Source organism: Peromyscus californicus, unplaced genomic scaffold, assembly GCF_007827085.1.
Source record: "Peromyscus californicus insignis strain IS unplaced genomic scaffold, ASM782708v3 Scaffold_15__1_contigs__length_86483966, whole genome shotgun sequence".
Lineage (NCBI taxonomy): Eukaryota > Metazoa > Chordata > Mammalia > Rodentia > Cricetidae > Peromyscus > Peromyscus californicus.
The window spans coordinates 64634262-65787694 of record NW_026294447.1 but is presented as its reverse complement, the minus strand read 5'-3'; the positions used below and the strand labels follow the sequence as shown (position 1 = coordinate 65787694).

The following is a 1153433-nucleotide window of genomic DNA, read 5'->3' as shown; positions in this document are numbered from 1 at the left end:
TCCTGGCAGCACCAATGACTTCAAAGAGAATGATGGGCATCAAAGAAAGTTTGGAGTTTGCTTACAATGTGGAAAAGACTAGCCATTTGAGCAAGAAACTGCTCTTGCCTGGACTGCTTGACAGTATGTTGTATAAACTGGACATGCAGGACACATGGGAAAATGACCACTGAACTTTGCCAAAACAGGGAGAGATGGTCCTTCAGGTTCCTGCTTCACAGAAGAAACTGCCAGACACTCTGCAGGACACAGAGAAAAGCGACTGATGAACTTTGCTAATAGGCAGAACAGTCCTTCAAAATTCCTGCTTCACTGAAAAGTCTGCCAGAGACTCTAGGCCTGTAGGCTGAAGATGGATGCCCCAATGTTACAGAGGAACTTTGGGTGACTGTCCAGGCAGCTAGGTGTCTCTGTCATTTCTAGAATTATGGAAGTTGCTTGCAATGTACTTCCTTATAACACAGATAATATTATATCCTTCTGGGGTCTTTGATAGAATTAAAGACTAGATAGTTATAATTATAGTTTTCTTTATTCATGACAAAAGATAAATTAGATATAAAACTCTATACTCATAAAAATAGGATAGATAATAGAATATTTTCTTTAATTTTGTCAAATACAAATAGACTAGATATTGTAATTATAATTCTTGCTTGATAACTGTTTTGTTATATGTAATTTTACTATGTTAAAATAAAAACCTTCCTTTTTGATTAGACAGAAAAGGGGAAGTGCTGTGGGATGGTCTTTCTGTATGCTGAGAATGTGTGTGGCTACCATTGGTTAATAAAGAAGCTGCTCTGGCCTATGGTACGGCAGGATAAGAGCCAGGCAGGAAATCCAATCAGGGAGACAGGAATAAGGGCAGAGTTAGACCAGATGCCTTCCAGCTGCCCAAGGAACAAGTTGCCAACAGACCGGTAACACCTCGGCCATGTGGCAAAATATAGATTAATAGAAATGGGTTAATTTAAGATGAAAGAGCTAGCTAGCAAAAAGCCTAAGCCATAGACCAAACAGTTTGTAATTAATGTTAAGCCTCAGAGTGATTATTTTGGCCTGTGGGACTGTTTTACCGGGCAGGACAGAGAAAAGTGTCAGGCTACACCAAATAGTCCTTCTCTAAGTGGCTTTTATGAGGCATTTCATTACAGTAACAGGAAAAGTAACCAACACAGGTACTGTTCTGACTTTCCATCTGGGCACAGAGCAAAACAAAACCATGGAACAGATTTAAACGGCTATGGGAAAACAAAATAAAATTGTTGTTATGGTTCCCTCCCCGAGTCTCATGTCCCAGTTCTGTACAGATAGGGTATCACACCATGGACCAGAAAAGTTTAGGTAGAAGATGACAGGCTAATTAGGGGACAGTTGGCTATACCTTACTTAAAGCAAGTTCCTGTATGGCAATTTCCAAAGAATCCATTTTATCCCAGGAAAAGGTCTGGACAGATTGCACTGGGTGGTTAAGGCTCAGTTTTGTGTCTGTTTGCTCACTAGCCTGTCAGCTTCCCCTACCCACAGAAGTGACTGGCCTAACTGCTTAGTAGAAATGATTGTGTTATGATCCTTTTGGAGTTTCAGGCAGTTGAGGTGGCCAGGAACACTCACGTGTGGTCCTGGGAAGTGAGGTGTAGACCCTCAGGTTGACTTTTTGCTTCCACTCACTGTCTCCCAAATGCAGCCAACTGAGCTATAGAGGTCTGAATAAATTCCCAGAGACATGCCTGCTGGGCAGGACCACTCACGGCTTGTAGGAGGATAGAACCAGTGAGTGGCCATTTAAAAATTCATTCCTAAGTTTAAAATGTGAACAGCAGTAAATAAAATTGTCTCCTACGAGAGACTGGGCAGCAAGGTTTGTTATTTCAGAATATAATAAAAACCAGGTGATGTCTCCTAAGAGTGTGCTTACTTTACAGTCATTGGAAAACTCATGATGATCTTTAACAAAGGTAAAAACCAAGAGGGAATTTACAGTGGGGGCCATTCTATCCTGAAAGGATGGAGAGACAGGGGATGCAGGAAAAGGATGAATGACTCTGGGAAGTGGAGAGGTTTGAGCTGATTTTGAATGAGAAGTATTTTCAAAGAAGATATACAGAAAGAGGAGAAAGAAAGTTCCTTCCAAGTTCATGACACTTGCCACACCGCCTGCTTTACATTAGTGTTTTTCTCCACACTGAGCTAGGAGAAGTGAGGCTAGGAGAGGGTTCAGAGGGCAAAGGCGCTAGCCTTTCAAGCATTACAACCTGGATTTGATCCCTGGGAGCCAAGTAAAAGGCCGGGTGTGGTGACACACATCTGTAATCCCAGCACTTTTGCCTAGTGAAACATTTATCCTTTTTATTTAGACAAAAAGGGGAAATGCTTCAGGATATTTGATCATACAGTGACACTCCGAGACTGATAATAAAGTTAACTGTAGTTGATTTTTTTAACTCTTTGGAGGCCTACCACCCAGCTCCCAAAAAAATACAAGGAGATTTGTTCTTATTTAAGAATGCCTGGCCTTGCTTTGGCTTGTTTCTAGACAGCTTTTCTAACTTAACTTGTCCTGTTACTCTTTAACTACATTTTGCCTCTGGGCTTTTTACTTTTCTTTATTCTATACATCTTTCTTTCCGTCTTACTCTGTGGCTGGCTGTGTGGCTGGGTGGCTGGCCCTGGTGTCCTCTCCATCTCCTTTTCTCACTCCTCTCTTCACTAGATTTCTCCTCCTATTTATTCTCTCAGCCTGGCAGCCCCACCATCCCTCTCCTGCCTCACTATTGCCCGTTCAGCTCTTTATTAGACCATCAGGTGTTTTAGGCAGGCAGAGTAACACAGCTTGACAGTTAAACAAATGAAGCAGAAAAGAATGCAATGCATCTTTGCATCATTAGATAAATATTCCACAGCATAAATGAATGCAACACATCTTAAACTAATATTCCACTGAAGTGCGATCCTAATTAGTCTTAACAGTTAAAAACCCAGAGTCAGATATTAGGGTGAAAGCTGAAAGATCAGAGAAGCAGAGCAGCAGCCACTAGAAATGTCTTACCTCTACAAATCCTCAGACCAAATGGAGGGGCTGAGATGCTGTCTCCATCCACCTTATATTCCTGTCTCCACCTCCCAGTTGTGCTGGTATTAAAGGTGTGAGCTTCCCAAATTCTGGGACTAAAGGTGTGTGCCACCACCACCTGGCTTCTATGGTTAACTAGTGACTAGCTCCGCCTTCTGATCTCCAGGCAAGCTTTATTTATCAGAATACAAACAAAATATCATACAACATTCCACAGCAATAGTTAACTTTGAATCAGGGGGCAGAGTCAATGACTAGCTGACTAGAATTAGCCATAGAGATTTTGGAGAACTCTGGATAAGATACTATAGAGAGAGCCAAGTTGTGTTGGTGCACACCTTTAATCCCAGCACTCAGGAGGCAGAGAAAGGCGGATCTCTGTGAGTTTGAGGCCAGGATGGTCTACGGAGCGAGATCCAGGACAGGCACCAAAACGACACAGAGAAACCCTGTCCTGAAAAACAAAACAACAACAAAAAAAGATACTACAGAGAGTCACAGGAAGCAGTAGGGAGGGGCTTAGAAAGATTGTCAGATCTTTTTGATCAGGAAAACATGGAGATGGAGGGTCAGCTCATCATTCCTCTGCCGCTTACTTGACCTATCAGGCTTTTACCCCAATATCTGACTCCCAAGTTTTTATTAAAAATAGAACAATTTAGATAAATGCTTCACCTGGTGTCCAACACACAGCATGAGATTATGCTAGCCCATGGCGTCTTCTGCTGCCACTACCGGACACACCTTTCTGGCATGCTTCTGCAGCCTCAGAAGCCCAGCAGTCGCCAGCTGCTGATCACCCTCTGCCACCCACCTCAGCCCCAAATGCTGCAGTCACAGCTGTCACTGCTGCCTCTGTCCTTCAGATGGTCCTAAGCCCTCACACGTGGTACTGTAGCCTCCTGCCATGCGGGCTTCTCCTGCCTGTTCCCCTAAGTCTGCTTCTCGGGCAGCACGCTCCCCAGACCTGCAGGTTGCAGGCTGTACCAGCTCAGCCACCTCAACACCTACTGGCACCTTCCTGGTCTTCCACTGCCGCCGCCATCGCCACATGCCCACAGTCTGCACCCTCAGCCCCCGGCTGCATGTGAGCAGCTACAAGTGCCTCAGCCTGGCCCATGCAGCACAGCAGCACCACACTAGCCTGGCTGCCAGGACACCCCACTGAGCCACACACCCCTCCAGCTGAGTGTCATCACCACTGCAGCTCTGCAGTCCTCAGCATCACCACTGTGGACACACTGGAAAGTCAGCAGATCTGGTGGGATGCCTGGGAATTCTTAAGGAGGGCATTAGTTTTTATCCCACATTAAGACTAGAGAACATTATTATAATGAAGAGTTAGGGCTCTGTATAGTGCTACAATAGATGGCTTTGAAAATGGAAAAAAATAAATGAAGGGATAACCAATTTAGTTGGGGTTGACATAATGTCGATTATAATAATCAGTTTGGTAATTCATATTATGTCCTTGAAAGAGTGGTTTGATAACTGTGCCAAATATGAAAAATTGACTGATAAGATACAAGCCTGAGAAAGACCTACTAATGAAACTAAGAAAAATATTCACACAGAGACAGAAGAGTTTCGAGCAGAACCTACCCCAACAATGCATGATGAAACTGAAGAGGAGCAATGCAAGGTTATTAGAAAACCAACCTTTGTTTATCCAGTTACCATACAAGAATGACCACCAGATGCTAGGCACTCCCAGGGCTGTGCAGGAGTTAATTGGAATCCTGTAGAAATGTTAGATTTGAGAAGATTTAAGAAAGTGTTCATTTCACATGGTATGCATTCATTTATGTGAGGCAGATGTTAAATTCATGGGCAACTCAGAACAAAATTATCCCCCAAGACTGGAAGGGTTTAGCTATATCAATATTGGAAGCTGATCCTCAGTTACAATGGAGAACATGATGGAAGTTAGGGCCATAGAACAACAAAATAGGGCTAGAAGAATTGATATTTCCCAAGACCAATTTCTTGGTGAAGGCTAGTATGCTGATTTGCAAAGACAGTTTGGATTTGATGATCACACCTTGGTCCTATGTCATCTAGTGCTGTGGGATGTTCTGTATGGCAAATGTGTTGCTAATTAGTCAATAAATAAAACACTGATTGGCCATTGGCTAGGCAAGAAGTGTAGGCGGGACAAGGAGGAGAATAAAGCTGGGAAGTGAAAGGCTGAGTCAGAGAGACACTGCCAGTCGCCATGATGACAAACAGCATGTGAAGATGCCGGTAAGCCACGAGCCATGTGGCAAGGTATAGATTAATGGAAATGGATTAATTTAAGCTGTAAGAACAGTTAGCAAGAAGCCTGCCACGGCCATACAGTTTGTAACCAGTATAAGTCTCTGTGTTTACTTGGTTGGGTCTGAGCGGCTGTGGGACTGGCAGGTGAGAGAGATTTATCCTGACTGTGGGCCAGGCAGGAAAACTCTAGCAACAAATGGCGTCCAACGTGGTGGCAAGAGTTTCCACCTAAAAACTGAGAAAAAAGATTGTAAAACGGAGCTAAAAACTGCTTCCTAATTGTCTCTCTCAAATGAGCAGCAGCTGCTGGTTTGAGCTACTTGTGGGTTTCTGGTGTGTGTGCTCGACCTGCAGTATGGCGGGAATGAGGCCTCTGCAAGTGGCACATTAAGCTGCATGGTGGATTTAGACTTTGCTAGTACAAAACAAAAAAAAAAGAGGTTTCTGGGCTACACACTGCTTGGATAAAAGCATAAACCCACGATAGCTCCTAGAGCTGGTGGAAAGCATACCACCGGAAGCGTACCATGTTGGGAAGCTGAGGTGGGCGGAGCCAGCAGCCACAGTTGCTGCAGCTTAAAGCAATAGATTCACAATAAGACAGATTCAGATGTAATAGTTTACAATGTGTGTAAAAGATACGTAGGCTTGAAAGAGACAAAAAAGGTGATATATAGAGTTATAGAAACAAATACATAGTTTTAAAAAATAAAGTCTTTAAAGAGGCCCAAAAGAAGCTTTCACTGATTTTTTACAAAAGAGGCCCAAAAGAAGCTTTCACTGATTTTTTACAAAAAATTGACTTCAATTGTACATAGAATCATACCAGATCCTGAAATTAGACAAATATTAATTGAGTCTTTGACTTTTGAAAATGCTAATTCAGAATGCAAAAGGGTGATTAGGACTTTAAAGGCAAGATCGGCACCCATAGATGAATGGATTAGAAATACAGTTGATATTGGATCTCATGCTTATAATGATACTTGGATAGGAGAAGTGATTTCTAAAAATTTTAAGAAAAATCAAAAGGTTAGATGTTTTAATTGTGGTAAACAAGGTCATCCAAAAAGGGATTATAAGCAAGGCATTCCTAGAAACAATGTTTTTTCTAGAGATAATCCAAACAAAAGACCCCAGTCTTCTGGAGTATGCAGAAGGTGTGGCAAAGGCCAGCATTGAACTAATGAATGCAGATCAACAAGGGACAGGCAAGGTAACCCTTTGCCATCAGGAAACGCCTTAGGGGGACTTCTCACAGGTCCCAGTATCAAATTTGGTTCAATCATTCCCTATCAGCATTGGAGAAACTCATCCACAGAGCAATTAAAAGACTTAATGACTGTTGTTAAAAACCACACTGCTCTGAATGACAGAATAGCTTCAATAGATAAAACAAAATTTTCAGGAGAGGCCAGAAAACAGATATTTTGGCAAACTTCTATAAATGATCAAAGTCCAAAGCTAAAAATACAAGTAAATGGCACTGTAATTGAAGGTTTGGTTGACAAGGCATGGTTGTAACAATAATTTCACCCAAATCTCAGCATCTAGATTGGTCTCTTCAGGAGGTAAATATTCAGCTTCTAGGGATTGGAACTTTATCTTGGGTAAAACAAAGTACAAGGTGGATCAAGTGTTTAGGGACAGAAGGACAGGTAGGGAAATTAAAGCCATAGTTGGCTAATATAGCAATGAATTTATGGGGATGTGATTTGTTATAATAATGGAAAACACAGATTAACATTCCTCCAATCTCATAAACAAGCCATAAAATAAAGAATGCTTTTGAGAGAAATACTAACAGGTTTTATCAAGAACAGTCACAGAATGTTCAGTTGTACATAAGTAGGGCACAACAGCTGTTGATCTTTCAAAGGTACCAACAGGCCTACCTTTAAAATGGCTGACTGTGGGTAGATCAATAGCATTTGACATCAGAAAATTGCAGGCACTGAGATGGCTGGTACAGGAACAGCTAAATGCTGAAGAATCGAACAGTCCTTGGAATTCTCCTATATTTGTCATTAAAAAGAAATGTGGAAAATGAAGAATGATAACAGATCTGAGAGATGTAAATAAGGTAATCCAGCCAATGGGCTCTTTACAGCCTGGAATTCCTTTGTCTTCCTTATTACCCAAAGGATGGTCTATTATAGTGATTGATTTAAAAGACTGGTTTTTTTTTTTTTTTTTGGTTTGTTTGTTTTTTACTATACCTTTACAAGAACCTTTACAAGAGTAGAGAAAAAATTTGCCTTTACAATGCCCACTTATAATACTTCTCAACCTGTTAGACAATACCAGTGGACGGTCTTGCCCCAAGGAATGTTAAACAGCCCCACATTGGGCACCAGATTTATCTAAATTGTTCTATTTTTTAATAAAAACTCAGGAGTCAGATAATGGGGTAAAAACCTGATAGATGAAGAAAGTCGAGGAGGGCCAACCAGCTGACCCTCTCTCTCCACACGTCCCAGACTGAAAAGACCTGAGACTCTTTCTAAGCCCATCCCTACTCTTTCCTGTGACTCTCCATTGTATTGCATCCTGCGTTATCTAAAATCTCTACGGCTAATTCTGGTCAGTTAGTCCTTGACTGTGCTGACCACAAGGTTAACTTTATTAACAGTCTAGGAGTGTCACAGTACTATCAACTATCCTGCAACAGTCTAGGGAGGGAAGGAGAGAGAAGAGAATCAGCCAGAAGGTCACAAAGCCAGCCTGGAGACAGTACTGCAACAGCGGAAATAAGGGAGACCCTGTCTCAAAAAAGTGGAAGGTGAGAACTTGTTGTTGTCGTTTTACTTTTACCCTTTTTTCTCTTTACTCTTTGGGGCCTGCCACCCAGCTCCCAAATAAATCACCACGGAGTCTTATTCTTATTTATGAACACCGGCCTTAGTTTGGCTTATTTCTAGCCAGCTTTTCTTAACTTAAATTATCCTTTTGCCTCTGGGCTTTTATCTTTCTCTATTTCTGTATACCTTTCTTTACTTCTTTCTGCATGGCTTATTGTGTAGCTGGGTGGCTGGGTGGCTGGGTGGCTGGGTGGCTGCGTGGCTGGGTGGCTGCGTGGCTGCGTGGCTGGGTGGCTGGGTGGCTGGGTGGCTGGGTGGCTGGGTGGCTGGGTGGCTGGGTGGCTGGGTGGCTGGCCCCTGGAGTCTTCCTTTCTTCCTCTTTCCCTCACTCCTTGATCTCCTTTCTCCCTATTTCAGCTTCTATTTGTTCTCTCTGCCTGCCAGCCCCGCCTATCCTTTCTCCTGCCTCACGATTGGCCGTTCAGCTCTTTATTAGACCAATCAGGTGTTTTGACAGGCAAAGTAACACAGCTTCACAGAGTTAAGCAATGCAACATAAAAGAACGCAACACATCTTTGCATCATTAGACAAATGTTCCACAGCACAAACAACGTAACACACCTTAAATAACATTCCACGACAAGAACTGACTCCTGGAAGTTATCCTCTGACATGTACATGTACATCACAGCATAGCCCTGCACTTGTCTGCTTGTTGCCTGATACCCATGGAGCTGCATCGTAGTACATAACGGGACAGCATATGTATAGATATTGATTTGTAACTCTAAGAATGGCAGAAGAGCAGTGGAAACTTTAGAATACAACAGAAAGACAAGCACTTAACCAGGGAGTACACACATGCACATGTATGAGTGATGTGTGTGCATCCACAGGAACACACACACACACACACACACACACACACACACACACACACACACACACACTTAAATAAATAAATAAACTGAAAATTCTGATGAAATTTCTGAGGTCTGAGTCAGGTTGGTCACCAAATTCTCAAAGAGCTATATGACCAGGAAAAGTCTCAATCATAAGGCTAAGAGAAAAAAAAAAAAGACAGGTTAATATATAAAATTAGGTTGGTGTGAATGAAGGAGAGAGAGTTGGGTCTTTTTTGTCTGTGAATGCTGCAGACACAGACACAGTGTTTTCAGCATGAAACTCAGTGTCTGGTCTACGAAAGAAAGAATTCTTCCCGAATCAGAGCAGGGAGTAGGGAAAACAAACTACAGTAGTTTCTGGTCTTTGGCTTGGTCATTGCTCAATTGAGTTTTAAATTTTACTTTCTCATGGTGGAGGCAGGGCCCTATCCACAGTGGATATAGCAGGAGCCCATTGAAATTGTCTTCCCCTATCTTGGCTGCTCTCTGGATCTGCCAGAAGACATTTTGCTTTATTCAGAGGCAAGAATGACAAAAAAAGACTTCAGCTCCCACACACTCTATTTTTAGTGGCTGCCTGTAGTGCAAAGTATAGAAAGGTCCTAAGCCAAGGAAGTGTTTGCCTAGTCTGCTGGAAAGAGTTCTCTCCAAAAGCTTTGCACTAAAACACAAGTGTTCTCTACAGAGTTGCTCAGATTCCTATAAATAAGGATTGCAGGATTAGCACAACAAATTCCCCAAACAAGGTCCACCAATATCCAAAGGCAGAATCTCAGTGGCCTGGACAAAGAGGGTAGGAGAATGAGGACATACCCAGGAAGGCTCTGGAGGACCATGGCATACATCCAAAACAAAGGTGAGGCCCTACAAATTGGGAGGTAGAAAATTCTGGCCATTCCAGACCAGTTTTCCACAGAACAAAACTCAGTGAGAATACTCATAGGCCCTGCATGTGGGTAACTGCTCACAGTATGTGCTCTGTAATTTCTGGACATTACAATGACCTTGAAGCTTTTCAAAGCTCTCAGAGCGTGTTCCCCCTATACAAGTCAGCTCAGTATGTCTTAACCTGAGCTGTACATGGAAGCCATCTGGGAACTTTAGACAATCCCTGGATCTTCCCTCACCTACCCCTGGTTAGAGATGCAAACTTAATTGTTCTGGGTACAGCCAGAACTATGGCCCATCTCTATGGGTAATCCTAACATATAGTCAAGGTTGAGAACTGCTACTTAAAAAAAACTTGAGAAACAGATACTCTGACCTGGGATGTCTAGTGTTGAGACTCAGAGCTCTTAATTGAAACAGGCTTTCCTCCAGACCAGCCACTCTTTTTATGCAGAGGAACCACAACATGAATCTCACTATGCCAATTCAAGAGGCACAGTAATTCTGCATTTCTAGACTTGTACAACCATGACTCCAAGTTGGATTGGTTGACATTTCCCCTTTCAAGCAATCACTATGGTTGCTGTCTACACTATTAGTTTGTGTTTCTGGTTTAATTGACTGCTCTTCCTCATTTGGTGTCCATGATATCTTCATTTTATATCTAGTGGACCCATCACAATGCCTGGCACACACAGGTCCGTGAAATACCAAATGGAGTGAAACCATTAATTACCTTGAGGCCTTTAAAAACCCACCAAGCCACACCCTCAATTAAATAAACTAAAAACTTGAATGCAGTACAGGCATTAGATTATAAGTTGTGGATAAATGGACCTATTTTTTTAAGCCAAATTAAACAAGCAAGGATGTGTATGTGTGTATGTGTGTACAAAGATGTATAAGCTATACCTTGGTGATTCTATAGTATTAGTCTTTTCTCTTCAGGTCAGGAGGAAGAAGCACCTGTACCCGGTCTCCCTGCCCTTGCTAACCTCGTAGCACATAAATTGCCTCTGTGTATACTGTGCTTGGGAATTTTCTGCTCTCTGGAAAATATCCTCTTGAATGATCAATGGGTTCCTTAGGAGAAGACCCAGCTTCCCACCAACATGTCTAGAGCTTGGCTCAATGGCACTCTATGAAGACCAAAATAAAAATAACAAAAAACAAAACAAAACAAACAAACAAACAACAAAAACCCTAGTCAATCTAACATAGTTAGGAGGCAATGAGACCTAGCATACAGCATATCTGTATCAAATTTGGTCACCAGCAAGTGCTTCCTGGTCAGTTGTGGTCATGGGACACTACTGTTTGAGATGATTAGTCTCTACTTTGCCCTTCTGCCCAGAGTACTAGGGGAATTTATATCATAGCTCTGAGTTCCCAGGTACATTTATCCATGTGTCTTCTAGAACTTGTCCTCAAGTATGTTAATGAGAAAGCAAGATCTTACTCACTCACTGGAAACATTTTAGCCAGAAATTTGGTAATCGAAGGCTTTTTTATGTAAATCATATGTTTTGTTGGTTTTCCAGACATCTTATACACACACACACACACACACACACACACACACACACACACACACAAATAGATAGATAGATAGATAGATAGATAGATAGATAGATAGATAGATAGATAGATAGTCATTTGCATTTAGAACAATACTTCCCCATTCTGAGGAAGTACTGCCCACCCACAGTCTCTGTCTCTTTGCCTCTCTTCCCTCTGGCCGTGCAGACAGCAGGACCTGATACTAACATAGGAAATGCATCTGGACCATTAGGAAGAAACCATAAATTCCCCCATGCTTTCTCCAAACTGCTCTGTCCACCCTTTATCTTCCCTATGTTCTCATACATAAAAGAGTGATATGGCTCTCAGTGATCTGTCCCTAACACTTCACTCTAGGTCACATAGGCATTGTTTAGATTAAGAATGACTTGTCTTCCTGTCTACCTTGTCCTTTCATCCACACCTAGAGCCACCTGAATACCACCTCTGGTCCTTGAGAAAAGTCCCACCGACCAGAACAGGGTTTCTAAGACTGTTGCAGGATCCTAACAGCTCCTGATGTTGCTGGATCATAACAGCTCCCTTGGGGGAGGGGATGAGAAGGTGCAGTGTCAATGACACAGACACCAGGAGTCAGTTGAAGGCAGACAGCAACTCATTTATTCAATAATGGGAAAGGCCTTATATACCCTCCCCCCAGCACCCAAGCTGTGTCCCAATCTGGTGGCATTGTGTAGTTGTCCTTCATTGGTTGGGCATAATCAGGAACTCTGACAGCACCTGTTGCTAGGCCCTCAGGCAGACTCCAGGTTGGCTCATAAGGAAGTTCGTTATGTGCATGCCTTGGCAACTGGTTTGAGCCAATTTCCTCAACCCTATGGGCCTGTCCTACCACACAAGACTATGTCCACTGTGAGCTCAGCATTGGCTGTCACAGGCTCTGATTGATGTTCCAGCTTCAGAACACGTTTCTAAGGCTGAATGCTACAGTGTCCCTACCCAGATAGCTCCCAGAGCCCAAACATGGTCAGTGGATGTGCTGCCTAGGGATTGACTGAATCAGGTACATCAAGACCAGCAATATACCTGGAAGAGAATAGACTTTCTCAGGTCAGTGAGAGTTAGGACAGGGAGAAAGAATATGCATCTCAGTGAAGAAATGTGGAGAACAGGGAGGTAGGGAACAAGGGCCGGGGCCAGGCTCAGAGGCCAACACAGTGGGGCTCTGAGCAAGGTCTCAGAACAGAAACAGGATGCAGAAAGTACATTGCTCTGTGCAGCTGGCACAGTGGTGGGCACGTGCATACAGATTAAAGGAAGCTACCCTCAGTTATTGTAGATGAAGACCTAAGCCCCCTCGCCAGCTTCCTGAGAGAGCTATGCTTGGCCCTCGTCCCCAATAGAGTTCAGGTTCATCTCCTTCCTGTCAGCCAGATTTGTGCCACAGACATCCTGGACACAGCTGCCTGCCAGGGATCTCTACACGGTGCTCAGATAAGGTAACATTGGGAAGAGACCTGAGGAGGAGGCACTCGGTATGGATGTGTATGGGAAAGGCATCCCTGTGAAAGAAGAAAAAAACAAACCAGCACATTGTAAAAGCCCTGGGCAGGCATGCCTTTGGCATAAGGGAATCTGGAATACAATGATGTGCCGATTTGGGCTGGGGGTGGAGCAGCAGAAAGAGCAGTGAGGAGGCAGGGCCCAACAGGCCAGGTGAGGGTTCTGGATTTTACCCAAAGAAACAAACTAGATAATGTTTTCAAAAGTTCACAAAATTAAAGAGTGAAGGCCATAAGGGATGGGCAGAGAGAATGTGTGGCCGGAAGAACTGAGATGTGGTCCTGGCTCTGTTTGCACCCAGTGACACAGCACGCTGCAAAGTTCCCTTTCTCTCTTGTGATAGATCCTCTGTCCAGAAACTGACACCCCAGGCAGAGCCCCAGCTCTTCCCCCCTCTGTCCACTTGGCCCATGTACAACTGGTTCTATCTTGCCAGGTCTCCAGGTAGGTAAAGTGTCCAGGTCCCCTTTTCCTGGGCCTAAGGAAGGGGGGAAAGAGTACACAATGGCCCTGGTTGCTCATCCCTTTTACAACATGCCCATTGTGTGGACACCAGGAGGGGAGGGGACAGAAGGGGGAAAGCTGCTGCTGCTTTCAGATGGAGCACAACTAAGGACTGCCCTGAAGGACCACTTCCCTCCCTCCCCCGGAGCTCCTCCCCTACTCCTCCTCCTCCCACGTGTGCTCCAGGTGTCACTGTCCAGTTGTCAGTCAAGTGGCTCCGACTTTGCTCAGTGACAAGAATCCTGCTCGGATTCCACAGCCTGCACAGTGACCATGTCCACCCATTCTCCACTGTCCACCCTCGGTCCTGCAGTTCTCAGTGATCTAACCCTGAGACTTCATCTGGCTTCCAGGAGATCATGATAGTCTAATTACAGCTAATGCGATCCAAAGAATAATCTCAGTAGCAAATGTCTGTCCAGCACATCCAAAATAACTACAGTTAAAAGATTATAACTGTGTGTGAGGAGGGGAGGTGGGTGTGTGTGTGTGTGTGTGTGTGTGTGTGTGTGTGTGTGTAGGACCCTAAAAGCAAATAACATAAGGGATACATGTTACTGAAAACTTCAAATTTCCTAAGACTCAGAGAAATGTGTACTGAAAGCAGCCAGCTTTCAGTGGACAGAAGCCGTGCTATTTAGAAAATGGGGGGAACGGCTTCTGTTGGACGGATGATAATGTAAATCGCTGTGACCTTTCTGGAGGGGAAGCTAGCAGGAGGCCGCAAAACTTTCAAACAGTATGTACCACCAAACAAAGCCCTTTTCTCCCAAGAATAAGTTCCTGGGAAATTATCAGACAATGCCACAAGGACATATACACAGGGGTTTACAGGAAAGCAGGTCAAATCTGCCACAGGTCAAAGCTGGCTGCACACACTGTACTGCGTGCATGCCAAGGGACACTCTTTAGCCAGCAAAAGTGATGTAGTCATTGACGAGGAAACGGGCCCACTGCACAGGAAGTGAAAAAGCTGCATCACCAAAGTTTATGGCTTTGGATACAAGTTTCTGAGTATATTTCTTCGCAAATGAAGAAAAAAAATATGGAAAACCTGTGTGCTAAAAGCAAGTCACTCTAGGGTTACTCTGGATTAAGGTATTTTGTTTGATTTTTCTACTTCTCCGATTTTCCATAATCTCTGAATGTTAAGCATTGAACATTAGTGATTTTTGAAATCAGATAAAAGCAGCAATACTGAAGGGCTCTGAGAAGTGAAATGGAATGTGGTCTGCAGCCCGCAGTGGACAAGAGATCTCCTCTTCCCTCTTACCGCCATCTCCAGACAGGATTAGGCTCAGTCTCTCTGAGGCACATGAGCATCTATTCTGTTTTCAAAAGCTTCCAAAGAGGCTTTAACATTTCCCTTGACAGTTCATTCCTGGTTTTTATCAAATCCACCTGAGAAGGAAGTTTCTCCTATGTTTAATCTGAAACTCCAGTCCTGCAATTTGAACCACTGCTTTTCTCCTCCACCTAGTAAAACTCTGTACACCCTACAAATTAAACATACATGTGTGCACGTGCACATGCGTGTGCACACGCACAAATCAGGACATGCTAACCTGGCAAAATTTCATGATCAAATGCTAAAATCTGAACCTGAGACTCCAGGGGATGGAGCCCTTCAAAAACCCCTGCCCTGTGCTTGCCTGCTCAGAATTGCAGCCCAAGGTGACTTGACTTGTTCTTTCCAGTGATGGCACTTCCAGGAGCCTGCCTGGGCAGGAAGGAGGGCTGGAGACTTGCAGGAAGCTACCTTGGACTATTCCGGGTGAGTAGGGTGATTCACACCCCAGACCTTGACAGGAGGAAAGAGAACACAGTTGCTGATCCCCACAGCTAAGTGGAGGACACAGGCCGACAGGAGCCTCAGTTTGAACTTCCTTTTCTCTCTCTCCCTCTTTTGCTTTCTGTCCCTCCACCTTTGGATTCCTCCCCTCCATCCTTTCCTGCTAACTGTTGTCCTTAACCCCTTCTCAGCCGACTCTTTTTGTTCATTTCTTATATGCTAAGCACTGTCTTAGAAACACTGCAGGTACCCATTAAATTCTCATGACCATCCTGTGAGGTCAGTACTGCCATCCCTGCTGACGTGGTCTTGTGCAAGACTTTATGTCTCTCCTGGCTGAGCACCAGTGGCCTGCGAGTTCCACCCTGGAAATCAGGTGGGAAGCTGCACATTAGGGCTTTTTCTCTCTCACAAAGCTGGTTGTCTTACAGGCATCAACATGTAGGGGTTTGCTCTCAGTACTCACATAGCGTTGGCTATTTCCTCACCCTCTGGGAGCATGTGCTGGGCAGGTTCCTTATCATCTTGACATAAGCTAAGGGTATCTGCTAATAGAGAAAGAACCTCAGCTGTAAACAAAAAGCTTCTATCAGATTAGCCTGCATGGAAGTCCAGGTGTGTAGCTAGAGTTTTCCTGACTGGCCCACAGTCAGGACAAATCTCTGTCACCCACCAGTCCCACAGCCACTCAGACCCAACCAAGTAAACACAGAGACTTATATTGCTTACAAACTATATAACTGTGGCAGGCTTCTTGCTAACTGTTCTTATATCTTAAATTAATCCATTTCTATAAATCTATACCTTGCCACGTGGCTCATGGCTTACCAGCATCTTCACATGCTGCTTGTCATGGTGGCGGCTGGCAGTGCCTCCCCACTCCTTCCTGTTCTCTCAATTCTTCTCTCTGTTAGTCCTGCCTATACTTCCTGCCTGGCCACTGGCCAATCAGTGTTTTATTTATTGACCAATCAGAGCAATTTGACATACAAACCATCCCACAGCACAGGTGGGGCATCTTCTTGGTTAATGATTGATGTGGAAGGGCTCAACATACACTGCAGGGCCACCCATAGGCAGGTGGCCCTGACTTGTATAAAAAAAGCAATGGGAGCAACCTTTAAACAACACTCCTCCACAGCCTCTGTTTCAGTTTCTGCCTTTAGGTTCCTGTCTTGGGTTCTTGTCTTGATTTCTTGTCATTGTGGACTGTAATTGGGACATATAAACCAAATAAACCCTTTCCACCTCAAATCTTTGGTCATGGTGTTTTATCACAGCGACAGAAAGCAAATCACAGGCGTACCTTACAGATGTACTCCAATCTTTAAGGACATAGAGCATCTCCAAGCAGACAGGCTTTGCCTTCACTTTGGGAGAGTTCTCTTCCCTGGTATGTGCTGTTTTCCTTACATTGTTCTAGTTGCTTACATCTGTAAACGCTCTCGTCCTAAAACAAGTGCATAGGGAAGGCATTGCCTTTTACAAATGAGGAAACTGAGGCACAAGAGAACGGTCAGAGGCAGCAGAGCCCTTGAGCTCATTGGCCAGCCAGCCCAGACAATGAGTGATCTCCAGGCACAGTGAGAGACCCTGTTACAAAAGAACAATGCTGGAAGCAGCAGAGGAAGACAGCTAACGCCAACCTCCACCTCCAGACACACAGGCCGCCCACCTTTGCACATGCACCTGCAGACAGGATGAGAACACACAGACACACACACAGACACACATATATACCACAAGCACATTAAATAATGTTACACAAAATTTTTCTGAATATCCAAAAGCAGCTATGTTTGATAACCATGGTGTTACATTGGATTTTTTTTTTTTTTTTGCCATTTTTTTTTCCAATTTGTTGAACACTAGCTAGATGCTGGGTTTGGATGGTGATACAAGGATGGTGCTGAGGAGAAATGCTATTTGCTGTGCTTTCTGGTGGATGCTGCGGATCCGTTCAGGTGGTACTGTTTGAATGCTCAATGTGTGGCACACACATTCCAACCTAACCATACCTTCTGAGATAAGCACTTGTCATGTTGTGCCTGTCTCATGTTTGAAACACTAAAAACAGGGGAGTGTTGGGAGCCACACAGCTTGTCAAAGAACTCACAACCAAGTCTGCTTTGTCTATACTCTGTTAAAGGGTCGTGGTTAGGTTCTCTGAGGGTTTGTCTCTTGTCCCTTTCAGACCACAGCTAAGTTCCATCGATATTCTGATGCAATTCTGTGAGTTAATGTCAGCCTCGGGAGAGATTCGGTACTGTGAACTCAACATCCTTTATGAACCCAAATGCCGTGCTTTAGTAAATTAAAATTTAAAAAAAAAAAGGGACTCTCAAACACTTTTGTAAGAAATGCAACTCATTAACATTCTGAGGATGCCGCCAATGAGCATGGATGAGCTTGATTCTCATCAAGTTCAACATGCAGTGACAATGAGACAGGAATCTCATTATGTGCTCAGCAGGGAGCCCAGTGCTGAGGCAAGAACCTCTTCATCCAATATCAGAACTTCCCATGGGAGCATCTTGAGTGAGAATTATCAAAGTTAAGTTTGAAATTAACTCTCACTATCAGATGGCTGGCTAAGCCTTGAAACAAGTATGCAGAAGTTGTGCGTCTTTTATAAATTTACCTTCTTTTTTTTAACTTTTAAAATCTTTATTATTTTATGCATGTGAGTACTCTGCCTGCATGTGTGTGCACCACATGTGTGCAGTGTCTGAGAAGTGTCTGATCCTTTGGACCTGGAGTTATATAGATGGTTGTAAGCCACTATATGGATACTTGGAATTAAATGGGGTCCTTTGGGAGAGCAGCCAGTGCTCTTAAACACTAGCCCACCTCTCCAGCCACTGCTCTCATCTTTAAAGATGTTATTATAGAAGACTCTTTTCTCGTTCAACTACTAAAGGGGTTGCCATTTTCAAATGTTGACAGTTTGGTTGCGCCAGCAAGATGGCTCAGTGGATAAAGTTACTTGCTTGTAAGGCTGAAAACCCAAGGTCCATCGTGGATAAACACGGTGGAAGAAGAGAGCTGACTCCTGAGAGTTGTTCTCTGATCTCCACAGGCATTAAAAACTTAAAAATGAGTAAAAAGATATTGATAGGAACCCAGAGCTGTAGCTCAGTGGTAGATCACATGTTTAACATGTGTAAAGCTCTAGGTTTGATCCCCAGTACCCCTGAAAATGGACTAGTTTTGAAATAGTTTATGGCTTAGTCTGAAAACACACAGAAAAAGAAATTCACTGTGTGCTTGTGTGTACATGTAGGTGCACACAGGGGTGCTATTATTAGGAAGTCCATATTTCTGGTTCACTTCAATCAGCCACGTTACTAAGATGGTTTGGCTCCAAATGATTTCATGCTCTTTCAAAAAATAAAATTCACCTGCTATAAACATTGTCATCACCAAAGAGAGTCAAAATAACATGGCACAGGCTCAGCAGGGGGATTCCCAAAGAACAGTTCCCCAAATGGCTTGAGCCATTAACTAGAACACCCGAGATGCACACTTGAACAGTAAACATACTTGTGTGTATGATTTTTTTCCTCATGGACTTGTAGTCCACTGTTTCCACAGAGGTTTGAAGTAATCACCAATAATTTAAAGTCAGACACATTGGCTTATCATGGCATCTCATGTGACAAAAATCCTTATGAAATGAGCTTATTTTGCTCATATCTAAGGGAAAATACAAAGCTTTGTGAAGAGCAGGTAAAAATGCTATGTTTGGATTGAAAAACATAAAAGTACCTTTTCTATATGAGTTTAATATAATAAAAAGACATTAGAAGCAAAGGAGACAAAGAGAAATTGCTTTAAATTTTTGTAGAACAAAAGAAACACATGAAGGAATTGGAAAGAGCTTCCATGACTGGTGGGGACTTGGAGTGACTGTGGTAGTGAAAAACACCAAGGCTACTTGGGAAAATAGTTGGCTAAAAACTGAAGCGTAAAGTTGCCATATAACTCCGCAATCTCCTCTTCGGTGCTTTCTCAAGGGAAATAATATTATATGTCTGCATGAAGACTTGCACTTGAATGTTCAAAGGAGAATTACAGTAGCAATAATCAGAAGTGGAAACAACTCAATTCCACGTCTGTCGGTGAATGATCAGATTAAAAAAATGTGGCACAGTCATTAACAGGTTTTTATTTGGTACTAAAGATGGAATGAGGTTCTGAAACATACCCATAGAAATCTTGAAAATATACTAAAAAGAGCTGGCTGCAAAGATCACGTGTTATAGGAATCCATGTATATATACAATGTCCCAAATACAGAAGTCCAGAGTGTGAAAATGGCTCTGGGTCCACCTGAGGGGCTGAGCGGAAGTAGACAGTACATTGAATTGGGTAGAACTACACTGGGGATGGCAGTGGTGCTCTGAAGATTATTGTGAAGGCCGGTTATGGTGGTACATGCTGATAGGTTTTTGTTTTTTTTGTTTTTGTCACTCTTGGCTTTTTGGCTCCTTGTGGGGCCTGCCACCTAGCTCCTTAATAAATCACACACAGAGGCTTACTTTTAGTTATAAATGCCTGGTCTTAACTTGGCTTGTTTCTAGCCAGCTTTTCTTAACTTTGAATTATCCCTTCTACCTTTTGCCTCTGTAATCTTATTTTCACTCTTATTCAGAAGCTGGCTGTATAGCTGGGTGTCTGGCCCCTGATGTCCTCCTCCTTTTCTGGCTACTTCTCTCTCTCCTTCTATTTATTCTCTCTGCCTGCCAGCTCCACCTATCCTTTCTCCTGCTTCACTGTTGGCCATTCAGCTTTTTATTAGACCATCAGGTATTTTAGACTGGCAAAGTAACACAGCTTCACAGAGTTAAACAAGTGCAGCATAAAAGAATACAACACATCTTTGCATCATTAAACAAATGTTCCAGAGCATAAACAAATGTAACATGTCTTAAAATAATATTCTACAGGTACACACCTGCCAACCCAGGGCTATAATCTCAGACCATAAGAGGAAGGACTGTGAGTGTAAGGTTTGCTTTGGCTACACATAAGACCCTGTTTCAAAAACTAAACAGCAACCATGTATAGATTGCTGTCAGCTTTGTACAGATCTGTAAATCCACTAAAACTCATTAGACTTTATATATAAAATAATGAATGTATAGTATGTATGTGATACCTCAACAATGCTGCTAAAAGGACACAATGACTAGAATAGACAGAGTTCAAATAACTGATCTGGAGTCTTAATATAAATTACACATGATCGGTCGATAGCTCAGACTTGTTACTAGCTAATACTTATACTTAAATTAACCCATATTTCTTATCTATGCTTTGCCACCTGGCTTGGTACCTTTTCTCAATATGGCATGCCCATCTTGTAGCTAGAGTTTTCCTGCCTGGCCCATAGTCAGGACAGATCTCTCTCACCTGCCAGTCCCACAGCCACTCAGACCCGACCAAGTAAACACAGAGACTTATATTGGTTACTAACTGTATGGCCGTGGCAGGCTTCTTGCTAACTGTTCTTATATCTTAAATTAATCCATTTCTATAAATCTATACCTTGCCACATGGCTCATGGCTTACCGGCATCTTCACATGCTGTTTGTCATCGTGGCAGCTGGCAGTGTCTCTCTGACTCAGCCTTCCACTTCCCAGCTTTATTCTCCCCCTTGTCCCGCCTATACTTCCTGCCTGGCCACTGGCCAATCAGTGATTTATTTATTGACCAATCAGCAACACACTTGACATACAGACCATCCCACAGCACCATCTTGCTCTCTCTGTGTCTGTTGGTGACTGCTCTGACTCTACTCTTCTTCTTCCCAGCATCCTCAGTTTGATCACCCCACTTATACTTCCTGCCTGGCTACCAACCAATCAACGATTTATTAAACCAATTTGAGTGCAAATCTTTACAGCATACAAAAGGATTATTCCATAGCAGACTGGTTTCACTTTCTTCTTACTCTTCTGGTTCCAACTTGTAAACATTATAACAAAGATATTAACAAAGTTATATAGCTATAACCAAAATGTAGAGACTATTTATGCTGAAGCACAAAATAAGAGTAAAATGCACGAACTAGGGAGGCAGAGGCAGGTGTATCTCTGAGTCTGAGGCCAGCCTGGTCTACATAGAGAAACTTCGTCTCAAGAAACCAAAAGAAAAAAAAGAATACATTAGAAATGACATTTGTCATAAACAAAAAGTTTGCTTAAAATGAAGATTTTATATACATCTATAGGAAAGTGGCAGGCAGTTTCTATATAAGTGGGCAAAGGCCTGAGCAAACAAGTTCACTGTCCCCTTGAAAAATGAAATCAGAAGTATAGTCACTCTTGACCATCTGCTGGGGATGAGTCCCAGATGTCCCTTGGACACCAAATTAGCAGCTCCTTGTATAAAATGGCCTCAGATTTACATGTAATTTGCACACATGCTTCCATAGATTTCTGATCTCTGGGTGACTACTACTACTTAATACAACATAAGTGTTATGTAAACCATTGCTTTACATATTATTTCAAAGATGATGACAATAGGAAAAGTGGGTAAATGTATTCAAAACAAATGTAACTTTTTTGATCCACAGTTGATTTTACTGGGAATTCATTGACAAAAATCTGTACTTAAGAAGTTATAATTTTCATGTATTAAAATGTCAAAATTCTTAAACCTGACACTACATACTAACATGGATACGGTGAGAGAAGTCCTCTTTGTGATGTTGGATTAAATACAAAGAAGGACATCCCTTTAGGAGAACAACGGAGCATTTGTCCCAAAGCCTAATGATAACTTATGACAGCTAATCTTTATTGTCCACTTGACTGGATTTGGAATCACCACACCTCTGGGAATGTCTGGGAATGTGTTCCCAGAGGGAGACACATCTTGAATGTGAGTAGCACCCTCACAGGCTGAACACAGACAGAAAAGAAGATGCGAGCAGAGAACCAGTATTTGTGACTCTCTGCTTCCTGACTGAAGACACAGTGTGAGCAGCTGCCGCTCACGCCTGTTGCCAAGTCCTCTGGGAGGTGGACCGATCCTCCGCACTGTGAGTCAAAGGAAACCCTTCCTTGAGTTTCTTCGATCACACGTTTTGTCACAGCAATGAGAAAAGTAACTAACATAGACCTGTAATTGTTAATTAAATAATTCTGCTCTAATAATGACATACTACCTTAAGGCACTAATTTAATATATACAAACACAATACACAGAGGTGTTTACTTGAGTGGTATTTATATCTATAAATAGCAATAGGCTACTTAGCTGTCTAGCAAGAGAATGTAGCAAACTAGTTGCCTTAGTTTGGGGAGGAAAGGGTTTATATCATCTTACATCTTACAGTCCATCATCCTAGGATGTCAGGGAAGGACTTCAGGCACTCAAGGTCAGAATCTGGAGATAGAACCTGATGCAGAAGTCACAGGTGAGAGGGCTGGAGAGATAGCTCAGTGGTTAAGAGCACTGGCTGCTCTTCCAGAGGTCCTGAGTTCAGTTCCCAGCAACCACATGGTGGCTCACAACCCTCTATAATGAGATCTGGCGCCCTCTTCTGGTATGCAGGCAGAACACTGTATGAATAATAAATAATCTTAAAAAAGAGAGAGAGAGAAGTCACAGGTGAGTGCTTCTTACCAGCTTGCTCAGCCTGCTTTCTCTTACTATCCAGGACCACCAGCCATGGGTAGCTCCCACCCACAGTGAGTTGGGCCCTCTCACATCAATCATCAATCAAGAAAATCCACCACAGGCTTGTCTACAGGTCAGTCTGGTGGGACCATTCTCTTAATTGAGATTTACTCTTCCTAAATGACACTAGCTTGTGGAAAGTTGACATAAAACTAGCCAGCACACTGGTCCACATTCATCAGTGGAATACCAAAAGACCCATTAAGAACATCTATAAAAGTTAGGAGTGTCATAAGGGGACACTTGAGTTATCATTCCTAACGGGAGGGAGGATGTAACACAAACTACTAGGATGTAAACTGTTAAATGAGAAAAGTCACAAAGTGATCCAGTATCATCTCAAATAGTGAAATGTAAGAAGGAGCCTGGAGGAAATTATACATCCTACATAGCATATACATCAAACTACTGACCATCGCCACCTTGGTGCAGGAGGGATTTTCAAGTATTCCTTTCAATAGTACATATATAATCAGAAAACACAGTCTAGTGCTTTCTTAAAAGGCAACCTTCAAAACAAAGGACCACAGGTGGATATTCTAGACCAGCTCACTGTTCCAATCATCATAACCTTATCTATCAGAAGCTTGTACTAACTTGAAGGACACGATGATTTGGTATGACACATTAAAATTGTAACTCACTAACTAGAGTGCTATCCCCTACATAGTTCCTATGCTATTTAAACCAGTGAACTGCTAAATTGGCAGAAGTAAGGTATTTTGCAAGGAAAAGATTAGCAAGCCATCTACAAATGGGGCTGTCATTCTCATTCCTATTACCTGAGGATTATCTGTTGCATATGATCATGGCTCAACAGAGCAACTGTCTGCTATACATCACAAGAAACCAGACAATTAAGTCAGTTCAATTCCAAAGTCAGTCAATTCAATGAGACAAATAAATTATTTTTAAGTGTCGGTTGGCATGGCATGAAGTGAAATTGATTGATTGACTGGGCTCCTTGGCTTTCAACTGATTTGCATAGCATTCTGAACACTCCAACAAGCAGCTACTTTGCTTAAAAATGTGTCCTGTTTTCAGCTACATCATCTCATCAGAGACAATACAACTTTTTTGGATCCTCCTATAGTTATGAAGAGACCAGTGTTTATACGTCCACTGACAATCACCCAAGAGGCAGCCTCAGTGAGCTCCAGGAATGAATGGGATGGCAGACGGCCTCTAGCCTGGGACTAGACGAGAAATGCTCAGGAAAATGGCTCTCAATTTGACTTCTACAGCGGCATAAAAAGGGGCAACTCCTGACAAAGGCTACTGCGGACGTCAGCCAGAGTTCCCAGACCCATCGCCATGACACCTTTGCAGATGGCTGTCACTGCATCTGACAGGAACGGGTTGTTGTTGTGTAGTGGCCACTTTTCCTCACTCTGTCTTCTCTGTGTTAGAATGCTAAGTAGGACAGGAACAGCTGAGGCATTTCACCAGCCCAACATGGCAGTGAAGCCCTGCCCTGGCGGTGAGGGGTCCCGGGGTCCGATCTCAACAGTTTTATTTACGGGAACACATGAGCCACTCAGTCCTCTGGGCTTCCAGGCATGACTGTGGAAGGAGGAGTCCAGGACGCTCTCTATTCAGTAACGTGGCAGACCAGATCATCCAAGCTATTTCCCAAAATACAAAGGAAAATAAGTCATAACTGGATAAACACAGAGTTCAACTCCCCAGAAACTGTTCGGAGATCCTCTAAAGAAAAAATTAATAGTACAAATTATGAATTTTAAAAAGTGTTGAAGCCCAGAGCTTCCCTGGAGACATATGTCAGTAGTCAGAAAGACAAGTGATACCTTGGGCCCTTGAAAGGTAGAAGATCAAACACCAATACCCCTCTTGTACCCCAGCTCTGAAGAGACATTAGATCTCCCTCCACAGGGCTGCCTGTACCTCTAGGAAAGGACGAGTAGCCACAGCAAACCACCACACAAGCGGAGCCATGGCTCTGAAGATAAGGGGAAGCAGTTTCCCCCAAGAATCTGTAACTTGATTCGCTTGATTCTTTCACGATCCATCCATCCATCCACCACTATTGACTGAACCTACCACATACTAGGGTGTTCCCTGGACAGTGGAGTTAGAACAGTGGACATAGGACACGACCTCTTTCTTAAAAGACTTTGTGGTCTGGTATTGGAGGTCAGTCAAAAAACAAAACAAAAGCAAAATATCTCAGGCTAAGAATGAACGCTGTGGGGAGGGGCTAAACAAGGATAAAATGTCACTGCAGTAGGTGAAAGTTTATCTAAGTTAGTGAAGGACTATTGGATAATGCAGCATCTGAACAAGACATGAAGGAAGCTAGAGAGTGAGCTAGGGAGTGAAAAGAGAAAAATTCTGAAATCAGGGCTGTCTGGGAGGCAGGGAGGCACCTGGAGTGGTAAGGCAACGTGTGTAGAAGAGAGGATCTGAGAGACAGAGAGGGTCAGGCCTCTGAGGACCTCCAGGCCTTACTACGACTTAGCATTTAGCCTCAGGACTCAGGAAAGCACTAAGTCCACATTATAAAGCTCGACCAGTGCTGCTGAGGGAGCAGGAGGGAAGCTGAGCATCCGTCATGCACAGCTAAGCACCGGTGATGATGGCTGAGCACCTTGGGAGCCTGGGTGACTGCAAGAGAAAGAAAAGATCAAGGATGACGTCAAGATTGTGGCATGGTCACCTGGAAGAACCGAGTTAGTTTTTCTGAGAGGATGGGTAGGGGAGGGAGGAACAGAGTTTATATGTGGAGACCGTCATGTGGCAACATCCCAGACCTAGACAGAGATAGTAGATAGGAGAAAATGTAAAGCCTTAAAAGGTTCACTTTAGAGTACAGAACAAGCTACAAACAAGAGCTAAGCTCTCAACTTCAGTATTGTTGAGATGGCTCAGCAGTAAAGGTGCTTCAGCCACGCTTGACCTGAGATCCATCCCCAAGGCCTACAAAGTTAGACTAAGGAGAAAACTGACTCTCACAAGTTGTCTCCTGACCTCCACGAACAGCACACACACCATATATATATTTAAAACTAAAATAGGATCTAGAAAGATGGTACAGGGGGTAATAGCACGGGCTGTTCTCTCCTCCCCTGCTCCCCCATGCTCCAGCAGATCACAGATAGTGTGGATGTTGGGGTGGGCCAACACATAACCCTGGTTCTAGGCTTGGGTAGTTTACAGGGTTGGTCAGCCCGCCAGCTCTCCCTTGTCTTCACCACGGGGGAGGCGGGTGGTGAGCACTCCAGCATTGCCCTGGCTAGTTCACCCTTTGCATCCCATGAGCAAGGGGCGGGGCCAGTTCTCCTGCTTTCATGTCCTCAGGGTCGGTTCTCCCACACCTATACCTCCAGGGCCAGCTCTACAGTGTTGACCAGGCGAGGTGTAGGGGCCACTCTCCTTAGTGCTGCAGCTGGTGAGGAGCAGGGACAGCTCTTCCACTCTATGACCTCAGGGCCAGCTCTCCCACCTGCCACAGGCAGTGATGGGGGAGGGGGAGCACCTCTCCCCTGCCCATGCTGCAGGATGACAGATAAGTAATGGGGACAGCTCTGCCATGTGCGGCTCACCCACACCTCCGCCAACAGGGTCAGCTCTACTGTGCTGCCCAGCAGAGGTGCAGGGTCCACTTTTCAGCTGGTAAAGGGGAGGTTCAGCTCCTGGGCACCCACCACCGGTGGTAGGGTCAGGCTGGGGGAGGATATCTTTCCCTCGCCCTCACCACCACATGTTAGACGTCTGGTGTGTGGCAAGCTAGCCCACTCTTATACCCTCAGGGCTGTCTCATCTATGCCTCTGCCAACAGGGTCAGCTCTACTGTGCTGCCCAGGAGAGGAACAGGCTGGCCCCTATTCTTATAGCCTTACAAACTGATTTCACTCAGTAGCTTTGGGTCCTGTCTTCCCACAAATTAAGCATTGGTAAGTTCTAGCAAAGACTCAGTCAGGAATGTTTGGACTCATTTCTTAAGTGTATTAAAATGAGGCAAGAATTGTAGAAAAGGTAATAGAAAACTCTTATTCATGAACACAAATACAACAACCCTAAAACAAAATCACCCAGTATATAACCAAATTGACTAGCATATAAAATTAATGAGCTATAGCTGGAAAGATAACTCAACAATTAACACTTGGAGAAAGCAGGATTGTAAATCATGCAGGCTTATTTTCTTCAGCAGAAGGAAATGAATGATGCCTGATCACCTGGAATGCCACCAACCTGGTGATCCTTTGCTATTCTATTAGGAGCCAGCCTCCACCTGAACCCCACCCCAATGTCCTGAGCTTCCTCTCTCAACGGCTAGAACACATCCCTATAAAAGAGGCCGCAAGGATTGCTTGGCTCGGCCTGGGAGGAGGGGACTGGACCTACCTGGACTGAGTCTACCAGGTTGAACTCAGTCTGTGGGGAAGGCTTTGCCTTGGAGGAGATGGGAATGGGGGGGGGTGCTGGGGGGAAGGTGAGGGGGACGGGAGGGGGGAGAACAAGGGAATCCGTGGCTGATATGTAGAACTGAATTGTATTGCAAAATAAAAAAAAAAAAAAAAAAAAGGAAAAAAAAAAAAGAGGTCGGGTGTACTTTGCATCCTCCACCAACAGAAACAATAGAATCTATCCTTAGGCTTACCTCTGATCCTTCCTAACCCTGAGCTCTGTTTATCAGCCAATAGAATTCGTTCTTATTGTAAAGGTCACAGGTGTTTTGCTACTTTGCAAGGAAATTTCGATGTTGCCAGCCCTGAAGCTTTGTTATGAGAATCATCATGCAGAAACCCCTTCCTAGAGTTTTACTATACTTTAATGTGGAAGGAGAGTGAACCACAAGGTCAGTCCCTGGAGGGCATGACCCAGGGCCTGCAAAGATGGTACTGTCTCAAATTTTATTCTTCACCTCTCAGGAATCATCTCCTGCCAGCAGTGGGGCTTGGGGGGGGGGTTGGGGGGAGGAGTCCCTGACACCCAATTTCATTCCCTCCTCCTCTTCTGAGAACACTTCAGTGTTTGATATTGTTGATTTTGTTTTAGGGTCCAGTTCTATAGCCCACCCTGACCTGCAACTCTTAATTCTCCTGCCTCCATCTCCTGAGGGTGGGATCACAGGTGTGCATCAAATTGTGCGGTGCAGTTTTTTGTTTTTTAAATAAAGTGGGTGAACAAATGACCAAATCCTTCCTTGCATTTAAAATTCAGCCTGTGAGACCCTTCATTTCCCTCCACCTTTGGGAGAAATGATTTTCTCTCAGGATGTGATGAAGAGGAAGTGAGAAGGTACACGTGGACTGCCTCAGCTAGTGCCAGACATGTGCTGAGTACTCAGTAGACAGGACTGGATTGTTACCATCTACTCAGTAAACACGACTGGATTGCTACCATCTCTTTTCACTAACTCCAGCACTGTCCAGGAAACAACTTCAATTTCATGATCAAGTTCATTAAATTCTGAACAAAGAAGAAACATTGTTCACCGATCTTTGCGTTGGTGGACCTTTGTCTCCCTCTAAGACATTATCCGGGTATTTGAAAGCAAACCAAGCACCTCTCCCCCTTCATCCTGACCTGTGGCTTCACTAACTGAAACCAGGGCTGAGTCCCAAGGCTTCTCCTCAGTCACAATGAAGGTGCACCTCTCCAGCGTTGGCTCCACAGCCATATATCCTCCAGGAACACAGAGAAGGTGGTATTATGATGCTTAAAGAATGCGATTATCTCATCCGAATCTGTCTGCACAACCTGCCTCAGTTCTTCCTTGGGCATTAGAAAGACAATGACTCAGTATTCCTCATCTTCTGTTGATTGGCATTTTCCCATTCTCACCTGTCTTAGCTTTCATCACTGTGACAAAACACAATGATCAAAAGCAACTTGGGCAGGGAAGGGTTTATTTCATCTTACAGCTTGATGTGGTCCATCATCTAGGGAAGTCACAACAGGAACCTAAAGGTAGGAACTGATGCAGAGGCCAAGGAGGAGTGCTGCTTACTGACTTGCAGCTCATGGCTTGCTCAGTCTGTTTTGTTTGTTTGTTTGTTTGTTTGTTTTTATACCACCCAGGCCAAGGATAACACAACCCACAGTGAGCTGTGTCCTCCCACATAAAGCATCAATCAAGAAAACACCCCCCAGGCTTGCCAGTCTGGAGGGGGCATTTTCTCAGTTGAAGTTCCCTTTTCCCAAACAACTCTAGTGTGTGTCGAGCTAACACAAAACTAGCCAACACATCACTTACACAAAGGAGGAATTCTTGGTTCTCTAATTCTAGCCTCCACTTCACCTGGTCATTTTAGAGCCACATTCAGAGCATCCCTACTAGAAATCGAGCACTCTGCCAGCCTGCCCTCAGGGACTTAGCACCAGAAGCTGCATCACTACCTGCCACGATGGGACACATTTCCACTGTCACTATGAGATGTGTATTTTCCCTTTAAAATGTCCCTCTTCACATCATGGACCTCTCTTGTTCATTCTCTCTGTCTCCTAGTCTCTCTCTCTCTCTGTCTGTCTCTCTGTCTGTCTGTCTCTCTGTCTGCCTCTGACTCTCTATCTGCTTCTGTCTCTGTCTCTGATGCCCCTACCCCAAGATGGCCTTTTGCTCCCCCACTGACCTACTCAATAAACCTCGTGTGAGATCTGTTACGTGGTATGATCTCTGCTATGGCATTCCTTGGCCCAGATCTACCAAGGTACTTCAGTCACATAAACCCTAACATTGGTTCTGCTGCTAAATCCTAACAATCCCTAACATTGTAACTATCCCTACCATTGTAACTATCCCTAACACTGTAACGATTTCATAATCCCTAACATTGTAACTATCTCATCAAACATTAGCTTGTCCCATCATGTCTACTCTGTCTTCTGGAAAGCATGGATTAGAGAGTGTTACTTGGTTCCAGGTCCACTCTGGTGTTTCTATCAAGATGGTTTTGTTTACAAGTAATAGAAATTCCAAGTTAAATTGGCACAGATAATACAAAGTTGTCAATGGCACAATAATAAAATAAAAACTACAATGATATGACTTTCAGTGACAATACTTAACCAAAAGGGCATTTCTCCTCCTTTTCTTCTCTCTCCCTCCACCTCTTAATTGAACCAGGGACTCAGTATGTGCCAGGCAAGCACCCTATCACTGAGCAGCATCACCAGGTATATAGTTTTTCTTTTTTCCTTTTTTGGGTTTTTTGAGAGGTCCCTTTATGGAGACCAGGCTGGCTTCAAACTCACTGAGATCCACCTGCTTCTGCCTCCCGAGTACTAGGATTAAAGTTGTGCACCACCACATCTGGCTGCGAAGCATAGTTTTTCAGCTTCCCTTCTAGCTTACCTGTTTTATCCTAGAAATGGCTCCTTTTGTGTTTGAAAAACAGCCCTAGGGTCCTATGTATCCTTGTTTATGTTCCACAGGGAGGAAAAAAAATATTTTCTCAGAAGTTAGGTATCTTCCTCTTTACTCATTGGCTTGAATTGGGTCATGTGATGGAGCGCGGTGGGCTGGAATTATCAGAACTTGAGGCAGTGCCTTCTGAATGGGATCTCCCCATGCGGAACAAGCAGGCTGGTAGAAGAGGCTTGATGCTCTTGACTCACCTCTGCTCTCTTCTGTGTCCAAGGCCTTCTCTTTGGAGTGTATTACCTTTTTGCCCTTTCTCTCTGGCTTCTAGTTCATTTGGTCAGGGAACATCAGCAGGTGAAGGTGCCTTGTTATGGTTCTCACAGGGGCTGTATTATTCCACAGTTGCTGTTGGGTGGCTTCACACCCTTCCGAGTCTTGCCAGATTTCACTTGCCCCTTTCTCCACCTATCCTACCAGGTTAGGAAGCAATAACAGCTCCCTTTCCCCAGACCCTTTGCACACCATCACTCTTGCTGGGCCCTCACTGTGTTCTAAATGTTTGTGTCTCACCCCAAATTCAGATGTTAAATCTTCACTCCATGAAGGCGGTATTTGGAGAAAGGGCCTCTGGAGATGTTCAGGTCATGGAGGGCAAAGTCATCATGCATGATATTAATATTCTTATTTAAAAAGAAGGGGAGGGAGTGAAACCCCTTGCCTTTCTTCATAAAGTCAGAATGAGAAGCGAGCCATCTATGAAGAAGCAGGCCATCGCTAGAAACTGAATCTGCTGGTGCCTTGATCTTGGATGCCTAACCTCCGGAACAGTGAGAAAGAAAATCTTGTTGTTTGAATAAGTGTAGTTCCTAGCTACTCCCCCAGCTCCATGACCTCACATGCACTGTCCAGTAGCCAGGCAAGATGCTTAGTCATCCCAGGGCCTTACATCCTAAGTAATTTGTGAGCTGTGTGATCATATAATTTACATGCAGCATGATCAAGTAATCTATGTGCATGTGTGGCATAGCTATGTATATTCGCATGTGTGGGCAGAACCTATAAAAGCGGGTCCCACTTATCCCTTCATGCTTTTTCCTGCACGATCATTCCCATAGGCCTAAGCAGTCCCTTCTGTTCCCTTCCTTAATAAACTCTTACAGTGGGCTTTGTTGTACCTCTTGGTTTTTCTCACACGGTAAACAGCACCACTTAATGAATAACATTGCACTACTTAATAAATAACAATAAGTGGACAAGTCTATAACGTTTTGTTACAGTAGCCTAAATGGACTAAGTACCTCTCCCAGCCTCACCTCTGTAATAAACTCATTACTATTTATCACTGTACTTAACCTCTGTGCTGCTTCTGCCCGTGGACTCTTCCCTGGACCTTGACTTTACAATACCTGCCGTTGGGAAACTGTTATCAAGAGGAATGAAGAGTAGATATGAGGCATCCAAACTGGCCAGTGCCCATTTTCACCCACTGCTCTCTCTCCCTCCTCCTGCCTCACCCATGGAAAAGAAGACACACTTTCTAATAGACAGTTTCCCATGTAGCTTAGAATACCATGTAGTTTATATACATTAACTACACTTTTTAAAACATGCACATTAGGAGTCTTGTCTCTTACAGTAATTCCCCAAGACAGCAAAGGACTCCCATTTACTTCACCAGCTCATCTCAGGGGAACAGATGCCAAGTCTTGCAGATCTGCTACCAGTAAACACGGAACATGCCAATGATCAATTGGAAAATAGAAGATACAAAGTGGGCGAAAGTAAACAGATGGGATCTCAGAATAGATGGGAGCCAGAATGAGTTATCGTGCAAGAAATGTTAACCTCACATGCAAGTTTCCAGGTGATTTGAACAGATGTGGCTTCCACATAATCCCTCTTAGTAACAATGGAGAGCGGCAGGGGTGTTTTTGTTTTGTTTTCTTAAAAACACCCAAGGACAGGTTAAGCCAAATCAATTTTAAGGAAGAGAGATTTGTATGGGAAACAGGGCACACTTTATGGGTATCGGGGCTGCTGCACAAAATTCCTTCAGAGTTTACACATACAATTCAGGAGACTCTGCTGGGAGGTGTGAGGGGATAGGCTCAGGACTGGAGAAATTCCAAAACATCACTCCCTCCTACCCCTCAGGAAAGAGAGAGCCCTTGGGACTGGTTGAGCTGGTTGTCAACCAAGATGAATTGGAGAGGGAAAGCCATTGGATTTTGTCATGATAAATGTGTGTGTCTACAGCATGTGATAAAGAGAGAGGCCACAGCAGAGGGGGCAAATTCTTTCTCTTCTCATCAACTGTGCAACTGAAGCTTTCAGGGTGGACAATGAGCACACCACTCTCCACTAGCCCTGTCTGGGCAGCTGGGGAAGGATGTGTGCATCCACACAGGGGCTTGCAGCTGGCATTTGCCTCGCAGTGGCCCTTCTAACCATGGAAGAAGGGGGAGGGTCTTCTCCACCAGAACAAAAGGCCAAGGAGGCAGAGATATTTTTATCAAAGGGATTCAACTTCCTGGATGACCTCATTCCAAAGATCTGCAGAATCCAGATAAGCATTCCAGAGCTCTGGCAGAGGGCCTGCCAGGGAGAGGAAAGAGTCAGGAAGCTGCCTTTTCGTAAATATGCCGCTTCCTTAGGCGGAGGGACAGGACACCTGCAGGCAGCGGAAGTCATGATGTCCCAGGCAGGTTCCTGCCAATGCCATGCAAAAGTCAAAGGAAGGTCTCATCACCTCCAAACTACTTATCCCTTATGGACCCCATGTGGGGCGTGTCCTTCTGTGTCTCCACCACAGCCCTCCATATTCCCATTCAGATAGACTTACAGGTCATTCTTAAACTTTTTCTTTCTTTCAATTCTAAGGAAATGTAAGGATAGACAACAAACTGGTAGATCTCAGAATATGAATAGAAGATTAATAGCTAGAGTGAGCAATAAGGAAATTAAGGGAGGCCTCTAAGGATTTTTTCAGTTTGGGGCCCTTTCTAAATTAGAGAAAGTTCAAGCCCCAGAGTTCCTATCTTGGAAGAGCCCAGAGACTGAAGAAAATGATCCCATGGTAAGTGTTGTGATGTAGGTTTGCCCTTGGGAATCTTGCTGGTACCACAGTGAATATCAGTTGAAAGAAAAGATATCTCTCAAAACTTCATTTTACTATTTGAGTTTTGCCCCAGATTTTGTTAATGTACTTAATATTCTCTCACCCCAAATCTGTGTTCCCACAAAATTTTGAGCAATAATGGAAATCAGCCTGAGGGCTTGATTCCAGCGTGGCATTGCTCATTCCTCGGGGGTCACTTGTTCCACGAGGTTACCATGCACCTATCATGAAACAAGTGTGGCCGAGGAGTTGACTTTAAATATTGCTCCTTTCAGTTTGCCCCAACAGGCCCAGTGGCTGGTGGTCACCAGGAGCAAAAACGGTTTCAGACTTTAGGAGATGTGGCCGGACCTATCATCACTGGGAATTTAATAAACGAAGGTTAAAATTGTAATATACTCGTGGGAATTGTCAATCAGGCATTAAAGAAGACAATTTCTGCTGCCCACTGGACCCACTCAGCCTTGAACATCTGCAAGAAAGTGAGGCCCACAGCTGCAGCCCCAGAAGAGGTGGGAAGTGCAGCTGAAATCTAAGGGCCAGGGGAGGGGGCAGCTCACAACGCTGCTGAAGTGTCAGAAAGGGACATGTGCTCTAATAAATAAAACTTCCATGGAGATCAGGGGGAAAAGCCAGACACTGTATTAAACACAGAAGTCAGGCAGTGGTAGCACACGCTGCTTAACTGGCCAAAGCACACTGCGGCTCTTAGTGCACCTCACGGGCCTGCCTGAGACATCTAGACTCTGGAGTCACAGACCTGTTCGAACTGCAGTCTCACATTTCCAGGTGGACAGCCTCAGGGGAATCCCTTCCACAACCTCAGTTCCCTTCTTTATGGAGAGTGGTATATACCATGTCTACTATTATAAGAGGAATAAACCACACGTACAAAAGACTTACACACAGCCACCATTTTTTTTTTTTACTGTTTTCATCTTTTAAAAAAAATTGACTTTATTGAGGTGTGATTGTATAAAAAAAAAGTGTTGTATATTTAATACATGCAACTTGGTGAGTCTGGATGTAATGCATCTGTGGAGGCTTCACCAGAATCTCTGCCACAGATATATCCACCACCTCCAGAAGGCTTCTCCCCACTCCTTCTCTCTGTGTGTGAAAAAACAGCTAAAGAGTGAGCTACTCCTCAGAACCTTTTAAGTTACACCGCTGTACAGTAGATGTCTGAGGCTTGCTCATCTGGCATGAGGAAAGATTGTTAATATCTTTAGCTAATACTTCTTCATCCCCTCTCCCCCAGTCTCTCTCAACTAACACTGAGTTCTCTGTTCCTGGGTGACAATTTTAGATTCTTCAAATCTGTGAAAACATATGGTATTTGTCTCTCGGTGGCTGGCTTGTCTCACTCAGCATCAGGACCTCCGGGTTCATCCATGTTGTCAGAGACTGCAGGACCACCATCTTCATAGGGCTATGTAGTACTGTGCTCTGGATAGAGTGTGTTCTTTGTGCCTGTGGACGTGTTTGTGGGCACGTCTGTGTCCTGGCTATCATACATCATACTGTAGCATGGAAATGCATATATCTCTTGGACATAGTAATTTGATTTGCTTTAGATATACACCCGGAAGTGGATTTGCTAGATCATATGGCAGTTCTATTTTTAATTCTGAGAAACATACATGTTCTTTTCCATAACGGCTGTACTAATTTACATTCCTGCCACCATTGTACAAAGGTTCTCTTTTCTACATCGCTGTCTTTTGCTTTTCTGATAATATTCACTCTAATTGGTAGGAGATGTTATCTCCATCTGGTTTTAATTTGCATTTCCCTAGTTGGTGACATTGAGCACCTTCTCATAAACCTGTTAGTGATTTGTAGGTCTTCTTTGGAAAAATACCTATTTTGCTCCTTTGACCATTTAAAAATGAGATATATTTCTTTGCTATTAGCTGTAGGTGGATTTTCACTATAGGTTTTGGATATTAACCCTTTTTCAGACACACGGTTTGCAAATATTTCATACAATTATGTAAGTTGCGTTTTCATTTTTCTGACTACTTACTTCGCTGTGTAGCACTGTCTATTTTATCTAACCATCTTTCGTCAATTGTGCACTTGTGTGTGTGTGTGTTTGTATGCATATATGAGTCTGTATGTAGATAAGTGTGTACTGGGGCGTGTGTATGTACATGCAAGTAGAGGTCAGAGGTCAGAATTAGATGTCTTTCTCAGCCACTCTTCACTGAATCTTTCAGTGACAGAATCTTTCACTGGAGGTCACCAGTTTGGTTACATTTACTAGCCAGTGAGCCCCAGTGAATCTCCTGTTTCCATCTTCTCAGCTGCTGGGACCACAACATGTGTAATCATGCCTGGCTTTTATGTGCTGGGGACTGAACTCAGATCCTTACGTTTGCATGGCAAGAACATTACCAATGGAGCCATCCCCTTGCCACTTTAACTTATCTTTTAAGAGTCTGCACAGGAATTTCCTCTCCTCAGAAGCTGCCAAGCACCCCTCTTACCTTGCTGTCCTACACTCTTCTAATGCCATGCTTACTTCTCTCACAGCCAGTGAGACCCTTCGTCCTGCTCTTCCCAAAAACACCCACAATTTACGGTTGCAGTTTTTACCACCTGCCCCAGGTCTTTTCTTTTTCTATAGGATATCGTTGGTGATATGTGCACCAAAATAAGTAAGTTTGGTGGATGTTCACTTTGTGCTCCCTGCTTCTACTGTGGTCTGTTCTACAAGTGTAAGGAGCTATGGGCTATAAGGCTTTCAACTGAACACACAATTGCATCTGAAAAAGGCGGGGCAGTGGGCGGGGTGGGGTGGGGTGAGCAGCAATAACTAGCCTCTTCCTAAGTGTTTCTTAATGAAAACTGGAATGTATGGTAGACACCATCATGTTGCTGCTAATAATGAAGCTCATACATCCTCCTGACTTTGGAAGGTGGAAAGAGATAGATCCCACCCCACTGTTTCTGCTAGTCACTCCACTTGACAGACAGTTGCATCTTGGCAAGTGTAGTGGCCTTAAAGATGTACAAGCCCACCAAGGCAGAGTAGCCAGTATAGTCAGGAAATGAGTAGGTGGAAATGGGAGCCCGAACAGCCCTACAGTAACTCAGGTAATGAGCAGTCTGAATGCTCTGCTGCAGTTTCTCATCTAGAATGCGACACTGCCTATTGCACTACTATTTGGTATCTTTCTTTTGGCAATAAATGTTTCACCAGCAGCTGAATAACATAAAAACATATTAAGTGAACAGGGGCTGAGGAGATTGCTCACTGTCTAAGAGCAATGGCTGTTCTTACAGAGGACACAGTTTGAATCCCAATACTCACATGGAAGCTCACAACTATCAGTAACTCCAGTTGTAGGGGATCTTATGCCCTCTGCTATAGCTTCTGAAAGTACCAGGCATACAAGTGTTGCATAGGCACACATATCTTCACAACATCCATATATATAGTGATTAAGTGCTGGATTTCTATATATCAAGAAAGCTGAATACATAGCTTACACAACTATTTACAGTTTATCATGGAGGGGCCTGGTTACATCAATGGCCACATGAAAACCAGGTACACTTAAGATGCTTCAATGTCTACTGTAAACACATTAGGATAATTTTAGGAAGGTTTGTACCACAAAGAATTTCACATGAGCAATTGCTGAAGGTGAGTTCACACATCACACTGTGTGTCATGACTTCTCACTTAAATCATTAACCAGTTCTTCTAATTAATACTGTTCATTTTGTATCCAGATCTTCACATAGACAGAACGAAGGATAGTTACACCAGTGTGGTCTACACTAGCAAAAGAAGAACTGCCAAAGAGTTGCATGGGGCCCTTTTCATATTAGAGTCCTGTTCTAGTTTGCTTTCTGTTGCTGGGATAAAACTATGACCAAAAGTAACTTGAGGAAGTAAGGGCTTCTAATGGCTTACACTTCTGCTCTTAGAGGTATACTTCTCTGCCACAATTCATCCCTGAGGGCAAGGACCTGAAGGCAGGAGCGGAAGAGAGACCAAGAGGCAATGCAGCTCACTGGCTTGATCTCCACGGTTTGCTCAGGCTGTGTTCTTCCACACTCCATGACCACCTGCCCAGCTGACAGTGGGTTGGACCCTCCTACACCAAACATTAGTCAAGAAAACGACTTGCCCACAGGCCAATCCAATGAAAGCTGCTCCCCAGGGAACAGTCCCTCTTGTCAGGTGACTCTATTGTGTGTCAAATTGACAAAGCTAAGCATCACAAATCCTTAGATGATTGAAATAGAAAATTGGGTACTTACATTGACAGTTTGACATTTTTTCCATACAATTCATGCAGTCAAAATAATATTAAGGGGAATTTATTCTCAGAAAAAAAATAACGGTCTGATGTTGCTCAGAATATGGTCCTAAATTCACACAAAAGTTCAAAGCTGAAGATATGATACGCTTTGTGGTAATGATAGGTGCACAAATTGTGAGGGAAAGACAGATTTATGGAAAAATAGTGTTCTTACTAATTTAAGAAAGCTACCGGGCATAACGTACTTGGAAATGCTTGTCATGCACAGAGTTTGTGACTGTGCTCAAACCACTCAAGGAAACAGTAACTGTCACTGCAAAAAGTTTACAAATATGTCTAGACAAAAACAAAATAAACACAAAATTCTTGTGACAGATTTTATAGTAATTATACAATGTCACGCCTGAGAACAAAGTCAATAATCAAAAAACCCTCTCCTACACACACTCACACACTGACATATCCTGGAACACACTCGAATAATGTTGGAATAATCCCTTCAATGTTACTTGCATTTTGGTGAACATTAGTTGGAATATTTTAATTATTCAATAAGTAGACTACAAAAGATTCAGGCTTCGAAGGTTTTTATGAATTGCAATTATAACAAGCTTACAAAGGACATGTTAAAACTGCCTCTATCAAATCAAAAGAGGAAATGAATTAAACTGTGGGTGCTCAGAGATATGTAATGCCTTGATTTCAGGAAGAATCTGGGTAAAGTCCCTCTGTTTTAATTGGACTGATTTATATTCTGTGCTGAAATGCAGTGTAATTGAAACGGTCTGCAATCTTACACTAGACGTCAGTGAAGCAATCAAAATAGTCATCATAAATAGAAATCATCTCACAACTTGTGCATTATAAAATGTTTGTTGAGTAAAGACACAATGTGTGGGAACAAAAGACATACCTTGCAAAATTATTTGGAAGAAATAGTGACATAATTCAGTATGAAAGCGTGAGAATTAAGAATAGCCTTCAAGAGCCTGGAGAGATGGCTCAGTGCTTAAGAACACCAGCTGTTCTTGCAGAAGACCAAAGTGTGGTTTCCAGTACCCACAACCACCTGTAGTTCCAGTTCCAGAGGATCTAATGCCCTCTTTTGACTTCCATGGGCATTGCATGTAAGTGGTTCACATACAGATAAGGAGGCACACATACACATGAGTAAATTTAAGAAAAAATTAAAGAACAGCATCTAGTCAGATGGCCTTACTCTGCATTTATTAAATAATTCATCACATGGAAAGAGAGTATTTTCTCAATTTAAATGTTTTGGCTCATAGGAAAGTGTCAATTCCAAATGTATCAATCCTAAAACGTAACTGTAAATAGTATCAATCCTAAAATGTAATTGTAAATAGTATTATGACAGGGCAAGACTGTACAGAGGCACCTCTGTCTGGTATTCTTGCTGAGGTCACTTTAGGTTTAACTACAATTTGACCTCCCTAATGGGAAATCCCATGGAAAATTACCCCACTCTATTTTAGGAACCCAAAGTCAAGATGCCCCAGTTCATTTAGCTTGGCTTCTGTTAAACTGCCTGCTTGTGCAATCCTCTTCCAGCTAACTGCTTATGTTAGCTTCTCTTAAGCTGCTTGCTTGTGCAAAACCTCCCCCTGTAGCTGCAAGTTCATAGGATGTGGGTTTTGCCTTTGAAAGCACCTCGCTCTAAATACTCAGGGCTACACTTGGGTTCTGAATACCTGAGTGTAGTCCCAGCCAGCCACAATAAAGACTTTTAATTAGCTATATGTATGTGTACCATAGCCCACCAGGCCAGCCACAGCCCACCAGCCCAAGCCACAGCCCATCAAGCCAGCCACAGCCCCCCAGCCCAGCCACAGCCCCCCAGCCCAGCCACAGCCTCCCAGCCCAGTCACAGGCCCTCAACCCAGCCACAGCCCACCAGCCCAGCCACAGCCCCCCAGCCCAGCCGCAGCCCACTAGCCCAGCCACAGCCCACTAGCCCAGCCGCAGCCCCCCAGCCCAGCCACAGCCCACTAGCCCAGCCACAGTCCCCCAGCCCAGCCACAGCCCCCCAGCCCAGCCGCAGCCCCCAGCCCAGCCGCAGCCCCCCAGCCCAGCCGCAGCCCCCCAGCCCAGCCACAGCCCACCAGCCTGTGTCACCATTGTTCATGCTTTCTTTTTTCTCACAGGCTGGATTTTTCCTGAGAGCAAGGATTTGCTATTCCTGACTCTTGTATCCCTTTAATTGCATTTACTGTATGTGCCAGACATTGCTTAACTACCGCAATTCCCATTAACTTCTAATTACCTCATTTGCCAATGAGAAAACCGAGAGGGAGAAGAAGTTGAGTGATTTAAGGACAGTCCTGCGTTCTAGACTGCCTCGAGCTTGGATGTGAAGCCAGGCAGCCTGGCTGCAGAACTCTATGCTCCTAACCCCTTCCTTAGGGGACGCTTCCTTGGTGAATAAACCAAATGAAGGGATGAACTAACAGAAAGAAGGAATGGAGCTGAACCCAACCACGCAGGTGGAGAGATGGCAACAGAGAAAGTGGCTACCAAACCTTTCATCTTCACACACACACACACACACACACACACACACACACACACACACACGCGCGCGCGCAAGCACACACACACTCCTGGGTGAAAGGCTCTGGAGTTGGAGCCAGGATTTCCTAGGGACAAGTGACATAAGTCAACAGGCTTGTTTACACAGCACACAGCTGCTAATGCAAGGAGCAAGAAAACAAAGGTGTTTTCCACACCCTGATGATAAGGAAGCTTCACTGGGCCTGTTTACTCAGACACCAAATGGGATGCTTTCCCTGCGTGAGGTCAGGAAGCTGAGAGAAGGTCCTGTGGGTTCCAGTGGTGGCCTGGGAAGCAGCTGGTGCTTGAAGAACAGGAATCTTGAGGGCTCCCACCCAAACGGCTACGATGGCAATAGGGGATGTAGTAGTGCCTGAGTCCCCAGCAGGGGAACCGAGAAAGAGAGCTTGATCTGTGATGCCCCAGATCTTGAGAGAAAAATGTCCTCCAGTGAGGTCTGGGTTGGTCAAGTTTGTGAGATTTGGAAAGAGAGCTTTGCTGTGTTCTGAGCTGCATCCCGGGGAGGAGAACTCAGCAGCATTTCTGGGAGGGAAGTAGATTGTCGAAGGAACTGATTGTCCCCACGTGAAGAAAGGTGGGAAGAGCATATGTTGTGTGGAGAAGGAAAAACTGTGAGCACTATCTCACAGCAGCCCCAAGAGCTGGTGGCCCCTGCTTACTATATCCCATGGAGGTCTGACCTCCCTTGCTCCTATAGCTCTGCCTTTCCCAAAGCAGGCTCATTTTTTCTCAATGGGCTTCCTCACAACTGCGCTTCTCCTGTCTCTTCTACTAAGCCCACTTTTGATTCTGTTCCAATGTCTGCTCCTGGAAGGACCCGAATGGACACATCTTCCCTATCTCCAAAAGCAACATTGCTTTTTTAAAAGCCAGAAAGAGTCCAAGCATCCTGTTCTGTGATGTCTTCAGGAGTCCAGGACCCAAGGTGAATGGTTGACTGATACAACTATTCAGTCACACACTCATTTGCTTAACCTCTGATTTCCACAGGTATTAATTAAGCACATACTCACAACTTTGCCATCTAACAGTAAATTTTTTTAAAAAATGAGAGAAGTAAAAATCCCAGCTGAGCTGGAAGGAGTTGGAAGATGAAAGAGGAGCCAGTGGGGGAAAGGAATGCATCATAAGTCTCACAGTCCACACACAAAACTTCTATTACATTGCTGCAGTTGAACTCTCCTTCCATGCTGTTATACATCAGTGACTCGGAGAGGGGAAGCATCCCTCCATGGCAAGATATCAGTCCACCCCAATGGGTTGGCATTGGCTAGCCTGCTGTGGGATGTCCTTCTGTATGCTGTGAATATGTGTTGCTCTCATTGGTTGATAAGTAAAGCTGTTTGGCCAATGGCAAGGCAGAATAAGGTCAGGCGGTACATTCAAACTGAAGATGGAGATGAAGAAGGGCAGATGCCAGCCAGCTGCTGAGGAAGCAAGGCATGTAGAAAATGGGGTAATAAGCCACAAACCACATGGCAAAGCATAGATAAGAAATATGGATTAATTTAAATGTAAGAGCTAGCTAGTAATAAGCCTGAACCATCCGCCAAGCATCTATAATTAGTATAAGCCTCTGTGTGGTTATTTGGGAAGTGGCTGCTGGGTATTTGGGAGTTGCTGGTGAGACAGAGACTTTTGCTTACACTAGCCACTTCCTGGAGCAGAGTCTCTGGCCAACTTGAGAGGCTGAGTCTGCAAACTAACTCACAGGAGGTGCTGAGACCCTCTTTCCTAGTATCCTCACATCTCTACAATACAAGGAAGCCAGAAAGTAGCAGTTTGCCAGCAATCAGAGAAGCCTACTACAGAAGCAGGAGCCTGTGACACAATAAAACCCAGCTGATGGCCACGGGAAAAGCCTGGGTCTCTGGAGACAGGGTCCAATCCCAACTGTGCTCTACTCACCCTGTGACAGAGACAGCCTTATCATCTGTGGGCCTAAGTTTCCTCAGTAACCTAGAGGGGATGGCAACTGTACCTATTGTTAGGTCTCAGAAACCCAGAACAAAAGACTGAGGTTTCTATTAACATATCAAAGCAGAAGCTGGCCAGCTCTCCCAGCATCACTCAGAATCTGTGGCTCCTCCCAGCATCACTCGGTACCTGTGGCTCCTCCCAGCATCACTGGGCACCTGTGGCTCCTCCCAGCATCACTCATGCCTGTGGCTCCTCCCAGCATCACTCAGTACCTGTGGCTCCTCCCAGCATCACTGGGCACCTGTGGCTCCTCCCAGCATCACTCAGTACCTGTGGCTCCTCCCAGCATCACTCGGTACCTGTGGCTCCTCCCAGCATCACTCAGAACCTGTGGCTCCTCCCAGCATCACTCATACCTGTGGCTCCTCCCAGCCCTCCCAGCATCACTCAGTACCTGTGGCTCCTCCCAGCATCACTCGGTACCTGTGGCTCCTCCCAGCATCACTCAGTACCTGTGGTTCCTCCTAGCATCACTCAGTACCTGTGGCTCCTCCCAGCACTTCTCACCCCTCCCCTCCCCTTATCCTCTCTCTCCCAGGGGCTAGGCTTGTGCTCCCCACATAACTCAGCCATCTTGGCTATGCTGCTTTCTTGGCCTCTTGGCCCAGGCCACTTCTTGGTCAGGTTGGGGTCTCCTCTCTTACTCCCCCCCCCCCCCCCATGGTCCAGTTTGGTCTTCCGTCCATGCTCAGTTGGACTCTTCTCTCTGCCGGCCTCCTCTAATTGTTTTCGTTCCCCTATCCCATCCTCTGCTGTGCGCACAGCTGGGAAGGGCACAGTGAAGACTGGCAATGGCTGTCTTTGCTGCTGTGGTTCAATCATTGCCCTATCCGTGTGCACCAATTTTGCCTATTGAGGGGTGGGGATAAAATATGCAGTCTCTTCTACTTTTAGGAAGGTGCCTTTGGAAATCACACTCACCCATCCTGAGGATTGTCGGCAGCTGAACTCTACAGACACCAAGGAAGCCCACAGATAAAATATCCCATCAGCCCAGGAGGGCCCCAGGCCGAACAATAGGGTGGATTGTGCCTCTCACAAGAATTTTACTTGTGACTCTGAGTAACAGGTTTTGATCTCAGGCTTGCTGCCAGCTAGCAAGTGAAACCCTTCCAAACACTTGCTGTTTGTGGGTTCCCCCACTGGAGACTTGAGAATTTCACCTAGAAACCTGGTGCCGATGAGCAATGTTGTGTACACGGTATGTACCCATAAAAACTGACAGAAAAACCCACGGTTTTGAGCTGTTAGGTGGGAGCAGCAACACCGGCCACGCCCACTAAGCCAACAGTTGCACAGCCTGTCCTGTAAGGTGTGGATTTCCTGCTGGCCGACTGGACTGCTCATGTGGCACGAGGGAGCCACGATGACTGTGCTGGCCCGGCTTCTCGGAGGCCCATGGAGCTAAGGCAGGCAAGAGAAAGGGGCCCTTGTTTCCACTGACAGGTTCTTCTCAGGAGTCTAGATGGTGGGGCTAACTTCAGTTTGAGCCTATCTGGGCAGGGCTGAGGGAGCTTCTAAACCTTCCCATATTGTTTCAACTGCAGAGATCCCTCGTGGGTTCTGCAGATGGCAGCACGGGGTTTTCTTGGGAAAACAGCAGGGTTGAGTCATGCAAGGTCAAAAGCAAAAATCTTTCAGCAAGACTTCCATTGCTCCTCATTTGAAACCCCATTGTGTTGGGAACTTCAGGTCAGACCACTGATATCTGAACTCTTCAAACTGGGCCAACCCTTCCCTAATCTTGCCCAGTGGTGCTGTGTGAGGTGCTGGCAAGAGCCTGCGGGCAAAGGAAACTATAAATACTCCCCCACCCCCAGCTGGCATCTCTCAGGGCCTGCAGCTGAGGGGCAGGGAGGGAAGGGCCTGCATCTTCCAGAACACCTCCCAGTCCGAGGCTGGCTTCCGGCCCTCAGCCTTTGGATATTGCTTTGTGTGACATCTCCACCTCTGAGTGGTCCAGCCTCCCAGCTGCAAGTACAGGGCACCGGCTTCAGGCTGCCAAACCTGCCAACTCACGTGCCCAAGGACTAGGGAATGAAACAGCTCGGGGTAGAATGAGGGAGGATGGAGAGGAAGGGGCGTGGCATTTCACCAAATGGCTTACCTCTCCTCATTTCCCTTCTCTGGGGCTGCTCAGCAGTCAAGTTTCTTATCCCTTGGTGAGCTGGAAATGCTCATTGGTGTAGCTAGAGTTTTCCTGCCTGACCCACAGTCAGGACAAATCTCTGTCACCTGCCAGTCCCACAGCCGCTCAGACCCGACCAAGTAAACACAGAGACTTATATTGGTTACAAACTGTATGGCCGTGGCAGGCTTCTTGCTAACTGTTCTTACAGCTTAAATTAATCCATTTCTATAAATCTATACCTTGCCACGTGGCTTGTGGCTTACCGGCATCTTCACATGCTGCTTGTCATGGCGGTGGCTGGCAGTGTCTCCTCCCACCTTCCTGTTCTCTCAATTCTCCTCTATGTTAGTCCCGCCTATACTTCCTGCCTGGCCACTGGCCAATCAGTGTTTTATTTATTGGCCAATCAGAGCAACAGATTTGAGATACAGACCATCCCACAGCACACTGGAGGGTTTTTCAAAAATCAATCAATGAATCAGTAGTTCCTTTTCCTCCCTCCTTTGTTTTTATTCATGAAGTGTGGGCTGAGAGGTCCCTTGTGGGTGTTTTAAAACACAGAGGCAAGTCACAACCGCAGCTAATGGTCAGCTATGAATGGTTCTGCTGTGTGGCTGTCATTCAAATGAGGCATCATTTAAAAAGGAGGCTGCACGTGGGATGAAGAGGAATTTAAAGGCCCATTGGATGACAGCATTCACACTTCAGTGAGCCTGGGAGTTATCTAGAAGACTCCTGCCAGGCATGGCAGCTTACACCTCTAATCTTAGCTCTCTAGAAGCTAAGGGTCTATGAGAGAGTTCAGGGCCAGCCTGAGTTGCATTAGTGATCTCCAGGCTAGCCTGAGCTAGAGAGTGAAAGTATCTCCAAACAAACAAACAAACAACAAACAAACAAACGCCCCAACAGACCCAGAAGCCTGGTTCCTGCCTTCTGAGATCTGATCCCATAGCTATGGTCCAGGGTGAAGAACCTGGCCAGTAAGAGTCTATATTGTTAGCATTCAGGCATTTACACTAGCCTGCTCTCAGGGACCTTGCTGGACATGTCAGCAGCAGCAGCCAAGACATGGCACTGTAGCCACAGCAGCCACTGAGTAGAGCCCTCTCCCTGTGTGCACGTGTGCTGTATCCCCTTACAAAAGGCAAGCCCTTCCTGCCCCTCCCCCCTTTCCTTCTGCTCTCACTCAGAGGCTGCCTCTTCACCTCCCCCCAATAAACTTCCCATGTGACCTCTGTTGCATGGTGTGACTTGGCTCCAGCCAGCCAGGGTCACCTTCCTGATGCTAAGCTATTGCATTGGTGCTGAGACCTGACAGGCTCTCCTGGTGGCTTCTCCTGCCCACCGGCAGTCTGAGGCACACTGGGACCCTGGACCCAGTCCATCTCAACAGGCTCACTTTCCAACTGACCGATTGCTAAGCACTTCATCCAACACCAGCAATGATTGGTAAGTCCCCCTCCTCGCAGTCGGTGTAAATGCTTCCCTGGATCCATGGGAGTGACTGTTGGTCATCTGGCACCCCTCTGGTATTCTTGGAAGCAGAGGAACTCCCAGTCACGGTCTTTAAGGCTCAGTTGACACTTTTTGCTGACACTCATCTCAGGCCATTCCCCATGAGTTGTGGTGATATATCGTGTACCCTAATAAGATTTCCCTGAAGATCAGAAGACAGAACGAGCCACTAGATTAAACATAGAGGCCAGCAGATTTAGTATGACAAGAAGCTGTGGTCCCTGGACTTTGTATTTTAGATAATAAAATACCCCAGAAAAGCACATGACAGAGATTGCATCAACCCATTCTAAAGATGAAGTATGTCTTCCTGAGGAAAGGAACAAAGTGTATGTCATCCAAAGAGCACAGATGACAGTTTCAGGAATGATTGGGAACTTGGCCACATGCAAGAACCAAAGGGACTACCTACCTGCATTAAGGTAACACGGTGTTTGGTGGTGTGCAGCCATAGAGGTCACCTAGTTTAATTTATGGTAAAGTGACCAGAGGCCTTAAGGCACAGTGATGGATGTACCCAAATACTTTGCCAACCAGCCCTTCAGGTTCAGCCAAACCTTTGCTGATGGGCTACTCTGTCCTGAGGTGCATGACATCATCTGAGGCTCAGAAGCCCTTGTCACTATCTGCTCTTTACAGATGGGAACCAGCGGTGAGGGACACACGGGGCACTGGGTCAACATGGAACTGGCTGCAAGCAAATCTAGGACATCCATCCTGGTCTTTTGGCTCAGAATCTGGGGTTGTTCTCTGTCACAGCCATTTCCTTCCCAGCCACCGAGTCAGAACTTCCATTATCTGTTATACAGACGACCAAAGGAAAGCACACGGTGCTTAAGGACTGCATTGCTATAGATGACTCACTCAGCCGCTGGCATCAAGGGTGTTTTGGTGTCTGCCGTGTTAGGACTCAGACTGTCCAAATATCAAGAAATGAGCTCAACCTAGACTCTAGAAGGAATTCTGGTAGTTAGATAAAAGCTTTCATTCCTAAGGAATTTGTGAAACCAGTTTCCATCTGCCAAAAGGAGTAATTTCCTTTACCTCTGCCAGAGAGACATACGGCTCCACTGTCATATACCTGTGGCTTCATATCAGAAGCCATGCTGGCTTCCAGGGTCCCTCAGTGTCACAAGTACCTGTTATACATCTCAAAGCCTCCACCCTGGCATTCTGGCTTCTCACCTCCCCAGGATTCCCTCCTCCCAGATACCACCATTTATTCTCTTTATAAAGGCAAGTTTCCTCCCGGCCCTCTGCTATTCTCTCTCTCTCTCTCTCTCTCTCTCTCTCTCTCTCTCTCTCTCTCTCTCTCTCTCATATTAACTCTCTTATTCTCTCTCTCTCTCTCTCCCTCTCTCTCTCTCTCTCCCTCTCTCTCTCTCTCCTCTCTCTCTCCCTCTCTCTCTCTCTCTCTCCCTCTCTCTCTCTCTCTCTCCCTGGGCATTAGCTCTCTCTTATTCTCCCTCTCTCTCGCTCTCTCTCATTAACTCTCTTATTTTCCCTCTCTCTCTCTCTCTCTCTCTCTCTCTCTCTCTCTCTCTCTCTCTCTCTCTCTGGCATTAGCTCTCTCTTATTCTCCCTCTCTCTTGCTCTCTCTCATTAACTCTCTCATGCCCTGACTCTCTCACTGTGCTCTATTGTCTATCTCTTGCTAGCTCACTGTCTCTGCTAGTCTCTCCCACTCTCCTGCTTCTTTGCCCTGGCCATGTCCAGTCTACTTCTCTCTCTGCTCTGGACTCTTCCAGATGCCTCTGATTCTTCTCTCCCCATCTGGAATAAAAACCTCAACTATACAATGGACCTATCATGTCGGCAGTTCTTTTGTTGTGCCCATCACTACATGCTATTTTCTAGCTACCCATCCCAAGAGGAGGAACTTCCCTGCATAGGGACACATGGGCTTTTGTCATTTACCTAGGAGGCCTTTCTTACTTTTACCTGCGGCTCCACTCAGTCACTCATTCATTCAGACTGTCCATCATTTCATACTTTATCATAAGTGAGGCACATACCTCCTCAAGTGATTTTGGAAACCTATACATCTTCTTGACTGAAGAAAAGATTTAAATTTTCTCTTCCTGTGTTTAAATAGCATTTCTATCAGGTTGTAATACTGACAATTTAAAAATAAAAGTATTGATGCATTTTTTTATGAGTTCATTTTTTATATGAGTGACACCAGAGGTTGGTGTCAGGTGTCTTCCTCCGTTGTTTTCCACTTTGGTTTTTAGACACAGTCTCTCATTGAACCTGGAACCTGCTCTTTTGGCCAGACTGCCTGGAGAACGCCTAGCGCTTATAAGGCAGAAGGGAAATTCGGCGGAAAGCATAGCTGGCAGGCTGGTCCTCAAAAAGAAGGTCGGATTGACAAGAAAGAAGTAATTGACCTCTGGACATCGCTGGCCGCAGCTCTGTGAGATCTGTCTCCACTGAGGGGACCAACCCCGAGACCTTCTGCACCCCTTTGCTGAGAAGCAAAACTCGCCTCCCTTTCTCTGCCGCTTAAGGGCTCCCTGCAGCGCCCTCTACTGGCAGAGCCCAACACGGAGCCGCCACCAAAGGAGACACCCTCAGGCTTCAGGACCCAAAAGAACAAGAAAGGTGCAGCTAGGCACAAGGAGAGAAGCTGACACCGGGAACGCATGTCAAGAGAAAGTTAGTTAAAGGATTAAGGCGTGCAGAAAGACAAATTACTTTTACTCTGCCTTTTCTCCAAATGAGTACGTAGATGGGAGACTACACCGGGTCCCCTGTTAACTCCTTGGGACTCAGTGTGACCAAACTGAAGCTAAATGCTCCCCTGCACTGGGTCCTGGCTGCCTCCGCGGCTCCTGGGGCACCTGCTCAGGTGCTGAAGAAGCAGGAGGGACTCTGGAGGTGACAGTCGCTTCTTCCATTTGGTGCTAGTTGCTCATCCCGACACCAGTCCTTGGCGACAGATCATGCTTCCTTAGGTACCTGTTCACGAGGAGTGAGAAGTCGGGGGCTGGTGGGAGGAGCGAAGCATTCTGATTTTCATATTTCTTCTGTTTGGGTGTGCAGTGGAGGGCTCACGTGCCCCTCTGTCACTCCCCGGCAGTCTTCAGCACAGCAGTAAGAAGACACTGGATGGAGACATTTGTGTCACTGCCAACCAACTGTGACAGGATTATTTCAGAATCATCCTCTGTTGGCTTTCTCAAATGAAACTCTCTGCCCTGTTCTATAAAACACTCCATTACTCATCTCAGACAGGTTTGAAGGAGCCTCTGAATACGTGATGTGCAGACAGTGTCCCGGCCAGGAAGAGACAACTGAGTTGTATCCATCACCAACACTAAGCATGTGGGGAAAAAATCATTTGGTCGTCATCACTTCCTTCCCACATATTGCACACTCATAGTGCAGAGACCGTGGTTCCAGTCACCAGCCTCAAGGGGAAGTGTAAAATGCTCCGTCCACTGCTCAACACTGTGATGTGGACCAGACCACGGGAAATAGCTATTTGATCCTGTCTGCACAGCTCACCCCCACAGCTCTTCTCTAGCAATTTCGTTTACACTGCCTTTTAAAGCCAGTTTTTATTAGAGTATCAAATACAGCAAACATGCACACACTGGTCACTTGGTGTGTGCACATATGTGCAAGTGTGTGCACCTCTGCATGTCCTTGAGTAGGCCAGAGGTCCATGCCACGTCTTCCTCCAGCTCTCCCCACCTCATTTGAGCCAGGGATTCTCACGGAACCCAGAGCTCACTGTATGGCTGAACTATCTGGTCAGCAAGCCCCAGCGATAGACCTCCTTCTGCCTCGGTGCTGAGATTTCAGACCTGTGCTGTCATGTCTGGTTTTTGCATGAATGCTAGGAACCTTGGGTCCTCACCTTACCACTAAGTCATGTCCCATCTTACATAAATATATGCCTATGTACTTACTCTTGATCAAAACATAACATGTCAAATATACCCCCCAAACACCCCTGTGTTCTTTCTTAGTATCTTTCCATCCCTCTGACTTCTGTCATGATGGATTTGTCTGTTCATGTACTTCACATAGTGAAATCTTACAGCGTATGCTCTATTGCATCTGGCTTCTTTCCCTCAACACTGCCCACGAGATTCACCCCCCAGTAGCCCTGTCTTCTCCATTGCTTAGTAGTCTTCCACTGGCCATTTGGGTGGTTCCCAGTTTTGACTATTGGGATAGTTAATTTTGATTACCCACTTGACAAGATCTAGAATTATACCAGAGACAAACTTTAGGCACATCTGTGAGACACTTTAAGATTAGGTTAACCATGATGAAGAGACCCACCTTAAATGTGGGCCACACCATTCTGGGCTGGGGGACCTGTACTAAATACAAATGAGAAGTGAGCTAAGCATGAGCATTCCTCTTTCTCTGCTTCCTGACTGTCCTAGTTAGGGTTGCTGTTGCTCTGAATAAACACCATGACCAAAGCAATTTAGAGGGGACAGGGTTTTGGTTTGCATTCCCATAGCACTGTCCATCATCAAAGGAAGGCAGGATAGGAGCTCAGGGCAGGAGCTGATAAAGAGGCCATGGAGGATCACTGCTTACTGGCTTGCTCCTCATGGCTTGCTCAACCTGCTATCTTATAGGACCTAGGACCACCAGCCCAGGGATGGCCCCACCCACCATGGGGTGGACCCTCCCCATCAATCACTTACTAAGAAAATGCCTTACAGGCTTGCCTGCAGCCTGATCTTATGGAGGCATTTTCTCAGTCGAGGCTCCCTCCTCTCCAATGACTCTAGTGTGTCAAGTTGTCATAAAACTATCCAGATCAACTGACGCTGGATGTAATATGAGCAGCTGCCTCCAGCTCCTGCCACGATGGACTTGTACCCTGGAACTGAGCCAAGATAAACAACCCTTTCTCCCTTAAGTGGCTTTCTTCAGTTACATTGTCACATACAAGTGACAAAGACAGTGATTATATATGGAGCATCTATGAACACTCATGTGCACTTTTGGGGTATATATACTATACATAATACATATTATACATACACACACACACACACACACACACACACACACACACACACGCACACACTTCCCAACCTTGAGTATTGTATTAGCCCCAATATAAGAACAAAACTGCATCATAATTTGAGCAGAAAAAGTTCAAGGTGAAGAATGTTTATAACAGGAGAAATTTAAAAAAAAAACCAACTAGGAAGGAGTAAGGAGAAGTCTAAAGAATGCATACGGTGTATCAAACAAGGGCACACAAAGAGCAGTCACCCACCCAGGGGAGGAGAGAAGACCGTCTTCTATAGCCGCCTTGGGGCTGAGATACAGATCTTATTTGAAAGGGTATGGGCATGGCTCACAGAGGAACGGAGAAGTCACTATGGTGCTGTACTGGCAGAACCTTCTAGAAATCATCCTGCTTGAGAAAGTATCCTAGGACAGTGTCTTACTGGACAGACTCATCACAAAACTGAATATGGCGCTGAGCAGGCCCTGCAGAGGTGAAAACCGCAGAGGCTGCGTGCGCTGTGGGAGCTGGTCGTCGGCGCAGCTGCCCCTGTTGTAGGGGCTGCACGCTGGACAGGCATACTGCAAGGCTCTGGCTGGTGAGCACACAGTAACTGGGAACCAGGCCTCTTCCTTCAGAGTTGCATCAACCGTCTGTGCTGACCAAGCTTCAGGACCAGCTGGCAAGGGAAGAACATTTAAAGGGGCAATATTCATCCTCCCAGAGCAGTCAGAAAGAGTCGGCCTATTGCAGGGAGACATTAGTAGCCGGGGCAGGGGGGTACCTGGAGTGGCATCAGCGGTCACAGAGTGACCGCAGAGTTGGCCTTGGTGGATTTTCCAAAGGGTTGTCCCAATTAGCGAACGTGCACAGCAACACATGAGAACTCCAGATGCTTTGTCTGCTTGCCAACGCCAAATTGTCAGTTTTTCTCGTTTTAGACATTCCGGAAAATAGGATGCGTTGCTTTATTTGACATTTCCTGGATGAGCCAAGATGCTGATCATATTTTCATATGATTATTGGGCATTTGGATATTTCCTTTAGCAAAAAGTATGTTTCAGTCTGCCATTAATTTAAAAAAAACTATCATTTTTGTTATTTATCAGTAGTTGAATAGAAGGAAATATTTGCTCTCATACATCAGGTATACACATTGTAAATATATTTTCCCAAGTAGTATTGCCTAATTATTTAAAAAATATTTTTAGAGACAGAAAATTGCAATCCTGTTTTTCCCAAGACCACACCAGTCAAGGTGGAGTAGAGTAAATTAATCTTTTGAAATTGCCCTGTGCACCTTCTTAAGAAATGTCTCAGGGTCACTATTGCTGTGATGAAACACTGTGACCAAAGTATCCTGGGGAGGAGAGGGTTGTTGGCTCCTGCTTCCACGTCACTGTCCATCATCAAAGGAAGTCAGGACAGGCACTCAAACAGGACAGGGACCTGAAGGCAGAGACTGGGGCAGAGGCCATGGAGAGGTACTGCTGACTGGCTTTCCCCCCATGGCTCGTCAGCTTGTTTTCTTATAGAACCCAGGACCACCAGCCCAGGGACTGGCACCACCCACAACGGTCTGGGCCCTCCCACACCAACCACTAACAAAGAAAATGCCCTGTAGGTTTGCCTACAGCCTGATCTTTCAGAGGCAGTTTCTCAATTGGGGTTCCTTCCTCTCAGATGACACTAGCCGAGTCAAGTTGACACAAAACGAGCAAGCCTTGTGAGCATTGCTAAGAACCATCTGACCAATTAAAGCGTTTGTCCTTCTCTGCTCTCAGCTCAGCTACTGAAGTCTAGGTTTTTCTGAAGACAAGGAAAAGATGCAGTCTCCGGTTTGCTTATAGAAACTCCTCTTCGATGGAATCAGATTGTCACCTTCCATTCCCAGAAAGACAGCCTTAAAAATTGACAGGAAGATAATGGCACTTCTTAGCATAGAGATGGCACCTGTCCTTTCTTATCATGGTATTTTCTTTCCTAACAGCAACTAGTGTGCACAGTGTACCCAGTGAGTGTCCCTGAATTTATTTCTTGACTGAATCACAGTAATTATTTTAGTTTGAGAGTGACTTAATTAAAAAAAAAAAAAGTGTGTTGGGGAGATTTGTTTATGTTTGTTGGAGTTGATGTGGATAAGGGAAGAAAGTCCAATCCCCTGAGGCGTGAAGGCTATTTGTGAAATAGAAGTCCCAGCACCAAGCTTTGGAGGTGAGGACTGGCCAGACAGGGCATTGTCTGGCTTAACCAAGGAGGGTTCAGGGGGGCTGATAATGCAGAGCAATAATGATGAGTAATGATAAGCAGACAGGGAAAGTTGAGTGCAGGGTAACAGCCTGGTGCCCTTCAGCTGGCCAGCTCCAAAGGCATTGGACCTTATCCAAAACTCTCTCTCTCCTCTCTCTCTCTCTCTCTCTCTCTCTCTCTCTCTCTCTCTCTCTCTCTCTCTCTCTCTCTCTCTCACACACACACACACACACACACACACACACACACACACACACACACACCCCTATGTGTACAGGTGTCACTTCTGACTTGCTGACTCAGAATGGAGTGGGCCAGGCAGCTATGCTATATATTTTTTTTCTAAATATTTCTAAATACGCCAGGTGAGTTTGACAAGTCAGGCTGAGGGTTGGGAGGGCTGCTCTCCAGCTAACCCTGTGGTGTATGTGAAGAAAAGTCTGACTCACCTAAGTTCTCTTGGGGAATCAGAGGATTCACTGACAGAGGTCCTAAGTTTTTCCTGGGTTAGGCTCCTGTACTGAGAACTCTCTTCCACCGTAGACAGAAAATCAGCTGCAGGGAGTTCTGGTTTGAAGCAAGGATATAAATAAGGCATCAAGAAACAGAAAAGGTAACCAGCTTTAAGTAAAAAGCCACAAGCCAACAGAGTGCCTCTCTGCTACAGTCACGGCCATTAGTCACTACACCTGTCCTGTGCCCCATGACTACCACAATGAGATGTTGAGAGTGGAATGTTCACGTCAGAGGGTGACCCACTGGGCACCACCACACAGACTAGGGAATTCATTCCTGGAGTAGCTACTATCACTGGTTAATCCAGCCCAACTAGAAAATTTTCAAAATTGCATTGATATATGTGTACTGGGGGAGATGTGTACATGCCGCAACACACACAGGAAGATCAGAATCTGCTGTGGCTCTCTCCTTTTATTACATGGGTTTTATGGTTTTATGGCTCAGGTTATCAGGTCTGGTCATCTTGCTGGCCCCACCTCAACTCGGAAACTACATGCTTCCTTGATTTACACTATTTACAAAATATAAAAGGATAGTTAGTTTTGCAGTTCTCTGAAAATCTATCTTTCTGATGCCAATATGCCTGAGGAAGTCATGTGTTTCATGAGGCTTGGGTTGAGGGATATGGGAGACTTTTACACCCTGTAAACCTGAAGTTTATTTTAAAAAAAAATGCAGAGTTGATTTCAAGGCCCTCATCTGCACCGGACAATGACATGGTCTAAGAAGTAAACAGATGAGGTTAAAAGACATGTAGCTGCTGCTGTTGTCTTCCACCAACATTTTGGGGATCTGGGCTCCAAAGAAAGAGCTAGAGAAACCTGCTCTGCAGCCATTTCCCCCATAGCCATACTCATCCAGCCAGTTAGGGGCTCAGTTTGTAACATGTCTGGATGACATGTTCTGAGGGGTTGTTTGGAGAAGGCTTACTTCTAAGAACAGGAGACAACGAAATCTAACTGAAGACTAAAAGTTACATCGTCTTGGCAAGGGAGGTCTAAACTTACTCATCCAGTAAACATCTATCAGGTGACAGCTACATGCCAGGCCAGACTATCCATAGCTTAGAAGCCAAAACACTCTCTCTCTCTCTCTCTCTCTCTCTCTCTCTCTCTCTCTCTCTCTCTCTCTCTCTCTCTCACACACACACACACACACACACACAGAGAGAGAGAGCACACGATCCTGTCTTCATGGAGGACAGTCTTAGAAAGGTCTAAGTTAGGGTTCTAAACACACACACACACACACACACACACACACACACACACACACACACACACACACACACACACAGAGAGAGAGAGCACACGATCCTGTCTTCATGGAGGACAGTCTTAGAAACAAGGCCTAAGTTAGGGTTCTAAAACACAGCAGCAGAGAAATGAAAAAGATGTCACACAGGGGATCCCAACCTAGTGTTAGGGGCCAGAGAAAGTTGCAATTAAGGAATTTTTGCAACCCTGGATGTCCTGGAACTCACTTTGGAGACCAGGCTGGCATTGAACTCACAGAGATCCGCCTGCCTCTGCCTTCGGAGTGCTGGGATTAAAGGCGTGCGCCACCATCTCAGGCTCAATTAAGGAATTTTTAAGGAGATCTGGAGCCAAGGATAACCAGAAGCCATGCAGACTGGCAGGCAAGAAGCGATTGCATACACCTCTTCCCAACTCTGCATTCATTGGCTAGCTTGATAGCTTCATAGAGAAGCTGAAAATCAAGGCTTTCCCTTTGGGAGAGCCTGTGGTTATACATTTACTAGCATACTGCTGGGTAGATCCCAGCCAGCCAAAATGAAGGGAAAGCATTTCTGGGAACACCAGAAGCAGAGACACGGAGACTAGGAGAACAGTCCCCGAGGTAGACTGACTCAGACTTTAATAGTCTAGGAGTCTAGGTTATGAGGCAAACAACAGGGCTTGGGAAGGTGGACCCCATGGAGAAAAGTGGGTGCAGTGAAACAAGTTTGTAATCCCTGTGCTAACAGAGGCAGAGACAGGCACATCCCCAGGACTCCCTGCCATCCAGCCTAGCCTACTTGGACAGTTCCTTGTCTGTGGGGGACCAGCACCCACCTTTTCCTGGGTACTCTTGAGGAGTGAGGAATAAGAGATTTAGATAGAAGGATAGAGGGGAGAGAAAAAGACAGAAACACAGAATAGTCTCAGGAGGGCCTGGATCCTTATCCAACGGACCAGAACTTTATTCAAAAGGCTTTTATAACAGTGCCAAGGGGTAAGGCAAAAGAGCTCCCCCTTGCTAGATACAGCCACGTGTAGACCCTTCCAAACACCTGGTAAAGCAAGCTCAGATCTCAGTAGGAAACCTCTGTGGACTCCCACATTTATCAGCAAGAGATGCTGTACTCTTTATCTGATACTCAAAAAAATGTAGTGGGAGCCTTGAAAGATGGCTCAGCAGTTAGGAACATTAACTGCTCTTGCAGCAGACCAGAGTTTAGTTCCTAACATCCTCTTCCACTTTAAATGGCTCACTCACAACCACCTGTAACTCCAGCTCCAGGGGATCTGACTTCCACCAACACCCATTCCCCATACATATAAATACAAATAAAACAATGTTGTAGCACACTAGGTTTCCTAGTGGCTGTACCCAGCAGGACTGTATAAGAGGTTGACTGGACCATGGACCTGGGTACCAGGTGACTATAACTTAGCAAGGGGGAGGTCTATTGCTCCACCCCTTGGCATTGTTATAAATAGACATTTGGAATAAAGTTCTGGGCTGGTGGATAAGGATCCAGGCCCACCTGAGTCCATCCTGTGTGTTCTCTCTGTTTCTCTCCTTGTAGCAGGAATCTTAGAAGGTCTTATTAATAAAATCAAACCTGAGGCCAGTTATTAGGGTGAATGCTGGAAGATCAGAGAAGCAGAACAAGCCACAGCTACCTCACCTTGTCAATTCCTCAGCTGATCCTGTTTCCTCAGACTGGACGCTTCTCAGCCCTCATCCAGAATGAATCTCAGCTGAACTGCTGCTCGAAAGCCTGAAAGCTTAACTAGCCAAATGTTTCTAGTTCCTGGTCTTCATACCTTATATACCTTTCTGCTATCTGCCATCACTCCCTGGGATTAAAGGCTCACTTCTTGGGATTAAAGGTGTGTGTCACCATGCCTGGCTGTTTCCAATGTGGCCTTGAACTCAGAGACCCAGAGGGATTTCTGCCTCTGGAATGCTAGGATTAAAGGCATGTGGTACCACTGCCTAACCTCTATGTTTAATTTTGTGGTTGTTCTGTTCTCTGACCCCAGATAAGTTTATTAGGGTGCACAATATTTTGGGGAACACAATACCACCACATTTCCCTTTTTTTGTCTAAAATTAAAAGCTTATAACTAATACAAGAAAAACTATCCAGTAAGTATATATAATATATACATTCAAAAATTACATTAAGGATGTCTAGTCCATTAACATTTGACAGATTCAGATAAAAACTCCATTATATATATTAACAATGTCCAGTCCAGTAACATTTGATAAACTCAGACAAAAATAATTTCATTACTTATCCTATTTAAAACAAGTAGTTCCTTTTAAAAAGTAGATTTAATAATTGACCTTTTTATCTTATCATATTCATATTCTTTTTCTTTTTATAATAGATTCATTAATCTTCCTTTTTGTCATTTTTATATCTTCCCCTTTTTCTTTTTAGAGTAGATTCAGTGATTTACCCATTTATCCTATTATTTCTTTATCTTTTTTCTCAGAGTAGAGTCAATGTTCTACCTCATATCTATATTCTCTTCTTTCTTTTTTTTTTAAAACAAAACCTCTGAATCTAATCTCCTTGTTCAGCTTTTTTCCTGACCATTAACAATTAACAACCGTCATAAACAATGACAATATTCATAACTCATTAAACAACCAAAAACCTCCTATCCCACCTCTTGGGAATATGGGCGTCATTTTCTTAAAATTACTTCCTGCTTTCTAGGGGCAAAGACATCTTTAGGGAATCCTGAAAAGAAAATTTTGGGGGGTTAATTGTCAAGTCCTGTATCATTTGTCCAGTCACTGCATAATGAGAAAGTGCAGGGTTTGTCTCAAGTCTTTGTTCGAGTAGTCTGTCAGGCTTGATCATTTCAGCTAGCCATCTCGAAATTGTCCTGAGTAGTTCGTAGTCCAGAGTAGGTCTTTCCCTGGTGTTAATCAGCTTAATGGCTTTTCCATAGTCCATGTGGAATCATCATTGTGGGATCCTGTCATCTTTTTGAAGATTTCAAAGTCACTGTTAGGCGTGGTCATGGTTCCCTGCAGATTTTTTTTGTGTGTGTGCCTCCTCTGTGGTTTGGAGCAATCACAGTCTGATAAATGTCTGTCTCTCAGAACCATGAATGTTCTTCCCCAGAAGAGAATATCTTCACAGCAATTTCTCCCCACCATTTCTCTTGCCAAACTTTTCCAAACTGACCTTTGCCGATACTTTCTCGTAACATGATGGTCCTGGCAATTCTTCTCTGAATAAGCAGCAGTAAGCCTTTTGTCCCAGGTAGCAGCATCACTGCAGTCACCAACACGATGAGAAGGAGCCAGCAATTCGGAGCAGCAGCCGCTGCCTCCATGGTCCTGCTGCCACTGTTTATGGCTGGGTCCTGGCCAAAGCTTCTCCTTAGCAAGCCTCCTAGGCCGCCCTCAAACTCAGGATCCTCCTGCCTCTGCCTCCTTCAGCAAATCCAACCAATGTGCTTCACCACAACAGGCTGAGGGTAGCTTGGGTCTGAGCAGGGGCCCGCAAGGCCACAGGCAAGCAGCTTTTTCATGAATTCATACCACGAACGTTGGGCGCCAGATGTAGCAGGAATCTTAGAAGGTCTTATTAATAAAATCAAACCTGAGGCCAGTTATTGGGGTGAATGCTGGAAGATCAGAGAAGCAGAACAAGCCACAGCTACCTCACCATGTCAATTCCTCAGCTGATCCTGTTTCCTCAGACTGGAAGCCTCTGAGTCCTCATCCAGAATGAATCTCAGCTGAACTACTGCTAAAAGCCTGAAAGCTTAAACAGCCAAATGCTTCTAGTTCCTGGTCTTGACACCTTATATACCTTTCTGCTATCTGCCATCATTTCTTGGGATTAAAGGTGTGTGTCACAATGCCTGACTATTTCCAATGTGGCCTTGAACTCACAGAGACCCAGAGGGATCTCTGCCTCTGGAATGCTAGAATTAAAGGTGTGTACTACCACTGCCTAACCTCTATGTTTAATTTTGTGGTTGTTCTGTTCTCTGACCCCAGATAAGTTTATTAGGCACAATATTTTGGGGAACACAATACTACCACTTCTGCCCTCTATTTCTAACTAAGTCTCTTATCCCTAATTCCTCAAGAATTCCTGGGGTAAATAAGTGTGGGGACTGGTCCCCTACAAAATGAATATATCTTTAAAAAAACAAACAAGGTAAATGGCTTCTGAGGAATGATAGAAGATTGTCCTCTATCTTCCATAGGCACAGGCATGCACATACATGTGTGTGCACGAACAGACACATAAATGCATAACAGCAATGGAATAAAATATGAATGAATATTCAGCAAATGAATAAAAAAGCATAGCCAAGAAGTTAGCCATGGAGGGTGCTGTGTGTCATGCCATGCAATTTCAACGGCCATCCTGCAGGAGAAGCATAGGAAAAGTTAGGCGGAGACTCTGCTTTTGGAAATTACAGCCACTGAAGCTAGTCCTTGCTGTTTAACCCCCTGAGAACATCTCACACAACTGAAATTGAGACTGAAGAGAACTGGTTCCTACTATCACCACAAAGCTAACACTGAAGCAGAAAGCAGCAGAGTAGAGAAATCACATGTGAGGGGCTGTCTCTGAGCACCCCGTTCCTCCAGCCCCAGTTCCCGTCGGCTGAACCTGTTGTTTGCTCTGAAGCACACTCAGCAGTGTGGCAGATGAAACACTGTGGAACATCCCTCCACACAGCACCTTGCTTCCCGTCTACTGACTCTGCTGATGGGACTGCAGCTTGCAAGTTTTAGACTATTGCCCATTCATTTTGAGAACTTCTCTAATTTTGTGACTGGTAGAGTCAGAGAAAGTTGGGAACACCCGACAGGCCAGAAACAGTCACTGGATTTCTTTTGTGTGTTGAACACAGCTTCAAGTTTTCAGTTCAGATCTAAAGGAATCACTTCAAAACTTGACCCCGTTGTGTCAGCAAAGTGCCCCAGGTTCTGGTTAGGTGGCATGACAACGGACCTAAATAAAGAAGTCTTTTCACTTTTTCCTCTTATTATGAAAATGCCCATTTCAACAAAAATGGCAAAATGTGACAAAAAGTGCAAGTGACTTGTATGTGCCTTCTGGTTCTGAAGCTCTCCACACATTCCTGTCATTGAGGAATCGGGACAGGCTGTGTCACACTCCCCATGTTGGGCCCAATTCTTCATTTGCTGTCCTCTTTGAAGCCATGCCCTCTCTGTTCTTGAGCCCCGAACTCTACCCTTCCGTGCTCACTCATTCAAACGCAGCCCCACATCCTCAGGGAGCTCTTCTTTGCAACGCTCTTTTCATTTTGAGTTCATTTCTAGTGGTTTTGCTGTTTTGTTTTGTTTGCTTGCTTGTTTTTTTTTTTGTTGTTGTTGTTGTTTTTCTTGTTCTTTTTGATAGAATCTCACTGTGTCATCCTAACTGTTCTCAAAATTGTAACTCCCCTGCCTTTGCCTCCTGGATACAGTCCTGGGTAGGGTTTGTTTCCTTTTTTGTTTTTGTTTTTGTATTTCCCAATTTGACACAAGTTAGAATTATCTGGGAAGAGTAACCTCAGTTGAGAAAAATGCCTCCATCAGAATGACCGGCCTATAGGCAAGCCTGTGGGGCACGTTCTGAATTAGTGATTGATGGTGGGATGGACCAGTCCACTGTAGATGGTGCCACTTTTGAGCTGGTTGTCTTGGGTTGTATAAGAAGGCAGGTTGAACAAGCCATGGGGAGCAGGACAGTAGGCTGCACTCCTCCGGGCTTCAGTTCCTACCTCAGCTTCCCCTGTTGGACTATACCTAACCTGTAAGCCACAGAACACCCCACCCCACCCCCGCCAGCTGCTTTTGGTAGTGCTCTTTACCACAGCAACAGAGAACAAACTAAGGCAGGTGCTGGCTGGCTCCAGTGCTTTCAAATCTTCATCAAAGTGTATCATAGATGTATAATCAGGCCTGAGATTATATTGCCGAGAATTCCATCTAAACTACTCTCAAAAGCAGAAAGCAAATTAGAGAGAATAAATAAAAAGTCAGCACTCAGATTACCTACCAAGATAGCACAATTTTTGTCCAGGTAGTGGCCCGTGATGTTTTCTTGGGAAGTTTAATTTAACGAATTATTAGCTGTGAGAGAAGGATTATTGACCTAGAATAAAATCCTGCATAGCACTCTCAGGCTGGTGGTGAGCATTAGTTAGGAAGGGGCTCAGCCTCCAGACCAGAGAGATTTTCTGTGGAGCTTATCTGGAGCCACCTTCAAGAGTGCAGGCTGAGGGCAGCCTTGGCTGGTGGCATGAGCACACCGTGGGATCCCACTGGTGGGCAAGGGGATTAGGGGCTCTGGTCTTCATTAGGGACAGCTGCAGAGAGGTTACTGCCACCGTGAGGTTGTGAAGCCACGGAGGTTTTCCACCTACCTGGGCCACCAATCTCTGGGCCACCCAGGAGAAGCTGAAGAAAGAGTCCAGCCTCTTCCCCCGGCAGTGGCCCTCCAGTGCCCTCTACTGGAAAAAGATTATTACTTCTGCTCGCTTGTTTTTTGTTCAGTACTGTATGTATTCGCATATTATAAATAAAATACAATTTTTTTGAGAGAGAGAGAGACTCACCATGTAGCCCCAGTGGCCCTGAATCTTGCTGTGCGTGTATAACAAGTTGGCCTTGAATGTGTGGTAATTCTCCTGCCTATTCCTCCTGACTACCTGGATTATAAATGTGCATTACCACACCTGGCCAATACATTTTCTTGTTCATTTTAAAGAAGGAATCTTTAGAAGAACCCTGTTCTTTATCCAGACCGTATATAAAAAGTGCATCCGGACCTGGGAGGCAGCACATCCAGCTGTGAGGAAGTTCATAGGACTTCAAGGAACTGATCCCCACCCAAAGTAGGTGTCAACATGGGTGTTGGCTGTGCACTGTAGCTCTGAAGGTCATGTCAGTAGTTTCCTTGTGTTCTGTTCTGGTGATGATGGGGATTGAAGCTAGGGCCTCATGTATGCTTGACAAGCACCCCGCCTCTGCCCGCACTCACTGAGCCACAGCTGTAGCCCTCCAAAGCAGTCTTGAGAGGAGACTGCTCTGTCCCTGAGTGCACAGGTCTAGCCTTCGACTGGCCTTCCTAGCTTTGTCACTGTTCATTATTCTGAAGGTCTAGCCCACATGCTCTGCTTCCCACTGCAAGAGCAGCAGGATCTGCTGCGAGCTCTCTGCCACATGCCCTCCTGCAGGCTCCGTTATAGCCTATCTGTTATAGGTTCCCTCCCGCAGGCTCCTCTATAGCCCGTGATAGGCTCTCTGCTGCAGGAATGTTCTATTTTCTTGATGGTGCAAACAAGCAGTTATTGTGAGAGATCATAGTTAAGAGCATGGGTTCTCAAACTTGTAATAGTTAGTTAAATCCTGTGTTACAGGGACCTCAGTCTTTTTGGTTGTTAAATGGGGATTGCAATCACCTGCTCCTGGGACTATTAGAAGCACTAAATGAAATAATCTGTGTATAGTATTGGGCTGTACCCGATGCATGTTAAACATTTGGTAATAGTTACCATGATTATGCTATGTTGGTGGCCCAAGCTCAAACTCCCAAAGAAGCTGCCAGCTAAACTGTTGCCCTCTTCACAATACTAGCCTGTTCGGAGTTGTTTCAACTGCCATTTATCACCAACTTAAAGGAGAAATGAGTGTGGGTGGACTGGCTTTCACTCTTGCCTGGATTCACTCCTGGAGCAGAGAATTCATGAGAATTTGCCTATGATTTTTCTTTTTCCTTTTTAATTCAGTGGATGGTGGTGTTCATTATCCACTTGAGGTGGCATTAGAATAAATTAATATTAAAATATTTAAATGTAGAGCAATGTATCTGAAATGCTATTAGGAAGATTTATCACCTGCAACAAGAGCTCAGTGCTCCATTAGCTCCAGAACCTCCCCAGGAAGTTTGGAGACCCCAGCTCAGATTATTACCCTGGCCCCTCTTCCCCTTTCTGTCCCCAGACTGCTGTCTGGACATCTGTTCTTGGTCTTACTGAGGGCTTGCTATACTAACTCACGTGTTGGTTCAGACACCTGCATCCAGTTGTGTCCTCTTTAATACTATCAGCCAGTGAGCCACGCCGACAAACAGTACAGGTACTATGGCCTGAGTTGAACTGTGCCCCCCTCTAAACTCACATGATAACATCCAAACCCCCAGTACCACAGAGGCTGCTGCATTTGGACATAAAGACATGGAATCCAGGACCTAGACAGTGCCAGCTATGCTAAAAATTAACCCATTGCAGTGCACTCTAATCTCACCTTATAAGTATGGCCGGAATACTTACAAGAAGTGGAAACTGAGGTACACAGATATGGGTGTGTGGCCGATGAGCTGGAAAGAGGCAGCAAAATGACAGCCTTTGCAAGCCTGGCACGGACCCTTCCCTGGGGCCCTCTGAGGAAACAAAGCCTGCCTATATCTTGATCTTGAACTTCTGAAAGGAATCTGCTGTTTAAGCCTCCTAGCCTAGCATTTGTTATAGCCGTTAGCAAACGGATACTGTCTAGCAAAGCACAAATGTCAACACCTGGGTTATGGGAAATACATGACACATTCCAGAAACAAAGTAACTGAGGGCAGAGCCATGGAGGGATTCGACAGTGTGCTGGTTAGAGGTGCAGACTCTGGAGCCACACAGCCTGGCTCAGGCCCTGCCCTTGTAGGCAATGAGATCCTGAGCAACTTGCTTCAACCTTTATATGCTGCGATGTCCTGAGGTGGAACATGCTGGAACAGCACTTCCCTCACAGAATGGCTATAAGGACCATAAAAGCTAAGGTGAATGCAGGGGGAAGCTTCCAGGACCTGGGACATGATAAATGCGGTGGAAGATGTTGCGGTTACCTGATCTCTGAAAAGGACTTGAGATCTAATTACAGGTTCTTTCAATCAATTAAGCTCTTGCCTGCACTCCAGAACACTCCTTTAGTTCAGACTTGCCGCTCTGCCCATTTTATCCAAAAGAGTCATGGCCACTCTTAAGTAGAAAGCTCCAAGGAAGCAGCCATCATGAAAGGACAGTTCTCAGAAAACTCTCAAGGAATCTTCTGGGGAAAAAACATGTTTCTTAAGTCTACCTGAAGGCTGGCCAGCTCCAACAGAGCCTACTGAATCACAGGTCAGGAAGGGACATGGGAGCAGGAATAGACTGAGCATGGGTCTGGCATTAGATTCTGGCTGTGCTCTTTTTTTTTTTTATGTGTGTGTGTGTGTGTGTGTGTGTGTGTATGTGTGTGTGTGTAAATGATTGATGGGATCTCAGTCTTCTCATTTGTAAAATTGGGATAAATATGCACAGAGATCAGATGAACATGCACACACACATTCAATTTCAATATGAACTTTAATTAAAGCAGTACCTTACTGAAATGTATAGTCACTACTCACACAAAACCTTTGAATTCTTTCTACATCTTTTTCATGGGTATTCAAATGAATTCTGATCTTGGAATGAAGCTGAGGCCTGAAAACAAGTAACCCTAGAGCATCAGAGAAACGAAAGTTCTTCTATAAAAACATCTCACATCACAATTGGGACATCTGCATACTAGAGAGTATCTGAAATTCAAACAGCATGAACATCCTGCATTTTTTATTTTCTAAATTAAAAATTTAGAAAACAAAACTTTCATAGTTATAAGCTTGTTCCAAATATTGAGTGAAATGTGTTTGCAATGCAATTTTGTTAATATGAAATTCAAATTTAGCCCAGTATCCTATATTTTATTCAACCTATTCTGTCTGCTTTATACATATGGCCTCATTCCAACTTCACATAACTCAACAAGTAAGTACTGTCATTACCTCTCATTCATAGTGAGGAAACCAAGGGAAGGAAGCTAAGTAGTTTATTCACAACGCCGTCGGTATCAGGAGCTGGTGCAATGTGGAGCAGCTGGAGCACAGCTGGCTGGATGGGAAATTGCTATAACTGCTTTGGAAGAGGCTTTGGCGGCTTGTTAAAAAGGGAAACGTACACCCACCATTTGGTCCTATCTACTGCGTATCCCATGTCCTATGGAAGCTGGCAAACACTTTGGGAAGGTGCTTTGATTGGGCACCATGAGGCTAAAGACAGAGGGTTGCACATGAACACAGTTCTTAAGTTTATCAAGGCATGATTCTACAGACAGGCAGGTTAGGAGTTAACAATCATTTGTATACCATAGAGGAACAAGGAAGTGCACTTCTGAACCCATTCAGAAAGCTGGAGGAGGAAGTCACTCACGGAGAAAGGAGAAAGTCCGGAATGAACTCTCAGGTGCCGGGTTGGAGTCAGAGATAGCAATATCGACTCATGTTTTTATAAAAGATACACCTTCTCAGGGCTGAAGGGAGGGCTCAGCTGCGAGGAACACTTGCTTCTCTTTCGGAGGACTATTGTTCAGATCCCGGCATCTACTTTGGGCAGCTCACAACTGCTTGTAACTCCAACTCCAGGGAATCTGACACCTTTTAGTCTCTGTAGACTGTCTCACAGGTACACACACAAGGTACACACATACAGAAAAACTCAGTGGAAGCAGAGCTTCCCCTTTGTGTGAGTCACACACACACACACACACACACACACACACACACACACACACACACACACACAGAATATTAACCCTGGTATAATACTATGTAAAATTTGGATTTTATTTGCATCCCACTTCCCTGCTCCCAGATGCCTTCTGTTCCAGGATCCTGTGTTGTATTTAGTTGTCTTGGTTCCTCAGTTTCCTCTCATTGGTGACATGCCTCATTCTTTCCTTGTCTTAATGATGTGAGCATTTTTTGCACGTCTGATTGGTTACTTGTAGAACGGCCCTCAGGCTGGGTTTAACCAATGAATCCTCACTAGAATGAGGTTAGGGTGTTTGGGAAAGGCCCGATCTCAGGACAACCCCCTGGGACTTCATGGTTTCAGTGTGTACTGCTGGTGACGTTAACCTCAGATCACTTGGCAAAGAAAGGAGTTGCCAGATTCTCCAGTATAAACTTGCTGCTTCCCCTACAGTTATCAAACACCGAGTGAGAAGCTTGGAGACTTTGTTTCTGCTTAACCCCCTCTCGTTTTCTATGACTGCCTCTGGCTTCAGGCCATCGTCCCTGTGCTGTCCTGATGGTGACTTTCGCTTCCTTCATTTCTTCCACATTTTTCGCTGGAATTCTTGTCAACTCTCTTGTTTATTCAGTGTGCGTCAGTGTGGACTCACGGACACTTGTCCTATTCTTCTGATTGCAGTCTGTCTGATCACCTGTCTTGACACTCAAGCTGCTTCAGGTCGGGTAACACCTTCAGGTGGTCCCAGTGCCCCTTTGATGTGGCGCCATCTTTCCTTCTTAAATCACATCTTCACTTTCTGACACCACAGGTACTTCATGCTCAATTTGTAGTTTCTCTGTTCCAAACTTAGAACCAACCAGCTCTCTGAAGCCTTTCCTCCTCCTAATGAGAGGGCAGATAGAAGCTATGATCTGACCAGTACATGTCCTCACAGGCTGGAGTGACATGCTTCCACTCTCTCCTGGTGGGCAGAACTGGGTGGAGTGTGTGTGTGTGTGTGTGTGTGTGTGTGTGTGTGTGTGTGTGTGCACTTTTGGGGAATAGGTCTCTCACTGAACCCGGAGCTCACTGATTGGCTAGACTGGCTGGTGAGTGAGCCCCAGGAATCCTCCTGTCTTCTCTTCTCCAGCCTGAGGATGACAGCTTTTCAATGTGGGTTCTGGGGATCAGAACCCAGGTACTCATGCTCACACAGCAAGCATTTTACCAACTGAGCCGTCTATCCAGCCCTTAGTTTTCCTAACTATTCTATGGTCATTTAATATATTAACATAAGGGGAACAACTTCTGAGTCTAAAGTATCTGAAACTAGAATACTACCCCCCAAACCATCATTCCATCACCTAACCCTTTATTTCAGTAAAAGGGAAAAATGCTAAAGTGACAATTCTGGTCTGTAAGAACAGGGTCAGGATTTCACAGTTTGGATTAATACATGATTTCCCTGGCCTTCCTTTCATCTTAAGTCGGGTCAGGAATTCTGAAGAGCCCTGCTCACTCCAACCCTTCTTCAAATTCCTAAGTGAGGGTTTCCCTCGGAGTGTAGCTGGGCTTCTTGCTGCAATGACTACTGGGCTAGAGCCTGAGGGAGCCACTGGGGCAGCTGGGCTGTGCCCTACTCAGCACTGAACTTACCTTTTCTGCATTTGGTTCAGAGAAAATGGACTCCCAGAGGTACCGCCTGCTCTCAGAACATCTGCAGAGCCTTGTTGAACTCTCTGAGCAAGTTGCCGCCAAGGAATCTCACCCTGTGTGAGAGTCTCGAGGCCTGGCCTCACAGAGTCTCACTTACTTTATTGTTTGAGGAAATAACTGCCATCTCAGAATAGTGAACAAGAAAGTAAAATCCACCTTTCTTCCAAAGACGCTGCCAAACTAGCATTTCGTAGGGATGTATACTTTTTCCATCTTTCCACTAAGCAGAGTTTCTACTTAAAAATAAATCAACAGCGCCGGGCGGTGGTGGCGCACGCCTTTAATCCCAGCACTCGGGAGGCAGAGCCAGGCGGATCTCTGTGAGTTCGAGGCCAGCCTGGTCTCCAAAGCGAGTTCCAGGAAAGGCGCAAAGCTACACAGAGAAACCCTGTCTCGAAAAACCAAAAAAAAATAAATAAATAAATAAATAAATAAATCAACAGCAGCAATAACAAAACCAACAGAGCTGGAGCAATGGCTCCATGGTTAAGAACACTGGCTTCTCTTCCAGAGAACCTGGGTTCGATTCCCAGAACTCACATGGTGGTTTACAACCTCTTGTAACTCCAGTCTCAGGGGATCTGACACCCTCTTCTGGGCTCCAAAGGCACTGGGCATGCATGTGGTGCATACACACACACACACACACACACACACACACACACACACACACACACACACAAAATAAGGGATTTGAAAAACTTTAAAAAGATAAAAACATTTGTGTATGTGCATGTGCGTGTGTTTGTGTGTGCCTTTTGCACGTGTGGGTGCCTGTGTCACTGTCAATGTGGTGGTCAGAAGATAACCTCGAGTGTCACACCACCCTCACCTTCCATCTTGTTGTCACCCACTGTACACTCCAGACCAGCTGGCCCGTGAGCTTCAGTCACTTCTGACTCCACCACCCATCCCCCCATAGGAGCACCTCGATTAGAGACGCTCGCTGTCACGTCCAGCTGTGTGTGTGTCCAGGGATCTAAGCTCAGTCCTCAGATTTGCTTGACAGGAACTTAGCCATTGAGCCATCTCCTGAACCCGAGAGTTTCTTCTCTTCATCCTATCAACAGATATCATAACTCACATGTACTATTATGAGGAGTAGACTAGTTCCTGACTTTGTGTCCAATTGGAAACATTCAATCATTTATGATAATTACCATTTAGTTGTTATTGGCTTTTTGAGACAGGTTATAACCCTGAAGCCCAGGTTGGCCTTAAACTCACTATGTAGCCATGGTTGGTCTTTAACTCTCTCTTCTTGCCTCAGTCCTGGGCTGCTGGAAGGAGTCACCATGCCCAGCCAGAGAGAACTACCTTAAGAGAATGCCCTTCTAGATAATGGAATAAGCTCCCTACCAAAAAAGCATTACCACTGACATAAACCAGGTACTTAGGAAGACACCACCCAGGGGCAATCCCTTTAATAGATTTGAGGTGCATGAAAAACTGTGATTGGCAATTATGTACTGTCTGTGCAGGATGATGGTCTAACAAAGATTGAGAGTCAGTGCTTGGAAAGTTTATATCAACTTGATAGAGTGACCCAATGCTGAATCTAATTATAAAACCACCTTTATTTCCTGGGCAGACGGCTCAGTGGATACAGAACCCATTACACAAAGTGTGAGGAACAGAGGTCAGAATCCAAGTTAAAGCCGGACAGGTCTCGCACATCTATAATCCTAGTGCTAGGGGCAGAGACAGGCAGATTCCCCAGGGCTTGCTGCCAGGCAGTTTAGCCTGCTAGTGAGCTCTGAGTACAGTGGATAGACCCTGTCTCAAAAGATATAAGGTAGAAAATGATACCCAAAACAAATCTCTGGCCTCCATACGCATGTGCACACATGCCACATGTATGCCACATGTACCAGTACACAAATATGTCCATATACTACACACACACACACACACACACACACACACACACACACACACACACACACACACAAAATGATTAAAAAGAAACCCTTTTTCCTCTGCTTAAAGCTAGTGTCCCTTGACTTATTTTTATTGTTTTAAAAGTTATGTGTATGTAGGGTGTGTGTGTATGTGCTTAGGAGTCCAGAAGAGGGCATCAGATTCCATGGAGCTGGAATTATAGACAGTTGTTACTCACCTAGGTAAGTGCTGGGAACCAAACTCAAGTCCTCTGCACTTTATTTATTTTTTTTTTCAAGACAGGGTTTTCTCTGTGCAACCCTGGCTGTCCTGGATCTCACTCTGTAGATCAGGCTGGCCTCAAACTCACAGAGATCCACCTGCCTCTGCCTCCCAGAGTGTTGGGATTAAAGGCGTGTGCCACCACTGCCAGGCTGCACTATTTGCTTTTAACTGCTGAGCCATCTTTGGTTCCTGGTTCCTAACTTTTGTGTGCAATATTTGTGGCTTTGTCAGATGTCCTAGGGTGGGAGGAGTCCTCCTTCTCTCTCTACACACTCTTTCTCCTCTGCCTGGACATCTCTGCACCCAAAGGTTTTCCTACCAAAACAGTCATATGTGGCATCCCAACTTGACTTCCTCTTTCTCCTTTGTCAGGCTTTCCCAAGGCTCTGCAACAGATGGAAGGAGGCAACGAGGATGTTTCCTCATTCATAGAATGGAGGTGATGGGGATGAGCTACCCCAGAAGACGACAAGAAGAATACAGTGGCCTGGAGCAAATGAACTTCTGCACACTGCAGGTGGCCAGAGAGAAAGCAGAACCGTGAGAATGAGAGCGGAGCAGAGGAGGGGGAAAGGCAGGTGAGAAGACACAAGGCATAAGAGCAGGACACGCTCCATGAACACACTGGCACTTCCTCTGGAAGGTTTACAAAGAAGAGAACACACACACACACACACACACACACACACACACACACACACACACACACACACATACTTGGAGAAGTCTCCAGAGGGGAACGATGGTTCTGTCTGAGGGCTGTGTCCTCCAGCCCCCACCTGACCTTTCAGAAAGCCAGAGGCCATACCCCAAGTTTTACATTTCCTGTTAACCCGCATCCAGAAGGACCACAACTCAGAGGGGGAGAGAGGCCATCAAGGAAATCTGAGAAGCTGTGCAGGATGCGGGTGTAGTCTGTTAATTTCCAAAGCCACCTCTGCCTTCCAACACTCTGAGCAATGGGAACAAGAACATGGAATCTGCATCTTCCACACCACAGTCCTGCTGATACAGCTGTAAAACATCTGTGCAGGAGATAGCATTTTTTTTTTCCAGAACCTGAACTGCTGTTTGTTCACTGTCTGGATCCCAGCCCTACAGACGACCACTTAGGGGATGAAGCTCGAATTCTACAGTTTTAGGATGGTTTTGCTCCACAGACTGATGTGAAGCAAAATCAGAATACAGACCCGTGGCAAGGTTTCTGTATCACTCCAGTTTTTTTTTTTTTTTTTTTTTTTCTGGTGATATCCTACAGATCCCCCATGTCTACGCACACCTGTGTCCTGAGTTCTAGTCTGGAGTTATAATAGCTGTGACAGCAAATGAGCAATAGAGAGAAAACAGAGCCATGCTTCACTACTAAAAGCCCACCAAGGCCCTACTAGAAAGTATCCATGCCCAGAACCTACTCCAAAGGGAGAAGACAGGTGGATTAATGCATGGATTGCCAAAGAGCTTTAGCACTGGGCATGCCGACATTCACTGAATCCTCTGTTGGTGCAGGTCCAGCTCTATGTCTAGCATAGTGCCCAAGACTTTGAAGAGACCAACAAAAATACGTGTGTATAAAAGGTAAGAGATAGATGCAAACATGTAGACATAGAGCTATCTCTTTAATGGGTTTCCATGCACACATCTTAGCATATTTAAATATATGTGAGTATCCAGGGATCCATCAATAACCTCAGGCTTACATGCTGGAGATGACAATGTACCAAGGACCCTTTATTTCAATGAGTCACAGTCTTGGCTGTTCCCTAGAATCACAGGAGTTTAAAGACCAACACTTTGCCTGGTGCCCACTCATAGATATTCTGGTATTACTCCCTGAAGTATTGGTAAGACATTGTAAGGTACATCCCAGGCTGAAAATCAGTTTTATTTAGAGTCTAAAGGCTTCCAGTGTAGTCCTGTGGATTACTCTGGAAAACCAGCAAGACTCAGCTTCCTGTGTGGCCAGCAAGAGCAGCAACAAGGATTAACATGGTCTGTTGGCAGTTGACACAGGAAGAACTCTTGCACCAAGGTTCTCTTGCCCTGGTGTTTATCCAAGAGAGCTAAAACTGTTTTCTGTGCAGGGTAAGCTGTTTTTGAGCTTCTCTGGTGAGATTCCAGGGTAGGAAGTTTTGCTAACTAGCTCCATGGAGCTAACAAAGCTGCTGTAGATAGCTGCAAACTTTACATTGTTTGCAGTATCTGAGCATTCCTTTACTAGGCTGTAGAGCTCTGAATACCTCTGTCCCATGGCCTGCTCATTTCCCAGACAGGTAGTGTGTGAGTTTTTGCCCTAAAAGGATGACAGAGACTTTACAATTATAGACTAATATATGACTTCTCTAGGCCCATGTGCTCTGAGCAGGTACCTGGACATCTCTCTGTCGGGCAGTGAGTGCATGTTGGTGGATTCAACAACAGCTGCTGCCTTTCAGACAGCATGACTTACTAGTCACACTCGACTGGAGCAAAGATACAAGCTGTACACATTTCTGCATCGGCCCTGCTTCATTCCTGGGGCATGTTCCTGTGCCTGGCCTGGCTGATTGTATTCGGCCCTTGACTAGCTGAATCTTCACATCCCTTCAGGCAGCTGGTGAGAGAGACTCTTCCTCAAGCCTCTGTGTATTAGTTTTCCATTGCTATAAAATAAATGACCAGAAATGTAGTTATTCAAACAATGTCCGTTTATCTCAGTCTTTACAGAAGGAATCCAGACACAGCCCAGCTGGGTTGTCTGTGCAGGCTCTGTGAGGACATACCAAGGCCAGCTGGGCCATGATCTCACAGAGAGACTTGATAATGGAGGAATCTCCTTCCAAGCTTGCTCGAGATTGGCAGAATTTCTTTCCTAGTAACCGTGCCCAAGGACCCAGTTGGCACTCAGCTCCTGAGGTTATCCACAGGTCCCTGCCATAGGGTCCCCTTTATACATCACAGCTCATCTCCTCACTTCAACACAAGGATAACCTTCCTTCTCTTGCTAAATGACCCAATCAAGGGCATGACATCTACCTAATAGACAGAACAGTATCAGCAGCCTTTGTCCCATAATGCAACCCAACCAAGCGGGTGACATAGCAGTCCTTGTCATCCTCTGTTGGCGAGAGGCAGATCCAGGCTCCATGTGTCTCCAAAGGGAGGAGACTGTGAAGGGTGTGGCCATTGAGTGTCCAGGGCGTCACATCAGGGTGTGCCTGCCACACTCAGCAACTTCCTTTCTGTATTTGACACTGAACTCAGAATTTCCTCCTCACTGCTTCTGGTCAGGACTGGGCTAGCCCTAAACTTTTGTCGCTGATCCCAGATGGCTTCTTGCTATGCGTCCTGCTCTGCCCGCTGCAGATGACCTTGAATATGAACTTGTTGTCAGGCATGCAGCCTTGATAAGCACATACCCTCTAACATCCCAGGAAACAGATACTAAGAAAGGTGACATGTTTCATCCAGGTCTCAGATTCCGAGTCTGCTCAGCTCTCATTGCCCTGCTGATCGTCCTGCCCACCCATCAGACCAGCAGTAAAGCAGTCTGCGGAAAAGCACTTTGCAAATGGAGGGCTACTGTGTAAACATTAAGCATTTTGCTCGTTAAAATCACGGATTCTTAGTTTTCCAGCAAATATATCCTCACTTGCATTTGCCCTTTCAAAAGCCCACATTGAGGCAAAATCCTGTTTACATAGCTTTGTGACACATTACCAAGAGTTAAACCTTTAAAAATATTCTGTGTACAATCCAATGTGCAGCACGCCAAGCGTAAATGCAGGGAAAGTAATCAACGGGAAAAAAATCCTTAATCTCCCTTTGTTCTTTTCTGCTTTCTCTGCATGATTCCTGTTTAGACCTGTGATTTCCATGAACATGTCACTGACCTCAGAAGAAGCAGACCCCTTTAGTTTCTAAAAGCACAGGGCAAAGCAAGCTTCCTTCCCTCTTCACCCTAGCACACACACACCCCACTCCCCCACTCCACCCCACCCCCCTCAACCCTGCTCAGCACCCTCTCCAGCTTTTATTAAGAACATTGGGTAGCTCAGGCCACTGGAAATGACTGCAGGTGAAGGCAGAGGTTGCCAGGACTCAGGCTCCCACGAGTCCCCACTGTAGTAGCAGACAAGACCTGATCCTGCTCATGGGCAGTCTTCTGCTAGCTGAATAACTAGCACTATTCTCAGGACAGTGAACAGTTGCACCATTGTCGAGAAACCCGGGGTTTATCTCTGATTACTTAAGGCAATGAGAACAGAGATTCCCACACCTGTGGCACTGAGACTTGGGGCTCACAAAGCACTGATTCCCGCTCCTTCCCACAGCCTAGTACTTACAGATAAGCAGCCATTCCTCCAGTCACTAGACACTACCTCAGGGCTCTAATCACAATGTTCTCACAGGATGTTCTGCACCGTCACAGAAGCATGCACCTTCTCAAAGTGGAGCGCCATGATCTACTATGATCAGACCTGGACTGGAAGCCTAATTGGCTCCTGGTTAACCAGGTGGTTTGAATAGACCAAGCGGATGCCATAATGGGCTGCTTATTCTTCTCTCAGAGACCAGGCCTCAATTTCAGTTTCCTGAGACTTGAGCAAGCAGTTTCTATGAGGGCCATGAACAAAAGACAAGTCCTTGCAATGGCTTCCTTTCTGCACGTACTCTGACCGCTCAAGGTCCAGTCAATTATTTACTGTCTGGGACCCCTCACCAACTTAGAGCTACGTGCATGGGTCAATGTGAATGTGCAAGGCCAACCAGCCTCCATGGTAGCTCAAGGACAGAGCCTGGGACTTGTCCAGGCCTGTCCAAAAATGATAACTGTAACCCCCAGCCAGTAAACTCAAAGGTTACACACCCTCACCCAATCATATGATGTAAAGGCTTGTACCACCCTGCTTGTGGTTTTTCCCTTTAAAAACCCCTCATTCTGGGAGCTCAGGGCTGTCCTCCTCCACCCACTGTGTCGGAGTGCTAGAATACGAACTAAGCCTGAGCTTGTAATCAATAAACCCCTGTGTGTTTTGCATTGGATATTGGCTCTGTGGTGGTCTTGCTCAGGGGTCTCACAATGCGGGCACAACAGTTAATTTGGAACTTCCTGTGTTTGTCTGCCCCTCTCTAGAATGACAGCAATGTAACTACTTATCTCTTGTGCCTCCTGAAAATTAAATGAATGGATGCATGTAAACATTGCCACAGGACCTGGCCTAGACAGCACTGACCAGCAGGATGTCCCAGAGACATGGAGGTCCAGCTGCACTGTCCAGGGCAGCAGCGCCAACCACATGTGCCCATTAATCACTAAAACCTTGGGTCTTGATATTTGAATGTTTTCTCAGGCACAGAGGTGACGTGGTTTCGGGAACATGATCCTCACAGAGTGGGGGGGTCACCCTGCAAGGGCAGGGGAAGCTGTGGTAGAGAGCAAGTCCCTCAGCTCCAGAAGCCCCACCCAACTCCCCAGTGCACCCTGGGAATAGTAGAACTTCAGTGGAGAAGGCAGATCTCAGCGAGTCTACTCCTGGGATGGCTGCCAAGGCATCCGAAACCAAACTTCCCACCAGTGGGACGATTTGATTTGAAGAAAACAAAGAACTGTCTTTGCACACACCCAAGGGGAATAAGAATCATCGTGCTATATTATCACCACCACTCCCACTCAAAACGGAACTGCTTCAAGAGTGGGATGGAATTGTAAACCAGGGTGGGAGAGGGCAGATGAGAGACATGACTGGAGGTCACAGCAGCAGATGCTGGGTAGAAACAAAGGAATGAGTGGAGGAAAACAAAGCACTATGCTCATGCTAGAGAAGGATAGTCCAATTGAGAATTCTCTCTGCCTACCCTGAAGACAATCCCATTACGTGGATACAGGTTTACAGTGTGCAGCCTTGCTCATTAGTAACCCTTGAACTACAACAACTAATTCTTTCTGCTAGGTAAGTAGAAAGGAAGACAGATTTTATTCATTACATTATTATGCTTGTGGATAACCCCCCCATGGAGCAGGCAAGTAGGGGAAGCACTTGCTGGTTGGCCAATATTTTATATTTAACTTGCTGACACCAGGCTTCCCGGATCATCCATACACTGACTGTAAGTTTCTGGAGGGCCTGATGCATGAAGTTCTCAATTCAAAACTATCCTCTACAAGATAACAGCCACAAGCCTCATGAGGCTACTTAAATGTTCTGTTTAAAAATAATTAGAGTCGGTTAAAATTGGAAATTCTATCCCAAGTCACACTGGGCACTTGGGGCCAGCCATGTACCTGCAGAGGACATGTCTGTCACTATGGTACCTTTTTTCATACAGTGTTGCTCTGGACAAGAGTGTTAGTGTAGCATATCTAAGAAAGTGCTTTCTTTGAGCACCGTAAGTTGTACCTGAGGAACCAGAACCAAGTTCACTCCATTCCCAATCCTACAGAAACACGAATGTCACCGAATGTTCCGTATCACCCACAATTAAAAACGAAAAGTAGAGTCTTCCCATACACCCAGCCTTGATGTCTCTTTGGAAAGCTTTGAGTGTCCCTTCCCGGGGGCACTGGTGACATTCTCAGAGCTTAGTCACAGTCCAGAGCAGCAGTGTCTTTTGTATTCTGAGATTGGCCGTTGCCCGTGGGCGACAGAACTTGGGGATCTATGCTCAAGGTGGGGACTGGCGATGCCTTTTTGCCAAAATGGACTAAATTTAGGGAAATTACAGCTTGCTTCAGGGAGACTTGGTCTGCAGAAGGCAGTGAGGAGGAGGAGTCACAGTGAGGGTGCAGGTAATGGAGATGTTAAGCTGCTCACTCTATTGAAGGAAAGTGAACTTGGGGCTAAGCCGCCTGGGTAGAGTCTACACCGATGGATTATCCTGATAATGGGCTGCTGCTCCCCTTCATTTTCCCAGCAATGACATTCCTTTAGATGGCACAGGGAGGGGGTGCTGCTACATTTGAGCTTTGAGTATGATGCCGCCACCATGAGAAGCCATTATCCTCTTTAATAGGAGCCAGCTGCAGCATGCCCACACAGACTTCTAGAAGCTGCAGGACCAGAACAGAATCATTTAAGCTCTGCCTTAAAGACACAGGAGCTGCCACACGACAATGGGTGGAAGCAAACAGGAAGAAGGAAGGCCCTTGTTCCCATCCTGGCCTGGCCCAGGGCCAACTGCTTGTTCATAAGATGCAGCAAGTCCTTCACAGTGTGTTGCCTTTCTACATAAGGACAATTGTCCCTAAGGTTGCATTAATGATGGTTTCTAATTGTTAGGTGTTTCCTGACAGGCTTGCTGTTAAACACTTACTATGCCTCACACCGTGGAACAGGGCCACAGCCCCATAAAGGGGGTCACTACCATCCATCTCACAGCAATGTCAAAGCAAGGTGACATTACAAACTCATGCAGTGGTGGCCTGCTTTGAAGCAAGGTGATCCGAGTCTCCTGGCCCAGTGTTTTATCAATTCATGTGTTTATCTGCCTATCCCCTAGTCACTTCCTCAATCTCCCTGCTCTCCTAATATAGTAATGAAGGGCATGGGCTCCAACATACAAAGACCAGCTCTGCTGTTACCCGTGTGTCTATATAAAACCCTCCTATCTATTCTATGAACGAGGTTGTTTTGCTGTTTGGCACCCACTGAGAGCTATCAGAAATCAAGACCAGGGTCAGGTGGAATGGTGCACCCCTTTAATTCCAGCACTCAGGAGGCAGGAAAATCTCAGAGAGATTCTAGGCCAGGTTGATCTACATAGCAACTCCAGGACAGCCAGGACTACGTAGAGAGACCCTGTCTCAAAAACAACAACAACAATAACAATAATAATAATTAGAAGAAGAAGGAGGAGAGAGGGTGGAGGGGGAGAGGGGTGGAGAGAGTGAGAGAAAGAGAAAGAGACAGAGACAGAGAGACAGAGACAGAGACAGAGAGACAGAGACAGAGAGACAGAGAGAGAGGATCAGGCCCAACCATACAAAGATCTCAGGTTGATGAGCACTCCTATGCTGTAACATAGTACATCAGTGTTTGTCAGACGCCTGAGACTCCCATGTGGGTCTGTTTTTAAGGCCAGATTATACCACAAGCTGAGTTGCACTTGGAGGCTCTGCCATTAGCAGCACTAAGATGAACACGATGTGTAGAGCAAGAGAGTTGTGTTGCAAGACTAGGGAATGCTGGGAAATCGATGCTGTTCAGAACAAAGCAACATGCTTCCTGTGGTCCACAGGGCTAGGAAGAAGCGCTTCTTCTAAGTCACATGAAAGCTGTTGCCATGAGGTCCCCTCAAAGTCTGTTCACAGAAAAGCCTGTTCTGGGGAGACAAGGCACTGTGTTTCCTAATGTGAGGCCTCAAGTGACCCTCGGAGTTCTGCCTGCAGGTCCCTCATTAAGTAGCTTTTGAACAGAGAGTTTCTAGTCTACCAAACAGTCTCTCTCCTGCCACCACACCCCCTTTCTGAGGGTGCTCCCAATGTAGAGCTTGAGATAGGCATCTCATTCACATAACTCATTGCAGGTACGCTTTGGGAACAGGGGTACAAGTAGATTTGTGAGCCAAATCACAAGAGGTCTGGTTAAATTTAGATTTCAGAGAGCTGATGAATAATTTGGGGTGCAGGAATTATTTACCTCTCCCAAGGGATAAGCCTGGCTTTTGTATGAGCCATGATAGCACAGCACCACATAGTATGTGATGGGTGGAGCCAGAGGGCTAGCTAGTATCCCATGCTCTCATAGGCCAGTGTGCTCTAGATTAGGAGGAGGGGACTGCTCATAAGCAAGTGAGGTTGACCCCACTAGGCCAAAGGCAGCTCTCCAGAAGAAAGACTAGGGGGCGCTGCAAACAGCTACAATATCCCCTCCAAACACTTTCTCGCTGGCCAGTCTCCAGATGGCAAGAGGTCAGAGATGCTTCCATGGTGGTTTTGAACTGTGGAGCATCTCTGAACTGATTATCCCCGTTGATCTCATCTCACCAGGAATGATCCATGAGTAGGCTTTTAGAAACATAACCACGTCCACCTTGTGCATCAGCCGCCAGATCTGCCCTCAGCATACTGTCCTGTCAGCTCTAGTTCATTGCGAGCATCCCAGCAGCTCTGACAAGCTCTTTTCTTCCATGACGCTTTTGGGGACACTTTCACCAGGATGGGAAAGAGGGAGTGAGAGGTTCTAGCCCATGCCTCTGCCTTCCAGACAGTGAGGTCTTGGCAGTCTCCTCTGACTGGCTCAGGTGATGTCTCTATAGGACTATGAAATACCTACAGTGGTTTATAGATGAGTCACAGGTACAAATGGATTCCAGCGACAGGCTGTATCTGCACTTGCCTGTGCAAAGTCCAGCAGGGAACCAGAAATGGATGGAAGTCCTTGGGATTGCAGCCATCAGTCTTCACCACACCATCGTCACTCTGCATCACAATGACCCAATGCCTAGGACCAACAACCTCAAGGAAGGCTCACGGTTCCTGAGATTTCAGGCCACGGTCACCTGGAGCCATTGTCCGTGGGCTGTGATGAGACAGATTGTTATGGTAGAGAGCAAGGGGTAGCCGGGCAGCTCACTTCATGGTGGCCAGGAAGCAGAGAGTAAGGAGGTACCAGGGACATGGAGTATCCTTTCCAGGCATGCTGGCAATAAATAGCCCACTCCTTTCAAATAGCATCAGATTATGTATCTACCAGTTGATTAATCCATCAATTAGGTCAGAACCTACATGATCACTTGCTAAAAGCTTCACCTCTGAACACTGTTCTGCGCATGAAGCCTTCAAGACATGTATTTTAGGTAAACTTTTCATAGCTTAGCTCTTAAAACATCCTGCCCACAGGAAAAGGTGAGCAGTGCTCCTGTCTGGGCGATGGGGCAATATTGTCATATCTTAGAATCTGATGGCCCCTACTGCCATGGTTAACTGTCACCAGTTCCTTGCCAGCTTCAGCAAAAGTGCAAAACGTTGTGTGCTTGTCCATGCTCCTTGGTGGTAAGTATCTGGGCTTAAAGGGGTTTGAAAATGCTGCAGGCTGAAGCTATTTCTTTGGAGCCTTATAGGAGCTCCTCTACTATGAAGGTCCTGAGAAGTTCCACTGTGCAAAAAGTCAGCTTTTTTTTTTAGCAAATCTACTGGCTTGTGGAAACACCAGGAATTCTGTAAGAAGTGCTGAACAAGGCTCACCATGCAGAGGAGAGAGGTCAGGAAAGCAAGGAGCAATTCCTGGAGAGAAGGCTTCTCCAACATCTACACCAGCCTGCCCTCTTTGGTCCTTTTCAGTCCTTCATTACCAGTTTCTTCTAGATTAAAAACTTGAAAAGCAGTTGAAGGATAAACTGGAATCAGGAGGGGCGACCCTCACTCCTGTTCAATCACTCACCAATATACTGCTTACATCACACCCACCTTCTGCCTTAAAAAAAAAAAAAAAAAAAAGAGAGACCTAAAATAGCACCAGCTTATTCTGGAAGCGACTGACGTAGAATAAAGTAGGAAATACCAATTATTACACACAGGCTTGCTGATTTACTTAAAGCATGCTTGCACTGCACGACTTCACTTGCTATCTGAAACAGAATGACCTGGAGAAATAGCGGAAACAATGGGCTGTTGCCCTTAACAACCTGCTGACTGCCATGCGGCCTGCTGTAAAATCTTGCTTGCTGGCCTGCCCCACCTTGTGGTTTAGAGTATAAAATGAGAGTACAAACTGGACCGGGGATTGGAAGCTTTCAGGAGCTGCCCTGGCTCCTCTCTGCAGGTGATGTCTTTCCTCCACTTTCACTGGTGTCAGTGCCTCTTCCAGAAAGATTCCTGGAACATGGCCACCTCGGGGAACCCTTGATGACCAAAGAAAACAGGCCAAAGGGTCCTGGCAGAGTCAGGAGCTGGGAGACCAGGCTCCTGCCCTTCTAAGGAGAATTGTCAATCAATTCAATACCGTCCATGGAGAAGAGTCACAGGCAACCCTGTTCACTCTGGCATCTGGAGAAAAATCGTCTCACAGCCTGAAATCACTGGAGTTGTCTGTCCTGTGTCTGTGCATTTTTATTCTATGTGAGGATAAGGGGACACAGAACACATTCACTTCCTCCCCAGCCATCAGAGAAGGAAAGGGGTAGAAGCTACTCTTGGAGCATCATCTGAGGGGCTCTGAGTGAGTTCCTGTCCTAAACATATTTTTAACAGAATTAATGCCTCCATTACAACTCTAGAGAGCTGTACTTTCCCATCATGCTCTTAGCCCTAGCCTGGAGGTGATTCATCCACCAACCACTCTAGGGAGAAGATTGCCTTTCCGGGCCCCCGGAATTCTGATTCAGAAGGAATCTGACAGCTCCGCAGCTGAGTCTCAGAGCCACAGTTCCTGGCCTGGATGAGGCAGAGCCTTAGAGCAATGTGAGCATGGTCGCACATGTGCAACTGCTGTGTTTACTCGTTCTCAGACTGAGCATCACATTATGATAACCTGAGCAGTCCTAAGTCTCGAGGCTCAGTGTGTACCCCAAGCCAACCAATCAGAGCACAGTCCAGGAGAGGAGTATCTTGTCTCTGCTTTGGGAAGCTCAGGCAGTTCTGTGGACAGTCTGGTGTGGATGTAGATTAGAGAGGCACTCACTTCTGTTGAGAAGATGCTTCTATAAGATCCAGTGGCAGGCAAGCCTGTAGGGCATTTTCTTAATTGATGTAGGCGGGCCCAGCCCACTGTGGATGACACCACCCTGAACAGGTGGCCCTGGGTGCTGTAGGAAAGCAGGCTGAGCAAGCCATAGTGGGCAAGCCAGTAAGCAGCACCCCTCCATGGCCTTGCCATCAGCGCCTGCCTTGAGGTTTCTGCCCGGTTTGAGTTCCTGCCCTGACTTCCTTCAACGATGGACTACAATGTGCAAGTGTAAGCCAAATGAATCCTTCTCTCCCTAAGTTGTTTTGGTCATGGTGCTTATCACTGCACTAGAAACCCTGACTAAGATGCTCACCTACACGGAACATTCTAATTTCTAATGGCCACATAGGGAAACTAACTGGAAAGGAAGGATCTGTCATAATGTTGCCACTGCGGGTGTTCCCGTAGCTGGATGGCTGGAGTAGGCATGCTTGCTTGGCCTTGTGGGGTGTTCCTGTAGCTGGATGGCTGGAGTAATAAGCATGCCTGCTTGGCCTTGTAGGGTGCTCCTGTAGCTGGATGGCTGGAGTAAGCATGCTTGCTTGGCCTTGTGGGGTGCTTCTGTAGCTGGATGGCTGGAGTAAGCATGTTTGCTTGGCCTTGTGGGGTGTTCCTGTAGCTGGATGGCTGGAGTAAGCATGCTTGCTTGGCCTTGTGGGGTGCTTCTGTAGCTGGATGGCTGGAGTAAGCATGCTTGCTTGGCCTTGTGGGGTGCTTCTGCAGCTGGATAGCTGGAGTAGGTATGCTTGCTTGGCCTTGTGGGGTGCTCCTGCAGGTGGATGGCTGGAGTAGGCATGCTTGCTTGGTCTTGCAGCCGAGGGACAGGAACAGGAGAGTCACATGGTTGAAGAGGTGTGTCCCAAACCAGGCCCCATGAACCTTGCCCTTGCCTTGGTTCCACTTCTTTTGAGTTTATCTGGCCTGGTGGCAGCCTGTCACCTGTTCCAACCCTCTGGTAGTATAGGAACAAATAGTTCTCTGGTTCTCATTGTCTCTCACATTTTACAGCTCAAGCTTCCCCTCTGCGTCCCCCGTCCCCCCTCCCACACCCCCCCCACCCTCGCCGCCCTGTCCCAGGGGATGGCTTGCTACCTCTAGTGCTAGTCCTCAAGGGTGTTCACCCCCTCAATCTCTCAGGCATCCACTCACTTCTTTTCAACCCAGCACACTCCCTTGCTCAAGTCCTACACAGTTTTCATTTGGCCCTATTCTCCTACACTCGTGCCTCCTTTGCGCAATGATCATGTCCCCTCTGTCGAAGCAAGCAGTGGGTGCTCCCACCCCTCCTCATGCAGCTCCTTCGGGGGGCAGCACCATTTCTCTCTGGCCAGTGGTCATTTGTACTTCCTGAGTGGGTCCCTGTTTGCAGGCTCACACAGGATCCTCAGTGACAGAGAGCATCCTGCTTAGCTTTTTCCAGGGAGATGCTGGAAGGTTCTGTCCTCATCTCAAGAGCTGCTCTGTACAAAGGCTGGATGAGACTCACTCACCTATGTAGGCTTGTCTTTCTACACATGTGAGAATGAAAGGGGCCAAGGGTTGGAAAGTCTCCCAGATAATAAGAACTATCTGCTAATTGCCTGTTACTTGTTTCTCAGCCACATGGACTCAAACAGGAAGCATTATCCTGCTCCGAGGGACCTACATCTGAATTCACACAGAGAGCTTCCTAAGGTGTGTGCACAGTAACAGCGAGTCCAGCTTGATATGAGGGTCCTTTGAGTTACACGAATTTTGTTTGCAAATACTTAGAACGGCACAACTTGGCGCCCGTTTTGCTGGGCATTCATCACATAATATTCTTCAAAGGGGAAAAAAGTACATGTGAAACAAATATAAACCCGAGAGAACTATTAATAACAGTATCTGTGTGAGCAACTCATGTCCCAGGCCACCTCTTCCTGCGAGGACAGCGGCTAGCATTACTCTAACCTGTTCATGAGAACAGATCTGCTCCCAAGGGTCACCACAGATAAAAAAAAAATGGCTGTAGCTGCACATGCCTCAACTCACCACCGAAACAGGTGGCTGCTGCTGGCCCTGGCCTCTGCTTCCCTTCTGTCTGGCCCGTCCTCCACTCCCCACAGGTGCCGCCCTGTATGTTGACTTTTAAGGTCCTCACCCAGACTAGTACCATTTCCTCTTCTGGTCCCACCCATCCTTCCCCCAGCTGAGAGTAAGTTCTCAGATGTCCGGCGGGGCTGTTTGAGGGGGGAGAAAAAAAGAAGGGGCTTTATTATCTGAGCCATGACCTTTAAGGGTGTGACTCCCTCCCGTCTGTCAGTCCTCATGCCTCATGCCAGCAGGCTGTGTGGCAGGGACAGTGGGAACAGGGGCATTTGAATAACTGCACCCTCTCCCTGACCTTCTACTGCCACAGGGATGCCCTTCTTTGAAAAGGAGAGATTCAACTTGAAAAGCAGACTCAGTGGGGAATTCGGACCTTAGTCCTAGCGAAAGGAGATTAGAAACTGAAGTTCTTTGAAGGCCTGGCCACGACTTCACTGGAGATACATGTTATAGATGGTGGTTCCAACAGCGCCCCCCCCCCAGGAGGAGATCGGTGCAGACTGAAGCAACCCAGACACAGGGAAATGCAGACTTGAGCGGTATTTCGGCCCTGACCCTAAATTCCTAATCACAGGGTCCTTAGCAGTTGTCTCCTGAGCCAGCACACACTGGAAACGGTGGGAAGGTTGAGAAGGGACCCAGAGACAAGCCAAGACAGCCTCACATTTTGCAGTGGAAAAATTCCAAGTAGACAAAAGTTGAGTGAATGAAAGAGCAGTAGCCAAGTCTGGGCTCGGATGAAGTTTTTCAGCTTCTTTTGCCCGGGATGTCTTTGTTGGGCATGAAAAATTGGAGCAGGCAATAGCGACATCTGCTGTTCAGAACTACTTCAAACCAGACAAGGAGAAAGCAGAACTCCAGCTCCCGCCCTCAGGCTGTTTCCACAGAAACCGAATGCTGCATCCCTGATTGTCTTCCTAGGCGATATTGAGGGATTTTATTTTTAATACAGAACAAGCACATAAGACATTTTCTTAGCTACTCACATAAGCTGGTTAGTAATCACCATAGCATTCTTGGACCAGATGATACAGACTAGAGGGACCCACCTCTCCCTTGGGCGCAGGGACAGTATTTAAACTTTGTTTGAGTACCGGATATTGCTAAACCCTCTGCTAGCAATAGCCTTTAACCTCTGCTGCTAATTTTAATTTTTCCTTAAATAAGCTAAGGTTGGGTGCCAGGGACGTTCTGCTCCCTGGTTAACAGCTGTTAGACCCTTCCCTTTCGCTCCAGATGCCTTGAGTGAAAAGCTGCTTTGAAATCCAGTAACTGCTGTTTCGAACGCCTGCACCAGACATTTTGCCGTCACAAGCCTCTGTGTACTCTACGTGACTCTGCAGTCCTTTCTGCCCCCAGCCAGACACGGGGGGGGGGGGGGGGGGGGCTTTCCTCTGAGTGGCCCCAAAGAAGACCTGTGATTAGTTCAAATAGAGTCTTTCATTTGCATGAAGCACCAGGCCATGACTGGAGCAAACACCCTTGATTCTTCATCCCTAACTACCTAAGTGGGCTATTCAGCTCACTTTTGGAATTTCCGGGGAGATACCTCCTATGTCTCCCAGCTATTGCAATATTAGGCCCAATAAAAGGCTTCCACGGAGTGCCTTTCCAGCCTACCTTTTGTTATGAGAGCATGTTGATGTGACAGCAGCGGCAGCTGAGGGGCTGGAGAGATGGCTCAGTGGTTAAGAGCACTGACTGCTCCCCAAGAGGACCTGGGTTTAACACTCAGCACTCACAACTACCTATAACTCCACATGCAGGGGATCTGTCACCCTCTTCTGTGGTTCACAGGTACCAGACACACACATGATGCACAGACATACATGGAGTCAAATACATATGCACATAAAATAACAAAAAAAATTTAAAGAAGGCAGCTGAAGAATTTCAGAGAGCAGCCAGAACAGACATGATGGGAACAGGGTCTTCAGAGACAACACTGGCCTAAGGACTGGGCCACTAGCTACAAAGGAGCTGTAACACTTGCTGTAGGGCTCAGTACCAGCACCCAAGCCTGTTCTGGCGCTTCAGAGTCCTAGCAGGTGCCACTTTCTGCTGTTTGCTGCCTTGGCTCACGACAACTGCTACCAAGTGCTGAGGTCACTGGAGATTAGAGCCCAGAACAGCGGGTCCAGTCTGAGTACTCAGAGCTGTGTCTCTTGCTTCTAAGGCATGAAACAGTAGGGTCTGAGCTCTCAGCATCTGGAGTTATAATCCTCTGGATCTGCCAGTTTGGCTCACAGGACTTGGGCATTCACGGGCTCGGGGTAGCCAGTGTTGGAAGAACTTTTCATCTCCTACCCGTGACTTCTGTCTGGAATGAGCAAAAGGAACCCAGCCAGCTCTTAGTAGCTAGTTTTAGGAGGATACAATACAGCCAAAGTACACATGATGGTGCTAAACTGAATTGATTGTTCCTATACTAGGAAGGTGTCAGATCCTCAATAAACAGCTGCTATGCCTGAGTTTACAACACATTTATGTACTGAATTATATTTTCCTAGAAGTTAAAGTCCCAAGTCCCAGTATCTTTAATTGTGCTGTTACTGGGAAATAGGGTCTTTGCAAGTCACTAAGTCAATATGATGTCATTTGTGGGCCTTATGGAAAGGGGCAACTAGGATACACAGACAGGTGGCAGCACAGAACACCATGCAGACATGAAGACAGGGGCTGGGACAACGCATCAATAACCTGAACACTGGGAATCAATCTACCTCAAGACCAGCTATCCCACTCTTGGGCTTATACCCAAAGGATGCTCAGTCATTCCACAGTGACACATACTCAACTATGTTCCTAGCAGTTTTATTTGTAATAGACATTACGTGGCTTCCACTCAGCTGATTCCTCCGAGGAAAAGCCGATCATTCTGGAAGTCCCAGGTTGTGTTGCCATAATTATCTTGAAGGACTCATCTTGAAGGGAATAAAAGATAGTTTATTCTGCAGCCATTTTGAGAGGCCACGCTCCCAGAACAGAACAGATTTTATGTGCCTCAAATTCCATGCTCTACTTGTACAGCTTGAAGTGAGCCACAAGTGAGGACATTCCCGAGTTAGAAACCAGCAACCATCAGCCAGTGCTGTAGCTCAGGGCTTTAAAAATTTTTTTTAGCTGACTATTAAATACCTGAGACTAAATTTATTTTCATGGGAAAATGCATCTGAGATTTAGAATCTAATATGTGAACCCTAAAGTCTAGGAGTGACATTGATTTAAAACTTGGACTATACAGTAGGTATGGTTAATCCCAAGGATATAAGGAGAAAGACCACCGAGCCAAATCATCATGGCCAAGTTAATTAAAACAAGCAATTAATTAAACCAGGATTTTTAATTCATGTAGATGGGCTGCCTCTCCCTAAGGTGGGGTTCAATAGGTCATCATTGGACGTGCTCAAGATAAGGGTTTCCAAGTGAGGATTTGGCAGGCAAATAGGTGGAGTTACAAAAACAGAACATAACAAGGTGGTCATCACAAGGTAGTCATAGCAATAGATGATTATAATAAGTTTTTGAAACAAAGGTAGGGTTGCAAGATGGTCATAACAACTTTTTGAAACAAAGACATGGTTGCCATTTCCTGGAACAGGCAGTACAGAACCAGTTGTAGTTCAGGTTACAAGTGGGGCACAGCCCAATGCTTGAGAAACAGAGATCTAATCATAAATCATAAACTAGGAATGAACCCAGTTTGTCTTTACCATAAAATGGCTTTCAAGCCTAAGATGGAGGCAGGTTGGTTCATCAGTATATGACCTATAACTTCCTATTGCTGTTGTGACAAACAGTCACAAAGTGACTTAAAACCACTTAAATTGAGTTTCCAGATCTGGAGATCAGAAGTCTGAAAATGGATCTCATGGAGTTAAAGTCGAGGCTGGCAAGACAGTACCCCTTTTTGGGAACCCTGAAGGAAAGCATTTTCTTACCTCTGTCCCATCCACATTTCTTCTTTAGGACTTCCAATAGCATCAGCAATGGTTAGTGGGATCTAGTGAGAGCACACCGGTTCTCCTCCTTCCATCTGCTCTATTTAAAGGGACAGGGACTACCTGCATTTTCCAGGATAATCACCCTCAAGTCAGCTGACTAGGAACCATCCTTCCACAGCAACTGTTCTGCCCACCACAGCAACTTACAGTCAGAGTGAACCTCCCTGTGAAGGCTCAAGGGAATCAGAATGGTGGAATGAATGGACTGTGCAGGCTTTTCAGTCCCCTGAGTGTTCCCTAACATGTCCATACACCTCCATGATTAATCCTAAAACAACTGTTATGAATAAAATCTTTGAAGTACATATTGGGGATGGGCCAACTGCACAGGGCTCTTTGAGAAGCCGTGTGATGGAATGAGGGCCCTGGTTTCATGAAGAATAACTTAATTCTGGTGTGGTGGAGGCCAGGTGGCACTCCTTATCCTATCAATAGACACAATGTGGCCACAATCAGTGCAAACTACAGAGGCATGATGGTGGGTAATTGATTCGGGTGTTCTCCGAAGGGAAATCAGTGAGTAGACAACTAAAATGCAGTTTGGGGCTGGGTGGTGGTGGTGCACACCTTTAATTCCAGCACTTAGGAGGCAGAGTCAGGAGGATCTCTGTGAGTTCATAGGCCAGCCTGAGCTACAGAGTGAGTTCCAGGAAAGGCACAAAGCTACACAGAGAAACCCCGTCTCGAAAAACAAAAACAAAACAAAACAAAACAAAAAAACAAATAAAATGCAGTTTGGGTTATCTATGGAGGAAAAATTTATAAGTTTTAGGTGTAAACCCAAATCGAGTCATTGCAGGGCAATGCTTGACCTCTCACATAGAACCAGAGTCCTAGAATGACTTTGCAAGCAACCCTAGTGTATGAGAATTGTCTTCATGCTTCCCCAGAACTCATCATAAGAATGATGGGGGAAAGGGAAATATGAAAATCTCCCAGAGTTAGTTCCTGCCCTTAACTGACATGAACTGCCAGAGACACGACATGTCACTGCATGGAAGCTCGTGGAGGACTTGGATGGGCCGTTCTCCCCGGCCCACTCCCCCTCGCTGCAGTTGTTGCCCAAGCTCTGGATTTGTAGGTAAGCAAATCAACTCTGTAATCAGCAGAATGTTTACACTGGTCCTGGACTTGTGGGATAAAGCCTATCATGGTTGAAAGGGCCTTGTGGATTCTACTGGGACCAACACCTCTGTCAAAATGGTAAATCAAAAGTGATGTCACACCTCTGGGGCGTTGCCAAGATCAGTACCATCATCATGTCTTAGAAGATCCAGGGTTGGTGGTTGCCATTATGCCCTCATGGAAAATTTTCTTAGGGATGATGCAAAGTTTATAATGTATGTTGGGGAGGGTCCAGGTGTTGGTGTACATAGGCATGCATGGTGTGCTTGTGGAGGTCCGTAGACAACCATGGGTGTGATCATCGGGCCTCTTTCACCATTTATTGGTGACAAAATCTCTCATTTGTCTGGGACTTTTCTCCCTCCTTTCCTTTCTTCTTGTCAGGTCATCCTCTGCCTGGCCCCCTTTTTTCCTCCAAATCAGGCCATGTCCCTACTGCAGCTCTCTCAGCACAGAGTTGATGGGGAAAGCTGCTGTGGCCTTACAGCGCCCGACTCCATCCTCTGCTCCCAAGCTGCAAGCCCAGCCTCATCTCCATACCCAGACTAAAGACTGCCTTGAACTGCCTTGTGATTTATGGCATGGTAGGCAAGGTCACATGGTGTGGAACTCTCCCAAATACCTTGAGACCTATACAAGTATGGGATTCCCTTTGCTTCTCTGGAACTGGAAGGTCTGTATCTCCAGAACCCATGCCATGCTTTCAGTGGTGACAGTCTCTCCTAATGCAGCTCCTAGGTGTATCCATACACAGAATATTAGGAAGTACCATGATGGCCTAGGCAAAGGACTGAAGACCAGAGTGCAGCGGCATCTCACTTGATGGCAGGTGATTAAATAGGAAGTGCCTTGTTTCCCTGAGCTGTTACAGGTATGTTGTGTCATGCCCATTATGAAATCGGGGCAGACAGTTAGAATGTCTGGAAGCTAGTGAAAGTCAGGGAAAGCTGAGGTGGACACACATTGCTCAGGAAAGCAAAGACACTTTCAGGTGTGTTCTTCTGTGGCTTCTTTATAATCTAAATGTAACTCATCCATTGTTGGATCCCTTTTATCCATTCGATTCCTTCGGAGAGACTCCGTGGAAATCTCAGACTATGTGCTCCTTCTACCCAACCACTGTCCCTTCTCAACCCCTGTGGTCTGGAAGTCAGAGTTCCTGTCTCAGGCTCAGTGGGCAGCTAGAGTCTATCAGTCATGAGAGAGCAGTCCAGGCAGGCCATGTCCTTTGTCCTCAGGTCAAGAGAGGGTAATATCAGACCTTCATCCTATCTATGTCTAATGCCTGCTTCAGCCCTTACTCCAGGAGACCTTGCCTTTCTTAGGGGCTGTGAGGGACCAGAGAGTAGTTTAGCAAGCTTTGTTAATAGTCTAGCAAGTATTCCTCAGGCATCCTCATGGTGGGAACTAAAGCATTACTGACAAATTCAGGGAATGTTCTAGTACACGTCCCTATCTAACCCAAGGGAACTAAAGGAGCTGGTGATGGAATGTCTTCCTTTAAGTACTTAGTGCTTTTTTCCCTCTTCCTCAGAAAAAGTAAAGAAGCATTTTCAGAGCCTTGCCAAGCATGCATCCACTGCTCATCTTGGGGCCAATAGGCTTTGTGTTATCTCATAGCTCCAACTTCACCCCCTTTGCTGTCCTGGGTTATGCCGGAGCCTTGCTCTGTGAATGTTTCCTTGCCAGAAGGCACAGTCTTGAGCCTTGTCGGTAGAGGAGGTGGAGAACCCCAGAGGAGGAAGGGCTTCGGGATCTCCCGGAACGCTTTGTTTGCCGCTTTTCCTGGAGCTTCCAGCTTCGGCTGAAAACAACACAGGGAAGCAGTTGACACGAAGCTGCTCTCCACCAGTGTGTGATCAGGCGAGGTGGCCACACCTGCAATCCCCACACTGGGGAGGAAGAGGCGGGAAGGAAGGAGCAGAAAAGTTCAAGGCCATCCTTGGCTGCATAGGCTAGCCTGGGATACACGAAACCTTACTTTTTATTTATTTGTTTTTAAATTTTGTTGTTATTGTTGTTTGACCACCCTGGCTGGCCTGTATCTTGCTATGTAAACCAGGCTGGCTTGGAATTCATGGAGATTCACCTGCCTCTGCCTTCGAAGTGCTGGGAATAAAGGCATGCACCACCACACATGACTGAGACCCATTTTTTTTACAAGTTGTTAATTTTTTTTCATTTTTCTTTATTAAGAAAATTTCTACTCACTTCACATACCACCCACAGATCCCCCCTCCTCCCTCTCCCACCCACCCCCAACCCTCCCTCCCAAGCCAACCTGCATCCCTACATCCCCCAAATCAAGGTCTCCCATGGGGAGTCAGCAGAGCCTGGCACACTGAGGCTAGGCAGGTCCAAGCCCCTTCCCACTGCACCAAGGCTGTGCAAGGTGGCACACCACAGGCTTGGTTATTAAGATTATAAAGAAGCCAGAGTGCAGGGGCATCTCACTGTGCTAGAACGGTCACCAGAGTAGACCAGTCCAGGCACCCTCTGGACCACTGCCAGCACTCCCAGGTGGGGTCATCCTTGTGGATTCCTCAGAGCCTCCCCAGCACCCTGCCTCTTCCTATTCCCATGATGTCCTCATCTGTCATGGTATCTTCCTTCCTGCCCTCCCACTCTGTCCCTGTTCCAGCTCGACCCTCCCATTTCCCTATGTTCTCAACCCTCACTCCTTGACCTCTGCCACCCCCCACACCCAGTCCACTCATGTAGATCTCATCCACTTCTCCTTCACAGGGTCCTGCATGTGTCCCTCCTAGGGTCTTTTCCTCTTAGCTAGCCTCTCTGGAGCTGTGGGTTGCAGTCTGGCCATCCCTTCCCTCACATCTAGTATCCACTTATGAGTAAGTACATACTATGTTTGTCCTTCTGAGTCTGTGAGACCCATTTTTTAAAAAATTAAATCATGTATTAATCTAGATGCGGTGGTGCACAAATATAATTTCCAGCACCTGGGGTCTGGAGACTGAAGACCAGGGGTTCATGGCCAGCCTTGGCTAAACTACAAATTCCATACTAGCCTGGGCTATGTGAGACCCTGTCTCAAAAACAACAAAATACAGGAGCCAGAGCGATGGTTCAGCAGTTAAGAGCATTTCCTGTGCTTGCAGAGAGCTTGAGTTCTGTTCCCAGAACACATGGTGGGTCACACCCTCATTAATCCCAGTTCCAGGGGATCCAAAGTCCTCTTCTGACCTCTGTAAAACACTATAAAGAACGGCATAAAGCGGATTCTTCACAGCTTTGACAAAACTGCAGAGCTGTTCTCAGCTGGCCTCCTCCTTCCTCATAACAGTGGTACAGTTTATGGGAGGATGGGGCAGAAGCCAGGAAACCTGCATGTGTGGATTCAGCTGAGGGTCCCAGTGACTTGAGCTAGGAGATAAGTCATAAAAATCATAAATCCAGCCTTTGGATTCTTGTTGCATGGGAAAGGGTCCCAGAGAGGTGTCTCTGTCCTTGGCATATTTCCTGTATGGCTTTGGGACTGAAAAGGACAATTGTTTTGTCTAATTCCAATTTCTAGGGAGGCCATCACTATATCCCTTTTCCATCCATTACTCAGTGGGGATTTGGCATGCTGTTTTGTCTAGTTGGCCATCTACTGCAGATTTTGCATAGATTCCATCAAGGCCACGGAAAGCATATGTAAAAAGAGACAGATGCTTGCTGAGGAAAAACAGTCTAGACAAGGGGAGACAACATCAGAAGCTAACCTGTAGCTCCACCTAGTGGCAGGACATTGGCTTTTAAGCCAACGCCCTTAAGAACCCCCTTACCCAGCTGGGGAAAGGCTTGCCTAGTGGGTTTTGTTAGGTTGTCTGCCACTATGACAAATCACATGGCCGAACATCTTGAAAGGAGGAAGGATTTATTTTTGTCCATGATTTCAGAGGTTTCAGCCCACAGCTTGCAGCTGTGTTGATTCTGGGGCTGAAGTGAGGCACAACAGCTCAGTAGCTGGTGGACACAGACGCAGAGAGGAACCAGTTTTGAAATGTTTTGAAATGAGGATGAATAAAGCAATATGGCCCCTTATTGACTGCACAAGTGGTTCGAATTATTTAAAACGACTCTAAACAGTACATACAGCAGAGCCTGGTGACTTAGCAGCCTGATTCGTGTTCTGTTTATAGCATATTAAGAGGACCTTCAGAATAGACAGCATTGTATTAGGATCCTCAGGCTTTTAAAAGCTGTAGAGACCCATAGAGGTTTCCTAGTGAGAACTTACTCATGGTCTGAGAATCTGAGCTTGCTTTACCCAACAGGGCTGCATATGGAGATGATTTGAACATGGGTGTGTTTACCAGCTGTTTGGAAGGGTCTACACTTGGCTGTACACTATGCTTTGATCTGGGGAGGGGATCTTTTGCCTTGTCCCTTGGCATATTATAAAAAGCCTTTTGAGAAAACCTTTGAGGCCACTGGGTGTTGATCCAGGCGCTCCTGAAGCTGTCCTGTGTTTCTGTCTTTCTTCTCGTCAGCCAGGTCTCTCTATCTAATATTTTCTCTCGTATAAGAACCCTTCAAAAGGTGGGAGCTGGCTTCCCACAAAAAGAGTATAAAACCTATGTCAGTGGGACGTATCAAATATGATTACTACATGACAGCAGCTCCTTTAACGTCATTGTAAACCAAATATCACTGCAAAGGTTTTAAAGCAAATGGATGCTTAAATAGATATCAAGTCTCTTAAGATTTCATTCCCTAAAGCAAAACAAACTAACAACCAACCACACAAAAACCTAATGGGAAAATATCTCCATATATAAGAAGTTGTTCTACAAACTTAACTAAGAGCAGACCAACATTCTAAGGAAGGCTTGTTATATTAAAAATAAACAACTTGATTCTTGTTTTTTATCTACATATTAAAATTTTACCTTAAACCCTCTAAAAACAACTTCCTGGCTGTCTAATTACATATAAAATTTATTTTACTTAGGGTTTTTATTGCAGTGATAAAAATCACCATGGCCAAGAGCAACTTGGGGGAAGAAAGGGTTTATTTCATCTTATCGCTTGTAGTCCATTATCCAGAGAAGATGAGACAGGAACCTGGAGGCAGGAGCCGATGCAGAGGCCATGGAGGGGAGCTGCTTACTGGCTTGCTCCTCATGGCTTGTTCAGCCTGCTTTCTTATAGAACCCAGGACCATCAGTGCAGGGCTGGCATCAACCACAATGGCCTGGGCCCTCCCACATCGACCACTAATTTAACAAGGACAACACAGGCCAGTCAGGTGGGGGCATTTTCTCAACTGAGTTCCCTCTTTCCAGATGGTTCTAGCTTGTGCCTGTTGTCATCAACTTTTCAACATAAATCTTTTCATTTAATCTTTGATAAATCTCCTAAAATGGGTCAGAACGATAACTTACTTAGCTTCTTAATTACAACAAAATGTAATCCTTAAATTGTTATAAAACAATACCATTCTAGAAATCAAAAACCACATGTATACTATCAATACTTAAAATCATTTGTCACAGGGATGGAGAGAGAGCTGAGTGACAGAGTGCTTGCCCTGCAGAAGACTCACCCAATCCTCAGCACTATCAAAACAAACAAACAAATAAATAAATAAAATCTTTTTTTTCTCTTGGCCAACTTTAGGCTTAGGACAAAGAAAGGAAGACCAAACAAAATTATATTTCTTGAGTTTAAGAATTCTGATAAGAGGCTGGATAAATGGCTCAGTGGTTGAGCATATACTGTTCTTGCAGAGGGCTGAGTTTGATTCCTAGCACCCATGTTGGGCAGCTCACAACTGCCTGTAACTCCAACTCCAAGAAATCCAGCACCCTCTTCTGGATTCTGTGGGCATCTGTATTCACACATACACAAACACCACACACACACACACACACACACACGCACACGCACACGCACACGCACACGCACACACACTCACATAATTAAAAATAGAATAAATCTTTAAAAATGAATTCTGATAGTCATGCATACTAGTTAGTTACAAACTTTTTATAATTTAGTCTATGCTTACAGTTAGTATATAGTTTCACTTAAGGACTTCTAAATATTGATTAACTGGTTAATATTTACTTATGCTTACATCTGTGCTCCAGACAATTGTGCCATTACTGATGCAAACATGGCATGTTCATTAAAAACGTAACACCTACAGGGTGTGAAAAGCTCAAGATTTTTGTTTTTGAAATTTGCAAGTTTTTTGTACATTATGAAGATGATTGTTTTAGAGACTTTGTCTCTAATCTAAGAAAAGACTACCCAGGAAAACAGCAGCCACCTACCTGCTGCTGAGAGGTGAGCCCCTTATGGCAATCCTCTCTGGGCCCTATTGTCTATTGCTGTCAGGGAACACAAATGAACCTGCTTCATTAAGAGGCCAGTTGAGTTCAGTTATTAATTCTCCTTAGAATAGTTTAAAGCAGTCTTTACTAGTGGGCCTCTACATGAAAACAGGAAGAAATTTTTCTAAAATCGACTGCTACCTAAAATAGACGGTCGTATTTTACAACTTAAGTGCAAATGAGTTGCCCTTGCATAATTATTAAAGCTAGGGTAGTTAAGAACGGCAAACAAACATGACAGTTATTTTTAAACTGCATTGCTCTAGCTTATATTGGATGCAAGTGATCTTTAAATACAGCCTCTATTTCGAGAGATACATAATTCCTCTGGAATCTGGAATAGTTGTTTACTGTTACAAAGATCAGAGCTGTTTCTTGATATTATGTCACAATGTGTTTTGATAGCCTATGAAACACAGTAGACCTAAATGTATTATCATCTCATGGATTTTTAAGACACCAAAAGACTTGGGTACATACTTAACAAATGATGTTTTACTATTTTAACATATTTATAAATGACTCAGAGGTTTTACTTCTAATATATATGAATATCTATCACATCTTATATTTAATTTATTTTTGGCAGGTGTTAAGATATTCCTTTTATTTGCCAACAAATTTAAATTAACCCATTTGTCAGAGATTTTCTTAAGTTTAAATTTCAGTCATAAGACAAAGCAACATAGTAAAATTTTATGTACAATAACTTGGCTTAAAAATAAAACAAACAAAGCAAAACTCCACAACTTTTACCTTTTTTTCTAGTCCCAAACAGGCTGAGTTAATTCTTTGGATATTTTCATTCTAGCCAGGAATGGCTGAGTAACAGTTACCAAGTGACTGAACAACAGATTATTTTAGCAGAGAATAAAAACCAGATAGGGAGCCAAAACTTACAACCACCAAAACCAAAAACAAACACATATAAATTACATGTCAATATAGATAAGATACACTAAGTACATCTCATATTTATAAATAAATAAATCTGAGTGCACAGACCTAAAAAGGTGAATTCACCAGGGGGAAAAAAAGCTTAAGTTCAAAAAGTCAGAAACTTCTGTGGCTGCGGCAGCCAGACACTTCTGAGGCACAGTCAGTCTGTCACATAGGAGTACTCTCTCAGACACACAGCATGCTGCAGGGCTCATCATAATTTCTCTAGGGAGTTCCTTCTCATGCCAACCACAGGGCTCTCTAAACCCTCTGGGTCCCTGTTGGATGACTCAGTTTGGTGGGAACAGCACAGACCGTAAACAATCCAAACTTCCTTTCAGATAGTTCAAAGGGAACCCCAAATTGACCCAATAAATAATCCCCAATTTACCTCAAAGGAATCCTCAAATACAAACAGACATGCGTGCATGCACATATGCACACAGGCGTGTACACATGCATGCACACACAGGCACACATACACACACAACACACACACACACATGTGTGCATGCACACATATAGACGCGTGCATGCACTAGGACACACGCACAAGAGGGGACCTGACATGCCCACCCCTGAGAAGACACTCAGGAAACTGACTTTGGGCTTACAGTTTTCAAAACACTTACTTTTTCCTGTGGTACCACACACTGCAAAGGGCCATCCATGTTGGCACAGAAAGAAGGGATGCCCCCAAACCAAACTAGATTTCAAAGCTGCAGGGGCGACTTCCGTTCTCCCCTTTTGTTCAGGGTCAGTGAGCGAGTGAAAACCCTGTAGTTGTGTTGTCCCTCAATGTTTGACAAATTCTGTTACCTAAGTTCCTGCCCAAAGGGCCTGCTCCTGGGTCCAGTCATTCGGCCACATTAAGAGATATCAATGTAAAATACATAAAACAGAGAAAGGGCTTTGTTTAGAGTTTGGGTCAGAATGGGGGGTGTGGAGGGTGGAGAGTCACTTGTAGTCTGCCTCTGCCTTCCCCACAGCAGTGTCTACTGAAGGGATGGCCGGAAGCCAGGAGACCTGCCTCAGTAGATCCAGCTGGGTGTCCCAGTGGGCACTACTCTTGCCTCTTTGGATTCTTGTTGCTTCTTCCTGGCTTCGGGAATTTTAGGAAGGGCCGAGATCCTGTCTCTACTCCAAGTGTCTTGTTTCCTGTTGGAACCTGAAATGAAAACGAAAAAAAAAATTAATATCTCTTAATTTGGGGGGAACACTGCTGCACTGCTTAGGCCTGTGCGGGCCAGCAGCACGTGGAACCTCAGCCCGCAACCTCCGGCTGTATGCCTGCCTCAGCTTCTCATGCAGTTCCAACCGCAGCCCAGCAGACAGATGCTCCTGGCTGAAAGCACCAGCAGACATCAAAAGCTCCCCCCCCCCCACATCCCCCGTCATTTATTGGCCCTCCATTGCATCCTGTCCAACACAAGTCCCCGGCCAAGTTGCTTCCTTCCCTGAGGGAACTGTCTCCTTAAGTTGCACCCTAGTCTGCTGTTCCTTTATGAAGGCGGGTGGTGCTGGGAAACCGAGGGCCTGGTGCATGCGCTCTGCCACTGAGAGGCATCCCCCCCCCCTTCTGCTCTTTAGAGTCTTGTTAGTCCCTACCATTCCTCCCATTCAGTCTTTCCTATTTCAGATTGCTTTGTAGTTCCCGAAGGACATGTCCTGCACTAGCCACCTGGATGCTACAAGGAAGATTCTTCTTCTTTATGTTTTCTTTCTGTCATATCTGAAGGGCAGCAGCCAGCTAGAGCGTGTGGCTCGGGCAGGCCTCGCCCTGCTCCCCCGTTCCCTCTGCCTTGCTAAAAACCATTAGAGTACATCCCTAAAGCTAGCCACCGAGGTTTGCTCCCTTACTTGGCTACTTCCTCCTCCTGAAGCTGACGACCAAAGTCCAGGTATCAGAAGCCCCCTTAGGCTCACCAGATTAACATGCCCAATTAAAATAAACACCCCATCCTAACCCAGGGTTTCCCCTTCACCTTTATAAACCATCATCTGTCTATGTGTCACATTGCTCTCCTCTCTATACCCCTCTCCCCTCTCCATTGTCCCCTTCCCCCTCATCCTCTGTCTCCTCTACCACAGCATCCTAGCCCACTCTGACACAGACCTCCCCTTTTTCTCTCTTCTTAAGAATGACACCTACAAGGTCATTTGCTGCTGTTTTCTGCCTGAGTCAGAAAACAGCCATTTTAATTTTTCTTACCCACTTAATAAAGGATCTGTCTGTGAAAACAGGTGTTGGGGTGTGGTTTGTGTCTAATCCAGGGCCTGGGAGGGAGTCCTTCCTAGTTGCGCAGGAGTCCCCTTCAATTTAGATGCTTCTTTTTACTAGTGACAGTTGCATGGGTCAGAACAAAATTAACCCAAATGATGGAGATATATTTGTAGGACTGCCAAAACAACACCACAGACTAGGTGGAGTAAGCAACACTCATTTATTGCATGCAGTCTGGAGGCTAGAAGTCCAAAGTGAAGGACACCTTTCAGTAGCTGGTAGATGGCTGTCTTCATGTCCCCATGGCATCCTTTCTCTGTGCCTGTGCCCAACTTTCCTCTTCTCCCAAGGAAAAGTCATGTTGCATTGGGGCCCATTCTCTTGACCTCATTGCAAGTTAACCTCCCAATACAGATGCCTTTTGAGGTACTGATGATTGTGGTTTGGCTTATGAATACATGGGGATACAAATCACTCCATAAGGAAAGATGTCTAGAGAAAGGTGTTACTGTGCAGTATGCTCTCTGAAAACAGAGTCAGTTTGCCTGTTCTCCCCAGGAGACCTGAGCCTGCTGAGCAGGGTATGACAAAGGGGAGAATGAAGGAGGAGAGGAAGGAGAGGAGAGATCACGGAGCTTCTGTGCACTTCTAAGGATGATAGATATTTCTGATGATACCCAGACAGAGGACACTTACAAAACCCTGGAAGGTCATAGAATGGCTGGATACTGAGCAGGCTAATGAGGAACTGACCAGCTGTACCAGAAGGGACCTGCTAAGTGGCCTGACAGTGAAGCAGTGGGGTCTGAGTGTGGCAGTTTGAATGAGAATGGCCCCAGAGGCTCATATATTTGAATACCCAGTCTGCAGTTGGTGGAACTGCTTGGGAAGGATTTGGAGGTGTGGCCTTATTGGAGGAGGTGTGTCATTGGGTTGGACTTTGAGGTTTTTAAAGCCATTCTCAGTGTGCCTCTCTCTTTCAGCCTCTAGCTTGAAGATCAAGACATGAGCTCTTAGTTGTTCCTCTGTTCCACTCTCATGGACACTAGCCCTCTGAAACCATAAGCCACATTAAATGCTTTCTTTTGTAAGCACTGCTCTCCATTTCCATCTGACCCATTTGCTCTGGGCCAGTGTCTCCCACTAAACCTGAAGCTCACCAATTTAGCTGGGCTGGCTGGCCAGTGAGCCCGAGATCCTCCTGTCTCCACCTCCCTGGGACTAGACTACAGGCATGCCGGGGCTGCACACAGGCTTAAATGGGTGCTGGGGATTGAACTCAGGTACTCATGCTTGTGTGGCAAGCATGTTGCCAACTGACACCATGTCCCCAGCTGCACAGTCACACTTAAAAAATGAGATTATAGCTTGACTTCCCTGCCACACATGTTCTCTTCACTGGTGGAGTTCCTTCCTGATGCCACATATTTGCAAGCTGCTCATCTCTAGAGATGTGTTGATATCTAGAGTATATTATAAGGAGAGTCACAAGGATTAGCTAAGGCTAAGTTTTCAAAATTAATATTAGGTCTCAGTGTCATTATTGGGGAGCTGGAAGTCCCACAAAGGAAAGTCTGACTACATTTGAGAAAGCTTACTACAACCCCCAGCTGGACTTTGCTCTGTTAACATTCATATTGCCTTGGGCATTGCTTTCAAATGCTTCCTGTAACTGTGATTGGTGAATATATTAACTTTTTGAAGAACCTCCTTTGGTACTGTAGTCCTGCCAAGTTTTCTCTACTCATCATTTTACCTAAGTGAAGTGTGAGCTAGCAGCTTGAATGTGTAGTGCTTTCACAAGAGCGTCACCACTGGAAAAAAAATAATTTTTCATTAATAATGCATTAAATGTTCCAAAGATGTTTTCTAAAGATTATCACATAACAATCCACTAGATACATTAAAGCAATTTTCTTATGAAAAATTTATTAGTACAAATATTAACTTCTGTGAATATATGTAGAATATTCATCTGGGCTTAACCAAGGAATGGACCAATAGGAGAGGGGGAGAAAAGGATAGCTGTAGATCCATAAGACAGGATTGATTATGAGATTGTCTTACTCATATGGAGGCCAAGAGGTGTCATGGAACCGATATGTTGTCATGGAAACCAGTGGTGTGATTCCTCTGCACCTGGAGGTCTGAGAAGCTGTGGGGGGGTGGGGGTTGTTGGCTGAAGCCAAAGATCCAGGAGCCTGGTGCTCTGCCCTCTGAGATGGGAGAAGGTGGGAACCCCAGCTCCAGGGAGAAAGCTGGTTTCCCTTTCTTCCTCTGTTGTGTTCTACCCAGGCCAGGTACATGATGGTTGGAATGCTGCCAGAGGGCGGTGGAGGTGGGGTGACTGGCAAGAGTGGGGGTGACAGTTATGAGGACGGGGTGTTGGTGGTGTTGGTGGTGATGGTGATGGTGGTGATGGTGGTGAGGGTGGTGAGGTTGGTGATGGTGGTGATGGTGGTGATGGTGATGATGGTGGTGAGTGTGGTGATGGTGGTGATGATGGTGATGGTGGTGATGGTGATGGTGGTAATGGTGGTGAGGGTGGTGATGGTGATGGTGGTGATGGTGGTGATGGTGGTGGTGATGGTGGTGATGGTGGTGATGGTGGTGATGGTGGGGTGGCTATCCACTCTAGAAGCATCCTCACAGATGCAGAAACTGTGGGTGTGTTAGTTACTTTTGAAGTAGCCGTGGCAACAATACCCGACGTGAGTGAGCGACTTACAGGAGGGAGGTCTGTCGGGCGGGGCTCATGGTAGAGAGCACAGTCCATCATGGTGGAAGACACGGCGGTTGGAGCAGTCAGTCCGTGGCAGCAGCTTGGAGGGTTAGAAAGCACAGGAAATAGGAACCAAGAGCCGGAAATCACTTTGAGACCACCAAGACTGACCCACTTCTGTCTATTAGGCCACAGTCCCAAAGATTTCACAATCTCCCTAAACAGGACCATCAGCTGCAGAGCAGGTGCTTCAACAGATGCCTGGAGGGTACACTGCACATTCAAACACAACACCAGCTCCTGGGGATTCACTGGGTAGTCCAATTAACCATCATATAATTCAATGCAAAGTGGTAAAGATTCTAAGGTGAAACACTAAACTATTACACTACTTTGCCCTAGTTGTCAGAAATCTTTTTGTTTGTTTGACAGTGTCTGCATAGCCCTGGATGTCCTGGAATTTGCTGTGTAGATCAGGTTGGCCTGAAATTCACCAAAATCCACCTGCCTCTGCCTCCTAAGTATTGGGATTAAAGGCATGAGCCACCACGCCTGGCTGGAAATCTTTTTTAAGATTAGAAAACAGAAATGGAGAACTATTAGGAAAGGAAAGTATTTGGGTGTTTGAACATATTTTTTTGGAAAAGATACAAGGCATACCAGAGGAAAATGAAGACTTGAAAGGCTTGAGTGTGTCACCCATGGGCCTCCTCTGCCTCTGTTTGTAACACTGAAGAACAGTGGGGAATACAAGAACAGAAGAAATTACCATAAACTGAAGGGGCTTCAATCCCTGGAACAATCAACCCACTGCGGGGCACAACAGAGACTCTTGCTGAGGACTGAGCCCTCTGAAAACATTCAGCTTCCCCAAGACAAACACAGGAGACAGAGAGTCACACAGGAGACAGACAGACAGAGTCACACAGGACACAGACAGACACAGTCACACAGGAGACAGACAGACAGAGAGTCACACAGGAGACAGACAGACAGAGTCACACAGGACACAGACCTACAGTCACACAGGACACAGACAGACAGAGTCACACAGGACACAGACAGACAGAGAGTCACACAGGAGACAGACAGAGAGTCAGTCACACAGGAGACAGACAGACAGAGAGTCACACAGGACACAGACAGACAGAGAGTCACACAGGACACAGACAGACAGAGAGTCACACAGGACACAGACAGAGAGTCACACAGGGGACAGACAGACAGAGTCACTAGGACACAGACTGAGAGTCACTGTGTTAATCTTATGGAGACATTTCCCAGTTGAGGCTCCCTCCTCTCTGATGACTTTAGCTTGTGTCAAGTTAACATAAATCTCGCCGGCACCACTGACCCCTTGACACACACACATCAATTTTCATTTAGAGCCTTTCCTTTCTCATTTATCCCCAAGATGGAATATTAATATTGATATCAATATAAAACATAAATAACTTTAAAAGTCCTTACAAATTCAAACATATTAAATGCTCAGTCTCTTTAAAATATTCAAGTTCTTTAAAAATCCAAAATCTCTTTCAAAAGGTCAAAGTCTTTCAACTGTGGGCTCCTATAAAATAAAAATTATGATTGTGGTGGTATTTTACTTGTACTGAAATGTGATTTTAATTGTATGTTAATAAATAAAGTTGCCTGGGGGTCAGAGCTATTAGAGCCATAGCAAGTGCGTGGCGGCGGTGGCGCACGCCTTTAAGGACCTGGAGGGCGGTACATACAGGCAGTGACGAGGCAGTCACGTGTTTGGGTTTACAACCAATGAGAAGGCAGAACAGCTAGACTATATAAAGACATACACACAGGAAGTAGGTCCCTTTCGGAGAGCTCTCTTGACTGAAGAGGATCACTGAATCAGGAAGGGTGAGGCTCTTAGCTCTGACCTCTTGGCTTTCTTCTCTGAATTGGCTCTGTGTTTCTTATTTAATAAGACGGTTGGTTACATCTACATTTGGTGCCCAACGTGGGGCAAGAGTTTCCACCTAAAAACTGAGAAAAAGATTCTAGAATGGAGCTAAAAACAGTTCCTAATTGTCTCTCTCAAATGAGCAGCAGCTTCCGGTTTGAGCTACTGGCGGGTTCCTAGCATGCGCACTCGATCTGTATGGCGGGAATGAGGCCTCTGGAAGTGGCACATTAAGCTGTGTGGTGGATTTAGCCTTTGCTAGTACAAAACAAAAAAAAAAGAGGTTTCTAGGCTACATGCTGCTTTGATAGAAGCATAGACCCACTATTTCTGAGAGTTGATGGCTCCCAGAGCTGGCAGAAAATGTACCACCGCCATGTTGGGAAGCTGAAGTGGGCAGAGCCAGCAGCCACAGCACCAGCGCCGTTTCAGGCTTAGAAGGCTGCAGTTTAAAGCAATAGGCTCAAGCTAATATAAAAAATAAGCCACATAAAGATGGCTACCACACAGAGAATCTGGATTATGTTCTCTTTGATATTCATAACTGAAGAAAAACATTTGATTACAAAAGCTGTTAAGTTATGCCAAAATGTATATTTTAAAGGTACCTTGACTTCAAAATTTGGATGTAAGGATATGTTGCTTTGGAAAGGAGGCTCTGCTTTTGTTTCCACAAAAAGCTAGAGGCTATGGATTTGTTCCAGATTAAGATACATCAGGTTTGACCAGCCAAGACCCCCTGAAAGGTCTCCAATGACACCATGGCCCAGATGATCCAACATCCAGAATGGTTTCAAGGCAACTGGCTCAGACGATACAACCTCACAGACTACTCCATGATCCAAAAATTTCTTTGGGTCCCCATAAGATACAGCGCCCCCCTCCAGCAGGAAGTAGTAAGAGAAGCTACGCCCAAATTCCCAAATTATATGTAATTTTACTTTGTTAAGGTTAAAACCTTCCTTTTTGAAAAAAAAAAAGTGGTGGAAGTGCTATGGGATGGTCTGTATGTCAAGTGTGTTGCTGATTGGTCAATAAATAAAACACTGATTGACCAGTGGCTAGGCAGGAAGTATAGGCGGGACAAGGAGGAGAATAAAGCTGGCAAGTGGAAGGCTGAGTCAGGGAGTCACTGCCAGCTGCCACGATGAGAAACAGCATGTGAAGATGCCGGTAAGCCACGAGCCATGTGGCAAGGTATAGATTAATGGAAATGAATTAATTTAAGCTGTAAGAACAGTTAGCAAGAAGCCTGCCATGGCCATACAGTTTGTAACCAATATAAGTCTCTGTGTTTACTTAGTCAGGTCTGAGTGCCTGTGGGACTGGCAGGTGAGAGAGATTTGTCCTGACTGTGGGCCAGGCAGGAAAACTCTAGCTACAAATGATAAACACTTTCTTCAAGAGGGATGAACCAGGGCTCAGTCACAATCAGATCAAAGCAAAAGCAAACTCAGTGTAAATAACACAACGTCCAATTGCCTGGGATTCACTCACAGTCTTCTGGGCTCCTCCAAGGGCTTGGGTCATTTCTCCAGCTCTGCCCTCTGCAGCACACACAGCTCATCTTCTAGGCCCCGGCTGGCTCCACCCCACTGCTGCTGCTGTTCTTGACTGTCATCCCATGGTACTAGCATCTCCAAAACTCCACAATCTTGTCCCACAGCAGTTTTCTGATGCAACATTTTCAGCAGTCACAAGAGGGCACCGCAAGAAAAGATAACAGGACCACACAGATCATCTGCTTCTGAAATGCACACAAGCATGCTCACATGGATGTGTCTGTGCACACCAATACCTCTACTCACATGTGCATGCTCACACACAGAAACACATGCATGCACACACAGTTCACAAACATACTCACACAATCTTGCATGCACACACACACATACACTCACATGTGTGCTCACACAAAGGCACACACACACTTGTATTCTCATAATACACACATGCACATGAACATTCACACACATGCATACAGAAGGAAATTGTTTCGTCTCACTTTAATTATGCTCAGGTTACTGAGGTTAAAATTGCTGAGTGAGAGGATGACAGCCCTTATGCTGGCCCCTTGCAGTTTTCCTGAGCAGTGGGAGGTTTGCATCCAACACTCACTGCTCAGCATTAGAACCCTACAAGTGGTACCTCAAAGGAGCGCCAACGTCGGGGTCATTCTCCCACACTCGTGACAAATAGTGATTTGTGTTTTCCTGGTTAATAGAGAAAAGTAAAATCCATCGTTAATATGTCCAGCCCTTTCTAGCTAAAATAATCCTGTCACCCACTGAGCTCTGCTCCGTCCTGAACACACTGACAGGAGACTGACCAGTGTCCACAGAGCTGCTGAAGTCAGCCACTGACTTCAGAGACAGGGGTGGCATTTACCTTCCTGTGCCACAAAACCGATTTCAGCGTGGTTGAGGAAGTGCTTGGGAGCTGCCCTGATGGCTCAGGATCGTGCTCGCCTGAACTTTTCTCGATTCTGATTCTCCGGGGTGCAGTCAGCAGCCTGCAGAATGTGGCTGATGTGTGAGATGGGAGTCTCCATCTTCCTGATTTGTCTAGAGTGAGCCCGGTGTGTGCCACCTGCATCCCTGATTGCCTATAGATTGTGATGTATTGGAAATCAGGAAAAACTTGAGCTGTAGCATAAAATGAGAACCCCCAAAGAGTCCAACCAAAAGTCGTAGCCCCTCGTATGATGGTGCAATGACTCTACAAACCAGGAGTTAGGAGACATGAGGCAGACTCACAGCTCCTGCCTCTGCCCCACAGAGTCAGTAGCAACACAGGAAATGACAGCAGCAGGACTTCACCTTTGCTTTTCTATCAGTCTCTTTATGTGGCTCAGACTGGCCTTGAACTCTCAATCCTAGACGTGCTTTTCCAGTTTGGGGATTGCATGTGTGTGCACTATGACTAACTCCAGCCTTCAATTTTTAACTTAAATTACATTTTAAAAAAAACCACCTTTTTTAAATATAGGGTTTCATTATGTAGCCCTGACTGGCCTGAAACTTGCTATGTAGGCCAGGCTGGTCTCAAACTCAGAGATTTGCCTGCCTCTGCTTCCATGTGCTACCACACCTAGCCCCAGGTTTCTATTAAAATAACAACAACAAAATCTTAGAATATTTTAGAGAGAGAGAGAGAGAGAGAGAGAGAGAGAGAGAGAGAGAGTGTGTGTGTGTGTGTGTGTGTGTGTGTGTGTGTGTACGGTGGGCTGGTATACAAAGTGGGCATGTAGAGATCGGTGGATAACTGAGAGCTGGTTCTCTTCCACCAATCTGGTCTCAGGGAACAAACTCAGGTTATTTCTTGCTAGACCTGGAAGTAGCAACACAGGACAGTAGGACAGTAGCAGTGGACTCTCTGGCATCTTTCTGTGTAATTCCAGGAACAGGCTCAACACACACGGTGGTTGGTGTGGGACCAGGAAGGGTACAGCTAGTGGGAGTCTCACTTTCTCCTCTTTTTAGGTCCTCTTACACCCTGCTCCTTAATTTTTAGCTGCATTGATAAACACTTAGCTCTAAGCACTGTACACCTTGGAGAGCATAAATCCGAGACAGAGTCAAGGCTGGGATGATTTCACACAGTGGAGGCAGCAGTACTTAGACAGAGGTTGCTGGCATGCTGATTTGCATCTCTGTAGTTTAAACAGGGGTGTGTATCCATCCAGATGCTAACATCAGGGTCAGGCTGTGCCCTGCATAAGGAGACTTTCCTGTGGATACCTCACCTCTGGCAGCCTCTGGTATCTCTCTTCAGTGCTGGCTCTGTTTATCACAGTCAGTTTAGGTAGAGTTGGAGCTAATTAGGGTGCAGCTCAAATGTAAGATCATTAAACAAAACTGTAAAAAGTAAATTGCCATCATAAAATATGACACCCCCCCACCTTGGATCAAACAATAGTTGCTCTAAAAGAGATACTTTTGTTACCACTTTCAAGGACACACACTAATAATAAGAAAGCTTCAAATTTGATATGAATTGTAGTAATAAGACTGTGGAACTTGAGTCTAAAACATTACCAAAGGCTGATTCAATAAATAAAATACAGTATTGCCAAAGGAATGGGTATACACTTAACACAAGCCAGTTCTTTGAATTTTAGGAACCACTTACAAAGAGTCCAAATGGTAGATATGAGACAATATTGGAAGCCCAAGTTAAAAAAAAAAAGTAAGACTCTTCTTTGAATTGAAAGATCAAACTGGAATGGAGTCGCCGGTTGCAGCCAACACCGAGTGACAGCCCTGATGCTCCTTTGTCATACGCCATCTGTGGCCACTAATGAGGAAAATGGTTACCAACAATTTCAGAAGTTTCCAGAGGCCGTGGACTTCATCTCGTTCTGTGGGGGCCGATGGCGCAGATGCAGCCCGTTCTGTTGGCTGCTGTGACTCACACTGAGCTCCGTACGGCAAATTGGGAACTCTTAAGGGAAGAGCTTGAAAATTTCCTTTTCCACCATCTTTTTTAGTTGAAAACGCTTTTCTTTCAGTACAGAGGGAGTCTTTGGAGCAGGTATAAGAAACAAGCACTCAGGGAAGTGCCTCCTTTCCAGGTGTTAAGCCACACCACCCAGGATTTGGATGGCTGGCAGCCGTCACCAGAGTTAGACACTCACCCACAGGTGACCCGTGCTCATACATGGGTGTAGAGCCTGTGGCGAGGCCGGGAAGCACCCTTCGGATAGACACAGACCTTCTCACGGCACAATCACAGCAGACCTTTCCGCGGACTCTAAACCCATCCACCCGACCCACACAACAGAGCCTGCCCAGCAGCTGAGAATTTCGATGTTGCTTCAAGAACAGCAGCCTTGCCCTGCTCAGGTGTCCTACGAAGCCCCGAGCCCAGCAGCACAGGGAAGCAGCAATGTATGTATGCAGGGCACCAGAGGGAAGACTCCCAAGCAGAAGGTGCTGTGTAGGCCCCTGCCAGGGGCAGGCCACCGGTGCGGTGCTAGCGTGGGAGTAGGTCAAGCTGGCTCAGCAGGCCCAGGGAACCTGCCAGCTGCTCCATCGCTGGTAGAAGGTCTGGTGTGGGTGTACAGAGGTGGCTGGTCCTGGAGAGCAGTTCCTCCACTCCCTAGAGGCTGTGTAACGTGTCATGCCGAGCATGGACGCGTGCCTACAGGTGCCCTAGTTACATGAGCTTCAGGTCACACGTGCCATGACCCCAGAGTCACGGCCAAGGATTTGGGACAAAGTACAACCCTTCAGTGTACTTCTCCTCAAGAGAGCTGCTGGGGTGGGGACAATCCCTGAAGACAGAATTTTAAACCTGAGGTCTTTCAGGTCAAGCTGAGGCTGCTGGGAGGTGAGATTGGTGGGTGGGGTGGGGCAACAGGGGTCTGTGCACTGCAGGACCCCACCGCTGGTGCTGGTCACATCTGTAAACACAGAGCAATTACAGCGGATGATCTGCCCTGTGCTATTGGGGGCACTGAGTGACAAAGGACACTGGACCCGGCTTTTTGTTGTTGTTTTTGAGACAGGGTCTCTATATAGAGCTCTGGCTGTCCTAGAACTCACTATGTAGACAAGGCTGGATTTGAACTCACAGATAACTGCCTGCCTCTGCCTCCTGAGTACTGGGATTAAAGGCGTGAGCCACAAGGCCTGGCTGAATTTAGCTTTAGCCTACTCACGGATTAGACTGGGTTTTCCGAAGACAGTACATGAGAAAGGATTCTGACTCCATGCTCACACCTTGCTCCAGCCTTGAATAGCTGGTGTTAAGATATATAATATTGAAGCATGACCCTAATTAGTCTTAACAATAAAAACCTGGAGCCAGATATCAGGGTGAAAGCTGAAAGATCAGAGAAGCAGAGCCACCACTAGAGTTCTTACCTCTGCGAAATCTCAGATCGAATGCCCCCCCTACATCCCTAACCCATCCCACCCCTGCCTGAGATCCTTTCTCCACCCACTTTATAATCCTGCCTCCACCTCCCTAGTCTGGGATTAAAGGAATATAATACCACCAACACTAGGCTTTGTTTCTCTTTTAGACTGATTCAATCTTGTGTAGCCCAGGGTGGTCTTGAACTCCTGATCTTCCTGCTCCCTCCTCCCAAGTGCTGGGATTAAAGGTGTGTGTCACCACTGCCTGGCCTCTATGGTTAACTTGTGGCTAGCTCCGCCCTCTGATCTCCAGGCAAGCTTTATTTGTCAGAACACAAACAAAATAGCATACAACATAATATTGTATCTGGCTACTGGTCTATCTTAGCCAAACTTTTTACTGGAAGAAAGCCTCCAACCCAAACATGGCCACATTAGCTGTTCATAGATGTGTCCTTGCCAGTGATACCCTCTAGCTCACGGAGAGTGGGGAGTCTTCAGGATAACTCCTGCTCCCCATCTCCATCTGTGCTGCTGACAGCTGATCCAGAGCTACTCGATGGTCCCAAAGCGTAGTTTAGAATTAGGAGGTCAGTGCTGGGTTGTAGCTCAGCTGGTACATTGCCTGCCAAATATGCACAAGGCTCAGTGTTTGACTCCAGCATCACATAAAACAGGGTGTGGTGGTACATGCCTGCCATCCCAGTACTAGGGAGGAAGAAGGAAGATCAAAAGTTTAAGGCTGTGGGCTGGGTTTGCCACCCAAAGACATCTGAAAGCCATCCCCACATCAATACCTGCGAAGGATCTTTACAGCGCAGTCCAGTTCAGGTGAGACTATTCAGGGCCGGGGCCCCAGCATCCAGTGTCTGCTCTCCTTATAAGTCATCTGTGTGAAGTTGTGTGGAAGAAGAGGAGGAGGAGGAGGAGGAGGAGGAGGAGGAGGAGGAGGCTGTATGGAGACAGGAAGAAGCTGTGTAGAGAAGAGGAGCCAAATAGAGACATGGAGGAAGCCATGGAGACAAAGAAGAAAGAACCACATGGAGACAGGAGGAGGCACGTGGAGGCCTCACGGAGACAGAGGCCACATGGAAACAGAAGCAGACCGGAGTGGTCCCTCCATCAGCTAAAGACTCCAAGAGTCTCTGGCAACACCAGAAACTAGGAGAGGAGTGTGGGGGGTGGGGAGGGGCTCTCTTCAGAGCCTTCTTCCTGTTAGAGGTAGTGAGGGTATCTTGACTTCAGGTGTGAGGCTACCGGGGCTGGGTGTAGGATGGTCTTACACCACTCATTTTTGCTACAAGCTGCAAAAATATACAAAGTAGAATTTCAGCTGATTATGATAAAGCTAATACCTGTAAGAAGCCAAGGGCCTTCCAGAGGTCAAGCTAAGGCTTAAGGAGCCTTGGTGATATTTGGCTTTTGATTATCAGCCGTTGCTTGCTATGAGTTTCTTGTGTGCTATTGTAGCTTTTCCATCATTTATTGGGCACCATTTCCCCTCTACTAAAGGAATATTTAGATAACCTGCACTGACAGCTGTGCACAGCCAGAACCCCAGTTCAAGCCTCCCTGTAATTATCATCATTGGCAGCATCCGGTCAGGACAATCCCCAGAAGGAGGAAACTACCTTATCAGAGATACCTCTGTACTCTCTAGAACAGACTTAAGTGTCCAGACTATCCGTTTGAGAAGGCCTGGCGGATGTGACAATTAAGCTTAACTTCCTCCTTTCCCAAATCCTATCTCCAGTTCCAGATCTCCCTTTAACTATCACCAGAGGCATCTAGCTGTATACAGGTTGCCTAGCAACCGAGCACACTTTCCCCATGCACCCTGCAGAAAAATGGCAGATAGTTTGGACAGATAGGAGCCACAGGAAAAAAGAAGGCAGTTTTATTTTCTCCCATTGACCTAGCAACTTATAGATTCTTAACACTTTCTACTAATCACGTTTAAGATTATAGTTGAGCACATAAGATCCCTCTTCTTAGATATTACCTGAATTTAGCCTTTAGTAATTCATTAGTCACTTCCCTTTTGGGTTGCAAATGATAATTAACAATTATTGTCCCTCTATGTGATTCTTATCACCCCTCTGTTTGACCCTGGAAGCCTGGCTTTGCACTGCCAAGGGATTACTGCTTGTAAGTGTATATATACTGCGGCTCCCAGAGCACAGGCGGACAAAGATTTGAAAGAATAAATGACTGGACTAAGAGCTCTGTGTGCTGAGATTCTATTTCCTGAAAATAGTCCTCACCGTTTGTAGTTCTCTCCCCTGAGCCCCAGGGACGCATAACATTAAGGGTGGTCCTTCTAATATTGTATAAGACATTTTATCACGACATTTCAAGAACTAGACAGTCTCACCCACGGGCTGTACTGGTCACTGTCCAAGGTCTACCTTGCATCTCTGTGTGTTCTGACAATCTGACCCTCCCCCTCCTATTGATACCATCCGCCATTGACTGTGTGATGTGAGGGCCTGACAGACAGGTTGGGGTTGGGGCAGAATCACCCCCTTCATTGCCTGCAGCAAGTAGGAGCTGTTTCCTGGGAAGGGTGGATTCTCACTTCTTTAAATATGTGGTCCACCTCCCAGATTGGGTCTTAGTTCCTGCTTTTCCCTGGATGTTCTGTACTTCCACGGCAGCCATCTCTTTAAGAAAGCATCAGGTTGAAGAGGAAAGCCTGCATGAACAGGGAATATTGTGTCAGAGATCTGGGGGCCGAGGACAGACCTGGTTCCTGGAGCAACAAGTTTTGTGTCTACACGGTGGACCCTGCTGTCTGGCCGCATCTCCACATCCATCATACTCTCCTTGACAGACGCCCTGCCCGGTCACCGTTCCTTCTGGGCTCGGCTGTCATTTATCAGTGTTAATGTGACAAAGGGCAGCTCTTGAGGTCCTGCGACCCTCTCATGTGCATCGGGCTCTGAGTTAATGTCTTCCGGAGCGGCTGTGTGTGTCATTCCCCGTCCCTCCCAGCATCGCTTTTCTCGCTCAGTGTCCAGTGAAACTGACACAAGGATTTACCGGGAAGCTGTTGTGGAGCAGGAAACCAGGGGCGCACTGAGCCTTCCCAGCCTGCAGGGGGAGCCTCCTGCGAGCGTGTGGACCCCTGGAGCATTGTCTCTTGCTTGCTGTGGACTCTAGAGTTCAAGGAATGGGCTCTGCCCCAGAGCCAACTGCTGTCCCCAGCCAGGGAGCCGCCTGGCTCCAAGTAGAAACCGATGGCCCTTGTCCTCGGGCACAATCTATCCCTGTGGGTGTCATCTTTGACTCTGTTCTTGACAAACAGGCCACTGCAAGAAGGAAAAAAATAAGGGGTTGGGATTTATTCTCGGCTGAAATGATGCTGATGTCCCCGTATGTTTCCAGGTAGGAACACATGAGCACTCTTTCCCTAAGGGGCCATTTTTATGTTTTGTTTTGTTGAAACAAGTCTCAGGTAGCCCAGGCTCTCCTCTCCTGGGACCAGCTTGGGTATCCCAGAGGATAGGAATTTGAATTCCAGTCCCATCAGTGGGAAGTGGCTTGCTGGCTCCATGCTTCGGTGCATGGATGCAGTACTAACTTCTGGGACTTCCTGAGGGTCTATGGTATGTAAAGCTCCAGGTCCAGTCACCATTTTAGTACCTGGTACACTGGCCCAAAGGCAGTGCTGATTGGCCAGGAAGAAGGGTTTAGCCTTCAGCCGACTCTTGAATGGTGGAGCAGATAGGGAAGGGACTCTAGCCAGCCTGAGCATGGCAAACATGGCTCTGGCAGGCCTTGCCCTCTCCTGCATTCCCTCAGCCTTGCTAAAAACCATTAGATTATATTTCTAAAGCTAGCCACCAAGGACTATTCCTTTATTTGGCCACTTCTTCCCCCTGAAGCTGATCACCAGGGTCCAACTATCAAAGTATTGAAGTCCAGCAATCAAAAGTCCCCTTTGGCTCACCTAATTAATATGCCCAATTAACACCTCATCCTAACATGGAGTTTTCCCCTTTGCCTTTATAAATCACCACTTGTCTATTGGCTAGCTTTGTCTCCTCTCTATCCAGAATCAGTCCTTTGTCCCACTCTGGGACAAATACCCCGACCCCTCTCCCTTGTTCCCTTCCCCTTCTCCCTCGTCCTCTATCTCCAGTCTTTGTCTCTTTTTCCTTGCTCTTTGTCCCTCTGGGCCAAATCAATCTCCTTTGTGTTGAGAACTTGGTCTTGGTGTGTCCTGAGCCAATACTAATCCCTTCAGATAGCAGACATGGTGTGAGTGATATTGTGGGGTGCTAGGAAGTCCTAGAGAAGGCTGGGGACCATGAAGAGGGATTCCTCAAGGGATGTAAAGGTGAGTGGCACTCTGGTAGGGAAGGGTCTCACAACCAGCCTGTACAACATTGCTTGGGTAACTAATGGCTCCAGAGAAGTCTGGGCTTGACAGCACTATCTCGGATAGAATGAGTACCCCCTACTCCATGCCCTAGGCTGGGTAGATGGTGTTTGCTCACACCCAGGGCTGAATGGGTGCTTCATTCCTCTTTTGTATTATTATTATATATGATCCTTCACCCTTTGAAGCCCTGCTGTGGAGCATGCACAGGGGATGTCCTGGGATCTTTATAAACTCCCATGTGGTAGACAAAGTACAGCTTCCTTTCTGTGGACAATGCCTGAACTTCCCTGATGTCCTTCAGTTGGTCACTGTCAGGGCAGAGGCTGGTATGTTCCTTGCCTGTCCTTGGCTTCTTACACTGGCCCCAGCTTGCTTGGTTCTGAGGACGTGTGGATAGAGGGCAATTCTTTGGAAAATAAACACTCAAAGGCAGGGGCAGTCCCTTCCACCTGTCACCCCCCAATCCACTCTATTATGTCCTGAGCTGTCAGGAGAGAGGCAGCTGAAGACGGCTATACAATTTGTTCTCTAATCAAAACCATCACAATTCATGGCTCTGAGTCCTGATTGTCCCTGCTCACAAGCTCCCTGATTCTATCCCTTGTCCTTGAGATTTTGGGTTTAAAATTTTCCACTCTTATTTCTGATTTCTAGGTTATAGAGTTAGAAACATCCTTGCTCAATTGGAGCCAGCTGGGCTCCAGGAATATGGGTTGTGTGTGGGGGTCATTTTTCCTGGGGTGAGGGACACAGAGTTCTGTCTTTCAGAGGTTTGAGGTCCCCCTGGTTTCCCCCTCCCCTTGGTTCCCAGCCCCAGGGGAGAGTGTAAGGAGCAGGCTTTTCTTCTTGGCCCCTCTCTAACCTTACCCCCTGCAGAGCCAGGAGCCAAAGGTCATTTTCTCAGCTTCCCTGGCTGGAGAGAACTAAAGGCTGCCTTCCCCCTTTGTACACCCCTGAAAGCTCTCTGTGGGAAGGTCAGTGACCTGCTCGCTGTGTGCTTTGAGCTGACCGGCCTCGCGATTGGGTGGAAACAGTCTCTAGACTCACAGTGTCTGCCTGTCTTTCAGGAGAGACTGACCGGGTCACCTGCCCAGAGATGAAGGGCTTATCCCGTTCTGTGTCAGCGTTGAATTGGAAAGACAAGAAAGAGGAGAGAAAAGAGGTAAAAGGAGAAAGAAGGGAGGCATGATAAAGAACTGCTTTGGGTATTGGTCTCTCCTTGTGCCTCTGACGGGAAGACGTCCCATCACTTCCTTTAGCTCCGTGTCTTTTTGGGAAGAGGCAGCTGGGTGTTGCTGCCAGACCCTGTTCAGGGACAGTCAAGCGGCTTGTGCTCTGCTTCCTGAGGCCGCCTCCAGGGAAGAGGTGCCTGTCAGTGAGGCGCTCTCCCTGCTCTTCGCCCATGGTGACCACAGGGAAGGTCAGACAACTGAAGCTGACCTGTGCCCCGCTTCGACTTCTTCTGAAAACCCCATCTGAAGCTTTGCTCAGTCTCTGCCAACAGTGATGTTTTCTAGAACCTTCTAGTGGAGGCAGGTCCCTGAATTACAGCTCCTCCCACCTGCTCATTGCCCTCACTAAAGAACTGGAAAATACAGGTAGATTAAGGGTGTTCAAGAGCCACCAGTACCTGCCTGACCCAGGACGTCATTGAAGTTTCCTGGAGTCCCACCTGCTACCCTCACAACCCACACAGTTTTGGGGACATGTTTTATGACAGACAAAAGCTGAATCCTTATAGGCACATGTCTTTGCACCCTACCTTTCTGTGTGTGTGTGTGTGTGTGTGTGTGTGTGTGTGTGTGTGTGTGTGTGTGTGTTTCAGGCAATTAACCCCCTCTAAGAGTTTTATTGAGAGCTGGGAATTTAGTTTAGCTGTAATGTGTTTTCCCAGCAAGCTCAAGGCCACAAGTTAAATCCCTAGTACCCAAACAAATAAACAAAAAGCTATTTTTCTAGGTATAGGTAACATGGTGGCACACATCCGTCATCCTGGCACTTGGGAGTAGGAGATCGAACAATTAGGAGTTCAAGCATTCTTGGGTACATAGTGAATTTGAGGCCAGCCGATGCTACATGAGACCACATCTCAAAAAAACAAACCAAACAAATAAAAATCCCCCAACAGTTGGGCTGGAGAGATGGCTCAGCAACTAAGAGCACTTGCTGTTCTTGCAGAGGACCTGGGTTGGAATATTACCACCTACCTACACCGGGCAGCTCGAAACAACCTGTAACTCTGGCTTGGAGAGATCCAACACCCTCTTCTGGCCTCTGTGGATATCCATATGAATGTGAACATATGTATATATAGACACACACATGCATACACATAATTAAAAATAAAAACAAATTTAAAAAAACCCCTACAACAGCAAAAACATTGTTTAGGAACATAGACATGCTCCCTCCTGGCTAGTAAATCTTTGCCCAGAGGACATTAAAAGTAATATTTACTTTTATTTTTATGTGTGTATGTGTCTGTGTCTGCCAAGTGTTGGAGTGTACCTCCAGAAGCCAGAAGATGGCATCAGATTCATTGAAGCTGGAGTTCGGTGACAGTGAAGCACCCTACGTGGATGCTGGGCTCGTCTAGAAGAGCAGACAGTATCCTTAACCACGGAGCCATCTCTGCAGTCCCAGAGAGGATGTGACTGAGCACACCACGTCTTTTTTTTTTTTTTTTTTTTTTGGTTTTTTTGAGACAGGGTTTCTCCGTGTAGCTTTGGAGCCTTTCCTGGATCTCACTCTGTAGCCCAGGCTGGCCTCGAACTCACAGAGATCCGCCTGCCTCTGCCTCCCAAGTGCTGGGATTAAAGGCGTGCACCACCGCTGCCCAGCAGAGCACACCACGTCTTTTATAAGCACGCTGCTACGACATGAATCTGTTTTATGATTGGCCCACAGACACTGATGAGTGACATGTGCCCTGGTGGTTTCTCTTTAGCCCATAAGTAGAATGGCAATCGTCTTTGGGCACCAAATTCAGAAGGTAGAGAAATGAGCCCTGTGTATGGATGCATGTGGCCCGTGTGTGTGTGCAGCATGCATGTGTGAGGCCAAACATAGGGCTGCAACCTTAAGATCCAGGGGGACAGGTATGGCGGACTGCTTGGGTCCAGCCAGGGCTCACCTTGCCTCTGACCCCTGCTGTCATCACAGGAGGTCAACTAAGAATTCCTCCTGGAATTGAAGCTGGTGCCAGATATGGAGGCCTGTAGAGTTGGCCTGCTACAGCAGGAGGTCACAGCTGGGAATCAGGGAGCGATGGAATTTTGCACTTTCTGCCCTCTTACCTGTGTGGGAGCAGCCTGGAGACTGGCCCAGGGCAGTGTAAAGCAGCAGGGAGCAGTTTCTATTGTTACAATGTCTGATTTTAATAACGGTTAATGTCAAGGGAAAGCCGTGATGCCATGTGTTTGGCTGCCATGAACATCAGCCCTAGTTCTTGACTTCCGGCACATTCTCCTGCCCCACCTCACCTCCCTCCCTGTTTCAGATCCACACAGATCTGCTGCTGAGCACTGCCTGGAGGTCCCCTTTTGCACCCCAGTAGATGCTGCTTATGACCATGGAGCCCTCTGAGGGGAAGGCACACGCTGGAAGTAGCATGTGTCACCCATCATCCAATTAGTTTAAAAACACTAGTCTAGGCAAGGCGTGATGACTCGGCCAGTACAGGTATTTGCCGCAAAAGCCTGACTACCTGAATTCAAGCCCTGGAACCCTCATGGTGATAGGAGAGAACTGACACCCCATAGTTTCTCAGACCTCCACACAGGTGCTGTGGTATGCATGTGCCCCCCCCCATGAAATAATAAATAAAATAATTTAAAAGGCATTAGGCCCTAGTCAGTTCGATTGCTTTTCCTCTTATATGCAAATTTCAACACCACTGACTTCTAATAGTGCATTGTGGGCATGAGTGTGAGGTGCTGCGTGCTTCCGGTGCCTGTTTGTGAGCCAGAGGAGGGACGTGCCAGTGAGGACAGTGGCTGGGAGGGTTAGATCAGACAGCACACAGCAGATGAAGTATACATACACCTTACCTAAGGCAGGGCAATGACCTTGGAGGAGTTATGGCTGGAAGTGGCATAAAAGAACTCAGTAAAATACGCCGGGCGGTGGTGGCGCACGCCTTTAATCCCAGCACTCGGGAGGCAGAGCCAGGTGGATCTCTGTGAGTTCAAGGCCAGCCTGGTCTCCAAAGCAAGTACCAGGAAAGGCGCAAAGCTACACAGAGAAACCCTGTCTCGAAAAACCAAAAAAAAAAAAAAAAAAAAAAAAATGCATCTACGGGGGTGACAGTGACTCTTCCAGCCAGGCAGAAGGAAACGCATTGAGACCAGAACTTCACACCAAATTGTATCCCACTTAACTCACAGTGAAGCTAGTGCTTCCTGTCCCCGAGTTTGATAAAAAATGATCTTGATGGTTGCCAAGAGAAAGTTCCAAACATAGTAGAGAAAATTAACCCAGGAATTCAAGACAGTTTACTTTGAAAATTTAAAATATCCAGTTCTTCCCTTGGTAGCATATAAACCTGCTGTTTCTAGGGGCTGTCCAAAGTCACCACTTGGGCTGGGGTGGGAGCACATGTCTTTAATCCCAGGACTGGGCAGAGGCAGGTGGATCTCTGTTAAATTCATCAAAGCCATCCTTTTCTACAGAGCAAGTTCCAGGTCAGCCAGGGCTGAACAGTGAAACCTTCTTTCAAAAAGGAGGAGAAGGAAGAGAAGAAAGAGGAGAAGGAGGGAGAGGAAGAGGAGGAGGAGGCTTTAGTTCCTATTGAGCATGAATAAAACTTTCACTTCCTGGGCTGAATAGTAATGGGCTTTAGTGCCTGTGCCCATACCCCAGTCTGTCATGCACACCTGCCCCTTCTGGAACAATGGTTCCCCACTCACTACCATTCTTTTCTCTTTGTTTGTGATCATAGCCATGGTTTGGAGCAGTCACTAAGGAAGAAGAATACGGAAGCTTGTGGGTGGTTGGCAGGTCCTCGAGAGTCACCCCAACCACACCTACATAGCTGATGAGCTATTCTGTGGACAAGAGCCCATTCTTTGGGTGAGAATGTGAAATAGATCTCCAGGTTCCACAAGAAATACATAGAGGTCAACAACCACAAGAGCCAGGGAAGAGGATCTCTTTTTATGCAGCAGTTATATATTGCTAATAATAAAATAGCCAGTGGCAAAAAACATCGTAGAAACCAGGTCACATGGCAAAATTAACAGGCCAGTTCGCATGCAATTGGAACATGAAGAGAAACCACCCAAACATACACACACACACACACACTCATGTCTGAGAGACACCCATGATGTTGGAATTGGGCAGGAGGCTCACGGGAAAGGATGGAGATGGCTTGCTTCTCCGCTACCCAGGGCTGCCGCATCTTCTTACAAGTAGCTTTTGTCCCAGAGATATAACCCAGGCAAGAGATCACAAGCTTTGTGTCACCAAGCTTTACCAAGCCCGCCAGTGAGCAGTTGCACAGGAACAGCTTTTATAACTGTGTTTATTATTTTTGTGTGTGACTGGGGTATGGGTCCAGGAACTGAACTCAGGTCTTCAGCTTATACAGCTGGTGCTGGGTACTTTTACCTGCCAAGAACCCTCTTGCTGATCATGAACAGTTTTAAGTACCCAGTGTCCCTGGTTATCCTTGAATGTGTTAGAGTTCTCTCGGCCTAGGTGAGCTTGACAGGTTGCTGGCTAGGGCCTGTGCTCCTGCTTGCTTTGTGTTTTCCATTTTAGGGGAACACATATCATGACATTTTAAAACAGTGGATCTGTTTGGACTCCTGCCACAGACTTTTATCAAACCAGGTAGACAGCAAAGACACTGACTGGGCTGTGATGTTAGTGGCGCTCCTGAGCAGCCAGGGGCTGGTTCTTGGGGGCTTCAGAGGAGGCTTCAGCCAAGGACGCATTACAGGTATGGCCACCTGTCCACTCTTTGAGGCAAAGTGTCACCACACCCACAGGAGGAGTCATTGAATCATTTTAAATACAAGGGCACGGATCTCCTGTTCTCGGTTTGCTGATGTTCCTGATTACCTCCCCCTACAGTGGTCAGTAGTATTCCCATCTGTGTCTGTGCCTGGGGAGCTTTGAAGGGACCACAGGAACTCTGCAGAATGAGTGGTTCCAAAACTGACCTATTGCTGAAGGTACCTGTGGCAGTTTGAACAATTGGCCCCCATAAGCTCATAGGGAGTGGCACTATTAGGAGGTGTGGCTTTGTTGGAGTGGGTATGGTCTTGTTAGAGGAAGTGTGTCACTTTGGGGTGGGCTTTGAGCTCTCCTTCGCTCAAGCTTCACTCAACCTAACACTCAGACCACTTCCTGTTGCCTTTGGGTCAAGATGCACAACTCTCAGTTCCTTCTCCAGCACCATGTCTGCCTGCATGCCACCATGTCACACCATGATGATAATGAACTAAACCTCTGAAAATGTAAGCCACCCCAATTAAATGTTTTCCTTTATAAGAGTTGCCATGGTCATGATGTCTCTTCACAGCAATAGAAACCCTAACTAAGACAGTAGCTTTTCCATTTGACCTTAGGGTAGTGGTTCTCAACCTGTGGGTCATGACCCCATTGGAAGTTGAGTGATCCTTTCACAGGGGTTGCCCATCAGATATCTTACATGTCAGATATTTACATTATGATTCACAACAGTAGCAAAATTACAGTTATGAAGTAGCAAGGAAATAATTTTATGATTGGGGGTTACCACAACATGAGGAACTGTATTAAGGGTCACAGCACTAGGAAGTTGGAGAACCACTGCCTTAGGGAAACCAACATTTCAAACACAGGAAAATACCACCAGATGTTCAGATGAGATAGTTTTGACAATGTTGAGGGGAAGGGAGGAAACTCTCCTGCACTGGTCTCAGGCTGACTGGGAACACTATGCTAGCCAGAACCCCTCTTGGCTTTAGGGACACAGGGTGAGAAGGGATTGCAGGGCATCACAATTTTCTATTTGTACTGGATGCTTTCCCAGGTCCTGATAACCTTCAATTCAGCAGTTTGGCAGAGACCAGTGGGCTCCTAAGACATTCTCATCTTTGGCTGTAGAGGCAGTGCAAAGGCAGGATGGTGTTCACTCAGGATCTGGGCAGACACAGGGCAGACCAATGAGCCCTTTGTTCTAGATCAGGGCCACTTTCCCATGAGTCCCAGCAGCCAGCATGCTGCTCAGGAGGGCAGGTTGTCCCATGAAGACTTGGAATGTAAGGCATATTGGCTAGCAAAATGACATTCTCTTCACCTGGCATAGAGACCCTCACTGCTCTGCCTGTAGTTGACAAGTATCATCTGAACACCCTCAAGCTAACGGTGAGAGGGGTGCATGTGATGTTCGAGAGCTCTTAGCTTGTCTCAGCTGCTTGGAGGCCACTGTTGTTTTATGGGTGGTCAGAGGATTGTATGGATGGCTAGGTACTGTATATCTAGCCATGGTTCCATTAAGAAGTTGGGAACCATGTGGTGGCTGCTGTGACAAGGACCATTTCTAAAGGATGAAAAAAAAAAATGAAGCTTTCAAAAACAAGGCTTGGGAGCTAGAAAGATGGCTTAGCAGTTAAGAGCACTGGCTCTTCCTTCAGAAGACCTGAGTTTAAGTCCAAGCATCCACATGGCAAGGCTCACATTCTCTGACCAGGCGCTCACAGGCTTGAGGATTTCTGTACCTCTGGAGGTGACCTCCACATGGCTTTCCAGCTTTCAGTGGCTCTGGTAGTCATTTCCACACAGTTCATGGGTGTCAGTGGCTCTGATGGCGTCCTCCATATAGAACTTTCATGGTATTTTCTGAATTGCTTTGCAAATGTCCAGTGGCTCCTCCAGTATCCTCAACAGTTTCAAATATAGAAGAAACAATGTTCTCCTCATAGGCCCAAAGACCCCAAGATCAAGTGGTCAGCGTCAGGTGGGCTTTGTATTTGATAGTGAGGGGTCAAACGGCAGGTGTGTCTAGAGCACACTGTTACCAGTTGGTGACACTGATGTACCAAGTGAGGGCTGAGGGTTGCTGTTTACACACCATGCTCTCTTCAGAGCCCATGGACTTCCTTCACACTGGCAGCCAGGCACTCCTCAGAGTTATGTGATTCCGTTAACAACTGACAATGAGGTGGTCCCCCAGTGACCCTGTCTGTATACTGAGTTGATGGGCACCAGACAGTGTGGCAGCTGGCAAGGATCTTTACAAACACTACCGGCCTCCTACCTTAGCTAGAGTTTATGCAGCTCAAATTCACATGTTCTTCCTTCCAACCCCCTCCACCCCTTCCCCATTCTCCCTCCTTCTATGCCATCACCCCAGTTTCCTCAACCCCACCTCCACTTTCAGCCCCCATCTTCCTTTGTAACCCCTGTGAACTTTGCCATTCCATGTGAAGAGCCAGGAGCCACGCACCTCACCCCCCTCCCTCACCGCCCCCCACCCCTCCCCGTCCTCTCCCTGGTGGGCGGAGCAGCTCTGCCTCAGCTCCTGTTGCTATGACTCTGTTGCTAGGATCAGGCTGTCTCCATCCCCGGCAGGAAACATGTAATGAATTATGGATGGCTGATTCTCTCCGAGGCCTGATCTGTAATGCAGATGAGCTCAAAAAACCACCTTTTCTTCTGGTTTCTTAAGGAAAAAAAAATCAGTCTTAAATCTGAAGCAGAGCTGTCCAGGCCCCAGCTGCCCCCGGCAGTGGCTTCTTCTGAGGAGGGTGCTGATTCTCATGCAGAGGGTCTGGCCAGGCTCTGCTACTTGTCCTGGGGGCTGTGCAGGATTTTCTCTGGGCCTGTGACCCTGCGGGGGCATGCTCTCTCTTCTCTCTTTGTGCCGAGAGACAGAATGGAATATAAACACTAGACATGACATTTCTTAAGTGCGTGGCCTCCTCCTCTGGGCCACAGCCAGGCACTGGTCTCTTCCCCTCATTTATTGCCTTCTTTTCCAGCCTCCACCCCAGAAGGCCCAGGACTTCTGTGTGCACAGAAGCCTGCACAGGTGAAGTACTGCAGGTCGCTGTCAGCATGGTGGCCACGTGCTACCCCACTGCCCCGACGCCAGGGGTCAGAGGACAGAGGGGCTTTCCTCTACCTTCTTCCCCTTTCCAGCATCCAGTGACTATGTCAGTGAGAGCAGATGTCAGGAGGAAGTTCCAGCCCTGAGTGACAATTCCAGGTCTAGGTTCTAGCACAGGTAGCAGTGTTGCTGTGATAAAGGTTGCTTGGAACTATTGACAGGATATTTCACTGTGAAGAGGGAGTCAAGAGAATGTGAGGAAGTTTTTGGGTTGCTCTGGAGAGATGTTCAGTGGGCAAAATGCTCGCTGCACAACGTGTGTTCTTAAGTTCAGGTCCCTGGCACCTACACACAGATGCTGGGTGTGGCGCTGAGACAAATGCCAGTGCTGGGGTGGAAACAGGTGGATCCCAGGGGCTCGCTGGCCAGCCAGGGTACTGAGACAGTGAGCTCCAGGATCAGGGAGAGACCCCGTCTCCAAAGTAAGTCACTGAGGAAGACACTAAAGTCAACCTCTGGAATCTATGAGAGAGACAGAGAGGGGGGGGATAGAGAGGGAGAGAGAGACAGAGAGGGAGAGAGAGACAGAGAGGGAGAGAGAGGGAGAGGGAGAGAGAGAGAGACAGAGAGAGAGAGACAGAGAGAGAGAGAGACAGAGAGAGGGAGAGAGAGGGAGGGAGAGAGAGGGAGAGGGAGAGAGAGACAGAGAGAGAGAGAGAGGGAGGGAGGGAGAGAGACAGAGAGAAAGAGAGGGAGGGAGAGTGAGAGGGGGGGGGAGAACATAAACACTGAAAAGAGGAGCTGGAGGGATGGCTTAGCAGTTAGGAGCACTGGCTGCTCTTGCAGAGGACCTGCTCTTGGTTCCCAGCACCCACACAGCAGCTCCCAACTGTCTGTAACTCCAGTTCTAGGGGGATTCAGTGCCCACTTCTGCCCCCCCCCCCCACACACACAGGCGCTGGGCACTCACAGGTGGTGCACAGACAGATGTGCAGGTAAAACACCTGAACACTTACACATAAATTATTTATTAAACAAACCTTAAAAAAGAAAGCCTGTAGCAGGAATCTTAAAGAGTCTTATTAATAAAATCAAACCTGAGCCAGGTATTGGGGTGAATTGGAAGATCAGAGAACCAGAACAAGCTACAGCTAACCTCACCTGGCCGGATCCTCAGCTGGTCCTGTTTCCTCAGACTGGAAGCTTCTGTGTCCTCATATCTGAATGGCTCTCAGCTGAACTGCTGCTCAAAACCTAAAAGCTTAACCAGCCAAATGCTTCTAGTTCCTGGTCTTCACGCCTTATATACCTTTCTGCTTTCTACCATCACTCCCTGGGATTAAAGGCTCGCTTTCTGGGATTAAAGGTGTGAGTCACCATGCCTGGCTGTTTCCAGTGTGGCCATGAACTCACAGAGATCCAGAAGGATTTCTGTCTCTGGAATGCTAGGATTAAAGGCGTGAGTGCCAACGTTTTCTAGCCTAAGTATCTAGTGTCTTTTCTGTTATCTGACCCCAGATAAATTTATTAGGGTACACAATATTTTGAGGAACACAATACCACCACAAAAGCCTTTTCAATTATTCATGTGACCAAGCATTAAATATCCAGACTATATAGAGACCTTAAAAAAATTAAACACCAAATTTTCTTCTCCAAATTATCCAGTCAATAAGTGGGCAAATGAATTGAATAGATGATTCCCAAAATAAGTACAAATGGCCAATAAATATGTGAAAAAAACAAATGTTCACAGGACCGGTACCCCTGGGGAAACACAAGTGAACTGAACACAGTGACCAGGATGGTCATCACCACCACAGCAGCAAATGCTGGCAAGGATGGGAAGGACACCCTAATCCACAGCTGGTAGGAATGCAAAACCAAAGCCAGAACTTCGTATGATACAGCTGTACCGTTCATGAGACTATATACCAAAGGAATATATGTCAGCATAGACTAGAGATGCCTGTACGGTGATGCCCATACCTGCCAAGTCATGGGCTCAGTTTAGCTGTCCATCAGCAGATGAATGGATGAAGAAAATGTGGTCCTGGGGCTGGAGAGATTGCTCCACTGGTAAAATGTTCATGATGCAAGCATGAGGACCGAGCACAGATCTCAGCACCTACATACAAGGGGACTGTGGTGGAGTGTGTCTGTAAATCCAGATCTAGGGTAGACATAAGCAGATCCCTAATGCCCGTTGGCTGGCGAGCTTAGCAGAATCAATGAACTCCAGGGTGAGTGAGAAACCCTATTTCCAAAAAAAGTAGAGTGGCTGAGGAAGAAGCTCAGAGTCAACCTCTGCATGCACTCATACCCTACATGTATATGAGCACGTGCATATATAAAAGAAAATACAGTGAGAAGTTATATTCAACCATAAAGGATTGTATCATTTGCAAGAAAATGGGTAGGACTGGAGATTATCTTGCTAAACGGAAAGCCAGACTCAGAAAGACAAATATCACACTTTTTTCTCACACATGGGATCTAGATTTTACACACACACACACACACACACACACACACACACACACCATGGAGGTAGAAGGGGGACTGTAGATGTAACCAACCTTCTTATTAAATAAGAAACACAGAACCAATGCAAAGAAGAAAGCCAAGAGGTCAGAGCTAAGAGCTAAAACCTTACCCTTCCTCCTGCGGTGGTCCTACCTCTCAGAAAGAGAGCTACTTCCTGTGTTAAAGTCTTTATATAGAGTTTCTGTTCTGCCTTCTCATTGGTTGTAAACCCAACCACATGACCGCCTTGTCACGGCCTGTCTGTATAGACCTCCAGGTTTTCCATGATTGGTATTGAGATTAAAGGCATGTGTATCCAATAATGGCTGTATCCCTGAACACAGAGACTTACCTAGCTCTGCCTACCAAGTGCTGGGATTACAAGCGTACGCCACCACTGCCCTGCTTTCCTATGGCTTGCTAATAGCTCTGACCCTGGGCAACTTTATTTATTAACATACAAATAACATTTTAATACAAATAAAATATCACCATAGGGGACCATTCGGGTAGAGGAAGGGAACATGAGAAGGTCATAGGGTCAACATGTCAAAGAGCTTGATAGACTTGCCTAAGGATGTTATGTAGGAAAAGGAAATGTTATTCTGAAATCTGTGCTTTACACAGTGAGTTTACACCAGTGAAGAAAAGAACCACAGACGGGGTGAACACAGAGATTTGGGGACACTCAAGAGACTGAAAATAGCTCTTTCTGCAGCCCACTCCACTGAAGCTCAGAACAGGGGGGCCATGGATACAGGCCGTACTACACGCATCACCTCCAGGTCTCATCCTGGTGCCTAGGGAGCCAGGACAGCTGTGCTTGGGTCTGTAACTCAGAGCCTGACCAGAGCCTGGGAGATTCAGGCACAGACAGGCTCTGCCTTAGGAGGGAAGCAAGTGAGACTCACTGGCTTGGAGACCCGCAGAGCTTGAAAAACAACAAGCCAATTTGCTGGAAAGGTGCCGGGCCAGCACAGGCAGAGCCGGGGAGTGCTGGTTACTGCCTGCCTCACAGCAGGCCCTCTCAGCACCCCAGGCTCACAGCCATCAGGAGGAGGAAGCAGCGGAGAGAAAGAACTTTATTTCAGAGGCCGAGTCTTCATGCTAGAATGAAGAGAAAGCACTTGAGGTGAGAATTGCATTTGTTGCCCCCATCTGGGAGTGTTTATTGAACAGCAGCCGGGTCAGTGCACGGACCCGATGCAGGGTCCTAAGTAATGGATCAGTGGAACGGCCTCCCAGTCTCTCCCAGAATAGAATAGTGTACATTTGTTTGAAGTCCCCCCGCCCCGTCTCTGTCTCTATCTCTGTCTCTGTCTCTCCTTCTCTCTCTCTCTCTCTGTCTGTCTCTCTCTCTGTGTCTCTCTCTGTCTCTGTCTCTCTCTCTGTCTCTCTCTCTGTGTCTCTCTCTGTCTGTCTGTCTCTCTCTGTCTCTGTCTCTCTCTTTCTCTCTAACTGTCTCTCTCTCTGTCTCTCTCTGTCTGTCTGTCTCTCTCTCTCTGTCTGTCTCTCTGTCTCTGTCTCTCTCTGTGTCTCTCTCTCTGTGTCTGTCTCTCTCTCTCTCTGTCTCTCTCTTTCTGTCTGTCTGTCTGTCTCTCTCTCTGTCTCTGTCTCCCCCTCTCTCCTCTTTCTTGTCAGTGATATGGAGGTTTTGGTTTTAGATTTAGAGTATTGGGTCTTAGCTTACACTCAGGGTCCCATATGCCTTCCAATGTGAAAGACAACAAAACAGAGAGGGAGAGGCCCTGAGGGCCCGACCTTCTCTCTTGAGCTTGGGTCCAGAGAACTGAGTTTATTAGTCAGATGACCAGGGCCACATCCCTGGTACCCAAAGCATGGTGCTGCAGGGGACGGGGCTGCAGGGGGGATGGTGCTGTAGGGGATGGGGCTTCAGGGGGATGGGGCTGCAGGGGGATGGTGCTGCAGGGGGGATGCTTCTGCAGGGGGATGGGGCTGCAGGGGGCTGGGGCTACAGGGGGATGAGGCTGCAGGGGGATGGGGCTGCAGGGGGATGGGGCTGCAGGGGATGGGGCTGCAGGGGGGTGATTCCCCTTCCTGGGTAAGGATATGAGCCAGCTCCCTTCGTTCTTCTGGTATGTACACTCACACGGCTTCCCTATGCGTGACGGAGGCTGTGCAGTGGAAGACCCACCAGGCAGTGGGCAGCTCACATCCCAGCAGATAGACAGGCTGACAGTGCGAGGTGTTAGATTAACTTGCACGTGTTCTGTTCTGGAACATCTAACACCGACAGGGCCTGTAGGAAAATGATATTCTTTAAAAAAAAATGGTTTTATAGTTTCTTTTCATGAAAATGTTGAAGAAAATACACACACAAGCAGAAGCCACCAGGACCTGTACCAGCCTCCCTGGGAGGGTGAAGAACACTTGGCTGTAGTGGATATGTGCTGCTCGTGGTAAGATAAACAAAGCATCATTCAAGGGGCTGATTCTGTTATCAAAACGCAGCCTGTGGGGACCAGATCATCATGGTATTCAGACATTATTAGTTGTTGTGTGTGTCCACTCACCAGATGCTCTGGACAGTGGAGACATTGCTGAGAGTGGAGAGGGCTGTGGGCGCATCCTGTACTAGACGCAGGAAGGAAACTCAGGAGGGTGGGCGAAGGCCACTGCACTGGACAGTGCTTGTGTATGCATGGCCAAATCGACCATGTGCAGCTTGTACAGAGGCTAGAAAATAAGCTTTCCAAATGGGGAGCTGGGGTGGCTGCTGCGTCCCTGGCTTGGTGGACCGCGTTGGTGGCATTTATGAAGTGAGCATCGAGTGAAGGCAGAATTATTTTGCTGCAGGATACTCTTTCAGCATCTCTGAGCCACTGGACTCCTAGAGGGTGTGGGGAGTTGGTGGATTTGTTGTTCTGTAGCCCAGGCTATTCTGGAACTTGCAATCTTTATACCTCAGCCTCCCAAGTGCTGGGGTCACAGGTATGCCTCCTCACACCCAATGGGTGGACCATTTCACTGTCAAGGAAAGGCCCTACAGGAGTGCCCAAGCTGTGAAGCTACAGCAAGACCAGCCGGTGTTCTCTTGCAAGGGCTGTACTGCTTTTTTGTTTGATCTTACCGAGTTGGACTGGAGGGGTAATCTGGCCCTGCCCTTCCTGGTGCTGTGGCTTGCCCCAACACAGGTTGCACAAAACAACCTGTAGCCAGCTGTGAGTTAAATGCAGCACTTAGAACACTGTTCAACAGCCCAGAGCCATGTTTTCACTGCTGCTGACACTCTGCTCCTCCGTCTCAGTTTACCTGTCATGAAAATGAACAGTTAACAGATTACAGTACTCTTGCTTGAGGGGGAACAGTTTTCTCATAGTGAGGCTGCACTTCCCCCTGAACACGATGAACAGAACGGCCATGACGTCAGCATCCCTGAGGTCTCCTTGTAATCAACAGTGAGTAATCATGAAGCAGCTGTGACTTAGGGCCTTTCTCAGCATCTTCTTTACGGGTCCTTCTGTCTGCTCTTGGGGTTGTGAGCCGACCTGGATCCATGCTTAGGGAAACAGGTTCATGACATTGCAAATGGACCAGAGAACGTAGAACCGATCGCCATGAAGAATGGGACTCCTGAAATGTCTCCATGGCTGGGGACATCTCAGGGAAAAGAATAGGATGACACTTTCCTTTTCTCTCCTTAAGTCAAAGCATGGTGTGTGTGTGTGTGTGTGTGTGTGTGTGTGTCTATGTGTGTGTTGTAAGCATATGTGTGCAGGTGTGCTCACTTGGAGATCAGAGGTTTGTAGCTAGAGTTTTCCAGCCTGGCCCACAGTCAGGACAAATCTCTGTCACCCGCCAGTCCCTCAGCTGCTCAGACCCAACCAAGTAAACACAGAGACTTATATTGCTTATAAACTGTGTGGCCGTGGCAGGCTTCTTGCTAACTGTTCTTATATCTTAAATTAATCCATTTCTATAAATCTATACCTTGCCATGTGGCTCGTAGCTTACCGGTGTCTTCACATGCTGCTTGTCATGGCCGTGGCTGGCAGTGTCTCTCTCAGCCTTCCGCTTCCCGGAACTCTCCTCTCTCCTTGTCCCACCTATACTTCCTGCCTGGCCACTGGCCAATTAGTGTTTTATTTATACAGAATGATATCCACAGCAGAGGTTAACCAAGTATTTTCCTTTATCACTTTACACCTTGTATTTTGAGACTAACAGTCTCTCCCTTAACTCGGGGCTTGTTGTTTCAGCTAGAATGGCTCGTCAGTGAGTCCCCAGGATCCTGTTTCTCAGCACTGGGATTATAAGCATGTGCCACCTTGCTCTGCTTTTCTGTGGGGTCTGGGGATCTGAACCCAGATCCTCATGCTTACACAGCAGGTACCTTACCCACTGCACCAGTCTCCCCAGTCTTCCCTTCGTTTTTTGAGGCAGGGTCTCCATCTTAGTTACTTTTCTATTGCTAGGATAAAACACCTTGACCTTAGGGAGAAAGAATTTGTTTCATCTTACAGTTCGTGGCCCATTATCCAGGGACGTCAGGGAAGGAACTTGACGACGGAACCTGGAGGCGGGAATTGCAGGAGAGACCACAGAGGAGATCTGCTTACTGGCTTGTTCTTCATAGATAACTCAACCTGGTCTCCCCAGGGATGGCACCACCCTCAGTGAGTGGGGCCCTCTCACACCAATCACTAACTAAGAAAATGCCCTACGAGATGCCTGTCTCCAATCTTACGGAAACATTTTTTCAGCTGAGGTCCCTTCGTATTAGATGACTCTATCTGGTATCAAGTTGACAAAAAACTAGGCAGGACAGGCTCTTACTGAGCCCAGACTTTACTAGCTGGCTAGGCTGGCTGGCAAGCAAACCTTAAGAACCTTCCTACGCCGGGCGGTGGTGGCGCACGCCTTTAATCCCAGCACTCGGGAGGCAGAGCCAGGCGGATCTCTGTGAGTTCGAGGCCAGCCTGGACTACCAAGTGAGTTCCAGGAAAGGCGCAAAGCTACACAGAGAAACCGTCTCGAAAAACCAAAAAAAAGAACCTTCCTACATCTGCCCCAAGCACTGGGACAGCAGGTGTGTACAGCCCTGCCTGACCTTTTAAGTGGTGCTGAGGATCCTAACTTAGGTCCCCATGCCTGCCTAGCATCTCCCAACCCCCAAAGCATGTTTTAATTCCAGCCAACTCAGCATCATCTTCACGTGGCAGGGGAAAAAAAATCACTAAACTTGCAACAATCAAAAGATTCGATAAAATTCATGTTTAGAATCTCAATGACTATGTCCACAGATTGTCATTGTACCCAGTGAAGGTTTGAGTCTCTCTGAGAATTGGCCTCAGGCCACACAGGCACACTTGAGCACTGCCCAGCACTCTGCCATCCCTAGAACCTGGTATAGTTGTGACGTGCCAGGGCATGGTCACTAAAAAGGTAACCATCTCTGGCTGCATTCTACAAAAGCCCTGGGCCCATGGATGACTGGAAAATACTAAGCGGTAGAGAGTTTGAAAAGCGGAATGGATGCAGGCTTTTGTTCAGGATGCTCAGTGGGAGGAGGGAGTCTTTGGCAAGCACCGCATGCTCTCTGCTCTGGGGTCTGAGCTCTCTCACTGCAAGGACTCTTACAGTTCTGTCTTCCATGTTAACACCAAGGCCCCATAACCTCCCCAACCCTCTCCTGCTAGATTGTTGCCCACATGGGCCAGGCAGTGTGTGTGCCCTAATTACTTTCCCAGGGTCAGAATTCCACCTGGTCCTGGGCACCATGGACTGAGTTGTTCTTCAGAGTTACCCCAGTTCTGGACACGGGGACCACTTTCTAACTCCAAGTGCCTTGAGGACCTCTGTGGGGTGCCATGGACATCTGACATCTGCACTTGCTCCAGCTTCCCACAATGTTCCTGACAATTCAGCTTGTTGGGACAATCAGGAGACTCACAGGTTGGGGTTAGAGTGTCTACAGGGGCTTCACTGGTGACCTGAGAATCTGTGTGGTGGGTGCTGGGGTGCCACAGGGAAGCTGGTTAATGGAGGCCCAGGACTTGTCATACAGACCTGCACATGCCTTGGTGGCCTCTGTGTATAGGCTTATGAGACTGAAACCATCTGGAAAGTGAGAGCAGAGAGCACAGACATGGGTCTCTAGGGACCCACTCTGCCAGCTAACCTGCTTAAGTTTTCTTCGGCTGCTCAGATTTAATCCTGGGGTTTTTCTAGAAAATATGAGCTCTTTGCTGTTACATCTATGTGCACAAGGCAAAGTCTGGGTGCTTCCCAGGTGCTGTGCATCCCTTTATAAGAGAGTAGCTGCTTACTCCCCAGGAAAGATGCCTCAGGGACCCTTTCCTGATGCTCAGAGAAGCTGGTCACTTTCTGAGACCCTGGGATCGGTGGAAGGAGCCCTACATGGAAGAAGGGAGCTGGAATCCGAGCTATCTTTAGCAGGAGGCAAAGGGAATGTGACCTCCTGAGTCACTGAGGCACCGTGGAGATGCCTCGCTGGTAGAGCTGGTCCAGTGGCTTCTAGGAGACCATGGCAGAGGATGATGACGGCTCAGCTCACGGGGCCTGTGTATGGCAGCTCTGTCTGGACCACGTTGACCCTTTTCATCAGAGGCCTGAGGACACAGCTCACTGGCATGGGAGGACTGTCTCAGGCCCTGCCAGGGGAGAAGACCAAGGCGGGGCGGTGGAATCGATCTGCTGGCTAAGAAGAGCCATGCTCCCAGGAGCTTCCTCTCAGGCGCAGCTTCCCCATGAGAAGGAGCTTAGATTAGAATTTTATTGTGACAGAGAGGAAGCAAGAAGTCAAAATATTTACTTGGAGAAAGCACCAGCAGTTTGCCTAATTACACTGGGTGAAGGGGGTCATTAATAATCCCACCGCCGCAGAGGTCCTGTGAATTGTGAGTGAGCTGCTGTGTATCGCTAGAGAGCGAACTTGTCCTCCCGGCAGGGCAAAGGGGCTTGGCTTTGCTCACCTGCCTACCCCACATCTCTCTCCTGGAGACACTGGTTTTTCTCTTGCTCACCTGCAAACTTATTGCAAGTTTGCTCTCTGCCGGGAGACTAATCTGCGAGGAGCCTCTTCAGTGAGGTGCCGGCTGCTGCTCACCTGTGTTCCGTGACCCACAGTGCTCTGTGCTGGGGACACTGCATAGCACTGTGCGCCTCTCCCCAGTGTGTCTGCATTGTGTCCATCTCATGTTCTGTGCTCCCCAAAATCGAAACCAGGGTCAGTGATAGGCTGTCATTGCTGGGAGTACTGTGGCCAAGACACGAGGTATAATCGGTTTGCATAGTTCATCACATCTCAACATCTGTATTCCCTCTTCACAGATGAGGAAGCAGAGGCAGAGCCTGAAGTGCCCTGCCCAAGGTTGCAATGCTGAGCCATCCTTTTCCCGGTGACTTCAAGGAGAACAACAAGGGTATTTATTATACGTATTTGTACACACACGTTCATGTGTGCGCCTATGGGTGTGTGTGCATGTGTGCATATAAGTACTTTTATATATTCATGTGTGTACCTATGGATTTGTATGCATGTGTATAGGGAGGCCCAAGGTAGATGCTGAGTGTCTTCCTCAATTGCTCACTACCTTTTTATTTATTTATTATTTGTTTGTTTGTTATTATATTTACTCATTTTTATTTTATGTGTGACTGTTTTGCCTACATGTATGTATGTGTACTACTTGCATGCCTGGTGTCCACGGAGGTCAGAAGTGGGTATTGTATCCCCTGGAACTGGAGTTACAGATGGGTCCTCTGCAAGAGCAATCAGTATTCTTCTCAGCAGCTGAGCTATCTCTCCAGCTCCTCCACCTTATTTTTTGAGACAGGGTCTCTCACTGATCTAGAGCTCTCTGGTTGACGAGGCTGGCTGGCCAATGGGCTCCAGGGATCTGCTTGTCTCTCCCTTTCACGGTTGGGATTACAGGTGTGTGCAGCCATGCCCAACTTTTCTGATGTGGCAGGGATCAAACTCAGGTCTCCATGCCTCTGTGGCAAGCACTATACAGACTTAGCCTAATTATAGCTCTGTGCCAATGCCGGTTAATAATCTCACAGATATAAAAAAACAGCTGAGAATAATACATTGATGTAATAAAGGATGTACTAAATTTGCTTAGGAACTATGAAGTCACACAAAGAAGTTAGCTAGAGGAGTGCCCCTGGTTCTCTCATCGGGAAGAGGATCGTTCTGCGAGGCAGGAAGCACAGCCTTGGTTAACGGCTGCCTGGTAAAGTACCCTGTCTGTTCCCTGATAACTACCACACTATTCTCAAATCATAAATCTTCCAATTTGTCCAAGTAACCAAACCTTGACATTTCTGCCCCTATGAAACATTTTTAATGGCTTAAAATTGTAATCTGGGGCTGTGAAACTTTATACGCCAATGGAATTTCTGTTGGGGGCTGGTTCCCTGGTGCAGAGTCAGTCATGCGCTAGTATTAAAGAGTTTTTCCTTATTAATCTCTAAATGGTGGAGTGATTTCTAGCAGAGAAGACATGCTGTTTCTACACACCACTCCTGCTGTGGTCCTGTGCCCTTAGTTAGCGTTTTTGTCAACTTAACACAAGCTAGAGTCATTTGAGAGGAGGGAACCTCCATTGAGAAAATGCTCCCACTGGGTTGGCCTATGGGAAAGTCTGGAGGTCATTTTATTGATTAAAATTTGATAGGGGAGGGCCTATCCCACTGTGGGCATTATCACCCCTGAGCTGGTGGTCCTGGATGATGTAAGAAAGCAGACTGAGCAAGTGCTGGTCTGTGAGCAGTAATCGGAGCTCCTTCATGGCTTCTGCTTCAGTTCCTGCTTCCAGGTTCCTGCCTTGAGTTCCTGTTCTGACTTCTTTTGATGTTGGACTATGATGTGGAAGTGTAAGCAAAACACACCCTTTCCTCCCCAAGTTTTTTTTGATCACAGTGTTTTTTTCACAATAGGAACCCTGACTAATACATCCTGTGAATTCTGAGTAAATATCTGTATACCATTCTAGGGGGTAAACCTGTTCTTGTACTGGTCAAGCCAGGCAGTGGCCTCCCAGGCACAGCAAGGACATTTAGAGTGTGAACTGGAGCTGGAGAGATGACTCAGTACTTAAGAACATTGGCTGCTCTTCCTGAGCACCCACATTGTAGCTCACAACTGCCTGTAACTCCAGTCCTGGGGGATCTGACGCCCTTTTCTGACCTTTGTAGGCCCCAGGCACGCACGTGGTGAACATAGATGCCTACAGGCAAAATACTCATACACATAAGATAATAAATAAACCTGGAGTGTGAACTGGAGGTATATTTTCTGATATAAAAGAGAAAAAGAATTTGAAGTCTGAAAGTGTGACGGTAACAGTGTTTCTGTCCTGGGTGGTAGTGGCCAGCTTCCTCACCTAAGCCTGGGGATGATGATGTGACTGTTGAAAAGGCTCACATAAACAGCAGAGGGACACGCACGGCCATTCCCATCCAAGGAATCATCCTCCTGCAACTTCACCTCATGCTGACGGGAGCAGTTACCCAGGTGGCACCTCCCAAGGCCACTTCCTTACATGCACAGATCACCCTGCGTGCTGGCTAGTCTTATGTCAAATGACTCAAGGTGGAGTCATCTGAAAGGAGAAAACTTCAGTTGAGAAAATTGAAATCCATACGATCCAGCTGTAGGGCATTTTCATAATTAGTGGTTGACGGAGAAGGGCCCAGGCCTTTGTTGGTGATTCCATCCCTGGGATGGTGGTCCTGGGGTCTATCAGGAAGCAGGCTGAACAAGCCATGGGGAGCAAACCAGTAAGCAGCACTCCTCCATGACCTCTGCATCAGCTCCTGCCTCCAGGTGCCTGCCCTGTTTGAGTTCCTGCCCTGGCTTCTTTCAGTGATGGACTGTGGTGTGGAAGTGTGAGCCACATAAGCCCTTTGTTCCCCAAGTTGCTTGGGTCATGGTGTTTCATCACAGCAGTAGTAAACCTAACTAGGACACTTTGTAAGCACGATTCTAATGGGCTGCAGTGTGTGTAGCACTCTGTGAAACCTGACTCCTTATTTCACACACATGGGCTGTTGCCAGTGTTTAAATTTACACGAAGTTAGAGGCTTAAAGAACATGAATATTTTAAACCCTTGATATCAAAATTTTGTTTTTCTAGAATGTTATTAATTTATGCTTCCTCTGGCAGGGCTGTCAGCATCATATAAAAACAGATACACACCCGGGAAGCACTCTTCAGCCCTTGGCTAATTGGCAGGGAGAAAGTGGGACTTGACTGATGAGGGTTTGAGATTGTTGCTCTTTATTATTTTTTAAGTTACCATGCAAAGGGGGTTCATTACAGAATTGGTGTCATCATGCTTAGTCCTTAATCTGTCCCCTCCCCCACTGTCCTCTCACACTCCCCCTTCTGCCTTCACAGGTACTCCCTTACTCTCCTCTCTCCCCTCCCCCTCCCCCTTCCCCCCTCCCTCCTTCCCTCCCTCCCTCCCTCCCTCTCTCTCTCTCTCTCTCTCTCTCTCTCTCTCTCTCTCTCTCTCTCTCTCTCTCATTTTAGTCTAGATTCTACTTGAGAGAAAGCACGGCATTTGTCTGACTGATTCATTTCTCCTCACATAGCGATCTCCAATCCCATTCGTATTCCCGCAAATGCCATGACTTAGTTTTCTCTACAGCTGAATATAAGGTCCCCATATGAACATGTGCCACATTCTCTGTATCCATTCATGTGCTGATAGACATCTGGGCTGGTTTCACTTCCTGGCTCTTACGACTTGTGCAACCATAAACACAGATGTATAGGCGTCTCTGCACTGTGCGGACTTAAGAGTTCTTTGGTCTATCTGGGAGTGGCCCAGCTGGGTCATACAGTAGTTCTAGTTTGAGTTAATTTTTTTTAAGTCTTTTTTTTTTTTTTTAATTCATGGGTATAGGTGTTCTGCCTGCCTGTCTCAAAGCACCACATGCATGCAGTGCCTGCTGTGGCCAAAAGAGGGCGGTAGATCCCATACAGATGGCTCTGAGTCACCATGCGGGTTCTGGGAGCTGCTCTTAACTGCTGGGGTCCCCTGCTCTTAACTGCTAAGATGTCTCTCTAACCCCAATATTTTAGGGATTTTTGTTTGTTTGAGAAATCACCACACTGACTTCTGCAATGCGTGGCTGAACCAGCTTACACTCCTACCGCCTGTGCGTCAGGATTCAGCGTTCACATCCTTTCCAGTTGATTTTCTTGATGGCAGCCATTTGGACCATAGTGAGGCAGGCTCTCACAGCAGTTTTAATTTGCGTTTCTCTGTTAGCGAAGGGTGCTGAACACGTTGACCAGCATTCATTGTCCATTTGTTCTCTTACATCGAGAGCGGTATTCAGTTCATCCATTCATCCATTCAGGGTTTACTTATTTATTTATTATTGGTTAGTTTGGTTCTTGGTATTTCATTTTTTCATTAATTATTTGAAAATTCTATATATATACACAGTATATCAATTATATCCATCCTTACTCCCTCCCTTCAACTCCCCAGATGTATCTCCTTTCCATCTTCGTGTCTTCTCTCCTCTTTTGAATAACCCACTGAGTCCAACTAGTGCTGTCCATATGCTTATGGGTATGGGTTATCTACTGGGACGTGGGCATAGGAGGGTGCCAGGTCTCCTGGAACTGGAGTCACAGGTGGTTGTGGGCACCGTGTGGTGTTGGGAAAACCTGGGCCCTCTGCAGAAGCAGCAAGTGCTTTTAACTTCAGCGCCCTCCCTCCAGCCCTCAACCTTTCTTACTCTCCTGAAACACACCCTGACTGGGCCCAGTGAGTGGGCGTCAGACAGGACCTCTCTTACCCACTTCCTCCTCTATGTTTTCCGGTCCGTGGTTATAGGGACCTCAGCTGGTTGTAGTCAAGTGTCTAGTGGCTCAGCTGAGCCAGCCTGACCCGAACTGATTTTTCCACATATTTCTTCAGGTTAGGCAGCCTTTGTCTCAACGTGGGGTGGGTTAATACCCAGTTTCTCTGATCCCACAGTACTCATACTGATCCTATCCATCTCAGTGTTCCAAGCCCCATGAGCCAACCTGAGCCAGACTCTTCCATTGTTCATTTAAAATAATCTTTCCCAATTCCAGAAGCTCTGGTGCTGAACATTCCCTGATTATTGTAATTTTTTTTTTTTTTTTGCACCAGGCCATTGTTAAAGCCTCGACTGCATCTGAGTCATGTTTCCCTTCCTTTGTAGGACCTAAGGGGTTTCTTCTGTCAATTTCTCCTCACTCTGTCCTTCCTCACCTCCCAGCTTTTCCCATGGGACCCCAGTTTGGGGACTCTAGGAAGGCCTCTTCAGCACATAACAGAAAAAACTCCCATAAAATGACTAAACTGAAATGGCTTTGATCCCAGGAACAATCAACCCACCGCAGGGCACAGCAGAGACTATTGCTGAGGACTGAGCCCTCTGAAGACATTCAGCTTCCCCAAGACAAACACAGGAGACAGACAGAGAGTCACACAGGAGACAGACAGACAGAGTCACACAGGAGACAGACAGACAGAGTCACACAGGAGACAGACAGACTGAGAAGTGTACAGAAGACAGACAGACTGAAGTGTACAGGAGACAGATGAAGTCACAGGAGACAGATTGAGAGTCATAGACTATCACTCATCTTTCCCAACAATGAGAAAACACCCCTCTAGATTCTTGCTATTGTCCTGGACTCCCCATGCAATCCAGTTGACCTGCATCATAACTCTTTGTAGATGAATTTAAAACCAAAGTACAAGGATGAGCAAGAGACCAGCGGAGACATCGTGCATTCTTGGTAAATACAGCAAACAAATGATGGTGTGCATCATGGTAGGATCATACGCAGTGAATATATTTTAATTTGAAATGTAACTGTCTGGGCATGTAGCTCACAGTACTGTGCTTGCCTGGCATGTGCAAGACCTTGGATTGAGCTTCCAGCAACACACACACACACCACCACACACACATTGACACATCACACTCACATGAACACACACACACACACACACACACACACACACACACACACACACTACCACCATCACCACACACACACACACACACACACACACACACATTCACACACCACACTTACATGAACACACACACTACCACCATTACCACCACCACACTCACATGAACACACATACACACCACTACCACCATACACACACATTCACACACCACACTTACATGAATATACACACACACACCACCACCACCATACACTCTCACACACACATTCACATACCACACTCACTCACATGCATATACATACACACCACCACCACACACACACACATTCACACATCACACTCACATGCACACACACACCACCACCACTACCACTACATACTCACACACACTCTCACACCACTCTCACATGCACACACACAGTCTAAACAGTGCAGAGGAAGGACACATGTAAATAAAACATATCATGCTGCTTTTGTTGAGCACATGATGGGAATTCTCTGACTTCTGATCATATAACAGCTAAGCTTCAGGGAGTTACCCACAACTCTGCAATTCTTACAAGGTATGATATGTTCATGTGGCAGAAGCTATAGCACATATTGATGATAGAAATAGGTTTATACAGAATACAAACATCAACTCCAAATAATAGTGTGTTTTATTTAGGATACAAAACCCAGAACTGAAAAATAACAAGAAAACCACAGAGGATAAATTAGAGCAAGTCTCTGTCCCCACACATGGGAAAAATGTACCAAGACCCCAGTGGATGCCTGAGACCGAAGAGGATTGACTCCTGTGTACTGTTTTCCTCATGGACACATTTTGGATGAAGTTTAATTTATACACTAGTCTCCGAGGTTAACAATAATAACCAAGTACAATGTGCTGTAATGGAAATGTGGAAGTGTGAACATGCACCCTCTCCCAAAAACAAAATGGGGGCTGGGGAGCTGCTCTGTAGCTGAAAGCCGGGAGCTCCTCCAGAGGACCCAGGCTTGATTCCCAGCACCCATGTGGCAGCTCACAACCACCTGGAACTTCAGTTCGAGGGATCCAACACTTTCTTCTGGTCTCTGAGAGCACCAGGCATACATATGGGGCACAGACATGCATGCAGGCAAAACATCCCCACATGTAAAATTTAAAAAACAAATAATACAAATTTAAAAACTAGTAATGAAGATGGAATTGTTTACATTTGTAGAGGTTTTGTTGTTGTTGATATTTTCAGACCAGTGGGCTGTGGGCCCCTGGAACACTAATGGGGGTCTATTCTAGGTCACTGTGCATAGGACAAGAAAGGTCTAAAAATGCAGTTATCATGGCTACTGCTCCCTGTATAGCCCTGTAGAGGGGTGACAGCTGACATTCAGTTGTTTATTTCCTGTATGTGTACATGTAGGTGGAGTGGCTAGTTTACAGATGGAAATTATATATTTTCAGTCGGCCAACTGGGAAAACTGCATCTCAACAAATAGTGAGTGGGCCAGGAGCGTGTAAAGCTGGATATATGTGCAGGAAATGGTGACTTACAAAGGGAAGTCTTCTGGAGCATTCTGTGTGTCTTTAGGTGAGAATTAGCACAAATCCCTTTGACAGAGACTTTGAAATGACTGACTTCTACTGCTACATGAAATATAGGTGCACACTACAAAACTAGTCATTTCTCAGAGCAAGACTGACTTAAAGAAGCAAGATGGAATATGCATTCCAGAATTTGATGATTTTGTGGATATAGATTTTAGAACTTAAGACTTTTAGGGAAAAAAAAAAAACCTTCCTTTTTACTCTGTACCAATTTGGGCAACACATTAAATAAAAGGAACAATAGAAGATGAATGATACAGCAACAAACCCAATATGAATAATGTTCTGTGTGTGTGTGTGTGTGTGTGTGTGTGTGTGTGTGTGTGTGTGTATGTGCGTGTGTGTGCGTGCGTGTGTGTGCACAGTGCTCTCCTCAGCAGAGGCCAGAGGTGGACCTGGCGTGTCCTCCTTCCTCTACCCATCTCCACATCACTTTTGAGACAGTGTCTCTCACTGAATTTGCCATTTTGACATAACTGGCTAAGCAGGAAGGCGCTCTGTGTCTGCCGGTCTCTGTCCCTTAGTGACAGACACGCTGCCCCGCCTGCGATTCTCCTGCTGTGGTTGGCAGTGCAAACCCAGGTCCTCTTGCTCGCACAGCAGCACTTTACCCGCGCAGCGGCTTCCCGTTTGTGCTCGCCGCTCCTAAAGGACCAAGAGTTGAGAAATTCTCCGGGGAAAGCCCGTTGTGACTATCAAACACCCGCAGCCAACGTTCAACACACCGTGAATCCTGTGGCTCTTACACCATCCCCACAACGTGGGGCAGGTCAGTGAGGGGAAGAGGGTCTCCAGCCTGACCCTAAGCTGGATTCAAAACCAGCTGTTCTCCATCAGAGGCAGTACTTTCATTATTCAAAGAATTACAACACTGAAAGAAAAATCTCAGCCATGCCGGTTTTCTCCGTGGCATCTATAATTGGACATTTTAAAAGATAAACTGCTCCAGCTACATTTAAACATGAACTTACAGCTTACAAACACATTATGAGATGTGTTGCTGTTGGGTACTCATGTGTGAGGATAAGAGTCTTTCTTTTCCCTTTTCCTTTTTTTTTTTTCTGAGACAAGGTCTCACTGTCTCACTGGCTGGCTGGCCTGGAACTCCATATGTAGACCAGGCTGGCCTTGAAAGGTAGGCCTGCCTCTTCTTTCTGGGTGCTGGAATCAAAGGCATTCACCACGACAGCCAGCTAGAGAAACTAAACGCTTTAAAGTGCTTTCTAAATTCTGATGTGAGGAGCCAGGCATGGGTGTGCCGCAGGAAGCCAAGGCTGGAGGAGTGTGACCTTGAGACCAGCCTTGCTGCCCTTCCGCCTTGAGTAAGTTTTGGGGATCAAATTCAGGTAGTCAGGCTTGTGAGGCAAGGGTCTTTGCTGAAACATCTCACTGGCACAAGCCAGGGATGGATACTTTTTGAAGTGGGGTTTTGTGTTGTCTGGGCTGGCCTCAAACTTTGTGTGTGTGTGTGTGTGTGTGTGTGTGTGTGTGTGTGTGTGTGTGTGTGTGTGTGTGTGTGTGTACATGCATAGGTGCCTACAGGGTCAGGAGGGAGCATCAATCTCTTGGAGCTGGACCTGCAGGTGATGGAGCACTGACTAACATGGGTGCTGTGATTAGAAATCCATTCTTCTGCCAGAACAGTAAGTGCTCTTAACCTCCAAACCAGCTTTCCAGACACAAATTAAATGTTTTGGGAGAAACCCCCATATGTCCCCCATAGCTGAGTAACGATTGTTATTTCTACACTGAGAATCTAAATACTTCACAGAGAAAAGCAAAACTCTTCCCAGAGCGATTTCCTGATCCAACATTTTCAGCGGTCACAAGAGGGCGCCTCAACAAAAGATAACAGCACCACACAGATCATTTGCTTCTGAAATGCACACAAACATGCTCACATGTATGTGTCTGTGCACACCAATACCTCTACTCACATGTGCATGCTCACAAACACATGCATGCACATGCAGTTCACACACATGCTCACACAATCTTGCATGCACACACATGGGCACTTGCATGCACTTGCATACCTGTGCACACCATGCATGTGTGTACACATGCACCCACATATATGCTCACACAAAGGCAGACACACACTTGTATTCTCACAATACACACATGCACATGAACATTCGCACACATGCATACAGAAGGAAATTGTTTCGTCTTACTTTAATTATGCTCAGGTTACTGAGGTTAAAATTGCTGAGTGAGAGGATGGCAGCCCTTATGCTGGCCCCTTGCAGTTTTCCTGAGCAGTGGGAGGTTTGCATCCAACACTCACTACTCAGCATTAGAACCCTACAAATGGCACATCAAAGGAGCGCCAACGTCAGGGTCATTCTCCCACACTCGTGACAAATAGTGATTTGTGTTTTCCTGGTTAATAGAGAAAAGTAAAATCCATCGTTAATATGTCCAGCCCTTTCTAGCTAAAATAATCCTGTCACCCACTGAGCTCTGCTCCGTCCTGAACACACTGACAGGAGACTGACCAGTGTCCACAGAGCTGCTGGAGTCAGCCACTGACTTCAGGGACAGGGGTGGCATTTACTTTCCTGTGCCACAAAACCGATTTCAGCGTGGTTGAGGAAGTGCTTAGGAGCTGCCCTGATGGCTCAGGATCGTGCTCGCCTGAACTTTTCTCGATTCTGATTCTCCGGGGTGCAGTCAGCAGCCTGCGGAATGTGGCTGAGGAGGTGGCCGATGTCTCCATCTTCCTGGTCTTTCACCTTTCTGAGTTGTCCAGTGTGAGCCACAGACCTGCAGGGCTGTGAAGCTTCTTGGGGCCGTAACACTTGAAACATCTCTTGGCTAACATCTTACTACCAGAGCTCAAAAGTTTTTGTTTCATTTAAGCTATCACTTCCCTATCATGACTTATTTTTCCTTTTTAAAGTTGAATCAATAAATTTCTCCTGGGTTGAACATTCTTCACTCTCTACCCATTTCATCCTTGGAGAACAGTGGAGACAGGGGGATTGACAGTCTCACCCAACTGTTTCACTTACAGGAGCCCAAATGACTCAAAGGCAGCTGCGCCTGGGAAGGGCCCCACCCTAGCATGAGAGATGACTCACAAAAGCCACACAATTGGAGTCCCCTGAGAGATCTGCAGGAGGCTGGACAGCGGAAGCCCCTCTTCAAAGCAGCCATCACCGCCTATGTGGGGAGGGCGGGGCTTGTGACTTGTATGTTTCAGGAGCTTCCTGAGTTTTGGGCTTGTGACTTGTATATTTCAGGAGCTTCCTGAGTTTTCTGAGTCTTCAATTCTGAGTTTTGGTTATTTGCAGAAACTTAAGGAGCTTCTCTCCTGGGTGGAATGTTTAATTAAGAGGAATTGCTATATAACGTCTCCTTCGTTTGGTTTGTTCCTAGCCATTTTATTAGTAGTTTTTGAGGTTTTGTGAATGTAATGGGTGAGTTTGTTACTGGCTTATAGAAAAGCCACTTTTTTTTTTTTGCTTGTTGATTTTGTATCCTGCTACTTTGCTGAGCGTTTTTCAGATGTACAAGTTTTTGATGGAGTCCTTGGGGCTTAAGTACAGGATCACTTCTTCAACAAACGAGGCTAATTTGATGTTTCCCTTTCCTCTTTGTGACCTGTGTTGGTAGTGTAGTAGTGAGGGTAGCTGCCTTTCTTTTCTGTTTGTGTATCTCTTTAACTTTTTAAAAATGCTTGTGTATGGTATGAGTGTTTGCCTGCATTCATGCATGTGTACCACGTATGGGCCTGGTGTCTGTGGAGGTCAGAAGACAGACAGTTGTGAGCTACTACATGTGTGCTGGGAACACAGTTTGGGTCCTCTGTCGGGCAACCAGTGCTTTTAACCACTGAGCCATCTTTCCAGCCTTTCTATTTGGATCTTTTTTATTATTGAATTACTAAGAATTCAAGCAGTATCTAAAGGAAGTATGGAGAGAGCTGACACCCTGACCTGTGTCTGATCTTAAAAGAAATCCTTTCAGGTTTCCTCCACTGAGCATCTGGTTCTGGGTTTCCTGTGTGCAGCCTTTGTTTATGCGGAGGTGAGACTCTTCCAGCCCTAAGTCTCTTTGGGGCTCTTCATCAGCAAATGTTGCTGGATTCTGTCAGAGGCTTTTTCTGTATTTATAGAGATAATTGTGGTATTTTGATGCTATGTACAATGATTTGTCACATAAATTGATTGTGTATGTTGAGCCATCCTTGTACTGTTTGTGTTAACTATTTATTAGCACCATTTGTCCTTATGAAATGACCCACGAGAGATAGTTACTGACAACCACACAGATCAAGCCAATTAAAAGTTTTGAGTCCCTTATTAATGGTCAGACCAAGAACTGGTTCGAACTTCTGGCAAGTCCCTTGGTGCCTGGGGTATAGCATTTTAAAAGACAAAATCATAATTACATCAGTGCTCTAGGGGACCTTACATTAGTGACGGGTTGAGAGTTGCCTAGTAACATCTGCTCTCTTTATAAGACTCAGCAGTATCTTCCAGATACTACGTATCATGTTTGAACCATGGTCAAGGTCATGGACAGTCCCAGGATTGTCCCCAAGGTGAATGTGTCTGTTAGGGACGAAAGGCTGAGAAGTGACCAGGCCAGGGAGGAGGGTTGTGAGCCATGGTTTTGTTTTTTTTTGTTTTTTTTTTTTTTTTTTTGGTTTTTTCGAGACAGGGTTTCTCTGTGTAGCTTTGCGCTTTTCCTGGAACTCGCTTTGGAGACCAGGCTGGCCTCGAACTCACAGAGAAGAGCCATGGGTTTTAATCAAACATTTTACAGCACCAAAATTATTTGATTCATGCTTTTATTTACTTAAATTATCTTTAACATTTTGTAAAGTCTCTTTGATAATTCCTGATTTGTTAGCATAGAAATCACAAGCCTCTCCCAGTGTTACACAAAGTCCTTCCTGGGACATGAAACTAAGTCTAAACCTCTGGTGTTGGAGGACTACTTTTGTTAGAGACTCTACCCCAGCATGAGCATACCGAAGGAGAACTGAAGGTATCTAACGTCTGCATCTATCTGATGACTCCTCTGTCGCAGACCCATTTCTCCTCGGATCAGGGTTGTAGCACTCAGGCAGCGGTCCCTGCCACCCCCTTTCCTACCACCACTGGATGAGGAGAGGGCCAGCTCTCCTGTGCTGTGGGGCAGCCACAGGGGATCCCTGAACAACATGCTGGGAAGTACAAGCACAACCACAAATAAGGTCCTACAGCAGTTGACTGGTGGTCCAGGCAGACCAGGTTCCTGTGGGAATGGAACACACTTCTGAGTGAAGAGTAACTGTAAGACCAGTGTTACAAGAGGCGGAAGCAGGCGGTTCACAACCAAACACGATGCTTATCCGTGAGAGTCTTACTCTGAGTGGATCTGGTCCAGGTGAGACGGTTCATTTCTGGTCCTGGTCTGGAACAGGCTTGGCAGGGGAGTGATGAATCTGGGCAGAGATCCCATCAACCTTGACAGCAGTTGGCCATTTGCCCCTGTGAGGAGGGTTTCCGCAGTATAAGGAGCCTTTAAAGTCAGGTCCTGGCCAAGGGTGAGCCTGTCAGCTTCCTTTGCTAGAATAACTGTGGCAGCTACAGCCAGACACTTGGACAGATTGCAGCAGGCCTCTGCCAGGGTCCCAGGGTGAGGTTCCCCCCGACTGCACCCTGAGTCTTCACCCACAGGTTTAGGCTGCCCCATCATTTGGATAAGATAGTGGACCTGCCTTTCCTTAGTCCATAGGTCAAATGGTTAATAAGGCCTTACGTGTACCCTGGAAGCTCTGCTGAGCCTGCTGACCTCAGAGTTCTGGACAAATCAAACACGTGACTCAGACTATAAGTCCACCTTCTCTATATTAACTTTGGAAACTTATGAAAATTTACCTAACATTTTACCCCTGGCCCTTCTTAGGACAAGATTCACCCTCCTTTGAGAACAAGTTTGGAAGGCTATCCATTTGTTGCCCATTTAAGAGACCCCATCACTGAGGAAAGTACTCATCAGCCTCTTTTACAGCATCTCCAGTCTCTCCAACAGGTCCAGCCTGCAGCCCATCCTAGGGTTCGAGTTGCCCATCCAGTTCCCTCCTGGGTGCCCTCTCATTCATTCCAACCTGGGACCAAGTAAACATCAAGACGTTTCAGGAAGAAGGACAGACACCTGCCTCGAAAGGACCTCACACTGTGGGAGAGACATTCAGAGGCAGCCTGGGTGGGCATCTCTGGGAGATGCAGAATCTGGTACCCAGAAGAAAGTAACTCAGTCAACCTGGTGGCACACAGATGGGTAGTCTGGTGCAGCTGATGCACCAAGAGACATCTGAGGGCTTCGTGGAGGATAATTCTTGAGTCTGTCATTATTCACCATCCAGCTGCATCCGGTTTTACATCCCGGGAGGGGCCCTTTCTTCTTACTGGGAGTAGATGAGTTGAGGAGGGAGGTGGGCATCAGGAAAAGCAATGGGCAAGACAGGCACCTTTGCTGCCTGATGGATGCCAGGTCTGCCCTTCAGTCTCTTTGGGCTTCAGGTGTGTTGGTTGTTCGATGCCCTTTGCAATCTCCTCTGGGAGCCAGACTGCTTCAAGGAGAGCAATTGTCTTTGTTGCTCAACAATTTTTTTTCAGTCAATAGGCCTCTCCGGCAGGAGAGTGTCCTGGAGGCCTGGGTGGCTGGTCTGAGGTATGTCCAGCAGATTCTCACAGTCACGGAGGGGGCCCTCGGGGTCATCATCAGGTGTCAATGTCACAGGGTTGAGATTCTATAGCAGTAAAATTGAGAGGGCACTGATTGAGCAACAGACTGATATTGAGTGACACCATTTGCCCCTGTGAGGAGGGTTTCTGCAGTATAAGGAGCCTTTAAAGTCAGGTCCGGGCCAAGGGTGAGCCTGTCGGCTTCCTTTGCTAGAATAACTGTGGCAGCTACAGCCAGACGCTTGGACAGATTGCAGTAGGCCTCTGCCAGGGTCCCAGGGACTGAGTCCAAATGCCTTTTGCAATGCCCAAGTCCCATGGATGAAGAAGTGGACCTGCTTGGGGACATTTGGTAAAGCTGAAGCTGGGGCTCTGGTTAGGTAAGAGTCCACTTCAGTTCCCAGGAAGCTTTGCTGCTCTGCTTCAGTCCACTTCAAAGGCTGGTCTCCTGCAGAGGCAGAATAAAGGGGATGGGCTATTTCAGCAAATCCAGGAATCCAGAGCCTGCAAGCATTATCTCCCCACCCCCAGGTACCTGCTCTCTCTCTCTCTCTCTCTCTCTCTCTCTCTCTCCCCCCCGCTTTTTGGTTTGAGACAGGGTTTTTCTGAGTAGCTCTGGCTGTCCTTGAATTTGCTCTAGATCAGGCTGGCCTCAAAGGCAGATATCTGCCGCTTCTGCTTCCCAAGTGCTGGGATTAAAGGCATGCTCTGCCACCACCGCCCTGCTTCTTGATTTGGGGAGCAGAGATCTGGAAGGCTTCTTTCCCAGCACCTCTGAGAGTTCTCCGACCTGGAGTGAGCTTTTGTTTGGCAGAGCTGAACCTTTTTTATGGAGACATGATATCCCAATGCCTGGAGCAGTTGGAGCAAAAATCTTTGTGTCTTCTTAAGAGGTGTCGATGTCAGCTGCTGCCAATAGATATCTACACGCTGGAGCAGAGCTGAGTTAGGGCATGACACCCTGAATCCAGTTAAGTCTTTTATAATGCCTCCCCAAAGAGTCTAGGGGAATTTTTGAACACTTGGGGCGGTCATATCCACGTTAGCTGGCTTGGCTCAATCTCACTGGACATGGATCAGTTCATTTGAAGGTAACTATGAGCTGGCCAACAGCACCAGGAGAATGGAGGCAAAAGCATCCTTAAGATCCAGGGTTGTGTAGACCTGGTGGTCTGGTAGGAGAAGACTGAGCAAAGTGTACAGATTTAGAATATGGGAAGGTGTTTTTCAAGCTGATTGGCATGGGGTTGGGATGTTAGCTTCTCACAGCCTTTTAACAGGAGGAGCAATCTTTAGTCCAGCCTTTTGGCTCGTGGGATATTGCAAGACCCTTATCAGTGTGGCTTCCCACAGAGGCGTACCACAGCTGGAGGGCAAGCTGCCAGGCCCGGGTGATTTGCCTTAGTCGTACTTGTACTTTAGGAGACCGTGGTTGAAAATCCTGGAGTAGGGTCTCTGGATCTGGATTGGTTTCTGTTGTGAGCTCTGGGAGAGCCAGACAGAGGGGCAGCTAAGCTGAGCTGGTAGGCAGATGTAACGGAGATTTTAGTGTCTTGAGGAGTGAAGGTGATGGTGGTCCCTAATTTTCTAAGATCTCTGCCCAGATGGGGATGCCAGTCTGGGAAGAGAGAGCCAGCTGTTTGTGGCCCAGGCTGGCTGTTCTTTTAGGTTGAGGTGATGGTCCTTAATGGTGCCCGTGGCTCCCTGAACTGGCATCTTTTTATTGGTAACTGCCCCCCTTTTTTTGTCTGTCTGTTTTTGAGGATCTCTCCCTTGGACATGAACAGTAAGAGCGGTGGGGAGTTCAGACAGAGTGGCGGGCGGGCAGTCAGCACGACCTTGCCTGCCTGCCATGGCAGCTTGCCTCTGCCCTTCAGCGAGCCGGTCATTTTACACTTTTCGGGCCGCCTCCGTGAGCTGAGAGATATTTATCCCTGCAAAACCCTCTAGCTTTTGGAGTTTGGGGAGGGAGATATGTCTAGAGTTGATAAAGTGACAAAAAACAAATTTAATTGAGTAGTATTTTCTGGAGTCAGTGGATTAAATTCCAAAAGGTTTTTGTTTGTTTTTTGTAATAACTCAAGAAACACTTCCCCCTTCCTGAAAAACCTCAGTAGACTTAGACAAATTAGTGGGTTTTCAAGCTGCACCCTGAATTCCAGTTATAAAGTACACGTGAAAAGTGTCCGGGCCTGGGAACCTGCACATGTACTGTGCTGGGGTCCTGGTCAGGGCCTTTGGATGGAAAGCTGTCCCAAAGCCAGTAGCTTTTCCGCGTCCTCTCCAGCCTCTGCCTCACTAAGTTCCCTTTCCTTTGAAGCAAACAGAGCAGGGTGGGGGGACCGACGGATACCAGGAGGGCAGTTACGGCTTGGGGCTTACCAGAATAAAAGGGGGTGTCTGGGTTATCCAGTTATGCAGATCTGAAGTAGAAAAAGAAACATACATCAGGAGAGGGCAACACCCTTTCTCCGTATCGTTGCCGCTTGCCCTAGGAGGAGCGGTGTCTCCAGAGACTGGACTCCTGAGTTAGTGTGGGGCGTGGCGGGCCGGGTCGCTTCCAGCGAAAAGCAGTGGTGTCTTCCAGGGGGCAGGACAATGGGGGGAGGGCGGGGGTCAGAGCCCCTCTCAGAGTCCGCCCGGGCACCGGGGAGCGCAGACCTCAGGTCCCCGGTGCCCCTCCCCAGTCCCCCTCCTCCCAGCTCGCCCAGGCTCCCGAGGTGTTCGACAACGGCTGCCTGCCTAGGTTCCCGACCTTGCCCGGTGAAGCAGGCCCAGGCCGAAGTCGGAGGAACAAACCCCGACTGTGGAGCCCCCACTGTGGAATGGGGTGGGGTGGGGGCAGACAATGAGACAAACAGCTGACAACAACTTGCAGAGGGTGCCACCTCCTGGCAAAATCCGAAAACAAAAACAAAAAAACCCAGCAGAATTTCAATTAGTCAACTCCTTTTTACAGGGACTAGACAAAACGGAAACACCAGCAACAAAATCAAGAAATCAAATAACTCCCTGGGCCAAATTTGCCGGTCACACATTCTCAACTCCCCGGGCCAAACGCGCCCATCACACCTCCGATCATTTACACAGTCGGCTGGCAGGCCATTCATTCAAGCAAAACGGAAACCATATCCTTCAGGAGAGGAGGAGCCGGGATGCAGGGTCCTGGCTGTGGGTGTCTGAACCTCGTGTGGGAGGACGGGGAAGAGTTTCTGGTCAGCATTTTCTCTTTCCAAACCAGGAAGAGGGCTTTCAACATCTCTTTTATCCAGACACTTTGGGCCTAGTCTTATCCAGAACTGAATTCGGTGTGTACGGTAGGCTTACCTTCTAGGAGTGTCAGAAGGACGTGTTTGGGAAAAGGGCTGTCACGTCAGACCTCTCTGGACTCAGTGAGAGGAGCAGAGTCCTGGAACAGTTGTCAGGGTGAAACTCCCCCGCAACCCTCCCTGACTTGGAAGGCCAGAGCCAGGCTGAGCGTGGGAAATCTCGCTGGGGGCCTCCCCAGGAAATGATCCACGAGAGATAGTTACTGACAGCCACGCTGATCATGGCAGTTTAAAGTTTTGAATCCTTAATAGCCAGACCAAGAGCAGGCTTGCACCTCTGGGAAGTTTCTTGGTGCCCAAGCTCTGGGGTATAGCGTTTTAAAAAACAAAACCATAATTACACCCGTGCTGTGGGGTGTGTGTGTGTGTGTGTGTGTGTGTGTGTGTGTGTGTGTGTGTGACATTAGTGAGGGGTTTAGAGTTGCCTAGTAACATCTGCTCTCTTTACAAGGCTCATCGATAAATTCCAGACACTACATAACGTGTTTGGACCATGGTCAAGGTCATGGACCATCCTAGAAGGGTCCCCAAGGTGAATGTGGTGGCTGTTGGGAGTGGAAGGCTGAGAAGTGACCGGGCAGGCACAAAGTACTATTTTAAAACATACTTTAGACATTTTTTATGTGTATGAGTGTTTTGCTTGCATGGATGTATGTGTACCACATGCATGAAGTGCCCACAGAGGTCTTCCATCCCCTAGACTCTACGGAATCCGTCTACAGCCTAGAGGGATGTAGGCCTTGGATCCCCTAGAGCTGAAGATGGTCGTGAATTATGCGGGTGCTGGGAACCAAACCTGGGCTCTCCAGGAGAGAAGCTGACATTCTTAACCACCCAGAGCCATCTTTCCAGCCCGAGGTGCAAACAACCAACCAAACAACCCCCACCCATGGTCCTCATTTTAATCTATTTCAATTTTACTTTCTGTGTGAAATTTTACATTTTTAAACTTTTTGAGACAAGGTTTCTCTGTGTAGTCCTGACTGTCCTGGAACTCACTCTGTAGACTAGGCTGGCCTCAAACCCACAGAGATCCAATTGCCTCTGCCTCCCAAATGCTGGTGTTAAAGATGTGTGCCACCACCAACTGTCTGAAATTTTGCATTTTTATGAAGCAAAGTATCTTGGTCTTTTCCTTGGAATCTATGTCCATGGCCTTCATATGTGGAAAGTCCCCTGTTAATAGAAAAGGCAAATATTCACATACATTTTAATTAAATTTGAAATCTGTATTGGTTTAATTTTGGAAATGATGTGAAGTAAGGATTTTATTAATTGGGTGATTGAGATGGTCTTACTCTTATCCCAAGTTGGCCATAAACTTACAAGAATTCTCCTGCCTCAGCCTTCTAAGTGCTAGATGTATGTCCGAATTCAGTTGAGGTTCTAAATTCACTTATTTTTCAGATAATAGAATTTCTCTTCTTCTCCCCCTCTCTCTCCCCCCTTCTCTCTCTCTCTCTCTCTCTCTCTCTCTCTCTCTCTCTCTCTCTCTCTCTCTCTCTCTCTCTCTCTCGTTCATCTTGAGGCAGGTCTCTCTGTAGCACCATTTGTCTGGAACTTGCTATGTAGACCAGGCTGGTCTTGAACCTACAGAGACCCTTCTACTTCTGCCTCTTGGGTGCTAGGACTAAAGACGTGCACCACCAAACCAGCCTTGTAAGAACTAAATTTGAAGGAGGAGATAAAGAGTGAGCATTTAGTGGTGGTGCATGCCTTTAATTCCAGCACTCAAGAGGCAGAGGCAGGTGGATTACTGTGAGTTCGAGGCCAGCCTGGTCTAAGAGTGAGTGCCAGGACAGGCGGGACCACACAGAGAAACCCTGTCTCAAAAAACAAAACAAGACAAAACAAACAAACAGACAGACAAACAAAAAAAAAATTGAGCATTTAGGTTGAGCTCCACAGCTGGAGCAGGCTTTACCTACCTGAGAGATGGAGTCTCAAAGTCTGGCCGCACTGTCAGGGTGCAGGACCCAGCATCTGAGACCAGAATTTGAGAGAACTCAACCTCTATGCTTCAAACTTTTTTTTTTTTTTTGGAGCTAAGGAGGAAGGGGTCTCAGGGGCAGAATGGGGAAGTAAGCTGTTTTTCCTAGAGAAGCTGTTTGTGAACCTGCAGGGTCTCCTGTCTCCTTTTGCGACCTTCACACACATCTGGGTCTGCACCTGGGCCTGGGCCTGGTTTTTTTTTTTTCTTCTGTAGTCTCCAAATGGCTGGCATCCTGAAATTTTGAGCTCAATTTAAGATCTTTGCCTTGCTGTGAGTGGGGAAAATGGGGATTTTTAAAATTATTTCCTGCGCCCTTGTTGAACAGCCCACTACCCTTATCTCTTATGGGTCTGCATCCTCACATACCATCTGCTTGGCATTTCTTTTCTGTATCTGTCTCTGAGCATTCAACTTTGTGCGCTGGTGCTCAGCCTGGCAGGTATCTGAGTGAGGACAGAGTGGCTCAGTGAACTCTTGCCTTCAAATCCCGCACCAATCTGCCTGTCTGTGCACATCCGGCATGTGTCTGTGTGTACAGACCTGTGCTTCCATCTTGGTTTGTGTGTGTCCGTATTTCTAATACCCACCTGTGTGCTTGCAGGCCTGTGGGTCAATACCCCAGATCTCCTTGTAGACGTGGCGGCACTGTCCACTCTGGGGATGTCATGGTGAACAAGGGCACCAGTCTCCAGTCACAAAGGTAACACTGAGCCGTTCTCAGACCTGTGTGGCAGAGACCACATTAGTCTCCTATCACATGTTCCAGTTTAGTCTGCTACTGCAGGAGAAAGCCCTTTTCCAGGGCCTGTGCTGAGTGCTGTACCTGAGCCTGGCATGAGGCCCAGTGACATTGTTGGTGTCTGTCCCCTGCAGCCTGTGCCTGTGCCCCACCTCCTGGGTTTGCTGTTGTGGTCTTGCCTGGGACAGTCTCCCTGGGGGCTTCCTGTCTGTTGGCTGTCTCTTAGGAAGGAGTGACTTCCAGGTTAGACTTGGGAGCCCCAGGAACAGCAGGGCTGCATTAGTGCTGGGGGCTCCTTCCTCTACAGCCCACAGCAACTCCTTCTGAAGGTTTCCTCTGACTCTGACCATGGGGATTCCTCCACGGGGTTTCCCCTTCTGCCATTCTGACAGTCTTCCTGGCAGTCCGCCCCTCCCCCTCCTCTCACCCTTCTGAAGCACCCACCATAAGACTGGAATATAGAATCTCTGTGGTGTCCCCTGAAATGTTAACCACCAAGCAGAGTCCTGGCAGGGAGAAAGCCTGTGGGGGAGGGAGAGGGGGCTGCAGCTTCTCACACTACCTGCTCTCACCTGGAGACCAGATTATACTCAACTGCCTTAGCTGGTGCTCAGCTCACACCCCTGCACTGTGTCCACACCCTCCCTCTTCCCTCAATTCCCTGTTCACTCTAAATTCAAGGACAAAGGCCCTCTGCTTTCAGAGCCTCCAAGGAGTGTTGAGGAATAGTGTTATTTCATGAATACTGAGCAGGCCCAGGGCAAGCCCCAGTGGTTCTCAGCTGAGGCCATGTGAGATCTGGCCCTTCAAGCTTCCACTCAACGGTCTCAGTGGAAGGTCGAATTTCTGTCAGGCTGCCAATTAGGAGGTGAGTGTTACACCAGGCTGGGTTGGGGGTGGGGAGGGATTGAGGTGTTTTGTGCTCCTCTGCAGCAGGCAAGCTGTCTTCTGTGGAGGCTGTCCAGGGATATCCACGAGTCTGAGCAGCCAAGAGGGTGAGTCTGGACAACAGGACATGTGGTGATGTCTACCGACAGTTACGCTTTTATATCCTTGCTGCTTCTGACCATGCAGAACACCGAGTCCAGATGCATCAGAGTCGCTGGGAAGTGCAGGGAGAGCATGGTCAAACCCACAGGAGCCCAGAGAGGACTCCGAACCCAGCCACTGCCACTCATTATTCTCAGGGGCATGGACTTGAAGAAGGGGTGCAAAGCGGGGGTGGGGGGTGTGGGAGTGGGGCACATTGCCCTCCAAAGTCTACCAGGATCAGCTTCTGTATTGTTTGCACTCCAGAGTCTACCAGGGTCAGCTTCTGTACTGTTAGCCCTCCAGAGTCTACCAGGATCAGTTTCTGTATTGTTAGCCCTCCAGAGTCTACCAGGGTCAGCTTCTGTACTGTTTGCACTCCAGAGTCTACCAGGATCAGCTTCTGTACTGTTTGCACTCCAGAGTCTACCAGGATCAGCTTCTGTATTGTTTGCCCTCTAGAGTCTACCAGTGTCAGCTTCTGTATTGTTTACCCTCCAGAGTCTACCAGGGTCAGCTTCTGTATTGTTTGCCCTCCAGAGTCTACCAGGATCAGCTCTTGTATTGTTTGCTCTCCTTGTTGTTGTGACAAAATATGATAAAGAAAGGTTCCTTTCAGTTTGTCGTTTGAGGGTGCAGTTCATCACGGCCTGAAAGGCATGGCAGTATGAATGAGAGACAGCTGGCTGGTCACATGGCATCCACAGCCAGGAAGCAGAGAGAGATGCATGCTGGTGCTCAGCTCGCTTTCTCCTTTTTATTCAGTCTGGTGCCCCAGTCCACAAGATGGTGCTGCCCACATTCAGACTGAGTCTTCCTACACCAACTCAGTGTCGGGTTCCCCCTCACAGACATGCCCAAAGGTTTTCTTCTAGATGGTTCTAGATCCAGTCTGGCTTACTATCAAAATTAAGCATCATAGATTCCAGTGGGTTCACACATGCTGTGGCCACAGCACACTCTGTTTCTCTTCCAGGCAGGAAAGCCTGTCTGTGCCCAGCCCAGCTACTTCTGTAATCTGCCTTAGCCCCATCTGCAGAGTTACCCCATGCACAATGCTGTGGCAGTAACTGGACTAGGCGGTAGCATGTGACATAATGATTTCTCTTCCTGAATTCTGAACCCAGTAGGAGCGGTCTTCAGGAGAGGAGATTTTCACATCATTCTCAAATCTCCCACACTACAGTGGGGTGTACCAGTCCAGGCACTGGCCTTGACTGCAAGGGGTACCCCAAGTCCACAGCCCTCCCCTCCTCTCCTCTCTCTGGTTTCCTGTTTTGTTTGCCTTCTGTGGAACCCCAGCCTCCATGGCATGTAACTCACTGCATTCTCCCTGTGCTTCCTGGCCCCTGAGACTCTGTGAAGGGCCCAGCATCCAGATGCAAGGGGGGCTGTTGCTGCCTAGGAACGTGTTTCCCACAGCAGAGTCTGTAGTGCCTCTTACAGAGCACAGGGGGTGTGGTGGCTTGGCTCAAATATAAAATATCCATGATATCCACAGGCTCGTATATTTGAATACTTGGTGTCCAGATGAGAGCACTGTTTGTGAAGGCATGGAGGAGTTGGGAGCAGGAAGTTGAGAGCTTACATCTTGAAACACAAACAGGAAGCAGAAAGGACAAGCTCTAAGTAGGTAAGACTTGTTCATCTCAAAGCCTGCCCCCAGGGATGCGCTTCCTTCAGCAAGGCTGTACCCATAGGTGAAGGAAGTAGGTAAATCAATCACTCAAGTGATGCCCACTGGGGGACACAGCCAGCTTGGGAGGACACCCCACATCCCATAAGGCTAGAGGACCTTGGAACTGGTCAGAGTTGTCCACATGGTCCTAGCCTCTGAGCAGAGCTGAGGAAGCCATAGGGAGCACTCAGAGGGTACCCAAAGCCTGTATCTCAAGGGTGGGCATGTTCTCATGGTACAAACAGGTCACCCATTCCCCCAGGAACAGGCTGAAAAGGGGAAGAAGAGGGATGTGAGGCTGCACCAGTGTCTCTTAGAAGTTTCTAGAACTTGGGGCAACACTTCTGTTGCTATCTTTCCCCCTTTAATGCATGTGGGTGTACATGTGTGCACATGCACATACATTTGTGGGTGTGTATGTTCATAGGTATGAAGGTGCACATGTGTGTGTTATGGAGGCTGAAAGATAACCTTAGGTATCATCCTGAGGAATTCTGCCATCTCCTTTGAGACAGTGTCTCTTGTTGGCCTGGAGCTCACCAATTAGGCTTGACTGCCTGGCCAGGAAGTTATAGGGCTCCTCCTGTCTCTGCCTCCCCAGTACTGGGATTATAAACGTGCAATCACGCCTGGCATGGGTTCTGAGTCACACTGTTCTGACTTAGGTCCTTGAGTTTTCAAGACAGGAGCTTTGCTCATTGAATCGTCTCTTCTAGCCTTTCCAGCCTTCCCATTGCCATCTTCCGGCAGAAGAGCAATGTCTGTTCCAGGTAGCCCTGCACCAGCAAAACATGCTGAGCAGCCATTGGGACCTGATCCCATCATCACAACTTTTCCATTCTTCACCCTCTTCCTAGACTGTTGGCAGGCCAGGGTTCAGCTTTCATCTTGAACTGAGGTCCCCTGGGTGGGGCAAGGCCATGGAGGATATGAGAGCTTTTGGAGACAGAGCTGTGGCCTGGTGGGAGGAGTCTTGGAGGTTGCCTCCCAGCTCTCAGAAGCTGTCTGGGATGGTCGATGGTTACACAGGTCCTGGGCACAGCACAATTCTATTGCATCATGAGACTACTGACAGAAAGGTATTGCAGGTGCTAGAACAGGCTGGCAGTATCATCGGTGCAGGCAGAGGATGTATCTGCACCGCAGCCCATCCCGCCGCCCACTCTGGACCTGCCTTCACACATCCACACCATACAAACATCACCAGGGGTTACCAATGGCGTTGTTCACTCCTCACATCAGGAGTCTTTGAGGTGTGCACTGTGACAATGAGTGAATTCCTTTCACTTTCTCCTTTGTTTGGAGCACCTTGCTTTACTCAGGGAAGAACCGGAGAAGAAGCAGTTAGGTTTTGAATTGGCAGGTTTCCTAAGGGACAGCTATGGATGAAGGAAGCCATAAGCACGGGTCACTGCGGCAGGGATTCAGAGTCCAGCTATTTGTTCATAGGTAGGTCTATGTGTTGCTGGGCGAGTTTCCATCTATGACTGAAAAGTTTCGGCACCCCAATAAGCCTCTCCGCCAACGCAGCACTCTGAATCAGACCAAATCAGACTGAATTAAAAAAGCCCTGATTTAACGGGTAAAGTTTTCCCGGGTGATTCTCCGGCCCCCCAGAGAGGAGACAGGGACGAGAGACCTGAAAACCACGTGTCTGTTTCCTAGGGGGCAGTTTAATTACCCTGTGGGAGTGGTCTTGAGCATCTCTGGGGGAATAGCCATGTTTGGCAGGACTTTCTGAGGGGCAGGGTCTGTGCAGAGAGGTGGGGCTTCCACCAGAACATTCCAGACTCTTTGGGTATATGGATGCTAGGGTGCCAGGGGCCGAGGTGGATCTTCCACCAGAACATTCCAGACTCTTTGGGTATATGGATGCCAGGGTGCCAGGGGCTGAGGTGGGGCTTCCACCAGAACATTCCAGACTCTTTGGGTATATGGATGCTAGGGTGCCAGGGGCTGAGGTGGGGCTTCCACCAGAACATTCCAGACTCTTTGGGTATATGGATGCCAGGGTGCCAGGGGCTGAGGTGGGGTTTCCACCAGAACATTCCAGACTCTTTGGGTATATGGATGCCAGGGTGCCAGGGGCTGAGGTGGGGCTTCCACCAGAACAATGACCACTGGATTTTGATCATATTAAAAAGGGAAATGTACAGTATGATCACCTGATCCAGGTGGGCAGAAAAGATCTGTGGCTTGGACCAGTAGCGTGTGGGCATCAGGGCTCAGCAGGGAGTGGTGGAGTTTGGGTGGGGTAACACCTAGACAGCTCCTACCAGGCCAGCATCCACCACCCAGGTAGGTGACAGGAGGCAATGTGGGAGTCTGTGGCCTTGTGGAGAAGGGCTCCTCAGCATCTGTCCCCAGCGCAGTGTGACTTGGGTGGGATAAGATTGCAGGTACCCACAGGAGGTGAGATGACTCCTGTATTCCAGGTTTGAATCCATCAGACTCAGGAGAAAGCCTTTTGACAGTGTTCGATCAGGTGTGAAAAAACTCGGGGCAACAGTTCTCAGTGACCCAGGGCTGCCATGTGACCTTCAACACCTCAGGCTGCGAGTGCCCACTCATCCTTCCATAGTGTACATGTGCATGTACTCAAGCACAGTGGACACACACAGAGATGCATGGGCACACACTGCATGTAGCTACACACCCACATATACACCTCTCTCTCTCTCTCTCTCTCTCTCTCTCTCTCTCTCTCTCTCTCTCTCTCTCTCTCTCTCTCTCACACACACACACACACACACACACACTAGACAAAGTCATCTGGACACACATTGTATGCAGATACACGCAACTCAGACACACATACTACAAAGATGCACACAGACACAGACATACACACCACATAGACACACACGTGCACAACACAGGCATCTGTAAGGGGTTGGTTATAATTTGTAACAGGGTTGGGGATGAAACAATAAAGTTTAGATTCAAGAATCTCTGTTTAGACTCAGAAATCTCTTTAAAAAGGGGGGGGGGGTAGAGGATAGGATAATAAAGTAGATTATTGTATCTCCTTGTAAACTAATTCAGCAACTATCAGCTCTAGATAATTTGCATTAGTATGGATTCTTGTATAGTGATACAAATGTAAAATTATTTTTCTATTCCTGTTTAAGATAATTTGTATATTTGTCATTTTGTACATATGTTCCTACTCTTGTTTAAAATATTTTTGTACTTTGATACAAATGTAAAATTATATTTGTCATACTGTATGTTTGTCTACTTCTGTTTAAGGTATTTTGTATATTGATACAAATTAAGGATATTGCTGTCATATTGCACTATACATTTCTACCTCTGATTAAGATATTTTTGTATATTGTTACAAATATAAGGTCATTGTCTTTATACTGTACATCTGTCTACAGATTTTTTTTTATAATGTTAAACCTTAGTCTTTAAGCTATTTAGGTTAGTAAAAATTATAGGTTAATAGTCACCTGTAGCTAGAGTTTTTCTGCCTGGCCTACAGTCAGGACAAATCTCTGACACCCGCCAGTCCCACAGCCACTCAGACCCCACCAAATAAACACAGAGATTTATATTGGTTACAAACTGTATGGCCATGGCAGGCTTCTGCTAACTGTTCTTACAGCTTAAATTAATCCATTTCCATTAATCTACACCTTGCCACATGGCTCATGGTTTACCAGCATCTTCACATGCTGTTTCTCATCATGGCGGCTGGCAGTGTCTCTCTGACTCAGCCTTCCACTTCCCAGCTTTATTCTCCTCCTTGTCCCGCCTACACTTCCTGCCTAGCCAATGGCCAATCAGTGTTTTATTTATTGACCAATCAGAGCAACACATTTGCCATACAGAACATCCCACAGCATTTCCCCTTTTCTTTTCTTTTCTTTTTTTTTTTTTTTTTGTTTTTGTTTTTTGTTTTTCAAGACAGGGTTTCTCTGTGTAGCTTTGCGCCTTTCCTGGTACTCGCTTTGGAGACCAGGCTGGCCTCGAACTCACAGAGATCCGCCTGGCTCTGCCTCCCGAGTGCTGGGATTAAAGGCGTGTGCCACCACCGCCCGGCCCCTTTTCTTTTCTTAAACAGGAAGGTTTTAACCTTTACACATCTCCAAAGTCAGCTTGGTATATTTGGGAATTTGGGCATAGCTTCTCTTACTACTTCCTGCTGGAGGGGGGTGCTGTATCTTCTGGGGAAACAAAGAAAATTTTAGGATCATGGAGTAGTCCGTGAGGCTGTATCATCTGAGCCAGTTGCCTTGAAACCATTCTGGATGTTGGATCATCTGGGCCTTGGTGTCACCTTTCAGGGGGTCTTGGCTGGACAAACCTGATGTATCTTAATCTGGAACAAATCCATAGCCTCTGGCTTTCTGTGGAAACAAAAGCAGAGCCTCCTTTCCAAAGCAACATATCCTTACATCTAAATTTTGAAGTCAAGGTACCTTTAAAATATACATTTTGGCATAACTCAACAGCTTTTGTAATCAAATGTTTTTCTTTAGTTACGAATATCAAAGAGAACATAATCCAGATTCCCTGTGTGGTAGCCATCTTTACGTGGCTTATTTTTTATATTAGCTTGAGCCTATTGCTTTGAACTGCAGCATTTTAAGCCTGAAATGGCGTTGGCGCTGTTGGCTGCTGGCTCCGCCCACTTCAGCTTCCCAACATGGCGGTGATACGTTTTCCGCCAGCTCTGGGAGCCATCAACTCTCAGAAATAGTGGGTCTATGCTTCTATCAAGCAGTGTGTAGCCCAGAAACCTCTTTTTTTGTTTGTTTTGTTTTGTTTTGTTTTGTACTAGCAAAGGCTAAATCCACTACACAGCTTAATGTGCCACTTGCAGAGGCCTCATTCCCGCCATACTGCAGGTCGAGCATGCACGCACGCTAGGAACCCGCCAGTAGCTCAAACCGGCAGCTGCCGCTCATTTGAGAGAGACAATTAGGAAGCTGTTTTTAGCTCCATTTTAGAATCTTTTTTTTTCAGGTTTTAGGTGGAAACTCTTGCCCCACGTTGGGCGCCATTTGTAGCTAGAGTTTTCCTGCCTGGCCCACAGTCAGGACAAATCTCTGACACCCGCCAGTCCCACAGCCACTCAGACCCCACCAAATAAACACAGAGATTTATATTGGTTACAAACTGTATGGCCATGGCAGGCTTCTGCTAACTGTTCTTACAGCTTAAATTAATCCATTTCCATTAATCTACACCTTGCCACATGGCTCATGGTTTACCAGCATCTTCACATGCTGTTTCTCATCATGGTGGCTGGCAGTGTCTCTCTGACTCAGCCTTCCACTTCCCAGCCTTATTCTCCTCCTTGTCCCGCCTACACTTCCTGCCTAGCCAATGGCCAATCAGTGTTTTATTTATTGACCAATCAGCAACACATTTGCCATACAGAACATCCCACAGCAGTCACCCATGCTTGTCATACTTATAGTCATGTTAGTTAGCTTTCCTAGATATACAGGGATATATGTCGATGAATAGATAATCTTCAAACACTTCATAGACCTAGAGGATATGGCATTTAAAATGTTTTAATAACTTAGAATTCTGTTGACATGAGACACAATTGTTCCTGGCAGCACAGAACTACTCTCAAGAGGATGTTGGGCATCGAAGACATTCCTTATGATATTTGTCTTCTTGGCAAAAATGGCCTATTGGGCAAAGAACTACCCTTGCCTCAACTGCTGACATTAATCCAGACGAGCAGGACATAAGGAAAAGCAACTGCTGAACCTTGCCGAGACAAGGCAGGACAGTCTTTCAAAACATCCTGCTTCTGAGAATGGTCTGTCAGATACTCCAGGCCTGCAGCCAGTAGTGGATGACCCAGTGTTGCAGGGAAACACTGGGTGACTGTCCAGCAGTCAGCTGTTTCTGTCATACCTTGCACGTTTTGGAAGTTGCTTTCTTGCACTTCCCACTCACTCAGGTCTTTGACAGGGTTGAAGACTAGATAGTTACTGTTACGATACTCTTGTATTTTATTTTAACTAAGAGCATTTCAGGTACATGGTTTAGATTCATCAGGATATTGGAGTAATCTCCGTAATTTGCCAATTACCTTTGGCCTGGACATTTAATATATGCTCGATGTTGTTCTTGATGGTTGTAGTTCCATTTTTGTTTATGTTATTACCTTTTCTTTCTTCTAGACAATACTTGATAATTATTTTTATGGTATATAACTTTATATTAGGTTTAGAACCTTCTTATTTAGACAAAAAGGGAAGTGTTATGGGAATTTATTCTGCCAATGACCTTGGGTGTCTGGTATGATAGAGACTTTTTTTTTTTCTGGGTACTTACTGATTAAAACTGAGGAGTGGGCATGCACTTGCTCTCTCTTGGGGTGGTTGGAGACTGGACAGCTGGTTCCATTCACCCCTGGGCAAAACAGAGGACAACAGCTGTTTACTTTGTTCTGTATCCATGAGTGTCTTTCTCCCCACTTTACATCTTAATAAAACCTTGATACCCTTTAACAGACTCTCATTGTTTCACTTAACAGCTTTCCTTTTCTTGCAGTCTTGTCTTAACAAAGTCACACCCTCAGAAGTCTCCTCTGAGCCTCTAGAGTCTGGAGAGCTCATGCTACCTGGGGCTTTCCTGCTGTGGTGGTTCAGTTCTAGACACATGTTCTGGAAGTGTGAGGCTGTAGAGCTGCAGTCTTCATCAACACAGCCCCTTGCTTTGGCGTGCATAGACACTGCTTTTCTGACTCTAGTTCAAGGCTGCCATGGGGCAATAGTCTTGTTTGCTTCTTAGGATACCGATCTTCTTTTCAGCCTAAAGCTGGGTCTGATTTGAGCTCCAGTCTTGTGGCGTTATGAACTTACTTCTGTCACACAGAAGGTCTGGAGAGGGAAATAATAGTTTCCCAAGCTCACAGGCATTATGCTGTTTTCTTGTTCAGTGTTTTCCTGAATCATCTTTTGCATCTCGTTGCTTTCAATATTTAAAAAAATTATTTATTTGCTAATTATGTGTCTGTGTGTATATCTGTGTGTACATATGCTCATGTGAGTGCAGGTGTCTGTGGAGACCAGAAGAGGGAGCCAGATCCCCTGGAGTTGGAGTTACAGGTGATTATGATCCACCTGACATACGTGTTGTTAATCAAGCTTGGATCCTCTGCAAGAGCAGTAGGTACTCTTAACCACTGAGCCTTCTCTCTGGACCCTTTACTTTCAGTTTTAAAAGTACTTTTATTTTAGATGTGCTCTTATAAACTATCTTTTTTTTTTTAAATTAAAGTTTCATGTTGCTAGAGTTTTCCTGCCTGGCCCACAGTCAGGACAAATCTCTCTCACCCGCCAGTCCCAAGCCGCTCAAACCCGATCAAGTAAACACAGACACTTATATTGGTTTCAAACTGTATGGCTGTGGCAGGCTTCTTGTTAACTGTTCTTACAGCTTAAATTAATCCATTTCTATTAATCTATACCTTGCCACGTGGCTTGTGGCTTACCGGTACTTTACATCTTCCTTATCCTGATGGCGGCTGGCAGTGTCTCTCCCTCAGCCTTCCACTTCCCAGCTCTCTTCTCCTCCTTTTCCCGCCTATACTTCCTGCCTGGCCACGGGCCAATCAGTGATTTATTTATTGACCAATCAGCACATTTGACATACAGACCATCCCACAGCACTTCCCCTTTTCTTTTCTTAAAAAGGAAGGTTTTAACCTTTACATATCTCCAAAGTTAGCTTGGTATATTTGGGAATTTGGGCGTAGCTTCTCTTACTACTTTCTGCTGGAGGGGGGCGCTGTATTTCCTGGGGAAACAAAGAAAATTTTAGGATCATGGAGTAGTCCGTGAGGCTGTATCATCTGAGCCAGTTGCCTTGAAACGGTTCTGGATGTTGGATCATCTGGGCCATGGTGTCATCGGAGACCTTTTAGGTGGTCTTGGCTGGTCAAACCTGATGTGTCTTAATCTGGAACAAATCCATAGCCTCTGGCTTTCTGTGGGAACAAAAGCAGAATCTCCTTTCCAAAGCAACATATCCTTATATCCAAATTTTGAAGTCAAGGTACCTTTAAAATATACATTTTGGCATAACTCAACAGCTTTTGTAATCAAATGTTTTTCTTTAGTTACGAATATCAAAGAGAACATAATCCAGATTCTTTGTGTGGTAGCCATCTTTACGTGGCTTATTTTTTTATATTAGCTTGAGCCTATTGCTTTGAACTGCAGCCTTCTAAGCCTGAAACGGCACTGGTGCTGTGGCTGCTGGCTCCGCCCACCTCAGCTTCCAAACATGGCGTGGTACTTTACTGCCAGCTCTGGGAGCCATCGTGGGTCTGTGCTTTTATCCAAGCAGCGTGTAGCCCAGAAACCTCTTTTTTTGTTTTGTACTAGCGAAGGCTAAATCCACAATGTAGCTTGATGTGCCACTTGCAGAGGCCTCATTCCCGCCATACTGCGGCAGGTCGAGCGCGCACGCCAGCAACCCGCCAGTAGCTCAAACCGGCAGCTGCCGCTCATTTGAGAGAGACAATTAGGAAGCTGTTTTTAGCTCCGTTTTAGAATCTTTTTTGTCAGTTTTTAGGTGGAAACTCTTGCCACCACGTTGGACGCCATTTGTTGCTAGAGTTTTCCTGCCTGGCCCACAGTCAGGACAAATCTCTCTCACCCGCCAGTCCCAAGCCGCTCAAACCCGATCAAGTAAACACAGACACTTATATTGGTTTCAAACTGTATGGCTGTGGCAGGCTTCTTGTTAACTGTTCTTACAGCTTAAATTAATCCATTTCTATTAATCTATACCTTGCCACGTGGCTTGTGGCTTACCGGTACTTTACATCTTCCTTATCCTGATGGCGGCTGGCAGTGTCTCTCCCTCAGCCTTCCACTTCCCAGCTCTCTTCTCCTCCTTTTCCCGCCTATACTTCCTGCCTGGCCACGGGCCAATCAGTGATTTATTTATTGACCAATCAACACATTTGACATACAGACCATCCCACAGCAGTTTCAGATTAAGGCTCTAATTTACCTCCGCATTCAAAGTTTATCTTTTGCTTTTTGGAGGGACTATGTAGTCCAGGTTGGTTTCAAATTCTTGGGCTCCAGGCATCTTTCTGATCAGCTGGGATTATAAGTTCTGTTACATTAATTGTGGTATTGGGCAAGTGCATTTTTTCTGTATGATTGTATTTCTTGTGGTTTCTCATGTTTTCTTTCTTTGCTCCTTTTATTCACTCTATTATAGTAAGCTGTGGGATCAGCCCTCTGCTGAGTGTGCTAAGGCCTCGAGACAGGCACGTGCACCCATATCTTCGTCAGTTCTGTCTGAGATAATCCCATTTTGCTTACAAGCTTATTCTAGTCTGTCATGGTGGCTCATGTCTCTCATCCCTGCACTAGGGAAACTGAGACAGGAAGAGTATCTCAAGTTCAAGTCTATCCAGAGCTACCTAAAAAGATATTTCCTCAAAAACAAAAACAAACAAACAAACAAAAAACAAAACAAAACAAAAATAGGCCAAAGAACTAAACAGACACCTCACCACAGTTCTACAGATGGCAGCTAGGTGTGGTGCTGCATACTCAAGTTCCTAGCACTTGCTTATAGCCAGAGAGAAAGGCAGGAGAATCAGGAGTTCAAGGCCAGACTGGGCTACACAGGAGAACCCTGTTCCACAAAAACAAATGAAAAGCCCATTTCTAGTGATGACCAGTCCTCTCAGATTACAGTCCTTGCCGAAGGACTTCCTTCCTACTTCACTTCGAATTACCTCCATTTTAAGCTTTTGCATTCTTTTATTGTATTTTTAAAAAGCACAAACCTAAAGTTTCAAAAATGTGCAATCTGCAGCCCGTCACTGTCACCTGTGACCTCACAGAGCAGGCCACGCCCATCAGCCCTCATCCCTCACTGTCACCTGTGACCTCACAGAGCAGGCCACGCCCATCAGCTCTGATCCCTCACTGTCACCTGTGACCTCACAGAGCAGGCCACGCCCATCAGCTCTGATCCCTCACTGTCACCTGTGACCTCACAGCTCACCCTTAAGCTCTCATACCATAGCTGTTTCATTCTGTCTTTCTCTAATGTGTTGTTGAGTGTGTGTCTCTGTGTGATGTGAGTGAGCGTGCATGCTTACTGTTGTGGGTGTTCACTTTTTTGGACTTGGTCTCATTGTTTAAACCTGGATAGCCTGGAACTTAGTATGTAGACTAGGCTGGCCTTGAAGTCACAGAGATGGACCTGCCTTTGCCTCCTGAACATCGGGATTAAAGGTGTGCAACATCACACAGTGGTGCATTGGCTGTACTCTTTAGTGTTTAAGCTAAGAGTGAGATTCAGACAAAGTGACAGTCCTGACCACTTTGGTTGATCTCTCCTGAAGACAGCTTCCTCTGTAAACTGGTCAAAACAGAGTTTTAACATAGTTACAATACAACACACACCAAGATCTGCAGGCGACTTGATCGTTTCCTTCATGGCTCTTTGCAAAATCAAAGACAGGTTCCCTGTGTATAACCTTTATGGCTCTTCATTATTCTTCTTCTAGGTTGGGTCCCAAGCCTTTATGTTTCTGCCTCTTGTGACATTGACATTGAGAACAGGCCAAGGCAGCTCTTCTGCAGAGTGTCCTGTCAGCTTGTGTCTCTGACCTGGCTGTGTTCTGCCTTGTTTTTACCATGTGACCTTGTTCTCTGGGCCACATCACCAAGACCAGGGACTCTCAGCTGTCTCTTTCTTTCCGTCTTTCCCCTGTCAGTTTCTGTCTCGTTCTTTCTGTGTCTCTGTATCTCTGTGTCTCTGTCTGTCTCTGTCTCTCTCTCTCTCTGCTTTGTTGTGCCTGTCTGCCTCCCTTTCTTTGTCCGCTTTTATCTTTTACTGTCTCTCTCTTTCTTTTTCTCTTTTTCTCTCAGTCTCTCTATCTCTCCCTCCTCTCTTTCTTGACTTCTGGGAATGTCTCTCCCTGTCTCTGTCTCAGCAGAAGACCTGTAGAGAAGTCTGCTTACTTTACACACATTTGGCATTTGTCAGTGGACAGGCTTTCTAAACCTGTCTTTTACCACAGGACTTGAAGTGTAGATTTTAACTCAGGGTTCAAATCTTGCTCCTGTTGTTCCTATTGTGAATGGATGGAAGCTGAGACACCTGGGACTTGGTCTAAGCTGGGCTAGACCCATGGACAAACAAGCTATCTGACCCTGAAGTCAGCCTGGAGGCTCTGGGATGCCTCAAGTAAGAGCAATGACCTCAGGTGGAGGAGCTGAGTCCTTGTCTAAGTATCCACAGGGTGTCTAAGGAGCCAAAAGAAACCATGGCCACCCAAAGCAGCAAGCAGACTGCTAGAGGGTGTGGGGAGGAGTGGGATTTAGCTCAGAGTGTCCTGCTAGAGGGACACCCCTGTATTTCACCCTTGGCCCCCTGTCTACCTTGCTGATGCCTCTGTCCTGGCTCCCAGAAGTTCCATGCTCCAGCCTAGGACCAATAGAGAAGAAGCCAATGGTGCAAGTGCTCAGAACACTCCAGAGCCCAGGGCTACTTGCCTTCCAGCCCTGAAGCACTCCACTGTCACAGGGAGCCATGCGATGTCTGGCCCCTCCCCATCCGTGGCTTCGTGGATATGGTTTCCATGCACGGTGGGCATTCCTCCTGCTGCAGGACTCTTGGCCATGGCCTCTCACCAATTATGAGGACATTAATGGGACCACTTACCTCCTTTCCCACGTTAGAGTGTGAAACAGGAAAAGCTGCAGAGTCAGCAGTGGCAGAAGTTGGATGAAGTATGGATAGCTCTGCCAATGGGTGCCAGGGCACATGAACAGAGGGACCAGGAATCCCTCTAGTCCAGGCCATGGCCTGGTCCCCAGCAGCCCTCTCCCAGATGAGTAAATCAGGGGTAGGGGATGATGGATTAACACAGAAGAGATGGTGGAGGTAGCTGTAGCCCCTGTCCACTAATATAAACATAAACATAAACAACCGAGTCCAAAGTCATTAGAGGAAGTAGGGGTCCCACTAGAAGAAGGATGGTCCCACTAGAGGCTTCTGGATCTGAGTGGCACCTTCATGACCCTCCTGGTGGTTACCACTCTGAGGGCTCCCATTTTAGCACCACCGTCTACTGGGGCTGTCATCTGTCTTCAGTAGGAGGTGCTTGTCACAGGTGCTGGGGCCTGCTGACTCTGTCACACCTGGGTGTGTCCTCAGCTTGCTTTCACACTGTGCTTGCCTATCTGGGCTCACACTCCACTCAGCCTTTGAAGTCACACTGTGTCTTTCTCTCTTTGTTGAGTGAGAGGGGAAGGCAGGTGCTTTCTTTTTTTTTCCCTCTCTTCTGGAAAGAGTTTCCAACAGGCCAGTGGGGACCTTCATTGCTCCACCATCACTTCTAGCGCCCATTGCAACTAAGACAGCCATAAATTCTGTTCTGCTGTCCCTGGCCCTTTCTGGAGAGTGTCTTGCCTGAACCCTGTTTGGTACCCTGAACTAGGAAGGTAAAGGAGGCAGAACATGGTGGGAGTGGGTGGAACCAGACAACCTGCCAGTCAGGATCTGAGGACTCCTAATGTCCTCACTTAGAACAGTAGGAGGACAGCTGCCGTTGAAGAGCACAGGGTTGTGGGAAGTCTTGCAGGACCTGTCTGATGCAGGTCTAGAGTTGGGCACCTGGGAGCCATACACAGGCCAGGAAGCCTGCAGGACTGGCAGGGCTGGCACATTTATGGGGAAACTGCAGGGTTTTCTGTTTGCATGTCTGGTCCCCCGATACTTGGTGTTTTTTTAAAAATACATATTTATTTTATGTGTGCATGTGTATGTACATGTGTGGGCACACACATGCTATAGGACACTTGTGGAGGTCAGAGGGCAACTATTTGGAGTTGATGTTTCTTTTTCCATCCTGTGGGTCCTAAGAATCAAAAACAAGTTGTCAGGCTTGATATCAAGTGCCCATGCCCACTGAGCCATCTTGCCTGCCTGTATTTGTTCTTTTTTTTTTTTTTTTATTGCTTTTGAGACAGGGTCTTGCTGTGTAGCCCAGGTTAGCCTTGAACTTGCCATCCTCCTGCCTTGCCCTCCTGAGTGTTAGGAGTAGAGGCCTGTGTCACCATGCCCAACTTCACTTGTTTCATAATTAACCAAGCCCCCTGGCCATCAGCTCTTTAAAATGACTGTTGATGCTACAGAAGGCCTGGGTCTCAGGGCCGCGAGCTGAGGCTTGGTCAGAAGGAACACCTCTGAAGCAGGTGTGCATCTCCCATGTGGCTTTGCATCTTGACGGGGTGCAAAGTGGCAGGGAGATGTGCTTTCTCCCAGCATTCTCCCATGGATACAATGACTAGCTTAGAAAATGCAGCATGAAGTGTAATTAGCGAAAGTCACAATACCCTACCAAGCCTTGCAATCAAGCCACATTGCACTGTGCTCTCTGGGAAAAATCAAGAATGAGCTTTGTCCTTTTTTTTTTTTTCCCCCTTTGAGGTGATTATTCCATTTCTGAGTCACTCAGAAGCTGAGGGGAAACACAATGCCTTGGAGTGGGCCTGTGGTAAGTGACAGGGTCTTCTGGGGGAAGGCAGACCCAGTTACACATTTGTTTGGAGGTGTGTGAGCATGTGTGTTTGTGTGAGTGTGTATATGAGATTTTTTTCCAGATAAGCTTCTGTTCTTCTGCATTAAAATAATAGCCTAATTAATTTTCATATTCGCCTGACTGTGCATCTAAGCCTGTGTCACAGGAGGAAATTACTAATAGGGTTCGTGCCAATTTGCAGGGTGCATACTGCAGTCTGCAGCAGGAGGGTGGGAGCTTTGTGTGCCCCACAATGGAGGGAGTCAGCCGCGGAGGCTGATTACTTAGGCAGCCTCCAGACAGATCCCCCAGCCCATTGAAATTCCAATCATTTCCACGTAATATTCCCATCTAGATAATTGTCAACTGGCCCTTATCATTATTTATTATGCAAAATTGAATTTTTTTGAAGCGTGAAGAGTGAAGTAATTCCATATGCAAACAGCTCAGGCTCTCCTGTGTATTCTGATTACGTACATGTTGATAAATTCACTTATGATGAGTGACAGCGTGAGGTTTTGGGGTCAGATCGGTCAATCCGTGGAAGATGCTGATGAAAATGACTAACTAAATGCCAGCAGAGTCCCTCGCGCACCTCAGGATGAGCATGCAGAATGCCGGTGTCGAGCCTGCGTCTATTAATAACTAAGTATGATTGCATGTAACGAGCAGAGAGCTTCCTGGTGATTGAAGTGCGATAGTTTTGATCTTCCAGATGTCGCTGCTTAGAAATTCACATTGCTCTCTTACTGATAGATGTGGAGTGACCTTCTCAGACCTCTTGCTGTTGAAACCCCTATTGTTCCCAGCCCTGGAGTCAAGCTGGGGCGTGCGTCTCCCCTGGCCTTGGCTGGTGCTTTGTCCTCTGTCTCGTTTTACTCATGAAGTCCTTCACTATGAGGCCATGCGGGTGGATGGTGATGTTGGTGTGATGTACATCCTCACAGGTCATGTTCGCCTCTTCACCCTGGGACTGACAGCCTGGCCTAAGCACAGCGATGAGATCTTCAGGAGGGACAGGCTCAGGGTGTGTTGCCCTTGGTTTGAAGCCTTGGAAGAGGAAGGTGGGAAGGCCCAGCCTAGGGCCACCTTAGGGTTAGGCATTTAGCCTCATGGGAGCTCAAGGGTAGAGCTCAGAGTTCAGAGAAGGACTTGTCTTGATACCCCCAAGGAACCCATTCTCTGGGTATGGGGTTGTGACTAGGTTTTGAGGAAAATGGAGGTCCTTCAGCATCCGTGGTGAGCCTGCAGAGTCAGGAAAGCATCATGCGGTTTTGGACAGGGCATCGGTGGCATCATTATTTGTTTGCTCCGACCCTCCTGCTGCAGGCTGCAGTATGCACCCTGCAAATTGGCACATACCCTGTTTATTCGTTCCACAGAGAAACCATCAGAAAGGTTCCTGTCCCAGGCTGGGGAACATGAAGATGTGTCAGGTGCCATCCCACAGAAATGAGAGGCACAAAACAGGGCTCAAAGGGGAGGGAGGCTGCACATGAAAACAGTGGTTGGCAGTGGCAAGGGTTGGCTTAGAGGGACTCTGCTCATGCTGACTCAACCAGTCCAGTGTGTGTGTGTGTGTGTGTGTGTGTGTGTGTGTGTGTGTGTGTGTGTGTGTAAGAAGTGACAACACTGGCTTTGGACAGACTAGCAACGGGACTTCATTCTTACGAAATCCTTACAAAGCTACAAGTTCTTGCAAAAGAGCTTTTTATAGATGGATTTGGAATACTCAGTGTTTATGTGACCAAAGCTTTGGTGCAAACAAACAGATCCAAAGCTGACATCAGTTGATCAACACAGGACTGTGTGTCTGCAAGCCAGCATGAGCCTCAAGGGCAGGGATTCTCAACCTGTGGGTCTTGACCCCTTTGAGGACTGAATGACCTTTCACAGCAGTTGCATGTCAGGTACCCTGACTATCAGATATTTACATTAGGATTCAAAACAGTAGCAAAGTTACAGCTATGAAATAGCAACAAAAATGATTTTTATGGTTGGGAATCACTACAACATGAGGAACTATGTTAAAGGTCACAGCATTAGGAAGGTTGAGAACCATCATTGTTCAGGGGGATCTGGACCAGCCTGGCACAGCAGATAATTCCCTAAGGCTCTGTTTGAGCACAGTGACCTCACTCTACACCCAAGTCATTATTTGAGTCATCCTTTTAGAAATGCTTCCTTAGCCTAAGAAGGCAAAGTTCACGTGTAAGTATAGGTGTATGTGTTTCTGTGTGAGTGTTGTTCTCATAGAGACCAGAAGAGGGTGTCAGATTCCCTTGTAGTTACAGGCAGTTCTGAATCACCCATTGTGGCTGTTGGGAACTGAACTTGGGTATTCTGGAAGAGCCACAGGAGATCTTAAGTGGTAAGACATCTCTCTAGCCCCAAATGACTCCTGCCAGGTCAAGTCCCTGTGGCCTGCTGGGGGTTCCTGTGCCCTGAAAGCTGTGCTTAACCCTAAAATCTTAGGGCCTATGAATGTGGTATTTAGAAACATGGCCTTTACAGATAGGACAAAGGTAAGATGGGGTCATTAGGGTGAGCTCTGACATAATGACTGGGGTCTTTATTCAAAGGTCATGAGAAGGTATGGACATACAGACAGACACAGAAGTCATTGGGTGGAAACTGGGTTGTTGGATGTGAGTGTTACCGGAGTGACAGAGCCTCCCTGCCCTTGACTTCAGATGTCCTGCCTCCAGTGATTTGGGAGGAGATTTCTATCACACAAACCTCAAACCAACCACTTTGAATATTCTGGATCCATGTTAGCTCACGTACCTTCCAGAAAGAACCATCTTATCCATTTCTGCAAAGGTGCCACTCAGGATTTGAGCCTAGAGGGCACTGAAACTATACCTCTGCCCAGGAAGCATCGCCTCAAGGTGATGTCTCCACGCCTGTGAACATACTGCAGTGTCTCTGTTTAGATATTGAGTTCCTCTTGAGAAAGTGGTGTGATGTTCAGAGTCCAAGTTCTCCATTTCTATGAACCTTATTCCTAAGTATTTTATCCCTCTTTGTGCTATTGTGGATGTATTTGCTGTGTCTTTGGAGTGCTCCTTGCAAGTGTGTAGAGACACCATTGATTTGTGTGTATGGATCTCATGCCCTGTTCTCTTGCATTAGCTCACAGCAGCTCCCTGGCATCTTTTGTGTATGAGTTCTTACCATCTGCAGATTGACATGACTTTGTTTTCTTTTCCATTTCTTTACCTTTCTTTCTTACTTGCTAGATAGGGCTTCTGTTGAACTGACAGGTGACATAGGTACTCTGGTCTTCTTTCAGAAAGATGGGGAGTGCTCAGCCTTCATCAGTGTTAACTTGAGGCTTATCATAGATCTCTTTCAGCAGGTAGAGGAGGCAGAAGGGGTTCCCTCCTGTTAGAATTTTTTTTGAGATAAGGTTTCACTATGTAGCCCAGAGACACGCTGGATAGACCAAGATGGCCGTGAACTTGCAGCAATCCTCCTGTCTGTGCCTCTGAGTGCTGGGCCCACAGGTGTGCACCACCACACCTGGCTGTCGATCCATGTTTTCATCATGAAAAGATGATGTTGAGATCTTTCTGTGTGTACTGAAATGATGGTGTGAGTTTTGTGTGTACTCTGTTGATCTGACATGTGCGCCTGAACAAATTCTTCTTGGTTCTGATCACAATTCTTACTATACCTTGCTGGGTTCAGTCTGCTAGTGTGCTGCTGAGAAAATTTTGTCTTTGTCTTCACGAGAGGGATCGCTCTGCAGCTTTCTTTCTTCGCAATGTCTTTGTCTGCTTTGATCCTCAATGATACTGGACTCATAAAACGCTGCATATTCTCAACCAAACCAAAACAAAAGAAAACAAATCAAGACAAACCATCTGCACCCAAACTAACTTCCACTCTGTAAGTCGAGGAAATGCTTTAAAACTCTGCTAAGGATCAACATGTAGTTTGCTGATCTTGCAGTTTATGGAGTCTCCATCCAGAGGACCAGGGGCAGCAGATAAGTGGAGAAGGGCTGCTTCTGGGGGTTAACTCACTGGTCGACTCAGTGGTTAACTCAGCTCACAGTGGTGACATCTGTCAGCACTGACGCCTTAAACCTGGTACAGTTTCAGGTTTTTCTGGCTCCAAGGCTTGGCTTACTTTAGCTCAGGTTTGTCCAGCCCTTGAGGTAAGGCACCAGTCCTGTGCTAGTGTTGAAGACTATGTGTCAGCTCTCTCCCCTACTGGGATCAGACCTAGGGAGTCATGCTTCTAGATGTTTCTGCATCCCCTTTACGGGTGCCAAGCATCTCCCTGAAAAGAACATGGAGCTGGAGAAATGTCCATGGTCTGTGCTGCAGCCACATTGATATCCTTGGGCCATGCTGCCACTGGGGGTCATGTTGATATCCTTGGGCCATGCTGCCACTGGGGGTCATGTTGGTATCAGTAGTCCATGCTGCCACTGGGGGCCATGTTGGGGTCTGTGGTCCTGATACAGCCAGGGGACATGTCGATGTCCGTGACCTCTGTTACCATCAAAGGCCAAGAGGTTTTCCGAGGTCTGTGTTGCAACCTGAAACCATATTGATGTCTATGGGCCATGTAGCTGCTGGGGGCCATGCTGATGGTGCGTGGCCTGTGCTGCCACCTGAGGTCATGTTGATATCCTTGGCTTGTGCTACCACTAGGGGCCAAGGTGGTGCTGCAGCCGAGGGCCATGTTGATGTCTGTGGTCTGTACTGCCACTGGAGATCATGCTGAGGTCCGTGGCACACGATAACACTGGAGACTGTGTGGATGCCTGTGGTCTGTGCTGTTGCCAGAAACCATGTGGAAGTTCACGATCCATGCTCCTGCTGAGTGTAAAGGGCAAAGAAGCGACTTTTACAGTGGATGTTGATGACTACAGACTCACAGTTGAGAAAGGGGGACATAGAAGGCTTCTGTGACAACCGCTACGTCCCACCCCATCACACCCCCAAAAGGTAACAGCCCAGGCAGGAAACCATCTAAGAGAACTCTGAAAAACTGTGATAAGGATGCTGAAGTGTAGCTCTCCACAACCGATGGCTTCTGGTGGGGGTGCGAGTGGGGAAGGACTCAGCTTTCTTTAAGGAGTTGGCCGCTGGGAGTTTGACCATGCTCCAGGGAGAGTATATGGGCAACACAATTGGACTTGTGTTTTTTTTCCCCTCTTACTTTGTTGTGGGGGGAGGCCACAAAGGTGGGAGGGCGGACTTGGGAGGATGGGAACTGAGTGTAACCAGGTGCATGATGTGAAATTCCCAAATACCCAATAAAGAATATGTTGGGGGGAAAAAAAGATAAAGGAGCAAGAATCAAAGGGAAGGCGCTGAGAACAGGATGAGGGCAGGGTGAGGGCCAGCAGCAGGAGCAGGCCTGGCTTAGGGCTCTGGTCCTTATTCCCGTGTCATTGCAGACCACGGGGACCAGGCTGGAGAGAGAAGAGACAGGAGATAAGCATGGCTTGTATTTTTTTTTCCTCTAGTACAGATTCTGTGGAAAACAGTAGAAACTGGAAGAAAGGATTGGCAAGTGTGGGCTGAGAAAATGAAAATTTTTTCATGAAGCAGCAGTTCGGTTAAAAAAAAAATAAGCAACCACGGTTCATGAAAAATGTTTGTATTGTGTGTGTGTGTGTGTGTGTGTGTGTGTGTGTGTGTGTGCGCGTGCGCACCTATGCACTTATGCACACATTCCACAGTGCCTGTATGGAGGTCAGAGGATGCCGTGAAACAAGTGCCTCACCCCTTCAACCGTGTGTGTCCTGAGGAGGAAAGTCAGGTCTTGGGCTTGGGAGCAAGCGCCTCTGCTGGCTGAGCCATCCCTCCGGCAGTGCTGCAGGTTGTTGTTGTTTTTGTTTTTGAAAGAGGGAAACATTTATTTCAGCTCACAGGTGGATGATAACCTCTCTCACGGTTGGGAGCAGCGGTAGCCGTGGTGGCAGGAGTGAGTGTGTGCTTTGTATGTGATTTGAGTGTATTCTTCCACGGCTTCCAGTGTTGGAGGTATGGTCCCCAAGTGTGGTGTTATGAGAAGTAATGGAAGTCCTTAGGTCGTTGTTGGAGTATGTCCACATAAGGGATTAAGTTACTCTGTGGGACCCTGAGCTCTCACAGAGTGAGTCAAGGGAAGGCTGATCCTAACAATCTGTTCCTTGGCTTCCTGTGTAGGAGCACTGTCTTTCACTTCTACATGGGCTACTGTTGGGGCCAGGGTCACACAATAATGGGGGACAGACCACTGAAGTCTATTAAAACAGATGCAGACTTTATTCCAGGATAAAAAATTACCTCGAGCCACAAAAGCTTATCAGCCAGCTGAGACAGCAGCCTGTGTTCAGGATTCTGAGGCTGTGGCAATGGAGGTGAGTTCTGGCCCCCTTTTTATAGCTAAAATAAGTATCAGGCATGAGGTGCTTGCTAGGAGTCACATAGAAACATCAAGCATGGGACGCATGCTAGAAGTCACTTAGAAACATGGATTAAAAGTTAACTTTGGTCCAGGCAGTTGTTGGCTATAAGGGGCAAGGGGATTAAAAGTTAACCCCTGGCAGTTGACAGAGGAGCTGGCTGTAAGCAGACAGCCATTGTTAGCAGTTAACCTTTAGGGCTGATGCCTGTCAGCTTTTATTTTTTAGGTTTACAATTTTGTATTTCTATATTCCCAGACCCTTCACTACTGCACTAGAGGCCAGTCTTAGATGCCAGACTATGGATTGCACATACCTGTCTCCTTTGAAATGTTATCCTTTTACAGATATTTTCACCCGGTAACAGAAACGGACAAATACAAACAGACTGTTCTAGAGCAAGGCACCTCTATTTGTTACTTTTATGTGCTGGACTAAAACACCAAGACCAAAGCAAAAGGAGAAAAGTTTACTCTGGCTTAAGTTTCCAGAGGAACATGTTCCACGGGGAAAGCATGGAGGCGGGAGCAGGAAACTGGCTAATCACATTTCATCCGCACACAGGAAGCAGAGAAAGAAACTCAGGAACTGGAAGCAAAGCTATAAACCTCCAAAACCCCAAGGACTTCTCAAGGACAGAGCCTATGGAAAACAGTATAAACCAAGAAGGGAATGGCAAATATACACTGAGAAAATGACAATTTTAGCATGAAGCAGCTTTTTGTACCCACAGTGTTATCTTCTTTGAAATGTTATAATTACATTTTATTTATTTATTTATTTATTTGTGAGTATCCTCTAACAAGGCTCCACACCCTAAATGTTCCACAGCTTCCCCAAACAGTGCCACTAACTGTGGACCAAATGCATGAGCCTGTGGGTAACATTGCTGTGCTAGCATCTAATCTCAGCCACACAGGCTACCTCAGTACCTAGGTAGCATCCTCCCAGCCCAGTGAGGCCCTGTGTGATCTCATTGTTCTCTCTATCTGGAAGGCTCTCCTACCTGGTGGTGGCCCTGCTGGCTTCCTCCTCTGACAGCTTTCCCTGGCCCCTCTCTGGCCCCAGCCTCTCCATCCAGCTTTCTCTGGGGCCTTTGTTTCGATGGCTGTGTTTCCCAACCACAGTGTGATGCAGGCAGGCAGCATTTCCTTCAGCATGCTCACTGAATGGAGTGACGGTGCGGTGCCTGGAGTAGCAAAGCCTGGAAGGCCACTCTGAGCCCTTACCCCTCAGCTCTGCACTTGTGGCTGGACATGGCCTTCCCTTCATCTTTAAATGGTCAAAATGAGGCCAAGAGCTGCTCTGCTGCCCCCAGCTGCTAGGGGTTTTCTTTAAAAATTTACAGTCTTGGAGGCAGCAAGGACCATTTCAATTCTTTTCATCTGCTGCCCAGGGTGAGTCGCAGAGAAGTGACCTGAGTCACCCAGGGTCTCAGGCTCCTGAGGGTAGAAACTTCCTCAACCATCACCCAGTGGGCTGGCTTTTCTTAAAAAGCTACAGGAGTTGGAAGTGGAGATGGAATGCCTCTTTGAAAAGATGGTGCTAGGATTGACCACAGGCAGGGTGACAGGAAGACATAATCTAGATGAGTCCTTTCAGCAGCTCTTCTTCAAAGAATGGACCAGAATTGCCTGTCCCCCAGCTTTCTCTGGCCACGTACCCAGTAGATGCTCTGGCTTCTGTCTGACCCTGCTGGAATCAGGTCTGGGTTTCCTGAGCATGGTGAGGCCTTTAGTGTGGAAACTCTGAGTCTTCTGTCCCTGCACTTAGAACAGAATGAATATTTGTTGATGGAAAGAATGAATTTATAATTTTGAGCCTCTGGCTCTCCTAGCTAATGCAAGAATCCTGGGAAGTGAATCTGTGAAGTTTTGATCAAAGCTGCCTCAGATCCTTCTAGAACAAGGAGGGACATAAATAATAATACAAAGGTAGAATGCCTGTGCTGGTGAGGGAAGGGGGTGCTGGTCCCCATGTTCTGCCTGTTAGGATTCTGCCACTCCTCCAGCAGCATGACCATATATGCTCAGTTCAGTAGCTAAGTAAGGGGTCTTATGTCTTATGTCATCCGTGAGCTGCGTGATTATGTAATGTGAGCGGCATGGTCACACAATCTGCGCATGCATGCATGACCTAGCTCCGTAAGCCCACATGCACATGTGCAGGAAAATCCTTAAAAAGCCGGACACAGACCCCTCCCCTCTCTTCTGCTCCCCCCCCACATGTCTTCTACAGGCCTGGTCACTCTCTTCTGTCCCCTCCCCACCTCCTCCTAATAAAGCTCTGATACTGGGTTTTGTCGTGCCTCGTGACCTTTCTCACACAGTAACAGTGCCGCTTATTTAAGACCAACAATGCCACTTTACTGACTTTCAAGACTGAGAAGACATCAGGAGGCAGAAGCATATCATACCCTAGCATCTCTCATGGCAGAGTGGAGACTGGAAATGAGTCCTCAGGATACCAGACAGTGCTGCCAGAGATTTGCATGGTCATCTTGGTGATCTTGGTGCTTGTAACATGTTGGCCTCAAGGCTGAGGCTGCCACAGCTAAGTGTGAGCTAGTTCAGGTTTCCCTAGAACTAGCGAGAACTCGGCTGTCACCGGAATAGTCATGGAGAGTCCGGGTCTGTGGCTCCCAGTGGAGCTGGTGGGGGGATATATCCAATAAGAAGGTGGCTGGCTAGCCCTCACTCCTATCTCAGCAGCACAAGTTCAGGTGGGTTGAAGTGACATCAGACTGGTCTATGGAGGAGCTGGTGACTGTGGGTGGGGATTATGAATGGCAGAGAGTGAAGTGACTTCAGAAGATCAGGAGAAAGCCTCAGAATTCTCCCTAGTGTCCCTGATGAGGAGCATGGGTGGAGACAGGGACTCGGGAGTAAGGACAACCAGGACCCGAGGCTTGCAGAGTGGGAAGATGGGGAGCCACAGAGAGAAAGCTCAGGTATCCAAGGCAGGGTGTAGGCTTATGTCGAAGGAAAGGTTGGGAGGAGGAGGAGAGGCCCTGGGAAGGGGCCTGATGTGGGCGTCCAGGTAGATGAGTATAGCTCAGTCTGGAGGCACATTCTGGCAATGGTTCACATGTACTGGCCAGCAGCTGATGTGAGGAACAGGGTGCAGAGTGGTCCACTGAGGCAGGAAAGAGCAAGATCAAGGAAATACTCACGCAGTGCGAGGATCTCCGTCCACTCATTGATTTTCCCCCCATGCTTCCTTCTCTCTGCTCAACACCAGGTTACTGACTCACCTCCCATGCTGGACACCCTCTTTTCTGGGTCCTGCTGCTTATGGCACTGTGTGTGCGGTGCACTGCACTGCTCTAGTTTGAGGACATTCTGGAAACTTGCCTTGTGGCCCCTGAAATGACTTCCTGAGGGTGTGGGTTGTGGTGGTATTGTGTTCCCCAAAATATTGTGTACCTTAATAAACTTATCTGGGGTCAGAGAACAGAAAAGCCACAAGATACTTAGGCTAGAAAATGTTAGCACACGCCTTTAATCCTAGCATTCCAGAGACAGAAATCGCTCTGGATCTCTGTGAGTTCAAGGCCGCATTGGAAACAGCCAGGCATGGTGACTCATGCCTTTAATCCCAGAAAGCAGCCTTTAATCCCAGGGAGTGGTGGTAGAAAGCAGAAAGGTTTATAAGGCGTGAGGACCAGAAACTAGAAGCATTTGGCTGGTTAAGCATTTGGCCTGGTTAAGCATTTTGGCTGGTTGAGCATTCAGGCTTCTAGCAGCAGTTCAGCTGAGAGCCATTGGGATGAGGACACAGAAGCTTCCAGTCTGAGGAAACAGGATCAGCTGAGGAATTGGCAAGGTGAGATAGCTGTGGTTTGTTCTGGTACTCTGACCTTCCAGCATTCACCCTAATAACTGGCCTCGGGTTTGATCTTATTAATAAGAACTGTTAAGATTCATGCTACAGTGGGTGCTCACTAATCTGGCTGTAGTCTAACATGCTTTGCTTCCAGAGGCGTTTCAGTAGCTCATTAATAGGAGTCCAGCCTGTTGTCCTGAGAGCTTGGCTGTGTTGGAGGAGTTTCTGGGAGAAGTGAGAGGTACTGGGGGCAGGCGGGGAGACTTGGCTGGTTTAATAGGGCCTCTCCCATCTCTACCAGCACACACTGCTACCCTGAGGGATTTGAGACACATTCTGTCTGTGGCTCAAAGGGGTTTAGAGAATTGCTACACATACCTTTCCAGTGTTTAAAGAATTAAAATGTAGAGGAAACCTCATTTCCCAAAAGGAGGTGTCCTGTGTATTTCTCAAGGAGACAATGTCACCAGCTCTGTTCTGATCCCTAGACTGCCTTGGGACAGCCTTCAACAACAGAAAACAAAGTAGCCAAGGTACCAGCAACCAAACAAAAGAGAAGGCAGCAGTATAGACAAATTTAAAAGGTGAGGTATGTGGGCTCTTGTCTTTTTTTTTTATGTTTTTAAAATGCTTTAAATTGAAAATAGATTTTATTTTGCATATAATATATTCTGATTATGGTTTCCCCTCCCACAGCTAATCCCAGATCTTCCCTGCCCACCTAAGTTCACACACTTTCTTTATTTTTCTATCTCCTTAGAAAAAAAGCAGGCATCTAAAACAAACAAACAAAAAACAGAAAAAAAGAACCCAAGAAAAAGCACAAGAAACATATAAATGCAGAGACACACATGTTCACACACACAGAAATCCCATAAAAACACAAAACTGAAAACCATAACGTATAAGCAAAAGACCTGTAAAGGTTAAAAAAAATATTCCAAGCCGGGCGGTGGTGGCGCGCGCCTTTAATCCCAGCACTTGGGAGGCAGAGCCAGGCGGATCTCTGTGAGTTCGAGGCCAGCCTGGGCTACCAAGTGAGTTCCAGGAAAGGTGCAAAGCTACACAGAGAAACCCTGTCTTGAAAAACCAAAAAAAAAAAAAAAATTCCAGACAAAGGATTATTAGACAAACACCTCCAAAAACACCATTGAGTTTGTTTTGTGTTGGCCACCTACTGCCGGGCATGGCGCCTGTCCTGGAGTGTGGTTTGTGTCCCCAGTGAGACTCCATTGAAGAACACTAATCTTTCCTTTGAGAATGATTATCAACGGGAGATAACTTCTGGGTTAGGGATGCGGGCTTGTGTCCACTTCCCCTCTCAGGGCTGGGACCCCATGTGGCTTAGACCTGTGCAGGCCCTGTGTGTGCTGCCACAGCCTCTGTGAGATCACATGTGCATCAGTCCTGTTGTGCCTAAATAAAATAAATAAATAAATAAATAGGCTGGGGTTTTTTTTCTTTAAATTTATGTGTGTCTATCTGCATGAGTTTGTGTGCACCATGTACATTCAGGTACCCACAGGGCATCAGATAACCTAGAACTGGAGTACAGGTATTTGTGAGTCACCTGATGTGGATGTCAGAAACTGAACCTGGGTCCTTTGTAAGAGGAGTAAGTGCTGTTACCCACCAAGCCATTTCCACAGCCCCAGATGAAAACATTTTGAAACTGAAGGTCAAATAAGACTTTGGTCCTAAGGAATAATAAATTATGTGCCTGAGGTGGTAGGCCTTGTGGAGCCCAGATGCACCCAAAGCCCCTGCCAGTGTCTAGTTTAGTTGTAACTTGTGATGGATGGCATGGCTTTGTTTTGTAAATCATACTGTCAACTTTCTTGGACTTTTTAGCAACTGTAGAAGAACTTTTAAATGTGTAAGTCTTGGGAAAGGAAAAGTGGGGAGAGTGTAGTGTGACAGCAAGCTTCCTACAGCCCTGGGCTGAGGCAGGAGGCTGAGCAGGCCTGAACAGAGGTGCTGAAGCCTCCAGAGATGTATGCTTTCATCAGCTTGGCCCCGTCCTGGCCACAGAGGACCTGCTCTTCCCTCTTTTGGAATTTACTGGGACCACCTTGGTTCATCTCTGGGCATGAGAAAGTGAACGGAAGCCCTCAAGTCGTTCTTAGCTCTCTTCCTGGCTATAGAGTGAGGTGTGGATGAAATGCAGACCACCACAGTATATAGATATTTATGAGAAGTTAAAGGGATGGCTCCTCACAAACTGTATAAGCGTCAGAGTTCTCTGAGCCACATAGTTTGGGGATTTTCACAACCCTATTGTGTCTAAAAACCTACTCAAAAGCCTGGAGCTCTAGCAGCCCAGGATAAGGAGGGGGAGGGAGGGAGGAAAGCTGCAGGTGTTTTTCCTGGCTCATTCTCCACATTTGGCACCATCTGTGAGGGATCAAAAAGCCCTGAGGAAAGGAGAGGAGCCCAAAGCCTATGCGGGAGGCTGGTGCAGAGGTCTTCCGTTTGGAGGGCACTTGGCGTCTGAAAGTTGTTCTTCATAATTTTCCTTGTGAGCTGAAGTTTCCAGAATCAGAACTTCTGTGATTATTACTGGAGATTTTTTTTTGCGGGGGAGGGGGTCCCCATCTGGGTTACCACATGTTATCATGAAAATTGGGGTTCTTTCTCGAGGGTCTTAGTGCACTTAATAAAATAATTTAAGAACAGGTGCAGAAGAAAGCTTGAGGACAATTTTATCAGAGTTTAAAATAAAAACTGTGCGGCAGGTAAGCTGTATATTTCAGCAGTTGTCTAGAAGAGAGAGATGGAAAAGGGAAGAAAGAAGCAGAAGAAGAAGGAAAGCATTGTTGTTGGTGAGCAGTCACAGGATGGAAGAGGCTTGGGGAATGACTCAGAAAAAAAGTGAGAAAACCCAGAGTGTCTGGAAAAGCATGTCAACACTTTGCCCACTATCTGAGAGAAGGGGAAAAATGTATAAAAAGAAGGAAAAGAAAAAGTTGTGTTTCTCTAATTCAAAAAAGCCAACAAGCTTAACTGAATCACGCGTCTGTAACTCTGAAAGTGACTGCACTGAGGTGGGAATTCTGGGAAGGAAAAGTACGTCATTTCATTAAAGGGATAATTATTCCTCCCACTTCTTTAGTGCGGTTTTAGGTGAATCCACTTTTCTGAGGGGCTGTCCCTCAGCTAGGTGGCTGATTGGCCTAACTGGATTAACTCTTAGTTTTTGATAGTTTGGAATGTTAGCTCTCCACTCAGACCAGATAGAGTATTTTTGGACCATAAGGACATGACTTTCTCTTAATGGCCCTCCAATGCCACTGTAACATTCCTCCCTTCTGTTGAGGTAACTATAAAATCATTTAGGAAATGCGCTGAAATTGGGGAATCAATATAATTAATTTTTACCCTAAAAATCCAGAGGTCCAAGTCTAAAGGTGTTCTCTAGAGGGAATTAGTGTCTGGCTTAGAGTTTCAATGCAATCTTCAAGTGTAGGCATCAGGCATGGGGTTCTCATTTAGAAGATAAGAGCTCCCTTCTGGCCTTTCTGATTAGACAATAAAGACATCTCTAGGACTGCCATCTTTGTGGGAGGGACAGATCTTCCCTAAGTCTGTCTAGCCAGTTTTTAGCAATTGTGGAGAGTTGGAATGTTATAGCTCCACAGCCAAATTATCCTTGGTCATCTTCAGCTCTTCTACTAGCCATCTATTACCCATCTCTGTGTCTAACTTAACGTCTTTCCTTGTAACTATTTGGTTAAATCCTTTTAGGATGTGGTGGTGATTTGAATGAGAATGGCTCCAGGCCATAACATAAGTTACTGCAGTATAAAACGTAAGATAAACTGTGGTCCATTATCTGAGCCTTGAGATCACAGGGACAGAAGCCGGGCTCAGGGTCGCCCCATAGGGCTAGTGTGCTAGTTTTTTGTCAGCTTGACACAAACTAGAATCACCTGTGCAGAGGTAAACTCAGTTGAGGAATGGCTCCCACCAGATTGACTTGCGGGCATGCCTATCGACATTTTCTCGATTAACGATTGATGTAGGAGGGCCCAGACCATTGTGAGAGGTGCTACCTCAGGCAGGTGGTCCCGGGTCGTATAAGAAAGCAAGCTGGGCCGTCGAGGAGTGCAGGCCATAGGCAGTGTTCCTTCAAGGCATCAGTTCTTGCCTCCAGGTTCCTGTCTTGAGTTTCCACCCTGGCTTCCTTACGTGGTGGACTGTAACCTGTAAGCCAAATAAACACCTTCTTCCTCCAAGTTGTTTTGGCTGGTAAAGGACCCCCACCCCCAAAAAGCTAAGGCCTCAACTGAGCTCAAAGTTCCAGTGGGGCAGCTATTTGGGGATCACAGAGGGAAAGCAGCCAACCTGGCCACAGATACCCAGTGGTTGCAAAGAGACAACAGACGTAAGAGGTTCAAAAACAGCTTATCTAAGGAAAACCGCAGTGAGTCTTTCTCGGTCCCACCAGCCAGCTACCAAATCATGACATGGAGATATTATTAATTATGAAAGCTGGGCTGAAAGCTTAGGCTTGTTTTTTAGCTAGTTCTTATAACTTAAATTAACCCATTTCTACTCATCTATGTGCTGCCCTGAGGCTCATTTACCTCATCTACATACTGTCCAACCTACTCCCCCCCCCCCCCCTTCCTCCATGTCTGTCATGACTCTGCCTTCTTCTTTCCATCATCTTCCCTGTCCGGGAATCCTGCCTAGCTATTGGCCATTCAGCCTTTTATTAAACCAATCTGAGTGACACATCTTCACAGTGTACAAAAAAGATTACTCCACTACAGAAAACAGCTAACACCTCCGTTCTACCCCCAATGGAACCCCCTTTCCCTTTCTCTATACTTAGCTACAAAAACTACAGCTTGGAGCATTTAATCTGTATCTTCTGGGACTGTGGTGACTGTGTTGCTGGGTCTCATGCCTTGGTCATGGTGGCCAGATCTGGAGATGCCACCTCTCAGGTAGGTAGAGCTTGCTCTAGCTGCCGAGGTCGATCTAAGTGCTCTTTTTTTTCTTCCTACAAAGTTAATTCTCACAGCCAGTGTTTATCACAGCGACCAGGAAGGAAACTGACAGTCAGTGAAGGTGAAGGGAGGATGACTGTCACCCTCCCAGGTATTTTCTCCACACATGGAACAGGAATCACATGTCTCGTCTTTCAAGGTTGCTGGTGTCTGTCCCCGGGCATCACAGAGACACAGGAGAGCCCTTCAGGTCGCTGCGGCTCACTCACTTCCATCTTCCACCCTTCTTAGCAGTCCTGAGCATCGGGGACCTCGTCTCTTGGAGTCACTCCATACTATAGCCACCTACTTCATCTTAAATTTGATATCACAGGTGTTGAAAATCACCAAGCTCAACACCCTCATTTAAATACTTCTAACTTAGCCAAGACTGATCTTTGGCCCAGCATGGGGTCTGCCTTGCTGAACATGCCCTGGTTACTGCTGGGGTGTCCTGTGGTTGCTGGTTAGGTCAAATTGGCTGGTGGTGCAGTACAAATTGAGTGTGTCTTGCTGAGTTTTAACTTTGGAGAAGCTTCTTTGTCTGTACTGTTGGATGTCCTCACTAATATCTGTAAAGTTGCTTGCATCCATGTACCATTTCTCAGGTACCATTATATTCCTTCTCAGGTCTTTGATGGGATTGAAGACTATCAGTTATAGTTACAACTTAGTATAAATATCTTAGATAGACTATATTAATTATTAGATTCAGGTTCTTTAGGATAGGACACTTTTTGGAATGATCTTTATAACATGCCATCTACCTTTGCTCTAGACTTTTCTGGATTTTAGTATGTGTTTCTTGCTTGATATTGTTCGCATTGGTTGTAGTTCCACCTTATCTAGGTCATTATCCCTCATTATTCCTGGACAATATTTGATAACCATTCCTTTGTATATAGTCTTGTATTAGGTTAGAACCTTCTTATTTAGACAAAAGGGGGAGATGTAGTGGGTAGTCATTCCAACCTTGATCTGGAAGTTCCAACGCCATTTCGGCTTTGGTAACTGTCACGCCTACAAGGCGGGGCCAAGAGAGGGCCTTGAAGACCTGAGATCCGGATGCGCCGTCTCTCTTGTTTCCTGGACCCTGGACACTGGAGGTAGACAGAGCAGAGTTCTCCAGAGAACACCGCCGGACTGCACTACGTCTTTCCCAGACCCTGCAACCCTTCATTTGTAAGTTACGCCACTAAGTAAATCTCCCTTTTAACTATGTGGAGTGACCTTAATAATTTCACCAATGGCCGGGCGGTGGTGGCGCACGCCTTTAATCCCAGCACTCGGGAGGCAGAGCCAGGCGGATCTCTGTGAGTTCGAGGCCAGCCTGGTCTCCAAAGCGAGTTCCAGGAAAGGCGCAAAGCTACACAGAGAAACCCTGTCTCGAAAAAAACCAAAAAAAAAAAAAAATTCACCAATAAATGTCTACTGTACTCTTCATGTCAGTGTGCAAATCTCCCATCTCAGCCAGGCTACCCTGTCTCTCCTCTCTCCCCAGAGAACCTGCTCAGTTCATTGTCCAGCACACGTAAGAAGCCTCACGCTGCCCATGTCATCACCAAGAGTTTTATCTGTGTGTCTTAGGGTCTCTGTTGCTGCGAGGAAACACCGTGACCCAACAGCAAGTCGGGGAGGAAGGGGTTTATCTGGCTCACAGTTCCGCATTGCTGTTCACCACTGAAGGAAGTCAGGACAGGAACTCAAGCAAGGCAGGAACCTGGAGGCGAGAGCTGATGCAGAGGCCATGGAGGGGAGCTGCTTACTGGCTTGCTTCTCCTGGCTTGTTCAGCCTGCTTTCTTATAGAACCCAGGACTACCAGCCCAGGGATGGCATCACCCACCATGGGCTGAGCCCTCCCGCACTGATCACTGATTGAGAAAATGCCGTATAGCTGGATCTCATGGAGGCATTTCCTCAGCTGAGGCTCCTTCCTCTCTGATGACTCCAGCTTGTTTCACGTTGACACACAAAACCAGCCAGTACACCACGCAAAGAAGTGACAAATAGTTTTTAAATTAATCTGATTTATCACATGGTAGAGTTAAAAATTACTCAGTCTAAAAAAAGCTGGTGAATAAGGGCTTAATTTTAGCTAATGATTCTAAAACAAGTACTTATGAAAGGCAACTTTTAATTCCCAAACCGAAAGACGCTTTCACTCTGTCAGACAAGAAGGGAAGTGGCCTGTGAGTAACTGTTCTCTGAGACCACTGTCTCCCTGGAGTGGACAGTTGCTACATGGCCGGCCGCTGCCTCTTTCCTGGGGAGGTTGGCACCGTCTGCAGTGAGGAGTGGCACTGGCAGCCTGTGAACACCTTGGGCCCGGGGGTGGGGTGGGGTGGGGTGATGGCAGGGCACCTGGCACGTGGACTCCACTGTTGATGTGTCCTGGCCCATCCCATCAGAAAAGGGAGGAGACTGGAGACGTGAGGCACCTACCTGCTTGCTGGCGTAGTTTGTGGCCTGAAGCTGGTGGGGCTGGTCTGTAGAGGTGGCCCACTGGGCTCTTCACTCCAGGGTGTCTCTCCCATCTTTCGTCTGAGGAGTGACTGGTCCCAAGTGCCTTAACCCATAAGATGTGGAGGGAGCCACAGTGGAGTCTTCCAAGGCCTCAGCTAATGTGCAAATTCTGTTTTCTCCTGGAGTGCTCCATAACAGAGCCCAGTTGTATTAAACAGCCAGGCATGGGGCAGATACAGGAGGAGGGGGCACAGGGGAGGAGCCATAGCGGGAAAAAGCGGGGAGAGAATGAGCTTTTCTCTTTAGTATACACCTGCTTTGTCCAGCTATCACAGCACTGTTTAGCAGGTGACCCCCTGGGCTCTTGAGTTACTTGTATCTTTTTCCTTTCTTTCCCATACTTATTTTAAAAACTTTATATTTTTAATTAATTAAATTAAATTAAAAAATTTTAAACTAAATATTTTTTAAAATTCAAAAGTACTTTTTAAGAAGGCAGGTGAGGTTTTTTTCCTGTCCCAATTGACACAGATCTGGAGGTTTTCTTATCTGCAAAATTCTGAAACAGCAAGATTAGTATTCAGCTTCTATTTTGTCCTCAAAAGTTCAAGTGTTCTCAAGCACCTGGACTACATGGCAGCATTCTGTCTCAAAAAGCCTAAAAGGAAAAACAAACCTGGGAGATGCAGGTGAGATGTGAGCATGAGGACCGGAGCATGAGGACCGGAGCATGAGGACCGGAGCATGAGGACCGGAGCATGAGGACCGGAGCAGGTTCCAGCACCCGGGTGAGAAGCCCCCGGGTGAGAAGCGCCCGGGTGAGAAGCTGGGAGCAATGCAAAACTGGCAGCGGTGCACACCTGTAACTGCAGGGTGGGGGAGGCACCTGGGAGAGGTGCACACCTGTAACTGCAGGGTGGGGGAGGCACCTGGGAGCGGTGCACACCTGTAACTGCAGGGTGGGGGAGGCACCTGGGAGCGGTGCACATCTGTAACTGTAGGGTGGAGGGGGCACCTGGGAGAGGTGCACATCTGTAACTGCAGGGTGGAGGGGGCACCTGGGAGAGGTGCACACCTGTAACTGCAGGGTGGGGGAGGCACCTGGGAGAACCTCTTGGATCTCATTGGCCAGTTGACTGGTCAGTTAACACTGACCACTGGCACCCACACATAATGTGCGCACATGGACATAGATATACTCACCTCTCCTAAAAGTCCCTAAATTGGGGGCTAATAGTAAAGTGTAGAGACTAATAGTAAAACCTAAGGCAAAGCATGTAAAACTTTTTAATGATTTGTTATTGTTATTATTATTATTATTATTATTATTTACATCCCAGTCGAAGTTTCCCCTTCCTCCTCTCCTCCCAACCCCTCTGCACCTCCCCCTGCACCTCCCCCCATCCACTCCTCCCCCATTTCTATGCAGGAAGGCCCGGCCACCCATGGAAACCTCTTAAGTCACCTTGTGTAACTTCGTTCTTCCAGAGATCAGGGTTCGGACAGCATCCGGTCTATTTTCTGCTGGGCGTTACTCTCTCCTCATTCCGCCAGGGTTTGTCCACTGCAAGTGATGGGCCTCCCAAACTTTCTCAGCAGGTTGTCGTATTCACAGGCTGTGAGTGGTCATCCCGATCTTGGTTACACGCACAATTTTAGCAGTTGGCTTTTATATGAAATCTGAGGTTTTCACAGCTGCTGTCACTGTGGCAGCGGTTGGATTTTGTTGTTGTTGTCTGTTTTGTTTGGTTTTTCAAGACAGGCTTTCCCCTGTGTAACAGCTCTGGCTGTGCTGGAACTCACTCTGTAGACCAGGCTGGCCTCCAGAGATCCACCTGCCTCTGCCTCCCGAGTGCTGGGATTAAAGGTATGCATCACCACCCCCGGCTGTGATTGGACTCTTTTTTTTTTTTTTTTTTTTTTTTTGGTTTTTCGAGACAGGGTTTCTCTGTGTAGCTTTGCGCCTTTCCTGGAACTCACTCTGTAGCCCAGGCTGGCCTCGAACTCACAGAGATCCATCCGCCTGGCTCTGCCTCCCGAGTGCTGGGATTAAAGGCGTGCGCCACCACCGCCCGGCGTGATTGGACTCTTAAAGAATGGTAGCTTTTGTACCCAGGTACCTCGGAGAGTTTGAGAGTGAACAGTGAACAGTCAGTGGGTCAACTCAGATAGACTACGCTGAGGCTGTGTTATGTGCTCAGGTGGGCACTGGCCAGCAGATGGAGGGTTGCTGGTCATCCTTGTGTATGGGGCTATAGAGGCTGCTGTGTTTGGAAGACATCTTGTATCCTGATGGAATTGTGTGCAGATTTTTTGCTCATCCCTAAGGTGTGTGAAATTTATAGGAGTCATTGCATCAGCCTACTTGGACCTTTGGCATCAGATGGCTACTGGGGCATGTCTGACCTCACATTTCTCCTCCTGCTCTGTCTCCCAGTCAATTCCCGTCAGTCATCCACTATGATCTGTATCTTCCCACAGTGAGTCATGTCTCCCTGAGGTGTCCTGTGCATCCCTCCCTGTGGTGACCTGTGTCTCCTTGAGGTGACCTGTCTTTCCCTGAGGTGACCCGTGTCTCCCTGAGATCATATGCTGCCTACCTGAATGTCCCTAGCGTGGGGAGGACATATGGGTGAAGAGACAGGAGTGTGGCAGATGGTGAAAGGATTGCTTCCAACCACAGTTTAAGGCTTTGTGAGTTGGACTCACATCCAGATCAGAGGCAATGCCTTTGCTTTTCTATTTTTGCTAAATCCACGTTTAATAGTTTGACCTGTAAGCACACAGGGTTCTCATATTGAAATCAAAGTGTACTCAGCTGTGCTAAGGGTGCCCTAGTCATCGTGGGTCTTTGGTGCTGATACATTAGCTATCTGTTGCCATCAAGAAAGCTTCATTCTGCTTTATTTTGTATGAGAGCCCCATGGACATAACAATAATCACTGCCCATCTCACTGTACCTGGGATAAGAAGATCCAGGTACGACTTTAGGCATCCCTCAGGGCTGCATTCCCACGAAGGGCTCTGTGTTCTAGGCAGCTCTTCCTGACCTGTGCTTTCACAGGATTTGGGGTCTTGAATACCTCTCCTTCCCAGCTCTAGCTGTCAGTGAGTCTGCAGGAGGAGGCCTTCACTGTGCCCATTACTCAGTTGATATTCCTGCCCAGGAATATGAGCTGGCTGGCCAGCCCGGTTACTGTAAGGCAGCTGTCTCCAGAGTTGCCCGTCGACACAGGTTTTAATTCTAGCCAGATTTCTGGTGAAGGTGGAGGGATATGGAAGGATGGTGGACACTCAACCTGCCTCAAAGCAAGTGCTCTGTCCAGGCAGCTCAACTACCCAAAGGTGCCCGGTTCAAAGCGTAAGCCATAGACATTTATTGTCTCACAGTGTGAGTTGTGGAAGCATAAGGTCAAGTTGCCAGCTGGTGTCTGCTGGAAGTGTTTTGTCTTCTTGCCGCATCCTTATTCTTTCTCCTGTTATCCCTTTGTCGAGAGCAGGAAGAGATTGGCTCCCCAAGTCCCTGGTTACCAATGCTTCCTGTGGTGAAGTGTTTCTCCTTCCGGGTCCCTCCTCCCTCTATGAGAACTCTTCTCCAGGCCTCCTCACTTGTCCCCTACCCACGGTGACCTGTTACACTTAGCAGCAATCTTTAGTTACTCTTTCATCACTTGGAGGGATACCAGAGAGCAGGCACGGTAATCCAGAAATCACCAGTGCATTCCCTCCATCCTGTGGCTGGGCTTGAGCTCCAGCAGGACACCCGCTTCCAACCTTCTCAACCCCCATTTTACAGACTGGAAGTTTGGCAGGGGAGATGAACAAGTGGCAGACAGGGCTGAGTCCCAAGCAGGCAGGGAGAGTGGCCGGGAGTCACCAGACAATTGGTTCAGTGCAGGCACGGACGACGGGATGAGATTCTCCCACGCTTCCAGGCATGGATGGTGACTTCCGACTGTGATTTGGTGGGAGTAAAAAGAGAAAGAATTCCAACCGTTGGGTGGCGAGGTTTGTTAAACGGCAGTTTGGTGCAGATAAGCTTTGGTGGGAGCCACATCTGTTGAAGGAAAAGCTACTTCCAGCCTCTTGATGAACTAGCCACTTATTACTAAATAGCACTTGCAATGATCTCAGGAAATAAGCCAGGGATGGGAACCCATCCAGGAAGGAGATGATACTTGGAATTACAAATGGCGTGTTGCAAACTCTGCAGTTCCTTTCCTGAAGGGTGCCCTTGTGTGGAGCATGGCCTCATGCTCATAGCACGGGACTCTGGGAGCTGAATCCCTGAACAGCCACGGAGGGCACTCCGCTCATCTCACTGCGACTGGCTCTGAACACCTCTTTAATTTTTTTGGTTTTTTTGAGACAGGGTCTCACTGTAGAGTCCCGGATAGACTGGAACTCTCTATGTAGATCACGCGGGGCTCAAATCCAGAGAGATCTGCCTGCTAGAATTAAAGGTATGGCTTTTAAAAACATTTTTTAAAGATCTATTTTATTTTATGTGTATGAGTATTTTGTATGCATGTATGGATGTGTACCATGTGCGTATCTGGCTGGTGTCTGCAGAGGTCATGTTCTGAGAGGGGTACAGATCCCCTGGGACTGCAGTTATAGTTATGAGCCACCATATGGTGCTGGAAACCAAACCTAGGTCCTCTGTAAGAGCAACAAGTGCTCTTAACCACTGAGAAACCTCTCCAGCCCCTGGATGGCTCTTTCAAAATAATTTTAAAAATACGTTTGTGTGTGCATGTGTGCATGCATATGAGCATGTGTGTGCATGTGTGCACACTGCATACATGCATGTACCATAGTATATATGAGGAAGTCGGGAGCTGGTTTTCTTCTTCCAGGGGTCAAACTCAAATCATCAGGCTTGGCAGCCATCTTAACCCATAAAGCCCAAGGAGTTTTAGACTCCCATAATTTCTAAGTCAGGACTCAGGAGTTAGAAGTACACAGTGCACAGGAGAGCATCAGTCTTTGCAGTTTCAGTTACTACACGTGTGTACACATGTACACACTTGTATGGTCGGTCATATTCTCAGGGTGATATGGATGGATACACACATGTGAGCATGTGCACATGTGTGTTTGGGTTTGTGCGTGTACCTCCACATGCCTTTAGAGGCATGTGTGATACTACCTGGGGTTTGAAGGCTTCAGTTAGGTACACACCCACAACTCCCCAAAGAATCGCAAGGAGACTCCAGGGTCAGGATTCCCTCCCCAGGGTAAGCTGCCCAGCCAGCCGCAGCCAGACAGAAGACACACGGACTTTACACGCCCCCCACACCCTCTCTGTGGTGTTCACTCCTTTCTTGGGTATTTCATTCTCTCCTTTTCTTTGTCAGTGGAACTATGCAGTTATGCACAATAGGTCAAAGACTAAGGTTAAGGGGAGGATTGGCTCACGGGCAGACTTGGTTTTCCCAGTTCTTTGTACTACAGTCCCTCACACCTGTGTGTGGGTGTGGCCTTTCCTGAGAGTCCATATGTGCATTACCCTCCCAGCTTTTCTCACACGTGCCACCTGCTGCCTCATTCCTCACACTTTGTATCTGACGTGTGGCATCTTCCTTCCCCACCAAGCAGGGTCCTGATGTCTTCTTGATATAGTAGTTTTTGAATATTGCACATCTGCTTGTTTCATTGGCCATGACAGACCCAAGGATAAGGCTTCCCGTGGGCTTTGCGGCTTTATGGTCTTGGACAGGTTCCTCTGCCTCTCTGCCTACAGCTCTCCTTCCAGGCAAAGAGAGGGCCTTCCAGGTGCTGGGGCAATGAGAGGAGACAGTGGTAACTCAGCTGGAAAGCACAGGTCAGAGGCCCCTGAGGGGACATGGGACTTCAGAGATCTGGGCTTGAAGGGGGCCTGTGGGACTACTTTCCCCAGAGGCCACGTTGCTTTCCAAGAGGCCACCATTCTATTGATACAGGTGGAGAAGGGTGTGTGTGTGTGCACCAGGCAGTTGGTGAAGGGCCAGAAAGGGCATGTGGCATTCTGGAGTTTCAAGACACTCTCCTGAGAAGCTGGGCTTGAAGCAGAGACCATACATTGATCTCTGTGAGTGATCACGTCCAGGAACCCTTGCTATCCCCAGACTCCTAGATATGCCCTTTTCTGAACCACTACCTAATTGGCATGGTTCCCCTGACCCCTGGCACCCCATGTTCCACCAGTCTGCACGGGCCACCTTGAGAGAGCACAGCCTGTGTCTGTAGGCAAGAGCTGGTACTGAGAGGCTGTTGCTGTGGGCAGAGGAGGAGGAACACCAGGGAAGGAGTCTGGCTGAAGTCCCCTGTCAGCTGAGAGTTGAGAATCCCAGCAGGGAACAGTGTTTGTTCTGGAGTTGCCTGCACAGCGACAACATTCTTTTAGTGTAGAGAATGTTAAGATAGCAATGATCAGGGACTCAGGTCCAAGTGTGTAGGCCCTTCTCCTTCCAAGCTTAAACCTACAATTTTCTAGAATCTCACAAGAAGCCCCATAACAAAAGACACTTTCTAGCCCCGCCCAATGCTACCTTTGTGACCAAAGTTTCACCTTATCAGAGTGAGCTTCTCCAAGAAGATCTCCAGAACCACACTATAGCCTCATTAAAACAAAACAAACCCCTGGCAACCCTTGAGATGTAACTTTAGAGCTACCAAAATCGTGCATATGGATACAGTAAAGATGATACAGTGTCTCTCTCTTAAGAAGGCCACCCTCATGCTCATAGAGGTGTCTTATCTTTTCCATGGAGTCTTTTATATTTTAATCCCATGCAATCTCCTTTTCAGGAACTCCAGGTCTGCTTCATGCTGGCTCATCCTGAAGGTCTTTTCTGAGGTGAAGTCAATAACCCCAGCTTCACCCGACTGGAGTGAAGAGAACTCGGGCTGCTGCAGCTGGCTGTGTGGAGCTGTGTCTCTGGCCAGTGTGGTGGGAGAGCTGAGTGCTGTGAGGAGGGAGAAAGGAAGGGTTGGAGAAGGAGCAATGCCCCCCCCCCCCGCAACCCTCCCACACCACTGCAGGTTGTCGGGATGCTGTGGGCTGGTGGCTCAGGGCAGAAGTTGTGAGTGCTGTGACCGTGGGGAGTCATGGAAAATCACTGAGGTACTGAGTCAGGAGCCAGGTTCTCCTCCATATCCTGCCTTTCTTGAGGCCTCTGGAGCCACTCTGGGAGGTACTAGAACATTTCTAAGCTGGCCACAGTTCACAGGCATTCCACTTTCCCTTCCACTGGATTCCCCACCACCCTCCACGGTCAACTCACTGGAGAAACAGACTAGCTGGGGTTAAGGCTTCATGCTTCTCAGGCCAGGTTGTGGCAGGCTATGGGGACATGCACTCAGACCAATGGTAGGGGCAATGGAGAATGTGGTGGGAAGAGTCTGGATACAGTGCAGTCTTGGGGCCTCACCAACCCACAGGAAGCTCAGCACTGGACAGCTCTGCCAGGTGGCCCACAGGAGGACAGTAAGAAGGACCGGTACCCCATACATACCAATCATGGGTTCGGGCTGCCCCCAAGGGGTGTCACTTTGGATCAGAGGTACTAACTACCATGGCTAGTGACCAGAGGCTCAGCCACAGTGGTTTTTTTTTTTTTTTTTTTTTTTAAATTTTAAGGCCAATGCAGGAACCTGTGACTTCTGACTGCTGTTACATGCACCCAACTTTATCAAGGAACCCCCAATCCTGGGGAACCCTCAATCCTGGGGAACCTCCAATCCTGGGGAACACCCAATTCTGGGGCCAAACAAGTGGCAGGCAGGCTTTCAAACATTCTAAACCAAAACATTTTTGTTTTTTTGAGATAGGGTTTCACGTCCAGGTTGGCTTTGAATTCCTAATTGTACCTCTACATCCCAAGTGCTGGGACAGGAGGCATGGATCACCATGCCTGCAAACCACAGCAGCAAACCAGATGTTGCAAACAGCTCCCTTCAGTGTGAGACAGGGATGGCCTTGACATCTTACTAGGGGGTGGAAGTGGGAGACAGATGACGGTGGTGGGGTGGAGAGAAAGGGCAGAAACAGCAGGGTTTAAAGACTTCTGTTTAAAATGAAGCAGAAGAACTAGAGAGGTAGCATGGCCTGGCTGTGAAGGTCTATCAGGGAGATGGGAGTGATAGACAGCTTGCTCCTGCATTGTTTCCTTGGATCCTGGTTCCCACCCGCTGGGCTCTCTTTGAGGCCCAGCCTTTCCTCAGTGGCAGAAGCAATGGCCATTCTATCCTCTGAGGCTTCCACTTCCTTCCATACCCCAGTGCCTGTGATGGCTGCCTCCTAGGAGCAACCCTCCAGTAAATCTTCTGAGATTAGCTGTCAACCATCACTTCCCTAAACCAGCAGCTGCCACCGGCATTGACAACATGAGGAGTGCCTGGCTCAGCACCCAGGCCCCAGCACAGCTGAGACTGGAGAAAGGCGCAGAAGGTCTCCATCTCAGCCTGTCCCTTCACTCCAGGGAACACGTCCCTATGTGGACTTGAAAGGTGCATGTTCCTGGCCCATCCGTGGCCCAGCTGTGACAGGATTACGTGTCCCCAAGATCATCCCAGGAAGAGAGCAGAGGCCAGAATGTGGGGAAATTGCCACATGTCCAGAGAAACCTCTGTAGCATTTTTATCAACACATTCAACTAAAAACAAATGACACAAACCATCTGGTTTGTTTAATAAATGGAGCAGCATAAATAACTAAGACCAACCTCTAAACAAACACCAAGGTAATGAAAGCCAGTCATTGTTCAGGAGCAAAGGTGTAATCAAATTCTAATTTTCTATTCCAATAAACATCTTTGAATTAGTGCCTATTCCACTAATTATGAAGAGTTTTTTTTATTAGTGTTCTACTTGATTAATAAAGCACAAAACACAGATTACCTATAATATTACTCTCGGTTCCCATGGGGAGTATTGGGTGGCTTCTGCATGTGTTTAAATGCAAGAGAAGGCATGAGAACAAGAAGATGGGGGAGAGGGAGGGGAGCACAAGTCAGCTTTTTAAAATTTGAAAGAGAGCAAGGAGGAGGGTCTATGGAAGAGCTTGGAGAGTGGAAGGAAAGAGAAGGAGGAAATGGTGTGATTATTTGTAATCTCAAAAACAAAAGACATAGTAAAAAATTTTAAAAAGCATTAAATTTGTAAGACAAAAGCGAAGCCTCCTAGCACAGCGCCTCAGTGCCAAGGTGCTGTCTGGACAGAACATTTCCGGTCAGCTTAAGCCTTGAGTTTCAGGAGGGAACTCCCTAACCTATATCCTAGCAGTGGCTATATCCTAGCGACTTGCGGAGGGTTGAAGAAGAGTGTTGTGAACTGCAGCATTTGCTGACAATCTCCAGAAAGATGCTCTGCCCAGCAGCAGGGGCTTGTGCGAGCAACAGAAACTGGTTTAGGGAGGGCGGGGCCCCTAAAGCATCAGTTCTGAAATGTTCTTGATGGAGGCCAGAGCAGAGTTGTGTTTTCTGTCTCTGCCGGCTCCTAAGTGAGCACCTCCTTCTTTCCTGAGCTCCCACCTACGACTCTATAACAAGCCTCTCATTAAGACTCTCCCTCTGTTGTCCGTGAAGTCTTCGAATTTGAGAGACAAGAACTTGTAAGCCACTGGTTCAGAGTTTGGTTTGGTGGTTCCTGGGACCCTAGCTCCCTAAGAAAGTTTCTGCCTTTCTCAAAGACACCCCAATACTCTCATATCTTGAGCAACCAGGCCCCAGAGTCCTGATGTCATGGGGCAAACACAGGGAGAGACGGCTCTGCCTTCAGTGGGGCTGTAGCTGCTGCCCAGGCCTGGGAGTGGTATTGGGCATCCAGAGGTTGAAAAGCTTCTCCCAGGCAAGTTGCAGGGCTGAAAGTAAACCTGCCCAGTGTCAGTTTGCAGCTTCTGGTGTGGACGGAGCAGTGGGAGCAGAGTTAAGTGTGAGCCTGTAGGGGCCAGGTTCAGAGCTTACTGAACCACATTCACAAGGCTCAGAACGTGCAGGTCGACATCTTTTTTTTTTTTCCCCCCAAGACAGGGTTTCTCTGTGTAGTTTTGGTGCCTGTCCTGGATCTCGCTCAGAAAGAATCATTTAAGCCCTGCCTCTGCAGTGATGCTCCACATGTAATGTCATCAATAAGATGGTTGGCTTTTGCTCTTGTCCATCTGGAAAAACCAGAGCCCCAAGAATTAGGAGTAGGGCAGAGGTATTCCTCAGAGGGCAGCATAGGAGCTTCATTGTTAAGGAAGTTCATGTCTGGTGTCTCAGCCTTAACCCACCACAAGAACACCATTGCTAATTACTTTGGCTACTGACTGTCATTTTTGTAGCTAGCCATACTGTGCCCCATGGTGGAAAAGCCTCTCTCACCTTTCCTAACCCTGGGCTTCAAAAGGCCACAGAACATCATTTACATTGTATATCTGGTCACTAGGCCAGTAGACACCATGTATGGGACATGTTGCTTTTGTGTCGCTGATTGTCTAGACTACTATGTGTGGTAGAAAAGACATGTGGTATCTTTCCCAATGAACACATAAAGAAATTGAGGACCTGTGCTTTGGGTTGGAACTCATCCCTCATCATGATGAGTAGGCTTTGTTCAGATTGTGTCTTGCTGCCCACCTTGCCTCCTCGGTGCATAAACACTGAGCCTGTTTATGAGGGAGCTGTGCCTTACCCAGTTGCAGACAGCTGTCCAAGGACACAGAGCACCATAGTGACCAGGTGCTCATGTGGTGAACATCAGGAGCCCTCAGTGGGTATCTGTGGTGGTTTGAAGGAAAATTGTTCCCAAAGGGAGTGGCACTACTAGGAGCTATGACTTTGTTGGAGTGGGTATGACATTGTTGGAGGAAGTGTGTCACTGTGGGGGTAGGCTTTGGGGTTCCCCATGCTCAAGCTATGACCAGTGAGACAGTTCACTTCCTGCTGCTTGTAGATCAAGATGTAGGAATCTCACAGCCCCTTCTCCAGTGCTATGTCTGCCTGCATACTATCATGTCCTACCATGATGATAATGGGCTAAACCTCTAAACTGTAAGCCACTCCAATTAAATGTTTTCTTTAGAATAGTTGTCATGGTCATGATGTCTGTTCATAGCAATAGAAACCCTAACTAAGACAGAAGTTGGTACCAGGAACTAGGGTATTACTGTGATAGGCCTGACCATGGTTTTTTTTTTTTTTTTTTTTTTTTGAAGGAATATGGATCTTGGGCCTGTGGATTAGAAAAGCAGTTGAACACTTTAAGTGCTGCTTAATGGGCTATCATAGTAGGAACATGGAAGGCAGTGGTGCTGAGTGTGACTTGATGAACTGTGGGGCCCTGGCTCAAGAGGTTTCAGAGGAGAAGAATTTTATTATGTTGCCTAGAGATCATTCTTGTGATAGTTTGAAAAGTATGTGACTGCTTTTTGTCTTTGTCCAAAAAGTCTGCCTGTGGCTAAATTGAAGAGTTTCAGATTAATTCCACTGGCAGAAGAAATCTCAAAACAGTACTACTCTGTCATATGGTACTAATTCAAATGAAGATTTATAATGAAAAGAAGCAAGCTTAGTAAGGAAAAATATAAAATGTACAATTTGAGGAGAAAAGGAGCACCAGAAAGTAGAATGGAGCTAAGTCCTGTGTTCAGGGAGATAAAAAGATTACAAAATGGAATAAGGGGAATGGTGACCTCAGGGCAAGATCCCACCCAGCTAAGTTTCGAATTGTGAAAAGGAATTAAAGAAAAGCTTAGAGCCAGGTGTGGTGGTGTATTCCTTTAATCCCAGCACCCCAGAGGCAGAAGCCGGCAGATCTTTGAGTTTGAGGCCACTTGGTCCACAGAGCAAGTTCAAGGACAGTCAGGCTTAGTCAGAGAAGAAAACCATGGAAAACAGAAAGTTGGTGAAGATGTAACTGAATGAGGGGGCCATGTTCCAGACACAACAAGCAGTAGAACTTGGCAGCTTTGGCCACGTGCTTCTGACTTTAGAGTCAAAGAGTGACTAAGGAAAGCCACTGAGGACAGGCATGTGTCAGGGGTACCCCTGAATGGAGGCCTAGAGATGCTGTTGCATGAAGCTGTGAAGGTGAAGCCTGATTTCCTCAGAGATTCCAAGATATTGGAGATACCAGAGCCATGGGATACCTGCCAAGGAGAGCTGCTAACAGGGAGTGGAACTAGCCCAACAGAGGGAAGTGTTTTACAGACAACAAAGCTGAAAGAAGTTAGAGATCTGAAGAACATGTTTACATCAGACATGGAGATGCAGGGTTTGGAGTTTGCCCAGCTTGTTTTCAGTCTTGCTTTGGTCCAATATTTCCTCACTATGCTCCCTTCTCTATGTTTTGAATGGTAATATATATCCTGTGCCATTATATGTTGGAAGTATGTGATCTGCTTCTTGATTTTGATTTTGCAGGGGATTACAGTTAAGAGACTGCACAAATCTTGGAAGAGACTTTGAACTTTAGACTTTTAAAGTAAGCTTGAGACTGCTATAGATTAAGGGGACTTTTGAAGTTGGACTGAATGCATTTTTATTAAAAGACCTTTTTAATATTTGTACAACACCTGGCATCCAACTTTTGGGGCATGAGTTCATGAAAAAGCTGCTTGCCTGTGACTTAAGCTGGAGCTACAAGTGGCCAGAATCTCTACACCACCTGGGCTAGAGTACCCACCTTGCCAGTTAAGGATTTTTGCAGCCTCTCTGCAGCAAACTCCATAGGTTTTGGGGCTTCAAAAACTGCAGGAGCTAGCCACTTTTGCACATTTTCCCTGTGCAGATGGCTGGATCTTTCACTTCTTTCCTCTCCCAGTGGGTTTTGGCTTTCTCTGGGCCCCCTCCTTGGGCTGCCACAGACAACATCTGAATTGATGTTGTCAGCAAATTTGGTGAGTCAATTGGGATTTCTTAAAGGGAGGAATTAGTTAAAGGAAAGTTCTTTTCCTCACATTAAAGTTGAGAAACATTTTTACAATGGAGGGAGTTTGGTCTCTGTTTGATAACATGATTGATGGTCTAAAAGTGGAATGAGAGGATAATTAATGTAGATGGAATTTATGTAATATCAATTATAAATATTACTTGTTTGATCCTCTCTATTTTATCATTAAAAAATTTGGGTAACATGAGTGCCAAAATAAAAGTTTTAGAGAAATCTGTTAAAACAGATCATAGAGATATTTAGAGGAATTTAAAGGTGAACCAATCTCAGCATTGCATTATAAGGTTACAGAGAAACAACCTAGGGGTTTCAAACAGCCAACCTTAATCTATCCAGTAACCTACAGGAACTGCCAAATGATAGATATCCCCAACACTGTGTAAGAGCTGACTGGACTCCTGTGCAATTGCTAGATTTGTGGATATTCAAAGAAGCAATAGTCTCATATGGTCTCACACTCACCTTTCATGAAGCAGATGATAAACTCATGGTCAACTTGTAAAAGAATTATCCCTCAGGACTGGAGAGATTTGGTTACAGCAGATTTTGTTACAGCAGTCCTAGAGGCTGGTCCCGAATTACAATGGAGGACCTGGTGGAAGGATGAAGCTAAAACCATTGAACAATGACGTAGGGCTAGAGGTATTGAAATCTCCCAAAATCAAATTCTTAGAGAGGGAGATAATGCTAATATACAAAGACAACCTTTATATGATGACCATACCCTGGCTTTATGCCAAATGGCAGCCTTGAATGCTTGGAACAGAATTGAAGAAGTAAGAAATAAAATTGAGTCATTTACTAAAGTTATGCTGGGCCCAAAAGAAAACTTCACTGATTTCTTAAAGAGACTAACTTCAGCAGTAAATAGAATTATACCAAATTCAGAAGTTAGGCAGATATGAATTGAGACTCTGGCTTTTGAAAATGCTAATGCACAGGGGGTAATTACGCCATTAAAGGCAAGATCAGCACCCTTGGAGGAATGGATCTGAAATACAATTAATATTGAATCTCATGACCATGATGATGCTTGGATAGGAGAGGTGATTTCCAGAGGTTTGAAAAAAATAGTAATGCCAAATGTTTCAATTGTGGTAAACAAGGTCACCTAAAAATGGACTATAAGCAGGGCATTCCTAGAAACAATGTTTTTGCTAAAAAAAATAATCTCAATAGAAAACCCTTACGTTCTGGATTATGCAGAAGGTGCAGTAAGGCAGACATTGGACTAACAAATGTAGATCAACAAGGGACAGACAAGGTAATCCCTTGCCTTTGCTGTCAGGAAACTCCCTGAGGGGCCTCTTGCAGGCCCCCATGTCAAATTCCATTCAGTCCTTTCCTGTCATCATGGAAGAAACTCCTTCCAGAGCAATTGAAGAACCTAAGGCTTATTGTAAAAAAAACATACTGCTCTGGATGATAGAACAGCTTTAGAAAATAAAACAAAAATTTAAGGAGAAACCATTAATCAAAATTGATAAAGATTAGATTTGGAAACTCCCCAAAGTTAGGGTTGGGGAAGAGTTTTGTTTTTTTCTTTCAGGAGAATGAAAGCTAAGGAATCTGAAGAACACTGGACAAATTAGACATCTGAAGAAAAAGGACAAATCATCCAGAAAAAAATGTCCTATGAAAAAGATTTTGAAGTTCTAAAAAGATGATGGGACCCCACAATGATGATTCCATTGGAACAATGATAACACCATTAAGCTGACAAACACCACCCAAAGATCAGCTTTGGTCTACAAACTGCTCACGACAATATTGAGATGACTAGCTGAGATGATCCAGCCTCACAGACTACTCCAGTCAGGACTTGACCATAATCCTACATTTTCTTTGTGTCCCCATAAGACTACCAGAGCCCCCAGTCAGCAGGAAGTAGCCTAGAAAACTATAGCCACATTCCCCAAGAATGGATTATGGATGTTTGTCTTTGTTTAGGGGTTGGTTAAATATTGTTATTGGTCAGTCAATCTCTTTCAAAAAGAAGAAAGGGGGACATGATATAGAAATGAGTTATATAGAAATGATAGGATAAAAGAGTACATTATTGAATCTACCCTGAAAAGAAAAAGGAAGAATATAGATCTAAGATAAAAAGATAGATTACTGAATCTACTTTTAAAAAGCAACTACTAATTTTAAATATTTACATTGAATTAGATTTTTGTATACTGTATATAAATTGTTTATATTGATAAAAATTTGAGATTATTTTTGTTAGAATATATTGTACATATATTTCTACTCTTGTTCAAGGTATTGTACCTATACCGCTCATTTAACAATGTAATGTAAATTGCTAGTCCTTGAAAGTTATTATTACCAACTAATTAGGATACAAAGAACTGAAAGTTGGTAGTTAGTTATTATAATCAAACGTGTAGTCATATTAGGTATATTTCAAGGTCAAACAGAAAAGTATTTTAGGTAGACAGGTCATCTTCAAACATTTCAGAGTTCTGCAAAATATGGCATTTAAGATGTTTTAATAACATAGATTCTTTTTTTATGACTATGAGACATGTCTGCTCCTGGCAGCACCAATCTACTTCAGAGAAGATGATGGCCATTGAAGAAACTCCATATGAAGTTTGCTTTCTTTATGGCAAAAGTTTGCCACTCGGCAAGAAAGTACTCTTGCCTTGACTGCTGACAGTATGCTGTCCAAAATGGACAAGCAGGACACAAAAGAAAGGACTGCCGATCTTTGCCAAGACAAAGTAGGACAGCCCTTTGGAAAATCCTGCCTCACAGACGAGTCTGTCAGATGTGCCAGACCTGTAGGCCAAAGATGGATGCTGCAACATTGCAGAGAAATCTTGGGTGACTGTCCAGGCACTCAATTGTTTCTGCCATTTCTCACTTTTTTTTTTTTGGAAGTTGCTTGTTTGCACTTCCTGCTTACTTAGTTAATATTATTTCTTTCTCCAGTCTCTGAAGGAGTTGAAAACTAGATAGCTATAGTTTTTCTTGTTAACAAATTCAGAAAAGAAACTCACTAAAGAGGTGTAAAGTGTATAAGTTTGAAAGACATCAAAAGATAATTTCGGGTTGGTAATACAAGTGGTCATATAAGTAAGGATAGAAGGTGAATTAGGTGCAACATTTTGGACTCACCAAAACAGGATAGATAATGGAGTATTTTCTCTGAATTTGTCAAATGTTTATGGACTGGACATTGTTAATGTAATTATTGATTGTATATATTGTATATACTTATTGTATATAGTTTTTCTTATATTAGTTATAACCTTCTTTTGTTATTTCAGACAAAAAGAGGAAATGTGGTGATATATCGTGTACCCTAATAAAATTTTCCTGAAGGTCAGAGAACAAAACAAGCCTCTAGATTAAACACAGAGGCCAGGCAGGGGTGGCACACACCTTTAATCTCAGCACTCGGGAGGCAGAGCTCCATCTGGATCTCTGTGAGTTCAAAGTTACCCTGGACTACATGAGATTGACTCAGTCTAGGAGAGAAACAGAGCCAGGCAGTGGTAGCACACACCTTTAATCCTAGCACTAAGAAGGAAGTAATATGGCTGGGTGGAGAAAGGTATATAAGGCGTGAGGAGACAGGAACTAAAGCTTTTTTGGCTGGAGCCTTTTCAGGCTGTGGAGTCCTAGAGGTAAGATATGGCAATGGCTTGTTCCTTTGTCTCTCTGAATTTTCAGTATTTACCCCAATATCTGGTTCTGGGTTTTTTATTAAAAGACCATTTAGATTTTGTGTTAAATTTTTTTTTTTTTATTATGATATGGCTACAAGCCTTTAAGGGCCAGGGAGTAAAATGCTGTGGTTTGAAAGAAAATGACCCCCAAAGGAGTGCCACTATTAGGAGCTGCTGCTTTGTTGGAGTGGTTATGACATTGTTGGAGGAAGTGTGTCACTGTGGGGGTAGGCTTTTGTGGTCCCCTATGCTCAAGCTATGACCAGTAAAGCAGTTCACTTCCCATTGCCTTTCGATCAAGATATAGGAACCTCAGCTCCTTCTCCAGAACCATCTCTGCCTGCACATGACCTTGTCCTGTCACTGTGATAATGGACTAAACCCTGAACAGTAAGCCACCCCAATTAAATGTTTTCCTTTTTAAGAGTTGCTATGGTCGTGATGCCTCTTCACAGCAACAGATACCCTAAGAGTATCTGTGTTCGGCTTACTGCAAGCCAGCAGATGGCACAAGCTCTGTATGTTTCCAGAGCTGGCTATAAAATGCCCACGGGGACACTGTGCCTGAAGCTGTTTCCGTAACTCCTGAGCTTGGGTCCAGCTTGTGGGACTCAGTGCTGACACTGCTCCCACACGGGCTTGACTTCCTTCTGATGACTTCTTGCTTCCTGTGGAGGTTGGCTAATAATTAAACACTGTCCAGCTTTCCTCAATAGCCTCAGCAGGAGTGGAGTCTTGATAAGACATTTTGGTTTTCCTCACTGCCCTTCTCTGAAGCTAAAGCTTTGTTTAAGTTGCTACCCACCAGACGGCAGCCTCTGTGACAATGACCTGATTAACAATCTGTGGTGGTTTGATTGAGAATGGCCCCTATAGACTCATATGTTTGAATACTTTGTCTCTAATTGGTGGAACTGTTTGGAAAGGATTAGGAGGTGTGGCTTTGCTGGTGGAGGTATGTCACTGGAGGCAGCTTTGAGGTTTCAAAGGATTCCTGGTATACCTTCTCTGCCTCCTGCTTGTGGATAAAAATGTGAGCTCTCAGCTGTTCCTGCCACCATGCCATTGTGGTCTCTAATTCTTTGAGATCAAAAGTCCAATTAAATACTTTCTTTTATAAGTTGCCTTGGTCATGGTGTATAGCAGGTCTTTCTTTGGATGCCAGCTCCCAAATAATGATACAGAGACTTTCTATTAATTATAAAAGCTTGGCCTTAGCTTAGTCTTGTTCCCAACTAGCTCTTAAAACTTAAATTAACTTATTTATAGTCATCTATGTTCTGCCATGTGGCTTGTTACCTCTCTTCCATACTGTCTTTCCAACTTCCTCCGTGTCTGGCTAGTGAATCTCCTGCACCTCAGATTCTTCCCCAGAGTTCCTATTTCTACCTGGAAGTCCCACCTATCCTCTCCTGCCTAGCTATTGACTATTCAGCTCTTTATTAAACCAATTAGCAGGTATCTTAGGCAGGTGAGGAAGGACAGAAACATATCCACACAGTGTACAAAAAGATGATCCCAACAATGGTGTTTTGTCACAGCAATAGAAACATAACTAAGACACAGTTTATGATACTGTAAAAGCTGAACTGCTGGGATGTAGTGATGCAAAATCAGGGTGAGGAGTCCAAGAGGGACATGTGGACCAGAGTGGGCTGCAAGGCAGGTGCAATGGAGGCTTAAGAAATGAACACCAGGCTTCTTATGTTGGTGGGCTCTGTTCAGGGATGATCTGACTTTGACTGAACTAACTCATTTAACATTCATTTTTCCCTATTTTAGGCTAAAATAGTCATGAAATAGATGAAAAGAAACAGAGAATAAAGTGCCAAATTAAGAAAGAAGCTGCCTTCATGTGGCTTCGTGAAGAAGAGCATTCAACGTAAGAAAGAACAGACTCTATTCCAAAGAGTGAAAGAGCATGAGACTCACAAGATGTATAGAAAAAACAGGCAATGCATAAAAAGAAAAAGTGGCGTCCAGCTCTCCCCTCTTAGCAGAGGGAAGGACAGCAGAAACCTCATCCAGAAGAGCAGCAGTGGCCATGAGGAGAAGGGATTGGCAGTACCACCCTCAGGACAAGCATGGGAGTCTTGCAAACCTCAGATCCATGGTCTTGGTGAGACAACAATCCCTAGTAAGAAGGGCCAGTAGTGGAGAGGAGGAATTTTCATTCTCCTCAACTCAGAAAAAACCCTCCTTCAAAAATGTGTCATTCCAGAGGGCCTAAGAACAGGGAAGAGCTACTTCAGGGAGCCTGAAATCCACCTGACCCAACCCTAAGGTGAAAGACAGTTACAGGAGGCAGCTGTGGAGATCCAGGACCAAATGCTGGCACACCGAAAGACACAGGTGCAGGAGACGTGGCTGATGGAGTGAAGTGCACTCACAGGGAAAGCTTGCTCCATCCTTAGTGTCTGGAAGCAGATCTCATCAACAGAATAGGGCCGATAGCCCCAGGATTGAGAACAGCACTCTGGAGCCACTAGTGCATTCTGAGACTCATTGCCTTAGAAAGTGGGAACTCTGAAGCACCTGCAGGCTACTCTTTCTCTCTTAGCAGGCGTCCCTGGAAACCTCTCTCCTTCCACACCACCCCAACTAAAAAACCCACACTATGCTCCTCCCTGCTACTTCCTGTCAACTGATTGCTAACCCTGCCTCTCCGAGCCCAGGTTAATGTTATTAACACAAATGCAACACATCTTTACATAACTAAACAAATGCAGCATCAACAAATGTAACACATCTTTGCCTAGATATCCATGCCCTCATCCCTCTGCAGGGTGTGTAACACTAGCAGGGTATAAGAGGGTGGAGACAGCTCTCAGTGCTGTGGCTGCTTTCCCCTCTGAATTTCCCTGGGAGACACCCCTTAGCTTAGAACATTAGCCATCACAGGTGGTATGAACTGGGGAGTTTCAGGGGGGTGGTAAAACTTCCAAGTCCGCAGACTGAAAAGCTAAGTGTGGCCAGTAGGGGCCTCTGGTGTAAAAGAAGGGCAACAACTACTGTGAAGACAGCTGTGGCGTGTTGTGGAATATTTGTTTAACTAGGCAAAGATGTGTTACATTTGTTTATGCTGCATTTGTTTAGCTATGTAAAGATGTGTTGCATTTGTGTTAATAACATTAACCTGGGCTCGGAGAGGCAGGGTTAGCAATCAGTTGACAGGAAGTAGCAGGGAGGAGCACAGTGTGGGTTTTTTAGTTGGGGTGGTGTGGAAGGAGAGAGGCCCGCTAAGAGAGAAAGCTAGCCAGTTATTGCTCTAACTCCCTGAGCTCACAGGTTTTCACCCTAGCCTTTGAACCTCAAACTTTATTAGAACAATAGTGATAGCAATTTAGTTAAAGCTACCTTTAGGGGCAGCAATAGAGCCATTGTCTGGGGGAAACAGAATCCCCCACAGGCTACAGCCTTGGCCAGGCAGCTAGTAGTTAAAAGTGCAGCGCTGCGATGAAAGGGAAGACAGCGGCAGTGGGCACAGGACACTTGCTGGGGACAGCCTCAGCCCCGGCATAACTCCTAGGAAGCACAAGAGCCTACAAATCAACTGTCCTCTCTCCTGTATCTACCCAACATTCCAATTTTAAAGTCACAGGAAGAAGCTGTACCAACAATTCACCTTTCCTTTATTTTTTGAAAGTTGTTTCCCCCACTTTTTTCTTTTAAACTATACTTTAAAAAAATAAATTTATTTATTTATTTTATATCCCAGCCACAGTTTCCCCTCCCTTCTCTCAGTCCCTCTCTCCCATCCCCTCTCTGTTCCCACTCCCCCATCCACTCCTCCTCCATTAAACTATACTTTTAGTATTTTGACACACAAAACCTATAGTCAACATTATATGAATGTTGAAGTTTATATGAAGTAGGAAAAACTGAAAACACTTCTTTTAAAATCAGAAATTCACGGAGTGTCTCATCTTCTCTTCCTCAGCACAGTACTTAAAGTCTTAGCAAGAGCAATAAGACAAGAAATGAAAGGGACACACGAAAGTATAATTATATCCAGATGACAAGTTCCTATAGTTACAGGGTCCTGAACACTCCACCAGAAAACCCTTAGATATAATAATCATTCCCAGCAGAGTAGCAGATTTCAAAATTAATATACAAATCCTAGTAAATTTCCTATATAGTAATAACAAGTATGCCAAGAAAGAAATAAGGAAAAATTCAAATTCATATTGCTTCTAAAAAATCCCAAATATTCCTAGGGATAAACCTAACTAAGGACATGAAATACTTGCATAATCAAGACTTTAAAACATTTAAGAAATAAATTGAAGACATTAGAGGATGGAAAGATCTGTCTTGTTCGTGGATGAACAGAATATGTACTGTGATAATGGCTAAACTACTAAAAGCAACCTATAGATGCAACATAATCCCTGTAAAAGTACAACCTCCTTCACGGAACTCAAAAAACAACCCAAAAGTTCATGTGAAAGCACTCAACACCCGCAATAGCCAAAGCGACCCCCAGTAGAGCAACCTGGCAGATGCTTCTCAATGCCTGATGGAAATGATGCAGGGCTGGAGAGATGCCTCGGCAGTTAGGGATGCTTGCTGCTGCCCCAGAGGATCAGAGCTCAGTTCTCCGCACGCACACACACACACACACACACACACACACACACACACACACACACACACACACTTTCAAAAAGAAAATATACTGCAGAGCCATAGTAACACAAGCAGCATGGTTCTGGCACAAGAGCAGACATATAGACAGTGGAGCAGAGCAGAGGAGCTGGAGGTAAACTTACAGTCTACAGACACCCAATTGTTGACAAACGCCTTAAATATATACTGAATTCAAAAGATGTCACTGGGAAACTGGATTCCACAGGGAGAATGAAACTAGACCCAGAGTTCTCACCCTGCAGGAAATCAATTCTGAATGGACCAAAGACCTTAATACGAGCTTTCAACTTTGAGGCTTCTAGAGGAATACGGTTCAAGACACAACCATAGGCAAAGACTTTCTGAATAAGACTCCAGTGGCATGGGAAATAATCCCAATAATTTGAAAAATGGGATTGTGGGAAACAGCAAAGGAAACTCTTAGCAGAGTAAAGAGAGCCCACAGAAAGGAAGAAGACCTTTGCCAACTATATATCTTACAGGGGATTAATATCTAGAATCTATAATGACCTAAAAATTAAATACTCATAAATCTAAATTACCTAATAAATGGAAAAGTGAACAGAGAGTTCTCAAAAAACAAAAGGCAAATAGCCCATGAACATTTGAAAAATAGCCAAAATCTTTAGCTGTCAGGGAAATGCCTGTTAAAATGGCATGGTTTCTTCTCACCCAGTCAGAATGAGTCACCAGGAAAAGAAGTGGGCCCTGCAGAGATGGCTCAGGCGTTATAAGTGCTGCTGCTCTTGAGAGAACTGGGCTTCCATCACCAGCACCCACATGGTGGCTTGCAACTGCCTACAAATCCAGTTCCAAGGCATCTGATGCCATCTTTTGGCCTCCCTGGGCTCCTGCATGCATGTGGGACACAAACTCATGCAGGCAAAGGCACAAACATGTTAAATATGTCTTTTACAACAGAAAACAAATGCTGGCGGAGTTGCAGGCAGAGAAACCCTTAGATGCTGGTGGCGGGAGAATAAACTAGTGTTTGGCAAGCATGGGAATCTCCAAAAACTAAAAATAGAACCACCTTAATATCCAGCTACCTCACTCCTGGGGCACTTAACTCAAGGACTTTAGGTCAGTGTGACATAGAGATCCATGATTTTTGTTGCACATTTTACAACAGCTGGAATATGATTTATCCTGGAGGATCATCAATTGATAGAAATGTATTACATGAACTCAATGGCCTTTCATCCTGCCTTAACAAAATTACACAATTTTCAGGAAAATGAATAGAACAGGAGATTATGTTAAGCAAACAAGAGTCAGAAAGACAATACATTTTCTGTCATATGAGGAATTTAGTGTGTGTGTGTGTGTGTGTGCATGTGCACGCGCGCACATGCACGCACATGCATGTGTGTTCCCACATGAAATTGCCATGACGAAACTCATTTCATTATTTTGTACATTAACTAAAAAAGTTATTGAGAAAACGGCTTACTATTCTTAGGAAAGAAAAGGAAGCCAGGAAATCCTGTCCCAGCCAAGTCTGTCCCCATCACTGGAGCTTGAGCTGTGCTGGAGTGCTTTCCTATGATATGGGAGGCTGGCACAGCTAATGTGGAGGGGGGACAGAAGGACCAGTCTCGGTGAGGCAAAGCTTTGATGGGAGCTGGGGGTGACTTCGAGCAGAGCACCCAACCAGGGGAGGTCCGTAGCCCTTAGCGATTGCTCAGTAACTTTAAAAAAAAACTTTTATTGATTCTTTGTGGATTTCACACCACGCATTTCTATCCCACTTATCTCCCCATCCCCTTGCATCTGCCCTCTGCCCTGGCAACCTTCCCCCCAAAACAAAACCATATTTAAAAACAAAACCAAAAACCAAACAAAACAACAACAAAAAACCAAAACAAAGAAACAAACTGAGAGAGAGAGAGAGAGAGAGAGAGAGAGAGAGAGAGAGAGAGAGAGAGAGAAGAGAGAGAGAGAGAGAGAGAGAAGAATCTTGTGGAAGCTGTAGTGTGTCACATTGAATCACACAGTTTACGCTTTAGTTTATTCATCTTTACTTGCAAGTGTTCATTGCAGTGAGTCATTTTTCTGGCCTCTGGCTTCTGCGGCACCACTGAGAGTGGGCTTTCACTGGGGCTCCTTTTGGATATCTTGTTGTCGTCCTGTGTCATGGAGATCCTGCTGTTTTGGATTTGTAGGTTTGTCTTCTTCACATGCTCCAACAGTTCATAGATGAGGTGTTGGAGTGGGCCAACTCATAGCCCTGGTTCTAGGCCTGGGTGGTAACTGGGTTGGTCAGCCCACCAGCTTTCCCTTATCATGGCTATCCTGGAGAGCTCTACAACACTGCTTCACCTAGATCACCCAATGCAGCCTGCGGCAAGGGGCAGGGCCAGTTCTCCTGTTCTCAGGGCCTCAGATCCAGGTCACCCCACTCACAATGCCAGGGCCAGCTCCACTGGCAGGAGAGGGGCAGGACTTTCTTCTCTCCTGATTGCTGTAGTGTATCCAACGCAAGGGGTGGGGTTTAGCTCTCCTGCTGGCTAGCTCCCTCATGGCTAGCTCACCTGTGTCCCTGACAACAGGGTCAGCTCTGGTGTGCTGCCCAGATGGGGTGTAGAGCCCACTCTCGGTGCAGAGCTGCAGCCAGTGAGGGTCAGGGCTAGCTCTCCCGTTCTTGTGACCCCAGGGCCAGCTCTCTTACCTGCCGCAGGTGGTAATGGGGGAGGGGGGAGGGCATCTTTCTCTCATCCATGCCATCACATGGCAGATGACGGGGGGGGGGGGTGTGTTCAGCTCTCCTGCTCTCACGCCCTCAGGCTCACCTGTGTCCCCAACCACAGGGTTAGGTCTAGTGTGCTGCCCATGTGAGGTGCATGGGCCATGGACATCACCACAAACCCTAGCTGAAGTAGGACCATGGACCCAGACACGGCCCTTGGCAGCAGTTTGGCCTGGATGTCACCATGGCCCCAGTGGCAGTGTGGCCTTGGGCACCAACATGGTCTCAGGTGGCTGACCAGACCCTGGGCATCTGCAGAGTCCTTGGTGGTAACAGGAACCATAGACATCATCCCAGACCTGGCCGCTGTAGGGCCACAAACCCAGACACAGCCCTAGGCAGCAGCCCGGGCCTGGATGTCTTCATGGTCCCCTGTGGCAGCACTGGCCACTCAGATCAGTGTGGCCCCAGTGGCAGCATGGTCCTCAGACACGGACATGGTCTTAGGTGGCTGACCAGACCTACGTCATCCACACAGCCCTTGATGGTAACAGGAGCCATGGTCATCAACTCAGACCCTGGCTGCTGCAGGACCACAGACCCATGCATGTCCCTAGGCAGCAGCCTGGTCACTCAGATTGGCATGACCCCCATGGCAGCATGGCCCTCAGACATCAACATGCCCCAAGTGGTGGCCTAGACCTCTGGCTATGGACATCACACAGTTGCTCTTCAGGAAATGAAAGGCACCCATGGGACAAAAATGTTCTCACCTTCCCAAATAAAGACCATCCAAAATGAAATCAGAAGGTTTAATATGACACAATTAAATATATCTTTATATCACGCTGAGGATTTCCTTTAAACATAAGAAGTTACGATTAGGTATATGCTTCCTATATTCAGATAAATTCATTTCTATTGATTATTATTTAAATTCCAGGTAGGGGGAAATGACTTGGGAGAGAAGTATCGGAGATGTTAGGCAGGGATACAACACAATAGAGACATGACAGCACGGTGGCATCGTGTCCTGCTCGGCAGCCCACTTCCCCTGCCACGCTGCAACTTGAAATGTCAAGGCTGAGGGGGACGAAGTAGTGGGGACACAGGAGATGGGCGTCTTTCATACTCAACCCTACGAACTGGGGCTCACAGCAAGGTGCCCTACCTCTCTGGGCACTAGCGCCTGGCACTCTGGGCACTTGCACTTCCTGAAGTGGCTTCTTTCCTCTGTGTGGGGAGGCGGTAAGTACAATGTCCAAACGCTTTGGCAATTTGGATGATCCAGTGAACAGGCATTTCATTAAGTCATCTGGGAGGTGGGAGGAAACAGAGCCAAAGGGGCTTCCCAGCCTTCTTTCCAGGAGTAGGAGCATCAAAGACATTTTCTGATGCCTGTAACATTGGGGTGCTTCCTGGGTGAGGCAGGATGGGGAGCGTCTATTCCCGGGAACCCTCGGGGCTTGCTAAATACCATTCTCAATCTGGTTTTGTCACTTCGAGGAAAGCGTACCATGGGCACCTGTTCTTGTAATGCAGAAACAAGAATCTTAATATTAAAAATGCACTTCAGGGCTGGACTCTTCTATAACTGTGCAAGGGTGCAAGGGTGAGCTATCACCTGGGTCCCTGCTTTTGGAGCAGATACAGTGACCAAACTCCAGGAGGGAAAAGGTGTCTGCCCTTAGGATCCACATGGGGTGGACATGATCAATCACTGTGCTGGGGGTGCATCAGGAGGAATGGATAGAATGATGCAATGACACCCCTGCCACACGCCCCAGGGAGGCAGGACACTGATCTCTTTCTCAGAGAATTCTCCTGATGGTGAGATTGTCTTACAGGCAAATGTCAAGTGTGTTTCTCCACCCGGTGGTTCCCAATAGGTATCTTGCTGGCTGTGCTGGCCCATCCACCCCTTCTCCAGCCACTTACAGATGTAAGCGCACTCCCACAGAGGCCACGGTGGATTTCTAATGACTGTGTCATTGATACAACAATGTGAAAGTGTGCTTTAGGGAAAAGGAACTTTTGTCAAGACCTTGATACAAACGAGCCGAGTCTTTCCCTCCCTCTTAACTGGGTGTTTCCACACATCTGCTATTAAGTTAAACAAAAGTACACCTAACTAGCCACCTGCACCGACTATGGAGCCTGAAGGTCCCTGTTACTACCAGAAGCTGCAGAAACGACATCCGGTTGTGGTCCTAGAAGAACTCGTGGTGGGGTCCCGCCAGCTCCAGCTTCCGTGCCTACTGGGGAAGGGCCTTCAGGATGGCATTCACCTCCTCGGCCACAGCTGTCAGTGCAAACTCAAACTGCTCCTGAGGAATAGACAAGTGAGAAGGGTCGGTGAGTGAGAGAAGCTCTCTTCCCACCCCAGTGGAACCTGGAAGAAACTATTTAGGAAACAGTGGACAGAAGGAGGGTTCTTGGGTTGCTGACCTAGATTGTGACCCTTGGATTTGGGGACTGCAAAGGCTTGCTCCCATTGCTGGAAGGCACTTCCATAGCCACAGTGGGGACAGGAGTCACCTGTCTTTGCAATGTGTCACCACATCCAAGTGCCTCAGTAGATGGGGTGGGGGTGGATGCAGATGCCAGCTGGCCATGGCTGTTACTGCATCCACTACCACGGTGATGCTGAAGCAGGATGCAACTACTGCTTCTGAAATAAACAGGTCATCTCTGTCAGGTCCCTCCTGCCATCCATGGACCTCTTAGGACAGCGACTCCCACACCCTCTTGCAAATGGAAAGGGACATGGCCCCTATCTAGCTAGTGAGCATCCATGGGAACATCATGGTGAGGACTATTTTCTCTGCTAAGGGAGAGAGAGAGAAAGAGAGAGAGAGAGAGAGAGAGAGAGAGAGAGAGAGAGAGAGAGAGAGAGAGAGAGAACAAGCCTGTCTCCTTTCAAGTTCAGATGGAGATGGGTGGCCATCTTCTCCTTTCTCATCCTCTACAAAGCACTTGCAGACTCTGTGGCTCAAAGCCCTGGTGGCATCAGGCACTGGCTGATCACACTGCGGAGTCACAGACATCATAATTTGTGCATGCTGTTCCTTAGGTAACAGTCACAGATTGTGAGCAGCCCTGTATACACTTACAAACTTATTGCAGTGCCAGCACTGGTGTGCAGCTGGCACCAGCCCCTCCTCACCACCATATTACACATTTGGACCGTTAGTGGCCTGTGGCTAGGGCTGGTGCCAGCCCCTGCTCTACTATGGTGTTACCACACATAGATGGGGTTTCGCTTTGCAGCCCAGTTGACCTGTAACTGACCCTATTTCAGGCCAGTCTTGAACTTAAAATCTTCTTGAGTCTTGTCTCCCAAACACTGGACTCACTGATACATACCCACCACCCTTGGCTGTGCCCACAATTGGAGTGGCATCACCTGGCCCCAGGGGTTGGTAGAAAAGAAGTAGTACATTTGCAATAGGAATCTATATTCAGCAGACATTTAAAAACCAGTGGAAGCTGCATCCACAGAATAAAGCACATGATGGATGACTGAAGCTGTCAGGGCAGGAAGGACCACGTGTCTCCTGGTGCTGGCTGGACATGCGGCAGAAGGGCATTAGAAAGAACACTGGGTTATTCTGAGCAAAGGAGTAGTTTTTAAAGCAGCTAAAATTCTGTTTATAGAAAGCAGATCCACTGGTCTCTTCCAGTTTGCCCACACACCTGGAGAAGCTCAGGTTAGAGCAGGTGCTGTTGTATGTCGTTGCTGGGTAGGGAGAAATACCTCTCACCAGGCCAGCCTGTGACATGGAAGGACACTTGAGTGGGCCAGCTGAGCTGGTCAGGAAGGAGAGTCTGCCCTCAAGGAGTGGCCACACCCTTGAATACCACACATTTCCTGGGCTGTGGTGGTCTGGAGACTTCAGGGCAGGGGGATGGTTATTCAGTTGTAACTACGCTTACATTTGAACCCTTCTGCTTGGGTGGTTGCTATGAAAACTGTCATCCCTCATTCTAATGAGAGCTTCAGTGAAGTGTGATGCCAGTACCTACAACCCCGAGGTCTTCACACCTGACAGGAGGTGCTTCCCTAGGAGGTGCTGAAAGGGAACCTAAGACCCAGTGTCTCTCTGTGTCACTGATGCCCCTCTTCACGATGATAGACTAGCCTGTAGCTCGGAGGACAGAACCAGGAGAGGTGGGGGTGGCCATTGTGTGTATGAACGGGTGGGGTGAGGACTGAGTCAGACAGACAGAGAAATAGAATCATAGCAAGAAAGACAGACAGAACAATAAAGAGAGACAGAGAGATGGAGAAGAAAGAACAGGGATTCTGAGAAAGGGGGGAGCAGAGAGAGAGAGAGAGAGAGAGAGAGAGAGAGAGAGAGAGAGAGAGAGAGAGAGAGAGAGAGAAGGGAATGAGGGAGAGTGTAGCAGGAATCTTAGAAGGTCTTATTAATAAAATCAAACCTGAGGCCAGTTATTTGGATGACTCCTGGAAGATCAGAGAAGCAGAACAAGCCACAGCTACCTCACCTCACCAGTTCCTCAGCTGATTCTGTTTCCTCAGACTGGAAGCCTCTGAGTCCTCATATCCAAATGGATCTCAGTTGAACTGCTGCTAGAAGCCTAAAAGCTTAACCAGCCAAATGCTTCTAGTTTCTGGTCTTCACACCTTATATATCTTTCTACTTTCTACCATCACTCCCTGGGATTAAAGGCTCACTTTCTGGGATTAAAGGCGTGAGTCACCATGCCTGGCTGTTTCCAATGTGACCTTGAACTCACAGAGATCCAGAGGGATTTCTGCCTCTGGAATGCTAGAATTAAAGGTGTGTGCTACCACTGCCTACCCTCTATGTTTAATATTGTGGCTGTTCTGTCTCTGACCCCAGATAAGTTTATTAGGGTGTACAATATTTCAGGGAACACAATACCACCACAGGAGAGAGATAAAAAGGGTAGGCAGACAGACAGACATGGGGAGATGGAGACAGGGAACTGAAAAACTATAGTGTGGGATATGAGATAGTGGGTTGGGTCACTTCTGGGTATGACCCAGAACCCCCTGACTGAATCATCATCTCTTGGTCCAAGCTTAGCCTATCAGGAAAGGCAGAACACATTTGAGGCCAGTGTCCCTTTTCTAGAGACTTGGGATCTCCATTTGGTATCATTGATGAGAAGGTGGACAGGGTGTTGGAAGGGTGGACTTGTGGAGCAGAAGACAAAAGGGAATGATGTTAGAATGCAGGAATGAGAAGCTAAGGGTGAGTGGGCATTGAGCACCACATACATACACACATACATACACACATATTCATACACTCACATCACATTCACATCTTACACCCTTCAAGATACATTAACATATATTCACATATATTCACACCCATGCACACTCACACTTTCCCCACACACATTTCACAACCCACACACTCACATCTCCGACTCACACCCCACCAGACTCATTCACCCTCACACTCACTCATGCATACCTTACTAATTCACATACATTTGCACACACACATTCACTCATGCATCTCCGTGTATCCAAATGCAAACTTCATTCTCACACATGCCAACTGGAAAGTTCTCTGTGTACTCCTTACTTGCACACTGTCATGCATACCCTCAGGTGTGCCCATCTTGGTGAGCACAGCATGCTTACTTCTGGGTTTTAGAAGAGGAAATATCACAGGCTAGGGGCATGGTGGCACCTGCCTGCAATCCTAGAACTTAGGAGACTGAGGCAGGTGGATGATCATGAATTCAAGGACAGCCTGGGCTACATAGGGAAATCATGAGACCACTTATTAAATGAAATGAGCCAGTCTCACAGAAAGAAGTATTACATGCTTTTGTTCATAGTGGGAGGGGGAAAAAGGACATAAAAATGAAAAGGAAGTGATTAAGGCTGTGGAAGGAAAAGGACGAGAGTGGGGTGAACATGAGGGGGTACTTTACAGGAACACCCCAAGGAAACCTTTCCTCCACACAGCCTACATGAGTAACAAAAACCAAATTCAAACAAGCCCACGGGAATGAAAGGGTTAAAGCTTTTAGTTACTATGGCAACTCGTCCTGCCCTGGGGAAGGGACACAGCTGAGGTAAGGAGAAGCCTGAGCCGCCTGGATGCGACATGTGCAGCTCTCCCTGACACCTTGCCTCCCTTCTTCAAGGTCTGTGCCTTTTTCACCTGGCAGAATCAGGAGTGGCTGCCCTAGATGTGACTTCACGATCAGAGGGGGCACCTTACTGGAGCTCTTGTCTTAATCCTGGCTAAATCCTCAGAGGCGGCCAAGCCTCTGTGTGTCCTGGTGTCTCTTCTCTGTCCATGCTGCTCAGGCAGGCATCTGTTAGCTGTTTTCTGCATGAGTGACGGGCCTGGGTTCCAGGGAGAAAAGCTGCTACCCTTCGGCTCACTTTAGCAATGAGAATGTGCTGTCAGGAGTCTCCAGCCCATCCAGGCTCATGGTCAGCGCCAATCAGTGGTCCTTACCTTTCCTCAGGTCCAAATGATGGGCCCGACCAAGTACCTTCCTGTGAATTGAACGCCCATGACCTGCTTTCAGCTCGTGTGAGGGGTGTTAGCGTGGCTCCGTTTGTCCCCAGTAAGTTTTCTGCTTTTGTGAAATGAGAGTTCTGAGAGGAGCTCAGCGTCATAAAGTGAATCTGGGGAAGTGCCATAAATGTGGAAGGATGGTGACGTCTGTGTTGCCATGGACACAGGAGCAGGTCTCCATCTCTGAACATGCAGCCTGAGGGAGGGGACAAATCCTGTCACCATCCACCAGAGAGCAGGCTGCATGGGTCGACTTGGTCCCTTTGCCTTGTGTCACCCTGTGAGCCGGCTGCGGGGCTGGAGCATGTGGGCTTTAGAGCTATGTGTGTCAACACTGGGTGGAAGTGAATACACACTACACAGTAATAATCAGTATAATTATTAATAATATAATAATCAGTATAATAATCTCCATTGCCACAAAGCACTGAGGCTTGGGCTGGGGCAGGGGCCTGACTTGGACTACATCAAGCAGGCTTTGGCAACCAGATACTGATATCTGAGAGCTGGATGACTTTCTTCCTGTGATGGGTCGGGCATTTCCTCTACTTCTGGCACATACTTTCCCTTGGGATTAGTGCAGATCCCTCATAAAACCAGCTGACGTTCTGGGCACTCTGAGCTGTTTGGTGTGGAAAGAGATCTGTAAGGTTCACATTGGCACAGATGGAAGAGACTGCATTATATTTCCCGTAGACTCTCTGAAGCAGAATGTGGCTCCAGAGGCAGGATTCACTTTGTATTCCTGGGTCAAAGTGTCCCTGACTTTCCTACCATTACCAGCGGCTGCCTTGTTCTGAGCTGCCTGCTGCAGGGTGGTACCCAACATGGCCTCTCACAGGTAGGTGGCCCTCCTTTCCGAGGGCACAAAGCCTGTGGGTCACTTGTTACTAATAGCCACTGTCCTGTGCAATACCTGTCCTGGTAGCCTCACATCTCCAGATAGTGACAGGCATACACATGGCCCCAGGACACTGAGGTCTCTCCCACAGGACCCTGAGCAATTATGGAGGGGAAATGCTCCACAGTGGGGAGACCTGCAGACACACTTTAATAGTGGTAGACAGCTGGGGCTGTGTGCTCTGGGGAAGAAATCTACCTCCTGATGGCCCTGTCTGAAAACCAAGGGACATCTGATGAACTTGGCCCATAGGTAGTTTACGGATCACTAGCCTATCATAGACCAAAGGAGATGAAGGGAGGAGATGTTCCATGCCTGGCAATTCTGAATGACTGCTTCTACAAGAGGTTATGGGCAGGCACAGGTGTGGGTGTGGTCTGCTTAGTCTGTGGTCTAACGGTGACCTCTGGTTTTAACTACTGTATTGTGGTTATGCACGAGGTGTTAATATTGGTGGGAACTGAGGGGGGCGTGGTCTGGAGGTTATCTGCATTATTTCAGTAATTGCTTTAAAAAAGATTCAATTGGTTATGCATACATGTCTGTGTGAATGTATATGCACACACGTGTGGGTGTCCACAAAAGCCAGAAGAGGGAGTTGGATCCCCTTGAGCTGGAGTTACAGGCTGTAGTAAGCTGCCTGACATGGGTTTTGGGAATCAAACCTAGGTCCCCTGTAAGAGCGGAAAGTGTTCTTAATCACTGGGCTGTTTCCCCAGTCCCATTGTTTTTACAAGTCTAAACTAAGTTCAAACTTTAAGATAAATACCCAGGAAAGGACAAAATGTAGTTTACAAAATTCATTCACAATAATATCCTGCCTCACAGCAGAAAATAGTAAAGCCAGGCAGCAGAGAGCCTGCCCAGCGCAGAGTCCACATCCAGGGAGGAAGGACCTGGCAGGTGAGGCTTCCACTGGGAAGCTCCCAGGTCCCTTAAGGGACCTTGCTTTCCTGCTTACAACATCTCTGTGACCTCATAAGAGGGTCAGGTTGATCTTGCCTCGGTGCTCCGGTTAACACTGGCAATGAGACCCAGGCAGACAACTCAGGTAGGGATTTTAAGAAACATCAGTTACAACCTACTCAGTCCAATGTTGTCAGGCCCAGCACTTCTCCTGCAGAGACTATGGTGCCCAACTTCTCAGCATCTGAGCAAAAAGTGGGGGGCTTCGTAATTACCATGTGTTACAGAGGGATTAAGTACATCTGAATCATGAGCTAGGGACCCCCAGGTCGTAGCACCAGGGAGTGAGGCCTGGCCCAGAGTGTGCTGGCCAACCTGACCTCACAGGGGTGCCCATACGCAGAAAGAATTTTTCCTCCTGTGCTAAGGATGGAGCCCAAGAAAACCTTGGTAGGTAAGCACTGGGCCCTGGAGCATTGCTCTCCCAGCCCAAGTAAGAGTTTTAATTATTTGTTATTATTTTATGTACATTGGTATTTTGCTTGCATGTGAAGGTGTCAGATCCCCTAGAGTTTCAGATAGTTCTGAGCTGCCATATGGGTACTGGGAATTGAACCTGGGTCCTCTTGAAGAGCATCCAGTGCTTTCAACATCTGAGCCATCTCTCCAACTCCCACTCCCTGCAAGTAAGAGTTTTTATAATTTGAGGTACTCGAGTTGCTGAGGTAATTTCATAAGGGCATCTTCACATGTATGTGGATGTCAGTGGCCTCTGGGGTCAGGAACACAACACTGAGGAGGAGCTGTATCCTATGATATATATCCATCTTTGGGACAGTCAGTGAGGGCTTTGCCATTGGGGGCAGACAAGTTTGGAATGTCGAGAGAATGAGAGGTTGCATCAACCGCACAGCTCGTCCTGTGAGCTTGAGAACAAAGCTTTTGTTTTCAGTCACGCTGCGATAAATCTGTGCTATGTTTCAGACCCAGTTGGTCTGGTGCCCTCAATCCTGGTGATGGCTGCACGGCAGGATGGTGGTTGAGGATGCTGGGGATGAAGGCAGGCAGAGTGCTTGGAGGTGCTCCTCCGGGCAGGTTCTGGGATTGGTCACTTTTATAAAGATGTAGTTCTTGACCAGAGCTACAGCTCAGTGCCAGGATGCCTGTCTAGCATGTGAAGCCCTGAGTTCTATCCTTAGTCCATACACCTTCTGACTGCATGTCATGCAATGCTCTTCCCCCTCTGCTAAATCTGGTAGAGAGTAATAGATGGGGTTTCAACTGGTTGGGTCTAACTGAATCTTAGATGTTGAAAGCATTTGAGTGGCTCCTGGAATAGCAAGGAACCTCTTGGGAACAGCCCCTGTGCCTCTGCCTGCTGGGGACTGACTTGGATGATGCCCACCCAGACCAGAACCATTGTGTATGGCTTATGTAAGTCCGGCTTCATCCCCTTCTCTGCTCTCAGGAAAATCACGCGGAGAGGCACCTTTAATACATTTAAAGTCCCGGAGGATTGATTGACAGTACCTTTGTCTGGACCATGCCTGGTCTCTGGTCCCTCAAGTGCTCCAGGGTCGCTGCGATATCAATCTCTTTAGCACCTGCAACAAATCACAAATTGGGCTGAGCTCAGTGCACAAGATAATCCACACTGCATCTGCCAATCTCCTGCTATCGGGCTCCCTTTGGGCGAAGAGGCCAATTGAAAATTATTACACTCATCCTTCAGCAGCTTGGCAGGCAGCAGCAATTCCAGTGTTCATCTAGAAAAATAAGGCCAGGGCAGCTTTCATTAGCATTAATTCAAGAATACTGGGCTGAAAAACTGTTATAAGATGCCTGCATAGATACTCACTAGCAGCTAGAGTTTTATTGGTGTGTGTGTGTGTGTGTGTGTGTGTGTGTGTGTGTGTGTGTGTGTGTGTGTAAAGGATACACTAAATCATAAGGACACACACTTCAATCTTGATTGCCTAGGATTACTCTCTCTTTAAAATATGAAAGGTTAGACTGATCTTTTATGGCTGAATACTGGCTTTTCAATGTACAATTCCTTGCCTCCTAAAAATGAGAGCCCTAGATCTGAAGATAAGACAATAATGCACCCATGCTGTGTTCATGGTGGGTGGTTCCATGGAGAACCCTATCTTCTCTAGCCAGCACCCATCTAGGTGATGACGGCGCCCTTAAACAGGCTGTGAGGTGTGAATACAATCTTGTTAATTTAACGCATACTCTTGTCTTTCTATCTTGCTGTCCTTTATTACCGAGCTTCTCTTTTTAAAAACAGGTTTATATGTATATGAGCGCTGTGCCTACACATATGTGTATGTACCGTGTGTGTGCCTGGTGCTCATGGGTGCTGGAAGAGCACTTGGTCTTTTGGAACTAGATTATTTAGATGGGCGAGTCCCTGTGTGGGTGCTAGGCATGGGTGCTGTGGGCTGCTGAGTCATTTTTCCCACCCTCTAGTAGCCAGCTTCTCAAACTATGGGCCCCATGTGGGTTCACGTAACTCATTGTGGCTTGGGAAAAATTTGGCGATGATGAAAGGTTTCAGAATGTGCAACAACCAAAAGTTAATTCAAAATTAAATGTGTAAAGTATTGGAGGCGTTTCCGACTGTGGTTGCCTCAGCTACACTGTGTGTGTTCATGTGATTCTGAACATACAACATGTGTATACATGTGCTGCACATGTCCTGCCACACCACAGAGAACATCGGCTTGACTCATACTGGAGACGGTTCTGTGTCATGAATTACAATGTGTTCACTCTACATGCAAAGTTTTCTGCGCTTACTTAATAGTGGGTTAATTACGGAAAACAAAGATTTTAAAAATATTTCCCTACTGACATGCCTCAGCATGGAGGCATCAAATTAGTATATCTTTGGACTGAACTATGCTAGAATGTTTAATTTTTTTTTTAAAAAAAGGCTATTTGAGTTGCTGACTTGACTTTCAAATAAAACTGTTAAAGGAATTTTGGCTTGGAATTAGGATAGCATTTCCGATGATTCCTGATGTAATTCTAAACATACTTCTGCTCTTTTCTACTACGTATTTATGAGGAGCCATGTTCTTGGCCTCGACAATTATAAAATCAAAATATTGACCCACTCTGGAAACACTGAAGAAACTCCATGCCATGCAGTATCAAATATTCAGCCAAGAGTTATTTATTTATGTAAAAACAAACACTAGCATGCAAATTTGCTTTGGTCTTTAACAAATGATAAATTATACATCTACCAATGAATTGTTTTAAAATACATTTCTTTATGATTTATTTCCAGCAAAAAAATTGCTTGATTTGTATACCTTTCTCATGTGTCTATATGCCTGTGATTATGTAAAAATTCCTCGGGCATCAAGGAGTCATGGACAGAAAACTTCAAGATGCCTGCTGTAGTAGACAGCGCAGAGGCCTACCCGAGATCTTGCTGCAGGTTAGTGTGGGGAAGGAAGTGTCCACAGTAACCCAGAATGCTGTGGGAGTCGGAGGAGCAGGGACAGCCTCATGGTAGGTCAGGAACCACTAGCAGACCCCACATAGATCTAGCCCATAGGCGATCACATGGTTAGCAGAATATGGCAAAGTGGGTCAAGAACTGTCTCCTTCCTCATGGAAGAGGCAGGGAAGGAGGTCAGAGCCAGCAGCCTGTCCAAGGTTAGAGTGGTTGGTTACATTATGGCACCTGGACCCTGCTGAGTACAGGATGGGGAGGACTTTGGAGAGTCGCGACTGGGAAAACGTAGCATTTCCTGCCACAAGTTATTAGCTTGCCCACATGCCTCAGCCACCAAGTTAGAAGTGAGACTTAGAAACATCTGTCTCCATCTATTCTACCCTGTGCATGTGCAGCTGTCCTGGGCACCTGAGCTGCCAGTGGTGTTCCTGGGTAGCAGGCTATGACCTAGGCTGCCACAGGAAGATCACCAGCTCTGGTGAACACGGTCTCATCAGAATGGTCAAGACTACTAAAAATATGTCTTTTGAGGTACCTTTCTGAAACCAAGGAAGACCATGGGACCACAGACATTGTTCTGCGTCACGTCGTGAAGACGGTCCATGGGTTCCAATTCGAGGTCCCTGGCCTTCTTTCCTCGTCTCCCTACTTGTCTGTGATGGGGGTGAGCATGGGTCTATGGGCCAGCCCTCCTGTGTTACTCACAGGGTACAGCAGATGCTGGCTGCCATTTCACAATGAAACCCGTACAGAGAATGGAGTCTGGCAAACTGTCCTCTCTCTGGCTTCAGGTGAAGGGTGATGGCTTAGCTCTCACAGTGACCGCTCAGCTTCTGGCCCAGTAGCCTTGAAGTTGGGAGGCTTGGGGTCAGCATGAGCCATCTGCTTCTTGATCCTTCCTTGGTGTGATGAAGGGTTCACCTGGGACATGGGCTTACAAACGGCCTCCCTGAACCTGTCCTTTTAAACTAGCAGAATGAAGCAACCCCTCCTAGCAGCCCCAGTCTTGAAGGGCTGTCGTATGATAAACCAGGGTAGAGACCTTTAATGCTGCCAGGTGCTTCAGGAACACCTCCTTCCAGAAGTCTGGCTAGGATGTAGGGACCTCCCAGAGCCAGGCAAAGTGTCATCTGGGTGAAGTGGCTATCCTTCATAGACAGTAATTCACGGGGACCGTCACTGCTGATGAAAAGCCATCCTTGGTGAAATGCTTTGGTTACTCTAGGATGTCGTTTTGGACTACAAGTTCTGAATAGAGGGGATGGGAAGACACGTGAGCCTGCCCCTAGACAAAGCACTTAAAATACCAAACGGAACCTAGATGTCTCAGAACTCTACTCAGTCTGAAGTCAACCAAAACTGAACTGTGCGGGAGATTCAATGAATGCTGGGAAAGTTCAGAGCACTAAAATTAGCAAGTAATGGATTTATTAAGTGAGATCAGTGGTCTGATGTGGATGACTGAGGAATTCTGGAATGCCAGAATTAGGAGTAATTAGTAATTTGAAGTGTGTAGACACACTTTAGTAGGACTCTGAGCAGAATCTTTGTTGAGGAATAGGCAGGTGCCAGAAAGAGTTCAGAGCAGGCCAAGTCTCCCGTCCATGGCCTTTTGAGTACCAGTGGGACTAGAGTGACAGGCATGTCCACATCCATACATAGTTGCTGGGTGAGAAGGTGGGTGGTGCAGTGGTGGACGCTCATGCACAACATGTAAGCCTTGCTGAATAGAAAGGGATTTGCTTAAATCCCCACCACTAGGAAGCTCTCACTCTAGTGTGTTTATAATGGAACTTTCTCCTGCAAACCAAACAACAGAACCTTTTGGTGACATTGGGAAGGAGCTGGCATGTTATGGTGCAGAGGAGCAGACCTTCGACTATGGTGCTCAAGTTCAAAGGCATTGAACACTTGGAGAATTCCAATGCATGACAATGAAGTTCAAATGGAAGGAGACCTGAGCTACAACAATGGACAAGGACACAGTGGGGTCCTCAGGGAGGACTTATGAGCTTTAGCCCCAGATGGGGAACATAATGGGGTCCCCAGAAAGGCCTAGGCAATTTTTGTACAAAAGCATGGGGCTGTGTGACACTAGATATAGACTGAAGTCATTTTCTTGGTATTGATGGGATTTTATTGGAACTGTTGACTTGAGGGATTTTTAACAGACATGGAAGCAGGCCGGGCTGTGGGCTCTGGTGGGCCTTTGTCTTGACTCACATGTGTAGGTGGGTTTCCTTCTTGGATTCCCTTTCTACTCTACCCTAGCAAAGTCCATCCTCTTTCCTGCTGCTGGTAGACGAGAAAGCCTGACTAGCACAGGCCATGCATGATGGGTTAGTCCCTTCAGGGTCACTGGGGTGCCACTGAGGCATTACTCCATGAATACCAACCACTCTTACTTTCCTAATTCACAGAGGAGCCACTGGTTGAGAAGTTTACATATGAGCTAAGTACCTTTTAAGACAGCATAGTTTTTTTTTTTAGCTTTAGATAAAAATATCACCCACTAGACAATAAGCATTAAAAGAACATTAGTATTAAAGTATTAAAACTATTTTTTACAATGAAAGAATCAATTTGAAGTTAAAGCAACCTGGGTAAAAATGCCCCTGGTGTGTCTTTATAAGATTTGCTTTGATCCTCTTTGAGTTTGGTTATTGGAGGCTAGAGCCATGTGGCTCAGCTAATGTCATTAGCTCGTCTCATTCCGAGTGACCAGAGTGAAGGGGCTCCTGCAGTCATTCCTCAGATGCCCCAGCAGCATGCTTCACAGGGTAACTCAATAAGCATGGATGGGTTCCCCTGCACATGTTCTTACCCACAAGGCTCTGCGCACTGCTAAGACACAGTATATTCTTTTCTCCTTAAAATGAAAAAGACATCATGTATCAAGTGTCCAGGAGAGAAAGGACTTATTGCTGGAATAAAATATTTCCACTGGGGGCAGGAGAGATGTCTCAGTGGTTTAGAGCTCTACCTGCTCTTCTAGAGAACCTGGGTTCGATTCCTAGAACCGATACGACCTCTAATAACTTCCTGTAACTCTGGATCCTAGGGGATCTGACACAGGGAGTTCTGGACTCTGATGGCATTGCACACATGTGGTACACAGGCATATGTGCAGGCAAGACACTCATGAAGTAAAACTAAGATAAATCTTAAGCAATTTTGATGCTATTCTTAGAAGGAACTGAGACAATGGACTTTCCTAAAAAAATTCATTTTTTTATATTACAGTATAGTTACAATAGCTTTCCTTCCCCTGTCCTCCATCCCAACCTTCCCATACACCCCTCCTTGCTCTCTTTCAACTTCATGGCTTTTTAAAAAATCACATGAATATATATGTGTGTGTGTGTGTGTGTGTGTGTGTGTGTGTGTGTGTGTGTGTATGTTAATACACATATATTCCTAAATATACCCTGCTCAGTCTGTATAATGTTAAATACATTTTAAAGGAATGAAGTGACTGCTATGATACCAAAAGGCACAAAGAAGGAAAACATCTACATTCCAGGAGGTGAGCAGAGCTCCTCACAGGGTCCATCTAGATGTGTTCTCTTGGTGGTAAGCTCTCAGTTGGAAGAGCTGAATCAGACTGTTTCATCATGGAGCTAGTGGATGCAGGACGTAACTAGACCCCCTTCACATCCAGCAGCACAGGGCTTGGCTCAAAATCATGAGGTCCAGAGATACAGTGGATGTGTTAAGAGTGTCTGCTCTTCTTGTGGCTGGGCTGCCTATTGACACCAACTACATACTCCATGCATGTGTGTGTCACTTACATGGTTACTCATGCCTCCACATTCCATATTCACCACTATGTGCATGCACACCCATGTGCAATCACCTCATGAGCCCACATTGCATATATACTCCCCTCATGCGCACATGCATGCATGCATGCTCATGTGTATGTCAATCTCACACTTGGTATTTCACCTCTGCTTGCATGTGTGCCCATGTGCACAGCCATTCCACACCCGACACTGCCTTTCCCTCTCTCCTGGCCTCTGTGCTGGGCAGTTTTCACTTTATACATTTTATGACTCATTCTAACTGAGGACTTACCAAAAAAATACGAGCCAAAGAACTTCTCTTTCTGACCTAGATAACTTATAGTCTCCATTTTGTAAAATTTCTGGGGCTCTAAGGAGACAATTTTTCTCTATATTCATTTGAAAAAACAAAAATATCTGGACAGAATTCATGGACATTTTGCTTTTTCCTTTTGAACAAATTCCAAACCCCTGGTCTGGAGAAATTGAAATGTTTCTAGATCTTGACAATAAAGTACAATAAAATCTAGAGCTCCGAGAGCAACTGCTGCAGAATCGGGAGCCATGTGAAATACCTAGCAGGGTTCCAACGGTGTCTGAGCCTCTGACTATACTGCACAGATCCTTACTGCTTGGGATTCTCACACGTGATTCCGTGATGTGGAGGGAACTCAAGGAAGGGTCACAAAGTGATGGGGTGACCCTAACGGCAGCCCAGGGACAGAGCCGCTCTGACTCCCTAGGACTGCCCTTTCTTGACAGTGGCCCTAAATCCTACTCATACTGCGAGTCAGCTGCCACTGCCCAATAATCAAGGACACCCTGTCATCAAGCACGGAGGGCCTAGAATTGCTCCCTACAAGGATGTCACTCTGGTGGAGGAAGAGGACGTTGGCGTGAGGTATGGGCACCTGGGAGCCCATGGGGCTGAGGACAGAGTCTCCTGGGATCACTGTAGGGGAGGGGAAACCACAAATTTGGGCTAAATAACAGACCAACCTATGTTCTGAGGTGAGACGCAGCTGAAAGGGAACGGCCCTGCTTGGAGTAAGGGGTTTGGACCTCTGGAAGGGAATCCTGCTGTTCAGTGGCAATGCACAATCCCACAAGGATGTGGCTCCTTGACACTACACCTACAGGACAATAGGTGTAGTATCAATGTGGATGTGGTAGTCTCAGCCCTTCCCAGTAGATAAGCATTTTCTTGGTCTATCCTAAGGGCTGTGAGGCGACCGCCATGTACCCTTTTGCTGTCTGGTCTGGAGTATGTCTGGCTCCTAGCTTCCCAGGTACAGGTTCCAGTACAAGGTACAGTGATGTCCCCCCAATGCCTGGTCACCACCTCTGGTACACTAGGAGCTCGGAGGAAATGCTGAGAGAGTACACGGACAGCAGAGGACCCACACGGTGCCTGACACACACGGACAGCAGAGGACCCACACGGTGCCTGACACACACACGGTGCCTGACACACACACGGTGCCTGACACACACGGTGCCTGACACACACACAGTGCCTGACACACACGGTGCCTGACCCACACGGTGCCTGACACACACGGTGCCTGACACACACACGGTGCCTGACACACACGGTGCCTGACACACACGGTGCCTGACCCACACGGTGCACGACCCACACGGTGCCTGACACACACGGTGCCTGACACACACGGTGCACGACTGCCTGACCACTGCAGAGAAGAGGCGGGGCTCCTTCCACCTTGCCCCTCACTTCCGGCTTTTTCGGTCTGAAATCTTTTGAGCTGCGAGGCAAGCAAGCCATCTCCACTTTGAAGACAGGCTGTGACCATCTGTGCCTTTCTCTTCCTGCTGGTATTTGAAGCATTCCTGTTTCCCTGCAACCTGCCCCATCTACCTGTCCAAACCAGACTCGTCCACAGATGAGCTGGCCATGGGCACAGCCTTCCCTTTGTGCCAACCTCTCTGATGCTCTACCGGCTGGCGCTGGCTACTCCTGCAGCCTCCATGGCAAGTCTGATCTGCCTCTACTCCAGCTCTCATGCCTCTAGCTTTCTTGTCCCCGCAGCCACCAGTCCTGGCTCTGTGAACACCCACACAGGCTGTCTTCCCTCCTGTGATTCCAGGCGGCAAGAGTAAAACAAATTTGCTACCAGTCACTACTGCCCTAGGCCCTTCTTCCTCCATCGGGCTCATTAAAGCCCAGGGCAGTTCCCACTGACCTTCCCTTCCCTCCCTGACACACATCCAAGGCCACACGTCCACAGATCTTCCCTGGTAGGCTCTGGCCTCTTTTCAGGAAGAGCAGGTCTCTGCAGCTGACCTTGGCTAGTTGGAGGCCTTTGGGAAAGTCATCGAAGTTCTCAAGACCCGCTCTGCCGGCTTACAACGGAGTCGTCAGATCCTCTCCGGTGCTGTCGGTCTTCCCCGAGCTCTGTCACAGCTCTCCTCAGCACGTTCCACCACCTGACAACCGCAAACTGTAGCCAGCCCCTGATGTGCAAACACTGGGTGGGGATGCTGTGTTGGCTGATGTGGCGACACTGCGCCCCCACTGGGCCCATTGGCACGGCACCTCCATGTTTTAAGCTTGTGTCCTCTGAGAGCATGGGTGTCACTGTGATTATAACCAAGTGACCGTGAGTGACAATGAGCTCCATGAAGTGAGGGGGAGGGAAGTTACACCCGTGCCCCAGGACACATGGAAAGGTCCTGTGCGGGGCTGGAGAGGTGACTCAGTGGTCAGGAGCACTTGCTGCTCCTGCAAAGGACCTGCCTTTGATTCCCAGCACCCATATGGTGGCTCACAACCACCTGTCACTTTCATTCTGGGGGTCTGATGCCCTCGTCTGGCCTCTGTGCGTATCAGGCACACGTAGGGTGCACTTACATACACGCAGGTAAAATACTCACATACACAAAAATAAAAATAAATCTTAAAGAGACACTGAAAGAGCCAGGGAGGTCCCAGAGTTGGAGGCTGTGATGACGGTTGGAAGGCAAGGCAGGCATGTGAGGTCTTCTGACACTACACTTAGACACCATGGAGGCAGATCTGGAGAAGTGGAATGGGGCAGGGAGGCTAGCCCAGCAGCTATTACAGGGCAGGGGCTGGGCCTGGTGAGAGGAAGGGCTGTTTCTCCTTCCATCCTGCGGGCCCTGGGGATCAGACTCAGCTCATCAGGCCTAGTGACTTACCCACTGAGCCACCCCACCAGTCACGTTTTTAAGCTCTTGTGGGTATATGTGGTTACATATTGAACAGTGTCACTCTGGAGGGATGCCACCTTTAAGGACATTCAAGGAGCCAAAATGTTACTACTTGAGGAACATGTTCTGTCTCTGCCTGCAGGAGACAGTGCTGTGTTGTATAAGCCCACCACCCTTTGGGACTTTCTTTAGGTTGTGATTACTCTAAGCTCCCAAGGCAGACCTCCATCTGCTCAGGCCTGATGTTGAAAGTTAACTTCTCTTATAGGAAAATGAGGACTCTGGGTGACCTTGGGTCTAAACACACAGCAACAACAACAAAAAAGATTTTGGGGTGAACATTTAAAAAGATAACTTGGACATCAAATAGTTCTATGCAGCGAAGACCACCACTAAGACAGTGAGAAAAAAACTACTAAGTGGGAAACTATAAAGTGCCAGTCACACATCCGATACAGATTAATACTCAGAATATAGAAAACAAGCAACTCCAAGTCACAGACAGGCAAAGGACTGAACCACCATGTCCCCCAACATGATACATGAGTGGCGAGGAAGCCTGTGAGTTGCTAAACGCCACTAGTTAGGGGGGACACACAGGCCAAACCCACAATGAGATGGCGTCACACACACCAGTAGGGTTAACACCCCAAATAGAAAAAGAACAGACAGAATGACAGTCATTAAGAAATTAAGTACAAATGCTGGCCAGCAGCTGGGCACAGGGGACCCACAGGCACTGCATGAGAATGCAGTCAGCCCCTGTGGACGTCAGCACGGAGGTTTCTCCAAAATAACAGTCAGTCTTCCATATGATAAGCTAGCACCCCTCAGTACGTATGCAAAGGGCTCCAGGTCAACATGTCACTGAGATACTTGCACACCAGTGTGTATTTACTGCAGCAGCATTCACACTAGCTCAGCTATAGGACCAACCCAGGTGTCCACCAATAGAGGAACAGACAAAGACCATTAGTGCAGTCTTCACAATGGCACTTTTTGAGCCTTAATGAAGAAAGAAGTTTTGCTGTTCGCAGGAAAATGGATGTAACTGGAGATAGTATGAAGTAAAGGAAGCCAGGCTCAGAAAGATGACTCTGTGTTCTCTCATTGTGGTTCCCTGGTTTCACACACATGTGAAATCACACATGTATCTCATGGAAGTAGAGGTAAAGTGTCTAGGGGAACAGAAGGGACTAATGGGAGGGGGAGTAGACAGGAAAGAAGGCGGAAAGTGAGGGAGAATCTGCTCAGCATACAATATATAAATATAAATATAAAATTTTAAAGTAAATATATTGAAAAAATTAGAACCCAGCACAGCAATAGAGCACAGCACATGTGGGCAGAAGGGAACCGCATGCACCACTGTGGGGGTGCAGGATAGCACAGCCATGGTGGCACAGTATGGATCGGGCACCTGACCCAGCCAGCCCATCCCTAGAGGTATACTCAAAACAGTTCCAATTGGGGATTCCAGCAGACTGTGCAATCCAGGGAGCAGCTCAAAGTTGGAAACAGATCAGTGTCAACAGATGAGCCAAACATGGTCTACTCTAACTGATTATGCTGAGTCCTGGGATGACCAAGGTAAGTGACAGAGTAGGTGAACTTGAAGACACTGTTCTAAGGGAAGTCAGTCAGGTGCAGAAGGATGAATAACAGTCCAGCTTCCCTAGACATGAGGTACCCAGGCCAGTCACAGACTGCACATCCTACAAGAGAGGGCACCCTGGGGGTGGGTGGAGGACCAGGTTGGGTTGCTGAGGAGGAGTCTGGGGCTGCATACCTAGTATTCACACCCACTCTGACTGTGGGATCTCAGCACAGCAGCCCCGAGTGTGAACTCGCCTGAGTCTATTCTAATATGTATTGGTGCAGGGGATGGAAGTCAGAGATCCACACTGGAAGGGACGGTTCATAGCCAGTAGCTGACAAACCAGAAGCACCTGCCCCGCTCTGTGCACCTACTGGGGCCACAGGGAGACCAAGCTGCCGGCCTCTATTCAAAGCAGAATTGTGCCTCATCAGGAGGCCAAGAGACCCCCTCCTCTCCCAAACTCCTGCTAGGAATGCTGCCGAAACCTTGGAGTCGCGTGCCCTGTTTCTGTGCTGGCCCTGTCTGAGCAATCGATCGTTAATGCTACAGCACTGTGGATCCTGCTGCTGTGGTGACTCAGCCGTGGAAGCTTGGGCCACTCTCCACACCTTCCAAACATCAGAAAGAAATAGGAAGAAGCCCCAGGTAAGGGGTTGCTAGAGCTGAAACTTAGAAAGCACAAGTTTAGAAAGCAGCCGGGCTGGGAATGTACACCTGGCCAGATGAGAACCAAACCCTTCAGTAGGAGAGGCCATGCATCTCTTCAGAGTAGAAGGCACATTCACTGTGACACTATACAAATGCGATCTCCCAACCCTACTGCCTACGTGCAGCTCGGCCGTTCCAGGGCGGGGGTCCATTTACTTTGATTTCCAAGCGCATCATTGTCTACTTGCTAACAAACCAGACAGCGCAGAAAGAACTTAAATTATTCCAACTCCATTCTTCCAGCCCTTGTGTTAGGCCTGAGGGCCTTAATCCCTGAAAGGCTGTGTGAATGAGAGCTGCTGCTGGCTGCAGCTGGGCGCACAGGGCGGAGGACTCTGAGGACAGTGTGGCTGCACAGACCAGCTTTGCAAAGGCTTTCTTTGCCGTTTCTGCAATTCATTTCTTTTAAGAAAGGGAACCGGGAAGAAAGGCCGCATGTCCAGGTCTTTGGGCTTCTGAACATTTGATGAACACTGGGTCAGCAACATGGGCCTCCAGCTTCTCAGGCCAGACAAAGGCACCCCAGTCGCCCAGGACAAAACCCCAGCGGCTTCTTGGGGTGGTGGCCTGGGAAAGGCCCACCTCAGTCTGTGAGGAGCTGCCTGCCCTTTGATCTCTCTTGAGACCCCAGCTGGGCCCCAGGTCAGAGGATTTCACACTGCAGCCCCCCTGGGGAAGGGGAGCAGGTCAGGATTGGAAAGAGGGTGATGGATCCCAGAGAGCAGGGAGCCTGCTAGCCCTGACCAGTTCCACATGGATGGGCTTGTATTGTGAGTACCAAGCCCACACTTTAAATGGAATCTGACATTACATGGTAGAGTGGAGCTGGCGAATGGGAGACCTGGGTTGATGGAAGACAGTTAGCCCACCCCCTGGGCCCGACTGACTGGCCTCAGTTATTTCTCTAGGAAGTGAGTGAACAGAGTCACTGAAGACCCATGCCAAATCACACCAACCCAGTGGCCTCCACTAGGGCCCAACCCTGGCTGGTACCTTTAGCCCTCACCCTGCGCTGTTTGGTGTCTTTTCACATGAAATGAATGTTTGCCAAGGAGCTTTTTATAGCAGAGTGTTCGCAAAAAATAGCCATGAAAGAAAGCATCTAGCTAGAATAATCTGCCACTCTGAGGAATTTTGGTGTAACAAAAGGAAAATATTATGTTCACGAGAGCAAGTAGAGGACAGGCAATCAAGGAAGAAGTGTGAGTTCCACTGATTGCTACCAGCACCGATAACTTGTATTTGCTAAGAAAAAGAGGTTGAAAATCAGGCAGAGCAGCATTAATGGGTGAGAAGATTTTAAGAAAATGTTAGGTTGTGCTGTGCCCCGCCAGACAATGTTACTAAAGGCCATGACAGAGCATGTGTGTCCGCGTGGGCTTTGATCCCTGGGTCTTTCCACATGCAGCTAAGCAGGGGTGCTGGTGCTGGGCTTAAACCAGAGAACAGAGCCATTGCCCCAGAGCCAGCGGAGGAAGCCTGGAGCCTCAGCGTAGCTAAAGTGCTTGGCTCTAGCCAAAAGTCCCTGGCTACAAGTTCAGGTCACTCTCTGGGTGCTTCAGGCCTGTGTGAACCCTGGACCACTGCTTTATCACTTCATATCTGTTTGGGTGTAAGGACAGGCCATCCTCCCCCTCCTCTGTTTTCTTTTCTTCTGCTCTTTCTTCCTTCCCTCCTCCCCCTTTCTTCTTTCCCTCCTCCCTCTTTTCCCTTTCCCTCCTCCCCCTTTCCCTCCTCCCTCCTCCCCCTTTCCCTCCTCCCTCTTTCTTCTTTCCCTCCTCCCTCTTTCCCCTTTCCCTCCTCCCCCTTTCCCTCCTCCCTCCTCCCCCTTTCCCTCCTCCCTCTTTCCCCTTTCCCTCCTCCCTCTTTCTTCTTTCCCTCCTCCCCCTTTCCTTCCTCCCTCCTCCCTCTTTCCCCTTTTCTTCCTCCCTCCTCCCTCTGTCTCTCTTCCCTTCCCCACCTTTCCTTTTTCTTCTTGTCAGGGGAAACCAAGTCAGGAATGATAGCATTCTTGTGGAATGCACAGGAGCCCGTCTCTACCATCAGGATCTGTCACGGCGGCCAGGCACAGGATGGAGCATGGTGTGTGGAAGGTGCCTGACTCCATGCTCATGCACTCAGAACACCTTGTTCACAGCTGAGAGACTGTAAAGTGCCACCCAGCTCTGTGCTTCCGGGGCCCATGAGGTGAGTCAGTCAGGAGGGACAAGGTGAAGGCAGGCAGGTGGGCGCTGGGCCTTCCCAGCAGCTTTGCCTGGGGTTCTAAGGATGCCGAGCCTCAGGGGTGACAGAGCCCTCTCTTTAAGCTTTACCCCTGGCTTCTTTTCCTACACAGTCCTTGGTCATTATAGCTACAGAAAGTCTTATCTGGGCCAAAGACTCGGGTTGCACTGCTCAAACCCAGCACAGGAATGCCTGAGGTCCTCGTGAGGGACGGGCTTTACGTCTTGTCCTGGGCCCCACATCCCACGCCCACAACCCATTTTAAGTCTTAAGGAGGCATGCTTGAGGGTTTGTGTGGGGCCAGGGTGTGGCTCGGAAGCAGTATGCTTACCTAGTTTGTGTGAGGCTGGGTTCAGGCCCAACACACACACACACACACACACACACACACACACACACACACACACACACTCCTCTTAACCAAGTCTGCATGCTGATGGTATGAGAGCCTGTTTTCAGGTGAAGGAATTAGGAATCTGACTGAGTCACATCTTGCAAAAACAGTTAACAGCAACAGAAGGTTACACAAAGTACCCCAAGGATGCTCTGACCTGCGGCAGAATTTGAAGGTCCACGTTGCCCTCTGCCCCTCCTCAGACTGGCATCAAGCTGCACGGGACAGACTCTTACCATAGACCCACTATGTGTGCCGATTCCACCAAAAACAAAGGACGACCCTCACACGCAAACACACTTGCTGCAGACAGCCTCAACCCCAACACGACTTGACTCAGGAAAGGGACAACAATAGGCTAATTTTTTCCAAGCCTCCTGTGAACAGCGCTCCCCCGTGTTGCTATAGCAACACCATCCCGTCTCTCACCTTTGGCCATCTTATTGAGAACCATGTCAATCAGGACGTAGGTTCCACTCCTGCCCGCGCCGTCACTGTCAACAGAAGGAGAGAGAGTGAAAGGCTGCCTACCCTGAGTGAGCAGGCTCCACAAAGCCAGCTGCCAAGTCCTTCCTCATTCTCAAGTGGGGCTGGGAGAGGAAGGGAAACAGTGAGTTAGAGAGAGGGAGGGCAAAGGAGACACACACACACACACCACACACACATACACACACTACACACACACATACACACACAGGCATACACATACACACACACACACATACACACACTACACACACACATACACACACAGGCATACACATACACACACATACATACACACACATACACACACAGGCATACACATACACACACACATACACACACATACACACACACCACACACACATACACACACTACACACACACATACACACACAGGCATACACACACACATATACACACTACACACACACACCACACATACATATACACATACATATCACACACATACACATACACACACACACCACATACACACATCCACCACACACACATATACACATACACACACACACACACACACACACACACACACACACACACACGGGCCAGGAGGGGCCTCATTCTTGGGGTGCTCTCTCTCTAGAAATATTCCTCTCAGAATGCTGTTTCTGCCCATTCACCCTTTACCCAGAGATGTGGTCAATTTTGTCAGGGAAGAAAAAAGAATGAATAGAGGCTTGCTAGTGTCAGTTAGAGTGCCTTTACCTTCTACTGTCCCTGGCAGTATCCTGGGACTCCAGGCCAGCAGGAGGAGGCCAGGCTAGGCGGCCAGATGCAGGGCACTCACTCTGCTGCTGTCAAGGGCATGGCCTGTCCTTTTCCAGGCCTCATCCCCCGAGGAGAAGGCCCCTTCGTTCATTATTTGACCACATTCTTCAACAAGCACCCTCCCTTCCTGTCTCCCCCATCCCACCAGCTACAATAACTGGGATGCTGGCCACCAAGGCCAGAGTTGTGAAAATGTCCTCAATTGTGTCTCTACAGTAGCAAGTATGGGAATGGAAAGCATTCCTTTCCCGTGTGAACGGTGGCCCAAGTCATCTCTCACTAGGACCATGTGAGACCATCTCCTCCCCCACGTAGATGTCGCCACTGTGTCATGTGAGTTTTTAACATGCTTTTCCATCAAGTGGGGGTTTGTTCTCATACCCCTGGCATCTTTTAAAGGAAGGATGCTTCACGTGTAGATTTCTAGCAAATCCGCTGCGACTTTAAGGGAAGCATCCACTGAGGACTTCGGGCACCGCTCCAGGGGTGCTGGGTGGCCCCAGGCAGTTCTTTCAGGTGGACAGTCCTGCCTCTGCTTTCACAGCTTCCCCAAATGCTGTAGACAGGCCGGGCTGGGGGGAGGAACACTTCACACTGCACTTTAGTTCACATTTGGACATTGGGGACAAGGGACCACTGGTGACACCCTTGAGCCCAGTGTGGCCCACTTCTACACGTGGTACAGTTTCAGAACACTTAAGAAATCTTACAAAAATCTTCCAACAAACTATAACTTATCTCAGTACATTTATGGGTGAAAGATGCTTTGTTCTGCATTGTGAGACACACAACCACAGGCTATTTTTCACTCCCTGCAAAGGCAGAAACATTTGCACAGACATAGGCACATGCACACATGTGTATGCACACACACACTTGCACACATGCACACATGTGTATGCACACACACATTTGCACACATGCATACACACACACACACACTCACACACACATTTGACGCTTGACCTTTAGGGTCAGATCTTCTTTTCATTCCAGGCAGAAAGTAATGTTCTATGAGACAGTTCTAGAAAAACAGAGTGTGACTTCTTCACCATGGACAGTTGAGTATGGAGTCCAGTAGAGACAGAACCACTGGTCTGAATATGCTCTGAATTCTCACTGAAGTTTTGCAAGACTCAGCCACCGAGAGCAGAGTGGTGGCGGCTAATCCCTGTCTTTACAGACTGTTCCCAGTGTATCTTCCATATGCTTGACCCCTTTGCACAAGCTTGTTTCCTTTTTAACTTTTCACCTTGTGACTGGGATAAGCACATGTTTGAACCTGGGTCCTCAAGGTTCTGTGGCACCATGAGGGTTTAAGAAAAAAAATAAGGCAGGTGTATGTGAGCATTAGAAATAGGAGACAGATCATGGCACTATGTAGTCCGTGTGCAGTGGCAAAGACCCACAGCTTCCTCTAGCCAAACAGAATGGCAAATTAAGTTTATTCCTGTGGCTTCCCTTAGAGAGACAGCTATATTCATTCACCAGGCAGTCATAAAGCTCAGCCCACACTGTAATTGTATCTGTTACATTTTGAAACAGCAAAACTTAGTCCATGTTTAAAGTTATACTTGCCTGCAATGAACAATTATTGGACAAGAGCGGCCTCGGTAGCACTTGTTTACTTTTCTGAAATAAAAAGAGATAAAAGTTATAGTGTCAAGCCGAGATGCTGTCATCTGAACCACAAACAAGCCCAGCACAGAGTCCAGACATCTAAGAAATTTTTGTAATAGCCTGTTTGGACATAGAGGTGAGAGTTTACATATCTAATTCGATGACTTTTTCCTTATCAATGGCAACTTGGTAAACGAGCTTTAAAAACACATCTTACACATCCATAGTGAATGCTTTTTCTCCCCTCGAAAGGGCGAACTCCAGACTTGGGCCACAGGTACAGGAGCCAGGGTTCTGGCCTCACCACTTCAGGCCCCCTCTCTCCCCCCTGATGTGTCCCTAGGTGTGGCTCTGGTGACTGGACTCCTTCCTGTTGGGAAACTCTGAGTTTTGTACCATATGCTCAAAATCTCTCATAGTCTGTTCATCACACTGAACATAACATCATTACATCTAAAAACAGCATGCTCTGATGGTTGAGGTGAGGGTATGTAAATTATGGAGAACACTCCAGGGGGCTCAGGACAGTCTTTTCTATTTTTCTAAATCAAATTATTTTTTAGAAATAACTTCACTGTACAGGTTTAGATTGGCAGATATAAGCACTAGCAGTGAGATATTCGAGGTATTGTTAACCAAACCATATCTCAACCAGAGGGCTGGTTTCAATTCACAGTACAGGCTCCAAGATTTATTTATTTTTAATTCAGTGAAACAACTAAACAAGTTTTCAAGGCACATTAAAGTTGTCTGTAAAATATTCTTATTAAGGAAAGTAAAGACAGGTTCTGAGTTTGCTGGAAGGGGAAAAAAAGTGTGATGAGGGTGTGTTCTAAAACGTGCTGTGTGACCTCCTCCAATGAGACTCAAATTAAGGGGGAAAAAAATGACAATACAGGAAAAAATGTTTCCCCTTGAACCAGAGATGGGAATATGCCACGTTTCTTTGCCTCCAAAGCACTGTGATGGAGAGCGGAGAGCGGAAATCAGTCAGGTGTGGCTGCGGGCTTCCAAGCAGAGAGGCCAGGTGGAAGGGGCAGCAGCCTGCGTCCCAAGGCCTGTGCACTGAGTAGATAATTTAGTGTCAGGCAGCCGATAGCAGAAGGCTTTTCTTTTTTTTCCTTTTTTGACTTCCACTGCAGTGTTACTAGACTTAGGTACTTCTGATAGAAGTCTCAATCCCCCCCTCCCCCACAATGAGACCAGCAAAAATGGGAATTGAAGGGCAGATGCAGAGCCCGGATAAGATGCGCCCCCCTACAGACAGGTCATGTTCAAAGCTCTGTTCAGCGGCACTTGTTCTGTGGCTGCTTTCTAATCTGTAAAAACCTGCAGCATCTTAGAGCCTCGGGACCACCCACAGAGGCTCCTAAGAGGGGGAGCGCTCAGAACCATGAGGGTGAAACAAGTGAGCTCTCTCCTGGCCCTTCTGAGGGAGCCTTTTGTGGCCAGGGGTGTGAGGTGCACTGTGGGGCCTGGAGGAGGTCAAAGATTAGAAGCAAACTCCCTGAGCAACGGCACCCCCATGCCAGGGTGACCCCCACAGGCTTGGTCCTTGGAGAAGAACCATATTTGAAAGCAGACCCAGTGAGCCTCTCCTGCTGAAGTCCCCTGTTCCCTGCTGGGTTCCAGCTCTGACACACATGAGTATTAAAGCCAGAGCATGAGGCTGCTGGCTTGGTAGAACCTGTGCATAGGGCTGAGGTGTGGCTGCAATGGAACCCTAGCCTGGCAGGCACAAGCCCTGCAAACCCAGGGGCCAGGCCCACTGGGCGGCTTTCTTCTCAAAGCTTTTTCTCTTTATGCAGAGTTTCCCTGCTAACAGGAATGACCCCCCAGTCACACTGCATGCTTGGCTACTGTGGGTTGGGAAGGTGTCTGCATGCCCACAAGGTGGCCAGTCATCAGGTTTACTCTGCTCTGCTTTCCTGGTGGGGCTAAGCATAGAAGATGCACATGAAGAAACATCACAAGGAATCTGTAAGGCAGAGCACCGTTAACTGCTCAGCACCCATCCATAATCTCTCTAGGTAAGAGTGTGACCCAGGTTAAGTGGCTGCCACTCAGATCTCCACTCCCGTGGCCCCATCTTCCTCTACAGGATGCTTAAGGTATGTTTCCTTCAGATTGGTTGCCTCAGGAGGCCTTTGAGAGATTTCACTGTAATTTTCATACCCACACCAGACCCGCCCTGTGCCATATTTACATGCAACCCTGGGGCCAGGTAGGAGACATGGTGGAAATACTTGTGGCAGTATAGCTTAGAACTTTATTAACAAAGAATCATGGGTTATTACAGCGTGAAATACCACAAATAGAAAAGCAAAAAAAAAAAAAAAGAAAAAAGAAAAAAGTCACACATGGAGCCAATGTGTTCATCCGAGGACCTGAGATGCGGGTGCTGGTTATTCATGAAGATGAGCAATACACGGTTGTCTCATTTAGGTCTTAGACAGGTCATCAGTAAGCGAGGTCTCCAACACTGAGCGGAAATGGATACTATATGGACTTTGGCAGGAGGATTTCCCAGAGAAGGCACCGTTAGCAATACAAACCAACCCTTGGTCACTGAGTGAGAAGGAGTCGCCATGCAAACGGACAGCAAGCAAAGTCGGGTCGTTAGAGGCTCAGAGAGGGGCCCCGTGTCCCTGCAGCAGTCACAGTTTCCAATGATCACTTTTGTGACTATGCAACTGGGCTCATATTACTAGCTGCAACATCACAAAAATGACACTGGCCACCGCTAAGTAGCTGGCAAAGTAAGGGTTTGTCGGTTTGACAGTGAGCAGCGTTAGTGGATGCATGGAACACAGCAAGAAGTGCGGAAGGAGGGAGGAGGGAGGGGGAGGAGGGGGGAGGAGGGGGGAGGAGGAGAGAGAGAGAGAGAGGAGGCAGGAGAGAGAGAGGTTTGTAGAGCCAAGCCCTCACATGTGACTCTAATTATCTCTTAGCAGTTTCTCTTTAAAGTGTAAATGTGTGCCCCCTGGGCTCCAGAAACAGTTAATTACACATCCTGGGTACCTGACACACACCCCAAGCCTGCTGAGAATGCTAGGCTATTGTTACAGCACTAGAAACCCTCCCCTCAACAAGGTGGGGTCCGCAAAGGTGGCTTCCTCCTATCCTTCTAGCTGCTGGCACTGGCAACTCATTTCTAAGCCAGGGTAGCCCGGGAGAGTGTGGTCATTTGTGCCAATTACCCAGGGTGGTGTGAAAGGGTCCTCAGCTGGGCTACTGGGTCCTGCCCAAACTGACTTCAGTTAATGCTATCTACCTTAACGGAAGCCTTCAACACTGGGCTGAGAGTCTTGTTTTCTTTATAATGTAAACAAACCTTGGACCATGTCTGCTTAGATAGTTTCTGGAGATGGAGAGACCTGGGGATCCTGATTTCTCCAGGATGTGTCCTGAACCCCGAGGGCTGGATATGGGTATGTTCCATTCCATATATGAATACAGACATGGGCCCATACACATATATGTGCAAACCCCTTGGATGAGCTTGGAGACGGGTAGTGAGATGGGCAGCCATCTGCATAGCTGCATCCACTTTGCCAGTCATGAGCAAGAGATTCTATGTGTGTCTTAAGATTCTATGTGTACTGGGAGGGGTCTAGTGGCCAGGAAATTAGGGTGGGAGGGAAGGAGTGGTGGACAGTGGCTGATTTAGGATGTTCTTGGATTTCTGAATGCACCTATAGGGGAGGTAACAGCTGGGTTGGAGCCACTGGCCTTGATACCAAATCCCTGTCTTTCCTTAAACTCTGTCATGTAATTTCTTTCCAAAGAATGATTCAGGTAAAGAAGTTTTATTCCCAGCACGTGGAAGGCAGAGGCAGGCAGATCTCTCTGAGTTCGAGTCCAGCCTCGCTTACATAGTTCCAGAACAGACAGGGGCTACGTAGGGAAACCCTGTTTCCCCCAATTTTTTTAAAAGTGGTATCATAAAAAGCTTAAGCATTTGTAACATACACATTCAAGTGTACAGGTCAGTGTTAGCACCATTTTCTTCTCAATGCTCTCCTTTCCAACATCCCTGCAGTTAGAACTGTCTGTCTTATCATCTGATGGCACCACATTCTGTCAAACACTGGGCCCTAGCTCTCTAGTTCCCTGTCTGAGAACTTGTTGGGTGGGTGGGCTTACGGTTAGCTACATGTGGAGTACAGAACTTGGCACTGACACGGATAGACAGCTGTGCACTCACCACTTTGGGTGGCACTACCCTACCACCAGTGTGATGAGCAAACAGCACGCCTACCTCACATTTGGCTTTGTTTCACAACGTCAGTATCTTCCTGTAAGAAAGTCTAGCATTCATCTCAACAGCTCAATAAGGACATTTTGAAATGAGACAGTTTTTTTTCCCCCTTTGGCTGACTGACTAGAGCAACAAATGACAAAATAAGGTGCATTAAAAAGACTGTCAGTTTCAAAACTGTGTTCAACATATAAACACATTCATGGGCTGACTATATTTTTAGGCTTTTTAGTCAAGATTGCCCATTCTATAATCTGGCCTTTGCCTGATGAGATTTCCTGAGCCTGGCTGGCAGATGAGCAGCCAAATTAGAAATCTGACTTTATTACCAAAGCTTCACGGAATATAAATCTCGGGTGGGTTGCAGAATCTTGTCAAATTATGACCACACTTCCAGAGTTCTACGATGCCTGCCCCCTCACATCCAACAGCACTAGTGATGGAAAACGACTCATACTGACCTCAGGCACTGGCTACACCCTCTGCCCTCTCCCTTTCTCTTCCTGACCCATCGTTGCGCTGCAGCTAGCATGGTAAAAACCCTGAGACCTGGCCCCACCCACATGCCCTTGGCCTGTCCGGGCAAACTCCCGTCGCATTTGTTTGCCAGCACGCTCTTCGTTTTACCTGCGGAAGTCCAGGAGTGACCTCGTGGAGGAAGGAACTCCCTGGTCATACCAACTCAGGAAGTGGAATTGGGTCACCGTGCGTGTCTCATTGGTCTGCAGGTTCTTCAGGTAAAAGCTCCTCACCAGGAAGTCCTGGCACCAGATGTGCTCAGAAACCAGATTGACCTGGTGGGGACAAGATGGCAGAGCATGTGAGCCCAAGACTCACACAAACACAGTGGTGTGTTTGGGGACGTAGGGGAACAGGCTGAGGAGACAGACAGGTGACATCTGCTTTGCCCCAAGCTCTCCTCCCCTCCATTCTCAGTTTTAACTGGTATAGATCAGGGAGCACAAGACTCAGCGGACACTGAGGGGAGGGCCCTATCTCTCCCCAAGTTAAAAACCTATTGCCTGCTAGCCATATGTTGTTACGGCTTCTGTCAAGTTATTGCCTTCGCTGTAGTATGTGTAGGGAACCCAGGGAGAGAAATCCGCCCCTTACAAAAAGGTCAAATACTATAGACCCCATGGCTCAGGCAAGAAAAACTGCCAGCCACTCAGACATGGGCAGTGTTCTCTGTGAGAATGGACCTTGCTTGGGATGCTTATTATTTGGACCTGGGCCACCTTTGCATGATAGGCATTTTTTTCTCCCCACCAGCCTTTAGAATTACACAGCTGTGGTAAGGAATGCCCACATTCACTCCTGAGTTTATCCCTAACTGCGTAGCCGTGTTGGGCGTTGGGTCTTTATCAGCTGTACAATGCCTGACCCCCTCTGAAGTCAAATGTGCTAAAGCCTTCCCTGGGGATGTCCTAGCCCCACAGAGCAACTGGTGGGGTTGTTGATGAGGACTAGAAATCCGTGCTCTTGCCCAGGCCCCCGAGCAGGCGCCCCGTCCTGGTACCTCGTAGACGTGGTAGAGGTTGGAGCCTTCGTCAGGCCAGTAGTGGTGGCACTGCCGGACGCCATTCTCCGAGAGGGGTGTCAGCATGACAATGACTGCGCAACCGCTCTCCCACACCATCTGCAGATGACACAGAACTTGCCGTTACTACCCTTAGGGACAATTGTCCCACTCAGGGGGAACTCGTGTCTCTCTCCTAGGATCCTGCACCCGGCAGCTGCTTCACACCTCTGCACACACTAGCCCCGTCTTCTACAGGTTCCATGAGATATTAAAAAAAAAAACCCAAACCACTCAATGGGTTTCACCCTCAAACAACAGTCTCACTATGTGGCCCTGGCTGGCCTTGAACTCACAGAGATCCATCTGCCTATGCCTCCTGAGTGCTGGGATTAAAGGCCTGTGTCACCATGCCCAGCAACTTTTGGTCTACAAGAGAGACTTTCTAGAACACAACACAAAACTGGCTCAGACTGGACAACGTTTTGTGAGTAGACTAATGGTGGTTGTCACATGACTCCTGGGGAGCCGCCCTCCTATCAGAAGTGGGTTCTTAGGAAGAGTGTGACAGATCCTGCTCCCAAACACTGTGACACCATTCAGATGACAAGGATCCAAGCCTTAGTTAATAATTTACAGGAGCCACATAAAATTGATCTAAGCCACAACAAACACACAAATGCTTGTCATTCGAGGAAGCCCCCTCAGTCACCACTTTGCAAACAGAAGCCATCACTTTGAGATGCAAACCTTTGTGTTGAATGTTGCGGGTGATTTACGAGGTTGTTACCCAGGCATGGCTGGTACAGACCTTAGTCAGCACAGGACAGTATGCTCCCAGTGAAGAGGGCTCTGATTTCCCTGCTGTGCTCTGAGCTAACGTCACAGAAATATGTACAAGCAACCGTGTTTAGGTGTAAAATTGGTATCCAAGAGAGCTTTCGCTTCTTTTAAATGCAGATGTAAAAATCCGATTAAGGTCTTGTTATTTAAGGAACACACGAATCTCACACAGAAAATGCTTTCTCATCGCCATTCATGTTATTAAATTACTCCATTAAATTCCGTCTTAGAAGTCAGACGTGTGTGCAGTGTTTTCTCCTTCCACATTGATTTATATTCCTGTGGGACTGAAACAGTCAATACTCTGAAGGCATCTCACTGTGTATCATTTATATTGGAATTTAATGGAAACCTCCTGAAGTATTTACGAAAAAGCCCGCAAATAAGTATGAATCACACTTGAGCCCACACACCGCTTTTTGCCTTGGTGCCAGTCCGGTAAGATGAAAATTCTAAGCGTGTTTCATACTGTAAGCTTTCCAACCTGCTCCGCCAAAATCAGGGCTCCCATCACAGAACGATTTACTGTGCCTTTGGAAAGTGGAGGCGCTCATTGAAGCCATTACGAAAATGAGGAGAAACACAGATTTTATGAGTGTAATAAAAATACAATGATCTGGACCATAAACCATCTTCTAGCACTCTGCCTGTGCTGCCGGTGTGCAATGTTACCAAGCCCTTCATTTGCAGAGGGGTCCTCCAGGTTCCACGGGCGCTCTGATTGGTTCACACACACAGCGCTTCCTTCCAGGGCGCCTGCCTGGCTCTCTGAAGATTTGGTTAAGATTAAATCCAAATGAAACTTAATTTAAACAAACAATCTCAAAGGCACCCTGAGGGATAATATTTCTTTTTAGGTCAGTGTGTATAAAGGCAAAGAGGGAATTTACTAAATCAGATAGATTGTAGCCTGACTGGGCACTGATTTCACAAGCTGCTTGTGGGTCTGATGACATTTCCTTGTGTCCCTTCCTAGGCAGGAAACCTGGACCCTCACAGCCTGCCTCAAGTCTTGGTCTTCATCAACATTGTCTGCCAGGTGTAATCCTAGAATATGGTAAACGATTTTAATTCAGATTTTGGGTGGGAGTGCTGTAAGATTTCAACCAAGTCAATTTCAATTTCTCCATATTTCTTCATCTTGGCAGGTTTCTCTAAACCATAAATCAATATAATTTCTCATGTTTCTGGCACTTTTGTTTGAGCACCAGAGAATATAATATTTATGGCCTTCTTCTCATCTATCGAACACACTAATGTGAGGCGTTTGGGTGGAGACTTTAAACGTGGCAGGGAATTCCCAACACAGGTAGGGAAGGTGTTTTGGTTAAGTCAGATGTTTGCACTCCCACTGATGAATCCCTCTGCTTGCAGAGTCACAGTGTATTACAAATCCCAGGCAGTGAGCAGGACCTCCACCTGTAGATCCAAGCAAATCTGCTCGGATGGATTAGAAGGGAACCTTTGGTACTGGATCCCAGGTATAGACTTTAGGCTGTGGGCTGTGGTCCAGGGTCCAGGGAGAGAGTTTGAGGTGTCCCATCTCTGTGCACTTGTCCCAGATGCAGAGTGTCTCCCCTTGTAACCTGCCTTGAAGGCACAGGATGATTTGAGCTCTACTGTCCTGCGTGTCTGGGTATCAGGGGCACGGAGTCTCCCTTTATGACTTCTTTCTATGCCACAGACAAATGTCATCCAGTGGAACTGGGTAGGAGTAAAACCCATTAAACCTGATGCCAGTCTTGTAAGGCCACGGTCCTGTTCCACCCAGAGGTGACACGGATCAGAAACTCCCAATGACACTCAGTCTGGCTACTTTGCAGAGGGATCTTCTTTATGCTTGCTCAGTAACAAACAGAAAGAGTCAAAGGAAGTAATTTAGACCATTTATCTAGTCAACATTAAATGCATTCTTTGGCTGTTACTTAGCCAGCTGAATAAGTTTACTGACATGAAAACCCATTTTGATTTAAAACTCTATTAAAACATCATTGATTGAACTGTGTCTTTCCCAAAAGTCACATTAGAGTCTTGATCCCCTTGTACCTGAAACCCTTTGAGGAGAGCACTCTCTAATTCCCCAGGATAGCATCCCTATAGAAAGGGAGCAGCGGGTATGGTGACACAGACAGCCACGGGAAGGTGAGTGGGACTGGATGAACATAGCTACACGTCAAAGGATGCCAGGAGCCACATGCAGTTATACGCAGGATTCTCCCCATCCTCGGAGACCACAGCCCTGCCCACGTTTTGATACCCAATATTCCAGGTATCTAAACCAGTTCTGGCCTCTAGAACTGTGGGGGAGTGTTTTAGGCGTTTTAATCCAACCAGTTTGTGCCACTTTGTCATAGGAGTACAAGCAAGTGAGTGCATCCATGGGTGTGTCACCCCCCTCCCCGCCATCAAAATGATCCACAAATGTCAGTCCTGTTCAGATTTCATTTAGTCAACTAAAGCAGATAAAAAATAAATACTGTGTCTCCTCGAAGTCATTTTAAATTATTACACATTTAACTAGCAAATGAAAACCAACCCAACTGGAAATGGGCAAAGGGTCTGAACAGACTTCTTCTCTAAGAAGATGTGCAAAAGCCATCAGGTAAGGAAAGGTGCTTAACACCGCAGATTGTCAGGATGATGTGCATCAGAACCACAAGGAGAGCTGGTTAGATAGCTCAGTAAAGTGCCGATCTGAGTTTATTTCCAGTACTCACATACGAGCTGGGCATGGTGGTACATGTCTATAAACCCATTATCGGGAGGGCAGGGGCGGGTGCATCCCTGGAACTCATTGACTAGCTGACTTAGCTGAACTGGCAAGCTCCAGATTCAAGGAACAACCCTGTCTCAAAAAATAAGATGGGGATAAATAAACAGAGGAAAGCTCTTGGTGTTGACCTCAAGTTGCTATGTGTGCACATGCACTCCCCTACACACAGGTACACACACACACACACACACACACACACACACACACACACACACACACGAGGCACACACACTACCAGAAGATGTTGCCTAACTCCATTTGATGGCCGTCATTGAACAAATGAGACTGTGAGCATTGATGAGACACAGAAGAGGGGCTGTACAGCTGTGTGTGTTGGGAGTGGGGCATGAAGTGGCAGAGCTCTTACGAAAATCAGGGCATGAATTCCTCAAAATATAAAAATGGTACACCCTAAAATCAAGCCCTTCTGACTCTGGGCACAGATCCAAAGGAGATGAGATAAACAGGTTGGAAAATCTATATTCATTTCACAATGGCCAAGACATGGAATGGCAGCTACTCATAGTGAGTGGCTAAAGAAAACATGTAGACCCAGCACCATGGGACACTATCAGCCCCCAAAACACGGCATCATGGGGGAGGATATCTTGCTAAGTGAAACAGGCCTGGCAGAGAAGCACAAGCTCCCACAACCCCACTCACATGTGATGCTCAAGAATCAAACTCAAGAGTATCTACAGCACTGTTCTGGAGTCCAGTGTATGTACGCCTGTGAAGGGATGTTGGTCACTGGGTGTGAACCTTCAGCTATAATGAGTAAGTTCTGTAGATGGGGTGCTGAAAGCCCATAATTCTATACTGTGCTCTGGGCCCTGATGAGAGGGGTCCTGAGGCATTCCTAACTCAAAATGGGAACTGAATAGATGGACGTGTTTATTCATCTCATTTCAGTAGTCAACGAAAACACTGTGTGTGCCTTAAACACGTACAACCTAAGAGACACAACAAAACAAAAAACCACTCTGCCAAAGCCCCATGAGATCCAAGTAAAGGAATTAAACCTTTTCTCTAGACAGTATCCCTGGTCCCTTGTGCAGAAAACGACTCCTTCTACCCAGATTGCTTGTGATGGACACTTTCATCCTGCCATGGAGTTACCCATCCTCACACCTTTCTCCAGGTTGTCATCTCCTCCAGATGAGGTCCTAGTCTTATTGTCGCTTCAACTTTAGTACAGTCCATGCTTAATTAAAAACAATGCAGTTTTTAAACAGGACCACTGTGGGAGTGGAGAAATGGCTCAGTGGTTAAGAGCACTTGCTGCTCCTGCAGAGGACCCAGATTCAGTACCAAACACCCACACAACCATCTGCAACTCTGTTTCAGGGGATCTGCTGGCCTCTGCGGGCACTTGACACGCACATAGCACACACATATACATGCAGGCAAACAGTCATGCATATAAAATAAAAATAAGTAAATCTTATTTTAAAAAAGTCGAATACTGACAGCAGAGATTTGCCTCCAGTAAGCACTCTACTTTAAGAAACAGAAAGGACCCAGTGTGTTGATGTGAAAAGAGATAAAGGCATCACTATCAAGGGCTTTGGGAGTCCTCCCAGGGCCTGCTTGGGTGCACAGAAAACTAGTTTTTGATTTTTTTAAAGATAGGTATATTTGCATGTATGCTGGAGCTGTTTGCACTGGAAGACAGCTTTTTTTCCGGAAAAAAAATCAAGCACTTCCCAGTCATGACTGTGCAACTCATGTCTGCCATGAATCACTGCTCACAGGCTGAGCCCAGTAAGGAGATGCTGAGTGAATGATGAGAAGCCTAAGAACACTGATGACTCCTGAGGCTGAGTACTAAGTAGATCAAAGAGGGAAACAGTTTGCCTGTGACATCCCACTCATGGAGGACTCAGACCCCACATGTGTTCTCTCAGGCTCAGGCTAGCCTAAAAGTCATAAGCTTCCTGCCTCAGTCTCTTGAGTGCTGGAATTATAGGTATGTGCCACCATATCCGGACCTAATATAATCTTAAACTTTTTTATTAAATTAATTTATGTGACGTGTGTGTGTGTGTGTGTGTGTGTGTGTGTGTGTGTGTGTGTGTGTTGTGTGTGTATGTATGTGTAAATGCATGCAAATGCCATAGCCACTTGTGCGGATGTCAGAGGACAGGTTGTGGAAATCAGTTCTCATCTTCTACCATGTGGGTTCCCTGAGATTGAACTCAGGTTGCCAGGCTTGGCAGCAAGCACCCTCGTCCAGTGAACCATCTTGTAATCCCTCTGACATCTTCTTAGTCAACAAATATACATTAGTGTGGTATCTGCCCACTTAGAGCTGATACCTGAAAGTGATCTGATCTGGGGAAACAGTAGAAACATTGATCCAAAGTTGCAAACAGAAGGGATTTTTCTATGGCTAATGAGCAGACCCTGTGACACCAGCCACAGGGGTACAGTCTGACAGCTCAAGGGGAGTGAGTCCTCTGCCTGTACTTGCTTCTCCTGGTAATGTTTTGTCCAAGGAAAAGAGAAAGCACGAAAACAAGGAATCTTGTACTTTACTGGAACCACCTAAGAGTTCTCTTGGACAGACGTGACAGCCTGCTTGCTTGTCAAGCAGATTTCCTGTGGCTTGGGGTGACCACATTTCACTGGGAAGTGGGGGGGTCCTTGTACCACAGCAGTTCTCATAAACTCAAGTTCCTTCAATTCAGACATGTGCAACCATTTTAGGTGGATTTATTGCCAGCTGTTTACACATGCGTGAAGCTTCCCTGGGGGCCGCTTGGAATCCTGTGTCTCCAGCCTGCAGCCCAGCTCCAAGTGAATACATGTGGGGTCTCCTTAGAGAGAAGGGCCTCTGATGGGTGCCACCCTCTCCTTTATCTTCCTCCCCTTTTCTCTCTCTCTCTCTCTCTCTCTCTCTCTCTCTCTCTCTCTCTCTCTCTCTTTCTGTTTTCCTGAAACTGGGACCTGGCCAGGTTTGAAATGCAAGGAGGAGAGGGAGAGAAAGGGAAAAAAGAGGTCAGGGAGGAAGAGGGGGAGGAGGGGAAGGAGAAGAGGAAGAGAAGGAGGGAGCAGGAGGCAAAGGAGAGTGAAAAGGAACGGGTACTACACATGGGCCAGCCAGGGCATTTTCAGCCGTGTGTTGGTTAGTTTAGATTGCCACCTTGACACACTGTAGAATCAGCTGGAAAGGGGAAGGCTCTCAACGAGGTGCTGTCTGGATCAGATCGGCCTGTGAGCACATCTGTGAGGCATTTTCTTAATTGAGTTACTCCAAGTGGGAAGACCCACCCTGAATGTGGAGGTGCCACTTCACGGTTTGGGAGCTGAGCACTAGCACACGTTTGTGTGTTCATGCTCGTCACTCTTGACTGTAGGTGTAATGTGACCAGTCCTCTTAAGTTTTCCTCACTGTGACTTCCTGCTCTGGTGACTATAGTCTGGAAGTTAGCCAAATCAATCTTTTCTCCCTTAAATTGATCTTGCCAGGGCATGGATATATATATATATATTCACATCAGAAAAAAAAAAGACAAGCTGTGATCCATAAATACATGCTAAAAACAAACTCAGCCTAATTTAAATGTTTGCATGGCACAGGGAATGAATGTGCCATTTCTCACTGCAAGGCCACCAACCATGATCATGGACACATCTAGACAAAGCCCAGATTTAGATTAGGAAGTCTGTAGAGAGTTTTGTTGTTGTTTAGCTTTTTTCACCTTTAAAAGGTTGTAAATGTGTGCATCCAAAATCCAGGAGATGAAACACTTGAAATTCGACGTCCTGGAAAGATTATGTTTTCCCACTTAACTGTCCTCATTTCTGTCTGTGTTCCTCAGAAAACGAACTTTTCGGTGAGCCTTTCTGCCCTGTGTAGTTCCTCTGCTCACTTCCCCCACGCTGGTGGAATCAGAGGGTCCCTCTCCTCACCAACAGCCAAGAGTAGACAGGGATGGGTAACCATGGCTGCTTTGCCATGAGTGTCTGGAGCTAAAGGGCCCTGGGGGATGTGAGCCTTCCTGGAATCATGCCCTGTAAGTAACTGTATCCAAAGCTCAGCTCCAGACCAGGCTGGATGAGGACAAAGCTCACGCACACAGGTTTATCCTGGAGGCGTCGCTCCACTGGGATGAGTCTGAACGGCAATCAGCCGCTGAGACACCATCGGCCTTAACATCAGAGTTTGAAATGTTTTTAATTAGTTGGCAAGGGACCATCAGTGAGGCATGCTGGGATTGTGTCTGGAAAACTAAAGGTTTGACTCTTGGTGGCATTGGGGACAATGTGTAGACTGGCTGGAGAAGCCCGGCACAATGTGAAGGTGGTACTTCAGCTGATGGCCAGGCAGCACACACCAGCCTGGGCTGTGGGTGTCTTACACACTATGGCGGTCAGCATTCTGTCACACCACTGCAATCCCTACGTTTCCAGCTCACCCTGATGAGACCCTGAGCACATGGGAGGACACCCTCTCACTCTATTCATCCTCCATGGTTCTTTGCTTAGGTTTATCCTGTAACTGTAGCCTTCAGAGGCAGGCACTCAGGGTAGGCTGAGGACAATGACAAGGAACACCAAAAGCCAGTGGCCAGTGATGAGAACTGGCTGGATGCTTGCGTGGATCCTTGCCCCATCACCTACAGCCTTCCTCATGCGAGCATTAATGCGTATTTCTGTCCATGTATACTGTCCTGTACCTTTGTGGGCATCCAGCAGGTGTTGGGGACCCTCTGCCTGGGAGGATTGCTCCATTTTTGTGGAGACCCACATCCTCTACATCCTTTAACTCTTCTTAGACACATGAAGAATGTGCCTCTCCATGCCTATGCCACCGGACTAATCACTGTCTCTTTGATGCCAGAAGTCAGCACAACAGGGTCTCTGCCCTTCCAAGAACACCCATCCCACCCCTGGGGCCTCCATGCTTACAAAAAACATGGTAAAAACACATTTGGGACTGGGCGGTGATAGCGCACGCCTTTAATCCCAGCACTCGGGAGGCAGAGGCAGGTGGATCTCTGTGAGTTCTAGGCCAGCCTGGTCTCCAAAGAGAGTTCCAGGAAAGGCGCAAAGCTACACAGAGAAACCCTGTCTCAAAAAACAAAAACAAAAACAAAACAAAACAACAATAACAACAAACACTTGGGAGTCACCTGGATCTGGATTTAGAATGTGTCCTGTCCTAGCCAGCTTGTGGCCCTTGCAGGTCCTGCATGGCCTCAGAGCCTCTGTTTCTACTTCATAGAATCAGACTCATGAAACATGGTCCACATTCAAACTATAGTAAGACATGTGTGACGTACAATTTACGGTTTCTCAATGCTCAGCTCAGAGGCAGGACACATATTCATGCTGTCAGGAAGCCATCCCTACCACCCATCTCCATAACATTCCCATCCTCCCACGCTGAATCACTGTCCCCATTAAACACAGATTCTCCTCTCCCCATGCATGTGGCACCTATGGCCCTCTTCCTAAATGTGACTATAACCACCCTTGGTGTCCCAGGCAATGTTCCATGAGGCTTGTGCTACATCTCCATAGGGTAGTCAGTGTTCAAACGAGACCAGGTGCCTGTCCAGGGTCTCACACATGAGAAAGAACATTGAGTGTTACTTTCCTCTGTTTCTGTCCCCCTAACATGTGAACCTGCCTTCCACTCCACATGGCCCAGTATGGTAAGCAGAAGGCACTTTTCACACTGAAGTATCTTTTCTAGAGAAGATCCTGGGACCTTTATGTCCCAGGCACAGAGATCCAAGCACACAGGACAGCTGACCCTGTCTTTTCCTCCTTTTCAGACATTTACCCTCTCCAAAGAGCTGTCGGCACTTACCAGTGGGGGACCTGTGAGTATCACAGACAGAGGCACAAGGAATTATGCTGTCTTAACAATTATTTCAGAAGGCCTAAATAAAACAGTAAAACTTCACAAATCCAAATGAACACTTCCGCTTTAAAAATCCACTGGTGTGTGAAGAGCCCTTCCAAGCGAAGGAGCAGAGCCCCACATTAGACAGGCAGGCAGGTCGCCTGCCATAGTCCTCCAGGCCAAGCTTTCCGGGCACCAGCAGTGATGGTGTGACAAGTGAACAGAGCCCACGTATGGCACTGGCTGCTGAGGACCCCTTTCCCATCCTTCTCCTGGGTGGTTCCCCTTTCCTTCTGTGGCTTTAGAATGCTGTGCCATGCTGGCTGCTCCCATAAATTCCCTGGTATGCTCTGACACAGAATTCCAGACATGGTGTGAGCAACATGGAGGAGAGGGAAAAGCCTGATTATTCCCTGCTCGTGACAAAATGGCCCCCCTTCAAATGCTGGATGTTTTCCCTTTAAAATATTTTTATTTTCTTGCTGGGGAGTAGTGGTGTATGCCTTTAGTCCCAGCACTCAGGAGGCAGAGGCAGGTGGATCTCTGAGTTTGAGGCCAGCCTGGTCTACAAAGTGAGTTCCAGGACAGCCAAGGTTACACAAAGAAAACCTGTCGTGGAAAACCAAAAATAAATAAACAAATACTATGTTCTCATTTTTGAGAAACGGTCTCACTTTGTAGCCCAGGCTAGCCTTGATTGCCATTCTCAGGCCTTGGCCTCCCAAACACTGATACTACAGAGGGCTGTTGTTACAAATCTAAAGTCTGTCTAATCTCACCCAAGTGTGGTTTACTCTTTGAGAAAAATCCATTGCTGAACCCTTACTCTGTCTCCTGCCAAGGAAGCTAGTGGGAAAGGGTTAGCATGAGGCTCCTTAGTTCTCAGGCAGCAGTCCACTCTCTCTGCTGTGGGTTCTTCATTTCCAGACCTGACCAGCTGCAGAATGGAAATGTTTGACAAAACTTGTGCCTGTCCTGCAGACATACAGACTTCAATCTTTCCGTCATTGCCCCAAACAGCATAGTTTAACAAGTGTGTGCACAGCATGGAACAGAAGTAGGCAGGAGTGTGTGAGGTTGGAGCCAGTGGGCTGTTCAGAAAGTCTCAGAGGGTAGATGGTATCCTTGGAAACAGAACAGGTATGGTGACACATGCCTGTAATTCTAGCATTTGGGAGGTAGAGGCAAGAGGGACAAAGTCCCAAAGACAACACAATGCAGATTCTCTGTGTAATATCCATTTTTACGTGGCTTATTTTTTATACTACCTTTACTGTCTCTTTAAAGACTTTATTTTTTAAAACTATGTATTTGTTTCTATAACTCCATATATCATCTTTTTTGTCTCTTTCAAGCCTGTAGTTCAAGTTAAGATGAAGTCACAGTGGTCAGGATGGACTGTGAGGCCATCGCCTGGGGCTTGGATCAGGACAGGAATCTGAACAGGGATGGGGAAGGCCATGAAGTCATGGAGCTTCAGACAGATGCTGCAAACAGTTATGATGCCTACGCTGGAGAGGTCCAAGCAGAATTTCCCGCAGTGCAGCCACGAGGATTTAGTTCCTGTGGGCCTACGCCTGAGACTTCTGGCTATCTAGGCTGACGGTGACTCCTGCTGTCTTTGCCACTGGCTCACGGTGTGTAGCCACAACAGCTGCAGGGAAGGATTGCAGCCATGCTCCTTCCTTGGTTGTTGACCATGAGACTCCTTCACCCTGGCCTTTGACATGAAAGGTCACTGGTGCCTAACAAGGGCATTCTTTAAACCATGCCTTGCAGGTGTTTGGGTCAGCACCACCCCGGCAGCCAGCCGGGCTTTCTTGAAGACAAGCTTTATGTTGCAACATTCTGTAACAATGTCTCTAGTTCTTTGGTCAAAAACTTGATCCTGTTGAAGGCTAGGCTGACAACCTTGCAGAGGAGGAGAGATGACACCTTCAGCCTGTGATCCAATGCTGGTAGCCTGTGCTGCACATGGAATTTTATCCCTAAAAAATGTGCTCACATTTCTTTGAGCCAGGGGGCTTTCTGTCCTGAGAGAAGGTTTAGATGGTGGGCTTACTGTGTGCATGCTGCTTGGCCAGCAGCAAAATTAACTGTCCATTTGTGTTTTTATGAACTCATCTGGGACTGGAGTCCATTTTTATGGACTCAGTGAGAAGGAGCTATGCTGCATGGATGTGGGCACCTCAGACACACAGCATGGAGGCTGACCAGCTGGACCTGCAGGTTCTGGCAAGCTAGTGTACCCTCTCTGTGTCTGCTTTTTGTACGGCTCCTAGCTCCTCGCTATAATCCTCTAAAGTGGCATCCTTGACATGGATACATGTGAGAGTCTGTCTGCTTGCTGTGCAGGCATGGGACTCTCCTAGCTGTAACCCTGGCTGTATCCTTGATGTAGGTGCATGTGAGAACCAGGCATTCTGGTGGAAGGGCTGTGGTAAGACTCTTGTTTGCTTTGCTGTATAGCCGCTCTGAGGCTTCACCAAGCACAAGTGTGTAGACATCCTGAGGTGCAGAACCTGTGGGCCACAGACACCTCCGGTAGTGGAATGGCTGTTACCACACGGAAGATGCCCTGTCTCCCAGAACTGTATGCTAAATTCTGACTGAAGTGTGTCTCAGCTGACCCTGTGCTTCATCTCACTTTAAAATTTTTCCTTTGATGATTCCAATTAGAGATGTTTTCTCTAAAATGTCCCGTGGACAGTGCATAGTGATGAAAGGAGCCATCTCCAGCAATTACAACAGTCTGCAATGAGCAGGAGACAAGTCAAGCTCTCTGACTCACTAGCCATGAACTTGGCTAAGTGATATACCTCCTGGGTTCACAGACTGATGTGTAAAGCCTCACTTCTCAGTGAGCGGGAAGTAGGTGTGAGCAGCTGTACCAACCCCTCAGTGGGCCCGTGGCTCTGTTGGTTCGAGGACCCTCACATGTATGAAGTACTGCATTGGTGGGTGAAACATAAGCACAAGTAAAGGTGGAGGAGCCAGATGCCATTCCACACACTCACGTGGGTGGGAACCCAGTGGGGTCAGGATCCTATGGGCATTTTTTGTCCTGCCATCCAATTCAGAATGTTCTTTGTATTTCTTCCTGGGTATAGCTCTGAGCAGTTGGACAGACAAGTTACTTCAAGAAGACATAAGGAAGACTTCCACATGAAAAGTCTTCCCAAGATGATATGCCCAAGTTCCTTGTGACTGGATGGTTTTCTTTTGGTCTGGACAACTCTTGTGAGCTTCACATGTAGGGCATCTGAGTATTCTCTGAGCTGAGGGACCACTATGTGCTCAACACCAACCTTATAGCAAAGGTCACTAGTTTCGTGCCACCCTTAAGAGCATCTGCCAGGCAGCTCAGCGGTCCAGTTTCATTTGCTTTCCCAATGGCATGAGGAAGGCAGACAGAGGAGCAGGCAGTCACATGGACATGTTCCATACTCGGCCTTACCCCTCCTGGCTGGTGAGTCTTGCACCCACAAAGCAGGTGATGAAATTTGAGCCTCAGCTGCAGGAATTCGAATCTCTTCCTTCGCATTTCCTTTTCACATAGAGTTGGGAAAGGGGACGGCAAAAGTCTGGAAGGCCAGTTGATTTACTGACCTTTGGCACATTAGTCTATCTTTTGTGAATCAATAAACTATAAAACAGTATCAAGTGATCCAGGGTAACTTGGTCTCGGCTTAGCACACTGTTGCAGCTCCATTGCTCACACAGCGGTGTGTGGTGGCCCCCTGGGTCTCCTGCAGCACACCCAGCAGTGCCGCGCCACCCTGCCTATGTTCCGGGATCCCTGTGGGCTGACGCATGACCTGAGGGTACAGCCTGCTGCTAAAGGAGCCCAGCCCTAGATTCCAGTGGGTGATCCGCCATGCCACATCCCCAAACGCAATCTGTGACCCACCATGACCTGCCCAAACCTAGTCCTATTAATCCTGGCCAGGGAGGGGCACTCTCTTGGCCACCTAACTCTGTCTGCATCTGTACATGTTAGAACTGGTTCCCAAGTCCCAGCCTTGTCCTGGGCAATGCAGGATTGTGCTGGATGGAGAGACCAGGATGGCCTTTCAAGTATAAAATTAAAAATCCTCAAAGAGGATAAACTGTATTTTGGATACATTTTTCACCTTTGTAAAAATAAAACAACAGATAAAAGGCACATCTGAAGGAAATATCCTGTAAATGTATATTACTTTCACTTCTTTATCTTTTATACAGTTAGATCATAATATGGCTAAGGAGTAAACAAATCTTTAAAACATTAAACATCTCAGATGAGAAAATAAAGAACTCTATAACTTCTGTAATATCTGAAAAGCATTATAAACAGGGCTGAATTTGGTTTCACTGAATCCAAATGTGTTAATTTATGGACAACTCATTAAAATTTTGTCTTTAGAAAAGAAAATTAATGAAAAAGATTCACCTGCCAGAAGTCGGCCACGGTGGCGGGAAGTGGGCCCTGGGTGGCAATGTATGCGGGGTTTCGGGGGTCATGGTCCATCTGCAGGAAGAAGAGAGTGGGTACAAGCGTCAGTCACTCAGGCAGGAAGACTTTGGAACACAGGGCTGTTAACAAACAAGTCCTGCATGGCAAGACCCTCCACCCTCAGATGAAAACAAGTATACAAAAAGTCAGGGGCCTCTAATTGACCGAGTCCTTCAGCCTGGCTGTCACGTTCCAGAGCAGTTCACACAAAGGAAGACCAGGAGCTGAGCAGGACAGAGCCAGCACCTGGCTGTACAGGCAGTGCTGTTCAGCACACATTGAGACTCTCCTTGGGGCAGGGAGACAGCTCCACCCACTCCAGCATGTGTGGAAGCCTGCCAGCGCTGGACTTCAGTAAGAGTGGCTAGACCTGAGCCATGGGCCCATGCCCACATGCAGTGGACAAGTCTGTGGGTCTTGAAAGAGTGACCACATAAAGAGATGCCTGACTGAGGAGCTCATCATGTTGGGTGTTCTGCTCATCTTGAGAGGGGCACATGCAGCCAGCTACCTGGCCTGGGGATCTCTGGCCTCGTTTCAGTGTATGTGTGTCTGCCACATGTCTGCATGTGTGTGTTCAACTGTGTGTGTCTACAAATACATGAGTGACTGTGCATGCTTTTGTGTGTGTATAACCATGTGTCTATATGCCTATGTGTATGTGTCTGTCTGCACATTTGTGTCTAACGTGTCTGTGTGTCTTTGTGTGTGTGTGTCTATATGTATGTCTCTGTAGATGTATCTGTATGTGTGTATGTCTTCATGTCTGTGTCTGCGTCAGCATCTCTGTGTTTCTTGGTGTGTGCATTCCATCTGTGCCCATCTCCGTGTGTGTATTCACAGGCACTTCACAGACATGGGCCAGCCTTCTAGAAGTCCATTTCCATCTCATCTCTTCTCTGACTATGAGAGACCGAGAACAAAGAGTGTGACTGAGGCTACTTGGTTTGTCAGCATGTGCCTTGCTTGCTCCCACAGTGGAAGTCCGGCATAACAGCCCTTAGCCTCAGTGGTTGACTTGAAGACTGACTATTCGGGGAAAAAAGAAAATGGACACAAGAGCAAACATTTTGAGGTGAACAGGAAAGAAGCCAGATTGACGGGCTTCCTGCAGGGTCGTCCTTGGATACTGGTTATTGCTCTCCCCAAGCTACAGAGCAGTTCTTCCCCTTTCAAAAGGGACCCAGAGACCAGCCCTAGGGGAGAAGCCTGGGACACTGCATGGGGGTGGAATCTGGTCAAGACAGCCACTCAGTCAGACCCGCCCTGTCCTTGCCAAGTCCAAAGCTGGCATCCAACATGTGGACTTTTGTGTTTGATTAAAGATGTGGAATGTGGAATGAGAGCATAGCTCAGTGGTAGAGCACTTTCCTAGCATGTATAAGGCCCTGAATTTGAATAATCAGTACACACACATACACACACACACACACACACACACACACACACACACAGGAGTGGGGGGGCTGCATTTAAGAATAACTGTTGACAATTCATTTCTCAGCACAACCATAAAGGAAAGATGTTTTAACCATATGCTCAGTGTGGATGCTCGGGGAAGAGTCTCGAGCCCCCATGAGCCCATGCACTGCTTGTGAGCACTCACAGGGATGACGGCTGTCAGCACAGAAAGGTGCTGGATGCACCTTGTAATTATGTGAGCCATAAAAGAGGGCGAGAGCACAAAGCAGCTGGTGCAGGTTATTCCAACACAACAGCAATGCGATGCTGGCTGGGGTGGGGGCAGGGCAAAAGCTTTCTGTGCATCTAATTTCATGATTCGTAATTAAAACTGGACCTCGTTTTGAGATTCCCAGCATACACAATACAGGTAAAATTATGTTTCTCTCACTGAAAGCCCCAATTAAGATGTTTCAGCAGAAAAACGCTTAGCAGAAATGAGGAGTTTTGATTTTTCAAAATATGCATTTGCTGGGGGTGACAGCTATTTACAGAGACCCTGTCTCTCCTGCAAACAGGCAGGGGAAGTGAGTACCTCACTCCCTACTCGGATGCAATTTCTTTTGCCTAAAATTGTGACATGTTCAAACTACCAATTAAACTGTTTTCAGAATGAGAACTACAAGATTAAAAGGAAAAATATGGGCAGTGTTTGGGGAGGGCAAATGTGTCCACTTTTGTGATAGGTCTGAGTTGTCATTAAAGAAAAATTCTCTAACCCCATCACACTTGCTCAGACACCAGGCAGAAGTAAAGAAAGCCAAGGGTGGTACAGGAGGCATCCAGGAGAAGAGGTGGTGAGCAGCTGCAGACGCAGGGCAGGGAGATGATGCCCAGGCAATGCTGCCTTTCCAGGAGGTGACTGTACAGAACACTTGGTGCCCACCAGTGTGAGGCAGCAGGAAGCCTGCCCTGGTTCGGTTCAGTCTTTGAGTAAAAGTGAGGCAAATATTTAGCTAGACAGACAAAAGTTTTACCACATCTGAGTTTTCAAGGCAGGATAACTGTGTTTGGAAGAGGGTGATGAGTTTCTGTGAATGAGACTTTTCTTAATAGGGGAATCCGACAGACCTGCCACTCCAGCATCCTCTACCCTTCATGGCTGACGTTTCTCTCTTTTCTCCACATTGCTTCCCATTTCTCCTTACAGCTTCCATACACAAGCTGCCAGTTATACACAGTTCTATTGTGTATGATAGAGTGGGGGGTGTGGGTATGCTGGACACTCTGACTTCTAGGTACATGTTATCAAATGGAACTCCATGGACATGAGTACACGCACGTGTCCAAGCAGATATTCTGAGTGCATCAGTAAATACTTGCAGGGCACTGAGGTGGATACCATGCTCTAGGGCTGGCAGCTGTTGGGGACACACCCACACTTCCTTTGTGAAGTCTCCCCTCTGCTGCTGTGAGCATACCATTTAGCTTCCAGTGGTAAGATGACAGACTGGCAGAGCAGTGGTCTCATCAACACTGTCTTCCTAATGGGATCTTCCTCAGGGCCCCAGCCTGCTCAGAGAGATGAGTATAACAGATAATCCAAGGAGATTCATTCAAGTGACTTTAAGGAAACCAAGTCAGAAGGCACTAGGACCCAAGCACACTGAGTCTAAGAGTTCTGCTTGAACAGTATAATAAAAAGGAAAGCCATTCACCTGTGTTGAATCTAGCCTTTGCTGGGCTGATTCTCAGGGTGTTATCACAACATGGGGTGCAAGTCTGTGTATTTATACATGAACGACTTGAAGAACAAACTAGTGTCTTTCTGTTAAACATAGAGGGCAACTGTTAAATGTGTGAGTGACTGGCTTCTTCACACTGAAGCCCTCAGAAATGTCCCAAATAAAACTGACTTTAAAAACAGAGCATCCAGCATTCCAAGTCAGAAGCCCTTAAGAGTTTGGGAGGAGAGAGGAGGGAGGAGGGCGCACATCCCCACTGCAGATGTTAGTGAAGAAGTGTTTACTCCAAACGGGTCCTGTCCTCCCCAGGGTACCCCCCAAAATGGCCAGTTTAGGGAGAAACACAGGGTCCTGGGTGCTGCAGTTATTCAGAGTGACTGTATTTACTCTAGTTCTCCTGTGTCTCCTACAGCTCTCACATGAGCCAAGTTTCACAGACTTCTTCTTCTTCTTCTTCTTCTTCTTCTTCTTCTTCTTCTTCTTCTTCTTCTTCTTCTTCTTCTTCTTCTCCTTCTCCTTCTCCTTCTCCTTCTCCTTCTCCTTCTCCTTCTCCTTCTCCTTCTCCTTCTCCTTCTCCTTCTCCTTCTCCTTCTCCTTCTCCTTCTTCATCTTCTTTTTGATTTTTCAAGGCAGGGTTTCCCTATGCAGCCCTGGCTGTCTTGGAACTCTCTGTGTAGACCAGGAAAGCCTCAGACTCAGGGATCCTCCTGCCTCTGCCTCCAGAGTGCTGAGATTAAAGGCCCGTACCAACATGCATGGCCAGGATGCTTTCTTAAACTCCAACAGGACTAGACTCTTGTCCTGATGCCAAGTCTTCACATGGGGAGGTCCTTGGTACGAGAGCTTTGGAACCAAGAGACACTGCTTAAGGCACTTTCATACTCTGAGTAGAGATTTAACATTGGTGTATACCAAACTCATAGGCACAGATGTTTGCCTGAATATTTTCTGAGAGCCCACGAATTGTCCCCCGCACTTGGCCAATTTCTTAGGACATCTGTCATCCTTTTCTTAGGATCCACCCCGTCCTGACTTAAATTAGTTAAATGCATTCAGACTGAAACATTCCTTTTCCTCCTGCCACTGACACAGTAGGATGAACAACTGAGCTTGTGTCTTGGTGGTGTGAGGAATCTCAGGCTGGTTTCAGGTCACATGCTGGGCTCCTGTTTGCACCATGGCTGAGTGGGTGGCCTTACTCGGTCTCAAGGCCTCCAGAGTAGGCTAAGCTCAGTACTGAGAATGAGCCATGGTTTCTCTCTCACAAGCGCTACGTGGGACGGCAGAATCCCCATTTACTCTCATGACCCCGATTTAAAAGCAAAGACTGCTCTGGTATTTACTACTGGGTGACTTCCCTGAAATTTAAGGAGGACTAAGCACAGATGTAACTGTTGTAGTTTTACGTGGCACAGTTAGGACTGTCTGGGCTGTAATTGTGAGCTAGTTGCTCATTCAGTGGCTGCTAGGAAGGTCATTATCAGGGTTCCTCCAAGTTATCTCAGAGAGACGGCACAATGAGTTTCTTCTGGCTTATTCTTACAATCCAAATTTGAAGGAAAAAAGGAATTAAAACATGAAGTAAAGAGAAAATGAAAGTTACCAGAATATTGCCTTTTCAACTGAACCTTCTGACCTGCAGCTGTGGACAGCAAGGCCTGGGAAGTCACTCTGAACATCGCTCATGGGACCCTCCTGTCACCACCAAAGAATAAATACCCTGTGACCCTTGTGGACCTGTGGATGGTGCAGCTGTGAGCCATGTGAACCCACACTGAGGCAGGGCTTCAGCCTGAAGCCCACACCTAGCCGGGTGGCATGTACTCTTGACGTTCACACTTGGAAATGACTCCTGCTTCCGTTCTGACTTTCTCATCCAGTTCTTCTCAGGAAGGAGGGGTCAGGATAAGAAGAGAACTGCTTCAGCTGGTTTTGAGTGGCTGTCACCTGTCAGTCTTCATCATGAAGAGCCTGAGCCTGGGCACTTGCTCGGAAGTGAGTCAGCTAGCAAGGCTCAAACTAGAGCTTGAATTAGTCCTACAGAAAGACGAATTGAGCAACTCCAAACGAGAGCCACTGAGACAGCTGAGCCCAGGCTTCCAAGTCCACTCCTGCTGAGGGAAAGAAGCCATCCCTAGCGATGCACTGCAGCTAAGTCTGTGTCTGTATGTATACACATGAAACAGTCTGGGCTCAGGCAGTACAGACCAAACACCAGTTCTTCATTCAGTTCATGTCTCACAGAGGCTCACACTCACTGGGTGGACATGAGGTCAGGAAATGGAGTCAGCTACACATGCTGGAGTCTTAACCACAATTTTACCCAACGGGGACGGTAACATCTCATAACAGTCTGTCCAAAGCCCTTTCTTGCTAACACACTGGACATGCTCTCATAGATGGCATCCTATTAGAGGAGTGGAAAGAGCCTAGGACATGATGATCCAGGGTTGTGACCTGGAGATGACCTGTGCACTTTTGGTCCTTGGTGCTGTGGGGACCTCATCAGAAAACACTGCAGGCCCTGTGTGGTGAATGGGAACTTCAGAATGGAAGTGAGGTTCCTGATGCTTCCTGAGTCCAACTGAGTGAAACGCCCGATGTGGTAAATGCTACATCTGTCCCAGATCCACACGATGAAACCCTCTGCTTTGATTAGGATGCCTCTGACCATGGTTTGTGACTCGGCATGGCTTCTCTCCCAACTACAACATCCCAGCTCCACAGTGGAAGCCAGCCAAGCCTCCTCTGACACCCAACTTTCCAGTCCTTCTCCCCCCCCCCCCCACACCAATTTTCCCTCTCTTCTTCTCAGGCTGGAAACAGTGCATCCGTCCTATGCCTAAAGATGTGCCACTAAAGGAATGTGACATCACAAGGAGTGCAGAGAGACAGCCCTGTGTCCTCCCTCCCCAGTGACCATGTACTTACGATGGGGCTGGCATTGATGTAGTCTGAATTGCTATGGCTGTTCTGAGACTTCAGCAGGATCCTGGAGTGGTCATCTGCAAGCAAGCCAAGAACAGAGGGTTAAATTCTGTCTAGATCTCCAACTGTAGGAATGCTAACCACTGATTAGGGGGTGCCTGTGTGGGCTCCATGTGCCCTAAAACTCCTCTTCCAGCCCTTCTCCGCTCTGGTGCCCACCTTGCAATGTGGGCCTTTCCTTTCCACACTTCCTGTATGAATCTTTGGCATAAGGGACATGTACAGGGTGTGTGGGGAAAGGCACCGAGGGCCTCTCATTTAGAAGAATTTAGACACCTTGACAGTTTTCCTGTGTAGAGCTCAAATGCCAAGTTTATCTTCTGTGTAGTGTTAACCGAGCACTGGCCTTTTAGTGACGGACAACTCTGTCAACCAACAGTAAATAAACATAAGCTTGGATACTAACAGGAAGGCTGCCATCCGAAATGTGAGTTGTTGGCAAATCATTAAAACCTTCAGACTACTAGAATTTAGTTTCAAAAGGAAAGTAAGAGCCAAAGAAAATGTAGACACCAAGGGTACAAAGGAGAAACATGTTCACAGTTAAAATGAGTCCTCAAAAAGCAGAATCTGACTACTGTGGAAACTGGCCCCACAGTGGGATCAGTGGTACAACACCTCAGATATGGAACAAACTGCCTCCTACCTGCTGTGACCCTCTGTGCCTTCTCTCCAGGAATTTCCAAAGTGTGGCTTTAGCAGAAGGTACAGGGTACATGTGGTGTTGGGGCAGATGTGAAGACGGTACTGCCTAAGAGCACAGGCAAAAGATGTGAAGACGGTACTGGCTAAGATCCTGTAAAAACTCTGTTTTCCTCCTTGGGTGGCAAGTTCAGATGTTGCCACCACTTCTGATCACTGCTTCTCCCCACCAGGGATGTTTCTTTGGGGAGCACACAACATCATGTCTTTTCTTCTGGGGACACAGAGACATCTGTGCTTCCCCAGACAGCCACTTCCTGAAGAAGGTAGCTCTCGGGTGCCCTGTGTCTCAGTGAAGGCCTGAGGACTTTTCCCCTCTTGTGTTTCCTGTAATTTATTTTGAGACAGGGCCTCACTATGTAGCTTCGACCACTCTGGAACTTGCAATGTAGACCAGGCCGGCCTCAAACTCATAGAGATTGATCTACCTGCTTCTGCCTCCCCAGTGCTGGGGTTAAGGGCATGCACAACCATGCCTAGCTCTCTGGCTCTTTTGTTTCTCTTGAAGATTTTACTTAAATTTCAAAAAAGTGTGTCTATGTGTGGGTGTGCATGTGTTTGTGTGTGTGTGTGGTGGGGTGTGGGTGTGCATGTGTTTGTGTGTGTGTGTGTGGTGGGGTGTGGGTATGCATGTGTTTGTGTGTGTGTGTGGTGGGGTGTGGGTGTGCATGTGTTTGTGTGTGTGGTGGGGTGTGGGTGTGCATGTGTTTGTGTGTGTGGTGGGGTGTGGGTGTATATGTGTTTGTGTGTGTGTGGTGGGGTGTGGGTGTGCTTGTGCCATGGTACATGTGTGGGGTCAGAAGACAACATCATAGAGTTGGTTCTTTCCTTCTACCTTTAATGTAGGTGGGTTCTGGAACTGAACTCACGTTATCAAACTTGCATAGCAGACATTTTACCTACTGAGCCATCTTTCTGGACTTTAATAAGATTTTTTATTTGTTAAGTATGTGGGTTTATGTGTGGGTATGTGCACATGGGAGTACAGGTGCCCACAGAAGCCAGAGGTGTCCCATACCCCCATGGAGCTGGTCTTTATAGGTAGTTGTGAACTGCCCAAAGTGGGTGCTGAAAACTAAATTTGGATCCTCTGGAAGATCTCCCATAGCACACACTATCCTCTACTTCACTCTGTACTCAATGATGACCTTAAATATCATCCTTAAATATGACCTTCCACATCCCAGAACTAGGGTTACAGGCACTCCCCATCACAATGGATTTATGCAGTGCTAAGGATCAAACCCATGGCCTCATATATGCTAGGCAACCAGTCTATGAACTGAGCTGCATACACCCCGGCCATAATTAAAAATCACAATAACAACACGACACTAGGGGCTGGAGAGATGGCTCAGCGGTTTATCAGTGCATACTGCTCTTGCAGACAACCTCAGTTGGGTTCCTAGCAACCGTATTGGTGTACCACAACAGCCTGTAACTCCAGCTCCTGGGAATCTGATGCTCTCTTCTGGCCCCTGAGGGAATCTGCACTTGTGCACACACTCACACACAGACATACATGCATGCATGGAATTTAAAACAACCACCACCATGTTCTAGGGTTGGGGAAGTGAAGAGACTTCTATCAGGTTGAACTTGGGAAGCATGATCTCCTGGGGCTCTTGGCAACAAATGGCTGCGGGCCGGCAGGCAGTCTGTCAGAGTGTGATGGGACTGTTCCCAGTAGAGACAGGATTAGATGTGCAACTTCCAGAGACAGGAAGAAGGCTCACACATCTCACAGTATGAACATTCACCTACTCACCTATGTGCCTGTGGAAGGATGCAGAAGCATCATGAAGGCACTTAAGACAGAGGTTGTCAAACCATCTCTACAGTTTTTAACAGAGGTGTGGATGATAAAAAAAAAATCCCATGGTCTTGATGGCTCCTTCCTGCATAACAGTCCTTCTAAGTGCAAACTGACAGCATCGGGAAACTGAGGTATGCCTTCCTTTCTGACTCCAAGTTATCATCATAAGTTTTTGCTAAGGAATATTCTTAATTTATCCAGTATTCTATATTTTCACACATACTAGAAAAAAAAAGTTGGTGTGGTGGTCTGTTAAACCAACTCTATAATAGAGCTATGTTTCCAGCTGCTTCCAGAGTGTTCCAGAGGGGCACCTGGAAATCTGACTTATGTAAATGTTCTCAACACACCATCCTTAGGTCTGTGCTGCTCGCAGCTGGGGGCCTCTCCTGAGAAACATTTATAAACAGCTGGGGCTGGGGTGAGAGAGAACAAGGAAAAGAAAGATCCCAGCTCACGATTTCCTGGCTCCAGTGCTGCCTGTTCAGTAAGTAATGTTCTTAGTGCAGTTTCAGGTTGCACTAGGGAGGTCTGAGAGTGACTGTGGCTTCTTTCAAAGGGCCAGTGTGGCCCAGACAGGGTAGCGGTGTGCCTGGGCTTAGCAGGTGGCACAGCTGGACTTTCTTATCAGAAAGCCATGAAAATGTCCCCAACATCTGGAGGCTCAGGGAGAGAAAAGTGGGGTCCAGAAGCCTGAAGTCTGAATGTGAAGAGACTCTGTCATGGCTGCTGCCTGCTACTGTACAGCAGAGACAGCTCCACGGAGCTGCGGTGGATCCCTGTGCCAAGCACAGGCAGACTGCACATTTATCCTTTAGGCATTTTTGTAATAGCCTCGACTCAGGGAGAGGCCTTCCTGCCCTCAGACAGTATATTTGGTTTTGTACTGTAACATTTTGCTTTTCAACGTAAGCTATTTTGTTTTTAACCTTGGTCCACTTTGGGCCATGTATTTGGAAACCTGTGCAGTCACCCTGGAAGGGCTAGAGCACCATGGACAGCAGGCTCACGCGCAATGTTAAGTCAGTAGCAAATCTCCAACCTAATTTGTGGTTTTCTTTCCTTGTTCGTATTTTTTTTTTAAATTTATTTTAATTTATTTTGCAATACAATTCAGTTCTACATATCGGTCACGGATTCCCTTGTTCTCCCCCCTCCCATCCCCCTCACCTTCCCCCCAACGCCCCCCCCCCCCATTCCCATCTCCTCCAGGGCAAAGCCTTCCCCACAGACTGAGGTCAACCTGGTAGACTCAGTCCAGGTAGGTCTAGTCCCCTCCTCCCAGGCCGAGCCAAACAATCCTGCATAGGTCCCAGGTTTCAAACAGCCAACTCATGCAATGAGCACAAGATCTGGTCCCACTGCCTGGATGCCTCCCAAACAGATCAAGCCAATCAACTGTCTCACCCATTCGGAGGGCCTGATCCAGTGTGGACCACTCAGCCATTGGTTCATAGTTCATGTGTTTCCATTCATTTGGCTATTTGTCCCTGTGCTTTATCCAACCTTGGTCTCAACAATTCTCGCTCATATAAACCCTCCTCATTCTCGTTAATTGGACTCCCAGAGATCCACCCAGGGCCTAGTCATGGATCTCTGCATCCAGAAAGGCGAGGGTCGAGGGAAAGAGAGCTTGGGGGAGCGGGAGATCCCAGCTGGATCAACAACAGAGAGGGAGAACAAGGAATAGGAGACCATGGTAAATGAAGACCACATGAGAACAGGAAGAAGCAAAGTGCTAGAGAGGCCCACAGAAATCCACAAAGATACCCACACAACAGACTGCCGGCAATGGTCGAGAGACAGCCCGAACTGACCTACTCTGGTGATGGGATGGCCAAACACCCTAATTGTTGTGCTAGAAACCTTGTTCGTATTTTTAAAGTAATGCTACAGGAGCCAGCAAGAGGAAAGCATACAGTATTATGAGTGTCAAAGACAGGCTTTCCGAACTACAAGGTTTAGCGTGCCTGCCTGTCCTTCAGGATGCTAACGAGGGCAAAGGGGCCCACGAGATCAGTCTATACACGTGAGGCCAGCTGCAAGTTCCAGGGAAGCCAGGGTGGCTGTGAACAAGCAGCTGGTCTACCCCGGTCTCCGCCTTACGAAAGTTACTCCTCCCTGCTCCCAGGGCAACACGTGCGGCAGAATGGCCACACACACAGGCCCAGACGACGGCAGCCTGGAGCCATTTCAGTTAACAAGTGCGTGTGGTTTACAAAACCCAGTCTGAGAACTAAGAAGCCAGGAACATCTCACTTTCTGCATCTGGTTCTATAGTTGTTGGAGCTATTTTCTCTCAAGTGAGATCCACAATCTCATTACCTGGGAGGGACAGGAACATACATGGAGAACACTGTTGATCAAACCCACCACACACCATCCTCTTCTGACTCAGCCAGTCTCTGTCATACATGAGGACCTTGTTCAGGAATATCCCTAATTTCTACAATAATCCATATGTTTATATACATATCTTTGATTACCTGGAGCCCTGAACCACATATTAAACAGGGCTATATTCTTTCTTTCTTTCTTTCTTTCTTTCTTTCTTTCTTTCTTTCTTTCTTTCTTTCTTTCTTTCTTTCTTTCTTTCTTTTTTTAAGACAGGGTTTCTCTGTGTGGCTGTGGCTGTCCTGAAACTCCCTCTGTAGACCAGGCTGGCCTTGAACTCACAGAGATCTGCCTGCCTCTGCCTCCCGCCACCACCACCAGGCACCAGGACTATATTCTTATTTCAGATTGAAGAATTGGAGGCCCACAAAAATCAGACAGTGTTCTTGTCCAGTCTCAGGAGAAAACAGTTTCAAGGCTAAGCCCTGCCATTTGCTAGCCTGGAGTGTTTGGATAAATTACTCAACATTTCAGAGGATCGGACTGTCTTTCAAAATATAAGGTTTATTATCTAATTACAAGACTGTTGTAATAAATGGCATCTATTATTGGAACACAGTAAAGAGTTCAGGAATAGGTTTAAGACTACAGATGGACCTGCAGATGGAGTGGAAGTCCACTGAGTTAGCAAAATGCATGTAGAGACCACTGTCTTGTCAGTAAATACAAAATGACTTTCACAAATGCCAACATAAGAAACAAGTTCCAGAGTTGCAAGGGCATAAAGCCCGGGAGGATAGTCATCCTGGAACACTGTGCAGGGCTCTGAAGTTTCATCAGTAATGGATGTGGGATCTCAAATCTTGGTATGTTTAGAAGATTCATGGAAGCCATCTTTGGTTGGCATACCATCTTCTAGATTAGACCTCTTAGAATGGCAGTTTCTATGACTCCTGGGATTGCTACTCATATGGTCCAAACAAGCTGCAACACGTATCCAGCCATCTCCATCTCACTGCTACACACATTCCTCCAACTTGCTTGTCTCTTGATATTTCTTTTCTCTCCATGGTGCTCATCCTTCCACGCTCCCCAAGACTCCACGCTCCTCAATCTCACTGTTCGTCATCCCTCCCTGTGCTTACCCCTTCATGGTCATCAGATCTCCATGTGCTCATCTCAGCTCCTTGTGCCCCTCTAGGTTCCTCGTCCCTCCTTGTGTCTCAGACCTCCATGCTGTTCGTCCCTCTGTGCCACGCATTTGCCCGTGTTGCTCATATACCTGTGTTCCTCACTCCTCCTTGTACTTCAATCCAGTGACTGGCCTTCACTTCCTTAATTTCACAGGCCCATTGACAGTTGATAAACAGCAATTATGCAACTAGATATTACCTACTGCCCTCCATAAACCAGACATCAATGCTGCCCCCATGTTCCCAGTGAGGGATCACAAACACAGAGAGATGACCGTGTTCAGACCTGCTATAGTTAGGCAAAAGAACACACTGTTACATGTGTTTGCACCAATACTCTGAGAAGCCAGATGAATGTCTCTGAAGACCTAGGAACAGAAAGCAGTAATGTGACACGCTTTTCTTGTTGCTGTGACAAAGTACCAGAGGCAGCAACTTAAGAAGCAATTTAACTTCCTTCATGCTGGGGGAGACATGGTACCTTGTTACATTGTATCCACAGTCAGGAAGTAAAGATAACTGAGCACTGATGTTTGGCTCTCTTTTTCCTTTTATTTGGTTGAGTATACCAGTCCATGGGATGGTACCATCCACATTTTGGGTTGAATGTTTCCTCTTTAATTAAAGTTATTTTTTAAAATTTATGTATGTGGGTGCATCTATGTAATACCTACATGTGTGTATATATACATGCATCACATGCTTGCCTGGTGCCTGTTAGAGGGATCTTCTGGAACTGGAGTTCTGGGGAATCGTGAGCCACCATGCAAATGCTGGAAACCACTGAACCATTTCTCCAGTCCCTAGTTAAGGCTTTCTAAAATACTCTCAGACACACCCAGAAGTGTGTGTGATCCCAAATGTAGCCAAGTTGATAATTAAGATTAATATTCACAGGGGCTGGAGAGATGGCTCAGAGGTTAAGAGCACTAGCTGCTCTTTCAGAGGACCTCTGTTTGTTTCTCAGTGCCCATATGTGGCTATAACTGTCTGTAACTCCAGTTCCGGCAGAGCTAATGCCCTCTTCTGGCCTCTAAGGGCACCAGGCACACATATGGTGCACAGACATACATGTAGGCAAAACACCCATACACATATAATAAAAATAAATCTTGAAAATAAAAGATTAACTCTTAAAACTCAACGTCTTATCCCTCAAATATGTTGCTTTGCATCACAGCATTCCATGCTTGCCCTCTGAAGTCTCATGTCCACCCTTTGATGCAAAATACAGTTAGTCCGTATCTGCAAGTCCCCACAGCTTTGACAGTTCCAACGCCATTCAAAACTACAAAGCCTGACGTTTCTCCTGAGACCCCAGACAGTTTCAGCTAGCAGCCCAGGAAGATCAAAGTTGCACACTCCCAATATATAACGGCGCAGAATAAACACCCCTGTTCCAGAAGAGGGGGAGGCGATGATGGCAAGGGCAGGACGGAGCAGAACGGAAGCTGACAGAGAAGACCGAACCCTGCAGCCCCGTGTCTGGCATCTGTGGCAGCGACACCAGTCTGCAGTGACGTAAGCACCTGGACTCCAGCGGCCTTGGCTAGTTCCACCAGCGAGACCAGTCTGCAGCGCCATGTCTCCCTCAGGGTCGCCCTGCTCTGGGTCTTCAGCTTTCCTTAGTGGATAACCCACCATTCTGGCATTTTCAACCATGCAGCTTAGGCTTCGACTTCCCGACTCTGTCAGGGCCTTCTTTTTACAGAGCCCGACCCTGTCAGGCTTAGCCTGAGGAGCTTTCTGGAACCCTGCTGTAAACCTCCATGACCCTTTAGTCATTGTGTCCTTCATGCCTGCACATAGTACCATGTGGATGACAGTGTCGCCTGGAGTGTAGGTGGGCCCCTTGAACTGCAGTTCCGTCCTTCTCTTGCACTGATCCAGGGGAAGCACTGCCCTAGGGAGTTGTTTTTGAGCAGGGAACCCCTTTGTTGGTATTCTCAGTTCAAGCTCCCCCAGCCCTCCCCCCCCCCACGCCAATGAATTTACATTTTCACTAAATAGAGCCTTTGGTGGGTGGGGTCTTTTCCTTGAGGTACATTTCTGTCATCCCGGTATAGAAGTACACAGTTTCTCTTTAATGGTGCTAATCTAACAATTTCACTTGCTTTCTGGGCTGCCTAGTCAACAACTTTAAATTCATTTGTTTCCCTACCAAATGGTACATTTTTCATCTTTCCACTTTGCTTGTTGCCCTGCCCCTGCCCCCACCCCGTAGACCTGGATAAGAACCGTGAGCAGCAGTTATGCCAAAGCCTGAGTGCTATACTGTCTTGATAATTCTTCTGTCAGACAACTTAGGTCAAAACTCAGCCTCACTCAAATTTTTAGGACATGGGCAGAATGTAGACTCCACCAGACTGTGGATACCTCTGGGATTGGCCCTGTTTGTTCTGCTCAGGCCCAGTCATGTTGATGAGTTAAACTCCTACACCAATGTGGGTGGCAATACTGGGATGCAGGTAAAATCCCTTAAGTGTGGAAACCCAGCTATTCCGTCTGCTCTGCACTCTACCTATACCACCACTGATTGGCCCAAGGGGCTGCTCTGAGACATCCCTGCAGACCTTACAAGTGTGGTTTTTAAAGATGCGAGTTGTTGAACCACTTCAAGCTTATGCTCCCAAGAGGCCAGTGTGTTTTGCTAACTGTGAATCTTGTGTCCTTGTGCAGAGCTGAGTCACAACCCTCAGAGGACAGTGGGCAGAGGACCTGGTGGGAAGACCTCACAGATAGCATGGTCCTGGCTGGCTTGCCTCTATATACTTCTGTTAGGTCATTCAATGAATGTGTCACAAATGAAGGTGCTGAAACCCTCCCTGGTGAGCCCAAGTCATGAGTGCTTCCCCACCCTGTGCATCTAGGAGAGATCTGAACAGGTGCTCCTCACATTGGCACCAAGGTCCTGGTGGGAACACTCCTCTTCAAGCCCTCTTTGTGCCAAGTCAGTAGAGAGAGCCCCCATTCTGGCAGCTGATCTCACAGAACCCTGCCTGAAGATCTCTGTAATCTTACTGGTCTGTGCATTGTGTAGCTTGGGAAAAATAAGGCTTGTTTGGGGAACAGGAGAGCAGAGGGACCATCTTTGACAGATGTCATGATATTCAATGGGGACTGACAGATGTGTCCTCTGACCCCTAGAATGCTGTCTTAGGATCAGTAAGATGGTTCCAGGAAAACACAGGAAGAATATGCAGCTGGAATGATCCTATTTAACTCAGAGACTTCACCTGCAATGACCATTTGTGGAAGAATACCAAAGAACCCAAAAGGACCAGCCATCTCACAGTCAGAATGAGGACATCTTCAATAGAAGCAGAAGAGGGGTGTCTCAGGAAGGAGGCCATGGTCTCTGCTACTCAGGTGGAGGACCACAAGAGTGATCAAGAAGCCATGTCCAGGCCAAGCATGGTGGCATATGCCTTTAATCCAAACATCTGTGAGGATGTGTGCAGGGGCCGTGGCCCAGAATTTCCTACAGGAGTCCACCATCTAATGCTATCAGATGCAGATGTGCAAGGGAAAGAACTAGGCTCTTCCCTTAGTGACACCAAACTGAGGATGGACAAGGCTGCTTCTTAGTCGAGGAGGTGACACTAGTCACCTTTCCTCCATTTCCACCGGAAGACCAGCAGAACATGTTTCACAAACAGATATTTTTACCACCCATTCTTTGCTAGCTGCAACAGAGCTGCTTGCGGTAAGCATCCAGCCCCAAGGTGGGTCTCGGTGCACTCAGCCGGTTCATCTTCATCCTCGGTGTGTGTGAGCTGTCAGCACGGATGTGACAACGTTCCCAGCTGGGAGCGTTAGGTGACCAGAAGTGACAGCTCTCACTTCCAGAGATCAGGAAGCTCAAACAACTTCCCTGAAACCTGCAAACTGGCTGTACCTGACGGTCTTCACCTCCCACATCCGGCCTCTTTGTCTGCCTCACACTGGATCACAGGTAACATCATGGCCTCCCTGACTCAACCTGGAATGAGTCCTCCTCATCTGTAGCCCACTTAACTTTATCTCATGAAGACCTAGGACATAAACTCTAGAGTGTAATGCTGTTTTCTTGCCCCCCCTGAGCCAGATGACTAGGAGCACCCACCAGACATTTAGAAATCCGCTCTTTAACTCTCTGACCTGAGATTTCTGCTGTCTATGGGTCGTGGCTACTCAGGTGCATGTGTGGTCTTCAGTGGGACTCCAGATAGGGTTAGCCTGGTTCCTGACGAAAGGCTGCCATTAGCCAATCTTTGGAAGCCTCACTCTGCCGATGGTGTAAGAGCTATCGAGTCAATTAAGAATGAGTGGAATGGCGATGGAGACAGGAAGGTGAAGAGGAAGAATGTATGAGGACGGGAGGCTTCATGCACTGAGACTATGGAACACGCTGATCCCTGTAGCTCTGTGGAGGTGTGCTGGTCCAGACACAACTCTCAGGTTGGGGCGCCCTGGGAGAAGTCAAGTAAGCTTCCTGTGGACCTAAACAGCTCTCAGGCAGGCTCCTGTGTGGAAACCTCATGACTACCTGATAAGGGAGGTAGGTTCCTGGGAGAACTGCTTTACCTGGGGCATGAAGGGAAGAAAAGCAGGGCTGTTCTAAATTTAAATTTTGAGCCATGATGGTGTTCTGGTCAAGACAGAGTGAGACAAATGGCTGATGCACATGATGGGGATATCAAGGACCCTAGAGCATGGAGCCTGGCTCTAGACTGGGCCCTGTATCCTTGAACTTCATACAGTGAATTCCAGATACCTGCCTTCCAAAATCTGAGACCATGATTGACAGGATATTCACACAGGCCGTTAAGCAGTGGTAAGGTCATGGAGTTGGGTCCTGTTCCAGATGATAGTGTCCTTTAACAATGCTGCAGACTTGGACACTATGAGCTAAGGAGGGGCCTCAGCAGGAACTTGTCCTGCTGGCCCTCTCCTGGGGATGTTTAGGCCCCAGTTCTGGGAGAGAAAAGGCTGCTGCCATGTAAGTCACTCATCAGCTGCCATGGAGCCTGAGAGGGTCAATGAGGTCAGATGACATTAGTGATGTGACATCATTACTTAGTGATGTAACAACAGGGTTGCAACCATGGATAAGAACGTCCTTATTTTTAGATGTGGACTACTCTATTTTGATGTCATTATGCCTAAAATAGACTCATCATTTGGCCCAGAATAACGTTCCCAGGGAACCACACAGCTATGCCGAATGGGAGTGGCTGAGCCTAGAGCTAGTTTGTGGGTAACTGCCAAGTGATTTCAACAGGGGCTTTAAAGCGGTTTTGGGAAGTTTGGGAGCACCATGCCAAGCAGTGTAAGGAGAGTCCCTGGGAAACAGCATGTAAGTTATAATGGGCCAGTTCTGCAGCCAGACATCTGAGGATAAAAGCTAGCTTCCAACTTTGGGCGGGTTACATAGCCATTTTAGCTCAAGTTCTTCCACTTGCCGTGGGGACGGTACTGAGACTAGCACTGTTGTCGCAGGAAGGCACAAGGGAATACCTGGCCAGTGCTAGCTGTACACTGTCTCTACATACTTGAGCTTTGACAAGCTCAAGCTAGAGCTGTCAGGGTCTAGGATTGTATCCCACTGACAGACCGCAGTCGCAGACTCCACAACTGCACCTCTCCCAGAGGATGCCCCATGGATCCCAGCTAGCACCGAGGAAGGGAGGCGAACACAGTTGCCATGTTGACTCCCCTTCTACCAATGACTTGAAGATGTGAGAAATGATGTAAAAGAGTAGACAGTAAAGTTCGAGAGAGGAGGATGCGGTCAGCCAGGCAGGGGACAGAATCTCTGAGATTTAACAAGGTCCCCTCTGGTAGAGAGAAACAGTTCCTCTGCTATGATTCACTAACCATGGATGGTTGGGCAGGGCTGGCATCCTGGGGCTAACAACCACCTCTACGGAAACAACCTCAGATTCTGATGGCAACCTGGAAGTGAGCCAGCATGGCCATAGGAGTCCCACACAAATGTAGATGTGTACACTCTGAGTAAGAAAGCTAGGTCTGAGGAGTGAGCACCTGCCAAAAGCCAGGGGGAGGAGGGAACATGGGAGGATTTCCTCTCCTAGGGAGCAAGCTGGCTGCACATCATATCCACTCACTCCTGAGACAGCAGAAGTTGGTTCTCAACACTACCCAAGCATGAGACAGGAGGCCACTCTGTTCCAGGTCTTATCACACACCTGGGTCTCCAGCTCTTTGTTCTCTTTGGTTTTGTTCCAAGAAATATTCTTGCTTATGGATTCAGAACCACCATCTCCCTCTCTCTCTCTCTCTCTCTCTCTCTCTCTCTCTCTCTCTCTCTCTCTCTCTCTCTCTCTCTCTTTCTCACACACACACACACACACACACACACACACACACACATCATAATTCAGAGACAAAATTTTCTTTCTATTTATTTAAAATAGTATGCCAAAATAGCATTATATTTCTGCTGCTGATTTAAAAAAGCAGACCAGCAAACTACTGCATAATTCTTTGTAACCATGCACAAAACTGGCAAAAGCCTATGAAGTTCGTTAAAGTTCCAAGAGAATGCAACAAGACACAGCCACATGCGGGCCAGGTGCCTTATACGTGTGGGCTGCAGCTTCTTTGAGAATCTGATGGTGCTGGAGAGTCGGGGCTGTGGGGACCCCGTCATTCTGGCATTCCTGCTTGTGATTCTCCCGTACCCTTCACCACCTCACCGGCCCAGTGCTGGAATGACAGAACCACACCAGCAAAGGGGCAGTGGGTGGAAAGTGTGAGCGGGGCTCTTCCTGGGAGGGGGAGTAAGACAGTCTTGCAGAGCACTGGAGCACACAGCGCAGGGGGCTTCCAGGAATGACAGGAAGGCACAGGTAAAGGTGTGGCGCGGAAGGCTGCAGCCCGAGGGGAGCTGGACGGCCTGAATGAAGGTAAAAGATGGAGACCCGAGAGTGTCAGCAAGGAGACAAAGGCGTTCAGAGTGGCAGATGGCTCTGTTTTGCTCCGAGACACCAAAGGGCATCCCAACAGGAAGTACAGAGGACTGGGGAACCGAATCCTCACCCTGTCACTCACCCTCCTGTGGTGGGCTATCAGCAGGTACTCTCATAAACAGAGCAACGTGGGAGAAATGTTCCTCAGCATCCTTTGATGCTGTGGCAGGGCCAATTCTGTTAATAAGAGTAAAGAGAGCAAAGCAGGATGGAAGAGGAGCGGTTCCTCAGAATCTGGAACAGAGACCAGCAAGCCGAAGCTGGAGAGCTCTGCTTGGGAGGGAGGAGGGGAAATCAGAAGAGAGTAGAAAGACCAATCTCTAACAGAAATGCTCGTGTCTGGGGTCCCTGTAGCTGGAGAAACTCATTCCCCTAGTGACTCTGACCTCCTAGCAATGCACGCTTTTCACACCCGGTGCAGCTGAGATCTGGATGGCAGAGTCCCATTGGTTGGCGCCAGGAGGTGGCACTAGTCATGTTCCAGGCATGCCTGGAAGCATTTTCCTCTCTGTCTTATTCTAGTGTGGGCAGAAAGGGCTGAGCGTCTGTCTGTCACAGAGGCCCAAGGGCCCCGGTCCCCCCCACAGCTGACACAGCGGGGCCAACTGCTGGCCTGTATCAGATCCTTAGGGGAGGGCAGATCCTGAGGAGCAGACCTCAAATTTAAGCGTAGACAGATGCCTTTGTCCCAATCCCCCACACCATGCTCCACCTCCACCCCACCCAACCCCTGTCCCCATTTACTCTATCCATCCCAACTCCACTACAGGGACAGCAGCCTGGTACTCAGCCCTCCCAGCACCTGTCAACAATCTCTGACACAGCTGGTGTTTAACAAAACCTGCTTGTTGATTGGGTGTGCTTTATTTTTCTTTTCCTCTAAATAGAAAATCTGTAAGTTACAAGAGTTTCTGATCACAGCTGTCTAAAGGGGTACATGCCCTGACCCCAAGAAAGCAGAGGATGGAATGCCACTTTCTCTCTGACAAATGTTCACATGTAGGAGGGTGGTCTGCATTCTAAAAGCTTGCCATTCTGTATGAGTTTAGCACATAGCTCCTGGCTTTGAAGTTCAGGCCAAACTCCTCTATTTACTCAAAGGAGCAACCGAGGGATCCAGCTGAAGAGGATACGGTAGCATTCTGCTATCAGGATGAGAGTCCCTAGATGCCCCTAGGCAGGATGCTGCAAAGCCCCAGGTGAGGGCTCAGTGACAAGGTTTTCTCTGCCATCTTAGCATGGATCCTCATTCTGTGAGCTCTTTTGATGCTAATCTGAGACCAGCATGGCTTTGCTAGGCTCTGAAAACTGGGCTAGCAAAGTTAATTTTATCATTTCTGGACTAGGAACAAGTACCTCTTGTCTTGAGGTAGAAGAGCAGCTGAGTTATTCACATTCACTATTCATCATCAACAGACCAATGTTTATTGAGTGCCTATTTATATGGGAGACTTTGGTCACTGAGGGCTTCCTTGGGTAGACTCATATGTTAGTCAGAATCCAAACTTTCCCTAGGACCTGTGACTATCCACAGCCAGTGACGTGGAGGAGGGCCAGGCACTCCGAAGATGTACACATCTAATCCCTACATCAGGGGTTCTATGTCTCACACGGCCACCTAGTATATCTTTAGCCCACAGTAGGAAACTAAGCCCTTCTCCATTGGTGTGGCTTCAGGGCTGCAGTGACACCCAACTGGAGTGAAGCCATCAAGGCTTGTGGCAATGCTGTACCAGTGACACCAGTGACCGCTGTTAATGCTAAGCTGGGATACATAGCTCTGTGTTAATCAGCTTGTCTGTACCCACAGCCCCACGTGTTCACAGACCATAGAATCCCACGGGTTTCCTCGACTAGAGTACAGCCACAGTGCTAGTTTCCACGAGGGCTCCTGTGCCCGCAGCCGGCATTCTCAGGGCTCTACCACTGGATCAAAAGAAGGAGACAGGCTTTTGGGGATGGGACAGCTGCCAGGGGAACAAGGCACCAGTCTTCAAAAGGGGGTCAGGTCAGCAGACAGGGCAGAGCCAATGGGCTCGGAAGACCCTGATGGTGAGCAGAGTAAATCACAGCCAGGTGTCCCCACCTCCTCTCCCCCTGCTAGGTCACCGAGGCTAGGTACGTACAGGTCAGCACAGCCAGGGAACGGTTCTTGGATGCGTTCTCCTCTCTCTGGGCCACAAGTGAGGCGTTGGGCTCTGCTTGGTAGGCACACAGTGCCTCCCACTCCTTCTCCAGCCGGTTCTTGTTCTTCAAATGGTCTTCCATGTAGGCCTGAAAAGGAGGCACAGAGTCAGGGCCGTGGATCTAGGACTGGCCCGTGTCACTCGGGAAAGCGTGGTGCGCGGCAACTATTCCAGCTCTTGTTTTTGGCTCAAGATGTGTGTGATTTCTCTACCTGGGGACTGAGCCTCAGCACTGAGACCGAAATTGTGAAGTACACTTGAGCAAGGGCAATCAATCTGCCAGAGGAGACAGGCAGATTCCTGTCAGGCCACATTTATCCAGTCAGACAAAACTGGTGAGAAAAATGTGTCCAACTTGGAGACAGGGCCTGCTATAGGGCTGTAGTATTTACCTGGGATAGAAAGGACCAGACAGGACCCAGGGGCCAGGTCAGTGTGGTGGCTGTGCTGAGGAGCAAGGAGAGCTGGTACAAGGAGGAACAGGGGAAGGGGGATGTCCACAGACTGACAGTGGGAGCCATGGGAAGCCTATGAGCAGGGGCAGCTGGGGGTGTGCTTAGAAACCTCCCTGAGAACAGCACTCCTCACATCCAGGAAGGCAGACTCAAGCCAAAAGAAGTTACAGGGGAAAACAGCGATGCCTACCTAAAAAACAGGACTAAACCCAGGAAGCTGGGGGATGCCTCAGCACGTGACACCCTGCATGAAAAGTCTTTCATTTTCTCCTTTTCCTAGGAGGACCGTTGCTTCTTAAACCACTAACCTTTGAGGTCATCTACCTGAAAAACAGCAAGTGAGTTGCTTGAACACCACTTTGTATCCAGCCAAGGTCTTGCCGGAAAGCCTCTGGGTAGAGGCTGAACCAGAATCACATCCTTAACCAGGCCCTCTGGTGAGGAGGCAGAATGTTCCGCTTCCCAAGGGCTTAGGGAGAGAAAGACACCTCCTCTGCTGACCCCAGGGGTTGGGAGTGCCACTCAGTGCACACAGGTTCCTACTTAATGAGGAGCTATGGTGGTCTCAGATGGTGCTGTCAACCCACCAGGCCTAGACAGAACACACACAAGGCCTGGGAGACACGTGTACTGTCAGCATGCATACAAACGTGTGGACATGTGGGGTCAGGCGGCCATCTTGGGTCAGTCCAGAGCCAAGGAACTCAGATCCACTGCTTGTGGGCCTTCCTCTCTCCCATGGGGGTCTACACAGAAGCTGCTTTTCTTACATTGGAACTTTGCTGGACCATTTAGACCTGGAGCTGCTAAGATCTGTGATGAAATCTGAACATCGCCAGCATTAACCAAACATAAGCCAGAGGAAGCAGTTCGCCTCTGGGGTGTTCCAAGCTTAGTCCCAGCATTTGCCAGTGAGCATACATTGCTACTACTGGTAGCTGAGGACATAAAGGCCTCTGACCATTCCCTGCCACCGAGACACTGTGTGGCCTCCATAGCTTACTGATCTACTCACTCCAGAAATAGGGGACCTCCAGGAAGAGGTGCTAGAAGGACCAAACCCAGGTGATGAGTGACTTCTGCAGGATGTAGTGATCCCATCCTCCAGAGCATTGTCGGTAGCTCAGATTGGTATAGTTCAGCTTTCCTTTCCTCCTCTCTTCCCTTCCACTTTCTTTTCTTTCTTACTACGCAAGTGTTCTACCACTGAACTTTATCTTCAGCCCTGATCATGGGCTTTTGATCTGCTGTATGCCATATGCAGACATAGATTTTCAAGTGTGTCTACACAAAAAAGACATGCACATATGCGCATGCCTGCACACACATGGCCTCTTCGCATAAAGTAGCCAGCACCCAATAGCCAGCCAAGGGCTCACATTCTTCCTACGACTTCTACCCATTGCTCCTGCCTACATCTCCCTCTTGCTGACACTCCAGTGTTGAAGGAGCCAGGATGGTCCTCTCAGCCAATCCTTACTGCTAACACACACTCCAAGGACAGGTAGGTAGAGGGCAGAGGCAGGCACTTCTGTCCCTGGTGACTCAGGACAGAATGAACCTCACTCAGCTGTTCCTTGAAGCTTTGACAGGAGTGTACCAGGATCCTTCAAGACATTAGCTGTGCCCTGCTGGGCCACCTCCCTATGGTCTTGTGCCTTGGAAGTCAGTGAACACCAAAAAAATCTCTAGGAGTCTTGGAGATCCTCTGGGCCTAGCTGCAGGTGTGGGGGCCTGGTGGTGGTAGGGTACTGAGGCATTCTGCTTAGAAGGCCCTGTTGCAACTGTCTGCACCTTGAGCCTCAACAGACTACTCTACTAATCTGTCTATTCTCCCCACACCATGCTGGCCCTTAGGGCCCCCTAGCATGGAGCCAGAACCAATGAGATGGAGCAGTGAACAACTGGGCAAAGTTGGAAAGGCTCCATCTAGAGAATGGAGTCACAGTCACCTTCCTTGGAGACAATTGTGGTGGGATCTGGGGGGATGGCTCAGTCGGTAAAGAGTTTGCCATGCAAGCATGAAGGGCCTGAGTTTGATCCCAATATCCATATAAAAAGCAGCATGGTGGTGTGACCCTATGGTCTTAGTGCTGAGAAGGTGGAGGCAGACAGATCCTGGGGACTTGCTGGTCATATTTAGTCTAGTAAAACTGGCAAGTTCCATATTCAGTGAGAGACCTTGCCTCAAAATATAAGGTGGAAAGTGGTTGAAGAAGCCCAACATGGACCTCAGTATCCACACTCACATGTACACACATGCATGTATACAACACACACAATACATACATGAACACTTATATGTAAATGTGTCCATGTGTACAAATGCATGCTGCACACAAACAAATAAACATAATCATTGAGGAACATCAAGGGTATATTTTTGTACCCAAATTTTTTTCTTTAAAATTTATTGTTGTGTGTATTTTTGTGTGTGTGTGTGTGTGTGTGTGTGTGTGTGTGTGTGTGTGTGTGTGTGTGTGCATTCCTCAGTGTGTATGTGGAGGTCGGAGGAGTCGGCTCTCTCCTTCCATTGTGAGTTCTGGGGATTGAACTCAGGTCAGCAGGCTTGCATAGCAAGACCTCTGATCTGCTGAGCCATCCTGCCGGCCCTTCACATCAATTCTTTAAGACAGGGCGGCACAGTCTTAGCACAGTGTAACACTTCAGTGTTGTGAAATCCTGGCGGCGTCACTGAGTCCAGTCCTGGTGTAGGGACTGAGCAGCAGGACCAGTTAGGTGTGTAGCCTCAGAGTCTGAAATGCTTCCTTCGTACTAGAAGCAGGCAGTGACGGCTCTGGGCAGAGAGGCTGGCCCTGGCTGTCCTTTAGAGAACCCTTTCAGGAAAGCCATTACGAGCAGAGGCCCTTTCTGTGGCAGAACAGTGGGTTCTGTGACAGGCCCTGGCAGGATCACCTTGGCTCTGGGTACCATGTGTTGAAGTGTACCCTGTGAGCCCTGTTCATGTGAACCACAGCTCTTTATATTACACAATCAGCTTCACCATTGAGTTGCAGCAAGTTCACATAAACTTCTAGGTTCAGTGCAGCTGAGCTCTGGGCATCAGCTTGAGTGGTGGGATGGAAGGAAGAGGTGGATTTTGACACTGCCATTTTGCTCCTTAGAATTAAGCCACCTATCAATTAACTTGATTATAATGAAACTGATCCAAGGTTTTTATTCTCCCAGCATGCACTGCTCACCAGGCTGTGTCTGGTCCTGCACATCTCTATTTGATCAGCATGTCCTATTAATATTTATATGTAGTGTTGTTCATGAAATGAAAGTGATGATCACATCTCTCAGCCACATTCTAGGCTCTGGGATGGTTTAACCGTCGTGGTCACCTTGGCTGGATTTAGACTCACCTAGGAGGTAGGTATACCTCTGGGTGTGCCTATGTGAAGAGCAGACTGATCCTGAGCATGGATGGTCCCATCCATGGACAGGGTCCCAGACTGGGGACAAGGAGAAAGTGAACTAAGAGTTGGCACTTCTCTCTCTGTGATCCTGGTCCTCTGAGATGTGTGCAGGCAGCCCTACACTCTGCCACTCGAGCCACCATGCCTCCTCCACCCTGATGGACAACTTCCTCAAACCACCAGGCAAAACAAACTCGTCCTTCCTTCTGTCGCTTTCTGCCCATCGTTTTATTACAGCGATTAATATGAAATCTTCCTAGTTTGTGGTTTGTGGCAAGAGTCTGTGGGGAGGCTCAGCCTTCACAGTGAAATAACACATTTTAATCAGTAAAAGCAAAACCAAAAATTGCTACCCAAGTTCTGTCCTGTGGCCTGCTCTTACAGGAGGAGCAGTGAGACCAGAGTAGACTGGGCAGTACTCTCAGACCCGCCCGCTTCCGGCTGCCAGGCCAATGAACTTGCAATTTAACTGTATTCACACTTCCTCTGTAGAGGGCATTCAGTCAGCTGAGTCTTTTTAAATGGCCATTTAAACATCGTTATTTCATGTGTAAGTGCAGGTGTGAGGACTGGATGGTGGGAGACTTTTTGGTTTTGATGTGTGTACATGTTCACACATGAGTGTGTATGGGTGTGGAAGCTTAGGGGTCTATCTATGTCCAGTGTCTTCCTTAATTTCTGTCTACTTTATTTTTTTAGGCAGTCTCTCCTCACTGAATCTGGAGCTAATTCAGCCAGACTGGTTGGCCAGTGAGTGAGTTCCAGGGGTCCTTCTGACACTAGCACAGGGCTGACTGGCACATGCCACCATGCCTGGCTTTTCTCTCGGTGCTGGCGTTCACACTCAGGGGATGCTTGTGTGGCATGCAATCACCTACAGAACGATCTTCCTAATCCTAGTGGTTTTGTTTTTAAATTGTGACTTTCTGGTTCCGTGTAAACAACACATAAAGAAAGGAATAGAAAATAAGACAGAACGAAACAAAACACACAGATAACCAACACCAAGGAAGATGCAAATCGCTGACAAATCTTGGTCTTCCCGGTACCTGGGAGGGCTGGTTTTGTTTGTTTGTTTTGGTTGTTGTTGTTTGTTTTTGTTATCTTTAGTGCTGACTGTCGTAGTTTAGGCTTGGAACATTTGCAACATTATAGAACTTTACTTTTTAAAATAAAAAGATACCCATACCAGGTTTGATCTTACATATGGGAGACCAGATCCTAGAGAAGTTAAGCAGCTGACTGGGCATTTCCTCCAGTCCCCACAGCTGATGCCTTAGGGTCTCGGGACTCGCTGCTGACCTTGTCTTAGCAGTGGTGACCGCCTCCTCATGGACTTTGTGTCACACACCCACTCTTTAGTTGCTTATTCACAAACCAGTGTGTTTACCTGGTGGAGACACTTTCCAACACCTCGGTGGGTGTCTGAGTCTGAGTCTTGCAGGGCTTTCTATACAGTATGCGGTTTCTTATAACAATCCTGTACGATAGCTTTGTAAACAAAGCCAGTAAAAGCTTAACAGCAGCAACTTAGTAACAACGCAGAAACACTTAGTAACAACTCAAATCTGAGTAACCTGAACGCTTGACTTCTTTCTTTGAGAAATATTACTTTACTTTTTCCCTTAAAGGACACACATCCAGACTTTTTTTTTTGACACATTCAAGTTGGCAGCATATTTTTGTGCTTTGAGCTACTACTAAGCAGAATAGTGCTTACTTGAACATCATGGTACTGTGACAGTTGATTTGATATTAAGAAGGTGACTAGCAGGTGGGCAGCATGTCCACAGGGGATATACCAGACAAGAGTGTGATTCGCCTGGATGGAATGAGAAGGCTCGAGAGTCCATCACAGTACTCAGAAGGGCATGCATTTAAAATTCACCAGTGATTTAATTTTCTGTATAATGTTCTCAGACCACAAGCGACTGTAGGTAGCTGACACTTAAGAAACAAGAGAGGATCGAGGGTGTTTTTAATCCATTTCTAAAATCACCAAGGGTGGGCTAGCATTGTTTGTTGATGGACTTCCCCTTGGCTAGCTTGTTGGTTTCCGTCCCACAGGACTCCAGTTCCCACTGTCTTCCCTGTGATCAGCTGCTGTGCTTCTGCCGGAACAAATCCATCCAGAAATGGAGGGCCAGCCCAAAAACCAGCTCACCCTGTCCACACCACCCCATATGACCTTACTGTCTGTGCCGGCTGGTTTATGTCAACTTGATACAAGCTAGAATCATCAGAGGAGGGAGCCTCAAAAGTAAGATCAGGCCATAGGCAAGCCTGTAGGACATTTTCTTAATTAGTAATTGATGGGGAAGGACCCAGCCCATTTTTGGTGGTGCCATCCCTGGGCTGGTGGTCCTGGGTTCTATAAGACAGAAAGCTGAGCAAGCCATGTGGAATAAGTCAGTAAGCAGCACTCCCCCATGGCCTCCGCATCAGCTCTTTCCTCCAGGTTCCTGTCCTGTTTAAGTTCCTCCCCTGACTTCCCTCAGTGATGGACTATGACCTGGAAGTATAATCTGAAATAAAAACCTTTTCCTCTCAAGTTCCTTTGGTCATGGTGTTTCATCACAGCAATAGTAACCCTAACCAGGACACTGTCTTACGATGCTGGAAGTTATAATCACCTCCTATGACTATGTTATCCTATGGTCTGGGATCTTCGTGTACTGTGTTCTGAGTACTACCATTATCGCCCCATGACTTTCATGTCCTATGATCTGAGACTTGCTGATACCCCATGACCTTCTTGTCCCGTGATCCAGGACCTATCATCATCCCATGACTTTATTGTCCTATGATCTAGGCTCTGCCCTCATCCCTATGACCCCCATCTCATGACTCCACCCAGATACCAGTTTACTTAAAGAATGCCTACTCCTGCCAACATACACCCCCTGCTTGGTTCTTTCCATGCTCTCAGCTCTCACTCTTCGTGAAACCAACCTTTTCTCAGGGAGATTGGTATTTCTGCCACTGCGGAAAGAGTGTGTGCTGGTCACCTGGGGTTCCTGTGGCCCTGTTACAGATTAAAATTCTGTATTGATGATAGATGCCCTCTGAATCCTCTGAAACTTGAGAGTATTTTGAAAAAAAATCAATACAAGTTATTTTTGAATGTTTCACTATAAATCTTCCTTCTGACTCCTCCATTCAGACAGTGCAGGGAACATCTGTGAACCTGTAGCTCTTGCCCCAGCATTCTCCTATAGCCCCAGCTGAAGGTCGGCCCTGTAATCCAGAGAAGCCACCCCTAAAGTCTTTTTCCCTGACATGGTCTCCTCTTTTCAGAAATCCTCCACCGCTTGCCCTCTCTCGTTCCCTCTCCTGCGGTTGCTCCTGTGCCTCTTCCAGAGTCTCTCTTCTACTCTCGTCTGTTTTTAAAATCTGGATTCCATGTTTGAGAGAACACGCACAGCATCTTATTTTGCTTAGCATGATGGTCTCCAGTTCCATCTTTTCCCCTATAAATGACATGATTTCATTCATTCTTTATGGTTGAATGAGAGACTGTCGGTCTTAGCCCACTTTGTGTTCAGATTCCAGGCGGGCATTGTTTCTTCATGGACCTTCTCACCTAAAGTACACCACGGCTATCCTCAAGGCACGTGGCAGGCACCTTCCTTTGTGTGTACCACAGATGCCTTTCTCTGTACTTATGACAGGCGCCCTTCTGTGCACACATGGGCATCCTAGGCATACCATGGGAGGCTTCCTCTGTGCACACTATGAGGGTGGGGGATCATTTGAGATCCAACAAGCCCCGTGCTGAACTAAGGTCCCTGGTTTCTGGAGGCCATCTTAAACCAGCATTCACCAATGTACCTATCCCCAGGCTGGGTGCTCTGTTGGTATCTCCGTGTAGAAGTATCAGAAAGCACAGGGTAAGGGGAGAGGTACATAGGCTGAGATGGAGTCAGCCCTGGAGGTATGACCCCACCATGACCTTAAGGAGCTGGTGCTTGCAATTCTGAGGTTTTTGTCTGAGAAGCCTACCTGACTCTTAGGGGATGCTGGGTGGCACATCTTCATCTTTTAGTTATCTGCTGTGTTCTTGACAGAGATTTTGGGATCTGAAGGGCACACATCTAGAACCTAGTTCAGCATTTTCCTAATTTTGAGGTTCCCCTAAGAGACTCCGAGACCACTGATTCAGTTTTTGAGGGGGGAGGGGATGTCCATCCTCTTGCATGTTGATACTTTCTGAGGGTGAACTTGAGGGTTTTTTTCCTTACAGTTAAATATCATGTGGCTGCAGGCAACAAGTCAACCTTGGCAGTAGAACTGGGGCGTTTTACTTGACAGCAGAGAAGTTTCTGTTGCTCATAGAGGAAGACTGGAGCAGGAGCCAGGAGACCTTCAGAGGCCACACAAATCTAGACCCAGGTGGAAGAGTCCCTGGTGCTACTTCCTACATACGGCAGTCGCCTTGGCACCCCCGGAAACTCAGCATAGCAACAGGATGAGGCTAAGGGGATCAGCACGAGGCTGACCCACTAAAGGTCACAGACACTGTGTTATTTTGGTGACTCTTAGCCCTTACTGTGATAGAAGCAGATACTCCGAAAAGATTTATTAGCATCAAGTAGAATAATGAAAATAAATTCATTCCTTGCAACACAGACACTCAAGGACAGAGGAGCATTCAGAAATAAGCCCACTAGGACCCACCTGGTGCTATTTCACTAGTCAAGATACACAAAGAACATCGATGCCAGCCTTCAACAAGGCCCCTGGGATCACAGACAGGGAACACAGAGAAGCTTCCCCACAAAGCATCATTCTCACAGTGACTCTGCAGAAAGCAAGCATCTACCCACCTTGAGGGAGTGTTTTTAAAAGCTGAGTGTTGGAGGACTTGGTTTGGAGCAGTTAGCACAAGGGAAGCTCGGCCTCCAGCCCCTCCTGTTTTTACTCGGGAACCCATTACAGCACAATGCCCTTTAATTTACGGATATTACAGTCAAACCTTTTGTGGAAAATACGATCCATTTACATTTTCCGTGTGACAAGACTGGGAGGTTTGAGCTTTAGCATCACAAGTGAGACTAATGCTTTTGAAAAGGAGGAGTAAGACTCATCTGTGGCATTTTGGGGAAAACTGACGACCTTTGTTTCTTTAAAAATAAACACTGTCACCTGTCTTCATTAGTACATCGAAGGGAAACATCCATGTCAAGTGTCTGAACTGCAAAAGTAAGACATTTGAAGTTCAGCAAAAATGTAAACAGCTGCAGAACAAAGCATGTGCAGCCACTGGCCTTTGCCTGGCGCACATGGACACAAAGACGTGGGGGAGCACACATCTAAAGACCTGCAGCTGGTAGACCCTAAATACTGTTGGTTAGTATAATGTGGCAGGCACAGTATATATGCGAAATTAGGAATTCAAAACAGAAAACTCAATGAAGGACACAGTCAAGTGGTCAGAGGGGAAAGTTTCATTAGTTTTTAGCTTAGAAAATATGTGCTTGGAACAGGAGCCACAGGCCATAAAAACAAAAAAGCGGAGAGGCATCGGGGTACAGATGACCTCCTGGTCAGTCTTGTTCCTGGAATACCTACCCTGCCATGTGCTGTTTCTGACTTTTGACGAGATGGATTGTCTTGTAGTTTACTGGAACCTGTCCTTCTGTGGTTCCATCAGACAGGACACTTAAAGGGCCAGGCGGATATCTGTGAGTTCGAGGCCAGCCTGGGCTACCAAATGAGTTCCAGGAGAGGCGCAAAGCTACACAGAGAAACCCTGTCTCAAAAAACAAAAACAAACAAACAAAAAAAAAGTGCAAATATGTACCCATTACAACATGCAGATCCCAGTGAGACCTAAGAGTGTGAGGGCATGTCCTTGCCAGCACCCTGAGAATAAAAATAGACATACCATTCTGAAACTCAGTTTCTGGATTCTCCATGCAGATCCTGAGAAGGAGGAATAGGAAAAAAAAATGTGGAGAAGAGCGGAAGGCCCTTGCAGTTTAGAGATTGCTTTCGTGGAATGTTTTTAAGAATGAGGCATTCTGGCCGGCAACCACAGTAAAATCCTAGTGACCTAGGGTGAGGCAGAGCCGATGGAGCTGGCCAGCAGAAGCCTCCTGCATGGCTGAGAGCTGGCTTCACTGACAAGCCTGAACGAGGATGATTTTCAAGTTTGTCTTCTGAACGCTTTGCTTCTCAAGCTGACCAGTCCTGATCGGGGACCTTGAAAAGCTGTTTTCAATGTGCTTTTTCAAGTGGCTAAGAAATGTACTTTCCGTCCTCTTATTGAAACCAATCAAACTGTGAGGATAAAAAATCGTAAATCCTTAGTGCAGTAGAAATAGCTCAAAAAAGCAGTGCAGAGAAAGTCCCCAGCCGACACTCAGTTAAGGTGGGGGAAGCAGGCTTCATGAGCAAGCAAAGGGGAGGGAAAAGCACAGAGCAGAAATGGCAAGTTTGGTGTGCGGGGTTGGAGGCCACAGACATTGCTAAATTATCTCTTTCACTGAAAATCCTTTTCATGGATTGAGGTGTGGCGTGACAGGCCTCGTCATTCTTGCAAGAGTTTAAGGCTAGGCTGGGCTACAGAGAGAGTTCAAAGCCAGTCTGGTCTACATAGGGAGATCCTGACTCATCCATCCCCCAAGTCCTTTCTATAATGGAAAATGCATGAACTAAGAACTCCCTGGCCGCAAATGATGCTCAAGAGAATGATGTGCTTCTTCCCAAGTATCATGGGGAGTTGCTTCGGGGGTGAACCTGTTCCTTGCTTCAAAGGGGAACTGAAACAGCCACCTTTCACTTGCTTTGAAAGATGAAAGAAGAAAGGCTAACTGCGGAGTGGTGGGTCAAGACACAAACCCTGGCTAAATCTTGATTGCACAGAACTCAGTCTACCGGAAAAATGAACTATTAATAATACATTGCCATTATTCCATGATGTTGACTTTTGGTATTCTCAATCCAGATTGAAGTTGAGAATTACAAGTTCCACTGATAAAACAGTTCTCGATGCCCAGATGGCCTGAAGGGCTGATGTAGACTTTGGGTCATCTTCATTACTTGTATTTGAGATGCTAGAAATGGAGCCTGGGGCCGTGTGTACACTAGACCAGCACCTTAGCTCTGAGCCGCACCCCAGACCAACACACAGAGATCACCAAAGCTCTGAAAGATACCCTCAGTGTCCAAAGACACAAGGAGCCTATCGGTTTTCAGCTTCCACTGGACTTTATGGTGCAGATTTACAGAAAAACAAAACCACAGTTCTGTAGACTCAAAGCTAAAGTCAAGACAGAGAGCATCAATGAACACATTCTTCCCCAGATGTATTCTGATTAATAAACCTACAGAATTAATGGACTTTGTCCTTATTCCCTACTCACAACAAGTAGGGGAAGCCTTGTTCCTCCATACAGCTGAGTCTGTTTTATTCTGGGGTTTTTCAGCTTGGTATAACATATGGTGTGGCACAGGACAAGGTCAGAGATCTCGGTGTGAGGACTACAGGACATGGTGAGGATGACAATCCTTGCACGTTTATACGGCCAGGCTGTTGTTCTCAGAGGCACTCAAAGAATTCTAAATGAACACTTTTATGCATCTCATTATCTCATTTAACATCTTAAGAATTAAGGTTATATGAACATTGGCACAATACAATGATGAATAGAAATGGAAAATAATTAAAGGTATTATACCACTTCTTTCTGGAGTGCAAACCTATTACAGTCAGGGCAAGGTGGTTTGTCTGGCAAGCTGGGTCTGAAGCCTGGAGCTGCAACCAGCTAAAGCCGCTATTCTGACTCTTTCCGTCCTCCTGTTACAGGCTGGTAGCTAGTTTGATCAGCCTGTCCTATGAGTTTGAGCACTGCAGGTTCTGGGGCCCAACTACCAGGGTATCAAAGCTCAGTTCTGAGGGGTAGACTCCCTGGGCTGTAGAGTCCCCAGAACACTAATAAACATAATTAACAAGATGACTTCTGGTGATTGCCAAGGGACAAAGGTCCAAACTCAAAGATGTGAGGGTTGAGTTGGGGTAAGCACTAAGTTTGTGCTTTTGGAGGGGCTCTGAGTTAAACAGGAAGGATCCAGAAATGAGAAGTTTGGGGTGCTGCAGGGGCGGGACCTCAAAGCTCCTAGTCTGAGGTGAGAGTGGATCTAGAACCTTCTAGAGAGGAGTTGGTGGAAGGAAGAGGGAGACAAAGCGAAGTTGCCATCCTGGTCATTCAGAAGCTTGGCTATGGCAAGGAGCCAGGTGTTTATTTTAAGAGCAAGGGGAAGCCATTGGAGCATCTGCAGTAACAGAGGCATCCGGTGACAGTGCTTCTGAAAGGTCACTCTGCACAGGGCAGACTGATTACATAAGTTGGAACTCCTGCAGCCTCTGTATCCCTGTGCAGTGGCTGAGGTCTTCCTGACAGCAGAAGATAGTGATGGAGAGATGGGCATGTGTGCCATGTACCCCGGTGCAGAACAGACTAGATAGATGATCTGAGTCCCCTTAACCACCCATTCTGTGCTTCCTTACCTTCCCCATTTCCTTAAGTTTCTGCAAGCATTGGGTTACAAAATGCTTGAGTTATTTAAACTTGATCTCAGCAAGAAATAATTCTTATGATTTGATCTAACAAAGCCGCAATAGAATGAGGTCAAAAGTCTGAGAAAAAAAAATCAGAAAAATTCCACCAATGACCTTGATGTTTCCAAAACCCTTCAGGCTTTTGTTACAGAGACCAACATTTGGACATTTAGTTAATACCTCTATCTAGCTGCAGGCAACCTCACCGAAGGTAAGTAAACTCCAAGTAGCACCAAAAATTAACAGCCAGTAACTTAATCCAGGGGTTGGTATTCGAAGACAGGCTGAGTAACACAAAGCATTGGATATGCCTTTCCACAGAGAAGGTGTTCTTGGAGCACACAGGCTTGGCTCCAGCATATGCATCACAACCGATGACATGCCACCACGGTCACAGTCCCAGGAAGTGGACTAACCCCGGTGTGTGGGGACACAGTACTGCCCCTCAGACCATCTGGGTCCCAATACTGCCAGAGGACACAGAAGACGATTCATACATGGGAGGTTGAGGGGCTCCACCACTAAGATACATTCAGATTGAGATGAAGATGGTAACAGACTTGGGGAAGAGAGGAATTTTTAAGAAATGAAAACATCACAGAGCATGTCATACAGTGGCACCTACTATCCCCCCTGGACACCTAAGTGTGAGGTGACCTAGGACTTTATAAAGAACCTAGCAGAGCTCCAGGTCTGCCAACTCACCGTCTACTGGGTAAATCCACCATGTGTGGATTTGCCTGGGAGACTGGCCACGCCAGGCCTCCTGAGCTTCGGAAAGCTCAGCACCCCCTTTCCCTCTCACCTACAGGGCTCCACCCACACTGGCACAGCTGTGGTCCTTAGTCAGTACCACTGATCCAACAGACACAGAATAAAATGTTTAGGCTTCCCTATAAGCCAAGTCTCCTTCATGCCCTGCACAGGACCTAGCACTTCCTGGGTAACTGATAAATACTTGCTGAATAACAAAGGGACAGGCTCCTCCAGGTCCCTGGAGCAGGAGAGCTCCATGGTTTCTGCTTCAGTGTGGTCAAAGGTTAGTCACCTGGGTCAGGAACCTGTCTGAAGTCCTGCCCGGTCCACTGTGGAGATAGGTGGGAGAAGGCAGAGTGGCCCGTGCCGTGGGTCCAGACAACAGTTTTCCACTGGTATTTACTGTTTATTCTCTATGAGCCAATGAACCACGAGAGGGGGATGAAGGCAGATATCCGTGATATTAAACAATGAAATGTTCATTTCTTTTAAAATATTTTCACATCTGTTACTTTTTTTTTCAACCTCAGCCTTTTTCTCTGGCTGGCTTAGAGACTCACCCTAGCCAGGGTATGTGGGAATATTGCATAATCCATTCCCAGAATGCATGAGCAGATCTGTACCCCATAAAATATTCATTCACTCTCAAAAATATTTGCACCCTGCTGTCAAATGTAGACAAATTCACACAGAGTACCAGAAAATGGCCATTTTAATGGGGGAATGCTTTCCCCTAGTCTCTCTTCGCACTAAAACATATTCTCCAAAATTATTTTCATAAGAAAGATTAACAATTTCAACATTAACTGCTAATCCCTTTTCATTTAAAACTCTGCTGATAAAATTCTTTGCTTGTCATTCAAATGTAAGTAATAATTATAGATTGCAGGCCTCCGTCTCGGGCCTCATTAATGATAAATTGTATGGAAGTGTGAAGCCAAAGTCAGCTTTGATACATCTCAAAACTCAATTTCCACGGCTTCCCTTAGCTATGTACAATTAATTACACAGTTAATAAGGGAAATACGTTAATGAAAGGAGCATTATTTACCCAGACCGCCTGCCTTTACCAAATATCTTTTGTATGCTTCTCTCCTCGTAATTTTGGTATACAGTTTAAAAGGGGGGAAAAAATGCAATTGACAGAGTGGAGGCTTTTAATGCCTGTCTGCAGTTACTCTGATTAAAAACAAATTTAAAGGAATTTTAATCCAATTTTATATTTCTACTGACTTCTGCTTTTTGAAAGTCCTGAAATAGCCCTTTGTCAAATAAATAATTACCACTAAGCTACTGTACTGTACCAAAGATATAGTTATCTCTACAAATTGAAAACTCGGAAAATTTTAAAAGAAATTACGTGGAAGACAAAGAGAAAAATCTCAGTCATTCTGAGCAGACTGACAACCCCTTCCTTTGAGACCTCTCTTAGAATGATCAAATCCGCTCATTCTGTTTGGATAATCAAAGTTTGACCACAGATGGCCACACAGACACCAATACTAGCCTTTACAGAGAAGGACGCCACCTTCCCCGGCTTTGGCAAAGTCTAAAATCAGAAGAGAACTACAAAAGGCATGCTGGATAAAGCTGGGTTTGTTTGTTCTTTATAACACATGGGGAAGTATGAAAAGGTTCATTGCAAATCTTTGTTTTACAACATATTTGTGCTAATACAGACCAGTGAAGATTCTTTACTAAATAAGTAGCCCTTTGATTCCAATCTTCACCGTATCCCTTTGAGATAAACAATGTCCTTTAAGGTATGGGATCTTTTAAAATTCTATTAGTAAACCAACACTGTATTCCAAAGGGCTAAAGGTGGGGGGGGGACCATTTCCACAGCAAATAATACCAACTTCACCCTAAGTGCTTGGGCCCCGCGGAATACAGCCGTGGGGCCTGTCACCCACATGCACCCGGACATTTGGAGAGCCAGGCAGTGCTGGTGCCTTTAAGAGCCTCCTCCAGGACCCCTGCTGTGGAATATTTCTGTATGCTGAGTTACAGCAGATTCATTTGTTTAAACCAGCCCTCCACCCACCTCACCCCAACTGGATGGTCTCCTACAAAATTCAAACAGCTGCTTCCAAGTCACAAAAGACAGGAGCTGACATTCTCAAAGACCCAACGCCTTCCTAATACCCAACCCAGCACAAGAAGGCCCAGCGGACACATTCCTGCTCGGTGGAATGACGACAGTGGTTAGAGCAGGGAAACCTTTGGGAGGAGGGAAGAGGGGGGATGGTTGCTTAGCAACGCACAGCAGCCTCGCGGTTACAAAGCAGCAGGGCTTTTCTTAGCAGCAGCCTTTTATATTCTGTGCCAGTGATGTAGTCATTACGATTTTCTGATGAAGTTTTTAGGAAGAATAAAGAATTCCAGCAAGTGCAGAGAGGTTACCTAGGACAGTGATACGGGCAGGGGCTTTGTTGCACCAGCAGTTAGGACACTGGACCCTCTAACATGTTAGAGAATATTTGCAGAGATTTTGAACCTGTCTACTGCAAGTAGGGTGCTTTGATTTTTATCTCTCTAAAGCTAACAGGCTGTATGCTCGTGAGAATATAACACAGGACCAAAGAAACTGACCCTGTACCGGTAAGACATCACACAAGACCCAAACCCATGTGCTCAGTTCTTCACCAGCCAGAGGACAGGAGCTCAGGGGTCCAGTTGTCTCCTCAACATCCCCAGACCATCCTAGAAAAGCAAGAGGGCTAACATGTCGGTGAGGTGAAGGCAGAAGTTAGGGTGCGAGCTAGGAGGGACTCCCTCATCTCATCCAGTCATTCCGGACAAGGTAACTGAATGGGAGCAAATAGACCATCAGACAGCATGGATTTTCACATTTTAGAGTGAAAATTAGAGTGAAGACCGTCACGTATTCTTAATCTCTTCCTAGCTCAATGCCAGTCCTACTGTGGGGTGCCTGAGTCACATGACATATTTACCAGGCTTGACAGGTGAAGCAGGAGTGGACTACCAATGGCTTCCTGCGTATGCCACTGGAACATCCCCAGGCCAGTGTTTTGTGCAGCTGGGATTTCCCTCTGTTCTCACCTGCTGCCCAGACTGCTGTTCTTCCTCCTCCTCCTCCCCCCTCCTCCTCTTCTTAAATACAGAGTCTTCTATGTAGCCCTGGCTGACCTGGACTTCCCTATGTAGACCAGGCTGGCTTCCAGCTCACACAGATCATTGTGCCTATGTCTCCACGATGCTGGGATTAAAGGTGTGTGCCGCCTCACCTGGCACTGCCTGGCTTCTGTGAGGACAGCCACTGTAAGGTGACTGTCTGGGAACACAGCGTATGAGTGTGGGTTTTAGACACAGTTGTCAGTGTGATGCCAGAGTCCCTGCAGAACAGAATTCTCACTGCATCCTTTGTTTAATCTGCACAGAGTGTTTCTGGTAGCATGAAAAACAAGAGATCCTCAAGTGTCTTCCTCTATGAGACATCTTAACACCCTAAAGACACTGGACAAATGGCAACCACCTATTTACAAAACTAAGGTCCATGTCCAGGAATACAAAATGAAGAGGAAATCCATGCAGAGACAAGTCCTCTGAAGACGCCCAAATCCTAGAGAGAGAGGCAGAGCAAAGCAATTTCCTCCATCTAAAACTTGGGTCTATAGAGATGAAAAACAAAAAAACAAAAAATACCCACAGGAGACAGGAAGGGGACCTGCAACTCCATATAAACCAGAACCCTTTGAGGCCTGCCTGCTCTGTGAAGGGATGCACAGCACGTCTGTTCCTATGGAGACTGACAGTGCTGAGACATTTGAACCATGAGCCTCATCTATGATTAAAGCTCAAATCAACTACACATGGGCCATTTGGGACCCTGAAGTAAGCAACCAGTGAGAAGATGGCCCTGGTTTCATGACAGTCTGCAGTGTTTGACAAACACACTCTCTAAACCCCACAAAGCACAAGGCCACACAAAATCCTGAGATCCAGGCCCACTCCCCTGAGGAGCTAAGAGTCTGAACACAGCAAGACAACAGTTGCCCCAGGCACAGAAGCAAACCAGTCAGAGAGGAGAGCTAGATCTCGGGAGCTCAAGAAGAACAGTCACAGAATGTTTGCTTGCCACCTTCGGAAGTATGAAAAGTAAGAACCACCAACACTAGAGAACACACCAGGCAGCTGTGAAAATGAAGTGAACAGAGCGACCGCAAGTGAAAACGCACTCTCTGAAATTACAGACACAGTGGGTGGGTCAGAGAGCAGACACGGCTGAAGAGAGGACTTACACACTAGAAGTCAGAGTTGGGGAAGTTCCTGTGAACACAAGGCAAGGATAAAAAGTGAAGAGAAAGACTTAAGAGATGGGAACAAAAGTGCCCAATAGACTTTTAATAGAGGAGAGTATGACAGAGTCAATTTTGAAGTGTAAATGGTGGGATGTAGATATTAGCTCAGTGGCAGAGTACTTGTTTAGCATGCCTAGGATGCTGGATTCAATTGCCACTACAGAAAAACAAATTGTAAGCTGTTTGTAAGTTCTCAGAATCAACAGAAGACAAGAATTCTCAGATTCAGGGCTTAAGTCTGGAGAGAAAAAAATTCAAAAGTTCTAATAAACTGCCCTAAGTTATTACCCTTATACCCATAGATTATGCCAACCTCTCAACCCTCATCTGAGAGGCTTCCTTTTGCAGTAGATGGCAACTAACAGAGACCCATGGATAGTCAACAAACGAAGAATAAGAGGCCGTGATTGGAGGGGTAGATTTTATCATAACACATTATATGCATATATAAAAATTCAAACAAATAAGTAAGTTCTATCCTAAGACAGGGCAAAAGGAAATCTCCAAACAGGAAGTAGTGATGAGAATCAAAGGGGATATAAGACGAGCCACCAGAGCAGCTGCAGGTCACTCCGCAGCCCTGGTGACAGAGGGGGACAGGGGAAGGATGACAGGAAAGCAGCCAGAAGAGGATCCTTGCCCAGTATGAGGGTTAAGGCATTTTAGATAAAGACTAGGGCTCGGTCCCACTCAGTGATTGATATATTTTAGAAAAGAAGGAAATCTCACCCAGAATGAAGAAAGAAGAACACAGGAAAACCAAAGGGGGAGCAATGATGTTGTGTAGGGTCGATCTGAACGAGCCCTGTCCACAAAAATGAGCAGTGAAAGTGGATGGTCTAAAAACTCAAGGAAGGTGCCAAGCCCCAGGCCACAGGAACGTGAGTGCTAGAGTAACGTGACGAGTCCAGGTTCCAGGCTTGAGAAGAGGAAGGAGACATTCATTCCACTTGGTAGATTTGCTGCAGCTGATCATCACTGGGGTAGCTACTAAAATACAACTGTTGTCCTGGTTAGGGGTAAAGGAAGGAACAGAGAAAATCAATCACTTCAGAAGGAGGAAGGGGAGGATGCCTGAACCAAACAATAAGCGGATGACATGTGAGGGTTTGCAGAACATAAATAGGGTGGGATACCCCCCAGAAACTGGAACTAATTGGTCCTGTTAGAAGAGCTGACTTAATTACAGGGTCATGATCATCTTTTTCTGTGACATGTGTCTTTCAGAGGCTGTGCTTAGGGATGGAGGGTCACTGCAATGTGGGGCATGCTGGGAGAGTGCTCATGTGGTTCCCAGATATCCTGTGAGCATTCTCTAGGTCCTGCTTCATAGATGGGAAACACGGCGACCATGGTGTTTAATGTCACCCTACGACATAGTGACTCTGGCTCTGGGCCATCATCTTCTCTGTGCTGTCCTCTCTTGCACCAGGAGAGGACATCACCTGTGGACTGTGGCCAGGGTTCTCTCCCTCTCTGCTCTTTACTTCTGGCAAACAGACAGGATATCTGAGGGAGTGTTGACCTTTTGGTTCAATGAACCACAGTAATTCATGTGGATGGGGTCATAACCCATATATTGCCACTCAGTGGTTTGTTTATTCTGCAAATCTTCTAATTACAAATAGTCCTGAGGGTCCTGGTGAGGCTGAGTCATCCCTAGGGTCACTTCCTTGTCTCTTAGGGTTGCTGCTCAGGAACAAAGACCTGTGTCAACATACACAAAAGTCCCATGAAGGACAAGGTCTTCCAGTAAAGCTCACAGTATAGCATTTGACTCTATCTCACCCTTCTTTAGCTATTCGAGTGTAAGCTTCCCAAGAGCAAGGTATCTGTTATCTTTATTTAAAGCCATGCTGAGCACACAAAGGTAGGCAGACTGTAGGCAGTTATGCTCATCCATGATGTTTGTGGAGCTGTACAATTCAATGGAACTTTAATATTCATATTTTATATAAATCACATTACCTTTATTCTATGGATGTGAACAGCCAGGTGAGGCCATTGGAATAGTACAGCTATCTTTCAACTCGGCTGAGTGTGCCTATAAGCCATAGGTATGGGAGGCACTAAGTGGGTCCAGTGTATACCACTGGGCTTGGCTCACCCTGCCAGGTCTATCTAGGATGGCCCAGTCAGATGTAGGCATCTCTGTCACCAGAACTCAGAAAACACTGAGTGAGTGACACTTTTGAGTCCTGAGACACTTTTCCGACACCAGCTTCCCCTTGTGGATGTCATTCATGAGGCTGCCAGTTCCAGTCTTAGTGTTGATTTTTCAGCTTCACTCAGTGAATACTAATTGGATGTTTATTTCTTCTGTTTTACTCACTTCATCCATTACAGTGTTTATAAAGAATGGAAATAGTAGAAAATAAAATAATTTCTAAAACAAAGAAGGGCTCAAGGTCAGAGATACCAGATCCAAGAATTACTTCAGGTACCCGTCAAGACCCATCCCAGGAGACTGCATTCTTCTTGCTTACATGTCTCCCACGGACTCTTTGTGTGCCACCCACGATAAGGAGACAAAATTCTACCTTAGCAAGCATCTGGCATGAAATGCTCATAAGCCACAGCCACCTCAGGACCACTGGGGTCTGGTTGAGATTGGGCCATAGACATTTTTCCTTAAGTAGCTAGAGCCAAGACAGAAAAGATGACACCAGAGGGCAGAGAGGCAGAGTGCCAGCGGCTCTAACATTTTATGTAGCCAATCAGATGTTCAGATGTGTTTTTAATAATAAAAAGAATCCCTCCTTTACCCACCAAAACCACAAGATACAAAGTAAAGAAGAGCTCAATAATACTCCCAAACAATATTGCACCCACGCCATCCATGAAGAGCTGGCATCACAACCCAGCCATGAGAGGCCAGGAGGTTACCCTTTGGTGAGGTCCAAAGGTATTCTCTCTCACAGAAGCAGGAGGACTGCATCCTCCCATCCCCAAGGTGGCCCTTGGGAAGTGTGGGTGGTAGTACAGGATGGCTTTGCTAATGGGGCTCCTGCTGCTGTGAGGCCTGCATAATAGCCTGCAGAATCCTGTACACGCACACACACACACACACACACACACACACACACACACACACACACACACACACACGCACACTGGGTTCCCTGCTGCTCTGTGAGCAATGGCTAGCACTCACTACAAATTGAGCTTGGTCAGAAGCGAATTAGCTCTCTGAACTACCTCAGGACCTTAACGAATTCTGTGGACCCTCCTGTCCCGGGCAGTCAGCACCAGAACGATATGGGATGAGTGGCTCGGCTCTTCTTTGGAAAGCAGTGGGACCGAGACTCTTCATAGCTTATTCTGCAGCCAGAGAACCTCCTGTCACCATAACCTGTGGTAGGTGACAGGTGAAAGAGGGCTTAGGGCATGCTCAGCCTTGCCTACAGTGTTGGGAAGAAACAGAATCCCACAAAAGCTGTGAGTGGAAGAGCAGCTTCTCATTTGCTGCAGGCTGACAGACCACACTGGCTTTGAGTCGGCTCTGTCTTCGCAAATTCAAATGTTAGATCCCTACACCCCAGTTAGCTGTGACCTCATGGGAAGATGGAGCCCTTCAAGAGGAGATTAATTTAAAAGGACACCCAAAAGTCACCTGGCTGGACACCATGGATGCACCCACTTGCATGGAGGAAAGGCCATGTGAGGACATATCAAGATGGCCATCTTGAAACTGGGGAGAGACCTTGGGAGAAAGCAGCCTGTCGTGCCTCATTATGGTCTTCTGATCTTCAGGACCACAGGCCTTCCTTTCTATCTTAAGCCTCAATCCTAGAAGACTGGGATCTGAGGCCAAAGACCCAGCTCAGCCTCCCACACACATTCCAGAATGTTCTGCTCACTGATACCTGGGGAATAGGTGTCATGTGCCCAAGCAGCCCTGCCCTGACTCAATGCAATGCCACAGGTCTTGCACATAGGAGGTATGTGTGCCTGAGACACCTGGATGCTCACTTCCCTGTATAGCGGCTTGTGACATGATTCTGACCAGACTTTTTTTGGTTTTGTTTTTTTTGTCCTGAAACTTTTCCCTAGTGAATTGATCCCTGCGTCTTCTGGGGTGGTAGCACTGGCTGTCACATGCAGGTGAGTAACTGAACACTGAGAAGGAGACAGGAACAAACAAACTGAGTATTAATAAATATCCATTCTGTCCTGGCCCTGTGGTTGGGGTTGTACAGGTGTGGGTTTGAAGGCTTGTAGAGGCTGCCTGAGTGCCCTCCTTCCAGAGGAAGGGCGGGGGGCTCACGACACACTGGCCACAGGCACACAGTATGGGCTTATATGTGTTTCAGTGACTAACGGTCCAGCTACTGGTTCCCAGTCCACCTTCAGCACCCAGGGGTCATGAGCAGGAAGGAGCAGAGTGTTGTCTGTCAGTGACAATGGTTTGAAGCCAACAGGGTCAGGCTGAAGGAAGACTCCATACTCTGTACCTGGACCTACATCTCATGCTTAGCTCCATACCCCTTGGCTCTCAACAGACCCCTTTGCTCTGGTGACACTCAGGAGCTGTTGTCTGTTCGCTGTGATGAGAAGCTGCCGGTCCAGCCCTGAAATTTTTTGTGCTTTGTGATTTTACATTAGAACTCTTGCCTTCACTGTGTTCATCTGTGAAATGGGCCCAGCCTTGGTTCTTACTGCGTGGGTTTCTAGGGACAGTACTGTACAAAGGCTCCGAAGAGCTGGTCATTGTGCAGATTAAGGGGACCCAGGCCTCTGTCCTCGAGTGTAGAGTGTTCTTAAAATGTCTGCATTTAGGATGCTTTCCTTCACTCAGCCCTGTGGCTCTAACAGAGATGAATAGACCCACTTTGTTCTGCACATACCCATTCCCTGGAGGCTCCCAGCCAGTGACACTAAGCAAGTGAGCAAGCAATCGAGTGACATTTTCTAATGACTGCCCCCAATGCAGTGCTTGTCCCTCTGCATACGCATTCAGCACTCCCACTTTCCTGCTATAATGCTTGGCTGACTCACAAGTCATTAGTGAACCTTAGGATGCAGGAGGATTCTCAGCTCCTCACGCGGCCAGCCACGTGGGAACATCTCTCTGCAGAAGGCAGGCGCGATATGGGAATGGATCTTCTGGCAAGTAAACTCAAGCCCACATCTCTCTCTCTAGCAAGGGCTTCTCAGGAAGGTAGGTCCCCACACTCTTACAGTATGGGGCTTTATGACAGTCTTTAAAAGTCACTTTAGTGGCTGCCCTTGTTCTGCGAGGATTTTTTTTTTTTTTCAGAGCTCTGAACTCACTTGAACATCCCACATTGTGAATATTTCTTTAGAAGAGCATGAGATGTGCTGATGACAGTTTCCCAGTGTACTGGCTACGGGGGCTTGAGTGCCCTGCTAGCCTCTACTCCCCTTTTCCAACATGGCATCCCCTCCTCTGCCCCATACCTCACTTCTTACCAGGCAGCCCATCTTCCAGAACAGCTGGTGTGAGTGGTCTGGGGACCAGGACCATTAACCTGAGCTCCTCGAAACTAACTTGGATTCTTTCTTTGTTTTTTTTCCTTTCCTTTCCATTCCTTCCTTCTTTCCTTCCTTTCTTTTTCCTTCTTTCTTTTCTTTTTCTCTCTCTCTTGCTTTCACTCTCTCTTCCTCCCTCCCTCCCTCCCTCCCTCCCTCCCTCCCTCCTTCCCTCCCTCCCTCCCTTCCTTTTTTAATTTTGCTTTCTTAAGGCAGAGTCTTGCTGTCCAGCCCAGGTTGGTTTCAAACTTACAATTCTCCTGCCTCAGTCTGTGACTCCCAGGAGTCTGCGTATATGCCACCACCTAACTTTGCGTGAGTGTGGGGCAAGTGCAGGAGGCTCATACACCTGTGCAGGGTCAGGTGTCTGTCAGGAAGTCGGCAGGTGTCTCATCTGTCCCTCTCTGCACTGCCATTTTAGGTCAAGGTCTCTCACTGAGCCTGGAGGCCATGAAGCGCCAGGCATCCCGCTGCCTCTCCCAGGCATCCTCCTGCCTCCTCTGCGTGCTGGGGTTACAGGCGTGCTCACACCATGTCTGGCTTTTTTATGTTGGGGCTGGGATCTGAACTCAGGACTCATGCCTGTGCAGTGAACAGTCTAACCCACTGAACCAGCTGTACAGCCCTCAAAGCTGGAATCCTAAAACAAGGATTAGTGTTTATAATTATGAAGAGTTACAGGGTTCATTGCTAGCTATATCTATCATCTGTCTGTCTGTCTGTTCCTAAAGACTCTTGATCATATTCACACCAATTACCCTCTCTTATTCTCCTTTTCTTCTCACTAGACTTGTATTCTTCCCAATTAGTTCTCCTTCTACATGCATACTTACGTCTTTTCAAAAATCTAGGTTCTGCATATGAGAAGCGTGATTTTTGTCTTTCTGAGTGTGACTTGTTTTCCATGACATGACGATCTCCACTTCCTACAGATAGCATAATTCTTCTTTACAGCTGACTAAAACTCTATCCTGCATTTGTATCACTTTTTTTAAAAACCATTCACTTGTTAATGTGCATGTAGGCTGGCTCTGTAACTTGACTGTTCTGAACAGCCCAGTAATAAACATGGACGTGCAGGTGTCTCTTTGCATGCTGAGGTAGATTCCTTTGGATATATTCCCAAGACTGGTGGAGCTCTACTCTATGGTAGTTCTACTTTTAAAACGCTTTTTTAAAAATATATATATATATATATATATATATATATAAATATTAATTTATTTATTTAAGACAGGGTATCACTGTATAGCCCTGGAACCCCCTATATAGACCAGGATGCCTAAAATTCAGAGATCCTACTACCTCTGCCTCTGCCTCTTGAGTGCTAGGATTAAAGGTATCCATGCCCAGCAGCAACTTGCAAACTTCGTTACATTGTTACTTAGTTACTTACTTAGTGTGCATTGTACCTACGGGTGCATACATGCTTCAGCGCCCTGTGGAGGTCAGAGGGTCGGTGGCTGACTGCAGGGGTTGGTCTCACCTTCTGTGTGGGTCACAGGGATTGAACTTGGGTTGTCACACTTGATGGTAGGTATCTTTACACACTGAGCCACCTCACCGGCCCAAGAAACTTGGAATTTTTAAAAGTTGCTTTCTTCTGCATGAGAGAGAGCACACACACAGTGCTCGTATTTCTGTGTCTGGCTTATTTCACGCTGTGTGACGTCTTCCGGCTCCACCCACTCACCGTGGCTGGAGAGCCACTGGGTGTCAATATCATGCTTTCTCTGTCCCTGCACTGAGGCTGGTGACCAAAGGTTGGAGGAGGATGGATGAGGGAAGAATGGATTCGATCAACATGTGTTGTGTGAAATATCATGCTAAACCCCATGCATATGTACAATTAACATGTTGACCAAAATAAAATATTTTAGAGGGTACCTTCAAAGAAAATAAAGACAGAAGAACAATAATAGCGAAAACAGAGCATGGCCTTGGGTGACAAGCTTTGTGGCTTTCCTGTGACTGTAGGTAGGTGGTATCTCCAGGTACATCATGGGTGTGTCTCATAGGCCTGTCCCACCTTACACTCACAGGGACTGGGGGCAGGGTGCTGCTTTCCAGCCCATCATACAGATGATAAGACACAGGTGGTGGATGTGACATTAGATTCAGAACCAGCAGACAGCAAGTGAGGCAGTCTTCTGCGGCGTACCAGAATTCATATCCCTGCTCTCATCAGGACCCTGTGCTGCCGCACCCAGGAGAGCCCTGACAACGTGCCCAGTCCATCTCTCTGTGCCTTGAGGGCTCCATACATAAGCACCCAGCCTTTCTGGGCTACCTCTGACCCCTGCTCTACCTGCAAAGCCAGGGGTAACAGAGGTCTGCCCTGTGGCTGGTGGTGCTCGACTCTTCTGCTAGTGACCGTCGCTAGGGCTGGTCCACTGTGGGTGACACAGCCCAGTAATGTCTCAGCCTGTTACCTAGTGGAAACCTTCTCCTTCCGTGTGAGTCTCCCTGATACCTAAGTCCTTGACCTTCAAAGGGACAGTGATTCCAAGCAGTCTTGTATCTATAGTCTAGCAGAAAGTTACAGAGCATGGAGTGTCTGAGGCCAACCTGGATGGGAAGAGCCATGGGGGACAGTGGTCATGCTTGCTGAATCACCACTGAGTACCCCAGCATCACAGGGGAAATATCCAGTCAGTGATGTGTCCTGGTGGTCAGTTTGGGGTCAGCATGGCTTTATGCGGTATACCCATTGCCAACCTGGAGTTGAAACTCTTTTCTTTGTTTTTCCCCTTCAGTCTTAAAAAACAAAACAAAACACTATTATTTATTTTTATGTGTATGTGTGTTTCTCCTGTATGTATGGCTATGTGCCACATGTGTGCAGTGCCCATGGAGGCCAGAAGAGGGTGTCAGATTTCCAGAACTGGAGTTTACGGATGATTCTGAGCTGCGGTGTAGGTGCTGGGAATTGAACTCAGATCCTCTGGAAGCAAGGTCTCTCAGTCTTTTTCTTCAGTCTTTATGCTCAGACATCACATTTTGTCCCTGTGCTCCTCTGGAGCAACGTTGTGACTGAACACCCAGTGTCCTGGATTTATCTGATGGCCCACTCATCCTCACCATGTATTTTAGCATGTTTCTCTTGCCAGCAGGCCAATTAGCAAGCACTTTCCCACTGAGGGTCGGGGTGACTGATCATTGCAATTACCTTCCCTGTAGCTTTAATGAGCCAAGGTCAGTTGCAAAGGGCTGACATGCATGGCTTCCACAGTCTGTGCAGAGAGGGGCGGCACAGGGCTGGAGCATGAACTTGACCTGGGGTTGCTGGAAACATGCTGTCTTGGCCTCAACCCTGGGTCAGTCCCATTCTGCTAAAACTTGAGGGGAGTTTCACAGCCTGTGTACTAAGTGAGTGAGATCTGAAGAAAGAGCCTAGGGTTCTGGGCTTCTCAGGTTCTGTACCAGAGAAATTCCAAGGCAAGATGCTGTGTGACATGACCCCACCTGTAAAGGGAATCAGGACTACTGGGTGCAGAGAAAACAGAGATCTAAGACATGGCCCAGCCCTTCATGGATGCAGTGATTAGGTCATCCTGCCTCCTGGCCTGCAGCCTGGGAGAAGGTGTTGAGTCACATCTCCTGCCACAGAAGTAGAAGCAGTAATTCCTGGAAATGCCTGGATCCCCTGGGGCTTACAATCTCTGAATGTATTTCTACATCTAGTGCCGTAGGTGGGTGAAGCCATGACTACATTCAGGGAAACGCCTGTGCTGGACTCCAGTGGCACTGCTGACCTCTGCCTGGGCTGCCTTGCTTTAGAACAGCGAGGTCTTGGCTACTTGGAGGTTGGGTCCCTCCTGCTGACCTCAGAATTGCCACTCAGGTCCAAACACAGTTTCTCTTGAAAAATGTATATCATATACCACATAGACGCAAGGTATTACCAAATTGTGACCCAAAGTCATGAAATAAATACCAGATCACACGAGCTGAAAGGAGCCACTACTGACGAGCTCGTGTACTGACTCCTTCCTGCCAGCACCAACTCTCAGTGTCTCTGGACTCCTCGGTTCCTTTTCTTAAAGGGACGAATGTCAAAGTCCTTGAGAAGTCAGAACTAAGTTCAGTAATTGCTGTCCATCCAGAGGACATCTGTAAAAGACTGCAAGCACTGAACACCATGCATACGCACAGTTAATAGATTGATCAAGAATAAAATGGGAGCATGGCACTTCTGCTGAGCCAATGATTAGCTGTCTGCCCCAGGTGTGAGAGGCTCTCCCCTTAGTGCCTCTATCCCCAAACAGCATTTTGGGGTCCTATTTCAAGAAGAAACAGATGCAAGCAGGACAAGTCACACATAGCACAGAGAGGGGATGCCCTCCTGTGGCCATGTGTCCTCTGGGGAGTGGACTGCTGTATGCCTCAGCCTCCCTAAATGTCCACTGGAGTCTAGGCTAGCAAGATCCCTGATGCCCTGGCTTCGATATTCACAGGACGTTCTTGGTCAACATGGCTTTTGCTTGGCCTGCTGGCTCTGCCAGGAGACTTCTTAGCAATAGTTTTCCAGCTTCCTGTGGCCACCAGACCACATTGTGACTGGATAAATCAGCTAAGGAAGGTACCTCAAGGTAAGTGTATAAGGACCATGTACAGGGCTGCCTCAAGACAGGGTAACTAACTGTACAGAGTTGGTATTTCCCTGATCCGTCATCACAGTAGTTGCTTCTTTTTTGTTTGTCTGTTTTATTTTGTTTTTTGTTTTTGTTTTTTCGAGACACGGTTTCTCTGTGTAGTTTTGGTGCCTGTCCTGAATCTCACTCTGTAGACCAGGCTGGCCTCGAACTCACAGAGATCCACCTGGCTCTGCCTCCTGAGTGCTGGGATTAAAGGTATGCACCACCACTGCCCGGCTTGCAGTTGCTTCTTAAGCAGGGAACTGGACTGTGCCTCAGGCTGGCAGAGCCCCCATTCCCATGTGAAAAACAACATGGTCATATGCTGTGTTTTTATTTCACATTCCCACAACAGGAAGGTGCCCACTGCTAAGATGGACAAGGGACAGCCTGAAGAAACTCTGAGTTGCGAACATCTCTGCTAATGAAATTGGACATTAATGATATACCATGAGGCAACACAGCCACTTTGTCTTTCCCTGCTCCAAAGGAAATGTACCAGGGAAAGTCACAGCCCTGCAAAGAAGCCATGTGTGTCAGCAAACGGGCCTCCAAGAACTCTGGTGACGGGCTATAGATGGTTCATACCTCCTCCTGCCTCCCCTGCTTCAGTTTTGCATTGCCCATGAATGACATTTGTTGGTTTTTTTTTTTTTTCTACTCAGACAGCACTTGTTGGACTGGAAACAGTAAAGGAGGCAACAGCCACGTACTATTAGTCAAAAGCAAACAGAATGGCACTCACAGCTAGCACTAAAAGGCATGTATTTCCAGGACTCCATCTCAAGTGCAAGGGAGCAAGCCTGCATGTGCACATGTGTGCTCTAAGCAGGACAGAAAGAGTTCAGTGATAAACACACCTTTGGTTTATATCCAGGACACAGAGGGGGGTACCAGCAAGTTCCAAGGCTCAGAAGCAATTGACAGAGAGGCACAGGTAGAGCACACACACCCTGCCCCCACCTGTCATCTTCACAGAAGTCAGAAGCACCGTCGAGGATGCGAGCCTTACCAGGATCATGTGGCCAGTAGAGATGTCCATGTTAGACTGAACAGGCTCCTCAGACCAGGATGAAGTGCTGCTCCGAGCCGAAGGACTAGGCATTGGCCCATCACTGAACTGGGAAGAGACACTGTTGATGCGTGATGTGTGTGGTCCCTCCGGGCGATCCTGTGGCCGGACAGACATACGCTGGCGGCATAGCTCCTGCAAGACAGCCAGGGGCAGAGTCAGGGGTTAGCAGCCTTCACGGAAGCCTATTTAGTACTTCCACAGAACTGCAAGGCCAGTTCTACTCAGTCAAGGCTCACTCTAGTGAGAATTCATGTTCTTGGCTACTAGACAGCCCACAATGATTCAGCAAGCCCACTGGTGTGTTTTAAGGCACCATCCTTACACCCTCTGAGATCTACAAGACACTGAAGCAAGTTGGCTTTAAGGACAAGTGTGTGAGTACACACCTGTATACACACATCTATACCCAGGAGCAGACACAACCCCCATCACCACATAGAATTCTAAAGCAGTCTCCTTTGTCTTATTCTGGTCAAGAACAATGAAACAGATAGATGGAGTTGGAATCTTTCCTTTCTCATTAGAACATAGGTCACATGGGAGACAAGGAGTCTGCTACAAGGTAAGGACATCCTCAGTCTAGCATTTTCTTCTCCTCCCCAAACAACTCCCATTCTGACAGGTGAGGATCCTAGGATCTTGGCAGCACAATCCCTTGGCACTGACCTTGACCTTTGACCTTTGGCTTTACCCTACAGCTCCCATCTTCTGACTGACAAGAACCCGTTCTGGAAGCTTCCCAGAGTTAAGACACAATGAGCCCCTCTGCATGTGGAGAAGATGAAACTGTGACTTGAATCACCAAAATGAAATGTCATCAATAGGAGACTAGAAAGCACAGCTGAGCCCCACAGAACAGCAGGAAAAAGAATCATGCCCTCACCAGCAGCGGGAACCAAAGGCCTGTTTAGCTAGCCAGGGCAGTGGCAGGAAGTTGGAGACCACGACCATGTTCTCATCTCCTTCACCCTGGGTCGCTGTTACCTCTGGCTTCAGACAGAGGCCACCAGAAAGAGACTCTCTCCCATCTGCTCAGCTCTCTCCAGTAGACAGACACCCATGCCCTGGCTTCTCTCCACCAGAGGTCCATAAGACAGATCAACTCCCAAGCTACAGCAGGGGCCCTCTTCTGGGGCTGGTGGCCCACATAAGCCTTGAGACTTGAAAGCAACTGAGACAGTAAAGGTCATCCTGGGTACCCTGGACATGATGAGAAGATAAGGTGAACCCCAGAAAAGGAGACCTGCAGAGAGTGGGGAGGCCTCTCACGTAAGGGGCAACAGGGACCAACCTAGCCTTGACTCTCCTTGTTCTCTGTTATCTTTTTATACGCTTGCTGCCTCAGAGGGTTTTTTGTTTTGTTTTGTTTTTTGTGAGACAGGGTTTCTCTGTGCCTGTCCTGGATCTCGCTCTGTAGACCAGGCTTGGGAGTTTTTAAACAATGCGTTCTTCTTTAAAAAAGAGAAAGAAAGAAAGAAAGAAGGAAGGAAAAGAAAAGAAAGAAAAATCATGTAATTTTCTGAAAACCTCAAAAACAAAGCAGAAAAATCAACAAAGCCTCCTGTTCTCCACAAGGGCTCTTCTCAGGCTGAGGGTGCAGGCCACCAACCTAAGTGCATGCACACCTTGCTCATGTCATGCTTACAGAAGGATGCCACTGGATTCCTGGGGCTGCAGCTCTGGCTGAGGTTCAGTGTGCCCCAGGACCAGCCTGGGGGAAGGACACAGGAAGGCATGCTGGCCATGTACCTATGCCATGAGTCAAAGACAGAAGCGTGAAGGGAATAAGTGTCCCCCAAAGGATTCCAGTCTTGGATGGAATCTTGGCTGGGACACACATGCTCTATGTGAACTTGGGCAAGCCATTTAAAACTCCCAACCCTAGTTTCTTCCCTTCCAAACAGGAAGTGATAGCTATCATGAAAGATTAAAAGTCCGTGCATATAAAATGCTTAGTATGGTATGTACCACAGAGAAAGTCCTCTGACGTCAACCAGCAGAGCTGAACATACATGGCTGAAGTGAACGTTAAAATAGTCCTCTAGGGTTAGGTATGCATCTCAGTGGATGGAGTGCCTGCCAAGCATGCATGAAACACTGTGTCCCATGTTTAGCAACACATAGACCTGGCATGACATCCTACCCTGTAACCTCAGCACCAGGAAGGTGGAGGCAGGAAGATCATAAGGGAAAACACTGAACTTCCAGGAAAGAATGAGAGGGTGTAGCTGGTGAGTGGGTGGTAGGCTGAGGGTGATGGTGTGTATAGCCTTGGAGGGGAGTCAGGAGATGCATGGCGCCATGTCCTGGGGATCCAAGCAGCCACTGGCCTCCACTGGTGTATATGAAGGCAGCCATGGAGGCACCTGGTAGGGCTTTCCAGGGTTCATATTGTTTTCATGATTCTGTGGGTGAGCCAGAGAGGGTTAGCATTTCCACAGAGCTGCCCCGAGGATACAGAGACAATGAGGATATCTGAGATATCTCATGATGGATGGACAAACATCCAGAACAGAGCAGCTCCAGAATCTGTTGGTCTGTCCCCTTGACTTCTAGGATACACATCCATTTATCCGTTAATTCACAGAGCCTGGAGCTAGAGTGACGGACTTTGGAATCCTGGCTTCAGTCCTGTCTGTATGAATGTGAGCACATTGTCTTACCATGCTGTGCCTCAGTCTCCTCATTTGTGAAATGTGACAACAGTACCAACTCCACAGTCGTGGAGGGTTAAATAGTTGGGTGTGGTAGGACACTTCTAATCCCAGCACCGGGGAGGCCGAGGCAAAAGGCCATCAAGGCCCTACATAGCTAGCCACAGTGAGACTTTGTCTCAAAACACACAATAAAGTGTAGACTACCGAGGACTCTGGCACAGCCAGGTGCTCCCTGTCATTGTTTGCTCATCACTTGGAAGAGGATCCCAGATCTGACTTCCCTGAGCTCACAGTATGTTCAGAGCTGCGCACAGATGTAAAGAAATGCTGCTAAGAACGCACACTGGGCCTTCACAGGCAGCATGGTCACAGGGCCAGCAGGAGGGGCCCACCCCTGAACAGCTCCTGTGGAGGAGACACTAAGCGCAGGTCTCAAGCTGCGTTCTGGGAGAGGGTTTCCACGCTGAGCTGGTGCAGAATGGCAGCAGCAGAGGTGAAGGAGCGTGGCTCTCTGTTCTTCCCTGATGCTGCGGTGCTCACAGACACATTCTGAACCTTCACTTACGCAGCTCTGCTGTCTGCTGTACCCATCTCTTCATAGCTCACATACTCTTAGGAACAAGCTGCCCAGCTCCTCTACCTCTGTGGAAATCCTCATGTCTACCACACGGCCTCTCTTGCTTGTCAGGGTAGAAATGCCTCCAGGGGCTGACTGTGACCTCGTGAAAATACTTCTGCCTGGCTGGGGGAGGCCATTGTGCGTAAAGCCTTCCCTGGTTCCCGCAGGGACTTCGTGGTCCCAAACGGCACTGTAGACATGTTTCAGCAGGTGTCCGCCTTGACCATTCTCTTGGCTGCACACTGCCCACACCTGGCACTCCAGCCTGGCCCAGGACAAGGTAGCTTGGATCTGCTGTGCCCGGGCCATGGAGGTCTTCCTTCTTGCCTCATCTTCCCAGTCTTTCTGATCTGAGACCTGGGAACCTGTAGCAGTCAGCCCGAGAGACTGCAGTGCTGTAAGGACTGGGCACGTGGAGATGAAAACCTTATCCGTGGTGTAACAAACACATTCAGGGTGAAGCCTGGGCTACGGACACCCTGTGCAGGCCCTGGGATTATGAAGCAGCAAGCTGCAACTTCTGATGTTTACCTCCGTGGAATAATAGAAGCAATTCTCTCTCCATGGCTTTATTTGAGATGCTTCCCTCCCCAATGCTGACTCTCCCCCAACTCTCTGATGTACTTATGCTCGCTCTCTCTCTCTCTCTCTCTCTCTCTCTCTCTCTCTCTCTCTCTCTCTCTCTCTCTCTGTGTGTGTGTGTGTGTGTGTGTGTGTGTGTGTGTGTGTGTGTGTGTGTGAGTGTGTGTGTGTGTGTGAAGGTCTGAATGAATCTACCATTCAGCTGGTAGAGGGGTTCTGGGCATCTCGGTCACCAGGTGTCCCTTAGCAGCCTGTATAGACTGCATCCTACATGGCCCCTTCTGTAGACTACTGTGGACAGTGATGCCTTGATGTCTTGATTCCAGCAGGAGGAAGCCAGGGATTGGTCTAATGCTTTGTCCTTTGGGTTGGCCATGGTTTCTAAATTAACAGCACAAAGGCCATATTTTGCCTTTTCATCACAATTGAAACAATGTGGCCTGCTACTCACCTTGCGTATACATGTGTGACATATATATGTGCACATGTGTACTTTTATGTGAGTGTACACATGCCAGAGGTCATCAGTGTCTTACTCTCTTTCTCTCTCTAAGATAGGGTCTTACTAGGTATCCCTGGCTGGTCTGGAACTTGCAGAGATTCACCAACCTCTGCCTTCCAACTGCTAGAACTATCAGGATTGACTCCATCTAATTTTTTGAGATAGGGTCTCTCTCTAAAATTAGAGCTTGCTGATTTGGCAAAACTAGCTAGCCAGCCATTGAGCCCCAAGGATCCTCTTGCCCTGCCTCCTTTGTGCACGCATCACCAGTCCTGGCTTTTCACAGTTGCTAGAGAGCCAAACTCGTGTTCTCATGCTTATTTGGCAAGAACTTTGCCAACTGAGTCATCTCTGGCCTTGTTGTGGCTTTTAAAGTCCAGGTCTATGGGTCTGTAAAATGATCAAGATCCAAGTTTCTGATCTAGTTGGAGTGTAGAAACTTCCATGTTCCCTCCTAAAGCTGGAAAGCTGGCACATGCAGCCTCTCTGTGCTGCTGCATCTGTCCTTCTAAGAGCCCTGTCCACACCTGAGAGGGTGAGCATACATACAGAGTGACAGACGAGGGCAGAGCTTGCTCGATTGCAGGCAAGGATGAAAGGTGAGTGAGCACAAACATTTACACTGTAAGGATTTGAAGTCACAGCCTTCGTAGCCATCCTGTGGGCACTGCGTGTGACCAGTGTGCTCCCTTGGTTCATGTCACCTATACTTATCATGTGGTGGTGGCAGTGGTGGGACTATGCCATGCACACCGGAGGCACCTATGGGCAAATGACAGGCATGCCATGGATAGTACACACGTCCTACAGATTATGCTCCGAGAAGTGGGTCCAGGCAGAGCTGTGAGGGAGTGAGTTTTCCAGAGCAAAAGATAATTGGTGTTGCTAACCAAGCTGCGTGGGCATGCTTGAAGGAAGCCTGGAGACTGCCTGACTGTGTTTGGAAATTCTCATCAATAACCTTGGCAGCAAACCATCCCCTGAATAGAGAGTCCCAGGTTAATTCTATAAATGTCCTAAAGGAGAATGCAGGTACACAGGAATGTCCAAAGCATTAGTTAAGGAAGGCATGGGCCCAGAAAAACCATAGCATCCACCTCCTTGACAGCTCTGGGACTTCACCTGGGTCACAAGCCCTGCTGTATATACAGGAGGGTTTGGCAAACAGGTCTTCTCTTGGATGGATGGCAGGCTGGTATCTACCCACCTTAATTTGAAAGAAAACGACTCCTTAATATATGCAAATTCTGGATGAAGTCTAGTAATTACCAAAGATGCCATCTGTGAGCTGGGACATCGCTTCAGTGAAAATAGCCCAGGGCTGTCAGTACAGCCTGGAGTTCACCAAGAAGACAGAAGCTTCCTAGCAGCTTGTGACTCAGCAGCCAACAGGTGGCTGATTGCTCATGAGTGAGAGAAGCCCATTTAACAGGACACTCTGGGTATCAGATGCTGTTGTAGGGTCAAGAGCAGCCCACAGAATTCCTTTCAGATGTTCCTGCACACACTGAGAACAGGAACAGACAACTTGTGCTATACCTGCCCAGAAGGCTAGAGCTCAACAAGGCAGAGTGTGCCTGTGTCTGTCTGTCACCTTTTTCTATCCAAATTATTCTTCAACAACAAAGAAAAGCCACAGTACATAAACTAAAATACATTCCCAGTAGCAAAGGGGAACACTGTGTCACACGGCATTTTCAGGAAAGGGCTCTGTGTCTTTCTAGAATGAGCTCAGGTCCATCTGGAGCAGGCCCTGTGTCTCTACAACAGGATCCACATCTGGAGCAGGCCCTGTGTCTCTACAATGGATCCACATCTGGAGCAGGCTGCTTTCTCTGTGTCTTTCTAGAGAGGTTAGTTGGTTCAGGGCACCTGGGCCCCAGGTTTTTGGCCTCTCATGTGTTGAGAAAATGGTCAAGGATGTTAGGTGAAAGATGTGTCCAGCTCCTAACGGGAAGGGTATGAGGACAACCATGGAAGAAGAGTGTGACTTTGCAGGCGGTTCCCATGGTGACAACTGTCAGGGACTGTGACTTGCTTCTGCTCTTGGGAAGCAAACATCTCAGAGACTTCAGTGAGGGAGCAGGCGCGTGGTGGCTTAGGATGAGACTCTAGAGCCAAACTGCCCAGGTGTGAAGTCCCAGCTCTGCTGCTAACATCGGGGTGACAAAGCACAAATTCTCTAAATCCGTGTGAAGTGGATCAATAACAGGACTCCTCCGGCAGGTTTCTGGGAGGAATCTAAGTTAATGCCTGTGAGGTACAGAACACAGCTTGGTGCCTACTCAACATGCAGCTCTCACCACCAGCCGAGGGAACTGACTCTGGAGATCCTCATTGCAGGATACTGCAATCCCACAAGGGCTGCCCCTACTGGACTAAGGCCGCAGGGCCACCCACATCACACCTGTTTTGATATCTAACCTGCCGATTTACCAAGGTTATTACTCCCCTCTCCCCATTTCCAGGTAGAGCCATAACAATTAGGGTTTTTTTTTTTAAAAAAAAAAAAGATAATTGTTCCATAATTCTCGAGTCCACATAGAAAGACAGAGAAAGTTCCAGGTACGTGGGAAGAGGAGGGGTCTGGTTGTAGCGTCTCACCAGTTAATAAGTCAAGGCTTCCAGCGTGAGTAACATCTGCTGTGAGGGTAGCTCTTTTCCATAGAGCCAGTTTATGCTAACATAGTAACCAACTGTGCCTAAGGACAAGGTCAGTGTGACCTTCAAGTGTGGCTTTACTCCTTTCCTAGATAATTTTCTAGGAACTGGGGGAAAAAAAATCCCGTTTAAAGTAAAAGAAAAAAAAAATTTAACTTCTCTGTAACCCTGTGACCTAGTGTTTTACTGTTTCAGCGCATCCTACTCAAAGCAAAAGAATCACCCCATGATCTCATTTAGATCCCTTATCAGCCCTCAGAGATGTAACTCCAGAGGCTAGAGAGGCCGACGACCATGCTCTCAGATGTGCCTCACTGTCTTCTTGAGTGCCTTTCTCCTTATCCTCATGTGAAAATTCATGTTTAAAAAAATGTCTTTTACCGTAAGGGGCTGGAGAGAGTGTTTAAAACCGTTGCTACACTTGCCAAAGACCTAAGTTTGGTTCCCAGCATCCCCATGGAGGCTTGCTCCCACCTGTAACTCCTGCTCTAAGGGATCCAACTCCCTATTCTGGCCTCTGAGGGCACCCGGGTTGCACGTGGTACACATACAAAAATGTGGGCAAACACTCATACACATTAAAAAAAAATCTTAGAACTGGAAAAAAAAATCTTTTAATAAGCCCTAGTTCTGCTTCATACGGCGCATCCTGAAATTACTTTCTGTAGAAAAGCCAAGAATCTGGTTTTACATGAGTCAAGGTTCCTAAAAGATTAAGGGGACTACTCAGGCTGCTGCAGGTGATGGTGTGGAGCTGTGGCTCCAACCCTGACACTACTGGTACACCTCTTAGCTTTTAACGCTGTATCATTAAACCACAGCAGTGTGAGCTGCGCTATTTTAAGATAGCCATGTGGCATGTGGCTTGTTGAGAAAGGTAAGACACAGAGGGTCTGCAGCCGGCAGTCAGTCTCTCCTTCAAGCAGTCTTTGGGGTATAGTACTATTTTCATCATATTCAGAGCCCAGTGTGCAAGTCCAGGGCACTGGGCCCCAACGCTGCCACCTGTGCCCTGTTGGCCTATGCACGGGCTTGGAGACCTTGCAGCTGTATCTCTAGAACAGCATGTGCAGAGAGTCCCCACAGTCCCCATCAGCTCTGGACTGGGAAGTGTAGGCCACCCAGAGCAGGTCCTTGGGGCGTAAGGACACAGACTCAGTTTTCAGAGATGCACACAAGCCTTGTGAAACCATCATTGTCCCTTGCTGTGTGGCCGTTTGCTTCTGCTCCACGCTGAGCTCAGGCCCTGGGAGGCTTCCGCGGGGTCCTCCAAGCATTTTATACTTCTTTATAGCACAATTTGCAAAATAAGTTGAATAGGATTCTGGGGGCAGAAATTCATCCATACACACAATAAGCAAATGCCTCGTTTCTCAGCTTTGCGTCTGACGGGGAAAATTACAGAGCGGGAATCACTCCCAGAGAAAAGACCTGTCACTCTCAAATTCCGGCAAAAGACCAGGACTACAAAGGCTGGGGAACGCTCCCGCACCTTTCGAGGAACAATCGGCACAAAGCTGTGCCCGGCAGAGTGTGCACACAAAGGCCGCCTGGGATTTTTAGGGTTATTGGTGGAGCATAATTAGTAGTAACGAGACAAAAGTAAGGAAGAAACACACAAAGGCGCAGAGGGAAAATGGTTCATTATGATGTGCTGGGCGGGATAAAGGCCAATTACTCTGCAGGCTGGATACAGCCCTAGGAGGCCGCCCTGAACCCAGTGGTCCCGGGGCGGGGGGGGGGGGGGCTGCTCTCCTGAGCAAGGGCTAGGGAAGTGGGTACAACGTGTCCCCTGGTGGCTGCCAGACCCAAATGGTAGGGAAGCCTGTGCTCCCCCAATTCCATGGGGTGAGGGCATGTGACCGCAGGTTGTCCTGCCTAAGGAAAGAGAAGCCAGGCTGGCCTTTGACAAGTCCTAGGTGTCTCATTTGTGCTTCCCAATTCCAACATGCAATCGTTTTGTAATACAAATAACCAATAGAAGGCGTATTTAACATTAGTAATGTTCTACATTCAATGTGACGTTCACAAAGCATGCAAGGACAGGTCGGGAGGTATGGACTTTCAGGATGAGAAAGAACACTCATCCAGGGTTTCTTGTTTACTTACATCTCTTCATTCATAGTGTAATTTCATTTCACTGGCTTTTGTGCCATCCTGAACTAAAGGTTGCAGAAGAGAACTTTCGGTCCAAAGTGAGGTTGGCTACTTTATACAAACACTCCAAAAGAATCTCTCTGACGAGCAAGCCACCATAGCCTTCCCTACTCAAGGGCAAAGCAACTGCAGGCCCCAGAGTGTCATTTATTCCTCACTTGTGACACCCATTCTCATTCTAAATGGTTCTACCCAGCTACCTAGCAACTGCCTTCTAGGTGATGTGGTCCTAGCACCTCCAATGATCTCTTTTGTTCTTAGCTTCAAGGTGCCCAATATGTAAATGAGCTTTTATACTTCCACATGGGCACATGCTGGCATACCCACACATCAGGAAGACAGTCTTCCTCAGAGGCACTCCCAAGCTGGGCTCTGAGATCAGCAGGACAGCAGCTCAGAAGGCCTTGCTGCCAGGCTCTGGACTTCTGAGTGCCACCCACCCGGCCTCCTGGGATCCCCTGTGCTGTGAGACCTGAGCTCTGCAGCAGGATGCACACAGCTGTGTGATCTGAGGTGCTGTGCCTCACAGCTTTGTGACTAAGCAAAACAGTGCTAGGAGAGCAATGTTTATCGAACAGTACTGAGTAATGTTCCCCATCTTACAAGATGTTTTCTCAAAATAAAACCTAAAGCAGACACATTTTAACTGACATAAGAGAAAGATGGCTTTCCTTGCCTCTCTCAGTCTGGAACTGTCTCAGCAGCATCTGACACTAATAACAGAAAGACAAGATCCTTACTGCAGGCGCCCCAACAACCCCTGTGCTCTTCTGAGCGCGCATCACAGCTATCCATCGTAGAATCATGCCTATGCTGCTGTTCCAGTCCATCCCGCCTCCTGAACAAGGAGAGGGTCATTCCTGCCTGTCTTCTGTCCCCAGGGTGGAGGGGCCACAATCAGGGCTTCAAAAGATACATGCTTGTGGCACCCAGGTAGCACGCCAGCATACTTTGGGGGTCCTGGACACCCCGCACCAGGGACCAATGTGAGTCCTTAAAAGAGCCACCATTTGGAATGGGAGTCAAGCCCTACCAGCAGCAACCCCAGCTTCCTGTCTGATAAGTGAGAGATGCATGGCTCAGCTCTCCATGGCCATGAAAGAGAGCTGGGAATGCCGTCTCCTGCCCTACTTCAAAGTACCCAAGAGCATGCGTCTCCTCTGACCTGCAGGCAGCCCAGTGCCTAGAGATGAGGACTTGCAACCGAATCACTCTGCATGTTCAGCAGCTGCCTAAAGTTACTGACTGACATGCCCCAGAGCTCAACCACAGCCCTTCTCCTTCAAGAGTTCATCTGCATTTCTCCTGAGGAACAGACCAGTGAAATCATGGAGGAGTTGTAAAAATAAAAACATGCAGTGAAAACAATTTAACAAGCATATTCACTCTTATGTAACCCATGGCTAAGATGGGCTTCCCTAAGAAGTTGCAATGCTTCACCTGGAAGTGGAAACTTCAGATGGAGAACAGGGTACATCGAATGTGTCATGCTGAGACTCTTCCAGATGTTATGGGGGGGGGGGGGTGTGAGCAACACAGCTCACAGGACAGGAAAATAAAACCCCTGCCTCCAACATCTGAGGACTCCCCACACAAGGAAGTTTCAAATGCTCCCCGGAAAAAAAAAAAAAAAGCAAGTAGTGAATTCCAAGTTCACAGAGTCCTCATGATCTCAGCAAGTGAAGCCAGCCTTGGCAGCCTCCATGGGCATTCATGGCTCAGTTTCATATTCAGACAATTTGAAATAGCTGAGTCAGTAAGAAATCAAATCAATCATCTGTCTCTTGGGGCAGCCTGGGTGTGACACAGAGTGAGGCTGGGACAGACACTTTCCGCTAGAACTTCTCCTCATCTTCCCAGCAATTTTTTTTTTTTTTTAGTAAAAGGCAGCGGGGCAATCACTTGTCACCACTGTCATCCTCACCGACAACATCTGTAGAATACTTCTCACGCACTCACTCTTTCAGTCTCCAGGAATCAGGCATGGTGGTTTTCAAGGGTTGGAAATGGCCTCCCTGCACAGCGGCTCTTCGTGCATCAATATCTTGGTTCACTGTATTGACTGATGGCCATTGATCACCTGCAGGCCCCCTGCCAGGTGCTGCAGACTGTGCAGATGCCACCCTCTGGGAAACCAAGGCTGGCCTCAGCCCTGTGCTGGAGGGAGGGCAGGTCAGATAGGAAGAGTGCTAACCACACATGTGCATGACTGCAAATTGGAAGGGTGTGCATGGGGGAGAAAGCCACGGGGCTCAGCCTGGTGTTCAGATGGGGTCTGAGCACAGAGAGCTGACAGATGGGGATGGTGGGCACTGAGGAGAAGTAGGGCCTCCCTAGGGCGGGGGTCAGAACAAAGGCTTAGAGCAGAAGAGCACAGGAGTGGTTTGAGGCTGGGAGAAGAGGGGCCTAGGACACAAAAGGTATTCAGGCTTTCATTCTGCTGCTGCTTAATTAAGCCAAAGGGCAGGGCCATGGGTGTGTGTGTGTGTTGAAGCAGCTGCTCTGAGACCCTCACGTCACCCTGGGCCCATCACCCACCCTTCCCCCTCTTCTCCCTCCACCAATGCAGATATCAGGGAGCATGGGAGTGCTGGAGCTCAAGTGTCCTAGGGTTCAGGTGGCTGTGTGTAAGTCTCTGTCCAGGGTTTCACATCTATGACACTGCTGAGGGTCACTCTTGCTCCTCCGTGGCAGGGAAACTTGTGAGGGGGCAGGGGTCCACGTGTGCAGTGCGAGGGAATGGACCCACCAGGAGACCGGCCTAGGGAACTGCTGGGAAGCACATCTTCCCATTGCTGCACAGCAGTGCTGCCCTGGGAGTCCATTGGAGACGTGGAACTGCAGCCAGGAAGGCAATGGAAACAGGGAGCCCTGGGGCCCCCAGTGGAGCACCACCCCCTGGGGCCCCCAGTGGAGCACCACCTCAGGCCAAAGCAGCAGCTCCGGAAGCAGTGACAGGTTTTCTGCTTCTCAGTTTCTCCATGGGGAGGGAGTCACTTAGCTCTCAGTGTTTTTATTCCCCATTGAATCTGGTGGAGGAGAAGAGAGCCACAGGGATCTGAGAGGGGTGGGAATAACATGGAAATCTGCAAAGTAAGAATAATTTCCATCTCAATTAACTGTCTGGGTTTACTTATAAATCTCTATTTTATTTTCGCCTACTTAAAACCTTGCTGTCTTGGTGCAGGGCACTGGGCATGCTTGCCCAGTACTTTCCCACTGGACTACATCACTTGGCTTCAGGACACGTGATTTCTGGCTTCAGTATATTTTAAGAACATATACAATGATATTCTGTGGGCGCTTCTTCATGTAAATTTATTCTGCTTCACTGTCTTTGGGGAAAAAGGGGGCAAAAATGACAACAATCTCTAACTATATTAAAAAAAAGAAAAACAGACTTCTGGCTGTCCTCAACAGATTCCTGCCCCCTATACTTGGTGTCAATGTCACCTTACACACGTATTAGGAATAAACTTTTCTAATTGATCTGACATGAGATGTCGCAAAGTCACATTGTATTCTTCAAACACCACAGGCTCCTGGATTTTAGGATATTCACCTTTACTTGCTAATGTGATTATAATAAATTATAACAGTTAAATAACTGTATGCATAGATACATACAACCTTACATCCAGACACTTAATTTTGCTGGTTGCAATATTTCATGTGCCAAAACAGATCTTGTGGGCTGGGGATGTAGTTCAGTTGGTAGTTACTTGCTTGTATAGTGTCCTGGTTAATTTTTTTGTCAACTTGAACAAGCTAGCATTTACTTAGAAGAGAAACCTCAATTGAGAAAATGCCTCCATTGGTTTGGCCTGTAGAAACGTCTGTAGGTCATTTTCTTGATTTATGACTGATGTGGGAGGACCCAGCTCACTGCGGGTGGTGCTGTCCCTGGGCTGGTGGCCCTGGGTTCAATGAGAAAGTCAGCTGAGCAAGACAAGAGGAGCAGGCCAGTGAGCAGTGTCCTCCATGTCCTCTGCTTCAGTCCCTGCCTCCAGGTTCCTGCTTGGGTCTCTGCCCTGGCTTCCCTTCATGATGGACTGTGATGTTGAAGTGTAAGCCAAATAAACCCTTTCCTCCCCAGCTAGATTTTGGTTATAGTGTTTTACCATGGCCGTAAAGAGCAAACCAAGCCATTGAACATACACAAAGCCCTGGTTTCCATCTAGTACCACACAAACCAGCCACTGTGGTGCACACCTGAAATTGAACACATTTGGGAGGCAGACAGGGGAAGCAGAGTTCAAGGTCATTCTCAGCTATACAGATGAGTTTAAGGTGAGCCTGGGTTGTGTGATGCTGTCTAAAAGATATATATATGACTGCTGGTTCACACCCTGCTCTGCAGTGGGTTCTTTTGTATTTGTATAAACAACCCACCACAATTCCCTCCTTGACTGGCAGTGATTTTCCCCAGCAGAAACTGAACACTTGGGGCATCAGAGTAAAAACAGGATTGTCAGGAAGGAAGGAAGGAGGGAGAGAGGAAGGAAGGAAGGAAGGAAGGAAGGAAGGAAGGAAGGAAGGAAGGAAGGAAGGAAGGAAGGAAGGAAGAAGGGAGGGGAGGGGGTAGGAGAGAGGGAGGGGAGGGAGGGACCAAGCATGCAGAGTCATCCCCGGACTGGAGAAAAGACAGCCACATGCTTCTCCTGGCAGAGATCACTGTGCACCTGCCGCTCTCTGTCTTTCTCAAACTTCCGCCTTGTACCCCCAAGGAGACTCCTTTCTTGTGGCCTCCCCATTTCTCCTGGGACAACCCCAGGCTCTTATTTGCTCTGAGTCCTCACACACCTTGCCTGGCTACCCTGAGCTCCCTGGGTGTCATCCCTGTCAATCACCCCTACCAGGCGCACAGCACTGGTGTCCTTCCCAAATGGTCTGATGCCACTTCCATGAGAAACCGAGTTCAGCAAGTTTCTGTTGGTTTGGAAGCTTCTGCTGTTAGGGGAAATAAGCTTTCTGGTCTCATTCCAAACTCTGCAAACCCCAGGTCTTAAGGTTACCCAGGGCTCCTGAGGTATCTACTTCTCAGGGTATGGGGGCTGAGGACAGAACCCAGCACCCGGTGAAGCTACCACCCAGGGCTGGAGGGAGGAGAGCCCAGAGCAGAGGAGGAAAGGGCTCCTGTCTCAAGGGGTTCCCAGAGATCAGTGAGCCTGACAGGAGACTCCCAGCAGAGCCATTGCAGCACAAGTGTGTGTCCTCGGCAGGTCCCTCCCATGTCTGGTCCCTCTTCTGCCTCCCCAGTAGATTTCCTCATTCGGACCTGTGCAAGCCACTTTACCTCCTTAGTCTGAGAGTGCAACTGTTTTCCTCAAAGTGCTCTCTCTCTCTCTCTCTCTCTCTCTCTCTCTCTCTCTCTCTCTCTCTCTCTCTCTCTGTCTCTGTTTCTGTCTCTGTCTCTGTTTCTGTCTCTGTCTCTCTCTCTCTCCCTGTCTCTCTCTCTGTGTGGCTAGAAAGCTTTCTTCAGCCTCACTATGCCCCTTAACCTCCTCGTGGAGATGCGTTGAGAGCTGGGCTCACCCTTACTGAAAGGCCCATGGGTGATACCACTCACTGGGGCACATCGTCTCCTACCCTTACAGCCAGAGACTGAGAAGAAGTCTTGCTTCCCATGGAGCCTAGCACCAGGGTTTGCTCTGCAGCTCCATGGTCACCTGAGAAACCCCAGGACCCTACAGGAACATCACTCCTACACTAATGTGCTTTGTCCTGGGAAGGTACCGGGTTGGCTGACTATGGACTGGGGAGCCTCTTGCCCAGTCTAGGAGACTCTTCTGTCCTGGAGGGAGTCCAGCTGTGCTGTGTGCATCTATCGGCTTTCTGGTAGGATGCACACCCACACTCTCTTTACCTGCTTCCACCTCCTAGTGCCTTCCTTGAGATTTGTCGTCTCCACATTCCTGCTGTTCCCTTTTAAACCCGAGCTAAACCCACCTCTTGACTTCTGTCACTCCTTCAGAGTTACTCAATTTCTACCCCAGAGAACTGACAGCTGCTAACAACAGTGGGGCTCCTCTCACTTATATTTCCTACCCAGGCACCTTCACCTTGGTGTGACCTTGCCAAACACTGCAGGGTATTTCTCCACAGATCCTTAAGGCTGACCAGCACCCAGCACTATCTGAAGGCCCTAGACTCAGGGCAATCACATCTTAGCCTCCCTTCTCTGTGGAGGGTCTGGGTACCGGGTCTTCCCTGTTGTTCCTAGGATGAGCTTTCTTTGCAGATTGTACTTGTGAGTCTTGGTTTGAAAAGCACACCTCACGCTCTGACTCAGGGTCCAAGGCCAAAGGAATCCCAGTTATGGGAAAACGCATAACAAAATAGAGAGGTGTATGACAGGACTCCATGCAATTATGTGGGTCTATCACCCACCAGTACATACTTCATAAAGCCCCCAAATCACCTTTGGCTATGAGTTCAAGAATGAGAAAGAAAGACATTTACATTTATAAAATGCAGAAAGGGGGAAACCGAGGAAAGAACCTGGCAGTAAAGGAGACAGAGAATGTGATGAGAACCCCACAGACAGTCCTGCCCTTTCTACAGCTTGCAAGCACCCTCCTAGCACACAGTGGGCAGAAGCAGGAGTCTTCTCCACTGCACGAGCCTAAAGTGGACCCACCCCTGCCTTCCTGCCTAAGCTGCTTGACCTCAGGCATCTCAGGACACCATGAATACCTTGCCCACATTCTGCGTGACTGTTCTCTGCCCTTCTATGACCCCCTACATTGGTCATCTGGCCACAAGAGACCCTGTCTGCCAGAGGACTGAGCAGTCTTTCCTCTCAGTTCAATATCACACATATCCCATCTAGATGTTCAATGTGCCTAACTTCTCATCTCCAAACAGCAATAAGCCAAGAGGCGAGGGGTGCCCCTATTTGCTATCTCCTGGAGGACCTTCTACCATGGAAGGACTTTGGTGACAAGACAAGGCTGCCATGGATAGGGGTACCAGGTGAGTGCTGTGGTCAAAGTGTCTAGAAGCTGCTGTCCTAACATGGTCTATGAGCAGGCATCTCTGCCTCTGCTCATTGGGGAGGCAGAACAAGTCATCTGTCTTCTGGTGCCGAGTTTGCCCTCCTGTCAAACTGGGTGGCCAGAACCAGCATTAGTGATCCTGTGACTATCCTTTGCAGAGCTGGCTGAGGGAACAGAATTAGGGGCTGTGGGAAGGGAACTCCAGAAGAGCCTCCCTGGGTGAGCAGTGGCAAGCTGAGCAGCTCCCAACTTTACAAGAGGCGCTTTCTCTTGATTCTAGGAGTAACATTAACAAGGTAAGCTCAAAGCCTGGCCATGCTTCAGAGAGGACTCACACTTCCTAGCGATGCCACCTACCTGCCCTGCACCATCAGACAGCAGAAAGGAGCCCAGAAAAGCCACCTCAGGGATACTAAGGCTGAGTTAATGCCCGTCATTCTTTCCTATCCCTCACACAAAGTTTTCTAGGAACTGTTACTTAAGAAATATCCAGTTCTGCTAATAATCCACAAGAAATGAAATCAAACAGTATCATATTAACAAAAAGAAGACATCAACTCAGGCCTCAGGATGCCCATGAACCAGCCACTCCAATCCCTCTTGTTTCTGTGTCTCACTAAGTGGCTTGCTATTTTAAGTCACATCTGACTAAGGGGAGTGGCCTGCGGTCTACGACAGGTGGCATGCTGTACTTTGCTTACATATTTCTCTGGCCATCCTCCAGATTTTGGTACTCTCCAAGGATCTGTCTCATTTCAGGAGCTGTGACTGAGGAAGCATTTTCCACCCCACCCCCGCCCCCAGGCAGCTCTGCAGAACAGACGTATAGTCACTGATTGGGAACTGTATGCTTGGAAGTTTAGGGGTTTTGAGAAGAATGGACTTCAAATAGCTTCACTCTGGAAATGCTCAGACCTGAGCTTGCAGAAGCATTCTGATCAACGAAGTTCAGCACACAGGGAACAGACATGCCTCAGATACCAGGGACTGATGGGCAACTTTCCCTTTGGCACACTTCCTTGGATGGTCACATTCCAACCTCAAGACACATGCAATTCAGTACCAATTACACAGTCATTTAGCATCTGCTTAATTTATAGTAAGGCCCAGGAATGTTTCAGGACATTATAGGCTCTGGAAGAGCAGATGGAGACCCCTCTTGGAGGTGCAGACTTCACTTGCATAGGGAAAGGTGGTAAGAATTCTGTCCACACTCAGGAACTTTTGCAAAGATAAAACAGAAACACTCCAATTCTCAGGGTTGACTATTCAGTAAAGAGAACTGCCTCTAACATTACATGTTAGGATGTCTGTCTAATTTGGAAGCAGGAAAGATTTTGCTTCTGGGATATTTGAACAAAAATATTATTTCAACCTGAAAATTTACTCATAAACGCAGGACAGCCATCTCAAGACATATTGCCAAGTCAAATGGAAAAGGCTTCCCTGAATCCTGTGGTGGGATCAAGGGCATCTGGGGGAAACTCACTGTTTCTGACTTAATTAGGAGGCATCCGATCCTTTCCCCATTTGCATGACTAGTGATTACACCAATTATGGAAGATTGAACTCACCTAGACAAAGAAAAGTCTGCTAATTCATAGCAGGATGAACCAACGTGTAACCTGTCCTCTCCTATGGAACTCGGCTTCCCTCAGCAGAGGTGAGTGGGTCCATCAGCACAAGTGCACAAAGCTCCCCCAAAGAGCGGCAATCACATGGCTCTGCCGTTACTTTAATAATCAACGGCTAATGGGAGTCACAGCAACCAAGATGCACATTTAGTGACTCTCTGTTTGCAGGTGGTCCCATAGCCTGATGCATGCTTTCCTCTGGGTTTGGTTCCAAAGGCCTCCAAATACACAAGGAAACCTGCTGGGTTTTGTGAAATAAACCATCAAAAGAGAAGTTGCTGAACATTCTGCAGGAGTCTCTGCCCCTGTGTCGGGGAGGGAGAGTGGGCCAGCAGAATACTAAACTCACTGCTCAGAGATGATCAAAGCCTCAAAGAAATGGATGCAGCATTCAAAGGGAGAGAAAGGGGGAGAATGTCTTCTAATCATCCAACAACTTATTTTTGGCACAGTTTTTACCCAATCACCTTCCATAGAAGTAGGGCACCTGCATGAATAAGAGGTTAGAAGTACCATGGTGCTGACCATCATGATTTTGTGCCTGTCAAGGTGTGGGTATACACATCTATGTGTCCATACAGGCATATCAGCATGCACACATGCACACACACAGCATACAAAGCCAACTTGGAAAAAAAAAGCAGGAAACAGAGTGGGTTTTTTTTGTTTGTTTGTTTTGGTTAGTTTTTTGATATCATGAAGGACAGACTAACCCCAAGCATGTTTTTATGAATTTAGGAGGAAAACAACACTTATTGAAACAATGGGGAAAATTCTGTCAGAGTATACAGGGATCATTGAATGTGTATGTAAGCTGTCAGACCCAAAATTTAAAAGGCATGAACAAATTAAGCTTCACTGAATTATCTGATGTGACTGATACCCTGGAACAAGATCAAAAGTAAGAACCTGCCAAGAAGATTTGGTTTTCAGGAGGCTAAAAAGAGAGCTCAGGAGTAGAGAGAGCTCCCTGCTCTTCCAGGGGGTCAGAGTTTGGTTCCCAGCACCTATGCTGGGTGGTTCCCAGCACCTATAGCCCTAGCTCCTGCAAATCTGATACCTTCTTCTGGCCCCTGTGGGTTCCTGCACACACATGGTTCTCTCTCTCTCTCTCTCTCTCTCTCTCTCTCTCTCTCTCTCTCTCTCTCTCTCTCTCTCTCTCTGTCACACACACACACACACACACACACACACACACACACACACACGTAGAAAAAGTGAACGTGTTTAGAGATAGTCACACTCCAGGCTGTTTTGCTATTTCCAGATGGTCGTTCACAACTCTGGACACCAGGATAGGTCACAGCCTGTGGCCTCTATGGTTCTATGCATGGGTGGTGGTGGTGGTGGAGGACACAGCTTGCCCACCTGTGCTGCAGAAGGTGCTGCATAAAGGGCCAACCATAGGACCCAGATCCTCTTGTCAAGGTCCCTCCCACCACACTGACCTAGGTGCTATCTAAGGATGGACATGAGGATTCTCTTTTGGGGGCTTCGAGGAGAAAGGAAAGTTACAACCAGAGGCTGTGTATGCTGCCCACAGCACCTTACCTCTATGCCTCCCTTTTCCTCACTATCGGAATACCTGTGCTCTGTGCTGTGGGCTCCCCACATAAGCACTCAGCTCTTCCACTTCCAAGGTAACATCACATTCTGTCAGTGACCAAACTTAGTGTACTATCTTCTACCACAACCCCTGGGTACCTTTAACCTACTTACACAATAACCTTTTTACCCTTTATAAACTTAAAATAATGAACTATTTTCTATCACGTCCCCATGAAATAAAGAATGGTGGCAAACTGTCCAATTGTCCCTGTGATCAGTGAAGAAAAGTATGGCAAATTCTGTTCACAGTCTCAATTACATAAATAGCAAATATAGGAGAACCTCTCTTTCCAACATACACACACACACACACACACACACACACACACACACACACACACACACACTGGAATTGGCAATTATATCTATGCTAGGCAAGTGTTCTACCACTGAAGAGTACATTTCTAGACACACAAAGATTTACTAGTAGATATATTAATTCAAGAAGACCCTTTTCCTGAAATTTATAGTTACATGTTTATAGTTTTATTTCATTTATTTATCAAGGGGGCAAAGGGGGCTGTGTGTGTAGAGGTCAGAGGACAACTTGTGGGAGTTTGTTCTCACCTTTCACCACGTGGTGTTTGGGGATTGAACTCTAGTTGTCATGTTTGACACTTACACTAGCTGGGCCGTCTCATGGACTCTCAAGTTTTGCTTTAAAAAAAAAACTTTTTAAGAAGATTTTTCAAACATGAAGGTTGTCTCAATGACAGCTATGGAAAATCTAAAGCATTAAAGCCCCATTGATGGATTCACATCTGCTTCATATTTCCACACAGCTGTTCCTTGAGTAACCACAACTATGAGCCCTTAGTGCACCCAGCTAAACCTCAAACTGACAACCACATGATCCCCATGTGCTGAGGCTTGCCCTGCTGAAAACAAGCCAAAGCAATATGACTGCCCAGCACATGGTCCTTCCCAGGAGCCTGCTGCTTGGATGGGAGCAGACCTCATCTTACTGAGGCAGCTTGCTGAAAGGTACTTGGCCATGACTTCAGAAATCAGCCCAACAGAAGATTTTCCCAATCATTTCACTCCCAATGTTTTTCTAGATCATATTTTTGAAGGAAAGTTTCCTGTCTTTTCTTTTTATTAATCTGGATTGAAGAAAAGCACACATTTCATTTATTGTTGGGATTACAGATTCTTATTAAACAAACCCGAGCTCATTATAAAATCAATATCAACTTAGTCACCATGCCCCCAGGAGGAACACAAAAAAGGTCACTCTAAGAAATTCAAACAGTTTTCTTGCTGCAAGGACATGATTTTAATTACAGATACTATTAATTAGAGCTGCCACTGGGAAGAGGTTTTTTTTTGTTGTTGTTGTTAATTATCACAAACTCAGTCATAAGTATGCATTTTTTCTACCCACGTTTTTATAAAAATTAGTCATTTCTGCATGCAAGTCCACCCTTTCATTCTATCAATATTTTATATTTGAATTTCAAAGTATATCAAAGGATACCATGCTTTCTAGAAAACCTGCGTCCGTATGATCTCTGTCTCTCACACATGGAACTGACTAGTGTGATAATTTATTTATGCCCTGACACTAGCTTGGCCCTGAGGACCTGGCATACTGTATTGATGGTCTTGCTCAATAGAATTTCTGGGTAAATTCTTACTAGTTTATGTGACATTTTTTTTTCCAGGCTGCTTCTTCAAACATGGTTTTTCTTTGACTTTGAAGCAAAGCTGTATGCTATGTGCCTGAAATGCCATCTTCAATGCATTTGAAGTTGCCATTTCTTTATAAGAAAAAGATCATCCTGACCACGCTGGTGACCTGCTTCAGAAAACCAGAGGCTTTCTCCATTCACTGATGATGATAAGGATTTTGAAATGGGAGCGAAAGCTGTCTCCTTTAAGCACAAGGACTTTATAAATTCTTCTCAACTTGTCACATGGGGCAGAGGCAGAACAACCACAAAGCAAGGGACAGCAAAGCCAGCTCAGACCAGCTGAGGGTGGCTACTGGACAGTCAGGGCATTTCCTGGGAGAACCTGAGTGCTCACCAGGGTAATTTTGATAATGGGACAGACAGTGTTTGCTCTATATATTGTGACATGTGAGTTATTGACATCACACAGCACAGTCATGCATTAGAAAAGACAAACGGATTCAATAAATGAGAGAAAAACCTTACAAGTGCCTATTGACTCAGCTTAAAGTAGCCACCAAGTGAGTTATTTTATATTCCTAAGTCGGAAATATTTAGATTTAAATGATGCTTTATATTAAGAAAATCTAATTTCCATTCCATACATTCTAGGCTTGCATTGCTGCTAAAAGTGAAGTGATAGTTTCATTATAGAAGGTCATTAATATTATGAAACATATACTACAGGACTTTCAAAAATTATGGGATGCTGTTTATACCTCATATTCTGAACCTTGCCTCTCATACTTCTCCAGGCTTCTGGTCTGCCTCCAGGAATGTTGGATGCCTGTATTTCTAGCACACAGCTACCTCTGCTGACTCATGAAGACACATGCACTTTACTTTCCATCTATCAGCATTAGGTTTCACTTTATCCGAATAATAGCAGAGGGTGGCAACAGATAGGTCAAAAGATCCCTTCCTATAAGACCCCAAGGAAGTCGATGATTTAAGAGCCATCTTTAAACATCTACACGACCAATTCATCTTGCAACTGTGGCGTGCTTCATTAATAGTGGCCAAATTAAGATAACAGATAATGCATAATTCATGTATTATACTTTTTCCACATTTCTAATTAGCAACCCACTTTCATAGCTAACACAAGACTATCCAAGAACAGTGTAAGATTAATACAGAGCCATAAAATTGTAGTTGCAAGGTATTTATATGAATGCTAATGAGAAGTTTCAAATTGTCATCATAAAAGAACCCAAACTATGAATTAATGAAAGAGTGCAGAGAATGGGGGGGCAGATTGCCTGCCCCCTCCCCCCGCCCCCAAATCAAGTTTGGTAAATCCAATAGAGCACGTTGAAAAGTTTCTTTTTACCTGGTAGGCTTCAGTGGCATCTGCACTGGGGTCACCCCCTAGTCCGGACAACTTCTCCTTCAGCTTGTAGTGGGAGTTGTGGCGGAAGCAATAGGCAAGGCTGGAAGCCAGGAGAACTGCCAGGATGCAGGCGATGGAGAGGAAGGTGAGCACGATGAACTTGGTAGAGTCTTCCTGCTCTTCCTGATGAGGCAGGAGCTTGAGCTTGCCTTTCTGGAGGAGGAGGAGGAGGAGGAGGAGGAGGAGGAGGAGGAGGAGGAGGAGGAGGAGGACAGGTTAGTACTCAAGGAACCTCGCCCCCTGTAGGTCACCCCCTCCACACACAATTCCACACTATGGGGAGGGGGCTGTGCAGAGGCACACAGTGGAAGGAGATTCCAACACCATAGCACCTCCAAATTGAACTGCTGTCAAGCAGAAGGCAAGAGCTACCCGGGTGGTGGCTGTTTTTCAAACTTAATAATATAAAGTATTTGGTACCTAATTTGCTGCTTTAAGTAAAACAAAGTATACATCCTTTCTAATCAGATATAGAGTTTATCCAGAGCACGTAACACAGCACATGTTTGGCAGGAGGCAGATAAAGTGTTAACGGAATTAAATATTCCCCAGACCCAATACAGTGCACTGGCCTGACTCATCCGCAAGCCGACATTCCTCCTAAGAGCTCCGGGACATAGCCTCTTGCTCTAAAAGACATTCTGTGGGCTAGTTCACCAGTTCTAGTCACTTTTAATAGGGATCAATAGGCACAGACTCTAACTCCTGGTGGCTGAGTATTGTTCCTTTAAAGGGGACAAGGTCTTTGAGAACAGGCGATTGGGAAGTTCAGGTCTCATCTTAGGGGAATAGGTGAGAAAACCCTTTCCTGCATGTCACTCAACTCCAGGGCAGATAGCCAGACAGCGCCCCCCTCATTAGCTTCATTAGGAGGTGTATTAGCAACAATTAAACACGCCACAGGAAAATGGAAGGGCCGCAGGCAAATCACCCACGACTCTCGGCCAGCAACCCCCACAATTACTCGGGAAATGAATGGAAGAGCACGCCCCTGCGTCCATCCTGGTTGCTACAAGAGGAGAACAATTAGCAAACTCCTTTCTGCCACCTAATTTCGCGTGGTAACAAAATGGATTTTTCCCCATGAATGCCTGGCCGGCCTATTCATTATCTCTCTTCTATTAGTAATTTTCTGCTCCGCTTTCAGCCTCCCAACTCTTCGTTTCCTCCAGTCTCTGAGTGTACACAGTGTCTCTTATGTCAGGCTGGGCCCATTTTTATCTTGTAATCATAAAGGCCACCAAAGCAATTATCGCCGGTCTTGACTGGAAAAGCTGGTCATTAATTAGCCTGCTTTTGCCTTCGGTGCGCGGATTAGTGGGAGCCAGGACCGAGTTAATGGAAACGCGGGTTAAATGAGAAAAGACACCAGGATTTCCTGCCTAGATGCGCGGCTTGGTTCTGTTTGGCTCTGGACCCGGAGGTTCCTGGGCTGCCCTAATGGATGGAGCAGAGGACTGGAGGGTGCTCCAAGGCCTAGCAGAGAAGACCCTGGGGCGGGGACCAGGAGATCCGGAGCTTGGACCTGGACACTTCACCCAGGCCTGAGTGGTGAGTGGCCGGAACCAAGGCTGCTGCTGCGGGAGAGGAGCGCACAGGGTCCTGCTCTTGGAAAAGGCCGTGGGACTCCTCTTCTCCTGGCTTCCTCCCAGGTCCCTGCCCCCTTCCACTCCCACCGAGCCCACACAGGGGCTTCTAGAAAGAAGTGAGAGTCACCCGCCCCTCCCCCCAAGTCAGCGAAGTGAAGTCCCCTTCCCAGTTTCCAAGCTAGGCTTCTTTGCCCAGTGCGGGCAGGAGCCCAAACCACACAAATAACCCTTTCGGCCAGGGTCTCAGTGGCCTGCGAGGAGGCTGTCCTTCTCACATGACAAGCAGCGGGCTGCAGTTCACAAAGAGCAAAACCTTCCCTGTAAGTTCCGGGCCAGTGGGCCTCTCGGCACCACTTGCAAACCGAGGTGGTACACTCTCCAGGTTTCAGTGTGGTCCCAGGCATGCCTGGGCGGGAGATGGTCACCCCTGTCCCATCAGCGGCTGCTTTCCCGCCCTTGTCTGTCTCTCCTCTTCTCAGCAGACCACAACAAAGGCAGTGGCTGGATGACTGTGACAAGTGCACCTCACCCTGCCCCTGAGCTGTTGGAGGGGGTCCCTAAACAAGGACCTAGGCTTTGGGCCGATCTAAGCTATGTGGCACTGGAACTAGGACCTTCCTAACCTTCCTGCTTCAGGTACTCAGATAGCACAAAGTCACCAGTCATGCAGCGCCTTAGTATGTGGCAGACCATCAGTACGCCCTGCACTGGACACGTGGATCCGCGGAACCGGGAACCATCAGGACTCGGGGCACCAAGAGGGCAAAGACCCAGCCTAAGAGCACAAATGCTGCCAGAATGCCAGCAGTGCCAGGTGGGAGGTACTAGGCACATTGGAACCACAGGAAGAGGCAGGTGATGCAGAGACATCATTCTCCTCACTGGGACCTGTAAGTGGAGAGGGGAGCCAACCTCAACTCCACAGGAGTCCCATCAGATTACCCTAGTCTCCAATCTCCTCTGCCCTCACCTCCGGGGCACCTGAAAGTGGCTGGTGCCCAGAATTAGTGACAGCTGTACCCCTGACCCCCAGATTCCCTAGCCCACCTGAGAGGAGGCTCCTTGCACTAGCAGAGAGACTGTGAGGTGGGGAGTCTTTGGAGGCATCCAGATCTGAAGCTGTGTGGGCTTCAGGGCCTGAATGGGAAAGCACCCTGAAAAGTATGCAGAGAGCAGGTTAAAGGAAAGAGATCTCAGAGAGGGTCAGGTGGATGCTGGACCGAAGGACCCCATTCAAGTCAATATATGTCTAATATTGAGGTCTGGATTTGAACTGACTGATGGCTCTTCAAATGTGAAAAGTACCTCTTAGGGGTTCTCTTCCCGACAACAGTTCCAAATGCCCTGCCCTGGGGTGTTGAGATGGGAGGAACTGGTAGCAGTGGTCAGGCCTTAAGAATCCTGGAAGAATTGAAAATTTCTAGAAATTCTTGTTTTAAATGGCAGCTGAATGTCCTTTTCTAGGCACAGAGACAGAGTTAACATAATTTCATATTTCCTTTCTTTTTGTGGAGCTTAAAAAAAATCAAATTTAAAAATGCTTGTTAACCAGGAGTCTCAAGAGAAAGAAATGAACCTGCTGGAAGCATAAAAGCCAGTCTGCACCTGTGCTGACCCAGGCCCTCTCACAGTGGTGACTCCCCAAGGATGAGCAGCTTGGTGTGGACCACAGGCTGCTTTTCTGGGCCTCCCGGAAGACAGCCCCGACTAATTAGAGCCATCTTATCAGTCTTGACTTGAAATTGAAAGAAAATGATGTTTAAATATTTATAACTTTGACATTTACAGTCAGATGTCTTTTAAAAGCAGAACACCTTCTGCACAGTGGAAGCTCTTTCTGAAAGTTTGGAGCAGTGCTGAGGAGGGTGGTGGAGCGATGCCTTCTCAGAGGCAGACTGCTAGAGGTGCTGGGCAAATCTGTGCATCTAGGATACAGGAAGCACACTTACCAGCACTCTACTACCAAGTCCTCAGCAGCAGCAGCAGCAGCAGGACTAGGACAGACTTAAGCAAATAATCAGGAACAATCAGGTCCAGGCTGCATCAGTTCCAAGGCAGCTTGGAACTGTAACCTCCAGCATGTCTTGCTGCCATTGCCACTTGCAGCTCCTCAAATTAAGAATTTATGGTTTTGCAAAAGCCGTAAGGTGAAGTCGGTGTGGGAGCAGGAGGGCCGATTTATGGAGCTGCTCTCCAGACCATGCCCTGGTTGAGTTCACCATTCCCACCTCAGAAAGATGCATGGGGCTTTCAAGGACATGTCTTCTGAGACATCCATGACAAACACCCTTATAACTTTTGAAAATATTGTGCAGTAAGCTGAGGGGGTGTGGAGTTCTATACTCAGAGCCAATTGTGAGAACTACATCACACCAATACAGAACTTGATGGTGGACGTTTGTAGACATGGTGCCAAAACAAAATGTTTTCTCAAGGCTGTGTGACATAACCAATTCACAAGAACCTGTCTAAGTCTCTGACTTGCAGTTTAAAATCTGTTTGCTCTTAAAAAAAAAAAAGTTATGGGCATAAACATTCAGTTTTGTTAATACTAAATTTCTGCAGCTGTTGACAGACTCATTGGTGCCATTTCTAAGGAATTTGATTTGCAACCTAGCTCCAGCCTGTATTAGCAGCAGCACCACCACCCCAACACACTTTGGTTTGCAAAGGCCTTTACTAAAGATGAGATGAGAGGCATGTCCCCACCCTCTCCTTTGGGGACTCAGGTTATTATAACTGCAAAACCTTTCCCCCTGCGAAGCAGGAATTAGTCTCAGAGACTATTAATGAGTGGCTATAATAACTTGGTCTTTAGCTGGCGAGATGAGCATCTTAGAGAATTATTTGGAAATTTCTTTCTAAATTTACTAAGATATATTTATTAAAATATAGTTGCTATCACTTTAAAACTGACCACAGTTTTCAATGAAGCATTTTCAAAGCCAGAACAAGAGACCAAACTTAAAAAGAGGGAGGGGATAAGGTGTCTTGAAATATTTTAAAAGTATTTTTTAAAGCTGTTAACTGAACTATTTTTAATTTGGAATTTGCCACAGAATTCTAATAAATGAGAGAAGTCAAGCGGAAATAATCATGTATTAATTCTCTGCATTACAAAATCTTTTCAGAAGCTATTATCAGAGCAAGAGGCATTGCGGCCTGAATTCAGGGTGGGAGACGGCCTTTGTGCAGCTGAAAGCTATTGTTCCCCTCTACAGATGAAATTGTACTTGCAAATCTGCCATTCAAATAACCAAAAAAAAAAAAAAAAAGGCTTATATGGGCAAAAGAATCTCCAAGAAATAATTATTCTTAAACATAAACTTTAATGAAAATAAGTTATGTGCTGTTTTAAAAACAGGCTGTTTGTTGAATTTTTTAGGCATACACATAAGTGAATATACAAAAGATAATAACTTATTTGCTATCTTGAAGTACTCCTAAAATAGCTGTTCTAAAAAAAATGCTCTGTTTTAAGATAAGGGGAGATGTATGATATTGATGTTGAAAAGGAGAAAAGACAGTCTTGTGAACTCATTTTTAGCATTGTTTGTTAATCACAAATCATCCGGGGTGGAAGAGCCAGCCAGCCAGCGGAGAACAGGCCAAAATGGATCTGTCCAAAGAGGAATCCTGCCCCTTCGAATTTTTCCAATCCAGTGGCTGCGTTTTCATTACACCAGAACTCAAACTCGGCGGGCACCCTCAGCGCACTCACAGGCTGGTGCTTTGGCTTGTTTGGTGCTCGAGGCCTGGCGTGGTCTACATGCGCACTCACCGGCAGGAGTTTCCTAGGATAATGTCCTGCTATTGAAGGGGGACATTTGGCCTTACTGTTCAGTCCAGTCCCTATTCACCCCAACCCCAAGAATCAACTCCCTTCGAGACTGGATTATGTTTTTCACCTTCTCCCGCTCTCCACAGGCCAGAAAGCCCTTGGCTGAGGACTTGCCTAGCTGGTCAGGACCGGGTTGTGGAGAAGAGTCCGAGCACGGGTCTATGGAAGCTGATGGCCGCAGTCACCAGCCCCCTCCCCCACACCGGGAATCTGACCCACTCTGGCCTCAGCTTTCTCACCCCCGTTTCCCGGTCCCTTCCCCCTCTCGCTAATTCCCAAGATCCCTGCAGAGGTCGTGGAGATCAGACCATAGCGCGGGACACAAAAGGTCGAGGGTTCCTGGGAGCCTCGGGTATTCACAGCCCCGAGAGGGTCCTCTCAGGGACAATGAGGCGGCCCAGCCTCCCGGGCCACAAAGCGCGCCGGCCGGCCGGCCGAGAGAGAAGGATTAATGTCACCAACAACGCCAGTACCCATCCAAGAATACCCAGAGCTTAACAGCACCACCACTGCACACCTCTGCCTGCATTCCCCACCAGGGCCACGGGTGCTCTTGGGAGCCGAGTTGGGCATATAGGCTGGGAGTCGGTGGGCTTTTCCTCTTGTGTGGGTAGAGAGGAAACAGCTTCCACCTCCTCTCTCTGTTTTCTCACATTTTCTTGATTCCTAAAACCACTGAAACCACTAAGTCCTTTACTCCAGACTGGGAAGGCTCTTGGTTCCCTGTAGGGGCGCTCGGTGTCGGGTACCTAAGGGGACTCGAGGTCTGCTGATCAGGGCTGAGGAGCGCAGTGGGACCGGACCCAGGCGGGTAGAGGCACAGTGCTGCCGCTCGACAGGTGAACTGCAGCGCACAGCTAGGTCTACCATGCACTGGGGCCTGGCGACCCCGATACTGATTCCTTTTCTTTCAAGCAGTTCAGCCTGGAGCGTCGCGGACTCTGTGTAACGAAGACGCAAAAGGACCTTGGCTTTAAAAGTCAATGTCGCTGATCTGGGGTCTACCCAGCTGTGTGGGGACGCACATCAGGCGGGTTTTAGGAGCCAAACCGGTAGTCGGAAATGAAGGAAGTAAGCCCTTGTTCAAACAGCTCTGAGTCAGAAGTTTCTCTGGCGAGTGCGCGACCGCCCCACCTGGCGGGGTTGGGGGTGTCGAATAGAAAGGGGGTGGGAGAAAACGCGGGCTCCCTTTGGGGGAGGGGAGGGGAAGCTCGAAGCTGGAGGCGGGGGTCAGAGGACTCCGCACTCTCCTGGGCCACCCCACCTGCCTCTCTAACGCCCCGCCCCGGGCCCACTTGGTCCTCTTAACTCGTTACCAGCTGGGATGCCTGGATGGCACAGAGGCACACTCCGGAACCCCAGAGAGGAGAGCAAAGAGGTCCCCAAAATGCAGCCAGAAGAAAACGCCCCCACACACACACACGCTGGTCCCCTCCATGCTAGCTGCTCATCCGACCTCATCCATCCTTCCCTTTCCTCACCGTACCCATCTCCATCTCCGTGCCCGCACCACCTCTCATCCTCGAGGCAGTTTTCTCCAAGTTCTGAATTGCCAAAGGGCTAGCCTTATGACAACAAGCCGAGAGGAGTACTCGAGGGGAGAAGTCCTACAGACCACAGTTCTATTCTTCCCCGGGGAAGTCTCCTGGTGCAGGCCCAGGACCTGTCTCTCTTTTCTAGTCTGTGCGCTCAGAAAGGACCGCCACGGTGGGTTCTCCGCCTCAGACCCACCTGGAAAATTATTCCAAATGCAGGTCTTTCTGGTTGGTCAAACCTTTGACAGGTGTCCTGCGGCAAGTCAGTTATCCTCTGAACTGGGTCGTACATCTGGGCCCCTCAAGCACACCCTCAACCCGTAGAAGGTTCTGTTCCGCGCCCTGTCACCACCGCGCTTGGTGATGCCCTGGGGGTATCCACTCTTGATCCCTTCCTTACCACCCGACTCCTCTCTCCTCTGCCAAGGCCCACCAGACCGCCCCACTCAGTGCCCAGGACAGGGCTGGCAGTTCATGGTTACCTGCAGCTAGGCGGACGCTGGGTGCCCAAGAGAGCAGGAGGTGGGGGTGTGCGCCCGGCCAAGCGGCTTCGGGCACAGCTGCCGCGGACGCTGGCAACAGTAGCTCCATCATCACAGCCAACTGCTTCTCTGCATTGGAGCCACTGACGAGCCGGGCCATCCTGCTTCTGACCACAAAACTTCTCAGGCGGATGGTGGAGACAAAGGTGCCGCGCGTCTCAGCAGCGGCGGCGCGGTGGCTCCCGCTCCCAGCCCGCGGGTGCAGGCAGTTCTGCGAGGCCTCTCAGCACCGCCGGGCGTGCTCCGCGCCAGCCCGGCCCTTTGGCTAGGCGCACTGGGTCCCGACGCTGCGTGGGCGGGTGCGGGGCCCGGCTTGGGACGGTCCCCGCAGGGCGGCCGGCCGCGCGCGCAGCTCCAACCGGCGCGGCCGCCGCGCCCCGCCTTATATCCGGCCCCGCGCGCACCCGGCCGGCGGCGGCGGCGCGGCTCGCGGCCCAGCCACCGGTTGCTATAGCGATGTCGTCCCCCCCCCACCCCACATGTTGCTGACAGCAATTGGCTAAGGGGCCGTGGCTCTCCATACACCCTCATCCGCCCGAGACTATGAATGGACATAAGCTTTGTCAGTCATTGGTACAGCGCAGGGCCTTCGCTGGTTCTTTCTTTTAGTCTTTTCTTTCAATTCCTAAGTTGCACTTCATTCTGGACAAGTTCAGAGCAGCACTAAGGTGAGGGAGTGAGGCCTCGGCTGGAAAAGTCACCCCTCTTGGCCCTACTGCGACCTTTGCTTATGGAAGGGCAAGTGATGTGTAGAAACTCTCCAAGAAAAAAAAAATACGGTAAATCGGGCCTTTTCTCTCCTTTCCAAACAGAAGCATTTTAATAACTTAGGAGACACCCCCCCACACACACACCACACATACACACTGTACACGAGTCCCAGTTTCAAAGAACCAGCTGCTCATAGGAAGCAGTCTGTTGCATGCAGGTAATAATGAGACTTTGCCACCATTTGGTCCAGGCCAATTGCGGGCCACTAGCCCAACATGCTGGACGGAGCAGGAAAAAAAATTAGCAATTTCGCCTGTATCCCTACGCTCTTGTCCACATCCTAGACGACCTCCTGGTGGGAGGGAGGGAGGACACAAGGCTACCTTTCCAGACCCCAATTACTTCCCATTTACTTGACCGCCAGCGCAGACCTGAGGCGGGAGTAGAGCCGGCTGGTGCTAGCCAAGAGGTCTCCAGAGCCCTCCCCTGGGTTTGTACTCCACTACTGCATCGCGCTCCGGGGCTCTTCCTTCCTACACTCTTCCTCCTCAACCCTTGCTCGCCTCCGGGGCGCGGCCACAGGTTGGGCACCCTGGTGCGCTGCGCCCCCACAGAGCGGCCAGGAGCCGGAGAGCTGAAATCCAACATCTGTGCGTACAATGCGCTCTTCAAGGCCCACAGCTGCAGGAACAAGGGGAAGAAAGGAAAGTGTGGGGGAGCAGATCCTGTCATACGCAGATGACAGTCTGCGGAGGGTTCTTTAGTTCCTCTTTTTCTGGAAACCCCGACGCCCTCCCCCCCTCCCTTCTCCTGCCGCCTTCCCATTGTTCCCTGCACTTGGGACAGCTGGAGACGGTGGCCTGCACAACCCAACACCCCCACCCTACCCCACCCCTCCACACACCCGGAGGCCGCAGAGCCTACTCCTGGGTCCTCGGACAAAACCACTGCAGGCCAAGCGGGAAACGCTGAGAGAACCCTGCTTTTTTTATCCACCCAGGCGAAGGGAGGGAGCTCTGCTCCCCCAAAGAGGGCCCAGTGCTACCAAGTGACTGCCTCTGTCGGTGCTGCTTCCCAACGACGACTTCTTCTGGTCGGGGCTTAAACTCTTTTGTTTAGTTAGTTTTAATTTACAGGGGCTGACGGTGGGAGCCCCAGAGGCCTAGGGTGGCTACATAACCTGCCCTAATCTTGTGGGCCTGAGTAGGTTGCAAGACGCAGCTGGTGACTTCATGGGGAAGATGAGTTTGGAGGGTGGCAAAGAAGAGAATCCGAGCTTCTCCCGATAGTGACTCCTCCAAAGATACAGTAGGTGGGGAGAAGTCAATCACTTGGAGTGCCCCTATGCCAGAGGATAGGCCCTGCAGACACCCCTCAAAATTGGTTGCTCTCCAGGCTCTCCACCAGGCTCTCTGGAGAGAAGTGGTTCCAGGACTCAGCAGTGCACTGGAGGCCACAGGCCTATCAGGGCAAAGACCAGGATGGCTGCAGCGGTGGTTCTTCTCAAACCCTGCTACCATCCTCAGAGCTCAATCCACTGGAGTGCCTGGTGCCTCGAGTTCCTAATAAGCCACCAAAGCGACCCCTGGTTTAGCCTTGAGCTGAGGAGGGAGGAAGGGAAGGAGTGTCCCACGAGCTGGAGCTCTGGCGCAGAGTAGAAAGAACGCAAGACAGGGGACATGGAGTCTGAGCGAGGCCCGGGGGAGGGGACCTGCCGCCCTCAGCTTCTCAGGCAACCGGGTCTCTCCATAGCAACGGCCGGCATGTTAGCACTCCTCCTCCTCCTCTTCCTCCTCCCTCTCTCCTCTCTTTCTCCCTTCTTCTTTCTCTTTCTCCCTCCCCCCACAGGACTTGGAGAATGGATCACAGAATACTGCGGCAGGGAACACAGACTTCCTCTCTGTGATGAGAGGTTCAGCCTCCCAGGTGCCGCGTGTACCCTTAGGGATGGGGACCCTTCACTCAGCAGCAGTGCGAGGACACGCCATGTCCCACGCTCACCCTTTGAGATGCCAAGGTACCTGGCTTTCCTATTGCAGTCACAGCACCTTAAGGACATGGAGGCACAGCGGGGAACAGAGGGGTCTGGCAGCCCAGGGCAAGACGCCCGCCCGCACTAGGCGCCCTCGAGATCTGGGCGGGGCAGCGGAGTCGGCGGCGCGCGGCCCCGGCTGATAGGAACGCGCACAGCCACCGGGAGTTCGCGGCCCAGGGTGCTCTAGACCCAGAGCCAGCGTCGCGCGAACTCAGTGGGATGCGGTGCACTGAGAGGATCCCAAAGGCCACGAGGCGCCTGGCACATCCCAAGACGCGGCTCAGCGCCATCCTCCTGTCACATCCCACTTGCTTTTCTCGCTTTCGATGGTCCCGAGACTCAAGCAGGTGTGGGATACAGTCCCTCTGCTCCAAGTGGCACCCACCCCTTGGCGGTCAATTCGGAGTAAAGGCCGGCTGGCTGGAGAGGGCCAGGGCCCAGGTCAGATGCAAGCCAGAGCAGGATGCGCTGCCCCTGCAGGCAGCCAGCTTGGTTTTCCACAAGCATCAAGAGACGTGGAAATCTGTAAGTAGAGGCATTTGTTTTACTTTAGTTTCCCAGTGTCCCAAAGGGCTCCTGCCATGTCTGAGCACCACGCTTCGGATTTAATCGGAATCCAATGGCCGACCTGCCTTTCCCCGTGCTTTGAGGAAGGATGGATACAGGGGTGCAATATGTTGCATTTTAGTCATCTTTTCAATAATGAAATGGCCTTAAAGCCTCCGTGCGGTTATTTCTATCTAGAAAAGTGTATTTCCTCACTGGTGACCCTTACTGCTTCTCATGCCTCTGGCGGCTGTTGCCTCGGGTAGCCGGGCCCTGAAGTGGAGAGCCCCAGACCCACATTCTGGCTGCAGAGGACATGGAGCAGGTCCACTCTGAAAGCCAGACCAACATGCTGTCCCAGGGGTTAAGGGAAGAGTTTGGACTTCACGTGCTGACTCCTTTTGCCTAGAAACTGATAAACCAACCCAGAAGGTTCTTGTTTTTTCCCCTTCCTTTTAAATTTATTTTCTGGACAGGGAAAGACCCTTATAAAAGTTTCTCAACAGTGATAATTCAGCAATCCTCAAGAAGGATAGTGGTTTGTTTTTTTTTTTTTCAAAATCACAAAATCATTATATGTGATTTCAGAAACATTTCTAGAAAAATTTAAACGACACAAAATATGCATGAGACATATTGCTTGGAATCTTTTATAGACGACAAACGGGTATATTATTTATATAGAAGTTAGGAATGTTTGGCCGATGAATAAATAAAAAATGTAGTATATGTAAAACTCTCTGAACCTACAAAATTCCCAAGCAATACAGTTTAAAGTGATTTGTTGGTCTCTGCTAATTCTTCATTGCTTAAAGTGCATTTTACATTTGTCATGTGTGAGGCTAACTTGCTGTGATAAGAATCTCATTTTCAATTTAGGGACCAGAGTAGCCTTGAAGAGCACTCAGCTAAGTGATTACAGTCACTCTCCAGCACACGGACTTATTAAAGAAAATGTAGTTTTAAGCAAAATAGAGAAAGGCTGTTCTGGAAGACACACTTGTGGCAAGGCAAAACCCTGTCTCAGGAAGTTGAAATGGTGTGGTCAAAGTGGAGAATGATTTCAAAGTGCTCGATTTCAGGCAGCTAAACCAACTGGTTTTTTTTTTGTTTGTTTGTTTGTTTTTTGGTTTTTTGTTTGTTTGTTTTTTAAGCAAACACTAACTTATAATTATAGCTCACATGTAGTATTTAACATACCTTTGATTTGGGAATCTGTTTATAAAATGTTTAAATTATGAATTAAAAAGGAACCAGAGTTTTAATGATGATATTATTATCATTTTGGTAGCACTTTTCTCACCTCTACGAAAGAGATGTTTTTGGCAAGCAGAATGTCTGACTGGGTCAGGTTCCCAGGGAGCTAGGGTGCTTGGCATCCTCTCAGCTCAGCCTGGGGACTTCTACCTTCACCCCTTGTCAGTGAGGGTTTTTTGTTTGTTTGTTTGTCAAGGGCCATCAGCAGATCAGCATGGTGTCAGAGGGCCAGCCACCCAGCCTTGAAGACTGTGAGCAAACTTCACCGCACCCTCAGACTCAGCTCAAAAACAGGTGTTTCCTGGGAGTGGAGGGCTGAGGCTGCTCTGCTATCTGAGAAGCTGTCAGGTGCAGCTCTTCAGGCAGTGTCCTCACTTTAAAGTCAGGAGGAACTAAGACATCCTGAAATTAGTCACTTGAATTTAGGGGGAAACAAATAATTCTTTAATCAACACAGAAAAATGGAAATCATTTTTGGGGGCATGAGAAGGGGAAGAGAGTTGCCAACACAAGCTGGCTTTCATTATTAGTTCTAGCATTGGCTCATATTCTCATTGGTCTAAAGTTTTGTAAATGGAAAAAATAGGGATGACACTATGGAATAAGGCCTATGTTTCCTCCGCGGCTTAACATAGTTACGTGAAGCTGTGCCCTTAAAAATAAACAAGTACTGGCTGGAGAGATGGCTCCGTGGGTAAAGGCGTTTGCTGCCAAGTTTGGTGGAAGCGGGGAGCCATCTACAAGTTGTCCTCTGCAGTGGGCATGCATACACTCACGATTCAACACACGAGTGTCGAAATTATTTAAATAAAAAGTGTGCTTCAGCAGAAGTTTATGGTTGATAGATTGGTTAGCAAATACATGGTGATTTTGTAGACTTTTCTTTCCAGAAACTTTGAAATTATAATTCAAAGGACATGACAAGCCCCAGGCCTTTGTTATTGCTGTTATTAGTTTTGCCCATTAAAAGCCGTGTTCTAAAGGACATGTGCTCGTGGGGCAGTCATTTACAAACAGAATGGTGTCCCTGGAGGTTCATTTGGTTTTATTCTCAGATTCCAGAAAGTCTACAAGATGAATGACTGTCTCCCTCATTGGGAAGATCTAGCCATTTATTATTCACAAATAATACTGTAAATGCATATTTAATGGTTGGTATTCAGGATAGTGTGTCTATTGTATGTTTATGACTAGATTTTTATTCCTCACAAATTTGGGCTAAAATTTCTTTGACCGAGCCTTTGTAAGAAAGACTCATTACCACAGGAACAGAGACCTAACTTCTTTAAAAGTGGTTAAGTAGTACCATTGTGTTCCAGTGAATGGAAACAAGATGCCTCTGTAGAGAATTTCCAGGGTATCTCTATTTTTTTCTGTTAAGCTCTCTTTCATGGGTCTTGTCAGGTATGGACCACAGGTCCAGTACGATTGTTGAGAAACAGCTCCTTCCTGGAATTACTTTGGAATTAAAAGTAGAACAACCATTGAGGTAAACGTTTGTTTCACAATTATGTCATTTTGCAGTACACTGTTCATATATTCTTTAAGAGGAATCAATATGTGTGTTTTAATGTACGGAAATAGGCTCCAGTTGACTGAATGAACAGCCACAGTCCAGCAAGCTTGCCTTCCTGTGGGGAGTCTACAAAGGCGTCACTGTGAAGTGGCTGTTCTGATATTCTATTGCAGGTAAGTTTACGAATATTTAGATCAAATGAAAATAAAAATTCAGGTGTGGTGGTGGCTTCTCTGACAAAATGAGAAAGTCTCAGGCTTAGCTGTTACCTCAAAAAATTTAGTGACAGTAATTCAAAACTCCATAAAAATCCACAAAGTTACTTGGTATAATAGTGAACTGAATAATCTTTTTAAAACTCCATCAGCTTTCCTTTATGGTTACAATAGGACTTGATGGTGTTTCAGGAGGTATGGTTCTCATCAACACAGGGTCCCACGGGCACTTCAGAGTGCTGGGGACATCTTCACCACTGTCCACTATTATCTGTAGCAAGTTACACCCTTATTCAACATTGCTCAGTCCTTCTGAAATTCCTGTTTAGATTTACCCTCAGAAATCTAATTTAATATTTTAAAACTATTTTTTTTACTTCTGACTGCCCCAAATTCTATGGCCTAATCATCTGTTTCTCTGTCCTCATCTCCAGTGGCTTTTGAATATTTAAAAGATAAATCTTTAAGGAAAGATTGCTTCTTTCTTTAAAACAAGATTGCTATTATTTTAATAAGCCATTTCAAAAGATTCATGCCGAGTACGGCATGCCTAGCTTCATTAGAAAGTGACTCGCTCCTCTGGTGACAGCTGTCGAAGAAGACCCTCACCTGCTGTTCAAGCATGGTCACAGTTCTCTTTTGTCTTCTCCATGACCAAGTCCTGCTACTTTTTCAGGGCAGCACCCAGTCTGACCTTACTTCTTATCCCTTCTAAGTTGAAGATGTCAGCCCAGGCAGTCCGGATTAATCTCCACAGCCCTCTACCTAGTGGCATGCTCCATCCATTTGATGAGCTCGTGTCTCTCAATATGGCCTCTTCTATCGCTTCCTCGGACCTAGCAGTCTGGCTCCTTTCACCCAAGAACTAGGTGCACACAGGAGCTAACCCTGGAACCACCGTGTCAACTGCTCTTCCCCCGAGGCCTGCAGCCATCTTTCACCTACTTGGCATCTGGTGTGGAATCCCTTGGCTTCATAAAAATGATACAGACTTGTCATTTTACATACATGTGGCTGTGGTCTCACTTTCTGTGGTTTATTATCTACAATAAATTGTAGACCAGAAGTCTTAAATGGAAAATTCCAGAAATAAAAACAAGTCATAAGTTCAAAATTTCACATTGGGGAAATGCGATGAACTCATATGCCACCGGTACTGCCCTGGATATATTCAGTTGTCCAGTGTTTCCAAGCTGTATATGCTACACTCCATCAGGCACTTAGCTGTTCAGTTCATATCTAGCACTTTCATTCAAGTAAGCCTTATTTTACTTAGTAACGGCCCCAAAGCACAGTGCTGGCAATTTAGATAGATGTGCCAACGAAAAGCCATGCAATTCGTGCATTTCTATTCCAGTTATATGGCTGAGGAAACTGCTATGAAATAAATGAAAACTTGCAAATGGATCATCACTGGCTCCTTGGTAAACACACACTCTCCCCACACATTTACCAGGGAGGATCTCTGCTTTAGCCATACCCTCCAGGCAACACCAGGTGAACGGTGTGGAGCTCTGAGGAAGGTCATGGGCATCTTGGTCTCCATTGGGTCCTGCAAGCCTCTCCTCATTGTCACAATAACAAGTGTTACTTGGAAAATAACTCAGTAGCCACAGTTGTCTGGGAATAAGACAGCAACTTCCTTCCTAACCTTCTGTGTGATGTACGAGGCTCCTTGGATGCTCATGTTGACCCAAAGTATCAGCCGTCTGTGTCTTTCCTCAGCCTCATTACCACCGCCCCATCTTTCTGTGCTCTGTTCTGGAGCACACAGTGCAGATTTTGTCCTGTGCTGTGATGCAGGTTTTATGTGAGAAAGTTCTAGCTTCAGGTATGTTCACATAAGGAATGATGGCTTTGCCGGGAGATGATGGCATGTTTGAAAGGTGCTGCAGTGTGAGCCTTTTGTAGCAGAAAGGCCACATGGTGCATGTATGCCCACAGCATGTGATCTGTACGTCCTAAGTTGTTTGTTTTATCCATATGGGAAGCGAATGGCTGGTCCAATGTTGGTGAGAGATCAAGGTTGCTGTTCCCCCTCGGTTGCTGGCATGTGCTGGATAATAATATTTGATGGGAAAGGTAGGCACTCAGTCAGCTCACTATTTCTTTTCTTTTTTTTGATTCTCAATTATCTATGGTTTTGATTTTTGTTGAATTAATTCCACCACAAACACAAATAGAAACTCACAGGTGTACCACCCAGAATCCACTGAAACCAAATTGCCTCTCCATCTCTTGGTCCAGGAGGGTGGAGTGTCTAGGGATGTGGTACAGCTCTTAGGCCTCAAGTTGCCTGCCAACATGACCATTTCCAAGTTGTTGACATTTTGAGACATGCTGGTCTCAGGAGAAAGCTGAATACAGAACTTGTGGGAAACAATACTCTTTCTTTTTTGGGGGGTCAGGGGACAGGGTCTTGCTATGTATCTCAAGCTGGTCTTCAGCCTCCCAAAAGACATGCACAACTATACCCTTCATAGAAACCATAAGTTGGATTATAATTACATTATAGGAAGCCAAGAAGGTTGCATTAGGAAGTGTTACTAAGACCAGCCTGTGGCAAAGTCATCAGAACTTGACTGTCCTGAGATGTTACTGTGTGACAGCCAGTCCTCAACTCCAGGGGGAAGATTTTGGTAAGTATGGTTGAAGTCACTTTCAAGATGTGGTGACAAATCCCTTGCTGTCTTTCTAGCTGTGAGTAAAGCCAGCTGCCATGTATGGACTGCTGGAGAAAGGCCCATGGAGCCACATCTGGGGTCTACAACTTTCAGGGCTGAGGCTGTTGGTGTTATGGGCATGGGACAGATCCTCCACCCGATGAGCTCTGAGATGACACAGATAGCTGGAAGCCCTCGTGGTCTGTTTCCGATCCCTGGCCCACTGTGACTGTCAGATAAGAAGCAAAGGGTAACTATTAGAGCTAGGGGCAAACTTAAACAAGCTTTGTATCAGAACCACTTTAGGACCCTACAGAGAAGAACCTCATCCCAGATAATGAAAGTCCCTGTACAATGGAGGATGGGGGTCCAGACACTGTGCAGGACATTTCTGCGGAACTGCTACACCCACTCAAACCATGGTTCCCCAGCAGCACTTTGTTCTCTGCTTATACATCATACCTCTGTCCAATAGTACTCACCCCTGACCCCCATTCAGGTGGTGGGTTTCCGTTGGCCTTGTCTGCTTCCCTTGCAGCTTTTCTTTCTTTTAAAAAATATATATTGTTGTTGTTGTTGTTGTTGGTGGTGGTGGTGGTGGTGGTGGTGTGTGTGTGTGTGTGTGTGTGTAAAAATTAATACCAGATGAGGGCACTGGATCCCCTGGAGCTGGAGTTACATGTGGTTGTGAGCTACCAGATATGCATCTGGGAATGAGATTTGGGTCCTCTGGAAGAACAAGTGCTCTTAACACTGAGCCGTCTCTCCAGCCCCACAAATGGCCTTTCTTGAAGGCAAAAGTTTTTCTGAGACAGGGTCTTGTGTGTTACAGGCTGGCCTCAAACTTACTAAGCAGCTGAGGATGATCTTGAACTTTTGATCCTCCAAGATCTGGAATTGCAGGTGTGTGCCATCACCCTTTGTTTACATGGTTCTGAGGATCAAACCCAGGGTTTCATGCATGCTAGGCAAGTGCTCTTCTGACTGAGCTGTATCACCAGCCCCACAAATGAACTTTCTTTTTCTTCTTTTTAAAGATTTTTGTTACATTTTGTGTGCGTGTGTGCATCTATGGGTGTGTGTATGTGTGCGCATGCAGGATGTTAAAGAATACCTTGCAGAGTTCTTTACTTCCACCGTGCAGACCCAGGGGATTGAACTCAGTTGTCGTGTTTAGTGGAAAACGCCTTTACCACTCAGCCATTTTGCCTTCCCTGCCCTTTCTTTTTCTCTGTAATATTACTTGAATGCAGCAGGCATTCTAAACTCTCCTAAGAGAGTCAATTCTACCCTGTATGCACAATTCTAGCCTGTATGTTCTTAAATGCAGAAGCCACACTCTGTGCTCCTTGGTGGTCTTACCGCCCATCCACACTCATGACTTCAAGTCATTCTTCCTCCCTGTTCCCTGCTCTTTCCTGTAGCTTGTCATCACCAAGCCATGCCCCACCAATGGTACACACTGCTTTCTGTAGTCACTCACTGAGACTCCCTTCTTCTGGGTCCTCTGGGGCCTGAATTGTAGCCTCCCGCCAACCTTCTGCATGGCCTCTATGGTTGGCCAGAGGGTTGTAGGATGGACAGCTCGCTGTTCCTGCTACCACAGCCCGCAAAGATGCAGTAGATGGAGAGAGAAGCAGCTGCTTGGGCTGCGAGCCAAGAGGATATTAACCATCTCTGCACTCCCGTCTGAAATTGCCATCACTGGACATGCCTCGTGCATGCTTAAACTTTCGTAAAACCACGTAAAGCATCCCCAGAAGAAGTTCTAGGCCTGTACACATTTTAAAAGCAATTTACTGTTGCAAATTTAAGCTTCAGCTATGACGGTGCCACATGATTGATAATTCTTTCTGTGGGACTTACAGGTTCATAAACTAAAAAATGTTAACGTCATTACCTACAGGTGTGTGATTTCCTTATCCTTTATATGGACATAACATGGGTCATAGTCACAATTTAATAACAACCCAAGCAGGGCTCAATAAAAGTCACCATCAGGAGCTGGAAATGTTCTTCCATTTATTTCTCTGCTAGAGCTTGGCAACCAAACAGGGTTTAGATGGAGATTAATTGCCACCTGAGAACTGACACTCTTCCAGCATGATGTGGCAAGAAGCCACCTGGGGCTCCGTGCTAAGATCTGGCTACTACACAACAGAAGAGGGGTCCTGGGCTTCTATCCCATGAGAGGGCACCCTGGGGTCACCGATGGGGGCCACATATCACAAATGACAATGGTACCCAGTTCTGTCCAGAAATTCCTAATACATTGTCTGAAATGAACCACCCAATTTTATTTCTAAGAAAATTACCAAGATGAGCTTGACCTCTGAGAATCCTTTCAGGCCCTCTTCTCCACAAGCAACCAAGAGCACCTCGAACTGGATAGAAAGCTAAAGAGGGACTAGGATAATCATCGTCGGTGCCCATTTACAACCTGATTACTTCTGGGGGAGAAGGGACACAAGGCCAGGGCCTCTGTCCTCTCCAAGTGGGCATTCCTAGCACTCTCCTTGATGCCTGGCAGGCACCTCCGCTTCTTGAAGTGTCTTCCTCCACATGCTCTGTAGGCAGGACCACCCCAGCTCAGCAGACAAAGTCTAGGATTGATGTACTTGGTTCAGGGCTAAGATGTTCCTGGTTTCTTGGACACATGCCCTGAGTTTCAGGGGATCTAGAAGCCCTGGAGGATGGCAATGTCCCTAATTGTCTGGGATACACACCTGCAGGTTTGATATTCTGGGAAGCTAGACTCCTTGGATAGATAATGAAAACCAGGAAGGGAAAAGTCAACATAAATAACGAAGAAGTCTGGCAGGGTCCTTGGCCTCAGGCCAGGACTTTGCTTTAAAAAAGAAGTAGGGGTCCTAAATGGGAGTTTGCATTGTAGTTTACCAGATTCAGCCCTCAGTGAGGAACAAACTACACACTAGGGAGAGGAGTGTGTGCACATGGTAGTGCCAGAGTGCACCTTGTGCAAGGTGTGATGTCAAAGAGGGGTGTGCTCAAACTGTAGGTACCAAAATGCGGCATGCTTAATCTGTGGGGCCAGAGAGGCATTGCCAACTGTGGGTGCCAGAGAGAGGCTGAGGAATGTGTGGCATCCATCATGAAGGTCCAGGTAGCTCTGCTGTGGGGCAATATGTCCCTACCATTCAGAAGAAGGTGCATGGCCCAGATGTGGGGACAGAAGGGACAAGTGCAGCCTCCCAGCTGCTGAAAAGCCCATGGCACAAGCCACCTCAATACACTGGTGGGCTTATCAGACGAAGGTTAAAATGGATGGATGGAGAGTTCTAGGTTAGCCTGAGTTACATGGTGAGAATTCCCAAAAGATAAAAATTGAAGATGGAAACAGAGGAGTTTTTCACTATGGAACAAGTAGGTACTTCCAGGAGGACGTGTGGGCTAGCAGTTGCTCAGATTTCTGGACTCTTATTTAATGAAGAAAGTCAGATGTTTAGATTATTTTCATGACATTTTTCAATGCTGAAAAAAATCTCAGTGCATCTTTGTGTCTTTATGGCTTGCTGTAGCGCTAACTTACAGGCCTCAGAATAAGACCTGCTTGGAATCACGATCTTCAGAGATAGCCAAACCCACAGGGGTCACAAGGGTGGGCCCTTCCACAGCCTGTGCCCTTGTAACAGGGAATTCTGGACACAGAGACACACAGAGGTACTGGAAAAGCACAATGGAGGAAGTGGCATGAGACATGGCCTGGAGACATGTGGCCATGGTCAAAGAACCCTCGCTGGAAAAGGTAGGAAGAACCCTTCTCAAGAACTCTTAGGAAGCAAGGACCTGAGTACCTTGACTTCAGGACCTGTTGGTTAAGCTGCCAGATATATGGTTCTGTCTCAGAGGCCATATAAATTCACATACCACCCAACAGCACATGTCTGTGGGCTCGTCCTTCAGGCCATGTGCATTCCTGTATATCGGTGTGCTGGGTTCAGCCACCTCACCTGCTGGCTCGGCCCACCTCAGAGCCACCTCAGAGACACCTCACCTGCTGGGTCAGCCCACCTCAGAGACACCTCACCTGCTGGCTCGGCCCACCTCAGAGACACCTCATCTCCTGGGTCAGCCCAGCTCAGAGATACCTCACCTGCTGGTCAGCCCAGCTCAGAGACACCTCACCTGCTGGTCAGCCCAGCTCAGAGACACCTCACCTGCTGGTCAGCCCAGCTCAGAGACACCTCACCTCCTGGGTCAGCCCAGCTCAGAGACACCTCACCTGCTGGTCAGCCCAGCTCAGAGACACCTCACCTGCTGGTCAGCCCAGCTCAGAGACACCTCACCTCCTGGGTCAGCCCACCTCAGAGACACCTCACCTCCTGGGTCAGCCCACCTCAGAGACACCTCACCTCCTGGGTCAGCCCACCTTAGAGACACCTCACCTCCTGGGTCAGCCCACCTCAGAGACACCTCACCTGCTGGGTCAGCCCACCTCAGAGACACCTCACCTGCTGGTCAGCCCAGCTCAGAGACACCTCACCTGCTGGGTCAGCCCAGCTCAGAGACACCTCACCTGCTGGCTCACTTGGGCATTCCCTTCCTCCACTGTGAATAGGAGAGTCAACTTCTGCCATTACCTTAATGTCCCCTCCTCCTGGCCCATTACAGTAAGAAGTGAAATATGACGATCAGTCTTTACGTTCTCAACAAAATATGGAAGAGAATGAAATGGAGGAACAGCCCTATGGCATGCCCCTACAAATAGCTGCGGCGTACACTACCCTTCCTCATTAGTAAATTTCTTGATTAATACCAAGTGGGAATAGTCCACTTGGGTGGAAATTTGTCTAATGGTGTTATTACTCCAATTCTCAACCTTTTCTTTTGGATATTATAAAACAAGCAACCAAACCAACCAACCCAGAAAAGCCTCCATAAATTCCTTGAAGTTAACCGGCATCCATGATGTCAATGGCAGTTCCTTGACCCCTCAGCACACACCATCAGAAAGGTTGTGTGGTTTTACCAGGGGCTAAGCAGGGGCGCTTGCTTGTCGTCCCCAGAATACACCTTCTATCTCTTGCAAATATTTACCAAGTGCTGTCATTCTGACGTTTTTCCCAATTTTCCAGTCTCTGGGGTATTCTTGACATGAGTGTTGTGATCTGGTTATGCCGTGAGCTCTAAAATGCAATTTATCTGGACTGGCATTTCGGCCACAGAATACAATGAAGCGCCCATTTCGCAGCTCCATTGACCATGACAGGTGCATACATACTCGCTCTGCACAGTGAGTGTGCCATTCTCATGGAGTACAAAGAACACCTAAGTAACCATGTTCTGATTGCTGCCAAGATGGCTTATCTGCTTGTGTGGCCTGTGTGGTTTGCTTTCAAAGGAAGAAGTAGATAAGTGGTGGGACTCCACATTTTGAGGTACACAGCTACAGGCAGCCACCAGACTTTCTGCACAGTTCATCCTCCGTGATTGTAAAGTGATAAACATTCACCTAGGTGGGCTCAGATTGCCTGGCATTCTGAATTCTGCAGTTATTTCATGAATCACACTGTAATGCTTTGAAAAACAAAAATGCAGAACAAGTACTTTTTCAACCTGCAGTCATTACTGAGTTTGGTTGTCACTGTGCATGATGCTAGGGTCATTCATCTCACCCTATTACCACAGAGTCTGTTAGATGGCTATCCTTTGATCAATTATTGGCTCCAGGGTGGTGGCTGTGTATCCTGCCCGTTACAATACAGTGCTCCTTCCTCTTCCTCCAGGGCTGGGCATGTGACCTTGAGACCCCAGGAACTTAGTCCGTATGTCAAGTGAAGGACCCCTTCCAAGGTGACGAACACAGGTGATGGGCTCAAAGGTGGCTTCAATACAGAGAAAACTCAGGAGCTTAGAAAAAGAGTTTTCTAGAAATATAATTGCTCTGAACAAAATGTTCCAGCTACTTTTTTCTTTAGAAAGTCAATATCCTACAGGGCTAAGAAGCCCAATGTAGCAGGAATCTTAGAGAGTCTTATTAATAAAATCAAATCCGGGGCCAGTTATTGGGGTGAATGCTGGAAGGTCAGAGAGACAGAACAAGCCACAGCTAACCTCACCTGGCCAACCTCTCAGCTGGTCTTGTTTCCTCAGACTGGAAGCCTCTGTGTCCTCAAATCTGAATGGCTCTCAGCTGAACTGTGCTGCTAGAAGCCTGAAAGCTTAACCAGCCAAATGCTTCTAGTTTCTGGTCCTCACGCCTTATATGCCTTTCTGCTTTCTACCACCACTCCCTGGGATTAAAGGCTCGCTTTCTGGGATTAAAGGTGTGTGTCACCATGCCTGGCCGTTTCCAATGTGGCCTTGAACTCACAGAGATCCAGAGGGATTTCTACCTCTGGAATGCTAGGATTAAAGGTGTGAGTGCCACCATTTTCTAGCCTTTGTATCTAGTGGCTGTTCTGTCTCTGATAAGTTTATTAGGGTGCATAATACTTTGGGGAACACAATACCACCACAGCCCAGACCTTGTAGGATGAGTGGACTCAAATGCAGAGATGGGGAGTCTGCTCCATGGACACTTGTCAGCAGGCTACATGCTCCCTTGGGGAGACTCTAGCCTCCCATTGTCTCCTGTTGCCTTCACTGGGCAAATGCAGTTTTGCTCTGCTTAAGATAAGCTTTTCATCCTTCACACTGACAGAGGGGTGAAGAAGCTTGAATAGGGCAAGGTGTGGGTCATGCAGGGAGAGGTGGCACACTGAGTGTGCACAGTCCTCTTGGAAGCACCTGACACCGTCAAGGTGTCCGACACTGACTTTCCTCCTGTGGTGACAGCAAATGACAGAGAGAAGGAAGAAGATGAAGAGGAGGACAGGAAGCCACAGTCCTGGCAGTGCCACAGTCTGTGGCTGGCCAGGACACCTCCTCAGACACCCTGAGCACCACTGACAACTGAGTTCTGACCGTCTGCTAAGGTGGGACAGCATCACCCTGGACTACGGTGCTGTATCTCAGTCATCCCGATGGACGTCACTGTGGAAGTCAGTGGCCCACCACAGCAGACATGGCTGTTTGACAGGGCGAACTGGCCCGATCCAAGGTAGCTAAGAGATGGGCTCTGCTCCTCCCGCACAGCAGAGCAGGCCTGTGCCCTGACTTTGGAGAGCGCTTGCCTGTGCTGCAGCAGCTCCTGTGAAGCAGAGGAAGTAGGCAGTTCATAATTAAGGGCAGCGAGCTCCACTCTACACGAACCTGCCATGGGAATCCCAGAGTGCGCCAGAGAACAGCAACAGGGCCAGTGTCCAGCATCATGGGGGTAGAGTGCTCCAATACCAGTGATCCCTTCCCCAGCACAGGCTGAAAACCCTGCCTCACAGAGCACAGAGGGAATGTGAGGAAAGGAGGGTGCCGCTTGGGGCCTGCCTTCCCGATGGAGTCTGCAGACCGGGCTCGTATGTTGAGTGCTCCAGGGGGGAAATGCATGCCTTGAGCCTCCTGCTGAGAAACTTCAGTGGTAGAATGGACACCAGGGGCCATAGGAACTGCTACTGAGGCCCTGCTACTGAGATGGTGACCATTCATGATGTCCCTGCATCATCTTCAAGATGAATGCACGCCTACAGCAATGGCTGGTTGCTCCATTAGCAACACCTACTGAGTTCTGAGCTCCACTAGGGGAGGCAAGAGTCTGACCTCTGAGAGGTGACAGCTGGCAGGGTGGCAGCAGGTGCATGCTGAGTGCTGGCTCTACCATGGGGCATCAGCCTAGTCATGGCACCCTAAAGTTATCATCACAAACAGCCCGGCCTGGATCCACGGGCTCGGAGGAGTTAGGTGATTACTTAAGGCTATTTGCTCAGTAAGTATCCCAGGACGACTGGAACTTGACCCTTGGGTGAGAAGTAGGTGCTCTTCTCTCCCATAGTCTCCGAGAATTATCTACCTAGGAAGAAGGCTTTTCTTGAAGCCTCCACAGGGCCCTAAGCTTGCTCGCCAGAGGTCCCTTCATGCAGACAGATCACTGTATTCAACCACTGGCCTGGTTCGAAGTGGACCCAATTCATTCTGCAGCTATACCACTGGCTACTCCCTGCACAGGCCCGGGGTGACTGGAGCTCAGCGGTGACCGACTGCGTCTGTCTGCTCATGTTTTGCTCACTGTGGCATCTAACGCTAAATCTGCAAGAGCAAAGTGCAGATGCTCACCTGCACAAAGGGTGTGGGGCCCTGCCAGCAGAGGAACACCAATCGCTTCCACCCCTGGGTCACTTCACAACGTCAGTGTGGGGTTGTTCGTCAGCATCGCTCTAAGCAGCCTTGTTCCCAGGCTGATGAGCCACCGGGCCCTGGCCATCTTTCCCAGAAAACCACACTGCATCTCTAGGAGGGAAATGCTTTGTCCTTGATTTTTCTGTGGGTGGCCTTGCCATGGTGACGTCTCTTTTTTTAACCTGCTATAAATTCCTTTTGTAATCTCTCCTAAGCCATCATGTGGATGCTGGGGGGCTACTGAGAATAAATAAATCTGTAATAAGTGTGAGATTTGGGAAAGATGATAAAATCAGAATAATTTGAATGAACTTGGCAAATGAATTTACAGCTCTTGAACTATCCGCTAATTTGACAAACAATGGCTTAGAGAAGGACAGGTTATTTTTAAAGTAATTCATTTTCCCTGTTTTCATGTCGCCTCAGTCAAGGGCTTAGTTGCAAGGTATCTGCAGGCTAGACAGTCCTGGGCATGGGTGGGGCAGGCAGCCCAGGCCAGGTGCATAGGGAAATTGCCTGTTTCTTCCCATGGCCCTTCTCCTGACTTTGTTTAAATCCCCAGCAGGATACTATGCTCTGAGAAACACAAATATTCTGGCCATTTTGGTCCCCTCCCCCAGGTGCTCCAATTGGTCACTGTGATATGTACAATGCTCTGGAATCCTCAGACCCCCAGGTCTACATTAGTAGCTAAGCAGCTTCTCCCCCTAGCTGCCCATAGCTGGAACCGTAGAGTCCCTGCTGGGAGCCTAACCTGCCTCTGGCCAGCCTGCTTAGCTCTGCAATAGCACTTTAACTCCAGGCTGATTTTGATGAGCCTGTCTCATGAGAGCTGAACACATTTTGAGTCCCTTTAATATTTATCCCAGGTGCCACGTACTGCGCAGGCCGGGGAGCCACGGAACCTCCTAGCTCTTTCTGGCCACTGCTGGTTGAGGTGCCTGCAAAGCTGGCAAGGTGTTCAAGCCAGACTTCCCGTGGCTTGTCCCCACCCCTCCCTTCTAGCTCCACTAAGGATGAGGGTCATGGTGAAGAGCTTCCCTGGAGAGCCTCGGAAGCCCCTCTCTTGCCACGAGCACAGGAAAGCTCTCCCGTCTGCATGCATCCCCAGGACCAATCGCCTCTGTCCTCCACCCTCCCCTCTCCTCAGTGCTGGAGGTAGACAGCTGTTGGGTAGCTCTGACCACGTCCTCGACAAGTCTGGTCTGGGTGGGGCAGTCCTTCCTTTTCAGTGTGTGCGATCTTTGTCTCTGTTGTCTGGTCTGGATTCAGGAGCTTCAGCAACATGGTGGATGAGAAGACCATCACAACCACCCCAGGATGGATGAAAGAGAAGAGGGCTGGGCTCTTCAAAGGCCTGCCACAGATGACGGGCAGAGACGCTTTGAGGGGGTGAGAGGAACGCTCTTCTCTTCCATGGTATCTTTCCCCATGTTTTGCTTTCTAGAAATTCCCCAAAGGTCTCTTGAATATACGCTCCAGCTAGACCAAGAGATGTGTTTCAAGGAAGAGCACACATTAACGAATTAATTCGTTTAGCATCTGATCATCAAACATTTATTGGGTTCTTATTAAGCTCAAGGCACTGAAACAGCTACTGTAACAAGACACACTTTCTGTTTAGGAGGCTCTCACTGGTGAGGTGGATAGTCAGCAACACAAATGGCTGCCATGAGTTGGACGTGAGACAGGTGCTCTTAAATGACATGTCTGGTTCCTTGGGAATTTAAAGCATGGAACATTCATTGTGGCTGGGAGGGCCAGAGGCTCAGATGTAGGTATAGCTTCCTAACGGTCACATAGTCCTTATAGGTGGCCGTCCCTGAGGTGGCACTGAGCAAGCAGATAGGTCAGACCTGAGTGCTGCCTCTGGTGTTGCTGAGCCAGGTCCCGCTTGGCCCACACTGAGAACAACCAGAGGCCCCGTCCCGTCATCTCCCCTCCCACAGTGCACAGCACTCTTGGGTTAGGTTGCAGATTGGATTGTGGTCCCCTAAAAGGCAGGCAGAAGCCCAACTCCTGGACATCAGCTGTCAGCCTTTGCTGGCAGATGCTGCAGATTCATTTGATTAGGGGAAGCCATTCGGGATTCTGTAAGAGGTAGCCTGACCTAAGGTGCCTGGGATTCTACAAGAGGGCAGCTGGGAAGACACACAGGTCTCTGTTATGGCACATGGGACAATGATGCAGAGACTGGAGTGATTTATCTCAACCAAGGGACACCAAGGAGGGCTGCAAACCTCCAGAAGTTGATAGAGGCGGGAGTGGTCCTTGGTAGGCCTGGGCCCCACTTAGATTCTACTTCAGACTCCACACTTCCAGAGACAAAAACCTTCTGTGGCTTTAGGCTTCTGAGTTTGGGGAACTTGGTTACAGCCTCCATTGGAGGCTCACACAGTTAAAAAGGAAGCTAGTCTCTAGGATATGTCTACCTGCTGAGTAATTTGGAGAGGCAAATATTTGAAGTCAGCTGAAAATCCAGTGAGAGATAAATTCTTAAACTGAACAGTGTTGGAATTCTTGAATGAAAATGAGCCGTTTAGCTATCTAATATTTAAACTTTATTGTACGACTTCTATAAAGCTTCCCCGGCTTGAAAAGCCTACAGAAAAAGAGTAAGAAAAGAGAAAAAACTTGCAAAGTTCAGGGACTATTGTGTTGACTGTTCTTGCACAACCTTGACTTAGTTTTGTCCAATAAAGTCAGTCAAGGTTAGCGATGCTTCCTGGAAAAGGTAGCTCACCCCTCAACTGTCTTTTAAACTGATGGGTGTTTCTCAGGAGAGTCTTAGTTTAAAGGGGTGCCAGCCACCTCCCTGTTGAGGATGGCTGCCCAGAAGAAGCTGCCATCAGGGGGCTGGGGTGGTCCCTCTCCTCAGACTGGGTCATGGGCTAGAGGAAAGGTCACAGAGACAGAAGCACAGCAGCAAGTCTCAGCCTGGCTCCCCTGCTGCCCTCTGCTGTCCCCTGCCTCCTAACAGATGGATAGGGTCTGTCTGTGGCCACCCCCCCACCCCCCCACCCCCCCATGTCCCCACCTCTGTGTAAAAACCTCCTCCGGTGAATAGGATCCTGATGCAACAGAGAGCACTGTGGTTTCCCTAGCTAGTGAGTGTGCCCCTCGACATTGTTAACTTCCGGGCCTGGGGTTGGACATTAGTGGGACAAATATTCACGATTCTCCTCAAGGGTATAGTGATCCCCGGGCTTCTGTGACCACATGACTTCCTTAGGCAACTGAAGAAGGGATATGTGTGTTAGTCACTTCTCTCTCAAAGCCAGATTGAGAGTCCCTGTTTCCTTTTTCCTTGTCTTCAGTACCTGCTCCGGGTGGACGCCACGCCTCGAGGCAGGGTGAAGGAGTCTGACCTGCTCTCCCATAGTAACAGGCAAGCTCCCTAACTAACCTCTGTATGCCATAGTAACAGACTGACCTCTGCACCCCACAGTAACAGACCGACCTCTGTACCCCACAGTAACAGACCGACCTCTGCACCCCACAGTAACAGGCTGACCTCTGCACCCCACAGTAACAGACCAACCTCTGCACCCCATAGTAACTGACTGACCTCTATACCCCACAGTAACAGACTGACCTCTGCACCCCACAGTAACAGACTGACCTCTATACCCCATAGTAACAGACTGAGCTCTGCACCCCACAGTATCAGACTCTATACCTAATAGTAACAGACTAACCTCTGTACCCCATAGGAACAGACTGACCTTTATACTCCACAGTAACAGACTGACCTCTGTACCCCACAGTAACAGACTGACCTCTGTACTCCACAGTAACAGACTAAGCTCTGCACCCCACAGTAACAGGCTGACCTCTGCACCCCATAGTAACAGACTGACCTCTGCACCCCACAGTAACAGACTGACCTCTGCACCCCACAGTAACAACAGGCAAGCTCCCCGACTAACCTCTACACTCCATGAGTACTGGAGATTGTTGCCTGTAGAGAATGCAAGTCTTGTGAGGGGGCTCAGTTTGCCTGCCCCACCAGTGATGTGCATCATGTCCTTTTTCTCCTGACACGTCCTCAGCTGTTTCTATGTGGTCCTGTTTGTACTCAACCTGATGCCCCAAGGAGCATTACAGCCCCCACATGGGAGTGTTATGAGGTGTGGACCGTCTTAACCTGCCTGGGAGCTACTTGTAGTCTATCTGCTTTCTGGCACCGGTTCTCACCCAGCATTCTCTTCTTCCAGGGTTGGCCATGCCACGGCCATTCAAGGGCACCTCTCCTAGCCCAAACCAGCTTTGGCTGGGCCTTTTGATACCCACACTGCCACCAGTCCCATGGAAGTCCTCTGCCATGATCAGGACTACGCTGGGTTTCCACACTCAGCGATCCACTGCGAAGAACCTGATAGGAAGCGAGTAGCTGTGGCTGGTGATGTGACAATTCACCTCCACTCAGTCAAAATGACCCTTGCTTGAAAACTCTTGTTCCTGACGGACATTCAGGGTGGGCATTCCCAAACCAATTTCTAATGTATTAAGAACTTAGATGGCCAGAATCCGAAACATGTCTACTAACAAAGCTCACTTACAAATAGTAGCCTGACACATCTCATTTTATCTCTTCATTCATAAACAAAACTTGGCAGTTAAAGCATGAACTTTTTAAATTGAAAGGGGGAGGATATCAGTGGTGGATCACTATAGCATCTTTTGTTTATGAGAGGAGATGCAGTACCTAAAGTTCCATTTCCATTTTAATATGTGTTTAGTTCCCAAACTAAACATGATATATTATTGTTGAGTTTACTTTTCATGGATCACATTTTTTCTTACATAATTAATCTATAGTAAATTAAAAGGCATACATCACATTAAACCAAAAAGAGTCAATATTTGACTTTATATATTATCAATACTTTAAAGATCATGTTAAATGAATTTTATAATTAAAAAAGGGTGCTGATCTGAAATTCACTTAAATTTCACTTAAAAATGACCATTTCCCTCATATACTATATAAAAGTAAACTGACCTTAAAAATCTTGGATAAAGGGCATTCTCTTCAATAAATGGTGCTGGAAAAATGAGCTCCTCACTCAGAAAAACAATTCAGGCCTTTATCTAATGCTACATGCAAGAGCTAACTCCAAATAGAGCCACAATTGAGGGGAAGAGAGAAAACTATTGACTTGAGAGAAAACACAGAGGGAAGTCTTTCCTGCATCAGATCTGGTAATGATTTCCTTGATATAATACTGAAAACAGGCCAAGAAAGCAAAACTAGACAAATTTAGGTTCATCAAACTAAAAAAAAAGAACCTTTCTTGGACACTACCAAAGGCCTATTATCCACAGCATACAGGGGTTCAGGGGGCTCTACACACACACACACACACACACACACACACACACACACACACACACACACACACACTCACTCGTGTGCGCGCACACATGCATCTTGGTTTAAAGTGGGAAAATGACTTGAAAGACCTTTCTCCAGAAAAGATGCACAAATGCCAACAATCATACAAAGATGCCAGCACCTCTGACGCTGGAAACCAATCAGGCCGTGGTGAGCACCCACTTGTTGGGATGGTAACTGTAAAAATTAAAGCATAACCAGTGCTGGTGAGGAGGTGGGGAACTTGGAGCCTTGGATTCTGGTGGAAATGCAAATGGCACCACTACCCTGGGAGCCAGGGTCCTCAGGTCAACGTAGGATCACTAAAGGACCCAGTAGCTCCTCTTCTGGAACTAAAAACAGGGGCCCCAATAGATGTCAGTGCGCTTATACTCATAGCACTGTTCCCAACAGCCAAAGGGGGAGGCAACCCAAGGCTCCCTCCTAACACAGGTGGACAAGCAACATGTTCCATCTACGTTCTAGAGTGTTTTTGCCTTTATGGAAGGAGATTCTGGCACATTGAACAAGAAGAAACCCCCTGAAGATGTTATGTTCAGTAAAGGGGGCCAGTCACTAAAGGATGAATACTGTACAATCCCACTTTGAGGAAGTTCCTGGGACTATCAAAATTACAGAGGGGAAGAAAATGGTGGGCATCAGGGCTTGGAAGGGGCCTGGAGAATAACTGCTGAATGGGGACAGAATTTCAATCTGGGAAGACAAGAAAGTTCTAGAGACAGACAGTAGGGATGGCCATATAACATCACCTTCTTAATGTGGCTGATGGTGAATTTTGTGAATGACTGAGAAAAGGGCTTGATGAGGCATCACAGCGTATACCAGGAAGTGTGGTGCTGTGGGTTGGTAAGCAGACCCGCACACCTGGGGTCTTTGCTGTGGTAACTCTGCCATCCCCTTGCTCAGAGGCTCTTCCTCCTTCTCCACCAAGTGACAATGCACAGCCCAGCTCAGCCTAGTATCATCCTCTTAGCTACATGAACCTGTAGGCCCCAGCTCACCCTGTGGACCCTAGATGGGCCCTCTTGATCCCTGGAGGATCACATGCACCCACAGGCACCCTCTGAGCATCCTGTAGTGGCTCTGGAGCCCAGGGGGCTGGACGCAGCGGCGTAACAAGCCGGGAGATACACAGAAACCTCTCAAGTGATCTACTCGATACCACCCACTCGATCCCCAGGTGCTTGTGAATTGGGTTGCTCTGGGCAGGAAGACTTCTGTGGCTGGCAGGAGAAGCCAGGAGGCCATTGTTGAGAAGAGGCCAGCACCACAGCTCTGAAGCTGCAGGACAGTACTCCTAAGCATCTGTTCCTTTCAGGGTCAGGGCCAAGGACAGGGAGATGCTTGTACTTCCCAGGATGGGAGGCACATGGTGCCTTTTGGTTCAGAAGACGAAACAGCTTTAAAGTTCAAGACTCATTCAAATTGGATTTTAGAAACACAAAATCTCAAACATTTTTACCCAACTAAGGGATTATACTCTTATCCTCAGAAAAGCTTTTGAAGAGGTAGGAAAGAAAGGTAGCTCAAATTTTAAATTGGGTCCTCAAAACTTGCTTGTCTGAGACTCTTTGCTCGGCCTGTCTGCCTATTATCAAAAGGTAAAATGTCTCAGACTATTGAAAAAGGATTTACATAAATTGCTTTCACCTGCTTCTTATATGAGGTTAATGAAATTGGAACAAATAGGAATGAATTCCCCACCCAGGCCAGCCCTGCACACCCAGGAATAGGCCCTCACAGACCCACTGAGCTCAGGTTTGAGCCCCCCACCCCCCACTCCAGAGAGCTTCCTGCCTGCCAGGGATGCAGTGGGAGACTCAAGCGACAAAGTGTTGAGAAAAGGCTGCTGTCTGTAGACATGGGTTCCGATGTTCCCGGTCTTGTAAATCCAGACAATGACACTGGGACATGAGAGCAAATGGACAAGACCCAGGAAACACCAAAAGTCAGTAATGAGCCAACATGTCTTTAGAGAGAAGGTGTGTTGTGTGATACGGCTAATGCATGCTATCCCCTCTTCGAACTCTGTGTAAAGAAAGGAAAAAGCCAAGCCACAAAGGAAGGCGGTTGGTTAGGGATTAGGGGGCTGGGCTCTGCTCTGCAGATTGGAGGCTCAGTTAGACATCACAGCTGCCTGGACCCCTGGCCTCTAGGGGCTGTGCCTGCCACATGGCTCTGCCTTGAACTCATCCCTGTTTTTCTGGGTTGACTTTTCTTTAAGGAAGTTTCATCATCCAAACAGGTGGAGTTTGGGTAGTTCTGCCCCTTTGAAGACTCTGGGGTGGTTGGTGGGGACGTTTTGTCTTCTACCTGGCCCTTGGGCCCTGGGGGGAGGGAGGGAAATAGATGGAGGGCCTCCAGGACTCACAAGTTTAGAGGAGACTCCTGCGAGGGCCACAGGAGACCATTTCCTCTCCAAAGTGGAGGGTGATATGCAGTGAGTGGCAGTTGTCGCACTGTATGGACCACTGTCTGCCCTGTGTGTGTGTGTGGGGGGGTCAGGGGAACAGGTGAAGTATGGGGGAGGCCTGTGCCACAATCCTTAGCCAACTTGACTGAGCCATTAAACTTGAAAAGTTGGACACTTGATGGCTGTGGGTTCTGGGGAGTTTGGGCAGGTGTAAAGTGTAGGTAGGTGACGCTGGAGTTTGGTGGTGAGGTCACTGCTGCTGTAGATACAACAGAAGGTAAGTGTGGGGCCATTTCTCCTTCCACCTGCTGGGATGGCAAGACTGAGGTGTTAAAGATCCCTTACCTTCTCCAGGACCACTTAACTGTGTGACTGCTGGCCTGTGCAGAAGTTAGGAGGTCCCTGTTACTTAACAGAAGAAACTTCAGGCCTTTCAAACACTGTAGCTGTGGCCACATAGCTGGTATGCTCAGCTCTGTGGGTCATTCCCTTGGCACAGGGTGCTAGGCATCTCTCCACCTTAGGCTCTGGCTTTTGGTTGCATCCATCCCATGAAGTCCAGCTTCCCATGCGAAGCACAACCCTGTAGCCATGAGTGATGGCTAGCCACAAGAGGAGGCTCAGGTCTCAGGGAACCTGGCCCTGTGTGACTTTTTATTCACTCTCTCCAGGGCTGGCTCAACATTTTCCCACAGCTACAAACTCCCCCACCAAATTCCAGCCCCCTCATCATAGTAGGCAACCTCACGTCCTATTCCGAAGAGACTATTCCACAGGGTGGCTCCTCACCTAGCTGGCTTCTGTAAGGGGTCAGATCCCTCTATCTGGACCACTGGGTGTGCCTGCTCATATTCTCTCAATGGTCTGGAATCCTCCATTTAGCAGTTTTGGGCCACAATTAATGGTGGGTAACTGAGCACTGAGAATAAGAGATGGTGGGTAGATGGGACATCACTGAGAAGTGTACCTACAGTCAATGCCTGATGTTTCTAGGAAGACTGAGGTGTTCCCTGCACTGGGCTCTCAGCTGGACACAGGGCTGCTCAGGTCTCTAAAGCACTGGTTTCTGAAGAACGACGTCTGAACTTCCTGATCCAACCATAGATCCCTATTTCCTATATTCCAGTTTCCCTCTCTGTCACCTACTGCCCTGTGTCCTTCCCATCATGAGGATTCATGTTGCTTTGAGAGGGGATTTCCTTCTTTCTTGGGCGAGCATTGTCCTGGGACACCTTTGCTTTGGTTTACCCTTCTGTGAGCCACGTGTGATATCTCTGTGCTGTTACAGGCTAGCTATAGTTCCCTTGTTTGAAGTTAAGAACAGAATTCCCAAACTCACCTCCTGGTCTCTAGTCCTCTCTATTCCCAAGGTTTTGTTCCCCAAATGGCAGTGCTTATTTTTTTTTCCTGACATGCTTCTCCCTAGAGGCATGTCTAGTAGAATTTCCTAGCCATGGTGTCTTGGTGGTCCTATATCTAAGCCCTTTCCTGTCCATGTGAGACATCTCAGTTAACAGTCCCCTCAGTGTCTGGCACTATTTTATATCACTTGGCCATGGTCCATGCCTGGTCTCTGCAGTGTCTCTTGCCTGAAGCTCTGGTATACCTTGTCCTGTTGTCAAATATTTTCTTAGCATCATTCAAGACACTTCTCACAGGTCCCATGCTCTACCAAGCCTACCTCATGCTCCTCAGGAGGTTGAGGCTACTTCCTGTCCCTTGATGTCACACACAAAGCTCTGCTGTGATATGACTACCTTGCTGGATCTGCCATTTGGCAGGGGCTTGCAGACCAAGTACAGAGGGGTTCAGCCACGATTCACCGCGAAAAGAGTAAACAGCCAATGTGCTTTCCGTGGGGGCTCAGGACTCTTTCCCCACATAGGCATCTCCCATATGCCCCAACCACAGAAATGGGCATACAGCCATGCTCTATGAATGCTTGCCTCAGGAAAGCACAGCCCACCTTCTTAAACAAGAACAGCGCATAGCCTCGGCAGCAGGCATACTTTGTAAGCTTGTTTGTAAGAGACAGAAAGGGGAAGGCCAGCTTTCAACATCTCCCATCCCCAGAGATGTGCAAATATTTTAGCAACATCCCAATGACTAAACAGTGATTCAGCCAAGATGCCAGAATAAATAGAATTATCTATTCTTAACTATGCTCCCTTCTTACTAAGATATTACAGGCTATACTTACTCCTGGAATGATGCCCTTTCTCTGGGCTTTGGAATGATAATGTAAGCTGCCTCCATGGATGGAGTGCTAGCCCATGAGATCATACCTCCACGTCTCTGCCTAGATGAAAAACGAGGCCAGCAGGTCAGCCATTCAGAGGCCATCAAAACCAATGTTTGACTAAAAAAAACCCAGATTTGTTCATGTTCCCACCTTTCACGATGTGGATGTACACAAACCCTAGAGATTGTTCAACAATAGCCGTTTTGGGGCACCATGAAGGTGCCATCTCCCTAGAAGAGCAGCATCTATGATGCCACAGGCAGCTCAGTGTTCCTGATATACTAGGGCCCCCAGGGAACTTGGACCTGGCCTATTGAGTACCTATGAGTCCATGTGCATATGTTGCTTTGAAATGGCTCCAGGGGCCGCCATCTAGCTTTCCTCTGGCCCTACTCCGTGCACTGGCTGGTCTTGACTAAAGATGGGCCAAGCAACCCTTCACTGCCCTTGGCCACAAAGACCATTGCATTACACCTTGGAATTAAACTGGTAAATGTGACAGTCTTACCTATGCCTTGGAGCCAGCTGAATCTTACTGTGGGGCACACAGGCCACTGGAACCAAGGGATTAGCATGGTGTGATTATCCCAGTGTTCTGAACCATATCCAGACTCACACACAATCTCAGGAGTCTAACTTTACGAATAAGGTTTCGCCGGGCGGTGGTGGCGCACGCCTTTAATCCCAGCACTCGGGAGGCAGAGCCAGGAGGATCTCTGTGAGTTCGAGGCCAGCCTGGGCTACCAAGCAAGTTCCAGGAAAGGCGCAAAGCTACACAGGGAAACCCTGTCTCGAAAAAACCAAAAAAAAAAAAAAAAAAAAAAGAATAAGGTTTCAAATCTCCCCTCCCCCAGAAATGGCTAGGTTGCCCAAGATTAGGAGAGCACTTCAAAGCAATCAGCTGGAATAAAACTATATGGAAGTCTATTCTAAAGTGTGAGACATTGGATGGCTTTCACATACTTTCAACTGAAGACCTGATCTAACTCCTGGGCTAGATCCTGAACTCAGGGGTGTGCATGTTTTGTTACAGTCTCAGGAGATGTTTTTTTGTTTGTTTGTTTGTTTTTGTTTTAAATGGGAGATGTTCCGCATTGTTCAAAAAAGAATTTTGCTCAACTGCTCACCCTGCAAGTAACTGCACAGTGTTTTCTCAGTGACCAGCTGTTCTCGGGGAATCATGTGATAAGTCATATGATGGAGTCTCTTGTAGCATGGGAAGCGCCTGTGACACCATGAAGCTGTATCTGAGGAAGCATCTCTCTAGCCCCCTCTGAGCTGAAGGTGATGGTGCCGGTTTTCTAGCTTGTGGCTCACCCAATGGTTCTCCAAAGAGGAACTCAGGGTTCCATTGTGGGCACTCGAGTCCCGAGCCATGGGCATAGTGCTATGGGAAGGATCTGTAGGTTGCAGCTCTGCTGGGTGAGTCCTAACCATGCACCCCAGCATGTGCAAATGCTAAGTATTGCTGAGAGGTAACAGGTCACAGAATGGCATCCATCATGGAACACCTTTCTTGGTGAGTCTGAGATCCCTCCTTTCCTCCAACTGTTCAGAGGAAGGTGGTCCTCAGTGAGGTCTGAGAGTCCCAGCTAACCCTGAAAGGCCTCTGGGATCCACTCTGTTCTTGTGAAAACACCTAGTGGAAGTTATGGGTTAGATCACCCACTCCCACCGCCAATCCATATATTGAAGCCACAATACAAATGTATAAAGCCTTTAAAGGTTCCATGAGGGAAAGTATCAGCCCTGACCATATAATACTGATGTCTTCATAAAATATATGAGATACCAGTGATGGAGGAACACAGAAGGGACTGTGGGGACACAGCAAGGAGGTGGGGTCTACATACCAAGGCGAGAGGCCCCTGGAGAGTTGACTCTGTGACTCCTGAATCAGGGACTTCAGGCACAGAAGGTGTAAACATGAAGGTGTTGAGTCCCTTGTTTGAGGACATGCCACTATTTGGGTGACTTACAGGCTGTGTAAGACAGAGGTGACTTGGAATACAGCATCGATGGGGAAGATGACATGAATCTCAACCCGCGCTCCTGGGGCCTTGTTTATGCACAGGGTGCCGTGTACCCACTTTATACATGGTTCCATTCTTTCCAGGAGAAGACGATTAGAGCAGAACCTAATGGGCCAGGGCCAGCTGGAAGCATCCGTTTAGCAGCTAGGTAACAGTTTCCCTCTATAAACGTGTCCCCCCCCCCCCGTCCTGGCGTTATGACTTGACATTTATAAAGGGTAGAATAAGTTTGCTCCTGGCCAGTGCCCTTTGCATGATGATCCCAGGGCAGTTTGCAAGGGAAAAACCCTAGGAGGGTCACCCTAGCAGCATGGACAAATATGATCAACCAAGCTCCTGGGTCAGCTGTATTTATTTCATGTGCTTATTAAAAAGTTAATCTGCCAATTATCTTGTGAAGACTTTGTATACATTATGAGCTGCCCACCAACTTCACCTAAGTGTATCCATCTCTCTAAACAGTGCAACCGGATGCTCCTGTAGATGGGCCAAAAAGCCAGAGCTGTCTTTCTGTTCCCCTGTGGCTAGGCAATGGTATCACCTGAGCTGTCCCCAACACGGCCACATGTGTGTGAGTTATCATGCTTTCTGTGGCACCTCAGGCAGGCTTTATTTCAGTGCATGGTCAGGGAAACCGTATGTCCTTGGACCTGCTGGGCACACATGACAAGTGAACCATGCACACATGGGTTCCTTGGAGGACTACCTTGTATCCAGGTGGAACCTGGCTTTATGTCCTGTCCCAGAGATGTGGAGGGGCTAGCCTTGCTGCTAGTACCAGCTCCCTTATGTCTCCATGTCTGAGCTGAGATTAGGAACCACCTATAGAATGAACATAATAGTCAATAGTGGTTGTCAACTTGACAGGACCCAGAATCATACAGGAGACAAGGCTGTAGCACATCTGTGATGGATTATTTACATTAGGTTAATCAAGGTAGGAAGACACACCTTAATTGTGGGCAACACCATCCCACAGGTTGGGGTCCTGGACTGAATAAAAAGGAGAAAGAGAGCTGAGCATTGGCGTCCATCTCTTTCTGCTTCCTGACTGCCGATTCAATATGACCAGCCGCCCGGAGCTCCTGCTGCGTGACTTCCCCATGATGATGGACTTGAACTGTGAAGCAGAAGAAACCCTTCCTGCCTTTGTTAAGTTGCATTTATCTGACATAGTGTCACAGCAACAAGATAAGTGAGTAACACACACCCAGGTAGGAGTAATTTTCCCTTATCAGGGACTCTGCTTGGCAGCACAAGGACGGTGTCGGTCTTTAGAGACACTGGATCATCTCTGTTCTGGGTGGAAACAGGCACAGTTTCCAGAGCAAAAACATCAGAGCAACACAGCCCTTTTAGAATGTCTGCACAGAACCTGACTGTGCATGTAGGATGTCACATCCTAACCTGAAGATGCCGCACCCCCTGGAAAGAATGTATTTGAGGCAAGTGTGGGGATTGGCTATAAGCCCCTATGAAACACAGAGACACAGAACCCAGCTGCTGCAGCCCTTCCCTACCCTTCTTAGGTTCCCAAAGAGCCCTGATGTTCTGGTGACTGAAGCTTTTTTTAAACTTTTAAAGTTGTTATTTTATTATTTTGTGTGCATGGGTGTTATACCCGTATGTATGTCTGCATACCACATGCATGCTTGGTGCCTTCAGAGCTCTGAACAGCATGTTGGATCCTCTGGAGCTGGAGTTATAGACAGCTGTCGCAGTTGCTGGGGATCAGACTCTTCGGAAGACTAACCTGTGTCCTTACCCACTGAACCATCTCTCCAGCCCGGATTGATGTTCTTTCAAACTTTATTTCAGCACAAATGCTTTCACTTTTAAACACCATGGGGCTCCCTTGGTAGTATATCATTAAAAAAAAAATCTATTGGAACAAGGGCCTCACATCCCCTAGCTGAATTGACAGTCTGGTTGTGCCCAGCATGCTTCTTTCAGCCTTGGATGGTGCTTTGCTTCCTGAACTCCAGGAGGCCAACGTTTAGGTGGGTTGTACTTGAACACTACAGTTTTCTGACATCAGAGGAGACAATTGGGGTGAGGAGAGAAGGAGCTCCCAAAGGAACAGGGTCACTGTGGAGCTTTACAGCAGGATTTACAGGAAGTGGGGAGATGAGGAATGTGTGGCCTGGGGCTATACAGATGCTGTAATGCTTTCAGATTTGGGTTGGCAGCTCCTCTGGTCTATACTGAAACCCCAGGGCACAGGAAGAGCAGAAGGAATGCTTCCTGGCCCTGTCCCAGATTAGTTTGTGCCCTTTAATACTGGGCAGATAATGCTTGAGATGCCCACTTTTTAATACAGCCATTGGGTACCTGATGTCTGAGGCCTTGAATTGCCACACAAGTCCTTGAGGCAAAATGTAGAGCTCTGTGCTGCTTCAGATATAGCTTCCATGCTCCTGTGTGGCTCTGATCACATGATGCTGTGCATGCTCAGAAGTCAAGAGGAGACATAGGTAGCCATCCACATGGCCTGGAGACTCCAGGAGGATGGAAAGGAGTGGTGTTGGGAGATGCAGCTGAGGAAGGATACACCCTGGAACTGTGTTATCGCCAACCTTTGAATTAGGTGGGCTTTCTTGGCTCTGCAATGTGGATGGTGTCCTGACTAGGGTAGCATTGAGCACTCTCAAGAGCATTCATTTCCTGACCCCAAGTTCCTGGGAGATTCAAGTTTATTCTCATTGTTCAAACTGCTCTTGAGAGAGGAACCAAAGCCAAAGAGCCATAACACCCAGGTCAGTGTTGGGAAGAGTAGGGCCAGCTCCAGGCCTCTGGTCTCATCTGAATCTTCATTCCCCTGAATCCTAAACTACCCTTATCTGGGCATCAACTTGAAGAACAGTGGTTGTGGTGGGTCTGCCGTAGTGAACAGGATGCTCTATCCAGTGACTTCACATAGATCAGATCTGTTGCCTCATGCAGCCTGCTCATGGCTACCGGCAAGGGGATGTAGCTTTGCTTGGATTTAGAAGGTCCTGTTGAGGCTCCAGGAAGATCTAAGCTCAGGATGGCATGGACCATCACATTTATTACAGCTTTTGTTTAGTTTTGTCTTTTTCTTAAAATAACTTCTGCCTTGTTTAAATGCATTTTCTGTGCATTGCTGATTGCTAACTAGACCACAGGAGTGAGTGTGTCTCTGGCCATATGTTCTGCCACTGAAGCCACAAAGCTCACATTGCACTATTTGTTTTAAAAAGGCTAGACTACCTCTATTACTTATTTTTCTGTTGCTGTGATAAAATGCCATGACCAAGACAACTTATAGGAAAAAGAGTTTGTTTGTTAAAGGGATAAGAGTCCAGCGTGGTGGGGAGGCAGGTATGGTAGAAGGATCTGGAGGCTGAGAGCTCACATTTTTAAACACAAGCATGAAACAGAGAGATTGAACTGGTGTGAGATTTTTTAATCTCTACCCCCTCCCAGTGACACACTTTCTGCAGCAAGATCACAGCTCCAAACATCCCCCAAACAGTGTCACCAAATGGAAACCAAGTGTTCAAATGTTTGAGATGATGGGGAAAAGTTTCTCACTCATACCACCACACTGCCTTGATTCAGTTTCCTATAAGTAGGAGCATTTTAAGTTACACATACTTACTTTAGGTGTATTCCCCGGGACACCAGGATTTCACAGGGACAGCTATCAGGTCATTAGCTAGCAATTCAGTTGCAGAAAAGCCCTGATCCATTCATCTGTGGCCTCTCCAGCCTGTTACCTGGCCACCACAAACAGGATCCAAGCAGGATAAAAAGTAGAACTCAGCTACAGAGCTGTTGTCCTTCTCTTGCTGAGCTGGGCGTGGCTCAGGAGCCTGGTATATGGTGCCTTCTAATAAATGTAGTCTTTCTGAACAGTGTCCCAAGCCACCCTGTCAAAGGATTGCCACCCCACCCCCTGTCCCCAGGCTGCTGGGACCGCCAGAGGACTGCACACATGGGCTGCGTGGCTTTCTTTCGAGAGCAAACTTGGCTGGTTCTCAATGTACAGTGTGGAGATTTTCAGGAGAAGACTCAGATGGAAACATGACAGCTCAGGATGCCCAGGTGCAATCTGAGCGCCCCTCCCAACTCACTATTTTGAAAATGACTGTCCATACAGTGATCAAGGGGTCAAAATGTCACATGAAAACACACATTCCATCTTGCCATCTCCGTGACTGAGACAGAAACACAATTCTCCTCTTGCTGGAGAGGAAAAACAACCAAATAAACTAGCTTGCAGAAGGTGGATTCTGAAAGAAAGCCAAGGAGATGCCTGTAGCTTGGAAAGAGATGATAAAGTCCCCTGGCTTCTAACTCACATCTGGGCAGCAGCCACACTAGCCTTCAGGCGCAGGCTCTGTGGTGCTCAATCAGTCCTCGAGGCTTCCTAAGCAGAGCTCTGCTTGAATGCCTTTACTATGGCATGATCTCACTCAACAAGGACGAGCTGAAAATCACGGATGGAGAACAAGTACTCCCTGCATGTCTCAAAAAGAGGAGATCCAAAGACTCTCCTATTGTGGCTGGCTGTTTCTTGCCAGCATGGAAGGTAATCCTGAGACTCAGAGAAGGGCTAACCGTGTATGCACCACCCTCCACCGACACCTACAACCCAGAATCCACTTGCTGGAGCTAAGAGCTCCACCCTCTCTCTCGTGTCCTTGCTTGTTTCCTTCACAGAGTCAAGTAGGTGCAGTGGTCCAGGTGTTCTGGAGTATGGACACATTTAAGGGCCCACATAGAGACCTGATCTTCACGCATCAATGTTGGAATGGAAAAAACCTTTCAGGGGTGAAGTCTTGTAGGAGGAAACTGGCATCACACTCAGGAGGGATTAACATAGTTCTGACCACTCCTCAGTCTTTGACTTCCTACTGTGCCATGTGAATTGTTTTTAAAATGTGTGTCGGTGTTTTGCCTGTATGTATATGTGTACCATATGAGTGCTTGATGCTAGTGGAGGCCAGAAAAGGGCACCGGATCCCCTGGAACTGAAGTCACAGATGACTGTGAGTCACTGTGTGGGTGTTGGGAATTGAACAGGGATCTTCTGTAAGAACAGCCAGTGCTCTTAACCTCTGGGCCATCTGTGGTGATATTGTGTTCCCCAATATATCATGCACCCTAATAAATTTATCTGGGGTCAGAGAACAGAACAGCCACTAGACAGATATAGAGGCAAGAAAATGGTGGCATGCACACCTTTAATCCTAGCATTCCAGAGGCAGAGATCCACCTGGATCTCTGAGTTCAAGGCCACACTGGAAACAGCCAGGCATGGTGACACATGCCTTTAATCCCAGGAAGTGATGGCAGAAAGCAGAAAGGTATTTAAGGCTTGAGGACCAGGAACTAGAGCTGGTTAAGCTTTTAGGCTTTTGAGCAGCAGTTCAGCTGAGATTCATTGTGGATGAGGACTTAGAGGCTTTCAGTCTGAGGAAACAGAATCAGCTGAGGAATTGACGAGGTGAGGAAGCTGTGGCTTGTTCTGCTTCTCTGTACAAAACCTTCTACCTGCTCTACAAGAACTAGCCAAGGTTAGCAGAGCAGTTACCACGCCCCTGCATTTGCATACATGAAGGCGGAGCCAATGGAAGAACAGCCAGGTGGCTGGAAGGCCTTCTTAGGGATGGCCCAGGACCTGCCCCCTTGACTATTGGTGTTTGATGTGGCTCCTTCCTGGAGCCTGCCTCACTTGGTCTTGCACCCCTGAGGCACAGGCCCCCACTCTGGTGAAGCTTTCCTTGTGGGGCTAAAGCATATGTGGGAGACGCCTCTGGTCTCTGTGTTACTGAGTCCTGGATATGAGATGGCCACAGGGCTTACTCTTGCCAAAGGAGAGGGAACTGAGATTCTGATGTGGGATGGTACCATAGGGACCTAGCCTGGAATCTCATGAGAAAAATGAAAGGGCCAGAGAGAGTTGAGTATCCCAGGTTAGACTGACTAGCCTGTTGCCAGACCACTGGCTTTTGGTACCAACCAGAGGCATATTTATTCATGTGGCTGCCCAGGGTGACATTCACTCAGTCTGCTTGGTGAGAAATTTTTCTGTCCAACCTCCATCACTCAGAATCCAAACTTCACACTGACCATGTGGAGCAGTACCTAGGGCAGGCCACTGCAGAGGCAGGCAGAGACAATGGAGCATGCCCATAGCTCCCTTTCTCATCTGCCCCACTTCCTCAGAGCACTGGGACTGGAGAGTAGCCGAGGACCTGGGCATCAGAAGGTTGAGAGTACTTTGTTCCCTTTACAATGAGCTGCTCTAGGTGTGCTGAGATGTACAGCAGTGTGTGGACTCACGGGAGTCAGAGTCAGAGCTGCATCCAAGGCCCCACAGCCAGGAACAGCCCATTCCCAGTGAGGGCTCAATCCCCCAAATGTAGTCTATCTTATCTGGCATTTGTTGGCATGTCTCTGATTTATTTCCAAAGTACATTTTGGCCTTGGAAAGAAAGTTTGAATCTGAACATATTCTGACTCTCAGCTTATCCTTCCTGGCTCTTTCCTCTACTGCTATAACAAACTACCCGAAGCTGGTTAACTTGTAGTGTAAAGAGGTTTGTCTGGATCATAATATTCTGGCTGCAGGTGTTAGGACACAGTGCTGGCCCTGATGAAGGCTCCTGTCTCTGTGCTGCAACGCAGTGGAGAAATGAAAAGTGATTAGCTGGTGCAGAAGGAACCGGAGACCAGGGACAAACCAGGCTTGTTGCTTTATTATAACCCACCTCTGCAGGAACTTCTCACTCTTCTAGCAGCCTTAATTCCTTTCCAAGACATGGCCCTGTGACCTCATAACCCCCGGCAGGCTCTACCTCTGAAAGGTTCCATCCTTTAACACTACCCACAGGGGACCACATTTTGAGAGGCAGTCTCAAAACATTCTAGCAAGCCCAAATGGCTTACCCAGGAAACATGTTGATGGAGCAGGCTGTTGGCACCCTTCGTCTGCTTGAAGTAGCCAGAAGGAAGTGGTCTAGTGTACTCTGAGATATTTGCATTAAGCAGAGTTTAGGTTCGGATAGCACCATGTGCCGTGGCATGGGAAAAGATGCCTAGGATAGTGTCCGGCAGCAGTTTGAGGCTTTCCCTCAGGCGGGCATGTGTTCTGGGCCCCATCTTGTATCAGTGTGGAAAGAGTAACTGGACCACAGGCTCCTCAGCACACTCCCAGGCTTCTCCAGGTCACATCTCCCAGCTGTAGCTGGCTGGGGGGCTTGTATTTGACTGACGACGAGGTACTGAAGGGAGAAAGGCCTCCAAATGCCCACTAATAGGCTGAGGCTTCACGCGCAGCAGCAATACTGAAGAATTGATTTATTTCTCCATTACAAATTGCAAATGGAGACATCCTGACATGCAAAGGAAAGCCTAGGGATTGGGGTGCACCGAGCAATATCCAGACTAAAGAGATGGGCTAAATTCCAGTTTGTGTGAGCGGCACAAGGTGAGGATGGGGTCAGAGAGGCGGAGAAGGCAACAAGAGGAAAATCCATACAGTGACTACCCTGACGGCAGCAGCAGGTTTATTTTTGAATGAAAGCACCATGCATTTAAATTAAATGTCAGATATAATTTAGCATCCAGGCATCAGGAGGCTGAGGGTGTGCATGGAAAGCCGACAGCTCCTTGGAGTGGTTAATTGCCACCCTCTCTCCCCCAGTGCCCCACAGAAGGATCCCATTCAAGAGGGGAGCTTGCATCTCCCTTCATGGAAGGGTCTCCACCAAGGTGAAGACCAGAGCCAGCTGCTGGAAGACACAAGGTCGGTTCTTGGAAGCCCCCTTTGCCCCAGTGGCTGCTTAATTGAGGTTGCTCCCTGCTGATGAGTGGTAGAAGCTGACCTCACTTCGAGAACTTAATCAAGGTGCATGGAGCTGACTGCACAGACCCAGTGTTTCCCAGTCCTTTGTTCTGATGTTACCCAAGACAGAAGGCACATGGCCAAGGAATTGGTTCTAAAAGAGAAATGTGGGAGGAAAAAAAAGGAAGAAAGGAAAGATGGGGAAGAGTTGTGTACAAGCGTCTCTGCATTGAGGTGAATAGATACTCCTATAGTTGCAGGGTTCTGCAGTAAAGCAAGGCTTAGACTCACACTAGAAAGCCTGGGCTTGCACGATCTGCAATCCAAAGAGGCTGAGATGAACTCAGGTACACCCTGACTCTCAGGCTGCAGGCGCCTGCAAAGGTTGTCCTGCTCTTTTAGCAGTTCCCACAAGGCACGTTGGGTTGTTTTCTGTGACAGTGGCCATCACAAGCAAGAGGAAGAGGCCGGCTGCTCCTAACAGAGAGGTGCAGTGGTAGAGGGAGGCCCTGCGCTGTTCAGCTAAATGGAAATTCATCCAAATCTAACTGCAAGCAGAGGCCTACCCAGTCGCTGACCCACGTAGACCTCAGGAAGGCTGGACTCAGGACACTTGTTTGCTATGGCTTTGTATCCCATGGTTCCTGTACAGGATCCATTGCAGAGAAGCCAGGAGAGTTACCCTCTCCTTTGGTGTGTTTGTTTTTTGAAAAAGGGTCTTGCTGTATGGCCCAGGCTTGCCTGGAACTTATGATTCTTCTCGTTTAACTGTGGTTATAGACACATGACATGGTTTGTGGCCTCTGTGCTCTGGATCCAGCTTGCACATCCCTCTGCTCACCCTCCTGCTGATCCTTAACTGGCCTCCCCACCTAGACTTCCAGGTCCTGCCTTATTCAAATCTGTCCTCACTGCTCAGACCCTGCCTTCCTCTGATCCGGTACATGCATGTCTCACTTGTCTAGCTCCTTGTCTCCTGCCTGGAGCTTCTTCCTCCCACCTCAATGTAGCTGGGATCTATTGCTACCAAGTCTGAGATAAAGAACAGCCAGAGGTACTAGGTCAATGACACTATAATGTCTATCAGAGCTGGGACCAAAACAAGGTTGGTTAGAGGTGATATTCCTGTAAGTCGGTGGTAATGGCATCACTTAGGAACAGCGGCATCTTAATTCAGACCCTGTGACAAATAGCTCCTGTCACCCGTCAATCATCGGAGCCCAGGCGGCTGATGGAGGAATCATGTGTGGCTCCTGTTGTGGTTGACCAGGCTGATGGCAATCCTGACTATGTGGGTGGGTGGCCTGGCTGCTGGGTGGCTCTGTTCCCTGCACTGGTACAGGCTACCTAGGAAGACCACAGTCCACCATACGGGCCGCACCTGCAGACCTGTCTAGACACACCTTGGTCCTTCAATTCTCCCCAGTAGATGGGACCATTAAACCACTGCAAATCTTTTCTTTGTCGAAATACTAAGCTCTCTGTTGAAGTCGGTATTGTGTTGTCCCAGAGCAGGGTCAGGCACTAAGACAGTGCTCAGGTGCCAGTGTCCTTGCTGGGCTTTCACATGCTGAGCATCCTCAAGTCAGGAAGTGGGATGAATCAGCTCCTGAGCCTCAGGGGCCCCACAGACAGAGCACATGGTTGAGAGTGCTCTTGAAAGACCCTCAGGGCAGATATCTAACGATTTACGATATGGGATATTTAGCACATGTTAACTAACTTTTTTCCTCACAGGTTTTTCCTTGCCACTAGAACACAGCACTACATTTCTAAAATTCCATTATAAGTATGGATTTATAATCAGCACTGTGATTAGATTCATAATCTGGGACTGCAATCCAGTTACCCCAGAATTTCAGTGTCCCTGAAGGAGGCTTTTGTCTGCACCCTTTGCTGAGCAGCACTGTCCCCGAAGACACCACCTTTACAAGTGTCAGCACACTTTCTGCTGGGCAGGGTTGTGCCTCTGTTTACCCCAGCCTCCATGCTTTCTAAATCACGTACGTCCCCTGCGATCGCTGACATCATTGTTCATGTGGAGTCTTCCATCCTCGCTGCAACAAGGCTCACTCTGGAAGTCCTCGACCGGGATCACCGCTGGCTTCTCTACATTGTGTCCACTCTGCCCACTTCAGCCAATGTTCACTCTGGCTGAGCTACCCTCTCCTCCTGTGGCTGACTGAATCCTCCACCCCACTGCAGCACAGGAAGTAGGCTAGAGCTAGGGACTCAGAGTGCTGTGTCTGGAGTCCAGAAGCATCCAGGAAGGATGAGGAGTTGGGCTGGATGATGAGAAGAAACATGTGTTCTGGGCCACCTCCTCCAGGTACAAGGACACAGCCTGGGAGAGACTTTCCAAATGATTCTGTGGTGCATGACTCCTGAGCAAGCAGCACAAGCCTGGAAGCTGAGGTCAGAAAGCCTAGTCTTTCCACTCACTTCCCTTCCTAGGCACTACCATCTCATCAGGATGCTGTCATCATGCCAACGCTGCATCTGATATGTACCCACGTAGGGCTGCTCTGCCACCAGGCTGTGGAACCACAGCTTGTGGGTGTGTCACAGGGCTGGCGGGGAGGGTGACTCAAGCCACCACACTTTGGAGGGAAACCTGGGGATACCATGGAAGAGATCATCAATACTCATCCTTGCCATGGTTGTGAGGGTGGCCACGGTGAGACAGTTTTGACCAGTCCCCTCTCTGTGCTGGTCCTGCCCACAAAGCCCATTCCTCTGCCTTACAGAACCATCTATAGACTCAAAAGTGGGCACTGCCAATGTCCCCCAAGGGGGCTGAGGTGTGGGAAAACAGTAACTCAGGGTCTGAAGGCCCTGCTCAGGAGATCCATGTTCTGACTTGCGGAAGGCAATGCGGCCACAAGAGAACACAGAGAGCGTTGTTCTCTGCAAGTCCTGGGCGTGCTGTGTAGTGTCAGCTGTTTCAGGTGAAAATTAGAAAACCCAAATCTATTGTGGTGGTGTGAAGGGTGTGCAGAGAAGCCAGCAGCAAGTCAGTAAAGGCAATTTTAAAAAAACGTTGAAAAAATACAAGAATTGAGATTTTAGGGTATAGAATCTGGCAAAGACAAATTGCTCAGGAACCTGGGATGTTGCCAAAGGCCAAGGAAATGAAAGAAGCTGAGAATCAAGGTACTGCATTCTGATGGTGTGCGTCATTGGGTCATTGGAAGGTGTCACTTAGGACTCCCAAGAGTGTGACAGGGCACCTTCCTAAGTGTGACAGAGACTCTTCTTGAGTGTGACAGATCCATCTTAAGCGTGACAGTCTTCTTCAGTGTGACAGAGACTCTTCCTCGAGCATGACGGAGGTTCTTCTTTGTATGTGACAAATGCTTCCCTGAGTGTGACAGAGACACTTCTCCAGTGTGACACTCTTCTCCAGTGTGACAGAGACTCAAGTATCGTAGAGACTCTCCCTCAAGTGTGACGATACCTTCAGGTGTGAGAGAATGCCTTCTTCAGATATACCAGAGAGCCTTCCTCGAGTGTGCAGCCCCCCTCTGCCAGGGTGTGACAGAGAGCTTGAGTGTGTCAGCAGCCCTTTCTGGAGTGTGGCGGAGCGTTTTCCGTGGAGAAGAGCCTTGCCTGTGGAGCCTCGTGCTCACAGCGCTGTCTCCTGAGACGAGTTTGTGGAGCTGAATCGTCTGCTAGGCCTTGGTCACCAGCTTTGAAAGAATCTTGATTCCCAGTGTCTACTTTGTGGGCAACTGGTGCATGTGGAGCTGCGTCTTCCTCTCCACCTCTGTTGAAACTCCTCCCTGCAAACTCTACCTTTTATTCAGCTTAGACTCTCTCTTCTGACCCCCATACGGGTCCCTGTAAACTGTACCCTTTGCTTAGAAGCTTAGGTGCTGGGGTCCCAACACCCCCTGGGGAAGGTCTGGACCCTTACCTCCATCATGAATTGTTGTGACTGCAAATTAAATTATGCTTAAAATCCTAGTGGTTTTGTTTGGCCGAGTTCTCCTTCACTAGGAAGCAGTTTCTCACTTGGATGGGTGAATAGAGGAGACTCTTCTCACTGTGACATGGCAGAGGAGAGTCTCAGAGCAGGAAATGCCATATAGAGCCTACTGGGACACACTCAGTGGCCGAAGGGAGCCTACACAGCTTCTTCCTTGCGGTGCTGCTGTCTGGCAGCTGGTTCCCACCCTTGCACTGGGAGGAGGAGGGCATTCTGCCTCATAGAAGTCGAGGGCAGCATCAAGGGCACCAGAGCCCCCAGTCACACAGGAATGTGAGGGCGGTTAACCTCTAGGCCTGGTGTTACCCCCCTTTGCCTCCTCATGGCCTGTGGGAGTCTCACTTGTATGTAGCCCAGGGCTCTCCCTCCAGATGGACACACACTTGAAATGCATCAGTATACCTGCCCTTGTCAGAGAGGCCCAAGCATCCAGTGTCCAGACTGCTCTCTTCTGGTTCTGGTTCCCTCCCACTCACTTTCTTCATGACTCAGTGAGGTTTTCATCATGACCTCTTGAGATGGAGACATGTAGGTGCCTCCATGAAAGGACATGCACCCATCCAATGGGACAAACTGCTATTAAACCATCAGACATGCAAAGCATGGGTGAAGGTGTGCCAAATATGAGTCATCTTGGAAAACAGCTTGGAGGTCTCTCGAAAAATTAAATGTGGAATCACAACATATTTCCATATTTCTACATTTGGGTACTTCCAGAATGCTGAAAGCAGACACTCAGAGATAACTGCACACCCATATCATGACAATGCACACTCATACCATTTGCAAGAGCCGAGTAGCAAAGTAACCCAAGAACCTAGTGGCAGAGGAACAGAGGAGCCAGAACGGAATATCTCTCAGCCTTTGAAAGTGGGGTGATCCTGTGTCCATGGTTTGAATGTGAAATGTGAAAGGCATGAATAGGTTCATGTATTTGAATACTTAGCCCCCAGCTGGTGGCACTGTTTTGAAATGTTGCAAAACCTTTAGGAGGTGAGCTTTGCTGGAGGAGACAGGTTATTGAAGGAAGATCTTGAAGTTTGATAGCCTGGCTCCACTGCTCTCTGCTTCCTGACTGGGAATGCATTGTGATCAACTGCTTCATGATCCTGCTGTCACGCCGTCCCCAGCATGATGGGCTATAACCTTTAAGTTGCTTCCCATCGGTATTTGATCACAGAAATAATGAGAGCAACTAATACATCCTATTACGGGTACAATATGGGCAGATGTCATGCTTAGTGAAAAAAAGCCACTCCCATAAAGCATTATCTAGTCTGCTCTTTTTTCCCCGTAGAACACAGAAGTCTGGAGTCTAGCATAAGGATATCCTTGGAAGGGAAACAAGGTTACTCCAGTGTGCTATGTCAAGTCCTGTTCTCTGCAAATGAGGAATGGATCTTGGGTCTCCTCTGCTGTCCCTTACCTAGTGGGTTTATTACCAGCTGTGGGAAGAAGGATCCCAGCATGCATAAGTGTGGATACATTTCTCAGAGCTGCAGCCCTCACACAAGTCCCCAAAGCACCCAACCCAGGCCCCAGGTCCTTGTATCTTTCTATATCCCGAGTACCACTGGCTGAAGGTCTGGCCTGAGCAATCCTGCCCAGGTGCCTCAGAGTCATTGTCCTTTGTATTCAAGAAGCCCTAGTTGGAGCCCTGCATTCTCAGACTGTGGGTGGGGCTGGCCCTGGGACTCTGTTCTCCCATGTAGACAACACAGCCTTCTGCTCCTCTGTGGTCTGCCTATTCTCCCATGGCTTCCCCAGCTGCCTGCTCCTAAAAATGGCCTGGCTGAGGTGCAAACACATGTCCCAGGTGGTGACCAATTAAATAAGATGGGTTGGAGAGGGCTGAAAAGTATCCCAGAGTCCTTGGACAGCCCACAAAGTGCCAGCCAGAAGAGCGCAGCTCTGTGACATCAGCCACAACCATCTCTGGGTGCTAGCTCCATGGTCATCCGTGGCCATCTGTGGATCAGCCTACTATGTTGACCACTGGTAGGACAGAGGAAAGTCTTCCTGGGGCTGACAGCCAGCTGGAGGAGAAAGCACAGACAGTATCTGCCCCAGGGGCTTAGTCTGGACTGGGTGGGCCTGACAGGTGTGGGAGGCCATTCTCACCCTCCTTTCTAAAGGAAGAACCAAAGGCTCCATGGGTAAAGCAGTTGGTCAGGAGGTCAGGACACCAACATCACAAAAGTTCAAGGACTTCAGAGAGCCTTGTAGATGACCTTGCTGCTGGGTGGCACTGCTAGGACCTTCTGTGGGAACAGCAGACCAGGCTGGTTCGTCCATCTTTCCTTCCCTTGCTTCTGCCCCTACCTTTGATCCCATGGCTCCTGACCCCAGGGACCCTAATCCTGGGCTTGTGCTTGGATTTCCTGCATGAGCTCCAGGATGGTGGGATCTTATCTGATCACCCACTTGAAGGAGACGCCTGTCCTTGTGCTGGACACCATAGGTCCTCCCTGTACTATGAAGCATCCTCTGACAGTCAGCTCAGGTGCCGATGTTGTTATGACTCATTCTACTGGGTGTAAGTCAGCCTTTGGCATGCTGGGATTCAAATCCTGGCACCTCTGTGTAGACACGGGGCTCTGTGTGGTTTTCTGAGCTTCCGTATCACTGTGGGATGTGGGCCACAGTTCCACAGTATAGTGTCACATAGTATCCTAGTCACTGTCCCTGCTGCTGTAAGGTCTAGGCAAAGTGGCAACACCAGCTGACACAGGAATCCTCATCCACTGCCCCTGGTTTTTCATACACCCCTCCATGTCCATCCTTGGAGCCAGCAAGAACACAGAACTCAGAGCACTGAACAACAGCGAAGACTCTCTTTCTTCTGCCATTTCATTTTACACATTAGAGGGTCCATCTGCAGTATCTTTCTCACAGCTACCAATACCTCTCTGCCTCCACATTAGTTATGGCCTTCGTACCTCATCCAGGATACTTGCCAGTATACAAGTATATATGAGGCTGAAAAATCCTCATATCAACATCTGACATGACAGGTACTTGCTTAGAAGGAAATTGGGTCTCCATGAGGTAAGTGGGGTGGAGGTCAGATGCACTGTGTGAAAGGAGCAGGAAAGCCTTCTTTGCAGTAGTGATGTTCTGAGGTGGGCAGATAGGGTGTTGTGGGTTCAAGATTCTGCATTGTCTTTCCATCCTTGATAGGTGTGTGTGTGTGTGTGTGTGTGTGTGTGTGTGTGTGTGTTTTCATGTATGCACACACATGCATGTGTGCATACACACACACACACACACACACACACACACACACACACACACACACACACGTAGTGGGGGTAAGAAGTGGCCCCACAGCCTGGCTCAGGAAGGAATACAGCAGATTCTAGCCTGAGCAGTGAATTCCAGCTTTGCTCCTGGCCATTGGTTGTTTATTTGGGTCAAAAGGAAGGATGGAAGCTCCAGAGCTCAGCTGAGGGATGGCAAGGACTTGGGAATACAGGGTGGGGTGTACCACTTACACCTCCTGTTTACTGCAGAGGCTGAGCAGGAGAGAATTGCTACATGAACTGCAAACCGTGTGATGGACACACAGACGTTCTCCTTCCAAAGTAAGAAACCTAGAAAGACTAGTTCTCCCTGAATCCTGGCACTGTGCATGATCAGATGATTTAGTTGATGAGGCTACAGTCTTACTGACTGCCCTGTGTTTGTGGATCTCTAGGGTGACCCTACAATTCTTGAACCTCAAACACAGACCTCAGGAGACAGGGTCAGAGAAAATGGCCAGCAAGTTTCTGAAACAATAAATAAGCCACTGGCCGTACCTGTGAGTGTTTGTCTGCATTAACCTGTGTGACCAGGGTGTCCCTGCAGTGTAGCCCAACACACCATAAGAGCACTTGGTGTCAGAGTTCAGCAATGATCCCTGTGGTGACAGAACATGGCCTGGACACCTATGGCCCTGTCTCCTGCTTGAAGGTGTTCCTTATTGTTGAAGCCCTGTCTTTAGGAAGGCACAGGAGAGAGAGACAAACAGAGCTCTCAGAGAGGCATGAGCTGCTGACAGATGTGGCAACCTCTCCCGAGCCCTCTACCCTCACCCCGATGGTCCCTGGAGATAGAAAAGCAGTTAAAAAGTAACCTTAATCCATAATTCTGCAAGAAAAACACCCTGGCCCCTTTCACTCTGCAGGGGAGGGGACGTGGTGTCTGCTTCAATCGTGGCATCTATTCCGTGAGTACAAGAGGTGCCTGGAGTCAGCTTGGGCACGTGAGCTCTCTGCCACCTTCGAGGGAGGGTTTGAGCAGAGACAGGGAGTCTCTCTGGAAGGAGTCACTCGGTTAACTCGGCTGTGTGCCCGAGTCAGCTGCGTCTTCGCTTGTCTACCCCATCGATCAACACACAATTACCGTCACCGTCACGTGTGTCGCCGGGCATCAGGTTACATGTGCCAAGCAGCATAAAAAAATGGCTGTAATGTTGGCATAATTTTTCATTATCGTCTTCATTAACCACAGCGAGTGGGAGGAAGAGTTTACCCGCACCCCGCCATCTCCATGACAACGTTTCCAAAGCCTGTCTGCCCAGTGTCCACCCAAGAGCAGGGTTGAATGTCCTCATTATTCTGCCTCTTGCTGGCCCTGCCCTGCCAAGGGGGAGACCGACGTACGGCCGGTGATTTATCCCCCCCACACCCCATTCTTCCCGACAGCCTGGCATGGTGTTGGGGCGTGAGGCACTGGTCTGATTTCACAGTTTAATTACTGCTAATCTGAGGGGGGCAGAGCTAATGAGCTGCCAGCAATTCCTCAGCAGTAGCAACACTCCCTGTTCTTGTCCCCAAACGCCCTTCCCTGCAATCCCCTTCCTCTACAGCACTGAGCCTGGTTTAAGAAAGCTGCTAGTGTTGATTTTTCAGTGGAACAGGATGACTAAGCAAATACAGAAACTCAGGAGTTTATGAAATTGTATCAGGGCAGAATCAGGCGCAAAGAGAACCTCATATGTGTCTGGGAATCCTGCCAGCAAGCCCTGTGATGGCCGTACAATAAAGTTCCTGGTGGGTCGGTCTGTTCTGATCTTCAGTCTGTGCTTCATCCCTGGTCCCTTGAGGATGTGCACAGCACCTCCAAGGTGATGTATTTGCTAGGACATCTCAGCCAACACAGACACACATGCACTCAGCACCAAGCATGGCTCCAGACTCTGCCGTTTCCCATACGCTCCTACCTTTCCCCACCTGCACAGGGCCTGCTGATGCTATGCCCCAAGTGTCCATTCATCATTTCACCTGGCATCCTCTCTCTCCTTAGCTAACCTGTTCAGTACTGTTTGCACCTCCCTATCCAAGACCACCAGACTTGGAGTCCAGTTTGATGCACAGTGTCCCATGAAGCCTACCATAGTTCACCATGGAGACCACACTTGTGTCCTGACCATGTGTCTAGTTCCTGTGCTCAGCATCGATGTGAATTCCATGATACAGGGGTTTCCTTCTGACTCTGTGAGTGCCCTTCTGTGTTCTAACACTGCTCAGCTTCTTCTGCTGAGTCCCCACGCCCCATCTTTCTAGTGACCTTGGGAAGCTAAACTTCCCTTCTGTCTCAGAGAACAAGAAAATATGGTTCAAACTAAGGACAAGTGTCCTCATGAGACGCTAGAAAGGCTGTGTTCAGATGCTACCAGGAGTGTAGTGCATAGAGCAGAGGTCCAACGGTACTGTCTGCTGAGTGGCACAAAGCATGCCTTGTAATTCACTCATTAAACATCCAATAAGTTACTCTAGGCATGATTGGTGAATGCCAACATTCTTATATTTACCCATTTATCAATGTATCTGTTCCCAAGGTTAATTTATACCTCCTCGTATTATACAAAGGACATCTTCCAAACACTCCATCTGACAGACTGGAAAGGCATATAAATTAAGAAAAAACAAATCAGGTTCATGAAAAATATTGATAAGAATAAGAAAGAGAAAAGCCCCAGAGGAAGACTGATGGCAGATGGGTCCTCGATGGCTGCTGAGACAGAGCAGCTCGTGTGAACCTGAGCCTCCAGAGGCCAAAGCAGGAAAGAGAAGCAGGCCACCACATGACTCATAGCACCTCTAAGAAAAACACAATGGGTCTGATGCGATTCAGTGGACAGGTTGTTTATCGTGGCCTGCCACAGCTGTGGTCTTCAACACTAGCCAAAGAATGAGAACCTCACCACTGTGGTTTGCTATGATGATGAGTGACACAGAGAAACTTCCCCACTTTGGATATTTCTGGGAGCTATCTGCCTGCTGGGATCTAATACAGAGTGCGTACACAGCTGTGGTTTGGGGTCTCATTCTCTGATATGTTCTGTGGTGACTTAGAAAACCAAGCAAATTTTCAGTACTGCTACATGTGGCATGTGATTTACACATGAAAATTTGGTACCTTTGACTCATCTAGTGAATTTAATTTCAAAGGCATATCAGAGGCTTTCCTAGCTGTAAGCCCAGCTCACACAGACAGGACATACCAGGGTCTTTGTGGGTTTCATGCATTAGTCACAGGGGTATGTGTCACAGTAAGACGCTACTCATGAAGTACTCATAGCATGCACACACAGAGAAAGCCAGGTTTTCAGTCAGACGCTCTCTGTGTTGACAGTCTTGGCAGCTCCCTGTCCTCTTTCAAGTTCAGCTAAGCCCTCTGTTATTATCAGGCCTTGAATGGCCATAGAGCATGAAAGCTTGAAACCAATGTTTTCCATTTTCCCTCAGTGGCACCATGAACATTCCTAAAGGCACAGCCCTCCTCTCCTCTCAGGGACAACTTTTTGTGCAAGGACAGGAAGTATCTCCCAGTGTAAGGGGGAGGACACCCCATCCCCCACCTGCATCCATTCCCCACCTGCCCTGACCTTCTGACCCTGCATCTACCCATCTTGGCCTCCCTATAGCTCTGCCTCCTCGGGTCTCACCCCTGTGTCCCTGGCTCAGGGACAAGTGCCTAGTTGTTGGAGCCTGTGCATCGTATCGTGCTCTGGGCAGAAAGGTATCTGCGCGGTGGTGACTTCAATAACTGGATTTATCTGGGTTGGAGTTAACTGGTGAGCGAATCAATGGACTCATTCCCAGTGTGAGACACGTACTGGTCTGACTTCCCACTTACATCTCACCTTATTTCAGAAACATAACGAAAAGGAAGCTATCAATACGATTTAGCAAGTCAATTTATTTACTTATCTATTTTTTGCAGTACTGGGAGTGAACCGGGGATGACATGCATCACACTACTAAGCTACATCCCCAGCCCCACACATCTTAAAAAGAGGAGATAAAAATCAATCAGTTCAATTAGTATGAGAGTAAGTCAGAGCCCACAACAAACTTGTACACAAACTCCACAAAATCTCACATACTCACTACAAACAATACTATAACCCTCCTTGAAGGCACAGGGAGTCCAGCAGCAGGACTGACAATAATCAATCGAATGGGTAAAAAAAAAAAAGCTCATTCTTCTGAAAATCGTAGTTATTTGTACAATATAAGTTTGAATATTCCAGGATCTTCATGGAGATGCATTAGAACAGAATCCACAGAAAAGAAAAGAAAATGAATGCAAGGCGTTACTGGCTTTGTTTCAAGTTGTCTGGGGAGCTCTGAAGAGCTGGTGTGGCCTGGAAATGCATGGTCTCCTGGCTGGACATTGCAGGTCAGGGAGGGCTCAGAGGAAAACCGGAACCAACACTGCTTAACCTGATGCCCTCAGAATCCATCTGGTGTCTGAGGCAAGGCTAAGACCCTGACCCAAGGCAGTGTGAACGGAATCACGGCCTGGGCAGAGGGCCAGGGGTTGCACAGAAAGCTGTGGTTGTGGAGTTGGGGAAGGAGGTTGCCTTGGATGGCCCTCAAGACCTGATGTGATTGGGGGTATCAGCTGATGGACAGCATCTGCCAACATAGTCTGAGATGTGGAGACTCCCTCAGAGGGGTGGGAGGATAAGCTGGAGTCCTTGGAGAAGGCTGAGGGAATGATCTTTCTCTTGTAGGTTACAGAGCCCTGATGTGTTTACCATGAAGGCAAGCCAGGAGTGACTGAAGCTTTTTCCCACTTGGGCTGCTACCAGCCAAGCCTCATGGTCCTTGCTTCCAGAGAAACACAATCATGGAAATGTGAGGCTCCCAAGAGAGCTCACTTCTTTCCAGGCTCATTCAGTTGCTGACGCCATAGGATACATCGTCTGTAGAGCTTGGGGCTGGGGTCACCTATCTCTACCTTTCAGTCCCTGCTGCCACATGACAAGTATTCTGCAGAGGGAGAGGCAGAATTCCTACTTCCACCATGACTGAGAGAGGCCAGTGCCTGTGTACAGCTGGGCCCCCGGTGTAGGCCTCGGCATTTCTTCATTTCTTGCTCTGACATAATGGGGTCAGGGAAGGATTAGGAGACAGGATGTGGGACTCAGGGAGTGACCTGGGTGCACCCTTTCATTCTGACCTCCATTTTCTAGGACGGCTTGTGCTCTGGACCCAAGGGCTTCTTGTCAAGATGCTGTCCATTAGGTGTGTTGGAACTGAGGTGTGCAGAGACCTTCTTTGTGTGTGTCCAGCTACTAAGAAATACAGGGCTGGAACCACGGTCAGGCTACTAGCCTTAGCCATTAATCTGCTGCATCCTCAACACTGAGGAGCAGAGATGGAGAGAGGCCCAGAGCAATGACTAAAAGAGGTCATTTCCGGGCCATTATAAAGTACGGAACACTTCCAGCATTGACCTTGTGTTGTTAGCTGTGGAGGCCTCTGGGGGCATCTCCTCAGAAGGACAGTGGCGGAGCAAGGGCAGTGGTGCTATCGTCCATCCCGCTGGCTGCCTCCAGAGTGAGTCAGGGGTCTTGTTAGCAAAGAGGCCATTGGCTTCCATCCAGTAGGCCCCTTAAGCTATGATTCCTCAGCCAATCAGATCTCTGCTTTCTGATGAAACCCAGTCTTCTAACACACAATGAATCAGTTGCCTTTTATAGCCAATATGAAGAAATTAGATTAATCAATAGTTAACTCTAATTTCATGCTTACTAACAGTTGAAGTCAGCTAGGACAAGTAACACTTGGACTAAATCAACACTTTGAACAAGAATAAGATGAAATTTAGATTAGAAAGCAATGGAAATGCCTGCCTGGCCTGGGGCCTGCTTCTTCCCATCTTCCCAACCCTCTCCCTGTGCCATATGTGTTCAAGGGTTTGGGACTGAGGGGGTCTTTTATCTTCCACAGTTCCACCATCGAAGACTCATTCCTTTGAGTACTTCTCTGGCACTCCATGGTCCCTGACATGTTTAACACATGATGCCTGTGCTTTAGGCTGGAATGACTTTTGATACCCATTGAACAGGAGATCGATAAAATCCTGCATAAATAAGCCAGAAATAGGGTGAGTGGGTGGAGGATTTCCCATGCTGGAGAACCTGAACACTATGCATGTCTGGTCAGGACTGCTTTTCTGGTACAGAGGTGATGGGAAGCACCTCTGAGCTCTTTTTAGGAGAAAATCTCTCCAACTGCCTGTTTTCACATTCATAAAGGACTGTCATGGGAGGTAAAACGTATGTCTGGTGGAGTGCCCATGAGCCCATGATGGGAACTTGACTTCAGTGTGGGGTTATCCTCTTCCTCCTGGGGTCTGCACCATGACCACAGGGCATAGGGGTCACAGAGCTTCCGTCCTCAATATTGGCCTTTGACCCCTAACCTCCTTCTCACTCCATCGGCTTTACCTGGTCAGCCACCCAAACCTCTACACTTCTAGCCAGCATTGATGGGGGAAGAAAATACAGCTGATCTGCACTCCTGCCCTGAGTGCTTATAACATGGGCAAAGAAGAAGACAGGCACCACTGCATGCTGGTAAAGCCTGCTTCAGGTAGAAACTCAGGCTAGATAGGAGCCCAAGTATTCCTCACAAGTCTTGCGTGGACAAGGCCATAGGGGATGAGGGGAGAGAGTCCCCATGACACCCAGGGGGATGAATAAGAGGAGGTCCAAGCAGGATATTCCAATGTGCTCTGTGAACCCTGTGTTAGTTCTTAATAATTGCTGTGTTAAAACACCAGGACCAAAGTAACTAAGCATTTGATCAGGATTATGGTTCCAGAAGGTGCATGATGGTGAAGCTAAGGCCTAGTGGTGGGAACAGCTGAGAGCGTACATCTCCAACCTCAAGCAGGAGGCAGAGAGCACACTGAGATTAGTGTGAGTCTTTTGAAACCTCAAAGCCTGCCCTCAGTGGCACCCCTCCTCCAACAAGGCCACACCTCCTAATCTTTCCCAAATAGTCCACAAGTATTCAAACATATGAGCCTATGAGGCCATTGTCATTCAAGTTACCACAAGCCCCGAGGCTAGACAGTGGCAGGCTGGTCAAGAGGGAGGCACATCAGGGCTTACAGAGACAGGCTTTGGAGGTGTGGATAATAGTTCTTGCCTCTTGCCAACACAACCCTGGGGCAAATTGGAGGTGCAACATAGTACTTACAGAAAAGCAAGGGGTGCTAGGGCACGGATGTCATTTTCTTTCAGACCTGAGCAGCGGCTGCTCAAATAAACACAGTGATAGTTCCAAACAGCTATGCCCTTGAGTAAAAACAAGAGGACTTGAGGCTGCTTTGGGAGACATGAGGACCCCAGAGCAAGGCACCATGGAAAACTCATCCAGCAGAGACCTTTATGTGGGAGGGAGAGGATGTGTGGCTCCCCCGTGGAGATACAATCAGGACTAGCCAGGCAGAAACCTCTAAGGGCTCACCCCAATTCATCCCACTCTCTCCACCTCGCTCACACTGCTCTCAGGCACTTACCGACAGCTCCCAGCAGAAATTTAAATCACAGAAAACAACTCTATTTGACTAGAAGGTGTTTTTGTTTGAAATCTATTTCTGTTTATGAACCAGCAGTTACAGGAAAGCAGGTGTCTTGAAAACATGGGAGAATTCTCTTAGCAGACACTTGGAATTCTTATGAAGAAATCGAGACTTTCCTGGAGGAGGGCAGGTACCAATTCTTGTGTGTGTGTGTGTGTGTGTGTGTGTGTGTGTGTGTGTGTGTGTGTGTGTGTGTGCATGCAAGACAGAAGCTGACACTAGGTGTCTTTTTCAATAGCTTCCCATCTTATATTTTTGAGACAGAATCTCACTAAACCTGGAGGTTCATTTTGGCTAAGATGTCTGCCAGCAAGCTTCGGGATCCTCCTGTTTTCCCTCCCTAGCACTGGAATGGCAGGTGTGTGCTGTCGTGCCCAGCTCTTACACGAGCGCTGGAGATTGCACTCAGGTCCCTGTGTTCATTTAGCAAATATTTCACCAACTGAGCTGGCCGCCTCACCAGCATGATTGGTACCAAATCTTTACCATTTTGGCACCTAGTGTCAAGTATAGAGCAAGACAACAGCCCCTAATGAGGCTTCTCCACTCTTCCTGGGCAGCTCTCCCCTCTGGCTGGCTGCCAGCTCTAGGTCCGGATCTACCATGAAGATCCCTTTATCCCTGTCTTCTGTCTCTTCTCCCCCTGGCTGTTCACTCTAACTCCCCACCTCAGGATCCAGCCCTACTCCAACCTCCCTCTAGGCAGGAAGCCTCTGTCCCTGTGACCTGGATGTAAGAACAAGCCTTGGAGAGGTCATATCTATGGAGACGGATGTGACTGTTCATCTCCATCTCTCTTTTGGCTCCTTTCTCTGTGATTCCTTTGTAACCCCAACGTGGAAGCAGCTCTGACAGACATCTGAACACCATCTTTGCTTGCCTGGAGTCGGGTTCAGTGAACATGGCTGGGTGAATCAGCAGATACTTCCAGGGTTTACAGCTCTGGTTCTGAAGAAAAGGAACTGTGCTCAAGCACCTGCATAGGATGACACTCAGCCCCAGTCCCTGTGGGGAATTCAGCACTACACAAGCTGTACTGTGTGACTTGATGGGTTGGCTCTGTAAAAGGAGCGTCAAGGTGACTGACTTCTTGATAGAAAGAACCCCAAAGCACCAAGACTCAGAGAGAATGCGGACTCCGGTCATGGGTGGTTTAGTGTGATCCATTCCCCTGCTCTCAGCAGGGCATGGTTATGTGTAGAAACATTTAATATTCACTAAGCAAACAAACACAGCTCTAGAAGCTTCTGCCTGGAACAGCAGGGTCTATGGTACTGCTTGTGGGCTGTACATGCTTCAGGTAACTCTGTGTGTGTCGGGGATAATGTTGGTTTAATTGGAGCCTTCTCTTCTGACTTCTTGAGCATGTAGCCCTTTTTTCTGGTCTAGGTAGCATCAGTATCCTAGACTGTTAGTTTTGTTTTTGATAATACAGAAAGAATGGAAACTCAGGAATTAGCCATTCCAAAGGTGCAAGAATAAGAATAGGCAGCAGTGTAGGAACAGACCCCTGCTGTGCTCTGAGTGTTCAGAGGCCCAGGTGCTGGGAACCTGGTTCTCAGTACAACCATGTGTGTGTAGGTGAGAGCCCAGGGTGACTAGGCTCTTGTACTCTCAGGGCTGGTCCTTTACTCAGGGGCACTAAGAGGCTAGCTGACTCGAGGCAAGTTAGGACCCCTGTGTTCCCTGCTCTCCTGTGGTTGGCCATGGGATGATGCAGTGAGGCCCTTACTTGGGGGTCAGTGCCATGCTCTTGGGCTCGTCTACAGAACCATGCACAGGATAAACTTCTGCAGCTTTTAGAGGATAAAGGAAGCAGCTTCCTGTTACAGCAGCAGGAAGCACATTGAAGACAGACTGCTTTCTCCCCAACAGACTCCCCAGTTCTCCCATCTCTCCCCTTCAGCCCATGGAGGATAGGGCAGGAGGACCCTGTCCTGAGCTGAGGAGCAGTCACTGCTGCCTTTGTGAGAGGCTGACTCCATTATGTGAGTGTAATGCAGGGAATACAAAAGGCAGTCCCTTCTCTTCCTTGGGAGAAAAGAGGCCGAAAGGAGTTTAAGCTGGGGTGTTTGTGGGGGAGCAGCATCCCACATTCTTCCTTCTGTACACAGCTATCATTGCAGGCAATGTCCCTAAGAAGGGGTAGCCCCTCACTTGGGGTCTGTGGGGGAGCCACATGGAGGGAGGCACACACAGCAGATTCCTGTTGCCACCTTTAAGCAACGTCTAGTGTGTCAGGCCCTGGCAGGCCAGCCTCTGGGACCTCTGTTCTTGACAGGCCCTGTGTTGAGAAGGTGGCTGTGCTCACTGAGTATGGACCTCATATCTTTGTCTGGGAATGTGTGCACCCACAGCTGTGGCTGGCGGCTCTGCCCTCATGAGTTGCCCTGGCAACAGTCCTAAGTCTGGAGCAGAACTTCACGGTGGGGACGGTGCACAAGGCAGAGTGAAATTGTATGTCCACGTGTCCCTGTGTCACTGGGCTGGGACAGGGTTGCATCCCCACAGGTGGCCTGCCAGGCCCTTCTCTGCAGGCTGCTGCAGTTAACTTGGGCATATGTGAGAGTATCCAGAACCTTCGGATGTTGCCATCTGGGGCAGTGGCCAATCCTGCCTTGATTGGGCCTCAGCTTGTGCATTCTGCTAAGTTTTGATCATTTTCTGTTCTTCTGGGTAGTGAGGGGCAGCATAGAGGGGGGTCTGAGCTGCCCTGGGACCTGAGCTGCCCTGGGACCTGATAGCAACATTTGGGGGTTCCTAAACTAGAAATCAGCCTTGAACCAGCTCCATGTCCACTTTTCCATGTGTTGGTGACCAGCCAGCCTCCTGTCCCTACTGTTCAATGTGAGTTTTTGTGATGTAAGGAACATGCTTGTACTCTGCGACCTGCTCTGTCTGTGAAGTGTGTCAAACCCAGGTGAAACAAGTGTCACAAGCCAGGTCACCCTCTTCCATCCCTTCCTTCCTTGCCTTCTTCCTCCTCCTTCCTCTACCTCCCTGTCTGTGTCTCTCCTCTTTCACAGGTTCCCCCTCCTCCTTTTTCTCTGTTCTTTGTGTAGAATTTTTATTCTTAACACCTTCCTCTCACACAGTACAACTTTAGGAGATAACTATTTTGTTAAGGCTCAAACAGATCCACTGTTGTCATAAATCAGATGAATGAGGACAAGCAGGGCTGTGGTCTATGGTCAGGTGAAGGTGACTGGGCTCATGCATACTGCCCTCACGCTGTGTCACAACCCCAACTGAAGAACAGACTATGCAGACAGACTCCACACAGCCCAGGAGTCCTGCACTTCAGATGGCATTTGAAACTGGTGCCACTTTAGCAATGTGGGACCTCATTCTCCAATACTTGCATTGTCTAGCAACCAAATCTGGAATGATCTATGAGGCACACCACTAGCTTCTCCACCCTGGGCTATGGACATAAGGACTGAGTTTGTCAATGGACAACAGTGTTCAATGAATAGCAACACCTATGATCAGGTTATGAAATAGAAATGAAAATTTGCTGTTTTTTTTTTGCTTGTCTTTGATATTGGCATATCATGTAAAAGCACCCACAGACTAAAATATTCACCCAAAAGGCTGCCCCTTTGGGTTTGTGCCAGGGAGAAGCTCTATCAATGATACTGTCAACATACCGTGGGTTTCCTAGTATCGAAATGCACATCAAACAACTTAACATCTAGCAGAGAGGCTGGGCCAGAATATTAGAGCTCAACCAAATTGAGACAAGAGTTTTGGGGGAGAGCATTGTATCAGCACACCCAAATTACAGCCTGGAGATGCCACACACTTCAGTCCGTATGACCCTGAAGAAACAGGCAAGGGCCAGCAAGGCCCATAGTCTACTTGGGGGTTTCCAGTGATGGTGAAAACATGTCTGTGCATGCCAGTTGGTTGCCTATATGATAAGATAGTGTGACCTTTTCAAGCCACGGCCGTCCTCAGGGACTCTGCATGTAACAGAACACCGGAAGCTCCAGCTCCAGTTCCTAGTCCCATCTCGGGGAAGTCCCCAGTAACTTCTAATGTCACACTAGAAAGGGGCTGAATCTCTGGACAGAGCACCAGCACCTGCATTAGCAAATGTGTGCTCAGCAACCCTGCCTGCCTGCCTGCCTGGGAGGTGGGACATACCTTCTCCTGAGTAAATGCCACATAGAAGAAAAACATTGGCTTGTGGTCACTGAGATGCAACCTTAAATGTCACTCTGACTTCACACCAACACTACACTGAAAATATGCCTCCATGTGTCGAAGCCTAGCTTGGGGGCTGGAGGAAGGCCAAGGTGCATGACCTAGCGGCTAGTGGGGGAAGGACATACGTGAGTCATTGTTTCTGACAGAGGCTATTTCTCATTTGACCAGAGCAGAATGGACCACTTTTAGGGGCCTGTAGGTTCCTATGGTGATCCCCATAGGAACCTGCTGCCTCTCATCCACCTGGAGCATGGAACCACTCCAAACTCTCTTCCTGGACAAGCTGCTCATCTTATTCCCATCAGGTCCATGAGGGGAAGGATGTGGACATTTAAGGAGAGCATCTCTGCCTCAGGAGATCCTTCTGGTTCTGTGTACATGGTAGCCTGAACATCTTCCAGGCTGGACCACTCAAAGCACAAAAGAGCAGCCAGTGACACGCAGGACCTGCACCTTCATCGTCTGATCCACAGGCCTCCACACCCCCTTCTTCACCAGGTGACGACCCACCAACCCACTGCTGGCATTGTTCAATGTGAGCAGAATGCTTGCCAGTGGGACTTTGCTTCAGCCTTTCTCCAGCACAGCCCCGAGCTCTGTTCTAGGCCTCCCTACAAGCAGTGAGACACCCACTGAGCACAGATGGCTTCCGTGTCGAGCTTTCCCTGGTCATCATCCTGTCACACTCTTGTGTCCCACTCCCCACAGAGGAGCCCACCGTCCTCACTGCCAGCCCTCGGAAGACAGTTTTAGCACCTCTGCTATCCTTCAGCTGAACACTCTCAGCCCTGAGGCCTCTCATATGGCACCCCACGGGAGTACCTTCCCCAAGGCAGCCCCTCCCTCCCCACTGGAGTCCTTTTACTGCCTTTATAATAACCCTATGGAGAAGCTTCTCTTTCCGACACCTAGATTTTTTTATTTGATGCATCATGTAAATGTTAGTTTGACGATTACAGAGTCAAAGCACACTAGCAACTGAGTTACCGTCCTCACACGTCAAAGTTATTGATGTCACGTCTCTCTGAGTGACATCCTCTCAGAACAGTGCATATATCCTCCCTGATCTTAGAAGACAGCAGAGCAGTGGGATGGAGCACAGCTCTGTGCTGTGGTAGCCATGTTGCTATGTGGCAGCAGATGGGGCAGATTTGTTCTCACCTAACAACTTTCTGCTCTTTTTAAAGTGGCAGAGTCCTCCACCCTCTGGTCAGGGCACAGCCATGGCCGTCTAGGAGAGGTGGTAGCTGGGGTAGAGACACATCACTGACTCCCGCGGACCCTGTGGTCCCCTGCCTGGTGTCCCTGCCCCTGGCTAAATCTCTGGTTTTACTGTGTTTGTCAAGTCCTCTGACTCAATAGCACCAGAGTCTCTGGTGACTTCTGTCCCTGCTGTCTCCACATCACCTTCCTGTTACTGCTGCCGGTTGTCAGTGACTGTGGCTTTCTGAGCAGGAGGTAGACTCTGAAACCCACCGCGGGGGCCATGGAGCTGACAGCGAGCTCGGAAAGGCTGGCGGTCTTTCTTCAGTCAATCACCTTCCTCTGGGCTTGCCACCCATGGTGGTGGGTTTCTGGGTATGGAAAACAAACTGTCCTGTGTGACACTCATTTGCTCTATTCTGCCCAGAGCATAGGCTGAGAAGGCTGAGAAGCATAGAGTGGCCTTCTCTGCAACTCAGGGGAGTTTTCTCTGCTTATTCAGTTGTACTCCACAGAGGACACGAGAGCACTCTGGTGATGGGAAACCGAGGGAGAGCTGCAGCGTGAGCCATGGCCTGTAAGAACCAGACTCATGAGTTAAGGTCCCGTGCAAGGGTGCCATCAAGCTGAGTGATCTGTATGTTATGGCAGGGACGAAAGCGTGCGGGGGTGGGCATATGCTGTACTGGGGGAAATTGTTCCAGAAGGAGATTGCAGGGTGAGTTAGTATAATTTTAACAGAGCAAGGGAGGCAATCCAGAGGAGAAGCACTATAGTCCCCAAGAACCACAAACAGGGTCCAAGACTTCTAAGGGGCCACTCAGGTGGGAAAGCTGCTCAGGACTGGGGTCGGCTTGTGAAGGCAAGCTACGGTTCTGGTCTCTGTAGACTAAACAGACATAGCAGAAATGATCTTTAGTGAAAGAAAGCATCTAAAAACCCATCCCTGTGTAATACTCCATCCATTCTCACGGGTTCCCGAAGGAGCGTTTCAGGGAGACCACTTAGTGGAAGACTACCATGCTGTGGGATGGTCTGTATGTCAAGTGTGTTGCTGATTGGTCAATAAATAAATCACTGATTGGCCAGTGGCCAGGCAGGAAGTATAGGTGGGACAAGGAGGAGAATAAAGCTGGGAAGTGGAAGGCTGAGTCAGAGAGACATTGCCAGCCGCCATGATGAGAAACAGCATGTGAAGATGCCGGTAAGCCACAAGCCACATGGCAAGGTATAGATTAATGGAAATGGATTAATTTAAGATGTAAGAACAGTTAGCAAGAAGCCTGCCACGGCCATACAGTTTGTAACCAATATAAGTCTCTGCGTTTACTTGGTCGGGTCTGAGTGGCTGTGGGACTGGCAGGTGAGAGAGATTTGTCCTGACTGTGGGTCAGTCAAGAAAACTCTAGCTACACTACCAGGGATGGTTTGTCATAGCCCATCCACCTCCATTGGCACAAAGATGCCAAGCTCCGAGAGGAATCGGTGAAACTGACATGGGACAGGCTGTGCTTTCAATGGAGAGGAGATGCCTGCATAGTCATGTGCCCACAGCAGCACAGCAACAGCACAGGGTTGTGCTGTTTGCTCTGGTGTGTCACTGTGAAACACTGTAATGGGCTGGGCAGGGTGGCACATGGCTTTAATCCCAGTACTCGGGAGGTAGAGCCAGGCAGTTATCTGTGAGTTCAAGACCAGCCTGGTCTACAGAGCGAGTGCCAGGACAGGCACCAAAACTACACAGAGAAACCCTGCCTCAAAAGACAAAAAAAAAAAAATACTGTAATGGATGCTTCCCATGAGATAGGTGCACATGGTCTGGGGACATCGGTCCATCAGCACCAACAAGGGTCCATCCCACACATACTAGAGCATGATTATTGCCCCCTGGCTTGGTTTAAGAGGAGTTGACGGCCACAACCCTGAACATCATGTTGTGTTTGCTTAATCTAGTGTAAAACAATCTTATTACTAACCCTCCACTGCCTCAGAGCACCAGCACCCATTGAGCACACACTAAATTGACAGGAGCACCTGCAAAATACAAAGAACTCCGAGGTCCAAACCAAGATTCTAGGAACCAGAGATGAAACATAAAGACATCCTCTGAGGATGGCTGTGTACATTACATGGTGGAGCTGTAAAACAGCTTCCTGCACTTGTGTGTGCATGGTGTGGGGTGGCTGTCCACACTAGCATGCTTGTGGTGTGGTGTAGCTGTGTACATTCATGTGTCTGTGGTGTGGGATGCTGTGTACATTCGTGTGTCTGTGGTATGGGATGGCTGTGCACACTAACATGTCTGGTATAGAATGGTTGTGCACACTAGCATGTCTGGTATAGGATGGCTGTGCACACAAGTGTGTCTGTGGTGTAGGATGGCTGTGCACACTAGTGTGTCTGTGGTGTAGGATGGCTGTGCACACTAGCATGTCTGGTATAGGATGGCTGTGCACACAAGTGTGTCTGTGGTATGGGGTGGCTGTGCACACTAACATGTCTGGTATAGGATGGTTGTGCACACTAGCATGTCTGGTATAGGATAGCTGTGCACACAAGTGTGTCTGTGGTGTAGGATGGCTGTGCACACTAGTGTGTCTGGTATAGGATGGTTGTACACACTAGCGTGTCTGGTATAGGATGGCTGTGCACACAAGAGTGTCTGTGGTGTAGGATGGCTGTGCACACTAGTGTGTCTGGTATAGGATGGTTGTGCACACAAGTGTGTCTGTGGTGTAGAATGGCTGTGCACACGTGTGTCTGTGGTGTAGGATGGCTGTGCACACTAGCGTGTCTGGTATAGGATGGCTGTGCACACAAGTGTGTCTGTAGTGTAGGATGGCTATGCACACTAGTGTGTGTGTGTTGTGTAGGATGGCTGTGCACACTAGTGTGTGTGTGTTGTGTAGGATGGCTTCCCAAACATGCACTTCTGTGCTGTAGTAGCCTGTGATGTGAGATGGTCGCATGTATCTGTCAGTCTATGATCCAGGCTCTGGCCCTCCTCCCTCTAACTCTGAGGCAGGGACGCTTTCTCGCATGGATTTGGCACGACAAAGGACAGTGCTGTCTTGGCAGGGCTTCCCCACAAAGCTGTCTGCACTTTGTTCTTGCTCCAGGTCCTCTGTGTGGACAGTTGTTATTTACATAATGTAGCCAACTCATTCCCAGCATCAGCAAGGAGGCTGAGAAGCCTGTGAGACTGAAGTGTGTAGAGAGCAGAGGGTGCCTTGGCCCACTGGTACCCAGGACACTCCGTTTTGGCGGGGCCCAGTAAAATCCTTTCTCTGGAACTCACCCAGGGCATGTGTGTCATTAGCAACATTCTTGTCCTTGTACAACCTAACAGACTCCAGAGCGTGAGCTGAACACATTCCCTCCCTCCCACACTGGGTAGGTATGGCCTGCTTGCTAGAAAGTTAGGCAGAAGGCCCTGGGGAGAGCAGCTCAGCAGCCCTGGCTGAGTGTAGAGCGGAGCTGGTTCAGAGCGGAGCCCCTTGCTGAAAGCCAAGCATTAAGAATGCAGCTGGCCAGAGAGGACTGAGGGATGGGCAGCTAGAGCTGGGACCCTCCTTCCTGACTAGCAGTTGGCTCTCACAGAGTTGAAGGTAAATAGGCCTTTGACATTCACACAGGCTGGTCTGGCTCTCAGGATAAGAGCGAGGTTGGGAAAGAATAGGAGGCAGCTTCTTTGGCCAGCCTTGTGGGACATAATCCCAGGGAAGCCAGTTTTTAAATGCAAACTCCAGGCCCCTGAAACCTCCTGTGGGTAGAAGCATCACCAGTTCAGGGCAAGGCCTGGATGGAGCTGCTAATCACAGAGGCATGCTGGGATAGCACACCAACACAGCCAAGACCACTGTCCACAGCCAGACATCAGCCATGTTGAATGCTTCTTGGCTTTTATTTTTGCTGATTTGTCTCACTGATAGAATATGGGTTCTATATTATGTAAATAGTATGTGGTTGGAAAACTAACTTGTAAAGTTTAAGAATAAGGGTGAATTACCGAGCTCTGGGGATGGGTAGCAAGTTGGGCTGGGTTTTTGTTTGTTTTCCATTCACAGAGTTAGGAGGATGAAGTATGAGGGCAGTGATGAACAGGCAGGGAGGGCCCTGAGCAATCTGTGCACACCACACACTGTGAGTGGATCATCAACAGCTGAGAGCACAGAGTGGCTTTTCTCTGTGGGGCAGGTGATCAGAATGAGGGCCCTGGAGAGAAGAGATATCCAGAAAGGGTCATGGATGCCTCACATGCTACCCCAGAGGAGCATCTTCCTGCCAGACATCAAAGTCACCTCAGAAAAGAAAAGGGAACATTTGAGAATGCAGAATACACCTAGATCCCTCTCCTGGTAAAGGTTTTATTGGTTTTGATCCATGGTGGATGCTCAGCACAGGACAGATCAGTTAGTGGAGGCCATGTAGGATGCTCACAGCCCTTTAGTACGTGTTTTCCCTCTGAGACACGGTCTCAGCACAGGAGCATGGAACCACCACAGAGCTTCTCCCAAGGAGGTGGTGGAGGATAAAGGATAGGGTGTCTCTGCCTGCAGGGCACGGGGCCCCAGACCCTGACTGATGGAAATCAGGACAGGTACACCTGGCCTCTTGAGGGCAACATTTGAAAGCTTGATAGCTGTGGATAGCTGTGGAGACGGTCGATGCTAACAGATGTCATGACAGGAAACCACTAAGGGTAGTCTCTTGCCCTGACCCAAGCCCTGAAGAGCCTGATCCACTCTTTTCCTGTTTGCCACACTGTGCTGTTAACAGGAAGAGGGGCCGTGACCAAGGAGACCTGAGCTACCACCATCCACATATTAACGCAAAATCACACGGCATGTGCTATCTTGACAATGATTCGAATTTAAAACTCAAGTACGCTTTTTGCTGACTGCGATCACTTCTGCACTACTGTCCAATGGAAGACTCTACATGTGGAATCTGCAGGGGCAGGGAAGGCTCCCGTCCATCTCATCCTAAGGGTTTAGGCCGCTATGATAGGATAACTTATCTCTATATGGCTGTGTTTCTAGGACCCAGATTGGTTGAGCGTTACAGCCTCAGCATGAGCTCCACTAGCTTGAGTCCAGCAGGGAGGTGTTGGGGTGTTGGAAGCCAAGTTTCTTCTTTGTAGGTTCTATTCAGAAAGAGGCTGAAAAATAAGCCTCCCCAGAGTACAGCTTCAGCTGAAGATGCCTGAGTACCTTCCCCAGACAAGAGCAGCTGTCGTCTGTGAGAAACTGGCACAGCTTTGATTCAAGGCTCCTAAGTAAGGGGATGAGACCACAAGGCACTGGGTTCAAAGAACTTTTGGTTGTGAAGTCAGTCTACTGTGCATGGATGCATGGTTGTAATGGGTTTCCAATTAAAATCCTGGCAAGGTGGTGGTGGTGGTGGTATGTGTGTATGTGCGTGTGTGCAATGTGGTGTGTGCACATGCAGTGATGTATGTTGTGTGTGTGTCTGTAGTGGTATCTGTGTGATGTATGCACAGTGATGAATGTGTTGAGGGTGTGTGGTACAAAGTGATATGTGGTGTGTGTGGAGTGATATGTGTACACTTGCCATACGTAGAATAGCTGTGTGAAGTGCTTGTGCACTGGTATGTGTGTGATGTGTGTCTATGTAAGGTCATCTATGTGGTGTGAATGCACCAATGTGTATGATAGTGCGTGTGTAGTGCTGTATGCATATGGTAGTGAGTGGTGTATGTTAGATATGTATGGTGTGATACATGTGGAGTGTGTGGGCAGTGACGTGTGGAGTGTGTTTGTGTGTAGTAATACGTACGGTGTAGGGATACATGTGGTACAACATGCAGAAGTGTGGGTGTGTGAGTCTAGTTAAGTTGGTTTTAAAAATCATTTGGATTGAAGCCCTGAAAGAATCATTGTTCCAGAACACTCAAGAGTTTGGGGCAGTGGGAGCAAAGGGCAGCTGTTCCGAGCTGAAACACAGTGGATGGCACTCACTGGTGTCATGGACGCAGGATAAATGCTCCGGCCAGTCAGAAGAAACATGTAGTTGAAGAACGGAGCCTGCAGAGCCTAGGACATAGGATCCAGTGTGACAGAGCCGTGTGCAAATCAACTGCCCAACAAATGCAACTGGGAAAAGAGGCATCTTTTCAAAAGGCAGAATGGCAAAGCTGAAAAGTTTGAGAATACCTATTTCCCTATACTGCATATATGAATCGGCAGAGTCCTTCCAGAAGGTAATTTGGCAATAAAAATGCACATACTCTATGAGCAAAAAATCCCATTTCTAATTTACAAAAATTACGGCATAAGTGCACATATTTGTATGAGAATAATGGCAGTGTTGTCCGCAGTGCAGCAAGCAAACAAGGAGGAAACAATTTATCACGGGCACTGAAGTACCCCACAAAAGGACGAGGTGAGGCTGCACGTCTTTACAAGGAGAGCCACAGCCTGCTGTCAGCTATTATTTTAGCAAATTGTGGTTGGCGCATGACACCCAAATGGGACAAAACCCAATGGGAAATAGTGACTGCAAGCCACATGTCCACTGTGTGAGGTACACTTAGCCTCGGGTCAGTGAGAGCATCAGGGCTCTAGATACATGGATGTGTACTCACGGGCTGTTCTGGGGCTGGGGATTAGCTGTTTGAGACCCTCACCAATTCATGTGACATTCACAGTGTGACTGTGGGGTTTTGTTTCCTGTTTGTGCTTTCCTGTCTTTCCAATGGAGTAAAGGTTTATAGAAGGTGCGGACTGGCCCATCCAGGACAGTCAGTAGCCACAAGGGAACAGTGGCCGTGGCCTTGGGTAATGATTCATGTACCCTGAAAGCTGGCCCAGGTGATGGCTGTCCCAGAGTACAGGGCTGCTTCCTGCTCCACATCTCCACTCAGGGTGACAAGATCAAGTATAGAGAGTCCAGGGATTTCTTCATTTGTCCTGCAATAAACTTATAATCTACCGAGGGTTTCTTCTGGTCCAATGTTAACATGATGACTGAAAGAGCTTGAGACAGAGCCTGGGACATCAGTAGCTTTTCATCCACCATGCTCAGACTCAGGATTCTTCTGGCATTTTCTAATAGGGTTGCCTTCTCTAAGGACCCACTAGTGCCTTTTGGAAAGTTCTCATGGGAATGAATGAAAGATGATTTTCTACCAGCTATACCATACTGCGAGATCTCTGCCTGGGCTCAGCTCCCACCAAGGAGACCTAAAGCTTCGCAGTGATGGTATTTTTCAAGTGCTTGGCCACTTATTATTCATGGGTATCGTGTTTTAAAGCATAGGTGGTAATTTAAAGTGAATGATCCATGAACACTCCACTTTAACATCGAAGCATAGCTGGGGTGGATCAATCTGTCTCACGCTCTCCTGGCCGCAGATAGGACTCCTAAATTCCATCTCTTTTCTGAAAGTGGAGGCCAAGGACCTCGTTCTGGGATTAATCAGCAGTGATGAGTTTAAATAAACTAGATAAAATTTCTATGTATAATGTGAGGATCTTCCCCAAGCTGTGGAGCTCCTCTGAACCACCACATGGGCCGTGAAGACAGTTACCCTGTGCGGACATCGTTCCAGGAGGCTGCAGACCGCACTGTGTTCAGCTGGCATGCCAGCTGCAAGCCTTTGCCATCACATCTGCCCAGCAAATGTTTTTACCAAAATAATGTTACAGGTTTGTAAGAGCTAAACATTCCAAGAGGCCCATGAGCTCGATCCTTCTGGGTCCCATGCCTGTCAACATCTACCCCAAGGTCAAGGTAGGGAGCCTAAATCTAGGTTTCCATGTCTTGACCACAATTCTGCCACCGCTGCAGTCCTGTGACTCTAGAAGTTCATTAATCAACCACTGTCCAGATCATAAACAGAACCACAGAAATGCGGGCAGGAAATGATCTGATGGTGTCTGGGTGCTATGCTTTCATGTTGGGGTATCTGTGCTTCTCTGTCGGAGATCGCACGTGATCCCCACTTGCCCACCCCAGGCAACAGGATCCAGGGTGGGTTCCCTGAGTCTGCATATATCCTGTTAGTCCCACAGAGTCTCCAGCTCTCACTGCTGGGAGGATCTAACTGACCCCAGACTAGTCACCAGTGTGCCTCATTTATCCCTTTGCCTTCATGGGTAGTGCCAGCCTCACAGGAGAAAAGACAGCAGAACTGAGCTGTGTTGGGCTACTGCGGTTGAGAGCATGGTGTGGACAGGGCAGAGCTAGGCCTCTTGCACCCAGCTCTTCACAGGAGCAGGTAGGCCTCCAGTCTGAAACTCCATCTTCACCACACATGTCACATCTAGAAGTGACCACTGAAGGTCAGATGGGGACCTTCCCTAGCCTTGGCCCTGCTGTTGGCCTGAGCCTGGCAGTGTCCTAGTCTCTTGAGGGAAATCTGGATCTTCTCATGTTGGTCTCACCCTGAGACTCTGTGGGATTGTGGTCGGAGACATGGAGACCTAGATGCAGACTGGCTATCTCAACTTTGGGGTAGATGTATGGTAGTATGGTAGGCAAGGACCCAGAGATGGAGCACATTGTGGCTAGCCTCAAGTCATTTCTGGCTGTTTAACTTCTAGAAAATGCTGGGCCTTGGTTTTCTTATCTGTACAAGATTCATATTTTATAGTCCTGCTTACAGACCCACCTTCTTTGGTTCCTTCTCTGGGAGATGATTATCACAGTCAGGGGCAGGTAGGCTGCAGGGTCTCCAGCCCGATTCTCCCTGACAGGCCAATGGCTGGGATACAGGCTGGGGATGGGGCTGCTGCCTAGCTGCAGCTGGCTCTACTTATTCCCACTCACCGACTCCTACCTGCCCCTCTGCCTCCCTCCCTCAGCAGCCACATCCACCACAGCTCCCCAATCCCTGCCCAGCCACACGTTCTGGACCGAGGGACAGATTACGCAGTGAATACTAGTTTTGTGCCCCGATCACCCTAATCTTCAAAGCTTTGTTGTTGTGGGGGTCGGGGGCAATGTAAAAACAGACTTCTCTCTCTGAGAATCCAACCCAACTGCAAAGTAAGAGGGATGTAGGATGGCTGTGCAAGGCTCCAGGGAGCTCTGGTATGGAGGGCTCCTTTCTTTCTTTCTTTCTTTCTTTCTTTCTTTCTTTCTTTCTTTCTTTCTTTCTTTCTTTCTTTCTCTCTCTCTCTCTCTCTCTCTCTCTCTCTCTCTCTCTCTCTCTCTCCTTCCTTCCTTCCTTCCTTCCTTCTTTCTTTCTTTCTTTTTTTAATTAAGAAATTTTCTATTCATTTTACATACCAATCACAGATCCACCCCTCCTCCCTCTTCCCGCCCCCAGGGGTGGCGGTGGCTCCTTTCTTAAAACCTGCATGTAGTCCTATCAAACCACACAAAGCAAAAGTCGGAGCGCCGTGTGTCTTTTCACCTTTTAAACTGTGTAGCAGCTCAAGGAATCAGACAGCCAGAGTCCTACGTCACCCCTTTCCCAGAATCCTTTCTGCTGAACCCAGTAAAATACCACCACAGGAATTTAGGACAGAAAACACGGGCCTGATGAGGCAGGCCCCACCTGCTGTTTCTACAAAAAGGCCTGCTACATTGGCTCCTACATGGCTGTGGCTGATGCCAGTATTTCCACAGTTGTCAGTACATGGAGATAAGGTACCCCATCTTCCTCCAGGGTAAGGTCCTGGAATTGGGGATGGAGCCATCTACCTGTTGGTCTGCAGGCACTAGGAGCTGAGCTGTGCCCCGGCACTAGTTCTAAAGCAGCTTTGGTCTTCTCAGTAACACTCACGGGTGAGACTCACCCTGTCAAGGTTGGGCATGGCTGCACTTCACGTTTTCACTTAGGGACTTGCAATTCTACGTTCAGCAATCCGGAGCCTGCAAGAGTCCTTCTTATCCATTCCAGGCTTGCTCTGAAGATCACTCAAACTGACCTCACATTCTTCAGAAACCATGGCTCCAGATAACCATGCAAGCTGTTGATAACAGCAAAATTCTACTTGTTAGGAGATTCCTAACCTGGGCTAGTTTTCAGATAAGTATACTTACGGCAGATGCCATAGCCGCTGGGAGATCCAGAGCCAGTCTGCAGAGACATGGATGGAGTCAGTACCTGGCCAGTTCTTGGTGAGCACTCATCACCTCTGCAGTACCAGTTAGGAGACAGTATGACACACAAACAGTCTCTGTCCTGTGGGCTCAATGGACATGGAGGTCCTGTCTGAGGCTGTCTTGGGGAGTTCCAGTCTTGAGCATGGGTCTTTCAGAGAATATTGGTGTGTGCCATCTATATCCAGAAACACAGGAGTCCAGGGGCATCTTCAGGGTAGCAATACACTCATAGCCTTGTTGGCCACAGTAAAGGAGCTGGGGGGAAGGCCTGCCACTTGAGGCCTTCCCTTAAGTCCCAGTGCCCTGAGTCTGCCAACAAGGCTCCTGAGGTCCTGAGCCAACATGTGTCTGTGTCTCACACCTCCCTCTTCTACACTGGGAAGAGGACACGTGTGCCTATTCAGAGTCACCTAGCATCTGTGGGACACCAGATCCCCAGTTTGCTTCATTCATGAATCTCTGTTCACTGTCCACCTGATCCCCAAAGGAAGCAGAAAGTTCCCTCCTGTATGGCACTGCCTACTGACCTCCACTTTGATTTTGAGAGGTGCCCAGAGATAGGAATTATAGTTTTCAGGACACAGACACAAAACGAGTTGTGCTGGTATGTCCTGTGCTCGAGTGGAAGGTTCTAGACAGAGGGCACATGAGCTCTGAGTGGGGTAGGACGTGACAGGCTCATCATCAGTGTCACGGCTCTGTCTCTTAAGTAAATTCTGGGGACTCACGGCCTAGCAATTATGCAGAACTGATCATGGACCCACAGCACTCATCACAGGCCAGTGATCTCCCATATAGGAAGATGCACAGAACCCCTTGGGACTTGGCTGTCCTTCAGTGCTCACTGACATGGTTGGAGGGCTTTAATCTGCAGTGATACCATTTCTTAGGTACAAATTAATCTGAGAATAATCATGATAACTTCTGGCCTCATCTCTGATGTAGGGCTTCCAGGGATCCCTCTGAGGTCAGGCGGTAGCTATGGTCCTGACTGATCCAGTTTAGTTAACACACATACCAAACAACACAGGTACTTGATTGGTTCCCAGGAACCACAGGTACTAAGCCCTTCTCTTTTAGAGGTGGGTACCACATACTCTCTGAACACTGTCCACTTGAAATTTCATCATGCTTTCTATTTGTTTAAAAATTTTTAGTATATGAATGTCCAGTTGATAGCTTGCTCTTCCCAGAGATGTTTATGGAACATCAGAATACATCCTGCATTAGATGGGACAGGCAGAAGTTATTCCACATCAAAAATGGTGCTAAAGCCTGGTAGGCCACCAATGCCACCATGATTCCTCAAAGGAGAGTCTCCCAGTGCCTCTCAGGTACAGCAACACAGTGACAGGAGCATAGGCCACCAGAATGAGTACGAAGATGCAAAGGAGCTACTGTGTGCCCTGGCCAGGCACCGACCACTGTGGAGGCAATCCAGAGTTCTTCAGTTGTCTGAAGGGTATGCCCATGTCCCCTGGAGAAGGAGCACAGATTACCCGTAACACTGACTTTGGATAAAACAGAACATAGATTCCTATTCCTGACCCCTGGGCTAAGGAACCTGTGCATGACTGGGTATAATGGAAATACATATTTTTAACCAGCATATAATCAACGTTATCTTTGGGAAAACGAAGAGTAATTTTTCTTTTTTATGGGAGGAAGGATCCATCTGGCTTACAACTCCAGGTCACAGTCTGTCTTTGTAGGAAGTCAAGGCAGGAACTTGAAATAGCTGGCCACATCCACAGTCAAGAGCAAAGAGAGAAGGATGCACACACGTCTTCTGCCCAGCTCACCTCCATTACACTCTGGTGTAACTCAGTACCCCCAACCAAGAAATATACTCAAATACATATGATTATGTACATAAGTGTGTGTGAGTGTGTGTGTGTGTGTGTGTGTGTGTGTGTGTGTGAGAGAGAGAGAGAGAGAGAGAGAGAGAGAGAGAGAGAGAGAGAGAGAGAGAGAGAGAGAGAAGTGGAAGGGAAACTGTCTAGGGAAACAAGGGGTCGAATGAGCGCTGGAATGGAGGAGGGCAGAGTCAGAGATAGGTAGAGGAGAGGAGACACATACATACGTATGTGTATAAAACATCCTATTGATACAGCACCATAGACTATGGGAAAGTTTTAAAGAGGTAAGCTAAAATTTAATGCATGTACAGTGATGTCTTGTTTCAGTTGTCAACTTGACACAGCCTAACATCACCTGGGAAGAGGGTCTCAGTGAGGGATTGCTGGATATGTTGGCCTGTGGGCATGTCTGTGGGGGATGGTCTTGATTATGTTAACTGATGTGGGAAGGCCCAGCCTGAAAAGCGAAGGCTTTGAGTGAATGAAATACTTCTCTACAGCATGGGAAGTTTCATGAGCGTGGCATGGTTTATTGCCAGGCTATATATAAGGAAAGTTCACAGAAGTGGCTGCTGATACTTGGCTGACATGGTGATTTGAGGCTATGCAGAGCACAGAGGGAACCACCAACCTGAACCATGTAAGAGGGAGGGCTCAGTCCCTGGGCCTCATATGTCCTCTGCAGCAAGTGCGTGCGTGCGTGCGTGCGTGCGTGCGTGTGTGTGTGTGTGTGTGTGTGTGTGTGTGTGTGTGTGTGTGTGCGTGTGTGTGTGTGTTTCCATGTGGCTCTGTGCTGTCCACTCTTCATGCAGTTTGATCAACAGACCACCTCTGGCAGTAGTAAGGGATGATTCCCAGGAGAGAGAGCTGTTGATTCTCTTTCCTCTTGCATCATCTCTGGACCAAGCTCTCCCACCCACCTCTCACGCACTTCAAGTCTCAGTTCTGTTTTATCTCCCACGAGTATGCTGGACCACGTGGGACTTGTACTTGTGAGCCTGGCTCGGCCCACAGAAGCCACCCAGGTTCATTCATTGCAAACGATGTTTTTTATCTTTTTAAAGACCCCATTCATTTACTGATGGACACCAGCTGTTTATTGTCTTGGATATTTTAAGCAGTGTTGCAGGAACACGGGAGAGCAGGTGTCTCTTCCACACCCTGCGTTGGCTCACTTGGCCACAGACACAGAGGCTAACTGAGTCTCAGGGTCATCCCTTGTTCCATTCTTTTGAGGCACCTTCATGCCGCTTCCCATAATAGCTACACTCACTCACGGTTCCACCCTTTCTTCACAAGCTGCAGCCCTTTTGTTCTCTCGTGCTTCTTGTAACGGGCATTCTAACAGTTGTGCAAAGGTTTTGGTTTGCATTTCCCAGGCCATTAAAGATACTGAGGTGGTCTGAATGGGAAATGCCCTCATAGGCTAGCATATTTGAATACCCACTCCCCACTTAGCGGCACTGTCTGGTTATGGAGGTGTTAGGAGGCATAGCCTTGCTGGAGGAAGTAGGGCACTGTGGGCAGACTTTGAGTATGGCCTCACCCTACTTCCTGTTTTCTCTCTCTCTGCTTCCTGCCTGCAGATGAAAAACCAGCTTTCTACTCCTGCTGACAGACATGCCATGCCTTTCCCTTCATAATAGACTCTGTTCCCCTGGAACCTGAAGCCAAAACTAAGCTCTTTCCTCCTTAAGTTGCTTTTCATCATGGCGTTTTATTGCAATGACAGAGAAGTAACTAACAGACGCTGAGTGCACTTTAACACATCCCTTGGCTACTCATGTGCTTCTCTGGACAAAATGTCTGCCCACGTCCTTTGTCCTTCCCCCAGGCTGCTGGGTCTTCTGCTGCTCATTGGTAGGAGCACTTCCCATATTTCAGACGAGTGGGTGTTCACCTTTCCTCCTGCTCTGGAGGCCACGGTCTGAGTGTGTCTGTGGCCTCCTCTGCGGGGCCACGCTTGGGTTGACTGTCATCCTGTGTGTGTACCTTTGCTTCTGTAGCCTGTGCGTGTTATAGCTCGAGACTCCCTAGACTCAGGATGCTTTTCCTCTTTTTTTAGCAATTTCATGGCTTTGTGCCACACGCTTAGTCTGCTTGTGCAGACTTTTGTTTCAGGTGGGGGTCTGGACTCCTGCTTGTGTATGCCATTGCTTCAGCACCATCTGTGGACAATGCCACCCCTTACCGCCGTGTGTTCGTGGTGCCCTAGAGGAGACCTGGTGGCCTAGATTGTATTTGTTTCTGAGATTTCTGTTCCGCTCCCTTGGTCTGCACGTTTGCTTTGGTATCAGCCCTCTGCTACTTCAACCTGCTGTCCTGTGTGTGTGTGTGTGTGTGTGTGTGTGTGTGTGTGTGTGTGTGGTGTGTGTGCATGTGTGTGTGTGGTGTGTGTGTGTGTATGTGTGGGTGTGTTTGTGGTATGTGTGTGTGTGGTGTGTAGTGTGTGTGGTATGTGTGTATATGTGTGTGGTGTGTGTGTGGTGTGTGTGGTATGTGTGTGTATGTATGGTATGTGTGTGTGGTATGTGTGTGGTGTGTGTGGTGTGTGTGTGTGTGGTGTGTAGTGTGTGGTGTGTGGTATGTGTGTGTGGTGTGTGTATGTGTGGTGTGTGTATGTGTGGTATGTGTGTGGTGTGTGTGTTGTGTGTGTGTGTGTGTGTGTGTGGTGTGTATGTGTGGTGTGTGTGTGGTATGTGTGTGTGTGTGGTGTGCGTATGTGGTGTGTGTGTGTGTGTGGTGTGTAGTGTGTGTGTGTGTATGTGTGTGGTGTGTGTATGTGTGTGTGTGTGTGTGGTGTGTATGCGTGTGTGTGTGTGTGTGTGTGTGTGCATTTGTCAAAAAATAAAAAATAAAAAAAGACTACTGGTTGGTTTTTAACTGAGGCTCTTAGAAGTTTTCTTATAATATCAAAACACATCAATCTTCCTTTTTGGTGTAATTTCTTCATTGCAGACAATTTTTCCTTGGCAAAATAAACATTTTCCAAAAGTCCATTGACAGAAACTATTGGAAGAGAAGATAATGTTTATACTCCTTATACACTTACTAGTTAAATTAAAGCTTATTGTGGGAACTTCAGAAATCGCGTGGGTGGATTCCTTCAGAAACAGCATGGGCCATGCTTTCTCAGCACACAGCAAATGGCCCCAGGGAAGGCTGCTCATTTGGCTGTCCACAGTGCTGAACTTAGAACAGCCAAGATCAGTTTCCTAACCACAAAACAATTTGATGAGATTGGGAATGTTTCCCCCAGGGTTCCCATGGACTGCCTGCCTGACTTCGTTCTTCCCCTCTCCTCCTTTTCGACACTCATTTGTCTCGTGTCTGCCAAGTACCCAGCACACGTACAGTTGTGAACACAGGCTGAGCCTCTCCCGGAGAGCTCCCATATAGAGTTCAAAAATTATAAGCTGCATACTGGTGATGAGGCTGTGACACTATGCATAAGGGCCCATGTGCACAGGCACGCACACACTTTCTGGGGAGCACACACACCCAGTCCCCCATGTGTGTACATACACATATACACCCTTTCTGGGCACATACAAGTGGTCATTTGAACAGCCTCATACATTTGAATGCCTGGTCCCTAGTTAGTGGAACTTTTTGTCAAGTACTAAGAGATACAGCCTTGTTGGAGGAGATGTGTCACTGGGGGTGGGCTTTGAGGTTTCAAATGCTCACACCATTCCCAATCAGCTCTCTTTCTCCCCCTCTATCCCTCGTGCTTATGGATCAGATGCAAGCTCTCAGCTACTTCTACAGTGCCATGCCTGCCTGCTGCCATGCTATCCACCATGATGGTCATGGATTTTAGCCCTCTACAACTATGAACACAACTTAAAGTTTTTTTTTAAGTTGCCTTGGTCATAGTGTTTCGTCATGGCAACAGAAAAGTAACTAAGAAAAACACATCTAGCTCCCTTGTGTATACACATGTATAAACTTTCTGGGGAGCACACATTCCATTCCCCTCCATGTACATGAGCACACACTTTCTGGGGATCACACACATACAGCTCTCTTGTGTGCATGCATGTACACACTTGCTGGAGAGCAGGGATATCCAGGTTCCCTGTGTGCACACATGCACATACTTTCTAGGGTGCATAGATACCCACCCCCCCACCCTGTGTATACACAGGCACACACTTTTGGGGGAGCACACACATTCAGACCCCCTTCAGCTATGTTTGCCTTATCAGGTGCCAACTTGAAGGTGGTGCACAAAACAACACCCAAGCATCATTCAGCAGGATGTGACAAATTCTGACTCTCTCCAGCGGAGGTGTCTACAGATGCCCCCACACTACCTCCCTGCCCCCCAGTCCTTCACTCACTCTCAGGGCTAGGCCTTCCTCAGTAGCAAGGACTTGGTTTTCCCAGCTGTGTGTAGCAATGGTGTTCCATCTAGATATGAGATTGGGATTTATAACCCTGTCTTCACACTTGTTCCCATGTCTCCTGAGCCCCCAGTGGGATGGGTCACTGCCCAAACCCTACTGTAAATGACCACACAAGCCACGATGCAACCACTTGCTCCTTCATCCACAATATCAAAAAGATGGAATCCCGAGAGGCATTCATAACCCTTTCCTCTCCCCATAGCCTGCCTCCTGCCCTCCCCCACAGTCCTATTATGCAGCCCTTGGAGGGCTTTTGCAGCCTTGGTGTGTCTTTAAGAAGCGAAGAGAAAACACACACCAGCAAGTGAGATTTAGATGAAGGGAGAGAGCGTCAGCCGGTTGAGGCTGGAAGGAGGCTTATTCTCCAGCATCCTTGTTAAAAAGTTCAAAGCCCATTTTTCTTATAAATTAGGCAGGAGTAAAATGACGGGAAAGGAAGAAAAAGGATTTTACAACATGTGAAGAATTCAAATGAGCAACAGGGAAGAAAATCAGATGCGCGGAGCACACATCAGACATAAAACCCTGGCACTGAAAATGCCTTGAAGCTGCCCTGTGTCAGCTGATGGCTTCTAGGCCTTGCTGGTCATTTAGGAGTGGGAGCGGGGCAGGCTTGGGTTCCTATCTCAAGTAATTATCTCAGTGACATAACTGAGTGAAAAGATCCTCCATGGCAAAGCAGAACAGAACAGTCAAACAGGGAGCAAAACAGCAATAAGAGGCCCAGGGGACTCCATCTGAGGAACACCACAGGCCTCAGGGACCTAGCTGTGCTGGGCAGGGCAGGGCAGAGCAGGCAGCCCTGCCTTGCTGAAGCCTTGAACCAAAAGAGCCCGATGGCTCCAGAGCGTGGGAGCCAACAGTAGGGGACAGGCCCCAGGTGCGTCAGCCGGGAACATAACAGAGAGCAGGTGGCCTTGTACCAGGGCTGAGAGTGCTTGGGTGTGTGTGAAAAATGCTCTCCATGTGAAGAGGAGCCAAAAGATACACATGTGCTGGAAGGAAAGAGCCACAACATGGGTGTGCATGATTTACAGGATGTATGCCTGACTATGTATCTATGGATGTCTGCTGGGATATGACTGTGTGTATGTCCACATACAGTGTCTGTGTGTGCAGTTACATGTAGATGTATAGGTGAGGGTGTATGCATGTCTTTACATTTATGTATATGCATGTATATGTACACACACACACACACACACACACACACACACACACACACACACATATATATATATATATATATATATATATATATATATATATATATGAATGTATGGAAGTGTGAGAAATAAAATCTGATGGTTCTTTTTCAAAGTAAAAGTATCTTGAACCAGTTTAGGTCAGGTCATGTGGCTGATAAGCTTGGAAATAAACAGAACACAAAGAGATGATCCCACCTGCATTCTGGTGAGAAACAGACAAACGTAAGACTCTGAGGACAGAGACAATCTAGATGACGTGTAAGGTTGAGGCCTCCTGATTATTCAGCCTAAGAAGGAAGGGAGGAAGGGACCTGTGTTCAGGGCTGTAAAACTGTTCTGTGCTCAGTCAGTGTGCACACCACTCTGAGCTGATGCCTGGCTTTGTAAAGTTGGGAAATAAACCGCCTCACATCCATATTATGGTCTCCAACATTCTTACTTACTATGAAGTGAGAGTCTTTGTTCCTCACACACAAGTATTTTTGAATGAACAAATATATAACTGCATGTATGGCATGTGTTATAAGCTGAAATCCTGTTCCATCCCAAGTTGTTTTCAGTTATGGGATTTTATCACAACATAGAAATCTTAACTAAGAACACCCACTGGTGGACAGTGGTGCTGCATGCCTTCAATCCCAGCCCTCGGGAGACAGAGGCAGGCGGATCTCTGTGAGTTCAAGGCCAGCCTGGTCTACAGAGTGAGTTTCAGGACAGCCAGGGCTACACAGAGAAACCCTGTCCAAAAAGAAAGGAAGGAAGGAAGGAAGGAAGGAAGGAAGGAAGGAAGGAAGGAAGGAAGGAAGGAAGGAAGGAAGGAAGAAAGAAAAGGACACCTACCACCCACAGCAACACTGCCCCAGCCCATGGTGCTTCCTAAGCCTGGTCTGTAGACCACAGGTTCCACCAACCTCAACATTGCTTTGGGTGGAATGTAGATGACTTGCAAAATCATGTTTATTTTAATGCATGTTAGAAAAAACAAAGCAGGATTTGGGGAGTTCTATTGGTTAGGATGGGGGAAAAATTGCCAGCTGAGTTGATTTAAAGAGGAGCATGGGTAGAGGGTCAGCAGCCACAGTGACATGCATAGGTCTTTTTATGCTGGACACCTTGTCAACTATTTACATATGTGACATTACCTACCAGACCAACCAGCAAAGCAAACTAGCTTATCTTTAGACTAACATCTTTTTTAGTGGTTATAATAAGACACAGCTCGGCACCCGGAGGGCATGGTAGGTTCTGGATATCCTGCTCACAGTTTCCCCCAAACCAGTCAGCAGAGTCCAGGGATGAACACACAACAGCTTACACACACAGCACTCTCCTCCAGAACAACAGCCACACAAATCCATACTCTGGCTCCTTGGCAATCACGTGCTTTAGAGAAGGCGGAGGCTGGTCTGAGGGCAAAGGAGGTGCTGAGAGGTGGGTTTTGGTGCCAGGCCTGTCTACATTCTGCTCCTTCTGTGGAGACTACTCCAGAGCTTAAATATGGTTGTGACTAAGACAATAAAGGCTGAGAAGAGGGGGAAATGCACAGAGAAATGGAGAGTGGAGTGGTGAGCACCCAGAGCAAGCAAGGGCGTGATGTTCTTAAGGAGACAAGTCAGGAAATCCTAACAAGCCTTTACATTTTAAAACTCATTCCGCCGGGCGGTGGTGGCGCATGCCTTTAATCCCAGCACTCGGGAGGCAGAGCCAGGCGGATCTCTGTGAGTTCGAGGCCAGCCTGGACTACCAAGTGAGTTCCAGGAAAGGCGCAAAGCTACACAGAGAAACCCTATCTCGAAAAACCAAAAACAACAACAACAAAAAACTCATTCCATCCCTGGTGACCCATGAGGAGGAGGAGGAGGAAGAGAAGGAGGAGGAGAAGAAGGAGAGGAGGAGGAGGGAGGAAGGAAGGAAGGAAAGAAGGAAGGAAGGAAGGAGGGAGGGAGGGAGGGAGGGAGGGAGGGAGGGAGGGAGGGAGGGAGGGAGAGAAGGAGGAGGAAGTTGTTTACCCATGAAGGAAAAGGTCAGTTTGCTAACCCTCCTCTCTAGTAGGGGACTGTTGTCACCTTAAGGTAGCGTGTCCAGGGGACGTGCATGGCTTTCTTGCTGCCCTGCTGAGCTTTCCAAACACACTGTCTGTTGTCACAGTCATCGAAGCCTGGGGCTGGGGTGGACAGTGCTCTCCCAGCTGCCCTTATGCCTGTCTGAGTAGACCAGAGGCTGATCTGAGCAGGCTGAGGGTCTTACAGGATTCTGTAGGCAGATGAGTGACCCCAGTTCTGCAGCAGCACAGAAAATGGCTTTACTTGTTTAGAGGGAACTCTGCCGGCCTGGCACCCTGGGTGCTGGGTGTATGGCTTACAGCAGAGGCGGCGGTTGGTGCCCATGCCTGCCACGCAGCTCTGCCCCTTCTGAGGCCTCGGGCTCTCTGCCCTCAGCTGCCCTCTAGCAACACAACTCGACTCTTCCTTCTCTTCTCTGGCAGCGAGATGAGCGAAGATGAATGGAGCAAGTGCCAGGTGTGGACATTTGGAAACCGTACTGTCCTAGTTAGTGGGTCTCTGTAGCTGGCTGCAGACGAGTGCGAAGGAACTGGGAGTGAGACCCAACTGAGGCCCCCATGGCAGCAGTGGTCACCTCAGTGGTAGGGACCAGACATTGGAAAGCTGTGTGGGAGCAGCTCTGCCTCATGGTGGGGGCATAGAGTAGGTTACAGGACCCTTTTCCTTTTTTTAAGATTTATTTATTTATTATGTATGCAGTATTCTGCCTGCATGTGTCCTTGCAGGCCAGAAGAGGGCACCGGATCTCATTACAGGTGGTTATGAGCCACCATGTGGTTGCTGAGAATTGAACTCTGGAAGGGCAGTCAGTGCTCTTAACTGCTGAGCCATCTCTCCAGCCCAAGGACCCTTTTGAGTCCCACCCTCCCATTGGCCTGGGAGGCTGATCACGGGGGGGGGGGCAGGGGTAGGCTCTGTATTATCCTGTTGTTGAGTTGTGCTTGGCAATCTGAGCCATGAGACCCACATAGAGAAATATAGAAATGCCAGAATGAGGCCAGTGAGAGGATTGCCATGAGTTCAAGGTTAGTCTCCATGATATGGCAAGACCCCATGACTTTATTATAAACAAAAACAAACAAATGCCTACAAATGCTGATTGGAGAAAAAAAAAATGAAAAAAACTGTTGCCAATTTGTTAACAGTGATCTGGAAGCACAGTGGCTATTTCCTGCAGTTGGGTCTGTTTGAAACATCCAACATAGCCAGAGAATTCAATACAGAATTCCCCACCCTGGACCACAGGTGTCCCCTGCCCAGACAGGTCTCTCGGGACCAGAAGGTATCTATGAATGGGATGGGAGATTAGAAGGGCAGACAGACCTGTGAGAGAGGTTGGGGGGAAGGGCACCCCCATGGCCACCAAGGTCAGCTCTACCACAGGAACCTGTGGCCACCAAGGTCAGCTCTACCACAGGAACCTGTGGCCACCAAGGTCAGCTCTACCACAGGAACCTGTGGCCACCAAGGTCAGCTCTACCACAGGAACCTGGGGCCAACAAGGTCAGCCCTACCACAGGAACCTGGGGCCAACAAGGTCAGCCCTACCACAGGAACCTGGGGCCAACAAGGTCAGCTCTACCACAGGAACCTGGGGCCAACAAGGTCAGCCCTACCACAGGAACCTGGGGCCAACAAGGTCAGCTCTACCACAGGAACCTGGGGCCAACAAGGTCAGCCCTACCACAGGAACCTGGGGCCACCAAGGTCAGCCCTACCACAGGAACCTGTGGCCACCAAGATCAGCTCTACCACAGGAACCTGGGGCCACCAAGGTCAGCTCTACCACAGGAACCTGTGGCCACCAAGGTCAGCCCTACCACAGGAACCTGTGGCCACCAAGGTCAGCTCTACCACAGGAACCTGTGGCCACCAAGGTCAGCTCTACCACAGGAACCTGTGGCCACCAAGGTCAGCTCTACCACAGGAACCTGGGGCCAACAAGGTCAGCCCTACCACAGGAACCTGGGGCCAACAAGGTCAGCCCTACCACAGGAACCTGGGGCCAACAAGGTCAGCTCTACCACAGGAACCTGGGGCCAACAAGGTCAGCCCTACCACAGGAACCTGGGGCCAACAAGGTCAGCTCTACCACAGGAACCTGGGGCCAACAAGGTCAGCCCTACCACAGGAACCTGGGGCCACCAAGGTCAGCCCTACCACAGGAACCTGTGGCCACCAAGATCAGCTCTACCACAGGAACCTGGGGCCACCAAGGTCAGCTCTACCACAGGAACCTGTGGCCACCAAGGTCAGCCCTACCACAGGAACCTGTGGCCACCAAGGTCAGCTCTACCACAGGAACCTGTGGCCACCAAGGTCAGCTCTACCACAGGAACCTGTGGCCACCAAGGTCAGCTCTACCACAGGAACCTGTGGCCACCAAGATCAGCTCTACCACAGGAACCTGTGGCCACCAAGGTCAGCTCTACCACAGGAACCTGGGGCCACCAAGGTCAGCTCTACCACAGGAACCTGGGGCCACCGAGTGGCTCACCATAGGAACCCATGCTCACCAGGGCTGGCTCTGCTACAGAAACCTGCGGCCGATGAGAAGGCTGGCTCTCCCATGAGAACCTGGACGAACTGCTTTGCTTCACATCCCCCGCAATAAGCACCGGAGCTCCTACAGTACACACACGGCTCCCGAGACTGCCTCACTGGCTGATGCTCTGGGCTCTGGGGATGGGGACCCCTCAGACAGGAGAAGTTTCTGGCACTCACCTGTTCTACCGATGCTCTGGGCTCTGGGGATGGGGACCCCTCAGACAGGAGAAGTTTCTGGCACTCACCTGTTCTACCTACCACTGTGGTGACTCTTGTCCACAGCTTCTGAGCCCGACGCCTTTCCCTCCAAGTTCTTACAGTGCAGGATGGCCAGAGCCAGTCACTCCTGAGGAAACTACCACCCGACAGACTCACGAGGGACAGATCCCAACTCACCACGGCATACACAGTGACCTGGAAGCGCCAAGAGCGTGGTGACTAACTGGCCTCAGTGCAGTGAGCTGCAGTGATGGGAACGAGGCACTGACACACCAGGGGAAGGACAGGCTGAGACAAGACTTCTGCCAAACACCACTGAGCGTTGACGCCACTCCAGGATAAGCGGGATGGCACACCAGTGCCCCCTGACTGCCTCTGACTGAAGTGCCACTCCCATTTAAATGACAGGTCGCTTCACAAGCAAACAGCTGTTGATTAGAATTTCAGTCACCATGTTTCCCCCAGCTAAGTCTCACATGTAGACATGTGAACACACATCTTGGTTGCCAGAGCTTCTGAGTCCTGAGCTCAGGTCCAGGCTCTCCCGGTAGGACGGTAACGCCACTGCCATGCCATTGGAGCACGGAGAAACCCTGCTTGGCCTGTCACAACCACTGTTTATCGAAAGTGCTTCCTTAGACACACCATCATCGTTCCTGGAACTCTGACCTATGGTCAGACATGCTCATCTGGCCCCAAAGGTGACCAGCCTGATACACCTGCCATGTTCAGGGAACCAAACACATTGAGAGTCCTCTAACTAAAAGCGCCACCTTCTAGGTATGCCACTGACAACCCCTGGCAGAACTGCTTCCACACGGGTGTGGAGAACACGTGGTCTCCTAGTTCCTGGAGTCGAAGCCTGCCCTGACTCACAGTGCAGTTCCCAGGCTGTAGCCCACCTTTCCCTTCTGGAAGTACCTCTGTCAGCTTTGCTAACTGCAGATGTGTGTTCAGACGCCTATCGTAAAACAGCAACAACGAAACCAAACCATTGCTTTTGTGAGGAAAACTCAGCAAGGTGAGCAGCTGCAGCTGCTCTGGAAAGTGAGTGATGGTCTCCTCACAGTCCTCCTCAGAGTCCTCCTCAGAGTCCTCCTCGCAGTCCTCCTCACAGGTATCCTAGGCCGTGGGTGCTTGTGAGATGGCCCCAGTGTCTCTCTGGAGAAAGTCGCCATGAACAGACTGGCACAGCAGACAAAGGTCTGTCCCTTACTCCAGGAGTGGCAGCTTTGCATGGATGCTTCTGACAGTGGCAGAGCGACAGGCAGGCCCCTGTTGTCTCTGAGGTGAATAATGGTTCCTAGACAGGGGCTCAGGAGACATGGCTGCAGTTGCTAGTATTCCCCCCGCCCCCCGTGTTGATTCCCCACTTAGCATTCACTGATAGACTCTCAACTTTGCCTGGAACAACGATGTGGCAGCCCAGACCTTCACTCACAGTCCAAGCAAATAATGACATCACCTGACTTTCCGAACCTCCTGTGCAAGCCAGCCAGGTTGAGACAGATAGAACGGTCTTTACAGGGCTCCTGCAAAGCTCTTCCTGACTTGGAGAGGTCCATGACATGGAGCCATGTGGTCACTCTCCTGGCCACAGCAGCGGGTGGTAGGGAAGCCTAGAAGGTTCCACCTCGTTAGCTCTCTTTGGGGTAAGAGTGGGGATAAGCCTGCTGGGATGTGGGGGTGGCAGACGCAGAACCAAGGACGAGAGGACCTGTGGGGTACAGGACATGACAGGCAGCTGGACAGATAGGCCCTGCGAGGCTGGTGACACAGGTGCGACCCGCCGGACCACCGATGACACAGATGTGAGAGATCCACCTCCAGCGTGAGAGGACAGATCTCAGGGCTGTGCACCAGGCACCCTGTGCTGTTGCCGAGGCCCCGGCTGGTGAGGCAGCCTGGCTGGCTGATTGCTTCTCACATAGCTTCCTACACAGCTGCTTACCCATGACCTTCATGCCTGACCCTGGATCAGAATGTCTGGGGTCTGCTCAGACCCAGATTGAGCCTCAGCCGAGGCTGCAGATGCTTGTGGGTACCCATTTGGAGGACTGTACAAGCGTCAGTGCCGCTTCTGGTGAGACCATATCCATCCTGAGGAGATCACTTGAATGCTGTCTCTGGTGGAAACAGGGCCACAAGGAGCTCCCGCTCCACTGTGATTTACAAGTCCCCTTCCTAAACTCTGCCTCCACCCAACACAGGCAGGCAACAAAACCACCTCTAACACTTCCTATCCCCAATGTCTATTTTCTCCCAGATTCTTAAAATTCCCAGGTCTTTCAAGCAGATTGCTGTGGGTGAAGGAAACATGGCTATCCACCGGGCAGGCCCAGAGTGCACCGAGGTGCCCCAGATGGTGGTGGTTCCTACAGTCAAGAAAGAATGTGCATCAAGAATGCTGAGCACAAAGAGGGAAGTGGGGGTGGGTGTCCGAGAGGATACAGGAGCTGTGTTCTGCTCCCCTGATCATGCACAGGAGCTGTCTGAACACTCTGGCCCAGATGTGTTACCACCACCATGGGGACAAAGTCACAGAGTCCCCTCTAAGACTCCAGTGAGCATGTTGGAAGAGCCTACAAGATGCCCAGAGGCTGATACTGTTATTTGAAAATGAAAAATGTAAACTTTCTCCAATGCTCAGATTGGTGTTGCCTTGAGACCCCAGGGCAGCTCCTGCAGGGGTCTGTTTCAAAGCTGTCCCTTGCTTAGCAAGCAACAGATGAACACCTGTCCGAAAGGGACAGAAAGCAAATCTCACCTAGCCATAAATGTTTACTTCACTAGTGCTGAATGACCACATGTACACAGTGACATTTCCTCCTGGTTTCAGGAGATTTCAATGTTGACCTTTAGAAACTGGCCCCACAGCTGGGGCTCCCTGCTCAGCTCTGTTTATACTGCTTTATGCCCCCTGGGCTGATCCAGGAAGACAGGGCCAGATGCCTACAAAGAGCCTCACTTGGAGACAGCACATGTGTGTCATAAGGCATGTGCATATCCTAGAGCATGTGTGTTCAATGGGATACACATATGTCATGAGGCATGCTATGTCCAGGGATAAACAAATGGCATATGGGACATGGGGGACATGAAACACGTCTGTGTTGTGGAGCATGTATGTGTTACAAGGCATGTTTGTGCCTTGGAACACATGTGTGTTATGAGGTACACTAGGTCCTGAAATGTGTTTCATTTGGCACAGTTGAGTCATGAGACAAACTTGTGTGATGGAAACGTATAACATAAAGCATATGTATGTCACGAACATACGTGTGCAAGTGCAGCAGTCTAGCCGGCTCTGCTGAATGTCTGGATAGTTTCTCCGCTGTGCATGTCTCTGAGTATCAGGAGAGCCCCAGTGGCCATCTTCTGATGCTCGGACATTGTGTTCTCTCCACTCCAGGCCTCAAAATACACCCCTCTCACTCAGGCACACCCATGAACACAGACACTTGTGCATACACTCTTCTCCTGTGGAGCTACAAAAGCACAGTCACACTTGCCCACAACCCACTGTCAGCTGTGTACACATAAACACAGAACACAAACTACAGATATATGTGAGCACAGCCACACTCTTACACCTACAAATACGCACTGTCACTCCTGCACACTGTTGTCTGTGTACCCATGACTATGTGCTCCTCATGAACACACTTTTTCCTGTGCATATTAATTATTCCTCCATCTCTGCTCTTGCTGGCAGCGACAATCTGGAGGACATGGCAGAACACACACACACCCAGCCCCCAGGTCCATGGCCTAGCAGGCCTGCTTCTACCGCAGGATGGCTGCCATGTGGAAAGAATCTTCTACTCCCTCAAGCAGATAAGCGTCCGGTCAGGGCTGAGCAGAGGGTGTGCTCTGTGGCAGATGGTGTGGCCCGTGTAGGTACAGTTCCTGCCTCTCTGCACTGGATGGATGGGGAGCTTAGAGGTCGGAGCTGGCTGGATCTCTCAGTGGATGTGGACCACAGCTTTCCATTTCACCGCCCATCACCTGGCTTGGAGGAGCAGGAAGCAGCCTCCATGGAGAGCTGTGGTGGATTCACACACACCCCGAAGTACTACTACTCTCTGTCCTCCTCTTCACTCACCAACATCTGGTCCCACTTACAGCCTGTTGCTCTAGACTCAGGAGAATGTGCTGGGCTCTCAGAGCTCTCCATGGTAACCTGATGTCTAAGTATCTCAGAGGTCTCAGACTACCAGTGTGACTGGGGGACAAACTGTTGGCTTTCCCAAGGTCCCTTCAGTCCAGTTCCTGGTAGCTAAAGGAACATGTCTATGAGAAGTGTCCCTTGGTGGACAGTGTCCCAGGCCTAATGACTGCTCAAGAATCTATCCTAAAGCTCCGCCTGGGGCTTTCAGGACAGGAAGTTTCTTAGTCTCTGTGTCTCTACTCTGTCTTTGTCTGTCTCCCTGTCTCTGTCTTTGTCTGTCTCTCTGTCTCTCCCTCCCCCGCCCCCACCTCTCTCTCCATGTGGAGGCTAGAGGTCAACCTAGGGTGTTGTGTCCCAGGAGCTGTCCATCTTGTTTTCTGAGAAAGTGTCTCTTGCTGGGACCTGAGGCCTGCCAGTCAGGCTAAGCTGCCTTGCCAGAGAACTTCAGGGATGCTTCTATCTCTGCCTCCCCAGTACTAGGATTATAAGCACACACTGTCACTCCTGGCTTTTTATGTACCTCCTGGGGTTCAAACCTGGGACTTTATGTCCTTTCAGCAAGCACTTTACCAATGAGCAAACTCCCTACCTCCTGGATATATCTTATTAAAGATAAACATCAGTAATAAAGTACTTTTTCCCATCATATCCTCAAAATTCAGGGAAGCTGATGAGGCCACACAGACTGGATCATGAGGAGACAGAACCATGGCCTCCGGTTCATGTGGGCATGAGGAGGGTTGTCCATCCATCCAACTGTCCACCCATCCATCCATCCATCCACTCACCCACCCATCCATCCACCCACCCACCCATCCATCCATCCATCCATCCATTCATCCATCCATCCATCCATCCATCCATCCATCCATCCATCCATCTTTGTCTGTCTATCATCGTCTTTAAAAAAAACAGATAGAAAAACATCAGTAATAAAGTACTTTTTCCCGTCATATCCTCAAAATTCAGGGAAGCTGATGAGGCCACACAGACTGGATCATGAGGAGACAGAACCATGGCCTCCGGTTCATGTGGGCATGAGGAGGGTTGTTATTGAGGGAGCCTGGGTCATAGTTCTCAGCATTCTATAATCCATTCACATCGAATATTCTTCCTGTCTCTGGGGAGGGGAGGACCAAATATCTCATTTGCCTTCAGGGAAAAGGGGCAGGGGAGATGTAGCTCAGATTCCTTGTGGAAAAAGGAGAACTCAGCCCCAACAGACCAACACCTGTAGCTTCTGTGCAGGTCACAATGGGAGAGAGAACAGGAGGCAAGCCTTGGAGGCCCCCAAATTGGAGTATGTGAGTTGTGTGCATGTGTGTGCTGTATATGTGTCTGCTGTGAATATGTGTGTGCTGTGCACATGTATGCTGTGTATGTATATGCTGTATCTATGTCATCTGTGTATGTGTGTGCTGCATATGTGTATGTTGTATGTATGCGGTATGCACACACATGCTATGTATATGTGTTACAGGTGTGAATGCAGGTATTGCATATTTATGTCTTGTGTGCATGTGCATAGTACGTACACATATAGTGGATGTGTACTCAGTGTGATATGTGGTACATTCATGTATATATGCAGTATGTGCCTGTGCGTTATATGCATTTAAAAGTATGTGATGTGAACATAAACATATGTGTTAGGTGCGTTATGTTCCTATGTGTACATAAACCAATGTGTGATGCACACATACATGTGGTAATGTGTGTGATTTGTGCACATGTGCTTCTAGTTTTATTCAACGTGACACCCTTTTCCTGGAGACCTACTACCTGAGGTAGCCCAACCATGCCAGCAAGAGGATTCAGAGTTGAGTGTGCAGTCCAGTGCAGAGGAAACCAGGCACATTTTTACAGAACAATGGTAGACAGAAGAGGGTTCCATGTCCTTGGAGATGCAGCAGGATAAGAATTAATCTTGTGCAGACTCCTTCAGGGGTGCATGCCTGAGCGGAGTCTTCCACAGTGAGGAAGACAAAGGTGCCCAGGGCATGTCAGCAGAGGAACTGCTGTTTGTGTGTGCAGGAGACCAGAGACTAAGGCTCCCAAGTAGGTATCTAACGTGGCCTAGTGATGGGTGCTCACTGATGTTGGGGGTGAGTCACATGGGACACCGGTTTAACAAACACAGTGTGCGGCACTCAGTGAGTGCTATGTTCTAACTAACACCAGCGACTGCAGAACATTACAGCACCTCTCTCCGCTTAGCTGTGCTCTGAGACCCTGGGTCCTGGCACATGGCAATGCAGCATCTTTCTTCCATCCCAGACCAACAGGCCTAGCTCCCTGTCCTGTGAACCTCATGCTTCTTTCTTTGCTCATGCTAGGGGGCATGAGCAAAGAAAGTAGAGTCCACTGGGAACAGGGACATGAGTAGAGTCCACTGGGAACAGGGACATGGACGGCTTTTAGCCCATACTTCTTCCCTCTGGTCCTTCACGGGGAACAGTGGCTACAGAATCAGAAGTGACTTGTGACCCCTTTGAAGGATACTTCCGGGAGCTTGAACATTTGCACTCTACCCTAGGCAGAATCTGAAACTGGGTGATGGGCTAATAAATAAGGTTTGGGGCTCCACTCAACCATGCTCTTGTTGTTTCTTCTTCCTTACTTCCCTCCTCCCTTCCTTACTTGCTTCCTTCTGTTTTTATTTTTTCCCCCAAATAACCTTGTTATGCAGCTCAAGCTAAGCTAGCCCAGAATATAAGATCTCTTGCCTTGGCCTCCAGAGTGTTGTGATCACAGACAAGGCTACCACTACACATTTGGTCAAATCATATTCATCTATGGGAGTCTCAGCTGGCTCAGAGCCTTACTCCAGGCCTTTGTGAGAGGGGACAGCCAGGCCTGTCTTGAGGGTGGGCTGGTGTGATATAACACAGCTCCTGCTCCTCAGCCTGCCTACCAGTGCAAGAGTCACACACGTGTTAGACGTGTTAGATGGACAGAGGGCTGGAGTGTCTCTCTTTCTCTGTTGGTATCTTCTGGATTATTGGGCTACTGTCTGTGTGTTCACTGCCAACAACAACAACATACACACACAGATGGACACACACACACACCCCTGGAGGCACATGACACACAAAACATGCCCAAGCACTCACACATACTCAACAAGGAACCAAGACATGGAGGCTGAGGTGAGGTGTGGCCATGGCTGTTAGGGCACTGCCATTCCCAAGACCAGGAAGAGGATCATGGGATTGCTTATTTTTCTCTGTGGGATGCTGGGGAAGGTAATGGATTTAAGAGCCTGTACACAGGGAAGTAGCATTGGATTGAGGGTTTACTCCTATGCCCTCTGGAAAACAAGAGTTGATAAGTTGAATGGCCACAGAGCACCAGGAATGTGCCTGGTGGCCGGGCAAGGGGCAGGGGTTTCACCGCACTTTAGGGCAAGGCTAGGTGCAGCTGTTGCTACTTTGGCTGAGGTGACAGGCAGAAGGTACTTGCCTGAGGAGAAGGAGCATCACAGCAAGCATGCCGCAGACACCACTGCTCTGCTTTAGCCGTATCGGAAGTCTAGGTAAGTTTGAACATACCTAACCATACAGTGGAGAACACCACTTCTCAGAGTTACAGGGAGCATCAAGGCCCATGGAGAGAGCGTGAGAAAGCATCCCGAGGAGAGCCAGCGTTTGGAGCTTAGCGCGTGGCTGCCGCTGAGTTTAAGAAATGGCCGGAGAAGTAGGAGGCCAAAGTGAGCCCAGCACATTTGCACCAAGATGAAGGAACATTCTGACAAGTGCCAACTCGCCGGCCCTCAAATGTAGCTGGAGGCGGAGGCAACAGTCAGCGAGGAGAAGATCAAGTCGCCAGCTTGGCAATGAGAAACTCTGAGAGTGGAAGTACCCCGAGGAAAGCTGAAGTGGAACGATTGGCTGGAACCTGAGCACAGTAGACTGAGGGGACTAGAGAACTGAGGGATACCAAGACAGGAATAGAGGAACAAGGGGTCAAGCTACCTATTATTGTTGGGGTCACAGAGGATGGTGACAACGATTGTGGGGGAGACAACAGAATAAATCATAAAGGGGAGAGATCTGAGTTAGCAACCATCTATCCACTCATCCACATACCGCCAAACCCATCCACCCAATAGCCTATATCCTACACCCTGTCCACCCATCAACCCACTCATCCACCATCCCTAACCCATCTACACGACACTAACCATCCATCTATTCATTTATGCCTTCCTCCCTCTTGCCATCTATCTGCCGATACTTCAGGCCCCTTCTGTTTTCCTCCCTGTGGAAGACCCAGCTCAGGGTCTCCATTCTAAAAGAGTCTCCCCAGTGATCATTTTTATCCACCAACCCACTCATTCATCATCCTCTAATCCAGTGGTTCTCAACATCCCTAATGCTGTGACCCTTTAATACAGTTCCTCATGTTATGGTGACCCCAATCATAAAATTATTACTTCATAACTGTGACTTTGCTACTATTATCAATCATAATGTAAATATCGGATATGCAGGATATTTGATATATGATACCTGTGAAAGAGTCGTTTGACCCCCGAAGGGGTCATGACCCACAGGTTGAGAACTGCTGCCTTAATCTATCCACTCAATATCCATCATCTATCAATCCATTCACTCATCCATCTATCCAACTCCTAATCCACGAATCTACTACACCATCCATCATTATTACATCCATCTACTCACTCATTATCCATCCACTATCCATCACTCACCATCTACCTATGTTCCCATCACCCATATTCACTATGTAAAACCCATCTAACAACAATCCATCCATTCACCCATCCATTCACCCATCCATATCCTAATTCATCCATATAATGTTATCCACCAACTATCTATACATCCACATATGCATCTATGTTCTTTAGTCCATCCATCTACTATCATTCATCCATCCATCAATCCATCCTTCCATCCATCCACTAATCATTATTCATCCATCTGCTCATTGTCAATCATTCCTCCATCCTCTATCCTTCACCCCCACCTGGCTATCTATCACCCATTATCTATCCATTTGCTATCTGCCATCCTCTGATCTATCCACAGATAAATCAGCCCACCATTCATTCATGTATTCCATCATGTATAACAGCTTCTTTCTGGGTGCGGAGAGCCTATTTAGACCTGGATTCCTGGGGTCTCCCATGTCTTCCTCCTCTGGTTTTGGAGTTGGGGTGAGGCTGGGATTGAAGAACTAATAAGTTCATGTGACAGATGAGGGGTGACTGTTTTCAGTTTTACTCAATGGTCAGTGGTTCCTTAATTTTTCTGAAGCTTCATGTCTAGGACTGAGACCTTAACCATGGAAATTCTGAAACAATTTAAACACTCAAATTATCCCCATGCCTCTAAAGGAAGCTTGTAGCATGGGGTCCTAGGAACAGCAGCGGCTTTAGTCTGGCAGGAGAGAGAGCAGAATGGTGGGTTCTCTTCTTTTTCTCCACTCTCTTTATTGTGCAGGTGGACTGTGGAAAGCATACATGCTGGCTGCTCAGCTCTAGTGCATGATTTGTATGTTGCCTGCCAGGACTGATGTGAGGAGTAGACCAGGACAGGGATGGCCGGGTGCTGACTCACAGTCTGAGAAGAACTCCAGGGTACTTGGCCTTTGCACCCAGCACCGTCAGTGGATAGGATGCTGAAGACAGGGGCCTCCCTGTCCTGAGACAGAGCTTCCTGAGGCAGGTATGTCCTGTGCAAGTTCTCTGTGCCCACATCATGGGCAGCACCTGGTGGACCTCCAGGAGCTCCTTGGCAGGGGTGGAGGTGATTCCGCTACTTGGGTTCTGGGAGATACTGAGTCTCCAGCCACGGAAGAACATGGTGTGGCTGTTTTGGAGGGTGAGACAGAGTCTGCCTCAACAGGAAGCACTTGGGTTGGCTGAGCATCCCTGGCCCTAGCAAGCCTTCACCTGAGTGCTAGGGTAGACATCTGAAAATTCAGGGAGCCAGTGTCCTGTCCTGCCTCCTCCAGAGCAAAGGTGGCATGCTCTAGATGTGCTGAGGAGCCATGAGGAGAGAGGCAGGAAGCAATCCTGGTGGCCAGTCATGCCGGAGAAGATCATATACTGGGCTTGTGCCTTTAGATTGCAGCCCTCCTCAAAGCAGCTGGTCCAGAGAAACAAGGGACACTGGACACACCAGGCCCACGTGGCCTCTTATGGAACATGCTGCACACGCCACCACTGGTTTAGAGTCCTGTTCCCCAGCCTCTCTTGCAAGTGGACACGTGACGTTCTGAACAAAGTGGCATGAGCAAGGAAGCTGCATGCTGCTCCAGGAAGCATCTTGCAGGGCAGTCACATACTCTTCCTCACTGGATGGGTGGACTGTCAGTCATTCTGTGTCAGGAAGTCCTGGGCTGGGAGAACTGAGCAACAAAGGAGGAAGCTCTATGTTTCCAGGACCATGGGATGCCACATAGTTCTCGATTGCTTGTCTCCAGACTTCATCCCATTCCACGCCCACCCCACCCCGCCCAAGAAATGATAATACACTCCTAGCTTGTGAAAGCCACTATTATTTGGGGTTTTCTGTTACACTAATCCTGGTTAATACACATGCTCACAAGTGAATGGATTATCCTCTCAAGCATGTCAAAGTGCCAACTCAGTTCCTAAATAACAAGAAGGCTTCTATGTCAAGAAGACAAGTTGCATGTGTCACTAGTGACAGTGCCCTCTGCAATGATCCCATACCTCAGCTTCCACCTGGTATTGTCTGAAGACAGCCAAAGACATCCCATGGACTCCAGGAATGCTGCAAGCCCAATAAATCCTGCAGACACAGCAGCTCATCCCATATCAGGATCCCAGAAGGACAGCAGCTGACTACGGCTCCTTCTCATCCACCTGTGTGTTTCTGCCACCTCCAGATACTGGTCTAGGGACCTTAAGACTCTGAGACAAAAGAGATCCCCGTGGAAAACCTTCAGAAACCCAAGATAGTGTATGAGGCATAGAGTGGCTGAGACGTGGGATGACTGAGGTTTGGGGACATCTGAGGTGTGAAGTATCTGAAGCAGGTGTCTGAGGTGTGGAGTATCTAAGGAATGGAGGTGCCCGAAGCTTGGGAGTATTTGAGGCATGGGATGTCTTAGGTGCAAGAGTATCTCAGGCATGTGGAAAGTTCAGGCATGAGTGTAGTCAAGGTATAGTATTGCTGAGGCATGGAACACCTAAAGTAATGGGTGCCTGAGGCATGAGCTTATCTAAAGTATGGAGAAGGCCAAGGCATGGAGTGGTTGAGGCATAAGGGGGTATCAGAGGCTGTAAGATATTGCCACCAAGCATCCTAAAGGTAGCTTTGTTAAGTCAAGTCGATGGCTAGACACTTCCATTTCTAAATCTCATCAACCCCAGGACTCTGCCTGTGGCATACCTTGGAAGCACAGAGACATCTGCACAGGCCTCTGGTGGTAATACCATGACCATGTCCTAAAGCAGTCTCAGGGCCACCAAACCCTGAGTGCAGAGCCCTCTCTTCCCAGGTGTCAGGGTCGTCCTTGGTCTTCTGTTTTGTTGTTCATAGAGTTCTAGCTTCTCCCTTACTCTGTTGCCTCTTGCTGGGTCTATGATCTTTTGCCTTCCTGCCCTCCATACCTGAGGCTGATGTAGATAAGATGAGGTTCTGGCTTCTGCTCCCACTTACCAGTCATGAGCCACAGTGCGAGCCCCATATCTGTATATGTTGGGGCTGGGAGCTTGTGGTAATTGGCAGAGCCAGGGTCTCCTGGCCCACGTGTCTAGGAAGTCCTGCCCATCTTTCCTTCTCAGACAGTAATCAGACCACAGGCTGAAGGGCAGATATTCTCACAGCCTCAAAATGTCATCTCACAAGTTACTGGTTGGTCACCAAGGAAAGGAGCCTCTTCATCATGGAGGAAGACCATGACCCTTCAGCCCCAAGGGCCATCCTGAGAGGAACAAAGTCCCTTTTCTCCTTAGTGACAGCAGGAGTCATACAGCCCCCACTTCACCCCTCAGCATTTCCCCTCAATGTCTTGGGAGCCCCTTTTGGGCAGGAATCTGGTTGGTTTCTGCTGAACAGGAAGCTGTTGTCATGGGAAAGTGTGACACAATGCTCTTGTCTTTGAATATCTCATTTCCTTCCAGCAAACAGAGCACTGATGGGTCCTGGGGAACTCAGCTGGTTCAGTGGCAAAGTCATCGAAGCCATGCCCTCAGCTTTCCAGAGGGAGGTTATATGAGAACTACCTCTCCAGAAGGGCTGGGGTCACACACACTCACCGTGCACACATCACAGCATTCCTAGCACCCAGTCTTTGGGGGACAGTGTGGAGGACGACAGCTCTAAGTGTATTTCACTATGTGATATACAAGGATCTACTTTCAGGTTACAAAGCAGTGTTTTGTGTTTCTTCCTGTCGAAGCTCTCTCGTGTGGAGGTTCAGGAGGGACAAGTTGCTCACTTCTGTGCAACAGCACTGAGCTTCATGAGCAACTGGGGGCAGAGAGTGGGCAGAATGGACTTTGTGATGGTGTGTGGAACCATGCTTCAACTTAGTACTAAACAGGCTCTAGGGGCAGAGGTGGCCTTTTGCTGGGGCCTGTGGAATTTCTGTAGCATTTTGCATGTATCAGTTGGCTGGCAAGAGGCCCCTTCATCAGTCGGTCCACGTTTCCATGGGCAGCAGGCTCAGCACCATGCCAGCGACGAGGGTCCATTAGCTGCTTCACAAAGAATTGAGGGTAAATTGCATACCCTCATTCCTGCCTAGCTCTGAGACCACAGAACTAGGAAAGCATGTCCCCCATCAAAGTTGCTGGACCACAGAGAGCCCCATGTAACCTTCCATATTCGTTGTAGGGCCTGTCCTGTGACCGTGGCCCTTGCATCAACCTTGAGTTCACGGCTAACTTAAGAGCTTACACCCAGAACTCATAGATGAATCCCACCGCCTCTTGGTACCAAAATGCTTGGGGCTCATCTTCTGTGCCCACATTCTCCCCATCCTGTCCACAGTCAGCTCCTCCAGAGGGAGTAGGCAAGGGTGGAGCAGCACTCTGGAAGTTTTTGGAAGTTTCCAAGTTCCATGCAGAGGGAAGATGGCACTGGGTGCTGGCTTACAACGTGACACTGGGTCACTGGATTTTCCTGAATTTCACAGCTTAGAGTGCCGCAGAGGCAAAAGAGACTAGGCTTGTGTGTGTTCTCCAGGCTGGACCACGCAGAGTTCTGGAATAGATGCCATGTGGCAGTGACAGCGAGAACACGTATCTTCAGCGAACAAGGCTCATGGTATAAATTTCACTTTTCAATTCATGTGAATACAGGCGAGGCCACAGGAACAGGAAGCAGATCTGTGGTTGCTGGCTTCAAAGGGAGAGGGTCTGATGTGAGGAAGGCCACAGGCGCATTTTGGGATGACAAATGCCATCATCTATCTCCATCATGGTGCTTGCCAACCCAAATACAGTTGTCAAAAATATATCCAATAATGATGGGCAAGATGGGTTGGTGGGTGAGGCACCTGCTGCTAAGCCTGATGGCCCGAGTCCAATCCCTGGGACCTTTATGGTAGGAGATAATCAGCTCTGGCAAGTTGTCCTCTGACTTCCATTTTTTTTGTTTGTTTGTTTTTGTTTTTTCGAGACAGGGTTTCTCTGTGCAGCTTTGCGCCTTTCCTGGAACTCGCTTTGGAGACCAGGCTGGCCTCGAACTCACAGAGATCCACCTGGCTCTGCCTCCCGAGTGCTGGGATTAAAGGCATGCGCCACTACGCCCGGCTGACTTCCATTTTTATATCATGGCATGTATGTGACCCCCAAAACACACAGATTCTTACACACACACACACACACACACACACACACACACACACAGAGAGAGAGAGTCAGCTGAAAATATAATACATTTTAAGTGTATCTAATTGGCTATTTTATCACAAATAAGTTATACTTGAGTGAAGCTGTCTGTAACATACGTCAGAATCTGGGGATTGTCTCAGCTGAGAGCAGCAGCTATCTCTCTGCTCCCTGAGCCATGTGTCTAAAGAGAATCCTATTGACAGGGGAGATGACAGGGACCCGAAGGGAGTAACACATTTCTCATCTTGTGTCAGAATAAGAGGCTGTGTAGGGGCCTGATTTGAGTAAACAGGAAAGATTAAAAACCATCTATTGGATATCTGAGGAAACTTTAATGCAGGGAAGGCCACAGTATTCTATGCTTTGAAGCAACGGCCTTGTGAAAATGTTCACAAACATGACCAGAAAAGGTTAGCTGCCCATCCTAAAGAAGTGCAAGAACACAGAGTCAGTAAAACCGGAGCCAAGACACAGTGCAATGAAAAAAAAAAACCCAAAACAACAGCTTAATAAAAGCTAAGTTATCAAGTTATGGAGGCAAAGAGCAGGAACTGGGGGAGATGAAAAACGGGTAAGGAAATTAAAACTACAATAGCAGAGTTAAAATTCACACTGGAGGCGATGGAGCAGAACCAGTGGCCATATCAGCCAGACTCACTCAGCTCTTCTAGAATAATGAGGAAAAAGCCTGAAATAATGGAGGAAGGTGAATCAGGGCCATGTGGGGGGGCAGGGGATGCATGCCCAGAGTGATGGGGTCAGGAGGATGGGGTCAGTGGCAGGAGACCTGCCCACCCAGAATAGTTTCTATCTGAGAACACTTGATTTGCATATCCAGAGTTTGCAGAAGGATGATGCTGTACACATCAACCTGTAGAGCATTGTCTGAGCCAAAGCTAAAGAGTATCAACGTCACAAGTCGATGAGAAGGCAAGGCGTGACATCATAACTGATGTGATCTAAGTGCATCCCTCACATCACAGTATACTAAATAACAGCCCAGAGTGATCCATATAAACAAATGGGTTAGGTGGGAACACCTAATGTATAAAGGACTGGAAGGGTTAGCCACGCCCCATTCCACTGTGCAGAGAACCCCCGCTGAGGGCAGAGGTCTCCTTGCCCCTCAGAGCTTCAGCTTGGAAAGTGCTGCCAGGAGCAACACTGTGGCAGTGACCCATGACACTCAGGTCAGAAGATCATACATTTTTTCCATCTCTGAACACAGCTCCCTGGGAGAAGCCCCCATCACGGCCCCCTCTGGGAACCAGCAGTATTCCTTCTGATGAGGCATTGGACCAGGACTCTCTTGGAAGCAGCCAGGGCAAGCATCCGGGAAGCAGGTGGCTTGGTACACAGTTTCCAGGTCCTGCCTGGGCCTCCCTTGGTGGGTGACATGTGCATGTGAGGGTATGCTGTGGCTGACCTCACTAGCCAAGCCCACCCTAAGTGGAGGTCCTTCTCAGGTGCTACTAGGGAGCATCACAGGCACTATTGGCCACTGACGCTGACATGTGTGCCGGACAGGTGTGCAGGTGGTGGAGAGCTCCTGGGCAGTGGGACTCTGTGGATTCCTGGCATCTGCCTTCACCCCTTCCACGGGCCCACTGTGGAGCAGATGGTAAACAGCTGAAACTGCCCACCCGAGGGCTGGCTAGGACCTTAGGGCACCGCGCCGTGGCTGCCCACGCACGTCACCGGTTCTGTTCTTTCTCGGCAGTTTTAAGTTTTAACCTATAATGTTGTATTTGGACTTACATAAAGTATGGGTAAAGGTTCCTCCCCACCCCCACCCCCACCCCACACGATGACTCTGAAGAGCTCCCCTAAAGAAACCCTAAATTAGTCCTTAAAAAATACACAGACATGCACTGGGGCAGGGACAGTGGCCCTGAAGGAGCAGTAATTACTGAGGCTGAGGGGTGCCAGAGGCCCCGTGTGGCCTTTGTGCTCAGGGACTGACAGACTCAGGCTCATACATAATTCAGGAGCAGGGACAATGCAAAGAGCAGAATTTAGAAAGAGCCAGAGTGGCTAAACAGGGATGCCTGGAGTAAATAAAGGGAGCTTGGGAACCCTGGGATGGATTTTCCTGTGATTTACGAAAAAAATATAGTGCTGAGGTACTGGGGTATCCTCCTGGGGTATTGTGGGAGCACCCCAGCTTTGCACTTTCCGCACAGGCCTGCAGAAGAACATACAGTGCTGCAGAGACAGGGTCTCCCCGTCCTCCCTCCTCCCCTTCTCTGTGCCCCACAATGCAAAGCTTTGTTGAGCTAATACTTCAAGGATCAACATCGAAATTGGAACTTTCTCTTTCTATAGCCACATCCAATTAAAAGTATCTTAGACCTCCCAGCGGCTCCCCCTCCAGGGCGGCCTGGCTGTCAGAGCTCTGGAACTATACATCCATTTTAAATCAACCTGCAGGTCTCCAACCCATACACAATATTATAAACAGCATTATCGCAGCCCCTTTGTGTGCAACTGTGAATCTGGACTGCTGAATCACACGGGTAAACCCTGCCTCCACCCACGCATTCCCAGTTTATGGAGTCATTTCAGAGCAATCCAATTAGTCTCCTCCACCTGACCGTCTGTTGATTACAGATCCATTTGGATTTTTTTTCTTTGCAGGCGACTTGAGGGCTCACTCGGTGCCATGGGCAATACAGCTGCAGGTTCATGCTTCTCACTTTTTCCACCCCTGGGAGAATTCACTGTGTGAAATCCTGTGTGAATCATCCATAGGGAAAATAGTTGGTACAGAACCCTGTGTGTACCAACCTTAGGAGAATGCCCTGCACAAAGGCCTGTGTGTGCCAACCTTAGGAGAATCAGACACCTTAACAAGGCAAAGGAAGAAGGACCTGAGATAGACTCCTCAGAGGAAGGAGATGTGACATCTCCATCCAGGCCAGGAATGTGGAGCCATGGCTCTGGTCTCCACACGTTTCTCAGCTCATGCTCTGTGAACATTGCTGTGACAGTGAGAACCAAGATTTTTTTCCCCCATAAAATTAAATGTCACTCTTGATAGCATAAAATCTGAAACATCATCCTCCCAAGTCCACACCAATGCTTGCACAGAAAATTAAACCCTCTCTGTTTATTGAGAGGGTAATGTAGCCTTCAGATGTGTGAGAGAACCCCTGCTAAGTGAGAAATTAAAAAAGCACCACTGTAAGGTCTAATGGTATGTATGAAATAAGAAAGGTAACTTAATTGGTAATCAGAAGAAATCATAAAACTAATCATGCAATTAATGTCTTCAAAAGCAAGCGTATGAGGTGTGTATAATTACAAGGAAATAGCACAATGGTGGCCACAAGGGCCTTGCCTGGCTTCCTGGGCTGGTCTTTGGCACCTGCACATGGACTCCCTGGCTTGGTGCTCTGCCATCTTCTCTAGCACATGGGCCACACTGAGCTCTCCTCATGCAAGGGAATCACACTGAGCCTCTCTCTAGGCTCTGTTCTTCCTTTTCACTGGATATGAGAGCCTATATGGCAATCTGGGTTTCTCACTGGAGACAGCTACGGGAGCAATTGATGAACACATATTCATATCCATAATACTCTGGTTTCCTTTGGAATTCTACACTAGACAATAACAGTCTTTGTTTCACACACACAGTTTGAAATCTGTTTGGTTCTGGTTGTTCATGGATAGGAACTTAATGCAGGGGTGTGAGCTTGTTGATAAAGATGACCTGTGACAAAGGACCACTAGGCATTTTTTTTTCCAGGTGACTTTATCATATGTCTCTGAATCAGGGTTCTCCACACATGTCACCACAGTCAATCAAAGCAACAGTTCTTCATGGACAGGAAACTGCAGAGGAAGAAGCCAACTGTTGCTTGTCTTACCCTGACTTGGTTTTGACAAGACAAAGATCAAGGGGGAGTCACTGTGGCTGGTAGGTCCGCAGCCATATCCTGTTAAGGACATGGACCTACCTCTCTGCAGAACTGCATGAGGCTCCCTGGACCCAGCCTGCTACCATTACGTGGAAGGAAGGAAGGCCAGTGGGAGAACATCTGAGCTGGAATTAGAGGGAGAGATAAGATACCAGACAGAGGAATGGTGTGTGTAGAAGTCCCGTTGACAGCAGAGCGAGAAGTACCGAGTAGTCAAGGGAAGGACTGAGCACAGCATTGAGTGGAGCATCATGGGAGGAGCTTGGAATCCCATGGATGAAGAAGGCATGCTTTGTGAAGTGAACACATTATTGTTGCTTTTGACCCATTATGAGCGTGTTCTCACTTTTGAAGTTGGCCTGTGTGCCTGGGGACTTGCAGTTCATACCTTGCAGGGGTGCACTGTATATGTGGGGGGGTGTCTCACAGTGACAACCAGATTCTAGGTAGAAGCACACTGTCATGGCACATGGTTCACCAATAGATGCCTGAGAGCGGGTCATGGCTGTTCCTGGCCCCCTGGGGACGGCTTCAGCAATCTCCTTGGCATTGGTGTTGTGTTCAAGGACTTGTCAATGGTCCAGGAGGCAGTTGCATAAGGGCTCTGGACATACGATGGAGGGTTGTTCTGTGGGGACCCACCTGGCTGATGTCTTCTGGGGTGAAGTGGATTCTCCTGTACCCAGTGGGCCACTGTGAACAGCTGTGAGTGGAAACCTGAGCTGATATACTGTCCATACAGTATGAGAATTCATACTCTCCCATGTGTAAGGAAAATGGAAGGTCTGTAGACATACATCTCTTCAAGTGAAACTTTCAGCTCTTTCTCCTATTCCTGTTTCTCCAAAGCAGAGTGGGTTCTTGCAGGATAAGGTGACCACACCCAAGGGAGAGACCCAGCAGAGGGAGGAATGGTTGGAACAAGGCTGGAGACAGGACACTGTGGGGTGCACACTGCAGCTACCCAGCTGGCTCTGGGCCTTCTGCCTTAAGCTCCCTGTGTTTTCAACTCCTACCCTGCATCCAGCCCACTCCCACCCTTTTTTGTCTAATAAATATCTGTGGTAATTACCAATCCTTGCAAAGGGTTCTTTAACGAGGGTGCGTTTTATCATTCCCTTAATGAGGCTGTTTTGGGTTCCCGCCTCCTGCAGGGTGGTAGTTAATGCTTAATAAGCACATGCACTATTTAAATAATAAAAAGAATATCAGCCGAGAATCTAAATTATCCCCTAACTTCTCAAAATAATCATAACATGCATTTGAAAATTCACAAATACAGCTCATGAATAAAAATGTGCTTTCGTGTTTTGATACTAATGTATACTAACAGGAAGTCTCCGGTGCCCAGTCTGTGGACATCCATCCCTTGGTTTCCTGGCCACAGCAGCAGCTCTGCTGTTGCTGGGACTGCCCAAGGTGCTGTCTGTGCTGCAGCCAGACAGGCCTTTCTTTCCTTTGGTGAGAGAAGGTAGGCTATCCCTTGACAGCCATGGTGGGCTGTCTTGGAGAGGGGCTGTCTAGAGGTAAGGTAGGGGTGGTGCAGATCCCCTGGAGTGTGTGCGCCCTAGGCTTCCCAGGATTTCAGGGCTGGTGTCTACCACCTCCAGATGCTTCCAGACAGGCACCTTGAGGGTCTTCAGGATACAATCCAGCAAACCACACGTACAAACCACATGTATTGTACATGTAACCAGCCCCTCAGGAAATAGTGTAGCACGAATCTTAAAAGGTCTTATTAATAAAATCAAACCCAGAAGCCAGGTATTGCGGTGAATGCTGAAACATCAGAGAGACAGAACAAGCCACAGATAACCTCACCTTGCCAACTTCTCTGCTGATCTTGCTTCCTCAAACTGGAAGCCTCTGAGTCCTCATCCAAATGGATCTCAGCTGAACTGCTGCTCAAAAGCCTAAAAGCTTAAAAGCTTAAAAAGCTCTCTAGTTCCTGGTCCTCATGCCTTGAATGCTTTTCTGCTTCCTGCCATCACTTCCTGGGATTAAAGGCATGTGTCTTTCCCAAGCAAGACATGAGATTTCAAGTCCTGGGATTAAAGGTGTGTATGCCACCATACCTGGCTTCTGTGTCTATCTAGTGGCTGTTCTGTTCTCTGAACCCAGATAAGTTTATTGGGGCGCACAATATATCAACCACACAATAGTGTTCCTCCAAAGCTCTGTCTCTCATCTCAGGACTTCCTGTTTAAGGCGCTCCCCTCCTGCACAAAACCAATGCATTTTAATGTAAACCTGACAAAAGTTTCTCTTCTGAAAGTCCCAGCAGATATCCTACCCACTCCTTCACTTTCGACCTAAGCTCTCTGTATTGCAAGGAAAGCCTTCTGGGCCGAACTGTGTTCAAAACTGTCTCTTCGTGCTTATCAGACATAATCAATCTGCTTAAAATGGCACCTACTAATGGAGTCACAGTCAATAGCCCCGAGGAAAGCAGTGCTTTTCAGGAGTTATTCTGTAAGACAATTCTGTAATCGTGAAGCGAATGTTGCTCAGTCACACAATCTTTCACTGGCACGCGCGTGCGCACGCGCACACACACACACACACACACACACACACACACACACACACACACTTTGCAGAGTTAGTTTGTCTGTCTCTCTTGAAGACAGTTGTGAAGTCATAAGTAGTAAGTGCCCAGTGATTTTTAAAAAACAAAGCACATTCATGTTGAGATAAATAATGTTCCAAAGACGGGGCCAAGAAATTGGAAGTGTTGAATTATTAATTTAAAACTTTCTAAACAAAGTATCCTTTCCCTCAAAAAGATCAAGTTTTAAATAAAAAAATATTAATAAATTGATCACAAAAACAAATTCAGTGGGGGAAGGGTGTGTGTGTGTGTGTGTGTGTGTGTGTGTGTGTGTGTGTGTGTGAACAAATGTTTATATTTTTCAGGCTTGTTCCTGACCTCTCTTCTGCAACAGCTGTTCCCAGCCCACTCACATCACAGGGACTGGGTCAGGATTAGATTCAGCATATAAAATTCAAGCAAGCTCAGGGTCTCCCTCCAGACAGACTATAGCTACAGCATTCAGGGGTGGAGAGCACCCTCCCAGATCTTTCTTCTTAGTGGGTGAACTCTCCAGTGGTGAGGACTTCTAGGAGAGTCTTTTCCCTGTTTCTTCGAGGTCTGAGCTTGGCTGCCTGCTGATCCTCTGATGGAGATGATTGTGACTAGTGGGTACTGTGTAGCTGGGACAAAGCACTCTGGCTCTGGCAGAGGCGGGGGAAGGGATTTAAGTTGCTGATTGCAAGGATTTCACACTCCAGCACTTAAACAAAGGTCAGACACAAAGAATCCTGTGAATTGAGGTATTTGTGGGTAGAGAGGGAACCAAACAAAAGCAAACAGATTCTCTGGATTTAAACCCCGGTCCATGTTTGCTGGCTTTTCTCCTTTTCTCCTGATCTCAGGCGGCTCTGCCTTGATGGAGAGGGCTCGGAAGCCTTGCTCACTGACATCATCATGCTAATTTGAGTTGTATCTTGTTGTCCCTCATGAATAAATCACTACTCCAGTGGTGAGTATTGCAGCCCCCTCCAGTAATTAATTAGGGGTGGTTTTAATATTGTTATTCACAAGATAGTTGTTTTTCATTTATGAACAAGGGCAAGGCAGAAGGTCTTGGGGACAGAGGGGCTCCAGTTGCCCCTCTGGATACCTATGGATGGGGTGAGGGAAGAGTCAGACTTACCCTCTGGGTCTGTATCCTCCCTTGAAACCACTTAGTATGAACTACCGAGTATCCACAGTTTGAGTGGTTTTGGGGGTGCTAATGCTTAAGGGTGTGCTAAGTTCTACTCCTAACCCAGAACTTGTGATCACTGCAGGCTGAAAGACTGCTGCAGCCAGGACTGTTACCACTAGCCCCTTAGGCAGGCTGACACAGTCTGACTTGAGTCCTGATCTAAAAGGGTGAGCACATCTTAAGAAGGAATATGTCTGAGATGAATATAATAAACAGAATGCTGGCAGGGACCAAGGTCAGAACAGTTTGTATCAGACAGCTATGCTTAAGAACCAGTTTTTCATAACCTCTTAGCTTCTAGTAGAATGTCTATATCACTGACAATCAAAAATTTAAATGCCCCTCTCGCCACCAACCCACAGCTTTGCCACATGGCCTTCCGTGGAAGAAGAACAAACTTATGCACATGGGGTTCCTGGGTCCTCCCTCGTTCACTAAAAATCTTGTTAAAAATGTTAATTAATAACAACCTTTTAAGATTTATCAGATGAAAACAGAAATGCATTTAAATACAGAAAATAAATGGCTTCCATGCCAAGCTTTGTGTTCTTGCCATGACTGGATCAACACAATCGAAGTCCACATGCACTCAGGGTCTATGATCTCTGCAACGCTTCCTGGGACATTTTAGTTAAAGTAGTCACCTCATCAATGGTCATTTAAGGCACACACACAAACACACAGATCACATGGTTTATCTGAGAGAAGTCTGTAGTGAATGGAAGAAGCCCTGATGACTGAAGAAGCCCTGAGTGAATTTGTGTTGTTGACATGGGCACAGCCATAAAAACGACCCAGGCCTCAGATCCACGAGAAACTGGCAAAGCCTTTGCCCATGTGGGTCAGGCTTCCTCTGGTCCAAGTATGAACATTCATAGACCAGACCAGTGTACAGGAAAACTGCAGCTTCCTCTTCATGTATGTTTACAGCTGAGGCTGCAGGCCTACAGAGACCTCTGCTGCTCCTTGGATTTATCAGGTTTTTATCTCAATTTCTGACTCAAGAGTTTTTAATTAATACTAGTGCAATTTGGGTCAAACGTTACATCCGGCACCCAGTGCGGGGCATGTATTTCCACACAGGACCCGAGAAACCTTCAAAAAAGTTCCAAACACACAGACACAGAGCCTGATGCAGATCCTAGTCCTGCAGTCTCTCAGGCAGGCCATGGTATACAGAGACACAGCTCCCGGCCACTGCCTGCCTGCTTGAGCCAGCCAGCACCATGTGCAGAGCCACAAAGCGAGCTTAAGGCTTGGTTCACATGGTCAGAGAAGGCTCCAGGTGTGCAGTAAAGCAGTTAAGACTGAGAAAACCTTTAAACAGATACAAAAAATGGGTATAGACAGTCATAGTAAATATAGCTTAAAAATAATAAGGTAAAGCCTCTAAAGAGAGAGAGTAAAGTAATAAAAAAGAAAAAAAGCTGTGTAAAGATGGGAAATACACAGGGCATCTGGAACCTGTATGGTGTTGTATTGACTTTGAATTTTTTGAATGCTGGTGAGCAAACAGCAGCTGCTGAGAGACACTGGATTGTGGAAGGGACTGCTGAATTAAACCAGGCCACATACTTTAGAGAGGTCTTGGCTCCAGAATGGAAGTCGCGAAATGTGTTGTGTTGGGGGAGAGGTTATGCCTTTGTTTCTATAGGAAACAACAAGTTATGGTTCTCTTCAAAATTGATGAATATCAGATTTGATTGGGGGAGACCGCCTGAAAATCTTGGCTACAGACATGAAAAAAGAAACCAAGAAAGACTACAGGACAGGTGATGTATATACTGATCTCTCTACATGGGAACAGCTCTGAGACTGGATGAGACATGATAAATCTTGTTGGCTACAGAGTCCTCATGACTTATTATTACATGCCATCTTTCATATGGCATGGAAAGAGGTTTGGTTGTACAGTCCAAAAAACCTTATAAAGTTAATAGATGTCTTTTACCTGCTCAAACATAAAACAAACAAAAAATCATCTTTAATTGATTAATGCACACTGAACATTCCATACTTGTGTTAATGCATATATATGTGTGTGTGTGTGTGTGTGTGTGTGTGTGTGTGTGTGTGTGTGTGTGCGTGTGCTGCCTTTAAAAGATTATGTGTTTTCAGAAAAAAAAAAAAAGGATCAGACACCAATAAAGACAAGTAGCCCAGGTGATCCATCCTCTCAGAATGCCTCTGTTGCAGTTTCCTCAAAATTCTGCATCTAGAACTATTTCAAAGCTGCTAGATAAGATGGTCCAGCCTCACAGACTATCCATCCAAGACTTTAGATAAGCTCTATACTTTCCCATCACATAGAGACTAAACCAAAAAATTATACGGCTAGCTCTCCCAGGACTTGACCATTATCCGAATTTTCTCAGGATCCCCTAAAGATGCTAGTGCCCCAGAACAACAGGAAGCAGTCTAGAGAACATGCCTCCCACATTCCCAAGAGGTGGGGTGGGTGGTTTTTGGTTATTTGGTGGGTTATGGATGTTTGTCATTGTTTAGGGGGGTTGGTTGCAAGTTGTTATTGGTTATGGTCAGGAAAAAACCTGAACAAAGGAGATTAGATTCAGAGATCTCTTTCTGAAGGGTAAAAGGGGAATATACTATAGAAATGATGGGATAAAAGGGTGGATTGTTGAGTCTACTTTTGAGCAACCACTAGTCTCAAATATTTTACATTGGTATGGATTTTTTTATACTGTTACATACTTAAGGTTATTTTTGTTATACTGTATATATGTTTCTACTCTTGTTTAAGATATTGTACCTAGGCAACTCATTTAAGAATGTAATTTAAAGTTTTAGTCTTTGAAAGCTATTTAGGATATTAAAGACAGGTTAGTAGTTAGCCATCTATAACAATTAAACTTATAGTCTGTTGGTATATTTTCAAGGTCAAATAGAGAAGTATTTTAAATAGATGGATGGCCTTCAAACATTTCAAAGACCTTCAGAATGTGGCATTTAAAATGTTTTAATAACATAAAGCTTTTCATGACAGTGAGTCACATCTGTTCCTGGAAGCACCAATTTACTTAACAAAAGGATAGTGGGCATCAAAGAACCTCCATATGAGTTTGCCTTTTTATTGTGGCAAAGTTCGCCACTGGGCAAAGGAACTGCCCTTGCCTTGACAGTTGACAGTATGCTGTCCAAATTGGACAAACAGGATACAAAAAGGTGACTGCCAAACTTTCCCAAGACAAGACAGGACAGTCCTTCAAAATTCCTGCTTCACAGTCAGATATTGTAGGCCTGTAAGCTAAAGATAGATGTCCCAATGTTACAGAGGAACACTGGGTAACTGTCCAGGAAGCCAGCTGTTTTCTGTCATTTCTATAGTTTTGGAAGTTGTTTGCTCTACACTTCCTGTTTATTCAGGTAATATTATATCCTTCTCAGGTCTCTGATGGGGTTGAAGACTAGATAGTTATTGTTACAGTTTTCCTTGTTACCTAGTTCAGAAAAGAAAATAAGAGATGTAAATATTATGAAGCTAAGAAACATAAAAGCTCAAGTTGTTTATCTAAGAAGATGTTTTATGTTTAAAAAATATTTGTGATGGTATTACAAATTATGATAAAAATAGTTTAGGTATAAAATTTTGGACTCACTAAGATGGGATAGATAATACAGTACTTTCTCTGAACTTACCAAATACAAATGAACTGGACATTGTGAGTGTAATTCATACCTGATAATTGTTTTTATTGTATGTAGTTACACTATGTTAGAGTTAAAATCTTTCCTTTTTATTTAGACAAAAGGGGGAAAATGTTGTGGGGTATTTGTACACTGTGAGAAGATGTGTTGCTGTGATTTGTATAATAAAAAGCTGAACGGGGAAAAAGTGAGAGTGACTTTTCTCCACAAGACTCTACTGATGGGCAGCACACTGTCCTGCAACATGATCCTGAAGATGCCAAGTTGAGGGAGCAGAGTGGAGACACGGCAAGGGGGGGCTCTGCTCATCACTTCCAGTGAGCCAGCCCTTCTGAGGTTCTAGCTGCTGTGATGGGTTCTAGGTCTGGACTCTTTTCTTGGAGCCCTTAAGATTTATTGCCTCACAGGAGTTTGAGGGCAGCATCTAACCCATGCATCTTTAAAAATGGAATCCCTGGATCCAGCTAGGAGCCAGGCATTATTGTGCAAACAAGATTCCACACTTAATTTAGCACCGCACACTTGAAGATCCACATGTTCCATTTTAAAAAACCTGGACACAGTAAGGAGCCTTCATCTCTGTTTTCTGCAGCTGAATGTTTCAGAGCTGGACTGGTGTGTCTGATGGCTTGCAGTGTGCATGCATTTCCTCCTTGGGACTAAACACCACTCCATGCAGTTCTCATTTCTGCTCTTTAAGGATGCCTTTTAATAGCTAATCTTCTGTTTTAATATCTTGCTTGCTAAATGTGTTGAGATAATTAGGTGATAGACCTAGACAATTACTCTGTGGGCAGAGAGCAGACAGCTTCTCATATTTATATAAATACACATGGCTTAAATAAAACACCAACTGCCTGCGTTCAGGGCCCATATGAATCAGGCCACTTGGGAAGCTGCTGGTTTGCACTGGCTGTTTGGGCTTGTTTTGTGGTTCATTTGTTTGTTTGCTTTTCCACAGGACTGATCAGGCAATTCAGTCCTCAGTTGAAAAAACTGGAGTCCTGAATAGACTGGGCCAGCTGGAAGTCAGGCAGCAACTTAGTGTAGGTTGGAGGACACTGGCTTGTTTGGGGCTGCATGAATGGGGCTGACCTGATTCTCTTTGGGGAACCTGGCTGCTCACTGCATACTGGTATCAGCTGACCTGGGACAGGAGAAGTGCATACCCAGAGTGTCACACTGTTGCTCATGAAGGATATGTTGGCTTGGAGACGCACCCTGGTTGTACTTCACAGTTTGCTCACTCTGGAACACTGGCCTATGAGGCAGTGTTGGATTCTTATGCCTTATAGTAGGTGAAATTTACAAAATCAAGTGACTGCCTTGAAGACTTCGGCACAGTGTAGAATATGGGCAGAAATACTCTAACCCTGTATTTAGCCCTTCACTGTGGTCACTTCAGTGGCAATGACTTTACTGTTTTCTGGACAAGGTTCACTGCATTTGTGATCTCTTTAGGTGTCTTGACTTATGTCAACCCTTAGCTCTTGTGAGCTCTGCTTCTTACCCCCCGGGGCTCCAGCCTGGAGAGCTTATCATTGTCTGCCTCATTTCTGCCCTCTGAAGTATAACCTACACTGTGCTAGGAGGAGCTTCAGTAACGAAGAGCCACAGACCTCTCCAACATCAAGGGCTCTGTGGGCCACTCTCCCAGGAAACACAAGAATGCTTGCTCCTCCACCTCCCAGGATGGAGCTCCCTGAAGCCTAGGCACCAAGACACCACTGCCACTTTTGCCCTGAATCGACATACCACAACACACACATATATACACATATAAATATACATACATACAAAGACTTATATACACACATATACACACACAAACACACATATACACATTCAAATATACACACATACATACAAGCACACATACACACACAAATACACACATATATACAGACACATACACACATATACATACAAACACACACATATATACAGACACATACACACATATACATACAAATACACACATACAAATATACAAACATACATATACACACGTGCATACATATATACCATACATACACACATGTACAAATACACAAACATTATACACACAAATACATATACATATACATACACAAATATAAACGTTACACATACATATACATACACACATCCAAATATACAAACCTTACACACACAGATACACACACCATGCACAAACACATACATACATACAAATATGCACACATATCTACATACATACACATTTACACATATACACATCACACATATACACACATGTACATACATCTACATCCACATGTGGTGGTATTGTGTTCCCCAAAATATTGTGCACCCTAATAAACTTATCTGGGGTCAGAGACAGAACAACCACAATATTAAACATGAGGATAGGCAGTGGTAGCACACGCCTTTAATCCTAGCATTCCAGAGGCAGAAATCCATGTGTTCAAGGATATAGCCAAGCATGGTGACTCACGCCTTTAATCCCAGAAAGCAAGCCTTTAATCCCAGGGAGTGATGGTAGAAAGCAGAAAGACATATAAGGCATGAGGACGAGAAACTAGAAGCATTTGGCTGGTTAAGCTTTTATTTTATTTTATTTTATTTTATTTATTTTTTTGGTTTTTCGAGACAGGGTTTCTCTGTGTAGCTTTGCACCTTTCCTGGAACTCACTTGGTAGCCCAGGCTGGCTTCGAACTCATAGAGATCCGCCTGGCTCTGCCTCCCGAGTGCTGGGATTAAAGGCGTGCGCCACCACCGCCCGACCTGGTTAAGCTTTTAGGTTTTGAGCAGCAGTTCAGCTGAGAGCCATTCAGATGAGGACACAGAGGCTTACAGTCTGAGGAAACAAGATCAGCTGAGAAGTTGGCCAGGTGAGGTTAGCTGTGGCTTATTCTGTTTCTCTGATCTTCCAGCATTCACCCCAATACTTGGCTCAGGTTTGATTTTATTAATAAGACTCTAAGATTCATGCTACATCCACACATCACACACATATACACAACACATACATGACCTTTCAACTTTATACTGGCATCAAATGGTCAATAAAGACTTGCAGCCTCGCTTTTCTTGTTGGCTTTGCTTGGTGGGTCACATCCCCGTCACTATTCACTGAGTTGTGTCATGTTCCCAAGGTGAAACGCTTTTGGAGCAGACAAAGTTTCATACACACATGTTAGCCAAAATTTAATACTACATGGGGTGGGGATACAAAGGCCTCCTATGCAGAAGGAAATTTCCATGTAAAAGATGAAAAGGCTTGCTCATGTTCACTTCTTGGGTACATCTCTCAAAGAACAAGCTTTGGCATGTGCAAAAGGTTCACCCGGGCCGAGTTACTACGCACAGCTGTTCTCTTCCTTGTGCGATGATGGGGGGCGGCGTACGATCCTCAGCAGGGCAGTATGTCTGTGGTGATGTGTCACTCAAGGTGGACATGACCATCTGGAAGCAGGAACTCGGGCAGCTCCTCCTGCCACCCAGGAAGGGTGGGCCAGGCTTCATGTGGCCCAGGGATCTGGCTTCCTTCGGCCAGAAGTCTCCAGCTGTGTTTTGACAAATGCCCGGAAGAAGTGGTTCCTAAGGCCTCAAGGCTGGAGGAGGCTGCGCCATCTCCTGGGGATCTCTTGTACCACGTCTCCAACCCTGGCCACAAATGTCTCTTCCTCAGTCGCCTTTGGAACTGGTCCTCTTAGTCTGGACAGTGACTCCTATGGGTCCTCAAACTCCTGGTTATCTGTGACCAGCTTCGGGGTCTGAAGTGATGGCTAATACCAGACATCTGGCTGGCTAAATCCATGCCAGTCAGAGGCATTGTGCCCTAAGAGGCAGTTTTCAAAAGAAAAAGTAATTCAGAATTCTGGAGAAATAAGACACTCTTAAAGGCAACCATCGAGATCCTGCTGTAGACACATTTGTCCTTCAAGTTCATCTTGAAGCCCTGACCTAAAACACCTCAGAATGGGACCATATTTGGAAACAGTCTGTAAATTGATTTAGGTAAAATAAGGACATGCGGGTTGCTGGTCTGAAGGGTGTCTGTGTGAGAACAGGAACTCTGGACATAGAAGCAGACACTTACACAGGGCACAGTGGAGGGTGGTGTGACACTAAAGGTCTCCCAGCAGCCAGAGCGGCCCAGGGCAGAGTCGCCGTCTAGTGTCAGAAGGAAGCAACCAGTATACCCCAGTCAGGGCCTCCAGAGCTGTGAACCAGTCATGTGCACTGTGTGAGCCCACAGGGATGGTCCCGACTGGTTACTCTGGCCACAGTGATTTCACAGTCTCCATAGCTCACATGGTGTCTGTCAACTGGTAAGTTTCTGCTGACCTGGATAACTAGAAGGTTCTTTCTAAGACCATAGAGCAGTGGTTCTCAACAAATACTGCAACCCTTTCCAATAGTTCCTCATGTTGTGGTGACCCTCAACCATAAACTTATTTATATTGCTGCTACTGTTATGAATCATAATGTAAACATCGGTGTTTTCCATTGGTTTTAGGTGACCTCTGTGAAAGGATGATTTGACCCTCACAGGGGTCACGAACCCTCAGGTTGAGAACCACTTCAATAGAGCATCAATCCCAAAGTCCACAGGTCTTCAGAAATCTCTGCCCAGTAGGGATTATATGACCCCTCTTGTCTAGCCCAGGCCCAAGGCTATAACTGCCTCCTGAAGGAACACCTGACAGACAGCTGGCCTCATGAGATGGAAGTCTTCCATGAACATGAACATTGCTGGCTGCATGTGAGACACGGGAAGTTCTGATGAGCATGGGAGAAGCTAAAGGGTGGGAGTATCTCCTGGCAACTTCCTCTCTCCCTCTTTGAATTCTGGGTAACATTCGTGTTGCCTTGGTCCCCAGAAGCTGGCCACAGTAGGACTCAGTATGTGATTTGCCCATGAGATTCACAGAAAGGTGAGTCACATAGCTTCCCAGGAGGAAGCCACCTCCTGGCAAGTGATACAGCCAGAGTGCACACCCTGGCTGGATCCACAGTTCCTGTGCTGGGCTCTAGGCTTACGGGTGCCTATGCTGGGTCATGTGTTTACAATATAGGTTTTCTGTTTCTATGACAAAAACCCAAGGGAAAAAATCAACTCAAAGGAAGAAAGGCGTGTTTTGTTTTACAATTTCAAAGGTTCCAGCCCATGTACATGTGGTTCCATCGTTTCTGGGCTGTGATGAGGCCGAATGCCGTGCATGGTAGAAAGCTGCTCACATCATGGCACGTGGGAGACAGAGAATGAGAGGAAGGTGCCCCAAAATACCCACCATGATATTCACCCAACAATTCATTTCCACCAGGAGTCCTACTTCCTACAGGTCCCACCACCTTCCACAGTGTCATCAATCAGGGACCAAGGCTTTAGCAATGACCTTTTGGAGACATGTCTGGATCCTGTCTCTGAAGTCTAACCTGTGGTAACATAGGATATGCCCAAATCCAGGTGTCTCAGCCTTGACCTATAACTGGTGGGTGATTCCAGGGACCTGTGTGTATACAGCACATGGTAGCCAGGGAGGTGGACAGGAGCCATGTTCCTCTCTGAGTCCAGCCTACAAGAGTCTTTCTCACTTATCCCTCCTGGCATTGGCTACAGGCCTTGGTCCTGGGCAAGACAGGGGCTGGTATCTTTGAGCAGCCCTGGAATGCCCAGGTCAGGGTGCTGCCCATTTGGCTCACTCTCTGCACTGTGGGTGAACAGGGCCTGACATCTGAGCGATCATCTGAGTTTGGATCCATGTGTGCAGCTGGTCTTAATTCTCCCATCATTTGAGTTCACACCACAGTGACAACATTAGGTATTTGGGGACTCTTCCCCTAGACCATGGGAATATGCATCTTCAAGCCTGAAGGTCAGAGGCTGATGAAGGCTATGTCTTGTAAGGGGAGAGAACTACTTGAGATCCAGCCATCTCAGAGCAGTTGGTATAAGTGTTCTCAGTAGTTCAGATGAGACTAACCAGCAGAACGGGACCTGGACTCCTGTGGAAGACATTCAGCAGGCATCGGGGAGGCTCTCTCATCGTTCTAGTGCTCACGCTCTCCTGGCAGACGAGAGCCATTCATGCGGCCTCACCCACATCTGCTGATGGTCTCTGTGTGCAAGATTGGCCATGGGCTCTGGGTTCTATTGTCTGTAAGTCAGAACCATTGAACTAGACAGCTGGGGCTGCAGCCCTGGTCCCGCTGTCATCAGTGCAAGTCTGGCTACTATCACTATGTGTCCTCCACAAGCCTCAGGAACCTTTGGTGAGGAGCAGATGATGGGGTGTGGTGGGGAAGGCAGTTAACATAACAAAGGCCACCAGTGCGGAGTCCCCCGCCCCCTGTGAGTTTGGGACTGACAGATGCTCTTAGCTCTGGCCCTCTCTGACACCCGCCTCTGACAGCCCTTGACAGTGTTCTCAGACTTAGAGCAAGGTCCTTCTCTGTCTGCATGAATGCACTCAGAGCAGATGCTAGAAAATGGGAGTCAAATGCACCTTTTTGTTACTGCTTTTCCTTTTATGTGAGTACCGTGTGTGACGTAAGGGGTATAACTGCTGGGAAAGTGTTAATTGTGTTGAAGTCTGATGATGATAAGTTGAAGCTCGAACTCTACCCAGAGCCTGCTGCTCCTTTGTTTGAGAAAATTAAGAATTAGGGAACAGGAAATGACATAGTAACCACATGTGTGCACATACAGAACACACAGCTACACACTTACATAGACAGATGTGCAAATGTATGCACAACATACATAGTGCACAAGTACTATGCACAAACTCTCATCTGCATATCCACATGCATACCTACATGTGCACATACATTTACACACACATGTACATGGGCAGATATATGGACATAGTGCTTGTGACATGATTTCCACACCACACACATCAGTCTTCAAAATGACAGTGGCAAGGTCTTTGAGGACATGCATTTGATAGACATGGAACTGAAACACAAGTTCAGGCCTTCCCAGGGGCCCATCCAGGGAGGTGTGGAGGTTGGATCTACATCCTACTTGTTCTGTACCCTCTCAACTTTCTTTAGGAGTACCTGTGTCTGGAGACAGGTATTTTCCATTATCTGTGCTGCATGGAAATACCTGTGTGTCTTTGGAGGGATAGATGAATAAGCTATGACTTGGATTCAAATGGAAACATGATGCCAGAGGTAAAAAGAACATAAATTGACATGAATAAGTCTCAACAGCACACATCAGACAGGAAGATGGGGGGTGGGGGGCGTGTACTAGCATTTATGAGAACAGACCATTGCTCCTGTATAAGCCCAGCCTCACACATGGGCTGAGGAAGGCTTAGGGACATCTTTATTCTAGGCCCAAATCAAGGGGTTGGAAGAGTGTTGAGTTGTGCATTGACCTCAGAGTACCAAAGCCTAGAAAGCCAGAAAGAATAGAGTGCTATTGCCTCCCAAGATGTTTTATTAAATAGCAAGTAGCCATGAGCCAATCAGAAATTCATGGACATGAGTATAATGACCATGTGTTATCCAAGAAAGGTCAGATGAGTGCCTGAAATCCTGTGCTTATAAAGGCCAGAGGCCCATGTAGCACCCTGGAAAACACCATCCAAGTGGTCAAAGAATGCGGATTTACCTTCCTGATTCAGGTATGGCTACCTGAGTGTTTCCATGCATCAAGGTAGTTTAGAAGGTAGTCTGAAAACTGCATCTGAGACTCATTTATGTCTTGTGCAATGCTTCTCAACCTACCTCACGCTGTGACCTTTTAATATAGTTCCTCTTAGATGACCATTAGAAAGGGTGGTTCAACCCCCACAAAGGGGTCGTGATGCACTGGTTGAGAATCACTGGTCTAAGGTGAGTGGCATATTAGGGACCAGCTACTGGACTGTTTCCTATAGGCAGTCACAGGCCATGTAGATTTTCTTTTCATAGTTTGGTCCTCTACATGACAACTTGTGATATCATGTATAAAGCTATGACACTGAGTCTTTGCAGGGTAATTTTGGGAGATTCTAGATTATGGATGAGCATGTATCCCTTGAATTAAGTCCGCGTGAAGCTATAATTTCTGAGCTGCTGTTGCCATATTCTGTAGCCTCCACAGTTTAACTTAGGAAAGCTATCAACTTTAAGAACTATCTTAACTTTCAACGAGAAGAGAAATATGGGACACAAAGAAATACTTCATTCCTAGCTGCCTGGTAGAGTACCTCCCAGCCCTGAAGATCAAAGGAACAAAGAGTAAACACACATACTTATCCATCTATCCATTCATTGACATGTCTAGCTACCCATCCACACAACTACTCATTCTTCCATCTACTGTCTATTGCTTACTCATCCATTGACTTGCCAATCCATCTATCCTCCCTTCATCCATCTCTTCATCCACCCATCCATAAAACACATCAATCTACATATGCACTCAACCATGCATGGATCCATTCATCTGTTTACCACCTATCCAACAAAGATCAACTGAGAATGGATTAGGAGTACACACTGGGCTGCTACCCCTGGACAGACATGGCTCCTGTGTTTATGACTGTTCAACCTGAAGGGCTTACAAGATCACAACCCATTTTTATCCTGTCGCAGTTATAAAGAAACAGAGGTCAGCAGGAATCACATGATTAGTTTAGTGTTACCAGAGTATTAATGACAAAGCCAAGTGTTCCAGAACTTCCTCCATGACTCTTGCCTCTACACATCATATTCCATCTGTATTCCACATAGGATCAGATGAAGATTCACAGAAGTATGTGAGGTGAAGACTAATGGACTTCCCAACACTTCCCAAGCATTTGCTTCACGCCCCTGTGCTCTGAAGTTTCAATTCCCACAGTTTAAATTACCTACACTCAACCATAGTCCAAAAATATTAAATAAAATTCTAGAAATTAATTCATTAGTCTTAAATTGTGCCATGTTCTAAGACGTGTGATGGAATCTTGCCCTGCCCAGCTGTCCCACTTTGGGATGTGGCTGAGCATTTTGTCCAGCATACTCAGGCTGTATATGATACCTGCCCATCGGTCACCTAGCAACCATCTCCATTATCTGATCAACTGCTTCTGTACTCAGGGCTTATACTGAAGTCACCCCTCTCACACTTAATTGTGATCACAAAACACAGGGGCCACAGTGCTAGTGATCAAGATGGACCAAAGGGAAGCCAAATGCTTCTTTTAGGTGAAATGGAAAGAGTTTTTGATTGATAAAAGATTGTATGCTGAGGTTGGTAAGATCTATAGCTGGACAGAGTCTTCTGTGCATGGAACTATGAAGAAACACAAAGAAAATCAGGTTCAGTTTGCTGACATACTTCAGGCCAAAGGAATTCTATCTACAGTGTGCACTGTGTGCTTGGTTCCATGGCGAAGACAGGAAAGGACAAGTTGGTGCTGGTGGACATCCTTGGGACCCCCCAGTCTTGGAACACATACTCCCATGGGGAAAAGGTGGAGTCACTATCATTTGCTAAATTTTAAATCAAATTTAAGGGACTAAAACTTTAATTCCCCCCTCGGTGTCAAGGTGGTTCTTACTTTGTTTTCTGCGACAGAGTGTTATGTTGCCTTTATGCCTTTAGCTCCACAGTGCTGGGCTTTCAAGCATGAGACAGCATACTGGTTTATACCGTGATGCATTTCACACTCAAGGCTTTGTGCTTGCTAGGCAAACACTCTGCCAACTGAGCTACCTTTCCACCCCACCCCCAAAGATAGTTTTTATTGAGATATCAAGCTTTTCCTACAAATGTTTCTCAGTGCCTGTGCCTGGTGGGGCCCCAAGTGTGTGACTCAGTGACTGCAAGACCTCCCATCATGGCTCATGACACCCCGATTGTGTTCGGAGAGCTTGGAAATCCAACTAGGAGGACAGGGTCTCTGTGCTTGCAGACTGAAAACTGTGCCCTTGGCCTCTTTCACAAAGTAGATCCCCTGTGGCCTCATCGTTTGATGAGAGTTGTGCTGTTGACACCCAGATGAAAAGCACGACATAAGCGGGGATGGCTGTTCTCAGAAGACGACCTAAAGCTATTCAGGTTTCCTTCCAGGAGCCAGCAACCATCTCTGCCTGCACCGTGCCCTAGGAGACCTGCGGAGTTTCTCATGGTGGCATCAACCCTACACTATGTTCATTTGTGTCACGGAACACGGTGTGGCTAAGATCCTCATGGGACCCCAGACTGAGGTCTGAGACATTATAATGCCCCATTGGTTTCCAGTGATTATGGGGAAGGGCCTAAATGAAGTTGTACTGCAGTAGAGAGGCTTCATGGGAACATCACTGGTTACCCTTTGGGGGAAACTGCTTAGCATATGACCCAGTGAACTGCTGTGGACATTGTGCTCCCTTTTCAAGGCAGCAGCTTGACTACCACCTTGATGGCCCCTGTTGGAGACAGAGTATTAAGTGTCTACAAAAGGGTGGGAATGGCCCAAACAGAGCCCTCAGGGAGTCTTGGGGCAAGTTGGGGCAAGACAAGGAAAAGCACATCTGTTTATAGGTCTTAAGTGGGAACTAAGGACATCGTTGAGGGTTTCTTCTCACAGGCTTCTGTGTTTATAGCAGGAAATGGAAAACACACAGAGACCACTTTGATGACCTTGTTCAAGGTCCTGCATCCTCATTCTGATGTGATGTCGATGGAGAATTTCCATTCAGGCTCCAATATTAGAAAGTAAGTCGATGCTAACTCCTTTTCACCCAGGGTCTTAATTCTGGAAAGCAGGGCAACTCCAGACACAGATATTCGCAGAGCCTTCCAATTTGTCTGCTTTTCCATCTCTTCTTCACATCTGTTTTCCCTACCTTATCCTTTAAGTCCTGGTAAATTCCTGGCAACTCACAGAGGATTAAGTCACCCTAATTTCAGGCTCCTATCAAGTTCAGAAGAGATGTGTAAGTGTGACCCCTAGTGGCTGCAGCGGAGGCAGCAAGATGCACCACGGAGAGACTGAGATCATTGCAGAGCTGTGCCCAAAAAAAGCAGATCTTGCCATGGCCTCCCAGTGGATCTTTCTTTGACAGCCAGGACCAGGCCTGCAGTATGCTTCAAGTTATTCTGGCTGCTCCGCTATAGAAAAATCATCTGCTAACATTCTTTTGGACCAGGCTCAGGATGGGCAATCTCCCTGAAAAACCCTATAGTCCATTTTCATCCATTCTGGTCCTTCCTTCCTGCCTGTACAGGAAAATGTTTGGGAGTCTCAGAAAGTCCTTTTTAGACTCTACTATCATAAGAAAATGCCTGTTACTCAGGAGGCATCTTCTGTGTGAACCTGGGTGGAATTAGTGCCTGAAGACAAATGTAGCCTTTTGTTGGGGTTCAGTTTTTAGTGTTCAGAGGACAAATGCACATTGGAAATCCCAGGCATAGCTATCCCTAGAGAGATGGGTGTGGTGTGGTGTGGCTATGGCTAAATCACTAAGTCTGTTTATGGCTGTTGCAAATGAGCCATCTCATGGGCAAATGCGGGTGGATATTAGTACTATATTTGACCCCCATTGTTGAAAAGCTTCCTTACAGGCAAAGGACACAAATAGACATTCTCCAGAGGGAATACACAGTGCCTGGAAGATGTGCCCAGATGTATGGGAATCAGTATCAGCCACAGTCCCCTCTGGAAGGCCAGTAATGTGGGAGGATCAAGGCTGGGGTGGAGGGATGGATGCTCTGGGGTGGCATGGACTTCCTCCAACTTTTTGGAGCAGATAAGTTTTCTAGGAGGAAAGATAAAGGACAGCTGACTGGGACTGGTGCCAATGTGCCATGGGAGGGATAATGTCCTAGATGTGTGCTGGGAGCCACTGAAAACCAAGGAGAGTAGAGGCTGGCCTGAAGGTGCCAGAGATGTTAGGGAGGTAGATATTGAGGAGAATCTCCTTTGCCTTACCACTAAGTAAGGTAGTCCTTGGTAGTTCTCATCCCACACTGGACATGTTGCTATGGTGGTTAAAGACCTCAGGTCTGCATACTGTAAGCTTAGCTTTTCTAATAACTCCTCAGGTCTCCTCTCAGTAGGCCCACCCTTTATCCACAGGGGGACAAATGCTTCTGGACCCAACATCAGAACCAGCAGTTCAGTGGAGGGTAGTTCCAGCTGTGCTGGCAGGAAAGAGCTGGGCCTTTTCCTTCAGACGCTGGTAGCACATGTTACAAGACTGATGAGAAGCCTTTCATGCCACTTCCAGGCTTTCCTCGGCTCTTTGCAGCCTTCCTTCCCCAGCTCCAAAGAGCTGTGTGAGATTTCAGTATAAAAACTCCATCTGACTCTAGAAACCACAGCTTCAAACACGTTCTCCCAAACAGCCCAGATGTCCCATGATTTGCTCCACCCGGCCCAGGGGCGGGGAGACCAGTGGAGGGATAGTAAATTAGGAATAAACTTTCGAAATGTGTACTTACATCCACAGCCTGCCCTCTAATGAAGTTACAGTGACCTGTAGAAACCTGGTCAATGTCAGCGGAGGACAAATGTGATAAATGAGGCCACCTCCTGTGCCTCTGTGATTGATACCCTTCCATCCTACACTGGGTTCTTGGCTAGAGCTAAAGTAAGCCAATCCTATGAATTTGTCAGCAAAGCTAAGAGAGGTCAGGTCCTAACTCCAAAGGTTGTTCTCGGGGGCCTGTGGTCCGGGGAGACCTGAACCCTGGGGGATTTTATAGTGATGTGTCTGCTCAAAGCAGAAGGGCTAGAACTCCTGGCGGGACTAGGAGGATCAATGTGGGTCCTGTGTGTTAGTTAGGAACCCATGTTCCCTAACTGGGAAGTTGTTTACATGCTTCTTTCAAAAGCCTGTTGACAGGAAAAGGCATAGCCTCAAGCAAATATCATCAGCTTACACACGTGTTCCTACACACAGGCACTCATGCACACACACACACATGCACACAGGGTTATATCCAGCAGCCACTATCTTTCCTTTTCAAAATCATACATATTTCATTAAGCTTCATGCAGAGTGTCTTCTGATTTATGGTAATTGTCAACAAAAGCAAAAACACAGACAGTTTTAACCCTGCAATAGCGGGGAGTTAACTGGCATGGAATCATGCTCTTTTCTTTTCCTTTAAAGTGGGGAGGAAGCTCCCAGACACTCCACCAGACTAACCTCTGGGGGCTCCCATGCACAGAGAGGATTGTCACCCTAATTGTGGTGCAGTGTGGTGTGTGGTGGAGCCATATAGGATATCGTCCGGGCAGCCCGTGAGCTAAGGCCTGGAGGACTTTGGCTATGACTCATTTCCATATCAAACCCAATTTAGATGAAACGTCTTGGTTTAAAAAAAAAATACAGTGCATCAATAGCCCCTTGATTAGATTTTCATCTCTTGAGCAGACAAATATGAATATTTATTACCATGAATGCAGATTTTTCTCTTTCTATTGCTCTGATCTTGAATATTATCCATTACTAATTTTTATGAAAATTTGGTCAACATAATGTTTTCACATAAACTGACAGTTCTTGAGATAACCCAGTTATTGTCTGGTTGAAAGTGACAGCTTCCGCTCATTCATGTGTTAACGAGGGATTAAATATTGTTTTTCATTCCCATAATCTAGGATGGACTGGAAATTAAAAATTGAACATTGTATATTAGCAGGGCTTGAGGACCAGAATTTGTTTGCATTCACTTAGGGAAGATCTGGAAATTAGCAGCTTAACAATCAGTTCCTCTTATGCTGCTGCCAAAGGCGCCTCATAAAGCACTGCTGACATTTCTCAAATAAATTCATTTCTCTACCTGCAGCACCCTAATGAAAAGACTCCCACCAGCCAATAAACCACAGGGAACAAGACAACCCTTGGTCAAAAAAGTAAAATCACAAATAATTTTTACTGTCTTTATGTCAAGATTATCTCCCCCCCCCCGCCCCCGTTGTCTGCCAAGGACAAACTGACTTCTCCAGGGGATGATGGCCTAGTCCACGTCATGATCATCCTATCTGTGGGAGGCAGGAATACGGTCACACGTCTCCACTAGAAGTTGCCCAGGGAGGAGCCTGTTCACATACTGCTACCCGACCCTGCTCCTGGAAGGTGCTCTTTCCACCAGTACGATGTCACTAGCAGCCACACCTCAGCTGGTGGCATTGTGATGCAGTTTTTCTCTTATTGCTATGGCTGGATGGCCAAGATGGAAGTGTGGATTTGATGACATTTGGGATTTAAAAAAAAATCTCATTATGGTTTTAAAATACGTACTAAATTCCACTGATCCATCTACCAACTCACCCACATATCCACCCATCTACTTGTCCATCCTTTTACCTAGTCACGTATCTACTCACCTCTTGATCCATCCATCCATTTACCCATCTATCCACCAACTCACCTAATCACCTACCTACACCTATCTACCCACCTACCCATTCACCTACCTACTCACCCAACCACTCAAATACTCACTTGTTCATTCATAGGTTCACTGACCCATCTATCCATCAACCCATCTATCCACCTACCCACTCATCTATTCATCCACTCACTCACCAGCCACCCACCCACCTATCTGTTGGTCTACTCATTCATCCATCAATCCATCCACCCACCCACCCATCCATCCATCATCTCCTTGTCTATCTATCTACCCACTGAAACACCCATGTACCTACTCATCCACCTATCCATCTACCTACCCCAATCTACCTATCCATTCATCCACATACCCATCCATCCACTCACACCCAAATCATCTATCCATCTACTAGTTAATCCATCAATCTACCCACCCATCTATTTATCTATTCATCCATATGCCCACCTACCTACCCATCTAATCATCCACCCATCCATCCATCCATCCATCCACCCATCCATCCATCCACCCATCCACCCATCCACCCATCCACCCACCCATCCATCCATCCATCCATCCATCCATCCATCCATCCATCCATCCACTCACCTAGTCTTCCTGATTTCTCTGGTAATATTTCATGAGTTTTAATTTATTCTTTGATATGATAGAGGATGTAGCATAGATATATTTCTCAGAAGCTAACTTGCCCAAGTACTATCTTTTGGAAGTACTAGGAAAAAGACATTTCTAGGTTAGATGTGACCATGGTCAGTATGATGAATGAATTTTATTCCTCCAAAACTTGTATGTGAATCTCTGAGCTGAAGGTCTCTCAGAATGCGGCTGTATTTGGAGAGAAGGTTTTATATAGGGCACTAGGGGTGGGCTCTTATTAATAGAACTGGTGTCCTTATAAGAAGGACTTAGGACTCTGTTACATCTAAAGGGATGACTATTTGAGGACACAGGGGGAGGATGTCATCTATAAGCAAGGAGAGAGGCCTCAGGGGACCTGTGGGAACCTCTACACCTCAGTCTTAGATTTCAGCCTCCAGGGTTGGGCAAGGGTGAGTCTGCTGCTCAGGCCACTGTCAGTTACAGGGTCAAACTGTCACCACTTCCTCCTGCCCTCGGCAAGATGGATAAGAAAGGCACTAAGGCATTTCACCCATGGACCTCAATAGTTTCAGGTAAATTTGAGAAGCATATGATTTCAATTAGTTGTTGTAATTTTTCATCAGTTTACAAAGAACTGGATCTATGATGGAATCTTCGAACAGAATTTGTTTTTGTTGTTTCTTCCCCACCTCGTGTTTCTCTTCCTCCCTCGTGACTTCATACTTTTAAGGCTTCCTTTGTATTTTACCTTATTTTTTGTATATGTACACTGATGATTTTTAGGTTCAATGGGACAAATGGTTAGGTCTATAGCAGGTATGTTTGTTAGAGAATGACAAGTTGGAGAGATGAGATCCAACTTGGGTTTAAAGTCACTTAAGAAACAGAAGCACACTTTATTCCCAAGAGAGAAAGGTTCAGCTACAGGCCAACCAGTCACTGATACTGCCATTTCTAGACAGGACAGGGGCATCTCTGACTTCTGAGTACTATGGGTTGATTCATATCTTCCCCCCCCCCCAAAAAAAAATGCTTCAACCCTAGCTTTCAGTACCTAAATCTGTGTGGAAGTAAGACCTTGGCATATGTAGTCACATTACAATAAAGTCATACAAAGTAAGCTAGACCCTAAATCCAACATAGATTTTTCTTAATAAGAAGGGATCTGGGCAGTGGTGGTGCACACCTTTAATCCCAGCACTTGGGAGGCAGAGGCAGGTGGATATCTATGAGTTTGAGGCCAGCCTGGCCTACAGAGCAAGTTCCAGGACAGGCACCAAAGCTACACAGAGAAACCCTGCCTCAAAAAAACAAAAAAAGGGGGGAGGCATAGATACACAGATAACCACATAGCAATAAAGGCAGAAACTGGGGATGTGTACCCACAAGCTAAGGAGTGATGCATTAATTATTTTTCTCATAGCTGTTACATGATACTCGATGGAGACAACATAAAGAGAGGGAGGAGTTTCTTTCAGCTCAAGGTTTCTAGGCATTCAGATCATGGCTACTTGGCTCTGTGTCTAAGCCTGGAGTGAGACTGAGTATCAAAGTAGCAGGTGTATATAGCAAAAGCAGTTCTTCACTTAATGAAGTACAAGAAAGCGCCAGGTTATTCCTATTTCCTCTTAGCAGGCCCCACAATCCACAGTTCCATCTTATCTCAATACTCCATTCAAGGTTGACATTATGAGCAGATTGACCGACCATCCATTGATTAGGCCACAGCCCTCATGATCTAAGCTTCACCAACACCAGAGATGTTCTTTACAGGCAAGTCTGGGGTTTTGCCATGCAGTCTAGACTGTGCTCCTCTTGGCAGGCCACACCAGCTAGGTGAGAACTGATATGTGTTCATGTTTAATGAAGGGTCTACAGCTTTGCTATGGGCAGGGGTAGCAATGATACGTTAGACCCAGGTGCTACATGACTGCTGTGTTGTGTGCCCTTCCCTGCTGATAAGGTGCAAAAGTATATCAGTTGCAGCAGAGTATTTAGGTAGGCACACAGTTGCTTGTTTGTTGGAGAGCACTCACCCGTTTGCAGGTGGACCTCAAGTGGGCATGCCCCCATACCTTGTAGGGCAAGATGGTCTCTTTACTTGTGTGCAGTCAACACATGATTATTGGTGAAAGTATTAAGGCAACTCTATGTAGTTAAAAGGGAAGTTTATTTTGTGGGGTAACTTACAAGTAAAGGGATAGGTCACAGGGTCCGGGAAAGGTGTAGCGCAGTCCAGCGGTGTTCTCTGGAGAACTCTGCTCGGTCTACCTCCAGCATCCAGGATCCAGGAACCAAGAGAGCCAGCACATCTGGATCTAGGGTCTTAAGTGCTCCTGTCTTGGCTCCGCCTCATAGGCGTGACAGTTACCAGAAGCCTCAATGGGGGTAGTACTTCCAGGTTGAAGCTGGAACAGCTACCCACTACAGATGATATGAGCAGGCAGTGTGAGTGGGTGATGTGGGTCAGCATCTGTTCCGGTGATTTCCTTTCCTCTCTGTACGCAGCTCCAGGCTTCCCAGACAGAAGCATCACAGTAGGCTTTCCAGAATACTGTGGACTGAGTGCTTCCCATCCCTCCAGACCTCAGTTTGCTAAATGAAAACTAACTTCTGTACCCAAGCTCACAGGCTCCATGGACCCACAGGAGCCAGGAGCCGTCCTGCCCATGAAGATACTGGCCAGTTTGCCCCCTCTGCTTCTCCAGGGGAAAAGGGCAAAAGATGTCACTCCTGGGCCCAGCAGACAGTAAGTCATGCATGTCCCTGCAGTTGAAATACACATTATGCCTATTTTTATAAAATACATATGAAAACGTTAGGAAAGAACAAGGGGTGGGTGGGTAGCCACCATCAGATGTGACTTACTTCATTTTACGTGACTATTTACCTTGATATTGAATAAAAATTGAATTTGTTACTATGGCAACTGCTACATCATATGGTTGCTCTCTGCCTCTGAGTCACGGGGGAGCACGAAAGGCCCATGTGACACCAGGAGCTTGGTGTGCTCTGTGGTGGTTCAGGAGAGAAAGGTATTCACAATAAGCTCATATTTGCCCATACAGCAAGTGCAGTTAATTACATGAGGCACATTCTGGTGCGATTTCCTGTACCATATAGAACAGTGGGGGCTGGAGATGAGAAGCTGCTGCGGTCCTCTGGTCTGTCAAGTCAAAGCTGAACATCAGAACTGGGACTCAGCCCAGGGATGGGCTGCTGGGAACCTCAGCTTCTGTCTAGTCTGCTCACCACTCATGGGGGCTGTGAGGGGCTGAGCACGGAAAAGGGAGGTGGGGCCCTGATATCTAATGCAATTTCATGCAGATTTCCCTTTTCAAACACAAATTAGGAGTACTGACAAGTCAACAGTCTTTTCTCAGGCCTATGCACTTTTGCATTTAAGAGAAAAAAAATTGGCTTCCTTTGTCAGGAAATGCAGATTAGAATGAAATGAAGAGAATGTGTGTGGAATGGCGATGAGAATTCTGCAGGAGATGAACAAGCAGCACTCCTGATCCGACCCCCAGAGGGCAGCTCGGGCTCCTTCACTGTCCCCCATCCCTAGCCAGGGCCCAGTCTCTGCTCCTAAAGCCAGAAAAGGGGAACTCTCAGTGAGGAGCAGAAGGGGCTTCTGGTGGGACCTTATGCAACGCCCTGACGTCTGCTCTGTCTTGGGGAATGAGTGTGCAGCCTGTGGACTTCCCAGGTTCTCTGAGGGCCCGTGATTCCTCGAGTACAGCACTTTACCCTCTGATCATAGCAAGCTTGTTCATAGACTGCACATGAACATGGTAAGCCACGGGCTGTTGTAGCCATGAAGTAACCATACTTATTTCTCCATGGGGTCACCAGGAACCTGTGATCAGACATGCCCACAGCATCTTCTGGAGCCCAGTTCCTGATCTCCACTCAGACACTGGCCACTTGTGTGCTTGCCACACCCATTACACCCCATCCTTTCTTCACACTCTTGAACACGTGCTGCTCACTTGGTTCTTCTGAATACCTACAGGCCGGCTAAGGTACCCGATGTAGAGAAGGGAGTTCACTAGAGCTACAGTGAGGACGGCCACCCAAGGAGAAGCACCCACGCTATTGCTCAGAAACGGCACTCACTCACTCCACATTCCAGCTGAGAACTACAGTACACACTTCCCAATGACCAATGGCCATTTGTGACTCTAATGGCCACAACACACAAACAAGGAACCAAGAGGACTGACTGAAGGTCATATTCACTGGATCTGAGCCTGGAATCTAGGAAGGCCTGACCTGTGTCCTCATATATATCCACTAGGACCTAGGCTTGCAGAATCCCCTCCTTCTGTTTACAGGCTCACTGACCATTCTTATCCTCTCCATGCAACCCACTTCTGTGAAGGGCTTCCCTGAGCTCCCCCCAGCATCAGTATACCATAGCACCCTCCTCTCCTGTATTGCCTCTGCCAGTGGCACCCAATGCTTCTCCTCTTTGGCATCTAGGTGCATCCTTCTCTAAAGGCCAGGGTCAGTTTACATTGCTTATAGTGCTCTGCCTAGGAACGACATAACATACCCTGTGGGATTGTCACATAATGTGGCACTCCACAGAGGTCTGTTATTAATTTACTAAGGGGGTCCAATGGGGATACAGACTCACTAATACAGAACAAGGAAGACACCGCTGCTGATCCTGCTGGTCGAGCTGCTGCTGTCCCTGTCCTGCTGCCCCAGGCAGGAAGGGAACCAACTGCGAGCTGCTTGACACCGCTTGACCCGGTCCTGGCCACCCAAGAGAGAGAGAGAACGAGGACTCTCCCTCAGCTCTCAACGGATCATATAGGCAAACAAAGCCACGCCCTAGGGCTTGTACCTCAAAGCCATTGGCTGAATGGAACGAATTTCCACAACAGTCACAGACACATGGTGGCTAAAGACCCCAAAGTCACAATGTGTCAGATTCAGCGGTGACTTTTCTGACCCCACCCGTCCCCACGGCTGCCTATTCACATTGGTGTAGATGTGTGGTCATTTACATTTGTATGTCTTATTTTTTAAATGTAGATGGTACAACATGATACTAATGACTCAGAGATGTTCATATATGCCACACAGCATGAATCTCCTGGTTTTGATCATGTCCTACAATTACATACATGGATCCATGGGGGAGCCTACTGGGTGAGGGTTGTGTAGGGATTCTCTGATCCAGGCTGCAGCATCTTGAATCTATAGTTATTTCAAAGGAAGAGCCCAAAAGATACTGATGAACACACTTACAACCTTTACCCCCACCCCAGGATACCTGATCTGTTTGTACACCAATGTGTCTGCATATGCGTGGATGGCTACCTTAAAGGCAGATTTCTCTCAGAGATTTCAAGGAAATCACAGAATTCCACTCATTTATTACAGTATGGTCATTTGCCTTCTTACAGTTTTATATCTTAAGTCTCACACTCCTCCTTCAAACTCTTTCCTCTTTCATAAGGCTATTTATTCCTTTCATTTACCTGCTTGGTGAGTGGCCTCCTTAACATAAATGTTGCAAGTCCAAACCCTGAATCAAAAGATCAGGTTTTACGTTTTTTAGCACAGAGGTCCCTGATGCTTGATGGTTCTGCCAATTGGTTTGGCCCAAATAATCTTTCAGGATGCAAGCTCCTCCTAGCCATCTAGCGCCACTGGGCTGGGAATGTTTCTTTGTTTGCTGGTTTATTGTGTGGATGACTATACATTGCATGGGCACATGTATATGCACATGCCACAATACTTATATGGAGGTCTGGGGACAACTTATGGGCGTCAGCTCTCTCTCTTCCACCAGGTTAGACCCAGTGACTGAATTCAGCAAGTGCCTTTAGACACTGAGTCTTCTTGCCAGCCCTTGGCTGGGATTTTTGTGAAAGCAAATTAAAACTACAACACCTCCTTCAGCGGAGTGTGCCAAGGTGGAGAAAGTGAGCCTGTTGACTCTGTACCTCTGTCTTCCTCATACCTCAGGCTTTCCATTTGCTGTGATGAACCCCCACAATGCAGGGTCTCAATCAGGCTGCACTTCATGAGAGCCACACTAGTTCATGGGGCAGAGACACCATTAGCAGCTCATGGACTTCTAACGGATTTTGGAGATGGGCACATTTGTGCCATAAAATCTTCTTTCTTTGAGTAAAATTCTGCCCTGAAGCTAGGATTAGCAGAGGCAGAAAAACACAGAGCTGGTAGCAGCGGGTTGGATGGCTGTGAAGTACAGTTGTTGCAATTGTACAGGCAAACCTCCCCAACCCTTGGAGAAGACTGGAAACTCTTTGAGGGGGTTCCTGAAAACCCACATCTGACCTCTGCCACTCTAGTGGGTGGGAGGTCTCTCCCCAGCAGGGGGCACTAGGTTCCACCAGAGTAGCTCTTGCTCTGGTGCTCTGGGTCTCCTCCCTGCTGTGACCATTGAGGCCACCATGGTGATGCTGGGCCAGGTCTGTCTGCCTTAAAGGTTGGGCAGGTATGCCTTGAAGCTCTCTGTTCATGACCACTGGAAGCAGAGCTGGAAGCAGCCCCACTCCAAAATGAGTGGGACCCATGCCTGATGGAAATCATCTAGACTGGTTTCTTAACACATTCTGAGCTTTTCTTCAGGGCAATTATAATTGTCTTCTGAGGAAACGTGGCTTTATTAATGTGAGTAATATGAAAAGTTTCAAGGTATCAGAAATAAGATTTTGAAATACATCAAAATACCACCCATCTATTCGGGATGTGTGTGTACACCACAATCTCTTCATTTTTTTTTAATTTTGTTTTGAGATATTTCTATTTGGCTTAAAAGGTTTTAATTCTGCTATCTGTCATCACACATGTGAATTACAAGTGCCTGGAGCAGATCTGTAAATGCCGTTAGATTTCTAGCAATCACACTCCGCTTTACATTACAGAGTTGGGAATTAGAAGAATTAGAAATACACTCTTTAAAAAAAATCAAAATCAGGCTTACTGAGTGAGAGAATTAAAATTAGGAAAAAGATATGATTAGCTTTCTAAAACCTTTCTCAGCTTGAACCCTTTCTTCCCGTTTTGCTACTGTAAACGTTCTCTGCCCGTCAGAGCTGCTTCCAGCCTGGAGCTGGCAAGGGATATGCCAACGGAACATGTGGAGAGCTGGGCTCAAGGCCATGGCAGTGACGCCAGCCAACTCTACAGGTTCAAGAAGCACCAGCTTTCAAAGTGGCTGCTGGTTGAGGCAAAAGGATTATAGCACAGAGATCTGAAACAAGAGGCTATCTTCAGGGAGCACCATGGCAGCATGCCGTGCTCCTCTGAGGAGGTCCCTGCTGCGAGGAGTTGCCCAGGGAGAAGACATCTACAGTGAAGCACAGGGTTCCTCCCACAACACACGGTTGGGGCTGAGGCAGCAGGCGCAGGGTTAGAGAGATCAAAGCCAGGTCATGGCCAAGAGCTGAGGCCATGTTAGAGTTCTGGTGCCTCTACAGAGATGCGCGGGTGTAGGACCTAGGGTTTGGGATTTGGGGTTTCCATATTCATAGACAGCAACACGGCCTTGGAGGAGGTGGGAAAGCTGAGATTGGTAACCTTCACGAGCCACCTCACCTGAGAACAGAGAGCAGGCACCAGCCAGCCTCAGCTGTTCTAGGGAGTGGCAGAACTTCAAGGTGGGAAGCTAACGTAAAACAGGATCCACGGCATAGAGGGTCAGCGTAACACTCCTTACATAGAAACCTCACATAGAGGCAGGGACGGTAGCTCACACCTTGATGTCCACATGTGGGAGGCTGAGACAGGAAGACTGCTGAGTCTGTGGCTAGCCTGGGCTACAGAGTGAGACCCTCTTTTAAAAAACAAAGCAAACAAAACTGAAGATATATAAAACTGAAAAATAGAAACCAAGAAAGAAACTCATATTTAAAAAAAAATCAATACTTCCTTGCTGAAGATAAAGTCATCATTAAACAAACACACATATAAAAAGCAAAACAAAGCCAAAAGCCATGATAAACCACACAAGAAGAGTTAGCCACCATGAATGAGTCTGTAGGTGTGACAGGCAGTGGTATAGAAACAAGATTTGAAAAGATTAGGAGAATGCAGATAAAATTACAGAATAAATGGGCTTAAGATAACTAAAAATATGGATGGCACAAAGCCTGGAAAGAACGCAGGAGACAACAGGAAGGCTGCATAGATCAGTTTGAAGTAACACTAAGCAGTTCTGTTTTTCATCCTAAAAATGGGGGAAAGGTGTAACCTAAAGAAAATAGAGTCACCATTTGAGTGTCATAGCATGTTGGTGACAAAGAAAGAGGGGATTTGCAGGGTCACTTGAGAAGAGGCCTCACGGGTTGGCACTGGGAGCCCAAGCTGAGGTTAAATTGGAGAAGAATGGGAGATGGAGTAGAACCTATGCGCGTGAGGCACGCTCACAAAATGCCAACTGTGTCTAGTTTCTTTTCTGCACAAGATCTTCTGAGGTAGATAGTGACCAACCTTTGCTACAGTACAGGATACGGAGCCATGGGGTAGACACTGACTGCCTGTGTGACATCATAGCACACAGAGAGAGCCACAGGTGAGAAGAAAGACTACCCAGAGGCCATCACTGCAGAATGGAAGTGGATATTTAGGATGAGGAGCACACATGTAATAGCTGTAGTGGGTAGCCATTCCAGCTTTGATCTGGAAGTTTCCAACCCCCATTGAGACTTCGGCAACTGTCACGCCTACAAGGCGGGGCCAAGGGAGGCACCTGGGGACCCGAGATCTGGATCGGGGAGCACTCTCTCCGTTCCGGGACGCTGGATGGTGGAGGTGGGCCAAGCAGAGCTCCAGAGAACACCGCTGGACTGCGATACACCTTCCCCAGACCCCGCGACCTACCTATCCCTTAATTTGTAAGTTACACCATTAAATAAATCTCCTTCCTTTTAACTACGTGGAGTGGCCTTAACAATTTCACCAATAAATAGCGAAGAAAGCCTGGACTCCTTGGTATAAGGAAAGTGCTGGAGGTCAGAGGCGGTGGGGTAGAGTAAGGTGGGTCATTGGGAGGGTGAGGACACAGATTTCCAACCTGCCAGCTCCTCCACAAGCGGCCGCATGCTGAGCAGGCCACTGTAGAGCCTATCCTCAGGCTCAGGGTGGGGTATGTGAGTACGGGTCTTATGAAAGACACTAAGCAAAGCTTGGGAGGTGCCTGACAACCAGGCCTACCTTGGTCAATGGGATTGGCCCACCCCTACATTCTAGCTGTCCTGGAGCAGCTGGAGGCCACACTGCAATAGGAGATAGGGTATTCAGTACCCAAGTGCCTAAGTCACAACTGTCACCTCCCATGAACTGCTGGGTCTTATCACACACCTGAAGTCGACTTTCTTTTTTTTTTTTTTTTTTTTTTTTTTTTTTTTTTTTTTTTTTTTTTGGTTTTTCGAGACAGGGTTTCTCTGTGTAGCTTTGCGCCTTTCCCGGGACTCGCTTGGTAGCCCAGGCTGGCCTTGAACTCACAGAGATCCGCCTGGCTCTGCCTCCCGAGTGCTGGGATTAAAGGCGTGCGCCACCACCGCCCGGCTGAAGTCGACTTTCTAAGTGACTCACACACTCAATCCAGTTTCCAGGCTTTCTGAAACCGGGTCATACCAATGACTGTGGCCTAAGTCTGGGCTGCTGGCAATAGTTGGGTGCCACCATTGCTCCCTGAGGAAGAAATTGAACTGGAAGCATAGGCTAGCCCTATGTCACCACCTGCAGACAGGCAGTGACATCTAAGCACCCAGTGTCCAGCCTCCACACTGCACGTGTTCTCCATGACATGGCCATTGCCCTTCACTTAGATATAGATGATTCTGGAAGCACCAAGACTCTTGGCTTTTTTCTTCCTCTTCACTGGCTGCCAAAGAAACAGCAAACTGCCAGAGTGTCCTCAGCTGTCACCTGCTCTGCCAATCCAGGATGGGCCACCCTGGCCTCAAGAACACACTGAAAAGAGTGACATTTGTCAGGCCCTCAGAATGTCCTCTGACATTTCTATCAGCTATAGGCTATGACTCTCCTACACTCTGCTGTCAACAACTAAGACTCCCCAGGCACTCAAGCCCTCTTAAGAGCTACCTGGAAATCCAGGTCTCCGAAAACAGCCACCAATTAAGCAGCCACTGGCTCCAGGAGCCAAAGATCTGGTTGCGGAATCTGCGAGTCTCTAAGTAGCTCCGCAAGGACAAGCCAATGTATAGCAGGGGACACTTACGAACAGGCGCTCCTTAATACTTAATTAACTTTAATGGCAAGTGCTGTGAAATTTGAAATTTCAGACACGAGAGCACAGATTGGCTTTGGTCCATGCTGACTTAGGAGTGGCTACATGCAGCTCCCGGGAGGAACCTCAGCCACTGTGACATGCACAGTTCATTACGCTGTCACTCGGCCAAGAGAGCGGCCACCAGCAAGCACTGAGAAGACAGTGTCTGGTCCGGCAGCGATGAGGCAACTGCCGCACACCCAAGAGTTTGACAGCATTGAATCAGTTCGTGGGTACATTCATAGCTCCGTGCTTTTGTTCAAACACATGTTTAAACAACAACACTGAATTCCCAAGGAAACAATGATTTCCTGGAACTTACTCATTTTCAATAATTTAGGTAATATAAGACATCATCTTTTCTGGACACTCCCATTTTTGGTTAAGTGTAAAAGATTTTTCTTGGGGAGATACTGAACTATGATTTCAAAGGTAACATAACCAGTCACTTTTGCCTACACCACACCGTTCACCAGCATCTATAAACACTGGGAGGACTGATCTCCCACCAGCTGGGCCGACAAAATGCTACTTGGATTAACAACACAATGAACCAAACATACACTCCTGGATTTCACCAGTCAACCAGCACTGTGGCACCAGACATGGAGGCATCGCATGTGAGAATACCTCTCCAGCTAACTCACCGGCCCGATTCCGCTTTGAAGGATTGTCAATCCAGATGTCTTCTCCAGCTGGTCTTTGTTGTCAACTGTGAGGGGAAAAAAATCAAAAGAAGGTGGTCAGTATAGAGAGGACATTTGAGAGTATTCTATTCTACTGACAAATTCCCCCAAACAACTGCTTGGGCAGCTGACTTAACGGAGGTGCTCTGCTGAGCAACAGGTGGGTATTGGGGACCCAATGCTTCACTCAGTCACTGGTCTGTCTCAGCTAAACACCTCGTCACTTTCTTCTTCTTCTTTTTAAAGTTATTTATTTATTTATGTATTTATGTATTTATTTTAACCCCGGCTGCAGTTTCCTCTCCCTAGCCCCATCGCCCAAAGCCCCTCTGTTCCACCTCCAACCCACTCCCCCCGTTTCTGTTTAGGAAAGGGCAGGCCTCCTATGAGTGTCAGTCAACACGGCAGACCAAGTTGCAGCAAGACGAAGCACCTCCTCATGCTCAATCATACCACAAGGAAACTTGCCCACCTATGTTCATAGCAGCTGTTTTTTAACTTTGTCTTTATGTACTCTTTGTGTCTTTCACATCCTGCATCTTGATCCCATTCATTTCCTGTCCCTCCATGTCTACCCTCTGCCCTTGCAGCACCCCCTCCCAAATAAAATTTAAGAGAAAAAAAAAAGGGAAAAAAATCTCGTCATGGGAGTTGCAGTGTGACACAGTGAATCATGCAGTAACCGTTTTGTCCACATATCTTTACCTACAAGTGTTCGTTGCAAAGAGTCATTGATGCGGTTCGAGGCCTCTGGTTTCTGCTACACTATTGATCCTGGGTCCTCACTGGAACTCCACTAGGTTATCCTGATGTTACCCTCTGTTGTGGAAATCCTACAGCTTTGGGTCTGCAGAACTGGTCCCTTCATGTGCTCCAGCAGATCACAGATGGGGTTAATGTTGGGGTGGGCCACCCCAAACCCTAGTTTTGGGCCTGGGTAGTTGCAGGGTTGGTCAGCCAGCCAGCTCCCTTGTCCTCACCCCCAGGGTGAGCTCTCCAGCATTGCCCTGGCTAGTTCACCCCTTGCAGTCGATGAGCAAGGGGCGGGGCCAGTTCTTCTGCTTTCACATCCTTGGGGTCGGTTCTCCCACACCTACACCTTCAGGGCCAGCTCTACTGTGTTGCCCAGGCATGGTGTAGGGGCCACTCTCCTGAGTGCTGCAGCAGATAAGGAGCATGGCCAGCTCTCCCACCTGCCCCAGGCATTGATGGGCATGGGGGAGGGCATTTCTCTCCCACCCATGCTGCCACATGACAGGTGAGTAATGGGGACAGCTCTTCCATGCTCGCAATATCAGGGCTGGCTCACCCATACCTCCACCAATGGGTTGACTCCATTGTGTTGCCCAGATGAGGTGCAGGGCCTGCTCTCCCAAGTGTTGCAGCTGGTGGGGGCAGGGACAGCTCTCCTGCCCTTCTGACCTCAGGGTCAGCTTTCCCACCTGCCTCAGTCATTGAGGGGCAGAGGAGGGAGGGAGTCATCTCTCTCCTACCTATGCTTCCACATGACAGATGAGTAATGGGGACTGTTTTCTCATGCTCACAGCTTTGGGGCTGTCATACACTACACTTTCTATATCATCTTTGAAAGCATGTCATTCTAGGCAGTCACCAGTCACTGAAGATTTGATGGGAAATTATATGTAAACAGACTTTACAAACTGTAAAGTCTTATTTTAAAATGGTGTAATGCTATGTATATGTATATGCCCTTTGAGAAATAACTTAAAAAAAAACTAGTACTGTATACACTTAGAAAAAGCTGCCTGTGTGCTTACATCATAGGATCCATGAGTTATTTTACTCCCTTTTAATCCATGCCCCTATCAGAAACATCCTATGATAATTTTGTTCCAACAAAAGCCTACCCTCATCTGCTCCTGACTTCACATGAGGAAGACTTTCAGAGAACAAATTCTATTTGATATCATGCCAGAAGAAATGAGCTTGGGAAACAATTAGCAGATGCAAATGAAGTCTTAGCCGTTGTAATGCCAGGGCAGCAGCCTCAGCAGCCCCCACTTCCCAGAGAGGAAGCATGTCACCAGGCAATTGACCTTGGCTTATGATTCAGTAGAAATATTCTTTTGGATAAAGCTCATGTCATTTTGTAACTAAAAACCAGAAAAAAAAAAAAAAAAGAAAACTCAGATGTTCCTGAAAACCCTATCAGTGAAGAGGGCACTGCAGTTGTGATTAGTGCAGAACAAGACGGCAAGAAAAGAGCAGTCGCCCTCACCTCTTATTGTACTACACCTGCATGAAGCTTGGGTAATGAAATTACATCTTTTAGAGGGATACAAATGAGATCCCATTACAGCCTGCCTGCCCTCTCTACCTCCAGGGCCTTTCACTGCCTTATAGAAAAAAAAATCCCCTTTTAACAAACAGACACTATTTTTTACACATAGGTAATTACCGCTGTCCTGCAAGAGCAAGGTGGGCCTAAAGCGATCCAGGATAGGGCTGAGATATTTTAGGGTACCTTCAGATGGCGGGGAGATGTGGGGTGGAGGCAATGATGTATAGACTTAGAACTTGGGTGGCAAGAGATCATTCCTTGAGGTGTAAAGCGATCAGTAGTCTCTTGTACTGTCTGGTGGCTACTAGTGAGCTAACTGCAACTTTCTAAATCGACTGACCAAGGGCCTACAGATGGGATCTATAAACACTCCAGTTCTTGCTAGAGACCAGAGATTTCAGACTTAGAGAGTTTTTTAGAAAAAACAGCGAGCCAATACATAATTAAATTGAATAATCCAATCCAGTGTCAACAAGCTCTTCCTAGAAAAGCAGGAGAGTATCTTAGGCCTGGTGGGTAGCATTCCTGGGGCTCCTTGGTGTCGCACACAGCTATCTGGGTGGTTGTTCCAGTGAGAGCTTGGTTAGCAGCCCAGGCTGAGAAGGCAATTCCTCCAAACTCCTGAGAGGGCACTAGCTAACAGGCAACTTATTCCTTGGCAGCTGAACTTGCAGACCATAGGGATGCCCTGTATAGCTATAGGAAGTGGATCACCATCACCCCTGCAGCCTGGAGATGTTGTCCTGGGAAACCACAGATAAATGCTCTTGGGTGAGGGCTCTAGGTATGAAATCTCCTCAGGAATTCTTCAACTCGGCCAATTTGGAAATTTCCATTTGATGTATACACAAGAGTGGCTTTTGATAAATAAACCTGAACAAGTTCAGTCAACAATACAAACAACTACAAACAATTACAAAGCATTCGTTACAGCTTGATTGACAGCGTGGCCTTTCAGTGTCTCACCCACCACTGCTCAGCAAAGCATTTTCAGTATACGACCACATGTGCTTAGACTCTACAGGGCAAAGCCACACAACTCACCATGCCTTTTCCAGGGACAGACCACTGTGCTTTGGATATGTCTCCCACCCCCTGAATACAGTCTGGCCAGTTCAAGACTGTTGGTATGTGAGTGAGACGTCATCTGACTTTGCATGGTCTGGTCATGAAAGCATACATGAGATTTTTAAAAGTGCAGAGCCAAGCTGGGATGTAGTTCAGTTGGCAGAGTCCTTGTTGAGCATGCGGCAAACTCTGGGATGCAGCAAGAGGTTCACAGTCACCCTCTGCTACACACCAAACTTGAGGTTAGCCTGGGCTGCATGAGAACATGCACCCTCCCCCCCCAAAAAAAATAAAGAAAGAAGACAGACAGGAAGGACCTGGTTCATTCTCAAACTAACCTAAGACCTAACCTAAGACTAGTCTAAGTGTACACTGGAATCTAAATAACGAAGTAAATAAACAATAATAAAGCATCCACCGAACACTTGCTTTGGCTGAGCTCCAAGGCCGGCTCAGTTCACAGCTTCTCTTGCTGAATCCTGGTAGCCACCAGACTACAAGCTCCGATGTGTACTCCAGAAGTGGGACAAAGGATTCCCATCAAGAGTATTGCTGAGGAAAGAGGCTGTGTCTCTGAGCCCTGGAGCCCAAGCCACTGTCATCCATGGCCTTTATCCTTAGGGTCCGTGGCAATCCATAAGGAGCAATGCCCTCACAAGCCTACCGAAGCATTGATATTTTTCGAATGGGCCACTCTGAAAACCTGGGGGTTTGAGAGCTGGCCTGACAGTCTCAGTAAGACACAGTCCATTCTTAAAGTCTGCCATTGAAACCTGAAAGCAGTAGTAAGGGGTCACTCATCGAGATTTGGGGGGAAAGTGGGTAGCAGTTGAATAGTCAAAGCCTGGAGCAGCTATAGAACTATGTGGAGGGAGGCATCTGGAGGAGGGAGCAGACTATCAGGTGTGTGTGTGGGGGGCACACCGGACAGGACACCAGGTGGAAGGGATGGGGCCACAAAGTGTGAGGGGTGGGAGAACCAGGTAGGAGCGGTGGGACTACTGAGTGAAGGGGGTGGGGCTCCAGTGGGAGAGGTGAAGGTCCAGGTAGATGGGTCTAGGGACCCTTTCATCACCCAGCAATCTCTGTTTCTAATAAGTGCCCCGAGGTCACTTGAGAATGAGGCTCTGATCTATTTAGCAGATGGACACAGTTCAAAGCCTTGTGGACTGGAGCGATGGGCTGTCTCTGGATAGTGGCACGGCCCTCTGTCTCGCCAAGCCAGGTGAGCCCTATGGAATCCCATGTATCCTGCTGTCTTGACTCTCACATCTGAACTCCTCTTACCAACGATCAGTGGCCCAGTGTGTGGAACAGTTATGGTCACTAGGGCCTCTGATGTTTACTGATTTCCCTGCTGTGCTGACTTACCTCTTTCCACCCCCAGGACACAGGGCTGACCTAGAATTCTTTCCAGCACTTGGCATCTCTGGCAGAGCCTCCCCATCCTTCTACCAGCATCTTGCCCTTCATGCATTAAAGCCCTAGGTAAGGCTGTTCCCAAGACACTTTCCCTAAACTATGGAGTCAATCTCATTCATACTTTATGAAAAGTCCTCTATCCAGTCCCCATCAACCATGACTCAGCTCTCAGTACAGGGAGGGCCTCCCACCTTGTAACCTTTATAAGAAAAATTTAAAAATGGTCCACTTTCAAATGTACCTTGGGCCAGCTTTGGACCCGCTACAGATGAACAGAAAACACTGGACCCTGTTCACCTCTGTTAGTCGATACCTATACCCTAAGTAAAAGTTAAGAGCAGAAAATTACTAACAGCCAAGCTTTCCTAGAGACCTACAGAGATGACACAGTTATGTTCCTGATAAGCTTTAAAACAATCAAAATGTAAAATACAGAGATGAACCTACATAGGGTCTTCATTAAGAAATAGGGAAATGTCAAGTGTCAGAGGGAAAGGTTAAGTCCTAGATGACATGTAAGGTTGATCCTTCCTCATAACTCAGCTAAAGAGGAAAGGGAGGAAGGGACCTGGGTTGAAAAGCTGTTCTCTGTGTTCAGTCACAATGCCCACCATTCTGGGCTCATGTCTGGTTCTGCAAAGTCATAAAATAAAACAACCTTGTTCTCTGCTCTGAGTCTTCAGTGCTTTTATTATGAAGTGAGGGTCCAGGTTTCTAATACCTCGAATTTCTAATACCTGAGCATCAGTTTGTAGTCTCTAATAGGTTGCTTGGCCTACCATGCCTAGTCTCCCCAGGGCCAACTCCATGAATGGCTGTGAAGATTATGTAGGGACATAGGCTTGGCACACAGTAGATAACAATCTTCCTTCCCATGAGAGGACCATGCATTTCCCAGTCTATGTACAGCTGGGGAAGGATGCCTGTGTCTGGTCAACTGAACATTTCAATCTGAAGCATTCCTGGGTTCTTTACCTAGAATGCACCAAGATGGCTGCCTCCCACTGGGTAAGCCTTCTTTGTTTCCACATAAAAAGCCAACCAAGCAAACAGAAAGGTCAGGGCAGTAGATGCAGAACAGACCCATGGGAGGGGCCTGCCTCTGTCTTCCATGTTCCTGCTGTTCTTGGCTGTCATGGCTCTGGTCAGTGTCTCTCTCTGTCTATGTTCAAATGAGTCTTCTTTTCCTCCAGGGCATCAAGAGCAGCTATGTGTCTTGATTGGGTGATGGTAAACCTGGCTGTGGCATCCCCCCAGCCTTGGGTGGGAGAGGCTTCATTGAGAGCCCTGATGACCACAGAGGCCATGCCCACCCTCTGTCTGTTAAGGCATTCACACCAGGCGTCAGAGCCCAATCTCTAGCTCCTCAGGAAGCATCATTGTCATCAGGAAGCCTAGTGGTACCCAAAGAGGTGGCTGGAGAGCAGGACTTAAACAGCCATGTTCTAGGAGCTGTTTCCCTGCACTACTTCCCCCAGGGAAATCTCTTCTGCCTCCTGTCTGCTCTGTGGGTGGGTCCCAGCTCTGCCAAGGAGTGGTGGCCATGGTTCCCATGACCCGAGCTCTTTCCACGGCTCTGGCTTCCGTTCTCCAGCCCTGCCTGTTGCTCCTCACTTTGCGGCCTGTGCTGTGCTTGGAAGGCTCTCACTGGTGCAGGCACACGGGCTGGGCGAGTTCCCTTTTTCCTCGTCTGTGCTTGTGTTGCAGAATTTATCCTGAGCACCCCCGCCTTTCTGTTTGCTTATTTTTAAAATGTTTTTTTTCTTATTTAAAAACTTTATTACATTTATTTATATTTATTCATTTACTGTGGAGGCACTTCGCTGCCATAGTGTATAAGCAAAGGTCAGAGGACAACCTGTGAGAGTCATCAGATCTGACCTTCATTCCTACCGAGAACCCCCAGGGCAGCATAACCATTTTCTCACTCGGCTCAACTATTGGAAATGTCCTGTTCAGCCACATGTTCAGATTTCAGCTGAGTTCTTGCTTTAGTTGAGCCTTGGACTTGGAGCTGGCATGTATGAGAGCAGACCAGTAGGCCAGCACGGCTCGGGGTAGTGAAAGGAACTGCTTCACCCAAGGCAGACAGCAAAGCAGAAAGCCCGTCTTTATCTTCACTCGAGACAAAAAGGGTTTCCAAACACAAAAAAAGAAGTCCTTTAAAATTAAATTCACTAGATGAAGGATATGCAAATTACCTGAAGAAGCGGAACCCTGTAATGTTCTCAAAACTCTGCAATAGCCTATTTAATTAGTATTTTAATTTATCGGAATAATTCTTTGCACTTGACAATTTATGCAGCTTCCATATAATTAAGCACGCAGTGACAGTGGAGTCATTTTGCCTCTTCTCTTTATCCCTGATATTTTAACCTGAGAGACTGAGCAGAAGTCTCTTCTGTAATCTGAATCACAATGGGGACAACTTAATGGAGTCCCTCTGCTGGCAAGCTGAGCTGGGAAAGCTGCTAAGGTGAAGTGCTACCCCGGCAGCTGACTGCCCAGGCCAGTGGCCTTTGTGGAACGCTCCCTCGTTGGGGCTCCCCACCATCCATATCCTATACCTGGGCATCTCATCAGGGAGCATGGGCAGGTCCTCAATGATCTAGATCCCTGGTGGTTCCCATGCCCCTTCTCTAATAGTCAGCCTTTCTGACTAAGTCTTGGGCTCTCTATGCACTGCTGTGTGTGTGTGTGTGTGTGTGTGTGTGTGTGTGTGTGTGTGTACACCGTATGTATGTTATATATGGTGTACGGTGCATGAGTATGTAAATGGTATGTGTATACCATATTTGGGTGGTCTGTGTGGGGTATATGGTACATGTATGGTAGGTATATATATATACATATATATATATATATACATATGTATATGGCGTTTGGTATGTATGTTGTGTGTGTGTGTATGTTTTTGTGTGTGTTAGATATAGACATGTCATACACTTATGTACCGTGTGTGGTATATATGGTGTACAGTGCATAAGTGTATAAATGATATGTGTGTACTATATTTGGGTGGTCTGTGTGGAGTACGTGGTATATGGTGTATATGTGTATATCACACATATGTATATGGTGTTTGGTGTTTATGGTATGTGTATGTGTGTTATGAAGGCTGCTTAGCGGCTGGCTGTGTCTGTGGACACGTTGCCCCTGGTAAGGAGAAGCCAGTCATGGTTTGACGGCTGATTTACATTGGCTAGTAGAATTCCTGCTCTTCTTTCTACAGAAGGACCAAAGGGTCACAGAACAGCAGGGCTGGGTGTGGTCTCCAAGGAGAGGAGAGTGGGCCACACCTGTCCAGAGAGAGAAGCTGAGACAGCCTGGATGTGGGAGCTGCTGTGTGGTTTCTGTTTCCTCCTGGAGGATCACACTTCCTGCGAAGAGATTTTAAAAAGAAAGGAGCCCACAATGAATACTTCAGTTCACTCTCTGTCCTCTGCAGGCACTGTCTGTCTGGTCAGGAGTCTTGAGCCTCAGGTAACTCCTCTCAGTGTTGTTCAGAGCCTCCAGGTGGGCCCCAGATCTCCTCAGTCCAGAAGACAGGGTGCTCTGCCCTGCTCAAACTTCCTTAGCAGTGGCCAAAGACAGGGCAGTCACTAGGCAGCAGGCTGGCTCTCTCTCAGATCCACCCTGTTGCCACGCTTTAGGTAGCTGAGGTTAGACCTAAAACCCACTCAAAAGTAGTGTGGTGGCAGCTTCCAGAGTACTGTGTGCCTAGGCTGGAATAGGGCAGTGGGAGTCGGTATAGCTCAACTACCCTGTCCTTGCTGGGCCATGAGAACATCCTTTCACCTTCCTGGATGGACCTCAGAGGCCTCCTCTATGAGATGAACTGCTATAAGCCTGGAGATAAGGCATCTTCCAAGCTCAATATTTGACATTAGCTGCCTTGTTGGAAAGGTCTGAACTTGGATCCTGAGTATCCTTTTACGGCTTACCTCCTATACTACGCTTTCTCAGCCTCCTTCCCACAGAGTATGGGATACTCTGGGGTTTGGACTTCTGATGTCCCCTTTCCAGTTTCTGAGAACCATAGGAGCTTTAGCTGAGTTTAAAATAGCTTCTGTTTAAAAGAAACTGTTTCCTTCTACTCATCTACCGGTCTCCACTGCTATCTCTCCACTCTATTCAGTGGCTCAACCCAAACCCTAGACTGCACCTGCTTCTTTCTCCACATCTGTTTAATGACGTTCTCTGCTACTCATCTGCTCCCCACATCTGTCCAGTGACATTCTCTGCCACCATTCACTCATCTGCTCCCCACTTCTGTCCAGTGACATTCTCTGCTACCAGTCACTCATCTGCTCCCCACATCTGTCCTTCCCTGGTGTTTCTAGTTTCCAGTTGCTCAGCCTTAGAACTGTAGTTCCTTCTTTGGATTCCTTCCATCTAGCCTATTGGCCAGTCCTAATGTTCTACCAGCCATGTGTCAGGGGTCCAGCTGCATCTCTCCACCCCTGCACTCCCTCCCAGGCCCCACAGACTTTGATGGGGACCTGCAGTAGTGCTAACCACCTCCATACATCAGAGCCACCCTTTCCATTCATACTTGCTTCATCTGCCCTGAGGAACACACTGCCTAGGAAGCTGTCTGCATCAGGGTATGTGTATGCATGCGGGGAGCCTGGATACCACAAGCTCTCAGGTAGCAGAAGAGACCAGCGAATCGCCATGTCAAATCTCAACCCTCAGATCACAGGGAATCAAGAAATTTCTGCAGAACGTATCACTTCCATACCAGGCTGAGAGCCTGTTGTGTTCATTGCCTGTCAGTCCTGGTTCTGGAAGTGCTCGTGAGTGCAGGGCTCAGTGTCACCGTATGCATTTTGCAGGTCAGCTGCATGGTACCCTGTGAAACTCATAACCCTGGACAGGACAGGATCCCCTGTGTGTCGTGCTTCCTCTACACACATCTATGATGAACCGTAAAGGAAAGCAATGTGGGATTAACTGATCTTGGCAACAGGATCTTTTCCCTTTCTTACTGAACGATTCCACCGAGCACGTCATGGTAGTTCCTCTGGGGCACACGTGAGTGCCAGCAGCCATCCTCTTGTGCTGTGGGGGCAGGTTTAAGTGTACACAGCACCAAGGGGCTGTGATGGTGGGTGGATCTGATCACCTAAGCAAGTAACACAGGCAGCCCGGAAGCTTGGGGAAAAGAGAGAATGCCAAGTTCCTGGTGGGACCAGGAGGGACACATAAGAGCTTATTATACTGCTCAGAATGGCTTGAAATTTAATACCTACGAATCTCCAGAACTTTCCATTGAATATATCAGATGGCAGTTAATGGGGAGTAACCAAAAACATGGAAATTGAATCCATGGTTAAGGGGACTGTTTAACAAACAATCCTGATGTCCATTTTTATACATGTTGGCCAAGATACCGCAAGCCTGAGACCCAGCACCAATTTATCCCATTAGCAGTCAGGTGGGCATGATGCCCAAACCATATGCTTTTGTTTTTATACAAATATTGATACTGACTAAAATTTGACTGAATTTAAACAGGATACAAATGCAGCTTTATCTAAATATTTTTATTGAAAATTTTGTATTAATTATGTTTTGCTTTATGATCTTAATAGTGCAATTAAATAAAAATTTTTTTTTGGAGATACAATTTCAACATTCTTGTTCCCTATGTGCAATTACAGCTGGGTCACGTCTGTCTAGATTAATCAGGTTCACAAGAATCTCTGATAATTCCATGATTTGTGAAGCAGAGGGAAAACTATATGCCTGCAGATAAAACCACAGTGACAGCTGTGTTACCTTTTTAATTTTGTTCTCTTTAATTTGTTCTTGATCCAAACCCTACCTACCCCGAGAGATCCTGGCTTTAGATTTCGCTGGTTGGTGGTAAAATATACAAATACAAATAAAGTTTTATATTTATATTTAATTTTTTGTGCTTTGTTTTTTGAGACAAGGTCTTTCTAAGTTGCCTTGGCAGGCCCAAAACTCACTATTTAGACCAGGCTAGCCTCCAACTCATAGAGACCAGCCTGCCTCTGCCTCCGCCTCTTGAATGCCAGAATTAGAGGCGTTTACCACCATACCCAGTTAAATAAGTTTTTTAAATGCTATAAAAACCTATGTGCTAGCCGGGCGGTGGTGGTGCACGCCTTTAATCCCAGCACTCGGGAGGCAGAGCCAGGCGGATCTCTGTGAGTTCGAGGCCAGCCTGGGCTACCAAGTGAGTTCCAGGAAAGGCACAAAGCTACACAGAGAAACCCTGTCTCAAAAAAAAAAAAAAACCTATGTGCTTGAGAGAAGGCTCAGTGAGTCTGTCACCCCAAAGTCGCTGAGACTGGAGGCAGGGACAGTAAAATCCCTGGAGCTTTCAGGCCACCAAACCCGACACGCTTAGTTGTCTCCTGACCTTCACATGTGTGATGCGGCATGTGTGCCTGTACACACGCGCATACACACACACACACACACACACACACACACACACACACACACACACACACACACTTCAAGACCTATGCTGTCTCTCCTAGCCTAGCTTTGACTGGAGAGGGTCACTTACTCCTAGATGGTCGGGCCTAATAAAACAGTATTGCTCTCCCACCTATCTACGCAAAGAAGCATTCAAATGTTTTTGGTTTTGGTTTTGGTTTTGTTTTTTTTGTTTTGGTCTTTTGAGACAGGGTTTCTCTATGTAGTTTTGCGCCTTTCCTGGAACTCACTCTGTAGTCCAGGCTGGCCTCGAACTCACAGAGAACTGCCTGGCTCTGCCTCCCAAGTGCTGGGACTAAAGGCCTGCGCCACCACCGCCCGGCTCAAATGTTTTAAAATGTAATAACGTTTGTATTTAATAACACGTGTGTGGGTGTGTTGCCTGCACGTACGTCTGTGCACCACCACTTGCAAGCCTGGAGCCTGGAGAAGCCAGAAGCGCGCACTGGATCCCCTGGAACTAGAGTTACAGACAGTTGTGAGCTGCCTTGTGGATGGGTGTTGGACTCAAAAGTAGGTCTCTTGGTCTCTTGGAAGAGCAGTCAGTGCTCTCAGCTGCTGAGCATCTTTCTTTTCCCAAATAAAATGTTTTATTTGTTTGGCTAGTTGGTTGATTTTTGAGACAGGGTCTAACCGTGTAGCTCTGGCTGGCCTAGCACTCACCATGCAGACCAGGATGGCCTCATACTCAAGAGATTAGCCATCCTTGGCTACTGGAGTGCTGGGATTAAAGGTATGTGCTCCCCTCCCCCTCCCCCCTTTAAAGTGATTCTCAGCTTCTTCACCAGTGGCTCTCAGCCCCACATGGGTCACTAACTGAAGGCGGAGTTTGTAAAATCTGGCAACAGTGAAAAGCTTTACAACATGCAAAACACCAGAATTATTTCAAAATTTCACACATAACTCGTCTGAGGTGTTTCTGGCAGCATTAACCAGTGTTGGATCGCACAACTTTACCACATCTTTGGCTCTGAATACACAACATACATACTTGGCGCGGTGCATGCCATACCACACAGCACCCTGAATGTGTCCTGAAACACCTCAGCTCAGACTAGACACTGCTGCGTATTATGAACAGAAGGACTCTTGCTCTATACCAATTTTTTTTCTGCTATTATAGAAACATCATGGCTAATAATGGAAAACAGGGCTTTGGGTATTTTACTACTGTGACAACTCAGCATATTAATATCAAATTAGTACATCACTGGATTGGATTATGTAAGAATGTTTGATTTTAAAAAAAATGTTATTTGATGACCTGCCTATCAAGATTATGCCTATTGGTGCAATGGTAGCATGAATGTTATGGAATTAACCAACCAAATGGAACTTAAGGCCTGTTCCATGAGATAGAACCCATACTTGAAGCTGTCAGTAAGGTCAAGAACCTGTAGCTAGAGATGTCATGGGCCCTAGGGGATAAACCAATTATTATTCTGTTAAATGGACGTAGTGATAAAATTACTCCTAATGATTTTCTGCTATACCTATAGATCAGTACACCACTCAACTCATCAGGGAAACTTCTTCTTGCCTTATATGGCAATGAACACAGAGATCCACAGAAAATAAAAGACTTCAGACTTCTCAGCCCTAAATTTGATGCAAGAGGCATGGAAACATCATAAGAACTGGAGGTGATGGGCAACATCAAAGAAACAGTGTTTTCCAGACCAACAGGGAAAATGTGAACTCACAACAACTCTGTCAGCACGCACAAGACCTACACAAGCTCAGTATAGACAAAACCCAGCATGGGGAGAGGAGGTGGGCATGCAGTCCTCCCTTAGCTGAGGCATTGTTGGCATTTTAGTATTTCTGGGAGAAGAGTCAGGTTTCTTCAGTGGTGTGACATCTGGTATACCAACCACACTGAGGTGAGGCCTCACACCCAGGAATAGTTGGCCAACATAAACTGGACTCGGTGTGGGTGGGGGAGGTAGGGAACATGAAGTTGGTTGTGAGGGAGGATTTAGGAGGCATTAGAGGAGGGGGATGAGTATGAGCAAAATACATTATATGAAATTCTCAAAAAATTAATAAAAGCATTGATTAAAGATGCTGTTTGAGTCATTAACTTGAGCTTTTGGACAAAGAATTCAATGAATTTGGGCTTGGAATTAGGATATAATATCCAACATTTTATAAAATGGCCCTAAACCCACTTCTGCCATTTGATGATTAGAAAATTAAACTATTAACCCACTATGAAAAACATCGATGAGATTCTGTGTTCTACAGTATCAAATATTCAGCCGAGATTTAATTCCTTCAGTGAAAGTAAACAAGTGCATTCATTTCACTAGACCGCCAGTTTGCTTTTGTCTTTAATATATGGTAAAATAATATGCATAGCAAATAATTGCTTCAAAAATGATTGCCTTTATGATTTGATATCAGTCAATGGTTGATTTGCATATCTATTTTATGTTACTGATCTAATTGGGGTGGTGTTAAAATTCCTTGGGTGTAAAGGCATTGTGAGTAGAAACAGTCAAGGAGGCCCTGATTTTTAGGAAACATGGATGGACCTATGTCCTAGCAGCGACTCCAGACCTTGTCTCTTCCATCACTAGCCTTATCTGTCACTGACACCAGTGGTAGGACCGCTTTTTCCTGAGCTCCCACGTCTACCGCATGAGGACTCCTGCACAGGAGTCTTCTAATTCTCCACTGATGATGCTCCCAGCTCTAGTTCATGGTCATTGTGGCATCCCTTCTCGAGGTCTACAAGGTGGGAAATCCTGACTTTGAGCTGTAAAATGCAAGGAGATATTTGATACTACTGGCCTTACATCAAGTCATCTGAGAGTAGCACGATGCCACAATGTCTAGATGCTTCATTTTCTAAGTGTCAGAATTAAGATCACCTAGGAAATAACTTTTCCTGACCATTACTTATGGAAACCAGAAATATCATTTTAGTCTAGCCCTAGCAAAGGCAAGAGAAGCAGGATGTCTCTGCCCTTCCTGAACTGTCCAACTAACCCTATCAATTATGGGATGGATCTGGCTTATTCCTCAAGGAGTCATGTATTAGAAGTTTGGAAATATTACAAGGGGGTGGGGCTTTTACAAGAAGGGGCCTGGAGAGAGGGTCATGGAAGGTGCTTCTCTGAGAGGGAATTAATGTGGTTTTCCTAGGCTCTGGTTAGTTCTGGAGAGAGGTGTTAGATGGATGTCTAGCTTCTGCTTTACACATGATTGGCCCTTCTTCAGGGTTACCCTTGTGATTTCATCTTCCAGGGTCCTCACAGAGCCTGTGCCCAACTCTTTAAACTAAAATCCATTAGCTACATACTCCTCTTTCTTCTCTTAGTTAGCTAGCCCTAGGTACTTTGTTGAGACAATGCAGACGTGATCAACACAATTTGTCTAGGTATTCCCATGTGTTCTACAAATAAAGAGATCACTTGTGATGGCAGGCTTCCTTATTTTCAAATCTTTCCTTGTGGAAGTTGTAACAAATGGGGTTGCTGTGTTGAACTTTAACAGAAACAAAAATATAAAGCTGAGATGTAATGAAGGAGGGAAACTTGTGTACATGCGCTTGATGACAAGAGCCAGAGGAGGTCACAAGGATGGATCTCATGTACACACGGTAGCAAGAGCCATAAGATCATGAAGGACAGATCTGGTGTACCCAGGTGACAAGAGCAGGTGGTCATGGAAGATGAATCTAATGTACATATAATGACAAGAGCCACTAGGAGATCATTGAAGATAGATCTCATTTACACAGTGGCAAGAGCCACCAGCAGGTCATGGAGGATGGTCTTATGCATGATCTGATACAAGAACCATTCTAAGATTCAGGTAAACCTAACCATGTTATGCTCACAAAGAAAGTACTTCTTCCAGGACATCTGTCAGCAGCTACCTGTCCAAGACCTTGCCACCATCCTCACAGTCAAGAATAGTACAGGCGTTAGTGGTACACGCCTTTAATCCCAGGGGAGGCAGAGGCAGGTGGATCTCTGAGTTCGAGGCCAGCCTGGTCTCTCAAGTAAGTTCCAGGAAAGGCACAAGCTACACAGAGAAACCCTGTCTCAAAAAACAAAAACAAACAAACAAACAAAAAAAGATAGTAGTCAAGTACAATTGTGTCAAAACAGCTTAGGCAACACTCTAGCCCCAACCTTGCTTTTGCCCAGGCATACTCCCATTTCTGTGTTCTATGCCCTTAGGAGCTCATTTTCCTCCATGGAATGTGTTTGCTTCTTTAGACTAACAATGTATGCACACATCACGTCTACACATACACACACATCAAGTCTCTTGTCGTCAATGGATGGGATGCATTCTGGGAAATGTACTACTATGTGATGTCACTGTTGAAATGTCACAAAGAACGCTTCCAAGACTGTGCAGTTTAGCTACCCCAGAGGCTCTCTCTACTATCAAGAGCTGTATTTTAACATGCTGCCAGGACTGGTGGAACATTGCACAATATTTTATCATAAAGTCCATTTTCAATAAGTAAATTCTTAATAATAATACAAAAGCACAGTACAGCAGACATATAATGTGGCCACATGGGTCTTCACTATGGAGTGTTCTGTGCTGGGCTTCTACGGGACAGTCATACAGTGAGTTTGGTTATTTGTGTGTCTCCCTGACACTTGAACACGGCCACGCTGCAGTGTGATGGCAGCCTCAGCACAGCACTCCTCCACACAGGGCTACCAGAGCATCCTTCTGTGGCACTGAATTAGCGTATTTTAATCTGAAAACCTGTGTGTATGCATGTGTGGGTGTGTGTGTACATGTGTGCAGATGGTGTGCAGTTGTACACCTGTGTAAGGAGGTCAGAGATTGACATTACTAATCTTCCTCTATTCCTTCCCACATTATTTTTTCTCTGATTTGGCATAGTTTATTACAATTAGAATACACAAAAAATCATGTAAACTCCATAAAGTAAATGATTTATCCTCCACTATAACCTAATAGTCTGCCATAACCATTCAGCACCCTGGTTTTCTTATTTTATTTTATAATTAATTTAATTTTACATATCGGCCATGGATTCCCCTGTCCTCCCACCCCTAGCCTTCCCCCCAACCCAACCCCCCATTCCCACCTCCTCCAGGGCAAGGTCTCCCCTGGGGAGTCAGCCCAGCCTGGTAGATTCAGTTGAGGCAGGTCCAGTCCCCTTCTCCCTACACCAAGGCTGAGCAAAGTGTCTCAGCATAGGTCCCAGGCTCCAAAAAGCCAATTCATGCACCAAGAACAGGTCCCAGTCCCACTGCCTGGGGGCCCCCTAAACAGTTCAAGCTAATCAACTGTCTCACTTATCCAGAGGGCCTGGTCCAGTTCCATGGGGGCTCCTCAGCTATTGGTTCATAGTTCATGTGTTTCCACTAGTTTGGCTATTTGTCCCTGTGCTTTTTCCAATCATGGTCTCAATATCTCTTGCTCATATAATCCCTCCTCACTCTCACCGATTGGACTCCTGGAGCTCCACCTGGGGTTTGGCCATGGATCTCTGCATCTGCTTCCATCAGTCACTGGATGAGAGTTCTATCATGACAGTTAGGGTGTTCAACCATCCAATCACCAGAGTAGGTCGGTTCAGGCACTCTCTCAACCATTGCCAGTAGTCTATTGTGGAGGTATCTTTGTGGATTTCTGGGGACTTCTCTAGCACTCTGCTTCTTCCTATTCCCATGGGGTCTTCATTTATCATGGTGTCTCTTTCCTTGTTCTCTCACTCTGTTCCTGATCCAGCTGGGACCTCCTGCTCCCCTAAGCTCTCTTTCCCCTGACCACAGCCACTTTGAAAATCAATATGGCACTTTCTTAGAAAATTGGGAATCAACCTCCCTCAAGACCCAGCTATACCACTCTTGGGCATATACCCAAGGAATGCTCAATCATACCACAAGAGCACTTGTTCAGCTATGTTCATAGCAGCAATATTTGTAATAGCCAGAACCTGGAAACAACCTAGATGCCCTTCAACTGAAGAATGGTTTAAGAAAATGTGGTACATATACACAATGGAGTACTACTCAGCAGAGAAAAACAATGACATCATGAGGTTTGGAGGCAAATGGATGGAACTAGAAAAAATCATCCTGAGTGAGGTAACACAGACTCAGAAAGACAAACATGGTATGTACTCACTCATAAGTGGATACTAGATGTAAACCAAAGGATAATCAGACTGCAACTCACAACTCCGGGGAGGCTACCTAGTAAAGAGGACCCTAAGAAAGACACAAGGATCGCCCAGCAACAGAGAAATGGATGAGATCTATAGGAGCAAACTGGGGGTGAGGGGGAGTAATGGTCAGCACCCTGTTTCAACCCAGATACAATTCATAGAAAATGACAATCACACAAATAGGGTCACAATACCATTTTTAAGCAAAGGATTGTTCTTTTGGTCCATATTTTCTATTAACAAGACACATACTTTTTCCTTTTTGGCAAATGAGGTTAAATCCCCCAGTTAATTCACAAAGCAAACTTAGGGAGAACAACAGTGAACATGAGGTACAGCCGAGACCTGGGCTACTCTACGAGTATAATCACATATTCAGGAGAAAATAGCTTTTACACCACCAGTTCGGTTACCAGCTCGCCACCGGAAATCTCTACTTAGACGTGCGTAAGAACACATTTCAAATAACGTTTGTTTGTTTTCCAGGGATAATGGAAGTCGCCAACATGCACTATTTCTGGAGAAAGTTGTGAGAAGTAGGCCTTCTGAGCTCAGCTACGCTTTTAACCTGAGGTTTAGAAATACCTGACAGTCCCCCGAGCTACAGCTGCTCTGCTGCCTTCGTTCCAAGTTGTGGAGAGAAAGCATGAATTGCCTTGAGTCTCAGCACCCTGGAAAGGCAGATTTGCTTATGAACACTGTGCAATAAGGTCAGATAGGTTCTCTTCTGGACCTGGAGAGCAACGATTTGTCCATGCTGGCTGGTCAGGGAACTCCAGGGAGCTGCCTATCTCTGTCTCCTCAGTGTTGGGGTTATAGACACATGCTACCATAACCAGTGGGGGCTGGCGATCCAAGGTCCTCACCACCCCCTGCACAGCAAACCTATTTTAATGGTAGCTTTTGTTCACTTACATTGATTGTGATTTTTTACTGTATTTACATTTATTTCTAGCACCCTACATTGTCCTGTAGTATGAAAATTTGAATTCTCTACTTCCTTTTTCAGCCGTGGTTCTGGAGACCTTGAGAATCCTGTCTGGCCAACTCTCCTGTTAGTAAATATTCATAATCTCCTAGTAGTGTGGAGGGCTTAGACACTGTGCCTCCATGCTTGTGTGTTGGACACTCTCCTTTCAACAAGGACTCAGTCTCCCACGACTGTGGACACCTCAGACACCATGCCTCTCTGCACATACTTCCCATTCCCGACACCACCGGCTGCAGGTTCACTATTTTGTTTTACCTTGCTTTGGCCCCACAAGACAATGCTCTCCTATAATGCATACTTTGTTAGCTACATTCACACATTTACGTCTTCTTTGCTTGTTATTACTTTTGCATCCTGGATCTTCCTGTGGCCTGTGCTAGCTACTCTCACATTAATCTAAATTAACCTTGATGAGGCTCCGTGGTGACAAACTCGTCTGTCTGAAAGCAATTTCACTGAACTCTTGCTCTTTGTTTAACCCTTATTATTAAAACACACATCCACATGGTGTCTCCTTGAGTTTGGTTATGGTTTTTCCCCAAAGGCCCACATGCTGGAAGTCTGGTCCCCAGTGTGGTGTGCCAGCTGGTGGAACCTGGTGCCAGGTCCCCAGCTTGCTGAAGGGATCAAAGCAGTTTTCATGACCAGAGTTGGTTTTTGTTGTTGTTGTTGTTTTACTTTCTTTTTATTTATTCAATGTGTCTTTCACATTATGCATCTTGATCCCGTTCACTTTCCTGTCCCCTGTTCCCCTGCACCCTTACTCCCAAATAAAATAAAATTTAAGAGAAAAAAGGAAAAATTAAAAATCTTGTCATGCAAGCTGCAATGTGATCCTGTGAGTCACAAAGTATATCCCTTTGTCTGTATATCTTTACTTGCAAAGAGTCATTGGTCCGGTTTGAGGCCTCTGGTTTCTACCACACCATCCATGTTGGGCCTTCACTGAGACTCCTCTTTGATATCCTGTGCTGTGGAGATCCTGCAGCTTTGGATCTGCAGGTCAGGCCCTTTCATGTGCTGCAGCAGATCATAGATGGGGTAGATGTTGGGGCAGGCCAAGTCATAACCCTGGTTCTAGGCCTGGGCAGCTTCAGGGTTGGTCAGCCCACCAGTTCTCCCCTGTCCTCACCACCAGGGTGAGCTCTCCAGCATTGCCCGGGTAATTCATCCTTGCCAGGGGTGGGGCCAGTTCTCTGCCCTCAGGGTCGCCCCCCCCCATCATGGCCAGCTCTACTGTGCTGTCCAGATGAGGTGCAGGGGCCACTGAGTGCTACAGCTGGTGAGAGGCAGGGGCAGCCTTCCTGCTCTTATGACCCCAGGGCCAGCTCCTCCACCAGTCTCAAGTGTTGATGGGTGGTGGGGGGCACACGTCAGATGAGTAATGGGGACAGTTCTCCCTTGCTCATGGGGTTGGATCACCCACACCTCCAGCAACAGGGCCAGCTCTGCGATGCTGCCGGGCTGCTTTCCTGAGTGCCGCAGCTGTCACGGTCATCTCGCTTGTATGTGGTAGGTGGTAAAGAGTGTTATGAAAGAGCAACCCTGGCCCCAAATCCCCCTGCCTCCTGCCTTGCTACATTCTTTCCACTAGCCACACCACTGTGAAGTCATTGCCCAGAGCCCTCACCAGAAGTCAAGCAGATGAGGTTGCAAAACTCTCAGCTAAATAAACCTCTTTTCTTTACAAGTTACCCAGATTCCAGTATTGTGTTACAGCAATAAGAAGCAGAGATGCACTGTGAGGAATTTAGGGCAATGATCCTTGCCCCCTCAGCAAGAGGAAGAGTGGATCACCTCTTCTGCTCCCATTCGGGCTGTTGAGAACCAGCATGAGTTGAACTGTCTTTCTTCTTAGACGCTGTCTCTCTCCTCTGGCTGCTTTTCAGATGCCCGCTGACTTTGATGCTCTGTATCCCACCACCAGTAATCCAGACGCAGACTTTTCCAGTCTGGAAGCCTGATGACTAGGGACTCATATCAGCTGTAGGAAACCTTTAGCTACGGCATCATTATGTCCATGGACCACACACTCCTCCGTATCACCGGTGGAAAGTACCCAGTGTTCAACCACCTTCTGGAGTTCCTGACCTCTCTGTGATGTTTTCACTTACCTGTCTCCATGTGGGCTGTCTTCTGTAGGATTCCACCACTATATCTGATATACATATATTATATATATGTGTGTGTGTGTGTGTGTGTGTGTGTGTGTGTGTGTGTGTGTGTGTTATATGTTATATATATCCCAACACTTAATTTCTGTTCTGTGTCTGAAAGTCGTAACACCTAGGATTTTCATTTGTCACTCAACATTTCAGCTGAATTCTGCTCATCGTGCCTTGCTTCTTGGTGCATTTGAGATTTATTTTATTATGGACTTACACATCTTGGAATGTTACCTGTGGGGACTCTTTTGAGGCCAGAAGAAAAGGAGGATTCTGCAGAGAGCATATGCATTTCCTCCTTCTGGGAGATCCTTCTTGGAGGTCCTTTCAATCTAGGAACATTCTAACTTAATTCTGTGCTTAGGATGTTATAGGTGGCTCTGGTGAAGCTCTGTTGCTGATGTGGCCAACTCCATGAGCACCTTTCTCCCATACAATCACAATACTGAGTGTTGGCACTCCCCCCCTGGAGAAATGTGGACTCAATGGGTCTGTTCAGTGCACATTTGTTCTGGTTCCAACACCCGGGACTCAGGCTTTATGTGGCAGATCCATGCAATCATAGATGTGGTAAGTAGGCCCAGCCCTTGCTTTCTACTCTCTCTACAAGTTACCAGGTCATGAGGACCTAAGTTTAGAGAAATACTCTCAGGATGAAAATCAACGTCAAACATCCACATAGGCCTCTGGGCTCCTGTTCTTTCTGCATTTAGGGTCTTGAAAAACAATCTGTGATTGCTAGACATTTAGGATGTTCATTTCTATTTTAGGATTTGGAGGGTGCTCTGACTAAGGAGCAGGCCTAGGATCTATTACTTCCAGAAACTGATGGGAACTGGGAATCATTTTCTGAGGGCTTCTATGCCTCCCCACTATACATTTGTCGGAGAACTGAGCTCTGAGCAGAGCCTCATGGGAAGCTGAACATGAGAAAATCTGATGTCCATATATGAAACCAACTGCAGGAACAAATGAGCGTGCCCATGGGCTTTCTGGATCTTCTTTATGCTCTTAAAACTTGCTATAGCCCTCATGGAGCCCTGGTCTAGAAAAGGCCATGGTGCCTGCTCTTATACCTGAGTGGTTGTGGGTAGGTAATGGTTAGGGCAAATATCTCCTCCTAGGACCTGACTCCAGCTCCTGCAGGGAGCAATGTTCCCTCTGCCTCCTCTGTCCAAGTCAGTGACTGTCCACATGACAAACTGCTCTTTCAGTTCCTTTCAGTCACAGGACAACTGTAGGACAGACTGAAAGCTGATGCTCAATTGCTTGGAAACTCCCCAGGATGCTGTTACACATGTACCCTGAGGGGATGTTGCCCTGTCTTCTGCAGAATATGGACCAACTCCTTAATCATACTACTCGCTGCTGCCTCAGGCCCCTTCTCACTCCCACTCCCAGCTCTGCTGGAAGTCCTGACCAAGTCTGTTGACACCCCTCACCTACAGCCACACACTGGGGTAGCTCCAGCTTTGCTGCGTTGAAGCTCCAAGCTTGATCTTTCAAACACTCCATGTAAACAGAGGCAGACAACACAGAACAGTGTGCAAAGCCCAGGCATGGATGCACGGACTCTCTGATGCCACTCTCCTTGGAGCAGAAAGGTCAATTTGTCAGCGCCAGAGCTTCAGGTGCCAGGACAGCATAAGCAGGCAAATAAATGAAACTTTTATGTGAGGGTCTCCCGTGAATCTGCAGGCAGGCGTCAGTGAGCCGCAGCTCAGCCCTTCGGTGATAATAATGACAGGCTGGTAAAAGCCAATGTCAGCTTCAATTTCTAAGTCATTTTTCAAATTATTTTAATTAGATATTGTTTCAATCTCACTTACATTAATTTAATATCTGATATCAACATTTCAGTTTTCAATTTGTTCAAATGATTTTTTTTTCCAGTCTGCCTGGTTGCCTGGAGTAATTTAAAATACAATGTTTATCTTGAGCAATTTTCAACGCCTGGGTCCTGGGTGAACTGCTATATTCAATAAAAGTGATGGGAAGGAAGGCCCAAGGTCCTGCCTGGCGTTTAAGAAAATGGAAATTGGTCTCCTTATCATTTATCTCTAGACATTAAAGTAAGCAGGTAACACAGGCTAGAAGCTCATAATAAGATTCTCCTCCAGCTTTGCAGCGTAAGTGGCTCTTCCAATGCATATTTCAGCGAAATCTGACTCAGGCTCTTTGCATTAAAGCATCAGAATAAACAGCCCGTTTCTTCATCAATACATTTATTTATGTATCTATTAATTAATTAATTTACTTATTTATGGCAGTTTTCAGCATGGACTCTCAGACGTGCTGTGCTTCTTCCTGGACATGCTGCTGCAAACAGCATTGGACTCTGAGCTTCCAGATACTTTGGCCTGGGAAAGGACCAGAGGGAACAGGAAGCTATGTCAGGCAAGCTGGCGATGGGAGGTGGAGTGAAGAGCCCTTCCAGGACCGGAGAGCAAGCGGTGTTCTTGAAGTCAGTGAGTGGAGATGTGTGGTCTTTACTACTTTTTACAGTTCACGAGCTCTCCAAATTCCTGGAGCAGAGTATTAAGCCAAAGAAAACAATACAATTTTCATGGCAAAGATAAACAATCAAAGAAACAGGAAGGAAGGTCTAGTGAGATGGCTCAGTGGTTAAGAGCACTGGCTGCTCTTGCAAAGACCTGGATCTGGTTCCCAGAACACACATGGTGCCTCGAGCCATCCATGACTCCAGTCCCAGGGGATCTGACACCTTCTTTTGACTCCTTGGACATCGGGCACACACATGACGTGCACACATACATGCAGGCAGAAACACTCATACACATAAAATAAAATTTAAAAATCTAAAATGCCCAAAAGTTTGGTGTTATTTTATTTGTGATTTAATAAATAAAGTTTGCCTAGAGATCAGAGGAAATAGCAAGTCATTTTAAGTAAACAAAGAAGTCAGGCAGCGGTAGCACACACCCTTAATCCTATCACTTGGCAGGCAGGATCTCTGTCCATATTGGAAATAGAGCCAAGCATGGTGACACACGCCGTTAATCCCAGTACCAATCATAGAGTTCTGGAGGTTTGCATAGACAGACAGAAAGTGACAGAGCTGTGTAGAAAGAGGAAGTGAGGTAGCTGGGCCAAGATAGCCAATGAGAGGGCAGAACAGCAAGGCAATAAAGGTATGGGCAAGACAGGAAGTAACTCGCATTTGGAAGCTGCAGAGTTGGTGAGGTAAGGTTGGCTGTGGCTTTCCCTATTTCCTTGATCTTTCTCTAAGGCTTTCACCCCTATATCTGCTCTGTATTTTTTATTTAATAAGATCATTTAGAAATCCATCTACATTAAAGAAATACAAAAGAATCATAGAAAATACAAAATAAAAAAACAAGACATGAAGTGTGTCTGTAGTAATAACAATATATGTAAGCATCTCAGACTGTTCAGGAGGATTGGCTCTCCCACTCTGAGCAGACTGACAAGAAACACATCTAAAACAAGGCAGTTCTCAATGACTGAATGCTGAAAGGAGAGGAAAGATATTAAATGTAAAAAAAAAAATGAAGGAAAGCTCTCAGAATAGCATTGAGATAATGAATTTGCTTTTTAAACAAGCCACCTCAAAGTGCAATAAGTAAAATAATAAACCAACTTTAAAAAATAACAATGTTTAATATTCATGAATGAGTATGTGGTAATTAATTCAATAAAATGTCAGATTACACATTAAGACCCAGTAACTGTATGAAGGATGTTTGTTCTTCGCTGCTGTCTCCTGTGGTAGCTGGCTGGCACCGTCGTCACCTTCCCTGTGACACTGCTTGGCACCTGACTGCTTTACACATTTATCCACAGGAGCCCAGGGGACAGGGATTCAAATTTCCCTTTCTTACTACTAAGGAAGAGTGAGCTTGTGACTCACCCTGTTAAGAAGTCAAGTCAGGACATGTCTCCTGACCTGAGTGGGCACAGGGAGGGGGTCATAAACTTCATAAATAATCAAACTCAATGGCCCAGGCATGTCCAACCTTCTTGACATTACAACATGATATTACCATCTACAAAGTTCACACTGGAGATCCTCACAGCCAGATTACAAAAGAAAATCTCACAGTGCTTTTAGTGAGCTGATGGTTCAGGAATACATGTAGCCTGTGGACACATCTGGAACAAAACCATAATAGGTCAGGTACTGGACCTCAAGAGGGGCATCTATTGTTTCCTAAAAGTGAAAAGCATACAAGCTGTGTTCTCATAATCTAGTAAATTAGAAGCTAACAGCTGTGGAAACCAGTGCCCAATCCACATGCATTAAAATATTCACCCCAGTAGCTCTCAGCTGGAAAACAAATGGAGATTATAACTATGGAATGCTTGCAAACTGACAGAGAGGAAGCTTTAGGAGGGTTGCAGACCACAGTGTCCATGCATGGTGAGGAGCCTGAGAGGTTCCACTAGGATATGTCAGGTGAGCAGTTCCCGTGATAGGCCACCAACTCAGAGTTAGGGGAAGATCGTGAGCAAGACAAAACTTACAGGAAGAATAGGATGTAAGAAATACACATACACATGCATAGTTATAGAAGAGAAGCAAGACAGAGCTCAGTTTCAGTATAAAGACATGTCAACACTGTTGAGAAGTCTGATACTGAACAAAGTAGGATGCTTCCAGTCCTAAGATTACCAAAAGTCAATGATGCAAAGGCCTAGCTTCAGATGCAGCAGAAGTTGGGGTGCAATCTGATCATTTCTGTAGGAATTAGGAACTCAGGGAACTGGACTATAAACAAAGAAAATATAAATTGCCAAACTGGCCATGAGCAAAGAAAGAAATAAACAGGTTGCAAGGGAAGAAATGGGAAGACTTTCCCAGCATTGTTCAGGGAGAGGAGTGGTGTCCTTTGACCTGTCTGTCATGTGTGAAGCTCGTCTGAATCTCAGAGGAAAATCTTACATAGTTCCTGCAGGAGAACCAGGTCCCAGAGCCCAAGTGGTGAGCACAATCAGGTCTGGGCTCACAGCTGAAAAGGAGAAGCCTTGAACTGGGCAGCACAGTGCAGGCGAGTCCAGCATGGAGCCCTGCTGTGGATATCGCTCTATATAAATAAAACACTGATTGGCCAGTGGCCAGGCAGGAAGTATAGGTGGGACAAGGAGAGAGGAAAATTCTGGGAAGTAGAAGGCTGGGGGAGAGAGACCTGCCAGCCACCGCCATGACAAGCAAGATGTAAGGTACCGGTAAGCCACGAGCCATGTGGCAACTTATAGATTAATAGAAATGGGTTAATTTAAGATAAAAGAAGTAGATAACAAGAAGCCTGCCACAGCCATACAGTTTATAAGTAATACAAGCGTCTGAGTGATTATTTTATACGTGGGTTGTGGGACTGCTTGGTGGGACCTGGAGAGAAATTCTCCAGCTACAGGGCCCTCCCTAGGCTGTCAATTAACTCTCCCTTTCTTCTTCCCTTCCAACGTGACGTCAGAGGCTGAAGTAGCCAAAGGGTATCAAAACGAGTGCATATGACCCTCTATCTCCTCAAAAGAGCCAGTCTCAGACCTCTGAGGAAGGACAGGCAAGTTGTCTTTTAAATAACTGAATCTGGTGCAAGGCTAGTCTCTCAGTGTCCACCTCCCTGAAGAAAACTGTCTTCTCCTTCAGCAGCATCCATCAATCACCAATAGCTCCTCACACAGGGAGGAACAGAAGGGGAGGGAAAGGCGGATGGATTTGATCCAAATACATCATACACCAATGTAAATATTACATAAAACATTAAAAAGAGCAAGTTGGAGGCTGGAGAGATGGCTCAGTGATTAAGAGCACTGGCAATTCTTTCAAAGGATCCAAGTTCAATTTCCAATACCCACAGGGCAGCACATACTTATAACTCCAATTCCAGGGGATCAAATGCCTCTTCTGGCCTCTGTGGGCACCAGGCACACACATGGTGCACAGACATACATGCAGGCAAACCATCCACACCCATAAAATTAATAATAATAATAACTTATTATTATTAATAACAACATCAATAGTAATAATGCTGGATTTGAAATCCTGGACACTACATGCAGAGTCAGTCTAGACAGAGTGTACACACCCCTCAGATTAATTGAAAATCAGACCTAAAAGTAAAATGCCACTATGCAACTGAAAGGCACATGGGAGGAAATCCAGGTGCTGGGATCAGCAATGACTTTAGACACGACACCAAAAGCGTCATCCGTGAAAGACTCCATCAACAGTGCTGCATTAGAATTAGAGCATTCTTCTCTATGAAAGGACAAACCACAGATGAGAAGAGCTACTTTAAAAAAAAATGCCTATCTGAAGAGTCTAAAACAAACACCCCAGTTGAAAATAGGGGAAAAATCTGAACAGATACTTCACCCCAAAACATAAGCATAGGAAAAGATGCCCACACTTTATGTCATGAGGGAAAAGCAAAGTGGAGCGCAAATATGTCCCCCAGAACGAGAACCACCAGACTCCACACCGACAGCAGGGAGTGCTGGGGAAGACTCAGGAGCCAGAGACAGGAATGCGTGGTCACCCTGGGAGTGGGGTCTGGTGGGGTCACAGGAAGGCTTGGCAGTTTCTTGTACAACTAAAGGCACTCCTGCCAAACCATTCAGCATCCACACTGCCCAAAGAAGTTGAAAACTGCATGCCTGCAGATGATTATGAAAGCTTTATTTTTAATTGCCGCAAACTGGAAGCAGCCAAAATGCACTTCAGTCAGGGAGCTGATAAACTGTGGTCCTCAGGACAGTGGAATGTTATTTAGCACTAAAAAGAAATGAGCTGTCAAGCCATAATAAGACTCAGAGGTGCCTTAAATGTGTAGAAGTAGGTGACAAAAGCCATTCTGAAAAGGTGGCTAGCTGTGTGATTCCTATTCTGACATTCTGGGAAGGATAAGGCTGGGAGAAAGATCACCGGTTGCCAAAGGCTAAGGGGAGGGAGGGCAGAGGGGTGGAGCACAGAACATTCTTAGGACAGTGACTCTATCCTGGAAGATAATGTCATTACTTATTCATAAGTCTCAGAAAAAGTTCAACCCCGAGTGGGACTTCATGTCAGTGTGAATGAGTAGGTGGCATCTCCTCAGGCCCATCATCCCAGCATGTACCTTACTAATGCAGACAGATTTAAGGCGGGGAAACAGTAACAGGGGGGGGGTGTGGGAGAGGCAGGGTCCCTGGGAACGACCTGTAACTTCTGCTCAATGTTTCTGCAAACATAAAACAGCATTTAAAAAAAATAAAGCTCATTAAAAAACAAGAAAAAAATCAAAAGTTTCAGAGTCATTTATTTTATCTACAGACAGACGCCCCAGGTAAGTGTTCAAATACCACAGCAATCTCAGGGACACACAGGTCATCATTGCCACGTGACACACAGGAGAGTTTTGCCTAGAGATTGGTATCTTCTAGTTCAACTGTTCATCATTCCAGGTTTAACATCTTAACAGAAGCTTTTGCTTTTTAAAACCCGAGAGACGGATGAGATGGTCCATCTTCATGGTCACTTTGATACCTCCCAGTGTGTCCGAGGGCCTTTCCCAAGAGGTTTAACTGAAAAGGGAAGAACGTGGGCTGGGAGTCCTAGTCTGAATTAAAAATGGAAAAAAGGAAACAATGAGCTGAGTACCTGCTTTTGCTTTTCTCTCCTTTCCTGCAGATACAATGTGACTTGTCACCTTTTCTGTAATAGACTGTGTCCCCTCAAAGCCGGAGTCAAAACAAACTCTGTCCCTAAGCTATAGTGTGTGTGTGTGTGTGTGTGTGTGTGTGAGAGAGAGAGAGAGAGAGAGAGAGAGAGAGAGAGAGAGAGAGAGAGAGAGAGAGAGAGAGAGAGAGAGAGGCTGGGGAAGAAAGGGAGGGGAGAGAGAGAGAGAGGGACAGACAGACAGACACAGAGAAAGAACCAGAGCAAAGAAAAAGAGGTGGGCAGGAGGGCACAGGTTTAGGTTCCTCGTCATCCTCCGTGGCCAGTGCAGAGTCACAACTCTGGCACATGGCTCTGCATCCCTGGAGTTGCCTGCAGTGACTCTTCAGAACTGGATGCATGGTGAAAACGATGGGCAGAGCTAGCGAGGAAAGCTGTATCCACGGCTAAGTGCATGCACAACCAGAGAGAGGAACTTTTGTTCACTGTCTTCACAGCAGCTCTCTGTAGAGAAGCATGTGGGGGGGGGGGGGGAGGCCAGCCTTTCCCTCCCAGCTGCGGAGGCTGCATGCTTATTATTCATTAGCTGGACGGCACCATGTCGCTGCTGAGGCTTTGGAATCAGTTTGAGTTGGGAAAACATTTTCAATATTTCAACTGACTGCTCCACTAAGTCACAAATAACATAGCTAATCCGTGAGGTCACTCACTTACAAAAATCTATTTGCTCTGCTTGAAAGCAAAATGAAAATATATATTATAAGCAATACCACCAGGAACAGGCCTGCTCCACCATTTCATCCCTGGCAGAAGAAACCATTCTTCCCTCACCCAAAGTCATCTTAAGAAGACCCCAGAGGCTGTTTATGCTCGTAAACACCTTCACTGGCAATGAGTGCTTGGTGTAAAATTGTGTCTAAATTGCATTTCAATAAAGGTTTATAGATAAAACAGCATTCCCAGGATTTTCATTCCCTGACATCTCCTGCCATGCATCAGAGCTGTGGCCTCCCCAGTTTTTTCTTCATTCTTTTGCTTGTCAGAGAGGTCACCAGAGGCTGAGCCTGCAGCCAGGACACAGGGTGGGGAATCCCAACCAGCAATGGATTACTGTATCAAGCTGGAAGATAGCACGGGTTGTATGTTAGGATGGTAGGGAGAGACGCTAGGGAGCCGTCTGGAGACACCCAAAGGACATGGCTCTGTCCAGCAAGCCCCGAGTAGATTGGTGCCGAGTGAACCGGCTGCTTACACCTCACTGTACGTCATGTCACACCACCACAACCCGGGAAACAGACAGGATAGCCTGTGAGGTTCCAACACACAGACAAAACATCGCAAGAGCTTCTCAGTAGTCAGATTGGTGGAACTCTGGTTCTTGCTCCAACAGGCTCCACACAGTGTGTGGCGACGGCCCGTACCCTACTCGCTTGGGTACCTGTGTGACCCTGACCCCACCACCAGGCAGAGGCTGTTTCAGGTTAGCTCTGATTTTCTGTCACTCTGTGAAAATTGCTTTCCCCTCTCATTTTTATTTGCAAAAAGAAATTTTTATTTTGACATTTACAAAAGAATTTGTAAGAATGTGTCACTAGAGTCTCATACATACTCCGTCTAGTTCCCCAAAGGTTAAGTAACAGCTCACACACCACACTCTGCAAATGATCTCCATATTTTTTATATTTAAACATGTTTAATTTTGTTACTCTGAACCACTTAGGTAAAGTTGCATGTGTGGTTTCCTTTTAGTCCTACATATATCAACATTCATTCCTAAAAAACGAAGACATGCTCACACCTTCTCAGGCAGATAGGTAAACCAGGACACTAACTCTGACTCGGTGATAATATAAACTCCAGAAAATCTGCTCAGTTCACCTTCCGCCCTATTACAAAACAACAATTCAGGTCTAGGGCTGGTTTGATTGCCTTCTCCTTAGCCTTCTTCACTTTAGAACAACTTTAAAAACATAGCCACATGCACACATACACAGGACATGACGTTGGGGTGGGGGGCTCAGAGAACAACTACCAGGAATCAGCTGTCTGTCATCTTCCATGATGTGGCTTCTGGGGACTGAACTCAGGCCGGCAGGCTTGACTGCAGGTATTTTTACTCACTGTCAGCTCCTTGGCACAATTTAAAGAACAATTTCTCAGAGTTGTTTCTTCCTCCTCCTCCTCCTCCTCCTCCTCCTCCTCCTCCTCCTCCTCCTCCTTCTCCTCCCCCTCCTCCTCTTTCTCCTCTTACTCCTCACCTCCTCCTCTTTTTCTGCTTCCCCCTTTCCTCCTCTTTCTACCTCCTCCTTCTTTTCATATTACACATTTTAGGTGTGCATGGGGGTATTTTGCATCTGTCCCTGAGCTGAGCCTCATGCTTAGATACAGGATGTCTCATTGAGTCCTAAGACGGCTGACCTGGGGGACCCCAAAGGGGTGCACCAGGCCTCCTGACTCTGAACCGTCATTTGTCACCATCATGCTGTGAACACATATCTGCGCAGCCACCTGCCTGCCTTGTCCCTCAGCACGTTACTGATCATTTTTACATGCACTGGTAATTCTTCTCTGAATCAAATACTAAGCTTGATTGGGTTTTAACCTAAGTGTTTGGTTTCAGGGAGGGAATGGATAGCGAGATTGGGATTCGTGAGAGCCACGGCATCTCATCACCCTGTAGGCAAGGGGTTTATTGATACCTCTGATATTGACAGCACTGACAATACTAGGGCTGAGCCCCCAGCTCGGTCACCCAGAGAGAGCAAAGAGCATTATTTTAAGGTCTTTTGTGGGAGAGTTGATGAGGAGGTGTTGTGCCACAGGAAGGTAAGTCTGGGGTCTGCTGACATTAAATCGGACTAAAAGACATTGTTTTTGTAGTTTTGGCCAAAACGGTGTCTGGAAGGTTGCAAAGACATTTCTGAATAAGAGGCGCCTGGAAGAGCAATGGTGATGGCCAGGTAACAAGAGACCAAAGGCACATGACAGTGGCCAGTCTGCCTCCGGGCCCGTCGGCTGGGAGCTGGACAGGTCGACACTCCGCATGTAGAATTCTCCCTCTAGGGCTTTGGTCTCTGGAAGGACCCATTCCAGACAGGGCAAGCTCCCATCTGTGTGCTTTCCCATAAGGTAGCTGTTTACCTTTGACCTTTTCTTCAGGAGAGGAATGGGGAGGGCAAGGAGAGATAGGAACTTGAGTGGATGAGCATGTACTCACATGTCTACCCCGATGTCATAGCCTGGAAATACACCTGAAGTCCCTGGAGTGTTGAGGGTTCCTTCCATGGAAAATATTACACCTAAATTTAGTCTTACTTTCCTGAAGTATGAAGTTGCTTCCCTCTCCCTCTCCTGTCTCCTTTCCCTTGCTTCTGGAGAGCCCCCTGTAGGCATGGGGGCCCTCAGCTGCTTGCAAGGGCTGGGCAAATCATTAGGTCCTGAGTTCCTCCTGCCTCAGAACCTGAAGAACTCCGAGTTCCTTCCACACTCCTGTCTCCAGCACCCATCTGATCAGCGCTGGGCTCGGTTCCCTGTGCTGCCCCTGTCTCCCCCTCCTCCCCTTCCCCCATTTCTTCCAATCACTCCACTCTCCTCCCATCCACTCTCTCCACCTGTCTCCCCATTTTCCAGTCACCTCTCCCTCCCATCCACTCTTTCCTCCTATATCCCCACATCCTCAGGGCTCCTCACTCTCCTCTTATCCCAACTCTTCTTTGGACATTCTGGATGGTTGTCCTTTCTGGTCAGGAAGGAACCAGCTGCTACTGTGATAGCAGTATACACAGAGAGTGATAGCCCTCCTCCAGGGCTGTGTGCCAGGTTCGATTTCAGCTGTCTGATGATGATGTCTTTCAATTGCTTCTCTCTCTATTTATCCTGAATGCGGTTCTCTGGGCTTCTTTTATTCACTGGAATAGTTTGACTGTGTGTGTGTGTGTGTGTGTGTGTGTGTGTGTGTGTGTGTGTGTGTGTTTGTGTGTGTTCGGGGTTGTCTCTTGCTCTAGTCCCTCATCTCCTGGCTCTCTGTGGCAGGTGTGTTAAAGCCCTTCATGCCTTCCTGCCTATTATGTTGGCTGTTCCTTTCCTTCACTGTTTCTCTCTGTTCTTTAGGATGAGAAACTCTTGTGATCTGGGTTTACGCTTGCAGTCTTCCCTCTGTAGACTCCAGACTGCTCTTAAACTTATCTGGTATCTGTTTCATTGTACACATTTCCTTTCTAAAGTCAGTATGATGTTCCATATCGCCTCTGTTTACTGCTGAGTTCCACACATGCCAATCTTCACAACTGTTTGTCCCTTTTAAGTTCTTGGGTATATTTATAATGGTTGTTTGAAAGCTACAGTCTGGTCTATCCATAGTTCTCTCTCTCTCTCTCTCTCTCTCTCTCTCTCTCTCTCTCTCTCTCTCTCTCTCTCTCTCCCCCTCCCTCCCTCCCTCTTCTTCCCTCCCTCTCTCTCATTTAGGGGTAATTTCTGATTGCATGCTGGAAAATCGGAATGATGTAACAGGAATCTGGGTGTAACACAGCATTGCTTTTGAACTTAGAAACACCTGTGTTATTATTACCCCCCATCGGCATCTCCTGTGCTTCTCTGGGGATGTTTCATGGCCTTTAGAGTCGGCTTGTACATGATTTTGATGTGGATTCTCTGCAACCTGAAGGCAACTGTCCTAGTTAGCTTCCTATTGCCGTGATAAAGACCAAAACCAAAAGCAACTCCGGGAGGTTTATTTGGCTTACATGATTAGATAAATAGTCCATTACTTAAAGAAGTCTGGGTAAGAACTCAAGGCAGGAACCTCGAGGCAGGAACTGAACCAGAGACCATGGAGGAACACTGTTCACTGGCTTGCTCAGTTTGCTTCTATATACACCCCAGGACCACCTGCCCAGGGGTAATACTTAGGCAGTGGGCTGGGCCCTCCCACATCAATCCAGAGAAAGCTCCACAGACATGCCTGCAATCTGACAGAGACAGTGCTCAGAAGAGATCCCCTCTTCCAAATATGTCTAAGCTTGTGTCACAGCACACAGACCAGTCAAACCCCTCTCACTATCATAAATGAAAAACAACTCAATGTCTTCCCACAGTTTCTTCTCCACAGATGCTCCGTTTCGTCACCCAGTTTCAGTCCTGCTCCCACACGAAGGTCTGAGTTGCCCAAAAGGAGATCTCACCTCAAGACGTTTAGAAAGACTGAAGCTGGCTGGGCTAAAGCTTTCTGATTTTCCAGGTGATGTGAGACATGATCATGAGATCTGAGACTGTGTTTCCATCCACTGGACGTTCCAGACCTGCTGCAGCTCCTCCCAGCTGGGCCGCCACCCTGCTTCTCTCCTCCTAACACTGCCCACCCGAACCTCCACCACAGCAGCTGCAGGGAGACGCACCTCCCCGCTTCACTCTGAACTCAGTGGAGTTCTACATGAAAGTCGGGACACATGAAACGGCACGTGAGACTCTTCAAAGGCTTCTTGCTCTTTGAAATTTTCAGGTTTGTGGGGAGTGGGGAAGTTCTTTAGGTCACTCTCTGCTCCCACCTCTCTCCTCCCCCCAGGCCTGGTCATACATCTCTTGCTCACAGCAGGGACTCTTCCACCTCTGATCTTCCCACACACTTCTTCCTGTGGTTGAAAGTGGACTCACCCACCCCTCTCGTGCCCAGGCCGAGACCCAGGACCAGGACAGTTTCCTTCATAGCTCAGCTGAGGCCACATTCTCCAGGAAGCCTTCCTAGCCCTGGTGCCTTTTGCGGCTCTGGTGTGTTTCTTCCACCCCAAGGGCCTTGCTTCATTGTTAAGTAGTTGGCCAGGAACACCAGGAATTTGAAACTAATATGATAGATAAAGGAAGTTCAAAGCTGGTGAATGGCAGCCTTAGTTTTAGCAAAATGAGTTCAGTTTGTTTATCAGGGAACAAGGAAGAGAATTGTTTTGGAGGGAGGGGCAGAGTTTCTTCCTCAGTAGGCCTGGGGGACCTGAGAGGCTCATCAGAGAGATATAATCCTGGAGGGAATGCACATGCTCAAACTGGAGAGGACTGGCTGCCTTGACGCAGAGGGGAAGCCTTCTTTGTGTATGAGGTAGAAGAAAACCATCCTATGGCGACCATCTGATGATGGTGCCACAGCATTTGGCCCTTTACGCTCAGGAGAAAACGCTTTGAATGTCTCATGGGAACTGGGGTGCAGCTCAGTGACAGAGCACTTGGCCCAGAATGTGCAAGGCCCTGGGTTTTATCTCCAGACACACACACACACACACACACACACACACACACGCTCACATGCTCACACGCTCACACGTGCACGGTGTATATACACAGCCATCTAAGAGCTAATACTTGCTACTTCAAACGTTGCTGTTGGCTATACTGGAGATCATCCCTGCTGGAAATGGGACACAGCCTTTCCCAGCTTTGGAGAGTCAGAGCTGAAAAGGACTATTCGGCTCAGAGCTAGAATAGACTATGATGGATTACTGCTTTCAAAGAGGCTGTGAAGTCTGCCGGGAAGGGCTGTGTTTCTGTTAGCTATCCTCTCCTGCCCCCACAGTGGTCTGGGGTGAGCTTGGCTGTCATCCACACTCACGACACCACGTGCAACTTCAGGGACTCAGTGACTATCTGACACTTTTCCATGCTCTCTTGCTTCATTTTCTTTTGACAATGCCAAGCTAGAGTTTAGAAGCATCATGACCTACGGAGCCGCTCAGATCGGGAGCAGAATACATGGTGGGACAATCTAAATACGTTTTCATGCCTGACGCAGGCCCCAGCTGTTCAAAGTGATGAGCCACTTTTGGTGTGGAGCAGTGAGCTCAGGACAGGGGAAGCCACCTCAAAGCAGGCTCAACAGGTGGGCTGCCGGGCGCACACGCAGATTACAGCTCACAAAAAGCTTCCTTTGCTTTGAATAGCTGGCTGCTCAGAAGAATTGGAGTGCCCACTGGGATGAAAATTCCATCTTAGCCAAAGTGGAAATGCAGGGGGAATCCAGTGCTTGCCCTGAAGTCATCCGGGAAAGGAGCTATGCTGTGCAGATTGGTGCTGAACCTGGCCACAGGGCCTGATGGGAAAATCCAGCCCAGTGGATATGGGGCAGACTGGGAGCAAACAAGTATGAACGGACCATCATCCCAGATACATAGACTGGGACCACCACTGACATGCCTGCTGCAGGGCAGGCCAAGGCTCAGGAATGCCACTCTCCCTCCCTGCTGCAGTGACTCCAGACTTTGGATACCGGACCCATTGCGTCAGTGAATTAACATGGGCTGTTTCTGCTATGCCAGGACAGCAGACTTGAGGGGCGCTCTCTCCTCATAGATTCCTTTTCACAGCAAAGGCACACCATCTTTCTGATACCCCAAACACAACGCGCTTATGCAAGATGGTCCAGTTTCCAGTGTGAAATAGAGAGTTTCAATCTATAGCTCTGGCCACTGTGATGATCTGCCTATCAAGGTGGTCATGCTGGCACAGAGCTGGGATAGGATGGACCAAGAACAAACTTCTTCGAGACTCTGTAGCCCAGAGGTAATGTGAGTTTCCTAAACCTGCACCATCCATGACAGTAACTGTGTCCAATCCCACGAAGAGAAAAGAACTAACAACGGCTTCCAGCTCCCTCCCGTCTCGCTGGCAGCACTCTTGTGTGCAGTTATGAACAGCATGCACCTGAACAGCCTCTCACACATGCCCTGGCTATGGGATGCAGCACCTGGCTACAGACCCTAATCAACCCCTGGGACCCTGACACAATGTAAGTTAGCTTGCTGCCTCGATGGCCATGCTCACCAAGGGTGGGGTACCTCTCTATGGCAGATCTGTATCACCAGTGAAGATCATGCTTGGCCATGAACATAGTCTGCAAACCTGTAATCAAATGGCAGGAGAGTCAAGGCCCAGAATCCACATCTACCTAGTGGCAGGATTGACTCAGAATCTGACCTCCTGATTCGGGGACCAGAGCTCTGTGGTGTCTCCAATGATCTCTCTGTATACTGGGATCTTTAGCACACGTGTGTACTGAGATTGGCTTTGTAGGTATTTTGTGGATGCCTATGGCTGGCCATGAGAGCTTGCCTTGCCCCAGAGGCTGTGTCTGTAGCATATACACAGGTCTCTGGTTATATGAGACATTGTAGGGTCCAGCACAACTCAGACTCAAATAAAGACTTGGTGAACCAGCAAATGAATAGTGAATGGATGGATGGATGAATGGATGGGTGGAAGAATGGATGGGTGGATGAATAAATGGGTGCGTGGGTGGGTATGTGGTTGATATATTGTGCACCCCAATAAACTTATCTGGGGGTCAGAGGACAGAACAGCCACTATATTAAACACAGGTTGAGGCAGGGGTAGCACACACCTTTAATCCTAGCATTCCAGAGGCAGAGATCTGTCTGGATCTCTGTGAGTTCAAAGCCACACTGGAAACAGCCAGGCATGGTGACATATGCCTTTAATCCCAGGAAGTGATGGCAGGAAGCAGAAAGGTATATAAGGCATGAGGACCAGGAACTAGAGCCTTTTTAAGCTTTTAGCAGCAGTTCAGCTGAGATCCATTTGGACGAGGACACAAAGGCTTCCAGTTTGAGGAAACAAGATCAGCTGAGGAATTGGCAAGGTGAGGTTAGCTGTGGCTTGTTCTGTTTCTCTGATCTTTCGACATTCACCCCAATACTTGGCTCCTGGGTTTGTTTTTACTAATAAGACCTTTAAGATTCGTGCTACATGGGTAGGTGGATGGATGGATGGATGGATGGATGGATGGATGGATGGATAAATGAATGGATGGAGCAGGCAAAGAGGTTTCACTGCACAGATAGCAGAACATGGGGAAAACCCACCCAGTGACCAATAGCCCTCCAGAAGGTCTAGGCAGGGTCCAAGCGAAGACACTCAGAATGCAGCCCTAACCAGCCCCGTGCCTGATAAAGCCCGACTGCAGCTTTTCTTTGTTCTTCCTAGTTTTGTTAAATGTTATAAAACCGTTTCCTTGCTGTCCTGAGCCCTTATCCTCACAACACAGAAGTGGCAGACCTACGTTCAGTGGACTCTCTAATACCAGTATCTAAAAAACTGATGTGGCCTGGAGGGTCTGACAGATAGGTTCAGCAAAGAGTTGAGTGCAGGATGCAGCCTGTATTGGTTACTCTTGTAGTGTTAGGACAAAATACCCCAAAAAGCAACTTAAGGAAGGAAAGATTTGTTTTGGCTCATGGTTTGGGGGTTACAGCCCATCATGGCAGGGAAGGTATGACAGCAGGAGTGTGAGGTGAGTGAGCACATTGCATCTGCAGCCAGGAAGCAAATGTCTTAGCTGTGACCCTTAGTTCGCTTTCTCCTTATTCTGTCCTGGACTCTAGCCATTCATGGTAAGTCTTCCCTGCTCAGGATGTTTTTTGGAAACATCCTCACAGACATACCTCTGGGTAATTCTGAATCCCATCAAGTTGGAAATCAAGACTGACCACCACACTGCTAGCATGACGCTTGAAGCCAGGCAGCCTCCACCAGCAGTCTAACGCAGATGTGCCCAGGAGAGGCAGGATGGACAGTGGATGAGCAACCAACCCAGCCTGAAGATATTCTCTCACAGTCTCTGACTTGAGTATAATTTCTGAGCTGAGGGCCTAATTTCCCTGTCTCTGGTCTGTGCTCTACATAGGACCAGCCCTCACTCACAGCTGGATCAAAGTCCTATGGTACCTAGGTGCTATTGGATGGAATCACCTGGGAAGGTTTTGGTTTAGAGGAGTTGCCTCTACTCAGTTGCCAGCAGCAGCCTTGGAAGCCCTTGTACCTTCCTGTCCAGATTGCCAGGAGCTAAGGGTAGGGTTGGCACAAGCCCAGCAGAGCATGAAGACCAGAACTCTGCTTCCACAGGACTGACAACAGGGCTGGCCTCATTTGTGAGCCAAAAGGTAGAAGCCAAGAGAAAAAAAAATCCACCCAGTCATTCCTCAGAGCAACCCAGCACAGGAAGCTTGAGTCCCAGAGCCTCTCCCCGACGAACACTTCAAAAGTTTAAACTGGAAAACAAACAAACAATCCAACTTTTCTCTTGCAAAATAACCAAGCAGCTATCCGAAATCTCATCCATGGCCTCATGCCTCATGAGAGCTTTTGTAGACCATTCTGTATTGGAGAAGACACTTGAAAAGCAGAGAAGATGATCCAGCTGGTCCTTAGAGAGAAAGGTTCCTTCAGTCTTGGAAACCCAGCAGGAAAACATCCTGCTTATGCACTGAATGAAGTCACTGAGACTAAGAATACTTAAGCTATTTTTCCACACCATTTCACTTATCTATTTTTGTCCCAAGTCAAGCATTCTACATTTTACTGTTCTGACATATTGGGACACAGATGAGAATCTTTTAACTATTAAACTATAACACAGATGTTAAGGCCTACCATCAGCCTCTGTGGGCTCAGCAGCAGTCAGCAGCCCACATGGATGTTCTAGTCACTGTGTAAGACTGAGAGTTGTACCCAGTTAATCCATTGGCCTCAGGGCTGGGTGTTACTGTGGAGGTAACACTTTTAGGAACATAGGGGCCAGTTAGATGGTCTGGTGGGTAAACATGCTTGCTGCTGAGCCTTATGACCTGAGTTTGGTCCCCCAGAATCCACATGGTGGGAGGAGAAAACTGACTCCCATATATTGTCCTATGACCTCCACATGTGCACTGTGGTATGTAAATGTGCACACACATCCACACATGCACACATGTGTACATATACACAAATACAGACAAATATTTTAAAGAGAATAATAGAGGCAGAGGGAATATTGGCTTGGGTTCCCACAAGACAGATCATAGAACATTATTTAAGGTACTTGGGATGACCCTTGGAACAAAGTAAAGTAAGTGTGGGAAGGAGGCCAGTATCAATGCATGGTAGCCAGGCTCACAAAGCTCTATTTTGGGTAGCCAGGGCCTAGTCTGCTATGTGTGCGTGGGTCCTCTGAGAGGAACATGCCTCTGGGGGAAAGAAGTGGGGATGTATGGCCAGCAACTTTTGTTGTGTGCTCTGAGGATTTCTGCGGAAGGACTCCTGACCAGCCCTGGTCTTCCCTGGGCATGCGGCAATTGTTTCTGATTGGCTCTGACAGACAGGCAGGCTCCCAAGAGCAGAAGCCATCAGCAGTATGGTTGAATTACCCCACCAGGCTGCATGGAGACCAGAGCGGGCAGTGTGATACGGGTAGGTCAGCGAATTCACAGTAGTCCTTCCTCTCAGTAGACTCGTAGGGGCCATCATCCCAAGTAATGGCATGGACACAGTAGAGGAAATGGCTCTGGGTGCCAGCCTTTCATTGAAGTAACCATTAAGCTGCCCTAAACAGAGAATCCACTTCCGGGGGAATCTGTGATATAACTTTTCTAAGAAGTTGAAATAAACAGGGAATACTGAACACACACTCGCACACTCACACACACAGTCACACACACACACTCACAGGCATGCTCACATACACGTTCACATACACACCCACACTCTCTCTCTCTCTCTCTCTCTCTCTCTCTCTCTCTCTCTCTCTCTCTCTCTCTCTCTCTCACACACACACACACACACACACACTCACACACACACATACACAGTCACACAGTTTTGGAGAGAAAGCATCCTGATATTTTTGCTTTCTCATCTTTTATACCCCACTCTCCAGATCACAGAAGCCACAGGGATGACATTCTTGCAACAGTTCTTCTCACAGCTCACAATCTTGGTGATGGCAGAAGCAATATCTACCTTGTAAAAAACAGTGGTGCCAGGCGGTGGTGGCGCACGCCTTTAATCCCAGCACTCGGGAGGCAGAGCCAGGCGGATCTCTGTTAGTTCGAGGCCAGCCTGGGCTACCAAGTGAGTTCCAGGAAAGGCGCAAAGCTACACAGAGAAACCCTGTCTCGAAAAACCAAAAAAAAAAAAAAAAAAAACAGTGGTGTGCATCTGGTTCCTGAGGGACTGGTGCAAGTCAGGCCTTTATTTGGTGCCCTTGAATTAACATTCCAGGAAACTCCTGCCACAGTCACAGATCTATCCTAACCAGAAATGACTTTGATTTGATCAAAGACACGAAGTTCATATCTATAAAGTTCAACCTCCCCACTCCAAGAACGTCATCTCCATACTCCCAAAAGCCAATGCGGGGAGATTCCTAAAAGCAACAAGGCAGAAACAACTTGTCACATGTCATTTCTCATCAAAACGCCTGAAAGTCACAGGCAACGTATTCACTGTGCTCATAGAAAATTAACTGTTAATGAAACATTCTGTGTCTGGGTGAGGCCGAATGATGACCTTCCCAAAGAAGCAAGGGCGTGAGGTGTCATTACAGAAGCCCTACCTGACAAGAAGTGTGTGGAAGGTGAACTGAAATGTAATACCACAACAGTAAAGAGAACAGTGGAAGCAAACATGGGCACGGCCGTTTGTAGTTTTGGTTTTTAGCTCTTCCTCCTGTTTCCCATATGGTCCAGAAGACGAATGCACAAAACAGCAACTGTAAATCTGATTTAACAGCACACCATGTATAGAGAGGTAACATGAACCTAAACTGGTACCAACTCACATTATGGAAGAGATGAAAAATGTAGAGACAAGGCCACACTGATACACTTGGCATGTTAAGCTGGAAGCAGTCCGGCCCCTGGAAAAACTGCTCTGGTGTCCAGCTATGCCCACAGCTAAGAGCAAGGGCTTTGTTCTTATACAACCAGCATCTGCTCTGCAAGAATGGAACCTGTACATGAACCAGCATATGGTAGGCTTGTAGTCCATGAAGGCTGTGTTCAGTTGCCCTGAGACATTGGACACAGACTTCTGACTTAATTTGCAAGGTGGAGTCAAACTTACTATTGTTTTCCATTGGAGTGGCTGACAGGGGTTCCTCTCACAGCAGACTCTGTGGGGCCAGAGGTTTGTTATTAGAAAGCTGACTATGGAAAACAAACATCCCTGTGAGCTGCAGTGTTGACTCTGCCTGATGAGGCGGCTTTCTGGCAGAGCCATGCTCCACTGCATGCATGTGTGACAAATGTCTCTGCTGACAGCCAGGGGACACTCCTTACACACTCCACCGAAAGCACCCTTATTGGGTCTCAATATGTGTTGCCTTCTGGGATTCAGGAATCCATTCAGCAACCATCCTGGCTGCTTCTTGCTTTGGACAGGCATGGCTTCTTGCTGGTAGGATGATCACGCTTTGGAGGAAATGAATCTCAGGTCCTGTGTGACACCAACCAGCTGCTGGTTGGCATTTCAAACCTTTCATTTCTTGTTAGACAGTGGAAAGCTTTGTGCTCTGCTGAAATAATTTCTAGAGCTCCGAGAAAAGGAGGGATCCTTTTTGCTGGTGGCTTAATGTCTTTACTTTCTGAAAGCCACAGCATCCCCTGATGGCTCCTTGATGGGATATGAGGGCAGCTTCAGGAGGAGGGAGGAGGCAGGAGGCAGGGTATTTGGTCTTTATGTGACTCTGCTGCAACCCTGGCCACAGACCACCCCACCAAAGCTCTGTCCCTCTGACTGAGTATCATCGGTCCTGTGCTGTTCAAGTGACTCCCTTTGCACATCCAGACTTGACCAGCTTCAGGTTGTCTGTCCATTTGTCCTTTGTACTCTTCATGTCCACTGCCTGATGCCTGCTAGCTGCTTACACACACACACACACACACACACACACACACACACACACACACACACACACACAACTACCACCACCACCACCAGCAACAGCCTCCGCCGCCACCGCCACCACCGCTGGACTGTATCTTTGCCTGTGGTTTGTTTCTGTGTGTGTGTGTGTGTGTGTGTGTGTGTGTGTGTGTGTGTGTGTGTGTATAGTTTCTGTATTTCCATCAGCAGATGTGCCAAGCAAGTCTTCCTTAGATCCACTATCACCTTTACAGACACAGTTGGGGTTTGTTACCCTGACTGCACATGGATCTACCATAGAACCTTCAAAAATTAAAATTTCCCTGGGCTTCCCCCAGACCAGCTCAGTGAGACTCTCAAGGTGATAGATAAAACAGGTGGCAACCACACACGGGACAAAGAGCTTCACCCATCACCCGAGAAAAGCAGGGTTTGCTCCTCTCCCATCCTGTCCTCCCAGTAGCTCTGTCATAAACCCAGACCAGGTGACGAGGCCAGGATGCTGACAGGAGAGGAGTTCCGTTAGATGAAGCAGAGACCGGTGGCATTGGAGATGACTACAGAAATGACAAACACAGAATTGTTGCCTAGAGGAGAGAAAAACCCAGTTCCCTGAAATATACCCAGATGTCAGATAGACCATCAGCAAAATCATAGCGTCGACTCTTGTCCGACTTAAAAAGTCGCTCACTTTGGAAATCATACCACTAGATACCCATGCCTACCTTCTCACTCGCTGGCTGGGACACCTGGGCTGAGCCGAGAGGATGGCTGCCGTGGCGGCTTCCTTTGCAGAAGCCTGGAAGTGCTTTAACTAGAACACTGAATCCTCCCTGGAATCTGGGGTGTCTGCTGGGTGGGATGGGAGTAAAGGGGACTTGGCCTGTTTCCACCGGAGTAGACAGAGTTTCTTCCACCCAGCCCTCAAGCTCTCTTAGCAGTTCGGGCACATATAGGCCCTCATGAGACCCATCATGTGGCCAAGATGACACCGTTGGCAGGATGTTTGATGCCAGCAACAGGAGAACCTCATTGGCTTCAGGGAGAAGCCACTGCCTGATACTCACTAGGCTCAAGGGCAGGATGCTGGCACATGAGAAAGACAATATCTTTGAGAACCCTGCCAGTGTTCAGTATCCCTTCCTTCACTGCCTCTGTTCCCAGCTGAAGCCCTGGAGAAAGCCTTGCCTGCCTCATGTGCCCATATGCATTCTTTTCACGCCACAAGCTCCCACCCTCCCACGTGGGACTACCTCAGGTACAGGTTGCCTGCTCTGGAGAGCAGCCCATGTGTGGCTCCATTCTGTCAGGATGGGGTCACCTTGGGGGTCTTTGTTGTTGCCACAGATGGTGATACTGACCACTCTATGCTTTGAACTATACTCCCCTAAAACAAAGTGTGCTTGTTGGCAGGTCTGGACAAGGTATAGAGGATGCAGAACGTTTGTCCTCTCGGAGAAAGAGAAGCACGCCTCACACCCACACAGCACCCACTTCTCTGCAGCTGGACTCCTCAAGTGAGTGCTCTCTACCCACTCATGTCTGCACCACTGTTAGTCTGCTGTCAGTGCTGTGCCAAGAAGCTTTGTGGTAACCCTATATGTCCTCTTTGTGTGCCATGGTTGGGGACTCTCATGCACCACAGAGTTTTAGTCCTCTAAGACAGTTTGGTCTTGGAGGCCATCTTCCTACACTGACCCAAGCTCAGTCTCTACTGTCTTCGGACCTGCCCATCCCAGGAACCATGAGCCTGTCTTCAAACCTCCCCATCCTAGGAAGTGTGAGTCTGTCCTCAAACTTCCCCATCCCAGGAAGTGAGAGCCTGTCTTCAGACCTCTCCATCCCAGGAAGTGTGAGCCTGTCTTCAGACCTGCCCATCCCAGGAAGTGTAAGCCTGTCTTCAGACCTGCCCATCCCAGGAAGTGTGAGCCTGTCTTCAAACCTCCCCATCCCAGGAAGTGTGAGCCTCTCTTCAGACCTCCCCATCCCAGGAAGTGTGAGCCTGTCTTCAGACCTGTCCACACTAACAACTGTGAATGCAGTTTTGGAGAGTACACTCTCTAAATGCTGGTGTGGCCAACCTCTGCCCAGGGATTGTCAGCTATTCACAAGGGCAGGGCTGCCACACCCAGGGATCCCCAGACTCCCAGGTTTGATACAGGCCATGCTCAGCTCTCAGAACGGCACAGATGTGAGAGGCAAAGGAGCAGAGGGGAGGGAAAGACAGTGCAGAGAAACGTAAGGAGTCCGCGTTTAGAGGAAGCCGGATAAGTTTTTTTTTTCTTCTCCTCACCTTCAGGCGTGTGTCACTGTGAAATGCACACACATCAGAGCAGCTCCACTCAAGATCTCTTACAACATAGTTCAAAGAGTTATTTTCAAATGTCAGATGGATGGAGGTTCAAGGAAACAGTGACCTGGTGTCAATTTCAGGCCTCAAGAGGAATTGTTCTGCATTTGACCTTAAATTACTTCATCCTTAATTGGCTCAGAGACCTTTAGATAATGTGTTTGGTGGGGGGGTGTATCATCTATAGGTATATGTATGTGTGTATTTGTGTGCACAAGTAGTACATATTCATGTTTTATGTAGTATATGTGTGCATACTCATGGTATAATGTGCACATGTGCACATGTTTTATTTGGGTATGATGATATATATAACTGCTGGGGGATATCTTTCTGTATGCTGTAAATATATGCTGTTCCCATTGGTTAATAAATAAAGTTGCTTTGGCCTATGGCAAGGCAGCTTAGAGGCAGGCAGGAAATCCAAGGAGAGAGACAGGAAAGAGAAAGGCAGAGTCTGGAGAGGCACTAGCCTGCCACCCAAGGAGCAACATGCCAGCAGACTGGTAAAGCCAGGGAACATGTGGCAAAACATAGATGAATAGAAATGGGTTAATTTAAGATATAAAAGCTAGTTAGCAAGAGGCCTGACATAGACCATACAGTTTGTAAATAATATTAAGCCTTTGAGTGGTTATTTTATGAGCAGCTGCAGGACCATGGGGCTGGGCGGGACCGGAGAAAACTTTCGACTACATATACCTGTAGTTTCATTTGTGCCTGTGCATATGTGTGGTATATGCACAGATGTACTTACGGGTTTTTGTATGCCTATGTATCTGTAATGTGCTATGTGTGTATGTGTGTGTGTCACACTGCATGCCTGTCTGTATCTGAGTCATTGTTCTATCACCATGAAGAGACACCATGGCCAAGGCAACTCATATAAAAGAAAACATTTAATTGGGGTCTTGTTTCCAGTGTCACAGGGTTAGTCTATGATCACCATGGTGGGGGTAGGGTGGCACTCATGTAGCCAAGAGCTACATCCTGATTCAAATGCAGAGAGAGCAATGCTTGGACTAGTGTGGGCTTTTGAAACCTCAAAGTCCACCCCCAGTGGCACACTTTCTCCAACAAGGTCACACTTTCTAATCCTTCTCACATAGTGCCATTTCTTGATGACTAAACATTCAAATATAGGGGGCTATGGGGGCAATTCTTATTCAAACTACCACAGTGTGCATGTATGTTTGGTATATGTAACATGTGGTACGTGTGTATAGCTGTATGAGGTTCTGTTTTGTGCATAGATAGTCTTGTATCTATATTTGGGTGAGCATCTATATATGTGGAGGATATATCTCAGGTAGCTATATGAAGCTACCTAGGCCTGCCTCAGCCTCCCAGAGACCTGCCTCCTTGGAACGAGGTCCTTATTGGCTTACAGGTTCTTCCCTGCAGGAAAAAGTTTTCTGACAGCTTTAGAACAAGTCAGGGGATGTGTTTAGATAGTATGGAAGTTTTCAGCCATTGTTTCTCTCTATGTCTGTTAAACAGTGCAGTGGTTATGTGCATGTTGTGGTGTGTAATCACATAAAACTTACAAATAAGCCCGAACAATAGACTGAAAAGGTCAAAGTTTTGAAATTTCATACACCGTCTCTACCTCACACTTCACCTGTCTTGGTCCTGCGCTGTGGAGTGGACTGGGTGGCTGGCATGGACTGCATCAGAGGGACCCCTTGCTCCCAGAGAGAAAATCCAGCAGCCCTTTGTGTGCCAGGAACAGCACAGGACTTGGTGCCACTGGAGTTATTGCCGTGACTCGGGAACAGTGCCTTCTCTTCATGCCCCACTCAGCAGTGTCACTGCCATAGGCACTCTACATCTGTGTGTGAGTGCAAGGAACCAGTTCAAGAAAAGCAATTTAGCTCCAAGCCACACTAAAGACAGCCCTGTTAGTGACACTCATTTCTGGCCAGGACAACTGTCTAGGAATGTGAGGCTGGGCTCCACCTCCCTTCATCAAGCACCCACCAGACCCATCAGCAGACCGGGAGGCCCTGCGGGAGCTGCTCAACCATCTCACCCAGGGGAGCAGCTTGGGTTGTGTAGCTCCATAGGACAGGCCTGTCTTGAAGCCATCAGCTGTAAACTGCTACAACTGGAAGCCCCTCCAGCATCAGGGAAACCATCCCTGGGACGAGTCTCTCCTCTAATCACTCATCACTCCAGTTTTAAGTGGCAGGACATAACACAGAAAAGAAAAGTGGGTGAGGGGTACAACTGCTGAGTGCAGTGTGGTACCAGAATTGAAGGCCTGGGGACAATGCCCAGGTTCCACATGCACCCCACACCCTGTTAGCTGAGGCTTAGTGGTCTTACCAGGCAAGAGGTTAATAGACTCCCAAGCAGCATTCTGAAAATGTCCAGAAATTGGTAGTCTCTAGTAACAAAAAGTAGACGTTATGTATTTCTAAAGAGTCAGAAGTCAGAGGCCAGATAGAATCAGGCAAATCTCAACAAAAGTAATCCATGCCTGAGGTGCCAGCTGCAGGACAGCAGCCCAGATCACAGTGTGAGCCTCTGAAACTCGGGCACTTGTGTGTTTCAGGGGGCTCTCTGCCTCCCGGGTACCCCAAAAAGGACTCTAGCATTTATTTTGTTTCCTGAGAACAGTGTAGGGAGCTGCTGGTTTTAAGCCAAGAATATTCATTCATCTGCACAGCTGCAGGCTGGGCTGCAGCAGCAGCAGGGCTCCCTCTATCTGGGCCCATTTGGCAGATTGACATCACAGAGAGGCTTTTCCACGAGTTGAAGCACCCAAGCCCAGTTACTAGGTTCCGTGTGTGCAGCTGTGTGGTGAGAGGTGGACAAACACCATGTGGTCCACAGACAGAAAGCTCCATGTGTAGGGAATACTCACTGCTGGTTCTAGGACTTGCTTATCCCGGCTGGTCTCGTTCCTGCCTGCCATATCAACCTGTCCCCCTACTTCAGCAGCGATGTGCCAGCCAAGGACAAGAGAAGTGAGTGCAAACGTGGGGACAGGCACTGAGACTGTCTCCTCCCTCCCCGGAGGACGTTCATCAACGTCCAGAGGAGTCAAGCAGACAGAAGCAGTCAAGCTTCAGGACCATTGTTTCGGCTTCTAGTAAAAATCTGTTTCCAGGCCGGGCGGTGGTGGCGCACGCCTTTAATCCCAGCACTCGGGAGGCAGAGCCAGGCGGATCTCTGTGAGTTCGAGGCCAGCCTGGACTACCAAGTGAGTTCCAGGAAAGGCGCAAAGCTACACAGAGAAACCCTGTCTCGAAAAACCAAAAAAAAAAAAAAAAAAAAAAAAAATCTGTTTCCCCAGAGGATACATTTTTATATATGATCTCATTTCTTTGGGCTCCTGAGTCCATGAATCAGAACTAATTGATTTGGTGACTAGTTCATGCTGAGGGCTAACAAAAACAATTTGTTGTGATTGCCAGTAACTAAAGGGACCATGTGAATCTACAACCTAGTTAAGAAGTTTGAGTCACTGGCTCTCAAGGCCGTACCCAAGCCCATTCTGCCAACCAGTGACTCTGCCCTCTAGTGGAAGGGGAGGGAAATGAAAGGGGATGCCCCACCCACGGTAAGGCAAAAAGGCAAACAACTATCCTAGACAGCAGTTAGAGACCAGTGTGACCCTACAGGGAGACCGTGTCGCAAGGGGCACACTTACCTGTTGTGCACTTCTGGAATCTGCAGTGGCCCTGTTCCAACCCCAGTCTCTCTCCACAGCCCAGTCATACGTAAGAACTGTGAGACTATGAAACACTGACATTTGCTGTCTGCTTGAGCATTAGTCCACATGGGAGAATTCCACAGAGACAGTGCAATGAGTGGACAAGGGTTTCCAAGGATGTGAGAACAGAATCGGAATACGGCAAAGCAGTCCCTGAGGAGAAGCCCTGGCAGTGCACTTGGCAGATAAATGATTGAAAATAAACCATCAAACCGATTGATTCTTCTAAAAATTATTTTATTATTACTCACTATTAATAGTAATTATTTGGGGATTCCAAAAGCAGCAAGGACTCAAAAGCACGCTATAAACAGGTGTACAACACTAGCATTCAGATAACTTAGATGAAATGGATGAAGCGCCAGAAACCAGTAAGTTGCCCCAGTAACCCGAAACTGACAAAGACAAGCTCTGGACTGGAGAGCTGTTTGTGACTTTTATGAAACACTAGAAAATAATTTACCTCCTTAGACTTCACTAGAAGACTCAGTGGGGGACACTTCCCAACTCACACCAAGAAGCCAGCCATACCAAAATTGGAGCCATACAAGTGTAGTACAAGAAAGAAACCTACAGACAAATACTCTATATAAGTGTCAGTGTAAAATTCCTCCAAGAAATACTAGCATATCAAAACATCTCAACATTATAGTGAAGGGATCATATACCATCACCAAGGAAACCAAGAAAACAAGGACGGTTCAACATATGAAAATCCACTCCAGTTATACGCCATAGGAACAAAGAAGGGGAAATGTCCACATGATCATTTCAATTGATACAGAAAAAAAGCTTTTGGCAAAATTCAGCACCCTTTTCATGACAAAAAAAAACCCAAAAAACAAAAAACAAAAACCAACAAACCAGGAATAAAAGGAAACTACCTTATAAGAAAGGTACCTTATAAGATACATACATAGATATATATCTTATACACACACACACACACACACACACACTACTGCAAACTACAAGGCTAGGCCCTGACCTGCCTGGGACAATGATGGAATTAAGGATGGACACACAGACGCATATACAGAAAAGCTGAGATTGAGTGGGCAATGCACTCTGATGGAGATGCACCAGCAGCAAGCATGTTTATTTTCTACATCTGAATTGAGGCAGATTTCCTGTATACAGATGGATGAGAAGGCAGGTTTAGCTAACCTCTGTATGGGGTCTCTGTAGGGAAGTAGTCTCAGGCTGCTCACATTGGGGAGGAAGAAGCTGAGTTGACACTCTACATATACTGTCAACATCCACACGTAGACCAAAGGAAAGTTTTGCCATTCCCACAGGTCTGAGGCAATGAAGTCCATGGCTGTGCTCATGTCAAGGATACACATTCACTCAGGACCTCATCTGCTCTTCACACATTCACCCAGGACTTCCTCTGCTCCCCACAATGGGGTGTATCCCTAAACTATGAGTCAAAATAAACCTTTCTTCCCTTAAATTGCTTCTTGTGAGACCACAGAAATGAGAAAAATAACTACTATATCATCAACATAAAAATGTTGGTACAGTATAGAGCATTATAAAAAAAAAGTATCAGAAAAATAAGGGTAGATATTTGGAAATTACATGTCTGAGAAGGGGTTTAATATCTGTATATATGAACCTCCACCATTCACTAACAAAAAAATAACTTAATTAAAAAATAGAGAAGGGGATCATCACTTCTCCTAAGAAGACAAATGGAGGCCAGTAAGCACTTGGATAGATAGATGTTCAGCATCATAATAATCAGGAAACACAAGTCAGAACCGTGTAACAGCATTCACCCCGTGAGGGTTAATATTCATTGTCCACTAGTTCTACAATCACCTAGGAGACACACCTCTGATTGCCTTAACACTACTGAACTCTGCACTGAAAATGCTGGAAATAACAAAAGTTATGGTGCATGAAAGGACCAAGCAGATGCCATAACAGGCTGCTCAGTCTTCTCTCAGAGATCAGGCCTTAATTTCAGTTTCCTGAGACTTGAGCAAGCAGTTTCTGGGAGGGCCATGAACAAAAGACATAGTCCTTGCAGTAGCTCCCTTTCTGCACGTACTTTGACTGCTCAAAGTTCAGCCAGATGTTTACTCTCTGGGGCCCCTCACCAACTTAGAGTTATGTGCAGTACGTGCTTGGCCAGCCAGCCCCCATGGTGGCTCAAGGACAAAGCCTGGGACTTGTGCTGGACTGCCCCCAAAGTAATAAATTGTAACCACCAACCAGTAAATTCAAAGGTTACATACCCTCACCCAATTAAAAGAGAACAGAGATAAAAATAAACCAATCCGAGTTGCACCCGTGCAAAACTCCCCCAACCCCCCTGAAGGGCTTGTGGATTTTGCCTTTAAAAAGCTAGCCACACAAAGAAAAAGCAAGTTCCTCCTGGCCTCACGGTTACTACGAGTGAGTGCTTTGGATCGAGCTTCCCTGCCCGTAGCTTGTAAACAAACAGAAATAAACTATGCTTTTGCATTCTGTACCTAAGGTCTTAGGTGGTATCTTTGGGGTCCCAATCTGGGCATAACAGTGCATATGTTTAGTCAGAGAAAACTGGAAACTAAGACATCAGGCGTATCTACTGTGTTGCTGTTCAAATCTACAAGTCAGAGAGTCCATCACAAAAAAGACACACCACAGGACACTTTCCAAAAGTTCTCAAAGTACAGACAGAGTTTCACCAACCAATTTCCTGTTTGCTTTTTAAAAAATAATGGTGCCAGGCAGTGGTGGCGCATGCCTTTAATCCCAGCACTCGGGAGGCAGAGCCAGGCGGATCTCTGTGAGTTCAAGGCCAGCCTGGTCTCCAAAGCGAGTTCCAGGAAAGGCGTAAAGCTACACAGAGAAACCCTGTCTCAAAAAACCAAAAAAAAAAAAATGGTAAGTATTAGCTATAGAATGAAGAGTCTAGCACTAGTGGAACAGCTGCATTATTTAGAGTCCATAAGAAACACGTAGTAAGGACACTTCAACACTTTTACAGGATGCTAGACTTGTTTGTCGTAGAATGTGAAATGAGAAAACCCAGAAGTTGAGATTTCATGACATCACAGTCTTCATCATCTTAAATAATAGACATTTGGAACTCTGTGGGGCTATGTGCTAAGACAATAACAGAAGTCACATCTGGAGAGGAGACCAGAAGGACTATTACTATTCTTTCTCTTGGTGATCCTTTCCAAAAACTCTACAACACAATCATATTGTTATAGAAAGCCAACAGAAGACAGAGGATGGGAAGGGAGCATGCTCTAGGAGCCAGGAGACCTGGATTTAGCTCAAATCATCCATCTAACAATGCTGTAACTTCAAATAAGCTCTTAAAAGCTCCGTTCAATTTCCTGGTCTGCAGGATATTTGGGGCTGGAGGTCTCTCTCCCAGAGGCACTCACATTTTCAGGCAATAGATTTACTACCCCCAGGCATCACTAGACTGTTTCTCTGAAAAGCGTCCTCGGGCAGATTCACGGTTTGAACATTCCAGCAGGAACATCTTCTCTGCTTGCCAGTGCTCAGAAGGTGGAGAACCCATGCAAGGCTGGGTGTAGCACTGGTGTTCTGCTGTGACCTTAGATACTGCTTTGGAATTCCACCTTCTCATCTCTCTTTCCAAAGAGGAGATACCCAGATCTTTGTGGGGTACAGCAGTGGCATGATCCTCATGACAATGGGATTCTGTGCTACGAGCCTGTTCCAGTGGGAAGCATGGGCATACAGAAGTGTTCAGGGGAAGAACAACGGATAATTTAAAATTCCATGTCTTCTCTTGTGCTTGGCAGTGTTGTGGACAGAGACCACATACTTTAAAAGCCTATTTATGGAGCAGCACAAATAACTGAAGTATCTGTGCTTTGAAAATCACAGTGTTATCCGAACAAGATGTGGGTTGAATAGTTACATTTGAGTAAGGGGCATTGTCCTGGTCTCTGTCCTGCTCTGTTAACAGGGAGGTGCCCAGATGCACAGAGTAAGCACCTTCATAAGCTCAGTCACCAGTAGGTTTTGCTTTACGCAGTGGTTCTCAACCTTCCTAATGCTGCAACCATTTAATACAGTTCCTCATGTTGTGGTGAATTATTTTCATTGCAACTTCATAACTGCAATTTTGCCACTGTTATGAATTGTAATGTAAATATATGATATATAGGATATCTGACATGTAACTCCTGTGAAAGGGTCATTTGGCCCATAAAGGGGTCATGACCCACAGGTTGAGAACCACCGCTCTACACTAAGGTTTCTCGTTTGACATCAGGGAGTGTTCTAATCAGGTGCTATAGCTCTCTGTCTTTTTTTAATTTTTATTTTTGTATGTTTAAACTACAAGCCCCACAGATGTCAGCTGTACCTGCCTGGAGTCCAGTCCACTTTATAGGCAAAAGGTGCTGAGAACAGGGTGGAGACCGAGCTTCTTGGGGAGACCTTGATGGTCACCACCATGGCAGTGGCATTCATTTTGCTTGTTCTTATCATGTATAGAGTTGGCTGAAGTTCAAAGCAAGCCAATTCAGAACAGGGTCAGCCAAAACCCAGAATCTGCAAACATGGCCATCGTGGGTCTTATTCTGAGAGAGCTTATTATCCAATCTGGGAGTCCTATGTGGTGAAGCATGTGGGATCTCTCAGTTCATCTTTCATTGTTTAAAGATTCTTGGATGTGTTAGTTGAGACTTGGAGGAGAACACCACATGCCTCGTGAGGTTGGCAGGTCATTTGCAATGCCCATTATGTCATCGTCCTGTCTCTGGAATGGGGATAAAGTACCTGCCTCACAGAACCAGATGGAGATAGTAAAGCTGGCTGCACAGGAAGTAGCATGCTGAGGACCTGTGCACTCCGCACCCAGTGCTCGTGTCTCAGCACCACTGAGGACAGGCAGTGCCACCTGTGGGCAATTGAGTGGCAGCAGATGGACCATTTGTTACCTGGAAGAGTTAGAATGAATGGCAGAAACAAGCTTTCTCAGCAAGGTACAGTTTTTCATGATGGGAAACAGTACCATGTTCCAGGACTGAAATAATTAAGAATCAACTCAGTTTTAGTTTTCCTTAAGCATGATATCTGTGGTTAAGGTGTAATTCTTAAGAACAATTACAAAGGGCATGTGTTGTGTGCATTGGCACCACTGCTAAGTAGCCTGTTAGCCTTGATTTAATTGCTGCGCCTTGTCTCTGAGAATGAGCTCTGCAGACACGGCAAATTCCCACAGTCCCTACACTGCCTGGATGGAAGGCAGAGACCACCATGGCTTGGGGCAGAACTGGGATTCCCTGGTCTGTGGCCAGGTTCATACATTTATCCCCAAAGCAGACAGATACCTTTCTGAGTAAGGTCACTTGGTGTAGCATCTCTGCTGAGATGGTGACGCGTGGGACATCAGCGCGGTGTTAGTTCCCATCAAGGCTGGTTTTCATTTACCACTCTGTTCCAACATCAGAAGCTGCTGCACTTAACGAGTTTAATTCCTAGCAGCCAATCCCATTTAAACATCACCTGTCTTAACTTCCAACGCCATCCTATGTGTTTAAAGTAAAGACTGTTCTGCACAGACTCAGTCCTATCTGTGAGGCTGTGCTGCTGTGGCCATCCCCTCTGAGGGACTCCCATTTCCACCCAGTTCCAGTCTCAACTAACCAACTACTTGGTCCTGGACATAATCATTTTATAGAGACACTTGACCCTGGAGTACACAGTAGGATCACTTGAAGTATTTTAGGGACACAGAAGCTGGACCCCATTCCTGAAGCCTAGGGGTGGGACCCAGATGCATGCTGTTAAAAATCCCCATGTGTGATTGGCAAGCACAGCAGAGAGAAGCACTCTGTGGACAGTTCTCTGGATAATTAGTTGGTATTTGGCCCCAATGTTTAGGGTCAAAGTCACTTAAGAAAAAAAATCACTTTAATTAGTCAAGATAATCAAAGTTGAAGCTAATTTTGGTTTCAGAGGAATTAGCCAACTTGTAGGCCATGACGCAGAGCATGAGTCCTGAATGGCCCGGAGCATTTCTTCCTCCTCTGGAACCACAGCTGTCAGATGTGACACACATTGGTCCCCCTCAGGCTCAGCCTGTGACCAAAGTGTCTAGTGATGACTTTGCCCATAACACTCAACCCTGTTTGTCTAATAAAGACTCTTTTTTCAGCTATGAGTCCCACACCACTTGGCCCTTAGTACACCAGGTTCAGCATGTTTGATGAGCTCCCTCCTGCCCCTATTTCTTAACTGTGATTCTGGTCTGACTCTGTGAGCCATAACCCCAGAAGTGGGGTCACCATACAAACTGCTTCCAGACAGCATCTGAGAACAACTACCCATGCTTGGGGCAAGTGGAGTGGTCGGGTACACAGGGTCAGAGGCACGAACAGGTTTGTTCTGGGCAAACACAGGATCACTTCTTCAGCAGGGGACTTGTTTCCCTTTAGTAAGAAATTTCTAGAGACACCTCAGGACACCAGAAAGTTAACTCCATGGAAGGAATGAGGAGGCAGGTGTGTGGGAACCCTGGCTCAGGGTTTCTCTGAAAATGTAGGACGACTGCTCATTCTCTTGGTGTGGCTGGCTGGGACTCACAGCTGGACAAGGAGTACAGCATGGCTTCTGGGTCAGACCTTCAGGGCCTTGGAGATTTGCATCTGTGGTAGAAGGAGCCCAGTGTCCTCCTTGCTTGGGGGCAGGTGAGAAGGAATTGATGCCACCCACTCAAATGCTACCATGCTGCACACGTTTGATATGTGTGGTTACTGTGCGACACTTAACACCAAATAAAGCTCTTAAAAGTAGACGACAGAGCTGAGAGGGACCAGGGGACAGGGTGCAGGGCTGCTCTGTCCTCCTCGAGCCAAGAGACACTGACCTTGGGAGAATTACCAGGAAAACGTCCAGACCAGCCACTGAGGGGAGGCGGGGCAGCAGGAAGTGCTGCTGAGCTGGAGGTGAGGCTCTGTTTGCTCATTGCACTGTTTTTCTACCAGGAGCGGCGGCTGCCTTCAGTCCTTTCATGGAGTTTGATTTTAACACACTTGGGAACAACACATGGCTTTATTCTTCAGTGCCTCCTATCTATAGATGCACACCTTCGGAAGCTGGCGGCACAGCAGTTGTGAACTATTACAGGAAAGGGGGCAGGGACACAGCCCACCTTGGCCCCTGAGAACCTAGCACTCCACACGACTTGTGATTGCTGCTCTGGAAAGACACACCTGTGAAGTGTGTTGGGTTTCCACACCTGACCTTAAATACAGAGTCGCAAGAAGCAGACGTTAGAGGCTGGCATCGCCCCCCAGTGTCTGTGGGATGGATTCAGAGCACGTTTTACCCATTGCCCTCTAGCCATGGAGGCTGTCAGCATCCCCCATGCTGTGATCTGTATGTAGAGTCTCATGTGGATCAGCACAGCAGGTCTGGCTGCAAAGTGAACAGAGGAGAAGCGTCTGCTCTCAGAAACTCTGGGGTTCAAGACCAACCGTCATAAATGGTGAGCTGCATCCTTCCACATCCTAGCAGTGTCTGTTGGGTTGGCTTGGAAGAAATACTGGCACTTGGCCTCTAACCCTGGAGTCTGACCTTCCACTGATAATTCTCTGGGGTCACTGGCAGACAGGACCTGGCCTGAGCATCTCCCGACTGTTGTTATGACCTGTACACCTTAGTCTTTTCAAGTGAATTCCTGAAATTATTTCGTGTATTTTACAACCAGGCCATCAGGAAAAAGATTAGCGGGAAAAGGAAAAAAAAAAAACTAAGCTGATATTTGTAATTTAGATCTATGAGAATTAATTTCATATCCTAGGGTGTTAGGTGGGTAAACACTGGACCCTGTGGCTCGGCAATGTCCCTGAAGAAGCAACCCCTTTTCTGTTGTCAGTGGAAGTAGAAATCACGGAGATCTCCCACCCTATGGAGCCCCTGAATGATTTTCTTTCTAAATTGAGACTTAAATTTTAATCCAGGCTGGATTATGAGGGCCTGCACTCCTCTGTAAGAAGCCTCATCTGTGTGATCTATGCATCAATACTTCACCTTCCAAATGCCCGGAGTTATTTATCTATAGGCACTTTTCATGATGCCACATCAAAGGTTAGATTCAGGAGTGGGGGAGAGCCTTGGTTTCATCAAGATCTCCTGGGAAGAAGGATGTGGTGGTAACCATGGAAACAGGAGCAGCTGGAGAGAGGTTTAAGGATGCATCTGAGCCACAGTGTGTCGAGAGCAGGGACATCCCTAAGGCTCCAGTCACAATGGATGGAAATAGGGTCTCTCAGGCAGGGCAGGTAGAGGTTTGATTTTAGACAAATAGTCGTGTGTATGGATGATGCTGATACTCTCAGAGTATCAGCAGGAAGAGTGTCCCAGTTGACACAGCTAGAATTACCCATGAAGAGGAACTTTAATTGAGAAAATGCCTCCATCAGATTGCCTGTAGGCGAGTCTGTAGAGAATGTCTGTGATTAGTAATTGATGTAGGAGGGCCCAGCCCACTGGGGGTGTTGCCACCCCTGGGCATGTGGTCCTGAGCTGTGTGAGAAGGTAGGATGAACAAGTCAGTCAGCAGCACTGCATCAGTTCCTGCCCCGACTTCCCACAATGATGGTCTGTTATCTGGAAGTGTAAGCTGAAATGAACGAATGGCATCCCCCCACCCACACCCCAAGTTGCTTTTGACCATGGTGTATTATCACAACAATGAAACCCTAAGACAAGGAAACAGCCTGAGGACTTAGTGCCACACACTTCCATTTGGAGAGAACAGATGGAAGACTGAGTTGAGGTGCAGGAACACCCACAAAACCTGGAAGGAAGATCTGGCATGGGACGTACAAAAAGACCCAAGACAGGAGAAATAACACACGGGTCTCCCGAGGCCAGCAGGATTCCCCAGATGTGTGTGTGTGTGTGTGTGTGTGTGTGTGTGTGTGTGTGTGTGATAGAGCCATCCCAGAGGAGGGCAAGCCCAGGATGGAAGTCACTGGAGCATGAGGATGCAGTGACCTTAGCAGGTGAATATGGATGCTCAGCTCCTGAGAGCACAGGGAAATGCTGGGAAACACCAAGCTTCCCGATGGCCACAGAAAGGGTCAACTAGTTGGCTCTCTACGTATCACTGGATGATAGAGCTGTTCTAAATCACAAACTAGGGATATGCTCACAATACAGTTTCCACCTTTGCCCTTGACTTCTCAGGAGTTATATGTCCATGCTGAGGACACTGGTCCTATGGTGAGGCAGCTGGCATGCACACAAGGAGGCTCCTCTGAGTTAGCTCCCAGCTGTGCCTATGTGCAGCTTTAATAATGTTCCATGCAGTCTGCCCTGAGCATGAGGGTGTCCCTCTATTAGTGGTCTGAGAAATAATATTCTTTTTGGGGTGATGCAGAACCCTATATTTGGTGTGTCTATAGTTGGATTCAACACTTTCAGAATGAATAAATTAAAATTTGAAGCACAGACCCCTAGAGAAAAAATGATTAAAGGTTTTGCCTTCTAACCCATCGTGAATTCTAAACTGAAGACTTTTGGGAGGAAGATGAACTTGGAAATCAGGAAGTCAGGTGGAGCATTCCAGCCTGATCTCCTTGGGCTGAGTGTGTCAAGTCCAGGTGTCAGTACATCAGAAAGGCGGTGTCAGCTGCCGTGGGGCTTCAGGCTCTGGGTGATAAGTAAAGATCTCTGAGCTCCCAATGCCACTTGGAAGTAACAACCTAATCATTATTAATTCCTCTGGTATTTCTGTGACAGCCTTAATCACAGCAAATGCACCTGATGTAAATGGAGAATCAGGGACTCCTGGAATGCCCCTCAGCACTCAACATTAATTAACTGGGGCATCACACAGGACTGCCACTGCCTCATGATGAAGTGTGTCCTTGCACACTCTGATTAAGACACAAATGCCAAGCTGATAAAGACTATGGTAAGAGGAGAAGGCTCACCTGCTGGGACACAGCAACAGATGAACCATTGAATAAGCACAGCCCAGCCAGGCTGACTTCTCCTGAGACCACAGCAAGGTAGAACACCCCAGAAGCTGCAGACCGAAGCATCATTCCTGCTGACATAGGCCCAGAGGCAATTTAAAAGATACATTTATATTTATTTATGTGTCTCTATGTGTGCCTGAATGAGCTTATGCATACCATGTGCATGCAGTTATACTCAGTGGACTAAAAACGGTTGCAGATACCCCCTCAAATATGGGATGGGTGCTTGAAACTGAATCCAGGTCTTCTGAAAAGCAGTGAGTGCTCTTAACTCCTGAGCCAACTCATTAGTCCCCGACATTCAGTTTAAAAGGCTTTATTAAAGGATGGCAAGATAGCCCAGCTGGAAGGTATTTACTGCCAAGTGTGGCAACCAGGATTCAATCCTCAGAACCTACATTGATGAAAGGTGAGAACCAATTGTCCTCTGAGCACCACGCAGGCACACCTGTATGTACACACACACACACACACACACACACACACACACACACACACACAATTGATAAATTTTGTGTCAAACCCTTGGTAAAATAAAAGAGAATCTGCAGAAATGCATGTTGTATGTATATGTACATAAGAACCATAGAGCAATGCTCAGGTGCAAACTTGGATCCCAGGATAAAAAAGACTTTTTCTTCCTTTGGGTGAATACCCACCTCCCATCAATGGGCTTCTGGAAACAAAGGTGGAGGAGGGGCAGGGACACGCCTGGTGGCACGGCTGGGCAGTGTGACGTGTTTATCAGTAAGTCAGCGTCAGGAGCAGTCAAGGACAGTCATCAGCCAAAGCTGCACCAGCTCAACTTGCACCCTCCCAACATGGCAGGCCTTGCAGAAGCAGCTACAGCGCAGCCAGATGGGAAGGAATACACAAGGAAGTCGTGGGGCTGGGAGGCTCATCTCTGTGGGAAGACCCCAGTGTCGGTGAGGGATGAGGACTGGGAGTGGCAGGAAGTCAATGGAAATGGTGCTGGCAGGGAACAGGGCCACCCACGACAAGGTAGCAGGGGCTGGGCAGAGGCAGAAACAGTATGAGTGCCCAGCTTGAGACAAGTAGCTATAGCCTGGTTGCTATTAGGCAGTGTTTCTCAACATGTGGGTCACGATCCCCAGAGAGGTCACATATCAGATATCCTGATTCAGTTATGAAGTAGCAATAAAATGATTTTATGGTGGGGGGGGGTCACCACAGCATGAGGAACTGTATTAAAGGGTCACAGCACGAGGACAGCTGAGAACCACTGCACTAAGGTGTGGGACCCTGCGTCTGTTCTTCTGCTTGCTGAAATGCAGTCACTTGCTCTGGGCCTGGGAATGGCAGGAGCAAAAGAGCCTGTGTCAGCCATAATTATCCTTCTCCAAAAAGCTTCCCAACACGGGGGAAGGGAAGGACGGGACAGGGCAGAGTGCCTGTAGCTGATGATGTAGGAAAACGGCCTGGCCCGGCCCTGTGGGAGTCACATTCACCTGACCGGAATCACTGTCAGCTCCAAACATCAGGGTTCTGACCAGGGTTCCATCTAAGATTGCTAACACCAGACACCATCTTTGTCATTATGTCTAAGAACATCTCCCTCTGTCAACCTTCCAGGCTCCTAGGGCCTCAAGCACTGGTTATCCCTGAGTCTGTCCAGGCAGTCTGACCACTGGAGGGGTGTGCACAATGTGGAGGCCTCAGAGTGTCGTGTGTTTATGAGCTGGCACAGAGGAATCCTTCAGCCACACCCCCTGGAGATCTACCAAGACCCCATGGGTCTCCCTGTCTGCATTGGCTATTTTACTCACTGTTGTGGCAAACCTGTCACACAGCAACTTCAGGGAGGAAGCGTCTGTCTGGGCTCACCAGTTAAGGGTGCAGTTCATTATGAAGGAAAGGCATGGCAGCTGGCACAGCTTTCGGAAGCAGGATCGTGAGTCCGCTTGCTCACATTTCTGCAGATCAGCCAGCAGAGACGGGGCAGAAAACAACCCCTGACGCTCAGTGACTAACATCTCCAGCCAGGCTCCCCCTCCCAGAGTCTACCCCCACCCCACCCCCCATAAAACAGTGCTGCCAGCCACGGACAATGTGTTCAAACACACACACCTGTAGGAACACCATACCAAGCCACCCCCATCTGTGGCCAGTGTCACCAGGATTGATACTGTGCTGAGGCCATTCCTCGGCACCATGACGAGTACAAGTTGGCCTGACCAGCACCTTCCCTGTGCCAAGGAACGTGTTGGGCAGCACCATCCGGACTGGTCCTCTATATTCCTCTGTATTCTTTTTAAGCAACCTCAGGATCCTTGGGCATGCCTGAGGAAGCTGGGGGCCTGCAAGGGTTCTGTCTACAGCAGGTCACAGCCTGGGTGTGAAGAGTCACCCAGAGCTGGGTCCATCACACACCTATGGGGACCAGGGAAAGAGTGTCAGATGACAAGTGTGGTGAAGCAGTCTGGGTCACAGGAGACAACGTGCTTCCCTGATGCAGGAGAAAGGACCTGGGTAGAGTGGGACAGGAGCATGAAAGGGGCACCTGTCACCACATGGAACTCCTAATCCCCAAAGGCAGGGGTTCTGTCTGAACACTCATCTCAGGGTCCCCATAGACTGAAGGGATGAGAGCAGAGGCGTCCAGCACATGTCACCTAAGGAAACGCCAGTGAAACGGCCCTCAGCAGAAGTCATCTCAGCTTGGCACAGTGTACATCACTTTTTTAGTAATTAACTGCCTCTGATGGAGCCAACTTCACTCCTCCCAAAGGAGATACTAGACAGCCTACTGCCTAGGACGTCCTCAGCAGGGCACTCTACTTCTTGGGGCTGAGACCCACTCGTCTGGAACTTCCTTTATTATGTATCACCCCAGTGGCCACTTCCTATGAGCAGCTGTCCAGAACACTTCCCTGTAGTCTATGTTCTTATTTCTCCTTTGTTCTGAGTCACAGCCCTTGGCTTCCATGCGAAAATCTAGTCCAAGGCTCGCTCAAGGGACCACACTCTCTTTGAAGTTTAGTTTAGAAATTTCCCTTGGATACTTTGCACTTCAGTGCACATCCACAGTGACAATGAGGCTGCCCAGCGGGACTGCAGACCCGCCTTTGGGTATTTGCTCTCTACCACACCCTGAGGTACATGAACAGGAGCTGTTGTAAACATACTGTGGAGCATCTAGAGTGTATGAAGAAGGGCCCTTCTTTCAGGTAACTCCACCAGTAAATGTGTGCTGGCTTAGAGCAGATCACTGAGGCAAACTAATTCAAGTGCAATTAAAACAAAAATAACAGGTACTTTTTAAATGTATGTGAGATTATTACTCTTGTTTACATTATACCATGGAAGTGTGAGGTGGGAGCATTTATTAAGTCATTAGAGGAAATAAATATTCTGCTTAAACACCAGAGTCACCAAAGCCAAGCTCAGGGTGAAGCTATTGGAATAAAATTGAAGTTCATTAACAAAGGCGGCCAAAATGCCATGAGTTTTCATCGATCTAACCAAATTTTAAATGTAATTATGAACGGAGCAAGAGCTATAGCAGTTTCAATTAAAAACAATATAAACAAAGAAAGAAAAGGATGCACTACTCCATTCACAGAATCCATTAGTTAACTAACTCACAATTGTACGCTCACTTGACACACCTAGAAAGGGAGCTTACAGTGTGTGGGTGCTTCCCAGGACCTGCCCCCAAGGCAGGAGGCTGCTACCTGGACATGCACAGAGCTTTGAGGAGGTGCATAGAGCTTCAGTGAACTGATGTGTGAGTTGCATGGAGCTATTCATCTGCTCTCTGAGGTGGAACTGAACTAATCTTGCAGATCAATAAATGAAGAAGATAATCTCAGAACTTGGTACAGGCTTGACATTGAGTATATGAGTTAGTGCTAGGGGTGCAGGGTGTGGTGTGATTGAGACTGGGGGGTTGGAGAGATTGAGACTGGGGGGTTGGAGAGAACTCCTTGGCGGGGGGGGGCAATATTGAAGTTGATGGCCCACTGACAGGAGACACAAAGGCAGATCTGGGTTCATTCTTGCTGATGGAGGCCAGTGGGCAGGATGGGTAGGGAAGCCCCAAGGTCTGTGATTCCAGTGTCTTCAAGGAGTAGAGGGATGCGGTCTCAGAGTGTGCTAGAAGCTGGGGCAAGCCAGAAAGGAGACTGGAGCAAGAGGCTGGGGCCTGGGTGCCTACAGTTTGATGAGATGTCATACTGTCAAGTTATACTTCAGAGACTCTGGGGCTGGAGCAGGGAGTGGGACCGAATCTTCTGCCCACAAGTATTGATGGCAACTTAAGAGCAGAGGGTGAGGTGGGAAGGGAGGACAGACGTGGACACACTGATTTAGGAGTAAGTGGAGCTTCCATGGCCAGCAGTGGGTGATGCCTGTATCTGTTTTCTCATTGACAAAATGCCTGAGGAAACAACACTTGGGAGGACCGTTGAAGGCACCGTCCATCATGACAGGGAAGAGGATGAAGAGACATCGAGTTTCCACGTGGGGGGCTCAGTGAGGTGGTACTCAGCTCACCTCATTTGCATTCATACCCAGCCTTCCTTGCTCTGTTAAACTTTTCTGGAAACACCGTCACAGACCCTCCCAGAGATGTGGTCCCACCTTCGATGGTTGAAGACCTGGCCAGAACTGCCTACTCCAACAGCCTCCCTCGCAGGCTCCACACAAGGCTGAGATGCTACATGAAGCAACCCTTAAAGACATAGCCTGGGCCTATGCAGGACTCTGTAGGGCTGAACCTTCCTTTCTCATCCACACAAAGCTAAGGAAGGACATGAGTTCATGGGTTTGCTGGCAGGATGGATCTGAATCCCAGAGCACTGTGTACCATGCTTATGTGAAGGTCCCTGGGTAAAATATTTCTTGTCATTAGTAAATTCATAATCTACTTATGGTACTCTGTAGACATTAGGTGACTAGTGGATGCCTGCTATGTGGATAAGAAAAGAAAAATATCTTAAAGGTTTAAAAGGATATTACCTAAGAAACACCCCTAAAGAAAGTTGTACTAGCCAGAAATTAGTTTAGAGACTATCTTTATTCCACTGTTGTCCCTGGGAAAAATCACGTTTATAACTCTCATTGTCTGACAACCTCCATGGAGCAATAGTTGCTGTTGTTGTTGATGATGATGGTGACATTTGTGATGTTGGTGATGGTGATGGCGAAGGTGATGATGATGGTCATGGTGACCATTACAAAGGTAACAGTGAATGTGAAGATGCCGATAATGATGGGTGGTGGTGAAGATAATAATGGTGGTGATGACAGTTTTGACGGTGATAATGGTGGCAGTGGTAACTATGGTAACGACGAAGATGCTATGAAGATGATGGAATCACGATGGTGACGATGATTGGACGCCACCACTGTAAATTCTTATATCCCGAATTACTCATAGCAGTCCCACAAGAGCAATGTGGTTATAGGTACATTTTACAGATTTGTGAAATGATGAGATCTGTTTAAGGTCCCCTAGCTAATATGTAGGTGGTGATAGTGATGGTTACGGTGATGGTGCTGATGGTAGGTCTCTTAGCCCAGCAGCAGGATTCCAGAACGATGGTACCTTTCATTAATTTTCACCAGTACATGTGATATCCACACTGTGCTTGATGTTGTTCCCTATGAGAAGCAGGCAGAATTCTCCTCCCCTGAGGTGTAAGACTAGGCTTTGGGACCTGTGTTCACTGACAGAATGAGACGAAGCAGACTAACTCATACAGGCCTGGTGAAGTCCTACTAGACTCCTTTCTTTCTTGAAGCATTTTCTCACAGGAAGCCCTGCTTGTCACAAGAGTCCTTCCAAAGACGTTCACCGGAGCCTCCAAGAGCCCTGTGTGAGAGCCTCTTGGGCATGCACTTCAGCTCCAGCTGAGCTCAGGCCAGCAGGATCACAGCCTGATGAGAGACACGGAGTCACCATCTCACTGGGCAGCAGCTGGACTTCTGACCACAGGTTGGTAGATTGATGCTTGTTGTTTCCCTGCTGTCAGGCCCTGTGGCAGTTTGTTACACCGCATTAGATTATTAACACGGTATATTTCCCCAAGGATGGAAAGAGCTCTCAGAAAGCTTTATAAAGTTTAATGGCTGCCTGCTTTGGATAACTTGGTAGGAATCAGTACTGATGGAAATGAAAAGTGGCCTGTCATGTCATTGGGATTTTGTTTGTCTGCAGCTGTGTGAAACACACTATTAGAAATGCAAATTGGGGTCCCACCCAAACCCACTGGATCATAAAGGAAAGGAAGGGATGCTAATCCTGCTTTAATAGAGCTTCCAGATGACTCTGCACTGTCTGTGGACACATTTAGCTATCCTCAAGGAGACAAGGCCTGGCAGCCATGCATGTCAGCACAGCTAGACCCATGAGGATAGCTCAGCCAGCCAGCTGACCATCCTGAGCATTGTAGCTGGGGTGGGGGTGGGGTTGCATGCATATATCTACATACATGTGTGCCTGAAGACAGGCTGGCTACCAGCTAACACAACCCTTCCAATATGGCTGCCTTTCATTCTGCGACGTGATGCTGGCCTGGGATGAGTGTGTGTCCTATGTCAGTGCCAACTGCCTGGACACAGTGAGTTTCCTTAGCCAGGGGTGTGGTCTTGGTCTATGTAGCACTCTGAGCAACAGCAACAGGGCCTCTTTAGGCTCACAAGGGGACACAGATGAGGTACCAAGTTCTCCAAGCAGGTGTTCCCTTCTGACTCAGCAGGCCCCGTGCAGCTGGGAGGTGAACACATCTGCCTGAGCGTGCCCAGCTGAGCACAAATGAAGGCAGCATTTTACTTCCAGGGTTGGGCCATCAGCAGCATATGGCATCGCTTTGGGAAACTGTCCTGTTATTCGGAAGGTGTCCAGGTGACGATGGCCATTAAGAGAGGTGTTACCTTCCCAGAAGACTTGTCACCTAAAACCACCACCCTGACCTGAACAGGGCCACCCTGACTGACCAGCACTCTACCGACCTAGGCAGAATGACAAGGTTCTCTCGGCTGTCCACATACCCCACATGCTCTTCTTGTGACTGTAGCATTTGGGCTAGGCTTTCCTGCACACTGCCCACTCCCACCCCACCCCAGGTACCCACCTTCACCAACAGCCAGGACCACACTGCTCAGGCTCTCCTCTTCCTGGGGATGGAGCCCTTTCCTCCCAGGCAGCATTCTGACCTCCAGGCCTCATCTCCCCTGTGTGGACTGACTATGTACCTATCCTCTTCTAAAAATCCTGTGGTGGAGCCAGGCAGAGGTGGCGCACACCTTTAATCCCAGCACTCAGGAGGCAGAACCAGGCGTATTTCTGTACGTTCGAGGCCAGCCTGGTCTACAGAGCGAGATCCAGGCACCAAAACTACATGGAGAAACCCTGTCTTGAAAAACAAAAAAATAAAACAAAAAAGAGCCCGTGGTGGCTCCAGCATCATGTACTTGCAAGTACTCACAGCCAGCTCGGTGGCTCCGCCTCTGCCGTTCTCCTGAGGCCTGGTGTCCTCAGGGCTAAAGCCTCCTCACAGCCTCATCCCAGTGTTCTCCGCTGCCCATCATACCACTCCTTGTCAAGGTAAAGAAAGGTCTACGAAATCTGAGCCGATCTAGAATACATGGAATGAGCCCTTTAAGAAAGGCTGCTCCTTGTTCAGGGGGTCGGTCCTCGCAACTCCCCAGGAGATTACAACTGTCACAAAATGGAAATGGAGCAGGGGGAAAGAGTCTTTCCCAACAGAGGAGTACCCTGGGCAGAACCAATCACGGAGGAGAGGGAGTCAGGGTGAGGGAGGGCTCCAGGAAGACTGTAAGTTTACCTATGGAAAGCCCCAGAAGGACTCCCACCTCTGGGGAATCCCTCCTGTCCCCTAGATGGGAGCTGTTTGTTCTAAGAAAGTTTACCTATTTGTTTCTTTTTCTCTGGTGACTGGTATTCCTCTGTTCCCAGTCAATCTGGAGCTTTGTGTCCCTGGTCCCTCAGGATCTCATTCATTCTTGGAGGTCCTCACTTTCCTTGGGTCTGCATTGGTAACTTTGTATCCGGTCCCTCAGGGTCTCTATATCCGGAGGAGGTTCCTCCTGCGTTAGTGTTCCTACCTCAGATCTGTAACGTTATGTTAGGCACAGGACCTCAGGATCTCGCTTTCATTCCCAGACAGGCAGGGCTGCTAATTTAGCCTCGGGATCCACAGAGTTATTCTGTGTCTGGGACCCCCAGGACCCCTACTTCCACTCTCTGGGCAGTGGGACTGCATTTTGGCATACCGGCCTCAGACCTCTGACTGTTACTTCCTGTCAGGTTCTCTCCCTGATGGCTGTTGCTTTCATGCCCCTGCCTCAGCTCTCTGGCCATCACAACCTGTCAGTGGCCCTCAATCTCCAACTGTCACTTCAGTTTACTGAGGCGGTCTTCTTCCCAGGACGCACAGCTCATTGTCTGTCACAGGGAACAAACTCAGCACTACCTCTAGACAGCCACCACTCACCTGAGACCCCCCTCAACATTTGTGGGGGCTCATCCAGGATTTAAAGACCTCTCACACTACTGGGATTTGAGGAACTCTACTTAAGGTCTATATAACTGACTGGAGATCACAGTGGAGGACTCTGAGACCTGAGAAAACTCATGGGCACGGTTAGGATGGCAACTCCCTTAGTCAGCCACCCTTCTATTTTCATTGGGGGTTATGGAGAATAGGGGGCCTAAGTTTTGGGGGAACATGTAGCTAAGGAGTGAAAGGGATGTTGGAGGTCAGTTGTAACAGTGGGACTTCTGGTCCCTAAGGCACACAAACTGAGCCAGGGAAACTCGCCGTGACATCTGTGGCACACTGAGCTCCAAGGGTCTCTTTCAGCTATTAGACAGCAGTAGGAAAAACATCAGGCTTTCTCAGGAGAGTGGCCTGAAGTGGCCCTGAGGGCCTGTCCTGCTCCTGTTCCACATGGGGAGTCATACCTTGAACACTCATGCTGAGGTCTTGATAGAAACCTGTACTGCCAGATCTGATCTTAGAGATCAGCCCTTGGAAAACTTCAATCTCCAGTTGTGTATCAGTGGGAATTCACTTGTACAGGGTGAAGCTTGGAGAGCAGGATGTGCAGTAGTAACCAAATTTGAGACTGAGCTTAACCCTCTCCAAGTTAACACCAGGGCTCAACTGGAAAAGGTTATTTCCCTAACAAGGGCTTTGACTCTTAGTAAAGGATAACTGGTAAATATTTATACAGAATCCAAACATACATGCTGGATACTTCATGCCCATGCTGCCATCTGGAAGGAGAAGGAATTACTGGCCAGCTCGGATGAGATCTTGGACTTACTGGATGAAGTTCTGCTTCCCCCGGAGATTGTAGTCACACACTGCTGAGTGCATGAGAAGGAGAGGACTTCTGGGTAAACATTTAGAAAACATGACTGCCAAGGCATCGGCACCTTGGATAGAAGAAATGTTTCCTCTTCTATGGGGAGACGCTATCTCACCTCTGAAAGGCCCTCTTATACTCCCAAGACACCTGAGGAGGCCCAAGAACAAGTCAGCAGCCTGAATCATCATAAGTGGTGGGTCACCACCGATGGGGTCATCTGTGGTTGCCTCGGTCCCTATACTGAAAAATGTTTAAATCCCTCCACCCAGTGTACCGTCTGGAAAGGGAAAGTCCAGCTTAAAGAAATGATTGTAGAGAGAGGATATCAGAGTATAACCCAGATAGTTTAATGATGCAGAGACTGTCAAAAGATTTATCCCTGTAGCAATCACTTGACTCCTCTAGCATGCAGAGACAGGGAAAACATTCGGGGGAAGAGTGACAGATCCTACCCACTTACCAGGGAACCCAAGCTCCATTTGCAACTATGATGGGTGGGCACTGAATGAATGGGCTGAAGCTTTCCTTTGCCAAAGAAAACAAGTGCAGGGGGTGATAAACCCCTCTTAAATTAAATTGCTCTCAGATTTAAAATGCTTAGAAGCATGTAGATTGACAAGGAGCCAGCCTTCAAAACAAAAGTCCCTGAGGAATCTCTGAAACCCTAGAGATAGAATTTAACCTCCGCTGTATCTGGCATCCCTAGTCTTCAGGAAAAGCAGAGAGAATAAATGGCCTACTTAAAAGACATCTCACTAAATTGATGGAGGAGGCTCAAACTCCCAGAAGAAGTTACTGCCATTAGTTTTGGTGTGACTAAGGGGTACCTCTGAGCCCCTAGGACTGACTCCCTTTGAGGCTTTGTATATAGGCCTCTCCTTGGAAAGTCCTGCTGAATGACCTCTAGACTGTCTGGCTAGTATCTCACATTATCCATCTAGCCAGGTTCCAACAAATCTCTCAGAGGTCAGGCAGGGAGCTCCTGAAGGGAGAGAGAGAGATGGGGTGCTCCCTATTCTGGCCTAGAGATTTGTTTCTGATCAAAGTCCTCAAGGAGACCTTTCCTTTGAGCCCCAATCGTACGGGTTCTTATCCTGACTTTCTGTTTGCTCCTGTGCCTATCAAGGTCTCTGGCACGGATTTCTGGCTAAAACAGAAGAGGACCACTTTGATCACATACAAAGGAGAATCATTCTTAAGAATGCTCTTTTATCTTTTATGAACCCAGACACTCCCTTCAATCCTTCCCCAACAGATGCCTATGTTAGGAATCAAGAACTGTCAGATCCCTGCTTGTGTTACCATCAAAGTGACAACTGTCCTTGGCCTGGAATAGTCAGTACTTGTGAGGTCCACTTGAAGTCAGGAATATCTGCATACAGGGCTCATGAACTTGACCAGCTTGTATGGACCACTGTAACATGGGACACTGTCCCAAGAACTCTGCCCCTACACATAAGTCCAGTTGCTTAGGTGTGAGCTGGTGTCCCATCCACATCCCCAAACCAACCTCATCTTGTAGTCTAGATTGAACAAGATCCAGTGGACCCGAAAGGGTCATAGGAGTAATCTTATTTTGAGGTCTGAATGATTCTGGGAGCTTCTTTGGCACACTCATACCTTTGTTTACCTGGAGTAGCACCTACCACACTTACCCTCCACTGAGGTATTTCCAAGTACTGGACCCGTCGCTTCCACCCCAACTGTACTCAAGCCACAGTCTTCCAGCAGACACAGGTTCTCTTGTGGGTATCCAAGACTTGGCCCAGAGAAATAGTGGACCCCACAGCTGTACCCTCTCTTTGTAGTAAGGACCTACTCAGGCAGGATCAAGCCTACAAGCCTAGGGATTTCAGGACAACTCGAATGGACCACCTCAGAGAACACATGCATTAGAAAAGACCACCCTATCTTGGGTAGAACATAAAGTCAGCCATTATTTCAGGAGCAGGGAAGAGGCTGGAATGTTTAAGGAGGGAAAATTCAGAACTATAGGAATGAGTGAGGAATGCAGAATGGGTGTTCCAGGAATATGCATCCTCACTACTCAGGAGAAAGTTTGCACTCAGGCCCAACAAGGTCTGCTAGCCATCTTCCTTCAGGTGCAGTCTGAGATGTCCAAGGGCCCAGTGGATCACCTTCCTGAATGCAAAGGCAAAGTCAAATTCTAGATTTTCCACTTATGGTACTCTTCTCTCTCAAAAATGGCCCCCCATAACTGTAACATGACATGTGTTCTGACTGTTCATATTCCCTAAGTGGAGTCATTAAGTCATCAAACTCACAGGATCAGGTAGTTATCCAGAATACTTGCTTTGTGCCAACGGGATATTGTTGGGCAAGTTAAAAAAAAACTGAAGGAGAGGTAGGGCTGATCTATGAAACAGGGACTGGCACCTTTAAGAAGGGCCGCCCCTTGCTTCTGGGATTGTCTACCCCCAGGAGTAACTGTTACATAATGGCTGACAGTGTATCCAAGAGAGACTACCCCAGGCAAGAGAGGTGTCTGGTGCTGAAGGACTCCTAGGAGCCCTGGTGGATTCGAACCTCTGGGACTCCCCTCCCCTCCCATTGATGCTAATCTGTTTGTCTCTCTAATAGTTTGTTGTTGTTTTTTTCTTTTTCTCTTTGGCTGGTGGTCCTCTGTTCCTCGTTAACCTGTAACCTTGTGTCCAGGACCCTCAGGATCTCTACTGTCACTCTGGGGTGGGTGACACCGGCTTTAGAGTTCTCACCTCAGATATAGAACCATGATTTTTGTTTGGAACACTCAAGATCCCACACTCACTCACGGGCAGGTGGAGGCTGCTTTAACATTCTGCCTCAGAATCCCTAATGTTTATTTTGTGTCTGGGACCCCCGGGGATCTCTACTTTCACCCTCAAGGCAGTGGTACCTGCCATTTTGGCATCCCCACCTCAGGTCCCTAAGTGTCACAGCCTGTCAGTGGCCTCTCACTCTCCAACTGTGACTTCACTTTCCTGCCTGCATGGGTCTTCTTTCCAGAACATATAATTCTTTGTTCATCTCCAGGAACAAACTCCATAGTACTCTAGCCGACTGCCACTCACCCTTGGATCCGTGGGTTCCTCACCCATGGATTCAGCCCAGGCAGACCGAAAATATTAGAAAAATGACCCAAGAGGTGGCTCAGTGGTTGACATGCTTGCAAAGGTGAGGAAGGACCAGAGTCCAGACCCCCAAACTCTAAATTCTAGGTGAGACAAGGAGTCCCCAGAACTAGCTGTCTCATAAGACTAGCTGTAGAGGGGGTTATCTGGGCTTTACCCTGAAGCACTGCCCCTAGTAGGCAGCAGGTAACTGCTAGGCAGCTGCCTCTGCAGGCGTGGCCGAGGGGGGACCCCTTAAGACTTGGAATGCGTAGGTGCCTCGCTCTCTTGGCTACCTCATGGTCTTGGATGCCTGATGCTGGTTCTGCAGATCAAGGCAGAGTTCTCCAGAGAACTATCAGACAGACAAACTCCGTGGAATTGCCACATTAACTAACCATATCAGTAAGCGCTGGGGTTTGAAAAACACTGCTTCGGTGAATAAGGTTAAGGAGCCTCATCCTCAGGTCTCCATGTGCATACACGCCCGTACATGTGCACTCAAACACATGCAAAAACATGCATACACACATAGAAGTAGAAAAGGAAAAGTATTAGGACAAAGTGCCTGTAGCAAGTGTGTGGTTATCTTTGTCACTGGCCCTTAAACGATGACAAAGAGCCACTAATTGCGTAGCACTTTTAGCTTCTCTTCTCAGTCACCTGGAGATGCTCGGTATGGGGGGATTACACCATTCATAAATGGATCGTGTGCTCACAGCCTTAAGTGCCTGCAGATTTTGGTTCCTTGGGGACCCTGGAACCCATCTCCAGGGCTATGAGGTGGAGCAAGGAGGACATTGGTCTTAGGTTTTCAAGTCTGCCACCCACCAGTGCCCTGACAGCTTCTCTTTGCACCAATCAGTTTGTCAGCCAACTGCCTCTCACAGCAACCTCTGGCAACACGACAGGCCCTCCCCCAGCCCTCCCTTTGGAAAGGCATAGTTCTGTGAGGTGTTGGGAGCTCTGTTAGCATTTAAACCCTCCGTAAGCGGTAAGCTCTGCATAAGGCGGTGCAGCTGTTTCTGTCCCGTCTCCTCCGCCATGAAAGCAGAAGCTGCTTCTTCACAGGCCAATTTGTTGCCTAACTAGAGAGGTCGGGCCACACCATTCCTGTCTGGCAAGTCAGAACTTATTTGCCCATCAGTGCATGCACTGGGAAGAAGACAGACATGATTCTGAGCACGTGACATGCTTTCACAAATAATTTCTATGGAAAACAGCCGTCAGACATAATGCAGGCCCAAGGTGACCTCATCACCGGAATTTGTTGTACTTGTCATTGGACGTATCACACTGCATCACTCAAAACGGGAAAGAAACGAGAGAGCGACACACAGCGGCACGATGTGGAGAAACACAGCATGCTGCAGACCCTCAGCAGGAGAGAGATGGGGAATCGGTCACCCCTAGATTTGTCCCTGTCATCTCTCAAGCTCTACCCTCCTGTTCTTCCAACATTCTCTATACAACACAGCAGGTACACTGTCCATAAACTGTAAGACAAGCCTGCTCCTGAGAAGACATGAGGAATGTGGAGGTACCCAAATACTGAGAATAAGATTCGGCAACAGGGAGCCTGTTGCTCAAGTGGATGAGGGCTAGCCCAGTCTGCATCTGTGGTCCCGTCGGAGAGCACTGCAAAGATATGGTCCTGACCAGGAGCCCATAGAGTTGACCTGAGACATGGTGCTGCAGCCTGGTGAGAAGAGAGAGTGCAGACAAACTGGCCCTGAGGGTGGCAGGGGCAGGAAAGGATATGGATCACTTTTGGGGGTCAGAGATGGCGCCAAAGGTTATAATCCACAGCCCCAGGGTCAAGTGGGAATCATGGGAAAGGTCCTCCCTGAATGTGGATAATGTAGCTGCATCCTGTGAGCACCTGTCATGTGACAGGCACCCAGAAGGTTCTACCATCAGGCGGTAGGTGAAGCTACAGGTGAGGTTTGGAGGACATGGAAATTGGAGGCAAATGACTGCCACGGAGTTCAGCTAGTCCCATTTTCTCCATAGATACTGAGGCCCAGAGGGGCGGGGCACCTTTCCTGTCATCACTGTGGGTTGACAGTAGAAAGGACAGAATTCAGATAAGGATCCGTCTACCACACATCTCCCCTCACAGACCTCACACACTTTTCTCACTGCAGGCTCTGTCTGTCTATTAAGTCCACACTCCTCAAAAGCACACATCTATTTCCATTACTAGAAATTCCCATTCACCCAGTGCTGTCTGGGTTTGATATTAAGATTGATTGAAGCAAGTAAGTGGTTATCAATAAGTAGTGTTTGTTTACTAAGGGTTTTCTACGTGTGTGTGTGTGTGTGTGTGTGTGTGTGTGTGTGTGTGTGTGTGTGTGTGTTGCTGGCGGTGGAATCCATGCCTTTAGGATTGCCAGGCAAATGATCTCTCACTGAGCCACATCCTAGACAGGGCTCTGCATTTTGAAGGCACTCTAAATTTGGAGGAATCTATAGGTAGAAGAGGAAACACTTCCTAACGTGGCAAATATCTATAGAAGCTACCCTCCTCTGGCCTTGTTCATCAATTCTGGAGAAAGTTCAGGTGTTCCTGAGCCAGAAGAGCCAAGACAGCTTTGGGGTCACCCGTGGGAAGCAGCATCAGCTTCAGTGAGGCAGAAATGGGATACTCATGTTCTCTAGTGTCCCATGGAACTGTGTTCTTCTGCTGGAGGAACTGACATTTCTAGCCCCAAACCTCACCTTGTGGGAAGTGAACCATGAAGGTCACATGCTTGGGAAACAGTCACATGGGTCCACTTCCACTTTGATATGTGGATCAAGTCTGTCCGAAAATAGAGCATGTAGAATTGAGAGTTAGGGAATCTCCTTGCCACTTAGGATCAGGTCCCCATGGAGCATGCTGGGGCCTAAGTGGAACACATGAACCTCTCACCCATAGGGATGATGATGAGTGGCTATTAACTGGGGACACAGTGTCCTGTCATTATGACCTGAATCACTTCTGCCCAGGAACAATGGAAGTGGGCACAGAAGGTCCTATAAGGGGAACCCTTGTGCCTATAGAATGTTTCCTTGGTCCACTGTAAATGCGAAGCCTGATGGATGTGCAGGCATGACTCTTCAGTTCCTAGTGGGCCTCGGGCTCTCCTCTGGCCACATGGCAGCTCTTACTCTAGAGCTTGGGGCACAGTTGGGGGAGGATAGGAGGTCTTTCTAGGAAGGACTCGTGCCAAAGTGAGTGGAAACCTGCTTGGTTCCCAACCCAGCTGTGCTAGAGGCAGGAGGGGTTCCCTGCCTCCCCATCTTCTCATGCCCACGGCTGCCTGACTCAAGTCTGTGTCAGTGCTGGCTCAGAGGGCTGCAGGTGGTGATGGCTGCTCCACTCCCACATGAAAAAAGCCCGTGCTTCCGATAACAGGAAACCAAACCAAGGGAAGGGGAAGTGGGAGTCTTAGCTGAGAAGAAGGGTCCACCATCTTCAGGGACCTCTGGTCTCTAGCTCCTCTGTGTTATTACACCCATACCTGCTCCCCCAGGACAGGGTCCACAGACAGATCTGGGTAAAGACCAAGGGGCAGGCGTGGCTTCAATCCCCAGTGCCTGAGAAGCTGGAAAGAGGTGCTCTTGTCACACCAGGGACACAGCATCAAGCATCCGACTCCAGCGACAGGGGAGGGTTGGCAGACAGGTCATGCTAAGACTTCTGATGCCAAGTCCCTGTGTAGCCCCCATTCAGCCACCTGCAGCTTACACATACCTCTGAGCTCTGTCTCCCAACTTTGCCAACCCCTTTCTTCTCAGTCCAGAAAACTTCTGCTGGACTTTGTCAAACACAGCCAGTTCTGTGCCTCCCAGCTTTGAAAGGCAATTTTCATTTCTTAGCAGAGCCTTCCTCCCATCTGTGAGGTAACACGCAGGCTACCCTTTTGTACAGACAGGGGTGGACATGACCGAGGCATCATTCAGAAAGAAGCCATCCATTAACACTAGGCAGACCCAAGCTCAGAGGGGCCTCAGATGAGTAACTCATTCATGCCACTGGAAAGTGTATTCATAAAACCCAACAGATCTTACACTTGACATGAGCCCCAAGGACAATTTCTAAACATGCCCAGAGAGCATCTGTTGGCACAGGGCACGAGCGTCAGGGGTACCAGACACCAGTTCATGCAGCGATGCTCAGGCCCTAAGCGCTGATATGAGGGTTAAAAAAAGACAACATTACCACCTGTCCTCCCCACCTGTCCTCCTCCACCTGGGCGGGGGAGGCAGACTGGCAGGCAGGGAGGGAGCAGGGGCATTGCCGAGTTCACAGTGGGTTGGCAGGGCCTGACTCTGCTCAGAGCTCAGTTGTGGAGCACACAGCTGGACTGTAGAGTCTGCTCACTGACCTGACTAGACTAAGAGAGTACAGCCAGCAGGGTTCAAATCCCACGTCAGGTACCCAGCACTGTGTCTGTGCTGTCTCAGGGGAGGGAGGAAGAGAAGGAAGGGGAGGCAGAGGAGGGAGGAGGAGGGAGGAATGGGAGGAAAGAGACAGCCTGGAGAGCCGCCCTTCCACACATGCCTCAGACAAGATAGGCTAGCCAACCCTGTGGATACCATTGGTACCTTTTGGTGCCGGACTGAGTCTGGGAGCTGACCAAGGTTCTGGTCAGGAAGAGTGGGCGTATCTTTGGGCTTCTGCTTCAGTGGGCATGCCTAAGCTAATTGCTCCAGCCATGACAGGAAAAGATTCCCACATAAACCCAGATGCTCAGGGAAAGTCAGCTCCTGGGATCTGACCACCGTGGCATGTTCATGTTTAAGATAAAAAAATGAAAAAGATATTTTCAAAACCATGGCAAGACTAACCCATTGGCCTGCTCATATTGCCCTGGCAAGGGTCACCTGCTGCTGCTATCGGGGTTTGGTGTCCTGCAGGCCATGCACAGGCCTTATGGTCTCACTTTGCTGTCCTTCCCTAAGGCCAATCAGGCAGGTTCTCAGGGGCAGGTTCTGCTGTGTCACGTGCTTGCCTCATGTCCCTATCCTCCAGGCAGGGCTGGATCACAGCCATCATGAAATTGGGACAGGAGAATCTCACAAAACTGGGCCCCTAACATTCCTTTGAAGAGGGGAGGAAGGGGCTCACAAGGCACATGGAGTAGTTACCAGACATGGAGGACCTGGCCTAAGAAGGATGTATTAAGGGAATAATTGCTGGCACAAGGGTAGACACTCGTCTCTCCTCTCTCTCTCCTCTCTTTCTTTCCTTTCTCTTTCTTTCTTTCTTTCTTTCTTTCTTTCTTTCTTTCTTTCTTTCTTTCTTTCTTTCCTTTCTTTTTTCCTCCCTCCCTCCCTCCCTCCCTCCCTCCCTTCCTTCCTTCCTTCCTCCCTCCTTTCCTTTTCTTCCATGTTGGGAATTGAACTTAGGGCCTCACATGTGCTACACTGAGCTATATTTTCCTTGACAGGAAAGACACTGTGTGTGATGGGGGGCGGGGGGTGGGGAGGTAGCTGCCTGCAAGTGGCTGATGGCTAATTAAACTCATTGGGTCACCAAGCTAGTCTTGGGAGGAATCTTTTCTTTTGTCTGTGCCCCTCTGGGGTAATCAGACATTTCTTTGTTTTCCCAGGGAAAGCAGCACAGTGGAGAAAGCTTTGTTTTCCTTTGAACCCAGTGACAATGGCTGGTCCCTTCACACATGAAACACTTTCCTCCAGCCAGCTGAAACCCACCTTGGGACCAAGGAAGCCTCTTCTTAGTGCCGGCCCCTTGACCAGCAGAGAATACTTCTGTGGAAATTGAAGTTTTCATGTTCACATCTGAGTCCTTCTGACCTGCAGAATGGCTCAGTGGAGCTCAGAAATATTTTATGGATAGACTGTGGGCCATCAGTGTCACTAGAAGGCCTCTGCCCATGCGAAGGTCTCAGAGACCATCCCACAGTGTGGCCGGTCATGAGCCCCAACAGGCCTTCCCTAGGTAGGGGGCAGCTGAAGGGTTTGCACTCTGAGCCACATGGATGAGCTCTTGAGCCTCGAGTGCCCTGAAAGGTGGCCCCAATGTTTCTAATTGTTCTTGTCACATGGGGGACCTGCCCACTGGTATTGTCCAGACCACTTGGTTCAAAAGGATGAAATATATGTCTAATCCATCCTGGTTCCTGGGGACCTTACCTCTATCTTCAGAGTACCTGCAAGGCAGGACTGCTCTCTAGGTGTTTCATGCCAGTCCAGGAAGAGTCATGGAGAAAGCATCAGAGAATGAGTCAGGATTCATGCTGGTTCCATAAGAAGTGCAAAGCCTAGCTTCCGTGAGCAGGGACAGAGGGTGGGAAACAGTGGCACAGCTTATGTATCTGTACTGTGGATCGCATGTCTGTGACATGGCTCCCACATCGGTACAGTAGCTTACCATTTGTGAGATGGCACACTATCTGTGATGTGGCACACATGTCTAGGACATGCTTACTTCCTTTACTATGTCTGTGACAGAGCTCCTGTATTTGTACCATGGCATACCACCTGCCACATGGCTAATACATCTGTACCATGACTTGTGTACCTTTGATGTGGTTCAAGTGTTGGTGATGTGGGTCATGCATCTAATCTACACCTGTGTCTCTGATGTGGCTTGCACGCCTGTCTCCACCTGTCCCCATCCTTCTCCCAGGTGTGGGGCAGGTTTGGATTCCCAGCTGCCACCTCCTGATCCTTTCTGAAAGAGACACTGAAGTTGGTGAGGTTTAGAGATTCGAGACCCACACACAGCATCTGTGGGAAATGGAGAGATTACCGAAGTTCTTGGCTCAAAAGTCACCAGTTTGGTGTAGCATATGCCTGTGGAGCAGCATCTCATGACTGTTCTCCATCAGGCAGATTCTGACATCCCAAGGCCGTGTCTGTATGGAGGGAGTCTGAGACGCTGATGGGTCATCTGCTTAAGCCGATACTCTGGGGTTTGGTTCATCAGACCACATTTTGTGACTGACTTACAGAAAGGACCCCAGCAGTTCAGAAAAGTTTATTTCCTGAGTGTTCCTGCTAGCACACAGTGCTTTACAAGAGGTAGGTGATCGTTGCAGCAGATCCTAGGGTACAATGGCTTGTCCTGACTCACCCAGGTTCTCAGTGTGGAGGTAAGTGGGAGTGATGCTTTCATTCAGCCAGAAGGTTCCATGGCAGAGCCACAGGCCCCAGCACGTGCCCTCCTATCAGTCTTCTCTGGGTCTGCAGCTTGCACACAGAACCACAGCACTGCATGCATAGGGCAAATGCCGACCTATGGCCCCAACACTCCACCCGGCCAGGGCCAGGGCTTCCATCCTCTGTGAAGGCATCTTTGGCTGCCATGACTGAAATTCTTAGCATGTGACTCACTCTTCTCATTCTTTTTATTACTTTCTATCCTTGAAGACATTCAAACACACATTTAACTCACCCCAACTAACTTAAAGCCAGACCTCTCATCATCAGAAGTGGTCCCTCAATGTCCCTTGACTAACCACCTGGCCACGGCTGGTTAAACCCACTTGAAATGTGGGCAATCTGATGAACTGAGTGTTTGACTTAATTTAGACTGAATAACTGTGTGTGACTACTGGCTCCTATTTGAACAAGTCAGGCCTAGAGCCTGGTCCACTGTCCGGGTCAATCCAGAAAGCATTTGAAGCAAGGACCATGGCTCACCGCCAGAATGTGAGGATGTCATGGTGAACTGGGAATATCCACAAGCCATTTGTGGCAAAGATGCTGCTGATGACTGGTATATACATCCTGCCACTGTTGGATGGAACTAGAATCCCAGGGGCAGGGGCCTCCCTCCTGGGGCACCATGAGGGCAAGGGAGGTTGAGAAGCAGGAGGAATGACGTGCGTGAGACATGCACACCCTCCCCCACAGCTACAGAGATCACGGGGCTCACCCGCCCACTCCACAAGGAGAGTCAGTGCCATCAGGACATTGAGTGACCTTGGACTTTAGGAATTAAATGCTTTGTGCTCCTGCCTACCTCTCAGGGATTCAGGAACTCCAGTGCCCAAACCACCCAGGCACCCATGGGCCTCCATCACTGCTCTGCTGAGCTTGGCTATCTTGGTGCATAGCACACTGTCCCAAAGGCTGCCTGGGTACTGTGTCCTGATCAACTAACAGCCTCAGTTCCCTGAAGACCAGACAGAGGTCAAGGAGTTCAGTTATCATGGTCTGCTGTGACTCCTCGTCCTTATCCCAGAACAACTCTGCCCCAGTGTGGAAGCTTGTTGCAGATAACAGCGACACATCTCTCGTACGCTCTGACACAATTAGGCAGATGACCTTGTTTGGCTGCAAACGCTAATCCTAATGTCCGTACCCACAGCCCAGGCTCCTTTATGTAGCTGCTTCTCGGCAGCCCACACAAGCTCGTCAGTGACTGAAAGTGCCCAGGATAGCATTCGCTAAGAGTAGGGCAGGGCCTGAGTGCAGCACCCACGTCTTCGCCTGGGAAGCAAAGCCCTGCCAGCACCGTGCCTGAAGACAGGTGAGGAGGAGACGGTAAGCCCACAAATGCCCAGTCCATGGTTGGCAGGAGCCGGGACATGAGCAGGGGGGTGTCCAGAGGTCAGAGCAGAACCAGGAGCCAGTCACTCAGCCTTTCTTGGGGTAAGAGAGCTAAATGTTAAGTCAGAATGCCAAGGGGACCAGGCTCTGACTCCTGACCAGTAGCCTGACCTCTTTTTTAAAAAAATAACTGCCTGACCAAATAATTTGGTTTCCTTATGGCATGGAAGAGGGGCCTATAGAAAATCTGAATCCCCACCTGGAGCCAGCGAGAGTGACTAGGCAATACACAGGTTCTGCAGTCAGGCTCCTGAGGCTATGGGTCCTGGGCAATCCTGGGCCAGCTTGCAAGAAAGCAGAAATGTTCACCTCCCTGTGCCCTGAACTCCCAGGAGCATTTAACCTCGATCACATGCAACTGTGAGTTCCGGTGCTGAATTAACACATCAGCCTACAGTTTGAGCTTAGTGCAGGTGATTATTAAAGTAAGTCCACTTTAATTGAATTCTGAGACTTTAAGCAGTTTTGGCCAGACTATGTCCTTCCTCCCCCTAGAGAGGGTTGTACTCAAGGTAGACAATCCCGCTTCTCACGGTGATGGAGTATTCAGGCCAAGGTCAGGTCTGACTTGGGTCACAGATGACCTGGGTTCCGTGGAAGACAGTGAGCTGCAGCCATTATGAGCACAAGGCACAGACAGTACACAAGCAAGCTGAGGACTCAACAGTACCCCTTCATATGCCACAAGTGTCTGTCTGTCCATCCTTCTATCAGGTTCTCTGACTTCCCAGAGTGTCCTAATGACTCCCACAGGGTTCTCATGCCCTTGTGCCAGGAGGGTGACAAGCGGTGTGACCACCACAGAGCACTCTTGCTTTGCACAGGTCAGCAGGCATCCCTGTTCACCCGCCCCACCCCACCTGTCCTCAAGCTGACAGCCAAAACATTTCACAACTCATCTCCCGGTGACATTGGTCAGTTTGGCTGAACATATCCTGCCAAAGTCTTTTCCCGGACCCAGACCGTATTTCTACACACTGTTGTCAATCCCATGTTCCCATTTCTTTCCCATATATACAGTGTGGTGTTTGCTCCATGTGGACTTTCGACATGGGGATGTCAGGGAAGCTAGACTGCTGGGCAAACAATGGGGGAATGAGTGAGTCCCACCCACCCCATCCATATTCAGACCTAGAGATAGAGTTCCCGTGCTCCCTGGGTGGAGGAAAAGCTCACCCATGTGACCACGTGTCCCTGAGTCCCCACTGCGTTCACGCCATCTGCCCGAGCCAGGGCTGGGAGGAGTTGAAGATTGACACACTGTGTTTGATTTCAGTTGTTTTCCCCAACAAACTCCAGCCTTTGATTTTTCTTTTTAATTAACTGCTTGCTTCACTAATAAAACTGCTTTCTTTTGCCAAAGGATAAAATCTCTAGCTGCAGCCAGGGGAATAACCAGGGAATTAAAACAAAAGGTTAACATTATTACTTCAAAAATAATAACAAAGGTGGAGGGAGATTGGGTTCCAAGGCTGGCTTCACCCATTCCTCATAGAAAGGAGGGTCTCAAAGCACATCTCAGGAGCTGACTTAGCGTCTGCCGGACCCTGAAACACATGTCATGTAAACACTGGTGCCTTTCTATTGTGACCCTTCCCTGTGCTATAACTAGAGGCAGCCTGATGCTCAGGAACGGGTCTCCACCAGACAATGCGACTGATTGTGGGGTTCAGGGCTGGAGGTAGGGGTGCTGCTAAAGTAATGAGTGGGCATAACCATGTACTTTATAGTACAGTGGGAATCACACTTCAGGCTTGTTCACAGCAACCCTGAGACATGGCTTTTAGGATATGTGTCTGTATATGGAAAATCTGAATCCCAGAAATTTCACAAAGTTGTAGAACCTCACATAGCCACAAAACCCAGAGCCAGAACCCAGGGTAGTAAAGGCAAATGACTGGAAGCTTCTTTCACAGGAGTCATGTGAGCATCACAAGGCTCCCAGAGTCCATGGAAACCCCTGCAGGCTCAGAGGCAAGAACAGGGTAAAGGCATGTTTCACAATGCAGGTGTTTGCTCTCCCCGGAGATGTGGCGATGCTCTATCTGGGAGTACTGATGATCTTGAATTTGCTGCTTCTACCTCAGTTTCTTAAACAGTACTGAAACTACAACCACACTCATCCCTCAGTAGCCACAGGAGGTAGTTCCAGGATCCCCAGGATACTGAACCCCTAAGATGCACAAATCCATTTCACAAAGAGATGCAGTGCCTGTGTATAATCCAATACAAGTGCTTTCAAGCCCTCTGGATCAATCCTCTACCTGATATAGGAACACAAGGCCAGCAGCTGCCACACCATGGGGTTTAGGAAGTATCAAGAGAAGAAACAGCTATTCATGTTCCCTGCAGGGGTGATTTTGTTCCCTAAAATCTCCCATCCCTATACAAATTTGGAAGATATGGAAGGCTGGATGTACTTCTGTGATGAGATCTGTAGGAGCGTGTATTCACATGCAGCATGTTGGAAAGTATTGGCCATGGCCTTTCAGAATGCTGATGTGGTGCTTCATGACCATAAGCTGAGATGATGCCCTCAGCAACCAATGATCTTGTCATGTATGAGGTCATCACAATACAAACACAGACTTTGACTCCCCCAAACCTCCCTCAGGCCATAAGTCAGACATGTCTGCAAGGATAGTGCCTGAGTAATTTAGCCAATGGCTACAAACTGAGTCACCACAGAGGAAAAGAGCTACCATGGCGAATGCTGTCTGGTTCTTCGATACTGAGGTGGCAGCTGTGATTTTCTATCAATTGTCCTTCCATGAGAAATGAAAACTGGTGGGTAAGAAGCCATAGTCCCAGCCATGAGGCAGCATTTGCTTGCCAAAGAATGCCAACTCAGATCGGAGCTAATGAAACCATCCCACCACTGCACAACCTCTCACTGCACAGGGGCAGTGAGTGTGGCACAGGGGGCAACACCACAGTCATTAACTCAGCCATTTGGGAGGCAGCTCAGCTGAGGACAGGATGGGGAAAAGCAGATGCTTTGATGGGTGGACCTAGGAACTTCACAGGAAGTTCTATATCTATCATCTATAAACCTATACCTATCATTTACCTATCTACCTACCTACCTCTATCATCTATCTACCTATCTCTCTCTCTCTCTCTCTCTCTCTCTCTCTCTCTCTCTCTCTCTCTCTCTCTCTCTACCTACCTACCTACCTACCTACCTACCTATCTAATCATCTATCTATTTGTAGTTTAGTATTAATGGAGTTCAAACCATTTGGGCATGTTAAGGAAACACTCTGCTGTGAAGCCATATTACAACTCAAGCTTGGGATGTGGGGACAGGCTAGAAACAAAACTTATCAATCACCTTTGTACCAGAATCAGGGGCCCTACACGGCCCATGCAGGCTTAACAATAAGGTAACTGTGCTAGGAAACTGAGCAGCTAAAACGACAGTTGCAGTGTTTGAGTCTTGGAGAGCTGAGGAAGCAGCATTGCTACCTGCCCTCCTCCTTCCAGAGATGAAGGTGCCTACCAGGAGAAGGAGGTCTGTATGTGAGGTGCCTTCCAAGGATATGCCTCTGAGAAAGCCAACAGCTACCCAAAAGTGCCTCTGAGGATACATGTACATGGCTTGGCTGAGAGAAAAAAATGCACCAGGCCACAGCTACCTGAAGACCTGGATACTCTTTGATGTGCCCAGAGTGGTGAGGTCATACATTTTGACCTCACCGAGAGGTTGCTGGCATGGTCACTGGTGTTGCCTAGGCACAGAAGGCAGCAGATGTTTACTGTAGAGGGATGGGATTCAGAAGCAGGAGTGAGTGCATAGAGCTGTGTTGTTGGTGGGACTGTTCCCCAGATTATTGGGCTCAAGGCCATATAGACCCTTAGGGTATTGTACTTGGAGGCAGAGGCCTTGAAATTGGCAACTGAGGCACAGTTTGGTCCTTGAGACATCCTTGACTTAACAGAACATGTGGTATCATAAGATATGGAAATAGTAGGGAAAAGAAGGACACCTCATTGGAGCATGCAAAGATACAGGAAAAAGACACCCTCCACAAGACAGGAAGAGAGACATTGAGAAGACCCATATAGCATGCGTTTCTCTAGGACTCCAACCTCTTGACTGCAGGAGGATGCATTCTGCTGTTTACCTTACCCACGTATGACACTGGCATCAATGTCTGTGCTGACCAGGGCATGTAGGAAAAGCTTCAAGGGTTCTGCTGTCTGGGCTTCCAAGAGGACCTCACTTCTGGGAAGCAGCAGTCTTTCTATCCATACTCACGGGCCCTCCCTGGCATGGCCACAGCCTGCATATGACAAGGAAACACTTTCTGGCCCTCTTGCCTTTCCTCTAGTATTTATACTATTTATATTTTATGTGTGTGTGATTGTGTGTGTGTGTGTGTGTGCATACGTGTGTGTGTGTGTGTGTGTGTGTGTGTGTGTGTGTGTGTGTACAGGTACATGCCTGTGTGTGTGAGTGCACTCAGAAGCCAGAGATTGACATCAGGTATCATCTATCATTCTCCACATTAAAATTTTTTTCAAACAGGGTAAGCCTGGGCTGTAGGCTAGTACTAAAAAAACCATCCTATTACTTGCAAAAACTCCACTGCTCAGGGCAGCAGGCACAGTATATCCATCCTTTCATTTGTTCAGTCACAGGAGGAAGTTCAGCTGAGGGCAGGATAAGGCAGAATCAATGCTCAGTCAGTTTGAAAAGCATGGACTTGAGATTCTCCTTGTAAAAGGCTCCTGCTTTGTTTTAATCGTTATTCACATTTTATTTGTCTGTCTCTGTTTTTGTGGTACTAGATCTCAAACTCAAGCCTCTCACATACTAGGTAGATGCTCTGCCATGGATCCGTAGCTAGACTAAAACTTAATGGTTGTGAGGAGATAGGTTGGAATCCACCTCTGTACCCAATCCTAAGGGCAGGAGATGCAGCTCACCCTGCAGGCTTAATGCCAGCAGGGGAATGTTCTGGAAAAACAACAGCTGAAATGATGGTGCAGACATAATTTCCACTGTGTTGAGCCTGCTGCCATGAGCAGCCAGTGGTCATGCATAGATGGGGTGGCTTCGTTAGCATGAACCCAAGCTCAGGCTCCCCTTCTTTACCACACACACAGACACACAGACACACACACACACAAGCACACATGCACACACACAATGAATTACTGATTAACCAATTCCAATTTCTGGCCACTTCGTGCCCCCACACATACAAGCCATTTGAAGCCTTGCACAAATCCTTAGGTGAGGCAAAGGAAGCAGCGTTGCCACCAGGCCTTAAGGTATTTTCAGGACGGGAAGATCCATAAGAGCTAGATGTGAGGTAGTTCCCAGGGATTCAACTCTGAGGCAAACTTCTGGCTGCTCTCTCTCCTAAAGCACCACTGACGACAGATATGCATGGGGTGAAAGAACACACCAGCCCGGGAGGACTTGTGTGCCTGTACAAAAATCATGGATCCCCAGTCCAGAGGTCATGGACGGGGATCACATCCATGGAAACAGGTATGGTTGTGAGCTAAGAACAACACAATGCTCACTGAGGTGGCCTGGGATTTACAAGTAGGAACAGGAGGGAAGAGAAGGTTGGGCTATGCGACCTGATCCCAGTCTCTTGGGAGCCACACTGGGGCCTTGAAAAGAGTGGCCCAAGTCCCTCACCGATATGCACACTGATGCTGAGGGAGCGTCTATAGCACCCTAATACAAAAGGCTCTCCACTGTAGCCTCGGTCCATGGGACCCTACCACCCCCTACTTGACAGCACCTGCATGTATACCATGCAGTCTGCTGACCTTCTTTTGCATTTTATTTGACCTCATATGTAAATATAAACAACACAGAATTTAAAAGCTTTGCAATCTATTCCCTTTTATAAATAATGAAATTTCTTATCGGTCGTCTCTGAGGTCTTTTTGGTGAGTTAGTAATGCTTGGTCACTGAACCACATCCCAGCCATACGAGCTGATCTTTCAATGTGTTTAAAAAGTTCATCCTCCACCACATTTTTATCTTTAAAATCCTTATTTCTGTTCCTTTTCCCACATTTATGACAGAGGATCTGAAACCCCCAGCTTTGGCCTATTGCAGAAAGGCTCGTTATAATGGTTACGCGGCGAGAAAGTGTGAGCACCGAACCACTCACATCCTTTTCTCATTGTGTTCTCCATCTCCGAGAAACTGGCTTGGAGGTCACACAGAGCACGCCCATCCAGCTGCTCAGAGCCCTTGCTGAAGGGCAGTGCAGCTCTGGTCATGGTTTGCAAAGTTCACATTCTTGCCTTGAGTTGGAAGAGGCAATGTGGACAAAGTGGCTAAACCAGTCTGAAAGTCATAGGGAATACATTTTCCAAACGGAGTGGCTGGTCAAAACCACTTTAGATACAAAAATCAGGAATCATGACCAGAAAGGCCAAGGAACATATATATTTTACAAAGTTTACCCTAAAATGTCCATTTTTTTCTGAAATTGATAGAGACTTTCTCCTTTCACAATATTGTTTTTTGGGCTTTTATCAACCCTCTGAGACCTTCTCTAGTGATAGGTTCTTAGAGGTAGAACAATAATCCTGAACAACAAAACCCCACATTGTGGCTGTCAGTGAATCCTCATATTTCAAAAGCTTTATAAACTGGCCATGATGGGATAGAAAATTCCTTCCTTGGAAAATGTGTATTTGTCCAAGATACACACAACAGCTCTGAGGCATAGCATGCTCATTACCATGGTGACTCACCCCTAATCCAAGTTCTCTGCCAGCCAGACATTTCCCAAGGTGTGCACATCACAGGCAGCTTATTGGTAGCAGCCACAGAAAAGAGGACAGCATACTCTAAATGTAATAGAAGTATGCCGTATATAGCTTACAAACATCAGTGAATCAAAATTATAATAACACTTGTGATTACAAGGATATGACTCCTCAAGATAACTGGTTAATCTTAATCAAAGCTTTGAATATATTTTTATTTAATAATTTATTTACAAATTGATTGACTGATTGGACTTATGAGTAAGGAAAATATCCACCTATGAGCTGGTGGAAAACACTCTTAGGTCCTGTCAATGGAGCATCTGGATTTCTGAGCCTGTCTCTGGAGAGATGCCTGTCATATGTATGCTAATGGCCTCCACACAGTCTTGGTTTCTCTCATTCTCCTCTTGACTATGCCAGATAATTTTATAATTCCCTCATGCTCCTTCTGCTCTTCCCTACTGGCCAGTAACTCAAATCCAGGCTGAACTGAGTGTGAGCAGACATTCCTATTGATTACCCCAAGGTAGGACATCTGGATGAGCAGTGGGTACCTGGGCTAAGGTTGTGAGCTATAAATTCTGGGAAGGTAGGCATGCATGGGGAATAATTTGGCAACCTAGGACTCCATTTGGTTTGAGCTTTGTACATATTCCTCTTAACAATGTGCTTGGCAACCTGAAATTCTTTTTGGCACATAGTGTGTACCCACTCCTACCGAAATATACCTATCTACCTGCATGGAGCTTCACAAACACACCACATCAAACAATGGGATAAGTTTCTTCTCACCATAACGACAAACTTATACATAGTCTATTCAGTTGTACTCCACTTTTGTCTAGGTATGAAAACAAGAACAACAATATGGCTTGATATATTTTGGTGTGCATATGCAAAAGGCATAAAGTGTCCTCAAAGTGCATGTTTAAGGAATCCTGTCGTGGGTTCCTGTTCCACCTATGACCTTGAACTACCAGCCCCTAGGGCGTGGCCTCAGGGCTAGCTTAAGTTGAGGGGCATGTATGCCTGACTTGCTCTCCTTTGTGGGCTTGGATAGTGTCGACTGATTCAGGAGGCAGGGACAGCGTGGGACAGAACATCAGCCTTCCAGGACTCTGAGACGATCTTGCCTATTCTGTTTAGTGACTTGTTCTCCCTCATATAATTTCTATGTTCCTTTACCAGTCTCTGTGGATTATCTGCTGTAGAATCCTGCTCCTTCTGAAATCTTATGCCTTTGCATAACTAGGAGTGCTCATGATTAAGTGTTCAGTATGGAACTCGTTACATAACAATCTGTCAATCAAAGAGAGAACCACCCAGCCTATGCCCCTTAGCAACCAAACTGCTCCCCTTCTTGAACTCCATAAAGGAAGCCCCAAGCACGAATGGAAGCCCTTAAGCTCCTTTTCACTCATGTGGCTTGCTCTCATCCACTTTCCTTTTATTTAAAGACATTATTTTTATACGTGTGTAAGTGTGTGTGCCTGCATGAGCTTATGTGCACCATGTGAGTGCAGGTGCTCACAGAAGTCAGATGAGAGGGCACTGGAGCCCCTGGAATTGGACTCTGAGCAAGTTATAAGCCACCCATGTGGCTGGTTAGAACCAAACCCAGGTCTTCCCAGGAGCTGTACGTGCTCCTAGCCACTGAGCCATCTCTACGTCCCTTGCTAACATTCTTAACAATGTAGCTGACTTCTGCTATTGCTTTGCTTTAAATGAAGTTACAATCTGTGTGATCTCTTATTTCAGTTCCTTGAGTGAGATGCAAAGAACATGAAAACATCTAGTCAGATTTTAACCACTGGTTCAATTCTGTTGTTTTCTGGCTTCTGTTGCAAGGGAACAGAAAACCCTAAGTGGTAGTTGGAGCATCAGAACAGGCATGGGTAGCATCTCAGATCTGGTCTCTTCGTGGATCATGATGTAGCTGTTATGGTAACCTCCAGCTATTGAAGCTTTTGGCCCCCCTCCCATTTCCTGGTAGCACTAGATAAACAACAACTTTGCATTCCTTAGAATTTAAATATCCTATAAAAGGTGGAGGTATCTGGGCTTTGTGGAAGGCTATTAAAATACAGCTACATCTTCTTGGTCAGAATAATAGGACCTAAGTTCCATCTCTGGCCCTGGGTAGGGATATAACAGCCAAGCTGCTAAAACCTAGAGTCACTCCAACTGGGCCTGTCAATCACCTGGCCAAGGGACCACCCCTCTGGAAGGCTGATTCCCTTAACTGAGGAGATAGGAGGAATAATTATCCCCTTAATGAGATAAAGTACTTTTCCTTCCCCCAAACTCCTCCTCAGGGCAGACACTTCCCTCAGGCAGCACTATGGAGCCTGTGCCGTAGGCTTGCCTTTACCTTCAAACGAAACTTTTTTTTTTTTTGGACATTAGCCAAAAGATAAGCATAATTTCCTTGGAATTCTGGGCTTGCTCACTGTTGCTGAAGCCCTTCCCCCCACCTCCACTGTCACCTTTTGCCACGTGGTTTCTTGTCTACCTGTGTCTGTGTACTCAAAGTTCTGGCCTAATGCACAGGTCAGGACTTTCTCTCTTCCTCTACTCCATTTTCCTTTCCTGGCAGATCCCAAAATTTACAGCTTGCCTGGCTCTTCTTTCTCTCAAAGCCTGCTAAAATTCTCCCTGAAATTCCTTTTGACTCTGTTGCCAAATGTTTTTCTCACAATGCAATTTTTGAGTATTTCCTACATGTGTGATGTCTCCACACTATCTCCCCCACTCCCCCCAACTCCCTCTAAAATTCAAGACCTTTTCTTTATTAGTGTGGGTGTGGATGTCCATGTGTGTAGACTGCTGGGTCCATTTGGTGTTGTTTGTACATATATATGTTCAAGGATGTTTCTAAATTATTTTATTGATGAAGCCATAAGTACCAATAAGGGGGATTTCCATTTCCTATGTAACAAAGTTATAGCATCAGCTGACAGGTCACTCTCTGGGAGCAGGAATAAGGAAGCGAAGTACAGACAAGGGTGCCCGCCTGCCCCCCACCCCAAGCTCATTGGCTTTGGCCAGGTGGGCAAGCTTAACTGAAGGGACACTGGAAAATGGTTTCCTATTTGGAAGAGGCAACCACACGCCCAGACTGAATTCTCCTTTTGTTATCTGTGATCCATCTGAAAGGCTGATTAACTGATTAGAATTTTAACAATTATAGAGAGGTTGGAATGCTGCTGGTCTAAAGCCTAATTATAATTTACCTTAGGCTATCTTTAGCTCCCTTAATTTATTGCCCTTCTTTGTATGTGTGGTAGTTTGCAGGAGATGCCCTCCACATGGACCCTCTCCTCTTGCTGCCATAAGCTCCAAATAAACCCTTTCTTCTCTGAGTTGCCTTGGTCATGGTGCATTATCATATTTTCACAGCCACAGATAAGCAGCTAATACAACATGTGCATTAATGCCATTGTGATTATGAGGTAAGTCTTTTGGACTATACAAGGACCTCAGCCTCCATCAAATAAAGGCTGAGAATGTCATCAGACAGCATCTGAGGCCTACAGCTGAGAAAGTCTTACTTTCCTGTACCCTTTCTTATCTGGTGTTTCCACCAAGATATTTGAGAAGCACCTTGATTTATGAGTTTCTTTGTTCTATTACTATAAAAACATGATGATACTATCACCATGATAGAAAATGGAGTTTGTGGTAAACAGAATGTGTTACTGGGACATGGTCACTTGTATTTGGCTCTAGAATAAACTATCTCATCTCCTTTGAGGTGAGAACTGTGTTTTAGTGTTGACCCCCCAACCCTTAATTTGTTAATTACAGACAAATCTTACAGACAACTAATTTTGCTACTAGAAGAGAATCTGAAGATTTCTTCCTTTTCCCTGTAATTAAGCAGATAGCTATCTGTAGGAGCTGAAAACAGATAATACACAACTATTATAGTCCAGCAATCTGTATGTTCAAACTCAAGAGGCATGTCCCTTAATTCTTGTTAGACTGTGCTAATTAGGTCAAAGTAGACAAAGAGTCCAGGGCGTAGGGGCTGGTAGTGGAGTTGAGGGGCCACAGCTAAGCAGCCTCAGTCATGTCACTAAAAAGTTCAGTCACCTTCACTTCAGGGACAGAGACCGCTGTGGAGATGGAGGAGGTTATCATGTGGTCTGCATCCTTGGCTTACGCTCTGTGCATAGACATGTGGACTTACCTCTGCTAGGAGTGAGTGAGAATCACTCCATGTTGCTTTCTGCGTGTTCTCTCTCTCTCTCTCTCTCTCTCTCTCTCTCTCTCTCTCTCTTGCTTTCCTGACACTCTCTGGATCAGCACCCAACTTTCCAGGGAGGCAATCTTTGCCAATGTCACAGCCCACTGCTGGGCTGTCTCCAGTCTTCTGGAGCAGGCATTTCATGGGGTGAGGTGAGGCTCTATGCGTTTGGACATCCACATGTGGAACTGGTGGACAGGCCAGAGTGATCTGGGAATGGGGAGGGAGAGCTGTGGATGCCGGTAGGATATTGAGGAGCTAAGGCTCTGGCAGGACCTTACTCTGCTACTTCTTGACAAGGCACTAAGGGGGTACAGGGCTGACTTCCTTTATGAAGGTCATTAGAGAATCCCAACGCGCGCACGCGCGCACACACACACACACACACACACACACACACACACACACACACACCAGATTAGCAGATGAAATGGTTCCTATGGCAACAATTGGACAAGCACATTGCTGCAATCAGCATTAATTTAAAATATTTTTTCGAGTCTCCTTGGAGTCGGTTTGTGAACACAAGTGCTTGCCAGCTCTCTAATCCGTGGCACCCTTTGAAATCCTATCCAGTGTGTGTGTTGAAACTGAGCCAATTAACTGAGAAGAACTGGGTGGGTCCAGCGGAGCTGGCAAGACTGTGTTTACCAATTAGTTTTTTTTTATGATGTAAATGCTGCACCCCATGCAGCAGGAATAAAAGCGAGCTGCACTCAATATGAAACTGTTAATTGCATTTTCAGAGACACAGCTACAAGGTGAAACTAATCACGCAAATGATAAGCGGTTCCACCACCTACGGTGCTCTGCCTTGCACTTCCACTAATCTGTATTAAAACAGCCCCCTTGGTCTCTGCAGCAAAGAAAAACATAGCATTTGGTATAACCTTCCAATTTTAAAGAGAAAAATGTGGATATATGGGAAGCAATATAAAGGACAATTTTCATTTAAATTGGATTAATACTGTTAACAAACACCACAGCAAAGGGCAGGGTAGAGCCTCAGGAAGGACTTTTCTCTTTTTCTTTTCTTTTCTTTTTTTTTTGCTATAAAATTATAGGAAAGCGCATTTGTGAATGAATGCAGTGCATTCTGACAAGTGAGGCTCAATGTGAATAAGCTTGTTAAAGAAGAAAGCCATGATAATTAGTGAAAGTTGGCTTTCCCATCTGAGGAGATCAAAGAGGACTTTCTAGAACCTCTGGAGAGACATAGGGAAATCTGGGGCTTTCTGCCTTGAGAGGCAGCAGGCTTACCATGGGTGGGAGGCCAGAGGCAGGGTCTTTGCACAGCTCCCTCCTCTGCTTGTGTTGGGGAGGAGTCAGATAGAAGAACACTTAGAGGTCAGTGGGGACGGACTGTTTGCCCCGTAATCAGGAGCTTGTGGAGCCAAGAAGTGCAACTTCAGGACTCTGGCTGATTCCAAGTTGCATCTCTGTCCCTGAGTGGAGACGTGTCATTCTTAACTAGAAGGTCACTGTGATAAAATACCATGACCAAGAGCAACTGGGGGAGGAGAGAGTTTACTTCACCTTAAAACTCGCAGGTTCCATGCCATTGCTGAGAGAAGACTGGGTAGTACCTCAAGGGATGAACATGGAGGCAGGAACTGGAGCAGAGGCCATGGAGGATCATTGCTTACGGACTTGCTACCCACGGCTTGCTCAACCTACTTTCTTACACCACCCAGGACTACCTGCACTTGCCTGGTGGATTGGGTAGGTCCTGTGGGCTGGGACCACCTACATCAATTATTAAGAAAACGCCCTACAAACTTGCCTACAGGTCATCCAGTGGGAGCATCTTGTCAAATGAGACTTCTCTGGCTTGTGTCAAGTTGACAAAAACAATAACAACAAAAACCAGGACAACCTTAGATTACTTTGTAGCCAGAGGTTGCCATCCCATTGTCCCTTCCCTTAAGACTTAACCTAAATGGTCCTATAATCACCTGGGAAAGAAAATACGCCTCAGAAAAAGCTGTATGCTTTAGAAATGGTATAGAACTGGGACCCTCCAAAGGGGCTCAGAGGCGGTGGGACAGTTAGACCCAGAGCTCATGCCTCAATCCCCCTTCAAGCAGCAAAGTTAAGAAGGGCATGGGATGGACTGCATCCAACATGGGCCTGGGGGCAGCTCAAATGCAGGTGGAGGTGCTTCAGGAAGGAGCCACCTCAGGTCTGCCTCAGCTGAGGCAGCCCGACCCTGTGGGCTCAGCCGAAGAGTGGCTCACCAATACCCTCTGGTCACTCAGAGAAGTTGCCTTTTCTTCCCTTCTTGTTCTTAGTACAGTATCATGTCATGATAGGAATAGAGATCAACTAGACTTTCAGTCTCTGCTCATGGCCCGGTGTCTGAGTCTCCAAATCCATCCTCTTGGTGTGGGATGACACATATTTCTGGCATCTATAGGCTTCTGTTGGTGAGAGCCGTCATGGCACACCTGGTTTTTGAGGCTGAATGAGCTATGGATTTGAAGATTTCTGTAACTTTCTTCACCCTCAAGGCCAAGATGAGGATCAGTTTGCAGATGGTGCAGTATATTGAAAAGACTAGCCCCATCACTCCCTGAGTGGAATGCATGGCACTCAGTAAGTAGGGGATCGGATGGAGTGCCACGCCGGCGTTGGGAAGGACGTGACCTTGAGGGTAGCGGCTCACAGGCTCGGATGGGCTATTGTTAGAGACAGAATCTGATGGCCCCTTTTCAGAAGTACCTGATGTCAGCTTAGCTCCATGTACAAACATACAGCCAACATCAAATGCTAGCACTTGCTAGTCTAGCTCTCCCTTCCACAAACTCTGCTAAGCCACCCCTTCCCCACATTAGAAGTTTAAGAATAGAAAATAACAGTCAAGTGTTCCTTCAAGATCAGGCATGAACTTTACAGTGAACAGTATGTAAAGATGAACTCACATATGGCTTTTGTGGAGAAAAAGACAAACATGAGTGTCGGAGGAAAAGACAAGACCTAGGTGACAAGTAAGGTTGTATCCTGACTCCCTATTATTCAAAAAGAGGGAGAAAAGTCATCATTAGGGCTTAGAAACCATTCCCTGCCCTCAATGAGCATGCCATGCTGGCCATTCTAGGCTGATGCCTGAGTCTCTAATACTCATTATGAATTGAGGGTCATTTTGTCTCATTGTGACCTCTCCCATAGGTACCTGTGAGAGGTGCAGAAACCTGCTAGAACATATTCACTGCTCATTCTAGAAATGTGCTGGGAGCTGCACCATGGGCAGTGTCTCATGTGAGTGTACCTTGGTCTTGGGAACAAATTCCAGAAAAATAATGTCTTTCCTTAATCTTGGTATTTCCTTCCACCGTCTGGTTTAACACCACGACGAGGTATGTCAGAAATTGTTCCCACTTGGTTTGTTTCTCTTTAGGAATATAAGGGAAAAATAGAATATTGTATATTCGACTTAAGTATATTTTTGGCGTGTGTAAGTGTCTTGCCTTCATGTATGTATGTGTACTGCATATGTATCTGAACCTACAGAGGTCAGAAGAGGGTATTGGATCTTGTGGAACGGGAGTTACAGGTGATTGTGAGCTACCATGAGGGTGCTGGGAACTTAAGTGCTTTTAACCTCTGATCTATCTCTCCAGCTCCACAGGAGGTTTTTTTTTTTTTTTTAAAGAATGTAAAAAAAATAAGATGAACTCACTAACATTTAGAGACTCACTCTAATATGACTCATGAGCACAGGGTACACATAAGCACAGAATGCATAGGACACACATAAATGTGAAGTGCACGGAAGCATGGAGCTTGGGGAATGTAAAAGAGTATATGTGCACACACGTTTGGGGTGAATGGGAGTGTAGTGTGCACACAAGCACATGGTGCACAAGAACATGAGCACAGAAGTACAACAGTATGGTGTACCTGAGCACAGATTTCACAGGAGGAGCATGGGTTGCACACAGGTGTGGAGTGAACAGGAGTGTTGGGTGCAACAAAAACATGGGTGTACAGGAGTATGGGATGCATAGTGTAGGTGCACACCAGCATGGAGTGCACTTAAGTATAGAGTACCCATGAGTGTGTGGTGTATATATGAGTATGGGCTACACAGAAGCATGAGGTGAACAGTACATAATGTGGGGTACACAGAAATGCAGGGTACAGTATGACTAGACTGGTCTGGTCTGTCAGGGCACCCCTGCAGCCCCTGACAAGGACAGTGTCATCTGAATTCCTGCCATGCAGTTCCCAGGACTGCCTCCCAGAGAAATGACACCAATGCAAACAGATGCTGTCTCTGGCTATGGACCAAGGATGCCTCCTGATTCTGGTGCTGTTTAGTAGAATGTGTTCGTGACTAAACTATGCGTCAAGCACTTCTAACATTCAGATATTTGCTAAATTAATGCGAATTCTAATTATTATTATCTGGTTGGACTATGACAGGAGTCTCCCTCCAGTCCTCCCATGGGTAGATAAAGGAAAGTGGAGAAGGCATCAGGATGGTAGTGTCAGGCCGTGCCATGGTGACACATCTCTACTATAGCTAAAAAACTCAGTTTACATATGCCATGATTGTTTCTTCCTCAATAACTTGTAAAACATTTAAGAGATGAGTATTATTAAATAGAAAAGAAAGTATTTTATTTTGAGGGCTAATTCCATTTAAGACCTACACCTAACAGACCAGGTATCAAGGTTCAGAAGAAAAGAGTTTTTGTGATCTCATGCCCCAGTCTTGCTGTACTCCATGACACATCCCAGGCACCTGCAGCCTCAGCATACCTGACACAGGCCTGTCTCACTGCCACCGCCTCAGCCTGTTTGCCCAGGCCTGGGAGGCCTGTGTTTGCAGAATTCGGTACTTCAGCTGTACCCAGCTAAAAGGGGTCAGTGTCCCGGAGGTAGGACACTGTTTCTCATAGTCCAGGACTCTCCAATCCAGGCTACCATCCAGATGTCTCTTCTTCACCTATTAATTCCAGACATGTCTTCACTGGGCTTCATCCTTCTAGAGGCACCTGGAGCTGGAACCCATCTCTCTTCTAGCAAGGGGTGAGCAAGTGGTGTCTGCCATGCTCAGCACCGCTGAGGGCATACCATAGCCAGCTCCACCCTTCCCTTCCTTTAATGTCATTCAATACAATGCCAGTCCTTCACCCTATTCTACCAGTCTGCTTCCTTTAGGCAACCCTGGAAATGTGACTGGCACTTCACACCACGGCATCTAAATGTCTGTCCACCCAACAGGGCTTTTCATCTATATTGAACATATACAGATTTCCTCTTGTAATTACATAAGCTATGCAGTAAGAGACAATTTGCAGAGTATTTACATTCCATTTGGTATCATAACTTAAAGTAATAAGCACACAGGATGATGTGTGTAGGCTCTATGCAAACACCAGTGTCTGATGCCAGGGGGTTGACTGTCTAAGGGTCTTGATTCCCCTTGAGGAGAGGAGTCTGAGAGCCAGCTATATATTAATGTCACAAAACACTCATCTACCCATGGAAGACAATGGGCACAAAGGAAAAACGTGCATTGAGGCTTCTGGGTATAAAAGCATCATGATATAGTGACTTCTGGTGTTATTGATGAGGTCCCAAAGCCACTTGGACAAATCCAAGATCATGGCAGAAACAGACAAGGGAAATCAGTATAAATGTCTAAAGCAGAGATTTTATGTTGTGTAGGTAGAAGGCATATAGAACCGAGTACTGTCAGCACAGGCCTCTGTGAGTGGAAGTTTAGTGGGCTCCCACTCAGTGCCCAAACAAACCTACCCATTAGCTGCTGCCCTCCTCATTCAGCAGAGATAGACACCACCCTCCTCAGCCTCCTTGCTCCTCCTTGCCAGGGTTTGCTCTCACGGAAGCCTCCCCACCAGCCGAAACAATGTCGGCTTGAAAGGAAATTAGTTTTCCTCCACTGCGCTGACGTAATTCTCTCTCTTTGGATGTCTGCACTGAAAATCCTTAATGTTTGGACAATAAAACAAGGTCAGAGTTAGCTATAAGCTTATATTTTATTAGTTTTCCTAGTTATATAGTCCTTGTAGGAAATTTTAAATTTTAGCAATTTCTAAAGATAGAAGAGAAAAATCATCTCTAATTCTACTGAAGTTAACTACATTCGAGGCTGGCTACAATCCACATAGCTATGTTATAACCTATTCTTTTTCATGGATGTGTTGAGAATATTCCATTTTAATAAGCTAATTTGACATAAACAATCTTCGAGCACTTTAGACCTCCTCCCACTGCTTCGGCAGTACCCACGCACTTCATTTCAGACACGCTTCTCCCAAGTAAAAAAAAGGCCTCACCCATATCTGTCACTTGCCTCTGATTTGCTGACATCTCTTGGTTTCTAGAATTTTAAATGCCCTTCTTTGCTTTGTTAGAGCACAGCAGGCATTGGGAAGGAGATGTATGCCATCCCAAGCCACAGAAGTTAGCAGTGAAAAGATGCCCATAACAGTGAGTGAGGGGAAGCAGGAAAGAGAGGTAGAGGACGGTCAATCTACAATTCACCATGGCCTTGGCCTTCACCGCCAGGCTGCGAGGGAATCCAGGCTTATAGTTTGACATTCCAGTTTGTACATTCCATAACAGCCCAGAAAGACTATTAGAGCTGTAACATTGGTTCCAATAAAATCAAGTGGATGTTAGTGGGCCAGAATCCACCAACCTCAGCTGCGGTCATTGCTAGTCCTGAAGCCAAGAATGAGCTGACCTCATCAGGTCTTGAAGGTGTAGAGAAAGGGCTGGTGAAGTCACCACAGCCCCGTCATAGCCTCATCCCTCGATAGTCCTTCCAAGGGACTAGTCCTGCCCCTGGGAGCCCCAGACAGGGAAGGCTTCCCACACAATAGACCTGTTGGCTTCAGCCTCCTTCACAGACAAAGCATGAGTAGAGCATTGGGGAGAGACTGAGCAAAGTGGCCTCTTCCCAACACCATGCTCTGAGGTGGTGCTTCCCACCTTCTGACACACTTCTTCCTCAAGATCTGCTGTGACTGGACTGTCTTCCTTTCCCACAGGAGCCAAGCAGCACGTCCTCCTTTCAACCCGCCAGTCTCTGAGGAATTCACTGAACGGAGGACATAGGGCCCTTGAGGCTCATGGCCATGCCTTTTGTGAAGGTGGCTTTGAATGGTATACACAAGCAGATGATGCTGGCTTTCAGTCACACAGGGCAGGTCGGAAGAGTCTCTACCACTCAGCCAGGAACCCAGCACACTTCCTGGAATTCCAGGCTGGGGGCTGGCTGGGCTATGAGCAGAAACACAGAGAGCAAGAGATTCACAGCCACGCCCTCAGCAGCCTTGCCCTCAGAGCAGTGCCAGCACAGCCTGTCACCTCCTCTGCCACGGCAGGAAAAGGATCATGTGCAGCAGTGGCCCCAGACTGCAGACATGGCCTCTGGGAAAGATCTGCCTGGGACTTTGTTCTAGTGTCACGTTTATTACACCGATCGTGCTGGGCTATACACAGGGGCCGTGAACCAGAACCAGAGCTGTTCATGACACACTACTCATAAACTGTCAAACAACTTAGCAAAGACAGCTGTGGTGCTGCCGCCCACTGGCCCATCTCGGGTTGCTAGTCACCAGAAACTCGCCAACTCTTTCTCTGACTCTTGGGCAAAGGGGCCCTGGGACAGGAGCACAGTCTACATGGATCCACAAGCAGGAACCTGCTCTGGCTCCAGCTGAGGGCTCCTTCCTCACCTCTGTTCCACCTCAGGGGGCATCCCTAGCAATGCTGGGTGAAGGCGGAGCTCAGGGGACTCACTCCCTTTAGCCTGTGAGCAACATAGATCCCACAGGCTGTGGCAGATCAGCTGTCTGGTCCATACAGGCAAGCCACCCTCCTCAGTTTATTCTGAAAGAACCACCAGAAGAGCAGCAACACCTCCCAAATAGCATCCCATTTGAAATCCATGTTCCACAGTGCTCTGTAGCTTAAGGCTTTTCAGTGAAATGTATACATCTGAATTCTTTGTGTGTGTGCATGGTCATGTGTGTGCAGGTACACATGTGTGGGGGCATATGTGTACATGTATGCGTATGTGTGGAGGTCAGAGGATAGCCTTGGGTGTCGGTCCTCAGGTATTATCCCCCACATAGTAGGGTCTAAAAAATTATAGGTTTTGCTTTTAAAAGCAAACTAAACACAACAAAGCAAAGATTTCTTGAAGCATGGGACCACAGGGTCCCACGGGCTCTGGCGGTGTCCACCACAGTTAGAATCAAGCGTCCTCCTCACAGTGGGTCATCAGAACTGGAGTGATTGGTGCCAGGGGAAGCTGGCCCGTGTTCTCTTGTCCCAATCACAAGCAAGGCAAGGTCCAAAACACATGCACCTCTGCTATAAGGAGGTTCTGCTTGACCATACCAGCTTGTTGGGAACCCCTGTGTGAGAGGACCCTGTGGGGCAGGCAGATAGATACCAGCTTCATAGCTAGTTACCAGATAACCAGGCAGAATGATGGTGGCACTAACTGTATGCTCACCTGCCCTTTAGATACCAGATATATTTAGTATCTAAACCCATCCTCCCTGTTCAAAAAATGCAGCTAGGTCTTCACCAGCATGATATACTTGGATGGTTTCTGTCCCCGGTGGCACCTTACATCTGGCCCCACCCATACCAGCACCTCTACCCACAGCCCACCTGGAACAGGTGGGGCTAGCCAGGTGTCTCATCTGGGTCTCCTTGTCTAGAGGTCTATGGGAACAAATGTCCTTTCTTAGAGGAAATAAACCCTACTACCTGGACACATGTGAGTACCAGGAACCTCAAGCAGCTCAACACACCACACACACACACACACACACACACACACACACACACACACACACACACACACACAAATTTGTTTCCTGCTCAATGGATCAGCTAAATGTTGGCAGTAAGGGTTAGAAGCAGATATAAAATATTGAACAAAAACTAAAACACTTAAAAGGATCCGCCTCGTGGAAGGCAGCTTTGCGCAGTAACTGACATGGGATCAGAAAGCTGCCCCTAGGAAGGAGCAGGCCAGATCAGCCTCGGGATTAACTGGCACAGCAGACACTCAGATCTGAGTGGGATTTGCCTCTCTCCTCAGTGCCCATTGTCTGGGTCTTACTTTTGTGCTCCAGTCTCTTTGTGATGGAGGCAGCAGCTGTGACTGGCAGGTAATGGCCGGCTCAAGGAGGCTGCATTTTGAACGAGGCTGTTTTCTCTCAGTTCCATTTGCCGACCTCCTCCACGCTGACCCATCTTGGCTGCAGACAGCAATTTAGATGGAGACTAGGCTGCAGGGTGGAGGAGGTCAGCGGGCTGCGTGTGTTTATTATTATCTTAGATTTCGTGGGTTCGTGTGGTCTAAGTGTCTATTTAGGGAACGGTTTAGCATTGCTCTCCCCGCTATTGAGCTATTTCTCTAGACGTAAATTCATAAGTAAAATGACAGAGAGAGTGAAACCTGTGTGTCCGGAAAATCTGGGAGGTGACAGCCTGCCCTGGCTGGGATGGCTCCTCCGAGAGGTTGCTATGCAACGTGAGGTGACACCCAGATGTGGTGGACAGGAGCTCAGTTCCTCAGCTGGATGCCAACAAGACTGATTCAGGTGAAGCCTGGCAGAACTGAGTCTTGCTCTGTTGAAAGGCAGAAGCTTCTCCTACAACTCATTGCTGGTTAACATTATTATCTTTCACTGGATTATTTGCATGCATAAACCTAGGTGACTCCTTATCCCCACATTCTTACAAAGTTAAACAGGTTACTGGTTAGAGACAGAATCAGGGCTCTGCATCAGGTCTTTCTAACCCAGACCCACAGGTGCCAGACAGGACCCAGTGACAGGTGACACCTGGGCATTTTCCACCAGGCTCCCAAAGTGGCCTCCTGTCCATGTCCTGAGTGAGGTCAAAGGTCCCTCATCAGTACTTGGGGAGCTCTGCACAGTACCAGGCTTCCAGGTCAAAGGTCAGCCCAGGTTGGGCAATGGTGACAGATAACCCACATGGCCACCACTGTAGGATACATGGTCTCTTTCATGTGGCCTTTGTCATCCAAACCTGCCCATTCTGTCCCAAACGTTCCTTGGCACATTGGTTGGGTACCACAGGTTTGGTGCTACTCAATCCTCACAGCCCGTTCTGGGATCGTTGCTTAGAACCAGGCCATTTCTCTGGTTCAGTCTTCTCTAAAACTTCCAGGATGGCGCTCACTCCCTCCCACCTGGAAACCTCAGCCCCATGGGCTCACAGGCCACACCTCCCAGCATGGAACACAAAGCCCACCAAGTTGCAACCCTCTGCTTGCACCATGCCCTCCTGGGGTGCAGGTCCTCATCTGGAGCTGAAGACCCTCTCGGTCCAGTCCCGCCCACCTGTGGAGCCCTGGGTAACCTGGAGCTCAGAGCACAGGGAAGAAAACCCAATTTCTTATTGTACGAAGTCCAGGGTTTCTGGGAGGCCCAGGACTACAGCTGTCCAACGTAAATGTCTAACTCCTGATGGGGTTTCACTTAGACATCCTGGATGGAAACAGTCCTCTGCTGAACTAAACAGATGCACCGAACTACAAGTTTGATGGTCATAAGTACCCTTAGCAGTCATGGTTGTTTGTCTTTGGTTCACAGAGCCTGAAGGGTTCTGTGACCACTGTGCTCAGCCTTGAGAGTACTACGCATTACCATTAAAAAAAAAAAAAGTCCAGATTCAAAACTCCAAGCAGTTTCTACTAAAGTGTTCCACTTTTGCACCACTGTAGAGAAAAAGCACCAAACTGAGCCATTGTTAGGTTAGTGATAACGGCAAAAACCCCAGGGTTGGCCACCACGAGCCCCAGGGAGATGGTGTCTCAATATCCAACCAAACACGGGGACTCCTGCTGTCATTACCTGGGCTGAAATCACCATCAGAAATTGTCAACAACAGCATGATGGGTAGAGAGAGGTCTAGGCTGCTCTGAGAGACCTGCTCTCTCTCTCTCTCTCTCTCTCTCTCTCTCTCTCTCTCACACACACACACACACACACACACACACACACACACACACACACACACACACCGCTCACCCCAAGGCCTAGGATTGAATTAGCTCCACCTCCTCATGCTCTCCTCAGAGTCAGGGCCACTGAGGTGGTAGGTTAGAGAAACCAGGGCTGCTATTCCCCAGAAGTCTGCTGGCTGAGCTCAGACAGGATGTTCCACACATACAGGAGAGGAAGCAAAGGGCCTTGGAAGGTACTAACTCAGGCTCCTACATAGCATTTTGGTCCACAAAGAGGGGTGACAGTTTGAAGATACTATGTGATTCTGAGACATACCTTTGCCTGTGAGTTGCTCTGAGGAGATGTCTGGAAGTGAGACCAGCCAGGAAGCTGCTGCACACCCAAATACTATGTGTAGCATCTATACGCAGAAGGACCACTGAATGGATTTTTAAACGTAAGTCAAAACAGCAAAGGAAGTGGCCCCCAATGACCAGAAGCTCAGCAAGTCATGCCAGGTGGTTAACTAGCCTAAAGAGCTGGTGATGGTCAACCCTGATTAAAATTCCTGGTAATTAGGCAAAGCAGAATATCCCAGAGGTTCAAGGCCAGCTTTACCAAATGCTTGAGTCATTTTTTATTCTCTATAGCACACTGGGAAATGGGGAAATATCCTGCCAAACATGTGCATCTTTAACTACCAAAGAAAGGACAAGATGGGCACAGTGGCCCAGGCTTGTAATCCCAGCAGTCAGGAGGCTTAGGCAGGAGGATCTCAAGTTCAAAGTCAACCTGGGCTATAAAATGACTGTGAGGGCAGCCTGGGCAACTTAGAGAGATTCTGTCTCAAAATAGAAGAGTAGGGCAGGAAATGTAGCTTAGTGGTAGAATACTTGCCTAGCTCTGGGTTCAGTCCCCAGGTCTGGGAGTAAGGGCAGGGATACGGTTATCAACACTGTTTATTTCTGTTGTCCTTGGGGTTCTCTTCACACGATTTCACAGGTGACTAAATCTGAGATTTCCTGAGCACACAGTAGGTGCTCAGTAAGAACTGGTCGGTTAGGTTTTCCAGCTGATCTTTTTTCTATGCCCAGCACCGTGATGATGAAGTGTCTGTCATTGTGTTGAGGATATTTCCAGCTCACATAGCTGGAAAGCAGCTTTTATGAGTCCCCTGTTAACTGACTGGCATGAGAGTGCCAGCATCATTAAAGGAAGGACTGCCAGCTTTCCCATTTGTAAATTCTACACTTCTCTGAAAAATAAAATGCATGTATAAAGACTCTGAATCTCAGTACACCAGACACCTGGCCACTCACAGGCAGAGGCAGAGATGTGGTGGGATGAGGCTTGGTTCGGATCAATAGCTCCTGGGTGGATAGTGCGCGGTTCAAGTGACTCGCGGCATGGTCAGAAAAGTGCCTTTGGTCAAATGTCCTCTGCTGTAGGATCAGGAGTGAGGTCAGATGTCAGCAAGACTTGCATTCTGGTTGCCTGGCTTTAGAAAATGACCAAGTTTTTCAAAGACAGCACTCACTGTGGTCACCATTTCCTGACCAAACCTCCACACAGAAGGAAGTACCATATGGGAAGCAGATCTGGTTGGGAAAGGAGGTCTGCACAAAGAGGCCTATTTCCAACACGAGGTAAGCCTGCTTCAGAGTGTGGTTTGACATTCATGAGCTTGCTCATGAGCTTGTCCTTGAGGACAGAGCACAGAAACAGCCAGCTTCCCTGCAGTCACAGGCTCCTGAGACCTACTACAGCATCAGAGAGGACCTTCCCAGCCACAGGCAGGTGAGAAACACACCAAAAGTCCACTCAGGTTGTTCAGAATTCCAGCAATAGGTTTGTTTACCGTACCTCACTCAGAGGAACTTGTTAAACCCCTTCCCGTGTGCCTGTGACTTTAAAAGCTCAGTGGTGTGCACAGAGGATGAAAGGAGAGGTCACAGGCCACCCACAATGACAGACACCTCATGCTTACATGGTACATCACAGCGCACAGATTTTCATAAATTTAATTAACCCTCAAAGCAACCCATGAAGTGCTCACGATAAGAAAATTTAAAATAACTTTATCTGAATTCTATGATTTCATATGCTAACAACTGGGAAAATGTCCCAAGCAGACTTTGGTTAAGTAGATGATTGACTGGCACAGGGAACAAGATGGGGATTATGAAGGGCTGTGTCTATATATACATTTCATGAGGCAAGGGAAACAGCCACCGAGCAGGAGTGACAAGTGACATGAGGGGACCGGAGGGGTCCTGCCCACCACCTGTCAATGCAGACCCTCATCCCTGCTTGCTGAAGACTCTGCTCCTTACTGGAAACTTGTACAACCCAGAAAGCACTATGGTGTGTGTGTCCTTCTTACTTCAACTAATACTCTAAAACTAATTCTAAATCATTTGCACCTCCAAAGAGAACAGACTTCAGGAACCCAGAAAGGAGTGACCAATCACCAGACAATGAAGACCCAACTGAGGGGGGCACAGAGGGTGGGAAGAGCTCTGTGCCAAGCTTACAGAGCAGGGTACATGGAGCTGAGGCTCTCAGTCACTAACTGCATGGAGACAGTGTCGGAAGGAAACCTGATGTTTCCCCAGAACTCTGAGCTTCCTCTGGGAAATGAAGGCAGATTATGATAGTTAACAATCACCTAGCACATAAGCCTCTGGGAACACCTGTAAGGGGGTTATCAAGACTGTTAACTGAGGTGGGGAGATCCACCCTGAATGTAGACTGGAGTTATAAACGGAATAAAAAGAAGAGAATGAGCTGAGCACATTCATCTCTCTCGGCTTCCTGGATGTCAATACAATGTGACCAACCAGCCTCCCCCTCCTCCTCCTGCCACCAAGCTTTCCCATCCTGCTGCCCTGTCTTTCACCATGATGGAATAATCCCATCAAATTATAATTCAGAATAAACTTAAGCTGCCTTGATTAGGCACTTTATCACAGAACAGGAAAAGTAAAGAAATCAACCTCAGAAAAGGCATCTAGGATTCTGGAGACCCTACCCAGGTCGCCATTTTCTCTGCTGAATGTAGGAGTTTTCCTCTCCACACCCAAGAGCAACAGAGGCCAGCTTAGACATACCCAAGAGCCCAGAGAAATGAAATAGTGTCTGTTCTCTACAAGAATATTAAGAGATGCTCTGTTAGTTGTAGGGCAGAAAATGAACATCCGATGGTGGCCAAAATATCAGCGATGTTTATTCCCTTGGGATACATTTGATTTTTTTTTATCAATAACTTGGTTATTAAAAAAATCAAACTTCTGTAAATAAAAACAAACAACATAAAAGGTGTTATCTGATTGAACCTCACCAGAGCTGAACATTCTCATCAGATATTGATTCCTCAGCTGACCAAGGACTTCCACAGCAACCACCTGAAACCTGACATGTGGCTGGATAGCTGAGATCTGACTCGGTTAATGGCGAAGTTCAAGCCGCTGAGTGGCATCCACATCATGTGCAGCCTTGTGCTCCTGGCTTCTAGCTGAGAGCTGATAAGTAAGGTGAGACTTGTCCCTATATAAAGTGTCTCTAAGAGACTGAAGAAATATTTATCAGTTTAAAAAAAAAGTAAAACGGGAAAATACCTAAGACTTCCAATGTTTCTCTTTTTAGAAATCAGGGCCCCATCTAGCCAGACAAATTTCCTACAGGCTGTCATTCTGGCCCTGGGCAAACATTTTAAATATTTACATCTCTGTAAGATACAAGAACAAGACAGGGGAAGAGAGAAGGAGTGGCGGTCACACGTCCACGTGAGGGAATGGCCATCCTCTCTGGAAGTTCTTGGTTGGAAAGGGGCCAGGCATTACTTAGCATCACAACCCTGCCCCACTCCATGATAGTAACCTCAGAAACTGATAGTATGTGACCACGGAGGCCTGATTCCCTCTCCGCCTTTGCTATACGTTGCCCTAGGGAGGCCTGTCCTCCACACCACTCCCTCAATGACACTGAACCTAGCTGGTGTTTCAGAACACAAGCAACAAGCGACAGTTCCTAGATGAAAGGACTTGGAACTTTGAGTGGTAGATGGCAGACTCGAAAGAAAAGCATGCCCCCTTGCTCCTCCTCTTTTCTGGTGTGACTTTCCTAGCTACACCTTTGGAGAACAAGGGAAGGAATTCTTCCATTGTCATCCAACGATCTTCAGTGAGCTGAGCCATGCCCCTTCCTGACGTGACAGCTGTCACTCTCTGGTCCCACAACTCACCAAGAGGTCTCTACAAATCCTCTGGCACTAATATTTAACTGGATCCTAATCCTCTGGGATCAGTGGGCTAGCAGGCCGATAACATCGAGGTTTTCATATCCCTTGGTGCCTCGGGTCTACCCTGTTCTGGCCTATGCCACTGCCATCCCTTAGAGCTCTGCCTCCAAGAGCAGTATTTGTGAAGTGCCCATTCATGTTCTGAATGCCCTGCTGTGTCTCTGAGGGACAGAGATGACCGACCAGTGAGAGGCCAACGCTAGGACACAGCCCCGATTCTCAGCTCAGACTCTCCAACACTGCACCAGGTGAATTCTGTGGCACCACACTGCTTCTTTTATGAACTGTATAGAAATGTATAAAGGAAAAATGTTACCAAGTTCCTTTAGCTACCTCTTCCTGCCCTAACATCCCTTTATTTCCCTAGACACTTCTGTGAGTGACAGGGGAACATGGCTTAGCTGTGAACACTTTAATGGTACATTTTAGGCAGGGTAAAGACTAACCTCATGGTTATTATCAGGCCGTCATCCTCACCATCACCATCACCCCCACTGTTCCTACCAGCAGCAGCAGCATCCTCACCGTCATCATTATCTTGTACATCACTGTTGCCAGCAGCACCATGAACTCACCCTCCACAACATTATCACCATACTATGTGTGTCGTCCTCATCCTCATCACTGTTAGCACCGTAGCATCACCATCCCCAGCATCATCGCCACACTTTCACCACCATCATCATCATCACCACGGTGTCCACTCTGCTGAACTGAGTTCCCAAGTGTCAACTTCACTCTATTTGACTGTGTGGTTTTGTTCCACTTTAATACCCATCACTGGACACTTCTGTGTATCTCGGGGATCACTCTCAAGCTTCTATGACTGGAGTGTGAATCAGAAATTCAAGCATTCACATTCTACTCATTGAAAATATTAATAATGACTGCTTACATGTATCTAGCAGCTATTTTTCAATCATCATGAGCAGTATCTGAGTCTCCTAAACAATCCTCAGAGGCAGACACTATCGTGGCTGCTTCTTGGAGAGGAGAACTGACATTTAAAGGGATTAAATGAACTTGCAAGAAGACTGCCTCCTGGCCAGACCCACGAGCCAGAGCCCTTCTTACCGGCCCTTCCCAGACCTCCAAAGCCTTGCCCATCGCCACGTTTAGAGTCGCCTCTCCACAGTCTCCCGTCCCCGGAAGATTGGCGTGTGTCACTGAGCCAGCCTCTTGCTGTGCAGCCATTCTTATTTTCCTGGCCATCTCAGCTCACCAGTGACATCTCTGTCTGAAACGTCAAAGACCTCGCCTCTCTGCCTTGCTTTACCTGTTCTCACTGGTCCTCATGGGATTGCAACTCCTCACTAAGGCACCTGCTCGGCAGGCCTAAGCCTGGGCTCACTCAGGCCCTCATGGATCCGTAAGCCTCAGATCTTGAGAGACATAGCCCCAACTTCACCGTTTTCTGCCACACCAGCCATGTGGCCAGATGGCCCTCCAAGGATGTCTTGAGGGTCACATGGTGATCAATTACTGCTGTGCTGGCGTTATCACCTCCAGTGCCTGGAAGACTCAAAAGGGAACAGGCTTATCCAGGAACACAAGCCTCATTTCATTAGGACAAAAATAAATCACTAGGAGTAACGGAAACAGGTTGACAGACACAGCATGTTTCTGAAAGACACCTGAGCTAGAATACTTTCTAAGTGAACTGAGGAAAGCCACTGTTTAAAATACTGTGTGGCTAGAGCTACTATCGAAAAGAGAGGAAGCATCTAGTGAATTCCCTGGGATTTTCATGTTTTAAAATGATGATTCTTTAAATGAATTTTGTAAAAGTCGTATTAGAATCAAAGAATAACACAGACACAGAATAAAACCTCTAGCCCACTGTGTACCATGAACACTCGTGGGGATCATTTCCTTCAAGGTGTCTGGTCCAGTGTCCTCCAACTTTATCATCATAAACAAAACTGCCGTGGCTTCAGTTTTCCATTTTCACTGACTCACACTGAAGTCTCTGGTAGAGCCTCTGGAAACTCCCCTGGCTACTGCTAGAGTCCAGGGAGGCTCACAAACACTCCTCTGGAATCTTCCTTTTAGGCCCCATAGGACTCCCAGCCTCTCAGCTTGTACACAGCAGCTTCCAGAGTTCTCAAAACTGCACACACTCCAAGGGACGAGGTCTTCACAGCCATCCCCGCTCTGTGGCAGGACCAACAGAGCCTGCTTTCTCCAGAGAAGGGGCAGGTTCAGTTCAGGCCCAGGTCACTCCATCCCCTCCACCAACTGCCCCAACCTGTGCTCAGGTCAAATACTTGCTGAGCAAAATGGGAACTATGCCCTTCCCCTGTGCCCTCCCCCTGTGCCCTCCCCCTGTGCCCTCCCCCTGTGCCCTGCCCCTGTGCCCTGCCCCTGTGCCCTCCACCGTGCCCTGCCCCTGTGCCCTCCCCCTGTGCTCTGCCCCTGTGCCCTCCCCATGTGCCCTCCCCCTTTGCCCTCCCCCTGTGCCTTCCCCCTGTGCCCTCCCCCTGTGCTCTCCCTGTGCCCTGCCCCTGTGCCCTCCCCCTGTGCCCTCCCCCTGTGCCTTCCCCCTGTGCCCTCCTCCTGTGCCCTCCTCCTGTGCCCTGCCCCTGTGCCCTCACCCTGTGCCCTGCACATATACTTCAGCATGAGACTACAAGCGGCCATCTGCAGGACCAGAGCCTCCAGCTCCATCATCCTGGTGCAGGCTGTGCTGAATCCTTGTCTTCACTGGGGATCCTTCACCTACCCACTGAATTTCCAGATGTTCCCTTTACTCAGTCACAGGAAGCACATGCCAAGACAGTGACTAGCTCAACTTGGTATGAAGCTCCAGCACACATCACAGGGGCTAGGGTGGCGTGGATACTTGTGTCTCCTTAACTTCTGACTAAAATACAATGCCCAGAGGCTTGATGAGCATTCCAGAGGAGCCAGAGGCCATTGGTTCCGTGGTGAGTAACACAGGATAGGGGAATGTGCTGCCCTGCCAGGCCCCGTATAACTCTAAGCTTGGTAGTCAATGCTCCAGGGCTGGACTTTACTGGAGATACCAGCTCCGGCTACTTTGCCCATGTGAGAACGGGTATTGGAGAGATATAGTCTGCTCCCCATCACTGCTCCCTCCTGGTTAGGGTATGACTCCAGACATGTACAGTCTACGGAGCCCCACTTTGTCTACGTTGTGTGAGGGGCACTGGGACCATCGGGGGCTTTCTGCAGCAGCTAGGTAAATTCGCCTGTGTTTAGTGGAGCTAAATACCCATGGAACAGGATTTCCTCCATTGTGCTTTCCTGGCAGACGCTGCCCCCCCCCCCCAGCCATTCAATGACGCACAGCACTGATTATAAAGCGTCCCAGCTGGTAGCAAGTTCACTTCATCTTTCTTCAAGCATTGCTTTTCATTCAGTTCACATAGGAATCCAATTAGCATATCATTGTGACTGATTAAATATGCCTCATGTAAATTTACACGTCAAAATACACACTGTACTTAAACAAGCAGGCCTGGTTGGTGCCTCTGTAACGGCTCTTGCTGGCTCATCCAGCACCAGCACAAAAGCCTGGATGGAAATGCACAGCGACTACCTGATGGCATTGGGCATGGGAGGCAGGCGGCTCGTGCTTGAAGGATGGTGGATATAGACATTTGTCTCTCTTTGTCTCAGGCGAGAAGCTATTGACAAGGGAGGCCATCTGCGCAGGAGGCTGCCACGTCCAATTAGCTCATCAGGTGACGGAAATTTGGCCTCTGCTCCAGAAAGTCCCTGTGCACCCAAGTCGAGACTGTTTCAAAGCGATTGCATTATCTTAGACAGCAGGATTAAATTAATATGGCAAAGACTGCTACTGGAGGAAATTTTTTTTTCAAAATGTGTGTTAATGTTTATTATGCATGGCACTATCAGGAGTAGTCTTCTTTGACACACTATTCAATTCTTCATTCATTCAAACTCTCTTTAGAAAAGAGCAAAAGGCCCGCCTATGAATATTGGATTGGGAAAGTTAAAGAAAAATAGAAAGCTTTAATTGGATTTATTAGAAAGCAGTGACTATGACTTTATGGGTTACTTCATGGGAAGTGAACATCTACAGCCCCGGCACTGGCTTCCTGGGGAGACAGAGGTTTCCTCTCCATCATTCCTCTGCCCCTGCATGGGCTCACTGGCTATAGCACCATGGCAAGTGGCAGTGCTTCATCTTATGAGCCCTCTATTCCCTGAGGCCGTGATGGGTTTGGCTATTTCCAGCAAGGACGGATCACAGAGTTCTGTGCACATTTCTGCTTGAGGAGACTTAGATCTGCCTTTCCGCTGGGCTCCAGCCTGTCCTCCTGGGGACAGCTAAAGGCTCCACCCCACCTGGTTCCCAGTCAATCCCTCCAACCCCTAGAAACTATCCTGTAGGCTACTATCCACATAGGCAGCTCTGTGGAGTAGCTCTCTTCTCCATTTCTAGTGGTATCAGTATGAGTGGGTTACTTCAACCTAGCTGTGACAGGTTTTTGAGGTTGGGGAGTCCTACAGGTGCCCATAAAGGGCATTCGAAGGCAAGCCTCGCACTACTACAAATGGGATTATAGGAGAATCTTTCCACTGGAGTCGACAGGCAAGGAGACGCTGACAGGACATGAAGCACCCCTGCAGGTGCGTCCAGGTGTGATGTTGTGGCTGAGGCTCATCTAACCACTCAACAGAGAGTAAAAAGGAGGGAATCAGTAAATTTGATAGATAGAAAAGACATTTAAGACCAACTTGAGCATCTCATTTCAAAAGTGGGCCATCCTGAGGAGGGACAGATATTGTGCAAAATGAAAAGGCAGCTTTTCCTGGTGTGTTTTATTGAAACACACTAAAGGGATTAAACTTGTTAAATGTGGTAAAAGAAAAGCATTTAACCATAATAGGCATGTTCCAGAGAGATGCATACAAATGTGCTTCTTTTCATTTAAATAATGTTCAAACCCACTGTGGGAGATTTAGGGAAGCCCTGTAGTTAGTGGGTTCCCATGAAGAGGAACCCTGGCAAACACATTTGGGTGGAAACTAACACTCGCTTTCCAGGCAAATGTGCAGAGTGGTACAGTACATGTTATAACAAGGCAGCTGCTCATCCTCCTTCAAGATTGTTGCTGCACGTGTGCCAGAGCTTGGGGGCCACCCAAAGACCAAGAAGAAGATCACCAAGTCCAGCAGTGGGCTGACAAAGTACTGGATGGACATTGTCCACACAGGCTGCCCTTACTCTTCCTCCTCCTGTGATTACACACAGGCAGTCTGGGAGCCTAGGGGCTGTCATTCTTGCCTTTTCCTCCATCTCTGATCCCTCTTTCCAATCCCTCACCTCCTAGACACCTTCTGACCTACCCATAGGCTGACCCGACATGAAATCGTGGCCTCTCTGGCTTAGTGCTTCTTTGCTCTGCTCCAGCCACTCTTGGCCACAGTCACAGTGATGCTCACAGAGTCCAGCTCTACGCCGCTCACCCTCAGACTCCCCCACCTCTGGGGTCTAGTTGCTGGGGCTTCAGCTGTCACATCGTTGCAGGCTCAGGTGGTGGTTCTCATGTGGAAGGGCTGGCAACTGTACAGATGACTTCTGTTCCTGTTCAACAGAGTCGAATGCTGCCACATGCTGAGGCTGGGTTGGGGACACTTGGGTCTAAGAGGGACTCTCATGTATAAAACACCACTGTGAGGCCACATCTCTGACCCACTCTCCACAAAGTGGACATGCTTGCTGGAGAGGACATCTCAAGGGTTCCCTTTCTGATTCTCCAGTTTCCAGCGGGATTATTCCTTGGTTAAGTTAACCACTCTGCTACTAACTTTTTCTGTCCTGTCCCAGTACACCACACATAAGAAGACAGCCCCCACTGGCAGCTTCCTGCTGAGGCCTTATGGTCCTTACAGAGTCACCACAGCTACAAATGTTGTTCAAAGCCCTCAGGAGAGACTGGTCATTTTCCAGGTGCGAAGGTAGGGAAGTGAGGCCCTGCTCAGTGTGGAGCTGCGTGCCTGCTCCCCTGCCAGACACTGCCTCCAGTTTATCTGTGATGTGTCCTCAGAGGTGTTGAACTCAGAAGCAAAAGAAGAACCAAGAGGCAGGTGAGTACTGTGGCCTCACGTCGCCTCCCTCAGTGCCACGGTGAGTGAGCCACGTGGCTCTCCTTTCCTTAGTGATTTCCTCGGCACCTCATCTAGGGCCTGTGGTGCTGCCACATGTCATTGTTCGCAGTTCTGACCTATGACAGGCTAAAGAAGTGTCCCTGGATCAACCCTCCTCTTTCTCCCTGCCTCTTTGTCCTTAAGTCCTTGTCCTCTGGTTCCAATCTGTGCTACAGAATAAAATGGTAGCATCCACACTTTCATTGGATCTACAGGTGTGTTCTGTCCAAAGCCCCAGACACTGCCCATTACTGTCACGGTGCATTCACCATGCTTCATGGGAAACACGATTTGAGATTCACGTCGGCCTCACCTGCAGCGAACCCAGCCCCTCTAGGAAGGAATCTGGAGGTACTGCTATCTACGTCCTTCCTCCAACATCACCATAGATCTGAGACTTAAAACATTCACTCAGGAAGATCACAAGACAAGAGCCTCCCAACTCCACAACAGCAAGCTCCAGGCCCATCCCTGGTCTGTGTGTGAGAGAAACAAAGCCAACCTCTCATTATCACCTTGCAGCAAATGTGGGTGACAGCTGTCAAGCAATGTCAAGGCACCTGCAACTGGCTGAGAAAATGTAGGGTCCCCACAGACAACTGAGTGACCATTTTCCTGTAAGGTAAACCCATGTCAAGGGCTGCCTTTCCAAAACCACAGCAAAGACCCAGGAGTCCCCAGTGTGAGAGGTCATAGGTCCCTGGAGACCCTAACACTGAGAATTCCAGTCCTTAAGGCCTTCATAGAGCCTATCTAAACTGTTGTTCAACACGGTTACTTTCTCTGCCTTATGGCAGTGTCTAATTCACACATACACTTCTACAGTGCCAAGAATGATCATTCCTTCCAAGGACACTGTTAAACTAAACTCTGGCTGAGACTACCACACCATCCAGGAATACAAGCCAACCTCTCCCCGTGTTTCTTTCTTTCTTGTTTACATCACTAGACTGCAAATTCCCAGTACACGATAATTTCCTTACTAAATCCACGAAAATGAATACTTTATGAAGATTTATAAGTAATGGTTAGAAAAAAACAACAGCCTGACATGGTAGGAGCAGGTACCCCTGTGGCCAGGAGAGCTGGGGCACATACTTGCTTCCTTGGCAACTTATGCAGTGCCTGCCACTAGCTTTTGTCTGGCCAATGCTACTGGATAGATGGGGACTCAAGAGAGTGGATAACGCCAGATGGGGTGATGGGGAACGGGATGACAGGCCAGAGCTTTGTAAAGAGCTGATATGGCCACATTCTTATTCCAGTGTCCATGCTGATTTCAGCTCACTGAATCCTCCCATTACTTCAAAGTGACAAGCAGCTTATTCACCTTACAGGAGTGGGAGCAGCCAAGCAGGGCTGTGCTGGCTCTGCTGTCCTGTGGCCCACATTCACCTGCTGCCTGTCTTTGGATAATAAGGGAGGAAGCACAGCTGCCATCATTGTCCATGGAGCAGATGATGTCCATTGTCACACCAGGTCAGATGCTGGACATGTAGTTCCTCAGAGAGCCTTCCCTATGACTCCATCTTCACAGGCAATGTCCCTCTTCTGGTAAGGACACCAGTCACATTGGGTTAGGACCCACCTCTTTGATCTTAAGCTAACTGGATGACACTGGAGCAGACTTGATTTCCAGATGAAGTCACAGTCATAAGTCAGGGATGAGGACCATGACAAGCTTCTCAGAGATACACTTCGCCCATAGGCAATACTGGCTGTTATCGCGCATCTTCTACATATTCCATGTTATAGTTGATATTTTTGTTTATTTATGAGGACTGATAGCATTTTTCAAAGCAAAGAACAGTAGAAAAAGAGGTTGGATCAACCTTGTTAAGAAAAGGCTGACATGGGCGGGAAGGCAGGCCTTTAGAAGCATTTTGCTTGAATAACAAGTTTCATGTGTTGTCATTTTACTGAGCAGGACTGCATGAAGGCTGAACTCCCAGCTCTGTGTTTATAGACTGTTTTTCTTTCTGAACATTCTATCAATCTGACATTTCCCTAAATCAAACCGACCTTCCACAATGTAGAATAAATCATAGTGGTTTCATCATGCTGACTAGAGAGCATTCTCCCTACCCTGGGACAGGATGACAGCTTCCCTGTCACTCACACTTCCCCTTGGTACTGTTAGGCTGAGCCGAGTGGGCAGAGCTGGTCACAGTTGCCCACGGCATCACATCACAAATTAGAGGGAGGAAGCTGGCCGAGCCACTCCACTCAGAGAATGTGCTGTCTGCCTCCGTAATTACCGATGTGCTCAGTTGACCCAAGAACCACTTAAGCACAAAAGACAACGGATGTGGATGCAAGAATAAAGCCAAGGTCACAGCCCCCACATAGTCTGAAGTGCCTAATCTCTGATTTCCACTGAGTATCTACTAGGGAGGAGCTTCTGTGTGCCTCCAAGGGTGCCACACAGGACCCCTGGAGTGGGACCCTCTGCAGAGAGGGAACTGATACCAACCTTCACTGAGTTGGATGACATTCAGAAGAGAAGAACAACTGTCTTTGTAACTCAGGGCTACAGTGTGAACAGAGGGGGCAGAGTGATGTCTGGAATGGTATGTGTTTTCTGCAAACCCTGTGGAAGCCCAGAGCCAGAAGTGACCAGTGAGAGCTAACACACCTGGCCCACATGCTACTGAGGTCACAGTGGAGTGTCTCATTGGTAATAGCATTTGTATGTTAGGATATGTAGAGATCAAATGATCCTTATGCACACAGATAAGCACTGGATAAGCCAGGGAAAGTCAAACATGCAGCTCATCTATCCAAAAGAAGAAGGTATTTGGCTATTCTCTCAGAATGCTGGGAAAGCATGGTTTACAACCTGGTAATCTTTTGCTGCCTGTTGAGCCAGGCTCCACATGTATCCCCCAGAATAGTATGTTCATTTGTCTCAGACTTTTCCTCCCTAAAACTTTGAGCATTGCGTCTAGGCCATAAACCCATCCTTATGAGTGATGTTACTTATGCTTTACAAAAGCCTAAGTAAGTTCTATCTTACTCAGGGCCAGGCCAATCCCAAAGCCCACAGGTGTTATGCTCACCTCAGTCAAGCTCCCTAAACCCTTGAGCACTGTTTCTATGTCAACAAGACCTCTCTTTATGGAAGAAGCCATAAGTACTTTGTAAAGAGCTTCAATGTAAACATGTCTTAAGTTTTGTTTTACTCACAGGACTAAGTTAATTGTTATCAGAAAACTTTTTCCCAAAATTGTGCTGTGCTTTTAGATATAGTTAAAATAAATGAACCAGTGTCAGAGTCTCATTTTGGCCCAGCACTGGTTCCTAAGTTGGGCTGAACCAAGGTTCATTCTTGTCTCTTCATAGACTGTTCCCCTGCCATCCAGAAAGTCTGCAGGAGCCCCCAGCAAGAGCCTATCACTATAGACACACCTGACTTCTGAGGGGTCATACCTGAGGACCTGGAGCCAAGTCTTTATGAAAGTTTGTTAACCTGTCACTACACCATAATAGAAGGGCTTACAAACCTATCAGAGCATGAGCCAGCCAACCGTGGAGTGTTTCCATGCGGAAGTGACCAACTCCATTTTTCTTGACAAGCAGAAATGGTAGCTAATGACTGAAGGTGAAAATGTTACAATCTGAGATGACAGATGTGCCCAGATGAAAGAAGTGTACCTCCCACACTGTGCACACTCAGAGAAGGCAGGGTCAGGCATGAGCAGTCATTGTCTCCATGGCTGAGAGCTATGCACAGGGCTTGAGATGTGGAAACCATGATGGAGTCACAAAATCAACCAGGCAAATATGACAGAAGAGTGGTGACTATGAGCACCAAACATTTGGCTAGCAGAGACCTTCTGTTGACCCTACACTAGGGAGGGCCACCACCCTGCACAGGGCAGAGAAAAGGAAGTTTGGAGAAGACATCCAACTTACCTAAATCTGCATGTACATAAAAGGTCAGGATCCAATCTCAATCTTACCTAACACAAGCCTGTGCTAAAAGTCATGGGTCTGGTTCCTGCCTCAATACTCTGTGACCTTGTGTGTAGGGCTGTGAAGCTTCTTAAGAGGAACCAGAAACAGGTTGGGAGAAGGCGTAGACAACTCTAGAAGGCAGCCATGACAACAGTAACACTATGACTATTCTGCATGCTTGGATAAACACTCTGAGGGAGCTTGGTACATACATGTTCTCATCTGAGCACATAGATAATACTGCTAAGGGTCAACCTCGGAGTAGGACTATGGGACCACTTAGTTTTGAACAGAAAGAAACTATCTCACCCCTGATATTGTTCATATGCCCATTCTCGGGGAGTTCTGAGGAGTTGTGTGACTTCTCAACAGAATCATTTATGCTCTCTCTAAATAGAGACACCAGACTGCCACAGTCTGAGTCTCTACCACCCTGTGTCCATTAATGAACAGCCTGTGTCAGGACATGGTGGCAGGGGCTTGCAAACACTGGCCAAGCCTCTGAGTGAGCACAAACCAGGCCTGGTCTCTCATTCTCTGCTTGCAGATTAGGTTGTAGCTCTCAGCTACTTCTCCTGTGCCACACCTGCCTGTTGCCATGCTTCCCACCATGATGATAATGGACTAAACCTCTGAAATTGATAAAGGTTCGATTTGAACAAGAGAAACCTCTTAATTAGAAGAGGTGATAGTTCATCAACCAGCATGAACATCCAATTTAAACTAACTCATACCAGTAACACATGTCTTTTCATTTAATCAGATAATAACTTGCCAAAAAGGAACATCCCCAAAATTAGTCTTGGGGGAAGGTTTTTGTTTTTGTCTTTTAGGAGAATGAAGGTTAAGGAATTTGAAGAACACTGGACAAATGAGACAACTGAAGAAAAGGGACAAATCATCTATCCCAGGAAACAGAGTGAAACGGCATATGGGTATATATTATCTAAAAAATTTTATGTCTTCCTAAATGTTTGTTTCTGCTCTTCTCTAAAGAAATTTAACACTATTGGTCTTCTAATAGTCCCAGTTCAATTAAAATTTAAAGTTGACTTTGGAGTTGGAGAATGGCTCTCTCCTTCTTTAAACTCAAGCATGTTGTTAAAAGGAAAATGCAAACTCCCTGTATCATGCCAGAATAAAAGAGCCATCTTCTGCTATGGGACAGGAGAAAAGCCAAATTAATTAAGGGACTATTCTATTACTAATCTCAACTCTTTGATTCTATAAAACTTTTCTTAAAGTATAAATTTTATATCAAAATTTACAAGATTAATATATATAGATATATATACATTTTAAACTTTGTTAAGATATGAATGGTCATATAGAGTACTAATTAATTCTAGAAAAAAGGCTTCAATTAGCTGCATATATATGTCTTTGTGTTCGAGTCTCTTATCAGTTTTCTGCAGGAAATCACAGCCAGGCCTAACATCAACTGAAGTCTCCAGGAAGAAAATGGGTCCCCACAACAACAACAATTCCACGTGGTCAATAATAATATCACTAAGCTAACAAACATCATCTATAGATCAGCTTTGAACTACAAGGTGCTCAGAGCAATTTTGAGATGACTAGATGAGATGATCCAGTCTCAAAGACTACTTGAATAAGGACTTGAGATAAACCCTGAACTTTGGCATTATACACAAACTGGATAATGAAGGATATAGTTACCTTTCCTAGAATTTGACAATTAACCTAAAATTTTTCTTTTAGGATAAAGATAACTTCGCCCATACCCAGCAGGAAGCAATTTTAAGAATACGACGCCCACATTCCCAAAGAGGTGGTGTGGGGCAGGTGGGTTTTTTGGTCTTTTTAATGGGTTTTGGGTGTGGGATAATTTTCATTGTTTAGGGGAGTTGGTTACAAGTTGTTGTCAAGGGTTAGGAAAAAGGCTAAGCAAAGGAGATTAGATTAAAAAAAAGAGAGAGAGAAAGAAAGAAAAGAAAAGAAAAAGACAATTACTAGTTTTAAATACTTTACATTGGATTGGATTGTTTTATATTGTATACAAATTATATATATTGAAATTGATATTGTTAGAAAATGCTATATGTATATTTCTAATTGTACTTATACCGTTCATTTAACAATGCAATTTTCTGATCCTTGAATGTTATTACCAACTATTAGGATATAAAGAAATGAAAGTTAGTAGTTAGACATTACAAAAGAACTTGTAGTCATATTAGATATGTTTTAAAAATTGAGCAGATATATTTTAGACAGGTCATCTTCAAACCCTTCAGAGATCTACAGAATATGGCATTTAAAATGTTTTAATAACTTAGAAAATTTTTCTTTTTTGAGACATGTCGGCTCCTGGCAGTACCAATCTACTTCAGAGAAAATATGGGCATTGAAGAAACTGCATATGGAGTTAACTTTCATTGTGGCAAAAGTTAGCCACTGGACAACAAAGTATCCTCGAATCAACTGCTGACCAAATGGACAGGCAGGACATGAAACAAAGGACTACTGATTCTTGCCAAAACAGTGTGGTTATGGCTTTATCAAAAGGCATCTTCTGAGGCCAGGACAATATGGCACCATCCCTGAAGTGGCCTTAGCAACTCGGAAAAGGTACAGTGCCCTTTTCTTTGAAGGCAGCTGAACAGGCAGTGGGCTTCTGATGTGCAATGGAACAGCAGCTGAAACAGTTATTCTTGAAGAGTAAGCTCACGCCTCTCAATAGTAGACTGGCATTTGATAGAGGGATGTGGAGAAGAACGGGATGCTGAGATGAAGCCATATATACACAGCCAAGAAGAATGGACAGCTGAATTCAAAAACCATCAACAATTTCCAGAATTTAAAATCCTGAATCATGACATGACACTAGTGGAATTCAGGTGTTTCTGGTACATGGACTGGACTGCTCTCACCCAATGTGAGGTTGAACTGTTGACCTTGTGTACATCCTACTTCACAAATGAGTCTGTCAGATATGCTAAGCCTATAGGCTGAAGATGATGCCCCAGCATTGCGGAGAAACCTCAGGTGACTGTCCAGGCAGCTGGCTGTTTCTGTCAACTCACAAAGTTTTTGGAAGTTGCTTGCATGCACTTTCTGTTTTTATTTTTGTTAGCTAATATTATTTCCTTCTTGGGTCTCTGAGGGAGTTGAAGATTAGTTAGTTATAGTTGAAGATTAGTTAGTTATAGTTGAAGGTTAGTTAGTTATAGTTGAAGATTAATTAGGATAGAAAGTGAATTAGATACATTTTGGACTTAACAAAATAGGATAGATAATGAAATTATTTTCTCTGAATTTGTCAAATACAAATGGACTAGACATTGTTTAGATATTCATTACTTGTATATATTGTATATAGTTATTGTACTTTTGTATATAGTTTTTCTTTTGTTAGTTATAACCTTTTTCTTTTTTTCCTTTTTATTAAAATAGAAAAGGGGAAATGTGGTGGTATTTTACTTGTACTGAAATGTAATTTTAATTGTATGTTAATAAATAAAGTTGCCTGGGGGTCAGAGCTATTAGAGCCATAGCAAGTGCGTGGCGGCGGTGGTGCACGCCTTTAAGGACCTGGAGGGTGGTACATACAGGCAGTGACGAGGCAGTCACGTGTTTGGGTTTACAACCAATGTGAAGGCAGAACAGCTAGACTATATAAAGACATACATACAGGAAGTAGGTCCCTTTTGGAGAGCTCTCTTGACTGAAGAGGATCGCTGAATTAGGAAGGGTGAGGCTCTTAGCTCTGACCTCTTGGCTTTCTTCTCTGAATCGGCTCTGTGTTTCTTATTTAATAAGACGGTTGGTTACATCTACAGTTGTGTAACTTCTCAACAGAATCATTTATGCTCTCTCTAAATAGAGACACCAGACTGCCACAGTCTGAGTCTCTACCACCCTGTGTCCATTAATGAACAGCCTGTGTCAGGACATGGTGGCAGGGGCTTGCAAACACTGGCCAAGCCTCTGAGTGAGCACAAACCAGGCCTGGTCTCTCTCATTCTCTGCTTGCAGATTAGGTTGTAGCTCTCAGCTACTTCTCCTGTGCCACATCTGCCTGTTGCCATGCTTCCCATCATGATGATAATGGACTAAACCTCTGAAACTGTATGCTAGCCCCAATTAAATGTTTTCTTTCACAAAAGCTGCCTTGGCCATGATGTCTCTTCACAGCAACAGAACAGTGACCAAGGGTCAGTGTATCATTGAAGAAAGGCTGAGGCTCAGGCAATGGGCAAAGCGCTGCTCCACCCACTATTGAGAAAGGATTCAGTGGTCCTCCCAGGAACTTGTGTACCATGGTGAATACACTCAACAAAGGGTCAAGGTTGAAAAAAAAAACTCTATGGAGATAAAAGAAGGTGAGCCTATCTGTATCACTGGAAAAAGACAGAGGATGCAAGCATAGGAGCTTGTTCTCATGCCACTTAAACCAGGAAATGTGCAAGGTGATCTAAGTCCAGGTGCATAAGAAGATGAGAAGAGCCTCAGACACACTAGTGTTGTCTGGATGTCTCTCAGGACCTGTCTGTATGGATGGCCAAGATAGCGTTATCAGAAGTCAGGAGCTGGGTGGTCACCTAAGACAGTAACAGGTAGTTATAAAGCCTTGGTCCTAGCTTCCAGAGATGCCAAAGGCAGACACAGTTGAGAGGCTGTGGTGCTATTGGTCCCTCAGTGGGTGCTGCATTAGGCAGTGACACCTGCTGGTTCTTATGGTGTCATTCTCCTGTGCCACACCTGCCTGTTGCCCAAACTGGACTGTAAGAGTGTAGACATGTAGGCCCTGGAGGATGCATGGTGCTAACATTGCTCTTTTCTTTTGCACAATGTCACTTTCTTTCTCTGCATGAACTGAAGTACTGGCTTAGTGATTTCCAGAAGTTCATCTGCTGGAAGTTCTTTGACACTTGTTTGGGAACAGAGGAGGGCAGTGCCCTGAGAATACAGAATTGACTCCAGTTCAGTGCCCTCTTCCATTCCACACTGGAGAACTGTCACAGAATGAATGTGCATGTCCGCTACTGACGCAGGGTGTGGTGGTTGGAATAAGAATGGCCCCAAAGGCTCATACATTTGAATGCTTAGTCACCAGGGACTATTTGAAAATATTAGAAGAATTAGGAGGTGTGGCCTTGTTGGAGGAAGTGTGTCACTGGCTTTGAGGTTTCAGTAGCCTATGCCAGGCCCAGTCTTTCATTCTCTGCTTGCAAATTAGGTTGTAGCTCTCAGCTACTTCTCCTGTGCCACACCTGCCTGTTGTCATGCTCCTTGTCATGATGATGATAGATTGAACCTCTGAAACTGTAAGCAAGTCCCCAATTGAATGCTTTCTTTCACAAGAGCTGCCTTGGCCATGATGTCTCTTCACAGCAACAGAACAGTGACCAAGGGTCAGTGATCACCGAAGAAAGGCTGAGGCTCAGGCCATCAGCAAAGAGCTGTTCTACACACTACTGAAAAAAAGGTTTTCAGTGGTCCTCCCAGGAATCTGTGTACCATGATGAACACACTCAGCAAAGGGTCAAGGTTGAGAAAAAGGAAGAGAAATGGGGGAAAAGACTATAGACACTCACTACCATACACTCCCATGTGACAGGCTGTACACATAAGCACAAGCTTGTGTGTGATCCTCCTGGCAGTCCAGGCCAAGAGGAAAGCTGATGAGTGAATGCTTCCTCATTGTCATAATGCTATCTGCAGCCACCCAAGATCCAGCACTGCTAAAGAACTTTTCACTAGCAACTGGGAAGACCACATACATGAGTGCCCACCAGCTTCCTCTTGGGGTTTCTGTGTCTCCCTTTCATGAAAGCCAAGGACTTGTTATCAAAGCATCCTCCGAGCAAGTCCACAGGAACCAATGCAAAGCCTGAATCATCTCCAGATTGCAAACACTGGACACAGATTTACACGGAGGTCATTGAACTCTGACACAGGAAAGGTGAGAGGCAGAAGAGTACCCAAGATGAACACATCTGATAAGGTTCTGAGATGATAGGGCCTGGGGAAACGGGGTTCATAGGAAACTCAGAGTCAGATCAAGCTGCCTGCCCTTCAGGGATTTGCTTTCACAGAGAGTGGATGGTAAGTCAAATTACTAACATGAGGCTCAGAACTATTTTACTCATTCAGTCTCAGGATAATAAAGTCAAACATCCATGAGGACCTTCAACAAATAATGTAGTCTGGATTTAATTACAGATAAAAGAAGTCTGACTTCTATTAAAATAAGAGCAATTGCATATAAAAATGGAAATCACCTCATGAATGGAAATGCCATTGTCTTGGTGTCCATTGTCTTAGAATAAGAAAACTACGAGGCCTTTTGGCTCCTGAAAAGCTTTCCTTAAGACAAGGCTGAAGGAACTCTCATTGAAAGGATTCCCAGGGAAATATCCTGATGCAGATTTCTAATCTTAAGTAGATGCAGACTATTCTTCTGTTGCCTCAGTTTACTCACAGGTCCCATGCCTCTCCTACCATAAGGGCAGCAGGTCCCCACATTCCTGGGTGGTTATACACGGTGTTCTCTTTCTATCAAGTGTTTGTGAGTAGAGAGGTCTGGGACTCAATGACACAGATGCATGAGTGTTTGTGAGTAGAGAGGATCTTGAGACATCAGTGCCCTGATGAAATACCAAATCAAAATGTTGAGCAGGAGTGAAAGGTCCATTTCCTACAGAGTAGTATTGGCATGGAAACTCTCAGAGACAAACTTCAGATTACTCTGACATTTTCCAGCTGGACTCCATCTGCATATACCCAGGCAGAGATCCTTCCCCTCAGGGGAACAAACAATGCATGCAGGCGCCATGGTGGGCATCTCAATCTGTACTATGAAATGTGACCAAAAAAGGCACTGATCACTGGGACATCAGTGTGTGGCTGTGGGCTCTGCGTAGAACACTGGAGGGTTTTGGAGGGTCACCAAAGCTGTCAGTGAGAAGTCAAAAAGCTCGCATATTGTCAACATCATTAAATCTTTCAGGCGTTACTGAGGGATAGACAGAATTACACCACGAGGAGGGGACACTATTTCCCTGCCACCCTAGTGTCTCAGCAGCCTGCACTTGTTGCAGGTCTGACATCACAATCAAAGGTAGTGTGTGATAAGGGGTTAGGATGAAGCTCCAGTTTCCACATAAATGACACAAATACTTTCCAATAAAGACTCCTTTCAGGGCATCTCATGGGGAATGGGGGTCACAATGCCCCCCCACCAATGCCCCCCAAGTTTTTCTTCTATATCTCAGATCTCATAGTTACATGCATTCCTTAAGTGTCTGTGAGCAAAACATCCAGGGACTGGTGGGTTATCATTCTAATTTCCATCACTATAATGAAATACTCAAGGCAGAATACTTTATAAAAAAATAGAGGTTTGTTTTGGATCATGGTTCTGGTCCACCACTGGAGGTGACCTTCTTGGAACAGAGCCCAAGGCAGCTCATGACACTGAGTGGCACATGAAAGGCATGCCTTTTGTTACTCTCCTTCCCAAATCTAAGAGGATTTGATCCTGGGGCTCTATCCTGATGGCCTTTGTTATTAGTCAGGATTCTCCAGAGTAAGAGAATTTACAGAATGAATAGATTTATAAAGATTTATTAGAATGACTTACAGGCTGTGGTCCAGCTAATCCAACAATGGCTGCCTATGAGCAGAAGATCCAAGAACCCAATAGTTTTTCATTCCATGAGGCTGGATGCCTCAGCTGGTCTTCAGTATATACCAGAATCCTGAAGAGGTAGGCTCTAATGCCAGTAAAGGAATGGACTTGCTACAAGGGTGAGAGCAAGCAGGCAAAGAGAGAGAGCTTCATTCTTCCATGTCCTTATATAGGCTTCCAGCAGAAGGTGTGGTCCAGATCAGAGGTGTATCTTCCCACCTCAAAAGATATGGATTAAAGGTGAGTCTTCCTACCTCAAAGATCCAGATTGGAAGTGGATCATTCCCCTTCAAATTAAACAAAAATCCCTCCCAGGTGTGCCCAGCAATTTTGAGGTTTTAGTCAATTTCAGATGTAGTCAAGTTGACAACCAAGAACAGCCATCATAGCCGTGTCTAATGTAACCACTTTCAAAAGACAGCTTCGTCCTTTTACTATTTTGCCACAGGAAGGCCCCTAACCTGCCTCTTTCACACCCCCAGTGGGTTCTGTATTTGCTGAGTTCCATATTTGCTCTGAGAGCTCTATCAGATGTTTTCCATGAATGGCTAGAAAGTTAATATTCTGGGATTCATGGACCCTGCAGCCTGTTAAATCTCTGAGTTCTGCCTCAGCTAGGAGCACAGCCCATGATAAGGCATACACCAAGAGTGCTGAGCTCACTTCCTAAAGCAGCAACTGCTGAGAGAGATCGAGGGCCATAGTTTGCTGAACAGAACAGTGTGAAGAGACAGGCCAGAGGCCACAAAAGGCCAAGAGGAGGGCAGGGAAACCCTCATAAATGCATATCAGAATTCCTATGGAGTCAGACTGGACTGGGAACTGAAGAAAGCCGTGGCAGACAGAGAAGAGCAGGCCTGTGGGGCTTGGAAACCCCAGCAAGGTAGATGCAAGCATTCTCTGACTGTATCCATGAAGGGGTGACTGAGTATCCTCTGGTAAGGGCAGCCATAGCAGAGCCTAGGCCAGCTACAGAAGTTCCAAACTTCACTTTATTGCTTCCCGTTGTTTCAATATGAAGGAAAAGGCTTGTATGCATGAAGCTAGGAGACTCCCATGGGCTAGGCTCTACCTCCCCAGTGAGGTCTTATTCTGTAGGTCCAAGGACAGCCCACATGTCCATTTGTCATTAGTTCTCAAACCAGAAGGGAACTAGAAACCTCTGCAAGAGAGGCATCACCTTCCAAGTGACAAGGGAACAGTGAACCCCAAAAGTAGGTGGGTAAATGTCCACTGTCAAAGCTACATGTTAAGGGCATCATCGATCAACCAAAGACAAACAGCTGCCTCATTCTAACCAGAAACACAGCAGACTTCTTGGAACAGGTGGCAGCCTGAGCTAACCACAAGGAGCAGTGGGAGGTATCAAGAGCTGTGAAGCTGGGGACTGCTTGTTCGTTCAAGACTGCTTTGTGCTCTGGGAACGAGCCATGCAATCGCTTTTGCTAAAGATTTAAAACCGAAAACTTGCTTCCTTTGCAAGTGTAATGAGACAAGGTGTTGATAAAGTGCAAACTGTCTTCAGATCTAAGAGGAGTGACTGTACATCCACCTTTAATCAGAGCTAGTGCTCAGCACACATTAGAGCTGTCCCTCTCCATGCCCATGGACAACATGTAATTCTGTGTGCTGACACTGTCTTTGTGCCAGCTTCACAACATCACACTCTGTGTCATGCAAGTTCTAGTGTCCACAGGCTTGGCCCATGAAGCAAGCCCAGGGAAACACCTCACTTTAGTGTGGGATGCAACTGGCCCACCCCCACTAGTGAATACATACTGCAACTCCCCTAACCCTGTTGGTACTGGGATCCCCCTCCTGTGAGGGAAAGACACTGATGGCTGGTCTCTCTGTGATGATTTGCATTCTGACTCTGGATGTCCTGGGGATTGTCAGGGAAGCAGTCAGGCCTGCAGTGACAACCAAGTCCTTTAGAATTTCAACTGTGCTCTCAAGCCAGCTCCTTCCTAAGTCACTCGGTACTGAAGCAGCCTGTGAAGCGCACTCTTTAGTCCCATGTGAAAGAGAAGACACCTGCAAGCTTTAGAGGGCAAATGAGTGGCCAAAATGTAGGAGGCAGCCTTGAATGGAGAGGTTCCAAATCCTGTCTCCTCCTTAACTTCACCGCATCCACCTTAGAGGCTGTGAAGCTGCAGTGAGGACACCAAAGAGAGCTGGGAACAATGAGGCCAGCTTTCCCCAGTTCCTGGTCCATGAGACACATCTAGTTGCCATGGAGATCAGCATCTGCCTAATCCCTAAAGGAGGCTTCTGACAGACACTTCCCTCTACTCAGAGACAGCCTGCTAAGATGAGCTGAGGGAGGCTACCAAAAGGGACCCCAGCTGAGGAGGTCTACAGGAAGGGGTCTCTGGCTGAGGGGCTTCAGGAAGGTGACCCAGGCTGAGGGGAGGGGCTGTAAGAAGGGAGTTAAGATGAGGGAAGCTGCAGAAATGGCTGAGGGGGGCTGTAGCAAGGGGACAGGGAAACTCCAAGCTCTGAAGTAGGGAAGGTCTGTTGTTACCAAGTCCAACAGTCATCCACACGGAGGCTGAGTAGCTCTCGGGCAGGGCTGGAACTGTCACCTTTTGTCCTATTGGCCAGTTTGCACCTGGAATCTTCATTGTACCAGGGGCTGTGGTCCCATGATGCAATCACCTACAGTGCCGTCCCTGACTGTGGGTCCAATAGGCCTATACTGTTTCACGACACTCTTGCATTTCCTGATGAAGACATGTTCTGGGGCCATGTGGAGTTCCAGCCTCTGTATAACTCAGCCATCCATTTAAGAACAAGCCATTACAGTGTTGTGTTCCTGTCCCAGGAGGAAACAGTGGGCTAGGGTGCAGACTCAACACAACATCTATTTATGGCAGGATTATTTGCCTAAACTGCTCTCTGAATATCTCATCTCAAGGGCCAAACATCATTACCCTGGTCTCCCATGCTCTGGAGCCCTTGTCCATCTCACACATCCCACACCATGTCTTCAGTTCTGATACTTTCCAAGCCATCTGTGGTGGTCTGAATGAAAATGTCCCCATAGACTCAGAGGAAGTAGCACTACTAGGGGGTGTGGCCTTGTTGGAGGATGTGTGTCACCAGGGGCAGGCTCTGAAGTCTCAGAAGCTCAAGGCAGGTCTAATGGTTCACTCTCTCTTCCTGCTGCATGAGGATCCAGATACAGAACTCTTAGGTCTTACTCCAGCACCATGTCTGCCTGCATTCCACCATGCTTCACACCATGATGATAATAGACTGAACCTATGAACTGTAAGCCAGTCCCCAACTAAACATTTTCCTTTAGAAGAGTTGCTGTGGCCATGGTGTCTCTTTACAGCAAAAGAACCCCTAAGATACCATTTTTACCTCCCAAACCCGAGTCTTGCCCTCAGTTGACCTGTTCCGGGATGGGCACTCACACTGCTGAGGGTTAACCTGCTGCATGTGTATTTAGCAAGCTCCCCTCCCCCAGCAATCCTTGGCATGAAGGGATAGTGCTAGGCATCAGTGGGCTAAGGCAGAAAGCTAAAGAGTTGGGCCACTGAGAGCTAGAACCATGTCTCCAGAGCCAATTGCCTCTTCTAGCCTGAGGTGGCCCCACATTTCCTGGACTGAAGCAGCAGAGAGTCAGTGACAGTGGGAGATGAGACAACCACAGGCACCTGGGCCCCAATGGGGAGCACAGGTGAGTCCTTGATGAGTTGTTTGGCATTGAAGCCAGATTTCAGAGCAAGCTCCCTCATCTCCCTTCTCTTCATCTAGTTGCCATGGGAACTGGTATCTGTAGAACTCCCAAAAGGAGCTTTTGACAGACACTGCTTCCTCGTGCTTAGAGACAGCCTGCTAAGCTGGCCTGAGGGGCTTCAAGAATGTGACCTAGTGTATGCAGGCTCATACCTTGCCTTCTTCCCCCAGGATTTATTTGAAGACACATTATATATGCAAAGTCACTCTGTAGTGTTCATCCCTGTTTCTGGAACAAGGCGCTCCCATGTAGGTGTGAAGGGTCTTCCATCCCTGAGCCAAGAGAAGGTAGACATACCTCTGTGTGTGAACAGAGAAAGAATGACCAACCAATGGGGAGACAAGTGGGATACCCTGGATCTATAAAAGCCAGGTTTGACATTGATGAAGATGGGGAGGTGAGGAAGCAGCAGGTGTCTGCTCAGAGTCCCTGTGAAGTTGAAACTCCTTGAAGCTGTTACTGCTGAAGAGGGTCCCTTCCACAGACACAGCCTCTCCAGAGCACCTGCTAGCCAGTGTGTCCCGGCCATTGCCAGACACTTTCCAATCAGTCTCTGATCTAGCAGGACCTTTAGGTAATGAGAGTGGAAGAGAGACACCAGCAGCTGGTAGAGGGGGAGAGAGATGTTCAAAGAGAGGGAATTAACAGTGTACAAATCCCAATAATGGCCACAGAACAACACTGGCTTGCTACCTGTCCTATCCTGACACCATAATTCTCCACTGTTTAGAGGTGTACAGCCTGAGTCATTTTGGGCAAGGTTTCAAGATAGGTAGAGCCAGGGCCTGCTGGTCACTGAAAGCTATACTTCTCATAGTCATTGCCCATCTTAGTGGTGGTTTCTACTACTTTGGTGAAACACTGACCAAAAGCAGCTTAGGGAATGTTTATTTTATCTTGCAGCTTATAGTCCATCATCCAGAGAAGTCAGGGCAGGAACTCAAGACATGCACCTAGAATCAGAAGCTGATTCAGAGGCTATGGAGAAGTGCTGCTTACTGGTTTGCTCCTCATGGCTTACACAGCCTGCTTTCTTATACCATCCAGGACCACCTGCCCAGGGGTGGCACCATTCATAGTGGTCTGGACCCAAATCATTAAAAAAATGTCCCATAGGCTTGCCCACAGGAGTACGAACATTTTTTTTAAACGAGCTTCTCCCTTCCCAAATGATTCTAGCTTGTGTCAAGTTGATCAAACACTAGCCAGTACTCTGCCTCAGGCAGATCCTGTTGGACACAACAGGCCAGTGGAGAAAGTGTGGTTTTCCATTCTGAGCCCCTGTCTACACATGTAACTGCACTACACTACTCAGCTCTCTTTGACTCTGCTGAGATACTTGAGATAATCAACAAGAGGAGGAAAGGTCTGTTTCAGCTCACAGTTTCAGAAGAGTTGGTGTACGGCTGTTTTGTTGACTGCTGGGGGCCTGTGGCAGAACAGTACATCACGGTGAGAGCACATGGCAGCAGAGGCTGCTCACCTCAAGGAAGTTGTGGGGAGAAGAGGAAGGGGCCTGAGTTTCTAACATCATTTTCAGTGATGTTTTTGAGATGACCCAGCTCCCTTCCACGAGGGTCACCTCAGTGAGGTTCCACTGCCTCCCACTAACAATGCAAGCTGAAGACCAAGACTCAGCACACAGCCTCGGGGGGATAGTCTACATCTCCTCTTGAATCCATCCCTAACAGCAACATGGGAAAAATTAAATTCCTGTTTTGCTCAATGTGTTTATCCCCAAGCACTTCCTGTCCCAGTAGTGACAGACCAGGAAAGGAGTGTTGGACTTGAACCTGCTCTTGCACCACATGCTGTCATACACCAAGACCCCTAACCTCTGCCCTGAGATCCCCTCCAACCAGCTCCCTGCTGTCTTGCTGCTTCTGTCTGCAGTTCCCAACCGTATCATTTCCCTTATCCATAGCACTGTCCCAATCCATACGATCATCTGTACTCACAGGACTGTTCTCATCTATATCACTGTCCTCTTCCATGTCACCTTCCTTGTTCTACCCCAGCCCTCATTCATATCACTACATCTGCTTTAGCTTCCTCTTCGTCCTCTACATCTGGCCCCAGTAGACTTGAGGGCCCATCACATCTTGCATCTCCCAATCTGAATAAAAAAGTTCTTTAAAAATGCAATTAAAATACAAGTCATACCTTGTCACTCTGCTTAAAACCCTTCGGTGGGTATGGTTCAAAATCATTTTATCTTGTCTTTGAATTGTTTCCTCCTGAGACCAGTTAGGAATAGGCAACTCCTGAGTAAAGAGTCAGGAAATAAGCCAGGCACACCCAACGGATGTTACTTACCACAGCTGTGGTGCCTCCTGAGACAGAAGAACAACTTTGTTAGGAAGAGCCTTACTGTGGGATGGTCTGTATGTCAAATGTGTTGCTGATTGGTCAATAAATAAATCACTGATTGGCCCGTGGCCAGGCAGGAAGTATAGGCGGGACAAGGAGGAGAATAGAGCTGGTAAGTGGAAGGCTGAGTGAGAGACACTGCCAGCCACCATGATGAGAAACAGCATGTAAAGATGCCGGTAAGCCATGAGCCATGTGGCAAGGTATAGATTAATGGAAATGGATTAATTTAAGCTGTAAGAACAGTTAGCAAGAAGCCTGCCATGGCCTTACAGTTTGTAACCAATATAAGTCTCTATGTTTATCTGGTTGGGTCTGAATGGCTGTGGGACTGGTGGGTGCCAGAGATTTGTCCTGACTGTGGGCCAGGCAGGAAAACTCTAGCTACAGAGCCTGACCTCAGGTCATGAAGGAGAGGCAGAATGAGTGCGTCCAGGTGACTAGGGGTAACCTAATGGAAGTTTACTAAGTGGAGACTCCATAGAGAGGGAGGAAACAGACTCTGGCCTCTACAAGATGAGCAAGAGCCTTTTGTTTTTGAAAAGAAAAATATAAAAGTTGATAAGAAACTAAGGATTAAGGAAAAACTCCCAGTGAAATGAGAGTAAGAAAGAATTTTCTTTTTTGGAAAGGAGACGTGGGCACAAAGTCCCTCCCCTAGCTGAGGAGCTACTGGCAATTGAGAGCTACAGGGAGAAGGAGAGTCGGTTTTTCTTAAGGGTGTGACCCCTAGTAGGTTGACCTTGCTGCAGGGTAGGTCCCACACCCAAGAGTATCTAGGTAGCACAAATTGGCTTTGGTGGATTTTGAAAAAGAAGAACATAAAAAGTTGGGTGGGTGAGGAGAAGTGAATCGGAGAGGAACTGGGGAGTGAATTTAGTTAAAACACAGAGCATGAAAGTCTCAACTAATAAAAACATTGGAAAAAATGTCATGAGTGTCAAAAAGAAGGAAGGATGGAGGGAAGGAAGGAAAAAGGAAGGTAGGAAGGGAAGACGGAAGGATAGACCTTCCTGTGCTTGTCAGAGTGCCTGACAATCTAGTCACAGAGTCACAGTGACCACCGGTGCCACCACACCCGCCTAAGCACAGGGTGCATATCTTTGTGTAAGACTACCATAATAGCCACAAATTCCAATACTCATCCCCCAAGTTTTTATTAGTCAGGACTCCTGTCAGCAAATGAGTGAGGAGAGTGTGCCACACAGTGCAAGACTGTTCATCCAGAAACAAGGACAGGACTTGTCATTTGCAGGAAAATAGACTGGCGATGATTGTGGGCAACAAAATAAGTCAGACCGGAAAAGACAACGGCTTTGTGTTTTCTCTCATGTGTGGAGCCTGTACTTTGGAAAAGGATACAGAAATAGACGGGGATTGTTAGAGTAGCATGGGGAAGGGGAAACAGAGAGGGTTATGGGGATGAAGAGGACATATTCAGATGTATGAAAATGTCACAGTGAAGCCCGCTATCTTTGTATAATTAATATAACTTAATCAAAGAAGAAAGTAGGAACTAAAATAAATTAATGAAGTAGAATTCCCAGAAAGGAGTCACCTAGGACCAGAAAGAGATTTTAAACGATAAAGTGATTGCACTTGCCACTCAGTGTTAACACCACGTGGTATTTGATGGGGACAAATTCAGTATTAAGTGTATACCTAGTCACTAATTTATGTATTACTTTTTACAAAATTAGCAATAAAAAAGTAAGTTCTATTACCAGGGTTACACCTCCTTCACTAATGAAAAAGGACATCTCTGTGTCACTCAGTTCCTCAGAGACCAAATGCAAACCGTGAGTGGGCTTTCAGGCAGTTCATAATAATCCCAGGAATTTCTGCAGAGGCTCTGTTGGGCTAATGGCACCAATGACATTTCAATGTGTGCCTGTCCCAAGAAGACATTAGGAAGCTTCTGATGACACTGGCAAGTTTCTATGTCACCTTCTAAAGAGTCCAGGAAATGTCTTTTAAGATAAAATTCTACCTCTTTATCTACACATGGAGCTGGTCCTCATCAGGCCTCCCATTCTCTCCCTGGAACAAGGACTCTTTGAGGGTGGGAGTGGGTGCTCACTGTATTTGGTCTGAAACTTTTTTTCTCACACAGCATCTAGTCTCTCCACAATAGCATGGCATTGTTAAAATCATGAAAGGAAAACAGGTTTTTTCTTTTTTTTTTTTTTTTTTGGTTTTTTCGAGACAGGGTTTCTCTGCGTAGCTTTGTGCCTTTCCTGGAATTCGCTTTGGAGACCAGGCTGGCCTCGAACTCACAGAGATCCACCTGCCTCTGCCTCCCGAGTGCTGGGATTAAAGGCGTGCGCCACCACCACCCGGCCGGAAAACAGGTTTTTACATTACGCACGTGTGTTTACAACTCTATGCATGTTCAAACAGTGAGAATCACATGCCTTGAACACCTACAGTGGTGTAGCAGTTCCTCTGATGCACGGGACAGGTTGGCAGAGTCAGCATTCTGAAAGCTGTTGATACACAAGTCTCAAACCTTCACTTTCTATGTGATCTTTCCCTCAGTACAAAGTTACCACATGGTGTGGATGCATTTGAAGTGGCCAGAAACTAGATCAGAGAAAACTAACCTCATTCCCTTGAGAGCCAATAGGTAGGTTACTGTGTGTGAGTATTCTGACATGAACTTTTTTTAAAAATAAGAAGATTCTCCATGGTATATTGATCTCGCCAATGAAAGGCCACACGTTACAAAGGTATGAGCAGCACAAATTGGACTTGATGATCTTTTTTATTATTCTCACTTTTATTAGTTCTTGGAGAATTTCATACAACATAATTTGGTCATATTCACCTCTATCCCATTTGATCCATTTATAGTTCTTTAAAGTTCTAGCCAACTCACTTCCGATTGTGTCACTTCCTGTCCTGGGATGAGCTGTCAGTGATAGAGGTGTGTGTGCAACCTGTGTGTGTGGTCTTAAATGTGTTCATTTGTCACTCTTGTGAAACAGATGCTCACAAAGGAAGGGCATGGCCTAAAGTCTACATGAGATCAAAGCCATTGAGACTTAGTTCCGTTCTTCTCAGGTGACAGACTCTTTAGAACATCTCCAAGTTGACGCAGCAGTAATGACATAGTACTCCACCGCACTATGTCCCAGCTCTAAACATCTTACAATAAGGCAATGAAATGACCCTGTCAAGCTCAGCCCTGTCAACTTTTGAAGCCTAAGCACAACTTTGCTACCCTCAGATCACTCCACAGAGCATCTAAGGACGTAGAGGTCCCTGTGAGTAAGCCCAACAGCACTCAAGGCAGAGGAAATGAAGAGCAGGTCCCTTGTGAATGGAAAAAGGGAACTTTCTACTCTCTTCCATCACAGAACAAAAAAGATGCCATAAGGGTAGTGAAGCATACCAGTCTCAAAGTCAATAGGTACACTGGCATCAAAAAATCACTTACGGCTCAGCAACAAAGATGATTCACGAATTTAGCAATGCACAAGGGTAAAGGGGACCAGGCACTGCCATGTCTGGGACTGTGCCCTCAGCCTGGCCTCCCAGAAGCAGACTTAAAATACAAACATCCTTCAGACAAGTTACTCCAAACACCAGAACCTTATGCTACTTGCGTTCTCCTTACTACCAAGATTCACAGTCCACTGCGCAGGAGTGCTCAGTGGGTCAGAACATATCCTGGAAGATGTACAAACTGCTCCCTCTTCTCTTCTCCAAGTAGTTAGCCAGTCATGTTTTTCAATGACACTACTGATTACATCTCTACAGCCACTCCTAGTCTACCAGGGCAGAGGTCCCAGAGATGCCCTGAACCTGTCTAGAAGCCACTGAGTTCTCTCACACCTCTAGACCCTAAGGTGTGTCCATGGGGGCAGCAGCGAACCCAGAGTGCTCCCGGCTGGCACAGAATGAAGTCTTCTCACACAGAGCTACAGATACCAACTCTCACTTTGTAGAGCTTCACAGCTCAGACACAACAAGGTCTTTTGGAAGAAGCCAGGCCATTGCATTAGAGAAACCAAATGAGGGGGCCCAGCTGGGCTCACCCCTACTCATGCCACCTCAGACTTGGCCAGTGATGACAATGTAGTTCTAGGCTGCTCTCTGCCATGGCCATGTCTATGTGTGTGTGTGCATGTGCACACACATGTGGAGATAGCCTTACCTGTGGCCTTGATGACATCTGCAGTTGTCATGTTTTGGATGTTGGCACTCACTTTGAAGGTCACTGCTGGCCCCAAAACCCTGGAAGAGATCATTTAGACACAAGGTCATTTCTACATCAACACGAGAAGCTGCCTATCTGTGAGCTCCTGAAAACTGATGGGTTAGAAGTGCCCAGGCCAGCCTTTGCTGTTCCTGATGGTGTTTCTCTTGGATGCTAGGGCTCTGTTTCCATTTATAATAATTCTGATGACTTTACTTTTCACTAACACACACACACACACACACACACACACACACACACGCATGCACACATACATGCGCACCATAACACACACACCATTGCACTGGGGATATACTCTTATCCAAAGAACAGTACTTGTACCTGACAACGGCAGACAGCAATTCCTGCAAGTGTAAAGGAGAAGCTGTTTTGGGAAAGGACCTCAGTCTTGAGCACCAAGAGTCAAGAGCAGAGTGGGGAGAAGTGTTTTCAAACTTCTTTCTGCAGGAGCCACTTGAAGACCCATCATGTCATTAAGAACTACTTAATACAAAAGCCGCTGTCAGGGAGTTGCTAGGCAGGAATTATCAAAATGCCTGAAGCTTTATAAAGGCCATACTGAACATGGTTTTGAAGAAATGTGTCGCTTTACAGTTGAAATCATCTGTGGACCCCTTGTGATGTAGGAGCAAGATACTATATATAGCAAGCACGAGGCTGGGCATGTAAGGTCTGCTCTTGAAGGCAGGTGAACCTGTCTCCACAAACAATGACCATAAGACTCTTCATGGAATGGACACCTTAAGTACCTTCTGAAGGCAAATTTCTGGTAGGCTAGCAATAGGAAAAGTAACAACCTGCGGTGGGAGATGGTAGTTGAGGAAGTCCTGGTGTGGGAAGCTGCCCTACCACTGAGCTTCCACAGATCAGGTGCAAGCCACCACACCCTCACCAGCCTCACACTCTTCTCAAAGTATAGGACTGGACATGAGAATGAAACCACCACATGCCTACAACCCCTGTCCTCCCTCCCTGCCCTCAGCATGGACTTGCCCTTGTCTAGAGTCACATCAACTAGGAGGCTGGGTCTGCATCTTTAAACCTCACCCTGGACTGAGATATGATCTCTGCTCACAATATCTTCATCTCAGCTGCTGGGATTTCAGGACTCACTAGCCTCCAGTCAGCCCAGAGCTATGGCACACTGGAGGAAGAAGCAGTCTTGCTACGGCAAGGCAGATAATGCCCATTCCAGCAATCCAGCATCACTTTGGGCTCAGTCAGATCCGTACTGAGCAGTTACCTTCTCTGAGGAGTACTAACCTCCTAGCCTTATACCATAAACATCCAAAGCTCAAGTTCTGTTAAAATCCTTGGAAATACTGGCATTGTTATTTCCATATTGTCACCTAGTCCAAATCTGTCTCACTGCATGACAAAACTGAGAAATTTCTGTGCTGGGCTTTCCTGTCTGAGAATCCAGAGAACTCCCTTGGACGCTATTGTGGTGCTGATGTAGACACAGGCGTGGCTGACATCACCTTGCTCAGACCAACAAACTGTCCCCATCTGTGCCTTGTCCACAGGCTCTCACTTCCTGCTCTTAGATGGAACCCAGTCAGCACCCTTCCCGGCCCCCAAAAAACCAAGTGGTTTCATCTAGGTCAGTGCTTGTCCAGGGACATGTTCCTTCCTCACATGCCATGTCCTATCATCTCTCAACAATTCACTCAGTTCTCATCACATCTACCCGAATAAGCACCAACCATCATAAATTCTCTCTTCTAACACCTTTTAGAAAGTACTTCACCCATAAACATCTGATATCCAGTGCTTAAATGGAGTGAGAGTTACTACAGACCATTGTTAGCTTCCCAGTGGGGTTTATCAGCTCTGAGAAGCACTAGGGTGATTCTTATAGGTCTTCGTGGTAGAGTTGGGACATTCACATCTAGAACTCTCCTGATGTTCAGAAAGTCCTTATTCATATGAGAAATGCTCAGCCACAGATGCCACACCCAGAGTTGTTGGGAGATGACACCAGAGTACACAGTAGTCAACCCCACAGAACTCCAGTGTTCCTTGGGTAGCTTGGTCCCCTTCCTGAGAGTCTCTCCACAGGACATTCTCATGCCACCAGCTCTATGATGAAACAGCTTCAGGGCATGCAGTAATCCTACCTGGGAATGCCCCCAGAGCCTCCAGATATCCCTCTCAGCTGGAAGATTAGCCTAGCAGCCCCTACTCCTACTGAAGGAATGTACTGTTGTCTGCACCCACACCCCTCTCAAAGCATTCTTGGCTTTGTATCTCCAGAAAGGATTTTTAGGAAGGAAGGAGAGTAGTGCACCCATTTGCTGAGGACCCTGGAGATAAGTAACAGTCATGATCTCCAAATGCTGACAATTCGTCTCTGTGGTGGCCCTCTCCTCACCATGTCTGGGAAAACCCATGGTAGAGGATTTTCTGAGACCGGAACTCAAACCTGAATGATCCCTGAATCCCCAGACTGTACAAGGCTTTCTCAGACCACCAGCCCCCAATTCATGACAGGGAGACTTATTTTTAGTTATGAACACCTGGCCTTATCTTATACTTGTCCCACTAGCTCTTATAATTTAATTTAACCTGTTCCACTTCATCTGTGTTTTAACTTGGGTATTTTTTACCTTTCTTTCATTCTGTATGTCCTAATTTCATGCTTCCTCCGTGTCTGTCTGGCTGGCCTTTGGTGCCTCCCTCTCTTTCTCCCTCTTTCTCTCTTCTCAAGCCTAGATTTCTCCTCCTACTTATTCTCTCTGCCCACCAGCCCCATCTATCCCTCTACTGCCTAGCTATTGGCCATTCAACTTTTTATTAGACCAATCAGGTGCCTCAGGCAGGCAAGGTAAAACAGCAACACATCTTTACATAGCTAAACAAATGCAACATAAACAAATGCAACACACTTTTACATAGTTAAAGTAATATTCCACAATGCCAGACCTCAGGAACTTCTGTATCCCCAGGACTAGGCACTGGGGTTCCCCAATGTCTCCAGGGAATCTGTGCAGAGTATCCATCAATGAGGGACAATGTCACTGAAAATAAGCCTTATAGTATCCAAGAATTTCCTAGGAGAAGTCTAGCACTTAGGCAGACAAAAGTGTCACTTGAGTCCTTGGCAATGACACTGGGTATTTAGGAACAGGTTTTATAGATACTATCTATGTGTTTCTTGCTTATGAAAAAGAAGCCCCTGGCCTTGCATGCTCAGGAGAAAGAGAAACAACCAAGGACAGGGACTGCCACATCTCATGCCTTGCTTGGACTCATGGGTCCCACCAGCTATTGGTTAGTTATGTACAATGCTTGCAAGGTAGAAAAAGATCAACCTAAGGAGTGGCCTAGTTCCTCTGTTGGGAAGCTATGCCTTTGATGCCTGTAATCCTCGGCTCTACAGAGAACCCAGGGATCTCCATGCTCCTTTGCCAGCATGGCATTTAAGGTTTTTAAGACATGGGACACCCCACCTCCAGTGTGTCACTCAGAAAATCTTCCCTAAGGAGTCTCCTGGGTTGAGTGTGTGTGATCAGATCCCATGGGACTCTTGGAAGCATTCCAAATGACTTACTGAGAAAGAAAAAGGAGAGGCTGGGGAAGGGGAGTGGTTAGGTCTTCAGGAGAGGAAAAATGCAGAAACTGAAATTCTCAGTGAGTGAGGTCACTGCATGAGGCTCTTTGAGACCTGAGAAGGAGTATGCTCTGGTGATACTGGCAGTGAACCTTGGGACAGGAGCTGTGATGCATCTACCTGCCCTAGCACCTCCTGGACCAACCATCCTCTCAATCATTCACCCTGGCCCACATAATGTAGGAGCTCTGATCAGAAACAAACCAAACTGTTAGAATCTTCTCTAGGAAGTGACCATTTCTACCAAACTACACTGGAAGTTAGTTCTGTGGCTACACAGTATGGACCCAGTTAGCTGGGTAGCTCTACCCTTAGAACCTGGTACAGCAAGTGATGTCCTGAGCTGCAAATCAGTTGACTCTGACATTCAAATGCACAGAATAAGCAAGTCCTCAAGCTAATTTACAGGCCATAACCTCTAGGCTTATGGGCTCCACCTCAGTGACGATGACTAAAAGACCTCCAACTGGTTAACATGCAAAGGATGAGAAACTGTGGCGTGATTGGCCTTAAACCGGATATCTACAACATGCCCCCTCCCAAATAAATAGCTCAGGAACTCTGCAGAAGATGGAAAGACTGTAAGACCCAGAGGTTAGCAAAACTACTGTAAAATTTTTTCTTTTAAATATGATGGGGATATTACACTCATGAATTTACAGTGGGTAGGGTTTCCTGCACAACACCTACACAAGATTAAGCCAGTCAAAAGTTCACATGGATGGGGGAAGGGTTCACAAAACCCCATTCCTACCCAAGAAGCTTTGGACAACTGAAGGCTTACTGCTCAATAACATGCCACCCATGCACAGCATAACAGACTGCATACCCCACAGAAGTCAAATAAAGATCAGAATTGGGGTATAATTAGGAAGATTCCCTCACAGACAGGAAGAAAGCTCAGCACCAAGTCAGAGGAAATGCCCAGGTGCAGCTAGGAAACAAAGGCGCTCACTTTGTTCTTTGACTTTCAAGTTTCCCTTCAGATTCAGCGATAATTACTGAGAACACACGGCAGACAATCTCATTATCCCTGGGAGTTGTGTTCTCTGATGTCATTGGACACAGTCAGCACCAGAGAGATGCTGTCCTCAGGGAAGCAGGCCAGTTTCCTGGGGCTCTGGCCACAGTGCAATGGTTGGACAGAGCTTCATCTGTGTACATTTCTGTTCAAATCCACCTCTTTCAATCTACACTGGTGAGTGGTTAGTATCGAACTCACAGCCCGAGTGGAATATTGAAAACATCCATGTTTTCTCCATATGGTGCCAGGCAGCTCGGCGGTGCTTCAGTGTTATGCTCAGGGACATTTTAAACTGGCAAATCACCAGATAAAAATCACACAAACATGTGAAAGATGTGGCATTAAACAGACTGTGGTCGGGATGGGCCCTTGTTCTCAGTATGAATGCCTCCTCCTTCAGCTTGGGCTGAGGACATGAACGCTGGCAACCAATGTTTGTTTTGTGTGGCCAGGAATGGCCATGAACATGACACAGACCTGAAATAAATCCACATATACAGATGTAGAAGCATCTCCATACCCAATGCTGACCTCCCTGCCTTCTTCACGGTACAATGGCAGAGACCGCCCTGGTGGCCAACTGTGTACCTGCTACTTTCCTGCCCTGTGACTTTGGCACTGAACAATGATGAGCTTATAAAACTAGGATAATATGACATACCTTGAAAGGTATTTGTTTTATTGTTGTTTGGTTTCTCTTTTTTGGTTGGGCTTGTGTTTGCTTTGTTTTGGTTTTTAAGGCAAAGTCCCACAATGGGGTTCAGGCAGGCCTTGAATCTTTAATCCTCTTGCTTTATCCTTCTGAGGATGAAGCTGAAATGATAGGCATGTACTACCTTGCCTAGTAATAAGCTATGTGGTAATATATATTATAAAGAGAGACACACAATTATCCTCCCAATACATTTGTGTATGTGTATGTGTGTGGGGGGTGTTTGTGTGTTTGTATATATATGTGCATGTGTGTGTGGTGTGTGTGGGTAAGGATTGTTTGTGTGTAATATCAGTAGGAGAAACATGAAATTCCTTACGTTGCCTGAGCTGGCCTTAAACTCAGGATCTTGCCTCTGCCTTCCAAGCAGATAGGACTGCAGGAGCATACTACCACATGGGGTGGTCTGGCAGTTTGGCAGGTGATTTTGTGTGATGGAGTAGACATATTTGTCACAGGCTATCTATCTAGACTGGTTCTTTCAACCAACCACTGCTCATAGTCAGATGGGCCCACCCCTCCATGCCCTGCCACCACCACAGCTGGTGACCCTTTGCATGGTTTCATACAGCCCAAGCATTGTCCTGCCCTGTGCAGAAGCCTACTGTCCTGTCAGGCATGAACTGAGGGGAACAGAGCACAGGTCATCTCTGTTCCTCTCTGGCCTGTGACTTTAAGATTTGCACCTTAGGAACCATCTATAGACAGTTGCTATGGGGCAGACCTTAAGAGAGCCATTGGCTGACCTGATAGTGCCCAGGGTATCCCGCCATAGGGGACTCTTGATGTGGGGGCACACCTGCCTGTTCTGGGTCATGGTCCCCAAAGGTCCCTCAACTGGCTGGCAACCAAGTTCACTTGCTGGGAGAGGAAAAAGAAAAACAAAACAAACAACACAACAAAGAAACAAAAACAAAGGGAGGCTCTTGAAAACTTGGCCTCGGGAAGAAGGGGTCTTTGACATATCTGAGTGGACATGACACTTGAAAGTACTTATATGGTTGCTTAGGTGTCGGCATGTACGCCATCCCTTAGAGATACCCCAAGACATGCTAGGTATGGAAACCTATATTCCTGAGACTTTACAGAATTCCTTCATTTAAAACTACTGCTAACCATATTAAACAAGCCATGGTGCTCTCTGCAGGCAGGATGTGTTTCAGCAGCATTGCAGCTACCCTTGTCTCTTTTTTAGACGTAGTCCAGTGGCCCCTGAGTTCTGTGTGACTCAGTGACTCCACTGGACACTTCGTACATACTTACAAACATTCATTCTGTTATGATCATAAACCACACTAACAAAGAACAGAAGGGCTCTGTAGGATTTTAACTACCATACTTTGCATATCTTCCAGAACATTCTTATCCTATCACCCAAAGCTTGTAAAACAAACCAGTCAACCTTACACTAACATCAGTGTTGGGCATGGCAGCACTGCTCAGCTGAAGGCTACTTAGATGCCTGTCTCTTGTTATTGTTAGTGTTAGTTTATAACATTCTGTGTAATATCAGTAAGTGGTACATGAGTTTTCTAAGTGACTATGTGTCTGTCCATGGTGCTCCAAGCAGAACAGTCAGAACACCCTGAGTTCAGCCCACACTTAGACTTGCTATCCCATCAAAAATTGAGCAGGCAAGCAAGCTCGTGATGAAAGTTTATTTTTCTTCTTTTTAACCATTTCCAAAGCAAAAGCACTGTGAAAGTCTAGCTAACAACAGTTCCACTCAGGCTGCTGGATTTGGATAGTTTCTCCATCTATATTTCTATCTGTATCTGTATCTATATCTATTATATCTATCTATATATATCATCATGACTCCTACCCAACATAGGACTGGGGGCCTCAAGGCAAACTTTAGGATCTTCCTACACACACAGCAGTAGCTGTCTTTATAAATACTACATTGTAGTTAGTTCAAAGACAAGCTCAGACACTAGATTCCCTTGACCTTTTATGGATAAGATTGCCAAGGTACATCTGGCAACAACAGAGTTTGAAGGTTAACTTTCCTATATTGACATTTTGTAGCTAACATGAATGCAAAGACCATTTTTTTCAGTGAACAAACTTTGTTGAAAGTTGTTTAGAAATTAGTTTATTAACTTTTAGTAGATTGCTGATTGAATTTAGCACATTTTATCTTGACCTGATAGAATATGTGCTTTGTCTGTTTGGTGCCTTGATTTTGAGAGCGGTCCATATGGTATGTGGGTGGGTGGGTGGGTGGGTGGGTGGGTGGATGGATGGATGGATGGATGGATGGATGGATGGATGGATGGATAGAAGGGTGGATGGATGGATAGAAGGGTGGATGGATGGAAGGGTGGATGGATGGATGGATGGATGGATGGATGGATGGATGGATGGATGGACTAGCAGGTGGGTTGATGAATGGATTTTGCTAATCTGAACTCACCATGGGAAGGGTGGTGGGGCCACTCTTTCTCTTACAGTGATGACTTTGGGATACCACTGCATCAGCACCACATCCTGAGGCCTCCCATCAGGCCCTGCTCTCAGCTCTCCTGTGAACTATTTCTTGTAATATCTATAGCCCCAGAACCAACCATGTCACCTGGGGACTCTTCATTGCAGGGACTATAAGGTGTAGAGCTGATGACAACAGAGCAGAAAACTACATGGGCTCCTGGAAGTTTCCAGAGCTCACCTTGCCCTTTATCACTTGGAAGGTCTGAGAAGGGCTGAGCCACTTCCTCCCTCTGGAGTCATGGTATCATTTCACATTGGTGAGTTACTTGGCTAGCATAGGAAATATTAATGCCTTTGGCCAAAGCACAGGCTTCTCTCATGAGAGAGGACCAGTACTTTCCCATAATGACTTTCAAATATGCAACAGCTTATGCCTGCTACTGCCTGTTTAGTCTAAAGAGAGGACTGTGATTGTGTGTGACACTGTCCCCATTCCTTGGTGCTATTTGTCTCTGGCCCTAAGATCAACCCTTTGCAATCCAGGTGAGCACCGAGGACAGAGCCTGCACCCTGACCCAGTGACATGGCTGAGCAACACAGGCAAGCCGCATTGTTGTAGGCACAGGTGAGCAGGCTGTAGGCACCCAAGTCGTGAGTGATACATATTTACTGAGGTGTTCCTCCAGTTTCTGGATCCTCCTGCTGAAGGCATTGTTCTAGAGATATCCATTTAACCTAGGCAGCATCCCTGGTGTTCTTTTACCTTGGACCACAGAAGCAACCCAAGGCAGCTCTCACTCCTATCTGTCCTAGACACCTCTGTATTGACACATAGTATTGAGACAAATGGACAAGGCTAGGAGCAAATAAAGAATCTCAAGTACAATCTCTAAAAGTCTGCAAACTTCACAGATTGCCTCCTACTTAGAGGGTGGCAAGACAGAGCAAAACCCCGGGAGAAGGGGTATGAGGTCCATATGGAGGGCTGGTATCTCCCCAGGAGACCCTGATGGAGTGTCAGGTGAGAATGCCCATGGCTGCACTTGGGCCATTGCCCTGAACAAGCACACCAGTGAGAAACAGAACTGCGTCTTGAAAGATGAGATCCATAAATCTCAATCACAGTCTCAGGCTTTCCGTGGCCTGCAACGCCTGGGCAGACTCAAGACTCTGTGTAGTCTATCTCAGCCCAAGGCTCTGTGGTTCTCATTCAGAGAGCTTGGCTGAACTCCAAGCTCTCAGCAGCACCTTTCCTCATCCCATTCTTCCCACCTGAGTAGATGCTGCCGGGAAAGCAGCCTTCATCAGCCAGCCCAGGACAGCCATGATTAGTTATAAAATCATAACTGTGGTCGCTGTATGTCTGCTGGCATAATTACATCAGCATGCTAATGTCGTTTTAATGGTCTCTAATGATGTAATAAGAAATAATGGGATTTATTTGACAGCTACATAACCATTAACAAAACATATTAAGCATAACTAGCGCTTCCATAAAAATGCAGATGATGTCGGCAAGTGCCAGCCCACGTGTCCTGTATTTTGTACCTCTGAGGATGAGCTCTCAGATGAAGATGACCAGGCTAGGTCATGCTAGTTATGAACCCACACTCCTGAGACACTCTTGGGGTCTAGTCAGTGTCTAAGTCAGCCTATGGAACATGTGTCCTTCTCTGTTGAGTCACAGGGTTAAGACATTTAGATACAGCTCATACATTCAAAAGAGAAGAGCTGCTAACACCAACGTGCTCACATGCAGCGCAGACTCAGTAACACAGTGACTGGGTCGCACAGACTCTGCTAGGCAGGTCTGCTAGGCAGGGTTCTGGGGAAGACTTTGGAGCCAGCTGGGATCAACATTTAGCTTAGAACTGGGGTTAGGACTGAGAATAGGAAGAAAAGCCAGCAAAGACCATGGGGGCCTGAATCCCAGTGTTACACCTTTGTCAGGAAGGTTGTGTGATGATTCTACTCTATAATGAAGGACCACATGTTTTCTGAGCAGGAAGGAAGATTATCCAGTAAAATTCACAAAGAAGGTCAGCCAGGGAAGTTCAGGCCTTCTCCTCAGAGTGGCTGAGCAATCCCTGTGCTGGGAATAGGAAGGGCCTCTGGTAAACAGGAAGGTAGGAATGAGGTAAAGAAACCTGGATAGGGATCAGGAGTAGGAGCTTGGGGTAGAGGGTTGGCCAGTGCTGTACTGGGTCTCCTGTACCAGCATCCCTCTGTCGTAGCCCCTCCTCCCCATGCCTGGATCAACAGATGGTGGTCCTCTCTTCAAAAGTTACCAAGTACATTAATTACTGTTTTCATTGCTGTAACAAAATACTTGACAAAAAAAATGGGTTTATTTTGACTTACAGCTTCAGGATACAGTCCACCACTGTGGGGAAGGCAGAGCAGAAGCTCAAGGCAGGCGGATGTTCAATTGTGCTTGCGGTCAGAATGCAGAATGAAGTGAATGCTAGGACTCCACTCACTTTGTTTTTTCTGCAACCTTTTTATTCAGTATGGGCTCCTGCGCCCTGCGATGGTGCTGCCAACACTCAGGGTACATCTTCCCATCTCTGTTAACCTCTTTGGAGACGTTCTCACAGGCACACCCAGAGGTGTATCTCCTAGGTGATTCTAAATACAGTCAGGTGGACAATGACTGTGACTCTGTTGGCCTAGACAGCAGGGAAGGGTTCAGTTCAGCTCATGAGCACATTCTCAGACTGGGGGTGACAACAACACAAACGAGGGCTGAGAGGTCAGGCACTGAGGGAAGGAGGAAGGCACCGAGCTCCTGGGTGCAGGAAAACTGCCCCTGGATAGCCACATCCAGCTCTCCCCAAAGGCAAACCTCTTACCTTGCCTTAATAGCTCCTAAAGTGGAGCTACAGAGACTAGAAAAGTGCCCCTTCTCCCGTCTCAGAACATCTGCCCTGCAGCTCTCAGGGTGGCTCAGGGGGCTTGGCCTAGTGAGGAATGGTGACTCTTCAGGCTAAGATATGCTAGAGCCCGTTGGGGAAGGGAGAGGTGACTAGGAGCTGCCTGGGCAGCACTGTGCGTGGGCAGGCTCTCAGGAATTGCTTGTGTAGGGGTCACACAGCCCTCCATCCATATTTCCCTCTATAATATGGTTCCACTCCCAGGCTCCACATCCCACATGTCAGTGCTGGGGGGCGGGGTGGTGCATGAGGAGCAGGTGTGCAGACTGTAGAACTCCAGCAGCATGCTCCTTATACCAGCAGGCAAAGGGGGCATGCAAGGGTAGCAGGGACAGCATACCTCTTCAAAACTCAAATTCCCTTGACACACAGACTGACTTCCACCTGCCACCTGCCACCCAACCACTAAGAAGGGTTTTTGTCAAGGAGAATGATGAGTTTCAGTTACCCTGCACACCAGGGTACACTTTGTGCCAGAGGAAACTGTATATGCTGGGGGTGGGGGGCAGCAGAGAATCTGTGTGCCCTGGTTTCCTCTTTCCTGATGACCTGCACGAGGTATCTGGGCTACAGTTGCCTCCCACCGAGGTTGGCCCACCCTCCTGTGCTCTCAGATCTTCTGCCCCAATCTCTCCTGCAATATAATCACTTTCAACCACAAAGCAACCAAGGTACACACCCACTCTCTCACCCTCCCTCAGCACAAACGGCTGTGGCTGAACCTGATGAGGCCCCCTGGGCTGCAAAATGCCCTTGCCTCACGTCCATCTGGTTTAGAGCGAGGACTGAGCATGGGGTCTGCATCGCTCTTTGGATCATCGGTCACACAGACATTAGCACACACCGTACAATAGCCACTGAGTCAGAAACATGTCCTATGTGTGCCTGGGACCAGCAGAACCAGTGGCTGAGGGTATCCTGGGGAGCAAGACAACATGGCCCTCCAGGACAGCCCTCGAATGCCTCAGAAACACTAGAGTTGGATCCTCGTTGGTGGGGAGTCTCTGGCTCCCCTGAAGTTCTGAGCATGGAGGAGACCTGGATACCTGCAGGACTGTGATAGTCACAAAGAGTTCAGCCAGAAGAGCCCAGCCAAACCGCCGGAAGCAGCACCCATGTACTGACACCCGCTTTTGGACCTATGAGCCTGCCAGGCGTGTCTCGCGTTTTCTACCTCCTCTCACACAGTCTGTGTGGTGCTATCCCCTTCTTCTACCTCAACCCCCTGTCATCTCTCCTATCCTGTCACCGTGTGTGGGGGACGATTTGATGGTTGTTCTCCCTCCCCTCTCTGCTGTGCTGTCCCCGCAGGTCCTGAGTGTGAAAGCTCCTGATCCATCTGTAGACACGGCCTTTATGGTGAGTAAGTGTTTAAGTGTGTACATACCAATGCAACGAACATTCCATAATATGGGTAGAATCTCTGTTTGGGGGTCTTTATGGAATGTTCTGGCATCAGGTTAGTTGGGGAACCTCCCCTTAGATGTCCCTTACAATCTACAGTAAGTAGTCCGATCAGAGGCAAGGACAGCATGGATGCATGGGATCCCTAACTCGCTAGGACAAAGCTGGGTCGGAGTAGGCACTGCAATACACCTCTTGTAGATAACAGCCTGGGAGGATCAGGGGCTGTGTAATGTGAACAGGTATCCTCTCTGAGGCAGGGACTCAGGCCAGCCTCTACTTCAGTCCTTATATCCCATTTTACATATGCTAGTCTCTCCCAGTGGCATGTACCTGGTACCCTGCTCAATAACAGTTCCAGCATAGCTGGTATGCACTCATGCACAGCACCTTCTCCAGCATCCACGCACTTCGCACGGCATGGACTTCTGTTGGCTCTCATCAACAGAACAAGGATCTTGGCTGGGCTGTGGCTGAAAGTCCAGTGCACAGATTTTCACAACAGTGTCAGGCCCTTGTCCACAGAGGCACTGGGGCCAGTGTGGCATCTCTAGGGGCTCTTCCCCAGAGCCTGGAGCCTGTTCTGGCTGCTCCAGAGTCAAAGTGATGCCAGGTGCAGTGGCCCCAGGAAGCTGGCCTCCACCACACCATGGCTGGGAGGGTAGGCATCTTGTAATTAAATGTAGGTTTCAGCTGTATTTAAATAGCTTCCCAAAGCCCAGAGGAATTCTCCTTTCATTTCTGTTCTAAACAGCCATTCTCTGATATAATTAACAAGAACCCCAGGCACGCAGCTCTTTTCATCACAAACCAATTTCTGAGCCTGACAAAATGCGAGGTAAGCACAGGATGGCAGGCCTGGAGTCCAGTACTCACCTGACATCCGCAAAGAAGCTGGAAGGCACCCGGACGATGTGGGCCACTTCATCCATCAACTGCTTCCCCTTCTCTGGACTTAGGGGGCTGGAGAGGAGGAAGAGGAATATCATTACTAGAGCGGAGTAGCAAGTCTTGGGGGAGATTCTCAGCCCCTGGCTGCCTTCTGCTATCAAACTTTGTCAGTCCTGGGGACTCATTGCTCCTCAACACGTGACCTGATCCAAGGCCCTGCAGAACTTCCTGTTTGAGGTGGGGGCTACTGCTTCTTAATAGCACTCTGGGAAAAGGCGCTGCTCCCTCCTGAAGGGTGCTCTGACTGAGCCCCTGTTCTGGGAAGGGCTGCACCCTAGCACACCCCCCATTCTGGGGTCTGCTGTTGCCCTATGTGTCCCAGTTTTGGGGAGGACTTTCAACACTTGGCCCACTTGGGGACTGCCGCTATTGGACCCATGCTCCGTGCTGGGAGATGGACTGCCCCTCAACATGTGCCCTGCCTGGGGTCACTATCCTCCACTCTGTCTATTGCACAAGCACCAGGCACCCTCTGAAGTGGCTGTTGCTGATTGATTGAGAATCTCTGATTCTCAAGGGGAGGGGCTGCTGCTGTCCAGTGCAGGCCATTCTCCAACACACTCTGCTTGGGGGTCTCCCCTCACATACAAGCCCCAGCTGTAGGAGTGGGGGCTGCTTTCCTACTTGCACCCCACACTTGGGCCACTGCTTTCCGACACACGCTGCTTTCTGTGGGGGTGCTCTCTGATGCAGGCCCGGCTTCGGAGCCGCTGTTCTCTAGGAGGCCTTGCTCTGGGACTTCTGCTCCAGGGATCAGGTGACTCCTCAGGCGTGATGAATCACCTGATTTTCCAGCAATCAGACAGACAATACGGTGCAAATGGAATTGTTAGGAAGTGTAATGGGCCTGTGATGCTGCCACAGGCTCATCTCAGCCTTCAATAAAAATATAATAAAGAGGTTAGAAGGGAGGGGGAGAAAAAGAAAGGAGACAGAGGAGAGTGAACGCAGAGCAGAGGCCGAAAATCAGATTGCTGGGTGGTGTCGAGCGCACAAAGGGAAGAGCCATTTTACAGACTCGTTTCTGAAGTGGACTGCAATGCTAGGGAAAGGGTATTTGAACCCCACACACCAGTCACACGCATGCCAAATGAGCAGGCTTAAACGGTAGGTAGAGGTGCGTGCAGTCAAATTTGCCACCCCAGGAGGGTCCTGGGGCTCCAGGCTCCCCAGCAGGCCACAGGGGGAACAGTGCGATTGTGAAGCAGGAGGCAATGACCCAGTGGGCCTGGAAGTTCTCAAAACCAACCTTGAGCACCGGAATTGGTTCCACAGATCACAGCTGTCTGTGAAATCCTGTTAGCGCCACTTCAGAGAAGTCTTAATTCATATTGTTAGAGCAGAAAAAGGGCTTTTGGTCAGGGCATCCTTTGCTGCCTTTCCACTCCGTAGATATAGAAAGGATGGGGTGAACGTCCCTGCCCCCTAGGACTTGTTCTTGTGGAGAGATGCGTGACAGAGACAGCAAGAAAGCAAGTCATTCCGTACAAGTGCAAGGGTGTGACCTCAAGGGTGTGACCCCAAATCCAATCATGTCACAAGTGCGAGGGTGTGACCCCAAATCCAATCAATCACTGATGTACTATCCCCCCACCCCATGTCATGTGACTATCTGGAAACAGAGTCCTGTGAATTTTATTTGTTAAGATGAGTCACTGGTGCCCTTTAGGAAGGGGAAGTGACCCAGACATGGGGGAACAATGTGAAGACTTAGAGAGAAAGCTACTGTAGTCCAGGTCCATCTAAGACTACCAGCAGCAGGATATCCCCAGCCTGGGGACAGGAAACAGGCCCTGTCTGCACCTTCACCTCAGACTCCCAGCCTCCAGCACCATGAGAGGAGGAATGCCTGTCAGTCAAGCCTGGAGCCTGTGATATTTTGTTACCGAGGCCTGAAGAGACTCATGTGCACATCAAGAGGAACTGAGATGAGGAGGGACAGAGGGACTATTTTGGAAGGAGTCAGATAAGGCCTCTTCCCCAAGGCCAAGGAGCACAACCACATGGCATCAGACACTGAGAAAGGCAGGGACAGAGGTCAGGTGACAAGGAAGGTCAGTCAGAGCAAAAGGGACAAGCATGGCCCTGCCAGGATGAACACGGTGACAGGAGTGTCATGTGGGATTCTTTAAGGACAGAGTGCAGCCCGGGATGCAGGGGCCATATGATGATGATGAGGTAAGGTCTGGGGTTTGCAGGAGTTCAAGGCCGTGCTGAGCAATCAGCTGATTGACCAAGGATACGGAAGTGGAGAAGCCATAGGAAGGTCAGGCCATGTGCCGGGTAGATCGTAACTTATGAATCTGGAGACTGGTAGCCAGGTGGTCATGAAGAGTCTGCTGAGGGAGGATTGTTGAAGCTGTGGGCTCAGGGGGAGGGGCCTGGGGAGCCTCCAGAGTTTAAGGCAGCAGCAGGGGAACGAAGCAGCTACAGAGACAAGAGTGGTCAGGAGAAATGGTGTTGGTTGTTTTTGCTCTTTCGGGGGGCCCACCACCCAGCTCCCAAATAAATCAGACACGGAGACTGATTATTACTTATAAATGCCTGGCCTTAGCTTAGCTTGTTTCTTGCCAGCTTTTCTTAACTTTAAATTAACCCATCTACCTTTTGCCTCTGGGCTTTTTGCTTTTCTTCTGCATATCTTACTTTCACTTTTACTCCATGGCTGGGTGGCTGGCCCCTTGCATCCTCTTCTCCTTGTTCTCTTGCTCTTTTTTCTTCCTTCTTTTCCTCTCAGAGTTCTCCTTCTATATATTCTGCCTGCCAGTCCCACCTATCCCTTCTCCTGCCTCACTATTGGCTGTTCAGCTCTTTATTAGACCATCAGGTGTTTTAGACAGGCACAGTCACACAGCTTCACAGAGTTAAACAAATGTAACATAAAAGAATGCAACACATCTTTGCATCATTAAACAAATGTTCCACAGCATAAACAAATTTAACATATCTTAAAATAATATTCTACAACAGAGGAAATCAGATGTCAGATATTCTGAGATGAAGGTGGGAAGGCTGTGGGGTCATCGATGCTCTGAGGTAAGTGGGCCTATGACACAGGAGGTCTGACTGGAGACTGCTCTACAGAGAAGGGAAGGGAGGGCAGAAAAGAGCTCAGGAGTTCTGCCTGGTCAGGTGTGTTTAAGCTGGGGATACTCTGCTTGCTGCTACAATTGCTGTACTAAGATGTAAAGGGGAAGGTTGTTGGCTTTCAGGAGGGACAGGGACAACTTGTCTTGCTGAGGGACATGCTGGGGCTGGGAAACCAGTCACTATCTAGCCACCAAATACTCTATAAGATGGTAGGATCCAATGCTCAGACCCCATCAGTCCATGGGGCTGCCTGGATCCTTGGAAGGTTAGGGACAAGGTGAGCTTCAGGGCTGCCACGGTATTAGTGAAATGAGAGGAAGACAGGTATGGTAGGCAATAACTCACTGTGCCCACCAGTCTGCAAATAGAAGACTATGAAAGCTGAATGGATGCTGAAGGGCCGTGTCACACTCCAAAATTCAATCCAGTTGTTCCTTCAGCCATGATCAATGTGAAGATCTAGAAAGAGTTGACCATAGACCACCTTCCCACTGGCCTCACAGGAGAACCCACAAACTTGGAATACAGAGTCCCATAACAGTCAGTGGCTTGTGGACATTGGGTCTAGCTGGACAGCTAAGGCTGCTCCTGTAGCACAGAAATTCATTGGTCCTCACACCTTCTGCCCAACAAAATCCTATATCAGAAGTGTCAGGATTGTAGTCTGGGATGGCATGTTTAACATCAAGATAGAAATCAAAATGAAGAATTCTGTCCACTTGATGACCCATTTGATCTGAGAGCCTTGTTTCAGGAAATGAGGTGATCTTGTGATCCATTCACAAGATACCTCCCTCCCTTGACCTGTGAGATTCCCCAAATATGCCAAAACTCACCGAGCATTAACACAGTCTTCCTCCATGTACACACTGCCAGATATACACAAACATCCATCCACATACAGTACACCCTATGCTCACATACATTTCCATGCATACCAACATATTCTCTGGTAATGTACTCAACATCTCCATGTACATCAACACACTCCCTAGGCATTAACGTATGCACATCCTTTCATACACACCAACACATTCCCCAGGTATGTACACATGACCTTTTATACACACCAACACACTCCCGAGGCATGCAAGCATGCATACCCCTCCACATACAGCAATACATTCCCTAGGCACACATGCATTCACACTCCTCCATATATACCAATATACTATCGAGACATACACACATGTCCCTCCATATGCACCCCAGGCATATACAAAGACCCCAGAACTCTCCAAGTTATCCCTACATATTCTTCCATGTACATCAAAGCATACATACCTCTCTACATACACCAACACATTTCCCAGGCATCACAACCACCCTTCCTCACATACTAACACACTACACAGATGCATGAAATATATCCTCTCCATGAACAGGCCCAAATATCAAGATACTTCTCAAGCATGAATACAGCCTCAAGTCCTACCAAGACAGACATGCTCATGGGCTCATGCTTCAAGAGACAGTGGATCATTCCCACAAATACACACCTACCATCATGGACACCAGATTCAAGAACACTCCTGCCATACCAAGAAGAGAGAGCACCCTCAAACCAGTGGGAACCATGGCATAATGTATATGCTGGGACCTACAGGGGGTGCTGCCCTGGCCCCTGATGCCCCCTCCTCAGTGATGCCTCACATCTAGTGGCCCAGCTCCTCCCTCTGCCCACAGGCATCTTGCCATCTCATCTCTATGTGTCTTAGTTAGGATTTCTGTTGCTGTGATAAAACATTATGACTAAAAGCAACTTGGGGAGGAAAAGGTTTTTATTCTGCTTATACTTCCAAGTAACAGACCTCACTGAGAGGTCAGGGTGGGAATTCAAACAGGGCGGGAACCTGAGGCAGGAGTTGATTCAAAGGACATGAAGGAACATTGCTTACTGATGTGCCCTTATAGCACACAAGACTACCAACCCTGGGGTGGCACCACTAACAGTCAGCTGGGTCCTCACACATCAATAACCAATCAAGAAAATGTGCCACAGTCTTGCTCACAGGCCAGTCTGGCCAGGAAATTTCTCAATTGGAGTTCCCACTTTCCAATAACTCTAGTGTTGTGTCAAGTTGACATAAAAGTAGCCATCACAATCGATCCCTTGTCAACTTGACATGTAAGCATATCACTGTTAAGCCGCAACTTTCCTTTCTTGTTCATTCCCAAGATCTCACATTGATGTCAATATCACAAAATAAAACTTTCCAACTTTGAAAAGTCTCAGAATCTTTAAAAATTGAAACACTTAAAAATCCAAAGTCTCTCTAAAATTGCAAAGTTTCTCTAAACATCTAAAGTCTCCTTAAAGTCTCTCAACTGTAGGCTCCTGTAAAATCAGAAATTAGTCAAATACCTTCCTTCCCACTTCAAGAGGGAAGAATCAGGGCATAATTACATTCAAATCCAAGCAAAACTGAAGTCCAACAGTGAAATATCAGTGTCAGATTTACAGGACTCGGGATCTTCTAGGCTACAAAGGGCTTGCCATAGTACATGCAGCTTATCTCCTAGGCTTCAGCTGTCTTTGCTACACAGCTGCTGCTGCTCTTGGTGGCCATCACATGGTACTGGCATCTCCAAAATGCTTAGTATTTCTGCACCTGGGCTACACCTTCACCAATAGCCTCTCTGGAGCTCTCTTCAGGGATTCTGAGTCGGTCACATGGTACCGAGCTTCAACCTTTCTCCATAACCACTTCAATCCTAGAGCTTCTATGGCAACTGAAGTTGCACCTTCATCAGCGGTCCCTCTGGCCCTCTCTTTAGAGACTCCAGCCCTGCTACACAAATGTCAAGCCTAGCTGCTCTTCACGACACCTGCATGCCTTCAAAACCAGTACCATCTAGATGATTCTCACACTACCCAGTTCTGCCGCCAGCAGGAGGTATAACTTCTGCTCCCTCTAGATTGCAGCTTCTGTGTGCTGACTCTGAGGAACACCTCCCAGAAAATTTCATCCCAGTGATGCTGGTCCCTTCTTAATCACAGCTGATTCTTCAGCTGCAGCTGACCAGGATAGATTGTCCCCAAAAAGCAAAGGTTTTACTTTAGTGGTCTAGTCTCTTGTCAATCACAACTAATTCTTCAGACCCAATTGACAAGAACCAGATATTCTTAATTCAAAATATCACACAAATGGCTCTGATAGAGTCTTTGCTTCCCTCTGAAACTTCATAAGCCAGTATTTCACTGTCTGCATCTCTTTCAGCATTCCTGTTTTCCAAGTTCTCACAGAACAGCCCTTGAGCACTGAATGGCATTTTTTCAGCTCAAAGTTCTAAAGTCCTCTCACAATCCTCTCCAAAACAACATGGTCAGATCTGTCACAGCAATACCCCACTCCTGGTACCAATTTCTATCTTAGGGTTTCTATGGCTGTGATAAAACACCATGACCAGAAGCAACTTAGGAAGGAAAGGTTTTATTTTGTTTATACATCCACATAACAGTCCATCACTAGGGAGAGTCAGGTCAGGAACCTGGAGACAAAATCTGATGCTGAGACCAAAGAGGAAAATAGCTTACTGGCTTGCTCAGTCTGCTTTCTTATAGCCCACAGAATACCATCCCAGGAATGGCACCACTAACAATAAGCCTGGCCCTCATGCATCAATCACCAATCAAGAAAATGGACTACAGGCTTGCCCATAGGGCAACCTGGTAGGAAACTTTCTCAGTTGTGGTTCCTGTTTCCCAAATGACTCTAGCATTTGTCAAGTTGGCATAAAACTAGCCAGCACACCTCCCTGTCCCACCTGCCCAGGTCCCCTTTGCCTGTAACTACCACCCATCACTTATCTACTAATCACAGTCCCTTGGCCCTGCCACCTCTCCTTTACCTAAAATTCAGCCCACACACTGATGGAAGCTTTGGCTGGTCACTCCAAGATCTTCCAGGTCTGCATGTCAGCCCAGACCTCAAACTTGTAGAAAGTAAGGCCCATTTCTTTTTAAGATTTTTAACTCCCAAGTTCCATGATGAGTTGCTTTGACTTTACAATTTGTGTTGGACCTACTTACACTAATTTCACGTATAGGTTATCTACTACCAAAGAGTGAGAAGGTGAAGTGCCAACTGGCTTTGTCATGGGTTCTAGCTCCATATACCTCACGACTTTCTCAGCCCTAGACAGGGAAAATGGCTATTATAATCCACAGCAAACTAGTTAGCAGGGCCTTGGAGCTGAAGTTCACTGAACCAAATCCCTCTCTAAGCCCTTTGCCTCCACAGTTAGACAGACACCCCCAATCACACTAACCACAAGTCAGGGCAAGCTGCCCCTTTCCTGCCTCCCCATCACTGTCAGAGCTGCAGGCAGGGCATGCTCCATTCAACACTCCGTGCAGATTGTGCTCAAATGAGCGCACAGTTATCTCTGCTATATTTTAAAATACACAGCCATCATCTGTCATTTCATGGTCAGAACTTCCTTAGGAAGCTGTTGGAGTTAATCTGGAAAATCAATAGGAGGACTCAACAGAGCAATTCTGGCTGTCTGTGTGTGGCAGCTGCCACCCTGATCACCTGGAGGAGAGCAGGCACTGACACTCGCTGTTAGCTGGGCTCACAGATGGGAGAGCCTTGAGTAACCCCCGCCACACACACATACACACACACACACACACACACACACACACACACACGCACATGCACACGCACACACAGGCACACACACACACACACACACGCGCGCGCGCGCACACACACACACACACACACACACAGGCACACAATAAGCAGTAAGGATTTCAGACATAGAGATGAGGTCTCTCTCTCTAACATGTTACGGGGTTGAGGGACAGCAGCATGTTTTGAACTTTTTTTTTTTGATTCATTCAAAAATTTATTGAGCAGCTAAGGATACAAAGGTATTAAAACATGGTCAGAGATGAGGCGTATGCACAAGTGCAGAAAGCAGTAAAGTTCTCTGCATCACAAGAGTGAAAGAAAAATGCTTTAGGAAAATAAGAGATTGCTTCCAGCGTGCAAGGGGGGAATGGATGGCCAATCAGGAAAGGGGATTGAGATTAAAATAGAAGACTTCAGTCTGGATTGTTGATGGTACTCAGTATGGACTATATTTGTTTCTCCTTTTCCTCTTTCCCCATCTTTGGGCTTAATTTACCAGTAGTGCCCAGGACTGTTCAATGTGCTTTTTCTATACTTGCTTGCATTTTTGCCTTAATGTCTTCTACAGAACTAGGTCCTTTTGGTGTTTTAGGAGTTTTTTCCTGTTTTTTGAAAGACTCTTGACCCTTTGATCTTGGTGTTGATGGTTTTAAGTCTTTTCCATTTTGGTTTGATTTTTGTGCATTTTTGGCTGGGGTATCTCGTACAGATTTCTTCACTGGAACTTTTTCTTCAGCTTCCTCATCATCAAAATCATCATCATCATCATCTTCATCATCCTCATCATCTTCGTCGTCATCCTCATCATCCTCGTCAAGTTTTACTTTTTTCTGCGGAACCTTGTTACCACCCCCGGGAGCAGATCGTTTTCCAGACATACTTAAGAGTTTTACATCTTCCTCATCTTCATCTTCTGACTCTGCATCTTCCTCTACAGCTACTAGGTGCTGTCCACTAATGTGCACAGGCCCTGAACCACACTTCAACCTTAAGACCACAGGTGGTGTAATTTCAAAGCCCCCAAGAGAAACTGTTGGTTGTACAGACATTTTCAAAGTTGCCAGTGTTACTTTAATTGGACTGCCTTCATAGTTCATTGCTTCTGCCTCTACGATGTGTAATTCGTCTTTTGCCCCTGCCCCTAAACTAACCGTTCTTAGTGATAACTGGTGCTCATTCTCATCATTATCCACCTTAAAGTGATAATCCTTGTCAGCTTTTAGTTCACAACCGAAAAGGTAGCTCTGAGGCCTGAGAGGGCTCATGTCCTTGTCCATCGAGTCTTCCATGAGGTGGAGGAGCGCACTTCGGTGTGAGAGAAGTCGGACGGAGGAAACTGCTTACTGCTCCTCAGAACAGACACGCAGGACGGAATCACGCCAGGGACCGTTTTGAACTTTTTTAATGCTAATATTCAACCACTGTAAGAGAGGCTGCTTCCCAATATCTACCAAATGAGCAAAACAGGAAGAATCCAGAGTTCGTCTTCACACTTCCACAAGAAAGCCCTTCCCTGCGGCACTGAGCACACTGAGCAGAGCTCAGGAACTTGCACACCAGCGTGAGGAGTCCCTCCCCAGTCAGCAGGAACTTCCACGCAAGTGCAGCACAGGGACTCCATCTCCTGCAACACAGTGTGTGGACTACTGTGTAACTCCCACGTGTGTACTCCAAGTCAGCATCGAACATAGACTCACTCCCAAATAAAACATGTGGACTCCCGTATAAACACAGCTCATGGACTCCCACACAGTCTCGTAGCACCTAAACAAGAATCTGGATGAACAGTAAGCACAAATGAAAATACCATGCGACCAAGGGGCCACAGAGCGACACTGTTAAAACAGAGAGAAGCAGGCTAAAGAGACTTGACTGTTCCCAGAACCCGTATTTTGGCTTACAACCATCTTAATTCAAGTTCTGAGGAATCCCATGCCCTCTTGTGACCCCTAGGGGCACCAGGCGTACACACAGGGTACTTACATACACGTAGGCAAAATACTCACACACTCATAAATATTTAAAAAAAATAACTTTAGGATCAGAAATGTTAAGAGCAACAGAAACTTCTGGAAAGCTCTCTGTGCTGCCACTGAGCTCAGATGTCACATACATTACCTCCCGGCATGATCACAGCACCGTTTCCAACTGTTTCAGTTTGTAATTTTGTTTTATTTTGCAGTGAGGTTTTGATATGCTGCCCAGCCTGTCCCTGATCCTAGCCTCAAGCAAGTCCCCCTTCCTCAGCCTCTTGAAGAGCTGTGACCGCAAGTAAACATCACCATGTCCAGCTGCTCAACCGTGTTTTATTTTATTTTATTTTATTTTATTTTATTTTTGGAACAGAGTCTCCCTATGTAGTCCTGGCTAGCCTGGAACTCTCTACATAGACCAGGCTGTCCCCAAACTCAGAGATCCTGCCTCTGCCTCTTGAGTGCTGGGAATAAAGGTGTGTTCACCACACTCAGTATAACCTTGTTTTAAAGAAGCAGAAACAAAAGCTAGAGAAATTAAATCCCTCATCCCAGACTGTCACACCAGTAAACTAACCGTGCAGCAGAGAAGCCACCCTGGGAAGCTGCAGGGACCCAGCACTCCAGGCAGGTATCAGAAGAACACAACAGGCCAGCTATGGGCCTACTGCCTCTATGAACACTGTGACTTCACAAAGCGGGAGGGTCAGCACGTGCAGTGTCTCACACTCCTTCCCCAGTAGGTTACTGTCTCTGACTTCCAGTCCAGGTGAAGTCATGTGGAAGACAGTATCCATCAGATATCACATCTGCCATCAAGGATAGCCCTGCACACACCCACTGTGTCGTCGCCTGACGGTGGACATCTCATTATTTACTTGAAAACTCACTGGAAGTTAGGAACCCCAATGATGGTTGTTTTCCTCACTGTTGTGACAAAATACCCAACAAAGCAATGCAAGCCGGGGAGAGTTTGTTCAGATTCAGAGTTGGAGGGTGTGGGCCACCATAGTGGCGGCAGTGTGAGGCAGTGATCACGTGACATCCATAGTCGAGAGGCAGAGGGAGATGATAAATGTCAATGGTGCTCAGCTTGCTTTATTCAGCCCAGGAACCCAGCAGATGGCTGTCGCAGAATGCATTTGAGTCCTGGGTTTCATTTCACATAGCTCTGTGATGGAGGCCTTTTGGTCCTTTACCTGATTTACATGCACGTGAACACATGATAGAGAACACACAGTAATGCACACGAATAACACACACTAGTGCTGACATGACACACCTCCCACGTCTACTAAAACGACATTTTCTTAATATGCATGGTGCCCCTTTCCACAGGCTGGCTCTGTAGATGGCCCTTCTCTTCAACACCTCCTGAGACTCCTGTGAGGCAGCTGTGCCCTCCTCCCCCTGCTCCAGTTCCTCTCCACCTCAGCATGTTCTCACTCTCCCGTGGGAACACCACTGCAGGTGGCCCCGCATTTCCTTCTGACTTCAGTATGAAACACTAAATACGTGCCAGCAACAGCGTCCGGGTGAGCACAGGACAAGGAGGTGTGATGTGGAATGATCCTTCTGTACACTGTGAATACGTATTGCTCTCATTGGTTAATAAAAAGCTGACAGGCCGGCAGCCGGGCAGGAAGCCAAGCTGGGACAACCAGACACCATGGACTCTGGGAGGAGGAAGAACCGAGTCTAAACAGGGTAATGGTTTCCAGGGAAGGGGACACCTACACACGGGGTGTTTGAGTTTATGAGTGATTGGTGGTTGATTAGTTTGCATGGTGAGTAACCTATGGGGGTTTCCAAAGTGTAGAGCTGTGTCCCACATCCCCTGTGGGGCATGTTCTAAGTACACTATGCATCCTCTATATAGGAGGAGGTGGGCGCTCCAGCATCCATCAGAGATTGAGAGGACAGACAGGGGTGAAGAATGGGAACTCTGCTCTAGAGAAAGGAAGAAGCAGAGAAATGCAGGGTACGTGGGGCAGGGTGGTCCTGAAGTTGCAGCTGCTACCTTTTATCCAAACTCAGAAGAGGGAGGCTTGGCAATGGCTGAAAATAGTCTTGAGTCTTAATTTGCTTTTAGCAACAGTCTGTTTTGAGCTCAAAATAAACCTTTTCTGTGGACTAGCAGTTGACTCTCACCAATGAAATTTGATGGTTCCAGCAACAATACATGGACAGCGCAAACCACACAGGTATCACTGTGCAGCACCACAGGGGAACTAGTGCCTGCTTGAAGCTTTTCCCCAGGGCAGTCAGCAGTAAGAATGGCAGGCTGCATGGTGGAAGAAGGAACACCTGAGCATTCATTCCTGTGCTCACACATTTGCACACATGTGCACACATACCTATCCCCAGACATATATGTTCAGATGAGCACTCGTACCTGTGTCTAATATCTACATGCATGCATGCTCAGACGTGCATGTGTGCATTTACAGTCTTATGCCTTCCTCCCTTTGAAACATGGCTTTCATGACATGAAGAAGTGCTATCTTTTCATGAAGTGTGACATCAAGCATCAGGCTTATTAGCAAGGGGACCCAAGATCAGCAAGGGCTGACCACTGCTGACTCTGTTACTTGGTGTGAGTTCTTTCTCTTGTTAAATTCAGATCAAAATGAAAGCACAGACAGACAGACAGACTGTGTCCTGTAGCCAGGAAGAGTATTCTCCTTCTAGATTATCTACTTGGACTATTGGGAAACAGGTAAATTTTTTAGAGTTCCAATAAACAAGGAGCCAGTAGAGAGCTAAGCTTTGAGGACATCAAGTCCTGCTCTGTACCTGCTGTCACTTGTCCCTGAGTATGGCATTCCCTGGAGAGAGCAGCCTGGGCCAGAGCTTGCTATCCTACCCATGGCTGTCCCATAGAGATGCCTCTGTCCAGCAGGGAGTCCCTACCTGCAGAGGATGGGAAAGTCAAGAGAAGCAGGCAGGGCTTTACATTAGCTTGGTATGTTTACTGGCTTCAGACCATGGTCCTGAAGCTGACACCAAACCCAAAGTCCAGAGGGTCACTCCTGGCTGGGCAGCCCCCCCACACACCTGGACCCATTCCCACTCTCCAGTGTCTCGGGGTCCCAGGGAACAGGAGGCAGATCTTGGACTCACTTGTTTCCCGTGACGATGTATCCCAGCTGTTCCTCCTCAGAAGGCTGGACTTCCAGCTGTAGGCCTCCACGAGGGGGTCCCTGTGCTGCTGACTGGAGGGTTGGCTCCTCCTCCCACACCTCTGGGGCTCGGTTTTGGAATTGGTCCTCAAGCCTCTGGGACTGGGGCTCTGAGTACGGCTTCTTCTCCAATAAGTCTTTGGAGTAAGTCCGGCTCCTCACATGTTCTACCCCGGCAGTCTCCTCTTCTGAAGACAAGACCTCCTCAGGCTGCTCTGACTTCTTGATCTCTGCTCTGGAGGACTTTTCCAGAAGGGGAGCTTCAGGTAATAGAGGTGACCCACGGTCTTTCAGGAGGTCCCCAAGCTGGACACTCAGACGGCTGACCTAACAAAGAAGAGACATCTGTGAGATGCCATGTAAGAAGGTACTATGGACACATGATTCAGAAAAGTACAGTCACATGGTGGGATGACAATGGACCACTCTGAAGGGAAACAGGCAGAAGAGGGCAGCATCTGTGTGTACCACCATATCTAGAGGAGACATCAACCAGGGCGTCAGTCACGTCACGGTGTTCTCCCCTACTCCTCTCTCTCTCACACCTTCCAGAAGAATCCCTCTAGGAGCGATGAGCACCTAATAATGATCCCAAATATTGATCATCGTTCTTTGCATCTGGTGAGCTCTCCCACATACAAAGATATTATAGAATTACATTGCATGTATAAATTCAGTCTTTAAACAAACTCCAGGAGTTAGGAACCTTCAGTAACCGCCCCCCCATTTCACAGGAAAACTGAGGCAGAAGCTAACCTTGGATTGAGCCCATTGTGGGGACATGTGCTTATGTTCCAGTGGCATTCTGGTCCTGATAAGAATGATGCTTTCCAAGCCTGACCCCACTTTCTTTTTTTCTTCTGTTTCTTTCTTTCTTCCTTCCTTCCTTTCTTTCCTTCTTTCTTTATTTCTTTTTATTTTGTTGTTGTTGTTGTTGTTGTTGTTTGCTTGTTGTTTTTTAAGACAGGGTTTCTCTGTGTTGCTCTGCCTGTCCTGGAACTCTCTCTGTAGACCAGGCTGGCCTTGAACTCACAGAGATCCACTTGCCCCTGCCTCCTAAGTGCTGGGATTAAAGGCGTGTGCCACCACCATCTGGCTCTAACCTCACTTTCTGAATAGCAGGTTCCTTGGACACCCACTGGTATCTGCCAGAAGGGTGTTATGATTATGGCACATGGCTACAGAATTTGTTTGCTCCATGCAAACCTCATCTCATCATTTTCCAGCCCACACTCTGGCCTCTGTTTCATATACTCAGCCTTACAGAAGCTGGATATCAAATGGAGAAGTGGAGATCAGCAGTTCCAGATGTGAAATCCAGTCTAACCCTTGTCAAAGGAGTTGTTTCCAGGAGGACAAGGCCTCCAAGGAATGACCCATTGGTGTGTGCAGAAGCAAAGGTCTTTATCATCTCAGTGGAGTGGTTTTAACTGTAAAATTATATTTCTGGTATTACATTAGACAGGAACTGGGGTTTGATTTCTATTACAGCTTTACTCCACCAAACACATACTTAAGAAATAACTGTGAGGGCGATCATTCCCTCTTGACTAGAATTCATGAGTTTTCCTTTTGAATATGTGAATACAATAGTCTGATGAAGATGTTTACTCCAATTTTGACTTGCAATGACAACACATGGCAGTTAGTTATGCAGTAGGGCTTTTGGAAGACAGGGGATAATGATCTCTCAGATGGAGCTGCATGTGAGGGAAAGTGTCACTAAAGAGATCTCAGAGCATCCAGCACCCAAAGGCTCCTTCTGAAAACAATTCCTTGACAATGTGCTCCAAGAGAAACACGTCAACACAACACATGGACAGAGAAAGTCAAAACTCAACCAGTGCAGCATGAGGCCATGGGAGAGGTGAGGAGGCCATGGGTAGAGTCTAATGGCTTCACTAAGTTCAGGTCCAGGGGGCCTCTGGCCTGAATTCTTAGAACACAACCTTGAGGATTATGGGGCCTGTGTGGCGTCCATTCCACTCTCAAAATTAAAAGCTCTTTCCTGACCCAGCTTCTCTCTCACCACTCAGAGGGAAGTCCCACTGTGGCTGTGATTTCAGTTTGGGGTATTCCCTGCTGTCATCCATTAGAGACCAATCCGGAAGCAAGCAGGATGACATAAACAGTTTTATAGAACCACATGACATCACTGTGCTCTGAGCAGATTTTCTGCTTCCTTAAGCCCTAGAGACCACAGGTACTTAAGCAAAAAGCCCCCAAAGCTCATCAAGTTATCGGGTATTGCTGAGACACAGTACATGGGTGCTGGCTGGCTAAGTCCTTTCGCAGAGCCATGCTAGACCACCTCAGTGATGCAGTGCCCTGTGACTGTGTACTGTGCAGGGCATCGGACAGGGAAGCTGGAGCAGCACCAAGCACACAGGAGCCCATGTTTCCCATCCAGGGAGCTTCAGAGACTGTGTGCAGGACTCGGTAGGTCTGTGAAATGGGCCTGTGAGGTGCTTATGGGAGAGTGGTTCTGAGAGTATTTATTCCCTTCTTTGAATTCACCGTTTTTTCATGTCTCTCTATGATGGCTCAATATTCATTTACAATCTGAAAACATGACATTCTATACCTAACTCTATACAATTGTGTGTGCACTCTATATTTTTCTCAGTTTGGGGATTATGAGGATTTTCCCCATACCCTTCCAATAGCTAGGAAACTACACTTCATAAATATAGAGACGACTGATAATATCATGATTTTAGGATAATATGCTGGCCTCTTACCTCCTTGTACACTGGGTCATCCACCTCTGATGGTCTGTGATCTGTAAAAGACAAAAGCATGTTGTCCAGGTCCCTGAAAGATGTCCTTACAAGGTGTCCCTGTGCATGGCGAGATGACCTTGACCACATTCCTACCACAGAGTAACCTTATAAAGTGCAGAACAGAGGAAGGTTTTGCTAAGCAGGCTTAGACGCAGCATCATTCACAGGTACCTCCCCTAGCTTTCCAGATAGACCTGCATAGAATCTTCAGTGTTTGCCATAGCTCAAAGGACCCCAGTGCCTCATCATAGATAACAGTTATAAAAACAGACAAGTCTACCCAAGCTACTCCATATTAAAGATGGTGTGGGTTATTCCTCTGGCCAAAGGGATGCTGTTCTAGGTTGGGTTTTTTGGTTGTTTTGTTTTGTTTTGTTTCGTTTTTCTATTGCTGATAGAAAACAGCATGGCCAAAAGCAACCTGGGGAAGAAAGAGCTTCTTTCATCTTATAGTTTACAGTCTGTCATTGAGGAAGTCAGAACTTCTGGGCAGGAAGTGAAGGAAGCAGGATCACAGAGGAACACTGCTTACAGGATTGCTAGTCATGGCTCTCCTAGCTTACTTTTTTATACAACTCCAAACCCCCTGTCCAGGGGTGGCGCCATCCACAGGAGGCTGTGCTCCTCCACATCGATCATTAATCAAAATAATGCTCTTGAGTTTTGTTACAGGCCAGTCTGATGGAGGCATCTTCTCAACTGAGGTTCTCTCCTCCCAGATGGCTCCAGCTTGTATCAGATGCTGGAGTCTAACCAGAGCAGATGCCCAAGGCGGTGTAACTCAGAGCACATTCCTCAACTCCTAGGGGACTGCCTAGATTCTCCTATGCTTGGTCTCCCCTTTGACACTGGTGACTTGCCTCTGTTCCAGTCCACAGAGGAGAGGAGTGCACCTCACATCTGGTTTTCAATGGGATTTTATGTGCCGACCATGTTCAGAGCTCAGAGCCTCAGAGGCCTGCCTGCCTTGAGCAGCTGCTCCAGGTAAGAGCGGGGTGATGTTGGCTGCTGCTCCCAGTATCCTCAGAAGTAGATGCAGACAGTTGAATGAACCCTTTTCAGTTTATTGTTCAAATATTTGACAGTGCATACTGGCATGACCCAAACAAAGACATCCTCCCATCACTCCCAGGTTTTCCTAATTCTGAACCTCAGCACGCAGGAATCAAACCTCCTCCCTGAGAGCAATTTGCCATTCAACATAATTGCTCTGGTAAGCTTAGTCTGTTAAGAAAGCTTTTAGAGGTAAAAGTTCAAACAGATAAAAAATCTTTAACATAAATCTATCTCTCCAGCAGAAAGGATGCATTATGGCCTGGTGAGTAGGATTCTCCCCTCCCCATAGCTCCCTCCCCTGCCCGTGGCTCCCTCCCCTTCCTGTGGCCTCACCACCTCCCTATACTGCCTCCCCATGGCTTCCTCCCCTCTGCATGGCATAGTCTCACTCCTTCTCCAGACTCCCCATTCCCCCAGCCCCTCCCTGTGGCTTCTTCCCTTCCCTGTGGCCACCCAGCTGCAAAGGACCCAAGGAGCAGGAGGTCACCTTGAAGCACCGCTTCTGGGGTATCTGTCCGCTCTCTCAGCTGTCCCTCGGCCTCTCTCCCATGGCCATCTTGGCTTCCCTCGGAAGGATCGCCTTGTGTGGCTCCAGCAATTGAGTCTGCCATCTCCTCCAACTTCAGGGGGCCCAGGCGGTCCACTTCAGCTTGCTGCTGCAGATCCTTCAGGAGACGCCACAGGAGTGTGTCTAGGGGCACAGACAAGTCACAGCTGATCAGCTACATGGCTTAACAAGTAGCCTGGCTTTGGGAGGAACTTTTTGGTGTTTAGCTGGACATGGAGCTCACAGAGAAGGAAGGACTGACTGACTGACTGACTGCCTGCCCAGGGAAGGAGAGGAGAAGGCCTCACAATAACTACAGGTTCAGCTGAGGAAGAGTTAGCATCTCCTCAGCAATCCTTCAGGTTATCAGCAAATGTTGACAAGCTGTGTCTGTCTCTCCTAGAACAGAGAGAAGTTACAGGCTTGGGTTTACGCTCACTGTCCCGCTCCACCTATCCCACTCAGATGCTGCAGAAGAAGACAGTTGTCATATTTCCTGAGACTCATGGAGAAAAACTTCAGCCAAGCACTCTGACCAGCTTGACAATGTGTCTTGCATACGTACAGAACCTGGTGGCCCCTGTGCTGTGTGTAAAGTGAAGCAAGCTCAAAAAGCAGATTCCCCACACAGCCAGACAATCCAACACTTGCCGGGAAGGAGCACACACACAGAGACTCGGGTATTGTCACTGCCTGGGGCCTAGAACCTTCTTCTAGGCCAGGGCCCAGTGGAAGGAGGCATGGGTCACACACCACTGCAGGGGTCCTCCAGCCTCCACCTATGTTCTGCTCCCAGAGCCAGCCTCTAACCTTCACCCTGAGCAGGGACAGCTCTAGCCAACATCTGCGCAGGAAGGGCAGGGGATGGGGGTCACCAAATGTAAAGCAGGAGGATAGTTCTAGCTAACATCTGTGCAGGAAGGGCAGGGGATGGGGGTCACCAAATGTAAAGCAGGATAGTTCTAGCTAACGTCTGTGCAGGAGGGCAGGAGGGATACCAAATGTAAGACAGGAAGGTGATGTTTTTCAAAAGACCTTTTACACACTAGTTGTGTTTGAATATGAATGTAGTGGGTAGCCATTCCAACCTTGATCTGGAAGTTTCAACCCCCATTGAGGGTTCGGTAACTGTCACACCTACAAGGCAGGGCCAAGAGAGGACCCTGAAGACCCGAGCGAGATCCAGAGGTGCCGGCAGCTCTATTGGTTCCTGGACTCTGGGCGCTGGAGGTAGACCAAGCAGAGTTCTCCAGAGAACACTGCCGGACTGCGCCACACCTTTCCCAGACTCTGTAAACTATCCATTCACTTGTAAGTTACCCCTCAAAATAAACCTCCCTTTTAACTACGTGGAGTGGCCTTAATAATTTCACCAATATATGAATATTCACCACACCTCCATATTCCCCAGCACCCCCAATAGCCCTCTGACACTATGGGAAAGACAAGGCCCCTTGGTTATGAGACAGGAGTGGGTCTATGGACGGGGACCAGCTTACTTCAACACAGACCTAAACTTGGGTCCGCCTGCTCTATCTGCTTTGGGCTTCTTTATTCAACTAACAGTAGCGATGTAGCACTTTTACAATGAGAAACCCTACACAAACACTATCCCAGGCCTACCAGGTGCTTCTCTGTGGGTCTCTCTCTCTCTCTCTCTCTCTCTCTCTCTCTCTCTCTCTCTCTCATCTCTCTGTCTCTGTCTCTCTCCCTCCCTCCTCTGAAGCAAGACCCCATTGGTCTCAGGCCTACTCATTATAGAACTGCAGGTTGTCAGACATCCTCCATCACAGACAGATCTGCCCAGTTTTGCTTCTGAACAACTTCTAGACCTCAGTGTGAGGTTAAGTGCAGGAAAATTCCCCCAAGCTCAGATGTCTGGGGTCATAGGTGGTGACTGGAGTTGAAGGATATAGCATACTGAGGGGCTATGGCAGGCCCCCAGAAGTGTATGCACAAGTATACTGTGTATGACATGAAGTGATGATGTCATGTGAAAGGAGAACTGCCCAGGGCCAAGAAGGGACAGGATGTGTATCAGGGCATGCTGGGAGTCCCTGCTGCCATTATCAGAGATCTCATAGAGCCCCATCAGCAGGACACTAAAAACCCTCAAGGCCACATCTTCAAGGAAGGGACACCAAAAGACAGTATTCATGAAAGATCAATACCAAGACAGGATCAGGATAATACAGAAATTTAGCTGGTGCTGGGAAACCCTCTCGAGGGATCAGTTAACGTGGTTCCATTCCTGCATGCACAGAGCCCAGCACAGGGTAAAGTGGCTTGCACACAAGGGAGTTGAAACTTGACCAGGACCCCCAACAAGGAGAGAGTATGACTGAGGATACTCAGGCAGGACGACACAGGCAGGTATAAACTCAGCCGGGACACAGAAGGAACGAAAGACAGAAGAAAACCTATGAAAAGGCTTAACCACAGGCCAGAAGCAGGCAATCGGGGGCGAGTCTGAAAACAGCAAACACTGCACAATGGGAAGATTACAGTACACAGAACCTCCACAACCTGAGAGGCAGGGTTGGGCAGGCCACATCGTTGTTAAAGAAATGTCCAGAAGTAGCTAGGCTAACTGTAGATTGTCACCCCTCCCTCCACTCCTCCAAACCCAATCCCCCAGTCTCATTTCCAGCTCTGCAGCAGAACACCTGCTGCAGAGTCCCTCCATCCCAACCCCATCTCCAGTGGGTCACACTGGTTTCCCACTCATCGATTTGTCCCAGCCCCCAACTTCAAAAGACACTCTCTGGGAACCCTAAGGCCACTTTGACCAGAGAAACAAGTAGGCTAACTGCAGGTCTTCACCTCTCCCTGCATTCCTCCAAGTCCAGTCCCCAAGTCTCATCCCCAACTCTGTAGCAGACCCACTGCTGTGGCCTTTCTCGTTCTCTGCTCCCATTCCCAGGGAATTTCACAGATCCTGGTAGAACACTGCTTTTCTCCCTCTTGTGAACTCTTCAGCAACCCCCGGTCCACCTGATTCCTAAGTATCAGTTTCCAATACCCAGAAACACATTTTACCTGGAACCCCCAGTGGCCACCCCTATCAGGATCCCAGAAGAATTTCCTATCAGGCAACACAACCACTACACTCTCCTAAAAATCAAGAGTGCAACAGAAACCAAGGAACAAAATACCCACCCAACAAAGACAAGAACAGGTATAAGCACCTACAATTACAATCTTCTTGGTTGCAGATGCCTAGACACCAGCATAAAAACACAATCAATAACAGCAAGAACAATATGTCTCCAGTAGAGCCCAGCAACCCTACCACAACATGTCCTGAGTGTTCCAACATAGCTGAAACACAAGAAAAAGACCTTAAAACAGCCTTGATGAATATGGTAGAGGTCTATAAAGGGGAAATTAATAAATCCCTCAAGGAAATCTATGAAAACACAAACAAACACTAGAAGGAAATGAATAAAACAATTCAAGACCTGAAAGTAGAAATATAATCAATAAAGAAAACCCAAACTGAAGGAAATATTGAAATGAGAACTTTAGGAATTTGACCAGGAACCTCAGAGGCAAGCCTCATCAACAGAACACAAGGGATGGAAAACAGAATCTCAAGTATTGAAAACTCAATAGAAGAAATGGATATCTCAAAGAAAATGTTAAATCTGAAAAATTTCTGACACAAAACATCCGTGAAATATGGAACACTATGAAAAGATGAAATATAAGAATAATAGGAATAGAAGAAAGAAAAGAAACCCAGGTCAAGGGAACAGAAAATATTTTCAACAAAACCATAGAAGAAAATTCCCTAACCTAAAGCCGAAGAGATGTGCTGCAGACTCTAAGAGACTACAGATGCCAGCCTGGACCACTGTAAAGTTTTACCTAGTAAAACTTTCAACACAATAGATGTAGAAAATAAGATATTCCATGATTAAAAAAAAACAAATTTAAGCAATATCTGTCTACAAATCCAGCTTTATGGAAGGTGCTAGAAGGAAAGCTCCAACCTAAAAGGTTGACCACACCCAAGAAAACACAGGAAATGAAGGCTGTTCTAAGAGGTAAGTGTATAGAACTAAGTGCCTACCCAAAACAGCTGAAGAGCTCTCATACTAGTAACTTCACAGCACACTTGAAGGCTCTACAGCAAACAAAAGAAATCACACCCAAAGGAAGGAGATGGCAAGAGAGAATTAACTCAGGCCTAACATCAGAATGAAATGAAACAGAAACAGCAAATACAAAGAATCAATGAAACAAAGAATTGGTTCTTTGAGAAAATCAGTAAGATTGACAAGCCCTTATCCAAATGAAATAAAAGGAGAGAGAAGAACTGAATTAACAAAGTTAGAAATGAAAGTGGGACATAACAGACACCAAGGAAGTTCAAAAATCACAAGGACATACTGAAACTAGCTCCACTCGGCCAAATTAGAAAAGCTAAAAGAAATAGATAATTTACTTGATACACACCACTTACCAAAGTTAAATCAAGATCAGATAAACAATTTAAACAGACCTATAACCCCTGGTGAAATAGAAGCAGTCATTTAAAGTCTCCTAACCAGAAAAGGCCCAAGGCCAGATGGTTTTAATGTAGAATTCTATGAGACTTTCAAAGAAGAGTTAACCCTAATACTCCTCAAATTATTCCACAAAATAGAATCCGAAGGAACATTGCCCAATTTGCTTTATAAGGCCACAGTTGCCCTAATCAGCAAACCACATAAAGATCCACCAATGAAAGAGAATTACAGACCAACTTTTGTGAACATAGATGCAAAAATATTCAATAAAGCATTCACAAACCAAATCCAAGAACATATCAAGAAGATCATCTACCATTATTAAGTAGGCTTCATCCCAGAAATGCCAGGTTCAACATAAGTAAATCGATAAAAGTAACCCACCACATAAACAAACTGTAAGACAAAAAACACATGATCACTTCATTAGATACAGAAAAGGCCTGTGACAAAATACAATACCCCTTCATGATAAAAGTCCTGGATAGATTAGGAACACAAGGGACATACCTCAACATAATAAAGGCAATTTACAACAAGCTCATAGCCAATGTCAACTCAAAGCAATTCCACTAAAATCAGGAACGAGACAAGGTTGTCCTCTCTCTCCTTACTATTCAATATAGTACTTAAGACAGAGCAATAAGACAACTATAAGAGATCAGGGGGATATAAATAGCAAGTATCTTTATTTGCAGATGATATGACAATGAGCCTAAAAACTTCACCAGGAAACCCTTACAACTGAAAAACAACTTCTGCAAAGTTGCTGAATATAAAATTAACTCACAAAAATCAGTATCCCTCCTATACACAAATGACAAATGGACTGAGAAAGAAATCAGGGAAACAACACCCTTCACAATAGCCTCAAATATTATAAGATATCTTGGGGTAACTCTAACCAAGCAAGTGAAAGACTTGTATGATTAAAAACTTTAAGACGCTGGGCGGTGGTGGTGCATGCCTTTAATCCCAGCACTCGGGAGGCAGAGCCAGGCGGATCTCTTTGAGTTCGAGGCCAGCCTGGGCTACCAAGTGAGTCCCAGGAAAGGGGCAAAGCTACACAGAGAAACCCTGTCTCGAAAAACCAAAAAAAAAAAAAAAAAAAACTTTAAGACATTGAAAAAAGAAATTAAAGAATATATCAGAAGATGGAAAGACCTCTCATGCTCGTAGATTGATAGGATTAATATAGTAAAAATGGTCATCCTACCAAAAGCAATCTACAGATTCAATGCAATCCCCTCAAAATTCCAGCACAATTCTTCACAGATTTTGAAAGGGCAATTTTCATATGGAAACATAAAAACTCAGGGTAGCTAAAACAATCCTGAATAATAAATGAAGTTCAGGAGGTCTCATCACCCTCGATTGCAATACTACAAAGCTGTAGTAATAAAACCAGCAAAGTACTGGCACAAAACCAGAAACGCTGTCAATGGAATTCAACTGAAGACCCAAATACAAATCCAAACACCTATGGACACCTGTTTTATTTTGTTTTGTTTTTAAAATAATGCCAGAAACACATACTGGAAAAATACAGCCTCTTCAACAAATGGTGCTGGTCAAACTGGATGGCTGCATGTAGAATAATGTAAGTAGATCTATATTTCTCACCCTAAACAAAACTTAACTCCAAATGGAGTAAAGATCTCAACCTAAAACCAGATACATTGAACCTAATAGAAGAGAAAGTGAGCAATAGCCTTGAACTCATTGGCATGGGAAAAGACTTTCTGAACATAACGCCATCAACACAGATGCTAAGATCAACAATTAATAAATGGGACCTGAAGAAACTGAGAAGTTTCTGCATAGCAAACGATCCATCATCCATACAAAGTGACAGCCTACAGAATGAGAAATTATTTTTACCAACTACACATCTGAGAGCTAGCATACTATATATGCATATATATAACATTCTATATATGTATATACATATAAAGAGAGCTCAAGAAACTAGATATCAATAAAACAAAAGACAATTTTAAGTGGGGCATAGATATAATCAGAGATTTCTCAAAAGAAGAATCTCAAATGGCTGAGAAGCACTTAAAGAAATGTTCAACATCCTTAACCATTGGGGAAATGCCAATCAAATCTACTTTGAGATTTCATCTTGCACCTGCCATAATGGCTAAGATCAATAAAACAAGTGTCAACTCATGCTGTTGAAGATGTGGAGTAAGGAGGACACTCATTCATTGGTAGTCGGAATTCAAACTTATACAGCCACTGTGGAAACCAGTGTGGTAGTTCTTTGGAGATGAGTGAGGTGGTATTGTGTTCCCCGAAATATTGTGCACCCTAATAAACTTATCTGGGGTCAGAGACAGAACAGCTACAATATTAAACGTAGAGGATAGGCAGTGGTAGCACACGCCTTTAATCCTAGCATTCCAGAGGCAGAAATCCATATGTTCAAGGATACAGCCAAGCATGGTGACTCATGCCTTTAACCCCAGAAAGTGAGCCTTTAATCCCAGGGAGTGAGGCAGAAAGCAGAAAGATATATAAGGCGTGAGGACCAGAAACTAGAAGCATTTGACTGGTTAAGCATTTGGCTGGTTAAGCATTTGGCTGGTTAAGCATTTGGCTGGTTAAGCTTTTAGGCCTTTAGCAACACAGTTAAGCTGAGATTCATTCTGGATGAGGACACAGAGGCTTCCAGTCTGAGGAAACAAGATGAGCTGAGGATCTGGCAAGGTGAGGTAGCTGTGGCTTGTTCTGGCTCTCTGATTTTCCAGTGTTCACCCCAATAACTGGCCTCAGGTTTGATTTTATTAATAAGACCTTTTAAGATTCCTGCTACAGATGAGACTCAGTCTACCTGAAAATCCAGCTATACCACTCTTGGGCATATACCTCCCCCCAAAAATACTTCATCCTACCACAGAGACATTTGATCAACCATGTTCATTGCTGCTCTATTCAAAAAGCCAGAAATTGAAAACCACCTAAATTTCCCTCAACAAAAGAATGGCTAAAGAAAACATGGTTCATCCACACAATGGGATATTACTCAGCCATTAAAAAAATGAAACCATGAAATGTGCAGGTAAATGGATGGAACTAAAAAAAAAAATCATCCCAAGTGAGGTATCTCTGAAGCAGAAAGACAAATTTGATATGTATTTACTTATATGTAGATATTAGCTATTAAGTCAATGATAACCAAGCTACAATCTATAGAACCAAAGAGGGTTGGGATAGAGTAAAGGGCTAGTAGAGACAGATATATCTCATTAGGAAAGGGAAACAGAATATATAGTTATGGATAGATGGAGGAGGCTGAAATGGGAGGGTCAAGAGGGGGCACAGTGGGAGATAATATGGGAAGAGATATCTAAAATTAAGGGCCATTTGAGGGATAGTATGGAAACCTAATACAGTGGAAACTTCCTAAAGTACTTACATATGTGAATGCAATCTAAATGGAACTTCCAAATTATGGAGAGAGAGAGAGAGAGAGAGAGAGACCCAACTAGCCATCTCTTGTCACCAAATGAAGCTTCTAATGCTGGGATTTGGTTACATCTAATTGAGTTGTTAGCTAAAGGGGACCCACGGGAATCCACAAACAACATAGGCTGTTACCAAGACTATATATTTCTCTCCACAAACTGACAAGGCCTCACTGCTGAAGAAAACACCTATGTGACTCATTGGACATGGAGAAGTTGAGCTGGTGCCTACATGGAGCCTTCATTCCTATGTTCTAGCGTCTTTGGTACAGTGAGCTACTCTGCACGCAACCAAAAGAGAAACAGAAACACCAAACTAGCCGCAAACCCTTTCATCTACAATGGTTTCCTGTTTGCAAGACATGCTAGTGCAATGGTGGCACAGAGCCTGTGGGAGTCACCAACCACTGCCTGATGTGACTTAAGGCCCGCTCTGTGAGGTGGAACCCACACCTGACACTGCTTGAGTGATCAAGAACCAGAGACTATACAGCTCAAGGAACTAGGTTGAAACCAAATTCTACTGTTCTAAAAAAAACAGTAGCAGAAAATGACTCCTAATGATATTCTGCTATACTCCTACATCAGCACCTTGCTCTGTCATCATCAGAGCAGCTTCCTCCTGCAGCAGCTGGGCACAAATACAGAGACCCACAGCCAGATATTCAGAAAGTGAGAGATCTTGAACACTCAGTCCTAAACCCTTTCCCTCAGAGCTCAGGGAAGAGGAGGAAGAAAGAGTGGAAGAGCCAGAGGGGGTGGAGGACCCCAGGAGAACAAGGCCCTCTGAACCAGCAGGATCAAAGCTCTCCTGAACCTCAGACACTGAGCAGAAGCACAGGGCCTGTGCAGGTCTGCACCAGGTCTTCTGCCTACACATTATATCTTCCAGTTTAGTGTTTTCATGGGGCTCCTGAGTGTGAATGAGTGGATCTCTGATTCTTGTGCCTTCTCCTGAGCTCTTTTCCTCCTGTTTTTCTTGTCCAACTCCAATGTGTTAGTTTTTGTATTCTTTTTATATTATATTAATTATATTATAATCCCTTATAAACCTGTTTTTTTCTAATGAGAGATAGAAAGGAAGTGGATTCTGATGGGAGGAGAGGTAGAGAAGAACTAGAAAGAGAAAGGGGAAACTGCACTGAGGATATATTATGTGAGGGGGGAAAATCTATTTTCAATAAAAGGAAAAAAGAAAAAAGAATGTGGCCTCAGGCATCAGTGTGATTTTCTATTTGGTATTATACATATGAATGGCATCTCTAATCAAGAACTTTCAACCCAGAAGTCTGTAGCCAGGGGACATACCCTCCAGACATAAAACTGATCGACAATTTTATATTGTGCTTACAGAATAGCAACTGGTTAGCCCTGCAGACCTACACATTGAAAAACGGTGACAGGAAAGTAGACACAGTGCATGGACAGATGCTGGGAAGGGAGACAGACAGCCTGCCTTTCTTTCTTCTCTGAGAGACATTTGTCTGCTCTGGAGGAGTCATTTCCCCATGCCCCTATAGTTTGTAAAACACACACTGCTGTGCAGACGCTCCCACGGCAACAGGGTTTTCTGTTTCTTGTGTGGTATCTGACGACGACTCCAATGAGGAAGTGCTCCACAAAGGCATCTTTGTCTCAAGAGAGATGGCTTCAAGGATGTAACAGCCCCAAGCTATCTGAGGAAACTTATTCACAGTATAGTAGGGGGAAAAACCTCCTGTAATAATAATTAATGATTAAAAAAAAATCAGTAAAAATAGGCAAAGTGGAGGCTGGGTATACGATCAGTGGGTAAGGTGCTTGTTATGTGAGCAGAAGGACCCAGGTTCAGAGCCCCTACACATATGTAAAAGGCAAATGTGGCAGCGTGTGCCTGTTATCCCACTGCTGAAGGAGGCAGAAACACAAAATGCTCAGAGTTCATTGGTCAGCTGGTTGAACCAATGAGTGAGAACCAGAGGCCCTGACTCAAAACAAATAAGATGGAAAATAATGAAGGATGAGACTCAGCATTGACTGCTGACTTTCACACACACACACACACACACACACACACACACACACACACACACACACGCATGCATGCACACACACACTTGCAGATATATCCACAACCACACTCTCACATATACATACACCATCTGCACACACAAAAAAATGGGCAAAGAAAACAGAACAGGGAATTTACAAAAGAAGCTATATAAATAGCCAAAAACCTTATGAAAAGATGTTTAGTCCTTAGTCACCACGACCAGGCATGCAATGCCACAGAGACATGTGTCCTATCACAGCTGATGGGGTCAGAGAAGATGGCACATATTTTGGAGGTACATGAAAAAACAGAAGGCTGTCCATGCGGTTGGAGAGGAGTGAATTCCACAGTTCTTGGGGAAGGTTCAGCAATCGTTCGCAAAGGTGAATACATGTGCTCTTCATCAGAGGTGCCACACTCTCAGAGGGCAAAGAAATGGCAGCCAGACTATGTGTCCACTCAGAGCCAGCGAGAAACAAGGGTGAGCAGGATTGCCATGACCCCACAGGCCACCTTGAGTGGAGAGGAACAGTCACTGGTGACCTCATAGGACCTCACTTCAGAACAGCAATTCTCAGCAGGGCACATGGGGAATGTGCAGACAGGGGATGCTCTGTGTGGTGTTGGGGGTCATCACCTAAGCACACACCACAAAACTCATTCCTGGGCACACTTCTGTCCATGCATCTCATTATATGCAAATTCCATCTCAACAACAACAGAATAAGTCTGATGGAAAACCCAGCTTTCTTTTGTTTACTTTGTGAGTGTTCAGTTCTAACATCACTCTATCCAGAAGTGTGTCCGACAGTTCAGCTCTGTGTCTCCACCTTCCTGAGGCACACTGCCAGTGCTGCCAGTCACAGAGATCACCCAGGTGCACGCTGGGTCTCACACTAATCCTTAACCTTAGTGGAGTAAAAACATCTGATTGCTACAAATAGGGGTACAAGCTTTGTCTATTTTCCAGACTTCTCTCTTTAGAGCTAAAATTACATGCTTCAAGTATACTGCTCATCTCCTCCTCCTGTCAATAGGCAGGAGTGAGCTCCGGACACAAAGCAGTGCAGTTACATGTGGGCAAGCCTGTCAACACATAGCACACAGAAACTGCATAGTTTCCAGAAACCTTCACACCTACTCCACACTCACAAAGCAGAGCAATGTGCACCATGCCCAGGACCAGAGGGGCCTGGGACATGACGCCAGAGATCCATAGCTAAGTGCAATCTATTCTGAGGGCTCTGACTCTGGATCTGCATGGATAGAGCAGAATGACATGTCCAGTTAGCACTAGTCTGACCACTGAGAGGACAGGAAGTAGTGCTCTGGACTTCCAAAGATGGGCATTTAGAGCCTTGAGGTGAGTGCCAGTGGCAAAGGGATGCTAGCTTTTCCCTAGCTGCAGCTCCACCCCCGTTGGTGAGCTCTCACTACACTCTCAGTTGCACTGCCACATAGCAGGTGCCTTTTCTGGTCTCTGAGGACATCTCTCTAAGCTTCTCCAAGAGGGAAGCAGGTGGGATCAGTCAGGAGTGAGAAGATGCCATTGTGACTTAAAGTCAGGCTCCACCCGAGTAAGGAAGCAGGCAGATGCACGGTGTTTCACATACAGAGTGCCTCTCTCCCACTTCCTTCCATGGTCATAAGGCCAGCCTCACTCACCATGGCACATACACACTCTCTTCATCATGAGAAGGAAAAGAATCACAGTGTGGTCTATGACATTGTCGATACTGAGCTCAACTTTACAGGGGCCTTGGGACAAGAAGATCACCCAGCTCTAGAAACTGGCATGTACTCAACCTGAGAGACTTAGTGCTGTGGAACTGGGTCATCAAGAGGAAGAGTTGACTACTTCAGGAGAAAGGAGAAGGACTATCATGTCCCAAAAATGACTCCACAGGGCTGAGAGAGATGGGACTCAGGCAGACTTGGGAGTTCCACATGGTAGATAGCCTGAGTCTTGGCTCAGAAATCAGGGAGTGTTGATCTCATTGTGACTATTCCTTCATTGGACAATGAAGGCCAATAAAGTATATATTGCCATCCAGTGAAGTCATATCCTAAGGCTTTAGTACATCACAACTACTGCCTCAATAATGAGCTAATGATATGGATTGGATGTGCCCATCATTGCCCATCTTTCTTCCCCCCTCCAGTCCATGATAAGCATGTGGATCTCTGTAATAAATTCCAACCACAGATCACTCACTGCAACCCTTGAGCAGACAATGCAGAACACAGTCAAGAACCCTTAGATGTTCAGCCATACAGGCCAACCACAGCCTCTCAATACGCCCATTACACAGTATAATATTACACATGGGATTTGAGGAGATGGTTCAATGGTTAAAAACACTTGCTGCTCTTGCAGAGGACCCTAATTCAGTTACCAGTATCCACACTGTGGTTCACTACCATACTAGCTCCAGTTCCATGGGATCCGACACCTTTTTCTGGCCTCCAGACCTGTACATGGTTTCATACATACATACAGGCAAGAACTCATACATATAAAATAAATCTTAAAAATTTTAAATGATTATGATTTTCAATACTACTCTCCTTGTCAAAGTATAAGCTTAAATTTTAAAATAAAATGTAAATTTCAGCCATTAAAGCCAGGTCCCAAGTTCCACTCATCTACTCATTTACTCAACTATCCATCCATTTATTCATACACATACACACACACATCCACCCATCCATGCATCCTTCTGCACATCCTTCCCTCACTAATCTCTCCACCTACCTATCAACCAATAAATCTACTTATCTATCCATCCACCCATCCATCCCTATGTATGCATTCATTGTCTACCCACTTATCACTCATGTATCCTTTTGCCTACATATTTCCCATCCACCCATTCCATCCATCCAGTTTATCAACTTATATTGGGCAACCATTATGTTCAGAGCCCAGAAGAAAACATTATTACAAGCAAGAAAATATTGAAAATTAAGGGCATAATTTTCTGGAAGGCTACAAAATTGTTCACATACACACATACATACCACACACCATATACATATAACATATATATGCACATATAAATGCATACACACCACACATATAGAACACACCCCCAAATATTTTGAATCTAGAAGGACTTAGACAGTAGACACCAGAAGCAAACTTTAATTTATGGGTCAGGCCAACCATTAGGCTACTGTAAGAGCCAGGTGTGGTGATCCCAACACTTTGGAGGCTGATGCAAGAGGATCTAGCATTAGGGGTCAGTTGGACTATACAACAAATCCGTTTTTTCATAATAAAACAAGCACCATGAGAGGACTGAGTGACATTTCCCACCACTATGTTTTCTCTTAAAATAGACAAGTATTCAGGCTAACTTGTCACCCAACCTGTCACTTATTCCAGTGTTTATGAAGCAACTTTCTTTCCTGAATTTCAACTAAATAGCCTCCAAACTTTTGCAAAATAATCTATTTGTAAACCACTGCATGCATTTTACCCTGCAAGCTGTCAGGCTGACATAAACAGATATGACAAACATCCCCCAAACTTACTATAAACCTTGAAAATATGCAAAGTCTAAAACTCTACCTTTTTGAAAAGATTTAAAAACTGTATTACTTATTTTTATTATTGAACAAAGGTAGCCCAGTTAATTTACTGATTTTATAAAAGATAAAATCCAAATTACATCTTTGGGGTGGGGAGATTACTATTTGACTTTGGAGCTGGAGTTATTAAAGCAAAAGTATAAATTGGGTATTTAATAGAAAACTAATAAAATATGAAAATGAGATAGAATAAAAAATAATCTGTGGGTTCCCCCATCATGACCTTGACCCCCCGGCTCATACAATCCCTCTCCCTTTCTTCAACAGGACTGCCAGAGCTCATCCCAGTGCTTGGCTGTGGATCTCTGCATCTGCTTCCATCTGCTACTGGATAAAGGCTCTCTGATGACAACTGTGGTAGTCACCAATCTGATTACAGGAGAAGGCCAGTTCAGGCACATTCTCCACTATTGTTAGGAGTCTGAGCTGGGGTCAACCTTGTGGAGTCCTCAGAGTCTCCCTGGCACCAAGTTTCTTCCTAACCCCCAAATGCCCCCCATCAAGATACCTCTTTCATTACTCTCTCTCTCCATCCTGCCCCCAACCTGCCTAACCCAACCCCTCATGTTCCTGTCCCCTCCCCCATCTCGCCCCCCAGTTTACCCAGTAGATCTCTTCTATTTCCTGTTCCCAGGGAAATTCATGCATCCCTCTTTGAGCCCTCCTTGTTACCTAGCCTCTCTGGGTCTATGAACTGTAGCCTGGTTATCCTTTACAGCTAATAACCACTTATTGAGTATATACCATGTTTGTTTTTCTGGGTCTGGGTTACCTCACTCAGGATGATTGTTTATTCTACCCATCCATTTTCAGGCAAATTTCATGATGTCATTGTTTTGTTTTGTTTTTTGTTTTTTATTGTTTTCTTTGTTTTTTGTTTTTTTTGTTTTTAACTGCTGAGTAGTACTCCATTGTGTGTATTTGCCACGTTTTCTTTATCCATTCATTGGTTGAGGGGCATCTAGGTTGTTTCCAGGTTCTGGCTATTATGAATAATGCTGTTATGAACATAAGTGAGCAAGAGACAGCTGACCTGGGCTCCTGGGAGCTCATAGACTCTGGCCCCACAGATAGGGAGCCTGCATGGGACTGACCTAAGCCCTTTGCATGTGGGTGACAGTTGTGTAGCTTGGTCTGTTTGTGGGGCTCCTAGCAGTGGGATCAGGTCCTGTCCCTGGCGCTTTAGCTGGCTTTTTAGAACCTGTTCCCCATGCTGGGTTGCCTAGCCCAGCCTTGATGCAGGGGGAGGAGCTTGGTCCTGCCTTAACTTGATGTGTCATGCTTCATTGATTCCCATGGGAGGCCTGCCTGGAGATGGAGGAAGAGTGGATTGAGGGGTGGAAAGATGGGGGGCAGGCGGGAGGAGAGGAGGGAGGGGAAACTGCGGTTAGATGTAAAATAAATGAAAAGATTTAATTAATAAAAATTTTTAAAAAGAATAAAGAGTAATCAAAACAGTTTCTGGATGTGTGTTAAACCTCACTATAAGTACATGAAATGTAATTGTCTGTGTCCTTGGAACACAGTATAAAGACGAGCCAATGCAATTCTTAAATCAAGAGGCTGAGTGTTGGGAAGCTGCCACTCTCTGTAGGCATGGACACCAGGAGGGGGCCAGATATGTGAGTGAGACCGAGCAATGCTCTGAGTGCACTTTCCATGGTAGGAAAGTGCATTTGTAGATGAATGACAGCTTTTTCCAAGTGTTGAATAAGCCCCATGGCTCTAGTGAGCACCGAGAGCCAAACAAGACAATCTGCAGGAGTGCTCCCTCCCCAGAGCCTCCACAAGCACGGGGCAGGTGTCCATTCTCTATCCTCAACCTGCACAGCCTCTCCCAGGAGCACCAAAAATTTTTATCTTGACTTGTTGGCTGATGCTATCTCATCATCAAGTCAGCTGTGACGCTCAGTCCTAGACCCCTGCAGTGACCTTTCCTGCTGCCTGTCCCTAGTCCAAAAGTTCCATAGCATCAGCGCAACCAATATCAGGGCTCACAGTCACTCTGCTGCTCTGGACAGGCATTCTCCCTTTCCGATGCAAGCTCCCCTCCAGTTCTACACTGTGTTGTAAGCATTGGAGGAACTGTTGGGATGGAATGGAAGAGGAGGGCAGGTATCACCATGGTGTTGTCAGACCCTGCTTTGTAGCATGCTGACTACAATGCAATGGAGCATTGAAGTGTCCTCCAGGATACCCTGCCGGCTCTCTCATGATGATGTTTCTCTCAGATCACCTTCTCTGTGTAAGGCCAAGATCTCCTCATGCCCCCACATGTCCCATATCTTTTTTACACTTACAAGTTCTCTTGAGCTCTGCCTTGGGGATCTACCCAAGTCTCTGAAAGCTGACTGACGAGGAGTTCAGGAGGTAAGTTTCCCATATTTCTTATACATACTTCTATCGTGTGTTTTCTATGTACTGGATACTTTCCAGAACCAGAGAGATACCAGTAAACCCTGCCTACCATTCAAGGAACGTTTCTTTATCAACATCAGAAAATGGAAAATAAACTATTGGAAACATGACCTACATATTGTCTACAGTGGTAGGAAGAGGCGAGGGGAGGCACCTCAGTGAAGGGCTTTGTTTTATAAAGGATCACTGGAGAACACTCAAGGAGAAGTGAAGCTTAACTATAGAGTCAAAGGAGGAACAGCATGGCCCCACTGCATCCTGGGAGAAAGGCTCTCTAGGCAGAAGTAACAAGGGCAAAGCCACTGGAGTAGAAAATGCCCGGCTTGTTGGGCCAAGCAAAGAAGAGTTCAGTGTGGCTAAAAGGTAGCAAGCAACGGGAAGAGTTACCAGCACATGGAGGGAGAGATGAAGTGGGAGGCTGCAGACTTTACAGGGTCATATACACCACAAGAAGGTTCAGGATTGAAAAGCTCATCTGAGTCACTTCTTGAAAGAACCATCCTGCAGCATGGAAACAAGGTCAAGGCAGGGAGGTCAAAGGAAGGTCACACACAACCTCCAGGTCAGTGGTAGGGCAGGTGGAGCAGCACTGGAGAGGAGAAGAAAGGCAACTAAAGTCTGTTGAAGGCAAGCAGGGCATCTTCTGCCAGACTGGATGTGACATGGGGCAGAAAGAGGGGAACCCAAACAGTTGGTGGCCAAGCAGTGGGACTGTGGAAGGATCAGCACTGGGGCCTGAAGGTAGGACTGGGAACTCATGCCCATGTCCCTCCATGACACACTGTCTTGCACTAGTCCTGTTAGAAATAATGTCAGGTACTCCGACGGCTTACAAGCAAGCTAGCCATGCAGAAATCCCAAAGGTTCACAGCCAGTGGGGTTGATTCTTCCAGACAAGCATCACCACGTGGAGAAGCAAGATGTTTGAGAATCACCAGACCCAGGTCAAGTCCAGCCCTGTCACACATGCCCCTGGGATCTGGGATACCTATCCAACCTCCTGTAGCCTCTCAAGGGTTCTCACCTGAGTGAAGCTTTGAGGAAATGGAATGCAAGGAAGCAGGAAGGTCATCTTTCTGGTGGCCAGCGCTCAGCATGGTCATCCAGAAGGACACTGTCCTCACCTTCTGCTCTGACATGCAGCAGTTCAGAAACATACTCTCCCATGGTCCCCATCCAGTTCTTTCTTGTCTCTTCATACAGAGAGGAAATATGGCAGTACGGACCATGCACACCGCCCTTCAAGACTCTGTACTCCTGAAGATGAAGGTCAGATAAAAGGAGACATGACCAACAGCCATGTCCACAGCTGTGGTGGGGCCCTGAAATGGACACTTCCATCTTCCTGATGAAATAAAGTGTACCTTCTACAATCACTATGTCTCATCTAAGAAAGAATCTCCTCAGATGTCCATATAGTGAATGATCACTTTAAGAACACTTGGAAGACACCATGAAAAGTTCTAGGTTGCTGGCTAGCAAATAGGGATTCAGCAGCACATAATGGAAGTCATCTCCACATAACTGGCTACAAACCATACATTGAGCATCTTATGTCTACACTAAAAATCACAAAGGCATCACTGCCACCCCCTTAAGGATGGACTGCAATGAAAAAATGATTCTCTGAAAGTCCAGCTGCCCTGCTGGAAGACGGGGTACAGCTCAGCCCAGTCAAATGCCATCAAAGCAGACCATCTTTTGTTCTGTCCATTGCACCACAGATCTCTGAGCTCTGGCTTGCTCATAATGACATTTTAAGTAGCTTTCAATGCTCCATGTGGGCTCTAGCAGGGCAATTACATGAAATGTCAGAACATCAAATATGTAGTCCTGAAATAGGAGATCACCTCACAGTGACTCTGCACGCACAGCTGTGCGGGCTGACCTGCTGAAATTATATGTCTTTGCAGGGTTGCCCAAACAAAATGTTACATGCTTTACTGAGTGAGTGATAGCAAGCAGACAGCTTCACTGCAAAATTGCCTCAGTGAGAGAGAAGTGAATCACACATAATAGCTTTTGCTCCTTAGTATGTCGGAAGGAGATTTTAGTCACATCAATATTTATCTTGCTTTCTATAGTCCCCATCATCTCACCACTTTTGCCAGTCCTCACCACCTATCATCATCCTCGCCGTCTCCATCATCATCCTCGCCGTCATCACCATCATCTTCACCATCAGCCTCAGTCTCCCCACCCCACATTCACCATCCTCACCCATCATCGTCCTTACCACCTTCAATACCATCCTTACCATCACAATCACTCTCGCCATGACCACCGCCTTTACCATGATCACTACCACTCCGTCATTACCATCACCGTGACCACCACCACTGACCTTGCTTCCTTCCTAGCCACCTTCACCGTCATCATGACCACCGTCCTTACAATTGTCATCACCAACACCACCGTCACCCTCCTTGCTACCCCATCATCACCACCATCATCATCACCTTTAACACCCTCATCATCATCCTGTGCCCTTTCGTTTAGAGGGCATGCAGTCTGTTTGATTGCTGAAGCCCATTTCATTGTTGCTTGATTTCAACAAATTCAGGAAAATTCACTTATTATTTTATTCTACCTTCATTTGGGTTTCTACCAAGAGACATGAACATCTACATCAGTGTCTTGTCTATATTTACTGAAAACAATCCAACAATGTAAAAATGGGCTCACTACAATTTGAGAGGTGTATCATAGTTAAGTGTCATTTAGCTCTCAAAGGTGTCTGAAAAAATCAGTCTGGGACAGGCACTCATTGCGTTGTCTGGTGTGTTTCATAGGACTCAAGCAGTCCACCTTTTCATTTCATGTGGGCATGTAGAAAAGCATTATATATGTGGCCTTGGTAAGGAATGGGAGAAGAGAAGCCAAACTGCTTTGGACAAGTGCATGCCTGTGTGTACATGTGCATACTTGTGTGTGCATGTGCATGCCTGTGTGCACATGTGCATGCCTGTGTGTACAAGTGCATGGCTGTGTGCACATGTGCATGCCTGTGTGTACATGTGCATGCCTGTGTGTGCATGTGTATGCCTGTGTGTACATGTGCATGCCTGTGTGCACACTGCATGCCTGTGTGCACACTGCATGCCTGTGTGTACATGTGCATGCCTGTGTGTACATGTGCATGCCTGTGTGTACAAGTGCATGCCTGTGTGTACAAGTGCATGGCTGTGTGCACATGTGCATGCCTGTGTGTACATGTGCATGCCTGTGTGTGCATGTGTATGCCTGTGTGTACAAGTGCATGGCTGTGTGCACATGTGCATGCCTGTGTGTACATGTGCATGCCTGTGTGTACATGTGCATGCCTGTGTGCACACTGCATGCCTGTGTGCACATGTGCATGCCTGTGCGTGCATGTGCATGCCTGTGTGCACACTGCATGGCTGTGTGCGCATGTGCATGCCTGTGTACATTCCTGGAGGCCAGAGGAGGACCTCAGGTGACTTGCTCTGTCACTTTTAATTTTATTGTCTTGAGACAAAGTTTCTCACTGAACCTGGAGCTAGGCCATTTAGCCCCAGCCATTTTCCTGTCTCTGTCCCCACAGTGCTGAGTGTACAGGCACACTCCTGGCCATACACAGCTTTTCACAGGGGTTCTGGTATTTGAATTCAGGTGCCCATGCCTGTGCAATAAGAACTCTTACACAATGAGCCATCTGGCTAGCCCTTTGGTTTAAAAAATGTATCACAACAACAGAAATGGACACAGAACTTTCTACCACTTTAAATTTTTGTTCAGAGACCCGGGGAGAGATAGTCCAAGTGTTAAGAGTAAAGAGACAAGACAGGCAGACAGCCGCTACCTGATGACAGAACTCAGGGAGGAGCCTTGTGAGTCCTGCAAAGCATTGCCCGACCCCCGTGTCCTGGGTGAAATAGAATGATTCTTGTGTATCTGTTATGCAAGACCTCTATACTTGTTGTTTTTATATTTGGTTAGGAATACAACCAAAACCAAGCCTCATCCCCATGGTGAATGTAATCTGTTTCTGGCACTGGAGGTTTCACATGGTGATATAAAATGTCTAACTGGGGCATTGTCTCCCCCACTATATGGTAACTATATATACATATTTAAGAGGAATGCAAACCGTGATTTCAATGACCAAAGCCCAGGACCTGTTAGCCCAAACAAAAATCTTAATAGTGTTTAGTTGGTATTTAGCCAGCTGGTTCTCGACAAATCCAGACATTTGGTTGGGTACCACCATTAAGCCCTGAAGGTTTTTTGCTCTCCTGGAAAATGAACTTGATGATAACACAGCTTTTGAAGGCTGAGTGAGCAACAATTGGGATAATTTGCAGATGAGTCCATTCATTCATTCACTGAGCAAACAACGCAGCTGTCCAAGATAGCCCTGGGATACAAGCTACAAGCAACAAACGGAGAGTGTGGGGCACTGCCTTCCCGGAGCCCAGGGGCCAGGATGGGGTGGGGGAGGGATGGCAAACACTCACTGCACATCCATCTGAACATTTTAAGGAGAGGACTGGGGTTGGAGTGTTTGTTTTTTTAGGGTGGACTCAGCATATCAAGGAACCGGGAAGCTTTCCAGTCCCTGAGGTGTATGTGGATGATAAAGCCAAAGCTTGCCATAAGGGCTAGGTGACCCCTTTGGGATATGGCACCCCACCCACCAGCAAACTTAAAGGAGGCAAGGGTAAGGCAGTGGGCCCCTCCCAGAAGCACAGAGCATTTCCATAAACCCCTTATTGGTTGTAGTATTAAGGCCACTCCACATAGTTAAAAGGGAGGTTTATTTTGTGGGGTAACTTACAAGTGAAGGGATAGGTTACAGGATCCAGGAGAGGTGTAGCAAAGTTCAGCAGTGTTCTCTGGAAAACTCCGCTTGGTCTACCTCCAGCGTCCAGGATCCAGGAACCAAGAGAACCAGCCCATCCGGATCTCGGGTCTTAAGGGCCCCTGTCTCAGCCTAACCTTGTAGACATGACAGTTACCGAAGCCTCAGTGGGGGTAGTACTTCCAGGTCAAAGCTGGAACAGCTACCCACTACACCCCCCTCACTGAGATCAAATAGAAATGGCCACATGTCAGACACAGAGTAGAGGTAACTTAAACATCACTGGGATACAAGCAGCAAAATTCAGAATGTGATAAAGTCCTTCAGAAAACTGACAGCCTATAGATAGCCACGGAAGTTCATCACTCTTACCAAGAAACTAAAAACCACAGCATTGACAAGGGCCACATTGAGGTCTGCACTACACACCACTGCATTGTGGGTAGTACCACAGACTAGACACTCCTGAGGAATAACTACTTGACCGTGTATGAGAGTCAGTTCTGGATTTGCCCACCCAGAATGACATGGCATGAATGCCTGACAACATTCCTAGTCTGTGTTGAAAAACACACAGTAGATGACAGAGTCCAAGAGCCAGCCTTAGGAGGTAAGAGCTACACCAGCTATCTGTACCCAGAGCACTTACCTCTTCCCCTATGTGGGGGTCCCTCTGACAGGATTTTCCTCCACCAAGAGGGACCCTGGGCCCACATAGGATCCCTCTGTCCCATTGTGTCAACAAGAGGTGTGTAATGGAAATACCCCCCAGGAAGAAATCATCAAGGTCAATGCAGTGAAAGCAGACTATTAAAACACTCACCGTCTCCCATGCTCAGGGCGTCTTTGGCGTCTCCTGGAGGTAAAGGCCATCTCTGAGAAGCAGCAGGTGCGGAGAAGGACTTTGATGCTCTCATGGGACTATGTAGAAGGTACTGTGGCCCTGGGTCATTTTCTCTGGGAGGCCTCTGAGCAGTGTCTGCACTGAGTGCAGCAATCAGCTGCTGTTTGTCCACATCGCTATCTACCTTAGGGCTGAGCTCATCCGGCTGGAGCCGGTTAAGGGGCCACAGAAGGTTGTCAGGATACTTGACCCGAGCTGCAGGAGGATAGGTCAGTGCAGACGTGTGAGCCACATAGGTCAGGATGTTCTCGGGGAAAGAGTCCTCACCCTAGAGGGGAAGATGAGACAAGGTAAGAGTTAGGTCTCCATCGGCCTGTGCTCAGGAGGCCTGGGCTCCATCCTCATGGCCCGATGGCACCAAGCATCTCTGACATATGAGCATTGTTTATTGGCCAAGCTCCACACTTTGTAGTTACTGTAGCAATGGTTTTTAAGTAGCAGCTTTCTTGAGATGCAGCAGGCCATGAAATCATACAATTCTGTAGTTTTTAATGTGTTCACAGATGTGTAAACATCGACACCAAGTAATTCCTGAACATCCTAAAATCAGAACATTGTGCAGGGTCCCATTTCTCTGTCACCAGCCCAGGCAACCACAGTTTTACTTTCTGCATCTGAGAACTTGGTCCCCTGCAGACATTTGTGTAAATGGACCCTCATAGCATGTGTCCATTTGCATCTGGGCCACTTTATGGCGTGTGCCAAAATCTTCCTCTTCAGGGCTGAGTGAGCCTCCTCAGTTCGTTGTTAACACATTCTATTTTTTATAGACAAGATGATGGACACCCAGGCTGTCTTCCACTTTGGGATACTTTGAATAATGCTGTTAGATCACTGTATGCTGCCAAGTCTGGGAGATGGACATATGTTGGTTCTCTTGGGTATAAGCCTAACAGTGAATTCATAGGGTCATATTATTATCACTATATTTAACATTTCAAGAGCTGCCAGCTTCTTCCGCGGCCCTACCAAACAAAGAATGGGGCTGAGTGTCTCTTGTCATCTCATTATCCTCATAGTTATTTCTACCAGTCAGACTTGTGGCTAGGAAGCAGGGTCTCATCATGTTTTATCTTGTTTGCACTCCTCTGGTGCCTGCTGATGTTGAGGGATCTTATGTGCTTAGTGACCATTTGTACATCGTCCCTGAAGAAATATCAGAATCTGCTACCTGTGTGGGTGTTTGCTGTGACTCAGAAGAATAGCTTTCCTGTAAACACACCTTCACTTCAACAGATGTTCCAAGTGCCTATCCGAAGCCTCTTCCTTCCCCAGCCCTGACTGCTCACTGATACAAGTCTAAATCCTACTTGAGAGAAAGAACATGTCTCTGTGTGTATACATGTGCACTTGGAGGCCAGAGGTCAGTATTGGGTGTCGTCTTCTATTATTCTCCAGTTTTGTATTTTGAGACAAAAATAAAATAAATAAATAAATTCTCACTGCACATGGACCTCACTAACTTGGCAGGACTACCTGGCCAGAAAGCCTCAAGGATGCTCCTGTCTCCTGCTGCTCATCTTTGGAATTACAGGAATGTGTGTGTCCCCATTCCTGGTTTTTCACATGGGTGGCAGGCATCCAAATTCAGGTCTTTATGCTTATGCAGGAAGCACATCACCAACCAAGCTATTTCTCCACCCCAAGGGACAGGTTTTCCTACAGGAAGCTGGAGGTTAGCACACGTTTGCTGTGGACCCAGGAGCAGCTCCTGTGTAAGCACTTGAACAGATCACTGCACCTTTTGAGACTTGTTTCTCCTGAGAAAGGAGTTTCAACATCATCTCTTAGACTCTTATTCTGCTGTTGTTATTGTTTCCAAAATGATGTAACTCTAGTTGTCATCCAAATTGTTTAGTTTTGTGTACAAGACTAGCTGGAATCGACTGGTCTTCATTTAGAAAAGAAAATGTGAGAAGAGGGAGGGGGAACATGATCAAGAACGCTGCCACAAGAGCAGCCCCTCCAGCCATCCCCACAAACAGGTGACAGAGTCAGGTGCAGGCTCCACTGCTCTGCACCATTCAGGAGACTGTACACACAGCCCAGTCACTGCACCAGAGGCCGGGGCCCACATCTGAATGCTCATTAATGTGCCTGCAGCATCCTTCCTCACCTCACTGTAATGCAGCCTGACGGGCTCCACTCAGAGGATCTCTAATTAGCGCCCCATATTGGACAGCTCCAGGCAGAGACACCAGGCTCAGCACATCTGTGCAGCAGGCTGGGACAGACAATCTGCTCTCCGTGTTTATGCTCTGACTCAAATGAAGGCGAAGAGGAGGAAAAAGCATTCCCACATATAGCACAAATAAGAGTCTTTAAAAAAAAATCTCAGAAAATGTTGGTTCCCTGGTATCCTACTTCCTGGTCCCATGCAATGGCATAGTCAGTCTGTTGCCTTCAAAGGGGGCAACTAGAGGCAGGGGTCAAAACCAGCAAGGGACTTGATCTTCAGCAACTCAAAGGAGGGAATTTATTCCAGGGAGTCTATTCGAGACCCACGCAGATGCAAGCTCCAGCATGGCTTAGCATCAGTCGCACAGACGTGGACGGGCATGGCAGCCTCCCCGGTCATCACGTCCATCACTACTGTCACCACTGTGCTTTCTGACAGTCAGACACCCCAAGAGTGCTGAGGAGAGCCCTGGCTGCACTGTTTCCTTCACTCAGAGTTATAGATGTTTCCACAGTCTCTAGCTTGAAGATGTTTTGAGTCTCAACATATCAATAATGAGGTTATTCCAGAAGTAATATTAGGTGGTATGCAAGACACCTGGAGATAAATAACCTAGAAACAAGAAGACTGGTCAGTTTCCAACTCAGGGTGGCACTTGTGGTCTGAGAAGTGTCCAGTCATTTGTAGGACCCAGTTGGAGTGCTGGATGAGGCCCACTGGGAGGCATGATACATCTGAGAGTATTCCCAGAATTTTCTGGGATTCAGCAGGGGGGATTTTCCTCCAGGCACTCCCCTTCCTCAACCATTACTACATAAGCAAGGGCAGAGCCGCTCAGCACAGTGAGAAACTAACAGGAAAGAAGGCCCGTTGGGAAGGGGAGTGATCCTGTCATCACAGCTCTCTCACTACACAGATCTGAAACCCCCATCTGATTTCTTGAGCTTTACTTTTAACACCTGGAAGACCAGAACAAATAATGTCCCTTTCTTTGAAAGTAGCTTTACAGATTAGGGAGGCTAACAGAAGTGCCTAGTTTAGCAGATAGCTCAGAAGAGGAATGTAATGAATGGTGGCCACCATCAGTGGTATCACTACCATCAGCAGCCCAGTAACCCCACCATCAGCAGCCCACCACCACCTACAGCATCCCACCTATGAGTATCATCCTTTCTATTCATAGCATCTTCATCATCAGCAGTAGTAGTCTCACCATCAGCAGCAACCTCACCATCATCAGCATCCTCAGTAGCAGCAGCTTCTACTATAGCTGTAGCAGCAGCAGCAGCAGCAGCAGCAGCAGCCCACCATCTACAGCATCCCACCTATGAGCATCACCCCCTCTACAGCACATCTTCATCACCATCAGCTTCCCTACTATCAGCAATAAACCTACCATTAGCAGCAGCATTGCTATTGCCACTGTTTTGAGCTTCTGATGACATTCTAGTAGAAAGAATCTTTCTAACATGGGCCTGTCCTCAAAGAGATTGCAGATTAACAGAGAAGCTAAGTCAAGAAATAAATCACTAATTAGAATCGCACTACAAAGAGGTTCAGAAAAGCAATGCTCTTTGGAATGGAGTGATTGCATTCAGTGTGGCTGGTCAGAGCAACTTCATGGAGCTGAGGCCTGCCTCATTTGCCCATCTGCCCAGGTGATCAAGAGAGCAGCTCTCCTTGCTGTTAGATTTGCAGGCTACAGTGCCAGAGGCAAAGTCAGGTCTCCTTCTTAGACCAGAGAGCCTCTCTTGGACCCTTTGCCCTGTGTCTGTTTGCATAGCTATTGTTCAGACTGACAGGAAGGCCTGGGGGTCCTGGGACTCCCACAGGACACTCTACATAGACAAGACTCATCTGCACACTGGCCACTCAGCTCATCAGATATTCTCTTGTGTCAAGGATCCAAATAAAACCAGGAAACTCAAATCAGGACACTGTTGACCACATAACACATATCTTCTCCAGTGTGCCCAAAGGCAGTGTTGACAGTCATGTTGATCAAGATGTAGCCACAGGCCTGACAAAATAGTGCAAGTGGGGGCAGGGTCCAAGGCTTCTTAATGAGATGGACTCATAGCATGACACACTGGATTGCTGGTTGCCAAGGGGATGGAGGGAGGTGCCAGCCAGCCAGACACTGACCGCTGATGTAAGGCCTTAGCCATGGGAATGGTAGAAGACAGTGTTTTTGTTTTCTGTCTCTGTCAGTTTGTTATAGATCTCTCTGTCTCTCTGAATTTCTCTCTCTGTCTCTGTCTCTGTCCCCAAGTCCCTCTACCTCTCTGTGTGTCTCAGTGTCTGTGTATCTTTATGTATGTATATCTCTGTCTGTTTGTCTGTCTGCTCTGTCTCTGTCCCCAAGTCTCTCTACCTCTCTGTGTGTCTCAGTGTCTGTGTATCTTTATGTAGGTATATTTCTGTCTGTCTGTCTGCTCTGTCTCTGTCTCTCTCTCTACCCCTCTGTGTGTCTCAGTGTCTGTGCATCTTTATGTATGTATCTTTCTTTCTGTTAGTCTGTCAGTCTGTCTCTGTCTCTGTCTCTGTCTCTCTCTCTCTCTCTCTCTCTCTCTCTCTCTCTCTCTCTCTCTCTCTTCGCCTTTATGTTCATTTTTTGTGTCTCTATATTTTTATGTCTGTCTAGGCCTATCTGTCTCCTATGCTTCTGTCTCTCTGTACCCAACTCTCTAGGTTTCTTGATGTATAGCTCAATATCCAGTGATGTCAATTTCCAAAAGGGCCCAGGCTTTGTATGGCCTACTGTGTGTAGCTCTTCCTATCTTCATGAAGTCACCAGAATGCAGCACTCCTGCCCTTAGGGAAGGGGATGAGTCTCCTATATATTGTACTTTGTTGTAGAGATGACAGGCTCCTGTTGGGAGAAACCAGTGCCCATGGTGCTCACAGTTCACAAAACCCCATGGTTGCAGAGCCATTAGGTAGTAAACTAAGAGTCGCCTAATCTTAGAGAAAATCAGAGGTCCCATGTAGGTGGGTGGTGACTGGGGGCCTGTGCAGATGATGCCCCATCTGTGGGTTTAGGAGTCTTCCAAGAGAAAACAATAAGAAACACAGACAGGGCCACTTGTTGCACCCTGCTCCCTGCCATCCCATCAAGCCTGGATTGGGGCAGAGCTCCCACACTGTTCACTTGACAGTCAAGGCACAGAGAGTGGGAGGAGAAGAAGCAAAGTACCCGGACTTTGCTATCCCAACTGCCTGGCTGCCCTGGGCTTCGTGTTTTCACTCTTCCCCATCCTCTTCTGTCTTCAGATGAGACACTGTCACCTCACCCCACAGACAGGCAGATGAGACATTTCAGTGCGAGTCGGCAGAGCTGGGGCCAGCAGGGTCTTGCTGCATATAGACAAAGCACTCCTCTGCTAGCCTGGCATGAAATGAGGGATCAGCTGACATTGAAAGTGGACTTTGGTGACTTCTGTTTGGGGACTAAACACAAATCAAAGTAAGGCCTGACAAGAATTCCAGGACTCTGAATTCAGCTCTATCAGTAACTGTTTGAAAGTGGCCTTTTTAGTCTGTGGCCATTCCACTCTGAAAGTGCCATACCCACTCTCATCTAAAGGTGGACATTTCACTGGTTTGTCCTTGCTACTATGCATTTACAGCTGGCCTCCTCTTCCAGCAGGTCAGCCATCCCTGTCATCAGTGAGAGGAATTCAGCTGCCCACCCAGAGGGGAAAGCAGAGGGGCAAAGGTCTAGATGTGGGCCTGAGAAGGAAAGTATCCTAACAGGGCTATACAGATCCTCAGAAGCACCTCGTGGCTGTCATGGCATAGGCATAGGCTCTGACCCTCCTGGCTGCACCATGGGAGGTGTGGGTAGGTTAGTGGCCTGTGAGCACTGCCGGCTTCCTGCACCATGCAATGCTTTTGCAGAGAGGTCATTGTCTTTGTGGTGTTTCTAGATGGTAGGTAATTGGGAGAAGGAAGGGCACTCAGGAAATGCTGGGTCTGGATTCCTGACTGCATTGGGCACCACCATGTGAACTGAAGACAGTACCTAGCCCCATAACAGCTCCCCTAGATGGAAAGGCAGCTCCTTGGTCTGGGAAAGCTTCCCCAGAGTGTGAGGATAGCACCTAGCCTGGAGACACGTCTCCCAGAGTGCAAGGACATCAACTACCCAGGAGACAGCTCCCAAAAAATGTGAAGACAGCACCTTGGTCTAGAAACAGCTCCCCCTAGAGTGTGAGGACATCAACTAGCTTGGGGACAGCTTCCACGGAGCCTGGCTTCCTGCCAACTGTCAGGGAAACATTAATGAGAGCAGGAGCAGTTTTTTAAAATAAAAATCAAATGAACACTATGTCATGCATGCAAACTGCCCTCCAGCCTCAGCTCTATGCTGACAAAGAAGACAGAAGTTGCATCCCCAAACACTTCCTCCCAAGAGGCACCTCTTCAGACATGGCTGGCTGCAAAATGGGCCTGTGGTAGACATCCATGTTATTTCTAGCTAAGTAACATCTGTGAATCTGCTGTGAGGCACAAGTCTTTGTTTACACACACACACACACACACACACACACACACACACACACACACACACACACTTGACATAGGGTATTGATCCTTCTGATTCTCCTCTCTCCAATTCCCAAGTGCTGAGATCACAGGCACATGCCACTATGCTTAGCTTAGAATGTGAGTCTTGACCTTGTAGACATACAGAGCAGAGTTGCTGGTCTTAGAAAGAACGATTCCACCCAGAAGAAACCACCAAGCCAGGGCTGTAACAGCTGTTACTCTTGTGAGCATGAAATCATCTCTTATTCCACATCCTCACCAGAGTTGACTTCACAATTTTCATATTTTATAGTTATCCTTTAAACATTTTTATACATCTACACAACATATTTTGATCATATCCATCCATCATCATCTTGCTATAAATACCCATAGTGCCTCCACTTTGCTTCCCTCTTAGCCAGTCCAGTGGACAGGAAGTGGTAGTGCGAACACTGATGCATTTTCTCAATGAGTGACACTGAACAGTTCTTAAAAAGATTTATTTATTTTTATTTTATGTGTATGTATGAGGGCCTGCATGCATGTGTGTGCACCACATGCGTTCCTGCTCCCTATGGAGGTCAAAAGAGAGTATTGGACCCCTTGGGACTGAATTGATGAACAGTTGAGAGCTACCATGTGGGTCCTGGAAGCTGAACCTGGGTCCTCTGCAAGAGCAACAAGTACTCTTAACCATGGATCCATCTCTCCAGCCCCACACTAAACACCTTTAATACTCACACTGGCCCTTTGTACATTTTTTCCTAAATAAAGTATCTGTTCAAAATTTTCACACATTTTGCATTGGGTTATTTTCCTTTCATCTTTACTAATGAGCAACTGTCACAAGAGGCTGTCTGCCTGTGTAGAAATGCCCTCCCCTTCCCCCTGCACATCCCCAGGTAGCCGTGGTCTGCTTCTGTTACCCACTGCTTTCTATCTCCACCCACACTGTTTGCTGTTGCCTCAATGTGGGATTCATGGTTAATGGCCCATTCCACCCACCTGTGCACTTGTCGACAGACACTTCAGTGTCTGCTCTCTACTACTAAGTTTACCACAGGACTTCCTTTGCACATTTTGCATGGACATATGCTTTCACTTAGCATGGGAAAAGAGGGAGTGGTTGGAACCCAGGGAGATTCATGTTCAACTCTTTATAAAGACATTGTGTAGTTCCAGGTCCTCCATGCCACCAACACATGGGGTTGGACTTCTAAACTTTAGCCAGTCTTCAAAGATGTGGAAGCTCAGTTAGCCTCACATTGCCCATCTAAGTTGTTCAGACTTCCATCCCATCCATCCTGCTCTTTCTGACATCTCCAAGCTGCCCTGGTTGAGTGCCTGCAATGCACTCACAAAGACTGTGGTCCTGGTAGGATTTCTCTGGCCCTCTGTATGAGGGTTCCTGCTCATCTTGTGCAGCTAGCTCTTGACCAATCTTTACATGTAACAGTTGCTCCTAGAAGTCCCTGTGAAGCTCCTTTCCCTACTCTGGAGGTTTCTCTGTTGCTCCAATTTGTAGAGTCCAAGTCCTTAGGATTCTGTGCATCTTCAGCTAGCTTGGGGTTCTTGGAAAAGGTGGAGCAGCAGCTCATCTAACTATCTAACTGGGTGGTGGTGGAGGTCCCTAGACCATAAACATTTTCAATAGATGTTCTCTAGCTGCCCTTCTGAACACTGTCACTCAGAATACCCTGGTCTACCTTCCCATCTTGCTTCATGTCCTTCATTGAACATCTATTCCATTAACATACTTACTCAGTTACAACTACATTTTTGTTTGTTGTGTGTCTTTATCAAATATGACTGACAATTCTAAAGGGCAGGGTCAGTCTTTTATCTTTATAATCTCAGAGCCCATGATAGTTCCTTTATATTAAATACATTCTCAAAATATTTCTAAAATAAATTTATTAATGAGTTTCAGTTTGACTCTCTTCAGTGACAAGTGAAGTGAGACATCATGGTGCTCTATGGGTAAAACTGGGGTATGATAGTGTTCTACAATGCATTTGAAAGGACTCTGGATAGATGCTACTCTGATCAATAAAGCAAGATGGTGGGCACCCCACTAACAATGCGGGAACAGTGATAACATGGATTTAGTCATCAGTATGCACTCAGTACATGTGTCAGAGTGGCTCCTGGCCATGTTGGTTTAGGAGAAGCAGGGAAAATCTATCCCCTATGGCTTCTGTTATGAGGTAATCAGTCCAACAGACTCAAAGAGAATAAAGTCAGAATTCTGTCTATGCTGGAGCCAGATTCTCCAGGATAGATACACAGAAAAAAAAAAGCCATGATTTATAAACCATTCATTGGAAATTGGTTGCATGTTGAAATACCACCAGTGGCTACAGTTTAAATTGCCACTGAGATAGCATGTCACCCAGGTGGGAGGGGGTGGGAGAAGCCCCAAGTTCTTGGCTGGCTGCGATGCCCCATGGCAGCCTGGATCGCTGCTGCACTTCTGCCCTTTGTGCAGACGCTGCTCATTAGAGAGATGACTCAGCTTTCTCATGTAAGCACTCAACAGAAAATAATGAGTTCTGGGCTTTCACACTTTTTTTTTTAATATGAAGAAACATCTATCTGCACACAGAAGGGAAAATGTGTAAGCCAGAAGTGCCCCCCAGTGCTCAGCTTCTAAATGACTTGTGGCCATCGCTCTGAAATGGATGCCCAGTCAGATGATTACAATGTCCATTAGTTCACACTGGGTCGTTTTTGAAGGGGAAAAAAACAGCTGTGGGTAAAAAGACTGGGTTATAGGCAACAACTGGCACCACTGTGGGTACCTGTGGTGTGAGGTCATCCTGCTGGGTGGTGGTAGCAAGGATCCCAAGAACCAATATAATGTGAAGTGGGACTGCTATTGTGGAATTCTGGCCACACTGAATGCCAGCTCCCCTTGCCAGCTGCTGTTTCCTGGCTGTGGGGATGTGGATAGTCACTATTGCTTCTCCTCTATATAGGTCCAGAGAAGGTTCAGAGCCCATAGGAACATGGAAGAACATCTGACAGTCTCTTGTGGTCACCAGTCTAAGGAGCCAGTGTTCCAGCACAGAGTGAATGGTGCTGACACCCTACATGGGGGAAACTTTGAGAATTTTCAAGGAGTCAGACACCTGTGCTGGGCTCACAATACACCTACCAGGACTGACGAAACCCTAGCACTGTGTATGGGAAACCTCCAGACGTCCCTTGGTGTTTAGCAACACACTACAGTCTTAGAAAACACGGCCCATATGAGGTAATGTGATAGACGTTCCTTAGGAAGAAATGTTGAGCCCTAGTGTTGAAGGCCCAATGCACCCAGGAGTCTGACCTGTGCACCATGTCCAGTCTTACCCTTAGAGATGAGCTAGATCTCAGGCTCCAAATGACCTTCTTCTGGGTACCCAGAGCTCTTTAATTTTTTTTTTAAATTCAAAGTCTGGCAAGACCTGCTTGTAAGCTGCCCTGAAAACAACTTGGTCACAATATTTTCACACCTTAAAAGCCCACTGAAGTTCTAACTCTCCCTTTAAAATACGCTTCCTCTCTGAGACAAGCCAGCTCTAGCGCATTGGCCGAATGAGCCTGTACCTTAGACCTTGCTGGCAAATATGGCCCTCAAAAGCATGCCGATTGCCCTGTGCCCAAGCCTGCCTTAGACAGAGACATTGTCCGATGCCCACACCTGAAAATCTTACTGTTTGGGGTACCATGTCATCTTGACACTCTACCGTAGCACCCACAAACAGGCAGTCTTTCTGTTGTCCCGGGATATCCACATTGATGAGTTTACCAGAAATTGGAAGTCTCTAGGGATATAGTAACTGCTAAGTTAAACACAGGACAGTGGTCACCAGACCTAATTCCAGCCATGTTCAGAATCTGTTGTCCTCTTGCCGTCTGGGCTGTGTGTCCACTCTTCTCCTGGACACTCTTCCTACAGACTGGTATCAGAGCTCTGCCCTGGGTTCTTAGCACTAGTTTTTCTGCAGGAGTGCTTGTAGCCAGCACAGCCCCAGGGTACAGCTTCACCCTTCTCATACTATCCAGAGCCTGTAGTCAAAAGGCCAGCTGCTGGGAGCCTGAGACCTGTGACTGCTCACTCTGCTAAAATGTCTGTATCGTACAGACAAACATACAGGCAAGTAAAGACAACCCCGGCCACAAGGAATAGGCTGAAGCATCACCTTGGCTGGACGTGTCTCATGTTCGATCCTGGGTTGGGCATTCGCGGTTGGGGCCTGGGACAGAAGCCCCAAGTAGGGCAGATAGCGCCGAAGGGTCTTGGCCAGGGCCACTTCGTTCCCCAGGCTGAACCACTTTTCATTATCAGCGTTCTGTTGTAAGGTCCTGGAAAGCAAAGAGAATGATGACTCAACCCATGTCTGTTCCATGCTGAGCTGTGAGATGGGGACAGATGGGAGCATGGTGCACGCACAGTCTCAGCAGCCTGCATGGGTGCCGCTATACAGCGAGCTGATGGTCAATACATCTACTTCTCCTTAGCCACGGTGTTGTTTTCTTAGGGAACCTGGCCTCACTGTCCCCACAGTGGGTGGGATGCAGTAGAACCTTTGGGAGGGACTGAGGGGTGGCCCAATGGGGCTCATGAATGACACTATCCACAGTGTCCTGTGGCGCTGCTAACACGAGACAAGTTGAAATGGAGAAAATAGAAAAGCACCAACTACTTGCTGCAACTGTAGCCCGAACTCTGCAGCTGAGTCTGGTGGCTCAGATTTGTCATTGTAACACTCAAGAAGCTGAGGCAGGGGGATGGAAAGTTCAATGCCAGCTCAAACAACTTAGTGAGGTCCTGTCCAAATTTAAAAAAAATATATTCTTGAGACTTTCACACATGCATATGTACTTTTACCAAATCCACACCCAGTTCTGTCCCGTATGTCCCACCACTTTCTGCTCCCAACTTCAGTTGTTTCCTTTAAGAGTCACTGCTCTGGTTCATTTTATGTTAACTTGGCACAGGCTGGATTCATCTGAGAGGAGGGAACTCCACTTGAGACAATGCCCCCATAAGGTCAGGTTGTAGACCAGCCTAGAGGGCATTTTCTTAATTAGTGATTGGTGTGGGAGGGCACAGCCCATTGTGTGGGGTGCCACCCCTGGCTGGTGGTCCTGGGTTTTATATGAAAGCACAGAGTAAGCAAGCCATAAGGAACACGCCACAAACAGCCCTCCTCCATGGCCTCTGCATCAGCTCCTGCCTCCAGGTTCCTGCCCGCCTGAGTTCCTGCCCTCACTGCTGGCAATGATGAACTGTTACATGGAACTGTGAGTGAAATAACCTCTTTCCTCCCCAAGTTGTTTTTGATCATGCTGTTTCATCACAGCAATAGTTACCCTGACTAAGACGTTCATGGAGTTCACTTAGTGTTGCCTGTGTGTGTATGAGTTCAGGTCCACCTACTGGAACATGGGTAGCCTCTCAGGGGCCACATCCCTGAAAAAACTGACCCTCTATCCTCCAGCAGCCATTAACTGAAACTCTCCTTAAAAAGAGCTTTTTAAGGAATTGAAATGCAGCTCAGTGACAGTGCAGATGCCTAGCCTCAGGATCCTGGGTTCGATCTCCAGAACTATGCAGACACAAAAACTTTCACAGTACTGAGCGAGGCAGAGAGAGAGAGAGAGAGAGACACAGACAGACAGACAGACAGACAGACAGAGACAGAGAGAGGAAGAGAGAAAGAGCTAGTGTGAGACAGAGCACAGGCATGCGGGCAAGGCAGGGAGGATCTGTGGAAAAGACAAGGTGTTCTTTAGAACATGCATTGCTGTAGATGCTGAACAAAAGAGGGGAACGTGGCCTTGGTAGTATGGAAGAGTCAGGCATAATCCCCTTAGCGGGTCCAGCGCCACCCCATCTTTGTCTTAGCATGGGGCCGTGTCTGACTTCTGACCTGTGGGGTGATTGGTTTGTATCATTCAGTACTAACTTTGCGGTTTGCTGCTGCAGTGCCCAGGCTCTCCATAGCAGTCATTCTGCTGTCAGATGACCGGTGTCACCATCTGTGCCACAGACGTGCAGGAAGAGAAGTCTGCGGCCAGAAGCACCTTGGGTGTGGGGCTCACCCTGTAGAAAGATTGGGGGTATGGGTAGAAAGGACAAGGCCATAGAAACCCAGGCTGGAGTGACAGGGGAGCCTTACAACTGCAGAAAAGAGAATGATCCTAGGGATACTTTGCAGGAGCAGTTGGATGTGACTGCAAAGTCAGCAAGAGCCATGGCAGCCATAAGGGGGTGTCAGAGGAGCGGTCAGGAGCCACAGATTCTGAACAGGATCTAGGAAAGCCGAGGCAATGGGACACAGATTCCAGGACTTGAAGACCCATGTGAAATGTCATGAGGGAGGTGCAAGGGGGAAGATGTCAAGATGTCACTAACCAATTAGCCAAGGTTAACCATGGCTAACCCCCATGCTCCTCCCAGGTCCCTCCCAGAAGAACCTCACCTGCCTCTTAGCCTGGATGTGGGCAGCAGGCCAAATGTACTGCATGTCCTGTCTTCTACACTAGAGCTCCTTGCCTGTCCTATCAAGGCCTGAGGATGCCTTCTGACAGAGGAACAAAATGCAAGCAGGCTCAGCTATGAGCCAGGACTGAAGCCATATACATCAACCACATTGCTAATGAGAGTCAAAGACTTCTCCAACAGACTGAGTCTAATGCCTGGGAATGCTGACCAAAGGATTTGAATTCTGATTACTTCCAGGCTTTTCAATTCATTAAGCGCCTTGTTTATGTCGAGAAAGGAGATGGGAATTAGTCAAATAGGGCAGAATCTCTGAGCCACTGTGGGGCCTGCCTGCCCACATCATATTTCCTTCAGAAACCTTCCCAAATCTATCATGTCAACCACCATCAGATCACCTTCCCTCGGACCCCAGCTAATCCCACCTCCACACTTCTTAGCCCCCAGCAGGCTCCTGGCTCTGCCCTCCAGGATCCCAGCAGGCTGGACCTGCCCATCTCTTCTCCCTCTGCTCTTGGCAAGACCCTTCCCTGCTGGAGGCTGCATCTTTTCTGAAGCAGAAGCACAGGCTAACCCCAGTCCCCACAAGCCTGGCCCCTCATGGACCACTCAGCTCTCTATAGATCCCAGCTGGGCAAGGAGGTGGCATCACCAGGGCTATGACACAAAGCAGATGAATTCAAATGTTCAGAGCTGTAAGTCTCCACAGCTGCTCTCCTTGTATTCATCACTTGGTTCCCCCAATGCTATGTTCACTGAGTATTTCTATTATATGCTTTTTTTTCTTTTGTTGGTTCATTAGCCACAATCCTAAATGGCTGTTTTAAAATGTGTAGTATTCGCTTGTAACTGAGCACAGGTGCCTGTAAGTGACATCTCACAGTTCAGGTGAAGCATGGGCAAGAAGTACAGAAACCCTGTGAGCTTTCTCCCTGTTGGCCTGTCTAGGTTGACACAAATGACAATCTAGGTTGCCACGAATTACATTGACAGCCACAGATAAACCCCACAATGCATTGTACATTATTTAGTCAATCGACTCTGCAGGAGATTGAAATAGCAAGAGGCAATCCCGGGTCTCTGGTGCTCAGGGGCCTTTGGGGTGTGCTTCCCAGTGCATCAGCCTGGCTTCATTTCCTCCTCTCGCATTGTGATGGGAAAGCTGCTTCAGTTCCTGGGTCCCTGGGAAAATATTAAGTTCTCCTTTGCAATGGAAAGGTGCTTCATGGCATGCGGGGCTCTGGCTGATTCCCCCTCTTCCCAGTATGTTCTTTCCTTTGCCCTAGATAATGGCCAAGAGCCATCAACAACCATACTACCTTCCTCTCTCTTCCTCCCTGCACTCTTGCTGGGGTTTTGAGCAATTTGATCACTGTGTGTCTTGAGCTTTCATATTCACTTTTCTGGGGGCAGGTGTCATACCACTTCATAGGTGTGGTTGTTTAAGTGAGAAATACCTCTTGTAAGCTCAGGTATTTGAACACTTGGTCCCCACATGTTGTGTAGCAGTTTCCTCAGTGATTGAAACATTCCATTCTGAGGGAAAGCTCCTTAAGACAGAAGGTAACCAACTCAAAATACCTTCAGGAAGTTCCTGAAATTGACTAGATCTACTAGTAAACAACAAAGGCTACAGAGAGTGACTCTCAGACAAGCCAAGCTGCAAAGAAGACTCGAGACCAAACCAGGCCAGCTGCCTGGAAGAAAACGACCAGCCGAGCTACCTGGAAAATGTTTAGATCAACTGAGCCATCTAGAAGGACACTCTCTAACCTGTTGAGTGTCTGCAGGCTGTGCAGGGTGCTCCAGGTTACCAGCTTTGTGAACTCTCACCCATGCTGGGATGGGCTTCGATGATGCAGCTGTCTTGTGAGTTATTCCTGCTCCTGTAAATAACCCACATAAAACTCAGAGGTTCACCAAGTCGAACTTTGGTGGTGTCCATACTTTGGTTTGTTGTTGTGGGCTCACTATCTAGGATGAATAGGCGTGTGTGTGTGTGTGTATGTGTGTGTGTGTGTGTGTGTGTGTGTTGCATCTCCCCAGGAAAAGTATTGTTACACAATACCAGCTGGTAGCACTGTTTGGGGGAGGTTGTAGAGGCTTCCGTTGGTGCAGCCTTGTTGGAGAAAGCGCATCACTGGGGGCAGCTTTGAGAGTTTATGGCATTGCCCTACTTGCAGTTCATGCTCTGGTTTATGTTTATGGACGTTCCCTCTGGAACGATAAGCCATAATAAACTCTCCCTTCCTTAAAAATGCCTTTGGTAGTGGTGTTTTCTTATAGCAACAGAAAAGTAACAAATAAAATGAGTCTCTGGTTTTATCATTTTTACCATGTGGAAACGATTTCTGTCCTCTGCAAATGCTTTTTCTTTTTTCCTATACTTCCATTTTCCCCTCCCTGGGGCTCTGGTTGCATGCATATTTGGTCCCTGAGTGTCTCTGGATTCACTGGTGATGTTTACTTTGCTACTTATCTCGTCTTCTTCCTGCTGTAGCTCTAGGTTCACTAGAATTTTCCACACGCATCTAACTTGCCATCAACCCAGTAGGCGTTCTTCTCGCCCCCACCTCTTGCATCTTCTATCAATCTGTCTGAACTCACTGGTCTCACTTTCCCGCCTCTCCTCTCTAGCGACCCCTGATTGGATTCTCCACACTGGCGTTTTCCTCTTTGGGTGATACATACTCTTACATTTCCATAACCTTTTCTTTTTCATTACTGCTTTTCATGTTGCTGTTGTTAAGATGGAATCAGTCTCACTATGTAGTTTAGGTTGGAGGCTTGAATTCATGATCTTTCTACCTTGGTCTTTCCAGTACTGAGATTACGAAGCCAAGCTGCCATTAATGTCATTCCTCTCTATCTAGCATCCCGCCCAGTTCTTGGGAACAGTTCTACCCTTCAAGTCAAACCTATGAAATGAGTATGGTGGCAATTATCTACAAGTTATTCCTCTAGAAGCCTGAAATCTCCACTTCTTGATCTCAAATGATGGTCCTCTTATAGGGACAATACCTTGCACACTGTGGAAGGGTTGGTGTGTCCCATGATGAGACACAATGGACACTCTTAGGGCTCACAGTGAGTGCACACATCTCCAGGGGCTTCCCTTCACAGCTCTTTCTGTCTTGCCAACCTGTGATACTGAATGCCTCACTTTTCTCAACTCCAGCAGGTCCCTAGACCCCATTGTGTTCACCCAACTTACTCCCATGGATGATGACTTGAGGACATCAGAAAGTTCTTGTTTGTTATCTGACTCACTGGATGTTACCCTTGTTTCTGGTATTGGGAGACTAAAGGGCCTGGTGTCCTTTGGTTTGTTTGCTTCAGGCAGAATAAGAAGGTGTCCTTGTTGCTCTGTCTTGGCCAGAAGCAGAAGGAAAGCTTAGTTCTTCACAGACTCATACAGGACTTGACCAGTGCCTATCACAGCAGGGTAGGTGAATGGAAAGGTCTTCACCTAGTGGATACTACTCATGCTTCATAAAGAATGAATGTACCAATGGCATCAGATGCAGCCTTGTTAGGGCAAATATCTTAGAATGCCACCTCAATGTTCATGATAGGAAACTCATCCACAAACAAATCCAGCATAGACACCAAAGAAGGGTCTGCATGCACAGGGCATAGAGAGAACTCTGGGTGATAGAAACATTCTGTTTATTGATCTGTGTTCCTGGGACTCACATGATAATGTCAGTCAAAACTTGTCAGATTATACATTTGAGAACTCCCACTTCACAGAATGTAAAATTTACCTGAATGAAATAACCCAAGGCCCCAAAAAGGGTTGTCACCCAGCTGTGCCTCTTACAAAGTGGCCTTCACAAAGGATCTGCCTGCCTAATTTGACATCCTCATCTGGCCATCTCACTTTTTCAAGCTCTGAAGACTGGGCAGGCCCTGTCTGGGGTAGAAGTGGGGTTAGGCCCCAGAGACCATTGTCACAGTGCATGTGAGAGCATGGCCCACCTCAGTCAAGTCACCAGATCTTCTTCCCAGACTGTAAGCTAGGTGCTGCTCCAGCTATCCTGGGTCCTCGTAACTGCTCCTGTTTTGATGGACTTATATCCAGAGCCCTTGCTGGCTTGCCTATCATTGATCTAGCATTCCAAGCAAGATACCATCCATCCCTGTATAATCCACAGGGCCTGGCAGCATATCCTTCTGTAATACAGGGATTAGGCCCCAGTAGATAGATCCATGGATCTTAACAACCATCCACACTTACAGTCTCGGGGGCTCAAGATGGCAGCCGTGGAGGTCAGGGCCATACACGCGCTTTAGTCGCTCTTGCTTTGTATCTGCCAACACTGGGCTTCCTTGGAACTAGAGGAGATGCCTTTTTCACCACAGGCTAGCCTGTTCCACCTTCCATCTTAACAGCAAGAATTACACTATCTAGAACAGCAAGCTACTCTCATGGTGACAAGAGATCTGGCTGTAGAATCTTGCTGAGCCTACCATACTCGATGTGTGTGAGGGGAGCAAACAGGAGGTGCAACAGACTGATCCATGTGCAAGCAACCCCCCGTAATGTTTCCTGGGCAACAGATTCTTGGTTCTAATGTCAGGTTTCATAGAACACATTCTCTTCCTTCACAGAGCTTCCTTGTATTTTATATCAGTCACACAAAGCATCTAACTAGGATGCACATCCTTGTTGTGGAACATTAGTTTAAGATGTGTTACATTCGTTTATGCTGCGGAATGTTTGTTTAATGATGCAAAGATGTGTTGCATTCTTTTATGTTGCATTTGTTTAACTCTGTAACGCTGTGTTACTTTGCCTGCCTATAACACCTGATTGGTCTAATAAAAAGCTAAACAGTCAATAGGTAGGCAGGAGAGAGAAATAGGCAGGGCTGGCAGGCAGAGAATAAATAGGAGAGGAAATCTAGGGAAGGAAGTGAGGAGTAAGAAAAGCAGACAGAGGAGAGAACACCAGGGGCCAGTGACCCAGCCACACAGTCAACCACAGAGTAAGAAGCAAAGATATATAGAATAAAGAAAGGTTTAAAAAAAAACCCAGAGGCAAAATGTAGTTAAAGAGAAATGGGATAATTCAAGTTAGAAAAGCTGGCTAGAAATAAGCCAAGCTAAGACTGGGCATTCATAAATAATAGTAAGTCTCTGTGTATTTATTTGGGAGCTGGTGGCGGGCTCCAAAAGAGTAAAAAAAACCAACTACACATCCCTTATCTGAAAAGCATCAAGGTTTGGAGACTTGGATTTGGGTGGTATTTGCATAGGCAGGGCGAGCTATTTGGAAGTCTGGCACAAGTTTAAACATGAAATTCAGTTGAATTTTACATAAGACACAGAGGCTACAGTTGACTTTATAGAGTGTGTTTGGTGAACTCTGCCTCCAGCAGGTGACAGCCTTGTAAGGTCTTTTAATGACTCCCTTATCCTGAATAGTCTTTTAAGATCATTTAGTGACCCCTGTGCCTGGTAAGGTGTAGAATTTTCTGTTTACATGGTGTCAGTGCTAAAAAGCAGTTTCAGGTAGGAGCCCGAGGGGTCAAGGAAATCATAAGAAAACCCACAGAATCATCTAACCGGGCTCATAGGAGTTCACAGAGTCTGAACCGACAACCATGAAGCCTGCATGGGACTGACCTAGGCCCTCTGCCTATATGTGACAGTTGTGTAGCTTGGTCTTCTTATGGGACTGCTGACAGTGGAGCAGGGGCTGTTTCGGACTCTTTCGCTGGCTTTTGGGATCCCATTCCTCATACTGGGTCACCTTGCCCAGCCTTAATACAAGGGGAGGTGCTTGGTCTCACTGCAACTTCATATGCCATGTTTTGTTGATGTCCACAGCAGGCCTGCCCCTTTCTGAATAGAAACAGAGGAGGAGTTATTGTAGAATATTATTTTAACTATGTAAAGGTGTATTACATTTGTTTATGTTGCAGAATATCACTTTATGTAAAGGTGTGTTATATTTGTCTATGCTGCATTTGTTTAATGTAAAGATGTGTTGCTGTTTCATCTTGCCTGATAAGAAGCTGAATGGCCAATAGCTAGGCAGGAGAGGGATAGGCGGGGCTGGCAGGCAGAGAGAATAAATAGGAGGAATCTAGGCATGAGAGAGAATGAAGGAGAAACAGAGGGAGACAGCCAGACATGGAGAAAGCATGAAATTAGGACATACAGAATGAAAGAAAGGTAAAAAGTCCCAAGGCAAGATGTAGATGAAGAGAAACAGGTTAATTTAAGTTATAAGAACTAGTGGGACAAGCATAAGATAAGGCTGAGCATTCATAACTAATAATAAGTCTCTGTGTCATGATTTGGGGCTGGTGATCAAAGAAAGCCTCCTCCAAGGAGTGGATGGGGGAGGGGGAGGAGGGAGGGACTGGAAGGAGAGGAGGGAAAGGAAACTGCAGTCAGGATGTAAAATAAATAAATTAATATTAAATATATATATATATATATATTTTAAATTAACAGTTTCAGATTTTGGATTTCTAGATTAAAGGTGCCTCAGTGTGTGTGTGTGTGTGTGTGTGTGTGTGTGTGTGTATGTGTGTGTGGTTTCCTTCCATAGACTTCAATGTTACATTTGATATCAGATGCAGAAAATTACTTGCCATGAGCCAGAGGAAGATGTAGTACTGCCTGAATATTGCCAATCCCATATCTGCACCTGGCTGAGGAAGCAGTATTTCATCCCGGCGTGCCCACTCGGTGCCATGCTTGGGTTTCTACTGTGACCCAGGCATACTTTCGGAAATGTACTGGAGCTTGAAGTGGATATCACACATTACAGATTCCTCACATAAAAGTTAACTGAGAATCAGACACCAGCTGGTGTCTCCACGTGAGAAGATGGGTTTTCAAGGATGTGCTAATGGGGTGTCTAACAGAAGAGGATTGGAGGTTCAAAGCCAGCCTAGGCTACAAAGCAAGGTGAGCGGGGAGATGAGGAGGAAGAAGAGTGAAAGGAAGGAGGGAGGGGGAATGAAAATCAAAACCACAGTGAGATGTCATCTCACCCGCTAGAATGGCTATTATCAAAATATAGAAACAGCCGGGCGGTGGTGGCGCACGCCTTTAATCCCAGCACTCGGGAGGCAGAGCCAGGTGGATCTCTGTCAGTTTGAGGCCAGCCTGGACTACAGAGTGAGTTCTAGGAAAGGCACAAAGCTACACAGAGAAACCCTGTCTCAAAAAAACAAAAGAAGAAAAAAAAACCAGACACAAAGCTGGTGAGGATGTGGGAAGGGAGCACTCACATTGCGTACTGCCAGTGAGAATGTAGATGTGTGTAAGCCTTATGGAGAAGGGTGTGTGTCGGCAGCAGTAAGTTTGCTGCCTTTAAATGCCCTTTTTTGTCCTGTCCCAGTTAAGTTGTTTGTGTGAAAACTGTGCAGTTGGGTTCCGGAGGGTGCTGGGGATCAGTTCCCCTGTGGTTTTTCCTGTTTGGAAAACAGTGTCAGGCTTGCCTACGGATACAGAGTAACCATTCCTTGACTCCTGCTGTTAGAGGGGTATATAAACCCATGTTGGTACGAATAAAGAGAGCTGCTTCCCTGACGAACTGAAACTGGGTGTCTAGAGTGCTGTTTAACCTCGGCGTCCCTCGCCAGATTTCGTGCTCTTGCTGCGCGGGTCACAGCAGGTGTGGAAGATCCCAGGAAGTCTGAAAGCAGGACTGACTGCCCTGGGATCTGGTCATCTGCTTCCAGGTATTCATCCAGAGGAAATGGAACCAGCATGTCAAAGAAATGCTAGAGCTGATGCTACCTGCAGCACTATTTGCAATCATCACAGTAGGAGACCAGTGTAGGCATCTATTGTGGATAAATAAATAAATTGTAGAGCACACACCATAGACTATCATCCAGCCATAAAGGATGAACTCCTGTCCTCTGAAGCAGAGTGGACAGAACCAACAGGAGAACATGCTAAATGAAATCAGCCAAACACTTAAAAAATCTAAATAAAGCGTGTCTAAATAAATCTCTCACGTGGCCAACCCAAATGGAGGACAGTGGTCACTAGTGGCTGGGAATGGTGAGGGAGGCGGCACACAGATAGACTGGATCCCAAGTACCAGAGGAAGAGATATTGGTGAACCACAGCCCAGGCTGGCCACAGCTCACAGTAACACACCCTGTCCTTTAAGAGGCCTGGAGAGAGAAAATTGGGCTCTAAACATGAGAGGGATGAAGGGAAAAAGGCCAGTGGCCCTGATTTAATCTGTGCATGCCCTGTGTACACAATGGCAGCCAGACTCAATTCATGCATGCTTGCCAAAAAAAAAAAAAAAAAAAAAAAAAAAACTCCTGAAGCTGAGATTCATCAAAAATTCCCCATATCTTTTTATCTCAGGTGATAAACCCACTCTGTCACCAGGGATGGCAGCCAATGTCTATAACTAGCACTTGAGAGGCCAAGGCAGGAGGAAAGACCTTGAATTCTAGGCCAGTTTGGACTACAATGTTAGACCTGTCTAAAAACAAAAATAAAACAAGTTCTCCCTTGTTGCCAATGTCTGGTCCAGCCATGACAAACTCATAATTAATTGGGTAGTTCAGAGTTCTCTGCATCTCAAATCACAGATAATTGTCCTGACTACTCCTTAATGGATGGAATTTCATTTTCTGTGTTATCAGATTGTAATTTAGCTGAACCATTTACTCCTCTGGTGGTGTTTATTTTTCTCACCAATTGATAATCAATGCAGACATTTGTCTTTCCTGTGTCTCTTCTGTACCTGAGACCTAGTCTGTGACCGTGCAATAAGTCACAATGATTGAGTGGCCATTGTCGCTCTGTACCATGTTGTAGCAATCAACATACAGACTTTTATTGGGTTACTTGGCTTCGAGGCAGTCAACAATTTATGGGAATATTTTCTACTTATAAAGAGGTGGCACGTATCTCACACCAGGACCCTGCTCTTCTTCCTCCGCCCCTGGAGTACGATGCTTTCTGCCTTTACACATGCTGCTAGAAGTTGCCGTGCAGTTTGAGGGATGAAAAGAAGGTGAAGTAGAGCCCAGAGGGGCTCAGTGACAGCTCTTTCATATCGTGTGGTTTTTATACACAGGCCCTGGGCCAACCAGCGGTGGGGGTAGTGCTCACACACAGGCCACCTGGTCCCGGTTCCCATCTCAGAAACTGCAGCGGACAGCCAACTCTTGGTCTTTATTGGTCTTTGGTGGTCCTGTGTGCACCGAGTCCCACTCTTCCCAGTGACATCTGACGTACACTTCATGCAGATCCCCACGGGGCTCTGTTCAGCGCACCACATGGCCTCCTCTGCCCAAGGCATTCATGTGTATGGAGGACAAAGGACAAGTCACCTGCGGGGAGAACTGCTCAGCTTTGCATCAAGTAGGGACCCCCCAAAGAAAGACCAAACTCTGTCCTTTCTTCTTTTCCCCTACCCCACTCTCTCCTCCTCCTCTGAAAATGAAGCCCAGAGCTTGCATATGTTGGTAAGCACTTTATCACTAAGCTACCCTGTGACGCTTTCCCCCACCCTCACATTTCTTAAAAATTTGAGACAGGGTCTCACTCTGTGGCTCAGGCAGGCCTTGAGCTTGCTAGCTTCCTGCCTCAGCTTCCAAGTACCAGGATGAGAGGCATACCCCACCATGTCCAGCCCCATCTTTACTCCAAACAAATCACTGGTTGGAGGCAAGCTGCTCTGTCTCTCTGGAGATGGATGCCATGTATGAAAGAACTCCAAATACCATTTCATGGCCAGCTGTGGGTCTGCAGAGCTCTGAACCCGTGTGAAATGAGGAAAGCCAGACAGGACTCCTGATCACGGCTGTCACCTGTCTTGTAATTCGGGCACCTTGCAGGTCCCTCACCTTTCCCATCTTTCATTTATTCAATGACTGTTGTGACTGGTGCTGTGGGGTTGGGAAGAACGAAGTGTCTGGTTCAGGAAGAGATGAACAAAAGCAAAACCGGTCCCTACTCCCTAGGGGTTGGGGACACATGGGCTCCTTTAATTAATAATGAAATAAGTCTGCTGCTTAGAAAGCTAGGCTGATGGCTATCGGTGAATTTAAAATCAGACACAGTTATTAAAAATGCTGAAGAAGACAAATACAAGTAAATCACATTGCACAGAGGAGAAAAGGCGTGAGGACCACTAGTGTGGACACCCTGCTGGGCGCCTTCGTGCTTCTCAGAGGCTGTTTGGTGTTGGTTATGAAACCTATACTTCAAACAAAAGTGTCCAAGGGTCAGATTTTAAAGGAGGCCACAGACTCATCAAGCAGCAAAGGGAGAGCAGCAGCGCCATCCTGAGGAGCGAGGTGGTAAGGCCAAATAGGGGATGCAGTAGAGGCTCCCAGTCTCTGGATGTCACAGCTGCAAGGATTCGGACAGAGATGCAGCAGGACAGTCCAGCACCAGAGCGCAGCTCTCATAGAGCATAATGCTGGTGATGCTGCAAGGGAGCATGACAAAGGAGATCTCGCTTGAGAAGTTTTAAGTCAAGATATGAACAAGGACAACCTAAGCTCATGTAACGCCCCTGGAATTTATATTTGTAATTAGAAACACGGCATACTATATGCAAAAATATAAACTATATAGATGTGGTGGTTTGAATAGGAATGGCCCCCATAGACTCATGTATTTGAATGTTTGGCCCATAGGGAGTGGCACTATTAGGAGGTGTGGCCCTGTTGGAGTGGGTATCTCACTGTGGACGAGGGCCTTGAGGTCTCATATGCTCAAGCTGTGCCTAGTGTCACAGTCTCCTGCTGCTGTCTATGGATCTAAATGTAGAACTCTCAGCTCCTTCTCCAGCACCATGTCTGCCTGCATGCCACCTGTAGGGACTCCCTGGGGTCCTACAGGCCCACAGCATCCTCCAGTGGGAATCCTCTAGACTGACAAAGACAAAGGTGAGAGGCCACAGGGTCAAAGTGAGAGGAGTTCATGGGACCTAAAAGGTATGGGGAAGGGCTGTGACCTTGTGACACAACACAGTGGTGTTTGGGCCTTAGGTATGGAGCTGGGAAGAAGGTTCTGACCTCCATCTGCTACATCTACAATCAACAACATTCCAGGAGTCAGACCAAAGCAAAGGCAGGGCCGAGGGACCAGGAGGACATGGGAGTCAAGAAGCCAAGTCTCTTTGAAGGACAGGGCTCAGAGGGTGGACAAGAGTCTGGAAAATTAACCAGTTTCTCCCAAAGCTCTGGTCCTTAAAGATGGATGACTGGCCTCATTCCCTTCCACTCATGAGAAAGGGATGAATTCAGGAGAGCAGAGAGTTCCTGTTCTTTTTTAAAGCCCTGCCCCAGTCATCTCTGAGCCAGAGAGAGGAACATTCCTCAAGACACATGGATGAAAGTCACTGGCTTTAAACATAGAGGACCCAAGCTGAAGGAAACAGAAAATGTAGTGAGGTTTGCAAGGAAAGGACAGCATCCAGAACATGGGCACTGGATCTGCACAAAGAGGACTCCAATCATTGCACACATGCTTGAGCTCTGACTCTCACAAAGAAGATAAAAAACAAGATAAACTACTGTTTTCAAATAACTTTAAAAGCTACCAGTCTCATTGTCTTGGATATAAGACCTAAAGTCGCCGGAGTGTCACCTTACATGATGAAGAACCAACTCTACTTGAGTGCATCCCAAGTAGCTATGTCTCTCACTGTTCTCAGTTGCTTCTCTTCCCTGCCTCCTGGACTCCTTGGAGCACTACTCCTGGACAGGCTTCCCAGGTTCTCCAATCCCTGGGTTGCCTGCCCTTCCTGATCCACCCAATCAATCCTGTGCTGGGCACTAGAATATTCTAGACAGTTAATCATGATTAACAGGTGAAACCTAAACAGTAGCAGGGAAGATCTGAACTCTTCTGACTGCAAACAAATTTCAGGTCAGCTCAGGACACACTTCAGTAGTGTTTTATTTTGTCTCACATTCTCCAGGATAGCCTTCCATATACTATCAAAAATACTGGCATTAAAGACAGGTGTCCAGGCATCTAACATGTGTCGAGATATATTTATAATTTATTATACATATATATGTACATACATTAATATAACTATCTGCATAATAAACTGTTTTATATAATTTATATAATGATTTCCATAAATATATAATAAATAAGTTCTTACATATGCAACTTGGTGAAAAACATATGCATACATACATATATATCAGTCTTGTTATAAAGGATGTTCCCAAGAATATTAGCTCACTCTGTGTGAAGCACAGACTCACTGTCCTACCCAACTGCCCACTTTTTGCTTGTTTTTACTCCCTTGGTCCCACTAGACTTGAAATGGTCTTCATGATGACGTGGGATCCTGATCCATTAGATGCACATGGTCATAAAGGCAGATAGTCATATTTTGTGTTACAAAGATTTGTTCTACATGGAAACCATAGTTCAGGAATATTCTGTTGCTTAGAAATAATGGACTTCGCAAGCTAAGCCTTTGGGAAAGGTCACGTTTGTTTTTGTTTTGTTTTTTTAATCTCAAAACCTTGCATACCTGTCTAGGTTCAGTCTTGCAGGAGAGTGAGCCACTCTTTGGGGAATATTTCAAACTCCCTGTTCCCCATTTCATGACCTATAGGGAGTGGGACTGCTAGGTCATCACCCTACAGCAGGAAGTGCAGGGGAATGAAATGACACAGGACAAATTTTTGCTGTGGGAGAGAAAGACCAGGACTTTCTGGATTAATCCTGCTCATTGCATTGTAGTAAACACAATTTCCTAGTAAGAAACCAGAGTTCTGACCTTACTTCATTAGAGCAAAGCTCTGAAGATGCAGGGTTCTACTGGGAGGTGGGGCGGTCTCATAGACAAGCAGAGGAGAGACCCATGGCATGCCTCTCAGTGTCCAGTGCACCACACTGCAAGGTTACTTCAGTGTATCTTTCCTTTTCGGAAAAGCCTCTTCCTCGTGGATATCTATTCTATACCAAAAAGATGGAGGTTGCTTTGCTATACTAAAAACAGCCAAACTTAAAAATATGGCTGTGGCTGGGAGCAAAAAGAGACAAGTCATGCCTACACATACCTGGCTGGGCGGGAAGCTTCCCCATGCCATGAGTAGGCCTTGGGGAGGTTTGCGAGCTCCTGGGCCATCACATGCTGGGTATAGTCATCTTGCCATGTGAAACCTGTGGAGAAAGGAGTATAAACCAAGGCATGAATTGGCAAATGTGGTTAAGTTCTTATATCAAACCCCCACAGGTCTCTGTTCCTCCAGCAAATCACAGGGCCTTGTGGGGTTTAGTAAGACTTCCTTTACCTTTCTTAAACTTTCAGACCCAAACGGCAGTCAGCGCTTTGTTGTATTGATTTAAAAATAGGTGCAGTGGGTGCCAGCTATGGCTGGCAGACAAAGGAAACCTAAACCAAAGAGACTTTTGTGCAATGCAGAAGATGGACCTTGTCTACCTGGGTCGGTTCACGTACAGCAAAGATGCCCCCATCAACAATGGGCATTTGGTTGCCAGCATACCTGCCCTGCTGCCTTGCTCAGCACACCCACTATATTCTGACCTGGATGCACTACCACATTGGAACAACTGTTCCCCCAACCCATCCTGCGTGAGAGCCCAGCATTTGGTTGGATAGGGTTACATTCCTGTGAAGCAATTACTGTGGGTTTAATGTACTAAATCTCAGAGCCAATTACATTATATTTACACTCAAATGTTGTGACAAAGAGCTTTATAACAAGGGGGAAGCAGTTATGAAGGCAAAATCCATGCAATTGTGCATTAATTACATGCATTGTGGATCACATGATAATTATGCTCAGAATTACCAAATAACTCCCAAGAATAATTATTATGCAATTTGTACATTTTAGATCTTACGGTAACGCTTTCACACTTAGAGCTACCCCATGCAATTATCCGTAATTATCTAATCACTAAGCATCACATAATTACAGAGGTATATTTTTATGCCCTGTGCAAAAAACAAGTTACAAAGCCTCCAAATCGGGACAGCTTTGTGTATGTACATGTTGCAACATGTGAATGTGTATGCATGTGTGTTCATGTGTGTACATTTGTGTATGTGTAGGTATTTGTGTGTATGCCTGTACTCTCCTGTGTGTGTGTGTATTCGAGTATGTGTGTGTGTGTGTGTGTGTGTGTGTGTGTGTGTGTGTGTGTGTGTATGTGTGTGTGTGTATTCAAGTATGCATGTGTATGTGTCTAGTATGGTAAAGCAGTCCAGAGCACACACTCTTGATAAAATTTAGACAGACATGGTTTTCATGAACATACTTAAACATTTTTCAAACACAAGTGTGAATTGTTAAAGCTTACAGATGGCAAGAATCAAATAGCTGGCATATCCTAAGTCCCAGGAGCCCCAGTGGTAGAAATACCAGGAGGGCTCTGGCCTGAGCCCTAGCTCCTCCAGAGCATCTCTCTGTGGAAGGTAACTCACTGCAGGGCGTGCAGCCCGGTCCCTACAGCCTGCAGTGTTTGGTGATGAAGGCAACGGAAAAACAGGCCTTCTGTCAGGTGCGTGTAGTTCCCTCTCAGTCTGTTCCCAGGAGCATTCCCATTGGAAAGCACATTTCGATGTTAACCCAACAGCTAGCATTTTACGTTTAGAAAACAAGCACACTTTAAACATGCTATTCCCCAAGGACAGCCTTACTATTAATATTTATCAGGCAACAAATAATTGAGAGCATAAAGGAACTTTGCATGAAAAATTTTTTCATTAAAAATGGCATCTTCCGGGCTCGGGAGATGACTGGGTTGGTAAAGTGCATGACTAGCATACTCCAGGGTCTGTGTGATCTACAGAACCCACATTTTAAAAGCTGAGCATGGCAGCACGTGCTTGGAATCCCAGAGTTGAGGAGGTGGAAACAGGATTCCTGGGTCTCCCTAGCCAGTCTAGCACACTTGGCAAGTTCCAGGCCAGTAAGAGATCCATCTTAAAAAACTGAGAAATAGCACCAAAGGTTGTCCTCTGGATTCTGATGTCCACACATACACACACATGTGCACCTGCACATACAGACACATATATCCATGCACACACACACAAGCACATACAAGTAGCATTTTATCGCTAAACAGCACTGTCTGAGCACAGGGCTGCACGTCCTGAGCACTGTGACAAGGGCTCAGTCTTGCTCCTGAAGCATGACTGGCCAGGGTGGAAGTCAGTGTGCAAAGGCAGTCTGAAGGGGACCTGGACCCCAGCTCAGATCGATAAACTTTCATTTGAGCAAAAAGTAAGTATATTCTTGTGTTGGAAGGAAAACGGGCTGAGCATCACTATGAACTTCCAAGGAAACAAAGTACCCTAGAAGAGATGGCGCATCTGCATGAAGATGGAAAGGCGGCCCACGTGCAGGGAAGTAGGAAGACTAAATTTCTCCTGTTCATTCATTGACTGCTTCTAGCAACCTTAGACATGGAGGGCCAAGGGTGGAGAGAACTAGTAAAGAAGGAGCCTGCAGCAAAGCCTCATGCCTTTTGTATTTCTGCCCAGAGGTGGACTAAAGAAACAACCCATAAATGCCCTGGGTGCAGACAGAAAAAAAAAAAAGAAGAAGAAGACACACACACACACACACACACACGCCTACCTCAGTCAATCTGAAGCCAGAAAAGGGCAGCCCAGCAAGATCAAAGAGTGTCAGACAATCACGGGCTCCACAAGAAAGTACAGCAATCTCTCACCCCTCCTTCCATGCTGGGAGTCTGGGGGTTCCTTCCTCCTAAGCCGTGATGCAGTGTTCCTACACCACCACCCCCAGCTTTGAAGAACACTGAGCTGGGGAGTTTTCCTGCACACGCCCATGATACATGGGATAACTGGAGGCTGTAACTCCTACGCCTCCCCACCCTCAGATGTAGAAAGAGGCTTGGTGGGGGTCTGAACCTCCTCCACTGTTAGCTACGAGGAGTACTCTAACCTACCTTGCAGAACAGCACGGTTTAAAGCTGCTCGAAGCATGAAGTTTAAATGGAACACAAGCCCTGCTACAAAAATACACAGATCCCAGTAGGAAGCCACTGGTCCCACCAAGAACCAGGGAGATCTCAAGCAGAGCACAGAGGCACCAGCACTGGGATGGCACATGTTATGACAGCCAGGTGATGGTGTAAAGAAGCCACAGCTTCAGGGAGCAACTGTGAAACAGAAGAAAACGGAGAGCCTCGGCAAACACGGGGGATAGTAAAAGAATAGAGACGGAAGGACTGTAACCAAAGACGATGAGCAAGTGGATCTGTGGGTGTCCTTCTTAGGACAGGAAGAAGGAAGAGTTAGTGAACTATCCCCCAGTCTCAACAACACAGAGAAACAATGGTCAGAGCCCAGGAGTCTCTGGGGCCATAACCAAAGGTGTTCCATCCATGCCACAAGAGACTTGAGGAGAGGAAAGATAAGGCAGGACTGAAAAGCCACTTACAAAAGTGAGGCCTGAAAATGTCTCCATGTAGGCAAGTGACCTAGACTTAAAAACTGAAGAAGCTGGAGAGATGACTAAGTGGTTATGAGCATTTGCTGCTCCTCCAGAGGACCAGAGTTCAGTTCCCAGCACCACATCAGATGGTTCACAACTATCTGCTCCAGGGGATCCAATGCCTTTGTCTTGCCTCTACAGGTACCCATATGCAATACACACATATATACATATAAATACAAACAAAATAAATCTTGTATATACACATATATGTGTGGATGTTATGAGATGAAAACTAGAAGCTATAAATTTCTTATTTAAAATAAAATTGAGAACCTAGCTCACCCCAAACATAGCAGACCCCATCTGCCAAGATTCATGATCATTAAATTTCTGAAAAGCTATAAAGAAAAATCTTGATGCTGCCCCAAATAACCTCTTACCTACATAGCAAAAGCGATTCAAATGACAAGGATTTGCCATCAGAAGGTAAGCCACGGGGAAGCAGCATGTTTTCAGATGCTGAGAGTAAAGAGACCTCTCTGTAGCATCCTGAGTCTGCAGCCAGGAAGGGAGAGCCGTGGGAATGAGGCAAAACATCTCTCTAGCATTCAGTAATCTATCAGACAGCCAGGAAGGACCCTCAGAAGTGAGGGGTACATCAAGATACTCTGAAGCACTATGAGAGTTTTCACCAAAAGACCTGCTCTGAAAAAACCACTCTGAACTACAAAGATTTTAAAGGAAGTTGTAGAAGGAAACAGCATCAGGAAAGAACAGGGCAAACACACAGCTCACACCACCTTCTCCCCTGCCCGTGTTTGAAAGTGGAATCACACATTGTAACAGTCACATTCTCCCAAGGGCAGGAGAGGAAATGCTTAGCTATTATGTTATCAATGAGTAGTTAGGCCAAGTGTCATAAACAAGGGGAACCAGGATACAAACACACTGCTCTAAGTCACGTGCATGCAACTTAATATCTCAAACAACCACTGAAATGGGGTATTGAAGACATATGTTCAAAAGCATTACCAGTAAAATGAATTTCCAAGTACATTTAAGTAATCCAAAGAAAGCAAAGAAAAACAGATAAACAAAAAGTAAAAAACAAGCCGGGAGTGAAGCTAAGTACTACAACACTTACTTAGCATGTGTGTAAGTCTCTGGGTTTCACACTGGAATACTCAGAAAGGAAGAGGAGAAGGAAAAAGGGAAAGGCAACATTTAAGTTTAAATATGTCAATAATTATACTTAATGTCGATGTGCTAAAAAGATAGCACTGAAAATGTTTAAATACTCAACTATATACTACCCATGTAAAATTTCCAATGTAATTATATAGGAAGAATGAAATTAAGCACATGGATAAAAAAATATACCTTGCACACATTAGCAGGCAGCAGCCTAGGCTATATTAACATCATATGAATAAGCCTGCAGAGTAGAGATTACAAGAGACAAAGCAGAGACATGCGTAGTGGTAGATGGGCTAGTCCACAGAAGACATGGCGATCTAATCCTAAATAAGTCCACGCCAAACAACGTAACAGCAGAGTATGCAAGGCAGAAATGTTTCTCTAAAGGAGAAACAAACCAGTCTGCAACATCAGCAGCAGGTTTCAACATCACTTTCTTCGCTAGACTTTTTCTTAGATGGACAAGTAAACAGAAAACAAGCAATTCTGAAACACTCAACAGTGCAACTGATGAACACTTGTGGATCATACTACCCAAACAAGGGCAGGACATGCACTCCTTCCAATCTCCTGTGGAACACATACCACGACAGACCATAGCCTGAGCCATGAAACCAGCTTGGCAAAAACTGGACAACAGAATCATTGGTTGTGGCTCCAACGCAGTGGAGGCAAGCTAGAAGACAGCAACAGGATGATAGTGGGAAGTCCCAAACTTGGATGTTATACATATGTATGAGTAACCCACGGATCAATGACAATCTGAGGGGATAAATGTGTTGCACTAAATAAAAATAAAAATGTAAAAGCACATCCAAGTTTATGGTACACAGTAAAGTCAGTTTAGTGAGTGGAAACTGTACCACAAATGTTTACATTGAGGAAGAAGGAAAGTCTTCAATCTGTAACCTAAACCCCACATCAAGAACCGGCATAAAGTACAATAAAATACACTCAATGCAACAATAAAAGAGACGAAAGTAATGAATTTTAAATTAGAAAAAAAGAAAAACTGTGACTTATAAAAGATTGAAAAAAAGAAGAGATTGCAAATTGCTTGTATTATCAGTGAAGTAAGATGTGCCAAGATGTTGCAGGCATCAAGATAAAATAAGTAATCTAGCTACAAGGAACAACTCCACCAGGATGAACTTGATACCGATGAAATAGGCCAATTCCTCAAAAACACCAAGGGCCACAATTCATCCAATTTAAAAAGGATTATCTGAATAGCTCTATAATTGTTAGAAAACTTAAACTCAGAATTAAAATCCTCCCCTGAAATAAATATGTAGGCCCAAATGGTGTCACTATAAACTCTATAAAATGCTTAAAGAATTAATATGAATTATGCATGAGCACTCCCAGAAAATAGAGGAAACAGTTCCCAACTCATTTCATGGCTAATATTACTCTGATAGCAAAGGCAGATGAAAGTAGTACAAGAAAAGACACCTATAGATCAATCTCCATCATGAATGTGGGACAGACATGTCACTGACAATATCAGCAAATAAAGTCCAGCAAGAATTAAGAAGAGAGCCGTGGGCATGTCACGTCCAGAAGATACTCTTTCCAGCACTCATCCCCAGCTTCTGGGTTTTTCCTCCTCCTCTTCTGTGATGTTCTCTGAGCCTTGGAAGGGGTTTGATGGATGTCCGATTTAGGGCCAAATACTCCAAAGTCATTTACTCTCTGCACTTTGACCCAGCTGTGAGTCTCTGCATAAACTGCTTCCCACTGCAAAGATAAGCTCTGAGGGCAGCACTAACAAACGGGTATAAAGATAAGCACTTAGTAGGTAGTTTCACACTCTGTCCACTTAAGAATCCCACGGTAGTAGTACTGAAGGAGCCAGTTCTCTCTGTAGATGGTAAGGGGAAAGGGTCCATGTTGAAAACGGAGGTTGTTCACATATTTGACAGTTGAAAGCAGAGTCTGGATTGAAGATTAAAATGGTAGTGTCTGCGGTACCCAGGAAGAGGAATACGAGAGCTGTGGTTGAGTATGAGATAACTAAACTAGACAGATGTGGTGGTATTATGTTCCCCAAAATATTGTGCACCCTAATAAACTTATCTGGGGTCAGAGAACAGAACAGCCACAATATTAAACATAGATGTTAGGCAGTGGTAGCACACGCCTTTAATCCTAGCATTCCAGGGGCAGAGATCCACCTGGATCTCTGTGAGTTCAAGGCCACATTGGAAACAGCCAGGCATGATGACACAATGCCTTTAATCCCATGAAGTGAGCCTTTAATCCCAGGAAGTGAGGGCAGAAAGCAGAAAGGTATATAAGGCGTAAGGAACAGGAACTAGGGCTGGTTAAGCTTTCAGACTTTCAAGAAGCAGTTCAGCTGAGATCTATTTGGATGAGGACTCAGAGACTTCCAGTCTGAGGAAACAGGATCAGCTGAGGAATTGGCAAGGTGAGGAAGCTGTGGCTTGTTCTGCTTCTCTGATCTTCCAGCGTTCACCCCAAAATCTGGCTTCAGGTTTGTTTTTATTAATAAGACCATTTAAGATTCCTGCTACAGACAGATAAGAGAAAGAACAGGACTCTGGGCCACTGATGGAAGGATAGATGCTCCCTGTCCTCCAAAGCCCTTGAGTGACACATATGAGGCACTGTTTCTTACATCCTGGTTTCTGATGCATCTAATTGTGACAGATTAAATTATAAGTAAGATTGGCTTCTAACAAGAAGCTTCCACCTAGTTTAGGAAAGTTAACCCAGACCATCCCACAGACAAGGAGTTAACTAAACAAATGCAGCTACTTCTTGGTGGCTGTGAGAACAAAGAGGATTTAGTCCAATTACTGAGATTTTAGACATCTGCCAGGTCAGAGGTACCAACATCAGCCAGTGACTAACAGCTAGCAGATAGCAGTTGACATCAGCAGCTAACAAAGCACAAGCCAGAGATGGACAAAGGGGGTGTCCGTGACCCCTAACTGGATGGGAGTACATAAGCAGAGCCAAAGGGACGTGCATAGAGGGTGTGGGTCCTCTATGGCTCATGATAGCACAGAGAACCAACCAATCTAAATGCAGATTACCTCAGCCTTTGTTCAGTGTCTGCCATGGCAGTATAAAAGCCCCTAGAAAAAGGAATCCCAGAGCTTTCCCAGCTCTTGGAAACATTTCCACTCTTTGGAGTTTCTCTCACTTATCCTTAATTTCTCACTTTTCTGTAATTCTTCTTAATAAATCTTGTTTCTACTTTGCATAATCCCATGAGAGTGCACATCTCTAATCTTCATTGCATGAGACAATGACCTCAAAGCCACTGTCTCAGGTTGACCTTTGGTGACCTTGAGGGTCTGGCATCTCAGGGCCCTGGGTGAAGGAGATCTGAAATGGCCCTCTTGTTTAACATAGTGCTATGTACTGTAGCTCTCGCTATAGGACAAGATAAGGAAATAAGGAAGTGGGAAAATCAGAAGCGAAGACATAAAACTATGCATATCTCCAGAGGACATGCTCTTCCACTTGGAAGTCACAAGGATCCTGCGTAAACAAAAAACAAATCTGTTGTAATAGGAGTGTTGATAGTTGTCTAGGGCAATTTCAGAGCTCATTCCATTGGAACAATGAACTGAATATCCAAGAAAGATTAAAGACCAAGCCGTGAGGAACTGAAAGTGAACTGCTTTATTCCTTCAGGATAGGAGAGGCCCTAAGGCTGGGAGTCCCCAGTGGGTGCTGGCTTGGGTATTTTATTGGGCCACTGGACTCTCTCCCCTTCCCCATAGTGGTCCAGTTTAGATACCCACCACCATGCCTTCTTGCCTTTTTTCTTGCATTGCCTTCTGGGAACACGAAGCCTCTATCTCAGGGCCTCCTCTGCTTCCTTTGTCTATATATGTCCATCTAACTAGCCATCACTGCATGTCACTTAAAAATTCCATAATTTCGTTTAAATCTAGCAAAACATGCACAAGACTCAAATTCATTAAAAAATGTGAAAAATAGAAAGTGTGCCAAGTCCATGGACCTAAAGCTCCAACTGAAACTCATTAGTTACCCTCACACTGAAATTCTGCAAGGGCTTAACAAAATCCTTGTCCAAACCACAGCAAGATGCTTTGTTGATATAAACAATTTATATGGAATAACAAATTAACTAGAGTAGCTTTAAATTGGGGTAAAAAGAGGAATATAACCAGATAAATCACTATAGGGCACCCCAAATCCAATCATATTAGTACACTAATACAAACTGTTTGTGGAGGAATAGACAACTAAATCAACAAAACGAAGTGGGGAACACAGAAATAGACCCACACAATCATGCCCAAGTGATTTTTGACAAAAAAAAATTTCAAAAATAACTTCATGATGGAAAAGTTACCTCTCCCACATACCATGCTAGGCATCTGTAGACAAGGCGAGAGATTCCATTTCCAGCTCAGGTGCACGTAAAGTCCACCCAAGGGCATAAAAGTTTAAAACTATATAATTTCTAAGAAGGAAAAGACATCATCTTTGGGACCTAGGACTAAGCAAAAGCTCTTGGATTTGGACTGAACATCTATTAAAAAGAAAAACTGATCAACTGGACCTTCTCAAAATCAGACCCCTTTGCTCTGCCAAAAGCTCCATTGAGAGGGTAAAATGACGGTGCCAAGTGGGAGAGAAGCCACGTGCACTGCATCTCAAAACTGAACACCAAAAACAATACAGTTATAAAATGGGCAGGAGACATTTCCGTGCAGAGGCTCCACAGATGGAAAACACACATGAAAAGATCCTCGGCACTACCGGCCATCAGAAAATGCAAAATAAACCCACAATGAGATGTCACTCCACACTCACCAGAACAGCTAAGATAAGTAACATGGATGGCATTGAGTTCTGAGGAGGATGTGGAAAAACTGGATCACTTTAATTTTCTGGTGGGAATATAAAATGAACACATACTTGTTATGTGACAATAGTCTCTGACCTTCATCCCAAAGAATATCATCTGGCAATATCAGAGGCCTAAGGGAAATTGGTTCACCCAGCCATGGCCTGGAACCTCTAAAACCATGAGCCAAAACAAACATTTTCTCTTTGTGATGTAATTATCTCAGATGTTTTCTTATAGTAACAACAACAACAAACAAAAAACCAAGTAACACATAAAATTATCATCAGGAGTGTGTGTGGGGTCTTTAAATATATCTCAACCTAAAGTGGCATGAAAGAACCTTTAAAACTGGGTTGATGAAAGGCTTTGGAAGAGCAAGCCAGAAAGAGCCTTCCTTGGCAGAGATGAACACACCACCATGGTTCCTAGCCTGGGTTCCACTTACCAACCTGCCTCTCACATCTGTGCTATGCTATGATGACTGTTAACCTGACTTGGAACCCATATCCTGTGAAGTGTGGCTATTAGGCCATTGAAAGTGAGAGTATATGGGCCTCTGTTCATGGTCATGTCAAGAATCCTTCATTTGAGCTTTCCTAGGGACCAAACAAAATTTCCCATGAAAGTAGAACCACCCCAATATGGTAGATTACTATAAAGAATTCCTTAATGAGGATGGGACCACCCCAATCAGCTCTACTATGAGAGATGGATGAGGCCAATGAACATTCCTACTAGGGTAGGATGATATCAACAAACTCCGGGGGTGAGGGGGTCAAGATAACTCCACTTGGTCAACTGATTGGCTGCTAAGTCCTCCATACTGGGTGTCCACATTCACGTCCATAGGTCCATAGGTACTATGTCTACTCTCCCAGGGGCTTTCTCCCAATTTAGACTCATCTGCTGAGGTGACCATGTGGACCAATGGGATGAGTGTGGAAATATCTGGCTTGGGGCTAGTGCTCAAAGCCAGAGTACAGTGGGTCCCTTCTGCTTGGTGGTCATGTCATCCTATGTCTGGTGTCACAGCTGACCCCACCTGTGTGGGGTAGACATAGGCTGGTGAAGGCATGCCAAGCAAGCCTAAGCTGCCAAGAACCTCATTTCTGGTGGTTCCAGTTGTAGGTGTACAAATCAGGGCATGACTGACAGTGGTGAGTGTCACAAGGTACTTCTCCATCCATTACACCAAGTCATGCTTCAGGTGACTCAGGGTTGTGGGATGCTAACGATTGCTGAAAATGGACATTCTCTGTGATTGATTGGTTGATTCACAGATAGATAAGACTTAGATACATTTCTCCTAAGGTTTGGGTCACACATGGAAAGTATAAATTGAATTAAAATCAGCATTTAAAGGAAGAGTACTTTTGCTGTGGACAGAGCAGCACAGCACAGGGGAGGGTTCCTCATGATCCTGCAGCACCCCCACACTGAAAGGCAGACAGAGGCCTAGATGACAGGACTCATCCATAGGTCTTTTCAGAGGTTTGAGCTGGGAATGTCCTGATCCTAGCCTACATGGGGAATTGCCAAAGTGACAATAGCAAGTCCTGTTGCTCTGACCATTACCACCTTGTGCCTCTGGGACTGACCTGATTGGTGCAACAGGGGATGAAGAAATGACTCATGTACAGAAGAGCTGGGATGGGGAGGGCCATGAGCTCTGATGGAGATGTACCAGCAGCCCAGAAAATCAATGCATTTATGATATACAGCTGAATGAAGAAACAGGTTTACAATGTACTGCTGAACAAGGAGGTTAATTAGCTAACTTGGGGGGCGTATCACTCTAGGTGAGCAGTCTTATGTGGCAGTCATCCTAAAGGAGAAAGTTTTCTGCACAGTCTGTCAACACCCACGCTCAGCCGTGGGAAGCCTTGCCACTCCCTTGGGTCTGAGGCACTGGCATTCTCTACATGGCCATTCTCGCGTCAACAGTCCACCTTCATTCAGGACTCCATCCCCGCTCCACAGACCAGTGTCTCCACCACTGAACACAGAATCTGTTTTGATGGCCTCCCATTCTGGCAAATGTGCTGTCTTGAGGAAGGAAGGCCCTTTGGAGAGGCTGAGGAACCTCTGAAGTGCTGGCAGAGGCAGTCTGAAGCAGTGGGCAAGCAAGAATATCATTTCAGAGAAGGTTCCGTGGGATGCTGAGAAGAAAGGGTTTCTTTTGTGTTCAGGTGAAATATTCTATAGCTATCTGTTAGGTCCATTTGGGTCATAATGTCTGTTAGCTCTGTATTTCTCTGTTTAGTTTTTGGATCATCTGTCCATTGGTAAGAGGGAGGTGCTTAGTATTACTGCAACTTGACATGCCATGTATTGTTGATATCCGTGGGAGGCCTGCTCTGTTCTGAACAGAAATGGAGGAGAAGTAGATTGGGGGGAAACAGAGGGAAGACCGGGGGAGGAACTGGGAGGAGAGGAGGGAAGGAAAACTGTGATCAGGATGTAAAATAAATAAAATTTAAAAATTAAAAAATTAAAAAAGAATGCTCATTCCACACCTTGTGATTATACTTGTCCACAGAACTTTTCAAAGTAGGACAACCTACATTCTAAAGAACACACTTTTTTTGCCTTTGAACTTCGGGAAGGATTGAGCCGGAAAGCTCTTACAATCAAAATAGTATGGTTGTGTTGGTGATTCAACCCCACTGAGCTAATAACTAAGGCTACCTCCTGTGTGCTGGTGAGTCATGACATGGGATAAAGAACAGCAAATTTAGTGACAATAATCCAAAAGTGAACACTTGAGGAACAGAGAAACATTTCTAGAGGCAAGAATGATGGGCTAGGAGAGGCAGGTGGCGGCGAGTGATAGGGCTGTCCAGTGGCCAGAGCAACTGTTCCTAGTCCCTAGGTGACTCCAGAGGGAATATGTCAACATGCAGGATGTGCAGCCTCCTCTCTTGCCTCCCCCTAACCAGCCTGGATAGAAAGGCGCTGGTCACACACTACCCCGGATGGGACTATTCCAGCAGCTGGCCAGCAGAGTCAACAGCTCGGGAGAGGGATGGACTCAGAAGGAGGTTTCCCACACTCTGTGGGGCTCTCCTGTGTGGAAGGCCACAAAGCAGGAGGAAAGGAAGACACTGCCTCACAGAGATGAGGAAGGGGGTCTGCTGTGACCTGTATTTACAGAAGAGGATATGGAGAAAGCATGTTCAGACACTGACACCGCAGCAGCAAGAAGAAGAGCTGGGACCAGCCTGAGAGGAGGGTACAGCGGTCCCCTGCATCTCGTCCCACACTGCACATCCAGGGACCAGGGAAGGGGAGGGGTGCTGGTGTCACCATAACCATGACAGCCACTGCGGGGACAGAGCCACGCTTAAGAAGATAATGGCACTCTGCTTTGGGGGCACAGAACTGGAGAAAATGAGTCAGACCCTAGCAGACTTTGAAACAGAATCCATAACAAGGGCCCCACTTAAATACGAGGATAGCAGTGGCAGCATGAGGAGTTAGGCCTTGGCCCATACACTAAGAACTGCGAGTACTGCTCCTGCCAGCAGAGCCCTGATCCTGGCCCTGCAGTATACCATGCCCACTTCCTCCTGACAATCCTTTAAGACAGAGTTGCCAGATTCCTGGGGAGAGTGGTAAGCCTGTAGGTTGGACGGCAGCAGCATGCTTGCAGTTACCCAGCGACAACAAGGGTTGCTGGAAGAACGAAGCTGGGAGCTAGATTGTCTCTCTATAGCCAGGGAGAGACTTTTACTTGAATCCAAAGTTTACAGTATTTGCAACGAACTTAAGAATTTCAAAACAGCTTTAAAATAAACAAACCAGAGAACATGCACGTGCAAATATAGCACATTATATGTACCCATGTGCACACATGTGTGTATACACCAGCACAGAGAGAATATGGATTTGTAGAAGAAAGCAATAATTTTTAATAGGTTCATACTTCCTATGCAGAACTCTAAGTCAGAGTCTCCTGTTTTAAGCTATGATACAGTCACATTTGATTTCTAAGCCACAGTCCCAATACCTCCCTTCAAACAGACACTACCTAATGTGGCGCACTCTCTCATTTCAGGCAGTTATCAGCTGGCTTTTCTAACTGTGCTGTCATAGAAGACATTTGTAACAGTTCTGCCATCTGCTAGAGCAGAGCCAATAAATCACTTGTTCTTAAAATTAGTGTGTGAAAGTTTTCTAAGAGAAAAAAATGCAAAATCATTGTCAGTAAATGGCACACATTTTTAACTTATCCGTGAGAATTACAGAGAATGGAAGAGTGTAAAATGGAATTCAGGAGGCAATGGCTGTGAAGGCCCATGCAGGCTGCATGGTACGTCATGTATCCATAGAACAATGGAGGTGTCGTGCTCATCTTTGAGAGGAAAAAGCATGACAGGCCATAGAGATCATGAAGGGCCCAAATGTTCTGCTGGGATCCCAAGACACGAGCCCTGGGCCCTACTAACAAACTGACACAAGGACTGCCTTTCTCTCCGAAGGACACGCCCCCTCATGTCAGCATGTTGTCCATGGAGGGCAGACATTCACACCACAGAGCCCAATGTGCAGTAAGCAAAGCAATTTTGTAAACAGTGAAAAACTTGGAACCAGAGACATGGCAGAAACACCCATTTCTCTATCTGCAATCCTTTGGTGGGGCCCAGGACCACATACACAGGATGGCTCCCAGGAGAATGGACAATCAACACATAGATGCCATGACAGCATGTCATGGCCAGGACAAGACAAATCACATCCTTCCTTCAACCTCCTTACCCCATGGTACACCCTCATCTCTCTGGAAATGAGAGGTCCAAAGCCAAGATCCTCCTGTGGCCTCCCTGAGTGAGGCTCTGGGTTACCATGGTGACTAGCACTTATCCCTTGTGCTGGCCACAGGTGGGGTTTGTGTTCGCCCGAGAGCCATGTGTCTGACAGGTTTCCCAGTGCATCCTCTCTGCTGCAGAGCATCAGAGCAGGAACAGTACATGCCATGCTGGCTACCAAACCTCTAGATGCCAATTACTTAGAGGGAGAAAAATCATTCCTACGCCTCTGGGTAGAGAGTGGTGTCACCATTTAGACAGCTCAGTGAAAAGCATCAGGCCTGCATTCACTGCAGTCCAACCTGAACACATTGCTACTAAATTATTTGTGGGCTATTGGACAGTGTGTGCTCCACAGGGACTCCAGAGCTGGAGGCTGGGACCCTCTCTGCTCGCTCTGCCCTGGTTATCACAGCAAACAAGAGATGTGTCTCTACAAAGCATCACAGAGTTGACAGGAGGTCCCACCTGCCTGCCTTAAGTGCCTGGTTCTCAGAGCTGCTAGAACAAGATGGATTCTTTGTGACAAGCCAGGAGTGTTAAGACCACGGAAGAGACAAAGACCATTAACTCGGGGGCTGAACAAGATAACATGCAAGTCCTTATAGTAACTCGGCAAGCAAAACAGGGCACAATGGCTATCTCCACCACTTCTCCCAAACCAAATCACCTAGAACATAAGCACCCCTGGGGCAACAGGGCTCTTCAGCGGGGGAGGGGTGGGAGGGAACACACCATTTTATTTAAGGAGGCCCAACCAGCTGTTCTGTATTCCTGGGCTGGCTAGATAAAAGTAGATTTGGTCCCATGTTCCTCAAACCCTTGTCATGAAGCCAGGAACTAAAGCTAGTGGGGAAGAGGAGATTGGTTATACATACCAAACCATGCTAGACTTACACCCACTTTTTAAAATACTTTTTGAGCACTAACCCTGGGGGAAAATAAAATAAATACACAATTCTTCTATCTAGGCTCTCTCTAGGCTGATCTCATTTCTAAAACCTAAAACCTAGAGATATTCAGGCAAACCCATGGAGAATTAAGCAGGAGCCCAGGAGCCTGAGGTCCCACTTTCTCTGGTTGAACTTTCCTCTATACTAACCTCCAACCCCATCACAGGGCAACATACTATAGAACTTGGTAGGAGATGGGTGCATAATATACAGAGCCCCCTTCCACATGTACACGACAGGGAGCCATGCACACTGCTCTGGAAGAACCTTCTGAAGATCCTCAGCCCCACTGCCCCTTGCCAGAAGGCCTCACCCTTTGCTGGTGGGCTTCACCTTCACTGGAGGGCATCATTCCCAGCTCCTTGTCAGGCTGTCAGCTTACCTACCCTTCTGCTCCTGGGGGCCCCTAAAGAACGTAGCCAGAAAGCAAATAAGAACTAGTATTCCTTTGGTAGCAAGGTACTCAATGTTCCTACCATTGTTCTACTATTAGCCTTTCCCAGTCCTTCCCCCAGGGGACCAACAGCATTTTACAAAGGTAACTGTACACTGGGAGAAAGGAAACATCAGACTTCCTGGGGTCTATAGGATATATTGTATCCATCTGAATTAACACTGATTCCCGGAAATCCCGAGAAACATTGTGGCCCTCCACTTAAAGTAGAGGCTTATTGAGATTGATTGGTGATTGGTGATTAATGGAGTTCTGGCTGAAGTCTGACTCACAGTAGGTCCAGTGGGTCCCTGAACTCACTCTGTGATTATTTCCCCAGTCCCAGAATACCTTATCCACCATCACGGTATTCACACAGTACAGCTTCTGACCAAGGAACTCACTTCACAGCCAGAGAAATGTGACAGTGGGCCCATGATCACGGAATCCACTGGTCTTACCATGTTCCCTGCCATCCTGAAGCAGCTGGCCTGATAGAAACATGACAGAGTTACGGGCCAATTAGGTAAAAGCAACCTGGAGGATCAGGGCAGGGTTTCTCCAGAATGTGATACATGCTTTGACTCAGGGTCCAGTATATGGTATGGTTTCTCCCATAGCCTCAATTCATGGGTTCAGGAATCATCTATCACCTCTACTGGCCCACTAGGAGAAATTTTTCTTCCGGTTCCTGCAACCTTAAATTCCCTGGCCTAGAAGTTTTAGTTGCAGAGAGGGTGCACTCCTGCCAGGAGCCACAGCAAACATTCCATTGAACTGGAAGCTCAGACTTTCCTCTGGCCACTTTGGGCTTCTGATGCCCTTAAGCCTGAGCCAGCGGTTCTCAATTCGTGGGTCATGACCCCTTTGGAGGTCCAACAACCCTTTTACAGGAGTCACATATCAGATATTCTGCATTATCAGATATTTACAACATGATTTATAGCAGTAGTGAAATTACAGTTATAAAGTAGCAGTGAATATAATTTTATGGTTGGAGGTCACCACAATATGGGGATCTGTATTAAAGTGTGGAAGCATTAGGAAGGTTGAGAACCACTCGCTTAAACCAACAGGTCAGAAAAGGAATAACAATGTCAGGAGGGGTGATAGATCCAGATTACCATGGGGAGATTGGCTGGCTTCTCCACATTGGAAGTAAGAAAGATTATGTCTGGAGTGTAGGAGACCCTTTAGGGTGTCTCTTGATGCTACCATGTCCTGTGATTAAAGTCAATGAGAAACTACAACAGCATAATCCAGGCAGGATGACAAAGGGCACAGACCTTTCAGGAATGAAGATATGGGCCACTCCTCCAGGAAAACATCCAAGAGGGTGGACAGAATACAGAATGGGTAGTAGAGAAAGGTAGTTATAAATACCAGCTAAGGCATGTGACCAAGTTGCAGAAACAAAGATTATAATTGACATGAATGTTTCTGTTGTATTTTGTTAAGAATGCATTTGTATAGTTATTTGTGTTTTCTTTCATTTATTTCTTTTTCATGTAATGTAACATCAATTAAGAGAATATCAGTGGTTATTTAAGTTTGAGATACTAAAAGTCCCTTAAGGGACATTGCCACCTATTCAAAATTTATAATTCAGTTCTGGGAGGGATAGTATATCATGTCAGACATTTGGAAATTAAGCATGGCATAAGGAGATATGATTGTATGTCAAATTGACAAGTCATGGACTTGTGATAGCTACTCTTGGTTGTCAATTTCACTACATCTGGAATTAACTAAACCCAAATGACTGGGCATACCTCTGAGGGATTTTTTTCTTAATTAAATTATTTGAAGTGGGAAGACCCCCTTATAATCTGGATCTTTGAGGTGGAAAGATAAACCTTTAATCCAGATCTTTTGAGGTGTGAAGATCCACCTTTAATCTGGACCACATTTTCTACTAGCAGCCCATATAAAGGACATAGAAGAAAGAAGCCTCTTTCTTTTCCTGCTTGCTCTCACCCTTGCTAACAAGTCTATTCCTTCACTGGCATTAGTGCCTCCTTCTTTGGGATTCTGATGTATACTGAAGATTAGCTGAGACATCCACCCTCATGGACTGAACAGCTCCTGTGTTCTTGGACCTTCATTCATAGTCAGCCATTGTTGGATTAGCTGGACCACAGCCTGTAAGTCATTACAATAAATTCTCTTTCTATATACAGAGAGAGATTCTTTCTATAAGTTCTGTTCCTCTAATGAACCTTGAGAAATATAGGCTTAAGAGCTGCAGCCTTTTAGGGGAAGTATGTCATTGAGGATGGACTTTGAGACTCACAAGCCTTACCTGTGTCTAATTTGCTCTCTCTGCTTAGTACCTGTAGTTAAGGATGTGAGCTCTCAGTTTCCTGCTCCTGGTTCCATGCCTGCCACTTGCTACCATGTCCCTCTACCATGATAGACGCTTAGCCCACTGGAACTGTAAGTTGAATCAATTCTTCTATAAGTTACCTTAGTCACAGTGTTTTATCCCAGCAAAAGGAAAACTAATACGCCAAATGTCCCTGTGAGCTGGCGCCCTGGAAGCAGGGACAGCCAGCAGAGCTCATGGCCAGCCTCTCGGCTTCTAGCCCATCTCTTTTGACCAATGGTTCTTCTCACCATTGGTGGTGTGGGACCCAGTAGAGGTGACTTTGGATGTCCTTTGCAACTAGAAGGCAGAGGATGTTCTCTACAATGGAAGCTAACCCAGCCCAGGCCACTTAGGAGGCCCAGCATAGCGGGAGCAACAGGGAAGTTTTCTAGAGGGAGAGAGAGGAGGACTGTGCTGGATAGTTTTATGTCAACTTGATACAAGTTAAAGTCATTTGAGGGGAAGGAACTCAATTACGAAAATGCCTCTGTAAGATCCGGCTTCAGGCAAGCCTGTAAGATATTTTCTTTATTAATGATTGGTGTGAGAGGTCCCAGCCCATCATGGGTGGTACCATCCCTGGACTGAGAGTCCTGGGTTCTATAAGGAAGCAAGCTGAGCAAGCCAATAAGCAGCATTCTTCTATGAGCTCTGCATCAGCTCCTGCTTCCAGGTTCCTACCGTTTGAGTTCCTGTCCTGACCTCCTTTGATGATGAACAGTAATATGGTAGTGTAAGGCAAATAAACCCTTTCCTCTCCAACTTGCTTTTGACATATTGTATAGTTGTAGCAATAGAAACCCTAACTGTCTCCAAAATTAATTAATTAATAATAATGATAATAGCAACCCACCTTCATCACATTCAAATGTCATATGTATTTGTGTGTGCTTCTGGACCATAGGCTATTCTGCTGCGGTGGGAAGCAGGATGCTTGACTCAGAAGCTGTTAGCCCTCACCTGTACTCTAATAATTTAAACAGTGTTGATATCATCAACTGCATGAAGACTTTAAATAATCTAACTGCACATCTACCTGCATGGTACTTCACAGACGGACCAGGATTACTGTAGATCTGATCAGTTTCCCAGAGTCTCCTGTCCAGGAGGCTGTTTCTTCACTGAAAAGAAGTTGTTTTGCAATTCTTAAAAATGTAATATATACTCTCTGAACTCCCATGATTTCTCTCCTAGTATGTTTCCCCGTTTACAGTTGATTTCATTACCTTTGCTTTCCCTTTCCATTTCAGCTTCTTTAGTCTTTTATCCCACCCCACCCCACAACTAGCCGCTACCATTATTCATCAGTTTTACCAGCTTTCCACATCTCACCCCTTAATTTCTGCTCTCTTTGCAATTTCCTCTCTTATGCCAGTCTCCTGTTGTTGCTCTCATGACTCTGCAATATGAATCCTTCATCCTTTTGTTTCTGGCCTTTCTTCTGCAGGAGCGTGGGTGCTCAGCTGGCCAGACAGTCTTGCGGCCCTCGGAAGCACTGTCCTAGCCCCAGTGCTCCTAGGGTCCCAGAGGAACAGAAGGGGTCTGTTGAGGGTGAGGATTTATTTCTTTTGCTGAAAAGAGGGCAAGGCAATTCCTCGCCCCTACCCCACATTTCTGTCCCAAACCCAGTGGGCAATGAGTATGAGGTCTCGGGTCTGATGCTGGAGAAGAAAAGAGAGCAGGCTTAGAAGAGCTGGATACAGAGCCTGGGGGTTTGTCTCGGAGCCACTGGTCCAGTGCCAAGGAATGCCCACAGCCAACGTCCTGTGTTGGGGGTTGGCAGGTCCTGGAATGGCACAGTCCCACGCTGCTGAGTCCCCTCACTTGTCAGCTGGAAGATTCTCTGCCTAGGAAACGGACAGCAAAAACTTCCTTCTTAGCACTCTTCAGCACATCTGCGGCTGTTCTCTGACCTGCCTCCTCACTGAAGAGCCAGGTATGGAGTGGTAGCTGCAGGGTCAGTGCTCACTCTCATCTGGTGGGAGGACTGAGAGCAGCCGCTCTAGTGTAGGGCTCTGAGGGAGCTCATCCCTGTGGAGATTTTATCTGTGCTTTAATAAATAAAGCTTACCTGGAGATCAGAGGAAAAAGGCCAGCCATTATAAGTCAACAAAGAAGTCAGGCAGCGGTAGCACAGGCCCTTAATCCTATCACTTAGCAGGCAGGATCTCTGTGTGTTCAAGGCCACACTGGAAACAGCCAAGCATGGTGACACATGTCTTTAATCCTAGTACCAACCATAGAGGTCTGGAGGTCTGTACAGAAAGTGACAGGGCTGTGTAGGAAGAGGAAGTGATGTAGGTGGGCTAAGAGAGCCAATGAGAGAACAGAACAGAAAAGGCATATGAATGTGAGTATACAGGAAGTTGCTCTCTTTGGAAGCTGCGGAGTTGGTGAGGTGAGGTTAGCTCATGGTTTGTCCTAATCCTCTGATCTTTCTCTCGGGCTTTAACCCAAATTACTGGCTCCGTGTTTTTTATTTATTAAGACCATTTAGAAATTCGTTTACACATCCCTGGCCGGGTGTAATAAGAACAGTTCACAGGGATGGCTGTGGGGCTGTTCCCACTGGGCCTTATCCTGGACCACTGCCTACAGCCCTGTTCCTCGTCTCCCTGTCAGGCAGTTCCTAAAACCCACCCAGGAACTCCCTTCTGTCTCCTCCAGCTGAATGAGGCCCTCCCCTGCAGCCCTGGGGCATCCTGACACGGAAAGCTGCTGTGTGCTTGCCCTGTGGTCTCCTCTGCCTCTAGTTCTTGATGTCTTTGGCTCCACACTGTGAGCTGTGGGTGGGCTGGATATCCCCTCTTCTGACTTCTGCGCTGTCTTCTCTACCACCCCAGCAACTTTGTATCCTGTCTCTAGTAAGATGAGGGACAACTGGTGGTCTCCACTTTTGTGGACTTGGAATCTTCTCCAGAACAGCCTCCCCACTCACCTCACTCCCCAAATTAAGGGCTTTAGGGGTTTGGGGATATTGCTCACCGATTTCTCCCTGGCACTTTTCTGTGGCAGGTGGGTTCCTGGACTGTCTTGCTTCCTCCATAGCTGCTGGCAGGTGGCATGCCAGATGTCACTGGTGGTTCTTTGCCATCTACCTCTTGGTTTTAGCCTATCTGTGGTTAGCACTGTTAAGCATTTGAGAGAAACATTTTGGGGTCTTTTCTCACAATGCTCTCTCTCTTTTCATTTTGTGCTGACTGGGAATCTCATACATGCATATAATGTGCTTTGATCAAGTTTACTTCCCATTCCCTCCCTTCCAATTCCTCACCTATCCCCATCACTATTCTCTTCCAATTCCATGTCTTCTCTCCTTTTAAAAGAGTCCACCTAGTGCTTTCAGTATGGACACAGATAAAGGGTCATCTCCTGGAGCATAGGTAGCCTCTTTGGCTACATCTCTGAAGAAAACTGACTCTCCCTCATCAGTTGACAATAGCTCCCCAGATAGGAATGAAACTTCATGCCTATCCTCACTCATGCTGGAATTTTGTTTTGACAAGATCAAGCCAGACAAAATCACAATGCCATATTAAACTTGAATTCTCTACCCCTTTTGAGTCCCCTCACAGGGCAAGCACTGCCCTGACTACATTGCAGTGGAGGTCCACACTGCAGTGTATAAGAATAAATTCAGCCACATCATCCCACTGTGGGTAATGAAGATGCAGTGTTGTTGGTAGAAGGGTGGAACAGGGAGGTCAGAAGCTGAACTGGAATACAGGATTAGGCAGCGACACCAGGGATGAGTCTGAAACCACATGTTCCGTCCTCAGAAACAATGAACAGACTGGTTTCCAAGCATACTAGTTAGACACTTGGAGACTGCAGGAGAGGACGGCTCAAGACAGATACACAAAGCCTAGGCAAGCCCAGCACTGCAGAAGGAAGTGACAATGAATGACATGGGACCCAGCCATCCTTGGGCATGGCCCGGGACTCTTGCTGCAAGTAAACCCCTGCAGCCAGCAATGTTCCCGATTAGAGTCACTAGAAAAAGTCTAAAGAGGATTTTGAGATTCCTGAGACTGGCATTGGCAGTGTCAGCTGCCTCTGGTGGAATTTAAAGTAAATGGCCACTGCTACTGTGGGAGGTAGGGCTTACCTAGTAAGAGGACTGACTCACCAAGGACTTCCATGAGTGGGTGGGGTTCTCTCATATCTGCTCACAAGCTTCAAGTATGGACCACCAGGGAGCAGTTACATGTGTGTGCATATGTATATGCAAGTGTGCATGGGCTCACGTACACATGTGCATGGGAGGATGCTCACACAAGAGCATTAGAATGATTGCAAGCCCAGCACATGCAATGCCTGCCTGTCTCTGTGAGTGTAGGGGCTCATTAGAGCCAGCAACAGACTCCGAGACATGAAAGAGCAGAATGGAGCACTGAGATATTCGAGCTGACATCACACTGGGCTGCCTTTCCAAATCAGTACCAACCTACCAATGGCTTCATATCTGTTTTTGCAAGATTATGTCCTCAGCATACAGTTCAAATTGTGATAATCAACTCCTTAAATGAATAAGGTTTTATACACAAAATTTTGCTTTATAAATGTTTTCTTAGTAGCATACAATGAAGCATCCATTCACAAACCATGGTTGACAGAGCCACCAATGTGCCTGGATGTGACCATTCCTGACAGCCTAGAGGAGTTGATTTGGATGAAGGCTCTGGTGCTGGAGTAAAATGTGCTTCCAAAGTGACCCAAACAGCAATGACCTTCTATACTATAGACTTTCTAGAGTTTACAGTAAGGCTAACATCCTCATATACATAACATGTTTACTCAGCGCAGATTTTCTGAGAAAAGTCCAGCTTGACTCTGGACCAAACTGTATGTTTAGAAAGTCCTAGTGCAACTCAGAGCTCAAAGAAGAACAGTAGTGGCAGAGGTGACCCTCCCCGCCCCCAGACTGTGAAAAGTGTGCCTTGAGAAACCACAGAACTGCAGCCAGGGACAATGCTGGTCACCAGGATACGCAGGGTCCCAGCATTTTCCTATCCTAGCCATCTGGAAGAGGATACACCCCCAGGCAGTAATGCCAGGGCCTAAATTCCCACAGAGCTAGACCTCTCGCTGTGGAAAGGAAGCAGATAGACCCTCTGTGAGGTCCAGGCAGCTACTCCAGCAAAGATGCAGCCTGAGCAGAGAGGACAGAAGGACAAATCATTGAGAACCACACCCAAATCCTAAGCTCTCTCAGATGCTAGAAAACCCAGGTCAGTTGCCATGGGATGTGGTGGTATTGTGTTCCCCAAAATATTGTGCACCCTAATAAACTTATCTGGGGTCAGAGACAGAACAGCCACTAGATACAAAGGCTAGAAAATGGTGGCACTCACACCTTTAATCCTAGCATTCCAGAGGCAGAGATCCATCTGTTCAAGGATATAGCCAAGCACGGTGACTCACGCCTTTAATCCCAGAAAGCGAGCCTTTAATTCCAGGGAGTGATGGTAGAAAGGAAAGATATATAAAGCATGAAGACCAGAAACTAGAAGCATTTGGCTGGTTAAGCTTTTGGCTAGTTAAGCTTTCAGGCTTTTGAGAAGCAGTTCAGCTGAGACCCACTTGGATGAGCTCACGGAAGCATCCAGTCTGAGGAAACAGGATCACCTGAGGAATTGGCAAGGTGAGGTAGTTGTGGCTTGTTCTGCTTCTCTGATCTTGCAGCATTCACCCCAATACCTTGCCTCAGGTTTGATTTTATTGATAAGAACTTTTAAGATTCATGCTACATTGGGATGTTTCATTTATGATGATTCCCTCCTGACATTCAAGTCCATCCTTAACACCCTCACACCCCACATCACCATGTCTTCAGTGGGGAAGGGTCACATGAGGAATCTATGTCCCTTATACACAGCCCTGCAGAAGACTCAGCACAAAGAGCAGTTGTGTGGACTCAGTGAGAAGCTCCAGAAAATGCCATGCTAGGAATAAACCACTCAGCAGAGGAAATACACACACCTGAAGGAGCTGAGCTCAGATGCCAAGCACCGTAAGATCTGCAGCTAGGGAACCACTGATGTGTCATTTAAATATCTGCCCAGAAGAATGCTGTATGGTCATCTATACAGAGTGTAAGACTGTAGGACAAGGCCTTGCCACTGTAGCCCTTAACCCTTGCAGGTCTGAGACCACTGTCTAGGTCCCTCAGTTCATTCAGTATACTATTTATGTGATATGAGGCATCACACTGGTCCTCAGCAGGCCCCACCCCAGGGTAAGAGCAGGGCATGGTGGGTATGATGAGGCAACTCTCACTAGGTCTACCCAAGAAATTCTCACATGCCATGGCTGCCTTGAGACTTGAACAGGTCTCAGACCCTTGGTCAAGTGAGGAAGAAAAGGAGCACACAGGGTAGCTTGCCCCTCACAGAAGCTCTTGGTTGCCTTCAAGTGTGAACCAAGAACTGCCTGAGTCTTACAGGCATTGTCTTGGTGGAAGACACTCCAACTAAAGCCCTCTTTCAGCCACATCACAGAGCTCTCCTGTCCCTATCTGAAGGCATTGGCATCCGTAATGAAGGAGAGTTCAGGGAACATAGGAAGACAAGGAAAGCAAAATCAGGCTCCTTGAGATGGCCAATACTGGTTCCTAGAAGACACTGCACATAGAAACTGTGGGAAAGCATGAGGTTTAGGCATCTAAACAGAACCAGCTGGGGAAAGGAGATGACTGGGCTCTGTGAAAACACCCAAGCCAGTTTCCATCCATTTAGCAGACTTCCAGACTTGGGTCTCTCCCATCCCAAAGAGCTAAAACTATCTCTTCACCTTTCTCTGCAACTTGGTCTTCTCGTCTTTCCCAAATCAATTCTTTGTTTATGTCAGGGAGCAAACTCAGCCACCAGGCCCTACACAACAGCCAGCATCTTTGTTACATCAGTGTTCTAGGTCTGCCTACCCCTGGAACCTCTCCTCAGCCTGAGAGCAGACAAGGTGGCCTGGTGCAAGGCTAGGACACTCTTCTCTGCAGAGCTTTGACCCAGAAATAATCTCAGGGCATCTCACTCTGAATGTGCCTCTTCCCTTCCTGAATGCAGAGGGCACATCTGTTTTGTGCTATGTAAGCAGACTCACAGCAGCTTGCTTAGAAATCAGGGCCATGGCCTCTCAGTGGGGTTCTCTTGAGAACTGTATATACACTCCACTTGGTTCCTCCTGTTGGAAGCATTACCTTTCAGGAATGATCCCCAGATGCTCAGGGCTTACTCATGCAGCTCATGCCTCCCATTCTCAGGGCTATCATCAACCCATCAAATGCAGCTGGCAGAGGTACTCCTTGGCCATGGCCACTGAAGTTATGTAGCACTGTATATGTGCACAGGATAATGGCTGGGGAAACTGATGGACAGAAATTAGTGAATGAGAAGTCAGCAAAGGAGCAAATAGGAGGAGCTCAGCCACAGGTCAAGGTTAAACCAATGCCTTTGGGCTGAGACCCCTCAAGTCCTGCCACAGAATATAGAACCAGACTGTAGAGTGGGGAAGCATCCACCTCTCCCTCTCTCCAATGGATGAGTTTTCTGAATCAGCCAGCTCTGGGGTCTTGGAAGGAGTGGCAGGTCTCTGGCTAGCTTCCCCTCACCCAAGCTCCAGATGCCACTGGTAACAAGCATGAGTGCACCAGGCTAGAGCTCCCACGCCTTCTGTGCAGCACACACAAAGGCATCTCAGCCTCTACCCTCACTTTGGAAAGAGTTCTGAAGGAGAAGAGAGTAGAAATCCTCTGCCTTCTCCCTGCACCCCACAGGCCTTAACTTGAACAGTCAGTTTCCTAGTGCCATTACACATGGAGGCACCCTGGGTCTCCTCAGCATATTCTTGGGGTGGGCTCAGCCTGGGAGGGGCCCAGGAAGAAAGGCAGTGGTGGGTGGAAAGCTGCTGATATGTGATCTTATGGTGGCCTCTGCCATTGGAAAGTGGTTGGGAGGATCTAAGAGACAGGGTTCAAACCACTGGGCAGAGCAATCCACCAGGGGATGCCATGAGCTGTGATGGGCAGGCCCGGGTCTCAGGTGGAGAGTCTTAATGGAGGCTTGCAGGACCTGATTGCCCCAGTTTCCTTCTGTTAGCACAAGCTGGGTGGGGACCTTGGGGGAAGTTGGAACGGAAGCCCGTGGTACCTGTAGTGACAAGCCCAGGCAGAGACCTGACCACACTTCCCTGATGACTCTAAAGAACCCGGGGACCTCAGCTGGGCTGTGGCTCGGGTTTTCTAGGTAGGAAATACGGCCCCCACTTCTTACAACTGCCTGCTCATTTGGCATAAACTTATTGCTCTGATAATTTTAATAATAAAAGCAGATCAGTTGGATGAAACCTGTACCACTAAGAGCCTCCACATTTTCACTGGAACTCCTTGCTAAGTATGTCCTGGACTGCGGTGGATTCACAGACAAGCGGGGCTCCAATGTGGGGACCGGACCTCCTCTCATCTCTTTCGGACTGACTGAAAAGAGCTCGGACCCCAGTTACCCTCACACAGAATTCATCTCTGAGACTCCACAGTAAGGACCCCCAGGGCATCTGTGGTGGCTGCAGTTCCTATGGCTTCAGTGAGCAGTGCTGGTCCTTAAGGCCTCTGCCTCCCATTCTCCTCAGAGAACTGAGGCGGGGATCCACGCATCCTGGGATAGTGTCTATCCTAAAGTGGCGCTTGGCAAAAAAAAAAAAAAAGAAAAAGAAAGAAAGAAAGAAAAAAAGAAACCCAAAAGCTGAGGTTAATGACTAGGAGCAGCTCTTCGTGAGAGGGGCTGAGGCAGGGCTTGAGAGGCAGCCTGGCACAAGTGGCCTTCGTGTGGACACAGCTGCAAGGCACAAGAACAGCCAGGGCTGGACAAAGGCCCTGCCGGTTTAAAAGATTGAATCCATGACAGCTTAATAACGCCAAGGGCACTGTGACACCAGGGAGAGACGTGGTTCACATATGCCAGATTGAAAACCTGTCACTCATTGGCTGGACAAAAGGGAAAGCAAGATCATATTGCTCTGAAGAGTGGCAGCATCATTTAAAGGTCGCCATTAATAAGATGCTGGGAGAGCAGCCGTAGGGGGACCTGCCCTGCAGACCAATTGGTCCAGCTCAGCTGATGCCTGTCCCCTGCTTCTGCCTCTGGTATTTTCTGCATCTTTGCTGCTAAAGGGCAGAGGAGCTGCAGTGGCAATGCCTTGGCTCACTTCCAAGGCCACCCATTATGACTTACCCATTACATAGCTGCTCCACTGCCACCCAACCCTCAGGAAGCGATGATCCAAGTTAAGAGGTACATAGGTATTGGCCTTGTTATGGCATTTTAAAGTTTACTTTAAAATTAGGAAAGACCCCCCCAGCTAAAGAACCAGTCCCCAAAGCAGGTTGCAGGATCAGGTTAGTGGTGGTTACTGACTCCATGGGGTCCAGGAGCCCAGTGAGGACACCAACCATGGGAGTACAGCAGAGCACCTGCCCTCCTCCCCAGGAGCCATAGGCAAGTGAAAACATTATCAAGGTGTTAATGGCAGTCAGGACAAGCCCCATCCTTGAGCTTACCAGGATTCTGTAGGAGAGCTGTAGAACTCATGAGCATCTCCACTAAAAGGAGGAGTGCCCAAGGGTGTGAAAGCCGAGCGCCCACAGGCAGCAGGGCTGGCACCTGTCATGGTTCCTACTCAGAACTGAGTGACACATCCGTCTGTGCTCCTGTGGCTCTCTCTTTGCCTTCTGTAATCTTTTGTCCTTCTGTGATTTAAGGAGGTCATGTTTGACTTTTTAAATAACTAGAAACTATAAGTGGTTCTTGGGGCTCAAGGCTGAGTACAACCCTGTGGCAATTAAAAGATCCAGTATCTCCAGCTGGGTAGACTTTGCCTTCCTCATCTCTAGATCATGTCTGCACTTGAGAGTCTGTGCCCGAGGTGTCCAGGGGGAATCCTTGGCTATCTCTCCGACATAGTCTCCTCGCCTCCTTTCCAAAAGTTGCCTGCAGCCCACGGATCACATCTCAGGAAAGTCCAGCATCACCTTAATTGTACAAGACATAGGAGTTCTCTTAAGACCCAAGACCATATCCACATCTCAAAGGTATTCACAGCACGCCAGCTGACAGGTAAATAGTGCTTTCTGATAGATCCGTGACATCTTCTTAGCTTCAGTAGCACATATAGAGCCGAATGCAAAACATCCCAGGAACATGGTTCTTGAGGCAGTCGCTGGACCTACAATCCATAGCTTTTGAGAGGCCTGTCTTGCTTCTCTCCAGCTTTGTATCATGAAAAGATAAAAACAATACCTTCCCCTACCCAGCCACTGAAAGAGAGGCATGCTTAAGAACCCTGGGAATCACAGCTACTTTTCCTGAAAACCCTGTTTTCCCTGGATAAATAAGCCTAAAATATCTGGGTAGCGGTATGCAAGAGAGAAGGCCCAAATGACTTTCACAGGCAAAGTAGGGTCACGAGAAGGTCCGGGGACAGCTTCTATGTCCAAACATGCCTCTTTGGAAAGGAGACCAGCTGTCACCTCAAGGTGACTTTTCTCCAGCTAGGGCCTGATGCAGAAGTGCTCACATTGCCCCACAGTACCCACATACCAGCCAATGAAGGGAGGCTCAGAGTGACCCCATATTGATTTTTTGGGGGTGCTGATCATGACAGGAAGTTCCGAGCTCTCATCTGGGCCTGCTTCTTGGGACTCCCACATTGGGTCTCCACTGTATTCTTCCCAAGAGAGGCCTGCTCTCCTCAAGCTCCACTTGTGGGTGGCTCCACCGTGATGCAGAGGCCAGCACACACAGATGATGAGCGATGGTTTGGCACAGGACCCCACGATGCCAACATGGCCATCTTAGCACTGGGATATCTTGCTGGCAGCACTTCATGGGGCAGAAGTGCATGGTTCTAGTAACTACGTGGCTACACACACTTGAAGTGCCAGCTGTGACCTTCTCCCATCTTCCCATTGGGTCATCCACCTTTTCCTGCCAATGCGTGTGTTCTGAACGTATGTCAGGGGCCTGCAGGTCTCGCTCCTTCACTGGTCTCTCCCAAGGAGACATCTCTGACTTTCACAAGGCCTGAGGTGCCCCACCTTCTGTGTGTGCCAGATGATTTTCTGCTCACCAGTGTGGTCTGTGAGGAACCCTGTTCTACCTGCATGTGCTTCAAATTGGGTTCTCTAAGTCCCTAGGCAGGGAGGAAAGAATGTGGATGAAGAAGTCATATGGTGCCATAGCAGGACCAGCTGTGAATGCCCAGAGAACTGTGCAAGACGGGGAGCCAACCTATGACTTGGGTAGGGCACGGAGGGTGACCTCAGCTATGGGCCCCGGGGACACAGTGACTACTACAAGTCTCAAGACAAGAAGATAAGACCAAAGAAACAGTCTTAAGCTAGCCAGAGGCGGGGGTGGAGAGCACAGGGGCAGGCAAAGGAACACAAGCTGGTGGCTTCCACTCTATTCCTAATTCCTCACAGGGCGGGGCGTGAGCTTTGGCCTTGAGAGCTGTGCAAAGGCCCCTCCTTGTGAGTTGCATGACCACTGGATTCACCAGCTTCTTCTTGCCCCCCTCGGCCCAGCTGGCACCAACATCAGAACCACAGCTGGTGGCAGAGAGGAAGGCATGACAGGGACTGTGTGCTGCTGCAGAGAATCAAAGTTCTGGGCCTCTCTGGAGCACAGTTTGAAGAAATAAGAGAATGCAGTTTACTTAAGCACATGGCTCCTTCTTTCTGGGGTCTTGATGGAGCAGCAGCTCTGAGCCACTGAGTAGGTCCCAGCTAGCGAGTGGAGTAAGTGAGCCAAAAATGCTGTTCTGCAGGCTGAGCACAGCACAAACGTCCAGCAATAAATAAATCCACGCAGAAGAAGCCTGACTAGCAGCAGTGGCACCATCCATGATGAAAAGCCCAGTCAGTTCCAGACCGACCACTAGGACTTGAGCTGAGATCCTTCTCAAGGCTCCGGCAGCTCAGCGGGAGTGAGAGTGAGCCGCTGCCGCCCAGACCTGCCGTTTTCAGCCTGAGCACGCCAGATTTCAACGGAAACTCTCTTGACAGGTGCAAGTCTGTCAGACTGCTGTATAATAAGACACTGCGCTCTCAACGACAGATACTTTTCAGAGTCCTGTAGGCTGCAGGCAGAATACAGAATGGCAAGTGTCTGCTGAGACCTGCTTCTAGGTTCACAGATCAGAACTCGGCAGCATGCACAGAGTGGCTCAGCTTTCACCTGGCCACTTCCAGATTGGCTTTGGAGACAGTAACAGAACCCTGAGCTGGTGTGAGAAGGTGGAGTGATGGTTTTGTTCCCAGGGTTCGTGTTGCTCACAATAAATAAATAAATAAATAAATAAATAAATAAATAAATAAATAAATATGATTTTTTTAAAAAAAAATTCAAGGTCATCTCCATAAAAGCCTCAATGGGCAGACTCAAGAGACCTGGGTCTTGCACTCTGTGCTGCACCACGGTGACCCTCCACGGTGTGTTTACTGTCTTTTCCAAAGCTCTCTTATCTTCTCCTGTGGTTCCTGCCTCATTCTTTGTGAAGGCAATCCTCCAGTTCTCTGGTAATGTCACCTGCTTACCTGCGCAGGGCTGGGTAAGGGACAGCTTCAGTGAGCACCACCTGAATGAAGGGAACGCACCACGGTTCCACCATTCGCAGAGTCAACCAATGCTCCTGGGAGCCCTCGGGTGTGCCCCGCTGCCTGCTTACTCTTGGCTTCTTTCTTACGCTTACAGCACAGATTGACCCTTTGTATTCAAACACCACCTCTGCTCTGGTTAAATGTGTACAAAGAGAACCAGCTGTCCTTTACCCACTTCCTTCTCTTAACCGTTTGCCTCATGACATGTTGGCAGCTACAATCACTGTTTCCACTCAGAGGCCAAATCTGTGCAAGCTGAAAAGGTCAGGGCTTGCCAAGGGAGCCCCAGCTGCCTGCACAAACCTGCTGGAACAAAGGGTCCAGAAGGCAGTACCACCGGCCTCCTGGGCTGGAAGGTAGACCTATGAAATTCACTTAACAGGGCTGCTCAGCAAACCTGGCTTTAGGAATGAACTGCAGCCACTATGCACCCAGGCTTGTCTTCTGCTGCCAGAGGGCCTGAACCGGATGACTGTGGTTCTCTGCCATTGACTCTTTGGGCACAGGAGGATGTGGAGGAGAGAATGTCCACACTCACGGGTACCCCAGCCAGCCTGGGGTATCTTGTGGCACCATCCATGGAAATGAAGGGAAAACAAGGCTGCCCCAAGGTTCCTGAGATCCTGTCAGCCTCAGAAAGGCCATGTTGCTCATGTACTCGTCCTGTACTGAGTACTGATAATCATTTAGATGCTGCTCTAGGATACATGGGCACCGTTCTGTGGCTCTGCAAACAAGCCCAAACAGAACAGGGAAGAGCTCTTTGATGGAGGTGATAACATACCATGTGGATGACCACCACAGAAGGGACTGGACTGGCCAGGAAGAAAGCAATGAGTGGCCTTAGGTCTCCTGTGGTTTTCATCCTCCCCATCCAAATCTAGACACTCCTTCCTGCCCTGAGCAGGTCACCTCCACCACCCCTAAGGCAGGATACCATCCCGAAGGCCTCGGCTATCACAAGCAGAGTGACTCAAGTCTTGCTTCATCTGGTGACCTCCATGTGGGACTTGAGAACTCCAGAGAGCTAGCTCACTGTGAGAGCCAGGGTAGACTGGGGAGGCCCAGACCCTCTGCAGGCTCCCTGCCCCTAGCATCCATCCCAATGTCCTCTCAGACAATTACAAAACCAGCCATTCTCAATTCCAAACATATGGGTGAGCTACTTTACCAACCCACAGTTTTTGTAACCTTATTGTGTGTGGTGATTTGAATAAGAATGCCCCTCATAGGCCCTTGTATTTGAAGGTATGGCCTCCAGTTGGTAGATCTGTTGGGGAAGAATTAGGAGGTGTGGGCTCGTTGAAGAAGGTGTGTCACTGGGATAGACTCTGGGGTTTCAAAGGTCCACACCAGTCCCAGTGTTCCAGATGTGAGCTCTCAGTGACTTCTCAAGCGCCACTCATGCCCGCCGCCACACTCCCCACCATGATGACCATGGACTCATCCTCTGAAACTGTAAGCAAGCCTTCAATTAAATGCTTTCTTTTATAAGTTGTTTTGGTTACGATGTTTCATCACAGCAATGGAACAGTAGCTAAGACACTGTGGAACCTTCTAGAAATGTATGGAAGTACCACTGAGGCTCTGAGCCTGGCAAGACATCAACCTGTGGCTCATAGCTGATACTATACCCATGTGCAGCAGCAGCTGCTCCTCTACTGCACCTGCTCGGGGGATTCATCAGAACATGCCTGTAACCGGTGATCCCTGTTCCCTTATTGGCCTTCCATACTATAGCTGTGGCATTGCATGGAATGTTTAATTTCTCTTGTGATGTCAGATTTTACCATTTGTTATTTCATTCCCAGTGAGTGAAAAGAACATCATAAAACTGGCTATCAGCCTGGCCTGGTACACAGGCCTGAAGTCCCATTAATAGAAAGGCAGAGGCAGAAAGATGGCAAGTTCAAGGCTAGCTTTTGTTACTTAATGAGATCCTGTCTCAAAACTAAAGGTCAAAAGAGGCTGAGGGAGTCAGGCAGTGGTGGCGCACGCCTTTAATCCCAGCACTCAGGAGGCAGAGGCAGGCGAATCTCTGTGACTTTGTGGTCAGAGCTAGTTCCTGGGCAGCCAGAGCTACACAGAGAAACTGTCTTGAAAGACAGATTGAAGGATATAGAGCCATGGTTTCAGCACATACAAGATCCTAGGTTCAATCCCTACCACTACAAAAAGCAAAAGCCACCAGCCAAAAAAAAAAAAAAAGTGTTTATCACAAGAACTAGGTCTGTCAAGGCTTAAAATGCCCTGCCTGTACATCCGAGTGTCCTGTGGCAGGGGGTGCCGACCCTAAGGAGGGATATTCAGATTTGGTCAAGGAAAGTATGACCCACATAGGCCCAAAGAATAAGCAGGAAAGCCCCAGCCTGTGAGACATGGCCAGCATCAATCTCCAGGGACAGAAGTAAGACATGGTCAGGCATGTAATCTTTTAAGGGGTTACACTACAGCTAGCATACCACATACTTCGCCCAAGTGGTATTGCCATGCGCATACCTGCTCAGAAGATGTGAACATGTGCATACAAGCTCGTATCTCTGCTGCTGATGAACACTTCCACAGAAAGCAAATGTAGAAGGTCAGTCACTCTCAGGTTTCCATTATGACCCAGGGCATGCATCCGTAAAATGACTAATTTCCAAGGGACAGGCACATACCCAGATAAACCCTGGCCATGTCTTTCCTGAAGAATTTACTTAGAACATTCACTTTCTGACACAAAGAGAGAGTAGCCCTCATCAGGAGTAAATCTCCCTTTCTGGTCCAAAGACCTTCAGCTGCTTTTCCCATTCACACTAGCTACATAGGGTGGTTCTGAGTAGGGAGGGCTTCTGTGGGTCCCTTAGTTTAGCTCCTTGACCAGGAAGAGTAGCCTGAAGGGGCAGAGGAGACAGAAGGCCAGCTATTAGCTGCTTCTTGACTGGACACCACTTTCCTTAGCCAAGACAGAGTGCTGAACCCTAGATTCCTGCAAGTCAGGATTCCTGGAGCCAGGCAGCCACGGACCCTATAGCACAAGAACAGAAGCTCCGTGACCATCAGGCCGTCCTACTCCTTGGCGCCCTCATCTCTGCATGGCGTTGGTGCTGGTCTCCATATGTGCTTACTCAGACACACCTCCTTTTACAAATTTCCCTAGTCATCATACACCCTTTGGCCAGCAGCTCTGAGTCCCAGGGAGCTACCCTCCTCCTCCCTGCTTCAGTGAGATTGACCCTTAGATTCCACATGCCTGGAATCCTCAGGAACAGTGTTCCCCAGCAGGAAGAACGCTGCATGGAGAACACAGAGCCACAGACCTGCCCCCTTTGCAACCCCATGGTGAGCACCTGTGCCCTCTGAGGACAGTACACAGCCCACTAGAGAGTCATTCCCTGGACAGTGGCCCCAGAGCCTGCTGGTTCAGATTCTTAACAAAATGTAGCTCAAGGCAGGAATAAGCTGGCTGAGAGGTAGGTTTGATAGGAGATGCCATTCATTATGCCCTTCCCTGAATCCATTTCCGCACGCCAGAAGGCTCCCTTTGTTTCCCTGTCCTGTTGCTCTCCCCAAATGTCTTCCCCAGTAAATGGACCTAACAAAGTGCCTAGAGAAAAGCAGCCAGCAATAAAACTCAGAGGCTCCTCTTGAATAAAGACATCACCCAGAAAATGCACTAAATTGGGATTTAATCGCGAGAAATTACTTTCAATTACTAAAAATTACGACAAATTACTTGTTGAATAGACACATTCTTTTACCACCATTAATAATTTAAAATTGCTAATTGCATGTAATTGTCAGTAATTTTTGTTCTTTGGTGAGAAGCAAGGTGCTGCATTATGTAGGTCTTGCTTTTCAGGACCTGGCCCCCATCCAGCACCTCCTTGTGTGGCAGTCCCAAGCTAGAGACCCAAGGAGAGTTGCGGTTCACCTTTCCTGGGACCCGAAGTTCATACAAGCATGGACAAGATGTGGCAGCCCCAGTGGTCAATCAGCGGCTCAGCGCTTGGGGGTGGGCATCCTCACAACTGGCTGTCAGTCGCCCAGCTCGGATTCTCAGATATCTTCTCCTTTCTTGTTTATGTCTCAAAATTATGCGATCCAGCCCCCAACACTGTGGCCTGTAGCTTCATCAATCACATTTCCTGTGGGGCTGTGGCACGTCCCTCCCACAGTACCCCTCCCACCTGTACCCTTCTACCCTATTCCATTTGCCCACTTTATCTTCTCTCTTCTACTATGTTCTCCCGCCCTCCAATCCCCTAATCCAGTAGTCCTTCATCCTATATCCCTCATCTGCCTCCCCTATCTTCCCCCTCCACATGTCTCCCAACCTCTTTCCTTGTCTACCTAGAAATCCTCTCTCTCTTCCAAGGATGGCTTCACCCCTAGATGGCCCTCAATAAGTCTCCTTTTGCCTGGTTGCCATCCATTACCTCATCAGGCTTACTGCTGATGACTTTATTGATAAAGGTGCCCCCGTAGTTAACTATGAGCTTACAGAATGTAGCAACCAGGTCTGCTGGGAGCTGTGTCCAGGAGCTCCAGAGATCTGCTGATGAATTTGGATGTCTTTGGTGGATACCCTTGATGAATATGTCCTTAAATCATTGACAAGAAGAGAGTCCTCTGGCAGCCATACCTTTGCCCCCTGTCCTGAGCATCCTCTGAGATGCTCAGTGCTGCATCTCAGTCCACAGAAAACACCTGCCAGTGACTTGACGTTTATGCCAGCCCATTGACTCAGACATTGTGGGAGGGAAGAATAAGTCATCTGTGCAGCTCTCTACTCCTCAGCAAGGGAACATCAGAGCCACCAATAGGAGAGGTGGAACTTAGGAGCCTCTGTGCTCACATTTAGGAAGGGATTATAGCAGTGCTGGGGTGGCGAGATGGATGTCAGGCTCTCCAGAAAGAGGCAATGTCTCCATCTAACCGATGCCTTTACTGACCAGCTAACCTGCACAGCGATCCTGGCAAGAAGTGCCAATCAAAGCATCCCCTCCCCTGGACTCGGCTGCACAATGCCTTGTTCTCTCTCACAGACACCAGCATGCACACCTGCACGCCTCGTGCCAGGCATGATTGCTCATTACTTTTAAAACCAAGTGTTGGAGCAAAAGTGACTATGTTCAAAAAGTGGTCCCCAAGTCCTCCCTAAATTAAGTCCTCTTGGGTCCTCCCTAAATTAGCTAGTTTCTGGACCCCATCAGCTGCAATACTGGGGTAAGAAACTTTTCAATTCTCAGCTACACTCCTGCCACACAGGTGCTAGTGTGACACAGGTGGATCCCTGGGCTTGCTGGCTTGCTAGTCTAGTCAAAAGGGGGATGTAGTTGTTGGAATGAAAACTCTCCTGTAGACTCTGGGAGTCTGAATGCTTGGTGCCCAGTTAGTGGTGCTGTTTAGAGAGGCGGTACAGCCCTCCTGGAGGAAGACCTGACTGAGGCTGGGCTTTGGGGTTCAGAGTCTGGCCTGACTTCCAGTTCTCTCTCCGCTTCCAGCTCAGCCACCTGCTGCCATACTTCCCCCCATTACCGATTCTCCCTCCAGAATCTTAACACAAAATGAACTCTTTCTTCTACAAGGTGCATTTGGTTACAGTGTTTTATTATGGCAACAGAAAAGTACAGATGGATGAGACAGCCTGTCTCAAAAAAAAAAGAGTAAGATGGGGAGTGATTAAGGAAGCCACACTTCTACCCTACACACACACACACACACACACATACACACACACACACACACACACACACACACACACACACACACACACACACACTGCTCATTACTGAAACAGAAATACAGGTGGGGGAGGACAAAAGGGTGTGGAGGAGGAAATGGAGAAGGAGTTTGAGGAGAGAGAAGAGGCTGGGATCAGCTATAACTCAGTTCCAATCTACCCCAAGCACATATCAGACAATCAGGCCAGGCCCCCTCAATTGTACAGCACCTCAATGTCAGTTGTGTGGAATTGGTGACCAGCATCACCCAAACTCAAAGCTGCTGACCCCATTACTTCAATTTTCACATACAGTTTGGAAGCACCTGAGCCCTAAGCACAGTGGCACACACCATCCTAAACAAATACAAAGAATATTGGTGCTGTGGGATGTTCTGTATGGCAAATGTGTTGCTCTGATTGGTCAATAAATAAAACACTGATTGGCCAGTGGCTAGGCAGGAAGTATAGGCGGGATAAGGAGGAGAATAAAGCTGGGAAGTGGAAGGCTGAGTCAGAGAGACACTGCCAGTCGCCGCCATGACAAACAGCATGTGAAGATGCCGGTAAGACATGAGCCATGTGGCAAGGTATAGATTAATGGAAATGGATTAATTTAAGCTGTAAGAACAGTTAGCAAGAAGCCTGCCACGGCCATACAGTTTGTAACCAATATAAGTCTCTGTGTTTACTTGGTTGGGTCTGAGCGGCTGGGCGACTGGCAGGTGAGAGAGATTTGTCCTGACTGTGGGCCAGGCAGGAGAACTTTAGCTACATATTGGGGTGCATGTTTAATATTCTTTGCCTGGGAAATCTGTTACCAAAAGCTAAGAGGCTGGGCAGAGCCTCTTGTATGGAAATAATAATGAATAAAATGCTATCATATTCTATCGACCTTGTAGAAATAGATTCAGGCTGGGTCCGTGTACAAAGGAATACAGACCCTCAGCCCAGTTTCCACAGACCTCGACCTGCAGATTTTTGTGTTCTACCCTGCCCCAGTTCAGAGCCTTGCAGTCATTTGGAACAAAGTCAAGAAAAGCTAAAACCCTTTCTGTCTTCTAGCAAGGAGGTTTCTCCACATAGACTTCTTCACAGTTATACATAAAAGCAGAATAAACCTGCCAGGCCTCTGGACTCGAAGACTTTTTTCTAAGAACAGCAGGACTTACATTTAAAGGAGGGTGACAACCATTTGCCCCCATAGAAATCCAAGAACTGATGAATCTCAAAGGAACTTGTCTTGTAAGAAATCTGAGTATCTGCCAGAGGTCGAGCATATTGCATCTGGAAAGAGATTCTTGCCCCTCCTACAGCTAATGAGATCTCAGGACCCCCCAAAAGCCTTCAAGCATATGGAATTGAGCCTGGGGTCTCAATGATAGTCTGCCCTGTCAGTGATGGCCTCTATCCTCACTAGGGGTCCTCTCTTCCTTCAGTCCTTCCCCCTTCTTTCTCCTTACTCCATGTTTAAAGCAGTAGAGCACAAGACAGGAGGTGCCTGTCCAAAACCTTCAGATCCTTTTTCTGCTATTTCAGACCAATTCTCACCCAAGATAATAACCTCACGCTGTCAACTGGCTGTCAGTCTCTTCCTGTCATCCTGAGAGCCTGGCTTACCAAAAGTGAGAGGCTTTGTCTCAAATCTGAGATGAAGCCTCATCCTTAAGACTATGAAGGAAAAGCTTCCAGTACGCACTGGGGCAGCTGACCCAAGAATGGATCTGAGCAGCAGCCAGAGCTCCCCTTGGATCCCATCTACATGGGACACTGTGGGAAGTATGTGAGGTATGTTCTCAAGGTAGAGCAAGACATTCTGAGCACTGGGAGAGGGCCACCAGCAGCTGGTGCAAGGCTGGCCTATACCTGTCCCATGCGTAAGACCCAAACCTCTACTGGAAAGACGGAGAACAGAACTGGTCAGACAAACATGCATGGGTCACGCCTGTGAAAATTGGTAATAGAACATGTCATACCATAAGCACAAGAAGAGAAGCCAGTACTTCATTCCAACACTGCTATGGAGAGAAAACTAACTCCTGTTAGGATATGAACCAAGCTCTGGCATCAGGCTGGTTACCTGTGAACCAGTGAGGATAAAGCTGGGCCCTGAGACAGTTGTCTGTCTGTGGCTCACATGGTCCCTCAGCCCCAGAGTTCCCAGCCTCTCTCAAGGCACTGGAGCCTCTGCCACTACACATGTGATGCTGACAGGAGCAAAGCCAGACCCTGCAGGGTCACTGCCTCCTGGGCCATCATCTACTTCAAAGAGGCTTAGGACAACTGTGGGAAGTCCAGCGAAGCCAGCATATCTGGGAGAAGCAAGCAGGGAGTGGTGTAAACAGCTTAAGTTTTTTTTTCCCTGAAAATGATCATCCTGGCTGTTTAAAACTTTTATATTTAAAGGAACTAAAGTCAGATCACATGTCTGTCAATAACATGATGGAGACATGCCTTCCGTAGGTGCTTCATAAATTATTTTAATATCAATGTATTTCCACTGTAGTTGATACTTAGTGTCCTCAAGTACACTTATGTGCCTGTACAATATCTGTATGTAAACAATAAATATTACCTGTGTGTGTAATCAATGACCCATACGGGCAACTTTTACATTTTGAGAGAATGCTAAATACTAACAACAGTCAACAGCAAGCAAGCCCAGAGCGCTGTCCACCAGCCAGACGAATGGAATGTTCTGTAGGTACTAAGTCAGCTCAGCCTTCCAGGATCCTGTGAGGTAAATGCTGCTGGCATGCTTTGATTTCACAGAGGAGAAAACTGGGGCAGGCAGTGGTATCATGACATTCCTGACCAATATGAAGAGAGAAGGCTCGACTCCGTCAGAGCCACATGCAGTGGTACTGGTTAGACCACAGTCCTCATCATTTAGGAGAATGTGCATACATAAAAGCAGTCTTAAGTTCTGGTTTGATCTCTGGGAGCACTCAAGGACTTTCACTGACATGATCCTACCCTTTCTGTCCATCCCTATTACCCCCCGACCCACACACACACACAGCTATAGGACATTCCATCCTGAGCCTCTACTGGCATTATCCCACGTGACAGCTTAAGCCTGTGGGTTCATGAACATGACTGATATGGGCTTCTAAAGAAGGGGTGCTTAAATACACACCTGTGTTATGCACACTGCCTCCCTACACCAGCCAGACACCTAGGAACGTTATCACCAGTCTTTTCAGCATGCGCCGGCACATGTGTGCCAGTGACTCGCCTTCCCTTTCACAGGGAGAGGAAAAACAACAGCCAAGACTCCCCTCTCAAGCTTTCCCAATTCTTTAAGGGACTTTGTTGGTTTTTGCATCTGTACTTATTTGCTTTCAGGTAAAAATAAGCATTTGTACCTTGCCCTAGCCCTGAGATATGCAGTGGTTTATCCTACCACTGTGGAATACATGGGAAAACTCTACAGATAGCATGCAGCCACAATGGGACTTGGTGGGGTTAGTGTCCCAGGATGCAAAGGGAAAGAATTATGGTGAACCAGAAAATTGAGAAGCCAAGAGTCACTTCCTAAAGAAAGATGGCAAGAGAAGCTGGCAAATTACGCACAGTCACTGTCTTCAAGGAAATAAAGAGGTATTTTTATACTTCTAACACCATCCCCTAACACCTACCTGACCCCAACATGGGACAGGTGTCACAACATCTACCTCTCTATTATCCAGAGTCCACTCTGGTGGCAAGGCCACCTCTGGGATCTGGGCCTGCTCCTGCCTGGCCAAAGCACTGGCCACAACCTGAAACTCTCTATTCAATGTCAGCTCTTAGCACCCTGATTCCTGCTTCTACCGTCTGTGTGTGTGAGAGAGACTTCAACAGTCCCGCATCTGCACAGTGGCTCTGCTTTCAGAGGACAAGAACCCACTGTGAACCCATCATATACCCCCTCATTTTGTGAGATATGGTCTTCCATATGCAATTTGTTGATCTATTTGTTTGTTTGTTTCCCAAGCAAGGAAGGGTTTTGGTTTTTATCAGGTTCTTCTGTGCATCTACTGAGATGACTGTTGGATTCTTATTCTTATTTCTATGAATGTTGTGTGATCATTTGTATCTGTTGGCCCACCATTCCATCTCTGTGACGGATTCCATTTGGTCATGGTTTGGGGTAAGCTGTCGGATTTGGTCTGTATTGAGACCCCTCCACATCCATTCTCATTGGTGCTACTGACCTCTGTTGTGTGCAGTCACTGTGGGCTTTGGTGACAAGTTTCTCACAGAATGCATTTAGAAAAATTCTCTACCCTTTAAATGAAGCTAGAGAAGAACTCACATCAATTTTTCTTGAAGTGTTTGGTAGAATTCAGCCATGAGTCCATCCAAACCTTAGTTTTTCTCTGATTGGTGATTTTTTTTATTACTAATTCAATTTCCTTGTTAGTGATCTGTTCAGGTTTTCTATTTCTTCGTTTTAGTATCAGTAGACTGTATCTGTGACTTATTTGTTTCTTCTGGACATTTTTAGACTTGTTGGCTTTCCTTATGCACAGTCGTCTTCACAACGAATTACATTTCTGTTCCGCCAGTTTTACCCTTTTCCTTCCATTTCTGGTTTGAGGGATTTTTGTTTTTGTTCTTAGTTGTGGGTATAGCTAAAGTTTTGTCTGTTTTGTTAATGTTTTTACATCTTTGTTTATCTTTCCTGTTGTTCTTCTAGTTAATTTCTGCTCTGATCTTCATTACTTCCTACAACTAGCTTCAGAATTCATCTGTTCTTCTCGTCTGCTCGTGCCTCTTTCCTTGTTCTCTTTAATAGGACCTTCACCAATGTGAAAATCTTGTGTGATCTTTTCACTCCTGAAAGCAGAGACCTGAAGTCTTCTTTCATTGTATTGTAGTCTGTTTCTCCCTTTAAACCTATTAGCACCTCCTCTATATATTTTGGTGTCCCACGGCTTGGTGCGTGAACAACTGCACTTCAGTTTTTGATATCAATTATTCAATATATCAATTATTTATTTAGTATATCAATAATTTTATATCAATTATTAAATATTAAAATATTCCATTTTGATATCATAATTCATCTTGAATATCTTAACAAATTACTGTAACTGTCACTTTAACATTTTTGTCTTTTAATTTTCAAACTAAATATATAAGCTATATACTCATTACCATTATAGCATTATAATATTAATTTGATTACTTAATTTTACCAATGAAAACTTAGATGTTTTTACGTTATTAGCATCCCTTCTCAGTTTCAAGCACTGCCCTCAGCCTTTCCTTGTCTGGGGAAGCTTTCATCTTTCTCTGATCTCTGAAATATTTTTCCAGCCATCACATTCTGGGATGGCAAGGATCTGTGTTTTGTTGTTATTGTTTAGTCTCTTCAGCATTTTGAAAATTCCATCCCACTCTCTCCAGGTCAGTGTGTTCTGAGAAATCCTCTGCTAGCCTTACTAGTCCACCATATGTGATCTGCTTTCCTTTACGTCCTTCAGGGGTCCTTTTGGCTTTGATTTTTAGAGCTTGGTCAAATGTCCTAGTACAACCCTGTTTAGATTGAATTTCAGTAGAAACACTTGACCTCTCTATAATTGAATATGTAATTCTTTCCCCAGATCTGAATTTTTTCTTCTACTATTTCTTCACATAAACTTCCAACCTCTTTGATTCTCTCTTCTCCTTCTTGGACAATCTTACTTGGATACTATCCAGTAAATAAGTCCTAGAAGGTTACTATTTATCTGTCTTTCTTTGGTTACTGCAAATAATCTGAATTCCAGTTCACAGATTCTTCTGTCCCATCAATTCTGCTGTTAATGATATCAACTCATTCATTATGTTTTTCTTGATTTGTTTTATTAATTATATTTGTTCTTTGACAAATTTCACATGTGTATATAACACAACCTGCTCTTTCTCAGTCCCCCCTGTGTCAGCTCACCAGTTCCCACCGGATGGTTCTAAACCCATAGACACACAGACAGCACCGGTCAAGTTCCCTGGGTTTAACACTGAGGTTGTTTACAAAACAAAAGTCATTGGGTTTTTCAATCCCAGAATATCTGTGTTTTGTTTGTTTTGATGATTTCGATCTCTGCTAATTTTCTCATTTGGGTCACATATTTTCTGAGTTCATTTTTTGTATTTTCTTTGTGTTCACAAAACACACTTAAAACAATGATTTTGAGGTTTCTGTCAGGAAGTTCTTTCACTTCTTTCTCTTTGTGATCCGACTCTGAGGGATTATCGTGTGTGTTTGATGATGATATTTTGCCTCATTTTTTTTTATATTTTGTTCTCTATGGTAATTTATGCATTTGAAAAAGCAGAACTTTACTTCAATTTTTATAAACTAGATTTAAGAAAGCCCTTCGCCAATCAAACTGTCTAGAGATTTGGGACAGGCTATCTGGCATGACCCACATATGAGCTTGTTGTTGGTGTCTTCAAGGGTTTGTTTGATCCACAGGTCAGCAAACACACAGATCTGACACCCAGATTCACTGTACTAGGCCTGTTGGTTGGATTTGAAGAAGTGGATCTGGGACGTGAGTCTACAGACTCTTCCCTGTCAGCATTGCTGCCTGCAACACCTCTCTCTCTCGGGCTGGTTCCACTCCCTGTGTGCAGCCCTTGTAGGCAGATACCACATAGCTCTGGTGGTCCTAACGTCTTGGTGTCCCTTTCACAACTCCACTCATTCACCTCTCAGGGACCTCACCCATGGCCTGCTCCACCACACATCACCTGGCCTTAGTGGCTCTCCTTAACTTCAGAGGAGGATTCCACAATCCGTTTACTCATGTGTCCTTCATGACTCTAAAGCCAGAATTGTGTGGATAATGCTACCAGCTTCAGCTGACCACTTGAGATAAAGCTTGGCCTCCATGAATTATGTTTTTGTTGCTTTTTTGGAACAGAAAAGTCCTGAGGCCTTTTTCTTGCACAAGTTGGAAGTTTTGCTAGATGGGGTCTTGCCTTGAGGGTATCTTCCCTTTATTCCATTTTGGATCAGACCTCTTCTTAATCTTCTTATGTCTTTCTGCACATGCCTTGGCCCCAAAATCAAATGACCTCATGCTCTTTTTTTCTTCAAACTGTACATTTTATATTTTTTTGCTCTGCCTGTTCCTTTTCATTGTAGATCTGTATATAAGAGTGATTGCTAATAAGCACATGACAGAGTCAATAGCAGGATCTCTTCAGATCTCCTCTGCCAAAGAAATTAATCCATTATTTTCAATTTACCTCAAGAAGACTCTTAGATCAAGGACAGAAAATAGCTATATTCTTTGCCAAAATATAACAAGAAAGGTCTCTCACCCAGTTAATAATATTATTCCCCTCTGAAATCCCGTGAACTAGACCTCCAGCTTGCACAGCTCTTAGCAATACTGTCCTCCAAGCTCCTACTAGGACGGCCCGTTAAACTCTGCTTACAGCATTTAACCATATTCCTAGTTCAAAAGCCCAAAGTCTTCCACATTCTATAGAACAAACAAAACAACAAAAAACCCACATGGTCAGATTTGTCATAACAATATCCCACTCTCTGGTGCTAACTTCTTTGTTAATTACTTCTCTATTGCTGTTACAAAACACCATGACCAAGGCAACATATGAAAGAAAGTGTTGAATTGGGCTTATGATTTTGGAGGGTTAGAATGCATGATGGCAGAGCCAAGTCATGGCAGCAGGAACAGCTGAGAGCTTACATCTTAGCCCACAAGGAGGAGGCATAAACGGGCAGACTGGGAAGAGGATGAGTGTTTTGAACCTCAAAGCCTGCCCCCATTGACACACCTGCTCCAACAAGGCCACACCTCCTAATCCTTCCCAAATAGGTCTGCCAATTGGAGACCAAGTATTCAAACATATGAGTCTATGGGGCCATTCTCATTTAAATACCACATCCTCTGACATACACATGCATGTCATGGTATGCATACCCACATGGTATGTGTACCCACAAACACATCATATACACATGTATTAATATTAAATAAAAGTCTCAAGAAACATACTTTATGATGTTAGACAGTATTCAAATGGGTGTCGCTGTGGTAGACAAACATGGGAGAACTTGATTCTACTGTTGACATTCTCCACCAACAAATGTTGACTAACTATATAACCATCTTTAAAATACTCATGGAAATGGGCATTTGATTCTTTAGAAGATCAGGAGCAAACTATGGACACTCTTTGCTAAATGAGGGAGAGGATTAGACCTGCTGAATACAGAGATGCCTGTACAGCTGGATGTTTCCATTATGGGTGACGGAGGAAACCTACCCCCACCATGCAAAAATGTTTCCATTGCACATCTTTATTCTATTCCATGTGGTAATGATGCAACTGCTTTCATTGATGTGGAACTTAGCAATTTCTCAGATGCATTTACCTGTGTATTAATCTATCTGATCTTGAGAACAACTTCAAGCATCTTGTGCTATAGTAATTAAGATTTCTGAACATCTTTCTACTTGAAGATTCTACTGACTTTTATGGTATGGCTATTTTTCTTTTGATATATAATGCCATACAATTTACACAAAATTGCACCTATCTATATTTCTGTAAGAATTTTTAAATGCCATTTATTGGGGTATATTTATATTAATTTCATTTTTAATATTTTTGTCCTAAGGTCTAGGAACAAGCTCCTATGAATTTTGATGAATAAACTAGGTCTTGTTTGGTTTCTAATGTATTTCAAAATGATTATTCAACTGATCTTTGTATGGGAACATAGACCGATTAACCAAAGCAAAGCTGTATGCCAAGAAGTAAGCCTGGATTAGAAGAGACAGGTCCTGGACAGCACTACCACTCTCGATCATCTGACTTTTGGGTTGTAATCATCTTTAGAGGCAGCTGAATGCAGTGTTAAAAAGAAACCTTCTGTATGCGCCAACGCTCCTGCACTTTGTAATTCAATTCCTGACTTTAGATAAAAGTGATTCTTCATACAGCTCTGTCATTTACTGATACAGTCAGAGAATGTCACCAGAAGCCTACAAAATCACAGGAAAGTTTAACTCGGGGACAGAGAGCTGAGAGAAAGAAGAGGTTGGTGGTGGGGAACCATTTCCAAAATAAGAGGTGCAGAAATCAATGCGTAATTATCTGCCCACACAAGTCCAAAGGCTTTTATTTGATAAGGCAAGTAATACACAAGCCTATAATGTGAATTATTTCAAAGAATAAAAGCCTGATTGTCTCCGTGACCTATATAGCCTTCAGTGAAGTTTAAGACAAGATTGAACTCCACACAGCCCATGAATGGCCCCTTCTCCCCACATGTCTGCTTCTTTCAGAAATGCCAGAGTTTTCAGTGCCATCTGGTGGGCTTCCTGCCTGCAATCACTCTCAATTCCCTCCTCTGTTGATACATCTAATTCTCCTGGGTGAGAAATGAAGCCCATTAGACCAGGGCTGTCCCTGCTCCAGGGTATTCAAAAGCAGATGGAGCCCGCCTTATCCCAAGGCTTCCCATTAGCACTAAATAGTGCCCTAAATCAAGCTTTTAGCCTTTTGAGTTTAAAGTGAGTAAAGTCCACAAATTAAAAGGCAAAATCTGAAGTTGCACTAAAGAAAAAAAATACAAGCTATGGAAGCATGCTGCCATAAGATATAATTTTAGTCATGAGAATGGTATACAGATGATCAATATTTCTTGAATCTACAAGAATATAAAAACATCTTATGAAAGCCAAAATGTGATTCTCAAATACACAGAAACAGGAATGATTTTTGGCTTGCCAAGTGATGAGATTACATCACTGTTTCCATTTCTGGTTCCTGACTCTAAGCCTTTTGCGTAAACTAAACAGCTTACTAATTACATCTTTGCCCAGGATGTCCATGTCTGCTCTGCTGCAAGAACAAGTCCATGACTCCCAGCTCCTCATTTAAAATCTCTCAATGGCAGCACAAAAAAAATGCACCTTGTCTTTGGTGAGCAAGCCACGAGGGCATAAGGTACAGCACAGGGTAGGACCAGATGGAGTGCATCAAGCAGAGAGAAGAATGCAAGTGAGAGGGAGGATGCTCCTGTGAGGAAGCAGCATGGGAGATATTCACCCATGGAGGCATGTGGGACACAAGATAGATTCATGTTATCAATCTAAACCCTTTTGGTTTTCATCTTAGCACATTTTTCATTCTGAGGCAGCATCCTGGGTCAGGATAGTGATGTGAGACCAGAGCTCTAAGACTGCTGAACCATAGTGATCCTCGGGAAGATGTATATACTACCCTGAAAAAGTTCAGAGGATAGGCTAGGGTCAATGTTGCTTATCACTAGGAGAGAAACTTCCACTATCCAGAGGGCAGTGGCCTGATATAAACACTGTGAGGTATCTGCATCCAAGGACATATGCCTTCCTTATTATTCTGCTTCCCAAGAGATAATGGCAAGAAGAGTTCTCATAATCCAGCTCCCTTAGGAACTAGCTTCTGATACAAGGACTCCAATGAGCTATAAAATGTTATTGCATTTCCTATTCCAACTTCAGCGATCACTTCATTCCAGACTGAGCAACACTGAAAAGTGTCTGCTAACTCCCTCAATTTCAGTGTTTCTGTGCTGACAGGGGTTATCCAGAAACCAAGTCCAGATGATCCAGATGATCCAGAAACCAACTTTGGGGGATTCTGCTCTAAGTAATCTTCCAGAAATGTGGTAGGAAGGTGAAGAAGTCCCCTCACTATGGTGAGGACATTGCCAAGTCCCTTTGTTCACAACATTTTCTTCTTGTTTCATCAACCCTCAGCCCACAACACAGTACTTTGAACTTGACCCTTCTTTCTGTTATAGATGCAAAGAAAATATCTTGTCTGTGGAATTTTTCATTGGTGTCTCCCTTGATTTTAAAACTCACTAATAAGGAGTATCTTTCAAAGCTGTCAAGGATATGGCCCAAGCCAATCTAAACTAGACAAATAACAATCAGAAGATTCTGTTAGTCAGATTTCTGTTGTCATGCCAACATCCCCCAAAGCAACAACCTTAATAGGAAGGTTTATTTTGGTTTTAAGAGGCTTCAGTGCCTGGTTGGTTGGCTCCACTGATATGTGGTAAATCAGAGCATCATGGCAGAAAGGGCACAGTGGAGTGGAGCTGCTTACCCATGGCAGCTAGGAAGCAGAGAGAGAGAGAGAGAGAGAGAGAGAGAGAGAGAGAGAGAGAGAGAGAGAGAGAGAGAGAGAGAGAGAAATGGGGGGTCCTTCAAAGTCATCTACACAACCTACTTCCTCTAGTCAGGTTCCACTCTTAATGCTCTACTGGACTATGAACACATAGACAGACAGCAAATCTGGTCCCCTGTGATCCAGTCACATCTCAATACTACCAGCTGGGGACCAATCCTTTGGGGAAATATTCACATCCAAACTGCAACAGTTTATTTCAGAACAGCATTAAGTGGTCCACGTTTAGCCAGATGAGAGTTCTGCAGTTTTGACTGCAGCCAGGGCACCACACACATCACTGTTTCTAGAGCACATGTGCTGTCACGCCATGTACTCCGCTCATGTCCTCTTGAAGGCTCCAGAGACTGACAAGGGGACAGTTGGGGACAGCCGTCCCCTGACTTGTGCAAACTTGCTCTCACATAACTTGCAACACTGACTGTGTTTGGATTTGGGGTTTGGATTTTGTCTATTTTTTGGAAGACAGAGTTTCCTACTATGCATCCAGGTCAGCTCCAAACTTGCAATCCCCCTGCCTTAGTCTGCTAAGTGTTAGAACTATAGGGGTACACCACCATACCCAGAATGTATATGCAGTTTTAAATGTCTATAGTCATATTCAAGTTCTATAGACCTTTTGGAGCCACTTTTATTGAATTATAGTTTTTTTAATTGCCTCTTCAGATTTCTTAGAATGAAGACATTAATTAACATTCTCCTGGGTCTTGTAAACTCAACTTAGGAGAAGCGATGTTTGCCATCAACCACTGTATTTTTATGCCCCCTTTCTAGTTACTGATGGAACAGAGGCTGTCCTATAAATCTCTTCAAATAACTAGAATTTTTGTATTCTTGATCCTTGACACAGCTTTTTGTCGATTTTAGTGTTTTCTACTCACCACCATTCCTTCTTTCTCATGTCTTGATTTTTGTTGGTCTTTTTATTCTTTCATGTTTTGTGACTATAAAAAAGAATAAAATAACAGCATAACCCCTTGAATAACTGTCCAAGCTTACTGCTAAGGCTTCCAAAGAGCCCTTAATACCTGTGGGTTTGGCGATCAAAGCTGGCATGTGGGTCAGCAGTAAAAATCCCTCCTAAGACAAGACAGGAAATGTAGAGAGAAGGCTCAGGGTCATTGTCCTGTGTGACATTCTGAGGTTGCTCAACCAGAGGAGAATACTGCATGGGATCTAAAACACACCGTGGGTGGGGCCTATAGGACCCTCTTCTCCCGTGCAGCTCTCCTTCCAGAGAAAACTACCACCCAACGCCATGCCCTCCACCCACATGATTCACATGCAGACACAGACACATACTTCCTTGCACACAGAAGGGTAAGTTGGAATATAAAACTAGATATGGAAGAGCTGTACTGCAGATTTTTTACTCCATTGGTTTTTATTGTCCAAACAGTCATGTCAGTGGTGTTCCAGTCTGCTCTGGGTTCAGATCAGCATTGGGGCCATCCATCCTGGTAAGTCATACAGTCAGTGGCTTAGTTTCAGTTCACTGATTTGAGTGAGGTTCAGCAACCTTCATGCTCTGAGTACATACACACTGCACATGAACATCATCTTCCATAGGACCTACTTCTGATACACAAACATTATAACATTTCAGTCTATTCTGCAATTCCCCTCTGTTCTGTATTTTTGCATCTTTTTATAAGTTCTTCTCTAGAGACTTAATCACATCCATTAGTGGGACGACTCTTTCTCCTCTGTTATTCTGTCCTTTTAGTCAGTTTTTGCACACATTCAATTCTGGGTCTGTTGTTTTTCTCAGCACTTGAAGAACTGTCCCTACATTTCTCCCTTTGTTGCTGTTTGGAAAGAGGGAATGTTTTATTCTTGTGCGTACGCCTCTCCCCTCCTCTCTAGCTCTTCCTAGTCTTAGCTGAGGCCCTGGTCTCTGCAGCCACACTGTGATGTGTCCATGGAAATGTTTCAGTACATGTGAGCACTTGTGTGACCACTTCACCCTTCACAGGCTTTCCGTGTCTATAAAATTCGCAGTCATCCCCTCAAATTCTGCCTCTCCTGCATTCTTTGCTCTTCCCCTCAAGAAATTTTATTTCATGTCACTTGGGCCTTTTCCTTCCTCTCATCTGCTCCTGTATATTTTCCATTTCTTTATCTCCTAAGGTTGCACTTTCAGTGATGTCTTTAGTTCTGTCCTTCAGTTCAATAATCTCTCTTGTTGTTCATCTAATCTACCCACGGGATAATTTCCAAGACCGTGATTTTACCCCAAGAAATCCTACTTGTTCTGCTTCGGTAGCTCATTCTCTATGCTGCCATGTTTTTTCTCACCTTGTGTATTTCCTTGTTGCTCGACTGAACAGTCAGCAGGCTGGCTCTTCCAGACTGTCCCACAGCTTCTGGTTCTGAGTCAGCCTCTGCGGCCTCAGTTCCCCTCTTGCCCATGGAGAGTGTTGCTCCTGTGGTCTGGACTTTTCAACTATTTGAGCTGAACGTTTTCTCTATGCTTCTGCTTGGCCTCTGGGATCCCAAGGCTCTAGAATCCCCTCCTTCAGAAACCATCCCTTCAAGGACTTTGAAAGCACTCATCACAACACAGCCAATTTTCAGAATCATTCTAGGGATTATTTTTCAAAAACCATGAACAATTGATTTTTTTTTTTGTATTTTCTTTTTCAATAGTGAAAACCTCCCTGGTTGTTTTACTTATCTGATTTCAAAACACAATTAATATTCTAAAATATTCCACAGAGAAATGCCCTGTATGCATGAAAGAACTGAGCAGATGGAGCAAAGTCCCCGCCAGTATTTTCAGAGCTGTTTTCAGATGGGCTGTATGTGCACAAGCCACCGTAAGAGGCACTGGGGGACCTCCAAGGCTTGCCCTCTAAGGATGAACCTCCTGCAGCCTGGTTGTACTTAGGAGGAGTCACTCAATGGGACTGCAGAGAGTCACTCGGGGAAGAGGAACTCTCACCCTCTATGTCTCAGAAATTCTGAACCACACTTGTCTATATTGCTTCTGGAAACACAGCTGAGCACCAGCTTATCAGAGAAACACAGTCATGTGATGTCAAGATTAAGCTGGGTGCATTTCTCCCTGACTTGGGCTGCTTTGGGAACCTCGGAGGGTTCCTGGCCGTGTGCCTGAAGTGTTCCCCACACGGATGTCCTCCAGATATGGGACATTGTGTCACGTTCCCACCTTCATCGTGCAGTCTGACTGACATATCGATAGCAGATACAGGCTGACCGTCTGGCCATTTTCATGACGATGTAGCACTGGCAAGAAAGTGGAAAGCAGGGGAGACTGTGCTACACCAGCCTGGAGTGGGGTTCTCATTTCTATCCTGGCTTAATGGCTTCTGCACCACATGCAAGACCCTGACATCTCAGGTCTAGATTATGCTTAGATGTCTAATGAAAACTCCTAAAAGCAGCCTTGCTTCCCCACAGGTCCTGGCCTTTCTCATACCATGTCATCCCTGCCCACCTGACATGTGGGGCTGAAGCTATCCAGAGATACCCAGAAGTATGGTTTCCACCCTCTGCTCCTTGCATCCATTGGAGACACAAATATCCCCATACCGATCACAAATGTTCATGAGGAAGATACAAACAGCTGAGTCGGGAGCTAAGCATGATGGTTGTCACAGTTACCTTTCTCTCACTGTGATAAAATGCCAGGACCAGGGCAACTTGTAAAAGAAAGCATTTATTGGGGCCTTACAGTTTCAGAGGACTAGAGTCCACGGACATCATGGTGGGGAACAGGGCAACAAGCAGGCAGGTAGGAATAGTCCCAGAGCAGAAGCCGAGAACTCACATCTTGAGACACGACCACAAGGCGGGTGGGAGTGGGCAGAGAGAGACAGAGACTGGGATGGTGTGAGTCTTTTAAAACCTCAAAGCCTGGCCTCCCCCTAGTGACACATCTCCTCCAAAAATGCAATACCACCTAATCCTTCCCAAACAGTTCTACCAACTGGGAACCAAATATTAAGTATATAAGTCTATAAGGACCATTCTCATTCAAAGCACCTCAGCTGTGCACACCTGTAAACACAGCATTATGGAGATAAAAGAAAGAGTACCATGAGTTTAAGGCCATCCTGATTTACATACCAAGTTTGAGGACAGCTAGGGCTAATAGTAAGACCCTGTCTCCAAAACAAAACAAAAACAAAAACAAAAAAAAGCGAAGTCAGCATCTACGGCCTCCTCACTATTTTTTCCATAAGATTAAAACATGTGCACATGTCTGGAGCATAAAAGAGGCACCATACACTTCTTATGATTCTGAGTTTGAATTAGACATTCTGTGCTCGAATCACACAATATAAAGAAAATGGGAATATTCATTGTTATAAAACAGGACTCAGTATTTCCTTATTTCAAGTATCAGGTAGAAATATGGCAAGTCAAGAGTAAAACTGTATAAAAACCCAAAAACCATGACCCACTTCTTTACTCTAGCTGTTCTCTGAACCAATGCCCTTGTACAAATGCCCTGATAATGATACTGAGCCATTGGCAGGCTCTGCCACATGGGAGCTCTAGCCAGAAGGGGCACTGGCTCTCCTGGGGATTCGAAAAATGGCACCACCCACTTAAATACTTAGGAAGGACTATCCGGCTAGAGAAGTCTCTGAGAGTGCAACAGCTCGTTCTGAGAATGACTAGGAAGTCACTTTTCACCTTCGTGAGTGTGATTCCTGAGCAACCCCAACAGCTGACTACCAGTCAATGTACCCTCAGGGTCGGGTGCCAGCACATCCATCTAGTTTGTGTGGAAAGACTTGCTGCACAGTCAACTGAAACCAAGAAGACTGTGTGACACACCCACAGTGATACAACTCCAAAGTAACCCCCGACTCACAACCAACTCATCTCGACCCCGACCCACAGCCCCCATCAACCTCTGAAATTCCCAGAACAGAGACCAGTGTTAATTCAAACAGTTAAGCCAGGCAGGGGGCAGGCTGGGCTGCAGAGAAAGGGGGCAATGGAGGAGGCAGGGCTGGGCGGAGCAGTGTGTGGACACAGCAGTTTTGCTGTGGCCCATGCTGTGTTTGTGCTCCATTCCATTTTGTTTACAGTTATTTTCACTCTCTCTTAAGGAATTATGACACCACACTACATTTTCTTTGTAAATTTTCTTTTTCCACTTTTTGCTTTTGACATACAGCTCAATACAGGGGAGAGCCAGCAAACAGCCCCTTGTTTTCATGACAGAGAATTACATGCCAGCAGGTGACATTTAAATTCCAAATTTTAATGGCTTGTCAAAAAGTGAGATGTAGTTTTTAAAAATTTAATGTGAGAGAGCAGTGTGTCTGCCCATATAGACAAGAATGTTAAAACAAAGTGAATGTGCTTTGTTCCTTGATGTACACATTTATGTGGAAGAAAAAAAAGTTGCACAATTAAACCCCATTTACCCTTCCTTCTTTGTGTGGAAAGCTCCAGAAGGCAGTGTGCACACACTGTCAGAAGCCAACCATCTCCAAGAAGTAGCTGGGACAGAGAGGAACATCCCACCAGTGCTGGTGTGATGCGGTCCTCAAGGTGGACCGCTAAGAAATTCCTCCCCCAGCAGACAGCACACCCAGCACCCTGGAGTACAGGTCATAGTGGAGCCTGCATAGTCATGTCTAAAACACTGAAAGGCCCAGGGTGAGCAAGTGATGCAGAGACTGAATTAGAATCACCTAGGAAGTCAGATCACGTGATACAGCATGAAGGATTAGGCAGGAAGGTTACATTGTGCTTCAGGCATGCACATGTGTAAGTACATGCACTGTGGAGGTGAATGGAAATATACTAGTGTGTATATGTGCAGTATCTGTTTCTATAGGCATGTGCCCATATGCAATGTCAAGTATAAACTTGTAACTGTGAAGGAGTGTACAATATGTGTGGGGCACCTGTATACATGGGTGTGTGCCTGTGTGCAGTGCTGCATGTTTTATATGTGTAGCTGTGAGCATGAATGTGCATATACATGCATATACACATGGTACCCACATGTGTGTGGATTCTAGACATGTGTTTGGAGTGCACATGCATATGCACACAGCTGTCGGGGGATGGGGGTACCAAGTGCAGTCATGCTGCTCCTAAGGACCATGGAGACAAAGTCACCCAAAACAAAACCAGACCAACACTCCTTACTTTCTAGAGTTGTATCACCTCAGCATGCTTGGACTTCAATTCCCTGCATATCCCCTCCCAGTCCTGTTACCTCCTTCACAAGTGCTAGCAACATGTGGTGTTTCCCTGCAGCCTGCAGCCTGGGACCCAGGGAAGGAATGGAGCCAAGACCCATGGGGGAACCACTGTGACCTGAAGCATTCCTCCTCAAGATTGTCCCTATTGCTTACTGGAAACGCACCATCATGAGAAAAGCATCACAGTAGGGGATCCCACAAAGTCAGTTCTGTTCTTCCCAGTGTCTTTCCCAGGACACCCCATCTCATGTCTCTCCAGTATGGGGCTGCTGTCTACCACCACTCAGGGGTCCCTTCTGACTGTTGAAACCACCTTGCTTAACACATGTCCACCTGTGCCACAGTGACATGAACTCCTCAAATTCTTCTCTGATGTTAGCTTTAAGTGTACGTACATGACAGGAGATGTCAGAAAAAAGGGTGGCATTCAGGGCATAGAAGCCTGGCAGACCTTAAGAATGGAAAAAGTGTAGGAAGGTGGAATTCCACCTTGGACCAGGTCAAAGTCCTCTTTCCTAAGCTCTCTCACACGCTCCCTTTTTCCTTTAACTTGGAATTTGTTTGCCATAAGCTGGGCTCACATGAATATTCAGCTTGCACATGCTGCCAGCCATGTTAGGAAGCTTCAGCCTGGTCAAAGAGACCATGATGGCTCCCAGTCCTAGCCAGGAGGAACCATAGAAAAACCTTACAGTCTGGAAAAATGCAGATCAAGGAGGGGTCTCAAGAGTCAAGTTCATTCCTACAGAAAGACAGGTTCACTCTACTGTGCAAACGCCATCAGCTTAGCAAGGCCCATCTGTTCACTCTCAAAGGGATATGCTTTCTCTTCTCAAGAGACCAAGTGAAGGGAGAGAGGCAAGTACAGAAAGACTCACACGCAGAGCAAACTTGGAAGGTGAAATGCAGTCCAAAGCTCACACTCAGTCTTCTCACTGTTACCAAGCCCATTACCATCCTGCTCTGATGTCTACATCTACACCTCTATGTGTGTGCACATACACTATCAGTGGCTTACAGGCTGTGGTCTGGGTGGTTCAACAATGGCTGTCTTCCAGTGGGAATGCCAAGAATCCGGAAGCTGTTCTGTCCATGAGGCCAGATGTCTCAGCAGTCCCAATCTGGTACAGCCGAACCCCAGGGTTCCTGAGAGCTGCTGGTCTTCAGTCTAAGTTGGAAATCCAAAGAAGCAGCAACAGAATAGATGAACTTGCCAGTGAGAGTGAGGGCAATCAAACAAAAAAATAAGAACTTCCTTCTTCCGAGTCCTTTTGTGTGAGATGCCACCAGAAGTTGTAGCCAGACTTAGAGTGGGTCTTCCTACCTCAAACAATCCAATTAAGAAAATCCCTCACAGGGACTGGGTTTTAATTGACTCCAGATGTAGTCAACTTGACACCCAATAGTAGTGATAGCAGGTCCACCCCTTGTCAGTTTGACACGCAATCACATCTCCTTATGCCATGCTTAATTTCGAAGTGAAAACAATAACCAGGTCTTAATTCTACTGAACAATGACATAACTATCCCACATAAAGCTGTAAATACTTCATTCCTTGAGGAATGCTGGGTCTTTTGATTTTAAAATGATGATATAGATTTACAACACTTAGCCACTGGTATTATCTCAACCAATGTTGAGAGGAAAGGAAATGCAAATATCAGCTTAACATATGAGTATATCTGCACAAACGTGGTCTTAACAAACAGGACAGAAACACTTGCATCAACTATAATCCTTGATTCTGCAGTTGGTCATGTGACCTCCACTCTTATTTATAACCACCTTCCTCTACTACCCATTCTGTATTTCTGCTGCACTCTTCTGGCTTGGAGACTGAACTAACTGGGGTGATGAGGGAACAAAGAAATAGCAACACATAGACCTGCCACGCTGGGATCGGGGCGGGCTATACTCACTCTGACGGAGGGCACCAACTGCAAGCCAAACCTCAGCATGTCTGTTTTATACAGCTCAGTCTCCAGGAGGCAGGTTTATTATCTACAGCTGGGTAAGGATGTGGGTTTATGGTACACAACTGAACAAAGAGATGGTTTAGATAATCTTGGTAGGAGGTTTCTCTGTAGGGGAGCAGTCTCAGGTTGCAGTCATCAGGAGGTGGAAGCTGAGGTTGATAGTTGTAAACACTCACACTTGGACCAGAGGAAGGCTCTACCATACATCTGAGCCTCACCTAGGAAAGACTTTGCCATGGCCATGGGTCTGAGGCACTGGGGTCCTTAACATGACCATGTTCATGTCAACAACACACATACACTCAGGACTTCATCTGACACATTCACTCAAGGCTTCCCTAACTTCCCACATACTTCCTCCACCCACATCAAGCACCTCAGCAAGTCTTGATTTGTTTCCTGGAGGAATGACCCATGCCTTCATCCTTGAAAGGTCTGGGACCTTTCTCACCCTTTCTGGGTTGAGTTGTTATAGTTTCTAATTGACTTAATCATAAGACACAGTAACAAAAAGACACTCTAAGGATCTCTTATACTCCAGACACAATGTTCCTTACCGCCACTGTGGATAAGCAATCCAATTTCCCCCAATCTAAACCAATCCGATTGACAGGTCTAGATCAATCACCCTTCCTAACACTGTTATTCCTTTCTTATCCTGTTGGCCCAAAGGCATCAGAAGCCCAAATTGGCCAGGGAGAAGGAAGTCTGAGCTCCTAGTTCAACGAGATGTTTATTGTGTCTTCTAGTAGGAGAATTCCCATGTCTAGAAGCAAAACTTCTAAGCCAGCAGAACTCAGAGTCACGGTAATAAATAGCAAAAAATTTCCTAGTAGGCCATTAGGAGTTAGTGAGTGGAGCCATTCCATTTTCTACTCTTTGATTCCTAGACCCATGAATCGCAGATATAGAAGCTATAGTATCATAGCTGATTCAAAGGATATACTCCCTTAATAATAACTCTGCCCCAGCCCTCGAGGCTAATGACTCCTAATTGGTGCAGTGACTTTGTCTTCAAAAGAACATTCCACTGTTGTAGCAAACCACCTGCTTCAGGATGGTGGGAAACACAGTAGGACCAATAGACTCCCTGAGCACGACCACTGTCCCGCTTCATTGACTGTGGAGGGAGTTCATCAGTCTGAAGCAATGCTGTGTGGAATACCATGATGGTGGACAAGGAATTCTGTACGTCCAGGATGGCAGCTTTGGCAGAAGCATTATGCTCAGGAAAGGCAAATTGATAACCATAAAAAGCATCTGTTCCAGCAATGGCAAAGCACTGTTCTTTTCATGAAAGAAGTGGTCCAGGGCAGTGGACCAAGTCACTGTCTGGTCACCATAATAAATGGTGCTTATTGGGGGCTCAGTGATTATCTTGGCTGATGGCATATCTGGCACTCAGCAGCTGTGATAGCCAGGTCAGCCCCAGGGAGTGGAAGTCCATGTTATCAAACCAATGAATAATCTCCATCTCTGCCACCATGGCCACTTTGTTCATGGGCACATTGAGCAATGACAGGGATGGCTGGAGAAAGGGGATGACTAGCCATAAAATGGATCATCCAATACACTTGATTACTGAAACTCCCCTCTTTTGAATTCATCTTGGTGAGCATTTACATGGAATACAATTATCTTCACATCCTCTGCCCATTCAAAAGGATCTAGCCACATACTTCTTCCCCAGATGTCTTTTTCACCAATTTTCTAATCATGCTCTTTTCAAGTCCCTGACCATCCAGCCAATACATTTGCTACAGCACATGAATCAGTGAACAATCCCACACCTGGCCATATTTCCTTCCAAATAGAATGTATGACCATATGTACTGCCTGAAGTTCTGCCCAATGGGATAATTTCCCTTCACCAGTATCTTTGAGGATTGTTCCAGTAAGGAATTGTAATGCTGCATCTGTCTACTTCTTGGTAATGACTATATAACTTACAGAACCATCAGTAAACCAGGGCCTAGTTTTTCCTTCCTCAGTCAACTGACCATAGGACATACCCAACGAGGCATGCTTGGGAGCAAAAGGCATTGGAACAGGGGTAGAAACCATAGGCATTTGGACAATTTCTTCAAGTAACTTGCTTTTGCCCTTAGGATCTACTCAGGGTCTATCACATATACACCACTTCTATTTGATAATGGATTTTTACTCTGCACATCCTACTTTATAGCTTGGTGGGCCAGATAACACCCAGCTCATGACAGGCACCTCAGGTCATAGGGTAACTTGGTGACCCATTGTCAGTTTCCACTAAGGCCCAATAGCAGGCCAAGATCTCTCAAAAGGAGAATAGTTGTCTTGAGGTAAACCCCACAATCCCAGCGGTCTCCTGTGTGATTCACCTATAGGGGCCTAGCAAATGTTCCAAACAGCATCCCTATTTGCCACTGACACCTCAAATACCATCAGATCTTCTGGATCATATGGTTCAAGTGCTAGAGCAAACTGCATAACATTCTGGATCTCTTAAAGAGCCTGTTTCAGGTCCCATGCAAAACCAGTAAGCTTTCTAAGTCACATGTTTATGGGCTAGAATAACACATGCAAGTGAGGAATATGCTGCCTGCAGAATCCAAATAGGCCCACTAAGCATTGTACTTCTTTCTTGTTGGTATAAGGAACCAGGTGCAATAACTTTAAAAGGAATATCACTGCATGCACCACACTACTGGTTGCCTAGAAATTTCACTGAGGTAGAAGGCCCTCGGATTTTGGTTGGAATTATTTCCCATCTTTTGATGCACATATATGTTACCAACAAGTCCAAAGTGGTTGCTATCTCCTGCTCACTTAGTCCAATCAGCATAATGTCAATGTCAATGTGGACCAGTGTAATATTTTGTGGAAGAGACAGATGATCAACATCCCTTCTGTAAGTGTTATAGCTTGGATGGAAAGGTATCCTGGCAGCCAGGAGCCAAGGAATACCACAAAGTCACATTGCACAACAAATCTCACACAAGAGATTTATTGGGAGGGAAAAAACCAGGAGAGTGGCTGTCTCTGCTCAGGTGAGAAAAAGCAGCAACCTGAATAGGATACAGGGCTTATATAGATTTTCTTGTAAAGGGGTAGAAAATTTTAGGGTGGAACTTTCTAGGGTGGAGATTAGTAGGATTTTATGTACAGAGATTGGGCTTTTTATACTGTTGGTTGGGGGCAGGGTCCAGCAATTAGAGTAGTCTGTAGGTGGAACCTCGCAGTTGGAGGTCCTTAGGCGAGGGGCCTGGCCACTTGTGTGGCTTGAGGGGCTTACATTCCCCGCTTTTTGTTATTGATAAACAATCAGGTCACGGGAAAGAGGGTGATGGTATCACTAGACTACTTCCTGCTGAATCAGGGCGTCGAAGTCCTTTGGGCCAACTTGAGCATCACCAGGGTATAATCAGGAGTCACCGGCTTCTGGCTCTGCAGGGAGGGGCCAGTAATCCTGTAATAGCAACTGATTAAAAGTCTGGTTAGAGATCTTTTGAATCTGTTGTTGAAGAAATGTAGACAAGAAGTTTATAAGGCAGGGTGCAACTAGTAGGATTAAGAAAAGCAGAAGAAAGGAGGTTAAGAAGGGTAGTATCCAATTCCACATTGGACTATCAATGAGTCACTAGCCAGTGACTCATTGGCTAGTTTCTTACATTTTTTGGAGATCCATCTGGAGTTCAGATTTTGTCTTTTACTATATCTGACTGGTTGATAGAGAAGCAGCATTCCTCCCTGAGGGAGAGACAAAGACCACCTCTTTCTGCTGTTACTGAATCTAATCCTCATCAATTTTGTAGCACTTATGGCGGCCCAGTGAGTCTATTTGGGCCTGGAGGGTAAGGATGGGCTGAGCCACCAATTGGAGATGCTGGATCAACTGAGAGGAAAACCAATGGCAAATAGCAGGGAAGTAATCAGTGCCAGGTTTCAGCACCAAAATGTAAGGGTTAACAGTTCTGATACAAAGGTATCCTGGCAGTCAGAGGCCAAGGAATACCTAGAACTCAGAAGGGAATGGTATCCCAGCAGTTGGACACCAAGGAATACCTGTAAATATTACAGCTCTGAAGGGAGAGGTATCCTGGCACACCTGTGTGGCTTTCATAGTAAAAGTAAACAAAGCAGGGAGCTCCCTAGTGACACCTACCCAGCAGAAGGGGAGAGACAAGTGGTTAGAGCAGGTAGAGGAGAAAATAGCTGGAGAAGTGCAAATGTCTTAGGAAGCAGAATTGCACACGAGGTGGGACCCTGAAGGGCATTGCAGGGAGTGTGCCCCCATGGTGGGTAGCCCAAAGGGCGTAGAAAATTCTTTCTTAAAAGAAAGAGATAAGAGGCTTAAGTCCCCTGAGTCTATGGAGAGAGAGTATTGAGCCTGGATGATATATTTGGTGGGGTTTGATGAGGCTGGTAAAGCTGTCACCCTACCCTGATAATAGGGGAACAAGAAGATGTGGGTCCCTAAAACTCCATCAGGACTAAATAGGTGGCCCCTGTGTCCAGAAGGAGAGATAGATTGCCCTGTTATATGATGTCTACCTGAGGCTCCCAGTGTGAGATGGCAGTGGTCAGGCCAAGGGAGCCCAGGCCCCTTCAGTCATCCATGGCCAGATCTAGGAGGTCAGCTGAAGGGCCATCTGGGCTTGATGTCCTCACACCACAAGGGACATAGGGGCAGTCAACATCCCAATGCCTTTCTTGATGGCACCTTGGACATGGTCTGGGTGGTTTATAATGGATCAGACAGGCCTGAGCCCAGTGGCCCCCCTGACTGCATTTGAAGCAGGGACCCAGTGGTTCTTGGGCTTTGGGAGGCCAGGGAGCCTGGGCAGTTGCTATGGCCAGTCAAAAGGCCTTCACTAGCATCAGGTATTTTTGTCTTTGGGCTTTTTCATCTTTCCCATGGTACACCTTAGAGGCCTCTGCTAAGACTTCTGCCTGTGGAGTCAGGGGTCCTTTCTCTAGATGTTTAAATGTGGCCCTAATATCAGGGAAACTCTAAGGAGTTGTTTTCCATCTGGGATCTCAGGATCCAGATTGGTATAATTTTTTGTGAGGCAGTCTAGGAATTGAGATGGGTTATCATGTCTGTCCCGGTTTAACTCTTGAATTCTTTTCATGATTTCCCTCTTTGATGGTGGCCAGCCAGGAGGCAACTTAAAAACCTATCCCTAGCAAGGATGCCCTCTGGGATATTGTATTTTCGTTCAGGGTCCTGGTCAGGGACCGCCTCAGCCCTGACTGGGTGGGCAGCTTGTTGCTGAGAAGAAAGAAAGAGAAACCAGAAAGGCTGATGAGGAAGAAAAGGGACTGTGGGTTAAGGCTTGTTAATGTGATTGAAAGTAGTGGGAGATGCCGGGCCGTGGTGGCGCACGCCTTTAATCCCAGTACTCGGGAGGCAGAGGCAGGCGGATCTCTGTGAGTTCGAGGCCAGCCTGGTCTACAGAGCGAGTTCCAGGAAAGGCGCAAAACTACACAGAGAAACCCTGTCTTGAAAAAATCAAAGAAAAAGAAAATAGTGGGAGAATAATCTGGTTTGGGCCTCACAGCTAGAGGAGTTGTTTTCTTTGGATGGTTTATGCCATGTGGTCACTTTTAGCAAGATGGGAGTGAGGTCACATGGCAAAGTCCATCCTTTCGAACCCTAGCAAAGATGGCTGTCAGCCATGTGGCTACCTCCATCCCAGTGGGGGGACAGCGGCTAAGGTGGCAGCAAGCCACATGTTTCCTTTAAGGTCACCTCTGTATAGATTTTTAACTATCAACCCTGGTGTTATGAGTTTTAAATTAACCCTTTTGTTACAGACTTTGCAGGGTTTTAATCAGACCCAATATGCTTACAAATCTTGAGGTACAAGAAGCTTAGACAATTGTTTTACAAATCTTGAGATAAGATTTATACCTTAGCAAAAGTTTTAGAGTTAAACCAAAACCAAAAGCGTATGAGATGAGCAGCAACAGTCCCCAGTGGGAATAGTCTATCCCTTTATTTTGTTTTGCTCTCCTTTCTCTGTCACACAGCAGATGGTTCGCCTGATACGGGACAGAGGTTTTGGAAGAAACCTTTAAACAAGCATGCTTCGGTCTAGAGGAAGGGGGGCCATACCCGAACTCTAGAGCCAGATTTTAATTCAAGTAAGACAGCATAAAACAACAGTCTAAGGCCACTCATCCCTAAAAGGCACCTGAATACCTGCAAAACTGAATCCAGTAAGCTGAGAACAAAAGAAGGCTTAGAGATAGAAAATGTTTGAGTCCTGGCTATAGACAAAGGATGCTGCAGGAGGGAACTGAGAGAAGCGCCAGCCAGGGAGGGGTGTGTGCAGGGTGTGTGCATGCTGCAGCTGGCTACTCCTGTGCTTTCTCCCTCTCCTGCTAGGTCTCGCTCTTAGCTCCCACTTTGCAACAAACTTCCAGATCCGTCTATGGTAACATAAAAGACAGGACATTTACACAATGTTGCGGGGGAGACGAGACATAAACAAACAGGACTTGGAGCACAGAAAGAAGGGATGGGGAATCTTTTTCCATTTTCCAATCACTCACAGTATTTGTAAAGGTCCCAAATAATATTAGGATCTAAGGTGCCATTAGGTGGCCCTTTGCACTGATTGTCTAAGGGGTATTGAAGCCAAATTTGATTGCAAAAGCAAATAAATTTAGGGCCCTTCAGGTCTGGTGTAGGAAAGAGGATGGAGGTTTTCTTAGAGTCATCCCAAGGGGGAATGAGAGGATATGGAAGACACATTTCCATGGATGAGAGAAAAGGAAAATGTCACTGCAGCCTGTCATCATGGGCATCCCCAGGACTCAGGGAGGACCAAACAAGGACCAAGCCATTCTGTGGGTTGTTACCACACTTATCAGGCATCAGGGACCTAGCCTGGCTAAGCCAGCAGAGAGACTCTGTACCAGGTACCTGGTACCAGAGCTTTCATAGAGGTAAGAAGGCAAGAATGAAAAACCAAACTCTAGGAGGAGGGGTCTCATCCACAGGAAAGGGTCAGGGTGGATGGAGTCAGGAGGGGTCTCATCCACAGGAAAGGGTGGGGGTGGAGGGGATGGAATCACAAAAGCCATGAGGGCCTAAAGGAGCTGTGGGATTATGGGCAGCTCCAGGAGGAAGGTGGGAGAAGAGGACAGGAGGGGGCGCAAGGACACAGACAGGCCTAAGGGAACTGCCAGATTGCAGCTGCAGCTGTGGGAATGGGGGGGGGGCAGCCACAGCCTTAAAGACTGTAACTGGGGGAACTTCTGCTTCCATGAGTACTAGAGGGGTGCTGGACACTCAATGGCCACTTCCTCAGACTCAGGAAAACATTTACACCAAACAAAGAGGAAATTTACCTAACTGCTGCTGGTGGATGGGGATGCTGAGTGAGCCAGAAGGTGAGTCTGTTGCAGGTGGACCGGAGATGAGGGATAGGGTCCCAGTGCAGCTTAGACCATGAGGGGAAACACAGGCACTAGGAGAGCCTACCCGAGTCACAGAACCAATGTAAGCGTCACAGCTCAGATGGAAAGGTATCCTGTGGGTGGAACCTGGTAGTTAGAGGTCCTCAGGGTAGGGGCCTAGCTCAAGGGGCTTACACCTTTCAAACTAAGTCAATGCACAGGACTGGAGAATCACTACAGCCTCGAGGTAAGGCTGTAAAGGCATACTGCTGTCCTTGCTGGATGAAAGCAAACTCCTTCTGGTGGTCCTTTTGTACAAGCATCAAGAAAAAAGCATTTTCTAGACCAAATGGTGGATACCAGGTACCAGGAGATATGTTAATCTGCTCGAGTAAGGACATCACATCTGATATAGCAGCTGTAATGTAAGTTTCTGCTTGATTAAGTTTTCAATAGTCAATTGTTATTCACTATGACCCATCTGTTTTCTGCATAGGCCCAAAAGGAGAGTTAAAGGAATATGCAGCAAGAACCACCACTTCATCTTCTAAGTCCTTGATGGTAGCACCAATTTCTGTATTCCTTCCAGTAATGTGATATTTTTTTAACTTACTATATTCCTTAGTAGGGGCAACTCCAGGGACTTCTCTATTTGGCCTTTCCAACCATAATATCCCTTATTCTGTGGGTCAAGGAACCGATGTGGGAATTCCGCCCTCTGGATTTATCTGTCCCAATTATACATTCTGAGACTGGGGAAATAGCCACAGGATGAGTTCAGGGATTCATTGCACCCACTGTGAGTCAGACTTTAGCCCAAAGTCAATCACTGGTCTCCACAAGCCCCTACTTTACCTGGAGGGCCGCAATGTTTTTAGAGTCTTCCAGAGCCAATGTCAGTTTAGAGCCGGTATCCAACAGACCCTGGAATCCTGACTGTGTCCTTTCCCTAGTGTGCAGTTACCTGTGTAAAAGTCCATCGCTCCCAAAAGGATGGAAGAAAGGCTAAGAGTAAATGTCTTAGATATTCTAGTCTTCCTAGGGGGACTGGTCATCACTTTATTGAAGGTGTATGGGTCTAAATCCCGGCTTAGGTCTGGAAACTGTTTTACTGGCCAAGATCCCCTATTAATACAAATCAATATAACCTTTCTTTATTTCTCAAGAAATTTTCTCCTTATACAGACTGAACAAAATTATAGTAGACCTTCTATCTATTTCACTCCTGGAAAGACCATAATTGACTAGCTAGACCCATAGGTCCATACAGGTCATGCCATCATAAAAGTCATTGCAGGTTAGGCTATTACAGGCACTGCTTGGTCTGTACTGCACCTGACCTCTGCTACTCCAGAGCCCAATTAAACCGGTGTATTTAATCCAGCCAATGGAGCAGCAACATCCCCAACCCTAAGACAGTGGTCCTCAACCTTCCTAATGCTTCCAAACTCATTAATACAGTTCCTCATGTTGAGGTGACCCCTAAGCAAAAAATTATTTTGTTGCTACTTCATAACTGTAATTTTGCTACTGTTATGAATCATAATGTAAATATCTGATATGCAGGACATTTGATATTCAACCCCAAAGGGGTCGTGACCCACAGGTTGAGAACTGTTGCCCTAGGATCTGTTACAAGGAAGAGATCACTGATGAAACTCTGCAAATGTGCTGGTACCCCTCTCACTATTTTGCATCCTAAGAATTAATGAAGGGCATGTCTTCTGGGCCCTCCACTGTGGAGGATTAGATTTTACACAGTGTACCCACTCTAACACCACAGTTTTCCTGAGACTTAAATATAATCCCTTCATCAACACTAAGCCAAGATATATCAGACTAATCCAGCCCCTTCTCATAAGGCCATCTCTTGATAAATGCTTCAACCGATCAATCATACAAACTTGACACTTTATTTTAATTGTTCAAGCTTCCATACTAAATCCAGAATCTCCATCCTGTGGGCAACATCAACAAACTCAGCCTGACCCAGTTTTATGTTCCTTCCATCATTATACACACCCTGAAAATCCATTCCCACACATTCTCCAGACTTCTGATTGAATTAGCAAACTCATTAAGCTCCTTAGTCATAAACTGCACCTCCTTCTGGTCTACCCTTTCTACCTCCCCTCTAGGATCCTTCTTAGCCTTAAGTCTGGTCATAGGGCTAGAGACAACTATTGGTGGGCCCTGAGATACCAGTGTGGTCTTGCCTGGCATTTCCTTCAGAGGAGGCCACTCCCTGTTCAACAATGCATGATTAAGTCCCCGAGACAACGGTAGAGAAGACAGGACTGCAGGGGATTGAAGTGAAGTTGTATCTTCTGCTAAGGGTGGAAAGACCACTTCCTCTGGTAAGATAACCCTTTAAGAATCTTAGGGCTCAAAGTCAGCCGCATTAGGGTCCTCTACATGTTTCTAATTCAAGTTATGGGATCCCATCTTCTCCAGTCAGTACCCTTCTGCTAACTACCAACACACTGAGTCTGAGACTCGCCGTTGCTGTGGCACAGCAACCCATGGAAGACAATAGTCTACCATGCCACAACAGGGACTGTTCGTTGTGAGCCTCCCTTGTAACCACTGCTCAAAGAACTTTTCCTGACTAGACGTGACAATATCAATAAACTATGGGCATAAACAGTTGTTTCAAATGCAATTTGACAGATCTATCATATCCACTGAATGGTAACCTCAGCAGCCATTGCTGCCGCCTTGGCTTGCAGAATTAAACTCCTATGGAGTGGACCTTAAATCCAACTAGAAAGTAGCTGGTTGCACCATATTAGAGCAGCACTGTTGCACCAGACACACATACCGGCATACAGATGGTGTTAACACACCACCGTGTCCATAAACGAGTGGGGACATTAGTGGTCGTGCTCTCCCAGCAGACAGCATAGCATCGTCCAGCACTATGAAGTCTAGAGAACAGGAGCAAACTTCATCTCAGTCCGAGCTTGATTTCCTGAAAAGGTCATCCTATAACCAGAACATACTGCAGTTTTCAATGCAGTCTTACTATCTAGGAAGAATGGAGCCAGTTCTCACCTGTATTTGGGACAAGTTCCCTAGTCTAGCAGGCTGGGCCCACTCCCTCTCCACTTTCTACACTGAGCAACTGTGAGGGCCTTGGACTGGGTAAATAATACCCACCCATGTCACAGCCATAGAGGCAATGGGTCCTGGGGGGATACAGCCAACAAACGAGGCAGACTGAAGTCTCATTCAATAGCCAGCTTTATTCAGAGGCATCAAACAATTTACACTCTGAGAGTTAAGAAAACCACATGAGAAAGTTCTTGTGAGTTCAAGTTGCATACAAGGAAAAGTCACACATGCCAGAAACATGTTTTTCCATAGAGACATATAAAGGATAGTTTAAACATTTAATTGAATAACAACAGCAAACAATAATTAGCACTCTGAAGTGAACTCACTCCTATCCACTACACCTGGGAGGAGCATGAAAGCACATTCCAAGAATAATTCCATGTTTTAGAGAAACTGAGGTCACAAGCCTTGTTTTCTTGGAGTGTTCTCATAAGCACTTACAATTCCCCTCACGGAACTCCATTTCTGGACTGTGTTCTGACATAAATCCACAGGAGAATTGTATACAAAATGTTCTGGGTGAAGGTAGCTGCTCACCCTCATGAGTTTAATCTTTTAGACATGCAGTACTCTCTTTCCATACCCATTTTCCAATGCTGAATGTTTCCAGTGTTCTTGAGGACTGCCAGAGACCAAGACACACTAGGTCCCAATACCCACCCAAGCCCAAACATTGTGCCCATCGGTAAGGGACCAATCAATTCATGATTCAAAATGGGGTCTCTGGTTGCTCTATAGAGTCATCACTTCTAGTAGCTTTGCCCACCCTGTTAAGGAAGTGCTGATGGAGTTCCTGACCGACAAGATCACCATTTTCCACTGGCAGGCAGATCTCTATGAGTTCCAGGCCTGTCTGGTCTACATAGTGAGTTCCAGGATAGCCAGGGCTATGTAGAGAGACACTGTCTCAAAAACTCTAAAAACTAAGAAGAAACAGAAGGAGGAGGAAAGGAAAGAAGGAAGGAAGGAGGGAAGGAAGGAAGGAAGGAGGGAGGGAGGGAGGGAGGGAAGGAGGGAAGGAAGGAGGGAGGGAGGGAGGGAGGGAAGGAGGGAAGGAAGGAAGGAAGGAAGGAAGGAAGGAAGGAAGGAAGGAAGGAAGGAAGGAAGGAAGGAAGGAAAAGAAAATCTTTTCTTCTAAAGGGTTAAGACAAGGAAAATTCATTTTTAAAAGATGCCACTTGGTAAAAATTTCACCTGAACCAGCGATTCCTGCCTAAAATCAGAACATATACTTGTTCATTTCTCCCGAGAAACTGCACCTTTCTGTATTAGACAATCACATAAGAATGATAGGCCAAGCTCTGACCAGAGTGAGGCACAGGACCCCTTGTTTTGTGGATCAAGGTACAGCTAACTTCCCACAGGTGTGCTTGCTTGATTTCTCACAGCTGCACATCCTTCTGCAAAAGTAAGACATGATGCTTTGCTGGAACGCTTTGGATTGTGTGGTCACTTTCTTGGGAGCTGACCCACTTCTATTTCTAACAGGTAGCAGATACAACAGGATCATCTGCATCTCTTTCATCTCTTTGATGGACAGTTGTTCGTGCTTGAAGACTTCCAGGAGCTCACAGGTACAGCATTTGTTTTCTGTCCATTTTTCCCTAGGAACTCCAGGTCAACACACATCTTGCCACATGTGCTTTCGAGTGACCCAGGTAGGACCCCTTGCTTTTTCTTTTCATCTGCTCTTGATTACCTTAGCACTTTATGATTTACATGCTCTCCTAATTGCCCAGGGCCACCATAGCATTACCTACCTCAGAAAGATCATGGGCTTCATCAAATAACACAGAGAAAAGGAATACCACATCAGGATTGGTCCTGTGGCTGCTAACTTTCAGACAGCTTAGCTTCCGCTACAAGTTTCTTCACAGTAAATACAACAGAGCTGCTCCTCCCAAACTCATCTTTGATATGTCCTTTTCCAGTTTGGGCGACAACTGTTGCATTAACTTTTCTTGTGGAAATTTGAACAAATGTCTCCTCATCTCAGACAAGCACCAATCATAAATCAGAGCAATGATTCTATCCAAGTCCAGCTTAGTAACACAATGAGTTCACTAGACTTTCTTACAGGAGCATGGGTGAGGGGTTACCTGTATAATCAAACCAAAAGCTGCATCACCAAAAGGTCCCACCATGGCATTTATGACAGCCTCTCAAAGCTACATATATAAATCCCCCCTTTAATTCCCCTTTATGGCACACCCAGAGAGCACTTGCAGATGAGGCAGGATTATGTACAAATGAAAGAGAGGCATGGAAGGAAAGGGTGGCCGGAACTGAGATGAGGGCCCAATGACCTGCCTCACACCCTTCTATGGGGTTGGGGTAAGATCAGAAAGTTTGGTCTTGTTGAGGGTGTCCTTCAGATAGTGGCAGTTTCTCTCATTAACGAGGTATGATATCATTTGACAATAGTGAAAAATAGACAGAGACAGAGGTTCTGAAGGCAACAGACCCTGAGTGTGATACTTAATGGAAGACACATGACATTTTATGTCTTGAAACCTACAAAATGGTCACAACCTGAAGGAATCAGCACATAAACTGTGGACTTCGGGTAATGACCAATCAATTCTGAACTGTATGTAAACCTAGATGATAGTGAGAGGGCAGGGTAAGAGGGATACGTTACCGTTGCACCTCCAACCCAGATGGCAATAATAGGGGAGGGCATGTACCACCTCTGTACCCACTAACCCAGATGTAATAATGGGGGAGGGCATGTCCCACCTCTGTACCCACTAACCCAGATGTAATAATGGGGGAGGGCATGTCCCACCTCTGTACCCACTAACCCAGATGTAATAATAGGGAAGGGCATGTACCACCTCTGTACCCACTAACCCAGATGTAATAATAGGGAAGGGCATGTTCCACCTCTGTACCCACTAACCCAGATGTAATAATGGGGGAGGGGTGGGACATTTTGAATGGGAAATCCCCACCATAGGTCCATGCATTTGAATACTCGGTCCCAGTTGTTGGTGATGTCTGGCGAGGCTACAGGACCTTTGTGAGGTAGCGCCTTGCTGAAGCAAGTTCACCACTGCATGGGGAGGTTGGAGTTTTACAGTGTCACCACTCCATCTGTTTATCGTGCAGATGAAAATATGACCAGTCAGTTTCCGGCTCCTGCTTCCATGATTTCCCTGGCTGTTGTTATGCTTTCTCACCATGAAGGAATCTACTTTTCTGGAACCACAAGCCAAAATAAGCCCTTCTCATGTGACTGGAACAGACACATGCCTGTTGGTGCAAGGGTTTTCTTGGCAGGAAGTGCCAGTAGAAGCCACAGACGACGCCAATAGAAGAACTACCGCTTCTTTCCAAAAATAAACGCAAAACCACCTTTCTACAGGGACACAGCAACTACCACAATCAAAAACTTGAAAGGGGGGTTGGGCGGTGCCTCCCATCACATCCCTGTGCAGAAGACAGATGAATCTTAGGGGGTGAATGGTGGGGTAGTACAGCAGCTAATGTGTAGTATTTTTTTAGCATTCCCCTGCCATCCACTACAGAAATTGACCTGGGCAACTTTTCTTCTCTAGAGAGGATCAATAGGAGATATCTGCTTCTCTACGACATGGACATCAGTATAGCTTCATGGGCCTGCAATCAGAGACCTCTCACTGTGGAGCATCTCCATTATCTGATCTCATGGGCCTTAGTCACTTTTCTTTCCCTTGGGATATCATTTAGGTACATTGACGTGCTATTGGGTCCCAGTGACCAGGAAGTGGCTACTACCGCATGCACAGTGACAACAAGCTTGGGTGATATAGGATGCCAGAGATGGATGTTGTCCCACCCAGGGAGCCATGGGCAACAGGTCCCCACTGAGGATTAAGAGAGTGTGTGACAAGCAGTAGAGAAAGGAACATAGACAGGTGAGCCATGTGGAGAAACAGAAAGAAAGAAAGAAAGAAAGAAAGAAAGAAAGAAAGAAAGAAAGAAAGGAAGGAAGGAAGGAAGGAAGGAAGGAAGGAAGGAAGGAAGGAAGGAAGGAAGGAAAGAAAGAAAGAAAGAAAGAAAGAAAGAAAGAAAGAAAGAAAGAAAGAAAGAAAGAAAGAAAAAGTGATTTACTTCATTTCCACTGGTCCTAGTGACTCGTCCATGAGTTAACTAGACTAGTTCTTGGAACACTCCAGTACTTCTAACAAGTCAATACACCTGTTGGTTTCTAAAAGGAGAGTGTCTCCAAATCTTACTGACACAGACTCTTCATAGTATAGTTCATCTGGCCTCAGGAGAACCCAGGGAACACATATGATCATTAGGAGAATACTTTGGTTCCCCCCAGGGGAGAAATGTGACTCCCGGGAGCATTATGGTCTCAAAGAGAGTTCTGTGACCACAATGAGAGTACTGTAGTCTCCAGAAGTGTATGGCCTTGAGGAGGACATGCCTTTGTCCCAGTATCCAGGGTCACTGAGTCCCTCATGCCCTTGTTCCCTGGCATGATGGATAACTCTTGTTCTTGGGACACAGCACCTCTCATTCAGGGCTAAATGAAACATGACTTTATCTTAGTAACAGGTTGTAAAACACAGGGCTTCATGATATGGCTCCCTTCAATTTAAAAATTATACACATATACAATAAAATCACAATGAGATATGTATGTTACAGCTATAAAAATGTTAATTATTATAAATTTAAAACTTACTTTCTGAGGAACCTAGAAACTCGTACGATGACAGGAATGTCCTGAAACAACACTGTAGAAGCACTGGAATGAAGTCCAGGCTGACGTGAGTGACTGGCCTGACCACTATGCTCAGCCAAAGTAGCCTCAATGTACCTTACTCTGGGTCACTGGGATATCTGTAATTTCTGCACAGACACAACAGGCCAGGGCTCCTAACCTGAGTCCACACACCCCATGCAAAGCCTTCCCTAGAGCAGGCCATTCAGGCCTCACCCAGACAGCAGAAGCCCAGCTCCCATTATCCATGCCTAGATTGAGGCAGGAGTGGCCACTCTGCCTACCTGTCTGGGAGAGCTTCTGTAAGGTGACCCTCAGGTGCAGCAAGGCTCCTGGTGACACTTCATATCGGTATGTGTCCATCGCTGGAACCTTCTGGCATCTTCCAAACACGCCATCTGTGGGAATAGGAAGGCAAAGAGAGAGTTTGACATTCTGTCTGCTGAGGGCAGGAAGGGCCCCGTGCAAGGGTCCATTTGCTGGGGAGGTGACATAGAGCACAGCTTCAGACAGCACCAGAGAACACAGGAACTCAGGAGCACTCCGAAGGGGGCACTGTAGAAAATGCAAAGGGGACGACTGTGGTACTGCCACGGTGCATTACATAATTGTGCTTTTCCTGCTGTCGTGGCCCTCCCCTTGCATGCCACACTTTGTAACCCGCATGTTGTTGGAGGCCTGGGGTTGGAACTTAGGGCCCATGCATGCTAAGCAAACATTCTCCCGCTGAGCTCTATTCTCAGCCCTTGCAATTCACATTTTTCATGTGAAACTTGCTTCTGACAATTGACTGCAAAGTGGCAGTCATGTTTGGGATTGTCCACATGAAGTGCAGAACACCCTGGAAATGTAACCATTAATTTTCAGAGGCCATAAGGATTGGTTGAAAGATGCTCCCTGCATGAGCAATGGCTGTGCCCCCCAGTAATGCAGTAAGGGACAGAAAGAGATGCGGGCAGGATTAGGGCCTCACTGAGCACTGCTGTGCTTGAGTCTCTGCTTTTGTCTGTAATGACAGACTGCTGTCACATCTTCAAGCCACACCTTCTAATTAATTTGGACCTCAATTAGTCTTTCTTAAGCAAATAGTCCAGTTTGAGATGCACTTTTGGGGTGGGGTGTCACACATTGTAATTACCTTCTTTGGCTCACACAAACGACCGATTCAGGGACTAGTGCTTGCCACCCAGGGTGGCCAGCTGCAGACCCATGGTCGTGGGCGGGAAAGATTTCCCTTTTGTTCACAACAGTCTCTTCTCGAGTGTAGCTAAAGAGAGCCATTCAACTGCAACAAGTTTAATTAGAAGAAACACATTTACCCAGTACCACCTGATGCAAAACCTATCTGTTCATTGTAACATGAATCTTAATGGTCTTATTAATAAAAACTCAGTGCCAGCTATTGGGATAAATTCTGAAAGATCAGAGAGACAGAACAAGCCACAGCCAACTTCACCTCGCCAGCTCCTCAGCTGATCTTGTTTCCTCACACTGGAAGCCTCTGAGTCCTCATCCGAATGGATCTCAGCTGATCTGCTGCTAAAAGTCTAAAGGCTTAAAAACTTCTAGTTCCTTGTCCTCACGCCTTATACACCTTTCTGCCTCCTGCCATCACTTCCTGGGACTAAAGGCGTGTGTCTTTCCCAAGCAAGACATGAGATCTCAAGTGCTGGGATTAGTTTGTGTCACCATGCCTGGCTGTTTCCAGTGTGACCTTGAACTCACAGATTGATCCTCGGGAATGCTAGGATTAAAGGCGTGTGCTACCACTGCCTATCCTCTATGTTTAATATAGTGGCTGTTCTGTTCTCTGACCCCCAGATAAGTTTATTGGGGTGCACAATATATCAACCACAGTTCATCTTAGATAGAGCCCTGTGACTGGCAGAAAAAAGCTTAAATATAGCAAGCATCTTGAGGTGTTGAAGTGCCTTCGTCAACCTAGAAAATACAGAGGACAATGTGTCCTGCTGTACAGAGACGATCATAGGCCCAGAATTGGAGCAAAACCTACAGCCCTTTTCCTCCACATCGGCTCTGCCACACTGCCCTCCACACTACACCACACTGCCCTCCACACTACACCACACTGCCCTTCAATGATTGCTCTGCCATGATGCCCCTCTACAGCTTCAGTCCACAGTCAGTACCCATAGTCCCAGGGGAGTTGACCCAGGCTTCTGTGGACAGTGGCAACAACAATCACTGATCACACCGTCAGGGTGATGCTCTGGAATTCAGCTCGGGATGGGCCCAGGTTCTCTAGACTCTAGTAGGACCCACCCACCATGAGAAACAGAAAGCAGACTCCCACTGTCCACAAGTCAGAGTGGATGGTGCTGGAGACAGAGGAGACAGGGAAGGGAGCTACCACCAGCGGACATCAGTGTAGCCGGAAGTGAAGTCTGCTTGGAGACACTGTTACTAATAGTAATCTAGAGGACAGAGGTCAGTTTCCCCACTTGAAAGGAAGAAGTATATACTTTTCCTGGCGTTTCGGAGAGGATGAAAATGAGATTTGTTTTGCACATTTGCTTGTTGTAACAAGGTCCCTAGAGTACAGACCCCAAAGGCGAAAGTCACTTTTACTTCTAACATTACTGTCCCCTAAACGCCCACACAGACCTGTGCAGGGCCCTGAGAGTCTGCCCAGCTTCTTATCTGTCATTCTCTGTGCATGGCCTCTGTCTCCACACTGCACACATGCTACATACGTGCACACAGGCACAAAGCTTCACTTGTTTCTGTGTGCAGCATTCACATACACACACACACACACACACACACACACACCTCAGACTCAATTCATACATATTCATTCATATACAAGCATTCACACATATGTGCACCCACACACATGCACAGCACTCATTCAAACATACGCATACACACACAGAATCTCTTCCAGCTATCGCTTTTCCTCGTGGCACCCTGAGTCCCAAGGAGGGAAGGCCATTGCTCTGGCTCTCTTCCTCTTCCATGGCATCTGGTGAGACGCCTCCTACTCAGGTGGATTGAAGAGATCAGCAATCACCTAACTGCCATTTTCCCTTTTCATAAAGGAAATGTCTCACTCCTTCAGCAGGAAGCCCGGTGGTTTGGAATCCACATGCGTTTAGAAGTCTTTGCCTCATGGCAGATGTCCTGCTGGATAAGGGCTTGCTGAGGAGAGAAACAGAGGATAGGAACAGACAGCATGTGTCTTGTGTTCTCTCTATGGTTAAACCCATTTTCCAACTCTGCTTAAGCTCAGAGAACTGGTTTGTTTACCCCAACCACTTCCATTCCCAGCTTCTTTCACAAGGAAGGCACACATGGGACATCAAAGGTTCCTGTTGATGCTAATCTCCCACTTCCAGTGACTGCATGCTCTCAGAGAACAGCTCAGAAACATCAAGTCAGACTTCCAAGAAGTAGGCAAACACGCTGGCCTAGGTTCCCCCATCTCTACACAGCAGGCCTCAGGTCTGAGTGGAGGGACCTCCTAAGAGAGACACACACAGGCCTCACTGTGCATCTGATGAGAATGTGGTCACACATTATCTAATATGGAGACCCCTGGAGAAATCATCAGGGTTGGGGCATCTTCCTGCCTCTGTATAAATGATGGCTCAGCCCTGTCCCTGGGCTGAAGGAGGTTCATGGTATGAGATGGCTCTGTCTTCACTATGTGCATTATGATAGACAAGAGTTCCAAGAGCTAAATGTGCTCTGTGCGTCTACAGTGATTTCATCTCAGTTTCTCCTCTTGCCAATACCTTTGCCTATTTTATCTCTCATATGACTTGTCACCTTTCTCCATCAGCTCTTCAGAAAGACCTACAGACTTGGGAATTAATACAACATCTTCTACTGGTGTTTCTGGATTTCAAAGCAAGGGGAGCAATTTGGCCAAATCCTCATGGCAAGTGCATAATCCTGTCTGATTTTCTGTAAGGCTATTAAGGTAAGTGGGATGCACAAAGAATCATTTGATCTTGGAACTATACTCTTGATTCTTAAGGGGAAGGAGGCAGGAAAAGAGTCACAATGACAGTCTTTGCAAAGATGTCACTGGAGGCTGTGTTGATGTTACTATACAAAAGTCAAGAACCTTGCAAAAACATAAGCAGAATTCCTGCCATGCACAAGTGACATTCACCAGGGCTGGGGAAGGGACCCTACTTGCTTCTTTCCATGGTCCAAAGTAACGGCCTATGGTGTGCATTCATGCTTGAGAAATACTGTACCCAGTAAAACACTGCATGGACTTGCTCAGGAGGAGCCAGTAGCTGTATCTGAACACTACCCCAGAGTGTGATGGGAATCCACAATGCCCAGCTCATTCAGAGAGCCAATCCAGCACCAAGACACAGCAGCAAAATACACTTTACTGGGAAACCTTATCCCTGGGCTCAGACCCAGGGACTAACCCAGCCACCTGCAGGGAGTCCAGCAGGTTCATTTTAAAACCTAGTCCTTCATCCACCATCTACATCCAAATCTCACTAAAGTGGCCGGTGAGGAAGAGCAACAACAGTGACCCCTCGTGGTCACATGCCCAAAGGCCAGATTTCTAATCCAGGCAGATGCCCATGCTGGCCAGGACGCTCCAAGGACCAGCAAGAAGCCTAGGAGGATTCTATCCTCTTGTCAGGAGATATAGACACTACTCAGAGCAATAGATGAAGTAGCATGCATGTGTTCAGTGTGAACAAACATGCTCACATATACCCACACAATGCATGTATGCATCAGTCATAGTCAAGCACAGGAATACACTTATATTTTTATACACCCACAGGGTCAGTGACCTAGAGAGGAACCCCCGCTGGGTCAGTGATTAGGACAAGAACACATCTGCAGAGTCAGTGTGACCAAGACAGACCCCACCTCTAGAGTTAGTGCAGGACAGAGACTCTCACAACTCAGTGACCATTCAAGGACCCACCCAGAGGTCAATGACCAGGAAAGGGACCTTTCTGCAGAACCATGACCTGATAGAGACCCTACCCACAGGGTAAGTAACAGTACAGGGACTCATCTTCAGGGTCACTGATCAGGAATGACACCCATTTTCAGGGTAGGTGACAAGGACAGGGAATGTTGTATAAGAGTCCCCTCTGAGATTGAAATATTCCGTTTGGAGGGGAATCAGGAAGGTAAACAACTTAAAATAGCTCTAGGAAATCCCTGAAACAGGAAGTCCCTGAAACTGACCAGATTCACTAGGACCCACTCTGCCAGAGTAAACAATAAAAGTTGTCCCCCTGAGAGGAACAGAGCTGGGCTTCAGAGAAGACTCTCAAAAAAGCCAAGCTGCAAAGAAGACTCTGAGTCATACATGGGTTAGCCATAGAAGACCCTGAGTCATGCATGGGCTAGCCACAGAGAGCAGTGAGACAGCAACCAGGCACAGCACCTGTCGACCCACTGGTATGACTAGTTCTGTCTGGGACACATACCTATGCCACAGCAGGATGTGGGTGAGGACATGTGGAGATGCTGTGCAATTGTGCAGTTGATGGCTGACCCTGTCTGTAAGTAGTGGAGTGTCTATCTCTCTAGCGCCCAGGATCATAATGGGTCTAACACAGTAAATCCAGCAATACACAAGTGGCAGCCTGCTGAGTGGACAAGCCAGGCGCATGGACACCGGAATCCCTCCACACACAGAACCTGCTGCTGCCCTAACCTTGGGCCTCCAGCCTCCAGGGCATGAGAAACAAATTTCTGCTGTTCCTCGGCCACCAAGGCTGGGGTGTGCGTGCATGCTTGTTGCTTGCTTCTTTTGCAGCCTGAAAGGACTAAGATTCTGTGTGTGTCCTATAGCCCATCTTACCCATGTGGAAACCAGGGCACAGTGAGGCTTGAGATCTCTCCTGCTTCACAGACATTGTACTGTTCTAAGAGCTGTGCCATCCGGGGACACCATCACCTCAAACACCTGCTTTCTTTCTCTTCATAACTTGTTTCCCCATATTTGACCTTGAAAATAGGGTCACTACAATGACCTATTAAATAAGGTGGGGCCATGTCTTCTTCTGAAACTAATGAAATACTTGTGTTTGTGTGTGTGTGTGTGTGTGTGTGTGTGTGTGTACTGACACTTAACTCACTTAATCTGAGCTATTCCTAACTGATACAACTTCCCATGACCCCCTGTCTACTGGTGAGAACCATGGTACCCAAAGAGGTCAAGTGACTAGCTTTCAGTCACTCATCACATGGCAGGCAGGCTGCTGACTTTGCTTCACTAAAGATCAGAGGAACTGGAAGCAGGAACCTAATGAGGAGGAAGCTGGGAACTGGGGTCTGTTGTTCCAAACCCTGGAAAGATCAGGAGTGCTCACTCATGATCACTTGGCCTTAGCCTAGGGACAACAAACTGCCTGGGCTTGGAGGAAAAGAGCAAGTGCTGGGGGCGGGGCGTCAATGCAGGGCATGTATGTCTAGTTTCAAGCCATGCCTGCTGATATTCTAGGTAAAGTTGAGATAAGCAGATTTTTGAGGGTAACAACTAAAAGGCATTTCAGAACAAATTGGCCCCCTCCCACATTGCTCCCAGGGAGCCATGTCTTCCTTCAGAGATGGAGCAACACTGCCTAGCATGGGCCCTACGGAGTGTGGCTTCTGGCCCAGCTCTGTCACAATCCTGAGCCACTTTTCAGTTTCCTATATCCACTGTAGTAATGGATGATCAAGTTGGTTCAGCAGAGGTGCAGACAGGTTTTCTTACAAACCACATAACAGGTCCCTCAAACTACCAGGTTCTGTAGAGCTTCCCTGATTGCATCCCAAGCCCAGTTCTCACCTCTCTGGATGACAGCAGAGAGCCAGCAGGGCACAGTAAGGAAGACAAACAGGAAAGGAAGCCATGGCACAGCCCTGACAATACAGGCAGAGGTCAGCTCACAGGCTGCCCACAGACCTGTGCATGGCACTTGGAATGTAACCAAGCTACCATTCACTGCTGCAGCATCATGATACCATCTAAGGTCGAACCCCAAACTTGAGCTTTTTTTCATTACTATGGAAAGCCAGTTTACACACACACACACACACACACACACACACACACACACACACACACACACACATACACACTGATGGAAGGAGACATCTTGGCATTTTTAGTAGATGATATGCATCCTCACAACTGGGACATAAGACACCAAACACAAAAGAGTGTCACTTTAAGCAAATGGACTGTAGAAGCTGATCATCATTGTTGATAAAATTTTCTCTAGATGCTAAATAACCAAGGAGTTGAGGCATAGCTTAGTGTCAAAGCACTGGCCTAGCATGCACAAAACCCTGCATTCCATCCATCTCCAACACTGCAAAAATAAGGGAAGTAATAATAACAACTGTGTGAAACGCAGTGATGGAACACATCTCTGAACAGAGAGCAGCCAGCCCAACTCTCCACATACGCATCTGCCAAGGATGGCATTGAGAACCTGTGTAGCAACACTAGCAAAGACAAACACAGCTTCTGTCTATAAGGAACTCAGGTTTCATTTGAGGGGCCAGATACCTGAGCAAGTGTATCTCACTACAATATAGAGCAAAGTATAAAAATGAACTAAAGAAAGCAGGAGCAATTTCTAACAAACACATTTTTTTCTTGGAATTTTCTATGGGGAAATTAAGGAAAAACTGAGTCAGCAGAGGAATACGGCTGTGAGTCAGCCCAACCACATCATGGTCACCATGGAAACCATGGACCAACCCAGCCTCATTGGGGTCACCATGGAAACTCTGGGCCAACCCAACCTTGCCATCAGAACTGTGAATTAACTCAATCTTACCACAGTTACCAGGGAAACAATAAACATGACTGCATGGTGATCACCATAAAAACAAGATGAACCCAGCCTCATCGTGATCATTATGAGAACTGTGGACAAACTATCGCATCATGGTCACCATGGAGACTGGATGAACCTAGCCTCATCATGGTCACCATTAGAACTTGCTGGGAAACTTCAAGGAGTATCATCCCAGAGGTAACTGCTTAACCCTCTGGATTCCAGGATCTGAGAGCAAGAGCAGCAAAGGGAGATGTGCAGATGGTCTGTCAGCAGTTCCCTCTGGGATAACCCACATACTGACAGGAGAAAGAGCTGGTATGTAACCCCACCATTGGAGGGGTGGAGGCAGAAGGATCATGAGTTTGAGCCCAACCCAAATTTCAGAGAGGAAAACGGGGAGGAGGGGAGGAGGAGACAGGGAGAAGGAAAGGAAGAGCAAGAAAGAATGGATCTAAGCTTAAGGAATGAAGGAAGCCCAGCAGAGAGTTCCCAGCTAACATGGAACCCAAAGGTGCCACCCTCCAAAGCAAGGGCTGAGATGACTCCTTCGTCCCTTGACTCAACAAGTCAGCCAGTGAGGTAAGAAAGGGCTCTGCCATCACAGCTTAGCAGGCACGGCTCCTTTACAGTTGACAGAGCAACTGCCTGGCCCGGACATCCTGCACATCTACCCCAAGGCCAGGGACAGGGACGCCCAAGGCTGGGCTCCCAGTCGGCAAGGTGAATTTATTATGGAGCTCAGATCCACCCGAGAGCCCCACATTTGGAGCATTTGGTACAGAGCTGGAGGCGTGGAGATAAGCAGAGGAGAGGAGCTTATCTGCGGTAGCCAATCTCCCATCAGCAGGCCTGCAGCAACGTTGCCAAGTAACCAGCCGCTGCTCTTATCAGCCTAGAGTGTCCCATTCGCTATTCAGGTGAGAACAGAAAGGCCGGATGGGAGGGCTAGAAACAGCACAAAATGAAAACAGTACATTATAAGGACAAACGGCAGAGTCTCCTAGTCCCTGTCTTGCCTGGAAAGTAGCCATCAGCACAGAACAGCTATCTATGTCCTGCTCCTGGGTCCCTCTGTGCCACCAACTAAAGGGCTCCCAGACACCTTCCAGAGGGACGAAGGGAGAGGAATGGCTTCTAAGCAGCTTTATCACTGAGCCTATCTTCCTTCTACCCAGCTCACCCACTCTTGCCCCACACACACACATACTTAAGGCAGATCCTCAACTTGGAGGCCCTCACTGTCTGAGTTACTGCAGAGATTTGGGACAGTGGAGTTGCTTATTGCCACAGCACCCATGAAGAGGTCCACCTGATCCCAGCACAAGACTCAAAATGCTCCAACTTACCCTGGAAATAGAAGAGACCCCCCCCCATCCCACCTTCACCTCCAGTCATCTTGTTAAACTGAGGGAAGGTGGGTGTAAAGGGCCATCCTGTTCTGAGCTTTGACCCCTCCATGCATCAGAGCTGTGAAGATTATAACAAAAGACCTTCACAAAAGAAATAGGGGTTCTCCCTCACCCTGGATGCTCACCATGTACTGCAGCCACCCTTGTGAGACCCAAGTGAAATCAGCCCCCAAAACCAGAGCCTCCCCCAAGCTATGACCATCTGCAACCCTGGGCCTGCTGAGCATCCCTGTTCTCACATACACAGCAGACTATGTAGACTCACTACTGATGTCCATTCCAGCAGCACCCAGGCACAGAAGTGGGGGCTGTGTACCCATCCACAGCAGGAAATGTCATCCAAGGTTCCTCAGAGGAAGTTGTACTTCATCTACCTAGTGACCAAGAGACTTCTGGGAATACACAGCAAGCCCTAGAGAGACAGGCTCTCTGGTTCCCCCCTGTATCTCATGTTCACCATGACCCAGAGAGAGTTGCCTACCCCCATCATTCCACTCTCAGGACTCACCCAGGGACTGGGGACAGAGGTCATCTAGTAAACAGTGTCCTGTGAAAGCATCAGGGCGACCTGACCATGCACCCAGGTAAAAAGACAAGTGTCACACACAGCACACACCCATAATCCCAGCACCAGGAAAACAGAGACAGAAGGATCCTAAAGCTCACTGATCAGTCAGTCTAGCAGAACTAGTGAGCTCCAGAATCAATGAGAGACCTTATCTTAAATAAAGAGCAGTTGAGGGAGACATTTGATGTCAGCCCGTGGAAAACACACACACATGTGTACACACACACACACACACACGTGTACACACACACACACACACACACAAAGACTCCCTGTCTGACCACAGCATAAGCCCATAGTCCTGCAGGCCCATAAGCGTAACATTCTAGTTAATCTCCACCCACTGCTCTATCTCAAAGCAAAGATCATGGTGCTGGTTTATCTTTATATATCAATTACCACCATACTGGACCCTCAGTTTATAAAAAAAAAAAAATGCCAAGCCTGAAAGCAGAGTCTCAAAGAGATCCATGTATATACATGATCATGCAGCCTTATTGATAGGGACCAAAGATAAGGGGTCCACCATCTGATGGATAAATAAATGGAGTGAGGTTCAACCATACAGATGAATAGTTTCAGTTTTCAAGAGGAGGAAAATCATGATACTTGCTACAGCATGATTGACTCTCAAGGACATTATGCTAAGTAAAAGAAGCCAGTCTCAAAAGTGGTCAGATCTGGAAGACAGCATGAAGTTAACCAGGAATCCCTGCCGGGGGACCCATTTGGAGCCATGGTGCAGTCCTTTCCAGGTCAGAACAAAGGGCCATCCTAAGGACTTACAGTTTCAACCACTTCCATCCAAAGGGCCAAGATCAGCAATGCTCCAAGTTGATTTTCAGACTAAGCTAAATTCTACAAAATCAACATGTTTCATCTTTAATTACCACATTGTAGCAAGAGCTATATAAATGCCACATATACAAAAAAAGGTAATAGTGTTGTGTGATATTTTGTTTGTGTTCTGACAAATAAAGCTTGCCTGGAGATCAGAGGGCAGAGCTAGCCACTAGTTAACCATAGAAGCCAGGCAGGGGTGGCACACACCTTTAATCCCAGCATTTGGGAGGAGGAAGCAGGAAGAACAGGAGTTCAAGATCACCCTGGGCTACATGAGATTAAACCAGTCTAAAAGAGAAACAGAGCCAGATGGTAGTGGCACACTCCTTTAATCCCAGCACAAAGAAGGGGGAGACAGGTGCTGTGGGATGTTCTGTATGGCAAATGTGTTGCTGATTAGTCAATAAATAAAACACTGATTGGCCATTGGCTAGGCAGGAAGTGTAAGCAGGAAAAGGAGGAGAATAAAGCTGGGAAGTGGAAGGCTGAGGCAGAGAGACACTGCCAGCCGCCATGATGAGAAACAGCATGTGAAGATGCCGGTAAGCCACGAGCCATGTGGCAAGGTATAGATTAATGGAAATGGATTAATTTAAGCTGTAAGAACAGTTAGTAAGAAGCCTGCCATGGCCATACAGTTTGTAACCAATATAAGTCTCTGTGTTTACTTGGTCGGGTCTGAGTGGCTGTGGGACTGGCAGGTGAGAGAGATTTGTCCTGACTGTGGGCCAGGCAGGAAAACTCAAGCTACAATGGCGCCCAACGTGGGGCAAGAGTTTCCACCTAAAAACTGAGAAAAAAGATTCTAAAACAGAGCTAAAAACAGTTCCTAATTGTCTCTCTCAAATGAGCGGCAGCTGCTGGTTTGGCAGGTTCCTAGCTTGTGTGCTCAACCTGCCGCCGTATGGCGGGAATGAGGCCTCTGCAAGTGGCACATTAAGCTGCATGGTGGATTTAGCCTTTGCAGGTACAAAACAAAAAAAAGAGGTTTCTGGACTACACGCTGCTTGAATAAAAGCATAGACCCACGATAGCTCCCAGAGCTGGTGGTAAACGTAGCCATGTTGGGAAGCTGAGGTGGGCGGAGCCAGCAGCCACAGTTGCTGCAGTTTAAGGCAATAGATTCACAATAAGACAGATTCAGATGTAATAGTTTACAATGTGTGTAAAAGATACGTAGGCTTGAAAGAGACAAAAAAGATATATAGAGTTATAGAAACAAATACATAGTTTTAAAAACTAAAGTCTTTAAAGAGACAGTAAAGGTAGTATAAAAAATAAGCCACGTAAAGATGAATATTACACAGAGAATCTGAATTGTGTTGTCTTTGGGATTTTTAACTGCAGAAAAACATTTGATCATAAAAGATGTTGAGTTAAACCAATATGTATATTTTAAAGATACCATGACTTCAAAATTTGGATATAAGAATATGTTGCTTTGGAAAGGAGGCTCTGCTTTTGTTCCCACAGAAAGGCAAAGGCTATGGATTTGTTCCAGATTAAGATACATCAGGTTTGACCAGCCAAGACCCCCTGAAAGTTTCCAGTGGCTGCTGCTCTGCTTCAGGGTTTTATTGTGGCCCAGATGATGCAACATCCAGAATGGTTTCAAGGCAATTGGCTCAGACGATACAGCCTCACGGACTACTCCATGATCCTAAAATTTTCTTTGTGTCCCCATAAGATACAGCGCCCCCCTCCAGCAGGAAGTAGTAAGAAAAACTACGCCCAAATTCCCAAATTATATGTAATTTTACTTTGTTAAGGTTAAAACCTTCCTTTTTGAAAAAAAAAGAAAAGGGGAAGTGCTGTGGGATGTTCTGTATGGCAAATGTGTTGCTGATTAGTCAATAAATAAAACACTGATTGGCCATTGGCTAGGCAGGAAGTGTAGGCGGGACAAGGAGGAGAATAAAGCTGGGAAGTGGAAGGCTGAGGCAGAGAGACACTGCCAGCCGCCACGATGACAAACAGCATGTGAAGACGCCGGTAAGCCACGAGCCATGTGGCAAGGTATAGATTAATGGAAATGGATTAATTTAAGCTGTAAGAACAGTTAGTAAGAAGCCTGCCACGGCCATACAGTTTGTAACCAATATAAGTCTCTGTGTTTACTTGGTCGGGTCTGAGCAGCTGTGGGACTGGCAGGTGAGAGAGATTTGTCCTGACTGTGGGCCAGGCAGGAAAACTCAAGCTACAGACAGGAATATAAGGTAGGTGGAGTCAGGATCTCAGTCCCTCCCTGGCATTCTGTCTGAGGATTCGTAGAAGTAAGAAGTTTCCAGTGGCTGCTGCTCTGCTTCAGGGTTTTATTGTTAAGACTAATTAGGACCACACTGGCCAGGGACACAGGTAGGCAGGCAATTTTCAGACCTTCACCCTCCCTACTCTCCTCCAAATTCAATCCCCCAGTCTTATCCCCACCTGTGTAGCAGACCACCTACTTTAGCCTCCACTTCCTGTCTGCCCCTACCTCCAGTGGATCACACAGATCTACAGCCTTCCTCCCTAATCCATTCCTTGGTCTCAGGCACCAGCTCTCACAGGCATTCCCTGAAAACTCACCAGCCATGATGGCCAGGGAAGCAGGTAGGCAATCTTCAGATATTCATTCTCCTTCTCCTCTTCCAAATCCAATCTTCCAGTTTCATCTCCTGCTCTGAAACAAACTACCTTCTATGGCCTTTTCTCCCTCTCTGGCCCCATTCCCAGGGGATTAAGCAGATCCTGGTGGCGCACACCACTTTCCTCCTCCTGTGGACACCCTCATCTCTAGCCCATCTTCATCCCTAAGTGCCAGCTCCCAACACTAAGAAATATTTTACCTGGAACCCCTAATGGCCATATCTATCAGGATCCCAGAAGAATTTTCTATCAGGCAACACACAGCCACCACACTTTCCTAAGAACCATTCAGAGCAACAGAAACCAAGGAATAAAACATCCATCCAACAAAAATAAGAACAGGTATCAGCACCTACAATTACAATCTTCAGATGCCTAGACACTCCCATAAAAACACAATTACAGCCAGGACAGTATGTCTCCACTAGAGCCCAGCAACCCTACCACAGCAGGCCTCAAAGTATTCCAACATAGCTGAAACACAAGAAAAAGACCTTTCAGCTTTTATGAATATGGTACAGGTCTTTGAAGAGGAAATTAATAAATCCCTCAAGGAAATCTATGAAAACATAAACAAACATTGGAAGAAAATGAATAAAAGAGTTCAAGACCTGAAAGTGGAAATAGAATCAATAAAGAAACACAAACTGAAAGAAATCTTGAAATGAAAAATTAAGGAACTCAGAGGCAAGCCTCACCAACAGAAGACACGAGATGGAAGGGAGAAATTCACTCATTGAAAATAAGATAGAAGAAATGGATACCTCAGTCAAAGAGCTACAGCCCAGATGACCACATCAAGCAAAACATTCAATCATAATAGGTAGAGGGGGAAAAGATATCCCATGATATAATCAGATTTAAGCAGTATCTTCCTACAGATCCAGCCCTACAAAAAGTTCTAAAAGGCAAACTTCAACCTGAAGAAGCTAACCACACTCAAGAAAACAAAGAATAGATAATATCAGACCAGCAAGTCAACAGAAGGCGGGAAACTTACACCATAGAACAAAAGAAGGAGAATCAACAAACACATTGATAACTCTCAACATCAATGTCTCAATTCCCCAACAAAAAGACACAGACTAACAGAATGGATGAGAAAACAGGATCCATCCTTGTGCTTTATCCAAGAAACATACCTTAACACACCTCCAGGTAAAAGAATGGAAAAAGATATTTCAAGCATTTCCAAGGTGGGCCCTGGCAGAAGCAGTCCAGGCAGAAATGACCCCTCCCACTCACCTGCCTGCTTCTGGTAGGTACCACTGCAAGGAGGGAACAGGTAATGGGGAATTGGGAGTGATGGAGGAGCAGATTGAAGTGTGTGCTGTGGAGAGAGTCAGAACTGGTTAAGGACAGTGTTGGCGGACATGAGAGAGAGATGAGGTTGACAGTGGATCACGTCGTTGCCCAGTGGGGTCGACAGGATGGTGTGCAGCAGCCCAGAGCTTAAGGAGATGCAGACTCAGTCCCCAAACAAGCCGCCTGGCTGCAGGATCACCCTGGGTTTGGACAGTGACAGAGGCCTGAGATGGGAATGGTCCCTTTCCTAGATTGGACCTCCCTGAAGGATCAACATGTCTCATAATGCTGCTGCAGGCCATGTGTGGGTCAGTGGCCCTGATGTGGCCAGGGTCCAGGTTGATGTCCAAGGACCATGTTATCATCTAAAAACATTCAGATATTCGTGGCTTGTGCTGTGGCCTGAATCCATGTTGATGTCCATGGGCTGTACTGCCCCCAAGGACCATACTGATGTGAGTGGCCTGTTCCACCACCTGAAACCATAGTAGTGGCTGGGCCCAGGCTGCCACCAAGGACCATGCCTGTGTCCAAGGTCCTACTACAGTCAGGGTCTGAGTTGATGTCCATGGCCCATTTTACCACCAAAGGTCAAGCATGCTCAGCTGCCTAAAGCTATGTTGATGTTTTTGGGCCATGCTACCACTGGAGGCCACATTGATGTGAGTGGCCTGTTCTGCCACCTGAGGTCATGATGACTTCCAAGTCCACACTGCCACACAGGGCCATATCTGGGTCCATGATCTTAATGCAGCTGGGTCTGTGTTGATGTCTGTGGCTTGTGCTACCACCAAAAGCCATGTGGATGTCTGTGTTTTGTGCTGTAGCCTGAAGCCATGTTATGTCTATGGGCTGTGCTGCCACTGGGGGCCACATCAATGTGGGTGGCCTGCATTGCCCCCTGGGGCCATGGTGATGTCTAGGCCCATGCTGCTGCTGAGGACCATGTCTGGGTCCATGTAGGTCTGTGTTGATGTCTGTTGCCAGTGTTGCCACCAAAGCCAGAGCAGATGTCCTTGGTCTGTGTCACTGCCTGAATCCATGATCCCAGCTGCATCAGAGGGCCCTCTCTGGGTCCGTGGCCCTACTGCAAACTGGAGCACTGATCATGGTCTGGGCTGATGCCAGAAACCATGTAGAAGCCCATGATCCATGCTCCAGCAGACCGTAAAGAGCAAATAAGCTACTTTGACAATGACACTGATGACTGTGGATGCACAGTCGAAAAAGAGGGACATGGAAGACTTCTGTGACAATGCCTCCTTCACCCCTACCCCTCTCCAAATAGTAACAGCCTAAACAGGAAGCCATTGAAGAAAATTCTTTAAAATTGTGATAAGATGCTGAAGTGCCGCACTCCACAATAGATGACTTCCAGCAGGTGTGCAGAAGAGGAAAGACTCAGCTCTATTTCAGGGGCCACTGAGAGTTTGACCATGCCCCAGTGAGTATATAGATAACACAAACTGGTCTTTTCTTTTTTTTCTGGGGGGTGGGTGTAACACGAATCTTAAAAGGTCTTATTAAAAAACAAACAAACCTGGAGCCAGGTATTGAGGTGAACGCTGAAAGATCAGAGAAACAGAACCAGCCACAGCTAACCTCACCTTGCCAATTCCTCAGCTGATCTCAGTTTCTCAAACTGGAAGCTTCTGTGTCCTCATCTGAATGAATCTCAGCTGAACTGTTGCTCAAAAGCCTAAAAGCTTAACCACTCTAATTCCTGGTTTTCATACCTTTTATACCTTTTTGCTTCCTGCCATCACTTCCCAGGATTAAAGGCATGCGTCACCATGCCTGGCTATTGCCAGTGTGGCTTTGAGCTCACAGAGATCTGAATGGATCTCTGCCTCCAGAATGCTAGGATTAAAGGCATGTGTGTCACCATTTTCTGGCCTCTATGTCTATCTAGTGGCTGTTCTGTTCTCTGACCCCAGATAAGCTTATCAGAGTGCACAATATCTTGGGGGACACAATATATCACCACAAGTGGGGGAGGTCACAAGGGCAGGAGGAGGACAGGGAAGGACTGGGAAGCAAATGGGTACAGATATAAACAGAATTCTCAAAAGAGGAAATGCAAATGTCCAAGAAGCACTTAAAGGATTGTTCAACTAAGAAGACATCAGGAAAATGCAAATCAAAACTACTTTGAGATTTCATCCTACAGCAATAAGAATGGCCAAGATCAATAGAACATATGACAGTTCATGCTGCAAAGGATGTGGAGTAAGGGGAACACTCATCTATTCCTGGTGGGAGTGCAAACTTGTACAGCCACTATGGAAATCAATGTGACAGTTCCTCAGGAAGATGGGAATTGATCTACCTCAAGTCATGCTCTATCCATAATAGCCAAAAATTGAAAACAACCTAGATGTCTACCAATGGATGAATGGATTAAGAAAATGTGGCACATTCACACAATGGAATATTACTCAGCTATTAAAAAATGAAATTCTCAGGTAAATGAAACTAGAAAAAAATCATCCTAAGTAAAGTAACTCAGAAACAGAAAGATGAATATGATATGTATTCACTTATATGTGGATGTTAGCTATGAAGTCATTGCTAAGCAAGCTACAATCAATAAAACCACAGAGGTTAGGCATATAGTAAGAGACTAGAGAGGAGGAAGGGATCTGTCTAGGAAGAGGTAATAGAATAGATAGATATGGATGGGTGGATGGATGGATGATGGATGATGGACGGATGGGGTGGAGGACTAGAACATGAGGATCAAACAGGGAGGTGGAGTAAAAATGGGGGTAATGAAGAGAAAATAGGGAGTGACAGCTAAAACTAAGAGCTATGTGAATGGAAACCTAACACAGTAGAAGCTTCCTAAAATATACACATATATGAAAGCAATCACCAAATAATAGGGCACGCAGAGCCTCAGCTGGATTTTTCTCTTCACCAAATGAAGCATTCAGTACCAAGAATAGGTTATATCTAATTGAGTTCTTGGCCAAAGAGATACCATAGGAATCCCCCAAACAGCCCAGGTTTTTATGAGGGCTATTGGCAGCTCTCCATAAACTGTCAGCAAGCTCTGTTGCTGAAGAAAACACCAATACAATTCACTGAACAAGGAAAAGACAAGCTGGTGCCTACCTAGAGCCTTCACCTCCCTTGACTAGTGTTCACGGTGCTGGAAGGTACTCTGGGCACTATCAAAGGAGAAAGGTAAACACCAACCCAGCTACAAGCCCTTCAATCTGCAATAGCCACCTGCCTGCAAGATAAACTCGCACAATAGTGGCACAAAGCTCATGGGGATAACCAACCAATTCGTGATTTAAGACTCACTCTATGAGATGGAATTCATACCCAGTGGTGCCTGGGCAGCCAAGAACCTGGGACTAGATAGGCCATGGACCTAGGGCAAAACCAAAAACTACTGTACTGCTAAAGGAATGTAGCAATACAATGACTTCTAACAACATTCTGCTACACTCATAGATTCATGCCTTGCTCAGCCGTCATCAGAGAAGCCTCCTCCAGCAGCAGATGGGAACAAATACATAGAGCCACAGTCAGACAATATACAGAGCATGAGAGACTTTGGAACACTCAGTCCTAAATAGGACATCACCATCAAATCCCTCCCTTGGGGCTCAGAAAACTCTGTGGAAGGAGAGGGAAAGAGTGTAAGAGCCAGAGGGGATGATGGACACTAGGGAATCAAGGTCTTCTAGACACAACAGGGCCAGCACATGCACAAACTCACAGAGATTGTGACACCATGCACAGGGCCTGCACGGGTCTGTATCAGATGGGGTCTGAGAACTAAAAGGGGAAGTGGACACAAGCCCCCATCCCTAACCCAGAAGCTACTGCCAAATGATGACCACTTGCAAATGAAAAATTAATTCTCTCCAAGGGAGTCTCACTAGGGAAGCATGCCACTCAACGTTTAGACCCCATGTCTATACCATAAAGCAGTAGATGGTCAACAAAATGAACCCAATGGCATCTTCTTGGTTTAATAATATTAAGTCAGGGCACATTTGTTTTTTTTTTCAACTGTGCTGATCTTTTGCATATACATAATAGCTTCCAGTTTTGTGATTTTTATGGGATTCCTGTGTGCAAATGTGTTTGTTGCTGCATCTTTATACATTTCTTTGCTTTTTCTTTGGCTCTTCTTCCTGTTTGGTTGTTTTGTTCTATTCCTATTTGCTGGTCTTTGTGTCATCCTATTTTATTTTATTATTGTTCCTTAGATGCCTGTTTGCTTTTTAATGGGAGACAGACAGGGTGTGAATCCAGATGCGAGGGGAGGTGGGAAGGAACTGGGAGGAGTAGGAGGAGGGAAACCTGTCATCAGAATATATTGTGTGAAAAAAATCTATTTCCAATAACAGAAAAGGTAACAAACATTAGCAGGCAGTAAGGCACACATGGTATTATAAATGAAAAGACAATAAAAGCAATTTATCTGAAAATTAAGATACAGTTAAGAATGGAACCCAGCAAAATGTCCAGTTGTTTAAAGAAAGGCCCAATAATTTGGGAGCCCAATGGCATAACTCTCCTGTGTGAAAGTTCAAATAATCAACAATCGATCATCAGACCAATGAGTACTCACATTTAGACTACAGGGAAGAATTAAGAACATTTACAGTTTATGGCTCCTCTACTCATGGACCAGTTCATGGCCATTGTCCTTAACAGACCATCCTTCTGATGGATGCATGTCCACCCTTTCCCATGATGACCTCATAGATGTGTGTCTACATATTCCAGGATGACCACATGGGGGCCAGGATGAATGTATAGGTACTTCATCCACCTCCTCCCAAAGTGACTGCCTGGATAAATGTCCTTCCACATCCAGGATGTCTAGGTGGACACATCCCCAGGATGAATGCACAGACACATGCCTGTCCACTCCAGGATAAGTACATACCCACATGACCCTCTATATTCTGCCCCTTATCAGATGCCTAGAAAGGGATCTGTGAGAAAATCTTTTTTGCAGCTCAGAAAATCTCTCCCTCTGGCAGGAATCCTGGTCATTGGTTTCACCTGAGCTCTGGGCTCTGAGAACTAGACACTCACACTCATTCAGCCTTGTGGAGAAAAGACTTTGGAGTCTGAAGCCAGCCTTCTCCTCAGACCATGTCCTCAGAGGGTGTTGACCCAGACTCTCAGCAGGTGCTCACTTGGTGATCCTTCACAGAAGCTCCTAGGCAGGCATGGCTTTAGAGATGGGCATGGGATCACCAGAGACAATCCAAAAGAGTTGGGCTCTCCTAGGCACATCTTTCCTGGTGCGACCCACTGTGCCCGTGTGTAAGCCTTTACCTAGCTCATGGTCTGCTTACTAGCCTCTTCCACTTGACCCTGAATTATGCCTCCATCACTCATCCTCCCTATTCTGTTTCTACTTCACTGCTTAAAGCAGAGGCTTGGGACTCTGTATCATTAATGTGTCTTCCTTCATCTGTGTTTCAACTCTCCTACATTTACACTGCCACTGACCTCTGTATTAGTCACTTCCCATAGTTGTGACAAAGTATCTGAGAAAAACAACTTAAGGATGATGATTAACACTGTGTCAACTTGACTAGATCTAGACTCACATCTGGATGCACCTCTGAGGCTTAACTGATGAAACCCCCACCAGGGGACTATAACCTCCTAAACCACGGGCAGAATAAACCACCCATTCCTTACGCTGCTCTTGCCAAGGATTTTGTCACAGCAACAGAAAAAAACTAAAATGAAAATTAGTCTCAAGAATCAAAGGTTCTACTGTGAAATATTTGACCCTGTGTTTCAAAGGCCTTTGGGACTTGTTTGTGGGGCTAATGTGGAAGAGTTTGAAGTCACAGGCTAGGAAATCTCTGGACAGATATATGCAGAGTTTAACAGGACATTTGGGTAGGAATTTGGAAGCCCGTGATGCCCAGAGAAACGTGGACAAGGGAGGCAAATTGTGAGGATTCAGAAGGAAGCGTGACGTTTCAGAGTGGAACGAGAACTCTACAGAGAAGTGGACCGTGGCCATTCATATTACATTCTAGCAAAGACTCTGGCTACATTCTACCCATGTTCTGGAAGTTTGCCTGGGGGTAAATCCAACAGTAATCAACCAAATTATCTGTTAGAGGAAGTTTCAAGACCACATATCCAGGCTGTGGTATGGTCACTGCCCTCCATCAGATCTACATAGTAAGAGGAAGCAGAAAATGTGGAAAATGTTCAGTCTGTTATGAAAATAGTGTGAACACATTTAAAGATGCAAAAAATGTGATTCAGAGAAGGCAGCTGTAATTGTTAAATGTTTTAGTGCCATTAAAGAGAAACCTTGCATTCAGCACTTGGGTGGTAGCAAAGAGTACCCAGGGAGCCTCTATCAAATGCTCCAATTTGTGAAAACACCATTCATTCGAGAAAGCCAACAGAGAATATTTTTGAAGGGGTTCTGTGCTCAAAAGCAGTTACTGAAGTATTTCCTGGGTTCAGCTGCCAAGGACCACAGGGGTCACTACAGTTACAGGGGACCAGATTATGTTTAAAGCTGGCAGGATTGGGGAGTGTTATCTTCATGCTGCTGTGCAAAATGCAAGAATTACAGGGTCATAGAGGCTTGCACCAGTGTTGAAGAAAGTCACTGAGGGCAGGTAATGTGTGGTAAAGTTGGAGTCCCTTCAAGGAGGCCCTGAGAAGCCACTGTGTGAAGTTTTGAAGGTGAAACCTAAGTTACAATGAAGAACCCCAGGATGTTGAAGATGTGAGGACAATGGACATCCAGTGAAGAAAGCTGCAAACACTAACTGGAACTAGCCTAAGAGAAGGGCTGTATGTGCTACAGGCAGCAGAGCTTGAAGGGAAGGGCTGCTCAGTGATGTTGGAGCCCAGATGATGTCACCAAGAGCTCCATATGCCAGACAGGGAGCTGCAGTTTGGTGTTTTCTCTGGTGAACTTCAATCATGCTTTGGCCCAATCTTTTCTTGCTATTCTTTCCTTTTGGAATAGAATATTTACTCTGTCATTCTATATTAGAAGCATACAACTTATTTTTTATTTTATAGGGACTCAAAGATAAAGACATTTGTAGTAGTTTGAAAGAAAATGACCCCAAAGGGAGTGGCACTATTAGGAAGTATGGCCTTATTGGAGTAGGTGTAGTCTTGTTGGAGGAAGTGTGTCACTGTGTGGGCAGGCTTTAGGATCTTTTTCTCAAGCTTCACTCAGTGTGACAGTCAGTCGATTTCCTGCTGCCTTGATCAAGATGCAGCACTCTCAGGCCCAGCAGCATGTCTGCCTGCACACTGCCATGCTCCCCAACATGATGATAATGGACTGAACCTTTGAACTGTAAGCAAGCCACCCCAATTAAATGTTTTCTTTATAAGTGTTGCCGTGGTCATGGTGTCTCTTCACAGCAATAAAAACATAACAAAGACAACATTGTTTTTGATCTCAGAAAAGACTTGGAGCTTTAATCTTTAGAACAATGCTGGAACTGTTTAAATTTGGGGAACTCAGAACAGGGCTAACTTCATTTTGAGTTATTAGATATCCATGAGTGATCATTTAATAACCAGGGGTAGAGCCTTATAATTTAAAGATTACGTTCTTGGGTAGTGAGTTGAGAAGGAGCAGACTTATGGGGGTTAGTTTTCATTGTCGATTTGACAGAATTTAGAATCACCAAGGAAATGTCTTTGAATGTATCTACAAGGTTGTTTCCAGGGATCTTTAAGTGGAGAAGAAAGACCCACCTTGAATGTAGGTGACTGAATTAAAAGGGAAGACAGGGGACATGAGCTAAGCACCAGCATTATTTACCCTCCGCTTCCTAACGACAGACAAACGGAACCAGCTGCCTCCTGTTTCTACTGCCAGGGCATGCTCCACTGTGACAGACTGCACCCTCAAACTGTGGGCCAACATAGCCCTCCTCTCCTCAAGCGGCTTTTCTTGGGTGTTTTACGTCAATGAGAAAAGTGACTAATCCAGGGAGGAAGGATTAATTCTGGCCCCCAGCTTCAGTTGCTTACTTGGCGTCATCACCATCATCACTGTGGGCTTGAATTCATTCAGAAGATCATGGTGGAAACTGGTAGTGGGACAAAGCTGTTTGTCTCTTCCCAGCTGTGAAGCAGAGGGTGGTGGGCCAGAACAAGGTAAACCCTCCAAAGGCTGCCTCAGTGACCCACTTCCTCCAATGAGGCCGGGCCGTATTCAGCAACAGGAAGGTCAGAGCCCTCCTGATCCAGTCACTTCACAGTGATCCGACCTACCAGCTAAGTACCAAACCCTCAGTACATGATCCTTTGGAACCTTCCAAACCATCACAACCTCCTATCCAACCCAAGCTACCACATACAATGAAGGCCTAGCCCAGCCCAGGAACAGACATCACAGGCCTACTCAACATGGACTGCTCCTACTCCCTGCCCACTAATGGTGCTGTCTAAATGAAGCTTCTGTGCCTTCCCAGGCGGACCTATACTACTATGACCACTTGGGTTTGGATCAACAGTTGGTGTACTCCTCCCCAAGGAAGACCGTTTCTCCACTTTCAGTGTTCCTTAGTTTTCTGTAATTCGTTATGTAAGATTGAGGCCTCTGGGCTTTTCCCTATCCATGTTAACATTTCTATTTTTGTCCTTGTTTAGCTCATATGTAAGCAGTCATGTTGGTAAGACTTTATTGGTGTAGTTTCTGACATTCCTAGAAGACATATTTTCAGGTAAACAATAGCTCTCTAATGGGGCATGCTCAACAAGAGGGAAATCATGCCTAGTAATGGAAACCCAACCAACCACCCACAGCTAATGAAGTCATAGATCTTGGAGGAGAACCTATAATGGGCACTTTACTGAACCAGTATAGTCCCTAACTATAGTTTAAACAGACCCAGAGATAAGTGTAGTCTTTACTTGTCATCAAGGAAACTTCTCTTCGCAACAGATGGAGACCATACAGAACACCACACCAATCAAAATGCAGAGTTGTAGAGCCCAGTCCCAATGGATACATATTAAAAACAATTCCCACACCTAAGACTCGGTGATCTTGCAGAAGTAGGAACAGAAAGGTTGTAAGAGCCAGAGCAATGGGTAGCTTTCTGTGAATCAATTTTAGACGTCATGTTTCTGAAAGACCAGGTACGTCCACTGGGTAGAACATACTGGCCATCAGGAGCTTCAAGGGTCAGGATCCCAGTGTACCAGTTCTACAGAAAGCCTTTCTGAGTGCAGAACAGAAACAATTGCCGACTGAATCTTGCCTGCCTGCTGAATGGTCCAGTTAACCTGCAGCCTGACTTTTGGTCTGACAGATGATCAGAAAAGTGCTCTGGGAAGCTGTTCTTGTGAGGGACTTTGATACTGCAACACATGTACCTCAAAGCTCTGTCTGATGTGATTTCACAGCCAGTGAAATCAACCATGATAGGCAATCATTGGCTCTGGAGTCTTCCTGACCAGGAAACTCATACAGTGACTGGACATTGGTCAGTCCATCCTTGAGCCATCTCCACAGGGAAAGTTGCCATACACAGAGTCATAATTAATCATGGTCACAATATTGTCTCCCAAGAAAGCATAATCACACCTGAATGGGGGGTAAGATGAGGGACTCTCAGTCACCAATAGGGATGGGCTCGTATCAGGAAAAACAAAACAAAACAAACAAACAAAAAACCACAATGCCATTTGCATTTCTGTGGGTGGCTCTCAGAGGTCAAGGAGCAGAGGCCCCTGGAGAGAGGGGCCAGATGGATCTCCTAAAGCAAAAACAACTGTGCTAAGACAAGAAACAACCTGCACTCATGTGCACGCAGGTACACACATGTACACACAGGTACACACATGTATACACAGGTACACACATGTACGCACACATGTACACACAGGTACACACATGTACACACAGGTACTTGCCCACACAGGAACAAGCATGCATGGACTTCTCCAGACAAAATTTCCTATCTGTACCAAGTATTTCTCTCTTCTCCAAGGCACTTTGAAAGCTACGTGATCACCGGCCAATGGATCTCACAAGGTAAATCAATCATGACAAACAAAACCCTGCTTTCCAAATGCAGTCAATCACACATCTGCCTGCCAAGGACAAGGCTTTCCTACCTAACCTGATGCTCAGTTAAGTTTAAACAAGAATGCTTACTTTTTTGTTTCCAATAGCATATCAATTTTAAGTATCTCCTTGGATCTGAGAACATACGCAAAGAGGCAGAGACTGACACGTAATAGAGAATTCATATTAAAGAAGAGGGATATTAATTGGACATCACACTGCACACTGGCAATGTGGGCGGTTCCCTCTCACTCAGGAAAGCACCAGCCACACCCAGTGTTCCGTAGACCTCATCCTTCACCCAGGCTGTTCCACCACCTCTTTACATACAGCCAGGTCACAGAAGCCCAGCAGTCTCTAAACACATCCTCTGCTGGGGGCTTCTTCCAGCTGTCGAATCACAGGCAGCTGTCGACCAATGAAGCAAGAAGAGCTTCAGTGGCCACCTTCACACAAGCACACTGGTGCACACAGGTGCTTGCACACTAAAAAAAAAAGTCCATATGGGTGCTTTTTTCCAATAATGAGTCTTCACCCTTCAAACATAATCTATAAAAATCTCAAATTCAAAAATGTGCCTCATAAGCCCACAGTAGGAAATACACACATATGTGGAAAGTTGCCCTCAGAGCCCACAGATCCCACAGAGTGAGAATTCCTGTGAATGGGACTGCTGCCATGGACTCTCTGAGCCTGACAAGGTAGGCAAGCCGACGGCATATGCAACCAGCTCCTCTGGAATCAGGGTTTCAGATCATCAGTTGGCCTGGGTACGGCGTTTTCCTTCCTTTCCTTCTCTGCCATCCTTGCCTCTCCCTTCTTACTCCTTCCTTTTCTTCCTACAAAGGAAGTCTCAGAGCTGTTCTTGGAAACTCAGATTTCTGTTCATTTGGCCACATCACTAAGAAACATATTCGATCCTCTAGAAAATAGCGCACATATGCACGTGTGCTTAAAGCACAGCGCGGGCAGAATTGTGTGTGCAGTACACACGTGCAGGTGCATGCACATGGCAGTGCCACATGGGTGCAGGCACGCACACAAACAGAGCATTATTAGAAGAAGCTGCTACACAGTCATAGGCTGTCAATCCTCTGCACACAAACCTCTCTGCTGCTTGAAGATAATGAGGAATTACCATGGCAACCCTTGAACAAGCCTCACATCTCTCCTCATTCCCCAGAACACAGCATGGCAGCTGCAGCTCCATCTCCCAGAACACACACTGTTTGAGAGCACAGGCCAAAAAGATTGAGGGACTGGTCTCCTGTCACTTGCTGGGACTCATCTCAGGACATGTTCCTCCAAGAATCAGAATCTTTTACAGCCAAGGTCTCATTTCCTGGGTTTTACTTTGCCTCCGGTCACCAGAAAATCAATGCCCATGTCATTCAACAGAGTTCTGTTTCCAGGGCAATTGTGGATAAACTTTTAAAATAGCAAAACATATTGGGGTGGAGCAGAGAGCTTGGAATAAGACATTCCTTCCCTGAATTCTAGATATGTTTCTATTGCCAGAACCTAACGTTTCTAAGGAAGTCTATCCCCTCACATTTGGGACTTGAAAACAATAGTCTTAGAATACAGATGAGCAGAGCTGACTCAGTCTGAGGAACTCTGGCCAACAAAATATATACTACAGGGGGTCTCTGATTCACCATATATATTCCAGTTTAATGTTGGATCTCCAAATTAGATGTTCACTTCCATAAGTCTCCAAAAGGGGTCAATATACTGACTTGAAATTAGGAATAAGCAACATGTAGAAAACATGACATTACTGCAGAGTGCAGAGAGGTGGGTAAGGCTGTAACATCCAGGGCCTTCCTGCTCTAGGCCTCTGCACATATCATTTGTCCTTCTCCCTGGGTCTACAGGACAAATTGTTTCAGTGCATGTCATTTCATGAGGTCATCTCCCACAGGGCCATGGCATGCAGGAAGATAGGTCAAGAGAACACTCCTGATAAGGCAGACCCACGTGCTGCAACTGCTGACTATTCCTAGGGAACCTCTGCTGCTGATCTCAGACAAGCACATCTTGAATTTTACTAGTCATTATAGCCGTTTTTCTATCTCTGTATTTCTTGAAGGGAAAGTCCTTTCTCTCATCAGTGCTACCCTTGGGCTAGTAATTGTCATAATTCTTAGCAAGTACGTGAAGCAGGTCTTCTATACGGGTGTGTATCAGGCAGCAGACATCACCTATGTGAACTTCTAGGTGGAGGTCACACAAAAATGTTGGCTCCTGAATTTCATTACCCAATGCATTACTGAAGAAAGTGACAAGCCCAGAATCAGGAAGCCAGCCTGCATCACAGCACCCAGCAGCATCCAGGGTTCAAGGCAGCAGGAGGTCCTGCATCAGCCACAGAGACTCAGACAGGAGCAACATGACACTCTCATCCTCGTGTGCTCTTATGGAGCACAGTTTTAGGGCAAGAACTCTGTGCTACAAGAAGACAGGAGGACGCTGCTTGTGGCCTAGGAACACAATGCCACAATCAAGCCCCAGCATAGCTCAGTGGCCAGGGAAGGCAGGACAGCCCTCCAGGAGCAACCAGATGAGCGGCACAGACACATTCTCTGTTGTAATCTGGCAGGAGTAGCAAAGGCTAGGGGCATAAATGTCAGGTCTGAATATGCCTTTGCTTATTCAAGGACAAAAATAAATCATAAACAAACACAAACTGTGACCAGGGAAGATGGCTTACAGTAGCATGCTTGCTACACAAACCATGAGTACCTGAGTTTGATTTCTAGAACCCATGTGAAAAAGCTAGGCATGGTGGCATGTGCTTATAATTCCAGTGCTGGGGCTCACTGGCCCACCACTCTAGACTAATTATCACACTCTAGGCCAGCAAGAGACCCTGTCTCAAAAAACAAAGTAAACAGTTCCTGAGAAACGAAACCTGTGGTTTTCCTCTGTCGTCCTCTGCATGTACATAAGCACAGACGCATCCTCACATGCATGTACACACATACATGTACACACCAAAAACACAAATTGAGACATGACAAAACACTACCAGCACGAGACCCTAGATGCTGCATGTGGGCAACAGGAAGAGGCGAGTCTGGGCACAGAAGAGAAGCTGTCCCTGTGAGGATAGAGATGATTGTGTGGGCCCCACTGCAACTGTCTTAACTGACGATCACCGGGAAGTGCAGAGTGGCAAGCACAGAGGGGAAGGGGACTGAGACTGAGCTCTCTTCTGGGTAATGGCCTTTAACAGGGAGAGAGACCAACAGCCGAAGAAACACAACACAGGGAGCCTTCGGGACCACGGACCTTACCAGTTCAAAGGCTCAAAATCCTTTACCGAATTACATAAAATTAAGACTTTTCAAAAGGCCCTCATATTGTTTTCCATAAAAAAACTAAACAAGTTAGTAATTGAGATGAAATAGTTTTGTTAAAGTGACCAGTAGCACGAAAAGAGCAAATGTATGAGCAATGGCCACCCAGAAAACATACACTAGAAAACACCCACTAACAAGAATCATTCAGTACCGAACTGGAGAGAGAGCTCAGAGGCCAAGTATGCATAGTGCTCTTGCAGAGGACCTGAGTTCAATTCCCAGTACCCACTTGAGGCAGCTCACAGCCACCTGTAACCTCTGCATACACCTGACATATAGACATACACGTGTATAAATGAAATAAAAAGTATTTAAGGATATCATTCAGTGCTTAGGAACAGCCTTGTCCAGAACTGCACACGGAAGAAACAGAGGCAGAAACACGGACTAGGCCAAGGATGAGACTCACAACTGCCCTGCCAGGAAATAAGCTTTCTCTATAATGTTGAAAATTTTTAATAGGAATCATACTACAGAATAAAGTTTTCTAAACAAAAAGGAAACTCTGCTTTCATGAAGATTTAACCTATGCATTTTAAGTATATTTTTATTATTTATGCTTTGAGAATTGCATGCAAGTATACAATGTATGTTATCATCCCCCACTCCAACTCCTCCAACACAATCCCCACCACCTTCCTCTTCCAACTTTATGTCTTTTTTTTAACCCACTGAGTCCAGTTAGTGCTACCCATATGAGCCTAGTCACAGGGACATCAACAGAGCATGGACAACTTAGGGGGGCCACAGTTCAGAAGAAAACTCTCCCTTCTCCATTCTCCAGCAACCATCAACTGTCAGTAGCTCCCCACCTAGGGGTGGGACCTCCTACTATTTTGTGAAAGGGACATAGTCTCAAACTGCCTCCTAAATGCTTGTTTTACTCCCATAGATTAATGCAGCTCTTAACCCTCACCAGAGAAGCTTCTCTGTCTCTGTCTCTCTCTTTTGCAGTGAACAACAGCAAATACAGAGAATAACAACTTTTGAAAGTGCAGCAAATACACAGCTGTGGAGTGAGTGTTCAGCTCGAAGTGAAACATCTATATCACCCTCCCCACAAGGCTCAGGAAATGCCACTGAAGAGGGGTCAGAAAGACTGTAAGAACCAGAGGTTGGAAAGGATTGGGGCAAAACTATCCTGTGGACACAACAGGATGACTGTACTCATGAATTCACAGCAGCTGTGGTTGTCTACACAAGGCTGCATGAGAGCAAGCCAGCTAAATCATCATTCTTAAAAACTTTTAGACTTTAATTGATATGCAGGATAAAATATTTTTTGACTAATTTACCAGTAACATTCATTTTTTTAAAAGTAAACAATGTAAGAAGAACTAAAACATATGATAAAAGTTTCTCAATATTAAAATTCAACATTTGTATATTACAGTCTTTAGAGAGCCTGCTCCAAGACCTTACCCAGGGTTTCAAAAAATCCATGAATGTAGGCAAGCACTAAACTTTTCTATCTGAGGGGTATTAGGAAAAGAACACATGCATTCTGATGGTAACTTTCTTTTTTACTTCATCTTGAAAAATATTTTTCTCAAAATCTCTCTCTAAATCTTCCCTGGTCTTTGTCTTTACACAGTTATAGATATTCCCAACAGAAAGCTTACATTTTGAGGGTCACATTATCTTCCTTTACTAAACAATAAGAAGCAGTCATTCTGACAACACATGTGAAATCACACCAATCTCTTGGAATGTGCAGGTAAGCAGGCAAAGACGGGAAGCACATAGTGCTGAGTGTTCAGCATTTCCCAATGGAGAGTGGCATTGAAATTCAGGACCTAAACAATAAACAGTTAGTTGGCTGAACCTTGAGTCTTGTATCATAAAACTGATGTCAGGGGTACATGCAGAGAGTCAATTGCTGAGAGAATTTGTACAGGGGGGTATGTCTTTAATGCTATCAGCCAGAGTTTAGCAAACAGGGAACTGGCACTAAAATTGCCTTATAGACCTTGGTCCAACAACAAGACACCTGGGAATCTGTCCTTGTGTGATTCATTTGCAGGGGCAACTAATCTACTTTGAATTTGCTCTGAGATCTTAAGTCAGCTAATTGTATAAAAAACTCTTTGTAGCTGAGAATAGTGTTATTTTCCTATGTCAGCCTAAGCTAGGAAAAATATCCTAGTATTATTTCTATTCATCAAAATTATACAGCTTAAGAAGAAATCATCTCCTGACCATCCACAGATAGATAGATATATATATTTGTGTGTGACCAGTATATTCATGGAGATAACATACTACCAACCCAGGCTTGGGAAAATCCCATAGCTGTTTTAAGGGAAAATTGTGGTAGCACATGAGAAAATTATAGACAGAAGCAGGCAGCATTCATAGTACCCCCCCGTGGCCTCGTAAGCCTTGCTTGATAAGATTCCTCCATCAGAGAGTTATTCATCTGGTGGGTCAAACTTATGAATATCAGTTGTTATCTGCTACACATTCTATATGGCCTATGGCACTTGTGATTCTGTAGGAAAACAAGATCCTCATACTTGAGTTAAAAAGCAATTTCACACATGCTCTCCAAAGGAGACTGGTGCCTCTGAAATGTGCAAGTCAGTGAATGAAATGCCTGTTGTATATTATTTTAAAAAGATATAAAATCACATAGAAATGATTTCCTGCCAGGTGGTGGTGGCACATGCCTTTAATCCTAGCACTCAAGAGGCAGAGCAAGGTGGATCTCTGTGAGTTCGAGGCCAGCCTGGTCTACAGAGAGAGATCCAGGACAGGCTCCAAAGCTACACAGAGAAACCCTGTCTCAAAAAATAAATAAATGAATGACCAAAATAGGCAGGTTACAATGTACTCCCAAGGTCAGCAGCTGCACCTAGCGAGAAGGTCAGAGGTCATTCTATGCATGCCTGCAGCACTTCTTTCTTGGGTGCTGCTCAAGAAGACCACCTTTGTGGTCATCATCCCCTAAGGACAGTCACCAATGGACGACTTCTGTTCCCCCACTTCTGGAAGCCCCTCAAGCCCAGCCTGGCTCTCCAGCCTCCCGTCTCAGAGTCAGCTGCACAGCCTGCATTAATGGTTTTTGCAGTGGTGAGGATAGAACCCAGGACCTCACACAGGCCAGACCAAAGTCCATCAGTGAATCACACCCTCAGCCCATTTGCATGAGCTATAAGTGCAGAGAAAATAGTGCTAAACAAACAGATCTAAGGGAATGTTGCAGAGGACAGGACCTGAACACTGCATCCAATGAGTCTTCTCATGCTAAAACCCCAGGCTGGCAGCTTCTTGTGTCTGTCCTGTGACTTGGGGACACCTGTGGTCACTGTAGACACTCTGTGTACCTAAGTGGACTGATGCAGGTGATCTGCCAGGGCCAAGCATCCCATAAAAGCAGCCTAGAGCAGAGCTCAACATGGTGATATCTTAAATCAAGAGTTTATGTGCCAAGGAGACCTCTGCCTATCAGACTCAAAGGTGGCCCCATCTGTGAAGGGGCATTAAGGACACTGTTCACAGAGCTACCTAGAAGCAAATTAGTCTCCCCAGGGCACACACACCATGGAATCATCATGTGGAAACGAAGGCTGACCTGAATGGCCTACCTTGATGGGGGCATCTGATATGTAATTTCTTAGCATTACCCATCACATTCTGAAATACATTTACCTTTAGCAGGCTACATTATATTGATTTAAAGCAGTGGTTCTCAACCTGTGGGTCACAACCCCTTTGGGGGCAAGTAACCCTTTCACAGGGGTGACCTAAGACCATCTTGAAAGTACATATATTTTACATTATGATTCATAATAGTAGCAAAATTACAGTTATGAAGTAGCAACAAAAATAATTTTATAGTTGGGGTCCCCACAACATGAGGAACTGCATTGAAGAGTCACAGCATTAGGAAGATTGAGAACCACTGCTTTAAAGAAAAATATATTTCTTTTTAGTGAGTTAGTAAGCCCAAAGTGTGGGAGGCTATTCTTGTAACACACTAAACATACACTATTACTAAGAGTCCCTTTACTTAAGGTTGCCAGAGAAAAAGAGACACCAGCTACCACAAGGTAAGTCTCTCTGCTGGCTTGGGTGTTTGCCTGTTTGTGAAGGAGATAGCCATCTAAGACGAGGCATCCATCTCTGAGACCAAGAATCATACTGCAGTGTTTGGGTCCTACAGCCAAGGTGTGATCCACATCCTAGAACAGAATAACCAGGATACTGCTAACCAGTTGTAGAGCACAACACACCACATTCCTGACAGGAGTGGGATGCTACCCAGGGAGAGTCTGTAGGATCCTGTAGTCAAATCTGGGTGGTAGCTAGCCACTCTATACTGGACACTTGCCCAAGATGAGCAAAACCACAGTCTAAACAAGAATGAATAGAATGATGAAAGGAACTTTAATCAAAGGAAACAGGTTTTAAATGTATTAGTCATACTTTGGAATACTTTTCAACAAAAAGGGCATACTGTAGACAAAGCCCCCAACAAGCACCATTCTCTCAAACAAGATTCTAGAAGAAAGAGGGAAAAAAAAGAAAATATACCATGAACATCCTTGGGCTGCACACACATAAGCCACCATACACACCTTTCAGTCCCCACACAGCTGTAAGTATTATTACCCCATCCTCAGAAAGTAGAACTGAGTCTACACCTAACAACCTTCCTGGGTCCTAGATATGGTCACAGGAAGAGCTGGTTCCTAACATGTCCAGATCCCAAAGCTATTTGATGGAGATGGGGAACTGTACCAAAGCTGTGAAATGCTGTCATCTGGACATACAGTGGCCATTGCAATCATGTACTCACAGCAATTGTCTTTGTCTACATAAGATATACAGGATATCAAGCTAGTCAACATTCCAGCATGGATTGGGAAGGGCTCAGGAGGCTCCATCCCTACGTAAGAAGCTATTGACAATCAGTGGCTTCTAGGAAATGAGTCATTTTTCTTTGGGATTGTTGCTTCTGGTAGGCAGCTCATGCTCTGATGGATGACCCTACACTCACATGTATGCAAGCAGCAATAAGCAGCAATAATTGGACTCAGTGGGTTATAAAAACAGTAGCAGAGGCACAAAGGCCATGAGAGGGTGTGTTGGGTGGGGCCCAAAGGCAGGGAAAGAAGGAAGTTAGGGGTGGATATAATAAAGATATATTGTACATATATTTGAAATTGTAGTTGATTAAATAAAAAATACTCAGGACTAGAGAGTGATTAAAACCACTGGCTGCTCTTTCAAAGGATCCAGTTCATTTCCCAGCGCCAACACAGTGGCTGTTCTGGCTAGTTTTATGCCAACTTGACATAAGCTAGAGTCACTTGGGAAGAGAGACTCTCAATTGAGAAAACGCCTCCATAGGATTTGCCCGCAGACTAGTCTGTAGAATATTTTTTTAAATTTGTCATTGATGTAGGAGGGCCTAGCCCATCGTGGGTGGTGCCACTGCTGGGCTGGTGACCCTGGGTGTTGTAAAAAAGGCAGACTGAGCAAGGTATGAGGGAGCATTCTCTCGTAGCCTCTGATTCAGTTCTTGCCTCCAAGTTCCTGCCCTGCTGGAGATCCTGCCCTGACCTCCCATGGTGAAAGACTGTTACCTGGAAGTGTAGGCAAAACAAACTCTTTCCTCCCCAAGTTCCTTTTGGTCATGGTGTTTTATCACAGCAATAGAAATCTTAACTAAGACAGCAGCTAACAGCCACCTGTAACTTCAGTTCCAGGGGATCTATCACCCACCTCTTGCCTCCACAAGCACAGTGGGCACACACACACTGTGCACAGACATAAATGCAGGCCAAGCACGCATACAAAAATAAAAAGTGTAAATAACACTCTTTTTTAAAGGAAAGAAATGTAACAGATACAAAATGCTCTTAGATCCAAAGGAAATTTTCAGTGATCTAGAGAGCAAGAGACTGATGTGGCTTGTGTGTATGAGGAGAGAACAGTTCAGTGGACACTGGCTGTATCCCTGAAGGGCCTCTTTAATCCTCAGCACCAGACAGGAACTAGTGAGCCACACCAATACCTGCCCCATTCCTAGGCGAACACAGATGTCACACAAAGGAGACCTTCAGAGGAGCAGCCTTTTCAGAATCACCAGAGGACCAAGCATGCCCCCGGACATTTGCTTCAAAACAGAGCAATGATGTAAACACAATGCCTAGAGACAAGCAGGAAGCAGGCGGCAGTAGCCATTTCACAGCAAACCTCAGGAAGACACAGCTCCCCCATCTGTCACTGCCAACTTAAGATGAAGAGCTTTGTTACTTCGCGGACTCTCAACTTCTTGTTAACTACATGGAACCAAGAACTGCAGATCTCAGTACAGGAGTTTCAAAGTTAACTGGCTGGAGCGTCAGAAACTGACTTTAAATTCAAAAGTAGAGATGGCATTAAGTAAAGTCACTAAAATGGTGGGAGTGGGGGCATAAAAGGAAGAACCCAGAGAGTTTGTGCGGAAGTTATAGCAACAAAATGTTTCCATTTTCCCCAAAGAATGGTCTTCCCCTCTCAGGGAACACATCAGGAGGTAAGAGAGGAAGAGGAATATAGCCGGAATTTTCTCCCGTCCCACCCAGCCCCACGGTCCATGTTTCTCTGGTCCCACCCGGCCCGTGGTCCTGCAGCCTCATTCAGAGGCTTATATTAATTACCAATTGCATGACCTATGGCAGGCTTCTTGTTAGCTAGCTCTTATAACTTAACCCATTTCTATTATCTATAAGTTGCCATGTGGCTGTGGCATTACTGGTCTGCTGGCATCTTGCTGCTCCTTTAGCGGTGACAGCTGGCATCTCTCCCTACTCTCCTTTCTTCTCTCCGTATCTCTGATTGGATTTACCATCTGCCTCTAAGCTGCCTTGCCATAGGCCGAAACAGCTTTATTTATTAGCCGATGGGAGCAACACATATTCACAGCATACAGAAAGACATCCCACAGCAGAGGAGGAAGGGGACAGTCACCTAGTGAACTAAATCAGTTGACCCATCCTGCCCACAGTGGAACACACAGCTAAGATACCCTCACCCGGAAGGCAGAACTGTAGATGGCTAAGAAGGAAAGGGAGACAGAAGATAATACCAAGAGCCAGCAGAGCCTGGCTTTGCCTCTGGAATTTACTGTGTTCTCTCACTGAATGGCACTCACACTCTGCCTCCTCTGTGAGGGCTGAGTTTGAGAATGTATAAATCAGTCAACAACTACAGCGAGTTAGCCATTTTAATAATTCTTTTATAATATGATGTAACAATGCCGTCACTACTTTAAAAATCCTTAAAGGGCTGGAGAGATGGATGAGTGGTGAAGATCATTACAGCCAAGGGGACCAGATTTGGCCTACAGAATGGGGGAAACTTCAGCAGTTATACACCTGACAGAGGGTTAGTATCTAGAACATACAAAGAACTAAAAGAATTGTACATCAAGAAAACAAATAGGAGTCAGACATGGAGCATATGCCTTTAATCCCAGCACTCAGGAGGCAGAAGCAGGTGGATCTCTGTGAGTTTGAGGCCAGCCTGGTCTACAGAGTGAGTTCCAGGACAACTGGAGTTCCATAATGAGACCTTGTCTCAAAAAAAGAAAATAAAGCAAAGGAAAAAAAGCAAATGGGGGCTAGAGAGATGGCTCAGAGGTTAAGAGCACTGGCTTCTCCTCCAGAGGACCAGAGTTCAATTCCACATGGTGGTTAACTTCTGCTCCAGGGGATCCAGCACCCCTTTCTGGCCTCCTTGTGCACTGAATTCTTGTGGTGCCCAGACATACAGGCACACATGCAGGCAAAAACACCCATACACATAAAATAATAATAAAACAAAATAATTTTATAAAAGAAAACAAATAATACAATTTAAAAGTAGGGTAAGAAACTAAGCAGAGTTCTCCAGGAATGGAATGCAAATGGCTGAGAAACACTTTTTAAAAGTTAACATCCTTGGCCATCAGGGAAATGCAAATTAAAACTGAGATTTCTGTCATCTTGCCCTAGCCAAGATGGCCAAGACTAATAAAAGAAATGATAGCAGAAGCTGGTGAGAATGTGGGGTATGGGGAACACCTATCCATTGCTGGTGGGGGTACAAACTTGTACAGCCATCATGGAATTTAGCGTGGAGATCCCTCAAAAAGCTGAAAATAAATGTACCCCAAGATTCAGCTATACCACTCTTAAGCATATACCCAAAGGACTCTACATCTTACTACAGAGACACTTGCTTGTCCATGTTTATTACTGCTCTATTCATAATAGTGAGAAGTTGAAAACAGCCCAGATGCCCATCAACTGATGAATGGATAAAGAAAATTAGGTACATTTATACAATGGGACATTATTCAGCTGTTAAGAAAAATGAAATTATGAAATTTGCAAGTTAAATGGATTGAGCTAGAAAAATAAATAAATAAGGTAACCCAGACCCAGAAAGACAAATATGGCATGTTTTCATTTATATGTGGATATTAGCTTTTAAATTTCATATATGTATGCTTCATTAATAATATGCACAGAGACTGGGTAACTAGCAAAAGACCAGGGGGAAGGAGGGAATCATCTAAGAAATGGAAATAGAATACAGTGTTATAAAAAAATAAAAGGGAGATTAGATAGAAGGATTAAATCAAGAGAAGGATGGGAGAGCAGGGTAGAGTAAGGAATGTGGGGAGGAATATCTAACACTAAAGGCCTTTTGAAAAACTATGCTGAATGTACTATTGCAAAATCTTCTTAAATAGAATTATCGTATAAGGGAAGAGGCAGTACCACATCTACACATCATATGCTACCAAATAAAATCCCAGCACAAGTAATGGGTTACATCTTGAGTCACTGGCCAAAGAGGTCCAATAGACCCCCTCACCCCAAACACTGCAGGGTATTGACAATGCTATTGGTTACCCTCTCCAACATGACAATAGGACCCTGTTGCTGAAGACACCAAATATTTATGTCATTGAGCAAGGAGAAATTGAACGGGTGCTCAGCTAAAAGCTTCAATGCTGTTGATCAGTGCTTCTAGTGCTAGAAATTACTATGGATGCTGTCAGAGGAGAGAAGTAATCATCAATCTCATCCAGCTATGAACCCTGCAAAGTATAAAAGAAACCTGTCTGCAAGGTATGTCCACTGGTACAACGGTGGCATCAACACTGTGGGAGCAACCAACTACTTTTTCAAGCTGGAGCTAAGGCCTATGCTATGATATGGGACCCATATCTGATATCATTAATGAGGCCCAAAACCTGAGACTAGATATGTCATGGGCTTGGAACACAGCAACAAAGTGACTCCTCAGGACAAAGACTATACCCATCGACCATTGCATCACTCAGCCCTCATCAGCTAAGCTTCTTTTTGCAGTAGATGGTGTAATTAACACAGAGACCCACAACTGGAAATTGTATAGAGAGTGAGAAATTTTAAAGTACTCAGCCCTAAACTGGATGTGTTTATCAGAACCCTCCCTTCAAGACTCAGAGATCTGTGTGGAAGAAGAAATCAATGTAGAAAAAGATTGTAAGAGCCAGAGGTGGTGGATGACTCCAAGGAAACAGTGTTTTCCATACACAACAGGGCTCATACACATGAACTCACAGAGAATGTGACACATACACAAGTTCAACACAGACAAAAATCCAACACAAAGTAGGATAAGTAGATGCAAAGCCTTGCACGTAACTAAGAAGCTATTTGCAATTGATAGCCTCTGGAAAAGGGAAAATACATTTTCCTCAAAGGAGTGACAGTGGGTACATCAACCACACTCCAGGATAGGCCTCATGCTCAAAAGTAGTTGATCAACATAAAATGGACTCCCTGTTGATTTTTCTTGCATGTATGGGGCAGGGGATTGTTGGGTTTGGATTTGTTTGTTTATTCTAAGAAAGAAAGAACATGAATTTGCATGGGTAGAGAGGAGGAGATGATTTGGAAGGTGAGAAAAGGGAAAGAATATCATCAAAATATATCATGTGAATTTTTTTTAATTTAAAAAAAAGAAAAGAAAATGGTCTCTATTTGGATTTCCAGTTTCTATTGATATCATTTTCAGAGAAAAGAATGCTTAAACTAAGAACATAAGTGGTTTTACAGGTAAGGGATCCCAGCGAGTGATTGTTTGCCCTTTGCTCTTCTCGTTCAACACTATTTGACATTGGCGGTGTCCTCCACAAAGCAGCACATGCAGATGCCCAGCAGCTAGTTCCCGGCGTTTACTTTGAGGATATATGGTAGTGTGGGAATCAAAAAGAATGCTCCTTTCCCCCAACAACCTTTGGGAGTGAAAGTCACAAGAAGAGCAACCCTGGAGAGGGTACCTGAACTGGCTTACTCCAGTGATCAGATCAGTGACTACCCTAACTGTCATCATAGAGCCTTCCTCCAGGAACTGATGGAAGCAGATACAGAGGTCCACAGCCAAACACCAGGTCAAGCTCTAGGAGTCAGTCAAAGAGAGGGAAGAGGGATTCTATGAGCAAGGAGCAGCAAGATCATGATGGGGAAACCTACAGAGACAACCAAACCAAACTAGTGGGAACTCATGAAGTTTAGACCAACACCAGTGGAGCCTCCACGGGATTGGACTAGGCTCTCTGCACAAGGGAGACAGTTGTGTTGCTTGATCTGCTTAAGGAGCCCCCTGGCTGTAGGATCAGGATCTATCCCTGATGCATGAGCTGGCTTTTTGAAGCTCACTCACTACCTATGGTGGGACACCTCACACAGCCTTAAGCAGGGGGAGGGGCCTTGGACCTGCCTCTACTGAATGTACCAGGCTCTGCTGACTCCCCATGGGAGGCCTTACCTTCTTGTAGGAGGGAATGCAGGGTGGGTTGGGGTCAGGGGATTGGAGGGGTGGGAGGAGGGAAGAGGGGGATCTGTGACTGATATGTAAAATGAATAAAAAGTTTCTTAATAAAAAAAGAAAAAGAAGAGCAACCCTAGAACTATGGACCCAAGTGACTGGGACCATGGCGGCGAACACTATTTAAGATGGCCAGAACAAGGGCTCAGTCTCAAAGGATTTTCCTACTAACCTTAATTAAAGCTGAGCACTGATTTAGAAACATGACTGAGCCAGAAGATTGTTAATGGAAAAACACTAACCTTTACTTCATCAAAGGTCACTGCAAACACTAGATACATGAGTAAGTCTCAAACATACATTTAAAGGATTTAGTTAACTAAAAATATTAATTCTTGAACATTTTTTAAGTTAGTGAAACTGTATACATTGAGATACTAATTTCCAGAGGACATACTCATGAGTCAGCAAGCTGGATACCCATCCTATTGGACACTGCATGCCCCTAAGTTTCAGCACTGGCAGCCATGGTTTATGAAATGTTTCCCACACAATCAGGTTTTTAAACATGTCCCAAGAGGTAGTACATCTGGGGATCTGTTAGAAGGATCCTGTGGAAACTTTAGGAGGTAGAGCCTAGCTTGGGGTGAGTCATTAGGAACATGCTTTAAAGGCTATACTTCAGCTGTTGGTTCCAGCCTCTCTCACTGCTTCTTGGTCTGCTGTGACAGATGTAAGGACTCTCAGCTCCATGTTCCTGCCACTACCAGCTCAACCATACCTTCCCATCCATGATGATGGTATAAGGATGCTCTGCTCTGTGTTCCTGCCACCACAGGCTCAACCATACCATCCCCTCCATGATGATGGTGTAAGAACGCTCTGCTCTGTGTTCCTGCCTCCATAAGCTCAATCATCCCTTCCTTCCATAAGTTGCTGCTGTCAGATACTAGATACAGACACATTGTGTCACAGCAGCACAAAAGAAGTATGGCCATAGTGGTGAATAAACCTGACAGTGTAGATCTTGAACTTTGGGAGCTGCCTTACAGGATGAGCATTGGAACAACAGGTGCCAATCAAATGCTCCAGAGGATGAAAATGCAAACTCATTTGAAAGACATTCGTTTGAAAGAAGAGTGTGTATTGGGTGCCATGCTAGAAAGGGGACCCTTAGTTATGTGTTTTCCTGGGTTCAGTGGCAGCTCAAGCACCTGGGCCACTATCACTCAATTTCTTATTAAGTGCATGGAATAAAAGAGTTTAAATATGCTACAGGGATCCCAGGCTGACATTATGATTATAAAGTAATTTCTAGGGAGGCTTAAGGACAAACTCTGGTCACCACAAGTGGCCAAGCCATCAAGTCTTAGGAACTACACTTGCAGAGGCTCCCTCCTAACATGGCCAGGGTCAGACACCCAGCCACCTGAGAGTCCTGAGTAGGAAAAATGAGGTAAATGTTGGACTCCCTCTGCTGAGAACTTAGGTCACCTATGTCCTGAGAGCTGACAGGAAAGGTCAATAGCCAGATGAGGAGGATGTTAATGGATATTAGGTAACCAGCTCTCATAACAGGGGCCATGCATACTTCTGGGAACAATGGAGTTAGCTCTCAGCCACCTACAGGGGGCACTATGAAAGTTCTCAGGCACCTCTCCCCCACTTACCTCCAGGGAGACACATAGATCCATCTCACAATTCAGCCAACACCACTCTAGTCACTCACCATGAGCCTCTTGGATAAGGCCACCAACGTATTTCTGGGTAAATTTGGCTTTCCAGAGCTTTTACCTCTGCTGTGAAAATGTCTTCTGCATAATTGAGTTGATATTGTATGGAGCTCAATGGCATGATGATAAACATGGAGAATTATACACCATATGTCAGTAGCACCATATGTTTGCTCGCAAGGGCATTTGCTGAGATGCAGTGATGAAGTCACAGCCACTGCCCTGAGTACAGAAGGAACACCAGTGCTTTAAACTGAAAAAAAAAAAAAAAGAATGGACCTTTCTCTGGGGGGAATATATGTATATTCATTTTCTCTTTGAAGATGCCTTTTCAAAGAGAAGTGCTTGCAAGGGGATTAGTCCAGACTTCTGTGGCACCAACTGTAATAAATAATTCCAAGACACAAGACACCTAAGTCAGCAGAGTCTAGTGTGGCTCAGTAGCAAGTCCATCCTCATGTTTTGGGGTCTGCAGATCATGGCTGCTCAACAACATCTCTGAAGGAAAGGCACTCATCTGTCGGTAAGGCATATTCTTCTCTGGTGTTGCCAGCTCCCATGGTGATGGGTAGAGACAGCACCTTGAAGACAGCATGGGACTCAACAGCTCCCTCTCAAGAGACAGGAAAATCTCAGTGGTTACTTGACTACCACAAACCCTAGATTGGCAGGGGTTAGAGGAGACAAATCTAGTTACCCATCCATGCTCTGTCTGCCTTGGATCTCCCATGGAGTCTCTTAACTGTGAGACTAGCAGGCACACAGACATACACACACTTCCAAATGACTCTGCTCCCTGTGTTGAAGAACAAAATTCCATTTCCTTTGCTTTTGCACCTCACTGCTTGGCAATGACCTCTACACGGTGTGTGGCCTTCCAACTACAGAGAAGGTGGTGGTATATACTGGGAGTCTATCATCCATCCCTCTGGGTGTGGAGACTTAGGAATCAGCATATCAGGCAAAGGCCCTGTTCTCATGGATTCTGCATTCTGATAGGGTAGACAATAGTCAACTCTCCTGCTGGTCATGTGCCTTACAGACGGATGGACACCTCTCCTTCAGTGGTGTTGCCTCACTCTGGGCTCTGTTGCCCCCTTTCTTCCAAACAAAGTCCCTAAAGATGTTATCTCTTCCACTGCAATTATCTCCATCTCCTTGGAGGAGTGGAGATGCTTTCCTCAGACTCTGAGCTGTGTCTACTGTCCAGTAATTCCCCTGTGGTCCTTGTCCATGGTTTTTCACTGCTCGTAGTATGAGGCTGCAGAAGAGAGTAAGCTTCCTCTCTCATTAAGCAAGTTCTTCAGCCCACCAATGACTAAGGCTTCATAAGCAGGATGCACTGACCACACACTGCCCGGCAGCACAACTGCCTGGTACAGCAGAGAGCACACGTTGTCTGCATAGCCACCAAGACTCTTAACCGCAATCTCTCAGTTCACAAGGCTTTCCACACTCAGGAGTGGCTCATGCCATGTTGAGGCAAAGGTGCAATGCTAGTCAGCCCATCGCAGCAGCTGTTTTGGACCATGTGGTTCATCCACCTTCCTCACAATGGAGAGATACAAGCACACACTATGCCACCTCCTCACCCACCGTCACTGTATTGGGAAAACTCACCACCGCTCCCAAGTGTGGTGACCAGGAAGCACCAGCAGTGAGCCACCTGGCACTGCCACACCTCTCTCATTTGTCTTTATTCACTCATTTAACCTTTCCTGGGCCCGTGCCCAGCACAGTTCTAGGAGCCACAGACAGACAGACAGACAGACACCACCTAGAGCGCACTCCAGCAGAGCAAACAGACCTACCAACACCTGAGCTCCCCATCTCAATGTTGTCTCTGACTGGCACACCTGGCTGGAAGGGAGCGGCGGAGATAACGGCCTTTACGGTCGTGGTGGGATACATGGGCTTTTAGTAGACTCGGTGTGAGCTGTCTAGATGGAGGGGTAGACACAGGATGCTGCCGCCCATGGCTTTCAGTTTTATCTTTCTAGGAAGTCACTGGAAAATGGAAAAACAGAGCATGATCTCTGAGTACTAAGTTTACGCTGCAGCAGACAGTGGTGGGGTGTCCTGGGGGAGCTTGGTGTGGGGTAGAATCAGACCCAGTGCAGATGCTGCAAGGAAGACTTCATAGACATGGTCGTATCAAAGTCAGTGAGCTTTAGAAACAGATGGCCCTCCACGGCATGGGTGAGCCGCATCCAACATGAATGCTTCCAGTCAAAGTCTGAGGCTTCCTGAAGGATTTCTGCTCCTCCCCATCAGCAACATCAGCCCTGGGCCCAAGACTCAACAAAGACTTTGCCTTGAACTTTGTTCTGCCCTGCATCCCTCCAACTTCTCCTGAAGACTTGAGACGTGCTATGTAGTCTCCAAAGCTGCCTGGAGTTACCACACCTGCCCTACAGACTCAGGACCTTCAGTCTCCAGACCTGTCGACTGAGTGGGGAACTAGAGTTTCAATTTCCATCTCTTGATGCTGTTGTATAGCAGTTTCCTCTGAGATTAAAATCTCCCATCTTGGAAGGAACCTTCTTAAAACAGGTTGCAGAGAGATAAAACAACAGGGTGGTCATCTAAGGGGCAGCGAAATACTACAGGGAAACTCCTTAAGATGGGAAATCAACAACTTGAAATAGCTTCAGGAAGTCCCTGAAACTGACCAAATTCATTAGTTCCCTCCCTCCCCAAAAGTATATGAACAGTAAAGACTGCTGAAAGAAGACTATCAGACAAGCCCAGTCACCTGGGGGGAAAAAAAACGGAACAGGCAAGCATCCTGGAAGAAAGATGTTCAGACCTCAGCCACCTGGAAAGGACACTCTCCGACCTGTTATCTGCCTGTAGGCTGTGCAGCGCACTATGTGCTTTCGGTTTTTATGATCTGCTAGGTAAGTCTAGATCCGGTCAAGTTGGTAATCAATATTAATCAGTGGTAAAGTCCTGGCCATGTGAGACCTTCACCTACAAGTATGAAACAAACCCCATCTCTACCAGCTCACCGATTCCAAATGGGGCAGAATTAATCCAGGCAGTCGTTGTTCTTGAATGCAGCTACAGAACTTTTAAAGCTCACGTGGAAAACTGCAGGGACTGTTTTCTCCCAGTGCCCACAGGCAGTAGCTATTTCCTTCTAAGGATGTAGCACCTCTGAGCTGGGCAAGGTGTCAGAGCTGTAATCCCAGCACTCAGAGGTCCAAGGCAGGAAGACTGTGAAGCCAAAGCTAGCCTGGCTGTGCAGGGTCATGTTTAAAGCCACATCCTGCAGTCAAGGATAGCACAGTCATGAGGCTCCAGAAGAAAGAGATGACAGATCATGTCACCCCTCCAAGGAAGCTCAAGAAACCTCTATGGGTGCTCTAGCTCCTATAGACAAGTAGAAACAGCACCCAGCTGCAGTCCTGATCCGATCTTGGGATTTTGGAATAACAGGCTATACTCTGGGAAGGAATCCTAATCCACAGTAGGACTGTCTGCCCTCTGGCTAAGGCTGGAAACTCACCATACATGGGAAAACATATGACTAGACACATCCCATGGACCCTTGGAGAGGAGACACAGTATTGTCCCACCATAACTCTCATTGATGCTGCCTTCCTGCAACCCAAGCCTGCCTCCCAACAGGGGATGAGGACAGCGTACCAGAGCCCAGGATGTGGACAGGGGTTGAAGACAGTAAATCCCCACACAGCCTGCCCTCCTGGACCTGCTGCATTCCCCCACTCCCTGAGAGTTCAGCCAGAAGTAGAAACTATATGGGTAGGACAGGCAGCCCAGGTCCATGCCCAAGCTCTGGTTGGTGCATGAGGGATCTTAGCACCAGGCAAGCCAGTCCCATAGGCAGTGAGACCAATCAGAGTTTTAAATCAAAGCACATTCATCCCACCATCCCTGGGGACATCTTGTCAGCCCCTTTGATTTGGGCTGCGAGGGACAGAAGGACAGAGGGGCAGGAAGGATAAGAGCCTGAAACATTCAGTTCCACAGGGTGATTGTCAGCACTGTCTGTATGGTCCCTCCCTCCCTCCGGGTTTTTTTTCTCTTTTTCAGTCAAAAACCAAAGTTTGAAAATCCTGCAAACACCTAAGAAACTTAAACACCGCGGTTATAAATTTAAAAAGGTCAAGTGTACTTAACATGCTCTCCAATTAACACCATGAAGAGAGCTGAAGTTCAGCCAGGTTCCCGCGGGTGTGGAGACTGCCTCTCCAAAAGCTGCCTGGCAAAACCACCCCCGACTCCAGCTTCACATAAATGATGCAGAAATGGCTCCCAGTGTGAGAGATGACATTTAGAGCATGAATTGGAGGCTGAAAGAGCTTCCCTCAGACAGCAGAAGGGCCTCTGCTCTGCCCAGCGCCCCGTCGAGCTCCGACCTCTGCTGGATTTCCTGCTCAGGAGACCTTGCACCTGGCAACAGAAATTCTTCAGGCGGAATTTTCATCAGATAAGAAGGTTTCTTGTTTTTCGAATCAATTTCTCATGGCTCGTTGGTGCTTCTTCCAAATGGTGTGATTTCTCTAACTGTTCGTTAAGACTGAATTACCTCGTGCTTAGGAAGACGGAGATAATGGATATCAGGAGCTCACAGCCCTGAGCCCAGGACACTCTCCACTGTAGAGTGTCCCTCAGAGCAGCAGGGAGACTCAGCCTTAGTTCACTAGCTCTTGCTCCTCCTCCCTCCCCCCAACCCCAGGACCACAGCTTAACCTTATTTCAGGAACTGTTGCTCACCTTCATCTCCCTCCCTCAAGCACCTTACAGGAATTCTGCCTGTTCTTTGCACCCTAAGATCCCTTATGGGCATCAGACTCCCTGTGGCCAGGCCCTTCATGGGGAGCTAGGTTCCTCCCTGTACCCTCAGGTATTTAACTGGGGAGCTTGTTCCCTGTACCCTGAGGTCCCTCATGCAGACCCAATCCACTATGTTCAAGCCCCTGATTGGGAACTAGCTCCCTATTCCCCCAGGTCCTGCATGAGAAACTGATTTTCTGTACAACCAGGCCCTGTGTGGGGAGCTAGCTCCCCAAGACCCTTAAGTCCCTTAAGTGGGTATTCCAGGACAAAGAGCAGTGTCAGCCCTGGCTAATTCCTTTTCATGCTTTGAGACAGCTGTCACTGCTTCAGTGTGCTGGGCAGATACAGGTACATGGGGCAGAGGCTTCCTTCCTCAGAACTGTATGACGCTCATCTCAGTCATGGGGCCTCAACTTCAACAGCCCTAACCATGGACTGTGGTAGTGCACACAGGACAATGACTCGGACATGACCTGGCTACCAGCCAGGATATCAGAACTCTGCTCATGATGGACAGCTTTCCAAATTTTGTCTCTTCTAGCTCAGGACAACCAGATATGTACCAGCAAGCCTCTGGGAAGTTCCACCTCCACTGACATGCCTCCCTTCTCTGAGCTCTATCCCTCAGGGCCATCCATTTGTTTCCCACTCTTCTTCACCCTCTGAGTCAAGTGTCATGGGGACCCCACTGCTTCTGCAGCTCTGAAGAAATGGACTCAGTTCTCCTTAGAATAGTGGCCACAAGATGGCACAATGGACAGTCTCTGCCAAATCCCAGGTGGTGGTACCTGTGGCGAGCAGGGTGCCGAGACTGCCCAGGCTCACCTAAGACAGCCCTGCGTCTATGCAGACAATGTCTTGAGAACCAAGCTGACCAACAACCAGGTCACTGGCTGCAGGAGTTTCCTTCTCCCGTCACCTTCCCACCCAGGTAAGGACTCCTCACCCTGCCAGGCTCAATGACCCAGGGGATAGGGGGACAATGTCAAGGGTAGACCGTTTCCAGGACTGATGGTGGCCTAGGCAAGCCAAACAGAGCACTGTGGGTGCCTTTGAGCTCACAGAGCAGCAGCGACTGTCTACTTGACTGAGGTGTCCCTGGCAACAGAAAAGGCCAAAGGACTGGCCCTGGCCAGAGGGGTATGCACAGAGAAGGGCTAGGGCTAAGGGGCACTTCTTGTGGAGACTGCCAGCCCAGCCAGGGCTGGTTCACACATTTAGCACAAAATTTAGCCTTCAGAAGATTTTCATTTCTGCCAATAGAAAGAGACTAAGACAAATAACAAAACCGGACACAAGTTCTGTCTTGTGATGCAGGCTTTTAACCCAAGAAGAAAGTGTTGGCTACTTCTGTAATACTCCACCATTATTGCATCAGTAGGCACATCTTGACAGGGTTGTCATTGTTGTAGCTCACAGGGTTCATGGCTGGGTAAGTCTGATGATGACTTTTCTCCCCCAGTAGCATGCACAGAACCTTCCTTCCTGCACTGTGGAAGCTAGCCAGCATAGACAGAAGCTTCCAGGTTAGTGCCAGCTTGGTTTCTCCACGTCCTTGACTCAACATACATGGTATCTTCAGCAACAGGATTTTACCATCAAGTTCTGGATGGTAAACAAGAGCAGTGGCAATAGCCTGTAATGCTACATTTATGTGGTACTTTCTTGGGTTTTCAAGTTTGGTAATATCTAGAACTCAATGGGAAAAAAAAAAAAAACCACATCATTGCACCCAGCATATTCCTGTCACACACACTCTACTTTCCAATTCAGTTACAGTTTTGTCAGAGCAATACTGTATGCTTAAATATTACCACTTTGCTAGTGCTGTGCCAGGTAGTAGACAGTGGGTTTGTATGCTTTCCCTTTGCTTTTCCTGGAGCTGTAATGTATTAGTTTCCACTATTTCAGTCTTTTTCTGTGTTTGGCAGGTTTCTTGTCTTTCACTGCAGGTTTCCTCAAAGTTCCCAGTCATCCTGGCTGCGCACTTATGTTTAACAAAGATTTAGGAAAAGCTGCTGGCAGTCATGCTCACCTGATGACCCACCAGGGTAGGTGTCAGGGGTAGGGGATACCACTGAGCTTCTGCCTTGGGCAAACTTCTGTTCGTATTTCCACCCTAAAACCCACCAAATACAGAGGAGAGGGAGAGAGAGACCTGGAAAAGAAATATCACAGCAGACAAGTGAGAAGGCTGAGTTTCCTTTAATATGCTATCAGTCCAGCCAACACTGCTTGTGCCTGTGGCTTAGACTCAAGGGATACTCCAGACACTAAAATGGCCATTGTGCTAGAATCAGCCCACCTGCAGGGTGCAAGAGATAAGGCATTTATACTACCTTCCTTAGCCAAGGGTGAGGGCTGGGCTCCTGTGAGGGAGAAGTGGGGCTCTAAAGTCCCGACGGCAAGAAAAACCTCAGGCTGGCAGTGCAGAGCAGATATAACAAGGTGCAGGGCAGGCTCTACCTACATAACATGGTCTTGTCAGAACACAGTTCTGTGGCCTGAAGCTCACCTCTGCAGGGTGATGAGTGCCTGATGGGTTCTTGATAGAATGATCTGAGAAGCCACACTGAAACACATCCTAAAATTTAACCCAGACTTTTTTTTTACTTTGTTTGGTTTTACTTGCTTTTTGTTTTGTGAGACAAGGTTTCATATATCTCTGGCTGGCCTTGAACTCCTTATCCGTCTGTGTTCACCTTCTGAATGCTGGAGTTAGAGCTACCAAGCCCCATCTGTTTCTGTTTTCACGGTGGTAATGGTGGTCATTTTGAAAATTCATTGTCTTTCCTCCTAAGTTTCCCTACGTGCCAGAATGACAGAGATGTGTATCACCATAGCCAGTCTCTGCCTCTTTCTCATGGCCTGAAACAATCTTTGGATGTTATACTTACCACAAAGAAACTCAATGGACTCTATAAATTTCATGAACTTTGCCAAAAGAAAGGGAATAACATATTGATGTTCCTTTGAGGGAGCCAGCTGAATCAGTTTTTGTCAATGCTTTATGTGGACAGAGCAGATATTTGTAAATGGAATCCAAGGCATCCTATCATCTCTACACTCTCGTTTAAGTGGGCTCTGAGTTTTTTATTTTGCTTTATTGCTGTATGGTTAAGACACCAAAACTCCTCAGAAACCTAACTGCAAAATCTTTTTGACTCATAACAAAATTATAGTCATCAAAATCAACAGGCTACTGTATGATAGCTACAGTCAGTGTCTCTGATTATTGGTGCTGTCCCTACATCATTGTGAGGTCAAGTCCATGCAAATCTAATGAAAACAGTTGGTGCTCATTAACCCCTGGACTCTGATTTCAATTAGGTCCAAAGTACAAAATACTGAAGTCACTGACCCTGTCTGTGCTCTGAGGCATAGTCCTTCAGCACAGAAGCTAGCCTCCTGGCCCCAGCCATGAATGAAGACTCTCCTGTGGGGTGGGGCCACACAGGGACGCAGGAGCTAGTGCTTCTTGTCACCCTCATGACCCTTGAGCCCCACATATAGTATCCTTTACATAGACAGAGGCATCCCCTACACATCCCACTCTGTCAGCAAATCTGCACATACTAGGTTAGCTCTTCAAATGCCAGCCAACACTCCCCGAAGTCCTGCCCACTCCCATGGTGTAAAAGCACCACAATGGCCTCCCTCCGCAGGTGAAAGCCGAGCAGAAAGTAACCCTGGGCTCTCTTCCCAGTGACAAGTAATCCTGCTCCATCTGCTACTATCCAAAGCCCAAGTTTGAGAGAGAAGATTTGTGTAAACACAAGATAAAGAATGGAAAAAAAAAAAAAAAACAGGAATCACCCACAGGGAAGACATGGAGGATTCTCAAGGCCAGGAGAGACACTTTGGATAGCAGCAGTAGCCACAGTGCCCTGAGGTCTTTGAGTACCTAAGGTTTCATCAGATCTGAGAACTGGAGGGGAGGAGGAACAATTTTAGACATTGTCTTTATGTAGCCAAGTACCCTGAAGGCATCCCAGTGGAGAAAGGCACTTTTAAAACAGGTAGGAACCAAAGGCAGAGAATGAAAGGGAAGAGGTCATGGAAAGGACAATGGCTCCCAGTGCCTGACAGGAAGCCAGCAGGTGCCCCAGAGAGGGACAGTGGGATCTGGGAACTGGATATGAAAATTTACTGCAGCTCATCAGCGCCACTGGGCTCTCTCTTCCAGTCTACTGTCCATTGGTCCAGACTGTCAGTGTACAAAAAAAAAATCAGGGTTCTCTAGAGAATGGAACTATATATAGACAGATATAGGAAGAGAATGGATTGGAGTGTCTTGCAGGCTGTGGTCCAGCTAGTCTAATGATGCCTGTTTACTAAGGGGAAGTCCAAAAATCCAGAAGTTACTCATTCCATGGGGCTGGATGTCCCAGTTCATCTTCAGTGTATGCTGGAATCCCAAGGAGGTAGACTCTAATGCCAGCGAAGGAATAAACTTGCCCACAAAAGTGAGGGCAAGCAGGCAAAGAACAAAAAGCTTCCTTCTTCCTCGTCCTTTAATACGCTGCCAGCAGAAGGTGTGGCCCAGATTAAAGGTGTATCTCCCCACATCAAAAGGCCCAGATTAAAGGTGGGCCTTCCCACTTCAACTTATTAAGAAAAAAACAAATTCCCTCACAGGTATACTTCACAGGAATTTAGTTAATTCCAGCTGTGGTCAAGCTGACAATCAGGAATGGCCATCACAGTCAGTAAGATCAGATCTCTGAGGAAGAGGATCCAGCCCACATCCAGAACAGCAGGGAAGGGCTGAAAAAGCAAATGTGAGGGAGAGGCCCAGGAAAGTCCAAGTCTGAGAAGAACCGCATCGATGAAAGAGGTGGACCAGGACAAGTTTGCAGGGTCCCGTGGCAGCAGGCTGCAGGACAGGAACACCTGAAGGACACCAAGGCTGTCGTACCAGGGGCGGGCCCATGCCACTAGGAGGCACACATCTCAGTGTCACCACCCTAAATAGACTGGTTTAGGGATGTGACCTCCATGCACATGCCCACCTACATCCTCAATGGTAAACTCAGCCCAAGCTTCAGCCTGAGGCTCAGAGCAGCCTGCATCTACTGTCATGCCTGACTTAAGTGCCCACACCCTCCGTATGATAGCTTTGCATTAGAACTTCTGAGTTAGGAAAGTCCAAATGGCCCTTGGAATGCAAGTCTGATGGAGGTAAGCCCTGGATTATATGCACTCCTATACACAACATTTTCAATGGGGGCACCCAGTATTTGTTGGATAAAATTAAGCCCTTCCCCCAAATGCTATACATTATACCCACATGATCTCATGCAACTAATCCAGGGCCTTGGAGAAGACCACCAAATTGACTCCAACAAAGAGACGATTCATGGATGGGCGAGAGGGACTCCGGATGCATCACATCCATTCATGCTGGGGAAGAGAGCTCCCGCCACATCCAGCCCCTTTGCTCATGTTTTCCTCTTAACATTTCCACCATCCAGGTATCCCAGCCAGTGTCACAAATCAGTGGGTCATTGTGGTGTGGGACAGTTGATTTGCCCATCAGTATTCGGTCTTAGGGAGGTACATGGTGTTCCTAGAGCAGGTACACCTTGTCCATCTTCCTAACATCGTTGGCTGAGCCAACTTGAGATAGAAATAGTTCACCTGAGTGGCAGCTTCACTCACAGCTCACCAGAGTCATGTTGCCTGGGGCTTACATCCTCCATACCCCGAGGCTCTCAAGCTTTGACAGAGCTGTCCTTTGGCTTTAGATGCAATTGGCTGCCACTCACACAGCTGCTGCAGGGGTGAAATCCTGAAGCATCTAGTGAGATTGATTGGTGCATTAGCCGCCATGCTTGCAGGTGGGCATGTGGAGAATGACTGAAGTCAGAGTGAGTACAGAGCCAAGAGAGCATGTTGAGGTCCACCACCGAGAGTTCTGCTCTTCAGGGCATCATGAACCCTTTGGCCCTCTTGGTCCATTATAAGTTATCCTATGAGCCTTTTGCCAGCACTTTGAAACCCAAATGAATTTAGCAATACTACAAGCTTGATCTTCCAGTGTGTGTGTGTGTGTGTGTGTGTGTGTGTGTGTGTGTGTGTACACATGTATGTGGGTACACATATCCATGTATATTCATGTGGAGGCCAGAAGTCAATGTTGAACATTTTTCAATATCTTTCCCCATCATATTTTTTTTTTTGAGACAGAGTCTTTCACTGAACCTGGAGCTCACTCATTAAGTTAGACTGGCTGGCCAATGAATCCCCCACCCCCAAGCACTGGAGTTTCAAATGTGGGTCTCCATGCCCAGCTTTTCCATGGGTGCTGGGGTCCAAGCTCAGGTCTTCACATAGCAAGCACCTTTCCCACTGAGTGGTCACCCTAGCTCCCGGTTTGTGTGTTGGACAGTTTTATGTCAACTCGACACACGCTAATCATCTGAGAGGCAGGAGTCTCAATTAAGAAAATGCTTCCATAAGATTGGGCTGTACAAAAAAAATTTAAAAAAAGACTGTAGGACATTTTTTTTAAATTAGTGATTGATGGGAGAGGGACAGCCCATTGTGGGTGGTGCCATCCCTAGGCTGGTGGTCCTGGGTTCTATAAGAAAGCAGGTTGAGCAAGCCATAGGAGCAGGTAAGTAAGCAGCACCCCTCCATGTCCTACATCAGCTCCTGCCTCCAGGTTACTGCCATGGTTGAGTTCCTGTCCTGACTTACTTCAATAATGAATAGCAATATGAAAGTGTAAGCCGAGTAAACCCTTCTCTCCCTAAGTTGCTTTGGTAATAGTGTTTCATCACAGCAATAGAAACTTTAACTGAGACAGTTTGTATTTTAAATACCACAATGGCTGCTGACTCCAAATAGGGGTCAGTTGTCAAGAGATAGGCCAGGAACTGTGTGAGAAGCCTGCATTTTTTTTCATTAATGTGGCACCCAAATCAGGAGGGGATGTCAAAGTGGAAGTCGACTACAAACCTCCAGGCATAGACTTAGAAGACCGTGGTGCCACTGTCTCTGGGGAGAAGGTCATTAATGATGAGGCAGGCCATTCATTGGCTAGAGATCCTAAACCATTGGACCATGGGGGCTGCCTCACCAAGGTCTTGGCTCTCGGTTGACGTATACCTGTGACACCTACCGTACTCCCTATTCATAAGTACCCATTATACATTTCAAAGTACATGATAGCATCCTGGCCTCTCTCACCACCCCTTTCTATCCTAAACTCCCAGATCTGATCCAGTTCATGGGGTTCCCTGCCCTCAGCTACTCATCCTCCTTATAAGCTGCTCTTCTCTTCTCTTCTCTCCTGCTGTTCCCTGCTACCTTTCTCCCCACTTCCCCAGTCCTGACCATTTCCAGTCTGTTTCTTTTTCTCTCTGCTCTGGATGGACACTTCCAGATGCCTGTGGATATTTTCTCTCTTTTGTATACAACAAAAACCTTCCTTCTAGTGAAGCGGCCATGACCTGCTCTCTTTAATGCACCCTCCTTCGCATACACTCCTCAATTTAAATCCTCTCTGGGAATGCCCAAACTGTCAATGAAGATCCACCATCCCAATCAGCATCAAGCTGCTCCTTAAGGTCTCCATCACACATCACATCAAGGCCAGGTTGGGAGATTGGGGAGGTCAGGATTTCAGATTGAGTGTAGATGGAAGAGTCATACTCACTGAGTAGGTGTTGTGGTAGTGGAGTTGGTCTGCCTCCTATTTAGAGAGCCTGGGGTGGTTTGGCTTGATATTTCAAGGGTTGCATGTCCATGTCTTGTCCCTCTCTAGCAGAATAAAGCTATCTTTGATCACCCAGACACGGGGGGCTGGCTTGCAGATGGTTTTCACCTTGAGATGTCCTTTGGAAAGCAGATGAAGGATCTCAGCAGCTAGTTTGACCGTCATGACATTGTCCTAGATAACCCAACACATCACAGTGCAGATCTTTTCATTAACCCAGAGGGCTCTGAGATCGTAGGGATTATTCTCTTCCCAGCACCGGGCACTGAAGATGTGTGCTAAATGCTCCTCCCCACTGGCTTTACTGAGAAGCCTGGCCAGCCTGCCAGTGGTCTTGGCTTGTCAAGGTCAAAGTTGTTACCCTATCTGTGATTATTTGGTCCAATAAGTGAACTCATTTAAAAATACTCAGGCAACCTCTTCCAGGGCCTTTGGGGGCCTTTGACAAAGCTTTGGCTGCTACACAGTGGTCTATTGTAGGCCCTGGGGGCAGTGCAGGACTTGGGGTCTAAGAGGTCAGAAGCCTGGAGTAGCTCCAAATTCTTCTTGTACTGTTCCTATTCATTGCACATGTGGCATGTGGAGACAGGTATATATAAGCCAACAGGGACTTATGTACAAAAAATACAGCAGAGGCCGGAGAGATGGCCCAGTGGGTAAAAGCACTTGCTACACAAACCTGACAACCTGAGTTCAATCCCTAGAACCCGTGATGGAAGAAGACAACTAACTCCTGCAAGCTGTCCTCTTATCTATTCACAGACAGGCATGTGCGTGCATGTGCGTGCAGGCACACGCGCGCACGCACACACACGCACGCACACGTACACGCACACACAGCAGATGGGAGAGTCTCACTCCTGAGCCCGTTTATATAGACCCGCTTTGCCCAGTATTACTGGGGGAACCCAGCCAAGCAGTTTTTGGTTTTCTATTTTATCCTAAAGTTAAAACACAGCTCCATCTTCTGTGCACCACAGCCCACAGGAGCACAGCTTCTAACCATAAACGGGCAATGCGTATTTGTAGTGTCGGTATATCTTCTTGCTGACACCTTTGGTGCTCATATGGGGTAATATGTGGTATCCAGGATACGCCAGCCTCTGTAGCATCCAGTTCCACACAGGGAAGCACAGCAGGCAACATGACGCCCAACTATACCAATGAACCAGCGTGGAGGCATCAAGTTTCTCCAGGTTCAAGACAATGGCAGATCTGGAGAGAGTCAGTATATTAGCCAAGGGGCTCTGAGTGCACCAGCTTCTGAGGTGGTCCTGTGCTCGTCTCTATTCTTCTCATGCTGGATTGGGTGGCTGGTAGGGGGCTGTGAGGTGAAACATGGGTCTCTTTTGTTTCCCTGCTGCCTCTGGGCCGTTGAGCCAACCAGGATCAGTCAGGCTGGGGCTTCAGGAGCCTGCAATCACTGATACATTTAGCAGGCGGCTGGCTTGGGTCTGTGTTTTCATCCCACCTGGCCTCTTAGTCATGGTGCTTGTGCCCCCTGCTGGGCAACTTGGGTAGAAACACTTGGTTACACCGAGCAGAGGCTGGGGAACCCTTTGAGGGACGCCAAGTTCACTATGGTCACCTCTCTCAAGGTGAGTGCTTCATCAGCCTCGCCCATTGACTGGTGCACTCCCCTCCCATTTCCTGTGTCCATTCACCCAAGACACCCAGCTCCACGTCCCAGGTTTCCAGGTCCTATATCCCTAAGATTATTAGGTCCACACTCCTAATTAACATAACCTCAGTAATGCAGACCCCTCTGCAATGGCCCAAGTGGCCACGAAGGATGTCTTGGCTAAAGGAAACTTTAAGAACCATAGCTTGGTCCAGACCTTACCTGTTTGGGGGACTGAAGCCACTAAACACGGCTGCTCTGTGGCTCAGCTCTAGAGAATTTCTGCCCCTATGTCATTCCTAACAGGGACATAGCATGCAGCTACAAGTATCCGTCACTGCTCCTAATTGGCGAGAAACAACAAACACACACCTTGAGAGCCAGTAAGTGGTCTATTTGCACAAACCTCTGCCACCTGGGTGAAAGGATCCGCCTGCTGTGTGTGCAGGTGTGTGGGGAGGCTCAGAAGACGTGGGACCACCTTTCCAACAGTAAAGCAACATGCCATACACCAAGACCATAAATGAGAGGAGTCCCAAGAGACCCCTAAAACTGAGACTCACGAAGTGGTGTGCTTCATGGAGAGAAGGGCAAGTCACCCCTGGAACACACTGGGGTCTGTTGTGTACCCATGCTCTGTATGCAAGCCCAATAAACTCATTAGTTGCCTCGGAGCAGGGGTTGGGGGGACTTCAGTGGAACTGGACTTTGGTTTGTCCATGTGACCACAGAAGGAAGATGCTGCCTGGTGTCCTCTGGCTTCCCAAGGAGAAAACTCTTGGAACTGGTCCCTGACAGCTCTTCCCCAAGCCAGGCAGACACAGGTTCCAAGCAGCCTCTGCAGGTCTCCTCATCTGATCTGCAGTCCTGAGCGGCTGCTTACTCACACACAGCTCAGATAACTCTCCATGCTCTCTGTCTTGCTCTGTTCACAAGCCTCTTGAAAAGCCACTATTTCTACCTACTGCTCACAAAGCAGCCAGACAGTTGCAGAATAGATTCAGAAGGAGCCTGGTGTGGGGCTTAAGTTCGAGAATTATACCATGGCTTGGTTTTTGTTTTTGTTTTGTTGTTATTGTTATTGTTGTTGTTGTTGTTGTTTTTAGACAGTCACCAAATGGGAGCCTGAGACCAGGGACTTTAGTCTTGACTTACCTCAGCTATGAGGTGGGGGGTAAATATCCCTCACATAGGGCAGTTTCTAGTTTGCACAGGGCCTTGCGACAGAGAATGCTTGGCCTCTGGCTAGGACAATTACTAGGCTGGGGGTCTTCAGACTAAAGGGCCTCCAGGAACACCAACAATGTAGGAAACTGTCAGGTGGGCCAAGACAAGCTTGGCCCTCAAGGACTTGGGCCCAAGATTAAGACCAAAGAACCCTAAGCCATCCAGACAGAGGCCATCGCAGCCTGCAATCTTCCCAGTGTCTGCTGAAACATCACGAAGCTACAGGGTTAGACACTGGAGGAAGTGCCACCAGTTCACTCAGCATGGTATCTCCCATGAAGTTAACCCCTGGAGTTCCTGCAGAGATGCAATCCTGTGCAACTCCCCTCAGAGCAAGAAGGAAGTCATGCCTGGGCCCAGTGATGGAGCCCCCACCTTCCCTGCCTGACACCTTGTGGCAGGGAATCTGTTTTCTCAGCTATACTGACATCTGGTGGCCTTCAGGGCTGGAAGGAAAAACCTTCATGCCAGGCACAGAAAGCATACAGCATAAAGGCACATCCCTGAATGTCTGTGGGACTGGATACAAATCCAAGCCAAGGTAGTATGGCATACTGATAAAATAATGAATGAAATACTGAGAAGACCGTGGTGCATACCTTACTCTCAATAAACCAGAAGAAAAAGTCACAATTTTCCTCTTTGTAGGCAAATCATAGAGGGCAGATTAGCAAAGCTGACTCCAGAGTAGAATCTTAAATCAATTTTGAAGACAAGGGCAAGGACAGTTGCAGCTGCACCCCTCGCTATGGGAACCACAGATTCAGAGGATGCTGACATCCGTGCACCCTCACCAAAAGTAAATGCTACATATGAATTTCTGATAGTTGAAATTTGTATTGAGAGTCACAAAACCAAATTAATAAAATGAGTCATTCAGTGAGTATAGGAAAATTCTAAATGATCAAGAAAGGAAAACTGCAATCCGTTTTAAACCCATGATGCTCTTTGTAATTTGACTATAGCAACAATTCAGCCCTGGGAAAAGAAAAGTGGGTTGCAAAGGTCAAATAGTGAATGGAAGTTACCTCTGCCAGGAACTCTGGGTAGAGCAATGGGAATTACCTCTCCCAGGAACTCTGGGCTTGAGAAGTAACTTTGTATTTGCCTTTCTATCTGAGAACACCACTTGCAACTCTGTTACTGTAAACATTACTTTTAAAAAAACAATGTTAATGGCCATAACTTGACACCAATCTGGAAATCACCTTTCTCCTACTTAATAAAAAGGCCATTACTCCAAACCAGTCATCACACACAATCTTACCCCTCTTTATGGTCCTCTGGAACTTCGTTTCATGGCTCCCATTTAACAGACAAGCAAGTAAAGTCTCCAGATGTTGTGGAATATTATTTTAACTAGGCAAAGATGTGTTACATTTGTTTCTGCTGCCTTTGTTAATGATGTAAAGATGTGTTCCATTTGTTTGTGCTGTATTTGTTTAATTACATGAAGATATGTTGCATTTGTTTCACCTTGCCTGCCTATGGCACCTGATTGGTCTAATAAAAAGGTGAACAGCCAATAGCTAGGCAGGATGGGGACACTTGGGGCTGGTGGGCAGAGAGAATAAGTTGGAGGAGAAATCTTGGTTCAAGAGAGGAGAAGAAGAAGAGAAAGGGGGAGAAAGAGAGGGACACACCCAGGGCCAGAAGTCAGGCAGCTGCCAGCCAGATATGGAGACAGTATGAAAGTAAGATATGAGAAAGAAAAACAAGAAGGAAGGAGGAAGGAAGGAAGGAAGGAAGGAAGGAAGGAAGGGAGGGAGGGAGGGAGGGAGAGAAAGAGAGAGAGAGAGAGAGAGAAAGAAAGAAAGAAAGAAAAAAAGAAAGAAAGAAAGAAAGGAAGGAAGGAAGGAAGGAAGGAAGGAAGGAAGGAAGAAAGAAAGAGAGGGAAGGTAAAAAGCTCCGAGGCAAAACATAGATAAAGAGAAATAGATTAAAATAAGAGCTAAGCTAAGACCAAGCTTTCACAACTAATAATAAGTGCCCCCCACCACCACCACGTGTCATGATTTGGGAGCTGGCTGGTGGTACACCCAAAGGCTGGGGGAATCAATCATTCCTGCTCTGGGGGAATCTCCATCCCCCAGACTCTGTCAGTGCCTGGAGATCCGACCCAGGCTATCCTCTTTAGCTGCCAAGCTGTGCAGGCAAGGCTAGGTTTGAGGCATGCTGCAGATAGTGCTGTGACAGGATCCCCAAGACCTTGTATGGTGTCAAAAAGGAGGTTTATGGAAAGTGAAGCCCCTGTGTATCCACCTGAAGTTGGAAATGCCACCTCTTGGGCTCAGGATTGCCAACTATACCTTAAAGAGGCATGAGCTAGATATAAATGGGTGAGCCCTCCTTAGGACCATCCAAATGTTCTAAGTACATAAAAACATCAAGCTGAGGAAGGAGCCAGAACCCTGCTGGAGAGAGAAGAATGGGGGGGTGGGGGCGGTGTGAGCCGATAGGCTTTTCTGAAGTCTTCGCACAGTTCTCCATGTTATAAAGGTATATAAAGTCTGTACTATAGACATTGGAAAGCTGCTGGAGCCTTAGGCTGAGCAAATAAAGATATGAGAGACATAGGGAGCTTGTCCTCTGCAGAGAGCCAAGGAGAGCTGAGGACCTCCTGGGGTTTCTAAGAAGAGGTGCTGGGCTGGTTGACTTTCAGCCCACTGACACTTCATAGGAAAAAAGCAGCCTTCACAGGGCATACAGACTCAGGCAGACACCAAAGGTTCTGGTAAGTACTTTAAGGGTAGAAGAAAGGAGTTTAAAAAAGAATGTTGACATCACCTGTCCAAAATAAGTTTGGTTTTTCAAAAACAGAAAGAAAACTGGCACCTTCCTGAGATAACTTTGTGCTTTCCAAAGTTTGGGGGAGCAGGCCTCGGTCCTGCTTGTAAGCCTGTGTAGCTCCGCTGTCCCAAAGAGCCCTAAGGCCATGTGTCTTTAATGCTTTTCAGCGCTCTCCCTAATGCAGCCACATGTGGCAAACTCTAGCATTGTCTTTTCCATACCTTGAAGTGGTCTCCCGTAGCCCGGGGTATAGTTGCAAACTTTTCCAGTAACCTAGAATGGCCTACAATGTCCTGATCCCCTGCCTTCACCTCCAGAGTGCTGGGGTCGCAGGCATGTGCCACCAGAGCAATTTGAATGGTGCTGAGTATCAAACCAGGGCTTTGTGTGTGCTAGACAAGAACTCTACCAACCCTGAAGAGGACTTTTCCATCATTAAAGAGTATGCCTTTCCCATATGAACACGCTCAAGTTCTTTTGTTGGGATCAAGTTAAATAAGTATCTCCCTCAGTTTCCCCTTTTTGACTGGGAAAGCAGCAGCAGTGTGCTCTGAGTTCTGTGTCTACAAGTGGGACCTGTGATGGCAGCTTATATCCTTCTAGATCCAGGGACCAGGATCTGTCATGGGTCAAAAGGTTTTAGAAACGCCACAGACATTAAGGCTGTGATTACCTGTGAATGTCACCCCCAGTAGCTCCTCTGCTACGGCCTAGACAACGGTGCTGACTGGTGTATGGAATGTTAGCAAACTTTCTTACATTAAGTCAGGGGAAATTCAAAACATTAAAAAATGCAGGCTGCTGTGGGATGGTCTGTATGTCAAATGTGTTGCTGATTGGTCAATAAATAAATCACTGATTGGCCCGTGGCCAGGCAGGAAGTATAGGCGGGACAAGGAGGAGAAAAAACTGGGAAGTGGAAGGCTGAGTGGGAAAGACACTGCCAGCCGCCATGATGAGAAACAGCATGTAAAGATACTGGTAAGCCACGAGCCATGTGGCAAGGTATAGATTAATAGAAATGGATTAATTTAAGCTGTAAGAACAGTTAGCAAGAAGCCTGCCACGGCCATACAGTTTGTAAGCAATATAAGTCTCTGTGTTTACTTGGTCGGGTTTGAGTGGCTGTGGGACTGGCGGGTGTCAGAGATTTGTCCTGACTGTGGGCCAGTCAGGAAAACTCTAGCTACAGCAGGCAATGTCTTGCACCAGACCAGTACCTGCTGAGTATTCCTTTAAATGATCACAAATCTGGGAATACTCTGTATCTGAGTTGGGGATACATTGTAGCCCCCAAATCATGGCACAGCCACTTCTCCAGCCTGCATGGGACAGAAGAAAGGTGGCAGGTCACCAGGCTTTCCCAGATGCCTGACCAACTTCAGCCAAAGTCCTCACCGCTCATGACCAGGCACCACATCAGCAGCAGCCTGACAACGTCACCTACCACTGCTGAGGCTGAGAACATCGCCTACCACTGCTGAGGCTGAGAAAGCATATTGCAAGCTTCCTTCCCTACAGGCCACCAGGTAAGACAACAGCAGTCACTCCTGTCTCCTCCCACTCAAAGCTTTTACTGGAAATCAAGGACCTCAGGTGCCAGTTGGTCCACCACCATGTCTGGTAGGAGCATCACATTACGAGGCCTATGCTGCCTGCCTCAGGTGTGAACTCTCTTTAGAGGTCAGGTTCCCCCCTTGATTTCAGGGGGCTGACTGCTCAGGTCACAGGGCTTGATCAGACTCACCATATGATCCTGAGGAAGTTTTGGGATCCTCTCCGGCTCCTCCCCTGTGATTAGGCACAGCAGACCCATCTTACAGTGATATAAAAGTGCAGTGGCATCCCACACTAAGGTCCTGTGCATGCTGACTTGGAGACAAAGACAAGGCTCCCACTGGGCTGTTGCATTACCTTCCTCACCCGATTCTGTTTAGTAAGAGACGACCCTCAATTTATCTGACTGAAGATCCATGAGAAAATCTACATCAAGGAAGTCAAATACAAACCAAAGGTATGTTCAGACTCTAAAGCAATTCTTTGTTGGAGACAGGGTGGTACAAGAAGAAAGATAATTCAGTTTCATTTCTAGAGTACATTTAAGTTAACTGTATAGTTCACTTGGCATATACATCCAAACACAGGCTAAGTAAACAAATAACATCATCTTTAAGCAAACAGACCACACTGGACCTAACACTGGATCTAGTAAGAGGACCTGTCCACCAAGCTGGGAAGTCATGAATACCCACCCTGGATCTGCAGCTCACAGGTAAATGAGACTTGTCCCTGGACCTTTCCTGACGCACCTGTTAGAGCCCAATAGGGCTCAGCTTTCCCAGAAACCACACAGGTTGCCACGGTAACTGAATCGTGTCTTTTACCCTGTTTTCGTGGTTTGAGACATATGGTCAACCTGGACAGGAAGTGTCTGAACCTGAGTCATCTGAAGCCAGGAGGCAGCACAGCTGTGGCGTGGAGTTCCCCTACATACTGAGGCTAGGCCCTGCCAGTGACACCTGGGCTGGAACACACAGAGGTGAGTGATACAGCAGACCCTGGGAACCAACCCAGTCCACTCCCAGCCCTGCAGGGAGCTGACAGCACATGAGTCAGGACTGGCACACCAAGCTGTGCGCTTAAGGCAAAGGGGCCAGTCAGGAGTGTTCACCTTTGGGCTGGAGTGCTCCACTGCCAGGGTGGTTAACAATCACCATCCACTCCTCGATACAGAGAGAGAATAACCTTAAAATAGAATCTCTGTACATCCCCCTGACCAAATTTCAACTCCAGTAATTGCATCTGTGAGAAAGAGAATTGCAAAGGAAGTTAGCGCTCTCCGGGCTCAGCTGTAAGTAATACATCAAAACCACCCGCTGAGAATTCCCATTAAGAAGGCGCTAGCTGCACACAGAGTGCCAGCCTGAGGCAGCTCCCATTTTTATGGCCACAAAGCCCACACCTAGGCCCTAAATCCACCATAATTGTTTGCCTCATGCTGCCCTCTTGCCAAACCCACATCAATGTGGCCTGCTCTTTGGGCTCCCACTTAACAGCAGAGGTGTGTGGAAAGGGGAAGGGCCGCCCCAGCTTCCCAGCACACTTCCATCCGCCCCAAATCCATCATGCTAATTGAATGGAGCAAGCTGTTGGAAGGAAAACGTTATTAGTCTCCCACATGAGAGGGGCGAGAAGGGAATCTTCACTGGGTTGAAAGCACACAGTGGAATTAATGGGGCTGTCCCTGTGGTAACTCTATTTAACAGGGGCTGAGCAGCCCAGCAGTGACACAGCTCATCCCCACCCCCACCCCTTCTCTCCATGACCCTACACTGTACCCCAACCTCTGGTTTCCAAATTCATTTCCTGCCAACTCCTCCACCCCACCCCTCAGAAAAACATTCAGTGACTGTGCAACCTGATCAGGAAAATGGGGGAATCTGGTGAAGGGACCGATGCAGAAAACACCTGAGTGGGTTGCTCCCAGCAGCCCTTGCTGGCTAGGGGACCAGCTGGCTTGTGTTGGCTTGTGCAGGAGCAGAGGCCATACCTGCTGGTCTCCGTGTTCCATCATGATGGGCCTCAAACCTGGCACACATGGAGATGACCTGGGACTTGGAAAGACAGGTCCTGTGTTGTGTGACAGGCTGTTTGACTTTTCTAAAGGTTCCCCAGATCATTTAGGAGTCCAGAGCAGGTTTACAATGAGGGCCTTTTCTGGAGACAGAAATTACAATCTCAATCCAAACCCATATTTCTAAGGACATCCCCCAACACCATGATTCAATATCCTTACCCATGAGGAGATAAGCGCTCAAGGAAGCACTGTTCATTTCCCACCTCTGCTCCTGCTAGGTCCTAATGAAACTCCAAACAACAAAAGCCAGTCCAAATATCCAGAAATGAGCTCAACCTGGACTATAGGAGGATTTCTGGCCATTAGGAAATAGCCAACATTCCTCAGGAACTTGTGAAACTTGTCTACCTCTGGCCAAAGGGACAAAGGACTACCTGAGGTGTCTATTAGCATATCGAAGTGCATGCTGGCCTCCAGGCTCCCTCAGCACCAGGAGTACCTGTTACACATTTTCAAATTCCACACTAGCATTCTAGCCCTTCTCCCCTCCTCCCCTCCCCTAAACTCCCTCCAGCTCACAGGTTTCCCTCCTGCCTCCCCCTCCCCCCTCTTTCTCCTCCCCTCCCCTCCCCTCCCCTTCCTCTCTCACAGATTCTCTCCTCTCTCACAGACAGTCCAATTTGCCAGCCATGTTCAGTCTACTTTGTTCTCTCTCTGCTCTGGACTCTTCCAGATGCCTCTGACTGTTCTCTCCCACATCTACAACAAAAACCTTCTCCTCAACTGTACCATGGAGCAGTCATGTCATCAGTTTACACATCTGTTTGCACATCCAGGCACCTGGGAGGGGCACAGATAGATCACTGTCCAAGGAGCTTGGCCTCTCCTCACCAAACCAGGCTACTGACTTAACTCTCCTAAGGTACTGATGATTTGTTTCTGCTGGCTTCTGCCACCTGCCATATTTGACTTCAAATTTTGAAGTCCATCTCTCAGCTGCTGCTTCCCTCCACCTGTCCTCTCCTGGTACTGGGGTAAGTATCGCTTCAGAGCTGCCCTCTCCATCTCTGTAGGCTCCTCCCGCCTGCTACCGCTACAAAAGTCAAGACCGACTGTGCAGCAGGGAGCGTCTGGCCCTCCTGGGCACCCATCCCATGGAAAGGACCGCCTTTCCTCTCTGACACTTACTCTTCTCTCTTCCATCCTCGCTCTCCCTCCCACACGTTCTCAGCTTACTCCTGGAGTTCGCTCTCTCTTGTCTTTTTTCCTGCTCGCTCCCTCCTATCTCTGACCATGGGCTCTTCCCACCCAGCATACTTGCCCTCTGCCTTCTCGAATCTCTTCTCCTCCTCGAACTGAGATTCCATTAAACCCAACTGTCTAACTGCAAGTTGCCTGTCCTCCGTACAGCTCAAGGGCCAGAGATGGCACACTAGATTTCCAAACTTTCACAGATTGTAACAACTTCTGCCACCGCACAAATGATGCCAGAATCTAATCCTTAAACTTTCCCTGCTCTCCACTCTCCAGCGTCTCTTCTCCCCAAGCCTTCTTGGCTCCCTGCTTTTGTCTTGTCTGAGCCTGTTTACACTGCTTGTTCTAGTCTCTCCCTCTGATGGTTGGATTCGGTCCTACAGAAATTCAAACATCTTGGGTATGGATAATATTAAAAGAATGTTTTATGCTGTTCTACTCTATTTAAAAAAAAAGCTGGCTCTGCAGTTGGGTTATGACCCATCACCAGACCCAAGCATGTTTAAAAGTTCTCTCCAAAGTTTCTGTTCTGGGTCAAGCTGGCCACCTGACTCTGTGATGGAGAGAAGGTGGACAAAACAAAACAGCCAGGAAAAGGCTTCATGTGCTTTAAAACATCTAAAAAGTAAACTATTCCCACCAATGGCTGAGGAGTCACCAACTGGATCAGGCACTCTGAATGGGTGAGACAGTTGATTGGCTTGATCTGTTTGGGAGGCATCCAGGCAGTGGGACCGGGTCCTGTGCTCATTGCATGAGTTGGCTGTTTGAAACCTGGGGCCTATGCAGGATCGCTTGGCTTGGCCTGGGAGGAGGGGACTGGACCTACCTGGATTGAGTCTACCAGGTTGATCTCAGTCCTCGGGGGAGGCTTTGCCCTGGAGGAGGTGGGAATGGGGGATGGGCTGGGGGAAGGTGAGGGGGGCCGGAGGGGGGAGAACAAGGGAATCCGTGGCTGATACGTAGAACTGAATTGTATTGCAAAATAAAAATAAAAAAAATAGGTGAAATGTATTTTAAAGTTACATTTTCAAGTTCACTGTAATATGCTTAGTAAAACACACAAATGAAAAAATATAGAAAATAATAGTAGCATATGAAAAAAAAAGTAAACTATTCCCAACAGAGATCATGACTGCTTATCTCACACTCCTCTTCTTGGTTTTATTTAACTCTCTAAACACTTCCCTTTCTTATAGCTCTAAAACTTTTGCTAAAGTATAAACGTTATCTCAAGATTTATAAGTGTAGGGTCCAGGAATATAGAAATGTAAAATTATAAGCTTAAGAGATGAAACCTCACAGTCATCAGCTCTGAAGGTTAACTGCTACCAATAGCTGTCTGCTTTACAGCCAGCTCCTCTGTCCACAGCCAGGGGTTAACTTTTAGCCCCCTTGCCCCTTATAGCCAACAACTGCCTGGACCAAAGTTAACTTTTAATAGTTGTTTCTACGTGACTTCTAGCATGCATCCCATGCCTGATGTTTCTATGTGATTCCTAGCATGCACCTCATGCCTGACACTATAAAAGGGAGCCAGTACCCACCTCTAGGGCCACAGCCCCAGAATTCCAACATTGGCTGTGATCTCAGCTAGCTGATAAGCTTTTGTACCCCGCGATGTTTTATTTTTTTAATTTTTAATATTTTTATTTTTCTGGAATAAAGTTTACTTCTGGTTTAATAGATTTTGGTGGTTTGTCCCTCATTATTGTGTGACCCCGGACCCAACATAAGACCATTGTGTAAACTTTCTGAATCTCGGGATTTGTAAGTTCATTGGATGTGGTTTAAAAAAAAAAACAATCTTTATAAAAACTGTCACAAAAAGTTGGCTTAAATTGTAACAAACAGTTGATAGTTTAAAAGTCTATGCATAGGTAATCTTAATTTGCTACAGCATGCTTGTATGTAACTTAGATTCAACTCTTGTTTAAAAGATAGATCTGTTACAGTATACTGTATATGCAACTTAAATTCAATTCTTATTTCTGGAAAATGGAACTTACTAACAACAAATGTTTGATTAAGGTTTTTAAATTCATAGGGTTATAAATGTCTATTCAGGTTAACAGAAACTGACTCAGAGATGTATGTGTAACCACTTATGTTTTGGCTGTGTTCAACACCAGGCTTCCAAAAATTTTAGATAAGAATAACATATATTTGATGAATAAGGTTTATAAATGCTTAAGGTTTATTCAGACTAGCAGAAACTAGATGTTTGTTGTCTTAGTTAGGGTTACCATTTCTGTGATGAAACACCACGACCAAAGGAACTTAGGGAGGAAAGGGTTTATTCAGCTTACACTTCCACAGCACTGTTTATCATAGAAGAAAGTCAGGACAGGAACTCAAATAGGGCAGAATCCTGGAGGCAGGAGCTGATGCAGAGGCCATGGAGGAGTGCCACTTAGTGGCATGGCCCCATGACTTTGCTCAGCCTGCTTTCTTATAGAACCCAGGACTACTAGCCCAGGGATGGCACCATCCACAATGGGGTGGGCCCTGGCCCTCCCCCATCAATCACTAATTAAGAAAATGTCTTACAGCTGGATCTTATGGAGGCATTTTCTCAGTTGGGGTTCCTCCTTTTAGATGACTCTAGCTTGTGTCAAGTTGACATAAACTAGTCAGGATGTATGTCTAACCTCTTTGTCTTTGCTGACTTTGTTAAGCTCTAGTTCTCTGAATAAACTTAGTCATATAAGAAACTGTGATACTCTGTAAAGGTGCAATGAAAGAATTGGGACTGTAAGGTTCCCAGTCTCTCTATAGACTGTATTTATGGTTTAAAGTGTTATTTTGATGCTAAAGGGTTTTCAATTAAATCTTCAATTAAAATTTTTAAGACTCAACAGGGATAAAACTGTAAATCTTAATCTTATGGAAGCTACTAACTTATAAACTGTTGAAGATAATTAAGACATGCAAGCTAATGATCAGATGATCAAAAGTTAATGACCTTATAAATGATCAGATTCTTTAATGTGCTCAGAACTATGCTTGTCGTCATGCTAAGTACAAATTTAACTCATTTACAAGAACCATCTTTAGCCTTCTGTATATGCTGCCAAGGTTAAGACTAAAGTAAGTAGCTAAAAAGAAGTAATGCCTGCTTAAAATCAGGTATACTTAATGCATTAGGTGATGTCCCTCAAACCCTTCAGAGAGATCTGCTAAACATGGCATTTAAGGTGTTTAACGAAAAAGACCTCCCCTGCTTCTAGTAACAGCAGCTGAAGCTACTTCCAAAGAAGATGGGCAGCACCAGACTCCACGTGGAGCTTCCCCCAACTGTGGTAACCGTGTCCACTGCCCCATGCCTCACCCACCATCAGGACCCTGACCAAACTATGGACACTGTTGTGCCCTGCTCTGCCTCACCAAGGTATATCAGTTTTCCCAAGTTCCTCCTCCACAGGAGAATCTCCCAGACCTTCTTGGTGTATCAGCCTAAGGCTGGTGCTGCCCTGTGTGACTGCTGAAAACTGAAAATCTCTGCCCCCAACAAAGCCATCAAGATCACCATGGAGGATCCCAGGTTGGCCGTCCAGGTGGCTGTCATTTTAACTGATACAGAGTCCATTTGGATTATACTTCGTGCTCACATTTATCCTTCTCAGATTTCTGTGATAGTGCTGACAGCATGGTGTAGCTTTATCAGTTTAGCAGCGTCGGCCTAAGCAGTCCATTTCACATGTGAATCTCAGACCTTGCTCTTTCTAGAGCTGCTTGGAGCCCTGCTGAGAAAGGCAGATTTTAACGGCAGGTTTACCTTTGCTGACAGGCTTCACACTGAAAAAGATAAACTCACAAAACAGGTTTTAATGTAAAAACAAACTCAAACTATCATGCTGCTATTACTAACTAAAAATTTACTTTTACTGTTCCTCTATTTAAAAGAACTTGCTTTCCAATGACTGCTTTCGGTAATCAATCACCTATGTTAAATGACTGGGTGAAAAGGGGGTTTAAAGTTTATGTAAGTTGTGGAAGTCTAAGGAAGTGATTTAAGGTATATAGATGTAAGTTAGGAGGGTCTAAGGAAGTGATTTAAGGTGTGTAAATGCAAGTTTAAAGGTCTGAGGAAATGATTTAAGGCATGTGAAAAATGAGACTTAAAGATAGATGACATTAAGATTTCAAAAGTTCAGCATTTTAGCCTATTAATCAATTGAGTTCTGAGAAGCTATTAATCTAGGATTGGTAAAGCACTGGCTACTATTATCATAGATAGTCACCGGCTCAAAAACTTAGATTGCCTTTGGTTGTTTTCTAAATAGTTTTAAAAATGCTCCTCAAGCGGGGCAGGCGGGCACACACCTTTAATCCCAGCACTCGGGAGGCAGAGCCAGGTGGATCTCTGTGAGTTAGAGGCCAGCCCGGGCTACTGAGTGAGATCCAGGACAGGCACCAAAACTACACAGAGAAACCCTGTCTCAAAAAACCAAAAAAAAACCAAAAAAAAAAAAACAAGTGCTCCTCATTGTGCTGAAAACATCTCTGTCCATCGATATATCCAGCCGTCCGGACACAGGGGAAGAGTGTTCGTGATTTTAAGCCAGAACTATCGTTTTGGGTCCTGAAGCTTTTGCTGTGGCTGAACAGTGTGCGTCTTTTGCTTCTGTTTATATAGCATTCTTTAACGACCTTTACTACACTGCATATTCTGGTGCAGATTACAGACAGGGGCGTTCATACTAATATATCTAAAACTTTTATCTCTTTCTTGCAAACTTTAAAAAATCATGTAAGCTTCAGGGAGTTGAGACTTGGATCCATCTGTCACAGGTCAAACTGACTCCAGGTAACTACTCCTGTCATTAACAGCTTAAGCTTTCCCACCTACTGCCTATCCCTGGGGGTGGGCTCTTTCCTTCCCCTGGTCTTGGGACTCCTTTCTGTCACCACCCCAACTACCAGGACCACAGGCCTGGAAGTTTCAGGTGTACACCTAAAGATTTTCCCCTAAGCTACGTAAGTTTACCTTCTGCCCCTGGTCTGTATCAGCCTATGCCTGTCCTCTGCACTCAACTGTGTCCACCACTTTATCAGGGTTGGTGCCCAACATTGCAAGGTTATAAAATAAACTGCTCTGCTTTCCTTACGTACTGAGAGTGTGGGGAGAGAGGTCTTTGCTACCCAGAGGGCTACATGGTCGCCGGAAGGATTCACACTGTCCTGTGTCTTCCTGGGCTGGAATCTATATACTGGAGCACCCTTCCAGTGCCTCTCTCCTGATGGCGGTGCTGCTGTCAGCCACTGTCTGTCCTAGCTCCTGCTGGCATTCTGTTCTTTTACATTCAACTTTGGCAGTGGCTTCTTCAGCTGGTTTCAATGACAATGGCCCCCATAGGCTCATAGGGAGTGCCAATATTAGGAGGTGTGGCCTTGTTGGAGTAGGTGTGTCCTTATTGGAGGAAGTGTGTCACTGCGGGTGGGTTTTGAGGTTTCAAATGCTCAAGCCAAGTCTAATGTCTCTCTCTTGCTGCTGCCTGTGGATCCAGATGTAGAACTCTCAGCTACCTCTCAAGTACCATGTCTGCCTGTGTGCTGCCATGCTTCCCGCCATGACGTGGACTAAACTTCTGAACAGTAAGCCAGCCCCAATTGAATGCTGTGGTGGTTTGAATGAAAATGGCCCCCACAAGGCCCATAGGGAGTAGCACTACAAGGAGGTGTGGCTTTGTTGGGGAAGTGCGGGGAGCAGGTTTTGCAGTTTCAGAAATTCAAGCCAGGCCTAGTGGCTCACTGTCTCTTCCAGTCTGCCTGTCTCCAGCACCATGTCTGCCTGCATTCCACCATGCTTCTCTCCATGACATTAATGGACTAAACCTCTGAACTGTAAGCTGGTTCCAATTAAACGTTTTCCTTCATAAGAGTTGTCCCAGTCATGGTGCCTCTCCACAGCAATAGAGACCCTAAAACATCTCTGTAAGGTAGATCTGAGGGCACACCAGAATCATCCCGAGGTGTTTTTCACATGTAAACATATGCCTGGGCCCCACCTGTGAGGAAAAATCTTATTCTCAAGGTCTACCTTGAGAATCTGACTTCAGTTCCACCCACTCGTCAGCCAGGTTTGGGGCAGTTGCTATCCACTATGCAAGAACAGCGGCGTTCATTCCTCTGTGTCTGAGATAAAAAGGTTTTGTTACTTGTATGGGCCCCCAACATCACTGTCCAAGTTCCAGTTGCCAACATGTATTGCCAATGGCCATTTCAGGGGAGCAGTAGGTGGCAATTGACTTCAGGAGGTCCACACTAGTTTCTGTGCTTGGCCAACTCTCTGGCCCACTATTGTGTAGTGTTAAGGTACTGCATTCCAGCACTCTCCCAACAGAGTCCTGCCTGAGACAGGGGCTCTCAGCCTAAGGACCTACCCCACACCCTGCTTCCTATGGAGTCAGAGAAGACCCCCTCACCCATGTCAGCAACTCCCACCTTTTTAAATTACACTAAGAAGCTGCACAAACATGAAAATTATTTTTTAAACATACAGAACTTTTATCCAGGAAGCTCTGCTTTAGAAAGTAACAGTTTTGATAACATTGTGGTACTACATCAGGCAAGGGACCCTTCACCCCTCCAAGTTCTAGTCTTAGGCTTTAGACGATGTGGTCATTATCCCGGGAGCCCTTAGGATACTTGAAGGCACATCTTCACAAGAAGTTTGCTATCACGAAGCACATGGAGTTGCTTCCCAGTCATTATCCCCATGAGAGGGCACCAGCTACACAACCTGTTCCTCCCCCTGCTAAAGGGTCAGACAGCCCAGAACTGCACCCTGGGATTGCAATGTCCCATCCACACAAGACTTCTGAGTACAGGTGCTGTTCCTATACATCACTGCTGCATGAATGCTAGGTCAGAGGCAGGTAGCTCCCGCCCTTGAAGGTCATGCGTAGACAGGTGGGAAACCTATTCATGTGCAAGTCAGATATGAGCTGTCTGTTCTCCCCCTGCTTTACTAGCTTACAAGCGCCTGCCAAAAGCCTGTCCAGGATGACTGGGCTCCAGCGTCTCCAAACCTGAACATGTGTGATAGTGGCTGTCTGCCATATCTGTGTTTGAATCTGAGTTTAGTGAGCATGCTCCAGGCAAGCATCCTCCCTTCCTAGCCCTGCTGTTTCCCTCCCTAGTTTGAGGAGGCAGCTAGCTTGGCCTTTCCTGTGACTGAGAACAAACCCTTCCCCCAACACATGGACATACACACTCTCAAGTAGCACTGAAAGAGAGCTGGGCCCTCGCTCAGCTCACAGAATCTTAGCCTCAGCCCACGGGGTCTTGCTGGGCAGTGTTTCCTTCCCTCTTCTCCCCTTGGAAGTGTTAAGAGTCACACGTGGATTTCTTCAGTACGCATTTTTTTTTTTCTGAGATGGGACTTCGTCCAACAGGACATATTCTTGGCCTCTTCGTTAGCCATTGTCCCAGGAAGATGATGTTGCTGCCTTTCTGAAAACACGAACACCCAATGCTTCAGTGCCACCGATGGTGAAGATAAATTCAAGCTCATTTCTGGAGGGATTATGCTAATCTCCATTTCAGGATTCAGAACAAAAATATACCAATTTTATCCACTGCAATGGTTTTGATCCTGGGTGCCCCCTTAAGGCCCACAAGCTAAAGACTGGGTCCCCAGACCCTAGTGTAACCTTTAAGAGGTGGAGCCCTGGAGGAGGTCCTCAGACTACCAGGAACGTGTCTCAGAAAGGACTGGGGGGCCCTGGTTCTTTCAGCTCTCACTTTTTTTCTCTGTTTCTTCGTGTGTGTGTGTGTGTGTGTGTGTGTGTGTGTGTGTGTGTGTGTGTGTGTGTGTGTGATGCAGGGTCAGAACTGAGTGGTCCAAGGTAGCCTACAACTCATGATCCTCCTGCCTCAGCCTCCTGAGTACTAGAATTATGGGCCTGTACCACTGTGTGCATCCCTGTTTGGCTTTTTGATCACAAGATGAGCTGTTCTGCTCTGCACATGCTTGCCCCAGGATGGACTGCCACAGGCCCGAAACAACATGGCAAGTGGGTCATGGGCTGAACATCCAGCTGTGAGCCAGAACATTTCTCCCAATAGTCCGAGTGCCTTGGTGTTTGTTCCAGTGTGGTAAAGCTGGCAACACAGCAGCCATCTACCCCATGGGTTAGTGGTGAGCCACACACGTCCTGTGTGCCCTTAACTACTGCCTATTCTCACGCCTCAGAGAATACAACCTGTGTGGGTCTTAGTGATGCCCGTACTATTAATAAATATGAAGTGTGTGTTGTTTCTAATCAGCACTGATTTCCAAATGCTAACTGGTGTATAGCATCGGCTTATTCATGCAAAATGCATTGGCAGAACAGCTTCTAAAGCTCTGGCATGTTTCCCCCTTTTTTTTTTCCTTTTTGTAGTTTCTCTGAGTGAGATATGTCAAGAAGCAGCTTTCTTGTGATGTGCCTCAAAAACAAATGGAAAGACAGAAAAGCAGCAGATGGCTTGGATAAAATTTGAACAGCAGTAAGTGATGGTTCTCAGGACAGCTGGGTAATGGACTCTCTGCTCAAAACCATGTTTGATCTGAAACATGAAAACCATCTCATGGTTGCCATGAAAATGAAAGTGAAATGAAGCCGAATGGAGGAAGAAATCACAGGCCTCCTCCCTCGTTAGCTACTTCTTCTGGGGGAGTGGAGAACGTTTGCTTGATTCAAAGGGACTACACAGAGGTTTAGACTTCTGACATTTAAAAGCAGTGACCAAGGCTGAGGAGATGGTCAGTGGTAAGATGCTTGCTGCACAAGCCGAAGGGCCACGTTCAGATCCACAGCACTCGCATTGAGAAGCTGGGCGTGGCAGTGCACACAGGCAGTCCCAGCACTGGGAGGCAGAGACAAGAGGATCCCAGTGGCTCACTAGCCAGCCACTCAGGTGAATTTTAGGTTCAGTAGGAGACCCTGCCTCCAAAACAATAAGTAAATAAATAAGGGGGAGAAAAATAGGCAAAGACACCCAAGATGGACCTCTGGCCTCCACACGTGCATACACAAGCATGCACATGCACACAGAAAAATTTAGAAAGCAGTGAACAAGTGGCTGTGCCATGTATTCATCAATACCTGTGGGATGATAAATAATTTTTATTAGCCTGATGTTTCAATTAAAAAGAAAACTAAATGGAGGGCCGGCAGGTGAAGGTGCCAAACCTGACTCCCTGGGCTCAATCCCCAGGACCCACATGGAGGGAAAGAACAACCCTCACAGTTGTCTTCTGACCTCCACATATGTGCCATGGCACGTGTGCCCACCCCTCCCCCCGGCACAGGCAGACAAAGTACGTGAATGCAAAAACAAGTGCAATCAAAACAAACAACAACAAAGACTAAGGGAGGTGTGTCTTGGCCCTCGGTTCTCTGACCTCCCTCTCTCTTGGATCTGTGACTTATGGAGGCTGAAGCCAAAGCCAGGGACGTGAGGCTTGTGTGCTTTTTGGCAGTCAGTGTCCCATGGGAGTAATGGGGCTTCCTCCTAGAACGGCCTCACTAAAGTCCACTGTTCAATGACTGCATGCAGAAAGAAGTCAAGGAAATGCAACTTTGCTGGCATTAGTTCATTTTTACAGGTTTAAAGGATCATCCAGGGAACCAAGCACTACAGTAGAGCCAGCCTACACAGCCGTACTGCAACCCACAGACCAAGCACAAAACTATGCAGACAAGAGGCATACTGGAGCTGCCAAGCTGCAAAGATATCACCCTCCATCTCTGAAAAGGAAAGGTGAGGCCCTGGGCTCTCTGGCTAGTGCCGTTTGGGAGGGACAGAAGTATACACACTGAGAAGTGTGGACACATTCCATCAGCAATGGCTTCCAAATGCCGTCTGAGTTTCTGAACTACAAATCCGGACATGGGAATGAGCGGGAAAAGTGCAAATGCTGTTGGTTTCCCAAGTCATATGCACACACATAGTCTTGCAGGTCTTGAAGTAAGTAGAATAAAAAGAAGACAGAGATTAGGAGAATGGATGGAAACCCTCTGCTCCTCATGAAATATAGGCCCGGCTTGAAGAGACACAGCCACGATGCTAGACACGATGTTGGAGACATGGCTGCTGGTCGGCACCACTCAGGCTTGGCCACAATGATGTTCCTGAGCTTGGCTGGCACTGCATACACCTGATATTTAACCCACATTCTGAGAAGAGATGAAGAGTCTTCAAAGATCCAGTGACATGCGTGACTGCTCCAATATAAAGCAAGCAAGGAGGCACATTGGGCCTTGTGTGGGGACAGACCAGTCTCCTGGACGTGAGCCACTTCCTCACATCTGGGACAATAGGTGCTTCTGTTCACTAGTGCTATGTCAGCTTGACATACAAATGAGTCATCTGAAAGAAGGGAGCCTCAATTGAGAAAATGCCTCCATAGGTTCTAGCTATATGGCATTTTCTTAATTAGTGATTGATGGGGGAGGGCCCAGCCCATTGAGGGTGGTGTCATTCCTGGGTTGGTGGTCCTGGGTTCTATAAGAAAGCAGGCTGAGCAAGCCATGGGGAGCAAGTCAGTAAGCAGCACCCCTCCATGGCCTCTGCATCAGTTCCTGCCTCCAGGGTCCTGCCCTGTTTGAGTTCCAGTGCGGATTCATTTCAATGATGAACAGCAATATGGAAGTGTAAGCCAAATAAACCCTTTCCTCCCCAAGTTGGTTTTTGGCCATGGTGTTTCACTGCAATAATAGAAACCCTGACTAAGACAGTGCTCTTCTACACCAGCCAGTTCAAAGTAGGAAGAAACAGAAGACCTGTGATGAGGCCTTCTAACGGCAAATACCTCCAACACTGTGCCTTTTTAAGGTAACAAGGAAATTGACTTGAGCCAAGAATAAGCTATATCTGTGGGATCTTTTGGGCAACAGACAAGAGAACAGGTGTAATTAGAGAGATGGAAACCACAACCCACATTCCCTTGTGCCCTAGAGACTGCTGGGGTTTTGGCAGTGCCTGGTGCAGGCACACAGCACTCAGGAACTGCACCCTGCTCTCTCTGTGCTCCCTGTGGCAGATGATACAAGCCCCATCATCACTGGGCACCTATGTGACCCTGTGACGAAGACACAGAAGCCCTCAGGAATCTCTGATGACCCGACTGTCCCACCCAGTCATCAAATGAATACTAAACTGCACTTCTTACTGAGAACTCAGTTCAGCCTAGATATTCTTTAGGGCAGAAACCAGCTGCCCTGGTCCAACTCTTTCTGGATGAGAGACAGAGCTTAGTGATGACATCAGAGTGCAGTCATAAAATGACTGATACACTCTGGGTTCTGCTCTGATCATTGGCTTGCATGCATTACTCTGCTTAATTTTCACCACCCCTCTCCCAGGTCTCCCAAAAGTCAGCTCATAGTCTTACTTCAAAGATAAGGAAGAGGCAGCAAGGAGGAGCTGAGGAACTTGTACTAAGTCTCACATTAGGGAAGGAAGCTAACAGATCATTGCATCTTTGACCATGATCAGCATGCCCCACCCAACATGTGCACAGAATACACCTATCTAATGCATGGCCCAAGTGTGCTCAAGGGACACCCCAACATGGACAGAGAGGGGCCAAGGCAGAGGTGCCATCCACCCTCAGCTGCCCAAGCTGAAGAACAGCAATACCAAGTTGTATTTACCTCTCTCCGCTGTAAGAGAATTCTGTTAGGGAGCTAAGTGGGGCCTCTTTTTCAGAACTGCCTGCTCTTATTTTTTGCTCCTAAAGGCTGTAATTATAACACATCAGCTGAGGCACCCAGTGGATAGCGCTTCATGCAAAAAATAGGCAATGTCCATTACTGCTGAAGAAGAGTAATTGAAGAGCTGGCCACGCTGCTTCTTTTCTTAATGTGTTTCTGGCTATCATTAAACAAATGGTGTGTGCAAAAAAAATGAATGCAGCTGATGCCAGATGTTGAGGAATAGTCTGGAGGCCAAGATGCCCATAGATAAAGGTCACCAAGCAATGAATAAGCAAAGTGGCTGTGGTCACATGGGCCAGCTCGTCAATGGCAGCCAGATGTGGCAGCACCATAAGAAGACCTGTGAGGTAGAGGCCTTGGCCAGCTGCTATGATGGTGAATTTTCTGTGCCAACCAGGCCAGGCTCTGGCGGCCAGTTACTTGACCAAACTCTAGTCCAGAATCTGCTATCAAACAGCTCCACTGGGGGCTCTAAGTGCCAACCCTCTGTGTGTTCCCAGTTGGATAAGCAAGACATTGGAATGCCACAGGCAGGAACCCAACAGAACACAATGTGCAAAGTCATGCCTGACCTGCCTTTAGACAGAGGCCCAACTCTCCTCATTCTAGATGCATCACTATCTGTCACCACCAAGGCCACACACAGGCTCTGCCTGGCTTCCAGATGCCAGTGATTCCCTTCCTCTGTGCCGAGTGTTAAAAACAGACTGCTGCAGAATCCAGCAAACCAACCCAAGAACCTTTCATCTGAGCCTACAAGAGGGGTGGGACTATGGAGCCCTCTTTCATACTGTAATCCCCCAAGCGTGACTCTCAGAGTGTGGGAGAGAAGGTAAGTGCTCTTGGTGGCCAGGAAGACAGTGTGACTGAGACTCCCAGGAAACCGTTCCTGAAAGCCCCTTGAGTTGTGCACATAGAAAACCGAAAGGAGGAGACAGAAATGATTTTCAGTCCACCCATCAACCTGAGGGAATCCTCGTGTACTTGAGGTCAGTGCTGCAGCCTGGCTTGCTTTTGCATTTACCATTCCACCAGAAGTCTCTGGAGTCCTTAGAAAACTCTTTACAACTGCCATTTTAAAGGCTGCACAGTTCCCATCCCAGAGTCCTCCTCTGTTCCACACAGTTGAACCACTTACGGTAGCCAGTCATGGGAGAGACAGGGTGGCACTGGGGAAAAGAAAAGATCAAGAGGAAAGGAGGCATTTTACGGAGTAAGTTCAGTCCATATTTATAAGTATCTAGTCATTCTTTCAGAGTCTTTTCTAATACAGGTGGATATTTTCATAGTAACGGAAAGTACAAAAGGAACTGAGGGATGCAAATTGTCCTGTACATCCCTCACTCCTGAGTGCATCTGGCACCACCTGGTGCCACGATGGAGTTACTGCAGGAAAAACAGCCCAAACTGGGGAGGGCAGAAGGGGCGGGGAATCTATTCCAATGGATGAAATGAATGCCTCTGTTCACCCCAAGGCCACTAGATGAGGGCACGTTATAGTCACTGAACTAATTCATCCTAAGGTCACCAGGCTAGGTTATACCACGGCCACTGGGCTACTTCCTCATGACCATTAGGGTAGGTCATCATTGGGGTAGTTTACCCAATGGTAACCAGTCTAGGTGACCTATGATAGCTGAGCTAGTTGGCAACAAAGCCAACTTTAGCCAAGGCCCCAATTGCTGAATCATTACATTCCTGTATAGTTTGTTCTAACCATCATGTTCTAAATGTATTCCGGGCCACACAAGGATGAAGGTGGAGGGCTGTCCCTGTGTGCTCTAATCACTTCCCAGCTAAGGAGCTTTGGGAACTCTAAAAACATGGCAGTAAGAAACCTCTCAACAGCATGCACCTCTTAGTGTCTCAGGGAAGATGTTTCTGCTGATGCAAGGGAACTCAGGGCCCCCTCCTGGGGTTCATACAGCCTCACACAGAAACTCAAGGACAATTTCAGTAGTTTAAAAGAAAAAACCCTGCTTGGTATGGTGCTCATGCCTTTAATCCCAGCACTCAAGAGGCAGAGGCAGACTGATCATTATGAGTTTTAGGTAGCCTGGTCTACATAGTGAGTTTCGGACCAGCTAGGGCTACACAGTGAGAGCCTGTCTTTATTTATTTATTAATTATTATTGTTCTTGTTACTATTATTTGTCTTAGTTAGGGTTTCTATTGCTGTGAAGTCACACCATGACCATGGCAACTCTTATAAAGGAAAACATTTAATTGGGTTGGCTCACTTACAACGACAAAGGTTTTGTCCACTATCATCATGACATGGTGCTGAGGTAGTAGCTGAGAGGCTGACATCTTGCAGGCAACAGGAAGTCGACTGAGACACTGGGCAGTATCCTGAGCATAGGAAACCTCAAAGCCAGCCCCTACAAGTGACACACTTCCTCCAACAAGGCCATACCCATTCCAACAAAGCCACACCTCCTAGTAGTGCCACTCCCTATGAGATTATGGGGGCCAATCACATTCAAACTACCACATTAGTAGTGGTAGCAGTAATTAAACAAAAGAAAGCTAGAAAGAAAGAAAAAAAGAAAAAACCCAAGTCAGCAAGCTGTAAATCTCAGCAGCAACCTGGAAGAGGCAAATAAAGGAGAGAAGGGGGGAAATCTGTGCAGTTCAAGTTATGCAGGTCTGAAGGTCAGCCACATGGCAGCGGGCAGCCACATGGCAGGGAGCTGGGAGAGGAAGAGCAACGACGACCAAAGATTGGGGAATGCATGGTAGAACAGGGATAAAAGAAGAAAAGGGGAAATTTTCTGAGTTACTCAGAAAAGCGAGCAGAAGTATGAAGCAGAGAGACTGTGAAAGACTGTACTGGGGAAGGGGCAGGGATTCTGGGAAGGAAAAATACAACAGCTCATTAGAGGGGCAGTTTTTCCACCTATCTTTTTGGCTTGACTTGAAGAGAGGTCACTTTTCTAGGAGTGGTCCCGCAGTCCTGACTGATGGTTCCTTGGCCAAGTGTTGACCTGCTCTACTGGAAAGTTAGGTCTGCACACAGGCTTTTCCTTCATGGGCCTTTACTACTGCCCTAACACAGCAGGAAGAAAGCATTCTGACAAACCTGTGATGCAGAGTACACCCTGGAAAAAACCAGACAGCTGTAGGTTGGCTTAGTGACTGCACCTCCTTGAAGAGGCTCAGGAGGGGGACTTGCCTACACCACCTTGCTTTCATGGTTTTCCTTTAGTGGACACCCCACAACCAATACCTCCATTTCACCAAAGGCCTATCCTAAGGGAAAGCACTCCCCATCTAAACTGCCAGTATGCCACATCAAAGATGAAGCAAATTCAGAATCAGCTTTCTTATTAAGTTCACATCTTCTTTCGATTAAATGTAACTTTTAAATGATGTACGAGTTGGTTTCCAGGATAAGCCATGGATTATGAGCTAATAGAATTTGAAATGTCAAGGTCAACCCTTTCCCCATTGAAAGATGAATGAGGCAGTATAATATGAGACCCAAAGGCCAGTGATATTTTCCCAAACTTCACAACTTGCATATGAAGACAGTACAAGGCAGGCTTATAAACAGAAAGTGGACTTGTCTCAAGCAGTATGTGGGAGGAATCCAGCAGGTAAGAAACCCAGCTGAGCTGTACAGCAGCAAACACTAGAGCTAGGTGAGTCTTTGCCTGCCCTATGCAAACAGCACCGGAAGAGGCTGGCACAGGAAAGGCCTGTACCGCACATGGACTAAGACCAGCCTACATCTCGCACAAGGGACTTGGTGGCAGTAGAAATTGGTGCAGCTCAACAGAAGCTCTTGCTCTCCAGGATGGAGTCACACTCAGGGATAAAATCACTAACCAAGTGTGTGTCACCTGTGATCAAGTGGCAGGAAATGGCTTAACACTACCCACAGTGTGATATGTATTACATTGTGAAGCCAGTGACTGCCAGACTCCAACAAGTATCGCGCAGGCCATCACTGTATTTCACTTGGCCATGTGATATAGCCTGACCCACAGATTTCCAACCTGGCCAGAGACTTCTAAGAAGCAAAACGATGTCAAAACCCATATACCTCACACAGTCTTAGAACTTCATTAAAGTTCTAAAAACAACTGAAATCGCCTCCGTGAAAGAAACAGCAAGACACCAACCAAGGGAGCACAGCAGGCAGGAGGAGGGAGCACTCCTCAAACAGGACTGTCTCTGGATGGAGAGTCTCCAGTTGGGCAGCCATCTGTCTTGATGGTGGCTGGCCTGTGATGCCAGCTGCTCCCACTCTGAGCTTTAAAATGACAGAAACAGTTCGATCCTCAGTGGAGAAACTTGTCATTGATGCAAACTGAATTTAAGGGGATAGAAGCTGTCTGAGGAGAACCAGTCCACGAGAGTCACCAAGACCTCCAAGCAAGCAGTGGAAGGAGTCCAGGTAAAGACATCAGCTGGGGCTCGTGGCTCTGACACTTGACCGTGTGGTTCTGAACACAGCAAATCCAATCGGATTTTCCACTGTTCCCATCAGGATGTTTTCAGACACCGCTCAAAGAAAATATGACTCACACTGACTTCAGCGGGAAGGGAGGGGGTGGAGCGCACACAATAGTTCCAGGAAGCCAAGCTTTCAAGGGGCTCACTTCAGAAGAAACTGAACACAAGTGTTCTAGGTACTGGTAGAGTTGGGGTGGGAGAAATCCACTGAGATTTCTTGGCTCTGTGTCCCAGGACAAAGAATTGTACCAGAGCCACGTGGAAAAGTAACAGAAATAGAGACAGTTTATTAAAGAGAAGGATGCTTTAAGAATGAGAGAAGTCTAGCAAACAGGAGGAAAGGCATACTCTCCCTCCCCCCCCAAAAAAAAAAAACCACTGGCCAAAGGGCTTCTGGCCTTTTCCATGTCATTTATATAGTACTTACGTTCTGCCCGCTACATGGAGCCAGGCTTCTCAACTGGCTTCTTTCACATGTTAACCTGGTGTCTATCCACATCCCCACTCTCCTGCCACACAAAGGTGCCACTGTGGCAGTGTGGCCTGCTGTCTCTCTTTGACTTACCCCTTGATGTCCGCACATCCACGGAACAGATTACTGAATCATTAAAAAGGAAGAAACGTCTACAATAAGTGACCATATGGATGAGCCTGGAGAACATCTTGCTACCAGAGATTAAGCCAGTCACAGGTCTCACTTAGAAGGACTAAAAAAGTCATCAGATTCAGAGAACCAGAAAGAACAGTGGTTACTGGTGGCTGAGGACCAGTGGAGTGGGGAGTTGCTCATTCATAGACATGAAGTTTCAGAAAGTTGGTGTACAACAGTTTGCCTGTATCTAATAGGCACTTAAAAATGTGTTGGGGGGTTAGATTTTATGTCAAGGATTCTTAGCATGATAAAGAATGATCTCTAGTTTATTACAGTAATGCTCAGAACATCCCAGATAAAACTAAAGGGTGCAGCCAGCATTGACTCCCTTTCACTACAACATCCATCTTTACTGTACGCCCAGCTGGCTTGTGTTACTGTATCATTGGGGGGGATTTCTCCTGCCAGAAAGACTCCCTTGGTATTTCAGAGAAAGACAGCTAGTAATGGCATCTCCCAAGGTCCTGAGGTTTATGCCTGGATATGTCTTATTTCTTCTCTACACTTGAAAGCGGTCATCAGGTATTCCCTCATACCACATCGGGAGGGCCACCTCCCCGTCTCTTGCCTCCGCATGAGCACAGCCTTACCTGACCATAACGCACCCCTCCTCTGGAAACCTTGCAGATTCCCTCTGTGACTGGGGCTTTTGCTTATTTTATTGTGGTGTTCAGAGATCTGGTCTTTTATTGCTTCTCTGAGGTTAATCCACACAAGACTGACAAAATTCAACCTTTATTTTTTTAAAACTACAAAGAAGCTATGTAGCGGATCTTTTGAAGTGCAAGGTTTGGCCTCAATGCTGAATCTTGATGATCAGCCTGATTGGGTGAGAAGGGCCAATGAGATTTGTGGCGCTCACCTCTGGAGGGTGTTGGGAAAGCTTCCCTGAGAATCCTGAAGAACTTGCCTGTTTGAATTAATCCCCTGATGGATTCACAATGCATTATTGAGAAATGATGAAAGACAGGAGGAGAGGGGTGGGGTAGATGTGGGAGGGCCCAGCTCACTGTGTGTGGGGTCACCAATGGGCAGACATCCTGAAGAAAGTAAGAAAGCAAGCTAAGCAAGCCACTCCAAGAAAGCAGTATTTCTTTATGGCTTCTGCTTCAGCTCCTGCCTCCAGGTTCCTTCCTTGAGTTTCTTCCTGATTTCATTCTTTGATAGACTGTGATGTGGAAGTGTAATCCAAATAAACACTTTTCTCTCCAAGTTGCTCTTGGTCATGGTGCTTTATCACAGCAATAGACACCCTAAGACACCCTTAGTTCCAATTGCCACAGAAATGGCTTAATTGACCAAGAACAATATTTTTATTCTTATTATATTTTGTTTCTCTCAAGTTTGGCAAGGATTACCAAGTGCTCCTATCTGGAGAAAAGCCCAAACCCAGATCTGCCCAGCACCATGCCTCTAGCCCGTCTCCTCACAGACAGCACAGACCCTCACAGAGAGGCAAGCTGGGACTTGGCACATGCTTCAGCCACTGCTGAGGGACCTCTCCACAGGACCAGGAACCATGGGGGTACTTTGAAAGAGAAACAGGCTGCTACACAGTCTTCTGGGAAGGCGGCATTCAGACCCAGACCGAGTGCCAGCAGCAGGTCCAAGTTGTACCATGGCCTCCAGCTGTCAGCGGGTTTTCACATTTTTGCACTGGAATACAGAAACATTCTTTCCCAGGAGAGGACTGAACCAGGAATCCAAGTCCTTGCTGCAGTGCCTGGCTCACAAAGCAGCCCTTCCAAATCTCTGCTCCAGAGATGAACAAAAGCACTGATGTCTATATTCCGACCTGTTTAGCTAATGCTTACATTCCAGCCGTTGACCACTGCTAGCCGCATAGTTAACTGGCTATGTGAATTCCCCAAATGGAAAGAAGCAAGTTAATAAACAGCACAGAGCCCAAGGCCTCTTAGAAACCAGCAGAGTAGACCAGGTGCCAGTAGCCACCTGGCTTGGCCAAGACAGCTCAGAGTCTGACGCTGCAGTGTTGGCTGCCTGCTTAGTCCCATCCCTCCTCTGCAGCCGATGAGACCTACACAGGTGAGTGGCCAGTCCCAGTCAAGCCATGAGCAGAAAACCTCCCAGATCACCTGGGTCTTTTTGTGAGTGGTACAAAGCACAGGGACAAGGTATGCAGGGGATGGACAGTGGAGAAGTGGGGAGGGTGGGTTCACACCATGGGGATTCTCACCTGCCCTGAAGGACCACACCTGTGCACCAGCTGCAGAGGGATCACAGAGGGACCTCACCCAGCCATGTCAGAATAGCCACTTCCCTCTGAGCAGGGAGAAGTCAAGCACAGAGAGCTGGTAGCCCGTCCAAGGTCACTCCATCCAGAGTCACTCCCTGTGCAGAGTTCCTAGGGCTGAATCTCATGGGCACAGGTGTGGGGCGTTTACCCACCACCCCCACAGTTCCCCAGAGTTTTCTTGAGTGCGAGCAGCAGGAAATACTAGATAGAAGGATTTATTGTGGAGAATCTTGCAGAGATAAACAGATAGAAAATACAGGATAGCCTCGAGAGGGCCTGGAACCTATTCCAACGGGTCCCGACTGTCTCTGCCCCAGGGTTTTTATAGAGACGCCAAGGGGTGGAGCAAAAGACCTCCTCCCCCAGCACAGCCAAGTGCAGACCATCTCAGACACCTGCACTCAGGCCCGTGGTCCTAATCATCCTCTATGCGGACCTGCTGGGTAAAGCCAAGAGGAACCCGAGAACGGGCTCCCACACACAGGCAACCACAGTGACTAGGGACCAGTCTCTGTGGAATCATTGGAGAATTGTTTCTCAGATAGGAGTGAAAAGGGAAGAAGAAAGAGAAAGTGTGCCATACCTGGAATACATATGTTTTATAATGTGTTATAATGACTACAAATTACCTTTTAATTAGAAAACATAACTTAGTCTGGACCCTCCCTGACACACACACACACACACACACACACACACACACACACACACACACACACACACACACACACACACACACACACACACACACACACACACACACACACACACCCCAGAAAGAGGGAGGTTATTTCTTGTCCTGCTTTCCCAAAACCATCCTGCAGAGGGAGCCTCTGCCCCAGCTCTGACTAAGTCCAGAGAGAAGTCTTTGGTCTCCACCTGCTGTAGGACCAAACTCCTCTGGCCACAAGAGAAAATCTACCTGTTAAGGGAGCAAGAATAAAGTGCATTCTAAGAGTAAGACAGTGCACAATCAACCTGAATGTCCGCACTTGCAATGATCTTCTGCAAGGTGACACTCAACCCCACAGGCGCTGGCAAGGTTGAAAAGAAGTGATGTCCAGAGTCAAACGGCCTGGTGTCAGGCAGGTAACTGAGTACGTTACAGTGACAAGATTCTATGAAGGCTAAAATGTCAAGGGTCAGGAATGCATAAAGGGCAAGAAACTCACCAAATACAATTAAAATGCCAGCAGGAAGGCTGAGCCACATCCCACCCTCAGAGACCATACCAACCACTGCTCCGGGCCAGAAGCCCTGGTATGCTGGCATATCTGCAGCTACAACTGTTTAGTCTGCCCTGAGTACATGACACATCAGGGCCCTACATACAAAAGAACCCAGCCAGGCTTGGGACTTCCCAAAACAACAGCCCAGCATTTCCTGCTCTGGCTGAACAGCGGCAGGCTGAGCTGGCCTGAATGGACAGCACCACGGTGTTTCCTGGACTGCAGGGATGGACAAGGAATAGCCTCTGGGACTTCTCTAGAAACAATTCAGCCTCAGTTTAGCTAAGCAAACTCACCTGGAGCTGGTTCTAGCCAGAAAAACACGCCAGTGTTCTACCTGTCATTTGCACAGTGACAAAGTCATTAAAAAGAGTTTATTTTTAGGAGATGGTGGGAGTATATGCAGAGAGAAGAGGAGGGGACACTGGAATCACACCTTCTACTGCAGCCTTGGGATGGAAACACATGTCCATAGCTCCTTCATAGCGAGGATACTAGTGAGGATACTCAGCCCTAGGATATGAAGGGACGATTCACCCCTGGGATTCAGTTCCACCCCAGAGATGTGGTTGGGCTTAGGATCTTTCACACCAGAGGAAATATACACAGCTTTGTACTAGGCTCAGCTTCTTGCTATAAACCCACCAACCCCCGCCCAAGAACCTGTCTGGAGCCTCAGAGAAGAATGGATTGAATTGTCAGAACTGCTAAAGAAAATGGTGACAGTCAGTCCATCTGCCTCATCTCCCTTCTCACCCTAACCTGAAGGAATGAATCATGACTTTATTCAATTTAATGGCAGCTACACAACCTTATCTGGACACAAGGATGCAGCTCCTGAAACAGAAAGCCTCCAACAGAGCTTGCAACATGTCCAGCATCCGCACCAGCTCTGAACCCTCTTTGACAACTCCACTTCCTGGGTCTCAAATATGTCCTGTTGGAACAACTTGCTAAGGAAGTCCCACACCGAGAGTGGGCATCAGTGGTTGAGGCTTAACTAACTGTAAGAAAAGCTTTACTCAGATCTGGTTGTCTCCAGGCCATGCATCCCCGACCATGAGACAGACAGCCTCTGCCTGTGCTCTGACGGAGAGCCGTCTTCATGTCAGTGGCAACTCTGATGTGAGAGAGAAGCTAAGTGCAGTCATGCAAAGCAAATCAGATGTTCCCGAAGCACACACATCACAGGAGGACACTGGATTGTATCTGTGCCCAGGATCACTCACACTGGCTTCTTCCTCTACTCTTGGCTTCTGTCATTCTTGCTGAAATTTGGACACCACGTGTCCTCCACGTGTGTGGAGCTCTTGGTTCCATGTCCCCAGCAGCAGCTGGAATGGGCAAGCCTAGGTGGGCTCATGGGCCTCCCACAGCCACAGTGTTCATTCCCAATGTCACAGTTAGGCCGAATGCCATTTTAACTGCTCCTCAATCATTTGAATTCCCTCCATTGGAGTTCCCATCCAAACGCATCGCAAAAGTTTTCTTGGGCTTTTATTAGTGGTTTGGTGGGTTCTGTGATTTAAACATAATTTCTTGGTTATGCCATGAGAAGTTTCTCCTACCCTGGAGCCTGGTCTTTGGATTCATTCTGTACCATCTTTCTTACATTCCTGATTTTAGTGTAGGTGAATTCTTCCATCATTATCTCTGTGGTTGGAGCTAGATTTTTCTAGCTCTTGTCTCAAAATCATCCTCTACTCTGAATATAAAAACTTTGTATTCTCATCTAATTTGTTTTTAATTTTTATTCCTTTCCTTAAACTTATCTAATTTTGTTTATATATTTTTAATTTAATGTTTTTACTTGCTTTTAAGAATTTCATACATGAGTATTTGTAATTACATCATTTCACCCCTCCCTCTTACCCCTCTAACTCCTCCCATCCTTCCCCACCTGCCTCTCCAATTCATGACCTCTTTTAATTATTACTGCAGCTTGCTGGGGATGTAACTCAGTGGAACAGTGCTTACCAAATCATTATTGTCACACACACACACACACACACATAGCCTACTGAGACCATTTAGTGCTGCTCATATGTATATGTGTTTAGGGCTAACCATTTGGGATTGAATAACGCACCAGCAGGCTCACCATTGGCACAGACTGATTTTCTCTCTCAGTGGCCACTGACAACCTCTATCTCCTCATTTAAGGGTGGAGCCTTGTGATATCGCTCCTACCCATGTTGGCATGTCAACGTGGCGTTGCCATTGTGCAGGTCTTGCTTAGTCAATTATGTTGTTGAAAATCCATGAGTGTCACTTCCCTATCATATCTAGAAGTTACTATCCACAGCAGACTTCCTGGTCCTCTGGCTGTTAAAATCTTTCCACTCTTTCTTCCAAGATGGTCCCTGAGTCTTTGGTGTAGGGGTTGCACTATTGAAGTATCAACTGGGAATAACCACCCCCACATCCAGTTGTTCTCTGCATTTTGACCAGTTACATATTCTGCAATGCTCTCCGTCTGCTGCAGAGAGAAGCTTCTTTTATGAGGGTTGAAAACTACACTCATCAGGCTGGTGCATGAGCTGTACATCTGGAGTGAGGTCTGGGGATGTCTCCTCTAAAATTCAAAAAGAATTCATCTCTCCAATAAAAAAAGTCAAATCCTATTTTATTTTTCTGATGTGACTTCTTCAGGACAAGCCACACTCCAAGGTTTAGGACACTCCTGGTTATCTTTGACAACATTCTAAAAAAATCATTTTAGATTTGATTATTTAACATATATTGGACATAATCACATGATTTTCTAGGAACTGGGCTGTTGAATTTACTATATGAATGTACATTTTCCTAGGTATTGAGATATTGAGATTAATCTTGATGGCCAACTGGACAATATCAAGAGTCATCTCAAGTGGAGAACTCTGGGTGTGTCTGTGAGTTTTCTACCTTAGGTTCATTGATGTGGGATGACCCACCCCAAATGTGGGAAGCCTCATTCCATGAGCTGGAACCTCAAATTGCACAGAGAAGACAGTGAGTGCAGCCCTGGCCTTCATCTGTTCTTCTTCCCAGCTTCAGGTTCAGTGAAGCCAGCCACCTCCTGACTCTGCTGTCACACTTCCCCATGACGGACTAACCCTCTAACTGTGAGACAAAAGGAAAAACCCTCCTTCTTGTGTCTGCCAGATCTTTTGTTGCAGCAATTAGAAAAGTAACTAATACATTGAGTTTTATATCTTGATTTTTTTAAAAAAAACTAGTTCCCCCTTGAAATTATTAAAAATTCCCCCAAGTTTTCTTGTAGTACTTGTAAAATTCCATTATATTTTTAAGTCTTCGAGCCATCTGGACTTTATTTTGGGGGAAGGAGTTTGGGAGAGATCCAGCTATATATTTTCCAAATGTCTGGCCAGTTGTCCCCAAATCACTACTGAATAATATATCTTTCCCCACTGATTTAAAATGCCATCATTATCATGCACCAAATCCCCATATGCATTTGGGTCTATTTCTGGGATTTCTATTCTTTCCTTCAATCTGTCTGTCTCCTCCTCTTGTTCGAATGTACCACAGCAAGGCAGCACAAGTCATGGAAGCCTGCTCCCTGCACACACTTCATTCTTGACTTTTCTCTTCCATCTCACACCTGGTTTTCAACACAGGCCTGAGTCCACTTGATTTTGAGAGAAGTTTTGTTCACACTGAATTGTGGCCATGGACATGTGTGGACTCATTTGGAGAAAGCAGATCTCATCAGTAAGTCAGGCATTCCTATCTGGGATCCTAGCCTTCACATCATTCTGAGGTTGCCTTTGCATCTGCATGCTAATGGTGGAAGAGCTCTGGGCGGCTCCTGGGCACATTCTCTTCTGTCCTCACAGGGGACAAGGACTTTCTACCTACAAAACACCTTTTAGCATATGTTCAGACCTACCAGCTGGCATTAAGTCCTCTCAATTTTCTTTCTTAAAAAAATTACATTGGGGTGGTGTGTGTGTGTGTGTGTGTGTGTGTGTGTGTGTGTGTTTACATGTGGGGTACACATATACCATGGCACATATGTAGTCAGAGGACAACTTTTGTCAGTTGACTCTCTGCTTCTGTCATGCAGAAGGACCCAGAAATTAAACTCAGGTCATCAAGCTTAGGGCAAGTATCTTTTCATGCCGAACCATCTTGCTGGCCTTTAATTTTATTAATGGACCATAAAAATCATTATTTCTTTTTTATTTACAGGGGGATTTTTCTCTGGGTACAGAATTCTAGCTTGACAGTTTTTCTTTCTTTTAGCACTTTGAAGATATGAGTACATCACCTTCTGGTCACCGTCATCTCTCTGAGGTCAGCTGAAGACTGCTTAAGAAACCACCCTGAAACTCAGTGGCTGAGCAATAAGTCAAAGGAATGCTTCACAGTGTATAAAAGCTGGGGTCAATGGACATGGGCTCAGTTGTGAGGATACCTCATGAGTGTTCAGTAGGTAATGTCAGCAGGCACAGATTGTACTCATTTAGAGGATTACTTCTTCAGTGTGTAAAGGCTGGCTGTGATCAGTACTCAGTAATGTGCTCAGCTTCCTCCGGGCAGCCTCTTCCTCATGGCCAGCCCACCTGTCTTCAACAGTATCAAAAGTGCTGGGGTTTGGCAGACACTCACCAAACCCTTACCACAGCCTCATCCTGCCAGGGGAGACCGGTGCGCGGTGGCGGGGAGACTGGTGGCCTGCTGACGACCCGGAGCAGGCAGCAGAGGGAGCATCAACTGCAATGAAGGATGCGGCTGAAGAGGGAGGCCAGGCTAACAGACATCCCACTGTCTTACTTTTGACCCTCTGGTTATCTTCTCCCCAATAATTTCACTATAGCGTTTCTAGGACTGTTTGCTTTTTCAAATTCCCAGCATTTCCTGAATTTTTGTTTGAAAACTTGAACACAATGTGGACACCTGTTACCTTCATGATTCAAATGCCCCCCTGTACACACCTGCTTGCCTGCTCTCCCCTCTCCCCTGCATGCAATTGCTTGCCTGCTCTCCCCTCTCCCCCCTGCACACACCTGCTCACCTGCTCTCCCCTCCCCCTGCACACACCTGCTCGCCTGCTCTCCCCTCCCCCCTGCACACACCTGCTCTCCTGCTCCCCTCTCCCCCTGCACACACCTGCTCTCCTGCTCCCCTCTCCCCCTGCACACACCTGCTTGCCTGCTCTCCCCTCTCCCCTGCACACACCTGCTCTCCTGCTCCCCTCTCCCCCTGCACACACCTGCTCTCCTGCTCCCCTCTCCCCCTGCACACACCTGCTTGCCTGCTCTCCCCTCCCCCCTGCACACACCTGCTCACCTGCTCCCCTCTCCCCCTGCACACACCTGCTTGCCTGCTCTCCCCTCTCCCCTGCACACACCTGCTCATCTGCTCTCCCCTCTCCCCTGCATACACCTGCTCGTCTGCTCTCCTCTCCCCCTGCATGCACCTGCTCTCCCCTCCCCTCTCCTTTGCGCGCTCTCTTTCCTATAGGTCGGACCTTCCTTCCATCTTTGATCTGTCGTCCCCCCTCCCTTTCCCTGCTCTCCCTCTATTCATCCCACTGTCAGAGCCGGGGTGCAGTCCTCACTGCAGACAGAACATTTTCACTATCAGAATGTCCCCGTGGTCCTGCCTGTCAAGGGTCCTTCTCTGAAATTCTCCACTTCTTAGCTCCTTCTGAAATGTATTGGTCAGCATTATCCTGGACCGAGGTACAACAATTCCACATTGTCATCCCCCTACATCCCTCTGTTTTCTGCCCCTTCTCTCGTGATCCTGTCATCTGACATGCACAGTGATGGTTGAGTGAGCTGGATAGTGTGCACGAAAGATGGAAGAGGCTTTGACTCACCCTACCCCTGAAGGCCTTTGCCTTGGTTCTGGCACCCAAAGCATAGGAGCAGAGCATGTGCAGCCATGACTAAGCTCTTTAAGGCGGTCCTCGTTCTCTCCATCCTCTCACTGAGGGCATACTCTGCTAAAGTGCCAATGAGGAACTTAGTGTGTCTACAGCATCCCCAGGCCTTGGCAGGCCTTAAACAATGCTTTGTACCCCGTGGCTTGATTATGTGTAGCTCTCCACGGGGGCCCTTGCTCAAACACTGCTGAGCACCATGGAAGGAACTAGCTCAGGAGCCTTATTGCCCACCCTCTCAGGCCCAGCGGGAAGCTCAGCCACATTTCTTTTTTTTTTTTATTTTTTTAATTTATGTTGCATACAAACCATAGTTTCCCCTCCCTCCTCTCCTCCCGTTCACTTCCCCCACTTCCTTTCTACTCTCCCATCCACTCCTCAGAAAAGGTAAGACCTCCCATGGGAGTCAACAAAGCATGGCATATTAAGTTGAGGCAGGACCAAGTTTCTCTCTCCTGCATCAAAGCTGAGTGAGGCATCCCACCACAGGGAATAGGTTCCAAAAAGCCAGCTCATGTAGCAGGGACAGATCCTAGTCCCACTCCTAAGGGCCCCACAAACAGACCAAGCTACACAACTGTCACCCACATGCAGAGGGCCTAGGTTGGTCCCATGCAGGCTCCCTAGCTATTGGTGTAGAATCCATGAGCTCCCAGGAGCTCAGGTCAGCTGTCTCTGTGGGATTCCCTGACATCCTGACATGACCTTGACCCCCCCCCCCCTTTGCTTATATAATCCCTCCTCCCCCTCTTCAACTGGACTCCCGGAGCTCAGCCTAGTGCTTGGCTGTGGATCTCTGCATCTGCTTCCATCAGTTACTGGATGAAGGTTCTATGATGACAATTAGGGTAGTCACCAATCTGATTACAGGAGAAGGCCGGTTCAGGGACCCTCTCCACTATTGCTAGTTGTCTAATCTGGGGTCATCCTTGTGGATTCCTGGGAGTTCCCCTGGCACCAGGTTTCTCCCTAACCCCATAATTCAGCCACATTTCTTAAGAGAGCCAGCCTATTTGGTGGCCACAAAGGCCTGTCTGTGGGCAACGGCAGAGCTCCACACTCAGCCTGGTGCAGCAGAGACCTGCCCATCCTAGGAGAGATCCGCAGGGACACAGGAAGCCAGGGGAAGAAGGCCCTGGACATAGGGCAAAGTCATAAGGCAGGGGCTGGAGAGAATTCAACAGTTAAGAGCACTGGTTGCTCTTCCAAAGGACTCAGGTTCTATTGCCGGCAACAGAAGATCGCATGCCATCTTCTGGCCTTCATGGGCACTGTATGCATGTGGTGGACATAAATAAATGCAGACAAATACTCATACACATAAAATATGTACTTTTAGAAAGACACAGTATAGTAAGATCTCTGAGAAAGAAGCCAGGGAAAGTTAAAAAAAAAAAAAAAAAAGGTCACATTCACAGGGGGAGAATAAAAGTATGTCATCTCTACCCCAAAGAAAGAAACTGCTCTCTCGCTCTCGCTCTCTCTCTCTCTCTCTCTCTCTCTCTCTCTCTCTCTCTCTCTCTCCCTCTCCCTCTCCCTCTCCCTCTCCCTCTCCCTCTCCCTCTCCCTCTCCCTCTCCCTCTCTCTCTCACTATCCTTCTCAGCCCACATGGAAGAGTGGGTGGCAGTGTTTTCAATCTGAGCTGAACTGACCACCCCATCCTGCCTCTTTGGAGAACACACTTGAATTCCAGCAGCAACCATGGCACCTAGAACTGGCAGCATTTCAACAAAAGTCTCCTCAAAAATTGGTCATGATTTTCATATCTGGTAGCTTAATATTGTCCACCTCAATCTTTATTGTTTCACATTTATAGTGAAAATAAAACTTTACCTATCACATTAGAAGAAAAAAAAGTTCATGAACATAACAGCGTTAATTGCCAACTTGACAGAATCTAGAATCTCCTGGGCTGTGGGGCTCTGGGAATGCTGGTGGGAGATTGCTGGATTTCATTATGTGAGGTGAGAAGACCGGCCCTCTGTGGGCAGCACCATCCCTCACTGGGTCCTGAATTATCTCACATAGAGGAAGGGAGCTAAGCAACAGCAAACGTCCGGCGCTCTCTTCTTCCTGGTCGGGACGTGGTGTGACTGCTTCAAGACCTTCTGCTTAACTCCTCCACCACGATGGACTGCACCTTGAACTGGGAAGAGAAACGAATCCTTCCTCCCTCAAATGGCTTTTGTCAGGGTATTTTATCGCAGCAATAGGGAATGAATAAATGAGTGCATTTTCCCCAGGAGACAGTTATGATTTTGATGTTAATTTCAGGAAACAAAATGATTTAATTTTTAGAAGAGCATGGGATTCATGGGAAGATAATTCCATAATTTAAAGGGAGAATTGTGACAAATGTGTGTTTATAAATGCATGAAACACATCCAAGGGTAGGAAAATGCTAGAAAAAGACCATAAGCAGTGAATGTGGTGGATGACGAGACTGCCGATTACTTCTCTTCTGTTTCTTTTCAATTCCTAATTTCTGCTAGCAAAAAATGATTGCTTTTTAAATGGAAAAAAAATAAACAAAACCTTCATGAAACACTATGTTCTGTACCTTGCCTGTCAGCATTGCTGTTTGGTCCCTGAAACATCAGAGCTGTGGTGAGCACAACAGCCACTGTGATAACACATGAGCTGCCAACACTCTGAGCAGACACCTGCCAGCAGGTGTAGGATCACAGCAGCTGCACGTGCAGTGGACGGCACCTGTTCAGAATGGATACGAACAAAGGAGAAAACCAAAGTGTCTCTTATTAAAATACACATATATAAATACACACACACACACACACACACACACACACACACACACACACACACATATATAGTACTGCTAAAGGAATTGGTAAAATCCTGAGAACAGGATAATATCAAACTAAATTGTTCTTTGTTTTTTTGGGTTTTTTTAGAAAAAAATTTGTATATCCTGGTCTGGTCTTGTAGTCAGGAATGGCCTTAAACTCTGGTCTTCCTGCATTTATTCCATAATTTCTGGATATATATGCATGTGCCACACTTAGTTTGATTTTTAGTAATTACTAATCTATTTGCCATATTTACCTACTTGTGACAAGAGGCATGTCTGTGTGGCTTTCCATCTAATTTATTGGATGCCCGTTACAAACACCCAGCTGCCTCCCCACACCATTCACGCTGTCAAGAAACTGTGCAGAAAGGAAATCAAATTGTCACAAAGGGAAGTGTCACGTGACACCTTGGAACCAGGAGCACCGTGTCTATGAGCCTCCACATCAAGGCGTATGACCAAGAATGGTTCCTCTTACACTGAGCATTTTTAAGCCACTTTCATTTCTTTTGAGGGCACTTATCAGGACACATGTTGGGTTGCCACCTCAGTCTACCAGGCCCAGAGAAGCACAAAAAGGGAGACCCACAGGGACCATGTGTTAGCAGGCCTTGAGAACATCCCACTGAGTACCCAGTTCTCATGGGGCAGGGCCCACCTCCCACTACCTCTGTCAAGTGAAATCAACCTCCTGTCGCAGGAACAAGCAGCTCAGATTTCAGCCTGCCATCTGGTAACACTCAACACCTGTTCCACACCAATCCCCTGCAGCTCAGCCTGGCTGCCATTCCTATTGCTGCAGCCCAAGACCCCTCCCCACCTGACATAGGTCCACCCAATAGTGCTTGCAGAAGGAGGGCCCAGTGACTAAGGCAACTTGACAGACAGAGGGTCTGTGTAAAGTCCAGAGAGGGCAGGACAAAAACAGGAAGAAAAGGAAGCCACTAGAAAGATCACAACTTCATTAGCTACCTGTGGATGTAAAGTGGATGTTGTTGGATTCCTCCCCAGGCAGCTCAGCCCAAGGAAGCCTGCTCACCCTAAGCACAAAGGTAAGAAGTGATACACACAGATTCCCAGCACCACCACAGAACAGAAAAAAAGCCAGTGGGCTCAAACCTCAGATCTGTGTTTGAGGGATGCTGAGCCTCCTCTGGAGCCCATCATTATCTCTTGAACTTCTTTGCTAGGCTAGAGCAAAGACTCACCTGTGTCTGAGCTGCTGTCTACTTAAATGTTTTTTGTCTCTCCTAGGAGTCTCCATAGATGGATTTTTATGTTTTTTCTTCCATTTTAAAAGCTTGGAGTTTGAAGGTGTTATTGAAAAAAAAATGAGAATGAAAGCACTCTAAGGGAAGTGTGTCCATGTGTCCTGTGCACTTCGCATGCCTCCTTACGCCAGGGTTTAGGGTAATGCAGCCCTCAATAGACAATGCAACAAACCATCAATTATCTCTTCAGTGGAGCCTCATGACCACCACACTGCAGCTTGTACACGCTTTTTCCTTCTTTGACCCAACACCACAGTGAATGTTCTTCCCCCTGGTGCATGGTAGTTCTCAGTAGTCCTGTCACGGAGAAGCATGCAGGAAACTGGGCTAAGCCCTGAGGCCCATGAGAGGCTGACCATAATCCTGATCCATCCCAGGGAATGTAGGACCCCAGTTCATGTTGCTCACCAGGCTGCCAGAACAACTGTGGGTCCTAGAAATATCAGTGCCCAGCCTTATCCCAAAATTCTGATTAACTGACAATAAGTGCAGCCAAAAACGTGGATTTTCAAAAGATCCCTGATAGTAGGATGACTTGCTTAAGGTACATATAGTATGCTCATAAACACATGCATGTATGAACACACAAACACATGAATACAGGGGGCAGCATGCATAGGACAAGAATATCCAGCCCCTTCCTGTCCTGGGATGAACAGCCTTCCAGGGTCACAGGAGAGGAGGCCAGCTCTAGGCCGGCCCTGCCCTTTCAATCCCTCCCTACGATCAACACTCTTCACCCACACTGTCTTAGCATCCCTTTCCCACAGCATCCTCCATGGGCTAGGTACAAATGTCATACAAAAAAAATAGCACAGCCTTGAAGTAAAAGTCTTAGATTAAAAGAAGTCTGAGCTGCCTGATGGTCTCCTCCAGGGCAGATGACTTCCTCTAATGACCAAGACATGACTCTCATTCTAGAATGTTAGTTCAAACCACTCTCCTATGAGGCTGTCTCCTCCTCAAACAGAGGGTCATCATGAATGTAGCTGTCTGTCAATGGAAATCTGTGAGTCAGCAGACACACAATCACAGTGATACAGCTGGCTGAGAACATCTGGTTCTGTCATGGCTGGTCCCTGGGGGACAGTCCATGCATGATCCAGTTCTCAAATTTCACTTAGTGACGCATAATCTGACACTGATAAAAAAAACTTTTCACCCACCTTCTGTCAGTAAGACCAGCTGAAAATGTACACAAACAGAAAGCAGTTCCTGGGTTACTTCTGAGAGCAGATTCCAAAGCAAAACCTTCAGAAAAGAAGTGACCTTTCTGCCTTGGCCTGTGTTTCTTATGTAAAATCCACACACATAGCCTGAGTGCTTTCAAGCACAGAAAGATTGACCACATACAGCCAAGAGACTCCGAGCTGCCTACAACAAATATGGGACCCAAGAAGCTGAAGGATGAGTTTAAGGTCGGTACCTGGGTCTCATGAGGCAAGTCTGCATGAATCTCAGATTGACTGAAAAAAATATATATCAGCAACAGGAATGGCTACGATAGTCCAACGCATCAGTGTATGTTTATTTCACTGAGCTCTAGTAACCAGTTCTATCCACAGTGGTCATCTGGACAATGATTGAACATATCATCACAAGCTATTAGATCTAAAGTGTTTAGACATCATAGATTTCATGCTTCCCCAATTTTGCTACATATTTGAGAGTTGTAAAGCCCCCGCCCCACAAGTCCAAAAGAACATAGGACATGGTCAATCTAGAAGAGGGTATGGAGCTCTGTAGTTTTACAAACTCCCTCTGTGGATCCAGCCAGCTGGGTAATACTAAAGAGACCCAGCCTTGTAATGTGCAAGTATAGAACCAGTGGTTTAAGAGGTGAAATGGGGGGCTGGAGAGATAGCTCAGAGGTAAAGGGCACTGGCTGCTCTTCTAGAGGTCCTGAGTTCAATTCCCAGCACCCACATGGTGGCTCACAACCATCTGTAATGAGATCTGGTGCCCTCTTCTGTATATATAATAAATAAATAAATCTTTAAAAAAAAAAAGGTGAAATGGGGCATGATCCCCTGATCCATTTCCCTTTCTTCATTCCTACTTGTAGCTAGAGTTTTCCTGCCTGACCCACAGTCAGGACAAATCTCTCTCACCTGCCAGTCCCACAGTCGCTCAGACCCGACCAAGTAAACACAGAGACTTATATTGCTTACAAACTGTATGGCTGTGGCAGGCTTCTTGCTAACTGTTCTTACAGCTTAAATTAATCCATTTCCATTAATCTATACCTTGCCACATGGCTCGTGGCTTACCAGCATCTTCACATGCTGCTTGTCATGTGGCGGCTGGCAGTGTCTCTCTGACTCAGCCTTTCACTTCCCAGCTTTATTCTCCTCCTTGTCCTGCCTATACTTCCTGCCTAGCCAATGGCCAATCAGTGTTTTATTTATTGACCAATCAGAGCAACACATTTGCCACACAGAACATCCCACAGCACCTACTCCTATCACCACAGTCATCATCCACAAGACCTCGTCTCCATCAACAGCACTGTCTTAACCGTCATCCTCGCCATCACTGTCATCAAGGCCACCATCCTCACCGTAACCGTCAGTGTAGTTATTCTCACCACTGTCATCAGTACTGTCATCCTCGTCGTTGTCACTATGGTTATTGTCATTATTAATGACCATCGATGTTATTTTTGTCACTATTGTCATTGAAATCATCATCGTGAGTATCATCATCACCAGCAGCATTTCTATCAGCATCATAACCATAGATTTGTTATCATCACCACCATCACTACTTCCTTTTCATCATTCATTCTCCATCACTGTTGTCACACTCATCGTAATTGTAACTGTGATCATCATCATGGCTGTCACTATCACAGTTGTAACTGTGATCATCATCATCATCATCATCATCATCATCACAGATGTCATCACAGCCACCATCATTAATATCATCCTAATCACCAATGTCTCCATCATCATCATATCATCATATCATCATCATCATCATCATCATCATCATGGATGTCATCACAACCACCATCATTAATATCATCATAATCACCAGTGTCTCCATCATCATCATAATCTTCACTGTCATCATCAACATCATCATCATGGATGTCATCACAGCCACCATCATTAATTTCATCCTAATCACCAATGTCTCCATCATCACCATCATCATGGTTGTCATCACAGCCACTATCATTAATATCATAATCACCAATGTCTCCATCATCATCATCATCATCATGGATGTCATCACAGCCACCATTGGTGTCCTCACCACTGGCATCTCTTTCATTAGTATCACACAATCACCTTGTCATCATCACAGCTGCTATGCCATTCAGTGAATTTCATCTGTCTGCCAGGTTCTACTACAGCCTTTATGCCATGATCACTAACTGTCAGATAAAAGGTATTATCCACATTTTGGAGAAAAGGAAGTTGAGGTTCAAAAAAGTTGAACAGCTTGCTTAGAAGACCACAGCTAGGTAGAGAGGGTAGCTCAGATTACAGAACAGAGCCAAGCTGCCTATGTGACAATCTGGAACCCAGATCTAACTAGCTATGTGCTTGTGGGTGGCTCCTAACCTACCCAGGCCTGTTACATTTAGACACTGAATAAACCCATCACTTAAGTTTTATTGAAGAAACACCACCTTCCCACCCAGTCCTGTCCAGATCTCTATCCTGAGTTCCTCCTCAAATGGCTCCAATGAAGTAATGCATATGAAATCTCCAAAACATGCTAAGGTACAATAAAATAGTTACAGCCTTTTTATGGTCTTTGTGTATCTTGGCTAATATCCTTAATAACAAAACACAGAATACTGTCACTCAGACTAGGGTTATTTACCTAAAACAATTTTGCACTGTGATTTGCCAAGTCTTCAATGGCAAAGTACTCATTTGCATTGATTTGCATATCCACAGAGAAATATCTTCCACACTAATGATGTTCATGCTAAAAACCATAGAAGTAGTAACAAGAGCTCACACACCCTCTCTATGCCTTAGGCTTCCCTGGACAAAGCACAGTGGCAGCTTAGGATACATCACGGGACATTTAGAGTAAAATGGCTTCATGGAGATCACCTGACCTGGCAGTTCTCAGCTCTGAATGCTCATTAGAGTCACCTTTGGGATCTTACAAAAGGTAGGAAAGGAAAGGTCGCCCTAGAGGTTCTGATTGCATTGTGCTCTTTGCAGCCTATGCTTCTGTGTTTTCTAAAAGCTGCCACATATTTCCAGTGGGTAGCCAATGCTTCATTTTACAGGTGAGAAATGTAAGAAGTGACTTCCTAACAAGGACTGCAAGCAGATCCTACTTATCCTCATGTTTCTGACTTCCAACCCGCTGTATTTGGACCATGTGCCCAGTTGCACACACACACACACACACACACACACACACACACACACACACGGAGTACAGTTCATATTAATGAAAGGAACATAGTATTCTATAAGGAACAGACCCAAGAATGCATGTTTTTGGTCTAGTTATGTTGTCTGTGTGTTTTTAAAGAACATCCTTGCCTTCAGTAGAGAATTCTGCTTAACATCGTTTCAGCTCATTCTTATTCCCTTCAAACAAACAAGAACAGCAGCAAAGCCTTCCAGGCCCCCAGTGAGTTGTGCCATGCAGCCCGATAAAAGCATGAGGAATTGGGATCTGGATTCCCCTATTGTTATCATAATGGGGTATGGGAAAATAATAGAAACAGAAAAATTCCATTTGAACATGAGTTAAGTTAAAATATGATTATAGCTTTCTATGTCAACAACCAGAGGGAAATACCATAAACTTTATTCTTTCTGGCTGGAGAACTAAGATAGGCCATCAGAACAGACACATAGAAATGATAGCTATGCATTTTCAGAATGGCACATGGGGTATACTGCTTTTTATTTGTTTTGATTTTGTACATTTCTACAATTTTAGAATCTTAGGGAAGCTGTTGAGTGCTTAACACAAGTGTTGCCCTTCTCACCTCTGAAAACTGAAACAATGCAAGAAACCAGCATGCGGAACTCAAAATGTAGCATCCTCGCCAAGGGAACTCCCCCAGAAACAAACAAGGCAAACTCACATAAAGGAGGGAAGGGTGGTGGTATTACGAGGTGTAGACAAGCTTGACACAACCCCAGCTGTTACTAACTGCAGCACATCAGGACATCAAACAGTGCAACACCGTGGGCGGGGCTTGTCTCTACAGTTCCTGCTGCCACAAAGAACCCTGAGAAACTGGAGTAAGGCATCTCGGTGGGTGGACAAGAGATATTGGGATAGTGGGTCATTTTAATCACAGATGGGGCTGCTAGTCCCACAAATATCCTGAGAGCATTGAGTATCCATGGCAAGGGTCTCTGGTGGCATAGAAAGCCCTGGTCCTCATCAGCCTTGGGTCTGTGTTTGGACCTTGGCCTGGGGACACCGCTAGCAGAATGCTTCCACCCATTTTGTGCTACTCCAATGCTTTCATCATTTAACACTGCTCAGAAAACCGTGGACTTGACCTTTGACCATCTGACTTCTGTATGGTCAGACTAGACCCAGGGTAACAGCCACAGAAATCTGCTCAGGCACCTTGTGATTTGAGGATCCAGGAAGCATGGCTGAAGTTCAATGCCCTACATGTTCAAGGCAATTATATTTCTCTCCTTTCTTAAAGTACCAGTTTTATGCTAACAAAAGTTAGTTTTATTTCTTCTGTAAATAGATAAAAGAATACAAAAGCAAAACATCCTGCCCCCTCATGACAAATGACACCAGTGAGAATCTGATGAAGGACCTGCCCAGCATGCCCAGGTCCACACAACTGATTTCAAGCCAAACAAATAAGGTGAGGAAGTGAGCCGCCCACACACAAACTGTTTCTCTTATTCCTGATCATTAAAGCAACCATGAACACTTCCTAAATGAGTACTCTAGCCAGTCTCTCTGCCTTGATGGTATCATGACTGATCCGCTCCACCCGCTTAAACTCATTTTTCAGGAGAAAGGGATAACACAAGACAGTCACAAGGCAGTCTAGCTTGTCGCATTCCTCCTGTTCCCAGCCTGGCAGCTGTTCTTGCAGATGGTACATGTGTGTATGTACATGCATGCATGTGGTGTGCATGTGTGTTTGTGTGTGCATGTGTGTGTGTGTGTGTGTGTTGACATTCTTCATATAAACACTAATGGCACCTATGTGGTTAATCTTGACGTGATTTATAATCACCGTTGAAAACAAATCTCCAGTCACAATTTTTGAAGGGGTTTCTAAATTGGGATAACTGATCTGGAAGGATCCACCCTACATGTGGACAGTGCCATTGTTGGGATGCTTGACTGAATAAAAAACCAAAAGGAAAACTAAGCAAAATAACTCATCACCATCTGCTTTTTGATGCAAATACAACATGATCAGCTTACTCGAGCTCCTGGTACCACATGTTGCTCACCCTGGTGGGCTGTGCCCTCAAACTGTGAGCCGAAATAAGCGTGTTCTTCCCTAAGCTGCTTTTGTCAGATATTTAGTTGAACCAACAGGAGAGTAACTAATACAGAATAAATAACCATCTCCTCTCTGTGCTGTGATTCTCACAGAGAGTCCACAGTGCACATTAATCCTATGGCTTTGGCAAAGCATGTAGGGAGTTCATTCAGAGAAAGAACCAGGAGATCCCTCTTCACTTGTTTCTAGTTAGGATTTTGCCAGCAATTAATATCGAAGAGGTAGAGTTTGCTTCCTGGTAAATGAGGACCATGCCTGACCTTCACAGCTCAGGATGCAGCGGAATCTAAACAAACAATAATGTATATATGAAAACCCAATGCGCATGTGAGGTTAATGCCCCCCAAGCACTACAGTACATGCTGGATATTGACACAGCTATGGAGTAGCATAGGAACACTGGGACCTAGGCCAGAGTAAGACAGATTCCAGCTTAACTAACCCCTGTTCTCACCCTCCCAACCAGGAACTCAGAGTAAATGGTGCATGGATGATAGTGCCACATGGACCACCCTCCCCCAGTAGACTTACAGTGCACAAATGCCACTTCCCTTGGAACTATACTTCCAAAGGAACCATAGACAAATGTCCCTCAGATGGTAACAGCACATCTGAGATGCCCAAGGCTAGCCACAGCATGTGCTGGGCCTGAGAGCTGTTTGTCTACACTTCTCTACCCCAGTGCCATGAGGTCACACCATAGCAGGAAGTCAGCCACATGGGAAGATTCTCACTATCAAATCATGGAATGGCTGTAGCTACCCTGCAGGGAGCCAGCTGTCACATACTGACCAGCACTCCACAGACTAGACTCCTAAACTCCAGCTATACACAGACACTCAAATGCCCATAGTAGAAGGCTAAACAAAGTCCTCAGTCCCTACCTTTACCTTGATATTCTGCTTTAATAGCAGAGACTCTGTGTACTTCTAAATGGCATGACACTGACACTCATTAATCATCCAGTCTCTTGATCATGGATAAAAATATTAATAGCTTGGTGATCCCGGAGGCCCATTTCTAATGCCATTCATTAGAAAATGAATCAAATGGCAAAGGGCACTGACAACAGAAACAAAATGTCCTTCCTGTAGCAAGTCACTGTCCTCGCTAAAGAGAGCATCCTGTAAGGACCTGCTCGGTCGAGTTGTGTCTACAACAGAGCCTTGGGCCTTTGAAACAAGTGCCAACACAGGTACCAGCTCATCTCTTTATCCCTCCTGGCCCTCATCCCTGAAGGAAGACTGCAGATCAGAAAGATTCAGTGTGCACTCCCCACCCCTCCTTCCTCCATAATCCAGCACTATCTCCATGGCAACCGGGCTCCAGGAAAAATGGAGAAAAGGTTTCCCTACTCCCTGGCAACAGAGGCTGTATAAACTACAAAACACATTTTGGGACACTGGTCCCAAGAAGAATCAGGTGGTCTAGACAGTCCTGAAGTGTACTGATTAGAAATTTAAACTTGGCTAACAGTCAACAATGGCGAATACAACTTAAATTTTTGAAAAACAAGTTGGCTACAAACATCTTGAAAGCAAAAGGTTTTGTGCATCCAAAAGACAAAACTTGCAAAGCCAGAATCACTCTAGTATGACCCTCAGGCACCACCTTTCCTGGTGGCCAATCTGCTTAATTGTGCTACCCAGGCCCTGTACCACTTACAACAGGACACCCTTCTTGATAGCATCCAGATGGGTGTGAGACTCAGGCGGGATAGACAAATCAGGCCTGACTCGGGCAGAAGGTGGCCAGGCAGCTAGGAGACACGAATGTCGGCTCTGTTTGCTTTTCTTGCAGAACCCCACAGGCAGCCCACCCACTCCTGGTCATTAATCACTGCAAAAGCCCAATCCTAGAGAGCAGACACACAGTTAGATCTGCAGATAGCCCATCTAAATGTGCTGCTTCATGGAAAAGATGATTCGGCTCTCAGGCTGGGTGGCAGAAACAGATAAATGCCCCACAGATAGGTGCTACACATCTGAGATGCTACATTGTGGGCTGGGCCCAGGAGCTGCCTGTCCACACTCCCCCCAGCCAGCTTCTGTGACCATGACTACCATGGCTGGAAGTCAGATTTACAACACAGAATCCTGGAAGGACTATAGGAAGCCTGCTGTCATATAATTGACCAGGCCTAGGAGAAAAGATGATTATGAGTGGCAATTGGAGTGAGCCTGCCCCCAGGGGAGCTTTGAGGTAAACCATGGAAAGCATGCAAATGAGTTTTCTCATTTACACAGTTCCTTATCTTCTCATGTTCAAAACTGGTGATTTGAGGAGTTAATTTGACATGTGGGTAAATTCATCCAGAAACTAGAGAGAAAATGGAAAATGCTGTTCCAGAGTGTGTTAACAGCAAATGCTGACGCATGCATCCAACATGCACCTGGAGCAGGGGGCAGCCTAACAAGAAGAGAGGCACCCTCTTGCAGGATGTCTGGTCCTGCCAACACAGAGCTGGTGACAGTCTCCTAAGGCAGGTGGCGAGGCCAGGGCACCAGGGCTTTGTCAAGCTTTGAGAGGAGAGCAAGCAGCACACAGAAGTACTGACAACTTAATAGGATGGTGCACGGGAGGATTTTAGCTAGCCTTGTTGGGATTCTTGATACCTGCCCTTGCAAAGCTCTCAGGACTGATAGGGGAGATAGCAGCTTCTCAAACTTCTCAGGCCCAAAAGCGATGGGGTAGAAGCGCTCCCCCTCCACATCCCATTGTGGCGTGCAGGGAGACTCTGGCCCCAACAGGTTCAGGACAATCTAGAAGTGAGACCCATGGATGGTCCTGCAAAGTCCTTTGCAAAGGTATAAGAGCACATACAGGTCCCTCCTGGTCTAAGGTTACACTGAGTTCTGTTGAACATCATACCAGGATGGCTATTTCCTTCATCACAGCATGAGGATTAAGGACAGGTAACACACTAAAGAAGACCTCCAGTGTGCTTTATTCCTTTGCTCAGTCACCCAGCGGGAACCCAGGAAACTCACCAGGACAGGGTCTCACTAAGCAAAGCCACTCAAATAAAAAGAAAAAAAGGGTTCTTGAGAAGTGCACACCCTGCCTCTACTTCCAGCCAATAGTCTCCATGGTGATTGTACTGGGCAGGGCTTATTCCCAGGCTGGTCCCCTCCATGCTAATTCTCTTCTGCTCTGAGGGACACAGCTTACCCAGGTCTAGTCACCTACATGCTGACTCTCCTCCATTCCTGGGTCACTCTTTTCCAGGTATGGGCTCACCTCTCTGGGCTCTCCTGTGCTTCCTAGGGAATCTTAAGACTCATTCTTAATTGGCTTATCCTTACCTGCTGTCCTGGTTTCTTTAATGTTGCTGTGATAAAATAGCCTGGGGGGAAAAGTGACTTAGAGGAAAACAGGTTTATTTTAGCTCACAATTTCAGGTTACAGTCTAGGGTAGCAAGTCGAGGTAGAAGGGACTTAAAATAACTACTCGCATCACATCCGCAGGAGCAGAGAGAAAGTGAGTGCAAGCATGCTCACTTATGCTCATCACCTCCTGCTTTGCTTTGTGCTGCTGTGACAAAACACTGACCAAAACAACCCGGGGAAGGAAAAGGTTTACTCGCCTTGACGTTTCCAGTTTATTTTTAGGGGAGGCAAGACAGGAGCTTGAGGCAGAAACCACGAAGAAGTGCTGCTTACCGGCTTGCTCCCCTTGGCTTGCTCACTCACTTTTTTCACAAACATTTTGGACTCACTAATGATCTTCTGGGCTCTGAAGGGCTTGAGCAGTCTCACTTCTGTGGCTCTGCCATCCACAACACACACAACTTGTTTTGTAGGCTCAGGGTGGTTCTACCACACACCTGCTGCTCCCCTTGGTGGTCATCCACAGTCCTGGTATCTCCAGTACTCCGGAGTGTCCACTGCAACTGAGGCTGAACCATCTCCAGTGGCCTCTCCTGGCTTCTTAAGGACTTTGACCCTGCCATGGTATACCAAACTTCAGCTTTTCTCCATGACCTCTTTAGCCCTGGTGTTTCTATGACAACTGAAGCTGTACCCTCACTGATGGTCTCTCCTGACGTCTCTTCAGGGAGACTACAACTCTGCCACACAGTGCCAAACCTCAGTTGCTCTCCATGACACCTTCGTGCCTTCAGAACCAACACCCCGAGGGAGACTCAACATGTTATTTACAAGTTGTGCTGCCATCTTGGTGTGCAGTCTTGACCTCTGCCACAGCAGGCCACAGATTCTATGTGCTGACCATGGAGAAATACTTCCCAGAAGATTGTGCCTGAGTGATGACTGTCTCTTACTACTACAGCTGATTCTTCAGCCCCAGCTGACCAGTATCTATTCTCTCAGGGAAGCACAGGTTTCATTTCCACAGATTATTAATACAGAATATCACACAGACAGCCTTGAGAGCCTTTGAGAGACTCTCAGACTTCTCTGACATCCCACACCCTGGAGATGGCAGAAGATGGTAGGGAGTATATACTGGTTTATTTTTCTCAGAATTTTATCTTACAAACTCCCACAGAATACCCCATTAAGCTCTAAGCATGCAACAGTTTTTCCAGCCCAAAGTCCAAAATGTTTCTACACTCCTCCCATGAGACAACACAGTCACAGTCTTCTTAGCAATATCCCACTCTTTGGTACCAACTCCTTTTTTGTTGCTGTGATGAAACAGTCTGGCCAAAACCAGCTTAGGGAAGAAAGGGTTTATTTGTCTTACAGGTTGTCATCCATCATTGAGGGAAGCCAAGGCAGGATTTGAAACAGAAACCATGGAGGAGCACAGCTTATTAGCTCACTCTCTCTGCTTGCTCAGGTACCTACACCATCAGCCCACTTGCCAAGGAGAGGATGGCACTGCCCACAGGAGGCTGGGCCTTCCTAATCAATTAGCAATCAAGACAGTGTCCCAAAGACATGCCCACAGGTCAGTCTAGTGGAGGTAATTCCTCAACTGAGATTTTCTCTTCCCATATATGTCCATAGCCATGTCCAGTTGACAAAAACCAACTACTTCCTTGCCTAACAATGTCCCTGCCTTCTTTGGGGTATGGGATGTAAATAGCTATGCGATATGAATAGCATTACAAATAGCAACAGCAATGTGACAACCCAAGCTGATGCACATACCATGTGGTGGTGTTCCTGGGAACCGAGCCTAGAGAACTCCAAAAGAGTCTGAAACAGTGTTGGTAAGACAGTCAACCAAAGAGGTTTGAGAATCAGACACTAACCAATGCCACGCTGTACAGACTCCTGGTGCTCAGAGTCCATAATACCCCAACTGAGGGAACACCACAAATCCCCTAAGACCTGGGCAGCAAGTAGAACTTAACCTCCTGGATGAGCCTCCCAGAGTCCAGTTTAGAATAATGAAATTCACCATGTCTCTAGCACATGTCATTTTGTCACAGGCCACCATACAGTGAGGTCACTGTGGCTCAAGAGTGCCAGCCCTGAAAGCAGAATCCTCCACTCACAATCCACCACCAACTGCCAGCCCAGAATGTATAAGGAAATGACCTGCGGTTTCACAAATATTCACGGCACAGGAGTTACCAGGGGGTGGGGTGAGTGTGTGTCATGTGAAGGTGCTGTCAATAGTCTGGGCAGCCTGGCAGGCACTGGAGTACGACCCTGATTCTGTAAGGCAATCTGCCTCACTCTGGTGATGCTGCCAACCACCCAGGAGAATCATAAAACACGACGCTATACAGCATGGCTTCCTCAACATGGAGCTATAAATACAGCCGAGGAAGAGCAGAGGGGGTGTGAACTTGGCCACATTCCTCCTACTTTCCCCCCTACACCCCAGCAAACTCCTGACAAAACATCTCCAGAGCGGGGAGGAACACACAGTCGCCAGAGCCAAGTGGCCCAGGCCATCCTCCCTGTCAGAGCTTGTGGGGAAGGGCATGTATGTTTTAAAATGAGCCGAATCTACCATGATTCACATCTAGTCATTAATTCAAAGGCTCAGAATTAAAGAGCTTTTCCCGTTAATATGCCAAATTAGACTTTGCTTCACATGGTTTAATTCAGTAATTAATTTCCATCCCTTTTTGGGTTTGATTAATTGGAATTTGGGAGTGGAACAGTCTAATGCACACAATAGTACTACTATAATCTTGTTCTCACACCTGGGCTCATCAGGCTTCTGCTGGAGAGGGGTGAAGAGTCATGGCAACCAGTGATTGCACCCCAGATCTGTAACCGCACACACCAGGAAGTGGTGCCTGACATCATCTCCTATCACATGCACATAAGACAGTCTGCCGGGGCACATAGGACATTTTCCCTTTGAGTGAGAGCACAGACATACATTTGCATAATTTGTTTTTAAGTTGTCCACAATAAACCTGAGGGAAGAACATACTGATGATTACCACTTCCCTTTTTACAAAGTCAGCCCTTACCGCCCTGCCATCAGTGACAGAATACCAAGAAGCCACCTTACAACAAAACGCCAGATTCACTACAAAGGCAACAAACAAGCAGAAATCTTTGAAATCCCAATAACCTATCTCTTCTACACAAGGCTGCTCCACGTGCTTGGGGACAGGCCTGATGCTCTGCCACTGCCGAAGAGCCTTCCTGGGGACAGAAAACAAGCAGTCCTGGCCAGGTTGCTCTGCTCACCTCAGCCAATACCAGCTGCCAACACCCACAGAATGAAGCGGCTGGCTACATTCTGCCTGTTTGTGCTCGTGAGGAAGGGGTTGTGGCTGATGGGAGCCAGGTGGGCAGAAGGCCTCCAAGAAGACAGTAGCACCTGGGCAGGACATCAATCTGGGAAGGGGTAGGGTCACCTGTTCCTGCCTCAGGTGGTCAGATACCAGCCCACCGAGGAACATCTACGGGTGTATTTACAGACCCGCCCCTGACTTCACTGAGAAGAGACCAGCCGCCTCCGCTGTGGGATAGATAGGTGGCTCAGGACCCATTGCCTCCTCACCACTTGCTCTCTGCAGACAAGGATGGCTGGTAAGGGTGGAAGGTCTGCCCCTGGAAGCTTTCCTGCTATTCACTGGTGGCCCACAAGTGATCAGTGTTTCTAGACTGCCCCCAGTCCTCCTCCTCATCTGAGAACAAACAGCAGGGTAGGAAGCAGAAAGGACAAGCTTTGATTGATGCCTACAGGGCAAGGTAGAGACCAAAGTTATGGCTACAGTGAGTGTCAAAGTGTGATCTACCCGAAGCTCCAGTGACAGGAAGAAGGGCACTGGCCAGAACCAGGCCTGTTTCTAATGTGCTGACTTCCTCCCAAGAGTGACCCGAGGACAGGGAGTCCCATCCTCAGGATTCACCTTTGTGGGGGTGAGGGGGTGATTCACACAGCACTCCTCCTACAGTGTCTGATCCCGGGTGAGCTAGACTACACAGTGCCTGGGGAGTACCCAACGTGGTGCTTTCAACATAAACAACTGTTTTACTGGCCACCACAACTGAATTTCTGGTTACACTTCTGTGACAGTACACAGCTTACTAAATTTAGAACCAAAATGGAAACATACCCCTGGACATACCTGTGAGGCTTTCCAGAGAGTTTACCTGAGGAAGGAGGACTCGCTCTGAGTGTGGGCGGGACTGTCCCATGGGCTGGAGTCCCAGACTGAGTGAAAAAGGAGAAGGTGAGCCAAGCATCCTGTTCACCTCTCTCTGCTTCCTGACTGCAGACGCAACGTGTCCGGTCACCTCACATTCCTGCGGTCTCTGCCAGAGCCCCTCTGACCACCACGTTCTCCACCACAGATGCGGTGTATTAGCAAACAGGGAGCCCAAGTGAACAATTCTCCTTTAAGTTACTTTGGCCAGATACTGTGTTGCAAACTCGAGTACTTTGTTACAAACTCAACTCTTAAAAGCATGTTAACATAAACAGAATGTCACTCAGCGCTGTTTGTTATCTTCACAAGCATCTTGGGCTCTGAAGATGTCATGACTTGCTGCAACCTATGCAAAGGTCCTAAAGCTACACACGCTGCCAAGTCCAGGAAGTGCCTGAAGTGCTATGAGATACACTAGACCCAGAGAGATCTCCCAGTCAAGCCCCACTCCTCTCCCTCTGTAGGCACTGAAGCTGCAGTTTCCTGCTCCAGTAAGCACACTGTTCTGGTGTGTAAGGGACTTTGTATGGACAGGGATCCTGAGGAAGAAGAGCCAGGCCCCTGTATACAATGACACTATCTTTAAAGGGACAGCTGTGCTGGACAAGCAGCCAGAGCCACCCTGTGCATTCTGCAAGGGCAGCAGCTGTCGGCTTGGAAATAGGGAGGAAGCGGAGGAGGACAATGTGTATGAGGAGCTAGATGTCCCTGCCTCACTTGTCTCTGTGTGTGGCCTGCTATGGCACTGAGTGGAGGACCACAGGCCTCAGACGGGACAAATCAGGCACAAACTTCATCTGGAGATTTCAGGACCCTGACTCATAAATCTCAGCCTTCTCACCTTGGAGGTGTATGTGAGGACTTAGAATTGATGTAAGTAAAACATGATCAAGTCCTCAGAGGCGGTAGATGCGCTCTGAGCACCCAGATAAAAGACACTGTCCGTGTATCCTCATGAGCAGATGGAGCAGGGTGACCTTGCTTCTACTCTCTTAGAGCTTTCTTGAGGTTGCAATGATGTAGCCTTCAGAGTGTCTGTTCCTTTTCGTGTTTGTATTTATCAACCACAACTGGGTCTGTTGACTGTGTGATTTAACAGGTTACCCATAATGCTGTGGCCAGAGCTATTCTGCTTTATGCACTGAAAAAAAATAGAATAATAAGAAAATTTCATTTGACAACCAAGAAGCTGTGAGGAGATTGAGTACAACAATCAAATCTCTTCTATGTAATCAGGAGGTGCCTGGAGCCCGGGAGGTAGGAAACCTGTGTAGCCTGAGGCTGTGACTAGCCTCAGCTCCACCCTCTGTGCAGCTGAGTGAGCATTGAAGCTTTCCCAGGCTGATTCTGGAAACACTATCAAAGTGGCCCCATACGTGTCCTAGCATCATGATGGAAGGCCATGGTAGCAGCACTGTGGCATTATGAGATTACTAGCTGCTTATAAGACAACAACTGGATGGGTTTCCAGACTCCAAGGACATGGGAGCCATTTCCTCGGCATAAACTGAGTTCACTACTTTCAGAGACCTGGATCACAAGACATAGATTGGACCTTCAGGAAAGCCCTTTGTCGGCCAAGGAGTCCAAGTCTGTGGCTTTCAAGACCACAAATGGTCTCACTCCTGAGCTTTTCTTGGGCAATTCTGGAACATGCTTTGGGGAACTGCACGCAATAGCTATGCTGACAAGGTTCAGGGCACACTGTCCCCAAATTCGGCACATTGGCATTTGAGCAAACAAAAGAAGCATGCCATAGGAGAGCTAGAATTCCCAGATTTCTTCCAGATGAAGCTACCATCAGACCCTCTTCCACCTGCTGGTTCCCGGTACTCTTTAGGCACACAACACCTCACTGTAGGACCAACAACATCACAGTGATTCCAGGGTAAGAGCATGGGCAGGAGCCCTGGCAGAAGAGAGGAGGGTTCCAAGTTCAAAGGGATGATACTCGCGCCTCTTGTTCTACTAGCAGGTGATCAACTTTTTCACTCGAAAAATCTGTTTCTCAACAGACTTGCAGGAGCCAAGCTTGAAGCTGACTACCAAAAAGTGCAAAAGGCTTCTGCTCCATATCTATCAAAAGGACGGACCCAGGGACATGGACCTCTGCCAGGCCCAGAACAGGTAGAGATTTTGCATCCACCATCCACCAAAACCCCTCACTTTCTCTGCTGAAAATGGACCAAGACTTTGACTAAAACAACAAAACACAAAAATCTGTCTTATAACAGGGTGGCTTACAAAAATATAACAGAACCTCCATATTAAGAACAGAGGCAACATCTTGGACGTGCAGATGAGCTCCTTATTGACACAACATCTACCATTTGTTTTGCTGTGTGTGTGTCTATGTGTGTGTTGTATACATACATGTGAAGGTTCACTCACCCAGTGGGCACATGTGGAAGTTAGAAGATGACATTGGGATGTTTTCCTCATTTCTCCACCTTTTTATTTATTTATTTATTTATTTATTTTTTGAGACAAGGTCTCTCAATGAATCTGAAGGTGGTGTTTCACCTAGACTGGCTGTCCAACAAGCCCCTGGGATACTTTTATCTCTTACTCCCACCCTGGAGTTACATGAATGATCTACTGTGCCCAGCTGTTATCTGGGTTCTGGGGATCTAAACACAGGTCCTAATGCTTGTATAAAAAGTGCTTTATCCATGGAGCCATCTACCCAGTCCTGTTCTGTGTTTGTTTTTTAGTTAGTATGAATTGAGGTTCCTGGGGTGGTAGGAGCCAAACCCATATTAAAGCTACTATGAGGCTAATAGACCAATAGAACATGTGTGGTTGTGGAGAGGTTGGCATATTGCAGGTCCAGAGCTGGATGACAACTTATCTCAGACTATTTCCAGCCCCTTAACAGCCACCTCTGTGTGACCTAACATCCTTGTAACTGTTTGGTAAGTCTTCTGGGAATGTGCTAACAGAGCACTGGCCTCCACCAACCAAAGACTAAGTAAATGTCTAAAGACAGCGTCCGAAGCCTACACCACAGACTTCCTTTTCTGTAACAAACCCACCTGATAGTCTCATCAATATATCTGGAAAATATATTGATCTATAATTCTCTTCACTCCATTACTATAAAAACGTCATAAAAACAGGTGACTGTAGAGATGGCTCAGTGGTTAAGAGCACTGGTTGTTTTTCCAGGGGACCTGGGTTCAATTCCCAGCACCCTCATGGCAGCTCACAAGTGTCTGTAATTCCAGTTCCAGATAATCTGATGGTCTCTTCTGGCCTTCATGGCCTCCATGGGCACTAGGCATACATGTACTGCACAGGCATCCATGTAGGCAAAACACCCAGGCACATAATGCCTCCATAACATCAGGCTGTAAGCAAGCCTGTAGGGAATTTTCTTAATTAATGATTGATGGGAGAGGGCCCAGCCCATTGTGGGTGGGGCCACCTCTGAATTGGTGGTCCTGGGTTCTATAAGAAAGCAGGCTGAGCAAGTCATAAGGAGAAAGCAGCACTCTTTCGTGGCTTCCACATCAGCTCCTGCCTCCAGGTTCCTGCCCTGACTTCCTCTGCTGTGAAGGTCTAAGCAAGATAACCCTTTCCTCTCCATGTTGCTTTTGGTCATGTTTTTTCATCACAGCATAGTAACCCTTACTAGGACAGGCCCCCAAGGACAGGCCACAAAGGCCTACCTTTGTTCTGTGTTGGTTCTTTGGCTGAAAGCAAAGAAATAAGCCATTGCCCTTGACCTTTTCTGTTCATGGCAGGAAGGCTATTGATTAAAAAAAAAAAAAAAAAAAAACAAAAAAAAAAACAGAAAAATGGACAGGGTTTCCATCAGGGTGTCCTCATAAGCCTGATCCAAAGGGCAGCCAGGAAGTGCTATAACTGGGCACTGCAGAGCCACACTCTGTAGCCAGAGCCTCAGTCCTGAACCAAACACCAACTAACCAGGAAGACCCTTGACATTTGTACAGCGAGGACTGTGAACTGGAAATGATTACAGTGACTCACACTGACCTCCAAGGACCTCACACCAATGTGGACTACCCTCGCTCATGTGGCAGGAATTACACCCTGGGAAAGTGCACACGAAGACAGTCACCTTAACCACACAGGTACTTCTCCAGAATAGAGAGCCTCTCGCCAGCTTCTGCCTCCCTCCCAGACCACTGCCTTACCCAGCAAGCAGAGCTCTAGTTACCCAGCCCAGTGTTCCCTGTGGGACATTCAGTAAGCCTGTTTTCTCTCTCTGGGCTAGTCTGAAGGGGGAATTGGTTCCTTTTCTTATCAACGTGACCAGATACCTGATCAAAGCAGCTTACAGCAAAGGGCTGGTTTATATTTATTTATTTAGATTTATTTATTTCATTTTATGTGTTCGAGTGTTTTGCTCACATGTATGTTCGTGTCTGGTGCCCAGAGAAGTCAGAAGGCACTGGATCCCCTGGACCTGGAGTTTTACAGGTGGTTGTGAGCCACAATGTGAGTGCTAGGAATCAAACTCACATCCTCTGCGAGAGCAGCACCTCTCCAGCCCTGGACAAGGGGGTTTATTTCAGCATATTGTTCAAGGAGACACAGTCCATCCTGTGGGGAAAGCATGCTGGCAGGAGCTTGGTCACAGTCAGGAAGCTGAGAGAGATGAACACTGGTGCTCAGCTGCTTTCTCCTTTTCTTCAATCCAAGACTCCAGCCCATGAAACGGTGCCACACACATTAGGGTGAGACTTCCCCCTCAGTGAAACATTTACGGAACTGTCTTCATAGACACGAACAGTTGTTTCTGGGGATTCTACATCCTTTTACGTTCACAAGGAATATTAACTATCACAACTTGTCTTCTCAAACTGTTTGTTGGGGAAGGGGGACCCTCCCTTACTGGAGCTGCCAAACCCCAGGCTCCTACTCTAAAAGTCTGAATAACTGCACTCTGCTCACATTCACCCCACATCACTTACTCCTGACCCTCCACCTTCCCCCACTGGCTTAGAAGCTCTCTCCCTCTCTTTCTCCTTCCCAGAAGGCCGTTATCTATGGCCTTTGTCTCACGGAGTTCTACAAAGTGCAAGGTGAGAGAAACAGAGTTCTTTCTCTCCCCAGTTTACCGTGCTGTAAAGAGATCTTCCTTAACCATCATGTTTCCTGATTTCCTTTAAAAACAAGGGAACTAAGACAGCAGGTTACAGACCCTGCATCTTGGGAACAGTAGTTCAGAACCCTTTGTCCTCCCACGAAATACAGCACACCCTGTCCCTTGGTTCACGTCTGAAGATTCCTGGTGAAACTAATATTAAATAAACTTGTTTACTTTTCCCTAGCATGCTGGTTTTAGTGAATGAGTCTCAGCCATGATCCAAGGATGGGGGATGTCAACAAAAAATCCTGGAAAGAAGTTGTGTCTGCCAAGATAGGCTGATGAGGGCTGCAGTGGTGTGGAGAGGCTGTAACTTGCAGGCCTAGAGGCTGATTCCCTTGACATATGCTTAACAGCCAATCCTTGCTCACATCTGCACCTTAATACCCTGTGACTAATATACAAATCTGTGGAATCTATTAATTTAACAAACCACTTAGTTTCTACCAATCAAAAGCTAAGAATGTCATCAGATAGCATCTGAGGCCTGTAGCAAAGTCCCCACATCTTGCTGAAGTTGTCTTGTTGACATCCCCACCAATGTATTTTAAACTGGCCTTAATTTATGTCTTTCTTTGCTCTGTAAAATATTAAACTGCTTTCACACTGGAATATAAAATTTGGGGTAACCTAAATCTGTGTTCCTGGGTCATGATCATTCAAATTAGGTTCCAGAATAAACTACCTCTTATTCCAATGTGAGCGCTGTGTTTTTTCATTAACAAGGACAAAATAAATAATTTCTTCTATCCAGGTACACAAACATTTCTGTTACCGGGGAAATGATGTGTCTCTTTCAGGGTTCTCAGTTTCATTAATAAAAGAATTTCAAAATGGACTCAAAAGGAAGCTCAAGAACAATTTTATTAGCGTTTAAGAGAGAACACTGCAGCTGGGGAAGAAATCCCGCCAGCAGCCGGTAGGGGAGCTAGGGAAAAGATCATGCCCTTTAAGTTAGCCCTGGAATAGAAATAGCTTATTCAGAAAGGAAAAAAAAAAGCACTTCAAGATTAGAAGTGGGCTAGTGAGCCCCCAAAGAACACAGCCATGAAGTACGTTCTCTTTTGTAGCCTCCTCCTCTTTCATCCTGTTTGGATTCCTAGGGCTTTGTTGGGTGCATGCTCTGTTTGTCAGATGATGCCAGGGTCCAGAAGGGCTTCCAGTCTTTCCCTGCTCACCAGCTTCTTGCTCTGGCGCAGGCAAGTTAATCTTGATGTAGCTTTTCTAGTTCCCACTCTCCTTTCACACTCCTGAGATGACTCACTCAGCCTTTCTTCTCTTCCCTCAGTAAATAACTTCAGCAGAGGGCCCTCCCTGCTTGCTGAGAGCAGAATACAAATGAAGTCAAAGCCAGGCATGGGCCTTGTGCAGTGTGACCTTTCGGGTGGAATTTTCCGAAGCCTTCCACTCCTGGCTACCCAGCGCTTCCAGCACCTGCGTGGCACAGAGCCACTAGGAGGCAGCGGCTGTTTTCTGTTCTTTTTTTAAATATGGAATGCTTCATGAATTTACATGCTAGCACAGGAGCCATGCTAATCTCCTCTGTACCATTCCAACTTTCATATGTGTGCTTGCCCACGTGAGCACAGGGCTACTGTCTTTACGTGCCCTGACTATTGAGAGGGAAGTGCCTATTGGTCAGGTACTGCACCTACAAAGTGAAACCACATCTTATTAACTGTTTTGGTTTTATTTTCAACACTCAGGTATTAGGTAGTTCAAAGACAGCAGGCTCAAAGGTCATTGGACGGGCCCCATCTATGTACCGGCTAACACACTAACTTTATCACAATTGCCCTTCCTTGGAATTTGAAACACTGTATCAATAAAGACATGTTTGTAAGAAAATACTGAAAAACAGAAAGATATAAGGAAAGTCAAGTGAGTACCCAGACAAGGAGCCACAGCTTGGCACGTGCCTTTGAGCCCTTCACCTCCCTTCTGCACAGCCGTCACCGCATCACGCGGGTTTTCCTCTCGCTGTGCTGCACTCAGTGCTTTTAACGCTTTCTGCACTCCCTTTCTAATGTCTGCCTAATATTTGGGTCATGGATAAAGCAAAGGGCATGGTTAATACTGACTGCCAACTTAGCCAGGTCTAGAATCACCTAAAGAGCAGCCTCCAGGCACGTCTGTAACGGAGTTTCTAGATTAGGTTAACTGAGGTAGAAGTTATCCTACCGTCAGGCAGCTCCATACCATGGGACAGTACTGGCCGCCTCACGCCCCTGCTGCCACACCTCCCCCACCATAATGGACTGTACTTTAAATTATGAGCCACACACAATCCACCGTTCCTCATCTGAGCTGCGACTCATAGCGTGTTTGGGTACAGCAACAAGAAAAGCAGCTAATACCATAATTATAAAAGCATTCCCTGGGGCTGGAGAGATGGCTCAGCAGTTAAAAGCACTGACTGATCTTCCACAGGACCTAGGTTTGGTTCCCAGCACCCACATGGTGGCTCACAACTATCTGTAACTCCAGTCCCAGGGGATCTGATGCCCTCTTCTGGCCTCTGTGAGCACTACATGCAAGTAAAGCACCCATACACATATAAACAATAAACTTTTTTGAAAGCATTCTTATTTCAATATTAATGATAATCCACTGTGTCTAAATTAACATAGTTTTCACTGTAAAGGACTATCTGTGATGGAAGCTTCCTTTAATACTTGGTGTCGTGGATGACTCTTTTAGAATGTGTATCTCATGAGTCAGATTACAGGTCAGAATTTGTGGAGCCCAGGGACACCTCCATGAACCACTGACACAGTGGTGTAACATAAGCATTTTTTTCAATCTTTGCAAATTTGCTTTAATTCTTTCTCACTTGTGGATTCCTTTTTAGGACATGTTGTCTAGTTTTTGATGTACGATTCAGAGTTACTAGTTTTGGAAGAAAATCCACTTCCAAGTCTTTTGAAGCAGATTTTTCTCACATTCAAGAATCCCATGTGACTAGTCTAAACTCTATTTTCTTCATCCCACTCCAGGATGGCAAAACACTCAGAACACTTACAGCTTTTTCTCTAATGACCAAATACTATTTCAGAGTGAACATTTCCCAATGCTTTTGATTGTGGGATATTGTGGTTTTGATAAGAAGTGTCACACCTAAAACACCTGCGTGTTTCGGTTGGTCCCCAATCACTGAGAAATGGTTGGAGCCTGAGGGCTCTGTCCCAATCAATGGGTTGGTCAATGTATGTATTCATAATTTTACGGTATTACTGAGGTGGTAGAGATGAAACTGTGGGGCTTGGTAAGCAGAAGTGGGTCCCGGGACAGCTTTTGAAGTGTTCCTTGTCTCTGGCTCCCTTTCTGTCTCTTGGTTTCCCATCTGGGCAGCTTTACTGTTCTGTACCTTCTTGACCTTCCTATTCTTCCCTCCATGTGTCAAAAGGAGTAGAGACAGACGACCTTGGAGCAGTGGTTCTCGGCTTTCCTGATGCTGGGACTCTTTATTACCACTTAGCTTCACCCCTAGCCCTTTGGTTTCCTTTGCTTTGTTTTTTTAATAACAGGTGTAAATTGACTATGCTTAGCTTTTCACATTCTTTATAAATTGCCTCATTCCAGCCAAGCACTTTAATTTTTTGGTTTTATTTTAAAGGTCTATAGGCACCTAAAATGTACAAATTAGCTAATAAGATTATACATGTCTGCCTCCATCCCAAGAAAAGGAAAGGAGAATGAAAGAGACCCCACGTATGAATGCAGGCACCCTGGACTCCATGCCACACCCTGCCCCATGGCCACCTGTCCATCTCCACTGAGCCTGGCCACACCTCTCTGCTCCACCAGCTGGCAGGCTGAATTATACAGTCACCATGACAACAGTAAATCCAGGCCAGCAGCAACAGGATGTTAGGCTTCTTCTGACTCCCGTCAGCCACAGCAAACACCCAGGCTTGCAGCACTTGGGCAAGCCTGCCTTGCCATTCCCTAGACCTGATTGCACTAGAAAAAGGTGTCAAATACCGTCTGTGCCCACACATCAAGACCTGAATATCTGTATTTACATTTAAATTGCTTTTCTTTCCCAAAGAATGGAAAGCCATTATCTTAATAATGTGCCTATCACTGAAGGTTAGGAAAGCAACTCGGAGTTAGGGAAGAAAATCAACCGAAGAATGACTGTGGTTCCCTTCCAGCCTTGCTTTCTGCTGAAGGAAGGGTGACAGCTGTGTCAGTCATTTTGCTGGTGCTGTGTCTCTGGTTACACGCGCACACACACATACTGTGTCCTTTATCATCAGAGCTTGGTAGGTCCAGGCTGATAAGATATTTTTAAGATAATATACTTAATGCTTTCTCCCCAAAAAAGCAGCACAAAGTACAATCCAAGGAGTCTGGAGCCGCGCCAGCCAAGCCACACGGTTGGCAGGATCCACACCTGGCCTGGCCTGGCCGTCACATCCTCCGCAGAAATGTTCCCCCAGAAAGCAAACACAAAGCAAGCCTGGGGCAGCTGGCATCCTGCTCTCCTTCCTCCCCGGGGCCAGTGCTGCCCTTCCCTGATGGCCCTTGCTGCCGACTCAGACACACGCACAGTTCTCCCCACCCTGAGACCCCTGATCTAGGCCACAGGGCTGGTCCTCTGCACGGCCCACAAGCAGCTGGTTTAGTGTTTCGGCACAGACAAAGCTTGGCTCCTGCACTCAAGGAAGGACTTGCCCTGGACCTGTCCCCAAGGCTGGTGCCTCCTCTGCAATCAAGCATAGGCACCTGTGGCTACGCAGGGCCACGGGAGAGTACCTGTGCCAGCTCAAAATCAGCAGCAGCAGGACACTTCTCCTCCCAACTAATAAGCTAAAGGGAGAGACAGGCAGTGAGCTAAGAAGAAAGACATATAAGCCTCACCAGCCTGCCTTGGATTCCTGAGGGCCACTGCATACCCAGCCTCACTCTGAAACACGTAACTGTGACCTTCCAGCATAATGTCCACCCCTTCTCCGGTTCCAACAGCGAACTTCCCAGAACCGGCCATCCACCAAGGAAGACACAAAGTAGTTTTCTTCATTTGAGAAGTCCTTGGCCACTTCCCCCTCTGTTGACAGCTACTCGGCCAACCCTTCCAGGAGCTGGCTATAGGAAGGACTTCCTGCGAGATCAGTCTATGGTGATATTTTATTTGTATTAAAATGTTATTTGTAGGTTAATAAATAAAGTTGCCGGGGGGGGGGGGGGGTCAGAGCTATTAGCAAGCCATAGGAAAGCAGGGCAGTGGTGGCGTATTCTTGTAATCCCAGCACTTGGTAGGCAGAGCTGGGTAAGTCTCTGTGTGTTCAGGGATACAGCCATTATTGGATACACATGCCTTTAATCTCAATACCAATCATGGAAAACCTGGAGGCCTATACAGACAGGCCGTGAGGAGGCGGTCATGTAGTTGGGTTTACAACAAATGAGAAGGCAGGACAGGAACTCTATATAAAGACTTTAACACAGGGGAAGCTCTGGTTCAGAGAGGTAGGACCACTGCAGGAGGAAGGGTAAGGTTTTAGCTCTTAGCTCTGACCTCTTGGCTTTCTTCTTTGCATTGGTTCTGTGTTTCTTATTTAATAAGAAGGTTGATTACATCTACAAATGGCATCCAACGTGGTGGCAAGAGCTTCCACCTAAAAACTGAGAAAAAAGATTCTAAAACGGAGCTAAAAACAGCTTCCTAATTGTCTCTCTCAAATGAGCAGCAGCTGCCGGTTTGAGCTACTGGTGGGTTCCTAAAGTGTGCGTGCTCGACCTGCGTATGGCAGGAATGAGGCCTCTGCAAGTGGCACATTAAGCTGCATGGTGGATTTAGACTTTGCTAGTACAAAACAAAAAAAAAAGAGGTTTTTGGGCTACACGCTGCTTGTATAAAAGCATAGAGACCCACGATAGCTCCCAGAGCTGGTGGTAAACATAGCCATGTTGAGAAGCTGAGGTGGGCGGAGCCAGCAGCCACAGCTGCTGCAGTTTAAAGCAATAGATTCACAATAAGACAGATTCAGATGTAATAGTTTACAATGTGTGTAAAATATATGTAGGCTTGAAAGAGACAAAAAAGGTGATCTATACAGTTATAGAAACAAATACATAGTTTTAAAAAATAAAGTCTTTAAAGAGACAGTAAAGTTAATATAAAAAATAAGCCACGTGAAGATGAATATTACACAGAGAATCTGGATTGTGTTGTCTTTGGGATTTTTAACTGCAGAAAAACATTTGATCGTAAAAGATGTTGAGTTAAACCAATATGTATATTTTAAAAATACCTTGACTTCAAAATTTGGATGTAAGGATGTGTTGCTTTGGAAAGGAGACTCTGCTTTTGTTTCCACAGAAAGCCAGAGGCTATAGATTTGTTCCAGATTAAGATACATCAGGTTTGACCAGCCAAGACCCCCTGAAAGGTCTCCGATGACACCATGGCCCAGATGATTCAACATCCAGAATGGTTTGAAGGCAACTGGCTCAGGCGATACAGCCTCACGGACTACTCCATAATCCTAAAATTTTCTTTGTATCCCCATAAGATACAGCACCCCCCTCCAGCAGGAAGTAGTAAGAGAAGCTATGCCCAAATTCCCAAATTATATGTAATTTTACTTTGTTAAGGTTAAAACCTTCCTTTTTGAAAAAAAAAGGGGGGGGGGAAGTGCTGTGGGATGTTCTGTATGGCAAATGTGTTGCTGATTAGTCAATAAATAAAACACTGATTGGCCAGTGGCTAGGCAGGAAGTGTAGGCGGGACAAGGAGGAGAATAAAGCTGGGAAGTGGAAGGCTGAGGCAGAGAGACACTGCCAGCCGCCACGATGACAAACAGCATGTGAAGATGCCAGTAAGCCACAAGCCATGTGGCAACGTATAGATTAATGGAAATGGATTCATTTAAGCTGTAAGAACAGTTAGCAAGAAGCCTGCCACAGCCATACAGTTTGTAACCAATATAAGTCTCTGTGTTTACTTGGTTGGGTCTGAGCGACTGTGGGACTGGCAGGTGAGAGAGATTTGTCCTGACTGTGGGCCAGGCAGGAAAACTCTAGCTACATCAGCCAGAACACATGAAAACAGAAAATGTACAGGCGTCAAGCACAGGCTGGGTGTGCGTGGCAACCAAGGCTAGTGTTGAGGAACACCAGCACACTAGACTCATACTCAGCCTCTCTTCTCTACACCAGAGTCCATCATCAACCATGCTCCTGCCTCCCATGGCAGAGCTTCTGGAGAACAGCCCTAAACACAGGGGCTGGGATTGCCAGCTCTCAGATGCACATCTGTGTGGAAGAACTCTCTCCAACCACAGCATCCAAAGACAAACAGCTCTGCTGCCCTCTTCAGAACACAGCCCCCTAGGTCTGGAGGCCCCCCTACAGCTCCCCAGCAGAAGAAATAGATCCAGAGCTTCAGCAGTGCCCCATGCAGAATCCACACTCACCGTTCACACAGGCCTCCGATGATCCACACAGGCCTTCCTCAAATAAGCAGCCTAGATAAGAAAGACAGAAGAGGAGTCAGTGGCAGAGAAAACAGGGGCCCTTGAGGCTCTCAGGCCCCACCCCCATGCAGGTCTGCTTCTTCATGATGGTGCTTGGTTATTCTGAAGCCATTATAACAGACCCCTGTATGATGCGGCCCAGCTCTTCTTCAGGAGGGTGCTCGGCCCATCCTGTGCCTTCAAGGCCTCATCAGAGAGAGCCCACATCCTCGCCATGGTCATCCTTGCAGACGCACCCCTCCCCTAGCCTCACAGCTGCCGAGCTGCCCACCCAAGGAAGTCTCCAGGCCTTGAGGCTTAGCTCACACTTAGCACATCAGAAATGGGCCAGACCCCTGGACCTAATACGACTGTGCACACACAGGGAGGGATGCTGGCATCTGCCCCCGTGCCTCTAGGGAGACTGGCTGTGTGCTACAAGGAGGCCTCTGCAATGTCCGTGACCACAAAATGACAGAAGAGGAAAGGACAAGTAGGTGAAGGGAACAGAGGACATGAAAAGTGGCAGAAGAAGGATGGAGGCATTCGTGAGGGACCCCACCTGGAGAGAACACACCAAGGTGGCTAGCCTCCCCCTGGAGCTGAAAGAGACCTTGATGGCCTCTCATGAAACAGGAAGGCCAGCCCGTGGCAAATGTACTCACCCAGCAGGGAGTAGGCAGCTGGAAGCAATCTGTACAATGTGCCAAGCCACCTTGAACACAGACAGAGAAGGGCTGGGGTCGTCTAGCCTGATGACCCCATCTAGGCAGGGTCAGGCAGGGGTGGGGCATGAGAGAGGCCTCTGACTATACTCAGATGAGCCCCCACTCCCTCAGGGATACAATGCTGCATTCCACCCTGTACCAGTGCAGTGTCAGGAGCCCACAAAACTGAGTGTGCTCTGAACGTACATGTCTTTCAACAGCAAAGCCTAATGCCTTCATGACTGTTTCTCCAATGGTCAAACTCCTACAAGACCCACTCAAAAGTCCCCCATGGCGTCCTCCACACAGGCCAGGGAGCTCTGTCCAGACACTGGACGGGACCTGCCACAGTGCACAATGATTATTGACTAAAGAGTGCATCGTCCTCTCAGGACTGAGGTTTGGGGTTCTTCGTATCTTCTGCCCATTCTCCCATGGCTGCCCTTCTGTCTAAGTAAGTGAATGAGTGAGTACAAGGCAACTTGGAGAAAATTATCAATCGGAAAATAACGGAACCCTTAACTTCTTCACACAGGAGTTGGTACAAACACTTGCAGCTGCAGCAGTCAGTGGCATTCCGCAAGCGTGGGTGGCATAAGACACAAGGCAGGGTCCTTTGCTTAGGTCACTTGTTTTGAGAGGACTCTGGGTCACACCCAGGTGAGCCAGTCTACACAGTCACTTATTCAGCCCTGTGCAGACTGCCCACCGGCTTGTGCACTTGAGACTAGCAAGCCTGAAGCTCAACCATAGCAGCCTCTACCCCAGGAGATCCCATTTCCTCGAAATAATGATATACTCTTAGGGAAGATGGCATTTTCATCTCTTAATCACATTTTTAGCATATCTGTGTCAACCAATTTACCCCTGAAGCAGCCCTGCCTCATCTATGTCTCCACCCCACCCACCCACAGCCTCCTCTCAGCCAGGGCCATCCCTTCATCCATAAGCATTGAATTCCAGCAGTGTTTTAAGGCAGGGCAGCTGTGGCAGCAAGCCTTTTAAGGACACTGGGGAACAGCAGGTGAGAACTCAAAGCTCTAGGCCTAGGCATCATGCTGGCTCCCACAAATGCCATGACCTTCGGTGGTCATGTGGCTTCTCTGATCATTGTGAGCAGTAAAGTTAAGGCCAGGTTTGTCAGTTTCTGGGCTGCTCCCATCTGAGCGCTGATCTTCCCCTCGCTGACATCCAGCAGAAATGAACCGTGGGAGCTCCCAGCAGCCTGGTGCCTCTCTCCTCCCAGGGTGCAGAGGTGCAAAGGCACCTTAAGCTGGAAGGAGGCTGGGGTAGTTGTGTGCTCCACACCCTGGCTCCAGCAGTGGGCATACAGCTCTGTCCCAGGCCGTGGCCGTGGGTGTGCAACTCTGGTGAGCACCAGCTCAGCCCTCATCAAGTGCCTATAGGACCAGACAAAGGCAGGGTTGCAGGCACAGAGCTCAGTGAAGGGCTTGCTCACAGAGTTCCGTGTTTGTCACGTGAGATGCCAGATGCCAGAACTTTCTAGAAAAAGTAGAGGCTTCCTGTGTCTGCCTGAATCACACCCGACAATTAGAACTGATGGAACAAAATGTGCATCCCATGTTCCTGTAAGCTCCGGCTACAGCGAGGCAGCCTGGCTCTAGCATCTGCCGAGCCAGAGTCATTGCAGGAGCCTGATGAGCATGTGCCTCAGAAAGATCTGGGGGAGGAAACAGAACAGCAAGAGTTCAAGTGAGGCATTCCCAGAGGTGCGGAGGCCGCTCATCTCAAGTCAGAAGTCACAGTGTGCTAATTACCTGCTGATTTATGGGCATTGTCATACGCTCTAAAATCAATGAAAATATATTTCATCATGAATATCAGACACCTAATAACATTGATTGTCATGGTAAGTCATCCAGAGGAAAGGAATGTCACAGCTAGGGCTGGTGCCCTGCCCTGGAGTCTGAGACTTGGCTCCTCCAGTGTGCGGTGTGCTCCACCCAGCCTTGTTCGGGCACACTGTGACCAGAGGCAGCCCTCAGATGAACACAGCCCTCTAGCCAGCAGCTCACAAAGGATCTACACCCGAAGCCAATGTCAGCCTGAGGCAAGCAGCTGGCCCACAGAGACTTCCACGTGAGCCATCTTCACAATGTGGCCCTGCGTTTGGAACACAGTTCCTTGGGCTAGGGACACAGCTCGATTGTAGTGGGTAGCCATTCCAGCTTTGATCTGGAAGTTCCAACCCCCATTGAGGCTTCGGTAACTGTCACACCTACAAGGCGGGGCCAAGAGAGGACCCTGAAGACCCGAGATCCGGATGGCCGCTTCTCTTGTTTCCTGGACCCTGGACGCTAGAGGTGGACCGAGGAGAGTTCTCCAGAGAACACCACCGGGCTGTGCTGCGTCTTTCCCAGAACCCGCAACCTACCTATCCCTTCATTTGTAAGTTACGCCACTAAATAAATCTCCCTTTTAACTACATGGAGTGGCCTTAATAATTTCACCAATACTCGATGGTGGAGCTTTTTTATTTGTTTGTTTGTTTGTTTGTTTGTTTTATTTCTTTCTTTTTTCCAAGCATCAGTCCCTGGATCCTATCTCCAGCACTGAAAAAGAAAAATCAAAACAAAACAAAAACAAAAAAACACCTGTAATTCCTTAGTATTAACATGTTATCCACTCTTTCACGAAAACATGTGACAGTTCCAAAATTCTCAAATGGTTCCTTCAGCTGACCACCCCAGAGCAGGGCATGGAGCTCAGAGAATTCTTCCTCCTTGTCCACTGGGCTCCCACACTTCAGCATGCACTGAATACATGTGCACATATACATACACACAGTCATGAATACACATGCACATACTCATACGGATGCAGGTATGTGGGTATACATGTGTACACATGGGTGCATGGGTGCACAACCACATGTATACTCATATATGTGTGTACATATTCACACTTAAATGAGTAATGCATGCATGCATGGAGATTCACACATGGACATTCACATAAACACACATGTTCACACTTATGCATGTGCACATACATACATATCTGCTCATGCATACATGGAGATATACTTGTGCCTACACACACACATATGCGCAGGAATTCATACATATATATGCACACCTTTTACTCACATTCATACTTATGTGAATATACATGCGCACACAAACATGCACACACATACATGTGCATACCTGCATGTGGGCATACATGTACACTAATCTATGTGTATAATCATGCATGTACACACCCATATATGTACCCATGTGCACATATGCATGCTGATCTTTTTAGCTTTAGTTCTAATTACCTTTGTTTTCTTCAGAATACAAAACCATCCTTAGTCATCATCTCTCTGGTACCTTTTTGCTGTTGTTTTCAAAGAAAAATTGACCTATTTCTTCTGGACCAGTGTAGCTCTCCCATCCTAACTTCTAAGAGATACTCACAAGAGGTTGTACCTTTCTGTGGTAAGACAGCAAATAAAAGGTCAAAACCTCCCTGGCTGACAGGACGCCTGGCCCTGACCAGCCCCACCCAGGTGGTCCTCACCCAAGTCCACCTCAGCAGCACTCACCTGCCCAGCTCCTTCCCAATTCTAGGCCTCAGGACCATGGCAGAGAGAAAGGACCCCAGACTCAGGGACCTCCCCTGTGGGGAGGGGGCTGAATTAACTGCCTTCCTGCTCACTATTTTGGAAAAAGCACTGAGATTTGTGCAAACCCACAATCCCATAAGGATGTGACAGGTATTCTTTAACCTAAGAGCATTAAAAATATATCGATGTTCATAGAGCCTTCATCCAGTTACTGATGGAAGCAGATGCAGAGATCCACAACCAAGCACCAGGCTGAGCTCTGAGAGTCCAGTCAGAAAGAGGGAAGAGAGATTCTATGAGCAAGGGGGGGTCAAGATCATTATGGAGAAATCTACAGAGACAACCAAACCAAACTAGTGGGAACTCATGAAATTCAGACCAACACCTGTGGAGCCTGCATGGGACCAGACTAGGCCCTCTGCATACAGGAGACAGTTATATAGCTTGGTCTGTTTGAGGGGCCCCTGGCAGTGGGATCAGGATCTATCCCTGGTGCATGAGCTGGCATTCTAGACCCCATGACCTAAGGTTGGATACTTTGCTCAGCCTTGATGCAGGGGAAGGGGCTTAGTCCTGCCTCAACTGAATGTATCAGGCTCTGCTGACTCCCCATGGGAGAGAGGATGGGGGCAGAGTGTGGGGGAGGCTGGGGGGTAGCAGGAGGAGGGATGAGGGATCTGTGGTTGGTATGTAAAATGAACAAAAAAGTTTTTTAATAAAAAAATATATCAATGTAAAACTGAATTCTATGAGCAAGATATTAAAATATTTTCCCGGCTCAGGCATGTCATGTGAACAGAATGGAAGGTTCTGGGTCTCCTACAGAGCAGCTGGGGATTCTTAGAATCCAAGAGTGCTCTTACCAAATTTACATAACTAGGAGCTGATAATTCTTTGAAATCATTTAGTATTGTAGCCAAATAAAACTTAACAAACCCCATCTGGTGTGTGGATCACGTAGCGTGAGTTAATAATGAGTGTATTACTGTTTTCCCAGTGTAACTATGCACACACATAACAGTACTCTCACGCATCCATTTTCTATCAGTGTTTCCTCTTCTGAGTTCTCCATGGCAGTCCCTCCTCCCTCTCTGCAGCTTGGTCCTCTTTGAGCTGCCCCTCACCTGTCAGGAGCAGCATGGGCCACAGAGACTGTGGAGGTTCCAGAGTCCATCAGCAGACAGGCATGAGGTGAGGTTAAACCTGCCTCTCAGCCACTTAATTGAGCCTATTCTCAATGCAGCCAGTGTGATTCTCAATGCAGCCCAAAGCCGATTCTGGAGAAACACAAAGAAAGGACGGAAAGTCCACCCAGGGGATAGAGCCCATGGGCTTTGACTCAAGGGACCCCTCAATAGGTGCCCATCTCTAGTTTGGGGTTTGGTTTGTCTGATCTTTTGGTGCTTGCTGTCAATCTGGAGTATGTTTTGTTTATTCTCATTGACCTGGACTACTCCACCTTTTCTGAAGACACTTTCCTGGCTCTCAGGCATCTAAACAGAAGCCATCTAAAAGCTATGATAGTATGCGCCTTACATAGAATCTGAACTGAGCCGTGAGCTATTCAGAAAGGCAGCCCACTATGGTGATATTTTATTTGTACTGAAATGTGATTTTATTTGTATGTTAATAAATAAAGTTGCCTGGAGGTCAGAGCTAATAGCAAGCTGTAGCAGAGCTGGGCGTTCGTGGCGCACGCCTTTAATCCCAGCACTTGGTAGACAGAACTAGGTAGATCTCTGTGTGGTCAAGGATACAGTCAGCATTGGAGGTACATGCCTTTAATCTCAATACCAACCATAGAAGATTTGGAGGTCTGTACAAACAGGCAGTGACGAGGCGGTCATGTGGTTGGGTTTACAACCAATGAGAAGGCAGAACAGAAAGTCTATATAAAGACATACACTCAAGAAGTAGGTCTCTCTCTTGGCTGAAGAGGATCGCTGAAGCAGGAAGGGTAAGGCTCTTAGCTCTGACCTCTTGGGCTTTTATCTTTACATTGGCTATGTGTTTCTTATTTAATAAGATGGTCGGTTACATCTACAGCCCACTATGAACAGGCCTGTCCCATGGAAGCCTGCATCCAAGCTATTGCATACTTCATAGTTAGGTCCTGAGCTTCAGGGCTCTTCTCCCACGACGGCACGTCACTATTGAGTGGACACCTCTGTGATGAACCTGGCAATCCCCAGTCACTCTGAGAGTCCAGAGTCAGTCCACAAACCCTTTTGCCACTCTGCTGGCTTCCTGTATAAATGGACATCCTCAGCTTCGGCCCCTTCTGTATTCTTATTCTAACTCCCCATCAATTCTTCCCCACTTCTCTAGAACCAAGCACACCTGCCTGCTCCCACATAGGTCTCAGTGCTGTATGCTCTGGGCAGAGAACTGCTCCTGGGTTCTTGTCCTCTGGTGGTCGGAGATTCAGGACACAGAGTGAATGGGTAATCAAACACCTGAAGAAGTCACATATCAGGTAGCAAAGAGACTCCATGACAGGCAGCCAAAGCCCCTGGTTCTGCACTGTGATGGTTCTGTAACCTTGGCCACAGTCTTTCATTCTCTCCAACACCCCTCTGCTGTTAGACATTCATGGAAAGGGCAGGTCTGGTTAAAGTCCATCAGAAACTTAGTGGCCCTCCCATCAGCCGGGTCCCAGCACCTCCCCCAGGGCAGCACAGCTCAAGGGTACACGGAGGCATGTCTTCTTCCTGTCTGGGACCCCAGAGCAGGAACCATGGCTAGAGGACCATGTTCAGTCGTGCCTCTTCCATTTCAACCATGAGTTTTCCATTTGAGGGGACAGCCCCTCCAAATTCCAGAAGCTAGGAATTGATATGGCTTCAGACTGACCCAGTCTAGCAAGAGAGGGAAGGAGGGAGCTTCTGTGAAAGCAGGTGAAGGCCATAGATAAGGTTCTTATTCCTGATAGCCATAGTGTGGTAGTTTGAATGAGAATGGCCTCCACAGGATCATATGTTTGACTATTTGGTCTCCAGTTTGTGGAACTGTTTGGGAAGGATTAGGAGGTGTGGCCTTGTTGGAGAAGCTGTGTCACTGGGGGTGGGCTTTGAGGGTTCAAAAGCCTCCAGCCATCCCAATGTGTTCTCTCTCTCTCTCTCTCTCTCTCTCTGCCTCCTACTTATGAATCAAGTTATGCCTCTCAGGGGCTCCTGACACCATGCTTTTGATCCATGGACCCTGAAACTGTAAGCCCAGTTAAACACATTCTACATTATCTAGGTCATGGTGTTTTATCAAAGAAATAGAAAAGTAACTAAGACACACAGGGGCACACCAGACATTATGAGTTAAACATTCACAGAAGCCTGTGAAATCCATCCAATAAGAGCCTGTGTTCGACGGCATGAACCAACATGAAGACATCTGTGTGCCCTGACTCACTCAGCAGCATGGCATCTGTTAGTGAATGCTATTTCCTGGGGCTTAGTTCTGAGACTCCAGGGCTTCAGCCAGGGACCCACTGGGGACATTTCAGACTGAGGATATAGCTCAGTTGATAGAGTGCTTGTCTAGTGAATTTCTGGGTTCAGTTCCCAATACCACATAAAAGTGGGCAGGGTAGTGGTATATGCCTGTAATCCAAGAACTGGGAGTTGGCAGCAGGAGGATCATAAACTCCTGGTCACCTTTGGCTGTCTGGTGAGTTTGAGGCCAAACCGGATTACATGAAACCCAATGAAGAAAAGAAGAGGTGGAAGAAAAGGAGGAGGAGGAAGAGGAGGGAGAGGAGGGAGAGGAGGGGAGGAGGGGGAGGAGAGCATCTCCCTTGGTAGCATCATTGATAATGCTGTATCTGTCCTTGGTCTGTTAGGAAATTCTAGGCTCCTCCCTCTGCACAGGTGAGGGATGGAAGCACTATCATTCCTGGGTCACATATGACAATATAGCCTTTCATGAGGAACACACACAGACTTACAATCTGACAGACAGAATGCAGGTAAAACAATGCAAGCTTATTTCCCTCCATGCCCTATAACTCTTAGAAGCCCTACCAGGCCCTGCTGCAGTGACTCTGGTGGTCTTCAGTGATCTCTGCACTCAGAGACTACGCTGTGCATTGCAACACCACTGTCACCCTTCACAGCAAGTCAGCTTGTGGGACGGCTCTCTATCACTCTAAAGGTTTAAAATAAAATAATAACAGTAGCTATGCTCAAGCTCTGGAAACCCCCTACCAACACCTGCAGAAGACCCTTCACCACAGACAGAGCCAGGAGCAGTTCTTGATGCCTGTCAAGGCCACCCCTTCCCTTCCTAGAAGAAAAGCCAAGGTTTCCAGGGATGGAACTAAGAAACCTATTCTAGGAGCTGCAAAACATAGAAAAAGAGTAAAGATTTGAAGATCATTCTTTTTAAATCACCTCACTTTAACATGCTGAGCCAGGAAGGGAGTGACCTGGGCCCCCATGCCAGCCCTTCCTCTGCTGTGAGCACCCACACCCTCTGGCACCTTCTTGAAAAAAAAAGGAGTCCAGTCCTGATGCCCACGGGAGCTAAGAGCAGTGGTCCAGGCAAGCCTCAAGCAGGGGCTGCTACCTAGGTGTAACCACTCCTTATCTTAGATTCTGAGGACACTGAGGAACCACAGTGTCCTCAGAATCCTCACTTCCACACATTCTTCAGAAATGTTCCTATCAAAATAAGGATGCGTTGAGACAGGCGGGACCTCCAGGAAGGGACAGAGATGGATACGAGTCTAATTACAAGGCCCTGTTCTTGAAGTAAGACCCTGGCAAGGTGAGATTTAAAGCCCAGTGTCCCCTGCCACAGTGAGCTCAGATATCTTCAGGCTTGTGAGTCAGAACACCAGCTCTTTTCACCCAAGACTCAGACAAAATCTGTGCCTGCAGGTTCAAAAGAGGAGGAGGACACTCCTAGCACCAGCCTCATGGGTCCTTGGCCTGGTCGCTCCTTGGCCATGCTTGGACATCACTACTGGACTGGCCGAAATGAGAGGCCTGTGGGGACGGTGCTTACTCCCTACCACACTTCTCCACACAAGGGTCAGGCAGCCACTGGGACGGCCTTACCCACCCCTGCATACAGGAGGAAGTTCCATTACCACAGCCCAGAACAGACAGCAGGTGACATTTGCATCCACAAGGTTCCCTGTCCTCCCACACTCTGCATCTCCCATTGTGTGTTCGCTAAAGGGCCCTGGTGAGCCGCTGCAACTTTCCCTTGCACCATCAAGGGAAGTGCCCAGACCCTACCTGCCACTGAGCACAGCAAGCACGTGTGCAAGTCATGCCATGGCAGAGTTCAAGGGATGGGCCTACCAGTCCCTGCCCAAAATCTTCCTGCCCCTGAGACTAAATCCTATGCCAGGTCAGCGTGAGGCTGGCCTCCAAACAGCTAGAACCATCTGAAGGGCAGTAAGTGTAACTTTCATTCTGAGCGGTATAAAGTCATTCTTGAGGCTCACGCTGGACTACGAAAGGAGAGCATTTGAGGAGAAGCCAAGAGGCAGGGCCAGCAGAGCCAACACCCTGAAGGGTCATGTCCTGAAAGAGTCATCTCTTTGACTTTGCTGTCACATAGCCAGCTCAGGAGGGCGAGGCCCCAGCAAGGACCCAAATGGACATGTATGCACAGCCTGGAGGCCTGGGCTTCTGAAGCATAGGACACTGATACCATTCTCCTCAAAAGTGGCTGAATCCCAACTGAGGATGCTGGCTGGGCTCAGAGGACTCAAATCAGGGTACCTAAAGTAGTCTGGCTATTAGGAAAAATCCAGTTACTTCCTCAAGACAGAAGACAAGCTGCCAGCAAAATACAGCTTTGAATTCTCAGGCTAACTAACAGGATCATCATGTGCTGGAGGCAGCCAAGGGCTAGACACCAACATCACCAGCAAACCCTGTGGTTTTGCTTTAAGGAATGAGAAACCAAGCCTTTTATTTTGAGTAACTCCCTTGGTTTCAGGTTCGTAATTGCACAGGCTTAACATGGTTCAAGAAAAATAGATTTAACTGAACTCAGAATATTTACCAGGATTTTTTTCCTTTTAAAACACAAGACAGACTTTAGGAAAGTGGGCTCTGGCACTGTATACTTCAGGATGTGATACCGGACCTTCCTGAATTTATTCTGAGTGGGTTTTTTGTTGTTGTTGTTGTTTATTTTAAGTTTCTTTTTAATTTATTCTTTGCGTCATCTTTCACATCATGCATCCTCATCCAATTCATTTCCCTGTTCCTTCGTATCCACCCTCTGCTCTTGCAACCTCCCCACCTAAACAAATAAATAAACAAACAAGCAAGCAAATATAAATAAATAAATAAATAAAATTTAAGAGAAAAAAAGAAAGAAAAATCAATCTTGTCATGGAAGCTGCAGTGTGACACAGTGAGTCACGCAGTGAACCCTTTTATCCATATATCTTTACTTGCAAGTGTTCATTGTAATGAGTCCTTGGTCTGGTTTGAGGCCTCTGGTTTCTGCTACACTAAAGATGCTGGGCCCTCATTGGAACTCCTCTTGGTTATCCTGCTGTTGCCCTGTGTCATGGAAATCCTGCAGCTTTGGGTCTTCAGGACTGGTCCCTTCATGTGCTCTAATAGATCATAGATGGGGTGGATTTGGGGGTGGATCAACTCATAACCCTGGTTCTGGGCCTGGGTAGTGAGTGGCATGGTTGGTCAGCCTGCCAGTTCTCCCCTGTCCTCACCACCAGGGTGAGCTCTCCAGCATTGCCCTGGCTAGTTCACCCTTTGCAGCTGATGAGCAAGGGGCGGGGCCAGTTCTCCAGCTTTCATGTCCTCAGGGTCAGTTCTCCCACACCTACACCTTCAGGGCCAGCTCTACTGTGTTTAATGACCTCAGGGCCAGCTATCCCACCTGCCTCAGGCACTGATGGGCAGGAAGGGAGCATCTCTCCCCAACCCATGATGCCACATGACAGATGAATAATGGGGACAGCTCTCTCACAACCTCGGGGCTGGCTCACCCATACCTCCACCAACAGGGTTGGCTCTATTGTGCTGCCCAGATGAGGTGCAGGGCCTGCTCTCCCGAGTGTTGCAGCTGATCAGGGTATTCTGAGTAGTGTTTCAATTGGTTCTTTGCTTTTATGGTCAATTTCCTGAAAGAGAATAGTGTTTTCAAAGGGAGATTTACTAAGTGGTTTCTTGGGAAAAGAAAGCATTTTTAAGTTTTTTCTGTAAATACAGAATTTCCAAAAAAAAGTCAAAAAAATACTTGATGATGAGATATCAAAAACACTGCAGGGGTAGGTGCCACATTGAAGTATCAGGAAGTAAGACTCAGGGGACATCAGCTGGGGGGCATAGAGAGGAGACCCGCATCAAACGTGAGGCTGAATACAGTCTAATGGATGGAAAGGTCAATTGCTGAGGTGGGGCCTCACAGATTCTATGACCTGATTTCCAGAACCCAGACTTACCTGTCAAGCTGGGCTCTTAGTCATACCTGACAAACTTGTCCCCCATGGAAAAGGAAAAATCAAGGTGACTCTAGGCATTACTTATTCAGTGACCCTTTATGATCATGGTAAATCTTTCAGGAGCCCTAGGACTTTGAATCACCAGACCCTCATCCCACAACAGCACAGCACTGTTCACACTGCAGTGTGCATAGGAACCAACTGCAGATGCCGATGAATGTCAATCTAATTCCCAAGCCTGAAGTCAGGCTTGCGTTCCCAATGAGCTCCCTAATGCCATCTGCACACCTCATACTGAGAAACATGATATAAGATGAGTAAATAAATCTATTAAACTCTTGGGTCAGTACATCATTAAAGATTACATTATAAACTGATTTAAAGTCTTTATGATTCATTTTCTAGATCTATATTTTCTGGATTATTTTTCAAGGAGGGACAGAAGAATTGAGGCAGGGTCTCATGTAGCCTCAAACTCACTGTGCAGCAGAAGTCGGTCTTGAATTCGAATCTTCCCACCTTTAGCTCCAGGTACTGGGGTGGCAGGTGTGTGCCCCCACATCTGGCCTACATCCAACTATTTAAGTAGCCCAATAACAAATGATACCCTTTGTTCAATCTGTACTAAATTAATTATGTAGGGGAAATCATACACCAACTGACAGACTGATAAGAAGGGTGAGGTCAGGTCACTTCCTGATAGAAGCCTCTCTCCAGTCCGTATACCATCCAAGTTAAAACAAGGCTCATATGCAGAAAAAAAATTTAAAACTTCAAGAGTGGCAAAACCATCCTGGAATGACACAGACAACATGTCACTTAGTCTCTCTAGACCTGTTTTTGCAAGATATTATTGGGAATATTTTATATTACAAAGTCAACAAAATCAATAAAACACACAAAAAAAATGCATTACCCCATGTCCCAGAGACAGACTTCCGAGGGCGTTTGGGGTTTTGTTTTGTTTTGTTTTTCCCAAGACAGGGTTTCTCTGCATAGCTTTAGTGCCTGTCCTGGATCTCACTTTGTAGACCAGGCTGGCCTTGAACTCACAGAGATCCGCCTGCCTCTGGCTCCCGAGTGCTGGGATTAAAGGTGTGTGCCACCACCGTCCGGCAGGGTTTTTTGGTGGGTTTTTTTTTTAATCCCTTTTCTTTGCATAAAACAGCACACACAAGATTATAACCTGCGCTTTTGATTCTGACACGGTGAACATTCCCCTGACTTCTCACAGTTATGGAGCGTGAGGGAGATGTCAGAAGCCCTCTAGCTTTACTCTCTTTTCAGTTCGGTGTCAGTGCTCACCTGTAACCTCAGCTCAGGAGGATGAGATGGGGGGTGGGGGGATCATGACTTCGGGCCAACCTAGGCTACAGAGTGATTTCCAGGTTAATGTAAAGCATGTGTCAAGACTGTCCCAAAAAGAAACAAAACAGAGTTACAAAGATGGCTCAGTAGTTAAGAACAGCACTGCTACCCTCCCAGAGGACCCAGGTTCAAGTCCCAGTCCCGACGTAGCAGCTCATAACTGTCTGTAACTCTAGTTCCAAGGGACCTGGTGCCCTCTTCTGGACGCTGTGGGCAGCAGGCCGTCATGTGATGTACAAACAGTGTGTCCAGGTAGAATACCCATACACATAAAATAAGATTTAAAAAGGAAGCAAACCGAAGCAATGCAATGATAGCGATTGCTCCGGACCTGAAGGCTACTTCTGCTGGAAGCGCCCACTCTTCACTGGGCTGGCAGGTGTCTGCTGCATGTCTTGAGTGAAATGAGAAGGCGTGGCATCTCTGTGTACATGTGTCTCTTCAGCTGCGTGGGTCAGCCCCACTTAACTCTGCACTAGGCACGTGTTTCACCCAGGGCTACAGCACAGGGATAATTTGACCCAGTTTGACTAGAAGGGAGTAGTAGTCCCTTCTTTGTGGTGGTTTGAAAAAGAATGGTTCCCATTGGCTCATAGATTCAAATGCTTAGTCACCAGGGACTGGCACTATTTGAAGGATTAGAAGGATTAGGAGGTGTGGCCTTCTTGGAGAAAGTGTGTGACTGGTGGTGGGCTTTGAGGTTTCAAAAGCCCATGCCAACCCCCCCTTCTCTCTCACCCTGTAGATCAGAACGTAGCTCTCAGCACTGCCCCAGCACCATGTGTGCCATCATGCTCCCATCCATGACGACAATGGATTAAACCTCTGAAACTGTAAGTCAGGACCCAATTAAATGCTTTCTTTTTTTAAGAATTACCTTGTTCATGGTGTCCCTTCCCAGAAATAACAGTGACTAGGACACTGCTCTTTCCCCTTCAAGACAGAAGATATCTACCAGTCACCAAGGGAAGAGACACCAGAACATAAATGGAGAAAAAAGGTGGCACCTGACTTCCCGAAAGTTCTCAACCGATTCCCAGAAAACACAAGAGTTCCCCCTGTGCTGTCCTGCCTCACTCCCTCACTACCCTGTCTTGCACCGGTGACTCCCCCACTGCCCTGTTATCCCCCCACTACATTGGTCTTGTAGATGCTGCTTTTCCAGCAGATGAGTTCTGGATCTGGTCTTGGTGACAATGAATGTTAATCCTTTCCTAAACATTATTTCTTCACAAGAAAAATGTCTACTTTACAAATTCCCTCCTAAAGAAGCTCTACATTTATTTCCCATTAAAAAAAATATGCTGTAGTCAGCCATTTTGACTGTGAGTGGTTGGAGATATCTCTGATTTTGCCCCCTTAGGATAAACTTTCAATCTCATGATACCTTAAAGGCATACATGCCAAACTGTAGAAAGATACACCAAACTGCTCTATTGCCAATAGTATGAGTAAGCCTTGACTTCTTGGCTTCTAGGTTTGATGAAAGCAGGAATATCCCTCCCTTCTCTCCATATACGATTGCTGAGAGAATGCCAATAGAGAGCATAAGTCAGACCATCCCATAAACTCAGAAGCCTGTGGAACCACTGCTCAGCACATACTATTCAGGGACACTTCTCATTTTCCCCTTTGATCACTGGACGTGAGCCTGAACCACCATTAGTTTAATAAATAAATAAACAAACTGAACTAAACGAGTCCACAAGGCACTTCTGGCAGAATGAAGCTCCCACACAAGGCTGTGTTTTAGCACCTCCTGACGCACTTTAATGCCATGCTCAGAGCCGCCAGGGTGGATTCACACTTCGCCATCTATGTGTATGCAGAATTCTCTCTGCAAACAAATTCTCATGTGCTCTTCCTCTAATGATATGACATCTGATTCTGCACAGTAGACACTCTGCATTTCCAAAGTCATCTATTTGGTACAAGAGAAAAAAGACACGGGGTATTCATGGTCTTCTGAAGTTAATACTGGTAAAAGGGAAAAATCCTAAACTAAAATGCAAACACATATTTGGAAAGTACATAGTCCTGCTTCTACCTTTGCCCCCACCTCTCTGCCAACATCACATGCATTTCTGGCTCCCTGGTCCCCAGAGGAGGATGAGAGGCACCCCCAGGTAAGGCCATCTTAGAACAGCCTGGTCCCAGCCAACTCAGGTCCAAAAGAATGCCTCATGTGTGTGAATTCTATGTGCTCACATGCTCATATGTGTGAGTGCATGCACACATGTGTGCGTATGAGTGTGGCTGCCAGAGATTAACCTCTGGTGTCATTCCTCGGGTACTTTTCTTTGAGATGGGGTCTAGAACTCACCAAGTAAAGGAGGCTGGCTGAACAGCAAGCCCCAGGTATCGCCTGCCTCTGCCTCTCCAGCACTAGCTCACAAGCACACTTGACCATGACCAGCCTGGGGATTTTGCTGTTTGGTTTTGTTGTCATTATTTTACATGAGTTGTGGGGATTGAACTCAGGTCCTTGTGCTGGTCTTTGTTTGTGCTTGCAAGACATGCACTTTATCAACTGAGTTAAGTTCCCAACTCACAACCCAGAATAGTAAATGTTAGCTTTTATGTCTGGGGCTGTTTGCTACTGACTCATCACTGAGTAGGGGATTCCTACATCAGCAGAAAGGTACACTATAGAAGCTTCAGCACTGTCAACTGGGGAACGTCTACCAGCAAGTGACTGAAAACCCAACAGGGAACTTCGAATAAAAAGAGAGGAAAGGAGATAGGGAGACAAAACACAAATTGCTAAACAGTCTTATTAATAAAAAACCTGAAGCCAGATATTGAGGTGAAAGCTGAAAGATCAGAGAAGCAGAACAAGCCACAGCCAACCTCACCTCACCAACTCCTCAGCTGATCCTGTTTCCACGAATCCTCAGACTGAAAGCCTCTGAGTCCTCACCCCTGAGGGTCTCAGCTGAACTGCTGCTCAGTTCCTGTCTCCTCAGCCATATATATATATATATGTATATATATATATATATATATATATATATATATATATATATATATATATATATATATATATATATATATATATACACACACACACCGTTCTCCACCCAGCCATGTCCCTTCCTGGGATTAAAGGCGTGTGTGTCTGTGCTTCCCAAGCAAAGGGTGAGATCTCAAGTGCTGGGACTAAAGGTGTGTGCCACCACTGCCTGGCTCTGTTTCCAGTGTGGCCTTGAACTCACAGAGATCCAGATAGATCTCTGCCTATGGAGTGGTAGGATTAAGAGTGTGTGCCACCACTGTCTGGCCTCTATGTCTAATCTAGTGGCTGGCTCTGTCCTCTTAACCCCAGATAAGTTTATTAGGGTACACAATATATTGGGGTACACAATATGTCACCACAGGGAGGGCCAGCTACAATTAAAACAGGTGTTATATGAAGAAAAGTTTGTGTGGCAAAGGCATACAGACAGGACAAAGCCAAGCAAGGATGGCCTCACTGCCATAGGTAGCAGGAGACATAACCACAACCACCACAGGGGGTTCCAGGTAGATTGCATGGGTACAGCTGACATTCCTGAGTTTCTAAGCCAGGTCCATTTATCTGATAACCAGGATGCAGGACTGAGGAGGGTAGACTCTCTGAGCTAGAGTGAAGGATGAAGAAGGAGTCAAGGACCTGGCCTTGGTGTGACCTTGACTGATCAAAACACTAGTGCTACCCACAGTATATGTAGGGGAGCCAGGTGCTGAGACAGGCCTGTGAGCGCTCTGATGATGCTGAAGGAGCAGCCAGACTGTTCTGTGACTGCAAAGGTAAGTGGGATACAGGAAATGATGTCAGGTGTGTGAGCATGGGCCAGAGGGACCTGACAGGGGATCAGCAATGTCTTCACAAAGATGGAATAGGATGCCAGAGCTGCAGGGTAAAGATTCTAAAGAAAGCAAAGGGAGAGGAGGGAGCAGGGAGCACAGGGTGCTGCCGCTGTGGGCGGCTCCTCAGTCAGCGGGCCTAACAAGAATGCCTGGAAGACACTTCAGGCCGACCTGGGGCTCAGTGTCTGGTCCCATTTCTTTTTTTCTAGAAATCAGAGTAGGAAGATTAAGCAGGGTAGCACAGAAACAGAGTTTAAAATCCTGACAGAAAGCGGGACCAGATCACGCAAAGGTGCCGAACACACCCTCAAACCTCTCCACTCTTCCTGGTCTCCCCTGTCTCATTCTCATCTGTCTTGTGGGTTCTGCTGACCAAACACTAAAGGGAAGGGTGGAATAATGTCCAAACTACAGCAGGCAGGGTGGTCCACAGAGCACAGCCCCGGACCACACAGTAAAGAGCTGAAGGTGAGTCACGGAAGTGCTGCTCCCATATTTGCACGGAAAGCAAGACCAGTGACCTGAAGCAATGGGAGCATCTTCAACAGCAGCTCCACCAAGAACACACCAGTCTAAGGACCTTTCAGGCTTTGCATGAGTGCACTTTGCATCAAGGTCTAAGGAAAGCACTTTTTTATTTTGAGGCAGTCTCCTACAGCCCAGGATGGCCTTGAGTCACTATATATCTGAAATGACCTTGAACTTCTGATCCTCCTGCCTCTAACCACCCATGCTGGGACTGTAGGTGTCCATCACCATGCCTAGTTTATGTGATGCTAAGAACCAATCCCAGGGTTTTGTGCATACTAAGCAAGCACTCGGCCCACAGAGCTATACCCCTAGCCCAACTATTTTTTAAAGTTAAGTTTCTTTCTCTCTTTTCAGTGTGGGAGATTTAACCCTGGGCCTTGTGCATCCTAGGCATGCACTCTAGCACTGAGCTACATCCCCAGCAGCTGGAGAGGATTTTCTTCAGAGGCTAAAGAGCAAGACAAAATGACTGTATGAGAACATTCTCTCTGCAAGAAAAGGACAGGTAAAGCGGCCTTCCATGTGGAAGAGATGGTGTTTGTATATCATAAACTAGTGGGGATGACGTGATGGAGGCATTGGGGGCCTTCATTTCCTGAAGCTTGACAACACTCACAAAGTTCATTTTGTTTCGTGCTGTGAGGGGAGGGGGAGGTGCACCTCCCTCTGAGGGAGTGATCCATACACACTTGGTGTTTCAGTTTGCCTCAGGGACATAGTCTTTTGGACATCTGAGGTGATCTTAGGATATCACATGTCACTACTCAGCACAGCCCCACGCTCAGTGGATAGACAGCAGCAGAACAAGTGAGTGAAGACGTGAATAGTTTCTCGAACTCTCCGTCCATAAAGACCTCACGTGTCCAGAGTCTGCTCCCCTGTTCTCCCAGTGTTTGGCCTGAGGCAGGCCCTTACTCTCCAGCTCCACCCTCTAAGATAGCCTTTTGAGTCTCCCCACCCCTGTCTTCCACCTTAACTCTGCTGTTCCTGACCCACTCTCCTCACCACACTTCAAAGGTAAAACTACTTACTGGGGTAGAAGCAGTCACAGTCTGGGGTGAAATAAAGAGCAGAAGGAAGGAGAATGGAGAAGACAACACTGAGCGGGTCAGACCATCATACGACAGCAGGCCAGGCCAGGACGCACAGGAACTGTCGACGGGATGAATCAGCCTCACCACAGACTGATCAAAGGGGCATGCAACTTCTTCCCAACGCAGTCAGCGGTCCTGGAGAAAACCAAGCACCCGCCCTTACGATTCCTCCACCACCAGCGTGAAATGTGCAGTTTACAAAACCCCGCTGAGCTAATGAAGATGCACTCGCAACTTGTAGGTGCAATTTGGAATGCATTGTTAGTCAAAGGGGGAAACATTTGCTCAGGACCAAGTGTAGCTGAACATTCTTCTGTGTTCCTGCCCAGTGGTCCCCAGTCCCACAGCCGTTTGGACCCAAGTAAACACACAGAGGTTTATAGTAATTAAAACTGCTCAGCTATTAGCTCAGGCCTACCACTGACTAGCTCCTACACTTAAACTCAGTCCATTTCTGTTAACCTATATGTTGCCACGTGTTCTGTGGCTTTACCTGTGTGCCATTACATATTGCTGCCTGGATGGTGGCTGGCGTCTCCTGACTCAGCCTTCTTCAAGAAGCTGATCCTGGGAAATTTCCACACCTCTAGTTCTACATTGGTTTTCTATTGTCTTAGCCTCCTCCTTAAACCATGTTTACCACTGTAATTGTGTTCTAAACTCCAGGACAGCTGTTACCAATTCTTCCAGTCCTGAGGAATAATCCCATTACAAGTTGACCATGAGTTTAACATTTCCTTTATGAATGGAGAATGCATGCCATATGATACTATAGCCTCCTTATCAAATCTCCTTAAATCTAACATTTCCACTGGAGTCCAATTAGCTTGTACATGCCCCTGAGCAGGTAGTTCCTTTAAGGCTACTGGATAAATGAAGTTTGATTGTTTGAAAACAGGCTGTCTCTCTGTAACTGTATAATTCAATGCTGAAATAATTTCACCTTTAAATTCTTCTGTCTGGGTCTGAATTTCTCTATAATTCATTTTAACAGGTTTTTCTAAAGCTTTTATCTTGGCACTTAAATTGACCAACCTTTTAAATACTAAAATAAGGATAATTAAATAATGTTACAAACATCCCATCAACATTAATTATCCTCTCATTTAATTGTTCCATTTTCAGACTGCCTCATGTGTTATCAAACAAAGACCAATTTACTTCCATTGTAAAAATATTTCCCATTTTTTTAAATGTGGGAAAAAATTTCTCTTTTAACTAGTTTCTCCCTTTATGATATCTGATATCTTAATTGACTTACCAAGTCTGCATAGAATAGTAGAAGTCCAAGGGAATCTCAAAGCTCTGGCCTGAGCTATACCGGGCCTGAGCCAGGGGTCTGTAAACCCACAAGCAGTCCAGCTGCTTACAGCTTCAGTCACGTGAGTTGGAGATCTGGCCAGAAGCAGCTCCAGCTGCGTGTAACCAGATTGGTTGTAGCTCCAGCCAGGTGGGGGGGGGGTGGAGGGAGCCTGTAACCCCTGGCCTGTAAGACCACCTGATATAGATATATAGGATATAGATATGATAGGATAAAAGGGTAGATTAATGAACCTACTTTTAAAGAACAACAACTTGTTTAAAATGTTTTACATTTGGTATAGATTTTAGTTTATGTTTAAAATGTTTTACATTGGTATAGATTTTAGTTTATTGATACAAGTTTAAACTTAATTTTTTTATACTGTATATAGATTTCTACTCTTGTTTAAGGTATTATATTTATGTAACTCACTTAGATTGTAATAGATAATTAAAAAATACAGATTAATAATTAGTCTTCTATGATAATCATACCTTGTATCTATGTTAGTTAAGTTTTCTAGGTATACTTAGATATAATTCAATTAGATAGGTAATCTTCAAACACTTCAAATACCTACAAAATATGGCATTTAAAATGTTTTAAAAATTTAGACTTTCTGAACAGTGAGACATGTCTGCTCCTGGCAGCACTGGATTTACTTCAGAGAGGAGGATGGGCATCGAAGACACTCTATATGGAGTTTATCTTCTTCTTGGCAAAAATAGCCACTTGGGTAAGAAACTGTTCTTGCCTGGACTGCTTGATTGACTATGACCACTAAACTTTGCTTGGCAAAATGGTCCTTCAGGTTCCTGCTTCACAGAGGAAACGGCCAGATATTCTACAGGACACTGAGAAAAATGACTGAGAGACTCTAGCCCTGTGGGCTGAAGACAGATGCCCCAACTTTACAGAGAAACTTTGGATGACTGTCTAGGCTGCCAGCTGTCTCTGTCTGTCTACTCTTGAAAGACTCCCAAAAAGTTGTTTGCATCCTTCTCCCATTTCTCAGGTAATATTATATCCTTCTGAGGTCTTTGATGTAGTTAAAAGATAAAGATAGTTATAATTTTCCTTAGTTATGATAAAAGATAAGTTAGATATAAAACCTTAGACTCACAACTATAAGATAGATAGGATATCTTCTTTAATTTAGCCAAATAGACTAGTTGTTATAAATAGACTACATATTATAACTGTAATTCTTGCTTGATAATTGTTTTGTCTGTAATTTTACTTTGTAAAAGTTATGTAAAAGTTAAAACCTTCCTTTTTAAAAAAAGAGAAAAGGGGAAGTGCTGTGGGATTTTAATGAATTCTTGCCACGTGGGCCTTCATGTGTCTCTGAGGGAGCTGAAGATTAGATAGTTGTAGTTATAGTTTTCCTTGTTAAGAAATTTCAGAAAAGAAACTGAAAGTATAAAGTGTATAAATTTGAAAGACATTATAAGATAGTTCTCTGTTGGTAACATAAATTAGGATAGAAAGTAAATCAGGTACATTTTGGACTTACCAAAATAAGATAGATAATGGAATATTTTCTCTGAATTTGTTAATGCAAATGGACTAGACATTGTTGATGTATTTATTGCTTGTATATATTGTATATTGTTACTGTGCTTATTGTGAATAGTTTTTCTTATATTAGTTTTAACTTTTTTATTTTATTTTTATTAAACAAAAACGGGGAAATGTGGTGATATTTTATTTGTATGTTAATAAATGAAGTTTGCCTGGAGATCAGAGGAAACAGCAAGTATTAACACAAATCAGGTAGCACACACCCTTAATCCCATCACTTGGCAGGCAGGGTCTCTGTGTGTTCAAGAACACACTAGGGAACAGCCAAGCATGGTGACACATGCCTTTATTCCCAGTACCAACCATAGAGACCTAGAGGTCTGTACAGACAGGCAGTAACAAGGAATTGAGGTAGCTGGGCTAAGAGCCAATAAGAGGGCAGAACAGCAAAGCAATAAAGGCACAGGTAGACAGGTAGTAGCTCACCTTTTGGTAGCTGCAGAGCTGGAGAGGTAAGGTTGGTGGCTATCACTATTTCCCTGATCTCTAAGGCTTTCACCCCTATATTTGGCTCCGTGTTTTTTATTTAATAAGACCATTTAGAAATTCGCCCACAACCAAGGGCCATCAGGACATACACCCTTGACCCTACACTGTACTGGTGGCAGTACACTATCCTCTCTCCTCCCTTTTACCCCAAGAAGCTTCCAGGAACATCAATGTGCTCAGCATCGGCTCTAGCAGAGAACAGTCGCTTCAAATCCTGTCATTTCCCACATCATCCCCAAGACCTAAGAAAACAATGAAGCTCACAGACTTTTACTGAAATGGGCTTATAGAGATAAGACATTGCCCACTGAAAGGGAAAGTTACCCATCTCATCAGTTACTGTAGAGCTAAGGGAAAATCCACAAAGGGGGCTTTGCTCTACCTGGTTCTTTTGATCCACGTGGCTCATGTCGGTGAGTCTCTAGTCATCCAGCTTCTTACTGAAGAAAACTGAAACTATATGTCTGGCCCCAAGAGCATGCTGTGGTTTCTGGGCTAACCACAAGAGCCAGTCCAAGGCCACTGGAACCCTATGAGTCCAATTAAGCACCTTGTATCCATGAGGGCAGGGAGCACAGCCAATGGGCTCAAGGAGCAGCTGTCACCGCACTGGGGAGAAAAGCCATGCCAGATGCACACTGTAAGTGGTAGAAAAATGTCAGTCTGAAAACTGTAAAAGAGGAAAAATTATAGAGGCATAAAAAAGATGAGTGATGGCCACAGGTTCAAGGAGAGGAAGATCTTGGGTTTAAAATGTGAAGCACAGAAAACTTTTGGGCTGGAGAGACTGCCCTACACGTGATTGTAATTCATATACACTGGCAATATGAGTTTGCCAAACCTACTGAGCCCCACAGCACAGAAAGAAATCATAACATACGTGAATTTAACAACAACAAAGAGGCAGCAGGGGACCCCAGGTTGGGGCCTGTACAGTGGCAAAAGAATCTAGCTGTATTACAGATGTGTGAAACAGCCTCACTGAGTAAACGGGGTTAAGGGGTTATCCATATAACTACAAAAATTAGACCTGTCTGTCACACTAAAGTGAAGTGAAACCACATACAAGCCCTCTTCTCAAGCTGATAAAGTGTGTCCAGAGGAGTACAGACCAACAACGTGGTTACTGCTCATGCATGCTAGGACTGAAAATTAACCAAGTGGGTGTCATTGGATGGTAGAAACCAGGACTCTTGATGCAAGGAAGGGTGAGGTAGGTTGTTTCATATGTACAAGGGAGACCAGAGTGATCCATGGAGGGATAGACCAGTGATAGGAACACCGGGAGGAGCGCGTGTTTAGATTAATATAGACACAGATAGTTACAGACAGAACAATTTATAGCAGAACTGAACACACTTCCCAAGCACGCTACCCATCAATGTGAAGATGGGTATTTACTTGATCCTGCTTCTTCCTTACTTGGAGCTAAAGACGTGATTTGGAAAATATTTATGAAAAGAAAAGATAAGAGAATGAATCTGCCTCATCTGTTTGGTTTAAAAGAAAGAAGTGACAGAAAACCACCTCACAAATGCAGTATCCACAGTTGGCTTCTCCAAGAAAAACAACCCCCTCGCTGGCTAAACAGCCCTGGCATTTGGTCTGACGGCCAATTCGGACATGCTTTCTCTCTCAGTACATCACTTTGAAGGTCCCTGATGACCAAAGGGATGGAAATTATCACTTTTAAAAAGACGCCCATTGGGCTAGGAATATAGCTCAGGTGCTAGAGTGCTTGCCCAGCATGTACCAGATTCTGGGCTCAATCCCAGCCCTGCAGGCACAGTGACCCATGCTTGTAGTCACTACTCAGGAGGTGCAGCCAGGAGGGAACAAGGGAAGAGAGGGGGAGGGGCAGGAAGAGGGCTGTCCTAATTGTAAATTACAGCATCTCACACTAAAAAAATCTTCGGGATCAGCCCCACATTTCCATCCCCTAATTAAATTACCACTTACCCTGTGTTCCCATCCATCCCCTAGTCAACCATTTAACCTCTGTTCCCATCCATCCCCTAGTCAACCATTTACTTTCTGTTCCCATTCATCCCCTAGTCAACTGCTTACCCTGTGTTCCCATCTATCCCCTAGTTAACGGCTTACCCTCTGTTCCCATCCATTGCCTAGTCAACCATTTACCCTGTGTTCCCATCCATCCCCTAGTTAACCGCTTACCCTCTGTTCCCATCCATTGCCTAGATATCCAGCCACTCCCAGTCTCTGCCTGAACTTCCCACCCTGGCCTTCATTTACATGCCATGGAAATACTCGCTGATGTCTCCCAAATATTCACTGTTGCTCTTCCCACACATTACATGCTGCCTGTGTCACCTCCTTTTACTTTGGTGATCATGACTTTGGGGCCAAGATGAGGAGGAGAACAGATGAGGTGCTCCCTTTCCTGCAACAGTGTCCAACCATGTAAAGGCAGGTTATCACATCACATGGCTTCTCTTCTCTGGATGAGCACCCATTCTTCTACCCTATGCCAGCCCTGTCATCCTCAACACCCTGATCATGTATCATTATTAAACGTAGTCCTCAGGCTGAGCCACTGTCCTCAAATGTGACCTGGGCTGTGCAGATAGCACAAGCCCTCACTCAGCTTCGCTTGACAAGGCAGCCTGCATAAACATTCAGCAGTGGTATAGTTCAGGTGCATACCACCGAGGCTTGTGGACGATCAAATCTTCACTCCTTTTACATTAATTTCTACTTATCTGTCACCTTGGGCTTGTGCAATCTTTGTAAAGCTAAAAGACTACACTTAGAGCTTTTCTATCCCATCTTGGCTTTGTCCTGCTGTGGGATGGTCTATATGTGCTCTGATTGGTCAATAAATAAAACACTGATTGGCCAGTGGCCAGACAGGAAGTATAGGCAGGACTAACAGAGAGGAGAATTGAGAGAACAGGAAGGAGGGGGGAGACACTGCCAGCCGCCGCCATGACAAGCAGCATGTGAAGATGCCAGTAAGCCATGAGCTACATGGCAAGGTATAGATTTATAGAAATGGATTAATTTAAGATATAAGAACAGTTAGCAAGAAGCCTGCCACAGCCATACAGTTTGTAAGCAATATAAGTCTCTGTGTTTACTTGGTTGGGTCTGAGTGGCTGTGGGACTGGCAGGTGAGAGAGATTTGTCCTGACACTGGGCCAGGCAGGAAAACTCTAGCTACATTGTCCCAGCGTTCTACTTCATTAAAATGACTTTGAATTTCTAGACGGTCATCTATCATGTTAGCTCTTCGGTATAGTTACCTCGGCAAGGCTAAACCAGTGTCACCTTGGACAGCTTTGGTGGTCATCAGAAAACTTGTCTAGGAAACAGTCCACTACACGATGTCAACATTCCTCTAAATGGTGAGAGTGGCTGGTGATGCCTCAACTGTTTGTATAGAACATGGGCTTGTGCTCAAAACTGTTTTCCTCTGGGCAGTCTAGAATGCCAGTACATACCAGGTACAGGCCTATATGATCAGCCTTCTCAAAAAACTGCTGGCCACTGGTCTAGTGAACTTTCCAGTGGACAAAATAGCATGATATTCATATAAGCTGTTATATATCCCATATGGCTGCTGGTGAACAACTCCTGAAAACCTCAGCCTGGCCTCTCCCTACTTTATCACACCTTTCCCATCTGCTGACTTTGCTTCTATAATAACTACAGACAGAACAACTTGGAAGCCCTACAAATTGTTCCAAATCACACAATCCTCCAAGTCACCAAGTCCAGGCTGTCTCTGGATTCCCCAAACACCTCTACATTCTAATTCTGAGGCAGCCACAATCTGCTGGTGTTAAGCCCTGTCTTATAAAGGCTATCAAGGCAGAAGAAATATGCAATATTGATCACACTATCAGTCTGCTCCTAAAGACAGTGAGGAGGATGGCTGTCCCTAAACCCTGCCCCCGCAGGTTTCAAGGTCTACCCAATGGGTTCACCTGCGTCATTCAGGGGTGGTAAGTGTACAAGGCTAAACAGCTTTCTTCAGCTTTGGAAGGAGTAGAACAGGAGTCACAATTAACTTTGGTGTAGAGTACCATCTTTCCAACAGTTCTCACCATGAACTAACAACAGGCCCTGCACACATACAACATTCCAAAATACAGCCCTCTACCTACTGATACATATACAGTGCCCAAGTCTAACCAGTTCTCTCTTCTGAGCATCTCCTAACGTAGCCCATTCTGTCTGCCTCCACCACTGACCTGAGCCACTGCCCTAACTGAGCTGGCCTTGTTACCTACAACCCTTCTCCTTCCCAAGCTGTTCCATTCAGCAGCCAGAAGAATCTTTACAAAAAGCAAGAGGGCTTCACTACTTGCAAGCATGCACACCTTCCATACATCCCCACTGCCTCTAAGACAGAAGCCAAATCCTCCCATTATATCCAAACAGGCTTTTTTATATTCACCCAGTCCCTCAGACTCACTCTTTATTCACATCCAGGCTTTTACTAATGTGCCATGGCTCATGTGACTTCCTTCCCCTGTTGGTCCAGCTACATGCCACTCATTTCTTAGTACTCCAGAAACACACTTCCTTGGCCCCCTGAGCATTCCCTCTGCACAGGAATTAAACATCTAATTATTTCATCTTAGAAAGCAGTGTCTATGAGGTCAGGGGATTGGCTTATGCTATTTCTTGCTGTGGTGTCCAAACCATAGTTAAGAGCTTGATACATCAACCAGTTAAAATGGAAAATAGTGACTGCTTCATGTGGGAGAAGGAACACAGGCATGTGGCGACTGTGTTCAAAATCAGCTTTCAAAATTTACCCCTCATTCAGTGACAAAATCTTGCCTGGCAGAAAGGAGTCAGGAAGCAGAGGAAGGTGGCAAATGCCTTGGTGTTTCTCTTCATAGAGCTACACTGAAGGAGACCCCTGGCCTTAGATTCATGAACACAGTCCATCCACATGTCCGCCATCAGCATCACTCCTCTGCAATGGAAGTTTGCACCACAGCCCACAGCCTGTTCTTTGCAGGTGGCTCCTCCGCTCAGATGGCATCCACACAGCTCTATAGGTGCCCAGGGGCCTGGCCTGCCATGGACTTGCTACAGGCAGGAGTAGAAAAGTGTGCCAAGAGCAAAGAATGACAGACAACAAGGACACTCTGTGACAAGGGCCACGTGTTGCCACCTGGGTACTTAGCAAAGCAGAAATTAAAGACGTGACAGTCAAGCTTGACCAAAACTCTCCCCAGAGGCTAAAAAGGTTAAGACTCAAGCTTCATCTTTAAAAGAGGGTGGATCAAGATGAACAGAGGTGCGGGCGAGAAACTGCTGTTAGCCAACAGGTGAACCAGGAGAATGGACGCACCGCGCTGGGGAGACGGCATGAGTGCCTGGAGAAGCGCCGAGCACGAGGCAAGCGCAGAGCCTGGCACTTATTAAAACCTCATTCAGCAGCAGGGTATTCATGGTCCTTGGGCAGCAGTGAAGGAATTTGGAGTTCCCAGGCGCTGCAGAGACCATCTGGGAAGGAGTGAGGGGGAGAGCATCTTCCCTGTTCCCAAGAACTCTCTGAGTTAAGTAATACTTTCCTCTCTCAGAGCTGCTGTAACTTTCAACAGGAAGAGGAGAAACTCATTAAAAGAAGTCCCTTAGCACTGACACCACTCTGCCAGCCAGCGTGTCTGCTCCTGATTTTATGAATCTGGAGTTACCTCAGCTACTGCAGCTGAACTCAGTCAGCTATGACAGCCGGATGGCTTTTCCATGCTGAGAACAGAATTAGTCTATAAATAAGTAAAGAGGTGCTAGGGCTGAATCAGGGTGCCAAGACTATCATGGGCTCCCTCCGGGGCCGAATCTCTTGGTGGCTCGTGGTTACAGGGGAAGACTCACAAGAACCTGGAAACATTTCAGGGCTGCTGGAGTCTACAAGGGCACGAGGGTTCACAAGGGTGTGATGATATTGTGTCCCCCAATATATTGTGCACCCTAGTAAACTTATCTGGGGTCAGAGAACAGAACAGCCACTAGACAGACATAGAGGCCAGAAAATGGTGGACACACGCCTTTAATCCTATCACTTGGGAGGCAGAGATTCATTTGGATCTGTGTGAGTTCAAAGCCACACTGGATACAGCCAGGCATGGTGACTCACACGTTTAATCCCAGGAACTGACGGCAGGAAGCAGAAAGGTATATAAGGTGTGAGGACCAGGAACTAGAGACTTTTTTAAGCTTTTAGGCTTTTAGCAGCAGTTCAGCTGAGATCCATTCAGGTGAGGACACAGAGGCTTCCAGTTTGAGGAAGCAAGATCAGCTGAGGAATTGGCAGAGGTGAGGTTAGCTGTGGCTTGTTCTGTTTCTCTGATCTTTCAGCGTTCACCCCAATACCTGGCTCCAGATTTGTTTTTATTAAGAAGACTTTTTAAGATTTGTGTTACACAAGGGTGTTGGTACCTATAAGGGGGCTGGAAGCTCAAGAGAGTGCTAGGGGCCCCAGAAGGTACAAGGGGCTTAGGAAGGTGCTAAAGGCTCAGGAGGCTGCTGGAGGCTGAGGCGGGGAGGTACTGGGAGCTCAACCTGGTGCTGGAAGCTTGTAAAGATACTGGGCACATTATGTTATGTTTGAGCTTCTGCTTTGCAGGGTGGTCTGGAGGCCTTGGAAGGGACAAGCATTCTCTATACTGTTGTCCTAGGACAATTTGGGAACTTAGGTCTGAAGACAGTCAAGATCTAGTGGCCACATGCTATCCCCAGAGTGGCTAATATTCTCCAGTGCCACTAAACTAAAATAGTTTCTCACAAAATCCCATGTTGCTAAGGGAAGGAAGTGATTTGCCCTAGAAAGAAAAGGGGAGAGTCACCCACATGTCACCCACATGCTTCCTCCCTTTGTAATTCCCCAGTCTCCTAATCTTGCCAGCTCAGTAGCACTCTGCAGATGAAACCCATCTGCTCTCATTGTATTTTCCAACTCTGCTTATCATTAAACTGAAACCAATTTTTCCTGTTCAGTGTAATTACTATTCTGCCAAACGTGTGTGTTCTGGATAGGACGAGTGCCGTGGGAAACATTCCCACTAATGAGTTTTCTGTGGTAGCATAGAATGGCTTCAGAACTCCTCTGCTATCCCAGCTGAACTTTGTCATTTCACAAAACAATGATGCCAAGGAAAAGATAATTTTCAAGTCATAAAACCAACCCCCCTGCTTCACCTTCCAAGGGAAAAACAGAGACAAGACTGTCAAACTGCCTTCCTTAAAGGAAAACCACAATTTGGAGTCTTTGACAAGACAGTTTTGTGGCCTATGTCTCACCCAGGCTCCATGGATGAGATGGAGCAGAATGAGAGGCTTGGAGAAGGAAGTTAAACCCAACCACCATTAAATCCTTTCTCAAGTTACATACATAAAGTCTCACCAACATGACTGCCCAAATGTAAGCTGAACAAGGAGGTCACCAGTAAAGATGCCAAACTGAACCGAGAAAATCCCAGAAGGCCTCAACCCTACGTCACAAATCCTCTACCACAAAGAACGATAGACAACTGAGCTGAGAGTGGGAGAGGTGGTTTTCCCCAGCGAAGAGCACACCACTGGTTGTCCAATGCTGATTGGTCAGTACTGAAAGCATACCTGTAAGTCTCATTATATGGACTGAACAGGTTATGTTTAGAAATATATATGCATATACATACGTGCATGAACTAACAATGAGGAAGAAAAGCCATGAATTTGAAGGAGAGCAGGGAGGGGTATGTGAAGGGTTTAGAGGGAGGAAAGGGAGAGGGGAAATACTGTCATTATATTATAATCTCAAAAGTTAAAAAAAAACCTTTCCCAGCATCAGATATAGAGTCTGAGGCCTTCCTTCATGGAAAGTGTTTGTGCCAATTAGGGATATGGGGGTAGGGGTCAATCTTCAAGTTTTCATTACTGGTGCAATTTAAAGTAACTCATGATCTTCTACAGAGGATTCTACGTCAGGCTTTCCTTGTGCCTAAGGCAGCCTCCACCTTCAGCATAAGAGCCTTCCCACAGCAGCTCCTGGGCAGGCTCTGAGGACCACTCCCTCGGGAACAGCAGTAGCCATACTGATGGTTAACACCTTTGTGTCCTTTAGTATGTGACAGTAGTGCCACCATCCAAAGTCACACTTGCAGGGCTTCTTCACAAATGACTACCATTTCTGGATTTACAAAAATTTTTTACCAAGGGAAACAGAAATAGAAAGAATGATGGAGTGGCATCATCAGGAGATTCTGCCCCTTGCTTAGTCACTCGGCCAGCCAGGGAACACTGAGCATGCCCTAGTTTGCAAACCTTGACAGAAAAAAATCTGCTCTCCCCTCCAGCTTTCCCCAGTTGATGAGAGAACCTAGCAAGAGAACACACATGGACAGGCACCTGTAGGGCAGAAGGCTAGTCCTTGGTACTCTGGCTGCTATTTCCACCCATATTTCAGTCTACTGAAGCAGAGGGAGAACTGGCAAGCTGCTCTCATCTCTCCCCAAGCAGAATCCCCCATCACCACTGTGACCCCCCTCATCTTCTCCTGACGGTGACTGTGAGGATCCCGTGCTCTTCAGCAGCTCTCCCCTGCTAACAGTGATCATTAGAACCTACTGCCTGTTAGCTACAACCCAACTCAAAGTCTGAGGCAGCTCCCAGAAGTACATGAATTGTGTGACATCAACAAGAAATCTTCCTTTAGTGAGAAGATGGCCACAAGTGGAGGTTAAAGGAATCTATTGTCCTCTGTGAGAAATAAATTAGTATTTGCCATCTACTTCTTTCAGAGAAAGATGAAACACTCATTACTCCATGAAATTGGTATTTGCTGAGAGCCTACTCTATCCCCAGTGTAGGTAGGCAGACAGGCAAGGTCCCACCATCAGGGATTAACTAAATACATTATAGTGTTGACAAAAACATGCCTTCTGCTATAGCCACTAGACTAACAGCAGGTAAATTCTCAATGTTGTTGCCCAAAGGGGTTGAGTGATTGGTCTACACCACAGTGTAAGACAAATTGCTAAACAGTCTTATAAATGAAATAACTGGAGCCAGGTATTGGAGTGAACGCTGAAAGGTCGGAGAAACAGAACCAGCCACAGCCAACCTCACCTTGCCAACTCCTCAGCTGATCTTGTTTCCTCAGACTGAAAGTCTCTGAATCCTCACCCGAATGGATCTCAGCTGAACTGCTGCTAAAAGCCTAAAAGCTTAAAAGGACTCTAGTTCCTGGTCCTCACACTTCATATACCTTTCTGCTTCCTGCCATCAGTTCCTGGGATTAAATGCGTGTGTTACTATGCCTGGCTGTTTCCAGTGTGGTTTTGAACTCACAGAGATCAGGGATGGATCTCTGCCTCTGGAATGCTAGGATTAAAGGTGTGCCACCATTTTCTGGCCTCTATGTCTGTCTAGTGGCTGTTCTGTTGTCTGACCCTAGATAAGTTTATTAGGGTATACAATATATTGGGGGACACAATATCACCACACCACAGGACTATTAAGCTGGACACAGAGCCAAACATGCTACCTCCCAGCTAGGTGAGCCCCTTCTATAAACTGTGATTTTCTCTCCACTTACGAATTTAGTGGTTGAGAGAATGTTAACAGCTGGTAAAATATAAAAGCAACAATAATTCCAAGTCAATTCAGAACTTGGAAGGGTGATGGTCAGAAATGAGGGTCTTCCCTAGGCTGATAGAGTGTGCTGATATGAGCTGAAGTGGTTTTAATCACCTTTGTGACCAGCACACATATGCAGGGCCTGACTAGGGTTGGATGCAGTGTATGCAATAAATGGTATATGTGATAAAGCTGTGGCCATAGCCACATCAGCAAAGAACCAACCCAATGAAGGCAGCCCAACTCATGCACTCCGCCATCACATTTAGCAGCCTTCCAACCCTTCCCTCCTGAGTAAATAGATGAGCCCTTGAGAAGGGAATGAAGAACTGTCCACTTCAAACATGTTGGGTTTGAAACGACCAAATATTTGCCAATATTCTGAGCCTGGAACAAAGCCTCAGGAGAGCAAGATGAAAAGTGGCCAGCTAGAGCTGAGTCCTCAGACCAGTGTATGTGGAGCCAAGGGGGCTACGGAACCGAGGGTGTGGTGTCCAGGGTCCAGGAAGGAGCCTTTTAGACAGGAGGCAGAGGCAGGGCAGGCTCACAGGGGAGGTCTCAAGACACAGGCACAACAGATGGGCTGGAGAACCAAGTTGCCAGGGAAGAAATCACTTCAACTTTAACAGCGACGCCTCATCTTGGTGTGGAGGCACATTCCTGTAATCTCAGCACTCAGGAATTGGAGGCAGGAGGATCAGAAGCTCAAGGTCATCCTCACTACAGAGCAAGTTCAAGGCCAGCCTGGACCACATTGACATACTGTTTCAATAAAACTAAAAAAACAAAACAAAAAACTGAACAGTGACTCCCCTCTGCAGTGGTGAGGATGGAGCAGAGTTCCAGGAGTGAAAAGAAAGTTGGGAGTTATCATGGGAGCAATGGTGGCCTTGAAGACTCAAGCATGGAATCTTAACTCCAAACCTCACAGTGTGACCTGATTTGGAATGTAGGTTAACACAGGTTGTGATGGTTTGAATGAGAAATGTCCCCCACAGGCTCAGGTGTTTGAGTAGCTGGGCTCAGTTGGTAGCACTGTTCGGAGACATTTACAGCGTGCAGGCTTATAGGAGAAGCATGCCTTTGGGAGGTGGCTTTGAGAGCGTTCAGCCTGCCCCTGCTTGTAGGTCTCTCTCTCCATCATGTTTGCAGTTGAAGACGGGAACTCTCAGCCTCTGTTCCTCCCGTTCTGCCTGCTGCTTCTTGCTATGCCTGACCCTGCCGTGATGGGCTCTTATTCCTCTGAAACTGGAAGCCAGAATAACTCTTCCTTCTAACAGTAGCTTTGGGTCATGGCGTTTTATCACAACACCAAACAAGTAACTAATACACAGATATAATGAGTTCAGTGAAGGCTCTAATATTACCTGTGTCCTTATACCAGGGGACATTGGTCACAGATACACCCAGGCAGATGGCTGAGTAGACATAACCACCAAGACTGGAGTGACATGTCTACAAGGCCAGAAATATATCAGCAGCTGAACAGTGGTGACTGTCCCTCTCCCTTAATCCCTCAACCTGCCCACCCCAGGATCAAAGAAACTACTCTGACCACATCTTGATCTCAGAAGTCAGCTAAAGGGCAATCGATGTCTGTGTATGAACTGCCCAGTGTGTGTGCTGTTTCTACAGACATGGGGCGCCTTAGAGTGAAGGCATGAGTGTGGAGAGATTCAGTGGTCTTCTCCAAAGATGGAAGGTATGGTGCTGGGGTCTCACAGGAGGGAGCAGCTCCTGGCTGTGATGGCTGTTCTAGAGTGTCTGCAGGAGGGAAAGTGAAAGCGAGCACTCGCTTCCATAGGGGAAGCTCATGGGAAGATGCCCAGGGGTTACGGTTTCAATGTCTTGGAAACTGGGCATCTGCCAAGGAGAACCTGCAACCGCCTACTAAGAACAAAAGGTCAGCCATTGCGCAGAGGCTGCCAAAGAAAGCAGCAGGACACCAAGAAGCTCAGTCCAAGGCATTGCGCTGTCAGGGAGCACCGAGCTGGACTTCCAGCCCGTCTGACCTGCATCAGGGCTCTGAGAGAGAAGCACCACCATGCTGCTGATTGACAGTTGATCATGGGCTCTGAGCTGGTGTCCATATCCATTCTCCCCTGAGGGAGTGGTACAGGTCCTTTCTGTTCTTCTTCCCCTTCCTGAGATGAATGTAAACTCAGAGCTTGGAGACCTGTTAATTGTTATCTACTATAATTAAAGGTATTGGAGGAATTCTTAAGGATCTACTTTCACATCACGACTTTTTTTCTTTGTCTACCCTGCCTTCCTCACCCCTAGTCAACATGGAAGTGGCAGTGGCTTCCATCTGCTCCCAAGTCTCATGCTAACATCTCTGCTAATCTTGCCAGCTCTCAGGCCCAGCTCCAGGGTTCATCTCCCACATGAGCCCTGGGATTTAGTGTAAGGCTCCAAAGGACAGAGTTCCTGAAGATAACAGTGAATGAGAATAATTATACCACAGACCATCCAAACACAGAGTCCTGGCTGGAAGCCCTCATCTCCCCATAGCTGGAAGCCTACATACACTCTGTGACCTCTGCACACAATTCTCCATTTGAACCACAGGTCACCAGCCCAGACCCCACTCCATTTCCTGGGTTATCTTCTCTCTGGAAAAACATTAAGCACTGCCCCTTACATACCATCCCCACACTCACACAGGTTACCCCAATATGTATAAGCATGTATGTTTGCCTGTCAGAGAGAGGAGGTCAGAAGGCAACTTTTAAGAGGCCTTCTACACCATGCAGGTCCTGTGGATTGAACTCAAGTCCTCAAGCTTGGCAGCAACTGCCTTTGCCTGCTGAGTTACCTTGCAGGCTCTTGGTTTGTTTTGTTTGCTTGTTTTGCTTTATTTTAAAGGGGAGGAGCCAACAAGAAATTTTATGAGAGAACAAGCATGTTTCTCTCTCCTTACCCAGGAGACTTGGTGGTTAAAATGGTACGTCTGTGTCACAACAGCAGTGAGCCCACTGAGAGTGTGTCCATCAACAAGAGACTCCTGCTAGACAAAGATCGACAATAAAAGACTGAAGAGTCAGGAAGTCCTACACAGCAAGCTGTGACCAGCGTTCACACTGAATTCGATATCCCAAGTGGAAACCCTGGGGTTAGCTGTACCAACCCTATGTGGGGAAACAGGTCCCCAGCTCCCATATGGAGCATCTGGGAGAGCTTGTGAACTATACCCACCTTCTCTGGTTCCAGGGAAAGAAAGGTCAGTCTACCTGGTCACATTACACTCTGACAGCCTCAACTGCTAGCCACAGCTCTTTCGGCCTGATGATGGGAAAATCCATAAAGCCATTCAACTCAATCACACCCAAGACCCCAGGAGAGGGGCACATGGAAATTGGCCAGGTTCCCTCCTAAGACAACACTTCAACTGGACTCCACAGTGTCCATCACTAAAGTTTAGAGACTGACCAGGATTCCAAACTCCTTCACAACCATCATAGCCTGGAAATGTCAGCATAGTCCTTTTCCAGTGGTTCCTTCTGTTATCTGAGGAAACATCTGGGCTGGGAGCTGGCCTGCAGGAAGCATCGCTTGCTCCTTCTAATCTTGTCAGAGGAGAAAGAGCTTTAATCTCTGATACCATCAGCAACATCCAAGAGGAGAAACTATAAGGCATACGTACCTGGCGTAAGTGCTTGTTCAGTCTGATTCAATGTTTTCAACCTCACTGGCCACTGGGAGAACCTGTTTCTCCAATTATCTTTAACCAGCACTTTCTGCCTCTCTCCTCTACATTTGTGTTTCAAGGCTTGCCTACTGTGACTGGACTGCTTGTCAAGGACACATAAGAAAGAAAGTCCTACAGAGAGCTGGTCTCAGAGGCAGGAAGATCAGGAGTTTGAGGTCATCCTCAGTTACATAGTGATGGCAGCCAGGGATACATGAGGGGTGATTGGGGCCCTCTCTAGGGATTAGCTCATGGTGCAGAGGGCTCCTCATCACCCAGAGACTTATGTGTTCAAAATATGAAAGCACTCATAGGTCACCATTTAAAATGAGGTCATGAAGAATTTTTCCAATTACTTGGGAAATTGCTTATGCCACACACAGTACAAAAGAATAGGATAGAAGCTGCATGAGGCCTGAGTCTAAAGTCAATTTATTTTTAATCACAAATTTGAAGAAAGAAAAAGGACTGGAAAGAAACATGCTAATCTAAATGGGAGCTATACTTGGTAGTAGTGTTTATCTTTTTGTTTCTTACAAATATGTCTAAAATTTCCACAATGACCCTATGTTATTTTTAAACCCAGAAAAAAGTAAATGAATAACCTAAAAATATTGCTCCATAGCAGATGAGATGAACAAAGAAAATTTTAGTCACATCCTAGAGGCCAGGCCCTTCCAAAACAACCCTATGTGTAGTGACCCTCGAATTGCTTCTGTGGTGCTGTTAGGAATGCAATGCCCACAATCCCATCAGTCCAGCCAACCAAAGTAATAAAGACTCCTGAACACATGGAAGTGTGTGAGACCCTCCGCCAGCTCCAGGCCCAGCCTGGCTAGACAGTCTGACCAGAATTGATGAACTTAGACTTGAAACTCTGCTCATGCAAGAAAACAAGCGATAGGTAATCAAATAAAAACACCTAATTTGAGGATGTCTTGATTCTTTACTGGGTACCCACAAACAGAATAAACATATGAAAAGACCAATGTAACATCTTGCCTATCAGGAACACAGTGATGACGGATGGTACAATGTATATACACTTGTGACCCTAAAGTTCACATGTTGAAGCCTTTACTGCCATACATACAATGTGTCATGCAAGTTAGTACCCTTGGAGGAGCAGCTGAGACATAAGGATAGAACCTCAGGTGTGATGTTTCTCCTCATCAGAGAGCAGGGAGCCTGCTCACCTCATCACCTGTGGAAAACAAAAGAAGGCACTATCCACATACGATGAAGCAGTCCTCTCCAGACACTGCAGGAGTCAGCACCTTGAGCTCAGACCCTAGCCTACAGCACTATTAGAAGTAAATGACTGGCCTGAATCAGCTAGACTGGATGGAGTATTTGCAGTCACCGTCTAAGGTGAAAGCAATGCACACTCGAATGAGGACAATTTACAGTGGGCTCGTATTCAGGGTGTAGGTAGACTGCTAGGAACCACAGGAATCCAAATAAGATTCAGTGGCACCATTAGCATCTACATGTGTGTGGAAGGAGAGTCACAAAAAAAAAAAAAAAAACAAGGCTATTCAAGGACAATGACCTGAAGCAAAGGGTAGGTCAGCTGGAGGGAGCAGAGAAACAACACACAGGTATACACAGGTATCCATCTGTCCTGCTTCCTACCATGCAGCTCCTGCTGAGGCACCCACTGGCTAGAGGCAAGGGAGGGTCACTGAAGAAGAGCACAGTACATGAACAAGCCTAGCATATAGAGCAAGGTAAAGAGCAGACAGTCTGCCAGGCACGTATCTGCCCATACAAGGCTGCTGCCTTGGGCCAGCCCTGTTGCCCTATGTAAACAGGATCCCAGGACCACACTCCCTCTTCATCATCCTGTACCTCACCAGCATACTCCTCATTAGGACTCTGTTAAATACTGCGTCTCCATTTCTATTAATAAATGTTCCATTCCTTGCAGGGTTTGCTAGTTCTGCTTTGACCTCATGAATGGAAATCTGTTGTTTCAAATCATAGTAGCACAACTACATTACAAAATGCTGAGAAACCTTCATTTTTAAGCTGGTGAAAGAAAATACTGGTTTTGCTCATGGTTTCTTTCTTCCTGTTTTGGCTTTCCAAGTGTATGAAAGGCCATGAGAACTTGTTGTTGTACCTGGGTCCCCATCATCTTCATAAAGGGTCGTCGTCTGCTCTCAGGGCATCCTCCTCCTGAGTCACTGTCCTGTCCAGAAAATGCTGAGGTATTCAGACACTTTGCAGAGCACTCAGTATGGCTGTGAGTCCTACCAGCATAGACACTGTTTCCTGGGCTGTCCTTGTGTTTACCAAGTGACTGACAGGCGTGATTATGAACACTTGTTCTCAGTCATTCCCTTCCCAGCAATTGGTCTCATTTCTAGGCTGGCATCCATTAATGAAGGACCTCACACATGTGCCAGATGTTCATATCACTGATCATAGTGTGAGTCCCCAGGGGCAGTGCGATGCCTCGTGTCTGATGGTTCTGCTAGCTCCCGGGTACCTAGCATAATTTATATAGAGGTGTCTTGGATGCACTGGGATCCACAATGGAAAGCCACAGATGGACCTTAGGGCTCCTTACAAGTGAAGACAAGCACATGCCCTGAGTAACAGGAGGCAGCACCCTGGAGCAAAAAGGGTGGTGGGGTTGGTCTAGAACAAGGCTGCCCTCATGCTGTGACACCTGCCTCAACTGGGCATGAACCATGACTATGAATTCAAGTGAACTTCAAAGGCTTTAGTGTGAATATGCTATTTATCATACCCAAGTTTAAATTGTGTTGAGACAAAAATAGGGATATTAGTTATGTGTTTAATTAACTTAGATTTACTCCTGTAACTGGCTCCTGGACTTTTAAAGTTGAGTGGTTGCCTGGGAAAATGGGTCTTTTCTGAACGCATGCCAACATCTCCTCCCTATAAATGTGACCACAAGGAATAAGTAACAGCTTCATGCCTCAGTCTCAGCAGCAAACCTAGAGGTGAGGCCACAGAGCTCATACCTGACCCAGGGCCCTGTGTGGATTGACTCAGACCTCAGAAGGTCACCCTAAGAAGAGCAGGCAGGTACAGAATAAGGAGAGGCACAGATCAGGGAGTGTGATGGTCCCCTCCCTGCGTCTATGCAGAGTCCCTACAGTGACCTGATTTAAGCCAAGGCAATGGACACAGCCATTTCTTTACCCAGACACTGACACTCTACCAAGGCCATCCCTGTGTTCAGAACACTAAGCGTGTACCCACCACAGAGATCTTATTCACTCATTACAGTCCATGAGATTTCCCCTCCATTTGGAATGATGGGCATATTCTCAGGGCCAGCATCTATCTGCAATACCATAACCTGCATTGTAGCTTTTTCTGTTGGATAACTGAGGGCAACTGCCCTGATATTATTGAGTAATAATACTTACTATTACCAACACATGCCATACCTGCTGGTCCCACCACAGGAGCATGAACTAACTCATTTAATAATCACAATGGCCTGTAAATCAGGAGTCTCCTTTGTACAGATTATAAAACTGAGGCTCAGTGGTCTTCTGGGGCTGCACAGCCAGTAATGAACAGTGCTGGGTATCACATCCAGACCTGATCTGCTGATCTTAAGGCTTATGTTCTTTCTCTTTTCCATAAAATCCTCAAGTGAATGATAACTGAGCTCCATTGCTCTCAGATACCTGTTCCACTTGGCATGAGCTCTCCATCATTCCTAGTGTGAATGCCTGTTCTATCCTGAGTGAGGTACACAGCTCACAGGAAACATCTTCTCATCATAAAGACTGCTTCCTCTCCCAGCAATAAGGATGTAGACTCCACAGCCACCTGGCTGCCATTTCACTAGCTCTTTGCAAAACCTGCCTATAATTCCAGAAAATTACGATCACTCGTTAATTCTTTAAAGACTTAGCTGAGTGAACTGAGGAAAAAGCAAAATGCTTGCCTAGCACTTGCCACAGCTGAGAGTCCAAACCACAGTGAAAGGCCCACAAAATGATCCAGCAGTGACAGGGACACTAGAGATGGCTAGCTTCACAGCCTTGGTGAAACCAAGGGAGGTACCACAGCTGCTGGCATCACATTTGCTTCCAGTTAAAGGTGATGAAGTGCGGCCTAAGTCTGGCTTGCTATATCAGTCCTTAGAGCACATGGTCCAGCCTGCTTGAGAAGACAAGTACAGTGCCTTGAAAGGAACTCAGAAGCTGCCAGCCAGTGCACTAAGCTGTGTACCCATCTAGTCAGATCCCCAGGGTACTATAAATGTGTCCATCCAGATTGAGTTACAGCCTTGTAGACAGAAAGCTGGATGAGTTCAAAGAAATCACCTTGTTTTGTTCTACACCTTGTTGATGCAATCTTCTTGCCTGGGGACATGAAGGAGTTCTGTAAGTGTTACTTGGGCACAAGAGTGTGTTATTCATTGGCAAAATCCCACCCTGGGTCCGTGTGTCAGCCAGGACACTGCCAAGGCCAATGTAGCTTAGCTCTCACTCTGGGCTATGATGCTAAGTGCTCAGCATGCCTCCATTCTGTCAAATCAACAGACTTTTTTTAATTCTTCTAAATTAAATTTATTTTTTCTCCATTTGTTAAATACTCAGGATGAAAATCTAAAAATCGAGTTGTTACAATATTGACCCATATGGGTACCAAGTCTAGAGTGGGCATTGCAGTAGAGTCACACAGCTGCTAGGCCCATTCCCAACTTCTAAGGGGTGCTGCCCTCTACTGAAGGAGATCTGGTGGGTGAGGGGACCTTGGCAACACTCTGCATCCCCACTCCAGAGCCAGTGGGTGCCATAGGCTGGGATGGGAGAAGGTATAAGGAGATGCTGTGGATACCTTATTTCAAAACCTTGTGTAGTTTCCCTAATGAATGCCTTACCCAATTTCATCTGAAAACAACACGTATTTCTATTTTAAAAACACCACTTATCTTGGCTCTATCATCCCCTCCAAAGCTCAGAGAACATTAAGGAGAAGTGGGCAGAGAGTGTAAGAGCTAGGGGGTGGAAAGAGAACAAAGAGCCGTCTTCTGGACATGACATGGCTATTGCTCTCAAGAACTCAGAGCAGGTGTGGTTATTTGCATGAGACGGAGCTGTCATCATTTCCTCATGGATCGGGATGCCTCCTTTAGGGACTACTGGAAGTTAAGAATAGGTCATGGAGCAGCGGCATTTTCTCCAGTAGTCTGTCTTCTCATATAACTTGCCCTTGCTCCATAAACAACCTCCTACCCACACTCAGGCAAGAAACTCTAAACTCAGTTGGTCACACACACACACACACACACACACACACACACACACACACACACACACACACACACCATGGAAATAAGAGGGAGACTTATTGAGAAGGGTTCTAGTAGAACAAAGAAGGGGTTTAGAAAGAATTGGAGGGATTAAAATTTATTATATAATAGTGTGAAACTATCAAACAATAAAAAGAAAAGAAAAAGCTGGTCTTATCAATCCATTCACTTTCTACCAAAATTACCCCTGAGGCCCATAGAAAGGAGGTGGCAAGTGCTGGCCCCAGTTAGCAACTGCTGCCCCATCTCAACTGCTGCTGCCTAATGACCCTGGTGACCAAGGGGAAGGAAGAAGGTCATATCATAATCCCTAGGAACCTGCCACATGGCTTCCAAAACACTTCCAATGTGTAAGTGGGCTGACCTTGTGAAATCCCAGGCATCCAAGCTGCACGTGGCTCAGTGTTTTGCATTTTATTTTACCTTCATATAGTAAATAAAGTCACCCTGGTCTGTGACCAAAACCCAGGACTCGGGATGACTGCATTGTTTGAATCACATCTGCCAAGATGAAGCACCTTTGAAAGGATGGCAGTGACACGATAGGACATATAAATACAAGCAGGACCTACAGTAAGTGCTGCATTTCCAAGGACATGCACTGACAGTTGCAGTGCATTAAATGTTAGAATATATTTAAAGCAAGTGTTGGGAGGCTTGCCTGGGCTCAGAGCCTCCTCCAGCTGTGCTGGATTACACTGCAGAGGATGGGCTCTTCTTGCCTGGGCTCAGAGCCTCCTCCAGCTGTGCTGGATTACACTGCAGAGGATGGGCTCTTCTTGCCTGGGCTCAGAGCCTCCTCCAGCTGTGCTGGATTACACTGCAGAGGATGGGCTCTTCTTGCCTGGGCTCAGAGCCTCCTCCAGCTGTGCTGGATTACACTGCAGAGGATGGGTTCTTCTTGCCTGGGCTCAGAGCCTCCTCCAGCTGTGCTGGATTACACTGCAGAGGATGGGCTCTTCTTGCCAGTAGCTCCAGGAGTGATGGAGAGGGTAAGCCCCAGTCCTGGACCTTAGGAGGTGACTTTACACCCATCCATTGGCTTCCTGTGCCTTGCCTAAAGCACAGTAGGTGTCCCAGTGTCCTGCGCAGGGCTTACTCACTAGGATGCCTCTTACAATTCACAAACTGTGAGATAGCAGTTCCCTCTCACCCATCTCCTACACAGAAGCCCAGACTCCCTGCAGATTCAGCAAGTTTCAGGGTTATCAGTGTGATGCCTAAGACCAATGCTAATGGTTCTCCAGGAAAGACAGGGCAGATGAGGGGATTGAGTTGAATGAACAGGCTAGCAGAGGGTTCATTCATGCCTTTTTATCCAGAGCTACCCATTCACCCCAATATCCACACTGAAGAAAGAACTCCAGATGGGAGAAAGCTTACCAGCTCTGGCTGCTGGCTTCAATCCCAAAGTCCCCACACTCTGCACAGCTGTGCAGTGTCCCTCAGGTTCCATTTCTCAACCCTTGTGCATTCCCATCTTGAGACAGTTGGCCTCTTTACATTCCTGGTAGGCCCAGAGATTGTGTTAGCCAGGTGCCTTCATTCTGGGAGATGATGGCCCTTTGTAAAGCCACTAAGAATTAACTTATCTTGCCATTGTTTTTTGCCTAAATAGTAATAGTTTTGCTCCCCAAATACCAGCAACCTTTCACCCATGGCCTATGCTATAGTTGGCCCACCCATGGCCCATGCTATACTTGGCCCACCCAAGCATGGCCTGTGCTATACTTGGCCCACCCATGGCTGTGGCTGATATATTGTGCACCCCAATAAACTTATCTGGGGGTCAGAACAGAACAGCCACTAGACAGACATAGAGGCCAGAAAATGGTGGCACTCACACTTTTAATCCTAGCATTCCAGAGGCAGAGATCCATCTGGATCTCTGTGAGTTCAAAGCCACACTGGAAACAGCCAGGCATGGTGACTCATGCCTTTAATCCCAGGAAGTGATGGCAGAAAACAGAAAAGTATATAAGGCGTGAGGACCAGGAACTAGAGCTGGTTAAGCTTTCAGGCTTTTGAGCAGCAGTTCAGCTGAGACCCATTCTGGATAAGGACACAGAGGCTTCCAATCTGAGGAAACAGGATCAGCTGAGGAACTGTCGAGGCGAGGAAGCTGTGGCTTGTTCTGCTTCTCTGATCTTCCAGCATTGACCCCAGTACCTGGCTCCAGGTTTGTTTTTATTAATAAGAACTTTTAAGATTCATGCTACACATGGCTCATACTATACTTGGCCCCCCCATGGCCCGTGCTATAGTTGCCCCCACCATGGCCACATTTTCCTGCCTTTGCAATGAAACAGCACCCACAGGCAGGGAAACAGGCTTCCTGGCTGGCTTTTCCCATACCACACAGGTACTGCCAGGAAAATGCTTCCAGAAACATCACTGTAAGCATCTCAGAGCACAGGAATCCACACCCAGCTCAAGCAAGCAATGTTCAAGAAGAGAAGACAATGCAACACGAACTGGGACGAGGTTGGGATCAACTGAGAGATGAAGGTAAGAACAAGGACACGGAGTGTGAGAACATAAAAGGTCAAGGACAGAGACTCAAGACCAGCCTATAGCGTGAAGCTAACTTGAGAAAGCAGAGAGGGCCAGGCAGTCAGGAAGGAGGAAGACAGGCTTACTCATCCATGAAGCATGTGCCCCTCCCACCAGCTGCAGCCAAAAAACACACTCCCACCTGAGTGACAAGGATGAAGATCTGACTTTGAACTGTGTGCTCACCTAGTGTTTAACCCTCCCTGCCAAACACTGGCCAACATACATACACAAAGAACTAAACTCTGACATTCCTCTCAGACAAACCCAGAATCAAATATCACCGGCATCTCCCTGTGCAGTGTCAGGCAGAAAAAGGAAAAGAGGAGTGGCCTTGCTGAGGAACTGAACTCCTATCATCTCAGAACTCAGGAGGGTAGGCAGGAGGCATGCAAGTTCAGGCACAGCCTAGGCAAGTCAAAATAGGAGACTGAGGTGGGGAAGAAGAAGGGAGAGGAGAAAGAAAAGGAAAGGGGATGAGGAGAAAGCTTAGTTGCTAATGTGCTTGCCTTACAGGCAGGAGGACCTGAGTTTGAACCCTAGAATTCACATTAAAAAAAAATCCAGGTGTGACAAAGTCTCCAAATAGCCAAAAAGAACAATGCTAGAGGAATTACCATTCCAGACCTCAAGGTGTATTACAGAGCCATCAAAATAAAAACAAAAAGGGACCAGCACAAAAACATACCTGAGATCAACTGAACAAAATTGAAGACCCAATTGCATATACCAATTACACATAACCACAGCCATCTATTATTCAACGAAGACGACAAAAACATACACCGGAGAAAAGACAGAACCGTCAGCAAATGGTGCTGGGAAAACTGGATGTCCACGTGCAGAAGGATGAAATTAAACCCATGTCTGTCACCATGCACAAAAATCACATACAAATGCATCAAAGACCTCAACTTGAAACCTGAAACACTAAAACTGCTAGAAGAACACATGGGTAGTACCTATATGGTATAGGTAAAGAAAATGGCTTTCTGAACAGGGCTCCATCTGACAAGGAATTAAGATCAGCAACTGACAACTGGTTGTCAGATCATCAAACTAAAAAGGTTTGCACAGCTAAATACAATCAACTGAATGAAGAGGATGCCCATAGAATGTGAGAAAAATCTCACAGAGGGTTAACATCCAAAATATTATAAGGAATTTAAAAAAACCCATTCAAAAAATTGGGCTTGGAATCTGAATAGAGAGTTCTCAAGGGAAGAAATAAAAATGGCTAAGAAATATCAAAAAAATGTTCATTGCCCCTAGCAATTAGGGAAATGCAAATAAAAACAACTTTGAGAATTCATCTCACCCCAAACAGAATGACAACAATCAAAAAAAAAAAAATGCTGGAGAAGATGTGGGGGAAAGGAATCCCTTATTCATGGTTGGTAGGATTGCAAACTGATCCAGCTACTCTGGAAAGCCACTCAAAAAACTAAAAATAAATCTACCACGTAACTCTAATATACAATTCCTTGACATAAGCCAAGGACTCAATAACTAGGATGTGGAAACAACCTAAATGTCCTTAACTGATGAATGGATGGTGAGAATGTGGTGCACACACACTATGGAATACTACCCAGCTGTAAAAAAAAAAAAAATGGAATCATGAAATTTGCAGGTAAATGGATGGACTTAGATAAGATCATATTGAGTGAGGTAGCCCAGACCCAGAAAGACAAACACTGTATGTTCTGTCTTCTGAAGTTCCTAACTCCGCATCGCCGGGTGTGAGTATATAACCTGGAGTAACTGCAGAAACCAGCAAAAAAAGAAGGGATCATGGGATCAGGGGGAACATTAGAGAGACAAGTGTCAGGGTGCAAGTGATTTGAAGGGGGAAATGGAAAAATGGAGAGTCAATTGAGGAGAGGAGGAAGATTAATACAGAAGGAAGGAGAAGAGCAAAATAGCAGTAAGGATGTCTGAAAAGTCAAAGAATATTACTATTAATATCTAAAATTATATATAATGCATATGTTTGCATATAAATATATATATAGTTTAAATGAAAGTTTCCCATCTGGCCTAGCAATCTCTCCCCCAAAAGCCATAGGCTATCTACCAAAAAACCCAACACCAGACATTGTAAGTCGCCTTTCGATTTGTTCAAGGTTGCTCAAGAGACTTCCTACACCCATGAAGTCCCATCACCGTGGCTGCTCAAACAAGATCTGAACAAGGACGACACTGACAGGCTGCTAACACAGAATGGAAAATTCCATGGGGCCTCAACCCCAAAGAACTGCAGGCTGAGATCAGGAGAAACAGACTTCCAGGGAAGAGCCCCAGTAGCCAAGTTGTCAGCCCCGAAATCATAGTCACACAAATAACATTATATGGACTGAACAGGCTGTATTTATATATTTAGGAATACACACATACACCACATGTAATTATAATTTAATTTCAAAAATAAAAATTTAAATAATAATAATTTTAAAAAACAAAGGTAAAAAAGCCAGATGAGGTAGAGCACACTTGTAGCCCCAGCACTAGGGAGGCAGAGAGAGGCAGATCCTTGGGACTCCCAGGCCAGCCTAGCCTACCTGGCAACTTGCAGGCCAGTGAGAGACCCTGTCTCAAAAAATGTAAAGGTGGACAGAGTCTGAGGAATGGTGCCTGAAGTTGTCCTCTGGCCTCCTGCGCACACGTGCACACTCATACCACACACACACACAAAGATGGCAACCATCTGAGTTGAGGTATGTTAGGATCATAAGCTTGGGAAATTAACTTCCTAACACTTGCCCAGAAAACAAGTTGAAGAATTAGGTCGGACTGGCTGGGCACTGTGCCTTACCAAGGCTTTAGAAACTAGGACAGCCCCCAGCAGTGTGTGCACCCGCGTGGTGTGTGCACCCGCACGGTGTGTGCATCCGCCTGGGCTAAGCATCTGTACTCTGAATTCTTCACTTCCTCACAGCCAGGACTTGCGTTTCTGCAGATTAATCCAGGACCAAGAAGCTGCTTCAGCTATGGAGTAGAGTGGACGCACAGCTGCACCCTGCCTTCCCTGTGCTCAATGATGGGCAGCAGCATTCCTCTGCTGCTTCTCACACTCACCCGCACGCTCACGCTTACTCTCCCTCACACCCACTCTTTCCTCCCTCTTCGTCCTCTGGTGGCTTCAGACCTACCCACTCTCATACCTGCTTTACAAGGAAGGATCCGCCTGGACATGGACACCTGGAGCTCCTGAGCAGATGGAGCTTCATGTGCATTGGGCTTCTATGAATCCCAACTCCCTGACTTTTGTCGGGTGCTTTTTTTTTTTTCAACCAAGGAACTAGTAGAAAGTCCTGGAGCCTCCCACCACCCAATCTTCACCCAAGAAAAGCACTTCCATTTGCCTTCTCCCTGTGCAGCTTGAAGGGCCTCCCTCAGAGCAGGAAGATAGACAGGCAGTGTCGACAAGCACTCACTGTGTGAACATCTGCCTCAAAGTCGTCCTTGGCACCATTTCCCCATATGGGTCATACCTACAGATGCAAGCCTGGTTGATTAAGGTGGTCACTCAGTGAGTTGCCCCCAGCCACCCAAGGAAGCTCTTGAAGCAAGATTCAGCTGCCCGTAGGCCAGGAACCACACATTCTGAGCATCAGCTAAGATTGTCGTTCTGAGGTGGCTGAGCTCAAGGAAAGTGTGACTTGGGTGCTGGGAACCACACTGGGGTCCTCTACAAAAACAGAACGTGCTCTTGACCATCAACTCAACCATCAACTCAACCATCAACCACCAACCATCAATACATTTTAATTGGTTAATTATACCAAATTTTAAAAGATATATGAAAGCATCATTAAATGGCTTCCATCAAAGGAGGGGTGTGTGGATGGCATTCACACCACAGAGAAAGTTTATGACAAAAGGCTGAGTGTGCCGACACTGACCCGGGGCATCCAGCTTTTCTGTCTACTACAAAGGTTCTGGATGTGACTTCCAGCGCTGCTTAGACAGAATCACAGGTGTTTAAATCAGAAACCACACTTGTAACTAGTAGACCTCAAAACAAATATGATAGACAGCCCAGCTGCCAGGGCTCTTTACACTGAGCACCTTTAAAATAACTTGAGATAAAGTGGCAAACTACACACCTGCTAGAAATCTAGGCAAGACCAGGGGCCAAAAGGCAGACTTTCCAGTCTTGTGGTACAAGCACAGACCAAAATTGTCTGTAGACAAGCAGACCTGAAGCACCATCCCTGCTGCCTCTTCTGGGCTATCACCTCACTTCTGAGGCAGACACCGCTATACCAGGCCTAATCACCTCCACCTACCTCCACAGGGGAAATGGATCCTATGCTGTGATCCTATCTACAGATACCTAGGAGGCAAGGGAGTGAGGGCAGCCCCTGCCTCCAATTCCTGACAATAAGAATGTCAGTGAGCTTGGAAAAGGGTGGTCCTAAGCAGAGCTGCTTCTGGGGCCCTAGCTGTAGGCCGTCTCTCTTAGTAGAGACCAAGGTGGACTGCACGAATTGCCCCGGAAGCCACGAGATAAATGTGTTAGGACATTCTGTTCAGGGTAACACATCCCACAATAATAGCTATGCATGCTGTGGATATCGTTCTGCATAAATAAAACACTGATTGGCCAGTGGCCAGGCAGGAAGTATAGGCAGGACAAGGAGAGAGAATTCTGGGAAGTGGAAGGTGGAGGAGGGAGACACTGCCAGCCACCACCATGACAAGCAGCATGTGAAGATGCTGGTAAGCCACGAGCCACGTGGCAAGGTATAGATTTATAGAAATGGATTAATTTAAGATATAAGAACAGTTAGCAAGAAGCCTGCCATGGCCTTACAGTTTGGAAGCAATATAAGTCTCTGTGTTTACTTGGTTGGGTCTGAGCGGCTGTGGGACTGGCGGGTGAAAGAGATTTGTCCTGACTGTGGGCCAGGCAGGAAAACTCTAGCTACATATGCGTGACTGAATCCTAAGACCATTCAAAGCTTCTGGCTACCCCAGTCCTGCAGACACTTCCAAGTCAGAGATGTCACCCTCAACAAAGAGGACAGAACACCCTGAGAAAGCCGTGGTCCTTCCACATAATTTGGAGTATGACAAACAGTATTGACATTGATGTCCTTGTGACCACCTTCCTAAACCCAGGTCACACAAGCTCTGCCGTGTTTAAAAAGCAACCACAGCCCTCACTTTCTGGATGATTCCATATCTAAGCTACCCATTGGCAGAGTCTCTGAATCTGGCTTTCCCTCGGCCTCATCAGGACACAGTGGCTCACCGTGTGTCAACTGAAGAAGACTTGTCACCTAGACATTTGAGAGCTGCTCTGGGTGCATCTGTGAGTGTACTTTGAATGAAATCAAGGCCTGGATGAAGGGCTAAGTGAAGCACTGTTCTATACCAAGTCAGGCTGCACAGCCTGTTGAAGGCCTGAACAGAACAAGAAACCTGGAAGAGGAGTTCTCACTGTGCTCTTTTTAGAGCTAAGACATGGTCTCCTTCTGCCTTCAGCCTTCCTGCAGATCTGAACTCTCAGCTTATTTGTGTGTGCTATGGTATGTACATATAGTGGCTGGGGGTCTAGGTCACTTGATGGAGTGCTTGCCTGGCATGCAAAAAGCTCTGGATTTGATCTCCAGATTTGGTCTGCATAAACTGGGCACTGGGGCACATGCGCAATCCCAGTGCTTGGGAGGGCAAGGCAGCAAGATCAGAGTACAAGGTTATCCTATACATGTGCTCCTACTGGATCTGAAAGGACCAACTCTGGAACTGCTCACTTTTAAAAAACATTCTCCTGTGACAAAAAAAAAACCTAGAATCTTAACTATTTCATATGATTTTAATAGACTTTCACACTTAATAGACCCATGGTAATCATGTATATTTGTGGAGGAGTGTGCATGGTGGTCAGGACTCAGGTCAGGTTGACCAGAGGCACTACCCCAGACATTGTCATCTATAGTCCTGGTACTGAGGCAGAAAGCATCATGAGTTCTCTTCCCCAACTTCCCCTGCACCTGCTAGCCACTCTCTCCTTCTGAGCTGGAAACTCCAGTTCTCTCTCTCCCAACTGGCCCAGTACCTGCCAGCCACCCTCTCTCCAGCTCCCCTCCCACCACCACCATGTTCTTCTTAGGTTCTCCAAACTATCCTATTCTCTACTCCTTTGAAATCAACATTTCAGCTTCTATATATAAATGATAATATGTGCTATTATTCTTTCTGTGTCTGGCTTATTCCACTCATTCTAAAGTACTCCAGTTCTATCAATATTGCTGAAAATGAAAAATCAATATTGGCTGAATTACATTCCATTGTGTGTATATTCTATATTTGTTTATTCACTCATCTATTGGTAGACACCTAGATTATGTGTCTTGGCTGTTGTAAATAGCGCCACAATAAACATATAACTCAGATGCCTTTCTACATATTGATTTCAAGTATTTTAGCTGTATGTCCAGCCCCAGGATTGCTTGGTCATATGGCAGAGCCTCCACACTATTCCCCATGATGCTTGTCCATTAACAGAGCATGAAGGGTCTCCTTTCTTTACATAATCACCAACATTTTTTCATCTTTTAAAAATACTTTATTAGTAAACATTCATTGAATAAAACAGTGGGTTTCATTCTGAGATTTTTATGCCGATGTTATATATACTTAAGTTCCATTTATTCCCTGTGATCCACATTTGTCCCCCTTTCCCCCTAACAGTTCCATTTCCTCTTCCAAAATAGTCCTTTTTGTAATTCCATGTCTTATTTTATTTAACATCAAGATCTCCACTTCCATCCATTTTCCGCAGGTGACATGACTTTATTTTTCTTAATGGCTGAAAATTGCTCCTTTGTGGATGTGTACAATATTTTCTTTATCTGTTTATTTTTATCTTTATGATAATAGTCATTCCAACTGCCCTGGTTTGCTTTCTACTGTTGTGATAAAGACAGTCTATCATTGAGAGAAGCCAAAGAAGGAACTCAGGCAGGGCAGGAATCTGGAGGCAGGAATTGAAGCAGAGACCATAGAAGAGCCCTGTTTACCAGTTTCCTTTGCCTGGCTTGCTTAGCCTGCCTTCTTAATACTTAAGACCACCTATAAAAAGGCTGACCACCGACCAGTGGACTGAGCCCCCCCACACACACACATCAATCATTAATCAAGAAAATACCCACAGACTTGTCTACAGGCCAATCTGATACAAGCATTTTCTCAAATGAGTATCCATCTTCCCAGATGACTCTAGATTTTTGTCAAGTTGACAGAAAACTAACCAGCACTATGTCTCGTGTGGTTTTATGATCTTGTGGCTGGGGATTAACCCCAGGAGTCCATTCATGTTAGGCCAGCACTCTGGCACCTCTCCACTTTCCACTTTGATTTACATTTCCCTGATCAATAGTAATGAGCATTTTGCTATATATATCTTGGTCGTGTGTGCATATTCTCCTCAAGAAATCTGGACCATATCCCTTCCTTCCCAGGTTCAGGGATCATTGTGGGAGAGGTGACAGGAAAATTGTAAAAGCAAGAGGAATAGATGACTACAAGAAAAGTGTTTTTCCAGACACTGAGGAGCAATTGTACATAAGAACACACAGCTGTTGTAACAGCATGCACAACACTTACATAAACTCAAGCCAGACAAAATCTCAGCATGGAGAGAATGTGGTCATGAAGCCCAATCCCCAGCTGAGGAGATATTGGCAATAGGTAGCTAATGGAAGAGAGAGAACCAGTTCTTTTTCAAGAGTATGACTCCTGGTAGGTCAACCATGCTCCAGTGGAAAGCCACATACCCAAAAGTGTACGGGTAACACAAACTTAACATGATATTTTGGGTTTTCTTTATTTTTGTTTGTTTTTTGTTTTTTGTTTTTTTCAAGACAGGGTTTCTCTGTATAGCCCTGGCTGCCCTGAGCTCACTCTGTATACCAGGCTGGCCTTGAACTCACAGAGATCCACCTGCCTCTGCTTCCCGAGTGCTGGGATTAAAGGCATGTGCCACCACTGCCTGGCCCTGGGTTTTCTTTATTTTTATAAGAGGGATAGGAAAGTAGGTTAATCTGGCAAGACTTTGGCGGATGGGATGGATATTACTAAAACACATTGTATGGAATTCTCAAAGAACTAGTTAAAAGAATAAGCACTGTCTAGTTAACCCATTTGTCCACTGTTTAACTGGATTAATTGGGTCTTGTCTTCTTATTTTTTTGTCATTTGCTTTTTGAGGTCAATATATGCTGAAATAATCATCGATCATATAAACTGTTTGCAAGTATTTCCTCCAGTCCATGGCTGTCTCTTCATTCTAAGGGTTCATATGTTGGAGCTTAGTTCCCAGCTGGCAATTTTAATAGGTGGTTCTAATTAAAATTGAGAAGTAATAGGACCATAAGAACTCTGACCTCACCAAAGGATCAATACTTTGATGGATTCATAATTTACTGGCATTATTGGGGGGTGGAAATAAGAGGTGAGACCTAGTTGGAGGAAGTAGGTCAGTGAGGACATGCCCTAGAAAGATACACCTTGCCTCCATCCTTTTTCTCTTTGCTTTCTGGCTGACATGAGGTGAGGAGCCTTCCACATGTTTCCATTACCATGGTATTCTGTCTCATCTCAGGCTCAAAGCAACGAATCCAGCCATCCTTAAAACCATGATCCAGCCGGGCGGTGGTGGCGCACGCCTTTAATCCCAGCACTCGGGAGGCAGAGCCAGGCGGATCTCTGTGAGTTCGAGGCCAGCCTGGGCTACCAAGTGAGTTCCAGGAAAGGCGCAAAGCTACACAGAGAAACCCTGTCTCGAAAAACCAAAAAAAAAAAAAAAAAAAAAACAAAAAAACCCATGATCCAAAAGAACTCCTCTTTCTTTCAAATTATTTCTCTCAAGCACTTATCATAACAACAAAAATGGATACACTGGCCTCCATACTTTGGCTCACAGCAGTATCCTTGTTCTTCAACACTAACAGCCTCTGTATCAGGCAACTTAAGCTCTTCCCAGAGCCAGGACACACATACTTACCTCTCAAGCCAGTGCAGTGAAGAGTGTAGTGTGTCCCCATAGAGGGAAGTAAATACCATAGCCCAGGATGGATCAGGACAGCAGCACCAGCCTAACAGGCAGAAAAGCCTGGACCAACCCCAGGCTTGACTTCAGAGTTCTGAGTTGCCCAAATCAGCACTCGTCATGACAACAAACTGGTCAACTCTTGCTGTAATGGTCACTCCCTGAAGGACTGCACCTACCCTTGGTCCTGCTACATACCCAGACAGACGTACAGACATATAGACAAACAGATATACACAGACACAAAAACAGACATATAACTCACACAAAGACATACTCAGACATGCAGACAATACACAGATAAGCACACACACCAGCACACATAGACATACACAGACACACAGACATTCAGATACACAAAGACAGATACACAGAAATAGATACACCCACAGTGATACACAGACACACAGACATGGAGACACACAAAGATAGGCATACAGACATGTAGACACACAGAGAGACAAGCACACACAGACACACAGACCTCACAAAACAACATTCTGTTTTATTCAGCTGGAATGTGGTAAACTCTCCCAACTTTTGCCAAGTTCTTCTCTCGGGTCATCTTCTAATCATGTGGCATCATATCAGGTGGGGTGGTGAGGCAAGCCCCCCTCACCCACACTGACTCCTGGTCTGGATGCTCCCAGCCCACACCACCTCCAGATACAGCTAAAGCAACCAGATTCTACTCCACGGACAGCCTCTGGTGCCAAACGGATGTTTAACTATGCCAACGCCTCCCTGGGGAAGGCTTCCACAGTGCCTGTGATTAAGCAGCAGCTTCCAGGGACATGATATCCTCCCCCGCCAGTAACTCGGTGGCCCTACAGGCTCTGCAGAAACAAGAGCCACCTGAGTCTGAACACGCCTGGGGGCCAAGCTCCCGAATGTCACAGACCCCGATAGTTCTGGCAACAGATTTGATTGTCTCTGGGCCTTCTTCCCAGAATCCTAAGTAAAACAATGGCCACTGAAGAGTCAGGTAGACCTGGACTTGGAAGGGGGTGGTCGGAGCCAAAGCCTTGACAGGGGAAGGCTGACTCTTTCTCTGGGTGCTGTGCCAGGGGTTGCTGACCCTGGGGCAGTGCCATCCTTTCCAGAAAGTCAGCCAGGCCCAATCGGAATGTTACAGGTGTCTGGGACCATCCTCGGCTGTCTCTGGCAGACTCAGGACGGCCAAGCTTGCCTTTCACCTGTGTCCTCCACAGACTTGCTTGTAGAAGGAAGGTGGTGGCAGTTAAGGAAGCAGAGACATCTAGCAGAGGCAAAGCTGGGATGGGCTGACCTGGTGTTTCTTTCTGAGCCGAACGTCTTTCCGTGGAATGGATTGTCACCTGGAGCTCTATCATGTAGACCATCTAGTTCTCTCACAGATGGCCACCATTGGCGAGGAAAACCACGCCTGACCCATCATACGTACAGAGAGCAGCACAAGGCCTCCTGCAGAGGGGAGGGGTCTTCGAAGATCTGTGTCACTTGGTTCAGATAGTGGAAAGGAAAACCGACTGTAGTTCCCAATGGACACCTCATCTGGACACTGGGGTTCCTTGGGGCACAACAAGGGACCCAAGAGGCGGGTACCATTAACACAGCACAGAAATCTGATATGAAAGTCTGCCATGGGCTTATGTGTTACACACATGTAGAGCTATTTCAGGAGGCTGCGGGAACTTTAGGAGTTCAGGCCAGACTGGAGGAAGTAGGTGAGTGGGTCGTTCAAGGAACCTCCCCCCCCCACCCCGCCCTTCTTATCTCACACTATTTCCTGTCTGCCATGGCTTGAGAACCTCTCCCACCACATGCTCCCAACTGCCCAAGACCATGTGACCAGGATATGGGCTGAACCTCTGATCTGCCTGCGAGCCAAAAATACATCCTTCCTCCTTCAAGCTGGCCTTTCGGGTATTTTAGTCACAAGGACCAAGGGGTGACTAATACACACACTAATATCCTCTGTTGTTGTTGTTGCTAACACAAAAAGTGATGTGAACCTCACGCTAGCCACTTTTCACTATACAGGTAGTGCGGCTGCGCTAACCGTGTGTGCAGCGGGAGATAACAGAGCTCTAGAACGTCTCACCTTCCCAGGTGACTCTCCATCCCCGTCCCAAACCTGGCATGCCGTGTTCTGCTCCCTGACCACACTAAGAGCGTGTAGGGAGACCCCTCTGGGATCTGTCCATTTGTGACTGGCTCAGTTAGAATTCCCTTCCTCGACTGAGTAAGGCTGGAGAGAACAGCACTTGTCATATAAGCCCGGAGACCAGTGCTCAATCCTGGGAACCGACACAAAGGTAGAAGGAGAGAACCAATGCCACAAAGTGTCCTCTGGCCTCTGAACACCAGAGATCACACACACACACACACACACACACACACACACACACACACACCCCACCACCACCACCACCACCACCACCACACACCACCACCACCACCACACACCACCACCACCACCACCACACACACCACCACCACCACACACACCACCACCACACACCACCACCACCACCACACACCACCACAACACACACACACACACACCATCACCACCACCACCACCACACACCACCACCACCACCACACACACACACATATACCACCACCACCACCACCCACCCACCCACCCAACCACACCACCACCACCACACATACACACACACATACACACACACACCACCACCACCACACACACACACACACACACACACACACACACACACACACACCACCACCACACACACACACACACACACACACACACCACCACCACCACACACACACACATACACACACCACCACACACACACACACACCACCTGGCTAATATTTCTTAAAGCTAAGTAATGTCCCACCACATAGCTGGATCACCTTCTGCTTTCCTGTGCTGACGGGCATGAAGGCCGCTTCACCTGTCTCTCTCTGAGCAATGCTGCAGTGACCTTGGCTGGGCACATGTCATCTCTATACCTGCTTCCAATTCTTCAGGGCATATACCCAGATGCATGAGTATTTTCATTTTTACCTCATATAGTTTCTGATTGTGTTTGTGAACCCCATGAGTGATTGACAGGGGAGACTGACACTCTTAACACACCAAGTGCTACACAACCGAAAGGAGAGCACAGTGATCAGCAAGAATTTCTGGACTGGTGTGACCAGGCTTCAGACAGCCCCTGGGGTGCCACCAGCTGCCCCTCTTTAGATGGGGAAGGCTCTGGGTGGGAAGGACTCGGGCAGCTCTTTACACAAAACTCTTTGAGGGCAGAAGTCCACGGTGCACAGGGTCAGGGGTGGGAATCAGAAGCTCCAGGCTCCAGTCTTATCTAATTCCACAATCTTAAAAACTTAGCCCAGTCCAGGGAATCTCAGAATACAGAAAGCTTAGACAGATCAGGGCATTAAATAACTGCTTAGAGCTCTTTGCAGCCAGAGTATCCCAATAATTCCAGAATGTATAATAGTCTGATGAACTTTTCAAGATATTCTTCAAAATTATGAATGTGTGGTGTCTATTGCCACAGAAAAACCAAAAGACTCTGGTATGACAGATGAGGATGAGCGTGGCAAACACACCAGGTGGATCTTGGGTCATTACCATTCTGCTGGGCCAGCAGCCCTGGCAGCTGTACATGTTCTTACTGAATCAAGAAACTTCTTAAAGAAAAGACTAAACAGACCAGCTAGAGTGGCATTTCATTCTCCTTGCAAAGCTAGCTGGAGTCTTTTCTGGCCTTCCATGAACTGATTCTGATTTACACCTGGCTATCTAGTGTGGCCCCAGCCAATAGCTCAGGCCTCCCAGGTGCCTGGCTACTCTCTACCAGTGGCCACTGATGCTTGGGTGACTAGGCACATCACACCATGGAGTCCTCCAGCAGGCAAAAGGTGATGGCCAAAGAAAACACCAGGATAAGACCCTCAGAGACCTACCTCATGTTAGCCCTCCAGCTGCCTGTACTGTCTGAAGCCCCACAGGCTGACTGAAGCTCTGAGATGGTGGGAGATACAGAGCCACGGGTCTTCAAAATGGTGGAATGTGTGACAAAGAAACAGAGACATATGTCCCATAGCATCCAAGGGAATCTGCACTGGGGGCACCATGGCTCAGATAAGAACAAACCCACAGACCCAGCACTAGTAAACAACACAGACACTCCCCTGGAGGCTGGAGGCAGAGGCCAGGTGCTTGCTTCCTGAGGTGTCTTCCCACTGTGGTTGAGGACTCTAGCAGCTCCCTATAACTTGCGGCAATCCTGAATGACACTTCTTTCATCACAGGCCCAACCTCGGAGCTTGTCAACTCCTGAAGGCACTGCTCCGGGGTGCCATTCCTTGGAGTCAGGATTCAAGGGGTGAGTTTGAAGGGGAACACACACGCCAACTCTAAGAGGGAGAGGGGCACCCAACCTCTCTCTGTCCTCCGCGTAGGAAGAATCGTAAGATCAACGGCAACGAAAGCAGCAAGTGGAAATGCAGATCAATGTGGTGAGCCCCCGGGCCCGCTGCATTCAGACTCTGCTTGTCTCCTGCATAAACAGCCATGTTAACATCACTTATTATTAATAGACCATTTAGCACTTAAGAGCAGCAGCTTCCATCCTTACACAAAGCCACTATACTGCTGGGAGCCTGAAGAAGTGTGTGTGGAATTGATCTATGTGAGGGAAACACTTCATGACCATTGGACGAAGAACTGAGTAGCAGAACACACACACACACACAGAGAGAGAGAGAGAGAGAGAGAGAGAGAGAGAGAGAGAGAGAGAGAGAGAGAGAGAACCAAGCCTCTCATTTGTGTGACATTGAGCTAGAACATCAAACTATCACCACAGGAGAACAGACATTCAAAGAGAGACTGTCTCCCAGAGAGGCCATCCTCCAGATTCCCCAGCAGACATCCATGAAGAGGGTAAGTATACCTACTGGCTGCAGGAAAACCCTCACCACAGCCACATGCCCAGCCAAGAAATCCTCGCCAGGGTATCTCCTCCAGACACACGTGGCTTGAGTATGGCTCTGTCCTCCCCCATGCAGAGCTTTAGACTCTCAATAATGCTAAGCTTTCTGGTAAAGGCTGCTCATGGTGAGTAAATCTAGCATGAATGGTCACCAGGGCCTTGTGTTTGAGGGTGAAGCAGGAAGCACACAAATGGAACCCGAGCAGAGTGCATAAGACCCCAAAGTCCCTGTGGAACAAGCGAAGACTGTCTTCCCTGGTGTGGTCTGCTTCTCAGTGAGTGTGCACACATGAGAAGCAAAGGGAGACCCCTGTATGGCTCTGACAATACAACACTGTTACAAAAATGATGGTACACATTCCCAGGAATAAACGGGCCCATGAATGCTAGTACCATCTTGAAATTTGTAATGTGGAAGGGCCAGTGAGATGACTCCATTTGTAAAGGTACTTGTTGCCAAGACTGACAACCTGAGTTTATTTCCCAAGATCCACATGGTAAAAAGGAGAATTGATTCTCCTGCAAGTTGTCCTTTGACACACGCGTGCGCGCGCGCACACACACACACACACACACACACACACACACACGAATAAATGAAAATATAATTTGAAAAAGAAAAGGAGCCAGGTGGTGGTGGCACACACCTTTAATCCCAGCACTCTGGAGGCAGAGGTAGGGGGATCTCTGTAAGTTCGAGGCCAGCCTGGTCTACAGAGTAAGTTTCAGGACAGCCAGAGCTGTTATACAGAGAAACCTTATTTCAAAAAATAAAAAAGAAAGAAAAGAAAAGAAAGGGAATTGTTTTGTGGGGATAAAGGCAAGGACAAAACAAACAGGATATCTAGGAATCTCTTCTATAAAACCACGAGGTTCAAAGGGAACGCTGCACTTACATGACGTAGACCAGAGTGTCAGGCCTCTATATCCCTCGAAGTCAGGGTCTGCTTAGCATGGTCTATCTGTGACCTCATGCACACACACATCACTGGGCCATGATCCACACAGCCCATCTGCAGTCACACAGACATGTGATCACAGAACAGAGAAGCAGCTTTATGTACAGGCTCTGTCTGAGGAGAAATGGGTCTTTCAGGAAAACAGTTAGGACTCTTGACCACAGGCACCATCTGACATTGACACGTCCATGGCTGAACAGCAAGATGAAGGCAGACACTTCACTAGAACAGTGGCTTCCCTCAGAATCCCAGAGAAGGTCTTGGTTCTGTGCTGCAAACCCTGACTGGGAGGGACTTCAAATTCTGTCTGAGATCTAAGCACCTTACCCACAGAGAGCATACCCAGGAAACCAAGGAACAGCCATGGCACCCTCTGTCACCTTGACATGCTCTCTCCACATGAGAAGGGGGAATAGGTTATCTGAGCAGGCATTGCTACCACCACACCACACATGAGGAAACCAAGACAAGGACTGCTGGGCAGGACTCCCCAGGTCACCAACTCTAGCCTAGGTGTTAACCATAGTATTGCCCTGAATCTTGGCCATTTCCTTTCCTGAAAAAAAATGAAACATTTGTTATAAATAAAACTTGGAAAGGGGAGCACTGGCGTGGAAAGGCTCTGATCACGTGTTAGTCCCCAAGGGACCAGGAACAGAAAGTCAGAGAGAAGGTCTTGGTGATGAGGATCTTCTCAGGCCCCAAGGTGCAGGCCACTAGCTTATCTGGCCTCCAGCTCTAGGACCCAGCACAGCACTTCAACCTCTGCAAGTCAGGTGGCCTAACTGGGAAATGCAGAACCCTGTCTGGGTTCTGAATTTCTTCGATCACAGGAGTCTAAAGGAGAAAGGATCTTCCATCTCCATCAGTTTGCTCTGGTGGGAGGCAGATGTAAGAACACCCTTTCCCTAGGAAGTCAGCTGCTGGCTGCTGTGGGATGTTCTATATGTCAAATGTGTTGCTCTGATTGGTTAATAAATAAAACACTGATGGCCAGTAGCCAGGCAGGAAGTATAGGCGGGACAAGGAGAGAAGAGAATTCTGGGAAGTGAAAGGCTGAGGCAGAGAGACGCTGCCAGCCGCCGCCATGAGAAGATGTTAAGATACCGGTAAGCCACGAGACACACATCAACTTATAGATTAACAGACATGGGTTAATTTAAGATATAAGAACAGCTAGCTAGACAACTGCCACGGCCATACAGTTTGTAAGCAATATAAGTCTCTGTGTTTACTTGGTTGGGTCTGAGCGGCTGTGGGACTGGTGGGTGAGAGAGATTTGTCCTGACCGTGGGCCAGGCAGGAAAACTCTAGCTACAGCTGGCCTCTGCTTCAGCTCCCCACATGTTCAGTTCCTGTCCACACACAGAGACACAGTCAGAAGTCAAAGGAAACCTCATGGCTCCCAGACTACAGGGCACCTGACACCACATCCGCCCGTGGCTAAATGATCTATACCATCTACTAGGCTACAGAATTCCTGTACTCCGCAACTCGTCCTGTCTCCATGACCAACAAGCCTGACAAGGCTAAATGTGGTAACATTTCTACACGTCGTACAAAATCCATTAGCTATTACACAGGCCATATTTATTTTTGGAAAGCTTTTCAATGTTGCCATGTAAAATATCAAAGCTGAAGCCCAGCAGGTCTGCCAGGCCTTTAGCTCTTACTCATTAGCAGGCATGGAGGTTCCTGTCACACAAGGAACATGGCAAGCAGGTCCCCAGTGAGCCTACAAGTTAATTAGCAGGGAGGAAGTGTGTATCCTTGGGAGACACAGGCTAACCAGGATATGGGGGAGCCTTGTGCTAAAAAAGGAGCAGACGGTGAAGATGGAAGATTTGGAGAGGCTCTGCAGAGATTAGAGATGACCATGGGTGAGTTCCCTGAGGGTGGAAAGGGCTCAGCTGTGCCAGTCCCCAGCCTTGTCCATCTGTGTCACAAAGTGTGTGGGACTGTGGTGACTAATCTTGGTTGTCAACTTAACTGGATCTAGAACCAACTAAAATGCAAATATCTGGGAACTCCTGTGAGGGACCTCTTGTGCAGATTATTTGAAGTGTGATAGCCTCCCCCTATGGGACAGCATGTGGAACAGGGAAACTTGCTGTTTGCCTGCTTTCCCTCACTCTTGCTGGCAAGTCCATCTATACTGTAGCTACGTCATTCCTTTACTGTTTTCAGAAACAGCTTCTTCAGACCTCCAACATAGACTGGAGACCAGCAGCTCTCCAGACCTTTAGTGCCAGATTGGGACTTCTGAGACATCTGGCCTCAGTGACTGAGACATTCGGTTTTGTATGTATTAGACAGCTGGACTACCCAGACTATATCCTGTAAGTCAATCTAATAAATCCTATACACACTGTGGTGCTTTGAATGAGAATGGCCCTCACAGGCTCATATATTTGGATTCCACCAGTTGGTGGAACTGTTTGGGAAGGATTAGGAGGTGTGGCTTCATTGGATGATGCTGTGGGATGGTCTGTATGTCAAATGTGTTGCTGATTGGTCAATTAATAAATCACTGATTGGTCAGTGGCCAGGCAGGAAGTATAGGCGGGACTAACAGAGAGGAGAATTGAGAGAACAGGAAGCTGGGTGAGAGAGACACTGCCAGCCGCCATCAGGACAAGGAAGATGTAAAGTATCGGTAAGCCACAAGCCATGTGGCAAGGTATAGATTAATAGAAATGGATTAATTTAAGCTGTAAGAACAGTTAGCAAGAAGCCTGCCACGGCCATACAGTTTGTAACCAATATAAGTCTCTGTGTTTACTTGATCTGGTTTGAGCGGCTTGGGACTGGTGGGTGAGAGAGATTTGTCCTGACTGTGGGCCAGGCAGGAAAACTCTAGCAACAGGATGAGGTGTGTCACTGAGAGTGGAATTTAGAGTTCCAAAACTCACACCATTCTCTCTCTCTTTGCCTTGTGGTTTGTGATTCAAGATGTGAGCTCTCCTCTGTGCCCTTACTCTGCCATTATGGAATCTAACCCTCTGAAACCATACACCAAATTAAATGCTTTCTTTTATAAGTTATCTTTACCATGGTACACCCATAGAAAAGTAACTAAGATATTAAAATGTGTGGGCGCGCACACACACACACACACACACACACACACACACACACACACACACACACAGAGTTCTGTTCCTTTAAAGAACCCTGATTAATACAGGGACAGATATAACCATCAACCCAACCTGCAGCTCTACAACCCTGGCCTGGAATAAGAAACAACAGACAGTCCTGAGCACACAGGGAGAGGTACAAGGATTGTGCTTTCTCCATGAAATGCTGATGTCTCACAGAGGGGACAACCAGGAAAAGTCAGCCTCTGGAGTGGAATTTTTTTCTGAAGAAATCTGGAGGAACACAGCTGTTCAGATGCTGGGGCTAGAACCCCAGAGTTCTCACAGACTGGGACAAGAGCTCTACCACTGGGCAAGGCCAGCTTACAGGCTTGCTCTAGAGGAACATATCCTGGCCTGCTGAGCTGTCCACACACTCCTGGCTCACTCCTCCAATATGTGATAAGGAATGTGAGAGAGTCTCAGGTGGATCCTTCCCAAGAGCTCCTCGCCTGTGTCCTTCAGCTGGCCTCTGGTCCTGGTTCTCCTACCTGCAAACTGTGGCATATTCCAAGTGTTCCCTCCTAAGTCTTTGTAATCTTTATATTGTTATTGAAATTTGGCAGCGCTGGATATTCCCAGATGCTGAGCCAAGTATTGGGGCATTGCAGAAACCTGTGAGTGAAAAGCAGGAACCTGGAACACTAGATACAGAGATTCCAGCCCCAGATGAAACCCATAGAGGGGACACTTCAGTTCCACCCACTAATGTGGGGTCTAGGGTAGGGGTTAGGGAGCTCTTTTTTCATGTCTGTGGGGCAATCTACCAACTTTGCAGCCAGTAAGTGCACAGCAAGGCGGGATCACAGATACTCTTACTGCCCCCCTCGCACACAAATCCAGTCAGAATCATTCCTTCTCATCTCATTTCCCTTTCATGAGTTTTTCATCTTCATCTTTCTCATGGTGATATGAAACAGTCCAAAGAGGCTAAGATCCAGTTAATAACATGAGTTCCAGACACGAGCGTCAGGGCCCAGGGGGCCCAGACGGCCCAGACAGCACAGGCAGTGCTCATACTAGGCCCTGCCCCTCCACTGAGGAAGCTTCGGTTTCTCACCAACTCCCTGTGGCTTCCTGTGATTATGTGGGGTGTTTTGTTTCTGATGTGTTCTATTTCATTGATAGCACACCTAATGAAAAGCATCTCTCTTAGGGGTCCCAAAAGAGCCAGCCTCAGAGATGCTGTTCTGTTCCTTGTCCAGAATTTTCAAAAACCAAAGTTAACACTTGTGATGAAATGTCGGCTTTTCACGTCACAGTCATTCACCAGACTTCTCTTACAGAGCCAGATAAGGACTTCCCAGACCAAGATCGATGCACATGTCACACCACGTCCTCCAGCACCGAGTGAGTTAACCATGGTCACAAAGGCAGGCACTGAGAAAGCACTGGAATAGATGGGCCCTGGTGATCTAGAGGCAGGGAAGGTCTTGGGGGAGGGGAGATTCTGGGAGAAGGGTCTGCCCTATCATGTCTGACACACAGTGCCTGAAGGTCCTAACCCATACGGAAATCTGTCCATTTACTGAAAACATGTTTTCATGGGACAATGGTATTGTTAGTTCATGGTGAAAATAGAGGAATATGTCAAAGCTCTGATTTTCTCTCAGCAAATGCCTGGTGCTGGTGTGGACGGGAGCAACCATGGCACTGAATGAAATCTCTACGGACACAAATGTCCTCCTGAGGTTCCCTCTCACATCTCTGTACAGAGCATAGCTAAAATGGAGCAGTGCGGGAGCTCAGCACAGTTCTGAAAAGGTTCGTCAAGACAACCTGTCTGTAAAAGCAAACCACCACTGGAGGATGTCCGACTTTAGACCAGACCACGCACACAGAGACACATGGAAGGAGAGGCACTTCAGGCTGCAACAACCAACCCATCACTCTCCCGTGGACACTCCAACCACAGACTCCACTCAGGAAATTGCCTTAGACTCAACGCAACACGGTCCTGTCTACTGTCAACATTGCCACTTCAGTGTCACTCAATTCCTGCCTCAGCATCTCGTGTTTGGTTTGTAAATCAATACCTGGCCACTTGCATTGACTTTTTTTTATTAAGAAAATTTTTATTCATTTTACATACCAATCACAGATCCCCTCTCTTCCCTCCTCCTCCCCTGCTCCACCAGCCTACCCCCCCCAAGCCACCCCCATTCCTTCCTCTAACAAGGTAAGGCCTCCCATGGGGAGTCAGCAGAGCTTGGCACATTGGGTTGAGGTAGGGTATTTACCAATCTGATTACTGGGGTAAGCCAGTTCAGGCACCCTCTCCACTATTGCTAGTAGTCTAAGCTGGGATCTTCCCTGTGGATTCCTGGGAACTTCCCTAGCACCATTTCTCCCTATCCCCTTGATGTCTCCTTCGATCATGGTATCTCTTTCATTGCTCTCCCACTCTGTTCCTGTTCCTGTTCCAGCTCGACCATCCCATTCCCTCATGTTCTCATCCCCCATCCCCTATAGAGCCTCCATCCAGTAACTGATGGAAGCAGATGCAGAGATCCACAGCCAAGCACCAGGCTGAGCTCCACGAGGCCAGTCGAAGAGAGAGAAGAGGGATTAGCAAGGGGGGTCAAGATCATGATGGGGAAATCTACAGAGACAACCAAACCAGGCTTGCATTGACTCTTTAGCTCCTTACAAAACAAAAACAAAACAAACTAACAAAAAACTCGGGTAAACTCTATCCTCTTCCAACTTTCTGTAACCTGGATGTAACTCAAGTGTGACTTGATGGTTGAGATTGAGGGAACAAAGGATCTATAATCATTCCAAGTGACTCCCAGAGTTCTTGAGTCAAGAAAACTGATGAAGCTTGTAAACCTACTGACCTTATAGATTCCAACACTGTGGAAAGACAAGTGTGCTGCTCTGTATTATTGGCATAGCATATTCATGACACTCTCTGATGTTTAAGGATCCCAGCAGGCCCTTTGGCCCTAATCCTTGTGGAAACAGAGCTACCCATACAACAATGTCTCCATGAGGGCCATCCTGTACATACGCTGTACCTTCCCCACTCAGGCCTGAGGCACAGCATGAACTCTGCTGAGGACATATGGCCTGCAGTGACCCTGTCCATGCATCCTTCCCCTCCAGGGAAGGATGACTCCATATGCCCATTGTCCCCTACCTCCTGCTCCCAGGTCTTTGCTTAGCAGTTCTTCACTTACATATTGTAAATTTTATAACATTCCTCCAGAAATCTTCTGGTACTGTCTGTAGAAAGGGTCACCAAATCCCAAAGTCCACTATGAGTCACAGAGCTCTGTCGGGGAACTTCAACATTAAAATTGCTTCTCATTTTGTTCTTCAGCAGTAAGTGACTATGCTGATCTATAAATAAAGATAAGGGCATAATATAGACCACTGGGCCCACTGATGCTGCCAGCAGAGCCATGAAACTTGAGAATGTGAGTTTATATTTTCTAAATGGTTTAAACTGTATCCCAACTAAATATTCCCTAACTTATTCCCTGACATTCTCTGAGATGAAGAGTAGCAAAGTCATTTTGAGACATCCTGAGAATCATAATCCAAATCTAAAAAGCATGTTAGTGAGATGGATAGCAGAGCCACTTCCTGTGAGTCTGTGCAGAAATGCATTTCTGCACAGAAACACTCGAGGAACCATTGTCCTCAGGCATCATGCTTTGTTGACAGTCAACACACCATAATACCCTCACCATTTTGGACTCACTCCAAGTGAGTAAAGTGAGACCTGCCATGGGATGCAGAAATACCAAAGTTGGGAGCCAACAAGGCCATAGCAGTTTCTAGACACAACTGATCAGTTTCAACATGGAAATTGTGGAAATTGCCACTCTTCCATCACTTTTAAAACATTAGGTGCTGGGACTGGGGAGATGTCTCAGGTGGTAAAGTACTTTTGTACAAGCATGTGAACCTAAGTTGAGATTTCCAGCACCCACATAAAAAGCTAGGCATGGTGGCACACACCTGAGACGCCAGCACCAGAAAGGCAGAGATAGGAGGATTCCCAGGGCCTGCAGGCCAGCCAGTCTAGCCAAATCAGTGAGTTCCAGGTTCAGTGAGAGATCCTGCCTCAGAAAATCAGGTAGTGAAATGATTGAGGAAGACATCTATTCCAAATGTGGCCTCCATATGCACTGGTACACACATGGGGGGAAGGAGGGAGGGGGGAGGGAGAGAGAGAGACAGAAAGAGAGAGAGAGAGAGAGAGAGAGAGAGAGAGAGAGAGAGAGAGAGAGAAATGTCAACTCCAACCCTAGAGGAACCAGCAGAGCCCTATACCCACACACTCTTAAGAGTCTTAAGAGTCAGGAGACCCAGCCAGGCAGTGGTGGCGCACGCCTTTAATCCCAGCACTCAGGAGGAAGAGGCAGGCTGATCTCTGTGAGTTCGAGGCCAGCCTGGACTACAGCGTGAGCTCCAGGAAAGGCGCAAAGCTACACAGAGAAACCGTGTCTCGAAAAACCAAAAAAAAAAAAAAAAAAAAAAAAAGAGTCAGAAGACCCACTGACCACCAACCCAGAATCATGTGACCTTCAGAGCCCCTGTTTGGTCAGTTCTACGGCAAGTCATTTCACAAACCTCAATCTGGACCCCCTGATGCAGAAGCTACTCACAAATTGATGGCACTGGCCTGAGGACCCTTCCCCAGCACTTGAAGCCTATGCTTGACAGTTTGTGTATTCTGCAAGAGTTACTAAGAGCAGACGCTGATAACTTCCTACAAGCACATGCAGCTATGAGGCCAGCCTGGGCCTTGCCCTACGTTCTTCTACATGGTGTAAGGCCATAGTTTTCAGGCTTCACCTTGCCTTGAATGAGTGATTCTACTTTACAAGCAGCTTTTGGCTCGTTTAAAAACAGACACATAGTGAATATGCACCTCATTGTGTACATAAACCCCACTGCCTTTCCAGCACCACCCACAAGGTGCTACCATGGAAAATCACCAAAGTAGATTGGGATCATGCAAACACATGGGTACCTTTAAACCATCAGGAAGAAACAGATCCAAAAATTTACTGAACACATCAGACCAAAGAAGGGTAAAACTTTCAAAAAACAGAGTACACTTAAAACTGTGAAGACAACAATCCCCAACTTGTCATCTATCTGTATGTGCACATGGGTGTGTACCACACACACACACACACACACACACACACACACACACACACACACACACACAAGCATCAAGAGATGAACGGGCAGAGAACTACTCATTATTCTAGGGGGTTGGTCCCCACTGTCTGATGCAGTTTGCTCAAACTACCATCCAGTCTGTGTATCCCTTCATCTTCCGGGCTCGGTCCTACATCTTGTCTCTGCAACTCATCCCTGAGGTTCAGCTCAAAGTTGTGACTACACTAGGAATCTGCAAGGCATCTTCAGTAGGGTTGCTTACCTACCCTGCCACCAGAATCATTACACCTCTGTCAGCCTTCTTCCTCTGCCCCAGCGAGGCCTCTTTGAACTCCTGACAGTCTGTTTAGGCATCTCTAACCCTTTGTGGTCATCCTGTAACACACACACACACACACACACACACACACACACACACACACACACACACACACCACACTTGATATGGTAGCAAAGGCTGCAACTGTCAGGAGCCCAAAGTGGGTTATTTTGGTGCAGGTGAATAACCCACATGTGTTCAAACTCATGGTTCTCTGCAGCTTGTGACAAGATTCACAAGGTCAACCATCAGTTTAACTCAGGTCCAGGAAAGGAAATCGTAGGCTGGTGATTCCAACATACAGAAGGGACTTAGTGACCCATACTTCCTGGCTCTGCTCCTCCACACACACCAGGCAGAAACAAAACTCCACCAATTAGACCCATGGCCAGCAACAAGGAGGTTCTGTCCCCTTCTCCTCCTAAGGCTTCTTCAAATTCAGGCCATACAGGACATCCATATATATGCTCAGAGAGGAAGAGGCCTGGTAAATCTGGTCAGTTTGGTAACTTCCTGAAGCTACTGAGTTGTTTGCTCCTTGAGCTTAATGAGCTCCCCTGCAGCATGGAATGCTTCACCTCCCTCCAAAACATCCTGTGTTTTAATGAGCTTCCCTCCAAGATGCAATGTTTTACCTTAGAGGACACTGCTACTTGACAGTGGGGACAGAACTCAACACCTCACTCATGCTGGACAAGTTCCCCACCACCAAGTTGTTTCCTGCTGCCCACGTGGAGCCCACATCACCAACAACATTCCCTAAGTGCCCGCTCTGCTTCCAAGATGTTCACCCATATCTTTGCCAGCTTCTTGACCAGGCAATTCCATGGGTCCATCCTGCACATTGTGGGACACTGAGGGACATTTTTGCTCCCCATAATTGCTTGATGCTTATCCCTCTCAACTGAGTGCCACTAGTTTATTCAAAATAAGTAATTGTTTCCAGGATCAGATCTTCCTCCCCTCCAGGGTACAAATTGAAATGGCCCACCATGCTTTCTTCAGGGATACTTATTTATTTCGCTTGGAAAAGCATCACCTTTTAGTATTCTGAAAGAACTCCAGCATGTAGAATGTGACAGTAGCATGCCTGTGCCAACCAAGGGGAAGCTTGGTCTTGAGTTAGCACCTATTTAATTTTTCACAATTCTTTCCAAGAGGTGTCATTTTCTACACTTAGAACAATCCAGAATATTCTTTTACCCAATACTACTTGACTTTAAATTCTATGTAGCTGATGTTCTTTCAGAGTTCCAACAACAAACACTTAATCACTGAACAAATGTTATGTATTATTTAGCAGTGTCAATTTAGAGCAAGTGTATTGCTCTTTACCATTTAATGCTGACTGATAGTATCAATAATGTCATTAACTCACACCCTGAAAGGGTTCTACATCTAAATTTCTCTCTCAAAAAGCTATGAAGAATAAGAACAGGCATAATATCTATATAAATGTCCAAAAATTTAGTTCAATTGCATTTTCACTTTCCCATAATAACAACAAATCAAGACATCCTTCAAGATCTATATCTTACTTCTCAAAGAGACTAAATAGAAATGACCGGCCTGGCTTCTTGCTAGCTTTTGATGTTGCCTTGTCCCCTGCAGCTCCCATATTTCTAATGAACAGACTTCTTTTGGCATTTCCCTGGTCATGTGCTTGGCACATGAGCTGCATACAAGGGTTTCCAGTGATGCCATTCACATACTTCTGTGTGCTGTGCCTTCCACCAGCGACCAGACAGAGTCAATTTAGCTCTTTTACATGCTACAGACAGGCAATTACTTGAGCTTTAACAAAAATGGGAAACAAGGAGAACATGATGACTGCCAGACTACACTAAAAATCAAGTCCTCATGAAGAGACATGGCTTTTTTTTTCCTACTTAAAAATTACCTGGTCCTGGGCTGGGGAGATATCTCAGTTGGTAAAGTGAGGACCTGACTGAGTTCAGCCCCTAGCACCCATGGAAAAAGCCAGGCATCATGGTGTTTACCTGTAATCCCAGAGTTGGGGAGGCAAAAACAAGTGGATTCCTGGCCCTCAATAGCCAGTAAAGCCTAGCCTAACTAACTGGTAAACCCCAGATTCTAGGGAGAGATCCTATCTAAAAATCAAAGTGGCAACATGAGAAACAGCATCCAAAGTTGACCTCTAGCCTTCATGAACACCTGCATGTGCACATGTGGATGGAAAGACAGACAGACAGACAGACAGACATCCACAGAGTATATTGTTACTATACTGTTCATTTGTTTAGCATATTCCAGGCCATGAGTTTGAAAATAAGAGCTTACTCTTGCTGAGTAAGCCCTAAACCTGCCCCAGCACCTACCTCCCTGGCCCACCACCAATCCCAGGATGCCACCGGTGCTCAGCATGTATACTTATCTGTGTCTCTGAATTGCAAAGACATGACCATTGGCCATATACAGCTCAAGCTGGTTAGGAGCAGCAGAAGAACTTCAGAGCTGGTAGGGAGGGCGGAAAGCGGCTCTGGCACATGGTAGAGAGGCACAGCCCGTCCAGACACCCTCGCTCTCATCATCTCATCTCACCAGTCGCCACAACCCTGAGGGTTCCTGTGAGTCAGGAGAGTGAGGGGAGCACTGACCTTCATCTTGACTGCTTTAAGAGAAAGCCTGGCTGCAGAAGGAAAGAGGCAGGAAGCAGCAGCAGAGAGCAACCTAGAGCAGTGCTCAGGAATCTGACACAGCGCCACACAGTGTACCCCAAAGGGGTGCTGTGCACACTCCCCAGGAGGCCTGCACTAGGCTGTCTCCTTTGTCATGCCATCCTACAGCCGGGGGCTGGCCAGCAATTGCCCTCACCTTGCCCTGTGACCCACAGCAAGCACAGCCATGCTGGGTGACAGACAGCAGAGCAGCGAATGTGGAGGCCGTTCAAGAGGCCGTCCTTACAGCTCTCAAAAGCGGTGCAATCTGGACAAGTCAATATACTTCTAAAATTATCTCAAATTCTGCATTTATCAAAAGTCTAATCATAAAATAGTTTAAAGGAGATAATGTATCTGCAAAGATAATGTACTTGGGGCTGGAGAGATGGCTCAGGTGTTAGGAGTAGTTGCTACTCTTCCAGAGGACCCATGCTTGATTCTCAGCACGCCCATGTTGGATCACAGCCATCTGTGACTCCAGTATCCAGAGACGCCGTCCTCAGGTTTCTGTGGGCTCTAGGCACTCATGTGGCGCACAGATACACACCCGTATACATTAACATCAAAAATAGCATCCTCTTATACCCTCATCTGCTATGCTTTTCACCTGACTGTGAGAAATTTGTTTAACTACCAAGGAAGCCGTATTTCTTATGTTAAAGGGCTTCAAGCTGTTTGAAGCGATGTTGTGAAATATATCTCAAGTGAGACTACCACCATTAATTATCCTTACATGGCAATAGTCAGGTCTGCACGCTAACCACAACATGCTTGCAAAATCTACCTGCAGTCTCACTGTTAACATACAGTTTCCTTTCTTTCTCGTTTTATTTTTTATTTTATTTTTGAGACAGGTATCACTATGTAGCTCTGGGTGTCCTGGAACTCACTATGAAGACCAGGCTGACCTCGAACTCACAGAGGCACAGGCATGCCTCTCCCTCCTGAGTGTTGGGATTAAAGGAGTGTACTACCATGCTCGGCTAAAATATACTTTACATTCCAGTGAAACAGCACAGTTTCTGTAACCTTAATCATCCAACTTAAAATCACCTATTTCATGGATCTAAGAACCAGGCACCATGATGAAACATGTGTACATGATACAGAGAATATATGTGCAAAAAAATGCAGGTGTGAGGATGCAGACATGAGGATACAGGTGTGAAGAGGCAGGTGTGGGTACAGGATAAGGAGACTGGGATAAAGAGGGTGTAGTTAAAAAGCAAGTGTAAAGAGGTTGGGGTGGGGATGCAGGTGTAAGAAGGCTGGAGTAATGATGCAGATGTGAGGGTCAGGTGTGGGGAGACAGGGATGAGGAGGCAAGGATGAAGAACTTGGAGTGAGGAGGCAGTGCTGTGATACAGGTGTGAGAACATCTGTGTAAGGTGAATGGGGGTGAAGATGCAGAATGAGTCAGTTGAAGCTTGAAGAAGATGCAGGTGTGAGAATTCAGGTATAAAGAGACGGGGGCTCCCCCGACTTTGCTGGAGCTGTGCATCCCATGGTGACTTTCAACCCCATCGTTGATTAGAATTCTACAGTGCTGGTGGGGTAGAGGCTAGATTAGCTCCACTACAGCTAAATTCAGGCCAAGAAGAACACTTCCAGGGCTCTTGGTAGATGTAGACACGAGGTAGGAAGTCCTCTGGTTGGCACTCAGGCTATTCTCCCAAACTTTGTACCCTGTTCCCCATGAGACACACCAGGTCTCTTTGCCAAGCTCTGACTACCTCAGAGAATATGTTGGCAGCTGACCTGGCCTCAAGTCACACCACAGCGTAGCTGCTGCCATGGGCTGCATGGCAAGACCGCCAGGGCAGACAGACCATCAGCAGCATCTTCCAACCTTAGCAGCAGGCCACAGCCAGCACAAGCTGTTGCTGTGTCACACACAAGCTGACGCACTTAGCCAGGACGGGCCTGTAGTGCCCAGGAGGTTCCCTTTCCCCATGGAAAACTGTTCAGCCTTTCTTCTAGAGTCCTTCCAGCCATGCCCAGACATACCCTATAGCTGCCTGCAGGACTCTGCTCAGAATCCAGAAGACCATTCAGGGCTTGAAGGTCAAAAAGCCTGTGTGGCAGGCTGGGTGCCTGCCTTCTCTGAACACACCCGTCTCTGCACTCTTCAGAATGATGGGGGAAGTGTAAGAATAGGTAGACTGTGCCTGGTGCTTGGTGGCAAGCACACTCAGGATCGTTCCCTTTAGTGGCTCACTGTCCTCTATAAAGACGAGAATGTGTGTGCACCCTTGAAGTTTGTGCACCCTCTGATGGAAACAAAGCAAGTGTCTGGAAACCCGGCTTTATAGATACCTCACTTCATTGGTTACCTTCCCATTCCTGCCACTATGGAAAGGCTGAAGGTTTCAAAAGCGAGCCATCTATTTCTGATATCAAGACTTTCTGAGAGCAAACCAAATATTTGAATCCGATGACTAATATTAAACCCAACATAAAATTCACACCCGACCAAAGAGCACTTTGACAATTCCCTGGATCAGACCTCACCCGTGTCGACAGATTCTAAGCACTTCACAGATGGGTGATGGGACAGGTGAGCCTGTCCCACTCCAAGGGCTGTGGGGCAAAAGCAGCAGCCTGCTTTGGTCAGCTGATTCCCCGTGGAAGACAGAGTTCTTCTAAGGGCCTGTGTCCTACAACAGGCAATCTCCCCAGCTCTGGGCTACCCACTAGGAAAAGGGAGGAAGCCCCTGTAGGTGACATTACAGGTCCAGCATTGTCTCCCACACATTCCTTCACCGCCTATGTTAGTTACTTATCCTATAAGTATGATTTAAAAAAAAAAATACCCCAACAAAAGGAACTTAAGGAAAGGCTTATTTGGGCTCTCAGTGCAAGGACATAATCCGTCATGGTAGGATGTCCCAGTGGCAGGAGCTTGAGGTAGTCGATCACATTGCAACAGCCCCTGACTACCTGAATACTGCAGATCTAAAGAAAGCCAACTGTACCATATGGCAATTTTTTCCATATGTATGTTTAATGTCTCTGTGTATGTGCATGTTCTCATATATATGGATACGTGTGGGAGATGCACACGAACATTTGTGTGCTTGTTTATGAAGGTCAGAAGTTAATGTTGTGTATCTTCCTTGACACCTTACATATTGAGACAGGATCTCATACTAAGCCCAGGGATTACAGGTTCATCTAATTTAGGTAGCCAGCTTGTGCTGGGATCCCTAATCTCTGTCTTCCAAGCACGGGGATCATAGGTGCACCACGATACCCATGTTGTACTGACATGAGTTGTGGGGACCTGAGCTCAGCTCATGATTGTGTGACAAGTACTTGGCCCCCTAAGCCATTCTCACTCCCATGAATGGTAACTTTCTCTCTTTAAAGCAAAAAGATTTCTTTTTAATTCTGTGTCTGTATATGAGTATGAGGACATGAACGCAGGTGCCTATGGAGACCAGAGGCATCAGATCCTCTGGAGCTGGAATTATGGACAGTTGTGAGGCACCCAACATAGATGCTGAGAACCAAACCCATGTCCTCTATGAGACCGGTATTCACGCTCCACCCCTAAACCATTTCTCCCGCCTGGTAACTTGAAAACTGAATTTTGAAGGCAAAGCTCAATGGCATGTTTTATAACTGAGTATTTGCTCCCCTCAGCACGACTCTCTCTCTCTCTCTCTCTCTCTCTCTCTCTCTCTCTCTCTCTCTCTCTCTCTCTCTCTCTCTCCAGGCCAATGGTTATTCCCTAGAGCTGACAAGAAGTAGCCTTCGCTTCCAACATCAGACAAGGCTCCTAGAGGAGGCAGGTGACAATGCCTGAGCCAGGAAGCAGAGGGACACTGAAGCCAGTGCACCTCGGAGTCACTGCTAGCTACCCAGTTCTCCTAACCAAGGCCCAGAGCTACTGGAGAGAAGGGTCCAGGGTTCATTTCTGGAAAAGATCATGTCACCATTGGCCAGGTATAGGTTTGGATATGGCTATCTCAGGGAAGGTCTTTAACTCCAGCAATGGGGAGGTGCTCCCAGGGGAGCCTTGCCCACTTTACTTCCTGCCCTACATATTTAAAGAGCAGCTGGCAGAGTTGTTGGACACAGCACAGATTCAAAGGGGGGGAAAAATGACCTTCCTTGGACAAACTATCTGCACCGTCTCCAGGCAGCAGAGAAGACAGATGTTTGGGGCCTCCGATCAACCACAATCAGAAACAGTGAGTCCAGCTGGGTCTACATTTACCAAGGTCAATTTAGAATAATGTAGAAACAGCTGCCAGGTGCTTTTGAGTGGACGGAGACTTATCCACGTGGTCAGCTGTTTGCTTTCTGTGAGAAACAGAACATCTTGTCAGAGTTGATAAGCCAGCCTTCTGGCTAGCCAGGCACATGTGTCCCACACGTGACCAGGTGAAAACTCGACCCTCTTCTTGCGGCTCTCGTTTGCCTTCTACACATAAAAGATTCCCAAGTTACCAAGTCCTGCACACATTCAGGCAACCCTTAAATATCTGCCTCCCCAAACCAGAGTTACATTTAGTTTGGGGCGCATTTAGCTAAAAACATCTTTTCTGTTCACTTTCTACTGTTGCGATTGAGCACCATGACCAAAGTCAACTTGGGGACAAACAGGTTTATTTCAGTTTATGATTCTTAGGTCATGCCACATCCTAACTCAAGCAGGGTAGGAATCTGGAGGCAGGAACTGAAGCAGAAACCATGGAGGAACACTGCTTAGGGACTGCTCCTTAATCGGCTTGCTCAGCCCCACTTAATTATTGAACCCAAGACCACCAGCTCAAGGTTGGCACAGCCCACTTAATTATTGAACCCAAGACCACCAGCTCAAGGTTGGCACAGCCCACAGTGGGTCGTACCACACCAGTCATCAATCAAGAAAATACACCAGAGGCTTGCCCACAGGTCAGTCTGGAGAGGGTGTTTTCTCAGCTGAGGCTCACTTTTGCCAAGTGACTCTTATGTCAAGTTGAGATAAAGCTAGCCAGCACACAGGATTTGTGATTCTGGGGTTGCGGCAGGGGTGTCCTCCAAGAATAACACTTCTCCTTCTTTATTTACTTCTTTTCTTTCTTTCTTTTTGTTTTGAGACAAGGAAGGTCTCTCTATGTAACACTGACTATTCTTGAACTCACTATGTAGACCAGGCTGGCCTTGAACTCAGAGATCACTGTGCCTCTGCCCTCGGGCACTGGGATTAAATGTGTGTGCCACTGTGGCCAGCAACAACTCTACTTAGAAAAAAACATGAGAGAGGGAGAGTGAAGTGACCCATCCCCCTCCCCACTCTCTTGTTTCTTACCCCCACATTCCTTTAAAAAAAAAAAAAGAAAAATGAAACTGATTCACAAATCAGGTAATACTGTGTGTAAAAAAAAATAGAACAGCATAAACAAACAAACGAACAACAGCAATTGCCACATAAAAGAATCTACAAGGACCCCAAAGTTGATCAGGCCTTGAACTGAACACTAACACTGACCCCAGGCTACAGCCTTGGTCTTCCCAGGGGCTGGGAGACCAAAATAAAAACTACATTGTTGGAAGTACATCAGATGTCTCAGGGGTGTGTGCAGGTGAACCCAAGGCCACCTAGGAGTAAAGCAGATACAGATGAAGTGTCCTCTTCCTGGGGAGGGGCGGTAAGGAGACCTCTGATTGGTAACCTTGACAAGCAAGTCCGCTTTGAGAGAATAGCTGCAGGCGTTGAAATACACAGCAGGGCTCAGCAAAAAAGAAGCTATTTAGACCATCTTTTTTATTCCCTGCCTATCCCTCACAGGCTGACACACAGAACTGTCATCTCTGGACAGAGGAAACAAACACCTCACAGCTCCATGCTGGGGTGTCTGGTTCCATGCAGGAGCCCCATTGTCTAGCACCTCTTCCTGCTGTAAGACCAGAGTTCTCCACAGACCTGGAGAGCAGCACCTGAGGCTGATGGAGACACACAACAACCAGCAGAGCCAGCTTCAGCTCCAGGGTAGGGTAGGCTGCTCATTTCTGTAGAACCAACAGAATGAAAATCTCCAGGCCCCGTGAGGCAAACATGGATCTGCGCTTTTGTGGGAGGAAGAGTCTTTGATTTAAAAATAAACAATCACGCCATGTAGTTCACAAAGCCAGTCAACTCCTGCCTCTGCCAGCTCTGCATCTTAGCTCTGCGTGGGCTCGCTGGTGAATGAAAGCGTGCGTGAGCAAGCAGGGGGGAAGGAACAAAGGGTCAGAAGGAACATTCTGTGTGAAAGATGAGCCCCAGCTTTGGCAAATTCAGACCTGTCACTTTAGCCAGGGGTTGGCAGGGTCCTTTATCTATCTGCCCCTTTGGTGTTGGGGCTACCGGAACAAGTTCACAAACAGGCCTCCATGGAATTACAGAATGGTGTTTATGTTCAAGTCAGACCTCAGGAAAAAGTCTTGAGAACCTGGAAAGCATGGGGTCCTGAAATTCCAGAAAGAAGCAGAGGACAAGGGACAGGGGGAGCAAGGACACCCCAAAATGGGAGAATATGAAGAGAAAGTCAATGGGCTGTCATGAAACTGTTCCCTCAACTCAACTATAACTAGTCTTAGAGATCATTAAAATCATCAGGAATCCATTCCTGCCAGAGATATAACAGAAGGAGAGGTCCCAGTGCAGGAGCTAAAGTGGTACAAGAGTAGTGTGAAGCCAGGCAAGATGGAGGCTATATCCAGCCTCATGGAGCATGGCTCAAAGTGTTGAGGACAACCCCAGGTATCACACTTATGGCCTTGGGTCACACTGAGAGCTTTGGCACCATTTAAATGGGAAGAGCACCCTGCTCACTAAGGTGTCCCACACTGAAAGAATCAGCCCTTCCATCCTGGTAACATTCAGCCCTAGGTCTAACCCACAAGGCTAATTAATGCAATGGAGGACCAGAAACAAAACAAACAAGCAACAAAAAAACAAAACAAAAATGTGGCTCTCCTTCAACCATCTGTTCTGTAGGCCTCAACCCAAGGTTAAGTATAAACAGCTAAATAAAGAAATAGATGTTATGATTTGGGGTGTAGCTCTGTCGTAGAGTACTTGCTTAGCATGCACAAAGCCATGGGTTCAATACCCAGCACTGAAAAAATAAAAAAATAAAAAGGGAAATTGAGAACAGATGCCTCAGCTTTGCCAGATTCCTCCTTTGGTGTCTTCAATTATGTACGACTATTTGAGTCAAGGCTCTTGGCATGGCTGTTACGAGACCACAGAGAACACAAGCAGCAGCAGCTTTCACAAGGTGATTGGCCCTATGCAGTTTCTGACATCCTAAGAATGGGCAGCCCCACTCAGAGAGCTATGCAGTCAGCCCAAGGGGAGGGAATGCTGGGGCCAGTGCATACTGCGGAAGCCAGATCCAAGCACCTGGGGAACAGAGAGGCTTTAACAGGTGCCTAGAGGCTTCAGAGCATTCCTGATGAAGTCTGGGGTCTGTACTGCTGCCCCACAAAACAAACATTCCTGAGACTGCCTTATGAACCATGGTATCACAGTCAGTGACAGGATGCCCACCCCGAGACGGACAGGGGAACAGTCACTGACCTGACCCTTTGGGCTGAGCCATCAGACAATACACTTCTGCCGTGTACAAGGTGGAACAGCAACTCAGGCCACACCTTTTTGATGGCATGGCTCAACTTTGCTTGTTGTCAAGACAACACTACTGTGTTGGGCAGGTGTCCAGGGTGGCTCAATGACTTCTTTCCAAACACTTCCGCCTTGGGGTCTCCTTTGCCACCCCTCTTACCCCCAGCCATCTTCCCTGTTCTTTGTGCTTTTGGCAAAATGCTATGAGCTTGCAATTACATAGGCAAGCAGTTCCTCCCATGCTATGTCATAAGGTAGGTCTGTCTCTGCTGCTGTCCTGATTCTCCCTGTCCTGTGTCCAACCTTGCACATGTAAACGGTAGCATCTGGCCATCTGGGCAATCAGACCTCTCATGAAGTGACCGGTCAATTTCTAGCCAGTAAGAAAGGAATGCAGGAGAGAAAACTGATGGGTGTCTTAGCCTTCTGGACTCATCTGGGGTGAAGTACAATGCAAAAGCATCACCTCCACAGAACACACACACCCCTACTGAAAGCAGGACACATTTGGCCGCCCAGGAAGGAATAGGGGGCCTGTGAACTGGTCCTGGGGCAAACAGACTGGAAAAAGACCTGTTCACGGAGTCTCAGGTGGTGGGCAGGGGGCTCCTTTCCATCCTCAATATTTTCTCCAGCTGCAAACTTAACTAGACCCTCGGTGTGAAGAGATTAGGAAGCCAGGACAGCCGGGGAAACAAGCCCTTCACCAGCCCAAGGGCTGAGAGAGCAAACCCATCTCCTTCCCTGCAGTCCCTTCCTTTGAGTTTTGCATGGTGGAAACACCCCTGAAGACCAGAAGCAGGAGGAAGGAGGTGTGGAGCCTGAGGGGAGCTCAGGCCAGGGCTGAGGCTCACCCCTCTCCACCTACCATCCACAGGCGTGCACACTCTCTCCTCTAACGCTGATTGTTCTAGTCCATTATGTGTGGTAATTCTGGCCCCAAAGCCTCTTACAAACATTGGTTTAATGGTAAATCTCCTTAACAGACAAGATTAGCAGGAGGGAGGTGCCATGTCAGAAAGGCCACCAATTCCGCCCTCCCTCCCTGTCGCCTTTCCTTTTCCTTCCGCGTGTCAGGAAAGGAAAATGTCGGTCCAGTCTCCCCCGGCAGACCGAGGATTTGCCTCGTGAGCAGGGAACGGCAGGTGCAGCGCAGGGTAGCAGGAGAGGCCAGGCTCCCGGGAAGGGCCCAGCCGCTCACCCAGCCGCGTCCTGGCCCTTCAGGCAGCACGCGGAGCACACGGACACAGGGAACACGAGAGCACGCAGGGCTCATAGACACTTGGGGCACGCGCAAAGCGGCGGACACTCGGGGGTGCACAAACATGCGGGGCGTGGGCAACCGTGTGGTCGAGCTGTCCCGGGCCCCCGAGTCCCTGAGTCCGTGGCCAAAGGGGGTGGGGTCGGCCACTGGGGAGGGAAACTGAGGCGGGGGGAGGGGGGGCGGCGAAACCCGCCCCACGTAGCGGGCGAGGACGGGCAGACGCACGGCGGGCCCCGCGGGGCCTGCGGCTGCGCACGGGCACACAGGACCCAGCTCCTGCTCCCATCCCGGCGCCCCTCACTCACCCAGGCGCCCCGGGGGCTGCCGGCCGCGGGCAGACGCGGGGGCGGGCAGAGCGCGAGGCAGTGGCGGCGGGAGCAGCAACAGCAGCAGAAGCGGGAGCGGCGGCCCCATCCCCGCAGCCGGGTGGCGCTCAGTCCATGGCCGCGCGGGAGCGAGGACCGACGGGGCACTTAGCCGGGCGGCGCCAGCTCCTCCGGCGGCGCTCTCAGCGCTCCTGCGGCGGCGCCGGCCGAGCTTCAGCACCGGACAGCGCCGCCGGCCCCACCCCCCGCCGCCGGCCCCGCCCATGACCACGCCCTCTGTCGGCCATGCACGCTCGGACACGCCCACCTCGCGGGGATGGGCCGGAGGCGCGCTCCCGAGAAGCGGGTCCTAGCCCGACAAGCTGAGGTCCCTCCAGCCAGGGGGCTTCGAGGGTCACCCTGCGGTGCCGAGACGAGGACGTGGAGAGGACACTTGGAAGTGTAGCTGTGCTACTGAAACACCGAATTCCTCCTCATTCCGTTGTGTTTAGTTATAGGTGGCGGCCGCTCTGGGGTCCGCAGGTGTAGATCCCACTGGGAGCTGCATCTGAAGGTAGGCAGAGTTTGGCCTTGGCAACAGGAAACGAAGCTCACACAGAGAGGAAGCCTGCAGGGAAGGCTGATGGGATGGAAAGTCTAGGCGGGGGTCCTCAGACAGCTCAAGAGGAGCCAGGATGACCGTGCTGTGTACCCCATGCTTGTGGTCAGGTCAGGATTGCAGACATGTTTGCCTGGGGTCCTTCCATGCTCGCAGTCTAGTCCATCGCTGGAATGGCCAGGGGAATCTTGGCCATCACTGCCAGCGCTGAGGGGCCCAGTGCAGATTCTCAGGCCACTTTCCAAAAGACCCAAGACAAAGACGACGACGGGATGGAATGGGGCAGTGCCCCCGGCATCAGAACACTGGGAGGGTGTGTATATGAGCGGGTTTGTTTTGAGTGTGACAGTCTCAAAGTATGCATGCTTGCATGTGAGGGGACAGGCCACTTCCTCCCTCGCTTCTCCCAGAGAGCCGATCTCTTCCCAGTCCATGTCCTTGTGGCACTGCTAGGAGCCCTGGCCCACACCTGTGTGCTCCCTCTGGCCCGCCTTCCCACTTCCATCCCTCCCTTCAATGTCCCTTGGCCAAAGATGGCCTCTATTTGGTCTGACTGGGACTTGGGGTGGCAGTGAGGGAGTTACATTTCAGTCCAGCCTATCTACAACAAACCAAACTAGCTGTTGGGCCTGGCAATTCTGAGATCACTATTTCTGACACCTGTTGGGCCCCATCCTGACTCACCTTTCAAGCCTTTTGTCTCTCACTCCCTGTAATCAGCTCCCTTCTGCCTCAGCCTCTCCTTCAGACCATGTGCCCCCAATTGGGGAAGTGAGAAGTCACCTTTATTCCCAAAGGCCTTGGGGACTCCCTGGGAGAAGCAGCACCCACTCCAGAAGACGCCAGTACTCCACAGTGACACTGTCCTCTCCAAAGCCAGACCAGCTGTGGCATGTGGTCCTGCAAAAAATCTGTCTGCTTAAAACGGGCAAGGAGCCTAATAAACACTTTGGCCCTGCTTGCCATTTTCAGTAGCCTGGACTGTTTATTAGCAGTTAGAACCTGGCACTCTACCCCCAAATGGTGCAAGACCCTAGAGCAGACACCAGCGAGACTGATTCTCTCACAGACTCTAAGAACTGCTGCCCATGCCATGCCTCAGCCTGACTAGGGGCAAGAGAGGATGAAGGTTGATAGAGTATCACCTGACAGACTGGGTGGGCAGAGGTGTCCTCAGAGATCCTAATAGTCATCTCATGAATCTGGGAACAAGAACAGCAGGAAAAGAAAGGACAAAAGGCTGGGTGGGACCTTCCTGACAGCAGTACTCAGACACTGAGGGCAGGAACTGATCAGTGACTTCTCGGGAGAAGGCTTTGTCAGCTTGTCCTGATGCAGTTTGCAGTTTCTCCAGTACAGAGGAACAGCTGAGTGACACAGCACTCAACCTAAGTGAGGGCCGCTACACCTCCCTGTAGAAGGGTCAACTCCCCCAAAAGCAAGACCTGATGACACCTACAGTGACCCAGGGAGCCTACACCATCTGTCACAACCATAGGCAGCTAAGTAGAGCACCAGGAAGACCCAGAGGAGCTTACCAGAGCAGCCTGCGCCTACATCCGGGAGCACTGTTTATTTTGGGCTGTGGCGTGTCTCTCCTCATCTACCCTTGTTTGTTCTTAAACAAGTTCCGGGTTGGGATGATTTGCCCTTTTGTTATGTGACTTAACCATTTCCTGAGCAAGGTCCTTTCTCACTCCTAGGGCCCCAAACTTCTGAGCTCTGCGTCAACATAAAAGTAGAAGAAAACGCCCAGAAGGAAAAGCGAAAACACAGGCACGGGAGGGGCTGCAAAAATTAACCACAAAGACAGCCCAGGGCTGGGGAGGAGGCTCAGTAGATAAAGCATTTCCCAAGCAGGTGTGGGACCCGTGCAAAGTGAGGCACAGTGGCACCAGTCTGTAACCCTGCTCCTACAGGAAGATGAGGGGCAGAAATGGGAGAATCTCCAGAAGTGAGGCAGGTCAGCTTAGGGAATAATTTACTAACCTGGGACTATACCTGGTTTAGGTCATGCACACATCCCTGCTTCTAACAGTGCACTTAGCAGCCTGGCTCCTTTATTTATTTACTCCTTTATTTACTTTATTTACTTGCACTATGCACACACATCTCTCTCGGAGAACAATACACTAGCAACCTTGGACCCCAACCTGCTCTCCTCTGACAGTTCGTACTCGAATGCATTCCCAGTACATTCTAGAGGGGCAACCTGAACTGCTTTGGGGTTCACGTGCAACAGGGCAAAACTATGAAAACTGTGTCTTCAAGTGAACTTTAAGAATCTATTTACTACCTTATGTCTATGCATAATTGGGTATGCATATAATTACAATCAGATAAATTATGGGGAGGATCACAAGCAATAGGAAAAATGATTATATGACCTTATCTATTCATCAAAACAGAAACACCCTCACTATGACCCTTAATAACCAAGCCTCTCCTCTTCTTTTTTTTTTTTTTTTTTTGGTTTTTCGAGACAGGGTTTCTCTGTGTAGCTTTGCACCTTTCCTGGAACTCACTTTGGAGACCAGGCTGGCCTCGAACTCACAGAGATCCGCCTGGCTCTGCCTCCCGAGTGCTGGGATTAAAGGCGTGTGCCACCACCGCCCAGCTCCAAGCCTCTCCTCTTCTTGAACTCCATGAAAGGAAGTCCCAAACAATAATTGGGGCCCAGCTCTCAATCATGACAGTAGATCCCTCTCTAATCTGTACTGTTGCTTCACTGTGAATAAAATTACCTTGCTACTTTTGCAAATCTGTGTGATCCTTTATTTCAACCCTTTCAATAAGAGGCCAAGAACCTGGAAACAAGCTTTATGGACCAGTTGGCCTGGTATATGCTGTAGCAAACAATAAGAGGAAGATCATGTCCTAAGGTATGAGTCAAAGACTGACAACATAGGATGTCCTCTGACCTCCATGCTATGGTATACTGCACACAAACACATATCAGATACACACTCAGATAATATGCATACCCACACTACAGGAGAAATAATAAAAGCTAAGGAAGAAACCTAAAGCCTTATAGATAGAACAGAGAGTTCATGGCCAGCACCATAGACAGAAAAAAGAGCTGGCTTCTGTTCTCTGTCTGTCTGTCTGTCTGTCTCTGTCTCTGTCTGTCTGTCTGTGTCTGTCTGTCTGTCTCTCTCTCTCTCTCTCTCTCTCTCTCTCTCTCTCTCTCTCTCTTTCTCTCTCTCTCTTCAGTTCTGGTTTCAGCAAGGTCTTTGTTTTCCCATGATGAGAAAGCATTCATTTCATCTACAATCCTAATCCTAAATCGAGGGTTCAGGACCCAGTCCACATGGCTACTTCACAAAGTCCCATCTGCCTGAGGAGTCCCACAGTGGGACTCATGGCCACAGAGCTCACATCCCTGTTCTGCAAACTCTTGTTCACTCTGATGATTTCACTGCATTCATCAGTGCTCAATTACATCAGAGTGGACCAGAATTGTGATGTTTAACAAGGGCTAGAAATCATTCAAAATGGGATGGCTATGCTTCTGGTTTTCTGTTTTAAAAAAAGTCACAAGGCTGAAGAGATGGCTCAGTGGTTGAAAGTGCACACTACTCTTTCGGAATTCAGTTCCCATGGAGGCTCACATCGCCTATAATTCCAGCTCCACATGGATCGGGTGCTCCTGTTCTCCATGGGCAGCACACGCACGTGCACGTGCACACATTGTGTTGTTTTACAAAGAAGCAAAAAAAAGGCCATAGTGGTCAGTCTACAAAAGAAAGCTGATATATAAATTCTGTTCAAGAATGCTTTTTTTTTAATAAAGAAAAGCACTCAAAACCACGACTGGGCTTCAAGGAGGGAGGGAGAACACTAGACAGAAACAATACACCATATGGAGAATCCAAACATAACAGGGCCTTATAGGAAAGGAGAGCTACCCTTTAAATCCTGGAGAGAACCAACTGTCATTACGAGTGGGAATGGGAGAGAGAGGAGCTTCCAGAGGAGCCCTCAGAAGCCTTCAATTTCTAACTAAATTCATGATCAGTTTCCCTGGTGACTCTCAGTCCAAACCCCAGGACAAAGGAAGGACCTAACTTTTATAACCTTTTAGGGGTAGTGGGCGGCTTCGCATCGCATGATTTGCATCACCATATCATACATAACAAAGAGGAGAGAGAAACCAGGGACCAATCAACAGCTCTGTCAAGTCACAGAACGGAGTCCTTAACTCTGTTCCAGGAGTGGGGCCGGATGCAGGCTATGGCCTCAAGCCTACAGGTGCAAGGCCTGTGTTCCAGCTGCAGAGGGATGATGAGAAGTCTGTAGGCCCTCATGGAGAAGAGCTCCACCCACAGCGTGTGACTCAGCTGTGAATCCCAGACAGCACCATGGTAATCCTATGCCATGATTTCCTTCTCCAGCTAGAAGGCCAGGGGGTTTGTGTTTTCAAGCACCAACGGCTGTTGAAACACCTCTACAAAGGACAAACACAAGAGTGGTAGTTTAAATGTAAATGGCCGCCATAATCTCACAGGGAGTGGCACTATTAGGAGGTGTGGCTTTGTGGGCATAGGTATGGCCTTGTTGGAAGAAGAGTGTCACTGTGGGGAGGGGCTTTGAGGTTTTCTAAGCTCAAGATACCCGCCCAGGGTCACAGACCATTTCCTGTTGCCTTCTGATCAAGATGTAGCCTGCACCATGTCTGTCTGCACAACGCCATGCTCCCCTCCATAATGATAGTGGACTGAACCTCTGAACTGTAAGCTGCCACCTCAATTAAATATTTCCCTTTAAAAGAGTTGGCATGGTCATGGTGTCTCTTCACAGCAATAGAAATCCTAACTAAGACAGTAAGCTTTTAGAGAAACAGGTCAGTTAGCTTCTGCATGCTCCCTGTTTGTGAAGAAAAGCGCCTGGAAGGAACAGGAGGGAATAGGCTCAATCCCGTTCTCTTAGACAAATTTTTCAGTCCTTACTAAACGACACAGTACTTCTGTTCAAAAATGATAGAATTTGAGTTACTAATTAAAAGAGTCCAAACTGCCTGATTCCTACTTTTTAATTGCTTTCTTCATCATTTGAACAGCCCACACTGCTAGCTGAACAGCAAATATGGCTGTCAGCCCCTGGAGAGGACAGTCAGGATCAGGCTGTGAAGTCTACTGAAAACTCTATAGGAATAGCAGCCAGTCATTCTGACCCTTGCTGAAGCTTAGCATCGCTATGTAAATGCCACCCCACTCCGTGAGGTACTGTTCCACAGGAGACTTTGCCTCACATCCCCACTACAAGAATTTTCCCTGCCCCAAGAGCTCCTGATCTTCAACAACAAATGCCACTGACTCCAGAGTGCAATTCCAGAGTAAGAGAGGGAAGGTACACACACTCCCAATATTGCTCCAGGACCCTGAGCCTCTGATGAATTGGGCTTGGTATGCTGTATACTGTGTTAATAGCATTTTGCTAGTTAGGAGACAATAAGAAACAAAATCACGAGGTCTGGATTGTTTCCCTTGGTGGTGTGATGTTGGTGGGGAATATCATGGTGTCATGATGGTTAGGACTGGTTTTGGTAGTGATACTAATGTTTGATATGTTGGCGGTAATTGTAATGGTGTTGGTGGTGGTAGCAAAAGTGATGGAAGAGATAGAGGTGAGTGCTGGTGAAGGTGTGTTGATAACAGTGGTGATGACTGGGGTAGCAATGCTGAGCTGATAGGAATAGTGGTGAGGTGTAGATATTATCGGCATGGTTAGGGTATAAGTAACAGTGGTGAAGGTGGTATGGTAATAATAGCAGTGGTGTTCAGAGTGAGGTTGCAATGATGAAGGCTATAGTGATGATGGAGATAGTGATGGTGGTGGAGACAGACGTGGTGGTGGCAATGGGGCTGGTCACGACAGTGGTTAAATAGTGAAGATAACAGAGGTGGTAATGGTGGAAGTGATGATGGTGATGGCAGCGATGGCCATGGTAATGATAGGGTGGTGATGACAATTTAGAGATAAAAGTGTTGATGATGATGTTGTCTACATAGACCTTCCCCATTGCATGGCTGAGTGTAGCTAGAGTTTTCCTGCCTGGCCCACAGTCAAGACAAATCTCTCTCACCTGCCAGTCCCACAGCCGCTCAGACCCAACCAAGTAAACACAGAGACTTATATTGCTTACAAACTGTATGGCCGTGGCAGGCTTCTTGCTAACTGTTTTTACAGCTTAAATTAATCCATTTCTATAAATCTATACCTTGCCATGTGGCTCGTGGCTTACCAGCATCTTCACATGCTGTTTGTCATCATGGCAGCTGGCAGTGTCTCTCTGACTCAGCCTTCCACTTCCCAGCTTTATTCTCCTCCTTGTCCCGCCTATACTGCCTGCCTGGCCACTGGCCAATCAGTGATTTATTTTTTGACCAATCAGCAACACACTTGACATACAGACCATCCCACAGCAGCTGAGTGAACTTTGATTTTCCCTTAGGGCTTCTCCCCTGAACTCCTGTCCATCAAGTGGTCATGAGCAAGGCTTGCACCCCAAAGCAACTCAAACGGGCCATCTCCCTGGAATGTGAGGGTTCGTGGCAGAGTCGTGCAGGATGTGGCTGGGGTGGTTGTGTAGCTATAGCACTAAGACCCAGCCCTTGGTGTTCATGGCTCAGGTGGTGCCCCTGTTTGCATCTTTTCCTGGACTCTATGGACCAATTGCCTTCTAATAAGGTCTGCAGTTGCTGGCCGCCTTTCAGTCACTTGACTGAGAAACCTGGCGGCCCCTGTAAGGAGTGGGAGTGTTGTCACAAAATTTTAACTATTAAACAACAGTCTATCTGTGATTCATAATAAGAAACATCTGGAACCTTCTGAAGCACCAATCAGGTTATAAAAGTTAAGAAATTTTCCAAGAAAATCTTACACCATTTTAACTTTACAGTTTTGCACATCCAAGCTGAGCTGGGGTGCATGTGGCCTTCAGACCTGAGTCCTCAACCATATTTCCAGGTCCTTTAGCCAGGAAATGGTAGACTCTGCCCAGACACCTGCTGAGGCAGAAGGATCTCTTGAGCCCAGCAGTTCAAGACCAGGCTGGGAAATACAAAGAGACCCTGTCTCTTAACACCAAAAATCCTCCTAAAGCTAGCTCCTCTGAAAGTACTCAACCTTCATCAGAGCAAGGGGCAGCCAGCTGACAGGATACTGACTGACTGGCCCTCCAGGGGTGGATGCAGAAACACCTGGTGTCACAAGGGGTTCATACGCTCACAGCTTCCAAAAGAGAAGGCTCACGAAGACCTGAAGGGAATGGCCACCAATCTAGCTCACCACACTCTCCCAACAAATGGTATGAAACAGTTTCTATAAGCTCTTTGCTGATGGCCTGATGAAGCAATAAAGAACTAATACCGGGGAATGACCACACCCTGAACATCCTTCTATCACCAGCTGACTGCCCAGCCAGGATGCCGCCTCCTGCACCCCTGACACACCGAGTCAGGAGTCTGGCCTGCCTAGCAACATGTTCTCCTCCAGGCTCTGGTTATGTTTTGCAGGTTGAGAACTATCAGCCTGTGATCTGAATGTGCCCAGGTATGCCAGCACCCACCTTCTTGGACTGTGTTCAAATCACTGGCGTTCCTACAGGGAGGCTTTCTGTTTTCATTTGCAATTTGGGAAAGCCTCATTTACAATTCACCTTTTGGCCTGAGGATTATAAAGGACCCAGAAAGCCTTAATTAATTGAACTACTGAGGTCTTTGGAGAGACTTGCATCTTTGACAATGGAGCAGAGCCTGGCTATAGGGAAGCAAGCCTACATCCTAAACCATGCTTCAAAGGATGCAAGTCATCAGAGACATAGGACTGTAGGTCTCCACTGTGGGACATCTGAGGAAGAACAGAAATCCCCAGTCTGAGTATCATCTATGCTGTCCCTACTTGAAAGCATTAACCTCCCCATGTGCCATTCCAGCACCCAGGCACACAGCTAATCTCTACATTATCAGTATGCACCCTTGTGGCTACCTTTCAACACTTCGCATGTGATCTTTGCCAGTGTGGGATTGGTAGCAGCAACTCTAGTTTGAGCGATGAGAAGTAAGTCTCTGGAAGTCTACAACTTTTACCACTAATAAAAGATCAAACAAGGGTATGGGTTTAGGTTTGGTTTTCCGTACTGAAGGACTTCTCAATAGCCATTGCACAGAACCCAGGCATGGAAACATTGTCAGGAGATGCGGGCAAAGGTCCTGTAAAGGGCCACAGGAGCAAACTGTGGATTACCCAGGCATGGTGATACACACTTGTAACCTCAACACTCGCTGGCAGAGGCAGGAGGATCAAAAGTGAGACTTTCTCAAAAAAAAAATACAAAAAACTTGAAGAAGCTCCTACAAGTCAAAGATGGAGAAACTTGAGCATCAAAAAGAATAATGACCACACTGTAATAGAATGCATCAGAAATACAAAGAAAGGCCGAGTGGTGATGACGCACACCTTTAATCCCAGCACTTGGGAGACAGAAGAAGCCTGGTCCATAGATCAAGTCTGAGGCCACCCAGAGATACACAGAGAAACCCTATCTTTTTTATATATATATATATATATATATATATATAGAGAGAGAGAGAGAGAGAGAGAGAGAGAGAGAGAGAAAGAAATACAATCCCTGATCCTTTAAAGGATTCTGGCACCAAGTCATCCTTTCAAGAGCTGATTAGTGGAGAAATCAAAGTATTCATCTTGACCTTGCTACATCAGATATTTGGGTCATTGCATGATTTTTGAAGGAAATGTTTTCTTTACAATAAAAGTCTACATGTCAATACAAAAGAATGAAGGATCTAGAAAATTGCCATTTCTTATCTCATAGTATAAAAAATAATGCAGATGTGCTTGCTTTGGCAGCACATCCACTAAAACCAGAACAATATAGAGAAGATTAGCATGGCCCCTGAGCAAGGATGACATGCAAATCCTTGCAAGGTTCCATATTGTTAGACCAGCACATTGCTCAAATTAACCTCATTAACAAAGCTTCTTTTTGCAGTAGATAGCAATTAACACAAAGACCCATAGCTGGTCATTATGCAGAGAATATGAGATTTTAGAGTGCCTAGCCCTAAATGGGATGTTTATGTCACACCCATTCCCCAAGGATGAGGCGTCTACGCAGAAGTGGAACCAGAAAGGTCGTAAGAGCCTGAGGTAGTGTATGACGTCAAGAAAACCCTGTTTTCTAGAAACAACAGGGCAGATGCACATAGGAACACACAGCCACTAAGACACGACACACAAGACCTGCCCAAGCTCATGACAGACAAATACCAGCCAGGAGAAGGGCCTGGGCACCAAGTCCACCCCTAGCTGAGGAGCTGCTGGCATCTGACTGCTGCTGAAAGAAATTAGTTTGCTGTGCCCAGTATATCAACCACACTTCAGGCAGGCCTCATACCCAGGCATAGTCAGCCCATACAAACTGCATTTTCTAAAAGGAGGAGAGAGAAAGAGAACAAATGGGAAGCTGGGTGGGTAGGGAGGGGGGGAGAGGATCTGGGAGGAGTTGGGAGGGTGTGAGTCTGATCAGAAAACACTGCATAAAACTCTCAAGGAATTAATAAAAACATTATTAAAACAATGTAGATAATAATCATTAAGACTGTTGATCACTCACAGAAAAAGTTAAAGCACCTGCAATGTCCACAACACAGCAAGAAGTGCTCAGTGTTCCTGAGGAAAATAGAACTTGAGTCTTAACCAGCCTCTGCTCACCCACAGGAGAGATGAGATAGACAAACATGAATCAAAATGCATGGTGAATGTACAAAATGCCTCAAATCACCCAATCTCTTCAAAAGATTCATGTGGGAGAGAGAAAAGAACTTGTTACATATTGAAAGTGTTAAAGAACATATGAATTAATTAGTTTGAAACCAGATTCAAGCAAACCACTGTGAAAATACATTTTCAGACAGAAAAGCTTGAATAAACAGAATTAGATGACAATAAAGTACATCATCTAACAAGTTTAGTAATATCATCAGCATAATTACATCTGTATAAAAAGGGTTTTTAAGCAGCTTTATGTCACATGTTTTAGAATTTTAACTGTTTAATTTCAAGGGTTTTGTTGATGTTGTATGTCTGGCGTGCATGTGATAGTGCATGTGTGGAGATCAGAAGACAACGTTGGGAATTGCTCCACTACCAGACGTAGTTTGTCACTGCTCTGTGGCAAGAACCTTGACTGCTGAGACATCTTGCTGCCTGGAAATAAGTTTTTTTAAATAAGCCCAGGCTGGTTAGTCATCTTCCTCCCCCACCCTGACAAATACCCAGATTACAAGTTTGTAACACCATGCTAGGGAAATTTTTTTAAGTGGGGTGATTGTTTTATGTTATTTAAACCAGTTTAATGACTAGAAACACACTTGGAGAATTTGTGGGACAAATTGGGCAAAGCCTGAAGTTTGCGGTAAAACCTGATGGTGACAAAAACGATGAAAAGGAAGCAATCCCCCACATTGGAAAACGAAAGCTGTTTCATCTAAAAGCACTGAGTAAAGTCCCCTTTTCCTAGGAGTGCAAGGGTAGTTCAACCTGTCAAACACTTCTGATTTAGAGTTCATACAATGCTCCCCATCCCCAGATGAAGCAGTTTAAACAAACTAGGGATTTATTTTCTTGATTTTCTTGTGAAACAGAAATCTTGCACTGGTGCCCTGAGGCTGGTTGCTGCCCTGTGTAGCCAGGACTAAGCTACCTCCGTCCTTCTGTGCCTGCAGCTTTGATCTCCAACGCAACACTCCTGTATGCAGAAGGGAACAAGTAAAGCCGGGAAGGTGCCACCCCAGGGTGCAAGCAAAGAGTATTCTCACACATTGTATTTCCTCATATCTCACGGGCCTAGCTAGTTCAGATGGATGCTGTAGTCTCAGTAAAGGGAGGTTGGAAACTGCAGGGCTTTTAAGATACACGTGTGACCACACCTGTATTACTTGTCTTACTGCTTAGATGAAACACTTGACCTAAGCAATGTAAGGAAGGGTTTATTTGGACTGACAGTTCAAGGAGTCATTCAAGTGTTGTGGGATATTTGTACACTGTGTGAAGAAGAATTTCTGTGATTGCTGTAATAAAAAGCTGAATGGCCAATAGCTAGGCAGGAGATATAGGCAGGACTTACGGGCAGAGACATCTCAGGGAAGAAGAATGGTGGAGTAGCCAGCCAGACTTGGAAGGAGCAGGATAGGCAGTACAGAGATGAGGTAACACCAGTGGCAGAACGTAGATTAATATAAATGGGTTAATTTAAGTTATACGAGCTAGTGGGACAAGCCTAAGCTAAGGCCAAGCTTTCATAATTAATAAGAAGTCTCTGTGTCATTATTTGTGAGCTTGTGGCCCAAAGGAAATTCTATCCAAGATGGTGGGGAAGACGTGGTAGTAGAAGCAGGATGATAGAGACTGTAGTGGGAAATCCACGGAGATCATTTAAAAGGCAAGGAATTTATCAGGGGATAAAAACTCACTACAGCACAGGAGGTACATGTGTCTATGGTCAGAAAGCAGAGAACAATACACGCTGTGTTCAGCTCCCTTTCTCCTTGTGATACAGTCCAAATGCAGAGTGAGTCTCCCTACCTCCATTAACCTGATCTAGAGAATGTCTCACAGGCATGCCCAGAGATTTGTCTCTAAGGCAATTCTAGGCCCTGTCAGGTTGACAATCAAGATTAACTTTCACAACGTCAAAGACAGCTGGCAGTCTCTATCACAATCATACTTATTAGATCGATCCCTGTGCAACTCCTACTATACGCCGATTCTGATCTAAAGGAGATCCACATGGATTAACCTAATATTGATGACTAAGGGGAAAAAGCAATAAAATAAGCTGACAAGTGTGACTGCCAGCACCATCGATCAAACATGAAATCAGATTTACCTTTGAAGTCGGAACATCAAAAATAAAGCAGAGGCAGGACTGGAGCCAAGCAATATGCCTAGGTCCCCGAGAATCTTTTCTTGTCCACAGGCTTCACTACTTAAGGACATGGCACCAGGTACAGGTCTCCGCTGACAGCAATGGCTGGGGGCATGTCCTAAAAGGAAGTTGTGAACTAGTGACATGCTCACATGACAGTGGTACTGCCCCCAAGAGGATGTGCCACATGGCCGGCCCATAAATGGAAGTTTAGAACATCTGAACTGATCCACCGTGACAAAAACCAGGCCACTGGTCTGATAACAGACAGGTGGGAGGCAGGAGCTTGAGGATTTCAGGAGGGGAGTAGAATGTTCTTCGTGTTGCTTTCTATCACTATAACGAATACACGAGATAATCAACTTATAAGGAGAGGTTTATTTGGGGGTCCCAGATTTGGAGGTCCACGGTTGGGTGGCTAGGTTGCTTTGGGTTTAGTGCAATGCAGCACATCATGGTCTATGGCAGAGCAAACCACTCAGCTCTTCCCAAGTCTGGGAGCAAAAAGAGGAGGAAGAGGTTAGGTCCCACAGCCTCCTTCAAGGGCATGTCCTCAAAGCCCCACCCCCTCCATTAGGTCCTACCTGCTAACAATTCCTCCCAGAGGTTCCACCAGGGAACCAAACCTTCCACAGATGGAACATGGGGACATCCAGATTCTCGATCTGTATTGTGGGGATGGCTTATGGATGATGTATGTACATTTTCTTTCTAGAGAGAATCTGGCCTCTTGGTCACTAATATGCTGCGGGCATCTGTGGGGAAGACTATAATATCTTTAGGAGCAACTTCTAAGCCCCTCTGACTATCTATTCTTGACTTTCTTTTATAGGTTTGCTAAGCAGGACCCCATTGTGTATGCCTGTGGGCAGGGCCTGTTAGCTGCCTCTCCACCCTGAGCATCATCAGATCACTACATCAAGCTGGTGCTCACCACCAGCTGGTCCTATAGTTTCAAGGTCCTGCAAATCACAGAGCTAAACTTCTAAGAGCTCCTTCCGCAGGTGACCTGGGCCTAACCACTTGGTGGAGACCCATCAAAAAGCAGAATTTCTTGCTATGGCATGTGATCTGGTCAGCAGCAGGCTGGGCAGAGTGTTTGGCCATCTCCTGGAGCTCTAGACAGGGCATTGTACATGGTATTCAAAAGCCTTGGGGGAGACAAATGTGTCCTTAGAAACAATCTTTCCAAACTAGTATGATAGATCATACCTGTACTCCCAGCAACTGAGAGCCTGAGACAGGAGGATTACCATGACCAAGTTCAAAACCAACTTGGAATACAGAGATCCTGTTGCAAACAATAAACACACACACACACACACACACACACACACACACACACACATTGGAACCTGCATGGGACCAGACTCTGCTTATGGGAGACAGTTGTGTAGCTTGGTCTGTTTGAGGGGCCTCTGGCAGAGGGATCCGGATCTATCCCTGGTTGCATAAGCTGGCTTTCTGGAACCAATTACCTATGGTCGGACACCTTGTTCACCCTTGATGCAGCGGGGGGGGGGGGGGGGGGGGGGGGGGGGGGGGGGGGGGGGGGGGGGGGGGATGGTGGTTTGGTCCTGCCTCAACCAATGTACCAGGTTTTGCTGACCCCCCATGAGAGGCCTTACTCTTTTGGAGGAGGGGGTGGGGGATGGGTGGGGGGAAGGCTGGGGAAGAGCAGGAGGAGGGATGAGAGATGAAAGGGGGATCTGTGGTTGGTATGTAAAATGAATAAAAATTTTTTTAAAAAATAAAACACACACAAAAAAACCCCTCAAATTTTATCCTGACTGTTCTTCACACCTAAGTCTATATTTTGTTTAGATATTGAACACAAAACATTTAGAAGATAAAACAAACACCTAGAGGTCTATTTTCATTTTAAGATAAAGGTTTCATGTTTACCTTGGAAGAGATCCACATTCTCTCCCATCTTCCTTCCGTGACAAGTGTGCTAAATTTTGTTTGCCGACACAGAATTATCACATGTGCATGCAGTGTGTCCTCAGCCCATTTTCCTTCTGCAGTCTGGATAGCTAGGCATTGAGGTTCACTTGACTCAGAGCTGTGGAGGCATCTTCCCTGGGGAGGGTTTCTGGCTGCACTGTCACATAGTGCCGGCAATCATGCCCAAGGAGCCTCTTTGCTTTTTGTAACTTCATCATTACAACGCCCTCCCCAACCTAGTATTGCCTACCAACAGGCCCCACCTCCAAATACCATCACTGGAAGAATTTGGGGATGTTTCTAACCCATGAACTTTTGGGAGACACATTCAATCTATATCAATATTGTCAGTTTTGCATGCTTTCAACTTCATATAAGCGAAATCATATTAGTCTAGACTTACATATTCCTCATTATCCTGCTCCTGACACATGGCTCTTGCAGCAGTCCCCAGCTTTATAAAGCCTCCAAATCACAGGTTGGTGCATTGTTTAGACTCTTCGCACTGTCCCTCTCCTGCTCCCTCCTTGCTAGTCCACCTGCCCACAGATGCCTCCAACTCACTACAGACGACCCCTGCTGCTACCTGCACACCAGCATGTCCACTCTGCTGCCCCCTCAACCTGGCTATTCCCTCTTCCATGGCCCTGTATACACTACACACCAATATACCCCACCCCACCCCACATAAACACGCATGTGAATGTGTTCTGCTTGCTCTGAGATGCAAATAATGGCTTGTTTTCAGAAAGATGGTGGCAAGCAGTCTTGCCCGAAGTCAGGCCTCAAGAAGTACTTAGCACATTTTCAGGGAAAACCAATTCCAGGTCCACCCCAAAAAGGCATTCTTGCAGCTTCTTTTCATGTATAGGTCCCAGTAACATACTACAGCTACCACCATCTAGCCATGTCTTGAGAACTGTGGGCCAGTACTAAACATAATGACATCTTTTCACTGCTGGGGGTAGGCAGCAATTGCCACCCACGTATCTGCATGTAGAGACATGATGTGACTACAAGAATATTGAGCTCTCAAGCCTACAGCACAAGAAACCCACCACCTACTTTCATTCTGCCCTTCCATGCAGTCTCTACTGACCCACACTTCCCACCACAGGAGTTTACAAGATTAGATTTACCTCTACACAAGGCTGTGAGGGATTTTCTTAAGTCAGTTAACACGGGAGCCCCATGCTAATGTGAGCAGCACCTTCCAACAGTAGCCCAGATGTAAGTGAGTCCAAGGGAGAAACTTCTGTGCTGTTGTCTGCTTGTGTGCCTGTCCTGCTTGTGAGTTCATCTGTCCCACTTCACGGATATCAGAACCTAGATTCTCTAGCCTCTTTAGACCAGATGAGGTCTCCAAGAATCCTCCAGCCACAAATTGGGGCTTCTGAGGCCTCCAGAGTTGAACACTTACCAGGTTTCCAGTATGAAGACAGCCCTTATTATATTACTTGGACCATATCATGTAAGCTAATCTAATGACCCCTTTGATGTATGTTCGTTCTATTGGTATTGTTCCTATGGGGAACACACAACTTAAATAGTTATTGTTAGAATCGAGAACTCTAACACACTATAACTCAATATACTAATACACACTGAGGACTGATGGTAGGAAAATATTATCTGTTCCCTAAATTAACCCATTATATTTCTCTAAAAAGGAAAAAACCCACCTTGGTATATAGCATAAAAACAGTGCAATTCATAGCACATAAGTCTTGTGCCAGGGTATTTCAAGCAGCATTTGTTGGCTTGTATTTGTGGCACAACAGCATGCACTGTAGAAAGTGTATCTACTGAATGTTCAGAACCACAGCAGGAACACCCTGGACTCAGTGTGGGGTTCACTTTTACATTTTCCTCACTGTGCTTTTAGATATTTACTACTGCCAAAAATGTTGTGACCCCACGGTCAGTCATGCAATTATAGTCACAACTCAATTTCAGAGTCTGACTTCTGTGGCACTCTCTAGACATGGGTCGCTTAAAATCAGAATCTGAGGATATTTTCCTTTTCAAAATAATTCCCAAGACACAGAGTATACTCACCATTTACCTATCCTCATCATGTGGGACACTTGTGGAATGAGTTAGTTAAACCCATTACAAAACTACTTTCCACACAGAAAAGCCACCTCTTGGAAGGCACCTTGTGTGAAGTATGTCACAGGATCCCAAAAGCAAACATACATGTGTGACACCAGATGAGGAGCACAAGAACACCTCTACATTATCCTGACAGGCAATGTCAAGTCAGTGAGCTCAGGTTCAATTCCTCCTTACATTATGGTTAAGGCAACCTCTCCCCGCAACACTTACAACTCAAGGTGAAGACCCAGGGGGAAATGAATAGAAGGTCCTTTCAAGTCACTTTTGATTTTGACTCCTAAGGTGTTGTGGGATGTCTTTCTGTATGCTGTGAATATGTGTTGCTCTGATTGGTTGATAAAGCTGTTTGGCCAATGGTGAGGCAGAATAAGGTTAGGCGGTACATTCGAACTGGAGAGAGAAGAAGAAAGGAGAATGGGCCAGACACAGATGAGTCACGACCAGGAGAAGCAAGATGTGAAAGTACTGGCAAACCATGAAGCCACGTGGCAATGCATAGATTAATAGAAATGGGCTGAGTTAAGTTGTAAGAGTTGTAAGAGCTAGACAGCAAGAAGCCTGAGCCATTAGGCCATACAGTTTGTAGTAATATAAGCCTCTGTGTGTTTACTCGGGTCTGAGCAGCTGCGGGACCCGGCAGGACACAGGAAAACTTCCCACTACACTAGGGCATGCCAGTGCTTCTGTGAGCCTCATGGAAAGTTCCTGACAGAACACATAGAAGTAAGACAGCAGAGAACCATTCCTGGTAATGAAAGGGGCTGCATAAATCCTCTCCAGAGTATCATGAATGTGACTTCTCTCAGCATGAAGCACCCCAACTAAGATTCGACTAGGCTTTCTCATCTGACTCCCAAGTGAGAGAACCATCAGTGGGGAGTCCCACTAGTCTCCCTGACTTGAACTCTGGAACTGACTGGTAATGATTAGGGGCAGAGCGACTGAGTGAACCTGACTGATAATGGCAGAGGAGATTGTGTGTCCTTCACAGAGTTGCTTCTCCCTCTGAATGGGTCCTCAGTCTGACAGCTTCTCACAAATAATGACTAAAGGGCAAGGTAGTATGAGGGAGCTATCTCTGCTGCTCAAAGCCCAGGCAAACAAGGATGAAGCCATGTTTTTAAAGGCATAAGTTCAATTGAAGAAAGTACCTATTTTAAAATATGGAAATCAGAAAATATAATGGTACATCTCAACATCCCAAGGAAAGTCACACTGGAAACTGGCAAAGAGGAATGAAGAAACTCCTGGCTTCTTCCCAGTCCAGGACAGGCAGTGGCATAATCCACTCAGAAATCGGCAGTGAAATTGAAGAAAGACATGTATGGACCAACTGGCTCATAAAATAGAAATTAAAACTAGGTAATGAGCCGGGCGGTGGTGGCGCACGCCTTTAATCCCAGCACTCGGGAGGCAAAGGCAGGCGGATCTCTGTGAGTTCGAGGCCAGCCTGGGCTACCAAGTGAGTTCCAGGAAAAGGCGCAAAGCTACACAGAGAAACCCTGTCTTGAAAAACCAAAAAAAAAAAAAAAAAAAAAAAAAAAAAAAACTAGGTAATGCACTATTTCTCACCCATCTCCAAAATGTTGATAATACACCATAGGGTTGGCAAGGTTGAGAGAGAAGACATTCTCACATGTTGCTGAAGGCTGGACAGAACTGCACACCACGCTGGGAACGGGGTGGGAGGAGTGAGGTAAGGGTTGGGGAGGGGGAACAACAAGCAAGTAAACACCACCAGAAATCCATTTGCCAGACTGCCTACCTGGAACCCCAGCACTCAGGAGGATGAGGCAGGATTGTAAGTTCAAGGCCAGCCTGAACTACATAGTGAGAGACCTGACCAGGAAGAAGGGAAGGAAGAAAGAAAAGGGATGGAGTGGAGAGAGAAAAGAAAACAGGAGGAAGGAAGAAGAGTCTGTCTTCCTATCTGATAACCTCTTTAAGAAATCCACCCAACTATTGTCCAGAAAAGCAGAGAGGAATGTGTAGGACATTGCCTACTACAGTCCTCGTGCTAGAACACTTGACAAACCGTCTCTATGGCACAGGAAGTGGTCACTCAGGTATACACACATGGACTCTACTCTGCTGCAAAGCACTTCCCAGACACAGGAAGCCAAAGCTGAAGCAAGCAAGGAGAAGTGTGTCTGGTATGTTCCATTTATCTGAGGCAGGGCACACCAAAACAATCTAGATTTGCTTATTTTTTCAATAGAATAAGTGACATGAGTCACTTAAAATATACTGGTTTTGAAAATCTAATTTAGACACCAAGTAAACATAATTATAAGAAGAAACAGAATTTAAAACAATGCCCACAAATTGGTAGTTAAGGAACAATGCCTATGTGCCAGAAGCAAAATAATAAAAATAAAAATAAGACTGGGACATGTTCTGAGGTCAGAGCTACAGTGGAGCTGAAGTTGTGATCCTGTCAGTGGCTGGTGTGGAATGGACACATCACTGCAGGACAAGTGAGAGTGTGCAGCTAGCTGGACCAAACAAGCAACCATGAGAGCTCAGACCTCTGACAGGACTGGAAGGACACTGTTGAGATCAGGCTGTGTGCCCTGCTCCAAGTTATTCCATGTTGTGTGAAACAGTGTTTTGTCAGATTACCCTGCCCTTCATGGTTCCGTTTTACACACAGCATTTGACTCCAACTTGAGAATGGAGGCAGACACAGGATGTGCACATAAACACCTTCTACCTGGCATCACCCACCCATAAAACCCATACTGATCATTTGTCTTGCCTGTTTTAGCTATTTTTCTATTGCTCTGACAAAATACAATGACCAAGGAAACTTATAAAAGAAAGTGTTTAAGTGGGCTTACAATTTCAGAAGGTTAGAATCTGTATGTCACAGCAAAGTCATGTTAGCAAAAAGCAGGGAGCTCACATCTTCATCTGCAACTAGGAGGCAGAGATGGCTAACTGGGAATGGCTTGAGCTTTTGAAACCTAAAGCCTGCCCCCAGTGAAACACCCCCTCCGAACAGTTTCCTTAACTCAGGATAAAGTATTCAAACACAGGAGCCTATAGGGGCAATTCCCATCCAAACTATTACAGATACCATTTAACAAAGTAGAATGGGAGCATATGAGCACATGGGTGTACCAAAGACATACCAGGAAAACTAAGCCCGAGAATTTATTGAACACACCAAATGAAGGAGTGTAACATCCTCACATGGACCACACAAAGAGAACACAGCACTGTGATGGATGGCAACCACCTACCAACCTATCATATGATCACCTAATGTGTACACTAGGGACCAACAGAGACTACCTGACTGTCTCAGGGACTTGGTTCAGTCCTCACTGCTGATGAAGCCTATTTGAATTGCCATCCACCCACCTGTTTGTCTGTCTGGACATGTTCAGTACCAAACTGTCTTTCAGTGTCTGTTCTTACAACTTAGTAAAGATGGGCAGATACTCACATGGAGTCACTAACATAAAACAGAGACCAGAGTCATGTAGTTCTGGGAGGTGGGAGGCTGGGAGCAGCAAGATTGGACTCCAGAGTGGAAAGGAGTCAGACTAACAATTTCAGAAACTCTTAGAGCAAAGATACACAAGAGGCGACCGAGGAACATGAGCAATATTGAAATAGAACTAACCCTGCCTTGAAGAAGTCTGACAACTTAGCAAAACATAAAGTACCAATGTGTAAGAAAAACAGATCAGAGGTCAGAGCAGCCATTTCCCCAGTAAAGATCTGAGGATGGTGAGGTGTGCAACAGTAAACATCAGGCAGTGTAAAGCCAAGGTACTGGAGTCACCACCCATACCCTGAAGGGTGTATCAGGCAGTGTAAGCCAAATCTGCAAAGTAGCCAGCCCATACCCAGCAGCATGTATTGGGCAGTGTAAACCAAAGCTAAGTGAGTCACTGCTCCACACCCAGCAGGATGCAGTCAGTATACACCAAAGGCTTGGAGCAACCACCCAGTCAGCAGGATGCACTGGAAAGTGTAAACCAAAGCCACAGGAGTCGCCACCCATATCCAGCTGCATGCATACACCAACATAACCATGGCAATGTTACGTGGAAGATGTGAAGTAACTGAGAGGAATATAAAATTTTGCACTCGGTGTGAAAGCAGTCTTGGGGACATGGTGTCCAGGCCTCCTGGATTCCACATTCCTCACCATGCCGCAGCTGAGGGGCAGGTGGCACAATGCCTGGGCCTATATGGATGACTGGACTTTCACCTTTGGTCACAATGGGAAGCGTGTGTCCAGGTCTCCATTAACCTTGCTCGTAGAGAGAAACTGCTTCAGAGGTAACAGCAATACTAAAATAGAAGTATCTTTTTACACACACACACACACACACACACACACACACACACACACACACACACACACTTGTTTTCTGTGTCTGTGTCCAGAATCCCCCTAGAACTGGAGTTACATGTGGCTAAGAGATGCCTAATGTGGGTTCAGGGAAGCAAACTCAGGCCTTCTGAAAGAACAAGTACTCTTAACTGCTGAGCCATTTAGTAAGTGACTACAGCACATATATTGAAAGGTGAAAAGCTAGTATCCACATAACAAAAATGCACAATGTTTGCCTTTCTGGTTCTGGATTACCTTACTTGGAATGATTTTTTTCTAGCTCTGTCCATTTCCTTGCAAATTTCATTTTTCTTAACAGGTGAATAATATTCCATTGTGTAATGGAATTTTGGTCATCAGATGATGGATATCTAGGCTGTTTCCAGTTTCTGGGAATTATGAATGGAGCAGCAATGAACATGGATGAGCAAGTCTATCTATAGTAGGATGTAGAATCCTTTGGATATATCTCAAGAGTGATATAGGTGGATCTTGTGAGATCTATTTCTAGCTTCCTGAGGAACTGCCATATTTATTTCCAACGTGGTTGTAGAAGTTTGCACTCCCACAGCAATGGATGAGTATTCCCCTTACTCTATCCACATCCAGCATGAGCTGTTATTTGTTTTATTGATTGTGGCCATTCTGACAGGTATAAGAGAAAATCTCAAGGCAGTTTTAATTTGAATTTCTGATGGCTAATTTCTTTAACTGTCAACTAATCACGTTTCATCTTTTGAGAACTCTCTGCTTAGTTCTGTACACCATTTTTAACTTGGCTGTTTTCTTGATGTTCAGTTTTCTTAGTTCTTTATATACTCTAGATACTAACATTCCATCAAGTATATAATTAGTAGACTTTTTTTTTTTCCCATTCTGCAGGCTGTTTACAGCTTTATCCAAAAGGACTGTGGTGAGGAGATCTCCCAAGGAAGGACAATTGAATATAGTGTTATGGAGAGATAAAGGGGGAAACTAGACGAGGAGGATTACATGGGGGGGGATAGGAGAGAAGAGTAAAGGAGGGGATATAGGGAGGGAAAGTCAACACTAAGGACGTTTTAAAAAATCTTATGTAAATCTACCACTGCAAGTTTCCTAAATACATACACAAAATGAAATTAAATGGAGTTAACTATATACTGGGGAGACAATGACCCAACTAGAAATCTTACGATATCAAGTAAAACCTACAGTGTTGGGGAATGGGTTACAGCTTGTTGAGTACTTGGTCAAAGAGGGCCCATGACACAAACATCAGAGGCTATTGCCAAGGTAGCTAATTGCTCTTCACAACCTTGTGGTAAGGCCCTATTGATGAAGACAACACTTACATCATTGAACACAGAAAAGTTGAGCTGGTGCCCAACTAGAAGGTTCACCCCAACTGACTAACACTCATGGTTCTGGAAGGTACTATGAACGCTATCAGAGAAATATAATCATCAACATCACACAGCTACAAACCCTGTGGCCTCCAACAGTGACCTGCCTACAAGATGTACTGGTGCAATAGTGGGCAAATGCTATGGGACTAACTGTTCTGGCTGGATTTAAGGCCCACTCCAGGAGATGCAGCCCATACCTGACACTGCTAAAGTGACCAAGGACCTAAGACTCGATAGATCATGGACCAAGGAGAAAACCTACTATATTCTGCTACAGGAATACAGCCAAAAAAAAAAAAAATAAATAAAAAAAAATAAAAAAAATTACTCCTAAAGACATACCGCTATACCCATGAGTCAGTGCTTCACTCAGTACTCACCAGAGAAGCTTCTTTTGGTCAGTGGATATTAACAGACCCACAACCAGACAATGTGCAGAGTGAGAGACTGGAGCACTGAGTCCTAAATGGGATGTCTGCATCAAACCCTCCCCAAGGTTCAGGGATCTATGCTAAAAAGGAGGCAGAAACATTGTAAGAGCCAAAGGTGGTGGTGAATGACTCCAAGGAAACTGTCCTCCATACATAACAGGACTAATGCACATATAAACTCAGAAGAGAGTTCAGAACAAGTAAGACCTGAACAGTTTCAAGCCAGATGGGGCTCCAGCACTGAGAGATGGAAGTGAAATAGGGTCCCACCCCTTACCAAGAAGCTATCTGCAATTAGTATCTGTTGGCCAGGGGAAAATCAGTTGTCTCCAATGGAGTGTCATTGGGTTTATCAACCACACTCCCAGGCAGGCCCAATGCCCAGTAGTAGGTGATCAACACAAAATAAACTCAATTGTATTTTTGTTTCATTTTGCTTTATTTTGACATTTTTGGCATTGCTGGTCTTTTGCTTGTTTGCTTTTTGTGTGAGAAGATGTTTCTTGGTTTTTTTTGTTTGTTTGCTTGCTTTATGGAGAGAGAGAAGAAGAGAATGTGCAAGAGAGGGAACATAAAGTTGAGTGGGTAGGGATGTGGGGAAGATCTGGAAGGAGTTGGGGAAGAGGGAAAATATGATCAATATAGTGTGTGAAAAAAATTAATTAAAAATAATAAAAAGAAAAAAAAAAGAGTAAGTTAAGAAACCATACCAAGTAAACAGCGATTTAAGCATTTGTAGTTATTCCCTCCAAGAACTGAGTTTTTCTTTCCACCACGACACACCATCTTTTTGCAATAGTTCTTTCTCTTTTTGGAGAACTTTCAATGAATGAGTAAACACTCTAAAGATACTTAGAACCCCTTTCCCCAAATGGAATCTGACCTTGACAACCTATACATTGCAGAAAAGAATCTGTAGAGGAATCTGCAATGTATAGATTCTTTTCTTAGACTCTAAATAAAAGTAACATAATAATTTCAACCTACAAACAATTTCCATCTCTCTAGTCCATAGCAAACCTGTCCTGAAAAGTGATGGATACAGTTGGATATCCTCTGGTAACAGAATTACTGTTATACCTCAAAGGGTTTTTGTTTTGTTTTGTTTTTTCACATATAAAACAAACTCCAGCTAGGACAATCTTTTAGTCTTTACTGACTCATAGGCATATAGAGGCCGTAAAATACCCAGCTTCTACCCCTTCTATATCTTCCTTTAATCAACGTGGATAGAATAGTTTTCTCAAATGTGATACAGAACAATTGACCCTGTACCACACTGTATCACTGACTGGTGTGGGAAAGGGCCATAATGACAAAAAGCCTACACACTTGATTCAAACTGTAGTTTTCCTCCTCTTTAAATAGCATGTTGTAAGGTAGCTATTCGGTATTCACACTTAGGCACAGTCTTAAGTGTGCTCAGGCTAAACGAAATGGTTATAGAACTAGAGAGGTAGTGCCATGGCAGAAAACTCAGTAATATATCAAAAATCTGTTTTCTTATCTACAAGTTCACAAAATGACTGACTTATACAAACTAATTATGCCCTTGGTCACTTAAGCCCTCTTCTCTTAGCAAATAAAGGTGCTTAATACCAAACTTTTCTCTTAAGCTCAGATTTGGACTAAGAAACTAATACCTAAAATACCAGCCTGTTCTTTCTATGTTTTCACTTCCTCATTTATTAAATTCTATAAATACATTAATCAACAATGTTGCTTTTAAATATTCTTGGCACTCAGTTAAAACTGTTGAAGTCCACTTTATTTTGTTCTTTCATGTTTTCAAAGAAAAGATTAATATTATAAAGTATTCACAAAACTCTTTTATCATTTAATCTATTTTCCAACAAGACTTTTATATAATTTTATATAAAAGGATAAATCAAATTTCCCTTAAAAAGTCCAATGAGAGAAAAAAATATATACTCTCTATACTGCTTTAAAATCTAATGCAAACATTTCATGAGCTAATGATGACTTCTGACAATCTAAAAATATTCAAGTATTAGCAATGAAACAATATAAGGAAAACATGAGCATTTCACGTCTCTTACATTACAAAGTTATCAACCTGTCAGAGCTATCCCCTAAGAGCCTGAAAATGATCTGGCATAAACCAGACCTGTAAGTAGGAAGTCATAGTGATATTTATATTAACACCTATACTTCTAACTTTCCAAGAATAGAGGGAATATTGAATAATTCCATTTATTCCAAATCTTTAATCTAAGTATTATAGGTTCAGAATGTAATCAAATCTGGGATGTTCTCCAATAGATAAGCAATACCATTAGCTAAGTTGTGTTTCAAAAACAGTGTCTAGAGATTTCATATATTATCAAATGCGTGGCCACATGATTAACAACTTGTAATAGTTGACATTAAACACAAGTATTGTGCCACAAGTCCATCTACTTTTTTTAAATGTATTTTCTCATATGCCCAAGAGAAAACACCTGCATCAGGTTTATTTAGGGATATATTAATCTATAAGGATATAACTCCATTTTTAAGGTTATATTATATTTGATGTACTGAAAAAAAAAAGAAACTAGTAATCAATTTCTTCAGGTCAGTTAAAAGCCATGACTTTTATTATTTAAAAAGTCCCTGAAAGTATCAAAACCTTAAGAGGAACAGAAGCAGAACAAACAAAACCAGGAGAGGAAAAGAGCTGCAGTGCAAAACCTTAAGAGGAACAGAAGCAGAACAAACAAAACCAGGAGAGGAAAAGAGCTGCAGTGCGGATAATCAACGGTTTCTCATTTATTTGGCCACTAGCAAGGGGGGAAAAATGTAATTTGTTCAGTTGTTTGAGGTCTTTCATGAATCTTCATCCCATCCAGAAGAGACTTTCAATTTTCTAAGCACATGAGCACCGAAGGCTCTGTCTTCTTGTGGTAGTTGTTCTTGTCTCAATAATCTCAAAGCCAACTTCCTGGAGAATCTCTCCCTGATGATCTGTTCCTATCAAAAGTGCCACATTTCTCACAGATGTTTAGGACAGGGTGTAACATTTTAGTTCCTACTCCTGGTCTTTAGTAAGTTGCAAGACATGCTATGTCATGATGTAAAGTCTTCTTATTCTGCAAATGGTCTCCCAGCAGCACACCACACCTACACTATTTCATCAAAATAGGCAAGTTTTGATAGTTTGCCAACTTCTGCATATCCTTGTTGAATTTATCGTAAGCTGACTGGAAGGCAAACTGGTTCAATTTCTGCAACAGTCTAATACTGTGTGGTATCACAATTCTTAGCTTGATCTGGCTATCTCTCATCTTTACTACCTGCTGAGGCCATCCACCATCACCAATGCACTGATCTCTGAGCTCTCCACCCTGAATTCAGGCCACTCAATCCTACTTGCCAGAGTCTTGCTGAGGGAAGGGTGCTGGCGGGGGGGAGGCTATAGAAGCTAGGATTGCCCAGAGGCAGGATTCTTCTACCACGGTGCTGGTGCCATCGCTTCTCCAAATGTGCACAGGTGACCACTTGCCAGCACTTTTAAATAAAGGACACAAACTTGTTGTCACTGCCTATTCATGGTTGCCATATTATACAAATGTCACTTTAAAACCAGGTCCTGCCGGGCGGTGGTGGCGCACGCCTTTAATCCCAGCATTCGGGAGGCAGAGCCAGGCGGATTGCTGTGAGTTCGAGGCCAGCCTGGGCTACCAAGTGAGTTCCAGGAAAGGCGCAAAGCTACACAGAGAAACCCTGTCTCAAAAAACCAAAAAAAAAAAAACAAAAAACCAGGTCCTTTTTCTCTTTCACATCATTAATCCATTACTTGTTGTTGTTTCTATTTTTCAAGACAGGGTTTCTCTGTATAGCCTTGGCTGTCCTGGAACTCACTCTGTATATCAGGCTGGCCTCAAACTCATAGAGATCATCCTGCCTCTGCTACCCAAGTGCTTGGATTAAAAGAGTGTACCACCACTGCACAGCTATTAATCCATTATTTATACAGGCCCTGGACAAACCTTTAACTCTTGAGTTCTCTGCTTACTCTCCTATAATCATCAATATAGGAAAAGGCCTGTGCCTCTGCCATAGACCTGCAGAGGAAAAACAGGGCCAATTGGGCATATGCGTCCACTGAGCAACACTCTACCATGGCCTTAAGATATGACAATCGTTTCTACGTAGCAACTCACTCCTAGCATAGGCCTTCCTCAATTCACTTCCTTTGGCAGGCATTTTTGAGCTTGATTTTTGCTCTCTCCCTAACTGTGTATGGTACACAGCAACACTCAAACAAGAAGTCTTCTCTGATCCGATAATGACCTTCAATGGAAGGAGGGCACTGCCTCTGGAGCAGGGCTGCTGGGTTCAGATGTAAAAGTTGAGCACAACACAAGTGCAATGGAGTAAGCAGACACTTTGTATCAGTGCTGTGCATTGGTGTATTTATTACAACTGTACAACAGATGGCAGTAGAATGTCTTGGCGAAGCGATTCTTTTCATCATCTGAACAGAGGTCCTGTGTGGGCTAATGGCAGCCCTGCTGAAAGACCCAAGAAAAATCTGTTCCAGCGAAAATTTCACAACAAATAATAAATAGTGGGTAAGTCATAGGCCAACGAGCTCAAGAGCTGGCCAAGGCCACAGTTCCCAAACGAATTGCCAGGGCTTCTAGGGAAGAGTGCAAGCTGCTTGCCAGTCTTCCTCCCACTTATCTTTACCACTCTCCATCTCTGCCAGCTGGTTAAAGGCACAGTGTGTATGGTAGAGCACCAGTGCTGTACTGGCCTTCATCTTTGGGTAGCTACAGACTCAGGCCTCCAGGCTTAGTCTGACAAAAGAAGAGAAAGCAAGAAAGATACGCACACATTTCACCCTATGAGTCTCTATTTCTACACACCCAAAGATGGTGGTTTTGTCATGAATTCAGAAATTCTCCCAAAGTTCTCATTGAAGATTCATACAGGAACCTGGAAAACAAAAGAAAGACACAGATTCAGTTCCCCCAAATGAGCAGAGTTTAGAAATGCTATGTAAGCATTCACACATGAAAACAGCCTGTGATCTAGAAGCCTCTGACCTACACAGAGCTGAATACAGTCCCAGCCAAGCCTCAGCACCTACTGCAGAGCCCATAGCCTGGGGCCCTGGTAATAGACTGGGGCCTTGGCATTGACTCAGTAATGCCTGCTCACCTGGCAACATCCAGCTGGAGAATACTTTTCTTAGCACTACTCTTCTGAATTCTACCCCCTCATTAGATCCAGTACACAGAGCACAATGTGGCTTGTCTTACCCAGTATTCAGTCCTGACTCTTTACTGCATATGAGAAAACAAGGAAAATGAAAACCATCTACCTACACCACTGCACTCTGCTACTATGGCCATTCCTTCTACCTCCAGCTGCCTGAGGCCTGCCTGCCTGAATACCCAGGCCCACTGATAGAACACTGATGGAGGCAGTCTCTCCCCCCCTTTCAGGGTGTCTACTCAAGAACCATGGCTGGACAGCTCCTGTATAAATCACTGCAGTGTGACACTGCAGATTTAAGCACATCAGTTACAAAGCACAAGGTTCTGTTGCATTCCCTTTTCTCCCTTTCAACGAACACTCCTCCTTGGCACTGCCACATGTTGTTTGGTCAGAGTCTGCCCCCGAATGCCCTCTCCCAAGATGATCCTACTCTCAGACACCCAAACTCCACAGACAAATTAGCATTCTGGGCCTGAAGAAGCCATGTGATTGTCCTCTGCGGCCAGCACTGAAAGTGAGAACTGATGGCCAGTGTTCCTGGCCTGGCATACTGACCACATGTCTAGAGTCAAGGGAAGATTGACATTTTAGATTTCAGATAGTAACATTAACAGACAGAAATAGGCAAGAGCCTCTTCAAAATATCTCTTTAACCAAATGTATCCAGCTCATATCAGCTGTCACTGAGAGTCACTACTAATTTAACATACACTCTGGCACTGGCTACCCATCACCTCTCATATGCTCAGCAGCCTCTGTAATAGCAGCAAAAACCTAGAAAAGACTTAATATTTTCTCCCTTGCCCATGGGCTCAGGAATTTTATCTAGCCACCTGCGTATTTTAAGTCAACCTCCTGAAGAACCCCCCCATCGGGAAGTCTTTGGAATCATCTCTTTCTTTGGCTTAGAAGATTTCTTCAGTTCCTAACACTGTGTGTGTTGGACACCTCTTTAGTGTCTGGGGAACATCTGCCTGCATCGCCCTGCCCAACTAAGAAGACTTTTTTCCAAGACTCACATTACCATCTACCTGATTACTCACCATGTTCCTGAGTTCAAAGCTCTTGCTGTCCCCTGAGGGGGCATCTACATGTATTCAGCCTACCTAGAGCAAACACCTCATGGGTACAGACAGAGCAGAGGGTGCAAGGATATCACATGGGAGCAATGGGTACCTGCCCTGCCTTGTGAATATCAGAAGCCCAAGCTCTCTCAACTTCAAAGGTGAAAAAGGAGTCAACCCAGACCAGCTCTTTAGGAGTTCGGATAACTGGGACCCTCCTGCAGCTCACCTCACTGGTCTAGCACTACTGACGCAGAGTCCCCTGCCCCACTCCAGGCCCCCAGGGGAGATATAATGCCAGCTCAGGAGCTAGAGCTGAGACAGAGGGAAAGTGGCACATGTTACCACCTCCACCTCAAAAGAGAATCACTGCCTGCTGAGTGGGAGGTAGAAGAGTTAGGTTATGCTCACAGCAATGCCACCCCCTTCTCTATCACCTTCAACAGCTCAGACGCCAGGCAGGGCCTGCACAGGGCAGCCTGCCTCACAGATAACCCAGGCACAACTGCTCCAATGCCACAAAGACCACTGGACCTACAACTAGTTCACTGTGTTACCTGAGCAAAGCATGAATACACTAGCCATCAAGTAAGGGCAGTTAAAGGGACGGAGTAGAGAGAGGAGAGTTTCAACAAGAGAAGGGCAGTGGAAAAAGACTTGTGAGTCATGGGTCTGTATGTATGTGTAATTAGACAAGTGCCCAGAGAGTATGTGATACCTCAGCTCTGACCATGAGCAGGAAGGACATATGGCCCTTCTGTCCCTGCAACACCACATGCCAGCAACATGGAACAGGAAGACAGAAGAACAATGTCAGGATTATAAAGGAGGAGGAGTACTTGTGAGTGAATTGCTTTTAATTATCCACACAAGTCCACTCAGAACTGGCACACACTTCTAAGCAAGTTATAAAAGCATCCTGCCACAGAATCATCCTTTAAAAGGACTACTAAAATTCCACAGAAAGAAACAAATGAACTAATGCCCACTTATCGATACTGCTCAGATATCCTCCTAGACTCTCACAGCAAGGGCACTGGTAGCCCACATACAGGGGTACTCAATATTGGAAGTACTTGTATGCCATGGGATTACAGTCCATCAACTCACTAGTAAGCAATGATGATGCAACATAAACCTTGACATACTTCCATAACCTTGAATTACAAACACATTCTACCTTCAAGCTGATTATGAAAGTGTATACAACAGGCTTGGTATTTCAGTCCAACAGTGTGTGGGCAAATGTGTTTCCTAAGAAAACATGCCCAACTCAGCATATTCTATAGCAAAGGAAGCAACTAAAGTACAATAGGAACAACTTTATTCTGAACCCAACAGACCAGCCAAAAAATACCTGCCCCACTAGAGATAAAACTGAGCCCCACCAAGCATGGGAGTTTTCTCCTTAAAGAGAATTCTCTCCACTGGCAGGTGGTTCAGTAGAAAGGACAGCTGATGGCAGAGATGTAGGAGCCATGGAGATGAACGCAACACATCTGTGTTTAAACCTGTTCAGGTCCTTCGATGATGTGTGAGTAGAAGTAAAGGGCACTAACCAGAAGGGCTTCCCTTTCATCTTCAGAATGGGCTGCACCACTCAACATCTAAAATGTTATCCCCACAAACAAGATTCTAGCAAAAATATGCTGACATATGCTGAGACTGTTGCTCCATTCCATGAAAATAACATTCCTAGCTTGTAGTCCCGATATCCTTCGGTCAACAGTACATCTGGCAGAGACGTTCTCACTCAGGGGTCTCCAAAATGCAATTGTTATTCTGTCATCTCTGCAGCAGGTTATTAGGCCACAGAAGTTCACAGAACTGAGTTGACTTTCTTCTTAAAGTACACAGTAGCAAAGTCTAACTGCATTAACCACCTTAGTAAATAGTCAACAGTTTAAAAGTAAAACATTTCCTTCATAGCCTTCAAACTGACCCACATGCTCCCGTGTGGTCTTATTGGGGGTTAGATTTTCAGGAGAAGGAACTTTTATCCAGGAGACTCTGTCCATTCCTCTACTTGAGCCACAGATAGGCTCACTGGCTCCAACTGAGTATCATGTGAGTGTTTGTCCTGCATAAATGGCCCTCCAGATCCCAGTCAGGGGCTCTACTGCCCCTAGAGTTGGATTGCTTTGTTCAGTTTTCAACTCTAATTTTTAAGAATCCTTTCTAACTGGTGAATAATCCTCTATTCCAATTCCATTAAAAAAAAAAAAATTTTAACTTTGCCAGGTGGTGGTGGCGCACACCTTTAATTTCAGCACATGGCAGGCAGACGCAGGCGGATCTCTGTGAAGTTCGAGGCTAGCCTGATCTACAAAGTGAGTTCCAGGACAGCCAGGGCTGTTACACAGAGAAACCCTACATCTAAAAACAAACAAGCAAACAACAACAAAAATCTTAACTTTGAGCCTTCTGGACCAACTTGCACATGGTTTCATCCTTTTAAACAAGATAAACACAGAACAGCACCGTAAAGCAGCAGCTGTGGTGATCTCACACAAAGCAGTCCTAAATTAACATTCATTACAAAATCACAATTATAAGAGATTTTCACTCAAATGAAGAGCGAGCCTATGTTCATGGACAGGAAGACTCAATAGTGTCAAAACTGCAGTCTTTCCCACCTTTGTCAGCTTAGTTCAATCCGGTAAAAACCACAGTGGATTATGCGAAACAGACAAAGTGACTAAAGCTTATATGTAGAAACAAAGATTCAGAACAGTAAACTAAATGTCAAAGAGATATCGGGTAGAGAATGAATATAATTACAACTTAGAGTTGTTATAAAACTAAAGTAAAACACTGTGGTTCTGACAAAAGACCCCAGAGAAAGATCAACGTGAATACAGGCTGATTTTGACAAAAATGCAATGACAGTCTTTTTAGCACAAAAATGTTAAAACAACTAGATGGCCACAGCAAAATTCAAATCTAGACATGTGGTGGCTATTCTTGATTGTCAACTATATCTAGAATTAATTAAAACCCAAGTTAGTTTAATTTTTCTGTTCTTCCAATAAGAAACTAGGGTCAACTGGGGGGTGGGGAGGGCTCAATGTCAATTAAGAGAATAAAGAGACAAACCACCAACTAGATGAAAATATTTGTAAAACATATATAATAAGGGGGCATTACCCAAAATACACAAAGATCTCTTAAAACTCAACTAAAGAAAACAACCAACCTAATTAAAAATTAGGCTAAAGATCTTTTATCCCCTTCATTTTTAATCTTATGTATATGAGTGATTTAGCTGCATATACATCTGTGTATAACATGCATGAAGTGCTCTTTAAACCCTAGTACTCAGAAGGCAGAGGCAGGCACAACTCTGAATTCAAGGCCACCTTGGTCTACAGAGCGAGTTCCAGAAAAGCCAGGAATACTGAGAAATCTTATCTCCAAAGACTAAAAGAACAAACAAACAAACAAAAATGCTTAATCTATAACAATAATCAAACAAAAAAAATCTCAGGAACAGAACATTCGGGACTTCTGGGATACTATTAAAATCTAAACCTATAAAACATACATATAGAAGGAGAAGAGACCCAAGTCAAAGGCACAGAAAACATTTTCAACAAAATCATCAAAGAAAATTTACCAAACATAAGGAAAGAGATGCCTATTAAGGTACAGGAGACATGCAGAACACCAAAAAGGATCAGAAAAGAATCTCCCCACATTATATAATTATCCAAACACTAAGTACAGAACAAAGAAAGGACACCGAAAGCTGCAAGAGAGAAAGACCAACTCACACACAAAGGCTGGCAGGGCTGGAATGATGCTCTATAAAACCACATGCCAACCCCGAACCACTATACCCAGCAAAACTATCAACTGTAATCAAAGGGAAAGAAAATTCTACCTTGATAAAGTAAAATTTAAGGACTGCATGTCCACTAAGCCAGCTTTACAGAGGATACTGGAAAATATTTCAGTCTGAGGAGAAAATGAAACACACCCAGGAGGGCACAAGAACTACATAATGTCACAACAATTAATCTAAAGAGGTTTACGAATCACAAAATAACGGGGATTAATAAATATCAACAGAACTAATTACTAAATAAATAGACACAGATTAACAGACTAGAGAACACGCTCCATCTTCTTGCTACCTCTAAGAAAAACACCTCACCATCAATAGCAGACACCACTTTAGGATTAAAAGGATAGAAAAAGGTGTTCCAAGCACATGGAACAAGGAAACAAGCTGAAGGAGCTATTCTAACACCCAACAAAACATACTTCAAAATGAACTAACGAATTAATTTGGCTAAAATAAATCTGGAGAAAACTCTTGATTTTTTTTTGAGACATAATCTCTCTACGTAGCCCTGGATGTCCTAGACCTCACTATATAAACCAGCTTACTCTCAAACTTAGAGATCCATTGTTCCTGCATCCTGAGTGCTGGGATTAAAGGCATACACCATCACACTCAGTTGACATCTTAAATCAAATGGATCTAACAGTCATTTACAGGATTTTCTACCTAAATGCTAAAAAATATACTTTCTTTTCTCAGCAGCCCATGAAATTTTCTCTAAAACTGACCACATATTAGGACACAAAGCAAGTGTCAACAAATTTAGGAAAACTGAAAGAACATCCTAAATTCTTTGATCACAAAGGAACAAGCTGGGTATCAACAGCAATAAAAACCAGAGTACACGAACTTGTGGGAGCTAAACAATACATTAATGAATGAAAATTAGGTCAAGGGAGAAACCAAGAAAAAATTTTAAATTCCTAGAATTGAGTGAAAATGAACACATGACACACCAAATCTAAAGAACACAATGAAAGCAGGAAAGAGGAAAATCATACTAAGTACCTACAGCTGAGAGAGGTGAGAGAGAAGGAGAGATCGATCGCATACTACTAAATCAACGGCACCTGAAGGCCTTGGAAAAACAACAACAGTCAAAGATAGTATGAAAAACCAGAGCCAGACAAAGCGGTGCAGCACTCTGAGAGGCAGAGTCAGGTGGATCTCACAACCTGGTCTACACAGTGAGTCATAGACCAACCAGCACTATATAATGAAACCTAACTTGAAAAAGAAACGGATGAACTCCTACATATATATGACCTACCTAACTAAATCAAGATAAAGTCTTTTTATTAAGCCAGTATTGCCCTGATACCAAAACCAGACAAAGATCCAACAAAAAAGGAAAAACTATAGGTCATTTACTCTGATGAATATGGATGCAAAAATTCTCACTAAAATACTTGCAAATTGAATTCAAGAACACATCAAAAAGATTACTCATCATGATCAAGTCAGCTTCATCCTGGAAATGCAGGAATGGTTCAACATACACAAATCAGTAATTGCAATCATATGACCATCTTACTGGATGTAGGAAAGATCTTTGAAAAAATCCAAGATCCATTCATAAGTTCTGAAGGATCTAGGGATATGGGTGTGTGTGTGTGTGTGTGTGTGTGTGTGTGTGTGTGTGTGTGTGTGTATCTAAATTAAATAAAGGCCATTTAAAAAAAAGCCCACAGCCAACATTACACTAAATGGAGAGAAATCCAAAACATTTCCACTAAAATCAGGAACAAGACAAGGATGTTCACTCTCCATTCTTGTTTAGTATAGTGCTTGAAATCTTAGCTAGAGCCATGAGACAAGTGATGGAGATAGAGGGGATACAAATAGGAAAGGAAGAAGTCAAAATATCGTTTTTTGCAAATGATATGGTTCCATATATAAAAGACACTAAAAAGCACACCATAAGACTCCCACAGCTGATAAATACATTCAGTTTAGTAGTGGGTACAAAATTGACATACAAAATCATTAGCCTTCCTATATACCAACAGCAAACACACCAAGAAAGAAAACGAAAACAAATTTCTTCACAATAGCCTCAAAAATACTGTGGACATGAAAATGTCTATGGACAAGAAAAAAAATCTAAGGACATGAAAGACTTGTGTAATAAAAATTCCAAGGCACTGAAGACACTGAAGAAGACACAGAAGACAGAAATACCTCCTACGTTCATGAACTGATATGACTAATGTTGTGAAAATTGGAGGAAAAAAATCTTAAATTTCACATGTAAACACAAAAGACACAGGATAGCCAAAACAAGCTAAACAACAAAAGTTACTGGAGCTATCAACATCCCTGATTTTAAATTATACTGCAGAGCTACAATAATAAAAACATTATGATATTGGCATAAAAACAGATATACTGATCAACAAAATAGAACTGAGGATCCAGATATGAATCCACGAACCTACAGGTACCTAAATTTTGACAAAGAGGCCAAAAATACAGGTTGGAGAAAAGACAACGTCTTCAACAAATGGTGTATCTAAACTGGATAGCTGTATACAGAAGAATGAAATGACATCTTCATCTCTCACCCTGCACAAAGCTCAACTCCAAATGGATTAAGGACCTCAGCATAAAACCTGATAGCCTGACTGTGAGAGAGGGGAAAATAGAGAATACACACTTGAACTTACACTATTGGAAAGCAGTTTTCTGGACAGGACCCCAGTAGCTCAGGCACTAAGATCAACAACTGATAAATGAGACCTCATGAAACTGAAAAGCTTCTATACAGCCAAGGACACCAACATTCAACTGAAGAGGCAGCCTACAGAATGGGAAAAAATATTTACTAGCTATACATCTGACAGAGGGTTAGTCTCTAGAATACATGAAGAAATAAAAAAAAAAAACATTAAGAAAATAAATACAATTGAAAAATGGAACATGGAACTAAACAGAGATGAAATACAGACAGCTGAGAAATGTTTTTTTCTTTTAATTTCTAACATTCAATAGGGAAATGCACATTAAAAATATTTTGGGATTTTATCTTATCCCAATCAGAATGGCCAAATGAAGAAATATAAAAAATAAAAAAGTAAAAACAGACAGCAGACACTAGCATGGCTGTAGGGAACTAGGAACACTTCCTGCTGGTGGTGGGATTGTAAACTGGTATAATCACTATGTAAACCAGTGGGGGGGGGGGTTTCCTTAAAAAGCTGAAAATAAATTTATCACATAATCAAGCTATACAACTCTTGGGCACATATCCAAAGGACTTTATATCATACTACAGAGATATTTGCTCTTCCATGTTCACTGCTGCTCAATGCACAATAGCCAAGAGATGGAAATAGCCTAGATGTCAATCAACTGATAAATGGGCAATAAAAATGTGGTACATTTCCACAATAGAATTATTATTCGGCTCTTAAAAAATGAAATTAATAGGTAAATGGATGGAACTGGAATTGATCATACCAGTGAGGTAACTCAGACCCAAAGAGATGTTCATTTGTGGATGTTAGGTTTGATGTGTGTGTGTTTCATTTGGAATGCCCATTGAGGTTAAGAAATGAGGAAGGAGGACATCTTTCAAGTGAGATATGCAGTTATATAAAGTGGGATAAGGGAATAAAGAAACAGTAAAGATTAAATGAGTTGGGGAATGGGAAGGCCCAGTAAGAGTGAATGTGGGTAGAGTATTAAGTAACACTAAAGGCCTTTTGAAAAGGTCACATGGAAGCCTACTAGGGAATCTTCCTAAAATACATACATATACATATATTTTAAAAGGAATTACCTTATAATGGGGGGTCATTACCCTAACAAGATACAAGAGGCTAGTAAATAACAACCTCAGTACTAAGAATGGGTTACCTCTTTTTCAGCTGGTGGGGCCCCATAATTCCCAAAGATAACAGGCAGTTGGTTTGATTAGCCTCCACAACTTGACCTTAAGACTCTCTTTATGAAAATACCACATATTTGAGTCATACAACATGAAGAAATCAAACTGGTACTCACATGGAAACTTCATCCCTGCTGACAAGCTTTCATAGTGCTAGAAGGTGCTATGCATGCCAGTAAAGGAGAAAAGTAACATCAATCTTATCCAGCTTATCCAAGAGCTACAATAAGGACTGGCCTGACAAGTATGCTCACTGGTGCAATGGCGGCATGAACGTTGGGAGTAACAGCCTTTTTTTGTTTGTTTGTTTGTTTGTATCTAAGGACCACATCCTAAGATGGAATCAATACTTGTTATTGTCAATGGAGCTGAGAACCTGTGGATAGACAGGTCACAGGCCCTATGGAAAAAACTAATACTGCTATTATTCTGCTAAAAGAACACAGTTATATAACAATTTCTAATGATTTATTGCTACACTCAGAGATCAGTACATCTGTCAACCCACATCAGAGAAGCTTCTTCTTGCAGTGGATGGCAATTAACAGACCTTCAACTGGTGAGTAAGCAGACAATAAGAGACTGTGGAGTGTTTAACACTAAATGGAAAATACCTATTACAGCCCTTCTCCCTCAGGCTCAGGGAGCATCAGTGAAGAAGGGGAAGTAAGACTGTAAGAAGTGGAGATGGTGGATAACTTCAATGAAACAATATTTTCCAGACACAACAAAGCAGTTATCCATAAAACTCACAGTAATTGTGACAGCATGCACAAACATGTGCAAGCTCAAACCAGACAAAAATCCCAAAATGGAGCGGGCAGGAAGCAGGCAAGAAATCCCTCCAGTAGCTGAGGAGCTATTGACATTTGGTAGGTGCTAAGAGAGTCAATATTTGGACTGGAGAGATGGCTCAGAGGTTAACAGCACCGACTGCTCTTCCAGATGTCCTGAGTTCAATTCCCAGCACCCCCATGGTGGCTCACAACCATCTGTAATGAGATCTGGCACCTCTTCTGTATACATAATAAATAAATAAATCTTAAAGAAAAAAAGAGAGAGAGAGTCAATATTCTTTAATGGAATAATCCATGCTAAGCCACACTCCAGGGCAGGCCCCACTCCCCAGAGTAGATAGATGGACAACACAAATTGGCCTCCATGGGTTTTAATAAAAAAGGAGAAGAGGAAGAAGGATGAAGGGGAAGAAGTGGCACTGATCAACGTCGGGTGGGTAAAGAGGTGAGGGTAGATCTGGAAGATGGCAGTGAGGGACTTGAATATGATCAAAATTTTGATTGTATAAAATTCTCAAAGAATTAATAAAAATATTATTTTTAAAAAGAAAGGAAAGATCAAGAAGAGAGACAACAGTAAGTTTATGAAAAAGTACTCAGGAAAGCACAGTAAAGCAACAAGATGCCACTATATACATAATAAAATGGCCCAAAACCCAGAACACAACTGACCAAAGCATGTGAAGATGAGGAATGGCTGAATTGCCATTCCCTGTGGTGGAGATACAAAACTATATAGTCACTCTGGAGGACAGGCAGATGTTTTCTTACAAAATATATTCTTACCATAAGATCCAATAACCTTGCTTCTTGGCTTTATTCAAGTTAAAAATTTACATGCACACAAAAAACTGGCATAAATATTTGATCAAACATCATGACCAAAATAACTTGGGGAAGAAAGGTTTATTTCGCCTTACAGTTTATAGTCTATCATCCAGGGAAGTCAGAGAAGGAACTCAAGGCAAGAGCCTGGAGGGAGGAGCTGATGAGGAGGCCATGGAGGAGTGCTGCTTACCTGCTTGCTCCTCATGGTTTGCTCAGTTTGTTTTCTTATATACCCAGGACCACTTGTCCAGGGGTAGCACTACCTGCATCAATTATCAATCAAGAAAATGCCCCACAGGCCAGGCCAGTCTTACAAAGGCATTTTCAATTGAGGTTCTCTTTTCTCAGATGATTCTAGCTTGTGCAAATTTACAAGAACCTAGCCAGCACCATATTAACAGCAGCTTTATTCATAACTCCTCAAACTTGGAAATGGGTGAGATATTTCTTAGCAGAGGTAAAGGTTAATTTTTTTGTTTTTCAATTTGATTGAGTTAAGGGATGCTCAGACAGCTGGAATAGCACTATTTCTGCATGTGTCTAAGAGGGTATATTTAGAACAGATCAGCACTTAAACAGTGGACTAAAGAGGTTAAGTCCTCACATACTTGACTCTCTTCTGGAGCTAGGGCAATTCTTCATCCCTTCTGTATCAAAACCCTAGGTTCTCAGGCTTCCTGACTCTAGATCTTACACCACCCTCCAAAGATACGAAACCAAATATAAGCTAGGGGCTCTGTGTGATAATGATATGTCAATGCACGGTAATCCACTGTTAACGAGTGTGCTGCTATGGTTTAGGATATAAACAGTGAGAGACTGTAAGCACATACTGGGACAGGGGACATACGGAAACACTATCTACCTTCATGTCAGTTTTCCTAAGAATTAAGTCTTTTGCCGGGCTGTGGTGGCGCACGCCTTTAATCCCAGCATTTGGGAGGCAGAGACAGGTGGATCTCTGTGAGTTCGAGGCCAGCCTGGGCTACCAAGTGAGTTCCAGGAAAGGCGCAAAGCTACACAGAGAAACCCTGTCTCGAAAAACCAAAAAAAATAAATAAATAAAAATATAAAAGAATTAAGTCTTTTAAAAACTAAGCCCACTAAATTATTCTAACATTGCAGGCATTGTTCAACATTAAAAGATCTCATATTGTCATCCCTCTGTATGCATGCATTCACCCATCCACATCCGTAAACTGAACAAAACAGACTTAAAACATTCCTTTTTAAAAAGTCCAGTCTGTACTGAACATATGCAGATTTTTTGTTGTTATACTGTAGTGCTTAGCAAGGACAACACCAATTCACTGTATTATCAGTAACCTAAAGGTGATTTTTAAAGTTCACAAGAGGCATGCATAAGTTACATGCAAGTTCTATTATACCACTTATATAAAGAATTTAACCATCAATTTACAGCACTTTCACGTTGATAGTCCTCTAATTCCCTCCTCACCTCTTCACCTGCTTCCCTCCTGCCGTTCTCCTTTAGCCTCTCTTCCGCTTTCAAGTCACATGTATTCTATCACTTTCATGTTTAATTTCCCCATCCTATTATTCTTGAAATGTTTTTTATATTTTAAAATTCCTTACAGTTATCAGTTATTTGTAATTTACAAAAGCAATAAGCCATATGGTACAAGGAGCAGTAAGGACTTCCTAAACTGCAATCTCCATCACTGAAATGCCATCTCAAACACACAGAACTGCTTGGCACATTTCTAAAATTCTGAAACAGCTTTCCACACACTGCTTTTTACAAATGAACTCAGTCGACCTGTCCTACATGTCTATCCTGCCTTGCACACAAGTACAGTTAGTTCTGTGAGTATTCAACACAGAGGATTCCTCTGTTGAGGAAGAAATGATTCCAGTATGTGAAAAGAAACAAATGAATGAAGAAGTGCTTGGAAAGGACAGATCCAAAAACAAGGCTGCACAGCTAAGAGTGTATAGCTGTGAGAACATAGCTCAAAGTCACTGTTCCAGACACAAAGGCAGCTTGGTTGGCTTCACTTGACTGATATACCAAGTAGTGTCACTTCTACCCCAGTGCACTCTAAGTGTTGGCTTGTGATACATGTTCAAACTGTTACAGCACATATACAGTGTCTAAAACTGATGACTGGGGAAAATAAAACAAATGTTTTAAAATTTTTAAATATGAGTTGGAGACTTAACTCAGTGGCAGAGAGTCCATTTATCATGTGGGAAGCACTGGGTTCAATTCCTAGCACCATCAAAATAAAAATGATAATCTGAAATAAATTTCAAAAAATTAAATTTTGTTTTATCATTTTTATGTATAGTTACCAATTATACTAACACTGATCCATTTTACTAACAATAATAAAAATTAGAGTAATGGGCTAGAAACGTATTCAGTAACCTTTTCATTTACTATAATATCTCAATTCTCAAAATCATTTATAAACCTAAATCCTAGTCAAGTAAGCATTTGGTACTTAAGCCTATGTAACAAGTCCACAAAAAGCAACACTCTAGAAGTGTATACATAAATTAGCAATTCAAGATTTTGAAAGGCTCTCTGCAAAGGAGAATGCAGCTATACAGCATGACTTGCTTCCCACTAAGACTGCCTAGTGAAGTGCCTGTAACAATTGATCTCTCTACTTCACGCAAAAACAGCACAGGTTACCAAGATGTCGTAGAAAGGAAAACAACTTAAGAACACGCTTGTCAACAGCAGTCTGAGCAACCAAAAATTTCCCAGGAAGAAAGAAAATGCATCTCACTGTGACAGGGCAAGGCAGTGCAGAGGTTCCTCTATCTTGTATTCTTGCTTGTGGTGGTATTGGGTTTCCCAAAATATTGTGCACCCTAATAAACTTATCTGGGGTCAGAGACAGAACAGTCACTAGATACAAAGGCTAGAAAAATGGTGGCACTCACACCTTTAATCCTAGCATTCCAGAGGTAGAAATCCCTCTGGATCTCTGTGAGTTCAAGGCCACATTGGAAACAGCCAGGCATGGTGACACACGCCTTTAATCCCAGAAAGCAGCCTTTAATCCCAGGGAGTGGTGGTAGAAAGCAGAAAGGTATATAAGGCGTGAAGACCAGGAACTAGAAGCATTTGGCTGGTTAAACATTTGGCTGGTTAAGCGTTCAGGCTTCTAGCAACACAGTTCAGCTGAGAGCCGTTCAGATATGAGGACACAGAAGCTTCCAGTCTGAGGAAACAAGATCAGCTGAGAAGTTGGCCAGGTGAGGTTAAATGTGGCTTGTTCTGTCTCTCTGATCTTCCAGTGTTCACCCAAATACCTGACCCAGATTTGTTTTTATTAATAAGACCTGTTAAGATTCCTGCTACACTTGCTGAGGTCATTTTAGGTTTAACTAGAATTTGATCTCCTTGATAAGAAGCCAGGAGGAAAATTATACAACTCTATTCTAGGAACCCAAGGTCGAGATGCCTCAGTTAACTTATCTCAGGGTCTGTTAAACTGCTTGTTTGTACAGGACCTCCTCTTCCAGCTACCAGCTTATCTTAGCATCTGTTAAAACTGCTTGCTTGTGCAAAACCTCCTCCTGAAGCTGTGGAAGAAGATACCAGGATGTGGGTTTTGCCTTAAAAAACCCCTTATTCTATATGCTTGGTGCTACACTTGGGTCCCAAACAACTGAGTGTATTACCAGCCGGCTGGAATAAAGACTTTCTTTCAATTGGCTATAGACTGAGTCTGAGTGGTCTTCTCTGGTAGGCACACCATAATAACACTATGGGCTAGGAATGAACCTTGACACTCCAAGATGGACCTTCATTTACACCTGGGAAATACCTGTGGCTTTCAAATGAAGCAAATTATCCAAAATAATGTCTCATTTGAAAATTGTGAATTTGGGTAAATGTTCTTTCTTTCCTATAGTAAAGTTTCACAAATGATGGTTTTCTTTTGTTTCTGAAAAGCATTTGTACCTCAAACAGAAACATCTGTTTTAATCACTGTTCTATTGATGCAACAAAACATCATGACCAAGGCAACTTACAAAAGAAAGCATTTAATTTGGAGGTCACAGTTCCAGAGGATTAGAGTCCACGATGGCAGGGACCAGGGCAGCAGGCATAGAGCAGAAGCTGGAGCTTACATATGATCCACAAGCACAGGCAAAGAGGGAGCTAACTGGAAATGGTTTGGAACCTCAAAGCCCACCCCTAGTGACACACCTCCTCCAACAAGGCCACACCTTCTAATCCTTCCAAAACAGTTCTACCAACTGGGGACCAGGCTTTCAAACACATGAACTATGTGGGCCACTCTCATTCAAATGACCATAATCTTCATTCTTACACTGTAGGTTTCTAATCATCTGGCTCTAATGAACTGAATAAAAGAGCAATTCCAAACATACCCAGCACTCAGCTGGAGTAAGTCTCACACTTACCTTTCGAGGCTATCCTCTTCCAAAGTGATCTCCATAAATGTCTTCAGCTTTCTGTTCACAGTCTCTACAGCCTCCTTCAGCTTTGCACTTCTATGTTTACCTGTAAGAAGATTGCAGGGAAAAAGAAAAGCTCTCAACATCACTACATATACACATACTCTGCTGTGCACATGGGGTCAGTTCTTTGTTGTTTTGTTTTTCCCGAGCTAACCCTAGCTGAGTGCAGGACAATTATCCCTTCCACAGAGATGCTGTGAGAGTGATCTGCTATGTGCGAAGGAGTGACAACCAGCACAAATCAGATTCATCCACTGCTTACATACTGGCAGGCACTCAGCAACCCACATCCATGCTTACATCGCCTCAATGAGGCATGTCTTTTGCTCTGCAGAACACATGTGCTCTGTGCCTCTAAATCAGGGGAAGTCACTCAGACAAGCCTTTTATGGAGCCCACACGGGGCCTAAAAACTTTTTTTTTTTTTTTTTTTTTTTTTTTTTTTTTTTTTTTAAGTTTTTCGAGACAGGGTTTCTCTGTGTAGCTTTGTGCCTTTCCTGGAACTCACTCTGTAGACCAGGCTGACCTCGAACTCAGAAAGATCCACCTGCCTCTGCCTCCCGAGTGCTGGGATTAAAGGCGTGCGCCACCACCGCCCGGCTTAAAAACTTTTAAAAAGCGTCACTGACTGAGCACCCTAACACCAAAATCTGTAATCTGCAACATTCTAAAATTCAAAACTTTTGTCCCACTTATGTGTTTCAGATTTTGAAGTATTTCAGATTTTAAATTTAGGGATTCTCAGTCAGTATGTTTCATTTAAATAGTGCAAAACCTATGAACTCCCAAATCTGAAAGAATTCTTGTCCTAAACATGTGAGTGAAAGGTATTCAAGCTTTGTAAATCTTCACTGATGTGGTGGGCATCTTTACCTGCAAAGTACTAAAGTTGAAAAACATTTTACCATCAGTAGAACTTAACAGAAAATATGGAAACGTGAATATATTCAGCCTGAAAGGATGCCACTGTACTTTACACTGAGCATCTTACAGGTACTGCCAATTATTTTTCAGTGCTACTTTCAAAGGTTAAGTATTCAAGAGGTATAATGTCAACACATATACTGCTTAAAAAATAAACTTTGGAATAATTTTGGTACTGGATTTCGATAATGTTGACCAAACTCCTCAGTTTGAGCACTACTCTTGCTTCAGCTTCCTGAGTAGCTGGGCCTACAGACCTGTGCTACAGAGTCACCCAGATTTTTAAACTAAGTAACACAAGGCAAACCAACAGAAATTCAATTCTGAGGTGGGCCTAGTGGCCCAGACCTATAATCTCAGCAACTAGCAAGGCTAAGGCAGGAAAACCCCAAGATCCAACTGGGTTGCAGAATAGTTCAAGGCCAGCCTAGGTAAGTTAGTCAGACCCTGTCTGAAAATTAAAAAGGGAGCTGGTGATACAGTTCGGTGATAGATCACTTATCTATGCTGCACAAGGCAAGAGGGAGAGGAAAGGGGGAAGAAGGAAGGAAGAAGGAAAAAATAGGAAAAGGGAAGAAGGGAGGGATCCAATTCTGAAGTACAGTGTATTTACATGTGCCCAACAGTGAAAGTGAAAGGTAGATGGAGCTATGATGCAGAACAGGTAAGCTCATGCAAAGACAGGGCCAGTGGACGGCACTGTACTCAGAGAACACCAGGGAACAAGGGTGAAAAGGCTGTGGGAAACCTTTTCTGTCCTGGCAGAGGAGAGGGTGAAACAGGCCAAATTCCCAAACATCTCTAACATGAGCAACAAACAAGGACACGATCAGTAACACCAGATGAAGGAGAGAAAATGTAACCCACCTTTGTTAATAATCAAAATAATATGCAGAACAGCTGTGAGGCACACAATGCCTTCAATATCACCAGAGGTTACACACGCCTTTAGCTCATCCAAAAATGACCTATGAAATCAGCAAACATCTGAAATTATTCCACATCCCAATACCTTATAGAAAAATAAACGTAGGCAAGGTTTACCCACAATCATAAACACTACCTTTCAGGTAATATGAGAAATTGCCTGAGACCCTCCCCTACATGTATTATATATATATATATATAAATTTATATATATATATTGGTTGTTGCAGGTGAAATGTTAAACCAGATGGTATGCATAGAAGGAGATCAGGAATATTGTGGCCTTTGAAAAGCATTGTGGCTACGTTCTACAGTCCAATGTACATAAAAGATATTTAACAGGCTGCTGAAAGGCAATCCACAGCTCTTAGAATGATGCAATTAAGCATTCATGAGATGTATCCACACTAAAGAGTGCCATACGTGTTCCAAGTCTGAGAAGCAAATCCCTTTGTATCCTCAGTTCCCTGTGCATTACTACAAACCCTAGAATCCCAGTCGTGATAAATGGACAGTGGAACCAAGAGTTGTTTATGTGAAATAATTGGAATTCAGAATATGTAGAAATGAAAACTTTTGTGTTACTGGAACAAATGATGCTGGTTAGCTGGAGCTGAAGAATCTGCTAGGATTAATAAGAGACAAGCATCACTGAGGTGAAATCTGGAAAGTACTTCCAGAGTCAGCACGAAGTTGAGGGTCTAGTTGGGGGAGGGGTGGAGCTGGAGCAAGGCTGCAACCCAAGCTGGTAGCCAAACATGGTAATATGTATAACAGTCTCCCACATGGAACTAGTTTGAAGGCATAAAGGGTCACAGAGAGCAGCTTGGCACCAAAGGTTGGAATCCCTGTAGAGAGAGGCCAGGAGGACATGGTGAAGATAAAGTCTCAGCTGCAAAGGAGACTCAACATATTGGAGATATCAGGACCTTGGGACAACTACCCAGGACAGCAGCAGGTATTGCACAGAGCCAGCCTGAGCCTACTAGACAAGCTGTATGTGGGGTTGCCCAAGCCCTTTGGAGCTACACTGACAGATTTTGGTTTTGCTGAAGTGTTATTGCTTTTATGCCTTGCCTCTTCCTTCTTGTAATAACAAAAGCATATAACTTGCTTTTTTGTTTTGTTTTGTTTTTCAGGAGCCCACAGTTAAAAAATGTTACCTTTTTTTAAACAAATAAATTGAACTTTCAAAGTGTTGAAATTTTTAAGTACCATGGGACTTTTGATGTTACACTGGGACTTTTAAAGTTATAACATGTTTTATATTGTGATATTAACATGTAATCTTGGGGATAAACAAGAAAGGAAAGGTTATGGTTTAACAGTGATGTGTGTGTGTGTGTGTGTGTGTGTGTGTGTGTGTGTGTGTGTATGTCAAGCTGACAATGGGTCAATTTTGCTACCAAGTTTTTGTCAACACACTGGAATCATCTGGAAAGACAGGACCTTAATTGAGAAAACATCTCCATCAGATTGAACTGTGGGCATGACTATGGTACATTTTCTTGATTAAGATTGATGTTGGAGGGCCATGCCAATGTGGGTGGCACCACCCTGGGGCAGATGGTCCTGAGCTGTATAAGAAAGCAAAATGAGCAAGTCATGGAGAGCAAATCAGTAAGCATTGTTTCTACTTGGTCTCTGCTTTCAGTCCGTGCCTTGGCTTTTCTCCATGATTGACTACAACCTGAAAACCAAGTAAATCCTTTCCTTCTCAAGTTGATTTTGGTTAGTGTTTTATCAAAGCAACAGAGAAGAAAACTAGAACATACAGTAATAAGTATTTTTGTACACACATTTTTTTCTTGTCTAACAGAATTTAGTTGTGATAAATATAGCTAAACACTATTTAAATGTATATAACAATTTATAAAAAGTAATGGCTCTTTATGAAAATTTAACATAAGCATTTTCTATCACTCATAAAATGAAGAAAAAGTCTATGGAATGTTTTTCTCAGGGGGGTAAAAATACCTTTGAAAATCTGAGAATAAAAAGTAACAGATTACAAGGCACTGAGAAAAAATACAAATAGAGTTGTACCAAGATCAGAGAGAGAGGACAATTACCTGACCACATCCGAAGACCTCATTATTACTCCCACTAAACACCTTGAAAATGGAGGAAGGTCAGCAAGACACTGTGGTGTGGTCAGTTCTTCTATATTAGAGACCTAGGAAAGTTTCAGATCAGTACATTATAAATAGACTGGACTGACAGTTTGGTTCACAATGACTTAGACCCTCTTCTATCTGACCAAAGCATTCCAGAAACTCAAAGGAACAAGCTTTATTCACTACAGTTAATTACGAATGCAGTATTGTTTTGCATAAGAACATTTTGGTCTGTGAAACAGAAATAAAGGACATGTCACTTAGCAGGCCTTTTGTCAAATGGCCTTTATTTAATTTGATATCATCTATACACAATATACTTTTATGTCAAGTCAATTTAACCACTTCTTCTCAGCCCAGATTAGAATCTCAGTCTTAAAATGCTGGTGTTTCAGTCTAAAGCAGCAGTTCTCAACATGTGGCTCATGATCTCTTTGGGGATTCAAACAACCCTTGGAAAACGCAGATATTTACAATGTCATTCATAGCAGCAGCAAAACTGCAGTTGTGAAGTAGCAATGAAAATAACTTTATGATTGGGGTCCCCACAGCATGAGGAACTGTACTGAAGAACTGCTGCATTAGGAAGCCTGAGAACGGCTGCTCCAGAGAAACCAAGTAAGATCCAGTCCACAGAAAAGATAAGATGGAACAGTGAAAGCTAGGCATGGCAGCTCATGCTTGTGATCTCAGCACCGTGGAGGCTGAGGTAGGGGATTACCATGAGTTCCAAGCCAGGATGAGCTAAAGTGTGAGTCCCTGTTTTAAATGCTAATGTGATCAGCTAAAGACCAAGCACATCCGTAGCTTTAACATCAGATGAACTGTAAGCACTCCCCGTGAAAGGAAGACATTGTTAAGCTGTTTTATAGAACTATCCCTATGGCACACTTACAACACCTTAACTGTAAAGGCTGAAAACAGAGGCCCTATGCACATATGAAGCTTAAGGGAACCAGGCTGGCCTCAGAGCTAACTACGTAGACTTGGTGAAGCATTATGGAAAACAGATGTTTCCTAATAGGACAGTCAGAAATAAGATGTCAAAAGGAAACAGTAATTTTAAATGTGTATGCAACTCAACAAAAGGAAAACTGATAGGAAAAGTGAAAAAAGACACATCCTCAGCTCAGTCCCACTACTTGGCTTACTGCGAGGCACAGGGCAGTACAGAATGCATGACTGTGCTGTGACAGGCAGGAACAGGGTCTGGGTTTGTCCAAAGGCCACTAATGCTTTATAACTTCAGCCATACAGCTTTCTGAAATTAGGTCTTTAGTAATCTTAGGTTTATGCTTTATGTCACCTAGCAAGTTAAAAATTACTTTCTTAAACCAAACGATCTCTCTTTACACTCTGAAGGACAGCCATAAATTCTAATTAATATTTTATAATTTAATAAACATTTTCATTTGTCATTTTATATTACAAAATTTGTATAATTAAAATAATTTCTCAGACTAGAGAAATGGTTAAGAGCACTTGTTTCTTTTGCAGAGGACCTAGGTTCAGCTCCCAGCATCCACCTGGTGGTTCAAAATCATCTGTTAACTCCAGTTCCAGGGAATCTGATGCCCTCTTTTGGCCTCCACAGGCCCCAGGCATGCACACTGGGGCACACACACACACGTACATGCAGGCAACACTCATACACATAAAAACAAAGTAATATACACTTGATCATGAGCTGCACAGCTGCATGCTGACATTTTGGCAGAAAGGGATGGTGTATCTGACAATGTCCCAAAACATTATACTAAGTATGCTGGCATCTGTATAAGCATACTCAGGGTGTAACACAGTGAGAATCTGCATGCTCATTTCTCAGAGTGCCCATGGTCAAACAGTACAGACATTTCTAGAAGTATATGCAATTCAGCGAAAGTCCATCTTTTTATTCTGAATAAACCCACTGCTACTTCTTTCCTTTACATTACTACCTATGTCCACATGGGACATCGAAGAGCTGAAGAAGAAAAATAGCACCCTGCATGCTCTCTATGGTATAGTGTCACTTTCTGTGTTAGCTCAAATGATCACACTGATCAGATCAATTTTTAACCAAACAGATTAAATCTGTGTTAGTAAGTCTTCCATTCCCTTTTAGTCATGATAGAAAAATAAGATACCAAAACTTCAAGTTTCTGGATCTAAAGGGATGGCTCAGCTGCTAAGAGAGCTTCTGCTCTTATAGAGGACCCAGGTTCAGTCTCCAGAACCCACAAAGCAACTGACAACAGCCTGTAAATACAGTTGTAGAGGACCCAATACCCTCTTCTGGCCTCTGTGGGCACCAAGCATGCATGCGGTACACATACACACATGTAAAACACTCATATACATAATAAATAAATCTTTAAAAATTCAAGCTTTCTATAGTTAAGAAATGAGAAGAAAAAAGAAAAAGGCATGCAGAGATATAAACCACTGTACACCAAAACAGAACAGTCCTGCACTGTTTGCCCAACTATCCTGATTTCTTCTCCAGCAAAGAAGAATCTTGAGAAACTATCAACTCACTCAAAACTCTCAGAGCCAACAGACATATCCACATCCTGGGCCTAGTTCCATCTCAGTTAGGAGTGGCAACACCCTTAGCATATGCTCCACAGCTGCCACATGGCTCTAGACATCCAACCTGCTGAACGGCAAAGGACTGAAACCCACAAACCGTCCTCACCAAAAGCTTGCACTAGAAAACCCTAATCATGTACTGTGAGCAGAACACAGCAACTAGCAGTTTCAGAGTCAATATACCTCACCTTCCGCAGCTGATGACTTATTTCAACCACAGGCGCAGCAATCAATGTAGAAAGAACACCATGGTGGACTGCAGTGTCCTTGTACCAGGACTGGATAGTGCTGATAAATTCATGAAGAAGGGTCTGGACAGAATGAAAGAGCTACAAAAAAAATCACATTAGTCACTGTCAGTACAGCTAAAAATCAGTTTTCAAAAAACAGGTACCAGATGTGGTGGCTCACATCTGTATCGAAGAAAGCACCAGGTGTGGTGGCTCACATCTGTATCAAAGAATGCACCAGGCTAAGTAAGGAGGAATGAGGTGAATTTGAGGCCAGCCTGGGCTACATTGGTGAGTTCCAGGCCAGCTTAAGCTATAGAGTGAGAGCTTGCCTCAAAAATAATAATAAAATGACTGCTAGGCATGGAGGCACACATCTTGGGAGGCACAGGCAGGCGGGTTTCTGTAAGTACAAGGCCAGCCTGGTCTATACAGCAAGTTCCAGGACAATCAGAGCTCCATAACAAAAAGAAGCTGTCTCAAAAACAGCAACAACAAAAACCAATAAAATAAAAAGAATGTAAGTATCAATAATAAGGAAGGCTGGAAGAAGGAAAGAATGACATTAAAATACAATTGCCAGCTCAGGCAGTGCTTCTGAATGACACTACTCAATGGATGGAGGAAGACACGACAGGGGGTCAAAGACTGGGCATAGACTACAGATCACACCCACTTGAAACAGCTATGAACTGGGCTAGGAAAACCTATGTCAACAATGCTCAAGTATTTCCATCAGCTAAGTCTAGAATAAAATTGAGAACCTTTGATATTTCATAAACAGCCTTCCATTTAAACATTTTTTTTTAATTAAAACAATAATAGCCCATTGATAGAAAAAAAAGATGGCCCTCTCTGCTAACAGTATAACTTATTCAGGAACAGGCTTTACAGTTTTTAGGAGCAGGTCTAGTCCCTTTGATTTTTATGACCCGGTTCCTCAATCATCTCAGCCTATGAGCTTTCCACCATCAACAGAAAACCACGATCCCTTCAAGGTGCCTCTAAATGGGGACATTAGCAGAAGGGAGTTAGCACTCTCCTGGCAGTGACTGTCCCTCTGAAAAGAGTATCTTCACAAACACATTCTTTCTGGGAAGCTCTGGAATCACAGCTGCACAGATCAGTCCTGTTTACAGTCCTGACATTCATGGGACCTCAACCCCTGAGCTCAAGACTACGGGTCTACATGCCACCAAAGAATGAAGGCATGCTTAGCTTTAGGGCTGGCATCCAATCACCGCTTAACACCCACAGCAGATAGCACAGTGGGACCTGACCAGTTCAAGCATAATACCGGCAGACTTTCTTCTGGCTGCTTCCTGAAGGTCCAGGCAACACATTCCAACATCTTCTGAAATACTTCCTGGACTGAGTCAAACAGCATTGTGACTTCTTCATCTGAATCTGTTTTCTGAATCATGGAGTTTCCAGTTATCTCCTTCAGAATGCCAAGAAGTAATGAAATGTAAAAAAATCCCTTCACTAGAAAGAAAAGGAGAACCATCAATTACCTACGCACATATTCAGCTGAAATTGTGTAACACATGTACATGGTGGTAATGGAAGAACCTATTACCACTGAGTCAGCAGGAAACATCTTGATCAGACTGATCCAAACTAGAACCAAACTCAAACTGTTTTCTCCACACAACTATAAAACTGACTTCTTCCCCAGCAGCAATAGTACAGCTGACTCAGTCAACTGAGAACTTGTTCGCTGCATGTGGACAACAGCAATGTGACTCCTGTAACACCTGAGTTAGAAAACACAGACTTTCTCTTATACTAATACTTATGTAAAAACCCAGCAAGGACAAGTCCAACCTCTCATCTCTCAACATCATTTGATAACGCCATAGATTTTCTGGTTGTAGCCTATTGGTTTCCTTTGGTGTGTGTGTGTGTGTGTGTGTGTGTGTGTGTGTGTGTGTGTGTGTGTGTATGTGTGTATTTCAATTACCTCCCTCACTGGGTACATAATCTGGTAAAATTTATTTTGTATATAAGTCTAACACTGTTCCTCCATTTTTATTTCCAATCCATCTTGCCAGTGAAAGCTACAAAAGCAGAGACAGTGTCCTGCCCCAGTGAGCTTCAGGGCACCCTATGTCACCCTGCCCCACTCTAACACATGGCTCAGGTGCTGATTAGCCCTTAACTTCTGGGTACCAGACAGCAAGCCGCCTGGCAGAATCCATGATACAAGGCACTTTAAAATAAAACAAGCATGCAATAAAGCACAGAAATGATGCTCCTCACCGACAGCCTATTGTCCAGGTGACTGCAAGGACTTGCCTAAAGAATGGGCCTGGATATGAAGAATAAAGCCATTCAGCTACAAAATGGACTAAAGATCCAGCAAGCTCTGCCAGAGACCATAGCCAACTACACCCCAAACCTAAGCAAAGACAGACTTCCCATCCCAGAGGCTCTCTATGAATCCTCCCTAGGTCTAAGACTCTGCCAGAATCAATAAGAAGCTTTGCAAAATCGCAAAAACCACAACATGAACTTTCAAGGAGCTACTACTCTCTCATTCAGAGGAGGGTGGAAGAACTCATTCCTCATATACATTTGCCAGGTGGAACGTCCACTGATGAGACAGGTGATGAGCTCTTTAAACCTGGAAACTACCGAATAAGACCTCATAGATGTTTTGAGGTGGGAAGATCCACCGTTAATCTGGGTCACACCTTTGGCGGGCAGCCTATATAAAGCATAAAGCTCTCTCTCTCTGCCAGCTTGCTCTCACCTTGCTAGCAGGTCCATTCCTTCACTGGCATTAGAACCTACTTCTTCGGGATTTCAGCATATACTGAAGCCAGGTGAGATATCAAGCCTCGTGGACTGAACAACTTCTGGATTCTTGGACCTTCTGTTGGCAGATAGCCAATGTTGGATTAGCTGGACCAGAGCCTGAAAGCCATTCTAATAAGTCCCCTTTATAGATACAGATTCATTCTCTAAGTTCTGCTCCTCTACAGAACCCTGACTAATATGCAGACAAAGGAGCTGCCTCCTTACGTTCTTCCTCAGAGTGAGTACTCTCAGTAACATAGAAAGAAACCTAGAAAGCTAGGAAGTTTAACCACAAGTTATTTCACTGTATTCAGGTGTGTGTATTTTATGAACCAAATATGCAACATGCTAGTTAGCTAGCTAGCAACAAACTGCTAACAACAGGCCAGGATTCATAGCTACAGCCCAAAACGGTGATGATCTATAGTCAGTGCTCCCCAGGGCACAGCTCAAAGCCAGAAAACAAGCTGTCAATGTGAAACTGAGTAGCGCTGGCTCCATGGCTCTTCCCAGTGTGCTCATCTTTAGGTTGCCAAGCACCTGCCAACAAACAAAAGCTCGCTGCTGCGGCAAGGACAGCAAAGATAGCCTTGGTCTCCGAGATGCTGGAGTCCAAGTTGTCTTACATCACTCTTTATCAATGGCCTTTTTCTTTCAAAGCCTTCCATTTCCTATAGTCTTTCCTATTTTCTTTCATTTTTCTTTCAAACACAGCCATACATTCCCTATAGTTTTTACTTTTAAAAATTCAACATTACTTTTTCATTGGGCTGGTATTTTTCAGTAAGAAATCTTCTCCCATAGCCCTGTTGTTTGGTGCCTGATTTTCCACAATCTATGTACTGTATTATAGTGGGAATACCAGAAGTCTGTAAGCTTAGACCCCTAATTTATTTGGCTTTTGCACTTGGCAACCCAACTGTGTCCCAGGAATGGCTTTTTTAGAATATGCACTTGGGCTGGGCGGCAGTGACTTGCACCTTTAATCCCAGCATTCGGGAGGCAGAGCCAGGAGGATCTCTGTGAATTCGAGGCCAGCCTGGTCTACAGAGCGAGACCCATGACAAGTACCAAAACCATACAGAGAAACCCTGTCTCGAGAAAAAACAACAAAAAAAAAACAAAAAACAAAACAAAAAAACCAGAATAAAATGCACTTGGGTTTATGAAGAATATCCTACCTGGGCATAATTAATATTAACATAATTTGGTGGTCTGAGTGAGAATGGCCCCCACAGGCTTTTTTTGGGGGGGGTTTCGAGGCAAGGTTTCTCTGTGTAGCTTTGCACCTTTCCTGGAACTCACTCTGTAGCCCAGGTTGGCCTCAAACTCACAGAGATCCACCTGCCTCTGCCTCCCAAGTACTGGGATTAAAGGCGTGCGCCACCATCGCCCAGCTCCCCACAGGCTTTTACAATTGAATATTTGGAAGTATTAAAAGGTGCCATTTTGTTGGAGGAGATGTGTCACTGGGCTTTGAGGTTTCAAAACACATGTCATTTCCAGTGAGCTGCCCCTTTCTCTGCTTGGTGGCTGTGTCTCAAGATATGAGCTCAAGATATGAGCTCTCAGCTGCAACTCCTGCTCCATGCTTGCCTACTTGCTGCCATGAAAGTCAGTGACTCGCCTTCCCAATAAACTCTTTTTCTCTGTAAGTTGCCTTGGTCATGGAATCTTATCAGAGCAATAGAAAAGTAAATAAGACACATAACTAGCTTCTGAAAATGGCTTCTTCAATGAGTCTCTTTCAAGTAGAGCAAAGAAGTTTACAAGGGTAGACTCTAGGTCTCATCTTGCAACCACAACAGAAGAACAGCTGCACTGTGGTGCGGTGATGAGTTCTAGAGACCCAGTCACCGGACATGTGAACACAAAGTTCATTCCAGCCCGGACACAAGTGCAGCTCTGGACCTGATCTAAAGGGACTGGACACCACCATGTAATGAAACAGACTAACTGGACAGCAAATTCTGATTAGTTCTACAATTCCAAACTTTATAAATAATTAAAAGTAGATTCAGCTCTACAGCAAAAGAATTCCTAAGTGATGAATGAAGTATGGAAAAACAAATCATTTTGATTATTTCAATAATTAAGCTTATATAGAGAATGTAGTTTTTAACTATAGACAATGATAAACAAACTTTAGAATTTGTGAACCAGTACAATATCATGCTATACTTGAAGTTGTCAACTAGGGCCAGCAGCACAGGGAGGGTAGGACTCCACTCGGGCCTGCCTGGAAGGCATCCAGCTACATCACTCACATCACTGACCACAATGGCTAATCTCGACCAACTAAACGTGCTAAACTAAATTTAATGAGGGACGGCTTCATTAAATGCTTAGAAGCCAGACTCTGATCTTCAGAGGGAGAGAGCAAGGGATGGAAGGATGGACCAGCTATAAGTACATATTGCTTTCAAACATTCCTTTAATAGATAAATGATGCTGTAGTACCTGTTTTCATTATTACGAGACTCCTCTGTAAAAGTTGTATCTGAAATTTAGGGTCTCCAAGGCCCACCATGACAACATCTTTACACACAGCCAGGTAAGTCTGTAAGACACACATGGGTTCAACAACGACAATAGTCATTTAAAAAGGAAGGCAGTCAAGCCTAACAAAGCCTCTCCTGTGATGTACTAATATTATAAACTGTATTTTTCAAAGAATTTCAATACATAGTTTTCATTGTTTCTACAGGAACTCTTTAGACATTTCATGCAGTTCTACAAACCTAACTAAATACCACATGTTAAACTACATTGAAATTATGCAGAATGTGCTTTTGTAAAAAGAAATGCCATTCTTGGTATTGTAAAGCAGCATCAGGGTCTAAATCACTTTACAACAATATAAACAGTCTTGAAAATACAGCACCAGCTGTGCCCCAGCTGCTGACCTGGATAACCTGCTGATAGATGTCGCTCCGAAGCTTCAGATACTCTTCTTCTTGGTCTTGAAGAAGAGGTAAAACTTTGTTTTCTAACCAAGATCCAGTTTCATTCAAGATGGACAGATGTATTTTCTCTTCTGAGCAGAACTGTCCAACACAACAAAGAAGCAAGTAAGTAACAAAAGCAGCGCTGATACATGATGCTCAGAGCACCAGAAGCAGACAGCCTACCTTGTACTGAAGATGGACGCTCAGCCTACAGTAGAGACCAAAGGCATGCAGGGCAGTTGCTTTGTTGAAGTTGAGGGCATTCCCACTTGGAGACTGAAGAAGTGATTCCAGATCTGCCTGTAAAATCACAACCCAGGACCCACATTGTGAATGGCACGTGACCACATCAAAGCAGGATAACTGCAGTGGCAGCTCTCTCTGCCACCCTTGTCCCTGAACACTATCTGCTGAGTGGGCTTTAGAAGCACACAGCATAGTTAAGAGGTGCACAAGGCCCCAGGATCACTGTCCATAGGGACCACGGTTCATTTCCTCAGGGAAGGCTCTGGTGAACTACCATCCTGGATGGCAGCAATGAGGACTGCTCGGTAGAGAATCTTACAGGAGGAGGTCAGGGCCAGTGCAACAGGGGGAAACACAGGACTCCAAAGGGCAGTTGGGGCACACTGAATTCATGTCACATACTTTCCAAGATTCCTAGAAAATACAGCTGAAGATTCTGAAGACTGCTAGTACTTCCTCACTGTTGCCTGGTTCTGGATAGTCTATTTTGAGATGGGGGAGACAAACTGGAGTCCTGACATGCCAGAAACCGTGGAGAAATGTAAGCTCTAAACACTGCTTATGAGGACACAGGTCCTGGAAATGGCACTGCTCCTGGGCTCACCTGTCCACCTCAGTCTTTCCGGACGCTCATTCTCAACTCCTTTCTAGCTTGCAAACATTATAGCACCAAAGCACGAAAACTATGCATCTTATTGCATCACTGTTACTACTATTTGAAGTCACTTGAACCTCCAGGACAAGTAGTTACCTTGGATCCCTCAAGTGCCTTTAAAAGCTGGTTAAGTTTCTTCTGGGGTGCAGAGAGCAGACACTCTCGATTCTTTGGATGGGTCAGCAAATACTCCATGTACAACAATGCTAACTCAGGTTTCACTGGGCATGTGTCATTGATTTGCACTTTACGTTTAGAGGCCAAATTACTCTGAAGGAGAGCAGTGGAACAAAGAGGCAATTAGAGCGTATGTTCCCATAACATTGTACAATTTCCAGATGCCCTTGTTCTCCACATTCCAGAGAGGCATGGCTGTATACACACCTTGGTCTGAGGTGGCCTTGTAGGCAGCCAGTTAACAACAAGCTCCAAGACATGCGATACTTGTCCCCAGGAACAGAGACAATCCAGCAAGGTACAGTAGCTCCTGCCTGTAACACTCTCCTCCTGACTCCTCAGGACAGAAATCACACCACAGCTGAAAGTCAAGTACAGAAAACTGGTTATTACCCCTACAGAAAGCCCCCACTGTCCCACAGGGGAGGAAAAGCAAGATACAACTGACTGCATCAAGGGTACACAAAGTTCACAGTTACACTGGTACTTGCTCCCCACCAAACAGACTGTAGCTGCAAAAGGACATGTCCCACACCTCAACTGCCTTCTGTTTCTTAGTGCCAGCTGTCAGATTCCAGAGGTGGTCCTAATTTAGGACATTTTTTTTTATTTCTTCTTTTCATATCATAATATATATATATATATATATATTTCATATAATACACAATCTATTACACTTCCCCTTCCCCCAACATCTCCCAGAGCCTCCCCACTTCCCTACCCACCCAACTTCACCTGTTTACTTTCTCTAAAAAGCAAACAAAAAACAAATAAAAGAAACACACACAAATTAAAAAAAGACCACAAAATTAGAATCCCAAATATCCAAGCAAAAGACAAAAATAGGACATTAAATTTGTAATGCCACAAAACGTTCATTTTAGAAGCTGGATGACCTGAGCTTAGTTCCCAGAACCCACAAAGAGAACTAACTCTCAAACGCTGCCCTCTGGCCTCCACACACTCTGTGGTATGGATGTGTGTGCATAAACACACATACCAACAAAATACATGTAAAAATAAATTTTAAAAACTTTTTTTTCTTTTGAGTGTAAATAAAATCAAGTAAGGTTTACTCTTAAGCAGCAAACTCCAGAACTACACTGCCCAATAAAAAAATAACATGTAGCCGGGCGGTGGTGGCGCACGCCTTTAATCCCAGCACTCCAGAGGCAGAGCCAGGCGGATCTCTGTGAGTTCGAGGCCAGCCTGGGCTACCAAGTGAGTTCCAGGAAAGGCGCAAAGCTACACAGAGAAACCTTGTCTCGAAAAAAACCAAAAAAAAAAAAAAAAAAAAAAAAAAAAAAAAAAATAACATGCAAGGCCTGATGGCTCAGTGGTTAAAAGCATTTGCTGCTCTTGTACGGGACTCAAGTTCGGTTCCAAGCACCCACATGGTGGCTCACAATCACTTGTAACTCCAATTCCAGGGGATCCAACATCTTCTGACCTCCACAGGCTCCTGCATACACATGGTGTACATACACTCGGGTACACGGGTACACACGCACGCACGCACACACACGCACACACACACACGCATGCACTTTTTGAAATAGTACATTAATAGAAGTTCAGTGACCAAAGGACCTCCATTTGCTCACCAGCCACATAAAAAAGGTGGTGTGCTAACTACATAAAGTGTAAAGAGAATTAGAGAAATGGATTTCAGCAGCTCATTTACTCCCCCTCTTGAAAACACCACTTTAACATGTACTCACAGCACAGTCTAAGTACTTGGAGCCACGTGTGGTCAACAGTGACCACAGGCTCTAGAGCTTATCCCTCTGGATATTAGACTAAAAGCCCAGACATCATGGGCATGCCCAGTTCCTCATGGTCTCTCTGTGACAACTTCAGAGTCCACTGAAATCGAGTCCTGACAATCTCTCTACACAGAGGGCAAGGCAGGAAGGAGAAGCACAGAGCAAGTGACAGACAGAAAACCCCAGAGGACAGATTCCTGCTTTGAGGCAGCATACCTGAACACAGGGACAGCAGAGGCTGGCAAGAAGGACATCAGCATGAACAACGGGATCTTGCAGCGCTCGTCCTAGAAACACAAAAAGAAATATGAAGCTAACACAGGATCGACAATAGGGTATGTCCACAGTTGCTCAATACTCCAATAATTATTCCAATATCTAGAGAAAATCAAATCTGCAGGTGGCCCTCAGGTTTGAGGATAAGACTACTTAAATCAAGCATCCTGACATTTCTACACCACCTTCACTAGGCAGCAAACACTAACTGCACCAAGTATAGTCATGGAATTATATTTACTTTCAAAACAATCAGGATGAATGGGAAAAGCTGACTAATAACTTATCCTGAACATAACTTTTAAGAGGACAGAGCTATTCAGGTAATATTATACAAGACGAACCAGACTATGTTATTAGAGGAAATGCACATGCTTTGGAGCTACAAAATGAATCTCAGTCTAATCAGATCCTACACCAAAAAGCTGGTAAAACACAGAGGAAAGTGCCTGAATTCTGTCAGTTTCCTCCTCCTAAAATACAGAATGCTATTAAAGACTGAATGAACCAAATCACAAGAAAATGGGCAAGGTGAAACATAAAGTGTACCAAGTGCAATAAACTGCAGCTTAATTAGTCCTATTATTGCAACAATAATGTAAGTTGAGCAGATTTTAATTACTCAGAGTCCATCAAGAACACTACATAATGGATAGGGAGACGGCTCACTGGTTAAAGTCCTTGCCATTCAAGTCTGGAGACTGGAGCAAGGATTCCCAGAACCCACACACGTTCTGGGTGGGTGTGGCAGCCTATCTGTAATTGCAGTGCTCAGAAGGTAGAGACAAGGGGTCCCCAGGGCAAGCAGGCTAGCTAAACCAGCCATATTGATGAGTTCCCGAAAAGAAGCATGAACACAGAAAGAGGAACGAAATTAAAGTAATATATATTATTCACCTGCATTCAATTATTGTGGCCACCTTGACCCCTAACTCCCAGTATCTAAACATGATGGCAAGAGTAAATAGCAACAAAATATTCTTGGAAATCCTGAACAGAGTATAATACATGATAAATATGTGGGTAATGCATTTAGTAGTTCAATTTAACCATCCCACAAGTTACACATACTCTAAAACATCACACTAAAAAAGTATAAAAAAATTTCCCCCCCAATGGAGAAATTTATTTATTTATTCATTTTACATACCAACCAGATTCCTTCTCATCCCTCCTCCTGCTCCCTCCCCACCGCCTCCCCCCCCCCCCCCCCACACCAACCCAACCCTCATCCACTCCTACAAAAACGTAAGTTCTCCCATGGAGGAGCTAAGCCTGGTACATTCAGTTGAGGCAGAACCAAGCCCCTCCTCATTGCATCAAGGGTGAGCAAAGCATCCAACCATAGGTTATGGAATCCAGAAAGCCAGCTCATGCACTGGGGATAGAATCTGATCACACTGCCTGGGACCCCTCAGACAGACCCAGCTACACATCTCTCTCCATATGAGAGGGTCTAGTCCGAGGTATAAAATTTTTTCATCTGCCAACTAAAAATATCTTCTTTGTGCATGTTTTACAAAAGCAAACAGAGAATATCAAGGGTGGAGAAGATTAGTATGAATGGGAGTAGGGGGAGGAGGGAGAGAAGAAAATACGGGGTGGGTTAACTAAAACCAGGAAGGTATTAAAAAGCCTTATAGAAAGTCACTACTTCGTAAGCTAATTAAAAATAGGCTTCTTATTAACAGTGATTGAATAGTGGTACTCTGCATGAGTAACTAACGCTACTCCTAGAAAACATGAGTTATTAAATGAAAATCCTAGTGTCAGGCATGGGATTTCTCTCAGTTGATAAGGGAGGCCACAAAGGAAACTAAAATAACACAGGTTATTGCCAGTGTTCTTGGATGACTACCAGAAATAGATGGTAAAACCTAATTGCTGAAGGTACTATGCTGTGGATATCGTTCTGTATAAATAAAACACTGATTGGCCAGTGGCCAGGCAGGAAGTATAGGCAGGACAAGGAGGAGAAGAATTCTGGGAAGTGGAAGGCTGAGGTCAGAGAGACACTGCCAGCCGCTGCCATGACAAGCAGCATGTGAAGATGCCGGTAAGCCATGAGCCATGTGGCAAGGTATAGATTAATAGAAATGGCTTAATTTAAGATAAAAGAATAGTTAGCAAGAAGCCTGCCACGGTCATACAGTTTGTAAGCAATATAAGTCTCTGTGTTTACTTGGTTGGGGTCTGAGCGGCTGTGGGACTGGCGGGTGACAGAGATTTGTCCTGACTGTGGGCCAGGCAGGAAAACTTTAGCTACAGTACTACACACTATGATTGCAGGACAAACAGAAATCAAGCTGGAACTGGACAAAAATTTCCTCCATCAGGCTGGCTTGATATGCAAGCTGCTATAGAAGTCATTGATGGTCTTTCCCTGCAGCGGACCCTGAAAGAAACAATACTGATGTGCCAGGCAAGATGTCCCCAATGGTATAATAGTGGCATAACTGTTGAGGAGATAACTAACCACTTTGTTTAAAAAATTGGGTTAAGGCCTACTCCACAAGATTGATGTCATTCTTGGTACTATGAAAGTGGTTAAAAGCCATGGTTAAGGTCTAAGTCCTAGGAGGAAACTTTTGCTTTTGCTTTGCTAAATGGGTATGTGTTGTGGAATATTTATTTAACTATGTAAAGATGTGTTCCATTTGTTTAACTATGTAGAGATGTGTTGCATTTGTTTCTGTTGAAGCATATTTAACTATGTAAAGATGTGTTACATTTATTTAACTATGTAAAGATGTGTTGCTATTTTACCTTGCCTGCCTAAGGCACCTGACTGGTCTAATAAAAAGCTGAATGGTCAATATGCTGGGAGAAGGTATAGGTGGGACATCTGGGCAGGGAGAGTAAGTAGGGTAATTTAGGCTTGAAGAAGAAAGAAAAAGATGGCAGGGAGTTGCCTGGGGCCAGCCAGCCAGACATGGAAGAAGCAGGACATACAGAATGAAAGAACGGTTGTGGTGATATTTTGAACAAATAAAATTTGCCTAAAGATCAAAGGACAGAACAAGCCACTAGATTAAACACAGAAGTCGAGCAGTGGAATTAACACCTTTTTTTTTGTTTGTTTTTTCAAGACAGGGTTTCTCTGTGTAGCTTTGCGCCTTTTCCTGGGACTCACTCTGTAGCCCAGGCTGGCCTCGAACTCACAGAGATCCACCTGGCTCTGCCTCCCGAGTGCTGGGATTAAAGGCGTGCGCCACCACCGCCCGGCGGAATTAACACCTTCAATCCCAGCACTAGGAAGGTTGAGACAGGAAGTGATATGGCTGGGCAGAGAAAGAAATATAAGGCAGGAAGAGACAGGAACTCACTCTCTTTCAAACTGAGGAGTTGGTGAGGTAAGAGAGAGTGGCTGGCTGCTCTGTTTCTCTAATCTCACCCTGATATCTGGCTCTGGGTTTTTATTATAAGACCAATTAGGATTCATGCAACAAAAGGTAAAAAGCCCCAAGGCAAAACATAGATGAACAGAAACAGGCTAACTTAAGTTAAAAGAGCTAGTGGGACAAGCCTAAGCCAAGGCTGAGCATTCAAAATTAATAGTAAGTCTCCATGTCTTTATTTGGGAGCTGTTTAGTAGCCCAAGGAAAATTCCAAACACAGGTATGCTGTCAAACTGCTTTCTAAATCTGCAGGTTTACACCCATAGATTGAGGCTGGTTTCAACCTTGGTCAGAGAAGGCTATTTTTGAGGTAGGCATCAATTAATGCAGAGACCATAGCAGGTCAAAGTACTGAGAATGACTGCTGAGTGCTCAGCTCTAAATGGGACACCTCTATCAATTCCTTCCCCACCAATGCTCAGGAAACACCACAGAAGAGGGAGCAGAAGAAAGTGCAAGAGTCAAAGAATGGAGAAAATTGCTATGTTTTCTGGATGTGACATGGCCATAGCACCATAAACTCAGAGAGGCTGTGGTTAGCTGGACAAGACCTATACAAGATTGGTCCCATCAACATTCCAGCACGGAATGAGCTCATGAGACCCTACTCCTAGCTGAGGAGCTATTGGCAGTTAACGGCAGTTGGGTGAAAAGCCATCTTTCTTGTCCATGATCTAGTAAATAAGCCCATACCCATGTATATGGAAGCAAGCAACTTAATTAAACTCGGGAGATAAAAATTTTTAAAAAGTCTTAAAGAGGGCATGTTGGGAAGAAAGGGCTCAGAGAGAGTGAGAGGGGAATAAGAGAGGAGAATGGGAGCAGTGAATAGCATCAAAATAAAGCAAGTATATAAAATTATCAAAGAATACCTTTAAAAATACATTTTAATGTATTTATATATTTAATATATTTATATATATATATGCATATATATACACACACACACACACACACACACACACACACACACACACACATACACAAAGCTTTATTGTATGTGTACATGTTTTTGGTAGGTATCTTCTTCAATCACTCTTCACCTTTTTATTGAGATAGAATCTCTCACTGAACCTAAAATTCACCAATTTAATTAAGACTGGCCAGTAAGCCCTGGGTCCTCCTGTCTCAGTCTCCCCAGCACTGGAATTATAGACACATGCTTCTATGCCCCACTTTTATATGGGTGCTATGGATCAAACTCAGATACTCATGATGGTGCAGGAGGCACCTTGCCAAATGAGCTATCTCCCCAGCACCTAAAAATATCTTTTAATTAAATTGATCTAATCTGTCTGCCTTGATAACACAGACACAATTCATACGACAGATCTGTTTCCTGTGTACACTCAAACACCTTAGGAAGTGCCTACAAGATGGGACATTCTGTTCATAAGACAGAATCTTCTTCCTAAAACTGCAAGCAGATTAGATCTCCAACATCAGAAAGAAAAGATAAGGGCTCACCTGAGACAGTACCTTGGGTACCAAGGATACCCAGGGAGGGAGATATGCTAACCTCATGACATGGTGAGGGCCACCACACCCTTCCTGCCGTGCATACAAGACAGAACTTCCACTAAAGAAGAAACCAATATCATCACAAAGCACCTTACTCATAAGAATGGCCCAGACTTACCTTGAACACCTTCAGATACTCTGGAAGCACAGATGCAAACTTGTTAATGGTATAAACTTTGGCCTCTTTATTATTTTCCAGACTTCTCTGGATGTTCTTCCAGAGGATCACAATGATTTCTAGCAGACCCGCCATGGACGCAGTGTCATTCACTGACAATGTTTTGTCTAGTACCTAAGACATGAATAATGTTACCGTGAAAGAATTCAATGACAAGTATTAAGAGACAAATGTACTATCTTCAAAACCACATCTCAGAATTGCAGACACAAAACAATGTAAAACTGTAACGTCAACTTCCATGGCACAGTAAAACTTTCTTCACTACTTTAGAACCTATCTGTATCAGGAAGGTAGATGTGTTTCCAAATTCCACCCAAGAAATAAAATCTAAATTAAGTCAATATTCTATAGTGAAAGAGTCTGTATGAATTAAAATGTTCCTAAAATCAGAAACTAGCACTCTTTACCACACACCCCAAGCAAATGGGATTACACTACACTACAAGGCAATTGCTGAGCATGGCTGTACAACATGCCTGCCCCTCAGGCACTGCTGCTGAACACTTTTTTCTGAGGCTAGCAGGATACAACTCATAGATGTCAACAACCCCTAAAATCATAAGTTTCTATAGCTTACTGAAAAACAAACCTGTTCATAGTTTCCTATTGTGCTGGTAATACGAAACAACACCATACCAGAATGCTCAGTGCAAACCAGATATGCATACAAAATCCCTCTCTCCAGAGCTGGTGATCAGACCTGGCTTGTGACTTGTACAACAGTGACGACCATGGAGATACAGACACACGATGGATGAAGTAGCTTCCTAACGCTGAGATGAGAAGGTGACTCAGCTTAGTTTTAACCATTCAAATGTGAGTACAAAACTGATTTTGATTAATAAGAATATGAAGAAGCAAGCATAGTTTCTCCACAGTTAGCTATGTCAGCATGCACTAAGTGCTTTGAAATGTGATAAGGCAATCAGATTGATAGAGCACCCTGTTAGGAGTTTGGATGCTACCAGAAGAACAATGTGACAAACTGAGCGATATTTTCACCCTGGGTTTAACCTTTTCTATGCTCTAACTCTGTGAACAGAAAAGGAATTTATTGGAGCACATTTACATTTACACTGAGCATTACAGTATGTAACCACTAGATACTACCAGCCTAAGAAATAGAAGTTTATTTTAAAAGAAACCACAGAAGCTCAATATTTTAGCACAACAGCCTTATTAAAATTTATGAAACCCACATTTCCTCTTCGAGAATAACACTTGAATAATGTACTAGGCTCTTAAGTAATGGTTCTTTATTTTATTTTAGCAGGCTAGGTTAAAATACTTTAGCAATACTAGGCTCCTAAGTAATAGTTCCAGAATTTTATTTTAGTACAGAATATCTTTGGATGTTACTAGATGGCCATGAGAAAGTCATTTGTGTGTTTGTTTATTTGTTTGTTTGTTTGAGACAGGGTCTCTCTACATAGCCCAGGCTCTCCTGGAACTCATTATGTAGACCAAGCTGGCCTTGAACTCAGAGATCCATCTGGCTCTGCCACCCAAGTGTTGGGATTAAAGGTGTATGCCTTGCACCATGAGAAAATTTTAAGAGTTCTTCAAAAACTTGGGCATGGTAGTGTGTACTTACAAACCCAAACTCATGAGGCATAGGAAGGAGGATTATCACCAGTTCAAAGTCACCCTGGAACTTCCAGGACAGCCAGGGCTACATAGTGAGACTATCTCAAAAACAAAACAAACCAAAACATTTTAACTACATATGTATTCTTAGGATAACTATATGACAAGTTATATATTTTTTCTAACATAGGTTACAGTGTTACAAAGGTATGTACTCTGAACCTGTCAACCTAGAATGAGAATTTATATAACAAATTAGGTATTTTGTGCACAGGGTAAAATGGAAATCATTGTCTTTTCTAATGATACAGAACCTCACATAAAAGATATAGCAAGCTTTCTCAGTAGTATCTAGCCACAAGAGTAAAGAAATTCTCAACTAGTACATTACCAAACTCATGTACACATTTGCAAAGTCATTTTCCCACTTTTTTTTTTTTTTTGGTTTTTCGAGACAGGGTTTCTCTGTGTAGCTTTGCGCCTTTTCCTGGAACTCACTTGGTAGCCCAGGCTGGCCTCGAACTCACAGAGATCCGCCTGGCTCTGCCTCCCGAGTGCTGGGATTAAAGGCGTGCGCCACCACCGCCCGGCGCAAAGTCATTTTCAATCCCAGTCATAAGGCTACAGTGGTCTACAGCAGGATGTTTACCCACGTCTGTCAATGACAACTACTTCACGTGCCAGGCTGATCTGTAGATCAGTAGATCACCTACTGACTGAAGCACAAAATCGACATGGGGGCCCAGCTAAGTCTCCTGAAACGCTTCACACACCCTATCTACAATGCAGGAAGGGTAGAAAGGCTCGAACTCTACCAATCAGGTAGCTCTGAGTACATGAAAAGGCACTGGTCAGCCAAGGTACGAATGTGAAATCACAATGTTCTATGTACGCCTCTCCCTCTACTGCACATCTTTTCTGTATTTCTTCAGCAGTTTCTAGTGACCAATTTCAGACCAAACTAGCCAAATAAGGGACAAAGGGGAAAGGCCATCTCCTCAGGGGTGGGCTAGTTCCTGTCAAGACGCAATGGGAGAAACACTGAGATAACCATGACACTGGCAGAGAAGTCACCCCATGGAAGAGGCAGTCTGAACATAATTGCCTACCCTTTCTAGATGGGTCACAGGGTAGGAAGCCCCAGGGCCTGGCCGTGTAGTAAGAATACTAGCACAGAACTTAGCAAAGGAAAACTTGGTTTTGTGCTTTTCTTCTATAGGACAGATTTCTAATCTATTTGGTTACTACAAAAAAAAAATATACTACAATTCTTTAAAAAATGTAGTATATGACTTTTCAAAAACCGTACTTAAGCATCTTTACTGGAACAAGTAGGAAATGAAAACATCCTATACATTGGTATAGAAATGATACCGAGACAAAGTCTGCTTGTCTTTAATGAGAAGTAAGGGAGGCACTCACACTGGCGTTCTCCTTCTCGCACTCCTTATGGGCCTCTGGACACTCTCGAAGAGTCCTCTGGATACAGGCATTCAAGCAGTGGCGGATGACGTGGATGAGCTTTGCTAAAGTGGTTAAGATAATCAACAAATACATGAATCTTCTATAAAATTAACTTTCTAATTAGGAAACTAGGATCTCAAACAGTAAAGAGTATTACTTTCAGGCAAATCACTTAAGAGATGCAAGAGAGGGCAAAGCTTACTCGAGTGACAAATACTGAGCATCTGTACCATGCAGTACGCTGGGGGAGAGGCAGCAGGACAGGGGAAGCAGAAATTCAGACCTATGTTGGTGCTGGCGGTGTGCTCGTGGGCATACTGGTAGAACTTCCTGGCAGCTGCACGGTTCATCTGGATCAGTGTGACACATCGCTCGCACCACACCTCCTCTGGCTGGTTCACGGGCAGAAAAGAATTGAAGATGAGGCTCACCAGGCGCCGAGACACAGGCCGAGAGTCCATTTCAAGGCGAACTAAAATGTCCTCCATGGGGCATATTTTCCAAAACTAGAGAGTAAAAGTGGAAACATGCAAAAGGAAATAATCAATGGTTTCTACAATCTTGAAAACTGCTCAAGTTTCCAGAATATAACAAAGAACTAATTTTTATATTCAAGAAAAATCATTTCAAGTAGCTGTATCAGAATCTGACTTTTCTGTGAGCCAAAGTAACAAGTCTTCGTTTTAAAGAAATGTAGCATGCAAGGTATAGAATGAGGCTGTGGAAAGGTCAACTCTGATTCCTTAGCAGCATGATTAATGCACAAATGATAGCTCTGATTAATCAAGCTGATCATTTCTACATTTGTAGATCCACTAATCCATTAACTGATCTAGTAACAATAATTTTTTTTAACCTATTAATAGTTTTGAAATAAACACCCTATTCATCTCTCTGAAGAGGCTCAGAGCATCCTTCTTCAACACACTAGGACTGCTGGCCTGCTCTTTCTACCGTGAGCAGTCTCCTTGTCCAGCTCTGGAGCTCCCACAATCACATACTCCACAAGAGACAGAATTAGCTCTGTTTGTTGGTGGTGGTTTGTTTTTTGTGTTTTCAATCAGGGTCTCAAGTATCCTGGCCAGCCCCAAACACACTTTGTACCTGACTAAAGACTGATTACCTTAAATGCCTGATCTTCCTGTCTCCACCTCCTGAGAGCTAGAATTACAGGCATACACCATCTTTGTGTATGCTACACAGGTGTTCTACCAACTAAGCTACAACATCAACTCTAGCACGGGCTTCTGGCACCTGGGCAGCTCGTCCACAGGGCCCATTTCTGTCCTTACCAACACACACGTACTTCTTGGCCAAGTGCCAAGTCTAGACAAGTTATACGTGAGTACAAGGCATAAGTTGTCACTCTGAACAGCATACTAGCAGACATGTGGGTGGCAATACTCTTGGCAATGGATATTTCCAAGGATAGGCAGGCACTAAGTGTTATCATTTGCCCAGGCTAGCCTTGAACTCCTTTTGAACTTGAAATTCTCTTGTCTCAGTGGTAGAGCACCTGCCTAGCATTCATGAGGCTCTGAGTTCAATGCCCAGTATCAGGAAATAAAACTGAATTGGGGCCGGGCGGTGGTGGCGCACGCCTTTAATCCCAGCACTAGGGAGGCAGAGCCAGGCGGATCTCTGTGAGTTCGAGGCCAGCCTGGACTACCAAGTGAGTTCCAGGAAAAAGGCGCAAAGCTACACAGAGAAACCCTGTCTCGAAAAACCAAAAAAAAAAAAAACACTGAATTGGAGCTGGGAAGAGGACAACTCCTATGTCTTCTTTATTATGCCAATAAACTGGCCCATGCCCAGTGCACACTTACCATGTTACAAGCAATTCCTTGGTCTATAAAAACAGGAGAAATTACAGCTAACCTTTGCAAGTAATAAATAATATTTAAGTTCTTACCAAGTGCTAAATATGTATAGATACATCAAATATTTTAATGTTTAACATGTAATAAAAAAACGTAAGGGGAGGACCTGCAAGATGGTTCAGCAGATAAAGGTGCTTGTCACCAAGTCTGACAAATCTGAGCTCAATCCCTGGGAACCACATGGTGGAAGGAAAGTACCAATTCCCACAACTGACCTGACTCTGACCTCCAAGTATACTGTGCACACATGCCCCACCACACAAGAAATAATGTCTTAAAAATATGTAAAGGTGATTGCTTATATTAGTGTCTTTCCAAAAAGAAAAATGCGTTGGTATTTCTAGAACTTTCCACGAGAAACACAAAACAAAGTTTTATGACAATCTAGCAATACATTGGTTATCAAACTGATTAAAATGTAACTGTAAAGGTTCTCAGAATTAAAATTAGTCTTTCTGTTGGGTGATCACAAATGTGCTTTGTGCATTTCAGTCTTCTCCAAGAACGTCCTCCTTACCTTTGCAGCTCTCACGGCTTTGATTTTCAGCAACAAGTCCACAAAAGCCACCCTCACTTTCTCTGAATTATCGTGGAGACTGTACCTGAGTGGTGGCAAAAGTTGTTCTAATAATGGGTGGCTCAGTTTGTTATCCAAAATAATGGGCAAGCACTACAGAGAGAAAGAGAAAAGCATTTCAAAATCAGAATACATCAATAAAACATTTAGGCAGGAAACATCTAATTGATGTTGAGTCCTATTCCTGCCAGAAAGCACCACCTTCATCCAAGTTCCACATCAAAGTAAACTACACCCGACCCAAAGACTAGTACTATGTATAGAAAGTAGACATTTTATATAGAAAACATGTCTCTTCTTTGAAAGAGGGTCTCTAGGCAACTCAGGTAGACTCCAAACTCAGAATCCTCTCGCCTCACCCTCCTGAGTATTTCTGCTATTATAAAAGTCTTGACTACACACCTGGCTAGAAAATACTTTAAATTTGAATTTTAAAAGCTTAATTGGGAGACTTGAAGAGATGGCTCAGCAATTAAAATCATATGCTGCAACTGCAAAGGATTCAAGTTCAATTTCCAGCACCCATGGTAGATGGCTCACACCCACAGTTAAGACCAGCTCCAGGGCATGGGTGAGCTGGCCCTGAGAACGTGATTGTAAGAGAACGAGCCCCACCCCTTATCTACCACATGGTGGTGTGGGCAAGGGAGAAAAGCCCCCCCCCCCATGTCCCTTGAGGCCTGTGGTAGGTGAGAGAGCTGTTCCTGAGGTCACTAGAGCGAGAGAGTTGGCCCTGCCTCTCACCAGCTGCAGCACTAGGCAGAGTGGCCCTTACGTCTCAACTAGGCAACACAGTAGAGTTGACCTTGATGGTGTAGGTGTGGGCAACGCAACATGAGAGCAGGAAAATCAGCCCCGCCCCTTGTTCCTTACTACATAGGGTGAGTTAGGAGGGGCAGTACTTTAGAGCTCACTCTGGTGTTGAAGATGAAGGAGAGCTGGCGGGCTGAGCAACCCAGCAACCACCCAGACCCGGAACTAGAGCTATAAGTTGGCCCATCCCTTCATCTACCCCATCTATGATCTGTGGGAACACGTGAAGGGGTTGGTCCTGCAGACCCAATATTACAGAATCTTCATGACACAGAACAACAGGATATCCAAGAGAAGTGAGTCCCATTGAGGGCCCAGCATTGATGATGTAGCAAAAACCAGAGACCTCAAACCAGACCAACGACTCAATGCAATGAACACTTGCAAGTAACAATATATGGACTAAAGGACTACGTGACTCACTGTGTCACACTATAGCTTCCACGAGATTTTTCTTTTAAATTTTATCTTGTCTTATCCTGGAGGAGGGGTGATTTACAAGGGTAGAAGGCAGATGGGAAGACGGGGAGATGAGTGGGATCACGATGCATGATGTGAAATCCACAAAGAATCAATAAAAAGTTAAATTTGGAAGAAAAAATAAAGATCGGCTCCAGGAGGATCCAATGCCTCTGGCTACTCTAGTAGAGGACCTAAGTTCAATTCCCAGCACCTACATGAACATGGCTAACAACCATCTGTAACTGTAGTTCCATGAAATCTAATACTCTAGTCTGGCATCCATGGGCACCCAGTACACACATAGCATACACCCAAAACACCCATACACGTATTTTGTAACTTTAAAAATAAATAAAATTTTACTAAAAAAAAAAAAAAAAAAAAAAAAGCTATAGTTTTGGTCTAGAAATACAACCACAGCCGGGTGGTATTGGTGCACACCTTTAATCCCAGTACTTGGGAGGCACAGGCAGGCGGATCTCTGCTAGTTCAAGGCCAGCCTGGTCTACAAAGTGAGTTTCAGGACAGCCAGAACTGCAACACCGAGAAACTCTGTCTCAAAAAACCAAAAAGGGGGAAAAAAAAGGAAAAAAGAAAAAGAAAAACAACTACAGTATCAGTAACATTTCTCTACTGAGTAGGACAATATGTGATTTTCTAACATTTCCCCCCTTTTCTCTATTCCCTAAAAAAAAAAAAAATCGCTGTAGTTCTACAAAACTATTCTACAATAAAATGTTACCTTTATACCTTTAAAAACCATACCTTAAAAACAGAACAACGAACATCAGCTGAACTTGTATCAAACGCCAGCTCCCCTGTGACTTTCTTCAAGAGGTCAACGAGAATGGTTGGGGGCATCATTTCCCAGTATTTACACGTTATTTTACAAACACCAAGGATGCCTGTGGAACGGACCCTCGGATAAGGATCTTCTAAAAGGCTCTAGAAGTAGGAGGGGGGGGGGGGAGTTACAATTCTTAAATTATTGTTTGTGTTACATATTAGCACTTTGGGAATTTAAAACTTAGTAACAGACACTTAAGGTTGCAGAAATACTGGCCATTCAGTCCATGTCCCTAGGCACCCTCAAGGGTACTACTTCCAGAATGCCAAATCTGCAGAATGTTCAGTCCCTCATATAAAGCAACACAGCATCAATCCATGCTTCCCATATAAGGGTTACATGAGTAGCTAGTCTACTATATTGTTTACAGACTAAAGGCATGAAATAGAATCTGCACATGTTCCATATGGTGTCACAGATGAAGACACTGAAAAGGACAAGGACCTGCCCAAAGTCACAAAGCTATTACGTGGGAGCGGTAGAGATAAACTGAAAAGAAGTCAAAGTGACAACACGACTACTGGAGACAGGGCATGCAAACCCATAATCCTGGTAAACTCATAAGGACACATAATGGAATGTTTCAGGAGTGACTAAAGAGGACATGGGCAAAGCGGGTACTCCTCTGCAGGAGGGCCCTACTGGCAAACACTGGCCCTGCAGCTAGCTACAAGGCATACAGGTCAGCAATGAACACACAGCACAGCAATACATACATAGAGCTCTTCAAACTGCTTCTGGATTTCACTGTCCATTTCAGCGGCGATGAAGTTTGGGTCTCTAACAGGAAATGCTTCGACAAACAACAACGCAGCATTTGACCGAACTTCAGAATTCCTGGCCTATAAAAACAGGAGTAGTTTCAGAAGTCCACAGAGTCCAGTGTTCCCAAATTAATGCTTCCACAGTTTCAGCAGAAATTCATTTCCAAATCAGAGATAATTTTGGGGGCTGGCAAGATGGCTCAGAGAGCAAGGGCATGTGCTCCTGCACCCAACAATCCTAGGACTACACACAGTAGAGAGAACTGACTCCTGCAGGTTGTACTCTAGCCTCCACATATGTTCCCTACACCCATAAATAAATACAATTTAACAAAAAATAAAAAGATTATTTTAACCTTTAAATTGGCAAAACTAGGCTGTGGGTGTAGCTTAGTGGAAAAATACACAGTATGTGTGGGGCCCTGGGCTCTACTCTTGGCATCACAAAAGTAAGTAAATAGCCAAACTTTGTAAAGTCATCCTTAAATTAAGCCAAACTCTCAATTCAATGTCAACAGATCTTAAAGACCAACTTCCTCACTTTAAAGCTGCATTTAATTAAACTTCGCAATTTCAGCCTTAAAAAAAACAAGAGCTCCTGTATCATTAAGAGATGGTTACTGCCTTCTAGTCAAACCAGATTCTATCTGTATAAAACGAGGTGTTCAACAAAACACTCAGTGTCTGCCCTCTGCCCTTGTCTCAGGCATGAGAGTGTAAGAAAAGGCAGGTGGCACAGCTGTGACTCCACCCAGCCTCACTGATGTTTGTGCACACCTCCAGTCAGTCCTTCTCTGCACTGTCTGTCACAGTAACTGCTTATTCAGTAGAGAACTGATCCACCTTTGAAGTTAAGTGGGTCGAAGAAATGGTCTTCATAAAGGATAAAAACTGAGAGCCAGGAATGGTGGTGCATACCTACATGAGGCTGAGGCAGGAGGATCACTTGAGCCCAGGTGGCTAGGATAGGTAACACAGTGCAAAAACATAAGAAATTTTGCTCTGAAAAGTCATAAAGCAGCCTCTCCCTTCTCATTTCCACCGCCTTAGTAGGCTTCTGAATTAGCAGAGGCTCAATTTGAAGCACCTGCTACACAGGAAACACTAAACGTTACCTTCAGTCCTCTCCAGAGGATGGGCTTATACAACCTATACAGCATCTCTTCCACTCCCTGACGGACTTTCTGTTGGTGAAAGTAACTCAGCACCTAAAGGCCAAAGAAAGAGAAAGGAAACAAAGGCTATGGAGTTATTTGTAAACATTTCAGTCAGATGTAGTGGTGTACCCCTCAGGAGGCTGATGCAGTGGTATACCCGTCAGGAGGATGAGGGAGAAGAATGGTGAGCTTGAAGTCAGCCTGGGCTACAAGAATCTATCGCAAAACAAACAAACAAAAAACTCAAGAAACCAGAGGAAAGGTTTATTCTGCTCCATCCCACCAGTGTGACACTTGCAACATTCTCTGGCAAGACCTACAACAGATACAAGACAAATCACAAGGAGTCTTGGCTAAAGTGTCGATCCACAGCCCTGAATTCTAATATCATCTGGGTTCTAATGTCTACCACCCAGTGATCCATGGCAGTTGTCCCACTAATTGAGAGGCTGAGACAGAAGAAAGCTGAGCCCAGGAGCAACAGGCCATCCAGGACAACTCAGCAAGATCTCATCTCAAAAAACAAATAAATATAAAAATTAAATTCCTTTTTTTTTTTCTTCTTCAGTTTTTCAAGACAGGGTTTCTCTGTGTAGCCTTGGCTGTCCTGGAACTCACTTTGTAGACAAGGCTGGCCTCAAACTCAGAGATCCACCTGCCTCTGCCTCCCAAGTACTGGGATTAAAGGTGTGTGCCACCACCATCTGGCTAAAAATTAAACTCTTACTAGCCTATCAATGGCCACATAACCGCCACAGATCTCTGACTTGATGAGTAAAATGGAAGAGGGGAGCATGAACAGGACTTTGCCTGATTCTTCTGGATTCAAATGCTCATTAACCAACTATTGGCTCCAATACCCACCAGAGATAGGCACCAGCTACCTTAAGACTGCATATGAACAGGTGCCTACAAATATTCTAAAAGAATACTCCTTTTAGCACAAGCTTAAGTGAGATACTAGCTTCCTCCCAAAATTTATGATTAATCAGAAACAGACCATCTTTTTCTCTGACAGTCAGAATTGCCCCACAATTCTGTACAGACCCTTGAACCTAGTCAACTGGTGGACCTCGTCCCTTCAAGTTAAAAAAAAAAAAAAATCAATTTTGCTTTATCACTGGAATCCACTCCTCCAGAAAATATATTAGTGAAAACCCTCAGTGAACTACAGCATGAGCATGTTTCTGTAATGAAGGGTTTCATTCTCTTTTTAAATTTTTGAAAATGTCTCATACTACACATCTCAGGCTAGCTTCCAACTCATGATCCTGTTTCAGCCTCCAGATCAATGGAACTACAACAGACACTACCACACTCATTTGTTTTTATGAGTCTCATTGTTAGTGGAGTTTTCTTTTTGAGTACAATGCTATCATGTTTTGGTATGGATGGTATTCTCAATTCACAGAAAGACTTTAAGAGAAACACAATTCACTTGCCATAAAGTTACTCTTAAAGCACACAGGCCCAGCTGGCTTAATGATAGTGTACCCTTTCTTTCTTCATCACAGAGCTGGTAGCAAAAACAAACTGCCAAGATATCAAATATCAGAATTCTGAGAAACTCCTTTGACTGGTGGGGTGAAATTATGAATTTTTAAATTTAGCCAAAACAAACAAACAAACAAAATATATATAAATAAATGCAGGTCAACTGATTGGCTGTGTGCCCCCCGCCACCAACCTTTAGACTTAGATGGAGGTTGACCAGTCGGCCTTTTAAATTTTATTAATTTAATAAATGTAATGAAAAGGCAGTCGAGTGGTTGGTCCTTTTTTTTTTTTCTTTTTTTTAAATATACTATACTTTTTGTTGTTTGTTTTTTCAAATACATACAACAATACTGTATGGTGGGTTTGTTTGTTTTTTTGTTTTTTTTTTTAAATCTTGAAGGGACAAGGTCGACCAGTTAGCTATGTGGGTTTTTGTTGTTTGTTTTTTTCCTTTAGATTTAGATGGAGGTTGACCAGTTGGCCTTTCAAATCTTTTTAATTTGATAAGTATAGTGAAAAGGCAGTTGAGTGGTCAGCCTTTTTTTTTTTTTAAATATACTATACTATTTTGTTTTTTCAAGGAAGGAAGGAACCAAGGAAGGAAGCCTTTAATACCAGCACTTTGGGAGGCAGAGGCAGGTGGATCTCTGTGAATTTGAGGGTATCCTGGTCCACAAAGGGACAGCCAGGACTATACAAAGAAACCCAGTTTCAAAAACAAAACAAAACAAAATAATAATAATAATAAAATTATTTTAAGATGAACCTCAACCCTTCTCACCAATGTCACCCTGGTCCCAAAGCTGTCCCCTGACAAACCTCCTGGTCACTACAGGCAGTTTCCATATCACAATCTGTGCTAAGATCCACTAAAGAGAGGAACCCAATATCTGCTCCAAGTTCAAGCATTCCCTGGCTTGGTATGTAGCTCAGTGGAAGAGCACTTGCCTAGCATGGACAGGTCCTGAGTTCATCTCTAGGTCGACAAAAACAATCAAGTTCCAGCACTCCCAACTCTTTAGAATGAGTTATTTCTTCAGAGAAAAGTTCTAACATTATAGTAAATAGAACTACCTATGGAGATAAGTCTTGCCCGCCTCCAAAATTGTTTAGGGCAGAGACAAGGCCCTCAAGTCCTACAGAATCCTCGGCCAGCCAAGAAGCACCACTTTGGATTGGGCCTAGACTGGTTGTACCACTGAATCAGAAACTTAAAGGCAAAGCCCAGTGTTGCTCAAAAGCCCTGTAGGTGATCTGATGTATCCAAGCTCAGGAACCTCTTGGCTTAGGATGAACATGGCCCAGCTCAGGAGAGACCTCACTGGATGAAGGAGCCAAAGGCCTGGGTTAAATCTGTAATTCCTACTACTATCCTCATTCCCAAGACCTCCCAGCAGAACAGTAACTCCATTAGACAAGCTTCAAACAGAATTCACAGTTGAAGAGGCAGCATGGAGAGTGCCCGGGTATGGGAGCAGCCCAGAACTCAGGGATGCAGCTCAGAGGCCCAATATCAACTGTGGTTGATAGAGCTCTAGAGATCCAGTACATGATGGGAGTTATAGTTATGAAATGAGTCTGCGGTAGAAACTGCAGAGTACCGGGGACAGGGGTTACTTTACTACTATTACAGTGTATTTCAAGTAATTTCTTTTCACCAACTACCTATACATGGACCTGTAAAGCTGAAATAGAATCTCCACAAATTTGCTCACAGTTGGTGGATTAGAGGTGCCTCACTCACCTCTCGTACTTTGGAGTGCACTGGAGACCTCCTTGGAAGGTGGATGCCATGGAACATGAAGTCCTGGATGCAGTCATTTTCAATGGTCTGAAACAATAAGAGCAATGACAAGCAGACATCCCACAGGCAGTGTGCACTGGCAGGCAAGAATGGGATCCCTCCTTTAGTTAAGAAAGCCTAGGCTATTCTGTCAGAGCTGTTACTATATGTCCACACCTCTCACTGTTCCTTCAGTTTCAATACAAAGAACACACTTAGTTTGCTTCTATTTTATCTGATGGTGAGTTTGAGCAATGTAGCAAGGTAAGCTCCCCACGATCATCAGAAGCCAGCTCTCAGCAGATGAAGGAGAGGCTGGGAAAAAGCAGTATACATAGACAGAGAGAGACCTCAAAACAGTCACACTGACCTGGATGAACATCACCAGCTTGAACCTGTTTCAAGAACCTCTCCAGAAATGCAGTGGAACTGCCTCTACCGTGGAACTCAGAACTCCAGAGACCAAAATGAGATCTTTTAGGACAAGTGCTGGGGAAAAGTGTGTGAGAAGCTCCTTGACAACCCACAATGCTAAAGAGCCACAGGGTAAGACAACAGAAAGCCAGGCCCAGTAGACTATGTGTTGCCCTGCACTCCAGGGCCAGGAATTCAGTGGCTTTAGAGAAGGACATCTTGACCTTCCCTGACATCAGTGATACATCTCTGAATGTGGGATAACATGCTATCTGACAAATAATGAGACAGGAGCTATGCCACCTGTCCTACAAGTTACATGTGCCATAAAGACAGACTGGAACAATCAGAATATGGCATTCCCTTCTACAGGCACCTCCGACACATCAATGGCACAAACATAGAGAGGAAAACAACAAGCAAAGCCATGAGAGTAGCTTTCCAGATCCTGATAAAAGGCACTTGCTGCCAGGCCAGACAATCTGAGTCTAGTATCTAAGACCCACATGGTGGCAGAACTGACTCCTGAAAACTGTCCTCAGACCTCCACACATGCCACAGCACACATGCACACACACTCATGCATACACAAGTACAAAACATAAATAATGTTAAAAAAAAAGAATATATACAAAAAAAATTAAAAATAAAAATGGTCAGCAGGAGTGGCACACACCTTTAATCTCAGCACTCAGAAAGCCAGAGGAAGGTGGATATCTGGGAGTTCAAGGTCAGCCTGGTCTACAGAGTGAGTTCCAGAACAGCCGGAGCTACACAGAGAAACCAAAAAAAAAAAAAAAAAAGATATATACATACATGCACACACGTATGTATATATGTATCTATCTTTCTATATGAATTAAAATGATGAAACAAACCTGTAATTCCCAGCATTTAGAAGTCCAAGGGAGGAGGACCATGAATTCAAGACCAGCCCAAACTCAAAAAACAAAAGGAAGTGGGAAGAACTGGAGCAATGGCTCAGTAGCTGAGACTAAGAACTGCTTTTCCAGAGGACTCAAGTTCGATTCTCAGACATGTGTCAGGTGGCTCACAACTTCTGTAACTCTAGCTCCAGGGGATTCAATGCCTCTGGCCTCCACAGACCTGAAACTCAATGTGCATGAAACCATGCATAGACCCTCGCAGAGATACATAATTAAAATAACAAAATGAGTTATAAAAACTTAAAAACAAAAAATAAGCTAACTAAAATAATGCAGAATGATACCCTGGTTCTGCCCTCCTGCCAAAAAGACTACACACTTTTAAACTAGTTTATAAAGTGTTTGCAGAATGTAGTAACTTTTGATCTCTAGATGTAGAAGAAAGTAGCAAATACTAGCTATAGAGTGTAAGCAGGCAGAAAGGCAGTGTGGACAGAAACTGCATGATCATCAGCAAGTGCACTCCACTGCCCTGTGGAAGCCTTCCCACCTCCACCGTCGCTGCCAGCTCTCCACAGAGAAGAGTCAGGAACATAGAATGAGAAAACAGACAATGGGGTGACAGACGATTGAGGCTGAGAATGGCAAAGCTACATCTTCCTACCAGACAGTACAGCTGCGATGGGTTAACTATAATCAAAGCAAATGGTACCAACTTCTTAACATAACAGAAAGAGGCACCTGAGGGTCCTCAACAGCCTCATCCACAGAAACTCAGTCCAAACACAAATGCAGCTTTACACTTTCAAGTAGCCAGAACAAACACAGAAAAAAGAAACAGGTCAAATTATTTTTTTTTTTTTTTTTTTTTTTTTTTTGGTTTTTTCGAGACAGGGTTTCTCTGTGTAGCTTTGCGCCTTTCCTGGAACTCACTTGGTAGTCCAGGCTGGCCTCGAACTCACAGAGATCCGCCTGGCTCTGCCTCCCGAGTGCTGGGATTAAAGGCGTGCGCCACCACCGCCCGGCAGGTCAAATTATTTTAATAGTACATTTTGTTTAGCCCAGTACACCCGACTTGCAACACATCACCCTTTGACTAGCAACACTCCGACAGCCCAATAACCAGGAGTAACTGGACAGTCTAGACCCAGACATAACAGAATACGGAACACAAGCCCTTGGACTTCACTGAAACTATACATCCCAGTAAGGTGATAGCTGGGGCGATGCCTCAACATGTGGGCAACAACAGGAGTCAGCCTGTCACATTTCTATCAGCATCACTAATCAGCTTTATTTTCAGATAGACTAGGCACAAGTTTTAAATAGCCCACCCTTGGATACTTAAGTAACTAGACTACAACAGATAATAAATAAAATGAAAATACCTCCAACATTTTCCCTGAGGCCTTTTTCCAAGCTCTGAAATAAATTTCTGCAATGTGCACCATCAAAGACCTTAAAAAAAAAAAAGATGTTAATACATATTTAAACATTATACCTTTACCATATACCACCCTTAAGTCACTCTCCTGCCCTAGGAAGAGGAAACTGACATAGGATATGGTTCACAAATCACCTGCAATGTTACTTGCCCGAGATGGAAAGAGGAGGATGACAGGATTGGGGAAAGGAGGCTGAAGAAGACTCCTCAGTCAAGGCCTCAGTACGAACACTACCACTTCCTGGGACACAGTGACAACACAGGCTCAGAACTAACTCTAAAGTCAAACACTTCAGATGTGGGCTGGGGAGAGAGCTTAGCTGGTAACTGCTGTGGGATGTTCTGTATGGCAAATGTGTTGCTCTGATTGGTTAATAAATAAAACACTGGCCAGTAGCCAGGCAGGAAGTATAGGCGGGACTAACAGAGAGGAGAATTGAGGGAACAGGAAGGCAGGGAGGGAGAGACCTGCCAGCCGCCACCATGACAAGCGAGATGTAAGGTACCAGTAAGCCACGAGCCACGTGGCAACTTATAGATTAATAGAAATGGGTTAATTTAAGATATAAGAACAGTTAGCAAGAAGCCTGCTATGGCCATACAGTTTGTAAGCAATATAAGCATCTGTATGTTTATTTTATAAGTGGGCTAAGAGACTGCTGGGGATTGGCGGGACCCTAAGAGAAAACTCAAGCTACAGGTAACGGCACTTGCTGCCAAACCCAGTGACCTGTCAATACCTAGAAGCCAACTGGTGGGAAGAGAGAAGTAACTCTCACCTCCACATGTGTGGTATGGCACACTCACACCCATACCCAAATAAATAAATCATTAAAAACACTAATTCTATACATACAGGAAAAGTTACAATAGGATTCAGCTTTAGAATCACCTAAGTTTAGAAATTAGTTCAGCAAAAATATTTTACAAAAAAGGAAATATGAGAAAGCAATCTAGAATACAGCAAGAGTTCGGCACTCAGATTAGAATCAAATCCCAACTCAGTGCTTATACAGCTACCTGACACTAAGGAATTTAGAAACTGTAGCCTACCTCAGATGTAAGAAATGCCTTTTTTAAAATGCAGAGGAGGTACCAGAATGTCATACCTCTGGCTTTTCCTACTTACACAGCTCCTCACAACCACACAGCTCAGCCCATACTCAATTAGATGGTGCACTCTATACTCAAAATGTCCCCTGAATACTAATGACATGGACTTCGTTGTGAATGAGACAAAGCTCTAACTGTCAAACAACTGACAAACACCTGCTTTCTGCTCCAGCTACTCCAGAGACTGGAGACCAACCTGGGCAGCAAACACACCATCTTGAGGGAAGGAAAGAGGAGAACTAAAAACTACACGTTAAAATATCAATTTCAATAGCACTACTGGAAAAATGACTTATTAGAGGAAAACAACTACCTAATATTTTAATATAAACAGGGTGGTGGTGCACAGCTGCAACAGGGAAGCTGAGGCAATAAGAAGTCACAACACACACACACACACACACACACACACACACGAAACTTTTAAAATAAGCCAAGAGAACCTTTCAAAGTCAGAATAAAACCTGTAGTACTTACTTTTGTAATCCAGACAACTGATTTTTAATGGTCTCATGGATCATTTTAATAAAGTCTATATTCCAACTGAAGAGAAAACTAAGAAATCTTCTTCCCTGTAAATGAAAAAAAAAAAATGAGAATAAGCTGGGCACGTGGGAGGCTGAGACAGAGTATGACAAGATCAAGGACAGCCTGGCAACAGACATCATCTCAAATAAATAAATAAAGGTGCAGCTAAATGAAACTCATCTAATAACAAATATTTAAGTGTTTAGCACATCCAAAGTCAGCTAGTCATAAAAAAAGAGGCCTGTGTCACTATCACGTGGCATGTTTGCACAGGGGTTGAACTCGAAAGTGCTACAGGTGGCTTCCCAACAGCAGAGACCTGTGGGGCCACAGACATGCCTCCCTTGGGTAGAACAGCAGCTGCACTGAGCGTCTGTCTTCAAAGAGCTCAGACAGCCATACAGACCTTCACATGGGTCCATAAACCTTTCAGTCTGGCTATCATGGGTAGTAGAAAATGCAAAACCAAAGAATGCCTGAAATCTTTGTTTGACCCCATCTTAAACTTTATTCTCACCAACTTCCTCACAATCCTGAAGATGAAGGTGCATCCCTTATGCCTGTCATCTTCCCAATAATGATGTTATCGTAACAACCACCCTAGGAACGAGCCCTCTCCACACACGCCCTGTACCAGTGACTGTGCTGCTGCCACTTCCCTCAAGCCACATCACGTGCTTCCCGGAAGTCTCAAAGAGCACCTGTCCTCCACAGTCAGGGTCAGAGACAGTGTGTTCTGGTGGAGCCAAAGAAACTGGTGCCAATCTTATATGCCCTACAGGCTGGGGACTTGAGACTGCCATGGGACCAGACTTTCTACTCAGGGCTCAGGCCCTGAGGAATGATCTTTGGAAGCCTTCTCTACTGCTTCAGGAGAAATGGCTACAGACTGGTCTTTTAGGACACATGCAACCAAATGCACTGTATTCATGGTCACCTTGCACCCTAGCAAGGGCACACAGTCCACACTCAATAACCACTACATAGTGACCTTACATAACAGAACTATTCTCCAGAAACCATATTAATATAAGATTATGTTTATTTACATTTTTTTTTTTTAAATTTGGCAGGACTGGGAATTGAATCTAGGGCCTCATATATGCTAGGTAAGATCTCTACCACTTAGCTATAGCCCTAGCTCTAAAAATATTTCATGCATAGAAGTATTTATAAAATATCATTTACAATGAGTATAATAAATATAAAAAATCATTAATACACATTCCTTTTTTTTCATGTTAAGTTCTCTAGTCCATGTGCACTTTAAACTTAAAGCACATCTCAACTGGAACTGGCCATTTGCAGTGAACTTGCTTAGTTCACTCATGAGATTGGCCCACGATGGGCAGGAGGATCTCTGTGAGTTCGAGGCTAGGTTGATCTACACAGAGGGTTCCAGGCTAGCCAGGGCCATCTAGTGAGATCCTGTCACTTAAAAAAGAAAGAAGACATTTCAAGCAACAATATTAAAATAACAATAACCTATGCTTAATGCCTAGACAGCCAGGACTACATAAAAGTTTAAAAACCCTGTCTCAAAAAATAAAAAACAAAACAGCAACAACAAAAATGAATGCAGGCTGAGCAAACCATGGGAAGCAATCCAGTAAGCAGTGTTCCACCCTGGTCTCTGCTTTAGTTCCTGCCTCTAGATTCCTGCTTTGAGTTTCTGCCCTGACTTCCTTCGGTGATGTAGTGTGACTTGAGAATTTTAAGATGAAATAAACCCTTTCCTCCTCAAGTTGCTGTTGGATGTGGTATTTTATCACAGCAACAGAAACTCTAAGACAACTTCTTCTACAAAAAATAACCTGTTGCCGGGCGGTGGTGGCGCACGCCTTTAATCCCAGCACTCGGGAGGCAGAGCCAGGCGGATCTCTGTGAGTTCGAGGCCAGCCTGGGCTACCAAGTGAGTTCCAGGACAGGCGCAAAGCTACACAGAGAAACCCTGTCTCGAAAAACCAAAAAAAAAAAAAAAATAACCTGTAGAAGTAGGAAAGAGAGTAGATCTCAACCATAGGGATATGCTTTCTCACACTTACATATGTGTATATGTTTATGTAGAAAGTCTGGCCCCATGGCAGTCTCCAACAAGTAACCACTTTTCACCATGAAAGGTACATATATATTGGTTTTTCGAGACAGGGTTTCTCTGTGTAGCTTTGCACCTTTCCTGGAACTCACTCTGTAGCCCAGGCTGGCCTTGAAATCACAGAGATCTGCCTGCCTCTGCCTCCCGAGTGCTGGGATTAAAGGTGTGCGCCACCACCACCCAGCACAGATATATATATATATAGATATATTATATATATATAAAATGTATAATATATAGTTTATACATATGTATAAAACACTCACTCTTCATTTAAAATGCAATTGTGGCTCCTCCAGTACTCTACAACCCACCTATTCCCATCCAATTTAATGATAGAAATAAGCCAGGGAGAGGAAGCATGTGATCCATCAGGGCCATCCAGTCCAATTGATGTGGTTTAAGTCCACAGCTCAATTTTTTTTTTTTTTTTTTGCAGAGCGGCTTTTAAGACAGGGTTTCTCTCTGTGCAACAGCCCTGGTTGTGCCTGTCCTGGAACTCACTCTATAGACCAGGCTGGCCTCGATCTCTCAGAGCTCTGCCTGCCTCTGTCTCCCAAGTGCTGGGATTAAAGGTGTGTACCACCATGCCCCTATGCTGGCTTTTCCACAAAACAACCCAACACAAACAGCAACCCCATGAACTTGAGAAAATAATCAATTAATAGCCCATCAACAAGCCAAAAAGAAAAAAGAAAAAACACTGCTCACTTACCTCCTCCTTCTTGATATAATTAACATTTATGAAGCACTCGAGCAGCATGTCTTTAATGTCTCTGTTTTCCTCCAAATCATAAGCAAAGCAGTATAAAGCCTGATGGATGCGCCACAACCGACACACATCTGCGACCTGAGAACCACACAGGAGAGGACAGTGGAGAACTTGTTTCCGTCATTTCTTCTTTAATCAACAGTAAAGTCGTATTTCAAGCTAAGTACATATTTTATATCATAAATAATGAAGATTATAGGATCATAAAAAAGTAGGAGAGAGTGACAACTGAAAAAAAATTTAGGATGTGCAAATATTTTGTGTAGTTCTACAGAACATTTGGACTGTTGTTTGTTTTTTTCATAGGGCCTCACCTACCCCAGGCTGGCCTCAAACTTGTAAACTGTTCTTCTTTGGCCCAGCCACAACTAGGACTTCACAATAATGTGAAATAATTCCCACAATCCTAAATCCTAATGTCTACCTTTATCCAGGACACTCCTGACTACCTGCCCAGCCTGCTCTAAGACATGCCGACCTCTCAGAGGGCCACAGCTATCTCCTCCCACCCTCCACTCCACAACTCAGGAAAACACACTGCACAGCTCAGTCCGGGAAACTCTGGTCCTTCCTGCACCCCTGCTTTCTTTCCATTGCAGAACAGTATCACGACACAGAGCTGGAGTAACCACCCTTTCACCATCATGGGACAAAGAGGACAGCAGCCACACCCCTGGGGAAAACACGCAAGAAAAGGCCCAACTTTAAATCTCACCATGGATTGTGTATCACTCTTGACCTCTATACATCTTTGTAAGAAACATCTCTAAACTGGGAAGCTATAGATCCACCCCTTCCTAGCTAATCCAACCCTCACTAAGTATTTCCTAAAGGAAGCAAACATACTGTTTTGGTCTCCAGACTTCTCCTTAGCAGCATGACAAATGCAGTCTTTCCCATGTCCTCCTTGGCAGGCAGGCCCTTTTCCCACCATTTGACACACAGATCCTGAATAGAGTTCTGGAGTTTTTGTTCAGATTCAGGTAGTGCATACAAAATACCTGAAACATAGCACAAAGGTTTTCTGTTATTAAGCAAATTATTACTGATTCAGACTCAATAGTGCAGTGTTATGACCTGGTCCAAGGCCTTGCTAGACAAATATTAGTTTAATTTGCCAAACAAACATCATTTATGGAATTCCAATACTTATTTTTTTAAAAAGACTTAACAAGTGCTATTTTTTAAAAAGGTACAAAAAGCCGGGCGGTGGTGGTGTACGCCTTTAATCCCAGCACTCAGGAGGCAGAGCCAGGCGGATCTCTGTGAGTTCGAGGCCAGCCTGGGCTACCAAGTGAGTCCCAGGAAAGGCGCAATGCTACACAGAGAAACCCTGTCTCGAAAAACGAAAAAAAAAAAAAAAAAAGGTACAAAAAGCTGGGCAGTGGTGGCACACGCCTTTAATCCCAGCACTTGGGAGGCGGAGGCAGGTGGAGGTCTATAAGTTCAAGGCCTGCTGGGTCTACATAGAGAGTTCCAGAACAGCCAGGACTGTTACACGGAGAAACGCTGTCTCAAAAAAATAAAAATAAAAGAAGGTACAACAAAACAGAGAACTTTAGACCCAGAAGCCTCACACTAATACATCCTGATATCACTACAACTCCAGCACCACAGGACAGGTCCTGACCCCCAACCCACCACAGTCTCAATGTGCTGGCCTCAGGGTTAGGCGCAAAGGTGGTAAAACAGTCAAAGCAAACAACAATCAGTACAGAAAATATCGCTTTTAGAAACAGAAAGGTTCAGTAATTAAACTGCTAATAATGTGCTCATAATTACCCACAGATGCCTGAATACCATTATACAAATATAAAGCTCCTAAAGTAACTGGAAGTCTAGCAGCAACTACGATGATAGTCTAACCAGGCACCTGGAGGCTATAAGTAAGCTGGTAGTAAAATTCACAAAGCACTTGAAAACTAACTTTCATCCTGACTGGGGTAACAAGATAATAATCAAAGAAAAAGATACTATCAACTTGGGATGGTAACATGGAAAGAGGGTTGAAGGGAGGGTAGCTGGGAGGGCTGGAGGGAGGAAAATGATGTAATTCTATTTTGATTGAAAACATACTAAAAGCCAGTTGTTGGTGGCCCAAGCCTTTAATCCCAGCACTCAGGAGGCAGAGGCAGACCGAGCGCTGTTGAGTTTGAGGCCAACCTAGTCTACAAAGCCAGTTCCAGGACAGCCCAGGGCCGTTGCATAGAGAAACTCTGTCTCGGGGGGAAAAAACAAAACAAAACTACACTGAACTAAAATATAAAATATTAAAAATGAAAAAAATATGCTAATTTCAAGAAATCAGACTAAAGCAGCATCCTAAAAACATAAAGATACCCAAATGACACTAAGACTGAGAATTTGTAAGAAAATCTGTTCCAGGAAACTATACCCAAGTGAACAAAGCACTCCAAAGACAGTTCTTTGAAATCCTTAAAACTACTGTTATGTGTATAAAATAACTTTGTGGAAATATTTTATAACCAGGTTTTTCATTAAGTCAGACTAGTGTACCCGTTTAATAATCACAGCTTTACAGGCAGTTAAAAGTTAACAAGAACTGACTATGAGAATCAACAATGACTCCAGAGATAACAGTCACCCTCTAAGAAAAAATTCAACGGCAGATTCCTGGGCTCTGTGGCCATGGTACAAACTGAGAAATCTGCAGTCAGATATGCCCTTCAACAGCACGTGTTATCATCAGTCCTGTGAGTCCAGGCATTGTCCTGAAGAACCTGTAAGTAGCAGTAGTCAGCAACTCAGAACCCACATCAGCCGAGCGAACTCAGTTCCTCAGGGGGCCCTGACAGAAGAGAACTTGAGTGCGGAGACATGCCTTTAAAGTTTTGTTTCAGATTGCCACACTGCTCGTGAAAATAGGTCACCACTTCTTCAAAGTTGTCATGTTAGTGCCCACTACTGAACATGCCACTTACCATTTAATATAACAGCACACTCCAGGAGGGCCCCATAGTTCTCATGTTCATTTATTACAGATATAGAAGCAAGAATTACAGATGTAATTGCATGTGTTATTTCTATGCTCTTTTTCTGTTAAAAAGAAAATTAAAACATAAGTGAGATAAAATAAGGAACTTAACACTCAACTTTAAAAAAAAAAATCAAACAGCTACTAAATTTCTGAAATGAAGCTACCTCTAGCTTATTGTAAAAAGCAGACTAAAATTAAATATAAGTCAAATAACCTAAAAGAACCTAACACTGAGTAGCCGAACAGTAATAGCAGGGCTGGCCAGCAGGTAAAATTACAGTGAAAGGAATTGGCACACTGCACATTTTCTTAACCTAAAAGTTCAATTATTCAAGCCGGGCATGATGAATGCATGTCTTTAATTCCAGCACTGAGGAGACTGAAGCAGGTGAGCTCTGAGTTCAAGGCCAGCTGGGTACACATGCAAGTTTCAGGCTGGCCAGGACTGAAAATGAGACTCTTTCAAGAAGAAAGTTCAAATAAATGATCTTTTCTTAGCACAGTAAAGAGGAAGTTTTTTATTTCTGAAAGTCAAATACCATCTTTGGACTGTGCTCTGATTCCATTCCATCTTCACCCTGGTCTTCCACTGTCTGCCACCCATCCACAGGGCTTTCTAACAACGTTTCTGTCAGTAAGTCCTTCAGCCTTTGCCATAATTCTTCTTTCTGTTTCCTTGATAATTCATCGAGTAACTCACTTAAGCTGAAAGGATCAGAAGAATCTTTCTGCAAAAAGAATTTTAGAAAACACAAAATATGAAAAATTAGTTGTATTCTTTTCATAATGGTATTAATAGAAAAGTTTAAGTACTAAATTAGTTACATGTTTAAGCATTTGGTTAGTTTTCAAATCCTTTTCTAACAGGGAAAAAGAAGAGAATTACCAAGCAGAAAGCATCAAATCTCGCCTTTACCTCTTCTTCCTTAGAACCTGATCTTTAAAGTTTAAAATTTCACCCACTTGAAAGTCCCTAAAATCAATAAAAATGTCCACACCCTCCCCAGGCCTGTCATCAGGTACAGAAGATGCTAGAGGCAAATAACGGAACAGGAGCAGCAACCAGAGGCTCCAATTCCCTTCCTTCCAGTTCTTTGTGCTCCAAATAGACTGTCCACATCGCCCGCCTGCTCCTCAGCCCTAGACTGCAGTCTCTGCTGAGCCAGGGAGTCCCCCACGACCTCCGGCTTGCTAGACTCTCTTCTCACTTGGGCAGACTGCGCATCTCTCTCTGACACAGTAAGAACAGGCATTGTCAAAAGGTACAAAACCCAGTAAGAGGCCTTTCCAGCAGCTGCTCTGGGACAATCCAAGTACAAGTACAGTAACAATAATAGATTATAGTCTACAGAATAAAATTAGCACCAATGAGACTATACGATAAGTTAATAAATTATAAATCATTCATTCATTAATAGCACAGATATGCTACAGAGCACCAATGAATAAATACTAAAGAAATATAGAGTTTACAAATGACAATTTTATGGCTACCATAGTAACAGACTCTGGTAAGAAGTATCCACAGATACTGAAACAAACAGAAGTGTGCTGAGAAGCAGGTCATCTACAGTTACGGGCTTCCTCAAATTGCCCATGGTTACAAAGGGAAAGCACGAAGCTTCTACTACAGACTGTGAACACACACTTACTCACCCACCCACTGACCCCCATATAGCAGGACTGTCCTGAGAGGCTGACACTGCTAAGCAGCTCCTGCCAAAGAGGAGACACTAGATCTGATGGGATTGGCTAATATGAAAAGAATAAAAAAGACCACCAACTCCTTCAAACCTTCAGTGCTGTGGCAAGCATAGGAAGGCAAAGAATCCTGGATTAAAGAGCACTTAAGAGATGTGACAGCTACAGGGAGAGTCTGACACCGAGCTGGATCCTGGATCAGGAAAATGACTATAAAGGGCATTACTGTGACAACTGTTGAAACATAAATATATACTAAAAGTAATGGTTAAAGTGTCGTGTCTTAAGGATCTTAACAAAGTTATATACAATAGAATTGTGCTCAGTTGTACAGAAAAATGAAGTGTGAAGGAAAAGTGATACATCTACAGAGTACTGCATTAACAAAGGTGACCCAGACTCATCACAAATTGCCTGTTCCCTCTCATACGCAGATTCTAACTTCTATATATTATGTATATAAGTGGGTGTGAAAGTGGCGCGGGCTGTGAAGCTACATAAGAGACCGTGGAAGGGCAGAAAGTGGTGCTGGGGGCAAGAGAGAGCACCACAGGAGTACACATGTGACATGCAAGCAGAAAGGAAGATGCTGAGGATGGAGGCACATGGAAGGGGAGCAGGGGGACAGGGAAACGTAGGGAGAGAAACTAAAAACTCATGTGAAAAATACCAGAATGCATTGCAAGCTTAAATAAAAGTTTCAAGAAAGTGCTGGGGAGACAGCGCAGTTGGTTAAGTGCCTGTGAAGACCAGAGTTTGGATCCCATGAACTCACCTAAAAAGCTGGGCACGGCAGCCTGACTCTGTACTTCCTGATTTCTGAGGTGAGTGACAAGAGAAGAGGACCTCTGGAAGTTCTAGGGCTACCTACAAGAGCTTACACGGCCAAGTTCCAGACTAATGGGACACCTGAGACCTACCCGAGACCGCCGTCTGGTCTCCACATGTGTACCCCATGTAAAATGGACATACACACAAGTACAACCATACACAAAAATTCCAAATGTACAAGTGGTTACCAATTGCTGTATTCTTTATCCTGGAATCATTCTTTGTTTTGGAACAATTCAAGGCAGTTATAGGCATGTGACTCTATAGGGGTGCACTTTTCTAAAACAAAGATACTTTCTTAAAAATATAATCATTAGCTGCACCCCTCCATGGATCACAGCCCCCCCCCCCACACCCACTACACTGCACTCTAAGCACTAATGCTCCACCTGTCTGAAGCTAGCTTTTCCTTCTCGTTTCTGCTCTCTTGGTTTTTCCCTTCTCACACAAGAATGGCAGGCTCTGTGCAAGCTGGCCATTTACTTCTAACTATAAACTCCCAATTTTCTCAAAGGAAAGCATCATACTTCCTTTAGCATGTGTGTTTCCTAGTGACTTAACCTGTTACTATGTTTATTAGATTCCTATCTTTAATGTGTCACAGGCAAAAATATGTTAGTATTGTGCCTCCAGTCCTATTTCCCCAATAAGCTCTGTAGGTTATTTGCGACAGTCTTTCTTTGTAGCCCAGCCTGACCTGGAACCCATTACGTAGCCCAACAAGCCTCAATTCATGGTTCTTCGGCCTCAGTGTTCTGCGTGCTATAACTGCTAGTGTATAAACATTCTGGTTTTTATCATCAATATTGCAAGGTAGTGGCTGTTAGTAATGCACATGTCAGAACACAGTGATTCACTCAGATGGCGAGACCCAACCAAGAGGTCTCAAACTGATATACATCTTTTCCTTAGCTCCTATCAGGTTAAACTACTGAAAACTGCCATTACAGAAATTGGCATTTTGTAACACTCAATTTGATGAAACCAAGTAAGGCACAATTCTAATATAACCACATAAATTTATTTATTTTTGTTTGTTTGTTTGTTTGATTGGTTGGTTGGTTGGTTTTTTGAAACAGGGTTTCTCTGTGTAGTTTTGGTGCCTGTCCTGGATCTCGCTCTGTAGACCAGGCTGGCCTCGAACGCACAGAGATTCGCCTGGCTCTGCCTCCTGAGTGCTGGGATTAAAGGCGTGTGCCACCGCTGCCCAGCTCACTGCATAACCTTAATCAGGATAGGTCAGGCTGGCTCAAGGCTCCCAGCACAAAGGCCCATCTATCCCAGCACTAGTGCATGGCTGCACTCTGGTCCCCCCACTGCTCCTACACCCTACACCATACCCTCCCACAAGAGAGCTCCCACCTATATAGCTCATGGCACCCAGACTTCTCTGACCTTCAGATATGCTGTCAATCTGTCTCATGGCCATCACCCTGGACATACCCTATAGACAGTCATCTTTTTCCCACACCTAGGCTGGTCACTCACCATTATATCCAACCAAATGATGGTAGTATCTCTGCAGTTGAAGGCTTCCAACTTCCACAGCAAATCTAATACCAATGCTAAGCAGCATTACACTCTCCAGTACCTGGCTTGGTCCCTCAAGCTGCTCTGCACATGCAGGCAGACATGTGTTCCCAGAGACAAATCTTTCTTCCCTCTTCTTATTGTCTTCTGTCCCGGTTTCCCCTCCCCTGGTTCCTCTCCTGTCTACATGCTAGCTACTCTCTGCCTACTGGATAAACTTTGAACCTCCCTATAGGCTCGGGTATCTGAACATTTGGTTCCCAGTCGGTGGCACTGTTGGGAAGGTTCAAGTGACAGAGCCTTGATGGAGGAAATACATCACTAGGGTCAGGCTTCGACATTACATATATACTCTGACCTCACCTCTAGTTTCCTCGGCACAAGCTTGAGTTGAGGATGTGAGTGCTCAGCTTCCTGCTGCTGGCACACCTCCCCACCATGATGGACTCTTACCCCTCTGGAAGCATATGCCAAAAATAAGCTCTTTATACGTTGCTTTTGGTCATGGTGTTTTATGGCGGCAACAGAAAGGTGATACAGCTTCCCGTCTTTGCTGCCTTCCCCTCCTTGCATCTACCGCTGCACCGTGGCCCTGCCAGCCCTCTTCAGGTTAAAACACAGTCTGCCTTCTCCAGTCCTTAGGGATCCCTTCAGTTCAATGAGCTCTTTGGCTCACTCCTGTTTATCTTCTACTTTTTACCTCAGCCCCAAAGTGGGTCCATTTAATTCTACAGAATTTACTTATCTTTTTAAAAATAAACATTCATCCCCTAAGATCTCACTGAGAGAACTGTATTTCACTTGGTGACATGATTTTAGAATATTATTTATATCCCGAGTCAAAACTATAGTAAAAGTAAATCACACAACTTACGTCAAGTTGAACAAACTGCAGAAAATCTTCAACCAGTTCCTTAGAAACCGCTTGGACAAATGTCTCCCGTTTTTCCATGACAGATAAAACTGTTCTAAAGGAGCCTGTTTTACAACCCTGGTGGGAAATACAATCAGACCAGAACTTAAATGTGCAAATTATCCCATAAGATTTAATTTGATATGAGCATTCAAGAAGAATGAGACATTTTTACACCACTATGGAAGACAGTCTCTAACATTCTGGCACAAAATTGTAATAATCTGAAAAAAATATTTACTAACAACCATGAATGAAACTACCAGCTAAGGAACTGCCTCGGGAATCTTACTTTCTCTTTAAATGCTGGCAAGAACTGACTTATGCAACTGGTTCAAGCTGATCCTCATAGCTGAATTCTTCAGGCTCCTCTTCTAAAGTGCCGTTCCTCCAACGAGATCCCACCCAACAAATGCTCTCTTGTTTTTCAAGTGAGAGACTGTTACGTGGAATGAAAATCACAATAGCAGCCCTGAGGTCACCTGGGAGCTTGTTAGAGGGTGTATTTGTGCCTCCCCTCAGCATCCTCCTCTCCACCCCTGCAGGATAACGAGAGCTCAAGGGACCTTGCTCATTCTCCTTCCTGCCTGAGATCTCCCAGGATATCCTATTTTACCATTACACCTGGTGCTAGGATGGCCTACTCAAAACACATAAACTTAACGATAGTGACAGCAAGCGACAGCATATTTGCAACACAGCCTCTCACCTTAAAACTTAAAAATCTCCTATATCTTTACAAATACAGGAATATGGAAAATTACTGGCAGTAATTATGGAGACAGTGAATCACAGTAAATATACATTCTAATTGACTAAAAGTAGAAAATAACCTCAATTTGACAATTCCTCACGTAAGTAAATCTTAAATACAGCCACTTTACCCCCCAGTTCAAATGGCCGAATTGTGAACCATAACTTTTTTCTGATGAATAAAATGGAAAGGAAAGGCAAAAGGACCCGTATCAACACTCTCCTAATTCTGGTTACTGTTCTTGTTTACTTCAGCGCATGCCTTTGGCAACTCAGTCGTGCCAAGCAACGTCTACAGCCGCTAGGCTCACAGAATGCTACTCCATTTCTTGACTTGTCTCTTTCATTATTAGTTCAGGGCCAAGAGTCTCCCTAGATCAGTCCGCAGGTTCGGGGTCCTCCCTACGTCACGCCAAGTACAGGTCCTGGTCTGAGGTCCTCCCGGGTGAGGCCGGGTCCAGTTCTGGAGTCCCCTCTAGTCGTGCCCAGGCCCTCTTCCGGGGTCCTCCCGCGTCAGCCGGGGTTCAAGGCTGAGCTCCTCCCTGGTGGGCCCCCCGTCCTGGTCTAGGGTCCTGCTCTGCCCTCCCGCGGCCCCTCTCTCACTCCACAGGCGCCCGGGACGGGTGACGGCCGCGGACAAGGCACCCGGCCGGGCTGCGTCGCCCCGCCGCGGCCGCCCGCCGCCCGGTCCTCCTCGTAGCCCACCCGGGACACGGCGCGGCGCTCACCTCACCAGGGACCCATGGTTTCCCGCGCTCGGACCAGATTCAAACACACCCGCGCACCGTCCCGACGCACCCGCCCTCCACCCCGTCACCAGTCGCCGCTCTCACGAGAACTGACGTTGCCGGGCCACGCCCACGCGCGCCAGCCCTGCCGACCAGGCCCCGCCCCTCACCGGCCAAGCACCGCCTCCCGGGCCAGGCTCGCGGCGGCCCGCCCAGCCTCTTTGGCGCGCCCGCCGCACGCGCACGCGCACGCGCACGCGCACGCGCACGCGCACGCGCAGGGCCATGCTTGCCCCGCCCCCGGCGCCGCCCGCGCAGCCGCCGCCGCCCTCCGTGGGAGTGCTGACGTTACTTCTGCGTTTCTGGCCCGCTTGCCGGTGAAAGATCGTGGAGCAGATGGGGGAGAGAGAGAGAGACAGGAAGAAGGGGAGACGAGGAACAGCGCCGGAACACAGGGGGAGAGGAAGGAAGGAGAGTAGTACCAGGAGAGAGAGAAGGGGGCGCTGGGGAGAAATCGGGGAGGACTGGAGGAGGGGAGAGGAGCCAAAGAGGCAGAGGGAGGACTGTGGAGAGGAGGAAGAGACTGGGGCGTGGTGGGCGGCGGGAGACAGTAAGACAGGAGGCCGCCGACCAAGGAGGAAGAAGGGGTGTGATGTCAGGGCACCCCCAGGGAGAGGCTTCAGAAATGGGAAGAAATAATGTGTGTTTTCTTACGAGTCCGCCATCTCGGGAGCTTTTTACAGCATGACACAGATAAGGACATGGGGAGGAGCCCACTGAGGGAGATGGGAGCCCAAGCCTGCACCAGGATTCAACAGCAGCAAATGGTGCTCAGGCTCATGGCCGGGACTGGGCAGCACTCCACAGCCTGGCAGAAGACTGGTCCTAAGCCTGCGTCTGTTCATGCCCTGTCCTCTGTGGTTTCCTGCACCTGGAAACCAAAGCCAGCCCTCCAACCCACATACCTCTCCTTGACTCCAGTCTACCCTCTCCCCACCTTGCAGAGCCCTCTCTCCCTCAGCCAGTCCCCCTTCCCAATTCAGCTCTGCTTCACATGAAGTCACTGTTATCAGTTCCTGGAAAATCTTTTCAGAAATATTTCCTGCATTTTTTTTTTCCTTGCTCAAAATGTCCAGAGTGAGTTTCTGTTGCCTGGATTGAACTTAAAGGACTTAGGTGTTACCCAGAGGCAGCCTGCCTACCCAGTATAGGACCAGATGTCTATTGACTGAGAAGGCCAAAATAATGTGTATTTAACTTGATATAGCCAAAGTGTAGTCTCAGCGGTATAAAATGATAGTGGGGAGAGGGAAATGGTTAGTTAGGAAATCTGAGGTAGTAAGCAGAGCCAGAGACGGGGTTGACCATCATCTGTACCTCTCACCTGCTTCATTATACAGGGGCCCCTTAATTTCTGGCCACCTCTCTCTCCACAATTCCTCAATCCCTGTGGTCCCTTGAATTTGGATACCCTACTTTTCCACTCTTGCAGTTTCGTCTACAAAGTTTGAGCAGCCCGCCTGAGGCCAGACTCCCACATTCAGATTTGCCATCACTGTTCTGAGCATCCTGCTCATTCCCATTCAGGTTTGACTCCTGTCCAAAAGAAATCCCAGTTCCCACTGCCTTTCTCCCCTTCCTCACTCACTTTCGAATTCCTGACTGGTACACTTCTGTTAAGAAATGGATGATGAGTTTAGCAGTGAGTTCTGAATATTCAAAGCTAGTGACACAGACAGGTAAATAACAATTCTGTCTTCCTTAGTTTGCCATGTATTCAAAACAAAACAAAACTGAGAACAGGGCTCTTGATGTAGCTCAGTTGGCAGAGTGCTTTCCGAAATTATACAGTGCCCTGGGTTCAACTATTAGCACTGCATAAACAGATGCAACACACCTGTAATCGCAATACTCCAGGGATGGAAGCAGGAGGAACAGAAAGTGAGGTCAATATTGGCTACACAGTTCAAGACCTGCCTGAGATAAATGAGATCCTTTCTCAAAAAAATAAAAAACAATCAAAAAAATAAAACACTATCTACTTATGTTGTGGATTATCCACCAGAGAAGACTGCTCTGACATGGGTGTAAGCCAATAGAAAGCCTTTATTAGCCCACCAGTGACTACACTGGGTTTTCAGGATCCCAGTATAGCCCCAAGCCTTTCTCTGAGTGAGCTTTTAAACAAAAGCTATGCCTGGGTTGACATACTTCAGTGAACAAGACCTGCTAGTCAGAAGCAGAAGTACAGAAGCCAAATTGCAAGGTCAGTACATTTAGAGAATTTCCGAGATCTGTGGACTTGGATGAATTCGTTCTTGGTTTAGTTTTGGCAGGTAGTACTGTCTATGTGCTGAGTTCTACTGCCTGAATGGTACTTTCATCATGGAGGCAGCTGTACCATGGTTTGCAGCCTGTCACATTCCCCATGTGAATGAGTCAAATTGAGTCCAATCCAGGTCTGAGGGCGGTGGGGGTTGGACCTTGTCCCTGTATTCACACCCATAGTGCAAAACGTAAGACTCGGGAGGAGGTAGAAGGGCGGGGAGTGGAAGTGCCTGGAGCCCAATAGAACCTTAACTTCAATGGCTCCATAGTCCGGAGACAATCCATCTGGTAGCAATGTCTGTGACTTTCACTTTCTTGACCTGAGTGTGGTGGATCCATGATGTAATGCCAGCTACCACCACTGCCTTAGAAGAGTGAAGAGAACCGCCTTACAGGGTCCTTTCCAGGTTAGTTCCAGTGCCTCTTTGGCTACTCACTTGACCCAGACAATGTCACTGGACTCAAACAAAGGAAAACTGGTGGTGGACTCAGAGGTCAGCTGGCTCTCTCAGATCGTGAAGAGCCTGTGTGAGGAACTGGAGGGCCTGTAGTGTCTTGAGAAAGGAATGGTTATAGAGTTCTGACAACTGCTGGTCTCTGAGCCTGGGAAGCAGTCGGGGAGGTCTTTCAAACTTAATCTCGTAGGGGCAAATCCCTCCCTAGAGGAGGTGCAGCGGGCTGAAGCAAAGCAAATGAAACCCATCTTTTGCCGGGCTGTGGTCAGGGTATTGTTAGAGTTTCTTTTGATACCGTGTTTATTCTTTTTACCTGAAGTTTATATGCACAATGAAGTTTGCACTCTATGTCTAAAGCTTTAGCTTTTAATTGAGAGGTTTTGGCTGTGAAAGCCAGGCCATTGTCAGACTGTATTGCTAGGGAGGAAGCCAAATCAGGGGACCAGTTCCTGGAGGAGCTTTTTAGCTACTATCTGAGCAGTTCCCATCTGGACGGGGAACCCTTCTTCCCACTGGGAAAAGGTATCTATAAAAACTAGCAAGTACTTTCGTCCTCCCCCACCAGGCCAGATCTGGGCGAAGTCAGTTTTCCCAGAGTTTGCTGGTGTGTTGGTCTCTCATTTGGTAAGGGCTCTCTTGTTTTGGATTCACTTGAGCACAAACCTGGCATTTGGCTGAGATATCCTGCGCTAGGCTGTCCATTCTAGGTATAATATGCCTTGGTCTGAGCAACTCAGAAAGTTGTGTGGACCCCAGATGAGCATCCTGGTGAAAGTTGGTTACCAGAGTCCTGCTAGCTGTTTCTGGGAGATTGATCTTTCCTCTGGTGTCCTCCATCAACCAGTGGATTTCAACTGCATTTCTCCTTACCATAGAGTCTCAGGTAGTACTAGGGCATGGCACATCATTAGAATATCAATAGGCCCCAAGGGTCTTAGGGCCATTTTCTGTGGGTAGTCAGGTCAGCAGCCCAGCAGTGGAAGACAGCAATTCGCAGGGGAAGCCAAACACTCTGTAGGAGGGCCAAATTTTTTTCAGGTGGGGCAGGATCAAGGTGATGTTTTATTCTTTCAAAGTACCTTCAGCTATGATTTTTTTATTACTAAGAAATTTTCTATTCATTTTTACATACCAACCACAGATCCCCCTCTCTTCCCTCCTCCCACCCCCCAGCCTTCCCCACCAACCCACTTCCCATTCCTACCTCCTCCAAGGCAAGGTCTCCCATGGTGAGTCAGCAGAACCTGGGCCAGGATTTATTAATGTCCTTTTCCCCAGCATCGAGAAGCCCTCTTTCTCTATAGATCATACCATGGACATGCCAGGTAGTGAAAGCATACTGACTGATGGTCTGTGTAAATGATGGTGGACTTTCCTTTTCCACATCTGAGAGCCTGGGTCAGATCAATCAGTTCTGCTCTCTGGTCTGAGGTACCTGCCTCGGGCCCAGATTGTTTTGGTTAAAGGCACCACTGCACCTCCCACCTACCTGGTTTCATCTTCATCTCTTGACAGTCATGGGTGAAAACCTGCATCATCAGGCAGAAGAGTAGCAGGATTGATGGAGGTGGGTTTCTCAAACAGGGTGAGCCAGGAGAAGAGGCTGGGGCTAGGTCACACAGTCATTAGGTAGCCAGAGTTCTGGTGCTCCTCAGGGGAGGGCCTCAACCACATTGTGGGGTGCTGTGAGTATAAGATCTTGACCCAGAGTTAACTTGCTTGCTTTCTCTCACTAAACTAGCAGTGGCCGCCACAGCTCTTAGATAGGTGGGCCACCCTGTGGCCCCAGGAACCAATTGTTTGGACAGATATGTCACAGGGCATTGCCATGACTCCAAAGTTTGGGTTAATACCCCTTTTGTATTTTGTTTCATGGACAAACATATGAAAAGGTTCTAAAAGATTTGGAAGTTCTAGGGCTGGAGCAGAAGTCAGAGATGTTTTTAAAGCCTCAAATGCTTTTTGTTTAGTCTCAGTCCAGGTTAGGGGCTCAGTGCTCCCCTTTGTGCTGGTGTAGAGAGACCTTGCTATTTCCACAAACTCTGGTATCCAGAGGCAGCAATATCCAGGAACTCTTGAACCATCTCTTAATCTTTGGAGTTGGGATCTAAAGAATGGCAGCAACCCTACTCTGAGACAGGCTACTTTTGCCTCTCTTCAGCTGGTAGCCAAGATAGATAGGCTACAAAGTTGGGTTTTCTTAACTGACATTCTGTAGCTCAAGGTCTGTAACTCTTGCAGCAGTCCCTCAGTGGCCTTTTATCATCTATTTTCCAAGGAAACCTCTGACAGCAGGGCAGAAGTCTGCATTTAGTGCCTTCACATCCTGGGACGACCTGATCATCCACTGTCAGTTACCCACTGTAACCTCCCTCTGGATCTGACCATTTAAAAGCAAAGATGAGTTGACTCATCTCTGCCAATGGGAGGATGAAGGCTGTATCTTTCAGGTCCAAGACAATGTACACCTATTTCTCTGGAAGAAACAGAATTGTGAGAAACAGAGGCCCCAGGTGTAACATTAATCTTAAAAGGTCTTATAATAAAAAAACTCAGAGTCAGATATTGTAGTGAAAGCTGAAAGATCAGAGAAGCAGAACAGCCAGCCACTAACTTACCTCTATGAAATCCTCAGCCTCCAGAGAGTAAGTAAGTTCCTGTTTCCTCACACTTTATATACCTTTCTGTGTCCTGCCATATTGCTTCCTGGCATTAAAGGCGTGTGCCACCACTGCTTGGTTCTGTTTCTCTCATGTAGCCCAGCGTGGCCTTGAACTCACAGAGATCTAGACGGATCTCTGCCTCCTGAGTGATAGGATTATAGGTGTATGCCACCACTGCCTGACTTCTATGTCTAATTTGGTGGCTGGCTCTGTCCTCTGATCTCCAGGTAAGCTTTATTGGTGTACACAATATATCACCACACCCAGGTTTCTTCATAGGCAGGAGAGGTATATTCCACAGTGACCAGCAGAGCACCAGGATGCCTGTCTCTACAAGCCAGGAAATACAGACTGCAATTTCCCCCTTTTGACTCCAGGTTCATTGGGTATTGTTTAATCTGGACAGGGATAACTGAACTGGTTGTTTGAAAAATTATAGGAACTTGGTGTTGGGCCAGTCTTGGGGGGCGGGGTTGGATTTGTCCATACCCCTGGGAATCTTTGTTGTCAATCTGAGAGACAGTCCAACTGTAGTTTTTAATTAAAGGCAGAACTTTCAGCTAGGAGATATTCTTCTGACAGTGTAAGACACCCAAGTTTTGTTGGGTATCTGTAAGTCTAACTGTGTCATCATCAGAGAAGGTGATGGTAGCTTTTAGTTTATGCAAAAGGTCTCCTCCCAATCACTTCTCTGTTGTTAACAATGGTTCTCTGTTACCTTTTGAGCTGCCTCCAGCAGCTGGGACCTACTTATACTTTTAACTTTTATAACTTTTTTTCTAATATCTGGGGATGACTGGTTGACATGGGAAATCTTTTTAGCAGCTGTCTTTAATGCTCTTTAAAAGGACCTAGTGAAAATTGTTTAAAGTATCCTTGGTCAGATTGGACAGAAGGGAAAATCTGTGCTGTTCAGGGCACGTTGTCTAGCAGCAGTCCCGCTGCCAAACCCAGAGGCAAGTTTCCTGTTTTGTTTTTCAGAGAATGATGGGTTTTGAGTTTTCCAACTGTACAGATCATTGGTTAAAAAGAAGACATAAATCATAGAGGAGAAAGGAGTGGAACTTTCTCTGTTCCTTTGGGGTCAGCCCAGGGGAGCTTTTCCCTTCCCCAGGGCTGCTTAGAGCAGGCGTAGAGAGGAGAGGAGAGGATGCTCACATGGGGGAACTATTTTCCCCTCCCTGGCAGGGAGCCCTGGATAAGAGGTCTGGCTCCTCTCCACCTCCACACAAGGACCAACTCTGACCATGAGCAGGAGTCAAGCAACAAAACAAGCAACCACTCCCCACTCCTTGCTCCTGGAATGGAACAGATAGGTGGAGGTTTGTTGTTGTTTTGTTTGTTTGTTTGTTTTTTGCGGGGGTAGGGGAGTGTCTCTGGAAAATCTGGCCTAAGTAAAAGAATTCAGGTCCCTAACGGGAGCGGGCATAGGTCTTAAGCTGGGAGTTCTCACACCAGAGAACGCCACTGGTCAATATAGGGAAACAGAACCGAGAGAAACACATAGAAAGACACACGTGCACATTCAGATACCCAAACAAACAGAAGGGTCTGGTGACATCTCACATGGATCCCAGACACTGGATCAACAGCTGCGTCTGACCTCTCCTATGTGTTAAACAAAAGACATCTTAATCAGACTAACCTCTGGAGGCGAAAGACCAGGTGACTTTCTAATTTGTTTCCTTTTGGAGTAGAGGTGTCAGACCCCTCCAAAGCATTAGGCAGTGATTGATCAAAGGGAGCCCTGAAGACCTGGAACATCTCAGGTTGTGCACCCCCTAGAGTCCCCTGACCACCTTACTCTTTCACACTCCAAGGGGCTCCAAGACCCCAGTATCTTGAAGTCTGGGCTCTGGGGATCTTGCTGGGACTTCCAGATATGCTATAGGGTATCTACCAGAGAAGACTGCTCTGACATGGGTTTAAGCCAATAGAAAGTTTTTATTAGCCAGCCAGTGACTACACTAGGTGTTCAGGATCCCAGTATAGTCCCAAGCCTTTCTCAGGGTAAGCTTTTAAGCACAAAAAACCATGTCCTGGGTTGACATACTTCAGTTAACAAGAACAGTTAGCCAGAAGCAAAAGTATAGAAGCCAAAAAGCAAGATTAGTACCTTTAGAGGCTTTCCGAGATCTATGGACTTTGATGGATTAGATCTTTGTTTTAGTTTTGGCCAGTGGTGCTATGTGCTGAGTTCTACAGCCTGAATGGTACTTCCATCATGGAGTCACCTCTGTTCTTAAAACCTTACAATGTGGCTAATGAGAAAGGACAGAGTTAAAATTGGACCTCATAGCAACTAATTATAAAACAGACTGACATAGTTAAACTTTGATCATGGCACTATCTTTACTAATGGATCCAATGTGAAGTGCACAGCCTAGAAATGTGTTTATTTTGAATTGCATGGGTTAGACAATTACCTGACCTGGATTCAAATGATGTGAGGGTGTACAATGGATCTGTAGTCTGACTCCACAGCAATCCTCTCCAAAGAACACCACTGCTCTCAATTCCTTGAAAAATACACCCAGAAATATTTTCTGCCATACAAAATTCAGAAGCATGTGTAGTAGCATAAGCCTGTAATCCCAGCAGTCAGGAAGCTGAGGCAGGATGGTGGCTAGTTCCAAGCCAGTCTTGGATACATAAAGAGAACTTGTTTTTAAAAATCAGATCTTAGCCAGGCGGTGGTGGCGCACGCCTTTAATCCCAGCACTCCAGAGGCAGAGGCAGGCGGATCTCTGTGAGTTTGAGGCCAGCCTGGTCTACAGAGCGAGTTCCAGGAAAGGATGCAAAACTACACAGAGAAACCCTGTCTCAAAAAAAAAAAAAAAAATCAGGTCTTTAAAAAAAAACCACCTTTTTTTAAAAATATGTTTTCTTTTATTCGTTTATATAAAAGAAAAGTATTTAAAATTTACAATTTCATCATAATTGTGCCTAGGAAATGAGCACAATGAACTCTTATTATCTAGGAACCAATAGAGTCCTAATCAAAGTGAGTTCTTCAAAGCTATTCTGGACAAAAACCTTCCAGTGTGGGATGGCTATGAAGCGTTTTTGCCCTCTGTGGCCATCAGAGCTGAACAGGACTCTGCCAGTGATGAGTCATTGATTCTGAGAAAGTCTCACAGCTTGTGGCTAATTAGGGAGTGGTCATAGAAACATTTCTTTCCCTTTGGTGGTTTCCTGCTATATGATTTCTGAGAGTAAATTTGATACAGATAACAGATCTTCAGAGGACAAGAATTAGAGAAAAAGCAGAACTGAAAGTTTCAGGCGGGCCCGCTGGCTGGGCTCAACACACTCTGCAGTCCCCTTGCAGAGGGGGATAAGCCATGTTCTGGGACTCTCTTGTGATGGAAGAAGGGCTGAACTGTGGGAAACCCTAGGAAAAGGGACAGAGGTGAGGAGGACTGAGTCTCCTGGATGTGGCCACCCACTTCTCAGCTGAGTGGAACAGGGAAAAAGCTGGGTATCCAGGTTCAACTGCGACCTCAAAATTAAGTCCTATTCTTTCCTCTCCCGGCTTGTAATCCCCCTGATGTCCTTGACCTTTCTAGAAATGAACTCAAGGGACAAAGTGATGAGTAAAGGTGAGCCTGCCTGACAGTCTTCACGGTGCTGCAGCCACTGGCTTCTGAAAGGGACTGGGTGAACAATCTTCATTGGTAGTACATTTTCTTGCAAGAAATGCACGTGGTATAGTTTGTGTGGGGAGAATACTTTCCTACCATTAGGACAACTTCATCCTTTTCATCTGCACTGCTCTATTGTTTATGCCAGCAGAGAACGGTCAGTCCAGATTTAAAGCCTTCCTAAGGCTCACAAACACTGAATCTGGATTTGTATCATTATCTCCCACGGGAACTCTGGCTTGATACAAGTTTTGTGAAATATGCTTATAAGAGGCCTATGAGGTGCTAAAGATGCAGCTCAGCCGATAGTGTTTGCCTGGAGTCAATGAAGGCCCGGGGCCGGAAGTGATGGTGCATGCCTATAACCACAGCAGGAGAACTAGCAGCCTCTGCTGTGTGGTTAGTTCTCTGCTGGCTTGGATACCTGAGACCCTGTCTTTTAAGAAAAGTGACCATCACTCCATCTTCGAATTTTCACTCCTCCTTAACTGCTTCAGCAACTTAAAAACCTTATTTATATGCCAGTCTAAGTCATTCAGAGCCACCACAGCCTCTCCTAGCTCACAAGGATTATACCACAGAGCCCAACAAAGCCACAAAGCCACCAGTCTTGGGTTCCTCCTGAATTAACTTCTCTCTTAACTCTTTTATGAGACAGACCTATTCAGTCCAGTGCACCGAATGCCAAACGCTGTCTCCCTCATGCCCAACTTCCACAGTGATGCCTGTGTTTCCTCTGTTGTCTTCTGGTATTTGATATTCATGAGGACCACAATGAGTATAACCAAGTGTCTAGAATGGCTTGGATGGGCCTGTTCATTGGAGACTGGTTTATCTCATAGTACTTCAGATCTCAGAGCCTTAGTCTCTAGGAGTAACAAATGTTTATATTACTGAATTTCTGTGCATCCATGGCACTCAGGCTGATCCTATATGAAACATTTTATAGAGGGTCAGCAGGATCTCCAAAGGCCCACTGCTAACCCTTGTGAGCATGAAATATCTCACATACCACAGATAGACTAGGGACAGAGGTAAAGTTAAGGAGTTTCAGGGAAAATTTTTATCTTAGATGTACATTTGAAACTTTTACACTTATGGCCCTTGTAGTTGGGGAAGGGGGGGTCCCAAGACCAGGGAAAGGAAGAGAGGATGGGGAAAGGGGGAGAGATCCCACCCTCAGGAGAAGACAGGTAGGGAAACTTAGGCTGCTGGTTGACAGGAGTACCTCTCTGGAGTCCTTTTGACTTGTGACAGGTGAATTCAAGTTAATCCATATTGAAATGCAGATTAGAGAAAGGGCAGTAGATTTATGTCTTTGAGTTATAGTAAAATTTTGGGAATCCAAACAATAACATAGATGGGGAAAAGAAATCTGAAACAACTTTTCATATACCTTAAATTATTTCCTTAGACCCATGAATCATTTTCTAAGACCCTCATAACTTACTTAAGCTTTCAGAAATCTTCAGACCTTAAAATATTTTTAATTTGCATTTTAAATTAAAATTTAATTAATTTTAATTACAGACTTTCATAGCTTACTTAAGCTTCCATATCCTCAGACCTTCATAACTTGTATTTACATACTTTAAAACATTTTCTTAGACCGGAATTTGGTGAATAGGAAAGGTAGGGGGTTGTATAGTGGAGACAGGGTTAGTTCATTGACATACATTGTGGGCTTGGGTTCAGTTTTGTAAAAAAGTCTTATAGAAGTTGAGAGAGAGTGGGAATAGATTGCAAGTGGGGATCCCAGAGTTTATTGCCTAGATTTTGAGATGAGCAGAGAGGCTACAGCAGGAGCGTGTAGACAGGCCAGCCTCAGATGGTTTCGACTAGAGTTTTGGAGAGGTAAGTGACAGGGGCAAAGGTCAGTCCTAGAAAGTGCTTCAAGATCTCAAGGGTATAATCTTGTTTTTTGAAAGTGTAAAGATGGGAAGGTCTGCATAGATCTGGGAGGCAGAGGGCTGTGGCTGAAAGGAAATCATTTTTTGAGCTTAAAGAATTGTTTGTCAATGGGAGGAAGAGACTCATGGGGAGATCTAGAAGTCGCTTGGTATAAAGGAGGTACTAGAAATGAGTTTCCAGGGGCCGATGAGTGGAAGAAATTAGCCATTTCCAGAAAGGAAAGCAGTTTGGATTTCATTGAAGGCGGAGATAAGGAGGGACAATGGGCAAGACAGTCTAAAGTGAGGTGGTTATGGGTTGGGGTGAGAGAGAATCCAAGATAGGTGACAGGGAGAGGTGGGATCTGGTAACGTTTGGAGCTGAGGAAACTGAGGAGCAAGGTGGTGTCAGATTGACTCTCAGAGTGGGAAGGACTGCAAAGAAAGAGGTCATCTATATACTGAAGCAGGCAGAGGGAAAGGGGGGAAGGCAGGCCAGGTCCCTAGGACCTGGAAGGGGACCATTTGGAAGGGGACCACATGATGGGGAGGGACAACATCAGTGTTAATGGTAGAAAGGTCTTGGATTAGGCCTAAGGTTTTGTTTTATTATTATTATTATTATTATTATTATTATTATTATTATTATTGGACTGCCAATATGGGAGTATTGTAGGGTGGAGAAGTGGGGCATAGAAACTGCTTGAATAAAAGGGATTGGATGATGGGTTTGAAGCCTCTGAGGCTGGTTAAGGGTAGGGAGTATTGGGCTTTGGAGATACAGGCAGAAGGGTTTTTTTTTCGGTGTAATAGAGAAGCGTTTATGATGAGCAGCAAGGGAAGGAAGGGTGGTATCCCATACAGTGTGGTTTACTAAAGAAGTGGGCAGAGCATAAGAGGGGTTTTGGAATTATGGAGAGTGAGAGAGTGTACAAAAAGAGGCTGAGGAAAGGAAGAGGAGGGGTGTAGGTGTGTGTGTGTGTGTGTGTGTGTGTGTGTGTGTACGTGTGTGTTAATTTTGGAAAGGGTATCTCCTTCTAGTAAGGGGATAGGGCATGAGGGAATGAGGAGAAAGGACTGGGGAGAGAAAAAGCCTGTGAAGGAGCAAGTTAAGGGTTGAGTTTGGAGGGGTCTGGAGGACCGGTCATGCACTCTATGGGTGACAGAGAGGGGTGAGTGGGGTGAGTAAGGAATGTGATGAAGTGACTTGACATAGAGGTGAGATCCTAGGCTCTGGGACAGTGATTGGTGTGGATTTGGGCTGGTCAGATCACCAGAGATCTGAGAAGGATAAATTATAGTCGGAGGTATGGTCTATGTATTAATTAAAATGACAGTGACTTTGTCATTACTAAGACAGTAACCCTAGGTTCCTGAGGTCTGGATGGAGTGGTAGGTCTTCAGCTGTCATACAAGGCATTGAGCCTTTGGCTGTCAGACTCAGGTCAGAGAGATTTGTGTGTGTGTGTGTGTGTGGGGGGGGGGGACTTGGGAAAACTGACCTCACTTTGACCAGGCAGAACAGGGCAATTAACCCAAGAATGTTTACAGTTTGAGCAGAGCCCTGGCAGAGTGCAAGGTGTGGGCAGTTTTAGCTCAGTTTTATGGTTACCAAAATCCAGGGGGAACTGTCACCATTGTGCCCTGTCTACTTTGGAGATGATAGTGTTTGTGCTAGGCATGAATATGTCTCTATAATGGAAAGTTTAAATATTTTGAATGTCATATTCAGATCTCTAAAGAGTTGAGGATCATCTATCTAGCGTGTCTGATTTTAGGCTTAAATTTGAAAACATATATAAATCATATGTGAGTAGTCCAAGGGGTAGGAGAAGGGGAGGGGAGAAAGGGGAGGAGAGGGGGAGGAGAGGGAGGGGAAGAGGGAGGGGAAGAGGGAGGGGAAGAGGGAGAGGGAGAGGGAGAGGGAGAGGGAGGGGGAGAGGGAGGGGGAGAGGGAGGGAGAGAGAGAGAGAGAGAGAGAGAGAGAGAGAGAGAGAGAGAGAGAGAGAGAGAATGAGAAAGAAACTTCACAGAAGAGAAGTGAAGAGATTTTGGAAGTGTAGAACAGAGATTGGAAACAAAACACAGAGCAGGCAGTTCCGTGCAGGGAGAGAGAACTTTAGGATGGTAGCTGAGAGCAGAAGCTGTGGGACTGCAGGCCAGGGCAGCCAGATATGGCAGTCTGCAGGCAGGACTGCAGTTTCAGGCCAAGAAAGGGTTGAGAAAGTGGCTGACTAGGAGGGAGGCGGCAGAGGGGAGGGAGGTGAGAGGTGACAGGGCCACAAGTATATTGCACCTCCCGGAGAGAGGTGAGAGAAACCTAGAGAGAGATGAGAATGGAAGGGAAAAGGGAGCTGGTAAATGTCGGCTCGGTTCGGAGACACCTGGTTTGGGCGGATGAGAGAAAACGACCCCTTCCTGTGGGGATGGGCCGTGTAGAGTGCATTGGCCTAGCGAGGAATGGGCGGAATCAAAAAAAAAGTGGGGAATTAGGAAGGGAGAGCAGAGGCAGCCGTTGGCAGTGGCTGTAACAGCATAACAGCGGGTTGGCACAGGGGTGAGTGTGGGCGGGGACAGCCGTGGGCTGTGGGCCGCAGGGCTGCAAAGGGGGGGAGGAGGAGGGGGGAGGAGGAGGAGGAGGAGGAGGAGGGGGAGGAGGAGGAAGGGCCGTGGGCGGGGCCGGGCTCTGGGGAGTGCGTTGGGAGGAGGTGGGGCTCTGGATGCAGGCTGAAAGGAGGGGCCTTTTGGAGTCAGGACAGCTGGGACGCCAGCGGGCTCTTGGAGTGACTGGCAGTACTGGAGAGCTCCTGGGGCTGAAGGCCAGGGCGGCTTTGCCTGTGGGCAAGGAGACCGGCCAGGGGGGCGGGCCCGGAGCGCTGGGCTGTCTGTCTATCAGTCAGTCACCGTGTTTCTTTGGAGCCCTAGGCAGAGGTTTGGATGGCCAGTGGGAGAACAGAAACTGCAAGGGAAAAGCTTGGAGCCTTGGGGAAGCTTTCGGAAAAGCAGGGGGACAGGCGGAGGCGCTGGACACCTGGAGAAGGAGGGGAGGGAGGGGGAAAAGGAGGGTATATCTCCTTCGGTTCGTCCCCATAAAATTGTAAAGGTGGTCATTTTGTTTGATTTCCTAGGGAATACAAGGGCTATTTTCAATGTTAAGATGTATTAGTAATGTGTGTGAACTGGGTGGGGTTTTCAGTCGAGCTGGAGGGAGCAGATCCCATCACCATTGTTGGCTGGCGAGCCAAGATCAAGAGCCAGAAGGCCTCTGTGAGGGGAGGGGTCGTCCCGCAAGCTCACCTAGAGGGGCTACCAAAAGTGAAAGAAAACCCGCCAACCAAGCCGTACTGAACACTGAAGGCCGTGGTGGGGTGCGTCCTCCCCGCCCCCACAAGACAGAGCAGGGATGCTGGACACCCAACAGTTATCACCCGGTGTCTTGGGGGATGTTTAGGATGGCGAGTAAGGGGAAACTCACCAATTAGCTGCTGTTGGATGAAGTGAATGGGAGCCGGCCAGTCTGGAAAATGAGAACTGGGTTGGGGATCCTGTAGATCGAACCCAGTTATGATTCAATTTCCGGAACCAATGCAAGGGAGTCCTCACCCCCCACACCCGTTTGGTATGGGACACACCCAGACACCAATTCTCAGCACAAAAGAGATTTATTACCCTGGAGGGGCAAGCGGGGGGGGGGGGGGGGAGTGGGGGAGGCTGCAAAGGCAGACAGCAAGCAGAAAAGTGTGTGTGTGTGTGTGTGTGTGTGTGTGTGTGTGTGTGTGTGTGTAGTGTGTTTTTAAGGAAAAAAGGGGGAGTCTGTGCTAGGGTGAGTTCGTAACTCCTGATTGGACATTTTGATCATTGGACCTTGGTGTTTAGTCTCAGGAATGAGTCAGTGGCCAAACAGGGAATGGACCTTGGGGGCTAGCTTTAGGAATGTAATCTAACGGAGAAGGGCGGGGCCTGTCAGCACCGTGTTTGCCGTGGACAGGCCTCACCATGGTCTCCTTACAACTGTCCCACATGTGCTACTTCCATTGTTGCAGCATACTCTCTAGTTCATTAGCCATTTGGAGAGCATCCTGTACTCAAACAGCAGATCCCATTCACCAAGGAGGTCCATCACTCCATACTGCGCAGAAGATGACCACCCTGGGATTCCTTCCCTCACCACTCAACCTTCAGACAGCAGCCTCAGATGCATAGCTTATTACAGGAGACATACAATTATCCTTCTGAGACTCATCTCTGGCTCTGCCAAGGCCCTGTTTGGGTGCCAAGCTTTGTATAACTTTTCCTGGGCAGCCAATTTCTATTCACACTAGATACAAAGAGGAATAATAGAACAAATAAAGGATCCCATTCACGTTCACTGTGACAAACCAATGAGTTCCATGAGATGACTTACAGGAGCCTGGGTGAGACGCTACTTCCAGGAGCACATGTGACTTAGGCAGCTGCATCCCTGGTGATGAGTCACCAAAGCTGCATTCTTGGAGTCTGGCAACACCACTAGAGTCTCCTCCTCTAAGAAATTGTTATTACTTATGTATCCTTGGGGGAGGAGAGACGCTTTGTGAGCCTTTCCCCTCCCTCCATATGGGATCCCAATGCAGATAGAGTTGCTCTGATTCAAGGTTGCATTAATCATGCCCAGCTTGAGGGAAACAGGCACATTTCTGTTTGTTTGTTTTTAGCCAGAGCAGCCTGGGCACTTTGCAGATGTCTTATTCCTGGGGTTTTTGGAAGCCGTGAGCAGCAGCAGGAGATGGCAACAGTGTTAGAGTTCTCTTACACACAGGCCACAAGTGTTCAGCTCATGGCTATCCAGTGTCTTCCGTCTACTCCCACCACCCCTCCTTGCCTGCTTCTACTCGTCATTTGGCTCCAGCTGTTCTCTCGGAGTTTGTTGCTATTGCCAGTTACCATGATTGCCACCATCACTACCACTGTCCTGCCAGTGCTGCCACTCTTACCTTTGTGAAGGGAAAACAAAGGCAGCAACAGTGACAGCCGAAACACTGGATGCTGTCAAGAGATCCCAACCTACAAGGCCTGTTTGGGACCTTGTCACACCAACAACACTACTTGCACTGTTACTAGATCACCCTGCTCTGCTAATGGTGAAGATCAAAAGTAGTCGTGGAAAGACCGCTCCAGAGAAGCCTTATCATTGGCCTAATGTTGCAACACCAGCTATAGTCCAAGTCTATAGTTGACTCAAAAAGTGAACCAAGCAACCTGGCTATACAGTCAGAAAGGGTACGAGCAAGTTGTGTACCAACTGTGGCAGACCTTCATGCAAATAATGCATTGTTTGGACCAACAATGGAGGAGTCCCTTATGCAAATGAAAGCTGTGCTTTCACCAATCGCAGAAGCTGTTTATGCAAATGAAGAACTGTGTTTACACTAGTAACAGTCCAGTTTGTGCACTGTGGTGGTTTGAATAGGTATGACCCCACAGATTCATATGTTTGAATGCTTGGCATATAGGGAGTGGCACTATTAGGAGGCGTGGCCTTGTTGGAGGAAGTGTGTCACTGTGGGGGCGGGCTTTGAGATCTCTTATATGCTCAGGCTACATCCAATGTGGAAAAGTTGACTTTCTATTGTCTGCAGATCAAGATGTAGAACTCTTAGCTCCTTCTACAGGACCACGTCTTCCTGCACACTGCCATGTCCTGCCGTGATGATAATGGACTAAACCTCTTAAACTATAAGCCAGCCCCAATTAAATGTTTTCCTTTATAAGAGTTGCCATGGTCATGGTGTCTTTTCACAGCAATAGAAAACCAAACAAAGGCAATGACCATCAAGGAATGTGGTCTAGGCAGAAAATGCCATAAGGTTATCTACAATGAATTAAGGTTTCCGATGGAAAAAGTCTGGTTGTGCTTTCAGAAGCCAGAGTTGTACTTTGGCAGGAAGCAGATGCAGTAGCAGTGTAGCCTCCTCAAGGTGTCAAAGAGTGTTCAAAGTAATTAATATTTACAAGAGAGTAGTGCATCTGGCTTCTTGGTGAGGCAGCCAGGGCACCAAAAAAGGGTGCAACAGCTGTTAATGAGGGAGTCAGACTACCCTGCCACCAACATCTTAGATTTAGAGGAAAATAAATATCAAAAAGGATAATGAGGATAAAGGTTTACTGCTAACATTAACAGTGATGCAACAGTATTTAACAGTGTTTGACTCCTATCCTATCCACAGGTTCCAGGGAGAGGTAGGGCCCTCTGATCTCAAGTAACAGAAAATGGCCTTAGAAAATGTGGAAGGGAGAAACTTCAAAGTTGTAGTACTGATGCTCCAATGTCATCTGAACCTGTATGGGGAATGGGATTTGTCTGGTGAGGTATCATACCAGCATCTGTCCAATACATACTTGATTATGAGCCTTTCAGGTCTACTACATGACCAAAAAAGGGAAGCAACCCAAATGTCTATCAGCAGGCAAATGTACAAACACAAGTATTCTGTCTATTCAGTGGAATGGTATTCAGCCACAACACATGGCACGCTGACAAATGCTTTACCAAGGCATGATACTCAGTGAAAGAAGCCAGGTACTAATAGCTATAGAGAGTGATGTCCTTATATGGAGCCCCAACTATTCTCAAGTCTGCAGAGACAGAAAGATGAGGATTTGCTGAGGTAGAAGACGGTAACTGAAGAATGACCACTCATGACGGTGAGTTTTGAGGTAATGAAGATTGTCGGAAGTTAGCAGGAATGGGCACGTCGTTTGCATACTTTAAGAAGGAAAATTTCATGGTTGAAATTCTATCTCAGAGAGCTTCTAAAGCATGGACATTAATACAGATTCTCAGAGCTGGGCTGAGATCACAGTTCCTCTGAGCTGGCATTAGAAGCTTCTCCTCATAGGTTAGGGAGATAGCTATGATCACAACATCAATACTCCACCAGTGAAGGCTTGATTCATTCACCAAAGTCCACCCAGTCAGGAACCAAGGAATACCACAAAGTCATACCACACAATAAATCTCACACAAGAGTTATTGGGGCTGCCTTGGCTTGGGCAAGAAGCAGCAGGGAACTAGCAGGAGGCAGACTTTATACAGGGTTTCTTGGGGGAGGGGTTTTTCAGAGTGGAGATTGGTGAGATTTCAAGCCAAGTCCAAGAATTGGTGGGTTTGGGTAGGTTTTCAAACCTGGAAGTGGAGTTGGACCTCTTGCTCTATAAAAGTAACTGGATAGCTCTTTCCAGCATTAAATGCATTTTTTAAAATAATTTATTTATTTATGTTTTATGTACATTGGTGTTTTGCCTACATGTATGCCTGTGTGAGGATGTCAGATCCCCTGGGACAGGAATTACAGACAGGTATGAACTGCCATGTAGGTGCTGGGAATTGAACCCGGGTCCTCTGGAAGAACAGCCAGTGCTCTTAACCATTGAGCCATCTCTCTGGTGCATTTTGTTTTTTATACACTTTTCTTTTTGCTTTTTTTTTTTTTTTTTTGGTTTTGGTGTAGATTCATTGAAGAAGTAGATTTCATTCATTCTGACATTTTCATACCTCTCTATTACATATTCAGATAATATTCACCCCATTTTGCTGTCTTGTCCCCCATTCCATTCTCTCTTGTTCTCTGTCTTCCTAAATAGTTCCCCTGCTACTTTTATGTTTTACTTTGTAAAACTCTAGCTTCTGCATGAGAGAAAACATGCGATCTTTGTCTTTCTGAGTCTGGCTTATTGTATTCAACATGATGATCTGCTTTCCTGGAAATGGCCTATTTCTATTCTTTATGGCTGAATGATGACATTGTATTACTCTATGGAGAGGGAAGTGAGTAAAATTAGGTTTGCTCTGGCCCCTGGTGTTGCCAACTCTAAGTGACCTGGCAGTAAATGCCACACTCCCTGCTGGCATCAGGTCTTCTCAGGGGAGAAAAGGATTCAGCCATCCGCCTCAGAGGAGTATGTCCAGGTAAGCACTTGGTCCTTACACACATCATGTGTCAACATGTATGAGAGGATGCTGGTCACCATGAGTGGTGAAGATGTGCTTCTGTAGCTGGAAGTTTTCCTGTGTCCTGGCCAGCCAGCAGTCGGGACAAATCTCTTCCACTATCGTCCCCCAAGTAAACACACAGAGACTTATATTAATTATAACTGCTTGGCCATTAGCTCAGGCTTATTACTGACTAGCTCTTACACTTAAATTAACCCATAATTCTTATTTTGTTTAGCCATGTCGCTTGGTACCTTTTCTCAGTTCTGCCTTGTCATCTTGCTTCCAGTGTCTGGCTGGTGACTCCTGACTCAGCTTTCCTCTTCCCAGAATTCTCCTTGTCTGCTTATCCCGCCTATACTTCCTGCCTGGCTACTGGCCAATCAGCATTTTATTTATCAACACACTTTTACAGCATACAAAACAACATTCCACAGCACTTCCCCTTTTCTGTGTAATCAAAAAGGAAGATTTTTAACTTTAATCTAGTAAAATTACATATAATAGAACAGCTATCAAGCAAGAATTCCAGTTACAGTATCTAGTCTATTTGTATTTGGCAAAATTTAAAAAAATATTCTATCATCTATCCTATATTTGTGAGTCTAAAGTTTCATATCTAATTTATCTTTTATCATAACTAAGGAAAATTACAATTATAACTTCCATTCTGAATCAGCATTACCTTTTTGATAAGCATCATGGCTATTTCTTACCTTGGCACTAGGTACTTGAGGTATAGAGAAGCTATGGCAGTCCTAAGCTACACAGAGGCATGTAGGGGATTTGAAAATGGGCAGTATGACATCAGTGCTTTCCATTTCTGGAGATACAAACAGGCTTCTTTCAGAGATCAATTATAAATATTTCTAAAGACAAGCAAGCTTCTTTTAGTATTCATTTAGTATTTTTGTAGAACACATTAGTCACACATTCTCTTGTTTTAAAAATATGACAATAGGGGTCTAGTGAGATGGCTCAGTGGGTAAAGGATACTCACCATATAAGCCTGGTGATCTGAGTTCAATCCCTAAGACCCTCATTAACAGTCAATGGAGAAAACTGACTCTACAAAGTTGTCCTGACTTCCACATGTGCACTGTGACATGCACCTGTATACACTTGCTCACTAAAATAAATGACCCTGGGTATAGTAGTGCAGACTTATAATCCCAGCACTCATAAGGGTAAAGCAGGACTACAAACGCAAAGGTACTCTGAGCTGTGTAGTGAGACCGCCCAAGTCCCTTGTATAACCTCCAAATCTGACATTGACTTCCCCTTTTTGGACACTTGTTGAGGGCTCTTGGCTGGCAGTCTTCTTTTGAATTTGCCACCTCTCCATTGTCAGAATCAATGAGTTGTGCTGAGCAGCATGAGTCCTTTGCTGCCATCTTTGACTTGCAAGTTTGATTAAAATGTGCCTAGGCATGGCTTTTAAAGCTTATCTCACTTACAGTTCCTTCAGTTTAATATGTAAATACTCCCCATCATACTTTGTTTTGTCAAATTTTCTTCTTTTGAGATAAGTTCTTATGTAGCCCAGGCTGGTCTGGACTTACATACCTGAGTTTAGCATTGAACTCCTGACCTTTCTGTCTCTATATCCCAAGTGCTGGGATTACAGGTGCATGCCACCACACCAAACTCAAGATGTTCTTTTAAAAACATTTAAAAATAACATTTATTTACTCGTTTATTTTGTGTGCATGCACTTGCCAGCACACATGTGGAGTTCAGAGGGCAACTTGGAGGATCAGTTCTCTCCTACATGGATTCTGGGGATGGAACATAGGTTATCAGCCTTAGTGGCAAGTGCCTTTATTTGCTGAGCCATCTCATTAGCCTACAGTGCTTCTTAAAACATTTCTTAGGTGCTCCTCTCTGTAGCACAAATCCTAATTGGTCTAATAATAAAAATCTGGAGCCAGATATCAGGGTGAAAGCTGAAAGATCGGAGTAGAGAAGACAGCCACTAGAAGACTTCTTACCTATAGAATTCATCAAACTGAATGGGCTGAGATCCTGTCTCCACCTCCCTAGTGCTGGGATTGAAGGTGTGCACCACCACTGCCCAGCTCTGTTTCTCTTTTAGACTGGTTCAATGTTGTGTAGCCCAGGGTGGCCTTGAACTCCTGATCTTCCTGCTTCCTCCTCCCAAGTGCTAGGATTAAAGGTGTGTGCCACCACTGCCTGGCCTCTAGTGGCTAACTCTGCCCTCTGATCTTCAGGCAAGATTTATTTGTTAGAGTACAAACAAAATATCACCACACCTCTCCATTCTTTATGGGTCTCTCACTATGTATTCATTCATTTCTCTTTATTCTGCATTACCTTTGTTCCTTGGATTGGTTGTCCTTATTGACCCATCTTCATATGCTGAGTCTTTCTTCTGTCTGCTCAAATCTGCTGAACTCTAGTGAATCCTGAGTTCCTGGTATTTAATTCAAGAATTTCTACTTGTTCTCCTATGTTTTCCCATTCTTTAGACATGTAGTTTCTTTTGTTTGTTTCAACATATTACAGAACCTAATTTTAGGTCATCTGGACTTCCTTAGAGACAGTTTCTATCAACTGTTTTTGCCCTTTCCCCCAGCATATGGCCTATATTTTATTTCTTTGTGTACTTCATGATTTTGAGGTTAAAATCTCAATATAGTATGACAATTCTGTAAATAAGCTTCTTCCTCTCCACAGGCTTTGTTGCTGCTTTTTTTTGGATTAACTATAATAACTAAATGGCACATTCTTTAAAGTCTCTGCCTGATTAGTTTATGTGATTAGTTAACAAGTGAATCAAGATTTTTTTTTTTTTTTTTTTTTTAGTACTTTGGATCAATTAATCCCCTACTCTTTATGGTGCCCAGAAACAAGACCAGGACTTTTGTAGATTATTTCCGGGAATGCACATGCCCTCCTCACACACACCTTTTTAAGTCCCTCAAACATTCTACAACCCTTTTTTTCCTGGATTTTCTTTTGTTGTTTCATCAGCGTCTGTCTCTAGAGGTACCACAGACTCAGGCAGCTGCAATATTATGTCTGACGGACACAATGGACACAGATTTCCTAGGATCCAGACAAGTCACACAGGAACAGTCTTCTGGGAATAAGACATTTCCTGAATCCATTCTTCCCCCTTTGGAGGTTGTAGGTTTTCACTGCTGTCGTAGTCCTGAGGCTGTTGTATGATTTTTTTTTTTAAATGTTCATATTTTCTAGTTATGCGCAATGGAGAGAGCAGGCATGATGCTGTTTAAGTCCCTAGCTCCTCAGGCACCTAGACAAACAGAGACAAAGACAGGAGGGAACCCTGCTAGACCTCCCCTAGAAGACAGATGCTTTAGAGGGAACTAGATGCACTAGCCTTGAGCACTGAAGGAAAGTCTGTTTCTGATATCAATTTGGAAAGCACAGATGGTCAATGGTATTAAGAATACAAAATAAAAATGAAAAAAATAGGAAACATACATATTTCAATATTTAGAGTCTAGGTAAGGGAAAAAAAGAAAAAGAGGTCTTTTAGGAACACCAACAGTGAAGAGTAATACAGAAAGGGTCGGGGTGTGACTCAGCGGTAGAGTGCTTGCCCAGCATGCATGGTGTACTATTAATTTTTTTTAAATGAAGGGATGTAAAGCAAGGCATTATAAAGGACAAACAAACTAGACTGGGAGCATACAGCTGCAATCTCAACATTTAGGAAGCTGAAGTAGGAGGACTGTTAGTTGAAAGCCAGGCTTGGCTACTCTATCAGTAAACAAACAAGGAAGGCCAAGCAAAGGTGGCATTTCAGCATATGAGTAAAGAAACCACTATTGTTAGATGTGAAGATGCCTAAGAAAGACTACGGAGTATTTTCTCAGGCCTACTCAGATGCTGAACACCCGAGTACCCCGTCTCGTTCAAACCTATCGCAGCAGCTTGTTTAGGACTTCTTGGTGTTCCAGTCTTATTTAGTCTACTTTTCCTACTCAGCCATTACCCTTTAAAGCCCAGAGTCTGTGAGCTGGGTAGAGAAGAGTCAAACTGAGGTGGGGACAAGGGTACTAGGAAAGAATGCACAAAGAGATGCATGACACAGCATGTGGACTTGCCAAATGATCTGACCCACACTAAAAATTTCAAGAGACAAACAACATATTACAAGTGAGCTAACAAAAGTTTTATTGAATAAATACATGTGCTGTTATGTAAAATTAATTAAGCAAAAAACACATTCTATGATTAAAAAACCAAAAACCAACCCTCTATAGCCTCCTCTACAGTGGGTAATTTAGATGGGACCGTCATTGCAGCAACCAGAGGACACATATCCAGCAGCCTGTGCTCTCTGAAAAAATCCTAAACTCTCTTGAGGACTGACCTCTGCATAAGGCCTGCCTGTGGAGGAAATCTAGAGTGCAGAATACAAGTGGTGGAAATATAGTTGCAAGGCTGCTTCTGTCTTCGTCTGAAACTCAGATTCCTTTGTACTTTAAGGCACAGGATGAGCCACCAGGTGAATAAGTTTGTGGAGCTGTACTTCAAATCACTAATTTCCCCTCATTGGTTTGGCTCAGAGTAGAAAACTTAAATGTTCTTTTTCCCTAGATAAGTCACTAAAAACCAAGAGTTAACATTTTGAGAACTCAGTATCTTCTAGCTTCAGGACACGGGAATGTGCCAGACACAGGACTATAACCAGGAGGTGGGCTGGTATTACGGGACTTGCTCTCTCCTTTCCAAAGAGTATGGAGATGGTTACTAGAGGACTCATATGATGCAGGTGGGGAGACTCTATCTGAACTCTGGTGCCAGCTTTTGTGACTGCAGCAGAGGGCATCATTCTGAGATATTACATTGATTTATTAGGGGATTGTACCCTTAACTATACTCAATTTCCCTAATTGTTAAGAAAAATATTCCATTAAATAAAATACACACTGAACAGATTAAGCATATGGGTACAAAACCATTTGTTAAAGTTGTTGTTGAAAAACCACTGACATGATAAAATTTCAGCAAGAAAATCTCCTTTATAGATTATGACAGAAGCCCTTCAGTGGACCTAATTAAAAAGATACTTAAGGAAAAAAATCTATCATGGTCACGCAACTAGTTTTAATAAGATATTACCTGTCTTTCTCCTGTGACTAACCTGCCACCCTTAAATGTTTCATGTGCATATATGTTCATGTGTGTGACATACACATCAATTTTCTCCCAGAAAAACCAATCCTGCACACTAATAGAAAAAGATTTATAAACAGGATTCAAAGGATGGTGTCAACAGACAGGAGAGTGAGGTTACTCTGGCCCTATGACTATCTGGGATGTGCTGTGAAGAGCCACAGACTCCATTACAAATGCACCCATGGTACATTACAAACTGAGGCACACTTTCATCTGCTAGACAGGAGGAGAGTGTAAAAGGAACACTCAGTATTCATCAGAGGCACTTTGGTATGTTTGGTCACATAAGCTTCCCATAGGTTGTTTAGTTCCAGGAAGCATGTGAAAAGAACTACTCCAATTTTGATTACAAAGCTGTTTTTTCCTGCTTTACGTGTACATAGTTTTAAATGAGCTCATAGCTGAGAAGCCCTTTTCATCCTGTAACTTAAAATGCATACTGAAAATCTTCCTATACTTGTGCGTATTTTGTTTACAGACATGCATAGCTTATAATACTGTGATATAGCCTTACCTCACAAGAGGTTCTGGGGGACTCTTACCTATGTAAAACATGCTTTTCATGATCTAAAAGGAAAAAAGGATTCTAAAATAAAAATTGTATAATACTATCCTAATATGATCTGACAATGGCACAAACTGAGACTATCCAGAAAACGGCAAGACTGACAGCTGCTGTTGCTGGCACTGGGCAGGATCTCTCCCTTTGTCCTGTGAGGCCCCACATATCAGGGAAAGCACAGGAAGCTCCGTCCAGAGGTGTGTATCCTATGCGATGGGCACAGAGCCAGCTTCTCCCAGCAAGAGCAAGTGCACTGTCTGTCTTTAGAACAACACCCCTTGTACTCGTTCAGTCTGTTTCACCACTGTACACTAACAACAGGCTGTCTTTATAGGGCTAGAGACATGGACGGAACAAACCAGGCTTGCATCCAATCTGGACAACACCTTATCTCCTGACATTGGAGATTAGTTCCTATGCTTTGGGCAAACTATAAAGTATGCATTTCCTTTTCCCAAGATCGGGTCTTGCTGCCTAACTCTTGGTTCTCTTGCCTTGGCTTCCCATATCCTGGGATTACGGGTATGAGGTACCACACCTGGCATGTATCTCTCTCCAGTATTTCATGAATCAGTTATAACAAACAATTACAAACAAACAGCACATTTCTTTCTTATGTAATAAATTTCAGATGAGTATACTGTGATTCATGAGCTTTGACAATACTCTTGGTATTACCTATTACTCAGTTATACAAAATTTTTAATAAGCCACTCACTGACTTCTCACTATATCTTCCTATTTACAATTATGTTATTAATTTGAACACTTTCTTTTATCATTCATACTATATATAAATATCCTAATATTTAATAATTTTCCATTTTTCCCTTAAAAAAGCCATACCGCACAACAGATCTATAAGAAGTTTTTGCTGAAAAGATGAAAATGATTATTTGTCACAGAATTTAATAAGTTTTAGAAGAGAATATGTATTTCTTTGATACATTTTCTTCTTTATCCAAACCAGCATGTAGCTATTATAAAAACAGAGTCTATTTACATGGTGTAGTGCACCTCCGGGATGCAGGACAAGGCAGAAATAAGCAGTGCAGGTGTCTGCTGTGCAGCAGGCCTGCTGACGGGTCCACACAGCACAGACCACATCACTACTCCACTGCACACTGCAGTGCCTGCTCAAGCACTGAAGGGAACACAGCAGGGAAATTTAACAGGAATATTGGCCAAATTTTCCTACAATGCCAACCGTTTTATAAAATTAAGGTATGTATAACTCAATACTTAAAATTATAAAAATAGCATTGGTACATCTGCAAGAGGGTGTGTTCCATGTTGAGGTGGTACGATATATTGAGAAATAGGCCTTACGTCCAGCGTGGCTACGTTACCACCTGTGGCCTTGTTCCATCTTCTGTGAGGTCATACCTGAGAAAGCACAGAAAAGTACAATAGATTTGGGTCAGGCTAGGTTTCTCTGGGAACTGCCTGCTACCTGGGATAGGGGCACACTCACCACTGGGTCCAGCCCTTGGCGAGTTCTTCAGATGCCAGGGCAACCAGCACCTGTGGGTGAAAAGAAGGTACTGTGAAAACTGTTGAGTGACTCCTTTTAGACCATCCACCACTCCTACCGAACTTAACAATGTGGAACTCTCCTGTTCCTCAAAGCTGAGGTTCTCATTTTCAAAAATCTCTTCAACCTTTATATGGCTGAATATATTCAAGAGATCCTTCTTGTATCAAATAGCATTAAAATGATTATGAAACATAGGCAGAGGCAATTTATGGAGACACTGGCAAGTATCATTAATAGTAGTGTGTAGCTGGGATGTGAAGTGACTCTGAAAGGCTCATGTTTTAAAAGCTTGGTTGCCAACTAACTGATGGGCTTCTGGAAGTGCCTGGAACCTGAAGTCTCTGACCTAATTAATGGATTAATCCCATATTATGATGGCAATGGGAAATGATGGGTAGGTGGGGGGTCTAGCTGAAGGAAGTAGGTCACTAGGGATGTGTTCTGGAAATCTGCACTTTCTTTTTGGTCTCCTCACATCTGCTTTCTGGCCACTGTGAGGCGGACGGCTTGGTTCTCCCTCATGCTCCTCACCATGATGTTCTGCCTTACAATTGGCCCAGAAATAATAGAGCCAAGTGCCTATGCACTAAAACTTCTGAAATCAGGAGGCAAAAATAAACCTTCCCTCCTTTACACTGTCTCCCTTAGGTACCTGATGTAGCCCAGCGGACACAGAACACTTCTGCTGATGACGAAGTGGCACCTACAGCTTGAAGCCCCTCTCCTTATCTAAACCTCTGTACACGGTAAAAGAACATATAAACCTACACCAAAGTTAGACGTGACATGGAAGAGACAAAAGACAATTTGGAGGAAGAAAGTCAGTGGCATGCAAGAGGAAGAACAGTGATTAGCCAAGGAGGTGGGCTGGTGGGCCCTTTGAGAACATGTTCTTCATGTTTTCTTCCAATGTAGTATTGGGTAGTTTTTAAAGCTTCAAAAAAAAAAATTAACCTTTCTTCAACTCTAAGTTCCTGATATTAGTATTAGTAATAAGCCAGCAGTATGGATGCATGAAAACAGCTATGTGCTGATGTCTTAGCACAGTGTGAGAAACAAGCATTAATCACGGAATGAGCTTCCTTCCTCCCCACTTACGCAAGCTATGATCTAAACTGCCATACAGCGAAGTGATTCATTTTACAATGTGTAGGACATAAGGACTTTTAAAAAATTACTTTGCCAAGAAGCCCTTTATCTTTGGACAGGAAGCCACCACTGTTCTTCACCGCTACGTCCAGTGTTCTCCTTTGCACCTCAGGCAGCGAAACACTGAAATCGAAGCTGCAATGGGAAGAGATACCTATGTTAATTCTCTACGATCCTGCTGCACTTTCTCTTCACTAAAAATGGCATTTCTGTTTTTGAGATCATTCCAAACACTGTCTGCTTTTTCTTGTAAAACTGAGTTTCCTTTTTGGTGTTCACCTGGCTGACCTTGCTTTAAAATAAAGTTACTTCATGAAAACAGTGAGGGAAAGTTACCTTTAAAGAAGACACAAAACTGAGGCAACAGATACTGATGCTATTTGGCTGCATTACTTTCTCAAAAGTCACAGATGCTGAACTGTCAGAGAACTACGAGGTGGGGGCAGTTTGCACAGAATGGTGATCCAAGGATCTCTGGGGTACCCACAAGCAACTCAGCCCATCAGACTGCTCAGTAACCACACAAATGTAGCTTCTATTAAGGTGACCACTTATGATTTGCAAAATTATATCTACACTAATTTTTGAAATTGTTTTAGAAATACAGAGCTTTTCTTAAAAATGTGTATTTTATATTGTTTTATTATAAAATAAAAATTTTAAATGTATTTTAAAATTTTATTTAAAATTTAGTATCAATATATGTTACCCACTAAGTCAAAGTTCTTCAGAGTCATCAATAATTTGACCTTTAGCTGGGCGGTGGTGGCGCAACCCTTTAATTCCAGCACTCAAGAGGCAGAGGCAGGAGGATCTCTGTGAGTTCTAGGCCAGCCTGGTCTACAGAGTGGTTCCAGGACAGCCAGGACTACACAGAGAAACCCTGTCTACATTGTCTCCAAAGCAAAAAACAAACCAAAATATAACAAAATTTTGACCTTTAATCATGCATTTCCCTGTGCCACTTTGTAACTTGGATATGTTAGGTTTAACACCACTGCTTCCAGGCCAAAGGCTTCTTGTTTAACTCATTTAACAAGCAACATGTGCTGGGCTAGCTAGAGCATCTCAACAGTACCCTAGGTTCACAGGCCTGTCACTCAGAGGCATTTCTCAGGCCTGCCCTAACCCCCTGCCATTTCATCCAGGCACCTCCTAGCTAAATGAAGTGTCTACTATACCTCTGATCAAACACGGGGTTGAGGGTCTTCTTGGACACGTGTGTTTTCCTTCTTCCTGATCTTCTCTTGTCTGGCAATAAATACATTCGGACATACGGATCAGAGCCGTCTTCTGAGAAGGCAATGAGGTTTCTTATAACACAAACCAGAGAAGACTAAATATTAGAATTGAAAAAAAATCCATCATATTCAATTTACTTTATCAAGTTTTTATTTCATAATATCTAAACCCCAAGGAGCAACACACACCAGGTTTCCCCTAAGTGTGTTCCTGTACCATCAGCTGCTGCCATCACTTTTAAATTTCCCTTTTAGCAGTTTTGCCAGAGGAACTTTTGGCTTGACTACCTAAGCTCAGAGTGTGAGCAGGCATTCACAGCCCTTGCTCTATGCTTCTAACACACCTCCTCACCCTCTCACAGACTTCTATGGTTTTACCCACAGGAAATATAAGCAAAGGCCCTGAGAGGTAAACTTGGTCCCTCGGTCATTATAACCTCCAGTGGACACACTGGTTACTTCTTTAGTACCTCCAGTCATAGCTTCTGCCCAGGGTCAGCCTCCTCCATGAACCTGTCCCCTGCTCTTTTCCTAGGATGACTAGTATGCACCATATACATCCACTTACAGGCAGGCAGGCTGTCTTCAGAGCCATGGGAGCAGCCTCTGCATTGCCTACCCTCATCAGTCACTATCTCAGTAGCCAGAATACATAAGGTCCCCAATAATCCCTTACTCTAAATTCTACATTTTCAGAATCTTGTTTGTTAATGCCACCAGTTCTATTTACCTATGTTTTAAAAAGACTTTTTATAAGCTAAGCATATTTATATTTTAAACTGCTATTGATATGGGGGGGGGCAGGGGGAGGGGGAGAATCACATAAGACCATAACCAGCCAGTGGCAGCGGCAGTCAGCCTCACCTGCAGGAGTGCACAACCACAATGAGCTTATTCCTCTGGGAGCTGTGCCGGATAGTCAGCTGGATCTGCCCCAGGGGAGACTGTCCCAGGGTTGTCCCACTGTGGAAACAGCATAACGTCACCAGCTGTGCCCCAACACAAAAGAGGTGTGGTGTATTGGTGCCATCTATATATAATGTCCATTCATCCAGACAAAATGGGACTTAATTACCCGTGAACTTAAACATGATTTGAAACTTCTGAATATATACCAAATGAAAGTATTTCACTTGAGGGTTCAAGATTCCTTAAGTATTCAAAACGGACAGTTTTCCAGTGAGCACTCAAGGTACAAATAAGACACAGAGCTCTCTCCAAGACAAACATCAATCCTGTGGCCGAAATACAGCCTGCTGCTCGGCAAGTCTTCTATCACTGCACTACACCCCTGACTTCCACGTGAGAGAGCAAGAAAACAAAGGAGAGCACAGGTCAGGGGGTGCCTCAGAGACACGGCGAACGCTGCGTCCGCCAGCACTTGTGTAACCACTGCCTCTGCTTTACTGCTTCCTTGTAACTGGACATACCTCCTGTGACAGACACAAGAGGAAGAACAGTTTCAAAGGTTGATCTTCACATTTACCAGGGAAAATGTCTGATGCTTGTCCAAAGAAACTGTCAGCACTACCTAAGTCAGGACAAACATCTAAAGAAATCCAGTGGGGACTTGGTAGTGATGAGGACCGTATTTTGCAATGAAGAGAAGACAGATAGGCCTCTGACAAACCTTTGCAGGGGACACAATGTTCAGCACATTAGTGACTATCCATGCAGGAGTCTGTCCCTGGAATGAACTGAGTGTATGGCAGCTACACCACTCTAAGTCTCTTGCCTTCCCCACCTGTGAAACCTCTTATTCCACTTCTATTCTTCTAACACATCCATGGTTCTAAGCAGCAAGTTTTACATTGAAAGTCAAAGACTCAATGAGCAGAACAGCACAACTCAAATTTCTTCCAGATAACTTAAGATCCCATCTCCCTCTCTGTGGCGTGTGAGATGAAAACTATGATAAACAATGATGTAAACATTAGTTACTTTTCAAGTTGACGTAGTCTTTGCCTCAGCTCCTGGGTGGCAATGGGCAGTGATATGTCTGAGGCAATGCTTGGGGTGGGTTCCTTGGCTGAGATGTGGCTTGGAGAGGCCAAGAGGCTGGAGGAGCTCCTGCCTAGGTCACGCTGCCCTAGAGGGCTGGCCTCAGGGGGCTGAGGCTTCTCCTCCCTGACAGGCTTATCCTCAACTCCCATGACTGGTGTTGATGGAGCAGTGTTGCTACCACCAGTGCCTGGAGACACAGACGTCTGCGATTTGACAGGGATTCTCCTCCCTTCTTTGGAGACAGAGGGCCGCTTCACTTGAGCTGAGTGCTGGTAGTCTGGAGGCCTTTCTTGCTTCTCAAGATGGAGGACCTAGAGGGGAAACCAGTGACAGAAGTGACATCTGGATACATGAATGGCTTTAGATGTGTTCACTTGCAAGTATTTAAGATTCAGCTAATCTGTTCTTATTAAAATAGCATATTACAGAGAATTTCAAAAGCAAATTTTATCAGGCCTGGTGGCACATGCCTTTAATCCCAGCACTTGGGAGACAGAGGCAGGCAGATCTCTGAGAGTTTGAGGCCAGCCTGGGTCTACATAGAAAATTCAAGGACCACCACATAGGGAGAACCTGTCTCCAAAATGCAAAACAAACAAATTTTTAAAAGGCAAATTTAAAGCAACTAAAACTACTCTATTTCTGCAACATAAACACTTTTTCTGTGCCTTCTTTTAATCTCTTCCACTTGAACATATTCTAATTATAGGACAAGACTCCCACTGGATCACCTGGTGAGCTGTGTGTCTTTGGCAAAAGATGAAATATCCCATTCTTCCAGGTGGTTTGCACCAGAAAACTCCCAAAGGAAAAATGCCAAGATACCTTGCCATCCAGAAAGATCTCCCCAAACAACCAAGAGTAATAAAGTAACAAAAGGATAGCCACACCATCCTGCACACTATGGATGGTAAAACATGCAAGCCAGGGCTAGAGTCAGCAGGACTCTCTGGAGTTACTGACTTCCTCTGGTTTCATTAACCAAAGCTGCAGCAAGCACCTTCATTTCACAGACTCCCACACTTTACCCTGTAACCGAGAGCTCCGGAACCGGCAGACAGGCCCGGGGGCCGCTGTCTCACCACCTGTGCTGCATCTTGATCACATGCAAGAACATCTCCACTGTACCCTGAGCAGACTAAGTCTATGTTGGTAAGCTCTCATCCTTAGGGCTGGAGCATATAGTTCAGCGGCAGAACACTGGCCTAGCATGTGTGAAGCTATGGGCTCAAACCCCAGCTTTGAAACAAAAAGTTAGCGTTGGTTTTTTTTTTTTTTTTGAGACAGGGTTACTCTGTGAAGCAGTCCTGGCTGTCCTGGAACTTCTCTGTAGACCAGGCTGGCCTTGAACTCATAAGAGATCGGCCTGCCTCTGTCTTCTGAATGGGGGGAATTAAAGGCGTGTGCCACTGCCGCCTGGCAAAAAAGTTAGCTCTTTATTGTAATGTGTATTTAATCTTGTTGGTTTAGGTGGGTATGTGTTCCAAGGTCAGAGGACAATCCTGTGGACTCTGTTCTCTTTTACAGGGTTTCTGTGACTGCATCCCGGCTGTCAGGCCTGGGCAGCTCAGCTTTACCTGCCATCTCCCTGGCTCAGCTTGAATACTTGAATGACATTCCCTACATGATTAAGCATTTATTGTCAATATTCACTTGGGTATTTTTATTTTGGACAAACCAAGTGTTTATTCCTCTAAATTCTACCTCTTCCAAGAGTTTATCAAACTGCTTTCTGAACAACCTCTGAAAATTCAATGTTAAGGAGCAAACTCCAAAGGCATAGGCATAGACATACTTTCTGGACACCCTGGCCTATCACTGAATCTGGAAATAAAGGGTTTGTTCAGAATGGAGTCTAGATTGGACTCCCATAACTCTGTGACAGTTTCTGCTCCCCTCAAACTGTCAGCATGCTATCATGTCACCTGACCTATGCCTGTGGTACCACCTGCCACACTGGGACTGGCCCATTGTCACAGGCTGGGACTGAGCTGAAGCTGCTTTCTTCTCTCCCACTATGGAGTCCTGCTAAGAAGCATGCAGTACCCGGAGGGCAATCTTCATTTTTAAGGTGCTGTTTGGACCCGAGTTGCTGAGGTGGAACCGCTGGTTTATGGTCATGTTGTCACTCATAAGCAGTTGACTGAGCGGGATCCTCAGGCTCCCCAGAGAACACTGATGCTGTTCATCTTTGACCTGGAAAATGCAGGACAGAAAACACAGAGCTCTAAGGAAAATGACAGGAACCACAGGAGATGTAGCAAGGTCCACAGATCAGCTTCAAAAACATACCAGCACAAAACAAAACATAACACATTTCATATATATGTTTAAAGTAGTGTGTCCAAAACTGTTAGGAAACCTTTCAGGAAAATTCAACAGTATTTCTGTAAGATGTCCCTGCCTTTTCCTCATCACAAAACCACGATGAACACAACAAAGGACATCAGGGTGTTGGTGGCCCACCTCTTTAATCCTAGCACTTGGGAAACAGAGGCAGGTAGTTATCTGTTAAGTTCCAGGCCAGCCTGGTCTACAGTGAGTTCTAGGACAGCCAGGGCTACACAGAGAAACTCTGTCTCAAAAAACAAAAACAAACAAAAAATAAATCTACTGTGAGAAACTTCGAATAAGAATTAACAGTCTAGGGGCTGGAAAGATGGCTCAGCAGTTAAGAGTACTTGTTGTTCTTGCAAGGACCCACATTTGATTCCCAGCAGACATGGTGGCTCATAACCATCCATAACTCCAGTTCCTGGGAAGCCAATGACCTCTTCTAACCTCCATGGGCACCAGACACTCATGAAGCACACAGCATTCATGCAAGCAAAATACTCATACACATAAAATAAATCTTTGAAAAATGTAAAAAGTAAGTCTATATACATCTAAAGGTCAGAAAAAATATCTTTTAAATGCTGAAGTCATGCAGTATACTGGCAGTAATGTGCAGTTTCTACTGAAAACACTTATTCATAGGGAAAATGCACTTTTAAGTGTCTTTAGCACCTTCCCTCTTCAAAGTCTACATGGTTGCTTTGAAATTTAATAGCATCTCCTTTAACTACATGGTACTTCTTTCTCATGAATAATTAATCTTCAGCACTGCCTCTGTTGTAAGAACTATTCCCATCATGTGGTTGTTCAAAATAGTTTGATCAAAAAAAGAACAAACTCTGGACAAAATGAACAAACTCCTTGAAAGACATAAATACCACAGTTTATAAAGAAGAAATAGGCCGGGCGGTGGTGGCGCACACCTTTAATCCCAGCACTCGGGAGGCAGAGCCAGGCGGATCTCTGTGAGTTCGAGGCCAGCCTGGTCTACCAAGTGAGTTAGACCAATAGCTATTGATAGACTTAAGTTTGTATGTAAATACCTTCTCGAAATGAAAAATGCAAGTGATCTAAGGGAAAATCCAAAACAGTTCTGTACAGACTCTTCCAGAATACTCTGGAGGAACAAATGCTCTCTAACTCATTCAGGAAGCTATCATTATCTTGACATCAAAACAGGAAAAAATATTAAAAGGAAGTAAAATTACAGATCAGTAACCTTCATGACTAAGAAGAATGTTTTTCTGTTTTTCCTATTTATTTACTTAATTTGTATATATGTGTACTTGAGTGAGTTTATGTGTATTATGTATGTGCAGGAGCCCTCAGAGGCCAGAAGAGGGCACCAGATCTCCTGGAACTCAAATTACAGGCAGTTGTAAGCTGTCATGTGAATGACAGGAACAGAATCCAGGTCTGCTACAAGAGATTCCAGCCAAATTTCCAGGCCCCAGAAGCAAGAATTTTAACAAGATGAATATATGTAAAAAACGATAATGACTAAGAGGGACTTATACCCAAATAAAATATTGTGTTCAAGATATCCAAGTATTACATGTAGAAAACCAAATAAAAGTTTGAAATATTTAACATTGGAAAATCAACAATGTATTTCACTCTATTGACAGCTGAAAACCATATGGTCATCTCAACATATGTAGAAGAGCCTTTAGTGAAAGTCAGCACCTACTCATGATGACGAAGCAAAGTAGTAGTAGGAGGAAAGTCTCTCTAGAGAGACCAGACTCATATGACACTTGTGTAAAGTGAAAAGTAATAAAAAGCATCTGGATTGTTATGAAAAGTATCATCACTAGAAGAAAACATGACTTCCCTCCTACACATAAAATCCTAAGATAGTTACAAAATATCGAGTGGAACAAGTAAGCAGGGCTGGCATGGTGGCATACACCTATAATCTCAGGAATAACTGGCCAAGCAGTAGAACTGTAAATTCAAGGTCATATGATAAAATCCACTACCCTTTCCCACAAGCAAATAACAAAAAAGAGAAAGCCATTTTTAGTGAAGTTATATGAGATCATATCAATATATAACAATCAACTACGTATTCTCATTCTCTCTCTCTCTCTCTCTCTCTCTGAAATGGTGTCTCTCAGTTGGCCTTGAACTTGCTGAGGAGACTAGGCTAAGCTGGCCAGTGAGTTCCAAGGATCTACTAGTCTCCATCTCCCTAGAGCTGGGATTATAAACTAGTGTCACCATGCCTGGCTTTTTTACATAGATTCTGAGAATCAACTCAGAAATCACAAAAAGCACTTAAGCCAGGCTAGTCTTGAATTGATGATCCTCCTGCCTTGGCTTCCTAAATGCTGGGATTATAGGAATCCATCACACTGTCTAGATATTTTTATATATATTAACAAAAAAGCCAAAAATACCTTCTCAAAATGAAAATTACAAGATTAGAAGACATTTAATAGCTCGGAAAAATTGGTAGAGTTCTTGTCTGGAATGAACAAGGCCCTGTCTTCAATTACAAGTAGGGAAGTAAAGTAAGATCACTCACAATATCATGAAAAGTTATTAAATGTTTAGAGATAAGTCTGACATGTGTAAAAGATCTACACTGAACACAGAAAGCAATACAACGCTGCAGAGAAATGGAAGACTATCCACGAAAAAGCAATGCAATGTTTCTACAGATGGGAATGTTTCCTGTTGTGGAGATGTCAATTCCAACCACTGGTTCTAGAATGTCAATGGAGTTCTTATCAAGATTATAGGTTCTCTGTGTAAATCTACAATTGGTACTAAACTTCATGTGGAACGTAGACTTAGAATTTGTCAAAACAATTGTGAAAAATAAGTTTGAGGGCTCATACAAGTTGGTTTTAAAATGTACTCATTCAACAACAGTAACAGAGACAGTGTTGCTGGAATACTGTTAGTACAGAACCTAGGGCAGAAAGCATTCCAGAAGCAGACTGCATAGTGGGCCTGAATTTTGATAACGTCACTAACCTCAATACCTAGGAAAGAGTAGTTTTTCAACAATGTGCTGAACAACTATGTAGCTAAATATTAAGAAAAAAAATAGAATCATGACCCTTTCCTTATACTATGAGTGAAGATTAACTTGACTTAAAGATGGGTTTGGCAGAGTTGTGACTCATAACTATATTCTATAACCAAACATAATTCTATAACAAAGAATTTCTTTATCTTGACTATAGTGATGGGTCCCAGTGTACTGTACACTCAATTGGAAACTGTAAATATAAGTTAATTTGTATCAATCATATTTCAAAATATAGGCACAAAATGCAATAAAATACCTCAACTTCAAGGTCCTGGCGCTTGGGGTTGTGAATGAAGAAAGTGAAGTTTTCCTCCCACACTGGTTCACTAGTTTTGTATCGAATCTGTAAGAAATAGTCCAGTATCAACTCTACAGTATTTTCTATGGAGGACTACTGACTCAATGCTTACTTGTTTAATGTGCACAGCATTGGGTGGTTGATTACACTGATTTCTGGGTAATGTACTTAGCAAGTGTGTAAGTGTTCACAAAGTGAAACATAAGCTTTTTGAGGTGCATCAGGAAAGGAGTCGACACAGACCCATGCCTACTTGCCCAGAGATCCAAACCTCTTCTGCTCTACTGCCCTCAGCTCTCTCCTTCTTGGTGCCTGGCACTGTACTGCACACAGCCCTACGTCTGAAAGGGTTAACAATTAAAATTTAATAATGGCTTATAACTGTGAGTAATTTCTGAATTTTTATTTCCTGATTAGAAAAGAACATACAACAATACCTTCTTTGCATTCTTGAGCCTGTGTTTTCTGAATTTGAAGTACAATGTGTTAACTTTAAACTAAACAATTTTTAAGTACTTAAAAGAAGCTTGGAAAGTAATTCCATATCTCACCCCATGAAATCAAACAAAAGTATATCTGTAGTGTATTTTTTATGTTATTTAAAATAAACAATGTATCTATAATTAACAACTTAAGCAGCTAGTATCTGTGAAATGACTGTTTCATATGGAAGCAATGGTCTTGTTGCCTACACATCACACACCTGGATACCACTTGCTGGGCACAGCGACAAGTGTGGCTACGTGGAGAAAATCTCAGAAACCATCAAACTCTTACCTTACTCTCTTGAGCCTTGTGACCAACTGACATCTGGACAAGAGGATTTGGGTTGCTGTTTATTTTCTTCCCTGACTATCCAAAAACAAAACCAGATAAAATAAATAAACACCTTTGAATTGGGTCGCAATGAAAATGAAATTATGACTGAAATCAGGAGTCATTTCTATTTCACCACTGACACTTTAGACACAGGGGACATCGAAGCACAATGAAAGTAGAAGACAGCTGCTGAGCAAACCCTGAGCCACCATCACTCATTATGCCCACCATGAAACAAGCTGAGACAGGATCTGACAATACTGCTTGGCCAGTGCGGGACTCTGCAGCACGAGGTGTTCTCCCACTTAAGCCTCCAAAGTGGCTGTGACTATAGGTACAAGTCCCTGTGCCAGGCTGCACACAGTTTGAAATACCCAACTTTTTACTTTAAAAATAAGCTACTTTGGGAAATGCAACCTTTTAAAACTTAAAATTTTAGGATTAACTACAGTTCTCAAAACTGACTTAGTAGGATAACAAAAATGTAGTAAGTGCAATGAATTTAAATAAATAAATAAGAGACAAGTGTAAAAGAATGTTCACTCAAAACACTTCTTCAGCTATAGTGTAAGGCATTAGTTTCAGATGCATAGCTCCACACCTTGAGCCTACCATCATCCTCTGTTCAAGTAAACACAGTTATCAGATATTGGATATTGCTTACCGGCTGCTAAGTAATTATCACCAGGAGAATAAATGTCAGTTTAGAATCGCATGGAATTAAGCAGATATAAATGATTTCAATAATTCATAAGTAAGAAAAAAATGACAAGAAGCATACTGTAGCAGACAGCTGATAGAAGAAACATGGTAAGACACAATAGATATGTGACATGAGGTTTATTTATAACTTAGCCCCACAAAAAGATGTGTTAAATGTGTTAATGTAAATTAGAGGATCACAAAAAAGTATTTTAGTTAAATAATTTTAGAGTCAATCCTCAACACTACAGTAATGACAGAAATAGGTGTCAAAATCATTTGATTATTCAAAAAATATGACTAACCCAAACCTACTGTGATAATCTATTTCCTGGTTCATCTTTTTGATGTGAATGAGTTCTGCAAAATGAAATAAATACCGTTAAAAATATCAAAGCCAACTGATTTTCCCTAAACTCATTTCCTTTCTTTGATATTAGGATTCCTAAATCTGAGCTGAGTGTAAGTCCTCTGGGAAGAAGGATGCCACCTTCACCTCTCCCTTCTGGCTAGCTAAGAAACTCTTGACTTTCAAGGAGGGCATGCCTTGCCCATTCTTATCTATGAGGTTCAAACTACAGCTGTAGGGCATATAATCAGACTGATTGAAGTCACATCTACCTTGGGTCTTTGATGTAAGAGTTGAGTTTATTTCTAACTAATATTAAGCCTGTATCTGTGAAAATGGGGCCATTCAGTTTTAAGGATTTAATGCACCTACAATTTTAAGGTACCCTTCTTTCTAGTAGTTTTAAAAATAGAATGAAGTTTATAACATAACACTAGAAACCTGCCTCTGAACAATTTTCAGTTGTCATTGCCTTAAAAAGTTTGTGCACTGATGTATGTATGTGAATGACACACTAAAATCTACTTATTCTAAGTCTAAAATTTCAGTAAATATAAAACAAATCAAAGCTTAGCTGGCACTTTCACAATTTGTTTAGTGGTTTATAGAATAAGGGTGTGCCTTAGCACACATGATGTTTTAGATTATATAAATAAGGTTTTTAAACTATTCACTAAATTTTCTACCATGACAGACATCTCCTTAATTCTTCACTACTGAGACCTTTGCTTCATTAATCTGAGCCTCAGGTTCCATGTCTACAAAAGAGGCACAATACCAGTTATAGGACTTGTTGTTAGGCTTAAATGAGCTAATGTGTTAAACCAGATAATTATAGCACATCTATTTACCTACCTACTGTGTACTTTTATATGTAATATTTTAATTTACTTACTAATCCAATGGAGAAGATATTACTTCCACCCTGTAAGCAGGATGGATTAAATATTCTCTTTGAATCACAACGATGAGCAACCTGACTTCAGAGCCTTCCTTCCTGACTTCTGGCCAACAAGACAGCAGAAGAATGGTGAGCAAAGAGTGTTGCTACAGGCCCTTTCCTAAGTTGCTATAGGTTACCACTATGCTGCATAGTTGTTTCAGCAGGTTACGAACATCATTCTCAGGGTATGATGCCCTACTAAAACTACACCATATCTCCTTAGTACAGGTCATAGTAAGGTTTACAAATATGATATAGAAAAGTCACTGACATTCTCCTTCATTTTTGGACTAATGGATTAATTCTGGGTCTTATTTTGCTAGATGAAACTGAATAAAGTATTCCTATTTCTTTGGAAATTTCTTAAGAATTATATTTAAAATGCCCCTGCCTCTCACTGCAATTAAGATGAATTAAGAAACAAAACTTAACAATTTAGCCAAAGAACGCAAGCTTTTGTCATGATGAGAAGTGGAGCTTAGTTTTCAATAATACCTCATTTGATAAAATTTGAACTTTCTGGAAAGATCTATCACCCAAGCCCACAGCACCAAAGCCATGAGGTTGATTCAGTGAGGCCCTACTCAACATATTGGAAGAGGCAATTCCTTAAGTATGCACTCAACAGTTTGCAAGGTGCATCTTTAAATCACAATATGAAATTCTGGTCAAGATTTCAAATAGAACTTTTAGATTGCCATTCACAAATTCAAATTCAAACAAAGCACAATATTTCAATGGCTTTAAGAGACAGAATGAAATCTAAAACTTCATATTGGAACTTTTAAATTTATTTGGTTATGTTATTTCTTCTAAATACAAATTCTTGGATAACAGAAGTCGGATCTCTTCTACTGGGCAATCAATTATTAACTAGGGTGGGAGGTGACCTGCCCACACACTTAAGAAAGCCAAAGTACCGTCTCTTTCAATATGTCTGATTAGCACTGCAGCCTCCAGGGAACACTTTGTTTACCTTTAAAGCTCTCTGAACTGCAGACTTCTTCAAGACACCGGGGTTAAAGTCTAAGGGGTTACTCTTTCAGGTCAGAAGAAAATGAACACACCAAGGGTTAATAAGACATGCAATGAGGAGTTTATGTAAGGTTAATGACACCAAAATTCATGAGAATAAATGAATACTTAAACCAGACCAAAAATCATACAAACTGCCAAATTTGCCTTTATGCTCAAGATTTTTACGTTGGAGTGACTGACAATCTAAAATATCACGACACATTTCCACATCTTCAGTGACACTTGACTTCTCCACCTGACTTTACTGTTTGCAGAAAACAAGAGTGTGACTTAGGAAAGGCTCTGCTTACTATCCGTTGCCTGAAACCCCAGTGTCACCTGCAATTAGAGGTTTAATGTGAAGCACAGCAGTGACCATTCTGTCCACACTGCTGGAGCTGGTCCCACCTACAGCGGCCCACACCACTGCTGTGCCTTCTAAGACCTGCTTTCTTGGTATAGCATCATCCAGAGATGGAGCCTATCTCTCTGAACTCCTGGACTCGCCATCCTTCCCAGGTATGGAAGTACAGGCCAACAAGGCCATTTTAAGAGTTCCTCCTGGATTTAAATACATTCTACTGTTATAGGGTATATATATCTTCCTGACTGAATTTTTTTCAGTTAGTTGTTTGCTCATTCTCAAATGGACAATTTGTTTTGTTTTGGAAACTTCCAGAATTAACATTTGAGGTTAAAGGTTTTTGTCATTTTAATTTTAATTAATTTAAAATGGCATATTGAATTTGATTCTTAATTAAATTTTTTCTTAATGTTTTATTAAACAGAAGATGTATGAAAGAAGATGGAGAAATAGCATCCAATTCTCCTCCATGGTAGGAGGCAGGTGAGAAGGTAAAGAACCTACCCAGGCTCCAGCGATACTAGGTGGGTCTAAATCTAGACGATTCATACAGCCTACAGGGCCCTCTAAAGACTCAGAACCTACTGCCTCTATCTCTGGATGAAACCCAGACAAGGTATTCCCTAAGGAGTTGCAACAATGCCTTTTGGTTCAGAGGGAGCCTGGTTGATGTTCTCCAGATGTGACAAGGGCCTTTCCTGAAGAGCACACTGGCTAGAAACAGCTGAACCCAATGCACTCGTTATTCTAACATGCATCAATTATTGAGAAACAAAGAGAACAGTGGCAGTGTGAATCAGGAATGCAAGAACAGCTGTGTGAGGTCACAGAAAACGGCATGGCATGCAGGTGAGAAGACTAGTCACTGAAATACTTGGGTCAGGTGTCCAGGTGTAAGGTTCAGAAGTCAGGCCCATGTACCATGTACTCCCAGGCCTTTCAATCATTGGAGACAGTGTCACCTGTCCTTTTTTTTTTTTCCCATCAAGAACCATGCGCTAGGGATATAGGTCACTTGAGAGTATCTGCCTAGTATGTAGGAAGCTCTGGGTTCAGACCCCAGCACTTCATAAACTTAAAATTGTGGTCCATACCTATGACCCCAGCACTTGGAAGTAGAGGCAGGATGATCACAAGTTCAGTGGTTATCCTCAGCTATATAAAGTGGTTCAGGATAGCCTGGGATATATGAGACCCTGTCTCAAACAAACATAAGCTAAAATTCCCTGTAAAAGGTATTTTTGTCCCTAAGGGTCTGCTCAGTGGTAGCTATTTCATGGTTATGTTCATACATGTAAGGTAAGAACTATGAACATACCACTCCTCTCAGATCACCTCCAGTACAGAATTAAGAGCATCTGAGCAGTGAACATTCTACAGCGGTGAGGTCTCAGTCACTTATGCCCTTTGTGTTATTTTTATTTTCTATCTGTGAAATGCCTATAATGATAATACGGATAAATGAGGTACAAGTAGACCCCTTACAGTCTATGTGGCTACTGCAAAGTGCTCAACACACATGAGCTACCAAGTAAGCCTAATATTCTAATGCTGGATGCCAAAGTCAGAGAACATAGTCAAGCTGAAGCTGGAGGAGGGAAAAATTCTAAGAGTCTACATTAAAAAGAAATCATTTCTAGTATAGAAGAAAATAATGGAATGGAAACTGAAGGTGCTCTGAATAGGTGGGAAGTAAAAAAAGCCATGGACTGCAGCTATTTATAAAAAAAGCTTTTCCTGTAGGAAAGACTGAGAAAGTTGATTTGATTTTCCACTAGAAACCAGTAAGTAAAAAGTAAGTATATACTTGTACTGCAAAGAAGTACATTCCATTTTATGTGGTGTGCACATCCTAATCATAAAGCTCAATGTGACTTGGACAATGAAGGAAATGAATTCTGAGTCTGGCCACTGATGTCAGAACTACAAAGCAACTCAAGAATCCGACTCAAAAGTATTTTCTTTCTGCAAAAGGAAGCAGTTGAAAATTGAGAAAAGAGACCTAGAAAGGTTACTGGAGACAGATTGGCAAAATTACCCAGAGTGGCTTTGTCACTTATGAGTTTGTGATGACATTTTACCTAAGAAACAAAAGCACAAAGCATTTTCTAAAGTGATGGTATGTACTTGAGACAGGGTCATAACACTGAAACAAATGTTCCTGCCTTAACCTCTACAATGCAAGGGTTACAGGGGGACACCCCTCCACACCAGCTTCCTTTTGACTTTTCAAAAGGCCCTAAGCAGCTGTGAGTGCAGAGTTAGGGACATCAAGGTCCTGCTTATTTTTTTTTTTATATATATATTTTTTAAAGATTTATTTAATTATTATGTACACAATTCTGCCTGCATGTAAGTCTGCACACCAGAAGAGGGCACCAGATTTCATCATAGATGGTTGTGAGCCACCATGTGGGTGCTGGGAATTGAACTCAGGACCTTTGGAAGAGCAGCCAGTGCTCTTAACCTCTGAGCCATCTCTCCAGCCCCAAGGTCCTGCTTATTTACTAGTGTAACTTGCCTATCCTTCAGGGTACTGATTTTTCTTGTCTATAAAAAGGGCTAAATACCTATTTTTAAGTATGTTACCCCACAGCCCCTCATTAGAAGAATAAACTGAGGACACACGTGGAAAGCCTTTGTAAACAGAATTGGAAACTGCAAAAGAGCAAAGCCCTGCCACTATTAGATTCAAGGAATAAGTGGTCTTTAGAAATCTAACTAATTATAATACAAATCTGAAAGGTGATTTTCTACACTAATTAGTAGACTAGTAGGTCTTAAGTGTAGCTTTCTATGACCCCAGAGGAAATGAACCCAGCAGCCACCAGAGTACCCTGAATAGCACTAGGAGAGGAAGCACCAGACAGGCTATGGGAGCAAATGTGATGAAATCAAAATAAAATTCCCAAATATTTACTTCAGGGAACTCTTTTTAAGTTCCTGAAAAGAAATCAACCATGAACCTGCTGTAGGTTTCTTTTCCTCCAGAGGCTCTGGCTAGGCTATGTGGCAGAAGCAGGCTCTCACAGAGATGGGGTGAACGTCTGGTTTCCTGTGACCACAACGAGGGACAGAGAGGACTGGGTGGTATGGACTGGAAGACAGCCCAAGTTCTAATGCTGCTCTCCTTGGTGAGAGGGAAAAAGTAGACTTAGGAACGTTTTGTGAAAGTTACAGCAATGTTTATATGTCTCTTCCCAACAATGAACCCCAAATCAACTTTAAACTTTACAGCTTTGTTTTTCCCTCAGAGGACTCGTTATAACACTTTTTGGACCAGCAGCAGTAGAGTTAGTTCAGGTTAGTTCATCTCATGTCAGATGTACTCCCAACATCACAGAAGAGTCACATTTGACAAAACCAACATAAAATGAAGACATGGTAACTGAAGTCATGCAAGAAAATGAAAATAGCATGCGCATCATTCCAATGAGCAGACTGCACAGAAGTTCCAGACCACACTTGGGCAGTCTTCACTGAACACAGAAGAAGGAGCTGGAGGACTCACAAATAGTGCTCTATAGACTGAGGTAGTATTCTCACAAAACACTAGTCCCGACGCTCGCCTCTCTTTTAAGTAGCCACACCCAAAGTTTCCCTCGTAGATACTCTTAGGAAAGTGGAGACAGGAAGAGAAAGCAAAGAATGCTGGGTTGTGGTCAGTGGGCACACACCAGAAGCACAAATAAACGGTGCAGAGAGTCAGAGGGTCCCAGGACACACAGGGACTGGCCAACAAAGCCTCCCGATTAACACCACAAACAGCAAGGATGGCTCTGTGGACCCTTTGCCTCTGATGAGCCGTGGCACACTGTGAGCAAGGTACCCTTGGAATAGAAGAGCAGTGCAGCCCCTGTCTCTGGAGATTATGTGACATCATCTGAATTTCAAATCGATGTGACAGAGCACACAGCTCCACAGAAAAGCCCAGGCCCTCTTCCCCATTTAAACCATCACTATTTTCTACATCTAAACTATGAAGCTTATTCACTTCTTTTATACAATTTTGTTTTCACATTTATTTGGGTATGGGGCTTGCCAGGGCATGCCTGTGGAGGTCAGAGGACAACCCAAAGGAGTCAGTTCTTGTCTCCCATCATGTGTGTTTGGAAATTGAACACAGGTGGCCAGGTTTGGCAGTGAGTGCCTTTTACACACCGAGCCATCTTGGTAGCCTCACAAACTTCTATCAGGCATTTTATAACAAACTTTATTGTGGTCAAAGGCAAAAAGCCCTACTGTGTAAGGAATTATATTGAAAGGCTAAATAATAATGAAGTAGATATTCCCAAACAGAAATAAAAATAGATAAAGTCACCGACTTTAGGTGGAAAGACTGGTCAAAAGATTTCTCTTCAAGAAAAAATATAAGAACTTAAGTAGTTAAAAATTAGACAAGGAACCTTCATTAAAAGAAAGGGTATGGTATTGGCAAAGAGACAACTATATATTCCTATTACAAAATGCTCAATCATATTTCAGTTGTTAAGTTGAAATAAACTGTATTAACGCACAAAGAATATTTATTTCCTTTCTGTTCACAAAGCTCAAGTAAATATACAATTTTCAAAAACTAAAAGGTGCTAAATGATGCAATTTCACAAACCATCAGGATAAAAGTCCAAGAAAGACTGTGGAAAAGGGTAAGTGAAATACTTCTTTGCTTTTGTTCACAAATGCACTTATGTGACTGAGCTTTTACTAGGAAGGGAGAATTATGCAATGAACAATCTTGGTGGGTAAAATCCCTGTGACAGTGATCTTTCTTTCAACAAAACTGGCTGCTGACACAATGACATAGAGAATGCCCTAGTATCCAAGCACACTGGCACCCAAAAAGTTACCGAACAACGTAACATTTATATGAGGACAACATTACTTTACCTATTGGGGTTTACAGCAGGACAGTGGAAGATCCACTATCCCTAAATGATCGGATTACTTTATACTTTCCCCCATAAAACCAAAACGGTCTAAAGCGAGCAAATAAACAGGCTTTTAGGCTAACTATTATGATCTGGCACTGTTTGTGTCTTTGTTCACTTGCAAGTGTCCCAGGTGCCCGAAGGTCAGGACACCTACCTGGTGGCATCAATCATGCTCCACCTTAAACCCTGAGGACAGTCACAGCTCACAAACTGCTATGCTACAGCTAAGACACATTTAGGGTTTGTGATCAGGGCTGCTTCATTTATTCCCCTTTCTAAGAGGAGACAATTTTCACCTTGAGGCAACTAGGCCATAATAATTAGATATAAATACACGTGTGCAAAGCAAATGCTACCTTGTGCCTCTCTGTGTCTGACACACAAGATTAGGTGATGCACTGTGGCTGAACAAAGTAGTAGTTTCCAAGTTAGGAAAGCACTCCCAGGAGTTAGCTCTGTACTACCTACCGGAAGGTTCCTTGCAGAATCCAAATACAAGATCAGCAGTGCAGATGAAAGACCATCATTAGCTTGATCCTTGTCAGCTCTGATGTCTGCCAGAACCTGCAAGGTGAGAAAAAAGTATCAGTGGGTGTGTGTCTACTGGAGTGCACACTGTTTTGACTGTGCTCGGGAAAATGAAAGGAAGAAATAATCTATAAACACAGCAGAAGAACTGAACTGATGTCTCCCAAATGACAAGACCACTATTCCACGCAAATCAATTAAAATGAAGCACCAGGAGGACATGTGGCCCCCCAAATCCCCATGCTAAAGCAAGGACAAAATTAAAGGTCTCAGAACAAGAATAATGACCTATAAATAGTATTTTCTATACTTTCATTCCTCTTCACTACTGTGGTGACTTGTGGCATAATAATCAAAATTACTGGTATAATTTTTTTGAACAAGTACCGACACACTCAGAGAGACTGGTCCTAACAATCAGGAGTAGGTGGTCATGAAGAGAAGATACCGCACAGCACCTTGTCCAGGTTTGCCGCATCTGGCAGCAGTGTGAGCCACTCTAACTTCAAATGCAGCTTTCCTTTTGGAACCTCGTCCAGAGTGAACCACTGAAGAGAAAGTGTTTAAGTTCAGCAAAAGTGTTTCTGAATAAAAGATTCTAATTAAACCCCATCTAAAAATGTTTCAAATTGCTCATTGACACTGTGGCACCACCAATTCTTAACTGGCACTGAAGGAGTGCACTTATTAATTTATGCCTCATGCTCTAAGAGCCAGGGCTAGCCAGAGACCAGCCTCAGAGATCCATCTGCCCTAACAAAGCCCTTATCACATACAAGTTCAAGTGTTCCAGTACTGTCTAGCACTAACAAGGCTTCTGTATATGGACTCACACAGAATTTAGAGGCCAACAGAGGATAACACTAATTCCCAAATACTGAATGGCAGAATCAAACAAGCTAAGACACTTGTTCTTACTCATAACTGTACATCAATGAATAGAACAGTGCAAGTTTGTGTCATCAAACACTCAGTGTTGAAAAGGAACTGCCACAAGGCAGGATTCCATCTATCCTGTTCACCACTGTGCTCAGTGACTGGCACCCAGCAGATGTACAAGAAACACTCTGAAATGGATGACAAGCACTCCTGGAGGGAATGAGTGCTGCTGTGAAAGCAGCAAAGTCCCAACACTGATTTGGTTAATTAGGCTTCTCTTACCCAAGTCTCACCCATCTTCTGATCTTTTGGAAGCTACTGTACTGTTTTCCTTTATGTTTCTATTTTATTTTTATAGAATTATGGATCACTCTCCCTGTTTGAAGTAATGTCTTCTTGCTGCAAATTATTAGTTCATTTACATTCTGACAGCACTGTGCGTCTCTGCTATTCACTCCAACTACAGTGAAAATTTCATTTCTGTGAGCTTCTTACACATCTCTGCCCTAATGCCTCCAAGGTATTACAGTCTGTCTATAATAAAGTCAGTTTTACATTTTGTGCTCACCCACAATTCCTCACCCAGGGCTTTGCAACATGTTAAGCAAGCATCCTACTATTGAGTTATATCCTTACATGTCAAATGTTTGTGAAGCAAATACTGTTTCTATATCAGCAGCTAGGACTCTCACACTGGGTAGGTGGGCAACAGCAGTGGGCCACAGTGACTCTGGCATACAAGAGGTACTTACAGTGTTCCTTAAGTGGGCTAAAATCAGAGAAAACTTACTTCGTCTAGAAGGCGCTCTTTCTCGACTTCAATAAGATCAATCATAAGACTATAAGAATAAATCAATAAAAAAATTTTAGAACACAGAAACACACTTCTTCCAACTGAAATACCTTGAGTATTATGTATGGAAAAGAACTCTAGAAATGCAAAATATGCTACATAATTTACCAGAAAATAAGCTGCTTTCCTCAAGGCTTTCTATAATATATGCCCAAGAAAATCAAAAGGCAAGTAAGAAAGAAAAGGATTGAATTTTTGTGGTCAAAATATTGAGCACATGCAACTAGGCCAGAACTGACTGTGTGTGTGTGTGTGTGTGTGTGTGTGTGTGTGTGTGTGTGTGTGTATGTGTGCGCGCGCGCACATGTGTGAGCACATGTGCAGGACTGAGGCCAACATCAGGAGTCTTCCTCAGTTACTCTTCACCTCATGCATCAAGAAAGTATCTTTCAATTGAACTCAGAGCCTGACAGGACTAGTGTAACTAGTCAGCTTGTTCTGGGCATGCCCAGTCTCTGTCGTCCAAGTGCTAGAATTACAGACAACTGCTACCCACGCTCCTCTGGCATTTCTGTGGTTTCTGGGTCTGAATTCTGATTCTCACGCTTTCGCAGCAAGTGCTTTACACTAAACTCCCCAGCCCTAGCTGATTTTTTATTTTTGAGACAGGGTTTCACTATGTAGATCAGGCTGGCTTTGAACTCACAGAGATCTGCCTACCTTTGCTTCCCAAGTACTGGGGTTAAAGGTGTGCACCACCGTGCCTGGGTAGCTAATGGGTTTTTACATGTTATCCCTTGGTGCACAGTCATCACTGTGGATTCAGTTATTTGCATAATGAATTATAAGTCCACACTGTATCATGTCCATAAGCAGGTCTGAGAGTAGGCTTTATTACCACAAACAATCCTACTCTAATTCAACCATGGCACTACTTCCACGGGAATGTGAAGAAGGGATTATTCTACTTGTACTTCTGAACATATCTCCTAATCAGTCTGCTCTCAGCCCTAGTCAATGACAACATGCTCCTAGTTGCTTTACTGACCTCCCATCTACATGCTTACACAGCATTTGATTTGATCATGTTCCTGGTCCTACTTAAGCTGTGTACACAGTCACAGATTCTGAAGTTACAACACAACACACGGGTCTTAGAGATTCTGAAGTCAGAGCATGACACACGAGGCTATACTTACTTCTCCAATATAATCTAATCCTCCACCACCCCCTAACAATAAACTCATTTAAATAACCTTAATTAGATAGACATGTAGTAGATGTGTGTATGCATTCATTATGTGTGCAGATGCAAAAGCACAGACAAGGAGGCCAGAGGACAACCTCATTTATTTTTCTTAAGATATGGTACTGTTTCCTTGAGACCAGGTACCTCACTAACCTGGAGTGGAATTCACCGAGTAATTCTAGGCTGGCCCTAATAAGGCCAGGGACACACTCTTTGTCTCCACAGTGCCAGGGTTATAAGCATGTGTTAAGGCCCGGAGCTCGAGTCATGCAGCTGTGAGCCATCCGACATGGGTGCCAGGAACTGAGCTCAGTCCTCTGGAGGAGCAGCAGGCATTCCTAACCACTGAGCCATCTCTCGGCCTCAGATGTGTATTTTTAAAGCCCATTGTTTACAGCTACATTAGTTCTTCAACTAAAGTAAATAAATCAGTATTTACTGTCCCAATATGTGGGGACAATGTAAATGACTATACCCTAGCAAACTGAGAAAGCTTAAAATTAAGCCCACATTTACAACTCAGGAGGAAATATTTCTAGACCTCCTACACAGTGGCTGGCCCTCTAGCTGCATGGTCTAACTGGCTGGTAGAATCAGCCCTAGTGCTGCAGTCGCTATAATGGACAACAGAGTCTTTCTAGAAGTAAAATGTTCTAAAAAATATCTGGTAAAATAAACGGCACACGTAGAGGCCATTTCAGATGTATATGTACATAAGTAAATGAATTTTGAAGCTTGCATCAGTGAGAGTGGTTAGAAGGGTGTTCCCAAGTTGTTTCTTCACCTTCCTAAGAAGTCATCCTTGTCTGGATCTTCATCAAAGAGTTCAATCTCCAATTCTTGTCCAGGGTGCTCATAGACTAAAGCCTGAAAATTAACAGTTGGTAGTTACTGCCGGTTTACTACCACAGTCAAGTACTAAGTATGGTGATTATAACAGATATTACCATGTACTTTTCTCTAGCAGTCAGCACTTTTAAAGTGTACTTTCTTACTGTCAGACCACACATACTCCTTGATGACTGGGCCATTCTAAAGTACTTGCCCACAGAACAAGTCTGCTGGGTATGTTTCATGGTTATCAGTGGGCCAAGCACAAGGCCCTCAAATAAGGTGGCAGTGTGAAGTCACCTATAGGCCTGTCTAAGGCCTAAGGCCAGGTGAAGATGCAGGAAATAGCCCTAAGATCTCAAGTGGCTCCATCCAGATGGTAACCTTGGAAAGCCATCAGCCACTTAGCCACTCAAAGAATAAGGGACTGACAGGGACAGAGGACAGAGAGTGACAAGAAAGAGGCACAATGCACTACTGTTCTCGAAACAACGCTGCCCTTTAAAAACCGCCAATTTTGGATGCAGCTATTTAAGGCTACACTGACCTTGCACTTGAACAGCACTGCTATAGTACTGCACTTAGTAGCCCAGGCTTCTGCAGGTAAAGAATTCAGGGGGATGGCTATTAAAAGTCAGGGAGATCCTGGCTGGGTATGGTGGTGCACACCTGTAATCACAGCACTTGGGAGGCTGAAGCACGAGGATCATGAATTGCAGGCCAGCCTGAGATAGACATATATCACATCTCAAGGAAAGGAAATAAAACGCAGAGAAAAAATGAACATAAACAAAATAAAACAAAGCAAAAGGAAACAAATACAACAAAAACAAAGCCAATAACCATGCAATCATCTATCCACTGAGATGTAAAGATGGCCAGATAAACAAAAAATGTATAAAACAGTATACTTTCATGTTTGTGTTTTAACCACATGTAATATTTTATAATCAGAAAAACTTATATTAAGAAAATATATTGCCATTAATCACTGTGGTAGCTTTATATGACTAATGCTTTTAAAAAAATCTCATCTGTTCACATTATAAGAATGTTTTTTGGCTGGGCGGTGGTGGCGCACGCCTTTAATCCCAGCACTCGGGAGGCAGAGCCAGGCGGATCTCTGTGAGTTCGAGGCCAGCCTGGGCTACAAAGTGAGTTCCAGGAAAGGCGCAAAGCTACACAGAGAAACCCTGTCTCGAAAAACCAAAAAAAAAAAAAAGAATGTTTTGTGGCTGGGCGGTGGTGGTGCACACCTTTAATCCCAGCACTCGGGAGAAAGAGACCGGTAGAGCTCTGTGAGTTCGAGGCCAGCCTGATCTACAAAAAGAGTTCCAGGACAGGCTCCAAAGGTACAGAGAAACTGTCTTGAAAAACCTAAAAAAAAAAAAAAAGAATGTTTTGTGTTAGAAGATAAAGTGAAAGGGCAGTAGTGGCACACGCCTTTAATCCCAGCACTCGGGAGGCAGAGCAGGCGGATCTCTGTGAGTTCGAGGCCATCCTGGTCTATAGAGCGAGAGCCAGGAAAGGTGCAAAGCCCCACAGAGAAACCCTGTCTCAAAAAAACATAAAATATATATATATATATAAAAAGTGGAAAATTTCCCAAAAATGGGAAATTAAAAAAACTTAAACAATGGTCCAAGTTAGCCACACTTTTGTGTGACAGATATGAAACTTTAGTGCCCTTACTGAGATACCATGTTTGGGCCCCACTGCTTACCTCATATACCTCATTCCACTTTGGACTAAGGTTCTCTTTGATGATCTTACTCTGGAAGATTTGGTTGCCCACTCGGATAATTCCATAGGGGTCTGATTTTCCCTTGACAAGGCCTTTAAGATAGGTGTCTTTTCCCTGAAGATCCTGAGCTTCAATAAAATGAATCCTTAGGACACCCTGAAAAGAGCAGCAAACCACTTAGACTATTTGCTATGGAGAATGGAAGACACACAGTGTGTACCCAGCTCAGCTGTGACAAGAATGCAGAAAACAAGCATTAAGGGAGAACAGTATGTCATGCCTCTATATAGTAGGACTGTCATGGGCGAGGACTCCTCAGCAGGAACGCAGTGAGCCACACAGCTGCCTGCAGAGAGCTTGAGCATTCTCCATAGGGGAACACTGACTGCAGAGGTCCCAGTGCAGAAACATGCTTATTCCCAGGAAACCACTAACACAGGCCACAAGGCTCACCAAAAATACTTACAATCTGGGACTAAGTAGGTAATAACTAACATGATATGGTGTATCAGACCCGCTACTAAGCTTTTCTTATTCAGCAACCATGCCATTCAATTTTTAGACCAATTCTATGAAATACTCATTAATCCTACTTTATAGAGGAAGAAATTGAAATATGTAGTGCTCATCAAAAATAAAAAGTTCTCAAAAATTTTCCTATTTGTAGGAGAAAAATACATACTCATTTCATTTATGGCAAATAAAAGTTTGGTAGGTAATAATACTCTTCCTTCCTGTAAAAAATTACAGGCTAGCCGGGCGGCAGTGGCACACACCTTTAATCCCAGCACTCGGGAGGCAGAGCCAGGTGGATCTCTGACTTCGAGGCCAGCCTGGTCTACAGAGCGAGATCCAGGACAGGCACCAAAACTACATAGAGAAACTTTGTCTTGAAACTGCCCCCACTCTCACCCCCAAATTACAGGCTAATTAATATTCCTGGCTTGTCCGGATGAATACATTTTAAAATACATTCATAGATGAATACATTTTAAAAGCACCATAAGATTCTTGTCTGTAGTTTCATATGACTACAGCTGAGATAATGTGGCCACCTCTTTTCCCAACATTGGCTTTAAGCTCAGAGAACAAAGGTAGCTAGATCTAGGCCGGCTCCAGTGCTTATTGTACTTAATATACAAAAGAGATACCTGTATCCTAGAAAATGAGTTCCCTCTCTCTCTCTCTCTCTCTTTCGAGACAGGGTTTCTCTGTGTAGCTTTGTGCCTCTCCTGGATCTCGCTCCGTAGACCGGGCTGGCCTCGAACTCACAGAGATCCGCCTACCTCTGCCTCCCAAGTGCTGGGATTAAAGGCGTGCGCCACTACTGCCCGGCAAGTTCCCTTTCTTACACATAGAGTATCGTGTTGAATTCAAACAATATAATCTTATCATCAAATTAAATGGAGTGTGCTTTCTTAAAAGAAGTATAAGGAGTCGTCTGAGGAAATAGGTCCTGGGTTTAAGCCTCAGCATCAAAGAGAAGTTAAAAAAAGAAGGGTTGGTATACAGGCAGTGTGTGTTGCGTGTGTCTATATGGTCATGCATGTTTACTAACTTTTGTGTTGTTGAAATCTGAGAAAAAGTAAAAGGCATCAAGGCAATGCTATCTCTGCTTCAGGAAAGAAAACTGACAACACAGCCACTAAAATGGCACCGCCTCACCTCCTTCTGTTTTAGTCAAACTAGAATGTACACATTCTAGTATAGAATGTATAGAAGGATGTATAGAATGTATCAGTACTATTCCTTACTGTAGATAATCCATGGTACTACTGTTTCCTTGACCTCTGTGAATCCACAACAAATGGCTGCATCTCTAATGACAAGAGCCAGGCCTCACCTTTGCCTACAGTGGTTTTGTCTGCTCAAGGCGACTCCATAGACATATGACCCAGTTCTATGTTCCGCATTTTATAGGAGCTGAAACTAAGGCCCAGCCATAAATCTCCAAGTTCAAGAGTTCTGCTTTTTCCTCTCTGTTCAGTGCAGCTGTTACACAGTGCCTCTTCTGTCACTGGGGTGGTCTGAATAAGAATGGCTCCCATAGGTTCATAGATTTAAATGCTTAGGGAATGGCACTATTTGAAAGGATTAGAAGGTGTGGCCTTGTTGGAGGAAATGTGTCACTAGGGGTAGGCTTTGAGGTTTCAGAAGCCCAAACCAGTCCCAGTAGCTCTCTCTTCCCACTGCCTGTGGATCAGGATGTAGAGCTCTCAGCTCCTTCTCCAGCACCAATTCTGCCTGTGTGCTGCCAAGCTTCCTGCCATGCTGATAATTAAACCGCTGAACTGTAAGCCAGCCCCAATTAAATGCTTTCCTTTATAAGAGTTGTTGTCATGGTGTCTCTTTACAGCAAGACTAACTTTACTGACTACGACAGTTACCCTATAATATTAAGCAACTCCAGAAATAATCACATTCAATGTCTGAGAGAAAACTTAGCTACATCATCATATCAGACTTTTCATTGTACCAGCAGTCTCATCCCACTTGTTGCTGAGAGTGATTATAGCTCCATAAAAACAAATACAGCATATACCTTCTGAGATAACTTTTGCCTGACATTCACTGCTACCCTTATAACTTGTGATTACATTTGTAGAACTAAGCCCTACTGGTACCCTGAAGGAGCATGACTGAAGCGTAAGAACTCCTGAAGTCTCTGGACAGCCTTAGGGTCAGATGCTCCCTAGTACATCTCTGAGGGAGTGCAGAGCAGCTACCAATGTATTAACACAAATGGCAAGATAGCTGTTCAGAAAGACAAGGGAAGTCTAAAGATTAACACCCTGTGGTTAGGTCAGGAGGTGGTGGCACACACCTTTATTCCCAGCACTAGGGAGGCAGTGGCAGGAGGATCTCAGTGAGTTCGAGGTCAGCCTGGTCTACAGAACTAGTTCCAGGACAGCCAGGGCTACACAGAGAAACCCTATCTCAAAACAAAACAAAACAAAAAAACACCCTGCACTTAAAAAGGTCCTAGTATGTGTTTAAATTCTAGTGAATACAAATGCACGCTTACCTTTGGTATGGGAAATCGCAACTGTGCTATTTGAACTTCACTGACAAGAGGAACAGTGATTCGATTGGGAAGCACCAGATAGTTTGATATTATATCCAAAATGATAGTATCAGATAAACCACTGTTAGTTGAGAGAAAAACAACAAACAATCAGTTATTTATATATATATACATGCTTGCTGTCACCTTTAACAACAAACATGCACAGCCTCGATACTACCCCATGCATGGGGTGGGAGTTCTCTAACTTTTCCAGAATAGTACTTAGAGGTAATATTTTAATGCTTCAGCCACACTGCTGTTGTAACTATGGGGCAGAATTTATTTTTGTAATACAACATAAAATTCTAGCTCCATTCCATAATTTCCTGAACAACTTTTCAAATATTCTTATACTATTTAATAATAGACTTAAGATACATTTCTTTACATTTATTTTTTGACATAAACATTTCAAACATAAATAAAAGTATAGAGGATAACACAGTAAACATTCATGAACCAATTTCATGATTTAATTCTACATATAATATACTATAATATAGTTTATACTTACATATAAGATTTACACATTATTAGAAGATATTACTGTAAAGGATATGCTTACATTATAACTGAGTAAAATGAAACTAGTTATGTGTGCAAATGAAATGTACAAGTTCACATGTGTGTCTACTATGATTGTGTAGAGACCCTTAGTGAATAAAATGGTTTCAGACTGGCTACAGTTTTGTGAGGGGCAGGACATATCCATCCACGCCACACTGCCATTTATAGAGCTCATACTGTGTCATTTGCGAGCAGAGAGATGATCACTTAGCCTTATTTCAGTCCTCCTATGATGCTGAAGAAAGACAAGGTAGAAGAAGCACTCTTACATTAACCTTCGCAGATACCTGTTGCTTACATCTGGCTAATAAAATCCAGCAAGCACTGTTATTTCCAGGGAAAGATCTCCCTTTATGTGAGATACAGCTACATTATTCATTTTGTGTGTGTGTGTGTGTGTGTGTGTGTGTGTGTGTGTGTGTTGTCCAAGTGATTGAACATTTCTTGTTTTCTTCATAGGGCATATACAGAACTCAAACCTGGCTGTTAAAGCCACAGGAACCTGTCCGAGATACAATCTGACTGAAGACAAGATCTAGGACTCACCTGCATGTAGACTGTATCAAGAGCCCACATCACTTGGCCTCAACACCTGCCTGAGCCTGACATCTCACAAAGAATGCTCTGTGAGCTGCAAAGGCAGCCACAGCTTAAGCTCTGAGAAAAGCTGTGAGAATGCTATTCCCATCTATGTCTAAGTGCTACAACAGTGGTCATCTTAGAGCAGGTGTGTAATATCTATGCCTCAGCTGAGTGACAGCACTAAATTTTAAAGGTGTTGTTTCCACACTGAATTATTATTTTAAAAAGTATCATTTGGGGAGCTGGGTGTGTAGCTCAGAGGTATGATGTAGTTTAGCAAATACAAAATCCTGAGTTTAATCCCCAGCACTACAAATAAAAAAAAAAATTTACTCGTGTCAATTTAAAACAGTATTTTGGGGCTGGAGAGATGGCTCAGAGGTTAAGAGCACTGACTGCTCTTCCAGAGGTCCTGAGTTCAATTCCCAGCAACCACATGGTGGCTCACAACCATCTGTAAACGAGATCTGGTGCCCTCTTCTGGCCTGCAGGCACACATGCTGCATACATAATAAATAAATAAATCTTTAAAAAAAAAAAACAGTATTTTGTTTGTAATCAAGATTCTAATGAACTTATTAATAAACCTTTTAAAGTTGTACTTTTTTTTCCCTGGATTTCTATTTACTTATTTATTTTTTAAATTTTTTTTGAAGCAGGAAATTTTACATACTTTCTATTCCAAGAGGAAAGAACCAGGGCACAGTTAAGTTATACTTTCTTATCCATAGATCTTTTAACAATAATAGTACTTTTCTTAACCTGGTAAACCACACTCCACTTTATTTGTGACTATGTCTCAGATTATTAAAGCTGCTGTTTTTTACTGATAATGAAACAAAACTTTGTTTTATCAGTCATTTCAGAGGCATAAACAAGTATATAGAAATAGGAAAAAAAAAGTCTGAAATCAAAAGTTTTGGAATTGAATTTGTAAGCTATTTAAGGATAAGAGTCCACAGATTAGCAAAATATCCCCTAGAAACAAATGCAAATAATAACTAATAAATCATGCATTTTAACCTTCAAATAAAATAATAAAAACAGTAAGTTTTGCAGGACAGATTGCATGCTGTCCCAATCTACCATTTCAGACAGACAGACAGTGACTCGTCTAACCCTCCCACGGAGGGCACACTCGGTGACTCAGGTGCCTGTCACAGGACCACTTCCTTGTTTATCATCCACTAGACTGCTACTGAATGGAGAGGAGCTTCCAGGGCTTTGGTCAGAGACTTCACATCCAGGTTCCATTCTGACCCACCCTTTCCAGAGTGACAGTGAGGGAAGGCGGAGCACAGCAGCCACTGCAACCAGACCGTCAAGACTTACTTCAGTCCAGGGATGTCCAGCAGATTCGTCAGTCCTGTCCAGTTAATCTCCAAAAGCTGTTTTTAAAGAGGAGGAAAAATATTAAACATCAATAATGTTTCCAGGTATCACAGCAAATACAAACCTCTTCCCAATACACCTTTTCCAATGTATACACATCTAAGACAGCTTTCTTTCACTGCACATGAAGACCTGCCCCAGTTTTTACTTTTTGATAATGTCATAGTTTTCCCTACTAAAAACATATAACAATTTGTTTACACTCCCTCCTATGGATGGATCCCTGGAATATTTTTCCATTTCTTCTTTATTATAAAGTTAACAATTCAGCGAATATCCTTTGTCTTGTTAGTTTGTTTCTGTTGTTTGTTTATTTGCTTGAGACAGAATTTACTATGCAGCCTTGGCTGACCTAGAATTTACGATGAAAACCAGGCTGACCTTAGACTCACAGAGACTAGCCTGTCTCTGCCTCCACAGTGCAGGGATTAAAGACGTGCACCACCACGCCCAGCATGAATACATACGCTCATATAGACACATACAGACTAACATTAAAAAACGGGGATCAGTCAGCAAGGGAACTCCAAGGTGAAAGTGCTTGCCACACAAGTCTGACGACCTGAATTCAATCCCCAAGAACCACAGTACAAGAAGAAAACATAGGAGTACCCTAAGTAAAAATTTTAAAGTGGGATATGATGCTAAGGATTATGTTCACTTTCAGTATCAATACCTAAGATCTCTAAAATTACTACTCAAATTTCTATTACCAAAAAAAAAAAGTTTTTTAAAATTTCTATTACCATCAAAAGTATGGAACAGAATCATTTCTCCACACTGTTGCCAAAAACAGATATTAAAACTGAGTCCAGTTGGTAGTTGAACAATGGTGTTTTACTTTGAATTTTTTAATTTGTATTTTCCTATGAATAGAACATGTTCCATCTATTCATTGGATATTTATAATAATCTCAGAAATTCTTACATATTTAGCTAGGATTCCATTAAGTAGACCTAAACAGTTAAAACTATGGGTTGTAAATACTGATTTTCTCTATCAAAATGGATACTGTGTGCACAATAAAGTACTTTGTGTTTTATACTTGTGGAGGGCATATTAAGTGAAACTGCACAGTCTCCATTACACACAGAGCTAGAGAATCCACACTGCTCAAGAGCCTTCTGGAGGTTAGTGGGCAACTACACAGAGCCAAGCTAAAGGGAAGAAGCAATACATTTCAAAAAACCCTTCATGACTGTTTCCAGCATGAGAAAAGGGAGATGAAACACAGAAAGGACATGAGGCTTGTCCTGGAGTGTGCGTTATCCATCCAGTGTCATTCCTTTGAAGAAAACTCATTTTCCCTCTCCCAGCAGATATCAACTGCAAACAGCTTCTTGACTGGGGTGGGACTTTGTGTCCACTTCTTCTCTGGGCTGCCATAGTCTTTGAGAGTTCACATGTGCATCAGCCCTGTGGTGTCTGGAAGATGCTGTTTCTGTGGAATCATCCACCACCTCAGGCTCTGATAGATTTTCTACCTACTCTTCACCATAGATGCCTGATCCTTGAAGGGAAGGGTTTGATAGACACTGCGTTTGGGACTCAGGGCTTCACTGTCTGCACACTGTCCAGTTACGGTTTCTGTGTTAATTAACATCTACTGTAGGAAGCTTCTCTGATGAAGGTTGAGTGATGCCCTGACCTATGGATATAGCATTATGTCATTAGGAGTCATTTTATTGCTATACTTATTTAGCAGAATAATATTAGCAGATTTGCCCCTAGATCCCATGATCCAACTAGTTTCTTGCTCTTGGGGACATTAACAGTATCAGGTGTGAGTTATATCTCAGGGAGTAGACCTTAAATCCAACTAAAAAGTGGTTGGTTACCTCTATAAATTTGTGCCACTGTTGAACGAGCATATCGTGCCGGCAGGTTGCTGTTGTAGGTGGTAGGGTTTGTTATAGGCGGGACTAACAGAGAGGAAAATTGAGAGAACAGGAAGCTGGGAGGAGAGACACTGCCAGCCGCCACGATGAGAAACAGCATGTGAAGATGCCGGTAAGCCACGAGCCATGTGGCAAGGTATAGATTTATAAAAATGGATTAATTTAAGCTGAAAGAACAGTTAGCAAGAAGCCTGCCATGGCCATACAGTTTGAAACCAATACAAGTCTCTGTGTTTACTTGGTCGGGTCTGATGGCTGTGGGACTGGCAGGTGAGAGAGATTTGCCCTGACTGTGGGCCAGGCAGGAAAACTCTACCTACAGTTTGTAGCTAGGTGAGACGGATGATTATTTTTCTCCTCTGGTAGCATTTATAGTACCTTCCAGTAGTGGTAAAGTTTCTAGTTAGGTACCACCTCAATTTCTCCCTTTTCTATGATGTAAGTCATTCTTCAGCAATAAGGTCTTGCCTTCAGGTTGTGAAGGGCAACCAGTAGCACATAATGTCCTTTTAGAACTTTCCCTGTAGTTGTCCAGGTGTTCTTTTGTTTGTTTGTTTTTTGAGACAGGATTTCACTGAGTAGAGGGACACCTTCATGACCAGGACGATAAAACTTGAAAAGACATGAACTCCCAAGCATCTGGTTCTGCATCAATGTTTGAAGTCACTCAGGGAACTGATAAGCACCATGACTAACAAGCTCATTTTTATTTCTCTTTCATCTAGTATTATAGTCAAAGAATCCCTTCAGCACTTAAAAGGAGAAGGATCTCCCTACCCCAGCAAAATATTCTGATTTTATTAGAAAACCTAGAATGCTGGGCAGAGGGGCCATACCTTTAATCCCAGCACTGAGGAGATGGGAGGCAGGTGGATCTCTGATTTAAAGCCAACCTAGTCTACAGAGTGAGTTCCAGGACAGTCAAGACTCTCCATCCAGTTTTGATCTTCAAACTCCTTATATTACACATTATTCTATGCAGTAATCTGAAAACTATTCCCATTACCAGCTTTGACATTCTACTTATTTTACCAAAATTGTAACTCAAAAGAACTCTGTGCCTAGATGCAATGATTCATCAGTTCTTCAGCTTTTCCCCATATGCACTGCTATTCCTCAGCAAGACTAGCAGAGTAGAAGACACGCCCACAGTTGGTTCAAGAAATCTATTACAACATAGATAAATGTGCTGTACAAAAATCACGGCCAGTGCAATGTGCTTTGAATCTCAGTTACTTGTGAGGCTGAAGCAGGAGTACTGCTTGAGTCCAAAAGTTCAGAGCCAGTCTAGGCAACAAAGCAACTCAGTCTCTCTCTTATTAACTTTGTAAATAATAAAATATCATTATAAAGTATCTAATGGTTGACTTGTTTTATTTTTGAAAGTATGACTCTGAGCCAGGAGTGAAGCTCTGTGGCAGAGCATATATGAAGATGTGGATCAGATCCCCAGTACCTAGGAAGCGAATGATTGCTTCAACTTAGGGCAAACCTGGGCTACACAGTAAGTGTGATGCCAGTTTGAACTACACAGACTCTGTCTTCTCCTTTCTCTACCTGCAAAAAAGTATGCTTCTGTTTGAACAGACATATGTGATGGCTACCTGCTCATATTTAGCTAGCTATGACTTAAGACTGTAAAGGCCTAACAGAGCACTCAAACATCAGTTAGTACTTGAGTATTAGTACTTGACACTAACTTCAGTTAGTACTTAACACTGTTGTTAATACTTAAGTGATATAAACACAACTGGCAAATAAAATCTCCATAAAAGAACACTTAAAATGCTTTGCTTATGGGCACCTAGAGAAAAAAAACCTCTCTGAAGACTAATAGTAGTCTTAAAGAAGTCTTTCTACCACCAAAACAAAAAATTAAATGGCACCAAAAGCAGAAAAAGGTTTCCATGTTTTACACAGCATAAAACGCACAAACATAAAAGCCTTTGAGTGTAATCTTAAAAAAGGAAGCTAAAGAAATAGACATTTAAAAAATTATGTATAAAGCTAGTCTTAATTGTAGGTATTCAAATTTATAGTTAGTTACAGAATTGAGAAAAACTGCCTTTGAGTTTTATAGATAGTTCAGCCCTAGATGGAGTAATTTCATCCATAACTTTGGGACTTCACAGCTAGATTATAGAAGGACAAAGTGAAAAGATCTTCTCACTTGCCCCACATAGGAGGAAGTGTTTGGTTTTTAAGAATAGCTTCTGTTTTAAGCTACTCTTGCTCCCCTGCCTTTGGTATGCTTCACCCCCTTTCTCCTTAGTCTATCTCTATAGATGATGTTACCAACTTGCACTTCCTTCTAAGCCTTTGTATCCTTATTTTGGACAACATCTGCTATTACTATAGGTAACATGCAGAGCTTCTTCCACCCAAGTGAGTCTCACTGAAATGACTGAGGAACTTCTAATAGGCAGTCCTAAAGTCCTGAGAACAACTGTTAGGGAGAAGGTAATGCTGAGGTACCCCAATAAGGAAGATCCCAGGCTATGAGGATATTCAAAGCACTAGGGTTAGGGAGGGAGGGAGGTTAAGAATGTAAGTGTGTCTGTGCAGGAGAATGAGAATGAAAAAATAAATGTGTCAGAAGATGAGTTTGTGCATAAAAAGAAATTAAGAGTGACAGAGTGGAATGTGAGAAAGTAAAGTGTGCATGGGGAGAAGGGGGTATGAGAGAGAATGAGTGTGAGAGAGAATGGATGTGAAAAAATGAGTAAGTGGAGAGAGGATCAAGGATAAAAGAACAGCATGACAGAGGATGAATGTGTGAGGGTTAGTACTGATTATTAACTAGACAGATCTGGAGTTACCTAGGAGACAAACATCTGGGAATGCCTATGAAGGATTACCTCAATTAGGTGACTTGAGGTGGGGAGATTGCCCTAAATGTGGTGGCATCACTCCACAGGCCAGAGTGCTGAATTGAATAAAAGAGAAAGGCTATTTAAATACAAAGCACTCAACTCTTGCTGTTTCCATACTGTGGAGGTGATGTGACCAGCCTCCTGCTGCTGTGACTTTTCCATCACGATGGACCAAACCTTCAAACTGCGAGCTGAAGTAAACCCTTTCTCCCAAGTTGCTTTTTTCAGGGTAACTTTATCATAGCCAAAGGAAAAGTAACTAATAAAGGATGTATGAGAAAAAGACAGAAGTTGAGCATGTGTGAGAAAGAGACTGGGTGTGAGAGGAATGTATAAGAATGAGTGTGACAGCGGTCTATGTGTAGGTATAAGGATGAGTGGGAGAGAAACTGAATGCTAGAGAATGAGTAGGGGTCTTAATTACTTTTCTACTGCTGTGAAGAGAGACCACGGCCAATGCTACTATAAAAAGAAACACTTTAGGGGGGAATCACAGTTATAGAGGCTTAGAGTCCAGGACCATCATGATGGGGAGCATGGCAGCAGGCAGACAGGCATGGAGCTTGAGTAGTAGCTAAGAGTTTACATCCTGAACTACAGAGAAAGCTAAACATGAATGGTGTGAGCTTTTGAAACAGCTTTCTACCAATCTGGGGAACCATTCAAATATATGAGCCTATGAGGGTCATTCTCATTCAAACTACCAAAGACTGTGAGAAAGATCAGTTGTGAAAGTGCAGGTGTTTGTGAGGAAAAGTGAGACAAACAAGTGTGAAATAAACAAGTCTATACAACAGTGCAAGTGAGTATGTGAGAGAATGAGTATGTGAGAAAGAACGGGTGCATAAGGACACAAGGAAAAAACTGCCAGGGGAATGCAATAGGGCAGCCCTTGGAAAAGCATGCTTGGAAACACAACTAAATTATTTGGTCCCTCCTGATCTCCCTAAAGACTGGTATCAGGACAATGAGAACCAGGGCCTCTGGATGACTGAGATCTCTATTTCAGGAGACTAAGGTGTAAGTGGAACGTGTGTTTCCAAACAAAGGAAGTAATCTCTGAGCTGTGACAGAAGCACAACAGAGAATGTGGTCCATGATTATGAAAGACATCATGTTTTACCCAGAACAACAAAACATGTGCACAATTGTATGAAAACCATAGAGATGGGCCATCAAGATGGCTCAGAGTGTAAAGGCACTTGCTGCCAAGCATGATGACCTGTGTTCAATTCCTGGGACCTACGCAGAAGGAGAGAATTGACTCCCCTCCTGTAAGTTGCCCTTTGACTTTGACATGTGTGCTATTGTGTATTTACGTGCAGGTGGGTGCACCCAGACACAGACACACACAGACACACAGACACACACACACACACACACAGAAAAAGAAACCCAGAGATATTCTTCTCTAGTACTTCAAGATGAGATTGCCTGAGTTGTGTAGTAAAGCTGATAAGGCTGACAGCAGCAACTGGCTCTGAGCACTCCCTGCATGGCAGATGTCTAGGGCAGGTCATTTGGGACGTCTGTTGAAAATGCAAGCTGATAGCTCCACTAGTCTTCGGCGGGGTTTTACCCTAATGCTATTATTTGGTAGTTTGGGGCTGGCAGTAAAGTTAAGGATATCTTCCTTATATTTTAAGGCCTCATGACTTAGGCAGGAAAAAACCTGGGAAGAGTACTACTCTGGTGGCATAGGAAAACTGAGTTCCTGGGCCCTACCGTATCAATATGCTTCCTTTGAGGCAAATCTGAGGAAGGAGAGGCAGAAGGGGTCTGAGTGAAGGACAAGCCCTCACAAAGGCATGCATACTACTGTGGACATGTATACATTTGCACTGTGTACAGATAAGGCCAGAGAGAATACTTCTTGCAGGGATGTGGTCAGGAAGGAGAGCAACTGTCACTACAGAAGGGCACAGAAAGCCTTGTCATCCTTCCTTCCTAAGGTATAGGGGCCATGTGTGGAAAGAAGCAAAGGTAAGGACCCATTATAGCTAAAAGTGAGGTCCTTTGGGGGTTGTGGTAGAATGCAGTCCTACGCTTAGTCTGTCCTACCAAAGACCTATCACAGACACATACTACAGGTAGGAGAAGCAGCCAGTGGAATTCTTTCTGAGAGTCAGGATGGTACAAGACTATGGAGAGTGTGCAAGACTATCCAAACAATTAAAGACATCAAACCATAGGTTCCACAGGATCAGAGTAAACTTGGCATAATAAAAACTCTTGGCTACTTATGGGTATAGTTTGAATCTACAGGCCTGTCTGCAGCCTTGTCTGTAAGAATGGTGGAAGGAGCTTCTGCACTGCAACTCTCTTAATCAGACCTGGTCTACTACAGAGAGAGTAACAGAGACAACACTCACAGACATATGGCCTGGAGAACAGAGATGTTCTCAGAGGGAGAGAACAGAGCGAAAGTTATGATCACTCAACCAGTCACACTATACTGCCTTCCCACTGGCACCAAAAGTCACTTAACCATTACATTACACTGTCTTCCTCTGGTTTCAAAAACATTCAAATTCCTGGTTCCAATTTGCTTCTGAGATTCAACTGCACAATAAACATAATTTCTATTTTAAAAAAAAACCCATTTCCTTTTAAAAATCTTTTATTGAAGGGTTGGGGATTTAGCTCAGTGGTAGAGCACTTGCCTAGCAAGCGCCAAGGCCCTGGGTTTGGTCCTCAGCTCCAGAAAAAAAAAATCTTTTATTGATTCTTTGTGAATTTCATACCATACACCCCAACCCCACTTATCTCCACATCCCTCCATTATCTGTCCTCTGCCCTTGCAACCTCCCTGCAAAAGAAAACAAAAAAAAAATGATGAAAAAAATATAAACGAAAATGGAAAAAACAAATCTCACCGTGGAAGCTGCAGTGTATCACTGTATGTCTCCCTGTCTACCCTTTTACCTACACAGCTTTACTTGCAAATGTTCATTGTATGAGTCAATGGTCCGATTCGAGGCCTCTGGCTTCTGCTACACTATCAATACTGGATCTTCACTGGGACTGCTCTTGGATATCCTGTTGCTGCCCTGTGTCGTGAAGATCCTGCAGCTTTGGGTCTGCAGAACTGGCCCTTTCATGTGCTCAAGCAGTTCTTAAATGGGGTACACGGTGGGGTGGGCCAACTCAAAGCCCTAGATCTGGGCCTGTGTGGTAGCTGAATTGGTCGGCCCACCCACTCTCCTTCGCCCTCACCACCAGGGCCAGCTCTCCAGCACTGCCCTGGTGAGGGGCGGGGCCAGGTCACTCAAGTGCCAAGGCTGGCAAGGGGTGGGGTCAGGGACAGCTGTGCCTTCAGAGCCAGCTCTACTGTGTTGCCCAGGCAAGGTGCAGGGCCCACTCTTCTACAGCTGGCAAGGGGTGGGGCCAAGTCTCCAGCATGCAACTTTCAGGGCCACTCTCCCATGCTGCTCAGGTGGGGCACAGGGCTAGCTCTCCTCCAGCACTCATTCATGCCTTCAGGGCAGGCTCCCCAGCACCCACTCCCATCAGGGCCACCTCTACTGTGCTGCCCAGGCACCCTTTCCTTCTTTTAACATTCCCTTTACTTAAAATATTTTAATTTCTGCCATCCTAGCCCACTAATATTCAAGTTCTTTCCATTATAACTCTAAAAGGAAGATACTTCTAGTCCACAAAGAAATGGCCAGTTCCTCTTTACCTGGCTGGAATCAGTCTCTCAAGATATTCAAATGAAGCAAACATGAACTGCTCTGTGGAGGACTTCTGGCAAAGACTTGACTTCATAATCTGTACTCTTGGGATATAAAGGAATCTGAAGACTCTGAGACACCTATAAATAAAGGTTTCTGAAAAAGAGCATACCTCCCACTGCCCCTTCTATAAGTCTGATTAGCTGATAAAAATATCCATGATTATAAGGCTGGAATGTTCCAGATCCAGAGTGTAATCATAATTTGTCTTGGGCTACCTTTAGCCTCCTTAATAGTCACTCCTTGCCCATGTCTGTATCTGACCTCACATCTTTGTGACTCACAGGGAAAATCTTTTTAGAATGTATTAAAGAGACTACCAGCTTTCACCAGTCAGAAGGCTGTGTCATCGACAGTATCTAAGGCCTACAGCAGAGATTTCTCCATGCTGCTTTAACCTGACTACCTAGTATTTGCACCAGTTACCTGAAAAGTGCTTTGATTTATGGTTTTGTTGTGTCACTATAAAAACTTCTTCAAACTGCTACCACATTTGGAACATGGAATTTGGGGTAAACTAAGTCTGTGTTCCCAGGTCAAGGTCACTCATAGTTGACTCCAGAATAAACTACCTTCTACCCCTCTTTGAGTTAAGAGTTGTATTTTTTTGCACTGACACAAGCCCTTCAGCTCATCCAAAACTACCTAGTTAGATTGAGTGCCCCGTACACGTCCAGTGACAAGAAGGAATCCTCTGGTTCTTCTAAATTATTATTTGTGGACGCACTTGTACAGATGCATGTGCATGTGAGCCTATGTGTACAGGCTGGAGGTCAACACTGAGTGCATTTCTCAATAGCTCTCCATTTGTAAGACCAGGTCTCTCACTGACACAGAGGTCACCAGCTTTCTAGACTGGCTGGCCAGTGAGCTTTGGAAAAATTCCTGTCAGTCTCCTCAACCTCCAGCCCTGGGTTTACAGACACATGCTACCACATCTGGGTTGTTTACACTGGTCTGGGTATCTGGGACAGGCTGTCACCTCAGTGAGGCACACAGCACATCTGGGTTGTTTACACTGGTCTGGGTATCTGGGACAGGCTGTCACCTCAGTGAGGCACACAGCACATCTGGGTTGTTTACACTGGTCTGGGTATCTGGGATCGGCCCTCACCTCAGTGAGGCACACAGCACATCTGGGTTGTTTACACTGGTCTGGGTATCTGGGACAGGCTGTCACCTCAGTGAGGCACACAGCACATCTGGGTTGTTTACACTGGTCTGGGTACCTGGGACAGGCCGTCACCTCAGTGAGGCACACAGCACATCTGGGTTGTTTACACTGGTCTGGGTATCTGGGACAGGCCGTCACCTCAGTGAGGCACACAGCAGGCACTTTACTGATTGAGTCATCTCCTTAGCCCTCCTTTCGGTTATCACAACTTTTTTAGTTTTCACTCCTAGGGATTCAAACCTATGGCCTGACTCCACCACTGAGCCGAGCCCTGCTGGTTATCAGAACATTTATCCAGACTTTTCTCCTCACCCTAGCACCTCTGTAGTGTCACTGAAATGCTAAGCCTATATTTAATTTTCTACCTGGTGCCAGCCATTGTAATAAGTTTTAAGAGCACAGACATTTAATGGAGACCTAGGCTTTAGTGCCACTCCTCTTTACAGTCAGGAAACGGAGACTCTGAGAAATGGAATGGCTGCTGGCACTGCAACAAGACAGGGAGACCAGACAGTGCAAAGTCGTCAGCCAGAGTCCACACGGCACTGTTCCCCGTCTCCAAAGCATCCCACCCCTATCCCACGTGAACTGTTCCCTTGGATTCAAACTTCATCATGTCAAGAATTTTTAGGGTCCCCCCACAATAAGTACCACATTATCAAAATTAATTAAACAACGAAATTGATCAACAAGCAGAAAACATGTAAGGGTTTTATACAAGTCTTTGGCACTAGTCTCTGAATCATTCGGGCAATAAAAAAATAGTAAAACTAAAAAGTTTTTCTGATTATATTTTTCACCAGGCTCAGGAAGAATTATTTGGCAGCTAACAGTAGTAAGTTCTCATATTTTCCAGTTGAAAGTAACTGAAAAAAATTCCCTTCCCTCTAAAGCATGTTCAGTGGTTTTATTCACCATATAAGGAAAAGGGTGATTCTGAACATTTCAACCTCATCCTTCTCTTCTAGGCATTCAAACGCCCTTTGGGAGTTAATACTGTAAGCTATTTTACAAGTGACTTCATTTGTGGAAGAACCAAACCAAGAAAGAGCACTGTTAAGTTTTGGGATGACTACAGATCTTGATTTTTTTACTCTAAGGGAGAGGATCTTTATATTAAGAATATTTTCAAAGACAGATAAATTAACATTTTTAGCAATTTATTAAAGAACTTTAAAAATAGTCATTAATGAAGTTAGTTCTTACATAAGCTGGCTTTAAAAAACTGGTAGGAGAAAAAAAGATGTATTTAAAATCTTTTATGAATTTATTTCTCAAAAATTTAATAAAGTAAAAATCAATAGATTCCTTGCTAGCTCTCTGAATTTTAATGTGAATGGTCCACTTAACCACACTGAAAATCAGAAGGTGGGGACAGCAGTGCTGGAGGCAACAGACGCATCGCCCTGCAGAAACAGAAGTGCACGCGCTGCACTCGGTCTGCAAACCCGTGCCTCCAAAACCAAGTGATACTTTCACGACGCCTTCTGAGCCAAATGATACACACTGACACCCCTATTTTAAACGACACGTGATGTCAGTGGTACCTCCCCAGAAGACTTGCCAAGGATCATAAGCAGTGTCCCTCTTAGGAGGCATCTCACAGAGCCCCTGACTCTGGAGACACATGTGCCCTTCACTTTAGCACTAACTGCTCCTACCATACAACTTACAATACTACAACGGAAACTTGTCGTGGAAGACAGACAGAAATATTCTAGAAATGAATGAAATAAAACGGCTCAAGACAGCATTCTGGAGAAAAGGAAAAGGGGAAAAAGTAGAAGACACGGTTACTATTTTCCCATTCATACAGACATTCCATCTCTGTAGTTGGGGGCTTGGGATGCACAGTAGGCAGCGGTGAGAAATGTGGTAGGGATGGGGAGCTCGGGCTCTGAGTGCAGGCTGAGCGCTTACCCAGCATGCACAAAGCCTGGGTCAGTTCTCAGCATTTAAAGAAAAGAGAAAGGCACTGAAGGCAGCACTAACCATAGGCTGAGGAGCTCAGGTAAGGGGAAAGAAGACTGTCTGGTAAGAGTGAGACACAGCTTTCTCTTCTTGTTTCAGAGCACTAACAACAAAAGAAGAAATTCTAAAAACATAAAGTGACAGCATCATCCTTAGCCAAGGACTAGAAGACCAAACAAAAACTCCATTTAAAAGCAGAACATATAAAGCTGTACCTCTAGTTCATCAAATATATCCCCCCCAAAAGAAGAAAATATATCTGAATGAAGGAGCATTTATCTCAGGAGGGGAGTCAGAGGGAGACACCTGTATCGGACTAACCTGGGTCTATGTGAGAGCTCCAGTACTTAATCCCTGGGTGACTCATACAGATACACCTCTTAAGCTCAGTTCCGGGTCAGTAAAAGGAAACAGTATCTAGCTTTACAAGTATGAGGATTAAGTAAGCAAATGCCATGAAATTGTACTTAGTGACCAGTCAAAGGTAGCTTTAACTTAGTTAACCATTTCTTTCCTCAATTCCACAAACAAACGTTTTGTTTATAAAGAGATCGAGCCTTTCCTTAAGGCATAAAGAAGTGAAACACTCAGGATTCATGCATAGAAGGGGAAGAGCTAAGACAGAATTTGTTCCTCCTCTTTATCCGTCTATGTTTCCATGTCACTGCCAAGAGAGGGAAGACAAACACGGCATCATGAAATAACTGTGTACTTACTGGTTTCCTAAGGAAGAAGATTGACAATGCTCCAACTAAAGGCATGTCTCCAATCAGAGGCTCCAGGATCACCCGCATTGTCCCATGAATCTGAACTCACATAGGAAATCACAAGTCAGAAAACACAGTTCTTCAAGGCTACTTGGTGACTTTTAAGCACATGGCTTCATACTTTACTCAACTACAACCATAAATACAAACTTACTTCAAAAACCTTCCTAGCTAATAAAAACTCCATAGCTTTTCTTTCTAAATACAGCCTAAAAAACTCTAAAATGAAAATGTGAAAAACTTACCTGAATACTTTTCACACCAGCTCTACAAAAATATCGTTTGATCTCCAAATCAATCTCACAATTTCCTACAAAACTAGCACAGAAAAATTCTGCATTACATACAGTGAACAGAATTAACTATTCTCTTTGTTATCTATTCAGATTAGGCATTGCAAAATACATAATCAAACAGAGTGACTGTAAAGTAGCCATACTCATACTGTAGGCAAAACTGATTGAAAAATGCAGCTTATACTCCAGGTTGCATGGATACATTGCTGCCAGGTTCAACACTGCTCTATCACCTGTGAGGAATACTATGCATTTGTTTTAGCTACACATGAAAATCTTAAAGTCAGATAGCCACACATGGCAGGCTGAAGCTGGAGGATTACCATATAAGACCCTGTCTCAAAAAAACCAAACAAAGTGGATGAGAATAGAGTTCAGTTGGTAGACTGATTGCCGAGCAGGCAAGAGGCTCTGGGTGTAATATCCAGCCTTGAATAAACAGGAATGAAGGGTGTGTTGGATTCTTTGCACTCAAAGGTATAAGCAGGAGAATGAAATCATTCTCAGCTACACAGAGAGCTCAAATTCTATCTCAAAAAGTAAAAAATTTAAAAGCATGTAAATATCCAGTTTCAAAGGTAAATATAAATAACAACGTGCAATTTCTGGAGAACTGCCCCCTTAATTTTTATTGATTCTTTGTGAATTTCACACCATGTACCCCAATCCCATTCATTTCCCAGTCCTTCCCATATCTGTCCTCCACCTCTGTAACCTTCTCCCAAAAGACAGAAAATAAAAATTAAAAAAAAATCTTGCTGTGAAAACTGTGGTATGTCAAGGTGTGTCACACAGCATATACTTCTGTCCAAACAACTGTTCATTGCAGTGAGTCACTGGTCCGCTTCAAAGCCTCTGGCTTCTGCTACACTACCAATACCAGAATCTCACTGGGACTCCACTCAGATAGCCTGTTGTTGCCGAGCCAAGGAGATCCTACAGCTTTGGTTCCACGGGACCGACCCCTTCATGAGATGGTAGGTGTTGGAGTGGGCAGACTCAGAGCCTTGGATCTGGGCCTGGGTGGCTGCTCCAGCTCTCTTGCACCCACACCACTGGGGCCAGCTCTCCTGCCCTACCCAAGCGAGGGGCGGGCCCAGCTCTCCAGCACCCATGCCACCAGAGCCACCTCTCCTGCACTGCCCAGGTGAGGGGTGGGGCTGGTAGAACACTCCTTTGATGGAAGGTGTTTTTATTTGTGTAACAAAACCTTTGTTTAAAACCCAAGAAAGGTTAGAGTTTATTTTGCCAGCAGTAGATCACCCACCTTTCTTCTTAGTCACAAAAATTCTCACTCAGATTCTAAAGGCTTTATGATGTTAAAGGTTAGAAACAGCTTGTTTTGAACCTTCACTTTTCTCAGTGATTAGTTTCAAACATAAATATGAAACAAATGGTTTTTTACTATGACAGTGCAAAGCAGGCATTTATTTCCAACATAAACATGAAATGTTGAATACATTCCTCATGGGATGGTGTGGGATTTGATTTGTTTTTGCTGGGGTTACTAATGCTATGATAAAACATCATGACAAAAGGCAAGTTGGGGAGGAAAGGATTTAATTCACTCACAATTCCATATGACACTTCATCAAAGGCATTGAGGGCAGGAACTCAAGCAGGGCAGAAACCTGGAGACAGGAGTTAATGCAGAGGCCATGGAGCGGTGCTGCTTATTGGCTTGCTTACTATATTTTCATATAGAACCCAGGACCACCAGCTTAGGAATGGTCCCACCTATAATGGGCTGGGCCCCCCCAGATCAATCACCAATTAGGAAAATGACCTACAGGCCTGCGTATAGCCTGGTCTTAAGGCGGTAGTGTCTCAAATTGCTGTCCTCTCCTTACAAATGACTCTAGCTTGTGTCAAGTTGATATAAAACTAGCTAGGACAACCCTCATTCTTCATTCTTAAAAGTACAGTTGGTATTAGCTGAGTGGTTGTGGTGCATACCTTTAATCCAAGCACTCAGGAGGCAGAGGCAGATGGATCTCTGTGAGTTCTAGGCCAGCCTGATCTATAGAGTGTGATCTAGGACAGCCAGGATTACACAACACAGTGAAACCCTGTCTCAAAGAACCAACCAACCAAACAAACAAAAAAGAAGTATGATATCATAAACCTATTTGTGCAAGTCTGGGGAATTTGATCAATCAAATCAGGAAGCATCTAAGCCAGTGGTTCTCCACCTTCCTAATGCTGTGACAATACAGTTCCTCATGTTGTAGTGACCTCCAACCATAAAACTGTTTTTTGTTGCTACTTCATAACCGTAATTTTGCTATTGAGCAGTGAGTGTCTCGGTTCTTAAGACCATTGGAAACATGCTTTCCAAAGGCAGTGAACCATAGATTGAGAACCATTGAGAATACACTGTATACAGATTCCTCACATTGAGAATTATTCTCTACCCTGTTGCTAAATTTACCAGTAACCTGCTATAAAATCATCATAAAAATTTTCCTTTTTAAACCAACATAAAACCTAACACATGTTCTCTTTATTTCCCAATTCTTTTCAACTTCCCCTCTATCTTGCTGCCAATGTAGTTAAGGTCTTTGTCTAAAACATACAAAATAGTAGAGTACATATGCTGCTAAAGCTGCATTTTCAAACTGATATCCATTAAAGGAATTACTCAAATGATTTGTTTAATGCTAGAACAATGAATGAGCACAAGGTTTCTATCCCCATGGAGCTTGTCATCTGCTCCATGGACAGACCCTGTGGGATACAGCCTAACCTAAGACACAGGTAGACTACTGTAGAGCTCATACGCAGGCCTGTTGGCAAGTCTTCTGCGGCTTGACTAACATAAGACACATAAACATGCCTGCTGTGGGATGTCTTTCTATATGCTGTGAATATGTGTTGCTGTGATTGGTTGATAAATAAAGCTGCATTGGCCTTGGCAAGGAAACTCAAAGGCAGGTGGGAAATCCAAGCAGATAATACAGAGAGAAGAAAGGAGAGAGGGACGCCAGCCCACCGCCCAAGGAACAACATGCCAGTAGACTGCTAACGCCAAGGCCATGCAGCAAAACACAGATTAATGGGTTAATTTAAGACAAAAGAGCTAGCTAGCAAGAAGCCTGCCACAGGCCATACAGTTTGTAAATAATATTAAGCCTCTGAATGATTATTTTACAAGCGGCTGGGGGACTGCAGGGCTGAGCAGGACCAGAGAAATCTTCTGACTACACATGTCTCCTCTTTTATTCCACTGATGACAATGGTATTTGCATAAGCATCCAATATTTTGGTTTTTTTTTTTTTTTTGTTTTTCAAGACAGGGTTTCTCTGTGTAGCTTTGCGCCTTTCCTGGAACTCACCCTGTAGCCCAGGCTGGCCTTGAACTCACAGAGATCCGCCTGTCTCTGCCTCCCGAGTGCTGGGATTTTAAAGATGAAGATTTTCCCATACCAAAGACATTCAACATTTCTTTCTAAAATAAAGATAATAGATACAAAGTCTAGCTCTTTTGTCTTAAATTAACCCATTAATCTGTGTTTTGCTGCATGGCCTTGGCGTTAGCAGTCTACTGTCATGTTGCTCCTTGGGCAGTGGGGTGGTGTCCCTCTCTCCTTTCTTCTCTCTGTATATCTGCTTGGATTTCCCACCTGCCTCTAATTATTATATTAATATACTCTGGAAATTCACAAATGATAAAAAAAATATCCTTCGTCTAGGCTCAAAAAAGCAGATTCAACTGCTAATAGCCATCTGTCTTGTTTGAGAATCTTTCACTGATACCCAGGGCTCACTGATTAAGGCTAGGCTGACTAGCCACAGCATAAGAGATCCTCTTGTCTCTGCTCCCTCGATCCTGGGATTACAAATGAACCACCATGCTTGTTTCCTTAGTGGGTTCTAGGGACTCAACAAAGCAACCATTTTACCAATGGAGCTGTCTATTGAACCTATTACAAGTGAAACTGTCCTTATTTCCTTTCAGTATTCTTTCACTGTTAATGTACAGAAATGCAATTGATTTAACTGCATTTCACTACTTGGCTAAAGTCATTTTAGTTTTATAAGGGTTTATTTTGTTTTTTTGAGACAGGGTCTCTGTGGTACTTTCAATGTAACTGGCCCCCATAATCTCATAGGGAGTGACACTATTAGGAGTGTGGCTTTGTTGGAGTGGATATGGCCTTGTTAGAGAAGTGTGTCACTGTGAGGCGGGCTTTGACGTTTCCTATGATCAGGATATCACCCAGTGTCTTGTTGCCTGCAAGATGTAGGATTCTTAGCTACTATTCCAACACCATGTCTGCCTGCATGCCACCATGTTCCCCATCATGATGATAACAGACTGAACCTCTAAACTGTAAGCGAGCTACCCAATTAAATGTTTTCCTTTATAAGAGTTGCTATGGTCATGGTGTCTCTTCATAGCAATAGAAACCCTAAGTAAGACAGTCTCACTCTGCTGCCCTGGCTGACTTGGAACTTGAATGTAGGCCAGTCTGCTTCTAGAGTGCTGGGATTGAATGCAAATACCATCACAACTGGCTTTAAAACTTTTTGTGGATTTTTTTTCTGTAAGATCTCATCATTTGTAAATACTGATTTTCAATCTGGATGCCTTTTATTTCATTGTGTTGTAATACAAATTGCTAAATGGTCTTATTAATAAAAAAAAACCCGGAGCCAGATATTGGGGTGAAAGCTGAAAGATCAGAGGAATAGAACAAGCCAGCCACAAGTTCTTACTGCTAGGAAATCCTCAACCCAAGAGAGAAAGAGCTACTTCTTGTATACTCATGCCTTATATACCTTTCTGTACCCTGCTATCTTACTTCTCTCTGCCCAGCGACATCATCTCCTGTCTGTCTGTATAGACCTCCAGACCTCTATGGTTAAGTAGCGCTGGGATTAAAAGCGTGTGCCACCATGTCTGGCTCTGTTCCCAGTGTGTCCTTGAATTCACAGAGATCTGGATGAATCTCTGCCTCCTGAAAGCCAGGATTAAAGGCATGTGCTACGACTGCCTGCCTCTATGTTTAATATAGTGGCTGGCTTTGTCCTCTGATCCCTAGGCAAGCTTTATTTGCTAGAGCACAAATAAAATATCACTACATTGTATTGTCTAACTTCTCTAGGCTGAACTTTTTTTTTTTTTATCATGAAGGAGTACTGAATTTTGTTAAATTCATCTTCTGTATCAACTGAGATAAGCATGAAGGACTCACTCCCACCATCCACACCACTTCCTTCTTAAAATAAAGTGGTGTGTTTTTCAGATTGGTTTTCATATCCTGAATCACATTTGCATTCTGGGAATAAATTCTACTTGTTGATAGTATATAATCTATGCTACTAGATTCAATTTGCTAATATTTTGTTGAGGGTTTTTATACTAAGGCTCATAAGGATTAATTATTAGATTATAGTTTTCTTGTAGAGCATATTTTTTTATAATTCAGTACATCTTTAGAAATTTATTTTATTTTATGTGTACGGGATGTTTTGTCTGCATGTATGTCTGTATACCCTGGTGTTTGCTTGGTGCCCATGGAGGCTAGAAGAGGGCATTGGATTCCCTGGGACTGGAGTTACAGATGGTTGTAAGCTGCTATGTGGGTGCTGGGAATCAAACCCAGGCTGTCTAGAAGAGTAGCAAGTGCTCTTAACTGCTGAGACATCTTTTCAGCCCCATTATATTTAAAGGTGTGTTACTTTTGTTTTTGTTACAGTTGTTTATCTCTGGGAAGCTGTGTTACTTTGTTTGTGCTCTGGAACGTTTGTTTAATGAATACAATACATTACAATATATATATATATATATATATTTGGTTTTCCAAGACAGGGTTTCTCTGTGTAGGTTTGCGCCTTTCCTGGAACTCGCTTTGGAGACCAGGCTGGCCTCGAACTCACAGAGATCCGCCTGCCTCTGCCTCCCAAGTGCTGGGACTAAAGGCGTGCGCCACCACCGCCCGGCACAGCCCCATTATATTTAATATATTTAATGAATGACAGTTATCTAGATTATAAGGAACTCAAAGGTTGTCAACATTTAGATCAAATTCCAATGAAGAGCAGACAAGAAATTCATTATATCTTCCATCTTATACATGCAGCTAAGTCAGTAGCCATGGCAAAAATATAACACAAATAAACACTTACCTAATCTGAAGGTCCAGAATAATTTGTCTTTTGTCTACATTTTCAGTATAAACCTTAACACCATTGACTCTAAGGGGCTGAAACAATAAACAGCTTAATTTAAAACAGAGAAAGGCTTAAAAGTAAACAAACTAAAACACAGCATAGATGTGACAACAACGCGCTTAGCATCAGACTACAAGTGTAATTCGGGTCTATAACACACTGTGTAACTTTGACATTTTATTAACTCATATTCCTCAGTTTTCTCATCTGTAAGACACAAATGACAGTGACAGCTAAGTGGGATGGCTGTGAAGTTGAATGACATACTGAATGGAGTACATTGCAAGGCATACAGTGAGTATTCAGTAAACATGGCACCAGTGTTGTTGTTAGCACATGTAATAAATACATTTGCTTTTATTTAAAGCTCCTTTTGCCCTCAACTCCTTCAGTTTAATCTGATCCTTTTCTTCTACTCTGTCTTTGTTAATAGTTCCCATTACTTTTAATTTATATTTTACAAGTTTTCACTTTAAAATTTCACAAAAATTTGGCTTTGAGTAGATAAAAAAAGACAAGGTATAGTTGAGTGTGGTAGTGCAGGCCTATAATCACAACACTTAAGAAGCTGAAACACAGGCTGGAGAGATGGCTCAGAGGTTAAGAGCACTGGCTGCTCTTCCAGAGGTCCTGAGTTGAATTCCCAGCAACCACATGGTGGCTCCCAACCATCTGTAATGAGATCTGGTGCCCTGGCCTGCAGGCAAATATGCAGGCAGAACACTGTATACATAGTAAAAAAAAAAAAAAAAAAAAAAAAAAGCTGAAACATGGGATTGCAGTTTAAGGCCAGTCTGAGCTATACAGACCCTGACCCTGTCTCAAAAAGAAAAATAATACTTAATATATGATACAGATAACTGACAATGCAACCACAAAAGACAGATCATAAGACATGCTACATTTCTTTTTTTTAAGACTTAATTTTACTTGTGTGTATGCTAAGGCATAAGAGAGTGTCAAATCTGCTGAGGTGGAGTCATAGGTGAGGATAAGCCAATTGTTGTGGGTAACTGGAATCTAACTTGGATCCTCAGTTAGAGATTTGAACCACTGAACATCTCCCTGACCTACAGTTTGTATTTCAAGGCCAGTCTGTGCTTCTTAGCAAGACTGTCTCAAAAAGCCAAAATATAGACCACCCCTCACAGAGGGGGAGGGAGAGAGGAAGAAGGAGAGAAAGGGAGAGACATAAAAGGAGGGGGGGACTAGTTGGGAAGAAGAGGGTCAACAGTAGTGGGAAGAGGATAGGAAAAGATAACTCAAGTATGAATATGGTACAATACATTGCATACAATACAATACAAACATGAAATTGCCAAAAATTTAAAAAATTAATAGTATAAATGCAAAAAGAACCTCAATATTTTCTCAAAATAATTATCATATGTTAGAATGTATTATTTAATCATAAATTTTCTATAATAAATATCAGTAAGAAATGATTTCTCATAACTTTTAGAAGATGCTGAAAAATTTAAAAATTTGGATGAAATCAAATTTAGTAATTTATATAGAAAAATATTCTTTAATAATATACAATTAAAACTGCATAAATATTAATGATATAATACATATGACATATGGAGAGGCAAAAATCATTGTTAAGTATTTGTTTTGTATGGATGGATGCTTTGCATGCATGTGTGTCTCTGCACTGCTGGCTGTCCTGGAACTCACTCTGTAGACCAGGCTGGCCTTGAACTCACGGAGATCTGTCTGCCTCTGCCTTCCAAGTGCTAGGATTAAAGGTGTGTGTCCCCACCTTTAATTTGGATTGATATTTTTTAAAGCTAGTTATCTGTATTTAAAATTGTCACTATAAAATAAGTCAAAGCAGGGCTGGACAAATGGCTCAGTGGTTAAGAGCACTTGTTGCTCTTCCGAAGGGCTTGAGTTTGGTTCCCAGCACCCACATCAGACAACTGTACAAATGCCTGTAACTCCATCTCCAGAGGCTCTGATACCATGTTCTGGCCTCCATGAACACCCGCATGCATGTATGGCATATTCTCACACAGACACACATAAACAAAAATAGAAATTAATTTAAAAAGTAAAACAGAAACAACAAAACAACAGCCCAGTGAGAGTGAGGCAAGAAGCAGGAAAAGTCAGAACCCGCCGTTGGGAAGAAGACCCTTCGTCTGCAGACTTTTAACTGGTCTTCTTCCTTCAGGGCCTGTGCAGTGCTCACACCGTTCTTATGCTTTCACAGCAATCCGACTGTGTGTGTGAGCAAGGACACTAAAGAAGGAAGGACTGACCTGCTGACCCACGTCCACTTTTGTGAAGCTGAAGGTGCTGAGGTGGGCATTTGCTCCCCGGACAGCTGGCTCTATGGTTTCTCGAAAGAGCTTCTCTATAAACTGACAAATAAAGGGCCACATGTGCTTTACAGTCTAGAAGGAAAAGGAACTCATGTTAAATACTTGTTATGATGTATGATACATAATTTAGTTGAGTCACTAAGAAAAATTATAATCATGTAGTCTATCAGAAACTGGCTTTGAAAACTAAAACAAAAGGGAGAAGTGGTCTTGTTATTCAAAAGCAGTCCCATCAAATGTGTTCTATACGTTAAGCATTTATTTCAACAATAAACTACTGATTAGACAATATGCTACAGGGATTAGTTCTTTTAGTTAGCTATTCTGTTTAAACAAGTCTGCATATCTAATAATCACTCAAAGTCCCATGGCTTCAACTGACTGTGGGAAAACTTAAGCTACGGCCAGACAGTGGTGGCACACACCTTTTTTTTTTTTTTTTTTTTTTTTTTGGTTTTTCGAGACAGGGTTTCTCTGTATAGCTTTGCGCCTCTCCTGGAACTCACTTGGTAGCCCAGGCTGGCCTCGAACTCACAGAGATCCGCCTGGCTCTGCCTCCCGAGTGCTGGGATTAAAGGCGTGCGCCACCACCGCCCGGCGTGGCACACACCTTTAATCCCCAGCACTCAGAAGGCAGAGGCAGGCAGATCTCTGAGTTTGGGGCCAGCCTGGTCTACAGAGTGAGTTCCAAGACAGCCAAGGGCTACACAGAAAAACCCTGTCTTAAAAACAAGCGAACACCAAAACCAAGACCAAAACTTAAGCCATAGATCTTGGGCTGGGAGGGTTGCTCAATGGCACACTTGTCTCTTTTGGGTGAGGCCCTTGGGTGATCTCAACACCACAACAAAACTAAACCAAACCAAACAAAAACTGTGTGGCCCTCAGTAACCACTCCTGCATTTTATAACCACATACTAACTTGTGCTATAGGGTGACTCCTGTCTAGGCTAGTGTCACTATATTGCCTTAGAGATTCTCAAAATACCAGACAAGAGAGTTTCAGCCTAAAGCTTACTGAAACAAAAACATCCATTAAAAGATATTATAGATGGGTAGTTCTTGGGAGTTATTTTTCTCTTTATATTATTTCTAGAATGTCTGCTTGTGATTTCTGTAAAGCAGATGTGAGCAGCCTCTATTCAAGAATGAAGACATGAAGCCAGATGCCAATGCCATGCAAGCACATGCATAAATCTTAGGTCGGTGACACAGTTCTTGCTCTTCCCAAGGGAAAATCACACTGCTTGCAACAGTCCTCTAGGGAACGGAAGCCTGCTCACTGCAATCTGAACTCCAATACCACCAAAACTGAAATTCCCAAACATGGGAAGATAGTCTCTGGCCCTCCAATTCCCAATGAATATTTAGAATATGCTAATCTTACCTTATTTAGCCATTCTGCTCTTTCAGTGTCTGGAAAATGAACCTGAGAGAGAAAAACACACACATGACTTAATTACTCCTGCCATTCATAAACAAAATGGCTCCTAGGCTATTTCATATTCTTATTGCTCTATGTTTATATAATGCCTCTTTAAAAACACTCTGCTCTAATGCTTTCTAACACTGTCTCAGAGAAAGGAAGTTGATGTGTGTGGTACCTTACTTGCCACATTCTGAGAACTTGGAGGGAAAGGGTTTGGGGCCCACAAATACCATCAGAGACTTCTCTGCCTCCCACCACCCAAGTGGGCATTCCCTGGCATCTGAAACATCAAAGTACAAAAAAAAAAAAAAATGCCTTCTTGCATTTTTAAAAATAATATTATCATTGCCATCATTCTGGTAGAAATCTGAACTCAGGCTTCAAAATCCATCTCTTCTTTTTGCTTTCCCTTTTTAGCCCTAGCCAGACGACTTCTATATGCAAGGGTCATCTCTACCAGTCTCCTGCCCTCTCCCATATGATCCCAATGCATACTGTGATCATAGTTCTCCATAGGCAAGGCCTACATATTGGAAAAGTGATTTAAAATGCAAAAAGAAGCCTACTTAAAAAGTAGGTGAAGAATGTTTTCTTTGTTGATGCAGCTAAAATAAAACATCTTTCCAAAGGACGATAGTGCTGTTTTTGGCCACAAGGGAACTTTCGAAAGAAGAGCACACAGGCCACACATAGTTTTGATTTGGTGGTACAGTGGATCATAGGAGACTTTGTACTGGTGACTGAGAAGATCTGATGCACAGAACTTTCCTGAGTTACAAAGAATCCAGTACAATAATGCTGTCTTCTGGCTGAAGGAAGTGGAACCCGAGCTGAACAGGATATAGTCTCAAGGGGTGGGGTATGGCTTCCAAGGTTTCTGAGACCCAACTGTACTTCTCAAGTTTGATTATGAGAACAAACAATAGAAAAAAGGGCCTAGCAGGAGCCAATCCCTGGACACAGGATAGGTCACTATCAAGCCATTGATCACAGACCGCTTATACTGGCTCAGAAGTCCTGAGTGAGTGACTGCAAAAAAAGAACAAGCAGGGGCAGTGACAATGGTGGTGTTATGGGTTCCCTCTGGGTCTACAAACAAGCCTACCCAGGCCTTACTTCCCTTGAGCCACATAATACCACAAGACAAGCTAGAGTGGAAATAGTCATTTCTAAATTAGGTAAGCATAAATTAATTGGCGTGGGGTGGGGTGCAAAAACCTTCCCAAATGGAGACAATGACTTAGAAGTTAGGGAAGCAATGTCCAACAAGGTAAAAGGTCAGTCAGTGGACTGCTACACATTTGCTTAACTCTAGATGCTGTGCTCTGTCATCACTGAGGGGCAAATTTTAACCCAGGTCAAACAGTGCACAAGAAAGGGGTACACTTCCCCAGGGAACAGGAAGAAATTTGGTGCTTACAGTGAGGGACTCGAGTGGACAGGCTTGTTAGACTTACCAAATTAGGTAAAGAATTAATTCATTTGCAATCAGGACTTTGCCATTTCTTTACATCACTTTGAAGCAGTTTAGCACTTTAAAAGTCTGATCAGGAATGGGACAGTTAGTGGCAGGCAGAGCATTAAAACAGGTATTTGGTACTGGATCTTTCTAATTTATTGTGAGGCTCTTTCCCATTCTACCTTTTCCTTCTAAGCCAACCAACCACTAGGAGCAATGGAAAGAAAGATCAAAAGGCACCATCTGTTGCTGACACGGGAACTTGTGCAGTACAGATGCACTCTAACTTCTGTAATTTCAGAGTGAATACCAAAGTCACATTTCTGCAGCACCTAATTTTTGAATATACTTGCCCTCTGATGTCTGATGTCCTCACCTGCTTCCCCCAAGGCTTCTCTTGCCTGGCCTCCCAACTACTAAATTTAGCTAACCGAATAATATTCTAGAAAACAGGAACTTCCTTTTCAGTTCACCTTACTGAAGGCTTTGAAGGCCTACAGTTTATCAGTTTAACTTCCTCAGCTCAAGCTTCAAAGGCAGTGCAGTCATATAATTCTTTGGGCCACACCTCAAAGGCCCCATTTTCACATCCTGTTGAGTACAGCCAGAGGAGCCATGGCTGTGGACATGGAATGATGCTCTTCCCCACTTTCTCTTCCTGCCATCTCTTCCTCAAGCGCCAACTCACTTCTGTTGTGGCTAGCTTCCCACATAACACTTTACCCGTGAAGACCAATCAGTCCTCCACTCACAGTGCTGCAATTTCTGTAAGTCAGCATTTGCCACAACATGACCTGGAACACTCTGTAATAGACTCAGGGTTAGAACTTCCTCCTACCTCCAGAACTATCCCTTAAAATCACTGGACCATACGAGCAGATCTTCTACTGAACATCAGAGAATTCCTATTCATAGGCATTCTGTAACATAATTTACCAGTTAAACAAGGAAGTATTAGTCTCTGTATTTTTCAGTCAGTATACTACACTTAATCATATTTGTAAATACCATCAAATGACCCTCAAAAAGGTTAAGAAAGGACTATGTTCAGTAATACAAGCTACAGCCAGATTTCCAACCAATAAAAAAAAGTGATTAATAGGGGTCATGCAATCTTAAAACATTGTTTGCACAGACATATATGTGTGTATTTATATACGTCTGTTACATATATTTACATATTTATTATATATACACAACAAAATATTTTTAATTCAAACAATACAAAAATGCATATGAAACTAGAAACAAAGTGTGGTGATATATTTGTAATCTACGAAATAAAGCTTGCCTGAAGATCAGAGGACAGAGCCAACCACAGAGTTAGTCACAGAGGTCAGGCAGTGGTGCCTCACACCTTTAATCCTAGCACTCAGGAGGCAGAGGCAGAGATCTGTCTGGATTTCTGTGAGTTCAAGGCTACTGGGCTACATGAGATTAATCCAGTCTAAAAGACAAACAGCCAGGCAGTGGTGGCTCACACCTTTAATTCCATCACTTAGGATCACATACCTTTAATCCCAGCACTAGGAAGGTTGAGACAGGAAGTGATATGGCTGGACAGAGAAAGGAATATAAGGCAGGAGGAGACAGGAACTCAGTCTTTTCAGACTCTTGCAGGCTGAGGAGTTGCTGAGATAAGAGGTGGCTTGCTCTGCTTCTCTGATCTTTCAACTTTCACCCTGATATATGGCTCTGGGTTCTTATAAGACAATTTAGAATTCACGTAACAACAAAGAAAATGAATCTGGATTTTTCTTCTCTGTTGTCACAGTTTTGAATTCTTTGTGAGAGCCAAAAATTAATTTGCTAATCATTACTGTATTTAAAGATCAAGAAATGTTGCAAGCTAGGTATGTTGGAATACATCTGCAATCCAAAAGGAGGCAGGAAAAGGTGAGGCTAAGTTACTAGAGAGATACTGTCTCAAATCAAAAAGGAAAGAAAGAAAAGAGAAAAAGAAAGAAAATGTTTCTAACATAGAAGTACTATTTTTAATAAAATAATTAAAATTATGTGAAAATATAATTTTCACAAATTAAAACAATTTAATTATACTAGAAGAGAATAATACTGTGATGTAGGGTTTTTTTTAAATGTAAGTATTCTATCCCAAATTTGAAAGAAGATTCTAATACATTAAATTAATCAAACATATTGCTGATAATATATTAAAATGCAATGACTCCTGAGAGTGTTCCAGAGTAGGGGCTTTCCTACTCTCCAACACTGACTGCTCAGGGGTCTGCTAATGCACCAGTGAATTATTGCTCTGACATGCTTTGGCCATGGATGAGGATATTCAAGCTCATATAGAAAAGCTTCTCTATTCACAGCTGTGCACCATAATAAAAACCATCACTGACACTTGTGGATCTTGACTTTCCTCAGTGTTTTCTGCCACTGCATGACTCTAACTACTACTGCACACAGGCTGGATGCTCTCCCTAAAGAACTCATGTACACATCATTGAGAGACTTGCTTTGGAGAGGGAAGAGCACTGGGAGGGATCTGACCTTACCTGGATGGTTTACTAACATTCCACAATTAGATAATGTGCATGTGTATACACACACACACACACACACACACACACACTCCCTGACTCTGCCCTTGAATCTCTTAGAGCCCTTTGTAGACAGGAATGCTACAGTAGGACAAAAAGCAAGGAAAAAAATTTAAAGGACTAAGAACGAAAAGAGCCCCTTACCGCAATCCTAGTCTGGTTTAAGTAATTCACATGTTTAGAGCCAAAAATTTAGACAAAACTGATGAAAACCCTACACAGCCCGTCTGAAAAGCTGACTAAACTACCACAAGAACCATTCTTACAATCAAAACGTAAGAGCATAATGACTTTCAAAATCTTAGGACTCCTTTTTCATCTGTAAACTTATACAATAATTGTAAACCACCTTATAGCCTCACTTGAAAGAAAATCCTTCAGATAAGAGAGGTAAGAACTTGTGGCTGGCTTGTTCATTCAGCTTCTCTGATCTTTCAGCTTTCACCCTAATATTTGGCTCCGGGTTTTCTATTAATAAGACTGTTTAGCAATTTGTGTTACATTAATCAATCACAGCTACTTAATGAAACCTTCTTGCAAACCCAAGAGGACAGGGTTGCAATGATTCCAGGCTGTTGAACATGTCGAGTTGTGACACTGAAGTTCTGTGTCCCTTCCCAGACCATCCCCTATGTATCTCTTTATCTGGCTGGTTGTCTATATCCATTGTATCCTTTGTAACAGCCATTATAATAACCCAGTAAACATATTTCTGAGTTCTGTAAGCCATCCTAGTAAATTAACAGAATCCCAGATGGGAATTGTAGGAACCCAAGGTGTAACAGGTCAAAAGCTCACATGACAATTTACTACTTGCAACTGGTTTCTAAGTGGGGAAGAGAGAATTGTGGGACTGAGTTCTTAGCGTGTAGAATCTGACACTAACTTCATGTAGACAATGTCAGAAACAAACTGAAATATAGGATACCCAGCCAGTGCCTGCTGGAGAACTGCTTGGTTACGGGAAATCCTTCCACCCACCACATTTAATGACCTGAGGTAAATTATACTGAATGTGAGAGTAAGAAAAGAGTTTAATTTTCATTTCTACCAGACCAAACAGAGAGGGGGAAGGGACGAGAGGGAGAGTGAATGAGAATGAGAATTCTAAGTCACATCAATTCTCTGTGGCTCGCAGGGGAAGGAAGGAAGGAAGGAAGAGTATGGACAAATCTGAAAACATGCTCTGGCCATATAAGCAGGGCTGCCTTTACTTTACAGGCCACACTGCGATATCCAAGTGCCGGCCAGGGAAATGTGTGAAGTCACTATGGAAGGAGACTCTGCTGTGCTCATCTTCCTGGAGGTAACAAAGGAGCCTGCAGCAGTGAGCTGACCTACAAAGCTGACATTTATTGGGATTATTGGAAAGGCACTCAATCATTCTGAGGTTTTAATTTACAAGCCAGTACCTTAAAATTGCCAAAGAAATAAGAAAGTGAATATGTCAAATTTAAAGAAAGCAAATCTGATACCAAATTTAAAATTCTGTTCACTAATTTTAAAAATCTGTTTCTAACTAATACATATTCATAAACATTTGTTTGTCCTGCACAAAACAGAATTTAAAGTAGCAAAAAACACAGAAAAAAAAACCCACGAAGATACAGACATAACAGAACGTATGTTCCTAAATCATACAAAGTTCAAGAACACAGAATATGTAGTTTCAAATCTGATCCTCCAAAGAAAAAGTTAAAAAAAAAATCACAAATGTCCTTTATTTCAAAGTTTCAATTATAAAACTTTTATATTATCTCTGAGAAGCATAAATAATCACTGTAACATTATCTATGTTTCTATCATATCTAAGAGTTGACACTGTCAAAAAAATCTTTTAATGCTATGTTTAAAAAGAACAAAAGCCTATTTGGATTCTAATATGCTATTGATATTACCAAGTTGTTTTATGTAGAAAAACTGGACCAAATACATAAAGGCTGAACATGTTAACTGAAGCCAGGAACTCTACATAGAATACCTAATTTAGTGCTCACAAAGACCTTTGGAAAGATCAATAGCTCTAATAAGATAACACAAATGACTGGAGACACACGAAAAGAAATCCAGATCCAGGGGATTCTAAGGTCCTTCTTGTTATACCTTGCTAAAATAGAAAAGATCAAATAAATTTATAAAATGGTCAAATTTTCCTAATTGAATATTTTCTCATTTTTCTAGTATTAACAATTTTGAATACTATTTAGAACCAAAGTAAAATAAAATGAATGGCTTTCTTCAAATACTCCCCTTGGAAACCAACATTAATAATGAGCACTTGCATAGAACGACATACAAATTCCACTAAACACAGATAGAAGCAATTGTAACTGCAAATATCATAGCAGGCACATTCCTGGGAAAGCAAGGTATGCTTTAAGATCCATTAGTATCAGTGGTGTTGAAGCATACAGTATAAATTAATTCCATGGACTCATTCCTTTAAAAAAAAATCTGGATTAAGTTTCAAGGGATTATATGAAGAAATATACCATATCTAGTTCAGTTATAGCTGAAACTACTTAGAGTTGGTACCTATAAATAACTAAAAAGATACATAAATACAATGATCATTTTACTAGCCAAGTGTCATTAATCAAATGGTAAACTGGCCAATCAAATTATTTTATTCATATTCTCGTTCATTTCAAGGAATACTAGAGGTGAAGGAAGAGTGTTGCCGACAGTCTAGCATAGCTGCTGGAGCTGGGGAGGTACCAGGCATCAGTCAGACTATGAGCAGGGCCCGGTAGTCACAGCTCAACTGCCCCACCTTCAGCCCTAGCACACAATTGGGTGACAAGGTTGCACACCATCTGTGCTAGCTAGTTTTGAGGCCAATTTGACACAATTTAGAGTCATTTAATGAGGAGAGAAACCCCAATTGAAAAAATGCCTCCCTAAGATAGGGCTGTAGGCAAACCTGTAGGGCATTTATTTAAATAATGATTGATCTGGGAGGATATAGCCCATTGTGGGTGGTGACACCTCTGGGATGGCAGTGCTGGATGCTATAAAGAAAGCGGGAGGAACAAGCCATGAGAAGCAAGCCAGTAAGCAGCACTCCTCCATGGCCTCTACATCAGCTCCTGCCTTCAGGTTCCTGCCCTGTTTGAATTCCTGTCCTGACTTCCTTGGATGATGAACTGTGATGTGGAAGCATAAGCAGAATAAACCCTTTCCTCCTCAAGTTGCTTTTGGTCATAGTGCTTCATCACAATAATAGCAACACTAACTAAGACACCATCTTAATGCAACAACCATCCACGGATCCCACTAAAGTAAGTAAGTAAACAAAAAGATTTAAGCAGGTAGTTTTGTTTCCCTGCCCTCTTAGTATAATCTCAAAAATAGATTAGTAGATGAGACAAACCAGCTCAACAGAAACATGAGTTCTAAGAAAACCCAAGACTCCTGTTTTTTCTTAATATTTTTATTTCTGTGTATATGTTTATTATGTCTTTATGAATATATGCCATATGTGTGGGGACCTATGGAGGCCAGAAGAAGTTACAGGAAAGTCTAGCCCCAGTTTCATATCTCCTCCAACAAAGCTACATGTCCTGTGATGGCTATTTTCAGTTGTCAACTTGACTACATCTAGAATTAAAACCCAAGCATCCTGGGCACAATTGTGAGGGATCTTTCCTTAATCATTTGAAGTGAGATGGTCCACTTTTAATCTGAATCTTTTGGGGTGGGAAGATCCATCTTTAATCCCGATCTTTTGAGGTGAGAATATCCACCTCTAATCTGGGCCACACCTTCTGCTGGCAGCCTATATAAGAGCATGAGAGAAGGAAGTTCTCTCTTTCTTTGCCTGCTTGTGCTCACTCTCCCTGGCAAGTCATTCCTTCACTGACATTAGAGCCTTTTTCTCTGAGATTCCTAGGTATACTGAAGACCAGCTGGGACATCCAGCCTTGTGGACTGAAAAACTTCCGGATTCTTGGACTTTCCGTTGGTAGACAGCAACTGTTGGACAAGCTGGACCACAGCCTGCAAGCCACTCTAATAAACCCCCTTTCTATATCTATATATAGATTTATTCTATAAGTTTTGTTCCTCTAGAAAAACTTAATACACCTCCTAAACCTTCCATCATTTCTGGTGATTAAACACTCAAATACATAAGCCTATGGGGACCATTTTTATTCAAACCACCACGCAACTATTTTTTTTTAATTTTGCTTATTTTAGGAGTATAGTAGTCTTTAAAAAATACAGCAAGGTATGTGTAATTAAAAACAATCATTTTAGCCATTATAACTGTATTATTGACATCGAACACGCCCTACTTGTTAAGTCTCAAACCCTGAGACAAATGGCTGAAGTGACTATTTAACATCAAAGTGGACCTGGTCACCAGATTTTCCCAGCATCCCTCAGTTCCTACCTGTTACAAGGTATGGCTGGCATACGCAGCCCTCTAGCCTGAACTTTCCAGCCCAGGGCCTGGGCTGCCCTTCCCCCAGCAGCTCTTGCATATATAATCCAGCTGTTTTGGTTCCCTGGCCTTTTCATCTACCCTTTACTTTTCTGGCCTCTTGGTCTGGATTTCCCCTCTCCCCTCCCCACTCTCCTCACATGGCCCAGCTTAGTCTGGTGATGTTCACTGTGGACTCTTCCAGATGTCCCTGCCTCTGGCTATGCTCTCCCTTTATCTACAGTAAACCTTCTCCTCCATCAAACCTAGGACCAGTCATGTCCTTTCCTCTTTTATTTCTTTTTTTCATTCATCTGGTGCTGAAACCAGGGACTGACCCGGGCTTTTTCCATTCACTACTACTCTGCAATTTCTACCACAATCCATCTCTAAGTCCTTTTCATCTTACCACTGGTTCAGTAATTTCAATCAGGTATTTCCTAAAACACAACAGAACCAAGTAAGTATTGCTAGAAGCCAAGAAATAAATTATTAGTTTAATTCAGAACTAATCAGAAGAGTAATCAACAGAGTAACCAAGAGTAACCAACATTTAGTTATCTATTTGGTCCTTAAAGAGTACCTATGTGAGTCTTTGTGGTGAGTAAGGAAGAAAACCCCACCACTATAAATCCCAAATTATCTTTCATGTGGGTTATATGTCACAACTGAGTATGCAGTGAAACAATAAAGATAAAACATGCATGTGAACAGCTCAGACCTCACACACACACTGTAGACACACATATGGAGGTGTGCACGCACGCACACACACACACACACACACACACACACACACCCCTGAAAACACTGCTAGGAGTTGTCCACACAAGAAGGACTTGAGGTGCTAACTTCAGAGAAGGGGCTGTTGGAATGGTGAGTCAGCATTCTGTGGCTATTCTCCCTAGGGGTATGGTAAAAAGGATGAGAAATCCAGACAAATGAGGCTAAAGACAGATGAGCTAAAAAAGGGACATCTCAAAGACCAGAAGACAGGAACTTAAGTCTGGGACAGCTGGGTCCAAGATTCCTGGAGAGAGTGGAATAGAGAAGAAAGCTACCTCTCGAATAAATAGAACTTTTGCAAGGTTCTTGTATGGAGAAAGCGCAAAACAGAATCAGTGATGGAGTGGGGACTAAGAACTTGATGCTGACTCAGTGACCTCTGGCAGCTGCAAACTGGTGGAGTGAGACACAGAGAAAGCAGAGATTCCCCTGCTGCAGCACAGAGCCTCCCAGTCAGTCTGTGAGTTCATATCCAATCAGTCCTGTTGGGTCTGGAAGACAGTTTTCTTGGAGTCATCCATCACCTCTGGCTTTTACAATCTTTTCTCTTACTCTTTAAAGACCAAACCTACATTATTATAGGAATAAAAAAAGAAGAAACCCAGTTTAAAGGCATAGAAAGTATTTTTTGACAAAATCATAGAAAAAAATTACCTAAATATAAGAACAGAGATGCCTATATTAAGGTACAAGAAGCATGTAAACATCAAAGAGAAAGGATCAGAAAAGAACCTCCCCACATTATAAAATAATCAAAATACTAAATATAGAACAAAGAAAGGACCTTGAAAGCTGCAAGAGAGAAAGACCATGTCATATATAAAAGGCAGGCCCATCAGAATGACACCAGACTTTTCAATGGGGACTTTAAAGGCAATATGGGCCTGAAATGATGCTCTACAAATTCTGAAAAATCACAGATGGCAACTCAGAGTATTATACTCAGCAAAACTATCAGTTGGGTTCGAAGGAGAAAGAAATACTCTTCATAAAAAAACAAATTTAAAGAATTCATGACCACTAAGCCAACCCTACAGAGGATGCTGGAAGAAAAACTTAAATTTGAAGAGAAGATTAAACACATCCAAGAAAGCATGAGAGAAAATAATTCTAGATCAGTTAATAAAAAGAGAAGAAAACACCATCACAGCAACAAAATGACAGGAATTAATAAATATTGTTCAATAATAACTATTAATATTAATGATTTCAATCTCCCAGTAACGAAATACAAACAAACAAAATCCAGGACCCATCTTTTTGTTGCTTCCAAGAAGTGCCCTTCACAATCAAAAATAGACACCACCCTAGGGTAAAAGGGTGGGAAAATGTATTCCAAGCAAATGGAACAAAGAAATAAGCAGGTGTATCTACTGTAAGATCTGACAAAATATACTTCAAACCAGAACTAATCAGAAGAGATAGGGAAAAAAACTACATTCTCATCAAAGAGAAAATCCACCCAAAAAGCCACTGCAATTCTTAACATCTGTGCCCCAAACACAAAGGCACTCAAGTTTGTAAAAGAAACACTACTATAGCTAAAATCCTATTGGCTTTCACACACTGATAATGGGAGCCTTCAGTACCCTACTCTCACCAATAGACAAGTCATCCAGACAAAAACAAGTCAAGGAAATGCTGTAGCTAACTAATGTCATCAACCAAATGGACCTAACAGAAATTTACATTTCACCCAAACACAAAAGAATATACCTTCTTCTCAGCACCTCATGCAACATTCTCCAAAACAGATTATGTACTCAGACACAAAGCAAGTTTCAACAGATACAAGAAAAATCAAAATAACACCCTGCATCCTATCTGCCTACCACAGATTAAAGTGGGACATCAACAACAGCACGCTTACAAACTCATGGAACCTGAACAACTAACTCTAGTGAATGAAAAACGGGTCAAGACAGAACTTAAGAAAGAAATTAAAGACTTTCTATAATTGAATGAAAATGAATACACAGTGTAACCAAACTTATGAGACACAATGAAGGCTGTTCTAAGAGGCAAGTTCATAGCACCAAGTGCCTACTTAAAACAAACAAACAAACAAAAAAAAAACTGGAGAGATTGCATACTAACAACTTAACTGCACACCTGAAAGCTCTAGAACAAACAGAAGAAATCACACCCAAAAGAAGTATATGACAAGGAGGAATAATAAAACTCAAGGCTGAAATCAATAGAATAAAAAAAAAAAGAAAACATAATGAAACAATTGGTTCTTTTCTTTTTTGGGGGGTGGGGTTTAAATTTTTTTTTTTTCCCTCAGAGTGGCAGTAATTCAATATTTAGGATCCCTTCGTGGGAAATGTTTTTCTGTTTTTTCCCCTTATGGTGGGAATGACTCATTATTAGGTAATCCCTTCATGAGAGTAAGAGGAAGTTTAAACAGGAGTGCACGTGTGCCAATGGCCTGGGGCATCGGGCAGGCAGGTACTTGCAGGAGGGAGGCATAGCTGCGAGGCCCACGAGGGGAATGGACTTGCGGGCAGGCAAGCTAGCAGAGGCCCGGAGAGGGACAGGTGCTAAAAGTTTAAACGGGCCCAACTTCTGGTGAAAAATGGTTTTGGTCAGGACATGGAATGCTAAGTCAATGCTGTTTGAATTTCCAGGGATATTAATCATTCATTGTATAAAGGATGTTCTGTTCTTTTGATTGTCTTAATAAATGTTTAGATGAATGTTTGATTTTCATGGTAGATAAACTAAAGGAACAGGATTCATAAATTTGAACTATATATTAGGTATGCTCTTGTCTGTTGATCATTACTGAAAATTTGGCTCTGCTCTTTAAGTTGCTTTCTAGAAATTCTGGTTTCATTCTATAAAGTTACCTCTTCAAATCCTATAGAGATTGTATTTAATGCTTTTATAATTGGCATATGTAAAAAGGGCCATGGAAACAGAAGCTGGTGATAGAATTGCTCAATTATTATTGCTTTCATATTTTAAAATGCAAAAAAGGCGCCTATATGTAGAACTGGAGGCTTTGAAAGTACAAGAGAAAAGGTGTTTTGACAAACAGTTATCAATGATAAATAGCCTAAATTAATAAAATTATATGGGATTGAGATTGAAAGATTATTGGATTCTGGTGCTGGATATATCTATAATTTCACAAGAGTCCTGAGATCCCAACTGGCCTCTACAAAAAGTCAAGAAAATAGAGATTATTACAGGATCTTAGAGCTGTTTAAAAAAGCAATTGGTTCTTTAGAAAAATCAATAAAATCTACAAACCCTTATCCAAATTAACTTAAAGGTTGCAGAAAGGAGATCCAAATTAACAAAATTAGAGATGAGAGGGGGACATAACAACAGACACCGAGGGCATTTACATTCAGCTGGGAATTAGAACTGCTTTCCACCAGGAGCCACACAGCCACCAAATATGGCTGAGACTGAGAGACACAACAGCCACTACACTTGACTAGGACCCAAAGCGGGTAAAAAAACCATCCTACCAAAAGCAATCTACAGATTTAATTCAATCCTCATCAAAATTCCAAGGTAATCCTTCACAGAAATTGAAAAATAATCTTAAATTTCAAATGTTTATGAGTACTAAAAGAACTGCTATGGGTGTTACCATCCCGATTTTAAGTTAGTCCTACAAAGCTATAGCAATACAAATAGCATGGTACTGGCATAAACACAGACACACTGATCAATAGAACAGAATTAAGAACCTCAATATAAGTTCCCTAATGTTTTACAAAAAGGCAAAATAAACAAACAAACCACCCAAACACATACACAAACAGACAAACAAACAAAAACCAAAAAACCACATTGGAGAATAGAAGGCATCTTCAACAAATGGTGCTGGTCAAACTGATAGATAGCTACATGTAGAAAAATCAAACCAGATCCTTACACCTCATCCTGCACAAACCTCAACTCCAAAAGGACCACAGGCATCAACATAAGACCTGATACCCAGAACTGGGTAGAGGTGAAAGTAGGGAATACACTTGAAATTACAGGCACATGAAAAGACTTTTTGAACAGGACCTCTGTAAAGCAGGCATTAACAATTGATAAATAGAACCACATTAAATAAAAAGCTTCTTTTCAATAAACAACATCATTCCAGGGAATAGGCAGCCTACCACCTTTACATCTGACAGAGAGTTTAGAGTTAGTTTCTACACAAAGAACTAAAATAGCTAAACATGAAGAGAACAAATAGCCCAATTAAATGTTGGGGCAAAGAACTAAACAGAGAGTTCTAAAAAGATGAAATACAAATGGCTGAGAAATACTTTTTAAAATGTTCAACTTCTGTCTTAGTTATGTTTTCTATTGTTGTGATAAAACACCATGACCAAAAGCAACCTGGGAAGGAAAGGGTTTATTTTGCTTATATACCTTCCATGTCAATGTTCATCATTCAGGGAAGTCAAGGCAGGAACTCAAATAGGGCAGGAACCTGAAGGCAGGAGCTGATGCAGAGGCCATGGAGGAGTACTGCTTACTAGCAAGAATGTTGTGGGAGTAACTGTAGTGGTTTGAATAAGAATCGTCTTCATAGGTCCATATATTTGAATGCTTGGCTCCTACTTGGTGGAACTGTTTGGGAAGGATTAGGAGGTGTGGTCTTATTGGAGGAGGTTATGACATTGGGGGTGGGCTTTGAGATTTCAAAAAGTCGATTCCATTTCCAATTAGTTCTCTTTCTCTGCCTGGAGGCTGTATCTCAAGATAGAAGCTCTCAGCCACCTCTCCAGTGCCATGCCTACCTGCCTGCTGCAATGTTCTTTGCTAACACCCCCTGATATTGTGAGCTTCATATTAAATGTTTATTTTTATAAGTTGTTTTAGTCATGGTGTATTGTCATGACAATAGAAAAGTAACCAAGATGGAATTTGGTACTGGGAGAGCAGTATTGCTGTGACAGGCCCGATCAAGCTGGTTTTATTTGTTTGTATATTTGTTTTGTTTTTTGAGAAGTGTGAAGACTTTGGAACTTTGAACAAAGAAATTGGTTGAATGCTGTAAGTGGGGTATAATGGACCATCCTAGTAGGAACATGGAAAATATAAGTGCTGAGAGTGATATGGACTGTGGAGGCCCAGCTCAAGAGGTTTCAGAGAGGAACAGTATTAGCAAATGGGCTAGAGACCATTCTTGTGATATTTTAGCAAGGACAGTGGCTGTTTTGCTCTTGTCCTAAGAATCTAACTCAGGCTAAACTGAAAAGTTTTGGACTAATTTCATTGACAGAGGCAATTTCAAGAAATACCAGTTTTGACTATATCACATGGTTATCAGTGATCATTCTTATGTAGATCTACAATGAAAAGAGCAAATGGGGCAAAAAGAAATACAAAATGCACAATTTGAAGAGAAAAGGAAATTTCATGTTGGAACCAAATCTTGTGCTGACAGAGATAAGGAGAAATGGAATAAAAGAGAGTGATGCCCTTGGGCCCAGACCCCACCCAACTAATCCTTCAATCTGTGAAAAGAAAAAGCCTAAGGAATTATCTGTTCCTAAAGAGCAACAACAAATCATAGTTTATGCAAATGCAATCCAAGGAGGAGGCCAAGTTCCATACCAAGCAGGCCTCTGAACTTGGCAGCATCAGCCATGTGGTTCAGGTTTTACTCAATAGTTAGAGAAAGCCACCGAGGCCACATGTGTGGCAGGAGAGCCCAGGGAGGACATTTCATGAAGTTGTCAAAGTAAAGTCTGGATTGTGTTGGAGACCCCAATATGGTGGTATTTTACTTGTACTGAAATGTGATTTTAATTGTATGTTAATAAATAAAGTTGCCTGGGGGTCAGAGCTATTAGAGCCATAGCAAGAGCGTGGCGGTGGTGGCGCACGCCTTTAATCCCAGCACTTGGTAGACAGAGCTAGGTAGATCTCTGTGTGTAAAAGGATACAGCCAGCATTGGAGACACACGCCTTTAATCTCAATCCCAATCATAGAAGACCTGGAAGTCTTTACAGACAGGCAGTGACGAGGCATGGGTTTACAACCAATGAGAAGGCAGAACCAAAAGTCTTTATAAAGACAAACACACAGGAGTAGCTCCCTTTTCGGAGAGCTCTCTTGGCTGAAGCAGGAAGGGTAAGGCTCTTAGCTCTGACCTCTTGGCTTTCTTCTCTGAATCAGCTCTGTGTTTCTTATTTAATAAGACAGTTGGTTACATCTACACCCCAAGACACTGGTGTCAGAGCTATGGGATATCCACCTGGGAGTGCTGCATACAGGGAGTAGAACCAGCCCAAGAAAGAAAAGTATGGTGCAATCGGCAAAACTGGAAGAGTGGAGCCATCTAAGCCCTTTGACATCAGACATAGGGTTACAGGATTTGAAATTAGCTCTGTTGGATTTTGGTCTTGCTTTGATTCAATATTTCCTCACTATTCCCTATGTCCCCACTTTCGGAATGGCAATATAAATTCTGTGCCATTGTATATAATTTGTATGTTGGAAGTATATAATTTGCTTTTTGATATTACAGAGGGTTACAATTAAGAGACTGCTTTGAGTCTCAGAAGAGACTATGAACTCTTAAACAGTCTTGAGACTGAAAGCCCGGAGACTTTTGAATTTGAACTAAATGCATTTTGCATTATTATATGGCTACAAGCCTATGGGGGCCAGGGAGTAGACTGTGGTGGTTTGAATGTTTTGTCATGGCAATAAAGAAGTAACTAAGATGGTAACCAAGCACTTTAAGGCCTAATCCACAAGATGGGAAGTTGGATACTATTTTAAGGTGTGTTACTTTTGTTTATGTTGCATTTGTTTAATTCTGTGAAGCTGTGTTACTTTGTCTAAAAAACCTGATGGTCTAATAAAGAGCTGAATGGCCAATTGCAAGGCAGGAGAAAGGATAGGCGGGGCTGGCAGGCAGAGAGAATATATAGAAGGAGAAATCTGGAGGGAAGAAGTAGCCAGAGAACGTGGAAGACTTCAGGTGCCAGCCACTCAGCTACACAGCAAGCCACAGAGTATGAGTAAGATTTACAGAAGAGAACAGGAAAAGCCCAGAGGCAAAAGATAGACAGGGCTAATTTAAGTTAAGGAAGGCTGGCAAGAAACGAGCCAGGCTAAGGCCAGGCATTAATAAGTAATAATAAGCCTCCATGTGTGATTTATTTGGAAGCTGGGTGGCGGGCTCCCACAAGAGCAAAGAGTCAAAACAACAACTACAATGGGACCCATACCTGGCATCATTATCAGAGCCAAGAACCGGTGGCTAGATAGGCCCTAGGGAAAAACCTACTACTATTATTCTGCTAAAAGGACATAGTATTAAAATGAATCCTAATGACACATTGCTATATCCACACAGTTATAAATCTCTCAGTCCATATCAGAAGAGTTTCTTGCAAATGCCAATTGGCAGAGACCCATCACTGGTCAACTTTCAAAGAGGAAATTGAAGAATACTTAGCCATAAATGGGAGATAATATCTATCTCTTCCCCCACAGGCTCAGGGATCATTTCTGAAGAAGGGATGGAAAGATGACCAAATGAAAGTGTTTTCCAGATAATAAGATAGTTGTACATATAAGTTCACAACAGTTGGGGCCGCACACAGGACTCAAGCTAGACAAAATCCCAGCATGGAGTGGGAAGTAGGCATGAAATCCTACCCCCCAGCATGGAGTGGGAGGTAGGCATGAAATCCTACCCCTAGCTGAGGAGCTATTACCAACTCATAACTGTTGGGACAGGCAAAGTCAGTTTTCTTTAAGGGTGTGATCCCTGTTATGTTAACTGTGTTCGGGGTAAGCCCTACACCCAAGAGTATTTGAGCAGCACAAATTAATTTGCTGGGTTAAAAAAAAAAGGATATGAAGTTGGGTAAGTAGATCTGGGAAGAAGGAGGGGAGTGAATAGATCAAAGTACATTATAGGAAATTCTCAAAGAACTAATAAAAATACTTTAAAAAATTTTTAGATTTATTTTCTTTGTATGAGTGTTTCACCTGCATGCATGTATATGCACCACATGCATACCTGGTGCCCAAGGAGGTCAAAGAGGGCACTGGATCTCCTGAATTGGAGTTAAGGATGGTCATGAACCACCATATGGGTACTGGGACTCAAACCGTCATCTTCTGTAAGAGCTATAAGTGCTCTTAACTACTGGGCCATCTCTCCAGCCTTAAAGATGTAATTTTAAGGCCAGACGGTGGTGGTGCATGCCTTTAATCCCAAAACTTGTGAGGCAGAGGCAGGTGGATCTCTGTGAGTTCCAGGACAGCCAGGGCTGTTACACAGAGAAATTCTGTCTTGAAAAGCCAAACAAACAACAAAAAAAGTATTTTAAAAAACAAGCTGGGAGCCAGGCATTGGTGGTGCACGCCTTTGATCCCAGCACTCAGGAGGCAAAGTCAGGAGGATCTCTGTGAGTCTGAGGCCAGCCTTGTCTATATAGTGAGTTTCAAGACATCCAGGACTACATAAAGAAACTCTATCTCAAAGGCTAAGGGGCTGGTGAGATGGCTAAGTTGGGAAAGGCACTTGCTGTCAACCTGGCAACCTAAATTCAATCTCTAGGACCCACATGGTAGAAGGAGAGAACCAACCTCTCCATGTTGTCCTTTCATTTTTAAGCATGTGCCATGGTACATGTATACCTGCCTGAACATATATACACACATGCAAATGAATAAATATAAAAATTTTAATATACTAAATAAATTAAGCTAGACACAAAAAGTCACATATTATATGATTCTATTTTTTTTTTTTTATGAACTATCCAGAATAGGTAAACCCACAAAGACAGAAAGCAGATTCATGGTAGGTACTTCAAAACTGACATAATAACCTCCCATCCTGACCCACAGTGACCTACTTGCAAATGCTCTTTCTTGGCAGCACTACCATTTCTGCACCTGGAGCTGTCACTCACTTTCTCGAGCACTCTTTTTCTATCTTCCCCTCCCAGCACTGTTTCCATGAGACTTGGCATCTTCATCTTCAGACCATCTGGCTACTACTGTCAAGCCTGTCTTTTTAATTAACACTTACCACCCTAGTCTATATCAGATATTTACCTAGGGTCTAGCAGCGAAAGGTAAACTGCTCTACCCGTGTGTTTCAAAGTCCTGCTTTGCTGTTTCTCTCAGTTCTCAGAGCTGCCTTTCTGCCAATTGTGTGGTCCTCTTTATTACTCTTGGTTGGATGTATTCTATACCAAAACACTCAATTCTTAGGTTCCAAGGCTACAGAGGAAAATGGAAATAACTCTGTGATAGAGTGCTTGCTACCATGTACAAGGATCCCAATATTGTACAAAGAAACAAAAATCTGGTAGATAAATTCTTAGCAACAACACAAAATACACCCACTATAGTGAAAAAAACCAAACCAAACCAAAAACTCAAAAAGTTCAGGGCTCTGAGGTTCCACTCCAGTTGAAGTGGGGAGGGAGGTAACAAAGGGTATCTCTGTGGTGAGAAGTGGCTCAGGCCACATGGTCAGAGGATCAGTCAAAGCTGTGTATGTCTGTAACTCAGGTGGTGACTCGAGAACATGTATGCTTGCCTGTGCCTAACATTTCATGGAACCTTGCCTTACTCCAGCCTCACAGGGTATAGGTAGGCTCATTGCAATTCTACATTCCTGATGAGGAACCGCAGGTTATCCAAAAGCACAAAATTAGGAGAGGTGGATCTCATTGAGGTGTGATTCACAAGGACCAGATCCAGAGTCTAAGCTCTTGGTCCATGCTGGCTGCTTCTCACAGTTAGCAACACACCCAAGGACACTGCACCAGCCATGTGGCTAATACTTACAGAGAAGGAAAAAGCAATCCAGCAAGTCTCAGAAACTTCAAAGCAGCTATCATTTAATTGTGCTACATGAAACCACTATTTGAGACCAGAACATTCTTGTTAACAAATTTTAATATCCCACACACAGGAAGAAGAGCATTCTGAGGTTATGACTCATCGTGGAGGGAATGTCTTTTGTAAGTCATTTTTATAAGGAGAGCAGGAGATAAATCTACCATGTCTTTACAAAACAAAACAAAACTCTTATTTTTATGTGTACAGTATTTTGCCTGCATGGAAATCTGTGCACCATGTGCATGACTGATGTCTGGGGAGGCCAGAAGAGGGCATCAAATCACCTGGAACTAGAATTATAGACAGCTGTGAGCATATAGGAATCAAGCCCAGAACAGTACCCTAGAAGAGTAGACAGAACCCTTAACTCTTAACCTCTGAGCCACCTCTCCAGCCCCTCTATGGTGTTTTTTAGTGTCTTTTAATGTCTTACCATTCAAAAAAAAAAAAAAAACCAACCTCACTGCCTTCCATGGCTAGACTTTTATATATAAAATTATCATCATGTTATTCTAATGAGTTTAAAAATAATCTATGTTGTGGAATATTCCTTTACACTGTGTGAAGGTGTGTCACTATGGTTTAATAATGAATGCTTTTTAATGATATTCTGCTTTACTCATAGACTAGTGCCTAGCTTAATTGTCATTAGAGATCTTTCATCCAACAACTGATGGAAACAGATGCAGAGACCCAGAGTCAAACATTAGTCTGAGCTCAGGGAACCCTGCTGAAGAAAAGATGGAAGGATTGTAGGAGCCAAGGGGGTTAAGGACATCACAAGAAAACCCACAGAATTAACCAATCTGGGCTCACAGGAGCTCAGAGAGACTAAACCAACAAACAGAGTATCTGCATGGGACTGACTTAGGTCCTCTGCATATATGTCTTCTTGTGGGAATCCTAACAATGGGAGAAGGGGCTGTCTCGGACTCTTTTGCTGGCTTTTAGGACCCTATTGCTCTTATTGGCTTGCCTCACGCAGCCCTAATACAATGGGAGGTGCTTAGTCTTACTGCAACTTGTTATGTCATGTTTCTGTTGATATCCATGGAAAGCCTGCCCTTTTCTGAATAGAAATGAGGAGAGGACTGGGGGGGGGGGCAGAGTGGATGTGGGGGAGGGACTAGGAGGAGAGTAGGTAGGGGAAACTGCAGTCAGGATGTAAAATAAATAAATACATTTTAAAAAGAAAAAAAAAATAAGTCTCTGTGTCATGATTTGTGAGCTGGCGGCCCCAACAAGAAAGTTCATCTATAAATGGCATCCAACATGAGAGCTCAAATATCCAAACATGGGGCCTGAGAAAGTTCTGGACAAGAAGCAGGATGTATCTTCCTAGTCTTGTAGTCTCTGGCAGAGTGGTGCTTAGTGTATAGAGGCGCAGCTATAAGTTGCTGTATTCAGGCTGGAGTCAGCCACCAGCGCCATGCGTTAAGCTGAGCCACACTGGCAGCTGACACAACAGTTTAAGATTTGTATCACTCAATCAGAGAATGCTGCAAGTGCTTAGTAAAGCCAGGTCCAGACACAAAAAACCTCTAAAAAGATACAGTATATTTAAAAATGTGCTTAGATGCTAAAGAAAGAAAAGATAATGCCTATAGACAGTAATAGAAAAAATAGTTTAAAAATAATAAAGTCAGGACAGCCAGGGCTGTTACACAAAGACACCCAGTCTGGGGAGTAGGGGAATGCCCTAAGTTGCCAGGCAGTGGTGGCACATCTCTGTGAGTTCGAGGCCATCCTGGTCTACAGAGCTAGTTCCAGGACAGCCAGGGCTGTTACCCTGTTACATAGGGTTTCAGTCTCAAAAAACCAAAAAGAATAACTAAGTCAGGGTTGGGGATTTAGCTCAGTGGTAGAGCGCTTGCCTAGCGAGCACTTGCCTAGCGAGCACTTGCCTAGCGAGCACTTGCCTAGCGAGCACTTGCCTAGCAAGCGCAAGGCCCTGGGTTTGGTCCTCAGCTCTGAAAAAAAAAAAAGAATAACTAAGTCTCTGTTGGCATTACAAGGAATTTTCAACACTTTGAATGAATGTCCTTATGCCAATCCTAGTAGAGATGGAGTCTGGAGGAATCTAGCCCTTTGTGAAGTGAGTTTCAAAGGTGGAAACTAGTTCTTCATTAGCAGGTGTTAAAAAGTTTTAAGTTATAAAATGGGGTGACATTTAGGTTAGTAATTAATGCACAGATATATTAATCAACTAGTACTTCAAACTGGAAGCACCCCCAAACAGCCCACAAACACCCTTGCCTCCATGTCCCAGATATTTTTTCACTATTTGAATTGATCATGCTTTGGATCAATTCAGGTGAGACTTTAGAAATCTATAGGCAGCTCTTGTCCTTGTACTTGCAGTCTCTTAAGAAGTCAGGCATGGTGGACCACACTGTAATCTTAGGTTCTCCAGAGGCTGAAACAGAAGGATCATCTCAGCCAGGAGCTGGAGATTGGCAGGTACAACAAAGAAAAGCCCATCGGAAGTGAAAGAAAGAAAGTAAGTAAGGAAAACAAGAGAGGAAGACAGCAGAGGAGAGGTAAGAGCAGAAGAAAGATGACTGAAACTACACAAAGTTCTCCCAAGAGACACATATAGTTTTGAAATGTTACGGAAACATTTTTTTGTAGCTCTGAACCCTAAGGAAGATGCTACAGCTTTTCTGTGTTATTCAGCGCAAGGTGCAAGAGAACCCTCAGGGCCTCAAGACACCAGGGTCCTGGGCATACGATCCTGTTATGGGAGGCATAGATAGACTGGGACTGTGAAAGCTGAATGGGGCTAGGAGCCAAAAGCCACCCAGTTTTTGTTTGCTGGCAGCAGGCCAGCGTGTGGCTCCTTTGAGAGACAGTTTTGTGGTTCAAGCTGGCTGGGAGGAATGCTTTCTTGGAGAGGACTCTGCACCAGCTCAGCTAGCAGCTTTTTCCCTGGAGCAGTTTTCGCCTAGGAGAAAGTTAACTGAAGGTGCCTCTGTAATTTGTTTGGACTGAATTATTGAATTCAGTGGAACTTTAAGATTGGTATCAGAACTGACTTTTTGAACTTTTCATATTTAAAAAATGGGATGGACAGGAGTGGTGCAAATGCAATGGGACAATTTTGATTCCACCTATGCACCTATTAACTGTGGTGACCCATGAACTGTTTCATGCAGCGATGGAACTGTTTATGGAACTGTTTTGTACAGAAATGGAGAAATTTGTTTTTTTTCTACCCAGGCTCAAGATGTAGCTTAAAAAATTATAAAGAGCCAGGCGGTGGTGGCGCACGCCTTTAATCCCAGCACTCGGGAGGCAGAGCCAGGCGGATCTCTGTGAGTTCGAGGCCAGCCTGGTCTACAGCGCAAGATCCAGGAAAGGCGCAAAGCTACACAGAGAAACCCTGTCTCGAAAAACCAAAAAAAAAAAAAATTATAAAGAAAAGGGGTAATTAATATTCCTCAGTCTCTTTAATTTTTTAAAAAAGATTTTCTTGTCCCTTGAGTGGATTAATGTTAACTTGTGTTGATGTACCCTATGTTTTGTATAGGTCTATTAAGAAACTGCTTTTGGATGTTTGCTAAAGTCTATGAAATGTAAATAGGTCTATTGAGAAACTGCTTTTGTACGTTTACTAAAGTTTGTAAAGTGTAAATTGTTCTATTGAGAATGTCCTTTTGGGTGTAAGTTTGTAAGAATTGTAATTATGTATAGTAATATTTAGGTTAGAATTATGATGTTAACCTGTTAATGTTAATGGTGATGCTAAGGAGTCTTTAGATGTGTTGCGGTTGCATCAGGAGTTCACTGATTTATTTGATGCGGTTTTATCAGGAACTTATTGATTTAAAAAAGGGCTTGGCACAGCTAAGACTGCTGTAGTTATCTAAGACTCATTCAAAAAGGCCATTCTATCTTTATCATCCTCTACTCCTTACTGAGAGCTGTGGCAGCCATAGGGAGCAGGAACATTGCTGTGGTAATTCCAGCTATCTGCAAGCTCTTAGTGGAAAGCTGATTCAGAGCTGCATTGGAGTTAAGCTCTGTTCCCTCATTTGAGATTAATATTATTAAGAAGGGGGGGCCTATGGGACCCACAGAGGCTTCCTAGTGACAACTTACTAGGGTCAGAGAATCTGAGCTTGCTTTACCCAGCAGGGCTGCATAAGGAGATGATTTGGTCACAGGCATGTTTACCAGATGTTTGGAAGGGTCTATACTTGGTTGTATGGTGTGCTTTGATCTTGCAAGAGGAGGTCTTTTGCTTCTCCCCTTGGCATTGTTATAAAAAGCCCTTTTCAATAAACGAAGTGGCTAGTGGCTATTGGGTATTGACCCAGGCCCTCCCAAAACTATTCTGTGTTTCTGTCTTTCTTATCATTGGCTAGGTCTTTCTTTCTATCTGATATTTCCTCATTCCTCTCTCCTCCACCTAAGAACTCTTCAAAAGGTGGGAGCTGGTGGAAAAAAGTTCACATAACCATGTATACAATGGAACATGCCATTCAGGACAACCTGAATGTGTTTCTGGGCCACGGTCACTTATATGTGGTTCAAAGTAAACTATCTCTTACTTACTTTAGAAAAAGAGCTATTCTGTGTCATAAATACTATATGTACATACGCATATTGCACACCCAAACATATCAAGACTAAGAAATGCCAGCCAAAAACAGTAGCATACACCTATAGTTTCAGATAGACAGAAGGATGATCACAAGTTCAAAGCTGGTTTGAACTATACAGCAAGTTTTATGCCAGCAACTTAGCTCAAGAAAAAAATATTAAAATTTTAAAAAGGCTCAGCATGTACCTTAATGGTAGAGCACTTGCCTGGTATATGCAAGGCCCTGGGTTCAATCACTGTTACTGCTAAAAATTGTATATCTGCATCTGTATGTACAAATGGTTATCACTAATTAGGATTCGTTTTTCCCCTTGTTTATTATTCTTGAAAGCTTGAAATGTTCTAGAATGAGGGTACATCAGAAAAATTATGTTTTAAATACCTGATTATCCATTAGCATCCATAATAAAGAAAAATACAAGTGAACTTTTTTTTTTTTGCTATATGATTAAAGAGCAATCACCACCTTTCAAGCCCAGTTATAAATACATAAAGAAGCATAAATAATGCTGCCGTACTCCTGGTCTCACTTCAGCACTGCTGGGGCATACTAGTTCTGGAGTTCAGTTACTCAGTGCAAAAAGACTTGAAGGCACACAAGACACACCTGTAAGAGATGTTTTACTTTGCACTGACACTCTCACCTGCTGAACTAGAAGTTCAGAGGCATCCTAAACAAGAGTGCCAATAAAACATCTCTAAGCATCCATAAGGAAAGACATATAACATAGCATAAAATTTGACCTAACTGCACAGATTGGTAAACATCAACACACCCTAGATTTTTAATTCTCATCAAGAAAATATTCGTTTTAACTGAGCAAGCATGTTGGGTAATATCTGTAATCTAATACTTGGTAGACTTAGGTACATGGTCTGCTGTGAGTTCAAAGCCAACTTGGGCTACACAGAGAGTTCCCGGCAGCCTGAGCTACAAAGTAAGGTCATCTTAAAAAGGAAATTGAAACACTTTGTTTTAAATCAGATTGATTTAAACAGCATTGCTATTGTCTTAGTGAATGTACAAATGCCAACTAAGACTCAATAAAAGGGCTACCTTACTTAAAAAAAAAAATCAGTAGTTCAGGACCCAGAAAAATTCAAGTTCTAAATCAGAGTTTTCCCAAATGATCATTAGTACACTTGTCAACACAAATAGAAAAATACACAGTAACCTCATTTAATTTATAATGTTCTGACAACTACCATCAAGGATAGTTGAATATTATGGACTATATTTTTGCTATTTATTAAGATTTATTCATTTTTTTATTTTATGTGTGTTTTATCTGAATGAATGTATGTGCATCTCTTGCATGCCTGATGCCTAAGGAGGTCAGAAGGGGGCATAGTATCCACTGGAACTGGAGTTACAGATAATTGTGAGACACTATGTGATTGCTGGTCATCAAACCCAGATCTTCTGAAAGAGCAACAAGTGTTCTTACTGTCTGAATCATCTTTCAAGCTCCTGGACTACACTGCATATTTAATACATTTTTCCTAAATTAAAAGATTAACTTTTAATTAATTAATGAATGTTTTAAGGCTAGAAATGTAACTCAGTTGCTAGAGTGCTTGCCTAGGATCTGTGAGGTCCTGGGTCTGAACCCCAGAACAACATAAACAAGCATGGTGGTAAACACCTGTAATACCAGCACTGGGAGGAGAAGCATCCTCAGCAACACAGGGAATTTGATGCTAGCCTGGTATACATAAGACCCAGTTTCAAATAAGGAAACAAGGTAAGTAAATAAAACCTTAAATATTTTCATAGCTGTTTCTAACTTTCACAAGCCGAGAAAACCACAAAGGAGTTGAGAGGAAATACTAATCAAAGGATATAAAATTTCAGTTAGGAGGAATAAGTTCAAGAGATCTATGGTAGACCATGGTAACTACAGTTAATAACAATTTTATGAATTCTTGAAAAGTGCTAAAAGATTTTCTCAATATAAAAAAAAAAAAAAAAAAAAAAAACTTGGTGGGCTGGAGAGATGGCTCAGAGGTTAAGAGCACTAGCTGTTCTCCCAAAGGTCCTGAGTTCAATTCCCAGCAACCACATGGTGGCTCACAACCATCTGTAATGAGATCTGGTGCCCTCTTCTGGCATGCAGGCATGTAGGCAGAACACTGTATACATAAATAAATAAATCTTTAAAAAAAAAAAAAAAAAAAAAAAAAACTTGGTAAGATGAGAAGTAATACATATGTAAAGTAACTCAATTTAGCCACTGAAAAATGTACATGCATTTGAAAGCATCATGTCGTGCATCATAAATATATGCAGTTTTCATCAATTAAAAAAAACACACTGGGCATAGTGGCTGTAATTACAGCACTTTTGAGTCTGAGGCAGAGGCAGGATGATCATGAGTTTGAGGCCAGTCTGGGCTAAATAGTCTGTTTTTAAAAAAGAAAAAAATACATGAATAAACTAGGGCTAGGGAAACAAAAAAATACCAATACATAGTATGACTTTTTAAAGCTCTGTCAGGTAGTATTTCCTAGTTTAAGGCCTTGCCACATCCATTTTTGTATCATTAGGACCTAGCATACTTAGAGCACAGAACATCTCTCATAGGTTAGTGTGATGGTTTGAATGATAATGGCTGATATGTTGGAATGCTTAGTCCCCAGTTGGTGAAACAGGGAAGAAGTAGGAGGTATGGCCGTGGTGGAGGAAGTGTGTCACTGAGGGTGGGCTTTGAGGTTTCAAAAGTCTATGCCATTCTGAGTTAGGCCCCACTCTCCCTCCCTCCTCTGCAATTACTCTCTCTCTCCCTCCCTCCCTCTTTCCCTGCTTCCAGTTTGTGGATCAGGATGTAAGCTTCCAGCTACTGCCCAGTACCATGCCTGTCTGCCTGCTGACATGCTCTCCACCATGATGGTCATGGACTCACCCTCTCTAACTATAAGCTCCCATTAAAATCTTTCTTCTGTAAGCTGCCTTGATCTTGGTGTTTTGTCCCAGGAATTGAAAAGTAACGACAGTTTGGTAAGTTTGGCTAGTTTTATGTCAACTTGGCACAAGCCAGAGTTAACTGAAAGGAAACCTCAATTGAGAAAATGCTGCCATAAGATCCAGCTGTTGGGTATTTTCTTAATTAGTGATTGATGGGAGACAACCCAGCCTATTGTGGGTGGTGCCATTCCTGGGTTGGTGGTCCTGGGTTCTATAAGTAAGCAGGCTGAGCAAGCCATGATAAACAGACTAGTAAGCAGCACTCTTCTATGGCATCAGCTCCTGCCTCCAGGTACCTGCCCTTACTGCTTTGATGAGGAACTGTAAGTGAAATAAACCCTTTTATATGGAACTGTAAGTGAAATAAACCCTTTTCTTCCCCAAGCTGCTTTTGGTCATGGTGTTTTATCACAGCAATAGTTACTAGTTAGAAACAAGCCTAAGCTATAGGCTGAGCTTTCATAATTAATAAGTCTCTGTGTCATTATTTGCCAGCTGGGTGGCTGATGAGAAACTACTACTACAGAGATCTCAGCAGAGTTCTCTCCAAAGAAGGTGGCCCAGAAATACAACTTCTAACTATTCTCCACCACTGCCCTCCTGGACTTCTGGGGCTTCTGTCTCACAGAACATGCCATGACTGCTATTGTTCACATCCAATTCCACACTCATATATTCTTATATCCACTCCCCTTACCAAAAAGCCTTCCCTGGTCCTTCAAATCATATGCTACCTGAGGCTATTACCAGCCTACCTACTAGTTCATCAGTTACATATACCTGGAAGGAATATAATTGTGAAGACAGGACGATTTTTTACATTGCATCATAACAGTATGACAAAGTTCCTCTGGGACAGAATTATCATGGAAATTGAGAGATGCTTTGATAAACTGTTAACCAAATGCAAAAGGCCACACATAGTACATCGTAAAATTATAGGTACACAAACCAATCTACAGGCTATATTTATAGATATATTTCATAAAGTATGTTACTCATATCTATAAATAAAGTATTCATATTTGATCTAAGTCCCGTCTTTAAAATAAAAATAAGCATAATCTGAAACGCAAATACAACTGAAGCCTGAACGTACAGGCTGATGGATACATACATGATAAATTTAAAATTATTGGAGTTAAACAACAACCAAGGTATTTACTGATTATTGTAAGAACCCTCAGAACACTATGTTCTAAGTTACTGGAACATTTAGAACACATATGGCAATGCAATCTAATTGGAACAGCCTGTACTAACTAGGTATAACCAGGTGTGAATGTTAAACTCATCAGCACCTGCATCTCATCCTCAGGGTGCTAGGGAGTACTCAGATTAAAATAACTAAAATCTACATCAATCTGATACAAGTCTCATGAAACTTATTGAAAGTACCAAGAAAGCCAATTATTTGTTCTTTCTTTACATGAGACTACCATGCATTTTTAAATTTATTTTGTTCTTAGGTTATAAGTATTGTGTTGACTAGAGTTACATTCACCTAAACTTCCAGAAGAACACTAGGAAGAAAGTTGTCTCCCTCTGAAGTTGTACACAATGATACAGAAGAACATATCTAAAGAAACAGACTGTTTCAATTCCCAAATATTTGAGTACTTAAAGGACAATTTTCACCAAGTTAAGCAACACTGTACATAACAGGTTGATGTTTCTATATACTTGCAGCCATAACATCAGTATTTACTGGCAGTAAGAAAAACAGGAAAAAAATCAAACTTTACCAAGTTGTGAGTTTTCAAATAAAAATACAAGTGCAGCACTGTCCCTATTCCCATGCCCAGCTTAAAATTTCATTCTGCTAAATAAAATGCTGTGGGTGAATGTTGTAGAATATTATTTTAAGACGTGTTACATTTGTTTATGCTGTCAACATTTGTTTAATGATGCAAAGATGTGTTGCATTCTTTTATGTTGCATTTGTTTAACTCTGTGAAGCTGTGTGACTGTGCCTGTCTAAAACACCTGATGGTCTAATAAAGAGCTAAACAGTCAATAGTGAGGCAGGAGAAAGGAAAGGCGGGGCTGGCAGGCAGAATAAATAGAAGGAGAAATCTGGGAGGAAAAGAAGAAAGAGAACAAGGAGAGGAGGATGCCAGGGGCCAGTCACACAGTCAGCCACAAAGTAAGCATGAAAGTAAAATTACAGAAGTAAGACCAAGGTGAAAGCCCAGAGGCAAAAGGTAGACAGGGATAATTTAAAGTTAAGAAAAGCTGGCTAGCAACAAGCCAGGCTAAGGCCGGGCATTTATAATTAAGAGTAAGCCTCCATGTGTGAATTATTTGGGAGCTGGGTGGTGGGCCCCCAAAAAGAGCCAAAGAGCAAAGAGCCAAAAGAGTAAAGAGTTAAAAAAAAAAAAAAAAGGCAACAACAGGTGAATTTATCTAACAATGAGAATAGGACGTTGATAGCATACTAGCTCATGTTTCCACTCCACTATGAATCATAGTCATCAATGACACTTGTACAGTCCTTGATATGTACATCTTGTTCAAGACAAAGTACCACCCCATTATCCAGAAACCCCGGGAACCAGATAAGCTTTTAGCACATACCTAATATCCCACCAACGTGGCTGAAACAGGATGACCAATCTTGGCCAAAAAGCAAGACCTTCTCTCCAAACAACCAAATAAAAACAAAACAAAACAAAAAAATATGCAGGGGGGTTGTCTGTGTAGTTTAGTGGTAGACCACTTTACTATCATGCTGGAAGCCTTAAGTCTGACACTGCAAAGAAAAACCAATTAAAAAAAAAACTGACCAATTACTTTTTTATTCTTTAAGAATTTAGTTCATTATGGCAGCAACTGCATTGTATTTCCTTTGTGAAAATACTTGCATTTTGCAAACATGTTTTAAAAGCTAGTTTACATCAGTTGCTCAATAATCAAGTATTTCTGAAAGTCGGCACCACCCTGCTCCTGAAGATTTCAGTCATATTTGTGCTGCTGTTTGGTCATTTAACTACTACGGTTTTTACAAGCTTTCTGACAGCATTTAATTCAGTGTAGCAGAGATATGACACCACTACAGCATTCCAAAGTACACCATTTCTTGTTTTTTCTCACCTTGGTCATTCTAACTTCCTGGTTTTTATACACTCCTTTACTGCTGGCTAAACATTGTACCATACCAGTTACTTTCATTTTCCAAAACACTATTGCCCTACCTATTCACCATGTATCTGAAGAATTTTGAATTCTCAGAGTACCCCACTATTACAGTTCTTACTCCTATTGCTATTTGTCATCATAAAGTGCTACCTGTTATATTCCTCTTGATTTTGGGAACCCCTATTTTTTAATTTTTATTTTGGGTTATTTGTACCATATATTCCATGGCTCATTTCTCAAGTGTCTCCTAGCTGGAAAAAGGGAACAGTCTCCAAGCTGTTTCTCCACTAAAACCTCTTTTTCTCCCTTCTAAAACTCACCACTGTCTATTTCCACATAGATGTTTACATCAAGCCTAATGTGTGCATCATTAATCTTAAAATATGCACTATTTCCGGCTATCTGAAACCGTGACACTAACTCCTTGCTAAGAAAGACAGTGAGGAGAAAAAGATAAAGCCAGCTCCAACAGGTTCAAATACTCAATAAGTAAGTAGAAAGCTACTTTAGGAAAAACCTGTAACATCATTACTGTTCACTCTTCCAAAACGTCACTACGTTCCAGGAAAGGCACAAAGCTACACAGAGAAATCCTGTCTCGAAAAGCGAAAAACAAACAAAACAAAACAAAACAAAAACAAAAACAAACAAAAAAAAGGAAAAAGAAAAAACAAAATGTCCATTACATATGTTCACACTGGATCTAGAATGATCATATAAAAGTGCTTAGTCTTACATCTGGTATTTTTAAAAATGAAACAAAGATTTCAAATCATTCTAATATAAGTTTTCCAGGAACACTTCCACCGTGTCAGGGACAACTAAGAAATGAATGAGTCTTCTTGAGTTTAGGATTAACTTCTTCCCACATTGGTTGTCACTACTTTTTAAATCAGAAAAGAGAATCTGGACGTTTCCAGGCCTGCAGCGCCGCGCTGGCAAAAGGTTTTCAGAATCGCTCAGCTCGGGACAGCAGATACCATCGCTCATGAAGGTACGCTTCAGGGCAGTAGTCACTGCCGGCGTGCGGAGAGGAAAAGGCCCCACAAGCGGCAATGGCCAATATCGCCAAGTTAGGAAGTATTCACTACCTGCACACTTCTGCTAGCGACGGGTGTGTGTGAGGGGGAGCCTGGAAGAGGACGGAGAGCGGACACTCTCGGAACAGATGACCAGGACACCTCGCCCTGGATGAGGGTGGGGACAGCAGCGAAGACACCTGACTTGGGCGGGGGAGGTGGGTGCGCTGACAGCGAGTGGGATCCAGACGCAGGCCTTCGCTCAGGGCGGGGCTAGGCCCCCCCCCCCCCGCGGTCAGGACCCCCGGGGAAAGCCGGTGGGCGGAGGACGCCGACAGGGGCGCGGACAGCAGGGGAGCAGGCAGACAGCAGTGTGATCACACACCTGACCTGGTCCGGGTCCAGGCTGTGCGGACCCCGGATCGGGCCGAGGTTTGGGGCAAGCGGTGCGGACCTCTCACTTGGGCTGAAGCCTGAGTCCCCACCCTCTGTCACTGAGGAGGAGGAGGAGGGGAAGGGTGGTGCGGACCAGACTCACCCAGGCGGGCAGATCGCAGGCGTGCACCCCCAGGCGCACGGCTCGCTCCTCGTCCTCCAGCAGCGCCAGCGCGCGGAACAGGCGGCTGGCCTTGAGGACGCGGCTCTGGCGGCAGCAGGCGAGGAAGACCAGCGCCAGCAGCACCCAGCTGAAGCTCATGCCCAGGTAGCCGAGGGCGTACACCGGCAGCAGCAGCGCGAAGCTGCGCGCCAGCTGCCCCAGCAGCCCCGGCAGGTCCACACTCAGCGCGCTGCCCGGGGCCTCGGGCTCAGCGCGGCCCCCGGCCGGGCCGGCACCGGCCTCCGGGCCCTCGTCCCCCGTGCCGCTCATCGCCAGCCGCGCAGTTCGCTCCTTCCCGCTGAGGCGGACGCGGGATCCCACAGATAACAGGGCGCTCCACCCCGCGCGCCAGCGCCCCTCTCAGGGGGACGGCGGGCGCCACCGCTCCACTCCTCAAACGGGCGGGCCGCGGCGTCATCACGGCGCGCAGGGCCCGCCTCCGCCGGCGTCGTCCCGGGGGCGGGGTCTTGCCCAGGCTGAGCTCGCCTTTGGCGACGTCATCACGGTGCGCCGGACGCGCCGTTGCCAGGATCAATTGTCCAGAGACAAGTTTGTACAGCGAAAGTACGGGGCGGGGCGCGGTAGGCTACGCCCCGATCCCGCCCACTCGCCAGGGCCCCGGGCGAAGAACCGCGGGCAGCGAATGAACGGTGCGTGGTGTCATCGCGTGGCCGGCCCCGCCCT

At 46.1% G+C, this 1153433-nt stretch overlaps 4 protein-coding genes, 3 long non-coding RNA genes and 2 other non-coding genes across 19 annotated transcripts; 3 read left to right on the top strand and 6 right to left on the bottom strand.

Annotated features, from left to right (window-relative positions):
* Positions 1 to 94399: 94399 nt before the first annotated feature.
* LOC128110551 (uncharacterized) lies at positions 94400 to 100567 on the bottom strand. The gene is made up of 2 exons (XR_008218248.1): positions 100474 to 100567; positions 94400 to 96689 (listed from the first exon to the last, which is right to left on the bottom strand). It is a non-coding gene; the product is annotated as an uncharacterized LOC128110551 (long non-coding RNA).
* Positions 100568 to 111473: 10906 nt separating this feature from the next.
* Positions 111474 to 115338, top strand: LOC128110550 (uncharacterized). Its single transcript, XR_008218247.1, has 3 exons — positions 111474 to 111636; positions 113704 to 113798; positions 115132 to 115338. It is a non-coding gene; the product is annotated as an uncharacterized LOC128110550 (long non-coding RNA).
* Positions 115339 to 124849: 9511 nt separating this feature from the next.
* On the top strand, positions 124850 to 205765 carry LOC128111045 (uncharacterized). Of its 4 annotated transcripts, XR_008218446.1 has the most exons (7): positions 124850 to 125334; positions 131517 to 131608; positions 132314 to 132424; positions 189830 to 189920; positions 192250 to 197904; positions 201654 to 201812; positions 203838 to 205765. It is a non-coding gene; the product is annotated as an uncharacterized LOC128111045 (long non-coding RNA). The 4 variants fall into 4 exon arrangements; XR_008218447.1 differs by lacking the exons at positions 201654 to 201812; positions 203838 to 205765 and adding an exon at positions 154040 to 154171 and having other exon boundaries at positions 124854 to 125334; positions 192250 to 194279; XR_008218449.1 differs by lacking the exons at positions 201654 to 201812; positions 203838 to 205765 and adding an exon at positions 126505 to 126622 and having other exon boundaries at positions 124854 to 125334; positions 192250 to 194279.
* A 4430-nt stretch (positions 205766 to 210195) lies between these two features.
* On the bottom strand, positions 210196 to 948686 carry Ptprn2 (protein tyrosine phosphatase receptor type N2). 4 transcript variants are annotated; one of them, XM_052739186.1, is made up of 23 exons: positions 948427 to 948685; positions 869867 to 869917; positions 749734 to 749847; positions 678512 to 678614; positions 663169 to 663331; positions 652189 to 652537; positions 630453 to 630656; positions 628868 to 628908; positions 626068 to 626453; positions 613164 to 613250; positions 600106 to 600185; positions 466751 to 466815; positions 328250 to 328462; positions 305763 to 305957; positions 277043 to 277190; positions 261841 to 261914; positions 255701 to 255778; positions 241796 to 241915; positions 240904 to 241070; positions 235974 to 236027; positions 233550 to 233614; positions 219274 to 219347; positions 210196 to 211724 (listed from the first exon to the last, which is right to left on the bottom strand). In XM_052739186.1, exons 1-23 carry the CDS (start codon positions 948533 to 948535, stop codon positions 211653 to 211655), a joined length of 3012 nt encoding a protein of 1003 aa, XP_052595146.1. In that variant the 5' UTR covers positions 948536 to 948685; the 3' UTR covers positions 210196 to 211652. The 4 variants fall into 4 exon arrangements, with proteins under 4 accessions (XP_052595146.1, XP_052595149.1, XP_052595148.1 ...); XM_052739189.1 differs by lacking the exon at positions 948427 to 948685 and adding an exon at positions 875311 to 875341; XM_052739188.1 differs by lacking the exon at positions 328250 to 328462 and having other exon boundaries at positions 948427 to 948686.
* On the bottom strand, positions 621285 to 622275 carry LOC128111044 (nucleophosmin-like). Its single transcript, XM_052739191.1, has one exon. The coding sequence runs from the start codon at positions 622258 to 622260 to the stop codon at positions 621487 to 621489; it is 774 nt and encodes a 257-aa protein (XP_052595151.1). The 5' UTR covers positions 622261 to 622275; the 3' UTR covers positions 621285 to 621486.
* On the bottom strand, positions 863927 to 864029 carry LOC128111295 (U6 spliceosomal RNA). The gene has a single exon (XR_008218561.1). It is a non-coding gene; the product is annotated as a U6 spliceosomal RNA (small nuclear RNA).
* Positions 948687 to 957903: 9217 nt separating the features above from the next.
* Positions 957904 to 958010, top strand: LOC128111284 (U6 spliceosomal RNA). The gene has a single exon (XR_008218550.1). It is a non-coding gene; the product is annotated as a U6 spliceosomal RNA (small nuclear RNA).
* Positions 958011 to 973165: 15155 nt separating this feature from the next.
* Positions 973166 to 1056269, bottom strand: Ncapg2 (non-SMC condensin II complex subunit G2). 2 transcript variants are annotated; one of them, XM_052739181.1, is made up of 28 exons: positions 1056089 to 1056269; positions 1040115 to 1040231; positions 1035718 to 1035906; positions 1035123 to 1035237; positions 1033027 to 1033181; positions 1032124 to 1032258; positions 1029263 to 1029357; positions 1027617 to 1027686; positions 1024889 to 1024975; positions 1021606 to 1021698; positions 1020443 to 1020568; positions 1019645 to 1019824; positions 1017545 to 1017697; positions 1015431 to 1015653; positions 1015106 to 1015209; positions 1012034 to 1012207; positions 1006937 to 1007007; positions 1005162 to 1005315; positions 1004874 to 1005047; positions 1004060 to 1004176; positions 1003835 to 1003975; positions 1003389 to 1003488; positions 999424 to 999611; positions 998085 to 998225; positions 995278 to 995381; positions 993146 to 993246; positions 991298 to 991397; positions 973166 to 976177 (listed from the first exon to the last, which is right to left on the bottom strand). In XM_052739181.1, the coding sequence occupies exons 2-28, from the start codon at positions 1040190 to 1040192 to the stop codon at positions 976126 to 976128; spliced, it is 3420 nt and encodes a 1139-aa protein (XP_052595141.1). In that variant the 5' UTR covers positions 1040193 to 1040231; positions 1056089 to 1056269; the 3' UTR covers positions 973166 to 976125. The 2 variants fall into 2 exon arrangements, with proteins under 2 accessions (XP_052595141.1, XP_052595139.1); XM_052739179.1 differs by lacking the exon at positions 1056089 to 1056269 and adding an exon at positions 1041635 to 1041754.
* An 8459-nt stretch (positions 1056270 to 1064728) lies between these two features.
* Positions 1064729 to 1153131, bottom strand: Esyt2 (extended synaptotagmin 2). 4 transcript variants are annotated; one of them, XM_052739182.1, is made up of 24 exons: positions 1152690 to 1153131; positions 1121297 to 1121338; positions 1119847 to 1119981; positions 1117535 to 1117611; positions 1111352 to 1111424; positions 1111056 to 1111145; positions 1098629 to 1098684; positions 1096106 to 1096226; positions 1093060 to 1093236; positions 1091290 to 1091372; positions 1089254 to 1089302; positions 1088043 to 1088132; positions 1087525 to 1087620; positions 1085637 to 1085738; positions 1081721 to 1081783; positions 1078709 to 1078783; positions 1077890 to 1077976; positions 1074300 to 1074449; positions 1072191 to 1072564; positions 1071114 to 1071212; positions 1070190 to 1070321; positions 1069038 to 1069143; positions 1067797 to 1067846; positions 1064729 to 1067708 (listed from the first exon to the last, which is right to left on the bottom strand). In XM_052739182.1, exons 1-24 carry the CDS (start codon positions 1153017 to 1153019, stop codon positions 1067663 to 1067665), a joined length of 2703 nt encoding a protein of 900 aa, XP_052595142.1. In that variant the 5' UTR covers positions 1153020 to 1153131; the 3' UTR covers positions 1064729 to 1067662. The 4 variants fall into 4 exon arrangements, with proteins under 4 accessions (XP_052595142.1, XP_052595143.1, XP_052595144.1 ...); XM_052739183.1 differs by lacking the exon at positions 1081721 to 1081783; XM_052739184.1 differs by lacking the exon at positions 1085637 to 1085738.
* Positions 1153132 to 1153433: the final 302 nt, after the last annotated feature.

What these genes read in the sequence shown, in the direction of transcription:
- LOC128111044 (XM_052739191.1), bottom strand. Translation starts at nt 622,260, where the DNA reads ATGGAAGACTCGATGGACAAGGACATGAGCCCTCTCAGGCCTCAGAGC.
- Ptprn2 (XM_052739186.1), bottom strand. Translation starts at nt 948,535, where the DNA reads ATGGGGCCGCCGCTCCCGCTTCTGCTGCTGTTGCTGCTCCCGCCGCCA. An exon ending in ATGAGACACGTCCAGCCAAG is followed by an intron (nt 652,538 to 663,168) that starts GTGATGCTTCAG and finishes CTTCCCCTCTAG; the next exon opens with GGTGAGGACTCTTTCCCCGA. An exon ending in ACATCAATGCCAGCCCCATC is followed by an intron (nt 255,779 to 261,840) that starts GTAAGTACATGG and finishes TTCTTCCTGCAG; the next exon opens with ATGGACCATGACCCCCGAAA.
- Ncapg2 (XM_052739181.1), bottom strand. Translation starts at nt 1,040,192, where the DNA reads ATGGAAAAACGGGAGACATTTGTCCAAGCGGTTTCTAAGGAACTGGTT. An exon ending in ATTATATCAAGAAGGAGGAG is followed by an intron (nt 1,029,358 to 1,032,123) that starts GTAAGTGAGCAG and finishes TTTCATTTACAG; the next exon opens with GGAAGAAGATTTCTTAGTTT. An exon ending in TCTCGTAATAATGAAAACAG is followed by an intron (nt 999,612 to 1,003,388) that starts GTACTACAGCAT and finishes TTTTCTTTCTAG; the next exon opens with TGAAGGGATTTTTTTACATT.
- Esyt2 (XM_052739182.1), bottom strand. Translation starts at nt 1,153,019, where the DNA reads ATGAGCGGCACGGGGGACGAGGGCCCGGAGGCCGGTGCCGGCCCGGCC. An exon ending in CCTGCGATCTGCCCGCCTGG is followed by an intron (nt 1,121,339 to 1,152,689) that starts GTGAGTCTGGTC and finishes TTTCTCTCTCAG; the next exon opens with GTTCATTTTCCAGACACTGA. An exon ending in CAGTTCAGAGAGCTTTAAAG is followed by an intron (nt 1,078,784 to 1,081,720) that starts GTAAACAAAGTG and finishes GTTTTTGGATAG; the next exon opens with TCAGGGAAGAAAATAAACAG.